Genomic DNA, 1,153,433 nt, shown 5'->3' on the forward strand with positions numbered 1-1,153,433 from the left:
CTACCCAAAATGCCCCCAGTTTGGTATCCATCAGATTCCTCCTTCCCCGAGAATAAGTTTAATAATTGTTTCAAACCACCCCTCCCGAGTTTTTGTAGTAACCAGGTTGCGAGGATTTATATAGAAAGTTAGAAGGATGTGTGCAAAGTTGAAAATTAGATTGAAAAACGAAAGAACTTGTTGCAGTAGGCATGGTTGAAAATAAAATGTTTTTATGTAATGCAGATTTGTTTAGCCTATGTTCACCTCTCAGAAGGGTGCCTATCAGACTATGGTGACTAGCACGTTACACTTTTTCGTAAAATACAAAGCTCTGAAGACCAGCCTAGCCTTGCAAGACTCGTACTAGGGAAATAGGTCTCTACCAGAAGAACTGACATCAACTATAATAGACTTATGCAATAAATGAGTACCAGACCTCGTACCTATTACAAATGAACGTAATAACCATCAAAGCGCCAAAGAATTAGCCACAAGAGGAAGTTGTAAGGAATCCAGCAAACCCATCATCAATTGCTTATACGCTAGCCGCAAGAATATCCAATGTAGCGAGTGCTTACCCCAGTTGCTTGGTGTTGGGAGAGAAATAGACTTATGTAATTGCCTTCTTCTGCAATATCTCTAAAAACTGTCTTTTCAACACTCATTTAAGGATATCACTGTCGGAGGAGAAAGAGACCGGATGTGGGAGCACGCGGCCTGACTGCGGATTGTGGAACATCAGCGACGGAGGCCGAGGCGAGACCACAGCAGTAAGGAGACGCCGGACGGGGCACTGTTTCAAACAAAGCTAAGGAAAGGGCTGACCTGAAGCCCCTGCTCTATGATCAACGTGTGCCAAAAAGCCCCCGCTCTCTGAACATGGTCTCGGACTCGCCTGACGCAAAACTCTCCGCCCCCCTCCCCCTGATCTGTTCCCGACTTGGCCTTGCTCCATCCCCTCCTCCTCCGACCTACCATAAGGACTGTTCACACCCGCACCTTTCCATCCGAACTCCCAAGTTCCTTCAAATCCTACTGAGTTACCCAGAGAAGAGTACTCCCTGCGTCAGAAGGGAGGGAGCTCCGATTAAAGTAGACCACGAACTATGTTAAACCCCAGAACGGTGACCTAGAACTCCACCAAGGGTTGCCCCCGAAGAAAAGATAAACAAAGTCTGTGGATCTGCCCGCTACCAAACACCCTGAAGATGATGGAAGCAACAGGAAATGCCCACCACAGAGACTCAAGAAACAAACAGATCTCACAATTCTGGAACTATCGCATTTTTATTTTGCAAATCAATGCTCTGCGTTACAAAAGAAAGTGCACCTGTTCCAAAACCGTAAAACATTGCTCCTATGAGATTTGTCGAAACAAAACAAAATGTACCCCTGCCCGCAGACCTCCGACGACTCAATCCACATGAACATTTCTGTTGATAGGTAATCCAGGTGCTTAACAGTGCCAACAGAAGACGACAAAGACACCGAGAACTCTGATTTCTATTTTTTCTATATCTCATTTCTCTCCCGACCACCATTGGACTAACTATGCTCCCGCCGAATACAAAAAGGACTTACTTATATGATAACTTATCAGCTCCTGTTTTTAAATGACTATAAGTGCCTATGATCTGTACCCTACGCCCTCGCTACGTAATTCTAGTCTGATATTGCATTACGATGATTTTTCCTGCAACCAACTTAACAATGAACCCGCTTACTAAATGATGAAATTTTTCAATGTGATGTTTATAAAATAATGTATATGCACAGTTCCTTTGCCTAAATCCCCTCTCCCTTACTTGTGATTGCTGCATATAGGTGTAGATAGGAAATAGGCCAGCAAGATGTCTTGGAAATGTTAAAGGGAGGACTGTGAAAAATGAATACAATCTTGGTGAACATTATCTGCGCCATCTTGCCCCCTTTCCAGGCCCATTCGTGCGCGTAAGCGGCAGCCATTTTGAGCACCATGGCCTCCCTGCCCCTCACTAATAGCCAGCGCGTCTCTCTCTCTCTCTTAACCTCGCAAGCATTCCCCCGCACGCTGACAACCCCCCCGCTCTCTCATGCCTTGGGTCATAAACCCCTCTCCAGCGCAGCTTCACCACGGAACCCCATCCTGTTCCCAGCGCGACACCTCCCTTCATTCCTTTCATGGCCTCAAACCCTTTTGATGCAAACCCCCTTTTCCTGTGTCCCCGTTTGTCTTCCTCGTTCCCAGGCTGCCACCTGACCCTGCGGATACTGTTTATTACCCCGTACAGTAGGAAGCTTCCCCTCCCCATCAAAAGACCCCCGAACCGATCAAAGCCCCCACCCCATGAGATCCGATCAACCCCACGCATTCCGTGAATCGGCGGAATGCCCTGCTGTGCGACCACCATCACCTGTTGTGACCGGGGTGGGGAATCCAACTGTAAATGTATGTGGGAACGGGTCTGGAGGGGAGATTCCGAGGATGTTCTTTCAAGTATTAAAATATTACGAGAATGTGTTATGTGCAATAAAGGTCGTAAACTCTAGTATAAGAGGCCAGGCCTCAGAGATGTGGTTAGAGCACCTCGTGACGATACTTGCTGTCTGAATTGATGTGTTCTCCTCCGGAGAGAATAAAATCCTCGTTTCCCGCCTTCCAGTCTCCAGCGCCTGCTTCTTCATTGATTAATATTGGTGGGTCATAGAGGCGATACCGCCGGGCAACATAAAAGGGTCTTTGGTTACCGGTTGTCTTTGAAACCCTTTTTAACAGCTAATTTACTCCACTGAGTCTAGTCAAAACTAGGCTATTCAAGGACAGGAGTACTGGAAAGCAAATGTTGATGTAAAAATAATTTGGGAAACCACATTCTGGAAGATAAAAAGCAAAGAAGACTTATTTCAAGCCTGCATAATACCGAAATAAATTATTTTTCTAAACAAAACTTTCCAGCAGTCTTTTTCCCCCTTCCCTTTCCATTATTTCATCCCTTTCAGTTTTTTTTCTCCCTCTTTTCCCCCCCCTTTTTTCACCCAGTTATCTTTAGCCTATTAATTAGCTCAGGTTTGATAGCCTTTTCTGCGCTTCTTTTTCATCTGAGAAATAATAGGTATGAGCTCCTTTAATGATTTTGAGGCGGGCAGGCTCCTGCAAAAACGCTTGCGCCCCTATAGCTTTAAAGGGGTCTATAAGTTTTTTTAGTCTCCATCTCCTATCCATAGTATGTTTGCTCAGATCTGAGCGAACAAATATAGACATATTCTCATATTTTAAAGGAGAATTGGGACGTGCTTTAAGAGCTACAGCCTCCCTCAAAAGAAAATTCCCAAAATAAATTATAAAAGGTCTAGGGTATTTGCTATCTCTTTTCTTCTGGAATGGGGGGAGACGGTGGGCTCTCTGAACCTGGGAGTCCCAATCCCAGTCAGCTAGATCAGGTAAAATTTTGCTTAGTAATGCCACCACATATCCCCTAGCATCTGACCCCTCCAAACCCTCTGGTACACCAAAAAGTCTTAGATTTGATCATCGTTGGCGGTTTTCCAAGTCCTCGACCTTCAGCTGTAATGCCAGAATCTGGCTCTCATGGTCCTTTAGTGAAGTCTCGGTGTGGGCTGAGCATTCTTCAATGCCAACTACTCTCTGTTGTAGGTCTTCAATATCCTGAGTTATCCCGCCTAATTTAGAAGTCATTTCAGTCAGTGATTTCTGGAGTTTGGTGTTATCTCCACGTAGTTGCAAAAAATATTCTTGCACCTCAGCACGATGGCTTGTTAAAGTATGTAAAATAACCTCAAAAGGGGACATCTCAGGACAATTTTCCTCAGTGCCGTCCGGAGTGATATTACAGGAAGAGTCAGAAGGTAAACATATAGATGTGTCAAGGCCATGGCAAGATGGTTCAAGGCTTACAGGGGAGATTGCCATTGCAGAGATAGTGGTTGAGCATGTCGGGTTCGGGGGTTGGGCAGAGTCAGAGTCCCGATCTAGTACTGACGCTGTCACAGAATGAACTTGGGGTGAAGGGTGAGTGCCCAGCTGTTTTTCCTGAGATTCATCTGCAGGAAGACCCTGAGAGTCGAAGAGTGATATTCTTCACTAGTCCCTTAGCCTGGATCCATTTTCTAAGGGGGCTATTATCGAAATTTGGATTTTTTTTTCATAGTTGAGGCAAAATTAATTAACGATAAACTTTCTGCTGGTGTTCTTTTCCCTTTTTTATTCTTATTCTTGGACTTTTTTTTCTTTTGTTTAGCTCTGTCTCTTCGGTCCGCCACAAATTTGGCTATTTCTGCAGCATTTCCGCCCCTTATCTCATGCTCTTCTCCCTCTTCATACTCAGACTCCTCAGCAGAGCAGTCTCCCTCAACCTCAGCTTCAGCCTCTGTATCCTGAACCAGAGCCCCCGCAGAAGGTAGCACCGTCTATTTTGTTGAACTGGCTGCGCTTTTCCCCATGGTAGTTCCAGGGGGATTGATTGAGTCCAAATCCGACTCCTTAGACCCCCTACCAGCAGCTACCTCCTTAGCGTTAGCTGAAAGCATGTTCTGCTCCTGAGGAGAGGATTCTACAGCATCTACTGGGATTGAAGCACTTTGTTGAGCCAGTGTGCTAGATGAATCATTTTTGTCAGACCCCAACTGTTCCTTTTCAATGTCATTTTTCTTTCCAGGGTCTAAGGGTGCCCCCCGGCTCTGATCTGTAATGAGACCCGAGTCATTAGTCACTTCCTTGCTACTTTTAGTTGGGGTTACTTTGGAAGAAATATTATTGTCAATTATCAGCATAGGAGGGTGCAGTACCTGTTTGTCTGGCGCTGCGCTCCTCACTGGTGCTTTTGCTGCTTCCACCGGCAAAGATCTTTGTCCCGTCAGCGTAGTTGTTCCAGCTGTTATTGCAGTTAATACGATAGCTCGCCCTGGCGATGTTATACCTTGATCAGTTACTGCAGCTTTAGTTGCTCGAGTAGATCTGGGCACATTTTTAGGAGCCATCCTCTCCACCTCCGCAGTCCGAGACACACGTCTGATCTGCAATCGCTTCCAGCCGGGTGTATAGCTCTGGGCTAAATGAATCAGCCGGGATATAGAGAACAGCCCCAGTCGGTAGTTTATCCAGATCCAGAGCATTCGGCATTCATGTAAAGCAGCCAAGAAACAATGAAACTAGAAGCAGTCTGTCTGTTGTTACAGTGTAGCAGCAGTGTAACAATGTAACAATGTAGCGGGGCATCAGCTTCCCTCCACACGCCGCACACAGACCTCCGTAGATTCCAGTGACCAACGCCAACGCCGGCGGCAGCGCCAAGAGCACGCCGGCGTCTACGAGCACTTCAAGCACTCTCTTCCTCGGCAGAGTTTTTTCGGCGTCTTCAAGCGTTCTCTCCCCTCGGCAAGCAGTCTGTCCGTAGCAGGGCCTCACGGAGCATCGGCCGCGCCCCACACACAGCACACGGACCTCCGTAGATTCAGGTAACCACACCGGCGTCTACGAGCACTACACGCACTCTCTTCCTCTGCAAGGTTTTTTTTTTTCCCCCGATTGAGAACAAACCAGGGGAGCTTCAAAAAGAAAGGGCAGAGTCAGCCAAAACGAAATCCATCTTGTTGCGGAGTCAAACAGCCCAGAGAATGGGCAAGTCCGAGAGCCCCGGCAGCTAGCTGTGCTCTAGAGCGTCCTCACTGCGCCATCTTGGATCGCCCTCCTCTAAAAAGAGTAAAAAATGGGAAAGGGAAAGAAAAAAGAGAGAGGGGGGCGGTCCGATCGCCCCGGTGCTACTGTGTTCTGTGCTGCCCTTCAAACGGCGGCAGACAAGGAAGGGGCTCCCTCTGGTCCTGGGCTGAGGGAGAAAGCGGGTGGGGGCGGGCCCATGTTCTCCGAGGGGTGGGTGGCAGGGGAAGGGGTAAAATATTTTAAAATTCAGCACATGATGATAAATGTTTAAACTGGAAAGGGCTGCACCGTTGGTTTTTTTGTCTATCTTCATTGCTCTATGACATACAGTATGGCAAAATTGGTTTAGATTATTTACAAAAATGCATACAGTAAAATGCTTAGCGTGGAACGTAGCCGGCCTAAATAATAAGAATACAAGAAGACTTATATCTGAAGAATTAAGACTTTATAATCCTCAGCTAATTTTTCTATCTGAGACTCACATAGCGTATAAAGACAGAAAACTACTTAATCAGCTGGGCTATGAAGTTATAGTCTGTTCTTCTCAAACGGTTTCTCTAAAGGGGGTTGCCATATTAAAGGATAAAAGATCAAGAATCGAAACGATCAGATCTGGCACCGATAAATTGGGCCGATGGGTGATTGCTCAAGTCTGTATTGGCAATTGTAAATATGTACTATGTGGAATCTATGGTTCCAATAGGGATGAGGCTTTTGTTTTTGATGAACTAAATGTGGAATTACTAGGCTGGGAGGGGTAATTAATTATGATGGGGGATTGTAATTGCATTATTGATTATAAGCAGGATACTACTAGACCAGGGACTTTCCAACGTATGCACAAAGTTAGGGCAGCTATTTTGGATTTAAGTAGGTTACACAATGTTAAGGATGTATGGCGCTCTCTATATCCTGATATCCCTGGTCACACATTCTACTGTGCTCCCCATAAACTGTGTACCCGGATAGATATGGCTTGGGCAACAGATCAAATTATTCAGAATAGCTCCATGGAAATCTGTCCCCGGGTGTCCTCAGATCACAATCCCATTTTACTAACCTATAGATATAATGAGGGCCAAAATAACATTAGATTGTTTTCTTTCCCCCGCTATCTACTGACAGACACAGCTTATATTTCCCAACTTAAACTCCATCTGTCTGAGTTCATCAAAATAAATCTTCATACTGCCTCCCATATATGTGTCTGGGATACATGTAAGGCCAGTATTAGAGGCCATGCGCAACAATATATTTTTAAACAAAACTCTGAACGTCGGAATGATAACACTAAATTAATAGCAGACATTAGGGAATCTGAACTCCTACTGGTTAAGGCACTCTGTCTACGATCTACCAACATTCTAGAAATAGAACTAAAACTAGGATCACTTAAATCTAATCTTAAAACTACCTTAATGGAAAAAAACTGCGCCAAAATGCTTAAGACCAAAATTCAGTGCTATGAAGGAGAGGAAAAGATCGGTAAACTACTGGCCTATAAAGTAGCAGATGACAGAGCTCAGACTCGTATCAAATGTATTAAAGGCCCAAATCAAATTATATATAATCAACTGGTACAGATTCTGACTCAATTCAGAGATTACTATAACACTCCCTACACTCCGGAGAACCAACCCCTCACATCTGATATATTAAAATACCTAGAAAGTAATATCAATGGGAAATTTAATTTACCTGGCTTGGAAGATCTCTCGGATAATATTACCGAGCAGGAACTGAGACACACAATTATTTCTTTGCCAACAGGGAAAGCTTCAGGGGAGGACTCAATTCCTTTGGAAGTATATAAAATTTGTATTGAGGAAATAATATCTCTCTTCCTCCTCGTAACACAACATATTGGGTTAACTGGGAAAGCCCCGAGCTCTTGGAACATAACAAAAATTATTTTCTTTTTAAAAAAAGATAAACCGCCAGAGGAATGCGGGTCATATAGGCTAATTTCTTTGATTAACTCTGACGCTAAGGTTTTCGCCAAATTGCTGGCAAACAGATTGGCCCTAATTATCCCTGGGATTGTTAGTGAACAACAGCACGGTTTCGTATTGGGCAGAGATACAACAAATCATATCAATACAGCTATTACAGCCTTTGATATGGCAGAAACTGAGGACTCCCCACTCGGCATGATCTTATTAGACGTCGAAAAGGCTTTTGACCGAGTGGGGTGGGATTATCTGTGGACTGTGCTATCCTTCATTGGTCTAAGGGGCAATATACTCAGCTGGATCCGGGCCTTATATGACCAACCCATGGCTAAAATCAGTTACTCAGGTCTGTTATCCTCTGCATTTTCCATCGCTCGTGGCACCCGCCAGGGGTGCCCGTTATCCCCTCTGCTTTTTTTCGATTTCTATGGAGCCATTTCTAGCTGCGCTCCTGGCTCAGCCCAAGATAATCCCATTTAGCTCCGGACCCCACTGTTTGAAAATTACCGCTCACGTGGACGACATAGCGGTATACTCATCAAATGTTACAACAGCACTAGAGGGTATAATGATTGAAGCGGAAAAATTTGGCAATGTATCTGGCTACAAACTAAATGCGAACAAAACTCAGATAGTGGTTAATTATAAATTATCGGGGGGAACTAAGGGGGTCTGAAGTGCAGCTAATTATTTAGGGGTTAACATTTCATCCAAGATTAGCGATATAATTCCCATTAACTATGATGTGCTGGTCAAATCAACTAAGCAGCTTCTTAAAAAATGGCATAAACTACCATTAAATATTATAAGTAGAATTAACTTAATTAAGATGAAAATCCTGCCGAAATCTCTTTATTTCTTCCGTTCTATTCCTTTGCGATGAACAATATTTTTTTTAAAAAGCTAGACGGAATATTTAGCAGCTTTATCTGGGGTTACAGGAAAGTTCTAAAAAGCTTATCTTCACTAAAAGGATCTACTGATATGGGAGGCCTTTGCTTCCCAGACTTTAAACTTTACTTTTGGGCAACTTTTATAGGACGTCTTTTTTCTTTCATACTATAATGTTGAAATCAGATGCAAGAATGTTTCTGCTCAGATTGAACGACCCAAATTTTTACAAACGAGTGAAATTTAAGACAGCCCGAGACATTGCTAAGATTTGGTTTGGTATGATGTCCTTTTGTAAAACTTCCTTCTATCATTCAAAATTGAGGCTATGGGACAACCCAGGACTTCCGGGGATATTTAATGACAGCAGGGCTAGTGTTTGGGCAATACAGGGTATATCGACCTTAGGGGACTTGTATGGTACTAATGGCTTTTTAGATTTTGAGACATTAAAACATCTGTACCATCTGACAGAGTCTATGAGGTTTAAATATATTCAGATCCAAGGCTTTTTGATATGTCGTATGAAAATCTTAACTATCTCAGAATCCGATATTTGGGATTGCCTCTACTCATCTAAAATTAAATCAGTAATAAGCACTGGCTATAACTGTCTAAACTCTTATGTAAAACAAGATTGCTCCAAACGAGCGGAGAAATGGAGCTCTAAACTTGGTATGACGGTCTATCCGGATCAGATCTCACACTCCCTCTCTAATATAAATAGGCTGGTTCACTCAGCTAGCCTTCGGTTGCAACAGTTCAAAACTTCTTGTTTATTATATCACACCCCGGAAGTGATTCTTAAATGGTCTTCAAATCCACTATATACAGATCGTACCAAATGTCCTAAATGTGATACTATGGGTGCAAATATAGAACATGTGCTATTTTCATGCCCTCAACTGAAAGACTTCTGGCACAATTTGGATAAAGCCTTGAAATTTAAATTGGCAAGACCACCGGTACTGTCAGCCTCTGCCATACTTTTAGATATACACGGTACTACCTTACCCCAAAAAGCTTTAGTCACTATTTTGCTATCCTGTGCTAAACTTATAGTACCTAGGGCTTGAATATCACCACAGCCACCACAGATTATGCAATGGTGATTTTTGGTTAATGAAATCCACAATATGGAAGCTGGGTTAGCTTGAATAAGGGGTACCAGTTCTCTTCTTAAATTTGAGAAAATTTGGGGCAACTTTCTGTAAAATTTTTCTTTGCAGGGACATTATCTTCCTTTCTTCCTACTATATGAATTTTCTTGTAAACTTTTTAATTTATTTCTTTTTTTAGTTTCTATTTTTATGCCTTTCTGTATAGCTCTATGTATAGATAATGTTGGTATAGTTGTACTGTTTGTGTTTGACTTCTCATTATGTGCTGATAATAAAAATAATTTTAAAAAATCTTTCCGGCAGACTTCTTTTCTGGGATTCAAAGAAGGACTTAAAGAAACCTTTTATTTCAAAAGTCAACCTGACCATGTTCAGTAATTGACAACTTAAATTCGATATGTCTGAATCAGACATTAATAATACGATACACAATGGAAAAAATAATTCTACACAAATTTGAGTTAACAGTTTGGCCTTATGGCACTGTGATTCTGTTATTCACATGCAACATTTTCTTTGCAAAACTCCAGGACATACAATTAATTGTCCTCATTTAGGGCCAGATGTAGGTAGGCAAAAACCGGTCGGTAACGGCTGAAATTCGGTAATTTCGGCCGTTACCGACCGGTATTTGGAAAATGAGATGTAGGGCCACCTAAAATACAGATTCAGTAATTTTACCGAATCGGTAATTTTACCGATTCGGTAAACTTACTGAATCGGTAAAATTACCGAATCTGTATTTTGCGATGTAGGTAGCACTGTAATCAGTGCTACAGGGCTTTCAGAATTCATTATTTACCACCAACTAGAAATTGGTGGTAAATAATGAAAAGCCTTGTAAAAGCATTTTTTTTGCTTTTCAAACGCTGCCTTGTTGCAGACATGCATGCCCTTAGGGCATGTATGTCTGCAACATGTGCACCCATACACGATTGAGGGGTGCAACAGGGTGTCAAAGTGACACCCTGCCACCCTTCAATGTTTCCCCCAATTACCGAATCGGTATTTACCGATTCGGTAATTGACAATCATTCCTATGGGCCTACAGGCCCATAGGAATGAATGGCAATTACCGAATCAGTAAATACCGATTCGGATTTAAAAATAGAAATTACCTACATCCCATTTACCTACTCTTTTATTTAAGAGTAGGTAAATCGAGATTACCTACATCGGGCCCATAGGGTTTATTACACACACACCTGTAATAGTTAACATATATAGTGTAGGCATACTAAGCCAACAATGGCTAGAACATTATAGTTTCTCAGCTGTGAAAAAACACTTTTCCTCCATTAATGAAAACATGGATGTGTCCAATTTTCTTCTGAGACCACATCCTAAAAGAAATAAACAATTCCTTGCTACAGGAATATATGCCATTTATAATGAATTAAATACATATTCAGAGAGAGAAGCTGCAGAAAGAATAAGGCAAATAGATCGAGAAAACAAAAACACAGTTTTTAAGATTTTGAAAATGGAATGTACATACTTTCAAAAAGAGTCTACACATTAAATCATATTTTATCCTCAGCCCTAGAACTTCTGACAGGAGACCTGCATTTACTACAACATGGGATGGCTCAGTTAAGAGTAATTAAACAAATACATTGGGCACTACAACCAATGAGATCAGGCGTTGTGCCTTGGCAACTTCTCAATGAAAAAGCACTGTTTCAAACCATATCATTTAACGCTCACACAAAAATAATGGCCAAAAAGATTCTTCATGCACCCTATGAAGTGTAGAACACGTTTCAGATGCACCATTTACAATCAGTGACACTCCATCAAATACCTGGCTAATGCACGGTAATATTTAAATACCGATTATAACCTTTCATTTCCATTATATTGTATTGAGTATAAATCCATTGATTGGTATGAAACCATGCACACTTTACAATTGCTCCATTCTTGCAGGTTTTATTTTTCCCACGTCAGTTTAAACAGACATGAAAATGAACCTATGTATATATCAGTGTAGAAATTCTCTTGGACACTACGGGGCATATTACCAACACCTAGCGATAATTTTTGTCTCTAACTTGTTTAGAGACAAAAATTATCGCCGCACATCGGCGATTTTTATCGCAGATAAACCTTGCTATTAACAAGGTTTATCGCAAATGCGATAAAAAACGGCCGAAATGCATGAATATCGCTGAAAAGTCAGCGATATTCATGCATTATCGAGCAAATGCTCTTAGCCATGTTATCCACCTCCCATTGGATAACATGGCTAAGAACTGCTCAGGGCAGGTGTTAGCTTTTGGAGATATTCCCGCTTAGCGCGAATATCTCCAAAAGTTGGTAATAGGAGATAGCGATGTTAGCGACTGTTTTCAGTCTCTAACATCTTGGCACGCCCACTTTGCATCTCATTAGTGATAAATATCACTGACATGCAAAGTGGGGCCCAAGATGGTCGCTATCTCCTACTAGCTGTCGCTAACTGGTGTTAGCGACAGCTTGGTAATAGGGAGATAATTTTATCTCCGCTTTCTTGGCTTTTAAAGCCAAAAAAGCGGAGATAAACCCCCTTGACAATATGCCCCATATTTTTTGTGACCTCATATCATTGCTTGGAATGTGAAGTGCTTTGAATCCAGGGTTAAGTTGTGTTTAATCTGTTTCCCCAATTGCATGTATTCCCATTCATCATAAACGTCTGGATTACGGCTATCATTTATTTTTCAACAAATGTTACTTTCTGTGGTTTGGAACCAGGCTAGCCGTACTTGATAAGGGTTTCGGGTGCCGCTCGAAGCTGCGTGGAAGGACTTTGCTGGTTCGTGAGGAGTTTGCCCTTCAGTCCCTGGGAGGCCAAGTGCTGCGTGTTGACGGCGGAAGGAAAAGAGGGACTGCGAGTCCCAGGAACGCCAGCGGCTCGGCTGGCCCCCGCACCTGTGTGACTCTTCCCCCTTGACCCCGCCTCCACCCGGGTGCATAAACCCACGCCTCGCGGCCCCCCCTTCGCGGGAGCCGCTCGAAGCTGCGTGGAAGGACTTTGCTGGTTCGTGAGGAGTTTGCCCTTCAGTCCCTGGGAGGCCAAGTGCTGCGTGTTGACGGTGCAAGGAAAAGAGGGACTGCGAGTCCCAGGAACGCCAGTGGCTCGGCTGGCCGCCGCATCTGTGTGACTCTTCCCCCTTGACCCCGCCTCCACCCGGGTGCATAAACCCACACCTCACGGCCCCCGCTTTGCGGGAGCCGCTCGAAGCTGCGTGGAAGGACTTTGCTGGTTCGTGAGGAGTTTACCCTTCAGTCCCTGGGAGGCCAAGTGCTGCGTGTTGACGGCGCAAGGAAAAGAGGGACTGCGAGTCCCAGGAACGCCAGCGGCTCGGCTGGCCGCCGCACCTCTGTGACTCTTCCCCCTTGACCCCACCTCCACCCGGGTGCATAAACCCACGCCTCGCGGCCCCCGCTTCGCGGGAGCCGCTCAAAGCTGCGTGGAAGGACTTTGCTGGTTCGTGAAGAGTTTGCCCTTCAGTCCCTGGGAGGCCAAGTGCTGCGTGTTGACGGCGCAAGGAAAAGAGGGACTGTGAGTCCCAGGAATGCCAGCGGCTCGGCTGGCCGCCGCACCTGTGTGACTCTTCCCCCTTGACCCCGCCTCCACCTGGGAATAAACCCACGCCTCGCGGCCCCCGCTTCGCGGGAGCCGCTCGAAGCTGCGTGGAAGGACTTTGCTGGTTCGTGAGGAGTTTGCCCTTCAGTCCCTGGGAGGCCAAGTGCTGCATGTTGACGGCGCAAGGAAAAGAGGGACTGCGAGTCCCAGGAACGCCAGCGGCTCGGCTGGCCACCGCACCTGTGTGACTCTTCCCCCTTGACCCCGCCCCCTCAGCCCAGGCTACCTCAAGACTCACTGGCTAAAGGAACACAGAGGGTAAAGCGCCACGCGGGACGCGCGCGGGCGCGCGCCGGGCTAAGCCTGGGCAAAGGGCAGGCCGTTTTAGGCCGTTAGAGGACGGAAGAGACCGGACCGGGCCACCCCCCTAAGGCCCCATCTCCCCGTTTCCTCTCATTTCTTATTGTCTAGTCGGCTCCCCAAAAGCTGGACGATACATCATGGCCAGTAGGGAAACAAGAAGTAAGGCTGCTTCTGCAGTCTCAGGTACTTTGGACAATTTCTTCACTAAAGTTAACTTAACGGCCAGCAATGGCCCACTTGTACTCGCAACACCAATAGAGGAGGGTGTAGAAAATAATGGTCTGTGTTCTTCTCCTAGTTTAGCAACTAACACTAGCACACCGTTATTGCTTGATGCCACCCACCTGTCTCTAATGGATAGTATTGACCAAACTATTGAATCCGTCCTGCAACAGCTTAGGACACCATCATCCACGCAGAGGGATAGGGACACATCACGGGTCACCAGTGGTGTTGAGCTCTCCCCTGTCGTGGAGCGGGCACAGTCCTGTTGAGTACTCCACCCATCCCCTCTATACCTGTGCCCCCTGAGCCATTCATCTTCGGTGGGGTTTCTCCCAACAATACAGAACTCCTTATTGCCTCGCTTACTGACATCCTTAGGAGCCTTCTGGATCCCCTTGTCCTCAAATTGGACTCAATCGAATCTAGACTGATAGCTCTTGAAGGATCAAGTGTGGGTAATGGTGTTCAGTCTGGGAAGGGAGTTAGTACACGGGTAGTACAGGGGTCCACTGCCGGAGCATCCCACCCTCCTTCAACCACACTGGCCATGGTTGCAACCACACCAACAGTTATTCCTGGGGAAAATACTAATAATAGCACAAAATCGATGCGTCAAACAGCACCTCTACCACCACCCAGGTCACTGTCCCCGATACCAATTCCAAGGAGGTCGAAGCAATTAGCTCATGCCAATCTACCCAGTCAGGAGAGACCATCCAACGAGATGGATAATGGCTCCAAACGACCGGATGGCCCCAAAACAAGGCACAAGGCAGTTCATTTACCCCCTGAGGCGGTGGGTTACACTGTAATCTTGATGGGAGCACCTGAGCTTGCAAGTGGCATAATGGAACCTTATGACTCCTCACGCAACAAGGTAATCAGCTGGCTAAATATCCATAGGCCCCTACCACCGCATCTAAAGTGAGAGGTTCTTATGGTCAGAAGGGTCCCCTGGGTTGGGTACACTGCTAAGAAGAGTGTGGGGGACTGTATTATTGTTAGCTTTAGGAACCCACAGGTTGTCACACATATCTGTAACTGGCTTGGTAACACAGGTAACACAACTATTGAGCTGGTCCCTCTCTCATATTTCTATCCCAATGTCCCAAACCACACCATGAGGAGGGATGATGGCTGGACACGGGTGGGCTTTGCTGTGGATGGGACAAGATATAGGCCTAGGCACAACATCTACCCCGCCCCAATCAATTATTCACATCCTAACAGATACACTTGCCTTGATGAAGTGGATTGACTTTGTAGGGGTGTCCCCTCACAATCCAACGGAAACATTGAGAGTGAATCTGTAGGACAGGGGGCGGTTATCAGTGAGATGGAGTTTCGCACTAGAGACTTGGAACCTTTCCAAGGGAGTATACCAAAGTCTCCCATCGCTAGGGGGGTGGCAGCAACTTCACCCCAGAGCCAAACTGGCAGTATTCCAACACCTCCAGCCCCGTGTGTCCCTTATATCACATCTATTTTGCAGCCCGCTCTGGAAGTTCCTGTACATTGTCACTCACCACGTCCGGCGGACGCTGTAGCGGAAATTACACTGGAAACAACCGGAGGGCAGGCACCAAAAACTTCTATTGAAGTTCTGAAGTTCCTGTCCCGGAATGTGGCGGGTATTGCAAATAAAATTTACACAGTGGACTGGGATCTTCTAGTGGAAAGGAGCGATATTTGCCTCTCTTCCAGGAGACTTGGGCGAGGGAACCCCTGAGTAGAACAGGCTATGCAGTTTTTGAAATCCAGGCCAGATGGAGTGGCAGGGGGAGGCCCTCGGGGGGTTTGGCGGTTTGGGTGGCTACTCACATCGGGTGTTCTGCGGAGAGTGTACCTACGTTCTCCCAGGACATCCAGTGTGTGCTTCTCAAATGGCCAAATGCTGTAAATCTGGCAATTATTAATGTATATTTCCGCCCTGTCAGTGTGGCCATGGAATCACCTACTCTTGAAGACCTTTCGTCCTTCCTGGGCCAACTGCCGAGCGATTGTAAAATAGTGATGGGCGGTGACTTTAATTGTCACTTCGAACCCTTGGAAGGTTTAAAGGAGGGCGCCCTCACCACTGAAGATGATTACTGGGGTGTTCCACCATGTCAATCCCTTCACCCAAAATCCTGGTCCCCCTTGCAGTTCAAATCTTGTCCCTTGCTCTAAACTACGCAATGAGGGACTGTAACGGACGCACTCCCTCCGACAGCCCTTCATTGTGTACCTTTAATAGGAAGGACCATGAATCGAGGTTGGACTACATTTTTGTTGACATTTCCCTATGGTCCAAGGTCCAGGATTTTAGGATAGTGGCTAGAACAGACAGTGATCACAATGCACTTTTATTAGAAATGAAACACCCTGCTCCTGTTGGTGAGTTGCCATCTTCCAACCATTGTGGTGACCCCAGGAATTTGGTCCTTACCTCCAACAGACGAAGGGTTAAATGGGGGAAAATAATGAGTGCAGAAGATAATATAAGTAGAATGTATGAAGTAGCACTCCCCAACTTTGAAGAAAAGGAGGATCTAATCAATCTGCCCAGACAGCCGGATTTCAACGAGCATCTAGGACAAATTCATGCTAACCTGATGGGAGCACTAGGTGAGGTTTTTTACCCCGTGGTAGCCCCACGACGTAAAAAGACCAGAACCCCAACCTGGTATAATTCCTCTTGCAAAAAGGCTAAAACAGAGCTCATCTCCGCAATAAAGGCAGGCGGAGACAGGGGTAAGGTTGCCGAACTTAGGCGGGATTACAAGGCTGCCCTGGCACTCGCAAGGTCAGAGTGGGACTGGAATCACTGGCAGGAGATCTCCCTGGCACTGGAAGCCAGGGATCTCAAAAAATTCTGGTCCTTGGTAAACTTTGGTACAGGAGAACCTAAAGCTGCAGTAGAGCCAAACATTGCATCCTCTGCCTGGGAAGATCACTTTGGCAAACTATATCAAGAGACCGAACAATTCACAATTGATGAAATTGCCCCAGGTGATCTATCCACCTCTGCAGCTGGTTTGGTATTCACCCTTGGTGAGGTGGTGGGTGCAGTGGAGAGATTAACAATGGGGAAGGCCCCGGGACTGGATAGATTGCCTGGTGATCTATTCAGACACCATCCGGAGATCTGGGGCCCGTACCTTCTAATTCTTTTCAATGCCATCTTGGGAGGCATGAAGATCCCCAGTACTTGGCTGGGGACAGAGATAGTCCCCATTTTCAAAAAGGGTTCTCCCCTTCTCCCAGCCAACTACAGGCCGATCAGCCTTATAAATGTTCCCCAAAAACTCTTCTCCAGTCTTCTCCTGGACCACCTTATGGACTGGATGGAGGCCAATGAAATTTTGAGTCCACTCCAGGCAGGCTTCAGGAAAAACACGTCCACCATGGATCAGATTTTCCGCCTTGTCCTCTTGTACTGGAAAACGGTGAGGATAGAGGGGGGGAGACTGTACATGGTGTTCGTGGACCTGAGGTCATCATTTGACATGGTCCCTCGCAAGAAACTATGGGAGGTCCTAAAGAAGCTAGGTGTTCCCTCACAAATATTGCATGCCATAATTAGGCTCCACGACAACAACTACGCGCAGGTCAGGCGTGGGAGGGATGGAGTGTTGTCATCAAGGTTTCCTGTTCTCAGAGGGGTGAGGCAGGGTTGTGTCTTGGCGCCAACCCTGTTTTGACTCTTTGTTAACAGTGTCATATCCCACCTGGAAAATGTCAGAGACAATGACGCCCCATTTTTGGCAGGCAGGAGGGTGCCAGCAATCATGTTTGCTGATGACACCCTCCTGCTTTCCAAATCTCCGATGGGGATACAAAGGATCTTAGATGGATTTGGTCTCTTCTGTAGACAGCATGGTCTAGAGATCAATACCGAGAAGACCAAGTTCATGATCTTTAATCCATCCCCAAAGACCAGACCAAATCCCACCTTGGTCGAAGCCAGCTTGGAAAGGGTTACAACTTTTCAATACCTGGGGGTCACATTACATGAGAACTTATCGTGGGACCCCCAAATAGTAAAATCCCGGCTGAAGTTGTGCCAACTTTCAGGTGCTATCCTGAAGGTTGTAAACACTTCAACCTTTAAACCCATAAGCCCGGCACTAGAACTCTACAAAACTCAGGCTAAAGCAGCTGCATTATACGGCAGCGAGCTTTGGGGATATAAAGCGGGGCGTGACTTGGCCAGAGTGGAAAATAATTTTCTCAGACGCCTTCTAGCACTCCCTCGTGGTACACCCCTGCTCCCCCTAAGATTAGATGTGGGTTTACCATCCATCGCTGTAGAATTAGAGTCTAAGCCAATAAGATTCTGGCACAGGCTATGGACCACCAGCGAGCTCGCTCATTACAGGCACGACCTCATCCATGTAATGAGTCTGAATAAGTGCGATAGAATCCCATGGCTGGCTTTTGTCAAGAAAGAACTGTTCCGGATGAAATTGCCTGAGCTATGGGAGGACCTTGAGCAGGGATGTCGAACTATTTCCCGCAAAAATCTGGTCATAATCTACAAGGAACAAAGTTTAGCTCTCCTCCTGTCCGCTTCTACTAACGGCACCCTGACTGACCGCTTTTTGGAATTTAAGAATTCCTGGGAATTTGAGGGTTTTATGGACATTATATTCCCCATCCTAGCGAGAAAATTGTTTATACAGTGGAGGTTAGGCACTTTGCCCATTAAAACCTTCACCTGCAAATGGCTCAAGGGGGGGATAAATCTTGTCCCGGATGTAATATTCATGACGAGGAGGAAATTCATCTTCTTTTCTTTTGCCCTGCTTATATTAGACCCAGGAAATACTGGCTGGTGCCCTTATGCAGGAACCTGGGATTTAGGTGTCACCTGTCTGCATATAGAATTTTAAAAACTAGCACCTTGCCTCATATTGTATTCGCAGTGGCTAAATTCATTACGGCTATGTGGCAGATAAAGAAAAAATTATTGCATGCCTAAAAGTAGAAATCATGAAATGTTTTTCTTAAATTAGAATTATCCTTTTTAACTCTGACACTTTCCCTCCTAATCATGAATTTGATCTTTCCAATCCCTTTTTATCCTTGGCATAACATGGAAATTACTTTTATCTATTGTATTTTAAAAATGTAATGTGTTCTGTTTAATGTCGATGTACAATTGTATTCTGTATGAATCTTTTATGGTCTTAAGGACCGAAATAAAGACATTTTGGATTGGATAAGTGTTTCAGCACTGGATGCTCACCTTTCACAAAATGGATTCTACATCGGTAAAACATGTATTCTGTTGCAAAAACTGTCAGACTGAAATCTGATTTGGGCTTAGGAATAGCCCCGGGATGCTTACCGTAATATGGAATCGATTGATCTACTACATATGAGCACCAGAAACAATGTTGAGCAATGCATCTGTCCCTTCGATATTATACTACCTAGTATAGAGCAATATCACTGGTGGCACTTTTCAACACAGCTCTTAAAGAGTCGCTGTTATCTTTTGAGCCCCCTGGAGAAGACCTGCAACTACAATTGAGTGCCCAAGATGAGCAACCACTTGCCTGTTCCGCAAAAACAATGAACATTGACTATGAAAAGGCTCTGTATGGTATTTGTAAAAATCACACAATTTCTGTGTGTGCACCTGATGATGTCAACATGTCCTCTGATGAGGAATAAACCACACAAGTAAGTTGACCAATTACAAAAAGTCTGCAAATATACAGTAAAAGGCCGAATTAACTCTATCTTTTTTAAGACTCTTTTACATTTCCTCTTTTTTTTTTTACCACCTATCTTCAATTAAGCCTCTTTATATCATTCCTGGTATCTTTTAATCACCAACATAACATTCTATTTAGATTACAACATATAGATATCCTTTATTTGAAACCACGCAAGAGTTGAAAATGTTCGTGTTTCACTGTTACAGTTATTATATGTATTGCTTCTGTCATTTAACATATATGAGGAATTAATTGCATTGGTTTTGTACTTTATTTATATGTTGATATTGGATGTTCTTTGAAGTATTTTTGATCTGAATAATTTGAGAATATGGCTTTTCATATACATTATATAAATCCGTATTATTGAGACACGCTGTTATTACGTCATTCGGACGTTGAAGCCAGGGATGGAGTAAAGTCATTAAGGTCCAACTCCATCTTATGTAGGCCCAACTCCATCTTGACTGAAGGAGGCTGCCATCTTTGCTCTCTCACACAATGGGAGTCGCCATCTTTCCTGAGTTATGCAGAATGATTGTGATGTCTGCCATTCAATGCAGATGTATCCTGATCTTATCTTTCTAAGAACTGTGATAGTGTCAGGCCATTTGATTAATGATAAAGATATGACCATCAGGGACAATTAACAAGACATACAAATATATAACCAAAAGGGTGTAGTCTGACGTGATGTCTTTATTACCTTATATGTTCATAAGGCAACATCTAGGACACACAACTTGATGAACATATTCAGACATTCTTAAATTCATGCCTGAAATTCCAGTTTTTGCTATTTTTAAGTAAATAAGGATGACCACTTGAACACTTGTCATAAGAGGTCCTTCGCCCAGAGTATCGCTCGGGATTCTGCCAAGAATGGGCTCACCTCCTGCCTGCACACTTTGCACTACAAAGATTCTAAATCTACCCTGAAGCTGATAAACTCTGAGTCCCAGAGAGAGACTGATTGGCTGCTATTGAAGCATATGTTTGACCTTCGTGGGGAACACTGTGTTTGCACCTCCACTGATAAGGACAGGCTTTGCTGTCAATGAGGTATGCAGTGTGTCTCAGTGTGATGAGGGGAATAACAAAATAAGGTTTTATGCTGTTTCCACGGTGCCCCTGATCCCTCTATGGGATTGTTAGTACCTCAAAAACAATACTTCTATGGCAATCACGTATTGAATAGTGTCTTAATGAGCTACATTTTTTAATATAGTGCAAACTTGACTGCAAGGTATCAGATCGCTTTACTTGAGCACCAGTTGCATTACAGAAGGACACATTATTTTTTTGTTACTTCAAACCCTATTACACAGTGTGAGACTTGGCCCTTTCCCCAGAAATTTTTCGCTTTTTATCCCCTGTTAATTTAGAATGCCCCTACTGAAACAACAGTGTGTAGGCCTTGTGTAGTGGAGAAGGGCCTGTGTAGTGTAAAACTAGTGTTAAAGTACAGGTACTTCCTACCCCTAACATGGCCGCCACTGACCACTGCTGCAGCAGCGTGGTCTACGGTGGCGCATTCTAGTAGCCAGGGGCTGGCTGGAACCCTCAGGCAATGTATCCATCTTAGCCTGGCAGCCTGTCCACAGGTAGAATGGTGGAACCTCCTGGAAGCCTCTGGAACCTTCTGGGAGAGGTGAGGTGACACCAACTGCCACTACCAACTGTCAACTGGCACTATAAAAGGAAAGGGAGGGAAACTTTCCTGAGGAGAGGGACTGAGGGAAGACCTGGGGAAGTACCTACGCAGGAGGATAGGCAGTGGGGGTCAGGGCAGGGTCTTATGATGCTGGAATGACAGGGCCTAGTGTGCTGCTTTACAAGTGTTGAGGTATCCTGTTCCCCCCCCACTGACCTAACCCCGCGGAAGGGAACCCCCAGGGACCACTTGAAGGGATTGGCTGAGAAGAACTTGGAACACCAGCCACCAATTTATTCCCCCCTTCAAGGAACAAGAAACCAAGCAACTAAACGAAGGGCGCAAGAAACATCACGCCAAGAAGAAACTAAGCCACCACAGGACTTTTGAGGAACTACCCAGGTATTGGCGCTGTGTCGCTCCCTGTGCCCCCTGACGCCACCTGGGGTCCCTGCGCTAACCTACCGCTGCTGTGTGGCATGTCCTGTGAGCTGCCTCTATTTTAAAGCAACTACTGACGAAGCGCCAACCTAGAAACTGCCTAAGCGCTACATTGCCCTCCAAGCGCTTAACTGGTGAAGAATTGCTGTGTCCTGTGGGAGCGCTGGGAATTGCCTGCAGGGCTGTGGAAGTTGCCCCCCTGTAAAGCGCTGTGAAGTGCCCCAAGTGCTGGACTGCCCTATGTGGTTGCCTAGTTGAAGCGCTGGGAAGTTGAGAGACTGTTGCCTGGCGCTGTGTTAGAAAGCGCTTCTGTGCCCAGGATTACTTCCACTGGTGTGAACGCTGAGGCTGTGAGGAGCGCTGTTGTAATTGCCCCCTTCGGAAGCGCTGCTGGTCCACAAGCGCCGTGAAACCCCCCTCCACGCGCTTACCTGAGGCGCCGAAGAATCTCCACACGTCCGGTGTCAAGTGTCAGCATTTTTGACCCTCCTTGGCGGCCCCCGTGTGCAGGAGAGGGTCGCGGGAAGCTTACACCGGCCGCGCCTGGCCTGCCGGACCGGCCCGACCCTCGAGTGAGGTCGCACCCGTACAGTGTCCCCCTCGGCGGCGCTCGGATGCCAGGATAGGGCCGCCGCATCCAGCGCAAGTCATTAGGCCGTGCCAGGCCTTGAAGTCTGAGACGCCGACCACGTGACGGGGGCGCCGCGTCTCTAGCCGCGCCCCCGCCTTCCTTATCTCCGGATTGGTCAGCCGAGCCTCCCAGTTCCCAGCCCGAGACCCGGGGAAAGCCCGGCCGGGCCCAGCACTCATCGCGAAGAGGGGCCGTGGAGCCCAGCCCCCTCCGATTTGTCCCACCTGCCGGCGCCGGCTCAGAAGGAGCCTGTGTGCCCCCACCTGCCAGCACCGGCCCCTGGAAGGCCGGAAATCGAGCGAGAGGCCTGCCAGAGGGCCTACTCGTCCCCTAAGCACGAGGAGCTCCGCAAGGGGCCTGAAAGGCCCGAAGTCCACAAGGTAAAGCCCTGGGAGGGAAGGAGGCCCCGGAATCGGTCTGCTCTTAAAGAAAAACTGGAGACTGGGTCCCGTTGACCCTGATTAATTACAGAAGCCTTCAGGCATGGGGACTGGGCCCACAAAGGTCACTGTGGGTCCTCTGCAGTAGGAACCTTGTACTCCTGCAGTGAGATAATTATTAAATTGGGCTGCATTGTTGATGAATGTTTTTCCCTTGCCTTATGGGAATGTTCCCTGATTAATAGGAGCAATTTACTGCTCATTCATGCACCAGCCGATGTGTAGTTTGCCTAATGAAAGGTCCATTTAAAGATGCTTTAGTGAATAACCACTTATAAATGCCTTAGTGAATGCCCAATGAAAGTTTCATTCAAATATGCGTTGAGTAATGCTCTAGGTAATGGAATGGTTATTCCTCCCAAGTGAAACTGGTAATTAACTGTCTGGTTAGTTTATGACTAATGAAATGTTCTGCCTTTACTCTCATGACATGTATATTACTGTCTAAGGCACTGTTATCTGAATGCTGTTTGCTACCTCAGGAAATGTTTATACTACATAATTACATCGTTCCTGGGTCATATGTCATGCATACTCCTGCCTAATGCAATGGTTCCCAAAGACCTCTAGGTATATAAGGAGATGGTTACTCCCATTTGAGGAGAGGTTTATTCCTGATTAATAGGGATAACGCACTGCTATTCCAGCCTCAGGTGTTGTGATAGTTTACCCTAGTTAAAAGAAAGGTTTATTCTTACCTGATGAAATGGGTAATGCTGGTTAAATGAAATGTTTTACATTGACTTCTTCAGGAAGTCTTTCCCCTGCGTAAGGAGAATGATACCTTTGACCTATAGTCAGTTATGATACATCATTTATTTATTTATGAGATGTTTTACTCCTAATATGGGAGAAGAGTTATGCACAGCTAAGGTTTCCTCTGATGTGATGTTTCATATTTAAGGAAATGAGGACCTACACTTAATGAAATGTTTATTCCTGATTAGGGAAGGGTTGTCTCCTTAATGTATTTGATGCAGGTGCTGACCAGGAGCAAGGCATAGTTCAGCCCTGTGTTTTACAAAAAATGTATTTATCCAATATTTAATATTTATGGAATATCTAATATTTATTCAGCTGAAGTTTAATGCCAAGTGTTGACACACAGGTATCTGAAAGGAGAGCTATGAAGCTAATTTAATGATGAATTCCTAATACCCTGATCCTGCTCTATCTTAATAAAGTTGACTTGAGTTTTTACACAAGCTCACTGGAGTGGTGTCACTAATTGCGTGCCCATGTTTCTGACTCTGTGGTTGCGTGTGCTGTATGGTCGCTTAACACATATGCTTTCTGATGCCTACCCGCTCGTGCCATGCTACCCTAGGGGACTGGTGACCCCAGTTCCAACACACAGCACCTCCAAGATTTCTGTTAATCAGAGGTTAAGTTGGTCCTCGAAGACTAACTGCCACAACCCTACACATCCCTTTAACTCCTGTACCAGGCTTCCAGCACTCTCCCATCCACTGGGACCTCACCAAGTGCGACTTCTCTGCTCCTAACAGGGTAAACCTCACCCACCCTAATGACCCCTCACTGTTCTTCAGATTATTGGATTCACTGTCTGACAAGGATATTCCATCCCTCCTACTCTCATATTATCCAACATACTCAATTAACACAGATTACAGGTACCAAATCGAGGCAATCCATATGTACCTGTGCAGAGAACCTGGGGTAAACTCCACATCCATAAATAAGAACAACCTCACTCAAGTTACCACTACACTTTCTACCACAATGGACAGCAAGCCAAAGCTTAAATGCATGGTTCTCAATTGCAGATCAGCAGTAAGACACACTGCTGATCTGCAATTGAATTGTGGAGAAGTGTGGCTCAGGGGTTAGAGGCGGCAGACCCGGAAGCTGAGATCGGCCCTGGACCAGGGTTCAATTCCCCGCCTCGACGGGGCTTGGGCTCAATAATTCCACGGACTCGATAATTCTCGCTCCGGTGCCTACTCGACTCACGGGTTCACACTCTGCGACTCTGGGCAATAGCTTGCCTAATCTCCACAACGGCCCCTCGCGGCGGGATGCCTGGCTTTCACCTTGTGGATACCCTGCTTGGGTCATCTCACAGGGGAATACCAGGACGGGTTCCCTAAGCAAGCGCTTAGATGCCTGCGATGTGGGTAATTTGCGATATATAAATATATGTACATTTACATTTACATCTATGCACTCGATCCTGACCTCTTTAAGGCTGATTGAAACCCGGTTAAATGATTCATCTCCACCTATACTTGACATACTACTGCCTCCTAATCACAACATCACTAGGTTTGATAGATCTAGTGGACAAGGTGGAGGCATCCCTTGTATACAACGTAACAATCTATCAGTGAAACAATCGCTATCTGCTGCCATGTCGTCACAGGAAAGTATGCAAACTCCATGTGCTCTACCGCCCTCCAGGAGGCAACCTTCCGTTTAAAGAACAAATCATGGAAATAATCTCAACGAATGCAGAGCTTCACGGCACCCAGATCTTCCTCAGAGATTTTAACCTTCATTGGATTGACATGAAAGCCTCAGCCGTCAATAGCCTTAAATCCTTAGTAGACCTGAACTTAATCCAAATATGCGACTGCCCTACTTGCATCAAAGAAGCTACCTTAGATCTAGTCATTGGTAAGGCCAACTCTATTCATCTTAAATCTATCATCCTGTGTGACTGGACAGACTACCATTGCATCACCTCCTGCATCTTTGAATATGTGAGAGTTAGTAAAGTCCAGCCAAAGAAACCCAGACACTAGCAAAGAAGCTTGTGAAACATTAACTCATATGACCTGACTTCCCTCAGTGATAACACCCTGCCCCCCCCCCCCCTGGATATGTCTGATGTTCATGACCTTACAGACTACTTTAACCAGTCCATGACAAAAATGTTAACTCAACTGCACCAAAACGCACAAACTGATAAAGGAGGGTCCTAGGGCATGTTTAGAGACCTGGCATGGACACGGACCCCAAGACTGAACAAAGCATACAAAGAGTGTCCACGGGTCTAACAGAAACACAACTACCTTAAAGAGACACCAACCAACAAATTAAGTATGTAACTCAATGAAGGAATCCCATTACAAATAAGGATACCCATCAGTCACCATTTGATACCGCCCTGGTCATCATCTGGGCTTCCTTTGACACTTCCCAAAGTGGCTCATAAAAGATGTTAATTAGGACCAAGTTGACATGTCATGCATCTAATTATGAAGCACAGGATCACCTTGTAGATGTTGAATGATGGTGTTGATTGATGGGTAAAAATGAAAAGATTGCAGTGCGTGAATAGTGTGAATAAGCAAGTGACTTAAAATTGGGTAAGTGAGAGAAATATGAATTTATTTTTATCGCCCAATTTGCCCAAGATTAAAAAACAGTGTGGCAGTTTCAACAAATATCTGCCAAGATTGTTAATTGGTCAACATGTTTCGGCAGTGGATCAGGACACTATTATAAGTGATAACTACTGCAATGAACCAAAGTAATGTGAATTTAAAATATAATTAAAGAACCATTTCACCTGGACTCCTAGGTGTCTGGTCAACTCCTCCTGTATGTGGATTACTCAGCCACTGTGAAGTGGATAAGACAATTTGTTGGTTGCATGTCAAACAAACAGGAAGGTGAATGAGAAAGCTTAGTGTCTCTAGGTATAGACATCTTAAGCTGGCACAGTTACCAACTACAGGTGTCTCATGCTGATAGACAACAGGCAGTGTACATATATTTTTCACATAATGTGTAACTTCTCCGGCTTACCTAATTAGCAGGAGGGTACAGCCTCGCCTCACCTGGCTACGGCTCAAGGAGAAGAAGCACCGCTCTATAAAAATCAAAAGAAGGTATAGATATAGAGAATGTCAGATAACCTGCGTTCAACGAAAAGTCTGTGCATTTTATAAAGAAAACATTATCCTAGACAGTTGTCACAATCTTCATAAGTGAGTCTTCATAGTCCTACTGTGATTTCTAAAGGACCGGAAGTACCTAGCCGAAAGTTACTGGGAGTATACTTATATTCTTTACACCGATGGTCAGAAGTCCTGGATAGTTATAAAGGAATACGCCATCTGTGTACGCTATTGTTTTCAACTCAATGGCACCTCCACAGCTAAAAAGATTGTCCTGCCTGGTACAATGGTAGTCTAAATACAGAATGATGAAATCTGAGAAAAGCGGAAAGGTTGTGGAGATCCTCTCCCTCCCACCAACAGCTCAATCAGCTGAGAAATGTCTACAACAAATGCATTAGATGCTCTAAAGCTAGTATTTTCAGAAGCCAACTAGAGCAAGTTAACAACCAACCCAAAATTATTTTGAACTCATCAACCTTCAATCAAACAGACAACCTAACCTTTCCTCAGTGAACCTTGTCTGCAGCATAACTGCAAAGAATTTGCCACCTTCTTCCTTGAAAAAACAACAAAGATCGAATCTGATTTGCAATCAGCTTTGGAGCCCTTACCAACCACACCATCTATTTTCCTACATTCTACCCTCCAAAACAACACTTCCTATAGCATATTCAAAACACTCAAGGAAAGCACTACACACACAATTCTGTGGAAATAGTGAAACATCTGTCACCCCAAGTGGCCCTTTTTGTACGCGGGACTTTCAGCAGATGAGCTGAAGATGAGCGTAGTGTTCTTGAATGTTCCAGCGGGCAAAGTGCATTTTTAAGAAACTGTGGGCCTGAGTTGTTAATGGCTTTGTATGCAATGCACAGTGCCTTAAATTTTGTCCGGCTCCTGATTGGGAGCCAATGCAGCTGTCGAATGTAAGGGGAGATGGAAGTGAACTTAGGAATGCCCAGTAAGATTCTGGCTGAGGCATTCTGGACTAGCTGCAATCTGTTGAGGACTTTTTCCTGGGCACTCAGAAGAAGGGCATTGCAGTAATCTGTTTTAGAAAAGACCAAAGTGCTGATTAGGGTTTTGCCGGCCGACGAGAGGAGGTATGGCATTAGTTTCTTGATTTTTCTAAGGATGTAGAAGGATGAGGAGACAACGAAATTGACATGTTGATGGAAAGTCATTTTATTGTCAAATATGACTCCAAGGTTACGAACCTTGGTGACAGGTTGAGGTGGGGCTCCGATCTCGGGTGGCCACCATTGGGGGGACCAGATTGGTTCCAGTTTCCCAAATGTCATCACCTCTGTTTTGTCAGAGTTTAGTTCGAGACAATTTTATGACATCCAGGAACTGATTGCCCGCATTCCCTCTTGGAAATTTGCAGCAACTGGAACTTCCAGCCAATGCAAGTGCTCAACCGCGTTTGTGGATCATCAAGTGAAGTCTGCCAGGGCCACATGTAGTGAACTTACATGAGCCAGCCTCTGCCACTCCAACACCCACAGAGGGGGTAAGAGTTAATTGGGGCAGTCAGCCCTGGGGGAACATGCTTGCTAGCTAGTGATGTGGTGCTGGAACACTTTTAACTTTAAAAAAGAGTCAGAGTGGCCTCTTGAGACTTGGACTATTGGTAGGGTTTTCTCTGCATGATGACTATAGTGAATACGTCATAAACCACTGCATCTAGAGCAAGGACAGAGTAGGACACTGGTAAATGTCAATTAAGTGTTAGGGCCCCTCCCTCAGTGCAGTTGTTTGTGCATGTCGTATTTTCCTTTATGTTGTTAGTAGTAAAATAAAATACTTCTATTATCCTGAAAGTGACTTTTTGGCTGGACAATCATTTATTGCTGCTAGTGTGTGTGCTTCGAGCTGTGAGTCAGTGTCCAAACCTCCCGCCTCCCTACCCTCACCTTCCCTCGAGAGAACCTTGGGCTGCTCAGACCACACTATTCCTGAGAGCCAATTGCTAAAGTCGCACTTGGCCCAGTTGCTCAGAATCCAAAGTAGGTCGGGCCCGGGACATCAGAAGCAATAGCCCTCAAACCTTCGGTTGAGCACAGTAGCATCTGCTTGCTCAGTGGCCCTCTGAGCAGGGTTCTGATGTCTACTATGTTTATTTTTACCGCTCACCCATGTATTGTGTCATCTGGAAGCTAACACTGAATTACTGGGACAATTATAAATTATAAATTGTTAGAACTCAGGGTCTCTAGTTGGCAATGGTATACACCTTTGTCCAAATAGGGACCCTTGCTTCTAAGTCAGGATAAGGGGATTACACTCCTAGATAACCCCTGCTCACCCCCTTCGTAGCTTGGCACGAGCAGAGAAGCTTATCTCAGAGGCAGTGTTTTGAGCATTTGTGAATACACACAGTAATACCGTGCAAACACTACAGATGGACACCACACATGTTTTATAAAAATAAGTATTCTTTATATAAACTTAACACAAGACAACAAACAACAAAAATCCACAATACTGTACTCAAAATTAACTTAAAGATGGTAGAAGTAACTCACTTCAGGTTGTTGATAAATGCCACACAGTTCTCACAAAACCTCCTGGATCTGAACGCAAAATAAACAAAAAGCCTTGCAGTGTTGGAGATGCGCGGTTCCGTGCATGAGAGGAGATGATGCATCGAGATCCTTACCGGAGCAGAGGTGATGAGTAGATTCTTGTTCTACAGCCCTGTTGCGATGTGCAAGATCGGGCTGCGATGCGGCAGTCCTGGTGCAATGCGATAAGATGGGCTGTTGAGTTGATGATACGAAGACGATGCATGCACGCCCTGCCAGCCTTGCAACGACTCTGTACTTTGGACCTGCAAAAGGCCCTGCAACATGCTTCTCCGGTGATGCGACGGCGACCCTCTCGATGGCGTCACGCTTCTCTGGTGATGCGACAGCAGACAGCTATGAAGACAAGCTTCTGGGGAGATGTGGCGGTATCACGCTTCTCTGGTGATGCGATGAGTACAGCTGCGGCGGCGACACACTTCTTTTTGTTGCATCATGCTTCCAGCTCCCAGCGACGCGCTGGCTTCTGCAGATAGCATTCCCAGCAAGGAAATTCAGAGGGGGGATGGTGGTGAAGTCTTTTGTCCCTGAGACTTCAACAGTTCAAGCCCTTGGAGAAATATTCTGCAAGATGATGAAAGTTCTTTGAAAGTTCCTTCTCCTTTCCTTGGCAATAAAGAAACCACTGCAGGCCAACCCAGCAAACAGCACGCTGGCAGAGGGGGCAGTCCAAACTCATGCAGCTTCCTTGGTTCTTCTCTTTGGCAAAAAGTTTGTCTTGTTCCCAGAAGTGATCTAAAATCTTGGGGTGTGGGTCCCCATATTTATACTACATTTTTCTTTGTTCTTTGAGGGTAGCAAGGCCTTTACCTTGTCCAAACCAGTTCTGGTCAGTCCTGGAGCACTCTGTTTACATGACTCCTTCATAGCATAGCCCTATTCAGGTCCCAGGTGCAACTCCTCCCTCCCATCTGGATGCAGATCTTTCTATTCAACTCTGTGCTGACTCACCCTGTGTCCTGGAATCCCCCAGCCCCTGTCACTCACAGAACCAGACACACATTACACAACCTAGCAGAGGCAGTCTTGGATAGTTAGGCAAGAAAATGCCTACTTATTTTTAAATACAGAATGGTAAAACCAACTTCACTTAAAGATGTATTTTATCATTCTGAGTTCAGGCATACTGAATTCGAATTTTTACCATGTTCCCTGAGTCAGTTAGGATTATAAGATGTAATAATCAACTGCCCATTCTGGCCTATGGGGAGCAGGTAGCCTTACAATAGTGAAAAAGGGAAATGGCTGTAATTCACTATTAGGACATGCCACACACACCTGTGCATGTCCTACCTTATACCTACAATGCACCCTCCCCTTGGGCCTACCATAAGGGTGTCTGACATGAAGAAAAGGCAAGGTTTAGGGACTGGCAAGTGGGTGCACTGGCCAAGTCGACATGGCAGTACTGGACTGCCCATAGGCTCTGCAATGGCAGGCCTGAGACACATTTTACAAGCTGATTCTGTAGGTGGCACAACCAATGCTGCAAGCCCACCAGCAGCATTTGGTTTACAAGCCCTGGGCACACATGGATCACTGTACTAGGGTCTGACAGGTAAATCAGATAACTGAATCATGGAGTCACTAATCAATACATCAATTTAACATAGGGAGCACTTGCACTGTGGCACTGGATAGCAGCAAAACATATCAAAAACAGAGGAGGCAATCAGTAAATATGGAAGGGAGACGCACGCCAATGATACCAGGTCTAACATACATCATCACAATATATTACGACTTATTACTCTTCCTGTTTTTGACTGCCAATCTAATACAACATATGTAAATATGTGCAATGAAAAACAATGTTGCAGGCCATCTTAGAAGTAGTAATGTACAAATAGGATTGCTTTCATAACCCACATGAATTTAGACATGTGCCTGCAAAAAGATGATTGATCCTCTCAACATAAGCAGACACTCTTTGTTAACTTAGAAAACAACACTAAACATGACAAAATGCTCAGTTTGTACCTTGCTGAAATACACATCTTTTATACAAAAGTACAAACTTTAGATTCAGGATTTTCAAAAATCTCCAACTTCCATATTGGAAAACACAAAACAGTATATATGTAAATAGGAAGGCATAAACCAGTGATTCAGTAAAAAAATGTTTGATAAAATAAGGAATTCCACACTGTATTAGTTGGAGACCAGTGTCAGATGCAAAAAACTTATCTAAGGAGCACAATATTGCATTCAGACAGGGAGGGAATACCTGTAAAACATTAAGCCAGGACACCATATTTACCCAAAGGATTAGTGGAGAAGCAGAAACGGTTCTCTGTCAAGGAGTTGCACATCGCGGGCACTAGAGATCCAGCAGACAAGATGGCCGCACCTTAGGGAGGCTCTGTCAGCCTGGGAGCAAAATCCTGCATCATCCTGCGCATACAGGGCGTCCACTCGATTTAAAACCATGTGCAACTGCTTGTGAACGTAGTGAAAAACTGAAATCTCACCTGAAGCCCCCGCAGTGCTGTTTCCGACTATAGTCAGGTCATAGAATTGTGTTTATGCTTGGCAGCCATCTTGCCGCTTTTGCGCATGTTACTACATGCTCTTATTCTCATGGATAAACTGCTGCTGCATTTGTGCATGAGAATTTTCTACCCTTCACTCATTTAGCTGTATACCGTACTCCTAGTCTGCACAGCGTGTTCAAGGTCGAAAAACAAGGTATGCTGTTGATCCACTTTGGTCAGTCCCAGGCCCATAGACACAACATAGAGCACAGCTGCACTATTGAAAGTCAAGTGCTTTAATATGGCGTTGCAGGCATGAAAAAGCACTTGGAGAGATTAATTCCAATGAAGAAGAGCTGTGCTTGTCCTGAGATGTGATTCCTTGCATCTAAACCTAGAGGGATGGGGTCCCCCTGACAAAGCCTAGAGATCTTCTATAATTATTATAAACTAGCTTGTAGCATGGGGAGGGTGGTAAGGCGCTTTAGCACTGTCTCTATTATCATTATAAAATGATTGCCCCGTTTGTACTTTTTGGAATTTTAACCATGCTGATTATATTGTTCTTATGCATTTCACTGCTTGTTTTGGCTTGTGATGGCTAGTATACTGCATTATAGAGCAGGTCAGTTAAAATAAACATTTTAAACTATACAGTATCTCTATTTACAAGTATGGGTGTTTGAACGAAAGAGTTTTCTTCTTTCCGCGAATCCTGAGAGGGACAGAGTGACATGTTCTAGGATGTCTAATCACTGGTAGCTTTGCTGTAGTATGGAGAACAAATGAGACATTATAGCTAGTCAATTGGGGTGCTGGGTACTGAGGTGGGGTTTCTGGTACACCACTACACACCGAAGTCCTGGTTTCCTGCACATAATTCCGTGTATGTGCAGAATCCCTGCAACATGGCGCACCTACTGTTTGGACTGGTTCTTATTTCAGATGCACTCGAATAATACTGGTGCTTGTCCGCAATACCCGCTCTTCAGTTTTCCGGTAAACAGTTGTGATGGCATAATTACCTATATTGATGTTTAAAGCTTGATAAAATAAACGTTTTTTGTGTGCATTTTTACCCTATATTGTGCTGCAACACAATAATTAGGTTGTTCTTCTTTTCTGGTCCTTAAGGCTGGTGTCGATATTGCAGCTCATAGCCGCGCAATGATCCATTGTCATTTGCATCTGGCTACCTGATTCGGGAGTCGATCTTATTTTTGTAATGGGAGCTGATCCAGCTTACCACTTTGAGATGTTTTATTCTTGGGTGACTCTCCCGGCAGTGAATGGAGATGATAACTTGTTTTATGTATACACTCACACTGCACCACCTAATGTATATCAGCCTTATAGGACTCTTGAGGTTATGATTTCGGCATGGCAACACTGTATTTGGTTTATTGGCATACTTCCATTACAGTGACTCTGGTCCGATTAGGCCCTTTATCAATTCCCGGGGCCACTTGGCCAGTATTGGCCGGGTACACCCCACATCCACGTTATTTGACAGTAACAGTAAGCAGCACTGCGTGTATTGCACGGCTCCTTGATTGAGGTACATCGAGCCCTCGTGCAGTTTGTCTCACACAATCTCCAGGTGGGATCACTGGGAGTTGCTGCACAACCAGCTGGACCTGCTGGGATGTTTGTTAGTCCTGTGTTGGGTAATTGGTTATGGGCAAGCGACCACAGAATAAGGATGATTTACCTTACTGGCTTGCTGAGAATTTTGACCTGCTGGAAGCAGTATTTCCAAATACCACTCCTGTGGAAAAGCACAGGATTTTAACTATTAGTTTGCAGAAAGACTTAATACTCGAAGTAACCGATTGTGAAAATTGGGGTAAAGTGTTCGCGGCCATGTATGCAAAATATTTTGGCACACCATCTATGACAGTACTCCCCTCTGTGATTAAGAGTGTTCAGGTTGAGCACGGACCGGAGGCGGCTGTGGAATTGGGGGTGAGGTTGGTTGGAGTGTTCGACGTAGTTGCTGATCTGATCCTTGCAAATGTCAAGGGAGTTTCAGTCAACTCAGCTGAGGACTGGCTGTAATAGTTTGGGTGTTAAGACTTTTGCTGAAATACCAGCGCAACGGCAAACAAAGACGGCACTGTCCTCTAAGGACAACCTCCCATCTTTTCCAAAGAAAACCTGGAAAAAATAAAAAACAGGGAGAGCAACAGCTGAAACAGGGGTCCCGTGCCACGTCACCGGCACCCGATTCTTCTGAGCGCACTTATGGTTTGCGTGACCGCGTGAGAATTAGGTCGCCTGGCAGATTTCAGGTTCCTGATCAGCATTCTCCTTGTTCTTTAAAGGACACCTCAGGCTCACAGGCTGGTGGAAGGGAATGCCAGGAGCCTGGATGTGAGCAACCTCGTCGAACTGACGGAAAAGTGAAACTGGACAATTTTCCTCATCAGTGCCCACAGTTTCAGAAAAAGAAAGTTGCTGCTTTAACAGCAAGCTAAGCCACAGACATTGAGGACACAGCTTCAGAACTTAACATGGGCAGTAACGCTGCTAGACAGCACAGCCGAGGTTACCATAGTGCGGCAAGCACTGAGTCCATATCTGGAGCCAACAGCAACTGATACGTTCATCACAGTTGAAACTGCCGACACCTGAGTGGCTCCCCCTGACAGATTGTATGACATAGTCCTTATGATCGAATGTGACAAACAACGTGTTATTAAAGGGATCTTTTGCGAAAATCTGACTTCTTCTTATGACATTTTGTTGGTAGAGATAGATTGGCCCCCACCTTTTGTTCTTGCAGCTCCAAGAGGGGAGGAGGTCAAACTCCCGAGTTTTTCATGCAACATCTCCAAGGAGCACACGGAGGCTTTTCAAGAAGAGTGGGATTTAGTGCTTGCACTTGCGTTGTATCATACTCAGGTGGGCTGGGATATAGATTCTCCCCCGCATGAGATACCATCACAGTCTATGCTACAGCCACAACCACAGTATCCCATCCGTCGGGAGGCAAACGCTCCGGTTTTGGAAATTCTGGCTCAATTAAAACATCAAGGTGTCATTGAGACATGTGTGTCATCAATGAATAACCATTTGTTTACCGTAATCAAACCAGATGAGCCATACCGCCTATTTTTGGATTATCGGCATTTAAATTCTCATTGCCGTACCAGTGCAGTTCAAAATACCCATAGTTCTGCCCTAGTGGACAGTATCGTTCGTAAAAAATATTAAAACTACCCTTGATATTTACAACAGCTTTTTCAGTCATAATTTATCTCCTGAAAGTAGTCAATGGACCGCCTTTACCTCTGGCGGAAAACAAAAAAAGGTTGGCGTTTTGCTATGGGCTACAAAAACAGCCCAGGTGTATTCACCGCCTGTGTCGTCTCTTTTTTGGACGGCATTGACCCTGATGCGTACTCGTACATTGATGATATTCATCTCACGGATGACGAATTATGGCCACATCTGTGTCAAGTCGACAGCATCATGTTTTGTTTGCACCCTATGGCTATAAATGTAACTTTGCTAAATCACACATTGCAGAGTACACAGTGTTGTTCTTGAGCTACGAGCTCAATAATGAAGGTAGAGGCTTAGCGCCTCACTTCTTGGAGACGTGCGCACATTTGCATCCTCCTACAACCCTGAAAAAAAAGTCTTTGCTGGGAATTTTGAACTTCAGTCGAATTTATATTCTTGAGTATGCCCAGCGTATCAAACCATTGTATGCTTTGATACAACCTACCTTTTCAAAAGCCTGCTGGTTTCTGGAACATTCTTCTATCCTGCAGTCTTTGCAGTCTGATCTTCCTGAATCTAAATACTTGTTGACATGTGATAACCACACTAACCTGGTGATACATATTGTGAGGGCGCCACAGTGCCTATTGCTTACAAGTCACATTTGTACACTTTGGCTGAGCTGCAGTTTTCCACTGTTGAAAAAGTCTTGATGGCTGTCCAGATGGTGATCCTGGAGGAATGCACCCTGGCACAGGGGAAGTGCATTTTGGTTGTGACACCATATCCTGCTCTAGAAGCGGTGACAAAAGCAAGTGTACCTAACTCAAAGGCTTTACATCCACGTTGAATACAATGGGCGACTTCATTGACATCTTCGGATGTCACCATCATCTTCGACTCCTTGCTGCACAAAGGAATTTTTACAGTATGAGTTTGTTCATCCTGCTACTATGTCTATGCGTCCGTTGGAGGAGTACCATTGTAGCATTTACACTGACGGTTCAGTGCAACTGGCAACGGTTTCAAAGCATACTTATTCAGCAGCATGCACAATTGTGGCTGGTGTAATAGTGAATGGAGAGTTAAAATCGAGTGTTGTACACACAAAGCACTAGGAGGCGCGCTATTGTGCTTGCACTTGAGTTTGCAGATCCGAATGTGACTCATAGTGAGCGATTCTTACTACTGTGTCCAGTCCTTTAATGACAACAAACACTTTTGGGACCAGATGTAGGTCGCCAAATACCGGTGGGTAACGTCCGATTTCGGACGTTACCGACCGGTATTTGGGATTTGACATGTAGGTGGCCTCATATTTACAGAATCGGTATATTTACCGATTCAGTAAATTTACAGATTCTGTAAAATACCAAATCGGTAAATTTACCGAATCGGTAAATCCAGATGTAGGTGGCACTTCAAACAGTCCCACAGGCCATTACCGATTCGTTATTTACCATGTAATACTATTGCATGGTAAATAATGAATTCCTGTGTACATGCACATCTGTGCATGTACACCTGTGCCATGTGACACACATACATGCCCTTAGGGCATGTATGTGTGCCACATGGCACACAAGCCAGAATCTGGGGTGCAACAGGGTGTCAAAGAGACACCCTGTTAAATTCGGTATTCTAGAGTCGGTAAATGAGAATTTCCTACATCTAGCCCTAGGTCTCAAAATGACTATCATGATTCTAAAGGCAGCGCAATCAAGCATAAAATGTTTTGGGTTCGAGTCACAGATCATAAAGAACATCTGGCTCTCACAAATGTAATTCATACTCTTGGTCACCAATGTGTATGAGTACACCGGGTTGGCAATAGTTTAGCTGATGAAGCAGCTAAATCAGCGGTAGCCTCATTTACATTTGCAGCGGTTACAAGATCCATGAATAGGATTGATAATGGCATTTTGGAAGCCATTGCTGCTACAGAGAAGGGTGGTAATTACCCGCAGGGTTTCCCTTCGAAATCCCCTTATCACTTAAATCTGTATAAAGTTCCTTATGTGAGGAATAATAACGTTGTTGACAGGTTGATTACCAACACGGACCGCAGACTTTCACTGATTACAGCCACACATGAAGGCTTGGCTTCGGCTCATGCTGGAATGTCTGTGACTGTTTCTATCTTACAGCAGCATTTCTGTGGTGACACGACTACCACAAACACCCATGTGTATATCTAGTAGACCTTTTGGATGTGTTTATTTAGATCACTGCGGTCCATTTTCTTTGGATACTGCCTATAAATTCATCTTAGTTGCAGTTGATTTGTGCACACGTTTTCTTTGTGTATGGCCACGCAGTCGGCTCGCTACCCAAAGTCGGAGACCTGGTCTGAGAGAAGGTGGAAAACAAAAAAGAGTTTGGCCCCTCTTATCGTGCACCTGACCCTGTGCTTGGCATGAAGGGAACTCATACAGTAATTTTACCACCACTTCATGGTCAAAAAGACAACAGGAACGTCTCTGTGGACAATGTCAAGTTTCAACATCTGGCTAATCCTGAATAGTATAACACCAGCCTCTTCATGTATGGCGATTTCCAGGAATCCCATGTTGGGCACTTCTGACACCGCGCAGCCTGATACTGCCCTAGAAATGGACTCTGCCAATAACACTTTGCTGAACTTCCCTACTTCCGGTCTAAATGAAGAAAATTAGTATACTTATCCTGCAACCGAGTCATCACCAGAGTTGCAGCCTGATACCCTTCAACGGTCACGTTTCTCTTTTGACTCGGACTCTACATTATCAATAACTTCCTCCAAATTCTCAATTTTTGTGGCCTTTTTTACAAAACAAACTTATTTGATTCCGCCTTGGACATACATTTGGATGGTCTTTTTGCCATTTTTCTTTTAATGTCAATTGAATTGGTGACATTCTTTTTCCTTCTCATAAATGGTCACTACATTCCAGAATGCTCTGCTGTGAAACTGGTTGATGGAACTTTGGCCCCACATTCATCTTCTCACATCATGAAAAGGGACCTGACTTCTGTCAACATCTCTGCCTGGCCAGTTGCATATGGAATAATTTAGGATGCTGTGGATTTTCAGATTCATGGCCCCACAGAGAAAATTAACGTGCCAAATGTACATCGTGTTTCCATGGTTGATGTAGTGAAGCACAATATACGATCTGATGATTGGGACGTACATGTTAGACAATTTTCGGATTTGAAGTACTATGCTTTTGATGCTGAAGATTTGTGTTAGAATACAGCAAATTATGCTAATTTGTTTTGCTACCAGCATTATGGCCATCATTTCCTACATAAAGCTAATACATTTAGAAATGTTTTTAATTTCACACATTGGGAACATTGCCAGGCTCCATTGGAGCATTTTTGGAAAAATGTACATATTTTACTGATTTTGATAAATCAAAACCGGAATCCTTTTATTTTAAATTACATTTTTCATCAAATTCTAAAGTGATGCTCACCCACCCCAAATTAGTGTATTCCCAATCTTTTATTAATGATTTGTCAGTTGGTGGCGATGATCTGTGGAAGGCCTCAATAGACCTTAAATCTGTGTAGGGTTCTGAACATTGGCAGATGCTTGGCACTGAAGATTTACATCGCATGTGCCTTATTACTGCCCCTATTATATTTTTGAATGATTCGGTCTATCAGATTACGTGTATTGGATTGGCTACTTCAAAGCATATGAATTCCCCTGCCATTTTCACTCTGGCTGCATATCTGAACCGGACCAATCAAACTGATTATTCCATGGAAGAGTTGTAGTCCTTATTCCAGAATGTTACTTTTAATATTTCTGCTTTGGACCCCTAAGTTGGTTGGTCTGGCAAACAAGCTCGGATTTGTGCCTACTGCGTTTCCATGACAAGGCCCCTGGCTATAGACAGGATAGGCCTGATCCCGTTTTTCTAATTCTCTTTCGGTCACTACTTACTCGATTGGTAAATTATGTCAACACTGGGTAAAACACTAGACACTGTCCTCTGTGAAACAACATTTGTCCTTGTCCTTGATTTGGCAGATTTTATAAAGGGCCCTGCTTGTGCTAGATAGAAATGATTCATTTATGCAACCTATAATGAAATATGGAAGCTTTCCCAAATTGAGGCTGCTTCCCGGTTAAGGGCCATTGATCAGGCTAATTTGGAAAAAGTCCTTGCTGCTGTAGATAATAGTATAAACACACTTTCCTTCTGCATTTATACATTGGACAGTATTGTTTCATCAGTTGTTGATCTTGTGCAAGATGATGTGTCTGTTTTGTATCATGATAAATCAATTACAAAAAAAGAGGAGCACTCAAGTTTATATCAATTTACCAAATAAACTAAGGGTGCAAACTGCAAGACTATGTTGGCTACATAGTACCAAAACAGTGACTGGAAATGCAAGCTGAGCCTACATGCAGGATGCACTGTTCCTAGGAGAAAATATTCTCACCAAAGTACACAAATAATAAACTGCTAATAAGTCAAAGGATATATACCTGGATATTGCCAACATAAATTTTATTTTTCACAGTGATTATTCAGTAATAATCCTGCCTTTTCAACTCATCTTGTTGATCGTACAATGTTATCTTTACATAAATCTATATGGTTGATAACAATAGCGAAATACAAATATATGTGTGACTTAATGAGCCACTATAATTCAAGTTAATCCATATGAAGAAATAACATTCAATGTAATTTCAAGTTGTCGCCCGATGCATTTCGGGAAGCCCTGTTCCCTTCTTCAGGGGCGAGTACCTAGAACAAATGTAATACAGAGAAATGTATGTGTCAAAAAAAATTCAACTGCAGATAAATAAACAATATACACAGGGAGGAAAAAAGAAATCGCTTTCAAAATTTGTCATTAAAAAGACATTCAATCGTTGAAGCATATCAACTGTGTTAAGCAGAAGAATCATTGTACATATCCCATAGTGTGAATCAATAAAAACATTCATCTTATGTTGTAGTGCTGCCCATCTAGTGGTAGAACAGAATAATAGTCAGCCTGCGTAAATATACATAAGCAGAAAACACCGCTCATTGTTCTAGAACAATAACATGTAAAAACATCTAAGTATTTGTGCGTGGTCTGTGGGTAAACATACAAAACCGAGCAAATTCCATGTAAGTTAGGCCAGTATATATCATAACCTTCAGTAGAGGTCACAAGGACTGAATGACCATCAGTGCGATTATGCTAGCTCCAATACACACGATCGGGAGAATGGGAGAATAATAAACCTACCAGCTGGGGAGATAATCCGCTCTCTGGGTCTTTCCTGGTCTATGTCACGTTAAAACACTGTGGAGACATGAGGTAAATGGACACCGAATAAACTAACGATATTCCTAAAGACAGAGATGTTTTAAGGATAATCTCAATGTATTAAATAGAAATGGCTGTGTTATAATCAGCATGAGCCAAAGAACGTGCGCATGGGTAACATTTACAAAAGTGCAAAAACTCGGCTATTGGAAATGACCTGATGGAGATAGGACAAGCATGTCCCCTACAATAGAATTAAAAGTAACACTGACAATATACAAATAGGCAAATAAGAAGAGTACCTGGAGTTTTGGGTAGCTATAGGCAGATCCAGTAAATTATGCTTTACACCGGACCGTTCTGTGCAATGCGTAGAAAAGCTCTTCTCGTTATAGAGAGGGAATCTACAGGGAAATGCAAAACAGGGCTAGAAGCTATGTCTAATGCACTGTGACTGTTAAGGCATGAGCGCTGCAACGAGTCTTACCGGTTCTGTCATGAACTCGGAATTGTCCTCGTGAAATTTAAGGTCGACGCCTATAAAAGAGAATAGGAACTATTTAAGATCCTGTATGGTATCCCTCCGCTAATTTCCGCATCAGGATTCCACCGTCGCGTGTGTCGTCGCGTTCTCCAGCTTTTCGGTAAGACCCAGTGCAGCGCTCGCATTCTTCATTTTCCCCGCAGCGGGTTACCGTTTGACTAAGCATTGAACCGTTATGTATTCTCTTTTATAGGCGTCGACCTTAAATTTCACGAGACATAGCTTCTAGCCCTGTTTTGCATTTCCCTGTAGATTCCCTCTCTATAACGAGAAGAGCTTTTCTACGCATTGCACAGAACGGTCCGGTGTAAAGCATAATTTACTGGATCTGCCTATAGCTACCCAAAACTCCAGGTACTCTTCTTATTTGCCTATTTGTATATTGTCAGTGTTACTTTTAATTCTATTGTAGGGGACATGCTTGTCCTATCTCCATCAGGTCATTTCCAATAGCCGAGTTTTTGCACTTTTGTAAATGTTACCCATGCGCACGTTCTTTGGCTCATGCTGATTATAACACAGCCATTTCTATTTAATACATTGAGATTATCCTTAAAACATCTCTGTCTTTAGGAATATCGTTAGTTTATTCGGTGTCCATTTACCTCATGTCTCCACAGTGTTTTAACGTGACATAGACCAGGAAAGACCCAGAGAGCGGATTATCTCCCCAGCTGGTAGGTTTATTATTCTCCCATTCTCCCGATCGTGTGTATTGGAGCTAGCATAATCGCACTGATGGTCATTCAGTCCTTGTGACCTCTACTGAAGGTTATGATATATACTGGCCTAACTTACATGGAATTTGCTCGGTTTTGTATGTTTACCCACAGACCACACACAAATACTTAGATGTTTTTACATGTTATTGTTCTAGAACAATGAGCGGTGTTTTCTGCTTATGTATATTTACGCAGGCTGACTATTATTCTGTTCTACCACTAGATGGGCAGCACTACAACATAAGATGAATGTTTTTATTGATTCACACTATGGGATATGTACAATGATTCTTCTGCTTAACACAGTTGATATGCTTCAACGATTGAATGTCTTTTTAATGACAAATTTTGAAAGCGATTTCTTTTTTCCTCCCTGTGTATATTGTTTATTTATCTGCAGTTGAATTTTTTTGACACATACATTTCTCTGTATTACATTTGTTCTAGGTACTCGCCCCTGAAGAAGGGAACAGGGCTTCCCGAAATGCATCGGGCGACAACTTGAAATTACATTGAATGTTATTTCTTCATATGGATTAACTTGAATTATAGTGGCTCATTAAGTCACACATATATTTGTATTTCGCTATTGTTATCAACCATATAGATTTATGTAAAGATAACATTGTACGATCAACAAGATGAGTTGAAAAGGCAGGATTATTACTGAATAATCACTGTGAAAAATAAAATTTATGTTGGCAATATCCAGGTATATATCCTTTGACTTATTAGCAGTTTATTATTTGTGTACTTTGGTGAGAATATTTTCTCCTAGGAACAGTGCATCCTGCATGTAGGCTCAGCTTGCATTTCCAGTCACTGTTTTGTATCATGGACAGAATCAATTGTGTTCAATTATTTAGTTTGCATGGACATTACAAATTCTTAAGATGGGGAAAGTTCCTTTGGGATTATTTGACCGCTACATCTTTATTTATGCCTTTTAATTTAACAGACAAACAGCGATTTATGTCCATGAAAGATGCTACACACACGCTTTTACACATTAAAAATTAGAACTTTTGCCCTTTTCTGTAGCCGAAACTGAAGCTGCTGACTGGCTCATCCATGGGGTAATAACCTTACCATTTCCATTATTTAAATGTACATCTTTTATCAAGCATTACGTCCTAGGTCGCTATGAACCTTTAGGTGTGGTCTTTACCATTCGCTTACAGATGCTTGCGGAATGAAAAAGAGGTTTACCTAACTGGGGAATCATGCAATTCAACCATAGGCCATTCTTTGGTTTGCAAAAATATACATTTGCACGGAGCCTGTAATTTAACGGCTCCGAATCTCGCATCCATTCTGAAAGGTGTTCCAGTGCCCAATATTACACCAACTTTCACTCTGCTTGCAAACGGTAGTTATCTGCTTTTAAATAATGAGGAATGTTGCGGTATGCTTGCTGGCATCCCTTACATTATGACAGTTTCGCAACATGTGATTTGCTGTAAAAATGTGCTGTTTCCACCCCCCACGTGGGAGACTCGATAACTCAGTCTGGCCTTCCATTCCCACCTTGGGAGCGGACTTCGAGAAGGTGAGCAGAAGTAGAGCATTCTTGTCCCAAAAAGAAGTTTCTCTCACATCTACACGTGAGACATTCGTCCTTCATGAGGCCAAAACCCGATCTGAGGTTCAAGCCCTTCTTATACTGACCTCCCACTGCATTTCAGTGCTTTGATTCATAAAATATTCAATGCCTCTAATATGCAGGCTTGGCCCATTTTTTTAAAGTTGTGGGCTTTGGCCTTGTGTCTTCTTTCCAAACTATTTTTGGTGTAATACCAGCATTTATTCATTTTTTTTTCCAGCGTCTTCGGTGGGTTGCCACTATTACTTGCCTTAGATGCAGGAATACTGCTATTAATTTGCCTACTGCATAATGTGTCGCTGCACAGCTAAGACCAAATGCGGATGCTTCGTAGCCGTATGTTTGAATGCTATGGTACTTTGCTCCTGGCCACACTAAGGGTGGCTTACGGATTGTCCTTTTGTTTTGCATATCACACTTGCGTGCAACCTGTCTTCACCTGTTTGGAATGTACATTTGAAGAGGCATTGGATCTTTGCCTCTCGATACGGTGTCTTGTGCCCCGGATTTTGATCTGCTTATAAGTCCCTAAGGTGCCCCATGAGCAAGAGTGTTGGGATTATGACCTGCGTGGCTGCGCTTGTAGTTTTGGCAGAGTGGGATATCTGTGCTGCAGCACAGGATTTCCTGCAACAAAGTAACATCAAGTACCACACAAGTTGTTCGGTGATGGTGCTGGAAGCACCACTTATTGAGGAACATGTCTGTTCTTTCAGTTTGCTTGAAGGGATGGCTTCTCTTTTTTCTGATGATAACAATGACTTCCTCTTGGAGGCTATTGCAACTTTCTGCTCATACACTTTGATGGATTAGCATGGCTGGCATCGAGCATCTGAGGATATATATATATATATATATATATATTCCAACATAAAAGTTGCCCAGATTGTTTAATTGAAACCGCAGCTGTGATCACTACTCATGCAGACGCCCGCAGCCCATGATGAAGTGCTTTTCCAGCACGAAACGCGTCGGGCAGGACTATTTATTTACTGTTGGGCACCCCTGCTGTTTGGACTCTGCTATCTTTGAACAAATACATTTTTGGCTGATACCACTCACCTGTTTGGGCTCCCTCGATCTCGACAACCTTTATGTGAGAATATATATGTATATATATTGTTCTTATGCATTTCGCTGCTTTTGTTGGCTAGTATACTTCATTATAGAGCACATTAGTTAAAATAAACATTTTAAACAATACAGTGTCTCTATTTACTCATGTTTTGGACAAGTATGGGTTTTAAACGAAAGAGTGTTCTTCTTCCCACGATTCCTCAGAGGGACGGAGTGACACGTACTAGGATGTCTAATCATTGGTAGCTATGCTGTTGTAGGGAGAACGAATGAGACACTATAGCTAGTCGGATTGGGGTTATGGGTACACCACTACACACGAAGATCCTGGTTTCCTGCGCATAGTTCTGTGTATGTGCAGAATCCCTGGGGTCATGAGGCGGACTGCAAAATGACGGCACCTGGGCGCTGAAGAGGTGAGGCCTGAAACACCGAGCGGCCTTGTAAGCAATAAACTGCGGACTGCTGTGCTCATTAAATACAGGTGCCCGCTGAGGTTGATTGTGGTGGGGCCCCGTGACTGTGCTACCTCGCCACGGATTGCCGGGGACACTGGCTTGAGTGATTGCTGTAGACCTTGCGGGGTTTCTGAGGCTCCGGTGCATGGCTCTCTGCGACCTGGTGCGCAAGCGAGTGCCCGTGACCTTGTTGCCCTACTCCCGTATCTAACAATGCAGGGACAGGTGACCTGAGGCTGACACTGCTGTGGAGATCTGCCTTGTGAGCGGAAACACATTAACAGCCTGCGGGGTGCTTTGCGACTCCGCACGTTCGCAAAGACTGCCTACAAATGAGCCAGTGCATTGGATCCGGGTCGCTTCCGATCTACAGTGTGTGCAGCGAGATAATTCATGAGCTGGCAGGCGGCTTCGGACACCTGCGGGAATAGTTGTGGTGACCGAGAGGAGCGGAACTACTTCAGTGGGTGTGTGGGCCCTCTCAAAACGTCAAAGCCGTGTTTGGTGCGGAGGGTGGAAGATGCATATGGGACCTAACTGCTACTGACAATATGCGCATTGGCTGTGGTTGCTGATGCTTTCCAGAGCCTGAGGTCGTGAATTGCGGTGGGTCCCAGTGTTGCCCATATTGCATGGACTAGTGAACCTACATCTAACAAGTTGCTGCCTTGGAGCTGGGGAGAGGGCCTATATTGAAGACAGGTTGCACTGGACCCCTGGATGCTACATGATGGAGCTCGGAGAAGCGTGTGGAACATCCTGAGTGTTGCATGCCCCCAGGCATAACAGGAGCCCCATGCTTGCGAGTGGGGGGAAGCAGTGCGGTACCACATAGACCCTGGTGATAGGAACAGGGACGATCCATTACAACTCACCTGTGACACCATACTATCTTGGACCTGCTGCTGCTGAGGGTGATCTCTGAGCACTACGCAAGATCCAGAACAAACCCTCCAGGAGAGAGGGGCATAATAGGGCGCACCGAAGCTAAGCAGGCAAAACTGCAATTCTCATCGCAGAAGCAAGCCCCTACTGAGGATGTGGAGTCGCAACAAGATGACGACCAGCCTCCCCCAACCCAAATACAAGATGAGGACTTCAAAGCAATCCTCCTCATGATCCTCCAAAGTTTAACCTCTATCGAATACAAGATGGACTCCATGAACTTACGCATTTACTTTCTGATGCAGAAACTGGAAAATCATGATGGCCGCATCTCTGAGACTGAACAATGCATCTCTACTCTTGAAGATACCACTGGAGCAATTAACACCATATTGCAAGGCATGGAGAAACTTCTTCAAGTCATGGTGGAAAAAAACGTGGACTGGAGGCGCGCTCGCGCAGAAACAATTTGCGCATAGTGGGAGTCCCGGCGTCCACGGCCACTGGCTCATGGAGGGCTATGTCGAGCGACTACTGCTGGGCCTCTTCGGGGCAGACGGCTTTTCCAAGTTGCCCACTGATCGCCTGTTGCGAGGCCCCCGCCTGGCGCAATGCTGCGCCCTATCCTGGCACATATCCTAAATTACAAGGATCGGGACACTGCACTTAGACTAGCGCGAGACAGCAAAGAGCTGGTCAATGAAGGAGTAAAAGTGGTGCTCTACCCAGACTTCACCATGGCGGTACAGGAGGCGCAAAAGAAATTCCTCCCAGCTAAGAAGAAGCTCCAGCAGGCTGGCATTACCTATGCCATGCTCTGCCCGGCGAGACTGTGTGTGCAGTACTGAGGGAAGACGCCCATCTTCACCAACCCACAGCACATCCAGGACTTCCTGAAGACCTGCAAGAGATGATCGCCCACTTCACTAGCTGCAGACTCTGGCTCTGACCGCTCCTCGCCCGATCATGAGGAGCTGGAGAGTTGGTTTTTGGGGAATCTAGAGACGCCGCTACAAACTGGTAAGACTGTTCCATTAGACACGCAAAGGAGTGAGGCAAGGAATGCACTGTTCTAGGAACTCTGACACTTTAAAAGCACTACTAAGCCTCTTTGTCGAGTGACTCAGCCCTGAGGCGCCTACTGAGACACTGTACTTCCGGACTCCCTCGTACTTGTGATGTGCACTGTTGGGCTCTCTGGTATGTACCCCCAGGGGGAATTCCCCCTGTGAATGTTATGCACATTGTATGTGATGTTACTAATGTTGTTTTTTACCATGGCTTGAGGTTCTACGATTTCGGATTTCGTCCCAGTATCTAGCCGCCATTTTGTGTCCTGCCGCCATTTCGTGTTGCCCTCACTCAGGCAGCACGGCGAACGATGTGCTTTAGCTTTTCCAGCTGCTACATGTCCTTTTCAGTTAAAAAGTAACTCCATTTTTGTTCATGAAACCCGATGTCAGGATCTGGCTGAGTTCGTTAATCCATGTCTGGCTCGATTGATCCCTGTCTCGGCCGACTATTTACCCTCTCCTATTCTTTCCTTATACTATCTTATCCGACTGACATTCGCCATTCTCTCCATGTATGCTCCTATTACACAACCATCCTTTGAGGCACACAATTGCATCCTGCCACCTGCAAGAGGGGACTGTGGACGCCATCATTGATTAATTTGTCGGGAGGGGTAGAATACGGGGTCTGAGAGAGGGGCGTATTTGAGACACCTGATAGCTTGTTTTGCAACTTTTCCTATTGGTCTGTTTTGTATGTGTAAGGGGTAAGCTCCGTAAATGTGTTTCTTATATAAGATTGTGCGCCACGGATTGAAGTGACAGTCTCCTTAGAATCCACCTCGAGTGTAACTTCTGGGACAACTGTGCTTAGCAGCAGCTAATAAACCTGGCTTCCATGCTCAATGGAGTGTCTTGTGTCTCTGTTTTTTACAAGGCAGGTGAACTCGGGGATTAAGGTGTGCCCTGCGCCGTCCGGCCCATAAGGCCCGGTTCTCCAACTGGGGTCCAGCGTGGGGCGGTTTCAGTGGTAACGGTTCAGCCCGAGGGTCGTGAGAAGCTCCGCAAGAAAATTCCGGAGGATTCGCGAGCCACGTCAAGCGACCCCTGTATGTCGAAGTGGACGAAGGTCATTTGCAGCACGGCTACTCCTTTCCGATGGCTGCTGATGACTGCTGCCCTGACTACCGCCCTGCCTTGGACCCTCTGGTGATGATTGGTATCGCAAGACGTTAGACGGACCTCTGTTGGCGTGAGAAGACCATTTAGTTAAGTATTCGTGGGCCGCGCCCACTTCTTTGTTTTGTTTTTGATTTTTGTTATTCGTCTGTTGCAATAGTCGAAGCCGAGGGGTGAGTACTTTTGTACTGTGTTCTTTGCTATCACTCCTTGAAGTTAGTAAACGGATCAGTGTGCTTAAAATGCCTGGTCTGAGCAGATTTAGGAAATGTTGTTGTTTTTGCTGTACTAGGGATTCCCGGCTCGAGGATTCATGTCCGATTCCTCCGGTTGGAACTCCCACTTATGAGCTCTATTCTAAGCATGGTGTTGGTCCCATTGCCTTTAATGAGGCATGGATCCGATACACGAAGAAAGATGGTGTTTTACGGTGGCCACAAAATGGTAGCTTTGAGCCAGATATATTAGATAATTTGGAATCAATTCTGTTTAAGAGAAAAACCCGGCCGGCAATGTTTGACTCTTTCCGCCTTTGGGGTAAGGAAGCCAAACAGAGAGAAATTAAACAAGCAAAAAGAGATAGGAAATTGAAAGATATGATGGTTATACAGGCTGCCCAGCAATTTAAAGACGATGAGACTGATTGAGGTCTCAGATAGACAGCATCGGATGGCAATTGATAGGTGCTAACCCGTGTTACCTTCACAGCGCAAAGATCTTGATGAAGATCCATTAATGTCCCATTTGTTGAAATGACCTCCGCCTTATGCGCCAGGTGCTAATGCACCTGTATTATTGCCACCTGTGCAGCAACCTGTTGTTCAACCAGGAGCTCCAGCTCCTACGCAATTGCCTCTTCCCGTATTACCGCCTGCACCTCCTTTGCCACCAACTTCTGTACCTCAGTCTCCTTCGCCTTCTGTTTCTCTTGTAACGGCTAGTTATTCTCTTCCTTTGCTTAATACTGCGTCACCAGTTTTACTCCCTACTTCTTCTCCGATTCGTAATCCGTTAGTTGATACTGTCTCTGGTCTTTTCTCCCCCCTCTTTGGGCCGTTTAATAGGACTCCTGCTTTTTCCCGAAGGCAATCTCGTAGCCAACTTCCAGATTCTGAGGAACGAGTTGTATTTGACTCTCTCGCTAAATGGATGATGAATGGTCCACTGAATAGTGTACCCGATATATTGCTTACCTTTCTTCAGTGGAATGCGCCTACGCAGAGATATGTTTTTAATGTCATGTGTGACACACTTGTTAAAGGATGGGAGGATATGGAGTTGAATTTAACTCCTCAGGGTCTATTGGATACACAGGACAGGTTTGATAATGGACTTAGTGTGGGTCCTGACGTTGAGGGTGCTATAAAGACACTTGCTACTTTTAGGCCCTTATATTCTTCCCAGACTATTCCTGAACCTGATTCTGCAGTTAGACAGAGGACGAAGAATTATCCTATGAGAGAAGTTCCTCCAGTGTGGAGAGAAGCGGTTCCACCGGGAAACAATGTTCCAGGTGTCCCTGCTCATTTTCAGCGTATATGGGTACATGTCCCTTGGAAACAAGCTGAAGTTTTAGCACTTAAGCAGTCTTTGCCGGACCCTCGTAAAAATCCTGCTGGTTACTATAAAGAGCTGTCCCAGACTGTTGATGCATGTATTATGAATTTGGCTGATATTGATATGCTGATGGGGAATGTAGTTCCCCAGGCATTTTGGGCTCGGATTCATAGAGAGGACCACAACCAAGCTTTAGGTGGTAGTTGGGCTGATATAGTCGCCGCGGATGCAGCACAAGTGGGTGGTGCTAAGCCAGATGATTTGAATACACAGTTGCCTGGTAGAATCATCACTTTAATGAAGACGATGATGCCTGCCTTACGCGTTAACTGGGATAAGTTAGCTGCGTGTAAGCAGAAGAAAGATGAGAGTGTCTCTGATTTCTTAACTCGGTTTGAGGAGACATTTATTGATCATAGTGGTCAGGATTTAAGTAGTGAAGGTGGCCAGCGATTATTTGTGGATAAATTTGTTTTTAATTTGCTTCCTGAATTGTCCCATTGGTTGAAAGATTCGGAAAGCTCTTGGGCTGTTTCTTCGTCTGCCCAAATATTAGCCACTGCTCAGTATTATGAGAATAGGGACAAAGAAGATAAAGATAAGACTGAGAAGAAGACTAAGGATTTAAAAATGAAGGTTCTTCTTCAGCAGACTTATCCCCCTGGTTCTGGCCAGCGTCAGTTTCAGTAACCTACTCAGCCTCAGAGGTTGCTACAGAAACTTGAGTCTTTTGTTCCGCGACTTTTGCTTGGTCCTAATAAGTGTGCCTATTGTAAAGAGGAAGGCCATTTTAAGAATAGCTGTTTGGTTTTATTGCAGCGTAATGGTGGATTTCAAGGGCCGCAAGGCCGTGGTGGTTTTCAATCAGCACATAGGGGTTGAGGGCGAGGTGCGTTGCCTCAAGGACAGCGTTGCTTTCCCCCTCAGAATTCTTCTAATTATTTTGATCAGCAGAATACTCAGTCTGCACAATATTACAATGATGACTATTATGTTGAAGGTGAGGTTCAGGATTTTCATTCTAGTTAGGACAGCCATGGGCAAAGTAAGGGAGTTGTATCAGTTCCAGTGGATCAGAATGGGCCTTATGGTGAGGTAGTTGCTTTGGGTGTTGCAGAGCCATTTCTTGTGGATACTGGTGCAATGAGAAGTTCTATGATTCATTCAAAACTCCCTGGGGCACCTTTGTCTGGCTTAACGAACGTTTCTGTAGGATTTTCTGGCGCCCCAGTTGCTAACTCGGTTTCTTGTCCTTTGCCTTTTTCGATTGGTCCTTACGATCGGGAAGCTCCACTTATTCTAACGACTGGTTGTGGGGAAAACTTGTTGGGTTTGGATCTGTTGAAATGTCTTCATGCAACGCTGTATTGTTCCCCCTCTGGTGTGTGTCTTACTTTGGGTGAGAAATTGGTTTCTCTCATATATCTATCGAAAGATAGCTTTCCGCCTGAGTTGCAATCTCTTCCTGCTACACTTTAGGCTACAGGTCCGAATTATGTTGGTTTGTTGCAGATTCCTCCTTATGTGGTTACTATTAAGCCTGATGATAAGTTGCCACGTATTCCACAGTACAAGATTTCTAATGATGGTAAACGAGCTTTGATGGCTATTATCTATGATCTGGTTCAGAAGGGTGTGGTTGAAGAAACGAGAGGTAATGTTTGTAACAGTCCTGTTCTCCCCGTTCTTAAACGCAGCAATCCTTCTCAACCACCTGTGTATCACTTTGTGATTGATCTTCAGGAGGTCAACAAGATTGTTGTCCCCCAGTTTCGTGTTGTCCCAGATATCACTGCTTTGCTTACTATGATACCCGCCTCAGCAGCATGGTTTTCTGTTATCGATCTAAAGAATGCTTTCTTTAGTATTCCTATTGCTGAGGAAAGTAGGGATATTTTTGGCTTCTCTCTCGGAGGCCGAGGTTTTCGGTTCAAGCATGCTCCTCAAGGTTATTGTGAAAGTCCCTCCATTTACAGTCAGGATTTGAAATCTCAGCTTGATGCTTTCATTTTACCTTCAGGTGCCACTTTGATTCAATACGTTGATGATTTGTTGATTGCTGCTGATTCGGAGGATATCTGTAAAGATGTGACGGTTTCTTTGTTGCGTCATTTGTCTGACCTGCATCATAAAGTGTCCCCTTCTAAGTTGCAATATTGCCGCCAAGCGGTTACCTATTTAGGTCATCTCTTGTCGAAGGAGGGAAGACGGTTGACCCCAGAACGAATTCAAGCGATTGCACAAATGTCTGAGCCAACCACACAAAGAGAGGTACGTGCCTTTTTGGGCATTACCTCTTACTGTAGAAAATGGATTCAGAATTTTTCTTTGTTAGCTAAACCTTTGCTGGCACTTACGTTGAAAGATACGCCACAACCTCTCCCTTGGACTGACGAATGTCAAAAGAGTTTTTCTTATTTACGTACTGCTTTGTGTTCTGCAACTGTGTTAGGTACTCCAGATTACAGTAAGCCTTTCACACTCTACGTGCATGAAAGAGAAGGTTGCGCGTAGTCAGTTTTAACGCAACAATTTGGAGACAAACAATGGCCTGTGTGTCTATTTTTCGGCTACGTTGGATCCAGTAGCCAAGATATTGCCTAGTTGTCTCAGAGCTGCAGCAGCGGCAGCGATTTCTATTGAACAATCTGCTGGATTAGTATTGGACAACACTCTTGTTGTCATGGTACCACATGCAGTAGATACTCTTTTGAATAGGACAAAAACACAACACCTCACAAGTGCTCGCTTGTCTGGATATGAGCTGACGCTTTTGGCGAGCCATATACACATCAAGCGGTGCAAAACTTTGAATCCAGCAACATTGTTTCCCATACCGGACAAGAAAGGCATTCAAGAACAGCATGATTGTTTTCTCCGAACAGAGGAGGAAACCAAAGGCAGAATAGATCTAAAAGACACACCACTTGTGGATCTGGATGGGATCCTATGGGTGGATGGGTCTTGTTTCAAGCTTCCAAATGGCGAGTCAACTGCAGCTTATGCTGTTACCACCTTGCATACGGTAGTAGAGACAGCACGCATTGCACAGAATTCAGCCCAAGCAGCTGAATTAATTGCCTTGACGAGAGCATGTGTGTTGGCAAAAGGAAAGAGAGTGAACGTCTACACTGATAGCCAATATGCTAATGGTGTGGCTCATAGTTTCGGTCACTTGTGGAAGAAAAGAGGATTCTTTACTTCCCATGGGACTAAAATACAGCATGGTCAGCTGGTGACTGACCTTCTCGAATCACTTGTCTTGCCTACACAAATAGTAATATTCAAGTGTAGTGCTCATAAAAAGATTACTGATAATGTGGGTCGTGGGAATGCGTTTGCAGATGAAGTAGCAAAGGAGACAGCGAGAGATACTACAAGTCGTATGTGTGTTGCGGGCCCTGCAAGATGGGTCAGAGAAGGAGGACTGTGTGAGGACACAATAGAAAGTGTGAGAATGATTTAAGAAGAGGCTACTGAGAAAGAACTCAGTAAGTGGAGAGAAAGTACGGGAATGTTGGACGCGACTGGGTGTTCGACGGAATCGTCAAAACATCAATGTTGGCTGTTAACAGGGGCCTATGTACTACCTGTAGTTACTATGGTGCATGGTCCAGCCCACATTAGTGCAAAAGGCATATGTAAGATTTTGGCTCCAGAAGGAATTCCTAAATGTGCAGAAAATGTGGTGAAGCATTGCATTGTTTGTTTAATGCACAATCCAGGAAAGAGAACCCCAATTCCAGCGGGTCATTTTGCTCCCCCTACGTATCCTTTCACGGTATTACAAATTGATTATATTCACATGGATCGTTGTAATAACCTCAAGTATGTTCTGGTGGTGGTCTGTGTCTTTTCCAGATGGATAGAGGCCTACCCCCTAAAGGACAATACTGTTTTGTCTACTGCTAAAGTCCTTTTGAAGGAGTTTTTCCCGAGATTCGGTTTGCCGCGCATTGTCTGGTCTGACAATGGGAGTGAATTCGTAGGCCAAATTATGCAGAAAGTGTGTACAGGTCTCGGTATTAAACAGAAATTCCATGCGGCAAACCACCCTCAGTCAGCAGGATTGATAGAGTGTTAGCTCAATGGTTAGTGTGGCTCAATGGTTAGAGGGGCAGACCCTGATGCAGAGGTCTGGCCCGGGACCAGGGTTCATTTCCCTGCCTCGGTGGGTCTTGGGCTCAAAATTCCAAGGACCTGATGATTCTCGCCTCGGTGCCTATTCCAATCATGGAGTCCCACTCTGCAACTCTGGGCAATAGCTTGCTTAATCTCCACAACGGCCCCCACAACGCTAAGGATGCCTGGCCTCCACCTTGGGGGTGCCCAGGAGTGGACGCCTCACAGGGCAAGCCAGGATGGGTTCCACAGCGGTATTCGTACAAGCGCCTTGAGACCCTTGAGGGTGAGTAGTGCGCTATACAAGTATCAATTTACATTTTACAATTTACATTTATAATGGCACTCTCAAGCTCAAATTGGCAAAGATTAAGGCGAGCACAGGTCTCGCCTGGCCTGATGCCCTACCGTTAGCACTTCTGTCTACGAGAACTACTGTGCATTCTTGTTTGGGTATGAGTCCGTATGAGGTTGTTTTTGGGCGCCCAGCAAATGTCTGGGGAGTCCCTCGACCTAAAAAGTATTCTTATATTCCATACCCAATGCTGATTGACTATTTGCATGACCTCACCACTAAATTACGTGTTCTTCATCAACAGGTTCAAAACGCTTTGCCAGAGGCCTCCGCAGACCCAGGTCACTCCATCCAACCAGGCGACTGGGTCTGCGTGAAGAACTTTCAGCGGAAAAATGAATTTGGAACCTGGTTGGGGCCCACCGCGACAAGTGCTGTTAACGACACGTACAGCAGTGAAAGTCGTTGGGAAAAAGAACTGGATTCACGGCGTGCATTGCAAGAGGGTTCCTTTGCCTTTGCCTTTTGACCAATGGATCCGTAAGGGCATAGGTGATAACGAAAGTGAAAGAGTACCTAGATTTGTACCTTTTAGTAGTGCACGCCTGGAACAAACGAACTCTGAGAAAGAAGACGACGACGTGTTACAGGAGGCCGTCCCAACACATCTGCGCTTGAATACGGTGAATCCAGGAGCCTTGTTTAAGGACCAGACGATACCTAATAAGACTCGATATAATTTACGACCAAGAATAATCAAAGATAATTGAACTTTTCTCTTTTTCTGATTTTTTCTGATTATACCTTTTTTGAAAGGCATTAATGTGTTTTCTTCCACTATCCATCAAGTTGCAGGGTCACGGTAGGAGTCTTAAGCTGTGACCTGCGTAGTGACATAGGTCTGCAGGACTTGCAGTGTCATAGGACGGCTAACAACCACAGCTAAGTGATCTATGAAGATTATCGTGAGCAACGCTTTAGAGAAATGGGTATTGAAGTGGAAATTAATGATCAGACTGTAAACATGAAAAGCAGATTTAAGAAATTAATGGTTAGCCCATGTGGAATAACCTTATGTACTCTGATATGTTTATGTACTTTATTAGCGTGTGGAAGCTGGGTTGTTTACGTTATACAGCCATCACCTGTCCCTACCTCTGTCTCTTTATCTTTTCCTACTACTGCCTCCCCATATGGGTTTTATACACTTTCAGAACATGAACAGATTAGGAGAACCGAATATTTCAATAATTCGTTTATTCAGTTATTGCATCAACATCAACTGGTGATGAATACTACTGATTGTTGGGTTTGTGGGCTCAAGCCTCATAATACAGAGAGAGGTATGCCGTATTTAGTCTTTCCATTCTCGTATGAAGGTTCTGCCTGGGCTTATTTGGCTATGTTCTCTAAAAAAAAAATTTATTTTTTATTTTTTATTTTTTTTATTGCACAAACTCAATTGACACAGCTTCAGGCCTATAACCTCTAGGGCGGGCCGCATCACAAGCATATCAGGCATATCTAGATCTTATGTTACACAGCCCGTCGGCAGACAACGCGGGGGTCCGGCGGCATTTACCAAATGATGGTTGATCAATAGTCAGTTGTAATTCCCAGCATTGCCGGTTGCATTTTTCATGTGCATATTCTAGCTTTTCACCCTCTGTATTTTCCCTTACTCCCCCGCTGTTCATCATATCAGTCTAGCTGCAATGCATGAAGGCCTGTGTCAAAACAAACTGATGTCAGCCCATTAGTGCAGTCAACATCCTTCCCCCCTCCCACCCCTTGCCTCAGAAGGACCTCCTGTGCTACTCCGATGTGTCCAAAAGTGTGGTAGCCTAACCTGTCTCCTGATCACTTTCGCATCCTCACATGTAAGCCCTAGGGAAAAGTACCCCTTTCGCGTTCAGCCTATCTATCTATCTGCCTGAAGTAGTGTCTCAACCTGGCTGTGTGTGTAGTATGAACCCAATGGTGTCGTCCCGCTAATCCGCCCCTCACTTTGTTCGTTCCCCCCCTCTGTCCTCTCCAATGGTAGCACTCCCACATCCACTCCTGTCCCATCACTCCGTCTCAGGAACACATTATAGTGTCGATTTTGACCCCTGCCTCCTATACCTTGGAATCATTATCTGTAGTGCTTGCATTCTCATTTTGCTGTCCCTGCAAGTAAGTCTGGTATAGGGCCCAGAAGTTTTTCGGGCGGCTTTTTGGGGGTAGTAATTCGCTGTACATATCCGTCTGTGTGCTGCAGTACAGCATATCCCGTGCCCATCTAGTCTTAGTTGGTAAAGGACCTCTCATCCAACACTGGGCCACTACTCTCCTGGCCATTAACATCCCCATGTCCGTGAGCCTGCGTATCGCAACCGGGAGCCCCCTGGAGTTGCCAATGAGTGCTATGCCCGGGTCCATGTCCAATTCCACCTCCAGTAATTTGCTCATTTCCACAAATACTGCGCGCCAGAATGCCTGTATGCCCGGGCAGACCCACGCTAAATGCAGGAAGTCGGCGTCTGCCGCATGACAACATTCGCAGTTCGTCTCTGGCCGTAGACCATATCTGTGGAGCCTCTCCGGGGTGTAGTACACCCTTTGTAGGAACTTGTAGTGTATGAGCCGATGCTTTCCATTGAGGGAGATACGTTTCGTATTCTCACAGCAATAGCGCCATGTCGCATCGTCCAGCGTGACTTCTAGGTCTCTTTGCCAGGCTAACCTGGCTTTCATGAGTTGGTCCTCACCGTGTAACCTGGCTATACTATAAATGTTTGTTAGGAGCTTCTTAAGCTCCTTGCGTTTAATTACATATGACAATTCAGGGACATCCAGAGGCTCCGCCATGTCTGGGCCCAGAATCTCCATGAGGGCACTCCGGGTTCTATGAAAGTGGAAGCGTTGGAGCAGCGGAGGTTCACCTCCATCTCCTCGTATTTGTTCCCAGGTTTTGACTACGCCGTCGTGGAATAGGTCGCCCGCTTTACTTAATTCCAGTTTTGCTAGTTCCTGTATGACCGCCCTTTCAGCCATGGGCGGGAGCCAAAGTATCCATTCCATCGGCATCTCTGGCGAATATAGTGTTGCCCCTCCCTGGCGAGGCAGGAGAGAATGCCAAGCATGGTTGGTGGAGGAGATGGAATCCAATATTCCCGTTCGACGATCCTGCGGCTTGCAGACCGTTGCCGAGAGTGGCAGTGGATGCGCAAATAGGCGCTCCATTCGGACATGCGGAATCTGTCTGTTGCCATGAATCCAGGAGTGGAGGTGGGATGCCTGGGCCGCCCTGTAGTACAGTTCAAGGTCCAGAGCTGCTAAGCCCCCCATGCTGTACGGCAGGGTGAGCGTTGTCCATTTGACTCTCTGCTGTATCCCCGCCCACCCCAGGTTTATCATGAGGCTCGTCAGTCATTGGAAGATGGCCCTGGAGAGCACTATTGGCAGAGCGTTAAAAAGGAACAAGAACCTCGGTAGTACTACCATCTTCATAATGGCTATACGGCCCATTAGTGTGAGAGGCAGTTTACTCCAGATCTCTACATCATCCTCCAGCCTACTGACCGCTCTCCCGTAGTTCTGGCTGATGAGCAGGTCCGGATCTGTGTGTATCTGAATCCCTAGGTACCTGATCGGGTCTTCAGTCCACTGGACAGGGAACTCGGTCTCCACTTGTTTGGTCACCGGAGTCAGGGGCAGCACCACCGATGTTGCCCAATTAACCTTGAGTCCTGATAGCGCTCCAAAACGAACCACCTCTCTCAGAAGTGGGGGGAATTGGTAGGAGGATCATGTGCGTATAATAGCGTAGCATCCGCGTACATGGACACAACTATTTTGTACGTGGGGAAGCGTATACCTTCGTGACTGTGGTATACTCATAGCGCACAAGCCAGAGGCTCTGCCGCTAGAGCGTATAGCAAGGGGGATAATGGGCATCTCTGACGGGTACCCCTGCCTTTGTAAAGAGGGTGGGAGATCGCGTTGCCCACACGCACCTTTGCCAAAGGTCCATCATAAAGAGCGCCCACCATTTGTATGAAGGGTTCGCCAAGTCCCATATGTAGTAGCACCTGAAGGAGGAACGGCCATTCCACGGAGTCGAACGCCTTCTCCATATCTAGGAAAAGTGCCACCTCCGGTACATTCTGCTTAACGTGTTGGATAGTTCCTAACACTGTCCTGATTTTGTAAGTCAGATTTCTGGATGGTATGAACCCCGCTTGTTCTGGGGCCACTAAGTCAGGGGCCAGCAACGCCAGCCTAGTTGCCAGGACTTTAGTGTACAATTTGGTGTCAACGTTTAGCAACGATAGTGGGCGGTATGAACCACAGTCGTCATGTGGCTTACCTGGTTTTAGAATAGTGACAATCATAGCCTCCCTCATAGAGCTAGGCATGCTGCCCTGGACACAGATGTCTTCCCGAAGAGTATGTATGTGTGGCAGTAGTTGTTCTTGAAAGGTTTTATAAAATTTGACTGAGAGTCCGTCTATACCTGGCGCGCTGCCTGATCTCATAGTGGCCAGTGCATCTCTGATTTCGTCTAGCTGTATAGGGCACATGAGGAATTCCCTTTCGGAATTTGGGAGGAACGGGAGCTTTATGTGTTCCATATAGTCTAGTATTTCAGCCGACATGTCGCCACTCTTCGAGGAGTACAGCTCCGAATAGTAGTCTCTGAAGACCGCGGCAATTTCCGCCTCATCAGTCACTCTGTCTCCATCTGCGTTTCTCAGTTCTGAGATTAGCGCCTTTCCCCTTCGGCCCTTGATGATATTAGCCAAAACTGAGCCTGGCTGCTCACCCTCGCCGTATGTTCGGGCCGTGGCATATTTAACCAGGTGCTAGACCTCCCTGTCTGCTTCCTCGTGGTATTCCACCAGAAGGCGCTTAATCTCCCTCTCAACTCCTTTGTCTGGTCTAGATCGTCTTTGTTCCTCAAGTGCTTGCAGCTGTTGTTCCAGCTCAGCCAGTTTGGTCCTTGTAGCCTTCAGGACACTAGAGTGCTTAGACATCGCTATGCCCAGAATATAGACCTTAAACGCTTCCCAGATCGTCTGGAAGTCCTCTACTGAGCCCACATTCTTCTCAAAGAACACGTCAATCGCCTCTGCCAGCTCCCCGCGGAAAATCGGGTCTAGGAGAGAGTAAGGCGGGAAGCGCCATGTGAATGGGGCAAACCTTTTCGCAGGGATTTCTATGGCTATCAGTATGGGGGAGTGGTCCGAGAGTGTGCGAGGAAGCACCTTGCACTGCCTGACAGCTCGATTGATCTCCGCAGTGGGAAACCAGTAGTCAATTCTCGTGTGTATTTTGTGAAATGCAGAATAGTGTATGAAGCCGCCCGCCCAGCGTTTCTACTCCTCCACACGTCATCCATATCTAGCATTAATAACTTTGCTGTGAGCGATTGTGCAGCTGCCGAAGGTCTTCGGGGGGGGCCCGATGACCTATCTATGTCCGGGTTAAGCGTTAAATTAAAGTCCCCACCCCATAGTACATGTGGGTTGCCGTGTCTACCTATCTCACTAGCCAGTGTGTCAAAGAAGTCAGGGGAATCGTGGTTGGGGCCATAAGTATTGACAACTAGTAAATCCATCCCCAGACCCTTACAGGACACTATAACATACCTGCCCTCAGTGTCCGCACCCAGCACCTGTATTTGGATGTTTGTTTTTGGGTTTACCCATGTGATAACTCCCCTCGCATGTGTGGTGAACCCAGCTGCTGCCATACGCCCTTCTAGGCCTCTGGCGTGCAGCATTCTACTCGTGAGTGGTAAGTGCATTTCCTGCAAAAGTGCTATATCAATATTATGGCGTTTGAGGTAGCTTAACACCTTTCTGAGTTTTCTGTAGTCGTTCAGCCCCCTGACATTCCATGTGAGGGCACTTAGCGAGGGGGGCCGTGTGTCCGTCTGTGCACTTTTTACATCAGCCATGAGGGTGTGTCGTGAATTCTGAGAGTGAAGTCAGGTGTGCGAAGGTTAGCTGTGTCATGAACATGCAGTAGGCCATAGCAAGCACTGTGTGCCCCCTGAGGAAAGGTACATTGTGAAAAAACATCTAAACAGTAACTTTCCCCTTTGTCCCATGGATCCCCCTCCCCCCACCCACAGCAGACCAACCCCAACATGGCCTAGCATGATAGAAAAGTCCCCCCTCCTCCCTTCCCCATGTCCCAAAGAATCCCAAGTGGGGTTCAGTTGTGCGAACAGCACGAGGGCAGAGGTTGCCGAGATCAGTTCAGGGTGCATTTACATAATCCATCTCGGCATTGAGAGCCTCTTGGCCCGTCACTCCTTCAGTGTCTTAGCTCTCACGCTCCAAACCGCGTGCCATCTCCCACCGTCCAGGGGAAACCCAACAACATCCAGGCGGCATCTCCCCTCCCTTCCGCCCTCCACCGTTTCAATGTAGTCTGGCCGCCCGTAACCATAGGTCTCAAGCAGTCACCGAGGCCAACCAGATCAGAATATATATACAGCAGAGCCATCAGCAGTATAACTTGGAAGAATCTCACCAGGGCTCCGCGAGGTCGCCGCCCTGTCAGTCCTGCAGGTAGTAGGCCCCGTCCGAATCTCAGCATGCCAAGGGGCCCCAATCCAGCATCATACTGCCATTTCTCAAGGGCTCACTCCCTCCGAAATGCAGGAGTCAGTGAAGAAGTAGCGGCAGCTCTAGCGTTCTACTCCTGGTCTTCCAAGCCGCTGACAAGGTCTTGTTCTCTGTCCTGGCCCCTAGAACTGTTCCTTCGGTCCTTGGACCACGTTTTCAAAGCTTTCTGCAGTTCCTTTGTGTCAGTGAAGAAATGAGAATGCCCCTGTCGATTGATGCGCAGCTTTGCTGGGTACAACATGGCGTAATCCAACCCTAGATCGCGTATCTGCTGTTTGTATGGGGCAAAGCTACAGCGTTCCTCTTGTACCCTCGCCGTGAAGTCCGGGTACAAGGAGATCGATGACCCCTCGTATTGCAGTTTCCCTTTTTCTCTGGCCAGTCGCAGAGCAGTGTCCCTGTCCCTGTAGTTCAGGAGCTTTGCGATAATTGGTCTCGGGGGGGGGGGGGCGCCCGGGCGCAGCCGTGGGCCCAGCGAGCGATGCGCCCTTTCCACTATAAACATGGGCGAAAATACATCGTCTCCTAGCAGCGTGATGAGCAGTTTTTCCACGAACAGTTACATTTCCGCAACGCCCGTAATTCGTATATTTGAGCGTCGAGAGCGAGCCTCTAAATCCTCCAATTTATCCTGTATGACCTGGAGAAGCTTCCCCATCTGTTTGCGATCTTTATCCAGGTCCATTTGGGCCTCTTCCACTTCAGTCAGGCGCCTTTCGGACATATCCAGTCTCTCCGCGTGTTTGTCCACTCTCTCTGACATTCGGTCCATGCGATAAGTAAGAGCGTCTATTTTCGTACCTATCGCGGTCATGCTGTCCTGAAGGCTCTTCTCCATGGTGACTAGGAGCCCCTTGATGTCCGCGTAGAACGAGCTTTCTGGGCCTTTGCTCTGCTGCATAGGCGAGGATTCCTGTGTTTCCGGAGGCCGCGTTCTGCGCTGTTCAAACGCCAGCTAGTACTGCGTCTTATCTCCTTTGCCCATATTGTCCCCTTCAGTAATCAGTGAGTGGGTTTTCTCTGTGGGCTTTCCGGTTGCTTTGGCCAGCTCTGGTCGAGCGCTGCGGGTCACTCAATTGTCCAAAGCTCAAGGGTTGCTCGCAGTTGTGGCTCAGCCTCCCCGACTGTCAGGATCAGGCCCCATCCGGGATTCTAGCGCCGGCTCGCACAGGCCGCACCAGGCCCCATCCGCACTTTCCTGCGTTGTGAAGTCCGAGAGCCACCCAGTTGGACTATGTGGAGCTCGCTATTCGTTCGCCCTTTGGGTCTGTCGCCGCGTCCCTCCAGGTAGTCAGCGCCCTCGGTGCAGTATCTCCCAAGTGTAATGGCGCCACACCGTTACCGGTTGCCTCTCCCCGAAAGTTGGTACAGCACATCAGGGGCAAGCTATCGTCTGTAGTCCCCACCACACACGTTGGGGGGGTAGGGTCAGCAGCCGCTGCTTTTTTTCGCTCCCAGTATTCGGTCCAATCGTGAGGTTCGAGCCCTCCGCGTCTTAGGCCCTTTCCGTTGGCCGCACGTTGGGTGACGCCCTCCGGGGTGAGTTGTAGGCAAGCGCCTGGCTTAGCGGCCTTGTGCGCCGCGATGTCTGCCCGAGTTCGTTCTCCGCCGCAGAGGCTCAGATTCTTCCTGCGGCTTCGCAGCTGCTGCCAGGCTCCCCCGGGGTAGGGAGACAGCGTCGCTTTCCTCGGGGCTCAGCAAAATAAGGATTAATTCAGGATAGTTAGGAGTGACGGCGCGGAGCTCTCACTTCAAGCGTCCGCCATCGTTGCCGGAAAGCTCCGCCCCCACTTCCTCTAACATTTATCAGAATCAGCTACGGTATCCTCCTGGTAGTCCATATGGTGGTGGAGCAGACTTCAGTCACAGTTCCTTGATTAAGGGAATAGTGGCTATGGCTAAAATTGCTCAGATTAATAAGATTCCTATAGATGAGAAAAGAGCATATGATGGATGGAATATCACCCGATATGCTACTAGCCTCACAGAAAAGGCTAAACGAAGGGGCTCTCCGCCAATTTTGACTGTACCTCATCAAGGTAATTTCTGTTTACAAATTAATGGCCAGAATGTTAAAAATAAGCAGGAGAAGAGTGTCTGTTCTCATACCTATGTATATACACCTCAGATTCCCTCACCACTAGTGCCATTACAAGGCACATATTTTATTTGTCACGACACAGCCTATACATGGCTTCCTACTTATTTTTCAGGAACCTGTTATGTGGCTTTTCTTCTTCCCCTAATGTATACTGCTCCTTCAGGTTATTTCAAGAAAAGACATGGCAGGAGAGTTATTGATCAGAAAGACACAGCAGGACAGGAGGGAGGTGATTTTATTAAAGGGTTGCTTCCTTTCTGGGGCCCAATGGCCAATAGCAGAGACATCAGACACTTAGCTCGTGTTGTTGAGGCTACCATAAATGAAACTTCTGGAGCCTTGAGTAATCTGACAGCCGAACTTCAGGCGGATCGTCTTATGATGTTACAGAATCGGATAGTTTTAGATATTATCCTTGCAAATCATGGAGGAGTTTGTACATTGATCGGGTCTAGTTGCTGTGTTTACATTCCTGATAATGCCCCTACAGTATACCAAGCTATTTCCAAGTTACATATCATCTCCGAGTCTATACATCAGGACACAGGAGATTGGTCTGTGATGGGATGGTTTTGGGGACTACTGTCCACATGGGGATAGAAGTTACTAACTTTCCTTGGAATGATCCTGGCAATCATTTTCTCTTGTTGTCTTTGTGTACAGTGTGGACCTGCAATATGTGGTCTTTGTGCCACTATGTGTGTCCTGAAGCCTGTTTAACAGAAAACAGAGAATATTAGAATGATGCTACAGCAACAGCTCTATGACCTCATGGCCATTGACATCGACTCAGACTGACTTGAGTCCCTGGTGTTTTGCCTGAGTAATGGCAAAAGGAGGGTCTAAGGTTTTACGATTTCGGATTTCGTCCCGTATCTAGCTGCCATTTTGTGTCCTGCCGCCATTTTTAGGTTCTCACTCAGGCAGCACGGCGAACAATGTGCTTTTGCATTTCCAGCCGCTACGTGTTCTTTTCAGTTAAAAAGTAACTCCATTGCCCTTGTTCATGAAACCCGATGTCAGGGTCTGGCTGAGTTCATTAATCCATGTCTGGCTCGATTGATCCCTGTCTCGGCCGACTTTTTGACCTCTCCTATTCTTTCCTTATACTATCTTATCCGACTGACCTTCGCCATTCTCTCCTTCTACGCTCCAATTACACAACCATCCTTTGAGGCACACAATTGCGTCCTGCCACCTGCAAGAGGGGATTGTGGACGCCATCACTGATTAATTTGTCGGGAGGGGTAGCACACAGGGTCTGAGAGAGGGGCGTATTTGAGACACCTGATAGCTTGTTTTGCAACTTTTCCTATTGGTCTGTTTTGTATGTGTAAGGAGTAAACTCCGTGAATGTGTTTCCTATATAAGATTGTGCGCCACGGATTGAAGTGGCAGCCTCCTTAGAATCCACCTTGAGTGTAACTTCTGGGACAACTGTGCTTAGCTGCAGCTAATAAACCTGGCTTCCACGCTCAACAGAGTGTCTCGTGTCTCTGTTTTTTACAAGGCAGGTGAACTCGGGGATTAAGGTGTGTCCTGCGCCGCCCGCCCCATAAAGCCCGGTTTTCCAGGCTAGTGCAGAGACTAGTAGCGTATGCCCCCTTTATACCTTGCTTTCTACTTAAGACAGGAACTGGGATTCAGTGTGATACTTCTACAGAGTACCAAACACAATGCCTACTCTGTTGGTTTTTGTGGCTGGGGGGCATTTCATTCCATGCGGGGTTGGGCCGCAGGCAAGGGTGGGGGAGGGGGCTTGCTTAATTAGAATGATATACTGTTTCATGTTGCATGGTATCACTTATAGCTATATATGGTGCAGTCACAAACAATGTACATGGCACACATTTTCATTGCAAAATCTACCCTATACATATCACTTTTGAAGTTACCCAAAACCACATGGCTAGCGTAATACCAATGCTTAAACCCAACATTAACTGCTTGACATGGAATGTGCGCGGTCTCTGGGACCCTTGTAAGTATAGACAGGTCCTAAATTATCTAGACAGGCCTCATGTCCAGGTGGCAATGCTACAGGAGACGCACATGGCCCCCAGGGTACAGCCAACGTTTGGCAGGAAATGGGCTGAGCACAGCTGCTTCTCCACCTTTTCTACATATGCCAGAGGCACCGCCATTTTGGTTAAGAAAGGCCTGGGCTACCGCCCACTGGGATCTTTACAAGATCCTCAGGGCAGATTCTGCATATTGTGGGTAGAATAGTGGAACACACGATTGCCTTAGTAACCTATTATGCACCCAACATTGAAGATGCGCACTACTTTACTCAGTTCCCGGGACGCATTTTAGAAACAGGTTCCACTTTCCTTATATGGGGAGGGGATTTTAACGTGGCAATAGAGCCTGGAGCTTGATCGTTCATACCTGCACTTGGCATCTCACCCACAGGATAATAAACAACTCTTGGTCATAATGGCTGATCATCGGCTCTTTGATGCATGTCGCTCTCTGTACACAACGTGGAAAGAGGGCACGTTCTCCTCGTCTGTGTATAATAGCTGGTCCTGCATAGATTACTGGCTATTGTCGGCCGGTTTCAATAATTGGCTCAGAGAGGTAACACAATTAGCTCGCACCCTCTCGGGCCACTCGCCGGTCCTTATGAAACTGGAACCACCAGGACAGGAATCTCCCTACCGCTCCTGGAGACTTTTACCCACAACCCTACTAGACAGTGGCTTTGGAGAGGAAGTGTGCCAGGAGATTGTAGACTTCTTCCCACGTAATATTGACAGTGTCCCTACCCTTGGATGCATCTGAGAGAGCTTTAAAGTCACTGTTAGAGGCCTATGCATAGCAGAAAGCGGGGTGGGCTTTCGGTCCATTAGGGGCACACTGCACAGGCTAAAATTAGATATCTAAAGAACTGAGTCGCATATCTCATACTTGCCTGACGCTCTGCCACGACATCAACTTAAAGAGCTCCTAGTAAAGAGCTCCTAGTGGAATACACGGGGGAAGCCGAGCATAAGGGCAAATTCCGATCGAAATATCACATATCCAGATCCCATGGTGAGGGCGAACACCCTGGCAGAGCCCTGGTGGAGGTCAGAAGAGTCCCCAGGTTTGCCAAACAAATCTTGGAAATCACGAACGAAGAAGGGCAGAGACATATAGACTCCCGGGAAATACTCCATACCTTCACTAAATATTACACCACGCTCTACCATACTGCTGGCCAGCCTCCCCCAGACATAGCCGCGTATTTTAAAGACATGTCTCTGGGCTGGATCATTGACTCCCGCAGGGAGTTCCTATCCGCCGACATTGAGGAGGATGAGATTTGTGCTGCATTAATGGGGTTAGGCTCAAGCTAGGCCCCAAGGCCTGATGGTCTGCCAGCTGAGTTTTATAAATTCTACAGGTAACAATTGACTCCTATTCTCAAAAAAGTATTTGAAGAGGCGCAATACTTATGTCCCCCTCTTTCCATGCGGCAAGCTTTCATTATATCCCTGCTCAGACTGGACAAGACTACTGATAAGTGCAAGGCCTACAGACCTCTATCTTTAATTAACTGTGACACTAAGATACTATATAAATTTATAGTCAACCGGCTGTCCTTGTTCATAGAGGGTTTGGTTTTGCCAGACCAGGCAGGATTCGTCCCGGGCTGGGCCACCTACCACAACTTGTGCACCATTTTCGCACTCCTTCAAGACATTGACCCTGATTACTTGTTTGCTGGGATTATTTTAGATGCCACAAAGGCATTTGATTCCCTGGAATGGGAGTACATGCTTGCCGTCCCCCTGGAATGCGAGTACATCCTTGCCGTCCTGGGCAAAATGGGTCTCCCTCGCCTTTTTTTAGCCTGGATTCATTTACTATATAGTAAGGCGGAGATGGTGGTTCAGAACATCGGGCTATATTCTGACCCAAATCCCATTAAGCAAGGCACTTGCCAAGGATTCCCGCTATCCCCGTTACTTTTTGCCTTGGCCACTGAGCCCCTAGCAGCTAAAATTAGGCAACACCATGTAGAGTATACCATAATTTACCCCTTCTGTCAAATCCTCATATCACTGTATGCGGATGACATTCCCCCTACCTCTGAGATCCCAGTGTGAGTCTTAACCCCATATTGAGAGAATTTATCAGGTTCAGTCATCTATCTTGGATAAAGCTGCCATGAAGCAGGTTGCAGGTTTTCCCACTCACCCCTAACACTCCTCAATTTACCCCTGATTACCCGCTGAGCTGGTGAGAAAATGAAATCATAAATCTGGGGGTCATCATTACCAGGAACCCTGAAGAGACTATTAGATCTAACAACGGGCTGCAATAGAAATGATTACCTTATGGATCGACCGCTGGATCACCCTCCCACTCTCCTTGGCAGGCAGAGTGGCCCAGATGAAAATGAATATCCTCCCCAAGTTACTCTATTTATTTCTTAACATACCCTACTACCCAGGGTGGATTTTTTTTAACACTCTTCGATCATTGCTCATCCAGCTGGCCTGGGGCGGGAGGCAACCCCGATTTAGCTGGAAACTTATGACACAGCCATTCTCCAGGGGTTGCTTTGAGGTCCCTGACATGGAACTTTACTATTTCAGTACTTAGGCTCACTACACCATTTACTGGCTCCACCCCCACCCTTCATGCTACACCTGCCCATTGAGCAAGGCTACATGTCACCTACACCCCTAACCTCACTGCTGGGGGCGCAAGTCCCAGGTGAGAGAGTATTGCATCACACTGTCTCCTGCACCAATAACGCCTGGAAGCACTTGACAAAGGTAATGGATAAGGCCCTGCTCTACTCCCCCCTTGTGCCCCTGCCATACCTTCCATATGCTCCAGTCACACAGGAAGCAGTATGTTGGGACATGCTGTGCAAGAGGGGTTTGCCCACATGGGGAGATCTGTATCATGAGGGAAGGTTCAAAGATCAAAGTGAGCTATTGGCCTGGGAGAGAGTCATCCCCGCTGGAGGCGTTCCCTTATATAAGGCTCAAACATGAAATACGGGCCAACACACATTGTGCTTCCCGCACAAGCCTGCCCCATTAGAGGCCCTGCACACCACATCAAAGATGTCCGGCCACTCACACACTGTGTCTCGCATCTATCGGGCAGCGCTATTTGAAAGACCGCCTGTGCCACCAGGTACCAGGTGCCCCTGAGAACGGGACTTGGAATCCCCCTTGACAGACGTGCAGTGGAATTACTGCTGCGTGCAGACCGCAGAGAATACAGCTAGCAGCAGGCTGTGCTTTATACACTTTAAGTGTTTGCACAGAACTTACTACACACCCACATTTCTATGTATTTACAAGCTCTAAGAAGATGATCGATGCATGAGATGCGTTCAAGAGAAGGCTGATTTCTTGCATTTGGCATGGTCCTGTGCCCAGGTCCAAGATTACTGGTGGGAGGTGCCGGAAGCATTATCTGGGATGATTGCAATGCCCCTTCCACTTTCCCCCCTACTTGCATTGCTGGGTATACAGCGGACATACCTAGGGCACACATGACGTTCACTGCTACGGGCCTGCTGCAGATGGGGCAGGAGGAGAGCACCCAAATTCAAAGACTGGCTATATGACTTCATATATGGTAAAGACCAACTAACAACCTATGCAGAGCTCCTGCTGGCTACATCCCACCCCAGGGATGTTTGGGAACCACTTATACATACCTCTGGGAACATAGTGAAGATGTTCAGGGAGTTTCACCACTGGTTACCAAGGAGGAGGCCTCCGGAATGTAGTTCAGCAAACTGTAGTATAGCCTATAAATGCTGTGAGCATTGTGTATAGCTGGCCTGCATGTGGATCATGTGGGACACTGGACCTTTCTAGTGGTGACCTATTTGCACTCCCTGGACAGGCTGAACGCTGGAAGGGGAGAGGTGGTCACACCCTAAAACTGTGCAACAATGTATACATCAAGCTGGTCAACATATAGGGATTTCAATGCATGTAACATCTATCTGATGTATTGGTGTACCATGCAAAGAAGGGTTTAAGCTGATTCTGTGGTTTATTGTATTGTTTGACAAAAAGTGATAAATAAAGTTTAAAATAAAAAGGAGTTGCCCATCGTCATTCAGGCGGTATCAGTGGAATTTGACCATTTCATTCGGAAAAAAAGGACACCCAAAAAAACATATAGGATAGATTCTTGAAATGTCTTCCCTGTTGGAGGTAACCACAGCATCCTAGGAGAGCCTCAAAAAAGGTGATTCGAAATTTGTTTCAAATCAGAAATTTTAGCCCTTAACCAACAAAATATTTTGAGACGCTTACCCGAAGCCATACACATTGTGAGGAACAACAGTGATAAACAGCTCAGGGGACGAGGTACATGCAAGTCCCTCAATAAATAAATCCACACTCACTTACAACACACACTTCTGCAATGTTTAAATATGTTTAAATGTTTAAATATTTGCACTATATGAGGTTCATTTATGGCATTCTCACATGAACATGTAGCTCTAAATTTGATGCTGATGAATTCGTACATTAAAATACACATACTAGTTGCCATTGTTTTACAAATGAAATGAAACATGTGTGCAATGTTAAAAAAGCTCACTCTGTGTACTTGAATTGGATGTAGTTTTCAAGTTATCCACACCCAAGCCCCAGCAACTAAGCCACCAAGGTACATTTTACCAGTATCATTATGCATGCAATGCTATAAGGCACATGGTACCAACATCACAGGTGAATTAATCATCATCACACACAATGACCTGATTTAGTTTCAGAGATCTGAACACATTCCAAATCATATATCCCCATAAAAAAGTTCATATTAATCTTCTTAGCAGATGGAGGTGGTCAATGGCAATTTTATGCAATAGTATGTGATAGTGCTCACTTTTAGAATTTATTGTTAACTCAAACCCTACTTCTGTAAACATGTGACAGAGACATACAGGATGACATAGATGAATACAAGACCATCACCCTCACCATCCATACCATCACTACAACAGAACCTGGACCCTAAACAGCTTATTTATGATAACCATGTGTCACTTTTGCACCACATAAAGTGGTGGGGGCATGACGCAGGGCTCTCATAAAGATTTATGAAGTCACGCAAAACCACCCTGCATGCTTTGAGAGGCCTCATAAATCATGAGTAAGGTGATGAAGAGCAAATCGCTGTGTCACCTTACTCAGTGCCCAGGAGGCATTCCATGGGCATAACACTAGATTTTCCCTTGCAACACCCACGGAATTAGATGCTACCCCAGATTCAGAAATTGATGTCAACCTGGGGAAGTTTTAAATCTGTACACCTCCCGAGGTGGGGGTGTAACAAGAAGAAATATGTTAACTTTTCATCTTCCCAAGTGTTCTGCATTCTGGAAAGAAGAAAATGCCTCTTAGGATTGTTTTTGTGCAGGTAAATATTAATAGGGCACTGGATTACAATGAATGCTCTTCCCTCAGGCAAGCACCCTGTCTCCTCTTAAAGTCAACAAATCCATCACAACCAGACTGAAAGCAAAGGAGTACAGAGAAGAGCGCAGGCTCTCCAAGCACCACTGCAAGCTATTTCAACATAGATGGAAACAAACTCAGGATGGCACTGAAAAGAGACTTTTAAAATGTACCCTCAGATGCTACCATCAGCAAATCAGAGCCACCAAATGCTCCGTACTCACCAATTTCATTTCAAGCAGCTTCAACAGTGGCAAGGAAATATTTCCCATAGTGATATAACTCACGTCTCCTGTAGCAAGCTCCACCAGTGTAACTCCATTCAGGATCTCTGCAATCAGCTGTCCCTACTCTTTAGCAAACATATTACCTGCATCTATGACTTTGAGGCCAAGCAGACCTTTCACCCTTGCAGCCCTTCTGCACATCTCAATCAACACCCAGAGGACCGCAGTGATGATCTGGCTCACCATCATCACTCAAGAAAGTGCAAATATCATGCAGCCTATCTACTGCAGAGCATCCTTTGGCCCCTACCCTGAACACATCTTCATAAAAGGATTGAAACACCATCAGCACAACTCTCACCTCAATCTTGAATGCCTCAATCATCACGGCCTCCTACCTAGCTCCATGGAAACTCACCTCAGTACTCCTACTCCTCAAGAAACCCTCAACAGACCTGTAGACACTAGCCAAGTATGGGTCTATCTCCCTGCTACCCTACCAGCAAAAGCTATGCAAAGATGATGCCTAGCCACTTCAATGAAAACCACATCCTTGGTACCACTCAATCTGGATTCAGGCCCAACTACAGTATGGAGACTGCCATTATTGCTGCATAGGACACCACAACCCTCATTCTACACAAACATCCTGAAGCTTTAACACTGTTTCCCACCCCTCATCCAACAACACCACAAAGGAGGGGGTTTAAAAAACCCACACTATACTAGATTTGCTCCTTCTTTAAAGGCCGCACACAGCTTGTCAGTCTGGCCCGTTCACCTTGGACACCATCATCCTCATTTGTGGAGTTACACAAGGATCCTCATTCATCCCCACCATGTTCAAAACATACATGACCTCATTCACCAACTCCATCTGGGTCCAAGGAATCAACATGATATCCTATGATGGTGATGACACCAGGCTCATACTCTCCCTCTCCAACAGGATGCCAAACACCCAACCAACTGCTTTAAGCTTAACACAAACAAGATGAAAGTAGTCATCTTTGGCAAAGGTACCTTGTTTCGGGACTCTACCCAGTGGCCTGCCAAATTCGGACCTGCACCCCTCCTGACAACCCTCACAAACTATCATGGAATAGTAATCGACAACCAAATCACCATGACCAATCATATAAACATATCCCTACTCCACACACTCAAGATGGACAAAAGGATTTTGAAATGACTACCCATCATCACTCGTAGAACCGTCACCTAAGCCCTCTTCAACAGCAAGCTGGGCTAAGGCAACACACTCTATTCCAAAATCAATGTTCAACTGACTAGAAGATTCCACACCAGACAAAACACAGTGGCCAGGCTCAACATACCACTGCATACTCACATCACCCTGCCCCTCAAAGTGTCCCACTGGCTTCCAATCTAAAAACAAGCAGTTTTCGAACTCCTCATGCACACATACGGAACCTTACAGAACATAGTCCTCACATACTTCAAAAACCGCATACATTTCTGCAAACTTACAAGACACCACCATTCAAAGAGTTGTGTCGATTTGTGTTACTTTTTTTAAACAACCTGATGCATTCTGCAGCATACAAACAAAGAAGAAAGTGCTTTAAAACATAGTTTTTGTGCAGGGTGGTAATCATTCCTCCAGAAAAAGTATGCTAAATATTAACTGTGGGACAAGGGTGTCTCTCGTTGTCATAGGTAGCCACAAGTGAGTCCATGCAGGGAGAGAGAAGGTCTGTACTACTTTTAAGTAGGTATGGGGTAATTCTGCTCCCTCCCATTCATCCAATGCAGCAACTTTAGTTGTTGTGTTTCGTGAAGTCTATGTAAATATGCCCACTTTTCGACATACAATGCTCCCCCATCCATCATTGTTCAATACGCACCCATATATCAACTATATCTGCGTCACAAAATCGAGAGGTAATTAAATATGCTTATGATGCTAAATCCCAGCAACTTTCTTTTCCTCTTTCCTGTCCATCACATACTAAACAGTAGTGTATACATTAGAATATAATACGTATCATATCATTTATGGATATCAGGAAATCCAGCTAATCTCTAGTGTAATACAGTGATTTACATTGCAAGTTGATAAATACATTCTCATAAGTGCAGTATATCCTGTTATCACACAGAATTCCAAGCTTTGATATAATTCCAAACCCCACCATTTTCTCCAGGTAAATTGTATCAGGACAGATATCCAACTAATTATAGGGGAAAATGCCCAGTAAATAGCAATGCATGCAGAATCTTGTGCCTTAAAAACTGGATTTTGCATATTGTCCCCCATTTATCTGTGACAACTATAGTTGATATTTACTTCCCTTGCTAAACATATGAAATGAAAAATTAAAAACAAATTCATAAAGCGCATTAAACCTGAGGGTGCTATGCCTAAAAAACAGAGCTCCTGAGCGCAGGAAATCCAGAGAGCCTACGGTAAGAAGAGAAATATTTTTTATGATTTCTTGAATAAGGCAAATGAGTCAAGTCTACAATGTGGAGAGGCAGGTAATTCCATAACATAGCAGCATCCCCACAGATGGACGGACTGCCCAATCTGACTTTCCAAGACCTGGGAGTCTTTCCTTGCTGAAGAGGATCTGAGTGACCTGCCTGGAGTGTACCAGCTTAAGAGGGAGAAGAGATGTTTGGAACCTGTGAGAAGTTGGCCTGGCATATGCTGTCCAGTATTCTAGTGGGCACCTTGCACCAGTCGAAATGACCCTTATTGATTGTAGGCTTAAAGACAACCTATATAGAAAGCTATCCTAGTGGTAGCTGTGGAGAGCAGCCTTCAGGCTAAGTCTTGAAGGAATGTAAAGCAGCTTGTTTTACCAATCTGTAATCTCATGTAATCACCAAATGAAATGAGAACCACACCAGGTATGTATATATATATATATATATATTCACTTTTCACTGCACTTTTTTATGCACTTTTTCTGACAGCAAAATCTTGAGATGAATGAAAAATATTATCCATGTTTGTACATACCAGATAAAGTTTGATCAAGGATACATAAGAAATTTGCTACGACATAATAAGAACTGTGTAAATTCACTTTATATTTTCAGATTTTTGACACTTGTCAATTACTTAAGAACCCAGATTCTATTATGGCACTATGCCTTAAGCTTTTATCTGAAAATCTTTTCAGCAAAAGACTAAATGTTGAAAGAATGTCTTTTACAAAAATATTGTTCAGGTTATGTTGTTTTTTCCAGGATTATATATTTTTTCTTCCTGGTTTTAAATCAAAACATCTATAACATCTACAATGACAATCATACATGATTGGTATCTAACATCTACTAAGATTATCGAAATAATGCATTATCAAGGTATGAAGTGGTTAACATAACAGGTTGTGTGATGGATTAAATGTGGCTTGTTGCCTGAGCCACGAGGTGAACCCAGCTGCAGTTTGCAGTCCGGGCTGAAGCATCAAGCGATGAGTCAGCGTGAGGAGCAGGGAAAAGCCGGTGATGTGATTAATGGAGGTGTTTGAACTGTGACACTGACCCCACAACCCACTGGGGATTTTATTGCAATTTTGCACCGAGAATGAAACACGCAAAAACTCCTGCACTACAAGAACCATCGGGCCATAGTTATGGCCACGCCCACTGAGGCGGGGATTATCAGAGACTAGTGCAGGCATCAAAGACTGGTTTCATTCACAGCAAGTCCTCAACCCTTTGAAGAAGTGCTGCAGAGAGCACGAAACGCGTCAGGGCTGGACATTATTCTTGTGAGGCAGCAAGCTGTTCCTTCGCTGTTTGCATCATCATTAAAATGGCAAAATCGAATTTTCCTGTTTGTGGCTCCCTCATTCCAGGCAAGCCTTGTGTGATGGATATATATATATATATATATATATATATATATATATATATATATATATATATATATATATATATATATATATATATATATATATATATACTAGCAGCCTCTGTGTAGGCCGAAACGTCATGCTGTGTGCCGCTTCCTCGAGGGTACAATAAATATGATAATTGCTCACTGCACCTGAGGTCTCCGTCTTCCTTCCTGCGCAGCGGTTTCCTGCATTGGGCTCCGGGCGAGAGGTTGCTGAGGATTGTTCTATATATATATATATATATATATATATATACTAGCAGCCCGCCCCAGTGTTGCCTGGGGAAGAAGGGGGCTGGGGGCAGCATTTCAGGCATGCTCGTCCCTCCGCCCGTCGCTCGGGCCGTCCCTCCGCCCGTCCCACGGCCCGTCCCTCCTCCCGTCCCACGGCTCGTCCCTCCGCCCGTCCCTCCGCCCGTCCCTCCAGGTTCACTTACCTTACTCGCCGCTCCTCCTCGCGCTGCTGATTTTACCGCTCCACTGCTCCTCCGCTTCTCGCTGGTCACGTCCCTTGGCCCGTCCCTCCAGGTTCACATACCTTACTCGCCGCTCCTCCTCGCGTTGCTGATTTTACCGCTGGTCATTACCGCTTGTCCGCCGCTCCTCCCCGCAGCTCCTCCCCGCGATCATGTCCTCCGCTCTTCCTGTTGCTCCTGAACGCCGCTCCTCCCTGCGCTCTCCATGTCATGACGCAGACGTCGCGGCCGGCGCTTCCTTCAGGGGACTACTTTGTTTTTAAAGGTAATTTTTTTTAATTTACGTTTTATTTTAATTTTATGTAGCCTATGTCCATCTACACACCCTGACAATTTCAAGGATGTATCGGGTGTGTGGATTGGCGCTGTGGTTCCCGAGTTTACCTTGCCAAAAGGGTTGTGTTCTCTCTTTATAATAGTAGTATAGATATATACTAGCAGCCCGCCCCAGCGTTGCCTGGGGCAGAAAGGGACTGGGGGCAGCATTTGAGGCTAGCGTGCACTTCTGCCCCCGGCCCCCTCCCGTCCGTGTCCCGGAGATCCTTACCTCAGCCGCCGGTCCCGCTCCAGGCGCCCCGCCCGCACAGGCCGCCACTCTCCAGGCACCCCACCCACACAGGCCGCCACTCTCCAGGTGCCCCGCCAGCACAGGCCGCCAATTTGCACAGCAGCAATTAGGGCCGTGGCAGTCCCCCCAGCAGGTCACGATCTTCGGCGCCATTTCCGGAAGTGTTGCCAGGAAGCGCAAACGCAAATGATGTCATCACGCAGACGTCGCGGCCGGCGCTACTTGCAAGAGACTACTTTATTTTTATTTCGAAATTTTTTAAACAACATATATTTTTTTATTTTTAATAGCCTATGTCCTTATATATATATATATATATATATATATATATATATATATATATATATATATATATATATATATATATATATATTCTAAACACATCCCTCTAGTCTGTTTATGAGGCTAGAGGAAAAAGTACATAACATAAATTTATTTAGCACACAGTAAATTAGCACAATATATGATTAGCCCTAGGGGCGTCACAAACCATATACTAAGAACATGGTATAAGAACCATGACTGACATAGATACAAGGCCTAGAGCCTTTAGAACTGTTGGGGCTACCAGGAACACCCCAAGGTACTGACACAGAGACCCACGGTGGCACGTTCAGTGTCTAAACAGAGCCGCAAATCACCATTAGCTTCTTTAGGGAAAGTCACAGTTGGAAAATTTCAGATTAGGGACACTTAGGAGTGGACTAGGAACAAACCCCTTCAGTACTAGACAGTTCAAGAGTCAAGACCCACGGGAGCACCAGAGTACTCGTGTTACCTCACCCAGGGAAGCCGGGTGTATAGGTGACTTTTTGTGTCGGGTTTTTTCATCGTCTCCTATGGCGAGCTGCGAAGAAGTGCTGCTGGCGACCAAGTGGAAAGTGTCCGGGTGGATCCAAGGGTGGATCAAAGACCAGAAGAACCTGAAAGCAGAGGGGACAGAGTCTGGGTCACTAGCCAGTGACCAGGGATGCAAAGAGAAGATGCCAACCAATGTCGGGGGATTTCAGGTGAAGAAGGTGAAGCTTGACTCTTCAGCCATGAGGAGCAGGAGGCATCGACAACAACCAGGAGCTGGATTTGAGCTGTCCCAAAAAGGATTCCACCTTCCTACAGAACCTTTGTGATGGAGAGAGAGGAAGAGTAGGTAAATAGCCTTAAAAACAAGGTACTTCTTCACAGGCAGCCAATGCAACACTCTAATGCCAACTCTGATTGACACTGGTAAGAATAAGGCATGAGGCTGCATTGTGCACCACCTGTAGCATGTTAAGTGAGGAGTCATTAATATTCAGAGAGAGCACATAGCAGTAATCTAGTCTGGAGAAGACTAAAGCAATGGCCACTGAGTGACGCAATTCAACTGGAAAAAAATGAAATACCTTCTTAAGATTCCTGATTATGTGAGCAGGTACTCATGATATTCTCGACCTGTCAGTCAAAGTTCAGGGAAGCGTAGAAGATTGCTTCAAAGTTTTGGGCCACTTTAACAAACATAGGTAACGCGTCACATTCCTCAAGCCCACCAACAGCAGGACCACATGGATTCCTGTACACTAAAAACCAGCACCTCAGTTTTTTCCATGTTCAGTTAAAGAAAATTTTCTTTCATGCAGATGTTAATCTTGGTCATGCAGAGAATAAATGTATTAACTACAGATGTTGATTCTGCCCTGGAAATATCAATGCATGAAGAATCTGGTGTCCTAAACAAAACATTTTGCATGCTGTCTCCCATTTACGCAGTTACTACTCAAAATAGATGGCATTTACTGTATTTGGTAAATATATGATTAAGTAGTGCAGACATTTACCAGTTGTGGAAATTATCCCTCATCTGGGGCACTTGTAGTTGGGGCCGAAGTCTCCTGTTTAATGTCTGTGGCTTCCAGCTTTTGCTTTTTCCCAAGATTTTGCGCCAAGTAATTCTGATCTGGGCCAAAGGTTGGAACATGAGATCAATGCTGTGATCCAAGATGGCACTTTGACTACCCTTCTCATATCCACGTTTGTGTCTTTTTCTAGTTTTTGATCACTACTTACGTAAGATATAATGTTATATATTTGAGTATTTTTAATGCTGTACAAGTTTCAGGGGCCATATTATCCAAAGTGCCCTGTGGGCTCAATGGGCATGTATGCCCACTTTATGAGCCCCAGGACACTTTGCTATTACAAGAGGGGCCACAGGAGCTTGTGCAACTCCGTCCATGAAACAGAGAGCCATCGATATCCTCGGAGGATGTTCCCTCATCTGCCTGGGATGTGGCCCCATGCAAATAAGGAAATCACTTTGCTTCTGAGCCTGTGCCATATTATGAACACAGATGCAAGGACAAAGAAGCTGTCAAAAGGTGCACTGAAAGTAAACCACAAAAAAGTGGCTCACTGACAGTGTGCCCTTGGATGAAAGCCCTCTGGAGATGTGAAAGGGGGTCCCATGGACCCCCAGAGATCTCCCTGCAGGCAGGTGCAGTCTCTCAATGCATCTTTTTGCCACCTGCACTTTGAAACATGGAACAACTTTTAAACGCTGCTTTATATTTCACTTGAATAGGCTGCCCCAGGGCAGCACAAGTCTGTGGCTGCTATGAGGGCAGAGCATTTAGCATAATATGATACACTTTCCCTGTTTGCGCCCAGCACACCTTTCAAAAGTGGCACTGATGCGCAAACAGGGAAAATGCACCCAATGTTAGGAAAAAGGGGGAGAAGCACTTTATTAGGACACTTAATTAAGAACAGATTGCCAAAGAAAAATCTGTCACATTGAATTCAATTCTATTAGGTTCACTACCCACAATAACTCAGAAATCAGACTAATCATATGTATTAGGCATGCAAATCATGGTGCAAGGGAGCCTGTGTTGCATACAGGATTGTTTTTGTGCATGAAGTGACACCTTCCAGCACAAAAACAATCCAAAGAGGCATATTCCTCTATGTTTGTGTGCTGCAGAATTCAGCACGCACAGAAAGAAGAAGTAACAAGGAGAAATAAAGATATTTCTCCACGCTATGCATTCCCAGGTTAATCAGTTCTGGTAAATCTGGGAATGCGTCAAAAACCATGGGAGTTGCATGGGAACACCCATGCAAGTTCCATGGAACACCTTTCCTGGGCAGAGTAAGGCAACGTAGCAATTTGCGCTGCTTTGCCTTACTCCAGATTTATGGAGCCATTCCGGTACACGCAAACCGGCCCGTAAATCAGTCCTCTATTGTGCAAGAAAAACTTAAAAGACCTTTCCTATCTCTGCTATGCTCAGGTAACAACATTTATATTAGATTTTTTTCTGGAAATTCTTCCTCACAATTTTACAGAATGCTTAGAAAAAATCTGGAACTTTCGCAAAACTCTGTAGGACTTTCAGTTCAAGTAAAATTTTATTAGGGTAAACAAAATTGTCATTACAAAAAGTGACACGGAATACAACAGTAGCAATAAGAAAAATAAACTAGGATACAATAATAAATTTCATCAAATTAAAGAATGTAGGGGGAGAAAGAGGAAAAAAGGGAAATGAAAAATAAAATAAATGAGGCTTGGAAAATAAAGTGTACACTCGATGAGGCTTGTATACTACGGGAAACTATGCAAATATATGCGGGAAGTTAAATATTAAAGAAAAAGAAGGAACAAAAGGTAATTCATGGGGGTTTCGAAACCTCTTGCTGCAATGGGGGAAGGTGAGATGAGCGTTTGGCGCAAACATCCAAGTAGAGGGTAACAGGGAGCCACAACGCATGTCTTTTCGGGGCCAGGGCAATGGGATAAACAAATGCAGTATCTAATCTATGATTAAAACATACATTGAACCACCACGCTTTAAAAGTAATACCCTCAGAATTCTTCCAGTTAACAGTAATCTGTTGAAACGCAACAGCTAGTAACAAATCAATAATATGAATATTCATTTCAACTTCGGTCCAGGAAGAGGATAGTGAGCCAAGGAAAATGTCAGTGATAGAGAAAGGGATAGAAGTGTGGAAGATAGAGTTGATTTGATCCCATACTTTGATCCAGAATGCTTGCGTGGGAGGACAAAGGAAAAGCATATGAAAAAGCGTGGCATTGGGGGCGGAGCAAGACCAGCAAAGGTCCGGAGTTGTAGGGAATCTTTTGTGAAGGAGAGATGGCGTGTAAAGGAGTCGATTGTAGAGAAAGAAAAGTGTTTGTGTAAGAGAAGCAGCTCTGGAAGACTTGCGAAGCTTAATCCAAATTTTATCCCATAAAGAGATGGGCCAAGAGACGGCGAGTTCAGATTCCCATTGCACCTCCACCGTAGTTTTAGGCCGAGGTGATGGAGGATTATGAAAGGAATGATAAATGGAAGACGCTGAAGAGTTGGAGCGCAGTTGGGAGTGTAAAGAGGAAATCGGAGAGGTAGAAATCGTAGGTGGAGAAGAATGAGAGAGGGAGTCATATGCGGACATGACTGCAGTCTTGAGTAAGATATATTTGTGGGCAAAAGAGGAGGGGAGAGAGAAGTTCCTACGTAGATCAGGGAAAGGTGTGAAGACAGATCCAGTAAAAAGTTGGGAGACCCAGATTAAACCACGTTGCCTCCATGCTTTCCAGTAGAAGGGTTTTAGTTTGATAAGAATGCTGCTATTATACCAAATCGTGGTGGTGAGAAATTCAGCGGTGGAAGAGGGAGGAGGTGGGGAAAAGGCTAGAAGTAGTTTCGCAGTGTGTTTGTGAATTGGGGTGGATACGAATTGGGGTTTGTGGGAAAAGAAGAGATACTCAGCGAAGGAAAAGGGAGAGAGAGAGAGGTGTTCAAGTTTAGCCCAAAGGGGAAGAGGTTCAGTAGGATCTTTAAGCCAGATAGCGGCCTGTTTTAGAAGGAAGGCTTTATGATAAGCGGGAAAGTTTGGAAAATTAACTCCACCTTCCGCTTTGGGGAAACGTAATCTTGATAAAGACATACGCGATCTTTTCCCAGACCATAAAAAGGAGGATAAGGTTGTATTGATTTTGGCAAAAAATTTGGCAGGGATGGGAACAGGGATATTAGAAATGGTGTAGAGGACAATTGGGGATAGCATCATCTTAATGGTATCAAGGCGGCCCCACCAGGAAAGATATAAGGGATGCCACCTGGAGGTGAGATCAGATAACTTCTGAGTACATTTAGTAAGGCATAGGGAGATGGTATCCGAGACAGAAGGGGTAATATACAAACCAAGGTACTTTATATGGGATGGGCTCCATTTGAAGTTAGAAGCTGCAAAGTCAGGCTTGAAGGTGAATTTGGTGAGGGGTAAAATTTCGCATTTGTCGTTCAATTTATAACCGGAAAGATGAGAATATACATTAACTTCGGCTAGAAAGGCTGGGATGGATACCGAAGGGTTCGAAATGAAAAGTAGAATGTCGTCAGCATAGGCAGCTAATTTGATTTGCGAATGGGATAGAGGGAATCCGTGAATGTTCGGGTTTTGACGTAATTTAGAAAGGAAAGGTTCTAGAGCAAGGTTGAAAAGAAAGGGGGAGAGGGGGCAACCCTGTCTTACGCCTCTGCCAAGGTTGAAAAAGGAAGAAATTAAACCATTAGCACAGACCGCTGCTCTAGGGTTTGCGTAAAGAAAGGAGATGAGGGAGATAAAATTAGGGCCAAACCCAAACCATTTTAATGCGGAGAACAGGAATGACCATTCAACTCTAACGAATGCCTTCTCGGCGTCAAGAGCAATTGCGGCTAGGGAATTACTAAAGCGTGATGACTTAGACAAGACATTGAAGAGGAGTCTAGTGTTGTCTGAAATGAAGCGACCTTTAACAAATCCTGATTGTTCAGGGCCAAGGAGTTCTGGGAGAAAGGAGTCCAATCTAATGGCTAAAGATTTGGCATAAATCTTGTAATCGATGTTGACCAGTGATATCGGTCTGTAATTCTTACAGTGTTGAGTGTCTTTCCCCTCTTTTGGTATAATGCAAATATAAGCATCAGAGAAAGTGCCTGAAGAGGCCCCGCTAGTTTTAAAAGACTCCAAAATGTGAAGTAGTTTGGGCAGCAACAGAGTGGCAAAATGTTGGTAAAATTCGACGGTGAAGCCATCTGGACCTGGGGCTTTGTCTTTCTTGAGAGATTGAAGTGCCGTGTGTAATTCCCGAACGGTGAGGGGAGTTTCAAGGGAGGTTAGGTCAACGGGAAAGTTGGAGGGAGGTTGAATGCTTGTAAAGAAAGTGGAAAGGGAGTGATCAGAAGGTTGAGTGCCAGAAGAATAAAGTGTAGAGTAAAAGCGAGAGAATTCCTCCAGAATATCCGCATCTTTATGTTGCAAAACTAAATTAGCATCAAAAACAGATTCAATATTCAGTTTGTTTTGTTTAACCTTCAAATAGTTAGCGAGAACTTTTCCCGCCTTATTCTTCCCACCATAAAATTTCGAGCTGGATTTCAATAAGTACAATGATGCATCATCAGTAGACTGTTTGTTATAGTTCATTTTCGCATTAACAAGAGCTGTTAGACTTTCCTGTGTGCGAGAGGTATAAAAGGCATGTTCCAAAGCTTTGATCTGAGATAAAAGATCACTGGTACGTTTACGGGCAAGGCTACGTTTTGTAGCAACATGTCTGAGGATAAAGTCTCTAGCTGCAGCTTTATAAGCGTCCCATATAATGTGAGTAGCTAAGGAGGGGGTATCATTTATAACAAAAAATTCGGTAGTAAACTCAATAAAGGAGGCCGTGAATTTGGGATCAAGAAGGAGGTTATTATTGAAACGCCATCGTTTGGGACCAGTGGATTTGGGTAGGATGTCAATGTTGATTAGAACTGGGGCGTGATCAGAAAATACAATAGGGCCTATTTCAGCTTGGGTGAGGGATTGGGATAAGTGGTGAGAGAGAAAAATATAGTCAATACGTGACTTGGAGTGGTGAACAGGGGAGTAGAATGTAAATTCTTTGCTGGTTGGGTTACATAATCGCCAGGCGTCTATCAGTTTATGCTGAGAGATGGCGTGCGTGAAGAGCTTATGGGATTTATTAGGGACAAAAAAAGATTTGGAATTCCTGTCCAAAAAGGGATCCAGTGGTAGGTTGCAATCGCCTGCTAGAATAAAGTTGTCTTCAATGCATTGAGTAATACGAGAGGCAAATGCGCTCCAGAAAGTAGGATTCCCACCTGTGGGGGCATAGACATTAAGTAAGGAAAAAGGGACACCTTTGGAGGAAAGTTTAACAAATAACCATCTGCCTTCGGGATCAGATTCGGAGTGCAATACAGAGTGAGAAAGGGACTTTCGAATTAACAAAACAACACCATTTCTTTTGCCGTCACCAGGAGCTGAAAAAACCCTTCCAACCCAACCTCTCTGGAGCTTAGCAGCCTCAATATCAGATAAATGGGTTTCTTGAAGAAAGGCAACATCTACATTCAGTTTAGCTAAATGGGAAAGGATCTTTTGCCTCTTGATAGGTGAATTTAAACCTTTAACGTTCCAAGAAACAATGCGCACTGACATCAAGAACAATTAGAAAGGGAGAATGTAAATAAGAAATGGAAGAAAGCCTCATAGAAATCGAGAAAGAAGGGATAGGAGAGAAAAGAATAAGAATGCTTGAAGAAGGGAAGAACATATAGAAGAGAATGAGAAAAGACGTTGAAGAAGAAGAGCGTTATGAGATAATAAAGAGATCGTGATGAGAGGATAATAGTCAACTGAGCAGAAGAGAACATAAGGCAAGAAGATAAGTAAGCAGTAAGATTTGGAATGACAAGAGAAATTGGAGAGAGCCAAAGAGTATTACATAAGAGTAAAGAGGGTGTAGCAGAAAATTGCAGAGTAAAACTAGATAAAGGGAGAAGAAGCAGAATAGCAATAAGAGAATCAAACAGTAAGATCAAAAAGAAGAAGAACAGTCTGTAAGAGAGTGATATCAAAGGATCGAACAGTAACCGAGTAAAAATCAAGACAAGAACATGTAAAACAATAGGGAGCATGTCAACAATGGAAGAGAAAAAACAGAGCAATACTTACAAGGGATGATGGGGAGTGGATACGGTCAGAGGGTAGGACACAAGGGGAAAAATGGAGATGAGAGGAGGGGGGAAAGACCAACCAACGGCAGGTAGGTAAACGGGGCCACAAGACGTCCAACCGGAGAGACGTGACGGAACACAGGGAAGTATTCTGTGAAAGATAAGGAAAACAATATTATTAGAACCAGGCAAACGACGTATTACCAGGTACATAAGGAAGGGGGAACGAAAAAACAAGATGAAACAGTTGAGTAACAGGAAACGGACCAACACGGGCAATGAACATGAAAGTTATGCAATAGCTGAGGAACCTGTGGAGAAAGAACATAACAATATATGAAAAACTAGGAACCATGAGTATCAAGGTAATCCAAAAATATTAGTGATAAGAGTCAGGGTGGAAATGAAGAGGAAGGGCCAGAAAACTCCATGTCAGCTGTACCACAGGAATTCAGAAAACTTCGGAGTCGAAGAGGATCCTCAAAAGTCATAGTCTTGTTGTTATGAGTGACTTTGAATAAGCATGGATGAAAAAGTCCATATCTGGCGCCAATGGACCTCAGTTCCGCTCTTATATCAAGAAATGCTTTGCGACGTGAAGCAGTAGCCTTGGCGTAATCTTGGGCGAAGAATAAGGTGGAATCCGACCATTTAAGATGAGGTATAGCTTTAGCCGCTAGTAGAACCTTCAGCAAGTCTGTGTATTCAAGGAAATACATAATTACACCTCTAGGCTTTGTCACAGGGGAGATGGTGGAAGGAGCTCGCCCTAGCCTATGTGCTCGTTGAATATTGAGAGAGGTGCCTTCAGGAAGGTGCAAAAGCTTGGGCAGGAAGGAGGTAAAGAAGGCAATGGGATCATTCCCCTCGCAACCTTCCTTCAGGCCGTAGAGGCGTAGGTTATTGCGCCTGTTTCTATTTTCAAGGTCCTCCACCTGCTTCTGGAGTGATGAGATTTGTGTTTCCATATGGACAACCTTGGTGGTAGCTTCCTGGAAAGATGAGACAGATTTTTCCACCTTGGAGACCCTAGTGTCCATTAAGGACCAATTATCAGTCACAGTTTGCAGCTTGGAATTTGTCTCCTCCATGAATGGGCGTAGTGCTCGTATTTCCTCGAGGAGTAATTCTGTAGAAATGGCTGGTGTTGATTTTGGGGGAGACGGTGGATTTTGTTTCAGCCGCTTGGTAGTGTTTTTCGACCCTGGTTGAGGAGGGACCTCCATGGTAGGAGATTGTTCACCAATGGAGGACTCTGCAGAAGCGTCTAAATTAGCCAACGCAGTAAAAAGTTTTGAGTTTTTGATGAAATTCCGTTTAGGGGTCTTACCAGGGCCCTCCGCCATGAGAACGCTGAGAGAAAGAGTCAGCAATAAAGTACGAGCCAGTGAGCACTACAATTGTTAGGAAGACGCAGCAAAGTCAGGAGAAGCCAACACCAAATGCAATAAAATCTTGAAGGAGTCGATAAATTATGGCAGTAAGACTGATGAAAGTCAAGTTATAGTAGAAGCAGTTCACAGCTGAGGTAACAGGGAACTTAAAATGGCTGCCAAAGCCGGTAGTGATGAGGAGGCAGCAATATGAGTAAAATTAGAAAAAAAACGGTTCCAAAAAAAGAATAAAGTCACCTGTGAGGGTTTTGGTAATTTGTCCTCATTTCCTGGTGAATTGCGCCATTTTCGGTGAGGCGCCGGTGTCAGGAGGCTGCAACCGTCGCAGACTCGCTCCTCAGACGAGCGCCGTCTGAAGGGACAAAATGACGGTCGCGGCTGAAGCAAAGCCGCGACCGAGAGAAAACTGGAGCTGCTGGGCGAGGCTGAGGGAGTCTGGAGGCGGTGAACAGCTTAGCAGGAGCGCGGAGTGTTCCGACGTCGTTCGGTGCAGGGCATTGTCGTCTTCGAGGGGTAGAACCGCCACGAATCTCCGGTCTGGACGGAGCTCTACCCCGGGACCTCCATCCGCATCGGGCGCTAAGCCACGCCCCCTCTGTAGGACTTTCAAATGAATAAATAAGTCAAAGATAACACGTAACTTAAACTGAAGATGTAAACATTAATTTTTGTTCTCTTTCAAGCTTCACCAGTGTTTCCATTCATGACAAAACATACAAAAACGTAAAAAGTGTATGTGATTTATTCGGTGGTAAAGCCTATTAAGCGAATAATCCTCTTTATTGTATAAATTATTTGTGATTAGGATATGTATCATGATTAATTTGATCTTTCTTTTATTCTTATTATTTTATCCTTTAATATTCCACAAAGTTCAAGAATAGTTTTAAATCCGGTTTACAGTCTTAAAGAGGAAAAGCTGCTGTGTTCGCTATCCTTTTGAAATTCCATTCTTGGTATAATAACCGGAAAAGATTAGAATTATTGTGAAACAGGCTTGTTGGAAGAACTATGAATAATTTTGAGACTAGCAACTTCTTAATCAATGCCATACAAGTATATTATACTATAGCAATGATTGACTGAGGATTAGAATACAGAAAATGGTCACATCTTACAGTGCAAATACTATTCATAAAATCATACTGAACACATCATAATGTATGTCAAAATTGCCCTAATTGTCATGCATAATAAAGAATGAGTTTTGCTTATTCCCTTTATGTTTTTGCAATATTTTGTTTTAGACAAATACCGCACTTGCAGATAGTTCTCTACTATGTTTGAAATAAAAAGCAAACGTTATAATGATATAATTCTACCATAAAGGATGTCTAACTGTGCTCCTCTCTGCTGGGTAGCTCTCTTTACATGAAAATAAATGCTCATTTGACTAAGAAGTCTTAATTGTATAATGGGTAATTATGAGTCTGCTCGAGGAGCATGGCGGCAGTCTTTTGACCGCTCTATTACAACCAGGTGGTCTGACTGCCCTGAGACCGCCACAACTGCCAGGGACCAGAGATCCCTGCCGTTGGTGTGACACAGCAGTCTTGGGGCTGCAAAATGCTTGGTGCTGCGGTCCCGCAAACCATAATACGAGTTTCCTCTCCACCACGGTTTCCATGGCAGCCTCTGGGACTGGGAATGCATGCAGGGAGGCACATTTTGTGCCCACCTGTGTGCATGCCCACCAGTACCTGCACGGCATGGACTGCAGCTGTCTAAGCAGTGCAGGTACTGATTTTGATTATGCCAGTACTTGCCTTAGGAATGCAAGAGAACCACCAGACCAAGAGAAAACCCATAATCTGGTGGTGGTTAAACCATGGGTTTGGCGATGTGGGAGCAAGGCGGTCCTGCTCCCGCAACGCCAAACTCGTATTCAGATGTTAAAACTGAGAATCAGGTTGATTCCTTTTTTCATTTGCTGAGTTGTCACCACCAATATAGCCAAATGAAGTGTGCTAAATTGCCAATAACCATATAACATAAAATGAACAATCAATGTATACCCTAAGTGCATGATAGGCTGAGTTATTTGCTTAAAGATCATGTGTGTAGGACAGAGTGTCTGACCCCCAAATATCCAGGTACATTCTGTATCATTACTCTGTTCTACACCTTCAGGGTCTTTGAAACAGTTGGCTTTTTATATGCATTATCACCTCATACAATCATTTGGTCATTATGATTCCACACCAAACTAAAATTGTTTTTTTCGCTCCAAGCAAAAACAATTGTAGGCCAGTCCATGAACACCCACAGTAGAATCGGCCCAGGGAACCAACCATTTAAACATATACATAGTTTTCTTGGATGAAATACTACACTGCCAAAAGACCAACCACCATACGTTATTTAAAGACATCCAGCTCCCTCATGCTGCACAAGGACATCTGAGGGACATCCGTCAATCACAGACTGCATCCTGCACTTCAAAGACTGTTTCAATATACATCTCCTCTTTTCAAATGCATTAGTAATAGGTCAGCTCCTTGACCATATTGATCCTGTTCCATGTCTATGAAACAAGCTTTTTTAGGTTTTACTCAGAATTGGCACTTGTATACAGGTCAACTATAGTACTATTTAGCCTTTTCTCACATAAGTTTTCTGTAGGGAACATTCACCTTTCTGTTGCTGGTTCACAGAATAGAACTCCTAATAATTTGAATCCTGTTGATGCTAGACTAATGATATTCATGCCAGCATGTCAATGAGCACATCAGCATCACATTATCCTGTTTATGTTACCTAATGTATACCGACCTCAACTCCTCCACTTTTAATACCTTGCTCTGTCCATCATCAAAGGAATGCATTGAATTGAAAATGTTCTGCCTGACCCATAAAGACTTTTTTGCCACTGCATCTCAATATCAAAAAAGTGATATACAGTTCTCCCAAAGGTCCTGGTGCCTGACATGGACCTCAAAGACTCAGCTTTTCATCTATGATACAAGATACAAACCTTTTGAAGCTAGATGTTTCATCTTTCATGGTTCCACCTTTTAGAACATTAATCGATTACATCTCAAAGTAGGTTAGGGGTTATTGATGAGAGACCAGAGGACCCTCATTTCAAGCTCCTATACCCCGTGGTGCTCCAACTTCACCTCTCAAGCTATTCTCCAATAATACTACTTGCAGCATCACTTCCTCTGGCATTATAGCCAATTTTTCTAAAGCTGCCGCCTGGCAATGTGACCACTGAATACATTTACATTAAAATGAAAATGACAATTAAGATGCACAGATAAGGATAAATGGCTGAAGATCTAAAGCATAGCTATTTTGAATGTAAAAAAAATGAGACAAAGTGTTTTTCCGGCATTTGTTTTTCTCTCTACTGAGACAAATATTGTCCAACACTTTGAGGTAGTAGGTTTTGAGGGAAATCAACATGTTTGCTTCAGATGTGGAGGCTATGGATGCAGTGTGAGTTGGACTAGGACTGTGCAATAAGAAGCGACAGAGTAAAGGAAGAAGGCAGGCAGAAAAGTGATGGGCATATGGGAGATGGCTTCTGGAAAATGAGGGATGACCAGGGAAACAGACAATCAGTCAACCACAGATGGGATTGGGCAACTGGATGTATGCCATATGAATTGAAATAGAAGGTGATGTTTTTATGGTGGACCTTAACCCTGCAGCAGAATATGACACAAATAAGAGGGGTCCATTGGAACTAATGCTATAAGGGGGCTTCTAACAAATACCATCAGAAAACAATAAGCTCTCAGTGTACAAAGTGCAAAACATGCTGGTGGATGCCCATGAGAAGCACTCATAAGTTAAATGTTGTCGGATTACTTACAACTGATTGAATGTAACAAATATTACGCAAAGACAGCAGGTGATGGACAGAATGCAGAACAATGCCATACATTCACCCAAGTACAGAGATCTGGGCCTAAATCCATCAATTTTTTGTCCACTATGCCATTCCAGTTTGAACCCAGCCATATGCATATCAGTCTTGACCCTGTGCCCCATGGGAACAGTCTAGCCCGAACTGCCAAGCAAGGTCCTCCCTGGAATGGAAACAAGCATCCAAGGACCGGTTTCAGGCTTTCAGCCCTCATCAGCCTGGATAGCTTGATTCCAGTGGCATGGAGAGCACGAGACTCACGTCTGAGCATACCCGTCTCACTCAGGGTGACAAATGCAAAAACAACAGGGGATGGACAGAATGCAGAACAATGTCATACATTCACCCCAGTACAGAGATCTGGGCCTAAATCCATCGTTTTATTGCTCACCATGCCATTCCAGTTTGAACTCAGCCATAGGCAAATCAGTCTTGACCCTGTGCCCCATGGGAACAGTCCAGCCCGAACTGCCAAGCCAGGTCCCTCCTGGACTGGAAACAAGCATCCAAGGACCGGTTTCGGGCTTTCAGCCCTCGTCAGCCTGGATAGCTTGATTTCACTGGCATGGAGAGCACGGGACTCACGTCTGAGCATACACGTCCGACTTGGGCTGACAAATGCAAAAACAACAGGTGATGGACAGAATGCAGAACAATGTCATACATTCACCCCAGTACAGAGATCTGGGCCTAAATCCATCGTTTTTTTGCTCACCATGCCATTCCACTTTTAGCCCAGCCATACACAAATCAGTCTTGACCCTGTGCCCCATGGGAACAGTCCAGCCCGAACTGCCAAGCCACGTCCTCCCTGGACTGGAAACAAGCATCCAAGGACCGGTTTCTGGCTTTCAGCCCTCATCAGCCTGGATAGCTTGATTCCAGTGGCATGGAGAGCACAGAACTCACGTCTGAGCATACCTGTCCCACTCGGGGTGACAAATGCAAAAACAACAGGTGATGCACAGAATGCAGAACACTGTCATACATTCACCCCAGTACGGAGATCTGGGCCTAAATCCATCGATTTTTTGCCCACTATGACATTCCAGTTTGAACCCAGCCATATGCATATCAGTCTTGACCCTGTGCCCCATGGGAACAGTCTAGCCTGAACTGCCAAGCCAGGTCCTCCCTGGAATGGAAACAAGCATCCAAGGACCGGTTTCGGGCTTTCAGCCCTCATCAGCCTGGATAGCTTGATTCCAGTGGCATTGAGAGCACGGGACTCACGTCTGAGCATACCCGTCTCACTCAGGGTGACAAATGCAAAAACAACAGGGGATGGACAGAATGCAGAACAATGTCATACATTCACCCCAGTACAGAGATCTGGGCCTAAATCCATCGTTTTTTTGCTCACCATGCCATTCCAGTTTGAACTCAGCCATAGGCGAATCAGTCTTGACCCTGTGCCCCATGGGAACAGTCTAGCCCCAACTGCCAAGCCAGGTCCTTCCTGGACTGGAAACAAGCATACAAGGATCGGTTTCGGGCTTTCAGCCCTCGTCAGCCTGGATAGCTTGATTTGACTGGCATGGAGAGCACGGGACTCACGCCTGAGCATACCCATCCCACTCGGTGTGACAAATGCAAAAACAACAGGTGATGAACAGAATGCAGAACAATGTCATGCATTCACCCCAGTATAGATATCTGGGCCTAAATCCATTGTTTTTTTGCTCACCATGCCATTCCAGTTTGAACCCAGCCATATGCATATCAGATTTGACCCTGTGCCCCATGGGAACAGTCCAGCCCGAACTGCCCAGCCAGGTCCTCCCGGACAGGAAAACAGCATCCAAGGACCGGTTTCAGGCTTTCAGCCCTCATCAGCCTGGATAGCTTGATTCCAGTGGCATGGAGAGCACGGGACTCATGTCTGAGCATACCCGTCCCACTCTGGGTGCCAAATGCAAACAGGTGATGGACAGAATGCAGAACAATGTCATACATTCACCCCAGTACAGATATCTGGGCCTAAATCCATATTTTTTTTACTCACCATGCCATTCCAGTTTCAACCCAGCCATATGCAAATCAGTCTTGACCCTGTGCCCCATGCGAACAGTCCAGCCCGAACTGCCAAGCCAGGTCCTCCCTGGACTAGAAACAAGCATCCAAGGACCAGTTTCGGGCTTTCAGCGCTCATCAGCCTGGATAGCTTGATTCCAGTGGCATGGAGAGCACTGGACTCACGTCTGAGCATACCCGTCCCACTCGGGGTGACAAATGTAAAAACAACAGGGGATGGACCGAATGCATAACAATGTCATACATTCACCCCAGTACAGAGATCTGGGCCTAAATCCATCGTTTTTTTTGCTCACCATAACATTCCATTTTGAACTCAGCCATAGGCAAATCAGTCTTGACCCTGTGCCCCATGAGAACAGTCCAGCCCGAACTGCCAAGGCAGGTCCTACCTGGACTGGAAACAAGCATCCAAGGACAGGTTTCAGGCTTTCAGCCCTCATCAGCCTGGATGTCTTGATTCCAGTGGCATGGAGAGCACGGGACTCAAGCCTGAGCATACTTGTCCCACTCGGGGTGACAAATGCAAAAACAACAGGTGATGGACAGAATGCAGAACAATGTCATATATTCACCCCTGTACAGAGATCTGGGCATAAATCCATTGTTTTTTGCTCACCATTCCATTCCAGTTCGGACCCAGCCATATGCAAATCAGTCTTGACCCTGTGCCCCATTGGAACAGTCCAGCCCGAACTGCCAAGCCAGGTCTTCCCTGGACTGGAAACACACATCCAAGGACCGGTTTTGGGCTTTCAGCCCTCATCAGCCTGGATAGCTTGATTCCAGTGGCATGGAGAGCACGGACTCACGTCTGAGCACACCCGTCCCACTTGGGGTGACAAATGCAAAAACAACAGGGGATGGACATAATGCAGAACAATGTCATACATTCACCCCAGTACATAGATCTAGGCCTAAATCTATCGTTTTTTTGCTCACCATGCCATTCCAGTTTGTACCCACCCATAGGCAAATCAGTCTTGACCCTGTGCCCCATGGGAACAGTCCAGCCCGAACTGCCAAGCCAGGTCCTCCCTGGACTAGAAACAAGCATCCAAGGACTGGTTTCAGGCTTTCAGCCCTCATCAGCCTGGTAGCTTGATTCCAGTGGCATGGAGAGCCCAGAACTCACGTCTGAGCATACCCGTCTCACTCGGGGTGACAAATGCAAAAACAACAGGAGATGGACAGAATGCATAACAATGTCATACATTCACCCCAGTACAGAGATCTGGGCCTAAATCCATGGCTTTTTGCTCACCTTAACATTCCGGTTTGAACCCAGCCATAGGCAAATCAGTCTTGACCCTGTGCCCCATGGGAACAGTCCAGCCCGAACTGCCAAACCAGGTCCTCCCTGGACTGGAAATAAGCATCCAAGGACCGGTTTCGGGCTTTCAGCCCTCATCAGCCTGGATAGCTTGATTCCAGTGGGATGGAGAGCACGGGACTCACATCTAAGCATACCCATCCCACTCGGGCTGACAAATGCAAAAACAACAGGTGATAGACAGAATGCAGAACAATGTCATACATTCACCCCAGTACAGAGATCTGGGCCTAAATCCATCGTTTTTTTGCTCACCATGCCATTCCAGTTTGAACCAAGTCATATGCAAATCAGTCTTGACCCTGTGCCCCAAGGGAACAGTCCAGCCCGAACTTGCAAGCCAGGTCTTCCCTGGACTGGAAACACGCATCCAAGGACCGGTTTGGGGCTTTCAGCTCTCATCAGCCTGTATAGCTTGATTCCAGTGGCATGGAGAGCACGAGACTCACGTCTGAGCATACCCGTCCCACTAGGGGTGACAAATGCAAAAACAACAGGTGATGGACAGAATGCAGAACAATGTCATACATTCACCACAGTACAGAGATCTGGGCCTAAATCCATTGTTTTTTTGCTCACCATGCCATTCAATTTTGAACCCAGCCATATGCAAATCAGTATTGACCCTGTGCCCATGGGAACAGTCCAGCCAGAACTGCCAAGCCAGGTCCTCCATGGACTGGAAACAATCATCCAAGGACCAAATATTAACAGTAACAAATACAAGCCATTTATTTTTTCAGTTATTACCTTCAGCATTGTTGCTGACCCTGCCAGGATGTTTATGCTTCTATTGTGACCAGCCTACACAGAACGCAGTACGCAGGGCAGAGCTTGCGAAATATCAGAGCTGGGAGCACTGCAGCACATCAGCACCGTGGCTACACGGCCCTCCGCCCCGGTCCAGCCTCCGTCTTGGGTCCTTTGGGCCACCCTTGGCATACCTCAGCTGAAGTGCTTTGCTTCTTCAGGCATGAGCTAAGCAAGAACCACATAAATTGATAAGGAGACAGAAATACCAAAAGACTTCCATCAGTCAGTGGGAGGCATACAAGTGAAAGAGATACTTAATAGTGATGTTAGCCTCGTTTTAGGCTTTATAAACAAGGGATCCATTTTGGCCAAGGAAGAGCTTCACAAAGGAAGTGCTTTAAACCCTGTCAATTGGAAGAATAACAATGGGCGTGTTTTTCATCATATGCAAAGCCAGCATAACCAAGTTATAATGCACCAACCAGAGCAAGCTCGCCTGAGACAAGGCATTTGCAAGCATCGTGCTCTAAGTGAGAGTGATATATTTAGCTTAACTCTAGCAACGATGTCACCTTTCTTAGGTGACTCAGGCTGCAACAAGAATGTGAATAATGAGGGGTCATGAGCGAAGACAAATAAATGATAGGGTGGGAGAGTATAGAATAAATGTGTCCCATAAGCCTGAATATTTTGATAATACAAGCAGGGAAGAAGCCAATAGGATGAAATAAAGCGGAAACCATGGGAATCAAGGAAACTATGGAACTCATAGAGAGAAACAAGGCAAAATCTCAGCAATCGCCCAAGATTCCACTGCCTATCATTTGATTTTTTTGTGGGAGGCAAGGCAGAACCAGGAGAAGGAGCAGAGTTTGCTGAGGGCAGAGTGGGCTTTTAAAATTGTGCCACAGGTAAGGTTCATTTTCAGCCCGATCAGGATGGTAATGATCCTTTATAAATAAGGGAGATAGAGCCACCTGCACAGCAAGGTAACAGTAACCAATCCCTTAATAATTTGAACTTCTGCCCCTCCCCCCCCCCAACAACAACAGAATTCAAATCGAAATCAATATCAACACCAGGCACAACAACAAATTGGGGCGGCAAATGCATGTTATCATTTTACAGACCATGGCTGTGCCAATTAGGATAATTGATGAGAAATTGGATCGTGACGAATAGCTTGATGGTGAAAGCACAGGAATCTGAGAGTTTCGAAGAAGAATGAAAACTGTGCTCATGCTGCCCCATAATAGAAAGGCTCACTGGCCTCCCCAAAATAATGACCACCTTGGTTGATAATCTGAAGAAAAAGTCTGCAAATATAAGATTGGCAGGGGCTGTCCTTGGTGTCAATGGCGAAATGAGGAGGCTTCACAAACTCTACGGATTTTGGGAGCCCCTGATGTAGTGGCCATCACTAATTCAGATTGTATGGAGACCAAGGGGGGAGTAGCAGAATGCTCACCCACAAAAGATCAGTTAACTAACTATGGCATTCCCCATAATGAACCATATATAATGGGGATATTAGTGTAATTGAGTCTCAGTGGGTACCCTTGCCCAAGAAAAACAAGAACAGATTGAATACAAGTAGAAGGATTAAACCTTATGAACTGCAGCAGCAAGATATACAAGGGACTTGGAAGTCTGAAGTAACCCGGGAGCCCAAAGCTGAAGACAAAGAGGCACCCAAGCCTATCCAGCGTAGCCCCCCAAATACTATTGATACAGACCATCAAAGAGCACATGCTCTTTCTACTGGAGGTGGATGCCTGGATGCAAATGAAGATCATACAAAAGGCATGGAGAAAGACCCCCAACTCGGCCCTCAAAAAGGAAGCTTAGGCATTGACTGAGTGTATCGGAGGAAACACTAATCTGAAAACTAAAATCAATCAAACAGTAACCTCGCCCCCTTAAAATTTTATGGTAATTCAGCAGTCTAGTAAGCCCCTTATCCAAAAAGCCCCAGTACCTGTGATTGGTCACCCTATTGTAGATTAAAAAAATCTCTCTAGTTTTATTTCTGAACTCAGATATGGAAATAAAAAAGTGATGCTTGCAAACAAAATCAAGGAACATGGGCGAACCAATCTTGGAGAGGGGGTGAAAGCCAACAACTCACAGGAATGGGGGAGCTTGGTCAAGCCATAAATGTGCTTATGTCAAGAAGTAGCATGAACCTGGAAGCCAGCATGAGCAATAATCAAAGTAATGGGAAGCAAAAACGCCCCAGAATCAATAATAATATTGCAGGGTGTGTGGCCTAGAAGGCAATGGCTGAGCTCGGCTGAGCTTCTGCTAACAGTGAGGCCGGGGAATCATTTAACCTGTGCGTTGCAACAATAAATTGACTCTGCAGCAAGAACCGCCTGTGGGACAATGAATGGCCACTGAGTGCATCAGTCAGGGGCAGTACAAAGCCCTGTGGTAGGTGATGGGTGAAACATCGTGCTGGACAGGCCACTATTGATATTGAGGGATTAGAGTCTCTTCCACTGAACTTGTGACGGTCTTGGGGGCTGGATGTAGCATTGTACTGGGGGTGCCCCGAGGTCTGGGCCAGGACTGGAATCCAACCCCTGGGGTCTTATCTGGATTGACTCCCCCGTACCCTGCGCACCTCAGATTGCTGCTGTTGTGCACCCGAGATATCACTGCGGTGCAGTGGAGGACTAACATAATTGAATCTCCCAACTGAGAGGTGCTGCCAGAGGGGGGAAAGGCCCCAAGTTGAAACAAACAATTCTTTGTCCCGTGGGTAACTGCTCCCCTTCCCATCGACTGCACAGTAAAGGGGAAGACAAAGATGGCAAAGAACAAGACATCAGAGAGGCCATTGGAGGAAGATGGGAACAACCCACCTGCGCATGCTGCGGAACACTTTCTCGCTGCACATACTCTGACTATATTGGCAGCCATTAAAGATACCAAACCCATGTTAGAAGTGCAGATAGTGGCAGCAGAGTCAATGAGGTGCGCATTCTTCATGCAGACCATAGGAAACTGTTGGAAAGGTTTAGAGAAACTAAAATCAAACTAGATGAGACACGTCCCGCGACGATGGATCTCACGAACTGCTGCAGGACTTTGAAAAAGGGATGCTGAATGGAGGTCTAGAAGACATAACATTTGCATCATAGAAGGAGGAGGAAGAGGAGCCGAGTGTCGAACTTTTCATCGAAGGGTGGCGGGAAGAAACGGTACTGCAGGGAAAGCTCTAATCGGTGGCAAGAGCGCATAGGATCCCGGCTAGCACCCCGGCCTGGGAACGACCACTGCTCACTAAGGGGCATATTACCAAGCAATAGCGATAATTATCGCTATTGCTTGGTTAGACACAAAAATTTACCCCTGAGCTGCGGCGATTTTTATCGCAAATAAACCTTGGTATTACCAAGGTTTATCTCAAATGTGATAAAAATCGGCCGCAATGCATGAATATCGCTGAAAAGTCGGCGATATTCATGCATTACCGAACTAATGCTCTTAGCCATGTTATCCACCTCCCATTGGATAACATGGCTAAGAACTGCTCAGGGCAGGTGTTAGCTTTTGGAGATATTCACGCTTAGCGCGAATATCTCCAAAAGTTGGTAATAGGAGATAGCGATGTTAGCGACTGTTTCCAGTCGCTAACATCTTGGCACGCCCACTTTGCATGTCATTAGTGATAAATATCACTGACATGCAAAGTTTGGCCAAAGATGGTCTCTATCTCCTACTAGCTGTCGTTAACTGGTGTTAGCGACAGCTAGGTAATAGGGAGATAATTTTATCTCCGCTTTCTTGGCTTTTAAAGCCAAAAATGCGGAGATAAACCCCCTTAATAATATGCCCCTAAATTCGTAAGGTTGATGAACTATAGTCACTGGGATAACATTTTGCAGACTGCCTGTCATCATGGTTCATGTGCCTTAGAGGGCCAGGATGTTAATATTTACCCGGACTATACCTCCCTAGTCCAATGCCAATGAGGAGATAGTATACCCATCAAGAAAATATTGCGCCAACATGAACTCAAATAAGCCCTTATTTTCCCAGCAAAACTCAGAGTGGAGTACTAATGAAAGACACATTTCTTCTTATCCATGCAGAAAGCATGGCAGTCGTTGGAGTCCTGAGGGCTTTGGTCTGGTCAGACGGGCCTCTCGGGGACCAAATCAGAATGGCAGCAGTGGAAGGGCAGGAGACTGGCAGATCTTCCCGAATGAAGGCACAAATAAAGGCGGAGCAGGCCGAATACGTGACGGCTATAACAATCTGATTTCCTTGACAACAATAGATGCAGAGTGCTTGCACTGCGGGATGGGAAGGGTGGACGGACTCTTCAGGTTCAGGGATGGAAACAGAGAGGAAGCTGCTTCCAGTGATCACCCTAATGTCACCGGAGCATATTGTCTGAGCCTACTGTACACTCATGCAAAGGAACCATGAGTAAACCTTATGGGGGATGAACACGAGTAATGAAGCCTATCAATTGAGGACTTGTGCCAAGGGCCGACTACTTGTACGTGACTGTATCAGGCCTACACTGGACCAGTGGGGGGCCAGCGTCCATTAAGTGATTGCATTGTTACAACTAATGAATTGCCTGTAGAGGTAACCCCCCTGCATGACTAGTGCATAACATATTTAGTTTCACATGTTTTTTTAAATTGAGAGATTACACATATCTTGAATTTGGGGGGTGGTCATGTTCCAGATCACAGCACGGTAAGGTAGGGAGGGGGAAGTTTCTAGGAAGTTATTTCATTGTTATGCTGATTTGGGAGTTGCACCACCCACACATGCAGCGAACGCAGTACTCACCCTATTGGAGTAAGAATGGATTATGCAACTGAGTCCGATTACTTTGGCTAAATCGCAAGGCTTGACTCTAGTCTCATGGAATGTTAAGGGCCTATGTTACAGGGTAAAGATGAGCCTGGTAACTAGAGCCTTCCTTAGCTGTAAGGCTGACATAATATTTCTCAAGGAGACTCACTTGATAGATGGGCAACACAAATGCCTCGGAAGAGATAGATATAAAGTGGCCTCACATGCACAATACACATCAGGTTCAAATCCTTCTTAAAAAAATCAATGCGCTTCCACATCCTCCACACTTGGTCTGATACAGCAGGCTCCTACACAGCGGTGCAGGGGGAATGGGAGGGGGAGTTGGTAATTCTTCTGAATGTCTTTGTACCACCAGGCCTCCAAACACAGGGATTATCTGAAGCTTTTACAATTATATGGGGAGACTTCAAACTAGTGCATGATACGCATCTAAACAGAATGAGTACCAAGATGGAGGGAGAGGCCACAATAGGGAAATTAGAAGGCTGTGTGCAGGCCTTTGGACTAATTGATATCTGGAGGTCAATCCGTGAACTGGAGAGGGCTTTGTCCGTTTACTCCCATTCCCATTACATTTCATCTAGCTTGGACTACACCCTGATGCCTATAGATACCCAGGGCAGATTCTCTGACAACAAATATTTGGCAAGGGGGATTTCAGATCACGCCCCTCTACAGGTCAGCATAACCACTAAAAGGAGTGGAGAGCCCCGAAGCTGTAGGAAGGCCACCAGGAGGCTAGCCAACAAACAGGTAGTGAAGGCACAGGTTGGAGACTCTCAGAGAGGGAAATAGCTGAGGCGCTGAGCCAGATGCAGATTGGGAAGGACCCAGGTCCCAGCGGACTACCCGTAGAATTCTTCCATAAGCTAGCAGGTAGGGTAGTCAGGCTGCTGCTCCTAATGTTCAGGATGCACTCCTGCAAAGGTCTTTACCGGACGTTTTGCGAAAGGGCTTCCATCTTGCTCATATCCAAGACTGGAAAGCCATCAGAGCCATGTAACTCATGTAGGCCAATTTTGCTGCACAAAGCAGATGCCAACATTCTGGCAAAAGTACTGGCTTCATACAGTGTTGACTGATTTGGCCCTTCATGAACAGACTTGATCAGACTTAACCTGCCACGCTTCCATAATGTTATAGCGCTGGCTTCTACTGGGGTGAACCCTGGGTAATATTGTCCCTAGATGCCGATAAGGCATTTGATTCAGTTGAATGGCCTTATCTGTTTCTGCTCCTTGAAATAATGGGATTTTTGCCCTGTCATATCAATTAGATTAAACCACTATACCGGAACCCCTCTGCCAGAATAAAGAGCAGTGGCTCCATATCAGGGAAATTCCCTATCGAGATGGGGACAAGAATGGGATACCCTCTCTCTCCCATGCTCTTCACCCTCGCAATAGAGCTATTAGCACACCTCATAAGGGTAGATGCCGGAATCTGGGGCTGGATGGGGCCCTTTACTGACCCTCACGGATCAATCACTCTCCCGAGTTAGTGACATATTCCAAATATTCAGAGATAACTCAGGCTTTGCTATTAATTGGAAGAAGTCACTCTTGTTTCCCATGGGGATTGGGCCCAATGCCTTAACCAATAAGGGTGGAGCCTCATAGTTTTGAGTACTGGGGAATATGGATAGGAATATGGATAACTTGAGACGCAGAGTCTCATGCCCAAGCTAATCTCAAAACAACTGCTTCAAAGACTAGAAAAGATGTCAGACATTGGAGCAGTCTACCATTGTCATTGATGGGCAAAGCAGGCCTGTTCAAAATGGTAGCCCTTACCTGGTTGCTGTACGCTTTACAGAATTGCCCGTACAAACTACTGAATACACTTTTCCCACGCATAGATAATCTACTGAGATCGCTACACTGGGTGAGGGGACAACCCCGTATTGCATTACAGACCCTACAATGAGCAAAATAAGATTGAGGTATTGCATTACCAAACCTGTGGAAATCTCATGAGACAGCGCAGACTGCAGTAGAAAATGACTGGGTGTATTTGGGGAGAGATGATCCTGCAGTGAACTAGCAAGTCCAGCCACAGTTATGGTGCTGGAAACATGCAATGACCATCTTGGAGCGATGAAGTGGGGCAAGAGGCTCACACAGGTACACTCCTTTGGGAAGGCACTTGACTAAAATTGGTGGCTCCACTTCAGGCTTCTCAGGGTGGGACAGAGTAGGCCTCAGTGCACTTGCTGAAATATTGGAGGCTATTGGTGTTGCTTCCTTTGAACACCTCCAGAGGGAGTACCAAATGCTGTCTACACAGTGGCTAAAGTATAGACATCTCCGACATACCATAATCCACAGCATCGACCAGGATGAGGAAACTCAGGAGGAATACCCACTGAAGAGGCGATTATCAGACGTGCAAATATTGCATAAAACAATACTGCTGATGTTTGGCACACTGATGGTGAATACTCAGGGACCGCTGACACACCTTAAACATAGCTAGGACTGTGACCTGGGAGAAATTGATGATGAAGACTGGCAAGTCGCGCTGAACTTCCTAGCAGAAGGGGCTATCAAGGCTAGCTTTAAGTTGATTCAACTCAAAATGCTACACAGAACATATTACACAAGAACATTACTCCAGAAAATTGGGAAGTCTGCAACCCCCTTGTGACTTCCGAAGTGCGGCTCTGAGTGTGTTTTTATTCACACTTGATGGCATTGTTTAGTAGTACGCCCATTTTGGGAATTTTATTTATTTATTTATTTATTTATTATAAAGTTTTGTATAGCGCGAACAAGACCCGTGGGTATCAGAGCGCTTAACATAGAAGAGGTAAAGGATTAACAAATATATTAACAGTTAAAGTACAACAGATGTGAGGTAGATGATATATATTCATAACACATGTGAAGTTAGCGTTAATAATATGCTATGGTTAAACTTATAACAAAGGCAAATATATATAACATATATGAGGTAGATCGGTATAAGTTCCTGTGGGATGCAGTTCTCAGGTTCAGTCAAAATATCCATTGGTGGTATACTTTAGGTCGTTCTCGTATCTTAGAATACGCGTTCCTTATAGTGCTGACTATGCTTCCCTTTCTAATGTCATAAATATTCTGTACTAGGGCAGTAATAGATCAGAACAGTGAACAATGATCTTCTCTAAGTAATGAATTTATTCATCAGAAGGCTCTTCACTTCCCGCTTGAATGTTACTAGATTCTGGATCTTCCTAATGTTTGGAGGGAGTGAGTTCCATATTCTGGGGGCAGCTCCTGAGAACGCTCTGTCATAGGTTTTTTTCTTTCGGAAAATGGCTGGCCGTAACAGCAACTCCTCAGCACTCCTAGCTGGTCGGTTGCCACCGGACAGCTGAATTTTCTTGGCTAGGTATCTTGGGGTGTTGTCGTGTAGCGCTTTATGTGTGATACATGCTATCTTCATTTGGATTCTGGCTTCATAAGGTAGCCAGTTTAAGGCTTTCAAGTGCGGGGATATATGATCATATTTCCTGGATCCGGTGATAAGTCTTGCCGCAGCGTTAAGGCACGCTTTTAGTGGTGCCGTGGACGTTTTTGGTAAGCCAGCTAAGGTGGTGCAGCCATATTCGATCCTCGAGATAACTAAGGATTGTATTGCCAATTTGAGGTCCGCCTCTGAGATGAATGGTTTCAATTTTCTTAAGTAGTTCAGGTGGAAGCGGGCACTTTTCGCCATTGAGTTAATGTGGGCTTTCATGTCTAGATTCTCGTCTAAGGTGATTCCTAGTGATTTAGCTGAGTTGACTAGGGTAGGGGTGCACTTTAGCGCAGTCACGACTTTCGTCCATTCCTTTATTTCCGTATGGCTCCTTGGCGGTGAGATTAGTAGGAACTCTGTTTTATGTGCATTTAGCTTCAGATGATTTGTGGTTAACCATTGTAGTGCCATTTTTAGTGTCTCATTCATTAGTTCAATGTCTTTTAGGGATGCGATCTTTAAGTATATTTGCGTGTCGTCAGCATATATGTGATAGGATATCTGTGGTTTTTGGAGAATTTCTGTGAGTGGTTCGACGTATAGGTTAAACAGATCTGGGGATAGCGTTGATCCTTAAGGGACTCCTATCGAGATAGGGCATGGAAGTGAGATTGATTGGTTAACCAGGAAGCGCTGTGTTCTGTTCTGTAAAAAGGAATCGAACCATTTCAGCACAATTCCCGACAATCCCATCCTGTCCCGTAGCCTGGTCAGTAATGCTTCGTGATTTACCGTGTCAAATGCCGAAGGCAGGTCAAGGAGAATCAGTAAGCATGCTTGATTTTGGTCAAGGGCCTGTAGCGCATCATCAACAATATGGAGGATCGCTGTTTCCGTGCTGTGCCCTGCTCTGAATCTTGACTGGCATTCATCTAGCAGGGAGAACTTGGTGATGTGTTGGCTCAGTTGGTTCTGCACACATTTCTGAATTAGCTTGGCCAGTAGAGGGATGTTGGTCACTGGGCGAAAGTTGTTTGGATCTGATGCATCCGCTGAGGGTTTTTTGATTATGGGAACAACTTGACCTGTTTTTAGGCAGTCAGGGAGGATCCCTTGTGAAAGTGAAGCATTTATTATTTTGGTCCATATTGGAATCAAAATGTGATTGATTTCTTTTAGGCATTTTGCGGGCAGGGGGTCTTGGTAGTGGTTGTTTGGTTTGATTTCTGAGAGCGTCTTGGCAATCATGTGCTGGTCATACGGTTCGAATGATTCCCAAATTGCCTTGTTTTTTGCCTTAGTTAGGCATGGGCGGAAAATCCGTTCCGCTCGCGGATTTTGCGGATTTTCGGGAAATCCGCAATCCGCGAGATTTGCGAATCTCCCGCAAAATCCGCAAATCCGCGAGCAGCGGATTTTGCTCGCACTGCTCGCACTGTTCGCGTGAGTTCGCGTGAGTTCGCGCCCCGCGAATAAGTGCAAAATTGCAGAAATACGATTTTAGCAAAACTGAAAGTAACTACTTACCAGGTTCAAAAGTTCAGGCTCATCATTAGTAGCCATTTCCTGTAGTGCTTCCTGAGGGGCCCCTCCAGAGTTCAGTTGCCAGTTGAAACTATTATGTGACCCTGCTCTGAACCTCAGAATAGTTACACATATGCCACAAAGGTCCTGAATTACAGCTAAGGGAGACAAGCAGGAGCCAGGCTGGAAGTTAAAATCCATTAATCAGCCCCTAATTCATTATTGTCAGTTGGGGCAGGGCAGGTGTTGTAACTAATTTTGCAACAATGAAAGCACTTAGCAAGTGCAAAAGATCACTAATCAGGGCGCACTAAGGAAGCAGGTGCCAGCTAAAAAAATATTCTGTGACACATTAATCAGCCCCAAATTAATTCAGGTCACTTGAGGCAGGGAAGGTGTGCTTTGCTTTGCCGAAAATAATGTACACTGGACAACCAGAGGGTGTGGTGATGAAACAGAGGGTGGCATGGGTGGGCCAGAGGGTGGCATGAGTAGTCAGAGAGTGGCAGTGGTGACAGAGAGTGGCAGTGATGAAGAAGAGTGTCCCAAACAGGCTGGACACGTAGAAACAACAAGTTCGCGAAACTTGCGACCCGACAGGTAAGTTCGCAATTTGCGAAAGTGTACAAAACCCTCGCGAACTGGCAGAAACACGGGCGAACACAAAAAAAAAAAAAATCCGCAAATTCGCGGGAATTCGCGGATTTTGCGGATTGCGAATCCGCAAATCCGCAAAATTCGCGAACGCGAGATCCGCAAAATTCGCTCATGCTTAGCCTTAGTGCATTCCGTTGTAGAGTCGGTATCGTTCGTAGACAGTGGTTCGATGGGAAGGTTCGCCACGGCGTTTCTAAGCTCTACTTCAAGTGATTTGGCCTTTTCCGTGAAAAATGTGGAAAATTCGTCACAGCTTAGAGGTGTCTTTGAATTTTCTTGCACGGATTTGGCTAGTTTGTTTGATTGCTCCTTTAGGATTTCAAAGAGTTTTCGTGGTCTGTTTTTGGCATTGTCCAGTTCTGATCTTATAAATTCCTTTTTTGAGTTGATGATCTTTTTATTATATTGGTTCCTAATTTTTCTGAGGGCTTTCAGTTCAGGGGATGACGGGTGTTGTCTCCATTTTCTTTCGGCCATTCTCAATTTGCGCCTTTCTTCATTTAGTGCTTCGTTAAACCAAGGATTTTTAGTCTTCTCTGAGATTCTTTTCAGTTTTAATGGCATGGTGTTATTGACAATATTTTCGACAGCTGCTATGTAGTGATCAGTCAGCTCGTTGACGTTCTCCAGGTTATTGGGTGGCTTTAGGTCTCTTTCACCGCTTTCGACCAATAGCTCCATATTTGCTTCTTTTGTGTCTCAAGTCCATTTTTTGGACTTGAAGGGTTGCCTGGTCCTGTCTTTTCCCACTGTGGGTGTCACAAATGTTATGGCATGATGATCAGACCAGTCACATGGAGTTATGAAGCGGATTGTTGTATCTTTGTTTCTTGAAATAATCCAGTCTAACGTCGCTCCTTTCGAGTGTGTGATTTGTGTGCACGCTTGTGTGAGGTTTAGTTCAGTGAGGAAACCTTTAAGCGTGTTGACCAGTTTGTCATTGCAGTCCTCCCAATGAAGGTTGAAATCGCCTAGAAATATGTTATTGGTTTCATTGTTAGAGTTGGCCGTTATGATCTCCATTAACTCCTCTGTAAACTTTGCGTTATCTCCTGGTGGGTGGTAAAATGTATGCAAGTTGCATCGTTGATTGTTAGTTGATCTTATATTAAGACCTACATACTCACAGGATTCTAGAGGGTCGGCTTGAATTTGTTTGACCTATATGTCTGATCAATAAATACAGGCTATCCCTCCCCCTAGCTTTTTAAGTCTATCGAGTCTCAGAATATTAAATTGCGGTGGTACTAAGAGATCCATGGTTGGTTTCCTCTCCCTTGCGGTCCGGTAGTTCATATGTTCGGATTAAGGCCAGAGTCTCCTCTTTTGACAATGATTTTGTCCTGTCTGGTCGGTTGTCTCTATTTTTTAAAGGCATGGCCGTCTCGTTACTCTCTCTTTGTGAAGAGTGTACAAGGTTTTGGATATGCGTGACTTTAGAGTGAATGCTCGCCGTCATCTCTCCAATTTTTTCAATCGCCTGTAAAGTATTAATAGTGGCTTGTGCTAGCTTGCTCACTAGTTTCTGAAGCTTATTAATATCTTTCTTGTTCTGATGTGATTTCTTAGGGATGACAGATCTGTTTATCCGCTCTGCTCTTCTCCTTTTTGGATCTGTTCTTAGTTCAGCAGCCATTTTCTTTCTATCCTCTTTTTTACTGTCGGTTCCGTATCTATTGGAGATGTCGTCGGTGCTAGATAAGCTCTGTGTTGCTAGGAGTGCGTTTGTGGGTGAGGGTCTGCACGACGCTGGTATTGTACTAGAGAGAGGTATAGGAAGGTTGATGGTGTTAGATAAGTTCTGTGTTGCTGGGAGTTCGTTTGTGGGTGGAGGTCTGCGCAACGCTAGTATTGTGCTAGAGAGGTGTATAGGAAGGCTGATGTCTTCTGCCTCATCCAATTCCTGGTTGTCATAGGGTACTACACTCGGTGCCGATGTCTGCTCTACGTGAGGAGTCTCATAGTTTGGGAGTGAGGATGACTCTTCTCTTTGGAGCTGATCTTGTTCTTTGTTTGCCTGATAGGTAGACCTCTCTGTTCTTTTAGTCGCGTTCTCAGGTACTGTCATTACTAATTCAGATATAGCTACCTGGTTAGGGCTTTGAGCATGATGGTCCCTGGTTCTATTGGCGCCTCTGGTGGTGATATCGTAAGTGTCTAGAGTGTCTACTGGTGGGATCAAGAGAAGTTGGTGACTCGGGTCTTCCTGTGAGTCTTTTACTGTTTGGAAAATCTTGCCAAATTTCTCTAGTTCTCGATTTGCTGCTTGTATCAACACAATTCCAGATTTATATATTGTGATGCTAAGTTCGGCTCTGCATCTTTCTGATGGTGAGGTCGATATTCTTGTGCCATGAGGGATGTTTTTCGTAGCTTTTATGGTAAGCATCGTAGTGAAGGCATTGCGCCATTTAGCTGTTTTATTTGTGTAGAATATGAGGTCATTCATTGTCATACCTTTAGCCACGTTAAAGTATAGGTCCGCGAATAGTATGTCCGGGTTTTTCCTCAGGGAGTCGTGTTTGAACTTCTTAGCTGCATTTTTGGTTAAATTATGTGGGTATTTTATACTCTGGGCATTCAAGCCAGCAGTCTCTAGGTATCTTTCACTCATTTTAGTTCCGTTTTGCATGTATTATGGTGACTCTTTCTCAGTTTTATTCCGGGTAGAACCACTGCTGATGTTGTTTAGTGCTGGTTATAGCCTTCCTTTCCAGATCTAGTAGTGTGTAGCTATATATTTGCTGATTAGTAATGGATATAGCTTCCCTTTCCCATAATTATTCTTCATTTATCTCTTAATGGTTGTGGTTCCAAAGTGATTAATAATTAGCTGGCAGACCTTTGTTATGCTCTGGGTTGTGTGTTATAAAAACTAATCATTGTAAGATGGCTGCCGTTATGATGGTTCTTCTGCGGGCAGGGAAGACTTTCTCTCTTTCCACTTCTTTTAGTTAGTCCAGCTTCCCTGGTCGACTAGTCCTACTACAGTGTCAATTGTTTCCTGCCTATTGATTTTGTTTAATCCTACTAGTCTTGGTCGCCATTTTATGTCAGGCAGAATAGTTTATTTACCCTAGTCAGGGTGTGACCTCAATTGACCGATGATTGCAAATCCCTTATTTCTTATCCAAAACTAGGATTGGATCGTTCAAATTAGTTCCTCTTTTTGTGAAAATGTAAGTTTCTCTGTTTTGTGAGAATGTAAGCTCCTCGAGTAACAGTGTCTGATTTGGGCGCCATTTTAAGGTCAGGCATGGCTGTTCTGGGCTTCCCGGTTGTTTCTAGTCTTCCAAATTATATTTATCCTTCTATATCATGACATGGGTCCCCTCCACTTTCTCCTCCACTCACCGCCCGGAGCGAGAACTCATCAATCCCCGCGAGATTCAGTCTCGCTGCTTCTCCGCACGAGACTTCCGAATGCTGCAGATCTCTCCGATTTGGCCGGTTGGTCTCCGGTTGCGCCTCAATCACCGACTCGCGTCTGCTGGAGCGGGTTGCCTACGGGAACTTCTGTCCTAGGTGATGGTCCTCATGGAGTCCCCAGGCTTCGCCGCCTACCAGGGTATCGTCTCAACTCCCCCGCAGATTCCGGACTTCTTCGTGACCATTCTTGTACCGGAGGTCCTGCAGATGTCCCGACGGCTGTCCGCGTGATGTGATGTGGCCCCTCGTGTCCTGCTTCCTCAGAAGTAGCACTGTTGGGCAGTCCGTCTCCCGGGATCGTCTCTCTCTCAGGTCAGTGAGTGTCCGCTATCCAGTATTCTGCTGACCGGTCTTCTGCGCTTAGGTTAGCAGTGCTAGTTCCGCTGCTCGTGTTTCTTCCTCTTCAGTTCCTCCGGTGTGCTCGACATGGGGGTTAGCTCATCCTAAGGGGGTGTTATGTCATGGGATTTAAACCACTTGTGGTGATCCCTAACCCCGGAGCTCTTTCGCCGGGCTCTTAGTCAGCGGACGTCTTTGGAGGGGGCAAGAGAGGATGCCCTTGATTTATCACCCCGGAGGGCATCATTGGGAGTGTGGGAACATTCGAACCTCACTAAGTACCTGAAGACCTTAGTGAATACATACAGGCTTTATGGTAGCCAAAAGAGACATCGCGCACAAATTGGGTTGTGATACAACACCATCCTTCTGAAGTTGGGAATATGACATGACAGGCTGTAGAGGTCCCGAAAATAAATATGAGAAGATCCGACCATGGGACGAAGGGGGCATAAAGGAATAGACGTATTAACACGTGCACGATGGAAGTAGCACACTGGGAGGGAAAAGGGGGTGGATTGGGAGAATGATATATCGCAGGAGACACCCTAATATAAGACCTTTGAAATTAGAGTCGCGTAGACAAAGGGATCGAAAAGAAAGGGTGGGTATGATATACTCGTTTTGTGATGTTTGAATAATGACCTGCTGATGTATTGTCGTGGTGTGTACATACTCCTTGTTTGTTATATACTAAAACAATATGGAATATTTAAAAAAAAAATAAGATTCGACTTCATACTGAATATGTTTCAAGAGGAAAATGTGATGCTTTAAACAGAGGGAATATCCTAAATCTCTGTGCTACCCTGCCTAGCCTTTGAGATGACAGGCAAAAAGAATTATGATTCTGTAGCATTCCAAACCGCACACGGGAGGTAAATGAATGTTCGTAAATTATTGTCCACCAGCCATGCCCAGGTTAATACCCTGAAGAAGAATGAAGCCCACCTTGAACAATGGGGAATAAAAATGATAAATCCATGAGGGGTAAAATATCCGGCAATGTTTATACACAAGGGGGCTTATTTACAAGGCCCTTGCGCCACTTTTACATCACTTATCCCATGTTAAAAATGACGCAAAAGTGGCGCAAGGGCCTTGTAAATCTGCCCAAAGGAGTTTATAATCGGCAAAAGACTGGGGAGAGTGCTGGAAGGATCAAACAAAACAGAACATATACAGGAATCGGTCTTAAAAGGCACTGAAACGCAATCAGATCACCTGTAATCATGGACGATGAGCTAATAATAAGCACTAACTGCCCGGAAAAAGGCTGCTATTGATTCACCCTGCCAACAAAAATTACAGACTCTGCAATGATGGCAGGAGCGCTAAGTGCCCTGCCCTAGCCCTCAGATCAAAATTATGCAAGCTACCGTGGGGTGCTTGCTTGTGGAATACAAAAGGCCTACTCGGTTTCAAAATAAAGATGGAGGCGGTTGTGCAACTGGGGGGAGCTGACATCATTGCACTTCAAGAAACATGGACCATCGGTTCAACCCCCTGGCATGGCTTTACAGTTCACGAGGCACGCACAATCACATCACAAGAAGGGGGCATGCATCAGGGGATGATTCAATTTATGTGAAAAATGAGTTGGCTGTAACAATAACAATAGTGGCAAAGTGGAAAGGTGACTTTATGATAGTCGGGTTACCCAAGTTAATAAATCCAACCATAGTGGTTTATCGCTTATTAAAGGGAGCATTTATCTTCACCGCACCAAGGATAAAAGGGATCAAATAATGACGCCGATTCTCCGACATTAAGCGAGTTAAAGTAAGACATTCAGAATCAATGTGGTTAATTAAGGAGATTTTCACATCAATCTAATGTTCACCGGGTTGAATGATATGTACCAGGCAGGGCCGGACTGGGGACCAAAACTGGCCCTGGCAAAGTGCTCGTCTGTGGTCGTATCAGCATAATCCACCCCGAATGTTAGGGATATATAAGTCTGCATTTTAGCAGATGTTAGTTTTTGGCAAAAACAGCGGTTTTCTCCAAAAACTAAAGCCTGCTTAAACGCTGGGGCAGCCTTGTAAATATTGCGATGTGCACATCAGCGATATTTGCAAGGTTGTACTGCCTAGTGATGCCCACTTTGTATCTCATTAGAGATGCAAAGGGAGGCGTCGGGAAAAGTGTGCTAACAGGCGCTAATGCATGTTAGCACCCACTTGTAAATAGGGTGAAAAGATTATCTCCAGTTTTTGGGCTTTTAAAAGCCAAAAGCAGAGATAACACCCTTGTTAATATGCCCCCAGGTTTTGGTCCTAATAGCTTGCTGACCCCAATGTAGATCATATTGGGAGGCAGGGGGACATGGAACTCTTCAAAAGAATAGGTGGAACACAGATGCACAAGCAGGGCTTGAGGCATGAGAGGAACAGGAACAGTTTTTAGAGTAGCTTTCCAAAATGACTGCACGTCAAGAATTGTCTGTAGATCTATGGGGTTCTCTAGTGTTTTTTTTCCTGGAGAAGGATGGAGCCAGAATGAACCAGCCCAATAGCATAAACTAAGCAGATTTTAAGATCAGAACCAAGAGGAGCAATCTGAATGGCCAAATATCCAGACTAAAATTAAAATCAAAGAAAGCCCTCAGTGCCCAAAGCAGGTATATGGAGGGAAAATCCTGGGTGCGGAACAGGATCGCCCAGATAAGATCAAATTCTAGGAAAGTCCTATATTTTAGAAAAAAGGAGGAGGAAGCAAATAACTGGGCTCAATCCCATGAGATGATGAAATCAAAAGTCCAGAGGAAATTCTGGATATGGATAAATAGCATGCCATCTCTAAAGCGCCAGCAGGATGCCCCATTTGGAAATCTACATCAGAAGTTTATATGTGGATTCATCAGCAGCCTGATCCCCAGTTGCAACTCTGCAGCCAGAATGTAGCATGGACAAAACAGGAATAACACAGGCCCAAGTGGAAAAGGCAATTAAAGCAATCCACGCAAACAGCCCATCAGGCCGAGCGTCATTCCAGTATCAGCATTTAAATTTGGGTCCAACAGTCATGTCCCCAATATTTCAATTTTATATGTTAGAGGCATGAATACCAGATACATGAAGAGGCTTGCTCCCTGTGCCCCTATATAAGGTCTGGGAAATTACCAGTTGATTCCACTCCCTGATACAGTGGCGAAGTGCTATGCAAGCATCCTCAATACAGAGCTGTAGAAATGGGAAGCAAAGAAGGAACTCATTCCCCCAGTCAAACAGGATTTCAAAAGGGTTGCCATCTGAGTTGAATATAGTTTGCATCACCCACCTGATCAAGAAGACAATGGTAGCTACAAATAAGGCACTATATGTAGGATTTATAGACTTTCACAACAGCATTTGATAGTGTCTCAAGAGAGAAATGGATGAAACCAAACAACTGGGGCATCCCACTTACTGAAGGCCATTATGTCATGGTACTCAAACAGTTGGGTAAAGATAAAAGTGAGCTCTGGGTGGTTCACAACTTCAGAAATCATAACCAATAATGGCCTAAAGCAAGGCTGTATGCTGGCCCCAATTGTATTCAACGTATATCTGGCTGACCAAAAGTGCCAGTACTCTGACTGCCAAACTCCAGATCATGCCCACAGAACACAGTACATAACGCATGCATTACACAAATGTAACACTGGTTATAAAATTAACTAAAAATCTAACAATGAGAATGATATTCCCATGTTGATACCAACCAGAAGTTGAAGCAGATGTGAACCACTGCACAAAGAGGAAAACAGAGCCCCAGGCTAAGCAGGCTGTACGGCGTTAATGATAAGCTACTGTCTGTCTGCAGAGTTCTAATGATCATTAAGCAAAATACACACATACAACGGAAAAGATAAGGCAGCAATGCAATGCTTTAGCAAGACAGAAACACAAGGGCCCTCATTTATGGGATTTTGGAATAGGTCAGCTCAGGAAGCCACCTTGCTGCACTGCCCTACACCACAGTAAAGGGCAGGCATGCAAAGTATTTAGAGAATAAGGTGTAGTCCTGTCCTTTCTCCCTGCAGTGATGCTGTCTTGGAAGCCTAGCGCCAATGTAAGCACCCTAGCACTATGGTGTAAGGGCACCTCCATTGCATGCAGTACTGTTTTAGTGCAGGAAAGGGCACAAACCTAAGATGTGGTTTCCTCTTTCAAAGTGGGATGCAGAATGCAGCACATATAGAAGAGGAAAAAATTGAGGAGAAATAAAGATATGTCTCCTCGCTGCACCTCCTCTCTGAAAGCATAAGGATTTGGTGCTTACCCAAGTTTACATGGTTTTGTAAATCTGGGGAAGCATCAAAATCCATGGATGGTGCGTGGGAAACTGCAACTCCCATGGAATGCATCCTAGGCTCAGTGTAAGGTGACACAGAGATTTGCGATAAGTTGCCTTACTCAAGATTTATGATGCCACTAAATGTTATGCAGGGTGGCTTTGTGTGACTTCATAAATTTAATTCAGAACCCGGCATCATGCATCCACCACCTTATATGCTGCAAAAGTGATGCAGGGCTCTATAAACAAGCCCCAAGGTTTGGAAGCTGATAATGTTTGAAAACGTTTCAGCAGATGCTTGTAGCTAAACAAGAGAAACACTTTCTTCTCAACAAAACTGATTACTATGATTCTTCAAAATAATGAAGGTTTGTGGTCTTGAGGCATAACAGTAATTAAAAAACACTATGCAAAACCACAAAACAATGGCAACAACACGGTTGATGGACCCTGCTAGGAAATTATACTATGTCTTGGAGTTCATGTGTACTCAAGAGTGTGATGGAGGTACGCAGACCTTGAAGTGTGCTAAGGAGTAACAGCCTTGGCATACATGATATGTGCAACAAAAACACAAATCTCTGAATTGAGCATGGCGCCTAGTGGGCCAGATTTTGGATCACCAAATTGGTAGGTCAAAAAGGGTGCAGGGAAAACAATAAACATTATTTCAAAGTATGGGTGTGCCTGCCAGGCGGAATTATCACTGTCTCACCTGCCTACGTAGCAGTGAATCGCTTTAAAATTTGCTGGCAAGCTTAGGGTGACCACTCATGGCCTTGTGCTGGAGAATAAGGGGGGGAGCTCAGTTAAGGTGTCCTCTCTGAGGATATGCAGATAATGGGGGTCACTCGAGATTAGGTGCCCAACTGACTATTCCCAAAGTGAAAACAATTAAAGTAACTGCAGTTACAAAAAAAGACATATGACAATATTTCATAGCTATAGAGCATGTCAGCGGCTTTTGCCCTTACACTTAGTGCCTTTCTGAACAATTTTCTGTAACAAATAGATAAAGAAATACTTAATAGCTCCAATGTCTGTAGCCTGTGGTATATTTTAGCAGATACTAAGTTTGTCAAGAGTGATCTTTCATTGTGTTAAGTATTCGTGTACCTTTATCTCCATATTTTCATTATCAAACCCTATGTTGAGGTTCTTCGGTTTACAACTTCGTCCCGTATTTGGCCGCCATTTTTGTGTCTCGTCGCCCTTTTGTGTTGCCCTCACTCAGGCAGCACGGCGAACGGAGTGTATTTGCCTTTTCCAGCTGCTACGTGTCTCTTCTATTAAAAAGTAACCCCTGCCCTTGTTTTCGAAACCGATGTCAGGGTCTGGCCGAGTTCACTAATCCATGTCTGGGTTGATTGATCCCTGTCTCGACTGACTATTTGGTTTCCCCTATTCTTTCCTTACTTTATCTTATCCGACTGGCCTTCGCTATTCTCTCCTTGTATTCTCTTGTTACATAACCATCCTTTGAGGCATACAAATACATCCTGCCACCTGCAAATTGGATTGTAGGCACTAGCACTGATTAACTTGTGGGGAGGGCTGACACACAGGGTCTGAAAGAAGGGCGTATTTGGGACACCTGATAGTTTGTTTTGCAACTTTTCCTATTGGCTAGGTTTGTATCTATTGGGAATATACCTTTGTAAAAATGTGTGCTATAAAAGATTGTGCACCACGGAATGAAGTGGCAGTCTCCTGAGAACCTACTCTGTACTTCTGGGACAACTGTGCTTAGCTGCAGCTAATAAACCTGGTTTTCTACGCCTAACAAAGTGTCTCGTGTCTCAGTCCGACAAGGCAGGTGAACTCGGGGATTTAAGGCGTACCCTGTGCCGCCAGGCCCATAAGGCCTGGTTCTCCAACTGGCGCCCAACGTAGGGCAGCTTCAGTGGTAGCGATTCAGCCCGAGGGTCGTGAGGAGCCTCGCAAGAAAATTCCGGAGGATTCGCGAACCACGTCAAGCGACCGCTGCATGTCGAAGTGGACAGAAGGTCTTTTGCAGCGCGGCTACTCCTTTCCGACGGCTGCTGACGACTGCTGCCCTGACTGCCGCCCTGCCTTGGTCCATTTGGTGTTGACTGGTATTGCGAGACGATAGACGGACCTCTGTTGTCGTGAGAGAACACTTAGTTAAGTATTCGTGGGTAGCGCCCACTTCTTTGTTTTGTTTTTGGGTTTGTTATTAAACCATTGCAATAGCCGAAGCCAAGGGGTGAGTACCTTTGTGCTGTGTTATTTGCTTTAACCCCTTGAAGTTTGTAAACGGACCAGTGAATTAAAGATGCCTGGTTTTAGCAAGTTTAGGAAGTTTTGTTGTCTTGGTTGCAATAGGGATTCCCGGCTAGAGGACACTTGTCCGATTCCTCCGGTTGGAACTCCCACTTATGAGCTCTATTCAAACCATGGTGTTGGCCCCATTTCCTTTAACGAGGCATGGATTCAATACACAAAGAAAGATGATGTTTTGCAGTGGCCACAAAATGGTAGCTTTGAGCCTGACATATTAGACAATCTAGAAGCAATTTTGTTCAAAAGAAAAGCCCGGCCGGCAATGTTTGACTCCTTCCGCCTCTGGCGTAAAGAAGCCAAACAGAGAGAAATTAAACAGGCAAAAAGAGATAAGAAAGCGAAAGGTATGACGATTATACAGGCTGCCCAGCAGTTTAAAGAAAATGAGATTGATCGGGCAATTGAACTCTCAGAAAGACAGCATTGTATGGCAATAGATAGATGTTACCCTGTGTTGCCTACTTCTCCACAGAGTAAGGATCTTGATGAAGATCCCTTAATGTCCCATTTGTTGATGTTGACAATCTTGTCAAAGGATGGGAGGATATGGATTTGGGTTTAGCTCCCCAGGGTCTGTTAGATGTGCAGGCTAAATTTAAACCGGTCCTCGGAAGCTTGTTTCCAGTCCAGGGAAGACATGGCTTGGCAGTTCGAGCTGGACTGTTCCCATGAGGCACAGGGTCAGACTGATTTGCATATAGCCATGTCTGAACTGGGGTGGCAGAGGGGGCTAACGAACGGTGATGGATTAAACCCAGATCTTTTGACTGGGTGTGAGTGTTTGATTGATTCAGATGCTCCGTCCATCACCACCCCCTTTTGTACCGCTTTTGGCCGCCATAAGTGTGACAGGGTATGCTCAGACGTGAGTCCCTTGCTCACTTTGCCACTGGATTCAAGCAAGCCGGGCTGAAGACGGCAGGAATGCCAGGAACCGATCCTCTGAAGCTTGTTTCCGGTCCAGGGAAGACATGGCTTGGCAGTTCGGGCTGGACTGTTCCCATGAGGCACAGGGTCAGACTGATTTGCATATAGCCATGTCTGAACTGGGGTGGCAGAGGGGGCTAAAGAACGGTGATGGATTAAACCCAGATCTTTTGACTGAGTGTGAGTGTTTGATTGATTCAGATGCTCCGTCCATCACCACCCCCTTTTGTACCGCTTTTGGCCGCCATAAGTGTGGCAGGGTATGCTCAGATGTGAGTCCCTTGCTCACTTTGCCACTGGATTCAAGCAAGCCGGGCTGAAGACGGCTGGAATGCCAGAAACCGGTCCTCGGAAGCTTGTTTCCGGTCCAGGGAAGACATGGCTTGGCAGTTCAGGTTGGACTGTTCCCATGAGGCACAGGGTCAGACTAATTTGCATATAGCCATGTCTGAACTGGGGTGGCAGAGTGGGCTAAAGAACGGTGATGGATTAAACCCAGATCTTTTGACTGGGTGTGAGTGTTTGATTGATTCAGATGCTCTGTCCATCACCACCCCCTTTTGTACCGTTTTTGGCCGCCATAAGTGTGGCAGGGTATGCTCAGACGTGAGTCCCTTGCTCACTTTGCCACTGGAGTCAAGCAAGCCGGGCTGAAGACGGCTGAAATGCCAGAAACCGGTCCTCGGAAGCTTGTTTCCGGTCCAGGGAAGACATGGCTTGGCAGTTCGGGCTGGACTGTTCCCATGAGGCAAAGGGTCAGACTGATTTGCATATAGCCATGCCTGAACTGGGGTGGCAGAGTGGGCTAAAGAATGGTGATGAATTAAATCCAGATCATTTGACTGGGTGCGAGTGTTTGATTAATTCAGATGCTCCGTCCATCACCACACCCTTTTTGTACCGCTAAATTTGATAAAGGACTTATTGTGGATTCTGAAGTTGAAGACGCCATAAGGAAATTTGTCACTTTCAGGTCTTTATTTTCTTCTCAACCTATTCTTGAACCTGATCCTGCAGTTAGACAGAAAATGAAACATTATCCTATGAGGGAAGTTCCTCCAGTATGGAGAGAAGAGGTTCCACAGGCAGGCAATATTCCGCGTGTCCCTGCTCATTTCCAGCGTATATGGGTACATGTCCCCTGGAAACGATCTGAAGTCTTGGCGCTTAAACAGTCTTTCCCAGACCCTCGTAGAAATCCCGCTGGGTATTATAAAGAGCTGTCCCAGACTGTTGATGCGTGTATTATGAATTTGGCCGATATTGATATGCTGATGGGAAATGTAGTCCCACAAGCGTTATGGGCTCGGATTCGTAGGGAGGACCACGACCAAGCTTTAGGTGGTAATTGGGCTGCTATAACTGCCGCGGATGCAGCACAAGTAGGTGGTGCTAAGCCAGATGATTTGATTGCACAATTGCCCGGTAGAATCATCACTTTAATGAAAACGATGATGCCTGTCTTACGTGTTAACTGGGATAAGTTAGCTGTGTGTAAACAGAAGAAAGATGAGAGTGTCTCTGATTTCTTTACCCGTTTCGAGGAGACGTTCATCAACCACAGTGGTCAAGATATGAGTACTGAGGGTGGACAGCGATTATTCGTGGATAAATTTGTATTTAATTTACTTCCAGAATTATCGCATATATTGAAAGACTCCGAAAGTTCGTGGGCTGTTTCTTCGTCTGCCCAGATATTAGCTACTGCTCAGTATTACGAGAATAGGGATAAGGAGGAAAAGGATAAGATCGAGAAGAAGACTAAAGAATTAAAAACGAAGGTTCTTTTGCAACAGGCTTATCCCCCTCGTTTCGCTCAGCGCCAATTTCAACAGCCTCCCCAGCTTCAGAGGTGGTCACAAAAACCTGAACCCTTTGTTCCGTGACCTTTGCTAGGTCCTAATCAATGTGCCTATTGTAAAGAGGAAGATCATTTGAAGAATAGCTGTCCGGTTTTATTGCAACGTAATGGTGGATTCCTAGGGCAGCGAGGCCGTGGTGGTTTTGAATCAGCACTTAGAGGTAGAGGGCGAGGTGCGTTGTCTCAAGGACAGAGTTCCTTTCCCCCTCAGACTTCTATGAATTATTTTGACCAGCAGAATACTCAGTCTGCGCAATATTACAATGACGACTATTGTGTTGAAAGTGAGACTCAGGATTTTCACACTTGTTAGGACAGCCATGGACAAAGTAAGGGAGTCGTATCAGTTCCAGTGGATCAGAATGGGCCTTATGTTGAAGTTGTAGCATTGGGTGTTTCTGAGCCATTTCTTTTGGATACTGGTGCAATGAGAAGTTCTATCATTCACTCCAAACTCCCTGGGGCACCTTTGTCTGGCTTAACAAACGTTTCTGTAGGATTCTCTGGCGCCCCAGTTAGTAACCCGGTTTCTTGCCCTTTGCCTATATCAATTGGTCCTTATGATTTGTAAGCCCCGCTCATTTTAACGACTGGTTGCGGCGACAATTTGCTGGGTTTGGACTTATTGAAACGTCTTCATGCAACATTGTATTGTTCCCCCTCTGGTGTACATCTTACTCTAGGTGAGAAGTTGGTTTCTATTAATGTATTTGGTTAAGGACCAACTCCCACCCGAATTGCATTCTCTTCCTGCTACTCTTTGGGCTACGGGTCCGAATGATGTTGGTCTGCTCCAGATTCCGCCTTACGTGGTTACTGTCAAGCCTAATGGTAAATTACCATGCATTCGTCAGTATAAAATTTCCAACGATGGTGAACGAGCTTTGTTGGCTATCATCTATGATCTGGTTCAGAAGGGTGTGGTTGAAGAAACAAGAGGAAATGTTTGCAACAGTCCTGTTTTACCCGTCCTTAAAAGCACTGATCCTTCTCAGCCTCCTGTTTATCGTTTTGTGTTTGATCTTCGGGAGGTCAACAAAATTGTTGTCCCCCCAGTTAGCTGTCGTCCCTGATATCACTGCATTGCTCACAATGATACCCGCTTCAGCTGCCTGGTTCTCGGTTATTGACCTCAAAAATGCTTTCTTCAGCATTACTATTGCTGAGGAGAGTAGGGATATTTTTGGCTTCTCTCTCAGAGGCTGAAGTTTCCGATTCAAACGTGCACCTCAAGGCTATTGTGAGAGTCCCTCCATTTATAGTCAGGCTTTGAAATCTCAGCTCGATGCTTTCACTTTGCCCCCAGGTGCCTCTATTATTCAGTATGTGGACAATTTGTAAGTTGCTGCTGATTCACAGGATGTTTGTAAGGATGTGACTGTTTCACTGTTGCGTCATTTGTTTGACCTACATCACAAGGTGTCACCCTCTAAATTACAATATTGCCGCCAAGAGGTTACCTACTTAGGTCATCTCTTATCTCAGGAGGGAAGGCGATTGACCACAGAACATATTCAAGCAATCGCACAAATGTCTGTACCATCCACACAAAGGGAGGTGCGTGCCTTTCTGGGCATTACCTCTTATTGTAGACAGTGGATTCCAAATGTTTCTTTGTTGGCTAAACCTCTGCTGGCACTTACTCTGAAAGACATACCCCAACCTCTTCCTTGGACTGACGAATGTCAGAAGAGTTTATCTGACTTACGTACGGCCTTGTGTTCTGCACCTGTGTTAGGTACTCCAGATTACAGTAAGCCTTTCACACTCTACGTTCATGAAAGAGAAGGTTGTGCGTTGTCAGTTTTAACGCAACAATTTGGAGACAAACAGCGGCAATGTGCCTATTTATTGGCTACATTGGATCCAGTAGCCAAGGCATTGCCTAGTTGTCTCAGAGCTACAGCAGCAGCAGCGATCTCCATTCGTCAATCTGCTGGATTGGTACTGGCTAACACTCTTGTTGTTATGGTACCACATGCAGTGGATACTCTTTTGAACAGAACGAAAACACAACATCTCACGAGTGCCCGCTTGTCTGGGTACGAGCTGAAGCTCTTGGCTAGTCATATACACATCAAGTGGTGTAATACTTTGAATCCAGCAACACTGTTACCCATTCCAGAAGAGAAAGACACTCAAGAACAGCATGATTGTTTTCTTTGAACAGAGGAGGAAACGAAAGGCAGAATAGACTTAAAAGACACACCACTCGTGGACCCGGATGGGATCCTATGGGTGGATGGGTCTTATTTCAAGCTTCCTAACGGCGAGACGACTGCAGACTATGCTGTTACCACTTTGTATACAGTAGTGGAGACAGCACGCATTACACAGAATTCAGCCCAAGCAGCTGAACTGATTGCCCTGACAAGAGCGTGTGTGTTGGCTAAGGGAAAGAGAGTTAATGTTTACACGGATAGCCAATATGCCTTTGGCGTGGCTCATAGTTTTGGTCGTTTGTTGAAGGAAAGAGGAATCTTTACTTCCCATGGGACTAAGATACAGCATGGTCAGCTGGTAACTGACCTTCTCGAATCACTTGCTTTGCCCACCCAAATAGCAATAGTGAAGTGTAGTGCACCTAAATGGATCACTGATGATTGCGGTTGCGGGAATGCTTTTGCAGACGAGGTAGCAAAAGAAACAGCGAGAGATGCTACAAGTCGCATGTGTGTTGTAGGCCCTGCAAGATGGGTCAGAGAAGGAGGAATGTGTGAGGACACAATAGAAAGTGTGAGAATGATTCAAGAAGAGGCTACTGAAAAGAAATTAAGTAAGTGGAGAGAAAGTACGGGAATGTTGGACGTGACAGGGTGTTGGACGGAATTGTCAGAACATCAGCGTTGGCTGTTACCAGACGCCTATGTACTGCCTGTAGTTACTATGGCGCATGGTCCAGCCCACATCAGTGCAAAAGTAATATGCGAACTTCTGGCTCCAATATGGCAGAATGAAGGAATCCCTAAATGTGCGGAGAATGTGGTGAAACATTGTATTGTTTGTTTGATGCATAATCCAGGAAAGGGAACCCCAACTCCGGCAGGTCATTTTGCTCCCCCTACGTACCCTTTTGAGGTATTACAAATTGATTACATTCATATGGAACATTGTAATAACCTTAAGTATGTTCTGGTGGTGGTGTGTGCCTTTTCCAGATGGATAGAGGCCTACCCCCTAAAGGACAATACTGCTTTGTCTACTGCCAAAGTCCTTTTGAAGGAATTCTTCCCGAGGTTTAGTTTGCCGCGAATTGTCTGGAGTGACAATGGAAGTGAATTTATGCCAAATTATGCAGAAGGTGTGTGCGGGTCTTGGTATTAGGCAGAAATTCCATGCGGCAAACCACCTTCAGTCAGCAGGTTTGGTAGAGTGCTATAATGGCACTCTCAAGCTCAAACTGGCAAAGGTTCAGGACAGCACGGGCCTTGCTTGGCCCGACGCTTTACCTTTGGCACTTTTATCTACGACAACAGCTGTACATTCTCGCTTAGGACTCAGCCCATTCGAGGTCATTTTTGGGCACCCAGCCAATGTCTGGGGAGTCCCTCGACCTAAAAAGTACTCTGACATTCCGTATCCAATGTTGATTGACAACTTACATGCCCTCACCACTAAATTGCGTGTTCTTCACCAACATGTTCAAAATGCTTTGCCGGAGGCCTCCGCAGATCCAGGTAATTCCATCCAACCCGGAGACTGGGTTTGCCTGAAGAATTTTCAGAGGAAAAAGAATTTGGAACCTCATTGGGAGCCACCTCGGCAAGTTCTTTTGGTAACACGTACAGCAGTAAAAGTCATCGGAAATAACAATTGGGTTCATGGCGTGCACTGCAAAAGGGGACCTTTGCCGTTGCCTTTTGACCAGTGGGTCCGCAAGGGTATAGGTGATAGTGAGAGCGAAAGGGTCCCTCGGTTTGTACCTTTCAGTAGTGCACGTCTGGATCGAACGAGCTCTGAAAAAGAAGACGACGACGTGTTACAAGAAGCTGTACCATCACATTTGCGATTGAATACAACAAATTCAGAGACTTTGTTTCGAGAGCAAACGGTACCTGATAAGACTCGGTACAAATTAAGACCTAGATCGATTAAGAACAATTGAACTTTTTCTTTTTCTTTTTCTGGTTATATTTTTTGAGAGACATTTTCTTTTCACTATCCATCAAGTTGCAGGGTCACAGTAGGAGTCTTAGGCTGTGACCTGAGTAGTGACTGTAGGTCTGCAGGACTTGCAGTGTCATAGGATGGCTAATAATCACAGCTAAGTGATCTAGGAAGATTGCCGTGAGCAACGCTTTAGAGAATGGATATTAAAGTGGAAAAGCATGATAAAAAGCAAGAAATGAAAAGTAAATGTAAGAAATTGTTGTTTAGTCCATGTGGCTTAACCTTATGTATTTTAATATGTTCATGTATTTTATTGGCTTGTGTGAGTTGGGTTGTTCACACTATGCAGCAAGCACCTGTTCCAACTTCTGTTTCCTTGTCTTTTCCTACTACTGCCTCCCCGCATCAGTTCCATACACTCCCAGAGCACAGGCAAATTAGGAGAACAGAATACTTCAACAATTCATTTATCCAGTTGTTACATCAGCATTAACTGGTAGTCAATACTACTGACTGTTGGGTTTGTGGTCTCATGCCCCATAAAACAGAGAGAGGGATGCCATATTTAGTCCTTCCATTTTCTTACGAAGGTTCCGCTTGGGCCTATTTGGCCATGTTTTCTAATGAATATCAGAATCAACTTCGATATCCTCCTGGTGGTCCATATGGTGGTGGAGCAGATTTTAGTCACAGTTCTTTGATAAAGGGAATAGTGGCCATGGCTAGAATTGCCGAAATTGGTAAGATTCCTGTTTATGAGAAACGAGCGTATGATGGTTGGAACGTGACTCATTATGTTACTAGCCTCACAAATAAGTCTAGACTTAGGAGATCCCCACCAATTTGGACAGTACCTCACCGAGGTAATTTATGTCTGCAGATAAATGGCCAAAATATTAAAAACCAACAGGAAAAGAGTGTTTGTTCCCATACATACATTTATTCACCCCAGATTTCTTCACCGTTAGTGCCATCTCAAGGCACATATTTTGTCTGTCACGACAGAGCCTACACATGGCTTCCCACCTACTTTTCAGGAACTTGTTATGTGGCTTTTCTTCTCCCTCCGACATACACTGCTCCTTCAGGTCATCACAGAAAAAGACATGGCAGAGGGGTTATCGATTCTAAGGACACAGCAGGACAAGAAGGAGGTGACTTTATCAAAGGGTTACTTCCTTTATGGGGCCCAATGGCCAATAGCAGAAACATTAGACAGTTAGTTTGTGTTGTTGAGGCTAACATAAATGTAACTTCTGGAGCCTTGAGTAATCTAACAGACGAACTTCAGGCGGACCGCCTTATGACTTTGCAGAACAGGATCGTTTTAGACATTGTCCTTGCAGATCGTGGAGGAGTCTGTAAATTGATCGGGTCTAGTTGCTGCATTGGATGGTTTTGGGGACTACTGTCCACATAGGGATGGAAGGTATTAACCTTCCTTGGAATGGTTTTGACCATCATTTTCTCTTGTTGTCTTTGTTTACAGTGTGGCCCTGCCATCTGCGGTCTTTGTGCCACCATGTGTGTTCCAAGACCTGTGTCATAGAAAACAGAGAACATTAAAATGATGTTGCAGCAACAGCTCGACGGCCTCATGGCCATTGACATCGACTCAGACTAACTTGAGTCCTTTGTGTTTTGCCTGAGTAATGGCAAAAGGAGGGTTTGAGGTTCTTCGGTTTTCGACTTCGTCCCGTATTTGGCCGCCATTTTTGTGTCTCGTCGCCATTTTGTGTTGCCCTCACTCAGGCAGCATGGCGAACGGAGTGTTTTTGCCTTTTCCAGCTGCTACGTGTCTCTTCTGTTAAAAAGTAACCCCCTGCCCTTGTTTTCAAAACCGATGTCAGGGTCTGGCAGAATTCACTAATCCATGTCTGGGTTGATTGATCCCTGTCTCGACTGACTATTTGGTTTCCCCTATTCTTTCCTTACTTTATCTTATCGCAATTCTCTCCTTGTATTCTCTTGTTACATAACCATCCTTTGAGGCATACAAATACGTCCTGCCACCTGCAAATTGGATTGTAGGCACTAGCACTGATTAACTTGTGGGGAGGGGTGACACACAGGGTCTGAAAGAAGGGCGTATTTGGGACACCTGATAGTATGTTTTCCAAGTTTTCCTATTGGCTAGCTTTGTATGTATTGGGAGTATACGTTGTAAATATGTGTGCTATAAAAGATTGTGCGACACAGAATAAAGTGACAGTCTCCTGAGAACCTACTCTGTACTTCTAGGACAAATGTGCTTAGCTGCAGCTAATAAACCTGGTTTTCTACGCCTAACAGAGTGTCTTGTGTCTCTGTCCGACAAAGAAGGTGAACTCGGGGATTTAAGGCGTACCCTGCACCGCCAGGTCCATAAGGCCTGGTTCTCCAACGTGTGTTTTAAGCAATACTTTTATAAATTGTCTGATTGGCTACTTCCAGAGTTTGCCATCCTTCTTTTACTCCTCTAATGTTAGCCTTTATAATGGACATTGCATTTATCATATTTAGGACCTTACTATGAATATAGCGGTCTTGCTGCAGCACCGCCACAACTGCGCTGCCAGACGACCACCAAGCCCGTGGTGCACATGCCTGCCGGATTCTGACTTGAATCCAGGGCAGGCGGGGGGTGTTGTGGTGGTCTCACAGCAGAGGCTGTGTTAGGCTCATAGGAGAGGCTTAACAGAAGACCACCACTGTGACAGCACCTGCAGCATATTCCTGCACGGTGTGGCAAGCACCATGTTGTGCATAACACACCGTGCAGGAACAGGGGTGCATTTCCTGGGGAGCACAATATGTGCGCCCCCTAGCCCAGTGGTGACTGGTGGCCCTGGAAGGGCCCCCTTACTTGCATGTCCGCCACCCTTTTCATGGGGAGCTCACCGCCATGAGATGGGCGGTGGATTTGCAAGTAGGAATCTGCTTTCCTATGGAACAGCTAACCATGCTACAGTGAAAATAGCTTAGGGGCCTTGTCACTGTAAGGACATGTTTTACATTAAAAATTTACATATCCTTCCTTTAAATACATTGTACCCTGACTTATTAGGCATTAGGGGTTATATGGGGAGACTTATTAAAATTTTGAAGGAAGGTTTAGGCCTGTCATTAGGGAAAGGTCAAAAATATAGTTTAAATTTGCACAGCCAGGTTGCTGGTGGCATGCCTGCAGTCATGTTTAATTTGTCACTTTAGTACAGTCCACTAGTAATATTTCAATTACAGGCCCTCAGTACGTTGTACTATATACTAGGGACTTATAGGTATGTTACCTATACCAGTTAGGATTATAGCCAATTTCAACATGTTTTTTTAGGTGAGAGCAGATGCACTAGGGCCTGCTTATTAGAGTCCCAGTGAACTGAGTGAAAAAACCCAGCAGCATTAGTCCAAAATAAAATGGGGGCAATTATGCAGAAAGACATTTTTGTACAAGGTGCAGGGCCGATCCAGCTGGAACTAGTTAGCTGGGCTCTTTCAGGAAAGTGGGCTTCCTGTGGCTTTTGTGTCCCTGTAGCTTAATACTGGATCAGTCAAATGACCCTTGAAGTCCACTGCTTTGTCCTGGGTACAAGTAGAAGAGGTCCAGCCCATAGGGTTCTCCTCACAGTTGTCGACAGCAGGCACATTCCTTCTTCTGTCTTCCATATGTCCAGCAGTGTTCTAAAAAGGGTGCCTTGCATATATCTTTGGGTGACTCCTGACCCTACTATACCCAATAGAGAAAAGGTTCACAGGAGTAACCATACCCACTTTTGCCACAGCTAAAATGTGCTCTACTGAAACAATCCCACATGCCCCTCTCTACTTAAAACCAAGATAGCAAAATATTTCTTCTCTTATGCAGAGCTCCTGTGCCCACCCTAGATGTTTTATCAGTGAAATGAGCAAACACTCGCTAGCGGTCACTCCAAATTGGTCTTAGGGGTACCTCCTCTTCCACTGGAATTGGAGCCCGGCTGGCTAAAAGGGCAAAAGAAGGACAAGACCAGGGGTTAGCTACATTGCATGTGAAATCGTAGGTCTCTTTGATGATAATTAAGTTTCTAGGCATCCTTTTATAATCACAATTCTTAGTGGAAGACAGAAGAAAATCCACAAATATTTGTAAAGGCTTTATTTTGAGTCAATTTTAGGGAAGAACACATGTATTAGTATTATTGGAGACTCATGAAAACATTGTGAGTGTGAATGTAGAATGTACAATATTATTTAAGTAAAAAAATATATTAAATGGAACATTTGTATAGTTAAACTTTAGCATCAAAGTTGTGCTGGTAAGAAGGTTCAGTATTGCGTTAAAGTTAGCACACATGCATGCTTGAACTTCTGTCATTGAGATGAAGTCAAAATATGTATTTGCATGAGTACTGTATGTGCACAGATGAACTTGATGCACTCTGCCCGTTGTTGTCCTGGTAAACTGAATTCTGCTGTCCCACTCATGCAGAGTCACTGTCAGACACCTCGATTTCAATTCCTCCCTTTGTCGCAATATTGTGCAGCATGGCACATGATGCTACTATCTTGCAGCATTGTTCAGGGTTGTATTGAAGTGCTCCACCGGTCTTATGGAGGCATCGGAATCGGCTCTTCAGCAGCCCAAATGTGCGCTCCATGGTGTTCTTTGTTGAAATTTGTGCTGCATTGTACCTCTGTTGGTTGGCAGTTGTGGGATTGAGGTAAGGCGTCATAAGGTAATTACGCAAGGTGTAAGCGCTGTCACCTACATGTAAGTAAGCAAAGGGTCAGTGGCAGTTTGATATTGATATACGTGCAATGACTGTGATAATCTATTACACGTCTTTACCAAGCAGATGTCCCTCTCCAAAATCTCCCCAGACAAGACAGGTGTGAATGCCACTTTGCCAAATTATATAAGAATCATGTGCACTCCCTGGAAATTGCTCCACAATGTCAGTTATTATGTTTTTGGCATTGCAAACAACCTGAATATTGAGGGAATGATAACATTTTCTATTTCTAAATAGATATTCCTGTGCTGCAGGTGAACATATTGCCACAAGGGTGCAATCAATACAACCCACAACATGTGGGAAGCGAGCTGCTGGTAAAACTCCTGTCCAGTTTTTGCAAGGTCATGCGCGGTGGTGGGGAAATTGATGTGTGACCCATTCCAGGCCATCATGGCATAAAGGAATGCTTTGAATATTCTTAAAAGTGTGCGACACACCTCCAGCTACTGCAATGACTCCCTGAAAACTGCCTGACGCCAGTAGGTGTAGGCAACATAGGACCTGCACATGCGTTGGGATAGCATTGGTCCTATGTGTCTGTTGTTGCAGAATGGGAACCAATTAATTGATTAGTTCATGGATCATTGCTGCATCGAGCCTATACTTATCGTATATCTCATCCTCTTGCTGTCCTAGAAAAGTTATGCGGACTCTGAAAATGCGCTCAATTATTCGCTTCCGCGGTGTCCAGCAGCCTGCAGCCTCATCCTCCTCGCCATTAGGGTAAATCTCTGCCATTGTGAATTGTGGTAGCTCATTCTGGGTGTGTTTCAATGAGTTTAAGTAGATTTTCAGGTGTTTCTGAATTGCACTCATGATTACCACCTGGTTGTGATCCTTCTTATTTAGCACTTGCAAAATAGTGATTTTCTGTCAAATCGCAATTTGCGATTTTTTTTGCATATATTTTGCAAATCTTTATTAGCGATTCGTTATTTAGGAGACGCAAATACAGATTCGTAAAAATATTCACAGATTATTTAGCGATTCTTTATATTTGTGAAATCTGGTGTTTTCGCAATTATGCAGTTGATGCATTGCAAGACGGTATTTTGAGATCGCAAAAGCCATATTTTAGCGATTCGCAAATTTTGCAAGTTTTTAAACGCTTGATGCATGTGCCTGAAAGTGTGAGGATGTTGACTGTTAAAGCATTGTGCTGCATGCCGGATCTGCTTGCATCTTGCCTGTTTGAATAATTGAATGCTGAAAACACATACATTTTATAACATTACAAAGTAAAATGTGTGCATTTTTTGGTTCTGCAACCTTCACCTAGTTTTCAGTTAAAGTAAACGGTAAACTGTTATATTAAATAGGAATTTGCAGGAGAACGCGAGTTTTCAGTACATTTTCGCGCAGCTCAGAACAAGGAAAAAAATACATTGTATTGAAATGTGTACTTTGTTGCTGTTGTAAAAATGTCAAACTGTGGATTAAAACAATGGGTGCAGAATGATACTGATTTAATAGCATGTATTTTTAACAGAAACGCTTTACTTGTTCTGGCCATGTCATGATTTCAAAAGAATGACAATTTTCCATCTTCCAGGCAATTTTTATACATGCAGGTATGGAATTGGAAATAGTCCGTTTTAGTGATCAGGTTCTTAAAGCTAGTTTCGTAAAAGCCGAAGTTCTTCAAAAGACAAGATATTTCTTTATCGATTGGCACTTTTCAGAGACAGTCGGAGCATTTTTCCATCATAACCAGAATTCAAGTAGGCACTTAAACAGAAACGTGGCTCATACTTCGAAGCAAAGAAGCAAATAAACGTACTGTGTTGTGAAATAAGAAAACAAATCTATCTATATGTCATCTTCGAGGTCCTTAAACCCAGCTAGCTATTTAGAGTAATAGAAACGGACTAATGTCAGTGCGGAATGTGCTGTGGTGAGTTTTGCAGTTCTTCACTTTGTTTTGTGTTTTGCAAAGGTATACAAAAGGACCATTTTGTAAGGTTAGAGAATGCGCCATGAAAGGGAGTTCTAGAGCCTATCAGATCCCCTCCACTCTTGCCTATAAATCACACACTTCGCAAGAGTGAGGAACTTGGTGCCTGACAGCTAACTTGAGAGACTGTTGACTTTCAATTTCCAGGAGTAACAAGTGTTTTTTTTTTAGGGGAAAGGATTTGTTACAGACATTAGGTAAGCAATTGAGCTCATTGCAGGCATACATAGCAGGAAATAGGTGGGCATTCAAGCGTTTTCTCATCAGAGCCGAGGAGAGTGCAGAGATTATGGAGAGTTATTTCACTTGTTCTCTTGTAATGAATGTAGCTCGAAGCACTACAAGCAGTGCCTAATTTGTGAAATATGAAGTCCATTTGCTCAAATGTGTATTGGAGGCCACACCCACTTCCTCCACTGGCTCCACCCACTTCCGCAATTGGCTCCACCCCCTTCCGTTATTGGCTCCAACTCCCTCCGGACATTTACATCAAACACTTAGGAGCAGAATTACAGGCCCCTTACGTCACTTTTGAGTCACTTTTAACATGGGAAAAATGACGCAAAAGTGGCGCAAGGGGCTTGTAAATCTATCCCATAATACCTAGCAAAAACTCTATCCGACCAAAATCCTCTCTTGATCTATATGAACTATTTTCTGACTTGGAAATAGCAAGGCACCATTTTTGAGGACCAAATATCCAAGGAAACGCTGAGAGACATCATCCAACACTCCTAGGAAAACGAGAGGTCAGCTACTAGCATGCTAAACGAATAGGAAGCCTTCTTAGTCGTGGCTATGGCACTTAACATTAGTTCAGTGCAATGTTTGGTCTGGTGCCAGGAAAATGATGGTTAGGGAACTGACAACACCAGATAAAACACTAAATGACCTAGAACAGGTGCCAATATATGACCCTCTCAGCCAGCAAAATTTAAAGTTGGCAGGCAGGAACATGTAGTGCTGGTGACACATCTGTGCTGCCTGATATATATTGAAAGCCTAATCCACAGACTATGAGGGATATAAAGCAGGCAAACTACTTGTATGGATTTAAAAAACCCAGAATGAGCATCACAGAAATGCCACATACCTGTGATAGTCCGTGAACTGCACAAAACACCACAAACTGTTTTTTTAGGCTTTTACACTGACCTATATGGAGCACAGGGCCCTGAATTACCTGAAGAACTCAGCTCCTAACTGGATTGGATAGAGTGAACCTGACAGGATTCTCCCCAGAAAAGCTAGAAACTCTGAATATGCCCTTGATGGATTCAAGCTTCAGTAGGCAATAAAAGAATCAGCAATGGGAAAAACTTCTGGACCATATGGCCTGCCTGTTGCATTTTGCAATGCCTATTGGTAGGGCCACTGGAATTATGCATCAGGAAAGGGTCAAATTATACGGCAGGACTGAATAAATTATGCAGGAAGAAAAGGCTAATCATGCAGCATAATGAGGCACATTTTATGACAGTATTACCTCATTATTTTGACAGTTTTACACTTGTTAATGGAGCCCTATTTAAAGGCAATACACAATTCTCCTTCTGACCTAACAGTTCTATCCATGTGCCTCTCCTGGGACCAGCTTCACATTCCGCTGAACTCCAGTGAATATGAGACACACTCAACCCCTGACCCACAAACCAGCGTTCGGTACCCTGGTCCTGGAGTGCAGCTCCCTCTACTGCTCTCAGATGGCCTCAGACCTTCAAGATGGATGAGGATCCTTTGCGTTCTGAGCCATAGGCCTTTTTTGGTCAAGCACATTATTCGTTGTGCATTATATCCACATACTACTTTTTCATTGCCTTGTAAGTAGATGCTTGTGTATTCAGAAACCACTTCATCCCCCTACCACTTCCAGCTGATGCTTTTCTTTTTTTATTGCTATCATTTTATTTCTTTCTTTTGAAACTGATAAAGTGCTCAGCTACCCCTGACGGTGGTGTCTCGGCGCTAAGACAGGTGGCAGTTGCTGGTACCAATAAAGTGCTAAGGGTTGGAAAACAGCCAGGTCTTCAAGACACTTCTGAAAATGGTTTCAGATTCAGCCATACGCAGGGACAGTGGCAGGCTATTCCAGGTTTTGGCAGTAATCACTGCTAAAGCTCTGGCACCCATTCTGGAACGGCAAAACGGGGAGCCATCAAGAGGCGGAGATGGTTCCATCTAAGTAAGCGGCTGGACTGAGAATGCTTAAGTCAAACTCTAAGGTTCTGGACCCCGACCCTGAAATGCTCTAAAAGTTAAAACCAGCAACTTGAACTGGATAAGTTTAATCTCTGGAAGCCAGTGGTGCTTCTTCAGGTGGAGTGAAATCAAGTGGTGATATGGGATATTACAAATTAGCCTGGCAGATGCATTCTGAACAATCTGCATGCATTTGTTTAGGTAGGCTGGAGCCCCTGCTTACAGACTATTTGCATAGTCTAGATGTGAGGTGATCAGGGCATGAACAATGGTCAGGCAAGACTCCAGAGGGAAAAAAGGGAACATTTTACAGCGCATGTGCAATTTACCAAAACAAGCCGAGGAGACCTGGTTTATTTGACATGTGCATGATAACTCATTGTCAAACCGGAGTCCAAGATTCCTAGCTGAGTCCACAGGTTGCGGAGGGGAATTCAAAACAGATGGCCACCACAATGGTGGCGGAGTTTTTTTTTGTTGATTAAAGAACAACACCTCTTTTTTGTCTGAGTTGAGTCTAAGCGTGTTCAATGACATCCAGGAGGAGATGTTCTCCAGACAGCGTCTGAAATTAGAAAAAGCTGCTTCAGAGTGATCTTTAATTGAAACACCAATTGTATGTTGTCAGCATAAGAGATCACTCTGACTCCACAGGATTCTACCAATGTAGCCAGAGGAGAGATATATACATTAAAAATAGTGGGCTCAGAGCAGAGCCATGAGGGACTCCACAATTGAGGGATTTCTCCTTGAAACAAATGCCTAAAGGGAGACTTTTTGAGTGCAGCCACTTAGGAAAGATCGAATCCAGGACAGAGGGGTGCTCTGAATCCCGAGACTGTAAACTCTCTCAAGAACGGTAGCATGAGAGACCACGTTGAATGCTGGGGACAGGTCGAGAAGCACTAACATCGCTGCTTCTCCAGCGTCCACTCATTCGCAAATGGTTCAGAGACCTCAAGAAGGGCAGTCTCAGTGCTATGACCGGATCTAAACCCCGTCTGCGAGTCATGGAAAAGATGACGGGACTTGAGATAGCTAGATAGTTGCTACTGAACTACTTTTTCCAGGACTTTGGCTGGTTTTGGCAGGCGATAAATAGGGCAGTAGTTTTTAAAAACAGAAAGATCAGCATCAGAATTTATCATTATTGTTATTAAAATGGCCTGTTTCCAGGACACAGGGAAAATCCTAGCGTGCAGGGAAGAGTTCCAGATCAGATTCAAAGAAGAAATAATAAGGGGGGGGTTTGGAAGTCGGGGTCCTTATCTCTCATCGACATCACCAAATGCTGGAGGCGGGAGTCCCTGACCCCTTGTTTCAACGGTAGGCTAAGTAAGTACACCGTCTGAGATAGCCCTGCTCACCCCCTTAGTAGCTTGGCATGAGCAGCCAGGCTAATCTCCAAGGCACAATTGTATAATATGTGAAACCACACTCACAGCAACCCGATCATGTCACTACAAATGGACACCACGCAAGTTTTGATAAAACGAGTATAATCTTTATATAAGAAGTTATACGATATGACCACACAATACAAAACCAACATATAAGAATGGGTAGTATTCCTTCCGGTCGGGTGTTAGGTTCTAATCCCAACCACCGCCTTTAACTAAAAGTTAAACTTACTTCTAACCGTTTCCAAAAGGTTAGGCAGGTCGTTTTGCTAGAATCACACATGCTGCCTAAGAAAACAAATACTGCATTGCGTAACAATATTCTCCTGTACTGTGCAATAGAGAAACAATGACATACGTACTAGCGTCACAATCATGTACTTTGCAAACAAGGAATAATGCAATGCGTATCACTACCAGCATGCCCTGTGCAAGGAAGAAACAAAGTGATGCGTCATGCTACAAAGATGTACTGTGCAAGGAAGAAATAATGCACTGCGTCACGTTATAATCAGACACTGTTCAATGAAGAAATAATGCAATGCGCCACGTTACAATCATGTACTCTGCAAGAGAAAAATAATGCAGTGCATAGAGCACCCAGCATGGGATGTATAACAGTACAACGCGATCATTTTGATCGCGGTACTTTACATTGCGGATTTTACAATGCAAGTCGTTACAAAGACTTGCGTTGGAGGGTGCAGATTGAGGAATATTATAATTTTATATTCCAACAGCAGTCCACGTAACAGTAGGGAAGGTGTTGGAATATAAAATTACAATATTCCTTAACCAACAGCGCCATCCAGCGGAAGTCGTAGTAACGACTTGCGTTGTAATGGCAGCATGGTAAAAGGTTGTGCGGTGTAAACACCGTGTTGTAAACAATGTTTACCCCCAGCATGTAGTTCGTCAGCAACAAATAAGGTCTGGTGTCATATGACAGTTCGATAGTTCGTTAGCAGCAATAATGCCAAGCATCATATGACAGTTTAGGTGCTCCGTTAACAGTGCCCCCAATATGGATCAATGATAACACACAAGTACTGCTTCTCACTCCGACCCCAGTACTGGCCCTCCTTGGGTCAGCACGGGCCTAGGTCTGACCCGAAGCAACAGGCTTGTGCAGCTGACAGAAAAGAGAGGCCAAGAGAGTGTCCCTCTGGGCCTGCCCTCCATCCCAGGTGGTGATCCACGTTACCTGCGGGGTGCGACCCTACTCTCCTTTCCTCCTTCAGCGACTTGGGCCTTGATCCAGAACTCTGTCAATTGGTACGGCGAGTTCGGGCCGGCGGCTCAGCTCTTCCGGGGCTGCCGGTCCGGGCCGCTGCTGTTTCACTCCGAGGGCCCAATGATCCGGCCCTCCTTCCTGCTGTCTTAGTGAACACCAAGAACCGCTCTCAGCACTGTGGAGACTTGCTTCAAATTTAGTGCACACACTACTCACCAGCGCCTCTGGTTGCACCTCGACACGCACTTTGCTTGCCCAAGACTTGCCTCTTCTCTGGTGCTCATGATGACCTGGTGCTCGTCCCCATGCCCTGGCTGCACCACGACACGCACTCTGGGCGTCCGAGACTCACTTCTTCGTTCATGGCACACAAAAACCAGTCGCTCCTCACCAACGCCCTGGCCTGCACCACGACACACACTCTGCGAGTCCGAGTCTCACCTCGTCTCCCCATGCACACAATGACCAGGTGCTCCTCACCAACGCCCTATCCTGCACCATGACAAGCACCCTGTGCGTCCGAGACTCAGCTTACTCCTGCATGCCCACGACCACAAGGAACAACTTCTGAGGGTCTCAAGCTGCAAAATCAAGAGCATACCGCGTTTCGTGGGACTTCTCCGGTAATGTTTATGTTCCTGTGTTTCCAAACAGGTAGCCAGCTCAACTCGGGCCCTTGGTGTTCAAAACACAGCAAAAAGCACATCCTTCTTCAAGGAGGGGGACCCAGCGACTCCAAGCACACTCTCAACAGCCTCTCCCTTGGTTAGAACAGCAAAATGCAGACCAGCCCCAGATCATGAAGCAAGAGTTGGTCATTCCACAGCAGTGTCTTCAGTTGCTCCTCTTGACCTCAGAATGGGTCCAAGCCTTTTCAGTCTCAATCAATTTCTGTTTCATTCCAATGTTCAGGGGTTTCAGCTCTCATACTTATACCCCTTAATGTCTTTAAAGTTTGTTTGTGCTCAGGGGTCCCTCCCTAAATCAGTTCTGAGTGTCTCCTTCCCAGTGTCACCTTTCTGCCTTTGATACTGGGGGTCTGGATCCTTAATCACTCACTAGGAGATGGGTCAATTGGTTTATAGTAATAGCCCAGGCCTTTTCACCTCCTGGGCTTCTCCTCCCCTACACTCCAGATGGAGGTCAGCCTGGTGCCATCTCAACCCCTCCCTGGGTAAAGACCTCTCCCAGCTCTTCTCACCTTTCAGATACAGACAGTCAATCCACATTTCCACAGAGACACACAGAAATGCTTAAAGCACAAAACTCAGCCACTTTCTAAAAGAGTGGTTTCTGAACACACAGTGACAAAACCACCTTCACAGAAAGATGTGTTATGACACTGTGAGTTCATACATACTAAACTTCACCTCTCTATTTTAAACTCATAGGATGGCCTTTCAGCAGTGAAAAACTAAATTGTCAGGACATAATACACACCTTAATATATGTCCCGCCTTTTACCTACACTGCACCCTGCCCAAGGATTACCCGGGACCTACCACAGGGGTGCCCAATGTGTATGCGAAAGGGAAAGTCAGGCCTGACAAGTTTTTGCACTTGTCAGGACAACATGCTAACTTAGCAAACTGCATGCCTGAGTTTCCTTCTCCACGCACTTTTGCATTACTAGCCCTGGCACACACAGTGCATATCACTAGGGACTTTAATAGTAACCAATTTCCATTACACTTTACATAAGGGAACACTTGTACTTTGACACTGATTAGCAGTGGCAAAGTTCCCACAGCATCTAGATTGCAAAGGAGGCAGAGGCAAAAAGTCAGGGGTAATCACGCCAAGATAAGCAAGGTGTAACAGGGGGGAAAGAGCTAAATAGTTGTGCCGGGCAGGGATCCTTTGGGGGGCCTGATTTACAGGCAAGAAGTGTTTGGAGTGATATATCAATAGGGATTGCGTGAAAGGACGTCATTGCATCACTATTAGCTACTGCGGTGCCTTGGACCGGGACATAAGGGGTGGGGACAAAAGTTTATGTCTAGAATTTTATTGTGAAAGAAATCTAATAGCCCATTACAGAGATCCTGAGTGGGGGAGGGGTCCTGCTTGATAAAGCGTAAGGCTTAGTAAAGTCTTTTACTATTACTATTTTAAAAAAGGTTTTTGAAGAGTTACCGGAGGTGTTAACTATGTTGATAAAATACTCCCTCATTGCCGAGCGCTTAAGTTTGTGGAAATTCTCAATGGCTGCTTTATAGATCAATTTAGCCTCCGGATCATAAAATAAAATCCAGCTCAGCTCATGTTTCTTACATCAGCTTTATTTGGTACACAAACCTGGGGCAAACCAGGGGGTGATAGTTTTTGTCAAGAGGAGACAATGGATTGCAGGGGGGCGACAGTATCAAGGGCAAATGGAGAGCCAGCTATTAAAGTTAGACACATCTAGTTCTGAATCACCAACCAGCTGCAGAGGGGTGCAGGAGAGGGCAGGGGCTATGGTGTTAAACGTAATTTTTAACCATTTCCTACTATAATCCCGGGCAACAGAAGAATTAGTCGAACGAGAGGGTATAGCCAAACTAAACGGGATTAAGAAATGGTCTGACCATGTAAGAGGAATAGGCAGTGCTGTGGTCAGATTAGGATTGTTAGTGAACAGTAGGGGTAGCGTATGGTTAGCCAATGGGTGGGGCCACTAACCTGCTGGGTCAAATAAAGGCCTTCCAGAGTTTCTAGGAGCTGCTATAGTGCAGTGAATGTCATCTACAAGCAAGTTAAAATCGTCAAGGATCATAAAATGTGGATGCTTAAGTGAAAGGTCAGCAACAATGTTATAATGTTCTAATAGATGTTGGGGTGGGGAACTATGGGCTCTATAAATGAGAATTCCAGCCATGGCTATGTTAGATGCAAAAGAGATGCTAAAATACATGGCTTCTAAGGGGCCAATGTTAGGGAGTTTCCTGGAAGAGATTTCCCAGCTAGAACATAGGATCACTGCAATCCCACCTCCCACCTTGTTGTTAGCCCGGTTTACTCCCACAAAACGATAGTCAGTGGGGATAGCTAGATTGAGGTCAGGATTAGAGAGATCCCTAACCCACGTTTCGGTGAGAAACATTAGATCCCAGGCATGAGTTTCAAGGGAGAGCCAAATATCATCCAAATGGCGAGGGAGAGATCTACAGTTGAGTAGACAAGCTTTGATGGAGGGGGAAAGAAAAGTTTGCTCCTTTAAGGGGCAAGGGGGAGTTGGGGATACCAATAGTGGAGCTATGGGGTCTAACTTAAAAGTTAATAGACAAGAGGCACATTTGTATTGAGTCGGGGGCCCGGAGATATCACATAAAGTCGGGGCAATGCAGCACCTATCCCTCAATTCTAGCAATTGAGTCCTGGACCAGAGGATTCGGACACCGGGGGGGGGGGGGGCATCCGGCAGCATGGCTGGTGCTGGCAATGGAACAAGTGCGGACTGGCGCAGGCAGGTTTGCCTTTGGTACGCGGCGTGCCAGCTGCCCGACGAGAATGCCATGGCTTTAAATAGTAAGTGGGTGCCAGAGTGCTAACCCGCTAATTCCGCCCACAGGAGAGACTGGAAGGAGAGAACCAGGAAGTCCCTGACACCCTCCAAAACAAACGGGCTTGCCCGTGGTGGACCGGGGTGTGGGGCAGAAGGCAGCTGAGGTAGGGGCCCTGATTGAAAGTTCAATAAAGTGTGCCAATTTTTTTTTTTTAAACTGTTAAAAACAAATAAAACCAATTCAGAATAACAGCACTGGAAGCACGAGAGCCTCTCATCTGCGCGCATCTGCTAAGCGACGAGAATGCCGTGGCTTTAAATAGTGAGCGGGCGCTAGAGCACTAACCTGCTAGTTCCACCCCCAGGAGTTACCGGAAGGAGAGAACCAGGAAGTCCCTGACACCCTCCACAACAAACAGGCGAGCCTGCGGTGGACATTATTAACATGATCGGTTGTTGTTGTTGTGGATAAGTTTCACCAGTGTCTTATTTAGGCTTTCTTCACACACATTTATACTTGGACTGTAGTGTAGTTCCTATTTTCCCTATAGGCTCTGCGCATTGGAATAACATAAACAGCAGTTTAGACGTAGGACTGAGGTCTTCTAGGTCTCTACTGACTATGTTAGACTTAATTTAGGTTTGCGCCAGCTATCTCGGAGGTCACTGGAAACTTTCTTGACTGAATAGGAAGTGATCAGCTTCCCTGGCTCAGACAAGAAGGGATTCAGCTTCCGACAACCGCATAAACATGACAACTTTGCTCCCTCAGAATAAGAGTCTATCTCTAGAGTCGTATGAAACAATAGACAGCTATTTCACTCAGTCAGTTGTGCATATTTAATTTCACCAGGGTGCAGAGAATAGAGAGACGGGCGTTTTCAATAAAAGGTATTATTTATTGAGCAGTCTTCCTTCTCATGCAAGAGAAATGAATTGCCACAATTGCAATACTCATTGTGAAGTAAAGTACGTACAGTAAAATGAGTATTATGAAATAATACTGTAAAAGCATGGATATGGTTTCTTAGCCATAAGACACTTTAAAATGGATAAAACATATATACATATATACATAGGTTAACGTGCTCAACTGGTGCTTCTAAAATACGCCTACCCCGGTGTACCTGACCTAAGCCTAATACGTGGGAAGGAGTAAGTAAGTAGCAGTTTAAGTTAAGTAGGTTTGTTGCCAAGGATCTGTTCAAGAATTCTCTCTAAGGGTTTAGTCAGCACTGTACCTTCGGAATAGAATGTAGGAGGTCTGGTATCTCCCTCTCAGGACCCGATATCCCAGTCACCCGCAAGGGTAGGCTGGAAACGCCGGAGCTGGATTTTCTCGGCAGGAGAAAAGACAGCGTCTTTCTCAGTGCGTCAAAGAGGAGGGGCAGCGTCCGTGGGATTCTCGCTTCTGCTGGGCTCTCGGAAAGTAGATTAGCTGCTCTGCTCCAGAATCACCACTGTGTCTTTGCTTAAGGCAACCTTGGTATATTTATACCTGAAAGGTGCCGAGTTTGACGTAAGGTTTTGGACATAAGACGTCAATAAAGATGTCACTAAGAACTGGCCGTTCTTACAGTGCTCGCAGGAGTTCTATTACAATTCAAAACAAAGCAAGCGGGGCTTTCCCAGGTTGCTGGGGGTTTGGTGTGTCGAAAGAACTCGGTGTGCTCTCTAGGAATCCATTGAAGTAGCTTTTGCCGAGCCTTGGACTGCAAGGGCGATTTACCGAAATATGGATCTGATTATTATGCCATTATAGGGATATTATTGATTATAGCCGTATTGGGACATAAAGTCACAATATTGAATCGTGTTCCTAGATAAAACACATCACCCACTCCATGGTTTTATATCCATCAATTACTAAAAACTAAGCAATAAAGATGCATGTGTATTCCAACCCACCCAAAATACATTGTAGCATTCGAAATGGTGTATGCAAAATACACGGAACGTTATAGGTACTGTACGTTTTAAGCAGTGTAATCATTCAAAAATTGCATATATAATCAGCTGAACGATTTGCGAAAATTACACATGAAATGTCTCTTAATTACAGAAAAGAAGGTCAAGACTATTTCATCACATATAAATGAAATTGCTTGTGAGTGTGCTAGAGGCTGCGGTAATATATTGTCTCTAGATTTTCTAAAAATAGAAGCTCTGTTCTTTATGAATAGTTCTACTGTAAGCAGAGTACGTGTGCCAAAAAAAGTAAATATTTTTGAATTTTGGAAAAAAATAATTTCGTTTCAGGGGAAAATATAGTTCCAAATGTTTTCAGGAGCTTTTGTTTTTCAAAGCTGAAGGCCGAATTCAGAGTTAAGGGGAACGCTGTGTGCCGGTTGGCTCAAAAGTTATTCTTTTGGTTCAGGGGAGAACATGACTTCAGATAGATGTGCAAAAAAATAGTCTACAGCTTCAGGTGAAAGTTCGACCAAGGATGATAATGCTGTAACCGGGCAGTCGTGAGAATGATTGCTGTCATCGATTTCTGTATCAGCAATGCTCACAGAAGGTCGTACCTGGGTGATGTTGCTCTCATTTCTTGCTTCACTGCCACCACCTAATCGTAGTGCAGAAGTCTCAGTGAATGCCGTCATCAGGATTGGTAACCGCTGGGGACAACACGATGCATGAGCCGTTACTGGACTTAGCAAAGTATCGACATCCATTGGCACTGCTGATTGTAGTGTAAGACAGGTGTCTAACACGCATTATTCTCCGCATAGCATACATCGAAGCACAGGTAAGATGCAGTTCTGCCAAATAGGTCTGAATGTAAGAAACCAGGTCATATTCAGATCTCTTAGCCGGGCTAATCCAAGGACTTTAGTTATGCGGTCCCGGTAGCGTATTGCTATGATCGTTTCTTCCATCGTTGCCGGAGTCATCACTGTGTTTTGGCTTGCCATATCGGAGCAGAAGAGTCAAAAATAAGATTCCTGCTGCGAGTCCCAAAAGTAGTGGTAGGCCACCAAAACCGAATGGACAAAATTGGGAAAGATGCCCAGGACTGCTTCGAAGGGTGTTAACAGTCCCGAAAAAATTGTCTTAAATACATTCGAGATACCACTGGCATCCGACATATTTAGGATTTGGCTTAGCATTTTTGCGAAATGCACGGGGCAATTAATTGATAAAAGTGTATGTATCTCTGCCATTTTCCTTGCAATTTGAAGATCATACGTTTCTTTTGATGACGTGATGGGCACTGTTGTCTGTAAAAGCACAGACTTCATTCTGCTTAAAGTATCAATTCATATAGAAGAGATATTCAATTGAGGCCAAATCGTCGCCTCTGAGTCTCCAGGGCCGTTTGGATACAATGCTTGCATACAGCAAGTGACCATGGAACTAACGCTTATGAGATAGGCTTTCCCTGGCACCATGCCACAACAGCTGTGGTCCGTTATTAGAACGTAACTCCTGTTAGAAAGTTGTCTAAAGAATGGCTCTATCTGTGTTGCAGGTGTGCCGTACTGGTGGCATGAAAGGTTATTTGAAGTCCCCTCACAGGCCCCATGTAAATTAATGCCTTGGCACAGAAGTATACCGCTTAGTGATTGTTTTCAATTATTACCACTAAGAAATACATTCTGGTTTTTGTCACTATAACATGTGTGTGTATAAGGTAATTTCCAAGATGACTTAATGTACCCTTTTCCCAACCTTTCATACTGGCCTGCTGGTATATTCTCTTGGCATTTTTTAAATTGGAAAGTTGTTATCAGAATTGTGATAATCCTGTGTATTATCCATTCAATGACAGGTCTTTCTGACATTGTCAATGGTAATCTCTAAAATTTTTCAATGCTCAGAATCATTTAGTGTGCTCCTTTCTGTGCCAAACTGATTTGTTTATCAGTAAGGTTAAAGATAGAGAACAATGACGTTGTGTTGATTAAACGCCAAGGCACATAGCCTGAACGCAGGTTTTGCAACGTCCTGCCTAGCTGTACAATAGAACGTAATTGGGACTGACCATGTTGTAACATTAGCAAGTCCTGATCTATTATATCTATAGTAGATGATACAATACTGTCCAGTGAATATATTCTGGAGGACAGAGTCATTAACCCGTTGTCCACAACAGAAAGTGATTTTCCCAAATTAACGATCAATTTCTCGTATTTTCTCTGCTGTCTCAATTTGAGTCATTTTCCATGCCTCATTGTAAGCAGCGTATATACTGGCCGCTATGAAACGTTTTTGACGCTGTTTGCGTGGTCCTATTATGAAATCGCGCAAGTCAGCACCATCTTTAAGTAAAGACAAGTGTTGCTTAATTTGTGCCAGTGTGGATGTTTGTAACCATTCAAGGCATAGTTTCCCTACACTGTATGTTGTTACTTTCCATGGATGCTGTCTCTGGGAGTATCTAGGGTCTGGGCTGGTCATTTCTAACCCCTGTATTTTGTTCAGGAATCTATCTTGACATTTATTTGTGTCTGTTGGCCAGATTAACCACTTTTTCCAATCAGGATGTTTTCTATTTTGATGTAAAATTTGGGATACGTCTATCTCAATATCTGTGGTTGTGTTATCAGGTATTGGCTTTGGAATAGACGGTTTGTTTAAGTCTTTGATTTTGGCTAGACCAAAACCGGTAGTTTGTTGAATGGTGTCATTCAAGAACATTATTTGTTCTGGGATCATGCAGGCTCGAAATAATGCTTCTAGGCCTTGTACCTGCCAATCTTTTGTACCCCAGATGGTTTTTGTTTCAATGTTGTTTTTCCAGAAATCAAAACCAAATGTAATAATTTTTTCATAAAATGTTTCCGAATAAATCAATTTAGTATTTGTCAGCATAGTTTTTGTCCCTGTTTTATCTAACAGTTTATGATAAAATGTTTCTGCATCACTTGTGTTAAACCCTGAGAAGTATGGGAATCTCTCGTAAAATGTTTTTGAACTACTTTTAGGTGGAGTTGCACAATGTTCCCATTGATTATATTTAAAAACATTTCTAGGTTGAGCAGATTTATGCAAACAGTGGTCTGTATAGTGGGTGTAGCAATACATCTGTTCATAATTCGATGAACCTTGCAAATAATCATGTTCTCTAAATTTTGCTGACAATTCTAAATCTGACATCATATTATTTATGCTTTCAAAATCCCAATCATCTGAGAATGTACTTGGTTTTACAAAGTCACTTAATGAAACCTTAAACTGATGAGGATATTTCAAGAGTTTGACCGGTCCATATATTTCGTAATCTGTTTTGTCCCAAACTACCCCGCCGGGTATTGGAATGGCTGTGACATTCACTGATGATAGTTCTCTTTTCTCTATGTGAGATGACTTGTGTGGCTTCAGAACTAAGTTGATGTTCTGACTTGCTGTGTCCATTGTACTGTAATGAATTTTCCTACAATTAAAACTAAAATTAGACAGAGTAGGAGTGTGAGTACCCCTACTACAATCCAATATTCAATCAATGGTGCATTTAGATATGCTCCTTGGAGTTGATGGAAGAGTTCTGTTGCTTTGTCTTTAAAGGTTTTTGTTGCTGGCGTTACTTCAGGCTCGCTTTGATCTTCAGAAAAGTTATCGAAATTGATGAAGTAGCCAGATGCAGTTCTGTCAATTGTTGGAATTGTTTTTTCAGTTTGCCTTTCATTAGCACATTCTGATGCTACATTATTGTAGACTAGTGTTTCTTAACAAACTGTTTCAATTTGGATTTCAAGAGGCATAAGTTCCATGTCATTTCTGCATAGTCCTTTTGTATTCACTGCAGGTTTATAAAATGTGATTAGTCTCTCAGTTTGAACCTCTTGGATTGTAGCAAATTTTGGTATTCTGCTATTTCTTGGGAGTCCACTGGGCCTACTACTTATTATTGACCACATGATTGTGGTTTTACCAGGTCGATGGATACAACTCTGATCTCCTTTTTACCAGCAAGGGGTGATAGTACAACTGATCTTGTTCCGTTGATTGCTAAGACAGGTACTGCTTTTCTGTAAGAAGGCCCAAATTCATTCTTAACCGCTATTTTCTCTCTGACCAGATCCCCAATCTTTAGAATCCAGACAGGTCTTGCTGTGACAGGAGGTTTGTCTTCAGTGGTTGTTGGCTGTTGTTTTAACTTTATGTTGCTCAGGGCTTTTCTTGTTTCATTTAAGTCCTGTAAAACAGCCAAACGATCTTTGATGTCAAAGCATTTTTTCTTATCTTCTACCACTGAAGCATGACTATCTAAGTCCTGAACATACATTCTAGTTCCGAACAATAGTTCGTACAGGCTGTAACCTTTTAGAGAATTTCTTGGCAGATTATTAAGACTACGTTGGACACTTGTTAAATGCTGGACCCACCCATCACCCGAACCTAATTCCTTTGCCGTTATAGAATGCTTATGTCTCGGTTTTTTCTTTCCACAACCCCGTTTCCCTCAGGATGGAAGGGACAAGAGAACCGCAACCCAATTCCCATGCTGGTCATGGCCTCCTTATAAGCTCGAGAGCTAAAAGCAGGACCCTGGTCAGAATGAAGCATGGCAATTGCGTATGTACCGATAAAGACTTGCAAATCTTTTATAACAGTTCTGGCGTCAGCCGAGCGCTGGGGCCACATCTTAAGTGAATATAGTCTTAAAAGAAATTAATAGGACGCTGGATTTTATGTATAGACAACCTTATGCTACCTAGAGAAATGGCCATGGCATTACTCCGGTTGGCTCGTTACTGCGGTCTCTGTTGCACTCTGGACAGCTCTTCACAAATTTATAATGTTGCAAGCTCATCCCCAGCCACCAGTATTCTGATTGTAATTCTGTCAGAGATTTCTTCATTTGTTTGTGCCTTGGACCTTCACCTATGTGTGCGTCTGCTATTAATAAGACTCTCCTGTTCATGTTTGGAATTACCCTATCCCCCATTCCAGGGATTCAAGCAAAAGGAACGGAGTTTGCATCAATTATGTATGTATAATTGAGTGGATAGTTCACGGGTAGTGCTGCACAGTTGCCTTTTGAAGACGTTTTTACCGCCAGCATGGTTTCCCCGTCTATGTATTTTTCTGAACACTTTTTTGTGGCTACGGAATCGGTTTGAGTTGCTTCCGCTGTGGCTGTATTAGCCAATGAATTCCCTGCAACGTGAACGCCATCACGTTGATGACTCAGAGTGTGTATCACGTGAACCTTTTGTAGTTCTTTCTGTAAAAGAACTACCTTTTTCCAAAGCATTTTATGCTTGATTGTGGCACCTGTGTCATCTTTGTAATCATTTTGAACCCAGTTCTGCAAATCATTATTTTAGGATTTGACGCAGAAATGCAAATCGCACACTATTAGTGTCGGAAATTCACGTTCGGCATTTTCAAGCGCCATCTTTAAAGATCTGATTTCAGCTCGCTGAGCCGAACATTTCCTCAGTGATTCAGTTTTTGTTATTTTCGGTCTGAATTTACTGCAGAGCCAGCGACCTTTAACAATCGCGCAGGCTGCATTGTAGGATTCATCATCTACATTGTAATGCTGTACAAATCTGTCTGTATAGATTATACAAGAGTACTGTTGGAGAGGCAAAATTTCGATTGGCAGAGGATATTCTTTTTCATAATTTAAATCATTCCGTTTTTTCATGTTCGGGACAAAATAGTATGTCACGTCTTCTGCAGCAAGAGAATTTTCCCACTGTACCATTTTGGATCTAGTGCCACTGTTTTTAGATTTACTGGGCTGAATAGCGCCTCGAAGGCTGATTCTGCTGTGAAAACAGTCATTCTTTTGCCTTGGGCTAGGGCTCGTTCTCTTGCTACAGCAGTTTGAACTGCCTTTACAGTATTTTCTGTGAGACTGAATCTTTTTTCTGTTTGTGTGTACAAATGTGATTTGTAAGCTATTGGTACCGTTTCTCCCTCATTAGAGGTCAGGTACGTGAATCCGCATCTTCCTGGGATGACCCGGATTACAAGGTATCGTGTATTGTCACGTGTTTCTAATTTTGTTTTAGCTAACATGTCTGTTTGCAGTGATCTCAAAATTTCTGTGTGTTTTTGAGTCCAGTTGATTGGTTTAAAATCAGGTTTTATTAATTCGTAGAGAGGTTTAACTCTCTCTGCATAATTTAGAATGTAAGTTCTTCTGAAATTCAGGAAGCCTAGAATCGATTGTAAGTTTTTCAGCGTTTTTGGTGCTTGGAGTACAGCGCACTTCTCTAAGAAGTTGTCTGCTAGACTTTTGCCTTCACTTGATAGTTCATATCCTAAAAATAGGACAGTTAGATGGGCAATTCGTGACTTTTTAAAGTTGAATTTGTAACCCTCTGCTGCGAACCCAAGTATTATGGTGTTCACTCTTTTCAAGTGAGTATTCAAGTCGTCGTCTGTGAGATAGATGTCATCGACATATGATAATGCCTCATCATCATATATTTGTAGTAACTCTGTTACTCTGGCTGAGAATAATCCTTGGCTGTTCTTGAATAGGCATGGGCGGAAAATCCGTTCCGCTCGCGGATTTTGCGGATTTTCGGGAAATTCGCAATCCGCGAGATTCGCGAATCTCCCGCAAAATCCGCAAATCCGCGAGCAGCGGATTTTGCTCGCACTGCTCGCACTGTTCGCGTGAGTTCGCGCCCCGCGAATAAGTGCAAAATTGCAGAAATACGATCTTAGCAAAACTGAAAGTAACTACTTACCAGGTTCAAAAGTTCAGGCTCATCATTAGTAGCCATTTCCTGTAGTGCTTCCTGAGGGGCCCCTCCAGAGTTCAGTTGCCAGTTGAAACTATTATGTGACCCTGCTCTGAACCTCAGAATAGTTACACATATGCCACAAAGGTCCTGAATTACAGCTAAGGGAGACAAGCAGGAGCCAGGCTGGAAGTTAAAATCCATTAATCAGCCCCTAATTCATTATTGTCAGTTGGGGCAGGGCAGGTGTTGTAACTAATTTTGCAACAATGAAAGCACTTAGCAAGTGCAAAAGATCACTAATCAGGGCGCACTAAGGAAGCAGGTGCCAGCTAAAAAAATATTCTGTGACACATTAATCAGCCCCAAATTAATTCAGGTCACTTGAGGCAGGGAAGGTGTGCTTTGCTTTGCCGAAAATAATGTACACTGGACAACCAGAGGGTGTAGTGATGAAACAGAGGGTGGCATGGGTGGGCCAGAGGGTGGCATGAGTAGTCAGAGAGTGGCAGTGGTGACAGAGAGTGGCAGTGATGAAGAAGAGTGTCCCAAACAGGCTGGACACGTAGAAACAACAAGTTCGCAAAACTTGCGACCCGACAGGTAAGTTCGCAAATTGCGAAATTGTAAAAACCCTCGCGAACTGGCAGAAACACGGGCGAACACAAAAAAAAAAAAATCCGCAAATTCGCGGGAATTCGCGGATTTTGCGGATTGCGAATCCGCAAATCCGCAAAATTTGCGAACGCGAGATCCGCAAAATTCGCTCATGCTTATTCTTGAATCCCTGTGGGAGTCTACAGAAATTTTTCGGTGACCCCATTATTGAGAAAGTGGTCAAGTATCTGCTTTCCGGTGCAATATTTTGATAAAAGAACCCATTAGATATGTCTAATGTTGCTTTGTATTTTTTGCGAACTATGTTATTCATTAGTGCCGCACTGTGCAAATTTTTTACCGCAAATGTTTTGCAACATGAGTTAAGGTGTCTGTAGTCCAAGACTAGACAATACAAATCGTCTGGTTTGGAGACAGGAAACAAAGGATTGTTCATTTGAGAGGTGCATGTTTCAATCACCCCTTGGTATTCAAGTTGATCTAAAATCTCCCTGACTTGTTTTTTAGCTTCTTGCTTAATCAGGTACTGACTTTGTGCAGTAGGTTGACATTTTAACTGGATTTTGTGAGGAGGAGAGTCCTCATCCCATCCTACATGATTCTTGTATAATGCAGGTGCTTGAGCTACTGCCCATTTTCTTGCATATATATATATTTAGTGTGAATTGGAATATGATTTGAGAAGGCACGCATAATCATTTCTTCGCCATGAGGGCACTCCCTGACAAACTCTGGGGGCCAATCTTTCTCAGCTAACAGGATGTCATAGCCTTATGAGAGGTTATCCCAAAATAGACCCCTTATTTTCCTAGACTTATCTCCCTCTATACGCAATGCTATTTCGTATATCTTATGAGGTTCGCTAACTCTGGTATCTGCAATTTCCACTTGAATGTATTAATTCGTGTCCACTGTCTCCAGATGATTCATGAGGATCTTGCGAGCTATGCTGATTTCTGCTGCGCTGTCTAGCATTGTCTGTCCCCACTCTCTGTTTTTCAGCTGTGTCCTCAGTATCCTCGGCATGTTAGATTATTTTAATACTGGCTACCTTCTTTTTTGGAAATTGTAATTTTGTACTTTGAGCAGGTTCCTTGTCTTTGGACTTGGCGTGCTCTTCCCTGTGTTCTGATCATCCTCTTCTTTCCGATTTCTGCGAAAAAGATCGAGAAGGACGTGTATCAATATCTTGATATCTAGCAGGCTTTTTCAAAATATCCATATTTCTAAGGTTGTATCTTTTTTCAGAGGGCTCCCTTTGGGGAGACTGGTGTTCTCGATTCAGAGTTTTTTCTCTCCACTGAGGAGACCTTCCTCTGGACTGGAAACCTTTTTCTTTGGGAGTGGATTGTTTATTTCCATCCCAGCTTTTTTTAGGAGTGTTTAGATTATTTTTAATAAATAATTTTTCAGGATTTTCAAGTAGTTGGGGTTTTACTGGTTTACCACCCAAACGATCTCTTCCTAGTTCTTCATAGCATTTTTCTATTATTCTGGCAAGTTCAATTGGTTGGTCTGTGATATCTGTCTCTTTCAATTTTTGGCGGATCGCCACAGATGCTGCTTCTCCTTTTATGTTGGCTAATAATATAGCCGAGACCTGCTTGAAGTCTTTCAGTAATTTCATACCAAGAGTTAAAGCAGGTTCTGGACCGTATTTATTCTGAATTTGTTTTAGCACATCTGGTATTACCGCCAGAGATGGAACACCATGTGTTTTTGTGTAAATGGAAGCAAAGACTGTGCCCCAAGTGTCACAGTCCTCCACATGTGGTGCGACCCCCATTGGAAGGCAGATGGTCAGAATCCTGTGTTTCTCAATAGGGGTAGTATTCGGGAATACTGCCTCTATTTAAGTTATTTTCTGTGCTAGCCAGAATGGAATTTGTTCCCGTTTTGCAGGTGTTTTTCCTAGACATGATTGTATGTTTAGTGGTGTAATTTTATTTGTGTTCCCCTGATGAGGGGTCAGCTGTGGAATATTAACAACTGGTTGGACTGTTGCAGTCCGCATTACATATTGGACTAACTGTCTGTGAATTTTAATCAGTAAATTTAGCTGTGCTAAAAGTTCTTCGCGTGACATTTTATCAATGTCTGGATGTGGTGTGTAGCAGGCTAGAACCGGCCACGTTGCTCCTGGTCTACCTAGTGGACAGAGCCTGGTGATGTGATCAGTATGTTTTAGGGCGCCTTTAAACCAGAGCAGGTGCTCATGGTAATTTAGTGGTATTTCAATATCCTCGAAAGGTGTATATTCTTCCGGTGGTTCCTCTATTTTGTAATAGTTGAACTCGTGTGTTGTAGCGTTTGCCACTGGAAAGTTTATCCATGAATAGAATACCTCTGTCTGCCGATATTTGTGTGCCTTTATCACGAAAATGACTGTACCACCTCGTGATGTCAGTCCGTTTTCTATAAGTTTTAAAGTTATAGTTTTTCTTATGGTGACCGGAATGAGGATAGCATTCTGGTCACTCTGTAGGAGACTCGTGTCTTCCTCTATTAGTGGGGCCGCTAGTCTAGCTGCTTCCCTTTCGTCTTCACTATCTGGCATTTTACTGTCAGAAAGGTTTTTTGTTGCAGATCAGGTTTCAAGGAAACAAAAGATTAGGTGCACAATATTTTGGAACACTGTATCCTTCAACGTTGACTAAACCAGAAACTCTACATAGGAATCTCTTCCTACTAAGTTCCGGCGGATTTTAACCTTTCACCCACTCCAGACGTCTATTGGAGTATTTACGGGAGAAAGGGTCTGTGTGAAAAAGCATGACTGAGTTACTCTAACGTCTTGCGTTAGTTTTATCGCCTTACCGAACGTTGGGCGCTATGTAGTGTAGTTCCTATTTTCCCTATAGGCTCTGCGCATTGGAATAACATAACCAGCGGTTTAGACGTAGGACTGAGGTCTTCTAGGTCTCTACTGACTATGTTAGACTAAATTTAGGTTTGCGCCAGCTAGCTCAGAGGTCACTGGAAACTTTCTTGACCGAATAGGAAGTGATCAGCTTCCCTGGCTCAGACAAGAAGGGATTCAGCTTCCGACAACCGCATAAACATGACAACTTTGCTCCTTCAGAATAAGAGTCGATCTCTAGAGTCATGTGAAACAATAGACAGCTATTTCACTCAGTCAGTTGTGCATATTTAATTTCACCAGGGTGCAGAGAATAGAGAGAGGGGCGTTTTCAATAAAAGGTATCATTTATTGAGCAGTCTTCCTTCCCATGCAAGAGAAATGAATTGCCACAATTGCAATACTTTTTTTTAATTAACTTTATACTTTATTGCATATTCAATTGTCACACAGCTCGTATAGCCTACAACCCTGAGGCCGGCAGCAGTCCACATCATCACAGCATGTCAGTCTAGATATAACTTACACAGCCTTCATGCCAGCATCCCTGGGGCCTGTCGGCAAATAGAGTGATAGTAAAACAAATAGGAATGCAATGCATGTGGCAGGACCCCAACCATCATCCACTGTTGCTTAACTATGCATCCGGGAGGTGCGTACCACCCCCGACCGTACAGCTGTTAGTGTTATAGTACGTTGGAGCTCCCGGGGCTATAGGCTAAAACAAAATAGTGCCCATTCCAAAACTGTCCGAAATGCCTACCCCATAAACTACCCTCCCCTCCCCAAAAAACACCCCCCAACCCAAGGTGTGCCTGCCTTCTAGCTTGTGCTACAGTTGTATGTGCTGCCCGTGTGCCTATTGTGTCAGTCCCTACTTGCCACCCACCAGTAGATATTCAGAGTTGGACCCAGGACCCCAAGTGCCACCGCCTCCCTCCCACTATTTATATCTCCTGTCACATCTAGGTATAGCTCCCCCTGTGCAGTACCAGGCCCCATGGGGCCAGGACCCTCACCCTTGCCAGGAGCATCCTTAAGTGAGTGAGCCGTCGCACCCCTGGTGCCCCGCGGCCTCATACTGGGCATCTCCTTCCCCTGCAACTTCCAGGTCTGGTCCTGTGTCTGAGCTGTCTCTAGCATCTAGATAGGCCCTATACAGCCCCCAGAAATTCTTGGGACGACTCTTAGGAGGTAGCAATTCGCTATATGTCTCCGACTGTGTACAGCAGTATAGCAGTTCAGCCTCCCACCTTTTTTTCGTGGGCAGCGGCCCCCTCATCCAGCACATGGCTACTGTTCGCTTGGCAGTCAGCAGAGCTATGTCTGCCAGTCTACGTAGCGCTACCGGGAGAGTTTTGGAATAACCCAACAGTGCTAGGGCCGGGTCGGGCGGGATGTCTACTCCTAGTATCAGCCCCAGCTCTGAAAATACCTCCTTCCAAAATCTGTGAATTCCGGGGCAAGACCAAGCCATGTGCATGAAGTCTGCTCTCGGGAGATGGCAGCGTTCACACTCTGCGGATCCTCTCAGGCCATATCTATGCAGCCTCTCCGGCGTGTAATATACCCGCTGCAAGTACTTGAAGTGAATCAACCTATGTCTATTATTCATATTTTCCTGGTATTGGTGCAACAATAAGTCCACATCTCGTCAGTGATCTGCGTCTGGAGATCAATCTGCCAGGCCGCCCTAGCCGTAGATTGCCGACGTGACCTATGTCGGTCCCCGATTTTTTTAAGCTTGGACACCAGTTTCCCAGATGCTGGGTTCTTGATAACATAGGTGAGTTCCGGCACCTCCGGAGGCTCAGCTAGCTCCGGGCCATGAAGTTCCTGTAGGGCACTGCGAACCCTATGGTATTGGTAGCTGTGAAGTAGCAATCTCCCTGTCTGCAATTGCAGAACCTGATGGAGAGTCTTCATAGTGCCGTCAAGGAACAAATCCCCCATCTTGGTGATACCTAGTTCCTGTAGTGCCTTTGTCACCCCTTTCTCCGCGAGAGGAGGAATCCACACAGCCCACTCCACCCACATAAGTGGAGAGTACAGCCTATCGGCGTCCTGCAATCTCAACAACTCATGCCATGCGTGATTCGTTGCCTTAATGGAATCTAGTATCCCTATCCTGCGGTCTACCGGGTGACATATCGTGGCTGGGAGAGGTACCGGCTTCGCAAACAGGCATTCTAATTTTACATGCGGTATATCGGGATTACCGTGGATCCACGTGTGCAGGTGTGACGCCTGCGCGATGCGATAATACTGTTCTAGATCCGGTGCTCCCAGACCCCCCTGTTCGAAGGGAAGCATTAATGTCTTCCATTGGACTCTGGGTTGTTTACCTCCCCACGCCAACCTTATAAGGAGTTGCGTGAGACGCCGAAAGAAGGATTTGGACAGGACCACCGGTATGTTATTAAAGAGAAACAAGAACCGAGGCAAAACCACCATTTTCATTATCGCTATCCTCCCCATCAAGGACAGTGGCAGTCTACACCAGATCCCCACATCGTCCATCAGTTTGCTGTATGCCCTCCCGTAGTTCTCTCGAACCAATAACTCGGGATCAGTATGCAGACGTATCCCCAGATACGGGGGGCATAATCCGACGATCCGAGCCGTGAGGGAAACGGCAATACCACCTCAAGAACGGACCCAGGGCAGGAGCGCTGCAGCCACCATCCTCGCCGCCACCGCCGAGAGGGCCGGACTCCAAGTCCCAGGTGCCCCGGCGGTAGCGGACGCAGCCAGCCTGTCACAGCTGAGCACCCGGAGGCGCGATAAAACAGAGGTGCGCAGAGCGCACATTGGGGGCATAATCCGACGATCCGAGCCGTGAGGGAAACAGCAATACCACCTCGAGAACGGACCCAGGGCAGGAGCGCTGCAGCCACCATCCTCACCGCCACCGCCGAGAGGGCCGGACTCCAAGCCCCAGGTGCCCCGGCGGTAGCGGACGCAGCCAGCCTGTCACAGCTGAGCGCCCGGAGGCGAGATAAAACAGAGGAACACCTCTCGCCTCCCGAGTCGCGCGCGGGAGGCGGCCGGGAGAAGCCCGGGACAAGGGTGGGGCCGTCTGTGGCCGTCAGTGGACTTCAGCGGCCGGCCGGCCCACCCATCTGACATTCCCTCTTAGGTGAGTGAAGTCCCACTGATTATGGCAAGTACTGTTATTACGCCTACACTGGATGACTTCCCATTTCCGCCCCCCTCTTTTGAAACTCTACTAGAAAATGCTTTAAATATGGTGTCCAATGAAATCGCCAACACAGAAAGGAGAATGTCAATGAGTAATTCTAACACAACCCCCAGGGATCCACCAACTTCTATTATCCCTATTTCCCCTGTGGTATTGATTACGAAATCTACCTCCGGCTCTGTGCCACAGGAGCCCGTCCCGAACGAACCTGGCCCTGCCATTATCATCGATTCCCAGTCTGACACTATCTCATCTAATCTGGTGAATGGAAGTAATAAACCGGCAGGGGAAAAACGTAAAAGGGCCTCCACCAAACCTTCTGCCAACAAAAGGAGACAACCCACTTGCAACAAGAACCAGCCCACACCGCAGAGTATGTGGACTAAGCAGAAGCAACAATCCTCGAGTGGGCCATTAATCTCCATAGCTGACCCGGAACTTGTTGATCTTGATGTTACTTCCACTCATACTGACATTCCTATTGGCAACAACAATACAATATGGACCCAGACTACCCCAGTAGGGGATAATAACCCCTTAACTAAGCAAAATGGGAATCTAATAGAGACAATTGTGGACACTATTTTTAAACGCTTAGAGAGTCAAATGATCGTACAGTTTAAAAATGTTTTTAAGAGATTGGATAGGCTGGAAAACCTGGTAAAAAATGAGGAAACTAAAAGAAAGGGAACTGTTGTCCTTGACCAGATTAGGGGGGATCGTCTACTGAAAGACTTGGAGACACTTAGTAACACCATATCCACTGGGGGACCTGTCACCCGTGGTATTACTAGTATTAAATCTGTCAATGCACCCACCACTGGCGGTACCCAGACACCTAGCCAACTACCCACCCCTCTTGTAAGAATCAACAGTGCTGGACATAATAAGGCTGCAACTAGTTTGCAACCTACAACAATTACACCTAATGTCTCGAGCACCTTACATTGTGCCTGCTCTACCACTAGCAACCCGAAAGACTCTCAGACAACAGCAAGATCAGGGTCTAATTTGGCCAGTACTAGTAACACGAGTCGGTCAAGGGACAGTAGACCTAAAAAACATCAGGGACCCGCCTTGCACTTGCCCCCTGATGCCTGCCCTTATGTCTTTATTTTGGCAGGCATTCCATCACTCAGAGAGGGACAAGGCGAATCATGGGTCCAGTTAAACAACAAATGTATTGACTGGCTGACAAAGCACAAAGGGGTGGGCTATGATATATCAAATGAGATCGTCTCAGCTCGCAGGGTATCGTGGGTAGGCCCCCTATTTAAAGACATCCAAGGTGACTGCATTGTCATTAATTTCAGGAATCCTGGCACAGTCAGATTTTTGCTTAATACAAACTCGGCTCGACCAGGCCCGTCCGCTGTTGTAATTCCACTTCCCCTAAGTTATTTCTATAGACCCCCACAAAGGCCACTATATCCAGCACCCTCTTCTTTTGGGCTATATAATAGGTTTTCACCCTTATCAGACCAGGATACTCTGGACTGACCACCAGTAGTCAAGTTAGCATCCACTACAGTGAGTGATCAGTTACCAGTGCCAGCGAATCAAGATTTAGTACCAACGACCTCTGTGACCATTTCGCCTATTGTTAAGAATAAATCGTCATGCACCACAGAAACGTTAGGGCAGAATTCAGACCTGTCCCTTATGATTTGGAACATAGCTGGCCTGAAGTCGAAATTAAAAATGAAAGAATGGACAGACTGGATAAAAAACTTTGATATATTAATGATGCAGGAGACCTGGTGCACCACCCCACTCACACTAGAAGGGTTTTGTTGTCACAACCAAATTGTAAATGCCCCGCCCATGGGTCGACCAAGCGGGGGTCTTTCAATCTGGGCAAAGATAAAAGCTGGTGTGCAAACCAAATTGATTAAGAGCAATGCAAAGTGTTTTATGGCCTTGAAATACACCAACAGGTTAAAGTTATGTTTAATTAATTTTTATAATAACGATTTTATATCTCACCCAAATGAATTTTTTTAAATATTGTTTAAATTTATTGATGATGTGATTGTCGGGCAAAAACATGGAATTTTTGATGGAATTTGTATCGGTGGAGACTTTAATGCTCATATGTACCGTAGTAATTATACGTGTAGGAGTGGAGAAGAATTGAGGGACCATCTTGCCCCTCGTGTCTTATTAAATGTTATGGAAATCGCTGGCACTGGGGGGAATGATGTTTGTACCCCCACATATATTGGTCAGGGGAGTCCGTCAACTATAGACTATATATTTGTCTCCCCAACACTGTGTGATATTTTGGAAAAAGCCGAGGTTGTTTGCTCCCCATATAGTGACCATTATCCCCTATTAATACAACTAAAAAACCATGGGACTAATCAAGTTGAAATTAATAGGTTAACCGGAACAAAAAACCTGGAAGCATCAACTGATGGGTTAAGGGTTGTATGGAAGGGAGTAGACAATAAGGGCATCCTAGCACATGTCATCTATAAACATCTTACACTAGTTATGAACTGCCTGGCCTGCGACAAACCGGGGCATGTTATCATTGACTCTTTCTGTGAACTCTGTACTGCCATCAAAAGAGAGACCTCTAAACCAGCACGGGCTAATAGAACTAGCAACCCACGCTGGTTTGATTCATCGTGTTCCCGGGCTAACAGAGATTTGAGGGACGCTATTAAGACTACCCTGAGAAACTTGGCACTTGTAAGAACTTTGAGGGCCAGATATAAGTCCACATTACGTACCCGCTCTGAAGCATTATTGAAGGATCATTGGGAGGCTCTTGTACGTACTGCTGCCTTAAAAGACACTACTGGGTTTTGGAGGGAGGTTAAGGCCCTCAGATCGCTCTGCTCCAATTTAACACCTATCAATTGTAATATTACAGGGGATACATGGGCCGAGCACTTTTCTAAAATGTATGCTGTCTCAGGGCACCCCCCTGATATTATCTTCCCGGTTAGGCCCTTGAAGATTGAGTTACATGAGGTTGAGGATGCCATATAAGAAAGTGCGGGCAATAAAGCCCCTGGCCCTGATGGTCTATCAATAGATCAAATAAAATCAGAATTTAGTTTTTGGGCACCCCTCCTTTGTAACCTTTTCAACAATCTATCTGATAACTCCATCCCAGATTCATGGTCTAACAGTGTTATCGTCCCGATATTCAAAAAAGGCGACCGATCAGACCCAGGCTGCTATCGCCCGATATCACTGATCGACAACACTTTAAAGGTTCTCGGGAGGGTGCTTTTTAAGAGGATAACCAGCTGGGCTAACGATAATGATATCTTACACCAATGTCAGCTCGGCTTTAGATCCAATGTGGGCACTGTTGAGCAATGTTTGAACTTAAGTCTGTTAACAGCAAAATACACTATAGTAAAAAAGTCCCCCCTGTATTTTGGTTTTATGGATTTAAGTTCTGCTTTTGATTTTGTTAACCGCTCACGTTTGTGGTCATTACTCCTTAAATATGGTTTAGATGATTCCCTGGTTTATTTTCTTTCCTATTTGCACAGGGACTTAAAAGCCCGTGTTCGCATCAATTGTGAGGGTGAGCTTTCCAAGGATATTTTAATTGGCAAGGGGGTTAGACAGGGCTGTGTGCTCGCCTCTCTGCTTTTCATTTTGTATATCAACGAGCTGAGCAACACCCTATGCACTTTAACTAACGATGTTCCAATCGTTAATGGCACCCCCATTCCTGCCCTATTATATGCGGACGACGCTGTGCTAATGGGCCGCACACCCAACGCCTTACGTATTTTAATCTCAGGCTTTATCTCCTTTATGGCAGATTTGGGTTTATCTACTAATTTTAACAAATCGTACATTATGAACTGCGGCGCTAAAAGATATAAGGGACCCACCTGAAAGCTGTTGAGGGTTGTTGCTGGACCCGCGCTCTCCACACTGACCTGCTGCTGGGCTGTGCTCCTTGCCGCTGCTCCTCGCCGCACCCGCTCCGCGGGTGCCGCTTCGCGGCTTGCTCGAGGGAAAGGTGAAGGCTGCGCGCTGTGTCTGGGAGGCGCCAGGAAGGACAAACTAGCCGGCACTAAGCAGGGACTCAGAAGACCAGGAGTCCCTGCTTCCCCAGGCCTGTGAGCGGACGCGCCCACCTTCAGACACGCCCCCGCCTGCAACGCCGACTACTTAGCAAGCAGCCTGACGCTCAGCGGGACGCGAGCGGGACGCCGAGCGAAGCCCGAGCAAAGGGCGGGCAGTCTGTGGCAGTCAGGGGCTGTCAGAGGCTGGGCTGGGCCACGTCCCTTTCTTTCCTACCAGCCGTGAGGACATATGCCCGGTGCCTGTCCCCGTTCTGTTGCTCAAACCATGTCTACCCGTTCAGGAAAGCCTCTCAGGAGCGAAGTTGAAAGAGGATCAAATGCCGCGAGTCCTGTCATAGGAACAATGGACCGTTTTATCACCAGGGTAGCGGCGGTGATTGAAAAGGAGATCGCTATGTCTGAGCGGCGTCTATCTGAAGTTTACCTCCCCTCAAGACGCTCATCCTTGGGGGCAGTCGCCCAGTCGCTCACACCAGCCATCGTCCGGGCTCAAACAGGCACCCCTCCTAGTGTGGTCAACGTTCCCTCAGACCCCCCCCAGTTGATTGGAATACAGCAAAATATAGATAGGCTGGAAAATCTGGCCGCTCTTCTACCTATAGTTACAGTGGAAGACGGTGGCCCTAGTAACTTGTCCACATCATTACCACCTATTCCCACAAGTGATGTCACCAGAGATCCTGAGTCCCCGAAATCGCTAGCACCCCCCACAGTTATATCAGATGGGAAGTTAGTTGGGGCTTCACCTAACACCGAAACTCCTGATATTAGGCAGGAGCTTCTGCCCTTAGGTAAAAAGCTGCGTAAACGCAAAAAGGGTAGGCTAGTGAGACAGGCCGCCCTTTACCAAAGAGTAAGGAAGTCTCCTGATTCTAGTACGAGATCTACAAGGGGTGTCCCTATGCTGAACGAAACCGACATAGAAGGGGATGTTCTGATCTCTCCCAAGGGGTCACACCCAGCCAAGGTCTCAAAGCCACCTGACTTAGTAACAGTTGAAAATATTCTGGAGAAGGTATATACCCTCTTGAAACCATTACTAGCACAAGTCAAGGGTTTAGGGGAGAGGATTGACAAACTAGAGCAGTCAACCCTGGACGGGTTTCACTCACTCAAAACAACAATTAAACAAACAACTAGAGTGACTGAAAATAAGGATTTGGGTGCAAAGGGGAATGAACAACCAGCTCAGAGAGGCCCTAAGCCCCTAATATCTCAAAACAAAGCTGTTCCTAATAGTCCAGTAATTCCAACTCCTAAATCTCCTCCCCATCCCAAAGCAGGCCCAAGTCACAAGGGACCATCAACACATATAGAGCCTGATAAGAATAAGCCCAAGCCTCCTCCACAAAAGCAGCAACATATAATTAGTGGTAAAAAGGAAGTCCAACAAAAATCAGAGGGGAGTAGCAAACCTAGCGGCTTAGCGACAGGGAAAGCCCCTAGGCCTGTAACCCAACATTCTGCCCCATCTACCTCCCCACCGGCCCCCAGTAACCCAGCACGACGGATCCCCCCGATCAACCTCCCACCAGACTGTCAACCTTTTGTTGCTGTCATGGTTAATGTGCCCCCCCTAAAGGAAGGCCAGTTGGAAAACCATCAATCACTCAAGAACAAGTGTATCCACTGGCTGAAGGCAAACAAGCCAATCCCCCTGGGTGTGGACGGCATTATCCTAAGTGTCCGTAGAGTGGGATGGGTAGGGCAAGGGAAAAAAATGCAGGAGGGGGATTGTGTAATCATAAACTTCCAAGACCCCAGAGTAGTACCATCCATTTGTACTCCTATCAAAAATATGGGGGCCCCGGGGGTTAAACTGGTAGATCTTTCGTATTTTTACCCTAGGCACCTTGTTAGCCCAAATGGAGGAAGTGTAAGTTCCCCCAATTTTGGCCAAAACTGGGCTGGGGTTGTAGGGGGCAATAGGGAGAACCAAATGTGGGCAATAGGCCCCTGCTGACTGGAAACAGTGAGCAGAGAAGACCCAGTAGGAGCACTACCCACCCAAACAAACCTTGCAAGTGGGATGGGAGACACTATAGCCATTCCACAAGATCCCTGTTCTCCTCGGATACTGAGGAGGAGTTCTATAGATAGGGGCATTCAGGCGCCCAGCGACCCTCCAGCTGTGACGGACCTAGTCTTTAAGGTTTTCAGCTGGAATGTCGCAGGGATTGCAGGAAAACTGGCTCTTCCGGATTTTACTGCATGGGTTGATGAGCACTCCTTGTGCCTCTTCCAGGAAACATGGAGCTTGGTGCCGGTCCATAGGGTGGGATTTTCCTCCTATTCCTCCCCTGCGCGAGTCTCGGAATCTGGGAGAGGGCGACCTTCGGGCGGCCTTCTCATCTGGGTCGCGGCTTCTCTAAACTGCAGAGTAGTGGACTTTCCCACAGGTTCCCCGGACATACAAAATATCACCCTTATAGATCAAAGGGGAAGAATTGTTTTAAACGTCTATAATGTGTATGCCCGGGGTACAAAGGGTGGGAGAAAGTCTCCAGTAATAGCTCTCCTTGAGACCCTGCTAAACAACACCCCATATAAGACACGCACTTTGGTTGCAGGTGATATGAACTGCACGTTCGAACCCTTGGGCTCGGACGTTTCCCTCGACCAAGATGAGGAGGATGTTAGGCGGGGGATCCCGGTACTGGACATCCCACCGATTAAAAGGTGGACAGAGGTGGCGCTCCAGATATACTCCCTGAGTCTTGAATTTAACCTAAGGGCAGCGAATGGGAGGACTTCCTCGGATAGGGGGGGTGCCCACACTTACAATAGACCAGGGCACACCTCTAGGTTGGATTATATTCTAATAGATGTGTGCTTATGGTCTTATGTAAGGGACATGCAGGTGGTCCCTTCGACAGAAAGTGATCACAACTCACTCTCCCTAAAAATGGAACAGTGGTGGCAACCCTTAAGGAGGGCCAACATTAACCTGGCACCCGTACCACCAGATGAATCGGAAGTCTCCCCATGTGGTAGAAGAATAAAATGGGCGAAACTGGTTTTATCCGAGGCAAAGGTTGGGGAAATTCAATCCCATCTAAACCATGCGGTAACATCCCTCGGAACCTCCCTAGAAGAGGTGGGTAAAGCGAGTGGGTTTTTTGTCTCCCTGATTGAAGCCTTAACCAACGTGTTTACCCTGTATCCTAAAAAGTTGGGCAATAAAGGAACTAAAAAACCAGTTGATGGTTGGTACACCCAAGCATGTAGGGGCCACAAGGCAAAGTTAGTTGAGGCGATTAAATCCAAATCCCAAAGTATGATCCAGGAAGCAAGGAAGGCCTATAAAAAGTCCCTTAATTTGGCTAAAAGGGAGTGGGAAGATAAATATTGGGAAGACCTACTACAGGCTAGTAAAATCAGGGATTCTGGGGCCTTTTGGAATCTCATAAGTAAACGGAGTAAATCCGACACAGCCATGAGACCCTGCAACATCCCGCCCCAAAGCTGGGTAAAACACTTTGGGTCCCTATACCTCCCTCCAGATGGGGAACTGTCCGTGGGGAGGGACCTCACACTACCAATTGAACCTCATGCCTATGACCTCTTCACTCCCTTAGAGATCGAGGGGGTTATAGGCTGGGTAGCACCGCGCAAGGCACCGGGCCCGGACGGCCTTCCGGGTGACCTCATGAGGGCTTACCCAGCGGAATGGGGAATGATAATAGCAGCTCTCCTAAATGATATTATGAGGGGAGGAGTAGTGCCAGAATCCTGGAAAGGGGCGGTGGTGGTCCCGATTTACAAAAAAGGGTGTAGGGAGACCCCGGGCAACTATCGCCCCATAAGTCTGATAGACTCCACCCAAAAGATAGCTGGTAAAGCTATCCTTGGTAGGATTCTCCATTGGGTGGAGGAGAATAAAATCCTATCAGACTTCCAGGCAGGTTTCCGGGCAGGTATGGGGACAATAGAGCAGGCGTTTAGGCTGTCCCTTTTGGGGTGGAAGGTGGTGGAACTAGGCAAGGGTAGTCTTTACTTAGCCTTTATAGACTTGAAGACTGCTTTTGACCTAGTCCCCCGGGAAGAGCTTTGGAGGGTGCTTCATGAGTTGGGATTACCACCTTACATCTTATCCCTTCTCATAAGCCTTCATGCCCACACCTTTGCACAGGTCCGTTGGGGTAAAAACGGAGAGCTCACTGAGAAGATACCAGTGTCCAGGGGCGTAAGACAGGGCTGCGTCTTGGCGCCCACCCTATTCTCACTATATCTGAATGGGGTGGTAAAACATCTTCAACAAGAACCAGCCGACGCCCCCTGTCTTGGAGGTGTCCGCATCCCAACCCTGCTTTTTGCGGATGACACGCTCCTGATCTCGAAGACCCCACAAGGCCTGCAGAAATTACTAACACGATTCCAGGAGTTCTGTGCTGTAAAAGGGTTAATAATAAATGTGGACAAAACGAAATACTAAAAAATTGGGCCGCCCACCTACACTTAATTCTATCCCCCTAGAGAAAGTAGCCGAATTCGACTACCTTGGTATCCGGATTACGGACAGGATGACTTGGGCAAACCATATTGATAAAATGGTTCTTAATCATAGGAGAGTAGGAGGAGCTCTCATGAGGGAATACAGGGCCTCAACTAGGAGATCACTTACCCCAGTACTCGACATCTACAAGGCCAAAGTAGTGACATCAGCCTTGTATGGGGCAGAACTGTGGGGCCACTGCCGATTGGATGCCCTAGTGACAGCGGAGAGCAAGCTTTTAAAATCTTTCATCTCTGTTCCACTGAGCACACCATCAGTTCCAGTGTGGATGGATACGGGATGTAAAAACATCAAAGACCAGGCCCAGCTTCGCCCGCTCCTGTTGTGGACACGGATTTGGAGGAGCGAAGAATTAAAATCCTATGCTGATGCCCTGGGAGATATAATGAGCCAGGGGGGTTGGGCTAAGATAAGATGGTTAAGCGACACCAAAAAGCTTTTGGAGAATATCGGCCTAGGAGATTGCTGGTCATCTCGTTCAGCCCCTCCAAAAGAAGTTGTCAAGGCGCTTTATTGGAAATGGACTGCGGAGCGTCTAATTACAAACTCCAACCACTGCAGGTCCACGGCCGCCTTTCTACAAATTAAAGACACTGTGGCCTTTGAACCCTACCTGGACTTGATCACTCTCCCCTTTGACCGAGCTCTTTATTTTAAATTTAGAGTTGGTTCCCTCCCGCTAGGTGCTCTGGTATCGAAATGGACACTAGCGGCCCGTACTTCTCCTAACTGTGCATGTTGCCCGAGTAAGGTTGAGTCCATTGCGCATGTCTTATTTGAATGCCCGGATTACGCAAGGCCTAGGAGTCTCTGGCTGAAACCACTCTGCCGAAATATGGGCACTCGTAGTTATTTAGTAGCCTTGCGTATCCTAAGCACGGACACTTCCCCCCCTATTGTGTGCGGAACAGCTACATTTTTAAAGCAGTTTTGGCTTATTCGATGTAAGAGATTGTCAGTAGCTGTTTAATTCTCTTTTTAGCTAATTTATCAACGGTCTTTTACGTCCTTTTATCTCTTTTTAATACTTCATACTGACTTCTTGTGGCAATGGTTTTTTTTGTACTTTATATTGATTGTATTATAAATGTGCTTATAAGATATCTTGCATATCGAATAAAAGCTTATGACTGACTGACTGACTGATATAACATTACTAGAATTAAATCTGGAGAAAATACCCTAAATAGCACAAGCACTTTTCCGTATCTGGGACTACTCTTTTCAAACTCAGGATCCTGGCAACCACATGTTGCGTATGGGAGAAATGAGATTGGGAAATCTATTAACTCGGTTCTTTCCCTTCGTCAACCTAGACATGCAGATGTTGTTTCCTCCCTTATGAAGATTTACCGTACTCAGTGCCAACCTACTGGCACATACGGATCAGAGGTGTGGGGATATTCCAACTGTATCTCCATTCAAACTGAGGAAAACAGATTCTGTCGAAAGGTATTGGGGGGAGTTGTCTCTGCTGCAACATGCGTTTGCCATAAAGAACTTAACTTACCCTTTATAGAAGACTTCATCCGTTCAAGACCAGCACTTTTTTGGCTAAAAATTTGGCTTAACCCTTCGGCCACTTTAACACTGAGTATACTTACTGATCGCCTACAAAGTGATAGGTCCCATCATATTCCATGGTTGAACGCGGTAGAGAAAAGTCTGACTAGCGTGGGGTATGGTTCTTTATTTACTTCCCCCAACACCATAGACCACTCCCATAAGAATAAAATCAAAGGGGCTTTGTACAACCTTTATAATATGGAACGAATAAGACTGGAATATCTAAAGCCATCTGTTATTAAGTACTCTACCCTTTGCGACTCTAATGCTGGTCTATCAGTGTCACCTCAGAGATATCTGCTTACTACATTAGGTAGATGGAATAGGAGTCTTCTGTTCCGTCTCTGGGATGGTAGTATTGTGAATCTGTTAAACTTTCCTCTGGGATACAACAAACATCTTGATAAGCTGGATTGTCCATGTATGACGGGTGGTAAACAAAGCTTGGTGCATTTTTTCTTTTTCTGTAATTTTTATAGGCTGTATACCACTCGCTACTTAATGCCGTATTGTTGCAGATATGAACTCAGAGACTTTAATCTGGCATTAAAAACTTTTCGAATGTTAAAGTCAGACGAGGAGATCTTCTGTGTAAGCAGCTTCCTTAAAGCTGCTGTCCGCTCCCGTGCTTCTATGGATTCAGTATGATGAAAAGAGTGAAATTGCATCCTTTGCACAAATTCCTTTTTTGCACATTTTAAAGGATGTATATACGATTGTACATGTGTAAGCTCTTGTCTATATGAAATGATATTTTTAACTTTTATAACATTTTTGTATAAATCATTATTTGGTTCTATTAATTGTGCTAATATGACGTACCTGTTGTTTGTTTTAGCTATGACTTTTTAAATGTATACTGTACTTTTATGGATGTATCTATTCCAAATAAAGATCATTTGACTTGACTTGACCCAGATACCTAATGGGGTCCGAGGTCCACTGTAGCGGGTATTCCATTTCGAACGGGACAGTCACCGGTGTCAGCGGAAGAGCTACTGACTTGTCCCAGTTCACACGTAAACCAGACAGCGCCCCAAATCTCACCACCTCCCGCAGCACTGAAGCAAGATTAACCTCCGGCTCTCTGACATATAGCAGGGTATTGTCCGCATACGTGGATATACCAATCTTATACGCAGGGAAGTGGATCCCCTCGTGTTCGTGGTATTCTCTGATCGCACACGCCAGGGGTTCTGCCACTAGCGCATACAACTGAGGGGATAGGGGACAACCCTGTCTAGTGCCTCTGCTTATTTTAATTGGGTCAGTGACCGTATCTCCTAGTTTTAGGTGAGCCGAGGGTCTGTAATAAAGGGCCCCTAGCATTTGTAAGAAAGGTTCTCCCAACCCATACTTCCGCAGTACCCTTAGCATGAAGGGCCACTCCACAGAGTCGAAAGCTTTCTCCATGTCGAGAAATATCGCAACTGCCTTGTTGTATTGTTTGACATGTTGGATAGTGCCTAAGAACGTGCGGAGGTTATATGTCAAGTTCCTTGCAGGAACAAACCCGGCTTGCTCCGGAGCGACCATCTCCGGAACGATTATAGCCAGCCTCGCAGCTAGTACTTTAGCGTATAACTTGGCATCCACATTCAGCAGAGAGAGTGGCCTGTATGAACCGCACTCCCTGGGGGACTTCCCTGGTTTGGGGATTGTGATAAGAAGGGCTTCTCTCATAGACTTCGACATACTACCTTGTTGACAGATATCATCAAATAGGGACATCAAATGTGGTATTAGGGTATCTTTAAAGGCCTTATAGAAGGCTACAGTGAGTCCATCCGCACCAGCACTGGATGATCTCATTCCCTCCAGCGCCTCCAGAATCTCGTCCCGCTGTATGGGCATCATCAAAAATTCTCTCTGGAAATTTTCCAGGAAGGGCATCCTAATATAACTAAGGTAGTCATCAATTTCCTCCTCCATGTGCCCAGCCCTAGACCTATAAAGTTTAGAGTAGTAATCCTTAAATTCAGCGACAATGTCGGCCTCCTCCATAACTACCTCTCCTGTGGACGTGACTAATTCCTCCACAACAAGTCGGGGTCTACTATTACGCATCAGTCTGGCTAACAATGTACCTGGGCGATCCCTCTCCCCGTATGTTCGCACTGTGGCATACTTCCCCATATGTTTAACCTCTCTGTCCGCTTCCTCATTAAATTCTATATTTAGTTTTTTAATCTGCTCTGCTGTGTCGCTTTCTGATGTGCGCCTATGTTGCTTTTCTAAATCTGCCAATTGTGTTTCAAGGCTTTTGAGTCTGTGTCTAATGGATTTGAGCACCCCAGAATGTTTCGCCATCGTCATTCCACGAATGTAAACCTTAAATGTGTCCCACACTGTCTGAAAGTTGTCCACTGACCCCAGGTTGGTGTCGAAGAATGTTTCTATGTCTTCCGCTAACTCCCCTCTGAAGGCCTCATCCAGTAAGGAATATGGGGGGAATCTCCAAGTGAACGGGGGGATTTTCCTAGCCGGAGCAGCGAGGAACAGAAGCAGTGGCGAGTGGTCCAACAGCGTGCGGGGGAGTATTGTACAACCCTTCACAGAGTTCAGGAGAGGGGCAGATATGAACCAATAATCGATCCTCGTATGTATATCATGATAGGCTGAGTAATATGTGAACCCTCCCCTCCCTGGGTGTCTATGTCTCCATATGTCCACCATGTCTAACTTGATTAGTTCCGTGTGCATAAGAACGGCCGCCGCTGCAGGGCTGCGGGCCGATCCAGCTGACCGGTCCAGGTCCGGGTGCATTACAAAGTTGAAATCCCCCCCCACAACATTCTGGAGCCGACATGTATCCTGCACATATCTGCTAGGGCTGAGTAAAAAGCGGGATTATCGTAATTGGGACCATAAACATTCACCACCAACAAGTCATGACCTTTACCTGTACATCGTGCAATGAGGTATCGTCCCTCCGGGTCAGCAGATAGGGGCGTCAACCTTAGTTGCGATCGGGGATTTACCCATGTCACCACCCCCCTCGAGTGGGTAGTGAAACCAGCTGCCACACAGTTACCTTCCAGACCCCTTGCAGACAGCATTCTACTCGTAAGAGGGAGGTGTGTTTCTTGCAACAGGGCCACATCAATATGGTTTCTGTGAAGATAGCTCATTACCTTTCTGAGCTTTCGGTAGTCATTCAACTCCCTTACGTTCCAAGTCAGCACCCTTACAAGGTCGGGACCATCGTCCAGTCTCAGGACTTCATTTTCTTCCATCTAGACTCAATACGTGTAGGCAGTCCCCAGCAGGATATCCTGAACATCTAGAATCTATAGGCAGGACCACATTTGCAGCAAGCTCACACACAATACCTGGCATAGCACTCCACAGAAACCAAATTTTCCAAACTCCCCAGTCGACCAACCCCAACTTGATCAGATAGGAATCGCCCTCCCCCTGCCCACAGCTGACCACCCCCAACCTGGTCAGGCAGAGCCTAGTCCCACCCCCCATCTCCCCTGAGAAACAAACTTAAACAGTCCCTTAAATGGCTCTCTCCGGAGCCTGAAGGTCAAAAGCGCAGGGGCCGACGTTGTCAGCCAAGAGCAGTTATCAATCAGTCCGACTCTGCAATGCTGAAGCGCTCCAGTGCCATGCCCCTGTCGATCATACTGTGCCTTCTTAAGTCCCAGTCCGGTAAATGCATAGTGTTACTCCCCTCCCCATCTTATGGCCCAGCTCCTTTCTCAGCCCCACCAGTGATCCGCACCACAAATCCAAATATCTAAAACTATGGCGTGATGCTACAACCCTGATGGAGGAGCCCCCCCGGCACCTCATGACGCACAGATAAATCAACAAGATCTCACCCAGCAGGTCGTCCTCAAAGTACTTCCAGGGCTCCACCTATTTGGAGCAGACCATGCGCAACGCCCTTGTAGCGTACATCGCACCTTGGAGCACGTTCATTCCAGGGGGGATGGACCAACCATAGCAACACTATATCCGGATCAAACAAAGACTGCGAACTCAGTCCTGCTCCTCCAGCTGCGAAGAGGTATTAACATCATCTCGGTCACTCCTCGGGCTATTCCTGCACTCTCTGGACCACTCCTTCAGTGATTTTTGCAGCTCCCTGGGATCAGTAAAGAAATGCGAATGCCCTTGTTTGTTTATCCGGAGCTTCGCTGGGAACATCATCGCATAGTCCAACCCTAGGTCGCGCAGTTGTTTTTTGTACGGAGCAAATTGCCTTCTTTCCTCCTGAACTTTCGCGGTAAAGTCCGGGTAGAGTGAGACATCCATTCCTTCATATTGTAGCTTGCCCTTGTCTCTGGCTAAGCGAAGCGCCGTGTCTCGATCTCGGTAATTCAGCAGCTTCGCAATTATGGGGTGCGGATTCGCACCAGGCTTTGGTCTGGGTCCTAGTGTGCGATGGGCCCTTTCCACTATAAACATAGGGGAAAAAACCTCGTCTCCAAGTAGCACTTTCAAGAGTTTCTCCACAAAAAGCTCAATTTTTCCGGGGTGTGTAGGCTCCGCCACACCCGTAATACGAATGTTGGATCTCAGTTACCTCGCCTCCAAATCCTCCGACTTGTCTTGGATCACCTGCAAGAGTCTGCCGAATTGCTTACGATCTTTGTCCCACTCTGACTGTGCCTCCTCCGCTTCTGTCAGCCGTCTTTCCGCCATGTCAAGATGTTCAGCGTGCTTGTCCACCCGTTCCGACATGCGGTCCATTCGGTATGTCAGGGCATCGATTTTAGTTCTGATCGACGCTATACTGTCTTGGATCCCTTTTTCCATCGATACCAGCATTTCGCGGATGTCTGCACCTGTGGATCCGTCAGAGGTGGCTCCCTTCGGGGACGCCTCCGGAGCCGGCATTTCGGTCCCTTTGGTCCGTCGCTGCTCAAAGGTGAGTTTGGATTGTGTTCTATCATTCTTGCCCATTGCTATTCTGGTGGACATCAAAGCGTATTACACCGCGGGCTTCCGTACCGAGTCGAAGTGGACCAGTGTCTTTCCGCGTCCTGCCTCGGACTTCAAGCCCCAGGCGTCAGCGTACGATCCTCACGTGCAGGTTACCAAGATTGCGTGCAGCCGGTCCAGTGCTTCACACACCTCGTTAGTGCCAAGTAGTTGCCAACCGTGGGGCCCTCCAGCCAACGGCCAACCTGCGTCGTATCTCTTCTACGCCCAACGTCTTCTGTCAAGGACCCAGTCCGTCTCCGGGGCAATTTGTTCCCAGGGCCTCCTCAGCACTTCACAACCCAAGCAACAGGGCTCACGCACCAGGGCTTATGGACACACTCTCAGCAGCCGTCAGCGCAGACCTGGAGCCTCCATCATTGTGCACTCGCGCCCCAGTCACTGCGCTGTACTGCCAGTACAAGCCGCAAGCTCTGCTGCAAATGGCCGCAGTCCCCAAAATGGCGGCAACTTTGAGGCCGGGAGTGTTTCAGCAGGACTCCTCCAAATATTGCCCCCACTCAGTCTCTTATAGTGCGTCCACCCTTTCCATTCCTCACTGTGGGAAGAGCACAGTGGCAGCTCCTACAACAGAGGCGATGCCGTCCTCAAACGCCGCGCAGCCACCGGGTCCCCAGAGGTACTCACAGTCGGAGATCCGGCCCGCAGGTAGCTCGGCATCGGGCCCCCCGCGGTCCGCGGACGTGCAGCTGGGTCCAAGGATTCGATCGGAAAGCGGTCCACACCGGCAGCTCAGGGCCCCCCGCAGCCAGTCCGGGCGTAAATGGTGGATCGGGTGGGGAGGGCTAGGCAGAACCAGCCGCCATGAGCATTCCCGGGCTATCAGCTCCAGCTCCTCAAATAGTGTCCACCAAAGCCTTGCGGTGCCCCAATGCAGGCTGTAGGAGTCACCGCGTACCGCGGAAGAATGTATGGCAGCTACGAGCGCGGGGCGTCCCGGCTCCACCTCAGGGTCCGCACCACCAGTCCACCCAGGTCCACACTGGCCGCACGTAGACTGATGTCGCTGGGGCAGCTCTTCAGGCCAGGCCGCGGATGCAGGCCTGGTCCGCCACTGCCGGAGTCTTCCCCCCGGGACGTCTCGTTAGGCAGCCGGACAAAAAACAAAGAATCCGCCGCTCACCCCAGAGAGCTGCTGGGGAGTGAACATCAGTTGTTAGGACCGATTAGGCACTTTTAGGATGGTATTGCCGGATTTTATGGGGCTACGGCGAGGAGCTCAGCGCTCACACGTCTACCATGGACGCCGGCAAGCTCCGCCCCCCCCCACAATTGCAATACTTATTGTGAAGTAAAGTACGTACAGTAAAAGGAGTATTATGAAATAATACTGTAAAAGCATTGATATGGTTTCTTAGCCATAAGACACTTTAAAATGGATAAAACATATATACATATATACATAGGCTAACGTGCTCAACTGGTGCTTCTAAAATACGCCTACCCCGGTGTACCTGACCTAAGCCTAATACGTGGGAAGGAGTAAGTAAGTAGCAGTTTAAGTTAAGTAGGTTTGTTGCCAAGGATCTGTTCAAGAATTCTCTCTAAGGGTTTAGTCAGCACTGTACCTTGGGAATAGGATGTAGGAGGTCTGGTATCTCCCTCTCAGGACCCGATCCCAGTCACCCGCAAGGGTAGGCTGGAAACGCCGGAGCTGGATTTTCTCGACAGGAGAAAAGACAGCATCTTTCTCAGCGCGTCAAAGAGGAGGGGCAGCGTCCGTGGGCTTCTCGCTTCTGCTGGGCTCTCGGAAAGTAGATTAGCTGCTCTGCTCCAGAATCACCACCGTTTGTTTGCTTAAGGCAACGTTGGTATATTTATACCTGAAAGGTGCCGAGTTTGATGTAAGGTTTGGACATAAGACGTCAATAAAGATGTCACTAAGAACTGGCCGTTCTTACAGTGCTCGCAGGAGTTCTATTACAAATCAAAACAAAGCAAACGGGGCTTTCCCATGTTGCTGGGGGTTTGGTGTGTCGAAAGAACTCGGTGTGCTCTCTAGGAATCCAAGGAAGTAGCTTCTGCTGTGTCATGGACTGCAGAGGCGAGTTACTGAAATATGGCTCTGAATATTATGCCATTATAGGGATATTTATTGATTATAGCCGTATAGGGGCATAAAGTCACAAAACACATCACTCACTCCACGGTTTTATGTCCATCAATTACTAAAAACGTAAGCAATAAAGATGCATGTGTATTCCAACCCACCCCAAAATACATTTTGCATTTGAAATGGTGTATTCGAAATACACGGAACGTTAAGGTACTGTACGTTTTTAAGCAGTGTAATCATTCAAAGAATTTGCATATATATTCAGTTGAACAATTTGCAAAAATTACACATGAAAAGTCTCTTAATTTACAGAAAGGAAGGTCGAGACTATTTCATCACATATAAATGAAATTGCTAGTAAGTATGCTAGAGGCTGTGGTAACATATTGTCTCTAGATTATCTAAAAATAGAAGCTCTGTTCTTTATGAATAGTTCTACTGTAAGCTGAGTACACGTGCCAAAAAAAGTAAATATTTTGGAATTTTGGAAAAAAAAAAAATTCGTTTCAGGGAAAAATGTAGTTCCAAATGTGTTCAGTAGCGTTTGTTATTTAAAGCTGAAGGCCGAATTCAGAGTTCAGGTGAACGCTGTGTGCTGGTTGGCTCAAATTTATTCTTTTGGTTCAGTGGAGAACATGACTTCAGATAGAAAAAAACAGTCTACAGCTTCAGGTGAAAGTTCAACCATGGTTGAAAAGGCTGTTACCGGGCAGTTGTGAGAATGATTGCTATCATCGATTTCAGGATCAGCAATGCTCACAGAAAGTTGTACCTGGGTGATGTTGCTCTCATTCCTTGCTTCACTGCCACCACCTAATCGTAGTGCAGAAGTCTCAATGAATGCCGTCATCAGGATTGGTAACCGCTGGGGACAACACGATGCATGAGCCGTTACTGGACTTAGCAAAGTATCGACATCCATTGGTACTGCTGATTGTAGTGTAAGACAGGTGTCTAACACGCATTCTTCTCCGCATAGCATACATCGAAGCACAGGTAAGATGCAGTTCTGCCATATAGGTCTGAATGAAAGAAACCAGGTCATATTCAGATCTCTTAGCCGGGCTAATCCAAGGACTTTAGTTATGCGGTCCCGGTAGCGTATTGCTAGGATTGTTTCTTCCATCGTTGCCGGAGTTATGTCTGCGTTTTGGATTGCCATATCGGAGCAGAAGAGTCAAAAATAGGATTCCTGCTACGAGTCCCAAAAGTAGTGGTAGGCCACCAAAAACCGAATGGACAAAATTGGGAAAGATGCCCAGGACTGCTTCGAAGGGTGTTAACAGTCCCGAAAAAAATGTCTTAAATACATTCAAGATACCACTGGCATTTGACATATTTAGGATTTGGCTGAGCATTTCTGTGAAATGCACGGGGCAATTAGTTGATAAAAGTGTATGTATCTCTGCCGTTGTCCTTGCAACTTGAAGATCATACGTTTCTTTTGATGACGTGATGGGCACTGTTGTCTGCAAAAGCACAGACTTCATGTTGCTTAACGTATCAATTCGTATAGAAGAGATATTCAACTGAGGCCAATTCGTCACCTCTGAGTCTCCAGGGCCGGTAGGATACAATGCTTGCATACAGCAAGTGACCATGGAACTGACGCTTAAGAGATATGCTTTCCCTGGCACCAAGCCACAACAGCTGTGGTCCGTTATTAGAACGTAACTCCCGTTAGAAAGTTGTCTAAAGAATGGCTCTATCTGTGTTGCAGGTGTGCCGTGCTGGTGGCATGAAAGGTTATTTGAAGTCCCCTCACGTGCCCCATGTAAATTAATACCCTGACACAGAAGTATACCGCTCAGTGATTGTTTACAAATATTACCACTAAGAAATACATTCTGGTTTTTGTCACTATAACACGTGTGTATATGGTAATTTCCATGTTGTTTTAATGTACCCTTTACCCAACCTTTCATACTGGCCTGCTGGTATATACTCTTGGCATTTTTTAAATTGGAAAGTTGTTATCGGAATTGTGATAATCCCGTGTATTATCCATTCAATGACAGGTCTTTCTGACATTGTCAATGGTAATCTCTCAAGTTTTTCAATGCTCAGAATCGTATAGTCTGCTCCTTTCTGTGCCAAACTGATTTTTTATCAGTAAGGTTAAAGATAGAGAACAATGACGTTGTGTTGATTAAACACCAGGGCACATAGCCTGAACGGAGGTTTTGCAAAGTCCAGCCTAGCTGTACAATAGAACGTAATTGGGACTGACCATGTTGTAACATTAGTAAGTCCTGATCTATTATATCTATAGCAGATGATACAATACTGTCCAGAGAATATATTCTGGAGGACAGAGTCATTAACCCGTTGTCCACAACAGAAAGTGATTTCTCCAAATTAATACGATCAATTTCTCGTATTTTCTCTGCTGTCTCAATTTGAGTCATTTTCCATGCCTCGTTGTAAGCAGCGTATATACTGGCCGCTATGAAACGTTTTTGACGCTGTTTGCGTGGTCCCATTATGAAATCGCGCAAGTCAGCACCATCTTTAAGTAAAGACAAGTGTTGCTTAATTTGTGCCGGTTTGGATGTTTGTAACCATTCAAGGCATAGTTTCCCTACACTGTATGTTGTTACTATCCCTGGATGTTGTCTCTGGGAGTATCTAGGGTCTGGTCTGGTCATTTTTAACCCCTGTATTTTGTTCAGGAATCTATCTGGACATTTATTTGTGTCTGTTGGCCAGATTAACCACTTTTTCCAATCAGGATGTGTTCTGTTTTGATGTAAAATCTTGGATACGTCTATCTCAATATCTGTGGTTGCGTTATCAGGTATTGGCTTTGGAATAGACGGTTTGTTTAAGTCTTTGATCTTGGCTAGGCCAAGACAGGTCGTTTGTTGAATGGTGTCATTCAAGAACATTATTTGTTCTGGGATCATGCAGGCTCGAAATAATGCTTCTAGGCCTTGTACCTGTCAATCTTTTGTACCCCAGATGGTTTTTGTTTCAATGTTGTTTTTCCAGAAATCAAAACCAAATGTAATCATTTTTTCATAAAATGCTTCTGAATATATCAATTTAGTATTTCTCAGCATGGTTTTTGTCCCTGTTTTATCTAACAGTTTATAATAAAACGTTTCTGCATCACTTGTGTTAAACCCTGAGAAGTATTGGAATTTCTCATAGAATGTTTTTGAACTGCTTTTAGGTGGAGTAGCACAATGTTCCCATTGATATATTTAAAAACATTTCTAGGTTGAGCAGATTTATGCAAATAGTGGTCTGCATAATGGGTAAAACAATACATCTGTTCATAATTCGATGAACATTGCAAATAATCATGTTCTGTAAATTTTGCCCACAAAACTAAATCCGACATCATATTATTTATGCTTTCAAGGTCCCAATCATCAGAGAATGGACTTGGTTTTACAAAGTCACTTAATGAAACCTTAAACTGATGAGGATATTTCAAGAGTTCGACCGGTCCATATATTTCGTAATCTGTTTTGTCCCAAACTACCCCGCCGGGTATTGGAATGGCTGTGACATTCACTGATGATAGTTCTCTTTTCTCGATGTGAGATGACTTGTGTGCTTTAAGAACTAAGTTGATGTTCTGACATGCTGTGCCCATTGTACTGTAATACATTTTCCTAAAATTAAAACTAAAATTAGGCATAGTAGGAGTATGAGTACCCCTGATACAATCCAATGTTCAATCAACGGTGCATTTAGATAAGCTTCTTTGAGTTGATGAAAGAGTTCTGTTGCTTTGTTTTTAAAAGTCTTTGTTGCTGGCGTCACTTCAGGGTCTCTTTGATCTTCAGAAAAGTTATCGAAATTGATGAAGTAGACAGATGCAGTTCTGTCAATTGTTGGAATTGTTTTTTTCAATTTGCCTTTCATTAGCACATTCTGATGCTACATCATTGTAGACTGGTGTTTCATGACGAACTGTTTCAATTTGGGTTTCAAGAGGCACAAGTTCCATGACATTGTTGTTGCATAGACCTTTCTTATTCATTGCAGGTTTATCAAATGTGATTAGTCTCTCAGTTTGAACCTCTTGGATTGTAGCAAATTTTGGTATTCTGCTATTCCTTGGGAGTCCACTGGGCCTACTACTTATTATTGGCCACATGATTGTGGTTTTACCAGGTCGATTGATACAACTCGGTTCTCCTTTTTACCAGCAAGGGGCGGTAGTACCACTGATCTTGTTCCGTTGATTGCTAAGACAGGTACTGCTTTTCTGTAAGAAAGCCAAATTCCTTCTAAACCGCTATTTTCTCTCTGACCAGATCCCCAATCTTTGGAATCCAGACAGGTCTTGCTGGGACAGGTGGTGTGTCTTCAGTGGTTGTTGGCTGCTGTTTTAACTTTATGTTGCTCAGAACTTTTCTTGTTTCATTTAAGTCCTGTAAAACAGCCAAACGATCTTTGATGTCAAAGAATTTTTTCTTATCTTCTACCACTGAAGCATGACTATCTAAGTCCTGAACATACATTCTAGTTCCGAACAATAGTTCGTACGGGCTGAAACCTTTTAGAGAATTTCTTGGCAAGTTATTAAGACTACGTTGGACACTTGTTAAATGCTGGACCCACCCATCACCCGAACCTAATACCTTTGCCGTTATAGATTGCTTTATGTCTCGGTTTTTTCTTTCCAGAACCCCGTTTCCCTCAGGATGGAAGGGACAAGAGAACCGCAACCCAATGCCCATGCTGGTCATGGCCTCCTTATAAGCTCGAGAGCTAAAAGCAGGACCCTGGTCAGAATGAAGCATGGCAATTGCGTATGTGCCGATAAAGACTCGCAAATCTTTTATAACAGTTCTGGCATCAGCCGAGCGCTGGGGCCACATTTTTATGTGAATATAGTCTTAAAAGAAATTAATAGGACGCTGGATTTCATGTGTATATAGCCCTTTGCTACCTACAGAAATGGCCATGGCATAACTCCAGTTGGCTCGCTACTGCGGTCTCTGTTGCAGTCTGGACAGCTCTTTGCAAATTTGTAATGTTGCAAGCTCATCCCCGGCCACCAGTATTGTGATTGTAATTCTGTCAGAGATTCCTTCATCTGTTTGTGCCTTGGACCTACACCCATGTGTGCGTCTGCTATTAAAAAGATTCTCCACTTCGTGTTTGGAATTACCCTATCCCCCACTCCAGGGATTTGAGCAAAAGGAACGGAGTTTGCATTAATTACGTATGACCATCTACCACATCGCTGCACTCACGCTGCTACTAGCGCAGAGTATTTTAATGCTTCCTGGTTTTGTATTTGGGTTCGTTTTTTTTGTTCTATTCATCCCTGCTTTTAGCCTGCTTGCCTGTAGCCTGCGCCCCTCTCTCCCCTTACCTGCATTTAAAAAACGGCATTCTCTGCCTGACAAGCACCACCATTTCGGTGGGTCCGGGTCCTGGGGTTCATTTTGGGCGCCATCTTTCTTTGGGACACCTCAGCCAGCGGCGGCCGCCATCTTGGAGCGGACTCGCACGCTCAGGGCTGATTGGAGCGCCTATTTAAGGCGGGCCTGAGCGCGGTGCTGGTCAGACCATCTACCACATCGCTGCACTCACGCTGCTACTAGCGCAGAGTATTTTAATGCTTCCTGGTTTTGTATTTGGGTTCGTTTTTTTTGTTCTATTCATCCCTGCTTTTAGCCTGCTTGCCTGTAGCCTGCGCCCCTCTCTCCCCTTACCTGCATTTAAAAAACGGCATTCTCTGCCTGACAAGCACCACCATTTCGGTGGGTCCGGGTCCTGGGGGTCATTTTGGGCGCCATCTTTCTTTGGGACACCTCAGCCAGCGGCGGCCGCCATCTTGGAGCGGACTCGCGCGCTCAGGGCTGATTGGAACGCCTATTTAAAGTCGCTCCCTCACGCGCAGCGTGACGCGCAGGTGGACACCTTCGCTTAGCCTGAGTCGTGCCGGAGTCCTGCCCGTCTGCGCCCGTCAGCGTCCCGGAGGCGACGGGGCGGCGGGGGACGCCGGTCCGGCGACACTCTGGCTTAGATGATCTGTTACACCTCTGCGATGTTGCGGGATATGCGGGGCCACTCTAGCTCCTGCCGTTCCGTCTTCCCGGGGCGATTTAAGGGTAAACGCCGTTGTCCGGGTTGTGGCTGGACGCCTTCCTGGACCCATGTCAATGTTCCTCGTCCTGCAACGGCTGGCGCACAGCATCTTTGTTTGCTGCTGAATACGAGGTCGGTAGGTTGCCATGCCCTGCATATTTACGATCTTCTTGTTAGGGAAAATCCCCTTTGCCTGCTACTTACCGAAACCTGGTTGGGAGAGGCTTCCAATCCGGATGTCTTCTCAGCCATTCCTCCGGCGTATAATATCTTCCGGCAGGATAGAGTGAAGGGCAGAGGCGGGGGAGTGGCGGTAGTGGTGAAAAAGAGCGTTTCCTGCTCAGTTCTTCCCCTTAATTCCATCGGGAGCGCTGAGTCGCTCGCCTTCACGCTCAGACTGTCCCCGGGCCAGGCTCTGAAGGGGTTGTTGGTTTATAGACCACCAGGCCCTTTGGGTTCTTTCCTGGAAGATCTGCAGACAGCTGTCTCTGAGTTGGTGCTGACCTCACAGCACTGCGTCATGGCCGGTGATTTCAACTTCCACCTTGACGTAGCGGACGACCCGGATGCGGTTAAACTGTTGGATATCACATCTCCACTGGGTCTGATACCGTTCGTGTCGGGGCCAACTCATGAGAAGGGGCATACCCTGGATCAGGTGTTTTCGTCTGTCCCTCTTATGGAGGTTGACACCCTGCCGGTGCTCTGGTCCGATCACAGGCTGATCAGATTTTCTGTGCTGGAGAGTGCGCGGCCGGATAATAGTGCCTCGGTCTTGTCTAGACCGGCCTCAAGAGCGCTGCACAGAGTGACACCTGACATGCTGGAACAGGCGCTTCTGGATCACCCTTGTCATCTTTCGGGCGATCTGGATAGCGACACTGAGGCTCTGCAGCTGTGGCTCATTGATAGGCTGGACGATCTGGCCCCCAAGGCAGCCCCCCGATCCACGGTGGCACGGCAATCTGCACCGTGGTTTACGGAGGCTCTTCGTGTGGCTCGCAGCCAATGCAAGGTGGCCGAGAGGGCCTGGCGACGTTTGTATGATGGGGAGGCTAAACTCGCCTACAAGGCGGCGGTGAAGGCCTACCATCGGGACATTCTGGGAGCTAAGAGGGACTATTTGGCTAGGAGGATCGAGGCATCCGCGAACTCCTGTAAGGAGATCTTCACCATTGTGAAGGAGTTCACGACCCCTAGTTCCCAATCGCCCCCTTTAGTTTCTTTGGATACGTGGGCAGGTGATCTTGCCGGCTTCTTTACTAATAAGATCAAGGCGATTCAGGCCTCCTTTGTGGAAGGACCGGAGGATGGAAGCGGCGTCACCGGGGCTGGGTGCGGACTTCCGCACACACCGGCGGCGGTGCTGTCTGATTTTCCTGCTGTTTCCAGCGATGTGTCCAGGCAGCTGTTGGCCAATTTGAAATCTGGCTCGCCACTTGACCCCTGCCCCGCCAAATTCTTGGCTGGGATGGCGGAGGTGGTGAATCCGCTGGTTAATCCCATCCTCAACGCCTCATTGAGGGAGGGGAGGGTCCCTAGCTCTTGGAAAAGAGCGATGGTGATCCCCCTCCTAAAAAAAACGGGTCTCGACGCCGAGGCTCTGGCCAATTATAGGCCAATTTCACTTCTTCCGGCCCTCACGAAGATCACAGAAAAACACGTCCACGGTGTCCTGTCACGCTTTCTGGAAGCTAACAATCTGCTCCACCCATCTCAATCCGGTTTCCGCCCTAATTTTAGTACGGAAACGGCATTGCTAGAGGTCACTGAGATCATCAGGGAGACTCTGGATGTCGGCGGGAGGGCCATGCTGGTCATGTTAGATCTATCGGCGGCCTTCGACACCGTCCCCCATAGGGCGCTCTTAGCGAGGCTTTATGACATCGGCCTTAGGGGGACGGCGCTCAGGTGGTTTACATCCTTCCTTGAAGGCCGCCGCCAGACGGTCTGGGTTTCCCAGAGCTCTGCCGAGATGCCGCCATTGGGAGTTGGGGTTCCACAGGGTTCTGTGTTGAGCCCCACGTTGTTTAACATCTTTATGTCCCCTTTGGCGGCCTTGGTGGAAGCATATGGGGCCCGGATCGTCTCCTACGCCGACGACACGCAACTCCTCTTCACATGCGGGAAAGACCAGGAGTTTGATGGAGGGAGAATTCGGGACTGTCTTACATTGGTCTTTGACTGGTTCCAACGGAACAGTCTAAGGGCCAATTCTAGCAAGTCCGAGGTTCTATTCTTCGGTTGCGTTGTCGATCCGGAGTGGCAGCACTGGTGGCCGTCCGACATGAGCCCTCCTGCACAGTCTTCCTTGGTGGCTAAAAATCTGGGTGTCAAGCTGGACAACCAGCTGTCGCTGCGAACACATATTCTGGGTCTGGCTGGCACCTGTTATGGAATTTTGAAAATGCTCCGTAAATTCCTGCCCCTGCTGTCTGAGGAGCACAGGCGTATTACTGTGCAGGCTCTCGTCGGCTCTAGGCTAGATTATGCTAATGCCCTCTTCCTTGGCCTCCCTGATTACCTAGTTCAGCGCCTACAGGTGGTACAGAACTCTGCCGCCCGGGCTATCTTTGGCCTGCGTAGACGAGCCCGAGCTTCCGGGCTGCTACAGGCGCTACACTGGCTGCCTATCCGGAAGCGGATCCAGTTTAAATCCCTGACTCTGATGCACAAAGCCTGTTTGGATCAGGGGCTGGATACCTGCGGCGGAGACTGGCCTTTTATCGACCAGTCCGCTCCTTGCGCTCGGAATCCCTTTACAAAGCGGTGGTCCCTCGGGTGAGGAAGGCCCGCACGGGAGGGCGCTCTTTCAGCTGCAAAGCTCCACAGCTGTGGAACTCGCTTCCTCTTTCGCTGCGCAGCACTGCCAATTTGTTCCAGTTCAGGAAAAGCCTGAAGACCTGGCTTTTTAATCTTTAGGCTGTTCTTATTGTTTCAGTTTCAGTTCTTTTTCTCATTCTTTTTGCTGTGTTGTGTTATTTTTATTCTGAGCTGCAGGTGGAAAGCGCCGGGACACTCTTTTCGAGTAGCAGTGCGCTATACAAGAACGCTGTAACATAACATAACATAACATAACATGTATAATTGAGTGGATAGTTCACAGGTAGTGCTGCACAGTTGCCTTTTGAAGACGTTTTTACCGCCAGCATGGTTTCCCCGTCTATGTATTTTTCTGAACGCTTTTTTGTGGCTACGGAAGCCGGTTTAGTTGCTTCCGCTGTGGCAGTATTAGCCAATGAATTCCCTGCAACGGGAACGCCATCACGTTGATGACTCAGAGTGTGTATCACGTGAGTCTTTTGTAGTTCCATCTGTAAAAGAACTACTTGTTTCCAAAGCATTTTATGCTTGATTGTGGCACCTGTGTCACCTTTTGTAATCATTTTGAACCCAGTTCTGCAAATCATTATTTTAAGAATTGACGCAAAAATGCGAATCGCACACGATTAGTGTCGGGAATTCAAGTTCGGCATTTTCAAGCGCCATCTTTAAAGATCTGATTTCAGCTCGCTGAGCCGAACATTTTCTCAGTGATTCAGTTTTTGTTATTTTCGGTCTGAATTTACCGCAGAGCCAGCGACCTTTAACAATCGCGCAGGCTGCATTGTAGGATTTATCATCTACATTGTAATGCTGTACAAATCTGTCTGTATAGATTATACAAGAGTACTGTTGGAGAGGCAGAATTTCGATTGGCAGAGGATATTCTTTTTCATATTTTAAATCATTCCGTTTTTTCATGTTCGGGACAAAATAGTATGTCACGTCTTCTGCCGCCAGAGAATTTTCCCACTGTATCCATTTCGGATCTAGTGCCACTGTTTTTAGATTTACTGGGCTGAATAGCGCCTCGAAGGCTGATTCTGCCGTGAAAACAGTTATTCTTTTGCCTTGGGCTAGGGCTCGTTCTCTAGCTACAGCAGTTTGAACTGCCTTTACAGTATTTTCTGTGAGACTGAATGTTTTTTCTGCTTGTGTGTACAAATGTGATTTGTTAGCTATTGGTACCGTTTCTCCCTCATTAGAGGTCAGGTACGTGAATCCGCATCTTCCTGGGATGACTCGGATTACAAGGTTGCGTGTATTGTCACGTGTTTCTAATTTTGTTTTAGCTAACATGTCTGTTTGCAGTGATCTCAAAATTTCTGTGTGTTTTTGAGTCCAGTTGATTGGTTTAAAATCAGGTTTTATTAATTCGTAGAGAGGGTTAACTCTCTCTGCATAATTTAGAATGTAAGTTCTTCCGAAATTCAGGAAGCCTGGAATCGATTGTAAGTTCTTCAGCGTTTTTGGTGCTTGGAGTACAGCGCACTTCTCTAAGAAGTTGTCTGCTAGGCTTTTGCCTTCACTTGATAATTCATATCCTAAAAATAGGACTGTTAGATGGGCAATTCGTGACTTTTTAAAGTTGAATTTGTAACCCTCTGCTGCGAACCCAAGTATTATGGTGTTCACTCTTTTCAAGTGAGTATCCAAGTCGTCGTCTGTGAGATAGATGTCATTGACATAAGATAATGCCTCATCATCATACATTTGTAGTAACTCTGTTACTCTGGCTGAGAATAATCCTGGGCTGTTCTTGAATCCCTGTGGGAGCCTACAGAAATTTTTCTGTGACCCCATTATTGAGAAAGCGGTCAAGTACCTGCTTTCTGGTGCAATATTTTGACAAAAGAATCCATTAGAGATGTCTAATGTTGTTTTGTATTTTTTGCGAACTATGTTATTCATTAGTGCCGCACTGTGCGAATTTTGTACCGCAAATGTTTTGCAACATGAATTAAGGTGTCTGTAGGCCAAGACTAGACGATATGAATCATCTGGTTTGGAGACAGGAAACAAAGGATTGTTCATTTGAGAGGTGCATGTTTCAATCACCCCTTGGTATTCAAGTTGATCTAAAATCTCCCTGACTTGTTTTTTAGCTTCTTGCTTAATTGGGTACTGCCTTTGTGCAGTAGGTTGACATTTTAACTGGATTTTGTGAGGAGGAGAGTCCTCATCCCATCCTACATGATTCTTATATAATGCAGGTGCTTGGGCTACTGCCCATTTCCTTGCATATATATATTTAGTGTGAATTGGAATATGATTTGAGAAGGCAGGCATAATCATTTCTTCGCCATGAGGGCACTCCCTAAAAAAGTCCGGGGGCCAATCTTTCTCAGCTATCAGGATGTCATAGCCTTTTGAGAGGTTATCTCAAAACATACCCCTTATTTTCCTAGTCTTATCTCCCTCTATACGCAATGTTATTTCGTATATTTTATGAGGTTCGCTAACTCTGGTATCTGCAGTTTCCACTTGAATGTATTCATTCGTGTCCACTGTCTCCAGATGATTCATCAGGATCTTGCGAGCTATGCTGATTTCTGCTGCGCTGTCTAGCATTGTCTGTGCCCACTCTCCGTTCTTCAGCTGTGTCTTCAGTATCCTCAGCATGTTCGATTATTTTAATACTGGCTACCTTCTTTTTTGGAAATTGAAATGTTTTACTTTGAGCAGGTTCCTTGTCTTTGGACTTGACGTGCTCTTCCCTGTGTTCTGACCGTCCTCTTCTTTCCGATTTCTGCGAAAAAGATCGAGAGGGACGTGTATCAATATCTTGATATTTATCAGGCTTTTTCAAATTATCCCTATTTCTAAGGTTGTATCTTTTTTTAGAGGGCTCCCTTTGGGGAGACTGGTGTTCTCGATTCGGAGTTCTTTCTCTCCGCCGAGGAGACCTTCCTCTGGACTGGAAAACTTTTTCTTTGGGAGTGGATTGTTTATTTCCATCCCAGCTCTTTTTAGGAGTGTTTAGATTATTTTTAATAAATAATTTTTCAGGATTTTCAAGTAGTTGGGGTTTTACTGGTTTCCCACCCAAACTATCTCTACCTAGTTCTTCATAGCATTTTTCTATGATTCTGGCAAGCTCAATTGGTTGATCTGTTATATCTGTCTCTTTCAATTTTTGGCGGATTGCCACAGATGCTGCTTCTCCTTTTATGTTGGCTAGTAATTAAGCATGGGCGAATTTTGCGAATTCGCGATCCGCGAATTTGCAGATTTGCGAATTCGCGATCCGCAAAATTCGCGAATTTGTGCGAATTTGAGGATTTTTGTTTTTTTGCGTGTTTGCGGGGTTTTTTGCGTGTTCGCGGGGTTTTTTGCGTGTTCGCGGGGCTTTTTGCGTCTTTGCGAGCCGCTTGCATAGCGAAGTTACCCATGCAGTCGTTTATGGGAGAGGGAGGGAGAGATAGATAGATAGATAGATAGATAGATAGATAGATAGATAGATAGATAGATAGATAGATAGATAGATAGATAGATAGAAAGAGAGAGAAAGAGAGGGAAAGAGAGAGGGAGAGAGAGAACGAGAGAGGCCGGATCTCTGAAGGGCCAGATTCCTGAGTTGCCCCTACAGAACATACAGCTTTTTATTTTTAGCAAAATGCATATGAAAATTGTGCTGTAAAGGTCTCTTTTAGTTTAACCCCTCCTGACAACTCAAAATGGGTGTATTTGCCATCCTCTCCCTTCTTCCTGTTTTTTATATCTGTAAGTGCTTCCTGATGAGGTTTAATTCCTTGGACAGGTGCCTACTTGTAACTATTCTCTGACCCTGCTTCAAGGGTCAGAGCAGGGTCAGAGAATAGTTGCAAGTAGGCAACGAGGCGCCAGGAAGCAATTAGCAGCAGGTGTCCAAGTTGAAGTTAATTTGTTTGTAACCCTTTTGTAAAAGGCTACAAAGAAATTAGGTTCAACTTTTGCACCTGCTGCTGTAACCCTTGCTTGGCTGAAAATTCTTCCCCGCTGATTCGCTGATTTTACAGCGATTTTCGCGAGATTCACGGATCGCGAAATCGCCGAAAATCCGCAAATTCGCCCGCGAAACGGATTTTACGCCCACCCTTACTAGTAATATAGCCGAGACCTGCTTGAAGTCTTTCAGTAATTTCATACCAAGAGTTAAAGCAGGTTCTGGACCGTATTCATTCTGAATTTGTTTTAGCACATCTGGTATTACCGCCATGGACGGAACACCATGTGTTTTTGTGTAAATGGAAGCAAAGACTGTGCCCCAAGTGTCACAGTCCTCCACATGTGGTGCGACCCCCATTGGAAGGCAGATAGTCAGAATTATGTGTTTCTCAACAGGGGTAGTATTCGGGAATACTGCCTCTATTTGAGTTATTTTCTGTGCTAGCCAGAATGGAATTTATTTCCGTTTTGCGGGTGTTTTTCCCAGACATGAATGTATGTTCTGTGGTGTAATTTTATTTGTGTTCCCCTGATGAGGGGTCAGCTGTGGAATATTAACAGCTGGTTGGACTGTTGCTGTCCGCATTACATATTGGACTAACTGTCTGTGAATTTTAATCAGTAATTTTAGCTGTGCTAAAAGTTCTTCGCGTGACATTTTATCAATGTCTGGATGTGGTGAGTAGCTGACTAGAACCGACCACGTTGCTCCTGGTCTACCTAGTGGACCGAGCCTGTTGATGTGATCATTATGTTTTAGGGCGCCTTTAAACCAGAGCAGGTGCTCTTGGTAATTTAGTGGTATTTCAATATCCTCGAAAGGAGTATATTCATCCAGTGGTTCCTCTATTTTGTAATAGTGGAACTCGTGTGTTGTAGCGTTTGCCGCTGGAAAGTTTATCCATGAATGGAATACCTCTGTCTGCCGATATTCGTGTGCCTCTATCACGAAAATGACTGTACCACCTCGTGATGACAGTCCGTTTTCTATAAATTTTAAAGTTATAGTTTTTCTTATGGTGACCGGAATGAGGATAGCATTCCGGTCATTCTGTAGGAGACTCGTGTCATCCTCTAGGAGTTGATTTGCTAATCTAGCTGCCTCCCTTTCGTCTTCACTGTCTGGCATTTTACTGTCAGAAAGGTTCTTGTTGCAGATCAGGTTTCAAGGGAAAAAAAAGATTAGGTGCACAATATTTTGGAACACTGTATCCTTCAACGTTGACTAAACCAGAAACTCTACATAGGAATCTCTTCCTACTAAGTTCCGGCGGATTTTAACCTTTCACCCACTCCAGACGTCTATTGCAGTATTTACGGGAGAAATGGTCTGTGTGAAAAAGCAAGACTGAGTTACTTTAACGTCTTGCGTTAGTTTTATCGCCTTACCAAACGTAGGGCGCCATGTATTGTAGTTCCTATTTTCCGTATAGGCCCTGCACATTGGAATAACATAAACAGCAGTGTAGACGTAGGACTGAGGTCTTCTAGGTCTCTACTGACTATGTTAGACTTAATTTAGGTTTGCGCCAGCTAGCTCAGAGGTCACTGGAAACTTTCTTGACTGAATAGGAAGTGATCAGCTTCCCAGGCTCAGACAAGAAGGGATTCAGCTTCTGACAACCGCATAAACATGACAACTTTGCGCCCTCAGAATAAGAGTCAATCTCTAGAGTTGAGTGAAACAATAGACAGCTATTTCACTCAGTCAGATGTGCATACTTAGTTTCACCAGGGTGCAGAGAATAGAGAGAGGGGCGTTTTCAATAAAAGATATTATTTATTGAGCAGTCTTCCTTCTCATGCAAGAGAAATTAATTACCACAATTGCAAGACTTGTTGTAAAGAAAAGTACGTACAGTAAAAGGAATATTATGAAATAATACTGTAAAAGCATTGATATGGTTTCTTAGCCATAAGATACTTTAAAATGGATAATATATATATACATATATACATAGGCTAACGTGCTCAACTGGTGCTTCTAAAATACGCCTACCCTGGTGTACCTGACCTAAGCCTAATACGTGGGAAGGAGTAAGTAAGTAGCAATTTAAGTTAAGTAGGTTTGTTGCCAAGGATCTGTTCAAGAATTCTCTCTAAGGGTTTAGTCAGCACTGTACCTTGGGAATAGAATGTAGGAGGTCTTGTATCTCACTCTCAGGACTCGATATTCCAGTCACCCACAAGGGTAGGCTGGAAACGCCGGAGCTGGATTTTCTCGGCAGGAGAAAAGACAGCGTCTTTCTCAGCGCGTCAAAGAGGAGGGGCAGCGTCCGTGGGCTTCTCGCTTCTGCTGGGCTCTCGGAAAGTAGATTAGCTGCTCTGATCCAGAATCACCACCGCGTATTTGCTTAAAGCAACGTTGGTATATTTATACCTAAAAGGTGCCGAGTTTGACGTAAGGTTTGAACATAAGACGTCAATAAAGATGTCACTAAGAACTCGTCGTTCTTACAGTGCTCGCAGGAGTTCTATTACAAATCAAAACAAAGCAAGCGGGGCTTTCCCAGGTTGCTGGGGGTTTGGTGTGTCGAAAGAACTCGGTGTGCTCTCTAGGAATCTAAGGAAGTAGCTTCTGCTGTGTCATGGACTGCAGAGGCGAGTTACTGAAATATGGCTCTGATTATTATGCCATTATAGGGATATTTATTGATTATAGCCGTATAGGGGCATAAGGTCACAATATTGAATCAGGTTCCTAGATAAAACACATCAATCCAAAAACACACTGATCTACCCTGATACACACTTGTGCATCTATCCTTACAGACAAACCTGGACCTACCCTCATACACACACCTTACACACACAGGCCTTTTCATATATAGCTGAATTAAGCTTTGGACATCAAGCAGGTATTGAAGTACTCCAGGAATGGTGCACTTCCCACCCGTGGAAAACAATGCTGTTAAATAAAAGACGAAAAAACAAATGTAGTGCTTCACTCGCACACTCTGTAAAGTGGTGCTAATGTGTATGGGTGTGAATAAAATTATTCAGGCTTCATTTTTTTGCTTCATATTTTGAACCTTTTATTTCTCTCTGTCCAGAGGCTGCATTTTGATGTAGAAAAATGTCAGAAAAAGACATTTCCAGCAAAAGTGTTTTTCTTTTTTTGATCCATTACACAGGGGAACAAATAAAGGGAAGGAGAGGAACAAGAGGGTAAGCACCGTGTCTTGAAGTCACGGTTTTCAGCAAGTGAGGTGACAGAGACAGAAAGAGAGGGAATAAAAGAAAGTAATAAAGACAAGGAGGGCAGCTGACAGCCGCAGAGCAGGAGAAGTGGACACTGTCCTTGTCTTCTCTGGGCAGGTAGGAAGAGACAGTTATTTTACTTCTCTGCCTATCCCACCCGTCCACAAATGGTCTGGGACAGACAAGCCTTATCCATAGGCCTTAGCTATTTCTGCCATCCTAGGACGCATTTATAAAATAAAAAAAGAAGGGGAAAAGATTCGCTTAAATTAAAGAAGAAGGGGCCCTGCGCTGTCGATCAATCAATCAATCAATCATTGCATTTATAAAGCGAGCTACTCACTATGGTCTCAAGGCGCTGGGAGGGAGGGGGGTTCTGCTACTGCTCGAAGAGCCAGGTCTTGAGTTGCTTCCTGAAGGAGATATGGTCCCGGGTCAGCCGCAGGTGGGAGGGGAGGGTGTTCCATGTCTTGGCCGCCAGGTAGGAGAAGGATCTTCCTCCGGTGGTGGTTCAGCGAATCCGAAGGATGGTGGCGATGGCGAGGCTGGCGGATCGGAGCTGGCGGGTGGGTGTTTAGAACGTGAGGCGGTTGTTGAGGTATTTGGGGCCCATGTCGTGGAGAGCCTTGTGTGCATAGGTGAGGAGCCTGAACGTGATCCTCTTGATGACGGGGAGCCAGTGCAGGTCTCTCAGGTGGGCAGAGATGTGGCCGTGACGGGGGTTGTCCAGGATGAGTCTTGCAGAGGCGTTCTGTATGTGCTGCAATCTTTTCTGTATTTTGGCTGTGGTTCCAGGATAAAGGGCGTTCCCGTAGTCCAGTCGGCTGGTGATGAGGGCCTGGGTGACCGTCTTTCTGGTTTCGGTGGGGATCCACCGGAAGATCTTTCGGAGCATGCACAGGGTGTTGAAACAGGATGATGAGCCGGCGTTGACTTGCTTGGTCATCGTGAGGGAGGAGTCCAGAATGAAGCCCAGATTGCGAGCGTGGTTCGTGGGCTTGGGGGCGGTGCCGAGTGCGGGGGGCCACCAGGAGTAGTCCCAGGTGGAGGGCGATGATCCGAGGATGAGGACTTCAGTCTTGTCTGAGTTCAGTTTCAGATGGCTGAGCTTCATCGAATCCGCGACGTCTTTCATTCCTTTATGGAGGCTGGCTCTGGCGTTGGCGGGGTCGTTGGTGATGCTGCCCACATCAACCACTGGGTGATCCAGAAGCTCACCAGTGAAAAGACAGCATGCACCACTAAAGAAAACACGCAGGTATTTGTTGGCAGTGTCCTCAACATATGGCAGACCGTCACCAGGAGATGCAGCACACAGAAGACTCGCATATATAGAAGCAGATGGGACAACAAGACCCAGAGGCAGTGACTGACCAGGCCGCTGGAGAGGACACTCTAACACCCAGAGGCAGCACAACTGTAAAAGTGGACTTCTGATTTTGTTACAGTGGGCCGATTTCGCCCCAGCAACAAAGTAACAAAACTCACCATTTCTAACCGTCTAACTTTGCCTGTGTGTTGACTCTTGCGCAGTTCGCTCATGATGACAGGGCGGGCAACCGGGCAGGCCTCGAATTTTGACAAATTAGGCACTGACTCCAAGACAAAAGGAATTCCAGTGTCACTGGGAAAGAAACCAGCATCAATGTGCATCTTTATTTTATTCGATGAAATCTTCAGGAAAAGTGATGCTTACATCAGCATTAGTGCTTGCATGAGTTACCTCTGGCAACGTGTACCAAAATCGGAGTTTGTCTTTACAACTTTGTAGATAAAAGATAACAAGGTGTAGTTCATCAATGAACTCCCACAAAATTGTCATTCAGAAACTCCTCTCTAACCCTTTCCTTCGTAATAACATATTCATTCAGTTTAGAAAAAGGAATTGAACGCCTTCAAGCTTCCTACACCTCCAAACATCTTGAGGGTTTAGCAATGAGTTTCTCTAAAGGCCAGTGATATACAGTGACCCCTGTGTGCCAGATGGGGTCGATGGGAGCACCAAGAAATGCACTTAACCTGCAACGTCCTGCTGGAGAAGTAAGAACACCGTGGGAACACATGAGTACCATTACCCATGCGAGGGACAAGCAAACAGGATCATCACAGCCACCTCCGATCGGTGGACGAACCAGACATTTACTCTGCAAAAGGAACCAAAGAGACCATCCGGTCACTTTGGGTTCATGAACAGGAGTGAGGGACACTGCACCCGCTGAGTGCAGTCACCTAGCCCACAGGCTTCTGACTCACCTGACCTCAGCTGCTTTGAGAGGCCAAACAAGGGGGACATGCTGAGAAATTACAGACGCTTTAAGTCTGCCTGAGCGGGTAAGACCAATTTTAGGCCTGTCGTCCTCAGGGGAACTAGTTGCTAGTCAGAGCGGTAGTGCTGGAATGAATTTAAATTGCTAGTGGGGCATACCCTGGAAGATACCAAAAGTAAATGGGGAATAACCACTTTCGCTAACACAAGGATGTAGTGAGGTAGGGAATCGCCAAAGCATTACAAACTTGATCTCAGGGGTAATTATAAAATTGTTTGTGAATGTCATATTTTTCCTTTGTTCGGACAACGGTACAAATAAAATACTTGGGGGCAGATTTACAAGCCCCTTGCGCCCCTTTTCCGCCACCATTGCATCACTTTTGTGACGCAGCGGCGGCGCAGAAGATGCGCCATGGTACGGGGTACTTACAACGTGACGCATCTGGGACGTGCGTTACGTTGTAAAGCCTTGCGCCAGAAGGAGGCGTTTCTGCGCAGGGGGGGACGGTACGGCGCAGGAATGCCTCCTAAAAGTGGCTGAGTGAAATCTACAAGATTTCACTCAGTCACTTTGGGGCCCATGCTGCGTCAAAACCCTGCGCCTGCTTGAAGCAGGCGTAAGCATTGACGCAGCATTAACAAGATAGGGCCCCCCAGAGCCTTGCTGGAGCTGCGTCATGCTTACGACGCAACTCCAGCAATGCGCCACCTTTACAGCACAAATGCGTCATGCATCTGTGCCATTTTTGCCCATTGGTGCGGCGCATGGTAAATGTGGCACATCAGTGGTGGCGGGGGCATGGCGCTCAATAAGTGGCGCATCCCTGCTAATATGCAGGGATGCGCCACTTATTGTAAATCTGCTCCTTGGCTTTTTTAAATAGAAGTGTGTATTTGGCTGGTGTTGGTACTGGTACGTTCTGGTTGGCTGAGGCCCGGCCCTAGCCAGCAGAACCTACCACTCCCTTCATCGGTGGGAGATTTCAGTGTATACACTGCACTCAAGTCAATAAGTCTTTATTTCGACACAAGTCATAAAAGACATTACAGTAAAACAACAAACAGTAAAAAATCAACATTTCATGCTGTGGGTTGTGTGTGTTGCTGGAGTATCATAGCGCTGTACGCTATTTTTAAAAGTCCCGTTTTATATTTAATTTAATATTGGTTAAATTTCCCCTGATTTTAACAGAGGGTTCTCTGGCCACCTACTTGCACCTTAAATCGGATCCCCCACCGCTATTTAGCGGGTTCGGTTCCCGGGGAGGCAGGGGGCAGTGAGCGCCATTTTTGTGAGGGGCTGCAACTGTGGGCGCCATCTTTGAGCGTTCTAGCGCTCACGGTCAGTGGGACATGCCTATTTAAAGCTCCGCTCCAAACGTGCAGCGGTGACGCGCAGTTGTAGCGCCTTCCCTGCGCCTGAGTCGCGCCAGAGTCTCGCCCGTCTGCGCTCGTCCGCGTCTCGGAAGGCGGGAGGTAGGCGGGGGACTTCTGCTGGCTGGCGGTTTATCGTCTGATGGTCAAGTTAGTTGAGCAGCCACGATGCTCACATATTCTCCCACAGAGCTTTTAGCTCTACGGGGACCTCATTCGTTATGTCATCATGTTTTTCCCGGAGGGCGTCTGATTAGGAAGGGATGTGCCGAGTGCGGCTGGGTCATGCCGAGGCAGCAAGAGGCTCTGTCTGTTCACTCGACATCTTCTTTTTCCTGTCATTTGCTTAATACTAGATCTTTAGGTAAGCATTCTACTGACATCTGGAACCTGATATCCGATGCAAAAACTTCTTGCTAATTCCTGACGGAGACTTGGCTTAATGATTGCTCGGGTCCTGACATTGCCTCTGCAGTCCCTCCTAATTATACCATCCAAAGGCAGGATAGAGAGGTGGGTCGTGGCGGTGGGGTGGCAATAATTGCCAACAAGAATCTGTCCTGTTCTACTTTCCCGGTGGATAACATTAAGGGCAGTGAAGCCTTGGGCTTCACTCTTAAATTATCTACTCGCCATACTTGTACTGGGATTATTATCTATAGAGCACCTGGCCCTCTGGGCTCGTTCTTTGAGGACCTACAGGTGGCAATCGCTGTAATGTGTTTAAGATCTGAGCATTGTCTCCTATTGGGAGACTTTCATCTCCACATGGATAAAGCGGCTGACCCCGAAACCATCAAGCTTCTTGATATAGTTTGTCCGTTGGGCTTCTCTCCTTTCATCAGCAGCCCAACTCACACTAAAGGTCACACGATTGATCAGATCTTTTCCACCGGATCTTTAGAAGCCTCTCCACCGCGTCCCGTTCTCTGGTCTTACCATTTTCTAATTGATTTTTGGATCGTTATTACGGTTAAGCCCAATGCTAGAGGAGCGGAGGATACTAGGAGGCGGTCGCGGCCTTTTCATCGAGTGACGGCAGAAATGCTTTCGGCCGCCCTTGATCAATATCCCTGCCCTCTAACAGGGAACCTGGAGTTAGATCTAGCAACTGTCCAGAAATGGCTTGAAACTAGATTTGAGGAATTAGCTCCTGGCAAAATAGGCAAAACGGAGAGCAAACATATCTCGGCCCCATGGTTCACTCCCCTCCTCGGCAAGTTGCGCCAGGATTTCAAGAGGGCGGAACGAGTCTAGAGGCGACGCTATGATTTAGAAGATAAAAGTAAATACAGGGGACTAATATGTCTCTATCATAAGAAAATTTCGGAGGCAAAAAAAAGTTATCTCGAACATAGAATTGATGGAGCAGGTAACAGGAGTAAGGAAATCTTTAGAATTGTTCAGGAATTCATTTCCCCTGCTGCAAGCTCACCGATTCACTCTCATACGGGAGCATGGATCTGCCAACTTAGTGAATTCTTCACTAATAAAATCAAGCTCATCCAAGATTCCTTTCATCGATTAGGTCCTAGTGTGGGAGCCTGTCGCCCGAGATGTCCACTTTCACTTTTAAAGGAATCTGAACCGTTGCTTTCGGTCTTCCCGGCCATGTCTTTGGCCTCCTCCCTTGAACTACTAACTCGTCTTAAATCAGGCTCGCCGCTGGACCCTTGTCCTGCCACCTGCCTGGGAAGGGTTGCTCCGGCAATTAACACTCTCCTTAATCCACTGCTCAATGCCTCCCTCACATCAGGTGAGGTACCGGCGGCCTGGAAGCACGCCCTTATCCTTCCGCTGCTAAAAAAACCTACTGCAGATCCCCTTGAGCATGCGAATTACAGACCAATCTCCCTTCTCCCAGCCATGGCCAAGGTGATTGAGAAACACGTGCATTCCTCTATTACCAGCTTTATAGAGAATAACAACTTGCTTCACAAATCTCAATCAGGTTTCCGTGCGAATCACAGCACGGAGACAGCTTTGCTAGAGATAACGGATGCCATTCGAGAGACTCTGGATGGAGGAAGAAAGGCGATTTTGGTCATGTTGGACTTGTCGGCTGCTTTCGACACTGTCCCTCATGTCGGTCTCCTGTCAAGACTATGGGAGATCGGATTGCGGGGGACGGTGTTGGAATGGTTTAAGTCATTTCTTACCAACCGCCGACAAGTGGTCTGGGCACCTCCGTTTTCCGCTGAAATGCCTCCGCTAGAGGTAGGGGTCCCGCAAGGGTCCATCCTTAGCCCCTGCCTGTTTAACATCTACATGGCTCCTCTGGCGGAGGTAGCGGAATCTTTTGGTGCCCAGATCATATCCTACGCTGATGACACCCAGCTACTTTTCACATGCAACAAGGGAGAGGATTTTGATGGCAAGCATATTGGGGAGTGCCTGGAAGCCGTATTTGAGTGGTTTCAGAGTCATGGCCTGAAATGCAACTCGGATAAGTCAGAGCTGCTTTTCTTTGGAAGCCCACCAAATCCTGAGTGGAGGTCCTGGTGGCCACAGGATATGATACCGCCTAGAGAAACCTCAGTAAAAGCTAAAAATCTGGGCATTCTCTGTGATACAGATCTTTCTTTTAGACCTCAAGTCATAGGACTGACAGGAAAGTGCTTTGGCATGTTGAAGATGATGCGGAAATTTCTCCCCCTAATATCTATTCAACATAAAAAAATCATAGTTCAAGCCTTGATAGGCTCGAGGCTTGACTATGCGAATGCCCTCTTCCTAGGCCTCCCTAAATATCTCCTAGCTCGCCTACAGGTCGTGCAAAACTCGGCTGCTAGAGCTATCTTTGGACTGCCGCGAAGGGCACATGCGTCAGAGCTGTTGGAGAAATCGCATTGGCTCCCTATTGCCAAGAGAGTCACATTTAAAGTGTTGACTCTGGCCTTTAAAGCTCTGCATCACATCGGCCCTAAGTATCTCCGGAAACGGATGGCGTTCTATGTTCCAAGGAGAACTCTGAGGTCTGCACAACTAGCAAAAGCCATCGTCCCTACAATCAAACGAGCCCGTACGGGAGGCCGCTCTTTTCGCTATCTGGCCCCTTGCTGTTGGAACAAGCTTCCAACTGCTGTGCGATCATTATCCAACTTGCTCGCCTTTCGAAAAGAGCTGAAGACGTGGCTTTTTACCCAGTAATATCTTTGCCACCTGCGTTGAGCACTGTGTTATGTACTGATTTTTTTTTTTCCTCTTTGCCAAAGCGCCGGGACACTCGTATGAGTAGCCGCGCGCTATAGAAGAGTTTTATAACATAACATAACATTTATAACATAACTTGTTACATCCTGAGATCCCTAAGGACAAGAGAAAGTTCATGGATTAATCTATTCAATCAATGCTTTATACAGGGTGATCCAAACACAATCATTAAAAAAATAAATATACTGTATCTTAAAATTTTTATAAACCATTTAAAATTTGTTACATGATTTCTACTAAAAAAGGCAGGTTAAGACACTGCAGTCTATATTAGTTTCAATTTGTCTCTACGTATAGTCCACATCCATTTTAGAAACTTTGCAAGTGCAATAACCATGCTATCAGTGCAATCTGTTTTTAAGATCCTAAGTACCACAGTGCCACTATGGATGCCTTTCTGTATACAAATTGGTTTAATCCATTTGTAGCGCGGGGCTTTATATACTGGGCATATAAACAAAACATGAGCTAGAGTTTCAGATTGGGCTATACAGAAAGGACACTGATGGTGGTCTTTATTAATTGACCACTTACTTGTGAATGTGTTGATAGGAAGAGTTCCTACCCTGTATTGATGGAAAAGTTTCCTATCATTGGGGATGGTGATTAGGTCCCAATATCGCTCATATACAGGGATATGTTTATGTTCCAAAAATGCCCTGGTAAGTGATGAGTCAGTATGTTTCTGAAATTCCCTTTGGGTTATGTTAGCCCAATACAGCTCTTTTAGGGCCTTTCGTGATAGGAAAATATTTTCTAATGGGTTTTCCCAAAGTTGCTCCATTCCCAAGGCTTTATATTGCGACTTGACCTGTTTAAACCATAATATTTTACCCCCTGTGTCCATATTTCTGGTTTCTAGGAGCGCTGAAGCACACTGCACTCACTTTTGGGTAGCTTGGCACTGAGCAATCAGGCTTTTCTCAGAGGCAAGGTGTTAAGCATTGTCACAGCACTATCACAAAATAAATACACTGAGCATCACAAAGGAGACTTCACACATGGTGTTGGTAAATAAAGTTTGTGTTCAACACATACATTAATTAACACAACAGGAACATCATGTATTTCTGGGCATAAATCACATTTGTCACTTCCAGTACTAGGTCCAACTGTGTTAACATGACTTCAGCAATATGTTTAGATACTCATGGGGGCGCACCAAAATGAGAGTCCAAAAAAATAAGTAGAGAAATGTTCTTTATTTATCTTTGTTCAGCAAAGAAAGGGCACATCAATAAAATATATGGTGAGATCAGCCAACGCGTTTCACTCCCTACCAAGGAGTTTCTTCAGGGCTGAAAGAACAAAATAAAAAACAAAATATTCCCATCAATTTCCTGCATAGCCAAGTGTGTACATATTATCCCATTTGACATTACATTATGCAGGAAATTGATGGGAATATTTTGTTTTTTATTTTGTTCTTTGGGGTTGGCAGCACAATATCAAATTGACTTGATTATAGACTCATTGGCACTGGAGGTTATGTGCGGCACTTTTTAAGGTCCGCTGCTGTTTTTTCGTACAAATGACTTCAGCAATATTAATGAACACATCGCCGAGTTGGCGATGCAGCGCGCACAAGGTAAATTGTTTTATTTATTTAATTACTTACCTTACTCCTGTCTGTTGCATGTTGGACTCCACTACCCCCACCTTGCCCCTCCCCCGCCCTGCCGCCCCGCAGCACTCTCCCTGTGAGCCGCCACTGCCTCCTTTACCCCAGCACCCTTATATGTGAAATGTTGTCAGAACAAGGCCCACCCTGGCAATTATAATTCAATACCACACAGTCATAAAGTGCAACACAGATCACAACGGTATCAGAAATGTGTACACTCAGAAAATAACAACACTTTTAAACAGCACTGTTGGCCACGGCTGCATGGGTAAAACCCAATGTCAAATGCAGTATTCTTTTGGCAGGGAATCACTGTGGAAAGCAACACCGCCATGCAAGGAAATTCATAACAGGCAGTCACTTCCACACACTCGCTCAGCACCAATAGTTGGTACCACAGATATCAGGCAGGTACGTATGGAGTGCACTCGCACACACAAGCACATAGCCCTGTAATGCGTACAACTGATATCCAGCAGGTCAGTTGATTATGCACATGTATTATCCTTGGCCCTATCCCTCCTCCATAATTCAGCTAACACTGACTACCCTCAACCCACGGGCTGGAGATAAAAAAAAGCCCCCCCCCCCAATTCTAGGCCAACTGAGGCCGGAGTCACACTTAGTCAGGGCCCCATTGAAGAATGTGGGGGTGATGGTAGCAGGGCTAATTTGGCAGCGGTCACCAAATGGGGGTTTTGCCACTACTCGCGCAATTCACCCTTAGTATGCAGAGCAGAAGCTGGCTGAGAGTCGTTCAATCAAAGGATTCCACTCTTTGACTTCTGGCACCAGCCCAGTTCTGTGAAGCACAGGGGTGTCACGCAATCTCTTGACCTGCTTCCGATCGCTGTCGGAAGTGTTCATTAGCCCAGTCAATTATTCTCACCACCTGGGCCCAATCTGGGCAATACTGTCTGGCAACATGAAGTTGTCGGGACAGGTGAAGAGAGGGTAGTTGGTCCCATGCACTAAGGGCACAAAAGGATCAATGCATGAAAGGGGATGAAGCAGGGGAGCTTCTCGGAATAAGAAAGCTGCCCGTCAGACACACATCCATCAAAATAGCATCCAGGCAATCTGGGCACCATGGAACATGAATCCGCTACTCTGCACCTCCCTGGAAATGAGGCACAATGTCTGGGGCACAATGATACAAGTTGCATCTGTCATTTCCGGTCACACACAATGAAGAGTCACAAATTCCACACCTCCCTGGAAATAAGGCACAACATCTGCTGTGCTTTGATAAGGATCGCACCAAACAATTACGGTTACACACCATGAAGAGTTGCACATTCTGTACCTCCCTGGAAATGAGCCACAACATCTGATGCACGTTGATACGGTTGCACCAGACAATTCTGGTCACACACACAGAGGCTGAAGTTCAGCAGTGAGGTAGAATGAGGCACTACTACAGATACACCCTCACCTCCAAGGGTCACAACCTGTGAATCAGTCACAACCTGTGAATCAGACACCACATGTAATGAGCATGCAGTCAGCGAGTTGTACGATTGAAGAAGCAGGCCACGCAGGGTCCCACAACAGATGAATCCGCTCACCACCAACACGATGCTTATGCATGTTGAGGCCCCACGATGCAGGGGCCATACTCCTTATATGCGGGCAGCACTTTTAGGGCTCTGCACTAGGCAATCCAGTCTCCAGACATAATACTTAGTTTTGCACTCATGCTGCACTACCAGCTGGAGTCCAGCCGATGATATGGGCACTAAAGATGACCCTGCTCTCCAGGAGTCACAAGTAGATGGTGTGGGTCCCTCGTGTGAGGTCTTTGATGTCCCTGAGACCTCCTAAAGAGAAAAGGAGGCAAGTCCACAAGCGCTTGAAGAGCACACTTAAGGATGCCACACAGCAATAGGTAGTCAGGCCAGGCCAGTCACTGTTTAGAAAGGGTGCACAATCCCTTCCAATGGTAGTAATTCTCTGGCTGTGTGCACCACACAGTTCCAGGATCTCCGGTCCCAAGACCCCACAGGTGTATCTCTACCCTGCTGAACTATGACACCAGTAGTTCTATTGTAGTGCACATTTGAAGTCGGGGTGGTTCAGAGGGATTCCCTTTGAACCACAAATGCCTCCCCTAAATTTCAGTCACGTCTGCCATGGGGCCATGAAATGCAGATCTTAATCTTTAGGGGGGCCACAATATGGCTTCCAGAGGCCAAGTGTCAAAACCTCTCCCTCCAGGCTATCTAGCCAGGCCTTCAAATGGCAGTGGCCTTTTGTTCCAGTTGCATGTTAAATATGTATAGCTATGTCTGGGGAATGCACAGATGTGCTCCCCCAGCCTCCCATGTGGAGTGGATTCAAACTTAAAGACACACAAAGAGTTCTAGAGAAGATAAATATCCACTTTCCAGAAGTGGAATTTTTAAGCTAATTATGACAAATCCCTCTTTGCCACATGAGAGAGTTTGTCATTGTGAATTCAATGATAAGAAGCATTATGGGGCTGCTCCACTGTAAGCCACTATTGCAGCTTGAAGTAATTTCAACGATTTTCCCATGTTAACCTATGGGAGAGGAAACCTTATAGGTAGTGAATACACACATAGGCATTCTTCACTACCTGGGAAGTGTGCATACATGTGTACCTGCCCTGCACATCAGCGACCACTTACTTCACCCCTTAAGAGCTACCCCAGGGGTGCCCTAGTCATAGTGAAAGATCCCCCCAGGATTGGCCAGTGGTTTAGAAAGGCCAACCTAAGCATAAGTGCTGTAGTGTACAAAAGGGCCCGCAGTGGCAGGCTTGACACATGTCTAAAAACCTCATAGGTTGCAAGATGTAAACACAAGCCTGCAATGGCAGGCTTGAGGCATGTTTGAAAGCAGCAGGTAAGCACCACGTTCTAATATGTATAGGAAGGGTGTCCCCTTTCACACTGCATTTACAATGGGAAATTGCCCAGAGCCCTAAGGCTACTAAAAGGGAATCAGCTAAACTCATGAGAAAAAAAAGAAAACGTTTAGTGAAACACTACTTCAAGTATATCAGGTCTAACAGCTGGACAATGATTTATTGCTGTTGCTGTGCATATTTTGAGATCTGAACCTGCGTTCACTGCCCTGTATCGACAGCTGCATTCGCCCGAGGCAACATTGGACTACGCAGAGCAAACCTACCCTGAGAGAAAAATACAGAAGGGCTAATTGGCCCAGTTACTCAGAATCCATACTAAGTCAAGGCCAGGGACATTGGCGAAAAAGGCCTCAACCCACTATGGTTGGGCACAGTAACTCTTGCTTGCCCATGGCTCTTTGAAAGGGGTTGTGTCATGGTCCTTTTGATGAGATGTTCTTTTATCTCTTTCCTTATCACTGTGCAAGCTGTTGATAGCCAGGTGCAAATAGCTCACAATTGTTTGTGCCTTTGTTGTGGGTACTCCAGACTGGAGATTTCCTGCTGTAAGGACCAGCACTTTACACAGAGACTGTGGGATTGATTCACAAAGAGCCTCCACATTCATGGTGGAGGACCTTCAGTCATGATGGAGGGCCCCACACGTATTGCTGGGATCCGCACTTGTGGCAGGAACTCCACAATGGGTAACTGCATTAAGGAACCCCCACCAAAACTATGGGGCCTCTGCCATGAATACAGAGGCCCTTTGTGAATGGGGCCATGTGTCTGGAGAACATCATGGAGAGAAGAGATGAAAAGCGAAGCAACCCACACCATTCTGAAAGTGCACTTCTTTGTTGGCTTTGACTGTATAAATGTGGGAGCCACACCCCCCCTTTTCTGCTCTAGTTCCAAATTCAATGTCACCAAGGAAGGGAGTGCTCCACAGAATTCTCAGGGTCTGTTGTGTAAGTAGTGCTGGTTTATGCCTGACAGCCAGTTTCCCAGAGGTGATGGAGTGGCATAAGGTCAATTAATACGATACAGTTGCACATATTTGTGGCTCCGAAAACCAATTTTTCAGCACCGTTATTGACTCCCTCAGAAGGTGTAAGAGCAAGAAAAGGCCAGAGATTTCGAACAACAGTCATGTAAGCTTCAGAATCATTGGGTTCCTATACGATTTTAGGACCACCAAGGTGAACAAACAGGTCACATCTCATCAGCCGGTTAATGATTCCTCTAAATAGAAGCAGGGTCCTATTGGCATTTATGGCGATCTGGCAATGCCCAAAGGGCTGGCCTGCAGGTTCAGTATTGAGCCGTTTTTTGGCTGATTGTAAGCCTGTTCTACAGTTTGATCGGGCATTTTTTTACTGCTGATTTCCCTTATATTACCACATAAATTGCCTGCAGCAAATGTATTCAGGATGACATACCTTACAAAACACTTTCACAGCGTGTCCTTATAAGTTCAAATCTATCTGCCCTGGTTTTCTATCTTACCTTCTTTTGTTAGGTGGGGCAACATGATCGGGCGGTGGGTAACTTCCCAACAGTTTCAGGGTAAAGATTTCAAGAGCTGGGAGTGCTTCTGGCTTAGCCAGAATGGTTAGTCACATGATCAAAACTTGTTCTCTTGCTAAATTTGCTACAGTTAAAAAAGCAGCATTATCCTATGCAATTCATGCAATTTTAGTTTCTTAGTGAGTCAATGATGTCCTGAAGGGAGGAACACTGCCTATTTCCATCATTAGATCAATAACTGCAGGTTTTCCAAGGACAGAACTTGAAGTTGACCATTATGACCACTCTCCGTTGAAGCTCAGCCACTACACCAACTGCCTCAACCCAGCTGCTGTTCCTGGGGGACCCTGCATGCCACCCCTCCCACAGCAGAGGGCGGTAATGAGGTCCAGTGACACCTGATATGTGTGATTCTCCCACAAAACAGGGCATTTCACCATTTGTGGCAACACATGACAATCTTTAGCCTCAACCCATGTCTGCACAATTGCAGTGGGTTTGTGCTGCCCTTCCTCCTAACAGCCTGTAAAAAGGCTTTCTTTTGCTGCGTGCCTCTTTTGCACCATTGGAGACTCTTGAGGTATGGTGCGGTGACCTGGGCAGAGTGACTGAACTGTTATGGCCTCTGGGGTGTGCTTTCCTGGGCCAAGGACTGACTGGAATGACCCTCTACCAGTGCTTAATTTGAGCCGGAGCTTTCCGGTTCCTGGCACCCGCATTTAATTGGCTTCTGGTGCTCGGCACTGGCACTTAATTGGCAAAAAGACAGTTAGGGCAGTCTGTCACAAGGTGGCTGTGCGCTTGTAATTTAGAAATACGCAGTATAACAGTTATTTAGGAAAACAATACACATTAAAAAATTACTAATAGCTTCCTCCCCAGCCATTCCTTTAACTTTGGGGGCCTGGAATAATCTGAACTGTCGCATTTACATGCAAGAGATATTGTAGCAGGGTTTCTGTTCTCCCACAGAACTGTGCATAGAGATCTAGAACCTCAGTGAGTTAGGATGATCCAAAAACTCATCTCAGTGTCAGAAATCCCTTTACCTAGCTAGCTACAGTGTCTCATGGATCATTATGGAATGATCCATGTCTTAGACAAACCAGAACATGATCTTTAGAATACCTCAGGAGTCGTGGAACACATGAACACTCTTTCGTTATATAATCATTTCAAACCAAAACTGAGAGTCAAAGAACACAAGTGCAAGTTTGAAATATTTATTATTCAATGCAAAGTTCTCAAACGCAGTATCTTGTATAATACCAAAATGCAGATTATAAAAATCAGAGTCAGCAGCATAGTCACTAATCCATAGTAAGCAAAAGGTGCTAGCATGTTATAATGCAATTTCTATAGAAATCTATATCACCTATATTTCGCGCACCCTATCTAGCATATTATTTTATATCTAAGAAGGTCTCATTCGGGCTTTAGCAGGGCGGCCCCATACCTCTCAATGTCAGTAGGAGCAGTTCACATCAACAGCTACCAGCTCTCTTCATGCGCAGCACCAAGTGTGTACGTTCATTCCGTGTAACTCTATCTTAAACCCACGTAGAGCCCAAAATGTTGGCATCAACATTATTTGTGTTATGTCTAATGTGGTGCGAGGATCAAGCCTCCCAGCAACCTTGTGTTAGGTTAATTTTAGAGTGTGCAGCTCTCAGTGTGCAGACAGTTGTACCAAGTGTACCAGGCAAAGCTGATAGCATAGAAATAACATATTATTCTCAAATAAACCACCTCACCGCTTCTAGGGTGAAGGCGACAACAACAAGTATGTGTCGTGTGCAAAACTGAAGCCGAAGGAAAAAGGCTGTTTAAACATGTAATGCACTCATGCTAACTTAACGCAATATATGTAACGAAGTATCCATATGACACCCCCCCCATTGGTCCGAGCACCGTCAAACATAAGGGAAAAGGCAATACTAAATCAGATACAAAGATTGAAAGCAAAGTTCAATAATCTTGAGCTAAAATAAGCTAAAAAAAATATGTATGAATGAATATGTACGAATGCCTACAGTGGCCTCAAGTCTAAAAAAAAAACAAAAAACTTTCGAACCAAAAGTTATTCGCCAGGTCTCAAAATTATGAAATGTCGGACCAGGCCGCATCAATCCAAATGTCTGTAAGAGAAGAAAAAAAAATTAAGGCACTTATCCGATATCCAAAGTCATGTGCCATGTTGACGTTATCCTCAGCGACATCACGTGATTGAACTCTCCGTCAGCTGAACACAGTCCATCCCTCCAATTCAGCGAGGGGAAAGTCATATTTCACAACAAAGCACTCCTTCAGGCATGTCGTGATTGGAAAGTATATGCAAAGAAAGTTGCAACAGCCTCCAGTATGAAATCACTGCCATCATCCGAAAATAGTTCAGCAATCCAATTCAGCAATGGGAAAGAACATACGTGCTCCTCCAGCATCGGATCCTCCTGTAACGTCAGAGGACAACTCGGTGGGTTCACCAGATCGCTGTGTGTCAGAAAGGCATCCGCCGCTGCAGAGATCTCCCATTGGCCCAGAACTCCATTTATTGCTGCCAAGGCCATAACTCTCTCGCCAGAACAGATCAACTCATGAGCCACCACGGGACGCATTAACTGATCAAAATCGACGTCAGGAGCAGTCCTCAAGCATAGGCACAAATCAATGGCCCAATCGAACTCGCAGCTCAGGCAGTGAAACACAGGTTGGACACACGTGAAGTCGGTGAACCGAAATGACAATCTATAGGCCGTGCTTAATGCTGCAAGCGGCAATGTTCCATAGTAATTGAGCATCCGATTACGGCACAGTGTCAGGAGGCGTTGAACGGCGTCTTGCGCAGGATGGGCATCCATGTTTTATGAAGAAAAACACCAACAGAATGCCTGCGGCTACAGCCAGTAACACAGGTAGTCCACCAAACAAACTCGAAAAAATAGTGTGGAAAAACGTGGGAATGATACCAAAAACCTTCTCAAACGTAGTCACGAGGCCACTGCTGACTAACTTGAAAAAATGTGCCAGCCCAGTCGTTGAAGAAGCATTAAATATCTGGTGTACCAGCTCGCAGAAATGAAACGGCAAATCAGTATTTAAAAGCGCCTGCACCTCTGTGCGGGTGTTGGCTATGTGAAGGACATAAGTTTCCCGGGCCGAACTCAGGGTCACTTGTTTCTGAGACAAAAGGGCCCTTATTCTGCTTAAACCATTGAATTTTGCTTCCAAGGTTGGAATCCGTGGCCAGATGGATACATCTGAAGAACCATGCGTGGGTGGGTATAGAACATTCTTGCAGCACACTACACGCTCTGATACAGTTACCACATATGCCACACCAATTAATAAACCACAACATAATTCTTTGTTTAAAAGTAAATAACTACCATTAGCTAACAATGTGAATGTGGGAACCACTGCTGGAACTGGCGTGCCTTTTAAAACACATGCTAAATTTGGGCGGTCCTGATTACAAGAACCGTGTAACTGAATGTGTCTGCATATTAATGAATGGTCAGGTGACTGTGTGCATTCCTCACCATTAAGATTCACTTCTTTCCCATCCTTCAGACATCTGTATGTGTATGGTAATGACCATGCCTCATGTAGGAATGCATTGCCTAGTGGTTCATATCGTCCTATAGCAATATACCGCATACAGTTAGTAAATTTATATAAAGGAAATGGTAATGTAATTAAACCATGAATAAGCCACGTGGCAGTAGTGGTTTCAGCAACAGAAAAAGGCAAGGATTCTAGCTTCTCAATATGTAACATAGAAAATGATGCATCACGCATTGAAAGCATGCGCTGTTTTTCAGTAAGATTAAAAGGGGCGAAAAGGGATGAAACGTTCAATGAGGTCCAGGGAACTCGACCAGCCTTAATTGTCTGTAGAATCCATGCAAACTGCATTACAGAACGCAATTGATTTTGACCATGGTATAACGTGGACACTTCATCATGTACAATATCAACAACAGAAGAAACAATATTATCCAATGTGTATATTCTAGAAGAAAGAATGTTAATACTGTTATCGATAACGGCAAGCACTTTTTCCAAATTGGCTTGATCAATAGCCCTCAGGCGTTTTGCTGCTTCGACCTGTGAAAATTTCCAAATTTCATTGTAAACAGCATAAATAAAGCGTTTAGACCTACCCATAGTCGGTCCTTTTATAAAATCATTTAACTCTATATTCTCATTCAACTGGGACAGATGCAGTTTAACTGCAGCTAAAGTGGAATGTTGTAACCAGTTCTGACACAATTTGCCTACTGAATAAGTTGTAACAGTGTGATCTGTGTCAAACCTGGGATCTGGCCTGATGTTTGTAAATCCTTCAGACAAACCCAAAAAACGACGTTGGCAAGAATCAGAGCTTCTTTGCCATAAAAGCCACCCATCTGGATCAAAACTGGAAATATTAAAGGAGGAATTCTGCAAAAGTGCCTGTATCCCACTTATGGATAATGTAGTGAAATTACTCCAACCTGAATATTCTTCCAAATCAGGGATGGTAGGGGTATTTAATTTTTTAGATGTAGCCAATCCAAAACATGTTGTTTGGGAAATAGTCGAATTTAAAAACAACATGTGATTCGGGATGAGACATGCACGATGCAAAGCCTCAGTGCCTTGTACCTGCCAATCTTTGGTACCCCAAACCGATTTAAGGTCAATATAATCCTTCCATAACTCATAGCCATCCACAGATAACCTTTCTAGAAAGGACTTTGAATACAACAATTTTGTGTCAGTTAGTCTAACTTTGGGCATGAATTTCTGGTTCACTTTAAAATAAAACGACTCAGGATTTGATTGATTAAAATCTGTAAAGTAAGAGTATTTTCCCAGAAACGTACTTGAGCTCCCCTGTAAAGGAGTAGGGCAATGTTCCCACTGAGTGTAATTCACAGGAACCCGCCTGGAACTTGTCTTGTGCAAGAAATGATTACCATAATGTTGGTAACAAAACAAATCACCATAATTGACAGAATCCAAATACAAATCCTCATCATCAAAGGCCGCATAATATTTCAAATCAGAGAACAATGCTTCTACGGCCTGAAGATCCCAATCATCAGAACGAATATTTTGCTTAATCACATCTCCCATGTTTACTCTAAGCACATTAGGAACATTAATAACCTCTGTGGGGCCATGTATCTGAAACCTAACCGCATCCCACACAATCCCATCAAGGACAGGCCAAGCAGTAATCTCTACTGAATGTAAGTCTCTCTTTAGTCTGTGTGCTGAATGTGAGGAGGAAAGAGGGGCCAATGTTCCATTAAGGTACCGAATTCCTGTTCTTTCTTTCACATAATGGCCATCAATCAGGCGGAAAAAATAAAACACAAAACCAATTGACATAAAAAGATAAAATGAAAATAGTATCAGCCAAATGTATGTCCAAGGTGGAACTAAAAAATGTTTTTTAAACAACGTGGCATATTTTGCAAGAGTCGATGGTTTCTTTGAAAGTTCCGAATCAGAGTCAAACGAGAATCTGGACTGGTTAGCCAAACGAGCATGTAAATCGGACATAGATAAATCAGCAGGATCTGCATAGGTCACCTCATCAATGTTAGTAACAGGAATAGTATTTAATAAAGGACTTGATATGGCAGGCATCTCGAGGGACACCTCCTGATCTGCACCAGATGTAATAGCCAGCACAGAGTGCCTCACCATGGAAGGACAGGATACGGCCGGTGTCATGCTATGAAGAATCGGCCACCCTGTGTGTCTTGACATTGTCAATAGAAATAAATCTGTTTTCTTTACGACCTGGAAGTGGTGGTAAAATTACTGTTCTTGTGCCCTTCACTCCAAGGACTCGAACTGGTGCACGATATGAGGGACCAAACTCTTTCTTGTTATCGATCTTCTCTCGAACCAGTTCTCCAACCTGGGGTAGCCAGCCAACTACCGGGATCTGCAACGCATCATCCGACGTGGAGGGCAAGTGTGCCTTTGCAAGACTGCCTCTGGTCTTTTGTAGATCCTGTAAAACATTGCAATGTTCATCTACGTCAAAGGCCGCGGCCTGGGCCTGGCAGTCTGCACCATCAAGGTCAGGGACGTACATCTTGATACCAAAGAGCATTTCGTATGGGGTCCGCCCACCCAGAGACCTTCTAGGGAGATTATTAAGCGCACGCTGCACGCCATAGAGGTGGGTCAGCCAGTTTCTACCAGTGCCTATAACACGGGCTGTCAAAGATTGCTTTAAGTCGCGGTTCATTCTTTCTACTACAGAATTGCCCTCAGGCCTGTAGGGACTTGAAAACTTCACCTGTACTCCCAACGAAACCATAGCATCCTTATTCGCCTTAGAGGCGAAAGCCGGACCCTGATCCGAATGGAAAGCACCACAAGCAAAGATTCCCACAAAGACACGCAAATCCTTAATGACAGTTCGCGAATCAGCGCTTCGATGCGGCCATACCCATACAAAGCGTGTGCATGAGTCAACTGCTACTAAGATGTATTTATACGCAGTATCAGAAGAAAAAGGACCGCAGTGATCCAAATAAACACAACCAAGCGGTTTATTAGAGATGTACAACTGTGTCTGAGGCGGACGCGCAGCAGTAGAAGGCTTAATCTGCTGACAAATGTCACACATAAGGACATAATCGCGCGTCTGTTTGTACAGTCCCCGCCACCAGAACCTCTGTTGTAGCTGAGATACAGTGGCTGAGACGCCCGCATGCGCAGACGCCACACCTTCATGAGCCGCTGTAATCAGAGAAGCTCTGCGATCCGAGTTGGGAACTAGACGCTCTCCAACTTCAGGAATTTTCACATAAGGAACCTTATCGGGACTTAAGTGGTATGTGTACTTTGAAGGGAACCCCGCAGGATATTTACCTCCCTTCGCCGTGGCAGCAACAGCTGCCAAGATGTCATCATCTATTTTGCTTTTGGACCTCGTGACTGCTGCAACTAAGTATTTTGATACCGCTGACTTCGCTGCTTCATCAGCAAGCGAGTTGCCAACAGCGTGGACCCCCACGCGCTGGTGGCCGAGAGTATGAATCACAAACACGAGCGGCAGTTTCTCTTTAAGTTCCGCCACTCGGACCCAGATCATTTTATGTTTTATTGTGCTACCTTTGGAATCACGAAAATCATTCTGAATCCAAAAGAACAAGTTCTCATTGTAAGACTGGACACAGTAGTAAGAATCACTTACGATTAAAGTCGTCACACAAGGATCAGCGTACTCCAATGCAAGCATCAGAGCACGCAGCTCAGCTAATTGTGCGGTGCAGTCCCCAAGCGTCTGCGTGTGCACGACGCTGGACTTGAACTCATCGTTCACCATGGCACCGACCACAATGGCGCAAGCGGAAACGTAGGCATGTTTAGAGCCATGCGCAACCTGCGCCGAACCATCCGTGTAAATGATACAGTGGAAATCCTCCAACGGCCGCATTGCTAAAGGAGCAGGATGAACAAATTCATACTGTAAATACTCCTGCGACCGTAAAGCGGCGTCAAAAATAAACGTGACATCCTGAGACGTCAAGGATGTAGCCCACTGAATCCACCGAGGGTGCAAAGCTTTAGAATTCGGTACACTGGCTTTCGTGACCGCCTCCAAGGCAGGACACGGGGTAACAACCAACATGCGCTTTCCCTGTGACAGGGCACGTTCTTTAAGAATTGCCATCTGCACAGCCGTTAAAACTTTCTCCACAGTGGAAAAACGCAGTTCAGCCGAAGTGTACAAGTGTGACTTGTAAGCAATAGGTACAGTATCCCCCTCATTAAAAGTCAGGTACGTGAAACCCACCGTCCCAGGGATAATCCTTATCACCAGGTTGGTCCGGTTATCACGGGTCTGTAAGTAGTCAGAAGTGAGCAAATCAGCCTGCAAAGACTGCAGAATGGCTGAATGCTCAGGCAGCCAGCATGATTTGGAAAAAGATGGTTGTACCAAGGCATATAAAGGCTTGATACGCTGGGCATATTCCGGAATGTATGTCCTCCCGAAATTTAGAAAACCCAGTAAAGACTGTAATTTTTTCAGCGTTGTCGGAGAGCGCAACTGCGCGCACTTCTCCAGGAAGTGAGGAGCCAATCCCTTTCCTTCATGGTTAAGTTCATAACCTAGAAACAACACTGTGTACTCCGCAATGTGTGATTTTGCAAAGTTAAACTTGTAACCCATGTCTGCAAAGTTACAAATTATGCTGTTTACACGACACAGATGCACCCAAAGTTCGTCGTCTGTGAGATAAATGTCATCCACATAAGAACATGCAACTGGATCGAAACTCTCCAAAAGAGAGACTATGCGGGCGGAAAACACTCCAGGACTATTTTTATATCCCATTGGGAGTCGTTTAAACATTTTTTGTACGCCGCCGCACGTAAAACTGGTCCATTGGGAACTTAGACCATCTAATCTATGTGCATAAAAACCATTGGAAATGTCAAGCGTGGTTTTGAACCGTTTACGCTCAAGACTATTCACTAGGGCAGAGCCGTGAGTATTCTGTACTGCACAGTTACGGCAATGCGAGTTCAAATGCCGGTAATCCAAAACCAGACGATATGAACCGTCCGGCTTGTTAACAGTAAAAAGAGGATTATTCATTGGTGACACACACGTTTCAATTACACCTTGATATTCCAATTGTTCAAGGATAGCTGCGACCGAAGCTTTAGCTTCACGCCGTATGGGATACTGGGGTTGTGGCTGCGGCTGTGACCGTAAAGGAATCTCATGGCTAGGGGACAATTTATCCCAGCCACACTGATTTCGGTACACAGCCGGCGCAAGCGCCAGAGCCCACTCTTCTGCGAAATGCAGCGCTTCCACTCTCGGTACAGTGTGCGCGAAACTGGGGAGGATTCCCTCCTCCCCTCGCGGAGCTGCGAGAACAAAAGGTGGGGGCCAGTCAGCCTCCGAAAGCAAAATGTCATACGTATCCGAAAGATTCTCCCAAAATACCCCTTTTACAGTTCGCTGCATGTCACCTTCAATTAACAGGACAATTTCAAAAAGTCTTTCAGGGGGAGCAACATGTGTATCAGCTGTTTCAATCACAATAAAAGTTTCAGTCGCTGTCACCTTCAACAGTGGACGGAGGGCCTCTCTCACTATGGTAATCTCCGCCGCGCTGTCCAGCAAGGTCAGAGCCCACGTCAGATTCCGAAGCCGCATTCTCACTATCTGGGGCATATCGATGCGCCGTTAAGGCAGCGACTTTCTTCTTAGCAAACTGCGGTCTCTTAGGCGTAGAGTCGTCCCGCTGATCCCCTTCACTTCGCGTGCGGGGCTGGCCACGTCCTTGCTGGCCACCCCTGCCCCTGCCGCCCCCTCCACCACCGGTTGACGGAGCCGATGAGTCCTGAAAGGAACGAGGAGAGCGTTGGTCAGATGCCTGATATCTGTCAGGCGATTTAATCGTAGCGCGATCGCGCAATTCATAAACGCGCTCTGACTGCGCAGGTTGTGTAGGCGCCGGACTCGAAACCTGTGTCTGTTGTTGTTGTTGCTTACCCTGATTCTGCTTTTTAGGCCAATTTTGTTTTTTGGACTTGGGTTGTCCACCTGTTTCCGAAGACTGCCCCTGGGGCTGCTTCTTTTCTTTTTCAAGAAAAACCTTTGCACCCTTAGAATTGCGGCCAACCGTTTTATAAGCCGCCACAATAATTCTTGCCAGCTGACGGGGTTTCTCGGCATCGGGAATTAACGCCAGACCATTTGCCACCTGAAAGTTCACTGCATCCCCTTTTACATTGGCAAGGATAATACCGCAAACTGTCTCAAATGAACCGTTCAGGCGCATACCCAACTCAACCGCCGACTCAGGTCCGTGATCATCTTGAACACGTTTGAGGATCGCAGACAGGTTCGACACTGACGGTGTGCCAAAGCACCTCGAGTAAACCGCTGCAAAAGTCTTACCCCATGTCTCACAGTCAGCAAGTTCCGGGGCCAAATCTTTCGGTAAACTAAGCGTAAGAATCCGGTGTTTTTCACTCGGAGTCGTATTAGGAAACACAGCCTCCAGCTGGTCGAATTTCTCGGCAAGCCAGTAAGGAAAATCATCCTTATTGTCTGGCTTTCTGCCCATAACGGAATTCACCAAGACAGGACTGATTTTTAAACCAGCCTGTTCCGCCCGAAGCTGCGCACCTGCGGGGGCTGCGCCATGAATATTACGACCAATGTAATGTACAAGCGCTCTAATCACTCCAACCGCGACCTCATGAAGACGCCGCAGGTCAGCTACACTACAAGTGGTGCGATTAGGATGAGGAGTAAATCCACCCAAAGCGGGCCAATTTGTGCCCGGAATGGATAAAGGACCTAACCTCGGAGCCGTTAAAGAATGGGGTAGGACGCCACCAAACCAAACTTCGTGCTGCCAAGCATCGATAGGTACTTCCAGTGCCCTGTACGGAGCATAAGCCGCCGGTACAGCCGAGGCAGTGTATGAATGATAGACACCCGAATTAGCGTCCATTTCCGGAAATGTCACCCAGGAATAAAACAATTCGTACGGGTACGCATGTTCCGCACTCACCACTAGAACCACAGCCAAGCCTTCCGCAGGTACATTATATGCCCGCAAGTGGTCGCGGACCGCGACTCGGCTATGCTGCGCAATTTCCACGGCCATGTTAGCACAGGAAGTGTAAAGAGACAAATTACAGTTTGTAGCACAACTGGGTAGTAAGTCAAAGAAACCGTTTATAGAAAAATTCAAGCTTGAAAAGACCTATTTCAAAAATAGGTAGGTTTTTCCGACACCACCGTTTACCGGAAACGGGAATGAAGGTGTTAAGGTTTGAATGATATACTACTCGAGTGTCATGAAATACGGCCAACCAATCCGTTGGGCGCCATGTAGCAGGGTTTCCGTTCTCCCACAGAACTGTGCATAGAGATCTAGAACCTCAGTGAGTTAGGATGATCCAAAAACTCATCTCAGTGTCAGAAATCCCTTTACCTAGCTAGCTACAGTGTCTCATGGATCATTATGGAATGATCCATGTCTTAGACAAACCAGAACATGATCTTTAGAATACCTCAGGAGTCGTGGAACACATGAACACTCTTTCGTTATATAATCATTTCAAACCAAAACTGAGAGTCAAAGAACACAAGTGCAAGTTTGAAATATTTATTATTCAATGCAAAGTTCTCAAACGCAGTATCTTGTATAATACCAAAATGCAGATTATAAAAATCAGAGTCAGCAGCATAGTCACTAATCCATAGTAAGCAAAAGGTGCTAGCATGTTATAATGCAATTTCTATAGAAATCTATATCACCTATATTTCGCGCACCCTATCTAGCATATTATTTTATATCTAAGAAGGTCTCATTTGGGCTTTAGCAGGGCGGCCCCATACCTCTCAATGTCAGTAGGAGCAGTTCACATCAACAGCTACCAGCTCTCTTCATGCGCAGCACCAAGTGTGTACGTTCATTCCGTGTAACTCTATCTTAAACCCGCGTAGAGCCCAAAATGTTGGCATCAACATTATTTGTGTTATGTCTAATGTGGTGCGAGGATCAAGCCTCCCAGCAACCTTGTGTTAGGTTAATTTTAGAGTGTGCAGCTCTCAGTGTGCAGACAGTTGTACCAGGTGTACCAGGCAAAGCTGATAGCATAGAAATAACATATTATTCTCAAATAAACCACCTCACCGCTTCTAGGGTGAAGGCGACAACAACAAGTATGTGTCGTGTGCAAAACTGAAGCCGAAGGAAAAAGGCTGTTTAAACATGTAATGCACTCATGCTAACTTAACGCAATATATGTAACGAAGTATCCATATGACAATATGGTTTGTAGTTTGTTGGGTGGCAATGACAGGGGTGATGGGTGGTGCAAACTGCATTGGCCTCCTGGTCAAGGCCCTGGCACTTAATATTTTAATAATTAGGCACGGCCCTCTACACTTCAGACTGGGCCTGCCCCAACCCGACTACATGATTGGCATGCTTTACTTGATGTATCAGCCACTTGTACCCTTAAGGTGAGGTAGTTACGGGGAAACTACTGGCATCCAAGTGTCCCATCTGATTTCCCTGATTTTCTGCTTAAGAACCCCGTGCTTTGGTCATTATAGATCTCCCTTACAACCAATTTAAAATTGGGATCTCGTTGGACTCTGAGGGTTGCTCATTTTGTGTTCCTGACTAATGAGGGACAGGCTATTGGGAACTGAACCTTATTAAACCTTACTTTCAGACAGACCGGAAGTTTGGCCTCATATGGGTTACCTCTGCGGTGCCTATTGACAGCACTGTATACTGGACCCTCTTGTATGGCACCCTGCTCTCCCCTCCACTCACCCTTTGGGGGGATATATTGCATTGAGCTACTGGCAGTGGTGACAGTATGAGCTGATTGGTCCTGACCCAAGTCATTGCCATAGATATTGGTGTCATATGTTGTGAATTGCACCCTCCTGGGGCCATCTTTTCCTTTCGTCATGTCCGCTCTGCTCTTCATGGTGACCACTTTCTCAGTGATGGGCAGTACATGCCACCTATTTCCCACAGGGAAAGGGCACTGGACCCAGCATTCCATGGTTTCCCATTGGCCTGTTGACCACCATCTGCTTTTAACTGAAGCAATACATCGCCCCAAGAGCAGCCTATCACCACTTTCTCCCTCTCCATCTGCCTCTGACCTGGACATCTTTGAAGTAAATCGTGACCATTGGCATGATCTTGACAACTATAGACTCAAAAAAGTCAGCTCTCACCATGGAAGTGAAATCTCCAAGACAGGACTTCTCCACTGTCCATAAGTGATTGGACACTGTTGACTCAACAATGTGGAAGCTTGTTATGATGCTGTGCCAGATTGGGGCAGGGACATTCATTTTCTGTGACATAAGATCTTTGACTTGGAGGATAGATCACGGTGTAATAACTTTCACATTTATAGTGTGCCAGAGGAGAAAGAGAGAGGTGATGTGTCCTCCTACCTAAGGGAACTTCTTTTTCATCTCTATGAATGGCTGTTGTATCTCTGTTTTGCTGATTATTCCTCAGCCACCAGCGTCAAGTGAAGGAAGTTTCTTGCACTCCAATCTCAGATCAGGCACAGGAATCTCCAATTAAGTCTAAAAGATCTTGCATGCATTTTGCTTACAATGGATGACAAAGCCAAAGGCTTCTTTGACTCAGACGAACCGATTCTTCATAGATACCCACTTGCCACACAACTAGTCAGATTCTTTTCTGAGTGCTGGGTCCAAGTTTTCTTGGCTAACCCCTCGTCCACATTCACATCGGAAGAGATCCTTGCTGAGCCTCAACAGGGAGGTGGACCGTGAGGGTCTCTAGAAGGTTGTGCACTCTCTTCAGAAGGTTAGAGACAGGGGAAAGTCCTGACCACCCTTCAAGTCAGCTTCAACAGATGTGATGTCAAAAGAACAAGCTGAGAGGTATCCTTGAGCAGGACTTGATGGGTGGGGCATTTATAGCAGCTGCAGGCACTGAGGGTCTGCCTTACATTCCTTCTGGCACATCAGGGCCTTCCTTGCTATCTGGTACTCTGGCTCTCTTCCGACCTGTTTGTCCTGGTGGGGAATGCTCAATCTCCATTGTCCTCCAACGCTCGGTTTAGCATGAACCATACAGCTGTATGGGCACAGTACAATGACTGTGCAGCCCCATTCTTGTCTCTGGGGTCAGGTAACTCCTTTATTGACTGAGCAGGGGCATTGGCTGGTGCTTTTGGATGGAGTGGGAGGTAGATCGCAACTCAAAGTTCTCTGGTGTCTCCCCTTATTTCTTTAGTCCCTTCCCTCCTTGGCTTTCCCTCTCCCTTAGTGCCCAACACCAGCAAGTGTGTGACATGCCTTTCTTTGTGGTGCATCACTGGTAGAAATGAGGGATATTTTTTCCCTCCCACTCAGGTACAGTATGTTCTCTCTCCTGGTATTCTCGCCCTGCCCCTTTCAGTGCTCTAGTATACGAGGACCGCTTATACCTGCAGTGCACAATTCACAGCCTACGCCTATATATGTTCAAGCCATTCTCGCTCTTGTCTTGGAATGTCAACAGTTTGTCACACTGTGTGAAATGTAAGAAGGCACTGGATTATCTTCATATGAAATACACAGATATTTTGCTGCTCCAGGAAGCTCACCTTTCCCCGACAGTGTATTTTAATTTAAAACAGGACTGGGTGGGTAGGGTGGTAAGTAGTAGTAGGCTGGTGTCAGCAAGTGGAGACTTGGCAGCATTCCATCGCTCCTCCAAGAAATGAGGAGTAGCCAACCTTATAGGACAGCACTTTCCCTGTAAAGTTCTCAAGACTTGGTCTGACGATGAGGACAGATGGGGCTTCGCTAAGCTATGCCTCATGGGCAAGTTGGTGATTATGGGGTTGATCATCACCCCTATTGTAAGATTCACTTTTTATATGTCTTTCCTACACACTCCTGGTCTACAGACATGCTTCCCTTATTCTGGGAGGGGATTGGAATCTGCTCCTGACTCTCCATTGAATTGCACTGGTCTTCCTGTGCGTCACAATCACATGGATAGGGTCCTCTTGCACAATCTTATGGCAGAGTATGCCCTCATAGATGCTTGGTGCTCACTTCATGAGCTGAATCTTGCAAGGAATACTTCTTATGAGAGGGGAGGGTACTCCCTGATATGGTGGGATATGTTATCCTGGAAGCCAACTTTTTGTTTCATAGACTTGTGTGACAGGCTATAGATGGTGGGTTGGCGCCCACTGATTCATTGGTGGACTAGGGCATTTGCCTCTACACACCCCAAGCAAATAGAATAGATACCCATTAACACTGGTTCATATTTCACAAATAATGAGGGATCAGTGGAGTATCATAGGGTCTTGTTTACTGCTGGGAACATGAAACAGATTTTGATGCGAGACAACACTGTTATGTGGTGTAAAACGTAGCCCAAAGTCCAACATCTGGAGAGGCAGGTCACTGATCCTCATCGTAGGTATCTCTTCAACCCTATACCTGTTATACAGAAGGAGCTGGGATTGGCCAAATGTTGACCTAATACATACTTCATAACTGCAAGCAGAAAAGCCTGGTTACATTGTAATAGAGGTGGTATAACCATGGTGAAAATCCAGAGCGCTTGCTAGCTGCCAAACTACATCAGCAGTGGCAACTGCCCATCCTGGCAATTTGGTGCGCTCCTAGAGTGATATTGGCACACACCTTTGATATCATGGATCATTTTGTCTCCTTTTATGCTTCCCTTTACACAACTAAATTGCAGGCCTTGTAAGAACAAATTGATGCCTTCCTTGTTCCATTACATAATCATCTCTCAAGTAGGGAGGCAAAAGTAACTAGTGGGAGATTTAATGAAGTATCCAAAGTTATTTTGGATCTGCTAACTTGCAAATCCCTAATGGCACATAGTTTCCCCAATTAATTCTACAACACACTGCTTCTATTTCTGCCCATCGCAAAGGCATTCTAGGATGTGGCAGTTGCCAGCTCCTTGAGGATGATATCTAAAGACCTGTGGGACTGCGCTGGCAGTTGCCCTACCTTGCTGATAAATGTGGAAATGAAAATCATCGCTACAGTTTTTGCCAACCACCTGGTAAAGGTAATACTGGAGCTCCATCACAAATCACAGGAAGGCTTTGTGCCTAGTAGATGCTTGCATAATCATCTTCAGCAGATAGTGCACTTTCTATGGCACACAAAGGATGATAAGGTCCCCAAGCTGGTGCTTTCATTGGATGCCAGGAAGGTATTTGACTGGGTACAATGACCGTATCTGTTTGGGATGTCCTAGATGGGTGTGGGGGTCTACTTCATTGGTAAAGTCAGAAATCTTTACGGGTTCCCTATGGGGTATTCTTTATGATTCCCCTGTGACGGACGACAACCAGTGCTGAGACAACTTTTGGCAGCTGTGTGCCATGGAAATATTCAACTGTGGAGGCTTCTTGTTACGTTCTTTGTCAGTCCATCTGGGGATTCTACATGGTTGCCCTTTCTCAATGCTCCTTTTCCTTTTGGCCCTCCAGACTCTCTTAATTGCCATCAAAGGAGCGCCAGAAGTGGAGGGCATCAGGATGGGGGAATGAGGAGGTTAAGGTGCTATTAACAATGATGACATTTTGACGCACTGACAGCAGGCAGTGCAGGCAGTGCAGGGACAGGGACAGAAGGCAATGCAGGGACTGCAGACAGCACACAGACAGGAATAGCAGGAAGCACAGGGACAGTAGGCAGTGCAGGGACAGCAGACAGCACTGGGGCAAGGAGATCAGCAAGCGCAGGAACAGGGACAGCAGGCCTAGGAGGGAAAGGCAACACAGGTAGCACAAAGACAGCAGGCAGCACAGAGACAGGTACAGCAGGCAGTGCAGGGATAGGGACAGCAGGCAGTGCAGAGACAGGGACAGCAGGCAGCATAGCGGAAAGCAGGCAATGCAGGGAATGCAAGGAGACAGGGACAAGGACAGAAGGCAACACAGGGACAGGGACAGCAGGCAGCACAGGGGCAGCAGGCAGCGCTGGGACAGCAGGCAGTGCAGGATAGGGGAATGCAGGCAGTACAGGGACAGGGAATGCAGGCAGTGCAGGTAAGGGCCTGCACAGAGTGCAGGGACAGGAACAGCAGGAAGCCTCTCCTCCTTTGACTAGTTTGCTTCACGGCCCCATGGTGCCTCTCTGTTTCACCCTTCTGTTTTGGGTCTCCAAACCCCGATGGCTATTCATCAGATGTGTTACTGTGGTCTTCTCATCGTCTTTGGTGACCTGTGGCGATCTCACCTACCGGTTCGGTTGAGATGCCTCCCCTGTCACTTGCTGTTGGTGCTCCACTTTTGTAATCCCACATTGACTTTGGGTGAACGTGACCATGTCATATTATGTGGATGGCTATCTTAATGTTACAATGCCCATGTGGAAGGGGAGTGGGTGTTTGCCGTGCCCTACTCCTATCTATTTGTTGTGCTGCCCTCCATCCCTTTGCTGCTGCCGACCATTTACGTACTGGACACCCATACACCTGCGATGCCCTTGTTTATTTCTTGGGTTGGCCGATCTGCCTCTTTAGCACGATACGTGCTGGGATATGGTCTGTTCTGCTCTGCCCCTCCTACTTGATTGTCTTCCATGAGGGCTGATAGCCGCTTCTCCAAAACATACGATTGCATTCTTTGATTGTCACATTGTTCTTCTGTTGCTGTTCTCATTTGTCATGTGGGGAATTATGTCTCATGACTAGTGGACCTCTTGTTTGCCCATTGTATATTCCTATCCTCTCTAATTACCAGAGGCTATCCTTTCCATTTTTTCCCTCCTGACTCACTCTCTTCCTCCTTCCCATTTCCTCCTCCCCTTCTGGTATTCTTGACAGGTCTCGCCTAGGCAGCGCTAGCACTGTCTCTGCGAGACATACTGTATTCAGGATATGGGCTTTAAAAGGTCTGCCCATTTTCAAGGTCTGCTCCCATTTCATGTGTTGTTACTCAGAGCTGGAGAGCACTATTTCTTTATTTAACCTGTAGCACTGGAAACCAGTGCTCGTGGTTTACAGAGCTCTGTTGTAAAAAAGACTGTAAATCTTGCTGATCTCTTTCCACATTTGCTGTACATTCAAAGACCGAAGTATGTTTTGGCTGCAGCTGCCTCCTCCTCCCTCCTGTTTTTGAAAGGCATGGCCTAGTGTCATGTCCCCTGCCTTCCTATTGTTGCAGCCTCCTCTGTCTCAGAGCTCAACAAGCATTTGCAATGCAAGAGTTTGAGCTATTGGCATTGTAAATGACAATGCCTTTTATTTACATGTTTTGAAAACCTGCACTTTGTATTTATAGTCATTGCTTACAAGAGGCAAGACTGGCAGTAACTGCGCCTCTTTTGCAGCCAGCCTTGCTTCTCGTAAGCAAGGACTATAAGGACTATAAGTACAAAGTGCCTAGGTTTTAAAAACACATGAATAAAAGGCATTGTCATTACAATGCCAATTGCTTCAACTCTCGCAAATAAACCTATTGTATTGCAAATGCTTGCTTTTGTAATGGCGCATGGTCTGACTAGACTGCTTTGTTTATACTCGTTCACTTAGTTAATCCCCTGTCACTTTGCTTGTCACCTTAACAAACGGCATTGGGCACTTTAACCCCTCCCCTGCTGATGACGGAACCTCTCCGTCATCAGCCGCGGTCGCGCTTTGCTGAGACGGAGCGGTTCCATCATGGCCCGGCCGCCGCGCCTGCGCGGCGCTGATTTCGCGCCAGTGCGGCGCGTTCTATTAAGCGGGTGGGGCCGTGACGGAACTGCTCCGTCATGAGCACAGTGCAACCGACGCTGGTGACGGAGTGGTTCCGTCACCAGCATGCGCCCGCCACTCGGCGGCCCTCCCCCCTTAGCACTGCGGCGGAATAGCCGCCACAGTGAAGGGGTTAAAAAATACAGTGACACCTCACAAACCTTTATGTTCAGGTAGACCGGTTTAATAGTCGTCTTATAAATACTGCACCACAAACAAAACACCGTACACGTTTCTTAAATGGTAAACATCATACATCATACATCCTGCCTCTCGGTGTAGTTCTCTCCCTTTTATTTTGCCCAATCCCGGTCCCCTGTTGAAATTTATTAGTATTAACTGTCGTTCTCTCGTAAAACACAAGAGAGACATCTTCGATCTTCTACAGACAGTTAGCCCAGCTGCCATGTTTTTAACGGAAACATGGTTAAATGACAGCTCTGGCCCTGACATCGCCATGGCTCTCCCCAATGATTACACCTACGTTGGGCGAAACCGGCCTCTTAAAGAGGGCGGGGGAATTGCCATCATTTTCAGGAGAGAATTCTCCTGTAAATGGGAAGACCTTGAATTCCCTAATTGCGAAGCTGGTCTTTTTAAGCTATCACTTACCCCACACTTCACTCTTACCGGCACACTGATCTATCGCCCCCCTGGCGCAGCGAGCAACTGGGCTTCCTCCCTCCCGGATCTTGTTGCCCCACTCCTGGCACAATCCAATAATTTTATGGTTATTGGAGATCTCAACATCCATTTTAACTCTGCTTTGTGTGCCATTTCCACACGTTTGTTACAGGATCTGGCAGCTTTAGATCTCCATCTCCACAATTCTGACCCCACTCATAAGGCTGGCAACCTTTTGGACCCTATTATTTCTAACCTTTTGACCATCTCATATCAATCTTCATTGCAGGTCCCCTGGTCGGACCATTTTATTGTAAATTTTTCTATTGAAATGGCTCCCCCTAACTCGTCCATGCCCACTTACTCCCATAAAGACAGCAGGAATTGGAAACGTCTTGATACAGATAAACTTAATCTGTATCTTACTAATTCCATGCCTCTACGGTCCACTCACCTGTCTACCAAGGAGCTACCTTCTGTTAAACGTTGGTTGACTAATGCTTTGGATTTCTGTCTTCCAAAGCAAAAGAACAAACTACATATTCTTCATCCACCTGCTCCCTGGTTCACTGACGCTCTCCGCCTAGAAAAATCTAAATGCAAAAAATTGGAACGCATATGGCGCTCCAATTATGATGCTGCTCTGAAAGCGGAATATAAGGCCGCTCTTAAAATCTACCACGCGTCATGTGATAGCGCCAGAGCTTCCTTTACGAACACCACGCTCCTTGCGGCACAGAATAGACCTAAGGCCCTGTTTAAAATCGTGAAGGAGCTGTCAGGTGCATCTACTGTACCCAAGGCCCCTATTCTTGATACCCCCAGTGTGAAGCTCTGGCCAATTTCTTTGTCGAAAAGATCGAGAAGATCTATGACTCCTTTAATTCTTCTCCCGCTGTGCCCACTCATGTTGTTTTACCTGCATGTTCTCCCCCACTTGTCACCTCTGTTTGTCGCACTTCCTTGCCTCCCCAACTCCTTGCTTGGGATCCCATCTCCCCTCTGCTTCTAGAAAAGTATTTACAGGACATAAAATCTGGGTCTCCGCTTGACCCCATGCCCCCTCAAATTCTGAGCTCTCTGGACCCTACTCTACTCCTTATTATCTTGGAGCTCTTGAATGCCTCCCTTTCTGAAGCTATCGTACCCAACGAATGGAAGCATGCTATGGTGGTCCCACTATTAAAGAAAGCCAACTTAGACCCTAACAACCCATCTAATTTTCGCCCTATTTCGCTACTCTCATGCTTCTCTAAAATTCTGGAGAAACATGTTAACTCTCTGCTTAATTCTCACGTGGAAACCTCTAACTTTCTTCATGGTTCTCAATCCGGGTTCAGGGCTGGCTTCTCGACTGAAACCACTCTCCTTGGTGTGTCAGAATCCATCAGGCAAAAAGTGGACAACGGGGAGACTGTGGCACTCATTTTGCTTGATTTGAGTGCCGCATTCAACACCGTCTCCCATTCCATTCTGTTGTCCTCCCTGAGAGAGGTGGGTGTCGATGGTGCTGCCCTGGCCTGGATCGCTAACTTTCTATCCAATCGCACGTTTCAAGTCTTTTCCTCTACTTCTGTTTCCTCCTCTTTTCCCTCCAATCACGGTGTTCCACAAGGTTCTATTCTCAGTCCTCTTTTTTTAATTTATATGTGAGACCTCTTGCTTTTTTGGCGGAACAGGCAGGTCTCTCTATCTATTCCTACGCCGATGACACTCAAGTCATCTACTCTCTCTCCACCAACAAGCACCTCCCTTTCTCCTCTCTTCAAGCTGGACTAAAACAGATCTCGGCATGGATGTTGGAGCACAAATTAAAATTAAACGGGGAGAAAACAGAACTGCTTCTGTTTGGCTCAGACATCTCGCTCTGGGGCCCACAACATTGGCCGCCGGAGATGGGCCCTCTTCCCACTCCTACTCCTTCTGCCCGGAACCTGGGGGTCCTCCTGGACAACCAACTGTCTTTCAGGCAGCACGTCGTGAAAGTCTCTGCCACCTGTACCACCATCATCAGGTGGCTTAGGAAAATCTCGTGGATGCTGCCTGCTGACACCTTGAAATCTGTAGTCCAGGCTCTTGTCATCTCACGCCTGGACTATGGTAACATCTTACTTTTGGGCGCCTGTAAGGAGGTCACTAAGAAGTACCAGGTAGTACAAAATATGGCTGTTCGCCTTATTTGTAAACTACCCGCCAGATCCTCAGCCTCTTCCCACATGCGTAATCTACATTGGCTGCGGATCGAGAGCAGGGTTAAATTTAAGGCATTATGTTTCATGCATAAAATCATGACCGGAAAAGCTCCTCCTTACTTATCTATTCTGGTGCAGCAATATCTTCCTCCGCGCACACTTAGGTCTTCCACCCAGAATAAGTTCAGGATTCCACGCATCAAGAGAGCAAAAATGGGAGGTCGCTCATTTTTTCTGCTGGCTCCCTCTCTTTGGAACTCTTTACCCCTCCCTCTGCGTTCTGAAATGTGCTTCCTTACTTTCCGTAAGGGAATCAAGACCTGGCTTTTTAATATGTAAGTTCGCTGATTTGACTCCCTCCTCATTTGGCATACTGTTTTTTACTCCCAGCGCCGGGAAACCCACGGGTAGCTGAGCGCTTAAGAAATGTAATAATAAATAAATAAATACATCGTGTTAGGTGTTTAGTGTAAAGCAAGTCAGGCAACGATTTATTCGAGTAAGGAGGATTTCTATGTTCAGACACTTTGCAAATTAAATAAAAACGAATTTCGTTTTCGCCTTTTCCTGCACTTTTCTGCTAAGGAGGTGTGTGCTAACGTTGGTCTCTCCATTTTTAATACAAATCGTGAAATAGTATTCAAATTCCTGACCGCCGACATACTTCAATTTCATTTTAATACCTGTCTTGTTTCAGATCTGAAAAAATGCTGGAAAGGCTAAAGAATGAAACGTTCATATTGAGATTTTTTCCGTGTTGGATGGAATACACACAGATAAATATGGTGCAGTCACCTTAAATACAATTCACTGCTTAACCAGTGTGTGCAAACTAATTGGGTGAGAGGGTTTACCTTTGTTTCATCTGCATTTAATTAGAAAGCACAAACCCGCCAAATAATTTGCATTTCCCAGATGTGCCATCACAGATGGGATACAGTAGAAGTGGTCTATTAGCAAAATGATGCAAGCTGCCTAGCACACAGTGATAACAATGTAATAGCATACTCAGTTTCATTTTGGAGAACTGGTGCATAATATACGATGCAGACGACTGAAGGAAAGTGCATTTCAGGACACTTTTATTTGATTGTAGTTTTTTGTTTTGAAGTTAGGAACATGAGCAGCAGCTACATTCTATGCACACTTCATATTTGATTACGCAATTTTGTAAATTTGTAACAATATAGAGTTGTGTCATGAGACATTTCTAAAAGCTCACTTCTTTCATGTTTATTTCTTCTTGGTTCTGGAGTTGGTGCGTAAAATAAGGCCCTCATTTATGAGAAATGACGCATCGCTTAGGTAATGCAAACAAAACAGGTGATGGACCGAATGTGGATCAATGTCACACATTCACCCCAGTCCAAAGATCTGGGCCCAAATCCATCGTTTTTTTGCACTCCACACCACCCTGGGTTAGACAATGGCGATATGCAAATCAGCTCTGACCCTGTGCCCCATGGGAACAGTCCAGTCCGAACTACAAAAGCCATGTCCTTCCCAGAACGGAATCAAGATTCCGAGGACCGGACCGGTTTCGAGGTAACACCTCTCATCAGCCCGGCTAGCTTGACTCCAGTGGTGTGGAGTGCCTGGGACCCACGTCTGAGCATCCCCAGCGCACTTATGGCGGTATTGCAAACAAAACAGGTGATGGACCGAATGTGGATCAATGTCACACATTTACCCCAGTCCAAAGATCTGGGCCCAAATCCATCGTTTTTTTGCACTCCACACCACCCTTGGTTAGACAATGGCGATATGCAAATCAGCTCTGACCCTGTGCCCCATGGGAACAGTCCAGTCCGAACTACAAAAGCCATGTCCTTCCCAGAACGGAATCAAGCATCCGAGGACCGGACCGTTTTCGAGGTAACACCTCTCATCAGCCCGGCTAGCTTGACTCCAGTGGTGTGGAGTGCCTGGGACCCACATCTGAGCATCCCCAGCGCACTTATGGCGGTATTGCAAACAAAACAGGTGATGGACCAAATGTGGATCAATGTCACACATTCACCCCAGTCAAAAGATCTGGGCCCAAATCCAGCGCACTTATGGCGGTATACCGCCATAAGTGCGCTGGTGATGCTCAGACGTGGGTCCCAGGCACTCCACACCACTGGAGTCAAGCTAGCCGGGCTGATGAGAGGTTTTACCTCGAAACCGGTCCGGTCCTCGGATGCTTGATTCCGTTCTGGGAAGGACATGGCTTTTGTAGTTCGGTCTGGACTGTTCCCATGGGGCACAGGGTCAGAGCTGATTTGCATATCGCCATTGTCTAACCCAGGGTGGTGTGGAGTGCAAAAAAACGATGGATTTGGGCCCAGATCTTTGGACTGGGGTGAATGTGTGACATTGATCCACATTCGGTCCATCACCTGTTTTGTTTGCAATACCGCCATAAGTGCGCAGGGGATGCTCAGACGTGGGTCCCAGGCACTCCACACCACTGGAGTCAAGCTAGCCGGGCTGATGAGAGGTGTTACCTCGAAACCGGTCCGGTCCTCGGATGCTTGATTCCGTTCTGGGAAGGACATGGCTTTTGTAGTTCGGACTGGACTGTTCCCATGGGGCACAGGGTCAGAGCTGATTTGCATATCGCCATTGTCTAACCCAGGGTGGTGTGGAGTGCAAAAAAACGATGGATTTGGGCCCAGATCTTTTGACTGGGGTGAATGTGTGACATTGATCCACATTCGGTCCATCACCTGTTTTGTTTGCAATACCGCCATAAGTGCGCTGGGGATGCTCAGACGTGGGTCCCAGGCACTCCACACCACTGGAGTCAAGCTAGCCGGGCTGATGAGAGGTGTTACCTCGAAACCGGTCCGGTCCTCGGATGCTTGATTCCGTTCTGGGAAGGACATGGCTTTTGTAGTTCGGACTGGACTGTTCCCATGGGGCACAGGGTCAGAGCTGATTTGCATATCGCCATTGTCTAACCCAGGGTGGTGTGGAGTGCAAAAAAACGATGGATTTGGGCCCAGATCTTTTGACTGGGGTGAATGTGTGACATTGATCCACATTCGGTCCATCACCTGTTTTGTTTGCAATACCGCCATAAGTGCGCTGGGGATGCTCAGACGTGGGTCCCAGGCACTCCACACCACTGGAGTCAAGCTAGCCGGGCTGATGAGAGGTGTTACCTCGAAACCGGTCCGGTCCTCGGATGCTTGATTCCGTTCTGGGAAGGACATGGCTTTTGTAGTTCGGACTGGACTGTTCCCATGGGGCACAGGGTCAGAGCTGATTTGCATATCGCCATTGTCTAACCCAGGGTGGTGTGGAGTGCAAAAAAACGATGGATTTGGGCCCAGATCTTTTGACTGGGGTGAATGTGTGACATTGATCCACATTCGGTCCATCACCTGTTTTGTTTGCATCGCTTAGGTAAGACAGCGATGCATCAGAGACACTTCTCCTGCGGTACATCATTTTAAATGCCATAGATGCGGCGTATTTATGGTACGATTCACCATGGCATAAGGTCCCATGGTGTGTTAAAAAAATGAGTCTTTATTGGGACGGCTACCGCAGAGAAAACTGACGGAAGTGTATCCAAAGTGAAGCTATGCTACTACGCAGCATGTAAAGCAATGCAAATCACTCTAGCGTCACACATCACAAATCCCTTAAAAAGTTAAGCATTTAAAATAAATTGTTTTGAAGAGGCAAGATGGCGGCGGCTTGCTAGACCGCTGTGAGACGGCTCCCAAGCCAGTGCTCTGAAAGGCAGTATAGAGACGGAAGAACAAAGATGACCCGTTACGACTAAGTAACAATGGAAGTAAAAGAACTTACCCTGATTCTCACTGTTTTTTTAAATCCAGATGGAGACCCTGGCAATCCTGGCGGTCCTGGCGTGATGCCTGGAAATAGAGCGGAAGACCAGCTCTGGATGTCTACACCGGACCCGAGTGCGTTACAATGGCGCTTCTCATTCTGTACTTCTCTGATTGGAGTACTTGTGCTACGATTCATTGCCCGCCTACAGACTAGTGGGGGAGCTACACGAGACAGATCCCTAGAGGTAGAACAACCGGCTTGGCTCTCGGACACAGCTCCGCCTCTACCGAGTGCCTCCTGCATCCTCAGTGGTATGGCGCCGAAAAACGCCGCTTCGGTAGCCGCTGCTGCAGCCAAGACGAGAGCAGCGAAGCAGGCTCTTCGTGATAAGGAGTTAGTGGCGAAGCGTGGCGGTACACGTTTGGAGGGCAGCGGCGATCTTACTGATCTCGACGTGGGAGCTGGAAAATCAGCAAAGGGCCCAAGACAACAGCTGAGTACGCCCATAGCTGGCCCATCTGTGATTGAGCTGCTCCGAAAAACTCCCGTTCCAGTGTCTGCTCCGGGTCAGACCCCGGCTCCTCTACAACAAAACCCAGCAGCTCTTCCGTCGACCGCGGCTAACCTGAGAGCCATTCCAGGGTCTACAGCGACATCTAGTGGACAAAGAGAGAATGGCATAACCGAGGAAATGGAAATAAGGAATAGTAGCGCAAACACTCCTATAACTATAGGAGAGGACACCTCTGAGATATGTAAGGAGCCTACAGTCGCGCTGGCAGGAATATTAGACCCTAAGGCTGGGGCAGATCCTAATGCAGGAATACAAGGTATGGAGAATACTTCCTTATATGATACTCCTGTTTTCTCTACTGTCTCGCTAGCCTCTTCAACATCACAGTTACAGACCACTCCAGCAGACCTATTAGCATCAGCACCAGTAACAGTACTTGAAATTATACCAACGGTTTGTAAAACCCCAATGACTATGGCTGTGCAGGCTGTGCAGGAAGGGCAAATACTCCAACACCAACCCATATGCAACGCCCTAGAGAGTGATCTGGGGACATCAGACTTCAGAGACATCACAAAAAATCTGGGGGATTTGCTGGAGGTCCCTGATGGCAAGGAGAAAATCGACGGAGACGAGATAACCCTCGATCCTACCGACACTGACAGAGATCCCTCAGATTTCTACTCAATCTCAGAAGGGATAGAAGATGCAAGATGGTCAGATGATTCTGAACTTGATATTGAAACTAACACCGGTTCCGAGACGGAGAGTGACCATGAGACAAGAACGGCAGAAACCAGGGAAAATAAAAGAACTATCATGCGGAAGAAAAGGGCCCAGGGGTTGACGTGGGATTACTCTCCCTCTATTGCATTGGGGTCTCAAGAACTTACCAACAAATAATAATACAGAGTTCCCCGGGCAAAGTCAACTAAATGACTGGCATGAGCCTCTCTCTCATCGAGTCAGGCAGAAAGGGTGAGTGTTGTGAACCCTTTTCGGAATTTTTAGGGATACCTCACACAGGTCACCGGTTGGACTACCTTTGTAATCCCACCCGGTGATCGTCCAGCGTCATCATCGGTATCCTGCCCCTGCGACAGACTGGCGGTGCAATGCCTGTCGGGCAACAACAGATGTTGCGCTTTGGCGGGGATCTTCTATTCCTTCGCCAAAGGGTGTGTGGGTGTAAGGGGCCTAAAAAAAAGGGTTTGTGGTTGTGCAAAAGTGAGCGTGGGTGAGATTAAAAAAAGTCAGTAGAGTCCAAAAGGTAGATTTTTAATGGCATGGCTCACTGCTTTATTAAAATAATAAGGGGTATTGAGGCGGGACAATCAAGGTAGTAGAGCCTCATTCAACCCTTAGTGAACAAATGGTCAACATGTTTCTCGCCACGAAGGCAATTCGTCAGGACCAAAAAATATAAACAGTGCTCATATAATTGCAGGGGATCCCTCAGTGATCAGAGGGATCCAGTATACGACCTGGTGTGTGTCGTATGACAATCCTTCGTCAGGACCCTTCCCAGAACTGAATGGGAGAGAGGAGAAGAAGGGTGTCATCAGAAGATTCTATGTATCTCTCTATGTCCCTCGGTAGAACTTACATGCACCTTTGACATGCTAGTATAGTGTAGCGAGGTGTCGATGGGTCTCTAGAGGCCCCATCGTGAAGAGATATGAGAGTGAGAGAGAGGCAGAAAGCCATTGTGAAGAACGTGGAATTCTCGCGTTCTGTGACTGTTAGGAATATACAGTAGGTGGGCATGCCTGAGGTCTGCCCTAGGAAGTGGCATGCATAATAGTATATATCAGACACATTTTGCTGAAACACGTCATGCGTTAAAAAATCCTGTGATATTAACGGCTGTCACTTAAGCCAATGGCACACGTGATTTCAAGCAGTGTTTAAGACAACATTTGAGGAGAGAAAAAACAATATTTAAACATTTCCTTGAAAAATTCAAAGATGAACACTAGATGGCGTCAGTGTGTTACAGGAGACTAAACCTTATTGTGAATCACCAAACATGCCAGGATATTATAGCGTTAATGAGCCTAGTTATGATCTTACCCGTATTCTTTACTAGGGAAGCTCCCTCGCGCTGACCTGGTGGGGCCAGAACTTGGTGTAAAACACCTGAAAGGAGTAAGTATTGCCGCCGAGTTAGGGGTTAGGCGGTCAGCGCGTCTTACTATTTCACCCGCTTAGAGCTCGGTCCCTGCCGCGGCGATCGGATGGAAACGCTCGCGGAGGTCGTAGCACGGAGCATTGCACCTTACCTGATAGTTCTTGGCAGAGGGCGTCTAGGCACCTACCCCTCCCACTTCGGACGATACCGCAGGACAGCCGGTGGAGCTGCACCATCCCGGAGACTCTGGTTAAGACCGGGGAGTGCGGCCATTAGAGTGGGCGTGTTCAGGGTGTGTTGCCAGGCAACGGAATGCCGTGACTGAACAGCGAAGATTCCCTCGTTGTGTAGCGAGGAGGGAAGAAAAGCTGGGTGCCATCTTGGAAAGGGGGGAAGTAGTATAGACATACTGTTGATATTGCTAGGCAGATAGTGGTAGGTACATCTACAGATCCCTCTATGCTAATAGCAGAGACAGGGTAATTCTACTTCTTGATTTAAAAAATGTCTGGCATAATAAGGACAAAGTGGTCCCAGCATTCAGCTATCTGGTGAGCATTGTCCAGGGCACTGCATCATTTAGACCATTTTCATCGGTATGTAGACGATGCACCCATCTCTGCTCCAATCTGAACAGGGCTTGTTGGTTCATTCCCGGTTGGCATTCTAGGACAGTCCACTGTATGTCTTCAGTGGTGTGTTTGTGTTCCTTACAGTGGTCATAAAGCCTGGTGTGTGTTTTGGTACATCGGATATTACTATTGTGCTCCATTATGCGTTCTTTGACGGGACGCATCGTCATCCCGATATACAGCATTTTGCAGGGGCACACCAAGATATATATACATCTAGAGCTGTTACAGTTGGTGTGTTTGTTTATTGTCCAGATGAAATCCCCTTGGAGTTCAATAGTTTTACCTTGGATCGTTTGGGGGCATACTACACAGGAACCACACCTGCAGTGTCCAGTTACTGGGGGAAGATCCCAAAGAGTCCTGACTGGTCGAGTATGCGATTTCTTAGGGCGGGTATGGATCAGTGTGTCCTTCAGGTTCGCGGTCCTCTTGAAGGCAAACCGTGGTCGTGCCAGTTCCATCCCGGCAGAGTTCAAGATACCCCAATGTGTGGTCACAGCTTTTTTGATGAACGACGAATGCCTGGTGTAGGAGGTGACACAGGTGATAGTGTCATCTTGTTCTTTTGGGTGAACCTCGAGAAGGGCATCTCTGTTGTTGTTCAATGCTCGTTTTAACGATTTCTTCAACAACCGTGTTGGGTAACCTCTGTCCTGGAGCTTATGTTGCAGGGTCTGGGCCTCTTGTTTAAAGTTTTGGACAGAGCTGCAGTTCCTCCGTATTCGAAGGAATTGCCCAAAAGGCAAATTGTCCCGCAGAGCTTTTGTATGGTGGCTTTGGTAGAGAAGTAAACTGTTTCTGTCAGTATCCTTCTTGTACAGCGAGGTAGTGATTGCTTCCGATTCTAGATTGATGGTTAGATCGAGAAAAGGTATTGATGTTTCTGAAATGGTGCCGGTAAATTTCAGGAAAGGGTCTTGTAGATTGATCCATTCGCAGAAGGCTTCACAGCTCGGACGGTCCCCTTTCCAGAAGATCAAGATGTCGTCAATATAGCGACGCCAGAGCGTGAGGTTCTCTCGGTATGGGTTATGCTCTGGGGGGTAGATGTACTTCTTTTCGAACGAGGCCATGTAGATGCACGCCAGGCTCGGCGCGAAGGTAGAACCCATAGAGGTCCCCCGGACCTGATGGTATAACTGGGACTCGTACCTAAAGAAATTTTCGGTCAGAGCAATATGGGCAAGTTCCATGATGAAGGCTATCGGTGTTGGGGACAGCCATTCTTCTTCTCGCATCAATGAATCGACTGCTTCCAGGGTCGCTTGTTGCGGAATATTCGTATATAGTGCCTCCACGTCGAGGGTGAGCAGCAGGTCAGTGTCTTCTCTCCCATCAATATCTGCGATCAGACGGAGTACGTCCCTGGTATCTTGCAGGTAAGATGGTATCTGTTTGACAAAAGGTTGAAAAAAAGCATCGCAGAATTGCGAAAGCGGTTCTAACAGTGACCCAATACCTGAAACAATCGGTCTCCCCGGGACCGGAGAGATGCCCTTGTGTATTTTGGGGAGAGTATAAAAGTAAGGGGTGACAGGATCCAGTGTTACCAAGAAGTCTGCCTCCTTCTTACTAATCCACTCATTAGTCTCCCCCTCAATAACAAGGCCCATGATGGTGGTGGTAAGTCGTTTGGTTGGGTCCTCCAGGAGTGGTCTATAATGATTAGTGTTTGCCAGTTGTCTCCTGCACTCACGATCATAATCATCGTAATTCTGTATCACCGTGGCACCCCCCTTGTCTGCCTGCTTAATGACGATTGAATCGTCTCGACCTAGATCATTAGATGCTAGTCGTTCTGCATTGGACAGATTATGAAAAGTTTTGGTCGGGGGTATGTCCCGCATGCTCCTCAGGACCGCCCGTTCAAAAGTTAGAACTTCGGGTGGTACCATCCCGTCATTGGGGGTAAAGGTGGAAGGTTTTCTCAGGCCCGTGTCAAGATCCGGAAGCTCAGGTTGGTTTTCGAAGAAAGCCCGAAGGCGAATCTTCCTGAAAAATTGTTTGAGCTCGATCATCTCTTGGAATGTATCAGGGGTTGGTGTAGGGACAAATCCAAGACCCTTCTCTAAGACTTTCGTCTCGGTTGGTGTCAGAGTTCTGTTTGATAGATTGACAATTAGGCTCGTCTCCCCCTGGATGCCGTGCTCCTGGTCTCCATTGCCGCTGGTGCTGGTGTTTGGTCCTGCCACTGTACTCCCTTTTGCCCGCCTCGCTTTCGCCCTCTTCCTCTGCCCCAACCTCTGCCTTGAAAAGGTTAACAATTGTCCTAACTCCGTGCTTCCCTCCTTTTTGATACAAGTCTCAAGAACTTGCCATTGGCCCCCGTCCAACTCAACGGAGCTCTACACATCAACAGGATGCCACTCTCTCTACGGTGATGGACACTGTCCTCCAGGCTATTGCCTCCCATCGAGAAGAGACATCAAGAGATGGACGCAAAGCGCAATTAGCTCTACATAAGGTTCAGGGTGTAGTGCGTAAACTATCAAGATCAGTTAACACCTTCAACGCCAGAATGACAGAAATGGAAGATCGTATAGTCATTAATGAGGCAGAAGCTACAGCCACACAGGAGCAAGTTGAACTACTTGAAGCAGAACTAAGCGATGTCAGATGGAAGCTCGAGGACATGGAAAATCGCCTACGGCGTAACAACCTACGCGTCCTTGGAATACCAGAAAATGTTGAAGGTACTGATATCCGAGCCTTCATCATCCAACTCTTTGAAGACACTCTTCCAGAACTCTCTTCATGGAACTGGGAGCTTGAGGTGCAACGCGTGCATAGAACTCCAATCACCTTGAAACCCACTAGGAAACAGGGAAATTATCCACGAGCAGTCCTTGTATTTTTTGGAAACTTTTTTCTCCGACAAGCTATCTCAGATAGAGTCAGGCCAGAAGCTCGTCGGACTAGGGAATCCATTTCTTATTTTGTGAGACCGGATTTTTGCCACACTACGGTGGAAAGGAGGTGGCGCCTGCGGCAACTTATTAAAGCATTTATGGAGAAGAAAGCACAAGTCTACTTAAATAACCCAGCCAAACTGAAAGTTATACACAATGGCCAGAACAAATTTTTTACCTCTGAAATCAAAGCTAAAGAATTCTTAGATAGTCTCACTTAATGGTTCACTAGCGATAAAGCCAGTATAGATGACTCCGGATGAGAAATAGAGTAAACAAAGAATTCGGTTGCTGGACTTCAGAATAGTGATAGGAGTATAGAGAGCGGATTGGACATAACTGAGACTTTATATGGATACAATAGATTAATTTGTCTCTATATGCCTCTCTATATTTTCCTTATTTGCCTTCTTTTTCTTCCACTTTTTTTTTTTTTCCTTCTGTATATATCTTCACTCAGAGTCTGGTTTGGGAGCGTTTCTCCATCACTAAAGACTCTTATAGAGTCTAATTGCCTTACATTGCGGGTGGGGGAGGGCGGGGGGTGGGTTGCAGGGGTTTGGAGGGAGTGGGTGGGGGAGGGGGAGGGTAAAATGGAAGGGGAAAAAAATGCAAAAATGAGTTTGATCTGTAGTATAAGAAACCTCAAAGGCTTTTTGATTACTTTATTTTCTTTAAGTGTTCGGAGCTCTATGTCATGTATTTTGATTAACCAAAAGTGGGAGAGGAATTTCAATGTAAATATCGAATCTAAAGTTGGATGGTGGTGGTGCAAATTTTGTTACAGAGATGGTACTGGTTCAATAGGAAATAGTTTTGAATGGGGAGAGTAAAATTGCGATGCTGGAACGTAGCGGGTCTTAACGATGGGAGAAAAAGGGCCCAACTTTTTCAATTGTTACATCAGGATCCTGTAGACATCCTATGTATTCAGGAGACCCACATAGCAGGTTGTGATAAAAATGTATTAAAAATTCCTGGTTTTAACTTGATAGCAGCAACATCTCAAACGTCTAAAGTACGGGGGGTTGCTATCTTGGCAAGACCCGGCTTGGGGAGTCCTAGACGCCGACTTGTCGACAAACAAGGCAGGTGGGTTATGGTTCAATTAGAGTCGGATATAACCATCTGCTCACTCTACGGCTCTAATTTGGATGACCCACAACTCTTCATTGAACTAGAATTAGAACTGGCCTCCTGGGTCGGCCCACTTATTCTGTGTGGGGATTTTAATATAAATATTGAAAAACTAGTAAACAATAGACTCCCACAGAATTATAGTGGCCGTAAACCTAAAGTTTACATGGCATTATCCAATCTGATGGACAGTCACGACTTATATGATGTATGGGATTTGTTGAAGCAGAATGAGAACGGCTTTACCTATTATTCTTATCCCCATAACAAGTATGTACGTTTAGACTACATTATGACATCATTACATAAGACAGCCCTAATAGACATAAATAAATCCCCCAAAACCATCTCTGACCACAACGCACTAACATTAATTTTAGAACTGGATAGTTTTAATAGACCTAAAATCCAATGGTCATTTGACCGAAAGCTTCTTACTAACCCAGACTATATTAATCATATTACATCATATGCTCAATTTTTCTTTGATTACAATCAATATAGTGCACCCAGATTCAGTGTATGGGACTGTTTTAAAGCATCAATGAGGGGAAAGACTATAGCGTTTGTAGCAAATCATAAGAAAACTCAAGATAACATTAATAAACAACTCAATGCAGATCTCATTAATTTGGAAATAGTACATGCCAAACAAATCCAGCAAGGAATATCAACCTTTGATACACTGCAAAAATTACTGATCCTAAAAACAGAAATTAATAGCTCGCTAACTCAAAAAGCAGCAGAAATATATCAAGCCAATAGAGATAGAATCTTTGAAGCAGGGGAAAAAGTAGGGAAGCAATTAGCTCTTAGAACTAGACAAAAACAAACATATAATAGGATAAAGAATATCGATTACGAGGGTCAACAGTACACCTCCCCTCAAGATATTGTAGAAGTGTTTTTCAAAAGCTATATCAAAATGAGAATGAACATCTATCTACAAGAGACACGAAAACCTTTCTCAGTGAGTGGTTACCGGAATCAGAGCTATCTAGAATACTCGATCGAGTTGATAGAGAAGAACTTGAGAAAGAAATCACAATGGAAGAATTAGAAACTGCATTATCGGACCTAGCTAATGGGAAGGCGGCGGGTCCTGACAAGATCCCTCTAGAGTTATATAAACTGTTGGGCAAACAGATACTACCCTATCTATTAGATCTGTTTTTAGGGGTACAACATCACTCAGCTACTCCAGAGTCTTGGAAACACACTAATATAGCGATATTTCCAAAAAAGGGAAACCCCCCCCAGCTCCCATCTTCATATAGACCTATATCACTCATAAACTCAGACTCAAAGCTGTACTCCAAGATACTTGCAAATCGTCTAAGGGGGGTCATCGAACATCTCGTATCCCCGTGGCAACATGGCTTTATCCCTGGGAGGTGAACGACGGATCATACCCGTAGAGTCATTGCCTTATTCGACATCATGGGTGCCACGGGGGGAGAGATGTCGATGGTCCTACTTGATGCCGAAAAGGCATTTGATCGAGTATCTTGGCGGTTCTTATGGGAAATTATGAAATTTAACAACTTTGGCCCAGGCTTTATTAAAGCCCTAAAAGCCCTATATATCAGCCCTAGGGCTAAACTATCCATTGAAGGCTTTGAGTCAGAGTCTGTAGAGGTACAAAGAGGCACTAGGCAGGGCTGTCCTTGTTCCCCGATATTATTTGCCCTAGTAATTAATCCTTTAATTTTAAAGCTTCTTAACTCTCCCCAAATACAACCAGTTAAGGTGGGTTCGTATTCTACTAAAATATTGGCATACTCTGACGATATTGCCGTGCTTACAACCAAACCGGCAGATGCAGTAGTAGAAATAGAACGAATAACCCATGTTTTTGGACTCCACTCTGGCTATTCACTAAATAGAGATAAAACTATGGTTTTATGTACAAACAATATCATATACGACAGTCCCTATAAAGTCCAAAATGCAATCTATCTAGGTGTAAATATCTCTCCTGAGGTAAAAGAGATTAACAGGCTTAATTATGATCCTTTGATCAAGGCAGTAAAAACAGATCTTTAGAGGGTAGATAACTTACACCTTTCAATTATAGGGAGAGCGAATTATATTAAAATGAGTATATTTCCTAGAATACTTTATTTATTCCGGACTATTCCATTGATGGCCGACGGTAGCATTGTTAAAATCTTTGACTCCACAATATCTAAATTCATATGGAACTATGGCAAAATAAGGAGAGCATTACCATCATTAACTCTCCCTCTACATAGAGGCGGCCTTGGTATTCCGAACTTGACATTTTATCTCTGGGCGACACTTCTCCAACAAATGGGCCTGCTCTTTAAAGTTAAACCTTCCAACTTACCTAACACAGACTCTTACATCCCTTCTATTTTCGAACTTGGACTAGGAGATAAATGTCGAGGGCTATTTTTGAAACAACTTGAAGCATCATATTATAAAAAGACCAAGTTCAAGGTGATTGGAGACGCCTGGAAAATCTGGAAACTTGCCTCCAAACAACTAGGCATACCGAAAATAACAAGATACACCTCTCTTTGGCATAGCAAGATCATATCATCATCTTTGATAGATAATGTCTCCAGGAGATGGGAGAACTCAGGCATATATACACTTGGCCATTTTTTTGGTCAGAATATTACTCCATCTTTCGAGGCACTACAACAGAGATTTGATATACCCTCCACAGATTATCTAAAATATTTTCAAGTTTATACCAACATCCGTAACTCTAAATTTACTATTAATTTAGATAGTTTTTATTTTTTCTCCATTATTGAGAAACGAGGTACTAGGATAGGTACTTTATATGATATATTTTCTCAATCCTCTAATGATGATCTAGATAGGGTGGAGAAATCTTGGGCACAAAAACTCGGAAACCCAGATGTAGATATTAACTATTCCATAACTCTTTACACAACATTATTTTTAGCACCCAACCTTAAAGCACAATATTTTAAAACCATTTACCACCTTTATTTTACTCCGGCTAAGCTCTTCACATGGGGACTACGAATAGATGATTGCTGCCCCAGATGTAGACAGGGACAAGCAAATTTAATCCACATGTTTGCCGAGTGTCCGAAGCTAGACAATCTACAAACATTGATTGGTGGATTTTGGGCTCAAGTTTTCGGGCGGTATCTTAGATCCTCCTCCGCTACCCTATACCTTCTAGGTCACGACGAGTCCTTAGGTTACAGCTTAGAGGAACAGAGGATTGTCTTTCTGGGTACTGCCGTCTTTCGTATCATTCTGGCGGCCTGCTGGAAAGATCCCAATGTACCCACCTTTCAGATGTGGCTTTGTCGATTTCTCGCCACATTTAAGCAGGAAACAGCAATATATAGCATAAGAGGTAGGAAAGCTAGAGCCCGGGGCACTCAGATCTGGGCCCCAATTTCTAATTGGTACTCCAATGTAAGATCTCCCCCCTGATAAGAAAATGGCCGATATGGTATGACGAGGCAAACTGTGTAAATTTTTACTTGTCTATTTTTTTCTTTTCCTTTTTTTACTGTTCTTTCTTTCGTATGTATTTTATTTCTATTAGTCTGTATGATGTATTATTGTTTTATTAAGAATGTATTCTTATGTAAAGAAAATGTTTGATTGAATACCACAGATCATGCTCAAATAAAAAAATAAAAAAAAATTGTTTTACCACATCTCAAAACAGAAGGATGGAGAAGACAGCAGCAGCAAAGGGCAACAACCCCAATGACCCCAGCACCAGCTAGGATGTCCTGACAGACCCACAGAGGAAGAATAATTTTAGTGAGGAGGAGAATCAAATACTGGTAACAGAGGTGACAAAGTATAAACATCAACTCTTTGTCACTAGGGAAGTGAGAGGACATTTGGCAGTCCAAATTGGCAAGATTAACAGTGTTGGGCAAGCTAAAAGGACAGTGCCCGAGTGTAAGAAGTGCTGGGATTATTAAAAGCATAGGACCAAGGAGAAACCTGCCACCAACCTGAAGGCAGCCATTTGGACCCGAGGAGCAGGACCTGAGGACCAGGAGGAGCTTACCTCCTTGGCGGAGCAGCTGGTATCAATCATCCCAGCAGAGTCAGTGGGAGGAGATTCCTGACAGAACAGTTCTTGCTTTGAGTACCATCAAGACCTACAGCGTAAGTGGCATGAAGGGGTAATATGGGCAAAAAGGTCATTCAGTGCTGTGCAGCAAGCTATGTGTTTGCACTTCACTTTGCTGTGTAGGAGGGAAAGGATAGGAATCTTTATTATATACAGTTATACATCACATAATTGTAAGTCATACTGCCCAGTTATATGTTGTACAGTGCAGTCCAGCTCCATCAAGCGTTTCTCTTCCATGTATGATATGCAGCACTAGTCAAGAGTAAAGGGTCACCTTTGTATAATGTGACTTGTAGTGAAATGTTTAACATGAGTCAGCAGAACTACAAGTCCCACAATACAAGGCAACAAACATGGCCAGGAACAACACATTATTGATGGATACTTGAACCCTGTCCAACCAGATGGTAACAATGCAGGCCCCCTTGCACCATGAGGCTAGTGTGTCTTACTTTTGCCTATGCAGCCAAATCAGGACTAGAAAGCAATGGAATGGAATAGGGCTGTCAGAGAATAAACTCCTCATCTGAGAGGGGGGTCATGGGCCCATGTGAAGTATCACCACATTGGAAGATGTGAGGAGGTATGCTTGTCCGTTCGTGTCACCCTAACCGTCGTGCTCCTTCCTGTCAACTCCTTTCCCACCCTGACCTTTCTTCATTCCCTCTCTGTACAGCACTACATAAATCAGCAGCCCGTTCTGATGAAGATCCTAATTCTATAGGATTGAAACGTCGTTGACTCCTCAGCGCAACTGACAGCGCCCCAACTCCAAGTGGTTCCACGAATTTGCTCAATTTTTACCTACGCAATCATTGTAAATCATTTGTGCTGAACGACAGTCACTTGTACATCTTTTCAATATTTTGTCACTGTGCGCCTTTCGCTGATTTCACTTTGTCACTTGCGTCGCCACTTATATGTGTCACAAGCACATTTGTGTACCAAGTCCAATTCGGGCTGCCTATGCATTCTATGCCTACAGTGCTGTTACAACTGTACCATTTTTAATTTTGACCCTAATTATATGATGTAAATACAACCAGAGAGGAAGGGTATAAAGGGCTACTCTCCTACCCCTTAATCACAATTCTTAACAACAAAAGAGAGCCTATTATTGTGAATTTCTAAAAGACAATATGTCTAAGTGACGAAACGCACAGTGACTGTACTAAATGAAATGGGTGGCCAAAAAACTAAAGGGACAGGGAAAAAAAACTATTCTCTAAAAGAACCTTCACTCACCCTAGTGGTGACATGCTTCATCATGGGGTTCGTCACAGGAGGGACCGAATATCCCCCTGTGTGCTTCAACGCCTGCAGTTGCAGCGGAGCAGGTATGTCAACAGTGAAGTGTGTGAGATCAGTGAATGAGTGGTGATTTAAAAGATCCCAACTGGACCCCAACAACTTTATTAAAGGGCCAATTGTTCACATTAAGATAGTGAGATCACTACAAGGTTGAAATTAGAACCCTAGTGACCTGGTGTAGGTGGTCAACATGTTTCTGCTGTTATTTGTGCTTTCTCAGCTCAGCTTTCTTCAGGACCAAATTAACAATAGAAAAATACGTCCTCCGGGGGTCCACACACGCTAAGGAGGGCCCACACCGTTAGGACGGTAGAGGAAAAATACCAACATTTTTACTCTCCTCAGTTCACGGTTTTACCCGCACTCGATATTCCTGCAATTTGCCTGGATACCATCTATAACATAAAAACACAAACATTTTCAGATGTATCTATGTCAGTTCAATAACATGTCTATGTCAGTTTCTTGACCTGCTATATCAAAAAGTTTTTGGACTACGGTTTTCTGACTCATATTAGGTCTTTTAGTAAAGTGTAAGTTATACTTAAACTGTACATCAATAAAGTTTTTGTTTCACGTTTAAAAACACCGGATAGTAAGCCCATAAAATCAGAGTCCCAACAACCCCCTCTCAGAGGTTACCAAGACCACAGGAACAGACAAGTTACAGTAGGAAATTTGGTCAGTCTTAAAGCACTCACTCTGTTTGAAGAGTTGGCGTACCACATGGACGCTCAGTGTGGCATTCTCTTCACGTCCCGTTTTATCTATAAAAACAAGCCAAAACGGAGCGAGTTGCCCATCAGTTCTCCCACGCTGTTACGGTAAAATCCCAACAAACAAGACTCAACTATACAGCGTGACACATCAAAACAGCTGCTTACTTTCAACGGTACGACTCGCCGCCTGGAACCTAGTTTCTCTTCCCGCTGGCGTCCGGATCTTACTCTCAATGGCGCCGTTGTTGTATTTAACTGGTGTTGTTCGTACGCGACTACGTCATGAATCACATGACCGGAAGGTATTCATATCCCGGGTTTTATCTTTACCAAGCTATTCTGATCGTTTTTTACATATAGATATCTATGTATATCTAGACAAAGAAGGTTTCAATTTCTGATTATCAGATCCACCGGTCTGTGAATAGTCATTGCAGCGCCTTTGTTACTGAAAAATAACCCGATTGCGCTAGCTCCTTCCGCGCTAAATATCCACTTCCAATAGAATAAACCAGACGACTAGACCGCTAACATTGCTCCTTAAATAATCATGTTCGTATTATGACAATATCGTCGATCTTGCACGCTCTATTGATGTAGTGATACAACGAAAGGAATGACAAGGTGTTGTGGTGAAAGCAAAGTTCTAATTCAACCAGGGTCTCCATCTACCCAAATGGTCGTACTGTCACAAACGGAAAAACCTGGTTGTGCGCAGATCCAGTAAGTAGATATACATAAATGCCATGAATAAATGGGCACTATCCCCGTATACTGCCCCAAGGAATATCATCATTAAGTCCCGTTCGGTGAGACGATAGGCGGTATACCCATCTCTGTTCCTGTTCGAATAATCTATGCTCATTACCATGCTGAAGATGTTCAATCACTGTCCAGTGAATGTCATCTGGGGAATGTTTCTGATCTAGGAAGTTTGTGGTCATTTTTGTGTTACTCTTGCCACATCTTATACTGCTCCTGTGTTCACAAATCCTGAGTTTGACCATCCTTTTTTGTCATCCCTACGTATTTTAAACCGCAGGGCCAGGTTATTAAGTAAACAACATTAGTAGTGTTGCAGTTCGTGTGGCTTCTCTGTTCCCAGATCTTATTAGGTTCCAATGCTAAGGACTTTGAGCTGGTGGTAAAAGGACACACGCTGCAACCACTGCATGGGTAGTGCCCTATTACCGGTGGTAAACCCCAGGCATGCAGGACACATCTAGCAGACTCCTGTGTCCTTCGAGGTCGAGTATGGACCAAAGAATCCTTAAGACTTTTTGCTTTTTTTATACGAAAAAAGAGGTTTTTCCCAGTTGCAATTGTTGGATGTGAGGATACTCCAACGCTTGTTAATTCAGCGACTCACTACATTAGATGCTGTGTTATATGTAGTGACGCATGTCAGAGGCGGCTCACTATTCTCATTGTGTGGATTTTCTTCTAACAGGGAGTCTCGATTTTGATTCCTCGCTCTTTTGTAGCTCCTTGTTAATAGATGTTCTGGGTAGCCCCGATTATGCATTTTGACAGTCAAATCCTTAGATTGCTCTTTGTAATCTTTTACATCACTACAGTTCCTCCGAATACGGAGGTACTGTTCAAATGGTAGATTTCCCCTCAATGGTTGAGGGTGAAAGCTGGTATAATGTATAAGATTATTTTTGCTGGTTGGTTTATAGTAGGTTTTTGTTTTTAACTTATTTCCTACCCGTGTAATGGTCACATCCAGAAATACAACAGTTGATTTGTTGTATTCATGGGTGAATTTAAGATTAGAATCACAACCATTAACCCAGTTGAAAAAGGAAACTAGTGTCTCTTCACTCCCTTTCCAAACCAGCAGCACATCATCTATGTACCTTTGCCATAGGATGATGTTATCAAAGAACGGATTGTCAGATGGTAAAATGTGTAATCTTTCAAAACTAAGGACATACAACCCAGCCACACGGGGGGCAAATGTGCTGCCCATTGAAGTACCAGTGGTTTGTAAGTATAGCTGGTCTTCATACTGGAAAAAGTTCCTTTTAAGGGCTAAAGATGCACAATCAGTCACAAAGGATTTTGATGTCTTGTAATTCCACGTATTGGTTTCTAGTGTGTTAGCAATTACTTCAATTGTTGCATCTTGCGGAATACAGGTATAGAGGCTCTCAATGTCTAATGTCGCCAGAAAACATTGACCTCGGTAAAGTTACTGTTTCCAGCAGAGCAAGTAAGCTTTTAGTATCTCTAATGTAAGTGCTAGTAGCCTCAACTATAGGTCTTAAGAAAAAATCACAATATTTGGACAAGGGTTCGAGCAGGAAACCCAGACCCAAAACAATGGGTCTCCCTGGTGGTGGTAGGATTCCTTTGTGTGTTTTCGGAAGAGTGTAAAAATAGGGAATTTTACCTTCAGAAGTTGTCAAAAAGTCAGCCTCCTGTTTGGTAACCCAGCCTTCATGTTCTGCTGATATTACAAGTTCAATTATCTCCGATTTGAGACTCTCAGATGGATCCTCCCTCAGCAGAACATAGTTGGTTTTGTTACTCAACAGCCGCCTACATTCCTGATCCTAGGCTCTTTTATATTGAATGACAACACCACCCCCTTTGTCCGCACTCTTTATCACTACATCAGAGTTTCTCTGTAATGACTGTATTGCCTTAAATTCGCCAGCTGTTAGATTTTTATAAGGACTGGAAGTCGGGATGGATTCAATTTCTTTAACCACAGCCTGTTCAAAAGCCAGTATTTCCGATGGGACACTGTGTGGAGGAGGGGTGAAAGTAGACTTCGGTCTAAAGTTTGTATCACCCTTTGTTCTCTGTGTAGGATCAGTCACCCGTTTTTCAAAAAAGCTCCTTAGTCTCAGTTTTCAGAAAAAATCTGTAAGTTCACAACGTAATTTGAATACATCGAAACCAGGAGTCGGGACAAACCCTAACCCCTTTTCTAAGATTCTATTCTCATCTTCTGTTAGAATGACATTGGTCAAGTTGGTAATTAGACTCTCTGGTTGCTTGGACCCGGTCTCTGTTCCGCGGTCTTGCTCCTCGTTTAGTCGCTGACCGCTTCGCTCTGATCCCAGTGGACCTGATTGAGCCCTTTTCGCTTTCCCCTGTTGCCCCGACCCCTCCCTAAAAAAGGAGGTTGGAACATTGGGGGCTGATAGAAGGATGGCTGCATATGGCCAAATGGTTGATTCCAGCTTATCATCGGGGGAAAGAGAGGTGGAGTGGGGTACGGATTTTGAAAACGTGGTCCATTCTGTTGATATAGTTGCCAGTTCGGATTAAACGCCCCTCGTCCCTTGCCTCTTCCTTTGTTCTTTCTACCAGCACTACCAGTGCTAGAACCACTGGACTGAGAATCATCAGAGGTGTCAGAATGGTAACCTGATTTAGTTGGAGGGACAAAATCAGGTGCTGAGTAAGGCTACACCTTCTCATATGCCCACTTTTTTACATCTTTCTGAAACTTCTGCCCCTTGGACTGTGCCAGGTTCTCTTTGTAATAATTCGGCTCTTTATTTAGATCGTCCAATCTTTTTTTATAACCCGTGAGGGTAGCCCTGAAATGGGCTTCCGTAGTCTGTATCTCTAACTGGATAGCCTCCGATAGTCTTAGAGCAGTTTTTATTATGAGGATGGCCCAGTCCCGCGTACAATGCCATGCTATTTGAGCCCCTTCTTTCCTAAATATTGCGTCCTCAAGGAAGATTCTTGGCGCGTTAGTCACCAATAGTCCTTTGGGGCCGTATTCTTTAATAGATATTGTTTAAGCATCGTACCGTGTAAAATCGCTCTAATGCGGCTTCTTTTTAGTTCTCCCAACTTGTCCCACTCTGTGGTTTGGGAGATCGTCTGGGATATAGAGGGGTCAGCAAACAAAGTCGCATCTCCTAAAAGAGGATCGACCTCTTCCCTACTATAAGAAAGACCTAGATCCTCCATACCTGTCTGTATGAGCTGTACCGGCATAAAAAAACGTAGTTACTCTCGCAGCTGCACGCTGCCTAGTATGTAAATACAACCAGGGAGGAAGGGTATAAAGGGCTACTCTCCTACCCCTTAATCACAATTCTTAACAACAAAAGAGAGCCTATTATTGTGAATTTCTAAAAGACAATATGTCTAAGTGACGAAACACACAGTGACTGTACTAAATGAAATGGGTGGCCAAAAAACTAAAGGGACAGGGAGAAAAAACCATTCTCTAAAATAACTTTCACTCACCCTAGTGGTGACATGCTTCATCATGGGGTTCGTCACAGGAGGGACCGAATATCCCCCTGTGTGCTTCAACGCCTGCAGTTGCAGCGGAGCAGGTATGTCAACAATGAAGTGTGTGAGATCAGTGAATGAGTGGTGATGCCATGTGCACCTTTCAAAAACTTGTTGTGAGTCTCCCTTCTTCCCTTCATGTAATGTATTTCACATACCTGTTGAATTGACACCCCTAATGATACCAGTTGAGATATTGTTGTTTCTTTTCATATACCTACCCAGATCTCAACGTGGTTTATGGGTTATACTCCTGTGTTTTTTTGTAAGTAAGTGCCTGAAGATGTAGGAATTTTGCGCAATCACTGAAGCAGCACACTAGTGAACATCCCTTAATGGTCAACGATGACCTAGACATTGAGGCAGTAGGTGTGCTCCCGGTTCCGTTACCGGTGTAATATACCTGCAGGGGGTAACAGTTGCACATGTGTGCACTCCATGTCTCCTAGCATATGTGGGAATACAGCAATGGTGTAAAAAACATTGTTTGGTGTACAGCTGCTGTTGTTGTGTCTTGGGGAAGAGGAGATAGGGTATTCGGCAAGCGATGATGATGGCATTCAGGACAGAACGACAGGAAGGCAGCAAAAGATGTCTTTGATATTCCAACCACTCTGACTGTTGTGATCTGGAATGAACTTGCATGGGGTGGACAACCCTCATCTTGACATGCAGAGGCATGTTGGTGGACCTAGGAGTTGGTGGCTGGAGCCTTGACACTATCTGGTTCAACAGTTCTATTATGGACTCCCTCCTGAGTCTGTAGTATGTGATGAGCGTATCCTCCCTGAGGTCAAGGAAGAAAGTCTGCTGGTCTCCTCACAATTCCCAGCTGCAAAATGATTACCTCCATGGTGTAATAGAGCTTGTTAAAGTGATTTTTGCGACTTCTGTTTATGTACCAGAGCCAATTCACCATTTCTTGTGCATGGGTTGCCAATGCACAGGAATTTTGATGCAGTTCAGGCTCTGTGTGACGCTTGATAATGATGCACCACACATTGACAAAACCATAAAAATCACTACTTCGGTTTTACTGTGTATTTTATGAGGGAGCTCCTCCCTTGAATATATATTTTCCTGCATGATGCAGCTGGTTCTGGCACTGGGAAAGTTCACTCTAGGCCTACAAAAACTAGTGCATTAGCCCACGTGCAGCAGTTTGTAAATATGGAATACTGCCTGTGCCGCCAATGCGTCCAAAATAGTGATGCACAGCAGTGCAAGCCTCTCATTAATAAGCCCCTTAGTGTATTTTAGTTTTGTGTATTGGCATGTTGTGCAATAGTGTGTGACCATGTGCATTTTGGACACAAGGATGTATTTTGTGATTAAAAAATTAACACAAAAAACACAAATACTGTGAACTGGTGCCACCAGCTTTCTGTTTGTTAGCGTTATTTTGGTGCCACTGCAATAGGATTTTTAACTAAATGGACTTTAAATTAAACGATGTGGCATGATGGCATAATTTCTGGAAGTTTTCCTAACAAGCATAATGTGAAATTGCTGAAATAACTCAAACTTTTGCACAATGAAACGTTTACTGAGGCCTACAGACTGTCTTAAACTGCCTAATGGTCCGCATACAAAAGGGGGTACTCTTTCAAGCTGTTCAAACACAGCTTAAGGATTATTGTCTGTCTGAGTGGACTCACCGGGGTATAGAGCGATACAAAAGGGGGCACTGAGTACTGAACTGAGTGCTTTGGTCCAATGTGCTGTTGCATCTAAAGTTAGAAAAAACGAAAATGCCTACACCACCCTTTTTAGTACACTTTCTTTTCAAAGGTCAAACTACAACTTGTTTAGTTTGACAAGGTATTTTTATTTATACCATCCAATTTTATATTTTCAGAAGTTATTTTTTCAAAATTCATAAATGCAAAACAAGACCACAGTACATTGATCTATTTGCAATACTGTACATTGCCATTAAAGATATACATATAACAAGAAAACAAATCAAAATTAATTTGTCAATATCATTCATCCCAACCAAAAACAATTTTAAACAAGACAACACATTATGTACACTTCAATTCTATAAATGAATAGACAAAGTAAGCCGATAAGGAGTTCAATTAATGAAACCAGTTTTTCTGAAACTCAGATGTTGTTAATTAATACTAAGGTTGGCTATTTTCTCCTTCAAGTTTGCCGACGCGTTTCGATCCCAGGGAACCAGTTCCCAGAATCTCATCAGGGCTTTGTCATTATCATCATTTCATGGAAAGGGGGGGGACTGTGAGGAAGCTTTCTTTATTTACAAAACTGTTGTGGATTCTCTCCATGAACTTCAGTGTCTCATCTAAATCGTGGGCTTCTACTGCAACCTGTCTTTTAACTGCCTCTCATCCATCGGACAATTTATAACCGTACAACATGACCCACATGTTGCAGCACCACTCCTAACTCATACACCTTACACCCTAAACAGGTACAAACAAAGGAAGCTACATGCCACTCTTCACAATTTCTCATCTCCATTTCTACTGTACAACAAGGCTACTCTACAAAAACAACACAGCTCACCAACTCACTCTCAAAATACCATCCCCACCCCCTACACAAACAGACCCATTAAAATATTTTTTTATCCTGCTGGACGAGGAATAAGATACAGAACAGCTACACTATTGCCATCCTTATACAGCTAATACCAGTAGTAAGGACACACATGCTACAAGCCCACAAAATACTGCTCTGCCTTCTACAAAACAAAGTCACACCATCACCAAACACATTCTCCAAGCTGCCTACTGATAAATACTCGATCGCTCTAAAAAAAAAAGCATCTCTTCTACGACCTTCTCAGTGACACACAGCCTCACTTACTCTTCATAACTGAATCATGTTTGAACGATGACATGGCTCCAGTACTGCATAAAGCCATTCCTCTAGGGTATCAAACTATCACACAAAATTGAATAGGCAAAAGAAGAGGTGGCCTAGCTGTTGTATTCAAGCAAACATTAAATATCACTAAAGCTGATAGTTTCTCCAAACAAGGTTGTGAGGCCCTCTTCACCAGGTGCAATTCTCCACCATTTTCCTCCTCTTACTTCCTCCTCCTTTACAGATCACCACATAGCAATGCAACTGTCGCATACACACGTCTAGACACAGTTTCAAACCTGATAACACTACACTCAAACCTATGCATTCTGAATGACCTAAACATTTGGTTTGACAAACCCAATATGCCAAATCCAAAAACAATCATCTCTGGCCTAGATGCGCTGAACCTATATCAGAACATCCATAAACCCACACACATCGTTGGCCATATCCTAGATGTCATTTCCGCTAATGTAGAACTAGTTACCTTCAAAACAATGACTCCAGTCACATGGCCAGACCACCATTTACTTGCTTGCCAACATATAACAACACAAAGCAACACATCTAAACCCACCTTATATCCATCCACCTATCAACTGTGTAACAAACTCAATTTTGAAAATTTGAAACACAACTAACATCCAGTACTGATCTAGATACTATACATTCAGTTTAAAAACGATATGAATGGCTACAGGAAGCTTTTCGTATCCTAATACCACTAAGAACAACACAACAGAACCAAAACAAATTGGCACCTTAGAGAAATCCTGAGATAAAAGAGATAAAACATCAAATTAGAAAGCTGCAACGTACCTGGCTCAAAGCAAACATCAATCAAGACAAACTTCACCTACAGAAACTTAACAGATTATACAAATCAGCAATCAAAAAAGCTAAGAAAAAATACTATTCAGACTTAATTTAAAATGATAAATGTGCAAATAAAGAATTCTTTAAAATTCTCACAGAATTTCATAAACCAAATTGCCTAAAAGGAGTTCCTCCCATTACTCAACATTAAACACTGACAAACTGGCAATTCATTACAGGACCAAAGCTTACATGTTGGACTCCTATTAAAAACAAAGAAAAAACTCCTGCACCTACCCTAAAAAAAAATAAAGTTCTCAATGAATTTACTAAAAACTGTGAACACAATATATACGTATGATAGAAGTGTTAAAAAATTGTTTGTAAATAGATGTAAAAGGAAAAAACCAGCTCAAATTTTTAATTAATATAGAAGATTACATCAATTTAAATAAAGCATGGGCGAATTTTGCGAATTCGAGATTCGCGAATTTGTGTATTCACGAATTCGCAATCCGCAAAATCCGCGAACTTTTGCAAATTTGCGGATTTTTACTTTTTTTTGTGTTCGCAAGGGTTTTTGCCAGTTCGCGAGGGTTTTCTACCTGTTCGCAAACGCGAACTTACTTGTCGGGTCGCAACGGTCGCGACCATGTTGTTTCTACGTCTGGTTCATCACAGCACCCTCTGTTTCACCACTGCCACCCTCTGGTTCACCCATGCCACCCTCTGGTACATCACTGCCACCCTCTGGTTCATCACGGTAGATTATGGGGGGAAAAGCACACCTGCCCTGCCTAAACTGACATGAATTCTTTTGGGGCTGATTAATGTGTCACTGAATTTGAGCTGGCACCTGCTTCCTTAGCTGTAAGTGCTTCCTGATTAATAATGAGCTTGAACTTTTGCACCTGCTAAGTGCTTTCAGTTTTGCAAAATTCGTTAGCACACCTGCCCTGCCTCAAATGACATGAATGATTTAGGGGTTGATTAATGTGTCACTGAATTTGAACTTCCAGTCTGGCACCTGCTTCCTTATCTGTAAATGCTTTCTGTTGCAGTGTAATTTTTTTAACAGGACCTTTGTGGCATACTTGTAGCTATTCTCTGAGCCTGCTGTGAGGGTCGGAGCAGGGTCATAGAATAGTTGCAAGTAGGCAACTGAACTCTGGAGAGGCCCCTCAGGAAGCACTACAGAGAATGGTTAGTAATGATGAGCTTGAACTTTTGCACCTGCTGAGTGCTTTCAGTTTTGCAAAAATCGTTTTTCTGCAATTTCGCCGGATTCGTAGGGCGCGAATTTGCGCGAGATCGAATTCGGAAGCCGCGAATTCGTGCGAATATGCAATTTGTTTTTTTGCGGAGTGTTAGTTCGCGTGGTTTTTTGCGTTTTCGCAAGCCGCTGGTAGCGCAACGACGCAAACTTACCTTAGCGGTCGTACATGGGCGCGGCCATCTTGTTTGCGTGACGTATTTCCGTTTCGGGGCGCTATGTGTAATTTCGCAAAGTGTGTGGCTCGCTAGTACGAGTTCGCGTGTGATCGTGGGGGAACTCTCGCGCGAACTTACCCATGCGGTCGTGAACGGGCGCGGCCATCTTGTTTTTCATTCATTGCTATGGTTCTGGGCAAGCTTTCTGTATCCTCTCTCAATATCTGCCATCCTTTGCTTGTTTGAAGTTTTTTTTATCTATTTTACTTATTATCTCTTTTATTATTCTAGCTCTATATTTTTGTGTTTTTTCTGCACTTTTGGTTAAGTTTAAGCTATTTTTTAAAACTCTTTTCTTTTCTTCTTCCCTATTCTATTTATTATTTATTATTTACCTTCCTTTCTGCCCAGACCATGGTAAAGGGAGCCAGGAAGCAGCCCAAGAAGGGGAAGGGTCCCGCACCCTGTGCAGGCGTTTGAGGGGGGAGTTAGTGATGCCACAGGAGATCTTTAACGCGGAGGAGGTGGCCCCACTAGTTTTCTATGTACAGCGCCGCCTCCCCAGGACCATCATGGCAGGCGGCAAGATCGCAAAGGGCTACGGGCTCCGGGAGCGCCGTAAGCGGTGGGAGAAGGTGTGTCTTGCCATGTATTCTCACTCTCGGGTCCGGCGCACCTACAACCAGGCCACCCACCGTTGGACGGATCTCCTGGACCGGGAACGCGACCTGCTTGACCTGCTCAGCATCGAGATCCCCGGGCTTGGTGAGTAGTAGTAGCTATTTCATCACTACTCTGTTTTCTCCTGCTCGGTGTGTTATTATATTGCAAATTTTTGTTTTTCACCAAGAGCAATAATGCTGCCGATTACATTGTAGGTAAATTATATTTCAAAATCTTCTGTGCATTTCAGGTGCACTGCTCTCCTTCTCAGTAGCGTTGCTACTATGCTTATTTGTTTTCGATTTTGTGTTCATTTCATTGGCCTGAGAAATTATGTATGAGTGTAGTTTACAGAACTGCGTAATGCTAGACACTAAGGGGCAGATTTGCAACTACCGGCGCATCCCTGCAAAGTAGCAGGGATGCGCCAGTAATTATGCGCCACGCCACCACCAACCATGGTGCGCCGTATTTACAATGCGACGCACCATGGGCCCAAAGCGTCACCAAAGCGTTACGCATCTGTGCCGTAAAGGCGGCGCATTGCTGGAGTTGCGTTGCAATGATGGCGCAGCTCCAGCAATGCTCTGGGGTGCCCTATCTCCCCAATGCTGCGTTTAGCCGTACGTCTGCTTCAAGCAGGCGCAGGGTTTGAGTGACGCATCATTGTCCTAAAAGTGACTGATTGAAATCTTGTAGATTTCCCTCAGCCACTTTTAGGATGCGTTCCTGCACAGGAACGCCCTCCCTTGCGCCGGAACGCCCCCTGATGGCGCAGGGCTTTACAACGTGATGCTTCTCCCATATGCGTCACGTTGTTAATATACGCCGCACCATGGCGCCTCTTTTGTTCTGCCGCTGCGTCACAAAAGTCATGCAACAACGGAGCAAAAGAGCCGCAAGGGGCTTGTAAATATGCCCCTACAGACTCACGTCCAGTCCTTCCTTTGTACACCTGGCAATAAGAAGAAATAGAGGTGGTGGATTGATAGTTTGAGTATTTTAATGACTGGTTAATGTAGTAGGAAACTTTTTAGTGTTGTCACTGATCTGCAATCACAATGGAGTTTGTCTGTCACTTCGCGTGCTGCGGACTGCTGCCTGCCATTCCTAGGCGAACCTTTTTAGTAGTTTGTTTAGTGAGTTACAATACTTTCCAAGTCGACGGTCCCCAAATCAAGCAATACTAATATCGTAGTAGACCACATGAGATAGGTCAATATATCCCGTGGAATAGTTGTCTATTTGCTATTTCGCCAAAATATTTTGTTATTGTTCTTTTGAAATGTTTCATTTGGTTGACAACAATCATCCATGTTTTCGGGTCTTTCTTTCTTTCATGTTGTACATCAGCTCCCCCCAGGAGCAAGAGGACAGAAGAGGAGGGGGTATCGGCTGCTGCTGCTGTAGAAGGCCAGGATCGGTCAGGCGAGGGCACCTTTGCTAGCCCCAGTATGTTTTAATTTTAATATAGAGTACCTATTTTTTCCTAGCGTTCCTCATTCAATTTTTTATAAATCGTCTTTGATCTTCTTGTAGACTGTATCTAAATTCTTATTCTGCCTCTACTATGACTCCCTGTGGTATTACTAGATTATTCTTATTAGTCTGTCTGTGTAGCTAACTAAGATTGCACATTTGGCAAAAGGTGTTAAACGAAACTCCCATTCGAGTCAGCAATAGCTCTATGCGCTGAGTGCAGTCCTCTGGGATTGTCCATAATGTCTTTTCAAGTCTTCTAAATGTTTATGCTTTGACAATTACCAACAATAAAATGTGAATGACCGCCAAGAAAGAATAAGATACTACTTTACTTTTGGTTTGGATAGGAGGACAATCCATACTACTACTGTTGCAGGGACAAATCTGCACAAACAGAACTATGGACACTAAATAGTGCATTGTTTATCAATTATAATAGGCGCAGGTAGACTTTCCACATACCTCAGTGATATCAGACTTTAAATAACCCCCAATCTCCTTACTGACTAGATAGTGTGGCAGAGTCATTTAGCTCCCGAATTCATCGATGATTGATCCCCAATTATGATTATCCAGCGCAGGACAAGAGTACGGAGTCAGAGTCCAGAAGTGTCAGAGGCACGGACTCATGCTTGCAAATTGCAAAACCTTTTGCTTAGTCACTCTTGACCAAAAACCACAGAGTCTATTTAAGTTTTAAAGCTTTATTAAAAGTAAAAACATTTATTAAAATCAAGCTTGTCATAAAACATAAACGGTTGATTAAAAATGGAAAAGTGCTTAGTGATTTATTTCACACATTTATTGTGGGTGAGCCGAGCCCTCACCTGGTTTGAACTTAAATTTTTCTTTTTGGTGCTGAATCGTTGGTCACTCCGTCCTAGTGATGATGATCTGATCTTGCTCTTGTTCTTAGAAGTGAAGCTTCTGTCTGTTATGAGAAAAATGGTGCGTGTTAAAAGCAAGCATTCATCAGTTGTGCCAAAAAGTGCAGCAAGACAACACCCTTCCCTGGAAAAAGGGACATTTTTACTTTGGAGTAGACAGTCACAAATTATTAGATTGGTTTCTGTATTCACATTTCTTCATTCCTAGACAAAATACTAGTAAGTGGTGTATGTCTATGACCTCTAACATTCTTAAATGTAGTTTGGAGGTGGAACATCTGGTGCCGGGACCAGCGCGGAGGTGGAGGAGGACACTTCCGGGGAAGAGGCGGTGCAAGTGCCGGAGGAAACAGCTGTGCGGGTTGCCACGGTAGTGGCGGGCAGTGGTAAGCTCTTATATTCCTTACTTATTGAGATTGCAGACTGCAGAGTGTGCTCTCTGCACAGGTGTAGTATATATGTTCTACAGTTAAGTTACTATACTGTTAAGCAGACTTTCAAATTTAGAACAAAGTTTTTATCAACCAGGTAGTAGCCTCCTCTAAATTTTCTTCAACTCAGCAGTGAATTTTTTTTCGAGAATCCAATTCAGATCTGAGATGAACTTGATGGATGGGATGAACGAAAAGCGAAAGAAGGGTGTAAGTAAGTGTGGAAGGACGAGCAAGTTAAAAGCAATGATGGCTGACAAAGAAGAATGATACGTGTTTGATTGGTGCCCGAGGTGGCTGGGAAGGAATATGGTGCATGGCTGGGTGAAGGATGAAGCAAGGATGGGTGGAAGGAGAACAGCCTGGGTGGGTGAAACAGAAACTGTATGTGTGCGCAATATATGCTTTGGTTGAAATTCAAATGCAAGTCAAGCACGGATGTATGGCTTGCGGTTTCCCAAAGAAAATGAAAAGGTTGTTTTCCCGTGAGAAAACGTAAGGTTTGCCCAGATGAGAGACATGAAGAAGAATGATTGACATATAGTTTGAATGGATGGATGCCTGGATCATGGTACTATCTGACGCTTAGATAGCATATGTGTATCTAGAGAGAGTAGACGGTCACTGGATGAACTAAGTGTTACTTTGAAGAGCATGTAACACCGCACCCGCACGTCCGTCCCAGTGTAGGAAAGGCAAGGAAAAGAAGTTTTAATTTTGTCCGAATACTACCATGAATAGTAGCAGTAGTTTGTATTGCAAGTACAGCATATATCCGGCTATTACGATGGCCACTCACTATCTCTGTTAATAGGTTTAGTAGAACTCGGTCATTCATGTGTGGATGTATCACTGTTCACTCAATAAAAAGAAAAGCACCTAAAGTCATCCCATATGTAAGCAAATACATACCATGTGCAGTGATAGATAATCAGATTATTTATCTTCTTCATTTTCCTTTTCTAGCATTCATTGGCACTTTAGGGTGAAAGTTAAAATAATTAAGCAGTAGCCCTTGTAACAGAGTATTCTCAGTGCCACCCGTAATAGAAAAGTAAGAGCATCACCACCTGCATGTACTGGACTGGTTCAGTAACGCAAGTCTGTCTCACTCATCATGGCGGGCGTCTGTTTTTCTCGGGTGCAAGTTGACTGCGCTGGCATTATGCTGGCTTGCTGAAGTTAACGTACCAATTTTGGTAAACAAGAGAGAAGAAGAAGAAGAAGATTGGTGTACTGTCATAGTCGACTCTAATGGAGTGAGTCCATAGTGCTCATAGAATTGATTCCTTAAACTCCACTAATGTTAGAGCAAGGATGAAGAAGTGGGAGGTTAGATAGATACTGGACACAATAGTTATGTACTGCGCTTGCAAGTTGCTAGTTCTTCTGTGACACAACTTTCTGCTGAATCATTTTGTGTTAATCTTAAAGAGCATTGGTTACAGACTATGTCTTTCTTTCTTTATATAGATGCTCCTTCCAAACCAACACGGAAGGAGCTGGCTAAAAGGGCCCGGCAATTGAGGCTGGAGGCGACTGTCGCCGAATATCGGCGGCTGGTGGCCCAGGAGGAGGGGGACACACAGTCGACCACAACATCGACAGGGACAGCTGCATCCTCCTCCGCGCTCCCTGGGTCAGCCAGTCAGCGCAGCAGGTCTACAGCGGTACGGAGCCGGGGTACCGCAGCCACCCACCACCGCCGAGCAGCAAACAAATCAGCTGCCCCCCACAGCAGTACCAAAAAAAGGTTGCACCGCCTTTCACTCAGGGTGTCCTACCTCGAGCAGGAGGTGTTGAACACCAAAACCCTGCTCGAGACCCTCCACAAGGAACATGACTACCTGGCCCGAAAAGTGAACAGCAGCCAGCAGTAGGAGGAGACTGTCCCTTGCCCCTTTTTTAAAGACTTCTGGGGGTGGGAATTGTGAGTTGTTTTTTTTTGGACTTTTCACAGACATTCGTTGGGGTTAGGGAGGGGGGTGGGTTGGGTCTTGTGGAAGATTATTTATGTTAGGGATATAAATATACTTTAAACTTTATCTTAGCATACGTGTTTTTTACTGCTTTTGAGGCTGGTGGGTGGGAGTTTAACAGTAAGTTTGTTTTCCTGAAACGTAAGTGGCATCTTGATTCAAGTTGTGTAAGTAATTACTAATTGCCCAAATGTTTTCAAAACTAAGTGCCCCTCACAGAGTAAGTGAATTCAATAGTCCTAGGACTTTACTAGTTCTACCGTCAGTCTCTTGTCTCTCCTAATACTCCATTATACTACCTCCCCCCAAACGCTTATCTTACCTTTAATTTGTGTTTGGAAATAGGGCTAGGCACAGGGCTGGCTGCACAGGAAATGGAGATTAAGGTTGGCAATCCTGGGCGGATGAAATGTCATCATTGCGGTGGTACTAGTGGTGCTACACAGTGGCAGTTGCAGCATATGAAAAAAAAGAAAATGAAACCTTGTTTGTCCTTACCGTAGTATTAGAATGGTACAATAGAGAATATAGCAGGTGACAGTACACTAGAACAGTTCCACAATGTAGCCGAACAAATGGTAAAGTATTGAAAGTATAACTAGTACTTCCGTTGATTTTTTTTGACATTGGCTACTACTACAAGAAATAGTACTGAAGGTGAAGGACACAGCAGCGTAATAATTTGCCACGTCTAGGAGGAGGATGTTCTTGATGATCAATCAAGTTGATGGCGCACATGAAAATCTGCTTTCATTTGCCAATAGTGACTCTGTGTCAAGCTGAGTAAGAATATATCCTTGGATTCCTTCACCAGCCTGTTGCTATGACCTTATCCTCCCCATCAAGTGTGTGGAATTATTGCCGTCATTTAGTCACACATCAATCAAAACCACACAGCCCGGGGGAAGAGGGTTAGGGTTTGGAAAATGGATGTGAATGGGGGTTTTTGGGAAAGTTTTGTTGAGAGAAGAAAAAAAAGCACAGCATGGACAAACAATAATTGAAGATACAAAGCTATCCATAAATCTTTTAAGTGACATAGAGGAAGTGCATGCACTACTGCATGCATGGTTACTGAAAAGTAAGTGAATGAAAGAATGCGACAGTACAGGGCTGCAGTAATAATGATGCGTTTTCACTTGCCTATCTCTGCACTCAGAGAAACACTTCGTACATTAAATTAGGTTTGAAAAATAGCAGAAGTAAAACCTATACAATGGCTGTAGGGATGAATTTAGAAGCAGAGATCAAATAAATGCAGAGTCACACTCATAGAAATTCACAGCAATAACATTACTTAAAAGATAATTAGAAGAGAACCGATACTGTATCTGTATGTTGTTGTAGTTGTCCTGTTGAATTTGGTAAGTTGCATGCATCCAACCATTCCTCTTATTAGTGGGACTCCTCCATTCCATCTGACGCTCCATCCATCAATGTTGGTGACCAGAAGACACCCTGTCCACTGCCTGCCTGGCGGATGCTGAATTGCGGCTCGCTAATGTGAAGCCTGACTTCATCCTTTTTTCCCATTGCACAGGCTGAAACTCGGCCTGTAATTATTGATGGAAAAACAGGAAGTGATATTAGAACACCACTGACAAATAAATATAAGGTTTCCTAATAGACAGTACAATATTTTTGAAAGTGCGTCCTCTGTCTGAGTCTCCTTTTGAAGGATAAATAAGTGTGGGCGAATTAATTTAGCGGTTCTTTCCCCTCAAGCTAGGTGTACTGTAAACTGTGTTTTAGAACAAAATTAGACCTTCCCAGCAGTGCTGCCAGTCCCTTACTAACCCAGTCGCAAAAATGTAGAAGACCCGCCAATCAGATCTCCAAAAACGAGGCCTAGTAGAAAATGGTGACAAAACGTACTTTGAAAGTAAAGTAGGCCCAAATCCCCCCTTAGCCACCATGGATTGTATTCAAACCACTTGCAAGCAAGCAAAAGTATCCATACCCAGCATTGCTCCAAGACTCGCAAACCGCCCCACAAACACCAGGAACCCCCACAAACAGCCCCCCGAAAACGGTAGAGTGAGCGAAAATTCAGAAAATGCAAAAACTTTTTCCCCAGGGATTGTCTCCAAAACACTTTCTTTCGGGTTTAGACCTTCCCAGCAATGGCCCCAGAACTGTCAACCCGGGCGAAAACAAGTTTAACACCCCCAACAAGCCAAAAGGCAAAACCCGGGAAAAGCCACACTTAGAAAACTTTGGGCCTACCTAGAATTCAGTCCAAATGCGCTCTGCAGCTAGGCCCCAACTCCCCTTTTCCACCATGGATTTCCTGTAAAACAAATGCAATCAACATTAGAATGTGCCAGCAGTGCTCCCAGACCCCAAAACCCACCCACAAAAACCTGGAAGCCCCCCAAACAGCACCCCAAAGACAGGCAAGTGTGCAAAAATGCAAAAACTTTTTCACCATGGATTTGGTCCAAAACACTTGATTCCGATATTATACCTTCCGAGCTATGCCGCCAGACCCCTGCAGCCACCCGCAAAAAAGCAGAACACACCCAAACAGGCATAAAGCAAAAATGGGCCTACCTTCAATTCAGTCCAAATACGCTGTGCAGCTAGGCCCTAACTCCCCTTTTCCACCATGGATTTCCTGAAAAACAAATGCAATCAAGATTAGACTGTGCCAGCAGTGCTCCCAGACCCCAAAACCCACCCACAAAAACCTGGAAGCCCCCCAAACAGCACCCCAAAGACAGGCAAGTGAGCAAAAACGCATAAATGTTTTCACCATGGATTTGGTCCAGAACACTTGATTCCGATATTAGACCTTCTGAGCTATGCCGCCAGACCCCTGCAGCCACTCGCAAAAAAGCAGAACACCCCCAAACAGGCAAAAAGCAAAAATGGGCCTACCTTCAATTCAATCCAAATACTCTGTGCAGCTAGGCCCTAAATCCCCTTTTCCACCATGGATTTCCTGAAAAACAAATGCAATCAACATTAGACTTTGCCAGCAGTGCTCCCAGACCCCAAAACCTACCCCAACAACCTAAAAGCCCCCCAAACAGCACCCCAAAGACAGGCAAGTGATCAAAAGTGCAAAAACTTTTTCTGCTCCGATTTTCTCCAAACCACTTTTATCCGGTATTAGACCTTCACAGCAATGCTTCAGACCCATCAACTCACCCACAAAGAAGTAGAACACCCCCACAAGTGCAGAGTCTTTCTTCATTGGGCGTAATCCAGCCATCTGCTTTGAGGGAAATAGGATTCTGGAGGAGGAGGAGAGAGGAGCATGTTCTTGTGAACTTGTGAACCTGAGGAATGCAGACTGCGGCACCTTCAAATCAATAAGCAAATAAGTGAAGACAGTTCTGCTGATGGGCTTGTTTTTGTGATTAGGTGATTAAAGTTTTTTTTATATAGATTTTGCAAAACAAAGAAAGACAGACACACAGGAATAAAAGTGAATAAGGACGAAAAAGAAAGTTAGTGATTCATTGACTCATTTTCAGGGCTCGGTGTCAGGGAAGAAGAGCTCGTCCTCAAACTCTGCAAATTCAGACGGGAGTAGGTCAGTTAACAGAGAAGAACTTCCCTTATCTAAGTTGGTGTCCTCCTCGTTTTCTTCCTGCGTGCATTTTCGTATTTTGTAATCTGGTGCTATGAGGTGCTGATTCATCTTGATCATTGTTAACCTCTCCACATTTTTGGGCGAGAGGCGGGTCCTTTTGGAAGTTACAATGCCACCAGCAGCACTGAAAACACGTTCAGAAGACACGCTTGCGAGTGGGCAAGACAAGTAATTTATAGCCAGGTTGGTGATCTCTGGCCACTAATCTCTTTTCCCATGCCAATACGCCAATGGGTCATCATGAACATAGACCTCTGTTGAGTCATTCAGATAGTCCTGCACCATCGACTCAAGGTTCTCCAGGGTTCCTCCACTTTGCTTATTTTTTTCTGGGACCTTTTGATAAGCAAACCCAAGCTGAGTTAGCCAATCCTCTTCTTCACACAATGTTACTGTTGTGTCTGGTGCAGACGATACGGTTGCTGGTGTCGTTAACGGCTGAGAGGGAAAATCACTCACTTCTGCCACAGCCACAGATGCAGAAGTGGATTTTTTTGACTCCGGGTGGCCTGCTTATGTACTGCCTTTTCCTTCAATTTCCTGCCGTTCTCTGACACAGCTAGCCAATGTTTGTACTTTGTAACATCTGTGTCATCAAAAGGAAAGAATACTCTGCCTGCCACTGCCTTTTTGTACCGTGGATCCAGAATAGTAGCTGAAATGTAATGCTGTTCTGTGTGGATCTTTTGAAGATGTTCATCGCAAAGTAGGTACTGTAATAACTTCTCCACCAACTCAAATGCTTCTTGCTTTCCATCTTTTTGAAACGTAGAAGACACCGCCTTCAGTTGGTGCTCTAGCACGCGCAACAATGGGATAGCTTTTCCCAAATTACAGTCCTCCCTGCTGACTGCACGCGTGAAGACCTCAAAAGGACGAAGCATGTCTGTCAGGCTTTTAACTTGCTCCCATTGCTCCACCTGTATCCTCAGGTCTATCATAGGTGTACCCAGTTTAAAGAAATACTGATAGACTACCGCATACTGCTCATACAGACGCTCAAGCAGGTAGAAGGTTGAGTTCCAACGTGTTACCACCTCCTGGATGAGTGCTTTCACTGGCACTTTACGTTCATGTTGCAGGCACCTCAGCTGCTTCTGGGCCTTAAAAGAATGGTTGAAATGTGTGCACATTCTTCGGCCGGTGGTCTGTAACTCGCACACTGGACTTTCTTCACTCAAGAATTTTTTAACAACCTGGTTTAAACAGTGCGCCAAACACGGCACTCTGAAATCGTTACCCTTATCCATGGCCTTAACTACATTGGCGCCATTATCCGTGGAAACATAACCAATCATGTGTTTTCTTGGGGTCAGCCATTGAAAGACCTTTGTGTTAAACTCATGAAAAATGTTTTCTCCTGTATAATTTTTCTCCGTGGCAAACATGGCTAGTGTTGCATGTTTCCGAGCAGCTTTATAAACTTTGTCCGTGTCAACACCTGCGTTTACCTTTGGTTTAACCCCTGAAAAAGAGACCCAGTGTGCAGTGATGCACATGTAATCAACGGCTTGGCAACTGGTCCACATGTCTGTTGTCAGATGTATAGTGTGAACAGCACCCTTCTGCAAAGCTGCCCCAATCACCTCCAGCACATCTTCATGTAGTGCTGGAACCGCAGCTCTGGCAAAATAGAACCGGCTAGGAACCTTCCATTTAGGGCAGAGCGTTGCCACTAATTCAAGAAAACCCACCCCTTCCACAAAAGAAAAAGGGAGAAGGTCCAGCGCTAGCATTTTAGCCAGCTTAGTTTTATACAGACGCGCCGTTGGGTGGTTGCGTTCAAATGGCGCATCTGAAAACATTATGCTTTTAATGGTGGGCTGGACCATTTTACGGGATGATGATGACTTCTTCGACCCAGTTACGCTCAGTGGTGATGAACTTTATCGCATTGGTGTCTCACTCTCTCCCACACTCTTAGTGTGGCTCATATATCTTGCTGGGGGTGTGCTGCTGCCAGGGGTACTGGGTGTAACTGAAGAAATGTTTGACGCTTCTTCCTCCTCGTCATCATCAGATGAAACATCAACGGATACAATTTGCTGACTTGCAATTCGGACTGCCTTGATCTCCCTTAGGTGCGCATGCCATTTGACAGTGTGCTGTCTCTAAAGATGACCTCTCTGGCCTTCGGTACCATAGTTGGTACCAAGCTTACCACGACTAACTCGAACCTTACAAATGGTACAAATGGCTATGTTTTCCCTTGTTGGGCTAACACTAAAGAAGTTCCAAACTGCGGACTTCAAATGTCTGTGGGGGGCGGAGGAGGCGATACTGGGAATGCTAATGCCAGATGAAGTGGAGGATGTGTGTTGCCGAAATTTACTATGTTGTGCACTCACAGCACCACTAATTGAGCAAATGGAGGTCGAGGTGGATGGAGGTCCCTTCTGACAAGAAAATATGGAAGCGGTAGGTGGTGGTGTACTAGTTAACTGCATTGGTGGTGGTCCCACTGCCACGTCGCCAACATCACGCTCAGCAGCATTTCGGGATAGGGTAAAAATGTCTGTTTGCTGCATGCCCGCTGAGGCTGGAGTGACTTCTATGATGACTGCGTCGTAGTCGTGAGAGGCTTCATCAGCAGGAGTATACGCCACTTCATGTTCAGCATCATTATCACAGTCCATGACTATGAGACTTTCGGGGACCTTACTTTTACGCTTAGCTACCTTTGTCAGATCATGGTGTGCCTCACTCTCAGACGGCAGTGGTGCCTCCCAATTTTCATCCATATCATCAGAACGAACGGGGCTTGAAGAAGATGTAGACACCATCCTTGATCTTTTCCTTGCTAGGGATCTGGAAGACAATGAATGATCAGGAGGAGTGGCTTCCTCAAATGATACCTCGGCTTGAATGTCGATTTCCTGATGTGCCCCAACTTCGGGAGGAACAACTATTGTGGGCACTTGTGCCGCTCCATGCACCTCTGCTTGCGCCTCTTCTTGCGCCGCCTCTCCTTCCACATGTACTTGGGCTTGTACTTGCACATGTGGTTGTTGTTGCGGCTGTGGTTGTTGAACACTCGTCAGATGAGTTACAACAACCTGTGTTGATTGAGGGATGCTGCTACTTTCTTGCGATAAGCCAACATCACTGGTCGATGGTGATTAAACAACTATACTGGCTGCCTCTGCAGCACTCAAGGGCTTGGACCTAAGTTGGCGTGGTGGTGGTGGCACTGAGCCCAATGGAGCGGAGGTGCTGCTTCCAGCTTGGTCCCCAGCAGACCCTGCTGCTGCTGCAGGCATACTTTTTTTCCCCAAAAAATCCGGCGGTCGGCACACCAGTCTCCTTAGTAAGTGGCGCCACTTGCTTCTTCTGCTTCTTGCTGGCAACTTTCTTGCTAGAGGAGCTACGGGCAACTTTTTTTGGGGCCATCTTCTTCAGATGTCAGAACAGCAGGCCGCAGTTGCACAAGTTGCAGAGTTGTCTGTGGCCACACGTGACGTTGTGCTGCACACACCGCAGCAGGACTTGTTCCAGGCACTGATGAGGAACGATGAGGCTGATGATTCATCTTTCTGCACCTAAAAGTAAACGAAGCCAGAGGAACATCAGTTAAATAAATGTTGCATATGTAGTGCTTCAATTAATAGTTTGCAAGTAATCATTTTTATTATACCCACCCCCCAAAATGGAAAGACCAATAAAATGCACTGCTGACAGAGTACCCCTGGGCATAATGGATGAACACACATGACTTGGACCCCCACAGTGAGCGGAACTCTGAGCTACTGATAAGGTAGTCTTTTTTATTGGCAAAGAAAGAGATCTAAAGGGACAGCGGAACTACGTACCATCCCATTAGGTAACTCTCGTGAAGGTCAATAGTGAGGCACTCACCAACAGCAACCCATTCTATTATAAACAGTAAGAAGCTGGGACCTCGCAAAATTCACAGATGGCAATTGTGGCCTGACTACAAACAAATCAAATGGTCTTCAGTATAACCAATTTAACTTTGGATACTGATATGAAGTGGGGACAATAAATGTTGTATAAAAGTCAAACAGAATATACAACTGGCAGCAGCAAGTCAACGAGCCCCCATTTGAAGTCCATATTCCGATCAGGAATTGATAATTTATCATTACCAGTGACCCTCAACAAAATTCTAGGGGCAACTGTACATACTCCCTGGTATTGACAGATAATCACATGTCTTGATAAAGGTGGTAATAATAAGGAGACACCACCGAAACGCGTTGACGCAACAAACTGTATAATTCAAGCCTCCAACACCATAATTGATAAGCTGAGGTGGTAGCGATACAACACTAGTGTTATCAGATTGGAGCAAGAATATACAAATCGTAGCCAACAATTTTATGTTGCACCTGTTCTGTCTGTTCCTAATTGTGCAGGTCGCAATTAATTGTACTGTTTTAATTGTGTTTTAGATTAGGGATCTGGATCAGTCATCCCTATTGTGTTTTTAAATTATTCAAAATAAATGAATTTTTAACTTTCCTCATGCTTTTGTTGTATGTACTTGTGACATTGTAAGGTTTGATATTTCAACCCTGTGTTTAGTTCTGCCTCAAGGAAACCCTCTTCTCTTACTTTGGTTTAACAACCCCATTTCTCTTGGCTTACTCAAGGGATACCTCTCCATTTTATACATAATGGATGAAAGCATGGCAGACTGGGTGCAGGCCTATGGCACAACAAAGCACACTGCCTGGCTTCAAAATGGCCCCTAGACCCCCACCCACATGGCCAGGCCCTGCCTGGACCAGGCCTCAAAATGGCCCCCACCCACATGGCCATGCCCCATCAACACCCCAAAAAATCGAAAAACACACAAAAATCACCACAATCCAATGCCATCCATGCCCTCCATGATGTTTACATTAAAGAGACCCCACAGAAAGACTTAGTCCATGCACCACTGAGTACCCCTGGGCAAAAGGCCCCAACAACAGCCAAAAAATCGAAAAACACACAAAAATAACCACAATCCAATGCCATCCATGCCCTCAATCATGTTCAAATTCAAGACACCCCACAGAAAGACTCGGTCCATGCATCACTGAGTACCCCTGGGCATAATGGATGAAAGCATGGCAGACTGGGTGCAGGCCTATGGCACAACAAAGCACACTGTCTGGCTTCAAAATGGCCCCTAGACCCCCACCCACAAGGCCAGGCCCTGCCTGGACCAGGACTCAAAATGGCCCCCACCCACATGGACAGGCCCCAACACCACCCCCAAAAATCGAAAAACACATAAAAGTCACCACAATCCAATGCCATCCATGCCATCAATGATGTTTACATTCAAGAGACCCCACAGAAAGACTAGGCCCATGCACCACTGAGTACCCCTGGGCATAATGGATGAAAGCATGGCAGACTGGGTGCAGGCCTATGGCACAACAAAGCACACTGCCTGGCTTCAAAATGGCCCCTAGACCCCCACCACATGGCCAGGCCCTGCCTGTACCAGTCCTCAAAATGGCCCCCACCCACATGGCCATGCCCCATCAACACCCCAAAAAATCGGAAAACACTCACAAATCACCACAATCCAATGCCATCCATGCCCTCCATGATGTTTACATTAAAGAGACAACAAAGAACGACTCAGTCCATGCAGCACTGAGTACCCCTAGGCAAAAGGACCCAACAACAGCCAAAAAATTGAAAAACACACAAAATTCACCACAATCCTATGCCATCCATGCCCACCATGATGTTTAAATTAAAGAGACCCCTCAGAAAGACTCAGTCCATGCACCACTGAGTACCCCTGGGCAAAAGGCCCCAACAACAGCCAAAAAATCAAAAAACACACAAAAATCACCACAATCCAATGCCATCCAACCCTCCATGATGTTTACATTAAAAAGACCCCACAGAAAGACTCACTACATGCACCACTGAATACCCCTGGGCAAAAGGCCCCAACAACAGCCAAAAAATCGAAAAACACACAAAAATCACCACAATCCTATGCCATCCATGCCCTCCATGATGTTTACATTAAAGAGACCCCACAGAAAGACTCAGTCATTGCACCACTGAGTACCCCTGGGCGAAAGGCCCCAACAACAGCCTAAAAATCGAAAACACACACAAAAATCACCACAATCCAATGCCATCCATGCCCTCAATCATGTTCAAATTCAAGACACCCCACAGAAATTCTAGGCCCATGCACCACTGAGTAACCCTGGGCATAATGGATGAAAGCAAGGCACATTGGATGCAGGCCTATGGCACAAAGCACACTGCCTGGCTTCAAAATGGCCCCTTGACCCCCACCACATTGCCCTGCCCTGCCTGTACCAGTCCTCAAAATGGCCCCCACCCACATGGCCATGCCCCATCAACACCCCAAAAAATCAAAAAACACATAAAAATCACCACAATCCAATGCCATCCATGCCCTCAATGATGTTTACATTCAAGACACCCCACAGAAAGACTAGGCCCATGCACCACTGAGTACCCCTGGGCATAATGGATGAAAGCAAGGCATATTAGATGCTGGCCTATGGCACAAAGCACACTGCCTGGCTTCAAAATGGCCCCTAGACCCCCACCACATGGCCAGGCCCTGCCTCTACCAGTCCTCAAAATGGCCTCCACCCACATGGCCATGCCCCATCAACACCCCCAAAAATCGAAAAACACACAAAAATCACCACAATCCCATGCCATCCATGCCCTCAATCATGTTCAAATTCAAGACACCCCACAGAAAGACTAGGCCCATGCACCACTGAGTAACCCTGGGCATAATGGATGAAAGCAAGGCATATTAGATGCAGGCCTATGGCACAAAGCACACTGCCTGGCTTCAAAATGGCCCCTTGACCCCCACCACATGGCAGGGCCTTGCCTGTACCAGTCCTCAAAATGGCCCCCACCCACATGGCCATGCCCCATCAACACCCCAAAAAATTGAAAAACACATCAAAATCACCACAATCCAATGCCATCCATGCCCTCCATGATGTTTACATTAAAGAGACCCCACAGAATGACTCAGTCCATGAACCACGGAGTACCCCTGGGCAAAAGGCCCCAACAAAACCAAAAAATCGAAAAACACACAAAAATCACCACAATCCAATGCCATCCATGCCCTCCATGATGTTTACATTAAAGAGACCCCACAGAAAGACTTAGTCCGTGCACCACTGAGTACCCCTGGGCAAAAGGCCCCAACAACAGCCAAAAAATCGAAAAATACACAAAAATCACCACAATCCAATGCCATCCATGCCCTCAATCATGTTCAAATTCAAGACACCCCACAGAAAGACTCGGTCCATGCATCACTGAGTACCCCTGGGCATAATGGATGAAAGCATGGCAGACTGGGTGCAGGCCTATGGCACAACAAAGCACACTGTCTGGCTTCAAAATGGCCCCTAGACCCCCACCCACATGGCCAGGCCCTGCCTGGACCAGGCCTCAAAATGGCCCCCACCCACATGGACAGGCCCCAACACCACCCCCAAAAATCGAAAAACACATAAAAATCACCACAATCCAATGCCATCCATGCCCTCAATGATGTTTACATTCAAGAGACCCCACAGAAAGACTAGGCCCATGCACCACTGAGTACCCCTGGGCATAATGGATGAAAGCATGGCAGACTGGGTGCAGGCCTATGGCACAACAAAGCACACTGCCTGGCTTCAAAATGGCCCCTAGACCCCCACCACATGGCCAGGACCTGCCTGTACCTGTCCTCAAAATGGCCCCCACCCACATGGCCATGCCCCATCAACACCCCAAAAAATCGGAAAACACTCAAAAATCACCACAATCCAATGCCATCCATGCCCTCCATGATGTTTACATTAAAGAGACCCCACAGAAAGACTCAGTCCATGCACCACTGAGTACCCCTGGGCAAAAGGCCCCAACAACAGCCAAAAAATCGAAAAACACACACAAATCACCACAATCCAATGCCATCCATGCCCTCCATGATGTTTACATTAAAGAGACCCCACAGAAAGACTCAGTCCATGCACCACTGAGTACCCCTGGGCAAAAGGCCCCAACAACAGCCAAAAAATCGAAAAACACACAGAAAATCACCACAATCCAATGCCATCCATGCCCTCCATGATGTTTACATTAAAGAGACCCCACAGAAAGACTCAGTCCATGCACCACTGAGTACCCCTGGGCAAAAGGCCCCAACAACAGCCAAAAAAATCGAAACACACACAAAAATCACCACAATCCAATGCCATCCATGCCCTAAATCACGTTGAAATTCAACAAAACAGTTGTATCATGCACCCATAACTAACCCTGGTCCTACTGGATAATGTGGCTACCCACAATATATTTTATTTAATGTTCTGAAAAAGTTCCAAAATTGTAGTTGCAGCAACTGTAATGCCCCAAACAAACTTACTTGTGAAATTTCTAATCCAAAAGTGATCCAAAGAAAGTCAAAAAGGCCTCACATCCAAATATCCAGCACCATCCACAAAAAGTAATCCTTCCAGGTCAAGATCCAAATCAAAGTGACCAAGACATGAACAAAGCACTGGGAGGAGCCTGCTTGACAGGAACAGGAAGTTGGAGACTGTGGGGCACTTCCTCCCCCCCCCCCCAAAATGGACTCCTTGCAAAAAAAAGTACCGGCAAATGTCAACCTGAGGAGTTATTTTGATAAATCATCATTTTGAGAAGGTTTATGCTGCCTGTTGGTGGATTTCTTGTGCAGAATTGCAAATTTTGCAATTTCGCAAACGCGAGATTGTTCTTGCCCCCCGCATCTACGTGTTCGCAATTGTTTTCTCCCGCGATGCGTGATCACAGGCCTTTATGACGTACTCACGTTGACAAACTCTCGCTGTGCAAGGTGGCAAGCTGCGATGATGTAATCCCGCAGCAAGATCTAAAATGACGCAGCACACGCAAACATGGAGAAAAACACCTCTTCAAACGCTGAATGACGGTAAGTGCCGCAATATTGTATCACCAAGCAAAAAAATCCGCTGAGTGCAAATTTGCGAATTTTCAGCAAATTCGGGAGAATTCGCCGATCGCGAATTTGCCGAAAATCCGCAAATTAGGCGAGCCGAACGGATTTTACGCCCATACTTAATTTAAATCCCCTGTTAAAAACCGATAAATTGATCAGAAGAGCAACAATACAATTACAGAGCAGCAAAGCAGACGAAATAGCAACAGGAAAAAAATACAAAATTCATAATTATCTGATTTAAGGGATCAAGCCTGCCCCCTAAAAGTGGTTACTATAATAAATATAATATCATAAATATATAAATATCTAAAACCACACAAATATTTGTAAAAAATTGTACAAATTTGTACAAATCCTCCCCAGTATTAAGACCATTCGGAATGTTTGTGTCGAAAAGTAAAATATATTGACTTTCCAATTGTCTGAGCTTGCGTTCTCTATCACCTCCCCTCTTAGATTTGGGCACAGCATCAAAGGCAAAATAACTTAAATAATTTAAATTATTTTCATGTACCAACTTAAAGTGCATGCCACAGGGTAACTAGGGTCAGAGTTGACAATCGCCCGAAGATGTTGAAGGATACGATTGTACACTTGGAGCTTGGTGCTCCCAGCATATTGAAGTTTACATGAACATTGCAAATCATAAACAGCATGATCTATTTTGCAAGTAAACATACCTTTAATTTTAGTAGTCTCTTGTTTGAAAGCGTCCCTGTATTCCCTAGTGTTGCAACCGAACTTACAAGCTCTGCAAGAACTGCATTTAAAAAACATGTACGATTGGATAGCCAATTAGATGAAAAAACTACTTCTGGACTGGTGTTAACCAAAATGTCTCTCATAGAGGGAGCCCTCCTAAAAGTGATACATGGAATTTCATCCAATAAAGGTTCCAAGGTTATATCAGTTTTCAAAATTGGCCTGTTAGATTTAAGAATATTTCGAATCTTACGTTCATGACTACTATAAGTAGTAATTAATCTAACTTTCATCTCTTCCTTTAATGGTATCACTTCAATACTATAAGGAACACTTTCAGCCTCTGTAATCTGAGCAGGGGTTTTTGTATTAAAAATCATTTTCTTTAGTGCATTGTTCAAATCAATCTCTTTGTAACCACGAATCACGAATCTCTGAAAAGACTAATTAAGACATTTTTCCAAGTCATATTCATTGCGGCAAATGCGTTGGATCCTCAAAAACTCCCCAAAGGGAATGCTTTTAATCAAATGACGGGGATGGGCACTAAAAACATGAAGAGTTGAATTACCAGCAGTACTCTTTCTGTGGAGTCTAGTCTGAATGGTGTTGTTTGAGATATATATCTCCACATCTAAAAATTCAACTCTCACATTGCTAATGGTGGCAGTGAATTCTAAATTAAGCTTGTTGTTCTTAATACTCATCACAAATTGTTCTGCACTGTCTTTCGTCCCTTGCCAGATTATGAACATGTCGTCTATGAAACGCAAAAGATGGACAATTCCCGTTTCTAGACTCCCATCAACATCCAAGGCGTAACCAAGGACACACTCCTCCCACGTGTAAACACGCGCAGCTGGGGGAGAAGCATGCCCCCATGGCCACGCCTTGCAACTGCTGATAAACCTCATTATTGAAGAGGAAAAAATTATTCTGAAGGCAAAGCGCAATCGTTTTAACCATACTTTTTGTTGTGTTCATAAAACTTGATGTCACGATTGGACAAAAAATGTTGAAAGCATGCAGTCCATCCTCATGTTTAATAGAAGTATACAGAGAACAGATGTCCATAACAATGAAGTGGTAATTTGGGCTCCAAATAACCTCTTTCAATTTACTTAAAAAATGGCCCGTATCTCTGATATAGGATGGCAATGATTCCATATAGCCATGAAGAAAAAAATCTACATATTTGGAAATTGGTTCCAATAAACTATTCTGTGCTGAAATAATAGGACGCCCTGGTATAGGGGATACATCTTTGTGAACCTTAGGTAATAAATACAAAATAGGGGTAATGGGGTGGTTATTTTTCAAAAACAAGTACTCATTTTTAGATATAAGGCCATCCCGTTTCCACTGAGATAACTGTTTGTGTATAAGCTCCTTAACCTTATTTAGTTCATTATACGAGGCTTTCCTATAGCATAAAATATCATGTAATTGTCTTTCAGCTTCCAAAATGTACCTATCATGCGGCCATAAAACAATATTATCCTCCTTTGTCCACCTTATTCAAGATGATGTTGCCATGATCATTTATCTTACGCATAAGGGTAGAGTAACGCAGCTCAGCATAACTTCTACGTTTTTGTTTTCTAACAGTAGATTTTTTTCAAATCTATCGAATCCTCTACCATGCGATTATCAAACACATCTATCGCGTCTCTGGGCATGATCGGAACAAACGTAGAGTGCGGACTGAATGGACTAATAGCTCTACTACCACCTGCTGCCCCCATAGATTCTAGGACTGCCTGAGTGGACGCTGGGGGGTCATTATCAGAATCTACTATCGCATGTACAGTCTTTAACATTGAGACATCAGAAGCTAACACATTCTTACTGGGAAGGGAGTCAGAAAACACAGTATTTGCAATGCTAGTGACTTTATTTAATTTGTGGTATATCATTAATTTCAATTTGCGTATGAATTTAAATACATCAATCTGCGATTGTACTTACTTAAAATCATTCTTAGGGCAAAATGACAGGCCTAATGCCAAAAGTTGGGTTTCAGCAACATCTAAAGTCAAATCAGTGATATTAATGACCTGTTATCAGTCACTGTACTCAGATTTGAGGGGGAGTTTAATTCATTTGGGGGCTCCTCTTCCTCTCTTGTTGTTGGTGTAGCCTCCTCTGTTTCCTCCTTTCTTTGTGGCATTTATTTCGCTGTTGTCGTTTTTCACTGATGGTGGAAATCTTGGTCTCAATGTTTGCCGTCTGTCCTCTATCATAAACCCCAATTCCTCCGAAGGGGTAAAACCACTCATTGCAGAAGAATGGCCTGCCATTAGACTGATCTCATCCGAATCTACACTACTCAATATAGAGCTCACATCTGTGTCAGAGTTTTCAGAGTGCTCCACTTGTTGTACCGGCAAGGTAGAATTTGCTTTCAATGGGGCCTTCGCCCCAGCATAACCCTCTGTATATAAGCATTTATTTGGACTATAGATCCATACCTACATATGTGTATTGCTTTGTACAAACATGTATAATGATTATGTTTATAAATAGATGGATGTTCTTTAGTTCTGCTTAACAATTGTACATATTACTTATGGTTATATCATTCGATGTTTAACATGTATATAGGTGACTGCATAAATAATTAAATTTTTATTGAAACCATTTATCAACAATTGCTTCACTATTGTATTACAAAAACACATATAAAAACTAAATTAACTTAAAGTACATCAACACCTGAAATTCTGTGTTTATTAAATACAACTTACATCTACATATATTAATCCTTATACAAACATACCTTCAATGCACTTATGTATCTTTATATTTAATACTTTACTTCTAATTCAGCATCTCCAATACACTACCCCATATCTCACCCTTTTACTCTATCAATATATCCTCTACCTCCATTCTCTGAATCACCCCAAACTTCATTCTGCTACTATTTCCAATGCACTACCCTATTTCTCACCCTATAGCTCTCAAAATATCCTATATCGCCACAATCTGACTCAACCCAAACCCCATTCTACTACTACCATCTACAAAATAATCCTTTCTAGATTCTTCCCAGCTCTATCCCTCCTTGCATCATCTGATATCTATTTTAGTGTTCAGATCTCCCAAACAAGCCTTTCTAAACCTTTCTAACTGACTCTTCTGCCCTCCACCTCCCCTTTTACTCATCCCAAACCTACTCCTACTGTTATGAGCTCCCATTAAACCAACACTTTCTAGACCCTTCCCTTTTCTATCCCTACACTATCCTTTTCAATCCAACTAACAGGCTCACATGTCCAAATTAATTTCATATTTTCCCATATTAATTCTCCACTAATGCTGTTTGGGTTCCAGAGTAGCGTGCTACCAACTGAAAAAACATTTTGATACCTCACCAAGGGTAGCAAGTGCTATATAAATACAAAGTCTTCCCTCTTCTACTCCTCCTCTATCCTTTTTCAATTCAAATAACAAACTCACATATCCACTGCTGAAATGAATGTAATATCTCGCATAACTAATTGACCACTAATCCTTTGGGTTCTGTACTAGCAATATGCTCGCCGAAAAAGCACTTGGACACATTGTCAGGGGTAGTAAGTGCTATATAAATGCAATTATGATTGTTATTCCATATATAAGATACTGACACAGAGGGGATACGATTGATTGATTAATTGATTGTATAATTTACTATTAACAAGTTAACCTTTTCTACTTGTAATACCAATGCACCTACACATGGTGACAAAAATTAGCTGCAGTGACATTTCACACAAGGCAATATCTATTTCAGATGATTATTACATTTTTGGTGGTGATTGCAATATTATTATGGCCATTCTTATTGATTTCAACTCTAAGGTTAATTTTTTTCCTTCAGCTATGCATAAGCAATCTAATTCAGCTGTAAAACAGATATCGCTAGTGGATGCTTAGAGGCTTAGTAATCCTTTCCTAAGGGAATAACCCTTCTTTTCTCCTGTACATTATTTCTTATCTAGGATAGACCATTTATTTATTTCTAACTATTTATTTTTAAATATTTTGAATTCTGATATTGGCTCAATTATAGCATCTGATCGTGCTCCGATTACTTTGGATCTGAATCTTCTTCCTGTTTCTAAGAGTCTAAATCGGAGTTTGTCCCACATGATCCTTCAACCTAGGAAGGATCACGCCGGACGAATTCGGATCGAGACTCTGGGACCAGGCCCTTATCAAGGAGGCACTGGCCGAACAGGCCACTGAATTCTGCTTACACTTTTTAACCGCACAACTAATTTGGCTCAACTGCATGATGATTGGACATTCCTTGAAGATAACAGTTGCTGGGACACCAACAATAGTGATCCCTGATGAAGACCAATTGCCATTGGATAAAAGGCACTGGCTGAAGCTTGTGTTATTTTAAATAAAAAAGACTTACCTCAAATAAAGGAATTGACTAAATTAATATTATTGGATATAACCTTCTGGGAGTGCACCGCTCCACATTGTGCTTAGTTTGTTCTTCATGATGATCCAGAGGTTTTTCACTAGCGAGCAGGGCATGGGGATGGTCCATGGTCTGTGGGCTTTCAGGAGAGGTCACATGGTGAGGCATTCTTCTAAAAGACTATCACCTTCCACTTGTCCAAGTTCAATTTGAGTCAAGTGGATTTCAACCAAGAGGCTCCTTCTGTCATGCATGTGATGAACGTGTTTCTGGTGTTGGGTGTTTTGTTTGTGAAGGAGAGTATCACTTGCATTTTATTGTCAAAAGTGAGGATGTTTATGTTGTAAGCTTCTATGACGTCGGCCAGCTGGCCATGTGGATGTTCAAAAGCATTGAGCTGAGAGAGGTGCTCAGTGAGACTCTGCAAATAAGATCTTCTGCTTCAGAGGTGTGGGGTGCATGTTGAAGTCTTGGTTTCTTCCAATGAAGACAGAGCAAATCCATTTCAGAGCAAGCCCCTGTATGCCTGTCTTGTGGAATTGTTGGATTAGAGTGGGGTGGGAGACAGTGTTGAAGGCTGCTGATAGATTTAGAAGGATTAGAGGTGCGTTTTGCCCATCAAGAATTAAAGCAGAGGAAAGATTAACTTTGTCCTAATTTTCATAAAAAGTTTGGCTTACTTTGTTGATTGATTCTTTCTTTCTTTCTTTCTTTTCTTTTTTGTCTTTCCTTTTTCATTTAGTATACTAATATAATATGTAATTTCCATTATATTTATTGAATATGCTTTTACTATAAGCATCTTATATTCAGATTGTCTTGTTTTGGTTTGGTCTCAATTATGTTTCAGCTAAATCATTAAATATTATTACTGTCTTGCAATACTACCTAAATGGCCCTTAAAGCTGCCCAACAACTCCATCATAAGTGTAAAAGATACCAAATCAGTGTACCAAGTACACATACCATCAAATGTAACATTAAAGTTGCAATAACAAAATTAGGCCCTATGGTCGTCCTATGGTCTATTATTCAGACACTTTCTTTGGACACATTATCCTTTCTATGGTAACACCCAGAGGAATCCAGTAATTGATAGCTTTCCAATAATAGTCAAACACAGAAAACCTAAATCCAACTACAATAAAAGACTGATCTATTGTATTACATAGTAGAAGGAATTGTAACAGTGTACAGCAATTTAATCTGTACAGGCACCTCCAATGTTTCACTCTGAATTTAACTGAAAATAAATTACCTCCAGCAGGTGCATTTTCTTTTTTTCACCGCTCGATAAGGACTCTGCCAAAATAATTAACGAATAAATGTAAAATAAGTTTTTGTTGCAAGGTTTTCTTTGATATGCTTATCTAACCAGAATAAAATTAAAATTCAGAAAATGTGTCCACACCTCTTTCAGATAATGTAGCACCAAGCGCCCATCTATTTCTATAAAAATTTTCTTTCAATGTTTCTCAACTTTCTTTGTACTGAGAGTTTATTTGCAAGCGGTGGTCACAATTTGGGCAATGATTTTTACAGATGAACTTTGATTCTGTGACGCAACCTATGTATTAATAGGTTGTGTCAACAAATCACAGCCAGCAGGGGTGTAGAAACAATCTGCCTCATGAACACAAATAACAATTTGTTACTCATGATTTTATAAAGACACAGGGATGGTGGTCTACAAGGGACAACTGACCACAATCCTTCTGTTTGCATTTCAAAGTGGAAAACCTATTTTAAAACATCAGTTCCTTTAAGGATCTGGGGCTGCTTAACCCCTTCGCTGCTCATGATGAGCTCAGCTCGCCATGAGGCACACTGGTCGTGTGCTTATGACGAGCTGAGCTCGTCATGAAACAATGGGATTCATCAAGTAATCAGCACAGGAGGGGAAAAGCCCTAGCAGCCAAGGTGTTAAAAAAAAAGTTTGCCATGTGGGAAAACATCAAGGACAGCAGACAGTGGTTCCCCAGACAACAGCCTGCTCATCACAAGGCTAAAAACGTGATTATCAAAGGGGAAAGGGTCCCAATAACCCCTGTGCTGTGGGGGTAATTCCCCCACTGTGCGGGGAGCAGGGGGGTGAGCACGGCGCCGCGATGCTCGTGATGAGCCCAGCTCATCATGAGTCACAGTGGAGCTGTGCTCATTACGAGCTGGGCTCATCACAAATCCGCCCACTGATTAATTCACCCGCACAGGCGGGGAATCAATAATACCAGGGTGGAGCGCAGCCGTTATGACAAGCCCAGCTCCTCATGAGCTCAGTTAAGACCAAAACTTAAGTTTAACTGCAACACAATCCTAACTTTACGGCTTTCGGTATTCACAAAGGGCAAAGGGTGTTAAAGTTGTGTCTTTAATTATTTTATGTAAGTGGCCCTGTTAGAAATGGGGGTCTCTAGTTGACAGAGGTAGGTACCTTTGTCCAAATAGGGGCCCTTGCTTCTAGTCAGTGTAAGGAGGATACACTCCTAAAATAACCCCTGCTCACCCCCTTAGTAGCTTGACAAGAGCAGACAGGCTTATCTCAAAGGCAGTAGGTAAAGCATTTGGGAGCACATACAGTAACACAATGAAAACACTACAAATGGACACCACAACAGTTTAGAAAAATAAGTATTCTTTATCTAAACAAGACCACATGGCAGTAATCCACAATGCAGTATCAAAAATAGGCTCTTCAATGGTAGAAATAGTTCAGTTCAATGCAAGTTGTAAAGGTGACATTTTTCAACAAAGTACTTCAGATGCATCATGCAAAACAAACAAAAGGGTCACAGGGAAGGCGAAGCGTCAGTTCCTTGCTTAGGGGGAGGCGGTATACCTGTTCTTTACTGAGGCACAGGGGAGGCAATGCATCAGTTCCTTACCAGAGAGGAGGGGATGATTCAGTTTCTTACTGTATTCCAGTTACGATGCAATAGGATGGCGCCTCAATGAGATGCGATGATCCGGTGCGATGTGACAAAATGGCGACTTGATGCGATGCGACGATCCGTTCTGATGCGTGAAACTTTGCAGCCGCATGGCCGACACTGCAACAATGTTCTTGGTGATGCTTCGGGACTCGGTGTAGATTTGGCGTGCTTCTTCCCGTTGCTCGCGAGATCTTCCTCAAGATGACAAAGCAAACATCAAAGTCCTTTTTCTCCTTTCCTTGGCAACAAGTAACCACTGCTGGCCAACCCCAAAAAGCAAACAGCACAGGAGCAGTAATTCTCCTTCAGCTTCTCCGGTTTCTTCTCCAGCAGATTGTTTCGTCAAAGGTTCACCTTGATTTCCCAGTAGTGATCTAAAGTTCTGGGGTCTGGGTACCCCTTTTTATACACACAAATCCTTTCTCTCTGAAGGCAAAGAGTGTCTGTACCCAGCCAAAACCAGAACCAGTTCTGTCCTCTCTGGTGCAGCTTCCTGGCATGAGGTGGAGACAGCATTGTTTAAAGCTGACCTGGCCCAGGCAGATTAAAGGAAATCTCCTCCCTCTATTCTAAATTCAACCCAGGTCCCATTCAGCCCAGCCCTGACTCATCAGAATGCTGGAACCACAGCCCCCTTCCAGCTCCTGTCAATCACAAGCCAGACATACAATACACAAACCTAGCAGCGGCACACTGGATAGTTCGGGAAGAAAATACCTACTTTCCAAAAGTGGTATTTACAAACACAGAAATCGCCCACACTGAAAGATGCACTTTAACACACTGAGTTCAAGCATACTAAACATTAATTTCCTATCTTGTTCCCTAGGCAAGTTATGTTTATAAGAAGTTATAATCAAACTGTTCATTCTGGCATATAGGAACAGATAGCCTTGCAATAGTGAAAAGCAAAATTGGCAGTATTTCACTATCAGGACATACCACACACATCAGAGCATGACCTACCTTTCACACACAATGAACCCTGCCCACAGGTGTACCTTGGGCCTACCTTAGGGGTGACTAACATGCAGAAAAGGGAAGGTCTAGGGACTGGCAAGTGTGTGCACTTGCCAGGTCAACATGGCGGTCCCAGACTGCACACAACCTCTGCAATGGCAGGCCTGAGTCACATTTTACAAGCTGCTTCTGTGGCTGACACAATCAGTGCTGCAAGCCCGCCAGCAGCATTTGATTTACAGACCTTGGCAAACATGGTGCACTGTACTAGGGACTGACAAGTAAATTAAATAACCATTCATGGAATCACTAATCCATACAACAATTTACAATAGGGAGCACTTGCACTTTGGCACTGAACAGTAGTGGCAAAGTGCCCAAAGCATCTAAAAAAAAAGATGAGACAACAGCAACAAGTGGAAGTGAGACTCACCCCAATGGTGCCTATTCTAACAGGACCAGTAGAGACAGTTGAACCCATAACATCTGGGATTGTGAGTCAATGTGGTCTGCTTCACTATTGGTTCCAATATTTGCACCTGTGTTGAAGTATAGAAGGATACTTAACATGTTGTTGGGAGCAATATGTGGAACTATCTTTAAGAACACTAACAGAATAAATTCCTCCAGAAACGGATCTTCATCAAGGTTTAACCACCAGATAAAGCAACGAGCTAACAGGAGGAGTTTAGTGATAAGCCTCTTCTACTTTCTTGAATCACAGACTGGCCTAAGGAAATTTTAAAGTGATAATAACAGAAGCAAAATACTCAAATAGAATCCTCTCAGATTATTCCAAATTAATTGAACATGATTTACTTAGTGTCAGCATATTAATTCCCAAGTGGAAACAGAATACAGAGTCACTGTAAGATCCCCTCTTTATTTAGACATCCATACTGCAATAGTGCCATAACTGGGGTTATACAAGTTCTAGAGTAAATGTTTAGAAAGTCATGAAGCTTGTCCGGAAGGGTGAATGCATAAGTAAAGCTTTTCATATTAAGTAGTGCCTGCAGAATGCACTCCATGAACATTAGGATGAAATAGGGATATATTATTTACAGAAGTCAGGATTTATTCATCCTCAGAATACAGATAAATTGCTAGAGGTTAGAAGGAATTTAAGTAACTTTGGGATAAACTTTGTGAATGTATGGACAAGAATTTCACAGGGAGGTAGATAAGATTTGGAACTTATAAGCATGGTTATTAAAAGACAGATGCTCTTCTACACAATATTTGCCTTAAATCACCCAAAAGAAATAATGGTGGCACCCAAAAATGGTATTACCAAAATCATGCATCAGCACTTTTTTCAGCTATACAATGGGCAGGATAGTGAATATGGGGCAACAGTCGACATCTATTTGGAAGAAATCAGACTCCCTCACTTACAGAGGAAATGATGAAGGTTTGAAGGAAGAACTCCAATTTGAGGAAAAATGGAGGCAATTCGGTCAATGCAAAAGGAGACATCACCTGTGATGGCTTTCCATGTAAATATTACCAAATCTTTGCAGCATAACTTGCAGATAAACTTCTCAGTAATTATACTGAAGCTAGACAGACAGGCATATTGCCCAATTCATTGAGAGAAGCCACCATTCTTATCATCCTGAAACCAGACAAAGATAAGAGGGACACGCTGTGTAATAGACCACTATCCATGGTGAACAAAAGTATTCCAAATATGCTACATAATGTTACATACTCACTAGTGCATGAAGATGGATATGGCTGAATTCCAGGATAAAGTACAATTAAGTCCAGGTGGAGGTAAGAGGGAATTAAGGTGGGCTCCATCACACATATGGTCTCCATGAATGTGGACAATAATTTAGTATTCTTAAAATAATCTTGTGCATCTACTGCAGATACTACAAGAGATGGAGAGATTTAGAACAATTTCAGGTCTAAAAACAATTTGCAGGAAATCTAGTCTGTTCTTTATGGCAAACCTTTTGAAAACTGATTTGAGAATCCTCTCGAGCCGGACTCACACTGGGAAAGGGAGAATTTAGGGCGCCTTGGAATACAGATGGCTCAAAATCTTAAGAAACAATGCACATATCAAAAGGGTAGGTGTGTTGGTGATTGAAGTCATCCCATTCCTCAAGAAACAAACTACTGGCCCATCTCTCTGCTCCCCTTCCCGGCCAAAGTCATAGAAAATGACATCAACCATCAGCTCTACCTCTACCTTGAACACCAGCTCGCAAATCAGGTTGCTGCAGCAACCACAACACAGAGACAGCCCTCATTGCAGCTTCAGATGATATTTGCACCACACTACATTGCTGCCCTCATCCACATGGACCTCTTCATTTCCTTTGACACAGTCTCCCACAACACACTCATTTTGAGACTCCACAAAATGGGAATCCAAGGACCAGCTCGAAAGTGGATAGCCTTCTTCCAGATCAGTAGAACGCAACTGGTCAAGCTCCCTCCATTAACCTCAGAACCCAAGGACCTCAGCCACAACTCTCTTCAATGTATGCATGACTCCTCTAACAAGCCTCATTTAGAACCACAGACTCATTATGATCTCCTTGCCGATGACACTCAACTCATCCTATCCCTTTCAGAAGACACCAATTTCTCCACAAGGTATTTCAAAATGTTGATGAACAACATGGCCAACTGGATGAGATACAACTTCCTCAAGCTCAATGCTGACAAGATGTAAGTACTGATATTTGGCAACACTAACTCACCCTAAGGCTCCATGTGGTGGCCCACAGAATTTAACCTTATGGCCCACAAAAATAGGCCCCAACCCCTCCCCTTCTGACCACGCCAGAAACCTGGGCATCATCCTGGACACCAACTTCACCATGAGACAGCAAATCAATGCTGTCACCTCTGGTTGCTTTTTATATACTACACATTCTCAGATAAATCATCAAATGGCTCCCTGCTGACACCAGAAAGACCATCACCATGGACCTCATAACAAGCACACTGGAATACGGCACTATCCTCCACTATGGCACCTCTGGGCCATTGCTACACAAGCTGCAAACCATCTAAAACGTGCCAACAGACTAATCCTCAACCTTCCTCATTACACACACATTACACCTCACTTCCAAAAGCTACTCTGGTGTCCCATTCAGAAATGCTGCCAGTTCAAGATGCTCAGCCACGCCTAAAAGGCACTTCACAACCAGGGTCCCATGAACCTCAATCACCATCTAAACTTCCATCAACAAACGAGGAGCCTTCACTCTGCATCACTCTCGTTTGCCCACACCCCCATATCCATAGAAGCAAGACAAGAGTTGTTGAAATGAAAATGTTTTTGTTATTCTGCCTGTGTACTATTCTATGTAAGTTATCATCCGCAGCACCATTTTATGTTTGGCTGCCACTTTAAACCATGATTGGAACTAATTCCTTCTTTTTCAGAAACGGCTCGTGGTAAGTTTTATTTCTCCAAGGTTGGGCCTTGCTTTGCTAATGAATACACTGTTCTTATTAGCACATACTTTTCCCAATAGAGAGAGGCCTTCTCCCACTAGTCTAGTGGTGGGCACAGACAGAATGACCTTGGGTAGGAGATAGTGTGTGCCCGGCCACAGAATTGAAACCTATCCTTCTGTCCTTCTTGGTCAGCTGCAGCTCCCTGGAAAATTCCATTATGGGCGTGCCTTCATGGTTTCTGAATTGTACATAATGTATCTCCATGTTTGCTGATGTCAGTCCCTCTGCAGCACTCCTAAGAGACTAGGCAGACTGGGCTCCACTCGAGTGTATCTGGATAAACATATATTGGTTTGTATTCTCTACTGTCTGGCCGACTCTTCTATTGATATGGAAGGCTGAGAGGTGGTCGTGAGTGACCTGGGTGACACTAAGCGGGCCACTTCCTTCAGTACGCGCCAGAAGAGGGACTTCTTCTGGTGAGTGATCCATCCCCTCACATGGTGGGGTATGGAGGTCGGGCCATCGTCGGGTCAGATGGATGGAACAGGGATCCCTGCATGAGAGAGTTCCTGTACTCGCAGCTGCCCCTTCTGTCCCACCGGACAGTGATCCGCCCAGTGGTCTGCCCGACTGGAGTCCTGGTTTGAAGAGTTGGCAGTGGAGAATACATTTGTTTGGCCTGCATACATCAGGTGAGTTTGTTTTGGTATTTTGTGGATATTGCACTATTTTGGTTTCTATTTGATACGGTCTGAGGACTGTCTTTGGAATTAAATCACTTGCAATTGGTTTGTCAGGCACAATAATGAATTTGGGTCCCTTTTGAAAATGCCTGGGATTAGTTGCTTCTTGGTTTCTTTTTGTTGTTGTTGTTCTGCAGATGCTCGAATGGAAGAAGCTCAGCCGGCGCTTCAAAGGGCACTCCTAATTTTTATATGTATGTGAAACCTGGTATTGGCCCTATTATGTTTATTACATTATGGCACAAATATATACGAGGGACAATGGCCAGTTGCGGTGGCCATTGACCGGCAGTTTTGATGAACAAAAAATTGTTTTTTCTCCAGAATATTGTTTGCAAAACAAAGTAGGCAGTCTATGTTTAATTCTCTTCAAACGTGGCAAAATGAAGCTAAACAGAGATGATTAATGATGGAAAAGGAGGCATGAAAGGGGAGAATGCCAACATTGACTCAGACAGCTGTAGCGCATGATAGAGAGAAACAAGAGATAGGTATTGAACGTGAAGATAGGAGGTTTCGATTACATATTGACAAATCTTATGTGGCCCAAGAAGAAAATGTTACTATCGTAGAGGAGTTATTGGAAAATAGACCCCCACCTCCATACACCCCACAAAGGATACATCCCACTGTTCTATTGCCCTCACAGCCGCCTGCTTCAACTGTCTCTGTTCCTGTATCTCCTGCTGCTTTTTAGATCGCCGTGTCATCAGCTCCTTCTCTTCTTTCTCCTCCTTCTGCTTCCTTGTGATCCGCAGCAACTGTGACTGTTAGCACCCCCTCTCACGCCCATTGTTTCAGCATCTTTCTCGCCAGCTTTTTCTCCTGTGACGCAGCCCTCAGCATCGTTGGTACCTGTCTATCGAGTTGCCTCTTCTTCCCTGTTTTTTCATCCTCTAGTTTCCTTGGTTGATGGGACACCTGTGTGCGGGTCTGGAGATGCAGACTGGGAAAAGTTCAAAGAGTGCATTAGTCCGTATGTGCGATCTGAAGTGGGAGATGCAGAGAAACAGTTGTGGCTAACCAGACTACACAGTGGGCCCAAAATCCCATTTACAGTGTGGAAGATGTGTGGAATGTGATGAAAGATTATGAGCCCTTTGTACAGCACCATGCTCCTAAACATATGTCTGCTACTCTGATTAGCCTTTGGACGCAGTGTTTCAAGGATGCAGCACCACACAAATGATATGATATTAAAGACTACGTATATGTCACCATGTTTTGAATGTGGCTTCTCACCAATAAGCCACACCCAAACACTGCACTCCCACCTGGGAGGCAAATATATCATTACACCTTTGAATAGTATACACTTTTAGCATGTCTTACCACCCCTGGCACAGCAAGACTACAACACAAAACAAACAGCACCTTTTGAAAAGGAGTTTTATTTAACAAAATGCAAAGACTTCACTTTTAGAATAAGGCTTGGGGTTTATTACATAATACTCTCCAAACAAAGGCTGTCTCAAATACCAAATGCATTATATTCGAATATATGTAGCAAACTTATAATCTAAAGGAATGAATCAATAACTGAGCAAACTATAATACTGATTATTAAACAAGCAATAACTGATATAAGATACACTGGACGTCCTGCAAGATATCAGAAAGACATATACACAGAGTAGAGGATCACTCTGGATGTGCACCTCCCACACCACAAAGAAACACCTCAAATGATCACAGCCACTGGCTCACATCACTATGGCAATAACCACAAAACTCAATTTATCTCCCGATGCATACTCTGCCAATTTCTGGCCAGGGGGAAGCCTTCACACAGCTGGGGATCAGAGCTCAGCAATCAGGGTTCAATCCGAGATAGACACGTCTGCCCTCACTCGGAATCCAGACTCCCAAACTTCCACTTCCACCAGACCATTGGAAGATCCCCCTTTTTAATACAAATCAAAACATAACGAATCTTCTAGCAAGCCATGCCCCCTAGTTCTCATGAGATTCCGTACCACTCCGTGTCCCCGAACACAGCATTCGTCGATCAGGCCTTTGCTATGACTTCGAAAAGGAGCCTGCACATTCCTCTGATAAGAACCGGTTTCTACTAGCACACAGAGTGTAAAGCAAAACATTCAGCTCTGCAGCCCCGTGCCGGACAGAAAGGCTCAAAGCAAGATGAAATTGAAAAGCAAGATGACATGAGAGCATGTCAAATGCAATAGTCAGCACTGCCATAAAGCAAGGTAAAGTCAGAAAACAGAATGGTCAAAGCCAATAGTAAGAACTCATATTTCTCACCAATGCACAATAAAATCACAACTGCACGCCTTTAAATACACATCCCACACACAATGCTCTTGGCAAGACTGTTCCACTCAATAACAGCTCCCACTGAAAGACAGCAAGATTACAGAACAAAAGAGAAACAGGCAAATGCAGGACCATCCTACATCAAGGAACACACTCAAATCAATTAAAATGGTGGTGGCAAGGGTCATCATAAGGTGCCAAAATCACAAGAGTGGCTCATTTATTACACACCAATATGGAGCCTGGTCAAGTTTTTGGCAGGTTTACATCATTGATTGCTTATCAGAGTAGGCTACTTGAGAAGAGCCCCACTTCAGTATCTCAGTTTCCGATGAGAGAGGTTCATCCTATATATCATCCTCTGACACCCGAAGTAAGAGATGTTCGTGGTAGTGTGACTCGAGCAGAAGTGGCGACAAGGTTTCAGGAGCAATGGGTTTCTACTCAATGGAAAAGGAGTAAAGTTTTATCTCTTAAGACTCAGTAATCTGATTCTAGGAAACGTCCTACAGCATACGATAACGAATTGACTGAAGCTGACTCTACAACAGTGATGACACTGAAATGTTCTTTGGTTTATTGGTTCCAGTTGATATTTGGAGGCAAGTACACACACAAGATCATGTTGCGGAATTGGGTGGGACATGGGATCAAACTAAAGTATTGGATCAGGAAAGGAAGCCAGGTGGTAAGCCTGAGGCAGAGATACTAGCTTTGCCAGGTCGCATTATCACGTATATGCATTCTCTTATTACACAAAGGAAGGTTGATTGGGACAAGTTAACAGCTTGTCGCCAGAAGAAAGATGAGGGTGCGTCTGATTTTTCCACTCGGTTTGAAGATGTGTTTCTGGATTACAGTTGGCAGGATTTGTCTATTGAAGGAGGTGTCCGGTTGTGAGTTAATAGATTTGTTTCAAATTTGCTTTCCAAGGTTGCGGCTCGATTGCAGGCTTCCGAAAGCACTTGGTCCACCTATTCCCCTTCTGTTATTTTGAATATGGCGCAGTAATATGAGCTTAGGGAAAATGAAGATTAGGAAAGGACAGAGAAGAAGCACAAGGATTTGAAGACAAAGGTGTTGTTGCAGCAGTTTTCTAGAGGGAATGGTAGAGGACATGGTGGTTTGGACTGACAGCTTCCACGCAATCGCAGGCAGCCAACTGCTACACCTTTATGGCTGAATTAGTGTGCGTATTATAAGGTGGGAGGATACTCACGTAGCGAGTGTCCCGTGTTTTTTGCAGAAGGCTGTGGGCCCTAGAGGATGAGGTCCTCGTGGACGGAGACGTGGTGCTGGTGGGTGGAAAGAGCTCAACATGCTGCAGCCTCACAGGGTCGTTCTGATAAGAATTACTTTGTTGATCCTTGGGAGGACAGTATTATCATGATGGTTATGACACAGATGAGGTGTCTTATAGTTAGGACAGCCAGGGACAGAGTGAGGGACCAGTTCCAATTCCTGGAAAAATGCGGACCTTACGTTACTGCGGATTTGCATGGCTCAGCTATGGAATTTTTGGTGGATACAGGTCCAACAAACAGTTCAATTGCTTGTTCTTTGGTCCCTGGATTAGCTTTGTCTGGCCATAATAATGTTTTGATAGATTTTTCTGGTGTACTGGTTGTAAGCCCCATTTCAAGCCCTTTTGCATTGACTATTGGTCCTTTCACTGTGGATTTGCCATTCTTATTGACATCTAATTGTGGAAAAAACTTGATGGGTTTGGATTTGTTGAAGAAATTGCATACTGCAATGTATTGCTCCCCAGCTGGTGTTTGCATGATGATGGGCCCAGATGTGGTACGCACTAAACAGTGTCTGTCCAAAGATGCGCCCCTTCCTGATGAATTTAAAGATGTGCTACCCACCTTGTGGGCAACAGGTGACACAGATGTGCAACTGTTACAGATACAGCCGGTTTCGATCCAAGCTAAATACAATCCTGTTTTGCCTCGCATCCCTCAGTATAAAATAAAGCAGGCAGGAAAGCAAGCCTTATTGCAAATTGTATAGGATTTGATTGAGAAAGGTGTGGTTGAGGAGACAACTGCTAATATTTCTAATAGTCCTACTCTTCCCATTCTTTAGAGGACACCTTCGGGTTCCTCTGGTGACCTTGCAGATGTTTATCATTTTGTGATTGATTTGCATGAAATTAATAAAATAATAGTTCCCCAGTTTCCTGACATTACTACTCTTTTGACAATGATCCCTTCAACTGCCAAATTATTTTCTGTCATTGGCTTAAAAATGCATTCTTCGGTGTTCCTATGCATCCAGAAAGCAGGTATTTCCAAGCCGTTTGTGTTGTACGTTCATCAGACAACTGGTTGTGCGCTTTCTGTTTTAACATAAAGGTTTGTAGATAAGCAACGGCTGTGTGCTTATTTCTCCGTTGTTCTTTACCCTGTAGCAAGAGCCCTCCCAAGCTGTATAAGAGCAGTCGTGGCCATGGCCATCTCGATAAGACAACCGGCTGGACTCGTACTTGTTACTGATCTCACAGTCACGGTACCCCATGCTGTGGATACACTTTTGAATAAGACCAAGACACAACACCTCCCCAGTACACATATGATGGTTATGAATTGACATTGTTTGCAAAACACATCATGATAAAAAAGTGTGCCACTCTGAATCCAGCCATGTTACTGCCCCTCCCTCTGAAAATGATGAAATTGAGAAACATGATTATATCTTCTGAACGGAAGAAGAGATGAAAAGACGGATAGACTTGACTGATGTTACCTTATCTGACCCACACGGTGAACTGATGGCTCTTGTTTCAAATTACCAGATGGCACTACCACTGCTACTTATGCTATCACCACATTGCATACAGTCGTAGAGACATCATGAGCCCAAGGAGCTGAGTTATCCGCCCTTATTCAACCTCGTGAATTGAGCGAGGGACTGGTTGTCAATATTTATACTGACAGCCAGTGTGTGTTTGAAGTTGCACACAATTTTGGGTGACTGTGGGCTGAGAGAGGGTTCCATACTTCCCATTGGCTCAAATATCCAGCATGGTCATCGTATATTGAGGCTTTTGTCTGCTTTGACACTCTCTAAGAAGTTGGCAATAGTGAAGTGTAGTGCCCATAGGAAATATACTGATGATGTAGGTAGAGGGCATGCTTTTGCTGACCAGACAGCTAAGGAAAAGGCACAGACTAAAATGAAGAGAATGTTTGTAGCAGGTCCAGCTAGGTGAGTGCCTGAAGCTGACATGTTTGAGGATATGCTTAAGAATGTGAAAGAGATACAAAGTGAGGCCACAATAGAGGAATTAGCAATATGGCAAGAAAGTACAGCACAATTCAAGTATAAGGGACGTTGGATTGATAAGTCAGGGAAACAGAGATTTGTGTTGGCAGCTGTATATGTTCTTCCTGTGGTCACGATGGCCCATGGCCCAGCCCACATCATCGCTAAAGGTATTTGCAAGTTGTTAGACCTGGTATGGCATAATTACAATATTCTTAAGACATCTGCACATTTAGTGAAGTACTGTATGGTATGCATGATGCACAATCCTTGAAAAGGTACCCCTACACCACCCAGTAATTTTACACCACCTACTTTCCCCTTTGAGGTCCTCCAGAAGGACTACATAGAACTAGACAGGTGTAATAATTTGAAGAAACTTTTGTGTTGTCTGTGCTTTCAATAAATGGGTGGAGGCCCATCCCACTAAGGTTAATATAGAAATTACGACTGCAAAGGTACTCCTGAAGGAGTTCTTTCCTTTTTTTCGGTTTGCCCCATTTGATCTGGAGTGATAACTGAAGTCATTTTAATGCTAAGGTAAAGCAGCTAATTAGTGATGCTTGAGTATCAAACAAATATTTCTGGCTGCTAATCACCCAAAGCTAGCAGGTTTTGTTGAGAAGTACAATGGTACTCTCTTTTTTTTATTTTTTTTTATTAATTTCATTCAGCAATCAGTTGTAAATTGAGCATGGTACATAGCATAATGGTTATACAGTCAATACACAAATAATAATAATATATTTATAGAGAGCACTTGACATAACATAACATGATCAAATCCAATCATATCCATTTTGAAATAGGAGCCCAGACTTTTTGACCAAATGTTTTCCTTTTTAAACCTTTAGATCTATAAATCGCCATTTCTAGTTGGTATATGAATAACAATTGTAATTGCCAATGATTAAAAGCTGGAGGCTCAGGATCTAACCAGCGAGAAGTAATACAAAAACAAAAGGTTGACATGCAAATAAATAAAAAGCCTTCTTCAGCGGCTGATCAAATTCTATATGATCCGTTTGGAGACCAAAAATAATAATTTCGGCAGTTAATCTTATGGTAATCCCCAAACTATTATTTAGGAATAATTCAACTTCACAGATAAATTGAAAAAGTTTCGGGCTATTAAAAAACATATGTATAGAATCAGCAGCTACTGCATCACATCGTTTACATTTATCCCCATTACTGACTTTTCATTTAGACAATTTAGCCAGAGAGTAATATAAATCATAAATTGACATGAAATGCTGGCTTTGAAGCGAGCCGTTAAATAACATCCTGATCGATAGTTTAATAGATCTACTTATATCAACTTTTTCAATTTCAGGTTTCCTCTGCCATTTGCTCTCGATCGAACTCAAGTTGTTATCCAATTGATTAACAGTCATCTGATGAAAAAAACCTACTTTCTTGACCCTTCTACTACTTTCTAGAATATTATTTTTACTCATACATTTATGTTCAAGAAGATCCTTAGATTCCAAAAAGCTCGGTACCTGGGGGTATTTGAAAAAATCATGTCTAGACAGTTCATATTCTAGTTGTAGAATAGAAAAAGGAACAATTTGAGTGCCTTGATAGAAGTCCCCCAATAAGCGAATCCCAGCTAGATGCCATCTTTTCATTATTTGGTCATTAAAAATCTCAGGTAACATACGATTATTTAAAACTGGAGAGTAATAGTTTAGATCACCACAACGAATAATTTTCTTTTTTATCTGCCTCCAGATTACTGAGGCTGCTATCACAGTTTTGAACTTGGTCTTTTTATAGTAGCTGGGCTCTACAATTCTTACTAAGCATTCAGAGACTTCCTCTCCTAATAACAGTTCGTAAATTAAAGGGTGGATCTGTTCTTCCGTGATAACGTCTGGAAAGATTAATATCCCCATATAGCTTAATGAGATAAGCCAATAATATAGCCTGAAATTGGGGATCCCTCAGCGACCTTTCATTCTCGGAAGGTAGCACCATTTCAGGGCCCGTCTGGTTCGATGATAACCCCCGAGAAACCTGGATGCCATTCTATCAATTTTAATAAAATAAAAAGACGAAAACAAAAGAGGTATTGTTTGAAATAAATACAGAAATTTTGGAAAAATCAACATTTTTAATATATTAGCATGGCCATAGAGTGAAAAATGTAAATTATTTAGCCTTTCCAAAATGTTATTTGAAGATTTTAACACTGGCTCTATAGTGAGACGCACTATATCATCAATCTTTGAAGATATTGTAATCCCGAGATATTGGGTCTCAGAAACGAAAGCTAGATCATTAGGCCGACCACTATCAGAATGAATCAGTTGAGTTTTTGTAAGATTTAGTTTATAGCCTGATAGGCATCCAAACTCTCCAGCAAGGTCAGTTATTTTTGGCAGCGCCCGTCTAATATCTGAGGTAGTGATCACAACGTCATCTGCATATGCGAATACCTTAAAATCATTTTGTAGGATCATAACCGGAGCAATATCAACTTCATTTTCTAATTTACAAGGATAGGGTTCTAGATATAAGGCGAACAGCAAGGGAGTACAAGGACAACTTTGCCTTGTTCCCCTTGTTATCCTAAAATATTCCGATGATGTATCTGTAATCCTGATTGCGGCTTTCGGATCGAGATAGAGTGCCTTAATTACATTAATATATTCCTTAGGGAGTCCCATCAATGCCATTACAGACCATAGGAACCCCCAGGCAACCCTGTTGAACACTTTTTCAGCGTCCAACAGGGCCACCGCAACCGGGAACTCCGAGGCCTGTGCCCAATCCAGGAGCGCTATAATTTTCTTCACATGGTCCGTAGTATACCTCTTTGTTATAAAACCATGTTGCCTTATGGAGACAAGAGTCGGCATAAACTCGTTTAGTCTGTTCGCAAGGATTCTAGATTTTTTTTACTATAGGCTGAAATGAGAGAGATAAGTCTATATGACCCTAGTTCATCACTGGCCTTCCCTTTCTTCTTAAATATAACTATAGTTGCTAATGACCATGAATCAGGAGGATTACCTGCAAAAGCTAGCTGGAATACCTTAATCAATTCAGGTTTTAAAACATTCCTAAATGCTCGATAAAATTCTAGAGGCACACTGTCTGGTCCCATTGCCTTTCCAGTAGCCAACCCCATAATTGCTGTCTCGATTAGTACAATGGTACTCTCAAACTAAAGTTGGCAATAATTCAGGAGACCACAGGGTTACAGTGGCCAGATGCTTTACCATTAGCACTTTTGTCATTAAGAACAACAGCACATTCTAGGAAAGGATTGTCACCATACGAGGTCCTGTTTGGACACCCGGTAAATGTCTGAGGCATCCTGCGCCCTCGTAGGTTCTCCGATATTGAATATCTATTGTTGATAGACTATCTTTGGCAGTTAACTGAAAGTTTGCGTTCTATTCACCAACAGGTCCAGGAGTCCCAACCAGCTACACCTGAGGGGCCCGGACATGATATTCAGCCTGGAGACTTTGTGCTGGTTTGCAACTTTTAGTGGAAGAAGAGTTTGGAATGACGCTGGCCGAGACCAGAACAGGTCTCTTTCCACATGTACCTCCATTAAAATTGCTGGGCGGAAGAACTGCGTGCATGCCAGCCATTGCCACAAGGTCCCTCTTCCTCTGCCCTATAATGAATGGGTGGAGGAGGGAGTCATGAATTCCGAATGTGAGCTTGCACCCCAGTTTGTTCCTTTTAGCGACCTGAAATTGACCTGGACCAAAACAGATGGGGTAAAGGATGAAGTATTGACTGCAGTGATCCCTCCAGAAATACAAGCTATTAAGGACCCACACTTTGTTGATCCAACGGTGCCTGGGGCTACCAGGTACAATTTCCGTCCTCGGTTGAGGAACGGTGCACAAAACGAGAAGTCAGACTAGACAGGGATGGAATGTGTAAGTTAGGTGTACTTTGCCATAGTACCAGCAAAATTAGTTTACGGTGATATGAGACTTGTGCACTGTTCTAAACATGGACAGGATAGTTAAAGGTATCCCTTTGGGGTACTATATCCTGATCAACATGGGATACGTCCGAAGAGCTTAGGACAGAGCAAGCTCCACCACTGGTGCTCAAGAGCACCAACGTATTGATGAACAATAGGAGCCTGTACAAGTGAGGCTCTGACAGACAATGGGTACTTACCTTTACTATAAATTTTGTTGCACTATCTTATTGTGCCATTTCTCCCCTTGTTTAATTATGCATTACTTTGGTCAGCCTGTTGATGAAGAGGAAGAGCCATTTGCACCACCACGTTTAACAAGGGGTTGGTCGACAAAGAGTAAAATAATCTGCATAATAATTGTTGTGATTGCACTAGCAACAATATTTGGAAAATCCTGGTTTTTGGAGGAGAACTTTCCTGTACGTTCCTTAGTTGGGACAACTCCCACTCCCCTTGAACACATATTTTTTACCCTAGCCCCACACAAAGAAGTGCATAGGCAGTTATACACAGACAATGTATTTATACAAATGTTGCATCATGCTCATAATGTGTCCATTACAACTAATTGTTGGGTTTGTGGGTTGCTTCCTTCGGTCACTCATAAGAGCAATAATTTGTTGTCAATGCCACTGTTGTATACTGGTAGGTGCGAGGGTTGGTACGAATTGTTTCGACTGGTGTACTACCAATATCAAGTTTCATCTTTGGGTATGACATCCACTGATTCTCACACTGCGAATGAGTATGTAGGCTTCTAGCAAGTGTTTACCCCATAGGACCAACAGGGCAAAGGACCCTTGGGACAATGTCCTCAAAGTCATGTTTGAAAGCGTATCATAGAGTAAATGATAAAGCCTGGTTTGAATGTAAATGGCTGATTTCCAATGGTTTAATACCTCTGAGTATTTTCAATCTTTCCAAGGTCGCAATATTACCAAAGATAAACCGATACCTGTGCCAGTGGTTAATACAACAGCTAGTTTTTGTGTCCAGGGGACTGGGTAGATAAAGTTGGGGAAGAGTAAATATAGTTTCACCTACAAGCTGAATATGACTAATAGTCTGCCTTTGAGCCTGCCCCATAATGTCTATTTTGTTTCAGGGTCACAAGCTCACGTCATGGCTCCCTAGGGGATGGTCAGGTACTTGTAATCTCTCCTTTCTTCTTCCCCTGTATATGTTGCCCCGTCTAATTATCATAAAAATCACGAGCTGCACTGTAGAAGTACCTTCCTGACCAGAGCCAAAAGGGTTGTTGATTCAAAGGATATAGATCAGACCGACACCACCGCACAACAATTTGGTGAAACTGTCATATTTTCTTTGATCATTTCCAAAAATAGTTAGCTCATGATAAAAGGAGGGTCTGTTGGAATGAAAATGTGTTCTTTATTCTGCCTATGTATCATTCTATGTTAGTTAGCATTCGCTGCACCATTTTATGTTTGGCTGCCATTTTGAACCATGATCGAAACAAATCCTTGCTTTTTCTCTAAACAGCCTGTGGTAAGTTTTGCTTCTCCAAGGTTGGGCCTTGCTTTGCTTATTAATACACTGTTCTTATTAGCACATACCTTTCTAACTAGATAGAGACCTTCTCCCACTAGTCTAGTGGTGGGCACAGACAGAGTGACCTTGGGTAGCAGAGAGAGTGTGCCCGGCCTCAGAGTTGAAACCTATCCTTCTGTACTCCTTTGTTCAGCTGCATCTGCCTGGAAAAGTCAATTATGGGTGTGCCTTCATTGGTTCTGAATTGTACATAATGTATCTCCATGTTTGCTGATGTCAGTCCCTCTGCAGCACTCCTAAGAGACTGGGCAGACGGGCTCCGCTCGGATGTATCTGAATAAACATATATTGGTTTGTATTCTCTCCTGTCAGACCGATCATTTGATCTGGAAGGCTGAGAGGTGGTCGTGAGTGACATGGGTTACGCTAAGCGGGCCACTTCCTTCAAAGGTAATGCCTTCTCTTACCTGTCAGGCAATTCCTTGAACAATATCCCCAGCACATCATGACAGCTGAGTCACTCATGAGTTTCCACAAGAAACTGAAAAAACCTGGCTCTTCAACTGACCCTTCTTGCAGAATCCACAGCTACAGAGTGACTGGGTACCCTCATGGAAGACACGCTTCTCTCTCTACAAATGCATCTTACATTACATTAAGTTACAAGTCTTACATTTGGTTTTGGAGCACTCAATACTTTATTTTATGGGCAGAGTTGCTTCTTCCATGTTGCTTGTATATACAGCACTTCTTGTCCCCCATTTCTCCATCCATGTTTAAGGAAATTGACACTCTTCTGAAGTCTCGTTAGCTAAGTGGTACCATTGGCAATGAATAGTTATTAGCCTTACTTATGGATGAGAGGTAACATAACCCTCAATACCAGTACATTGTGATACAGACAGGTAGGCCTTAAGAGTTATAAGTAAAGGAAGTCTTTAGATGACTCGCATTTCCTAAGTCCTTGGAAGCGTGGCCTTGAACCATTTAACCATTTACGGTGAGCTAATTTGATTTCTTTATAGGGGGTTGATGGGTACCTTAACCTAAGCGAGCTCTACTTAGGAGACAAAATAATATAATTTCCTGAGGTGCATGAGGCATTAACGGCCCTATCTAGTTAATTCCCACAACACTTCAGACTATCAAGAATGGTGAGAAAGATCTAGATTAACTTTTTAAAAACCTCCCATTGGATTAACTCAGTTCTAGGGGTCTATGAAAAACATGTTTAAAGTGTACTGTGCTGTAGGTTTAGATTTTGTCTGTCATCATATGTGTAAAGAAAGAGATTCTCTTCCAAAACTATGTGAGAAAATAGATGTGTTTTATCTGTTATGGTTATGCCTTACAATGAGTAAAACACATCTTCTACTTTCAGATCAAGGAGGCTTTTGTAAAGGTATCTTTACAGCACAGAATAAAATGAAGCTCGCACTTATGGCTTGCCATGCATTAATCCAATGTACTCTGCGTTTTGCAATACATGTTTGTCAGCTCCTCAAAAGCATTCAGCAGCATTGATTCAATATTGAATTCATAGGTCAAGCAGTGCATTTACTAATTATAGGTCATCAAGTAAAGACTATTCCGCTCCATATTTATGTACTCGAATTGATGCTTAGTAATTCAACCATCCAAAATATAGCATGGCACAACATGTATTTTCTACCAGGCAAAATGGTCTGAAGTATATTCTGTTGAGGTGCATGTAACTGATCAGAACTCAATGTACCTACACACATTAGATTTCAATTGATATAGTCATGAGTAGAAAAGGGAACTGTGCAATCTATTTTGAACTCAGTGGCAGTGGTGAGGCGGGGAGGGGCAGAGTGGGGGGTGGTGGACTCAGACATACGACAGGCAGGAGTAAAGTAAGTAAATACATAAATAAAACTATTTACCTTGAGCTCATTGGCGATGCTGCGAGCGCACGATAAATAGTTTTATTTATTTATTTACTTACTTTACTCCTGCCCATTGTATGTCAGAGTTCACTACACCTTCCCCTGCCCCTTCCCCACCCCACTGGCCACACCGCCCGCCGCTCTCCCTCTGTGAGCCGCCACTGTTTGAACTTTATGCTTCACCGTGACATTTCCCTGCATGAATTAAATACATTTACAGTTTTATAAAGCTTTGTGGGATTTTGTAAATTGTTACCCGACCTCCCCACCCCTTGCAGTGGTCTCAAGCTGCTTTAGGTTGGCAGCATAATTGTTGGGGAGTCAGATGCAATAGAGCATATGTGAACATAGAGGTATAGAGCAGGTTGACCAACAAACCAAGCAAGACTATGTCCACAGAAATTACCAACAATATGTCCACAAGATATGATCGTAAAGCCTTGAAGAAGAGCAGAGCCTTCACAATGATAACAAAGCACTGAAGAATAGCAAGAGGCTTGATGCCTTGGTGAGTAAGACAAAGCCAGTCGTATATGTCTGACAGTCTATATGTATATATTTGACATTTTATCAATTTAATTCAAATTTTAGAATCTGGAATTTCTAGTGGTTTTCAGTTTATACAATATTGAAAGACTAAAGTAAATATACTTACATCAATGAACAAATAAATATGTTGGTATTTCTCAAATTGTATAAGAACAAATTAAAGCAGTGATTTATATATTGATAGATGGCCCGCTGTTCCTCCATGGGAACGGAATGAGTTACGCTGTCCCCATGATAGTAGAACCATTCATCAAATTTATAAATGACATCCAAGCAGGCAGTCATTGACAATGCGTTGGCAGGAACCACCATCGCAGCAGTTCCTGCTGATGCATCTCGCTGTTGGTGCACAGACAGAATATCAAGTTTTAAATGTCGACATGCACAAATATTGATTTGGAAATTTCGTGATGCAGAAAAATGGACAACAAGAATATTGTGTCAAGAATATCGACTTGGAGGTAAGAAATATAGTTTTTGAAAATATCTAAGTCATTAATATTTTTTGCAAAAATATAGTTGTTTAAAATATCAATGTTTTAATTACTGATATGTATTTTAGTATGTATTTTAAAAGTATGTGAACAATTTTTTGTAGTAGTGCTTTTGTTGTTAATATATGTTTTGCATTTTTAGTAGTTAATAATTTTATTTTAATTAAAATTAGCATTTTTTAGTTCTGTAGCGGGTTGTGGCTTTATCTGGGAATAGAGTGGGAAGTATGTAATTATAATACATTTATTAATAAAAAGAAAACTTATTTTATTTATTAGTATTTATTACATTTTGATTTTATAGTGTTCATTCAGGGAATTAATGTATTATTAATTATTTATTAATTGGTTGCTAATTAACGTTAATTTATTAATTGGTAAATATGCTAATTGTGTCATTTTTTTGGGTGCGGGTTGTGGGTTTATAAGGGAATAAGGTGGGAAGTAATTTAATTATAATAAAAGTATTACTATTTTTTTCTTAATATGTATTTAATTTACTTTTTATAATGTTATTTGTGGGAATCAATGTAATATTAATTATTTATTAATTGTTTAATAATTACTATTAATTCATTCATTGGTCATTATTTATGTTATTTGGGTTATTTTCTTAGGGTTAGGAGGTGGGGTTTATAGGGGAATAGGGTGGGAATTAATTTATTCATAATTAATTAATAATTGTTTGTTAAATATGCTAATTAATTAATATTTAAATATGGCAATTGTGTAATTAATTTGAGATGTTAGTTGTGGGGTTTATAGTGGTAAAGGGTGTTAAGTAATAGCTTTTAAATTAATTAATACGTTGTTGATTGATATTAATTTATAAATGTTAAGTTAGTTCTGTAAATTGTGTAATTATTTTTAGGTGTGGGTTGTAGTGTTTATTGCTGTAAAGGGTGAAAGTTATTTATGTTGAATTACCTAATAATAAGTTGATCCTTGATATTAATTTAGCAATTCAGTTATATTTATGGTAATTGTTTATGTTTATTTTGTGTGTGGGTTTCAGTTTTAGAGAGGTAGCATTTGAGGAGTAAATTGATTGTTATCTGTTTTAATTTTGTTTTTTAATTATTTGTATTTTCTTAATTGATAATTAATTATGTTAATTCTGAAGGTATATTTTTTTTAATTTAGATTTGTGTTGTGAACTGTGTGGTGCTATAGGGTAGGAAATAATAAAAGATTACATTTATGTAATAATGAATGTTTTTGATTATAAATACTTTCTACTAAAAATAGTTATTTGTAAATTATTTTTAAATTTTAAAACAAAAAATAATTCTAGGTATCCAACATTTGCCCTACTGATGCACTCACTGGAGTGGGAATAGTAATTTTTACTCCTTCGCGATCCAACTCTTTCTGTACTGTTGCACTCACTAGCGTAGGAATAGTAGTGGGTAGTAGTAGTATCCAGAAGATACCCCTTGCCATCACCCCTTCAACATTGTAGTAAATTCTTCAATAATGTTACCACACCCAGTTCTCATAAAAACACATTCTTAACATGTGGAAAAACAGAGCAGGACTAGATCTGCTGTCTGTAAACTGTGTGGAGACTTGATGGGCTGGACCTGCTCCCACTTGAACCCAGGACTTAGAAGTGGCCTCCAAGTATCGGTTGGGTGATCTGTGTGGCTACAAGGAAACAACAATCTTCAAAAGGCCTTTTCTAGGAATGTGAGGCTGACTAGTAGCATCTGGACTTGGATTAGACCCTGTTGGTGGCCTATGCTGAAGTTAATTCCGGGCTCCTAACTACTGTTTCTGACATCCAGGGTTCCTTAAAAGAGACCAAGAGGAACTGTTTTGATGTATTACAGAAATAACATAAAAGGTCACACTTACCAATAGCCAATAACCATTACCAAATAACCAGTCAGTTGGCAGTGAAGAAGGGTCAATCATTTATTAAGCAAAATACTCTATAGAGGAGCCTCTCTGACCCTCTCCCATCGGGTCCACAGAGAAGACTGCTGGCGTACAGTCAAAACCAGGCAGATATACTTTCAGTGAACATATGAAGTCACCCTACATGGAAAGTTACAAATTGGTTCAGGGGGCCTTAAGGACCATATATGGCACACATAATTGGTTCAAAGCTTTAGCTATTCATTACCGGGGAGGTCAGGAAGGATGACTCCCTTTCTTCTTGGTGCTTGGGAGTATATTCACGGAGCCTCCAGAAATGTGCTTATCACTCTCAGAGCCAGATGTGACCTTAAGTGTCAGGACACAGAGAGAACAGTTCACTTTCAGCTGCCTTTTGGTAACTCAAATGAAGGGATCCTGTATGCTGAGCAGAAATAACACGTGACTACAGCTCAGAATAGGACATGGCCAACAACATGGCATCTACATGGTTTTCGGCCTAGTTGACTAAGACACAGGGAAAACGCTAAAATGCTCCTACTAACTGAAAGGAAATACACGAGTAAATACCCATATATATATTATATAAAAGGATATATAGGTACATCATGCTAACAAATATATAACTATGTTTAATGCTGCAGAAAGGGGGAAGAACCGGATTTTCATCCCTCAGTTTCAGATTGTCTGAATAGGTGTACCATAGTAAATACTTGGACTTCCAAGAGCTTCGAAGCGTCAGCAGGGTTTTGTAGCAAAGGTATCTGACTCCGAGAGGATATGGAGTCAAGGCTTATCCACAGAAGAATTTTGAGCTACTAGAAAACTCTGTCCACAAAACCCTCAGTCTGTACCCCTCATTTAAAGATGGGTATATTGTAGGGTATTCCATCGATGGAGCCCCCATTGGCTATGTTGCTGGGATACTTCTTCCGTTGGACCGACGGAGTAAGGGCTCTTAGAGGAAGTAATTTGAGAATTTGCTTTTGAAAAATCAAAAACTTTTGAAAAGTTTGACGGCTGCATCATGGCTGACCACCGATTGGTTACACTTAAATTGACAAGTACTGCTATGATGGCAGGTTCTGGAATGATTAGAGTTGTCTGCTGGGCAAGCAGACAACTCTAAATTTGGTGCCAGAAGGTCCCTTGGATGGAATAGATGTATTATCCTCAACCACTCAGATGAAATAAACTCCATTCACCAAAGTCTCAATCAGGTGCTAGGTCAGAATGTAGAAATCTTGACCAGGTGTAGGAGAAACAAGTTTCTACTGACAAGAGGATTTTGCCCATGGGACTTCTCCTGCCAAACCAAACAGCTTCAGCAGGACCTCGTTGATTGTCCATCTACCTTCAAGAGCACTTTTCCTGATGTATTCTGCAGCCTTGCCCTCTGAACGATTACCAGTTCCAATTTAGAGACTAAGCCAACAAGTAAAACCTTTGAGTGGGACAACCCTTCTGGAATAACCTCTTTGCCAAAAAGCAGTGACTGATTGCTGCTTTGATTTTACTTTTTGCCACAGAACTTTAAAGATTCTTATCTCTTGTTCCCTTATTGGATTTTAGGCATTTTGTTTTCATTTTCCTTATTTTTGTTTTTCAAAATTGGTTCTAAGCTTTGTATTGTGTTGTCGGTTGACTTTTTAACTTTTCCGATGCTCTGAATTAATTTACACATCTCTCCTTGGGTTTTGCATTTCTACTGTGCGTCATAGCTACCAGAAGCTTTGCTTAGGTTTTTTTTTTTTGCTCGGAACTCGCATCCTACCAATTAATACATACTTTCTTGCAATGTGTATGAAGTCAACAGTGATGTAGCTGCTTAGTGAAGAATAGAAAAAAGAAAAAAAGGACTGCAGCATATGGAAGAGAAGGTGGAACATTTAGGCGAAAACAAAAGGCTGCTACATCTAATAGTCCATTACCTACTGATTAGCATGCAGAAATACAAGCAATTAAAGCAAAAGTTAACAACATGTTTTAAGAAGAAGTGCTCATGTGTCAGAATCAAATGTGTGAAATGTAATTGCAATTTCTAATATAAATAACTAAACCCACGAAATGTTTAGAAAAATTCTAGTTGAAGTTAGAATATCAAGACAATTAATATGAGCCAACTAAGAAAAGTCTGTAGTAGAGGAATTTAGGTCTCATATTCTTAAAGTTAAATGATGTTGTAGTGAAGAGTAGCAATAATATTGGAGTATTCCAAATAATTTTTCAAGATAGGTTTTTTTATTTTTAATTAATACAATTGCAATTTAAATGTGTGTTTAAAGAAATGGTTACATCAAAACTAAATATGACTTTATGATTTAAACTTGAAATCAAGAAATGTGAAACACATATGTATTAGTTAATGTATCTTATTGTCATTTGATTTTTTTATAAATTTTAATTTGTATCTCTGTTTTTATAGGAAAAACGAATATTAATTGAAATAATATTTCACGTAAGACATAATAGTTCAGTAAGACTTATATAGTAAAAGTATTTAATAATATAATAAGTTTAAAGAAAAAATATTAATGAAAGATGATAATGTTAGATAAAGTTATTTCTTTTAAACATATTGACGTGGTTGTTGGTCTTCATCAGCTATTTGGGGCCCGATTCCGAATCGGGATGAAAAACCGTTGTACGATTCGTATTCGTAGCCGTCTCCGTACAATTTCAAAAAGACCGTCCGAACTGCGTAGTACGATCTGTATCCCAAAAATACGACCGAATATCAGCGAACCGTACGAACCATAATGGAAGACCCATACGAAATGGCGTCGTAACCCAAACCGTATGATTTGTAAACATGCCGTACGAACTAACAAGCACGATCCAGACCAGGGACCAAGTACGCAATTTGTACGGGCAAACGTTGTCGCGCAAGAATCATGATTCATATGCAAAACATTGCGTATAAGCGAGCCTCACCAACATATACGACCCGCACACCCCTCAATGAAGCGTACACGAACCCCCACCCGGAAACCGGACCGTAACTGCCAGCCGCAACAGTAAAAATGACCCGCACACCCCTCAATGAAGCGTACACGAACCCCCACCCGAAAAACGGACCGTAACAGCCAGCCGCACCAACAAATAAGACACGCACCTTCCTCAATGAAGCATACACGAACCCCCCAAAATGGACCGTAACAGCCAGCCGCACCAGTAAATACGCCCCGCACACCCCTCAATGAAGCGTACACGAACCCCCCCCCCCAACGGACCGTAACAGCCAGTCGCACCAGTAAATACGACCCGTACAACCCTCAATGAAGTGTACACGAAACCCCACCAGGAAAATAGAACGTAACAGCCAGCCGCACCAGTAAATACGATCCGCACACCCCTCAATGAAGCGTACATGAACCCCCACCCAGAAAACGGACCGTAACAGCCACCCGCAACAGCAAATATGACCCGCACACCCCTCAATGAAGCAAACACGAACCCCCCCAATGGAGCCGTGGAGCCTGGTGAGTATTCAAACAACTCATGTAACACTGCTGGGGACTCCCAGCAGTGCCTAACAGTATGGGGTGGTGTGGCCATGACTCCCAGCAGTGCCTAACAGTATGGGGGTGGTGTGGGGTTGTGTGGCCATGACTCCCAGTAGTGCCAAACAGTATGGGGGTGGTGTGGGGGTGTGTGGCCATGACTCCCAGCAGTGCCTAACAGTATAGGGGTGGTGTAGGGGGTGTGGCCATGACTCCCAGCAGTGCCTAACAGTATGAGGGGGTTTGGCCATGACTCCCAGCAGTGCCTAACAGTATGGGGTGGTGTGGGGGTGTGTGGCCATGACTCCCAGCAGTGCCTAACAGTATGGGGGTGTGTGGGGTGGTGTGGCCATGACTCCCAGCACTGCCTAACACTGCCTAACATCTCGCATCACATTCTTTTAGAACGTCTTGCCGAGGTTGGTGTCGAAGGCTCCGCACTATGCTGGATAAAAAGCTATCTGACCAACAGACGGTCCAGGGTCCAAGTTGGTGCCTACTCCTCCAACTACTATGATAACGATAAGGGCGTCCCACAGGGGTCCATATTGAGCCCTACGCTCTTCAACCTGTATGTATCCCCTCTTGCTAAGGTCATTCGAGCACACAGCTTTGGAACCGTGTCCTACGCGGATGATACGCAAATACTGATCACTATCAATCAGAACCCGGACGTAAACAAATTGAGCTTTAAAAACTGCATGGTAGACATTCATGATTGGATGACCAGAAACTTTTTAATGATGAACGCAGGAAAGACGGAGGTTCTGCTGTTTGAAAAGGCAGAAAAAATCTGGTCCGATGACTGGTGGCCATCCTCCCTTGGCCCATGCCCCACACCCAAATCCTCAGTGAGAAATCTAGGGGTAATAGTCAACAATAAACTGTCCATGTCTGAACATATTAACAAAGTAGTAGGCACCAGCTACGGCCTTATGCGGTATCTGAGAAAAATCTTTAAATGGCTCCCCCTCTCAGCTCGTATGCCTCTAGTACAGGGACTCATTGTTAGTAGAATTGATTACGGGAACGCACTCCTGGCTTCAACAAATACCACCTTGCTGGCCCGCCTACAGGTCCTACAAAACACCGCTGCCAGATTGGTGCTTGACCTTCCTTCCCGCATTACCCTGCTTAAAAACCTTGCACTGGCTCCCAATACAAAAACGTATTAAATTCAAATTATGCTGCCTGGTCCACAAATCCATCAATGGGCATGGCCCAGCATACCTAGAACACAAACTTAAGGTCTTCCACCCGGTGAGAACACTTAGATCATCCACCAAGTTTCTCCTAAGTGTCCCCAGAGTTCGCACTGCCAGAAACGGTGACAGAGCCTTCAGTAAAACAGCTCCTGAAGCATGGAACTCCCTGCCCCTCCAGATTAGGACGGAACCTGACTATATGAGATTCCGCAGACAGCTAAAAACATGGCTCTTTTATATCTGCCTCTGCCTTGTTTGTGTTTCTGATAGGAGTTTCCTCTGCAAGCGCTCTGAGACCTTCGGGTGATTTATGCGCTATACAAATGAAATAAAAGTAAAAGTAAAGTATGGGGGTGGGTGTAAGGGTAGTGCTAGAAGCCTGCAAGGGGGAGGGTGAGAGGGTGCAAGGTGTAGGGTAGGAGGCTGCACTCAACCCATATGGCCCAAGTACACACCCAAGCACCATGCTCAATGCACATGGACTGTGAAAGTACTGACAAGATATCGGACACTGGGCCCTGGTGTAGGCAGCACAAGGGCCTCCTGTGACCAGTGCAAACACTAATACCAGGGCAAGGTCAGGTATCCTGCACAGTAACTCACAACCACTATCATGGAAGCATGCTTCATGGGGGGACAGACACACCACGAGGGACGCCCACTTGCAGGTCACACTCAAACTACCAGCAAGGGGTGTGACACACACCCCTTACAGGAACTGATCCCCTGGGGACAGGCAATGGAGTGCACCACTGTCAAAATCGTCATGTAATACAGCATAAAAAATACTGATCTGATGACGCATCCAAGCAAAAAAAGCACAGTGCAGAATCACAAGTCCATTGTTCCACTCACAAAATGCTGTTGCCACAGTTTTGTGACACAGTGGATGCACTCAAGTAGCACCATGGACATGGGTTTTGACAAGGTAATGCATCTTGGAGAAGTGACACGTTCTAAAGCCCTCTGCCAGAAGTAGGTGTGCTGGTCCTGGGGGGTTGGCAGTGGGTGGCCGTCACGGCACAGCAACACCTCTCAAAAGTTGCTGAATGAAATCAGCAAAATTCCACTCAGTCTACATCATAAACATGCTGCATTACAACCCTGTGCATGCTTGAACCAGGCATTAGGATTGACGCTGCATTGTGCAGATTGGCCCACACAGACCACAGCTGGATCTGTGTGGTGGTTGCGACACAAGCCACAGCAATGGCTCTGCCAGTCACCGTAAACAGTACCCAACATGTCAAGCACCCCTGAGCACATGTCAATCTCATCCCACAACATACCCATACACAAGTTAACAATCACAACAATCCAAAGCAGGTGGAACAGTGCTAATGGCAATGGTTTTTACCATTGGATGTTGCATGATAGTGCATTAACAGTGTTTGTCTCACACCCACAGGGGAACGTGTAGAAACTACCCCCAACCAGGGGGGAGATGGATCCAAGGCCCAGGCTCAACAGGACCCTGACCCCATCGATAGCGACGCCTCTCAACACACTGTGGCTGACCCCAACCAACCCGGCCCCACTGGATCCCAAACTCATGCAGCAGCTGGATCAGACACATCTGTGCCAACCACCACACCTATTCCCGCCACATCCCAGCAGAGATCTGGGAGCCCTGACCATAATCCACAACAGAGCCAGTCTGACAATGAGGGACAAGGTTGGTCGGGCACCCACGAGGCGGCAGATGACACCACCACTCATGGGTCCTGTCGACCTGATGTGCCCACAAACGCAGGCCGTGCTCATGTGGCCAGGGGTGGTGGGAGTGGCGCAAGGTGGAGGCGAGAACCTGACCAGCCAGCTGCAGGGCCCGGTATGTCCGAACTCAGAAACATCATGGATGTATACCGGTGGGACACCAGGGTGTTCAGCCTGGTAGTGGAGGCCCTCAACAAAATGACAGATCAGCAGGCCCAGCTACATGCCAGTCAAGAACAACACCAGGGACGGATGGACGCAAGACTGGATGAGCTCATGACGGTGCATAGGGAAATTAACCAATCACTCCATCTGATCGCTGCCAACATGCAGCACCCTCCCTGTGTCACAAGGCCAGAAACATCTAGGCAAAGACCAACAACGGGCACAGGGAGGGAGGAGGAGGAGGATTTGTCAGATGGAGCACCCCACGCATCGTCAAGGCCTGCACGTGAGGGTCCCACAAGGAAGGTGGGTCATCCACGGACAAGACGTTGAGAGGCATAGGGCCATGCTCAACTCCCAGGTCACCTGGTCTGGCACCCAGCCTTCGTGTGCAACAGCATCACCTTATTGACTTTCTGACTCGCCCACATGGACTTGCTGGTTGCAGTGTACCCAATGATGCCAAGCACTGTGGCCTGGACTCTGCTGACTCAACCTGTAAGGCATCACATCTCCAGCTGTGAACTTTGGATTCCCCCCTTTTTGTACAGTACCTACTCACTTCTCATGCACAAGATCTGAAAATAAATGTAAATAACATAATACGCAGTGGTGGAGACGTTTTGTACCCAGATGCTAAAACATATGTGTGGGGACATGGAAATAATACAAGAGTTTTGAACAAACTGAAGCCATCCACACACTGGGATCTGAGTCCGGTTGAGGACACACATAGGTCACAATATTCCAACACCTACATACATGAATAGCAATACTCACCTGTGATGGTTACAAAATGCAGAAGGGGGGTTGGCTTGCAATACTGCAATTACAGACCGGTACAGAAGAGTCACTTGGAGGTGTACAGGTCATGGGTAATATGTAGGTGTCCACGGAGGGAGTACCAGGATCTGTGTACAGAGGTATGAGAACTATCCGCCTCATGCAGTTGTACTGTGGATGTCATGAATGGTGTCCAGGCCAAGGGTGGCAGGACAGACTGCGGGCAACGGGGTGTTGGATGGTAGACGTCCATATTAGTGTATTGGCCTGGGCCTGTGGAGTGCCTACTGAGTGTGGCTGAGGATCGTGAAGGAGAACCTGCAGTTGACTGTGGGACTATTGTAGGTATTTTAGGTGGACGGTCATGTGGCAGTAGCAGGGGATGCTGAGGATGAGGTGTGTGCATGCACACTGGAGTTGCACAAGTACTCCTGGAGTCTGGTACTTGTACCTGAGTAGAGGTTCTTGCTGTAGTTGGGCTGGCTGGTGTCGTTAACGGCAACCAGGCTGAACACCACCTCGTCAACAGACATCGCCATAGCCATCCCAGAAGACCATAAGATCTCCCGCAGACAACGCACCAACAGAGTGGGAGGGGGATTCGCCATCATCCACATGAACACTCCCAGAGTCACTACCAACACCAATGACACACTCCACATCGTCTAGCACAGGCACACTGACGCCAACAACACCCTCAGAGGAACACTCATCGACAGACCACCTGGACCACGATCCATCAACCCCATCCCTGACCTCATCAGCACGCACGGCCTTGGCTACACGGATTCCATACTCCTTGGGGACATGAACTTCCAGCTTGAGAACAATAACAACGCAAGTCCACTGCCATGATCGACAACCTCGTCAACCTCTGATTGAAAGTACTCATGACAACACCCACCCACACCGCTGGACACACACAGGACCCCATCTTCTTTGCGACTCAACATGTCTCCTTCAACCACACCACCGGACAGACCACAGATGTCTCCACTTCATCTTCGGTAAACCCACCACACCACCCCGCACACAGTACATGCCACGCCACTGTTGGTGTAAGGCCACCGTGGACTAAGTGACCGACACCCTCATCCTGGGACCACCCACCGACCACACCTACCCCAACTCTGCTGCCATCGAACTCAAACAGTGGATCATATACTGCGCCGACATCCTCGCCACACTCAAGGCCTCCGCCACCTATCACAACAACAAGATAGCCGCATGGTTCACCTAAGACCTCAGGACCTACAAGTGCACCTGTTGGAAGCTGTAGAGGAGCTGCCACCACAACCAAACACCATACAGCTACACTGCACACAAGAGCGCCACATGCAGACACCACCAAATCATCAGGACCGCCAACAGGACAGCCTAGACAGCAACGCACATGATAGCAAACAGCACATCAACATCGTGATAGAACTCACAACTCCCACCTACAACACCAATGACATAGCACCATCACAAGACCTGTGTGACTCACTGTCCACCTTCTGACCCTGTAAGATCATCCACATCCACAACAGCTTCCACTCCACTACCCCCACATCAAACGAGTACACCCCCCCTTAGACTTACATCCACAAAAATAACCTGACTGCCCGGTACTATGTCAGCAATGAAGACACCATCAGGACCATGGACTCCATCCACTCTGGATCCTCATCTGACACATGGCTTTTCAAAATTTTCAACAAATCCAGCTAAGCCAGTGCACCTCTTCTCCCCAAAAAAATCCACATCACCTTCCAGACAGCTACCTTCAGTGGGAGATGGGAGAAAGCTGAGCTCAACGTCTTAGTGAATATCCAAAATGCGGACCACAAATACCTCAAGAACTTGTGGGCCATCTCCCCTTCATAGAGAAGGTCACATAGAAGATCGTCAACAGACTGCTGACCCGCTACCTCGAAGACAACAACATCATGGGACCATCCCAGTCTGGATTCCGCTGCTGACACAGCACGGACACCGCTCTCATCACCGCCAACAACGACATCAGCATCCTCATGGACAAAGGAGAAACAGCCGCCCTTATCCTTCTGGACCTATCACCATCCTTCCACCCTAACAGCACGCATCCATGACGCCAGAAGCCTGGAGATTGCCCTGGCCTGGGCCACATCCTTCCTCTCCCGCAGGGCCCAGAGCGTCTGCCTCCCACACTTCCATTCTAAGACCACTGAGACCATCTGCAGCGTCCCACAGGGATCATCCCTCTGCCCGACATTGATTAATATCCCCATGGCAACAATTACCCATGTCGCACCACAACATATCCTCACCATCATCTCCTATGCCAATTACACACAGCTGATCATATCCCTCACCAAAGAACCACAGACTGCCAAAGGAAACCTCCACAGAGGAATGAAGGCCGTTGCCAAATGGATGAAGGACAGCAGGCTGAAGCACAATTCTGACTAAACGGAGGACCTCATCCACAGCCCCACCACCTCAGCCTGTGACAACTCGTGTTGGACAACATCGCTAGGAACTGCCCCAGGACCTACCAACCACGCACGCAACCTGTGGGTCATCCTCAAATCCTCCCTCACCATGAACATGCAGGACAACGCCATCTCATCATCCTGCTTCAACACCCTCTGCATGCCCCGTACGATCTTGAAATTGATCACCTCAAACTCTTGAGAAACAGTCATCTGGGCCCTCTCCACAAGCTCACTGGATTACGGGAACGCCCCCTATGCAGCTACACCAACCAAACACATAAGACGGCTTCAACGCATCCAGAACGCCTCGTCACATATGATCATCGATTTCCCCAACACGGCCACATCACACCACACCTGAGAGGCCTGCACTGGCTCTCTGTCAACAACAGGATCACCTCCAGACTCATCATCCACGCACACAAAGCTCCTAACCACGCCAGACCAGCATACCATTACAAATGACTCAGCTTCTACACACAGCCTCCGCTCTGCAAACCTCGCACTTGCCACACTCCCTCACTTCCAGAAAACCACCGTCAGGACAGATCCTCCTCCTACCTTGCCTCAAAGACCTGGAACACACTCCCTACAAGGCTACAACTGACCCCGGACCTGCTGGCCTTCAGAAGACATCACCAGACTGGGATTTTTGATCTGTAGCAGCACACCCCAGCGCATTGAGACCCTCACGGGTAGGTAGGGCGCTTACTAATTGAATAGATTGATTGTTTGATAGATGGCTTAGCATAATTGTGTGTGTAGGATTGGAGAGCTGAAGATGATAGTTACAATGAGGATGGACAGGCAGTTGGTGTGATCCCGGATGTGCAGATGTTTGACAATGTGGAGTGTGTCCTTGGTGTTGTATGTGACTCTGAGGGTGTACCTCCTTAAGTTCATAATCCTGGTTTTGGTCTGTGGTCCCTGTGGGTTTTGGGCTATCCGTCTGTGATGGCTATATAGAAGTGGTGTTCTGATGTAGCGTACTACTACGTTACAGTAATGAAGGCGATGTGTGGTGCAGGTGTGTTGACGAGGTAACACAGTACAATGTGGTGCTGCTGGAAGTTGTGTATGTACTGTACGAGGCCCACATCCTGGTTGCACATAGACGCACTGCTAGGTGGGGCTGCATCGGGTTGCCAGTATGAGTTGCACACACAGGCTGAGAAGCTGTCATGAGTGTGTTTGTGGTAGCGTGATACCAGGTGGTTGATTGTCTGGTGTTCACTGTGTGGAGGGTGGGTGGAGAAAGAGTCTGTTGTGTCACATGAGTCATAAAAAAAGGTGAGCATCTTGCAGTGTGCTTGTTGCCGGTGCTGTCGGACCTTCCTTTCTCATGGAGGTTGTGCAACAGTGGCACAGACAAGCTGCGGCATGCTTTAAGAATAGATGGATGGAGGAGTGTCTTGTAGGTGTGTATGGTACAGGACATGGCCACTCAGTGCTGCGTTGTGGCTGGGGATGCAGCAGCACGAATGAGTGAACACATGAAGGCAGAAGGGGTGTGACAACATGCTAAACAAGCACACAAATCCAAGGATTCTAGATGGGCACAAAGTGACATGTGTATGTGAAGGCTGGAGTGTCTGGTCACCCATGGCTCACCGCGAGATAAATGTCTGAACAGTCGCCAAAGATCATGGGCACAGGATTAGGCAGCCTAAGGCCAAGCGGGGCACAGGACACACAGCATCAGCAGGTGTAGCCTGCACGTCGTGTGTAGCAAGCTAAATAACACATACACAACCATGTACGTCAGGCAATATATGGTACATTTGCCATTCCCAACAGCATGCATGTTGTCACTGTACACGTAATCACATATGAACAACCTTCATAAACAATGCCATATTGAACGCATGCAGACTGGCAATAGATGTGCATTGACAGAAATGAGGCACAATGTACTGTGTTAAACACACTTACTACACAATATGATAACCTTGTTTGTGAGGCCGTGCTGCATTTGCATTGTACATGCCCAGTGGCATTGCTCTGAAGACAATAACAGTCATGCAATGATGTCACCTGTAATGCGGCTGAAAGATTCTCCACACGACTGCCAGGGACTGGCCGTACCTTTGATCATCAGAGTGGTGCGATGCTGAAAGGGTTCCATCTCCAAATAGCCCCTTGGTCTGAGTACAAATGACAGACACAAAAGGGAGATCAGGCGAGGAAAGGAGAGGATGGGAACTGAATGGAGGGAGATCTGAAACAAAGTTAAACGTGCATAAGGATTCACGGAATCACAGAATACCTTTGGACCTACACTGTACCAGTCACACCTGTGAAGTGTAACCACTGGCACTGTACCCTATGTGTGATCACAGATTTAGCAATGAGACTAGATCAGATGCTTCAACACCAACAGATAAATAGGTAGTACAGTTTCTCACCTGAACAAAGCAAGTGTAACGCTCACGAGGCTGCTACTATGCAATTAGATACATGCGGCCATCAAATATTTCACAGTGTATGATTGAGGGTCCTAATCTCAGAAAATGTAATGTATAGCAGTGCTACTGACACAAGGCCAACTACTGTACTGGCCCACAAGGTTGAGTGGATGATTCGGACACATCCTGCTGCACACAGTGAGGCTGCACTTCTCCACAGATCCTGTGTTTGTGATGTCACACACAATGGCAAGCCGTGTTATCCGCAATGTGTCAGGGTCGATGGTACCACACATTGATGCATTCACCAAAGTCAATACTCAACTACAGATGACTGTCAAGAAAGGTGTGTCTTGTCATGGGAGTGGCGCAACATGAAATTGATACATGGTAACGTGACAATGTATGTATGGGCCTACAACATGCGTATGAACAGTTTTCACACATTTATGAACCATACCAACAATAAACTGCCTGTTTGTAATCCTTACCCAAAATGACATTTCCACATGTCCGTGCAGGGAACGCAGATTCATCCGACGTTGCCATCATCAAGAGGAATTGCAGGAGGACCAAGATGACACAAACAGACAATAGGCAGGGCGACCTGGAAAGGACAGGCACACAAGGGGTCACGTCCTGGATATAATAATTCTGACATGATCATGTACAGAACACTAACAATGTAGTACACTTGTACATTTAAAGTTCACTCATTGCACTCATGTGTGTGGCATCACATCGGCACTTGTGTGACACTGCGACACAAACATCAAAGTGACATTGTAGACAGTCTGCTGGACACACAGTATGCTACACATGTCACTCCATGGTAGTAGCATGAACACTATTTAACAGGTACTCACCGTTATGAGAAGAAGTTGCGTATGAGCTGACTCCGGATATCATCATTATCCTCCTCATCACTAGCATCCTGACCAAGGTCTTCATCCTCAACGGGTGGATGTTCCCCATCATCAGGATCCAGGATGAGTGGCACGTCCTTCTCCACTGCCATGTTGTGCAGCATGCAGCACACAATGAAGATGTTACACACCTTGAGCGGGTATGGTAGGGATCCGCCTGTCTTGTCGAGACACCTGAACCGGCTCTTCAGGAGTCCAAACGTACGCTCTATCACACGCCTGGTCTGCCCGTGTGCATTATTGTAGCGCAGGTCTTCAGCAGTTCTGGGGTTGCGTAGTGGAGTCATGAGCCACGGCATGTTTGGATATCCGGCTTCTCCTACAACAATACATCATGGCAATTAGTGTGTAAAGAGAAGCCGTGGGAGAGACAAATCACATTAAGACATACATGAGAAACAGTGTTTTCCCACCAACAAGACATGCACGATGGTTGCGCAGCTGCAGCATCATCTGTGGTACCCTGCTCCGCCTCATGATGAATGCATCGTGGCACGATCCTGGAAAACGTGCACAAACATGGGAAATCATCATGTTAGCAAGACACACCACCAGGGCATTTATGGAGTGGCAATGTGTCCTGTTGTGGTAGGCCTGCTCCTGAGCCTGTGGTGGCACCAGACCAACATGTGTCCCATTAATGGACCCAATTACATGTGGCATGTGTCCCAGGGCATAGAATTCACCCTTGACATCGGTCAACTCTTCTGGAGTAGGGAACTTAATGAATTCATCAATGTGCTCCAACATAGCACCGAATATATCACATATCACTCGGCTGAACATGGTCTGGGACATCCCCCCGCATCAGCTACGGTCAATTGGAATGTACCTTTGGCAAAGAAATGTAGGGCTGCCATCACCTTTGCCTTGGGTGTCAGCGCAGTTGGATACCTGTGTCGCGGTTGGAGATGTGGTTCCAGCCTGTCCGTCAACTTCTGAATCAACTCGCGAGTAAATCTGTAGCAGCATATGCAATCACGTTCCCTCATGGCATCTAAGTCAGGCAACGGCCTTGGCAGAGGGGGTGCCCTGCAGAACATGTTTGGGGAGGAAGGTGTACAACTATCAGCAAACAACAATTACAATGTACATAGCACAATCAACCCTGCTTCAACACATAAAATCACAAATGAATCGGCCATGGGCTATACATCATGGACACTTATGCCAGCTAGTTGGCACTCCTACAACAAAACTGATTCACCTGTAGTCTGTGAAATGGACATGACATGCACTGAAATGTTCAGCTGAGCTGGTCTGAGTTACCAGAACAATGTATCACGTCAGTGACACACATCACGTGACCTGCATGAGAAGGTTGTCAACACATCCAGACAGCTGACTGCAAGGAACACACCCACGTCACATGTGCTATATATTTAACATTTCTGTGATATTGTGCCTGAGTTGTGCATTTGACTAAACCACACCACACCTATCCTCAGAATGCAGATCTGTATGTCTGTGGACAAATGCTCTATGATGGCATCACACACATGAGCTGTAGAAATGCCCCTGTGGCATGGTGTGCGTACATGTGAGACACTTCCAATCACGACACAGACTCATCACAGATGCACCTAAAGAGGATTACGTTTACCGGATACATACAGCATGTCCAATCTGTTACATGGCACACACATTACATTGTCACACAGGGTAATGCTGAGCGTCACTTGGTCAAGTGAGACAGTGCACCTGTCCCTGGCATCATGTGACAGATGCCCGTACTGAAGAGTGTGACATCCCAGTGTTCATGTGAATAACAACATGTTCATGATGTTACTCATGTGACAAGTGTGAAGGTAATGTGAATAACATAGTGGCCCATCACAAATGTCATGTCTCCACAGCCCATCACACATCAACTGTGCCACTAGATCACATGCCCTCTGCTATAGAACTGTGTGCCACACCTGGGGACTGCTCATGTAAGTATGCCATGCCAACACATACATGGACATCCTCATGATGACCCCACACCCACATCCCTGCCATGTGTTTTCCTGTTCTCACTATAGTAATGGTGCCATGCGTGAGCTTGTTGAATGCACTGTACACATGCATTCACTAGAGCGTGTGAAACGCACAGTACACCAATAGTACGTGCGTGTGTACGGGTCGTTTCACTATTGCATTGTAGACGTACACGAGCAGAGCGTACCCCAATGGTACGTGCGTGTGTATGGGTCGTTTCACTATTGCATTGTAGACATACGCGAGCAGAGCGTACCCCAATGGTACGTGCGTGCATGTGTACAGGTCGTTTCACTATTGCATTGTAGACATACGCGAGCAGAGCGTACCCCAATGGTACGTGCGTGTGTACGGGTCGTTTCACTAACGCATTGTAGACATACGCGAGCAGAGCGTACCCCAATGGTATGTGCGTGTGTACCGGTCGTTTCACTATTGCATCGTAGACATACCCGAGCAGAGCGTACCCCAATGGTACGTGCGTGTGTACGGGTTGTTTCACTATTGTATAAGTTGCATTCGCGATGGAAAACGCACTGTACTTGTGTGGGGATTCCAGATAATACATAGGGAACATCTAGGGGACAAGTAGAATGCCCAGAATGCAGGCTAGTTGTCAAGAAAACAGAGATTTGAGTGTGTTCTACAGGTGTTCTGGATAAATCAGTTGGGCAAAACTATACAATGTTGGAAAATTTGTTGTGGTGCTCAAGCTCAGTTTTCAAACCATGAAAATGTGTGTCATGGCCTTATGTGCAATGGGATTGGATGAAACATAGGATGCAAAGTTATCTGGCCTATCACACTGTACTCCTTGGGCTGAAAGCCCCTCAGCAGCACTGATTTAAGGCTGCATGTGGCTGTGAGAGGGCACTTGCCTGCACAACATTGGAGTGGACAACACTGCTGCTGTCTCTGCATTCCCTGGACCCTTATTTTGTTGAGCATGGAAAGGGCACCTGCATTCAGTGAGGAGGAGAACAAGGCCCTGCTGGATGCCCTCCTGCCAAACTACAGCAAGCTGTAAGGGAGACCAGGGGAGCAGGTGAATGATGACTGCACTACCATGGGCTGTGCACCTATTGTGTGTGTGACACTACAGCCATTGTGTATTAATGGAAATGAGATGCTATGTCGTTTTGAGTGAGTGCCGGGTGTGTAAATTGTGGTATCTCACATGCAGTGAATGATGTGGTGAAACTGTGTTTACTGATCACCTGCATTGTGCTAACTGTGACTTACAATGCAATGTGAATCACACTTTCTGCTGTGCCACACCTTGCATGTTTTTGTGGCATGATTTACTGAGGTGTGACAGTGTTTCCCCCAGAGTGACATATGAATGTACTCACTGTTGATGATTGTTATTCATCACCTGTGTGGATGTTGGACAAATGCATGCTTTGAAGTCATGGACATTGAAGAGTGTGAATGTTCTTTGTCCCCTGGCTAATTGTGTATGTGCTGTTTAGCAACACTGATGCATGACGTATGCCACAGCTGTACCCGTCTGATGTGACAAGTATGCAGTGCCGTGTGCATGACTTGGACAGTTAGCATGAGGCCTGAGTCACATCTTCCTAAAGTGTGACATGTGCAAAGAGAGGTTGTATACACTATTGACAAATGTTTGCTCACAGGCCACATTCACATGGACAATGATGCAAGTCTGGTCAGCATCATATGCCCTGTTGTCATCGTCAATGTGGTGCAAGTGTGTGTCTTGGGGACTTGGACCAGGTGTACTGATGTTGTTTCACTTTTTCTTCCTGACAGGTATCTGCCTATGAGAAGGGGGAGATCTGGCTGGCCATAGCCAGGGCTGTCAGGAGTGAGGGGGCCCTCACCGGAGTATACGTAACATCCGCAAGAGGTGGCAGGACATCCGGTGCTGGACCCGCCATATCGCCCGAGTCCAGCTGGAGCTTGAGGCTCCACGCCGGCATGGCGGCACCCATCACCTCACCCCCCACCCCCCACATGCTCCGGGTCCTGGAAGTGGTTTTCCCAGACCTCCATAGGCAGTTGCAGGAAGGACAGCAGCAAGGAGGGGGTAGGTACATGTCTGTTTGTTGTCATTTGTGTCACATGCTACCTGCAGTGCTCCGAAGCATGGTAACACTCCCACAGTTGGGGTGGTGTGGTCAGACAGGCACTTCATGCATTGTCATTTAAATGCCCCATATTCAGCAGATGCTCTTTTACATCCCTTCCCCTCCTCCACATTTGTACCCTGCTTTGGGTCTTTCATTTTTGCGCATGTCCTCCTAGGGTGCAATGTATTAGTATGCATATTGCTTATGACATCATCATGTTGGAGGGAGGTCTGTGACACGTGTTGGTACCTTAACTGTTGCACGACATGTGCACTGTGTTTGCCCCTCATGTTATTTTGGCACTGATCATGAGTCTCTACATGGAGTTCAGCAGGGGTCTGCCTCAGTGGCCTTTGACCCTGGTATACTTTTTACTTCTCATGTGTTAGCTACATGCGCACACTGTCCATGTATACAAAATTTGGCTGGTGCATACTCCCACTGGGCAGTGCGTGTGTGAATATTCATAAGAAATGTTGCAGGTTGACTGTGAGTAATATTGATGGGCAGCCAAGCAATGTGACCTTGGCTTACTTGGTATAGCTGCCCAGTTAATGATACCCAGATTATGAGTTCTCACTACTTGAGCTGTATCACTCACATTGACGGAGTGACTGGGGTGTTGTGCATGGGAGGTGTGATGGGCCTGCCTGTTTGGCCTTGTCAGTGGTGTGCTGTGTATGTTATTTCTGATGTGAAATTGTCACTGTGCACTTAGCCTGTGCTGCTGGACAATGCAGTCTTTATTTGATTTACAGGCGGTGTTATTGGCTGCCAGAGATGATTGGTCCACATTGTTTATTGCTACATGTAAGGATTGGTGGTGCAACACAATATTTTCTTGGTGTGCACACTAAAGTATTCAGATTTCCCATGTGGTTGCGGGTGTGTCAAGAATGCATCAATGTTTTTCACATTCACAATTGTAGGCACATTAGCTTTGTAATTTTCGGAATTTTGGACATGTGTGCCACTTCAATTGACAGCCAGTGTGCGTTCTGTGCTAGCAACTGTATGGTGTGGTGATAGTTGCCCCTGTGAGGAGTGTCACTACAGTGTGTGGGGATGGAGGGAGCCTCTCTACCAATCATATACTCACACACAGTCAACAGGTCAGGGTTTTATCCATCACCTCTCTGTTGCCCACTCTGCCCCCCAAGTTCAAACATGGTCATCTGCAAATCTGTCTGTCCATGTGCCTCATGGGAACAGTCCAGCCATTATTGTCAAGCCATGCCTTCCCTGGACTGGGAACAAGGTTAACCCCTTCAGCGCTGCGCGAATTCCGCTGCGGTGCTAAAGCTTCTAAAGAACCAATAGAACCATGACGGAACGGTTCCGTCATAAGCACAGGCCAACCGACGCTCATGACGGAACCGTTCCGTCATGAGCATGGAAGGGGTTAATGGAACCACTTTCTGGCATTACAGCCATCTTCAGCCATGCTTGTCTGTATACAAATCTGTGTTTCACACAGGCCTGGCTGTAGACAGCTCTGATGCCAGTGAGAGGTGAGTGAAAACTGGTTTCAGGTCCAGGGATGGCATCACATGGCAGTTTGGGCAGGACTGTTCCCATGTGGCACAGGGTCAAACAGTTTTGAACATGACCATGTCTGGACTTGGGTGGCAGAGTGGCCAACTGAATGGTGATTGATCAACACCTATCCTGTTGACAGGCAGTGGCTCATCATTGTGAATCTCATACAAGTGGTGGCCTTGTCTGTTACTTGTATCTTTGTATACAATGAGCACTGTGTCTATTACAATTGCGCATTACTAGACTTATATATGTGCTCAGTTATGTGGCATGTCATGATTAGAAATGTCCACAAAAGATTTTTTGCTGATATGTCTAATGTGCACAGGCGACTGATTTATTTGTCTTTTTCTCCTTGCCAACAGCATCATCACCACAATCTGGAGGAGACACGGGCACGGACTGGACAGAGGGACCCAGCAACAGTGCCACCAGCTTTGAGGAGTCGGAGGGAGGCAGTGGCACAGAGGGTGAGGGGAGGCAGGCGGCTGGACCTCATGAGCACGACACCTCTTACCATGCGGACGGCTCGTATTCTGACTCCCAGGAGGAGGGGGAATATGCAGCTATGCCATCTACAACAACTTTGCCTGTACCCTCCTCCTCCGAAACCATCTCCACCCTCCCAGTTGGTAGGGTCCCTAGGGTCCGTGCTACCCCCATCTCCTTTGTCCCCGGCACCGCAGCCCCTGCCCCTGTCTCCCCTGCTGCCCTCAGTGCTGAGTCTGTGGACCTGCTCCGGCAGATCCAAGTTGGTCAGACATCGATGCTGACTGTCCTCCATGGCCAAACACACATCATGACCCAGTTGTTGTCATACATGGAGGGCATGTCATCAGCCATGTCTGGCCAAAGTCGGAGTTTGGCAGCCTAGAGTCATCACTGACGGCAGCACTGTCCATCCTGTAGCGTCAGCACCCCCCACTCCTTCTGAGCCATCCACATCATCCTCTCCCATACCTGTCCAACTTACACGCAGATGCCACAGGTCAGACACCACAACAGACACACCCAGCACACCCACACAGCAGTCAAAACGCAAATCTCCACGCTCCCAATCTCAAGGGGATGTAGGCACACCCACAGGGAGAGGGGACAGATGCCACACACGCATCCACATACACACGACACCTGACTCACAGCCCTCTACCTCCACCCCCATTGTGTCCCCGGGTTCAGGTGGTAGTTTGTCAGAACTGGCAGCAGTGTGCAGCGCAGAATATTTGTCATCCTTTGGCGCTGCACCAGAAACTGTGGAGGATTCCACTCCACCTGCACCCACTACACCTGCCCTTCCCTCTCCTGTTCCTGTGGTGCTGGACAATTACCCCGATGACGCCCCCATGTGTCCACAGACATCTAATCTCCATGTGCAGGCAAGTTTGGGTGTAACAACATCCACTACACCACCACTGTTGGGGACATTTAATTGGACTGGCCATTGGCCTTCTGTGAGCCTGGACTCATTCTTTAATTTTTTCAATTGTGGCGCTGAATAAAGATTTTCATTTTTCATTCTGAACTTTTGCATTTCAGGACATTGCTTTGACTGCTGTGTGCCTACGAGTTGTTGTGATGTTCATATTTGCTTACTGTAACTTATGTCTATTTCCTGATGGTAATGAGCTGGACCATGGTATGTTTGTGCTATCCCAATGTTGCACCAATCTATCTAGATTGGTGTGTCTGCAGTTTGCAAGCAGACATTGTCCCAAAGAGTTTCCCTTCCTCAGTGACACATGTGATGTTCACTACGGACAGTTACACATTAGTGGTGATGACGTTTCTTTTGATTCCCTATAGATTGGTACCTTCCCTTCAGCAATGGACATGCCTGCTCACAAATTAATTCAGATAATTGTTCAGTACTATCCATGCTACTCACTGTGCTTGGGTTTGTAGTATGTAGTAATACCTTTAGGGAGACCATCATACTTTATCAGACTATGCATGACAATGTTATCAGCCTTGACCTTATGATTCAGATTGTACATTTCTAATCTTTGGACACAAAAAATAGAATTTGTTTCTTTGTATCTAGGGGATTTCTACCATGTTACATCCATGAAGGAGTACATGTTTCACCACCTGGACATTCACATCATGTCCTGGATGTTTTCAATGACACTTTAATATTACATTTGTGCTTAATTTGTTTGGTGGTCTGTTACATGCCTGCACACAGTTGAGTCAGGATGGGGGGGGGTGCCAGCAAACTAGACGGGTGGATATACATGTGGGATCTGATAATAACCCCACATGTGGTGTGTCACACAGTGTGTGACAGGATACCTTCTCCGTGGAGTAGGTCACTGATGTGTGTGATGTGTTGCTATGCAACTATGATGAGTGTTCCCAGTTAGGGATGTACACATACAGGCATGTACTTAAGGTTTGCTGTTGGACATGCACACCCCTATGTCTGGCCACTGGATTTGAGTCCTGTACACACCCCTCTCCTATGTCTGGGCACTGCTGGGAGTCCTGTACACACCCCTCTCCTATGTCTGGGCACTGCTGGGAGTCATATCCACCCACCCCTGTCATGTCTGGGCACTGCTGGGGGTCCTGTGCACACCCCTCTCCTATGTCTGGGCACTGCTTGGAGTCCTGCACACTCCCCTCTCCTATGTCTGGGCACTGCTGGGGGTCCTGTACGCACCCCTCTCCTATGTCTGGGCACTGCTTGGGGTCCTGTACACACCCCTCTCCTATGTCTGGGCACTGCTGGGGGTCCAGTACACACCCCTCCCCTATGTCTGGGCACTGCTGGGAGTCCTGTACACACCACTCTCCCATGTCTGGCCACTGCTGGGAGTCCTGTACACACCCCTACCCTATGTCTGGGCACTGCTGGGAGTCATATCCACCCACCCCTGTCATGTCTGGGCACTGCTGGGGGTCCTGTACACACCCCTCTCCTATGTCTGGGCACTGCTGGGAGTCATATGCACCCACCCCTGTCATGTCTGGGCACTGCTGGGGGTCCTGTGCACACCCCTCTCCTATGTCTGGGCACTTCTTGGAGTCCTGTACACAGCCCTCTCCTATGTCTGGGCACTGCTGGGGGTCCTGTGCACACCCCTCTCCTATGTCAGGGCACTGCTGGGAGTCATATCCACCCACCCCTGTCATGTCTGGGCACTGCTCGGAGTCATATCCACCCACCCCTGTCATGTCTGGGCACTGCTGGGGGTCCTGTACACACCCCTCTCCTATGTCTGGGCACTGCTGGGAGTCATATCCACCCACCCCTGTCATGTCTGGGCACTGCTCGGAGTCATATCCACCCACCCCTGTCATGTCTGGGCACCGTTGGGGGTCCTGTGCACACCCCTCTACTATGTCTGGGCACTGCTGGGGGTCCTGTTCACACCCCTCTCCTATGTCTGGCCACTGCTTGGAGTCCTGTACACACCCCTCTCCTATGTCTGGGCACTGCTGGGGGTCCTGTACCCACCCCTCTCCTATGCCTGGGCACTGCCGGGAGTCATATCCCCCCACCCCTGTCATGTCTGGGCACTGCTGGGGGTCCTCTGCACACCCCTCTCCTATGTCTGGGCACTGCTGGGAGTCCTGTACACACCCCCCTTCTATGTCTGGGAACTGCTGGGAGTCATATCCAGCCAACCCTGTAATATCTGGGCACTGCTGGGAGTCATATCTACCCACCCCTGTCTTGTCTGGGCAATGCTGGGGGTCCTGTGCACACCCCTCTCCTATGTCTGGGCACTGCTGGGGGTCCTGTACACACCCCTCTCCTATGTCTGGCCACTGCTTGGAGTCCTGTACACACCCCTCTCCTATGTCTGGGCACTGCTGGGGGTCCTGTACACACCCCTCTCCTATGTCTGGGCACTGCTGGGAGTCATATCCACCCACCCCTGTCATGTCTGGGCACTGCTGCGGGTCCTGTGCACACCCCTCTCCTATGTCTGGGCACTGCTGGGAGTCCTGTACACACCCCTTTCCTATGTCTGGGCACTGCTGGGAGTCATATCTCCCCACCCCTGTCATGTCTGGGCACTGCTGGTAGTCATATCCACCCACCCCTGTCATGTCTGGGCACTGCTGGGGGTCCTGTGCACACCCCTCTCCTATGCCTGGCTACTGCTTGGAGTCCTGTACACACCCCTCTCCTATGTCTGGGCACTGCTGGGAGTCCTGTACACACCCATCTCCTATGTCTGGGCACTGCTGGGAGTCATATCCACCCACCCCTGTCATGTCTGGGCACTGCTGGGAGTCATATCCACCCACCCCTGTCATGTCTGGGCACTGCCGGGAGTCATATCCACCCACCCCTGTCTTGTCTGGGCACTGCTGGGGGTCCTGTGCAAACCCCGCTTCTATGTCTGGGCACTGCTGGGGGTCCTGTACACACCCCTCTCCTATGTCTGGCCACTGCTTGGAGTCCTGTACACACCACTCTCCTATGTCTGGCCACTGCTGGGAGTCCTGTACACACCCCTCTACTATGTCAGGGCACTGCTGGGAGTCATATCCACCCACCCCTGTCATGTCTGGGCACTGCTGGGGGTCCTGTACACACCCCTCTCCTATGTCTGGGCACTGCTGGGAGTCATATGCACCCACCCCTGTCATGTCTGGGCACTGCTGGGTGTCCTGTGCACACCCCTCTCCTATGTCTGGGCACTTCTTGGAGTCCTGTACACAGCCCTCTCCTATGTCTGGGCACTGCTGGGGGTCCTGTGCACACCCCTCTCCTATGTCAGGGCACTGCTGGGAGTCATATCCACCCACCCCTGTCATGTCTGGGCACTGCTCGGAGTCATATCCACCCACCCCTGTCATGTCTGGGCACCGTTGGGGGTCCTGTGCACACCCCTCTACTATGTCTGGGCACTGCTGGGGGTCCTGTTCAAACCCCTCTCCAATGTCTGGCCACTGCTTGGAGTCCTGTACACACCCCTCTCCTATGGCTGGGCACTGCTGGGGGTCCTGTACCCACCCCTCTCCTATGTCTGGGCACTGCCGGGAATCATATCCCCCCACCCCTGTCATGTCTGGGCACTGCTGGGGGTCCTCTGCACACCCCTCTCCTATGTCTGGGCACTGCTGGGGGTCCGGTGCACACCCCTCTCCTATGTCTGGGCACTGCTTGGAGTCCTGCACACTCCCCTCTCCTATGTCTGGGCATTGCTGGGGGTCCTGTACGCACCCCTCTCCTATGTCTGGGCACTGCTTGGGGTCCTGTACACACCCCTTTCCTATGTCTGGGCACTGCTGGGGGTCCAGTACACACCCCTCCCCTATGTCTGGGCACTGCTGGGAGTCCTGTACACACCACTCTCCTATGTCTGGCCACTGCTGGGAGTCCTGTACACACCCCTACCCTATGTCTGGGCACTGCTGGGAGTCATATCCACCCACCCCTGTCATGTCTGGGTACTGCTGGGGGTCCTGTACACACCCCTCTCCTATGTCTGGGCACTGCTGGGAGTCATATGCACCCACCCCTGTCATGTCTGGGCACTGCTGGGGGTCCTGTGCACACCCCTCTCCTATGTCTGGGCACTTCTTGGAGTCCTGTACACAGCCCTCTCCTATGTCTGGGCACTGCTGGGGGTCCTGTGCACACCCCTCTCCTATGTCAGGGCACTGCTGGGAGTCATATCCACCCACCCGTGTCATGTCTGGGCACTGCTCGGAGTCATATCCACCCACCCCTGTCATGTCTGGGCACTGCTGGGGGTCCGGTACACACCCCTCTCCTATGTCTGGGCACTGCTGGGAGTCATATCCACCCACCCCTGTCATGTCTGGGCACTGCTGGGAGTCATATCCACCCACCCCTGTCATGTCTGGGCACCGTTGGGGGTCCTGTGCACACCCCTCTACTATGTCTGGGCACTGCTGGGGGTCCTGTTCACACCCCTCTCCTATGTCTGGCCACTGCTTGGAGTCCTGTACACACCCCTCTCCTATGTCTGGGCACTGCTGGGGGTCCTGTACCCACCCCTCTCCTATGTCTGGGCACTGCCGGGAGTCATATCCCCCCACCCCTGTCATGTCTGGGCACTGCTGGGGGTCCTCTGCACACCCCTCTCCTATGTCTGGGCACTGCTGGGAGTCCTGTACACACCCCCCTTCTATGTCTGGGAACTGCTGGGAGTCATATCCAGCCAACCCTGTAATATCTGGGCACTGCTGGGAGTCATATCCACCCACCCCTGTCTTGTCTGGGCACTGCTGGGGGTCCTGTGCACACCCCTCTCCTATGTCTGGGCACTGCTGGGGGTCCTGTACACACCCCTCTCCTATGTCTGGCCACTGCTTGGAGTCCTGTACACACCCCTCTCCTATGTCTGGGCACTGCTGGGGGTCCTGTACACACCCCTCTCCTATGTCTGGGCACTGCTGGGAGTCATATCCACCCACTCCTGTCATGTCTGGGCACTGCTGCGGGTCCTGTGCACACCCCTCTCCTATGTCTGGGCACTGCTGGGAGTCCTGTACACACCCCTTTCCTATGTCTGGGCACTGCTGGGAGTCATATCTACCCACCCCTGTCATGTCTGGGCACTGCTGGTAGTCATATCCACCCACCCCTGTCATGTCTGGGCACTGCTGGGAGTCATATCCACCCACCTCTGTCATATCTGGGCACTGCTGGGGGTCCTTTGCATACTCTTCTCCTATGTCTTGGCACTGCTGGGGGTCCTGTACATACCCCTCTCCTATGTCTGGCCACTGCTTGGAGTCCTGTACACAGCCCTCTCCTATGTCTGGGCACTGCTGGGAGGTCTGTACACACCCCTCTCCTATGTCTGGGCACTGCTGGGAGTCATATCCACTCACCCCTGTCATGTCTGTGAGGTAATTGAAATTTTTATGGTCAAGTATGTCCCCTAACGTGTACCCCAACGTCTCCATGTACGTGCTTCAAGTACATGTAATTTCCCTCCATGACCGAATATGAAGACGCAAACACATTTGCGTCCAACGTTAACATGTCCTCTTTCAGATCCACCATGAATGGATCGATAATTCAGTTCCTAACCATGCCATGCCAACGTCTTTACATGGTACACTTTTACGTTTTTCCTGGCTCTGCCGAGCTAGGCCCTGATTTCTGTCTCCGAGCCCTTTCTGCTTTCTGCCTCTGAAAGCTGCAGCATGGACACGTATCCCTGACCTCTGCCTTACTTCCTGCCAAGCGAAGCGGTGCCTGGCTCAACCTGGCCTGCCTGCCAAGACAGTATTTTGCCTTCAAGTTATCTGTTCAGCCTCCTCGAAAATACATTCCTGTCTAGTGATTTAGGTAAACATCTCCCCGGCTGCAGAGCAAAGAGCAAGCCTTCCTGTCTCCATGCAAGTAATTTACAGATCCCGTTGCCATAGTAGGCCCATGGCCCCTGCACGTAGACACGTAGACATATATGCACGCACTAGTATTCAGTATAGATTAGCCTCTGCCCGAGAGACCTTTTACTTCAGATAATACATCCTCCAAACATAAGATACTAGATATGTTATAGGTCCAGGTCGTTCTGACATCCCAGACTTTTGTCTCCTCTACTAGTGTTAAAGTTCTCCCCAGTTACACGTCTATGTCACGTCATGCTAGCTGCGCGCGCATCCTCACTTCCTGATGACTCTGCAGATTACCTCTGTGCACACACCCACTTATGACACTTTCTGTGACGTCTACATTACGTTCACATTATACGCCTCCGTGTACGCCTATTACACGCCTTCTTTCACGCCCCTTGTTACGCACATGTGTTCTTATCTTCTTCTTTTCACCTGTTACGCCTACTGTATTGGATTCATTGATGTTACTTGACTATATATAATGTGTACTGTTAATAAAACATTGACTGTCCCTTCCCGAACCCTAGTGGTGACGGAACATGATCTCCAACCTCGAGGTTTTCATTAAAACCCGTATGACTCAGATACCACGGACTCTGCCTCTTATTTGAATGAGCTGTCTTGTAATGATAATTATACGGAAAAACTGACTGGGTAAATTTATTTACCACATAATTTGGCGCCCGAATAGGAAACCCCTCCCCCAACCCCACGCGCCGGCGATACGTCGCAGGCCTTGTCCCCTGCCACAGCCGTGACGGACACCTATGCGCATCTGCAGGTTTTCCTGTATCTCCCTCAGGCCTACGGAGGTGACGGAGACTGCGGTCGACATCCAGACGAGGCGGTGAGGAGTGCGGAGGATCCCGACCAGAGCCCAGCCGAGAGTAGCAGTGTCCGAGGTATCCAGAGGCCCACCTGTTCCGAAGTACCGAGGCGCATGCGTAGCAGTAGCAGTCCAGTCCAGAGTCCAGTCAAGTCCGAGGCCTTCAAGTTCAAGTTCAAGTATTGCTCCCGGTGAGTACCGTTGCTAGGGAAGCATCTAGACGGGTGCATTAGTTTGTGTCCGGTCAAGACAGGTCTGGGTACACAGTCCTGGTCCGTACGTGTTCACCTAGGTGAGCGCGGTATGACGTGTCTCTTTATGGGACCGGTCTGTACTGTTTAGCAGTGCATCTAGTAATTCAGTGATTCAGTGATTCAGTATTCAAGCCTTCAAGTATTATTTCACGTAATTCCAAGTATTGTGTTTTATGTACTAGACAGTATCTATTCGAAATGTTTTAATGTGTTTTATGTCGTGGTATGATTGACAGTTTGCTTTTCATTACTGTGTTTATTGTGTTCGAGTCAAAGTAATAATGCCGTTATTTTCAAAGTTACGTCAGATAGGAACTAGGAAAGGGATTCTCGAAGAAGCAGTGCCTGTTCCGCCTAGGGACACTCCAGGGCACTTTATGTACCACAAGCATGGCTTAGATGCCATACTGTACTTAGACTTGTGGGTCGATTACACTAAACACTTGGAAGAGAAGTATAGATGGCCTGTTTCAGGAACATGGGATGCTGAATGCATCATGAGAGTAGAAGAAGCATTATGGAAAAAGAAAGCCAGACAATCTCAGAAAGATGCCATAGAATTGTGGCGTAAAGAATCGCATAGAAGAACAGAAAAAGAATTCAGAAAAGCAGAGAGAAGTAGAGAAGAGTCCGAAAAAGCCAAAGAAAAAGAGTTACTAGAAGAAGGAGAACAGGTCAGATCAGAACAATTAGACCGTCAAAGAAACGCACTCATTACAGGCATGTATCCAGTTCTTGCCGAGGGCCTGCCTAAGGCGACCCCGGAAGTACCCTGTAACTTGCCACCACCATTGGTTCCGACTAAAGTACGTCACCATAAGACCGCAGCAGATATTTTCCTTTCTTCCTATTTAGATGATGTAGCTCCTGCATATACCAATATACCCGTACATCCTGCTAATAATAATCTGCCACAGCATATCCCTGCTGATCAAGTCACGACCCCTCCACGTCCAGAATTACTTCCTGCACCTGCTGTCACTTCCTCTTCTGCTGCTGTTACTGGTCCCCCTACTTCTGGTCCTCTTAACCCTTTTGCTACAGACGCGGCTCAGTCGTCCCCGTTAAATGTGTCTTTCCCACACGTAATGACGTCAAGTCATGCTCATGGTTCTGCCTCAGGGGGTGCTTCAGGAGGTCCATATCACACCCCGCCACAATTACATCGAGTGACAATGAGAGAGTTAGCTACACAACGTACTCCGGCAGCGATGCCGCATGAAAAACTTAAACAGTATCTTACGGATTGTAGATATGATCCAGTACCTGGCAAGGCAGGAGAGATGATGTTAGCCTTGTTACGTCTAAGACGTGTTACAGATTATCTAATGTTATTACCAGAAATGCCAGAGCATCTAGACAACATATATCATTTTATTAGGACAGGAGAGAGGCCAGAATGTGTTCGAGAAGCCATGGCCTATCAGAAAGTTGAGACACAAGGTTTACTTTTACGATTCTTGATTAATTGTTTGATAAGGGAACAAGATCAGACAGGTGTTGTTAAGGAAGAGATGAAAGTACTGACAAAATGGAGTCAAAATATTGCGGATGGTAAACATGATAAACAGAATTGTATAGATGCCATGTCCAGAAAGATCCGTAAAGAAATAGTAGCCATACATGCCCGACACAAAGCTGATAGGACAGCCGAGTCAGACGAAAAAGACTCCTCAGAGGAGGAAGAATTAGAGAGTCCAGAAGTACAGCAAGATACGATAGCATATGTCGGTAGAGCGAAACCTCCTAGACAGTATCTTTTAAGTAGTCCTTTCGACAAACCCATTCGTCCAGAAAGCAAGAAACGTTACCTTTCCCCGATACCAGAGCAATGTTCTCTTGAACATATATTCCAAGTTACTGACAAAATCCTGAAAGAAAGAATAGGCTATCATGAACTTACTACCTTACGTGATCAGGAACTAGCCCGGTCAGCAGTCCAATGGGCCGGGGATGACAGTATATATAAAGATGGTCTAGTTGTGCAAACGTTTTTAAGTCTTACTCCAGAAGAACAGCGATTAGCTGGTATATATATGACCCAACATCTCATTACACAGTATGAAAACCAACAATCTGATCCAGGTCCATTGTACAATCTATTGCAAGACTTACTGCTGAGAAGATGGAGAGGTCTAGGTACCGATTTAATTGATATCATTCTAGAACAACGTCATAAATATAGAACGTTCCTGACTCCACGTCTTGTTTCCGTTCCACCTCCAGTTAGACAGCCATATCACCTAGACAGACAGAATCCCTTACGAGAAGTACACCCAATCCGGAAGCCAGATGATACGCTTGAACGAGTGTTTGTATACACTCCTTTGACTAAAATGGAATTATTGGAAATGAAGAAAATTGTACCTTGTCACGATAAAGATCCTGCAGGTTTTCACCGTGAATTAAAAGACATGTTACTCATGGGTGATTACACATACTCAGACATTCTTAAAATGTTGAAAGTATTGTTGCCAGCAGGGATTTACGAAAAACTGAAAGAGAAGGATTGGGAGGTGGGAGATAAAAAGATTAATTGGACCGAATTAGAAGACGAAGAAAAAGGACGTACCCCAGGTTTAGGTCTTGGGGAGAAAACTAAAGCGTTACCAGGATTATTAGTACAGGTTTTGCCTAGATTATTAACAGTTAAAAAGGAAGATTGGGATGCAATCTCAGCCTGCAAACAGAAACCAGACGAAGACACTAGTGATTTTTATTCAAGATTCGAGAAATGTTTTATTATTAATAGTGGCCTGAAAACAAGTAGTGAGTCGTTCCCACATCTATTCGTGACCAAATTAGTTGAGAATTCCTTACCCCAGGTTAAGAACAGAGTATTGAAAGTCGAGAGAACATGGCAAGCTAATACGCCTTCCCAAATGTTACAAATGTTACAGTACCACCAGAATAGAATCAGAGAGGAACACGATCATGAACAGAGACGCATGAAAGATACTAAAATGAAAGTATTAGTTGCCCGGTCTGTTCCAGCAGATGGTCAGAAGAGGGGTAACACTCAGAATACACAGACTAGTCGTCCTACAGGTCCTGTTAAAGGAAATTGTAATTATTGCAAGCAGCCAGGTCACTTTATAAATGAGTGTGCCGTTCTGAAACACAATATTGCTACAGGCAAAACGAAAGAAAGACCACGTCAGCCTAGACCAGAATATGTTCAACAGAATATTCAACAGAATCCGCAATCTGCTCCACAACATGTACAGCAACAGACAGTAGCTGTTCCCCAATCTCAACCCATTGCCGCAACACAACACGTCACACAACAGATGTATCAGTATGCACAATCCGAGTATCCAGATTACCAACAGTATTCATGAAATAGCCTAGAGAGGGAAGTAGGTTTGCCTCTCATCGAGATTCCTGTAGATCAAGAGGGTCCTTATGTACATAGTCAGGTATTAGGAAAAGACAGAAAATTTTTGATTGACACAGGGGCAAGCAGAACTACCATTAGTCATGACGAGGTTCCAGGGGCACCCCTCTCAGGCTCACAGAATGTTTCCCTTGGATTTTCAGGAAAACCTATTGTTAATGAAGTATCGAAACCAGTTCCCCTTGCAGTTGGTCCATTGTCCCGTACTACAGATTTATTGCTTACGAAATCATGTCCAGAAAACCTGCTTGGTATTAAAACACTGAAGGCTCTAGGAGCTGTAATTTGTTGTTCCCCGGAAGGAGTGAGATTGTTTTTTGCGTGACTTTAAGGGTCACTATGTGTTGAGAGATTTTGATCCCCGATTACAGAACGTACCACAGCATTTATGGGCACAAGGTCCGACTGATGTAGGTTGTATGCATATTACACCATATCGCGTTACTCTTAGAGAAGGTGTTGTTCTGCCCAGAATCCGACAATACAAATTGCCACCTGAGGCTGTAGCAGCCTTATTGAAAATTATTGACGAGCTTATTGCTCAAGGAGTAGTTGTAGAAACCGACTCCAATATTTGTAATTCTCCAATCATTCCAATTCTTAAACGTACTGATCCAAATGCACCTCCTGTTTATCGATTAGTGATTGATCTTAGAGAGCTTAACAAATTTATCATACCTCAGTTTCCAGTGGTCCCAGATATTTCATCCCTATTGACTGCTATTGATTCCGAAGCGGTGTTCTTTACTGTAATCGATCTCAAGAACGCCTTCTTCAGTGTTCCCATTGATCCGGAAAGCCAGTACCTTTTCGGATTCAGTTTAAATGGCCGAAGCTTTAAATTTGCACGTGCACCTCAAGGGTTCACGGAAAGTCCGAGTATCTATAGCCAAGCATTGAAAAGACAACTTGACAGTATCCACATGCCTGCTAACACTGCCCTACTTCAGTACGTCGATGATCTATTGATCACCGCCCGAAGTGAACAAGAATGTGAACATGCATCTCTGACAGTCCTATATTTTCTGGCCGACAAGGGACACAAGGTGTCTCCTTCGAAGCTGCAATTCTGTGTTCAGCAAGTTGTGTACCTTGGTCACTTGCTGTCCAAGAGGGGGAGACAGCTTACACCTGACCGCATCCAGTTAATTGTACATATGCCACAACCCAAGACACAAAAAGAAGTACGGGCCTTTATAGGCCTCACCTCTTACTGTAGACAATGGATTCCTCAGTATGCATATCTAGCCAAGCCCCTTATACAGTTGACAACCCAGGAGGCAGCGTCATCGACAGTCCTCCCTTGGACTCAGGAACATACACAAGCTTTTGACGACTTGAAGAAAGCCTTATGTCAAGCACCTGTTTTAGCGACACCATGTTACAGCAAGCCTTTTACACTTTTTGTCACAGAACGCGAAGGTACTGCATTGTCAGTACTCACCCAAGATCAAGCCGGTTCACACAAACCATGTGCTTATTTTTCCAGTACATTAGATCCAGTAGCCCAGGCTCTGCCTGCGTGCTTGAAATCTGTTGCAGCAACAGCTCTAGCAATCAGACAAAGTGATTCCATAGTATTAGGACACCAATTGACAGTACAAGTTCCACATTCCGTGGAAGTTCTTTTAAACCGAACACAGACTCAGCACTTGACTATAGCACGACTGACAGGTTATGAATTGACATTATTCCAGCCACACATAGAAATCAGACGCTGCAATACATTAAATCCTGCTACACTTTTACCGTTAAGTACAACAGACCCTATGTCACATGACTGTGTGGAAGTCATTAACACTATGACGAAGCCCAGACAAGACTTGACAGATATCGCATTACCAGATCCAGACCTGACACTTTATGTGGATGGTTCATGTATGAGAACAAGTACAGGAGAGTTAGTGGCCGCATATGCAGTGACCACTGAAACTGAAGTCATAGAAACACATCGTATTGACACACTGTCTGCCCAGGCAGCAGTACTCATTGCTCTGACCCAAGCCTGTATTCGAGCCAAGAACATGAAAGTTAACATATACACAGATTCCCGTTATGCATTCGGAGTTGTACACGACTTCGGAGTCCTCTGGCAAGAGAGAGGTTTTTTAACTTCCCACGGCGCCAAGATACAGCACGGTCCCCTCATTCAAGCTCTGTTAGAAGCAATACATTTGCCTACAGCCATAGCCATCATGAAGTGTAAGGCACATACGAAAGTCACAGATACCATTTCCCAGGGTAACGACCTGGCAGATCGAACAGCCAAGCATACAGCTCAGACTCACACTCAGATTGATATGACAAAGACAGTAGTTCCGACACATTGCATGACAGTTAGGGATCCCGCACTAGATGTAATTGACATACAGACACATGCCACTCCAGACGAAATCAAGAAATGGACAGAACTAGGAGGGATCCAGACAGAACAGGGATGGATGACGAAGGGAAAAGCCACATGGTTTCTCCCCGACTCTATGGTTCAAGTTATCATTAACACAGCACATAGTCCTGCACATTTAGGAGAAAAAGCCATGTTAGACAGTATTCAAAACCTTTGGTTCAATAAGCATTTACGAGCAGCCGCAAAACAGAAAGTGTGTACTTGCATGATCTGTTGTCAGTTCAACCCAGGTAAAGGCATTCCCGTAGAGCAAGGTGGATTTCATCCTCCTGATCACCCTTTTGAAGTCCTCCAGATGGATTATATCCAGATGGAACATTGTCGAGGATTCAAGTATGTCCTCGTAGTTGTATGTGCACTTTCCCGATGGACAGAAGCATATCCAGTCCCAGATTACACTGCCGTGACCACTGCCAAGCAGTTGGTTCGCGAATTTTTCCCGAGGTTTAGTTTGCCTCGTGTCGTGTATTCAGACAACGGACAGCCATTCTCGTCCGAGCTCATGAAGCAAGTTTCCCTTTTGCTAGGTTACCAATGGAAGTTCCACTGTGTTCGGCATCCCGAAGCAGCTGGTTTAGTAGAGAGACACAACCAGACTCTGAAAACACGTCTTGCCAAGGTCTGTGCAGAAAAGGGTGTAGACTGGATAGTAGCCCTTCCAGTTGCCCTCTTCTATATGCGAATGGTAGCCCATTCTAGGACAGGGCTATCCCCGTATGAGGTGGTTTTTGGCCGGCCACCGAATATGTGGGGGACGCCTCTGCCCCGTAAATTAACCGATGTTGACAGTAATATGCTGACAGATTACCTTGCTTCCTTGATGTCTGCACTACAATCATGTCGTTCACAGGTCGCAGCAGCTTTTCCAGACAACACCGAGGTGAAGCCACACAAGATCGTCCCTGGTGATTACGTGTATGTTCGTAATTTTGACCGGTCGAGCCCTCTGGAGCCCCGCTGGAAGGAACCCAAGATCGTTTTGATGACCACAAGGACTGCAGTGAAACTTGAAGGGAGAAAAAATTGGCTCCACTCGAGCCACGTCAAAAAATGTTATGGACTTCCGCCAAAAACTGTTTCCCAGGACTGCCGCATTCCAATTGTTGATACTAAACTCCCCCTGGTAGAGAAAACTCCGTCCCAGGAGTAAAAATTAAAGTTGAGGTCTAGTAAGTCAGACAGTTTAATTGTTTAAGTCCCCCCCTGGGTGAAGCGGTTAGACAGGTTCCTGACATGTACAAGATAGACCCACATAGTGAGAGAGATAGACAGGAGATCAAGAAACAGAAATATTGCAAGAATCTCTGTAGCCGATGTATTGTATTTTTACTTGTCATGTTTTTTCTGAGTCTCACGATTACATGCCTAAGCTATGTGTTACACGTATATGTTCCTATACAAGCACATTCTTCCTTTAATGACACTGCAGATCACACCTTTAGTGATCTGCCCCCGCACGAACTTTCTTATCGACTTGCACTGCGTAACAATTCTTTCATCCGTATGTTACATCATTCTCACCAGACCAGCAATGCCACTAATTGCTGGGTATGTGGCCGACTCCCTCCCTACCAGAAAATGACGGGAGCCCTGCCTCTTTTTCCTTACCCGTTTACACATAATGGTTCATGTGGGGCATGGTTTACATTAATGTCCTCGTTAGATAGTAAGTCCAAAGTTTCCCAAGGTAATTGGATATGGGGAGACCTGAATACAGTTATGAATAAAGCATGTTTCCCAGACAAGGAGGGTCTTCCCCAAATGACAGGTACCGATCTAGAAAACGAAGTATATGGATTAGGAAATTTTACACTTAGCCTCATGATTTTGAATGTCCAGTCAGAAACTAGTTCGAACTTACCCTCAATATCAGTTTTACCAGTGAAGGGTGACCTATGCGTTAGAAAGAAAGGTTCAGTACAACTAGGACACAGCGATTGTAATACAGTTATTGAATTCAGTGATAAAGGCAAGTCTACATTCAAAGCTTCCCGACATTCCTATTTCATTTGTGGCCATACAGCTTATATACGTTTACCTCTAGACTGGGATGGTACTTGTTACATTGCATTCCTACTACCACCTGTTTTTCTAGCCCCACCTGCCTACCATAGAAATTCTCATCTCATTCATGTTAGACCCAAGAGAGATCTCCCGATTGTCGATTACACTGAAACGACATGGGAACAATACACAGATTTCAATAAAGGATTCTTTCCTTATTTAGGAACTGTCTCAAATAGTAAACTGATACGTAAATTGACCAGAACCCTTGAAGCAGTAGTGAATGAAACTACTTTTGCCCCAGGTAATTTAACAGAAGAGCAGTCTGCTATGAGACTTGTCGTTCTTCAAAATCGTCTCGTCCTTGACGTCATCCTGGCAGATAGGGGCGGGGCTTGTAGATTCATCGGATCCAGTTGTTGTGTTTTCATTCCAAATAACGCACCGTCAGTATATAGAGCCATAACTCGGCTCCACAAGATTGCAAGTCAGATACACCAGAATCCAGGCACCTGGACATGGTCCGGTTGGCTCTGGAGCATCATATCAGCCTGGGGATGGAAAGTCCTATCCTTCCTTGGAATAGCCCTACTCATAGTATTTAGTTGTTGTCTGTGTCTACAATGTGGGCCAGCGATTTGCGGCTTGTGCGCCACATCATGTATTCCCCATCCAAGTCCACATTCTCATGCCCGAATGAGAAAAGATGAACAAATGATGTTATATGAACAGATAGATGGACTCATGAAGATTGATATCTCCTGAAGGGAACGTAGGGGACAAGGAGGGAATGAGGTAATTGAAATTTTTATGGTCAAGTATGTCCCCTAACGTGTACCCCAACGTCTCCATGTACGTGCTTCAAGTACATGTAATTTCCCTCCATGACCGAATATGAAGACGCAAACACATTTGCGTCCAACGTTAACATGTCCTCTTTCAGATCCACCATGAATGGATCGATAATTCAGTTCCTAACCATGCCATGCCAACGTCTTTACATGGTACACTTTTACGTTTTTCCTGGCTCTGCCGAGCTAGGCCCTGATTTCTGTCTCCGAGCCCTTTCTGCTTTCTGCCTCTGAAAGCTGCAGCATGGACACGTATCCCTGACCTCTGCCTTACTTCCTGCCAAGCGAAGCGGTGCCTGGCTCAACCTGGCCTGCCTGCCAAGACAGTATTTTGCCTTCAAGTTATCTGTTCAGCCTCCTCGAAAATACATTCCTGTCTAGTGATTTAGGTAAACATCTCCCCGGCTGCAGAGCAAAGAGCAAGCCTTCCTGTCTCCATGCAAGTAATTTACAGATCCCGTTGCCATAGTAGGCCCATGGCCCCTGCACGTAGACACGTAGACATATATGCTCGCACTAGTATTCAGTATAGATTAGCCTCTGCCCGAGAGACCTTTTACTTCAGATAATACATCCTCCAAACATAAGATACTAGATATGTTATAGGTCCAGGTCGTTCTGACATCCCAGACTTCTGTCTCCTCTACTAGTGTTAAAGTTCTCCCCAGTTACACGTCTATGTCACGTCATGCTAGCTGCGCGCGCATCCTCACTTCCTGCTGACTCTGCAGATTACCTCTGTGCACACACCCACTTATGACACTTTCTGTGACGTCTACATTACGTTCACATTATACGCCTCCGTGTACGCCTATTACACGCCTTCTTTCACGCCCCTTGTTACGCACATGTGTTCTTATCTTCTTCTTTTCACCTGTTACGCCTACTGTATTGGATTCAATGATGTTACTTGACTATATATAATGTGTACTGTTAATAAAACGTTGACTGTCCCTTCCCGAACCCTAGTGGTGACGGAACATGATCTCCAACCTCGAGGTCTTCATTAAAACCCGTATGACTCAGATACCACGGACTCTGCCTCTCATTTGAATGAGCTGTCTTGTAATGATAATTATACGGAAAAACTGACTGGGTAAATTTATTTACCACATCTGGGCACTGCTGGGAGTCATATCCACCCACCCCTGTCATGTCTGGGCACTGCTGGGGGTCCTGTGCACACCCCTCTCCTATGCCTGGCTACTGCTTGGAGTCCTGTACACACCCCTCTCCTATGTCTGGGCACTGCTGGGAGTCCTGTGCACACCCATCTCCTATGTCTGGGCACTGCTGGGAGTCATATCCACCCACCCCTGTCATGTCTGGGCACTGCTGGGAGTCATATCCACCCACCCCTATCATGTCTGGGCACTGCCGGGAGTCATATCCACCCACCCCTGTCTTGTCTGGGCACTGCTGGGGGTCCTGTGCAAACCCCTCTTCTATGTCTGGGCACTGCTGGGGGTCCTGTACACACCCCTATCCTATGTCTGGCCACTGCTTGGAGTCCTGTACACACCACTCTCCTATGTCTGGCCACTGCTGGGAGTCCTGTACACACCCCTCTCCTATGTCAGGGCACTGCTGGGAGTCATATCCACCCACCCCTGTCATGTCTGGGCACTGCTGGGGGTCCTGTACACACCCCTCTCCTATGCCTGGGCACTGCTGGGAGTCATATCCACCCACCCCTGTCATGTCTGGGCACTGCTGGGGGTCCTGTACACACCCCTCTCTTATGTCTGGGCACTGCTGGGGGTCCAGTACACACCCCTCCCCTATGTCTGGGCACTGCTGGGAGTCCTGTGCACACCCCTCTCCTATGTCTGGGCACTGCTGGGAGTCCTGTACACACCCCTCTCCTACGTCTGGGCACTGCTGGGGGTCCTGTACACACCCCTCTCCTACGTCTGGGCACTGCTGGGGGTCTTTGCCACCCACCACTGAGATGTGACGCACTGTACCCGACATTTCAGAGTGTGTGCGACACGTTTCACTATTTCAATAGTGATATGCGCTAGCGTGTGGTGCACCATGCCCCCCAAATGTTGATGGCGTATGTGCGGCACGTATCACAGTAGCAATGGTGATATGTGCTAGCGTGTGGCGGACCATACAGGTATACTTCCGTTGTTGTGGTACGTTGTAATCACCGTCTGCGCCGTCGTCGATTTTTATATACGAGGTCGTAGGCGTACAGGGCTGCGACGACAGGCTTGAGGGAGTTCATGTCGTGTATGTCGTGTACCGGAGTGCAGTTCAGGCCGGACTCAGGTTTTACGGCTGTTTACAGCTCTCGTAGTAAAAGGGCCATATGGAGTGTAGTCAACACGGATCGTACTTCCTGGTTCGGAAATGGCTGCCAATTTACATACGGACGTAGCGTACAGCGTCACCCGGAGACAATCCTTATGTGATTTCTATTGGTGCGGTGTTTGGTACGAGTCGTACGGAGTGGCGCATTAGGTTCGGATCGTACTTGCTCGTTCGTACAGGGACGTTGAAGGTGTACGATTCATACGGGAAAAACGCTCCGTACAGCTAGTCGGAGCGCTTTTTCTAGATTCGGAATCGACCCCTTGGTGTTTTTTGTTTAAGTTACAAGTTTTATTCACAGATTATTTGTCTTTTTATGTGCTTTAATTCAGATTCTTTACATTTGAAAAATGGTCTCCTGTACAACAGAAACCCATTCAATAGCAGATGTTAATGCAGAAATAAACTATTTTGAGTAATCATGTATTTAAATACTTCTCTAACATTATCCTCTATTTTTTAATAAATGTGTAGTAGTAGTAGTATGTACACTTTAGTTGGTTAATAACCATAAAAGTACATGCAAATATAATACATTTAAACCATTTCATAGATAAAACATGCAAAGAAAGTGCTTTAGTCATATATACATCAGCACAGAATTCCACAGATCAGAAATGTTAAAACCAATGCATTATAGGCTAAAACTCACAATCATTGAATTCAGACCAACACTATAAAATCAATAAAAGTACACTAAAACCCAATTAGGTACCATTCAATACACTTTATAAATAGATCCTTCCCAAAGTACCTCTAAAAAGAGATATAGAAACACTGTCAGATATATTATTTCCCAACAAATTTGTAATTTCAATAGTGTTCCATTGAGCAGCTTTATTAGTGCTTTTATTTTCTCCTTAAGAAATGGAAGGTATGAAGATGTTTTTCTGTACATTTTACAAGCTTCTGTATGTCTTTATGGGTCATTAGTGAGACACTGGTTCTATACAAAAAGGAATATAACACTTCACTTTTTCCATGCACAGACAAGCTGGATTTTATACATGCTGTAGCCTCTATTCATATCCCAATGGAGTATAAAAAGGCCATCTTTCGCAACTTTAAAGTATGTTCCTGTTTGCTGTGTGTGCGGTGTTCAAATGATAGTACATCCACCTTTATAATAGAATGCTTGGCGTGTCTTCTTGTAGATGAAGAAATATTAGTTGATGTTTGTTTAGAAGTCTATGTCTCAATAACTGTTTGACTATCATTTACTAATGTATACTTTTCCGAATCATGAATGTATTGTAAAGATGAATCCACATGTTCTAGAAATTTTTCTTGATTGGGCAGCAGTTCTTCTGAAGCGCTGATACCTAAAAATTCAAAAACAAATTATAATTTATTATAAAATTCAGAAACATTTTGTAGGAATAATAAATTAATATTAATTTATCTAGTTGATATTTGAAACATTTAGAAGATAAAATTATATTTTTCGTACATTTGTTTATACAATAACATTTGTTATTAATAGCTTTTAAGGACCATTGATTCTAATCACATTTGAAATGTTTTGCTAATTTATTTTTTATTATACAAATATATAAAAACTATTAGGTAATTTATTGTCTTTTTAATAACATCCCTTCTTTACATGTTCTTTAATACATATGTGTCTATCTAATAAAAGTATGAAGTATATTTCTGAAAATATTTTTAATATATAGAAGATATAAGAGCTACATTGTGAAGTATTTTAACATCATGAAACTCATTACATATTTTAATTACAAAATTTAGAGAAATAATATTCATAAACCATTCTCTGACATGTATATTATCATCAATACGTTTGCACATAAATGTATATTTTAAGGTAAAATAATGCTTAATTTCATTCACTTTTAAACATATATTAAACCAGGACATATTCATCTGGTATCATACAAACATGATTAATTAGAGAAAAGATATGTTCATGAGTTTTAAGACAAATATTTTATTGTGCATGTCCAGAAAACTGTCAGTTTTCCTATTATTATTAGCCATATGTTGTTTTTTATAAGAACAGTATGCATCAGCATCTACACTTAAATTGCAGGAACAATTAAAGTGGAAGGCAGGTATAATTTCTAAAGGAATCTTCTCATATGGAGTTTTCATAAATTGTATTCCTAATATTTATTTCATACACATTTTTTGTTAACTATGTCTCTTCAACCTTCATTCTTAAGTGTAATTAATTATATATTTTCCACAAACAAAAAGAGGTTTTTCAATATTTTTTTGGATGTTTTTTTGGATGTTGACATATCTTTTTTTTATTTTTAACCTCTTTGACTGGCTGAAGAATTATTATGTGCATCATATTACAAATATACATATATTACATCTTGAATGTAAAAAATGGTATACATGACCTTTTAAATTATTCTCAAACATGTTAACATGATAATCCTATTTTATAAGAAAAATTGACTTAAAGAAGTTGAGTAATAAGGGTAGTTAGCAAGGTGGGCGCCTATGAAGAGGTTCTTGAATGAGGCTCAGAATGTCACCACACGGAGGGGCCCCTGCTCTCAGCCAGACAGAAAAACAGCTGTAGGATGGTGCGCGAACATATTCTACTGTTGGACTTGATTATGATTGTCGCTGGTCGTTGCGGCAAGTGAGTAGTGGGTGCAGAATTTGCGGCCTACTCACGAGTAGAAGACCAGTAAACTGGAAAGGCTGAGTCATGATTGTGGTGTCATATGGCCGTTAGGGTCATTGTCGACATTGTTAAGTTAGCAGGAGCTCTTCTGCCATGATGCTGCTGTTGTGCGCATTACGACATGACTTTATTTTGCAAAGACTCTGTTTGTGCCTTTCACATGATAACCGTCTGCCGTCTGCGTCCACTGCCTGTTCCTGGAGTTTAGTCTGAAAATGGTGTGCAAGGTCGATAAACAATGCCCCTTGCTTTTCTGTTCTGGTCAGTCCCTCGCATCTAGTCAAAACACACTAACACAGCTGCAGCTGCTGAAGACTCGTGCTTTGATATTATGGTAATGCATGTTTGGTTGACATACAATTGCCTTTTGGCTCAGCCTACAGACCTTCAGCAACGTTTCTTCACGCCAGCACCATGATTCCATGATTCCTTGTCCACAATAGAGGTTCTCAAGATACCTTGTTATCCGGCATTACTCAATTATTACCATAACACTCCCCACACCTCACAACTTTTATTACTCTTTAAATTTTGATTTTTTAACCAGCATGCCCCGCGACTCAGGCTATCACCAGACACTATCACCTATTGTGTGCATGTTTGCACTCCGCATGCTCTGTTCTTCTTGTGATAGGTGTTAGACAAATTACACCTTCCTTACAAATCTCTAGTTTCTCAAATCTGTCCCTTCCCTCTTCCCCCTTTTCCTTTTCCCTTCCTTCCCCTTCTTTTTTTCTCCCCCCCCCCTTAGGCAAATGCCTCAGACACCTATGTCCTTGTCCTGAAGATGATCCCTGCATTCCTTTAGAGGGATTGAAATGCAGGCCCGGCCCGTGCAGGGCGTTATACCGGGGCGGTGACGTCAGGTGGGGGAGGGGCAGGGTGGGGGGTATTAAAATACTGGATATAGACCATTACAGGTAAGTAACGAAAAAAATAAATAAAAAGAATTTCGTTGTTCGCGCTGCATCGCCAAATGGGATGCAGCATAGGCAACGAAATTCATTTTATTCATTTTTTTCGTTACTTACCTGTAATGGTCCATATCCTGCATTTTAAAACCTCCCACCCTGCCCATCCCCCGCCTGATGTCACCGCCCCTGTATAACGCCCTGCACCGGCCGGGCCTGTTGAAATGTCATTGACTCTGACTCCTCGCACCTTCACATAACTGAATCATTTTATATGCTAGAATGCACAAATTTATTAAATAGTGGCTTTAATGTTGAATTTCTTTGGCCACAACTTTCAGTCGCCTGCAACCTTTGTTATGATTTTGCTCCCACTTGTATATACTTTTTCCTGTTCAGCCTTACATTGAAACTCCATGTCAATTAGGACAAAACATTGTCTTCATTGTATTACTATTTATATATACTGCGAATTATTAACTTTTTCGTTCGGGACCATTGTTCCTTAAAACAACCAATATTGAATGACCAAATGACCAGGAGGAAGAGAGACAGGCTTCTGATTCAGATTAGGAAAAGGATCGGATGACAACAGATAATAGGGACTGGTGGCTGCATAATAAAACTAGAAAGTAATGCTCAGTATGAGATGCAAAAGAATTGTTGATATATCAAACAATGAGAGAAGCTGAATATCACAGAATAATGTTGAGAGGAATGTTGGGATTTTTTTGTTGAATGTGTGTATATACTGAAAACAAATAAAATATATTCTAAAAAACATGATTAACATATTTTGCTCCTACTTCTAAGAGATCAACATAGCAGTCTTTTAAACTGTGTACATTACGTTGCATATAAAACTTCAAACAATATAAAAAGAAGAGAAAAGAAAAAATTGGAACTGGATGCATTACAATTATGTATATAGTTTTACTATTATTCTTACCCTGAGCTAAAGTATCCTCACGATTATTGCAACTCTTTCTTCAGTATCACCAACCAGTGCCGGTCACATTACAGCCACTACTTGCTACTCTCAGGTCTACCCCCTGTTGCCATGGCAGCACATTTATTTAGAGCTCACTTTTCTTGAGTAAAACATTTATTGTTGCACCAATGATTTTTACTCTCCTCTACTTTCTTGGCTGTAGGTGCTACTGTATTTTTTTTCCAAGTAAAGCTTGTCATAAAGCAGCCCTCTTTGATAGGAGTAGATTGGAAGAAAAAATATTTGATTTTGATGTTTTGTTACGTCTATCAAAATTAGTAGCTCCTCTTCTGTGGATTTCAATTTTCGCCTATTTACCACTCTCTTGAGTTTCCATCAAATAATACATCCTGAGCTGGATGGCGTGGTAAACCACAGCGTACCACAAATCTCATCAAGAGAAAGGTTTTCCACCATTTTGCACCATTATGATTTCCTACATCTTTCGCATTTTAAAAACTTTATGGGCATATTTATGAGCCTCTTGCGCCATTGTAGCGTCACTTTTTGTGAAGCTCCGGCCGCACAGACTACAAAATCATTTTTAGGATGTCACGCAAAGCCACTTGTGTGGCTTTGAATGGCCTCATGAATATGGGGTTATTTGCAAGACAGTAAAAGCTGCTGTGTTGTCTCACTCTGTGCTAGGCAGGCGTTTCATGGGTGTTGCAGTGGGTGTTCCCATCCAACACCCATGTATTTTGATGCTTCCCAGATTTACAAAACCATGTAAACCTGGGGATGTTCCAAAATCCCCGGTTGAGGTGCAATGTGGAGAAATAACTTTGTTTCTACCCGCTCTTCATGTTTTCTGCATTCTGCAGCACACATGGAAAGAGGAAACAGCCTCCCAGGATTGTTTTTGTGCAGGAACGTGCCGCAAAAAAACACTAATGCCAACAAGACAAGCACCCTTGCAACACTGTGCAAGGATGTCTGCATTGGCGCTGCGGTTGCTGAAATACCCCCAGCACACGGGAAAGGACAGGAATGCACCACATTGGACAGATACAGTGCATTCCTGTCTTTTCACTTTGATGTAGGGCAGAGCAGCGGGTGACTTGCTGCACTGCCCACAGCAAATCCCGATAATTGAGGCCCTTTGTGGTGTGCGTATGTAGTGCGCTGCTTTGGAATGCTTTTTTCACGACTGTTCATCATTGCTGAGCCTAGCATTGCAAACATAATGCAGCGCTCATTTTTCAAACCACGTGGTACAACACTCACATTTTTTATACAATGCTCCAGAACATAAAACTGGCATCGTTTTTATTGTGTTTTGCATTGTATTCACGTATTATACAGGTTGACGTATTAATTGGATATCTGAAAATTGCAACAAATGCCATATTAGTCAATCAATTGTAGCAATTGTTGACGAAGAGCAAAGATATGTGCTGACCCCCTTTACAATCTCCTGTAGTTGGGTATCAAATTGCACCTTTTACCTATTAGAAAGGCGGTGGAGTTTAAATCGTGAATTTAAAAGGGTATATGTATTTTTTACTAGATTTTGTCCTCTCCATAACTGCAACTTCTCTGAATACAGCGTTATATTTTGTCATTAAACTAACTCAAAATAACTGCAACTATTCCCAAAAACATTTTTTCTGATCTTTTATACACGTTGGGGATTGCCGAAAAAAAAACCCATACATACCTAAGCCACAGTAGTCACCAATCTTATATATTTTTCATCTTGTTATAAAAAGCTAGGGCCTTATTTATGAAGGACTTGTGTGGTAAATAAAATATTACCCTGTCGGAATTTCTATACTTAAACAATGGGTCATGCATATAATGAGAGGCAGAGTCCGTGGTGTCCGATTCAAAAGGGCTTTATTTCAGTAACTCGAGTTAAGGGAGAATCGGGTTCCGTCACCACTATGGTTCAGGAAGGGTCTTCTGAACTTTATTCACAGAGTACAATATTTATACATGGGATATACATTGCATTGCATAGAGAAGGAGGAGCGCTCCAGGCAGAGCAAGAGAAAGAGAGAGATAAGAGCATATGGGCGTGCAAGAGGGCGTACATGTGGGCGTTCCTTGAGGAGTCATAGGTGAGTCATAGGTAGGTGGTTACATGGAGGGGGTCTTGCAGGGCCAGCTGGAACCTTTGCCCTACTTGTGTGCGCAACTTGGTCATGATGTGCAATTAACGTGTAACTGGGGGAAGCTGGGGGGGAGCTGACTTTCGATCTAGTAGAGAGGCCTTCAGTGTCAGGACGACCTGCTCGTCTGGTATTATCTGATATCTTGGATCCGGGGATGTATTATCTGAAGTAAAGGTCGCTCGAGCAAAGGTTGCTCATCACCAAGAGCCAGTGTGGGCATATATTTCATATATTTCTTCGTGCATTGCGTGGGGGCCATGGGCTTTCTATGGATGCAAGCTCTGTAAATCACTTAAACGGAGACAGGAAGGCTAGGCCCTATCTCTTCAGACGGGTTCTGTTTACCTTCTTCACTAGGCAGGAATGTGTTTTCTGTGGAGCAAACAGATAACTGTGTGCAAAATACTGTCTTGGCACCCCGGGCTGGGCCCCTGTCAGCTGAGCCAGAAGTATGCGAGAGGTCAGGGATGCGTAGCTAAGATGCAGTTTTCAGAGTGTCTGGAGGCATGGAAAACCTTAATTCGGGGACTGGCTCAAGCTGAGCCACAAAACGGGTTCATCTCGACTTTTAAACGTGCACCATGCAAATACATTGGCAACATAGGCCTCAGTGCAGAATTAACGTTTCTTTCATGGAAGGCTGGGTAACTGACACTCTAATGTGAGACGGAAATGCAGAGGCATCATTATTGCGGACATGAGAAGGAAAATGCATGGATGTCATGCACATGCACTAAACATGGGGTACACGCAGGGGACACATTTGCCACGTAAAATTTCTATTTCCTCACTCCCTCCTTGTCCCCTACTGTGCCCTTCAGGACACATCTATATTCATGAGACCGTATATCTGATCATACAGCATCATTTGTTCGTATTTTCTCTTTTTTATACGTGGATGGGGAATACAAGCAGTGGCACACAGCCCGCAAATCGCCGGGCCACATTGCAGACAGAGACAGCAGCTGAATATCATTAACAGTATCATTCCTAGGAACGATAACACTGTCCAGCCCCATCCCGATATTACACTCCAGAGCCAACCGGACCAAGTCCATGGGTCTTGATGCATCTCGTGAACTATCTTGTGGAGCCTTGTTATTGCTGCATACACAGAAGGCGCGTTATTTGGAATAAACACGCAACAACTGGAGCCGATCACTCTACAAGCCCCGCCCCTATCTGCCAGGATGACGTCAAGAACAAGACGATTCTGAAGAACAACAAGTTGCATAGCAGACTTTTCCTCGGTTAAGTTAGCCAGGGCAGATGTAGTCTCATTCACTACTGCTTCTAGAGTTCTTGTCAACCTGCGTATGAGTTTACTGTTCTGGACGGGACCTATGAACCAGAAGTATCCTTTAATGAAATCTGTATATTGCTCCCAAGCGGTCTCAGTCTGATCAACCACTGGGGAATCGATCTCCCTCCTGTGTCTAACATGCACTAGTCGTGAATCTCAATGGTAATGGGATGGAGCTAGGAAGACAGGTGGCAGTAGGAACGCTATATAACATGTCCCACCCCAGTCCAAGGGCAGATGTACATAGGCTGTCTGACCGCAAATGAAATAGGAATGGCGGGAAGCTTTGAAAGAAGACTTTCCTTTATCATCAAACTCGACTACAGTATTACACTCACTGTGTCCCAAATGCACTAATCCTCTCTTTCTAACGCACAGTTCACCTTTTACTGGTAGGACTGATATAAATGGTGGACTTGTATTTTGCTCGGGCTGGACATTCAGAATCATAAAGTTAAGGGAAGCATTTCCTTGTTCGTACACTTCGTTTTCTAGATCGGTCCCCTTCCTTTGGGGGAAACCGTCTTTGTCTGGGAAACATGTCTCATGCATTACTGTATTCAATTTTCCCCAAATCCAGACACCCTGGGAATCTGCGGACTTTCTATTTATCGAGGTCATTAAAGCAAACCATGCTCCGCACGAACCATTGTGCGAGAACGGAAATGGAAAAAGGGGCAGAACTCCCTTTGTTTTCTGATAAGGTGGGAGTCGGCCACATACCCAGCAATTAGTTACATTGCTGGTCTGATGAGAATAGTGCAACATTCGAATAAAAGTATTGTTGCGCAGTGCTAGTCGATATGACAATTCATGGGGTGGCAGATCACTAAATGTATGCTCTGCAGTGTCATTGAAGAAAGAGTGTATTCGTACAGAAATAGGAGGAAAGAAAACATGTAGTGTCGAGCTGATACATATTATAGCGATGCACAGAAGAGACATAAAAATCAGAGTTACTATACATCTACTGCGTAATGTCTTGCAGTATTTCTCTCTCATCTCGCTCTTTTTGCTATTCTTGTCTACGATCTTACACATGTCAGGAACCTATCTAACCGATTCACCACCTAGTGTACTTAAACAATTAAACGCTGTCTGACTTACTAGACCGTAATTTGGACCTATACTCTTGTTGCGGAGTCTTTTCTAGCAAAGGAGGCTTACAGTCTGTACTATCGGGACTGTCTTTAGTTTTGATCAAAGTTCCGGAATCTCCAAAGAATTTCTTGCAGTGTTGGGCATGAAGCCAACCTTTACGTCCTTCGACCTTGACGGCAGTCCTCGTGGTGAGCAGTACTAATTTCGGTGTCTTCCAGCGTGGCTCAAGGGGGCTTGATCGATCAAAATTCCAAACGAACACGTGATCACCAGGAACGATGGCATGTTCCTTGACTTGGGTGTTGTCAGGGAAGGCGGCGGCAACCTGTGAACGACAAGAGAGTAGTGCAGACATCAAGGAAGCCAGGTAATCTGTCAGCATGTTACTGTCAACATCAGTTATTTTCTTTGGCATGGGCGTACCCCACATATTCGGTGGTCTACCGAAAACCACTTCATAAGGAGATAGGCCTGTTCTGGAATGAGCAACCATACGCATGTAAAAGAGGGCAACCGGCAAGGCTACCATCCAATCCACGCCTTTTTCTGCACAGATCTTGGCTAATTTCGTCTTAAGTGTCTGATTATGGCGCTCGACAAGTCCTGCTGCTTCAGGGTGTCGTACACAATGAAACTTCCACTGGTATCCTAACAGAAGGGACACTTGTTTCATTAATTCAGAAGAGAATGGCTGACCGTTGTCTGAGTACACAACACGGGGCAACCCATACCTAGGAAAAAACTCACGCACCAATTGCCTGGCGGTGGTCACAGCAGTATAATCTGGGACTGGGTACGCTTCTGTCCATCTAGATAGTGCACATACAACTACCAGGACATACTTGTAACCTCTACATCTGTCCATTTGGATATAATCCATCTGGAGGACTTCAAAAGGATGGTCAGGAGGATGAAATCCGCCTTGTTCCACCGGAATGCCTTTACCTGGATTGAACTGGCAACAGATCATGCAGGTACGTACTTTCTGTTTCGCTGCTGCACGTAGGTGCTTGTTAAACCAGATATTCTGTAAGCTGTCTAGCATCGCCTTTTCTCCTAAGTGTGCTGGACTATGTGCTGTGTTTATGATCACTTGTATCATAGAGTCTGGGAGAAACCATGTAGCTTTGCCTTTAGTCATCCAGCCTTGGTCAGTCTGGACCCCTCCTTGTTCAGTCCATTTCTTTATTTCGTCTGGAGTGGCATGTGTCTGTATGTCGAGTACATCTTGTGAAGGATCCCTGACTGTCATGTGTTTTGCCAGTAATGGTACCTCTGTCTTTGTCGTGTCTATTGGTGTCTGGGCTGTAAGTTTAGCTGTTCGGTCTGCCAGGTCATTACCCTGGGAAACGATGTCTGTAACATTGGTGTGTGCTTTGCATTTCATGATAGCTATGGCTGTAGGCAAATGTATTGCTTCTAACAGAGCCTGAATAAGCGGACCATGCTGAATTTTAGTCCCATGAGAGGTCAAGAAACCTCTCTCTCTCCACAACACTCCGAAATCATGAACAACACCGAATGCATACTGTGAATCTGTATAAATGTTTACTTTCAAGTGCTTGGCTCTTATGCAGGCTTGTGTCAGAGCGATGAGCTCTGCTGCTTGTGCCGACAGTGTGTTTATTCTTTGTGTCTCTACGACTTCAGTATCAGTGGTCACGGCATATGCGGCCACTAACTCTCCTGTTCTTGTTCTCATGCATGAACCATCTACATAAAGTGTCAGGTCAGGGTCTGGCAGTGCAATATCTGTCAGGTCTTGTCTTGGTTTCGTTACTGTGTTCATTATTTCCACACAGTCATGTGGTGCAGTGTCTACTGTGCTTGAGGGCAAAAGTGTAGCAGGGTTGAGAATATTGCATCGTCTAATCTCTATGTGTGGCTGAAACAACGTCAGTTCATATCCTGTCAATCTCGCTACGGTCAAGTGCTGCGTCTGTGTCCTGTTCAAGAGAACTTCCACTGCATGTGGTACCTGGACTGTCAGGGAATGTCCCAGCACAATGGAGTCACTCTGTCTTATGGCTAAGGCTGTTGCTGCAACTGATTTCAGGCACGCAGGCAGAGCCTGGGCCACTGGATCCAGTGTACTAGAAAAATAAGCGCACGGCTTGTGTTTTCCTGCTTGATCTTGTGTAAGGACAGATAGTGCTGTTCCATCTTGTTCAGTGACAAAAAGCATAAAAGGTTTGCTGTAAAAAGGAGTCGCTAAAACTGGCGCTTGACATAAAGCTCTTTTCAATTCTTCAAATGCCAAGGTATGTTCTTGTGTCCAAGGGAGGACAGTCGAAGACGCTGCCTCCTGTGTTGTCAACTGTATGAGTGGTTTGGCTAGATAGGCATACTGGGGAATCCATTGTCTGCAGTATGAAGTGAGGCCAATGAAGGCCCGTACTTACTTTTGTGTCTTTGGCTGTGAAAGGTTAGCAATTAACTGAATACGTTCTTGTGTCAGCTGTCTACCCCTCTTGGACAGCAAGTGTCCAAGGTACACCACTTGCTGTGCACAGAATTGCAACTTCGAAGGGGACACTTTGTGCCCCTTGTCTGCCAGAAAGTGTAAAACTGTCAGTGATGCATTTTCGCAGTCTGGTTCTGATCGTGCTGTAATCAGGATGTCGTCTACATACTGGAGCAGTGCAGTGTTGGAAGGCATATGAATACTGTCTAGCTGTCTTTTTAATGCTTGGCTGTAAATGCTAGGACTCTCTGTAAAACCTTGGGGAGCCCTCGTAAATTTAAAGCTGCGTCCATTTAAACTGAATCCGAAAAGATACTGACTATCTGGATGAATTGGAACACTAAAGAAAGCATTTTTCAGATCAATTACGGTAAAGAACGTTGCCTCAGAATCAATAGCAGTCAGTAATGAAGAAATGTCTGGGACCACTGGGTATTGAGGGACTATACATTTGTTCAATTCTCGAAGGTCAACAACTAGTCTGTAAACTGGTGGTGTATTAGGGTCTGTCCGTTTAAGAATAGGAATAACTGGCGAGTTGCATACATTCGAGTCAGTCTCCACTACCACCCCTTGGGCAATGAGTTCGTCAACAATTTTCAGTAAGGCTACTACGGCATCAGGTGGTAACTTGTATTGTCGGATACGTGGTAGTACTACTCCTGTTTTCAGAGTGACACGGTGTGGTGTAATGTGCATGTAACCTACGTCAGTCGGACCTTGTGCCCATAGGTGCTTTGGTACATTCTGGAGTCTATGGTCAAAATCCTTCAACACATAGTGTCCCTTAAAATCACGTAAGAACAGTCATACTCCTTCCGGAGAACAACATATAACTGCTCCTAGTTCTTTCAATGTCTTTATACCAAGCAAGTTTTCTGGACATGACTTTGTAAGTAGCAAGTCTGTGGTACGTAACAATGGACCTACTTCTAGGGAAACTGGTTTTGATACTTCGTTAACAATAGGCTTTCCTGAAAATCCCAGGGAAACATTCTGTGAGCCTGAAAGGGGTGCCCCTGGAACCTCGTCATGGCTGATGGTAGTTCTGCTCGCCCCTGTGTCAATCAGAAATTTTCTGTCCTGTCCCAATACATGACTATGTACATAAGGACCCTCTTGATCTACAGGAACCTCAATAAGGGGCAAGCCAACTTCCCTCTCAAGGCTGTTTCATGAGAACTGTTGGTATTCTGGATAGTCTGACTGTGTGTACTGGTACATTTGTTGTGTGGCAGGTGGTGGTGGAGGTGGAAAATTCGCTACTGTCTGTTGGGTGTTCTGTGGGGTGCTATTCTGTCTAGGAGGATGCGGTCGTTCTTTTGTCTTGCCTGTAGCTATATTGTGTTTCAGGACAGCACATTCATTTACATAGTGACCTGGTTGCTTGCAGTAATTACAGTTCCCTTTGACAGGTGTCGTGGTATTTTTGCCATTTTTGTTCGCGTTGGCTGGCACCGATTGGGCAACCAGCACTTTCATTTTCGTATCTTTCATGCGTCTCTTTTCATGATCCTGTTCCTCTCTAATTCTGTTCTGGTGATATTGTAACATTTGCAACATTTGCGAAGGGCTATTTGCTTGCCAAGTACTCTCAACCTTCAGTACTCTATTCTTGATCTGGGGTAAGGAATTCTCTACTAATTTGCTCACGAAAAGATGAGGATATGACTCGCTACTGGGCTTAAGACCACTATTAATAGAAAAACATTTCTCGAATCTAGAATAGAAATCACTTGTGTCCTCGTCTTGTTTCTGTTTACAGGCCGAAATAGCATCCCAGTCTTCCTTTTTAGTAATCAATAGTCTCGGCAAAACCTGTATCAGGAGTTCAGGTAGTGCTTTAGCTTTTTCCTCAAGACCAACACCAGGGTGCCGGCCTTTATCCTCTGTTTCCAATTCTGTCCAATTTATCTTTTTCTCTCCCACCTCCCAGTCTTTTTCCTTAAGCTTTTCATAAATACCAGCAGGTAACAGTACTTTCAATAGTTTTATAATGTCAGTGTACGTGTAATCTCCGATGCGGAGAATGTCTTTTAATTCTCGGTGAAACCCCCCCGGGTCTTTATCATGGCAGGGCAGCATCTTTTTCATTTCTAGTATTTCTAATTTCGTCAAGGGTGTGTAAACATACACTCGTTGGAGCTCACCCGCTGCATTTTTGACGGGATGTACCTCTCGTAGGGGGTTCTGTCTGTCTATGTATAAGTTCTTTCTGTCGTGGTGTGGGACTGGAAGCATGCATGTGGTCAGAGAAGTTAAGTACTTATGTCGTTGATCCAGGATCACATTAATTAAGTCAGTACCTAGGCCTGTCCATCTTTCTACAAGTATATCGTCCAGTAATTTATACAAGTGACCAGGATCAGAATATTGACTCTCATACAACGTTATCAAATGTTGAACCATGTAAATACCGGCCAAACGCTGTTCGTTCGGCGGAAGGCTCAAGAAAGTCTGGGCCACTATGTCATTGCTATATATGTTAGAATTGGACACCCACTGGACGGCTGACCGGACCAATTCCCTTTCATGTGGAGTGTGTGATCGCCCGTTCTCTACCCTTCGTTTCAGGGCTTTTTCTGTAGCTTGGAATAGGTTTTCAAGGGAATATCTTTCTTTTATAGCCTGTCCCTGTTTACGGTATTCGAGGCACTCGGGCCTGTCAAACTGTCGTGCTTTGCCTACGTAATTCATTTTGTCCCTAGCCTCTGTTTCTGGCTCAAGATCTTCCGATACTGACTCATACTTCTCGTCAGACTCTTCACGGTGTATGTCTAAGATTTCCTTTCGTATTTTCTTGTACATACTTTCTTTCTGTCCCAGTCTATCATGTCGACCGGCAGCTATGTTGTCACTCCGATCCATCAAACCTTTCTTTACATCTTTGTCTGGTTGGTCTTGTTCCCTGATCAGACAGTTAATCACAAAACGTAGAATGATGTTCTTAACCTCCACCTTTCTGTGTTCCATGGCCTCTTCTATACTCTCGGGTCCCTCCCCCGTTCTAATGAAATGGTATATTTTATCTAGGTGTTCCTTCATGTCTGGTAAAGTGATCAAATAGTCGACGGCATGTCTTAATCTTAATGAAAACACGAGCATTGCACCCTCTCCTGGCACTGGATCGTATATACAACGTGGGATTGTTACACCTACAGAATACCTAAATGGTGTTGATGTCATTTGTGGCGTTCGTGGCCCTAGCCTTAGCGGTGTTCGTGTCATTGGCGGTGTTCTTGGCGTTGGCGGTGGCCCCCCTCCCACTGCCCCGGGCCCTATGTCGTCTTTCACGATCTGCTGGAACTGTTGGAGCTGAGCCTCTGATGGGGGCGGAGGGAATTCTGCATTTACATAGTCCGGTGCGGGCTCCTCTAGATAGGAGGAAATAAAAGCCTCAGAGGCGGTCGGCTTTGTTCTACGTAATCTAAAGGGTACTGGTGGTGGCGTATGTGACCTACGGGGTATTTCTGAGGGGGTCACTCTAGCTAGTTCTTCTAAGAGGACGGGATAAATACCAGCAACGAGGGCATTTCTTTCTCTATCAGCCTGTTCTGTCTTGACCCGTTCCCCCTCTTCCCGCAGTTCTTTTTCTTTGGCTTTTTCTGCTGCTTGTTTACTCCTCTCTGCTTGATGGAATTCTTTCTCTGCTCTCCTATGCGCTTCTTTGCGCCATAACTCAATGGCATCTTTCTGAGACGGTCTTACTTTCCTTTTCCATAGCGCTTCCTCTACTTTCATAATGCATTCAGAATCCCATGTTCCTGAGGCAGGCCATCTGTACTTCTCCTCTAAATCCTTCGTGTAATCTACCCATAAGTCTAAAAACAATATGGCATCTAGCCTGTGCTTGTTATACATGTAATGACCAGGTGTGTCTCTAGGCGGGACGGGAACTGGCTCTTCTAGTATTCCTTTCCTGGTCCCTATCTGACGTAATTTCGAAAACAGTGGCATGTTGAAACTGACTTATTGAATAACACAATAAACACAATAATACTCTGACTAAAACAATCATTCACACTACAACACTAAAACATTAAAACAGATACAGTTTGACTGGATACATGTACTCAAAAACAGTTAACTTTATGCACTGGAATACAGCACAACCATACCGGTCTCGTAAAGAGACACGTCTTTACCGTGCCCACGTTTACCGTGGGCCCGTCTTTACCGCGTCCACCGAAGTGGACCCGTCTTTACCGGTCTCGTAAAGAGACACGTCTTTACCGGATCCATATAAATGAACCCGTCTTTAATCTTTATGCATTCCCAACAACGGTACTCACCGGGAAGCAGAATTTGAAGGCCTCGGAAACTTGATACTGCCTGCGCATGCGCCACGGAACAGGTGGGCCTCTGGAAACCTCGGACCTTGCTCTCTCACGGCTTGGGCTCTGGTTGGGATGATCCGCGATCCTCACCGCCTCGTGTGGATGTGTGGTCGCAGTCCGTCTCCTCCGTGGGCCTGAGGGAGTAAGCAGGAAATCCCGCTGGCGTGTTTACTTTGAAGTCCGTCACGGCTGTAGAAGGGGGCAAGGGCTGGACCTACATCACCGGCGCGTGGGGAGGGGGACTGGTCCCTATTCGGGTGCCAGAATTATGTGGTAAATAAAATATTACCCTGTCGGAATTTCTATACTTAAACAATGGGTCATGCATATAATGAGAGGCAGAGTCCGTGGTGTCCGATTCAAAAGGGCTTTATTTCAGTAACTCGAGTTAAGGGAGAATCGGGTTCCGTCACCACTATGGTTCAGGAAGGGTCTTCTGAACTTTATTCACAGAGTACAATATTTATACATGGGATATACATTGCATTGCATAGAGAAGGAGGAGCGCTCCAGGCAGAGCAAGAGAAAGAGAGAGATAAGAGCATATGGGCGTGCAAGAGGGCGTACATGTGGGCGTTCCTTGAGGAGTCATAGGTGAGTCATAGGTAGGTGGTTACATGGAGGGGGTCTTGCACGGCCAGCTGGAACCTTTGCCCTACTTGTGTGCGCAACTTGGTCATGACGTGCAATTAACGTGTAACTGGGGGAAGCTGGGGGGGAGCTGACTTTCGATCTAGTAGAGAGGCCTTCAGTGTCAGGACGACCTGCTCGTCTGGTATTATTTGATATCTTGGATCCGGGGATGTATTATCTGAAGTAAAGGTCGCTCGAGCAAAGGTTGCTCATCACCAAGAGCCAGTGTGGGCATATATTTCATATATTTCTTCGTGCATTGCGTGGGGGCCATGGGCTTTCTATGGATGCAAGCTCTGTAAATCACTTAAACGGAGACAGGAAGGCTAGGCCCTATCTCTTCAGACGGGTTCTGTTTACCTTCTTCACTAGGCAGGAATGTGTTTTCTGAGGAGCAAACAGATAACTGTGTGCAAAATACTGTCTTGGCACCCCGGGCTGGGCCCCTGTCAGCTGAGCCAGAAGTATGCGAGAGGTCAGGGATGCGTAGCTAAGATGCAGTTTTCAGAGTGTCTGGAGGCATGGAAAACCTTAATTCGGGGACTGGCTCAAGCTGAGCCACAAAACGGGTTCATCTCGACTTTTAAACGTGCACCATGCAAATACATTGGCAACATAGGCCTCAGTGCAGAATTAGCGTTTCTTTCATGGAAGGCTGGGTAACTGACACTCTAATGTGAGACGGAAATGCAGAGGCATCATTATTGCGGACATGAGAAGGAAAATGCATGGATGTCATGCACATGCACTAAACATGGGGTACACGCAGGGGACACATTTGCCACGTAAAATTTCTATTTCCTCATTTGCGCCGCCGGTGCGTCACTTTTTCCCATGTTAAAAGTGACGCACCGGCGGCGCAAGTCCTTCATAAATAAGGCCCCTAGTCTGTTACTAATGCTAATGACGTATTGTAATGAACTTTCATTCTCGAAATCGCGTCAGCTCAAACATTGATTTTTTTCTAAACATCTAAAACTACACATTTGTCAAGCAGTATCCATGAATAATATTTCATACGGATCTAGATAAACGAGGACTGTAGGCATTGCACTGCAGTGTTGGGCAAGTTCGGGAACATTAATCTATCACAGCACACACATTCGCTTATTATAAATGACACTGAAATCTGACAGACAAGGGAGCAAAGCAAACGGCATTTCTCATCAATTGCTTTTCTGGGTAGGGAATTCCCCTAAAATTAACATATTTGCCACACTTAAAACTTTGATTGAATACCTGTTTCAAATAGATGACAAGGAGCATTTCAAGTGACAGATAATGGAGGGGCTTGCTACTCGCATTAATTAACACTGACAGGACCTAATTGATAAATGTTTGCTTGTTGATCCATATTTTAACTGTTGTTGGACTATACTATCTGTTTCAACATTATCTTGCTGGTTAGGAAACGCTAGAAAAATCTACATTAAAATTCGCTGTTGGCTTTGCATGAAAAAAGTGGTAGGCAAAATATATATGATGACAACCACTCGGGTGATTATGTTGTAGAGAAAATTATTTCCTGAAGATTTTCAAGTAAGTTTACAAATCATCCCTTTAAATTCTTCATTAGTAAATTAAGCCATGGTTTAGATTTACAAGAAACATGGTAACTCGCATGAAGTCCAATAATTAGATCTGTGGAGTTATTACTAGTTTTAAAACACAATTGTGTTCTTGCCGAATTCAAAACGGACGAATGGTATTGTCCTGAAAACATACAACAGTGACGTAATTCCAGTATTATAAAAAAAAATAACAAATTCGCTTGTAAGGTTACCTCACGTGGTACAATTGTAATTGATACTTGTGATACAAACGTGCTTATAATTTTTGCTTTTCCCAAAATAAAAATAGGTGTTTCTGTTTAGGACCCCCTGCCCTTACAATTTCAAAACATATGAGGCAGTCCTCTTCCCATTCAATCAGTGTTCTTCTAAACTGTGACCACTTACCCATGAGGGTCTCTCTCAAGGCACTGAGGGAGGGATCTGCTGTTCATTTGAAGAGCCAGGTCTTGAGGTTCTTCCTGAATTGAGGCAGAGATGGAGATTGCCTGAGATGCGGAGGTAGGGAGTGCCAGATCTTTGCAGTAAGGTAGGAGAGGGTGTTCCTGCAGCACTGGACCTGCGGATCCATGGGATGGTGGCCAGGACCTGATAGGTGGATCGGAGAAGTCTGGAGGGAGTGTGGAATTAGAGGCGGTGGTTGAATAATGCAGATCTGGCGTTGTAGATGGCTTTCTAGGCGTGTGTGAGGAGTTTGTAGGTGATCCTTTTTTTTTGACCGGGAGCCAGTGGAGGCCTCTCAGGTGGCCGGTGATATGGTTGTGGCAGAAATGTTCAGTAGTTGAGTCTGCTGCTGACTACTGCATGGGGGACTGTTTTCCTGGACTCATTGGGGATCCACTTGAAGATTTTCTGCAGTAGGCAGAGTGTGTGGAAGCAGGAAGACGAGATGGTGTTGATCTGGCGGTTCATTGAGAGGGAGGAGTCCAGGATGATGCTGAGGTTTCATGCATGGTCCGTGCACTGGGGACCACTCGGAATCGTCCTAGGCAGAGGGGGTGAGGCACAGGATGAAGAAATTTGTCTTGTCTGAGTTGAGCTTGAGGCAGCTGTCCTTCATCCAGGTGGCTACTGCCTTCATTCCGCTGTGGAAGTTATTCTTGGCAACTGTGGGTTCATCAGTGAGTGAGAAAATCATGTGGGTTTCATCAGCATAGGAGACAATGTTGAGTCTGTGGCTTCTGATGATGGTTGCAAGAGGGGCCATATAGATGTTGAAGAGGGTGAGGGTGAGGCTCAAGGAGGAGCCCCATGGCACTCTGCAGCTTATTTTTGTGGGTTTTGAGAGAAAAGGTTGGACTGTTTGGCCGGGGAGGAATGAGCGGGTCCAGTCAAGGGCGTTGTTGCAGAAACTGGCAAAGTGTAGCGCAGAGGGTGTTGTGGGAGACGGTGTCGAAGGTGGCAAGACGTCAAGGAGGATGAGGGCTGTGGTGTCTGCGGCAGTGAGGAGAGTGGTCTTGGTGCTGTGATTGTTTCTGAATCCAGATTAGGAGAGGTCCAGGAAATTGTTCATTTCAATTGACCTCTGAGAGTTGGGCGTTGATGGCCTTCTTGATGACTTTTACAGTGAAGGGGAGATGGGAGATGGGTCTGTAGTTCTTGAGGTCTGTCGGGTAGGCAAAGAGTTTCTTCGGCAGAGGGTGTTGATCTCTGCATGTTTCCAGTCCTCAGGGATGGTGGCAGATTCGATGCTGCAGTTGATTGTGTGGCAGAGGTCTGGTACGATGGAGGCACTGGCTCTGTTGAAGATGTGGTGGGTGTATGAACAATTGGATGAGTGCACAGCTTGTGTTTCCGTAGTTACTTATAGTATTTGGGTGCTCCGTGGCTGGCGGCCAACGTCCCTGGGCGCCTGATTTATAGATTCTGTGGTGTATCCCTAATGAAACATTACAGATATCCCCTTGGGCACACCTTATTTTCCTCCCTTGCAATCAGAGGATTCCACACGTTTTTATTCCTTGGTGAAGAAATTTTTATTTGATATTTTTAGATGATTTAATTTCATTATGCTCATCTTGTAAATATTTCAAAAAGATTTTCTCATCATTTCAACATCAGTGGCAATGATTCATTTACATTCCAATGCATTTCGGGCGTGCCGAATTGCCCTTCATCAGGGAATCCATACTATAAAAAAATCAAATAAAAACAATGATTATATTAATGTTCCAGAGATTTATCTGTAAGTTTGTTTAGAACCTATGCGTTTTCTAGTGCTTTATAAGATGTCCCACAGCTGTTACCCTGAACTTGTTCGTGGTTCTGTACCTTAATACTCTAACACCTACATTCACTTACGTGCCACTGTTCTTTACTGTTGCGTCATAATCTGAAAAACAAAAACGTCCAAAAACCCGCATAAGCAATACATTCTTTCAAGGCTCTTCTCTCATAATTAGTATTCTAGAACCTGGGCGGTTGTTCAGTTAGAGTTTACGGTGACTAACCTGTTTCGTGTGCTCTTGGCGTTTCAATCAGCGTTCTCTACACCTCCATAACGGACGGTTGTCGTGGTTACTAACATGCTTCTTTCCTATTTGTTATCGTTCCGCTCACGTGATGATGGGGCGAAACGAAATACTACTGTTAAACCTACCGCGTGAGTCTACCGCTAATTCTCTGTTCACCATTCATCCAAAAAAGAAAAGTAAAAATCCGCCTACATATTACCCATGTCTATAGATAAAAAAAGTAACGAACTAAAAACTACCACAAAAATTGGTAAAACTGGAGATTCGAACCCATATCAATATATTAACCAAAAACCGCAGCTCTACTCTGTGTGCTACACTCCCAATATGGTGATTAGTGCAAAAATGGTATATGAAGGGTACATCTGATAAACTCTGGACTCAAAATGAAGATAATAACATAAATCGAAATTAACATATTATAGCATATAATATCGCAGGTCTCCTGTCCAGTGTAAGAAAAACCACAGCATGTCCTTCTGAATTATATTACAACTTACAAATAGCATGATAGTTCACTCCGTTCATTAAGTCCATTTGGACTTTGAGTACAAAGTCTATGTATCCAATAGTTCTCCCGTTGCAACATGTGTTTAGTGTTGTCTCTTCCTTCTGTTTTTTCTACTACCTCCAAGATTATGTATTGTAATTGGGAAATGTTATGTTTTGCCTCCAGAATCATGAGTAACTACGAGGAGATAACAAAAAGCACAGAAGCCAGGGCAGAAACTTTTGCGCGAATATCTCCAAAAGTTGGTAATAGGATATAGCGATGTTAGCAACTGTTTCCAGTCGCTAACATCTTGGCACGCCCACTTTGCATGTCATTAGTGATAAATATCACTGACATGCAAAGTGGGGCCCAAGATGGTCGCTATCTCCTACTAGCTGTCGCTAACTGGTGTTAGCGACAGCTAGGTAATAGGGAGATAATTTTATCTCTGCTTTCTTGGCTTTTAATGCCAAAAAAGCAGAGATAAACCCCCTTGATAATATGCCCCTATATTCCCTATTTTGTAGATCAGATTTTAATTGATTGAGAACAAATAAAGAGTTCAAAATCAAATGTAGAAGAGTGATCTGTTTGAAACCACGTTAAGTGGCAGAATTACCCACAAAGAACATTCCACTAGACTCAGCTGAGTCTTAGATCAGCATACAGTTGAAGTAGCATACTGTTGAATCCAAGAAAAGTCAGGTAAAGGAGGGAAACAGCAGCAGCAGTAGCTGCCACCATCAGGGGTCTTGCTCTGGGTCAATCCTTCAAGAAAAGAAGAAAATGCACTAAGCTACGTAGGAACATGCACTAATATTAAAGTCAAGAACCCATATTGAAACATTACTCTTAGCACTCGTCCATAAGCCAATAAGAAACAGGGTTCTTTGGTAAGCAAGCTCAGCTCCTCCATTCCCATGGGATTACATGTGGATTAATCATTTATTTATCATGGTGTTAGCTACAGAGAGTCTTGAGAGCTTACATCAGAAATAGTTCCGTAAGCTTGTCACATTCATTGACATTCTATATCTCTGCTTGTTTCACTGCGCGGACAATTAGCTACTAACTGAAAAAAAAATTATTGTTAGGTAATACATTATTTTACTCTAAATGGCAGTAATAATTGATTACATGTGTGGGATATTCTATTCAATTCTTATATCAAACATTAAGAAATAAAAGTTAATGAATTTCAAGAATAAATGTTGCATAGTAAAATAATACTTTTTGTTAAATGAGAAAAGTCTGCAGTTATGACAACATCCCTAAGCATGTCTCTCTAAGCTCGAGCTGCTAAATCACATTCTACACATTACAACAAAATCGAGCTTCTTTTTAACCAGCTACATTTTGTATCCAGGTTTTTCTGCGGCCTACAGAAATACAATGATTGCCTACTGCAAGAATCACCAGACACCAATACAATCCCCAAGAGTTAGACACGGGTGGGAGAAAGAATTACACAACTGGAACCAGATCTGATCATGGGAGCCGGCACAGATCCATCACGGTCTGGTGAAGGGATCCACCAAGAACAGAGTGTAAGGATTCAACACACAATATTACTCAGAGAACAGCTGACTCATGCAGATTCATCGACCACCATGTTTCACCCTGAATATAAGTCCAAAGGCCACGCAGACATACTGAACAGGGGTAACATATTACAGCTTCTGTTCCAACGTCAATCAACAGCTTGAAGGACTTAAGCTCCCGTGATCTGGAATAAATAGAATTTGTTGAGTCTAAAAGGCATCCAAAGATAGAAGCAACACAAGCAGTCTGGTCATCACCTGCAATAGCTGAAAGGATTCTGAACGAGCAAGCACAACCCCACGCTTGGGGCATCAAATTCTTACCCTTCCTCAAACTAAGACATCTGAAACCATTACTAGTTTAGCACAAGAACCAAAATGAGTCCCGCCACAATCCTTCGACCGTTCAATCATTCTCAGTGCTACAGGGGGCCTGTAGCACATACCCTAAGAGCAAAGAGGACATAGCGCAGTCTGTCTTTGGGAAAAGTGACACAGGAACCCTAGCTTCACAAGACTGTTTCTGTCTCGCCAGGACTATAAACTCCAGGAATCACAAAGCCTGACAAAGCTTGAAAATGTCACCAAAGGAAGAAAAAACGTTGCTTCTCTGCACCTGCAATATAAACTGCACGGTAAATACCACCACTGACCTGGAGCTCTTATGTTATGTTATGTTATGCGTTTTTATTAGGCGCACAGATGCTCCAGCGAAGGAGCGTCCTGGCGCCCGACAAGGCAGCAGCACAACACAACTTTTTTTTTTTTTTATTCATTTAGCTGCAACTATACCTTCAAAAGTTAGATTTCATACTTTTACAAGAGACATGGTCTCACCAACCAAGTTATTTACAAGGATTTATGTACATTACCTACCAGCCACCAAAAGTACCAAAGTTGGTCACCGTAAGGGAGGCGTTGCAATTTACACTTCTACCGGGACCATCTACGCAGTTAAGCCCCCCCAATGCAATACAAGCTCTCAGAATAACATTACAAGGGTCAAACAAAAACCAGTACCTGGTACTAATAAATGTATATTTACATCCTTGAGACAAGACCAGGGGTATTAACCAGCTGGGATAAGAATTAATCCATATATTAACATACGAACAAACCCTCAACTTTATAATAACCAGTGACTTCAAACTATATATGCTTGGCACTAGGTTGACGACAATCCCATGGAAAACGACCCCCTTGCATGTAACACAGCGCCACAAACCAAACTAGAAGATAAACTTCTTGGAATTTTAGAAAACCTGAGGTTACATGTATTAAGTGGTTGATTTCTGGAAGACCACCCTCCAGTTGCAACATTCCATAACACAGCAACAACTACAACAATTGATTTTCCCTTTTTTTCACTTCCTCTGCTTGGTAAAGTAGTAGATTACCACATCGGAGCCCTTGACTATAGCGGTCTCCTCCCACAAGAGATCATAATGACGACACAGGCCATAACTCCGAAACAGCTAGTAAACATTCCAGCTCCAGTTTATACCACTAATCACAAAAGACTGAGATGTAAAACCCACGACGCGTAAAGGCACCTGGCCTTTGCAAAATATTTTTAGCAAGAAAAGCAAACGGCAGAACTTAATGCTCCAATAGGCTGGGAACGCTTCACAAAAGCACTAGAAAAAGCATATACAGACAAAAAGGACCAACAAAACCGGACAGCATCAAAACCTCGAGAGGGCAACCCAGTCATCTCAAATACTGTGCAAATAAAACAGCTCTAGAAAACCATAAACCAAGTGGCAGAGAGATTCCAAAGAGGAATCCAGGACACCAGACTCCAAAACGAACGGAGACAATTAAAAGCAACAAGCAAAATGCTAATTTTGTGACTCAAAAAGGAAGCAGATGAGAGCTTGTGGGCCAAACTATTTTAGTACGTCAAGAGCAATAACAGCACACGATTTTGGCACACAATTATTACCCTAACAAATGCATCAACTGATTGGACCAAGAGGTCTGGACAGCCTTTCTTCACTCTCACTTCAACAAAGAACGCAAGAGCGCCTCTAGCACAAACACTGACCCTGTTTACCTGGAGCCAATAAGAATCCAAGAAGAACCTACCAATTTAATGGTCAATTTAATTTTGATCTCAATCAACCAGATTTTCAGGAGAATAAATAAGGGCAGATGAGAGTGCACCCTGGGTCCTAATGGGATTTCCCCAATCTTGTTTTAACTAGACCAGGTAAATCGGTCTGAAGCACTAAAACCAATCTTTAAAACAACGCTACTACCAGAATCAATTCCAGCATCACGTAGGGGCTCTATCATCTTCCCAATTTACAAAAAGGGCAACTGGAGCAAGACAAAAAACTGCCAGTTAGTAACCCTGACAGATAATAATGATAAATACTACGCCGGGCTTATCTTACACTAATTAACAAACTGGGCAAAAGAAAACAAAGTCCTCCCTCTGAACTAAACAGGCCTTTGCAGACACATAGGGACTACCACTAATATTTTAATTTGCTCTTTGATGATTGCTTCCACAAATGCAGCCAAACAGCCTCCATATGTATGCTTCATTGATTATAACTCGGCATTTGATCGCATTGACAGAAACATACTTTGGCGAAAGATGACAAAGTGGAACATCCCACCCTCACTTCTAAAATGATTAATCCTCTTACACTCAAACACATGGGAGCCAGTAAAACTGGATGCAGGAGACTACTTGACAAAGAAGATTCCAACATCTATGGGGCTGGAACAGGGCTGTGTGTTAGATCCAACCTGTTCAACCTGTTCATGTCAGATCTGTCAACTAGGCTAGAAGAATGCAATTCTCACACCCCAAAGATGGGGGACCTGCCCTTTCAAACTTACTATATGTGGATGACCCCGTCGTCATTAACCAAACTGCAATCGGTCTTCAACACTTACTAGACGTAACACTAAACTACGCAGAAGAAAATGGTGTAAGTATAAAATAGGAAAAAACAAAGGTCATAGTGGGTCAAGTGGAGAAGTGTGGCTCACTGGTTAGAGGAGGCAGACCTGGAAGCAGAGGTCAGCCCGGGACCAGGGTTCAATTCCCGGCTCAGCGGGGTCTTGAGTCCTAAAAAAATGTCCATGGACTCGACAATTCTCGCTCCGGTGCCTACTCGATTCACGGGTTCACACTCTGCGACTCTGGGCAATAGCTTGCTTAATCTCCACAACGGCCCCTCGCGGCGGGATGCCTGGCTTTCACCTTCCGGATACCCTGCCGGGGTTATCTCACAGGGGAATACCAGGACGGGTTCCCTAAGCAAGCGCTTAGAAACCGCTCGGTGATTTGCGCTATATAAATTCCTGTACATTTACATTTACATAATTGTGAAACAACGGATATACACAACAACATACCACTGGCATTTGTTTACACAACAGCTGGATGTTGTTCAAGAGTAGAAATACCTGGGCGTTATAATAGATAACAAAGGAAACTTTGCTGCCCAAAAGAAAGCCATAAAATAAGAGGACATAGCAACAGCTGTGGCACTTAGGAACTTAAAGCACAAGATCGCTGGCACAAGCTTCTCCACACTGGTTAATATGATGCAGCCGAAACGTAGACCGGCAATCCCCTACGGAAGTGAGGCCATGAGAGAGAGAGAGATGCAGCCATACTGGATAGCCCAATAACAAGAGCATTATGAATGATCTTTGGTCTAAGTGGATACACATCTTCTGCACACTAAGATTAGAATTAAGCATTCAGAGGCAGGAGCAGGCTCGCAAAGGAGCATACATCAAAAGTAGGCATAAGTTCAAAAAGGGGGAACTGGAGACCTTAAATGCCCACTTGTAAATAGAATTGACAACTAAGGAGACGGGCCATGCAAGGACCTACCTGGATGACTTGCTAAAACAAGTAGGCCTACAAGGCCTCAATGAGACCTCAGGGACACATAGAACTTTTAGAAGATTGTCAACAAAACTATCAAAAGAGTTTTGCTGCAGGAGGACAAAGCAGCACTATTAGTGTTTTAGTTTCAGTTTCAGTTTTAATTTACGTTTATTTGGAACATTGGTCCTCAAACATTACATATATTTGTTAAAATACATCTAAAATTACATAACCTTAAATACACTAAAACACATATTAAGAAACATACAATTATAACACCCTCCAATAATTAAGTCAGGGTGGATTATTTGCTAAAAACTCATTTAAAACCAATAAGAAGAAGTGCCCTCACTCTTTGCATAAATTTCCCAGTAGCAACGGCAATATCTAGATGGTTCATTTCAGTCACCTAAGTTATACCCTGGGCCCTAAACTTAATCTCATATTTCCTGAAAATCAGTTTTAAAAACATAATTTGAATATCAAGAAACTTCTGGCAATCAATTAAGATATGTAACAAATCTCAAGAGGTGCCCAAAGCGCGAATTCATCTTCCCGTCTTATCAATCATTGAGCTTTTTACCACATTATTTACATAACAAGGGTTCACCCCAATTCTTACCCTTAAAACCTCTCTTCGTAAACCACAATTGGGTAACCTGTCAACGTAGGGAAAGCATTGTTCATTTTTCCATGCTGCAGTCATAAAGTGTACTGAGATTTTGTTCGCAAAGTAGTATTGATTCTTTACCTGTGATATTTCATTACCCAACGTCCTAAGTACCTTCTTGTTATTAATTATTATTCATGTAAGTAATGGGGCACAATTTAACCTTCATCATCCATCACAGCTTCATCATGATAGCTCTAGTCTCTTTTGCCCATTTTAATTCGCTGTTCTGAATTTCATTTTTACACCACTGTGATATTTTGGTGTTCTCACCTGCTCCTAGGAGTTGCCAGAAATGGAGAAGGGCTATGCCGGCTAAAATGCCCCATGAGGTCAGTCCTGATTCAAGTCTTACTGCCTCGACCATTGCCGACAAGGGGAGCAAGAATAGTTTTTTTAGATGTTTGCCTTCCTCGACATCCCTGCCCTTTTTGCCTCTCAAGTATAACAGTTCTGCGCCATACAGAAATTGCCTCTATATGGGTATGCCATTTCAGACTTCTTTCAATCCACAATCCCAAATACCTATATTCTGTGACCGTTTCTACTTTCTCAGTCACCAAAAACCATGAGAGCCCAACTTTCCTCCGGCCAAAGCACAAGCCTTTGTCTTGTCCATATTAACCACAAGTTTTTTCTTGGAGCAATAATCGTTAAATATTTTTAGTTTCCTTTGCAGGCCAATTTCTGTCTGATCCATGATCATCAGGTCATCTGCATAAAGCAGGCAAATAATATGCTTACCATCTTGTTTCGGGCTTGCCCCATTAATGTTCCCTAGGGTCAATGGCAAATCTGCCAAGAACAAAGAAAACAGCAGGGGGGCCATTACGCATCCCTACCACAACTCATTTACAATCTCAATCTTCACAGATAAACTTCCATCTATGTCTAAAAGGATCTGAGTCCAGTATTTTTGTATGGAGAATTTGAATCAGACTTAGCAAATCTTTTGGTATACCATAACTGATTAGGGCCTCCCACAATAGCTCCTGGTCCACCAGATCGAAAGCTGCGCGGAAGTCCACAAAACAGCAAAATAAACGTCCCCGCTGTTCAATCGGCTTCCGCGCTATGGACCAGAGAGTAAAGCAATGGTAAATTGTGGAAGGGCCTGCTTTAAAACCCCTCTGTTCCGGTGGTATAATCTGATTTCCCTCCACCCACTCTTTAAGTAATCCCAAAATGGCTTTTGCAACAATTTTCTCCCCTATATGTAGGAGATTTATTAACCTATAGTTCTTCGGTAATTTCCGATCGCCCTTCTTATGAATTGGTCTTATAATTGCACCCCTCCAACTTTCTTGTAAAATTCCTATCTCCAAGATCACTTGGCACTTCTTTGTAAAAAAAACTCTGCCCACCATTCTGGTCTAGTCTTTATTATCACTGATGGAAGATTATCTGTGCCAGCGGCATGAGTAAGGTTCAAACTTGCTATAATTTTCTTTATATAACTGGAGGAAAAATATTCTTTTATGTCGTCCCTCACCGGTGACCAAACTGGCATCCTAGCCTTATCTTGTATTGGCCATTTCCCGTATATTTCTCCCAGGTACCCCACCCAGTCGTCCTCAGGGACCATGCAGTCTAGGGTACCTACTTTTCTACCCGCACTTTCTGAGACCAATTTCCAAAATCCTTTGACATCTCTAGTTTCAATTTCTTCCAACATACTTGCCCAGCAGTTATCTTTGTAAGTTCTTTTTTTATTCCTAATTAATGTTTTATATCTTAACCTTAGTGACTGGAGGGACTGAGAAAATTCCATATTAAACATACCACTTAATCTTCTCTCCTTCTGCCTGATCTGTGCCTTTGCTACACGGCATTCATCGTCAAACCAGGCGTGCATATTTTTATTAACTCTCTGGCTTCCAAGCCCTGACTTTCTTGATTTAAATGTTATCTTTAGGGTGTCCACTAGCTTGCTTATGGTGGTTTCAAACCAGGTGCTTCCATTTCTAGAATGTATTTCTTCTACAGGGATAGCCTTCTGGGTTTGCTTTAACTTCTCAATATGTTCCTCTGTTTTACTAGTTGTCAGCCGTTTAGGGTTATCCACATGTACCTGTAGAACCCTTTCTCTATTTTTGCTTCTTGATGAATATAATTCTCTCCAGTAAGGGTAATGGTGGCTGCCTTTCATTTTCACCACTTCAAAATTTTTCATTAGCCAAAAACTCCATGGGAAAACACATAATCTATTGGGCAGAGTTGCTGGCGCTTCATAAAAGTTCGTCTCGCTGGCCGATCCGACTGCATTCTCCCATTTACACATACCATGCCTAATGAACTCATCAACTGAGAAAAAATTGCATCCTGTGGTGAGGTCTCTCCTCTAGGGAAGTTGGCCACTTCGATATTATAAAATGTTAGTAGTTCCTTGTGCCAACTATCCACCCTTCAGGGATCTAATCTGATTAAAATCACCTAACACCAATAATATATCCTTCTGATAATTTTCACTTACAGACGCTATATCTTCTTTCAGCTTTTCCAGGTTCTTCTTATATTCATGGTCCTTTCCCTTCTGTATATATTCATTTATAATACATAATCCGTCATAACAGGAATCAGACTTCTGCAGCAGAACCCTACAGCCTAGTGCCCAATCACAGTGTAGCTTCACATTTTCGACCTTCCTAGTTATCTGTGTGGAGATCAGCGTTAGTTGCCCCCTCCGATGGCCCCCCCAAGGTGTTTTTCTTTGCTGCTTTAGATTGTTGGGCGAATCCTTCTGTAACTAGGGTTGGTAGGGTATCGTCACACAGCCAAGTCTCCTGCAGGCACACAATATTGTTACTCTTAATGAACTTATCAACATTATCTTGAATTGATATTTTCTTGTAGCCATTTATCTTCCATTCTAGGATTGATAGGCTGTGTGACGACCCATGCTCCTAGTTGATTTCACTCAGGAACCCCTCCTCATCGTACTCCCTAAATTCTGGGGATGCTAGGACATTATACCTGTTTCCAGCAAGTGTATCTCTTTAATATCTTGCAGTTTCATTATCAGTTATAGTTATCGCAAGATCCTCCTTCTTATCCCAACTTGAATTGATTAACCTTATCTGCCGTAACCCTAGTCCAGTATGGTTGTAAGAAAGTACTGCCCCTGGATTACCTCACTTCTTACCAATCTATTCCCCTCCTTTTGCAGCACATTTTTAACTTTTTCCACCACGACTTTCACGAAGGCATTGTAAAGGAGAACCTTGGTTACTTCACCCCCTTTACTACTTATAACGAACCCTACTTCTGTAAGGTCCTCTGTGCCAATGCTGCAGCGGCTTACACATTTTGACAGGGAAAATAGAAGCTGCAATGGATTTAATGGATTTAATTTCCTTGCTTTTTTCCCCCCTTTACCCTGTGCGGAAGGTTCAAGAAAGACCCATACGTCAGGCGTACATTCTTGCCTTACACCATGGGGGCCCCCCATTAATCCTGCTTCTCTTCTCTTTGTTATGATGTCTCCTTTATCTTTTTCCATATGGGCCATACTACACTTAGGGCTTCTAGGTCCCAATTGGGCAACTATCCTCTTTTCAGTGCTTTTCCCCTCCTTTCCTTTTGATGTTAGGTTTTGCTATTCTTTGGTCTTTCTAGCTGATTCCAGTATCCTTCTTGTTCAGCTAGGGGCTTTAACTTATTCTCCTTTGCCCTTTGCGTCGCTTTCATCTCTTGGGCTTCGTGTCTATTCCTTTCTTCTTTCCCTCTTCTCCCCTTCCTTCCTGGTTGATTTTTTTGCTGTCTTTTTCTAGGGGCGACCACCTCCCCCCTAGACCTCGGTAAGCCTCTCATATAATATCTTCTTTCGCCCCATTTCCTTACAATCATAGGCTGTCGAGATATATAAACAGTCAGTTCCTCTTTCTGTAAGTTGGGTGCCCTTAACACAACTTCCTATTCCTCTTTGCTACCTACCTCGTCCTGTTCTTTGCAACCGGTCTAACTAATGCAGGCATTAATCCTTTAATTTGTGTCAACTCTCCCAACATTGCTTTAAACTGCTCCGCTTGTGTTTATAAAAGTTCATTATCTAATACAGATACTTTTAACAGGTCTTGCAAGGTTTTTTGGAGGATCCACATAACCTTAAGCATAGAAGTACTCAAGGCTCCTGTGACCTTCAGCCCATGCAGTGTAGAGTGCAATAATGTACTCCCTATACCAAAAGAGCACTCTGCACCAGCGTTCTCCTTGGTTTGGGTAATTGTTCCATTATTGTCTTTTATACTTAGTTCCTTGCTACTTGGCATTTCATCTTCGTCTTTGCCCTCAATTTCGTGCTCAAGTGACCGCTGAAACATTCTTGGTGCAGAGGACAGCCGTGGGTTCAAGGAACCCCTAGAGATTTTTAAAGATGGTCTAATTTGAAGAGCCTAAATCCACCTCGCCTATGGACTCCGAGGTTGCAATGGCTACATCCCCCCGTCACCATCCACTTGCTGTCTATGTAGGGTGTGAAAGGAAGACATTACACACTTGCTATGCAAATATAGGGAGCTACTAAGCAAGCGCAGAGCACTGCTGGCCACACTTCAACAGCAAAAAAATACGGTCATGCAGACCGGAAGTTATATCATGTTTTTCAGGAGAGAACGTCCAACTGAGCTGTCACCTGGTGAGGGCCCTGAGCATTGCCAGAACAATATATACAGTAATTCTTGGCCACAGCAGAGAGCTGGAAACTGAGACTGCTGCTGCTGCAATTGCCAAAACTGCTGCATTATGTCCGCCTACCAACTACCAACTGGCATTTCCCCGAACTGGACCCTGCTACTCTGCTTGCAGGGGTAGGTGTATACTCTGGCGGGCAAGCGGTTTGGCTTCTGGCAGCCTGGCGGCTTGGTGGCTTGATGACTTGCGTCAAACATGAGTGCTGTGCTGAGCAGCTAGGCAGTGGCTAATGACTTGTGCCTACAATGCCACATATTCAACACACATCGACTGCTCCTGAAGCTGTCGGCCCCCACTCACCATGTGATTCACCCACACAACAGCACAGCACAGTGGCCTCAAAGTGCTACAAGATGGTTCGGGGACCTGGGCATGAGTGAGGGTGCTGTATACAGCTGCCGCTAAGTGAGGAGCTCCAGCAGTGACACTTTCAACAAAAGTTGGCACAGCGTCCACCGCTCACAGAAGGATACAGGGAGACTACCACTATGAGGCCAGGAAGGAACAGAGGCCAACCCCTCCCCTCATTGCAGGGACACAAATGCAAAAAGAACAGCAGGGCAACATAACTCGACAAGGCAACCTCTTCTGAAGGCCTAGTGGATGTAACCTCTCCAGGCTCAGCACCACAGGAAACCTTGGGTAAGCCACCAGGGAGCCCCGAAAGTAGGTGCCCCAATGGGGGGTCAAGCCTTTTTCAACCAAAGATCTATTCCAAATTCTACTTCCTCAATGATGCAGGGTCCTCCATATTCTCATCAGGCGGAGAAATTCAAGGCCTCAAGTAGCCTCTTTTCCCTATCCAATGAAATACTGAACCTGTTACCCCACAACCCAGTGAATAACCATCCTCTTAGCAAATCACAACTGCTCCAGATCCATTGGAGAAGAACCAACCCAGGCAAAACTAGCAATTTCAACCAACATATGAAGTAAAGGGCCTATCTCACAAAGCCCTTCACTTCAAAACCCCCAACTATCTAGCGCAAAAGCTAGAACTATCAGGAGGGGGGTAGACTGTCTAGGAGTGCTGACTCCCTCCTTCTGAAACCTCAGATCTTTCGCAAAAATAGAACATGCCAACGAGCTTTCTCTGCACCGGAAATCTGGAACTCTCTTCCACCGGTAATTTGTAGAATCTCCTCCAAGGTTGCTTTCAAATTGGAAGTAAAAACATTCCTCATGAATAAGTTCTTACCTTAATAGGATGCGCAATTGTCTGCTCTAATGCATAGGACATACTTCTTTAAGCCCAGAGCTGGATGCTAATCTTTCATTTTTGTTGTTGTATTTTTTCTTCTTCCTCTCTCGTTGAATCATTTGCTCCCCTACTATGTCGATATGTATCAGTTACTAGCTCATTGTTTGCTGACCCCCAGGATGTGTAACTGACCTTGTTACGTGAGCCCTATTTGATTCACTGTCTGTTTTGTAGTCCCATTTTACTCATGTACTGAACTGTTACCTTCCTTTCCCTCAAATTGTAGAGAGCTCTGATATACCACGGGATCAAGTTTGCGCCATATAAAACTATATAAATAAAAATAAAATAAATAAGAGAAGATCAACTCTCCATTCCAAGCCACACCCGGTCTACCCCCTAGGCAACTAGCCTGTGGTCCAGGCACACCTGCCCACACACCCATCTAAGCTAGCATGAATCAGGACAGGGAAACAGCCCAAGCCTCCATATACTTGGGTCCTAAAGAACACAGCCACGATGAATGTCCCAAAGCTCTAACCACTACACTGGAATAAGCTGGAAATGACAAGGAGATAAAACATGTGTCCTCTGGTAAACTACACATAAATTTGTAATCTCCATCATATCCCCAAAAGCATACCCCGCCCGGCTCACACAGCTGCAAACATACATGGATATTATGGAACACTCTGCAGTAATGATAGAGGGGGATGATGCGGTCCTAGAAGCCTGGGGGAGAAAGCATGAAGCTCTCTCATATTTAGGGTCACAGTAGTGGGCCGATTTAGTTTCCTCTTACACCTTGGATTCCCCAAAAACCTGGCCCCACAAACAGATAGTATATGCGTAGAACAAGGCCAGGTTTGTAATGCTGCAAATAGCACAACACCCTCCAGCCACAGGACCACTACTCACATTACAGATTCATCGAGCCGACAATCCAACACTTAGCACACCTTATTAAACACCAGGCAAAGAACTGTTTATCCAAAAAAATGGATCTGCAACTGACACTGTTCGATACCCTGGCTCTCTTTGTAGGATGGTAGATGAAAAATTGGGGCAACTAAACTCACTAATCAGCAGAGCCTAACAGGAGGCCAAATTGACCTGTAGCTGCGGACTCATAGTTCACAAATTATCCTCACTCCCTTCAATCGTGTCCACACTGCTGGAGAGCTTACAAAAGGAATCAAATGACAACAAGTATACTGTTACACTACAAAAAGAAGCATTTAAGAAGCCACTAGAAAGGGAACCGGCTGCAAAAGGCTTCACCCTTTCAAAAACCGCTGGCTGGCTGGGGAGACTACGACACAATGTCAACACAGTCACATATGGAACCAACTACAGCTCGAAACGCCAAACAACGACGTCAACTTTGGAGGAAAGGCCATTAGAAAAAAACATTATCAATCAAGCAGGAGTATACCCCCTCTTTGACACTAAAAAACAGCCTCTGACGACAACACACCTTGAAACAACCAAGCAGTCAACTGCAATTCCTGGTGCTACAACTTGGACTGTCGACCAATCAGAAATATCTCCCAGTAGGGCCACCATGGAGGCATCGGGCAGCCTAACTTACAAACTAGTCACTAAAATCATAGACTCCACACTGCCCCAGCGGCATAGCGAACACAGCCATGACCCATCGATGCCAGATGAAAGGGAGACATCTGATATACAGGAATACAAACAGGCAAGAACACAAAACAAACATCTGATGGAACATGGGGCAACATCCAATTTAGCCCCAACACAAGCACAGAGAATCTATCATAACACAAATGCAACGAGAACTGAGACCTCAGTACCTAGCCCTGCACAGACATGAATGTTAACAATATGGGAAGTGAAAAGAGAAAATGACGGGGATAGCCAGCTTTAGCTACTGCACCGGGAAATCCCACGGCACATCAATAAAGACAACTGAAAATCTGGACCTTCTCCCGACGCGAGATTCAAAAAGATTCAACGAATATAGAGCCAGGTACAGAATGCTTCTCTCGCTACTGCCGCCCAGAAAGTTCAGGGTACCACAGTCACAGCCCGATAATCCAGCAGTACTACTGGCCCTCTGGTCTGATACACAGAGGAGTACCCTCCCAGAGCAAACCCTGCCTGGCAGCCAACACATTCCACTACTTTAATCTTTACTCCAGAGTTCAAATCTAAAGAGAACTGCAATACTCTGAATAGATGGAATATTCTTCAACTTCTAGCTACTATACCAACCCTAAGAGACATCAACACAACCAATCACCTTTCTGTAGAATTTGTAAAGGCTGATTGGGCGCTGGGTAGGGAATCCACCATGGTCACCTTGGGATCAATCCAACTAGCAAACAATATACCGGCTAAAATGGGAAATCTTTAAAGCATGGAGCATATCTATATCACTGTATCACAACACCAGATACCCCCTCCCATTACTTGCCACCAAGTAGATAGAAATCAGTGACCATATGGTAAAAACATCTTCTGTGCCTAGGGGAGCACTAGGTTGGTCGCCCCAAATGAAGCAGGCACACTACGTCCAAACAGGCCAAAAACAGCATCATCCCACTTATCCAACGACCCGTCAGATTCTTAGAACCATCCACACAAACAGATCCACACAATGAGAAACCATCCAACACAAAAAGTGGCCACACTAGGATAAAACAACTTTGTGATTATGCTCATTGAACATTAATGGACTGACCAGTAAGTTAGTTGATCCTGAGTTTAGAACATACCTCAAAACTTTTGACATTGTCCTGCTGCAGGAAACATGGTCAACAGATCAATTCCAACTACTTACATCTGCTTCCACACCCTAGCTCTGAGAAAATCACAATACAGTCAGCTTTCAGGGGGGCTAGCAACTTGCATCTCTATAACAAAATTTGACATTGCAAGGGAAATTCCACATACCCCTACCATCAGTAAACTCAGTCACGTTATACCTAAACCTTAAATGGTTCAAGGAGGAGTTGCTAATTGTCAACACATATATAAATCTAAAACGGAAAAAACAAAAATCAAGAAACCTAGTAGACCACCTAGTCTCAATCATAACCCCGCAGAACACATCCAACCTCATCCTCTCCGGGGATCTAAACAAAAAAATCCTAGGCTCATCAGAAAATGAGGACGTACATGCTCAGTCCCTCTACTGGAACATACGAGACCAAACTAGAAGCAATCTTGGCAGACCAACCAAGACGGGGAGGAAAACGCTGGAAGATCTGAAGCACATCAACCTAAGAGCACTGAATAAAAGATTTCTTGAGAACTCCCCCCCGGCCGCCTCATTTTACTTGGAAACTGCTAACTCTACTTTAGAATATAATCTAGTCTCCCTTCCATTCTTTCATCATGTAATAGGATTCCCCTTAGGTGATCAAGGGGATAGCAACCATTGACTGCAGGAAGTTTCACTTCAAACAATTCTACATACATTTACACCTTACCCAGACTGCAGTCACGCTTGCCACAAAATAAACTTTAAACAAATTAAATTGTCAGTAGTAAACTCTGAGGAGGTTTCCAGGCCGTGACCATATCAGTTCCACCGACAAACCAACTAGCACATGGGAAATTTTCATAGCCAAGCTCTCTACCTCCTGCTCAACTACAGCAAGATACATCTCACCTAATGATCCTATAGACGAGGAGAGGGACCCAAGTGTACAGCGGATCAAACTAAAACTGAAAACAAAATCCATAAACAAACTTCTCAGATCACTGAGGCACCACCCCAGAGATTATATATTGGCCCCTCTATTTAGTAGTGTCAGACAGTCTGGGCTCCTACCAGCATCCTGGAATGGTTCTATAATTTCCCCGGCAATAAAACCTCCCTGAAAAATGTTCATCTTATTGCATTACTAGACATTAAGGCAAAATACTTCACCAGCACTTTACTGACAGAGCTCCAGGACTGGGCTAAAGAGAACGAAATAATCCTCCACATCAAACTGGGTTTTGCAAAGACACAGGAACCTCAACCAACATATTAGCCATGTCACTGATCATCGACAAAGGCAAAATCAACAAAACAGGTGATTCATTTTTGTTTCATCAACTTTAAGGTAACCTTTGACAATGTTGATCGAGCAAGACTGTGGAGCAAACTGGTGCTTTGGGAAATCCCGTCAGCTACCTTTTCCCGAAGGAGTCATGCCTGGATGACACCGAATGGCTACAAATCACTTGGCACACAGGCATATGTCAACCTGGGGTACTCCAGGATTATAAACGAACAATTTCTAAATACAGGCTAGGAATGCTGCTAGCTACTGCACACCTCCTATCATGGCAGAGGTGGCAACTTGCCAGCACATTTGGAGCATGTGGCAACGGTATTGAGGATATGGCACATTCAATCTGCTCCTACCCCAACTTAAAGAAAAGGGTAAGTCTACTCAAACCGCATTTTAATGTTTAAGGGGTTCGTACCCGGAGACAGGCTGTGATCGCATGCTTCAACCCCAAGGACCCGCATGGGAAACTAGTGCATTTACTGACACTAGTAGAAGATAACCAGGGTAGCACCACACACCTGTCAACTGCATAAATAGCATGAATCAGTTTCAACTCCCACAATCGAAAACTTAACACCCAGTGCAAGAACTTCTTCGGGATTTGCTCCAGCGCTGCTGACTCCCCAAAAAATAAATTAAACACAATGGGCAAGTTAATGCTAAACTTTGAGACTTTCATGGCTTTTAGAAGCCTACTAATAAAATATCTCCTTCTTTTCCTTCTTAATATCTTCCCTCTTTTTCACTTTCCTCTTTATAAATTACTTATTATTTACTTAAAAGGTTAGATACTGTTGACTTTTTAAACATGAGGCATATTCCGAATCCATCATTTGTAGTGGAAGAGGGTAACGTAAACTCTCAAGCATTGCCAGATGACAAACAGGAATGTAACTTTGAAAGAACTTGATCACCCTACAAATCTTAATTTTGTAACATAAATAAATTATTTACTGCAAGTTAACACATTTCAGATGCGTGTCAGTTTAATGTTAAATTCAAATTTTTAGTCTCTGCTATGCTAGTCCCCCATCTGATGGTTTAAAATCCATCACACTGTTTTGGTGTCACATGTGAGTTCTGTTCAAAAGGCACTCTGGTCATCAGTTGAATCCCTTCTCTTTTTTTTTTTACTTTGAAATTGTAAAGACTTTCTATAGTCACCATTCATGATGTGATTCAATGTCAAACTCTTTTCAAATCTCTTGTTCATTTATTTGTTCCTGCTCATGTGTAATTAATATGTATACCTTTTGACTAAAGCATACAAACAAGAAGCTAGCACTGGTATTCATATAGCCTTTGAAAAACCTTTTCCCGCAGTTGCAATCCAATTTCTAATTGTATGAACTCCTTTTCCAAGATTTTCTAAAACAATATGGGCCCAATTCACAAAGGCTATCTGAGGCAAAAGCCTAACTTTATGACTTTTGGTATTCTCATAGGTCATGTACGAGTCATATCTCTACGTCCACAGTTGAGCCAGAATCTCCAGCTTGGTCTGTACTATCCCAACCCAGCTGTACACTCTGGCTCAGGTCATACTCTCCAACTCGGGCCGGATGAAGTGTAATCAAAGAGCCGAAATGCAATTTTTACAAAAAGGACCATTTGAAAAATTAATTTGGGCAGGCAAAAAGGTGTGGCCAGACACTACATCTCATATCACCGAAAACTTTGCTCCTTTGCATCATGGTACATGCAGTCCACAATTTGCGCTCCCTTCAGTTGTTGATTGTAGTGTTTCCTCAGTGTAGTGACTGTAGTGGAGCGCGAATTGTGGACTGCATGTACCAACGTACCAAGTATTGGCAATGAGAGATGGGACCAGCTACGTAAAAGCCTATTTGTTTCTACCATTGCTTTATGAAAGTTTAATTCTACCGGTTTCTCTAGGGAGGGAACAACCTTTATACCCAAATATTTTAGTTCCCTTTTTATCAACCCTGTGTTTCTCATTCATAGTCCATACCATAACCTCTGTCCTATAACCTGCTACCTTCCTGAACTCTGCAACCAAGGAGTCTAAACTTTCCAAAGCAGGGACCAGATCTTGTTTATATACCATAACATCATCTGCATATAAGGGTAGTTTTTTTTTACCATGTGCTATACAAAAAGGGGGTAATCCCATGTTCCAACCTTATTTTCCTGGCAAAGTGTTCAATATACAAATGAAAGAGCAGCAGGGAAAGAGGGCAGCCCTGTCTAGTCCCTAGTGTTATCCTAAAACCTGATGTGAGATTGCCATTCAGTACGATCATAGCCAAGGGACCCCTGCAATTGTCCTGTATGGACTTACAAACCACTTCACACAGCCGACAGTGCTCTAACATGTATACAGATGCTGCCAGTTCACCCTATCGAAGGCCTTGCATCATCAAGTGTAATGATCGCAAGTGGCACTTTATCTTTCACATGCCAAATCAATCGTCCCAATTAGCTCGTGACTTAAGTGGTGCATATATCTACCTCTCATAAAACTTTTTTTTTCTTCTGCTATCAACCCTTATTTAGCCTATTTGTTCCAAGCATACCAATTGCTGTACCCATTTTTGATTTTTAAAAATATCTAAACATTCAGCCCTGGATAAGTGTGACTGGCAGGCATGCTGGCCGAACGATATGTTTCCTCCAGCTCAGGCATCCCAGGTGGCAAAAAACCTGGGTGTTAAGATCGGCAATAATCTGACGATGAGATCTCAGATCCTTGGCCTCATGGGCACATGTTTTGGCATTTTAAGGATGCTACGAAAGTTCCTCCCTTTGCTCACTGAAGGGCATAGGAAGATCACGGTGCAAGCTCTGATTGGCCCCAGATTAGACTATGCCAACATTCTTTATTTGGGTCTCCCAGATTATCTTGTGCAGCGGCTCCAGGTCGTGCAGAATTCTGCGGCGTGTGCCATCTTTGGCCTCCGCAGGCGAGCCAGAGTGTCCGGCCTGTTACAGTCACTTCATTGGCTGCCTATCCGACAGCGGATCGTTTTTAAGGCGCTGACGCTGGCCCATAAGGCGCTCTTCGGCTCGGGAGCAAAATACCTTCAGCGCAGGCTTGCTTTTTATCACTAGCTAGGGAATGGTTGCATTTGTATTTTGCCGCGCAATTTAATTTACCAGTATTCTAATCAGCGTGTAACAGGGCTTTGCAGCGTTATTTTAAATATCACCGCATTTTACTATTTTTGTTAATTATCATTTCTTTTCCCCTGATTTTAAATAATATCATCTTGCCCACATACTAGCACTATAATTGTGCCCCCACCGTTCCTTAGGGCGGACTGAATCGTGTTTGTGTCAGCAGCTCGTGGCGTCTTGCCGCCATCTTAGGTGTAGCCGGGACCTCTTGTGGTGCCATCCGCCTGGGCGCTCTAGTGCTCAGGCAGTCGATCAGGTGAGCCTCTATTTAAGGCGAACACTTCAACCAACTCGTCCTAGGGAATGGTTGCATTTGTATTTTGCCGCGCAATTTAATTTACCAGTATTCTAATCAGCGTGTAACAGGGCTTTGCAGCGTTATTTTAAATACCACCGCATTTTACTATTTTTGTTAATTATCATTTCTTTTCCCCTGATTTTAAATAATATCATCTTGCCCACATACTCGCACTATAATTGTGCCCCCACCGCTCCTTAGGGCAGACTGAATCGTGTTTGTGTCAGCAGCTCGTGGCGTCTTGCTGCCATCTTAGGTGTAGCCGGGACCTCTTGTGGTGCCATCCACCTGAGCGCTCCAGTGCTCAGGCAGTCGATCAGGTGAGCCTCTATTTAATCCTCACCCCTCCCGCGCAGCGGTGACGCGCAGCGGGCGCGCCCGACTCGCGCCGGAGTCGAGCCAGAGTCTGCCCGTCTGCGGCCATCACGCTAAGGAGGCGTGAGAGGCGGGAGACTCTGTGCGATCATCACCGCCGCCATCCTCCTATTTCCATCAAGGTATGTCGAGGGAATTCTTGTTGTCCTATAAAGGGCTCCATACCCATTGCAACGGCGCGCTATTCCCCGAAAATTGGCATGGCCCCGTTTGTTGTATTCAGTGTCGTATGACGCTGACTCCCGAGTCCCCTATGGAAACATCTGCAGATTCCCCTGCCCTACGGGGTGGATTAATTAATGCACAATCTCTATCCAAGAACGCCCAGAACATTTATGACCTTATTGTCGAAACTCATCTGGACTGGCTTTTGGTCACAGAAACATGGCTAAAACCTTGGTGTAATCCCAACCTAGCCATAGCCCTTCCACAAAATTTTCTTATCCAACGTTTGGATAGACCGGAACAACGGGGAGGGGGCCTTGCCATCATTCACCGCAATACTCTTAAGTGTTCCACTCAAGAATTGATGGATATTAAGGGGGCAGAGGCGCTAGCATTCTCTTTGGAGATTCACGACTCCTTTGTCTTCTCTGGGGCCCTCATCTATCGCCCCCCGGGACCACCATCGAAGTTCCTGGAAACAGTGGGCGACGCTTTGAGCGAATTAGCACTTAGATTCTCCCATTTTTCAGTACTGGGCGATCTAAATCTGCACCTAGAGTCCCCTAAAGAACCTGGAGTGGGCTGTTTTATGGACATTATTGATGTGCTAGGACTTACACTTTTGAATCAGGAACCCACCCATCAGGCGGGACATTTGTTGGATTGCATTTGTTCCAATTCTTCCAGCCTGAGAGTCAAACCCCCTAGCCCTCAGACATGGACTGATCACTTTTTTATTCCTTTTAATATTGTATGGAACCCGAAGTCCATCGCCAATTCTATGATGCGCATAAACAAACCCAAAACCAAACCTACCCCTAATTGGAAATTACTACCCAGTAGACCTGATGTGATTGATAAGTTAAAAGACAGTATACCAGCTCTAACCGACCTCACCTCGGCAGACAATCAGACTTTCTGTGACTGGATTGCCAGAGCGGGAACCCTGTTAAGCTCATCTAGAAACAACAACTCAAAAACCATCAAGACCAAAAAGAGTGCCCCTTGGTTCTCAATGACCTTGAAACTCGAGCTAGGCGAGGTCAGAGTACTGGAACGGAGGTGGCGTCGAAATTATGATGCCACCGCCCGCAACATCTATAGGGCAGCGAGACGGAAGTACCATGCGGGAATAAAATCCGCAAAGAAAACCCATTATCTACAGGCCTTATCCATGGCAGGCCAGGAACAAAAAGCAATCTTCAAGATTGTAAAGGATTTCATGAATCCATCAGCTCTCTCGCAGGAGATTCCTCCATCTCAAGATCTTTGTAATGCGATATCTGACTACTTTGATAATAAGATCCTTACCATTGTGAAGACTTTTCCATCAGGAGCAACCGCGACTGTGGTTGCTGAACAGATAGTGGAGATGAAGACCTCTCCCCGTCTCGAGGAATTTGCCCCAGTATCTCTTGAAGAAACCTCCAAGGCTATTTTGGCTAGCAAATCGGGATCCCCTTTTGACCCCTGTCCTCCTCCAGTGCTACATACCGTAGTAGAGATGGTTAATCCTATAATCAACAGGATTATTAACTCCTCTCTAACTACGGCAGACATTCCCAATGACTGGAAGCTTGCAGCTGTCAAGCCTCTCCAAAAAAAGGCACTTGCTGATCCCACCACCCTCTCCACCCTGCGCCCTATTTCCTTGCTACCTGTCCTGTTCAAACTGACTCAAAAGTTCGTCAACAGTCAACTGACTAACTTTTTGGAGAAGAACAACATTCTCCAGTAAATTAAGAGCGCGACACTACCCAAAATCATTGGTACGCAGAAGCCTCAAGCGTGCCGCCAACAACCATCGTGAGGCTCTATTAGAACCTCCAGTGGAAAAACCCCCCACCAATCGCATGGTATGTGTCACCACATTTAACACCTCTTCATCCACCATCCAAAAAATCATCAAACAAAGATGGCGGATTCTTAACAGCTCAGGAGAACATATCCCTGTACCCATGTTTTCCTTCAAGAGAGGAGCAAACCTAAGAGACGCTCTTGTACATACAAGACCTCGGGATATTCCATCTGAATCCACTTCCAATTTGTGGAATCTCCCTCCAGTACGGGGACATCATCCCTGTGGAAATTGCTCAGTTTGTGCTCAAACTAAGAAAACCCTCGAGGTTGACATTGGCACCGACCGTCCCTGGGTACTTAGGCACCACACGAACTGTAACAGTGACAGAGTCATTTACCAAATCACTTGCCCATGTGGCCTCAAGTATATAGGCATGACGACAAGGAAAATCAAGGTGCGCATCCAAGAGCATAAAAGCACAATTAGACGCAGTAAACAGGCCACCCGCCTCACAACACATTTTGTTGAGCAAAAACATCATCCGGATGAACTCAGGTGGTTAATCTTAGAACAACCACACATACCCAGCCACATCACTGACATTCCTTTGTTCCTCCTTAGGAAAGAGCAAAAGTGGGTTTTCAAACTTCGCACTGACAGCGAAGGCCTGAATGATGATATCCCTTGGCTACAACTGTAAATGTCTGGACACTGGCGTAGATGTTGGAGTTTCACAACCTTCTGTGCACTCATTGTATGTAGACACTCCGCCCATGATCTAAGGGTGATGTCCGCTTTTGGGACACATCTGCATGACTCTCTTAGTTACTCATGACTCACTAGTATTATTACCTATATACTACACTTTCCAGGGGCAAGTATTTCAATCATGAGCATGGGTCCCCGACCTACCTTTAGCCCACGGGTGGTTACATCCAACTACTCTGGGTTCGCTATGACTTTAAATCTGTGACACCCGTCCCGGTACTTGTGGGACTTTGTTCGACACACACAGATGTTTGCAACAACTTCTGCTACATCGGTTGGGTGCAGATATGTATGCGCGTCCCCACACTATACCACGGGCGATGTTTACTGTTTACTTTGTGATTGTTTACTTTTTGACACATTACCATTGGCTGATTTTTTCAACCAATGGCTTTCATCTAAGTACCGTCTCCTTTAATGTGCGCTACTCGGCGTGGCCGTTCTGTTGGTCAGCTGCATAGCATACTCCGTGTGGAACGCGTCACCCGCGCGTTTCCTGTTTACCTTGCCGACACCTCCTTTTGATTGGCCTACGCCAGTCAGCCAATAGCGAGGACTTGATAGAGAGTTTTCTCCAAGGTCCGCGGTTGTATTCGAGCCAACTAAAAGGCGTCAATTGTGCGCATTTTGTCTACACAAGCTGACAACGCTTACGATTGGCTTGAACATTCCACCAATAGCAGGGATGTAGATGGGAGGCTTCTCCCAGGTCCGCAGCTTCTCTTTAAATTCACTCACATTACGTGAGTTTGCTACCTCCCCCTCGGCTCAGTCTACAGACCCGAGGCAACGACGGAGAGGTAGGGTTTTTTGGAGCTCGGCCTTTGCAGACTCGTAGGGCTTTAGTTAGCTCAGCGTTTTCCCTGGCAGGTATCCAGCGCTAACATGCCGTTTTTTGCCAAGGTTTTTTCTCTAAATAACCCTGTTGGTTTTTTCTAAATAACCCTGTTGGTTTTCAAGAACTCTTCTGTTTAGATAAGGTTTCAATCTCTCTTTGAGATGGCTGTTACAGGTCTCTCTTATAGATCTGGTCCTATTTTTCCGCCTCATTGGTATTGCTTTTTGGAATTAGTTTTTACAAGTATAGTAAACTTTCCTTTTTCATGCACTTCTTTACAGTGCGTGGCCTCCTTCCTACCTGAGCAGTCGCCAGGCGAGGTGAGGTTTTCTCTCCCTGCATTTAGGGTGAGTGCTGAATATATAAGCCTATTGACAGCTTAATCATGATATGTCTACATTATGTATATATCTTAACATGATGTTTTGTGTTTTTTTGTTTCCCACACTATATATACAGGAGGAGATACACCTTTTTCCTTTGAATCCATGGGACATTGGTTGATTATTCACGATAAGTATGTGTTGCGGTAGCTCATTTTGGTCCTGAAGAAAGCCGTTTACGGCTGAAACATGTCGACCTAGTAACACTTAAGACAGATAGCAAACCATTTTTTCCATGCTATCAGCATACTGCTTTTAATCATGCCAATTTGATGGTCAAACCCAATAAAGTTACCTTATGTCATCAAATTAGGCATTTTTAAACATCAGGAGCACTTTTTCCTCTATTTTCTGCACTGCAACTTTCTCTTTCTGGCCTGTCTGCTCACGTCTTGTCTTCTGTGGGTTTGATGTTTCGATCTTAAGGGTCCATGATCAGGCAACCTTAGACTTTGGCTGAGGATGAGCCTAGAGGACACCTTTTCTCCCACTACCCAGATGACGATACTCCGCTTTTGAGTGGGCTGATGGGTACTGTTTTCTAGTCTCAGAGACTTTGTATCTTCTCCTCTTTCTTTCTTTTTGACATGACATAATATTGTCTCCATGTAAGATCAACAGTGTGGTCTGCATACACTTTTTTTGTTGGGCACCACTTGGGTCCTGATTCCTACACAGACTGAAGGTACCTCCTTTGTTGTTTCGAAGAACAACATTCTCCATCCGAATCAGTCAGGATTCTGGTCAGAACATTCTACCGAGACAGCCCTGCTTTTTACAGCAGAGACCTTACGGGCGACTATGGATCAAGGAAAGAAGGCTGTCCTTATCCTACTTGACCTGTCGGCAGCCTTCGACACGGTCTCACATAACATCTTATTGGACCGGTTGGCTGCCGCAGGGGTAGGAGGACAGGTCTTGGCATGGCTTAGGAATTTCCTTAGCAACAGACGCCAAGTTACAGTGCTGGGCCAATATCAGTCTGAGGCTAAAGTCGTCAGCTCAGGGGTCCCTCAGGGCTCAAGTTTAAGTCCTGTACTTTTTAACCTGTACATGGTACCCCTAGTGAAACTGATCGCGTATTCCAGATCAGTTCTATCTCATAAGCTGACGACACCCAACTCATTCTGGTGCCGTACAGGGAACGGCCAGGTGCCGAGGAAGAGCTCAAGGAATGTCTAGCAGCAACTTTTAAATGGATGACCAACAATCATTTAAAATGTAACGCCGGAAAAACAGAAATTCTACCATTCGGGAGTCATAATTTGTTTTCCCCAAAAATGGGCTGGCCAGCGGAGGCTGAAGCTCCTCCCAACACTATTACATCCGCCCGCAATTTGGGCATCAAATTTGATGACCAACTATCTTTCAAACCCCAAGCTGTGGCAGTAGCTGGGACGTGCTTTCAGATTATAAAAGCACTGAGGAAGTTTTTTGATCTACTTCCGCTATCGGCGAGGAAAACAGTGGCAGTGGCCTTAATAAGTTCTAGGCTGGATTATTGTAACAGCTTATATGCTGGAGCCAATAAAACCGTTCTCCACAGGTTACAAATGGTCCAAAATGCGGCGGCCCGCCTTGTACTGCGTTGGCCTCGTAGGTCTTCAGCCTCAGCAGCACTTAACATCCTTCATTGGCTGCCAATAGGTAAAAGAATTTTGTTTAAAATTCTTCTAATTACCTTTAGGGCATTTCACCAGCAAGGCCCAAAATACATATGCAATGGGTTCAAAAGATATCACCCAACGCGCTGTCTGAGGTCTGCCAGTCAGAATCTACTTACACCCCCCCGATTCAAGCTGGCTACAAAAGGTGGTAAATCCCTCTTTGTACTAGGCACCAAGGCCTGGAATAAGCTTCCCCCCTTTTTACGTTCATTTTCCCAAGAAATTTCTTTCAGGAAGGCATTAAAAACTTGGATCTTCTCTTTGCCCGATGCGACATGTAGGACTTTGGTGTAACTTGCAGTGTAGAATGTAAGTCATCCTTTTTCCCTCCAACTCCTCCATCTGGGTTGGGTGAGCGCCAAGATACTCCTTGGAGTGAAAGAAGCGCAATAGAAATGTCTCTTACATTACATTACATCACCCTATTAGAGCTCTCCGTTCGGATTCTTTGTCTCTTGCGGTGGTCCCTCGGGTTAGGAAGGCCCGTGTGGGGGGGTGCTCCTTTAGTGTGAGGGCACCCCAGCTCTGGAATACTCTGCCATTGGCCCTACGCAGTACTCCGAATCTGTTGTCCTTTAGGAAAAGTTTAAAAACTTGGCTTTTTACTCTTTAGTTATGTTATCTTGTTTGTCTGAAAGTCCTTCTTCTGCTATGTTCCTTTCTATGAGCTGCCAAATCAAAGCGCCGGGACACTCCGTTGGAGTAGCCGTGCGCTATAAAAATGAAGTATAACATAACATAACTCCTGAAGTATGATAATTTGGGGTTGGGCATCTCGCAGATATTGGAAAAATGTTGCTCTCTTACTTCTGACTCGCAACCTATTAATGAGAATTTGGATTCCCTTACCCACTAACTCCATCTTGCCAGCTTGAAGGATTCACCACCCTGGAGATTATCAAAGCAAAAGGATTTTGTTTTTCCCCCTCTAGTCTCCCCACCCTGTGCAATTCACTTCTTTCCCCGCATCTCTGGAGAACCCTACCCCTTCTCTTCTCGGCTAATATAGCCATGTTGCCCTGCCGTACGGAAAAGAATACAAAAATAATACCTCTTAAATCAAAAGTGAAGGAGTACTATTAAGGCAGCCAATACCAAATATACTAATGTGTCTTCAAAGAGAATTTGTTTTTATAAAAATAAACATAGCTAGATAGCTAAAGGCAACTGTTAGATCCCAACCTAGATTTTTTTTTATGTACTTTTTCTTTTTCCAGATATACCTCTCCCCAAACCTATAACCTATAATCATAGCTGATTACAGGACCTTGTCAGGTAACAGATCTGCCTCTTCACAGCTTCTCAAATTATGCATTTTGTTATTTATCATTACCTGTCTAGAGGCCAGGAATTTTAGCTGAATATATCTTCCTAACTTTTTAATTTGTCCATTATTTTCCCTTACTCCCACTGCCTGGTCAGCGTGATCTGAGAAATATCAGATATGATCTCAAAAGAAAATCCTTTTCTAGTTAATGAACCTTCTTTCAGCATGGCATTCAAGATCTTATCTTTGATGGTACATGTGACGAAGTTCACTAAAATTCTACATAGTCTTGTTCTGTTTACATTTTTCCTGAAGCAATCCCAGTGGACCCTCTGAATCTCCCAAGTCAAAGGTTCTGCTGATCTTTTCTAAACACCATTGGACTACAGCAAGTCAGCTTTAGAGGTTTTTATGTCCTCCATCTCACTTCCTTACAGTACATTCAGCATTCTGATGTTATTTCACCTTGTGTTATTCTCTAATGATTACAGTTTGTCTTGCCCTTAACCCTTAACCTCTTCAGTTCTTGCCTGTCTTGCATTGTATTCTCTTGTATTTTCCCTACTGAGGCCTGTAGAACGAGTGTTCTTTGAGATAGAACTTCAAACTTCTTAGCAAACCCCTCACAAACTCACTGGATCACCTTTTGAGTAGGTAATACCTGCTTTTGAGATTCCTCCTCCACAGATTTTGTGAGTTTAATGTAGGCAGGGATTTCCCAATCAAGTCATGTTCTTGTTCTTGACGTGGTCCTCCAGCATCTACAGATGTATGACTTACATTGTATTTTCCCCCTCTCTCCCACTTCCTGCATTTTCAATACTATCATTTTCTGCTAGACATTGAAACTGATTAGGAATATTTGGGATTTGAGGTATTTCCATTTTACTGTGTGTGTGATCTTGATATTGTCCTCTCTAGGTTCTTTATCCATTGCAGCAGCCATAGTCAGGTTGGGACTAATGATTAAGACTTGTGGGGTGTCAGGGAATAGATAGCCCTTCTCCACATCCGGGCACAGCCGCACAGCTTAAAATAAGACCTGAGAGAGGGGGTAATCTTTAGAGACTTAGCCTTAGCCAACCCCTGCTATTTTCTCATCTGAATCCAGTCCAGGTTTAGGCGCTCCTCCTCTCCCAGCCAGTAAGCCTCAGTCTGCACTCCCAAGATTTCCAATCTTTGCCACTTTTCCTTTGCCAGAGAAGCAACCGGCAGCACAATTATCCTGGGACATAGGATCAGAGAAAATCCTCCTAATGTAGCCACCTCCCCTGGTCCAGGTGACCCTGTAGGTGAGTCTGTGTGCTCTCCCTACTTCCTGGGCCACCCTCTTCCAATATTTAACCTCCAAGACATCCCCTGAGGTTTTGCAGCCATTCCTCGATCACCACAGGACGCACCTCATTGCTCTTACCATCAACACTTCATAGACCAGTCTTTATATCAGGAATCCTTCGACTACTCATCAGTACCAAGGGTAAAGCAACTGCCCACTTTAGTGAGGTTGAGGCACAAACGCTTGCTAAACAAGACTTGATAGCCCTTCATCTGCTTGACAATGCCAGAAGCTTCAGGTCAAAAACTGCAATGTTATCTTTGCTCGGATTGTAATGCGGTGCAAATTGTTTTCAGATCTTTATTATTTAAATGGGTTTCCATATCTGACAAAGAGACTGGCCTGCCACACCTGGGTATCAATTCTCGCAATAACACTTTTACCACTGTGAGACTGTTATTTCTTCCGTTTGGGTAGGCTTCCACCGATCTTGAGAAGACACCTACTATAACTATGACAAGGACATATCTCAGCCCACTATAAACTAGCATTTTGATGAAGTCCATCTGCATCCTCTTGACTGGACCACCTGATCTCCCTATGTAACTCCGGGTAATGTGTGTCCTTTTCCATGTGCTCATTTGTTGACCTCACACATCTCTGACACACCTCTTCTGCTAACATCCTGAATCTGGGAATGAACAAACTCTGATAAAATTATGTAGTCATTGCGTCCCTTCCTAGGTGTGTGTGTGTATGTGTGTAACTATGCAAATACTGTGTCATTGGAATCAACTAACAATTAGGTAACACTGGCCTCTCTTCGTCATCAGACATCCATGTAATTTGCATTTTTCAAACTAATCCAACTCTGCTGTTCTGCCTCTGAAACATTTTTGTATCCTCTTGAATTTGTCCAAGATATCTGTCACTCTCTTCAACATTGAACAGTTAGTGTCTTCCTCAGACTCACATGTGAAAGTTACATTAAATATGCAGGTCAACAAAGCACAATACCATGCTACTGAATACGCATACCTATTTCCCATGGCTATGTAGCCATTCACACTTTGATGAGCTGCACATTTAACAATTACAATTTCAACTGGCAACAGTAGAGCATTTAGTAAATTCTTCACCTGCACCCCATTCTTAATTGGAGTACATGAAGAGGTCATAAAACCTCTTTATGACCATAATTGCTAAAATCATGGACAACTACAAAGCCATACTGACTATCTGTAAATATGGTGACTCTCATTTGAGAAGGTAAACAACATGCTCTAGTAAGGGTAATCAGTTCTGCAATGTGTGCTGAAGTAGCCCCTTGAAGCCATGAACATTCAACAACATAGTTTATTATACATACATTTGAATCTACTTTTAGGGTACCTTAGTTGTTATGTAGACATGAGCCATCAACAAAAATTACATGATCAAGCTCAATTGGGAATTCTTCCTTTATATCAGGTCTAGGTTTGTGCATAAATACAAGACATCTAGGCAATCACGGACAACTTCATCAAAACATCATAATTTATAGGCCTCAACTATGCAGGATTCAATGTCTGGCATCACTTAATGATGACTTTCTCAGAGGATAAAATCCTCTGTTCATATTTTGCCAACCTGTTATTTGTTGTTGGAATATTTTAAAGTAAAAGGCTTCCACTATGAAAATATGATCGTGAAAGATGTTTATTCTTAACAGAGGATCTCATAGAGCCAGGTTAACAGATCAACTGACCAAGCATCAATTCCACTGTATTACATCTCATAGATCTAGAATTGTAATATCTTATAACCATGGAAAGTAGGAAAGACAAGGAAGAATATGCACAACAATCATAGAGAAGTTAAAGGAGAATATCACAGTTGTGTGCTGTGTTTTCGTTCATGCAATTGAAGTTCTACAGAATGAGGGACCATTACAGTTACTGGATATCCCATCACTATGCTTTCACTCTTTTCCAGACTAGTGCTCACTGCAACAACAGCTTTAAGACAGCCAGGCAGAACTGTAGCAACAGCGTCATGGATTGTAGAAAAAGTATGCCACAGCTTTTCAAGACTTTCTGTGCATCTGTGTCAACAATGAGAAAGCGCAAGACTCCCTCTCTCTGCAAAATACATAAACACTCTTTACTGTATTTTGACATTCCTAGTGCCGGGGTAAAACAAAGACTATTTCAGCTTTAGGAAAGCTTTCAAACATGTGTTTTCCCATGGAAAAAGATCAGATAAATCACTCTGTGTCAGCCTCAGTAAAGGCTTAGCTACCAAGAAAAAGTTGGGTATCCATTATCTACAGTAGGGAACCATTCGTAGAAACATCCTTACTTTCTTCTTTGTCCGAGGTGGATTCATTTGAAGTATTGCTTCCACTCTCCCTGGTGACACCTTCCTAGCTCGTTTTTCAAATATGCACCCCAGCTATTGAACTTCTTTCTGACAGTACTGAAGTTTCTCTGGGGACACCTTGGGCCCGATTCATAACGGTAAAGTGAGACAGTAGTCTCAGTTAAACTAAAGACCAGAACTTAAGTTTAACAGAGACAAAAGTCTAACTTACTACTCATAAATGCCCTTTGTGAATACTGAAAGTCGTCGACAAAAGTTTATACTTACTACTCATAAATGCCCTTTGTGAATACCGAAAGTCGTAAAGTTAGACTTTTGTCTCAGTTTACGTTTGTGAATCGGGACCCTAATGTCCATTCTTGGCCAGGTGATTTAACAAAGCAATTGTATCTTGTTTACAAGCTTCTTGTTATTCTTATGCTGCAAGCAAAGCGCCTGTATACTGTACTAATACTGATCTATAGGGCATCTGTAATGATTCAAGATTCTTCTTATAAATGTGGTTAAAAATCAATAGACTTTCTGTCTACCCTGTGTAAGTCAGCACATGTAAAGGCACAGAAAAAAATCCTAACAAAGATCAATGACTGTAACTCATTCTGCAGTATTAGGAATCAAAAACAAAATTCTGGCTGGAGTCAGTACCACGGGACAAGGTGGGAAACTATTTCATTAACTTCCCTCTGGTTCTGTACAATCCACATTTTCTATTAGGTTTCTGTAACCCATGATCATAGAGTTACATGGATTTCCAATTTAAGTGCCTTTCCGTAATAAGTCTTCTATTATAGGCAATATTACTGCAATTGTTTCTGGGGAAAAGAGATCAGATGGGGTTCTTGGAAACAGCACATTCTTTTTGATAGTGATCTGAACTGGTTCCACTCATGTAATCAATCCAATATCTATTCCAGTGAGATCCCATGCTTCCAAATTTACAGTTCTCTTTAAGTCAGCAGGCAACATTTTCAATTGTCATTATAGGGAATAATTCTACAGCCGGCATTTGTTGTATTATTTTAAATCCCACATCTTCCTCCGTTGCCTGCAGCTCAACACCATTGGGTGTACAATAGATTGTGCAATTTAACTTGCATAACAAATCTTTTCCTAAAAGATTTACAGGACTTAAGTCGCACATTAAAAATGTATGCTTGTATTAAAAAGCAGCTATTTTTATTGGAAACTCTTCTGAAATTGGATTCACAATCTGTCTATTTGAAACTTCTACAACTTGGATCTTCTTTCCAGAGAGGGGTAGGTCTGGTAGTTCCATGGTTCTAGTAGTGGATCAGGTAGCTCCAGTTTCTACAAGCAAAGATGCTGAGTAGCCATTTACCTCACTAGTTACATATGGACCACTCTGGCCCACCTCCAAGACTGCGCCAAGCATGCAATCTTCATCCCCTCTCAGGCCCCATCATAGAGAATTGTCTTAGCCATCACTCTCAAAAACAGGAAATTGCTGAAAGGTATTATGATCTGGATTTTGAAACAGTTGTAACACAATTTTATTCATAATGGTATCTCTAGAGCACCACACAATTAGAATATCTTGGTCTGTCAATCTGACAGGTCCAAGATTTAGTTTGCAGAACACCATCAAAGTCTTAAGATGGAGACACTGTGTAAGGTCTGTAGGTCCAAAGGCTTTTATTATCCAGGCATCAAACTAGTAGAAATCCAAAGATGGACCAGCTGATACATGTTTTGTTGTTTGACCGCTTTCTCAAGGCAGTGAATTTAAAAATATGTGCTTTATACACTATTGAGTACAAATAATGACAGTGTGTTATATATTTCTTATTAGCCATTCCCTTAGTCAGAGAAATAATGGAAAAAGGACAAACGTGCAGAGGTAAGCACAAGAGATGAGAAAAAAGAAGCTTTGAAAGCAAGAAAAAAATATTTTTATATGCAAAAACATCAAAACCACAGTTTAAAAAAATTATCAGGAAAGACAAGAAAACTCCTCATGTGGCCTCATGACCAATGATCTGTTGGTGAATACTGGAAAGGGATGAAAGAAAATGCCCAAAACCTTAATAGTTAAATCAGAAAGAATTCAAAGCAAGACTAACACCATTGTGTTTCTCTAAAATGTACTAATCAATCATATCATATCTGGGATTGGGTCCCATACCGGCCATATCTTGCAATATATTGACGTCTTTTAGCAACCACTGATGTTCAAGCTTCCATCTTTGTATGTTATACCAAAGATTTACTGAACCAATTGGTCGATTTTAACTGGTCTGACGAATGCTGTTTCGTGACATTGGATATTAGTTCACTGTACACTTCTATTTCAAGAGAATCAGGCATTAGAGCTAGTCAATATTTTTTATTCTCGCAATATGCAACCTTGTGGGAAAACACACTAATGTTCATAGAAATTATCACTTACATAATGTTTTGTGGTTGCTTCAATTCCAGGGTGTGGCTATGGGTGTGACATTTTCTCCTTCCTTTGCCAACCTTTTTTATAGCCTGAAACGGTTTGAATATGGGCCAAATGCCCAAAGGAAATGATGAATCATGTTGTCTATTAGGGGCATTATCTTGATGACATGTTAATGATCTGGACAAGATTTAAGACCATATTAGGCAAATTCCGCTCCTTTCTCAGTAACAACAAATATAACATCATGTTCACACATGAGTTCAGCTGGACAGAAATCACCCACCTAGATCTCAAACTGTACATTAAGGACCAGAAAATCCTGTCATACCTATATAGAAAATCTACTACATGCAATTCAATCTTAAACGCCCAGTATCTCCTATACCATGGAGAGATTACTCAAATTAGACAAAATTGCAGTGAAGATGAGGTCTTTTGTTCTGAGAGTGGCATGGGTGAAAAAAGGTTTCTGGCAAGAGGGTACCCATTGAATATTATTACTGCAGCTAAACAATGGATATTCAAAACTGATCGTACTAATTTTTTTAGGGCTAACAAGAGAGCAGTAAAGAACAAAGATAGGGTGTCTGGGATCACACCCTACCATACTTTGAGTCACATGTTTTACAACATCATGCGTAAACACTGGCACATACTCAGGGTGGATTCCACTCTCTATAAATGTATCTTGGATAAGCCTGAGAGCATTTCTAGGAGAGGTACTAGTTTGTGTAATATATTGTGCCCCAGCTTTTACAATCCCAAAAGGGGTGATACTAGTATAGGCTGGTTACCTCCACAACCAAGGGTTTAATTTAAATGTGGACATGTAACATGTGTCAGTATACATTAGAAAATATCAAATGTTTTCAGTATAACAGCTCCATTGTATACAATATAGGGGTCTTTATAAATTGCAATACAAAATTTGCTGTTTACTGTGTGTTATGTGTGTGCAAGCGCATCTACAATGGCAGTACCATTAGGCCCCTAAAAAAAGTATTCAAGAGCACATTAGTGCTATCAGCTGTTAATGTGTGGTGTTAAAAGTCAGGCCCAACGAGAGACTGTTGGTACGTTGGTGTGTCGGTTTGGCAATGCTTGACGTCCGCTGGAGCTTGCCGATGCTGCCTGCCCCGTCCCTTCCACCCTGCCTCCCAGCTTGCCGATGGGGTGAACCAGCCTCAAGGCTTACCGGTGAGGTGAACCGGCCGTGCGAGGCAGGTGAGCAGCAGCGTTGGGGAGATTGGTAGCGGAGAGATTCCCTGAACGGAGCTGAGCCGCGAGTGTTTGTTAGCGCGGCAAGGGCCGCAAGAGATCTGCTGAACGCCGCTGTGTCGCTAGTGTTTTCTAATGCAGCGCGAGCCTCAGGAGGTCTTTTGAACACGGCTGGCTGTTCTGCGAGTGCTTGTGGACGTGGCGGGAGCCGAAAGAGATCTCCTGAAGGCAGCTGTGCCACAAGTGTTTGTGGACCCAGCAGGAGTCGCAAGAGATCCTCTGAAGGTGACTGTGCCGCAAGTGATTGCGGGCATGGCTGGAGCCTCGAGTGCTTCCCTGAAGACGCGTCAGGAGCCGCTAGTGACCCCCACCTTTCTATTAAAGAGCGGGTCCGGGGCCATCAGCTTCAGCCTGTGGCCCTGTGTTCTTTTTGTCGTGCTGTGTCTTCTGCAAGAGGAAAGCTGTGATTCCTCTCAGACCATCTCCTGCACAACCACCCAAGGTAAGACAGGAGGCAAGACAGGTTTTCCGTTATGCATTTTTTCCGTCTGCTGATTGGTGTGTGGAGCTAATGTTGGCGCTACCCACCAGGTGAGGAGTCAGAAGAAGAGCAGGGCAAGAGGTTAAGAAAGGGACCTCAATATTAAAGCCTTGACACTCTGCGACCACGTCCCTAATTAACAATCTATCCCCCTTGCTCTGCAAAATTTTCCTCTTGGATTTCTCCTTCCTGCAACTGTTAAAGTTATTAAAGGGGACATAGAGACACCCGAGAAAGTCTACAGGGGATATTCCACGGCCAAGCCCTTGGACTTTTTATTTTATAAACAGGGAAAGGACTGTATTGGCTTTAGCTCACATAGAAAGAGCTATTTTGTTTTGGGACAAGTAAAATGACGGCAAGAAAACTTAGGTCAGGCCAATTAATCGTGAGCAGGACCTGTGCAAAAACTAAATCAAATCCCTTACGTAATAAGGATATTGCTGGCATGCTGTCGAAAGGAAAAGGCCAAATATTTAGCTTATGGGAAAGGGGAAAGGAAAAATATCTTCAAGTTGAGTTAAATATTTCATCCACTCGGAATAGGGGAGAAAATGTGGTTGAGAATGATGGTGTAATGTTTAATACTGTTAACATTGCTAATGCTATCACTGTCAATGATATGGTTGACATAGTTGAGGTCATAGAATCATATAACGTTTATAGTAAACACGGAGGAGAAAACCCTCTAGAATCCCAGAGGCATCCAGTACGGTGCCCTGGGGACCAGATTGGCCCTCCAGTCTCCCTGGTGTCCTTAGGATCTACTTTACCCACCTAAGTCGGGAGATGTACTTCAGTTCAGAACACCACATATACCGCACACAATTCTAGATAAATCCCTTGGCCCCTATCTAATGGAGAATGTCCAAAATAAAGATTTTTCTCTTCCGGATTTGGACTTAGAGCTTTGCAGGAGGTATATCTCTCATGATACTAGCAAGAATATGGAACTAGTAGATACTCCAGCAATAGCAGTTCCTATCGGATTAAACGTATTCAGTAGTACGCCATCCAATAAATCTAATGATTCTCTCTTGCAATCACATCTTTCTTTTACTCCTGATTTAAACATCAGTGATACCCAACCCAGTCAAACTCGAAGGAAAGATAAAATAGTTTGAGATTCATTAGCTTCCTTAGAACATTTATTGTCTTCTATTTTAATAGTACTTGAAAAATTTGTAGAAGGGTCTGACTGTGTGTTGGAAACTGTAACTCAAATACTAAAGGAACTACTAAAAAGTAATCAGAAGTGGGAGACTAGTTTAAGCGTATATTCTGAACAAGTAAATGTGGAAGTAAAGACAGAAGAGGTTCTGGTGAGAAAGATAATATCTTAGGAGCTTCGCTCCTGGATAAAAATGGGAATAATGGGAAAAAGGAAAAGAGTAGAGGGAAAAAGATGAAACCAACACGAAGATTCCCAAAAAAGAAGCAAAGGAGAATTTGTTTTAAAGAAAACATAGAGATTTCAGCTAGTATGGTAAGCCCTTGAAAAATACATCACAAGATATGAACCAGGAAGACAAAATTGATTCTTTGAACACTCGGAATAAATATTTATTAACAGAGCCCATGATGGTCTATGAGGCCCCTCCCTTAAATATTGCATATTCTATAGGAGATTGTGCTAACCATGTAATAGAAGGGCTCCCATCACTTACAACAGTGGAGCAGTCGAGGGCTGTTAATTCCACCTCATCAGTACTTAACCCCCTAGCTGTCCCCTTCACATTGCAAACATGAGAGATAATGCAGGGAAAATTAGTGTTGAACCTCTCTGGGAAAATATGGATACATTTCAGTAAGCCTTTACCCCTCTGTTTGATATAGATTTAATATTAAATAGAACTTTGCTTCTTAAATGTCTTTCGAAGATTTAAAGTTTGAAACTTATACAAAGTAGTGATATAAGTGTAGTCTCCCTCTTAAATACCGAAGGAGCTTATAAGTCGAGGGTAGGTTTTAACTCCAAAATTATTATAAATCGTATTTTACAATGGTCAGAGGGTTTACAAAGTAGGGGCATTGACGTAATTCCATTTTCTGAGCAGTCCAGAAATACAGCATGTGAGAATAGGTTGTTGCCAACTTACTCACTTTCAGATGATAGAGATTGCTTGCATGAAATAGAGGAATTAAAAATATGTATTACAAAAAATAGTAGTCAAGTGAAATTTAAAGCATGTCCCCCCCTTTCTTTTAAGTGGAATTCTAAAGAAGAGAGCCCAAAATGGAATTGGATACCTGGGGTGCTATCGAGTAGGCCTAACAGTAAACATGTACAACTGAATTAAAAATAATATCTCAGAATGCTGCAGGAATAAAGAATAGTAGAGACAAGTTACAATATTTAAATGTATTAGATGCAAATGTGATCTGTCTTCAGGAAACTTGGTGTACAGAGGAACTTTTATGTAAGGATTATTTTATTTTAGACTGTAAAGCAAACCCGTCCAGGAGGGGACACGCAAAGGGAGGGGTTGCTTGTTTACTACCTAATAAGATAAAATGGAAATATGACTACTATAAAGACCTCGTAATCTTTTTCTGGCAATAACGTTGAATAATCTTGATGATAATATAAAAATTCCTCCACTATTGTTGATAAATGCCAATATTCCTCCAGATGTTTCTCATGATGCTCTTTTGCAGGTGGTTTTCTCCTACATTAAAAAAGTTAATAATGTAGAATTTCCCCCTCATATAGTTCTAAAAGGGCATCTGAACTGTAAAATCTCTAATTCTACTTTGGAAAGATTCCGAAACAAAGAAAAAGAAGAATCTATGCAGATCCCTCAAGCGTTCTTCCCGCAAAACATTAGAACTAATAAGAGAGGGAAAATGCTCATGGATGAACTGATGAAGGCTGATGGCATTATGGTAAATGGAAGATTTCCTTTAGATACTCCGGCAACCTTTACTTATAAAACACATAATGGGGAATCCATCTTAGACTATGCGGTAGTTGGAAGTTCTTCTTTCTATTTACTAAAAGACCTAAAAGTCTCTAATTCTTCCTGCAGCACTCATAAAGTATTAACTCTTACTATAGATTTAAGTTTATCTTTGCATGATCAAAGGGCTTTAAATGGTGAGTCTGTTAGTTTCTCTAACAAAACAGGGAGATGTTATTGGGATAATAAAGCCATATTGGGCCTGGACTATGTTTTAAAGTTCACTGTAGAGAACTTGCCTACCTGGAATGGAACAGAAATTGCTAGTTTTAATACATTTATGAATCAAGCTGTAGATATTGCAAAGAAGGTGAATCTAAGAAAAAGCCCTAAAGTAGTCCCTAGACCTCTCTTGTCGTTAAATAACGAAATAAATGAACTAGTTATGGAACAATACTTGAATTACTCCTCTGAAAGTTATCACAGAATATTACTATTAAAAAGGAGGAGGACTCGGGTAAATGTTAAGTTAAGAAAAGAGAGGCAGGACAACATTTGGATTAAATTGGGAGAAGCAGCCTCTAAAGGCCAGGTAAGAAACTTTTGGTCTCTTATCGGGGAGGGATGTGGAGCTAGATCACAATAACTTCCTGTGACCATTGAGGAGAACAAATGGGTTAGCTTTATTCAGGATCTGTATGCTGATAATGCAATGGTAAATAAGTATTTTGTATTAATGGAAGACCTTTTACCGTATGAGTCACCATCTGAAAAGGAAATAGAAATGGCGATTAGGGACATGCGCTACTCCGGAGCAATGGGCCCGATGAATTACCAATCACAGTGTTAAAACAAAATAGTGTACTGTGGAGTAAAATTCTCTATCTGGTGTTCAAGCACTGCTATGCAAATAAATTGGTTCCCCCCTCTTGGAAGGGGAGTATAATAGTTTCCTTATTTAGGAAAGGAGATCGAGAAGCTACACAGAACTATCATCAAATTGTACTTCTCGATGCAGTTGGTAATGTTTTTGCTGAATGCCTTTTGTCCCAGATTAATGATTGGGTGGTTGCGGAAAAATTGTTACAGTTGGAGCAAACCGGGTTTAGGACAAGCCATGGAACAATTGATAACCTAACTGCATTACAGGTAATAACTGAAAAATATGTCAAGGTTAGAGGAGGAAAAGTGTATACAGCCTTCATAGATTTCTCCACATCATTTGATAAAGTAGATCGTTTGTCGCTGTGGAGAAAACTGTCAGACCTGGGTATGCTGGCTACCCTTTTGGAGTTAGTTCGGTCTCTCTATACGGATACGTGGTGCAGAGTCCTAATGGGTGGGGAAAGAGGTCTCTCCCAAACCATCCCCACTGCAAATGGCCTAAAACAAGGATGTTTATTAGCTCCCTTACTTTTCTCCCTATATATTTCCGATCTTCCTCACAATCTGGCGCAAAGTGAGGGTATTGTCCCGTTATTGGGGGGAAAACCGATTGCATGTTTACTTTATGCAGACAAAATATTAATATCAGATTTAACACCTAGGGGATTAAATAGTCATCTGCAGGCATTACATGAATTCGCAGAAGGCTACTATTTAACAATTAATATATCTAGAAGTAAAATGATGTGCATGCACAAAAGAAAAAAGATGCAGTATGGAAATTGTGTATGGTCAGTGGGTGGCCAAAAATTGGAATTTGTAAAATCTTATGTTTTCCTGGGAAAAGTAGTGTGTGGCAATCTAAGTGACAAAGCCCATACAGAAACTAACATCCGTAAAGCTACCACGCAGTGGAAAGGTTTGGGCTCCCTTTATAGATCTACTGGAAAAAGACATTTCTCTTTCTTATTGGAGGCTTTCCTTGCAAAAATACCTGCTTCTCTGTTATATGGTATTGAATTGCTTAATATAAAGAAATGTTTTTTTTTTCAATACAACAGAAGGACAAATTGTAAGGAGCCTAGCCTCAGTCAACTCTGCTTGCCCAGTGGCTGCCCTAAGGTTAGAATTTGTTATAAGAAGCAGTGGGTACAAGGTCTTGCGGGGATAGTGCGATGGGTTGCAAACCTGGTAAAGGGTGATCCTGGCACATTAAGATTTTTAATCCAGAAAGAAATATTAGACAATCTGTAGGAACAGTCATTAGTTCTTAAAAATTTTAGGATTGCAGTTCATTTGCTTCAATTGGATGAGTCTCTGCTTTTCACCCTCTCGTCATATCAATTAAGGGCCATCTTGAAACAGGCCACCAGGGACTTAAGTTTCACTAGAGATAGGGACGCTCGGATCCTAAAGAGGGGTATCCATTAGTCTATAGATTCCTGTGAGATAAATAAAGCACAGGCTTATATTTCCTGGAACCTGCCCCATGAAGTGCGCCGCTTCTGGCTATTATTGAGACAGGGTATGCTTCCTTTAAGTAATGTGTTGTTTAAATGGTATGGCTCCTCCCCGATCTGTAATCTGCGTCATAACGCTAATCATGTGTTATTTATTTGTCCTGCTTTACTATTGTATCAACGTAAATGGATGAGACCTATTTGTCTACAAGTATCTATCCTCTCAGCGTCGGCACTAATGGATTCTATTTATGAGCCACCAAACGAAATGTTTTGTTATAGGATTTTTAACTTTTTTAAGTGTTTTATAAATTTGTAATAAATTATATGTAGAAATTAATTATTAACTTTGCTTTTACCTTCATGTTTTAGTGTTAAGGGTATAAAGGATATTTTAATTATCGCCTAATGTATAAGAAACTTGTTGCACAAAACTTTTATATGCAGTTGGTTATTAATTTATTTGGATCTCTTTGGAGTTCCAAGAGCATATGTTATGTTATCTTATGTTAAAATATTTGTATATCGCAGCGTTCACCGGGTAGGTTTCTTGGCGCTTCTGAGGACAGAGCTCTACATAAATTGAAGGCTTAGATGGGATAGGCTTGTCGGAAGAGCCACGTTTTTAGCTGTTTCCTAAACTGAGGATGGGAATCAGTAGACCGTATTGGGAGAGGGAGGGAGTTCCACGTTTGAGGAGCCAACGTGGAAAACCAAGTCCCGCCATGTTTGAGGCGCTTGTATCTGGGAACGGTCAGAAGATGTTGACCAGAGGAGCGGAGGGTACGGGGGGGGAATGTATTTCTTAATCCTTTTGGAAATGAACTTAGGGCCTTCATCTGACAATGCCTTGTGTACAATGTAGCCTAACTTGAAGACACTGCGTTGTTCCACTGGAAGCCAATGCAGTTGTTTGAGCAGAGGTTTTACATGCTGGCGGGCCGGGAGTTGAAAAATAAGTCTGGCCGCGTGATTCTGTATTAATTGCAGACGTTGTAATTGATATGCTGGAATTCCAACATAGAGTGCATTAGCATAGTCCAGTTGAGAGATGATAAGCACGAGAACAACCAAAGTTAGTGCTTCTGTTGATAAAAGTCTTTTTATTTTCTTTATTTTCCGTAGCATGAGGAAACAAACCGAGACCACAGAGATAATCTGGGGTTTCATTGAGAGATCCCTACTTATCGTGACCCCCAAGCTTTTTGCAGAAGAAACTTGGACAGGCTGGAGGCCCAAGGATGGAGGCAAAAAAATTGGCGTTCCAAGGATTAAGGGTGCTGCCTGTCAAGATCAGCTCTGTTTTGTGTGGGTTCAATTTTAATTGGTTGGCGTTCATCCAGTTGCTGATGTAAGTCATGGTAGCCTGCATGTTGGATTCTGATAGTCTTGTAGGTTGGATATTGAAGATTAATCGAGATCGTCTGCATAATTGAACACCAGGACATCCATTTCCTTCAAGGCGGTAACAAGGGGCTGCTGTGGTACTGAATATTCTAGACCCTGCTATTATGTGGTACCGAAGCTCTGCACTCGTGTCAGAAATATCATCGTATCATGACGATTTTGGTATTGGCAGACCGGTAATGATTGGGATACTATACATAAACATTTGCGTCATGATCGAGTGACGAAATCGCCCTGAAATAGTAGTTTCCGTCTTGAACCCTCGGGTTCCATTTTGTGAGCGGCAGCCATTTTGTGATTGCCCTTACATAGTCAAATGACTAAGGGCGAATTCGATCTGAAAGGACACGTACACCTTTGCTGACTTCTCCCTGACCTGGGCAAGCTGACTGCACTGCCTCAAGCCAAACCTGTTTGGGCAGTTCTTTTCCCAGTGGCCGAATGAGATTAGTATCAAGGCACAACATGTCATAAACCGTTCATCGCATACAAGCTATGTTTAACCACACACACACCTGTCCCTGTTTCTTCTTTATGACCTGTTTTACAAGGAGGAGGTGCCCGATTTTATTAGGGGTCCGTCGATATCTGATGGAAGTTCTGGGCCTGGCCAGGCAATCTATCATGAACTGGACAAACTGAAATGTGGGCTTGTCATCATGACTCTGCTTTTTCTTTGTAGTAAAAATATTTGTATGACCAACTGTGAAACAAGGAATTCTTGCCTGAAGCTTATAATTTAGTATAAAAAGAGAAGGCTGGTTCTGTTAAAACCAGCAGTCTCCTGAGAACATACATGCTGTTGTACTTCTAGGATACCTGTTACTGGTTGCAGCCAATAAATACGATCTTTGACTTTGATCTTTGATGGCTGCCAAACTAAGTGAATGAGAGCTAGATGCCGAGTCACAGCTTGTTCAAGGAAAGCGAGCGCGAGTAAAAAGGACTGAGGAAAGCGGTGCCTGCATGGTTAGAAAGCGTTTACCGCTGCAACCGATTAGAACACGAACAGCCCAAGCGAGGAATCCCTCAGAGCAGGCTGTAATACAAGACTGAAAATTAACTCCCATTTGGTGGAAACGTAGGATCACGAGAATGATCCAGTAAGATCCCGAAAAGAAAAGAAACTCAGTCAGAACTAATACTCTACCCTTGACCGGTGGCTGCTGGTTCAACAGATATCCCGTATTAAGACAGAGCCCTGATGAGAATCCGTAGAGTTGACATACCGGATTCGAAACGCGTTGGCGTAAAAAGATTAGCCATTTATTGGTCGAATGGACTGAATGAATTAATTTGAAGTCTATTTTTCCTTTTTTGAACTGCCTACATTTAACTGTAGTTCATTGATTTATGATTGTCATCAAGTTTATACTTTTGACTCTGGTCTTTATGGAATTACGGATGATTTTTTCTTCGTAGTATGAATATTTGAGTGTATATATATCAGAGCAATTCACTTTGTATAATACTACTAGTTATGTGTATGTGTTTGTGTTGTAAATAATCGCGAATTGTAAATAATTGTATATAAGGTGTACAAAACGATAAGGTGTCCCTTTCATACATCGATACTAAAAAAGACAAAAAATAAATAAATAATAAAAGGGTTAGAGTGATATACCCGTACGAACCAGGAAGTCTCTTATGGTTTGTTCCCTCAAAAATAGAGGATTTAAGTAAGTGTGTGGCTGGCAATCTGTGTACTTAGTTATATTAATGGTCCAGCTAGCCCCACGTCCCAGGACCTGACTCCCCCATTCTTCAACTGTGAAACAAGGAATTCTTGCCTGAAGCTTATAATTTAGTATAAAAAGAGAAGGCTGGTTCTGTTAAAACCAGCAGTCTCCTGAGAACATACATGCTGTTGTACTTCTAGGATACCTGTTACTGGTTGCAGCCAATAAATACGATCTTTGACTTCACCTAGAAGACTCTGTGTTTCTGTGGTCTGAAACAGGAAGGACTCGAGGTCTTTGGGTGTTCTCCCTGACACCGCCGGGTCCATAAAAACCCGGTACCTCAGTTGGTGCCCAATGTGGGGCGGTATCAGCGGTACCGGTCAAAGCCAGAGGTTCGTGAGGAGCTTCGTGTGAAAATTCCGGAGGACGGCCAGCCACTTCAGCGACCCCTGTATGTCGACGTGGTTCCGAAGGTCTTTGCTGCGAGGTTCCCCGCATCCCGATGGCTACGAAGGACTGCTGCCCTGACTATCGCCCTGTTTTGGACCCTTGATGATTGGTATAGCGAAACGATAGACGAGTCTTCTGGTGACGTCATCGATCATCGATACTTCAGTTAAGTATAAGTGGAGCGTCTCCCAGTCCTAAGTTTGGTTCTTAGTTTGGTATCCTTCGGGAACACTTTGATTTGGAACTTGCAAGTGCCAAAGCTGAAGGACTCGTGTATTCACAAGACTATCGTATTCGATAATCCTTTGACGTTTGAAGCTAGACTAGAGAGCGAAGATGCCTGGTCTTAGCAGACTTGGGAATTTGTTTTGTCTTGGTTGTAGTAGGGACTCCCGATTGGAGGACTCGTGTCCTGTTCCTCCGATTGGAACTCCAACATATGAGCTCTATGTGAAGCATGGCGTAGGCCCTATCACATATAACGAAGTATGGATCCGATACACCAGAAACAATGGTGTTTTAAAATGGCCCCAATATGGTAGTTTTGACACAGAGATTCTAGATAATCTAGAGGTTAAACTTTTTAAGAAGAAAGCCCGGCCGGCGATGTTTGACTCTATTCGCCTATGGCTCAAAGAAGCCAAACAGAAAGAAATGAAATTAACGAAGAAGAAGAAACGAGGTATGTCAATGGTACAAGCTGCCATTGCATTCAGGGATAATGAGGAAGAGCAAGAGAATGAACAAACGCTTAGAAGCAGAAAATTAGCGGTAGATAAGAGCTACCCAGTTTTGCCACGTAAAGGACAAGGATCAAAAGAGAAACTTGATAAAGATCCTTTAAATGTCTCATTTACTGAGTTCACCACCCCCTTATGCGCAGAGTGCTACAGCACCCCAACAACCTTTGGTTGCGCAACCTCCCATTGTTGGTCCACAGATTCTAACACAATCACCAGCTCCCCTTCAGCTGTTTCCTACTCCTCCGGCGCAGCCCTCTCAAGGGCCGCCACCTTTGATACTTACTCCATCTGTTTTTCCTACGACTTCGCCTACTGCTCCAAATGCTTATCCTAATACTCCCTCTGCTACTGCCTCCACCTCTGCTTTATATCAGCCTGTCTTTTCTGGCGTATCTGCCTTTCCGTCAGTTTCTTCTTCTGTTCGACAGAGAGTGGCAAACACTGTCACTGGTCTTTTCTCACCTTTCTTTGGGTCGCCTAATACGACCCCTAACACAGAACGAAGACAGTTGCGGAGTCAGCTGCCTGACTATCAGGAGACAGAATTATTGGATGAGTTAGCGCGTAAATGGGTTATCGATACTGCAAGACATGATGAAGAGTCTATCATTGAAGTCTTCCGTCAATGGGAAGCATCGAAGCAGAGATATGTTTTTGAACAAATGTGTGTACTTCTCCGCGAAGATCTGAAGGGAAATGATCCGGAACACGATCTGTCTGAGTTGTACCGTGTGCGGTTTAAGTTCTCTGAGGATATGATTGTAGGCGTCGATGTTGAAAGAGCGGTCGCGACATTGTTGTCATATCAGAGTAAAGGGGGCACTTCTCGATCACTATCTGAATGTGACGCATCTGGTAAGAAAAAGGCGCAACAGTATCCCATGAGAGAGGTTCCCCCAGTTTGGAGGGAAAGGGACGCAAATGCTAATCCAGCCATTCCGCCGCATTTCCAGCGTGTGTGGGTACATGTTCCTTGGAAGAGATCTGAGGTTTCGGCTCTCAAACAGACATTGCCTGACCCCCGTAAACATCCTGCAGGGTATTATAAGGAGTTATCACAGACCGCAAGCGCCTGTATCATGAATTTAGCCGATATAGACATGTTGTTTGGAAATGTTGTTCCACAGCCTTTATGGGGAAAGATTTGTCATACGGATCATGATCAAGAATTAGGCGACACATGGGTTAATATCGCCACTGCTGATGCTAGACAAGTTGGTGGTGCTAAACCTGAGCCCTTAGTAGCAGAACTTCCTGGTAGGATTATTACGTATATGAAGACTCTGATGCCCGAATTACGTGTTAATTGGGACAAGCTGTCTGCGTGCAAACAGAATAAGGATGAGACTGTGTCTGACTTTTTCACGCGGTTTGAAGAGACCTTCGTCGATCATAATGGTCAGGATATGGCTACCGAGGGTGGCCAAAGATTGTTTGTTGACAAATTTGTACATAATTTTCTTCCTGAATTATGCAATAAGTTGAAGGATTCTGAGAGTGCTTGGGCTGTTTCCACGTCAGCGCAGATTTTAGCCACGGCCCAGTACTAAGAGAATAGGCGTAAAGATGAGTTAGAGAAAGCGGATAAAAAGACTAAGGAAATGAAAACTAAAGTCCTTCTACAGCAAGCCCATCCACCTCGTAATAATAGTCAGCGCGAATATCAGCAACCGCAGCAATATTCGAGGAACTCGCAAAGAAATGAGTCTTCTCAACCACGTTTACTGTATGGACCGAATCAGTGTGCGTATTGCAAGGAAGAGGGTCATTTCAAGAGTAGTTGTCTGGTTTTGTTACAGCATACGAATGGTGCTTCTGGTGCGAGAGGTCGAGGCGTTCAACAAGCTCCTAGAGGTAGGGGACGTGGAAATTTCCCCCAGAACGCTCGTTCCTTCCCGCCTCAGAATTCCATGAATAGTTTCAACCAGCAGAATAACGCATTTGCTAGGACGGCTCAGTATTATGCTGATGACTACTATGCAGAAGATGGGTATACGGAAGGTGATGATTGCTAGGACAGCCATGGACAAAGAGAGGGAGTTGTTTCAGTTCCAGTAGATCAGAGTGGGCCCTATGTTGAGGTGATCACATCAGGTGTGTCAGAGCCTTTTCTGTTGGATACTGGTGCTACAAAGAGTTCTATTATGCACTCAAAACTCCCTGGGGCACCTTTGTCTGGTGAAATGAACGTCTCAGTAGGTTTTTCTGGCGCCCCGGTTAAGAACCCGATCTCTAGTCCTATGTCCCTTTCTGTTGGGCCATGTGAATTAGAAGCACCCCTCATTCTTACAACAGGTTGTGGTGAAAACTTGTTGGGATTGGATCTGTTAAAGAGATTATATGCGACTTTGTACTATTCTCCTTCGGGAGTACAACTTACACTGGGTAAGAAAGTGGTTTCTCCAATGTACCTGTCACGGGAAAAGCTTCCAACAGAATTGTCTTTTCTTACAGATATACTTTGGGCTACTGGCTCTAATGATGTGGGTCTCTTGGAAATAGCGCCATATGTTGTGACACTGAAAACCAATGTTAGAATGCCACGCATTCCCCAACACAAGATTTCTAGTGAAGGTGAAAAGGCGTTGTTAGCGATCATTTATGATCTGATTGAGAAAGATGTCATTGAAGAGACAACAGGCAACATTTGTAATTGTCCTGTTCTGCCGGTTTTAAAGCGTACTGATCCTTCCCAGCCACCTGTTTACAGATTTGTGATTGATCTTAGAGAGGTCAATAAGATTGTCGTGCCACAGTTTCCCGTTGTCCCTGATATCACAGCCCTATTGACTATGATTCCGGCTTCAGCCACTTGGTTCTCAGTGATTGACTTGAAGAATGCTTTCTTCAGCATCCCGATTGCCGAGGAGAGCAGAGATATTTTTGGCTTCAATTTAGGAGTCAGAAGTTTCCGCTTCAAACGCGCTCCTCAGGGCTACTGTGAAAGTCCATCAATATTCAGTCAGGCTTTGAAATCACAGCTTGACACGATTGTTTTACCTGACGGCGCTACCCTTATTCAGTACGTCGATGATCTGCTAATAGCGGCAGACACTGAGGATATTTGTAAAGAAGCCACATTGTCGTTGTTGCGTCATTTGTGTGATTTGCGCCACAAAGTCTCTCTTTCGAAATTACAATATTGTCGACAAGAAGTAACCTACTAAGGTCACCTCTTATCGGAGGAGGGGAGGAAACTGACCCCAGAAAGAATTCAGGCAATTGCAAAATTGAGTGTCCCAAGGACACAGAGAGACGTGCGTGCTTTCTTGGGCATTACATCATATTGCAGACAATGGGTACCGAATTTTTCCTTATTTGCCAAACCTTTGGTGGTGGCACTAACTTGTAAAGATGCACCGAAACCCATTCCGTGGTCTGAAGAGTGTCAGAAAAGTTTTTCCGAATTGCGTGATGCATTGTGTTCGGCTCCTGTGTTGGGTACCTCCAATTACAGTAAGCCCTTTACATTGTATGTCCATGAGAAAGAAGGTTGCGCATTGTCAGTTCTGACACAGTCTTTTGGGGACAAACAGCGTCCATGCGCGTACTTTTCGGCGACTTTAGATCCGGTAGCTAAGGCATTGCCAAGTTGCTTGAGAGCCACTGCGGCAGCAGCTGTTTCTATTCGACAGTCTGCTGGGTTAGTAATGAATAATATGTTAATTGTCATGGTCCCACAAGCAGTAGACATTTTGCTAAACAGAACAAGGACACAGCACTTAACTAGTGCTCGATTGTCGAGTTATGAGCTGACACTGTTAGCGAGTCATGTACACATAAAGAGGTGCGATACGCTAAACCCAGCCACGTTATTGCCCATTTCAGTAGAGACAGATGAGGTCGAAGAACATGACTGCTGTCTTAGGACAGAAGAAGAGACAAAAGGGAGAATAGATCTTAGGGACACTCCTCTTCCTGAGTGTGATGGTACTTTGTGGGTTGATGGTTCGTGTTTCAAGTTGCCGAATGGTGATACGACTGCAGCATATGCTGTGACAACCTTGCATACGATTATTGAAGCTGCACGTATCCCCCACAATTCAGCGCAAGCAGCAGAGTTGATTGCACTCACAAGAGCATGTGTGTTGGTGAAAGGAAAACGAGTGAATGTGTACACGGATAGCCAATACGCATTTGGTGTGGCTCACAGTTTTGGACGATTGTGGAAAGAACGTGGGTTCCTGACTTCGCATGGTGCTAAGATCCAGCATGGTCAGTTAGTGATTGAGCTTCTTGAGTCACTGACCTTGCCATTACAAGTTGCGATTGTGAAATGCAGTGCACACAAAAAGGTGACAGATGATGTTGGTCGTGGGAATGCATTTGCGGATGAAGTTGCAAAAGAAACTGCAAGGAATGTAATGAGTTGAATGTATGTGCAGGCCCTGCGAGATGGATTGGTGACGTTGGTATGTGTGAAGATATGATTGAGAGCGTGAACTCCATTCAAGCTGAAGCCACAGAAAAAGAGTTGAATGAATGGAGAGAAAGTAAGTGTAAATTGGATGCGAATGGTTGTTGGATTGAATTGTCAGAGCATCGGAGATGGTGTTACCCAATGCGTATGTGCTTGCCGTGGTGACAATGGCTCATGGAATGGCTCACATCAGCGTGAAAGGGATCTGTAAGTTGCTAGCTCCAGTATGGCAAAACGCTGGGATCCCAAAGTGTGCGGAGAATGTGGTCAAGAATTGCATGGTGTGTCTGAAATACAATCCTGGTAGGGGAACCCCAACTACAGCTGGTCATTTTGCGCCTCCAACGTATCCGTTCGAAGTTTTGCAGCTAGATTTCATCCACATGGAAAGGTGCAACAATTTGAAATACGTACTCGTTGTTGTTTGTGCCTTTTCCAGGTGGGTGGATGCATATCCCCTTAAGGACAACACTGCCTTATCCACAGCTAAAGCCCTTGTCAAAGAATTCTTCCCTAGATTCGGAATGCCTAGAATGGTTTGGAGTGATAATGGGAGTGAATTTGTGGGTCGAGTGATGAAGAAAGTGTGTGAGGGGCTAGGCATACAACAGAAGTTCCACGCTGCAAATCACCCCATTCAGCTGGATTAGTAGAGTGCTATAATGGCACGCTAAAACTGAAACTGGCCAAGATTCAAGCGAGCACGGGTCTTAAATGGCCTGATGCCCAGCCCTTGGCACTCCTATCAACAAGAATGACTGTTCACTCTAGAGTGGGACTTAGTCCACATGAAATTGTGTCCGGCCGCCCGGCCAACGTATGGGGAGTGCCAAGGCCCACCTGGTTTAGCGAAATAGAACACCCTGTACTGCTTGATTATCTGTATGAATTGACGGCTAAATTGCGTGTTTTACACCAACAGGTCCACGACACTCTACCTCAGGCCTCTGAAGCTCCAGGGCATCCTATTGATCCTGGATCCTGGGTGCTGGTTAAGAATTTCCAGCGAACAAAGAATGACCAGCCCCGGTGGACCGGCCCTCATCTAGTTCTTCTCTCGACCAGATCTGCTGTTCGAGTAGAAGGTAAGAAACATTGGCTCCACGGCAATCATTGTAAGAGGGTCCCACTGCCTCTTCCATACGACCGGTGGGTCCAGGAGGGAATCGCTGACTCTGAAGCTGAGACCGTGCCTCGTCTTCTACCTTTTAGCGATGCACGTATAAGAGGAACAATTTCTGAAAAGGAAAGCGACAACATTTTGCAAGAAGCTGTGCCTCCGGCAATTCGATTGAACACTACAGAGCCTGAACTCTTATTTCAGGACCAGACAGCACCTGGTACAAATCGTTATAATTTGAGGCCGAGACCTATGACTATGGACAAATAAATTTCTTTTTACTTTTTATTGTGCAGCTCTCTCATCTAGGAAACTTGCTCATTTTTGTTTTTTGAACCGCCATCCGGTTCTGCTGCTAGGGTCGCGGTTGCCACAGTCTTTGGAGTGCAGCTGGAGACGGTTAGGTCGACAGTTCTGGTTGGTTCAAGGGAGTTACCCTGGACTGACAGAAGCACTCTTCAGCAGAAACAACCTCTCACCGCGGGCAGCAAATTAGAGAGGATGGAGTTTTCTGAGATGGAGAGACCTGCCAAACGAATGAACTTTAAAGATAAAATGTGTACCTTAATGTCAAAGGAGAGATCGTTGATATGTTGTATTTTTATGTTGCTTGGTGTCATGATGTTTTTAATAGGATATGTTGTATACACCTTTCAAGCTTCATTTGCACCCACTACACAGCCCATACCTCCTCCTACTGTTTCCTCACACTCTTTTCACCCCCTGCCCGAGCATGAATCCTCTAGGAGACTGGAATTTATAAATAACTCATTTGTTCAGTTCAGCTCTTACACCAACACCAGTTTGTAATGAACACGACAAACTGTTGGGTGTGTGGACTTATGCCACACACGACAGATAAGGGTATCCCATATTTTGTCTTGCCATTTAGCTACTATGGTTCTTTATGGGTATTTAAAACAGTGTTCATGTTTGCCATCCAACCATATCCCCTCACGTTCCACGGGAAGGAATTCCAGCAGCAGAGCGTTAGTAGTGGGAATTGCGAATATGAGCAGAACAATTGACTCATACAGATCGATTCCTAGGGATGAGTTGCAAGCTTACGTCAGATGGAATATAACAAAATATGGAATTGCTTTGAGTGAGAACCAGCGAGCAAGGAAATCCTCCCCAATTTGGATAGTACCCCATCAGGGTCACCTATGTCTGCAGGGAAATGGCAAAAACCCCAGAGCTCAGTTAGGGAAGAGTGTCTGTACCGAAACATACGTCTTCTCATCTCAGACCTCCCCCTCATTCTTGGCAGCTAAGGGTACATATTTCATCTGCCATGATAGAGCATATACATGGCTGCCCCCTGACTTTTCGGGCACATGTTTTATCTCGTTCCTGTTGCCACCCACCTACACGGCCGCGGCAGATTACCATAGGACAAGGACAGTTAGGGGTGTTGTGAGTGAAGACAACACCGCGGAACAGGAGTTTGGAGATTTCGCAAAAGGTTTTCTGCCGTTTTGGGGGCCTATGGTGAACAGCAGGAACATTCGCCAATTGACGAGGGTAGTTGAATCCACCATGATTGAAACTGCTGGTGCCCTCAGTAACTTGACTGCGGAGCTCCAGTCGGACCGCCTTATGACTCTTCAGAAAAGGGTTGCCCTAGACGTCATACTTGCAGACCGAGGTGGGGTATGTAAAGTGATCCAATCCAGTTGCTGCCTTTTCATCCCCGATAACGCTCCGACAGTATACCAGGCCATCTCCAAACTGCATAAGATCTCTGAGTCTATTCACGTGGATGAAGGAGACTGGTCCTTGATGGGGTGGTTCTGGAAACTGATATCTACCTGGGGATGGAAGATTCTGATAGTCATTGGGATGATCCTAGCCATCCTTTTCCTGTTCAGTCTGTGTGTGCAGTGTGCTCCTGCAATATGTGGCCTCTGTGCTACATCATGTGTAAGGAAACCTGTATCAAGAGACGAACTAAGTAATAGGATGATGTTACAGCAACATCTCAATGACTTCATGAATACAGACCTAGACTCAGACTAGCATGAGTATGGGTTATTGCCTATATAAGGGCAAAAGGAGGGTCTTTGTTACTGAAAATTCTGGACCCTGCTATTATGTGGTACCGAAGCTCTGCACTCGTGTCAGAAATATCATCGTATCATGACGATTTTGGTATTGGCAGACCGGTAATGATTGGTATACTATACATAAACATTTGCGTCATGATCGAGTGACGTAATCGCCCTGAAATCGTAGTTTCCGTCTTGAACCCTCGGGTTCCATTTTGTGAGCGGCAGCCATTTTGTGATTGCCCTTACATAGTCAAATGACTAAGGCCGAATTCGATCTGAAAGGACACGTACACCTTTGCTGACTTCTCTGTGACCTGGGCAAGCTGACTCCACTGCCTCAAGCCAAACCTGTTCGGGCAGTTCTTTTCCCAGTGGCCGAATGAGATTAGTATCAAGGCACAACATGTCATAAACCGTTCAACGCATACAAGCTATGTTTAATCTCACACACACCTGTCCCTGTTTGACCTGTTACAAGGAGGAGGTGCCCGATTTTATTAGGGGTCCGTTGATATCTGATGGAAGTTCTGGGCCTGGCCAGGTAATCTATCATGAACTGGACAAACTGAAATGTGGGCTTGTCATCATGACTCTGCTTTTTCTTTGTAGTAAAAATATTTGTATGACCAACTGTAAAACAAGGAATTCTTGCCTGAAGCTTATAATTTAGTATAAAAAGAGAAGGCTGGTTCTGTAAAAACGAGCAGTCTCCTGAGAACATACATGCTGTTGTACTTCTAGGATACCTGTTACTGGTTGCAGCCAATAAATACGATCTTTGACTCTGTGCTTCTGTGGTCTGAAACAGGAAGGACTTGAGGTCTTTGGGTGTTCTCCCTGACACCGCCGGGTCCATAAAAACCCGGTACCTCACTGCATATATAAGTTAAACAAAAGGGGGGATAAAGAGGAGCCCTGTGGGACTCCACAGGAAAGTCAACCTTTTTTTGAGCAAAAGTTGCCTATGCGGACGGATTGGTATCTGTCCATCAGGAAGGAATGTATCCACTTCAGGGCCTGGCCCCCAATGCCCGCGCTGCAGACACAGTCGATCAAGATGTTGTGATCGACCGTGTCAAATGCAGAGGACAGGTCGAGGAGGATCAGGGACTGGGGAGAGTCAAGGTCAGCCCCGGTGTGTAACTCGTCCATGACTGTCAGAATGACAGCCTCGGTCGAGTGGGCAGGCCTGAAGCCAGCCTGGTGGGGGTCCAGGTGGCGGAACTCCTCAACAAAGGAGCTCAAGCAGACAGCCACATGTGCCTCCAGGATCTTACTCAGGTAGGGCAGGAGGGATATTGGGCGATAGTTGCTCATCACTTGAGGATTGGCACCGGGTTTCTTTAAGAATCTCTGCATTTTTTAAAGAGTCAGGGATGGTGCCGCTACTAATTGAGGTGTTGAGAAGAGATATAGGAGGATCAGGGCACTGAAAGCTTCGCGCAGTATGTGGGGGGGCCACTATCGATAGGGGAGCCAGATTTGACTCCATTTATCAATTTAGAAAAAGAATCTGAACTGATGAGAGGGAAGTGGTTGAGTAGGGCTAGGTTTTGACAAGGTGGAGCAAGTGAGGCGGATGTATTGGATACTGGGATACTAGCTTTTATTGTAATAATTTTATCGAAAAAGTAGTGATTTAACGAATCGCATAAATAAAATAAACTTGAAAACTTGAACTTGCTATCAGAAATGAGAATAAGAATTACCCTCTACCTGTACATTTTAACGCATGTCATGTGTCTGCAGATTTGCCGCTAGTGAGATTTCACTATTTGGGTGTAGCTCAGGACCATCCTAGAGGAGGCAACAGGATACAAGTTTTGAGGAGACTAGAAACATGCTGGATCACCAGACTTAAGGGCGTAGATTTCGGTTTGAACACAGACAAGGATACATATATTTTTATTAAATGACTAAATGATATCACTTGTCAAAACCAACTTAAGTCTGGATTACCTGTCACATATTGTATTTAGATATTATTTTCTTTCAAATATATGGAAAGAGCCACCTAGGTTGTTAACAATACTGAAGTACATTTTTGTTTGATGTGCCTTTTCCATGTATATACTAATTGTTCATGACCACCTGTTGGTGACAATGTTTGAATCTAATGAGAATACTTATTTTACGCCGCAAATTATAAGAACAATAATTTTACAATTATTACATTGATGCTGTTGCTAATATATGAAATTACAATGATTTTTGGGATTGACTTTTGGTTCTGCTATCAATTAATGACAATGAAATATTCTACACTTACAATAATTAAAGTATGACCATTACGCTTACTACAGGTGCAATGTACATGTTTTCTCTTATCAATCATGTGTCAAATGGCAAATGTTTTTATATATGAGGGGTCGGTCTGTTGACTTTGAGATACTTGTTTTTTCATCCTCAGATTTAAATATATTAGGATTCTGTTTGTTTATAATTTAGGGTTAAATGATGCAACCAACATGGTGCTCATTCTATCGCTACGAGAGATGGTGCGAGTCAGGTCCTCTTTACTTTTTATTAACCGTTTCCTTTTTCAGAGGGCCACGTTGTGAGTGTATCATGCACACATCCTGACTGCCTGGTTTCCCAACAGTGCCGGTAAGCAAGGACTGAATACATGTGAGGGTACGACGATGGCCTACATGGCACCACTTCTGATGCTTACAGTGTTTTTCTGTTACCTTTTTAGATATTGTGTCTATGGGAATTACGGGCTTATCATACCCCCTACACACCAGCCTGCTTTGTAACTTCAGCTATGCTACTTACTTTCAGATAATTTGGTATCATTGTGTATGTACTTTGGTTTTTGAATTTCCTACTGCTACAACAAAGCTTTTATCGATGTAAAACAGTAATACCAGTAGGAAAGTCGGCCTGCGATCTATTGCCATTTTCTCTGTAACGACATTGACTAGGCCAATACTTTTGTAATACTCGTTTGTACGACCTTCATAGTTGCTGTTTTTCTGTCCTTTCAGTAATTTTGACGTTTTATGACCTTTAATACTCTTTGGTTGGTATTACTTGGCTTTTTTAAAAATTAATTTAAAAAAATTGAACTTCGTCCAAAGGGAACGGAGGCATGTTTGGATTCTTTGTGCTAGTTGCCATTGGTGTGGACCTGCTCTGTGGGATTATTGAGGTACTTTTTGAAGACAAGTTTTTGAATTCCCAGAGTGGGGCCACTGTTTGCTGGGTTTTACCTTTTTTTTAGTACATTTTAGAGAAACACACTGGTGTTTGTCTTGCCTCAGATTCTTTCTGATTTAACTATGAAGATATTTGGTCTTTTCGTTCATCCCCTTCCAGTATTCACTAACAGACAATTGGTTAGGAGACCACATGAGGAGTTTTTCTTGTCTTTCCTTACAATTTTTTTTAAACTGTGGTTTTGGTGTTCTTGCATGTAGATAATGTATTTTCTTGCTTTCAAAGCTTCTTATTTCTTCATTCTTGTGCTTATGTCTACACATTTGTCCTTTTTCTCCTATTTGTCTTACTAAGGGAATGGATAATAAGAAATATAAAACACTGTCATTATTTGTAACAATATGTATTCAATAGTGCTTAAAGCATGTATTTTTGAATTCACAGCCTTGAGAATGTCATCAAATGATGAAACATGTGTCAGCTGTTCCATCAATGGATTTCTACTAGTTTAATGTCTGGAAAATAAAAGCCTTTGGGCCTACAGACCTTACACGGTTTCTTTATCTTTTGACTTTGATGGTGTTCTACAAAAAAAATCTTGGACCTGTCAGATTGACAGATCAAGATATTCTAATTGTGTGGTGCTCTAGATATACCATTATCTCTGTGAATATTTCAAAGATCTTTTTCATATATTTGTCAACACTAGGTGAGTAGCATAGTGTTGTTTGTCTATTTGAGCACACATTACTTTATTGTCTTGTCTTAACTCACCCTGATTTTGTGATGTGCGAGATGAACTTTTAGATCACTGCCATCTTTGCTTTGTGCACATTCTCGTTCATATTCTGGCAAGTATTTGGTTTTGCTTTTTGCAACTGATTTACATTAACATTTTGAGATCCCCATATTCTGCTGGACCTTTTGTACTTCTGGAACCTGTATCATAGGAACTTGTTGTTGCATTGGCACCTGAATCTGTTGTACTGGCAGATTTTGCATCTGAACTCCTCTCCTCATTACCACATTTCCATTTGTATTATCAGGATTACACCTACATTCCTGTTTTCAATACCTAACAGATGTAACAAGGAGTTATCTTTTTCAATGCAGAAACTTCCATTCCTGAACCAGGATCTATAGATATTCCTCCAACTCTACCTTGTGCAAACTCAAAATCCCAGAATATTTCTGAAAATCTATCTATTGAACATCAACACCTTGCATTCGTCTAGGATTTCCTATACAAGAGGTATTCTGAAAACCTTTCTGAGCCAATTTCATCATTGCCCATATACATTTCTCCTGAATCTTTTTGTGTTTCATTTCTAATTCATCACTGCAATACATTGCATATGGTGGGATCTCACTTATTCTGCCACCAGTTGTCACTCTGTGTAATGTACAAACTAATTTCTGGTCTTAAACCTAACACAACCTGTGACACAAAAATCCCCATGTCCTTCTTTTCAGGACATTCTCTTCCACTTTGCTGTTGAAACATCTACAACAAAAGTTCACAACACTCAACACTTCCTTTGCCTCCTGTGTAGTTCAATCTTTTTTCAACAATTCTAAATCTTTTGGTGGCATGCCAACATAAGCACCCTTGCACCACAGTGAAAGGGTGCTTCTGTTGCAGGCAGGATTGTTTTTCAGCAGGAAGGGGCACCTTCCTGCACAAAGACAATCCCAAGGGGAAAAAAGAAGAGAAATAAAAATATTTCTCTTCATTAAGCCTCCTCTGGGGAGGCGTAAGGTTTTGTTACAACCCCAGGTTTACTTGATTAAATAAATTTGAGGCAGTGTCAAAATCCATGGGTGTTGCATGGGAACACCCACAGCAACACCCATGGAACACCTCCTTGACCAGGATTAAGGAAGCTCAGCAACTTGCTCTGCTTTGTTTAACTCCACATCTATGAAGCAATGCAAAGACACACAGGGGGGCTTTGCATTGCCTCATAGATATGATTGAGAGGGTTGCACCACTAGATGATCAAAACAAAGTGAAGCTCCGTTGGCACAAGCCTCTCATAAATAAGCCCCAAGTTCTGCAAGACACAGTTTTCAACAGAGAGGGTACTCCATCTTTTACTCTACTATGGACATTCAACGCTATGAAGAGATGTGCAGCGGGAACATTATCTACCCACAGTCTACTTTGCACACATCCTATGATGGGGAAATGTCTCAGCTGACAGGGCATTGTGTTTACTTACCATAGTCTGTACAGTTGTTATATAAGAGAGACTTCTCAGCATAGAGATAACGTCATCTCTGCAACTGTTCCTCCCCACAGCCAAATATGTATATCTGTCAGCATGGGAAAAGGTATAAGCAGAAGATACAGTTTTCTAAAAGCTTAATACAGACCCCTCCCACCCTGGTAAAACACAAGTGCATATCCCTGTTGCTCTAGGGAGAGGTATCAGAAGAGAGGCCACTGCTTGCCCACACCATACTGATCATTTATGTTGTCTTGGAGATAGGGGTTGGTGGAGAGGACAATGCTTCCTTACACACTACAGTACATGTCTGTCATGCAGTGGAGAGATGTGAGTGGACCGGGAAATACATTCCCATACACTAATATATATATATATATATACATATATATATATATTCAATGAAAAAACATAGATTTCACACCAGTTATAGTTAGCTGGAAATTTTACTGACATAAAACCATAGAAATTCCAACGTTATAGTTAGTTGGACTCACTATAACAAGCGCGCCTGCAATGCACTTCTGATGACGTCACATATTACATCACTCATGACATCGTCAGTGACATCACTCATGACATCACTGATGACACCAGCCAGTGAATGTGTGTCTTTCTTTAAAATTAATATGTTTAATATTTGTATTTGTAAAGGTTGATGGAAGAATAAATGGTTAAATAAGTGTGTAAATGGATGTTTAAAAAAAAAAATGATTGGTTAACTGCTTTATTAAGTGTATTTTCTTTGACACATAAATTAGCGAGCAACTTTTAAATATTGAAATGTATGTATCAGTGTTTCACTTTGTGTATAAGTAGCTGCATGGGTTGGTGACTGACTCATTGTTTGTATGTGTTTTGAAGACAGCATATGTGCAGGACTGTATGGGTGGATGAGTGTGTATATGTGAGTGTTAGTGATTGAATGACTGTCTCACTATTGCGTTTTTTAGTAACAACATATATTTTATTCTAGTGTATGTGAGTTTTGATGTATATAAGTGAGTATATGTGAGAGTAAGAGATTGTAAGAGTTCCTGTTTAAATAAGTATATGTTTATATAAATGATTGTTTAAGAGAGTAAGTATGTGTAAGTTTCCTTAGAAGTAAAGAGGTAGTGTGTGTATAGTTTTATATGCAAATAAATGGATGTTCAATAATTTATTTGCATGTGTGAGTATGTGTGTGAGTAACTTTTGGATGACTGTCAGTATATAACAGGATGTATAGATGTATCACTACATATGATGAGTGAGTATATGTATGAGTGACTATATAGAACTGTGGGTAAATGAGTGGATGTGTATATAGATGGTGGAATTACTGAATTGGTTGTTGTAACTGGTATGGGTATCTCCATTTTTTTGAAAATGTTAGTTTCTATTTTTGAATATCTATTTCAAGGATAACATTACACTAAAAGGAGGTCTGTCACTCTGTCACAAGGATGGTGTCATCAGTGATGTCATGAGTGATGTCACTGACGATGTCATGAGTGAAGTAATATGTGACGTCATCAGCAGTGCATTGCAGGCGCGCTTGTTATAGTGAGTCCAACTAACTATAACGTTGGAATTTCTATGGTTTTATGTCAGTAAAATTTCCAGCTAACTATAACTGGTGTGAAACCTATGGTTTTTTCATTGAATTTAATAGGTTTTTTAAATGCTAATTCCTAACTATAACTGGTGTGAAACTTATGGTTTTTTCAGTGAATTTCATAGGTTTTTTAAATGCTAATTCCTAACTATATATAGGGCCTCAAACCTATGAAATTTAATATTTTTTATAATAAATCCTATATTGTATATTTATATAATACTATTTTTAAAAAAAATATATTTATTTATTTATTTTTTGCCCTGGTGCGCTCCCGGTGCGCGACCCGGTGTGCGCACTGGAAAGCGCATTTTTTCAGAGCGCCCCGGGTCGCGCACCGGTGAGCATCCCGTTAGCGCTATTGCCGCAAACGAAAACATCATGACGTATCGCGTAGCCGCGTCCGCCTGATACGCACGGCGTAAGCGCACCCCGAAATACTCGAGCGAATATGATCGCGCAACGTAATCATCTGACGCGCTTACGCGACGCGCCCAATGGCGCGCCCGGGGGCGCGTAGCGTAAGCGCGTCGGGTCATGTGACCTAAAAATAACACGTTTTATTGGTGCAGAACAGTTTTGGTTTCAAAATGATGAAAGCCCAGGTCATGTGACCTGAAAATAACACTTTTCATTGGTTCAGGACAGTTTTTTTTCCAAATGATGAAAGACCCCGCCTTTTTTCCTTATTCTGACTTTGTCCTTTGACTGAGGAAGACCTGTTTGGAGATCTAACAGAAATATTTTGTACTTTAAAATGGCTACAGTAGCAGCAGCAGCTGGAGCATCTGCACCACCACCACCACAACCACCACCAAGAGGACCACCACAACATTACATTGGTGGTCAAGAAGAGGAGGAGGAAGAGGAGGAGGAGGAGGAGGAGGGGAGAAGGTGGCTGCCAGAAGACAATACCCCATACAAGCCAAGGCAGCACATTGTATGGGAGTTTTTTTCTATCCCAGAGGGCAAGAAGAAAGTCAATGCGCCCAAGGTGACTTGCCAAATCTGTGGCATGGAACTTTCAAGGGGGAACCCTAACAAAAAATATTCATTTGGTAATAATACCATGATTAGACACATGCAGCGCAAGCATCCGAACAACTATGCTGCCGCAGAGGTGAGAGAACTGGCCAGTAACCCTCCCCAATCTTCAACCACCACCTCCAAAAGAAAGCAACCCACTCCATCGAGACCAGAGACAAGGGAGACGATCCCTTGCATACAACCACGGTTTGGGGAATTCAGGATCACATGAATTTTTTGTGGTAAGACCATCTCCTATGGTGAGCAGAGCATAAAGCTCATCCTCCTTGCTGGTGACAACCACAATTGCCCCAAAAAACCCTAATTTTTTCCAGATTTTTTTTTGCTCCAGTTGAGCCATTTTCAATTCCCTGTTTTTTGTTTCTCCCCATAAAAATAACAAAAAATATATAAAATAGTTCATGAAAGCCAAAAAAAGTACAAAATGTTCAAAAAACATTAAAAAAATATAAAACAACAAAAAGAAGAAAAAAAACAGTTTTAAAAAAAAGGCTACATTTTTTAAAAACTCTATCATTCTTTTTTCTCATGGAACACTTCCCGGTACGCTCCACGGTGCGCGTACCGGGCGCTCCCCCCCGCGCAAATATATATATATTTTTTTTTTTTACCCGCAGGGCCTTTTATAGCCCCCACATCAAACCTAGGGGGTCAAGGGGAGTCTACTCTGCCCCCTTATGGTCAATTCCCCCTTTGTTTTTGCCACCTCTTGTGTCTCGATCCTACCGAGACACAAGATGGCGGCCGCTCCGGACTGTTTGGAATGTTGACAGACACCCGAGAGCCAATCAGCTTTCCGCGCGCGAACTCGCGTATCGCGCTGGTTAGCGCCCCGGTGCGCGCACCGGGGAGCGCTTATAGATATATATATTTTTTTGAACCTAAATTACTCAAAATCCACTGGAGCACATATCTTGAGACATAGCAAAGGCACATCGGGCTACCAGTCCCTACAATTTTGCCAAGATTGGTGAAAATCCATTCAGCCGTTCGGGCTAAAAGTGAGGTCGACCGCCCTATGGAAATTAACATGGGGAAAACACGTTTTGGGACCCCCCTTTTATCTCGGCCCCCGCTTGACAAATCCCCCTCAAACTTTCAGGGAAGGACTGGGGCGCCACAAGGCAAATTTGAGGGAATTTTTCAGGCAGATTCCTCAACCGGCGCCAAAGTTATTCACAATAGAATGTTGAGATTTTGTATTGAAAATATTCCTAACTATAACTACCTACTGGCGACCGCCAGTAGGTAATATATATATATATATATATATATATATATATATATATATATATATATATATATTCACTGAAAAAACCATAGGTTTCACACCAGTTATAGTTAGGAATTAGCATTTAAAAAACCTATCAAATTCACTGAAAAAACCATAGGTTTCACACCAGTTATAGTTAGCTGGAAATTTTACTGACATAAAACCATTGAAATTCCCACGTTATAGTTAGTTGGACTCACTATAACTTGCACGTGTAATGCACTGCTGATGACATCACATATTACATCACTCATGACATGGTCAGTGACATCACTCATGACATCACTGATGACAGAGAGACTGACCTACTTTCACTCGCTAATATATGTATTCACTAAGATACACTTAATAAGGCAGATATCCAATTATTTTTTTTTTAAAAAACATCCATTAAGACAATAATTTAAACAAATATTCTTCCATCGACCTTAACATACATATATAAAACATATTTATTTATCTGAAAGACACACATTCACTGGATGGTGTCATCAGTGCATTACACGTGCAAGTTATAGTGAGTCCAACTAACTATAACGTGGGAATTTCAATGGTTTTATGTCAGTAAAATTTCCAGCTAACTATAACTGGTGTGAAACCTATGGTTTTCTCAGTGAATTTGATAGGTTTTTTAAATGCTAATTCCTAACTATAACTGGTGTGAAACCTATGGTTTTTTCAGTGAATATATATATATATATATATATATATATATATATATATATATATATATATATATATATATATATATATATATATATATATATATATCTATACTAATATAATAAAGAGAGAGCCCAAACCTTTGAGGCGGGTAATCTCAGGAACCATAGCACCAATCACAACACCCAATACTGCGTTGGAAAGGGCAGTTGCAGCAGTAGGACATAGGCTAAGCAGACGCCCACCATATACATTTAAAAGGTAAAAGAACCGTGCCAGTAAAGTAGTCTCTTTTGGGCGTGTCTGTGTTGTGCTGTGGTACGTTCCGCCCTTCATGCCATGTCTCATATCGTGTTCTAATCCCACTCTGCTCCCTTTAAATACCCCTGCACCCCATAATCATAACCTACTCTTACTCCTTAAAATACCCCAACACCCATAAACACTAACCCATCTTAACCCTATAAATATAGCCTGTACCCCAAAACCTGAACCTATCCCTAAACCCTAAAAATACCCCTGTACTCCACAACCCAAACCTAGCCCTGAACCCTATAAATACCCCTGTGCCTCAAAACCCAGACCTACCCCTGAACACTAAAAATACCCCTGTACCCCAAAACCCAAACCTAGCCCTGAACCCTGAAAATACCACTGTACCCCAAACCCCAAACCTACCCCTGAACCCTAAAATACCCCTGTACCCCAAAACCCAAACCTAGCCCTGAGCCCTTAAAATACCCCTGTACCCCAAAACCCAAACCTACCCCAGAACCCTAAAAATACCCCTGTACCCCCAAACCTAGCCCTGAACCCTAAAAATAACCCTGTACCCCAAAACCCAAACCTACCCCTGAACCCTAAAATACCCCTCTACCCCAAAACCCACACCTAGCCCTGAACCCTAAAAATACCCCTGTACCCCAAAACCCGAACATAGCCCTGAACCCTTAAAATACCCCTGTACACCAAAACCCAAACCTACCCCTGAACCCTAAAAATACCCCTATACCCTAAAACCCAAACCTAGCCCTGAACCCTAAAAATACCCATGTACCCCAAAACCCATACCTATCCCTAAACCCTAAAACTACCCCTGTACCCCATAACCCAAAACTATATCTGAACCCTTAAAATACCCAAACACCCCAAAACATATACCTCAGTACCCCAAAACATATACCCCTATACCCATACTTAACTTATCCAAACATTTAAAAAAACATGCTTTTACCATTCATGCATTTACAACGAATTTCGTTGTAAATGTATGCGTGATAAAAGCACATAAAATGTAATGCCATGCGTTCTAATGGCATTGCAGAGTCATGGTACTTTCGTAATGAAAGTATGCGGAGTGATGGTATGCCGAAAGAAAGTTGCGGAGTAATGGGTGTTTACCTTCCCCCGGTAAGTACATAGGTGGCACGGCGGCCCACATCTCCATCAACAAACTCATATTTTTTCACCACCCATTTGAAAAATGCACAGGTTTCTCTCATTGATGGCCAGCACCGACATACACTTTTAGACACACCTCCCGCCACAAGTTCTAGAATTGCGAACTTTAGAGCTGGGAAGCTACGTTCGAATCTCGGCATCAGCTCAACATCCTGTGATTCCAGGCAAATCTCCTCGTGCCTACCACAAATGAATGTGTTCTTCCGTAATGTAAATTGAGCTCATGCCATATTGTCGAGTTCGCGCTATATAATATTGCAGAAGGGGTGGGCCCTTAGAACTCGGGGACCTGGGTCCGTGAAACAGTACCAAGCAGAACCCCAATACCATGAATCCTGAGCTGTTCAATGTGAAGCGTACCCGTATGCATTATCCATCACGGGACTGTAGCACGATCTTCCGTCCCTGTTAGTTTTAAATGGTGTTTATTGCTAATTTTCCCAGACCGGCGCGCACAGCGTTTTTGAACACATAATGTGATCCTTTAGCCTATGCTGAGTAACGTGAAGCGTACTTACAATTCACGGGACTTTAACACAACCATCAGTCCCGCTGAGTACTAAATGGTGCTTTTTATCAATCTTCCCAGAACGGCGCGCATATCGCTTTTTAACGCAATGAATGATCCTTGAGATTTACTCGCATGTATTACGGATGACGGGACTGTAACACTACCCTTAGTCCCGTTTTATACTAAATGGCGTCTCTTGTTAATTTTCCCAGAACGCCGCGCCCAGCGCTTTTGAACATAAGGAGCGATCCTTGAAACCACATTTGACACAAGGATGTCCATTCTTTAATGAGGAATACCGTCCAAGTAAGTCTTCCCCTACACCTTTCCTTTGATTGAGTCTGGCCTTATAGCCTCACACAGTCCTCTGAGACTTCTCCAAAAATTATGTATCCCAGAATTTACAGGAGCACGTCCAGGCCCACTATTTGACGGCACAGATGACGACCGTCTTTTGATGTATGTAACTTCTGTTTCTCATTTTGACTACAAAGACAGTTCACCACAACAATCTAACCTTAGCCTTCGCATTACCTTATAGGCTCTCCATTTCACTGTCCTGACGAAGACCCCAACATGAGGCATGAATAACCCTTTAGCGTACATGGGGGTCGAAACGTAGACTATGCCAACTGAACACACCATAGGATGCAAAGGAATACATTGATTTAACCTATGTGTGATGTAACTTTGGAACTTCTTCACCATTTCGATTGTAAAGGCGTGCTTTGATTTTAACGTGATGTTCTTAAAAAGTCACACCACCTTTACCCAGTCCCTCACAACTTTTGCACTTCCCTTCCCCTCCTCACAGAGAGCACTTCGAATGTAATGATTTTGCAATTACATTGAAGTATTGTTTTTTGAATATATGAGATACAATTTGTTGAACAACGTACGCAAATACCAACATTGCATAAATAAATGCAATTTTCAGTTTGAACACTGTATATTTTCTTCTTTAATGACTAATTTTCAATTGGTGCAAACAAATTTGTGGTGTATGTCTATATGATGCAATACAGAACTGATTTCGTGCATTAGTTATATCGCAACTCAGACCTTTCCTTCTTTGTACTATATAATATTGCAAGCAAAAATAAAGTAGGGAAACTCGAGTACACACACTACTGAACGCGCACTCTTAAGTGCATCAGCAGTGCACTGTGAATCGGAGCGTTTCACACGCCTGTCACAGATAAGAAATGCTATCAAAATGAAATCCTTCAAAACAATATACTACTGGCCGGCAGCAATTCATACCCGGACAATGTCGGGACGGGCTGCTAGTATATATATATATATATATCCTCTCAACCTCATGGCTGTTGCAGTCCGAGGGGGCCTGAGGGGGTACTTTGGACTTGGGCTGCGAAGAAACGAGTCAAGCCATCTCTGCCTGCGATAATCACTGGAGCCGGTACCGAATTGGTGTGCCCCCCATACCACCGGCCCAGATGCATGAACATAATGCATTCTGGGGGTTGTAGTTTGCTTAATGGTTTGCAAGCACCAACAGGTGAGCGGAGTTCCAACGGGGAGGAGCCCAGTGACATCATCACTACTTCAGGGGCAGAGCAGATGGACTATTCACAGGACTCTGGTGGGTGCAGGGCGCTGAGGAAGGCAACAAGAGCCGAAATGCATTCGCCGCCACCTACCTGCGCAGCTCATGAATAGAGTGCCTTTAAAGATTTCCCATCTGGCCTCCGCTCTTTTCTTTCAAGGGAAGTGGTTATGCGATGTTTCCTGCGCGATGCCAGAAGCACAGTACGGATGGCCCTGCAACTTAAGAAGACCCGGACAGAACTGGTACCACATTGCTTTGCAGTGCTTTTTTTCCTTGAGGGATCAAGAGTTCCGGTGTCCGCCATCAGAATTGGGGGACATATGCGGTGAGAGGTATTTGACCTCCGTCAGGGTGCTGTGCGTTGTATGGCTGCCCCCGTACTCTCTGCCTCTCATCCTCACGGCTGTTGCAGTCCGAGGGCGCCTGAGGGGGTACTTTGGACTTGGGCTGGGAAGAAACGAGTCAAGCCATCTCTGCCTGCGATAATCACTGGAGCCAGTACCGAATTGGTGTGCCCCCCATACCACCGGCCCAGATGCATGAACATAATGAGTTCTGGGGGTTGTAGCTTGCTTAATGGTTTGCAAGCACCAACAGGTGAGCGGAGTTCCAACGGGGAGGAGCCCAGTGACATCATCACTACTTCAGGGGCAGAGCAGATGGACTATTCACAGGATTCTGGTGGGTGCAGGGCGCTGAGGAAGGCAACAGGAGCCGAAATGCATTCGCCGCCACCTACCTGCGCAGCTCATGAATAAAGTGCCTTTAAAGATTTCCCCTCTGGCCTCCGCTCTTTTCTTTCAAGGGAAGTGGTTATGCGATGTTTCCTGCGCGATGCCAGAAGCACAGTACGGATGGCGCTGCAACTTAAGAAGACCTGGACAGAACTGGTACCCCATTGCTTTGCAGTGCTTTATTTCCTTGAGGGATCAAGAGTTCCGGTGTCCGCCGTCAGGATTGGGGGACATATGCGGTGAGAGGTATTTTACCTCCGTCAGGGTGCTGTGCGTTGTATGGCTGCCCCCGCACTCTCTGCCTCTCAACCTCACGGCTGTTGCAGTCCGAGGGGGCCTGAGGGGGTACTTTGGACTTGGGCTGCGAAGAAACGAGTCAAGCCATCCCTGCCTGCGATAATCACTGGAGCCGGTACCGAATTGGTGTGCCCCCCATACCACCGGCCCAGATGCATGAACATAATGCATTCTGGGGGTGTAGTTTGCCTAATGGTTTGCAAGCACCAACAGTTGAGCGGAGTTCCAACGGGGAGGAGCCCAGTGACATCATCACTACTTCAGGGGCAGAGCAGATGGACTATTCAGAGGACTCTGGTGGGTGCAGGGCGCTGAGGAAGGCAACATGAGCCGAAATGCATTCGCCGCCACCTACCTGCGCAGCTCATGAATAAAGTGCCTTTGAAGATTTCCCCTCTGGCCTCCGCTCTTTTCTTTCGAGGGAAGTGGTTATGCGATATATATATATATATGTATATATATATATATATAGTGCTCCGCGCTCTTTCTCTTTCTTTTTCAAAAAAAAGAATTTTGGGAAGTGTTTTTCATTATATATATATATATATATATATATATATATATATATATATATATATATATATATATATATATATATATATAATGAAAGCGGAGCGCAGCGAGGCAAATTTCAGGAAAATTACAGGCAGATCCCTCGATCGACGCCAAAGTTATTCCCAATAGAATGTTGCAGTTTCACTATAGGAAATAATCCTAACTATAACTACCTACTGGCGACCGCCAGTAGGTAATATATATATATATAATATATATATATATATATATTCACTGAAAAAACCATAGGTTTCACACCAGTTATAGTTAGCTGGAAATTTTACTGATATAAAACCATTGAAATTCCCACGTTATAGTTAGATGGACTCACTATAACTTGCGCGTGCAATGCACTGCTGATGACATCACATATTACATCACTCATGACATGGTGAGTGACATCACTCATGACATCACTGATGACACCATCCAGTGAATGTGTGTCTTTCTGAAAAATAAATATATTTTATATATGTATATGTAAAAGTTGATGGAAGAATACATGTTTAAATAAGTGTCTAAATGGATGGTTTTTAAAAATTGATTGGTTAACTGGCTTAATAAGACATCATCAGCAGTGCATTGCACGCGCAAGTTATAGTGAGTCCATCTAACTATAACGTGGGAATTTCAATGGTTTTATATCAGTAAAATTTCCAGCTAACTATAACTGGTGTGAAACCTATGGTTTTTTCAGTGAATTTAATAGGTTTTTTAAATGCTAATTCCTAACTATAACTGGTGTGAAACCTATGGTTTTTTCAGTGAATTTCATAGGTTTTTTAAATGCTAATTCCTAACTATAACTGGTGTGAAACCTATGGTTTTTTCAGTGAATTTCATAGGTTTTTTAAATGCTAATTCCTTTGTATATCGAGTTTCTAACCTTTTTTTTTTTTACAATTTGCTGTTTTTTTTTAAGTATTCATTTTTTTTATATAATTTTTTTCTTTTGCGCTCTGGGTGCGCGCTCCGGGAAGCTTTCAGCTAAGCTCTCCTGTAAGCTTCTCCGAGAGCTCATCTGAAAGCGCACCCAGAGCGCAACTGTCGTTCGTGAAAAAAAAATATGAATGAAAAGTTAATAATAATGCAAAACATTTCGTACCATACAAATAAAATTTGTTTTTTTTAATATGGAAAATGATTATGCATTTCTATAAAAGATTGATGACGTCACTTCGGCGCGCAACGTAAGTGCCCTCGGAAGCGCCTACGTTCGCGCCGCGTAAAAGCACCCAGAAGCGCCTCCGATCGCGCCACGTTTGCGCCCCGGAAGCGCCTACGATCGCGCTGCGTAAACGCACCCGGAAGTGCTCCGGAGCGCGCAGCGTAAACGCGTCGGGTCATGTGACCCTAAAATAACACTTTTCATTGGTTGCTAACAGTTTTTTTTTACAATGAATGAAATCCCCACCCATTTCCTTCACTTCTTCTTTCACTTTTGTGACTGAAAGACCTGCCTTTTTTGCTGCTCCATATTCCTGGATTCATCATGGCTGCCAGACCATCCAGCAGTGAAGATGACTCCAATGATTTCATTGATGAAGAGCCTCCTCAGCCGAAGGTCAAAGAACATTTCATCTGGAAATTTTTTAAGTTTCCAGCAGACCAGAAGAAGGTGAATGCACCAAAAGTAGAGTGCAGGATCTGCAAACAGGTCCTGTCACGGGGTAACCCCCAAAAAAAATACTCTTTTGGCAACTTCACCATGATTCGCCATGTGGAGAGGAGGCACCCCCAGAATTTTGCCCGGGAAAGTGTCAGGGCTCTGGCACAAGAGGTTCCCAGAGATGGGGCCTCTACATCAACAGGAGGAGCAACTTCTTCTGGAAGAGAACAATCACAGGGGCAGGTAGCAAACATTCAACCTGCATTTAACCATGGGGTCGTCAGATGCAGATACTGCAATCAACTCCTCACCTATGGGGAGCAAAGTGTCCTGCTCATGGTTCGGGCATTGGAGAACCATCACTGCCCTTCCCACCCCTAATTTTTTTCTTTTCTTTTTGCTCCTGTTGAGCAGTTTCTATTCCCTGTTTTTGTTCCTGTTCAGTTAAAAGAAGAAAACCAAAAGTTCTTTTCAGAACTACCTCCAATTCTCATCAAAGAGCTATAATCTTAAAAAATGAAGAGTAAGTGAAATATAGTGCATTGATAATTGAAAGGAGAATGAGTAAGAAAGAACAGAAAGGTATGAGAGGTGAAAGGAAGTGAAGTAGGAGGAATGAAAGAAGGTGAGTGTTAGAAAAGAAAGTTATGACACAGTGAATAAACTGGAGGCCTCATTTCTGAAAAGTGACGCATCGCTACGTGAAAACAGCGATGCGTCACTTTTCTGGACGCACTCCTTATGACATTCCAGATATGTCATATTTAATATATGACTAATCAATTCGCAAGGAGTTACAGATATGTCAGTATTTCTGACATATCTGTAAACACAAAAGTAACGCATTGCAGGAGTGCGTCACAAAAGTGCGTCAAAATCTTGCGCCGGCCTCGCATCACTTTTATGTTTACAGATATGTCAGAAATACTGACGTATCTGTAACTCCTTGCAACATGATTCGTCATACATTAAATATGACACATCTGGAATGTCATAAGGACTGTGGACAGAAAAGTGACGCATCACACCAGCAGTGTAATAAAATGTGCCTCGTTGCACTATATTTAAAGGATGCAACAGCATCCTAAAAGTGACGCAGTGAAATCTCAAACATTTCACTGCGTCGCTATTACAAAGCTTTTAGTGGGGGAACACCCCCTCTGCATGCATTATACCTCACGCAGATATAATGTGGCGCTTGATTTTAAAAAGTGACCCATCTACCTAGATACCTCACTTTTCAAATATAACGCAACGAGGCACATTTTTTTACACTACTGGTGCGATGCGTCACTTTTCTGTGCGCACTCCTTATGACATTCCAAGTAACGCATTGCTGGAGTGCGTCACAAAAGTGACGCAACTCCAGTAATGTGTCCTTTCAAATGTGGAAAGCAGCATGTGAAAGGTCTTGCCTCAGTCTAATACCTGCTGTAAAGCAGGCACAAGATTTTGACGCAACAGCATCCTAAAACTGACGCAGTGAAATCTCAAAGATTTCACTGCGTCGCTATTACAAAGCTTTTTGCGGGAGAACACCCCCTCTGCATGCATTATACCTGACGCTATTTTTAAAAAGTGACGCATCTAGGTACATGGGTCACTTTTTAAAACTCTGCGCCACATTATATCTGCGTCAGGTATAATGTATGCAAAGGGGGCATTCCCCCGCAAAAAGCTTGGTAATAACGACGTACTGAAATCTATAAGATTTCTCTGCGTCACTTTTAGGATGCTGTTGCGTCAAAATCTTGCACCATCTTGCGCCGGCCTCGCATCACTTTTATGTTTACAGATATGTCAGAAATACTGACGTATCTGTAACTCCTTGCAACATGATTCGTCATACATTAAATATGACACATCTGGAATGTCATAAGGACTGTGGACAGAAAAGTGACGCATCACACCAGCAGTGTAATAAAATGTGCCTCGTTGCACTATATTTAAAGGATGCAACAGCATCCTAAAAGTGACGCAGTGAAATCTCAAACATTTCACTGCGTCGCTATTACAAAGCTTTTAGTGGGGGAACACCCCCTCTGCATGCATTATACCTCACGCAGATATAATGTGGCGCTTGATTTTAAAAAGTGACCCATCTACCTAGATACCTCACTTTTTAAATATAACGCAACGAGGCACATTTTTTTACACTACTGGTGCGATGCGTCACTTTTCTGTGCGCACTCCTTATGACATTCCAAGTAACGCATTGCTGGAGTGCGTCACAAAAGTGACGCAACTCCAGTAATGTGTCCTTTCAAATGTGGAAAGCAGCATGTGAAAGGTCTTGCCTCAGTCTAATACCTGCTGTAAAGCAGGCACAAGATTTTGACGCAACAGCATCCTAAAACTGACGCAGTGAAATCTCAAAGATTTCACTGCGTCGCTATTACAAAGCTTTTTGCGGGAGAACACCCCCTCTGCATGCATTATACCTGACGCTATTTTTAAAAAGTGACGCATCTAGGTACATGGGTCACTTTTTAAAACTCTGCGCCACATTATATCTGCGTCAGGTATAATGTATGCAAAGGGGGCATTCCCCCGCAAAAAGCTTGGTAATAACGACGTACTGAAATCTATAAGATTTCTCTGCGTCACTTTTAGGATGCTGTTGCGTCAAAATCTTGCACCTGCCTCGCATCACTTTTATGTTTACAGATATGTCAGAAATACTGACGTATCTGTAACTCCTTGCAACATGATTCGTCATACATTAAATATGACACATCTGGAATGTCATAAGGAGTGCGCACAGAAAAGTGACGCATAACACCAGCAGTGTAATAAAATGTACCTCGTTGCACTATATTTAAAAAGTGACGCATCTAGATAGATGCGTCACTTTTTAAATATTGCATAACAATGCGCATTTTTTTACACCGCTGGTGCGTCACAAAAATTGACGCACAAGAAGCGCAAAACTAACAGCGCAAGGCCTTCATAAATATGGTCCTGGATTTTCCCCGTGCTTCGCCGGTGCGCGTACCATGCGCTTCCCCCGCGCAAAACGAAAAATTTTTTTTAATGCCCTGCAGGACCCTATTTTAGTCCCTACATCAAACCTAGGGGGTCAGAGGGGGTCTACTCTTCCCCCTTATGGTCATTTGCCCCTTTTTTTTTCAAACCCCTTGTGTCTCGATTTTACCGAGACACAAGATGGCGGCCGCTCCGGACTGTTTAGAATGTTTACAGACAACTGAGAGCCAATCAGCTTCCTGCGCGCAAGTCGCGTGTCGCGCCTGGAGCGCACTCCGGTGCGCGCACGGGAGAGCGCCTATAGATATATATATTTTTTTGAACCTAAATTACTCAAAATCCACTGGAGCACATATCTTGAGACATAGCAAAGGCACATCGGGCTACCAGTCCCTACAATTTTGCCAAGTTTCGTGGAAATCCATTCAGCCGTTCGGGCTAAAAGTGAAATCGACCGCCCTATGGAAATTAACATGGGGAAAACGCGTTTTGGGACCCCCTTTTATCTCGGCCCCCGCTTAACGTATCCCCCCCAAACTTTCAGGGAAGGACCGGAACCCCGCGAGGCCATTTTCAGGAAATTTTCAGGCAGATTCGTCAACCGGCGCCAAAGTTATTCCAAATAGAATTTTGAGATTTAACATTGAAAAAAATCCTAACTATAACTACCTACTGGCGACCGCCAGTAGGTAATATATATATATATATATATATATATATATATATATATATATATATATATATATATATATATATATATATATATATATATATATATATACATACATACATATATATATATATATATATATATATATTCACAGAAAAAACCATAGGTTATAGTGGATATATAGTTAGGAATTTGCATTTACAAAACCTTGAAAATTCAATGAAAAAACCATAGGTTATAGGCCATATATAGTTAGGAATTAGCATTTACAAAACCTTATTTTACTCGCATAAAACCATTGAAATTCCATATATAGTTAGCTAACTATAAGCGCTAACTATATATCGCGCACCCGCAATCCACTGCTGATGATGTCACATATTACATCATTCATGACATGGTCAGTGACATCACTGATGACATCACTGATCACAACATCCAATGATTGTATGTGTCTGTAAAGTTTAAATATGTTTCACATATTGAAGAATGAGTGGATGTATAAGTGTCTGGATGAAGAATTTAGTAGGTGCATGACTGACTGTATGAGTGAGTGATTAAATGTGTCTCACTGAGTACATGGGTTAGTGACTAAACTGTCTTAATTCGTGCATCAGTATGTTTGATGTTGTGTAAGCTGCTGCATGTGTTGATCAGTAGCTATAAGAGTGGCCATATGGGTTATTGATTGGTTGCCCAAATATTTGAATGGGAGGCTGAGTGTGTGTGTGGGTGGCTGGGAGGTGCGTGACTCTGTGCATAGATGTGTAAGCAGTTGATTCACTAGGAGTATGAGTTCAAGAGTGCATGTGGAAACAGCTATATGGGCGGTTGACTGTGCATGGGTGTGTTGGTGAGTGAATGGATTTCTCATTGCTACATGTGCAAGTAAGTACGTATGTAAAACACAATACATGTGAGAGTTGAGATATATAAATAACTGAACATAAGAGCCAGTGAATGTGTGAGTGGCTGTATCGATCACTGTGAGCTTGTATCAGGGATTATATAAGAGAGTAAATATGTGTTATTATATGTTTGAATAAGTAAGATGTGTATAACTGTATAGTTGAGGAAATGGAGGTGTGATTGATTCTTTGCATGACTGACTAGGTGTGTAAGTAACTCCATGGATGAGTGACAGTCTGTGAGTGTCTGTTTATACTGAGTGTATGTAAGGTTATATTAGAGTCTGAAGAGGTTCATTGTATTATCACATGAGTGATGTGATCAGTGATGACAAATGAGATGTCATCAGTGATGTCATTTGAGTTGTCATCAGTGATGTCATTTGAGATGTCATCATTGATATCATTTGAGTTGTCATCAGTGATGTCATTTGAGATGTCATCAGTGATGTCATCAGTGATGTCACTGACCATGTCATGAATGATGTAATATGTGACATCATCAGCAGTGGATTGCGGGTGCGCGATATATAGTTAGCGCTTATAGTTAGCTAACTATATATGGAATTTCAATGGTTTTATGCGAGTAAAATAAGGTTTTGTAAATGCTAATTCCTAACTATATATGGCCTATAACCTATGGTTTTTTCATTGAATTTTCAAGGTTTTGTAAATGCAAATTCCTAACTATATATCCACTATAACCTATGGTTTTTTCTGTGAATTTCATTGGTTTTTTAATAGCAAATATGAAAAGCTTTAAAATGTCAAGTACGTGATAGATAAAAACATTTTCGTATTTATGCACGCTGATGTGCTTTGAACGCTGCCCCCCCCTCCCCTCCGTTGTAATCCGTCGTACCTCCTTGTCTCTCCATTTGATTGATTGTTGTCCAAGCATTTACTGTTTTAGAATTGGTTCTCTTTGGATCATTCTCTATTTACAAACAAGCACAAAGTCGCAATACTCTGTTTAGTCTTTGCAGATAGTGAAAAATCGTGTAAAAAAAATAAAAGTAATCGAGCAAAATCAGTAGGCCACTAATTGGATCTCTTTTTGACCTCGCTAAAATAGAAATATTAGGAACAACCCTTCTTGAGAAATACGAAAATAGTGACATGAACTGAGCTCCACACCATGAGGGCTGCAAGACAGCTCGGCTCCATCACCCATCCCGCACAAAATAATGACAAACCCTATGCAAATATTAAAAATATAGACAACACACCAGCAAAGAAACAGGGTAAAACATTTTATTAAAAAACTATTTACATAACGTTGGTTTATAAGATGATGTCAGTAGTGGACCGATGTGTGAATAGATCGAAAACAGCACAAGGCTCCAAGATCCGGATAGCAAGCTCCTGGATGTTGGGTGCCATAGTTTAGAGTTCTGAATTTCAGCCTTTTTCAATGCCTGTGCTTTGTTGAATCAAAATGGCGGCTTGACACAAAGCTGACTCAAGCGTTGCTACTGATGCTATGCAGACCAAAACTGGTTTTCAGTTTGTACATTTTTCTAGATTTTTCAATCCAAGTTTGGTTGACTTTGTAGAACGATGGCTTCAGATTTTCAACATACGGTGTGGTGGCGCTGACTGGGAGGGGGCGCTTCGCTCCTGCCCCCTCCCCAAGTAAGATTTTCATACGTGAAAGTACGTTAATGGTTTTGGTCCCTGAGATGCTTCGATGTCACTACCATTCTCAAATAGCATAAGTTCTAGATGTTGGGTGCCATAGTTAAGAGTTCTGAGCAGCGCTTGTAACACTGTCTGAAGCTTATTTCCACCTACTGCAGCTTCACTATTCTCAAAGTAAGTGAGTGTCGTTTGTGGACCTGACTGCATTAGAAAACAATGTGATATGTTACCTTCCTAAACAGCTTGACGGAGGCCCCTGAGGGACGCTGTGATGGCCATGGACTCGGAGAAGACGCTTGGCTCCGACACCCTCCCCAAGTCTTATAGCACTGGTGTAGCCTGAGATCGCCCCCGACATAGGCGGCCGGCTCCCGGCGGTACTTTTTGCCTTTTGATGACTCTTCAATTCTGGACCTTGTCCCACAATCCGTTTGACCTGAAGACAAGCTGTAGTGGGGCGCCCCTTTATCGTTTTAGTTGCCATTCCGCCCGCTTTTGCTACACTGTGCCTCTTCCGCCATTCAGCTGTTTTCCGCCCGCTCTTGCGACTACAGCGTCTCGCTCACCATGTAGTTGAGATGCGCCCGCTCTTGCGGTGCAGCGATAGGCGGCTGCCACAGGACTCTCAAAATGGCGGCCGGCTCTTCGGTTTTGGGCCTGGTCCACTAAAATGGCCCTGGGACACCTTGGAACTCGGACGCTTGTCTGCTAGGGCTTGGGTCCCATTCTCGAAAAGCGTCCCCTCAGCCGTGAAGATTCTACAAAAGTCTTGGGGGCCTCCGACTCCCGCAGGCTTCTGGTGGGGAGCGGCTGCCATGATTGCTCGTGGAATGGCCACGACGGAGCTACGAGATGGTAGTGGTCTCATGCTGACGCCAGCTTTAGTGTGAAACATCCAGAAACACTGTAGACTACCAATTCGATCAGTTCCGGTAGCGCCCCAACATGACCCGGAAGAGAAGAACTTGCCCTCCCCTCTTTGACTGATGGTTCTTGTTGCCTGTCCCCTCTGTTGTCATTTAACAGAACTTTTTGGACTGCTGAAAGGGGTTGTGTTCTGAACGCTGGTTGGTGGAGACATTTAGACTATATTCTTGACCTACGTTGTCGCGTAATGCGTTTTATGACACGCCGCGTTAGCGCACCCGGAAGTGATCCGAGGCGCGGCGCGCAGCGCGTAACGTAAGCATAACAGGTCATGTGACTTGTTAATAAAACTTTTCATTGGTTCATTTTACTTTTGTTAATTTAATGATGAAAAGCTTGGTCTTATGACCTAAAAATTACGCTTTTTATTATTTTCGAACAATATTTTTTTTTCAAACATATGTTATAATATTCCAGGCTAATGTACTTTCCCGGAAAATTTACAACTGTCTTGCAAGTAAAATATATTCCTTTTTCGAGAAAAAGGGCGTTTCTTCCTTCCATGACGGAGCCGTTGAGTAAAAGAGATTCGGCCTGCTGTCTTAGTCGCCGATACGCCTGATTATCAGATTCTTATCGATCACTTTATGTTGCAGACATGAAAAACACAACTGCCCTTGACCATTTATCTTTACTGCGTTCCTACATATTATACCTTTTATCCGTCATGTAATTGGACTGCTTTATTTCACTTGCCTTTTACTGATTCCAAAACAGTCACTAAAAGTAAAAACTTTACAAATGAAAATACTACTACCGTGTTTTGTTTTAAAAACCTTTATTGTGAAAATGTCAGTATACAAATACGGGCCTATAACCCCGTGGGCCGGCCACGGAGCAAACTCAAATCGTATATGATGAGGAGACATTTACACTGTAGAAGAACGTAACGAGCGGGCCATTAGGTGACAAGAACAAAGGTGTCTAACAGTTGCGGAATCGGTGGACGTACATTTTGTAATTAAAATACGACAGGGCCACTTACAATAACATTTTCTAGATATACATTTGCGGGCAAAGAGTTACGAGTCCCATTTATACCGGCGCCATTTTGGGCGAGGCCGGGCAGGTCCAAGATATAGTCAAAATGTCTCCACCAACCATCGGCCAGACCAGAACCCCTTTCGGCCCTTTATGTTACAAGATGGTGTCTTCTATTCAGAAAATATTGGTGGCAGCATTTTGAAAGGAAACAGAAACAGCCGTTCTCCTAGTGAGTTTCACATTGTTACATTTAGGAAGAATGTTGAAGAGTAGTATGTGGAAAATCTGAAGCCATTTTTCTACAAACTCTCAATCAGACTTAGATGGAAAAAAAACCTGAAGAATGTACAAACTGAAAACCAATTTTTGTCTGTATAGCACCAACAGTAACGCTTGAGTCAGCTTTGTGTCAAGCCGCCATTTTCATTCAATCAATAGCGTCCCCCTGCACACATTCAGGGACCTGGTCGTGTCTTTAGATGAAACGCATTGTAGGAAAAGAAGCAGAAAGGAAAAGGAAAAAATTTCCGCCGGACCTAGTGAAGCTGCAGCAGGTGCAAATAAGCTTCAGACAGTCTTACAAGCACTGCTCAGAACTCTCAACTGAGGCACTCAACATCCAGGACTTGCCATTCGGATCTTAGCGCCTTGTATTTTTGTTTTGTTCTTGATGGAGGGGAAACAACAAAAAACAGGCATTGAAAACGGCTCAACTGGAGCAAAAAAAAAATTACTTCTTGGGTGCATTAGGGCATTTATGATTTTCGAATGCCGTATTCATCAGGTTGATGCTCATGTTGCCATAGGACAGCATAGCACCACAGTGTATACAAGTTAACTTCATATGTTCAGATGAGGCAGGTGGCATATTTAGCATTCACCTTCTTTGATCCAGGAGGGATGGAGAAAAACTGCCAGATGAAACTTGAAACTTGGCCATCCAGATCTCGGCGCGTTCGACTCACTGTACCGCAACAGTGACCGCAATTCAGCTGGACACGCCGTCTTTCGGCGCAGCATTGTAGGATGGCCACACCAGTGCGGCAATTTGCTGGACACCACCTCGGTGCCATCCAGATCTCGGCGCGTTCATTCATTCAATAGCGTCCCCCTGCACACATTCAGGGACCTGGTCGTGTCTTCAGAAGAAACGCATTGTAGGAAAAGAAGCACAAAGGAAAAGGCAACAAGTTCCGCCGGACCTAGTGAAGCTGCAGCAGGTGCAAATAAGCTTCAGACAGTTCTACAAGCACTTCTCAGAAATCTCAACTGAGGCACTCAACATCCAGGACTTGCCATTCGGATCTTGGCGCCTTGTGCTGGTTCCGACCTATTCACACATCGGTCCGCTACTGACATCACCTCATAAGCCAACGGGGCACCCCACGCCGACTTCCGGCGCAGCATTGTAGGATGGCCACACCAGTGCAGCCACTTGCTGGACACCACCTCGGTGCCATCCGGATCTCAGCGCGTTCGAGTCACTGTGCCGGAAGAGTAACCGGAACTCAGCTGAACACGCCGTCTTTCGGCGCAGCATTGTAGGATGGCCACACCAGTACGGCAATTTGCTGGACACCACCTCGGCGCCATCCGGATCTCGGCGCGTTCGAGTCACTGTACCGCAACAGTGACCGCAATTCAGCTGGACACGCCGTCTTTCGGCGCAGCATTGTAGGATGGCCACACCAGTGCGGCAATTTGCTGGACACCACCTCGGTGCCATCCGGATCTCGGCGCGTTGTGCTGCCTTCGGCCTATTCGCACATCGGTCCGCTACTGACGCCGCCTCACGTGCCAACGGATTTTCTACGCTTTTTGTAGCCCTATGTCGCATAACAGGTCATGTGACTTGTTTATAAAACTTTTCATTGGTTCATTTTACTTTTGGTTTCCTAAAGATGGAAGGCTTGGTCATATGACCTAAAAATAACACTTTTCATTGGTTTAGAACATTTTTTTTTCCCAAACGATGAAAGCCCCACCTTGTTTCTGGATCATTCAGACTGAAGCTGGCGTCAGCATGAGAGCACCACCATCTCGTGGCTCCGTCGTGGTCATTCCGCGAGCAATCATGGCAGCCGCTCCCCACCGGAAGCCTGCGGGAGTCGGGGGCCCCCAAGACTTTTATACAATCTTCACGGCTGAGGGGACGCTTTTCGAGAATGGAGCCCAAGCCCTAGCAGGCAAGCGTCCGACTTCCAAGGTGTCCCAGGGCCATTTCAGTGGACCAGGCCCAAAACCGAAGAGCCGTCCGCCATTTTGACAGCCATGTGGCAGCCGCCTATCGCTGCACTGCAAGAGTGGGAGCAACTCCACAACATGGTGAGCGAGACGCTGTGGCCGCAAGAGCGAGCGCAACTCAGCTAGATGGCCGCCACCTGGGGAGACCCGTTCACGCCGCCTCCCCCCCCCCCCCCCCCGGGCCGCCGCACGCCAATTTTCGGAGCAGCATTGTAGGATACCAAAACCAGTGCGGCAGTTTACTGGACATCACCTGGGTGCCTGTCGTACATGTTGTGTCAGCCATGTGACACTGGACACAGACCGCTACTGACGAGGCCTCCCCCCGCACCACCCGGGACGCCCCACGCTGTTTTTCTGTGCTGCATTGTAGGATCCCTAAACCAGTGCGGCACCCAGGCGACATCACCTGGGTGCCGTCCAGAACTCTGCACGTTGTGCTGCCTTGGGACTATTCGCACAACAGACCGCTACTGACGAGGCCTCCCCCCGCCCCACCCGGGACGCCCCACGCCAATTTTCGGAGCAGCATTGTAGGATCCCTAAACCAGTGCGGCACCCAGGCGACATCACCTGGGTGCCGTCCAGAACTCTGCACGTTGTGCTGCCTTGGGACTATTCGCACAAAAGACAGCTTCTAACCATTGTTGCTTTTTGTGTTAATAAATGTTTAAATGTTTTTAGTTTTTGTTCTGTTCATTATCGTTAAAAGTTAATAAAGTTTTATAATCTTACTTTGTTGGAGTGTTATCTATTTTTTGAAAAACGGGTGAATGGGGCCTTGAATCGGGTTATTGTCATGTGTGGGCTTTGGAAGTGTGCTGCTGCAGGATCGGACATTTCAAACTCAAATGCACGTTCTTTTTCTTACCTTTCCGAAGCATGGAGCGCAATAGCAAGCAGAGAAAGGGTGATGCACGTGTTGAACACTACCTGACCTGGCAAGTTGCTGGCAGTGCCCCCCCGCCCGCTCCTGAAAGAGGGCACACACACACCGCCGCCCCGAGTACTTCAGAAATCTTTAAAAGACCATGCGCTTGTTCATGAGGCTTAAATGGTTTATCACCTCTTCTAGAACCCCTACATCGACCCTCTGACGTTTCATGGAAAAATTACCATGTAACACAATACCAAGCCCTATCAGCTGAAACCCCCAAGGAATCGTGGGGCATATTAGCAAGGGGGTTTATCTCCCCTTTTTTGGCTTTAAAAACCATGAAAGCGGAGATAAAATTATTTCCCTATTATCAAGCTGTCGCTAACACCAGTTAGTGACACCTAAAAGGAGATAGCGACCATCTTGGGCCCGGCTTTGCATGTCAGTGATACTTATCACTAATGACATGCAAAGTGGCGTGCCAAGATGTTAGCGACTGGAAACAGTCCCTAACATCGCTACCTTCTATTACCAACTTTTGGAGATATTCGCACTAAGCGCGAATATCTCCAAAAGCTAACACCTGCCCTGAGCAGGTTTTAGCCATGTTATCCAATGGGAGGTGGATAACATGGCTAAGAGCATTAGGTCGATAATACATGAATATCGCTGACTTTTCTGCGATAATAGCAAGGTTTATCTGCGATAAAAATCGCCGATGTGCGGCGATAATTTTTGTCTCTAAACAAGTTATAGACAAAAATTATCGCTAGTTGTTAGTAATATGCCCCCGGGTTTTTGCTTGCAGAAATCGGGAGGCGGGAGACTAGCACTGAAATCAGTACTCACACGCCTGAATCAGGAGGATTGGCATGTCTGAATTCTCTACAGCTGGGGCCATAAACTACATCCGCAGGGGTAGGTGATAGCCTGGGACCAGCCTGGCATCTAAAATGGCTGCCGTGCACGACAAAATTGTGGCATTCGAAAAAAGGCAAGATGGCGCAGCCGCTGGAAGAGATGTATCAACATATATCAGCCTCCTCAGCCACCCTCAGGAAACATAGGGGATTAGGATACGTCTCCCGCACCCCCTTATACCTAGTAATTTAATTTACGAAGCACAAAATGGCGAATTCCCGTTTCGCTACCAGTTTGCGGCCCAGTTCGCGGCCCGTGAAGCGCTTCTACCGTGAAAAATCATTTTTTTTTTCTTTTCCCCACGGGTCCCTTTAATAACCCCAACAACATTCCTAGGGGGTCAAGAGGGGGATACCTTGCCCCCTTTCATTAAATTCACCCTTCGTTTTTCACCTCTTCTTCTCTCTCGATCCTACCGAGAGACAAGATGGCGGCCGCTCCGGACTGTCACGCAGCAAAAAAAAAAAAAAAGCTCACGCACAGCCGCTGGAAGAGATGTATCAACATATATCAGCCTCCTCACCCACCCTCAGGAAACATAGGGGATTAGGATACGTCTCCCGTACCCACTTATAACTAGTAATTTAATTTACGAAGCACAAAATGGCGAATTCCCGTTTCGCTACCAGTTTGCGGCCCAGTTCGCGGCCCGTGAAGCGCTTCTACCGTGAAAAATCATTTTTTTTTTCTTTTCCCCACGGGTCCCTTTAATAACCCCAACAGCATTCCTAGGGGGTCAAGAGGGGGATACCTTGCCCCCTTTCATTAAATTCACCCTTCGTTTTTCACCTCTTCTTCTCTCTCGATCCTACCGAGAGACAAGATGGCGGCCGCTCCGGACTGTTTAGAATGTTGACAGACACCGGAGAGCCAATCAGCTTTCTGCGCGCAAAGTTCCGATAAGCGAAAAGTAAGCGGACCGGATCGCTGCCCAGAGCGCTGTTACAGATATATATCTTGATTTAAACGTTAATTTCTCAAAAACTACTGGAGCACATATATTGAGACCTAGCAAAGGCACATCGGGCTAACAGTCCCTACAATTTTGCCAAGTTTCGTGCAAATCCATTCAGCCGTTCGAGCTAAAAGTGAGTCCAACCGCCCTATGGAAAAATGAATGGGAAAAACACGTTTTGGGACCCCCCTTTTTTCTCAGCCCCCCCTTGACGAAACCCCACCAAATTTTCAGGAGCTGCTCAGAAACAAAATGTGCCATTTTCCTGAAAATTTCAGCCGATTCCATCCACAAACGCCAAAGTTATTAGACATAGAATTTTCAAAAGTCCCATAGGGAATTAATCCTAACTATATATACCTACTGGCGATAGCCAGTAGGTAATATATATATATATATATATATATATATATATATATTCATATATAGTTAGTTGCCCTAACTATATATCGCGCACCCGCAATCCACTGCTGATGATGTCACATATTACATCATTCATGACATGGTCAGTGACATCACTGATGACATCACTGATGACATCTCAAATGACATCACTGATGACATCATCCATTGACTGTATGTTGCAGTAAAGTAAAAATATGTCTTACATATTGAAGAATGAGTGGATGTTTAAGTGTCTGGATGAAGGATTTAGTAGGTGCATGACTGACTGTATGAGAGAGTGATTAAATGTGTGTCACTGAGTGCATGGGTTAGTGACTAAACTGTCTTATTTTGTGCATCATTATATCTGTTGTTCTGTATACTGCTGCATGTGTTGATCAGTAGCTATATGAGTAACTATATGGGTTATTGATTGTTTGCCCAAGTATTTGTATGGGAGACTGAGTATGTGTGTGAGTTGATGGAAGGTGTATGACTCTGTGCATAGATGTGTGAGCAGTTGATTCCCTATATGTATGGGTTCAAAAGTGCATGTGGAAACAGCTGCATGGGCAGTTGACTGTGTGCATGAGTGTATTGCTGAGTGAATGGATATCTCAGTGCTACATGTCAAAGTAAGTACATATGTAAAACACAGTACATGTGAGAGTAGACATATATAAATAACTGTGCAGAAGAGCCAGTGAATGTGTGAGTGGCTGCATGGATCATTGAAAACTTGTATCAGTGATTGTATAAGAGAGTAAAAATATGTTAGAATATGTTTGAATTAGTAAGGTGTGTATAACTGTATAGTTGAGGAAATGGAGGTGTGATTGATTCTTTGCATGACTGAGTAGGTGCATGAGTAACTCCGTGGATGAGTGACAGTCTGTGAGTGTCTGTTTACACTGAGTGTTTCTAAGGTTATATTAGAGTCTGAAGAGGTTCATCGTATTATCACATGAATGATGTCATCAGTGATGTCATCAGTGATGTCATTTGAGATGTCATCAGTGATGTCATCAGTGATGTTACTGACCATGTCATGAATGTTGTAATATGTGACATCATCAGCAGTGGATTGCGGGTGCGCGATATATAGTTAGGGCAACTAACTATATATGAAATTTCAATGGTTTTGTGTGAGTAAAATATGGTTTTGTAAATGCTAATTCCTAACTATATATGGTCTATAACCTATGGTTTTTTCAGTGAATTTTCAAGGTTTTGCAAATGCTAATTCCTAACTATATATGGTCTATAACCTATGGTTTTTTCAGTGAATTTCAATGGTTTTTTAATTGCAAATATCAAAAGCTGTAAAATGTATTTTTATTCTAATTCAAAAATATATTTACAATTTTTGTAATTTAATGTTTTTAATTATAATTTTTAAAAAAAATTTTTTTTTTGTTTCGCTGCCGGTTCGCGAACCGGGAAGCTTTCCGTTAGCTCAATTTGATGCCGCGACCCGGTCCGCTAACCGGTAAACGTTCCGTTTGCGCAACTGCCGCATTAGAAATCAACATCGTGACGCGTCGCGGAAGCGCGACATATCACGTTGTCGCGTAATGCGTCTTATGACGTGCCGCGTTAGCGCTCCCGGAAGTGCTCCGGACCGCGAACCGGAAGCGATCCGGGGCGCGGCGCGCAGCGCGTAACGTGAGCGGAACAGGTCATGTGACTTGTTTATAACACTTTTCATTGGTTCATTTCACTTTTGGTTTCCTAATGATGTAAGACTAGGTCATGTGACCTAAAAATAACACTTTTCATTGGTTTAGAACTTTTTTTTTCCCAAATGATGAAAGCCCCCACCTTTTTTCTCACTCTGACTTTCAACTTTGAGAAAGGAAGACCTATTTTGCTCTGTGAAAAAAATGGCTTCAGTAGTAGCTTCAGCTGCTGGACCCCCACCACCACCACCACCACCTCCTCATAAGAAGAGTGGACCACCTCCACAGTTCCTTGGAAACCCAGAGGAGGAAGAGGATCCAGAAGAGGAAGAGGAAGAAGAGGCACCACGATTTTTAAAAGAGTTACCCCGGGTATCTCATTACAAAAATAGTTTTATCCGGCAGTTTTTTTCTATTCCAGCAGGAAAGAAAAAAGTTAATGCACGCTATGTTACTTGCCTTATATGCCAAGATGAATTATCCAGGGGCACTGAAAAAAAGTACAGTTATGGGAACCACACTATGCACCGTCATATGCAGAGGTGGCATCCACTAAATTTAAGCCGGGCAGAGATACGTGACCTGCAAGAGAACCCTCCATTTTCTGTGGCCAGGACATCAGCTGATATTTCTCTGACGGTTGCCGAGGCTCGTGAAACACTGCCAAATATCCCAAAAAATTTTGTTCATATGAAGTTTACTTGTTTATATTGTGGCACTTTATTTTCATGTGCTAATATGAGTGTTAAATTAATAAATTTAGCATTTGAAAAACACCAATGCTCTAAACGCCCCAAGCAATAATTTTTTTTTTGCTCCTCTTGAGCCCTTTTCAATACCTGTTTTTTGTTATTTCCCTTTCAAAAAAAACAAAAAAAACATAAAATTGTTCCAAAAATACAAAAAAAACAAATAATGTTCAAAAAAGAAAAAAAATATATAAAACTACAAAAACATAAAAAAAAAGTTCTTTTCAGAACTACCTCCCCTTTATACAAAAATTGCTAGAAAGTGTAACACTCTGGCAAGCTGTTTTTTTTTAGTTCGCTTTCCGGTTCGCTCGCCGGTACGCGAACCGGGAGCTAACCCCAATTTTTAAAAAAAAAAAATAAAGGAGTAAGTACAAGGGAAGTAACCAGAGAGTAATGTTAAAAGAAAGACAGCTATAGGGACTAAACCAGAGATGCTGTTTAATAGATTTATTTACTGAAGAAAAGATGGAAGAGGATATAATTGTGGAAAACAAAATAGATAAGGAAGTGAAAGAATCAAGCATTGAAAATGCAATAGGTCTCACAATAGAAGAGTTTGTCCTTTTGGTTTTGCAAATGGATGAGTGGCGTTGCGTGGATGAGTGGCATTGCGTGGATGATTGGCGTTGTGTGGATGATTGGCGTTGCGTGAATGAGTGGCGTTGCGTGGATTAGTGGCATTGCGTGGATGAATTGCGTGTGTGAGTGGCATAGTGTGTGTGAGTGACGTTGTGTGTGTGAGTGGCGTTGTGTGTGTGAGTGGCGTTGCGTGTGTGAGTGGCGTTGCGTGTGTGAGTGGCGTTGCGTGTGTGAGTGGCGTTACTGTGGGGGAGGGGGGGGGACGATAAATGCACACGGCGGACAGGGGAGGGGATGGAGCGGGGACAGCAGAATGAGGGTGTAAAGCAGCCGGGGCCTTTGAAGTGAAGCTAATCTTCACTTCAAAGGTGTGGGAGGAGTGCGCCTGAGGGAACAGACGGCGATTTGGTAATGTGCACACGTATTTTAGGTCAATGCACTTGCGCATTGAACTAAAAGCCACGGGCACAGCTCCAAATTTCCACATTTAGTTAAACTTTGTTTAAAGCTCTATCGTCTGAAGCCCTATAGTAGGTGAATGTGATAGAAATGTAACGAAAAGAGTAGAAAACATTTACCTTATAATTCTTGTTAACTTATTCAATTTTTTTCATACTTTCAATCTGTGAAAGAGAGAACAAACATTTGAAAAATATTAAAACATGTATTTAAAAATTAGAAAAGACAAGGGAAAAGGTTGAAGGACAAACAGTTTTTCAACAACTTTGACATTTACAGAACCCTCTGCTTCTCTAGGCCCCCTACACAGTCCTAAAGATATATATTTTAAACTAACAGTATCTTGATGCTGATGAAGTGAGGCCTATTTTGGAACATGGTGCATCTTTTGCACTGCTGAGGTCTCACAACAGTGATGCAATGGCAGCGCTAAAGAGATGTAAAGCCATCATAAAATTGTCTCTAACATTTTAAATGATTGTTTCAGGATGCAAATAAGATGTGTCCTTTCCAGAGGTTTGTTTGAGGTGAGGCCTATTCAGGTTTCAAAATAAAACAGTACCCAGAAGTGCAGCACTGTATGCATTAACTTTGACACTTACAGAAGCCTCAGTTTCTCCATGTCTACCTCACATTTCTAAATGTATATCATAAGTACAAAAAGTAGAGAATTAATTATACATGTTAAATGGTTTATTTTTGCTGTTCTCAGAATGTATCAAATTTCACTAAAATCAGTGACTTGAAGGTATTCATCATGTAACAGCGGGGAAAAAAAAACACAATCAAAATGATTGTGTTTAAAAAACCCATACAACATAAGAAATCCGAATTCAAAACTCCTTAAAATTAACTTACTTTCCATGACGTCGAAGGATGTCCTATGAACAGCTTACACTCTGTTGTGCTATTAATATTTTCAGCCCGCCACTTTCTGAAAGAAAACCTCTATCGTTTTGAAAAATATGTTACATACGATAAAAGACTTCTCACATTGTACCACATGTTTCCACAAGGCCAAATCATGTTAGAGCGATATACAACTCTTGGAATTCCGTCATTTTTTATTTTCGCAAGTTTCAGAAAGAAAACGTTTAAGATTACTTTCACAATCCTGGACTACTAATATCTTACCCTTCTTGCTCACTCATGTTCTACTTTTCCTATGACACTGATACTGCTTACTATGAAGCAGACTTACTTGCATCAGGTTTATATAGTTGGATTTTTAAAATGACATTATAATCAAAAGTTTTGACCAATAATCTAGACAGCATTGCAGACTTACATTCCCTCTACTCCATGAACCTCTTGAAATTCCTCAGAGCACATCCCGAGATTCTTTCCCTAAAATTTTGGTTTTAAAAACACCAGGTAAGAATTTTTAAGGTCATACGGCAATTTTTTTTTGAAAGTTATAACAGAATCGTTGCAGAATGACCAGCCGTTTCTAGACTTTAAATAAGCTGTGTAATGTCCTGATGTTGTTGAAGGACCCTCATGATATATAATTGCTGCAGTTACAAAAGTCCTTCCTGATATTGACAACTGCGAAGCAACAAAATTATTTATTAAAGTTGTCAATTTTGTTCCATCAGGCCTACATCGTTGGAACATTAAAATGACATACTGGCCATATCTTCGTATAAATAATGTTGACATCATTTCAGATTTACATTGGCTACACTCCATATTGTGATCAGCTGCTTTTACTAGCTTATTAAAGGACACTGATTTACTATCTGGCAAAGTTAAATATATAAATCTTTCTGAGTCTACACTAGTAGTACTTGATACCCTACAGTTCTCGCAGTCATGCTGCCATTGATAAGAAAGCCCAAACAGGTGATCTACATCTACACCCTCATCTTGCAATACATCAAGCATATACATTAAAAACTCCTGACAATCCTGCTGAATATTTTCAGAGAATTCTGTTTGACCTGAACATTCGTCTAACAGATAACGAACTTCAGACACACTTTCTACTTTTGTTCTATAAGTGCTTCATTTCTCTAACACAGAATTCAACAAACAGCATAAACTTTGTTCCGAATTGATCACAATCTGTTCTTTTAAAGTCTCTAGTGAAAAGACAACATTAACAACTACATTAGCATAACAGTTGACACCAGAACTGTTTTCAAATTGAAAACCGACAACATCTTCAACAGAATCCATTTTCTTTCTGCTTACAATTTTCGGTTCATCGACTTTTGGGCTTTTTGCTACAACCTCCCTACTATTACTGATATTTCTTCGTTTCCGGCCTACCACACGTTTCTCAAACAAAGGATATTGAGGCAAATGTGGCGCATACTCTCTTCTTAACCTATTGTATTCCTTTACACAATCTAGATCCGCACAAATGTTTGTGACATCACAGTCAATCAAGTACAATCCCGATAAACTTCTAACTTGTGACAATGCCACATATGCCATACCCTCCTTGAACACAGAACTGCCAATATTCACCAATGCACTGTCTACACTTAAACCTTGCGATTTATGGATTGTCACCGCATATGCCAAGCAAACAGGAAACTGCTTACGGCGAACATAGAAGTCTTTAACAAGCAAAAACCTAGCAGAGCAATGACCAATTAGCTGTACTTCCTCAATGCCATCAAATGTAATTTTTAAAAATTCAATTCCATCTCTACTTCTGTATTTCTCAAAATCAACAACATTACCCATTGATCCATTTACCAGACCTCTTTCAACATGTAAATTCCTTCTCAAAATGATTCGGCAATTTAAGCACACATTCAAAGTCTTTTCAAAACCCGCAGTTTTAGATATAGTCTTCTCTAATGAATCAAATTTTGATTTCAAATTCTCAGACAAAATAATTGTTGATCCCATATGCTCTATTCTGTCAATAGCTTCCAGTTTCACAATCTCTTGCTTTTCTAAATGCAACATTTTGTTGTTGAAGATGGCACATTCTGCAAGAGTTGGCATCAAACATATTCCGGATTTCTTCTCAGTAATTTTCTGAAAAATATTCTCAGGCACAACGTCTTGTTCTGGATATAAATTTGACAGTAATCGTGCTTGTAAAGCTTCTTTCCCATGCTCGGTCACTTTTCCAATTCTAACATCTTGTAGAATATTCTTGTAATCTTCATCCTTCGCCTGACGCATATTTTCATGCTGTTCAGCATAATTGAAGTTTAACCATATATTGACGTTGCCAATGCTCCCTAGGCACTTCCTGGTATCTTCATGCGTGAGCATTTTGAACACAGGTTGTCCTTTCACTGGTGTCAGCTGCAGAAGATCTCCGAAAACAATGATGTGTTTGCCACCAAATAACACATCATACTCAGTTTTAAGAACTTCTTGCATTCTCAAATGCACAAAGGCAAGCATGACATTGGAAACCATGCTTACTTCGTCAATGATAAGAAGTTTCATTTTCCTCAAGACTCTTGAAACTTCACAACAAGAATCTCCAGATAACTTGTGGTATTGTAATTTGTTGTCATGCTCCACTGGCAGCATCAGTAGACGATGCAAAGTAATACCTTTAATGTTATGTGCTGCCAGTCCAGTTGGAGCGGTGACAACACAAGACAGCGATGACTCAGTCCTTTCCTGCAAATAACAAGAAATTGCTTTAATGAGGAAACTTTTTCCAGTTCCCGCTTCTCCACTCACGTACAGTCGGACAGGCTTCAACGACGTACACGAGCACTCTTTCTTCTCATGACTTAATCCATGATCAATTTGCTTGGTAACTTCGTCATATATTTTCCTCTGCTCAACGTTGAGTTGTTTTTCCAAGTCTTCTAAGTTAACCGCATCCTCCTGAGCATGTGCCATGGCTCTTTCCACTTCATTCATAGCAGTGGCAGCTTCATTTTCGATAACAGGTCCTCCTAGTGGATCCTGACTCAATGAAACAGAACTCTGACTGTCCTGAGAACTGTCTCTGGCAATCTCGGCTGCAATCGTTGCTTCCTGCTCAATTTCCAAAGTCAACATTTCTTGATATTTGGGAAAAGCAGGACATTCTATGGTCTCCTTGGCGGCAGTGAAAGAGTCTTCGTAACAGAGGAAATCTCCAAGCAGTTCCTCTTCTGCATGCCAAGGCTTGAAAAGTTGCAAAAGTGCTAAATAGAAAAACTCCTTTTTTTCTGGAGATTCGCCACTCAATTTTCGATGGTTTACCAAGTGGCATTTTCTTTGCTTGACCAGACATCCCTCACTTCCAATTACAGCATACACTCCTTTCTCAATATCTTCTTTGATGTTCCTCTTGAATATGTAATTTTGTAGAACCTCATACAAACAAACATTCTCAAGGTGACTACTTCGATTTGGATAATATGTATCCAACATGTTGGTCTTCAAAATGTCGGTACTGTTTGGCTCCTTTTCCGCCAAATACTCAATTTCCCGCACAGGTTTCAGAACTCGATTACGCGTTGCAGCAAGACCAAGACTCGCCCAAACGATACTCCTGGATTTGGCATAGAGACTTGCTGAAGACAACCGGTCAGAACATTCGTAAGCTCCGATTTCTCGATGCGACAACATCTTCAGACTGAAACTGTACAACTTCTTGCTGAGGCTCTTTTCATGGGAAATGTCCTCCCACATATCCTTCAATTCTGTCTTTTCTTTTTTGGTGATGTAAGATGTCACATACCGAGCCACAGCCATACAGTTATCAGCCACAAACTGTATATCCATGTTAGCATTCCACATGGACAAAATCACTGGGTTGTAGTCATTGATGTACTTGGACTCTTCGTTCCTTTTCAAATTGTATGTATTTTTGGGTGATTTCCTCGTCACATTATGTCGCAGAGAAGACATCAAACTGTTTACTCTTCCTTTAGAAATCACCGGTCGTGGAAAGTTGAAACGACATTTGGTGTAGAACTTGTCCTTGTTTCTGAATTTACGACGACAGTACTTTCCACAACGATGGCTTTGGAAACGTAGAACTTGTTCTCTTAGGCTTTTCTTCTCCTTTGCGTTTGGAACAGCACACGTAGAATACTGTTCTATGAAACTCATCACTAAGTCATCCGGATCTGTTCCAAATTTAGGTGCATCCTTGATCCACAGCAGCATATGTATATGAGGAGCACCTCTTGCTTGGTACTTCTTTCTCCAGAAGAAATCCAACACCTCTCCAAGAGGTGGATTCTTCTTATTCATGATGAAAGACATCATAGCTTCAAATCTATGATTGAAGTACCTGCATACATTGACTGGATCCAAAGAGCACAGTTCTCCGGGTGTCTTGAATTCGATGTTTTCAATGTTTCCATTTGCCTCTCGTAGAAATTCAAGTAAGTCTTCCCAGCCATACTCGGCACAGCTCAGAGTGAGGAACCATGTCGGAGTTCCTAAGTTCCTCAGCATACATTTTAAATCACCATGACGACGGTACCAGTACTCATTAGTACCATGCTGACACGCCATGAGATTAATTAGGTGAGAATCCAAAATACTGTCTTCGACATTGACTTTATCCATAAAGTCACTTGCCGAGATGTTTCGCATCTGTATACCACTTTTCAAGATGTGGTTCACTGCATATGACAGTCCAGACAGATCGCTTTCAAACAGGAGATGAAACAAATAGGGAATGCATTGTCGAAACCTAGCATCTTCTGCATACAATCGTAAAGTCCGGTATTCAGAAGCAGGAATTTGATGAGGTCGCTCATCATATCTTCCTCCTTGACCTGTTGGAAATAGCTGTGGGAAACACCGAGCTTCCAAACTTTCCTCCCAAACACTAATGGGACTCCCTTTGGCTTGTTTCATTTGAAACAACTCAATAGCATTCCCCATGACTTCCTTGGAATGCAAAGGATGAACACTATAATGTTCATATATTTCTTCACTTTTAGAGGCTTCTACTTTCTCAATTTGGCCAGCACACAAATCGCTATCCTCTTCATCACTTACTTCCTCTTCTGCAACATATACATTCTTATAGTACTTATTATTTTTTTTCAAATACAATGTTGCCTTTTTGACTTTCCTAACATCCACTAAATCTTGCCATATTTTCTTATTCTTTGTTGGAACCCCATTAACTAAGATAAGCAGAGGTTCCTCTTCCACTTTTTCTACTCCAATTGTGTTAATGTTTTTGTTCAAATCTAGAGGCAAATAAACAACTCTTCCCTTTAATCCTCTCTGTAAATCTGATGGAGGCAACTTCCCTGTCTTTGGCTCCATTCTTACAATAGCCTGAAAGGGATGGATACTTTGAATCAAAATAGATTCATAAGTATTTAAATCCTTCAATTCAGAAGGAATCTCAACCAATTCCAGATTATTATGAACCGCCCTAGCTGGCATCTGGTTTTGGTTTAATTTGTTACAACAATAAGTACACACACGTTGATCCGATCCCAAATCAAAACAATTTTCTACCATCAAGTATGTTGCGAAATCCTTCCATTCACTATTATTTTCCCTTTCACTTTTTGCATATAAATCCACTAACTTAATCTGATTCTTATAATAAGTGCGCCGACAACACACACAAGTGAAATTAGGCCTCTCACTTTATTTCACCTGAAACGTAGCAATTTCCTTCTGAAAATTATCTGTACTAGAAACCTGTACATTATCTTCAACATTACCCTCTACTTCTGGGTCAATTTGAACATTCTCATCTTTACTTCCAAAGTAACAAAACTCAATTTCTTCACAAATATTCTTCACATCTATTTCAGAACCATGGAAAAGAGCAGCGCATAATTGTTTAAGCATAATTGCTGGACTCTTAGCATAATACAACATTCTCACTAATTTCCTCACTTTATTATGATGCACTGCTAGAATCCTGAAATGATGAAAAACACTCTGGCATACTCTCCTGGAAAGACAAGCCAGTGAATGACCATGCAAACCTGTCACTTCTCTCACTCTGCAAGGATCTAATTCTTGCAACAACTTCATTTTCTGCTTCAAACTTTTCTTATTAAATGTCCGTACAAAATCACAAAGCAAATTGATGGAATCCTGTCGCACACTGCAAATACTACTACACTTCCAAATGTACACAGGACCCTTAGGACGTCTTCCTAAAACCTCATTACCTAACACCTCTTCTGTCTCTGTTGTCACAAGTTTTTCTTTTTCAACTGGACAACCATCTTTCACTTCATAAGCTCGACCACTGGTGTCAACTGCAAGCACCAAATCATTATCCTGGAAATAACTCTCCTCATTAAAAAATGCCTCACAACTTGAACTATGCATCCATTCTCCGGAAAAAACTTCACAAAAATGACTACGATTAACTACTCTCTTCCATCTACTATTTGATTTGAAATCAGAAATTACCTTGTTTAGTTTCCTAATTCTATTGATTACCAAAATAAATAACTTTCGCTTAATTTCGAAAGCCTGATCAATAATTTTCTCTACATTTTTCTTTTTCTTATAAAATGCCACTTTCTGTTGGCCTTTCTTAATATTTTTTAACAAATTGACTATTATCCTGTTGCGGATCATTCGTTTTCGAATGTCCCTAAACTGTTGTTTCCTTCTACTATCATACACAGAGTTATCTCTTGCTCTAGCAGTAACATTTTTGATTGGTCTTTCCTTTCCGTTTAAATTGCTTCTCTTTTTCTGGACTGAAACATTTTCTGTAGAAATACTTTTTTTACTACAAATATTTCTTATGAATGATTTTGTGGTCTTACCCGGAGCTTTCTTGGTGACTTGACAAGTTTTTTTGGTAGAGGACTGCTGCAGTAATAGATGAACCTGCTGTCTTTGACGTTTTGTAGCCTTTCTAATTCGATTCTTAGTTGGCATTTTCAAATTTTGAAATGATCTGCAGTTGAATCTGTGGTAAAATATAATAAAAAATGTTATTAACCACTATTACCAAACAGTAAATCAATAACAGTCATCAAAAACTTAACACCCTACTTATTATTTTAACATAGAACAATTTTTAGTGCATTGGCAAATTTAGCAAAGAAATTGAATGCTTCTACATTTTACCTGTGTTGTTTTATATGTGAATCTGAACTAATTTTATGAGCATATTTGATTATTTTAATAAAGACACTACACACAAACTATTTTTGAACTTTTGTTTAATTTTAAATGAAACGGTTTACTACATAGGCTCAAGCAGATCAGCTTCCCACCCTAAGTCAAACAATTCTGACAAATCGGCATTCTCATCATATTCTTCATCATCCTCAGGATTTAAATGATGTAAGGGATCTACTTCCACTGACGTTTCAATGACAAGTTCAACGATAAGATTGAGATCAACTGATTGCTCATTATCACTCATGCTTGATGTTGTCGTTATCTTTAAAAAAAGAGAACAACAATGAGATGTTGCAGACTAAGACACAAATCTCAGAGACTATAATAGTAAAATTGTTGAATGCCCACCCTGCAACAAAACACCTATATGAAACCTGACGCAGGTTTCATGTGGCACAGGACTTTACAGCATGACACATCTGCCTAGATGCATCAAGTTGTAAATATGTCGCCACATAGCAAATCTTTTGCACCACCACTGCGTCACAAAAGTGACGCACAGTGGTACAAAACAGGCATACACCTATCATAAATCTGTCCCTAACATTTTAAATGATTGATTCAGGATGACGATAAGGTGTGGCCTATCCAGAGGTTTGTTTGAGGTGAGGCCTACTCACGGTTGCAGATGAGATTTACGCTTGTTGAAGAATACAGAGGAGATAATACATGTGAAGGCCTACCAATGAAGTAAGTCATGTCCACTTCACTCTTGAACAAAGGCCAGATCTCTTTTGTGTCCGTGGGCGGACCTAAACTTCATCTGCACAATGTCATTCGTAAACTTAGGAAACACTAGTGATGTAATTGAAAAATGTAGAGTTTCTTTTCCTCATTTCACAATCACATCACCTGTGTTTCCTCAGTGACTTAAAATGCCCTAAGACACATGAAAGTGTTTTTTGATTGCCCTTGCACCATTTTTGGGTCACTTTTAACATGGCTATGTAACTCCAAGAATCAAAATCTAAATTTGCCAAGCACAGGTGGGAGCATATTTACAAGGAACTTGCCCCACGGAGAAAGCTCTTCAATTTAAATGGGAAAAATAACATCATAGACACTCAAATGCCTTATAAATATGCCCCAAACAACCTATGAAGCTCTAGCAGTACATATCCAGAAATGTAATTGATTTCAAAAAACGTTTTTAAACACAACATATAAATAAATTGTATACCCACATTCAAGAGGAAATGACTTAAAATGTCCTTAAGACACATGAAAGCGTTTTTTGATTGCCCTTGCACCATTTTTGGGTCACTATTAACATGGCTATGTAACTCCGAGAATCAAAATCTAAATTTGCCAAGCACAGGTGGGAGCATATTTACAAGGAACAAGCCCCACGGCGAAAGCTCTTAAATTAAAATGGGAAAAATAACATCAGAGATACTCAAATGTCTTATAAAGAAGCAGACACGATTTTTTCCTTGTGATATATTTTAAAAGCATTCCTTTTCCTCAAAAACGATTTTCAAGTAATGATTTGAAAACACTGCACAGCTCCTATGTACAAAAACACCCTGACAGTGCTAATACTTCACATTATTTTCAATTACAATTTCTCAAAGAAACAAAATCTATTTGTAAAACACTTTAGACAAAGCAACATTTTAAAAACACAGCTTTCTTCATAATTTTGTCCTTAAAGCATACTATAGTCTATCTAAATTAAATAAATCTTTTCTCACCTTAGCAAATTCTTTATGAGTTTCAAAACAGTCTCAGAAATACACCAAATTGTCTTCAGCAGAACAAAGAGTATGCACTCCAGAGGCTGCAGCTATAGAAAGCACAGAAATGCAGATATTCATTACACATATCTCTCATGTTAGCCAATCAAAACTCTTCCCTCACTTTTTTCAAATCAAAACCCTTCCCCCCTCTGCCCTCTCTGCCTTTTTTGCATAGCAACCACCTCCTGAAAGACCTCTGATGTTTGCAAGTTCACACAACAATGTTTCAATTGAACTCTGAACTCTCAGTGCACCTGCGTATCCAGTGCAATCTTTCATTAAATGATTTTTTCTTGACCATTCAAATTACATCTTTCAAAGAACACATCCATGCACCCTAACTTTCTGTTTTCAGAAATGGAAATCCACCAATCACTGCTAATGAATCATTAGCACTGAAACTCCACAGTTTTTTTTCTTTACAAACTCCTACTGTTTCAACTGCCCTTTCATTACCACACTTCATCTGACTGCAGCACAACCTTCTCTCACCATGTTTTATGTCTAGATTGTTGGACATAGTTACATCTACTGGGCTCAAAGGTATGCTGAGAACAGAAATTTACCTAACCTCAATTTACAAGATGTGGAAATTAAGTGGTTGGGCCACAGAGGATTAAAATGTCACCAATTGATACCATTGGTGAAAACCTTTATGCATTTGCCAAAACCTGACCTGTTAATTGTGCACTGTGGAGGTAATGATTTGGGCACTTTGACTGGGGTAGGTCTGGAAATGCTTTTAAAGGACACCTTTGAGCAATTAATGGCACTTTTTCTCAAACTGCCTTGGTATATTCAAATATATGCCAAAGACAGAAATGGAGGTGGTCGAACCAATTTTGTCCACAAATTGAGAAGTCGAGGAAGCATGTAAACAAATCTGTTTCAGCTTACATGAGAGACCATGGAATGGGCTCCATATACAACAATAACTTGCGTTACTGCATGCAAGATATCTACAGAGGAGATGGAGTTCACTTCTCAGATGAGGGCAACAGAATTTTCATTTTGAATTTAAGACTGTGCATTGGTACCTACTTATAAGTACCTAAATGTACCATAAACCCAAAAGCTCTTCTCAGAGCTACCCTACATCTGATCACTCACAATTATTATTTTACTCTAACTTTTTTCACTAATTTTCAACAAACTACGCTCCCCGGAGCGCTACCCGGTACGCGAACCGGAAGCTAACCGCGCAAAATTTCTAAAAAAAATGTTTTTTTCCCGCACATATGGTCCTCCTCAGCCACCCTCAGAAAACCTAGGGGGTCAAGATACGTCTACCGTGCCCCCTTCTACCCATTCTGAATATTATTTGCCCTCCATCTTGTATCTTAATTCGTCTGAAACACAAAATGGTGGACTCCCGTAACGCTGCTGGTTCGCGTACCGGGGAGCTCCCCGGGAAGCGGTCCATCAAAAAAGGTGGGAAAGTAATTTACAGAAAAACGACTGGAAACACTTTCACCAAATATAGATTAGCTCATACTACATACCATTCCCTGCCATTTTCATAAATTTGTTTGGAATTCCATTTAGCCATTTAGCCTGTAGACCTATCTAAATACCCTGAGGTAAATTACTTCACAAAACACATCTGAAGTGTTGGAATTGACAACCAATGAAAATGTTACTTTCATTTTCAATTTTTTTTTCCTGACATTTGATTGGTTATGTACCTGAATATATATAAAAGAAGAGAAGGAAACACAGCCATTTTCACTACTACTTCCTGAACTACATTTCAAGAGCCTTTTCACCTCCCTGTAAAGTAAATTGATAATTTGTAAGTGGCACTTTAAATTAATTTGTAAAAACGTTTTTTGATAATTATTTACTGTCCCCCTGCTATAGTTATAGATACAGATAGGCTCCTCTGTTATATTTATTGATTGACTTACACTTCTCTGCTATAATTATGAATTTACTTACTTTAACTTCACTGTTAAAAAAACAGAACTACCTGTCTGAACTTAAACCCAACAGTGCCCTAACTCTTCTAATATAATTATTTTTTTATGCAATTTACAGCAAAAAAATGGAAGGGGAGCACGAAAAAATCAATGTTTCCTTCGACATTACAACAGAAGAGATTTTAAATGAAGAATTTTTGGATGAAGATTTTATGGATCAGTCTTTTGATGAACAATTTATTGAATGCTTACAAGACATAGAAACATGCATGTTTGAGGAGATTCCAGATGATGTAATGCTGGAAGTTTTATTGAACTATGAAAATTCTGACCAATACATTTTTTTTAATCAAAATAAATAAATAAATACAAAAAAAACAACAAAACGAACAATCAATTAACATACAATATTTGAAAAGTCTATAATTCTTTTTTCCTCATAGTACACTCCCCGGGCCGCTTACCGGTTCGCGAACCGGGAGCTTCCCACGCAGGGGCCCTTTTAAAACCTCCTCATCAAACCTAGGGGGTCAGGGAGGATCTACTATGCCCCCTTATGGTCATTTCCCCCTTTGTTTTGGCCTCCTCTTGTCTCTCGATCCTACCGAGAGACAAGATGGCGGCCGCTACGGACTGTTTACAATGTTTACAGACACCGGAGAGCCAATCAGCTTCGCTTCGCAAAGCTCCGTAACGCGAAAAGTACGCGAACCGGAGCGCTGCCCGGAGCGCTGTCACAGATATATATCTTTTTTTGAACGTTAATTTCTCAAAATCCACTGGAGCACATATATTGAGACCTAGCAAAGGCACATCGGGCTAACAGTCCCTACAATTTTGCCAAGTTTCGTGCAAATCCATTCAGCCATTCGGGCTAAAAGTGAGGCCAACCGCCCTATGGAATTTAACATGGGAAAAACGCGTTTTGGGACCCCCTTTTTTTCTCAGCCCCCCCTTGACGAACACCCCCCAAATTTTCAGGGGCTGCTCAGAAACAAAATGTGCAATTTTCCTGAAAATTTCAGCCAATTCCGTCCACAAACGCCAAAGTTATTAGACATAGAATTTTCAAAAGTCCCATAGGAAAAAAATCCTAACTATATATACCTACTGGCGACCGCCAGTAGGTAATATATATATATATATATATATATATATATATATATATATATATATATATATATATATATATATATATATATATATATATATATATATATATATATATATATATATATATATATATGTATGTATGATTATTTCCCTGGGGAGAGGACTCAGTCTGGAGGCTGCTACCTGGTATACTTACTATGAAATAGTGAGGTATTACATGTGAAGTGAGTACCTTCCTCACCCTACTATGATATGACTGAGCCTCAAAGAGATATGATTGGAGAGGCTGTGTCTGCTTATACCCTACTCTAATCATTGGTTCCCTTCATGCAAGGTGTCAGTGGAGAGGCTTGTCTTTCCCCATAGTCTAGCAGTTTGGATTGTAAGAGATACGTATTGTAATGAAGGCAAATGTAAATTCTTCCTCTAAAGCAATTTTATGATCTCACAAAAGTTTTGCAGAATTGTCTAAAAAAAGGATAGCAAAAATCTTGTCATATAAATTACACATATAACAACAGGATATGTTCAATGAAAATACAAATTCCAATATGAAAATAGTAAGATGCTCCCAAGCGTAAAGGAACAAACATTGCCTCCTCACAGTGCACGCAGATAACTATGTACCTTTAAATCGCAAGAGGCCTGTGAGAGTTAACCACGCTATGTATGAGAGCATCATAGGTCTTGTGAGTGTCTCATGAGAGTCATCAAGGAGAAAAAGAGGGTAACAGTGCAGACAACATACAAAATGAAAGTATACAGCAACACCGAATAGAGCATTTTTAAATAAAAAAATTAACAACTGTTTTTGTCCTCATTGTGCAATGATTTAGGCGAGAGGAGTATCAAGGGCCTGGTCTTATACTTAGTCTGAAACACTACTTTTTAGTGTGAAACTTGGGATAGAAGAAGGAGTTCCCAACTTTCATGGGAGTGAGGGCCCCCTTGTTTCCACTTCCATGTTTTGCCGCCTATGGGGGGAGCTAGCCATTATGGCTACTCGTTCAAGCCCTTGCTTGAAGCCCATTGCCATTGCTTAATCATTGGACTTATATTGTAAGGTTGTTCCTTGTACTGGTCTAAGGGGTCTTCAAGTACAGTTATTGTGTTGTTCTTAGATACCCAAAATGTATATCTCTTGCTTACCCTCTGGTGCTTATCTAGATTGCACATTCTCTGAATTGTGGCTAGCTATTCTCTATGTGTTGGAGGTACATGTTTCACCAACTTTATACACATTTCTCTTCTGGCCAACAGTATGAATAAGAATATACGATTTTTGCTAGCTTTATCTAATTCTGGATACCCTGTGATGTTTTGGCCTATCCCAAAAATAACAAGATGTATGCTTACCTCGACTGTTTGGCCCAGGAGAATCAAGAGAAGCTTCCCCACCACGGTTCAAACGTGTTTGAGATGGGGGCACTGCCGAAACATATGGAGATCATCCGCTCTTTCTTTCCCACATTTTGGACAGCATCTCACCATTTGCTTATCGATCTTGGATAGCTTCCTCGGTGACCAGTATGCTCTGTGGGCAGTAAACAGGTGTTTTTTTCTCTATGCGCCAACATGTAGCCATAGATACTTGCCATATGTGTGTTACATCCAGCATCAGCAGCACTTTCCCCCATATCTCGTTTGGATTCGTGAAAATATTTTCTCCCGCCTCAATAAGAGCCCAATACCAACAGGAGATTTGTTTCTTGGGTATCTTATTTCTTTGGAATAGTTTCTCATTTTCTATAGCTCCTGTTTCTTCTTCTCCAAAGCTCTTGACCAAATTCTTTAGCTGATAATATTTAAATTTTGAAATAGTACCCTTGGTCTTGATTACAAGAGTATCCCAATTAATAATTGATTTTTGCTCTATAAGATCACCCCATTTGTTTATACCTCCTTCCCTTAAGGGAATAGCTAGTCTGTTTTTAAGAAACTCCGGGGAAACGGGCAAATCCCATATAGAAGCGAAATCGCTGTAGTAGGGGATTTTCAATGTACTGCCATCTTTATTGACTGGCGCCTGCCTGTGTGGGGGGTAGGCCTCATAACTGTCCAGTAATATTCATGTGTATTTAAATTGAAATGCCTTACAATATTTAATCAGATCCGGGCTTGCTATCCCTCCCTAGTCATTTTCCTTCTCAGTTTTTTCCAGGCGATTCTCGTCCCCCTTGCGGCCCAAATAAAGCTGTTTAATTCTCCTTGTAATTTTTTCGATCATTCCTTTTTATTTTCTAAAGGTATAGCACTGAATATATATGTAAATTTAGGGACAATTGACATCTTGATTACATTGGATTTTCCCATAAAGGTTAGTAGGAGCCCACCCCAAACTTTGAGAAGCTTCCTTACTTTCCCCAGAAGTCTGTGGAAATTCACACTTGTTTTTGTTTAATGTCTTTTACTAGGTCTATCCCGAGATACTTTATTTTTTCTTTCGCCAATAGATTTTTAGAGTCACAGTTTCATTCCATGATCTCAGATTTTGAATAATGTATCATATATCCTGAAACTTTTCTGAACTGGGTCATAACCTCCTCTATTGCTGGAAGTAAAGTCACTAGGTTACTAGAATATAACATCAGGTCATCAGCATACAGTGACACGTTTTCCTCCCAGCCTTGATATATAAATGGTGTAATCTCCTGGTTTCCTCTTAATATACAGGCCAGTTGTTCTATATAAAGATTCAACAATAAGGGGTATAAGGAACAGCCCTGCCTTGTGCCTCTTTTAATTGATATTTTGTCGGTAAGGCTATCATTAACCATTATCTTTGCTGAGGGTTTTTATATAAATTAGTTTTATAGCCTTTTGAAAGGTTTGCCCCAGGTTACATTTCCCTAGTGCTTCATTCAGGAATGACCGGCTGACTCTATCAAATGCTTTGGCAGCATCGAGAGTAATGATTGATAATGGAGTGTTGTACTGAGTGGCTATATCTATAGCTTCTATTAACTCTTGGGTTACTTCTTGTATTTGTCTCCCTTTGATAAAACCTTTCTGGTTTGGGTGGACTAAGGACCCTGCTGTTAGGTTTCGGGGCTAGTCCTCTTTCCATGACCATGTTCCTGGTGTCACATGACTTACCCAGGGAGACTTAAGCCAGGTCTGCCGTTTCCTCAGTGCTTGGTATCTATCCATGTTGGTTTCAGGTCCCGCTTCTTGGTCAGTTTTCAGACCTTGCCCTCTGCTGCTCACGGGCTAGTGAGCAGTTCTCCTGGACTTCTTTGTTGTTCCTGAGATCCCGGTTCCTTTCATGTGGTCCCTCCCCTTCCCTTCACCTTGTTACTGGGAGTGAGGGCCCCCTTGTTTCCACTTCCATGTTTTGCCGCCTATGGGGGGGAGCTAGCCATTATGGATTCTCGGTCAAGCCCTTGCTTGAAGCCCATTGCCATTGCTTAATCATTGGACTTATATTGTAAGGTTGTTCCTTGTACTGGTCTAAGGGGTCTTCAAGTACAGTTATTGTGTTGTTCTTAGATACCCAAAATGTATATCTCTTGCTTACCCTCTGGTGCTTATCTAGATTGCACATTCTCTGAATTGTGACTAGCTATTCTCTATGTGTTGGAGGTACATGTTTCACCAACTTTATACACATTTCTCCTCTGGCCAACAGTATGAATAAGAATATACAATTTTTGCTAGCTTTATCTAATTTTGGATACCCTGTGATGTTTTGGCCTATCCCAAAAATAACAAGATGTATGCTTACCTCGACTGTTTGGCCCAGGAGAATCAAGAGAAGCTTCCCCACCACGGTTCAAAAGTGTTCGAGATGGGGGCACTGCCGAAACATATGGAGATCATCTGCTCTTTCTTTCCCACATTTTGGACAGCATCTCACCATTTGCTTATAGATCTTGGATAGCTTCCTCGGTGACCAGTATGCTCTGTGGGCAGTAAACATGTGTTTTTTTCTCAATGGGGGGATTTTACTATGCGCCAACATGTAGCCATAGATACTTGCCATATGTGTGTTACATCCAGCATCAGCAGCACTTTCCCCCATATCTCGTTTGGATTCGTGAAAATCTTTTCCCCCGCCTCAATAAGAGCCCAATACCAACAGGAGATTTGTTTCTTGGGTATCTTATTTCTTTGGAATATTTTCTCAATTTCTATAGCTCCTGTTTCCTCTTCTCCAAAGCTCTTGACCAAATTCTTTAGCTGATAATATTTAAATTTTGAAATAGTACCCTTGGTCTTGATTACAAGAGTATCCCAATTAATAATTGAGTTTTGCTCTATAAGTTCACCCCATTTGTTTATACCTCCTTCCCTTAAGGGAATAGCTAGTCTGTTTTTAAGACACTCCGGGGATCCGGGCGAATCCCATATAGAAGCGAAATCGCTGTAGTAGGGGATTTTCAATGTACTGCCATCTTTATGGACTAGCGCCTGCCTGTGTGGGGGGTAGGCCTCATAACTGTCCAGTAATATTCATTGGAATTTAAATTGAAATGCCTTACAATATTTAATCAGATCCGGGCTTGCTATCCCTCCCTAGCCTTTTTCCTTCTCAGTTTTTTCCAGGCGATTCTCGTCCCCCTTGCGGCCCAAATAAAGCTGTTTAATTCTCCTTGTAATATTTTCAATCATTCCTTTTTATTTTCTAAAGGTATAGCACTGAATATATATGTAAATTTAGGGACAATTGACATCTTGATTACATTGGATTTTCCCATAAAGGTTAGTAGGAGCCCACCCCAAACTTTGAGAAGCTTCTTTACTTTCCCCAGAAGTCTGTGGAAATTCACACTCGTTTTTGTTTAATGTCTTTTACTAGGTCTATCCCGAGATACTTTATTTTTTCTTTCGCCAATAGATTTTTAGAGTCACAGTTCCATTCCATGATCTCAGATTTTGAATAATGTATCATATATCCTGAAACTTTTCTGAACTGGGTCATAACCTCCTCTATTGCTGGAAGTAAAGTCACTAGGTTACTAGAATATAACATCAGGTCATCAGCATACAGTGACACGTTTTCCTCCCGATTTACAAAAAGGGGGTGGTGATGAACAGAGTGTCTGAGTTAAACAGACCACTCTTACCCAGTCCAAAGATCAGGGCTTGATCCATCACCGTTATTTATCTCACTGCCCCATCCCAGCTCAGAACCTGGCTATATGCAAATCAGTCTGTCCCTGGCCCAGTGCATCATGGGAACAGGGCAGACTAAACTACCAAGCCAAATCTTCACCAGAAAGGAGACAAGCTACCAGGGACCGGTTTCTGGCATTTCAGCCTTCTTCGGCCCGGCTTGCTTGAATCCTGATGGAGCAGTGAGAAAGGGACTCATGTCTGAGTATACCCTGCCACACCTATAGTGGCCAAAAACGATTTACAAAAAGGGGGTGGTGATGAACAGAGTGTCTGAGTTAAACAGACCACTCTTACCCAGTCCAAAGATCAGGGCTTGATCCATCACCGTTATTTATCTCACTGCCCCATCCCAGCTCAGAACCTGGCTATATGCAAATCAGTCTGTCCCTGGCCCAGTGCATCATGGGAACAGGGCAGACTAAACTACCAAGCCAATTCTTCACCAGAAAGGAGACAAGCTACCGGGGACCGGTTTCTGGCATTTCAGCCTTCTTCGGCCCGGCTTGCTTGAATCCTGATGGAGCAGTGAGAAAGGGACTCATGTCTGAGTATACCCTGCCACACCTATAGTGGCCAAAAACGATTTACAAAAAGGGGGTGGTGATGAACAGAGTGTCTTTCCCCATAGTCTAGCAGTTTGGATTGTAAGAGATACGTATTGTAATGAAGGCAAATGTAAATTCTTCCTCTAAAGCAATTTTATGATCTCACAAAAGTTTTGCAGAATTGTCTAAAAAAAGGATAGCAAAAATCTTGTCATATAAATTACACATATAACAACAGGATATGTTCAATGAAAATACAAATTCCAATATGAAAATAGTAAGATGCTCCCAAGCGTAAAGGAACAAACATTGCCTCCTCACAGTGCATGCAGATAACTATGTACCTTTAAATCGCAAGAGGCCTGTGAGAGTTAACCACGCTATGTATGAGAGCATCATAGGTCTTGTGAGTGTCTCATGAGAGTCATCAAGGAGAAAAAGAGGGTAACAGTGCAGACAACATACAAAATGAAAGTATACAGCAACACCGAATAGAGCATTTTTAAATAAAAAAATTAACAACTGTTTTTGTCCTCATTGTGCAATGATTTAGGCGAGAGGAGTATCAAGGGCCCGGTCTTATACTTAGTCTGAAACACTACTTTTTAGTGTGAAACTTGGGATAGAAGAAGGAGTTCCCAACTTTCATGGGAGTGAGGGCCCCCTTGTTTCCACTTCCATGTTTTGCCGCCTATGGGGGGAGCTAGCCATTATGGCTACTCGTTCAAGCCCTTGCTTGAAGCCCATTGCCATTGCTTAATCATTGGACTTATATTGTAAGGTTGTTCCTTGTACTGGTCTAAGGGGTCTTCAAGTACAGTTATTGTGTTGTTCTTAGATACCCAAAATGTATATCTCTTGCTTACCCTCTGGTGCTTATCTAGATTGCACATTCTCTGAATTGTGGCTAGCTATTCTCTATGTGTTGGAGGTACATGTTTCACCAACTTTATACACATTTCTCTTCTGGCCAACAGTATGAATAAGAATATACGATTTTTGCTAGCTTTATCTAATTCTGGATACCCTGTGATGTTTTGGCCTATCCCAAAAATAACAAGATGTATGCTTACCTCGACTGTTTGGCCCAGGAGAATCAAGAGAAGCTTCCCCACCACGGTTCAAACGTGTTTGAGATGGGGGCACTGCCGAAACATATGGAGATCATCCGCTCTTTCTTTCCCACATTTTGGACAGCATTTCACCATTTGCTTATCGATCTTGGATAGCTTCCTCGGTGACCAGTATGCTCTGTGGGCAGTAAACAGGTGTTTTTTTCTCTATGCGCCAACATGTAGCCATAGATACTTGCCATATGTGTGTTACATCCAGCATCAGCAGCACTTTCCCCCATATCTCGTTTGGATTCGTGAAAATATTTTCTCCCGCCTCAATAAGAGCCCAATACCAACAGGAGATTTGTTTCTTGGGTATCTTATTTCTTTGGAATAGTTTCTCATTTTCTATAGCTCCTGTTTCTTCTTCTCCAAAGCTCTTGACCAAATTCTTTAGCTGATAATATTTAAATTTTGAAATAGTACCCTTGGTCTTGATTACAAGAGTATCCCAATTAATAATTGATTTTTGCTCTATAAGATCACCCCATTTGTTTATACCTCCTTCCCTTAAGGGAATAGCTAGTCTGTTTTTAAGAAACTCCGGGGAAACGGGCAAATCCCATATAGAAGCGAAATCGCTGTAGTAGGGGATTTTCAATGTACTGCCATCTTTATTGACTGGCGCCTGCCTGTGTGGGGGGTAGGCCTCATAACTGTCCAGTAATATTCATGTGTATTTAAATTGAAATGCCTTACAATATTTAATCAGATCCGGGCTTGCTATCCCTCCCTAGTCATTTTCCTTCTCAGTTTTTTCCAGGCGATTCTCGTCCCCCTTGCGGCCCAAATAAAGCTGTTTAATTCTCCTTGTAATTTTTTCGATCATTCCTTTTTATTTTCTAAAGGTATAGCACTGAATATATATGTAAATTTAGGGACAATTGACATCTTGATTACATTGGATTTTCCCATAAAGGTTAGTAGGAGCCCACCCCAAACTTTGAGAAGCTTCCTTACTTTCCCCAGAAGTCTGTGGAAATTCACACTTGTTTTTGTTTAATGTCTTTTACTAGGTCTATCCCGAGATACTTTATTTTTTCTTTCGCCAATAGATCTTTAGAGTCACAGTTCCATTCCATGATCTCAGATTTTGAATAATGTATCATATATCCTGAAACTTTTCTGAACTGGGTCATAACCTCCTCTATTGCTGGAAGTAAAGTCACTAGGTTACTAGAATATAACATCAGGTCATCAGCATACAGTGACACGTTTTCCTCCCAGCCTTGATATATAAATGGTGTAATCTCCTGGTTTCCTCTTAATATACAGGCCAGTTGTTCTATATAAAGATTCAACAATAAGGGGTATAAGGAACAGCCCTGCCTTGTGCCTCTTTTAATTGATATTTTGTCGGTAAGGCTATCATTAACCATTATCTTTGCTGAGGGTTTTTATATAAATTAGTTTTATAGCCTTTTGAAAGGTTTGCCCCAGGTTACATTTCCCTAGTGCTTCATTCAGGAATGACCGGCTGACTCTATCAAATGCTTTGGCAGCATCGAGAGTAATGATTGATAATGGAGTGTTGTACTGAGTGGCTATATCTATAGCTTCTATTAACTCTTGGGTTACTTCTTGTATTTGTCTCCCTTTGATAAAACCTTTCTGGTTTGGGTGGACTAAGGACCCTGCTGTTAGGTTTCGGGGCTAGTCCTCTTTCCATGACCATGTTCCTGGTGTCACATGACTTACCCAGGGAGACTTAAGCCAGGTCTGCCGTTTCCTCAGTGCTTGGTATCTATCCATGTTGGTTTCAGGTCCCGCTTCTTGGTCAGTTTTCAGACCTTGCCCTCTGCTGCTCACGGGCTAGTGAGCAGTTCTCCTGGACTTCTTTGTTGTTCCTGAGATCCCGGTTCCTTTCATGTGGTCCCTCCCCTTCCCTTCACCTTGTTACTGGGAGTGAGGGCCCCCTTGTTTCCACTTCCATGTTTTGCCGCCTATGGGGGGGAGCTAGCCATTATGGATTCTCGGTCAAGCCCTTGCTTGAAGCCCATTGCCATTGCTTAATCATTGGACTTATATTGTAAGGTTGTTCCTTGTACTGGTCTAAGGGGTCTTCAAGTACAGTTATTGTGTTGTTCTTAGATACCCAAAATGTATATCTCTTGCTTACCCTCTGGTGCTTATCTAGATTGCACATTCTCTGAATTGTGACTAGCTATTCTCTATGTGTTGGAGGTACATGTTTCACCAACTTTATACACATTTCTCCTCTGGCCAACAGTATGAATAAGAATATACAATTTTTGCTAGCTTTATCTAATTTTGGATACCCTGTGATGTTTTGGCCTATCCCAAAAATAACAAGATGTATGCTTACCTCGACTGTTTGGCCCAGGAGAATCAAGAGAAGCTTCCCCACCACGGTTCAAAAGTGTTCGAGATGGGGGCACTGCCGAAACATATGGAGATCATCTGCTCTTTCTTTCCCACATTTTGGACAGCATCTCACCATTTGCTTATAGATCTTGGATAGCTTCCTCGGTGACCAGTATGCTCTGTGGGCAGTAAACATGTGTTTTTTTCTCAATGGGGGGATTTTACTATGCGCCAACATGTAGCCATAGATACTTGCCATATGTGTGTTACATCCAGCATCAGCAGCACTTTCCCCCATATCTCGTTTGGATTCGTGAAAATCTTTTCCCCCGCCTCAATAAGAGCCCAATACCAACAGGAGATTTGTTTCTTGGGTATCTTATTTCTTTGGAATATTTTCTCAATTTCTATAGCTCCTGTTTCCTCTTCTCCAAAGCTCTTGACCAAATTCTTTAGCTGATAATATTTAAATTTTGAAATAGTACCCTTGGTCTTGATTACAAGAGTATCCCAATTAATAATTGAGTTTTGCTCTATAAGTTCACCCCATTTGTTTATACCTCCTTCCCTTAAGGGAATAGCTAGTCTGTTTTTAAGACACTCCGGGGATCCGGGTGAATCCCATATAGAAGCGAAATCGCTGTAGTAGGGGATTTTCAATGTACTGCCATCTTTATGGACTAGCGCCTGCCTGTGTGGGGGGTAGGCCTCATAACTGTCCAGTAATATTCATTGGAATTTAAATTGAAATGCCTTACAATATTTAATCAGATCCGGGCTTGCTATCCCTCCCTAGCCTTTTTCCTTCTCAGTTTTTTCCAGGCGATTCTCGTCCCCCTTGCGGCCCAAATAAAGCTGTTTAATTCTCCTTGTAATATTTTCAATCATTCCTTTTTATTTTCTAAAGGTATAGCACTGAATATATATGTAAATTTAGGGACAATTGACATCTTGATTACATTGGATTTTCCCATAAAGGTTAGTAGGAGCCCACCCCAAACTTTGAGAAGCTTCTTTACTTTCCCCAGAAGTCTGTGGAAATTCACACTCGTTTTTGTTTAATGTCTTTTACTAGGTCTATCCCGAGATACTTTATTTTTTCTTTCGCCAATAGATTTTTAGAGTCACAGTTCCATTCCATGATCTCAGATTTTGAATAATGTATCATATATCCTGAAACTTTTCTGAACTGGGTCATAACCTCCTCTATTGCTGGAAGTAAAGTCACTAGGTTACTAGAATATAACATCAGGTCATCAGCATACAGTGACACGTTTTCCTCCCGATTTACAAAAAGGGGGTGGTGATGAACAGAGTGTCTGAGTTAAACAGACCACTCTTACCCAGTCCAAAGATCAGGGCTTGATCCATCACCGTTATTTATCTCACTGCCCCATCCCAGCTCAGAACCTGGCTATATGCAAATCAGTCTGTCCCTGGCCCAGTGCATCATGGGAACAGGGCAGACTAAACTACCAAGCCAAATCTTCACCAGAAAGGAGACAAGCTACCAGGGACCGGTTTCTGGCATTTCAGCCTTCTTCGGCCCGGCTTGCTTGAATCCTGATGGAGCAGTGAGAAAGGGACTCATGTCTGAGTATACCCTGCCACACCTATAGTGGCCAAAAACGATTTACAAAAAGGGGGTGGTGATGAACAGAGTGTCTGAGTTAAACAGACCACTCTTACCCAGTCCAAAGATCAGGGCTTGATCCATCACCGTTATTTATCTCACTGCCCCATCCCAGCTCAGAACCTGGCTATATGCAAATCAGTCTGTCCCTGGCCCAGTGCATCATGGGAACAGGGCAGACTAAACTACCAAGCCAATTCTTCACCAGAAAGGAGACAAGCTACCGGGGACCGGTTTCTGGCATTTCAGCCTTCTTCGGCCCGGCTTGCTTGAATCCTGATGGAGCAGTGAGAAAGGGACTCATGTCTGAGTATACCCTGCCACACCTATAGTGGCCAAAAACGATTTACAAAAAGGGGGTGGTGATGAACAGAGTGTCTTTCCCCATAGTCTAGCAGTTTGGATTGTAAGAGATACGTATTGTAATGAAGGCAAATGTAAATTCTTCCTCTAAAGCAATTTTATGATCTCACAAAAGTTTTGCAGAATTGTCTAAAAAAAGGATAGCAAAAATCTTGTCATATAAATTACACATATAACAACAGGATATGTTCAATGAAAATACAAATTCCAATATGAAAATAGTAAGATGCTCCCAAGCGTAAAGGAACAAACATTGCCTCCTCACAGTGCATGCAGATAACTATGTACCTTTAAATCGCAAGAGGCCTGTGAGAGTTAACCACGCTATGTATGAGAGCATCATAGGTCTTGTGAGTGTCTCATGAGAGTCATCAAGGAGAAAAAGAGGGTAACAGTGCAGACAACATACAAAATGAAAGTATACAGCAACACCGAATAGAGCATTTTTAAATAAAAAAATTAACAACTGTTTTTGTCCTCATTGTGCAATGATTTAGGCGAGAGGAGTATCAAGGGCCCGGTCTTATACTTAGTCTGAAACACTACTTTTTAGTGTGAAACTTGGGATAGAAGAAGGAGTTCCCAACTTTCATGGGAGTGAGGGCCCCCTTGTTTCCACTTCCATGTTTTGCCGCCTATGGGGGGAGCTAGCCATTATGGCTACTCGTTCAAGCCCTTGCTTGAAGCCCATTGCCATTGCTTAATCATTGGACTTATATTGTAAGGTTGTTCCTTGTACTGGTCTAAGGGGTCTTCAAGTACAGTTATTGTGTTGTTCTTAGATACCCAAAATGTATATCTCTTGCTTACCCTCTGGTGCTTATCTAGATTGCACATTCTCTGAATTGTGGCTAGCTATTCTCTATGTGTTGGAGGTACATGTTTCACCAACTTTATACACATTTCTCTTCTGGCCAACAGTATGAATAAGAATATACGATTTTTGCTAGCTTTATCTAATTCTGGATACCCTGTGATGTTTTGGCCTATCCCAAAAATAACAAGATGTATGCTTACCTCGACTGTTTGGCCCAGGAGAATCAAGAGAAGCTTCCCCACCACGGTTCAAACGTGTTTGAGATGGGGGCACTGCCGAAACATATGGAGATCATCCGCTCTTTCTTTCCCACATTTTGGACAGCATTTCACCATTTGCTTATCGATCTTGGATAGCTTCCTCGGTGACCAGTATGCTCTGTGGGCAGTAAACAGGTGTTTTTTTCTCTATGCGCCAACATGTAGCCATAGATACTTGCCATATGTGTGTTACATCCAGCATCAGCAGCACTTTCCCCCATATCTCGTTTGGATTCGTGAAAATATTTTCTCCCGCCTCAATAAGAGCCCAATACCAACAGGAGATTTGTTTCTTGGGTATCTTATTTCTTTGGAATAGTTTCTCATTTTCTATAGCTCCTGTTTCTTCTTCTCCAAAGCTCTTGACCAAATTCTTTAGCTGATAATATTTAAATTTTGAAATAGTACCCTTGGTCTTGATTACAAGAGTATCCCAATTAATAATTGATTTTTGCTCTATAAGATCACCCCATTTGTTTATACCTCCTTCCCTTAAGGGAATAGCTAGTCTGTTTTTAAGAAACTCCGGGGAAACGGGCAAATCCCATATAGAAGCGAAATCGCTGTAGTAGGGGATTTTCAATGTACTGCCATCTTTATTGACTGGCGCCTGCCTGTGTGGGGGGTAGGCCTCATAACTGTCCAGTAATATTCATGTGTATTTAAATTGAAATGCCTTACAATATTTAATCAGATCCGGGCTTGCTATCCCTCCCTAGTCATTTTCCTTCTCAGTTTTTTCCAGGCGATTCTCGTCCCCCTTGCGGCCCAAATAAAGCTGTTTAATTCTCCTTGTAATTTTTTCGATCATTCCTTTTTATTTTCTAAAGGTATAGCACTGAATATATATGTAAATTTAGGGACAATTGACATCTTGATTACATTGGATTTTCCCATAAAGGTTAGTAGGAGCCCACCCCAAACTTTGAGAAGCTTCCTTACTTTCCCCAGAAGTCTGTGGAAATTCACACTTGTTTTTGTTTAATGTCTTTTACTAGGTCTATCCCGAGATACTTTATTTTTTCTTTCGCCAATAGATCTTTAGAGTCACAGTTCCATTCCATGATCTCAGATTTTGAATAATGTATCATATATCCTGAAACTTTTCTGAACTGGGTCATAACCTCCTCTATTGCTGGAAGTAAAGTCACTAGGTTACTAGAATATAACATCAGGTCATCAGCATACAGTGACACGTTTTCCTCCCAGCCTTGATATATAAATGGTGTAATCTCCTGGTTTCCTCTTAATATACAGGCCAGTTGTTCTATATAAAGATTCAACAATAAGGGGTATAAGGAACAGCCCTGCCTTGTGCCTCTTTTAATTGATATTTTGTCGGTAAGGCTATCATTAACCATTATCTTTGCTGAGGGTTTTTATATAAATTAGTTTTATAGCCTTTTGAAAGGTTTGCCCCAGGTTACATTTCCCTAGTGCTTCATTCAGGAATGACCGGCTGACTCTATCAAATGCTTTGGCAGCATCGAGAGTAATGATTGATAATGGAGTGTTGTACTGAGTGGCTATATCTATAGCTTCTATTAACTCTTGGGTTACTTCTTGTATTTGTCTCCCTTTGATAAAACCTTTCTGGTTTGGGTGGACTAAGGACCCTGCTGTTAGGTTTCGGGGCTAGTCCTCTTTCCATGACCATGTTCCTGGTGTCACATGACTTACCCAGGGAGACTTAAGCCAGGTCTGCCGTTTCCTCAGTGCTTGGTATCTATCCATGTTGGTTTCAGGTCCCGCTTCTTGGTCAGTTTTCAGACCTTGCCCTCTGCTGCTCACGGGCTAGTGAGCAGTTCTCCTGGACTTCTTTGTTGTTCCTGAGATCCCGGTTCCTTTCATGTGGTCCCTCCCCTTCCCTTCACCTTGTTACTGGGAGTGAGGGCCCCCTTGTTTCCACTTCCATGTTTTGCCGCCTATGGGGGGGAGCTAGCCATTATGGATTCTCGGTCAAGCCCTTGCTTGAAGCCCATTGCCATTGCTTAATCATTGGACTTATATTGTAAGGTTGTTCCTTGTACTGGTCTAAGGGGTCTTCAAGTACAGTTATTGTGTTGTTCTTAGATACCCAAAATGTATATCTCTTGCTTACCCTCTGGTGCTTATCTAGATTGCACATTCTCTGAATTGTGACTAGCTATTCTCTATGTGTTGGAGGTACATGTTTCACCAACTTTATACACATTTCTCCTCTGGCCAACAGTATGAATAAGAATATACAATTTTTGCTAGCTTTATCTAATTTTGGATACCCTGTGATGTTTTGGCCTATCCCAAAAATAACAAGATGTATGCTTACCTCGACTGTTTGGCCCAGGAGAATCAAGAGAAGCTTCCCCACCACGGTTCAAAAGTGTTCGAGATGGGGGCACTGCCGAAACATATGGAGATCATCTGCTCTTTCTTTCCCACATTTTGGACAGCATCTCACCATTTGCTTATAGATCTTGGATAGCTTCCTCGGTGACCAGTATGCTCTGTGGGCAGTAAACATGTGTTTTTTTCTCAATGGGGGGATTTTACTATGCGCCAACATGTAGCCATAGATACTTGCCATATGTGTGTTACATCCAGCATCAGCAGCACTTTCCCCCATATCTCGTTTGGATTCGTGAAAATCTTTTCCCCCGCCTCAATAAGAGCCCAATACCAACAGGAGATTTGTTTCTTGGGTATCTTATTTCTTTGGAATATTTTCTCAATTTCTATAGCTCCTGTTTCCTCTTCTCCAAAGCTCTTGACCAAATTCTTTAGCTGATAATATTTAAATTTTGAAATAGTACCCTTGGTCTTGATTACAAGAGTATCCCAATTAATAATTGAGTTTTGCTCTATAAGTTCACCCCATTTGTTTATACCTCCTTCCCTTAAGGGAATAGCTAGTCTGTTTTTAAGACACTCCGGGGATCCGGGCGAATCCCATATAGAAGCGAAATCGCTGTAGTAGGGGATTTTCAATGTACTGCCATCTTTATGGACTAGCGCCTGCCTGTGTGGGGGGTAGGCCTCATAACTGTCCAGTAATATTCATTGGAATTTAAATTGAAATGCCTTACAATATTTAATCAGATCCGGGCTTGCTATCCCTCCCTAGCCTTTTTCCTTCTCAGTTTTTTCCAGGCGATTCTCGTCCCCCTTGCGGCCCAAATAAAGCTGTTTAATTCTCCTTGTAATATTTTCAATCATTCCTTTTTATTTTCTAAAGGTATAGCACTGAATATATATGTAAATTTAGGGACAATTGACATCTTGATTACATTGGATTTTCCCATAAAGGTTAGTAGGAGCCCACCCCAAACTTTGAGAAGCTTCTTTACTTTCCCCAGAAGTCTGTGGAAATTCACACTCGTTTTTGTTTAATGTCTTTTACTAGGTCTTTCCCGAGATACTTTATTTTTTCTTTCGCCAATAGATTTTTAGAGTCACAGTTCCATTCCATGATCTCAGATTTTGAATAATGTATCATATATCCTGAAACTTTTCTGAACTGGGTCATAACCTCCTCTATTGCTGGAAGTAAAGTCACTAGGTTACTAGAATATAACATCAGGTCATCAGCATACAGTGACACGTTTTCCTCCCGATTTACAAAAAGGGGGTGGTGATGAACAGAGTGTCTGAGTTAAACAGACCACTCTTACCCAGTCCAAAGATCAGGGCTTGATCCATCACCGTTATTTATCTCACTGCCCCATCCCAGCTCAGAACCTGGCTATATGCAAATCAGTCTGTCCCTGGCCCAGTGCATCATGGGAACAGGGCAGACTAAACTACCAAGCCAAATCTTCACCAGAAAGGAGACAAGCTACCAGGGACCGGTTTCTGGCATTTCAGCCTTCTTCGGCCCGGCTTGCTTGAATCCTGATGGAGCAGTGAGAAAGGGACTCATGTCTGAGTATACCCTGCCACACCTATAGTGGCCAAAAACGATTTACAAAAAGGGGGTGGTGATGAACAGAGTGTCTGAGTTAAACAGACCACTCTTACCCAGTCCAAAGATCAGGGCTTGATCCATCACCGTTATTTATCTCACTGCCCCATCCCAGCTCAGAACCTGGCTATATGCAAATCAGTCTGTCCCTGGCCCAGTGCATCATGGGAACAGGGCAGACTAAACTACCAAGCCAATTCTTCACCAGAAAGGAGACAAGCTACCGGGGACCGGTTTCTGGCATTTCAGCCTTCTTCGGCCCGGCTTGCTTGAATCCTGATGGAGCAGTGAGAAAGGGACTCATGTCTGAGTATACCCTGCCACACCTATAGTGGCCAAAAACGATTTACAAAAAGGGGGTGGTGATGAACAGAGTGTCTTTCCCCATAGTCTAGCAGTTTGGATTGTAAGAGATACGTATTGTAATGAAGGCAAATGTAAATTCTTCCTCTAAAGCAATTTTATGATCTCACAAAAGTTTTGCAGAATTGTCTAAAAAAAGGATAGCAAAAATCTTGTCATATAAATTACACATATAACAACAGGATATGTTCAATGAAAATACAAATTCCAATATGAAAATAGTAAGATGCTCCCAAGCGTAAAGGAACAAACATTGCCTCCTCACAGTGCATGCAGATAACTATGTACCTTTAAATCGCAAGAGGCCTGTGAGAGTTAACCACGCTATGTATGAGAGCATCATAGGTCTTGTGAGTGTCTCATGAGAGTCATCAAGGAGAAAAAGAGGGTAACAGTGCAGACAACATACAAAATGAAAGTATACAGCAACACCGAATAGAGCATTTTTAAATAAAAAAATTAACAACTGTTTTTGTCCTCATTGTGCAATGATTTAGGCGAGAGGAGTATCAAGGGCCCGGTCTTATACTTAGTCTGAAACACTACTTTTTAGTGTGAAACTTGGGATAGAAGAAGGAGTTCCCAACTTTCATGGGAGTGAGGGCCCCCTTGTTTCCACTTCCATGTTTTGCCGCCTATGGGGGGAGCTAGCCATTATGGCTACTCGTTCAAGCCCTTGCTTGAAGCCCATTGCCATTGCTTAATCATTGGACTTATATTGTAAGGTTGTTCCTTGTACTGGTCTAAGGGGTCTTCAAGTACAGTTATTGTGTTGTTCTTAGATACCCAAAATGTATATCTCTTGCTTACCCTCTGGTGCTTATCTAGATTGCACATTCTCTGAATTGTGGCTAGCTATTCTCTATGTGTTGGAGGTACATGTTTCACCAACTTTATACACATTTCTCTTCTGGCCAACAGTATGAATAAGAATATACGATTTTTGCTAGCTTTATCTAATTCTGGATACCCTGTGATGTTTTGGCCTATCCCAAAAATAACAAGATGTATGCTTACCTCGACTGTTTGGCCCAGGAGAATCAAGAGAAGCTTCCCCACCACGGTTCAAACGTGTTTGAGATGGGGGCACTGCCGAAACATATGGAGATCATCCGCTCTTTCTTTCCCACATTTTGGACAGCATTTCACCATTTGCTTATCGATCTTGGATAGCTTCCTCGGTGACCAGTATGCTCTGTGGGCAGTAAACAGGTGTTTTTTTCTCTATGCGCCAACATGTAGCCATAGATACTTGCCATATGTGTGTTACATCCAGCATCAGCAGCACTTTCCCCCATATCTCGTTTGGATTCGTGAAAATATTTTCTCCCGCCTCAATAAGAGCCCAATACCAACAGGAGATTTGTTTCTTGGGTATCTTATTTCTTTGGAATAGTTTCTCATTTTCTATAGCTCCTGTTTCTTCTTCTCCAAAGCTCTTGACCAAATTCTTTAGCTGATAATATTTAAATTTTGAAATAGTACCCTTGGTCTTGATTACAAGAGTATCCCAATTAATAATTGATTTTTGCTCTATAAGATCACCCCATTTGTTTATACCTCCTTCCCTTAAGGGAATAGCTAGTCTGTTTTTAAGAAACTCCGGGGAAACGGGCAAATCCCATATAGAAGCGAAATCGCTGTAGTAGGGGATTTTCAATGTACTGCCATCTTTATTGACTGGCGCCTGCCTGTGTGGGGGGTAGGCCTCATAACTGTCCAGTAATATTCATGTGTATTTAAATTGAAATGCCTTACAATATTTAATCAGATCCGGGCTTGCTATCCCTCCCTAGTCATTTTCCTTCTCAGTTTTTTCCAGGCGATTCTCGTCCCCCTTGCGGCCCAAATAAAGCTGTTTAATTCTCCTTGTAATTTTTTCGATCATTCCTTTTTATTTTCTAAAGGTATAGCACTGAATATATATGTAAATTTAGGGACAATTGACATCTTGATTACATTGGATTTTCCCATAAAGGTTAGTAGGAGCCCACCCCAAACTTTGAGAAGCTTCCTTACTTTCCCCAGAAGTCTGTGGAAATTCACACTTGTTTTTGTTTAATGTCTTTTACTAGGTCTATCCCGAGATACTTTATTTTTTCTTTCGCCAATAGATCTTTAGAGTCACAGTTCCATTCCATGATCTCAGATTTTGAATAATGTATCATATATCCTGAAACTTTTCTGAACTGGGTCATAACCTCCTCTATTGCTGGAAGTAAAGTCACTAGGTTACTAGAATATAACATCAGGTCATCAGCATACAGTGACACGTTTTCCTCCCAGCCTTGATATATAAATGGTGTAATCTCCTGGTTTCCTCTTAATATACAGGCCAGTTGTTCTATATAAAGATTCAACAATAAGGGGTATAAGGAACAGCCCTGCCTTGTGCCTCTTTTAATTGATATTTTGTCGGTAAGGCTATCATTAACCATTATCTTTGCTGAGGGTTTTTATATAAATTAGTTTTATAGCCTTTTGAAAGGTTTGCCCCAGGTTACATTTCCCTAGTGCTTCATTCAGGAATGACCGGCTGACTCTATCAAATGCTTTGGCAGCATCGAGAGTAATGATTGATAATGGAGTGTTGTACTGAGTGGCTATATCTATAGCTTCTATTAACTCTTGGGTTACTTCTTGTATTTGTCTCCCTTTGATAAAACCTTTCTGGTTTGGGTGGACTAAGGACCCTGCTGTTAGGTTTCGGGGCTAGTCCTCTTTCCATGACCATGTTCCTGGTGTCACATGACTTACCCAGGGAGACTTAAGCCAGGTCTGCCGTTTCCTCAGTGCTTGGTATCTATCCATGTTGGTTTCAGGTCCCGCTTCTTGGTCAGTTTTCAGACCTTGCCCTCTGCTGCTCACGGGCTAGTGAGCAGTTCTCCTGGACTTCTTTGTTGTTCCTGAGATCCCGGTTCCTTTCATGTGGTCCCTCCCCTTCCCTTCACCTTGTTACTGGGAGTGAGGGCCCCCTTGTTTCCACTTCCATGTTTTGCCGCCTATGGGGGGGAGCTAGCCATTATGGATTCTCGGTCAAGCCCTTGCTTGAAGCCCATTGCCATTGCTTAATCATTGGACTTATATTGTAAGGTTGTTCCTTGTACTGGTCTAAGGGGTCTTCAAGTACAGTTATTGTGTTGTTCTTAGATACCCAAAATGTATATCTCTTGCTTACCCTCTGGTGCTTATCTAGATTGCACATTCTCTGAATTGTGACTAGCTATTCTCTATGTGTTGGAGGTACATGTTTCACCAACTTTATACACATTTCTCCTCTGGCCAACAGTATGAATAAGAATATACAATTTTTGCTAGCTTTATCTAATTTTGGATACCCTGTGATGTTTTGGCCTATCCCAAAAATAACAAGATGTATGCTTACCTCGACTGTTTGGCCCAGGAGAATCAAGAGAAGCTTCCCCACCACGGTTCAAAAGTGTTCGAGATGGGGGCACTGCCGAAACATATGGAGATCATCTGCTCTTTCTTTCCCACATTTTGGACAGCATCTCACCATTTGCTTATAGATCTTGGATAGCTTCCTCGGTGACCAGTATGCTCTGTGGGCAGTAAACATGTGTTTTTTTCTCAATGGGGGGATTTTACTATGCGCCAACATGTAGCCATAGATACTTGCCATATGTGTGTTACATCCAGCATCAGCAGCACTTTCCCCCATATCTCGTTTGGATTCGTGAAAATCTTTTCCCCCGCCTCAATAAGAGCCCAATACCAACAGGAGATTTGTTTCTTGGGTATCTTATTTCTTTGGAATATTTTCTCAATTTCTATAGCTCCTGTTTCCTCTTCTCCAAAGCTCTTGACCAAATTCTTTAGCTGATAATATTTAAATTTTGAAATAGTACCCTTGGTCTTGATTACAAGAGTATCCCAATTAATAATTGAGTTTTGCTCTATAAGTTCACCCCATTTGTTTATACCTCCTTCCCTTAAGGGAATAGCTAGTCTGTTTTTAAGACACTCCGGGGATCCGGGCGAATCCCATATAGAAGCGAAATCGCTGTAGTAGGGGATTTTCAATGTACTGCCATCTTTATGGACTAGCGCCTGCCTGTGTGGGGGGTAGGCCTCATAACTGTCCAGTAATATTCATTGGAATTTAAATTGAAATGCCTTACAATATTTAATCAGATCCGGGCTTGCTATCCCTCCCTAGCCTTTTTCCTTCTCAGTTTTTTCCAGGCGATTCTCGTCCCCCTTGCGGCCCAAATAAAGCTGTTTAATTCTCCTTGTAATATTTTCAATCATTCCTTTTTATTTTCTAAAGGTATAGCACTGAATATATATGTAAATTTAGGGACAATTGACATCTTGATTACATTGGATTTTCCCATAAAGGTTAGTAGGAGCCCACCCCAAACTTTGAGAAGCTTCTTTACTTTCCCCAGAAGTCTGTGGAAATTCACACTCGTTTTTGTTTAATGTCTTTTACTAGGTCTATCCCGAGATACTTTATTTTTTCTTTCGCCAATAGATTTTTAGAGTCACAGTTCCATTCCATGATCTCAGATTTTGAATAATGTATCATATATCCTGAAACTTTTCTGAACTGGGTCATAACCTCCTCTATTGCTGGAAGTAAAGTCACTAGGTTACTAGAATATAACATCAGGTCATCAGCATACAGTGACACGTTTTCCTCCCGATTTACAAAAAGGGGGTGGTGATGAACAGAGTGTCTGAGTTAAACAGACCACTCTTACCCAGTCCAAAGATCAGGGCTTGATCCATCACCGTTATTTATCTCACTGCCCCATCCCAGCTCAGAACCTGGCTATATGCAAATCAGTCTGTCCCTGGCCCAGTGCATCATGGGAACAGGGCAGACTAAACTACCAAGCCAAATCTTCACCAGAAAGGAGACAAGCTACCAGGGACCGGTTTCTGGCATTTCAGCCTTCTTCGGCCCGGCTTGCTTGAATCCTGATGGAGCAGTGAGAAAGGGACTCATGTCTGAGTATACCCTGCCACACCTATAGTGGCCAAAAACGATTTACAAAAAGGGGGTGGTGATGAACAGAGTGTCTGAGTTAAACAGACCACTCTTACCCAGTCCAAAGATCAGGGCTTGATCCATCACCGTTATTTATCTCACTGCCCCATCCCAGCTCAGAACCTGGCTATATGCAAATCAGTCTGTCCCTGGCCCAGTGCATCATGGGAACAGGGCAGACTAAACTACCAAGCCAATTCTTCACCAGAAAGGAGACAAGCTACCGGGGACCGGTTTCTGGCATTTCAGCCTTCTTCGGCCCGGCTTGCTTGAATCCTGATGGAGCAGTGAGAAAGGGACTCATGTCTGAGTATACCCTGCCACACCTATAGTGGCCAAAAACGATTTACAAAAAGGGGGTGGTGATGAACAGAGTGTCTTTCCCCATAGTCTAGCAGTTTGGATTGTAAGAGATACGTATTGTAATGAAGGCAAATGTAAATTCTTCCTCTAAAGCAATTTTATGATCTCACAAAAGTTTTGCAGAATTGTCTAAAAAAAGGATAGCAAAAATCTTGTCATATAAATTACACATATAACAACAGGATATGTTCAATGAAAATACAAATTCCAATATGAAAATAGTAAGATGCTCCCAAGCGTAAAGGAACAAACATTGCCTCCTCACAGTGCATGCAGATAACTATGTACCTTTAAATCGCAAGAGGCCTGTGAGAGTTAACCACGCTATGTATGAGAGCATCATAGGTCTTGTGAGTGTCTCATGAGAGTCATCAAGGAGAAAAAGAGGGTAACAGTGCAGACAACATACAAAATGAAAGTATACAGCAACACCGAATAGAGCATTTTTAAATAAAAAAATTAACAACTGTTTTTGTCCTCATTGTGCAATGATTTAGGCGAGAGGAGTATCAAGGGCCCGGTCTTATACTTAGTCTGAAACACTACTTTTTAGTGTGAAACTTGGGATAGAAGAAGGAGTTCCCAACTTTCATGGGAGTGAGGGCCCCCTTGTTTCCACTTCCATGTTTTGCCGCCTATGGGGGGAGCTAGCCATTATGGCTACTCGTTCAAGCCCTTGCTTGAAGCCCATTGCCATTGCTTAATCATTGGACTTATATTGTAAGGTTGTTCCTTGTACTGGTCTAAGGGGTCTTCAAGTACAGTTATTGTGTTGTTCTTAGATACCCAAAATGTATATCTCTTGCTTACCCTCTGGTGCTTATCTAGATTGCACATTCTCTGAATTGTGGCTAGCTATTCTCTATGTGTTGGAGGTACATGTTTCACCAACTTTATACACATTTCTCTTCTGGCCAACAGTATGAATAAGAATATACGATTTTTGCTAGCTTTATCTAATTCTGGATACCCTGTGATGTTTTGGCCTATCCCAAAAATAACAAGATGTATGCTTACCTCGACTGTTTGGCCCAGGAGAATCAAGAGAAGCTTCCCCACCACGGTTCAAACGTGTTTGAGATGGGGGCACTGCCGAAACATATGGAGATCATCCGCTCTTTCTTTCCCACATTTTGGACAGCATTTCACCATTTGCTTATCGATCTTGGATAGCTTCCTCGGTGACCAGTATGCTCTGTGGGCAGTAAACAGGTGTTTTTTTCTCTATGCGCCAACATGTAGCCATAGATACTTGCCATATGTGTGTTACATCCAGCATCAGCAGCACTTTCCCCCATATCTCGTTTGGATTCGTGAAAATATTTTCTCCCGCCTCAATAAGAGCCCAATACCAACAGGAGATTTGTTTCTTGGGTATCTTATTTCTTTGGAATAGTTTCTCATTTTCTATAGCTCCTGTTTCTTCTTCTCCAAAGCTCTTGACCAAATTCTTTAGCTGATAATATTTAAATTTTGAAATAGTACCCTTGGTCTTGATTACAAGAGTATCCCAATTAATAATTGATTTTTGCTCTATAAGATCACCCCATTTGTTTATACCTCCTTCCCTTAAGGGAATAGCTAGTCTGTTTTTAAGAAACTCCGGGGAAACGGGCAAATCCCATATAGAAGCGAAATCGCTGTAGTAGGGGATTTTCAATGTACTGCCATCTTTATTGACTGGCGCCTGCCTGTGTGGGGGGTAGGCCTCATAACTGTCCAGTAATATTCATGTGTATTTAAATTGAAATGCCTTACAATATTTAATCAGATCCGGGCTTGCTATCCCTCCCTAGTCATTTTCCTTCTCAGTTTTTTCCAGGCGATTCTCGTCCCCCTTGCGGCCCAAATAAAGCTGTTTAATTCTCCTTGTAATTTTTTCGATCATTCCTTTTTATTTTCTAAAGGTATAGCACTGAATATATATGTAAATTTAGGGACAATTGACATCTTGATTACATTGGATTTTCCCATAAAGGTTAGTAGGAGCCCACCCCAAACTTTGAGAAGCTTCCTTACTTTCCCCAGAAGTCTGTGGAAATTCACACTTGTTTTTGTTTAATGTCTTTTACTAGGTCTATCCCGAGATACTTTATTTTTTCTTTCGCCAATAGATCTTTAGAGTCACAGTTCCATTCCATGATCTCAGATTTTGAATAATGTATCATATATCCTGAAACTTTTCTGAACTGGGTCATAACCTCCTCTATTGCTGGAAGTAAAGTCACTAGGTTACTAGAATATAACATCAGGTCATCAGCATACAGTGACACGTTTTCCTCCCAGCCTTGATATATAAATGGTGTAATCTCCTGGTTTCCTCTTAATATACAGGCCAGTTGTTCTATATAAAGATTCAACAATAAGGGGTATAAGGAACAGCCCTGCCTTGTGCCTCTTTTAATTGATATTTTGTCGGTAAGGCTATCATTAACCATTATCTTTGCTGAGGGTTTTTATATAAATTAGTTTTATAGCCTTTTGAAAGGTTTGCCCCAGGTTACATTTCCCTAGTGCTTCATTCAGGAATGACCGGCTGACTCTATCAAATGCTTTGGCAGCATCGAGAGTAATGATTGATAATGGAGTGTTGTACTGAGTGGCTATATCTATAGCTTCTATTAACTCTTGGGTTACTTCTTGTATTTGTCTCCCTTTGATAAAACCTTTCTGGTTTGGGTGGACTAAGGACCCTGCTGTTAGGTTTCGGGGCTAGTCCTCTTTCCATGACCATGTTCCTGGTGTCACATGACTTACCCAGGGAGACTTAAGCCAGGTCTGCCGTTTCCTCAGTGCTTGGTATCTATCCATGTTGGTTTCAGGTCCCGCTTCTTGGTCAGTTTTCAGACCTTGCCCTCTGCTGCTCACGGGCTAGTGAGCAGTTCTCCTGGACTTCTTTGTTGTTCCTGAGATCCCGGTTCCTTTCATGTGGTCCCTCCCCTTCCCTTCACCTTGTTACTGGGAGTGAGGGCCCCCTTGTTTCCACTTCCATGTTTTGCCGCCTATGGGGGGGAGCTAGCCATTATGGATTCTCGGTCAAGCCCTTGCTTGAAGCCCATTGCCATTGCTTAATCATTGGACTTATATTGTAAGGTTGTTCCTTGTACTGGTCTAAGGGGTCTTCAAGTACAGTTATTGTGTTGTTCTTAGATACCCAAAATGTATATCTCTTGCTTACCCTCTGGTGCTTATCTAGATTGCACATTCTCTGAATTGTGACTAGCTATTCTCTATGTGTTGGAGGTACATGTTTCACCAACTTTATACACATTTCTCCTCTGGCCAACAGTATGAATAAGAATATACAATTTTTGCTAGCTTTATCTAATTTTGGATACCCTGTGATGTTTTGGCCTATCCCAAAAATAACAAGATGTATGCTTACCTCGACTGTTTGGCCCAGGAGAATCAAGAGAAGCTTCCCCACCACGGTTCAAAAGTGTTCGAGATGGGGGCACTGCCGAAACATATGGAGATCATCTGCTCTTTCTTTCCCACATTTTGGACAGCATCTCACCATTTGCTTATAGATCTTGGATAGCTTCCTCGGTGACCAGTATGCTCTGTGGGCAGTAAACATGTGTTTTTTTCTCAATGGGGGGATTTTACTATGCGCCAACATGTAGCCATAGATACTTGCCATATGTGTGTTACATCCAGCATCAGCAGCACTTTCCCCCATATCTCGTTTGGATTCGTGAAAATCTTTTCCCCCGCCTCAATAAGAGCCCAATACCAACAGGAGATTTGTTTCTTGGGTATCTTATTTCTTTGGAATATTTTCTCAATTTCTATAGCTCCTGTTTCCTCTTCTCCAAAGCTCTTGACCAAATTCTTTAGCTGATAATATTTAAATTTTGAAATAGTACCCTTGGTCTTGATTACAAGAGTATCCCAATTAATAATTGAGTTTTGCTCTATAAGTTCACCCCATTTGTTTATACCTCCTTCCCTTAAGGGAATAGCTAGTCTGTTTTTAAGACACTCCGGGGATCCGGGCGAATCCCATATAGATCGCTGTAGTAGGGGATTTTCAATGTACTGCCATCTTTATGGACTAGCGCCTGCCTGTGTGGGGGGTAGGCCTCATAACTGTCCAGTAATATTCATTGGAATTTAAATTGAAATGCCTTACAATATTTAATCAGATCCGGGCTTGCTATCCCTCCCTAGCCTTTTTCCTTCTCAGTTTTTTCCAGGCGATTCTCGTCCCCCTTGCGGCCCAAATAAAGCTGTTTAATTCTCCTTGTAATATTTTCAATCATTCCTTTTTATTTTCTAAAGGTATAGCACTGAATATATATGTAAATTTAGGGACAATTGACATCTTGATTACATTGGATTTTCCCATAAAGGTTAGTAGGAGCCCACCCCAAACTTTGAGAAGCTTCTTTACTTTCCCCAGAAGTCTGTGGAAATTCACACTCGTTTTTGTTTAATGTCTTTTACTAGGTCTATCCCGAGATACTTTATTTTTTCTTTCGCCAATAGATTTTTAGAGTCACAGTTCCATTCCATGATCTCAGATTTTGAATAATGTATCATATATCCTGAAACTTTTCTGAACTGGGTCATAACCTCCTCTATTGCTGGAAGTAAAGTCACTAGGTTACTAGAATATAACATCAGGTCATCAGCATACAGTGACACGTTTTCCTCCCTGCCTTGATATATAAATGGTGTAATCTCCTGGTTTCCTCTTAATATACAGGCCAGTTGTTCTATATAAAGATTCAACAATAAGGGGTATAAGGAACAGCCCTGCCTTGTGCCTCTTTTAATTGATATTTTGTCGGTAAGGCTATCATTAACCATTGTCTTTGCTGAGGGTTTTTATATAAATTAGTTTTATAGCCTTTTGAAAGGTTTGCCCCAGGTTACATTTCCCTAGTGCTTCATTCAGGAATGACCGGCTGACTCTATCAAATGCTTTGGCAGCATCGAGAGTAATGATTGATAATGGAGTGTTGTACTGAGTGGCTATATCTATAGCTTCTATTAACTCTTGGGTTACTTCTTGTATTTGTCTCCCTTTGATAAAACCTTTCTGGTTTGGGTGGACTAAGGGCCCTGCTGTTAGGTTTCGGGGTTAGTCCTCTTTCCATGACCATGTTCCTGGTGTCACATGACTTACCCAGGGAGACTTAAGCCAGGTCTGCCGTTTCCTCAGTGCTTGGTATCTATCCATGTTGGTTTCAGGTCCCGCTTCTTGGTCAGTTTTCAGACCTTGCCCTCTGCTGCTCACGGGCTTGTGAGCAGTTCTCCTGGACTTCTTTGTTGTTCCTGAGATCCCGGTTCCTTTCCTGTGGTCCCTCCCCTTCCCTTCACCTTGTTACTTGCGGTGTTATCCTGCGCTATTTTGTGGTGCCTTGTGCATAGCCTGACTAGGGCGCTGGGGCTCCAGCTCCCTCTCTTCTTCAAGTTGACCTTGTGTGTCGGGTGGCATTGGAGTATAGGCATCAACGCGGTAACCTGGACAGAGACGCGTTGGACCTCCGCGTTGTTTTGGAACTCATCGGCTTCGTTGTGTCAGTTTGGACGTTTTCCGGTGCTTCCTGGTTTACACGGCATGGAGAACGCTCTGGAAGTACCTTTGTTTGTTGTTGCCTTGTTTTCTACAATACCGAGTTCATTGAATACTAAACAAAGTCTAAGGGGGTTTTTTATGTTGTTTCTTCGACTTTTTCCCCCTTATTGCGGGTTTTTGTTCCTATGAGAGGATTGCTTCAGGATTTACCTACTTTGAATCGGCCCCTCCTCTAGATATCGAGTGCACCCATTGGATTCCTCCGTAACAATCACCCTGCATATTAAACTGGTAAGGAGGTCATTGTGTACAGGTGGGGCATGGTCATGGATAAAAGGGTATGAGGGTTCTTCCAGGTTAAGACCAGACCATTAAAGTAGTGTCTTGTTTCATAGGTGCAGAGCTGTGGAGGCAGAGGATCTCCTGGTCTTTTCTACTCGGGTGGAAGCAATCTCTTGGTTCTTTCCCTTTTTTCTTTTTTCCCGCCCCCTCCTCTTTGCTCATTTGTTTATTTATTTTTATTTATTTATTTTTTGCACTTATAATGCGCGCAGATACCCACAAAGGGTTTCCCGGCGCAAAAGATATGAGAACTGAGAACACTGAAAGCGCAGAAGAACAGCCTATTAGAAGCCTGCAATTATTTATCAAAGAGCCAGGTTTCTACACCTTTCTTAAAACTGGCGAGATTTACCTCCTTACGCAGGGCTAAAGGCAAAGAGTTCCAAAGAACTGGTCCCAGATGGGAGAAAGACTTTCCCCCCATGCGGGCCAGTTTAAATCTAGGAACCACAAAGTTGGCTCCATTTGAAGAGCGAAGGTTTCGTTCAGGAACGTAGGGCCTAACCAGATTCTGCAGGTACTTTGGTGCGGTCCCTGCCTTGATCCTAAACATGTAGGTCAATGCTTTGAACCGGACCCGGTTCTCAACTCTAAGCCAGTGCAGGTCCTTTAGGTGCTTTGAGATCCTAGCTGTCCTAGGGATCTTACATAGCAGCCTGGCGGCGGAATTTTGGACCAGTTGGAGCCGCCTAATCACAGCTAAATTGGAGCCCAGATATAAGATGTTACCGTAGTCAAGCCTAGATGTAATCAGTGCATTGACTACGGTCTTCTGGGTATCCATAGGCAGCATCCAGATGATCTTCCGTAACCATTTCAGGATGGTGAAGCACGTACCAGCTACTTTGTTTACCTGCTGTTTCATTGATAAAGAGTCATCAATGCATACCCCTAAGTTTCTGACTTGAGTGGCCGGGCAGGGGAAAGCACCCAGGGAAGGCGGCCAATGGGTATCCTGCCATAGATCTCTCTTTTTCCCTAGGAGAAGAATCTCCGTCTTCTCCCCGTTTAGCTTCAGCTGATTAGTTGACATCCAGCTGAAGACTTCCTGAAGGCCTGTTTTCAACGCAGAGGGGGATGAAGGCTTTGAGTTGGTGAGAGAAAAAATAATCTGCGAATCATCCGCATAAGTCATAAGTTCTAGGCCAACTCGCTCAGCTAGATCGGCGAGTGGGCGGAGATACAGATTAAAAAACAACGGGCTCAAGATTGAGCCCTGAGGCACGCCATGTGGAGACAGAAAGGTGTCTGACTGAGCTTGCGAGGACGAGATCTGAAACGTCCGGTTGCTCAAGTAGGACGCGATCCAGTCAAGCGCTTTCCCTCCGACACCATCATCACTCAGCCTAGCAAGTAGTCTGTTGTGTGAGATGGTGTCGAAGGCCGCACTTAGATCAAGTAAGACAAGAGCAACCGTTTGCCCCTCATCCAAAAGTCCCCTGATCTTCTCGGTGACTCCCAAGAGGGCGGACTCGGTGGAATGGCCTGCCCTAAAACCTGACTGAGTAAAATGGAGTAGATTATTGTTCTCCGTGTATATTGAGAGTACACCGTGAATGTGCTTCTCTAAGATCTTAGAGAACGCAGGTAACAGGGAAATTGGGCGGTAATTGGCCAGCACCTCAGGATCAGCCGCCGGCTTTTTCAATAGAGGGCTGACCATGGCATGCTTCCAAGCCGCTGGGACAGTTGCCAGATGAATGGAGGCATTTAATGTCTCAGCAATAGTCCCCAGGGCTGAGTCGTCCAGCTGCCTCAGGATGTTAATGGGGAGAGGATCACAGGGAGAGCCTGATTTAATGGACGCAGCTAAGGATTTCAGAATGTCCAAGGAGATAGGTGGCCAAGAGTCAAGCCGTGGTCCTATTTGATTTACCAAAGGTGGGGACGGAACTTCCCCGTCATCCCTCACCAGAGGATTAATATTGGCAATAATATTCTCTATCTTTTCCACAAAATACGTGGCAAGATTTTGACATTTTTGAGGGGTCAGGGGAGGTGCGGCCGCCATAGAATTTGCTCCGGCCAGTTCCTTAACAGTGTTAAAAAGAGTCCGTGCTTTGTTTGCGGCTGTGTTGATAGTCTCAGTTATGTAGCATGCCTTGGCTCTAGTGCAGGCTCTGTGGTAGAGGTTTCTGGCACTACGATAAATTTCCTTTTTTAAAGGATCGTAATGTTTGCGCCACTTCCGCTCTAATGCCTTACACTTGATTTTTTCTAGCTTTAATTCATCGTTGTACCAAGGGGCTGGAGGGCGATGAACATTACCTCTGCACTTAGTAACGGGCAAACAGATATCGACTGCTCTCTCCAGCCAGGTATGGGCTTCACGCGCAATCGTTTCCATATCGGTGCCCAAGATGGGGGGGTGAATTTTTAGTGCATTCTGCAACTCGGACAGGTCTAACCTTTTCCAATTTCTCATAAGAATTGGAGGCCGAGCAGAAAGTGACGACTTAGAGTCAGTAAGGGTAATGCTAAAAAGGGTTAAAAAATGGTCCGACCAACAAATGGGGTCGGTTTTCAACCATTTTAATTCCTGTATGTTGGATATAATGGGGTCCAGCAAATGGCCAGCTTGGTGAGTAGGACCCTCATTCCGCAGTGTCATGCTAAGAGTAGTCAAATCTTCCAGAAGGTTGACAACCGTGCTATTTGATTTGTCCTCCAAATGGAGATTTAAATCACCCAGTATGGTCAAATTTTGGGCATTCAGAAAATAAGGTGAAATGACGTTGGCCAAATTCGCAGCCCAGACATTACTGCCTCCAGGAGGGCGATAAATTAAAAAACCAGAAAAGGTAAAATTAGGGTTCAGTGCAATTTTAAAAAATGCTGCTTCGCATCCTGGGATATTGACCGTTTGGAAATCACAATTAAATTCCCTATTAAAAATCACAGCAATCCCCCCTCCAACCTGTCTTTCTCTATCAACTCTAGCGATAGCGTAGTTAGAGGGCAGTGCGGCCGCTACATCGGGACCAGCACCATCATGCAACCAGGTCTCCGTAAGGAAAACCGCACATGGTTTTTCCTCTGCTAAAAGATGGTAAATATCTGCTTTATGCTGAGGCAGTGATCTGCAATTAACAGTGTAGAATGTAAAGGAACGGGGGTTTTGAGCCGCGGTTGGAGTAGGTATCTTAAGTTTGTGTGTAACGTCTGGGTGGGGCTGAACATTAGATAAAGCAAATGCACAGTGATGACAAATTTGGGAACCTGCTAATGCAGGGTTTAAAATGGAACATTTACTATTTGTACTAGGGCGCAGAGCCCTTAGATGACCCGCCGAGAGCGTACCTCTGACAGCGTTTCCTGCCACATGCCCCGACCTGGCCCGGACGGGCACAGACGGGCTGGTCTTTGGCTCGTCTTCGGCGCAGTCGATGGCGCCTACCCAGCGCGCCATCGCTGCGCGCTGGGGCCGACGAGTAGCTAAATACCCTCAGGAAGCGGAGGTCTAGAGCGCTAACCGCTCGACGCTCCGTGAGGTGCCGCCCCTGTCCCGCCCTAGACAACCGTGATTGGCTGGAGTGCCGGTTGCCTTGCAACAAGGCGGAAAACAGTCCTCGGGCAACAATTAGGATCCCAAATGAATGCGAGTGAGTGCTTGTGATAACAAAAGTGCAATTATTACATCCAACAATTTACTGCTACAATTCTGTCAGGTTTAAAAAAATTCGAGCTTCAGCTCAGTACACAGCGCGAAGTGCGTTAAAAGGTCTAAAAATAATTCTCAGCCTCTGAACACGGGCTGCATTCAAATAATTCAGTGCTCAGCGCCCAGCGGGGAGTAGCTGCCACCAACTCTTACCGCCTACCTTACTCTTACCTTACTCATTGTTTATCATCTAGTGAGTGGCACATGAGCAGGGGTAGTGGATTGGGTCATACATAGCTTCTGCAGTGTACAGGCATTGGAGGTGGAAACCAACACCTGCAACCTTACTAGGCCTTATGGCCAATATCTGTGTATAGATTTTATAGTATATGTTTAAAAGTGAAATCGGCCTATATGATTCAAACTTAGTTAGATCTTTCCCTGGTTTTACCAGAATGGTTATGATAGCCTCATTCCATGAATCCGGAAGGTCTCTCTGAACTAAAAAGATTTCATTCAAGAGCTTTGTCATAGGAGTGACCAGGACATTTCACAGGTTAATATATAGTTAATTGGGAAGTGCATCCGGATCCGCTGCTTTCCCCTTTTTTAGGCCTTTGATTACTTCTGCCACCTCTTCTATAGTAATTTGCTGATTGAGCTTCTCCTTCTGTTCTTGGTTTAGGGATGGAAGTGTTATTTTATCTGGGAAGCTAGATATTTTTCCTAGTGTGGCGGGGGATTCTTCCAAATAAAGATTTTCAAAGAATTTTGCAAAAGCTTCACTAATTGCTGCATCATCCGAGCTTTAGGGAGGTTGATTACCTGTTTGAATACTTGCAACCCGATAACAAGTTAGATCTGTTTTTAGTTTCTACACTAATATCTTGCCACATCCTTTACTGTATTCATAATGCAAGAGTTTGCTTGCCTACCATTTGTTCCTTATTGTTGTTTCCAGAATGTCCAAAAGAGCCTCCTTCTTCATTTTCTTCTCCTCTTCCAGTTTTGCTATTTCAATCAGGGTCTCTTCTTCTGTCAATTCCTACTCCAAGGTTTTTATTTCTTTTTCTACTTGATTGATAAGGAACTTGGTGTTCTTATGTTTATAAGCAGCATGATTTTTTATTTTACCTCTGATGATTGCCTTAGAAGCATCCCAGGCTACTTGCTTGAGGTCCCACCCTCGTTTATTTCAAAACATAGAGTGGTTTCTCTAGCTAGTGCTTCAGTATTAACAGGATTTATAAAAATACTGTCATCTATGGTCCACCTTGAATGGGGAGAGATATTTCTAGGCGAGAATCGTAATGGAACTGCAGAGTGGTCGGATAGATCTACTACTATCTATTAGAAATAAATCTATTCTAGAGGCATGATTAAGCTTCTTGTTTTGGAATGTGAAACAGTCAACCTTATCTCCCTTATGTTTCCAGATGTCTATAATCCCCAGGTCTTTAATGCAAAGTCCCACCCACTCTCTCATTTTGGGTAGGTTCGCTCTATTTCTAGCCGGGAGTCAGTCCACATTCGTATTTAAAATTATCTTAAAATCACTTCCTAATATGATGGGGGACTGAGCATTCAGTAGCTGAGAATACTCTAAATTGGAATAGTGTCATCCGTATTAGGCCCATATTAGCCCACCACTGTATATGAAGTGTTGTAAATGCTTACTCTAACTATTGCCCATCTCCCCTTCAAATCCACCTCAATCCTTACCTTAAGAGATGTTTTAAAAAGGATTGCCAATCCTTTCGTACACCATTCTTGGTTTGTGCAAATGTAGGTATCCTCCCTCTTCTGGTACTTGATTTTATCTGCCCATTCCTCTTGCAAGAGGAGGGTTTCTTGTGATATAAGTATCTCGCTATCCATTGCCTTCAGATATTCCATGAGTTTCTGTCTACGTCTTTTTATTCTTAGACCATTTACATTCCATGATATTATATTAACTGTCTTCATATTTGTTTCTTTTCCCTGCTAACGGAGCCCCCAGCTCTTATCGCCTCTTCCTGGGACCCTTGCTCCTTAACATTGCACACATTGGACTTTTTTTCCTTTTTCCCCTAACTTGCTCCCCAACCCGTGCTGTTTTTATTTTTTTTCTAAAGAATTTCTTAGTTATTTTTTCCCCTTGCCCTTACCATTTTCAATACCTTCCCAGGAGAAGCCTCCCATTTCTTTATTGGGTAAAGTTCGGCCCTTTTGAGCCCTTCATCCTCCAGGTTAGAAATAGACTATTGTTTTAGGAGTTTGGTTGCATTTTTATATGTCCAAATATGCACCTCACTTCTGTAGGATCTTGTGCATTTTATTCTCCCACATGATCCGCAACGAGACAGGAAATCACATCTGGACTGTTGCACCTAGAGATATAATTGTTGCATTAACCTGCCTTATTCCCAGTGTCCTAAGAATATTTCTTCTGGCTTGGATTTTCACTGATTCCATCGTGTGTCTGATGTCCGATTCTGAAGTTTTTAAGAATCTAATTTCTTTCTGATTTGCTTCCACTTTTTTGCTTATGGTGTCTACTGACGTCTCCACGAGTGACACTCTCTTCTTTAGGGTATTGATATTCTGGTCCAGTGCCTCACACAATTTCTGTATTTTTATTTGGTTTCTTTCTGATGTTGCAAAATTGGTCCTCATTTCCACAATCATGGCCTCCATTAGTTTATCGTGGTATTTTGGGGTAGCGGGTTGTATTGTTCCACTTGCTGTGGACCGGCAGTGACTGGGGTCTGGTTTTCTGTGGCCGTTTCCTGGGATACAGGTGCTTCCATTACTCTGTACCTGTTACAATCCATTATTCCTAATGCCCCTATTGCATCTACCTCTGCTTCCACAGTTTCTATCACTTCCTGCTTTTTCTGTACTTTAAAGTATAACCTCAGAGAAGGGGTGACTTTTAGAAATGTGCCAGGACCAGGGCCTCTAATTTCCTCCTACTTGCCCTGGACAGGGGGGCTCGTGGTTGTCCTGAAGCGTGTGTTTTCTCTTTCTTATTGGTGGTTTTGGGGACCAGGGTGGCATATTCCTTTGCAAGGTCACAGGGATTCTGGCTGCTCGCCCCCCTACTTGTGAGGCAATAGCTTTTTACAGTAGACACCCCATTGTCTGTACCAGTTTTTTTATTTCCAGGGTGAGGGAGGGCCGTTATACTTTCCTCTTCTCGCTTTTCGTTCATTAATGTCTCTATGTCCAGAGAATTTACACATGCCTGATCTTTTCCTTTTTTCTCCCTGCCAGCACCAGGACCCAGCTTTACTTACCCGCCAACGACCTTGCTATAGTTCTCTGCTTCCTCCTGCCCATCTTGGTAGAGATGAGGGTTATGAATCGATGTGATCTCGCTACCCTCAGTGCAGTTGCTGAATCTGCCTGTCTCCGCCTAATTCGAGATTCTCCCTAAATGCTGCAACAACTTTTGCCCTCACCCTTCTCAGCCAGAGCGCACCATGGCTCGTTGCTGCCTCCCTCCATTCAGGCTCCACTGTGTCCTCAACGATCCTGGTTGCTGCCCTTACCGCCTCCACTGAATCCCTGCTTCCTGACGTAAGTTTTCCGGTGATTTGAAATATTTTTTGCCAAAAGTAATCCAGGTTAATGCACCCGCATGCTTATTCTGTTTTAGTGGGTGCTGTTTAGTTTGATCACACTTCCATCCAGTGGTAAGCCATTTTCGGATCTAGAGGCTCAGAGATACCAACCAGACTTGTTAGCCGGCTGCCATCTTCTCCCGCCTACCCCTAAATGCAATCTGTTTTTAAACTTTTTTGTATATTTTCATAAAAATTGTACAATAAAAACAAGAAATTAGGGGTAAACAAAAAAAGCAACTTCTCCTTCAAAACAAAGAGGAGAAAAAAATAGGATTTGTTTTTTTTTAAAACTACTGCCTAGATCGACATTTATTCTATTCTATTCAAGGGAATTTCCAGAGTGCATGGCTATCCAGAAGGGCCTCCCAGTGCTAACCAGTTTCAAATACATCTCAATCGATTTGGTTTAATTGACCAGGAGTGTTTTTAGCAATTTCCTAAACTAAATTTCCTAAACTATGGCACTGATTCCGTTTTCCTTAGGTACTGTGAGAGTGCGTTCCAGAGCTTGGGCGCCAGGAAGCAAAGGCATTTCCTCCACAATTCGATCTCTTAATCTGGGGTACTGCAAACATCTGCTGGTTGGTGGATCTCAACATTCTTGACGTATTATAGGGTGCAAGAAGACATTGAATTATCTTCAGCCCCATTTTGTACATTACTCAATGTGCTAAGCACAGTATGTTATTGATATCCATACCTCAAAACTATTGTACCTGTGTGAGATATCTCCTATCACAACAGGGGTGGAGTTGGTCAAAGTGTTCTGCCATGGTTTCACACCCATCTTAGCCCAATTACGTTTAAGCCTGAACTGTTAAGGTGAGGTGACTTGAGTATTTGTATGATGTAGTTGGAAGGGTATCAATTTGTGGTATGACCATATCATTTCTTTGGGATCCCCTGTGCCATTTCAGGTATGCTTGAAAATACTGGATTTACTAGATGGCCTTTCTTATGGGTACAGGCTTTAACTCATTGTAAAAGCTAGATTGCCTCTAGGTCTATTATAAAATGTTTAGACACTTCACTGTCAGGATTTAGCACATGGAGATTTAAATCCCCTAATACTGTAAAGTTGGCCTTAGTGATGCTATGCTCCGCTACTATGTCAGGGATGATTTATATCAAATGAGTTGCAGGCCGTGGGGGCCAGTATATGGAAAGATCGGAAAATGTGAAGGTTGGGTATAGCTCTATGGCAAACATCAAACTTTCGTAGTTAGGGAGTGGCGGTGTATAAGATTTCATTTTTAGTTTGTGTTTATAATTTATGGCCTTACCTCCTCCCCTTTTACTTCCTTCCCTGTAGGACCTTGCTATTGCAAAACCTTGAGGTAGGATCATTGCAATGTCAGGCATACAGTCCTCTCTGAGCCAGGTCTCAGTGATAAATATGGCTTCTGGTTGTTTATCTTTGAGAAAAGTAAATACAATCTAGGCTGTGTTTAAATAGTGTTCTGCAATTAAGCACATACCTCTGCCAAAGTTGGTTATTAGCCTTTTCATATTTAAAGCTGTGTATCTTCCACAATAATAAACTTGTCAACCATCATTTTACGTTCTCTACATGTCAAATCCCCGTTACCCGTATGATTGTGTGCGTACATGGCTTGCCTTTTATGGAATTCAGCACATGGGGCTTGTTAGAACTGGCGGTCTCTAGTTGGCTGAGGTAGGTACCTTAGGCCAAATAGAGACCCTTGCTTCTAAAGTCAGGGAAAGGAAGGACACCTTCTCAGACAGCCCCTGCTCACCCTCCCAGTAGCTTGGCATGAGCAGCCAGGCTTATATCCAAGGCAAATGTGTAAAGTATTTGCAACCCCGCTCCCAATAACCCAATGATGACACCACGAATGGAGTCCACACGAGTTTCATGAAAAAACAGTTAATGTTTATATAAAAAGATATACGATGAGAACACAAGATAAAATTCCAACATATGCGTATTTGTAATACTTCACCTGGCTAGTTATTAGGCCAGCAAGCCCTTGTAGGGTCTTGCAGTATTAACAAGCAATTCTAGATGATCCAATGCTGTCCTAATGCAATGCTATGCAGTTCGTAATGCAAGAATCAGGCACTTTGCAATGTAAAGCTAATGCAGTTCGTTATGCAATAATCAGGAAGTTCATAATGCCAAAATAATGCATTTCGTATAGCAACAATCAGGTAGGTCGTTATGCAAAATAATGAAATGCGTAATTCAACAATCAGACAGTTCGTAATACCAAAATAATGACGTCCAGCACTGATCACCGTGCTCTGGGCAGTCTCCAGGCCACTCCTGCTGATTCACGGTCAGCTACTGCGAAAATATGCCCCCAACACGAGAATGGCGTAACACAAGGTGTAGCTTCACTCTCTGGCCGCGGTAGTGCCACTCCTTGGCAAGTGCGGGCCTCGATATGAGCTTGAGCGGAGGCCGGCACTTTGAGAATGGGAAAGGCCGAGAGCGTTTCTCTCCAAGCCCGCACCCTGCCCCAGGTGGCAACACATGCACGCTCATTGAGCGTTACCTGGGGGTGCGACCTTGATCTCCTCGCCTCGCGACTTGGGCCTCCAATGCGACGTAGTTGATTTGGGCAGTGGAACTTGAGCCGCCTGACCGATGGAGATGGTTTGAGGTCCCTCCTTGGAAAAAGGCAGACTCAGACCGGCGGCACAGCTCCTCTGGGGATGCCTGTTCAGGCCCATAGCAATGATGAAGATCTCAGGCTGCAACAGGGCACACACACACAGCGTCGCTGAGACTCACTTGGATTCCGGGTGCACACGATCACAGGACGATCCTTACAAAACGTCTCAGGATGCACAAAGCACACGCATTCAGTGTTGCTGAGACTCACTTGGATCACTGGTGCGCACAATCACAGGACGATCCTCACAAAGGTCTCAGGCTGCACAAAGCACATGCACACAGTGTCCCTGAGACTCACTTGGACTCCTGGTGCCCACGATCAAAGGGAAATTCTTACGAGGATCTCAGGCTGCAAAAAAGCACATGCACACAGCATCGCTGAGACACACTTGAGTTCCGGCTGCGCACAATCACAGGAAAATCCTGCCTTATTCCCAGTGTCCTAAGAATATTTCTTCTGGCTTGGATTTTCACTGATTCCATCGTGTGTCTGATGTCCGATTCTGAAGTTTTGAAGAATCTAATTTCTTTCTGATTTGCTTCCACTTTTTTGCTTATGGTGTCTACTGACGTCTCCACAAGTGACACTCTCTTCTTTAGGGCATTGATATTCTGGTCCAGTGCCTCACACAATTTCTGTATTTTTATTTGGTTTCTTTCTGATGTTGCAAAATTGGTCCTCATTTCCACAATCATGGCCTCCATTAGTTTATCGTGGTATTTTGGGGTAGCGGGTTGTATTGTTCCACTTGCTGTGGACCGGCAGTGACTGGGGTCTGGTTTTCTGTGGCCGTTTCCTGGGATACAGGTGCTTCCATTACTCTGTACCTGTTACAATCCATTATTCCTAATGCCCCTATTGCATCTACCTCTGCTTCCACCGTTTCTATCACTTTCTGCTTTTCCTGTTCTTTAAAGTATAACCTCAGAGAAGGGGTGACTTTTAGAAATGTGCCAGGACCAGGGCCTCTAATTTCCTCCTACTTGCCCTGGACAGGGGGGCTCGTGGTTGTCCTGAAGCGTGTGTTTTCTCTTTCTTATTGGTGGTTTTGGGGACCAGGGTGGCATATTCCTTTGCAAGGTCACAGGGATTCTGGCTGCTCGCCCCCCAACTTGTGAGGCAATAGCTTTTTACAGTAGACACCCCATTGTCTGTACCAGTTTTTTTATTTCCAGGGTGAGGGAGGGCCGGTATACTTTCCTCTTCTCGCTTTTCGTTCATTAATGTCTCTATGTCCAGAAAATTTACACATGCCTGATCTTTTCCTTTTTTCTCCCTGCCAGCACCAGGACCCAGCTTTACTTACCCGCCAACGACCTTGCTATAGTTCTCTGCTTCCTCCTGCCCATCTTGGTAGAGATGAGGGTTATGAATCGATGTGATCTCGCTACCCTCTGTGCAGTTGCTGAATCTGCCTGTCTCCGCCTGAATCGAGATTCTCCCTAAATGCTGCAACAACTTTTGCCCTCACCCTTCTCAGCCAGAGCGCACCATGGCTCGTTGCTGCCTCCCTCCATTCAGGCTCCACTGTGTCCTCAACGATCCTGGTTGCTGCCCTTACCACCTCCACTGAATCCCTGCTTCCTGCCGTAAGTTTTCCGGTGATTTGAAATATTTTTTGCCAAAAGTAATCCAGGTTAATGCACCCGCACGCTTATTCTGTTTTAGTGGGTGCTGTTTAGTTTGATCACACTTCCATCCAGTGGTAAGCCATTTTCGGATCTAGAGGCTCAGAGATACCAACCAGACTTGTTAGCCGGCTGCCATCTTCTCCCGCCTACCCCTAAATGCAATCTGTTTTTAAACTTTTTTGTATATTTTCATAAAAATTGTACAATAAAAACAAGAAATTAGGGGTAAACAAAAAAAGCAACTTCTCCTTCAAAACAAAGAGGAGAAAAAAATAGGATTTGTTTTTTTTTAAAACTACTGCCTAGATCGACATTTATTCTATTCTATTCAAGGGAATTTCCAGAGTGCATGGCTATCCAGAAGGGCCTCCCAGTGCTAACCAGTTTCAAATACATCTCAATCGATTTGGTTTAATTGACCAGGAGTGTTTTTAGCAAATTCCTAAATTAAATTTCCTAAACTATGGCACTGAATCCGTTTTCATTAGGTACTGTGAGAGTGCGTTCCAGAGCTTGGGCGCCAGGAAGCAAAGGCACTTCCTCCACAATTCGATCTCTTAATCTGGGGTACTGCAAACATCTGCTGGTTGGTGGATCTCAACATTCTTGACGTATTATAGGGTGCAAGAAGACATTGAATTATCTTCAGCCCCATTTTGTACATTACTCAATGTGCTAAGCACAGTATGTTATTGATATCCATACCTCAAAACTATTGTACCTGTGTGAGATATCTCCTATCACAACAGCGGTGGAGTTGGTCAAAGTGTTCTGCCATGGTTTCACACCCATCTTAGCCCAATTACGTTTAAGCCTGAACTGTTAAGGTGAGGTGACTTGAGTATTTGTATGATGTAGTTGGAAGGGTATCAATTTGTGGTATGACCATATCATTTCTTTGGGATCCCCTGTGCCATTTCAGGTATGCTTGAAAATACTGGATTTACTAGATGGCCTTTCTTATGGGTACAGGCTTTAACTCATTGTAAAAGCTAGATTGCCTCTAGGTCTATTATAAAATGTTTAGACACTTCACTGTCAGGATTTAGCAAATGGAGATTTAAATCCCCTAATACTGTATAGTTGGCCTTAGTGATGCTATGCTCCGCTACTATGTCAGGGATGATTTATATCAAATGAGTTGCAGGCCGTGGGGGCCAGTATATGGAAAGATCGGAAAATGTGAAGGTTGGGTATAGCTCTATGGCAAACATCAAACTTTCGTAGTTAGGGAGTGGCGGTGTATAAGATTTCATTTTTAGTTTGTGTTTATAATTTATGGCCATACCTCCTCCCCTTTTACTTCCTTCCCAGGCTTATATCCAAGGCAAATGTGTAAAGTATTTGCAACCCCGCTCTCAATAACCCAATGATGACACCACGAATGGAGTCCACACGAGTTTCATGAAAAAACAGTATATGTTTATATAAAAAGATATACGATGAGAACACAAGATAAAATTCCAACATATGCGTATTTGTAATACTTCACCTGGCTAGGTATTAGGCCAGCAAGCCCTTGTAGGGTCTTGCAGTATTAACAAGCAATTCTAGATGATCCAATGCTGTCCTAATGCAATGCTATGCAGTTCGTAATGCAAGAATCAGGCACTTTGCAATGTAAAGCTAATGCAGTTCGTTATGCAATAATCAGGAAGTTCATAATGCCAAAATAATGCATTTCGTATAGCAACAATCAGGTAGGTCGTTATGCAAAATATTGAAATGCGTAATTCAACAATCAGACAGTTCGTAATACCAAAATAATGACGTCCAGCACTGATCACCGTGCTCTGGGCAGTCTCCAGGCCACTCCTGCTGATTCACGGTCAGCTACTGCGAAAATATGCCCCCAACACGAGAATGGCGTAACACAAGGTGTAGCTTCACTCTCTGGCCGCGGTACTGCCACTCCTTGGCAAGTGCGGGCCTCGATATGAGCTTGAGCGGAGGCCCGCACTTTGAGAATGGGAAAGGCCGAGAGCGTTTCTCTCCAAGCCCGCACCCTGCCCCAGGTGGCAACACATGCACGCTCATTGAGCGTTACCTGGGGGTGCGACCTTGATCTCCTCGCCTCGCGACTTGGGCCTCCAATGCGACGTAGTAGATTTGGGCAGTGGAACTCGAGCCGCCTGACCGATGGAGATGGTTTGAGGTCCCTCCTTGGAAAAAGGCAGACTCAGACCGGCGGCACAGCTCCTCTGGGGATGCCTGTCCAGGCCGATAGCAATGATGAAGATCTCAGGCTGCAACAGGGCACACGCACACAGCGTCGCTGAGACTCACTTGGATTCCGGGTGCACACGATCACAGAACGATCCTTACAAAACGTCTCAGGATGCACAAAGCACACGCATTCAGTGTTGCTGAGACTCACTTGGATCACTGGTGCGCACAATCACAGGACGATCCTCACAAAGGTCTCAGGCTGCACAAAGCACATGCACACAGTGTCCCTGAGACTCACTTGGACTCCTGGTGCCCACGATCAAAGGGAAATTCTTACGAGGATCTCAGGCTGCAAAAAGCACATGCACACAGCATCGCTGAGACACACTTGAGTTCCGGCTGCGCACAATCACAGGAAAATCCTCACAAAGGTCTCAGCCTGCACAGAGCACACTGACACAGCGTTGCAGAGACTCACTTGGATTTCGGGTGCACACGATCACAGGATGATCCTCATGAAGGTCTCAGGCTGCAAAAAGCCCACGCACACAGCTTCGCTGAGTCCCAAGTGGACTCCAGGTGCCCATGATCACAGGGCAATCCTTATGAGGGTCTCAGGTTGCAAAAAAAACCCACAAAAGTGTCGCTGAGACACTCCTGGAAACGTTTGTGTTCCTGACTTTCCACAACAGGGTGCAAGCTCACCTTGGGCCCTTGGGGATAATTACTTCAGGACACAGCACACAGCAAAGTCATTTTAAGTAGGGGGACACAGCACACAGCAAAGTCCCTTTAGCCTCTTCTTGGTTAAAGCAGCAAACTGCAGGTCAGTCCCAGAACACACAGCAAAGGTCTTTCCTTCAGTCTATTCAGCTGTTTTTTCCTTGGCAGAGGTTCTTCTTGACCACAAAGTACGTTCAATTCTTTTCAGTCTTTATGTCTTTGAAGTCTTTGTGTTCAGGGGACACTGATCCCTGTCCAAACCAGTTCTGGGTTTCTCCCTGCCAGTGACACCTTCTTCCTTTGATTAGTTGGGGTCTGAATCCTCAATCACTCAGCAGGAGATGGAGCCATTGTTTGATGGTGGCAGCCCAGGCCTCTTCACTTCCAGGGGCTACTCCTCCCCCCTACACTCCAGATGCAGGTCCGCCTGTTGCTGTCTCACCTCCTCCCCTGGGTCAAGACATTACCCAGAGCCTGTCACATTTAAATCCAGACAGCCAATCCACAACCAGGCAGAGACACATAGAAATGTTAGATCACAAAAAACCACAGCCACTTCTAGAAGCGTGGTTTCCAAACACACAATGCAAAAACCACCTTCACAAAAAGATGTGCTATTAAATTTTGAGTTCAGGCATACTAAACTTCACCTCTCCATCTTAAGCCTGTAGGAAGATAGGCTGGAAACATATTACACAGCTTCCCCATTCTGTCCTATGGGCAAGATGGCCTTTCAATAGTGACAAACGAAATGGAATATATTTCACTGTCAGGACATGGTACACACCTCAGTACATATCCTACCTTTCACATACACTGCACCCTGACCAGGGGTATACCCTGGACCTACCATAGGGGTGTCTGATGTATATAAAAAGGGAAGGGCAGGGCTGGTAAGTGGGTGCATTTGTCAGGACAACATGGCAGTTTAACAAACTGTACGCAGGCACTGCAGTGGCATGCCTGAGTTCTCTCTTTAAGGCTACTGGTGTGGGTGGCCCAATTAGTGCTGTAGGCCAACTAGTAGCATTTGCATTACCAGCCCTGGCACACATAGTGCACTCTACTAGGGCCTCTATTAGTAAGGCAAACATACCAATTATGGACAACCAATTACCATTATACTTTACACAGGGAGCATGTGCACTTTGACACTGATCAGCAGTGACAGAGTGCCCAAAGCATCTAAGTTGACAACACCATCTCAGAAAAAAGTCTAGGGGGAAGGCAAAAAAGTTTAGGGAACTTTAGCCAAAAAGGGCCAAGTCCAACAGAGCTCATCTGCTGAGTAGCTGAACCTTCCTATATTAGAAGGGGCAGGGATCCTGGCTCGGGTTACCGTGCCTTAGGTGCACCTTTGGCATACCCACAGTGCACCCCCTGCACGCCTCTGTACTCCTATGCACATTAAATAGTTAGATCAGCTCTGCAGGTCAACAAGAGAGCTAACAAATATGGCACCAAAAAATGTGCACAAGGTGAGGACCTTGACCTGCCCAAAACCTGACTGTGCTTTAAAAGTAGGAGGGACAACATGTCTCCTCTCTACATCTAAGTGCTCAATGGTATACCATGTAAATAAGGTAACCAGAGCCCCACTTGTTCAACAAAAAATCAAAGTAGGGAGATTAAGAAGGTGCTGTGATTCAATTAACGGGGAGAAAATTACAAAAAACAATTTGATGGACAGAATGTAGATCAATGTCTTACATTCACCCCAGTACAAGGATCTGGGCCTAAATCCATCGTTTTTTGCACTCCACACCACCCTGGATCAGATAATGGCATTATGCAAATCAGCTCTGACCCTGTGCCCCATGGGAACAGTCCAGTCCGAACTACAACAGCCATATCTTTCCCAGACCAGAATCAAGCATCCGAGGACCGGACCGGTTTCGAGGTAACACCTCTCATCAGCCCGGCTAGCTTGACTCCAGTGGTGTGGAGGCTCTGGGACCCACGTCTGAGCTACCCCAGTACACTCAGGGAGAAAATTACAAAAAACAATTTGATGGACAGAATGTAGATCAATGTCTTACATTCACCCCAGTACAAGGATCTGGGCCTAAATCCATCGTTTTTTGCACTCCACACCACCCTGGGTCAGATAATGGCATTATGCAAATCAGCTCTGACCCTGTGCCCCATGGGAACAGTCCAGTCCGAACTACAACAGCCATATCTTTCCCAGACCGGAATCAAGCATCCGAGGACCGGACCGGTTTCGAGGTAACACCTCTCATCAGCCCGGCTAGCTTGACTCCAGTGGTGTGGAGGCTCTGGGACCCACGTCTGAGCTACCCCAGTACACTCAGGGAGAAAATTACAAAAAACAATTTGATGGACAGAATGTAGATCAATGTCATACATTCACCCCAGTACAAGGATCTGGGCCTAAATCCATCGTTTTTTGCACTCCACACCACCCTGGGTCAGATAATGGCATTATGCAAATCAGCTCTGACCCTCTGTCCCATGGGAACAGTCCAGTCCGAACTACAACAGCCATATCTTTCCCAGACCGGAATCAAGCATCCGAGGACCGGACCGGTTTCGAGGTAACACCTCTCATCAGCCCGGCTAGCTTGACTCCAGTGGTGTGGAGGCTCTGGGACCCACGTCTGAGCTACCCCAGTACACTCAGGGAGAAAATTACAAAAAACAATTTGATGGACAGAATGTAGATCAATGTCTTACATTCACCCCAGTACAAGGATCTGGGACTAAATCCATCGTTTTTTGCACTCCACACCACCCTGGGTCAGATAATGGCATTATGCAAATCAGCTCTGACCCTGTGCCCCATGGGAACAGTCCAGTCCGAACTACAACAGCCATATCTTTCCCAGACCGGAATCAAGCATCAGAGGACCGGACCGGTTTCGAGGTAACACCTCTCATCAGCCCGGCTAGCTTGACTCCAGTGGGGTGGAGGCCCTGGGACCCTGGGCCTCCACTGGGGGCTCCCTAACTCCCAAAATACCCATCGCCAACGGGCTAAGACAGGGCTGTGTGCTGGCCCCCCAATTATTTTCGATTTTCCTGTCAGACCTTCCGGCACACCTTGAGGTGGAGGGTAGTGCCAGCCCCAAAATGGACGGAAACAAGATACCCTGCCTATTGTACGCGGATGACCTGGTGATAGTAGACCAGACCGAGAGAGGCCTCCAAAGGAAGCTAAATGCTTTCAATACCTACTGTGCCAACAAATTCTTAACCATCAATCTGGACAAAACAAAAACCCTATGCTTTGGGAAAAAGCCAAACAGATTTAGTTGGTTCATAGGGAACCTTAAACTTGAGACAGTAGATGAGTACCGATATTTGGGTATCTGGTTCGACAGGGCCTTGAACTGGTCTACACACATGGAATCGCAAAAAGCAAAGGCACTTTCCTCTATATGCGGCCTAAAAAGGTTCAATAAGGACTATGGCGAGAAATCACACCGACCATTACTCAGAGCCTTTGACGCAATGATCCCCCCCGCAAGTTTTATATGGCGCAGAGATCCTTTATTTGAGCGGTAAGGGATCTTGGGACACGACGGAGGGTAACTGCATAAAAAGGCTCCTATCTCTTCCTCAATCTGCAATGATACAAGCCATCAGAACTGAATTAGGTACAAAGTCTTGGGTAACTTTAACCCAGTTGGCTGTGATCAGATTTTGGAAGAGACTAGACGACCCCGAAAGTAAAAAAGTAGCATATTGGTGTCGTAAAGAAATTCAGAAAAGCGAGTTAAAATGGGCAAAGTCCAGTAGGGAAAAATTGAAGGGAATCTGCAACGCACTAGAGATCGATTTAGATTTGAGCTCATATCAAATACCTATCTCCAAAGGCGATCTGAAGCAAAGGGGGAAAGAGATCTCGAAATTAACTGATATGGGTTACCTAACTAAGAAAAAATCTGTGGCACACATGCTAAATGCGTGGCCCCAGGAAAACTGGTTCCCATATCTCGATAGATTACCCAATCGTGGACTCAGGCAAGAGATACTGAGGCTTCGAATAGGTATCAACCCATGGGTAACAAACAGAGACCTCAATATAAGAATGCTAGATGAGGAAGGTCACTGTAGGTGCTATTTGGGAACCAAGGGGGACCTGATGCATTTCCTGCTAGACTGTGCGGTACTCTTAGAACATAGGAAAAGGTGGCTGCGCCCAGTATTCCTAAAATATGAGGTAAAAACAAGGTTTCAGGCGGCCAGACTCCTTTCCGAAATCCCATACTTGGATATTGTAATAGCCCTCGGGAAGTTCTTAAAGGAGGCCCTGGGTGCGCTGAGGGCCAAAGAATAACCTGCATTACTGTATTTTTATCTTAGCAGAAGAGACTCTAGGAGGGATAAGAAAGTGTATAGGTTTTAACATTTGTATATAAATTATGTAGTTTTAATAATGGCGTGTATGATATTTTAATGGACACGTTTTTAAAAATAAGTGTACAATTTTATGTCGCATACTCGAATCGGCGTTACTCACTGTACTGTTTAAAGACCAAGGTCATAATAAACATATTTTTGAACTGAACAAATAATAATTCAAAGTATCTAAATAATAGAAGAAATCTAAGAACTTGCCAATGCTAGCTTTATTATAACTATGACAGAAAAAAATTATAGATCTTGTTTTTCTGATGTGCCTAAATGCAGATCTAGAGCTCCTGATTGGCCAGCCTTTCACAAACTGAGCCAAGCTGCCCTGATGAGGTGTGAAGTTGCCTGAAATGAAACAAAGAGACCTTTTGTTGGGGGAGATCTGCAAGCTTAAGAGTAAAAGGCAGGAAGGGGGCTGGGTAGGCAAACTGATCTTCATGGAGGGAAAGACACATTGGTCAGCATCCAGACCCACCCCAACGTCCTGCATCCCCAGCTAGATGGGAGCCCCTATAATTAAATTATCAGGAGGCTGGAAGGGGAGTGTTAGGGAATGATAGCCATACCTGTAGGTTGTGTTAGCCAGACCATAAGCTCCAGGAGAGATTTATTTGATTTTAGTTTTCAAAAACCAGTGCTTTCGGGGACAAGAATTTTTCACACTTCAGGGTAAGTGGTCATGATTGCGAGTACCACCCCACACTTCATTGGTAAGGGGTGCTCCCCTGATTGCCAGCCCAGAAGCCTGGATGAATGTGGGAGAACTGCAAAGTAACTCAGTTCCTTGCCTGGAAGAAACAAGTAGAAGAATGAGTGCCCTGCTGAACGCCTGGCCCACACCAAGATGAATACACTCTGAAGGACTGCACCTGCTGCACACTTTTGGCTTCAGCAAAAGAAGGACTTTGTCTGACTCTAAAGGTTTGCGGAGTTCACTCCCTGAAAGTATCAGGTTAAAAGAGTTCCATCTGTATCATCGTCACCAAGATGAACCCAGCTGTAAAGTGTTAAGGGACTTTTAAGGATTTGGCCAGGTGCATTGTGAATCTTGTATTCCCAACTTTCTAAGGAGCAACTCAGAGATCCTGGAACATTGAATTTGTGCTGTGGTCCCTTCAGGAGCCCAAATCGGTCTTCCAGAAGAAGATCCAGAAGTTTGGAATCATTTGGAGAGTTTTTGTCAAAAAGCTGAAAAAGTTGACTGACCCGCCACCCAGAGTGAAGTCACCGTCATTGAAATGCAACACAGCCTGAAATTCAGGTTAGTACCTCTGAAAGATCTGGAGCTCCAATATTTCCAGGATTTCGCTGAGGCCTTATGCTGAAGCAAGCTGCAGTTGTCGGCTTGCAAGCTGGCCTGATGAGAAGCCTCGCTGAACGTCAAGAGAAAAAGCTCCAATAAAGTGACTAAGTCAGAAGGTAAAATCTTGACTGGGCTGGCCGCTCACTATATCAGACCAGCGCTCCATCACGGTATGCCTGAAACTTTGACTTTGTCTCGGTCATATGCAACCAGATGTCCCAAGTTGACACATTTGCCTTTTAGGCAGTAGAAAGAGTTAATTCTTTCAAAATTCACATCTCCTGTTCTGTTGCCATTTTGCTGCCATTTTAATCATAAAACTATTTCCTAGTTTTATAAGTCAGTGTCAGATTTTTATTGAGTATTGTGTCTTGCTTATTTAATGCATTGTTGTTTTTAAATGCTTTATACACCTGTCTTCTAAGTTAAGCTTGTCTGCTCACAGCCAAACTACCAAGGGCTGATCAAGGATTAACCCCTTCTATGTAGAGGATAGAACGGTTCCATCCTACGCCACGGTGAGTGTGGGCGGAGGACAGAACCATTCCATCCTCTGCACATGTCCAGGAAATCCCTCTGCTGTTTACAGCAGAGGGATTTCCTTTTTTATTTTTCTGTCTTGGGAGCAGAGGATGAGCTTCCCCTGCCACCTGAGGCATTTATTTTTGGTAGTATAATTACATTTAGCTTCCAAAGCACACTGACGTTATTACATTGAAAGTGGAAGTGAAATAAGCTGATCGCTTATTGGAAAATAAGGGTCCGTTTTCAATAGAAAAATGTGCTGTGTCCACGTCGCATTTTGGGCTTTTGCTTTTTGTGGCCACTAGATCTAGCCATACAAGTGAGCTACCATTTTTGCTAGGTCTGGGTGGAATTCGCACAGTAGCGAAGTCGCAAAAAAACTCTGGGGCATATTAGCAAGAACCTCATTAAAATTCGACGATAATGGGCTTGCTAATATGTGTTATAGAATTCCAATAGTAGCCCAGGTTAGATGTCCTGCACATCTAACCTGGGCTTCTATTGGAATTCTATAACACATTTTAGCAAGCCCATTATCACCATTTTAGCTACAGTTTCCTGCCACTAAAATGGTGATCATTTTAACGAGGTACTTGCTAATATGCCCCTCTGTCGCATAACATGGAGTACCGCTAGTGGATGATGTTTGTCGACATGCCCTTTTGTGTTGTGATGGGAACACGGAGGGCACCTCATGTTCCAAATCACACACGAACAGCACCACGTGGCTCTAAAGTGTGTTCTCACATTTTAAATCTCACACGAATGGCTCCATGAGGTCCACATATTTTTTTTCTAGAATTTCATATAGTGCAAACTTGACCCGAATCGGTTATCAGAGCGCTTTACATAGCACCAGTTGCATTACAAGAGGACACATTCATTTTTGTTAGGCACAGGGAAATTAAGTAATTTACCCAGAATCACAGGATGTTCAGCATCATTGCCGAGACTCGAACCCAGTTCCCCAACTCCTCTCCCCAAGGTGAGACATTTCTCTCACATAGGTGCGGCCATCTTGTTATCTGTATGGCGCTGGGCCTAAAATGTAATCTCTCTGTTATCTGTGTAATCCTCCCCTTTCAAATCTAATCTACACCTCATTTTTATTTTTAATATTAGCGTATATCTTTATGTTTGTGTATTTTATGTTTTTGGGGATTTTAGTGGGTTATTCATGACTTTGTGTTTATTTCCCCTTACTTCCTAATCTTTCTTCTTTCCTTTCCTTTTCCTTTTTTTCTGAGCCCACCCAGCACCATGGCAGTGGCAGTTGAAGCCCCAGGCAATCTTTGGTGAGGAGGAGGGGGCAGCACTCAGTTTTTTGTGCAGCACCACCTCTCCTCAATGCTGGCAGCAGGCAACAGGTCAGGTAGCGGATACCCACAGTGGGAACGTGGACTCCGCTGGGGAGGGTGCGTTGGTGCATGCAGTGCACCAGCCTGATTCAGCACTGTGTCCAGCATCGGACGCACCAATGGGCAGACATCCTGGACTGGGAACAGAACCTGCTCAACCTGATAGGTGCCAAAGTCTGGGGCTCGTGAGTATTCATTATTTGTTGTGTATGTGTTCTACAATAGCAAAAAAAAATTTTTGCCGAATAGCATGCAACTCACATTAAGAAGTAAGTTTGGTTTGGTTTACCTTGTATATTATTGTGTGATCCAGTTTCTACTTTCTGCTAGGCAGTTGCTCAGTGCTACCTAATCGTACCTAATCAGCGCACTTTGGCTGATTAATTATGAAGCCATTGCAGACTGTTCTCCTGTCACTATAGTGACTCAGTGGTATCAGTGAGTAGCGTGTTCCTGCTGTGACTTCGTTTACGTACCCTCTACAATTCCAAGTTATTTATTTCACAGCAATCTGTAGTATGCAACTATGCATTGCAAAAAAGGGAGAAGGAGTTTTCTCAGTTTAGGAGTAGTAAAGTTAAGAGTTCTAACTTTACTGCTCCTAAACTGGGAAAAATCCTAACTTTAAGACTTTCTGTATTCACAGAAGGCATTTAGGATTCCTAAAGGTGGGACTCCTAACTTCTGTGAATACCAAAATGAGTAAGTGCCTTCTGTGAATACCAAAATGGTAGTAAGTTTAGGATTTAGTCTTAAGTTAGTTCTGTGTATGGGGCCTAACAGCTGCTTCTGCTGGTCCTGATGGACCATCCAACAGGAAGGAGATAGATGCACCTTTGTGGCAGCAGGGGCTGGAGCATATCCAACAAGAGTACCCATGGCTGGTGCTCCTGGAAGAGGAGGAGGAGGAGGAAAGAAAGGACTTTCAGCCATACCCCTGTGCAGTCAGTCCCCCTTAGCCTCCAGCTCCCGGCCATCCTATCACCGGCACCACCACCAGCTTCCCTCAACTGCTGTATCCCCCTCCCACACTGACAACACCACCAGGCAATTGCTGCTCTAGATCCTGCAGAAGATGGACTCCATCAAGAGCTGGCTCATCACAATGGAGCAGAGCCGGGACCAGCTCTGGACCAACATCCACAATGCATTCTTCTAGCACTTTTAAAATGTTTTGCTTTGGTGGCGGGGACTTGTTTGGTGGGGCTGGGTGGAGAGGGTAGGAAGGGAGTTGGGAGTACTTTTCTCTGGACATTTTGACTTTTGGGACTTTGGGGCTTGGGTTGGTTTTGTTGGGGAGAGGAGTGGGCAAGGCGATTGGGTGGAGAAGGTGGGTTTATTTGTTAACAAATAAAGGGGGAAACTATTTTATTTCATCAAATGTATGCCTAAAGTAGTTTGTTTTAGTTTTACTTTGCACTGCTGCCTTCAGCTTTTACGCAGCCTGTTCATGTACTTGGAAGAGAGAGTGTAGTGCTAAGTTATAGAATTATACTTCTCTAACTATCTTGATCATTAGGGAGAATGCTGCAATGACCTATATTGTATACAACTATCTAGATAAACAATTGAAGCAGTTAGTTAGTTACCTACTAAGTTAACTTCTTCATTTCACTCTATACCAGTTGTCTTACCTGAATATAGATGAAGTAGTAACAGGGAAGCCATCACAACCTCATAAGTAAGGTCCCACTTCCAGTTCCACCCAGTGAGTTCCAACTGTAGGATTAATTTGAATGATTGATTATCCATCGTAGGCATGTGAATGGAAATAAAAAGATTGAGTTAGTGGTTTATATTTTATCAAATCTATACAAAGAATTGACACCTGAGCACTACATGATGATACAACGAGAATGCCTGATAGTGCTACAATACAGCAATACTCGTACGTTTTGGCTAATGGGCACTGGTAGTATTATTTATGAAATCCTCAAATCTGGAGTGGACAAGCTTGGGTTAGGCGTTTATGGTTTTGCAACACAAGGCTTGAACAATGATGCTGATGACTGATGTTCTTCATACAAATCTAAAATAAGGATAACTTTTCATGTGTGGGTGGGTAAAGGGGGCCAGTGTGGGCTATTGCTTAGAAGATCTTGCAGTAAGTTGTTGTTGCTTTCACCATATCTGCCCCCCCTCCAATTGTGTGATTCATTGATGGTGTAAATTAAGCCACATCTCAATAAATCACACAGCCCAGGGGAAGATCGTTAAGGGCTGGATAAATGGAAGGGAAAATGGATTTGGAGAAACGTTTCACAAAGACAAACACTACACAAGGAAAACATGAATCTAGGCAATAAGCAGCACATCATTCATCATTAATCTATTGTGGAAGGAAATAAAAGGAATGAGTATACCAGAGTACAGATAAATGAGTTGCAAACAGTGCTTCTGCCCCGAGACCCAAGTTATCATATATCTAAATGTTCTGTCTTTTAGGGTGGGAAGTGAACCCACCCACCCAGTTTTACAATTATGATTGTTAAATGAAAAATGAAACTGTATTGCAAAATTAGTTAGTGAATTTGCATTCTCCTTGGCAATGTCCACTCTTTGGTACCTGTCTGGACTGGCCTGGTAGGTAATCAGGAGTGTTGTTGAGCTCAGCCTTCACCTTTCGTTTATGCAGGAAACTAGAAGAAGGTTTGTGGACTGTCAAGTAAAACTGTAATTTAGAGTCTAGGAGAAAGACAGAATGGAGGTAAGCGTCATGAGGAATCTATCAAGAAGACTCCGATAAAAAACAAGAGGGGGACTCAGAGTTTTACTTTTGCCACAAGTCCAAAACACACACACATATACAAACAGCAGCATTACACAAACACACCTCTTTTTATTCCACATAGCTGAATACTACGCCTCAGACTTTGGGTTTACCTTTGAACTGAAGTTCATAACATCTTGCTTATAGCTGTTGATGAGGTAGTTCCGCAGGTCTCGCCTAAGTTCTCCCATCCTACTCCTGAGTCTTGATTTTGTATAACTCCATCCCAGACCAGTCACTATCATAACCCAAGCAAGATAAACGTGTGGTGCACTGCTGTTGAAGAACAAATAGAGAAACAAAATTGCAGTAGTTTGCATAGATTTTTGTTTCTTAACTAGATAGTTCTGGTCTCTGAAGAACCAGAAAAAAGGAGAGGGCCCTTCAATTACATCTGGCTAAGTGTGAAAGAGCCAATCACCTCCAGGGAAAAAAATATTGCCCATCTCTCAAGCCCAAAACATTGCAAATCAATAATCATCTTAAGGAATTTCCTATATTGCAGTTCAACACACCCTCCCTCACTGTCAGCCTCCACATCAATTATGACTCACAGTCACTCAATAATCTGATCACTTATAGGTGCAATAGTCACCAGTTGCAATCCAAGCAGTCTTGCAAATCAAACAATTGTCTGGGGCAGCCATCCTAGATGATAAAAAAACAGAAAGATCATAGAAATGGACCATACAGGTTAATTCTTGTTCACTAAGTAAGTCTGTGAAGGCCAATCACCTCCAGGGAAACAATGATCACCAATCATGCAGGTCCCAAACATGGGAAATCAATCATCTCAGGCAACTTCCCACTTTACATTTTAACACTTTCCCTCACTGTCTGTCACCACATGAATCATCAATCATCATCATCACTAACACAATCACTCATCATTGTAATAGTTGTAGTTACCTCTCCTAATCCAAGCACGGGTGGTTGAGGCATTAGGTATTCATCTTTGATGCAGGCAGCATATTGGATTTTGATATTGGCAGGCAGTCTTGTGATTCACTGCTCTTCTGGGGAAGACTTTCTAGTTCTACGTGGTGCAAAAAGGGATAGGCAATAGACATGTGAGGGGGCTAGCATTGTCCCCAATGTCATAAAGGAATTTTGGAGGCTTTTTCAATGCACACTGGTCCAACTACAATCCAGCAATATGTGTGAATAAAAAAAATGGTGGTGTAGCATATATATCACACAAAATAATAATGTTACACTAGCCGTGTTCTGTTTTTTTGTGAACGAGAAATAATTAAAAAGTCTATATAGGGACACTGGCATACTTAGTCTGGGAAGTAGATTATTTCCTTAAACCAATTTTGGAATTTCACTGGGACATAGCCCATTTTTCCTCATGTTTTTCCTTTCAATCTCCTTGCAGTTGGTGGAAAATGAAGAAAAGTCTGGAAAATTGACAAAATAATAAATTTAACATGGGGTCTTGTGTGTATATCCCTCAGGGTATTTAGATAAAAACATTTTCTTCTGAAACTTCCTCTAACTATGGTATATTTTCAAAAGAAATATACTGTAACGTCTGCTGGACTCTTCTAGTTCTGGGGATATATAGGAACCGAGGAACCCAGAGCCAATAACTGAGCTGCACCTTGCAATGGTTTTTCATTGTGTACTGGTATACGGGTTGTTAGACTTGACATCTGTAGGCGTGTTTCCCCTGTCTTTTTGCTTTCTTATTTCCTGGTTTTTTTTTACTCTGTTTTTTCTAGTTTAGTGTCTCTGTGCACTTTCTCACTACTGTTCAGTGTTAACGTGCAAGTGCTCCTGTTGTAAATTATGTTATGGATTGGTGTTTCCTTAATTGGCACATTGGATGTACTAGAAAGGCCTAGATGTATCATCGTTCCCATTTGCGATTTCTTAATAGCGATTTTTACCGAATCGCTATTAAGAAATCGCAAAATGGGATGTATGTTTAAAATCGCTTTTTTTTGCGATTCCTTATTATTCCTAATTTGCGAATTCGCAAGTTGCGAATTCGCAAATAAGGAATAATTTCCCATTCATTCCTATGGGCCAGGAGGCCCATAGGAATGATTGTGAAATAATTCTCAAATTGCGAATTCGCAATTTGCTAATCGCAATTTGAGAATTATTGCAAGGGTGCAGGGGTGTTTCATGGACACCCTGCTGCACCCCTGAAACTTACATGTGAGTGCATATGGCCCACATACATGCCCTATGGGCATGTATGTGTGCCACATGCCACCTTCAAAATTGCTTAATTGTGAATTTTGAATGGAATTCGCAAATTAACACCAACCTGAAATTGGTGTTAATTTGCGATTTCTTAACCTGAATTCGCAAATTGAAATTGCTTCATACATGGCATTTAAGGAATCGCAAAATTGCGATTCCTTAAATGCTTAAGAAAAATAAGGAATCGCAATTTTTTGCGATTCCTTATTTTGCTAATTTCTCATACATCCCAAAAGATGCAAAATGTCCGTTTGCGATTCCTTAAGGCCGAAATTCTGCGAATTTCGGCCTTAACGAATCGCAAAAGGCTTGATACATCTAGGCCTAAGTCCCTAGTAAAGTGCACTGAGAGTGCCATGGCCTGTAAATCCAATGCTACTGGTGGGCCCGCAGCACGGTTTGTGCCACCCACAGGAGTAGCTGGTAAAAAGCTGAACTCAGACCTGCCACCACAGAGTCTACACGCAGTTTTTAACTGCCATGTCGTCCTGGCAAGTGCACACACTTGCCAGGCCCTAACTTTTCCTTTTCGTACATGTCAGTCAACCCTAAGGTAGGACCAAGGTACCCATGTTGGTAGGGTGCAGTAGATGTGAAAGGTAGGACATGCCGTGGTGTGTGTGGCATGTCCTGATAGTCAATTACTGCCAATTTCGTTTTTCACTATTGCAAGGCTACCTGTCCCCATAGGACAGAATAGGGAGTTTGTTTATAACAGCTTATAAACATAACTGGCCGTGGGAACTAGGTAGAAAAAGAAAGTTTAGAATGCCTGAACTCAGAATCTAAAGATGCATCTTTTATTGGAGATGCTTTTTACATTCTGTGTTTGAAAATACCACTTTTAGAAAGTAGGTATTTTTTTGCTGAGCCATCCAGCTGGCTTCTGATAGGTTTGTGGATTGACTAACTGGGTTTTGCATGACAGGGGCTAGGGAAGAGCCGTGGCTCCAGATAGTCTAGGAGGGTCAGGAAAGGGCTGAATAGACTTGGGCTGCATTTAGAATAGGGGGAGATTTCCTTTCACCAAAATGGGCCTGGTCTGCCTCTGACAATGCCCTCTCCACCTCCTGCCAGGAAGCCACACCAGAGAGGGCAGAACTGGTCCTGGCTGGGCACAGACACTCTCTGCCTGAAAGGAAACAGGAGGTTGGGCTAAAAAGAAGTTGTCATGAGTAATGTGCATGGTAGGGGGTTGCCACATGCAACACAGGGCCTTCAATCATGCATGTTTGAGGTTGGCCAGGAGGTCTGTCCTTTGCCCCGGCCCTGAAGTCAACCCCTGTAGGCAGCCAACCCATCGCCAAGTACAGCCTTCATCCATATGCGACATGGGTTGAACCTTTGCCAAGCAGTGTAGGATTGGCCATTGGGCCTCCCTGAGCATTCTTGGGCCCCGGGGCCCCATCACCCAGAGCCAAATATAATGAAAATGGGAGGTGGCCATGCTGCTCCTCTTCTCGAGTCATATTAGGTCCCAGGGGCCCCATTACCCAGGGACCTATATATTTTAAAGGGAAGGGGGGACATGTTGCCCTGCTCCTCAAACATCATTAGGCCCTGGATACCCCATCCCCCAGGGTCCCTATGTACTTTAAAATTGAGGTCATGCAAGCACCCAGCAGTGCATCAGCTGTTGCTGGGTGCACAGGAGGCCAGTGATGAGGCACATAGAGTGCAGCATTTGCCCCAAGAGCACCCGATGCTCCAGCCTTATGTAACCCTTCCTGGCTCTGCCACCTGCTGCCAACAGGCAGGGGAGGTGATGCTGCACCCAAAAGATGAATGTGGCAACCTCTGCCTCACCAAAAATGGGGGGTTGCACCTCCATACACCTGCATTGGCCATAGGGAATGCGATTGGTGTTGCCTGCTTCTGCCATTTGGAAGTTTGGAACTAGAACTGGGAGGGAATCAAACTGGTATGGAAAGAGAAACAGTAGGACATGTCTAGAAAGAAAAGAAGCTATACTAAAATGTCACAAAAGCACATACAGAAACACAATACACACAGAAAATCAAAAAGTAATAAATAAGGTAAAGAAAAGGTGTGAATAATGAAGAAAAATGAACAAATGGGGTGAATTAGATGGGTTGGAGCAGGACAGAGTCAGGATAAAATAGATGAAGTAGGCTAAATAAAACCAAATAGTCAAGTTCTTGCCAACCGTGGTTCGCAGTTCATTCTGATTTTTCAGTGCAGAACATGCTACAGGCAATACATAACAGCATGAGCAGTTGTTGTGCATTTTCTGCCCATTCGCAAATCTCTGCGTAATCTTGCATTTTATGTTCTTTCCAAGCCCCAAAAGAGATATTATAGTTAGGTATAGTAAAAATATTATGAAATACGTAAAAACAAAAACTGGAAATTCACTGAGATAAACGAAGGTTAAATTGACATTACACTTAGGTGTCGAAATAAATCAAAACTAACGTTTAAAATAAAAAAAGCAATAAAATTCACCACTTACAGTTTACTAATCTCTCACTAACTTGCACACCCGCCATGCACTGTTTATGACCTCACACATTACATCATTAGCAACATACTAAATTACATCATTCATGACATCACTGATGGCATCTCAAACGAAATTATTGATTGATCAAATGTCAGTGTGGAAATTGTATATCCCTTGTATGCGAATTGAAATCGTACATTATGGGCCAGATATACTAAGGTACCCATTTGCATTTCCCGTAGGAATCTCTAGTTAAGAAATGCAAAAGGATATGCCAGTGGTTGCATTGAAATGTTGAACAAGAGAAAATATAACAGTGATCCTTGTGGATCTTCACAGATGATAAGTGTTAGAACTGGGATTTCTGGTTGGCAGAGGCTTAAGCCAAAGTCAGGCAGAAACCACCATTCTAGTCAGGGCAAGGGAGTCACACGCCAAGATAACCCCTGCTCACCGCCTTGGTAGCTTGGCACGAGCAGACAGGCTTATCCCGGAGGCAATGTGTAAAGCATTTGCGCACGCACACAACAGCAACAACATCCTAGGCACACCACAAAAGGAACTCCACACAAGGTTATATATAAATAACTTTTGTATTGTCAAAACACAGCAGATAGTAATCACACATGTACATTGTGCCAACTGGCACGGGCAATATTCACAAAGGATTATTTACAGGACAGGGCCACATAGGCCACTGTCAGAATCAACACTTGTAGAACTAGAAATACTGTTAGAAATAGCACTTTTGAACATATAACAATCAGAAGTTTCACACATGATGCATAGAACATTCAGAGGTGTAGGAAAGACACATGATGTATAAACATAAATTCAGCGGTGTAAGGAACAAGGCACATGACGCATCAAAACACATTCAGAGGTGCAGCACAGGAAAACACATGATGCATAAAAACATTCAGAGGTGTAGGTAAGACACATAATGCATAAAACACATTCAGAGGTGTCACAGGCATAATGGCATAGCACATTACGCATAACTCACATTTGGGCCTAACCAGTAAAAACTACAGTAGGCAATCTCTCACTAGTCTAAACACATTAGACTCTCCCCCTAAGCATAATTTACATTTAGGGGCGTAACTCACATAGTGAAATAAACTCTCACTAACATAAACCTACACAGGTAAAATAACATCATAGTCACATTGCGCAAACATCACCTTAGGCAATTACTATCAAAGACATAGTAAAACCACATTGCGCAGAAATCACATACCAGCCCCCTGGCCAACTGGCCATCCAACAAGGGGACTCAAAAAGCCCTGTGTCCAGAATGTCAAGGCGCGCTGCCCATGCAGCGCCAGTCAGGGGTGCGCCACCGGCACAAAACCTAAATGTTGCAGCTGCCCACTACTTGCTGGGCAGCTGGGACAAATCACAAGGGCCTAAACGTTGCAGCTGGCACTAAGTGCTGCGCAGCTGTAGCAGGCCTGGCACCACTGTGCCATCTCTGTCCCACACAGGGGCTTTCTCTCCCTTGGCACCTAAACGGTGTAGCTGCCCACTAATTACTGGGCAGCTGGGAACAAAACACTGCGACAGGGTCCTCACTGACCCTAGAACAGGACTGAACATGGGGACAAGAACCTGGACCCTTCAAAGAAATATAGCCCACGTTGGAGCCACACAGGCTCTGAAACAGCTGAGGGCGTTGGAGCCATCTGGCTCTATAAATAACATGCCCCCAAGTCCCTCGTAGGGACTCTAAAATCACTGTGGGCCTTGTTGGAGCCCGCAGGCTCTGTAAAGAAATACATGCCCCCAAGTCCTCCATGGGACTTTAAAACAAATGGCCAGAGTAGAGCCACACAGGCTCAAACAAAACATGCCCCACGGTGGAGCCTCTGGGGGCCCAGGAAATCGATATGCCCCAATGCGCTGTGCACATCGTTGTAGTGGCCCACTCAGCCACGGGGCCGCTCAGACTTAAATACTGTCCCCCTTCGTTGGTACAGCCCCCTCTCAGGCAGGGGCCGCTCAAGAACGTTTGCGGCCGTGTTTCGCCTGCCCAGCCCTCACTTACTGGGCTTGGCAGGACTTCTCCGCTCTGCGCCCGGTCCCTCTTCACCCGGTCCCCCGTCTCGGGACCGGGACTTTTTAGAATGGAGCCCGCAAGGCTCCGGGACTCGTCCGTGGCCGGGGCAGGCACGGCACTCTTCCTCGTGCCCCTCCTTCTCTTCCTGTTGGCTGCAGGCGGGCGGGCAGGCAGGCATCTCCGGTCTCCCTCTCCATACGGGAGACCGGACAAACAGGAAACACCAAAGGCTTCCCCCAGGCAGGGGGAAGCAGTACAAAGGCTCACCCGGCCTGCCCTCTTCCACTACTTCCGGGTCACGCTAGGCAGCGCCGGCGGCCTGGGGGAAGACTGCACAGGCGGCTCGGGCCGCGTCGGTGATTTCTTCACGGGCACAATGAGGGGTGGGCACCCTGGCTATAAATATAAAATTAGAAAAAGGGTGCACAAGGAAAATAAGCGAGGTGGGCACTCGCATCAAAAATGAGCCAAAGGGGGATCCCCACACCTGGGAATCCCTCGGGGGAAAGGGCAGCATCGCGCTGCCACCAGGCTCTCCCCTTTTCTAGGGACGGCAAATTTCAGTAGAATAAAGCGCTCAGCCTACAAATAGAGTGCAGGGAGGCTGCAACCAAGCCTTGGCAAAGTCAAAGCAATCCAAAAAGGTACCAGCATTCCTGGAGATCAAAGGATGGAGCAACAGAGCTCCCAGCAAGGAAAATCCTCCAGGCAACCAGGGGATGGACAGGGCACAGGGAGGCAAGCCTTCCCCCGGGCCCAAGCAGCAGCACACCCCTGGCAGGATTCAAGTCAGAAACAAGAACAATTTGTTAGGGGACACAGCCCCTTTTTATACCATAAAATCCCTTGTCTAGCAGGGTGCAGGCAATGTGAGAACCAGCTACCACTGGTTATAAGGAACTCCTTTCACTGGCCAGGCTGGGGACATCAGACGTACCACAGGGGGTGGAGCCAGCATTGTGTGGGGAAAGCCCAGCCCTATTCAGGCCCAGGTGCACCCCTCCCCTCACATCAGCATACTAATCACTCCATTCACCACCGGGGCAGACCCACCCAGACTCTTGGAGCCAGGCTCGCCAGCCAGCTTCAGCCAATCACACGCCAGACACAAATTACACAAATATGCCAACTTCTAGAAGTGGCACTTCCACACTTGACACAATCATGCCACATATATCATTGCGCAGCATTCAATCTCACGAGTTCGCACATACCAAACTCGACCCTGCACTCCCCACACATCAGGAACTACCATGGGCATACATATTCCCCATTCATTCCTATGGGAGGGCAGGTCACTCTCACCATACACACAGAGAGAACACGCACTTTACACTGTACCACAGTGAAAAAGTGCGCAGAGGCCTAAAATCACCAGCATCAGGTCACAGAAACAGGCTAGGAAAAAGCAAAAAGTTTCAGGGTGAACCTGCCAAAAAGGGCCATGTCCAACACAACCCCCTTCCAGCCAAAACGCAGGGTAGACCAATCACTCCACTGATAGGCTTCCCTGCTTTGGGCGACAAAACACGGACACAGGCCCGCACGGCAGGGACACCCTCCGGTTCTACGCCATTCTGAACCCATATGGTTACCTCCAAACCAGAACTCTCTGACCCAACTAGGATACCCCACTGGTACTCTTTAGTCATCTACGTCCATGACCAGGCCCTAGGCCATCCAAATGTCACAGGTCCTGACCAATCCACAGAGAGGGGGGCAGTAACCCCTGGCACACAATGGCCATTCTCCACTCTCCCTCTCAGTGTAGCTACAACTACCACTGATCCTTCAACCTAGGGACCATACGCTCAGGCTGACCAGAGGTCACGGGCAAGAATGCCCAACCCTACCTCTACTTCTGGGGTTCCGCACCCTCCCTGGGAAGCACCCACCAGAACACATCTCTCCCACCAGATCAGGACCTCTCTCCATCAACTGGTCTACCACCTGGAATATGGAAACTATTTCACTTCGGAGGTACAAAGCACACAGCACAGTCCCTCTTCAAGCAGGTGGGGAGACACAGCACACAGGAAAAAGTCCCCTTTCCTCTACCTTAGTGGAAACAACAAACTGCAGGTTAGCCCCAGATCACATAGCAAGGGCAGCCCCCTCAGTCTCTTCAGCTGATCTACTTTGTCAGAGATTCCTTCTTGACCTGGAAGTTTCCTAATCTCCCAACCTAGGGTCTAAACCCTCAGGTCGCACCGGGGTCAGAGGTAAGGACACCGCCCCTCTGCACCCCCTTCCAGAGTTCTGCACCCTCCCACCTTGGAGCGGTACCCCTGGAAGCCAAAACCGGTCAGGACACTGATTACAGTTGCCCTTCCCACTAGGTCAGGCTGAACCTGAACCTGGCCTCCCCCCTCCTCGGGGAATAACCTCCAGAGGCCCCACAAATGGTCAAACACTCTAGATGGTCAAATGCCCAGCGAACCAGGACTTCTGCACCCTCCACTTAGGAGCGGTACTGCCCAACACCAGGACCGCCGGAGTTCTGGTTACAGACACTCCCAGTCCTCTAGACATAGGAAGATCCTCCTCAAATGACTTGAAGTACAGCCTAGGCCCCTGACCTGGCGCTCCCTTAGGGAACCCTCCAGGCCCTGAGACAGGGTTTCGGGCCAACGTGGGACATACCGTCCCACACTCACTCCGCCTCCATTGAGACAGGACGTGAGCCCCTACACCCCTACCATCCTACTGGGACATAGCTGGACTACACATGTACCTCTTCCCCTACACAGGATCATCAGATACACAAGCTACTCCTTTTAGAATCACTCCCTAATGCCTCTGCAAGACATCTAGCACACCACTAGATGTCCACCTTCTTATCCAGTGCCTCTGCAGGACCTCCTGCACACCACCAGAGGTACACCTCCCGTGCAAGCTTCTTTTATCACACCAAAAAAAAACTCACACCAACTCCTCCAGTTCAACACACCACTCATCCACACACTCCCCCTCCAGACTGGTGAGACAGTTCCCCACTGCCCCTGACTCTCAACCTGTACCCCTCTTACTGAGCACCAGGCACCATACTCTGGGAACTGGGAATGGGACTTCACGCACTGGACACATTTTAGCAGCCACCACTGATTCCTACCATACTTGGGAATCCAGACACACACACTACACTCAGGGGATTAGCTGAACCAATCTCCTGAGGCGGAAAGCCGTGTGCAACGCTCGATTTTTAAAACTGTAATTGATTGTTTTTACCTGTGTAGTGTTCACTTCCCCCTGGGCACTACCTCTCCTAAATCTGTTCTGTTCTCCCCGCGCAGCCGATTAAAGCGCTGCCACGGGTCGGAGAACAATTGCCGCCATTCCACGGGAAGCCCACAGGCCACGCCCCTCCCTCCCCTTAAAAACAATGTGCCTTCCCCGGACGCGCGCAGCGGGTGCGCCGCCAACGCTCCGAAGGTGCACCAAAGGCAAGCCCGTCTGCACCCGTCCGCGGCCGGCAGTGGCTAGGGGCCACCCCCGCAACCCCTTACCCACCATTAGGAACAAAGAGGACCTACAGCATTGATTCTCTCTACCAACTGAGGTACACTGCAAAAACCAAATGCTGCCAAGCGTTTCACCCCCTGGAAATCCCCCACCTGTTTCCTCATTGTAAGACAGAGCTCATCAGCCCTCCTCACAAGGATGAACTGCGGGACTACCACATGCTGCTGTTAAGCTGCAGATCCCTACCCAAACACAGTTTGGAAATATCAATGCTGCTGGATGAGCTCATGCCAGACATAGTCTTCCTGACTGAAACATGGCTCACCCAGGATTCAGAGCCCGACTTGGTTCAAGCCCATATACCAGGCTACCAGATTGCCCGCCTGGACCGCATCCAGGGAAAAGGCGGCGGGCTCGCTATCATCTAAAGACATTTACACCTGCCGTTGCCCCTCGGAGCCCATTGCAGACTGTGAGAGCATGCACTTTGTCATTGAATTCTCCCCTATGAAAAGCTTCACCGGCATTCTCATCTACCGCCCTCCTGGAGCACTCAAACAGTTCCATACAGCGCTACCTTCTGCTGTGGCCGAACTAATCACTTCACCGGCAAATTTCACTGTACTGGGCGACCTCAACATACACTTCGACAACACACAGGACAATGTCGCCACAGAGTTGACAACCAACCTAGCGGCAGTCGAACTAGAGCAGCTTGTCTCCTCCCCTAGACACATAAAAGGCCATTTACTAGACCCTGTTTTCAGCAATTGCACACAGCTAGCAATCGGTACTCTCAGTCGTCTTCCATGGACTGACCACTTCTTGATCCCACTCACCTGGACTACGCGCAAGTGCGTGCCGCCCTCCCATATCCCCCACAGAATGAGGAATTGGTCCAAACTCTGTCTGGATGACTGGACCAACGCTCTTACCAAAACTAGGCCCGTACTCAATGGCGATCCCTCTAAAGGCAACAACGAATACGACAACTGGATCACAAACTCTCTAGACTCCATATTGCCCTTCCGTACTATTAGCTCAAAAAGGCACCATAAAACAGCGCCCTGGTATTCAGAAGAACTTAGAGACAAAAAACGCACCTGCAAGAGGCTGGAAAGAAAGTGGCGCCTGAGCTACAGTGCCTCGGACAAAGCCACTTACAGAGAGGCCATTAGAGCCTATAAATCAGCAATAAAACTGACACAATCGGTTTACTACAAGGATAAAATAATGTCTGCCAAATGTAAGCCCAAAGAAATGTACCAAACGGTAAAAAGTTTAACTACGCTTCCCCCCCGCCGATCGCCAACCCCAATGAGCCCCCCCCCCCCCCCCCGATGTGACGAGCTGGCTGATTTTTTCTTTCTTAAGGTAAACACGATCTACACATCTTTTCCGGATATTGATTCAGATCCACCCCCCCAAGGACCCTATCCAGTAGCTGAAGCAGAGGAGTCGCCTCATAACATGCTAGCCCACCTCCCACAGCTAGACTCAGCAACACTCGAGTCTCTAAGGCGCCAAATAAAAATCTGGCTCCCCATGCGACCCTGCTCCACCGAATACACTGATCTCGGTTAGCCAGGTGATTCTTCCCACACTAGTGGAGTTGTTGAACTCCTCGAAAGTGACCAGCACAGTTCCACTAATATGGAAACATGCCAGGGTTTGAGCACTCTTGAAAAAACTTAACCTCGATCCTGCCAACCTCAACAACTATCGCCCTATCTCACTGCTCCCCTGGGCAAGCAAAATCCTCGAAAAACACAGTAACACCTCCCTAACCAGGTTTTTCGAGAGCAACCACCTGCTTGACATCACCCAAATGGGCTTCCGTCCCAAGCATGGTACGGAGACGGCGTTGGTGGCAGTCACAGAGGAAGCAAGGCGGATCCTAGATCAAGGGGGATCAGTGGCAGTTATCCTCCTTGACCTGAGCGCCGCCTTTGACACGGTAAACCACAAAATCCTCCTTCACCGCCTCCTGAGCTTGGGAATTTCAGGAGAAGACCTAGGTTTGGCTCACGTCCTTTTTAAAAGACCGTACTTTCCGAGTCTTCGAAGGAGCCTCAGTCTCCTCAAGCAAGCCTCTGGGGTGTGGGGTGCCGCAGGGCTCCTCACTAAGCCCCACGCTTTTCAACGCATACATGAGACCACTGGCAGAGATTGTTCGTCCGCATGGTATTAAGATCGTTACCTATGCGGACGACACCCAGCTAGTGGTCTCCCTTGCGCACAAGAACAGTCAGCATGCACAGACCAGCTTGATTCCCTGTCTGGAGCAGGTAAAGAGCTGGATGACGAAGTCATGCTTAACGCTCAATTGGGATAAAACCGAGCTTATGCTCCTCGGCCCTCAGCCCCCTCCACCATAGAGCTACTGTGGACCCCCAGCTTAGGTGCCCCCCCTGCACCCAGAGACAACATAAAAAGCCTTGGAATATGGCTAGATAAATCCCTGACATTCAACACACAAGTCACCAAACTATCAGCAACATGCTTTGGTCTGATCAGTTTGATGAAAAAAATCCTCCCACTTCTCCCCTTCGAGGCAAAACAGGTAGTCATCCAGGGTCTAATTCAGTCCCGTATTGACTTCAGCAACGCTCTGTATTTAGGGGCACCTGAATACTGCCTGAACAAACTTCAGCGGATCCAAAACTGTGCAGCCCGCACACTGCTTGGAATCCCCCGCAGAAACCCTATAGGCCCTGGCCTAAAAACTCTGCATTGGCTCCCCATTAGGGAAAGAATTAAGTTCAATGCCATGTGCATCACCCACCAAGCCTTTTGGAAATCTGGCCCTGCGATCAATCATTCTCTGGTCACTCCTTACCACCCCAAAAAAGAGCTTCGCTCCTTCAAAGCCTTCCTAGCCGCTGTCCCAGAGATACAAAGATCCAGGGCAGGAGGCCGTTCTTTCTCCTATAACTCATCCAAGCTGTGGAACTCTCTCCCCCTCCATTTAAGGTCTAATCCGATTTACTAACCTTTCGCAAACAATTAAAAACCTTTCTTTTTAACTAAAAATAACCTACCCCCCCAGCGATCTACTTCAGCAGAAGGTTCATTCTATTCAGCGCCTGGACGCCTCAGGGCAGCTGTTCGCACTCTATAAAAATTCTTTTCATTTCATTTCATTCATTTCAGGGGATAAACACCCTCCAGAGCAAGCCATTTCTCCTCCACACTCCCTCTCTTCCATCTACCCACACAGGGACAGGAACAGGGATTGAGTACTGGACCCAGCAAGGGATTCCTTATCTATGAGAACCTCCCCCTCTACTGGCGTCCTGCCCTGTCATTTTCTCTCATCTGCCACTAAACATAAAAGCGCAGGAACACCATTTGAAAATGACACTCTTGAGGAAAAACAAAATCACAAACAATAATCCTAAACATGCGACTATCTATAAAATGCAGAGTTTCGTAATGTAGCCAACTGTCGCTGTGGCACTGCGCAAACACAAGTCCTGAATCCTCACCGCTGTCCAACAATGTTAGAACTGTGATTTCTGGTTGGCAGAGGCTTACGCCAAAGTCAGGCAGAAACCACCATTCTAGTCAGGGCAAGGGAGTCACACGCCAAGATAATCCCTGCTCACCCCCTTGGTAGCTTGGCACGAGCAGACAGGCTTATCCCGGAGGCAATGTGTAAAGCATTTGAGCACGCACACAACAGCAACAACATTCTAGGCACACCACAAAAGGAACTCCACACAAGGTTATATAAAAATAACTTTTGTATTGTCAAAACACATCAGATAGTAATCACACAATATACATTGTGCCAACTGGCACGGGCAATATTCACAAGGGCCACTGTCAGAATCAACACTTGTAGAACTAGAAATACTGTTAGAAATAGCACTTTTGAACATATAACAATCAGCAGTTTCACACATGATGCATAGAACATTCAGAAGTGTAGGAAAGACACATGATGTATAAACATACATTCAGCGGTGTAAGGAACAAGGCAAATGACACATCAAAACACTTTCAGAGGTGCAGCACATGATGCATAAAAACCTTCAGAGGTGTAGGTAAGACACATAATGCATAAAACACATTCAGAGGTGTCACAGGCGTAATGGCAGAGCACATTGTGCATAACTCACATTTGGGCCTAACCAGTAAAAACTACAGTAGGCAATCTCTTACTAGTCTAAACACATTAGACTCTCCCCCTAAGCATAACTCACATTTAGGGGCGTAACTCACATAGGGCCATATGTATCAAGCAAATTAGCATTCGCAAAGGCCGAAATTCGCAGAATTTCTGCCTTTGCGAATGCTAATTTGCTAAATGGTATGTATGAAACATTTTGGCAGCAAAATAAGGAATCGCAAAATTTGCCATTCCTTATTTTGCGATTGCACTTAAGGAATTGCAAATTGTGCAATTCCTTAAATGCAATGTATCAAAGGAAAATTAATTCAAAAATGCCCATAAAGATTCGCAAATTACCACCAACTTCCAGTTGGTGGTAGGTTGCGAATTCTTTTAAAAAAGCAATTTATTTAAAATCCAAAGGTGCCATATGACGCTCATACATGCCCTTAGGGCATGTATGAGCGCCATATGCCCACACATGTCATTTTCAGGGTTGCAGCAGGGTGTTCTTTTGACACCCCTGCACCCTTGAAAATATTCCTAAATTGCGATCAGCAAATTGCTAATCGCAAATTTCCCCTTCATTCCTATGGGCCTTCTGGCCCATAGAAATGAATGGGAAATCTGCGATTAGCAATTTGCTAATCGCAATTTAGAAATGTTAAGGAATCGCTAAAAAGAAGCGGTTTCCTACATACATACCATTTTGCGATTTCTAAATAGCGATTCCTTAAAAATCGCTATTTAGAAATCGCAAATGGTCATGATGATACATATGGCCCATAGTGAAATAAACTCTTACTAACATAAACCTACACAGGTAAAATAACCTCATAATCACATTGCACAAACATCACCTTAGGCAATTACTATCAAAAACATAGTAAAACCACATTGCGCTGAAATCACATACCAGCCCCCTGGCCAACTGGCCATCCAACAAGGGGACTCGTCCTGTGTCCAGAATGTCAGGACGCGCAGCCCATGCAGCGCCAGTCAGGGGTGCGCCACCGGCGCAAAACCTAAACGTTGCAGCTGCCCACTACTTGCTGGGCAGCTGGGACAAATCACAAGGGCCTACACATTGCAGCTGGCACTAAGTGCTGGGCAGCTGTAGCAGGCCTGGCACCACTGTGCCATCTCTGTCCCACACAGGGGCTCTCTCTACCTTGGCGCCTAAACGGTGCAGCTGCCCACTAATTGCTGGGCAGCTGGGAACACAACACTGCGACAGGGTCCTCACTGACCCTAGAACAGGACTGAACATGGGGACAATAACCTGGACCCTTCAAAGAAATATAGCCCACGTTGGAGCCACACAGGCTCTGAAACAGCTGAGAGGCGTTGGAGCCATCTGGCTCTATAAATACACATGCAGCCAAGTCCCTCGTAGGGACTCTAAAATCGCTGTGGGCCTCGTTGGTGCCCGCAGGCTCTGTAAAGAAATACATGCCCCCAAGTCCTCCGTGGGAATTTAAAACAAATGGCTAGAGTAGAGCCACGCAGGCTCAAACAAAACATGCCCCATGGTGGAGCCTCCGGGGGCTCAGGAAATCAATATGCCCCCAATGCGCTGTGCACATTGTTGGAGTGGCCCACTCAGCACACGGGGCTGCTCGGGTGCAGGCACGGCACTGTTCCTCGCGCCCCTCCTTCTCTTCCTGTCGGCTGCAGGTGGGCGGGTAGGCAGGCATCTCCGGTCTCCCTCTCCATACGGGAGACCGGACAAATAGGAAACACCAAAGGCTTTCTCCAGGCAGGGGGAAGCAGTACAAAGGCTCACCAGGCCCCGCCCTCTTTCACTACTTCGGGGTCACGCTAGGCAGCGCCGGCCCGGGGGGTGACTGCACAGGCGGCTTGGGCCGCGTCGGTGATTTCTTCACAGGCACAATGAGGGGTGGGCACCCTTGCTATAAATATAAAAGTAGAAACGGGGTGCACAAGGAAAATAAGCGAGGTGGGCACTCGCATAAAAAATGAGCCAAAGGGGGGATCCCCACGCTGGGGAATCCCTCGGGGGAAAGGGCAGCATCGCGCTGCCACCAGGCTCTCCCCTTTTCTGGGGACGGCAAATTTCAGTAGAATAAAGCGCTCAGCCTACAAATAGAGCGCAGGGAGGCTGCAACAAAGCCTTGGCAAAGTCATAGGAATCCAAAAAGGTACCAGCAGTCCTGGAGATCAAAGGGTGGAGAAACAGAGCTCCCAGCAAGGAAAATCCTCCAGGCATCCAGGGGCTGGTCAGGGCCCAGGGAGGCAAGCCTTCCCCAGGGCCCAAGCAGCAGCACGCCCCTGGCAGGATTCAAGTCAGAAACAAGAACATTTTGTTAGGGGAAACAGCCCCTTTTTATACCATAAAATCCTTTGTCTAGCAGGGTGCAGGCAATGGGAGAACCAGCTCCAACTGGTTATAGAGAACTCCTTTCACTTGCCAGGCTGGGGACATCAGACGCACCACAGGGGGTGGAGCATTGTGTGGGGAAAGCCCAGCCCTATTCAGGCCCAGGTGCACCCCTCCCCTCACATCAGCATGCTAATCACTCCATTCACCACCGGGGCAGACCCACCCAGACTCTTGGAGCCAGGCTCACCAGCCAGCTTCAGCCAATCACACGCCAGTCACAAATTACACAAATATGCCAACTTCTAGAAGTGGCACTTCCACACTAGACACAATCATGCCGCATATATCATTGCGCAGCATTCAATCTCACGAGTTCGCACATACCAAACTCCCCACACATCAGGAACTACCATGGTCATACATATTCCCCATTCATTCCTATGGGAGGGCAGGTCACTCTCACCATACACACAGAGAGCTCACACACTTTACACTGTACCACAGTGAAAAAGTGCACAGAGGCCTAAAATCACCAGCACCAGGTCACAGAAACAGGCTAGGAAAAAGCAAAAAGTTTCAGGGGAAACCTGCCAAAAAGGGCCAGGTCCAACAATAAGGTTCAACCATGATGATGAAGAGAGAATTTTGATTGCTTGGCTTCAAATATATTAGAAGATTTGCATAATTGGATAACTGTTTCTTTATAACAAGAGTGCTTTCAAAAGCTGTCCAGTCACTTTTATTTTTTTTGACTAGTCAAGTGAAATCTTTATTTCAGCTTGCTCATCAACAAGAAAGATGATCTTGTCTTCTTTAATGCCAGTTATTTTGGCGTCAGTTCCTCTACTCGCTCTCAATACTGATTATATGTCAAGTGAAATGCTGCTCTCTTTCACAAAGACCCGAGTTTTGTGGGTTATTGTCCCTTTCAGGATTATGCTGATGACTGGAAGCTTCAATTTCAGGTCTGTGTGTTAGCCAAAGTTTCCTTTAGTAGTAGTAGGTTTGTGTACGGAGAAGTGTAATTCAATAATTAACCATTTTCTGTGAGATCTTCCACATCTTCCTCACATTACCTGCTTGCAAACATGCTATCATCTTTTTCTGGAACAGAATTGCAAAACAAAATCGATTTGTCAAAAATTACTTCATGAGGAAAAATCCTACCTTGAGTATCACTTCTGGGAATAAATCCCTGAGTATGTACTTCATCATGTGCTTGTGTCATTTGTACGCCGTTTCAGTGTACCGCTTCTCCTGCAGAATCCATAAATTACTGGATGAGCGCCCTGTCCAGGAGAGTTCGTTTTAGCAGCGACATTTTATTCTTTGTCAACATTGTTTGTGGTCTATGTAAAATGATCTAAAGCTTTGATGTATTGACCACTTGGGCACTGTGCTGTTTAATTTCCAATATCTGCTGCAACTTTTAGAGTTTTAGGAAAAACATTGGGTGCTCTGCCTTGAACTTGCTGTGTTTCAGGGGACAAATTATGTCCTTTCATATGCCTCGAATAATATCCTGTGTGTTATGTTTGGCAGAAAATGAAGCTAATAATTTGTGCACTCACTGAAAATCCTTTCAGCCAGCAGACAATCCTGTTTCACGCCTGGATTTATCTTCACTTTCCTTGGTAAATGGCCACTTACCCACAAGCAGGTTAATGCAGCGGGGTGACAAAGTAGGCCTTTAGAATTCTCTCTAGCAGATTGTCTATCTGTTCTTGTTTCAGGGTTCCTACAGGTGATCTCTCTTTACTATTTCACTGGTTCAAAGACGCTGGAAGAAAAGTTCTGAATTAGAGTTTGCAGAAACATATTGCCGATTGGAGATAAACCAAGTCTGAAACTTCCGTGAACAATATACTGTTCGACTCTAGCTAAGTCTTTATGTTCATATTTTTTCAATACATAAACTCTTCGGGTTACCACTTGTTATTTGTTAATAGATTTTTTTTTTACGGTAATTTGTACTACTTCCACTGGGTCATGTCTCCTCCACTTTTCGTGTCTCTCAGCATTAGATCAGGAATGCAATGGGCACAAAAGGTTGATACAGGTTCACGAGCTTTGGTCTTGGTTGTCATTCCATATTGGTGGTTGTGAATAGGGTTTATTATTTAATAAATAAATACAAATTCCAAAATCTGTTACACTGCCAATCCATTCATCTCTGTATTTTGTAAATCTCTTTTGTCAGAAAATCCTTGTTATGACATGCAATTCACATCGAGTGGTTGAATATGCCACAAGGGCTTTTTCAAGGCTGTTTGTATCACCCTTTGCCATTCCTGCCATTCCATGGAATAGATTTATTGGTCTTTCTGTTTATCTTTTTTTTAAAACTAATTTTCTTTTGTCAGTCTGCACAAGGTTTTCAATTATATACACACCCTGTCTGTCGGTGTGTTTGTTTTAAAAGACTCCTATGTTTCAAATATTTTTAACAGCCAAATAAAACAGATCTATTGTATTGCTATCTGGGAGAGCTGAGATGAACATTGGTTTTGTTCCGAGGTCCATTTCAATATACTAGTATGGATTTATTAACAGTTCCAATATTAAGTCCAAAATTTGCCATACATACTGCTTTGGCGATGTATTTCACAGAAACAAGAAGCTGGGACCCGATGTAGAAAAGCATTTAGCATTTCTTAACGGGCCAATCGCATTTTCGGCCTGTTAAGAAATGTTAAATTGCCTTTTGGCATATACAAGGCCGTTTGGAAATAGCAAAATGCGATTCCTACACAGTAGAAATCGCATTTTGCTACACCTAAAAAGGAAATCGCGAATTATGATTTCCTATTTGTCATTTCTAATGCACATGTACATAGCATTTCCTAAATGCGCATTGGACATTTAAGAAATGCATCTACTTTTGACTCTAGGTCGATGGTAACCATGACCAATTTAAAAAAAAAACACTTCAAAATGCTTTTTTTAAAAGTGCTATAAAGCAGTTTAGCGAGTCCTTAATAGTGATTTTTAGGGAATCGCTATTAAAGACTCGTAAAATGCTATGTAGGTAGGAATCGCAATAGTTTTTGCGATTCTTACACATTCCTTATTTGCGACTCGCAAATTGCGAGTTGCAAATAAGGAATGGCTTCCCATTCATTCCTATCGGCTAAGAGGTCCATAGGAATGAATGGAGATTGCGCACGCATAATTTCAAGGGTGCAAGGGTTTCCAGAAGGGCACCCTGTTGCACCCCTGAATTGTGCATGTGTGCACATGTGGTGCACATACATGCCCTAAGGGCATGTATGTGGGCCGCATGGCACTTTGAAAAGAGCAAAAAATAGCTTTTTCTAAAGGAAATCGCAATTTACCACCAACTTGAAGTTGTTGGTAATTTGCAATTCCTTAAGGCGTTTTCGCAGTTTGCGATGCCTACTAGCACAGATTTTAGCACAGCATTTAGAGAATCGCAAATTGCGATTCTCTAAATGCTTGCGCATGATAAGGAATCCCAATTTTAGCGATTCCTTAGTTTAAAAGTAGGTATTTGCCTACGTACATAGCACACAGCTAAATTGCGATAGGAAACACTGATATTCTGCGAATTTCAGCGTTTGCGATCCCTATTTTGCTTGCTACATCTGGCCCTATGTACCCTTTATTGCACTTTAAACATGTTATTTTTTTATTTTGCACATGGTTACCCGAGACTTTGGGCCATATGTAGGTAATTTGTGTTTTGCCATTCTCATATTGCGATTTTTTGGGAATCGTAATTAGAGAATCGCAAAATGAAATGTAGATTGGATTAGCAATTTTTTTTGCGAATCCCAATGTTCCTTATTTGCGAATCGCAAATTGAGATTCGCAAATAAGGAATACCTTCTCATTCATTCCTATGGGCTAGAAAGCACATAGGAATGAATTGGAAGACATTCTCAATTTGCGATTCTCAATTAGAGAATCGCAAATTGAGAATGCAATTTCAGGGTTGTAAGGGTGTCAATAGGACACCCTGTTGCACACCTGAAATTAACATGTGTGCACATGTGGCCCACATACATGCCCTAAGGGCATGTATGTGACCCACATGGCACTTTGAAAAATGACAAAAAGTGCATTTTTCAAAGAAATCGCAATTTACAACCAACCTGAAGTTGGTGGTATTTTGCGATTCCTTAAGACACAATACGCACAACTTGGGTGCTTCCTACATTGCATTTAAGGAATCAGAATTTGCAATTCCTTAAATGCAATTGCAAAATAAGGAATCGCAAATTTTGCGATTCCTTATTTTGCATGTGGGTTTTTGTTTGCTACATAGTACACTGCCCTTATTTCTGCGAATTTCAGCATTTGCAAGCACAATTAGGCTTCCTACCTATGGCCCTTAGTTTCAATCATAATAACATGTCCTAAATGCTCAATTGACATTTAGGAAATCCTTTGTATATTTTCTTTAGAATTTGCAACTAGGTAGTCCCTATTTGGTTTCCTAAATCGCAGTCCTAATTTGTGATTTCTATTGGGTAGAAATTGCAAATTGTGAGTGGTTTTTGCCCTTTGCACATATGACAAACATGTTTTGAATTTCTTTTTTTAGTTTCAAAAGGAGTTTATTGTAATATAGATTGCAATACATAAACTTATAATACTCTTAATACAAAAGAAAAGCAATCAAGTCAAGGAAATAACAAAATTACAATATAAAGGGAAAGAGAAAAGAAAAGAAAAAGAAGGAAGAAAGGAAGGAGAAAAGAGAAAGAGGGAAAAAGAAAAGAGAGGGAATAGTGAAAGAGGGAGAAATCTAAGAACAAACTTCCAATAAAAAATGCAGTAAGAGTATAAAACATGTAGAAATTCTACATAAGCTGTTATGTAATAAAGAGAAAACATTAATGTAATATAGGAAACTGGAGGATATAACCACATCATGGGGGTTTAGAGACTTCTTCACGAGAGGGGGTATGTAATGGGTGAGATTGAGCAGATACATCTAAAAACTCAGTAACTGGTAACCATAATAAATCTCGTTTGATGGCAAGCTGAACAGGATATACATATGCTCTGTCAAGTCTATGATTGTAGCAGACACCATACCACCAAGCTTGAAAAGAGACATTTGCTGCATTCTTCCATGACTTAGTGATCTGTTGAAAAGCCACTGGTAAAATAAGATCAATAATGGAAATATTGGAGGCGTGGGAGGACCATATATCAGCTAAACTACCTAGAAAAATGTGGGAAAGGGAAAATGGAAAGTGAGTAGAAAAAATAGAATATATTTGTTGCCAAACTTTGGACCAAAAAAGATTAATCAAAGGACATATGAAAAGCATGTGTTTGAGATCAGCAGATGTATGAGGACAGGACCAACAGGTTGAGGAGATAGATGAATCAATAGCATGTCATTTGGAAGGGGTGATGAGAAGACTGTTGTAAACAAAAAATAGTAGTATTGGCTGCTCTAGAGGATTTCCGTAATTTATTCCATATATCATGCCATAAAGATATATCGAAAGAAACATCTAAATCAGATTCCCAATCAAGTTCACTTTTAGATTTGTCACGAAGAGGAGAAACACTCTACAATCTTGTATATATTTGAGAGGCTGAAGAAGAAGATATGAGAAAGGGAATAGTAAGAGAGGAAGATAATATAGAAGTAAGAGAAGTAGAGAAAGAATTATAACTAGATTGAAGAGCCGCACACAATTGGTTGTATTTGGGAAGAAAGGAATCAGGAAGAGAGAAACGAGATTGGAGAGATGAAAAAGGAAGACAAATGCCATCCTGAAAGAATTGATGAACCCAAAAGAGACCAAGAGAGTGCCAATCATTCCAGAAAATCTTTCTATTGTTGACCTTAATCAGAGGATTATACCAAATGGAGGACTGTAAAAAACGATCTCGGTTATCAAGACCATTGAGAAAAAGAGGTAGGAAGAGTTTCCTAGAATTTTTAAGAATAAGAAGAGATAGTTTCGGCGGAATATGTAGCAAAGAGATAAATTCCTTAAAAGTAAAGGGATGAAAGAAAGAGGATTCAACTGTAACCCATAGAGGAAAAGAGGAAATATCAGCATAAAATGTAATAGAAAGGAAACAGAATGAGAAAGAAAAAAGGAAGTATGATGAGAAGAAAAATCCGGGAAGTTAACTCCACCTAAACATTTAGGACGTTTGAGTTTGGCAAAGGACATCCTAGCTTTTTTATTTTGCTATAAGAATTTTGGGAGGATAGAGTAAATAGATTTATAACAAGACTTAGGAAGATTAACAGGAAGATTAGAAAGAAAAAATAAAATTATTGGAACCAACATCATTTTGATGGAGTCTAATCTACCCCACCAAGAGATAAATAAAGGATGCCATCTAGTAGTGGATTCTGTTAAAGTAGTCTGCCAATTTTTTATATTTAAGGCAACAGTGTCTTTAATAGAAGGAGTAAACCAGAGACCTAAGTATTTTATTTTAGATGAATTCCAATGAAAAGATGAAGTCGAAAAATCAGCCTGAAAACAATATTTATTAAGAGGGAGAATTTCACATTTATCAACGTTAAGCTTATAACCAGAAACTGCTGCATAGAACGATATTTTGGATAAAAAGGCTGGGACAGAGGTTTGAGGTTGGGGGATAAATAAAAGAATATCATCTGCATAGGCAGACAGCTTCAAATGATTTTCCCCATACGGAAAACCAGAGATATCATTGTTTAATCCATTCCGGGATAAAAAGGGATCTAATGCTAAAATAAAAAGAAGAGGCGAAAGAGGACAACCCTGGCGAACTCCTCTAAGAAGAGGGAAGGAGGAAGAAACTAGACCGTTAGCAAAAATAAAGGATCTAGGAAAGGAATACAATAAAGATATATAAGAAATAAATTTGGGACCAAAACCAAACCAAGATAAAGTAGACAGCATAAAAGACCAGTTGACTCTATCGAAAGCTTTCTCAGCATCTAATGGGATAGCAGCCAAGGAGCGAGAAAAGGAAGGGGATTTACTGAGAACATTAAAGAAAAGGCGAGTATTGTCCGAAAGATGGCGACCCTTTATGAAACCACATTGTTCACGACCAATGAGATGAGGAAGAATTTTATCTAAACGTATAGCTAAAATTTTTGCAAAAATTTTATAATCTAAATTGATTAAAGAAATAGGCCGATAGTTTTTGCAAAAAGTATGATCTTTATTATCTTTGGGAAGAAGACAAATTAATGCTTCTTGAAACGAGCCTTCAGATTTCTGAGAGGAAATAAAGTAAGAAAATAACTGATGTAGTTTAGGTATCAGAAAAGAAGAAAAATGAGAATATAATTCGATTGAAAATCCGTCCGGACGAGGAGTTTTGCCTCTTTTAAGAACTTGGATTGCCTCTAAGATATCTTTAGGAAGAATATCCTTATCTAGGGGCAAAAAATCAACATCTGACACTGAAGGGGGAGGGATGGATGAAAGGTAAGTATCAATATGAGAAGGTAAGGGAGGAGATTCAGGAGTATAAAGATTTTGATAAAAATTTGTAAATTCCTCCAAATATCTTCATCTTTATGTAAAGATACCTTAGAAGAAGACAGGATTGAATCGATTTTCGTGCGCTCGATTTTAACTAGGATAATTAGCGAGAACATTACCTGCTTTATTTTGTGAAGAGTAAAACTTAGCACTAGATTTAAGTAAGACCAAGTTGGCAGAATTGGTAGATAATGTATTAAATGAAAGTTTCCCGTTAATGAGTTGAGTTAGGACAGAAGGTGATTTGGATGAAAAATAAGAATGTTCAAGCTGTTTAATTTGAGATGTTAAAGAGGATAAAGATTTGTAAGCAATACAATGTTCCTTGGCAACATAAGAAATAATGAAATCCCTAGAAGCAGCTTTAAACGTGTCCCAAATTAAATGAGGAGAAGTGTGGGGAGTTTCATTCTCTGTAAAAAAGTGTGAAGCAAAATCTGGGAAAGCAGCAGTGAAGGATGGATCTAAAAGGAGAGAATTGTTAAATCTCCACTGTTGTGTACCTTTAACAGGAGGGAGAAAATCAAGACCTAGGGATACAGGAGCATGGTCAAAAATTAGAATAGAACCAATGTCTGAGTGAGTAATGTGTTGTGTCAAAGCTTTAGAAATAAAGAGATAGTCAATTCTTGACTGGGAGGAGTGAACAGGAGAGAAAAATGTGTACTCTTGTAAAGTAGGATTACAAAGCCTCCAGGAATCAACTAGAGCTTGTTGGGAAATAGTGTTTGTAAATTGAGTATGAACCTGAGAGGGAGAAAAACGGGAGGAAGATTTCCTGTCAAGAAACTGGTCCATTATCATGTTGCAATCCCCACCAAGAATAAAATAATCATCAGTATATTGCATGGAGGAGGAAAGAATTTGGGGCCAAAACAATTTGTCAGGTGCTGTGGGAGCATAAATATTAAAAATAGTGAGAGGTATTTTATTAACTAATAATGACACAACCACCCACCGACCCTCAGTATCGGAATTTTGAGATATAAGCTGAACATTCAAACGTTTATGGCATAAAACTGCAACCCCATTACGTTTACCCGAACCAGGGGAAGCAAAAACATGGCCTACCCAGGTACGTCGCAATTTAGGGATTTCAACATCTTTAACATGAATTTCCTGTAACAAAGCTATATCTGCTTTCAAATGAGCTAAATGGGAAAGAACACGTTGTCTCTTAATAGGAGACCCCAATCCTCTAACATTCCAAGAAATTATATTAATAGACATTTAAAATAAAATGTGAACAATATCGAAGATGCAAGAACAATGAAACAATACCATGAGTATAAAATAACAATTTATCCAAAGTAAGTAGAAACAATACAAGCAAAATAGATAAGAAAAGATAGTGAACATAAAGGAAAGAAGAAGCTGATGAGAAAAATTAGAAAAGACTGCAAAATCAGAAAATTGAGAAGGAAGAAGAACCGAAAAAAGAGAAAGGGAAGGAAGAAAAAAGACAGAAGAAAAGTACAGAAGGACATACGAAAATGAAGAAAATACAAAGAGAGAAAATAGAACATAATAGAAAGAAGCAAAGTAAGAACAATATGCGAAGAAAAAATAATGCAACAAAAGATATACCACAAGAAAACGGAAAGAACAGGGGTTGTGGAACCACATAGGGGAAACGGAACGCTGAACAGGAGACTCCAAAACGGGATCGCGAGGAGAAGAACAACTCCCAGGAAAGACATATGAGGTACAAAGTGATGAGGGACCACAAAACAGCTTACCTAAAAGAAAAATGAGGGAAAAAAGAAAGAGATGAGCATTAAAACACATAACGCAATGAATGACAAGAAAAATCAATAAAAAACAGTACAAGAATCACCATATAATACAAACGTAGAGAGAGAAACAATGATAAAACACGACGGAATTCTCAGGGAAGAAAAAATAAGACATTATGGTCGAGGAACTTCCATGGATTCTCCATTGCAACTGTCCAAAAATTTCTGAAGTAGAGCAGGGCCTTCGTAAGTGGTCGTCTTATTATTATAAGTCTCTCTGAAGAGGCAAGGGTGGAACAAGCCATATCTAGCATTCAAACTGCGCAGCACAGGTCTCATCTCCAAAAATCTTTTCCGACGATCTGCAGTGACTTTGGCGTAGTCTTGGGCAAAAAAGAGAGTAGAACCATTCCAAATGAATTTTCCACGTTGTTTAGCAGCATGAAGAACTTTGAGTAACTCCGTGTACTCCAGAAAATAAAGGATAACACCTCTGGGCTTTGAGGAAGAAGAAGCTGACTGAGAAATCGAGCCAAGACGATGAGCGCGTTGAATATTCAAAGGTGGAGTATCAGGAAGACCCAAAAGGGTTGGTAAGAAAGTCTGAAAAAAGGATATTGGGTTCGGACCTTCAAGACCTTCAACCAAACCGTAAATGCGAAGGTTGTTGCGTCTATTACGGTTTTCCAATTGCTCAATATGCTGTTTGAGATGAGATATCTCCTTAGACATAAGAGGGACCTGGGTAGCACGTCCTTGAACTGAGTCCATATGGTTTTCCAAATCCCCAACTCGTTGTTCAGTGAGGGACCATGAGGAGTCCAAATTTTGTAGGCAGGCATTCATCTCTTCCATATGTGGCTTAAGAGCACGAATTTCCTCAAGAAGCAGCTCCATAGAGATTGAGGAAGACGAATTAGTGGGAGAAGGCAGGTTAATTTTCACTCTTTTGCCAGAGGCAGTTGCTGACGTCGAGAGTACTTTAGTAGTTTGCTTTGAGCTGGTGCGTGAGCTGGAAGAAGATGCAGAGCCTTTAGACGCATTAGAATCATTGTTAGACTCGTCCACAGGTTCTTGTAGGACATTGAACGGATTAAAGTCTTCCAGACCAGCTTGTTTAGATTGAAGAGACCCACCACGGTTATTTCGAGACGTTGCCATAAAAAGTCGTACAAAAAGAGGGCCGTCAGGAAAATTGTGAGGAGAATCTCAAAGTGTGAGGAAAAGATGAAAAAATCAGTCAGCAGAGAGCATAGTAAAAGAATCAACGTGGTGAAAAAGAGGTCAAAGGTACCCAATAATGAAAGAAAAAACTTGTCAATGCAGAGAAATAATTTTCCTGAGAGAGAAATTCATTGCACACAGAAAGAGCGAAAGTCCGCGGGAACGCCGAAAACAAAATGGCGGCTGCGACGTTACGCTAAGGGGCAATAACAAATTGAAGAAAATAAAGTCGCTGAGTTCACCATGAGTGCAGATTTTCGTCGCATCAGAAGCAGCTCTGGTTCCGACGTCCGTAAAGGAGAAAATTCTGGTCCGGACCTAAGAAATAAGTCCTGGAGCCGCTCTACACCCTCACGTCTCGGCAGAGCTCCCAAGAACAGCAGCCATTTCCGAAGGCTCCGAAGCCACGCCCCCGTGTTTTGCATTCCTTAACGGCTGAAATTGTGATTCGGCCCATTAGGCAATACAAACATTTTTTTAGCATCTTGCCCTGAATCTTGAATGCAGATTGTTGCGGGAGCAATAAATAGAGGTTTTGTAGAGGGAATAGACAATTTGAATGGACTTTGGGTCAATACAACAAGTGCATTTTAGTGAGATATTTTGCTCAAAGCATAAAGAAAAGAAAGAAAAAGCGAGGCCTCTTGTTGTTTACCTCGGGATGGAATTTGTTTCATTTTATGTAGTTTCTTTCACAGATCTCATCATAGGATGGGGATAACTCTTTCTGTGATACTGGGTTCTGATTTGGCTACAAGGAAAGCACCATTTCGTCCCCTCTCATCCATCACTGTCCATTGTTACAGCAACATATGTTGCTAATGATACTTTTCTAGTCAACATTGAAAGACGATGATCCAGTGATTCTTTAGCCTTTAGTTTAAAGGTGCATCTGTTGCTATTGTCCATTCCCCTTTTTCCTGGTATTTTGTTTGTAATACTCCAAATGGGACTTGGAATTGGCAATAATTGAGTGAGATTTTGACTGTCTTTTTTTTTTGCTTCTTTTTCCCTCTCCTTTTCTTTTCTGTTTTTGATATTGTCACTCACATTACAAGTAAATGGTGCAAAGGCTTCTCTGGAATCCGTGATGGACCATCTCAAATCCTTCTGGGACTTGTATGTTCAAAAATCTTGCTTTCTTTGTTGAACAAACAAATATTATCCGTATGCTTTACAACTTGAACTGTATATTCTTATGTCTTTAATATCTTCGACTGCGTGGCATTACACTGTGTTTTGTGCATGTCACTTGTTTATTCATACCTGTTTGCATAAACAATTTACTTATGGTGTCTTATGTCACTGATGGTGCTCATTTATGTTTCTTTTCATGATTTTATTTTGATCTTTACATTTGTGATTGGACCTGTATTTTAATTGATCCCTGTATTGACTACTTGTGCTGTTGAATCTTAATTTTCCTTGATCTGGGAATTTCTTTGCCTTCGACTTGCTGATATTTTCCTGTTTTCTGTTATGCTTTCTGCACCTGGCCAATTCAACTAATTTGACTAATTTTGGTCTCCTTCTTTTTCCTCTTCCGGCGTCTCTTTCTCATTTTTTCCTTCTTCTCGTGTCCTACTAGGAAAGCTAGACAACGGGCAAAACACGTATTTTCTGTCTTTTTGTTTGCATCATTGTTCCGGATGTAGAATATTACACGGAATAAACGAATCATAACTTGTGATCAATCTGGGTTTTTCGACCCATTAGGGAACATTATCAAATTAGAAAATGTAGTTTGCAGCTTTGTCCTCCATCCAATTCAAGTTGAATATGACTGGGGTTGCATGAAAGGCAGAAGCTACAAAGTTATGGGGGCTTAACGTGAACAGACAATATTACGAAGGATTGAGAACAAGTAAGTCTTCGCAAATATAGGTAATTTGTGATTTATTCAGAATGAAGTTTAGGACCTTTGACCTAACTAGAGTGGCATGGATCACAGGGAGCCTTCTGTAAATGTGCTGAACCAGTGTCATGTGCCCTGAGCACACCAGCTGTGAGCGTCCACTGCAGCTCTGCTTCAGCATCAGTCTGATGAGCTCTTTACAGAAGTTAAACTAGGGTAGGCGAACAGCGCATTGCCTCCTAACAAGTCGTACCTTCCATCCATCACTGCTGTAAAAAAGCAGGTTGCTTCAGACAAAGAAAAGAGATGGAGACCAGGGTCATCCAAGTCAGGTCAGCTATCCAAGGAACCCAAATATTAGGAAATCAAAAGAAGGTTTGGCAAAGCAAATAAGTCTGGCTTGCTTTGGCTTCCAGCCTTTTGGCAATTCTTCTATAACTAGCTATGATCATGTTGGACTTGGCCCTTTTTGCAGGGTCATCCCAGAACTTTTTACCTTCCTCCTGTATTTTTTTATAACCTGATTTTATTGGTTTCATGACTCTTGGCACTTTACCACTGCTGATCATCAGTGCTAAAGTGCATGTGCTCTCTCTTGCAAACTTGGCAGTATTGGTCTACCTGTAAGTCCCTTGTACAGTGGTATCCCATATACCCATGGCCTAAAAGGTAAATGTTGCAAGTGGGCTTGCAGTGCTGTTTGTGCCACCCACTGAAGTAGCCTTTTAACCCTGTCTCAGGTCCCAGGATGCTTACTTCCGGTCCAGGGAAGACATGGCTTGGCAGTTCGGGCTGGACTGTTCCCATGAGGCACAGGGTCAGACTGATTTGCATATGTCCATGTCTGAACTGGGGTGGTGGAGTGAGCTAAAGAATGATGATGGATTAAACCCTGGCCAGTTAACTGGGGGTGAGTGCTTGCAATGTTCAACACTCTGTTCATCATCCCCTTTGGTTTTGCTTTGTTTACCACCATTAGAAAGGACTAGCACAAATATGATGATGCTGATGTCTGCATGCCTTATGTAAGGATGTCTTTCATGATGTGTTTAGGACATGGGGAACTTATAACTAACTACGTGATTGCATTCTCTCTAATGTTATGACCATTGTCTTATGGCAAAGTGATTTGTGATCTATGTAATGTCATGACAAGTGCCAAGGGGCACAGTGATTTATGTGATAATGGTTTGATGTGTTTTATGAACAATACAAAGGATATCTTTATATAGCCTTGTGTGGAGTCTCTTTTTTGTGGTGTGCCTAGCATGTCACTGGTGTGTGTTTGTGTGTGTGTTGCACAAACACTTTACACATTGCCTCTGGGATACACCAGACTGCTCTTATCTTATGTATGTAATTCCCTTGACTTGAGGGGTGGGTTCTGCCTGGCATAGGTGCATACCCTAGCCAACCAGAACCCCAATTTCTAACAGCTCACATACTTTTAGTAAAATCAAACAGTCTTGGCTAAACCAGACCTAAAAAAGCTACCGGTTTAACATTGGCTGCTAGCCTCAACCCTGCGAAAGTAGGCAAGAGAGCAGGGAAGTAAAGAAGGACGTAAAAAAGGAAGAAAGGAGTGAAAAATGAAAGACAGAAAGAACAAAAAAGAAGGAAAGAAGGATTAAAGAAGGAACGAGAGTAAGCAAGAAAGAAAGAAGGAAATGTGAAGGAAAGAGATCAAAAAAGAAAGAGGGAAAGAGAGCAAAAAAGAAAGAAGGAACGAAAGAAATAAAGCAGACATAGCCTTGAGGCAGAAGGGGTGCATCCTCAAATGAAGGGGAGACCTGTTAGAGGTCGAAGAGGAGCCCTGCAAGATGTCAAAGATGAGACCAGGGAGAGGTTGAAGAAGAGACCTGTTGTTATGAACCCAAATATACCTAAATATTGGCCTAGGGAGTTACACAACCTTTTACCTATATTCATCCTACCATTGTTCTACATAATGGGTTTGGTACTGACCTTTTTCCTAGTTAAGTGCTGCATAGATGTTGTGTGGTTTTCTCCAAAAACAAGCCTCATTTATTATGCATGAGAATTCTCATTATCACAGCAGGACTACCATCCACTGCTTAATAACTCTGGATAAGGGTAACCACTATCGTCATCCTTTGCCGAAAGGGTCACCACTATCTTCATCCTTGGCCGACATGCCATGAACTCCTGAGGGTACCTTTTGGATTTATAAATATCACAGCTTCACTGGGCAAACCAGGGGAGAAAGACTTCCATGCTGACACACTGACACAAGACGCTGAGGTCCCTTCACGCCGATACTCCAGCACACAGTGGTCTGACATCCCTCGCAGGGTGCTCAACTCCAGACCAAGACAGGGTCCTACGTTCTCTCACATCAGGTAATGGGATTGAATCTTTTTGAGGGGGATTCTTGGCTATAACCCTACATACATGCTGGATACACTTAGGTACTTCTAGTTAGAATTGCATCGTAGGAATACGCATTACTACTGTCATATATTTATATGACTGCATATATTCAATGTTTTAGCACTATGGTAGTTCAACCTTTTATTTACTCTGTTGGTGCTAGTAATCTTATATATCTATTTCTGTCTGGCTGTAGCACACATATTTTATACTAGATTGATGCTAGTTCAATAAATACTTATTGAAACGTCCCCACCGTTTTTTCTGTGTACCTCTCTGAGACAAAGTGAGCATGAGTGACCCATTCATTGGAGGTGTGAGCGGACGTGGGGCGGAGTCATGCAGCCAAGTTGCTCGGAGCTGCAACTGGAGTGTGGAGTGTGTGGCCCGGACCCAGGAGCATGATGACCGGGGTAGGAGACTCGACCACGGAGCCCGACTGCAAGTCTATGACCCTGCTACAGCGAGGGAAGAGGCTAGGGGCTGCGTGTTGCAGGCTGAAACGATCCAGTCTGGGACCTCGCGATAGACTGTGGCCACTGCAAAATAGAGGCCGCAGAGAGGCAAAACAGCAAGTCAGGCAGTGAGCGGCCATTGCTCTCCACCGGGAGCCGACCTTTTCACAGAGGCGGCTGGCAGTAAGTGTGAGCGCCTCTGGCTGGGGAATTTATAAACTAACAGAAGAAGAGCTGGACTGAGGCTCAAGAGCCACGACATACACAGGCCTGGAATCACACCAGGGAGGTATTGACCCGGGGTGGGGACACACCCTACGGCCAATAGACAACAGAGGCTCGTCCACCAAAACTGCCCTAGACCCCCATCCAGAGTGCTAGTGCATACTGCAGGCCACATATCTGCACCTGGCAGAGCTGAGATTTAGGCGGACTTGGGCCCAGGAGCGACTCTTGGGCTTCAGAAGCTACAGTTCTGAGGTCTATCTATCCCTGAAAATTGGAAACAACAGTTAACCAGTGGAGTGCTGGAGAAAGAGACTGAGACTGGGGAGCAAGTTTCTGCTGTTTCTGTTGTATCTCTGTCCTTGCCCGCCGTCCTTACCTGCTGTTGCTGGTTGTCCCATCCCGCAGGACTGCTCCGCAAACCCTGAGGAGGCTGCTTGAGCCGCCGGCCGCCGCCATTGTCCAGCTGCCGCTGGGGGGACTACATTGCCTTGCAGCCTTTGCGGTAGTGAAGCTGCATTAAAGTTTGGGAGGCGCATAAAAGGGCGGCACGGGCACGGGCGTGCTCGGGCCTCTTCCGTTAAGGGCAGGAAGAGGCTGGGCTGGGCCACCTTATTTTATTTCTGATTACAGTCACCTGGATAAATATTTAACTTGCATGTTGACTTTTTCTCTTCCTGGTTTTAGATGATGGTTAACATGTTCTAGATTAGTTTCCCTAGGTAGGTGAAGTGGATCCCCTATCCCATAAGTTTCCCATTTGTTTTCCACCCGTACAGAGGAAAATTTGATATAAACCTACAGCTGAGGGGTCAACCTATTCTCGCAAGCTTTGGATAATTATATTGGCCAGTCACTATGGGGAGGTGAAAGACCCAGGCGAACCAAGAGGGGACTAAAGAAACAGCCAGAGCAACAGTAACCACCATGGACACCTTCTTGTCGAGATCTGCTTCAGACATTGACAAGGAGATTGAACTGGTAAATAGGCGCCTATCTAGATCTCCCTCCAGTGGCCTTTTTTCCCCTCCTGGGTGGGTCTAACATCTGCTCCAGGGAAATCACTGGCGAAGTACAGAGTATTTCTCTCTCCCCGGGGTTGGGGAGTGTCACCCAGGTTACGGATGTGCTTTGCCCCATACTAGAATCCCTGGGGGAGGTACCCCCTAGGCCCCTGTCTCCCATTGTGATTATCAGAAACAGGAAAGGTGCTGCCTCCTCTGTCACATTAGGGAAGGGTAGGAATAGTTGGAAGACTACTCATATATCAATAGAGGCACCCAGTGGCCTCGATTCACCACAGCAAACGGGGGAGACTCACCGGACTAGTGGTAGCTTGAAAAGAAAGTGTAAAGCAATAAGTAGCCAAGCCAAAAAGACCAAACCCAATCTGCCGCCAAAGCCTGCATCTGATAATAGGGTATCCTCGATAGTAGCATCTCCTATGGTTGATTTGCCTATGTTGGAAGTTTTTAAATCTATCCTGTGTTGCATGTTGGAGGAAAAGTTGTGCCCCATTGTGGATAAGCTAAACCGTATAGAGCAAAGTATAGCAGATCAGCATAAAATCTTGCAACCTATTCAACCTTCAAATTGTGTTGTCCTAGAGTCAACAAAGCCCAAAACTGCATCAGGCATTCCGCCTTTATTGGGGGTAACTGGGGACTCTCGACCTCCTAGCATTATCCCTCCCTGTGACGCACATGTGGCCTCTAGAAGTATAGGGGGATGCCCGACGGCACAGATGATGGTCCGGCATAGAATGGGGTCCCATTAGCAAATCAACATGGACAAGACACCCACGATTTGGGAAGAATGCGGGAATGTCGCAGGGACATTCTACTATTGCCCATCAGAATCTAGCAGTTATTAACTGACCACCTCAATCTACCCCATTGGTGGTTATCCTTGGGGAATGTCCCGCCACTCTCACAAGGTTCAAAGGAGGACTTCCCCTAACTTAAGAACAAGCTCACCCACTGGTTATCTAAGAACACTTCTGTGGGCCCAGCGGTGGAACGAAATATCATTATGGTACTTCGTATGGGCTGGTTGGGAAACACCAAGAAACCAGGGGGGGTGATTGTACAATCGTGAATTTTAATAACCCATTGCTTGTGGAGAGAATCTTCTGGGAGGTTCATGCCGGACTGGCTAACAGGGATTCTGGTATTCAGATTTTGCCTCTGGGTTTCTTCTACAAGCCTGAGCTTTCAAGGAGTAACAACCTAAATTTACCATGTAACAGGCAGTCTCAAAGGCCAGTTGAGGCTTTCAGGGACAGTCAAAGTAACCCTACAGTAGGGAGGCACAACATTTTGGGGTATCACCATGTTTCCCCCATGCTGCAGGTGTCAAATAGATTTGCCACACTCTCAAGGTTGGACAACTGCGATTGACTTTATAAAAGTTTAGACCCCAGCGAATCATCAGCTCAGCTTTAGGGGTGCTCCTATTCCTCCCCCTGTAGCACTGTGCCCTCTATTCAGATGTTGCCTGGGTTGCTTAGCCCTGAGCTCAGGGAAGATTTACCTATTGTACCCCTAGGGGACTCCACCAAGTTAGATGATTACAACGTTTTGTCATGGAACATTGCAGGGCTGGCAAGAAAGATTCAGGAGCCGTTGTGGGTGCAGTTCATCAGGCAATTCTCTGTGATTTGCCTTCAGGAGACTTGGCTGGTTATCTGTAACCTATTTTGGAGGGTTACAAAGCCTTTTTTGTTCCCGCTTCCCCGTCAGTTAGTGGTAGAGCCAGGGGTGGTCTGGTTATATTTACAGCAATAGCCAAGAATTGAAGGATTAAGGAACTCCCATCAGCTCATAGTGAATTCAAAACCATCGACTTAAAGCGAGGAAATGAGAGTTTATGTATGATTAATTTCTACAATGCAGTAAATACTCAGGGGGTTTGCAAGACCACCCAGCTGAATTGATTCATTAGGCAGCATTGTGGACATGTTGTTCATTGTCTTATGATAGCAGGGGATTTTAATGTTCACCCGTGCGGTGACCCTAAAATTACTGGCATGGGAGAAAGTTGCTGTGCCAGAATGCGAGGACTCCACTTCGAGCACTCTGTTCAGGGGGATGCACTTAACGATTTGCTTAATAAATACGACTTGATCTCATCCATGTCCTTTGTAGAGCCATCAAGTAAACAGTCCGTTCCGTCCTTTAAAGGACGCAGCAGTGGGTCTTTTATAGACCACATTTTGATCTCTGCTGGCCTTCAGTCCATCCTCCGGGGATTCACAATCATAGAGAGTGTATTTAGCGATCACAATCCTGTGTGCGTGCGCTTAGAGGGTGGTATGCTAAAAAGGCAGGTAAGGGTGATAGCGCCGGGCGTGTTAAGACCTCCAGATGGCAGGTGCTGTCTTAAGTGGTCCCAGGTGGCTCCGGATCTATTCTATGTTATGTTATGTTATGTTATGTTATTGGTATTTATTGTGCGCACAGCTGCTCCAGCAAAGGAGCGTCCTGGCACCCTAACAAGGTAGAACATAGCACAACTGAAGCCAAAACAGAATAGGGACAGCTAAAAGGAGAGACTAAAACAAAAATGTTTTAATGGCTTTCCGAAAAAGCATAAGATCCTCCAGCAGACGAATTTCCACCGGGAGGGAGTTCCAGATGGTTGCAGCTTTGACACAGAAAGAGCGTCCACCGGCACGACAAAGCCTGAAATGAGGGACCACGGCGAGAGCCTGGCCCAAGGAGCCCAGAGCGCGTGTTGGAACATAAAAGGACAGAAAGTTAGACAAAATCTGGGGGCCCATGCCCTTCAAAATTTTAAAAGTCAAACAAAGGACCTTAAAATAGATTCTCTTCCTCACTGGTAGCCAATGCAAGGAGCGAAGGACATTGGAAACAGGGCAGAATCTGGGCAGGCCGACTATCGCTCTGGCTGCGGCATTTTGTACCCGCTGTAGGCGGGTAATTTTTGCCTGATTGGCCCCCACCAGGAGGGAGCTGGCGTAGTCCAGGCGAGAAATAACTGTAGCCTGAATCACCAGCTGCCTAGTTGGGGCATCGAAAAATTTAAGAACGGGTCTTAGACCCCGAAGAACGCCAAAACAGCAAGCCGCTGTTTTCATGGTATGGCCGACGAAGGTGAGGCCAGCATCCAGCCAGACTCTCAGATTTTTTAGCTCCGAAACCGGAGTCGGAGTCGGTCCCAGTTCTGAAGGCCACCATCTGTCACCCCAGAGCTCCACTCTCTTACCGACAATCATAATCTCTGTCTTGGTGGCATTAAGCTGGAGACAGTTCGCCGTCAGCCAGCTGGCCACCGCCTTCAGTCCATTCTGAAACCTGGGGGCGTCTTGTTCCGCATCCCCGCTGAGAGTAACCGCCAGCTGAGTGTCATCAGCATATGAGACCAAAGTCAGGCCCCACTGCCTAGCGACCTCAGCCAGCGGTCTCACGTACAGATTGAATAACGTGGGGCTCAGCGTGGATCCCTGCGGAACCCCCATGGCCAGATGCTGGAATTTGGACTTGAAGGGAGGGATAGCCACACAGAAGGAACGATTGTCGAGGAAGGAGCGGAACCACTGTAAAGCCTGCCCCCCAACGCCGATCTCCTCTAGCCGGTGCAACAGAATGCTGTGGGAAACAGTGTCAAAGGCGGCGCTGAGGTCTAATAATACCAGCGCCGCCGTCTGACCAGCATCCAGCACCGCTCGTAGGTACTCTACCATGGCAAGAAGGGCCGTTTCCGTGCTGTGCCCAGCACGAAAGCCATTCTGCGTAGGGTCTAAGGCATTGGTCCGGGTAAGATGTTCTGATAAGGCCAGATTGACATGAGCCTCCGCAATCTTCGCCGGCCAGGGTAGCAACCAAATGGGGCGATAGCTTTCGGGTTTCGAGGGGTCCAATGAAGGCTTCTTAATGATTGGAGAAACCACCGACTGTCATGGTTCTACATACCCTTAGCACACATATCCTAAGACATGTGCAGAATGCTCCCTTATGAAAACCCACCCCTGTCCCGTGCTCCCCGCACGCATCAAGTCAGTGTGATTGGGTGTGTACATATACTTCCGTAATACATGTTTATCACCTTCTTAGGGTTTTGCCAACCTTGCTTTTACTTTTGCCTTTTTTGCTTGTATACTATTGTGATGCCTTGTGTGGTTATTGGAGTTGGAGAGCGCAGTATACTTGAATTGTGATCTTCGCGTATGGCTCTGTGAGAGACAATGCCCCTGCGAAGGTCTCATGGTTCTCTCCCCGCATCCCTACACGCTACCTTTCGGTGCGCGTCTAAACTGGGACTGCAAGCAACGTCCCCGCGCACGTTCAGAGAGCGTGACTGGGAGCGGCTGGGTGCCGTCCTGTATTTAAACCGCACCCAGCCTTCTGGAAGGCGCTTTGCCTTCGGATTTCCCTCGGAGAAGGTCGCGTCTGATGGAGGAACTCACCTGAAGGAGAATTTGATCCTGGCAGGACTCCACGGCGGTGCTTCTTATTTCCTGGAGCTAGAAACCTCAAGAACTAAATTTGAAAGCTAAATACTTTACTTGATTAAAGGCGCCCTTCGCAAGAAAGGTGAACAGAATTTTTGGAACTTTTATTTTGCGAAAGCCTTCGCAGAGAAAGAGACTTGGGACATTTTATGCATATTAATGTTTTGAAGAACAATTGCCAGTTCATTTATGTGTTGCATTGTGAAGAGATCTACAAAGAGGTTTTAGATTTTATTTGAAAAAAGGTTGATAGAAGAAAGATACGTAGGATTTGGTGTGTCTTTTGGTTTATGCTTCTCTTTAATAGCACTATTGAAAAGACTAGAACCCCGAGATCAAGAAGCAAAGGTTAATTCCAGACGAACTAGCTGACATTCCACCAGTTGACCATCTATCCTAGAGGACATCTGACGACTTCATCACCACTACCCAACAAAGACATACTGGGCGAAGGCCTACAACTTGCTGATCGCAGGTAGGGGAACCTCAGAAGTGCGCCACTCTGATTTAGGTGCTCTAATTAGATAGAGTTGTAGTGAAGAGCCAAGGAATAGTTTAGGAGTGTTGATTCTTAAACTGGAATACTAAAGTCTTTGGTGCTTGTTGCTTCGCAGGTCGACAGCAAGAACTAAAGTCTTCTCTTCAACGTCCAGTACCGGCCCTCCTCCCTAATTTCTAGTTTAAACCTTGCTGTGCATATTCAAGTCAGTGAGTTTTAGTTAGTGATTAGGGAAGTTGGTCCCTTGCGTCCCTGCGAAATCATCCACGTCTTCCAAGAGGACATCAGTCAAGACAAGGTAAGGGACGACGTGGTTAGCTTTGACAGAAGGCAAAGCCCACGTAGATAATTTCGCCCGGACGCAATGGATCAAGTTAACATGCAGGATCTGGCCGCAGTTTTAGAAGCAATTAGGCAGGATAACGCAGCTTTACGCAGGGATTTATCCTCTCTTCAGGACTCAATTCAGCAGAAACCAACCACTTTTCAGAGTTCATCGTCCAGTGCTGATACCAAGACTCAGATCCAAGTGGTAACTCCGTTCCCCACCCCCTTAGCCCCACCAGAAAGATTTTATGGGGATTGTAATAAGTTCTCAGTATTTTTACAACAATGTCACTTACATTTTATAGCTAAGACTACTGCCTTTCCGGACGATTCCTCCAGAGTAGCATTTATGTTATCCTATATGGGTGGAGATGCAGCTCTTTGGTCAGTTCCTTTAGTGGAAAATGACGATCGAATTTTGTATAATTTTAAGGATTTCGAGAGGGCTTTAAAGAAGATGTTTGCAAAACATCTTTTTGTTCAGTCTGCGGACAATGAGCTTTTAGGTTTAAAACAAGGATCTTCGGATCTGTTACATTATATATCTACCTTTAACCGTCTGGTTTTAGAGGCTGATTGGCCATACGACAAAAGAGTTTCTATCTTCTACAGAGGATTAAGGGAGGAATTAAAGGACATGATAACTCAGATTCTCGAGCCTCCAGAAGACATAAGTGATTTCATTGATTTAGTGGTAAAACTTAATCATCGCATTTCAGAGAGAAAAGGAGAAAGAGGGAAGACAGAGCATAAGGTAGTTTTCTTTAAGGAAAAGTCAACCTCAAATCGAGAATCAGGTTCAAAGTCTGACTCTGTTGAACCCATGCAAATAGGTTCGATCCGTGGTCCTTTATCTAAGGCGGAGAAGGAAAAAAGGCGACGTTTAAACCAGTGTTTATATTGCGGAAAGACAGGACACTTCGTAAAAGAATGCCCCACACGACCTAACAAGTTTAAAACCAAAACTTCCGATTTGGCCATCACACAGGAAAAGTCGGAAAACTAGAACACTCGGTAAAGGGAGAGGTCAGTTTATCGGGTGGTCTTTCTAGTTTGGCCTCAACTCTTCCTCCCGTAGGTCTTAGACACCTTTCTATCCTAGTAGAACTCCGAGATCTGCTTCCCGAATCCCACACAAGAAAAGTAGAAGCCATTATAGATTCCGGGGCTACAGGTAATTTTATTGATTCCCAATTCTTCTTACAGTTAGGTTTTAAGTCTGTGTATAAGGATCACCCAGAAACCGTTAGAGCAGTTGATGGTAAAGAGTTGACTTCAGGGCTTGTAAACAGACAGACCGAACCTTTAGAGATGGATTGTTCTCCTATACATCGAGAAAGAATACAATTTGACATAATTGATGCCCCTCAATTTAAGATGATTTTGGGAATACCTTGGTTAATAAAACATAACCCAATCATAGATTGGGTAACCAGGTTAATTACCTTTAAGTCATCCTTTTGTGCTGAACAGTGCTTCCTCATCAATAGATCTAAGGACGTAGTTCAAGGTTTTGATTTCGGTATTGAATCACCCAATGTCCTGCTTTTGGATGGGGTCCCATCGGTATATAACGACTTATCTGATGTGTTTGACAAGAAAAAAGCCAATACTCTACCTCCACATAGAGATTTTGACTGTAGAATAGATCTCATGCCTGGAGCAACCTTGCCCTGCAGTCGCATTTATGCTCTTACAGAAGCAGAAAACACTCATCTGAGAGCATACCTTGACGAGTACCTTGCTAACGGCTTCATTAGGCACTCCAAATCTCCTGTATCTTCAGCTCTTTTTTTTATTCCGAAGAAGGGAGGGGAATTGCGCACATGCATAGATTATAGGGCATTAAACAACGTCACAATTAAGAACAGGTACCCCTTACCTTTGATTCCAACACTTTTGGACCAAATAAAGAAGGCTAAGATTTATACCAAACTGGACTTGCGAGGAGCTTACCATTTAGTTAGGGTAAGAAAAGGAGACGAATGGAAGACGGCCTTCCGCACTAAGTTTGGTCTCTTTGAATATCAAGTCATGCCTTTTGGCCTGTGTAACGTTCCTGCCGCCTTCCAGTTTTTTATAAACAAAGTGTTGCATGAATTCATTGACATCTGTTGCGTAGTTTATATAGATGATATTCCCATCTACTCTGATACCGAGGAAGAACATGTACAGCAGGTCCGCGCCATTCTTCAAAAACTACTCTCCAATTCTCTTTATGTGAAGTTGGAAAAAAGTCTGTTTCATGCCTCCAAGGTGGACTTTCTGGGTTACATTATTAGTCCCGAAGGTATAGAAATGGACCCTAAAAAGGTAGAAGCAGTAACAACCTGGCCCAGTCCAACTTCCGTGAAACAAATTCAGAGTTTCCTAGGCTTTGCAAACTTTTACCGTAGATTCATTCAGAACTTTTCTCAAATAATTACACCCATAACCAGGTTGCTGAGAAAAGGAGTAAAATTCTTATGGACCTCAGATGCTGAAGAAGCCTTTCAAAATCTAAAGAAGAGGTTTACCATGGCCCCAATCTTATGTCATCCAGACCCCAATCAACCGTTTATTGTAGAAGCAGATGCATCTCAATATGCATTGGGAGGAATTCTCTCACAACGAAATTCTGATACAGGCCAAATGCACCCTATAGCTTACTTTTCTAGGAAGTTGTCAGAAGCAGAACAGAATTATGCAATCGCCGATAAGGAATTATTGGCAATAAAGGCGGTTTTTGAAGAATGGCGCCACTACCTGTTAGGGGCTCGTCATCCAGTAACTATTTATACAGATCACCGAAATCTTCAAGCTCTAAGATCTGTAAAAGCTCTGACTGCTAGACAGTTACGTTGGTCTATGTTCTTCAATGACTACACTTTTGTGATAACCTATCGTCCCGGAAAAGAGAACTTGAAAGCGGATGCTTTGTCTAGAATTTGTGAGAAAGGCCCAGAACAACCCGAAATTGTCCATCCTGTAATCCCGACTTCTTGTTTTCAGGGAAGTTTATCCATGAGTAACATTATTAATGACATCAAGGAGGCCTTGAAGGATAAGGATATTGAGATGTGGAAAAAGGATCATCCTTACTTACATGAGAAAGATGATTTGATGATGGTACATGGTTTGGTTTTCGTTCCTAATGAAAAGATTCAAAAATCCATAATTCAGCTTCACCACGATACTATGTTATCTGCTCATCCTAGCATTTTGAAAACTATGGAACTTATAAGACGAACCTTTTGGTGGCCTTTGATGTTCAAAGACATTCAGTTATTTGTAGAAACTTGCAGTGTTTGCATTCAACATAAGACTTCTCATCAAGCTCCTAGTGGTTTGTTAATGCCTCTGCCCATCCCACCTCAACCCTGGCATACAATATCGCTAGATTTTATAGTTGAACTACCTGAAACCAAGAAGGGATTTAATACAATTTTAACAGTTGTGGATCAGTTCACGAGAATGGCCCATTTCATTCCTTTAAAGAAACTTCCCACTGCTTTAGAACTTGCTCATTTGATTATGTCACACGTGATAAGATTACACGGTATTCCTTCAGTGGTCATTTCAGACAGAGGCTCCCAGTTTATTTCAAAGGTTTGGCAAAAGCTGGGTTCATTGTTACAAATGGATGTTCGTTTGTCTTCTAGTTACCATCCCCAAACAGATGGTTTAACGGAACGAACTAATCAAACTATCGAACAGTATCTCCGATGTATGTTGCCCAATGTTCCTGAAGAATGGTCTGATCTTTTAAGCCCCTTAGAGTTCGCTTATAATAACTCTGAACATTCATCTATCAAAATGTCTCCGTTCTTTTGCAATTTTGGATTCCATCCCAAATGTATTCCTGAAAGTCCTACTAACTATGATTCTGTACCCGCAATTTCTGACTATGTATCCAAAGTATTTTCCATCCAAGAAGAAGCTAAATTCAACTTGGCAAAGGCGAAAGAATCTCAGAAAGAGACCAAGGACAGACATCGATCTGAACAACCTCAATATAAAGTAGGTGATAAAGTATGGTTGAGTACGAAGAATTTGAAACTCAGGGGAAATCGGAAATTCAATCCAAGGTTTATTGGTCCCTTTCCTATAGAGAAGGTAATTAACCCGGTTTGTGTAAGACTGAGTCTCCCTCACAAGTACTTGATACACCCGGTTTTCCATGTCTCTCTGGTTAAGCCATTCCATCCCCAGACCCGTATCTCTAAATCTCCGCCTCCCATCATGATTGATGATCACCCTGAATTTGAGGTTAAAACAATTTTAGATTCCAAAAGAGTTCGAGGAAAACTGTTTTACCTCATTGATTGGAAAGGTTACGGCCCTGAGGAAAGGTCATGGGAACCTTTAGACCATCTAAAAAACTCTCCTAGATTGATCCGACTCTTCCATTTAAGACACCCTGAGAAACCAAAACCCATTTCTACTGTTCTTGGGGGGATCTTGAGGAGGGAGTACTGTCATGGTTCTACATACCCTTAGCACACATATCCTAAGACATGTGCAGAATGCTCCCTTATGAAAACCCACCCCTGTCCCGTGCTCCCCGCACGCATCAAGTCAGTGTGATTGGGTGTGTACCTATACTTCCGTAATACATGTTTATCACCTTCTTAGGGTTTTGCCAACCTTGCTTTTACTTGTGCCTTTTTTGCTTGTATACTATTGTGATGCCTTGTGTGGTTATTGGAGTTGGAGAGCGCAGTATACTTGAATTGTGACCTTCGCGTATGGCTCTGTGAGAGACAATGCCCCTGCGAAGGTCTCATGGTTCTCTCCCCGCATCCCTACACGCTACCTTTCGGTGCGCGTCTAAACTGGGACTGCAAGCAACGTCCCCGCGCACGTTCAGAGAGCGTGACTGGGAGCGGCTGGGTGCGGTCCTGTATTTAAACCGCACCCAGCCTTCTGGAAGGCGCTTTGCCTTCGGATTTCCCTCGGAGAAGGTCGTGTCTGATGGAGGAACTCACCTGAAGGAGAATTTGATCCTGGCAGGACTCCACGGCGGTGCTTCTTATTTCCTGGAGCTAGAAACCTCAAGAACTAAATTTGAAAGCTAAGTACTTTACTTGATTAAAGGCGCCCTTCGCAAGAAAGGTCAACAGAATTTTTGGAACTTTTATTTTGCGAAAGCCTTCGCAGAGAAAGAGACTTGGGACATTTTATGCATATTAATGTTTTGAAGAACAATTGCAAGTTCATTTATGTGTTGCATTGTGAAGAGATCTACAAAGAGGTTTTAGATTTTATTTGAAAAAAGGTTGATAGAAGAAAGATACGTAGGATTTGGTGTGTCTTTTGGTTTATGCTTCTCTTTAATAGCACTATTGAAAAGACTAGAACCCCAAGATCAAGAAGCAAAGGTTAATTCAAGACGAACTAGCTGACATTCCACCAGTTGACCATCTATCCTAGAGGACATCTGACGACTTCATCACCACTACCCAACAAAGACATACTGGGCGAAGGCCTACAACTTGCTGATCGCAGGTAGGGGAACCTCAGAAGTGCGCCACTCTGATTTAGGTGCTCTAATTAGATAGAGTTGTAGTGAAGAGCCAAGGAATAGTTTAGGAGTGTTGATTCTTAAACTGGAATACTAAAGTCTTTGGTGCTTGTTGCTTCGCAGGTCGACAGCAAGAACTAAAGTCTTCTCTTCAACGTCCAGTACCGGCCCTCCTCCCTAATTTCTAGTTTAAACCTTGCTGTGCATATTCAAGTCAGTGAGTTTTAGTTAGTGATTAGGGAAGTTGGTCCCTTGCGTCCCTGCGAAATCATCCACGTCTTCCAAGAGGACATCAGTCAAGACAAGGTAAGGGACGACGTGGTTAGCTTTGACAGAAGGCAAAGCCCACGTAGATAATTTCGCCCGGACGCAATGGATCAAGTTAACATGCAGGATCTGGCCGCAGTTTTAGAAGCAATTAGGCAGGATAACGCAGCTTTACGCAGGGATTTATCCTCTCTTCAGGACTCAATTCAGCAGAAACCAACCACTTTTCAGAGTTCATCGTCCAGTGCTGATACCAAGACTCAGATCCAAGTGGTAACTCCGTTCCCCACCCCCTTAGCCCCACCAGAAAGATTTTATGGGGATTGTAATAAGTTCTCAGTATTTTTACAACAATGTCTTCTCTTCAACGTCCAGTACCGGCCCTCCTCCCTAATTTCTAGTTTAAACCTTGCTGTGCATATTCAAGTCAGTGAGTTTTAGTTAGTGATTAGGGAAGTTGGTCCCTTGCGTCCCTGCGAAATCATCCACGTCTTCCAAGAGGACATCAGTCAAGACAAGGTAAGGGACGACGTGGTTAGCTTTGACACCGCCTGCTTCCATTTAGTTGGAACCTCACCTGAGTCCAGTGAGAGATTAACTAGGGAACACACTGCCGAGCGCCCCAAAAAGGACTGTTCTCTAAAAAGAGCGGGTCTTACTGGATCCGACGGAGAGCCAGATTTAATCTGCAAAGCAAATTTATTAAACCTCTCCAAGAGTAGTGGGGGAAAAGAGTGCAGGGTAGAGTGGCCTTGAACCCCATCTAGGACTCCCAAGACAGTCCCCGTACTGGGGAAGGCCCGGTAGATAGCCTGGACCTTCTCCAAGAAAAAGGAAGCCAAGGACTCGCAGTGGGAAATGGACCCCACAGCCACAGAGGAAGTCCTTTTCGCCAAGAGATCTTTAACGGCCTTGAATATGGTCTTAGACGGGTTCGAGCTGTTGCGGAATTCCGAGGCATAGAATGCCGCACGAGCTCTACAAATAGCACGATGGTAAGTCTTGACGGAAGCAACATATGCGGCTTTCAAATCAGCCCCATAAGACTTCCGCCACGCTCTTTCCGCCCGTCTACAAATACCCTTCAAGGCACGTAGCGCACTATCATACCAGGGACTCGACTCTCTAGTGCTTACTTTACTTGAAACAATGGGAATCAGAGAGTCCAATGCCTTGGAGATCCAAGTGCAAAACTGGTCATAGCCCGTTTCCACATTATTCAGTGGGCCTAGCGGCTCTTCCGCTAGGAGACGGTGCAGGTCGTCCAGCCTAAGTTTATTCCAGTGCCGCCTGGAGACCCTTCTGACCGATGGAGTGGGAGGGGTCTCAGGCAAAGGGTACCGAATGGTCACCAGAAAATGATCCATCCACCCTAGAGGGGAGATGGACATAACCCTAGCCTCGTCCAAGTTGGTGAAGAAAGGGTCCAAAATATGTCCCCCTACATGGGTGGGCTGAGATACCTGTTGGGAGAGCTGAAGAGCCTCGAAGTCAGCAAGAATACTGCTCACCGTCGGGTTGGTCTGAATATCAAAATGCAGGTTCAGATCGCCAAAGATGGAAAAGTTAGCACATCCCATGGCTAGTGTACTAACAGCATCAGGAAATGTATTTCTGAACACTACATCGCTACCAGGAGGACGGTAGACAACCATCCCAGAGAGCGTAAACTGAGGGCTGACTAAGATCTTAAAAGAGGCGCTTTCACAGCCAGCGATGTTAAGGCCGCTCCACTTACAGGTAAAACAGGACCTGACTATAAGGGCTATGCCACCACCTCTCGTAGGTCGAGTGTACATAGAGTACTCAGGGGGACAGGCTAAGTTGATGATGGCCGCGTCCGCATCCTGAAGCCAGGTTTCTGTAATAGCAAAGACGTCAGGGGACTCATCCTCAATTAGGTCATAAATGGCTTGATGATGTATAGCCACCGATCTGGCATTCAGATTCAGCACCCGCAGTGTGGGCACAGAGCCAGTAGCCCGGGGGGCGGATGGAATACCCTTCTGGTGGATAGACACCGGGGGGTCAAGCATCCACCTATTGCAGGGGCAATGATAGGGACCACAGAGAGGATAGACAGGTGGTAGCACACATCTATGAATGGCCTGACCAATAGACCATAGACTCTCTCTAGAGTAAGTGAGCATCGCGACTCACGTAGAAATGCCTTGCCTGACACGGTCCTCCTACCCGCAGCGCCTCGCACGGCCTTAGCGCGGACGGGCGCAGACGGGCAGGACTCTGGCACGACTCAGGCTAAGCGAAAGGTGACCCCGCTGCGCGATCCCACTGCGCTGGGGGAGGAGCTTTAAGTAGGAGAACCTAGCTGGCTCCTGCGCAGTAGAGCGCACGTGAGTACTGGCGCCTGTAACTGACCCCACACCACTCCAAGATGGCGCCGGAAATGGGCTCCCACCCCAGGAACCGGACCCGCTGAAGTAGCGGTGCTGGTCACGATTTAAGGTGCAGGTAAGAGGGTTTTAAAATCAGGGGATACCAACAAAAATGAAAACAAATAGATACTAGGAAGTTATTTTAAAAGCAAGTATCAGCACAAAAGCGTGACGCGCCACAGCAGCCAAACGCTACCTTGTCAAGACAGAGCCTCTAAAGGACTCGCCTTAAGTGGGAGAACCTAGCTGGCTCCTGCGCAGTAGAGCGCACGTGAGTACTGGCGCCTGTAACTGACCCCACACCACTCCAAGATGGCGCCGGAAATGGGCTCCCACCCCAGGAACTGGACCCGCTGAAGTAGCGGTGCTGGTCACGATTTAAGGTGCAGGTAAGAGGGTTTTAAAATCAGGGGATACCAACAAAAATGAAAACAAATAGATACTAGGAAGTTATTTTAAAAGCAAGTATCAGCGCAAAAGCGCGACGCGCCACAGCAGCCAAACGCTACCTTGTCAAGACAGAGCCTCTAAAGGACTCGCCTTAAGTAGGAGAACCTAGCTGGCTCCTGCGCAGTAGAGCGCACGTGAGTACTAGCGCCTGTAACTGACCCCACACCACTCCAAGATGGCGCCGGAAATGGGCTCCCACCCCAGGAACCGGACCCGCTGAAGTAGCGGTGCTGGTCACGATTTAAGGTGCAGGTAAGAGGGTTTTAAAATCAGGGGATACCAACAAAAATGAAAACAAATAGATACTAGGAAGTTATTTTAAAAGCAAGTATCAGCGCAAAAGCGCAACGCGCCACAGCAGCCAAACGCTACCTTGTCAAGACAGAGCCTCTAAAGGACTCGCCTTAAGTAGGAGAACCTACCTGGCTCCTGCGCAGTAGAGCGCATGTGAGTACTGGCGCCTGTAACTGACCCCACACCACTAAAAGATGGCGCCGGAAATGGGCTCCCACCCCAGGAACCGGACCCGCTGAAGTAGCGGTGCTGGTCACGATTTAAGGTGCAGGTAAGAGGGTTTTAAAATCAGGGGATACCAACAAAAATGAAAACAAATAGATACTAGGAAGTTATTTTAAAAGCAAGTATCAGCGCAAAAGCGCGACGCGCCACAGCAGCCAAACGCTACTTTGTCAATGATAAGGTACATGAATTATGCGTTTCAGCAATAGCATTATGTGTGTCCCCTGGCTCTCTTGCCGAGGGTGTTCTCAAGGCTTTCGAAGGGATTGTTTTTAAGTTGGGGGCGTTACTAAGTGTCCCCGCACAAAGAACATTGCCAAGAAATCCCAAATGGTTTAATCCTTCATGCTCTAAAGCTGCTAGAGACGTAAAGGTAGCCTTGAAAGCAAACCCCCGATCCGTGTCCTCCGTCTTAACTATATAAGGAAATTGGCAAGGCGTAAGGTGGAATTATAGGAAGCAGCATGGAGAGAACTAATAGCAACAAGTATGTTAGGTAGTAGCACAAGATTTTGGGGAATCATCAACAGACCCTTATTTGAAAGGGATGGGGCCAAAGATATAGGTACCAACATAACCAAAGATGAATGGGTGTCTCGTGGGGAGTGACCTGGGGTCAGTGACCTGACCCCAGGTCACTCCCCACATCGCACAACTTCCCTGACTACCGAGGGTTCGCCGCTGGTGTGCCCCTGGTACTGCCTTCCTCTTCTTTGCTGTGCTGTATTTGTTGTTGGTTCTGTATTTTATTTTACTGTTATTGTATATTTTGCAGGCGCTCCTTTTGCGCCCCTGCCCTCTGTGTCCCCCCGCTCCCTGCTTCCCACCGCTGCTCCCCCGCGGCCCCTCCCCCCTTTTCCTTTCTGTTTCCCCTGCCCTCACACATTGGCCGCCCCTCTCCCGCCTCTCAGCTGCCCCTCCCTCCCACTTGGCCTCTTATGGGGGCCGCGCAGCGAAGGTGAGTGTGACCTGACCCCAGTTCACTCCCCATGCCGCACGATTCCCCTGAGTGCCCGAGCGCTACCAAGGGTTCGCCCCTGGTACTGCCTTCCTCTTCTTTTCTGTGCTGTAATTTGTTGTTGGTTCTGTATTTTATTTTACTGTTATTGTATATTTTTTAGGTGCTCCTTTTGCGCCCCTGCCCTCTGTGTCCCCCCCGCTCCCCGCTTCCCGCCGCTGCTCCCCGTGGGCCCACTGCCTTTTTCCTTTTTGTTTCCCCTGCCCTAACCCATTGGCCGCCCCGCTCCCGCCTCCCAGCTGCCCCTCCCTCCCACTTGGCCTCTTATGGAGGCCACGCAGTCGAGGTGAGTGTGACCTGAACCACGGTCACTCCCCATGCCGCACGACTCCCCTGAGTGCCTGAGCGCTACTGAGGGTTCGCTGCTGGTTTGCCCCTGGTACTGCCTTCCTCTTCTTTGCTGTGCTGTAATTTATTGTTGGTTCTGTATTTTATTTTACTGTAATTGTATATTTTTTAGGCACTCCTTTTGCGCCCCTGCCCTCTGTGTCCCCCCCGCTCCTCGCTTCCTGCCGCTGCTCCTCCCGGCCCGACCCCTTTTTCCTTTCTGTTTCCCCTGCCCTCGCCCATTGGCCACCCCGCTCCCGCCTCCCAGCTGCCCCTTCCTCCTGCTTCGCCTCTTATGAAGGCTGCACAGCGGCCACGCTGCTGGTGCGTCAAAGGCAAGCCCGTCTGTGCCCGTCCACGCCTGGACTGCACTCAGCGCCAGAACCTCTGGACCCCGCACCCCCGCAACGCCAGACTGCACTACGACTCCAGCACCCTAAACGCACTCAACACCGAACAAGACCACCCCTGCTACCGGGCCACCCCGAAGCGCACCCAAGGGCCCTTCATCTGCCGGAACAGCAGATTCATCAGCATCCAGCCCACCAAACCTCCAACCAGAGAACCCAACCACCTACGCTGCTTCCTCCTCAACACTCGCTCCGTTCGCAAACACTCCATCGAACTCTGGGACCTCCTAGACTCTACCGCCCCGATGTCACCTTCCTGATGGAGACCTGGCTGAACGCCACCTCAGCACCAGACCTCGCCATAGCCATCCCACAGGGCTACAAGATCTTCCTCAGAGACCGCACCAACGGAGTAGGAGAGGGAATTGCCATCATCCACAAAGACACCATCAGAATCTCGACCAAAACCGACGACACTCTCACCTCCACCGAGCACATGCATTTCCAGATTCACACCGACACAAACACCACCCTCAGAGGAACACTCGTCTACAGACCTCCTGGACCTCGACCACAGTTCAGCGACACCATCGCCGACCTCGTCAGCACCCACGCCCTCGCCTCCACAGACTACATCCTCCTCGGGGACCTAAACTACCACCTCGAGAACAACAACGACGCCAACTCCGCCACCCTGATCGACAACCTCGCCAACCTCGGACTCAAACAGCTCGTGATGACACCCACTCATGCCGCTGGAAACACGCTGGACCCCATCTTCTCCACCAGCCCCACGTCTCCTTCAACCACACCACCGAACTCCACTGGACCGACCACAGATGCCTCCACTTCACCTTCAGGATACCCACCACACACCACCGCACCCAACAGCTGCCACACAGCTGCTGGGGCAAGGTTACCAAGGACCAACTGACTACCACCCTCGCCCTGAGACCACCCACCGACCCAGACACTGCCGCTCCTCATCCACTCACAGAAAGCCCTACACAACATCAGACCTACATACCTCAACAACCGACTCAGTTTCCACACCGCCACCCGAATCCACCGCTCAGCCAACCTCGCCTTCGCCACAGTTCCTCGTATCTGGAAAACCACAGCCGGCGGCAGATCCTTCTCCTACCTCGCCTCCAAGACCTGGAGTGCTCTCCCCACCAGCTTACGACAGACTCAGGACCTGCTGGCCTTCAGAAAACTCCTCAAGACCTGGCTCTTCGATCAGTAGCGCCCCACCCCCTCTGCCCCCAGCACCTTGAGACCCTCACGGGTATGTAGCTCGCTTTATAAATGCAGTGATTGATTGATTGTTCTATATTTAAGAGTGCCACAACTCAACAATCACCTCAAGCTAGAGCGCAAAATAACACCATGGTCCTATTTACCCAGAGAGAGGTGGAGAAGGTAAACAACCTTTACAACGCAACTTTTACACCGCACTACCATTACAACAAAACTTTTACAACGCAACATCCATTACAATGCATGCATTTACAACGCAACCATTACAACGCATGCCACTACAATGCACACCACTAAATTCATGCCATTAATGCATACCATTACAACGCATAGCATTACAACAAATAGTACCCTTACACTATCCAACACTTACCTTACTGTTGCACTCCCTGGAGTTAGAATAGTAATTTTAACCCCTACACTATCCAACACTTACTCTACTGTTGCACCCCCTGGAGTTAGAATAGTAAATGTTACCCCTACACTATCCAATACTTACCTTACATGCAATGTAATGTTATGCGTTGTAATGGTATGCGTTGTAAATGTAGTATGCGTTGTAGTGAAATGCGTTGTAAAGGTAGTTTCAAAGAATTCGTTGTAATGGCATGCGTTGTAATGGTATGCGTTGTAATGGATGTTGCGGTGTGAAAATTGCGTTGTAAAGGTAGGCGTTGTAAAAGTATGCGTTGTAACGTCATACATCCGGTGGAGAAAGGTATTTCTGGGCTGTCTTGCAATATGGCTCCAGGGCCGGATGGTATACCGCCGGACCTTTTTAAATCAAATCCCTCCCACTGGGCTCCGGTACTGGTGGCCATGCTTAACGAGGTGGCAAAGGCCGGTTGCCCGGAGTCTTGGGGTACCTCAACAATTGTTCCGGTATTCAAGAAGGGCGATCGCAACAGCACTTTGTGCTATAGACCAATCTCCCTTACTGATTCTGTGGTCATGGTTGTGGGCGGAGCTGTACTGAACAGATTGGCCACCTGGGCGTAAGAAAATACGATCATTTCTGACATCCAATACGGGTTCCACCCAGGGCATTCTACCTTAGCACAATGCCTCAACCTATATATGATCTTTGGGAAGTACACGGTTGCCCGCCGGGTTATGATCTACATGGTGTTCATGGATCTTTCCTCTGCTTTCGATTGTGTCAATCGGGGGAAATTGTGGCAGTCCATGAGGGCCATGGGGGTGGAGGCTAGCCTGGTCGACTTCCTGAGGGACATGCATAGAGACACAGAGGCAAACATTAAATTAGCCCAGGTTCTTAGGGTATCTAGGGATTTCAATACCGAAAGGGGAGTACGCCAGGGTTGTATCTTGGCCCTGTTTCTCTTTAATGTATACATCAATGACCTGGATAAGATCTTGGTAGAAACTGGGGCTGACTTCCCATGTGTGGGGCGAAGGGGTCTGCCCATCCTGCTTTACGTGGACGACGCTGTCCTCCTCGCCAGAACTGCAAGGGGTCTGCAGATTCTACTTGACACCTTTCGAAGCTTCATGGCTGAACGCGACCTACCCATAAATAATTCAAAATCCTATATTATGCAGGCTGGGTTGCATCCCAAGAATCAGTATCCCTTTAAGGTGAATGCCGAGTAAGTGCCTATAACCTCAACTTTCTCATACCTGGACATCTTATTAGATGACCACTTGAATAGGGGTGCCCTAGTCCAGAGAAAAAGGGAGAGGAGATTGGAGCGAATACAGCCATTTTCAACTTTGCCGCAAAAATGGGTAAGCGCCCTGTCGCGGCAATTTTGAAAATATACCAGGCAAAAAGTGCTGCTATTGCCAGTTATGGTAGTGAACTATGGGGACATGCAGCATCCGAGGGTATCCAGGTGGCAGAGAATACCTTTTTAAAATAGCTCCTAGGAGTACCTAGAGTAACATCTAACTTAATAGTACATGAAGAAACAGGATTACCATTCATCTGTGTAATTCTGGCCATGCACCCTTTTCTCTTTTGGCTCAATTGTTGGCTAAATAAAGACCTAGCCCTTAACCACCAGTTACTGAGAGAAGTTTTGAGCCTCGACCACATGATTCATATCCCGTGGCTAAAATATATAAAGGGCTGTTTTGGTGAGCTGGGGTGCCGGGACCTTTTTCTTAAGGCCTGATCTTATTACCGCAGTGGACGTGGAGTTTGTAAAGAAGTCTTTTATCTCACTCAAAAAACTTAATAGAGATGGGGTAGAACTGTGTAAACCTAGCGCCTGTAAATTTGTGATGCTCAAAACTACTCCTTCCGCTAAGCCATATCTTTTGTGGCCTTTGTGGGCCCAAGAACGGTTTCTATTGACCAGGTTTCGTATGGATTATTTCCATTGTTTACTTGCTGTTCTGAAGGGGAGCCATAGAGGCCAGGTGCTAGCACCCTGTGGCTGCGATGGAGTGTCTCCACAGGATTTGCTGCACTTTATGTTTTTCTGTAACCTCTATGAAATTCCCCGCAGGTTCTTTTTAAAACCACTTTTAAAATAGCTGAATTTTATCAAGGTCCGCCCAGCCCTTTGCTTTCTACAAATGCTGAAGCCAGAATGTATCCCATTTGTGGTTGGTTTTCTGAAATCTTCACTGAGGTCCAGAATCTGTATGGAGAACTAATAAATCCCCATAATTCAGCTGGCATCTTACTAGCTTTCCCCCATGAGTTTACATGTTTTTTACTGGTGTTTGATTCTTCCCCCATCAGTTTTACTACTGATCCTCATTTATATATACTCCTTTGTACTTATAAGCATGGATATCTGTGTACTGTGATCAAGAAATGTATCAAGAAATGTATATATGTACTTTTTTTAATTTCAATAGGAGACTTGTAACTTTTATTTTTTTTTGCTTTTAAAACCGAATAAAGTATTTCAAAATTTGAAATTTGACAGAGCGAAAGGTACTGTACTCTTTCCACGAATCCGGAGGGATCAGGGTTGTCATGTTCAATAGTTGCCTGAAACTATTCTCTCCTTGTTAAGGTTGTGGGGCTTATAGTGGCCCTGTGAGCTAGCTGGTCTACAGACTAACATATCCTTTGGGGTTTCTGGAATCAGCCTGTACACCAATCCCTTAGTTTATATTGTCTAAATGTGCAGATCATATATAGATTTGTAGGAACTACTCGACACTCTAAGAGCTCAAAGAAGAGACCTGTGAAAACTTGAAGAAGGGACCTGTGAGTGCTCAAAGAAGATACTGTGAGAGCAAGAAGAAGATAAGGCCTATGAGATGCCCATGAAGACCTGTGAGAGATCATGAGGAAGAAGATCCTGACTAAGCATGGGCGAAAAATCCGTTCCGTTCGCGGTTTTGCGGATTTTCGGTAAATCCGCAATCCGCGAACTCCCGCGAATTTACCGAAAATCCGCAAATCCGGGAGCGGCGGATTTTATTGCTTGCTCGCACTATTCGCGGCTTCCCAGTTCAATTTCGCGCTTATTTGCGCCCCGTGAATAAGCGCTAAATTGCAGAAAAACGATTTTTTGAAAACTGAAACTACTTACCAGGTTCAAAAGTTCAAGCTCATCATTAGTAGCCATTTCCTGTAGTGCTTCCTGAGGGTCCCCTCCAGAGTTCAGTTGCCTACTTGCAACTATTGTGTGACCTTGCTCTGACCCTCAGAGTAGTTACACATATGCCACAAAGGTCCTGAATTACAGCTAAGGGAGACAAGCAGGAGCCAAGCTGGAAGTTCAAATTCAGTGACACATTAATCAGCCCCTAATTCATTAATGTCAGTTGGGGCAGGGCAGGTGTTGTAACTAATTTTGCAAAAATTAAAGCACTTAGCAGGTGCAAAAGTTCAAGCACATCATTAATCAGGAAGCACTAAGGAAGCAGGTGCCAGCTAAAAAAATATTCTGTGACACAATAATCAGCCCCAAATTAATTCAGGTCACTTGAGGCAGGGAAGGTGTGCTTTGCTTTGCCACAATAATGTACACTGGTCAACCAGAGGGTGCTGTGATGAAACAGAGGGTGGCATGGGTGAGCCAGAGGGTGGCATGGGTGAACCAGAGAGTGGCAGTGGTGACAGAGGGTGGCAGTGATGAAGAAGAGGGTCGCAAACAGGCTGGACACTTAGAAACAACAAGTTCGCAAAACTTGCGACCCGACAGGTAAGTTCGCGTTTGCGAAATTGTACAAAAACTCTCGCGAACTGGCAGAAACCCGTGCGAACACAAAAAAAAAAATCAGCGGGAATTTGCGGATTTTTGAGGATTGCAAATCCGCGAATCCGCAAATTCGCGGATCGCGAATCCGCAAAATCCGCCCATGCTTAATCCTGACGAGTGATTTGGGCATTGGACAAGGGAAGGCTCAATCTTATGGGTAGGACATGGCCAGGGTGACCCATGTGAAGTGCAAGTCACATGGAGAGCCCTGGTAAAAGGAAAGAAGAGTAAGATAAGATAGCATCAGATTGCATCAAGAAGAGGATGAAGATGAAAGGTAAGACGTGCCACAAGGCCACAGCACTAGGGAAGAAAGAAGATGAGAAGAGTGGGCAGTAGACATCTGGCATACCGCAAAGTACAGAATATGACTGTGAGTGTCATTGCAACCAAATTCATCCCCAAGAACATCTCAGAAGCCTTGGGCATCTAGTGTGAAGCCCTCTCCCCAAGAAACTCCCAGAGGACAGGCATACATCTTTCTCACCATGACAGAGTGGCCACCCAGAAATATTTGGTTTGACTGAGGGAACCTGAAGCCTGACGAAGAGAGCAAGGGAGACCATTTGTAGCATCCATCTTTGGGGTAGCACGTGAGACCTGGTTGTGGTCCGGTTCAGACTTCCTGAGTTACGGCTGTTGTGGGGCCTAAAAGAGGATCTGAGCTATCCAGACCGGCCTGTGGCAATCCAGGGGCAAGGGCCTCAGGGATTACCAGTGAGAGAGGAATCCCGACATGAGAGATGCATCTCCAGCAGCTCCCCAGCAGTTCCCAGGAATCACAAACATCTCTGTTGGAATCTGGTTACCCCAAAGACTAACTGGTCAAAGCCAGTGCACCAGAGTCAGGATGGTCAAAGTACCATGACCCTGGAAACAACTACCATGCGGTGGAGGGAGTGACTTCAAGGTGAGACTCGTAGTGATTTTTCCATGGGCCTATAGTATGGCTTTGGAGTCACACAGCGTAGTCCACACATTCGAGTGGAAGCTCGGTGAAGAGGGCCTTAGAGGATTCCCGTGAGAGGGGAATCCTGGCAAGAGAGTGGATTCCTGGTGAGAGAAGGATGTCGGAAATTGCTCCACCATCAGGCAACTGGAAGCACAGCGGCATCCGAGGTAGAATCTTTTGCAGTCTCTGGTATGTCGTCTGTCTTTGGAGGATTGCAAGCCAAGGAGCCAAAGTGCCTTTGAAAATGTATCAGCAACAGACTTCACTATTGCTCCACATGCATCCTCACAGTGATATAGACTGCCACACGGTGTGATCAGGTGGGACTGGACCCACAGCGCCCAGGTGAACTGTGAAAATAGGAACTGATGAGCGAGAAATCCAGAGTTTATCTACACTGCTATTCGTGCCCAGAGCAGTCTGGGTAAAATGTCGGAGGCATGCCATGATGCGTGGTGCTCCCAGCTGCACCTGTTAAAGTATCCTGTCCTGCCAGCAACTTGAATGTACTCGATGCAGTTGTTGTTTTATTAATTTGTTCTCTCTTACAGGTTGGACTTGCTGTCCCATTTTTCATAAAGGTTGGGAGGGATGTAGTGACTGGCTTGTCATGTTCTAGTGGTTACAAGTTATGTGCTTCACCCACCACTCCCAGAGGGTTGGTTTCCACACTCACTCTACACCCATCCATTGCAGGTGTCACAGGTTATGTGACCCTGTCAATAAAAGGGTCCGGGTGCAGGTGCCATTGGCCAGTTCTGTATACCATATTACCATGTCTGTGTAGTCCTTATTAGAGCATGGGGGCTAGGCCCCAACCCCTACAGGTGGACAAAAAATGGGAATGACACGACAGACCAGTGGGAGACAAGACGTGGCTGAAAGTCCCTTTAAGTAAGTATATTATAATATCATTTTAGGAAAATAAAAAGATTCTGCTTAATGCAAAATGAACTAAACAACTTAGAACGCAAAATGTTAACATGAATAAAGTTGGCTCTGAAAACTTCAACTTCAAGGAAATAACCGCGGATGGGTAAATAACATTGCTTTAAATGAAGAGGACTCAATAGACTGCTGAGCAATGTGACAGAGACACATTTGCTCTCTGCTAAGTTGTCTCTGCATCCGGCCAGCATTCGCCCTTTGAGGGCCTCTCAGAAGTGGAGTGGGGGGTGGGAGGAGCACGTTTCCTGGCAATGAGATGCACCCCCCTCCCTTTTTCAATCTTTGTTGTTCTAAGGGAGTATTTTGAGTTCCCTGTGCATTTCTTTTAATTGTTAAAATGTTCAGTATTTTATGTATTTTGCTTTATATGTTAAAGAAACAAGTAACTAAAAGCGTGCCCAAAAAGTGCTGCTTTAAGAACCTATTTTTAATTCTCATGTATTGTACCTTTTCAAGGAGACGGGCAAATTAACTAAGGGCCATATTATCAAGAAAGGGCAATACATTATCGCAGATTTTATCGGCAGGAAACTGCAGCTAAAGCGGCAATAATGGACTTGATAATATGCCCTTGTGAATTCCCATAGAAGCCCAGGTTCTGGTGTTAACCTAGGCTTCTATGGGAATTCACAAGGGCATATAATCAAGCCCATTATCGCCACTTTAGCGGCAGTTTCCTGACGATAAAAGCTGTGATAATGTATCGCCCTTTCTTGATAATATGGCCCCCAAGTTCTATATCTGCGATTTTAAAGCACAATATTTACACCAAGGTGGCAATATAAAAACCACATATGAAGGGAATACAACCTTGTTTTTGCTCACATAAAAAAGTTAGTCATGTTTTTATTAAACATTTGTTGTGCAGAGCGCTATATAATGACATTATGTTTTCAGCATTACATTGGTGCTCTCTTTGACCCGAATGGCAATCCATATACTTTGATTGATAAGACAGAAATATTGCTGATAAGAAGCCTATTTCAAACCTGTCCTTGTTGATACATTAGTAGACACTGAATGCTGTGGGAAGCAGAGGGAAAATGCATATATCAAAATAGCACTTGATAGACCAATTTTGAAATTGCCAGTGTGGTAATATTGTTGGAAAAAGCGATCTCTATAGAAACAAACAAAATACTTATTACTGTTTCCTGTTGCGACCATGATAACAAAGTTGAAATGTGGCCTATAATTTAAAAGGCTACTGGTGAACAAAAGAACGTGTCCCGTTCCCGTTACTTACACAGTGTTCTGAAAACGCAAACTGCTTTTAGAAGCCTTCTGAACGTATATTTTGAAAACTATGCATTTGCAAGACATCTTTGCTTGCAGAGACATCTCGTACTCAAAGCATCGTAAAACTAATCACTAATGACTCATATTTTTAGAAGCATATATAGTTATATTGAATGTATTTGTATTCCACGCTCCACAGATGACAAAATATCGTATCCAATCGATTTAATTTCTGGTTAAGAAAGATAATCCCTCCACTGATATGCGCTAATTTTATTAGTTTATTTCCTTCAGAGGCATGGGCAAAAAAATACATGCCAGATATATAACTAAAGATTAACACTTTGTAGAGATTAGGCACATTTGTCGAAAAAGATTTACAATAAAAATGTAAATAAAAAAATTGCCTGTCAATTTCAACAAAAATATTGTATCCAATATGGATTAGTTTTTGTTATTTAATAGTGAAGATAATTTCCATATTGGAAGTCGAGAACAAATTTTATCCACCAAAAGAGTAACCGGGGTTCAATATATTTATGGCCAAGTTGTTCAGATTTGACAGGGCAAAGCAAATATACAGTGACCTTTTTATTTAGGGTTAGGTAATTTTTAGTTAATAAAAACCATTGCATAAAATATACTGCATTAAAATCTTTTAAAAGAAGAAGGAAAAAAATATTGTTTAAACAATCGTAAACCATAGTAGTTGTGGATTGAGTTTTTGAGTTCGTATTGTACGTCTTTGGAGGAGTGGCCGTCGATGGGAACCTGTTTCCGGGCTAGAATTTGTTTGACGCTGTTATGCAGGTTGGCCTTAGAGGGACGAAGGGTGTATTGTGGATCTAGATATTTTCTCATAAGTGCTTTGAGTTTTCTGTGTGGTATTTTAGCGGTACGTCCCTCTCTCAGTGAGCTGGCATCTTATTGCCCTCTAATGTCAAAAGTCAAAAACTTTACCAATCGACAGTTCAACTGTGGGTTCTCTGATGAAAAACAGGCCAGCACGGCTTGCCTCGGTGTTTCGATTGCTCTTTTGTTGAAATAAGGTTTCAGTAGCTGTTTCCGTTCCTTCAGGAGTTCTTTGCAGGTGCATTAAAGATGCAAAGGGGCCTCCGTTGCTGTCCAGGATCTTGGAATCCCTGCCTCTCTGTAGTTCACTGCCATAGGCTATCGTTGGTAGGAGCTTGGCTTGTGTGACTCGAGCTAAGGAAAGTACAGATGGGCCATTCAGTTTGGAGTTGAGTTTCCTTAGTTTGACAGCCAGGGCGCGCCCCCCATTTTGATCGAGTCCTTTTGGGCAGCAAAGTTGCCTCCCTTATCTATGATAACGCCTAGATACTTGTATTCCTTTGCTGGTTCGATGCATGTCTCGTCCCAGTACCAGACCGGTGTCTTCTTTAGGATTTTCTTGATCATCATTGTCCTAGTATTCTCCAGTTTGATATCTAGGCCAATGATTTTGGAAGATTCCAGTGTGCTGGTAAGGATGTGCTACAGGCCTACATGCCTGCAGCTGATCAGCACTATGTTGTTCGCATAAAAAAACACGGCAGTCCTATTCTTGGGGCCTGTGAGTGGCAGATGGTCAGTGCTGGTACCAGATCTGATGGGCAAAGGTTGATTAAGGTTTGAGCCAAGATGCACCCCTGATTAAGCCCCTTATTTTTTGGTAGGCAGCTTGACACAGAGGAGCCATCGCCAAGCTTTATCTGGACCCATGTGTCTGTGTGGAGGTTTATTAGCAGGTTAAGCAGAGTCTGTGGGATTTCCCATTGTGTCAGTTTGCTCCAGAGTCTGTTGCAATTCACTTGATCAAAAGTGGCTTTGTAGTCAATGAAGCGTAGGTGTAGCAACATTTTTATTGAGCCTGCCTTATTGATCAACAGTGACATGGCCAGGATGTGTGTTGTTGTTCCGACTGACTTTGCAAAGCCTGTCTGATTGAGAGGGTTGATTGATTTCTCTTTGGGCCAGGACTGGAGTTCTTCTAGTATGGTTCCTGCAAAATAATTTGCCTAGTTGTCTCGGAGAGTCTCCAGATTGAATATCAGGGATAATTGCCTCCGCCTCAATGGAAATAAAACCGAATTGATAGTGATCGGCAAAAGGCTATCTATCTGGTCGTCGGATTGGTGGCCCCCGGAAGTAGGCCTCACACCCATCCCTTCTGTCCTTGTGAAGAACTTAGGTGTTCACCTGGATACTCTTCTCTCGTTTGAACAACACATTGGAATTATGTCAGGCAAATGTTATGGCATTTTGAAATCCTTTCGAAAAGTCTTAGATCTTCTCCCCATTAAAGCAAGGAAAACCTTGATACACGCCCTAGTCACTCCTCACCTGACTATGGGAATTCTCTGCTTATTGGTCTTAACAAAAAAGGGATTCACCAACTCCAATGTGTACAAAATGCAGCTGCCAGAATCGTTCTTAATTTGCCCAGATAAACATCAGGGAAACAAGCTTTGGCGACTCTTCATTGGCTCCCTATACAGGAACGCATCCTGTTTAAAACCATGTGTATAGCCCACCGCATTGCACAGGGCAAAGCCTCTGTATATCTCCAAAATTTGCTGACCATCTACCGTCCTAAACGCATTCTGAGGTCTCTTGGAAGTATGCAATTCCATGTCCCTCGTATTTATAAAGCGCGGATGGGAGGTCGCTCTTTTAGATATTTAGCTAGCAAACAGTGGAATACATTGCCTATTGAACTCTGGATGGAGCCTTCAGAAACAAGGTTCCGCCAGAAACTTAAAACTCACCTTTTCCAGAGGAATTAAACTCTGGAGGTATGTTATTCCCACTTCCACCTGTTGCCGATTGATTGAATCTCTGCTTTTCTTCTGGACTGTGCCCACAGCGTGAGGACACACTGATTATAGTGTAACCATGCTCTTTACAAATGTTTTATAAATGAATAAATAATATTGAGCTCCTCCAGGAGGACAAAAGTGTACCAATTTGTCTTATCTCGGTGAAGAGAGGTACGGAGGCTTTGGCCCAGAATTCTGCATCCAATTTGAACAGTGCAGTGGAGTTCAATTTGGTTCCAGGGTCCCCTCTCTCTGTCCTTTTCTTAATTGCCTTCTGGTTGCAGTGATGCTATGTGCAAGTGATGGTTTGGGTGTCATGTTTTTTCCTGTTGAAGGGGGTGCTGTGGCATTCTCTTCCTCAGTGTGAATTACAGGTAGAGTCTTTTGAAGGTTGCCTCTTGAATATGTTGTAGATTTTGCTCTAATACACTGTGAAATGTGGTCTTGATAGAGCTGGCCCATGAGGTGTTTTGTTCAGTCTTCTTTCGAGATATTAGATGAAACACCCTCATGTGAGGAGTGAATGAGTCTGTTAACTTTTCCCCAGAATCTTGCCAAATCTTTCAGCTTGGTGTCAGCATACATTTTTGCCCAAACCTCCTTGTCTATTTGTTTGTTGGCAGCTCAATTTAAGTCTCTTGATGTGTGCTTTTTGCTGTCTTAGTAGTGTTAAGGAGATTTTGTCGGATGGGTTGTGATGAAGGGTACTTAACTTGCAATAGATTGTGTTTTTTTGTTCCTAATTTGGGTCCATTGTGCTTTTTGAAATGCACTTCATCCTGTTGGGGTCCTGTTGTACCTTTGCCTTGATGGGGCTGTGAAGGACTCTGCCATTCTGTTGGTAAAGCATTCCCTTTTCTCTGTTTCCCTTATTCCAGACCGTGTCATAAGGAGTAGTGTGGTTGATTGCAAGAGGCTCTTCTTTGATGCTTATTGAATTTTAATCCTTCTGTAATTGATTGTGACAGTTGTTTTTGGAGCAGTCTTAGACTGTTCGAACATGAGCGTGGTGGTTTGAAATGACAGCTTTTGAGGCTGGTGATCACTGTCAACTTTGTCACCCAGATGGAATGAGACAACATATTTAAAAGGGGAAAAATAAATTAAGGTATAGCCCAGTATCGAGCTTGTGAATGAGAAGTAGTAGGTGTCTGGTGGAGCGTTGTCTTCAGCAAATCGGCCATTGGCGGCTCTGAGGTAGAGATGTTCTAGTCCCTCCAATATGCCCCAGCCAGTTTTATTAAGTGTCCCAGTTTGCTTTTTCCCTGCATTGGTATGTCCCAGAGTGAGATTTGTGCAGACACTTCATCTGCTGCCTAGTAGCATAGTAAGTGTACATTTACTTCACCAGTGAGGATGATGTCTGCTGTTCCCCCTGCATTTATGCATGACTCAAGGTGGTCTATCAGTTGCCAGGCTGCCTGGATTTTGCTTTTTGACTGAATGTAGGCCTGAGCAGTATGATGTCTGAGAACCAGTTTTTTGCCATTGCAGGCGGTGCTGATATTTCTTTTGCAATGTTTTCCGTAGAGGCCATGCCCTGCATGAACTGAGGTTGTGTTTATGTTGGCGATGTAGATGACGAGGCTGCTTTGAAGGTGGCCATATTTTGCCCCCCTTAATGGCTGGTGTTAAGAAGTATTAGAACATTGGAATGTTGGGCGCTCCATTGAAAACAATGGAGTGCTTTGGGCTTATAATGGCTGGTATAAGCCTGGAGCTCCAACATTCCAATGTTTCTTTGTTCACTGCTCTGGCTGTGAACAAAGGCTTCAGGGAACCTGAGGGTATTCCAATCCCCTCACGCTCCCAAAAGGCTTTGTTTTTTTTGTTAGAACATTCTGTTCTCTAGTGACAGAATGTTCTAATAGCCTTATAGCCCTTCGTAGAGGGCTATACCGCTATTAAAGTCCCTCTCCCTTGTTAAAGGCCCTCGCCTTCGGCTCGGGGCCTTTAACGCTGGAGAGGGCCTTTAATAGCCGGTATAGCCCTCTACGGCGGGCTATAAGGCTATAAAGGAAGCCTTGGAGGTGTGGTGGGTCTGCCAGCCAGGTTTCCTGCAATGCAATGAGGTCAAATGATTTTAGGTAAGTGAGGAGATCCGGGTCAGGTATCTTGCTGTCGAGTCTGTTGATGTTCCAGGAGCAGATGCCTAGTAGGTGGGTGCCTTTGGTTGGTGGTTGTTTGGTTCAGTTTTGTCAGTTATTGCTTGCATGGATAATAATTGTCCTTGAGATCCATCGGAGCTGTTCGTAAATTGCAGAATGTTGTTCGTCGCCTAGCTAAATCCAGCAATGAAACTAATGTGAGAGTACAGGAGACCGAAGTTCTGATTTCTGCTGTGGAAGATGAACTTTCTACACAAAAAACGTCAATTAAGGACTTGGAGAATACTAGACAAGACATTGATTGGAAGCTGACCGACCTGGAGAACCGCGCATGGCGTAAGAACTTACGCATATTGAGGATAGCTGAACAATCAGAGGGAAGAGATAGCCGTCGCTTTGTTGTGGAGATGTTCTGGGATGCTTTTCCAGATCTCAAAGGATGGGACTGGGATAAAGAAATTATAAGAGCTCATTGCTTTCCCTTTAACCAAAAACGCGATCGGGGGGGGGAACAAGAACCCAAGAGCTATCCTCATATGCTTACAGAACTACTTACTTCATGAGATTCTGTATGACTTGGCCTGACCTTTAAAGACTAGAAAGGGCTTGGGGCATGACTTCTTTGTACGACCCGATTTTTGCCCGGTAACAGTGCAGCAATGCTGGAGGCTTAAACAGCTAATGGCACCAATTCAGTCTAAGGGGGGGCAAGTCTTTCTACTAAACCCTGCAAAACTCAAGGTTGTGCATAAGGGGAAAACAATTTTTTTTGTATCTGAGGTCAAAGCACAGCAATTCTTAGATGCAATGTAGCAGAGATTGGATAAGGATTATACACTTTATCTATGCTCTTAGTACTTTGCCCCTTTTTTTCTCTTTCTTCTTTTTTTTTTGCTGAGGGTAAGGTACTATATGGGTCTGGTCGGCTCGGGTAGAATCACATAGTTTAAACTCACTTTCCATCAATGAGGGCATTTACCCTTAAGCTTCTGATGGGGGGGTTTTGGGAGGAGGGTGGGTTGGGGGGACTGCTGGGGGGTGTCGGTGGGAGAGGGTACTATTTTGGGTGTAAGGAAGCACAGCTGAAGGATGCTTAGTTCTTGAGTTTAGGATTTTTGTGTGGTTGGTGCCAATTTTTGGAATTCTGTGTTATTGCAAGCTTAATTGCAGAACTGTATTAATACAAGACAATGGTTAAATTGTCGATCTGCTCCAATAATGTTTGTGGTTTAAATGATAAAAGAAAACGGGGTATAATGGCTCAGATATTAAAAACTATGTGGACGGATTTAATCTGTATACAGGAGACTCATGTCTCTTGGGCAAATAGAGGATGGCTCAAGGATCTTGGATTGGAGGTTGTGGGGTGCTCTCGTCAAAGCTCTACAATAAGAGGGGTGGGCATTTTAAAGAGGTTTGGACTAAGTGAAGTTAAAAGAATTAAAGAAGATCCACTGGGACCATGGGTTATTGCCGAACTCAAACTTGGGGGATCGATCATTACTATTTGTTTGGTTTATGCCTCTACTGTTGATGACCCCACAGTATTACATCAATTAAGTGTGGAGTTAGCTCTATGGCCACCACGGCTAATATTATGCGGGGACTTTAATTTGCATTTGGATGAAACATTTGACATTTGTGGAAATACTCCATATGCAGAGAGAAAAAAGAATGTATTTAAAGCAGTTAAGGGGACTGTTCAAGAACATAGATTGTTAGATGTGGGGTATAAAAAAGGGGGGGAACTTTTGGCTGTACTCTTTTTTTCTGCCCCCCATCAAAGACACTTTAGGTTGGATTACTTCTTCGTTGCTAGGACTTTACATAACAAACTTGTTCAAACGGAATATAGGGTGTTACCAAAAATTCTTTCGGATCATAATCCCATCACTCTCAGTTTTGATTTATACATTCCACCCAGCCCCCGGCCGTGGTCGTTTGATCGTAAGCTCCTGTTTGACCTATCCTACGTTGAGCATATGAATACTTGGATTCCTGAGTTTTTTGCTAATAACAGGGGATCCGCTTCTGCAGAGGTAGTTTGGGATACATTTAAGTGTGGGGTTCAAGGAGAAACCTTGAGCTATTCAATAGGAAAACAGAGGGAGACTCGAAAGAAAGAGGAAGCAGAAATGAATAATTTAAGACTGTTAGAGATTCGGCTTATGCAGGCTCGTAACAAGGGACTAGCCACAGATACTATTGCTAAGGAGCTACTGGCTCTTAAGGTCAAGATCCATCAAGGATTTGCTTCAAAGTTTGCTCAGCAACTTGCTGCTTTCCGAATGGAGGTTTACAAAGTAGGAGAAAATTCAGGAAAACATTTGGCCAAGAGGGCAAGGCAGAAAGCTGTGTTTGCTAGCATTGACACAATTATTAATACTGCAGGGGCGACTGTTAACAAAACTGTTGATATACTTAAAGTGTTCTGTGACTTTTATTCTAAACTATACGCTGAGGATGTAGTAGGAGATTGTTCATACCGGATTACTCAATTCACCGAATCTGTTCTGAATGATATTTTACCCACACAGGAGAGGGAGAAGCTGGATCTGCCAATTACTTGGGAAGAGATTGAGCTGTCACTGTTGTCCTTAGCTTCTGGAAAAGCTGCAGGCCCTGACGCTATTCCCTTGGAGTTTTTTATGCATTTTTGTGGTATTCTAAGATTAGAACTGGTGAATTTATGTTTAAGAGCCCAACAAGGTACCACCCCTCAGTCATGGCATGATTCTTTAACCCCTTCCACGCTGATGACGTGCTGGGCTCGTCATGGCGTAGCCTCCTCGCACGCTGATGACGAGCCCAGCTCGTCACGTAAAGTGCGTTTTTCAAAATCTCAGCGCATCAGTGGAATTCCGCTAGCGGGCATGGTGTTAATAACTGTATTTCTTAAAAAGGGCAAACCCCTTTGTTACCGTCATCTTTTCGTCCCATTTCACTTATAAATGCCGACAGTAAAATGTTCTCTAAAATTCTTGCCTCACGATTATCCAATATTATTTCTCCGCTAGTTTCTAAATATCAACATGGTTTCATTCCCGCCCGTGACACTGCGGATCATATCCGACGGGTGATCACATTTCTTGATTGGTCCCAGGCAACCCGGTCTAATGTCAGACTTGTATTTTTAGACGCCGAAAAAGCCTTGGACCGGGTTGCCTGGGGCTATCTGAAGGACGTGTTAGCCGGGAAGGGATTAGGTCCAGGCTTTCTAACGGTACTTAAAACTGTGTATACCCCTCCAAAAGCTTGTATTCAAATTAAGTTTCCCCCTTTTTTTATCACCAGGGGCACCCATTAAGGATGCCCCTGTTCGCTATTACTTTTTGCACTTTATATTGACCCCTTAATTAACCGCTTTATTTTGGAACAAAAGATTAGACCTATTTTTTTAGCTAATACCAACTACCGAGCATTGGCTTACGCTGATGATATTGTGATAACTACCACTGATGTCCAGACAGCTCTTCCGGCAATTAATGATCTTGCTAAACAATTTGGATCATTCTCCGGTTATAAACTTAACCTGGGGAAAATGCAGATCCTTTGCTCTGGGGATAACCCACCTCCGAATATCTCCACCATCTCAGAGGTCACATATTTGGGAATTAAGATATCTCTGCCCATGAAGAAAATACTGAAACTTAATATAAACCCAGTGAGAGCACAAATTAATACTATGTTACAGTGTTTAGATCACTTACATCTATCATTGTATGGTAGACTCAACATCTTAAAAATGCTGATCCTACCAAAAGTGCTGTATATGTAGCGTACTATACCGCTGGAATTTCACTCTCTCTGTTTTAAAAACTTAGAAAGGACTACCTCCAGGTTTTTGTGGGGCTATAAACACCATCGCAAAGCCCTAAAGAAAATTATACTTAGTAATGAGTGTGGGGGTTGGAATGTCCCTTATTTCTTATTTTATTATTTAGCGGCTACACTACAATTTATTAGTCCTCTCATAATGGGAGATAGAGTAAATATACCTGTTTGTCAAACGCCAACGATATTCGAAATGATTATGGGTGAGAAAGTGAAAGGTAGTTTTCTTAGGGTTGTTAAGCCCAGTTACCATAAAAAAGCAAAGTATAAGACGTTGAAGGCAGCTTTCGGAGCCTGGCAAAAAGTACGAAAGCATCTGGGCCTATCCAAATTAAATGCTTATACCCCCTTAGCTTCGCCTGGTCTTCTGCCAGCTATTTTCTGTGATTTAACGATTTGTAGGTGGGAGCAGAAAGGACTACGATATTTGGGTGATTTATTTTTTAACGGTCAAATTGCCTCATTCCAGGAACTAGAGAATAACTTTTCTTTGGCAAGAAATGATTTTTTAAAATTTCTTCAGCTCTGAAGTTTCTTACAGAGTTATTTATCTACCAATTCAGCTAGAATGATAAAAATTCCTTTATTAGAACTTTTGCAGAAAAAAGCCCGTATAGGTTCTCTTTACTTAAGTCTGATTCAAGAATGTGGGGACGATATGGAACAGTGCCAGTCGAAATGGGCTAATAAATTAGGTATCCCGGGTATTGATGTTTTGGTTTTCTGTTAAATGTGCTTCAGATTGTTTGATTACAGGGATGATGAAATCTCAGCATTTTATGTGCATACATAACCTTTATTATACTCCAAACAAGGTTGCTAAGTGGAGTACGACCACTGGAACAAATTGCAGTCGTTGTGGGTTATATGCAGCTGATGATTTGCATATGTTTTTTTCTCGCCCCAAACTTAGGGTGTTTTTTCAACAAATTGAAAGCTTTCTTGCCGTCGTTCTTAAATGTAATATCACGGTACCCACGGAGATGGTGTTACTGTGTATTGAGCATACTCCCTCTAGATTAAAGGCAGTATCTTACTTCTTATTTATTTCTATGGCGGTAGCCAGAGCCTGTATTACTAGGGAGTGGATTAACCCAGATCCTCCTTCATTTTTTACTTGGCGTGAAAAGCTATTGTTTATGTATAATATTGAGTGCGCTATTTATAAGTTAAAAGGGATCAAAAGAAGAGCTTTGGGGGAGAAAATTTGGGCACCAATTGCCGACTGGATCTAATCATATTGACTGAATTTTTAAGTTTTGTATGCTGTATGTATTTAAGCTGGATTTCTTTTTATTTATGTATTGCTGTATTTCCTTGCAAGAAAACAATAAAACCATAAATATAAAAAATTTAAAAAAAGAGATCCATCACAGATCTTCGTGTAGATAGAGTGAGTTGACAGACTCCAGGTACCTTCTGTGTTGGTCAGTTAGAGCCCCTTTGCTTCCCTGAGCTCAGATGTGGTGTTTTTTACTCACTGGTTGGGCATTTGCCTTCTGGAATCAGAGAGGGCAGGGTAGCTGGTTTCCGAGAAGCGGCTAATGTTTATTCCCCAGCTCTTGAAGGTGGAGCTTTCTGTACGGATTTTTCGTGCAATGGTTGGGTTCTCCATGTGGTCCTAGTATTGTATCCTTTCTGTGGATCTGTGTGTAAGATTAATTCTATTGATTCCAGATATGTGGTAGCTAGGTCTGTCAGAGTTGGTATGTTGGTCAGAAACCGGATTATGTCTCCTCGAATCAGGATGTCATGCAGTTCTCTGGATGTGCATTCAAGACTGAAGGCAAGGGTGTTAATGTCCCCACGTAAGTTTGTTGCAGTGGAGACCTGATGCATTGTTAAGTTGAAGTGTCAGTAAGCTTGGCCTTGTGGTTCTGGTGATACTTGGGTCCCGCCTCTTCCCTTGCTTCCGTTCCTTTGTTGGTAGTTGATGTTAGATTCAAATTGGAATTGTTGGGCTGTATTTGCAGAGTGGGAGCTGTCAGATGCACACCCTTTCTGACCTAATCTGGACCACCTCCTCTGGCTTCCCAGTGGTGTAGTGAGGTTGATGGAGGTTGTGTTTTTTCTTGTTTGATTGTTCCTCCTGGTGTCGGGGTACAGAGAGGTCTGGCTGTAGGTATTTATTGGGGCAGCCGGAGGAGCTGTGTCCGTTTGTAAATGTGTTGGTGATGAAAGGATCAGCAAGTGCTGGTGTGTCTTGGTTCCAATTCTTAGCCTGTTGCTTCTTGCTTCTGTAGCATCTTCAGTTTTGTAAAGTTTGTTACTGTCTATTTTGATGGGGGGTCATTTTGTATGCTTTGCTTCTCCTAGGCTAACCTCAAAGAGGGTTTCTGTGCTGAATGTTGGTTCATGGTCAATACAGATTCTGAGGACTGTTTGTTCTTCATTTCCAATGTATTTGAAGCTTGTTCTGTTATTTGGACCAGTGTTTGACCAGGTGTTAGCCTAAAGAAATGGTGGACGTCTTCCTGGTTTATACCGTGCTTCCAATTCGGCCTTTCATCTTTGGGGCTCTTCTTTGCATTTCTCCTTGGTTCAGGAGAGTCAGATTGTGTCCTGGAGTTTGGTGCAGACTCGGAGTGCATTTGAGATGAATCAGGTTTTATCCTGGAGTTTGGTACAGGCTGGGTGTCCATTTAAGGTGTTGCTGTTGTTTGGTGCCATTCATGGGTGGGCTTGAGTTCCACTGAGGGTTTGGTGAGGCTGGGCTTTTGGTTTGAGTTGCTTGAGAGGTGGTTTTCGACACATTGTAATTCAAGAGGGGATGCTCCTCTGAAGGTGGAGTGTTGGTGCTTTTAGTTGCCTTTTTGAGATGAATGCATAAGTTATTCAGCATTGATGGGAGCCTAGTTTGTCAACAATTGGGCTGCACCTGCTGCTATGTTTATTGTCTTGGGGTTATTCTGCATATTTTGAAGACATTCATTTAAATCCCATAGCTCCTCATCAATGTTCATCAAGAAGACTGCAAGAGTGGTCAATAGGATATCTGCATGTTCATTTTCTCTGATTTGTATTGGAGGGCCTCCACCAAGAGATGTACTGTTTTTAGCAAGCTTGTCCAGGCGCTTACATTGTTTTATTTGTTTGCTACCTCTGTTGACCCTGAACACTGGCAATGGATAGGGCAGTGCTTTGTGATCTTTATTTTGTTTCCTTCTGAAGTTGCACTTTTTTGAGTCGCCTGTGTCTGCAATAATTTATTTTGTTGAGCGGTCTGACTGCATCTGGTTGGCCTATTCAGTAAGTTTCCACGTTGCCCTGAGCAGGTTGAGACTTCCTTTTGTGTTTTTTTTTCATTTGTTTAGAGCAGGAGACCTCCTCTTACCGGGCCAACCTTCATTGTTTTGTCTGTATTGAGAGTAGTCTTTTTGGTGGTTCTTGTTGAGCTTTTCGACTTTTTTTTAGCAGTCGGCCTTAGGCTCTTGTCTTGCTTATGTTTTGCAGGCACCAGTTCCAGGTGGGTGTGGATGAGTTTAGTGGGTTTGACCCTGCCTGGGGAGCTTCCTTGTGGAGTGTAGTGCTTCCAACCACCCATTGGTTGTGCCTGGTTTGGATGTTGGCACGTGTATGTGTGCGCGTGGCGCTCTCTGTCGGAACTCATTCAGGTTTATCTGTGGTCTGAGTAAACCCGTATTGTTGGTATTATTTAGAGTTTCCCTTCAGCCTTCGGCTCTGGTGGGCCACCAGGTATCCAGGATATCCAGGAAGAGGCGGTTGCTGGATCTGTTCCAAGTGTGTTGGAGGTAGGAGGTTTGCTGTGGTGGCTTGTTTAATCCGCAAGTCGTGGTGAGTGGGCCTCCAGTGGGACAATCCACACCGGCCTAACGTCAGCCACCTCTGCCCCAACAGGGGGTGCACCCTCTTGGCTCTGACCTCTTCCAGCCTGCCTCTGCTGCTTCTGTTGCAGTTGCAGCTGCAAATGGCGGACCGTGTAAGAGAAGAGAACCGAGTGACACAGACTCTGTGACTATGGGCTGCGGGCGTCGAGGCACAGAGCTAAGCAAGGTGAGGCACATTTGCTGGCTCAGGGGGCAGTGCAATACAGAGGTTTCAGGCAGGCTGGGCAGAGGCGGTCTTCTCATTTCTCCTGTGACCTCCATTCTGTGTATGCAGGCTGGTGCAGGCACAGTGCAAGAGAGCAGGCTGCCGCTTGTGTGGCCCCCTCTTGGCTCCCAGTGTGGAAATTAGCAAAATTAATGTACCTAAGCGGCGTTCATTTGCCCTCTCCCGTCCCCCTCCCTGTAGACACCACGTATACCCTGAAATATTGACTGTATCACTCCGCCAGTAAAAGCCCGTGCCCATATGTACCTGACAGCCATTTTAGGCACCTTGGCCTCTTGCCCACTCATTAGAATCACTGGCTTCCCCCCTGCGCGCATTTGAGCACCCCCCTCCCACTCTCACATGCATAGACCATGAAACCCAGCACTCTGCGCGACCCTGCTATGAAAGGCAACCCTCCTGCTTGACCCAGGCACCCCCCCCATTTCCCTCTTGAAGAAGCATCCTTCGCCTCAGCTGACATAGCCCCCCAGCTGTATCTGACGGCCCCTGTTCTCTCATGTACGGGTCATAAGATCTCTCCCTCTCTCTGTGCGACTCTGACCCTGCGCGCACCCTGACCCCCTCCTTCTCCCTCACATTGACAAGTCATAAAGCCTTCCTCCTCTGCAAGACCCTGTCCTCGGGAGTCACGGCCGCACCTGACCAACACCTCCTTTCCTTCCATGAATGCCCCTCTGTTGACGAGCCTTCCCTCCGCGCTCGATTGTCCACGTGGCATGAATACCACTCCTTTGATGACCCCTTCCCCCGGGTCCAGCTGACCACACATGTCCGAGGCCATCGCCTGAGTCAGGGGATACCATTTACTGCCCTTATTGTATGCCACTATTGATCCTAGCCACCCCACCCCCTGGGCTATGATCAGGCGTACACATCCTAAACAGTTGACGGAACACTCAGCTGCGTGATTACCCTCCCCTCTTATCAGCAGGTCAAGGGTCCCCATTGTGAACACATGTGGGGTAGGATCACCACGAGGATTATAGGGATGTTCTTCTCTTGCGTCATACAGCCCTGATTGTGTTATCAAGTGTTCTATAAGGTATAAAACCAAGAGTCTCAGCTCACTTGTTAGAGCACTTCCCGATGGCACCTTGTTCGTGTCTGACATGACTGGCTCTCCTCATGAGAATTAAACTCTGTTCTTGATTCCTGCTTCCAGCGCCCGTCTCTTTATTTCGGTAATTATTCAGAATGGGAACTAAGAGGCGACTTGCGCCAGCAGCCTGGGCATCGATAGTAATGCGGGCTCCTGTTCCACAATTGGCGTCCCAATGCGGGGTCCATCAGTGACATAAGGTCCAGTAAGAGAGATCCAGACGATGAGGTGAACATCTAAATGATCGGAGTATACCTGCCTTGAGAGGGCCCTCGTCCGGCTGCCGATTGAATGAACTTCACCTATTCTGAACGGACCTCTCTTGAGTGACCTATTGTCCTGACTGGAATCCCACAGGACTGCTGCGGTAAAATCATGGAGTAAGAGAACGATCGGGCGCTGGAAGGAGGAAGGCGAAGAACTGCCCACACGGTCCGGTCCGGGTAAGGTCGCGTAAATGCGACAAATTGTTGTGAAATGATTGTTTTGGATAATACTAGTATTACGCTTTGTTGAAACCTCTGGAGATTCACCGTCTGCAAACGAGGGAAAACAACAGGCTCCCTCTCTTTGCAAGCAGTAAAGGATAGGTAACGCAGACTTTTGTCCCCATTGTAATCCGTCGTACCTGTCTTCCTCCCCCACTGTCTCCCGAACTGTCGTTCGTGGATTATTATCTGGAGATTCTTTGTCTGCAAACAGGGAAGAACAAGGTCTCTCTTTGCAGGTAGAGAAAGAGTGGGTAGCGATAACTTTTCGTGCCCACTTATTCTCCCCACTGAATTGTTTGATTGGCCGATTGTTCGGTATTGGTTCTTTTGAGGTATTCACCGCCGCCAAACAACGGAGAATAGAAATATTCTGCCTAGTCTTTGCCCGCTGTGATAAGATAGGTAATGCAGACCTTTGTCCCCGTTGTAATCCGTCATGCCTATCTTCTCCCCACTGGTTGGTAGCCTGTTTAGCCCGGACCGCTTATTAGAGATGAGCCATCCAGCCCCACTGGAGGGTACACCTAATAAGGACATGTTCATTAAGTGTGGACTAGTCGCTATAGCTTATAAATAGGTTATGGCATAAAAATACAAGAAAAAGAATTGAGCGAAATCAGTAGGCCACTGATGAGTTATCAACTTCGCTAAAAATAAAATAAGAAATGTTAGAAATAACTTGCAATAAGAAACATAAAAATGGCGAGGGAAGACAAGCTTGACACCAAGGCAGCCACGAGGTAGCTAGGCTCCATTGCCTACTCCTGCTCCAAACATGTCTGCCTCATTGCCCGCCACGCCCAAATAACGGTCACGTGAGATAGAAACAATTCAATAGGTACCTACCCCCATTCCGGAAGCTCCCGAAGTGCAACAGGTCCGCGGTTACGCCCATCCGGAAGGCGAGGCCTCGAGGCACGAGGGGCCCGCCTGGCCACGGTCAGAAGGAGATGATGTTGGACAGGCGGTCCAAAGAATGGCAGAGTCCTCTCCTTCTCTCCTGCTGCCCTGCGGGCCACGGGGGGGGGCTGTCTTGCCTCAGCCACCGACCACCCCCCCCCCTTCTGTCTCCCGCCTGGTCCGACCCACGAAGAAGGCCGAAGCCAAAAGCGAGAATGGCGGAGCTTGCAAGTAGTCCCGCCACATGTCAAATCCCTGGATAGTTACAGGTAGTGCCGCCACATGTCGACGCCTGGACAGTTCCAGGTAGTCCCGCCACATGTTGACGAGAAAAGGGGGGGATGTCTTGCCGCAGCCACCGACCCCCCCCCCCATCTTCAATGGCTGGCACGGCCAATATCGAAGCGACGGAGCCGAGGAACGGCGCGGGGTCGCTGGAAGGGGGAGGTGACGCGAACGAGCCTCCCCCACCTCCCTCCAGGTGGAGGCTTCCAGCGACACCCCAATGCTCTTACTTAAAGAGGGTCAACATCAAAAAGCGGTCTTCTGCCCTGGACGGGCGCACGCCCCATGTCTGTTCTTCTCCTCAACCTTGAAGATTCTATAAGAGCCGGGGGGCACCCCGATCCCTCCGCATGGGCGCCCCCGTCCCCCTCACTGGGAACCGCGACATCGACGCACTCCTGCCAGCGCCAGCTTCAGTTTGGAAATGGCTAAGGTGCAGCCACGGCACAGACTTGTTCAGTTCCGGAGGAACACCAGAATGACCCGGTAGGAAAATTGTTGCCGCCCTCCCCACTCTTTGACTATCGTTAGACTGTTACCACATGATTCAAAACTTTTTGAACTTCCAACGGAAGGCCCCGGTTCGACCACGAATCATTGGAGACATTCTGACTGTGCTGGAACTCGCCTGACCCCACCCAAAAATGGCGCCGACACAAAATGAAACGTTTTGAATAAACTTTGTTGCACCCTGATTGCGCAGCCTTTTGTCCCGAGATATATGCGCAGTTTTTGGATAATGAAATTAGATATGAAGGTTATTAAGTATGTGCTTGGACAATGAACTGACTTAGAGTGGGTACTGATTATAATGTGGAAAATGAATTGGTGCAATTTAGGTAACAAATGAACTTGGATAATGAATTTTTGAATTTATTAAAGATGAATTACTGACGTGCATCATGCTTGCCCTGTAGGGAAGTTTAACGCGATTTTATTACACTACTGCACTTTATGCAATAAACTGCCACCTATTTCGTTCTTCTTATGTACAGTTTCAATCTGCTTTGTAGCCGGCCCACCGAGTTGCAGGCCTGTATTTGTACATCAACACTTTTTATTAAAAGTATTTTGAAAAAGAAAGCATGGTTGTAGCAGTTGCATTAATGCGTTTTGGATGTCTTACTACTGTGAACGAAGAATAAGTATGATGAAAGAGGTGGAATCAAAAGGGATCAGATATCTAGCAGCTACATTGCGTGTCACAGGCAGCCAGAAAAGTGTTTTGGACACCCTTAAAACGACACCACGGAAATGCCACCTGACCGCCGCCTTTGCACCCGACGAAAAAGGGGTTACGACCAAGTAGCTCATGTAGATACGCAGATCACCAATGATTATCTATCTGACACCACTGGTCCCTCTGGGCTTAAGCGCCGAGATGATAAAGAAAGGCGGTACGTGGAGATAGGTCAAGTAAGTGGTAAGTAAAGGCATTTTCGGACTACTGCATGCTGATGCACTTTTGAATGCTGTCCCCCACCCCTTCTTCTTCCTCCCTTCTGCAGGTCACGTCAGAACGTCGACTGAAGTATGGAAAAGCGACGGTTGGACCACCGACGAAAAAGGGAAAAAGGGAATATGTGTTTAGTCGTTATAACGAAGGGTTTTTAAAAGACGTAGGCTTAACATGACTGTTCCTCCTTAGAACATAGCGACTGAGAGGATGGACTGACATAGGAACTGGACAGGTACTGAATGACGGAAAATTGACTAAAAAATGACGTGTTAAATAATGTGACTGGACGTTTGACTAGGTAGGGAAAGGACAAAGAAAAATATACGGGTAAGGGTTGCCACGGCACCACCCGTCTAGGTAGTTAGAAATGTTGCTGATGTTCAAAATGCACTGCCCCCTTTTTCACACTCTTATAGATATAGCCGAGTTGCCCGACTGTTCTCCCGATCAATACTTGCTGTTGCCTCAGCCTGGAGAACTTCCCACCAGAGGAAGGGACTGAAAATGGATTAAGATCCAACCATGGGTAAATAGCACGACCAGGTTAAATTCTGATCGACTAACCGAGGTGTAAGTATTGGCAATTGAGAACGCTTGCAGAGATAACTGGCGAGAATGAAAAGGAGGGAAGGGTAGAAAGAGCTAAGCACATAGATAAATAGGATAGTAAAAATACATAGGATATAATACGAATTTTGTTGGCCACCTGTTGTTTCCAGTCTTGTCGTGAAATGTCTTATATATGTGTAATACATGTGCTGTCTTCCCTGTCTGACTTTGTGTGTGTGTAATGTATGAATTTATGTCTTCCCTCTGTCCGTATCTGCGTGTTATCTGACCTATGCTGTTCTGTGTTGTGAGCGCACTAAATGACCTATTTGCGTACACCTCTCTCTCTCTCTCTCTATCTCTCTCTCTATCTCTCTCTACATGTCATACGTGTACCAAATGGCTCGTTTAGATCGCGGACGACTCTCGCTCTCTACGAGAGTCTCCCTATTTTCTCTCCTTCTTTTTGGTAAAATTGTGCCCCGCCGGCACCAGTCTGATTTGATACATATTGAACGCGAAGGCGTTCAGCGAAATTGACCGAAACTAAAATGATTGAATCTCGCCATATTACTGCCTCTCCTTTCTGTAAAATGAATGAACTTGAATTGGCTGAGAAGGAAAGGACAGGTAAGACGACTAAGGTCCCCCAATCTGGCCATTTATAGGGGAACTGTATGTCAATGGCACCTTATTGTTCTGTTCATCAGAGACGAACACCAACGTCTAGATTGACCCCCAATGCCCAGATTGCCCCACCCCCTTTTGCACCCAAGTGCGAGCGCCCGAAGCATCCCCGCCCCATTTGATAGACCCCAGCTGCTGTCCCGGATATAAACATAATGACCATGAGTAACTGTCGTCCCTCGAGAAACCCCTGTTTTACCTGACTCTCGATGATGGCACCCCCGCCCTGTTTTGAAAGGTTAGCCAGCCTTGAAGGGAAATGTTCCGAAATGTTGAATATGATGAAATGCACAGTTGATGGGAATCTTATTTATCCTCACTTGAGTTATAAATAGGACAATGAATAAACTTGGCATGAACTCAGTAGAAATGCCGGCATATGCACTGCTTGGTAATAGACCTCTGACTGTGACCGATGAGCGTATCTCCCAAGTGCGTTGGATTGAGGAAGGAATTCACATGCATAAATGTCTTCTCCTGACCAGTTCTCTAAAGCTTGTTTTGTACCTATTTCAAAGATATACGATCACCGGAGGAGAAGGGTCGGACGTGACACACAGCCTAGCTGCAGATCTTGAGACACACGTGACCTCGACCAAAGGTGGAGCTGCAGCGCAACAAGATGCGGGACGAGACAGCAATTTCAAACGTGGAAAATGAAACTTGACGGGCTGCCCTGAAGCCCTCCGTCTGCTAACCCATGTGTGCTTGGAGTCTCCGTCCCCCTTCTTTGGGCCCGATTGATGGGCCTGCCTGCTTGTTATCCTTTGCTCCCTTGGTCCCTTTTGTGTGTCCCAGGAACTCTGACCCAACTCCGCTCTCTCTCCTATCGACTGTTTGAACAACCCACACCCTCTTTTCCATGTGACCTTACGCCAAAAGGAAGAAAGGCATTCAGGTGGGAATAGGGTGTTGCCACGGAAATATAGGTGCCGAGCATAAGGCGCCGTTAAACGGATTGTTTAGGGAACAGGACTGTGGTCTAACAGCGGAGGACTGACCGCACCCTGCAACGCGTATGGATAGAACCGAGCTGGACCTATAGCTCCACCGCCGGTGCTCAACAGCGCCAACGAAAGGACACGGACTAGAGCCTACCAGTGATGGCTCACTGATAAAAGACACTGTGACGAAGAGACTCTGTATATAGAACTGATTCCGCCCTCAACTGCTTGGTCAAAATGTTCATTGGTCACATTTTTAAGTCAGAAACATTTCTGCTATGTAGTGCTTTTGAAATGATAGGAACTCGACAAATGCAATTTCCTATGTGCTGCATTCTGCCCATCACTTCAACTGTTCATGATTTTTATGTAATATGTTAGTATTGACAAATGCTATTTCATCAACCACATGTTTATATGTACGCCCCTTAACTAGGAAGAATAGGAAAATGAACTTGCTTATGTTAAAAGCGGCGACTGTGGAAATTAGCAAAATTAATGTACCTAAGCGGCGTTCATTTGCCCTCTCCCGTCCCCCTCCCTGTAGACACCACGTATACCCTGAAATATTGACCGTATCACTCCGCCAGTAAAAGCCCGTGCCCATATGTACCTGACAGCCATTTTAGGCACCTTGGCCTCTTGCCCACTCATTAGAATCACTGGCTTCCCCCCTGCGCGCATTTGAGCACCCCCTCCCACTCTCACATGCATAGACCATGAAACCCAGCACTCTGCGCGACCCTGCTATGAAAGGCAACCCTCCTGCTTGACCCAGGCACCCCCCCCCATTTCCCTCTTGAAGAAGCATCCTTCGCCTCAGCTGACATAGCCCCCCAGCTGTATCTGACGGCCCCTGTTCTCTCATGTACGGGTCATAAGATCTCTCCCTCTCTCTGTGCGACTCTGACCCTGCGCGCACCCTGACCCCCTCCTTCTCCCTCACATGGACAAGTCATAAAGCCTTCCTCCTCTGCAAGACCCTGTCCTCGGGAGTCACGGCCGCACCTGACCAACACCTCCTTTCCTTCCATGAATGCCCCTCTGTTGACGAGCCTTCCCTCCGCGCTCGATTGTCCACGTGGCATGAATACCACTCCTTTGATGACCCCTTCCCCCGGGTCCAGCTGACCACACATGTCCGAGGCCATCGCCTGAGTCAGGGGATACCATTTACTGCCCTTATTGTATGCCACTATTGATCCTAGCCACCCCACCCCCTGGGCTATGATCAGGCGTACACATCCTAAACAGTTGACGGAACACTCAGCTGCGTGATTACCCTCCCCTCTTATCAGCAGGTCAAGGGTCCCCATTGTGAACACATGTGGGGTAGGATCACCACGAGGATTATAGGGATGTTCTTCTCTTGCGTCATACAGCCCTGATTGTGTTATCAAGTGTTCTATAAGGTATAAAACCAAGAGTCTCAGCTCACTTGTTAGAGCACTTCCCGATGGCACCTTGTTCGTGTCTGACATGACTGGCTCTCCTCATGAGAATTAAACTCTGTTCTTGATTCCTGCTTCCAGCGCCCGTCTCTTTATTTCGGTAATTATTCAGAATGGGAACTAAGAGGCGACTTGCGCCAGCAGCCTGGGCATCGATAGTAATGCGGGCTCCTGTTCCACACCAGTCGCTCACCTCCTCCTTCAGGCGTCCCAGAGTTTCTGCCCCTTCAGTGCAGAAGATTTCAGCAGTGCCAGGCTCTAGCTGTGGTGGTGTGGTGGTATAGTGATGTGGCAACACTGCTAGTTGCTGGTTTCTGCGAAGGTGAGGGGATGGTGAGCAGGTGGGTTTTCTGGAAGTCCTGCAGGCTCCTCATCACCTCCACAGCGTAGCAGCCCCTCTAAGCCGATCGAAGTAAGCTCCTTGCTGTGCTTCACATTCCCTTCACCACGCCCACCTCACTCTGCAATACCGCAAGATCCGATTGGTCTGCACTTTGCTTCCTGGCTCCAGATTCAGTCCGTAAGCTTCCGAGATCCTCAATAAGCAGGTGTAAAGTTTGGCCCTTTTATGCCAATGTGGGTGAAACACGAAATTAGCTGTTTTGTCAGTACACGAACATTCTGTGCAACCCTATCCATGAAAATACCAGTTAAAGACTGGTATCAGCAACTTAGTATTGATGAAAATCCTGCACCTGCTCTCAAATTGTAAATCTCCCAAAGGTGCAGATTTACGATGTTCTTCAACAGAAAAATATTTCCAGAAGTAGAAACTTGAGAGAGTCACAGATTTGTAGGTGTACACATGAAAATACATTTGCGATTGCAGTTTTAACACGAGCTATACTTTGCCATTTGAAAGTAAGGTCTCCAATTCTCTGTTACTCATGACATCTTTATTGGGCTAAGAATGAGCCATACAAGTGCATCAATATGTACAATAAATACATAAAAATAAATAATTAAAAACCTTGTTAAGAAAATGTTGCACCATTATTCAAGCACAACCACATGATTTTCTGATTTTCAATTCTGAACGAATAAAACTGCAGCCGTACACATACTTTTTAAAGGGGGCTATTTAATAAAAAGCAATGCCAATTTGTACTTTCTATTATTTAGAGCATTAAATAAAGAGAGAATGAACCGTTTCCGAGGAAATCTATATAATGTGCAAAACAATGTGAAGTGCAAAGTGATTTGTTCAGTTACATTGTCATGGACAAGCAAGGAGGTTTTGAAACCAAGTACCTGTCACAGGAAATGCTAAAAAATGTTAAAGTATTCAATCTAAGATACCATAAATAAAGGGACTCATCTAAAAGAAAATTACGCAGCGCGTAACTGCAAACCATTTGGCTGCGCCACACTGCAAACCATTTGGCTGCGCCGCACTGTGTCATTTTCAAAGCACAGGGATGCATCGTAATAACAACAATAAGACGCATTCCTGCGCTTTCCCCTGCTCTGGTGCACAATTGGCTGCCATGCATCAGCGCAGCCACCCTTGCAATATTTTGAAAGGGTACCTGCGCTGCGGGGATGGTTGTTTTTGTGAAGGAAGGAACACCTTCCTGCACAAAAACAATCAATAATGCATTATCCTCTTTCTATGTGTGCTGTAGAATGCATCACGCATAGAAAGAGGAAAACGTGGAGAAATAAAAGTGTTTCTCCTTGTTGTGCCCTTCCTACGACTCCCCTGGGGAAGCATAGTACTAGAATGCATTCCCAGTTATACAAAATGCTTTAAATCTGGGAATGCGTCAAGTTCCATGGATGTTGGTTTGGAACACCCACAGCAATGCCATTGAAAGCCCCTTTCATGCAGAGTAATGCGTGAAAGGGGCCCATATAAACAAGGACGTGAAAAGTCAAACATGGTGACTTTCAGCAGCCTTGCAAATATGGGCAATCACATTGCACCGCTGTTGCCTCAAAGAGGTGATGCATTGGCGGCACAGTGGGCTTGTGAATAAGCCCCTCAATCTGTTTTGAACAGTTCGAACAAACAATAGGTATGGTTCATTCAGTCTGACATGACATCACTCCTTGTTTAGAGTGCAAGTAATATCAGAATTTATTGGCCATGACCTATTGTTCACCCAACTCACTACATTTGTCTTTTTCAAGACAACATTTAACATGGTGTCCTTTTGTTTCACTGATGTACAAGTGATGTCAGCACAGACAAAGATACAAAACAATTATAATCATTGAAATGCAACTCATACTTTGTGGAAAGTTACTCAATATTATTCTGTGCGTGGCTGAGTCCTTTATTTAAATTTTATATTTTTTTCATTTCTATGCAAGAAGCAAAGAGAAAGCATCTGTGAACAAAAAGCACTCATACACAATTTTAATAAATAACTTTCAAAAATGCCTATTTATAAATACATTACCATATCATCAAACAACTCCAATGAGTGAATTGCAGCCTGGATTGGCATTCCTCCTCCTTTTTATTTCAGTGACTTGCCATCTCCTCATCAATATTCCAATTCTTAATTTTCTATTGTTACTGAACTTGACATTGTTTAGCGAAGCAAATAAATAATTCACAAATATAATTGTGATATTCTATCAAATGGGAAACTGCATGACAAGTGTAGATCAGTAGCCTCAAGACCTGGCTCTTCGAACAGTAGCAAAGCTTCCACCCTCCCCCCCCCCCAGCCCCTTGAGACCCTCAAGGGTAAATAGCGCACTCTTCAAATAGATTGATTGATTGATTGATTGATTCTAAGGTATGGAGCGGACTAAAACTTAGAGAGACTTTTGGCAAATCTTGGTTAAAACCAATCTAAACTATAGCTAAACAGCATCTACTTCTCACCTCCTACTAAACTAAGGTTAGGTACGCTGGGGTAGAACTAGCTAGAAGCACCAGTTGAGTATTTATATTTTAGCCTGTGTTATTTATGTATGTATCTTTATGAATATATGTCATAGCTACAAGCCATGCTATTGCAGTATTATTTTATCTTACTGCTACGCTGTACATAGTATACTTCGCATTCTGTCTTACGATTGTAGCAGTTCATATCTCTTGCATGAGAAATAAGACTGTTCAAAAAACCCTTTCTATTGAAACACCCATCTCTCTATTTCTGTACAACTCTGTAGAAACGAAGCATGCACGATTGACTGAATGAAACTGTAATCTATTGTTTCCACGTTTCTGAGACTGTTTCGTTTCTAAAGGGAAACAAAGTTGTCATGTTTATCCGCTTGTCAGAAACTAATCCCTTCTTGTTTATTCTAAAAGTTTCTAATGACCTCTGAATTAGCTGGCACACACAAGTAATTAAGTTTAATGTACTCGATAGAGACATACTGACCTCAGTCCTATGTCAAAACTATAGTGTATATTATTCCAATCCACAGAGCCTATCAGGGATATAGGAACTGTACGACATGGCGCCCAACGGTTTGGTAAGGCACTAATTTAATGCTAGATACCGAAGTAACTCAGTCATGCTTTTCTCAGAGACCCTCTACTCATAATACTCCATAAGACGTCTGGAGTGGGTAAGGGATAATATACGCTTTAGCAGAGTAGGACAAAAATCCTCTGTATTAGCTTTTTTTGTTTGCCCTTGCCCTGCCCAATCATTATCTCCCCCTGCTCATGGTCAGACCACCACCTATTGCAGGGTTATTGTACATTCCCAGGGTGAACAGAAAAGCCATCATCAGGATGGAAAGTCCTAAGAAGTTGAAATAGGATCGGAGCAGATGATCTGATAGCCACATTAAAAACTCCTGTTTTACTCATGCAAGTTGAGGGCGGCATAGATGCTGTTTGCCTCAATTTGACATCAAAACTTAAAAAGGGCCATTGAAGCTACTGCACCGGCCCGCAGGGTGAGAATTGTGGATAAGGGCAAAGGTGCCCCATGTTTCAACGACACCCTTAGGTTAAGGAAGTGAACTCTGCGCAAAAGCGAGAGCATTGGCGCAAAAAGTACGAACCAAGAGCATTCGCCACTTATAAACAGGCAATCATTTCTAGGAAAGTGGAATTCTATGAGGGCAGAATTGCTGCGGCAAGAAACCCCCAGAAAGAAACTTTCAAGGTTCTGACAGAGTTAAGGAAAAACAAGGAGCAGAATCTTTCCTTTACTCTGGATAACTGTTACAAATTCCAGTCTTTCTTCACCAATAAAATATCGGATCCTCTGACAGAAATTCATCATACCCCGAGACTTGACCGTCCTGTATGCCCCTCACTGACATCCCCTTAGATTTCCTTCCCCCTTAGCACGCTACCGCCGCTCACTAAGGAGACTTCGACAGGCCTGATGGTGCGAGTAAAGCAGGGTCACCAGCAGACCCTTGCCCTCCCAGGTTATTTATGTTAGCCTTGCTAGGAATAGAGGACCATGTACTCTCCATCCTCAACAGTTCCCTGGAAACAGGACAGGTCCCTACTAATTTTAAGGAGGCTCGCCTGATCCCGCTTTTGAAGAAGCCCGGTGGAGATCCTAGGATTTTGAAAAACTTTAGGCCCATTTCACAGCTACATTTTTTAGCTAAAGTAATCGAACAGTATGTTCTCCCATACCTTTCTCGCCATCTTGAAAACAACCAGCTGTTAGAACCAAACCAGGCTGGCTTAAGGGCCCTTCACAGCCGGGAATTGGTCATGTTTTCCGTGCTGGATGATCTGAGACGCAGGGCAGACAAAAAGATCCTGTGCGCCCTGGTGCTGTTAGACCTCTCCGCAGCATTTGACATGGTCAACCACGGCCAGTTATTGTCACGGTTGGGGGACTTCAGCACCCAGGGAACCGCGCATGCCTGGCTAACTTCATTTCTCCAAATAAGTTCTCAGAGAGTCCAATTGGCAAACCTGGTCTCCTCGCCAGCAAGTATCGCATGCGGATTTCCCCAAGGCTCTGCACTTTCACCTCTTCTCTTTAACGTTTATTTGCAACCTCTGATCTCTGGATTAAACCAGATGGAGTGCAGAATTTATAACTATGCAGGTGATACTCAAATCATTATCCAAATCAATAACTCACCCTCGGCATATGTTAGACAGCAAAATATATTAAAATTCACAGTTAACTGGATGTCTGCCAATTCGTTTAAGATAATTCCGGACAAAACAGAGGTGCTGGCGATTGCCACAACGTCCAGCCCCTGGAACCCTGGAATGACCTATTTTGGCCAAAAGAACTAGGGCCCTTTCCAGGACCAGCAGTGGCTGTGAAAAGCCTGGGCATTTATATTGATGCCAAGCTTTCTATGATAAAACAAGCCTCATCAGTTGTCGGCACTTGTGTAGGCCTATTAAGAAAACTGCAGAAAATATCCCGACTTTTGACTTCGGCCACCCTCAGACGGGTGGTATCAGCCATGATCCTGTTGCGTCAGGACTATGGCAATTCGTTGTGTGCTGGCCTCCCCCAACAACTATTGACCAGATTACAAATAGTGGGAAACCAGCAAAAGGAAGGTAGTAAGGGATTAACTGTTGCACCACCTATATATACACATGGGTTCAAATCAATTGCTGTACACACGCTGCCCACCTCCAAAGTCCATTTCCAGAGGACTTTTTAACAATTATATATAAAATAAGCACATGGAGAAGCAGCAAAGAAAATGATAAAAGAATGTATCAATACAACAAAACATGACAGATGTCCTTGATAGATGTGAAAAAAAGTCCTGTTTTAATAAGTCTTCTTGACACGATGATACAAGTGAACAGCCAATATTCTCAATATAGGATAACCAATGAAATAGCCAGAAAACAGCCAACGTGTTTCGCCCAATGCGGGCTTCCTCAGGGCAAAAATATTTAGAAATAACAGCAGTCACAGTATTTGGACCTCAAAAGGTAAAATACGCAGGCAAATAAGCTTATTTATATACGTGTCCTATATAAATATAACATCGAGAATAACAGAGAATGGAGGACGTTACTTGAACAGGATGCAAGTTCACACAGGAGTTTCCTTAAACTACATACTGAATAAGACTTTAGTTTTCTTTCATTCGTAATTAAAGTTGCGTGATTGAGGTGTACGCTGTGATATGTGAAAAAGATGTGGAATGCTCTTCCGCCGGCTTTGAAAGCCGAGACTGATCTCCTCCCTTTTCGTAAAAAACTGAAGACCCTTTTGTTCAATTAATTTCCCTGCACTGTTTGTTCCGTTTTGGGCCTTCTGCTTGTTTTTCTTTCTTTTATCTATCTCTGGCGCCGGGAAACCCATTGAGGGTAGCTGCGCGCAATATAAGTTTAAATAAATAAATAAAATAAATAAATATGCAACACGCCCAATAAGTATTTAATTATAAAACGTCCACATTTAATCCGACCAGTATATAATCTTGTTTCCTGTCAACCGGATTTCCTTTTGGCGCGGAATCCGGTTGACAGGAAACAAGAGTATATACTGGTAGGATGAAATGGGGACGTTTTATAATTAAATACTTATTGGGCGTGTTTCATATCACAGCGTACACCTGAATCGCTCAACTTTAATTACGTATGAAAGAAAACTAAAGACTTATTCAGTACGTAGTTTACGGAAACTCCTGTGTGAATTTGCATCCTGTTCAGGTAACGTCCTCCATTCTCTGTTGTTCTCAACGTTATATTTATATAGGACAAGTATATAAATAAGCTTATTTGCCTACGTATTTTACCTTTTGAGGTCCAAATAGTGTGACTGCTGTTATTTCTAAATATTTCTGCCCTGAGGAATCCCGCATCGGGCGAAACGCGTTGGTTGTTTTCTGGCTGTTTCATTGGTTATCCTATATTGAGAATATTGGCTGTTCACTTGTATCATCGTGTCAAGAAGACTTATTAAAACAGGACTTTTTTCACATTAATCAATGACACATACACTCACTCACCCATACAACCCCTCATAATACTACTCACTCACCCAAATAACCACTCACTCACTCACTCACTCAACTACTCACTCACACACCCATTCTCTCACCTATACAGCCACTTGAATACCTACTCATTCAACCATTCAACCCACCACCACAGGAATTCACTCACTAAAACTCTTTTTTATGCATATAAACACTTTCATCAAGCTTTATTTGACCACAAAGACCATAAGAGCAAAATAAAAAACACAATTTAAAACCATGAAATCGTACAAATCTAGTTAGGCTCAGATTTCACTCATAAAAAACCTGTGAAATTCAGCAGTTATGGATACCTGAGCTGACTATAACGTACACCCCCACAATCACTGCTATGACCTCACATATTATATCACTAATGACATGGTCAGTGATATTTCTGATAGTATCACTGATTAAATCAAAGGACATCAACAATGACATCATCAAGTGAGTGTAAGTGTTTTGTAGGCATTTCTGAGACTTAAAGATAGACATTAAGTTGCTCTGTAAGTTATATTCTTCTTCTTTCTGTACTACTAATGAGTAATACTATTTATAACATATGTCATCTGAGTCGCAGTGAGACTGTTTGTCTCTGTAGGTGCGTCAGTGGGTGTGTGAGTGGCTGTATGGGTCTGTGAATGGGTTTGCGAGTGGAGCTCTGGGTGTGAGTGGCTGTATGAGAGGTTGTGTGGGTCTGTGAGTAGCTATATGGGTCTGTTAGTGGGTGTGTGAGTGGTTATATGGGTGGGTGAGAGGTTGCATTGGTTTGCAAATGGGTGTCAGAGTAGCTATGTGGTTTTATGAGTTGGTATGGGAGGGGGTATATGGGTGTGTGATTAATCTAATGGGTGTGTGAGTGGGCATGTAAGTGGGTGTGTTATTTAATATGTGCTCATAGATCACTCAAATGCCCATAGGTGTCTTGGCGCTAGCTAGTCACAATCAGAGTGAAGCTTGATGTGGGGTCTAGTAGTCGGAGAACAGCCATGTTTTCAAAGACTTTCTAAAAAGTAGAAGACTACACTGTGAGAATTTCTGCCTAACTGGCAAACAGTGAAGAGTCCTAATGGAGCTTGAAGCTGAAAGATCTTTGTTTAGAATTTGCAAAAAAAAGTAGTCTGGTGGCTGCATTTTGCAGTTTACGAAGTTTGTTTAGCACATGCTGATGGGCAGTCAGGTACAGCCCATTGCTGAAGTGGATCTTAGAAGGCACTAAGGATTAGACAACCATTTTCCTGAGATTGTCTTGAATAAATTGGATGACCTTCTTGATCATCTTGAGAGTACAGTATGCAATAGAGGTGACTGCTTAGGCCTGGTCATGAAAGGACAGTCTAATATTGACCAGCACGAGGGAAGTGAGCTCAGCTCTGAAGGCCACCAGGATGAAGACCAGACAGAGGGATGTGGGTCAAAGAGCAGGATTTCAGTTTTACTCAAATTTAGTTTTTAGCAGTTCCTTCACATCCAGGAGCTGACAGTCCTCATACAGCTGCAGAAAATTGCTGCATACCGACTATCTTCAGTTTCTAACTTAACTAGCACTTAAGTGTTGTCCGCATATGAAGTTAATGAGAGGCCAAAGTATCTAACTAAGTCTGACAAAGGGGTAAATACATGTTAAATCAGCTAGGGCTAAGCAAGGACCCATGGGGGAACCCATGATGCAGACAATAGGCATTAGATTCAAACTCACCCAGATGGATGGACTATTCCTGACCCCTGAGGAAAGAGCTGAGAAGTTTTTGGCCGTTCCAGAAAATCCGATCCCTGTCAGCTGATCTACCCACAGCCCATGACTGACTGTGTCAAAGGCTGCTGATAGATTGAGTAGAATCACAGACGCTCTTCAACACTGGACCAAAATGACCCTAAGTTCCTCAATAGCTTTATTAAGGGTGATCTCCGGACTGTGGCCTGCCCGGAAACCGAACTGGGAAGCATCAAGGAGGTTTAAGCTGTTTGTTTATCACCTTTTCCATCAATTTGTCTGGGAGTGGTCATATGGGTGTGTATGTGGGTGTGTGGGTGGTTGTATGGACTTGTGAGTCGGAGTCTGAAAAGCTGTGTGGATGTGTGAGTGGTTGTGTGAGTGGTTGTATGGGTGAGTAAGAGGTTTTATGAGTGTGTGAGTGGGTGTGTTAGTATATTTGTGATTATGTGAGTGACTGTGTGAGTGGTTGTATGGGTATGTAAGTGGGTGTATGTGTGGTTGCATGGGCTTGTGAGTAGGTAGGTGAGGGTGTGTGTGGATGTATTAGTTGGTGTGTGAGTGATTGTGTCGGTGTGTGAGTGGTTTTTTGAGTAGTTCTGTGGATGAAATTATCAGTGATGTCATTCGAGATGTCATCGGTGATATCACCCACCATATATGGGTGATGCAATATCTGTGGGCATCAGCAGTGCTTTGCAGGGGTGTAAGTTATAGATAGCACTGGTTTTGTATGAGTGTAATGTGTGTCTTTCTATAATGTCCCTGTAACCTTTTATTCAGTGATATATATATATATTCCACCAATTGGCCCCTAGGAGAGTGCACTCTCTCACAGCGGGTGCTGGTTTCGAGGATGGACCGGTCCTCGTATTCAATACTGCACCAAATGTTTCTCCTCAACGACGAAAAACCACACACGAAGGATCAGAGATAAACATATTTATTTCAAGAGTTCAATTACCATCACCCAACCACCACCAACACGCATATATATATATATATATAAATATTCACTGAAAAAACCATAGGTTTGACATACGTTATAGTTAGGAATTAGCATTTAAAAAACCTTAGAAATTCACTGAAAAAAACATAGGTTTCACACATGTTATAGTTAGCTGGACATTTCACTCATACAAAACCTTTGAAATTCCACCTTCATAGTTAGTTCAGCTAACTTTAACTCGCGCGCCCGCAATGCAATGCTGATGACGTCACATATTACATCACTCATGACATGGTCAGTGACATCACTCATGACATCACTGAAGATGAATGAGAAAGAAGTAACAAAATTAAGAGAGAGGGAAAATGAGTAAGGAAGAGAGAAGGTGTGATAAAAAAAGAGAGAGGAAAGGAGTTTAAGGGTAAGGGAGAGAGAGGGACAGAATGTGAGCGAGGGAGAGCAAGGAACTGAGAAGGAGTGAGGCAGTTAGAGTGAATGAGACAGAGAGAGACGGAGAGATACATGGATGAAAAAAAAGTGAGCCAGGGAGTAAAGCAATGGGAGTGAGAGAAAACTACTAAGGGTGAGTGAAAGGCGGTAACAGTGAGAGAATGGGTATGAGGGTGACGAAAGGGGAATGAGAGAGAAGAAAGGAGATTAAGAGAGAGGAAAGGGGACTGAGCGATAAAGTAGGAGTGAAAGAAACAGAAAGAGAAAGACAGGAAGAGTGAGGGAGATAAAGAGAGAGAGAGTGAGAGAGAAAGAGAGGGAGAGCAAGTGACTGAGAGGGAGTAAGGCGGTTAGACTGAGTGAGATAAAGGGAGAGAGAGAGAGAAATGGAGTGAAGGGGAGTGTGGGACTAAATGAATGGGAGTTAGCAAAAGTGAATGAGGAAAGAGGAGTAAGGGAAAGGGACTGACGGATGGAGTGAGGGAAAGAGAGTGAGGGGGAGTGAGAGAAGTGGAGAGAGTGAAAGAGAGTGAGGGATGACATGAAGGAAAAAGAGTAAGGGGAGAGTGAGAAGAGACTGAGCGATACAGCAAGACAAGGGTAGTAATGGAAGAAGATAGGAAAGAGAAGTGAGGGACAGAGAGGGAAAAGACAGAGTTGGACAAGGTGAGTGAGGGTGAAGGAAGAGTACTGATAGTGCGAGAAGGAGTGTAAAGGTGAATGAAGGGGAGTAAGGAGAATGAGGAAAGGAGAGTAAGATAAAGAAAAGGAAGGTGAGTAAAAGAGAGAGTGAAGAAAGGGAATGAGAGATAGAGAAATAATAGAGCGATGAAAATGTATTTTTTGTTTGTCATACTTACCTTATAAATAATGACAAGTTATTAGTACTTTTTGTTATAAATATAGTATCTGTGGAAGACAAGAAAAAATTGAGTTATAATATATAATTCATAATACAAAAGAAAGTACGAGTGAAGGAAACAGAAAGGGAAAGAAAGGAAGGGTGAGGGAGAGAGAGAGAGAGGGAAAGAGTGAGAGAGAAAGAGAGGGAGAGCAAGTGAGTCACAGGGAGTGAAGTCGTTAGACTGAGTGAGACAGAGGGAGAGAGAAAAGGAGTGAAGGGGAGTGAGAGACTACAGGAATGAGAGTTAGCAAAAGGGAATGAGGAAAGGGGAATAAGGGAAGAGTATTGTTGGATGGAGTAAGGGAAAGAGAGTGAGGGTGAGTGAGGTAATGGAAGCAAGAGAAAGGGAATGGGACTGATGCACAGTGAGGAGAACAATACGTGGGGGAAGAGGACTCAGATTGAATGGAGGGCAGTGACAGTGAGGGAAGGGATATAAGATTGAGGGAAAGGGAGTGATTGAAAAAGAAGCATATTTATAGAAAGAGAGAAAATAAAAGGAAGAGTAGTGAAGAGAAAGGGAGACAGTGAAAGAGGCAAACCGCAGGAGAGTGAGGGAGTGTGAAGGTGTAAATCAGTTATAGTGACTGAGACAGAGGAAGAGATTTAGAGGCAGATGGAGGAAAGGGGAGTGAATGAGGGAATAAAGGAAGGGAACTGAGCGAAAGAGAGTGAGGGAGTGAGAGAAGTGGAGTGAGTGAAGGTCAGTGAGGGATGATGTTATGGAAAGAGAGTAAGGGGGAGTGAGAAGAGACTAAGCGATACAGCAAAACAAGGGTAGTGATGGAGGAAGATAGGAAAGAGAAGTGAGAGACAGACAGGGGAAAGAGGGAGTTGGACAAGGTGAGTGAGGGTGAAGATAGAGTACTGATTGTGACAGGAAGACTGTAAAAGTGATTGAAGGGCAGTAATGAGAATGAGAAAAGGAGACTAAGATGAGTAGAGGATGGGGAGTAAGAGAGAGATTAAAGAATGGGAAAGAGAGAAAGAGAAGTAAGAGAATGAAGACAACGTTTTTTCTATTTGTCATACTTACCTTATAAATAATGACAACTTAATAGACTATTTTTGTATAAATGTAGTATCTGTGAAAGACAAGAACAAATTGAGTTATAATATATATTTCATAATACAAAAGAAAGTAGAAGGGAAAAAAACAGAAAGGAAAAGAAAGTAAGGGTGAGGGAGAAACACAGAGGGAGAGAGTGAGAGAGAAAGAGAAGGAGAGCGAGTGACTGACAGGAAATGAAGTGGTTAGACTGAGTGAGACAGAGGGAGAGAGGGAGAAAGAAATGGAGTAAAAGGAGTGAGAGACTAAATGAATGAAAGTTACCAAAAGGGATTGAGGAAAGGGGAATAAGGGAAGGGGAAGGACGGATGGAGTGAGCGAAAGAGTGTGAGGGAGAGTGAGGGAACGGGTACAGGAGAAATGGAATGAGAGTGATGCAGAGAGAAGAGAACATGAAGTGGAGGAAGAGGACTCAGATTGAATGAAGGGCAGTGACAGTGAGGGAAGGGATATAAGGGTGAGGGAAGGGGAGTGATGGAAAAAGAAGCATATTAAGAGAAAGGAAAAAGAAGTAAGTGAGAGAGTAGGATTTATGGAAAGAGAGAAAAAAGAAAAGGAAGACTTTTGGAGAGAGAGGGACACAGTAAAAGAGACAAACAGAGGGAGAGTGACGGACTGTGAGGGAGTAAATCAGTTATAGTGACTGACACAGAGGAAGAGACTTAGAGACGGATGGAGGACAGGGGAGTGAGCGAAAGGGAGTGAGGAAGTGAAAGAAGTGGATTGAGTGAAGGTCACTGAGGGATGATGTGAAGGAAAGAGAGTAAGGGGGTAGTGAGAAGAGACTGATCGATACAGCAAGACAAGGGTAGTGATGGACGAAGATAGGAAAGACAAGTGAGGGACAGACAGGGGAAAGAGGGAGTTGGACAAGATGAGTGAGGGTGAAGGAAGAGTACTGATGGCGAGAGAAGGAGTGTAAAGGTGAATGAAGGGGAGTAAGTAGAATGAAGGAAGGGGAGTAAGATGAGGAAAGGTAAATGAGTAAGAGAGAGAGTGAAGAAAGGATAGAGAGAAAGAGAAGTAGGAAAGTGATGAAAAAGTATTTTTTGTTTGTTGTACTTACCTTATAAATATAATATCTGTGGAAGAGAATAAACAATTGAGTTATAATATATATTTCACAATACAAAATACAAAATAATTTGTACAATATGTTATATATTTTATTTTGCTGTTCTCAGAATATATTAAATTTCACTAAAAACAGTGAGTTCAATACTACTCATCATATGACAGCGGGCCAAACAAAACACCATCAAAAAGATTGTGTTTAAAAAGCCCTTACAACGTTTCAATAAATAATGTAAAAATTAGAAAAAAACATATCTTAAATGTTTTCTTCCAAACACCAATTTCTTATGTAAATATCAACAATCACAAAGTAATAAAACGTTATTACTTCTTTTTTATACTCTCTAAGTAAAGTTATGTACAAACATATATTAACAACATTTACCCGAAATACTCATTTTTGATTGACATACTTTTCCTCATGGCCAAATAGTATATGGAAAGTCCTTTGTTTGGAAGATACTTAATAGTACTCTTAAACTTCCTTTTCCCGACCTTCTGAATCAAAAGTTCCGTTTCTATCATCTAACAATATTTATATCTCCACCCAATGCTATTTATCATGTACATAGAACCTTAAACAATCAGTAAGCTATCAGAATCTCAACATCATGTGGTATGCTGATGACACTCTGCTCATCCTTTATCTTAGCAAGGAGCTGTATACCATTAAAATAAACTTCGTTAAGAGAATCAAAAATGTCAACAACATCTACAACCACTATAACTAATCTAAAACACCTCTGCCTCACTCATGATCAACATTTCTGTAATACTCATATCACTCACTATGTGATACACTTACACTACCTCTAAGTCACCCTCCCTCACAAAGTAATTCTCAACAGTAGACTAACCTTTTTTAACAGCACTAATCTTCCTAGGCCAATTATTTCCCCTAAAATTTGGGTTGTAAAAACACTAGGTAACAATTTGGTAAGTTAAAAGTCAAACGTTGTTTAAAAGTCAATTGAGTATCATTACAAAGTGTCCAGCCTTTTGGTCATTTTAAATAAGCTGTGTAATGTCCTGATGTTGTAGAAGGGCCATCATGGAAAATAAATCCTACAGTTACAAAAGTTCTTCCAGAAATTGACAATTGAGAAGCCACAATTTTTTTTATTAAAGTTGTCAATTTTGTTCCATCAGGTCTGCTTCGTTGGAGCATTAAAATTACATACTGTCCATATCTTTGTATAAATAATGTTGATAACATTTCTGAGTTACATTGGGTATAGACCATGCTTTTATTTGCTTCTCTGACTAGATTAATAAAAGACACTGATTTGCAGTCTGGTAACGTCAAATATATAAATCTTTCAGTGTCTATTTCAGTACTACTTGAAAACGAACAATTGTCACAGTCATGTTGCCATTTATAAGAAAGGCCAAAAAGATTTTCAATTTCTATACCTTCATCTTGCAACACAACAATCATATACATAAGAAATTCCTGACAATCTTGCTGAATATTCTGTGAAAATTGATTTAGACCAGAACATTTGTCTAAATCATTTTGAATATCAGAAACACTTTCTATTTTTGTTTTATCAGTGCTACATTTCTCAAAGACAGAATTCAACAAACAACAAAATCTTTGATGCCGATTTTTAACAATCTGTTGTAGTAAAGTTTGAAGAAAAAAACAACATTAACCACTACATTAGCATAGCAGTTGACACCAGAACTGTTTTCAAACTGAAATCCAACAACCTCTTCAATACTATCCTTTTTCTTTTTGCTAACAATTACTGGTTCATCTAGTTTTTTTCTTTTCTCTACAACCTCACTACAATTTTTCTCATATCTTCTTTTTCGACCTACCACAAGCTTTTCAAATAAAGGATATTGAGGTAAATTTGGAGCATATTCTCTTCTTAACCTATTATACTCTTTCACACAATTTAGATCTGCACTAATCTTTGTCTCATCAAAATTAATCAAGTATAATCCAGATAAAGTTCTGACTCGAGATAAAGCAACATATGCCATACCCTCCTTGAACACAGTACTTCCAATATTCACCAAAGCACTATCTACACTTAAACCTAGAGATTTATGAATAGTCACTGCATATGCCAAACAAACAGGAAACTGTTTTCGGCGGACATATAAATCTTTTACAAGCAAAAATCGAGCTGAACAACGACTCAATTGTTGTACTTCTTCAATTTCATCAAATTTGATTTTCAAAAATTCAATGTCATATCTATTTGGGTAATTCACAAAATCAACAACATGACCCATTGCTCCATTCACTAAACCTCTTTTCACATGTAAATTACGTCGTAAAATTATCCGACAATTTAAACATGCATATAGATTCTTTTTTAAACCAGCCGTTTTAGATATTGATTTGTCTAAAGAATCCAATTTTGACTTCAACTTTTGTGACAAAGTAATAGTAGCTCCTTCGTGCTCTAGTTTATCAATAGCTTTCAGTTTTATAATTTCTTGATTTTCTAACTTTAACATTTTTTCATTGAAGATTGAACATTCTTGCAGAGTTGGCATCAAGCATATCATTGACTTATTGTCTGCAATTTTCCTATATATATTCTCTGTACCAGCATTTTCATTTGGAAACAAATTTGAAAGTAATCGTGCCTGTAAAGCTTCTTTGCCATGTTCACTCACTTTTCCAATTCTTATATCTTGAAGAATACTTTTATAATCAGCATCCTTTGCCTGTTGTATATTTTGAATGAGTTCTGTATATTTGAAATATAACCATATATTAACATTTCCAATGCTTCCCAGGCACTTTCTGGTATCTTCATGTGTAATGGTTTTAAACACTGCTTGTCCTTTCACAGGAGTTAGCTGTAGTAGATCTCCAAAAACGATGACGTGTTTGCCTCCAAATAACACATCATACTCTGTTTTAAGAATTTGTTGCATTCTTAAATGCACAAAAGCAAGCATTGAATTTGATACCATGCTTACCTTATCAATATTGAGAAGTTTCATTTCATTTCATTTTTGTCTTTATTTCGGCTATTTTTAGCCATAAAAGAAACAGTTAAAAAATGTATACACATTTTACATAACAAAACTTCCAATGGGTCAGGTACAGTAGTTTTAGGGGTAGAAATAGTCATACAATTTTTGTTCACACAATTGGTTTGCATTATAAAACCTATCCTCTAGTATCATAAATACATTATAAGTCATTTAAAAGCCAGACATTTTATCAGTTAAAAGAATGTTGGTCGCTATAACTAATCAGGTTTTATAAAATGCAAGTGCAAAAATTCCTGCTTCCAAAATTCATTAAATTTAGGGCTATATCACTAGAGTTTTAATCCAACCTTCTTCCTAATCAAGTATACATTATGTAAAAATCTACTTGTACAAAATACCACCAATTGTGAGGTATTGGACTTCAGTATACGTTCAGCTTCACTACAAATCCTTACACCCAAGTTCCTACACAGGGGTCTAATCCATCTGTCCCGAGCAGTTTTGTAGGATGGGCAAACGAAAAGTAGATGGACATCATTTTCCTTGGCCTTCTGCATACAAAGGGTACATGGGTCATTTTCTTTGGAACCCCCCATCTAGATGTATATGTATTTGTTTGCAGAATACCATATCTAAAATTTAAAAATAGAGATTTCGCTAGCGGGGGGCCTATCTCATCCATAAAGGGTTCAAAAGAAACTTCATCTTTAAATGCTAGGAACTTCAGGGTGAATGACCCCATAGATTAACTATGTAGTAATTCGTTGTTCATATAGGACCAAAAGGTGGACTTTAAGAGCTTCTTGCAGAGAGGTGTCAGTCTTGAGGGCTCTTCCCAGTAGTGTGTTAGACCTAGCTTATTTGCCCAAGATGAAATATGTTTTAGCCAGGGAATGTTCTTATGCCCGTTAATCTGCATGATCTCTACCAGACCATCTCTGTAATTGATCAGCTCTGGAGTGGTCCATATCCTTATCCAATATAGTAAGGGTCTTAGAGCTGCTAGGTGGTCAGTACGTTTAATGTTGATGTCCAAAAGTACTGATATTAAAGGTGTTCTAGTTAGAATGTTCAGTAATCTCCGTATAAAATTGTTTTCCTCCGGTTCAAAATTATTTTTACAAAATGGGCCCCAAATCTCAGCCCCGTAAAGTACCGCTGATTGGGCCTTGGCTTTGAACACTTCCAAGGCAGGTGAAATAGCCTTGGCTTGGACTGGCTATCTCCATGCCTTTTAAGTATTGGGAGTAAATTTTGGCAAAACATTGTCCTGTTTTTCTCTAGGTGTCCTTTCCAGGATAGTTTGCTATCTAACATAATTCTCAAGTAATTAAAACTTACCACATATTCCAGTTTTTGATTATTTAAAATTAGGTTCTTCCTAAATGATTTTTGCGGGTTTATAGACATGTATTTGGTCTTGGTTGAATTAATTTCCAGACCTTTCTCCACGCAGTAGTTGGGAAATAAATTCACTAAATTTTGGAGTCCCTTGGGGGTCTGGGAAATAAGAATGCTATTATCAGCGAATAGTAATGATCTGATAGCTTCACCCCCAAGTTTTGGGGAGTGGTGATTACAATTGCCCAGATAATTGGGGATATCATTTACATACAGTGAGAAGAGCGTGGGTGCCAACACACAACCTTGTCGTACACCCCGTCTCACTGGTATGGCCTAAGATAATTCCCCCCTTGGTCCCCATCTAGCTTTCGCATAATTCCCTGCGTGGAGTCCAATCAGCTGGACAAGTAATTCACCTGGAACCCCTATATCTTTTAATTTCTCCCATAGTAGGGTTCGAGGAACTAGATCGAAGGCAGCCCTCAAATCTATAAAAGCAACATACAGGCTGCCCTTCCTTAGAGTGATATACTTCTAGCAGATACATGTAAATCTAAAAACTTGGTCCATGGTACTTGTTCTTATTCTGAACCCAGCTTGATATTTTGATAATACGTGGGACTCTTCCATCCATTCTAAAAGTCTATTTAAAACATGTCTGGCAAAAACTTTTTTTAAAAGATCGATTAAACTAATTGGATGATAATTTCCTGGATCGTGCCGATTTCCTTTTTTTAAAATTGTGACAATCTCAGCCCCTTTTTTCATGAATCGGGAATTGGTGTACCTGCTGCTATTGAGTTAGATAGAAAGTTTATATATGGTCCCCAGACTTCTACATCGTGTTTTAATAAATCGCCAGGAATCTTATCAGGACCTGGGGCTTTTTTCTGCTTTAATGGCCTGTATTGCCCGAATAGTCTCCTCCAGATCAAAATGTAGAATAGGTGCCCTTGGTGCTACTTTTATTTCTTTTTACGCTGTGGGTGATCCCCCTGTAGTGTGTGAATAAAGCTTAGAGAAGTGGTCGACCCATGTTTTTTCATCTATAAAAATGTCTTTTGGGCTCCTGCCTGTCTTATTTCCCTTGGATATTAAACTCCAAAAGGTGGCCTGATCCCTAAGTTTTGCAGCAGCAAGTAAGTCAGACCATATTTCCTCATCCCAGGCTTTCTTTGTATCGATAAGAGTTTTGCTATATGCATGCCTTCTATCTCTTATTTCTTGTATATCCTTATTCTTTACTGCCTGGATCAGGGAGGTATTAGCTAATCGACACTCTTTATTGTACCAAGGATTGCCCAACACAGGTTGGGTATTCTTAGTTCCCTTTTCTTTCTCGTAGATTTTACTCAGGAGGGGTGTCAATGCATCCACCAAACTTAGATTCATGTCTAATACACCGCGTTCCCCTAAGGGGAGATCTTGAAAAGGTGCGACAATGTCAGCAAAGGTGTTATAAATACTTGACATCGTCGCATCTTTAGATAAAATGTATGGCCATTTCAATGCTTGTCTGTTATTGTTTATTTGGAAATCACTATCGTTCAAATTGTACCCTACATCCTCAACTGGGGTAGTTTTGAAGGGCTGTGGTTCTAGTATTAATTGTAACGGGAAATGGTCACTCTCTGTCCTAGGGCCAACTTTAAAATAGACAATTAAATGCCACAAGCTAATAGAAACCAATATAAAATCTATATGGCTCTTGGAGGTCCCTCTACAGAATGTGGGTACCTTAGGACGGTCTGACTGTAGGCGACCATTACATGCCCTTAAGTCATGACCCGTAGTTAGTTGTAAGATTTGAACTGCTGCTACCGTACATTTTACCTCCCCACTGCTATCTAGAGCAGGAATGTCATTTGCCCTATCTTGTTCGTCAAAAATTCTATCAAATCCCAGTATTGGTTCAAACTTACAACTGAAGTCACCACCAACTACTAGTTTGGAACTGGGGCCTAGTGTATTAAGGTAAGAGTCAAGCTGCTCTATTATCTGAGATTCCTTATTGAGTGGGTTTGGCCTGTTATATACATTTATTAAATAAATGTTTTTTTTATCTCTTGTTATTATTTTTACACCCAATAAATCTTGGGATTGGATACAAAGCAAAATGCTTTCTATTTCGAAAGTGATCCTAATCCAAATCAACAGGCCCCCAGATGGTCTCCCTCTTACAGAGGGGGTGGTATTCATACTGAAAGTTTTGTAACCAATTCTGTACGGTGTTTCCAATGGCAGGTCTCCTGTAGGAGTACTATGTCCCATTGATCTATGAAGTTACAACAAGTCAAATCTTGGAGATTCTTGTTTAGCCCTGCTATGTTCCAGGACATGAGTTTTACTTCCAATTCCCCATTTGTTAATGGCGATATATGATTGTTATAGAAGACAGAGCTCCCTGTACTGCTAATAACAACCTTTGATCCCACTATTGTGTCTTGATTGTTAATATATGTCAATGATACCTGCTCTAGTCCACCCCTTTCTCTTAACTCTTTTGGTACCAGTTTAGTGGAAGGGGTCTGTGCCTTTTTACTAGGGCGAGTCTCCTTTCAGTACTTGTCAATGGGGGTTATTACCATGCTTGGTATCTTTAGTCAATCCAACTCGTCCAGTGTAGAGAGACCATCAAATCTATTTACCAAGGGGACGAGAACGGTCGGCTGTCTGTGAATACTACCGTGCTGTGGTTTATAGAAGTAGCCCAAGGGGAGGACACTGATAGATGTATTTTAAACATGAACTTCTTCCCTACATTCTAGTATCCTCCTGACTTGATGTGGTTGTCTGAAAATAATGACCACCCAGTCCCCTTGGATATTCTTAGCTGATTCACCCAGCCACCCGACTCTGCGGACCATCAGTATTTCCTCACTATTTGCTGGATGGAAACATTTAAATTTTCCCAACCAGTCTACAGCTTTATTGCGTAGATTTTGCCAGGATTCTTTTTGGTCTCTTTTTAGAGTTGGTACCCCTGTTAATACAACTAATACATCGGGGGATGCCGGTGGTGGCTGCAGAACATCGATGTTAGGGATTAGATCAGTTCCTTTCGGGCTATGCACCATTATTCTACTTAGACTTTTATTTGGGATTCTCTGGGTTGGTGATCTATGTATGCTCCCAACACTGTGGCTCTCGATGGTATGCATGTTATGTTTGCTTCCCTCACTACGTCTATCAGTCATCTGCACAGGAGTCCTGTTTTTTTTTAATCTTTCTGCATCCTGTCCTTTGGGCCTAGTTTGTGAAGGGGCATTACTCTCACTTGAGCTAGTATTTTTGTGGGTGGGGAATATTATTCCCTTCCGAATTCCCCAGCTTTTTACAAAGAAACTGTACCTTTGAGACAAACTGGGAGAGGCTAGCTAACAGACTATTTCCTAAGTTATCCACTTTCACATTTATTACGGTTTCTAGTGAGTGTTTAAGTTTGATTTCAAAGTTTTAAAGGACTCCCTCGATCCATGGGTTATGGGGTAAACTTTCGCACTCAGTTTGTGTGCTTATTGTTTTTTGTTTTAATTGGTACCATTTTCCCCACGCCTCAGAATTTGACATATTCTTTTGCAGTGTCCCCCCAGTTTTCTTGGTATTATTATTATTCCTCGCTATAGGATTTGTCATTTTTTTCTTCGGGTAGTACCATTGGTCCCTTGACCCCAAGGCTGATCTGTGGTTACGGAGCTGTGATACAAGGGCTGGGCTAGTATTTGGTATATCCTCCTCTGAAAAAGAAGCCAAGGGGTTTTAGGAGTATTGGATAGTCGTGAGACATCCAGTGTGACTAATATTGGGCTTGAAGAAATTGTTTGAGCCGTATCTAGGGAGGGTACTGTCAGGATAGGGGGTTGGTCATTGGGTGTATCTGAGTTTGTGTTGTCAACAACCACATCCATGTCATTAACACTACCTGTCCCTTGCTCCTGCCCCTGTTTGCTAATGTAGACTAAAGAATATAAGTTTACCGCTGGAGATTTGGATTTACTGATTGCTCCCAGTGATGACCTCTTATGGCTGTTGGACATGCCTAAAGATAGTCTTTTTTCCGTTAAAATGATCTCTTTCTGTAAGATGGATTCTGCTCTAATCAAAAAGGCATCCAGGGACCCAACTACTCCGGCTCCCACTCTCTGTACATTTTTCCGATTAGCTGCCATGAGGGCCACAAAACAAATACAACTATAAGTTCAGAAATGAGTCACTGACCAATATCTTACTCTTTGGAATATCCTAGATGACAAAGGGCTGGCCCATCCCGGCCACATTTGGCCCCGGATGGTCACAGACGGTCCGCCCTTTGCCCGGTCTTAGCCAGCGTGCAGTCCCGTGACGCGGGTGCACAGCTGTGTTATATGCGCCTCCCGCCTGAGACGGTGGGAGGGGACCAGCACTGGCAACAGCAAGGCAGGAATGCAAAAGGTCAGCAGCTCCAAAGGTCAGTGCCCTGCAACGTTAAGGCTACTAGAAAATAACAGCACCCCCGCTCCACCAGTGCACAGCTGTGTTATATGTGCCTCCAGGCACGTTGAAGGTGTGGGCAGCTTCAGCTGCTAGGAGAGTTGGGGGTTGTGGTTCCCGTACTCCTCGCTCGCCTCGGTACGATGTTGTGGTCTGAGGCGGCGGGAGGGGACCGGCACAGGCAACAACAGGGCAGGAATGCAAAAGGTCAGCAGCTCCAAAGGTCAGTGCCCCGCAAAGTTAAGGCTACTAGAAAGTGACAGCACCAGAAACAGAAGTTTCATTTTTTTCAGGACTCTGGAAACTTCACAACAAGCTTCTCCAGATAGCTTGTGGTATTCTAATTTATTTTCGTGCTCTACTGGCAGCATTAATAAATGATTTAAAGTAATCCCTTTAATGTTATGTGCTGCCAACCCAGTTGGAGTGGTAACAACACAAGAGAGTGACGACTCAGTTCTTTTCTGTAGATAAGTTGCAATTCCTTTAATTAGAAAACTTTTTCCAGTTCCTGCTTCTCCACTCATTTACAGTCGGACAGGTTTAAATGACGTACATGAGCACTCTTTTTTCTCATGACATAAACCATGCGCAATCTGCTCTGTCACTTTATCATATATTTGTTTTTGCTCAACATTTAGTTGTTTTTCCAATTCTTCTAAGTTTATTACATCCTCCTGAGCTTGTTCCATTGCTCTTTCCACCTCATCCATGGCAGTGGCTGCTTCCTTTTGGATAATTGGTCCTCCTAGCGGATCCTGACTCAACGAAGCAGAACTTTGACTATCTTGAGAACTGTCTCTAGCAATCTCTGCTGCAATTGTAGCTTCTTGCTGTATTTCGTTGTTCAACATTTGTAGATAATTAGACATTCTATAGTATTTTTTGTTGCGTTGAATGAATCTTCATAACTGAGAAAATATCCAAGTAGCTCCTCTTCTGTACGCCATGGCTTACAAAAGAGCTAAACAGTAAAATTCCCTTTTGTCAGGCGTTTCGCAACTCATTTTTTGATGATCAATCAAATGTCTTTTTCTTTGTTTCACCAGACATCCTTCAGATCCAATCACAGCATATACACCTTTATTGATATCTTCTGTAATATTCCTCTTAAAAGTATAGCTTTGCAGTACTTCATAGAGACAAACATTTTCAAGATGATTACTTCTATTTGGATAGTATGTATCCAACATATTTGTCTTCAAAATATCTGTACTGTTTGGTTCTCTCTCTGCTAAATACTCAATTTCTTAAACAGATTTCAAAACTCGGTTTCGTGTTCTTGCAAGACCTAAACTCACCCAAATGATTGCTCTAGAATTGGCATATAGACTTACAGATGATAAGCGATCTGAACATTCATATGCTCCAATTTCTCGATGAGACAACATCTTCAAACTGTAGCTGTACAATTTCTTACTTAGGCTCTTTTCATGAGAAATTTCCTCCCACATTTCCTTTAGTTCTGTCTTTTTCAGATTTCGTAATGTAAGATGTTACATATCGAGCCACAGCAATGGAGTTGTCTGCAACATATTATACATCCATGTTAGCATTCCACATGGACAAAATGACTGGGTTATAGTCATTTATGCATTTTGACTCTTCATTTCTTCTTAAGTTGTAGGTATTTTTCGGTGATTTTCTTGTGACAGTATGTTGCAAAGATGACATAAAATTGTTCACTCTTCCTTTTGATATTACTGGTCGTGGAAATACAAAACGACATTTTGTGTAGAACTTGTCCTTAGATTTGAACTTTCGACAACAGTATTTTCCACAATGATCGGTTTGAAACCGTAAGACTTGATGTCTTAAATTGTTTTGTTCTGTACTTTTTGGTACAGCACATGTAGAATATTGTTCAATAAAACTCATCACTGTGTCATCCGAATCTGTTCCAAATTTGGGAGCATCTTTAATCCGTAGAAGCACCTCTTGCTTGATACTCCTTTCTCCAAAAGCAATCCAGAACCTCTCCAAGAGGAGTTTTTTTTTATTTGTGATAAAAGACATCATAGCTTCAAATCTATGATTGAAATACCTGCATACATTAACTGGATCCAAAGAGCACAGTTCTCCAGGTGTCTTGTATTCTATATTTTCTATGTTTGCATTTGCCTCGCAAAGAAATTGAAGTAAATTTTCGCAAGCATACTCAGCACGGCTTAGAGTAAGAAACCATGTAGGAGTTCCTAAATTTCTTAGCATACATTTCAAATCCCCATGACGATTGTTCCAATACTCGTTAGTACCACGCTGACATGCCATGAGATTAATTAGCTGAGATTCCAAAACAGTGTCTTTCTGTTGGACTTTATCCATAAAGTCCCTTGCCGAAACATTTTGCAGATGTACTCCACTTTTTAGTATATGGTTCACTGCATAAGAAAGTCCAGACAAGTCACTCTCAAACAGAAGATGAAACAAATATGGAATACATTGGCGAAACCTTGGATCTTCTGCATATAATCTTGATGTCCGATATTCAGATGCAGGAATCTGCACAGGTCGTTCATTATATCGTCCTCCTTGACCTGTTGGAAATAACTGAGGAAAACAACGAGATTCCAAGCTTTCTTCCCATACACTAATGGGACTTCCTTTTGCTTCTTTCATTTGGAATAACTCGATAGCATTCCCCATTACTTCTTTGGAATGGAGTGGATAAACACTATAATGTTCATATATGTGTTCACTTCTGGACACATCCACTTTTTCAATTTGTCCAGCTGACAAATCACTGTCCTCTTCTACAGTTGTTTCCTCTTCTCCAACTTATACATTTTTGTAGTATTGATTGTTTTTTACCAAATACAACGTTGCCTTTTTCACTTTCCTAACATTCACTAATTCTTGCCAGATTTTCTTACTCTTTGTAGGAACGCCATTAACTGGAATAACTAGAGGTTCCTCTTCCACTTTTTCTACACCAATTGTTTCAATATTTTTCTTTAAATCTAGAGGCAAATAGACAACTCTTCCCTTTAATCCTCTCTGCAAATCTGAAGGTGGCAATTTCCCTGTCTTAGGCACCATGAGAACAATAGCCTGAAATGGATACACACATTGAATCAGAATAGACTCATAGGTATTTAAATCCATCAGTTCAGAAGGAATATTTACCAACTCAAGATTATTATGTACAGCTCTAGCAGGCATTTTGTTATCATTTAATTTACTAAAACAATATTTACAAATACGTTGATCAGAACCAAAATCAAAACAATTCTCTACCAACAAATAAGTTGCAAAATCTTTCCACTCATTATTATTTTCCTTTTCACTTTTTACATATAAATCCTAACCTAGTCTGATTCTTATAATGAGTTTGTCGACTACACACACAAGAAAAGTTTGGCCTTTCACCTGAAATGACCTTAAACCTTGAAATTTCTTGGTCAAAATTTTCTGTACTAAAATTCTGTACATTTTCTTCCACATTTCCTTCTATTACTGTATCAGTGTCTGCACTGTCCTCTTTTTCACGAAAGTAACTAACCTCAATTTCTTCACAAATGTTCTTTACATCTAATACAGATCCATGCAAAAGAACACTGTTTAACTGTTTTAGCTTAAGTACGGGACTTTTTGCATAATACAACCTTCTCACTAATTTCCTCACTTCAGTATGATGCACTGCTAACATCCTAAAATGGTGAAAAACACTCTGGCATACTTTTCTAGAAAGACAAGCCATAGAATGCCCTTGCAAACCCGTTTTTTCTCGCAGTCTGCAAGGGTCTAATTCTTGCAACATCTTAATCTTTTGTTTAAGACTTTTCTTAGTATACTTACGTAAGAAATTGCGAAACAAATCAATTGAATCCTGTTGTACACTACAAATACTACTACAATTCCAAGTGTACACTGGAGCCTTAGGACGTCTCCCTAAAATTTCATCAGCTAACACCTCTTCTGTATTTCTAGGCACAATTTTCTCTTTTTCAATCGGACAACCGCCCTTCACCTCATATGCTCGACCACTGGTGTCAACTGCATGCAACAAATCATTAGTCTGAAAGTAAGTCTCTTCATTAAAAAATGGCTCACAACTTCAACAATTGCTTCCATTCTCCAGAAAAAACATTACAAAAATTATTTCTATTAATTAGTCAGTCAGTCAGTCAAAAAAACTTTATTCGGTTAATTAAAACCATAAAAGCAGTGCATGATACATAGAATCAGATTTTAAAAAATACAATTAAACAGATGAAGAGAATTGATTGCTACTCCTTCTAAGTACACAATAAACACATTCATTAAAAGGGGTTGATAGATAAGGGGAACACCTATGTCAGCTTGTTGGAAACATTCTCGCCAAAATGTATACAGAAAGTCAGATTTGATGGTTAAGTGATGCGGCAGCTCTTAATTTATTCTGTCTGGCGGCTGCTACTAAAAAACAAGCTACACCATATGCGACCGGCACCGAGTTCAACATCTGGAGGTATAATAGTGCTGGCCGTACCTGGACGAAATTCAAAGGTTTCAAGATGGGAACGAGAAATTTTTTCCGCGGCACCATATAATGCTCACAGAACATGACCAGGTGCAGAGTGTCCTGTGTTGAAAAACAGTCACATGTACAGGGGGGAAAATTTTCTGGAGTACCCCAATCTGTGTGCGAGCCAAGGATGAGGTGGATCAAATTAAATCTGAACCTTATGAGCAGGAAGCGATGGTAAGGCTTTGTGACATATTTTAAATAGGGCTCCATAGCTGTAGTTGTGGAAAGTTGGAAAAGTAATCTCACCGTGGGTTTACTGAGTTCAACCGATTCTCTTTCGCATTCCAACAAAGTCCGAAAGTGCTGCTTCACCCATTTTACATCCTCTTTTTTAAGATTTTGCGGTAGCGAGTACATTTCCGGTCGCCCTAGCCTCGCACATGCCGCTCTAACATATGCCAGCCATGGGATAGTGTGAGCTTTGTCCAGAGATATACAATCTTTAAGGATGCAATGATTTAAGCTGATTTCCTCATTTGTCCAGGATTTAATCCAGCAAAGTACTGGGGACATTTTTAGAAGATCAGAGACATATCCCATGCCTATTTCATTATGGATTGAATATGTGGGAGAAGATTTCGGGAGTGTCAGCAGGGCCCGTATAAAATAGTTTTCAGCGATTTGTATGCCTGGAGTTGGGACGTAGCCCCAAATGTCTGCCCCATAGGATGCGATTGCCACACATTTAGCTCTATAGATCCTAGTCATGGCTTCCATAGGTTTCGAGCCCAATTTTTTGGAGAAGCTCAGGAGTGCTGTGATGGATCTAATGACTCCGTTTTCCTTAAGTTTCATTTGCGGTTTCCAAGTTCCTCTCTCGTCAAAAGTGACGCCCAGGTAGCAGAAGGAGGGCACCCTCAGAATTGGTGAGTTGTTTGAGCTGAAGGATCTAATCTTCATATTTTTCTTTCGAGAGCCTACGACCATAACATGGGATTTGGCAGTGTTAATTTTTAGGTCGAGGGCTTCCATGAAGAGGCCATTAATTAGTCTTTTCCACTTAGTTTTCGCCTTCAAAACATTGATTGCCTTGTCTAGTATATGAATTCTATTGATTATTAAAATATACAACTTCTTTTTTATTTCAAAAGCCTGATCAATAATACTCTCAATATTTCTCTTTTTCTTATAAAAAGCTGTTTTCCTTTTACAATTCTTTACATTTTTTAATAAATTTAAAACTACTCTGTTATAAAACATTCTCTTGCGAATTTGAAGAAACTGATTTTTTCGTCTATTACTATAGACAATTTGATCACCACATACTTTTCCAACATTTTTTTTTGGGGTCTGGTTTTTCTTTGTAGTTACAGATATTTTTTTTTCTTTTGCACATTAACCACACTTTTTTACTTTAGGATAATTTCCTTATAAAATTCTTTGCTGTCTTACCAGGAGCATTCTTCATTTTCTCCGTACATTGTTGTTTAGATACATCTTGTAATTGTGTTTTCTTTGAAAAGTAAGCCTGTTTATATTTTTTTCTTTTCGCATTCTTAGTAGGCATGTTGGTTTTTCTTTCTGAAGATAATTACAATCTGTTGTGAAGAAAAAAAAACATGTTATAGACCACTACTAACATACTACATAGCAATTAGAACCACTACATGATATAAACACTGGTTTACTTCATAAGTAAGTTTATGGCACAGCAACAGTGTCTGAGCAGAGTAGGAAATCATGCAGTGAGTGCTGTTTTTGAGTTTATGACAGTGCAGTGGAGTTTCAACATTATAGGGGCATTTGCTGAGAATGGTGTTTCAGGGTTCAGAACAGTGCAGTGGTATTCAGGCAGTATAGGCGGTCATGGTGGGATTGATATTTCTGACTTTAGAGCAATACAATTGTGTGTAGGCAGTGTATGGTATCATGCAAGGGCTAAGAGTAAAAAGCACTGGATGTCCTAAAGCCTAACTCACTCCATGAGTACATGTATTCCCATGTCTTAAAACACATACACCGAACAAGTGATTCTGTCACAATATTTAAAAAAAGACACTGACTTGCATTCTGAATGAAAACAGATAGAAATATGCCTTGCAATTCACTGAAATGATTACTACATGTTACAGAGAGAGTTAGCATGGCATTTCTACAGCACAGCCAGGATCTTCAGTACATAGCATGGAGATTATTTGCGAAATAAGAGGCCTGACAGACGTACTGCGTAGTCGTTTCTAGCACTACATATCCTAAAGCCTGACTCACTTCATCAGAATATGTATTCCCATATTTTTAAACACATCAACTAAGCAAATTATAACAATTGTACAAAAAGACTCTCTTAAATCATTTTTAATTCAAAATCATAAATGTATTCTTCAAACATTTCATACTGTAAAAAAACATCCAGCATGATTTCATCTGTAATTTCTTTGCATTGTCCTCAACTTCAAAATTAGCAACTTGAAACTCAATGTCATCTACTGCTTCCATCAAGTCATTGTCCAAACTTTGATAAAAAAAATCACTGCTCAAATCTCCTTCTACATTATCTTGTTTATCAATGTTATCCTCAAAAGGTACATTTAAGTCCTCTATGACATCAATGGAAATTTCAAAATTGACTTGAAAGTTGTCCTTTTTTTGATCCATTATATATAGTACAGTGTTGCTGGACCTTGCTAAAAAATAAAAACACCTAATTATATCATTTTCACTAATAGATAATACAAAACTAGCTTTATCAACTTCACAAGTACATGTATTCCCATATTTTTAAAGACATCAGCTAAGCAAAATATTCTGCCACATTCTTCTGAAATGAAAACTGACTCACACTGTGATCTTAGACACATAACACTATACCTTGCAATTCTTTACTACAGTAAAAGGGGGTCTTGCAGGGAGTATTCCTTCAGGGTTTACAGCACTGCAGTAGTGTTGAAAGAGTTTAGAATATTTTTCGAGGGATGGAGTTTCAGGGTTTAGGACGAGGAAGTGGTGTTCAAGCAGTGTAGAGAGTCAAGGTGGGACTGAGAATGTACTAATGAAAATTCTCTGAAATGATTACTACATGTTACAGAGACAGTTGCTTTTGCATTTCAACTGCACACCCAGCATCTAAATTGCACAGCATAAACACAATTTGGGAATTAAGAGGCCTGAGACACACACTGCATAGGACTTTCTACAACTACATCTCCTAATGCATGATTCACTTCATGATTTAGGTGATTTATCACACAGAGGGAGAGAAAGTACAAACAGAGACAAAATGATACAGGCAGAGGGTGTGAGACACAGATAGTGCAAGAAGACACAGACATGGTACACACAGAGGATAAAATGGTACAACAGAGAAGAAATGCTGGAAACAGTGAGACAAATGCTACATGCAGAGGCAAATTGGAGTACACAGAGGGGGAGATAGTGAAGACAGAGATAAAAAGGTACACGCAGAGGGTGCAAGACTACAGGCAGAGAAGGAAAAGATTTAACATGGTAGCGCTGTCTAATACACACCAGCAGCCATACCATAATAGGCCTCTGCAGATGTACATGAGAGGGTGCAGGCAGAGGGTGCAGGCAGAGGGAGAGGGTTGTTGCAGACAGAACATGAGATAATGCAGGCAGAGACTAAACTGGTAAAGGCAGAGGATAGATGGTGCAGGTTTGCAGCCAGAGGGACAGATGGTGCAGTCAGAGAAAAGATGGTGCAGAAAGAGGGTGAGATGGTTCAAGCAGAGACAGAGATAGTGCAAGCAGACACAGACATAGTACACACATTGTAATGACTGGTATTCTCTCCAAGCTTTGGGAAAACAGTCTGGTCTTTTTGACTGAGACAGCAGCCCCCTCTACCCCCACTGCCCCAATCACATGGTTTTTCAGGACATACTTGTTAATGTACATGTTAGATAATTTAATGCCAGCCTGCTGAGTTCTTCTCATGTCAATAGGTCAATGGGTATTGAATGATACAGGTACACCATGGTTGGAGTCATCCAGCTAGTCTTGGACCATGTTCTCAATTGTTATAGATGCTCCTGTTTGCTGTGCCTGCATTGCCTGTGCACTTGATTTAAGTTGTGCCATATGAAACCAACCCATTGTAGAGGTTTTCAGTTAACTAGAAAGCTGCTGTTGCTGTGGGTTTAGTAGCTGGTGATCATGTTGGCTGCAGCTTCAGAGACTGAGATCCAACAGCACCACCCTCTATAGAGCTTGCAGTCTGTACCTCAGTTCTGCCTTGAATTCGAAATAGCAGTCTTGCTTTTTCCAGATCACCCATTTTCCTGATGATTCAAGTCTTTTAATTGAGACATCCTATTCTTATAAATGAATGAAAGTGACCAGAACTTTTGTGTATTTAGGATCTAGTATTGTAACACATATATACTCTTGTAAGGAAACACATTGTTTTTGCAAGCTTTGATCAGTATTTAAGCGAAAGATTAAGCTGTTGACCAAAGGAGCTGCTTATTCATCAACATTGCTAAATGTTAGTTCTACCTTTTGCAAATGTTCCTGCAGCAGGTGCCATAACGTGACAACTTGGCTCATTGTGCTCTCATCCATGCTGATTTCCTGTGTCATATTCTTAAGAAGAAGTAGCATTTAGATGATGCAATCCCCTAGCCCACATGTGTCCACCTTTATCATCATAGGTCAGGCAGATGTATATCATATCCTTTATAAAACATAATCATTTGTGGTTCTGTACTGCTCAAATAGGTTTTGCAGAATGTAATAGTTTGTGTTCCAATGTGTTTTCACCTCCTGTATAAAGGCTTTTAAAGGCACTTTATTTGTATGTTGTATGATCCTCAGCTGCATGTGGGATCTGAATGAATTACTAAAACGAATGCAAATTCTTTGGCAGGTGACCAGTATGTTTCTAACTATTTTCTTGAGGAAATCCTGCACACGGAGGTGTATGCAATGCGCTAAACACATGACTCTAATATATCCTCTATCAGATATAGCTTTGTAAATATTACCACCATTGTCAATGACAACTAACTCATGCCCTAGCTTACTAATGCTTTGCACAAGGTTTTAGTTCCTTCTGGAACACAATTCTGACGCAGTGTTATTGTGGTCCTTACTGTATATTAGGAAGCAGGATTTGCTGTCAATATATACCCAAAGTAACACAAAGTTGTGCTATGCGCTGCTTCTCATTACTTTGTATCATAAGGGTGTTTCATGGGTCTTGCATGGGTGCTCCCATGCAACAACCCATGGGCTTTGATGCAAATCCTTATCTACACATATTCATAAATAAAGATTTCGACAACACTGTTACACCTCCTCAAGGAAGGCATAGCAAAGGGAAATGTTTTTATATCTCCCTGTTTTTCTTACTTACATGTGTAATCCATTATGGCAGAAGGATGAGTGTGTTGGTGCATGATAACCTAAAGTGTGCCAGTGCAGAGAGAGAGAGAAACACAGTGCCATTTCTTTGTAGATATAGCACTGTTCTCCTCTTTTATTTTTACATAACACAGTGCAGCTGTGTATGTTAATGCTTTGCTATTGCATGAGTTTTTTTAAAATAAGGGTTCCAATATTAAGACCCCTAGGTTGAAACCATTCATAAACTTTAGTATTAAATGTGTCTTAGACTTTGGCAGCTGTATGTGTTTTCTTGTTGGCAAACCTCACAATTGTTGCATCTGGCTGCCATGACTCGAAAAGCATTGAGCAGTGAGACAAGCAGTTCTCCACTGTTTCACTCCCTTAAAGGTGATCTACTGTGCAGCGATGCACCTGCATTCTGTTGCTTGACAACTAGTCCACATGTTAATTGTGAGGAGGATGGACTGAACAGTGCTCTCTTCATAGCATTTCCAACCAGTTCCATCTTTTGATGCTACAGCACCTTCACAGCAACAGTGGAAACATGGGACCGGCTTGGAACCTTACAGTTTTGCCCGAGGGTGTCAACAAATTTCAGAAACCACTCTCCTTCCTTGAAAGAAAGAGGTGGTCAAGCACTACTATTTTTGGCAGTTTCCAATGGTATAAATGGACTTTCTAAAGGGTTCAGAGGAACAGTGACTCATTATTTTCCATAACCTTGATCATTGATGGTTGTAACAATTATGTTGTCATAACTCTACAGGTAACATACAGGGAATAGTTAGGCTAGTTGATCACTTTGGGTTGACCATATCTCTGTGACCTTTGCACCATTCTCATTTTGATGTGGGTGCTGATTGCACACATAGGGATCGATTGCACACCGTTATGGTCTTGGGACCGACTAACCTCAGGTCGTCAGTCCGGACACTGATATTATAATGTGACTGCACATGGTGAGGTTGCATATTCCCATTTCTCTATGAGAGCTTGTGTTATGGCCATAAACCAGTCAAAACACAAGCTCCCATTGAGAAATGAGAGATTGTGTTAATCCCTGCACCCCGTGGCACACAAGGTGCAAGGATCAAGTGGCCCCTCACCCCCAACCAGACGCTGCAAACAGACAGGTGCCTTACAGAATCCATTTGAAATGACTGGCCATTTTCGATTCCGACCGGCTGTATTGTAATCAGGCCGAAGGCTTTCCAACAGAGATCGTAATAGGCCCTTGTGTGTGCAGTGCTGCTTAAGAAAAGGCTGACATCCTCTTCTTCCTTACCACCACCTTGTTCTATCTGTTGAACTTCTTCGCTCCAACACCAGAAACTATTTTTTTGAGGTGCTCTTCCCACAGGATTTCATGTTATTCTTTATGATGGTCCAGTTGGCCCCTGGTTCAAGAATGTCCACTTGGCTTACGGTGACAAACTTTATTATTGCAAGTTTAGCATTCTGAAAAATGTACTCATGTGGCATGTGCTTTCATATTGTGTTAAAAACAGAAGAAATTGTAGAGGTGGTGCTAGGCGCATGTGTTGGTATTTCTTTGGGTGGGCTGGGACTGTGGTAGCTTTGATGATTGTTGCAGGTTTTTGGGTACTTCTTGAAAAGATCAAAGCTGGTGGTGTTGGTGGAACTACATGGTTAAAAGCAATTTGAATAGAGGTCAGCTGTTTTTCAAGTGTGCTACTCTACACACTAACAATAACTGGCTCATCATCATCTTTCTCACTTCCAAGGCTTTCGAGAATCTACCTCTCCCTCGTCTCTCCTTGTGGGTCTGATTGGATTCCGTGTTGAAAATAGTTTATTACATTTTATAATAAAGAAACGATGAACAAAAATGAGTACTGTAAAAATACCCAATTAAGATAGAAAAATATTCAAAACAGCAATTACATTTCAGCAGGTAAAATACAATAATATTCCTAAAAAACAAAAGCGAAGGAGAAAAGACACGTATAAATATAATGTTAATAATGATTAAAGTAGAGCTACTATACAATATAGACTAGACTATTATAATAGCAATAAAAAACTAGAGACAGCTACATATTTAAGAAGATGAAAGGGTCCTTCTGGGATAGGCTCACACACCAGGTGGCGCGTTGATCGGCGAACCCAAAAGCCGGTCAAAATTTCAATTCAAAATCCAAAAGTTGCATGAAAGCAAACACAGACTCAGAGGTTGGTCTTTGCTGCAAAATTTATTCTTTGGTACCGTTACGCGTTTCAACACAAACCTGTGATCAAGACACAGGTTTGTGTCGAAACGTGTAATGGTACCGTAGAATACATTTTGCAGCAAAGACCAACCTGAGTGTGCGTTTGATTTCACGCAACTTTTGGATTTTAAATTTTTAAGAAGATAAATAATTATCAACAGGTTCCCAGAATGAATGATACATATTAAAAATATGATGAATACCTTGCAAATATAAATGAGCTTCTCTTCTGGTACAAATAACCCTTGCCCACCAAACATGAACAGATAATAATAAAACATCTTTCCAACAAGTTGTAATGGATTTTAAAGCTACTGATAATAGAAAATTAAAAAGTTTACTTTCTGAGTCACCTATTTTTTGAGAAAGAACTACAGATTTGCAGATTAACAATTTGAATGAAAAATCTTCATGTATATTCAATATCTTTTTTATAATATCCCAAACTTCAGACCAGAATTTAAAAACAGAAGGACAATCATAAAGCATATGTTTTTGCGAACCAGTATGTAAATTACAGTGCCAACAATTTGAAATCGGAAGAAGTTTAGCTTGAAACAAATGTAATGGAGACCATAAACAATTATATAATATATGAATTTGTTTGATAGAGTGGAACAGGTAACCATCCAGAAATATCATTAAGCCAAATTGTTTCCATGTATCAATAGATATAGAGGTTGAAAGTTCATTATTCCAGAATGTTAAGATTAAATTAATGTTGGTACCTTGAGATTTTTTTTATATAATATAGAAACACCATGAGATAAAGTCGACACAGTTTGAATATAAATTGATAGATCCGATTTAACATTAGAAGGAATATTATGAGGAAATGAATCCAAAATAGAATTGCATAAAAATCGGAAGGACGTAAAAGAAATTTTGTTTGTAAACCTCAAAAGATATAAAATCATTATTATAATAAACATCTATGGATAGAAAATACCAACTTTAATCCATGAATGCCAAAATCGAATATTTCTAATAAGTTTTATGAATGGGTTATACCATAATGACATATCTTCAGTAATGAAAAAAGGGTGATTGAAAAATGTAATCAAAATCATTTAAAATTAGTTTAGTGGATTTTAAAATTACAGATTTATGAAAAAATTGAGATTTGTTAGACATGGTTAACAAAGTATGTAGAGGAAATGGTTCTATTAAAGTTTTTTCATATAAGATGCCAAGAAGGGGGGTTACTCAAATGAGAGTGATTAAACCAAACAGAGACTTGTTTTATTATAAAACCTTTGTGATAATAAAAAGTCTGGCAAACCAAATCCTCCATTACATTTAGGCAATTTTAGTTGTTTATAGCTAATACAAGGTAATTTATTGTTCCAAAGAAATTTGGAAAGGAGTTTATCTACAACTTTATAATGAAGGAAGTAGGAAACATGGCAAGGGTATAAAAAATGTGGCGCTATAGTCATTTTTATAGAGTCCATTCTTCCCCACCATGAAAGATGAAGGGAAGACTATTTGGTTATTTTATCTTTAATATAATTTAAGATAGAGTCACAATTCAATGATATAGGTGTTTTCATAGATGAAGAAAACAACATGCTGAGGTATTTAAATCTATCTCTGCCAAATTATTTCTTTCATAGTTAACATATCTTAAGTACAGTAGATATTTAAAGGAAATAATTCTGTTTTATTAGTATTTAACTTGCAACCAGAAACTTTGGAATAAGAAGAAATATTTTCAAATACGGGAGAAAATAAATAAAAGTACATCATCCGCATATGCTAGTGTTTTTTCGGTCTGTGCGACCATAAAAGTAAACGAACAATAAACAATGCCTTACAATTCATAACAGTTTTACAATTTTACAAACGATAACCAGTGCTTTTTTCAGAAATATAGTGACATCACCTCTATAATCTCAAATAAAAAAGAGTGATCTGCACTGGCACATGTCTAAGTCCAATAGGTTCGCTAAAATACATGTGCAGGGTGAGTGCAAAACAAGAGGCAATAACTTGGAAAGGCCAGCACCTTCTGAGACCCATCAATAGTAGCAATAAGGATACACATATTGAACAATAAGAACTTGATTGATTTTAAAGTTAACAATTATAAAAACAGTTTTAAAAGTGAATTAAAAAAAACCTAGAAGATCAGGGACAGTGCTCTATTTGTTACTAGACAGGCATATGTACAAACGTCCAACGCCTTTGCCACATTGAAGTCAAGAATCGCAATACAGCAAAGACAATGGGCTTGCAGGTGTCATACTTTAAAACTCTAAATGTCTCTGTACAATGTACGAACCCTAGATTCCTACACAGTGGGATGAGCCAGTGCTTCCTCGCTAGTTTGTAGGCAGGGCAGAAAAAAATTACGTGAAGCTCTGACTCTTCCTCCCAATTGCAGGCTGGACACTCTCTCCGGATCATGTTTGTCCATTTGAAGGAAAAGACACGGCATGGTGCCCAGTCTGAACTGGACATATCATTTTCTTGCCAGGAATGTATAAATCTCATCTAAAAAGGTTTCGAACAAATAATCGTCCTTCAATGAAAACAATGTAACCATCAGGAGTCCTGTGGACAGGCTCTCCTGCACCTCTGCTAGCTTACTCATTTGGTAGGCTTTTACTACTTTAGAATGGGAAAATGCAAGACATGCTTCCTCTGGGTTACTCCACAAGCTTGGTTTTCCCAGCCTGCTACATTCTTTTTTCATATGGGTAAACAAAGGGATTTTTGCTGCTCCTGGAAAGCTCAATATCTCTTTTATTTCTGCTCTGTAAACTGCCAGTTCCGGTGTAACCCATGGTCTGCGCCAAAAGGTTAGGGGTCTGAGACCTGTCTCCTCCCCAATGGGTCTAATCCCTAGGTCCAGCCATAAAGGGATGAGCAGGGTGCTGGAGGGTAGACCCAAAATCTGTCACATTAAACTGTTTTCTACTTTGCTCACGTCTCCACAACAACATTACCCCCATAATTCACCCCCATACATTGTTGCACCTTGTTGATCTCCACTAAAGGCCCAGCGGGTTTGGAGGGAGAGTTTCTATATAGTTTAATATTTCCTCCAGTAGTCTGGGCTAGCTTAAGCTTGGCTTTAACAATTTTGGGCCCCACTCCATGTTTTCTGTCAGGGTGACCCCATGATATTAAAAAAAACGTCACCCTGTCCAACATGATGCCATCTAGACTAGGGTTGGGACGCGGTGATTTATCTGGATTGAAGACCATAAACTTTGTCTTCTGTGTATTGATCTCCAACCCCCTGCTATTGCAAAAGATGGCAAAGCTGTCCAAGACATATAGAGGATACAATATTTGCTGCCACATGTTTCAATGCTATTATCCAACCAGTGCCCTTTTCCTGTGCACTTAATCTACCATATGTGTGAGTTGCCTCCACCCTCCCATCCTCCCCTCCCCCCACCTTCCCCTAACAAAAAGGCAATCAGACATAATCTGATTGATGTGTGACTGGCCAGCGTCCCCTCATCTCCCTTGAGCCGTGAATTCTCCCCTAAACTAAAAGATAGCTGTTTTCACAATCTTATCTATAATGTTGTTTCTACACCATATTTTTCTTCCCTCTGATTTCATCTACATATTCTTGTGCTTGCACTTCAGAGGTAAAGCTGTGCGTTGTGCCTCCAAAAATTATCTTTAGTCTTTCCAGATTTTGCAGGAAGACCTCTGCTACAAGCTTCTGAAAGGGAGAGAAGAGTTGCCTTAAGCGCCAGCTTCTTTTAACTGTTGCATGTGCAAAGTCTGGGCTCACAAAAAAGAAAATCCTGTTGATCATTATTGGAGCATTGGGATGAGCTTCATCAAAAATCATTTGTCACAGCAGATAGTTTCCAATGTATACCAGCATTGCTCTGGGTTTCTCATCATGATTCTGGATTTGTCTTCTATTGAATAACGGAAAGCGGTGGCCCCTTTGTATTTCCTTATCCCAATTCCAGCTTGTTTTTTCAGGAAATGCGTCCTTTAAAAGTTTTACCAAGTAGCCTCTGGGATCACTCCCTTTAATGTCCTCTGGAATTCCCAGAAATTGCAGATTATTCTGCCTTTGTCGGTTTTCATAATCTTTCAGCTTAGTCATGACATCTACCATGGCCGCACCTAGCTTCGTGTCTTGCGTCTTAATCAATTTCATGTCCACTTCCAGTATCTCTGTCCGCGTCTCAAACTAGATTATACGGTGTGCGATTTCCCCTCACGTTTTATTTAGCTTGAGGATGCAAGTTTTAACTTGTTTCGCGGCAATCCTGGCTCTGCGTCCCTCTTTTCTATTCTCTTCCTGCATCTGCTGGATTGAATTCAAGATATCTGATAGGGAAGGTTCTTCTGTTTCTCCCGGGTTGTCTACTTTCTCGGTTTGAGGTGTAATCTTTCTATCTGAGTAATCCCATTTAAGCTGCTTCCTTGTGCTTTTTTTAAGGCTTCCTTTCATGTTTTTCTTTTTATCCCTTTTCTTTTTCTGTGTTGTTTGCATTATTTGGGAGTTGGAGCTGAGACAATCCTCAGAAATAGATTCTGCACTTGATGTTCTGTCTTCTAGTTCTGATTCCTCGGACTCTTCCATTAATAAATAGAATTTTCCATACCGTGGCTCTCTGGTGTCAGAATGCCCGCTTGTGCCATTAATTTTCTAGACATTCTTGTATAGTCCTCCTCCACCTTAGATGTTTCTTGAATTTGTTCCTTCATTCCTTCTGAGATGTTTTGCCCCTCTGCTATTTCCTACCTTGCATTAGCTGAGGTGAGAATGTTCCCAGTTTGATCTTCCTCTTTGTCCATTCAGCGGGCTCCTGGCTTCCTCCTCCATGCTAGCAGCTTCTTTACCCTGCTCCATCGGAGTCCTGTCGCCCCCTTCCTCCTGCAAATTGCCTTTCTCTACTGCAGTCATGTTTAAATTGGCAAACATTGATGCTCCAGTTGGTTGGGCTGGCCCCCATTCTGCTTGTGCTGTTACACCCAGACTCGGTGCACTTTTCTTTATGCCGATATCATGCTGCTTCTTACCGACTCCCTGCATTCCGTTGTTGCCGGGGGGGACCGAGCCTTGTCCTCGCGCCATTCTCCCTCCTCTCATAGCCATCTGCATTTTCCACTCCTGCCACCGAAACCTCCGCTTAATCCAGAGGAGATATTCCCCCTGCATGGCATTGGTACTCTTTATCGCGGATTCCACACGTCCCACCACCAGTCACATTCTGCACTGTTTGCCAGGTCTTGCAGTCGGTTTTCGAGTGAACGATCCATCGAGGGAGATGGCAACCATTGCAGCTAGCCTCCCACTATCTTTGCCGGTCTATATCATCTCTTTGTTTACCCTACACTGGTGGGAAGAATATTCATCGGCACCCTAGAGTATTATCCGATCACAGCCCACTGGTACTGCAGCTAGAACAGGGAGGGCAAAGTGAGAAAGCCTCTACAATGACTTTCGAGAGGGCCTTATTATTAGACAAAGGGTGTGTAGGGCATATGAAGGAATGGATACCAGATTTTTTACAGAGAACTATGGGGTCGGCATCACTAGGAATAGTTTGGGACACTCTAAAGGCAGGGGTCAGGGGCAAGACAGTACAGTACTCAAGTACTCCTCCCACCCTGAACAGGCTATGGGGGTAATTAAAGAAGAGGCAAGGGTATTTAGCTCACTCTCACGTTATGCCTTAAATCGAGAGAAAACCTAAAAAGTAATAAACAAATTTAGAACGTGTAATTATAAACGAGTGGTTCAAAAAGCAAACTATCTGGGGTCAAAATTAACTCGGATCAGGTAGTCAACAAAAATCTGGGGAATTGTGCAGAAGATACCTAGAAAGCTTTAAAAAAATTAGATCACTGACATCTGACTCTCATCGGCAGAACCAATGTAATGAAAATTATTTATTTTCCAAAACAGTTATTTTTTTAGAGCAATTCCACTTGCCTGTACAACTTTTTGGTTTCAAAAATTTGAAAATATTTTTCACAATGTATTTGGTCCTATTCGTGCCCAATAAGAGCATATACATTTTTATCACTACCTAGGAAGCGTGGAGGATTAGCCCTTCCCAATCTGAAGTTATATTGGTGGGCAACATCACTTACACACTTTTCTACTCTTTTAAGTATGGATCATAGTGTAAGAGATTCGAAATCCCCCACTATATGGGAGCTGGTGATAGGTCAAGAGGCGTGGGGATACCTATGGCACTAATTAGGTTATGGCTATTATAAAAGGGTCCGGTTCAAGACTTTACTTATGGCCTTCAAAATCTGGGGGGCAATACGATTTATTACTGGGGTGGGAAAGCTCAACTATTATACCCCATTAGACCAAAATGAGAATTTACCGGATATTTTTAATGATATAAATTTCAAGAACTGGGTTGAACCGGGTATTAAACATTTAAGCTATTTTTATTCTCAGAAGGGTATTATATCATATACAGAATTGGCAATTGAATTCAGCCTTACATCTAGGGATTTTCTTTCAATCAATCAATCAATAAATCTTTATTCGGCTGTAAGTCAACCATAGAAGATGTTTTTCGAATTCTTAAAGATTAGGGATTTTCTACAACAAAATGTGGATAAATCGCATCCACCTGAGAGATGCGAACTAATGGACCGAATTATTGTGCCCACCCCTCCTAGAATTGGGACCATCTATAAGCTTCTGAATAAGCATACTAAAGCTTACATGGAAATATGTTCTGCTAAGTGGTTAGAAAGAGTAGAGATTTCAGGGGTCATGTTTCAAAAGATATTTCAAAATACCCAGACAATTTTAATACCGGCCAAACTCCAAATCCAATTTCATAAGACATGCTTTGGGCTCTATTATACTCCAAATAGAATAGCAAAATGGAGCAATGGAAAGGGGGCCCGTTGTCCGCGATGTTCTCATTATAAGGAGGATATTATCCATGTGTTTGCAGCATGCAACAAGCTGACGCCCCCTATTCAAAGACATAGAGAGTTTTCTTAAGGACACACTATTGCTACAGATAGAGGTGAACACGCCAGCAACACTGATGGGAATAACAAGCATAAAGGAAAAAGAAGGAGGTCTAATTGTGATAATAGCATTGCCGGTGTATAGGATATGTATTGCATCATCATGGCTGGACCCGTCCCCTCCCTCTATCCAGCAGTGGCTGGCGCGACTGCTGGCTACATGTAGTTTAGAAAAGGCTATCTATAGACGCAAGGGAAGTAGGGCAAAAAAGAAGGGTCTGGAAATATGTAAGTCTGTTTAAGATTTGATGGAATGATGTGTACTTTTTTGGATACCTGAAGGGATATAGGCATTAAGCACTTTAATGAGGCATTGTGTAATTTCTCAAAGTTATATATATCAAGCAATTCATGAGGAAGTATTTTTAAGTGCTTCTAATGAAAGGTGACCAGTAGCCGAAAACACCTATAGAGTGTTTAACGGATAATACTATTTGGCACCTGAAATCTGTCGAATGGTATAATGAATGCGGTACATTCAGGTATTTGTTTAAATGTATTAAATAGGTAGGGAGGATGTACCTTAATCATGATAGAATTGGGAAGTTTGTAGGACATTATTAATTAGGCACTTGACATTTTGTTTGTTATTGCCCATTATATTTTGAATCAAGTACATGTTGTGATGGGATCAAACTGGAATTAGGTATGCTGATATATGTTGGTAATTCAAGCACCAATACATTGATTGGCCCAAGGTTGCACATGGTATTTTAAAATTGTTAACATTTGTAATGGAAAATGGTTGGAGCTAATGCATTTTTGTGGGAACAGAATATGGTTTAATGTGGGTCGGGGGGCAAGAGCTGGGGAATTTGGGAAAAAATGAGGTTGGGATGAAATAATTGTCTGCTTTCTATGTCTCACTCTCAAATGTTTTTTTTAATGAATCTCAGTGTGGAACTCCGGGGATTATGCTCCTGGCTTAATAGCCACCATACCATCTTGGGGTTTCTGAAATGTATGACTACATAGTCTCCCTGCTTCGACTTGGGGCTATTTCCCATCCAACCAACTCTACAAACCAATACATTTTCCCCTGCCCTATCATATGAAAACTCTCTGTACCTTGCCTGCCAGAAAGGATTTTATTCCTATAATCCAGATATGAATCTCACTGGACAATTTTGAGAACTGCTACCCCTGTCTACACAATCACATAAGGAGATGCGGCAGGGGGTAAATTTATAGTGGGTTGATTTGTTACTACTGTACTACCCACTGTGTTCTCCCCCCATACCCTTCTCTGGACTCGCTAGGTCCTGGTAACGTAGTAACATTTTTGTTTTCACTCTGCCTAGTATTAGCTAAGATGTATTTCCTTGTCTCAGGGTTACAATTCCTATTTGTTGTATGGGTCATATGAGCTTGTACCTGCAGTTGACCTAATCTTGGTGAAGGAGACTTGACCGTTTTGTCACTCCTTTAGCTTGATTGTTTATCCAAATAGGGTCAAGTGAGCTAATGAAGTCCTGGCTCCTTTGGATCCCAGGATTATCTGTGGGTGTCAGGTCTAAAGTGTCTGCCTGGCAACTAAAATCAGTCCCCCTCAATATAGGTTGAGTTGGATTATTACCCATGTTGGCTAACCTGATATCCCCCAGCATTTCTAGTTCATGTATGCGATCTACTAGAGGGGCAACCTTTTCCTTTACAATGTTTTGGAATTGGCCATATTCTGTACCCAAAGTGGATAAACTAAATCAGTTTGGGTGTTGACAGTATGATCTCCTATTGGTTTAGAGGCACCCATGCTAGTTGTATGCCCTCCTTTAGCTTTCTGGGTCTTTGTTGACCCCCCCTTATTTGCTTCCCAATTTTGTGTGAAGTAAGAGTAGCAACCCCCTTGTGATTTTCCGTTGCAGTGGCGGCTTCTTGTCATGGGGATGACCGTGGCACAATTTGAGATGGTTTTAGAAGAGGATCGATCAATCAATGGAATGCAAAGATCTGGGGTTAGAGACAGGTGCCTTTAGGTGAATTCAATTTCTAAGGTTACCACCCCTATTGCCCTCTGTAACATTCTATCAATAGAGGTTGGGAGTAGCATGGAAGAGGTAGTTGTTTGTAGGCGGGACTGTTTGGCAGCACAAATACGTTTCCCCATTGTTGAACTAGGGCAAGCCTTAAGTGTCCCTCTATCAAGGACCCACAACACTAACACTTAAGCCTAGTCTGTCGCTGATCTATTAAAGCATGCAGGAATACAGTTATTGATTAGGTGGTTATATACCTAGGCATGGAAAAATCAGTAAAGAGTTTATCAAGGAACCCACAGGAGTAGATCACAAAGTTTGGTACGGAGCAGGCATTAGTTCGTAGAAAATGACCAGCTGTGTCTTACCTGAAAGTGGACCAGGGAAGCAAAACCAAGAGAGGTGGCCCTGCCCTGCCTCTTCCTGGCAATTACGGGCAAGGACGGGCTCTCCCTTGGCCCGGGCTTTCACCGGGCACTGCCCGCACGCGTCCTGGGCTGATGTAGCAGCCTGGAAATAAATCCCACCAGGGTGTTGCTGGTTCCACAAAGTCCACCCAACATACAGAAAGAACTGCAACCATTGTCCCGCGCCATGGGATAAGTGGCAGCACTTTTGAGCACGTATTAGGCTCCTCCCTCACACCTATGTCAACAACAGAGCCACGCAGGGCACCCTGGGACTTGGAGTCCCACCAGGGTTTGAGGCGGTCCGGCAGGAATGTCAATTGGGTTGATGTAGCACCCTGGGATAGAAATCCCACCCGGGTGTTGCTGGTTCCGCAAAGTGCCCCTGACAAACAAAAAGAACTGCAGCCCATGTCCCATGCCGCGGCTTGCAAGAAACCGGTCCTCGGAAGCTTGTTTCCGGTTCAGGGAAGGCCTGGCTTGGCAGTTCGGGCTGGACTGTTCCCATAAGGCACAGGGTCAGACTGATTTGCATATGGCCATGTCTGAACTGGGGTGGTGTGGAGTGCAAAAAAACGATGGATTTAGGCCCGGATCGCTGTACTGGGGTGAATGTATGACATTGTTCTGCATTCTGTCCATCAACTGTGGTTTTTGCATTTGTCACCCCGATTGGGATGGGTTTGGTCAGACGTGAGTCCCATGCACTCCACACCACTGGATTCAAGCAAGCCGGGTTGAAGACAGCTGGAATGCCAGAAACCGGTCCTCGGAAGCTTGTTTCTGGTCCAGGGAAGGCATGGCTTGGCAGTTCGGGCTGGACTGTTCCCATGAGGCACAGGGTCAGAATGATTTGCATATGGCCATGTCTGAACTGGGGTGGTGTGGAGTGCAAAAAAACGATGGATTTAGGCCCAGATCTCTGTACTGGGGTGAATGTATGACATTGTTCAGCATTGTGTCCATCAACTGTGGTTTTTGCGGGAGAAGTGGCAGCACTTTTGAGCATGTGTTAGGCTCCTCCCCCGCACTTGTGTCAGCAACGAAGCCACGCAGGGCACCCTGGGACTTGGAGTCCCACCAGGTTTTGATGTAGACCTGGAGGAATGTCAATTAGGAGGATGTAGCACGCTGGGATAGATATCCCACCAGGGTTTTGCTGGTTCTGCAAAGTGCCCCTGACAAACAGAATGCACTGCAGTCCCTGTCCCCTATATTTTAATAATAAAGCTCATTAATATTGATTCCAGTAATAATTCTATCACATTTTCTTATTGAAACAAGCAAAGGTTTGATACCCAGAAGAAACAAAAGCGGGGAGAGAGGACATCCTTGTCTTGTACCTCTGAAAAGAGAAAATTGGTCTGAAGTTTGGCCATTAATAAGTAAACGATAAGTAGGAGTAGAATATAGAGCAAATGTCATATGAATAAATAAATCAATAAAATGAAACTCCAATAAAGTACAAAATAAAAATTGCCAACGACCTTTATTAAAAGCTTTTTCAGCATCTAATGCAAGAACACCTGATGGGAAATATAGAGTGGGACCTTGTTCTATAACATGTAGTAAAGTTCTTGTATTATTGGCAGAATATCTGTTCTTCATAAAACCAGATTGATCTGGATGAATAATAGAATTTAAAACAGAAGTTAATCTAGAAGCAAGTGTTTTGGCATAAAATTTACAATATTGGTTTATTAAGGAGATAGGACGATAGTTTGTCATAAGTGTAGGGTTTTTGTTAGGTTTGGGCAGTACAACGATTAAAGCCTCAGTAAAAGAACCCGTAGTAACCCCCGCAGAACCAAAAAAGTAGAAAAGTTTAAATAAATGAGGAATAAGGTATAACTGAAATTATTTATAAAATTCTGCGGAAATACCATTAGGTCCTGGGGATTTTTTTTTTTAAGAGACGTTATGGCTAATAAAATGTCATCTTATAGTTAGTGAAAGGGCAGGAATACACCATATTATCTACTAAGGCGCATTCATGTCCTTTCCCCCAGTGCCTTTTTTGCAGCCTTGGACCAATGTAGGCACCCTAGTACCATGTTGTAGGCAGGATTGCTAATGCCATGTGTGCCACAGAATGCAAAGTGGCTTTGTGTGACCTCATATATATGATTTTGTATGTGCTCCAACAGAGCGTTACAAAACGTGACACTCTGGCAGCACAAAGGGCACATAATTATGCCCCTCAGTTAACACATCTACTTCCTCCAAGACTTCCTCCTTAAGACCTTCCTATTGTGCTCTCCACAAAAGGCATAAAAGCACAGATCACCAGTTGAACCTTCTAGGAAGCCTTCGACATTCATTTTGTGTCCATAAAAAGCTCAATATTTGAATTGCTGCACCACAGAGATTAATTACTTAATATTTCAATACTGCTCTCCCTATATAACCTCACTAAAGACATACATAATTTTTAGTGCCCGTATTACGAGACGCATGAGAGTGTAAAACAAGATGGTCACACCCCATTTATCCTCTGTGAAGCCTGTCCGCAATTATGACTATTGTTTATACAATTAAACAATGGTAATGCCTGCATATTTTTGTTTGTGGCAGCTCAGGGAGGTCAGCATTTAGTGGAGGTGCCATATTTTGGAGCAATTTATGAAGTTTTTAGGATGATTCTGTTTTCCACTGGTCTTTTCAGCACAGCTCTACTCAAGTTCCTTCAAGGTAGGCAAAGTTAGCTTCAGGAAAGAGCGAGGCTGAGGCCTAAAACACCCTCACAGCTGGTTTTAGCTGCTGCACAGTTTTCTTATGAGGTTACTTTCAGTTCTTTTGCTTATATTTCTCATTTAAACTGGGTTTAATTGTATTGTAGTTAATTAGCTAAAATGAAGGGAATAATTGACATGAAGGAAATATTAGGCATAAACAAACAACATCTCCTCTGCCAGCAAAATAGAAAATGGTAGATTCTAATGAGCCCTTGTTATCTACCTTAATGGAGGAATTACAGTCTGTTCATTTAAAAACAGATAATATTAAGTCAGAAATGAAATACATCCACAAAGGGATGGCTGGACTTTCTAATACAATTAAAAATCTAAATAAGTAAATCAAAAAACAATAGTCTGATGTCTATCGAAGCAAAATGTTTACCAATGAGTAATCTACTATTGGATTTAAAAAATAGTAATCAACAGTATAACCAGTGCATCCCTAACTTGCCGGAAAAGGTAGACGGCAATGACAGCAGAAAATATTTAGAAAGATTATTGCCTTGTCTTTTTCATTTAAAGTTTCCAGGGAAATTCAAAATTGACTAGGCACACAGAAATCCCGCTCATCAAATTAGTTAGGATAAACCGTGACAAATAATTTTTCAAGTTTTGCACTACCATCATTCAGTGATGATCTGGAAAGCAGCAAGAGAGATCCCATCTTTAATGGCGAATGGCCATAACATATACATCCATCAAGGGTTTGCTAAGGAAACTGTAAAAATACGTAAAGAATGCACTGTGCTTAGACCATGGCTTAGAATTTCTGGTTTTAAATATGGACTGTTTGACCAATCTACTATAAGAATGTGAAAAGATAGAATCTCCAAGTCATTTCAAGGCCTGGAAGATCTTTTAGCTTTCTTACATCAACAGTCTACACTTTCCATGAAAACAAATGTACCTGATATTTGTTTCCATGATTATTTCTGTTTTCTTATATCTTGCTTTTGTGTTGAGAGCATTGTCTAAACAGATCATTCTTGCTTATGTGTAATTCAGCAGTATTATTTATGTTTCTATATTGTCTTATTTATGTTTGTCCTTTTCTTTCCTTTTCCTCCTGTACTTTATTTTTAGAGTTACTTTTTATTCTTTTACCCTCTTATTTTCATTCTGTTTCTTTACTTCTCTCTTTTCTTTTTGAATATGGATAATGTTAGTAATATTAAAATTGTGCCTTTGAATGTTAAAAGTTTAAGACATCCTGTTAAGCATATTAAAGTTTAGATTACTTAGCATGATATAAACCAGGCATTAGTTTTCTCCATAAGACACACATTGATGATACAGTTTTAGCTGAAGAAAAAGTGGATTGGTAAGTGTTAGAAACGGGGGTCTCTAGTTGGCAAGGGCTTGCACCTTTGTCCAAGTAGGGACCCTTCTTCCTAGTCAGGATAAGGGAGTTACACTCCTAAAATAACCCCTGCTCACCCCCTTGGTAGCTTGGCACGAGCAGGCAGGCTTATCTTAGAGGCAGTGTGTAAAGCATTTGCATATAGCCAACAGTAATACATTGTAAGCACTACAAAAGGACACCACACCAGTTTAGAAAAATATTCAATATTTGTATATACTTAAAACAAGACCAAAGGATAAAAATCCACAATGCAGTACTTACAAAATCTTTAGTTATCAAAATGACCTTGAAAAACAGTTCCCTGATGTCGATTGTTCCAGTCGAGGCTATCACAGAGACATGAGCAAACAATTCCAAACAGTTCAGGAGCACTGAGCACTGGCGTCGGCAGGTGTAGGGTGCTGCGGTGCAAACCAACTTCACTAAAAGATGTATTTTATCATTCTGAGTCCACGCATACAAAAACTCGAATTTCTACCATGTTCCCTGGGTCAGTTAGGATTAAAGGATGTTATAATCAAACTGCCCACTCTGGCCTACGGGGAACAGTGAGCCTTGTAATAGTGAAAACAGAAGTAGGCGATAATTCCCTATCAGGACATGCCACACACACCAGGGCATGTCCTACCTTTCACATACAATACACCCTGCCCATGGGTGTACCTTGGGCCTACCTTTGGGGTGACTCACATGTAGAAAAGGAAAGGTTTAGGGACTGGCGCGTGTGTGCACTATCCAAGTCGACATAGCAGCGCCATGCTGCACACAGGCTCTGCAATGGCAGGCCAGAGTTACACTTTACGGGCTATTGGTGTGGGTGGCACAATCCAGTGCTGCAAGCCACCAACAGCATTTGATTTATTGGCCCTGGCACTCGCAGTGCACTTTACTAGGGACAGACCTATAAATCAAATAAGCCAATCGTGGAAATACTAATCAATAACATATTTTACAACAGGAGCACTTGCACTTTTCCACTGATCAGCAGTAAGGAAATTGCGCAAAATCATTACACCAGCAAGAACAGAGTCAATACCGCGAGGTCAGAAAGCAAAAAACTCAGTTGAAACACGCCATTTGATGCCAAGTAAGTGTATTTCTTCTCCTGTAGTTAACAAACTAATTGTGTTGCTATTCTATTTGCAAAAAGATTCCATCTCCAAATAATGAATAAATGTTCTGATGCAGATGGTTGTTTTATTGTAGACAAAATTAAAATTGATAATACTGTTTTTCACGTAATTAATGAACGTGGTCCAACTTTCGATTACCCTAATTTTAGTCTCTCTTTAGCTCTAAGATGCTCAAATTAGGCAATGTTCCACTTATCATTTGAGGTGACTTTAGCCTCATATGCGGTCCTTTATTGGATAGAACGTTGCAAACTAAATATCGGCCACCAAAAGGTTTTTCTACTTTTAAGTATTTTTAAAAATCTACTAAATTGGTGGATATTTGGCGTTTACACCACTCAAAAGAGATATACTTTACATTTTTCTCTACTCTTCATTATACATATTCATGAATAGAATATTTATTAGTTTCACATCAATTAATGTATTCATATTCTACTCCGCTTATTAATATAAACATTTGTGATCATGCACTCATTTCAGGGGGTCTACATCTTAGCACAGTCCAACATGCTCACTATCGTTGGTGTATGAATACACATATTGTCCTTAAACTTTTTGATGCGCTGGACGGCCCCCAGCCGTCTGACGGCACACGGCCCCCAGCCATCCGACGAACACGGTGGACGTGTGCGTCGGATGGCTGGGGGCCGTCTGATCTACGCAAGTTTCGGATTCAGCCGCAGCCCGGCAGAATTTCCGCAGCACGGCAGCATGTCCGCCGTGGCGTAGCGGTTAAATAAAAAAATAAACCAAATCTTTTGTCAGCACTTCATGATTATTTTACTTTTAATCCAGAAGGCTCTACTACTTTTGTAACTCATTGTGATGCATTTAAGGCTTATATTAGAGGGGTAATATCTTATGGCACATGAAAACTAAATCTAAAATCAAATATTTTGATAAGCAGATTGCTAAATGTGAATGATTTCTTATTACATCCAGTAATCTCAAATATAAAATACAATTGCAATAACGTCTTTATGAATTATATTCAATAATAATAAAAGGGCTCGCATACACATTTCTAATAATAATGTCAAATTTGTTTTTTGTGCTACTAGATCTGGTAGACTTTTTGCAAATTATCTGTGTATCAAAAAAGATAATACTCAAATTAATGCAATCCATGTTTTGAATGGTAAGATTGCATTATCTCATAAAGACATAGTGAATACATTTAAGAGTTATTTCTCAATCTTTACAATCATTCTCCATCTGTGATTTTTTACATATTGATAGTTTCTTCAACAATTGTGGATTACCAAAAATATCCCAACACATTAAAGAATAATTAGATTCACCGATTTCTGTGGAACAGGTTGAATTGGCTATTGAGTTCTTTAAATTGCGTACAGCTCCTTGCTATCATTCCTATTACATTTCCTTTTCAGTTTTATTAAAATGTTGATAAACTCCTATCTAAATTTATCTGGAATAACAAAACTCTTTTCAGTAATAAAAATGTTTAAATTTCTAATTGCAATGGAGGATTCGGTTTACCAGATTTTCTCGATTATGATAAAGTATTTGTATTAAAAGCAAAGTGCCCTTTGGTTTTATCATCCTCACCTTAATAATACACCTGGCTTCTCATAGACAAAAGTTTGAAATCACTATTTCCTTTAACTGCTTTATTGACGATGTCTAATGCTGCAGCTTTACTAAGCAAATTCATTAGTTTTAAATCTGTAAAGTTAATATTACATGATCTAGACTTATTTTTTAATTATCCTATTGTTGTGTATTTTCCACCCGAAGGTAGGAATAGCACATTTGTGGACAGCATAATGTTTGGGATGGTGCAAGAAAAATTCTATGCAGCCCCTCATGATAAGTTGTTCTATAGACCAGGTAGCTCACAGTGCCACCCTAAGCACCCCTAAACCTAGGTGGGAAGCAAATGGTTTGGCAACCACTGAACATGACAACCCTGATCCTCCCAGGAATCATGAAAATAGAACTAGAACCCTTGTGCTCAGTCACTCGTGCTTTCTTATTCTTAGAGAAATATACAAAGAATACACGGTGGGACGTTTTCAATGCACTTGATTCTTGTAAAGGACATGTGTGCTGCAATAATCAATAGACAGAAGCAGATGAAAGTAATTAGAAGCACCAAGACAGTTAACAGGATAAAAAGCTCCACCATTGTGCTAATACAGTGTATATCTGCAGGCATATAAAACAATATAGAAAAGTGGACATACTCCTACTATGGAGTGCCTAACATACGTGTCTAGGGCGTGTGTGTAAGATTTCCACCAAGAATCCCCATACTGGATGATCCAGCCCCAGTTACCTGAAGGAAGAGACTGTAAGTCCCCATCTTGGTCATGAGCTGGACACCCTTGCGGAGTTAATCACCATTTGTAACTCAGTCAATAGCCGTTTGAACTCAATTGATGAATGGAACAGTACTATCCTACTCTGACCCCCAGACACCATGCCTTTTTCCTTTGTGATTGCCCCTCTCGATCTTGACACCAGACAGGCTTCACTGTGCTCAGCACTGCTCAGCACCTCTGATGTGTCTGAGACCTGAGTTCACTAGGTCTACACAAATCTGATACCTCGGCCCTCTTGTTAATGATCTATTGACTCTTGAAGTCACACTAGTAACTGCCACATTCCTCGTTTTTTCATTATTGGTATATCTGCACTATTCATATAACCCTTTCATTTGTGAAATTTGTGATTCATTTTTTTTGTATATTACCTTTATGCATTTCCTTTGTCCCTTCATTCATGCTCTGTTTGCTTATAGGTATTGCTTTCTATCAATATTCCACATGTGAACCCTCGCATTATATCTTCCCAATGGTGTATGCAAACACTATTCATATAGCCCTTTCATCTGTGCAACTTATGATTCCTTTTTGTATGTATATTATCTTCATGCATGTCCTCTGTCCCTTCATTCATGCTATGACTGCTCAGAGGTATCGCTTTTCTTCGATATCCCACGTGTGAACCCTCGCATTATTTTCCCAATCATGTATGCAAACATCCCTTTCCCCCTGTTAACCTACCCCGCCCCTTTCCGTGCAGTGTCACCCTAGACACACCCCTCACTATGATCACACGACCATGTGACGCAGCTTTACCCGGAAGTATCTACTACTTTACACAGCCCTCGCTGTTCATACCCACCAACCGCACACAAACATGGCGGTCTAATGCTGATTGCAGCATCCCCCCGTTGGATTGACTCCGCCACCTAAGGTAAGCTCTGAGACTAGCAGTGCCGAGCATCCTGCTCTTCTTCCGACAAAGATTTTAATTCCCCTTTGTAACTCTCTCCATAGGTCTCCCCCATCTGTACCCCAAACCGGGGTACACAGAGGAGCCCTAGACTTGAATTTCCTGCAAGCCGCCGATACTGTACCTCCGACAAGGTGCCCGCATATACACGTCCTCCCGACGTGTCACGCACAAAGGTACTCCACGCTCTCCCCGCACTTCACTTCCCACCACCTGTGAGTATTAGTAACTTTTGCTCACGTTTTCCACTTTCCCCTTAGGACCTCCCACATCCGCTGGAGCCCGTTACAAACCCTTGAACCTCCAGATTTAATCTCTCTCTAATTCGTGGACACAGGACCGTGTCCCTTTCAGGTACTTTGGTTTGTTCGACCTATCACTGCCCGCACTTAACCAGCTACGCTCTGCCTTGATTTTTTTAAATATACACTACTGTGCCCCTATCAGTGAGATTACTTGTTTCACAACCTGCACGCGCTTAATTTAACACATTTGAGATCACCCCCTATTCACATACAGTCTCTCAGCATAAACGGTGACTATGAGACTATGTCCCTCAGAGACCGACACCTCGCTACCTTCCAGCGTCCACCATTTCGTGCTACACACCACTTTATCTTTTACCACCTGGTTTCGCGGACGTTATCTATCACGGTTCACACGCGGTATTTACAACTTGACCCTGAGGTAACCCTCACAACCAAGCGCTCCCTCCCTTTTCCTCCCTCCTTCCCTTACCCTTCTCCATTCCCTCCCTGTACAGCACCACCCTACTTGCAACTCAGTCCTGAAGATGATCCTGAGTAATAGGATCGAAACACTGTCAACTCCTCAGTGCAACTGATGGCTCACTACCTTTTGTGGTTCAACTGAAATTGTTACAAGTGGGGGTGGGGTCGCACACCACTCACACACCGGCGGCGTCGCCCCCAAGGACTCTGGTCAATGTAGTAACGTGTTCGTGATGCATCATCTTTCGATCTTCTGCTATCTTCGCTGTCTTCGCCATCCCTGGACACGTGTTTCGGGGTATCACCCCTCGTCAGCAGGGATAGGCCGTGTTCTGGGGTTGCCTGTTGTCATTATTCATCATAACATTGTAAATTACTGTTTTGAACCACAATACTCACTGTACATACCTGTTCACATCTGCACTTTGCGCCCTTTTTCGCTAACTGTACATTGTCACTTGCGTCACCACCTCATGTGTCATGAACACAATTTAGCACCAAGTTCAATTCGGGTTGCTTTCGTATTTTTTGACTACAGTGCTTTTACAACTGTACCGTCCTTAATTATTATCCTTATTATATGATGCCAAGTGCACATTTCAAAAATCTACTTGGAATCTCCTGTCTTCTTTTCGTATAATGTATTGTACATACATGTCTAACCGTCCTCTTTAGTGATACCAGTTGAGATACTGTTGCTTTGTCTCACATACCTACCCAAATCTCAACGTGGTTTATGGGTTATACTCCTGTTGCTAAATACACGCAACCAACGATGAAGTGGGAGCACTTAGTAGTGAATATACTATGTGTAATGCAGGAGTTAGAGTTGAAGGGTCAATTGTGTAGAAAGTGGAGTATACTATAACATACCTGGCTATGTAGAAAACACATTTTTAATGTTCCTTCTAGCTGGTATTATTAAAAATGGGGAGTGGGGGTACTGTGCTACAATGGATACTCTTTTGACAAAACAACAATGTGATCTGCTATTGAATCAAGCAGAAATAATGTATGTAAAATGACATGCACGTAATACCATACCCTGATAGGGATGGTTTCCTTAAATAAGTACTTTTAATACCATGCTATAGCCCATGAGCTTTTTCATGGTAGGGGATGAGCGCCAGTAGTCACACATTCGTCAAGGCAGCTCACTCGCTCTGGGTACTGCCTCGCTGTGGCTCCGTTCGACTTTACACCATAACATGAAAAAATCTTATGGAAGCGTCCAGGTTGTAAAGGAGTCTCAAAAATAGCCTACATATTCATGCATTTAAAACTGATTTATACTGCTTTTCTCTTGGTGCATGTACATACAAGTAGTTTTCTTTAAAAAAAAATTTAAACATCTGTAAATAGATATATGAAGGGCAAGCATAAAGACGAATAAAACAAAGTATATTTTTGGACTGTATGCCACAAAAACTGTACCCATGACACAGTAATATTATGCTTGGTGTTACATTCCCCAAATTGCATCATTTGTCAAAAACTTAATTTTCAATCCGTTTCTCTATCAGTCGCTGTCTTCTTTAACTACATTGTGACCCGTAGTTATAAATTATGCAGAAAAGAGTTATGTACGGTAGCATTGGAAACATATTGATGATTCAGATATGCAGAATAGTGGAAAAGGGAATTACACGCAGACACTCATTAACACAAATATCCCTCTCCAGATGCTGAATTTCTCCCCAGCCCACCGACTCAGATATGAAATGCAAGAATTATCATCCTTAGAGGCAAAATTACTTTAGCGCCAGAGCACGTTATAGCATGTCTAAATGGCTATTTTTTTTTATAAAATGAATTTCCTCATTAGTAAATGAGCAATAAAGCAGATTGCTCAACAGGCAGACCTTTTCACGATTCCTCCATGATAATTGTATTTAACTTACAACAACCATTTTCCTGATTAAAAGGTATTCTGCGAGTGCATGCAAATGCATTGTTCTGTATTAGAACAAAAGTGCATATTTAAATTCTGATAGTACTGGGTTTTATTGTTGCTGGATCAATTTATGTTCGTACAGTTTTGAGCCTGTTGCCATATGCTCCGCAAGAATGAACTAGGTACTAGTAACTATTAATTTAGATGAACACCCATTCCATGTAGGGTATAGTCTGTGCATGATATTATAAACAGGGCAAGGAGAGACATGTTCCTGCTTTCGCTTTGCATTGGAATAGTGCTGTGGATAGCCCCGATAGAGCTACTCATCACACCACCACATACCGAAGGCCCTGGATGATAAAACACAGGTGGACTGAGAACGTATTTGCGATACTTACCTGCTAAAATAGAGAACACTTCAGGACCTAGGCTCAGATAATAATTTCAGCACCTTTTGCCTTCTAAGTGGTAGCATTCCCCATTTTTGTTCCAATCTATAAATCACAGACCAACACTTCCAGAATAACCACAAATAGTGCAATTTGAGTCTTTTGTGGTGACTAAGGGCCAGATGTAGGAGCCCTAATACCGGTCGGAAACGGCCGATTTCGGCCGTTTCCGACCGGTATTAGGGTTTTCCGATGTAGGGGGCTGAAAAATACAGAATCGGTATATTTACCGATTCGGTAAAATTACCGATTCGGTAAATTACCGAATCGGTAAATATACAGATTCTGTAATTACAAATGTAGGTGGCACAGTTTACAGTGCCACAGGCCTTTCAGATTCGGTATTTTGGGCCAGATGTAGGTAGGCCGTTACCGATCGGTAACGGCCGAAAATACCGATTTTGGGCCCTTACCGATCGGTATACAGCCATCGAGATGTAGGGAACAAAAAAAAGTCAAAATCGGAGTGAAAACCGAATCGGAATGAGTACCGAATGGAAAAGAATCCGATACGTACATACCGAAAATCGGATATGTAACGAATCGGTAACACACCGAATCGGATGCAAACACCGATTCGGTCAATATACCGAATCGGTAGACACACCGAATCGGAAAATAACCGAATCGGTCCATGTACCGAATCGGTAGTGACACCGAATCGGAAATTATCCGAATCGGTCCATGTACCGAATCGGTAGTGACACCGAATCGGAAATTATCCGATTCGGTCCATGTACCGATTCGGTAGACACACCGAATCGGAATAAAGCCGATTCGGTCCATGTACCGAATCGGTAGATACACCGAATCGGACATGAGCCGAATCGGAGAACCTACCGATTCGTATGAATCACCGATCGGAAAATTCCCCGATTCCGACAGATGGGGAGATGTAGGGAGGCACAGAAACACCGAAATCGGCTCAAATTCGGTAGAATTCACTCGGTATTTACCATGGATTACAATCAGGTGGTAACCAACTCCAACCGATAAAAACAGCCCCAAAATGCATTGCAACTTGCAGGATGGCAGCTTTTTATGTCATTGCGAGGCGCCTACGGCTACAGCAGGAAGGACAGAGGGAATGGCAAAGAAATGAACAGGTCTACAGACAGAGGATAACCCTGTTCATGCTCACAGAGGCAGAGATCCTACAGAGATACAGGCTGGACTCTGACACCATACTTGAGCTCATCAGGGACCTCAAACCATTGTTGGACCACCACACCCCAAGGGCACACGCCATCCCAGCACACGTCCAGGTGCTATGCAGCCTACACCTGCTTGCGTCTGGCAGCTATCAAAGTGGAGTTGCAGCGGCAGGAGGGGTGTCCCAGAGCAGCCTGTCAAGGTTCTTCCACACATTCCTTGACGCCATGATACACAGGATGGACCAATACATCTCCTTCCCTGCAACCCACGCAGAACTGCTACAAACTAAAGCTGACTTCTACCAGATGGCACAATTTCCCCAAATCATTGGCTGCATAGATGGCACGCACATTCCGATTTGCCCACCAGCGGACACAGAATACATATACCGCAATCGGAAGTCTACACACACCATCAACGTGCAGGTGATCTGCAATGCGAAGTGCACCATCACAGACCTGGTAGCAAAATTTCCAGGGAGTGCCCACGACTCCTATATTTTCCAACAGAGCGGCATCTATGCACGGCTGATGGCTGGCGAATTTGGTGAAGGATACCTCCTAGGTGAGACACATCATCAGACCCCCATAACACAAAGTAGCTAGGTGGAATACATGTATGCATGTGTGTAATGTTACCCCTTTCTCTTCCAGGCGACAGTGCATATGCCCTCCGCTCATTCATACTCACCCCCTACCTCAACCCCTCCACACCCAGCCAAAGGAGGTATAACCGGGCCCACATACGCACAAGGAATGTCGTTGAACGGACCTTTGGCATCTGGAAAAGTAGATTCAGATGCCTGCACAAGAGTGGAGGTGCAAGGCAGTATACCCCCATCACCTGCTGCAAGATCATAGCTGTATGTGCAATGTTACACAACCTTGCGGTGAAGAAGGGCACTGAGGTGGAGTTGTCTGACTACGAGGACCATGACGACGACGAAGCTGTGCCACTGACACAGCCAGCTGGGGTGTGTACGCCAAGTGATGGCAGATACAGACGTGAGGAGATTACAGAAAACTATTTCTGAGTGAGTACAGATGCACAGACAGGTAAATGGTTGTGGTGAAAAAGCAATTTTTAATACTGTTGCAACACAGTTACTGCACTGATGTGCAACAAAAAAAAGGTGTAATAGCAAATAAAACAAAAGTCTAAGGTCCAGGTTGCCTCACCCGCCCTTGCAAGGCTATTTCTTTGAGCGCTTGGCAGCCCCACTGGGGTGTCCCTCACCCCCTTCAGAATGACCAGCGGCATCTGCGGAGCGCCTGGTGCTCCTGCGTGGCTCTGACGCAGCGCTGGCCGGGCTGCTGCGGCTGCTGCTGTCCCCAGCATCCCCCAGGTCCAGGGCAGGATTTGCGGCAGTGTTAGAGATAATCATGGCCTCCATTGCTGTCGTGATGCGGGCCATTCCCCTTGTTATCTCTGCGGTATTTTGGGTTAGACTAGACTCCATGTTGGCACCGCGCTGACAGAGTTGTGCCGTTGCAGCAGCAAGGCGGCCTATGGAGCGGTTCTGCACCCGGGCATCCCGCCTGCGCACCAGCTCATGCTCCTCCAGTCTGCCACATAACTGGGTAATGGCAGTGGTTAGCCTGCCTAAACCTGCTGCTACCTCCTTGTTGGAATCCACAAAGGCCTGAAAACCTTTCACCATTTCCCCCATCTGCAGGTTGTGCTGCAGGAGCTGGCGTTGGCAGGCCATGATGGACTTCGCCTGCTGCCTTTGGATCTTCACCATATTACCTTCGAGGCCCAGGAAGACACTGCCCTCCGGTGCTGGTGCTGCAGTGGTGGGAATGGCACGGCGCCGGGTACTGCTGCTGCCGGCCTGCTGAGTGGGCTGGGGTGCCACTGGTGGGGGTGTGGTGCTGGCCGGGGCCTGAGCCCCTGCTCCCAGGACAGGGTGTACTGGAGCCACAGCCATGATCGTGGCAGGAGCTGGTGTAGGTGGAAGGAGGTCCCTTGTCGGGGAGTTCTCTGGGGAGAACGGCAAGGGGGGTGTGCTCGGCATTTGTGGGGAGTGCAGTGAATCGAAGTCAATTGCCAGGTCTCCCTCAATACCCAGCCCTATGGTGTTTTCCTCCTCCTCCTCCTCGGCTGCCTGACTCGTGCTCGGCCCTGCGAGTGCAGTGGTAGATGGTGCTGCTGCCTCTGTTGTCAGTGGTTGTCCGCCTGATGGTGCCCCTAGGTACAAAGAAGCATTTGTAAATTGAGTGCCAATGTATTACAGTCAGTACAATTAAAGCATTCCACATGTCCTTGCATCTCCTTAGAATGTGTTCCACTGTTTCCTGTCTTGTGATTCTGCACTGCCATATTTGGCTAACTTCTGCTGACTACATGTACCATGATGCTTGTCTCTTGTATGTTGGTTACAGTACTGTGCTGGGGTTTGGCTGTGCATTGTGTCTAATGGGGAGGTGTCTGGTAGGGTGTGTCATGATGCACATGCTTCTTACCTGTAGCTGTAGCTCTGGCTGAGCTGTCCAGGGTCCCAATTCCGGTCACGCTCTCCCTCTCAATGGTGCTGGAGACCAGTTCCTCCAGCTCGGTGAGGGGTGGCGCCGGGTTCCTGCCTCCACCTGTGACTCCAGCCTGCCTCTGGATCTCAGCCATCTTCCGTTTGGTCAGGCTGCGGATATCATAGAAGCGCTTCTTCAGCTCATCAAGGGACCTGGGGGTGACACCCACAGCATTGACCTTCTGGGCGATTTCGCTCCAGAGCCTCCTCTTGGTGCTGTCTGGCACATTGAGGGACAGCTTCCCGAATAGCTGCCGGTGCACCCTCACCACCTCCTCAACCAACACCTGCAGCTCGATGGTGCTGAACTTTGGCTTCCTCTTCTGGCTGGACTTCTGGCTCTCACTAGGGTTTGCCATCTTGATCAGAACAGAAAGGACAGAATTGGTTTGGACTGAGCACAGACACTCTCTGCCACAAGTGAACAAAGGGAAATGTGGTATAAATATTGGGGCCCAGACCCCAGGAACTTAGAACCCACTTCGATCAAGGAACCTGCCAAAAAGAAGAGCTGGGGAAGCTGTGTGGAGAGACTACCACTTTGCTGTGTGCTTTGCTGTGCTGGCCTGCAGTAGCTGCTTCTGTCTTGGGCAGAGAAAGGTCTGGCCTGGACTTTCTGATGCCTCTTTGTTTGAGTTTCTCCAAGGGCTTGCCCCCTGTTGAAGAAGTCTCAGGAACAGCAAATACTTCACTTACCTCTGGGTACCGCCTCTGGGACCTTGCCTTTGAGTTGCTTCACAGGAAAACCACAGCCTGATGCTGACACTGCTCTGTGATCTGAAGACACCAAAGAGTGCACCGCCACACTTCGCACCACAACCATGGTCTCACAAACGACAACCGCCACCGAGCTGCTGCTTGCATGTGACCTGTGCCTGTCACACTCTGCACTGCCTCAGTTCACTATGCCAACCTGGTCTCACTGATGAAGCTGCTGAAAGCTGACATCACCGCCACTGCCTGCACTGTGGTCTGGGGGTACCGCTCATAAGCTACACAAAGCACCACCCCATCCCACACCACAGCCATGGCCTACCAACGCCAGCTCCCATCAACCGGCACTGAAACCTGCACTGTGACCTGTCAGCACTGCAACAAGGACTGCCCCACTTCACACCACCAACCCGATCTCATCAATGCCACTGGATGACCGTCACCGAGCTGATGCCTGCACCATGACCTGAGGGCACTGCTCGCTGCACCACTCCACTTCACATTGCAACTGAGACAGTTGCTGGAACCACCCCGCGCGGCTGTGGTCGGCCAGAACCAAAGGTACTCTTTATAAGGTTTCTGACACTGATGCCGGTCCGCGTCGATGTGGTCAACCGAAACTGTTGGATTTGGTTGTTTTCAGCCCTGCGGTAGCTCCGGATGGAGGTACGGACTTTAAGGAGCTTCATTTTTAAGGTTATTCTTGCCTCCAAGAACAGTCCAGTCCGAACTACCAAGCCATGTCTTTCCCAGACCGGAATCAAGCATCCAGGCTCTCCACACCACTGGAGTCAAGCTATCCAGGCTGATGAAGGCTGCTAGCCAGAAACCGGTCCTTGGATGTGTGATTCCGGTCTGGGAAAGACATGGCTTGGTAGTTCGGACTGGACTGTTCCCATGAGGCACAGGATCAGAGCTGATTTGCATATAGCCAGTGTCTAACCCAGGGTGGTGTGGAGTGCAAAAAAACGATGGATTTAGGCCCAGATCCTTGTACTGGGATGAATGTATGACATTGTTCTACATTCTGTCCATCAACTGTGTTTTTTGCAATTTTCACCCCGAGTGTGCTGGGTATACTCAGACGTGAGTCCCAGGCTCTCCACACCACTGGAGTCAAGCTATCCAGGCTGATGAAGGCTGTTAGCCAGAAACCGGTCCTTATATGCTTGATTCCGGTCTGGGAAAGACATGGCTTGGTAGTTCGGACTGGACTGTTCCCATGAGGCACAGGGTCAGAGCTGATTTGCATATAGCCAGTGTCTAACCCAGGGTGGTGTGGAGTGCAAACAAACGATGGATTTAGGCCCAGATCCTTGTACTGGGGTGAATGTATGACATTGTTCTACATTCTGTCCATCAACTGTGTTTTTTGCAATTTCCAGGCCTACTAGTAGCACTCAGTTTACAGGTCTTGGGTATATGCTGTCCCACTTTACCAGGGACTTATAAGTAAATTAATAATGCCAATAGGTATCAGCCAATTTGACTATGTTTTTGGGGTAAGGCACAGACATTTTACTACTGGTTAACAGTGGTAAAGGGCAAAGAGGCCTAAGGCCAACAAAAATGAATTCAGCAAACAGATGGGGAGAAAGCAGAATGTTTGAGGATGACCCTGCAAGGAGGGCCAAGTCCAACACTTATACATCAAAACAATACGTGTCATTATAACTATATTCAAACACTTTAAAAATGTCCCTCATTATTTGCCGTATTCTATTCAGTACATGGAATTAACCCATATTTTTTACACAAAAAAATTCAAAATATGAGTTGCTTTGTGTAAGTACAACTGTTACATTTTGTAAACAGCAGTGTTTTAAAATACAAATCATTATTTTCATGTGGAAGTGTGACTATTTTCATTTAATTTCAATAAACATGAAGTTTCCACCAAGCATTTTTATGATGTTTACAAGTAGACACAACATCAAAAATAATGTGTGCATGTTTATAATTAGATTTGGCTAATCTGAACATGCATTAGTGAGACTATTATTGTGGGCCGTGTAGACAGTTACTGACTGTCAGGAAACATATAGAGATGTGCGCTCCAAGGAGTATAATTAAACAAAAGATAAAAATATCAAAACTGTAGTCTAGACCATGACTTCATTTGCCCAAACGTCTTCTTGAGCCTCTGATTGTGTTCTAGATAGCACCCAAAGTGCTCAATTTTAGGACCAGTCAAATGATGTATGTCTGATTTCATGTTAACATGAGCTAGATAAGAGGGGAACCTGTGGGATTCTATATTTACTCTGTGCAATCTATGTACAGTCTGTGGATTAATTGAGTTAGAATAATGATTGGATACAGTGAATACTGTTTCCTGCACCTTCCATAACCACTACCCTTCTTCTGATTCCCTGGATTGTGACTGGGTTTGAGAGCTATGGAGGGAAGTAAAATCTCTGTAGCACCACCCACCTTTACTGCCACTCCCCTTGTCCATCTTCTATTCAACTAGGGCAAAACCTGAGAACATCAAAGGGAAAACAGTCAATGGGTGGGTCCAGTGCTAGTTATTGCAGAGGCCTCCCCCAAAGGGGGCCTCGAGTGCCGGTGCCATAATAGCTGCTGAGACACTGGAAGGATCTGGTTCTGGGCACTGCAAAGAGCCCAAACGCAGATGGGGGCAACCCTTCGCACCCTAGATGCGCCCTATCGTCCGACCAATGGGGGTGACATGCGAGTGCAAACCCCCCAATAGGGGGAAATCACCAGCGGAGGCAGGAAATCTGCAGAGAACTGGCATCCTGTAGCTTCCTCCCACTGGTTATTGACAATTTGTCAGCATTTTATTCTGGATCAATTCAGCGGATGTGTGCCTGCCAGAAACTGGTCATGATGGACTTATTAACAGCTGACACGTTTTTGATTGTGGTGGATGGACTGAGCACAGGAAAATGAAATATTTCATACTAACATGAGATTAAAAATGATGTATTGTGACTGTGAAGCATACATTTTTGGGATTCAATATAAAAGAGCAACCACTGGTACTTATTGGAATCTGATCACTCGAAGTATGTTTATTGATAACTGGTAATGGTGTGTTTTATCAGAGTAAAGATAGGTGTGTAATTATAGTGGTTAGTTCGAGACTCTGCATGATATGTGCAAACTGGGAATTGCTTAGTGTGATTAATGTTAATTCACAATTATCTAAGTGATATGTGAGTAACATGTGGCTACTATGAATTGGATAGTCTGTGTTCACCTAGGGAAATGTGTAAATGTAAATTGCTAACACATAATCAGATATACTGCAAAACTGGTGTTAGCGACAGCTAGGTAATAGGGAGATAATTTTATCTCCGCTTTCTTGGCTTTTAAAGCCAAAAAATCGGAGATAAACCCCCTTGATAATATGCCCCAGTATTCCTTGTATTACTGTCTCCGATGTCTCCATGAACGTGAACATCTGCGAACAGGTGCCATGATGATACTCCAGTTTAGGAAAGGTGTTAGATCTTGCTAGATGTTAGATGTGAAAAATTCCAGGTGCAAATGTTGATGAGACTGGTTTACTTGTTTTTGTGCAATTACTTCAACTGTTTTACCACTTGCTGTTTTGATTTGTTTATCATGATCTTTATTGTGTTGCCTTTCTACTGTTGGGATTTATCTGAACACTTTTATAATCGCACATGTAGTATTCCTGAAATATACCCTATTTGAGATATAACTGGTATTTTGAAATTAATATTTCTTGGTCTTTCATCACAATATTTTACTGTACACACTGGCAACGTTTATTATCACAGAAACAGCTACTTGTATTCACAGTAATACTCTGACATCACCAATTGCTTGAATGGCAACTCACTTGGTCAGTTTCAAGACACTAATCACTAATGCTAATCCTCCAACTTTCTGCAAGATCGCTACAATGACTACATTTTCAAAGTCATTAAACCAGTGAACAGCAAACTTATCAAGGGCATTGCAAACCATACTCTGATTAAAGCACTACTGTTAAAGAATCACTTTTGATAATTCGATCAGTAGATTGTAATCTTAACTACTCTTATCATCATGTCCAGGATTTACTCGTTAGTTGAGAGGCAACAAAAGCCACCCGTACATATATCTTTAGCTCTTTCAATGTGATTTCATCCTGTAATATTGTAATTCATCCTCTCCCCTCTTCAATTATCTTGCTTACCATCTTGCAGACACTTTTGTGGTCTTCAATTATTTCACTTTTGCATTTATAGAAGAATCAATGTTGTTGATTCAATGTACAGGGGGGATACTATCTGGATTAGATCCCTCTTATTTCCTGAATCAGTATGAAAGGAATATCTGAATGAACCTCAACTGATTGAAATTGAGGTCCTTGAAGACCATGTCCTGCCTCATCATTCATAGTACCCAAAACCCTGCTAAGTTCGTCCAACTTTCCTACAGGGGTCAAGCCCCAGGCCCACCACAATGATAGTATATCTGTCTTTATTGTGAACCTCACTGATGCAGTACCACCAAAACGATTTCTGCTTCTTTCAAATCAAGGGAGCTGGGTTTTAGGGCTCATGGCGGGGGATAGGGTGTAACCTTAACCACACATATCCTTTACCTATTATGCATTACAACTAAATTCATTGTAAAGGCTTCCTCCTCACTGCTGCTTTCTCTGACTGACTAGAGGCTTCCGCAATTGTTTGTGCACTCTTCTTTTCATTAGAGTGCGTCTTATCGTCTTGGCCAACAGTCTCCAGGTGCTACTCAGGTGTCAGGTGCACTGTTCCACTCGTCAAGATCAAAATTATGCCCAGTCAGCTCTTCCTCTTGTGACCCGTCGGTGCCAACAGCTGACTCTCTGGGATCTCCCTTATTTCCAGTGCCTGGAGTAATGTAGCTGAAGCCCTCGCTACAATTTGGCTAACTTGAGACAGCTGTCTCTCTGTGCCCACCGGCGCATTCAAAACAGGCACTGTATTGTCAAGAGGATATGGGCCTCTGTGAGTATGGGTGTCACGCACCCAATATGGAAGACCACCACACACAGTTGTAGTTACCTGTGTCACCTGGAACGGCACACACCATTGAGGCACCAAACATGAGTTGCACACATTTTTTTTCTCCAGGACTCGACCGCCTGGACTAAGGTCGTGACCATGCTCCTGTTGAGGTGAAGTTGCAGCTTCCCCAACTTGCTGAGACACAGAATGTACCACGTTGGTCAACCATTTACAGTAATTCTGAACTAAATCATCTGCAATATTTACCAATGCATTGACTGGAACTGCAGTCTGTTTCATAGCCATCTTCATACTAATTTTGTGAGGTGATAGTCTTGTTCTTCTGTCTGGGATACATTTTCAAACTCATCAACACAATAGGCAATGCATCAGGCCATTTCAGAGAAGTCAGAGAACACACTTTTGCCAATCTGGATTTCAGTGTTCTGTTTATTTGCTCCGCAATTCCAGAGGCTTCTGGACGATAAGCATAATGGAGCTTTTGATCAATTTGTAATGCTGCACAAAACATCTTTAGAACCTCATTATTCAAATACGTCCCTTGGTCTAACTTCAAAGAAGTCAGAAATAATAGTTTGCAATCTGTGACATCAGTGTTCTCTCGCCGAGGATCTTTAATGAATGTATCAGAATTTAGAGCACAATGGCATGCAGTTTCATCTGCGAAGTGGTTTTCTTCTTTGATATGATAATTGCCCTGCCAATGGGCTGCACATTTCACCACAGCAATTTGGGCAGCAATTGTAATGACAGCAAGAAGTTCCTTAAACTCTCTCTATTCATGATGGTGGACCCTGATGAGGTCATAAACCCTTGCTGTGACAACAACTGCCTAAAGTCAAATACAACACCAAATCTGTACTGACTGTCGGTGAAGATAATAACTCGAAATTATTCAGAAATGTTACAGGCTTGGATCAAGGCAACCAATTTAGCCACTTGAGCGGAGAAAATACCTTACAACCAGGATGATTCAATCACCCCTGTATATACAGCAAAAGCAGGTTTCAAGTATCCTTCTGTATTTCGCAAACAAGATCCATCAACAAACAGCACATATTCTGATTTTGGCAAAGTGGTATAGAGAATATCGGGATGGGGCTTAGTGCATAACTAACTCACATCCAGGAAATCATGATCAGCCTCATCAATCACAACTTCATTTCCAGGAAGGAGCATCAAAGTTGCAGGATTCTTACTCATACGTTGCATCAAGGTTACGTTCTCTGCTCATACCTGGTGGGGCGGCTGTTGGTGAGGTGTTGCATTCAAGTATGAGTAATAAAGGCCTCAATGGAATGGGGCACATGCACCGTAAGCAGATGTCCCATCACAATGTGCTCACTCTGCTCCAAACCCAAACACATTGCAGCAACAGATTTTAGACATCCACGCAATGTGGCGGCAACAGGATCAAGAGTTGCTGAAAAATTTGCTACAGGTCTGCGTGGAGTACCATGCATCTGAAATAGTACTGATAATATGCACCCCTCATGCTCCCTGCAAAACAGAGTAAAGCGTTTGTTTAGTCGGGCATTCCCAAAGCTTGAGCTCCTCAAAGACTCTCGCAGTTCATGCAATAATCATCCCAGGGTGCCGGATCTGACATGTCTTTGTATGTCAGATTCTGAAGATGTTTGGCTCTCAAAGAAAAATTGGGAATCCATTGTCAACAATAGCCAACTTTTCCCAGAAACCTGCAGACTTCCTTTTGAGTGATTGGTGGACCCATATACGTGGAGAAGTGTGGCTCACTGGTTAGAGGAGGCAGACCTGGAAGCAGAGGTCAGCCCGGGACCAGGGTTCAATTCCCGGCTCGGCAGGGTCTTGAGTCCTACAAAAATGTCCATGGACTCGACAATTCTCGCTCCGATGCCTACTCGATTCACGGGTTCACACTCTGCGACTCTGGGCAATAGCTTGCTTAATCTCCACAACGGCCCCTCGCGGCGGGATGCCTGGCTTTCACCTTGCGGATACCCTGCCGGGGTTATCTCACAGGGGAACACCAGGACGGGTTCCCTAAGCAAGCGCTTAGAAACCGCTCGGTGATTTGCGCTATATAAATTCCTGTACATTTACATTTACATATTCAGGATCACAATGATACTGTCTTGAGACACTTTTCTTGCTCCTTTCTCAATATGGTGTCGCAGACACAGAATATTCCTTAGGCAAAAAAGCAATTCAAACGGTGACACTTTATGTCCATTAAAGGTCAAATGATCCAGTAAAGAAATGATATTGTGCTTGCAAGCCTCCTGCATACTTGATGCTACCAATAAGTGATCAATGTACCGGATGAGGACAGAATGATTTGGCCTCTCCAGGGATTCCAGATTTTTCTTCAAAATCTTGCTGAATATGTAGGGTTTCCTGTATACCCTCATAGAACTCTACACCATTCCAAAACACGACAGCCGAACCGGAAAGCAAACAAATACTGGCTGTCCTCATGCAATGAATTGGAAAAGAAGGCTTGACACAAATCAATGACAGAAAACCATTCAGTTTCACATGGCATTTGGAATAGACTCACTGCTGGATTTGGTACCTGGGACAACAATCTGGTTAATTTTGTACAAATCCTGAACAATACGTTATTTACCATTGGGTTTCTGCAGACCCATAAAAGGAGTAACTTGGACTCCCCATTATTTCTTTCAAGATTCCTTGCTCAACCATCTAAATAATTAAAGGAGTGATTACTGGAATGGTTTCTGGACTTCAATTGTATAATTCGGTATACATGGAAATTCAGCATTGGACTTCATGGTAATTTTTACGGGAGCCACACTTTTGATCAGACAATGTCTTTACCTGTAAAATCCCAGACCTCTGGAAATTCGGTGTCTTTTAATTCTGGATGCAGGTCATCTCTTGTTAACAAGGGAAATAATCCTACTAATGCTGTATTTTGTTTAGCCAATTTAAAGACAACATCTTCGTCATTTGTGTGAAACTCAATTCCCCTGAGAGTGCAATAGATTGAGCAATTGAGTTTCCACAACAGGACTTGTCCCAATAGGTTTACTGGCCTTGAGTCACATACAATGAATGTGTGTAGATCTTCAAAAAGAGGCACTTTTCGCAGGTACCGGTTCAGTCACTGTGTTTGCCATCTGTTGGTTAGAGACTCCTACAACTTGGATTCTTTCTCCTGAGAGGGATCATTTTGGAACTTTTGCTGTTCTTACAGCGCGACGAGCAGCATCAGTGTACACAAGAAATTAGATAGGAGTCCCATTCACATTGCTTGTCTAGAAAGTCGAAAAAAGTTACTTGGATATTGCGAGCTCGCAATGCGTCAACCCCCCTCCTGTGCATCCTGCTAGCACTCCACTAACCTTATTTGCACTACCCGTAGCAGACTCAACCCATCCTGACAAGAACACGGACTCTTGCACCCTCCCTAACAACCTGGACACTTGGCCCCTACTAAATGCTGCCTCCTTTACAAGGCTCTTAGAGAGTGTCAAATCTGGATCACCTAAGGACCCCCTGCCTATCTCTGTGCTTTAGCAGCTCGAGTCACAATCTCTACTTGCCATTAAGGACAATTTAAATACCTCCCTACTGGAAGCCACAGTTCCAAAGGACTGGAAGCATGCCAAGTTGATCCCTCTCTTAAAAAAGGCCAACGCTGACCCCGACTCCAATTATCGGCCAATCTCCTTACTACTGATTTTTTCCAAGATCTTAGAGAAACACATCCACTCTCAGCTCTCGAACTTTGTCAAAACAAATAAGCTCCTTCATTCATCACAATCTGGCTTCAGAGCTGTTTTTATCCCAGAAACAACTTTACTGGGGGTAATGGAAAGGCTGTGTCACCATCTGGACGCTGGTGAAACAGTCACCCTCGTTCTACTAGACCTGAGTGCGTCCTTCGAAACAGTATCCCACACGATACTAGTGAAAACATTAAGATCCTTAGGCATCAGTGGCCCAGCCTTGAATTGGCTTGTTTACTTTCTTGCTAACTGCACCTTCCAAATCTTTCCCTCCATATCCAGCTCTGACATCCACCACCTCACCCTATGGGGTACCTCAGGACTCCATCCTTAGACCTCTACTCTTCAACCTATACGGGAGACCTTTAACCGACATCGCGGAAGAGGCAGGGCTGTCCCTGTTTTCCTACGCTGACGACTCCCAGATAATTATTTCTCTCTCCATGGGGAGTGCGGCCGGTTCATCCTTCCTGCAGCTTGGCCTTGGTGAAATGATGCAAAATAACTACCTTAAGCTCAATGGAGATAAAATGGAGGTCCTGATCCTTGGAAAAACAAAGATCTCTGGGGCCCACAACACTGGCCCGGTAAAATGGAAGTACTCCCTCAGCCATCTAGTCAAGTCCACAATTTAGGTGTCAACATCAATGACTCGCTCACTATGCACCATCAGACAGTCAAGGTAACCGCTACTTGCTTTACAATCTTGAAGTGGCTAAAAAAGATCATCTGAATGCTGCCCGAGCACCACTCAGAAAACAGTAGTCCAGGCTATTACCTCGAGACTGGATTATGGCAACGTTCTCTACCTTGGATCCAACAAGGAAGTGACCTGCAGGCTGCAGATGGTACAGAACTCTGCGGCAAGACTACTCTGCAGAGTCCCTAGAGCCACCTCCGTATCTAGTCACCTGCCAGATTACATTGGGTCAGGGTGGAGAGCCGAATCAAGTTCCCAGCCCTGAACTACATGTTTAAAGTCAAAACTGGAGTTGCTCATCAATATCTGCCATCTCTGGTCAGCCCCTATTTGCCCTTCCGGTGCCTTCACTCATCCACTCAAGAGAAATTCTCTGTGCCCAGAATTAATCTATCCCGGATGGGAGGCAGATCATTCCCATGCCTCAGCTCCTCATTATGGAACTCACTTCCCATAGCCATTAGAAACAAAACGGTCTACACACTATTTCCAAAATATCTCAAGATGTGGCTTTTCAACTAGTAACGTAATAAGCTGCAACAAATTCCTCTGATCTGCTCTGGTGCCAGGAACCTTTCTTGGGTAGCTGCCGGGCCTTACAAATTTAATAATAATAATAAGACCCACATAGGGAGTACAGTGGTCTACCTCTAAGAATGTGCCGAACACGCATTTCTCCTCCCCTCTCAGTCACCGTCAGTGTGACAGGTCTGAGTCTGAGTCTGTGTCATATATGTAGATCAAAAAGTGTTTATGGGACACACTCTGATTGGCATTAGACCCTGCATCTGTATGACATCCTTTATTTGTGTTGAATTTATGAACCTGACCATTCATTTGAGGCATCATGGCTTAAGGCACATTTTGAATTTGATGTATTTGTCTGTGAACCTGTTGAGTCTGTACCATGCCATCTCCCTGTGATTGTGTATTACCAACATTTTGAATCCACCCCCACTTTCTTGATTAATCAGATTAAATCAACATTTGTGCATCTACCGTGCCACAAACACAACACAGATTGGTCCTTCTAAAAAAAAAACATAAGTTGGACCACCTCAACCTCCACCTTGAGGCTGCATAACCTGCTGTTGTCCTCTGCTCACCCCACACATCCTCAGGGGTTGCTAATAACCTCCCTGCACAATGAACATATGATCAACACCTGTTCCACCCTGGCCTGTCTGAACTGCTTTTATCTGAGCAATCATCAACTTCTCTTTGATTTTCTTGTGTTTCGAGTCAATTTCATTGTACAAATATTTTGCATAACAAAGTATTTTTTCTATGGATTTACTTTGTCAGCAAATTTAACACTTCTGAATCATGCTCCTGATCTCAGGTCTTAATCCATTATCAAAGTGATAGATATAATGTGGCATATCCTTTTCAGACATATACTCCATCTCACTTTACTGCTTGAACGAATGCAAACGCCTTTCATAGTAAGCATGAACTGTTTCTTTCAGCTCCTGGGTGGTCCTGTCAATCTTTACCAATCAATCTCTTCAGGATACATTTTCCTTTTCAAATAGGTGATTGCTTGCTTATATTTTTCATCAACTCAAGAGATGATGCACCTGCATGAGCTTTCCTTGCTGGTTCTGCTTCTGGACAACCTACAGCAATTTTACATTCTGTCCACAAATCACTCGGGACCACAGTGACAAATAAGTTATCTAAATCTTTCAGCAAGACCTTTAAAACCTTCAGAAAACTTTTAACTTTTTTGTACCATTTAACAAGATTTTCTTTCAATTTTGGGGAATCATTTGTAAATGAAAATATATTTGGTCTGGTCCAAGGGGCATGCACATACCATCCTCTCTCATAGGAAGCCTCCTTACTTCCTCGCTACCATCATCCTCAATAACCAGAAATATTTGCATAGTGATCCACTTTGTTTCCTTCTTTTTGTTCCATCAACCCTCACATCTTTCTAGCTCTCCCCATTTCCTGAGAGTAGCCAGCAACTCTTTAATCTGTAACCTCATTCCCAGAAGTCTCATGTGTTTGATTTCCTTTTTACTAAAGCCAATTTTTTAGTATTTTTGCAATTTTTTTGACTGTTGTACATCCAATCCATATTGTTGTGCCAATTCAGATAACTTCTCGTGTGTTTGAAGCGTGTCTAGTAATGTCTTTACAGCCAAACAGTAAATCATCATCCTTATATGTGACTATCCTAGCAGGGCTTATGGTTCCTATAATCCTTTCCTGTAATTCCACCTTAAACCTTGAAACATCAAGGGACGTATCTTTTTCATCCCTAAAGCATGTTCCTTTAGCTTCTGCACCTCTGTAAATTTGCAAGAGTAGCTATACCCTTAAGCCAATCATCAATTTCTTGAGAAGAAGGACCAGGTTGTCCTTCTGCGGCATTCCCTGCAAAACCCCCAACCTGACCTTCCGTTTCTTTCAATAGCTGTGGAGTGGAGAAGGGACTTGCCAGAATTCTGGCATTCTCATTAGGAAAATGTTTCATGTAGTATTTTGTGCTACCAGTGGTAGAGTTACCATATCATTCTCAGGTCCATGAAAAGTTTGGGGCTGTCCTTCCCTTCCACTGAGGAATTTAATCTAGTGGACTGTAAAATCAAACTTGTGTTGACTCCACGAGAAATGCAGCTGGTGTTGGAAATAAAGGGGCCTGTGTAGGATGTCTCAATCTCACATCTGCAGAAGTAAAGGTTCAGCAAGTTATCCCAGTAGGGACAGCAAATGAGTGTAAATGTTTATCTTCATTCCCAGCTTGATATAAGGGAACAACAGGACCAATAGGTACTGGAACAGTCAAAGCATCGGGTACATTTAAAACAGTCTGACTGCTCACATCAGGTATCTCTGTATTACCACCCACTGGTTTAAAAGGGGTGAGTGGAACTGGACCTATAGGTGCAGCAGATGCACCTGGAACTATCCCTGAATAGGAGTTTGTTAAATTCTGGGGTTGGTCTTTATTATAAGGTGGTAGACAATTTTATAGCAATTCATTCAGAAATTTGTTGTCAAATTCCTGATCACTACCACCAGCTAGATCTAGTACTTTCGACTCTCCAATATGTTTTTCCATTCCTTACGCTTTCCTCCTTCTTCCTTTTCCGCCACTATCACTTGATACATTTATGTTCCCTTGCCTTTAACTGTTCTCCAAGTCCTCTGTTGAGCATCCTTCCTAGCCTCGAAATATCAGTTCAAAGTATCCTTCTACCTTCCCTGACCTTTCTGTTAGTCTTTTTTATGAGATACCTGTTGCCATTCACTAAACACCTCAGACTGCATGGGTATAGGAGACGGTTTATTCTTGTATGATTGTCTCCTTAAATTTTCAAGAAGTCTGTTATTAGATGATTCATATTTAGGGAAAGCTAATGGTCCACGTTTTTCAAGCCATATACGCGTGTGCTATTCCTTCTCTTGGGTCATATACAATGCTGGTGTACCCTCGGGTGGTATGGGTACATGTGGTATAGGTGCACCTCTCTGAGCAGGTATAGATGCATCCTACTGCAACAAACCTTTCACATTTCTCAGAATTTTCATACTTCCTAGATTTAAAGTTGTCCTTTACAAATACTTCTCTTTAATCAAATTCTCCTACAATTCATTGTGTATTCTCCTTGCAACCAATACCACTGTGGCTCACAGTGATGTAGTCACCCTATCACAGCTAGGCGTACACTAACTGGCCAATATCAGTGCAGTACCATATGACGTCAATCTCACTCCTCTCCTCAACTATCCCCCTTTACAATACTTCAGGCACGGTCTCTCCAAGCAAAAATTCACTCAATGCAAGCTTATTTCAATTAGCTCTGTCTGCTCCCCTAAAGAAATAATAGATCGCTTCACACAAGAATTCTATTCAACTACAATGATCCAATCTAACTTCACATACACTTCAAATGCTACCTCGACCAGTGTGATCTCACCCAGGATTATGCAATATGTTCCCCGTGCACTGGAAACAATTGAAACAACCATAACCCTCACTCACACAAAGAATTTCCTTTCTCTTAGTGGTACTGCTGATGAAGTCTTGCAAACAACACCTTCAAAACAGCAGATAACTTATTCAACGTATGCCATACTGAGACCACCCATATGTGTGTGTAGACTGGGATCATAGGTCACGAGGACTCAATACCAACTTCAAGTCTTCTGCTAAAAGCGCATCACTCAAACATGAACTCTAACCACTTCGCTTAACCTCATACAGCCATTTCACAATTCTGCAATCTAAGCTTTAAGCATATGCAATGCGCTACCCTATTGATACTCACATCAATGCTTTAAACCGTCTTCATCACACTCCTCCATTGGTACCAGCACCTCCTTGAACTGGACATGAGCTTTGTACTTGGACTGGGGTGGGCAATCTTTGGGCAGGGAATTTCGATAACAATCTTAGTAGCGATGCCGTATACCCTAACATCTTTGGACAGATAAACCATCCTCTGCTATAAAAAAATAACTGCGTAGCGCCACTGGGCCCATTTACTTTTCTTCTTGATATCTCCTCACACTACACCTCAGAGTCATTTGCTTAGTCCTCTGAAGGATCTTGAATCATGCTGAGAGGGGTTCGACAGGGGGTCCAATCCAGTTATCCAAGGAGGACCAGGAATTGGGTAAATAACCTACAGACTGGTAATTGAATTCCTGTATATCACTCTCAAAACTAAGCTAAATAAATACAGCTTTTTTAGGGTAGACCAAATCTCTTGATGGAATTCAGTCAGATCAAAATCATACAAACCAATTATTTAGTTAAAACTAGGCAAAATAGTAACATTACAATCTATTAACTAAAAACCTCCTTATTGGAATTCCCATCCATCATTGGTACTATAATGGCTTTCACAATCAATTATTGGAGACAAATCATGGAGACGGAAACAGGATTAAGGATTGTTAGAATTTTACCAGTAGTTAAGAAGAGTAAATACATGAGTATCAGGCATTTGAACTTAGGAGAACAGAATAACCAAATTAGTCTCTTTCAGGCCATCAATTACCAATTGAAAAGAGGAAGAGTTCAGGAAGGTACATGAACCATATCAGCTCAAGTGTTCTCTCGCATGGGGGAAAGGAGCCAGGTAATAGTGCAAACAGCATATGCGTCAGCCCAAGAAAATCCAGTAGAGTCCTCAAGGAACGAAAGATGTGCCTCAGTCCACAAAGAAGCAAGCTCTTCTGTGTAAAGGCAGCAAAAGTGGCATGAAGGGTGACTTTGTAAGCATCACTCGAAGGGATGATATAATTTCCCAAGTTCAAGGGTGACACCTCCTGTCTCACCTCATTTGACCACTCAGTCCATTGATCAGTTCATATAAAGTGATTGCCATAAAGAAGACACATTTTATGGCAAAAAGGTGATGATCATCACATATGCTGTCGAACCATTCAAAAAGTGAAATTGTACTCATCGCCCCTAAAGAGAGACGCTGAAAGGACTGGAAGGGGACGTTGCTGGCACTGCGACAGGGGGGGCCCCTCGATGACATCGGACACCCCACCACTGGTGCATCTTAGAGTTGGGGGGCTGAACTCTGGGTTAACACCCCTGTGGCAACGTGTGAAGAAGGGGGGCTTGGATCACTCCCCAATACCAGTGACGAGTCCGGGGCCCTGAGGATCGGGGTGAGGGGGCTTGCAGCGGAATCGCGGAACGGAGAGGCGACCTCAGGCCTGCAACAGCCCCTGCCCCGCACTTTGAGGAGAAACCCCCAGCTCTCAGGAGAGCGACAGCAGCAGAGGGGACGCAGCGTGCCTGGAGCTACTGGGGGGGCTACAGGTGAGGGCGCTGGACTGGGAGACGTGGCCCACAAAGGGCTCGCTGGGGTCCTTGAGCGAGCTGGGCTCCTGGCACATCATTAGCCCTAGAAGGATCGTCTGCAACCCCGACGAGCAGGTGGAGGCCCGGGCGGTGGTGGCGGGAGAGAGGGAAGATGGCGGCCAACAACCGCAAGGGGAACTGCACCATCACGGACCTGTTGTCCAAAGGGAATCCCAAACCCGAAAAGAGCCCGGACAAGCAGACTCAAGGGCCCCCAGCTAAAGGCACAGAGCGAGATGGGGGGGAAGCCCCGGCAACCAAGGCTTTCATGGAGTCACTCTTCAACTCTCTCAAGGAGTACATTCAATCCCTCCGACAGGACATGGCGGGGGAGTACAGGGAGCTGCGCCGTGATGTGGATGACCTGGGGGAACGAGTGGCAGCTAATGAACTTTCTGGACAAGCAAGGAGTGAAGTGGAATTCCTCCGACAGGAGATTGTCCGACTTAATGACCAGCAGACCGACCTCCAGTCCCATACGGAGGACCTAGAGAATCGTTCCAGGCGGAACAACATCAGGGTTCGGAACGTGCCCTCCTCGGCGGAGGGGGGAGATGTTGCAAGCTATCTCCAGGGTCTGTTCCGGGCAGTCTTCGAGGTGGGGGACGACTTCGAGATCCGCATTGATAGGGCACACCGGGTGGGCCCGGCCCGTAGATCGCAGGGGCCTCCCCCTGACATCCTGGCTTTTCTGCCCGACTATGCCTTGAAAGAACGCATATTGAAGGCGGCACGCCTCAAACAGCCCATTCAATACCAGGGCCACGCTCTGGAGCTCTTTCAGGACCTCTCGGTGATCACACTGCAAAAGAGAAGAGCCTTCAAGCCCGCCACCACGTTCCTGCGCAACGAAGGGGTCCAGTATTCCTGGGGTCACCCCTTTCGACTGATCTTTCGCTGGAATGGGACCCTTCATCAATTGCGTTCCCTGAAAGACACTTGCTCAGTGCTGGGGATCCCGTACGAGGAGCCGCAACTCGGCTCGGAGGGGGCTGGAGGCGCTGTGGGGACTCCGGCTACATCCTCCCAAGCAACGAGCGACGGCTGGCAGAAGGTACGGCGCGGCCGCTCATCAAGAAAACCACTCAAGCCCGACCCAAAAACAGTGGAACAGGAGAAAGCAGCAGCGATTCAAGAAGTCTCCAGAGACACGGGGGCTGGTACTTGAGGTCCGGTAAGGGGGTTATGCATAGCAACCTGCTGCGCGAGGGTGGGGGAGTAGGGCGGGGAGTTTCGAACCGTCGAGCCGCCACTGCCCAATACCCAATACAAGTATTTTTTTTTTACTGCAGTTCTGAACTGGAAGGATGGGGTCGGAGGTTCTGGCCCGGACTTTGGACCTCCAGTTGGGGTTAATTGTTCTGTTCCTGTGTTGGGGGGGGGTTGGGGGGGGGTGTGGTGAGGTGCTACTACATGGTGGTTCTCGGGGCCTTCGGATATCTAAGGAGTGGGGGACGGACAGGGGCCCGGGCCGGTGCGGAATTGAAAGAGTGACCTTGGAGGGCTATCCCGGCGCCTCCGCCGAACATTGGGGGTTGGGGGGATGGGACGTGAGGACTGTGGAGGTGCCCTGGGTGGGGGGGGTGGGGCTGGGGTGGGCACCTGTAGCGAATTGGTCCGCATATGTCTCTAAATGCCTATAACGATTGGAACATGGAATGTTAAGGGCCTCAACTCCCCGCAGAAGCGCCAGAAAGTGTGGAAATGTGTGCTAGACCAACACTTAGATATAGTTGCACTGCAGGAAACTCATCTCCTGAAGTCGGAAGACCATCGCCTCAAACACAAGAAATACCCCCTTATATATAAAGCCTCGACGACCACTAAGCAGAAAGGGGTAGCGCTGCTGTTTAGTCCGGCCGCACAATTTGAACCTATGTGCACTCAGAGTGACAAGGAAGGGAGGTGGGTCAGGGTCAAGGGCCGGCTGAAGGGTAAAGTGTGCACTCTGGTGTCAATATATGCCCCCAACACTGGCCAAAAGGGCTTTTTGCATACACTACTGGGTAAAGTGACAGATTTTGCAGAGGGGCCTGTTCTTCTGTTGGGGAACTTTAACCTGGTTTGGCATCCAACACTAGATAGTACACACACTAGGAGAGCTGACATGGGCATATTCTCGGACTCTACCCGGGCGCAGATAGAGGACATGGGACTCCTAGATAGCTGGCGTGTGGCACACCCGAACACACAAGACTTTTCGTTTTACTCCCATGTGCATCAAACCTACTCCCGCCTAGACTACATCTTCTTCAGCCAGTCCCTCCGGGGTTCCTTACAAGACGCGGAGATCCTCCCCATCTCTGTCTCGGACCATGAGATGTACACTATCTGTTTGACCTGGCTGGGTTGCGCCCCAAAACCGGCACAGTGGTACTTCCCGGAAGCACTGGTGAGAGACAAGGATTCGTGCATGCAACTGAGGGGGGCCATCGGGGAGTTCTTCTCCCTCAATAACCCAGAGGAGACCTCTGGATATAACACGTGGGACACGTTCAAGGCGGTTATTAGGGGTAAATGCATTGCGCTTAACTCGGCCCTTAATAGACAGCGCGCTAAAGAAAGGAAAGGCCTGGAACAGGAGCTAACGAAGACCGAACAGACACATAAGCAGACTCCCACCAGGCAAACGCAGAGAGCGCTCACGGCCCTTAGAGGTAAATTACGAGCCATATACAACAATAGGGCGGATTTCACCCTCCTTAAACTGCGCAGCCTAGCCTACACACAGGGGGACAAGGTGGGGAAGCATCTGGCCAGACAGTTAAAGGATAAGAGGGAGAGGGAATATATCGGGGGCATACGAGATGGTGCAGGGGACCTACAGCACAGACACGAGGACAAAGCTGATCTCTTTGGAGAGTTCTATGCGTCCCTCTATACAGCGGACACCCCAAACGCAGGCTGTCAGGACGCCTTCTTGAGGAACCTGCCCGTCCCTCAAGTGTCCCCGGAGTGGAACGACCTCCTTGTAGCCCCTATCACCCTAGAGGAGGTCCTAGCGGCGATAAAATCCCTTAAGGCCCATAAAGCACCGGGGACGGATGGATACACGGCAGTCTTCTATAAGGCCTTCACCACTGAGATTGCGCCTCACCTGGTCCGCCTGTTCAATTGCATGGCTGCGGAGGGCAACTCAGCGGCCTCCATGTGCGAGGCGGTGATCTCGGTCATTCCCAAGCCAGGCAAGGATCCCTTCCACTGCGCCTCATATAGGCCAATTGCCCTCCTAAACATAGACGCCAAACTTTACTCCTCTATCCTGGCCGCGAGACTGGGCGACCTTATGCCCCTTATCATCCAACCCGACCAGTCTGGCTTCATCAAAGGGAGGCAAACACACGACAACACTAGGCGCATCATTCATTTAATAGAGAAGGCCAATCGATTCAAAATCCCCGCAGTGTTGATAGGTCTGGATGCAGAAAAAGCATTCGACCGGGTGGATTGGAGCTTCCTGTGGTCCACCTTGCGGCGGTTTGGCTTCTCCCCTCACTTTATTACCATGCTCCAGGCCAACTACAGGCACCCGCGCTCTAGGGTCTCGGTCAACGGGGTGCAATCGGCCCCCTTTGGCCACTCCAGGGGGACGAGACAGGGTTGCCCCTTGTCCCCCTTGCTCTTCGCCCTTAGCATAGAACCCCTCGCTATAGCTATCCGGGAACACCAGGGCATAGAAGATCTACCTTTCACTGGGGAGGCCCACAAAATCTCGCTCTTCGCGGATGATGTCCTCCTATCTCTGTCCAATCCGCTGGGGTCCCTCCCGCATTTGCAGGAGGTGCTCGTCTCCTTTGAGGGAGTAGCAGGCTTCAGGGTCAACCTGACCAAATCCTCCATTCTCAACCTGACTCTTTCTCCACCTGAGGCCTCGCAGCTTAAAGCGCTATCTCCACTCAACTGGACGCCCTCCTCGCTACAGTATCTGGGGGTCCAATTGACCCCCAAGCTCAATCAATTATATTCGGCCAACTACCCTGGGCTCCTCACCCGACTCCAACAAGATCTTTCCCATTGGAAGCCTCTTTTCCTCTCCTGGCTGGGACGCATTCACGCCGTCAAAATGACCCTCCTACCCAAGCTCCTCTATCTGTTCCAGGCACTCCCCATAGAGCTAGAGGAGGACTTCTTCAAGCGTCTTAAGACCATGCTCCTGAAGTTTGTGTGGCAGGGGGGGAGGGCACGCTTCTCCTTTTACATGCTAAGGCGTCCGCAGCGAGAGGGGGGGCAGGGCTTCCAGACCTTCGTCTCTACTATAAAGCGGCTCAATTGCGCGTCCTGGTTGAGTGAGCACAGATGGAGTCGGAAAAACACTGGCTCCATATGGACCGCAGCGTAGCGGGCAGGACGATCTGGGATCGGGTATGGCGCGCTAAGAAGGACAGGCCCCTCAATGCGTACATCAGTACCCCAACACGCACTACCCTCAAAGTGTGGGACACTGTGGCTGGCAGAGAGGGCTGGACGTCCTTTCCATCACCGCTCACCCCGATCCATTTCACCTCTTCCTTCCCTCCGGCGATTCGAGAGGGGCCTTTCGATGCCTGGAGGACGGGGGGCTGTCTCGCACTCACACACCTGTTCCACGACTATGACCCACTCACTCACCTTTGACAATTGCAAGAGGGATTATGGGGTGGGGGACGGGGAGCGATATCACCACACACAACTCCTTCACTGGGCCCTGAGTCCGCAGGTTAGGGAGGGTGCCACCAGACCTCTTACCTCACTTGAGTTATTCCTGCTCAAGGCCAAGACCATGAAGGGGGCAATCTCGGCATTGTACAAGCTCCTACTCTCTACAGAGATTGCACCACGGCCGCGCTATATGTCATGGTGGGAGGGTTTGGCGCAGCAGGACATTGGGGAGGAGGATTGGAAACACCTATGGGCAGACATCTTTCGCTTTAATCGCTCCACGAAACTGAGGGAGGCACACATAAAGGTAATGGCAGACTGGTACCTATACCCGACTAGACTGGCCAAGATCTACCCAGGGACATCCGATAGATGCTGGAGGGGGTGCGGGCTACTAGGCGACTTCCAACATATATGGTGGGATTGCCCCTCCATTAGGCCGTTTTGGGAGGAAATCCTGGCTCAGGTAAGATCCATTTTGGGGTATCCGATCCCGACTACGATGGCAGAGACACTTCTGGGCCTCCGGGACCCCCAGTTAGAACACCAAACCAGGGCAGATAAAAGGATTATGTGGTTGTGCTTGGGGGCAGCTAAGCTAGCCATTGCAAAAGCTTGGAAACAAAAAGAGACGCCAGCGCTGTCACTGTGGCATTCCCGCCTGTGGCAACTGCTAAGCATGGAATGCATGTCCGACATTTCCCGAGAAGACTCCAAGAACTTCGAGTATCGCTGGGGGCCACTTGTCAGGTTCCTCTCTGAGGGCCTCCCATCGGCGGTGTGTCCCTTTACAATCAGGGCCTTACACCTGTTCCAGTTCTAGACACAGCACACAGGCCTCGAGGAATGACGCTACACTGTGGGGCACTTTCACCACTGGGGGGGTGGGAGAGGGCGTTTGGGAGGGAGGGGGGATGTTGGGGGTTCACGTGTTATAGGTAAAATTGTCCACCTTCAGCGGTCCTGGCGCTCTGGGAACGCGGGAAGGGCTAAGGCTCTCACTAGTATGGCCGGAGCGTTGTGATTGGGAGGGCCGGCCCTCCGCAGGAGTATTGTGCTGTGTCATGACATTGGGGGATTCTTCCTTCTGGACTCTGCTGAGACTCATCCCTGGCAGCCCGAGAACTGACTGTTATGGACGGACTGTGCATGGTCCGGGGATTTCTAGAGTCGTGGCTAACTCTTGACCCCCTCATCTGGCTTAGCTTTGATTGCAATGCTCCTTGTCTTATGGGCCCCTGCGTGGGCATGTTGGCGGTTTGTGCCTTACATATTTCTTTTCGAATGTGGACAACAATAAAATCTGTTTATAAAAAAAAAAAAGTGAAATTGTGAATAATAGTCTTTTAACAAAGGCACATGAGTGAGTTGAAGAGAACAGTATCTCAAGGCATATGTTCTTAAAGAAGCAACATAATTGTGAATAGTCCTAGTATATGCATGGGAACTCTTTCTTTGAAATATAGTTTCATCACACATGGTAAGTTTGTGGAGCCATATCATGAGAACAACGTCAAGCAAGAGAAAGAAAATGTTATGTTATGTTATGTTATATGGGATTTATAGAGCGTGACATACACCGACAGGTTCCTTGCCGCTATAGAAGTAAGTAAATAAATGCAATGTCATGCCAGACACAGCTAGTTATAAGCCATAGTGAAGAACCAAGGTTTCAACAGCTTCCTGAACCGCAGGTAATCTTCTTCACACCTGAGAAAGGCAGGAAGGAAGTTCCTGATCTTGGAACCCAGGAAGGAGAACCTGGTCCCGCCGATACGTTTGCGACGGATTCTAGGTACTGTCAGAAGGTTCTGGTGTGAGGATCTCAGAGTGGGCTTAGGTAGATATTTATTGATAAAAGATACAATAAAACTTGGACCAGTATTTTGGATGGCTTTAAAGAGTGTGCAACCTGCCTTAAACAAGGCTCGTTGTTCCACTGGGAGCCAATGAAGATCTCTGAGCGGAGGGGTGATGTGGAAACGCCTATCCTTAAGAAAGATGATTCTGGCCGCTTGATTCTGAATCATCTGCAAGCAATGTCTCTGGAATTGTGGAAGTCCAATGTATAGGACATTTCCATAATCGATTTTAGAGAGGATGAGGGCAATGGCAATTTGGGTAATGGCTTCCTTGCTGAAGAAACGTCTGATTTTGCGCAAATTGCGCAGTTGGGCAAAACACGCCGATGTCACTGAACCGATTTGGATGCACATAGAAAGGTCAGCATCGATATGAAGACCAAGACTTTTTATAGTGGATTTAGGAGTGGGTGCCTAACCTAGCTCAGGGGGCCAATAGGATGGGGTCTAACATTCAAGTTTACTGTGGGGGACAATGATTTTCATTCATCCAGGTTTTGACATATAGCATGGACTTTTTAACAAAGTCCTTACAATCTACGGAGTTGTCAAGGGTGAAAATAGGCTGCATGTCATCTGCATAGCTAAAGATTTTTACACCCATCTGACGTAGGCCTGAGATCAAGGGGCGGATATAGATATTGAACAGAATAGGCGAAAGAGAGGAGCCTTGAGGAACGCCACAGTTTAAGTCTACCATTGTGGACTTGAAGGGAGATAACCATACTGACTGTTTACAGGCATCTAAAAAAGAGCTAAACCAAGTTAAGGCAGAGCCCCCGAGACCTGCTGCGGCGTTGCGCTCCATCAAGATGTTATGATTCACGGTATCAAACGCTGCAGACAAGTCAAGGAGGATGACGGCATAAGTATGCCCTGTGTGGGCCTGGCCTTTAAGATCGTCCAGTACTGATAAAATCACTGCTTCAGTTGAATGGGCAGGACGGAATCCGGCCTGATGGTTATCTAAAAATTGAGTCCTTTCCAGAAAAGAGCTGAGGCATGTGGCCACATGAGTCTCCAGTACTTTTGCTGGAAAAGGTATGAGAGAAATGGGTCTGTACTTCTCTAATTTATTAGGATCTATACCTTGCTTTTTCTGAAGTGGAACTACCACTGCTTCTTTAAAATCCAGTGGAACAGTACCAAAGGAAAGTGAATGGTTTAGGAACTTGATAAAGATATCAGGGAAGGCATGATAGATTGCTTTAGAGATGAAAGTGGGACAATCCTCCTTAGGAGAGCCTGATTTAACCCGCTGGCCTAAGATACATTTTTGTTTATGAAATGCATGATATAAATGAATGGCAATACATATTACATTCTAAAGTTTATAAGAACTTATATTCGTCTCTTAAACTTATGTCACTTATAAAGATTTTTAGTGTCATTGCAATTACCATCAATTTTAATATCTGGGCATTGGAAGCGAACTATGTCCGTGTGATACATTTTTACGTCTGAGTAATGAATGACAAGGAAAAGCTGGTGTTTGTGACTGTGTATTTTGTCAAAATAAAAAGTTATTGTAGTAAATGTGCCTAATCTGCAAGGCCACCCAGATGTTTTTGCCTTTTGCTGAACCCTAAATGTTTGCTGCTTTTAGAACTCAGTGAAATTAAAACTTGCTGACCAGTGGTAAAGTGCCTACCCTTGCCCCTTACCACTTGCTTTTTGAGTGACCAGCAATTGGCAACACTTCATAAATCCGCTGCCTCATAAACAGAGGATTATTTAATTATAACAAGGGCACCCAAACAATGGCTCAGGACCACGGGGAAGTATTCTCTGAAAACACAAAGGTCCTTAGCTTATCAGAATTAACATGAACACAATAATATAGGCCATAATAGGAGACTATATTTGCCTCTGCCCAGCCGGGCAGGGTATTTATTTCAAGTGATAAGAAAGTGATACTTGGTTAGAAGGCACAATCCTGTACCATACTTTGAGACAAACAAACATATAAGGGAAAAGGGGTACCCAGGCAAATTTTGAGCAATGTTTGGCCACTTTTAACTCAGTGATAACAATCTCAAGTATTGCCAAAAAACACTAGACACAGCGAGGTTAGAACACAATGGTTAGGCTGTGAAAGTGTTTACAACAGTGGACGTTTCAATCCCTTTTTGCTCTAGTTAATTGGGATCATCCTCAGGACTAAAGTTTTAAAAAGCATTTGCCTGCCTGAATTACTTTAGAATCTGCCTGTTTAGGGAGGAAAAAGGAAGGAAAGAAGAGAGGGGGCCAAGGGCCACATTACTCGCTATTTCTTCAACGTTCAAACATGTCCATTACTTTGCACATTTTACTTTTAATCGGATTCGACTTATAGTGTTTAGTGACTGGTTGTGGAAAGAACAGCTGTCATACACGAGCGGGTGTACGGGTGAGTAGTGACTTCGTGAGCTTTGAATTAAAAATTCAAACAATAATTTCAACTGCCAGCCTTGGTTTAATTTGCTCTCACATACTAAAGCTCTTCACAGCACGAACAACGGGGCATTTAGATTCTATTAGAACCCCTCGGGTGTACAGTCATTTGTAAACATTCAAACCATGCATCGCGGTGGTAGACGGAGGATGTGGCTTACCCCGAATTCAATTAGTTAAAATAGGACCGGGGGGTCTGGTCTTGTCAGCAGCGCCTGTGGCTGGGGTGGGTGAATGACCTTGGGGTGAGGAGGGTTTTTTTTGGTTAAAACCAAGGAGGGCAGTGTGATTGTTTGAAAGGCAAGTGATTAGCAGCAGTTTACCTCTGTGCTATTTGCAGGTGGTTGGGATCCGGGCAGTATTAATCTGCTGTGAAGTCCGGATTGCTTCTAAGGAGAGGAAGGGGGTTCAGTGGGTTACACTCATGAAAACCCAAAGGGTTCGAGCAGGGGTGAACTGTAAAACTCAGAACGCGCTTACCTCGGAGAGTCCTTCGACTCACATTGGTGGGGATAACCAAGGTCCAGAACGATTCTTCAGAGGTTTTTTCTAATGGGAAAAATAGGACGGTCAGTCTCCAATTGGTTTAAGGGATTAGGATTTGGCGAGTGAGTACGGGTAAACCATCATTGGGAGGTCTTACCTCGAAGAACTGGAGGCTCCGTAGAATCGGGAGTCCGTAGAGTTGGATACAATGTCCAATCTGTCTGCTGCTTCGAGGAACAATGATAGCGAGTGTACTCCACTAGTTAAAGTACGCCGCGTTCAGGGGAAATAGCTATAGAAAGAGTACTGACGAGTTAGTGTCGGCCATCTTTGGAGAGGGGATTGGACTGGGTGACACTTGGAAACCTGGTTGGGAAATATACGCAGGACTACCAATTGCATATTTGGAAATTGCGTGAGGTTCCTTATTAGTGCTCATACGTTAAAAAAGTGTATTTTAGTGCTGGTGACATATGTGATAAAGTGATCAAATAACATTACATTTCAGACCATAAAAACAATTGCACGCTGTTAAGACCTTATTTGAACTAGAGTTGCCATAGGTAACAAGTTACTTTACATCCACTTTTGCCAGATTCAAATTAGGGTAAAGTAGTCCAGTCTCCTGCTCTGTTTAGACCATTCCTTATTGTGTCGCATTGGATCATTGCCCTTAGTTCCTCTCTGTTGAGCATCTGCGAAATGTCTCCACCGCGAGGTGGTAATTTCAATACTTTCAGTATTGTCCATTTGATGTCATTCTCGTTGTGCCCTGCCGTGATGAAGTGATCGACCAAAGGGGCGTTGGCAGTTTTACATCTCACTCTGCTCCTGTGCTGGCAGATGCGCGTCTTTGCTTTCTGTGTCGTCTGTCCAATGTAAAGCTTCAAGCATGGGCATTGTATAGCATATATTACATTTGACGAGTTGCAGTTGGAAAATACACGTCTTTTAAACGTGGTGCCATTGTAAGTGAATTTTTTGCCCTCCACTGTGTACTCGCAAACGTTACAACCACCGCATTTCACATGGCCTCTAACCAAGTATCACTTTTTTATCACTTGAAATAAATACCCTGCCCGGCTGGGCAGAGGCAAATATAGTCCCCTATGATATCATAAAAAGAGGATGTCATTGCAGAGGAGGTAATTCCTGTGAGGATTATATGCGGAGAAGCTGCGAGTCACATCTGATTAACGATGCCGCATAATATCTTATCTTATCTTAAGTGACATTTATAGAGCGCACTGACACCATAAGTTTCCTGGCGCTAATAGGTTGTTTCTACTGTTTTGCGGTTCTTACCAATGACAGGCCCGGGTGAGGTGACACTTGGCTCATCCCAGATAAATTCTCAAGACGTTAAACTTATCTCCGCGTAGTCCAGGTGAGCTCATATGAGCGTATTTGTTATTACTTTACGGGAGTCTGCCATTTTTCCATAACAAGTTTGTTTCCATTAACATCTAACATGGATTTATAGCAACAAAAAAGCAGAATTCACAGCCTTAGTGTAAATATTGTTAAGCTTTCCTCTGTACATACAAGATAGTCTGCTTAAAAGTTTAATAATCATAATTAATGGTATTGCCTCCTGGTTTTAACATGCTGCAGGCTGAACTGTTGGGCCATGTATCGAGTCAGTTTTATCTCAAAATTTAAATGAAGCTTTCCCCCGACCAGCCATATGTATTCAGAGTTTAAATACATCATACACGTTGCCAATAAGAGACCGTAGCAATCTAATAAATTACTTTTGGTCTAATTTGCTCATACTTCTGCATCATATTGTCAATTGATAAACAGATCATACAAGAGCTAGTTTTCCAAAAGGACTGCACATTATTATGCTTATTAATGTCACATAAATTTCTAGTTTATGTTTGTAAAATCCATTGTGTGGAAGACCTGCAAGCACAATGGGGTCCCCAGGGCTGGAAATGCTGTAGCTACTTCTAATCTGCAGAGGGTACATGCTGGCTGGCGTCTGCCTGCCTGGTGTTCAGTGGGGACGGGGAGCTTGAATGTATGAATGTATAAACAGGGGTTAAAGCAACCAGTGTGCTTCATTTTCGAAGGCCACACTTAGCATTGCGGCTCATGCACAGTGAGGACAGACATCAATGGCAGTCAGCTTTCAGGTGGCAGCATCACACGCATTACCTGCCTGCTGCCCTACGTGTCTCCACGGGTCTTACTCCCCCCTACAAAGGCTCAGTCAATTGGCGAGAAGGCCAGCGCATTTTGCTCTTCTATTTTGGCCCCTTTGTGCTTCTTGAGTCCTTTGTTCTAGGAGTAAAGGGACTGAGCAAAGAGTGGAATAACTCTGGGCCTCATTTATGAGAAATGACGCATCACTGCGTGAAAGCAGCGATGCGTCACTTCTCAGTGCGCACTCCTTGCGACAAGGAGTTACAGATACGTCAGTATTTCTGAAGTATCTGTAAGCGCAAAAGTGACGCATTGCTGAAGTGTGTCACAAAAGTGACGCAACTCCAGCAATGTGTCCTTTCACATGGGGCAAGCCCCATGTGAAAGGGCCTGCGTCAGTCTTACGCCTGCTGTGAGGTAGGCGCAAGATTTTGACGCAACGGCGTCCTAAAAGTGACGCAGTGAAATCTCATAGATTTCACTGCGTCACTTCTACGACCCTTCCTTGCGTCATTACGCCCCCTTGCATACATTATACCTGGCGCAGGTATAATGTGGCGCAGGGGTTTACAAAGTGTTGCATCGACCTAGATGTGTCACTTTGTAAATATGGCGCAACAAGGCGCATTTTTTACGCCACTGGTGCGTCACAAAAAGTGACGCACCAGCGTAAAAGTGACGCACAGCCTCATAAATGAGGCCCTCTGTGAACTCTAAGGCAGGACGCATTTTACTGAACACCCCTACTTGTACCCAGGGAAGCACAGGATCGCCTTCCTGCACAGAAAAAATCACAAGACACCCACACAATGCCCATGGAACTCCTCCCTAGTGCATAGTAAGGCAATGCTGTGATTTGTACTGCATTGGTTTGCTTGAAATTTATGAAGCCACTCAGGAACTTCATAAATCTAAATTTTGAGTTACGTCGAATATATACCACATTTAGTGGTGCAGCCTGACGCAACTGGGGTCATAAATATGGCCCTAAAGTCCGAATCTAAAAGTCTTCTTGGACAATAACATTTCTTCCTCGGACACCTTCTGCAGCCTTGCCTGGCAGAACTTTACTTTCTCACATTTTTCTCAGAAATTCTTTTAAGTCTGAAGCTAAGTGTTGACTGGGCTTAATCCACTTCTTTTGTCCGACGCGACCTCCATTGAGGTTGGCCATATTTTTCGATTTTGGCCCAGTCATGTGCAACTAGATGTCCGCAGTTGGGACTTTGATCTTTTCAGCACTAGTTTTTACTCAAAACATAAAAAAACATAACTCTGGTTCTGCGGATTGGATTCTTGTCATTTTGGCATCAAATAATATATTTTCATTTACTCTATTTTCCAAATTGGTTTAGTATTTTTATTGTGTTTTGTTTACACTTTATTACTATTTGTGTGCTGCATAAATATTTTATACCTTGCCGCTGAGTTCAGCTTGACTGCTATTTGTGCCACGCTACCTAGGGTCTGGTGGCTTAGTGGATTATTGTGTCCACAGAGGGGCCTGTTTTCCACCTCATGTTCACAGGTTCCAACTCTTGTGGGTCTGCTCAGCCTTTGATCCTTCTAACATAACATGTACATTTGTAAAGTGCATGTTCCCCCAGAAGGGTATCTTGGTGCTGAATAACAGATGTTTATTGTTACCCAAATTATATTGACCTCCGAAGTATGAAATGCTGAGTGATTTGAACTTGTGACCATGAGGTCAAACACAGTTCCCTACAATGGACACATTAGCCCACTAAGCCACCGGACCCGGCTGTGGTGGATGTATGACGTTACAATGCATACATTTACAAAACATGCCTTTACAACTCAGTTTTAACATCGCAGCATCCTTTACAATGCATTCTTTTACATTGCATGCCATTACATCGCATTTTTAGAAACTACCTTTACAACGCATTCCATTACATTGCAGCATACCATTACAACTCATACCATTACATCACATTTAAGGTAAGTGTTGGATAGTGTAGGGGTAAAATTACTATTCTAACTCAAGTGAGTGCAACAGTAGGGTTAGTGTTGCATAGTGTAGGGTTAAAAATGACTTTTCTACCTCCAGTGATTGCAACAGTAGGGTAAGTGCTGGATAGTGTAAGGGTACTATGCGTTGTAATGGTATGCATTGTAATGACTTGTGATGCAATGCCTGCGTTGTAGTGACATGCGTTGTAATGGTATGTGTTGTAGTGACATGCGATGTAATGGTTATGTTGTATTGGCATGCGATGTAAAGGATTTTGCAATGTAATGACTGCGTTGTAATGGTAGTGCGATGTAAAAGTTGCTGTCAATAAAATGAGTACCATTGAGTTGGGTAACAATACAATACACATTTGTTATTCAGCACCAATATACCTTTGGGTGAAAGTGTGTTTTACAAATACACATGCTATGTTATGGTTAAGCACAGGTTGCACAGGTCAACCAGCAACCCAATTTTTCACATTGCCATTCTATGGTGTGTGCAGTACCATACAGTGATTTGTGTTATACAAAAATCCCAGTAAAATAAATTAAGATTACGGTAACTTAAAAAAAAAATATTCCTTAGTTTTCTATTGGATGTTTTCTATATTTAAGTAGCCCTACCTTCTCTTTTCTCACCTGCAACTTTAATGACCTCATGAGGCCTGAACTGAGGAAACTTTGCAAACAAATGGGGCTGAAAGCAGACAGGAGGGCTGCCACACCGGATCTCCAGGTAGCCCTCAGAGTCTTTGAGGAGATGCAGAGGTGGCTGACTGCCTCAGGAGGGAATGATAATGATGATAAGCAGAAGGAGGCAGCACTGCAGGAATATTAGGGGATTAATGACCCAGACCAGGGTCCTGAGCTGCAAGCAAAACACAATCCATCCCCAGCTGATGACCAGGATGCACAGGATGGAGCAGGGGTCAGTGTGTCTGATAGGGGCCTGTGCTCAGAGGAGGTGTAGGACAGGACAGGGGAGATGAAGCTGAAGCCTGAACTGACCAAGATAATACTAGAGATGGAGAAACCTGAGACTGAGGCTGGAAGAGCTTTGGAGAAGGAGAGGCTGGCCATGGAGGAAAGGAGGGTGGCTCATGAGCTCAATCTCTAGGGCCTGGACATAAGAGTAAAGCAAGTGAAGTAAAGCAATATTTGACACAGCATACCACCATTGCCGAATGGAGAGGTGAGGGTCCACAACACTAAGGACTTGATGCCCAGTTTTGTGGTGGAGTTGATATTTATTAGTGGTTTGTAGATGGTGAGGTAGCTCTGAGAGTACACAAGCTCCCAGAAGAGTACTGGGGTGGTGGCTTGTGGAGGTACATGGCTACAGAGGGGAGGGACTCATACCTTTCCCTAATAGTAGTGGATCAGACCAAGTATGCCCCAATAAAGTACATTCATCTTTCTAAATTTGGGCTGACCCCAGGTTCAGGGATTGCCAGAAACCCCCAAAACAGCCTTTGGTAGACTTCTTAAACTATTGCAGAAAGGCACTGAAAAGCTGTGTAAGAGGCATCAACATGCTTGATTTTATTGGGCTGTATAACCTTATTCAGATAGAGAACATGCTGAATACCTGTTTTACAGAGCTGAACCAACACCTGTCAGATGGCAAAATGAATGTACAGAGGAAGCTTGCTGAGGAGGTGGACCTTTGGGTCAGCATCAAAGAAGAAAGAGGGGGCAAATAAAAACAAGAACAAATACACATAAGCCCCAAAAACAGTTTTCAGGGGAGAGGGTCTCAATCCAGCCACTAGAAACATGAATTCTTAGATAAGAACACTGGCAAGTTTGTCCCTAGGTGCTTTGCATCAGCATGGGGACACCAAGTGTGACCCTTATTGTCCCAAGCAGGTACAGCCCCCAGTGGGGAACAGACCACGAGGTTGGCTAGCATAGAGCTTGCAGAGCAGATGGCCAAAGTTAGTGTGGGAGAGGTCAGTGAGGTTACTCTAGTGTCCCTGAGTGGCAAGGAGTTGGCCCCCATAGATCACATGCCTTCCAGTACTTCCAAGTACAGACAGTGTGTCACCATAAATGGGCAGTGGTTGGAGTGTCCGAGGGTCACGGGCAAAAGTATGATGACTACAAGGTGTTATCTGGTGTCCTCAGAGCAGGTGATTTCCAATAGGTTCCACCAGCTTGTAGTTGCAGATATCCCGGAGAACAACTGCTCTGTGGCTCTGATTGCCTTGAACGGGGCAAGGCTCAGGTCTCCTGAAAGTTGCTGTAAGCCCTGCCATGCCTTTGGAATGTCTTTTAATGAATGATCTCGAGCAAACTGCCTGGATGAAAGTGGAGCTGAGGTCACACTTAGAAATGTTGAGGTTGCATGAGTGGACCTGTGTGACTACCAGTTCCATGACTGTCTGGGAGGGTAGTCCAGGAGGTCTGGAGCTTGCAAATGTGGCCCAGACAGCTGCAGAGAGAGTAACGGGCAAGGATCATGGCAAACAAGTCACTCAATGTCCCAAGGTTCAGGTGGTTTCAGTGCAGGAGGAGACCACCACAGAGCCTACCCCGGAGGACATTGCTTCCTTTGGTGACCTGCCTTAGCTTGCTGAATGGCAAGCATAAAGAGGACCCACCAGGTGGGAGTTCTCTAAGGCACATATGGACTACCCAAATCTGGAGTCCAGGAGACAGCAAGGTGAATCTCAAGCAGCTGGTGAGGCCTCTGGACACCACCTCATATACTGGGAAAATGGCTTCCTGCATACTGAACCTAAGTTACCTGTGCATGGGGCAGCATGTGTATCTGTATGTCCTAATTGTTCCAGGGCTTTTGTGCTGGGGCTGGTTCATAAGATATCCCTGGCAGAACATCTGGAGCAGGACAAGGCCTTTGCCAGGCTTGTCTCCCACTTGTATGACCCCAGATGAGAATCTCCTCAAATGCATTCTGTAGGACTTGTCTAACCTGCCAGGCCAGTGAGAAGACAGGGAAAATGCTGAAAGCTTCCCTGAATACCTTACCTGTCAATTGCACCCCTTTTCAAAGGGTGGGCATCAACATTGTAGGACGATGGGACCCCAAGACAGCCTCAGGCAACAGGTGTATCCATGCCTCTAGATATCCAGAGGCCATACATCTGAGGATGGTAACTGCACCTGCAGTGGATAAGAACCAGATAGGGATTTTAACCTGAGTGGGGTTCCCCAAAGAAGTGGTGTCTAACAGGGGCACCAACTTCATGTCTGCATACATGAAGTCAGTGTGGAAGGAGTGTGGAGAAAATGACAAGTTGTCCACATCCTACTATTCACAAAGAAATAGGCTTTCTGGAAGATTTAGCAATATCCCAAAAGTCAGATTATAGGCCTGTCTGAGCCCATCAGACGGAAGTGGAGTATTCTCGTCTGCTCTTTGCCGACAAGGAGGTGCCACAGAAGGGGGCTGGAATCAACCCCTGAAGATTTCTGTGTGGTAACCCTGTTAGAGGACCTCTCAGTCTGGTCAAGTAGGGGTGGGATCAAGCTCCCCAGAACCCCCCCCCCAGGATGTAATAAGCTACATGCTAGCCCTCAGGAACCAGATTGCTAAGTGATAAGTATCCAACATGAAGTTCTTCAAAATACTCATAAATAAAATTGGACTTTAAAAACATATCCTACCTTGAAGTCGGTATCTCCATATTGGTAAATCGATCAGTTCTGGCTGACTGAGGTGTCGGGCAGCTATCAATCAATCAATCAATCAGTGGTTTATAAAGCGCGCTACTCACCCGTGAGGGTCACAAGCTGCTGGGAGGGGAGCAGCTCAGGTCCAGATGGAGAGCCAGGTCTTGAGATCCTTCCTGAAGTGTGCAGGGTCGTGGAGCTTCTGATGTTCACAGGGAGCTCGCTCCAGGTGTCTGCTGCAATGTAGGAGAAGGATCTCCTGTCAGTTCTGTTTCTGCAGATACGGGGACCTCAGCCAGGGCAAGGTCGGTGGAGCAAAGGTTTCTCTTGGGTATGTGGAAGGATACTCTTTCAGTGAGGTATTTGGGTCCGATGTTGTTGAGGAATTTGTAGACATGGGTGAGAAGTTTGAAGGTGACCCTCTTGTTGACGGGTAGCCAGTGGAGGTCTTCTAGGTGTTGGGTCATGTGTTTGTGACGCGGTGCTCCGAGGACAAGTCTAGCCGCCACGTTCTGGATGGTTTGGAGTTGGTACAGAAGAGTGCTGTTGATTCCGGAGTATAGGGCGTTTCCGTAGTCTAGTCTACTGGCTATGAGCACATGGGTGACGGGCTTTCTGCAATTGAGGGGAATCAATTTGAAGGTCTTGCGGAGGATGCGCAGGCAGTTGAAGCTGTTGGAGGCAACAGCGTTGATCTGGCGGGTCATGGAGAGGGAGGAGTTGAGGATGATGCCAAGGATTTGTGCGTGGTTTGTCGGTGTGGGGGAATTCCCGAGGGCGGTGGGCCACCAGGTGTTGTGCCAGGCGGAGTTGCAGGGTCTAAGGATGAGGACCTCCGCGTTTTCTAAGTTGAGCTTCAAACAGCTGCCTTTCATCCCGGTTGCCACGCTCCGTGGCTTCGCTGGTAGGTTTTGTGAACTGCTGTATCACGTTGAACAGTTCCTTGGCATTTGTAGCGTTTGTCTGGACTTTGTCTCTGATGAAGGTCCATTTAGTTTCTCTTATGCTCTGGTGGTATTCCTTCAGGGTGTTCCTGTAGTTGTTCTGTGCTTCTGTGGATTTCTGGTATCGCCAGGAATTCCTGTAGTCATCTGCAGGAGTGTCTGACTTCTATTAGTTTGTTGGTGAACCAGGTGGCCTTAGAAGGGCGTTGTTTGGCGGGGTGGAGAAGGGGAGCAAGTTTGTTGGCATAGCAGGAGATCCAGGGGTGCAGCTCAATGGCTGTGGATTTGGTGTCTGTCATGGACTGGAGGGGTTTGGAGGAGGGTGGTGTTGAGGTGTTCCTCTGTGATCTTGCTCCAGTTACATCGTGGAGGGCGCAAGGCAGGCTTCTGTGTGGTGGTGGTGTTGATGTTGAAATGGAAGCAGTGGTGGTCCATCCAGAGGTGGTTGGTGGTGTGGCTGAATTGGATGTTTGTCCCTCTCGCAAAGATGGGATTGAGGGTGTGTCCAGCTCTCTGGGTGGGCGTGTTTACCAGCTGCTTCAGACCAATTTGGCGAGGTTGTCGATGAGAGTGGTGGTATCGGGGTCAAGGTGGAAGTTCAGGTCCCCTGAGTAGAATGTAGTCAGTGGAGGTGATGGCAAGGGGTGTGGTGAGCTCAGCGATGGTAGTGGCGGGCTGGTTGCGAGGTCCTGGTGGTCTGTAGATGAGGGTGCTGCATTGCGAGGTCCTGTGGATGGTCTGAATCTGGAAGTGGAGGTGCTCATTGCTGGAGTGGGGGTCACTTGTGCTGGATGTGGAGAGTCAGAGGGTGTCCTGTGTGCGATGGCTAGTCCTCCTCCTGGGCGGTGGGGGTGGTCCTTTCTCTGGATCTTGTAGCCTATGGGGATGGCCCTCAGGGCCGGATGTGGTGTTGGTCCAGATTTCCGTGAAGAAAGCGACGTCGGGCGAGAGGGTGTCTAACAGGTCTCAGATTTGTACGGTGTGTCGGTGCAGGGATTGCACATTAAGGAGGATGGCGGTCAGGTTTCTGGTGGTGTGTGCATCAGGCGGGCCTTCGTGGTGGTGGGAGCTATGTTGATGGCGAAGGATCTGCGGCAAGGTCTGCACGAGAACTGTCCCTGGGTGGTGTTCAGAGATGATCTAGTGCAATTGGCGTGTCTTCCGGGTTGAGTGCGTGGAGGGTGGTTGCGTTGTAGCGATGGGGCCTCAGAGAACCAGGGTTCCGGGCGCTGGTCGCGGTCGGGTGGCGGACGGACACAGACAGGCTTGCCTTAGGCGCGCCTTTGGCACGAAGGAGGCGCGACCGTTCAGTGTCCGACATTAAGTAAGGGAGGGGGGCCAAAGTGGGGACTGGATGGTGTTGGAAAGACCTGCAAACATTACCTTTAGTAATGCTGGGCATCATTAGACCTTGCGATGAGCTCCTAAGTGCCAGCATCAGCAGGCATTGCTTCCGGAGGTCAGTGCAGAAGTCCGTTCCAGAGGTTGGGTCAGGAGTCATCAGTCCCTTGAAGTCACATTTGTTTCAGATTAAACTCTGTGCGGTTGAAGGCGGGAACGTCAATGGGCATCGAGGCTGCAGTGCAAAGTCCAATGGTTTGTCGTGCAGGCCCTCAGGTTGCTGTGCAAGAAGCGGCTCGGTGATTGCGTTAAGCGTCGTTGGTGAGACCAGGAATGCACCATATTTAAAAGAATACAATGCATTCCTGCCTTTGTCACTGCCCTGCTATCAGTTTAGCTAGCTTGCGTCAACGCATGCACCCTGGCAGCATGGTGCATGGGTTCCTGTGTTGCATGCACAATTGTTTATTTGTAGGAAGTGAAACCTTCTTGCACAAAAACAAACCTGTAAGGCATATTCCTCTTTCTATGTGTGCTGCAGAATGTAGCATATGTAGAAAGATTAAGTAGGAGGAGAAATAAAGATATTACTCCGTATTACGCCTCTCCTGCGATGGCACATCTTTTTGGCGCATTATCAGGTCTGCCACTTTTGTTAAATTTGGGAATGCTTCAAAATCAATGGAAGTTGTATGGGAACACCCATGCAGCTCTTATGGAACAGCTTCCCAGAGCAGAGTAATACAAAGCAGTGATTTGTGCTGTATTGAATTACTCCAGATCATAAAGCCACTCAGGGCCACACAAGGTGGACATGCATGACTTCATTAATTGTGTTCTTTGACATACAGTCTTAATTATACCATATTGTATGGTGCATTAGTGATGCAACTCCACTGCTGGAGAGTGGACCTCTTTGAGCTTCTTTTTGTTGGCTTTAGGACTCTGGGCATTTTATAACTCCTTATAACTGCTAAAGTGCACGTGTTCTCTCCTCCAAATATGTGTGTAATTGGTGTACAGCTGATTGACATATTTAATTTACTTGTACGTACCTTGTAAAGTGGTATATCTTTGTTATAATGTGTCTTAGTCTGTTTTCTCCTTCTACCTTATATGTCATGTAACTTGTTGGAATGTGGTGTCTATGCCATACTGTGGTTCCTTTTTAGTTGGAGAACTGCAGTCCCTGCTGTGTACATGGGGTTCCTTTGTCCAATAAACTTCTCTTCAAGAGCTCCTGATGTTCCTGACTCTTCTGTGAGATTTATTTACTTCATTTTGGCGACAGATGGGATGTACCCTGCTTCACCACTAAACTTTTCGCTATTCCTGGATTCTGAAACTGATTTCAGGAACCCTGTGTACTGCTGTTTAACCCTTTGATGTCGTTACAGTAGGATCTTTTCATTTCCTAAGAGGAATCGCCATCGTCCATAGGAACACCCTCAGAGTCTCGACCAACACGACAACACCCTCAACACCGCCGAAGATCTGCACTTCCGGATCCACACCAACCCCAACACCAACCTCAGAAGAACCCTCGTCTACAGCCCCCCGGACCCCAACCACAGTTCAGCGACTCCATCGCCGACTTCGTCAGCTCACACGCCCTCGCCTCCACAGACTACATACTACTCGGGGACCTGAACTTCCACCTTGAGAACAACAACGAAACCAACTCCACCGTCCTGATCCACAACCTAGTCATCCTCGGACTCAGACAACTCATCACAGCACCCACCCACTCCGCAGGCCACACGCTCGTCCCCACGTCTCCTTTAACCAAACCACCGAATTCCACTGGACCTACCATCACTGAATCCACTTTACCTTCAAACCCACAATGCACCATCGCACCCAACAGGTCCCTTGCCACTGCTGGAGCAAAGTCACCAAAGAACAGCTAACCACCACCCTCGCCCAGAGCCCACCCTCCATCCCACCGACCCTGACACCGCCGCACGCAACGACAGACAGTAGATCAAAGACTGCACCAACACCCTCACCCCAGTCAAGAAACCTTCTAACAGCCACACCAGCAAGAAAGCCAGCTGGTTAAATGCAGACCTTCAGGCCTCCAAGCAAAACTGCCGGAAGCTAGAAAAGAACTGGCTTTGAGAACGAACACCGGACAGCTACAAGAACACCACCCGCAGACACCATCCCCTCATCAGAACTGCCAAAAGAGCCTCCTTCAAAGACCACCTAAACAACAACGCTCACAACAGCAAAGAGCTCTTCAACATCGTGAAGGAACTCTTCAACCCTAGCTCCAACACCAACGATATCCCACCTTCGCAGGACCTGTGTGACTCACTGGCAAGATCGCAGACATCCACGACAGCTTCAACGCCATGACCACCCCGACAACCACTCACGACTACCATCCGCACCAGCAGCCTACTCTCCTGGACCAACATGAACGATGACGACAGCATCAAGATCATGAACACCATCCACTCCAGATCTCCGCCAGACCCATGCCCTCACCACGTCTTCAACAAAGCCAGCACCACCAATGCACCCCATCTCCGGAAAGCCATCAACATTTCCTTTGAGACAGCTACCTTCCTGGAGAGCTGGAAAAACTTTGAGATCAACGCCTTACTCAAGAAACCCAAGGCGGACCCCAATGACCTCAAGAACTTCCGGCCAATCTCCCTGCTCCCGTTCCCAGGGAAGGTCATCGAGAAGGCCGTCAAACAAATACTGACTCTCTACCTCGAGGAGAACAGCATTCTGGACCCATCCCAGTAAGGGTTCCGCAGCAACACCAGCACCAAAACTGCCCTCCTCACTGGCACCGATGACATCAGGTCCCTGCTAGATAACGGACAAACCGCGTCCCTCATCCTCCTGGACCTAACAGCTGCCTTCGACATGGTGTGCCATCGCACACTACACTCACGCCTCCACGATGCCGGCATCTAAGAGAAGGCCCTGGACTGCACCACCTCCTTCCTCTCTGGCCGAACACAGAGCGTCCGCAATCCCCCCTTCTGCTCCGAAGCCACTGCTATCATCTGCGGCATACCCCAGGGCTCATCTCTCAGCCCAACGCTGTACAACATCTACATTGCACCGCTCGCCCACGTAGCCCGACAGCACAGCCTCAAAGTCATCTCCTATGCCGATGACACATAGCTGATCCTCTCTGTTAGACCTGACATCATTGGCATGGGTCTCCCTTCCATTTTTGACGGATTGCCTCCTCTTTTTTGATATGTTTTTGCTGGATTTACGCTTTGGGCACTGTGCCCCTGCTAATCAGTGCCACAGTGCAAGTGCTCCCCATGTTAGATTGATATACTAATTGGTTTCCATGATTGGGTTATTTGATTTATCTGTCAGCCCCTAGTACAGTGCACCATGTGTGCCCAGGGCTTGTAAATCAAATGCTGCTGGTGGTCTTGCAGCACTGGTTGTGCCACCCACTGAAGCAGCTTGTAAAGTGTGTCTCAGACCTGCCATTACAAGGCCTGTGTTCAGTCTAGCACTGCCACGTCGACTTGGCCAAGTGCACCCACTTGCCAGTCCCTAAGCCTTCCCTTTGCTTCATATTAGACACCCCTATGGTAGGCCCAAGGGCGGGGTGCATTGTAAGTATGAGGTAGGACATGCTCTTTTTTGTTCTAATAGTGAATTACAGCCATGTTCGTTTTTCACTATTGAAGGCTACCTGTTCACATAGGCCATAATGGGCAGTTAAGATTATTACATCCTTATAATCCTAACTGACTCAGGGAACATGGTAGAAATTCAAATTTAGTATGCCTGAACTCAGAGTAATAAAATACATATTTTAGTTTGTCTGGGTTTGTGTGTGACAGTGTTGGGGGATTCCAGGAGACAGGCTGGGGTAGCCCGGTGGTGAATAGAGAGATCTGCATGTAGATGGGAAGGAGGAGTTGCACGTAGGACCTGAATAGGGCTGGGCCTTCCCTCTACAATGCTGGCTCTACCCCCTGTGGCTTATCTGATGTATCTGCCCTGCACTGTGAAAGGAGAGGAGGAATCACGTCAACAGAGTGCTCCAGAGCTGTATATTCCCTTCCCTGTGCTGGCTCCACCTTCTGTGGGGCGACTGATGTCTCTGCCCTGTAAAGTGAAAGGAAGAAGAGAGTCATGTCAAAAAAGTGCTCAGGAACTGGTTTTAACTAGGCAGAGGCCTCTCTGCCTTCAGAGAACAAAGGATTTTGGGGTATAAATATAAGGACCCTGATCCGAAGAAATTAGATCACTTCTGGAACGAGAAACCTTTCTGCCAAGGAGAAGAACGAAGGAAGCTGCAGGAGTTTGGACTGACCCTCTCCCAGTGCGCTGCTGGCTGGGTTGGCCTGCAGTGGTTGCTTCATTGCCAAGGGAAAGGAGAAGGAACTTTGTAAGGACTTTCATCAACAGAATATTATCCAAGGGTTTGAACTGTGCTTGCCTCCTGCTGAAGTCTCAGGGAAAAAAAGACTTCACCTCCAGCTCCCTCCTGAATTTCCTTGCTGGGAATACTGACTCCCGTCACTTGTGTGCCGCTGGGAGCTGGAAGCGTGATGCATCGAGAAAAAGCGTGTCGCCCCAGCAGCTGAAATCATCGCAACGCCCGGAGAAGCGAGCCTTCGCCGCATCTCCCTGGAAGTGTGTGTTCATCGAAGCTGCTTGCTGTCGCATCACCGGAGAAGCGTGACGCCATCGAGAGAGTCGCCAGTGCATAACCGGAGAACCGCGTCGCAGGGCCTGTCGCGGCTCCAAAGTACTGAGTCGTCGCAAGGCTGCCAGGGCGTAATCACATCGTCATCGCATCGCCTCATCAAGGGTGCCATCTTCTCGCAACCGGATCGTCGCATCGCATCAAGGCGCCATCTTGCGGACCGCACCGGGCCCGCAGGCCGTGATTCTACGCATCACCTCCACACTAGTAAGGCTCACGACGAGTCCCCTACTCTGCGCAAGCATTGTGGAAGGACGCAACCGTTCCCCCAGGTCATGGAAAAGATGCATCTCCCCTTTTGCGAGCCTTTTGTTCACTTTGCATTACGCATCAAAGTACTTTGTTGAGAACTTTGACGCATTTACTAACAACTTGAACTAAGAGACTTTAATCATCTTTTAAGTAATCTTAAGTGTCGTATTGTGGATTTTTGTCATTTGTGGTCTTGTGTTTAAGTCTATATAAAGAATACTTATTTTTATAAAACCTGTGTTGTGTCCATCTGTAGTGTTATCACTGTATTACTGTGTATATTCTCAAATTCTTAACACACTGCCTCTGAGATAAGCCTGTCTGCTCGTGCTAAGCTACCTAGGGGGTGAGCAGGGGTTATTAAGCCGTGTAATCCCCTTATACTGACTTAGAAGTAAGGGTCCCTATTTGGACAAAGGTGATAACCATTGCCAACTAGAGACCCCCAGATCTAACATTGGTGGTCAGCGGTGAGGATTTGGACTTTGCATTTGTGTTTCATATACAGTGATTGGTGCACACTACTAGTGAGTGCAGACCAAAGGCGACCACATACTTTTTTTAGAATCCTTTTTCCTTGGACTGTTAGTTTTTCCTGAAAACTCCCAATTCTTACTATAATGAGTAAACCAGCATCTGTTGCATCTATGGATCTTGATTTTGAGGAAGAGAGGTTGGAAACCTACACTGTGAAACAGCTCAAGTATCTCTGCAGGAAATTGAAAGTTGCTACACCAGGCATTTCTGAAAAAGAAGAATACCAAAAGGCGCTGAGGGCCTGGGTAGAAGCAAGAAATGCCCCTGATCTTGTGGATAGAGCCAGTGGGGGATGCAAATGGGAAAATTGATGGGCCAGAGTTTCCAGCCAGGGGTGGAGTGCCATCCCCACCTGGCAGCAGCATCTCTTGCTAAGACCTGTCCACCAGCGAGTTGGAAGACAGAGAGAGAAATAGGGCACACAAGCTGGAGATGGCTAAGCTTAAAACGGAGAGTCAGAGGGAAACAGAGAATAACAGGTTGTCCTTGGAAAGGGAGAGAATGAGAATGGAGCATGAGAGAATGTTGAGGGAGTTAGAAATCAAGGCCAATGGCTTGGAAATCAATCCCCCTGGTGGCAGCACACCATCTGTGCCTTCAGAAAGTAGGGTACATATTCCTAAGGATGTCATTGAGAATTTCCACAAAAGTGAATATATTGGGCAGTGGTTTGCAGCCTATGAGATAGCAATGTTGGCCAACCGGGTGCCTGGGAAGGATTGGGGGGGCGGGGTTGTGGGGCCGCTTTCTGACTGAGGGGGTAGAATATGTGTCTTTCTTTTGCGAAGCTATGGATGGTTGGGTAAGAGGTAGCAATGTTGATCATTTTCAAGCGCTCTATGATTTGATTCCTAGGGAGCACTTGTCTGCTAATTGTTTTCCAGAGCTACGCCAGCACCTTATTGATTGCAAGTTGACTAATCCTAGAAAGCTTGCTGAAAAGGCAGACCACTGGGTCAGTACCAGGGTCCACAGGGGTCTTGTGGGAGACTCCGCCAAGGGTGGGCAGGGTCCCCAGCAGAAGAGTGGGGGGACAAGGGTAAACAGAGGGAGTTCCGAAAAGGTCCCCAAAGTAATTCCCAAGGGAACCAAGGTAAGCGTTCCAAGCCTCCCTCGAAAAGAAGTCAGGACCCCTGACAGGCAAACGTGTTCATAGGGGACCTGTTACCTGCTTTCAGTGTAAGCAGGTGGGACATCCTTGGTAACCCTGGGCGGAGTTGGCGGAGTGGGGCTTCGCGGAGCTACGCGAAGTGGGCGAGAAACTACGCCCACCTCCGCACTCCGCGTAGCCCCACTCCGCAAACACCACTGGCCGCCAGCCCCGCCACCCGCCTCCCTCCCGCCCTCCCTAAATACTTTAAATTAAAGGAGACAAATAATTTAAAACGCACTTACCTTGCCCGCCGCGTCCCCGGGGCTCGCTATCTTCCGTCTTCCGTCTTCTTTACTAATGCGCATGCGCGGGCGGCCGCGCATGCGCATTTCTCACGAGAAAATGCGCATGCGCGGCCGCCCGCGCATGCGCATTAATAAAGAAGACGGAAGACGGAAGATAGCGAGCCCCGGGGACGCGGCGGGCAGCGGCGGGCAAGGTAAGTGCATTTTAAATTATTTGATTCCTTTAATTTAAAGTATTTAGGGAGGGCGGGAGGGAGGCGGGTGGCGGCCAGCTACGCTCCGTCTGCGGAGCGTGCGTAGTGCCGCCTGGCTACGCCCGCTCCGCAAAATGCGGAGTAGGCGGCACTACGCACACTCCATGCACGGAGCGTAGCTGGCCGCCCACCGTTAATCCTTGGTATGATCCCCAGTGTCCTCAGAAAGGACAGTATGTGCCACCCTGTGCACCACCCCGTCAGATGGACAGTGTAGCCCTGGGTGGGGAAGGTATGGGTGCCCAAGTTATATGAGATCCCGCAGAAATGTCCCTTGTCTCATTAGGAGACTTTAAGATGGTCCCTAACACTCAGCTGCCTGAGAACACTAACAAATACAGGCAGTGGGTGACCATCAATGGCCATACAGTGGAGGCTCTCAGAAACACAGGAGCAAGTGTGACAGCTGTCAAGTGTCACTTGGTCTCTGAAGAGCAGGTATTCCCTCATGCATTCTTCCCAGTTGTTGCTGCTGACAACACAGAGAGCCATTGCAAAGTGGCTCAAGTTCCCTTTGAGTGGGGGGGTCTCTGGTACTCTTCAAGTAGCTGTGAGGCCATCCATGCCTGTTTATTGTCTGTTAGGCAATGATTTAGAAAGCTCCCCTTGGGCTAAGGTGGAGAGGAAGGCGCATTTGGAGATGTTGGGTCTGCCTGAGTGGGCATGTGTGACCACTCGAACTATGGCAGCTAACAGTGTTCAAGAGACCCTGGAGCCTAAAGGTATGGCTCAGGGACCTGCCTTAAAGAGAAGAGGTAGGGGGCAAGAGAAACCAGCCCCCATTGTTCCCACTGTCCAGGAGAAGGCAGACCTTTAAGGGGATGCCCTGGAACCTGCAGGGGAGCAAGTTTCTGAACTGGGGAACCTACCTGAGCTGACCCATTGGCAGCAAGAAGGGGGTACCTCCAGGGAGGAATTTTGTGAAGAGAAGAAGAAGTGCCCTTTCTCTTGTGGGCTTGAAGCAACAGGCCACAAACCAGGCAGCAGGTGATCAGTCTGGATCACATCGGATCTACTGGGAGAATGGTCTCCTGTATAGCGAGCCTAAGGTTGCTGAGCCTGGGTCAGCCCGTCTGCGGATGGTACCCCAGCGCTTCAGAGCCTTCCTATTGGGTTTATCTCTTGAAGCTCCTTTAGCTGGTCATCTGGGGCAGAACAAGACCTTTGAAAGGCTTGTCTCCCACTGTTATTGGCCACAGATGCGGAAGAGTTCAGATACTCATTGTAGCACCTGTCAAACTTGCCAGGCAAGTGGGAAAAGTGGAAGGAGGCACAAGGCCCCTCTCCAACCTTTCCCTAAAGTCAGTACCTCCTTTGATTGGGTGGGCATTCACTTTGTTGTGTCACTGGACCCCAAAACAGCCATGGGCAACAGGTTTATCCTGGTCTTGGTGAACCATGCTACCCAGTACCCGGAAGCCATTCCGCTCAGGACAGAGACGGCCCCCGTGGAGAGACGTGTACTGATGGGGATCTTCTCCCGTGTGGGAATCCCCAGAGAGGTTGTGTCTAACCGAGGTACAAACTTAATTTCCAATTATATGAAGTCTCTGTGGAAGGAATGTGGTGTTACCTACAAGTTCACCACTCCTTACCACCCACAACGAAATGGGCTGGTTGAAAGATTCAACCGGGCCCTTAAAGGCATGATCATGGGTCTTGAAGAACCAATGAGGCATAAGTGGGACGTCCTCTTGCCATGCCCTCTGTTTGCCTACCGTGAGGTGCCACAAAATTCTCTAGGGTTCAGCCCCTTTGAGCTTTTGTATGGTCACCCGGTAAGAGGACCTTTGAGCCTGGTCAAGGAAGGCTGGAAGCAATCTCAGAGGAAACCTCCCCAGGATGTGTATAATTACATGCTTGCCTTCAGGAACCAGACTCAGCATTTCAGGGATCTCGCTCAGGCGAATCTGGAAGCCAGCCAGGAGGAAATGAAGTGGTGGAACGATCAGAATGCCACTCTGATTGAGCTTCAGCCTGGACAGAAAGTTTGGGTCATGGCCCCTGTGGAGCCTTGTGCGCTCCAGGACAGGTAGACCGGTCCATATGAGGTGGTGGAGCGCAAGAGTGATATCACTTATCTGGTGAACTTGCGGTCCCCCAGGAACCCCTTGCGGGTTCTGCATGTTAACCGCCTAAAGCCCCACTTAGAAAGGTCCGAAGTGGGCATGCTCCTAGCGACAGATGATGGAATGGAGGAGGAGAACGAGCCTCTTCCTGACCTCCTGTCTGCAACAGAGCAAGATGGGTCAGTGGATGGTGTCAGCCTCTCTGCGACACTGACCCCTGATCAGCAGCAAGATTGTCACCAGCCGTTGGGGCAATTCTCAGATCTATTTCCTGTGGTTCCTGGTGTCACAGAGTGGTGCGTCCATGATAAGGCCACTGGTGACAGTCCTCCTGTCAAGCACAAGTCTTATAGAGTGACTGACATGGTTAGGGCTTACATTCAGGAGGAAATCTCCAAGATGTTTGCTTTAAGGGGTCATTGAGTCCTCAAACAGTCCTTGGGCTAGCCCAGTGGTCTTGGTCCCAAAGGCTGCCTCGCCGGGTGCTACACCCGAACTCCGATTCTGTGCGGACTACAGAGGTATCAATTCAGTCACCAGGACTGCCCCATCCCCAGAGCTGATGAGCTCATTGATCGGTTAGGGGCTGCACGGTACCTCAGCACATTTGATTTAACGTCTGGGTACTGGCAGATTGCCTTGACTGATGGGGCTAAGGAGAGGTCAGCATTCTGCACCCCAGATGGGCACTTCCAATTCTGGGTTATGTCCTTTGGGATGAAGAATGCACCTACCACCTTTCAGAGGTTGGTCAACCAGGTGTTGGCTGGGTTGGAGGATTTCAGTGCTGCCTACCTGGATGACATTGCAGTAATCAGCCCCAGTTGGGAAGAACACTTGCAGAACCTCTGGAAAATGTTGATGGCACTGCGAAAGGCAGGCCTCACGATCAAAGCAAGTAAGTGCCAGATCGGGCAGGGTTCCTTTGTGTACTTGGGTCACCAGGTAGGAAGCAGCCAGGTGGCACCCCTTCAACCCAAGATTGATACCATCTTGGCATGGGAACCCCCAAAAACTCAGACACAGGTGAGAGCCTTTTTAGGACTCACGGTGGGTACTACAGGACGTTTGTCTAGGGGTATGGCAACATTGTTGCACCCTTGACTGAGCTGACTTCCATGAAGCAAACCAAGAAAGTGAACTGGGCTGACAACTGTCAAAAGGCTTTTGATGCCCTGAAGACTGCCATGTGCACAGCGCCCGTGCTTCAGGCGCCCCACTTCTCAAAAGAGTTCATAGTACAGACAGATGCTACAGAGCGTGGTGTGGGGGCTGTTCTATCACAGATTAATGAAGAGGGCCTAGACCAACCTGTAGCCTTTATCAGTAGGAGGTTACTCCCACGGGAACAGAGGTGGAGTGTAAATGAGCGTGAGGCATTTACTGTGGTCTGGGCACTGAAGAAGTTGAGACCCAACTTGTTTGGGACTCACTTCCGAGTTCAGACCGACCACAGGCCCCTCAGATGGCTGATGCAGATGAGGGGTGAGAACCCAAAGTTGTTGAGGTGGTCCATTTCCCTACAGGTTATGGACTTTATGGTGGAACACCGCCCTGGTACAGAACAGGCCAACGCTGATGGTCTGTCCAGATTTTTTTGCCTTAGTAAAAAAAGAATCCTAGGGGAAGGGTAGTTCTCCCCACATTTCAGCTGAAGGGGACACCTGTTAGACCTGACATCTTGGCATGAGTCTCCCTTCAATTTTTGACAGATTGCCTCCTCTGTTTTGATATGTTTTTGCTGGATGTATGCTTTGGGCACTGTGCCCCTGCTATTCAGTGCCACAGTGCAAGTGCTCCCCATGTTAAATTGATATACTAATTGGATTCCATGATTGGGTTATTTGATTTATCTTTCAGCCCCTAGTACAGTGCACCATGTGTGCCTAGCGCTTGTATATCAAATGCTTCTGGTGGGCTTGCAGCACTGGTTGTGCCACCCACAGAAGCAGCTTGTAAAGTGTGTCTCAGGCCTGCCATTGCAAGGCCTGTGTGCAGTCTAGCACTGCTGTGTCAACTTGGCCAAGTGCACCCACTTGCCAGTCCCTAAACTTCCCTTTGCTTCAAATTAGACACCCCTATGGTAGGCCCAAGGGCAGGGTGCATTGTAAGTATAAGGTAGGACATGCCCTGATGTGTGTAGCATGTTCTAATAGTGAATTACAGCCATTTTCGTTTTTCACTATTAAAGGCTACCTGTTCTCATAGGCCATAATAGGCAGTTAAGATTAGTACATCCTTATAATCCTAACTGACTCAGGGAACATGGTAGAAATTAGAATTTAGTATGTCTGAACTCAGAATAATAAAATACATCTTTTAGTAAAGTTTATTTTAATATTCTGTGTTTTCAAATACCACTTTTAGAAAGCAGGTATTTGCTTGCCTAACCATTTGAGCCTGCCTCTGCTGGGTTGTGTATTCCTTGTCTGGGTTTGTGTGTGACAGGGCTGGGGGATTCCAGGAGACAGGCTGGGGCAAACAGGAGGTGAATAGAGAGATCTGCATCTAGATGGGAGGGAGGGGTTGCTCCTGGGACCTGAATAGGGCTGGGCCTTCCCTCTACAATGCTGGATCCACCCCCTGTGGCTTGTCTGATGTCTCTGCCCTGCACAGTGAAAGGAGAGGAGGAATCATGTCAACAGAGTGCTCCAGAGCTGTATCTTTCCTCCGCTGTGCTGGCTCCACCTCCTGTGGGGCGGCTGATGTCTCTGCCCTCCAAAGTGAAAGGAAGAAGAGAGTCATGTCAACAAAGTGCTCAGGAACTGGTTTGAACTAGGCAGAGGCCTCTCTGCCTTCAGAGAACAAAGGATTTTGGGATATAAATATAAGGACCCTGATCCCAAGAAATTAGATCACTTCTGGAACAAGAAACTTTTCTGCCAAGGAGAAGAACCAAGGAAGCTGCAGGAGTTTGGACTGCCCCTCTGCCAGTGTGCTGTTTTCTGGGTTGGCCTGCAGTGGTTGCTTCATTGCCAAGGGAAAGGAGAAGGAACTTTGTAAGGACTTTCATCTACAGAATATTCTCCAAGGGCTTGAACTGTGCTTGCCTCCTGCTGAAGTCTCAGGGACAAAAGACTTCACCTCCAGCTCCCGCCTGAATTTCCTTACTGGGAATTCTGACTCCCGTCACTGCGGGCCGCTGGTAGCTGACGCATCGAAAAAAAGCGTTTCGCCGCGGCAGCTGATATCATCGCAACGCCAGAGAAGCGAGCCTTCACTGCATCTGCCTGGAAGCTTGTGTTCATTGAAGCTGCCTTCTGTCGCATCACCGGAGAAGCGTGACGCCATTGAAAGAGTCGACATCGCATCACCGGAGAAGCATGTCGCAGAGCCTGTCGCAGCTCCAAAGTACAGATTCGTCGCAAGGCTGCCAGGGCGTCATCGCATCGTCATCGCATCGCTGCATCAAGGGCGCCATCTTCTCGCATCGCAACCGGATCGTCGCATCGCATCAAGGCGCCATCTTGCGCACAGCAACGGGCCCGCAAGCCGAGAATCTATGCATCAACTCCGCACCGGTAGGGCTCACGATGAGTCCCCTCCTCTGCGCAAGCATTGAGGAAGGACGCAACCGTTCCCCCGGGTCACAAAACCGACGCATCTCCCCTTTTGCAAGCATTTTGTTCACTTTGCGTTTTGCATCCAGGTACTTTGTTGAGAACTTTGTCACATTTACCAACAATTTGAACTAAGAGACTTTAATAATCTTTTAAGTAATCTTAAATGTAGTATTGTGGATTTTTGTCTTTTGTGGTCTTGTGTTTAAGTCTATTTAAAGAATACTTATTTTTATAAAACCTGTGTTGTGCCCACCTGTAGTGTTATCACTGTATTACTGTGTATATTCACAAATGCTTAACACACTGCCTCTGAGATAAGCCTGTCTGCTCGTGCCAAGCTACCAAGGGGGTGAGCAGGGGTTATTAAGGATTGTAATCCCCTTATCCTGACTTAGAAGTAACGGTCCCTATTTGGACAAAGGTGATAACCATTGCCAACTAGAGACCCCCAGATCTAACACTCTCCCTCACCAAGGACCCCCAAACCCCCAAAACCAATCTCCATGAAGGAATGAAGGCCGTCACCAAATGGATGAGGAACAGCTGACTGAAACAAAACTCGGACAAGATGGAGGTCCTCCTCCTTGGACCCACCCCTTTGGCCTGGGATGATTCCTGGTGGCTGACCGCATTAGGAACAGCTCCAACACCCACCAACCATGCACGCAACCTAGCGGTCATCCTTGACTCCACCCTCTCCATGACTAAGCAGGTCACTGCCATCTCTTCCTCCTGCTTCAACACCCTCTGCATACTCTGCAATATCTACACGTGGATCCCCACCGAAACACGAAGAACAGTCACCTAGGCCGTCATCAGCAGAAGGCTGGACTATGGACACGCCCTCTATGTAGGAGCCTCAGCCAAACTCCTGAAACGGCTTCTGCGCACCTGATCCTCAACATCCCTTGCCGCAGCCACATCACACCCCACCTGAGAGACCTGCGCTGGCTCCCTGTCAACAAGAGGATCACCTTCAAGATCCTCACCCACAAACACAAGGCACTCCACAAAACTGCACCAATGTACCTCAACACATGACTCAGCTTCTACACCCCCACCCGCCAGTTCCACTCCACTGACCTCACCCTCGCCACAGTCCTCCGCTTCAGAAGAACAATCTCCGGTGGCAGATCCTTCTCCCACTTCGCCGCCAAGACCGGGAACACTCTCCTCCTTCACCTAAGGCAGGCCCAAGACCTGCTGTCCTTCAGGAGACTACTCAAGACATGGCTTTTCAAGCAGTAGCAGCACCTCCCACCCCCAGCGCCTTGAGACCCTCACGGGTAAGTAGTGCGCTTTACAAATGAGATGATTGATTGAGTGATTGATTGATTCCTGCCACCTTGCTCGTCTGTTACAGCTGCTTGCTACATTCCCACCCTTCTTGCGCCCTGTTTTGCAGTTGCCAGCTGCCTTTATGACTGTTTTGCTGCTCATGAGCCACCTTTAAATTTGCATTTCAACTCATACGTACTTTCATGTGCCTGCCGTTTTTTTGGGGACATTGACCCCTGTCTTGTGCAGTATGTTACAATATTGCTGTGTCTTGTGTCTTGTGACGAGCGCGTCTCCATCTCATTGCTCTGCCCTTGTAGCGAACGCAACGATTACCTACTGTGCCACCTCCAGACTCTGCATCGCTCTGCCCACGTAGCAAGCGCAACGTTTATCTACAGTGCCACCCATACAGTTCTCTTACGTACTGCCCTCCTTCGTGGCTCCTGATTGTTTGCTTCAATTTCGTCATCCTCATGGAGTGTACTTCCATAAGCATAGACACTCTATGTCTCTTCACTGCCATCATCTGGTCATTAATGATAATTCACCTTTAGGCAGGAAATCAACCTTTCTGCAGTTTCTTCACTTGAGCAATTTATTTTACGCCTGATATTACTGTGCTTTATAATGTGCACTGTATTACAAGGTTTGTATTCACTGTTTCTCTTTACGTGCACAATATATACCTTGTTTTACTGCTTTTGTTTGCATAATAAATGTATATATATATATTTTTTACCATAATTAATATAAACCAGCCTTCTGTTCTCCTCCATCTTTCTCATGTTGCAAGGTGATCCACATATTGAATGGGAGGATTCGGTTGAAACATTTGAAATTTATAAAATGTTGCTTTATGTGGTTCTAAGTTTTTTTCCCATAAGAAAGAAAGATTTATTGATCGGATGTCTGGGCACTGAAAGGCAACACGTCATCAAATATTTACCAGAAGTATGTGAAGACAATGGAGACAATATGGAGGATTTTTATAAGGAAGCTAAATTGTGTTTGCATAAACTTTTTGCAAAAACCTTGGACATTGTTATGCAACGTCATACATTTTATACTCAACCTCAAAGACCCAATGAGACTATGGATGTATTTGTGGAACAGCTAAGAGAATTGGCAGTGAAATGCACATTGGGAAAATTTACGTTGCTGCTGAGGGTCCACCCATTTTGGGGTGGTCTTATCAGTATGATTTGCATATTGTTGTAAACTACATATTTGCTGAACAGGTAATGGTAGTAAGTGATGGTGATGTTAACTAAGTACATCTATATTTTGCTTCAGTTTTCAATAGCAAGTTAGGTGTTGCCAAAGATTATACACATAAGATTATCCAAAAGAAAGATACTATTCCCGTGAGACATTCTTCAACAAAAGTTCAGATTTCCATGACTGAACAGGTTTAGAAGATTATTGATCAAACGGTCTTAGATAAAGTCATTTAACCTGTAAAAGCTACTCAGTGGTTATCTCCAGTGGTAAATACTAAAAAAGCTGATGGTTCTTATGATTTTGTGTGGAACTTCGCAGCCTCAATCAGAATGTAGTGATGGGTCATTTTCTCCTCCTTAACATCACAGAGTTCGTGTTTCTTATAGAAGGAGGAAAGTTCTTTTCTAAATTAGACCTCAAAAGTGCTTATCATCAGGTAATGTTACACCCTGATTCTAAATATCTCACTGCTTTTGTAACTGCTGAAGGGGTTTTTCAATTTAACAGATTACCCTTTGGTTTGTCATCCGCAGCCAGCGTTTTTCAAAGGCTCATCACTAAAGTTCTGGCTGGTGTCAACAATGTAATCGTTTTTCAAGATGAAATTTTAATTTTCAGTGACACCACTGACTCCCATAATTACACCTTGCACATTGTCCTTTGCAAATTGTTAGAAGATGGTCTCTCTTTATGCAAGGAAAAGTGTAAGTTCTTGGTTACTGAAGTTGAATATTTGGGTTACTGCCTTTCAAGTGAAGGTGTTAGACCAAAACTCACACTGCGGACCTGCGTGGATTGTTCCAGTATGGATAAGCCTACATTTCCTGAATTTACCCTAGAATTTGGAATACTTTGTGAGGACTGCGTGGACTGATCATTGGGGACAATCTACCCACCAGGAAGACTACTTAAAGCAGTGAGCTTCTAAAACTTTACTTCTTCATCTCTGAGAGAGATCAAGATTGACAAACATCAAATATTCAGTACCATCACAAAGAAATAAATACATCTAACATCCCAGTCCGGGTTCCGCAGCAACCACAGCACCAAAACTGCCCTCCTCACTGGCACCTATGACATCAGGTCCCTGTTAGATATTGGACAAACCACGTCCCTCATCCTCCTGGACCTAACAGCTGCCTTCGACATGGTGTGCCATCGCACACTACACTCATGCCTCCACGATGCTGGCATCTAAGAGAAGGCCCTGGACTGCACCACCTCCTTCCTCTCTGGCCAAATACAGAGCGTCCGCAATCCCCCCTTCTGCTCCGAAGCCACTGCTATCATCTGTGGCATACCCCAGGGCTCATCTCTCAGCCCAACGCTGTACAACATCTACATTGCACCGTTCGCCCACGTAGCCCGACAGCACATCCTCAACGTCATCTCCTATGCCGATGACCACAAGCTGATCTTCTCTGTTAGACCTGACATCATTGGCATGGGTCTCCCTTCCATTTTTAACGGATTGCCTCCTCTTTTTTGATATGTTTTTGCTGGATTTACGCTTTGGGCACTGTGCCCCTGCTAATCAGTGCCACAGTGCAAGTGCACCCCATGTTAGATCGATATACTAATTGGTTTCCATGATTGGATTATTTGATTTATCTGTCAGCCCCTAGTACAGTGCACCATGTGTGCCCAGGGCTTGTAAATCAAATGCTGCTGGTGGTCTTGCAGCACTGGTTGTGCCACCCACTGAAGCAGCTTGTAAAGTGTGTCTCAGGCCTGCCATTACAAGGCCTGTGTGCAGTCTAGCACTGCCATGTCGAGTTGGCCAAGTGCACCCACTTGCCAGTCCCTAAGCCTTCCCTTTGCTTCATATTAGACACCCCGATGATAGGCACAAGGGCGGGGTGCATTGTAAGCATGAGGTAGGACATGCCCTTTTATGCGTAGCATGTTCTAATAGTGAATTACAGCCATGTTCGTTTTTCACTATTGAAGGCTACCTGTTCACATAGGCCATAATGGGCAGTTAAGATTATTACATCCTTATAATCCTAACTGATTCAGGAAACAGGGTAGAAATTCGAAATTAGTATGCCTGAACTCAGAGTAATAAAATACATATTTTAGTAAAGTTTATTATAATATTCTGTGTTTGCAAATACCACTTTTAGAAAGCAGGTATTTGCTTGCTTAACCATTTGAGCCTGCCTCTGCTGGGTTGTGTATTCCTTGTCTGGGTTTGTGTGTGACAGGGCTGGGGGATTCCAGGAGACAGGCTGGGGTAGCCCGGTGGTGAATAGAGAGATCTGCATGTAGATGGGAGGGAGGAGTTGCACGTAGGACCTGAATAGGGCTGGGCCTTCCCTCTACAATGCTGGCTCCACCCCCTGTGGCTTATCTGATGTATCTGCCCTGCACTGTGAAAGGAGAGGAGGAATCATGTCAACAGAGTGCTCCAGAGCTGTATCTTCCCTTCCCTGTGCTGGCTCCACCTCCTGTGGGGCGGCTGACGTATCTGCCCTGTAAAGTGAAGGGAAGAAGAGAGTCATGTCAACAAAGTGCTCAGGAACTGGTTTGAACTAGGCAGAGGCCTCTCTGCCTTCAGAGAACAAAGGATTTTGGGGTATAAATATTGGGACCCTGATCCGAAGTAATTAGATCTCTTCTGGAACGAGAAACCTTTCTGCCAAGGAGAAGAACCAAGGAAGCTGCAGGAGTTTGGACTGACCCTCTGCCAGTGTGCTGCTGGCTGGGTTGGCCTGCAGTGGTTGCTTCATTGCCAAGGGAAAGGAGAAGGAACTTTGTAAGGACTTTCATAAACAGAATATTCTCCAAGGGCTTGAACTGTGCTTGCCTCCTGCTGAAGTCTCAGGGACAAAAGACTTCACCTTCAGCTCCCTCCTGAATTTCCTTGCTGGGAATACTGACTCCCGTCACTTGTGTGCCGCTGGGAGCTGGAAGCGAGACGCATCGAGAAAAAGCGTGTCGCCCCAGCAGCTGAAATCATCGCAACGCCCGGAGAAGCGAGCCTTCGCCGCATCTCCCTGGAAGTGTGTGTTCATCGAAGCTGCTTGCTGTCGCATCACCGGAGAAGCGTGATGCCATCGAGAGAGTCGCCAGTGCATAACCGGAGAACCGCGTCGCAGGGCCTGTCGGGGCTCCAAAGTACTGAGTCGTCGCAAGGCTGCCAGGGCGTAATCACATCGTCATCGCATCGCCGCATCACTGGTGCCATCTTCTTGCATCGCAACCGGATCGTCGCATCGCATCAAGGCGCCATCTTGCGGACCGCACCGGGCCCGCAGGCCGAGAATCTACGCATCACCTCCACACTAGTAAGGCTCACGACAAGTCCCCTACTCTGCGCAAGCATTGTGGAAGGATGCAACCATTCCCCCAGGTCATGGAAACAACGCATCTCCCCTTTTGCGAGCCTTTTGTTCACTTTGCATAACGCATCAAGGTACTTTGTTGAGAACTTTGACGCATTTACTAACAACTTGAACTAAGAGACTTTAATCATCTTTTAAGTAATCTTAAGTGTAGTATTGTGGATTTTTGTCATTTGCTGTCTTATGTTTAAGTCTATATAAAGAATACTTATTTTTATAAAACCTTTGTTGTGTCCATCTGTAGTGTTATCACTGTATTACTGTGTATATTCTCAAATGCTTAACACACTGCCTCTGAGATAAGCCTGTCTGCTTGTGCTAAGCTACCTAGGGGGTGAGCAGGGGTTATTACGCCGTGTAATCCCCTTATACTGACTTAGAAGTAAGGGTCCCTATTTGGACAAAGGTGATAACCATTGCCAACTAGAGACCCCCAGATCTAACATTGGTGGTCAGCGGTGAGGATTTGGACTTTGCATTTGTGTTTCATATACAGTGATTGGTGCACACGGATTTGGAGGGTTGCATACTCCCCGCAAACTAAAGCAGACCTCCGTGCACCCCAAAGAGAGTACTATACAGCAGTCAAGACTGCGAAAGGTGCCTACTTTGTGACTAGGATCCTAAAAGCGGATAACAATGACAAGGAAATCTTTGCTATAGTCCAAAGCTTTCTGTCACCTCTAGCGGAGCATAAAAGGATCCCGGTTTCTGCCGAATGGTGTGAGGAGCTCTCTTCCTTCTTCATTAATAAGATCAGGCTTATTGAAGAGGGATTAGCTTTGAGTAACGCTGCCTCACACCCCTTGGAGCTGACATCCGGTGCCCCTGTTAGTAGTTGCCTTGCCAAATTTACTATGGTAGATCAATTGGACATCCTAGCACTGCTGAAATCTCTTAAATCAGGTACCCCCTCGGACCCATGCCCGGCAAGAGTTCTGGCGGGAGTAGCAGATTGTGTAGGATCTGAGGTCACTACTATGATCAATTGGTCTCTGCAATCGGCAGTGGTACCTAAGCAGTGGAAGCAAGCTAAACTCCTACCTCTCCTGAAGAAACCCTCAGCAGACCCCGCTGTTGCAGCCAATTACCGCCCCATCTCCTTGCTCCCGGCACTGGCGAAAGTCTGCGAAAAGGTTGTTTTTCTGCAGCTGAACGCCTTTGTGGAGGAGTCTGGTGCACTTCACCCAGCCCAGTCGGGCTTTAGGGCCTCCTTTAGCACGGAGACAGCCTTGGTGGAGGTGGTGGAACCCATTAGGGAGTGCACGGACAAGGGTGGCACAGCGGCGCTAATCTTATTGGACCTCTCTGCCGCCTTTGATACGGTTCCTCACCAACTCCTCCTGGCTCGCCTCACTGATATTGGCATCACCGGGGCTGTGTGGTCTTGGCTGGAGTCTTTTCTGGACTCCCGCTATCAGCAAGTCTGGATGCACCCGTACTCTTCTTCGGCCAGGCTCGTTTAGACCGAGGTCCCACAGGGCTCAACATTGAGCCCACTTCTTTTTAACATCTATATTACCCCGCTGATCTACCTGGCCGAGGAGCTGGGTGCAAAAATTATGGCCTACGCTGATGACACCCAGCTCCTGTTCACCTGGGGTAACTCGACATTAGAAACGGATGCAGCACAAAAGTGCCTGGCAGCCGTTTTCACCTGGTTGGCTCATGCCAAACTTAAATGTAATGAGGGAAAATCAGAGATTTTACTATACGGTCAATTTCCAAACCAATTCACTGAATTGGTTTGGCCTCCTGATTTTCCCCGTCCCCTCTCTGAAGGTGGCCCAGCAAAGAACCTGGGCATCTGGTTCAACGAATAGTTGAGGTTCGCAGAGCAGATCAAGCAATTGACGGGTGCCTGCTTCGGGACCCTCAGATCTCTGAGTAGATTCTTTCCTTTATTGGCCCAGCCAGCCAAAGAAACGGTCGCTAGAGCCCTCATATTGTCCCGCCTGGATTATGCTAACGCTTTGTATCTGGGATCACCCTCCTTCCTGTTAAATAAACTACAGCTCATCCAAAATGCGGCTGCGAGACTCCTGCTGGGTATCTCTAGACGAAATAGCATAAGATCGCAACTGGCCACAATCCACTGGCTGCCGGTGGCCCAAAGAGTCCAATTCAAGGCTCTGGTACTCACGCATCGAGCCCTTCATGATACTGGCCCCGCCTATCTCAGGAAAAGAGTGACTTTCCATGTCCCAAGTCGCCACCTTAGGTCGGCCTCCCAATGCCGGATGGTAGTCCCCCGCTGCCGACGAACCAGATTGGGCGGTCAATCTTTTTCGGTCAAAGCCGCTGCCCTCTGGAATTCCCTCCCATTTACTCTCAGGGACACCAGAGATCTTGGCAGCTTCAAGAAGCTCCTTAAGATGCATCTTTTTAATATAGCCTACTAAAGTTGTTATGTTCTGCTGTTCAGCTCCCGATTTCTCTGTGGTTATGCTTCGCGCCAGGATACTCATGAGTAGTTGTGCGCGTAATAAATACCCATATAACATAACATAACATAACACACTACTAGTGAGTGCAGACCAAAGGCGACCACATACTTTTTTTAGAATCCTTTTTCCTTGGTTTTTCCTGAAAACTCCCAATTCTTACTATAATGCGTAATCCAGCATCTGTTGCATCTATGGATCTTGATTTTGAGGAAGAGAGGTTGGAAACCTACACTGTGAAACAGCTCAAGTATCTCTGCAGGAAATGGAAAGTTGCTACACCAGGCATTTCTGAAAAAGAAGAATACCGAAAGGCGCTGAGGGCCTGGGTAGAAGCAAGAAATGCCCCTGATCTTGTGGATAGAGCCAGTGGGGGATGCAAATGGGAAAATTGATGGGCCAGAGTTTCCAGCCAGGGGTGGAGTGCCGTCCCCACCTGGCAGCAGCATCTCTTGCTAAGACCTGTCCACCAGCGAGTTGGAAGACAGAGAGAGAAATAGGGCACACACCTGGAGATGACTAAGCTTAAAATGGAGAGTCAGAGGGAAACAGAGAATAACAGGTTGTCGTTGGAAAGGGAGAGAATGAGAATGGAGCATGAGAGAATGTTGAGGGAGTTAGAAATCAAGGCCAAGGGCTTGGAAATCAATCCCTCTGGTGGCAGCACACCATCTGTGCCTTCAGAAAGTAGGGTACATATTCCTAAGGATGTCATTGAGAATTTCCACAAAAGTGAATATATTGGGCAGTGGTTTGCAGCCTATGAGATAGCAATGTTGGCCAACCGGGTGCCTGAGAAGGATTGGGGGGCGGGGTTGTGGGGCCACTTTCTGACTGAGGGGGTAGAATATGTGTCTTTCTTTTGAGGAGCTATGGATGGTTGGGTAAGGGGTAGCAATGTTGATCATTTTCAAGCGCTCTATGATTTGATTCCTAGGGAGCACTTGTCTGCTAATTGTTTTCCTGAGCTATGCCAGCACCTTATTGATTGCAAGTTGACTAATCCTAGAAAGCCTGCTGAAGAGGCGGACCACTGGGTCAGTACCAGGGTCCACAGGGGTCTTGTGGGAGACTCCGCCAAGGGTGGGCAGGGTCCCCAGCAGAAGAGTGGGGGGACAAGGGTAAACAGAGGGAGTTCCGAAAAGGTCCCCAAAGTAATTCCCAAGGGAACCAAGGTAAGCGTTCCAAGCCTCCCTTGAAAAGAAGTCAGGACCCCTGACAGGCAAACGTGTTCATAGGGGACCTGTTACCTGCTTTCAGTGTAAGCAGGTGGGACATCCTTGGTATGATCCCCAGTGTCCTCAGAAAGGACAGAATGTGCCACCCTGTGCACCACCCCGTCAGATGGACAGTGTAGCCCTGGGTGGGGCAGGTATGGGTGCCCAAGTTATGTGAGATTCCGCAGAAATGTCCCTTGTCTCATTAGGGGACTTTAAGATGGTCCCTAACACTCAGCTGCCTGAGAACACTAACAAATACAGGCAGTGGGTGACCATCAATGGCCATACAGTGGAGGCTCTCAGAGACACAGGAGTAAGTGTGACAGCTGTCAAGTGTCACTTGGTCTCTGAAGAGCAGGTAGTCCCTCATGCATTCTTCCCAGTTGTCGCTGCTGACAACACAGAGAGCCATTGCAAAGTGGCTCAAGTTCCCTTTGAGTGGGGGGGTCTCTGGTACTCTTCAAGTAGCTGTGAGGCCATCCATGCCTGTTTATTGTCTGTTAGGCAATGATTTAGAAAGCTCCCCTTGGGCTAAGGTGGAGAGGAAGGCGCATTTGGAGATGTTGGGTCTGCCTGAGTGGGCATGTGTGACCACTCGAACTATGGCAGCTAACAGTGTTCAAGAGACCCTGGAGCCTAAAGGTATGGCTCAGGGACCTGCCTTAAAGAGAATCGGTAGGGGGCAAGAGAAACCAGCCCCCATTGTTCCCACTGTCCTGGAGGAGGCAGACCTTTAAGGGGATGCCCTGGAACCTGCAGGGGAGCAAGTTTCTGAACTGGGGAACCTACCTGAGCTGACCCATTGGCAGCAGGAAGGGGGTACCTCCAGGGAGGAATTTTGTGAAGAGAAGAAGAAGTGCCCTTTCTCTTGTGGGCTTGAAGCAACAGGCCACAAACCAGGCAGCAGGTGATCAGTCTGGATCACATCGGATCTACTGGGAGAATGGTCTCCTGTATAGCAAGCCTAAGGTTGCTGAGCCTGGGTCAGCCCGTCTGCTGATGGTACCCCAGCGCTTCAGAGCCTTCCTATTGGGTTTAGCTCTTGAAGCTCCTTTAGCTGGTCATCTGGGGCAGAACAAGACCTTTGAAAGGCTTGTCTCCCACTGTTATTGGCCACAGATGCGGAAGAGTTCAGATACTCATTGTAGGACCTGTCAAACTTGCCAGGCAAGTGGGAAAAGTGGAAGGAGGCACAAGGCCCCTCTCCAACCTTTCCCTAAAGTCAGTACCTCCTTTGATTGGGTGGGCATTCACATTGTTGTGTCACTGGACCCCAAAACAGCCATGGGCAACAGGTTTATCCTGGTCTTGGTGAACCATGCTACCCAGTACCCGGAAGCCATTCCGCTCAGGACAGAGACGGCCCCCGTGGAGAGACGTGTACTGATGGGGATCTTCTCCCGTGTGGGAATCCCCAGAGAGGTTGTGTCTAACCGAGGTACAAACTTAATTTCCAATTATATGAAGTCTCGGTGGAAGGAATGTGGTGTTACCTACAAGTTCACCACTCCTTACCACCCACAAGGAAATGGGCTGGTTGAAAGATTCAACCGGGCCCTTAAAGGCATGATCATGGGTCTTGAAGAACCAATGAGGCATAAGTGGGACGTCCTCTTGCCATGCCCTCTGTTTGCCTACCGTGAGGTGCCACAAAATTCTCTAGGGTTCAGCCCCTTTGAGCTTTTGTATGGTCACCCGGTAAGAGGACCTTTGAGCCTGGTCAAGGAAGGCTGGAAGCAATCTCAGAGGAAACCTCCCCAGGATGTGTATAATTACATGCTTGCCTTCAGGAACCAGACTCAGCATTTCAGGGATCTCGCTCAGGCGAATCTGGAAGCCAGCCAGGAGGAAATGAAGTGGTGGAACGATCAGAATGCCACTCTGATTGAGCTTCAGCCTGGACAGAAAGTTTGGGTCATGGCCCCTGTGGAGCCTTGTGCGCTCCAGGACAGGTAGACCGGTCCATATGAGGTGGTGGAGCGCAAGAGTGATATCACTTATCTGGTGAACTTGCGGTCCCCCAGGAACCCCTTGCGGGTTCTGCATGTTAACCGCCTAAAGCCCCACTTAGAAAGGTCCGAAGTGGGCATGCTCCTAGCGACAGATGATGGAATGGAGGAGGAGACCGAGCCTCTTCCTGACCTCCTGTCTGCAACAGAGCAAGATGGGTCAGTGGATGGTGTCAGCCTCTCTGCGACACTGACCCCTGATCAGCAGCAAGATTGTCACCAGCCGTTGGGGCAATTCTCAGATCTATTTCCTGTGGTTCCTGGTGTCACAGAGTGGTGCGTCCATGATAAGGCCACTGGTGACAGTCCTCCTGTCAAGCACAAGGCTTATAGAGTGACTGACATGGTTAGGGCTTACATTCAGGAGGAAATCTCCAAGATGTTTGCTTTAGGGGTCATTGAGTCCTCAAACAGTCCTTGGGCTAGCCCAGTGGTCTTGGTCCCAAAGGCTGCCTCGCCGGGTGCTACACCCGAACTCCGATTCTGTGCGGACTACAGAGGGATCAATTCAGTCACCAGGACTGCCCCATCCCCAGCTGATGAGCTCATTGATCGGTTAGGGGCTGCACGGTACCTCAGCACATTTGATTTAACGTCTGGGTACTGGCAGATTGCCTTGACTGATGGGGCTAAGGAGAGGTCAGCATTCTCCACACCAGATGGGCACTTCCAATTCTGGGTTATGTCCTTTGGGATGAAGAATGTACCTACCACCTTTCAGAGGTTGGTCAACCAGGTGTTGGCTGGGTTGGAGGATTTCAGTGCTGCCTACCTGGATGACATTGCAGTAATCAGCCCCAGTTTGGAAGAACACTTGCAGAACCTCTGGAAAATGTTGATGGCACTGCGAAAAGCAGGCCTCACGATCAAAGCAAGTAAGTGCCAGATCGGGCAGGGTTCCTTGGTGTACTTGGGTCACCAGGTAGGAAGCAGCCAGGTGGCACCCCTTCAACCCAAGATTGATACCATCTTGGCATGGGAACCCCCAAAAACTCAGACACAGGTGAGAGCCTTTTTAGGACTCACGGTGGGTACTACAGGACGTTTGTCTAGGGGTATGGCAACATTGTTGCACCCTTGACTGAGCTGACTTCCATGAAGCAAACCAAGAAAGTGAACTGGGCTGACAACTGTCAAAAGGCTTTTGATGCCCTGAAGACTGCCATGTGCACAGCGCCCGTGCTTCAGGCGCCCCACTTCTCAAAAGAGTTCATAGTACAGACAGATGCTACAGAGCGTGGTGTGGGGGCTGTTCTATCACAGATTAATGAAGAGGGCCTAGACCAACCTGTAGCCTTTATCAGTAGGAGGTTACTCCCACGGGAACAGAGGTGGAGTGTAAATGAGCGTGAGGCATTTACTGTGGTCTGGGCACTGAAGAAGTTGAGACCCAACTTGTTTGGGACTCACTTCCGAGTTCAGACCGACCACAGGCCCCTCAGATGGCTGATGCAGATGAGGGGTGAGAACCCAAAGTTGTTGAGGTGGTCCATTTCCCTACAGGTTATGGACTTTATGGTGGAACACCGCCCTGGTACAGAACAGGCCAACGCTGATGGTCTGTCCAGATTTTTTTGCCTTAGTAAAAAAAGAATCCTAGGGGAAGGGTAGTTCTCCCCACATTTCAGCTGAAGGGGACACCTGTTAGACCTGACATCTTGGCATGATTCTCCCTTCAATTTTTGACAGATTGCCTCCTCTGTTTTGATATGTTTTTGCTGGATGTATGCTTTGGGCACTGTGCCCCTGCTATTCAGTGCCACAGTGCAAGTGCTCCCCATGTTAAATTGATATACTAATTGGATTCCATGATTGGGTTATTTGATTTATCTTTCAGCCCCTAGTACAGTGCACCATGTGTGCCTAGCGCTTGTATATCAAATGCTTCTGGTGGGCTTGCAGCACTGGTTGTGCCACCCACAGAAGCAGCTTGTAAAGTGTGTCTCAGGCCTGCCATTGCAAGGCCTGCGTGCAGTCTAGCACTGCCGTGTCAACTTGGCCAAGTGCACCCACTTGCCAGTCCCTAAACTTCCCTTTGCTTCAAATTAGACACCCCTATGGTAGGCCCAAGGGCAGGGTGCATTGTAAGTATAAGGTAGGACATGCCCTGATGTGTGTAGCATGTTCTAATAGTGAATTACAGCCATTTTCGTTTTTCACTATTAAAGGCTACCTGTTCTCATAGGCCATAATAGGCAGTTAAGATTAGTACATCCTTATAATCCTAACTGACTCAGGGAACATGGTAGAAATTAGAATTTAGTATGCCTGAACTCAGAATAATAAAATACATCTTTTAGTAAAGTTTATTTTAATATTCTGTGTTTGCAAATACCACTTTTAGAAAGCAGGTATTTGCTTGCCTAACCATTTGAGCCTGCCTCTGCTGGGTTGTGTATTCCTTGTCTGGGTTTGTGTGTGACAGGGCTGGGGGATTCCAGGAGACAGGCTGGGGCAAACAGGAGGTGAATAGAGAGATCTGCATCTAGATGGGAGGGAGGGGTTGCTCCTGGGACCTGAATAGGGCTGGGCCTTCCCTCTACAATGCTGGATCCACCCCCTGTGGCTTGTCTGATGTCTCTGCCCTGCACAGTGAAAGGAGAGGAGGAATCATGTCAACAGAGTGCTCCAGAGCTGTATCTTTCCTCCGCTGTGCTGGCTCCACCTCCTGTGGGGCGGCTGATGTCTCTGCCCTCCAAAGTGAAAGGAAGAAGAGAGTCATGTCAACAAAGTGCTCAGGAACTGGTTTGAACTAGGCAGAGGCCTCTCTGCCTTCAGAGAACAAAGGGTTTTGGGGTATTAATATTGGGACCCTGATCCCAAGAAATTAGATCACTTCTGGAACAAGAAACTTTTCTGCCAAGGAGAAGAACCAAGGAAGCTGCAGGAGTTTGGACTGCCCCTCTGCCAGTGTGCTGTTTTCTGGGTTGGCCTGCAGTGGTTGCTTCATTGCCAAGGGAAAGGAGAAGGAACTTTGTAAGGACTTTCATCTACAGAATATTCTCCAAGGGCTTGAACTGTGCTTGCCTCCTGCTGAAGTCTCAGGGACAAAAGACTTCACCTCCAGCTCCCGCCTGAATTTCCTTACTGGGAATTCTGACTCCCGTCACTGCGGGCCGCTGGTAGCTGACGCATCGAAAAAAAGCGTTTCGCCGCGGCAGCTGATATCATCGCAACGCCAAAGAAGCGAGCCTTCACTGCATCTGCCTGGTAGCTTGTGTTCATTGAAGCTGCCTTCTGTTGCATCACCGGAGAAGCGTGACGCCATTGAAAGAGTCGACATCGCATCACCGGAGAAGCATGTCGCAGAGCCTGTCGCAGCTCCAAAGTACAGAGTCGTCGCAAGGCTGCCAGGGCGTCATCGCATCGTCATCGCATCGCTGCATCAAGGGCGCCATCTTCTCGCATCGCAACCGGATCGTCGCATCGCATCAAGGCGCCATCTTGCGCACAGCAACGGGCCCGCAAGCCGAGAATCTATGCATCAACTCCGCACCGGTAGGGCTCACGATGAGTCCCCTCCTCTGCGCAAGCATTGAGGAAGGACGCAACCGTTCCCCCGGGTCACAAAACCGACGCATCTCACCTTTTGCAAGCATTTTGTTCACTTTGCGTTTTGCATCCAGGTACTTTGTTGAGAACTTTGTCACATTTACCAACAATTTGAACTAAGAGACTTTAATAATCTTTTAAGTAATCTTAAATGTAGTATTGTGGATTTTTGTCTTTTGTGGTCTTGTGTTTAAGTCTATTTAAAGAATACTTATTTTTATAAAACCTGTGTTGTGCCCACCTGTAGTGTTATCACTGTATTACTGTGTATATTCACAAATGCTTAACACACTGCCTCTGAGATAAGCCTGTCTGCTCGTGCCAAGCTACCAAGGGGGTGAGCAGGGGTTATTAAGGATTGTAATCCCCTTATCCTGACTTAGAAGTAACGGTCCCTATTTGGACAAAGGTGATAACCATTGCCAACTAGAGACCCCCAGATCTAACACTCTCCCTCACCAAGGACCCCCAAACCCCCAAAACCAACCTCCATGAAGGAATGAAGGCCGTCACCAAATGGATGAGGAACAGCTGACTGAAAGAAAACTCGGACAAGATGGAGGTCCTCCTCCTTGGACCCACCCCTTTGGCCTGGGATGATTCCTGGTGGCTGACCGCATTAGGAACAGCTCCAACACCCACCAACCATGCACGCAACCTAGGGGTCATCCTTGACTCCACCCTCTCCATGACTAAGCAGGTCACTGCCATCTATTCCTCCTGCTTCAACACCCTCTGCATACTCTGCAAGATCTACAAGTGGATCCCCACCGAAACACGAAGAACAGTCACCTAGGCCGTCATCAGCAGAAGGCTGGATTATGGACACGCCCTCTATGTAGGAGCCTCAGCCAAACTCCTGAAACGGCTTCTGAGCACCTGATCCTCAACATCCCTTGCCGCAGCCACATCGCACCCCACCTGAGAGACCTGCGCTGGCTCCCCGTCAACAAGAGGATCACCTTCAAGATCCTCACCCACAAACACAAGGCACTCCACAAAACTGCACCAATGTACCTCAACACACGACTCAGCTTCTACACCCCCACCCGCCAGTTCCACTCCACTGACCTCACCCTCGCCACAGTCCTCCGCTTCAGAAGAACAATCTCCGGTGGCAGATCCTTCTCCCACTTCGCCGCCAAGACCTGGAACACTCTCCTCCTTCACCTAAGGCAGGCCCAAGACCTGCTGTCCTTCAGGAGACTACTCAAGACATGGCTTTTCAAGCAGTAGCAGCACCTCCCACCCCCAGCGCCTTGAGACCCTCACGGGTAAGTAGTGCGCTTTACAAATGAGATGATTGATTGAGTGATTGATTGATTCCTGCCACCTTGCTCGTCTGTTACAGCTGCTTGCTACATTCCCACCCTTCTTGCGCCCTGTTTTGCAGTTGCCAGCTGCCTTCATGACTGTTTTGCTGCTCATGAGCCACCTTTAAATTTGCCTTTCAACTCATACGTACTTTCATGTGCCTGCCGTTTTTTTGGGGACATTGACCCCTGTCTTGTGCAGTATGTTACAATATTGCTGTGTCTTGTGTCTTGTGACGAGCGCGTCTCCATCTCATTGCTCTGCCCTTGTAGCGAATGCAACGATTACCTACTGTGCCACCTCCAGACTCTGCATCGCTCTGCCCATGTAGCAAGCGCAACGTTTATCTACAGTGCCACCCATACAGTTCTCTTACGTACTGCCCTCCTTCGTGGCTCCTGATTGTTTGCTTCAATTTCGTCATCCTCATGGAGTGTACTTCCATAAGCATAGACACTCTATGTCTCTTCACTGCCATCATCTGGTCATTAATGATAATTCACCTTTAGGCAGGAAATCAACCTTTCTGCAGTTTCTTCACTTGAGCAATTTATTTTACGCCTGATATTACTGTGCTTTATAATGTGCACTGTATTACAAGGTTTGTATTCACTGTTTCTCTTTACGTGCACAATATATACCTTGTTTTACTGCTTTTGTTTGCATAATAAATGTATATATATATTTTTTACCATAATTAATATAAACCAGCCTTCTGTTCTCCTCCATCTTTCTCATGTTGCAAGGTGATCCACCCATTGAATGGGAGGATTGGGTTGAAACATTTGACATTTATAAAATGTTGCTTTATGTGGTTCTAAGTTTTTTTCCCATAAGAAAGAAAGATTTATTGATCGGATGTCTGGGCACTGAAAGGCAACACGTCATCAAATATTTACCAGAAGTATGTGAAGACAATGGAGACAATATGGAGGATTTTTATAAGGAAGCTAAATTGTGTTTGCATAAACTTTTTGCAAAAACCTTGGACATTGTTATGCAACGTCATACATTTTATACTCAACCTCAAAGACCCAATGAGACTATGGATGTATTTGTGGAACAGCTAAGAGAATTGGCAGTGAAATGCACAATGGGAAAATTTACGTTGCTGATGAGGGTCCACCCATTTTGGGGTGGTCTTATCAGTATGATTTGCATATTGTTGTAAACTACATATTTGCTGAACAGGTAATGGTAGTAAGTGATGGTGATGTTAACTAAGTACATCTATATTTTGCTTCAGTTTTCAATAGCAAGTTAGGTGTTGCCAAAGATTATACACATAAGATTATCCAAAAGAAAGATACTATTCCCGTGAGACATTCTTCAACAAAAGTTCAGATTTCCATGACTGAACAGGTTTAGAAGATTATTGATCAAACGGTCTTAGATAAAGTCATTGAACCTGTAAAAGCTACTCAGTGGTTATCTCCAGTGGTAAATACTAAAAAAGCTGATGGTTCTTATGATTTTGTGTGGAACTTCGCAGCCTCAATCAGAATGTAGTGATGGGTCATTTTCTCCTCCTTAACATCACAGAGTTTGTGTTTCTTATAGAAGGAGGAAAGTTCTTTTCTAAATTAGACCTCAAAAGTGCTTATCATCAGGTAATGTTACACCCTGATTCTAAATATCTCATTGCTTTTGTAACTGCTGAAGGGGTTTTTCAATTTAACAGATTACCCTTTGGTTTGTCATCCGCAGCCAGCGTTTTTCAAAGGCTCATCACTAAAGTTCTGGCTGGTGTCAACAATGTAATCGTTTTTCAAGATGAAATTTTAATTTTCAGTGACACCACTGACTCCCATAATTACACCTTGCACATTGTCCTTTGCAAATTGTTAGAAGATGGTCTCTCTTTATGCAAGGAAAAGTGTAAATTCTTGGTTACTGAAGTTGAATATTTGGGTTACTGCATTTCAAGTGAAGGTGTTAGACCAAAACTCACACTGCGGACCTGCGTGGATTGTTCCAGTATGGATAAGCCTACATTTCCTGAATTTACCCTAGAATTTGGAATACTTTGTGAGGACTGCGTGGACTGATCATTGGGGACAATCTACCCACCAGGAAGACTACTTAAAGCAGTGAGCTTCTAAAACTTTACTTCTTCATCTCTGAGAGAGATCAAGATTGACAAACATCAAATATTCAGTACCATCACAAAGAAATAAATCCATCTAACATCCCAGTCCGGGTTCCGCAGCAACCACAGCACCAAAACTGCCCTCCTCACTGGCACCGATGACATCAGGTCCCTGTTAGATATTGGACAAACCACGTCCCTCATCCTCCTGGACCTAACAGCTGCCTTCGACATGGTGTGCCATCGCACACTACACTCATGCCTCCACGATGCTGGCATCTAAGAGAAGGCCCTGGACTGCACCACCTCCTTCCTCTCTGGCCAAACACAGAGCGTCCGCAATCCCCCCTTCTGCTCCGAAGCCACTGCTATCATCTGTGGCATACCCCAGGGCTCATCTCTCAGCCCAACGCTGTACAACATCTACATTGCACCGCTCGCCCACGTAGCCCGACAGCACAGCCTCAACGTCATCTCCTATGCCGATGACCACAAGCTGATCTTCTCTGTTAGACCTGACATCATTGGCATGGGTCTCCCTTCCATTTTTAACGGATTGCCTCCTCTTTTTTGATATGTTTTTGCTGGATTTACGCTTTGGGCACTGTGCCCCTGCTAATCAGTGCCACAGTGCAAGTGCACCCCATGTTAGATCGATATACTAATTGGTTTCCATGATTGGATTATTTGATTTATCTGTCAGCCCCTAGTACAGTGCACCATGTGTGCCCAGGGCTTGTAAATCAAATGCTGCTGGTGGTCTTGCAGCACTGGTTGTGCCACCCACTGAAGCAGCTTGTAAAGTGTGTCTCAGGCCTGCCATTACAAGGCCTGTGTTCAGTCTAGCACTGCCATGTCGACTTGGCCAAGTGCACCCACTTGCCAGTCCCTAAGCCTTCCCTTTGCTTCATATTAGACACACCTATGATAGGCACAAGGGCGGGGTGTATTGTAAGCATGAGGTAGGACATGCCCTTTTATGCGTAGCATGTTCTAATAGTGAATTACAGCCATGTTTGTTTTTCACTATTGAAGGCTACCTGTTCACATAGGCCATAATGGGCAGTTAAGATTATTACATCCTTATAATCCTAACTGATTCAGGGAACATGGTAGAAATTCGAAATTAGTATGCCTGAACTCAGAGTAATAAAATACATATTTTAGTAAAGTTTATTGTAATATTCTGTGTTTGCAAATACCACTTTTAGAAAGCAGGTATTTGCTTGCTTAACCATTTGAGCCTGCCTCTGCTGGGTTGTGTATTCCTTGTCTGGGTTTGTGTGTGACAGGGCTGGGAGATTCCAGGAGACAGGCTGGGGTAGCCCAGTGGTGAATAGAGAGATCTGCATGTAGATGGGAGGGAGGAGTTGCACGTAGGACCTGAATAGGGCTGGGCCTTCCCTCTACAATGCTGGCTCCACCCCCTGTGGCTTATCTGATGTATCTGCCCTGCACTGTGAAAGGAGAGGAGGAATCATGTCAACAGAGTGCTCCAGAGCTGTATCTTCCCTTCCCTGTGCTGGCTCCACCTCCTGTGGGGCGGCTGACGTATCTGCCCTGTAAAGTGAAGGGAAGAAGAGAGTCATGTCAACAAAGTGCTCAGGAACTGGTTTGAACTAGGCAGAGGCCTCTCTGCCTTCAGAGAACAAAGGATTTTGGGGTATAAATATTGGGACCCTGATCCGAAGTAATTAGATCTCTTCTGGAACGAGAAACCTTTTTGCCAAGGAGAAGAACCAAGGAAGCTGCAGGAGTTTGGACTGACCCTCTGCCAGTGTGCTGCTGGCTGGGTTGGCCTGCAGTGGTTGCTTCATTGCCAAGGGAAAGGAGAAGGAACTTTGTAAGGACTTTCATAAACAGAATATTCTCCAAGGGCTTGAACTGTGCTTGCCTCCTGCTGAAGTCTCAGGGACAAAAGACTTCACCTTCAGCTCCCTCCTGAATTTCCTTGCTGGGAATACTGACTCCCGTCACTTGTGTGCCGCTGGGAGCTGGAAGCGAGACGCATCGAGAAAAAGCGTGTCACCCCAGCAGCTGAAATCATCGCAACGCCCGGAGAAGCGAGCCTTCGCCGCATCTCCCTGGAAGTGTGTGTTCATCGAAGCTGCTTGCTGTCGCATCACCGGAGAAGCGTGACGCCATCGAGAGAGTCGCCAGTGCATAACCGGAGAACCGCGTCGCAGGGCCTGTCGCGGCTCCAAAGTACTGAGTCGTCGCAAGGCTGCCAGGGCGTAATCACATCGTCATCGCATCGCCGCATCACTGGTGCCATCTTCTTGCATCGCAACCGGATCGTCGCATCGCATCAAGGCGCCATCTTGCGGACCGCACCGGGCCCGCAGGCCGAGAATCTACGCATCACCTCCACACTAGTAAGGCTCACGACGAGTCCCCTACTCTGCGCAAGCATTGTGGAAGGATGCAACCATTCCCCCAGGTCATGGAAACAACGCATCTCCCCTTTTGCGAGCCTTTTGTTCACTTTGCATAACGCATCAAGGTACTTTGTTGAGAACTTTGACGCATTTACTAACAACTTGAACTAAGAGACTTTAATCATCTTTTAAGTAATCTTAAGTGTAGTATTGTGGATTTTTGTCATTTGCTGTCTTGTGTTTAAGTCTATATAAAGAATACTTATTTTTATAAAACCTTTGTTGTGTCCATCTGTAGTGTTATCACTGTATTACTGTGTATATTCTCAAATGTTTAACACACTGCCTCTGAGATAAGCCTGTCTGCTTGTGCTAAGCTACCTAGGGGGTGAGCAGGGGTTATTACGCCGTGTAATCCCCTTATACTGACTTAGAAGTAAGGGTCCCTATTTGGACAAAGGTGATAACCATTGCCAACTAGAGACCCCCAGATCTAACATTGGTGGTCAGCGGTGAGGATTTGGACTTTGCATTTGTGTTTCATATACAGTGATTGGTGCACACGGATTTGGAGGGTTGCATACTCCCCGCAAACTAAAGCAGACCTCCGTGCACCCCAAAGAGAGTACTATACAGCAGTCAAGACTGCGAAAGGTGCCTACTTTGTGACTAGGATCCTAAAAGCGGATAACAATGACAAGGAAATGTTTGCTATAGTCCAAAGCTTTCTGTCACCTCTAGCGGAGCATAAAAGGATCCCGGTTTCTGCCGAATGGTGTGAGGAGCTCTCTTCCTTCTTCATCAATAAGATCAGGCTTATTGAAGAGGGATTAGCTTTGAGTAACGCTGCCTCACACCCCTTGGAGCTGACATCTGGTGCCCCTGTTAGTAGTTGCCTTGCCAAATTTACTATGGTAGATCAATTGGACATCCTAGCACTGCTGAAATCTCTTAAATCAGGTACCCCCTCGGACCCATGCCCGGCAAGAGTTCTGGCGGGAGTAGCAGATTGTGTAGGATCTGAGGTCACTACTATGATCAATTGGTCTCTGCAATCGGCAGTGGTACCTAAGCAGTGGAAGCAAGCTAAACTCCTACCTCTCCTGAAGAAACCCTCAGCAGACCCCGCTGTTGCAGCCAATTACCGCCCCATCTCCTTGCTCCCGGCACTGGCGAAAGTCTGCGAAAAGGTTGTTTTTCTGCAGCTGAACGCCTTTGTGGAGGAGTCTGGTGCACTTCACCCAGCCCAGTCGGGCTTTAGGGCCTCCTTTAGCACGGAGACAGCCTTGGTGGAGGTGGTGGAACCCATTAGGGAGTGCACGGACAAGGGTGGCAGAGCGGCGCTAATCTTATTGGACCTCTCTGCCGCCTTTGATACGGTTCCTCACCAACTCCTCCTGGCTCGCCTCACTGATATTGGCATCACCGGGGCTGTGTGGTCTTGGCTGGAGTCTTTTCTGGACTCCCGCTATCAGCAAGTCTGGATGCACCCGTACTCTTCTTCGGCCAGGCTCGTTTAGACCGAGGTCGCACAGGGCTCAACATTGAGCCCACTTCTTTTTAACATCTATATGACCCCGCTGATCTACCTGGCCGAGGAGCTGGGTGCAAAAATTATGGCCTACGCTGATGACACCCAGCTCCTGTTCACCTGGGGTAACTCGACATTAGAAACGGATGCAGCACAAAAGTGCCTGGCAGCCGTTTTCACCTGGTTGGCTCATGCCAAACTTAAATGTAATGAGGGAAAATCAGAGATTTTACTATACGGTCAATTTCCAAACCAATTCACTGAATTGGTTTGGCCTCCTGATTTTCCCCGTCCCCTCTCTGAAGGTGGCCCAGCAAAGAACCTGGGCATCTGGTTCAACGAATAGTTGAGGTTCGCAGAGCAGATCAAGCGATTGACGGGTGCCTGCTTCGGGACCCTCAGATCTCTGAGTAGATTCTTTCCTTTATTGCCCCAGCCAGCCAAAGAAACGGTCGCTAGAGCCCTCATATTGTCCCGCCTGGATTATGCTAACGCTTTGTATCTGGGATCACCCTCCTTCCTGTTAAATAAACTACAGCTCATCCAAAATGCGGCCGCGAGACTCCTGCTGGGTATCTCTAGACGAAATAGCATAAGATCGCAACTGGCCACACTCCACTGGCTGCCGGTGGCCCAAATAGTCCAATTCAAGGCTCTGGTACTCACGCATCGAGCCCTTCATGATACTGGCCCCGCCTATCTCAGGAAAAGAGTGACTTTCCATGTCCCAAGTCGCCACCTTAGGTCGGCCTCCCAATGGCGGATGGTAGTCCCCCGCTGCCGACGAACCAGATTGGGCGGTCAATCTTTTTCGGTCAAAGCCGCTGCCCTCTGGAATTCCCTCCCATTTACTCTCAGGGACACCAGAGATCTTGGCAGCTTCAAGAAGCTCCTTAAGACGCATCTTTTTAATATAGCCTACTAAAGTTGTTATGTTCTGCTGTTCAGCTCCCGATTTCTCTGTGGTTATGCTTCGCGCCAGGATACTCATGAGTAGTTGTGCGCGTAATAAATACCCATATAACATAACATAACACACTACTAGTGAGTGCAGACCAAAGGCGACCACATACTTTTTTTAGAATCCTTTTTCCTTGGTTTTTCCTGAAAACTCCAAATTCTTACTATAATGCGTAATCCAGCATCTGTTGCATCTATGGATCTTGATTTTGAGGAAGAGAGGTTGGAAACCTACACTGTGAAACAGCTCAAGTATCTCTGCAGGAAATTGAAAGTTGCTACACCAGGCATTTCTGAAAAAGAAGAATACCGAAAGGCGCTGAGGGCCTGGGTAGAAGCAAGAAATGCCCCTGATCTTGTGGATAGAGCCAGTGGGGGATGCAAATGGGAAAATTGATGGGCCAGAGTTTCCAGCCAGGGGTGGAGTGCCGTCCCCACCTGGCAGCAGCATCTCTTGCTAAGACCTGTCCACCAGCGAGTTGGAAGACAGAGAGAGAAATAGGGCACACAAGCTGGAGATGACTAAGCTTAAAATGGAGAGTCAGAGGGAAACAGAGAATAACAGGTTGTCGTTGGAAAGGGAGAGAATGAGAATGGAGCATGAGAGAATGTTGAGGGAGTTAGAAATCAAGGCCAAGGGCTTGGAAATCAATCCCTCTGGTGGCAGCACACCATCTGTGCCTTCAGAAAGTAGGGTACATATTCCTAAGGATGTCATTGAGAATTTCCACAAAAGTGAATATATTGGGCAGTGGTTTGCAGCCTATGAGATAGCAATGTTGGCCAACCGGGTGCCTGAGAAGGATTGGGGGGCGGGGTTGTGGGGCCACTTTCTGACTGAGGGGGTAGAATATGTGTCTTTCTTTTGAGGAGCTATGGATGGTTGGGTAAGGGGTAGCAATGTTGATAATTTTCAAGCGCTCTATGATTTGATTCCTAGGGAGCACTTGTCTGCTAATTGTTTTCCTGAGCTACGCCAGCACCTTATTGATTGCAAGTTGACTAATCCTAGAAAGCTTGCTGAAGAGGCGGACCACTGGGTCAGTACCAGGGTCCACAGGGGTCTTGTGGGAGACTCCGCCAAGGGTGGGCAGGGTCCCCAGCAGAAGAGTGGGGGAACAAGGGTAAACAGAGGGAGTTCCGAAAAGGTCCCCAAAGTAATTCCCAAGGGAACCAAGGTAAGCGTTCCAAGCCTCCCTTGAAAAGAAGTCAGGACCCCTGACAGGCAAACGTGTTCATAGGGGACCTGTTACCTGCTTTCAGTGTAAGCAGGTGGGACATCCTTGGTATGATCCCCAGTGTCCTCAGAAAGGACAGTATTTGCCACCCTGTGCACCACCCCGTCAGATGGACAGTGTAGCCCTGGGTGGGGCAGGTATGGGTGCCCAAGTTATGTGAGATTCCGCAGAAATGTCCCTTGTCTCATTAGGGGACTTTAAGATGGTCCCTAACACTCAGCTGCCTGAGAACACTAACAAATACAGGCAGTGGGTGACCATCAATGGCCATACAGTGGAGGCTCTCAGAGACACAGGAGTAAGTATGACAGCTGTCAAGTGTCACTTGGTCTCTGAAGAGCAGGTAGTCCCTCATGCATTCTTCCCAGTTGTTGCTGCTGACAACACAGAGAGCCATTGCAAAGTGGCTCAAGTTCCCTTTGAGTGGGGGGGGGTCTCTGGTACTCTTCAAGTAGCTGTGAGACCATCCATGCCTGTTTATTGTCTGTTAGGCAATGATTTAGAAAGCTCCCCTTGAGCTAAGGTGGAGAGGAAGGCGCATTTGGAGATGTTGGGTCTGCCTGAGTGGGCATGTGTGACCACTTGAACTATGGCAGCTAACAGTGTTCAAGAGACCCTGGAGCCTAAAAGTATGGCTCAGGGACCTGCCTTAAAGAGAAGAGGTAGGGGGCAAGGGAAACCAGCCCCCATTGTTCCCACTGTCCAGGAGGAGGCAGACCTTTAAGGGGATGCCCTGGAACCTGTAGCGGAGCAAGTTTCTGAACTGGGGAACCTACCTGAGCTGACCCATTGGCAGCAAGAAGGGGGTACCTCCAGGGAGGAATTTTGTGAAGAGAAGAAGAAGTGCCCTTTCTCTTGTGGGCTTGAGGCAACAGGCCACAAACCAGGCAGCAGGTGATCAGTCTGGATCACATTGGATCTACTGGGAGAATGGTCTCCTGTATAGCGAGCCTAAGGTTGCTGAGCCTGGGTCAGCCCGTCTGCTGATGGTACCCCAGCGCTTCAGAGCCTTCCTATTGGGTTTAGCTCATGAAGCTCCTTTAGCTGGTCATCTGGGGCAGAACAAGACCTTTGAAAGGCTTGTCTCCCACTTTTATTGGCCACAGATGAGGAAGAGTTCAGATACTCATTGTAGGACCTGTCAAAGTTGCCAGGCAAGTGGGAAAAGTGGAAGGAGGCACAAGGCCCCTCTCCAACCTTTCCCTAAAGTCAGTACCCCCTTTGATTGGGTGGGCATTCACATTGTTGTGTCACTGGACCCCAAAACAGCCATGGGCAACAGGTTTATCCTGGTCTTGGTGAACCATGCTACCCAGTACCCGGAAGCCATTCCGCTCAGGACAGAGACGGCCCCCGTGGTGAGACGTGTACTGATGGGGATCTTCTCCCGTGTGGGAATCCCCAGAGTGGTTGTGTCTAACCGAGGTACAAACTTAATTTCCAATTATATGAAGTCTCTGTGGAAGGAATGTGGTGTTACCTACAAGTTCACCACTCCTTACCACCCACAAGGAAATGGGCTGGTTGAAAGATTCAACCGGACCCTTAAAGGCATGATCATGGGTCTTGAAGAACCAATGAGGCATAAGTGGGACGTCCTCTTGCCATGCCCTCTGTTTGCCTACCGTGAGGTGCCACAAAATTCTCTAGGGTTCAGCCCCTTTGAGCTTTTGTATGGTCACCCGGTAAGAGGACCTTTGAGCCTGGTCAAGGAAGGCTGGAAGCAATCTCACAGGAAACCTCCCCAGGATGTGTATATTTACATGCTTGCCTTCGGGAACCAGACTCAGCATTTCAGGGATCTCGCTCAGGCGAATCTGGAAGCCAGCCAAGAGGAAATGAAGTGGTGGAACGATCAGAATGCCACTCTGATTGAGCTTCAGCCTGGACAGAAAGTTTGGGTCATGGCCCCTGTGGAGCCTTGTGCGCTCCAGGACAGGTAGACCGGTCCATATGAGGTGATGGAGCGCAAGAGTGATATCACTTATCTGGTGAACTTGCGGTCTCCCAGGAACCCCTTGCGGGTTTTGCATGTTAACCGCCTAAAGCCCCACTTAGAAAGGTCCGAAGTGGGCATGCTCCTAGCGACATATGATGGAATGGAGGAGGAGACCGAGCCTCTTCCTGACCTCCTGTCTGCAACAGAGCAAGATGGGTCAGTGGATGGTGTCAGCCTCTCTGCGACACTGACCCCTGATCAGCAGCAAGATTGTCACCAGCCGTTGGGGCAATTCTCAGATCTATTTCCCGTGGTTCCTGGTGTCACAGAGTGGTGCGTCCATGATGAGGGCACTGGTGACAGTCCTCCTGTCAAGCACAAGGCTTATAGAGTGATTGACATGGTTAGGGCTTACATTCAGGAGGAAATCTCCAAGATGTTTGCTTTAGGGGTCATTGAGTCCTCAAACAGTCCTTGGGCTAGCCCTGTGGTCTTGGTCCCAAAGGCTGCCTCGCCGGGTGCTACACCCGAACTCCGATTCTGTGCGGACTACAGAGGGATCAATTCAGTCACCAGGACTGCCCCATCCCCAGAGCTGATGAGCTCATTGATCGGTTAGGGGCTGCACAGTACCTCAGCACGTTTGATTTAACGTCTGGGTACTGGCAGATTGCCTTGACTGATGGGGCTAAGGAGAGGTCAAAGGATCAAAGGATCAAAATAAGCTTTATTCGGCTTTTGAGTTTAAAAACCATAAAAGCAGCAAAATGAAGTACATTTCATACAAAATTATCTCAACATAACATTTCATAATAAAAATAGGAATTGATTTGAACCCAACTAAAATAGTTTAACAAAAACTACTATTCAAAGTAATAACCCAAGATACACAGAATCCCCCCTATTTCACCAGATGTTATGGTGATTCGGTGCTCGGGGACCAGGATAGAAATCGTGCAGGTCCCAGATACAGATGGAACCATCTCCAAGTTTGGGTTTGGTAGATCTCAAATAGGGGGCAATGTTCCTGGATTTAAATTTAATTAAGATCAAGTCCCCCGGTACATTTTTGGGTAGATGACCAAGCCACCCCACCCTTCTGATGCTCATTATCCCACCGTCTAGCGTAGGTGGTAATGATCTATTGTTTTTGAGCCAAAAAATGGCTTTGTTCAGTACGTCCTGGTGTAGCTCACGTTTGCCCGGACTGAGAGGAGGGACCCCAGCGAGAACAGTGACGTATGGGGCGGCTTCGGGGGGTAGATCAATACGATGTCTTCTTTCTGGGGGGATCATGTGAGTTCTATGTGGGGCATGTTCAGGATTACAAGTAGCTTTTTTTCCAGTATGATTGGGTGATATCAGAGGGGAGTTGCGAGTTTGAAGTATCCTGGGAGCATTGTTCATAGACCTTTCCCGGGTGTTATGGTGGATGTTAGAGGGGGTAGAACGTGTGGGTATAACAGTATTACCAGTTAATGGATATGACCCAATTACAGTATTTTCGATCCTGCTCAGCCTGTCCCCCAAGTCATTTATTTTTGCTACCAGAGGAGATAGAGTGGTGATGAGCAGTCGCTCAATTTGGGCCAGAAGGGTCACTTGAAGGGGGGATACAGAGTCATTTGGTCGAGTCTCGGCTTTTTCCAACGTAAATGAGGCTGGGTTGGGGGCAAGTAGAGAGGAGCTGCAGTTATTGGATCGAGAGAGGGTTATATCGGAAGATGCCTGGGGCGAGAAATGTACTAAATCAGTGTCTCTGGCCGCTATGGGGGGGGTTATTGCATCCGGGATATAGTTTGTGCCACACAGGTCGTTCAGCTCTTCCCAGATGGACATTTTAGTTTGTAGTCTGGATCCGGAAGACAACAGTAAATAGTTCAAAGCGGTAGAGGTTAAAAGGGTAGAACCTGACTGTACCTTGTCCTGTGGTGGAACCAAGAATGGTGGCCCGTCCCGTCCTCTTTGTGCCTCTGAGGGCCTCAGAGGGCCCGCCCTTTGCCCAGGCTTCTCCCGGACGCTCCCGCGCGCGACTCGCGGGGCGAGAGGCATTCTGCTGTTTTGTAGCGCCTCCGGGCGCGTCTCTGGAGCCACAGGTGTGCCTGGTGAGCCGGGGCAGCTGGGAGATGTAGTTCCTCCCGCTGCTGCTAGTGGGTCCGGCGTGGGTCAGTGAGTGGTCCGATGCCGTTTCCTTCACGGCGGAAGAAGAACCCGTTTCCCTCACGGGATAGAAATGCTGCCTGCTGTGTGCCCCACTGAGCTCTCGGCGCTCTGCTGTTTTGTAGCGCCTCCGGGCGTGTCTCTGGAGCCACAGGTGTGCCTGGTGAGCCGGGGCAGCTGGGAGATGTAGTTCCTCCCGCTGCTGCTAGTGGGTCCGGCGTGGGTCAGTGAGTGGTCCGATGCCGTTTCCTTCACGGCGGAAGAAGAACCCGTTTCCCTCACGGGATAGAAATGCTGCCTGCTGTGTGCCCCACTGAGCTCTCGGCGCTCTGCTGTTTTGTAGCGCCTCCGGGCGCGTCTCTGGAGCCACAGGTGTGCCTGGTGAGCCGGGGCAGCTGGGAGATGTAGTTCCTCCCGCTGCTGCTAGTGGGTCCGGCGTGGGTCAGTGAGTGGTCCGATGCCGTTTCCTTCACGGCGGAATAAGAACCCGTTTCCCTCACGGGATAGAAATGCTGCCTGCTGTGTGCCCCACTGAGCTCTCGGCGCTCTGCTGTTTTGTAGCGCCTCCGGGCGCGTCTCTGGAGCCACAGGTGTGCCTGGTGAGCCGGGGCAGCTGGGAGATGTAGTTCCTCCCGCTGCTGCTAGTGGGTCCGGCGTGGGTCAGTGAGTGGTCCGATGCCGTTTCCTTCACGGCGGAAAAAGAACCCGTTTCCCTCACGGGATAGAAATGCTGCCTGCTGTGTGCCCCACTGAGCTCTCGGCGCTCTGCTGTTTTGTAGCGCCTCCGGGCGCGTCTCTGGAGCCACAGGTGTGCCTGGTGAGCCGGGGCAGCTGGGAGATGTAGTTCCTCCCGCTGCTGCTAGTGGGTCCGGCGTGGGTCAGTGAGTGGTCCGATGCCGTTTCCTTCACGTCGGAATAAGAACCCGTTTCCCTCACGGGATAGAAATGCTGCCTGCTGTGTGCCCCACTGAGCTCTCGGCGCTCTGCTGTTTTGTAGCGCCTCCGGGCGCGTCTCTGGAGCCACAGGTGTGCCTGGTGAGCCGGGGCAGCTGGGAGATGTAGTTCCTCCCGCTGCTGCTAGTGGGTCCGGCGTGGGTCAGTGAGTGGTCCGATGCCGTTTCCTTCACGGCGGAAGAAGAACCCGTTTCCCTCACGGGATAGAAATGCTGCCTGCTGTGTGCCCCACTGAGCTCTCGGCGCTCTGCTGTTTTGTAGTGCCTCCGGGCGCGTCTCTGGAGCCACAGGTGTGCCTGGTGAGCCGGGGCAGCTGGGAGATGTAGTTCCTCCCGCTGCTGCTAGTGGGTCCGGCGTGGGTCAGTGAGTGGTCCGATGCCGTTTCCTTCACGGCGGAAGAAGAACCCGTTTCCCTCACGGGATAGAAATGCTGCCTGCTGTGTGCCCCACTGAGCTCTCGGCGCTCTGCTGTTTTGTAGCGCCTCCGGGCGCGTCTCTGGAGCCACAGGTGTGCCTGGTGAGCCGGGGCAGCTGGGAGATGTAGTTCCTCCCGCTGCTGCTAGTGGGTCCGGCGTGGGTCAGTGAGTGGTCCGATGCCGTTTCCTTCACGGCGGAATAAGAACCCGTTTCCCTCACGGGATAGAAATGCTGCCTGCTGTGTGCCCCACTGAGCTCTCGGCGCTCTGCTGTTTTGTAGCGCCTCCGGGCGCGTCTCTGGAGCCACAGGTGTGCCTGGTGAGCCGGGGCAGCTGGGAGATGTAGTTCCTCCCGCTGCTGCTAGTGGGTCCGGCGTGGGTCAGTGAGTGGTCCGATGCCGTTTCCTTCACGGCGGAAGAAGAACCCGTTTCCCTCACGGGATAGAAATGCTGCCTGCTGTGTGCCCCACTGAGCTCTCGGCGCTCTGCTGTTTTGTAGCGCCTCCGGGCGCGTCTCTGGAGCCACAGGTGGGCCTGGTGAGCCGGGGCAGCTGGGAGATGTAGTTCCTCCCGCTGCTGCTAGTGGGTCCGGCGTGGGTCAGTGAGTGGTCCGATGCCGTTTCCTTCACGGCGGAATAAGAACCCGTTTCCCTCACGGGATAGAAATGCTGCCTGCTGTGTGCCCCACTGAGCTCTCGGCGCTCTGCTGTTTTGTAGCGCCTCCGGGCGCGTCTCTGGAGCCACAGGTGTGCCTGGTGAGCCGGGGCAGCTGGGAGATGTAGTTCCTCCCGCTGCTGCTAGTGGGTCCGGCGTGGGTCATGAGTGGTCCGATGCCGTTTCCTTCACGGCGGAATAAGAACCCGTTTCCCTCACGGGATAGAAATGCTGCCTGCTGTGTGCCCCACTGAGCTCTCGGCGCTCTGCTGTTTTGTAGCGCCTCCGGGCGCGTCTCTGGAGCCACAGGTGTGCCTGGTGAGCCGGGGCAGCTGGGAGATGTAGTTCCTCCCGCTGCTGCTAGTGGGTCCGGCGTGGGTCAGTGAGTGGTCCGATGCCGTTTCCTTCACGGCGGAATAAGAACCCGTTTCCCTCACGGGATAGAAATGCTGCCTGCTGTGTGCCCCACTGAGCTCTCGGCGCTCTGCTGTTTTGTAGCGCCTCCGGGCGCGTCTCTGGAGCCACAGGTGTGCCTGGTGAGCCGGGGCAGCTGGGAGATGTAGTTCCTCCCGCTGCTGCTAGTGGGTCCGGCGTGGGTCAGTGAGTGGTCCGATGCCGTTTCCTTCACGGCGGAAGAAGAACCCGTTTCCCTCACGGGATAGAAATGCTGCCTGCTGTGTGCCCCACTGAGCTCTCGGCGCTCTGCTGTTTTGTAGCGCCTCCGGGCGCGTCTCTGGAGCCACAGGTGTGCCTGGTGAGCCGGGGCAGCTGGGAGATGTAGTTCCTCCCGCTGCTGCTAGTGGGTCCGGCGTGGGTCAGTGAGTGGTCCGATGCCGTTTCCTTCACGGCGGAATAAGAACCCGTTTCCCTCACGGGATAGAAATGCTGCCTGCTGTGTGAGGAGAGGTCAGCATTCTCCACACCAGATGGGCACTACCAATTCCGGGTTATGTCCTTTGGGATGAAGAATGCACCTACCACCTTTCAGAGGTTGGTCAACCAGGTGTTGGCTGGGTTGGAGGATTTCAGTGCTGCCTACCTGGATGACATTGCAGTAATCAGCCCCAGTTGGGAAGAACACTTGCAGCACCTCTGGAAAATTTTGATAGCACTGCGAAAGGCAGTCCTCACGATCAAAGCAAGTAAGTGCCAGATCGGGCAGGGTTCCTTGGTGTACTTGGGTCACCAGGTAGGAAGCAGCCAGGTGGCACCCCTTCAACCCAAGATTGATACAATCTTGGCATGGGAACCCCCCCAAAACTCAGACACAGGTGAGAGCCTTTTTAGGACTCACGGGGTACTACAGGAGGTTTGTCAAGGGGTAAGGCAACATTGTTGCACCCTTGTCTGAGCTGACTTCCATGAAGCAGCCCAAGAAAGTGAACTGGGCTGACACCTGTCAGAAGGCTTTTGATGCCCTGAAGACTGCCATGTGCACAGCGCCCGTGCTTCAGGCGCCCCACTTCTCAAAAGAGTTCATAGTACAGACAGACGCTACAGAGCGTGGTGTGGGGGCTGTTCTATCACAGAATAATGAAGAGGGCCTAGACCAACCTGTAGCCTTTATCAGTAGGAGGTTACTCCCATGGGAACAGAGGTGGAGTGCAAATGAGCGTGAGGCATTTACTGTGTTCTGGGCACTGAACAAGTTGAGACCCAACTTGTTTGGGACTCACTTCCGAGTTCAGACCGACCACAGGCCCCTCAGATGGCTGATGCAGATGAGGGGTGAGAACCCAAAGTTGTTGAGGTGGTCCATTTCCCTACAGGTTATGGATTTTATGGTGGAACACCGCCCTGGTACAGAACAGGCCAACGCTGATGGTCTGTCCAGATTTTTTTGCCTTAGTAAAAAAAAAATCCTAGGGGAAGGGTAGTTCTTCCCACATTTCAGCTGAAGGGGACACCTGTTAGACCTGACATCATTGGCATGAGTCTCCCTTCAATTTTTGACAGATTGCCTCCTCTGTTTTGAAATGTTTTTGCTGGATGTATGCTTTGGGCACTGTGCCCCTGCTAATCAGTGCCACAGTGCAAGTGCTCCCCATGTTAAATTGATATACTAATTGGATTCCATGATTGGGTTATTTGATTTATCTTTCAGCCCCTAGTACAGTGCACCATGTGTGCCTAGCGCTTGTATATCAAATGCTTCTGGTGGGCTTGCAGCACTGGTTGTGCCACCCACAGAAGCAGCTTGTAAAGTGTGTCTCAGGCCTGCCATTGCAAGGCCTGTGTGCTGTCTAGCATTGCTGTGTCGACTTGGCCAAGTGCACCCACTTGCCAGTCCCTAAACTTCCATTTGCTTCATATTAGACACCCCTATGGTAGGCCCAAGGGCAGGGTGCATTGTAAGTATAAGGTAGGACATGCCCTGATGTGTGTAGCATGTTCTAATAGTGAATTACAGCCATTTTCGTTTTTCACTATTAAAGGCTACCTGTTCTCATAGGCCATTATAGGCAGTTAAGATTAGTACATCCTTATAATCCCAACTGACTCAGGGAACATGGTAGAAATTAGAATTTAGTATGCCTGAACTCAGAATAATAAAATAAATCTTTTAGTAACGTTTATTTTAATATTTTGTGTTTGCAAATACCACTTTTAGAAAGCAGGTATTTGCTTGCCTAACCATTTGAGCCTGCCTCTGCTGAGTTGTGTATTCCTTGTCTGGGTTTGTGTGTGACAGGGCTGGGGGATTCCAGGAGACAGGCTGGGGCAGACAGGAGGTGAATAGAGAGATCTGCATCTAGATGGGAGGGAGGGGTTGCTCCTGGGACCTGAATAGGACTGGGCCTTCCCTCTACAATGCTGGATCCACCCCCTGTGGCTTGTCTGATGTCTCTGCCCTGCACAGTGAAAGGAGAGGAGGAATCATGTCAACAGAGTGCTCCAGAGCTGTATCTTTCCTCCGCTGTGCTGGCTCCACCTCCTGTGGGGCGGCTGATGTCTCTGCCCTCCAAAGTGAAAGGAAGAAGAGAGTCATGTCAACAAAGTGCTCAGGAACTGGTTTGAACTAGGCAGAGGCCTCTCTGCCTTCAGAGAACAAAGGATTTTGGGATATAAATATAAGGACCCTGATCCCAAGAAATTAGATCACTTCTGGAACAAGAAACTTTTCTGCCAAGGAGAAGAACCAAGGAAGCTGCAGGAGTTTGGACTGCCCCTCTGCCAGTGTGCTGTTTGCTGGGTTGGCCTGCAGTGGTTGCTTCATTGCCAAGGGAAATGAGAAGGAACTTTGTAAGGACTTTCATCTACAGAATATTCTCCAAGGGCTTGAACTGTGCTTGCCTCCTGCTGAAGTCTCAGGGACAAAAGACTTCACCTCCAGCTCCCGCCTGAATTTCCTTGCTGGGAATTCTGACTCCCGTCACTGCGTGCCGCTGGTAGCTGACGCATCGAAAAAAAGCGTTTCGCCGCGGCAGCTGATATCATCGCAACGCCGGAGAAGCGAGCCTTCACTGCATCTGCCTGGAAGCGTGTGTTCATTGAAGCTGCCTTCTGTCGCATCACCGGAGAAGCGTGACGCCATTGAAAGAGTCGACATCGCATCACCGGAGAAGCATGTCGCAGAGCCTGTCGCAGCTCCAAAGTACAGAGTTGTTGCAAGGCTGCCAGGGCGTCATCGCATCGTCATCGCATCGCTGCATCAAGGGCGCCATCTTCTCGCATCGCAACCGGATCGTCGCATTGCATCAAGGCGCCATCTTGCGCACAGCAACGGGCCCGCAAGCCGAGAATCTATGCATCAACTCCGCACCGGTAAGGCTCATGACAAGTCCCCTCCTCTGCGCAAGCATTGAGGAAGGACGCAACCGTTCCCCCGGTTCACGAAACCGACGCATCTCCCCTTTTGCAAGCATTTTGTTCACTTTGCGTTTTGCATCCAGGTACTTTGTTGAGAACTTTGTCACATTTACCAACCACTTGAACTAAGAGACTTTAATAATCTTTTAAGTAATCTTAAATGTAGTATTGTGGATTTTTGTCTTTTGTGGTCTTGTGTTTAAGTCTATTTAAAGAATACTTATTTTTATAAAACCTGTGTTGTGCCCACCTGTAGTGTTATCACTGTATTACTGTGTATATTCACAAATGCTTAACACACTGCCTCTGAGATAAGCCTGTCTGCTCGTGCCAAGCTATCAAGGGGGTGAGCAGGGGTTATTAAGGATTGTAATCCCCTTATCCAAACTTAAAAGTAACGGTCCCTATTTGGACAAAGGTGATAACCATTGCCAACTAGAGACCCCCAGATCTAACACTCTCCCTCACCAAGGACCCCAAACCCCCAAAACCAACCTCCATGAAGGAATGAAGGCCGTCACCAAATGGATGAGAAACAGCTGACTGAAACAAAACTCGGACAAGATAGAGGTCCTCCTCCTTGGACCCACCCCTTCGGCCTGGGATGATTACTGGTGGCTGACCGCATTAGGAACAGCTCCAACACCCACCAACCATGCACGCAACCTAGGGGTCATCCTTGACTCCACCCTCTCCATGACTAAACAGGTCACTGCCATCTCTTCCTCCTGCTTCAACACCCTCTGCATACTCTGCAAGATCTACAAGTGGATCCCCACCGAAACACGAAGAACAGTCACCTAGGCCGTCGTCAGCAGAAGGCTGGACTATGGACACGACCTCTATGTAGGAGTCTCAGCCAAACTCCTGAAACGGCTTCCGCGCACCTGATCCTCAACATCCCTTGCCGCAGCCACATCACACCCCACCTGAGAGACCTGCGCTGGCTCCCCGTCAACAAGAGGATCACCTTCAAGATCCTCACCCACGCACACAAGGCACTCCACAAAACTGCACCAATGTACCTCAACACACGACTCAGCTTCTACACCCCCACCCGCCAGTTCCACTCCACTGACCTCACCCTCGCCACAGTCCTCCGCATCAGAAGAACAATCTCCGGTGGCAGATCGTTCTCCCACTTCGCCGCCAAGACCTGGAACACTCTCCCCCTTCACCTAAGGCAGGCCCAAGACCTGCTGTCCTTCAGGAGACTACTCAAGACATGGCTTTTCAAGCAGTAGCAGCACCTCCCACCCCATCACCTTGAGACCCTCACGGGTAAGTAGTGCGCTTTACAAATGAGATGATTGATTGAGTGATTGATTGATTCCTGCCACCTTGCTCATCTGCTACAGCTGCTTGCTACATTCCCACCCTTCTTGCGCCCTGTTTTGCAGTTGCCAGCTGCCTTTATGACTGTTTTGCTTGCGCTGCTCATGAGCCACCTTTAAATTTGCATTTCAACTCATACGTACTTTCATGTGCCGGCCGTTTTTTTTGGGACATTGACCCCTGTCTTGTGGAGTATGTTACAATATTGCTGTGTCTTGTGTCTTGTGACGAGCGCATCTCCATCTCATTGCTCTGCCCTTGTAGCGAACGCAACGATTACCTACTGTGCCACCTCCAGACTCTGCATCGCTCTGCCCATGTAGCAAGCGCAACGTTTATCTACAGTGCCACCCATACAGTTCTCTTACTTACTGCCCTCCTTCGTGGCTCCTGATTGTTTGCTTCAATTTCGTCATCATCATGGAGTGTACTTCCATAAGCATAGACACTCTATGTCTCTTCACTGCCATCATCTGGTCATTAATGATAATTCACCTTTAGGCCGGAAATCAACCTTTCTGCAGTTTCTTCACTTGAGCAATTTATTTTACGCCTGATATTACTGTGCTTTATAATGTGCACTGTGTTACAAGGTTTGTATTCACTGTTTCTCTTTACGTGCACAACATATACCTTGTTTTACTGTTTTGTTTGCATAATAAATATATATATATATTTTTACCATCATTAATATAAACCAGGCTTCTGTTCTCCTCCATCTTTTCTCATGTTGCAAGGTGATCCACCTATTGAGTGGGAGGATTGGGTTGAAACATTTGAAATTAATAAAATGTTGCTTTATGTGGTTCTAAGTTTTTTTCCCATAAGAAAGAAAGATTTATTGATCGGATGTCTGGGCACTGAAAGGCAACACGTCATCAAATATTTACCAGAAGTATGTGAAGACAATGGAGACAATATGGAGGATTTTTATAAGGAAGCTAAATTGTGTTTGCATAAACTTTTTGCAAAAACCTTGGACATTGTTATGCAACGTCATACATTTTATACTCAACCTCAAAGACCCAATGAGACTATGGATGTATTTGTGGAACAGCTAAGAGAATTGGCAGTGAAATGCAAATTGGGAAAATTTACGTTGCTGCTGAGGGTCCACTCATTTTGGGGTGGTCTCATCAGTATGATTTGCATATTGTTGTAAACTACATATTTGCTGAACAGGTAATGGTAGTAAGTGATGGTGATGTTAACTAAGTACATCTATATTTTGCTTCAGTTTTCAATAGCAAGTTAGGTGTTGCCAAAGATTATACACATAAGATTATCCTAAAGAAAGATACTATTCCCGTGAGACATTCTTCAACAAAAGTTCAGATTTCCATGACTGAACACGTTTAGAAGATTATTGATCAAACGGTCTTAGATAAAGTCATTGAACCTGTAAAAGCTATTCAGTGGTTATCTCCAGTGGTAAATACTAAAAAAGCTGATGGTTCTTATGATTTTGTGTGGAACTTCGCAGCCTCGATCAGAATGTAGTGATGGGTCATTTTCTCCTCCTTAACATCACAGAGTTCATGTTTCTTATAAAAGGAGGAAAGTTATTTTCTAAATTAGACCTCAAAAGTGCTTATCATCAGGTAATGTTACACCCTGATTCTAAATATCTCACTGCTTTTGTAACTGCTGAAGGGGTTTTTCAATTTAACAGATTACCCTTTGGTTTGTCATCCGCAGCCAGCGTTTTTCAAAGGCTCATCACTAAAGTTCTGGCTAGTGTCAACAATGTAATCGTTTTTCAAGATGACATTTAAATTTTCAGTGACACCATTGACTCCCATAATTACACCTTGCGCATTGTCCTTTGCAAATTGTTAGAAGATGGTCTCTCTTTATGCAAGGAAAAGTGTAAATTCTTGGTTACTGAAGTTGAATATTTGTGTTACTGCCTTTCAAGTGAAGGTGTTAGACCAAAACTCACACTGCGGACCTGCGTGGATTGTTCCAGTATGGATAAGTCTACATTTCCTGAATTTACCCTAGAATTTGGAATACTTTGTGAGGACTGTGTGGACTGATCATTGGGGACAATCTACCCACCAGGAAGACTACTTAAAGCAGTGAGCTTCTATCACTTTACTTCTTCATCTCTGAGAGAGATCAAGATTGACAAACATCAATATTCAGTACCATCACAAAGAAATAAATACATCTAACTGATCCACGTTGCTGCTAAGATTGGCTTGGAGCCATTCTTCTCACCAACATACGACACAGTACCATAATAAGCCCTGAAGAAGTCCCAAGAGGGATGAAACGTGTTGGTGGCAAATCAATCATGTGGTGTTTTTAATTGAAAAAAAGAGGGTGATTGAGTAACAATAAATAAAGGATTTGACACAACTACAATCAAGATATACGTTCATTTTATAATATTGTTTTTGGGAAGCTGTTTCTATTTTGTGATATATTGCTTTTGAGTGGTTCATATAAACTGTATTGCATTGACCACATACTCAAAATACACACTTCTCTGGTGCAGGGTCAGTCTGGTATCTTTTAAATGGTGGATTGTGTTCCTCTTAAGTGGGATGTATATGGGTCACATCCCAAACCGGTTGCACCAAGGTTATAGAACTCATTGAATAGGCATACCAAGTAGTGCTGGAACTTTAAAAGCTTTGACCCTGATACTGTATACGTATTACCAAAACTCAACCTTGTCAGTGCCATAGTCAATGCCCAAACCCCTACTGACAAGGATATGTTACGTTCCTTCATGGGGTTGGTTGAAAATGATTCAAAATTTGTGAAAGATTTTGCCACCAAATCTGAATCATTATGAATTTTGCTTAGGAAGGGACAACAATGTGTTTGGGGTGAGTCTCAGGAAAAAAGAACATTGTGCTATTAAGAATGAAATTTCTAATTCAGTGAAATTTGGAAGCTATCCTCACTGTAGATGCCAGTGCTGTTGGTATCGGTGTTGTTCTTTCTCAAGTACATTCTGGCACTGAAAAAACTGTGGCTTTTGCCTCCCGCTCTCTTTCTGGCACAGAGAGGAAATATTCTGTTAAAGAGTGGAAAGCTTTGGAAGCTGTTTGGGCTACCTCCCATTTTTGCTTGTTTATTTGGAGCACTAGAGTCCTCTTGAGAACTGATCACAAACCCTTATTAGGAGTTCTTGCACCCAAGGGTTTTAACAATTGCTTAGCTTGTCTTGCTTGACTCGCCGTTAAATTGCAAGAGTGTGATTTTTCTATTGAATATCTGTCTGTTTGGAAAAACAAAGTAGCTGATTGTCTTTCTAGACTTCCTGACAAAATGTGTGAAGGGGTGAAGTGTCCACAGAAAGGTTGTTGCAAGCATAGATGACATGTTTCCTGGTGCACATGCTGCTAACTCTAAGCTCCAATGGTTGGATGCTTCTGACAATGACTGTGAACTCAATGCTGTCCATAAGATGATTGTTTAAGGTGTTATGAGAGAGAGTGTGTATCCTGATGAGGTCAGACCGTGCTCCAAAATTGTTGAAGAATTGTCTTTAAATCCTGATTATATTATAGTTAGGGGTGAGCATTTTATTCCCTATCTTATTAAGATCTAAATTAATCGCCTTGGCTCATGATGGTCACTTGGGCCAGACCTTTACGTTAAGAAGACTCGAGGAAACATGTTGGTGGTCCAGAGTGGACGCTGATACCAAAGGAGGGTTGAGAATTGTACTGCTTGCAAGAACTCAAAGAAAAGGTTGAAGCTGGGTGGTGGTTTAATAAAAGACTTGTCCTTTCGAGTGATTAAAGATTACTCTGTTTGGGAGAAAATAAGTCTTGACTTTATTGGTCCTTTCATGTTTTTGCCAAAACAAGAACGCTTCACAGCCAGCCGGGTAGATGCAAAGTCATGCTGGTTTGAAGTGGTCTTGTAAAGAACCTTTCCACTAAGTCCGCCATTGCTTTTTTTGGAGAACATTTTTAGAAGGGAAGGTATTCCTCTTAAGTTGCTCACTGATAATGGTACACAATTAGTGTCCCTTGAAATGGAATTATTCTTGACTCAGTTGGGGGTGAAGCACATTTGCACATTTCTTTACAACCCACAAGGAAATGGGCAGGTTGAAAGAATAGAATAATCAAAGTCACGATTGAATTGGCTAACAGAGCTGGGAAAAAAGTACAGTCTGCTGTTAAAGACATGCTGTAGGAATACCACACCACACCCAACACTGCTACAGGGAAAACTCCTTTTGAGATGATGAGAGGTAGGAAACATTCCACCAAGTTATGTCCTTCTTGGTTGTGGAAAGTCCCTTCTTCCTCTGTGCACAATGATTGTTCTCCCTTCTTTCTTTAAAGTGGGTGACCCAGTCAAAGTAAAACCTTGTGGTGTCAGAGCTGGTCTTTTGAAATAACGGGGCCTTCACAAAATGATTCTGGTGGATCACAATTGGGTAACATTGAACAATATGCAAGTTTGGAATGTGAGAAGAGTTCCTTTGCTTCATGGGTATGCTAATGTGTCAAAACCTTCAAAGGTGTCTCCTTGTGAAATGCTTACTGGAAAGAAATATTGTAATAAAAATGCTGTTTTGTCATATGAAAATTTGGAGAGAAAGAAAAGATGTGTCTCTTCTCCAAAATGGCCAAATGATTTTGTAACTCGTTGATGCATTCTCTTTTGTACTTCATTTGTTTGTTTTTATTTTTGAGGGATGGGTGGTGTGTCTTGTCTTGGGTTGTCCTTGTGTGTCTATCTTGTATTTCCTTTTTTCACCATGTTGTTGTGTTTTGACAGAAGGGATATGTTTTATAATGTGTCTTATTTATTTTGAAGGTTTTATAGAGCGGATATCAGAGCGCTTTACAATGATAACGTTGATTATACATAATGAGTAACTTGACACATTATAAATGCAGTAATTTGGGGGAAAGAACATGTATGGGATAAATATAAGAATACACACGAAAAGTCGCAGAGTACTGAAGCATGGGATCATAGTACAAAAAACACAGAAAAGTCGTCGAAGAACAAACAGGCACTTCTCAGTTGGAAAAGGTACAGGTCGGGGTAGAGTGGTCAAGTAAATTTTGCCATGAGAATCGCTTTTACTTCCTTTTTTAAAGATATGGTAGAGGAATTCAGTCTGGTCTCAGGGGGAAGAGTATTCCAAATCCTAGGCGCCATCCCAGAGAAGGATTGTTTATATGTTTTTTTTTATTGAATCTTTGAGATTTCGGTAGTAGGTTATCTGAACCCCTAGAGTACCTTGAGCCACCAGAGATTGTCAATTTCTGTGCAAGGTAAATGTGCGCCTTGTGGTGTAAGGCCTTATGTGTCATGCAAGCTATTTTTAGATGAAGTCTTGCTTCAAACAGGAGGATTTGAGATCAGGGGAGATGTGGGAACTTCTTTTCGAGCCAGTGATGAGTCTTGCTGCCGAATTTATTGAGGCTCTAAGGGGGGCTGTAGTCACTTTTGGAAGGCTGCATAAAGAGACAGAACCATAATCCACAAGAGGGATAACTAGCGCTTGTACAGCCTGTTTGAAGTCGTTGACTGGCAAGAATGACTTCAACTTCCTTAGAATGTTTATCTGGAAGTTAGCTCCCTTTGTAGCATTGCTGATGTGTTTCTGCATAGTGAGATTGCTGTCCAGAGTAATTCCCAAGAATTTTGCTGAGTTGCCAATAGTTGGTTGAACGTTGAGCGCAGTGAGATGTTGGATTACATTTTGCATCAAGGGGATATTAACGGGGGGCTATAAGGAGGAATTTGGTCTTAAGAGTGTTCAGTTTGAGATGATTTTCTGCCAACCATGTTTGGGTGCTCATGAGTGTGAAATTAAGCTGTTTAATGTCTTCTAAGGTATTAATCTTCAGATACAGTTGTGTATCATCAGCGTACATATGATATTGCACGTTAGCTGCTTGTAGAATTTCGGTGAGTGCCTCCATGAACAGGTTAAACAGTGTCGGGGATAGTGATGAACCTTGTGGGACGCCCAGCATTACTGGTACTGGGTTGGAAAGAGTGTTGTTGATTTAGAATTGTTGTGTTTGGTTATGTAGAAAGGAGGCGAACCAGTGTACCACTGATCCTGATAGACCCATCCTAAGTCTGAGAAGATGAAGCAGACTCTCGTGTTTGACCGTATCAAAAGCTGAAGATAGGTCCAGCAGGATGAGTAGGCATGATTCATTCTGGTCCAGGATTTGAAGTGCATCATCAATAATGTGAGTCATGGCTGATTCCGTGCTGTGCACTGCTCTGAAGCCTGATTGGTAGTTGTTAAGGAGGTCAAAGTTAACGATATGTTTAGTTAGTTGGTGATGCACACATGTTTCAAGCAATTTGGCCAGGGTAGGGATATTGAATATAGGGCAATAGTGGTTAAGATCCGTGGGGTCAGCTGTTGGTTTCTTTAGGATGGGTGAGACCTGACCGACTTTGAGGGTGTCTGGAATGCAACCTTGTTGGAGTGAACTGTTGATGATTTTGGTCCATAGCAGTAGCAGCCATGGGGTTAGGACTTTAACAACGTTAGCGGGGAGAGGATCCATTAGGTGGTTCCAAGGTTTTAAGGCATTTAGAATCTTGCCCAAAGCCTCTTCCGAATAGGTGTCAAAGGACGACCAGGCGGCTTCGTTCTTAAGGTCACACTTTGAAGGGATTTGGTGTGTCGTAGTTGGTGGTAATGGGGAGGCTTGTGAATGTGGCACAGAATATAGTAATCAGTCCTTTGAGAGATCGTTCTCGATGTTGAGGGTCTTCTGAGTAAAGAAGGTAGAGAATTGTTCACTCTCCTTCTACCTTATGTGTCATGTAACTTGTTGGAATGTGGGGTCTATGACATACTGTGGTTCCTTGTCAGTTGGAGAGCTGCAGTCCCTGCTGTGTACATGGTGTTCCTTTGCTCCAATAAACTTTTCTCCAAGAGTTCCTGATGTTCCTGACTCTTCTGTGCGATGTATTTACTTCAATGTTATACCTAGGGTGTGTTAATCAAATGCAACTAGTGGGCTGCAGCACTTATTGTTCCACCCACAGAAGTAGCCTTGCAAACGTGCCTCAGGCCTACCACTGCAGTGCCCATGTATGCAGTTTACTGCCACTGTGACTTGGCATTTAAAACTACTTCCCAAGTCTTAAACTCCCCTTTTATTGTATATAGGTCATCCCTATGGTAGGCCCTAGGTTGCCCTAAGGGAAGGGTGCTATGTAAGGGAATGGAGGACATGTAATGTGGTTTCCACGTCCTGCTAGTGGCAAAGACCCTATTTCGTGTTTCACTTCTGTGAGACCTACCCCTCTCATAGGTTGGCATTGGGAATTCCCTTATACTTTTTTAAGTGGTCATTTTTGATCAGAGAGGAGTAGCTTTTTCGCCTTTGATGAGTCTTTACTGGCAAAGATAAATCGCCCTGACTGGTGAAAATGGATTTAACATTACTGTTTTAGACATGCCACTTTTAGAAAGTGTATATTTCTCCATACTTACCGCTCTTTGTGTCTGTCATCCTGTCTCCAATACACGTCTGGGATGGGTGACAGCTACTCTTTGTGTATTCTCTCTAGACAGCCATAAACACAGGAACGGCTGTGTGTGACAGAAGTCTCTAATGCATTCATCTGCATTCTGATAGCCTTCATGGACAGGGAGGGAGATAGGTGGCTCACACTCACATCTGAATAGGTAGTACACTGTCCACACATAACAGACTGATTACCCCACACCAGTAGCCTGGCAGACAGGACTGGGTTTAATGGGATCCTTGTGCACTTCAGGAAGCTCCTTAGAAGTTATCCCCTATGTCAAAGGCATTTATGTGTATCATTCCTGGGTCTTTGACCTCCTGATATGAAACTCTTGTTGGACTTGTAACCAGACCCCATTGGCTCTATATCTGCACATTGCCAGAGGACTATTGTGCTACCAGGAGGGACTGCCACTCTGCTAACTCTTTTGGGGGCATATTAGCAAGAACCTTGTTAAAAGTGACTGCCGTGGGACTCTGGTAATTGTGAGTGTGGCAACTGCACTTGCCTCGCCGCAGCTTGTGCCTGATCATCTGCTTGTGCTATGCTCAAAACACGCACTTGTTGGGAGAGAGATTGTGTGACCTTTTTTTGCTTGCAGCAGACTTTACCTGATTACCCGCTTTTGCTGTGCTCCAAAAATGTGCTTTGCTGAGAGAGAGTTCGGGCACCTTTTAGCCTTCTTGATCCTGTGCCTGCTGCTGGCGAAAGATTTTGTAAAGTAAACTTCTTACGGGGCAACCCAGTATCCCTCAGAACCTGGGCAATACAATATTGATATCGACAATGGTCCTGTCGGGTGTGAACAAAATTGCTTCAAAATCTGTACATATCTTTCAACATATATTCAGACATAATCGTACTACTTATTATGACATCTAGATTAAATCATTGAGTGCAAATCCAAACAAAGAGAAGGGTCAGTAAATGTTTTAATCATTGAATTATTTTCCATACATGATTTGTTTTTGTTTTTGACTGACACCCTATAATATGCATAGAAATTATTTATACAAACGGCGCATCAATTTAAATCAGTGAAATGTGACATAAAGTGAAATATTGTGACTGAGTGACATAACAATTAGTGAACTATATACAAGTGATTGGGGGATGTTGAGGGGGAGAAGGAAATTTAGAAGGCCAGTCTCTGATTTAGTAGTTATCAAATCCAACGCGCCATATTAGTTGGCTGTGGTATGCTGGACTCGGTTGACTGGTCCCTGTGGGATTTTTGTCGACGTTTCGACCCTATTGATGCCTTAGTTGCGGGTCTCTGGCGGGTCTTCTTCAGGACGGGGGCAGGGAAAGTGATATTGCGCCTGTTGGTTAAATTGAAAACCATCAGGTTCGGATTTTGCACAATACTTCCATTTGAAAAAAATTAAAATGGATTTTAAGATTAAAAATCCAGAATTCTGTGAGTTGCCGGATGTTCAGACACTCACCTCTGGTCCCTTCATGAGTCAGACACCATGGAGCTATACTGGCTGAGGTCTCATCTTCTGGATAGGTCAATCTGTGTAATATGATAAAATTGTCAGGGGTGTGACAATTACGCCCTGTCTCGAGTTTTTAATGAGCCATGGGGAAAAAACGTGAATCTTAACTCACCAATTGAGCGCAGAATATAGTTCACTAATTGTTATGACACTCAGTCACAATATTTCACTTTATGTCACATTTCACTTATTTAAATTGATGTGCCGTTTGTATGAATAATTTCTATGCATATTATAGGGTGTCAGTCAAAAACAAAAAACAAATCATGAATGGAAAATAATTCAATCATTAAAACATTTACTGAAGGAAAACATTGATTGCCACTTTTTTGGTCCTTTTTAATATATGATTATTTTTTGTCATTTCTGTGTAATCTGTTAATTCTTATGTTTTTTATTGAATTTTATGTAATATTGACAGTGATGTGCATTTCGTTTTTAATATGAACATTTATTAAATGAAATTGAGCTTTTTATATTGAATTGTATCTGTGGTTCCTTTATGTAAAACCCTTCCTTTTTGCTTGATATGTTGATGCTATGATATACACACAGTTTATTTCCCTGTCCTAAGGAATTATCATTCCCGAACAGGGGGTCCTTGTTGTTTACATTATAAAACATTTACTGACCTAATCTAGATGTCATAATTAGTAGTACGATTATGTCTGAATATATGTTGAAAGATATGTACAGATTTTAAGCAATTTTGTTCACACCCGACAGGACCATTGTCGATATCAATATGGCGAAAGATTTTGAGCATTGATGAGCAACACTGGGCCCCACCTACCCTTTGGAAGGGAGACTGCGGCAGCACCCTACATGTACAGATTCAGTGCGGCCCCAGGTAGACAACCACTGCATCAAGACCCCCAACTATGAGGTCCTCCAGTCAGAGGTTTGCCTTGCTGGAGTCCATCGCCTGAAGAAGGTATTGTGAACAAAGGACCAGTGCAGTCCTGGGAGACTGACATAGGATCTCTCATGCTAGTGCCTCTTGTGCAAGACTTGCACCACTACTTGCCATCCACATATCTCCAGATCTTCTGTTTTGTGAGGCCGAACTCTTGCATCCCGGTCAGTGCAACTGTGCATAACCTACAGAAACACGAGTGTTCTCTTAATACTCAAAACCATAAAACACTGTGATTTGATTGTACTTTTGTATGCTCACAGCCTAAGACAACTCTTATTTTTACCTGCATTTAAAAACGATTATATCTTGTGAAGTATTCACTGTATTTTTATTGGTTTAGTGTAATTTTAGTCAGATAAACATCCCCTTTATTTAAAACCCTTTGTGGAGTCTTTTTGTGTTACTGTGTGCTGCACAAATACTTTACACATTGCCTCTTTTAATAAGTTTGCCGGCTTTGTGCCAAGCTACCAGAGGGTGAGTGTGGGTTATCTCAGCTGTGTATCTAGCTTTCCCCTACTATAGTTGGAGTTCCTGCCTGGCCTCCATACATATTCAGCCAACCAGGAATCCCATATCCAACATCCAGTTACAAATATGGCCCCAAGTTCTCAGAGAAAGAGTTGTCTTGTGAAAATGGTATATTGAGCAATGAAAGATTGCTGTTTACCTACTTCTCCTGAGGGATACCAGCGTGCTTGTACCCTTCGTTAATTGCTGATCATGCCCATCAATGACCTATGCAACTATTTGGAGTGCCAGCTGCCTCATAGCCTGGTGCTGCCCCATCACGTCAAGCTAACTGGTCATTTGTTGTCGGATCATGGGTGTGTCTTTCTTTTGAAGGAGAAGAGCGAGTATGAACCGTGAATTTGACAGATATATGTCCTGTGATCCTACATATTGTCTATATTGTCCTACCAATTGCCCCTAGCCTCTTTCTTTAAAGGAATGCATGAATTAATCACCTCCTACTATCTATTATGTTTACTAAAGAAATGTGTACATATAGAAGCAGAGGGTTGCCTCCTAGAACAATTATGTCAGTGCATGTTTGTTTAATTGCTTGCTTTCATTTATCATCCTTGATAGTACTATGTGTGCATTCATACTCTTAAGCGATTCTTTTATTACTGCTTGTTTTGTTTGTGCCTCTGCTTCTTAAGGGTTTTCCCTTGCGAGATGTATTCTTAGTTTTTAAGGGTGAATGCAGAATTTTGTTCTGCTTTATTCTGCTGGATAAAATAAGAATTTAAAAAACTGTGACCTTTCCCTAATAGCAATCCCCAAATGATAACATGGCTGTCTCACCAAGTTTATTTTGAGAGAATGTTTTAGGTATTCCTAAATTTATGCTGCAGAGATGCATGCAGGATCATTAACTTCATGAATTATGGGCAGCATTAACATGCCAAACGTGCATATCAAGAAATGCATTCTTGCATACATGGGGGCATATTTAGAAGCCCTTTGCTCAATCCGTGTGATACTTTTATTGACGCAGTGTGGTGCTCCCTACTTACAAAGCCACATAAAGGCACCTTGCATGTTTTTCATTGCCTTGTAAATATGGCTCATTGTCACACAGCACATTGCGTGTAAGAGGTGTGCCATCGGTGTTGTTGTGGGTGTTCCCATGCCACACCCAGGGATTTTGCCATATTCCCAGATTAACATTTCGTAAATCTGAGAATGCATCAGTATCCTACGACTTTACAGGGGAGGAGAAATAGTTATATTTCTCCTAGTGTCTTCCTCTTCCTATGTGTGCCGCATTCTGCAGCATGCATAAAAAGAAGAAACCACCTCACATGATTGATTTTGTGAGGGAAGGTGTTCCGCCTGCACAAAAAATTCTCCCCTAAAACGCAGACACCCTTGCACTGTTGTGTTTCAGTTTAGATTTCCGTATATAGGTTTTCCCAATACATATCCTTATATAGGCACAATTTGCATTGCCCTTACATTATAGGCACAAGATCCCAGCCCTTATTTAGGGATTAGCCATGCTCTCCAAATATGGCATGGTCACCTACATCCATCCACCCCAACGTCACAACGAGTTCTTAGAAACCAGACCCTTAAGCCATTGGGACTTTCCCTAGCCTACGACTATTGATTTCTCCAAGAACTCATCTATTCTGCATGAACCGCTATTCCTTAAGGGTTCATTCATGACGTCTTCCTCTGCACTGCTCAACTTGGCTTCACGGTTCACCACAGCAAGTTCGGAAGAGATCGTATCCCAGCCTGATGCACTTACCAGACTCTGTCATCCCTGCTCGCAGAGAATCCAGGTTCCAGTGTTCTGACTCCCTTCGCGGGGTGTTAGAGTTCGATACCCGGAAAAAGATTCCCACCTCTCTCATTCTAAGGTATGGAGCTGATTAGAACCTAGAGGGACTCTTGGCATACCAAACTATAGCTTACCATACTATAGAATACCACACCTACTTCTTACCTTATACTACACTTAGGTTAAGTACACTGGGGTAGAACTAGTTAGAAGCATCAGACTGGTATCTACATTTTAGCCTTTGTTATTTATATATAGGTATATGAATATGTGTCATAGCAAAAGACAATGCTATTGCAGCGTTATTACTTTCTACTGCTTACGCTGTACGTAATATATCTCACATACTGTCTTACAATAGTAACAGCTCATATCTCTTATACGAGAAACAGAACTGTTCAATGAATCCTTTTATTGAAATGCCTGTCTATCTCTTTCTGTATAACCCTGAAGAGACTAAGCATGCACGATTGACTGAGTGGAACTGTATACATATTGTTTCCACAATTCAGAGACATGTTCCGATTCTAAAGGGAAACAAAGTTGTCATGTTTATGCAGTTGCCAGAATTTACTCCATTCTTGTTTTACAAGGAGTTTCTAGTGGTCTCTGAGTTAGCTGGCACGCAAAATAATTAAGTTTAATGTACTCAATAGAGGCATACTGACATCAGCCCCATGCCAAAACTATAGTGCATATTATTGCAATGCGCAGAGCCTATTAGGGAAATAGGAACTGCACTACAGCACCATGGGGTAAGGGTGCCTGTGTTGGCTCATGGCAGTCAATTCTGCACCACGCAGGAGAAAGCACAGGGATATGACATATTGTTGTAAATATGAAACATTCCGTGCTTTGAAAGGGACGCAGGGCGGCACAGCCAAATGGCTTGAGGTTCTGCACTGCGTCACTTTCTTGTAAATATACCCCATGATTTTTTTAGGAAAATGGCATTGTATTTTATATTAAATCCACAGCACAATGTACCTAAAACATCTGCATTTCTATTGAAATTGTATCTATAACATATATATCTTTCCATGTGATCCATCGGTAAAACAACATCTCCCTTGCCCTTTCAGTAGCTCACAAATAAAGCAATTTGAATGAGAAACTGTCTGTACCTTGTTGAAATGTTCTGAACACATATAGAGGGCGCATTTATTTGTGCATTTTGCCAACTGATTGCTGCCACTTGAACGCACACCAGTTCTTCAGTCCCAAGAAAGTCGACTGTAAGTGGACTTACAATTGTGCGCATTCTACGGGAATTATTTCAGGAAACATTTGCAGACGACTAAAAAGAGCATGATTTTTGTTGACGATGTGGGTAAGTATATTCAGAACATGATGTTCTATAACAACAGAAAAGGCAAATACAGAAGGCAATTATCTTTTTAAAAAACATGCACAATAAAAAGAAAAGGGGAACATTCCTCGCTATTAGTATGCCTTTTAGGGGCACATGCATCAACCTATTTAGGAAGTGCAAATGGTGCGAATCTGTAAATTCGGCCGTTTGCACTTCCTAAATACGTTTTTGGGATGCATGAAACAATTTTTCAAAATTCGCTTTTTTTTGCATTTCCTAAAAATGCAAATGCATTTAAGGAATCGCATTTGTGCGATTCCTTAAATGCAATGCATCAATTTTAAAAATAATGCGAATTTTGAAATAGGAAGTGCAAATTAACACGAGGTTGACCCTCGTGTTAATTTGCGAAATTCTTTAAAAAAACACAAAAATGCATTTTGGAAAGTGTCATGTTACAGACACACATGTCCTTAGGACATGTGTGTGTGAAACATGCACTTTAAAATACATTTCAGGGGTGCGGGGGGGGGGTCCCTCTGCACCCTTGCAATGCATCAACAAATTGCGAATTCCAAAAAAAAAAATGCAAAATGGCATTGATTCCTATGGGCCAATGTAATGCCATTCCTTAATTGCGATTCACAATTAAGGAATCGCAAATTCCGAAAATTAAGAAATCCTAAAAAAATTTAGGATTTCTTGATGCATAGGATTTTGCAATTCCTAAATTGCGATTCCTTAATTTTCGCAATTTAGGAAATGCAAATTCCTACAATGATGCATGTGCCCCTTTATGTGGAATTCATAGCTAAGGTTACAGAGATAACATTGTTTAGGCCCAGGATACTGAGTTCAGTGTACAATTTACATTATGTAAACAGTGCTATATTATGTAGTGGGCATTACATTAAGTAGTTGGTTATGTAAAGAACATTAAAAAGTTACATAGATTATATTGGTGACTCAAAGTACAGGGCCTGGGGTGTAATGGCTGGGTAGTCGAGAGTCTCTGTCTTAGTGTAGAAGGTGTTTGCGATTACTAATGGACATAATACAAGCAAAGCATAATCGCTCATGGCTGTCACACACTTTTTGTATAAGGCAAGGAATATTTGATAGCAGTCATGTAAGGGATAGATATGAGAGAAAGTGAAGAGGAGAAGTAAATTGGCTGTCATGGTTTACAAAGGCAAGGGTGTGCTGCAGTCAGAGCCTTATTAAGTACAGACAGGGTAGGGTCAGCTTCTCCCCAGCCATCTTGTCAGAAAGCCCCTTTCCACTTGTACCTGGCACTGGCGCTGGTCAATCACAGTGGCAGTGGCAGGTGAGGTACAGTTGGCTTAGACAAAAAATGACACTTTGCAAAAAGTGGACTTTTTTAAAATTGTAACTTAACATCCAACTTCTCCATTAAAGGTTATTTTATATTACAACTCATATAAGTGTTAAAATCATTTCTCAGTCTGCTCCCAATCCGAAGTTAGCACATATAAGGTACCCCCGTCTTTCACATAGGCAAGATAGGCCTTGCAACAGTGAAAACTGATTTACAGAGTTATTCACAGTCAGAAAGTGTGAAACTTAACCCACTTAACAGATATTGTCCGGAAGAGTGGGATGGCCTTGAACATGATCCTAGTATATGTTTCAAAATGATAACTACATGTACTATGAAACACAGCTTTCTTATGAGACAGAGCCTACTTTTTAACCCTCTAAGCAATGATTTCATTGATGAAAATGTGCAATCTCATCCACTCCCACCATGGATGATGACACCAATAATTTTTTCTGAGGTAAATGTTTCTTTGGAAATGCTAAATGAATAAATAAAAAAAAAAAAACTGTAACCAAATATTTTATTTTTTTCGCAGAAAGAAATATTGAAGAGCACTGTAAAAAAAAGAAAATGTGCCCACTACCAGCATTATACACTTCTTAATATCTACCTCACGTTTTCTTTAAACATCAAAAAGGAAAAATATCTTAAGCATTTCATTTGCACCATTATCTTCCTGTAGTAGATCTCTTTGTGGTAAGTTGTGTGGCACGTTGTTGTCCTTCACCACTGTGACTTCATGTGTGTCTTATAGAGCCTGATTCAGCCAACGCCACATTGCTTATATTGTAAGCCTTCTCACTCTCCCCATATATAGAGGAAGGAGTACTTGATGCACTAGCTATCTGTAATTCCTTCACCGTAGCTGTGATTAATCCTAGGCTTCTAGCGACAGCCCACAGTGTCTCACTAGTTCTACCTGTACATTTTCAGTATGTAATCTTTTCCTACCCAACTGTCATGGACCTTTTAACTTTTTCATCCCCACTACTCAATTTGCATGTGGCCTTATTTTGTTCAGGCTGAATAGACAAAATAGATTTTTACTAAAGTATGTAATTGATAGGCACTAGGGTTGCATAGTGGTACAACATACTGAAAGTGATAGTAAAATTACATATCTGATCTGCATTGTGGAGGTATTGAAACTTGTCTGCCTATATCAATGGTTGGCTTCCTTATATCTGAAGTGGATAGTTGGTGCATAGATGTATTTGCATGTCTCCTGTGAAAATATTCAGATCTCATCACTGTCTGCGTTGCTGTAGTTGGTTTACCTTATGGTATACATCGTTGTTTGGAGAAGTTGGCAATTATATATAGGTCAATTTGTCAGCACTGGACCCTCTATCTGCTCCTAGTTTTCTTAGGCAGGTGCTTTGATTTTGAAAGAAAGAAATATAATTTGTTTTTTAAAGTTAGTAAAACGTCTGAGTTTCTTTAAAAGCAAATTATTATTGTGTTATTAATAAAAAAATTATATTGACAAATGCTCACTATATGGGCTGTATAGTACATTACCATAAAGCATTGTTTTGTGTCGTGTAAAAATACAACAAAGAGCCAAATTATGATAGCGGTTGGACCGCAACCAACAGCATGTGAATCGCGGTCCAACTGCTATCTCCTGCTGTGGTCTGACCGACACATTATGATGCATGCGGTCGGAGGAAGCCGTCGGAGATACCGACTGACGCTTTCCAATGGGCTCAATGAGCCTATTGTCAGTCGGATACTCACAATAACCCCTTAACCCTTTCTCTGCCAGGCCAACCCGCCCTCCCCTCCCTCATTGCCATGCCCTTTTTTGACTATTTGGGTTAGTTCGCTCCTAGGCTCCATAACATTTTGTCCCCATAGGTTATCCATGCTAAATTTGTGTCCTTTTCTTCAAACATCCTGAGAATTCTAAAGGTACCCAGGGTTTGTGGATTCCCATGGACGGATCGAGAAAATAGGCAAAATACAGTTAAATTTGGGGTTTTTAGGGAAAAATAGGTACTAAAGTGCTGCAGAATACAGCGTCTGTTTTTTCCAAGAAAATGGTATTAACAAAGGGATTGTTGACACTTTGTCAGAAAACCAACATTTTCTACACAATTTTGGCAGTTTACTGGGACATAGCCTATTTTTTCGATTGTGCTTTCAACCGCCTTACAGTTAGTGGTTAGAAAGGGGTGTAAAACCAATAGTGGATCCCAGAAAGCTATGCATTTATAAAAAGAAGATAACATTCTGAATTTAGCAATGGGTTATTTATGTAGATACTTCAAGGTTTCTCTATAGAAAGTAACAGTTTCAATTAAAAAAATTATGAAATTGAGTTGAAAAAACAGCCATTTGTGCTGATATTTTTGCCTGTAACTCTTTCTAACTTTGCTCGATTTTTTAAAGTAATATACAGTTATATCCACACAGCCCTTCTGGTTGAGGAGATATATTGGGCTGGTAGGTTCACAAAGAACCCAAGGTACCCAGAGCCAATAACTGCTGCACCTTGCAATCGCTTTTCATTGTGTACCGGGTATACTGCAATTCATTTGGTAAAATATAAAGTGTGAAACAAAGGTATCAAGATAACCTATGACGCACAACATTTTCTTAAAAACGAGTTCGAGCAGTCTTTCGGGACTGTTTATGGTACATAAAGATTCTCCCATGTTAGAAGGGTATTGGGAAATTAATACTAAACCTCTGGACCGCAAACTTTTTTTTCAATTTAGATGTGGTTCACTTCCCATAGGGGACTTTACCAAAAAGTGGGGATCGGATAGATCGGGGTTCTGTGCTAACTGCCACGGCACCGGAGAAAGTCTCACTCATTTCTTGTTTGTGTGCCCACTATATTCAGCCCCCAGAACCAAGTGGCTCAAGCCAGTATGTAGACAACTAGGCACCAGATCGGCTGCTGAAGCCTTGAGACTGTTAAAAACTAATCTGGATCCGCTTATTGTTGTGGGCGCTGCTAAGTTTCTTGGGTGGGCTTGGGTGATCAGATGTAGGTTTATCAAAAACAATTTAGCGGAGAATGTCTAAACCTTTGTATACACTGTGGTAGTATGGTCGTACTCGACACCTTTTTAAACTTTTGTATAGTTCTGTATGAAGTCAACTCGATGTCGATGATTTAATACTGGTTTTATATGTTTTATGTGTATTGTGTATTTATGTCTTTTATGATGAATCAATCGAATAAAGACTTCTTGAACTGAACTGATAACCTATGTATTTCCAAAATAGGAACATGATATGGACTTTAAAAGCAGTGGTTATTTGCACATCTCAAAATTTGTGGGTAGCCATACTAGCATCTGTATTAGGGGGCATTTTTTAAAATGGCTTCTTTTTTACACACTGTCTTACATTTAGAAGGCAGAAATGCATAGGAAGACAAGTGGTAATAACACTTGTTTTACTATTCTGTGCTCCCCAAAGTCTCCCAATAAAAACAGTTTAGCACTTGTGTGGGTAGGCCTAGTGTCCGCAACAGGAAATGGGTAAAAACGCAACAAGGACACATCACATTTTTCCACTGAAAACTGACCCTTTTTTTGCAATGTGACTTAGCTGTGGATTTTGAACCCTAGTTCAGCCGCCACCAGGAGAACCTGTCAAACCTGTACTATTTCTAAAACTAGACATGCAGGGGAATCCATAGAGGGGTGATTTGTGTGGCTTTCAGCAGTTTCTGTTATCCAGAATCCCTTGTAAACCTCAAAATGTGCAAATAAAAAACACATTTTCCTCACATTTCTGTGATGGAAAGTTCTGGAATCTGCTGGAAGTGCCAAACTTCCACCCACACAGAATTTATCCAAGAATCCCGATACAAATTGTACCTCACTTGTGTGGGTAGGCCTGATACCCGTGACAGGAACTACCCCAAAATGCAATGCGGATGCATCACAGTTTTACACAGAAGACGGATCCTTTTTTATTTGCAAAGTGGCTACCTGTGGATTTTGGGCCATATGTCAGCCAGCATCTAAATAAACCTACCAGACTTGTACATTTTTAAAACCTAGACACCCAGGGGAATATAGGATGGGGTCCATAGTTTGTCTCTCACCCGGTTCTGTTACCCAATAGTCCCTTGCAAAGCTCAAATGTTACCAAAAAAAACATTTTCCTCACATTTATGTGATGGAAAGTTCTGGAATCTGTGGGGAGTCACAAATGTCCACACACCCAGCAAGTCTCCCAATAAAGATGGTACCTAACCTGTGTGGCTAGGCCAAGTGCCCGCAACATAAAAAGGCCCAAAACGCATCATGGACACTACATTTTTAAGCAGAAAACTGAACATTTGTTTGCAATGTGCCTAGCTGTGAATTTTGGAGCCTAGCTCAGCCGGTACCTAGGGAAATCTAGCAAACCTGTACAATTGTTTAAAACTAGACACCCAGGGGAATCCAGGATAGGGTGACTTGTGTGGTTCTCACCAGGTTCTGTTACCCAGAATCATTTGCAAACCTCAAACTTTGTAAAAAAACATAAAACACATTTTCCGGACATTTCTGTGATGAAAGGTTTTGGAATCTGTTGGGAGCCACAAACTTCCACCCATCCCACATTTTCTCAAGTCTCCCAACACAAATTGTACCTCACCTCTGTGTTTAGGCCTAGGGCCTGTGACAGGAAACGGCCCAAAACGCAACAGGGACACATCACATTTTCCACAGAAAACTGACCTTTTTTTTGCAATGTGCTTAGCTGTCGATTTTGGGCCCTAACTCAGCTGGCATCTGGAGAACCCTAGCAAACATGTACATTTTTGAAAACTAGATAGTCAGGTGGAATCCAGGATGGGGTGATTTGTGTGGCTCTCCTCAAGTTCTGTCACCCAAAATCCCTTGCAAACGTCCAACTTTGTGAAAAGAAACATATTTTCATCACGTCTGTAATGGAAACACTGGTATCTGTGGGGAGCCTCAACCTTCCACCCACCCACCCAGAATTTCCACAAGTCTCCCTATAAGAATGGTACCTCACTTGTGTGGATATGCCTAGTGCTCGCAACAGGAAGTGACCCAAAACGCAAAATGGACATATCACCTTTTTCCACAAAAAACGGACCCTTCTTTTGCAATGATCCTAGCTGTGGATTTTGGGGCCTAGCTCACCCGGTACGTAGAGAAACCTAGCAAACATGTACATTTCATGGAATATAGACACCCAGGGGAATCCAGGATGGGTTCCAGCTAGTCTCCCAATAAAAATGATACCTCACTTGTGTGGGTAGGCCCAAGGCCCGCAAAAGGAAACAGATCAAAAAGCAACATGGACACATCACATTTTTCCTGAGAAAACTGACCCTTTTTTTGCAATGTGCTTAGCTGTGGATTTAGGGTCTAGCTCTGCTAGCACCTAGGGAAACCTAGCAAACCTGTATGTTTTTTAAAACTAGATACTCAGGGGAATCCAGGATGGAATGACTTGTTCGGCCCTAGCCAGGTTCTGGTACCCAGAATCCCTTGCAAACCTCAAACTTTGTAAAAAAAACACATTTTCCTCAAATGTCTGTGATGGAACGTTCTGGAATCTGTGGGGAGCCACAAACTTTCACTCACCCAGCATTCTCCCAAGTCTCTCGACACAAATGGTAGTTCACTTGTGTGGTAGGCCTTGTGTCCACAACAGGAAATGGCCCAAAATGGAACGTGGACATCTAATTTTTTCCAGTGAAAACTGACCCTTTTTTCGTAAAGTGCCTACTGTGGATTTTGGGCCCTATCTCAGCCAGCACCTAAGGAAACCTGTACACTTTTGAAAAATAGACACCCAGGGAAATCCAGGATGGAGTGCCTTTTGGGGATCTCATCAGGTTCTGGTAACCAGATTACCTTGCAAACCTCTAACTTTGTCAAACAAAAAACAATTTTTTCTCAGATTTCTGTGATGGAAAGTTCTGGAGTCTGCAAGGAGCCACAACATTCCAATAACCCAGCATTTCACTAAGTCTCCCGATAAAAAGGATACCTCGCTTGTAAGGGTGGGCCAAGTGCCCACGACAGGAAATGGCCCAAATCATACTGTGGTGAAATAAAAATTATTGATCACAAAAAAGACATGGTATTGTGAGGGAGTCACCTGGGCTTTTGGTCCCGGGCTTAGCGACCATCTAGGGGAACCTACCAAAGCCAGACATTTCTGAAAACGAGACACCCAGGGTAGTCCAGGGAGGTGTGGCTTGTGTGGATCCCCTAAAATGTTCTTACCTAGAATCCCCTGCACACTTAACAATTTGCTAAACAATTACAGTTTACTTACATTTTAGTGTGGGTAAATTTTGGGATTACTGGGCCAACACACATTTCCTAATTCTCAGGGTTTCCACAGGTCTCCCGATAATAATGGTACTTCACTTGTATGGGTGGGCCACATGCCCGGTGTGCTGATTCCACAACTCTTCCACACAGAAATGGGAAGAAGTTGTGACTTTTTAGCTCAAAATGTTATGTTTGCAGGAGATTGTGGGTAAAAACAATGCCGGAGGCCCCACAGAAGCCACACCTCCAGCCAAGTGCCACCCATTCACACCACTAGCCAGGCCCATCCATATAAACCACCCGCCAAGCGACAGACCAGGCACAACACTAGCCAAGCAAAAGTCCACATGCACCGCCATCCAAGCGACTGTCCTCACACACAGCCAGGCATGTGCCCTCCACGCAGACTGCTCACCATGGACAATCCACACACACTGCCAGTCAAGGGCTGGTCCACACACACTGCCAGCTAAGTGCAAGTCTACACATACCACCAGAAAAATGTAGGTACACACACAGCCAGGCAAACACCAGTACACAGAGACCATCAGACGAACTCCAGTTCACACACAGAAACGCAAGCTAGTGTCTAATGGAAAGACTGTGCCAATATTCCAGAGGAGTGGGGGCATCAAAAAGCCCACTTAGGGCAGCCCCCACCCCTAAGGATGTGCACAAACAATCCCTGGTGTCTAGTGTGCATTCTAACCCCCCCCCCGGATGGGCAGATTGGGGCCTATTGCCCCATATGCACCTCAAGGGGGCAGAAAGACTGTGCCAATATTTCATAGGGGTAGGGGCATTATAAAGCCAGTTTAGGGCAGCCCCCACACCTAAGTGTGAACACACAAATAGAAATCTCTGGTGTCTAGTGTACTTTCTGCCCAGAGGGGGGAAGATTGGGGGCTTTTGCTCCATCTGTGCCCCAGGAGGGCAGAATACCTGTGCCAAAATTTTGGAGAGATGGGGGCAATATAATGCCCATTTAGGGCAACCCACCCCTACTTTTTCACACACAAAAGATCCCTGGTGTCTAGTGGGCTTTCTGCCCCTCTGGGGCAGATTGGGGGCTATTGCCCTCATTTGCTCCCAAAAAGGGCTAGAGACACTGTGCCAATATCTTGGAGGGGGCATTGTAATACCCATTTAGGGTAGCCCCCTCCCCTAAATGTGTACATAAAAAATCCTTGGTGTCTAGTGTGCTTTCTGATGCCCATGTGGGGCAGATTCACCTATCTAGGTTTGTTGGTACTGGAGAAGACAAATCAATATTTGCTACATAGGTACTGTTCCTGAGACCTTCCCAAAAGTTTGTTATTTTCTACAACACATTCTTGGACCAAAATATCAAATTCTTGGTCGCTGAATTTTATTCCCCCCCTTTTTGCTCCACAGTCCTGAGGTCGTTAACCACATCCTCACCCCAAACAAGAGTTCATATGGTAGACGACCCCCCCCAGGGATTTTCTTGACATGTTGTGTAGTGCCCTCTTAACCCCATATAGATGATTGACCCCACTGCTCGCTGTCAGGTACTGTGTTAAGTCACAGTTTCTCTGCTCAATGACCACATTTCCCTCTGGATGGTACAGGGAGGAGTACCACAAGGGAACACCAAAACTTTACACGGCTTCTTTTTAAGCCCGAGAGCTAAACACCAGACTCTGGTCGGATGTTAGTGTGCAATTAGGGTATGTGCTGATAAAGATTTGCAAATCCTTAAAACAGTTTGAGCGTCAGCCAAGCACCGGGCCAAACCCAGAGGAATCTGGATTATGAATCTATTGACAACAAAATGTACTTATAAGCCCCATCTGAGTATACGGGGTTGTAGTGATCCAATTATACACATGCTAGAGATTTGCTTAAGATTAATAAAGATGTTTGTGGTGGACGTGCTACAGTGGAGCCCTTCATCTGCAGGCAGATGTCACATTTGAGGACAAACACATTAGACTGTTTAGTAAGACCGGGCCACCAATAGCACTGCTTTCAGAGTGAAATTGTAGCAGTAATCCTTGCGTGAGCAGAACCCAGACCCCCATGTGCAGCTAGTATCAATTCCAATCTGCGATCAGTACTTGGTATTACTCTGTCCCACACTCCTGGAATCTGAGCATATGGAGCGTTTTGTGCATCTAACTTGTATGAGTACTTGAGTGCAAAGCCTTTTGGCATAGCTGAGCTGTTAAGCACGGCATTGACAGCTCTCATAGTTCTTTCATCTATCCTCGTTTTAGAGCAAGTTGTTGCAGCAAAGGCATCAGTATAAACCCTTGCCTTGGCGATTTCATCCGCCATCAAGTTCCCTTCAACATAAACACCAACGTTTTGATGTCTCAATGTATGAATAACATGTGGCAGGCCTTCTTTCAGCTTTGTAACCTGTTCCCAAAGCACCTGACGCTTTTACGTGCAACCTTTGGAATCCCTGAATCCATTCTGATCCCAATAATGTGAATAATATTTATATAGGACTGGACACAGTAAAATTAATCACACACAATTAGTAGGGAGAAATTCATGAACCATATTTTGTAGTGCCAGTATTGGGGCTTTTATCAGGGAAACAATCTGAACCCTACTCTGAGTGTATCTAAAGTGTGAGGAGGTGTAAATCCAAGAATCCCCAGAGGGACAAACCAGTCCTATTGCCTGATGGGATAGAGTCAAGGACCCCATCTTGGTCAGACTGCTGTATGGTGATTTCTCAGCATGCAAGGACCTTGGTGTCCGTGGAAGTGCCTCCTCTGCCAGTGTATTGGGATGCTTAGCTTTTATACTAAAAAAAGCAGCCTTGTGATGTGCGTATAGATTAGCAATGTTATGGATATGTAGAGTGCCCTGTGTCCCCATGTATGAAGATACTGATGACATTTGTACAAAGTATGAAACAAGACCTTTTACATGATGTTCAGGGCATTGTGATAATGTTGTGCGAAGCTAGATGTGAAAACAAGTTTAGTTTCAGGGAAATTAATCCAAAATTGTCATGCATGCAAATATGTTGTATACGTTACAGCTGAATATGTTATTTGTGAGGACAATGTAAGAAATAAGCTGCTTCACTCCATAGGCCTAACTGGGGAATATAACAGAGCCTCGTCCATGAGGTCCTCCAATCAGCGGTTTGCCTTGCTGGAGTCTAGCGCCTGGAGAAGGTACTGTGCACAAAGGACTGGTCTTGTCCTGGGATAATACACTAAGGATCTATTGGGCATGAATTGCATCACTATTTGCCATCCTCATAACTCCACAACCTCTGTTTTGTGAGTCCAAACTTACTGCAACACGGTCAGTGCGACTGTGCATTACCTATAAAAACGTGAGTGTTTTCTTAGCACTCAGAACCATAAAACACAATTATTTAATTGTGCTTTTGTTTGCTCATAACCTAAGAAAGGCTTATTTTTACCTGCAGTTAAAAACTGTTATATCTTGCAAAGTACTCACTGTACTTTTATTGCTTTTACTTGTTTTAGTCAGATAAATATTCCCATTTTTCTCTAAACCTTGTGTGGAGTCTTTTTGTGATGTATTCAGTGTGTTACTGTGTGTTGTACAAACACTTTACACTTTGCCTCTTTTTATAAGCCTGCATAATCTGTGCCAAGATAGTAAGCACAGGTTATCTCAGTTGTGTATCTAGCATATCCCTACTAGAGCTGCTGTTCCTGGCTGGCCTGGGTGCATATTCAGCCAACCAGTAACCCTGCATTTAACATCCACTTAGCAATATGTCCCCCAACTCTTTAGAGAAAGAGCTGTCTTGTGACATTGGCCCATGAAGCAACAAAAGCGTGCTGTTTACTTACTTCCCCTGAGGGATCGCAGCTTTCTTGAACCCTTCAGTGCTTGCTGATTGGGCCTATAAATGAACCATGTAACTATTTCGAGGAGTTCCACCTGCATTGTGGCCTGGTGCTGACCCCTCACCCTAAGCAAACTGGTTATTTGTTGTCAGATCATGGGTGTGTCTTTCTTTCGAGGGAGAGAAGAGAGCATGAACCGTGAATTTGGCAGCGATATGTTTGACAGTTAGTCATAATAGAGAAATACAAAACATGTTACTAAAAAGATATTCATTATTAATGTACAAAGTAGCTAAACATGATTGAGAGACGTTTAAAAATGCAATTGGATCATCAGAACCTTTTAAAAAAAACATACAAATAGTGGTAAAAAGCATTAATAGCTATCGCTAGAAACAACCATTAAAAACATGCACCATTAAAAATCTCTTCAAAAGGTTTTAAGCTTTAGTCCTAACATGTGGGGCCATCATTACAAAGCTAGATACATTTTAATCAAGGTGTAGTTATGAATCTCCAAATACAGGTGCAAAAAAGCATTTGTTGGGTGGAAAGGGAGTGTGACCTTTTGGCCCATCGCCAACCTAAAAATTTAGCTACAGCTGTAATGATTGGGATAGAAGTATTTGTACGTAAAATTCTTCCTGCTTCTTCGCTCCTTCTGGTTCCAAGTAATTTACATATTGACACAAGCCAGGCCCGACGAGGAGCGACATAAACTGGGCAGACAAACAGCAAATGTGCCACCGACTCCTCTTGGGTCTCACATAAAGGACATATATTGTCTCACGATTTAGACCACTTAGCTGTAAAAACTCTAGGGGGCAATGAACCCACCCTAAATTGAAAATATAATTTAATTTTCTGTTGTGTGGTTTAGCTATTATGTCCCAATATGGTTCTAAGCTTGGGGTCCATTTGACTTCTAAAAAATGTCCTGTTAGTGTCGATGACACACTGTTTCTTAATATTTTGTACATGATCATCTCCCAATAGTTTTCTTTCAGTATCTTTTTTGAAGGAAAGCAGGCTGTGTCTGGTTCTTCTCAAAATGTCTCATACCTATACTTATTAGGGCATCTCTAATTTCTCTCAACCATCTTATTTTGTGAAATGTGTCAGCCCTTATTATGTCCAAGAAGCCGGCAGCATAGTGATTCAATTCTGATGTGGTCCAAAGTCTGCACCAGTATAATAAGGGGCAAAATTTGGCAACCTCAGCCAGAGTCTTTCTTCCTAGGTCATACAGTAGGGGACACACTGGTGTACTTTGGGGGAGGGTTGTGATGTTGTGCATGAACCGTCTCTCAGCGATCGTAAGATTGGACAGGTTTTCATACCCCCAGAGCTCTGCTCCATAAAGTGCAGAATTGAACACCTTCACATTGTATACCTGAAGCACTGGGCTAATTGGCTTAGTCAGTGAGGTATCATACTCCCAGTTTAACTCTCCAGACAATTGATGGTGCTTGAGTGTTACCAGGTCAATTTGCTTCTTCCATTTTAGGCCGCTTTGAATGTTGACCCCCAGAAAAGTAAATGCTTTTACTTGCTCCAATGGGCGGTTGTTCATTACTATTTTACTTTTAAAAGCTTTGTGAGGATTAAAAGACATGAATTTCATTTTAAACACGTTGACTTCCAGACCGTGAGTGGTACAGAATTCTTCAAAAATTATCAGGGCCCTCTGAAGACCTCTCGGGGTCTTTGAAATAATCAACGTGTCATCCACGAACATTAAAATCTGTATTTTGTTGCCAGCAAGTGATGGGGCATCGGTGGGTTCTGCTTCCATAAAATGTACAATATCATTGACGAATAGGGAGGATAGGGTCGGTGCCAGCATACAACCCTGGCGTACACCTCTCTCTACTTGAAAGGGGCTGGTAACCATGCCCTGGGAACCCCAACAAATTTTGGCATAGTTGTCTTCATGCAATCTCACAAGTAGTGTGAGTAATTTAGGAGGAATCCCCTTTACGCCCAAGATTGCCCATAGTTCGGAACGGGGACCAAGATCAAATGCTGATTTTAAATCACCAAAGGCAGCGTACAGGCTGCCATTGACCAGGGCCACCGTTTTCCAATACAACAGTTCGAAGCGAAACACCTGGTCAGTGGTGCTGGTATATGCTAGAAATCCTGCCTGCAGGGGGGATAAAATGCAATTTTCATCAATCCACTCCTGGATCTTGTTGAGGATTAACCTACCCATTATTTTTTGTAGGGAGTCTATCAGGCTAATGGTCCTATAATTACCTGGTTGTGGTTTATCTCCCTTCTTGTAAATGGGGATTATTTCTGCCCCTTTCCATGAATCTGATATGGGGGGCTCCTTTCGCAACAGAGTTGGCCTGCAGCAAGATGTACCTGCTCCATCTTGGTTTGTCATATAGGAACTTATCTACAGGGACGCCATCAGGGACAGGAGTCCTCCCTCCTACTACAGTTCCCAATGCTACAGTGACATTGGTACTATTGAATGTGTCTTCTTCGTATGGTACATAGCTGGGATCCTTCGAATTTGGCTCTCTATCAGTATGGGCAAACTGTGGTTTAATTTTAAAGAATTGAATCCAATCATCTCGTGCTACGTGGTTGTGTGGGTGCTCCAGCTGGCCTCCACTATCCCACTTTACTATTCTCCAAAATGTTTTACTATCACTCCGGGAGCACGCCTCCCTGAGGTCCTGTCATCTTTTCTCGTCCCATTCTTTTGGGCCTTTTTCTGAGTGCTCTTATAAACCTGTCTGGCTACTCGGACTGCAGCAGGTTCCCCCTTTTTGATTGGCTCTCCAAGTAATTCTCCAGCCTGCCTACATTCCTTCTTGAACCAGGAGCTGGCTTTCTTCTTTGTTGTTTTATTTGGCTTGCACGCTTCGAAAAATGTGTGCGCAAATGGGTAAAGAATTCATTATGGATCTCGGTGGTAAGCTCTAGTGCTGCATTCGTAGCCATGGTAGACTCTAGCTATATCAAAGCATTATCGAATTCCTTGGTAATGTTAGCTATGGATTCAGGTTTTTCTACTAATCTTGCCCACTTTAGGTACCTCATGTTGGTCGTGGAGACTACATCACAAGGATAAATATTGCACCTATTCTTGGTGGATATCTGCTGTCGCCACAAGCCCAAGGTTGCACACAAGGGGTTGTGGTCACTCTCCAGCTGATCCTTAACTACCATGTCACCAACTGTGTGCCATAGATTCAGACAAATCAATATATAGTCTATACGACTAGCTATTATTCCATTACTAAAGGTGTTTGCCCCTAATCCCATTTGCGGCACGAAAGCCCTTTCCTAGGCATATAGAATAAATCTGGATGGCCACGTCAGTCCATTTTTTTTATGGGTGCGAGCTCCAACTTCGGTATGGCTCACTGCACATCTTCTTCCTCTAGGAGATTGCTTTCCCCGTTATCCAGGGGCTCAAAAGTGGTATAAAAATCCCCCGCAATGATAACATTAGAATCTGCTGAGTATTTATCAAGGAGGTCGTCGAGCGCCGCTATAGCTTCCGACTTCCTCCCTCTAGTTCCTCTGGCATATAAGTTATAAATATCTATGTGCTCCATGCGGTCAAGTTTCAGCTTAGGGCCTGGATGTCATTATTCATAACCGGGAGCTCCTCAATTGTGATGCATAGTTCTTGACGCATTCAATTTTGTCAAACCCCCTGAAGGGCGACCTTTATTCCCTCTCCTGGCTGGAATCTGGTAGTTTAGGTATCCTACACACAATTGTGGAGCCATGAGCCAAGTTTCTTGAAAAAGGTAAACGTCATAGCCTTCAATGAAGGCATGCCACTCCCAGGAAGATAATTTTGAACCCAACCCTGCTATGTTCCACGATAAAAGTGTACCCCATTTGGAATTATTACAAGACGGCAATAGGCCATCTGAGTCCACAGGATACGAACAACTAGGGGCCCGATGTAGGTAGGGCGTTACCGATCGGTAACGGCCGAAAATACCGATTTTTTGCCCTTACCGATCGGTAAACAGCCATCGAGATGTAGGGAACGAAAAACATAAAGAATCGGAGAGAAAACCGAATCGGAATGAGTACCGAATGGGAAAGAATCCGATACGTACATACCAAAAATCGGATATGTAACGATTCGGAAAAACACCGATTCGGATGCAAAGACCGATTCGGTCCATTGACCGAATCGTTAGTGACACCAAATCGGAAAATCACCGATTCGGTCCATGTACCGATTCGTTAGTGACACCGATTCGGAAAATCACCGATTCGGTCCATGTACCGAATCGTTAGTGACACCGATTCGGAAAATCACCGATTCGGTCCATGTACCGATTCGTTAGTGACACCGATTCGGGAATTCACCGATTCGGTCCATGTACCGATTCGGTAGAAAGACCGATTCGGACATGAGCCGAATCGGAAAACATGCCGATTCGTAGGAATCGCCGATCGGGAAATTCCCCGATTCCGACAGTTGGGGAGATGTAGGGAGGCACCGAAACACCGAAATCGGCTCAAAATCGGTAGAATTCACTCGGTATTTACCATGGATTGCAATCAGGTGGTAACCAACTCCAACCCATATAAACAGTCCCAAAATGCATTGCAACTTGCAGGATGGCAGCTTTCTATGTCATTGCGAGGCGGCTACGGCTACAGCAGGAAGGACAGAGGGAATGGCTAAGAAATGAACAGGTCTACAGACAGAGGATAACCCTGTTCATGCTCACAGAGATACTACAGAGATACAGGCTGGACTCTGACACCATACTTGAGCTCATCAGGGATCTCAAGCCATTCTTGGACCACCACACCCCAAGGGCACACGCCATCCCTGCGCACATCCAGGTGCTATGCAGCCTACACCTGCTAGCGTCTGGCAGCTATCAAAGTGGTGTAGCAGCAGCAGGAGGGGTGAGCCAGAGCAGCCTGTCAAGGTTCTTCCACACATTCCTTGACGCCATGATACACAGGATGGACCAATACATCTCTTTCCCTGCAACCCACGCAGAACTGCTACAAACCAAAGCTGACTTCTACCAGATGGCACAATTTCCCCAAATCATCGGTTGCATAGATGGCACGCACATTCCGATTTGCCCACCAGCGGACACCGAATACATATACCGCAATCGCAAGTCTACACACACCATCAACGTGCAGGTGATCTGCAATGCAAAGTGCACCATCACAGACCTGGTAGCAAAATTTCCAGGGAGTACCCATGACTCCTATATTTTCCAACAGAGCGGCATATATGCACGGCTGATGGCTGGCGAATTTGGAGAAGGATACCTCCTAGGTGAGACACATCATCAGACCCCCATAACACATAGTAGGTAGGTGGAATACATGTATGCATGTGTCTAATGTGACCCCTTTCTCTTCCAGGCGACAGTGCATATGCCCTCCGCTCATTCATACTCACCCCCTACCTCAACCCCTCCACACCCAGCCAAAGGAGGTATAACCGGGCCCACATACGCACAAGGAATGTTGTCGAACGGACCTTTGGCATCTGGAAAAGTAGATTCAGATGCCTGCACAAGAGTGGAGGTGCAAGGCAGTATACCCCCATCACCTGCTGCAAGATCATAGCTGTATGTGCAATGTTACACAACCTTGCGGTGAAGAAGGGCACTGAGGTGGAGTTGTCTGACTACGAGGACCATGACGACGACGAAGCTGTGCCACTGACACAGCCAGCTGGGGTGTGTACGCCAAGTGATGGCAGATACAGACGTGAGGAGATCACTGAGAACTATTTCTGACTGAGTACAGATGCAAAGACAGCTAAATGTTGTTTGGAAAAAACAAATTTTAATAGTGTTGCACCACAGTTACAGCACTGATGTGCAACAAAAAATGGAGTATGGTAAATAAAATAAAGTCCAAGGTACTGGTTGCCTCACCCGCCCTTGCCAGGCTATTTCTTTGCCCGCTTGCCAGACCCACTGGGGTGTCCCTCAGCCCCCTCTGAATGCCCAGCAGCATCAGCGGAGCGCCTGGTGCTCCTCCGTGGCTCAGACGCAGCGCTGGCCGGGCTGCTGCGGCTGCTGCTGTCCCCAGCATCACCCAGGTCCAGGGCCGGATTGGAGGCGGTGTTTGAAATTATCATGGCCTCCATGGCAGTGGTGATCCGGGCCATCCCCCTAGTAAGCTCAGCCGTATGCTGACTAAGGACAGATTCCTGGTTGGCGCTGCGATGGCACAGTTGTGCCGTCGCCGCTGCAAGGCGGCCCATGGCGCGGTTCAAAACCCGGGCATCCTGCCTGCGCACCAGCTCATGCTCCTCCTGTCTGCTTGATGAGTGGGTGATGGCAGTGGTTAGCCTGCCTAACCCTGCTGCCACCTCCTTGTTCGATTCCACGACGACCTGGAATCCCTTGACCAACTCTCCCATCTGCATGTTGTGCTGCAGGAGCTGGCGTTGGCAGGCCATAGTGGATCTTGCTTGTTGCCTCTGAATTTTCACCATCTGTCCCTCCAGGCCCAGGAATACACTGCCCTCCCGTGCTGGTGCAGCAGTGGTGGTGATGGTACGGCGCCGGGCACTGCTGCTTCCGGCCTGCTGAGTGGGCTGGGGTGCCACTGGTGGGGGTGTGAAGCTGGCCGGTCCCTGAGCCCCTGCTCCCAGGACAGGTTGAACAGGTGGCAAGGCCACGGTTGTGGCAGGAGCTGGTGTAGGCGGGATGGTGTCCCTTGTAGGGGAGTTCTCTGGGGAGAACTGCAAGGGGGGTGTGCTGGCCATTACTGGGGAGTGCAGTGCATCGTAGTCAATGACCAGGACTCCCTCCATACCTAGCCCTGTGGTGTCTCCTTCCTCCTCCTCCTCCTGGCCAGCCTGGCTGGTGCTCGGCCCTGCGACTGCAGTGTCGGACGGTGCTGCTCCCTCTGCTGTCACTGTTGTTCCGCCTGATGGGGCCCCTAGGTACAAAGAAGCATTTGTAAACTGAGTGCCGATGTATTACAGTCAGTACAATTGTAGCATTCCACATGTCCTTGCATCTCCTTACACTGTGTCACACTGTTTCCTGTCTTGTGATTCTGCACTGCCATATTTAGCTAACTTCTGCTGACTACATGTACCATGATGCTTGTCTCTTGTATGTTGGTGACAGTACTGTGCTGGGGTTTGCCTATGCATTGTGTCTAATGGGGAGGTGTCTGGTAGGGTGTGTCATGATGCGCATGCTTCTTACCTGTAGCTGTAGCTCTCGCAGAGCTGTCCAGGGTCCCGATTCCACTGACACTCTCCCTCTCAATGGTGCTGGAGACCAGGTCCTCCAGCTCGGTGAGGGGTGGCGCCGGGTTGTTGCCTCCTCCAGTGAGTCCAGCCTGCCTCTGTATGTCAGCCAGCTTCCTCTTCGTGAGGCTGCGGATGTCATAGAATCTCTTTTTCAGTTCTTCTATGGACCTGGGGGTGACACCCGCAGCATTCACCTTCTGGGCGATGTCGGCCAAGATCCTCCTCTTTGTGCTGTCTGGCACGTTGAGGGACAGCTTGCCAAACAGCTGGCGGTGCACCCTCACCACCTCCTCGACCAGCACCTGAAGTTCGGTGGTGGTGAACTTCGGCTTCCTCTTCTGGGAGGACTTCTGGCTTCCTGACTGCTCTGCCATGTTCTCCAGTTCAGTTGGCAACCTCCTACTCCCACTGCTGCTAACTGTGAGTGTTGAGCTCGGGCTGGCTCTCCAGAAACTTCTTAATTAGCTGCACCTGCTAGGGTTGCCACTCCCTGTTTGGGTGGGGGAGGGGGAGCCACCTCATTGGCTGAATCGGTAAAATCCGATTCGGTATTATCCGATTCGGTAAAAGCCGAATCGGTTCCTTCAATGCATTCCTATGGGCTTTTTCGCCATGGGTGTGTTTTCATGGCTTCGAATCTATGATTGCCGATTCGGATTTTACCGAATCGGCTTTTACCGAATCGGTATTCGCCGATTCGGGACTATCCGATTCGGTGGTAGCCGAATCGGTAATTTCCGATTCGTTGTTAGCCGATTCGGTACTTTCCGATTCGGACCGTGCCGAATCGGAACGTACCGATTCTCATTACCGATGCCGACCGATTCGGTATTCATTCGCTTTTTTTCCCCTACATCTCGTTTTCCGATTTCAGAATACCGATTCGGCCCGCCTCGGTATTTTGAAATCGGAAAATCGCGTTTACCTACATCGGGCCCTTGATTCCCTGTAACTCTCCATAGGGGATGGAGGTGTTAATCCTTCCTGGGAGCCCAGCACGCCCATCAGCGTCAGTATCAAGAAGGTAAGTAGTTGACTGACTACCCCTTCTATTTGGTGAGTCTCCCGTGTCACCTACACTTGTTAAAAACGAGCCTCCTAGTCAATCAATGTTCTCTAATGTGGAACAACCCACCCACAAGGTTGACAAATGTCGCATGGGGTCCCTAAGCTGGCTATCCAGAAGAGCCTGTTGAAACTGTATGATTCATGAATCGGGGGAACAAGTAGGGAACTCTATGGCAAAGATATTGTCAACTAAATCCTTCCTGCTGAGGGTGAATTCAATGCAGTCTGTCAATTGGTTGTGAAAAGAAAGTCTGCGTGTCCTGATAATATCCTCCCTAATCACAGGGCGGCAGGCCCTGACGTGCCTAATCCAGTGTATGGCTTTGCTTGTTAGAGTGTCCGCATGTTCTATAACTCTGCTGGTATCTAGCTTAGGAACGTTTACCATGTAGATTCTGTGCATGCTGTATGCTTTGTCTGCATTCTGTTTCCCCCCACCCCATGTGGGTGCTACTATGCTGTATTTGAAGTTGGAGAGGGTAAGTCCCTCTACCACCCGGAGGATGGTTTTTTGGTTTTCCTGTGATGTTCAGGTTTACAGAGTGGTAGGCAATGGCTTTATTTTAGTATTATGCGCCCCTTTAGGGGTAGGTAATAATGGTGCCAGTTTTTTGTGCTTCGCCACCTCAAAATATAGCTGCTCACCTATGTTCACGCCTCTATTTTAAGGTTTAACATTTTATCCCTCTACTTGCGAAATTTGGCTGGATGGTAAGGGATTATTAGGTTGGATGTTAGTGCATTCAGGGCAAAGGGGTTCTTTTTTGGTAAAAGTCTAACCATTATGGATAGATCCTCAATCACTGCTTTCATGGCCCCTATTTCAGCCCTTAACATTTGAACCAGCTCAATTACCTCCTGGGGGTCTGCAGTGGGAGTCTCTACCTGTCCTGCTGTGTTTACTAGGAGTATCTCAGGTACCTGGAGCATCACATATACTATATTGTCAGATAACACTCTATACCTATTTGTACACATGATTAGAGGGTCAATGTGTTGGGGATTATTACCTTCCATTCTGATAGGAGGGCTGGGGAGTATCTTCTACTGTGATCAATGGGCTGGGGCAGCATTTGCAGGTAGAGGGATCGCCCCTCTTTCCCTAATTCAGTTCCAGCTCGCCTTTTTTTTTAGCTGGCCCATTTTTATGTGTTTTGAGGAACATGTCCGGGATAGCAACTTGTTGGTTGAGGCATCCACTGTTAGTTTGTGTAGGTCTAGATGGGGTTTTATTCCTACCTGCTCTCACGTTTGATTCAACGGCTAGTATATCCTCACACTCCTCAATGAGCGTGTCAATTCTGTCCATTACACAATTGTTACCAGCTTGTTTGGGTACCTTTCTAGATTTTTTTCCCTTGTGCAGTCTACCACTATTGCCCTCTTCGCCTCTGCCCCCACTAACTTCCATGGACTTTCTTTTTCCCATAATTCAAGTGTGTAACAAATGAAGAAAAAGCAGTAGAGTATATAAACAATTAGAAACAGGCACCAGGGCTAGGACAGAGTCTAACACCACACGCTGGCCAGTATACAGTACTTTAGACCATACGCCTGGAATTCCATATGCTGATCAGCAGTCCCTAAGGATAGCATTCAATTTGGACAATCAAAATCCTGCCCAGTCCATCACACAGAAGCAAATGAGGGGGCGATAATAAAGGACGCACAGTACCTCTACAGTAGGAGGTGTATCGTCAGTGTAGACCAGACCAGAGGGGCAGGTATCAGAGGGGTGACCCAGTCCGGCCTCTTTCGGACACTGCTGGGCAAGGATGAGCCTGCCCACGTGCGTCCCGCGAAGCGGGAGCAGCTAGTAAATGTATTCGCCTCTGGGCGTGCAGGATGATTGACAGCGCCTCCAGGCACAGCAGCAGGGCAATCTGGGGGCTGAAGTCCCCCCCCTCCGGTGGAGCAGACCGAATGTTGGTGGTGCGGTATGCGGGACCCGTGAGTGAATTTATGGGCCACAAGGAGCACAGGATGATTGACGGTGCCTGCAGACGCAGTAGCAGGCAGCAGGGCAGTCTGGGGGCTGAAGTCCCTCCGCGGTGGAGCAGACAGAGTGCCGGTGGTGCGGTATGCGGGTCACGCGAAGCAGGAGCTGCGAGTGAATTTATGCACCTCCGAGCACGCAGGATGATTAACAGCGCCTCCAGGGGCAGCAGCAGGGCAGTCTGGGGTGAAGGTGCCCCCCTGGTGGAGCAGACCAAGTGCCGGTGGTGCGGTATGCAGGTCCATCATACATATTGTCTTGCCAATTGCCCCTAGCCTCTTCCTTTAAAAAAATGCATGAATGAATCACCTCCTGATATGTATCATGTTTCATAAAGAAATGTACACCTTATAGAGGTAAATGGCTGACTCCTAGAAAAATCATTTCAGTGCATGTTTGTTTAATTGTCGGCTTTCATTTAAAAGCCTTGAAAGTGAAATATATGTGCATTGGTACTCAAGCAAATCTTTAACTGCAGCTTGTTTGTTTGTGCCTCTGCTTCCTAAGTGCGTTGCCTTATGAGATGTTGAGAAATAGACTCCTCTTTTAAGGGTGAATGCAGAATGTTTTGCTGAATAAAATAAGAATTTCAAAAAATGCATTGCTGATATATTATGTGATTTATTTAGCTTCATCTTAATCCGGATTAAGTTGGACCTTCCCCTAATAACATTCTCTAAATTATAACATGGCTGAATCACCAAGCTTATTTTGAGAGAATATTTTAGGTATTCCCTTCGATATGCTGCGAAGATACATGCAAGATCATCAACTTTACTAATTACGAGCAGTAATACCATGGCGCATATATGCATGTCAAGAATTGCATTCTTGAATACATGGGGGCATATTTACAAGTCCCTTGCGCCGCTTGGTGTCACTTTTTTTATGCACCAGCGGCAAAGTATGGTGCTCCATATTTACAAGGCGACATGGGACCTGGGAATGCGTCAGAATCCTACGCCTCCCCAGTTGAGGCGTAAGGAGGCCCAACGAGGAGAACTACTTAGATTTCTCTCCTTTTTTTCCTCTTTCTATGCGTGCTGCATTCAGCAGCATGCATAGAAAGAGGAAAGCACCTCATGTGACTCTTTTTTTGGAGGAAGGTGTTGCTTCTTGCACAAAAACAATTTCACCTAAAACGCAGACGCCCTTGCAGCATGCCGCAAGGGTGCCTGAGTTGGCACATGGCAGCCAATTGTGCACCAGCGCAGGGGAAAGCACACAGATGTGGTAAATTGTTGTAAATATAACGCACCCCTGTGCTTTGAAAAAATTAGGCAGCGAGGCGCAGTCAAATGGCTTGCGTTGCCGTGATGCGCCTCTTTCTTCTAAATATGCCCCATGATTTATTAGGAAGATGCCTTTGTATTTTATATCAAATCCACAGCACAATGTACCGAAAACATCTACATTGCTTTTGAACTTGTTTTTAAAAAATAGATATTTTTCTATCTAGTCTAAGACAACAATCCCCCTTTCCCTTTCAGTAGCTCACAAATAAAGCAATTTGAATGAAAACATTTCTGTTCATTGTTGAAATGTTCTGAACAAATATAGAGGGCGCATTTATTTGTGCATTTTGCCAACTGATTGCTGTCACTTGAACGCACACCAGTTTTTCGGGACCAAGCAAGTTGACTGTAAGTGGACTTACAATTGTGCGCATTCTACGGGTACTATTTCATGAAACATTTGCAGGCGTACTAAAAAGAGCACAATTTTCTGTTTGCAATGTGGGTAAGTCTATTCAGCTCACGATGTTCTATAACAACAGAAAAGGCAAATACAGAAGGCCATTATCTTTTTAAAAAACCTGCACAATAAAAAGAAAAGGTAAACATTCCTCGCAATTGGTCTGCCTTTTAATGTTCCTTAAAACCGATGGTGGTCTCTACTTCTGTAGGCGCCGTTATTATACTGATCACATAAAGAAGGTGTATTTTTTTTTTTTTAGACGCCATCACAAACTTTAAGAAGATAAAATACCGTAGTTTTCGTCGTGATTTCACCTTTTATTTTCCTGTAATATCATGTATGTGCCAAGGCTCAGAGGCAATAACATGGAATTCATGGCTAAGATTACAGTTACACTTGGGACGAATCAGACAGGGATAATATTGTTTAAGCCCAGGATACTTAGTTCAGTTTACAATGTATATTATGTAGAAGGTGCTACATTATGTAGTGGGCATTGCATTATGTAGAAGGTTATTTAAAGAACGTTAAAATGTGATATACCTTATATAGGCACTCAAAGTACAAGGCCTGGGGTGTCATGGCTGGGTGGTCTAGAGTCAAAGGGGCAGATTTACAATAACTGGCGCATCCCTGCATATCAGCAGGGATGTGCCACTTATTGTGCGCTGTAGCTCCGCCACCCTGGATGCACCGCATTTATAATGCGACGGACCAAGGGGCAAAACGGCACAGATGCGTCACGCACCAGTGCCTTAAAATAGGCGCATTGCTGGAGTTGCGTAGCAAGCGCAATGCAGCTCCAGCAATGCTCTGGGGGGGCTCTATCTCCACAATGCTGCGTCAATCCTTACTCCTGCTTGAAGCAGGCGCAGGGTTTTGACGCAGCATGGGCCCAAAAGGGACTGAGTGAAATCTTGTAGATTTCACTCAGCCACTTTTGGGAGGCGTTCCTGTGCCAGAACGCCCCCCACCCTGTGATGGAACGCCTCCTTCTGGCGCAGGGCTTTACAACGTGACGCATCTGGGAGATGCATCACGTTGTAAATACCCCGCACCATGGCACATCTTTTGCGCCGCCACTGAGTCACAAAAGTGACACAACGGCCGCGTAAATCTGCCCGAGTGTAGAAGGCGTTTGCGAGTCCCCATGGACATCATGCACGCAAAGCATAATCGCTCATGGCTGTCACATACTTTTTGTATTAGGCGAGGAATATTTGATAGCAGTCATGTAAGGGATAAATATGAGAGAACGTGAAGTGGAGAAGTGTCAGGGGGTGGGGGGTGCACATACCCCCCTGCATTTACATGAACAAAGCAGTAGGCACCGCGCGGTGCAATACATGCATTTTTTAACCTTGCGGAGGGTGCTGCTTGAAGCAGCACCCGCCGCAAGGTTAAAGATTCGGGATGTGACCGCCAGGGTGGCAGTCACATCCTAATTTGCATGGAGGGACCGCCGCTGCCCATGCGGACGGTCCCTCTACCTCGGCGGTGGCGGACGGACGCAGGTCCATCCGCCATCCTAATGACCCCCTTGATTTGGGCAGGGCCAGACTAGCGGTAGCAGGCACCAGGTTTTTCCCCGGTGGGCTGTTGGGGAGTGGGCCAGTTCTCTGACTGTTGGGGCCGTGCTTTTTAAGAGCGACAACCCCCCCCCCCGCCCCACCCCACCAAAGGGCCGGTCGAGTAGCAGTCAGACAGGGCTAGCTGCTGTTCCCATGTCTGGACTTAGGTTTCTATTTCTCTCCCTTTCTACTGTAGCTCTACTTACGTATGGCCTCCTGTGTCAGAATTGTCCTCATTCACTACTAATGTGGCAATCATGTGGATTTTGCAAGCTGTGATTAAAAAAATGGCTAATTATGTGTCATAAAGAAGCAAATATTAGAAATCATTAATAATAAAGCTAAGTAGATAATGTTTTGCGAACAGTGTCATATACGCAATTTCTAGCTGCATGTGCTGTGTTTTTTCTTTTCTTTTCTTTTCCTTTTTTTTCTTTTTCTTTCAATCTGACCATACTCGAAGATTAATTATTGAATGAGTCAAGATGAGCCTCATTTGTGCTAGGTATGTTTGGGGGCCTGGACACCTGTCTGTTGATAGTCGTTTTTGTAATTTCTTTGTAAGGATTACAGTAGGGGCTGGTGGTGGGAGTGCTGAGGGGCGGTGGGGTGGGGCTGGGGTGGAGCAGGGTGGGGGGTAGTAAACTATGGAATACGGCCCAACGGAGGTAAGTAAAAAAAACGAATTTCGTTGTGCGTGCTGCATTGCCAAATGTTTATACCCCCACCCTGCAGTCCACCCCCGCCCTACCGCCCTCACCACTCTCACCACCGGCCGCTACTGGTAAGGAATACATCTTCCTTACATGATCTGCTTGTTTTTTTCATTTGATTTTTAACTTGGCTCTTGTCATCTTTATGGAAGATTCTCTTTGATTCGTGTGCAGGCACTGCTATTGCAGAACTGTTCTGAATCAACGCTCAGGTATGATTTAGTGACTATATAGCATGTACAAGTGCAGACTAATCTGTGCCTTCAGAGACATCTTCTTTGCCCAATTCTAAGATATGTTGAGGGTGCAAAGGCAAAGCATTCCTTCATTTACCTGGAGGCCGAGACCTGTGCTGAAAGAGGGAACCACTCCTTGAGATTGCGCTGACCCACATTTAACTCTGCTGGGATCTCTGTTACAAAAAAGAACTGTTTAAGTGTCTGATGCACATGCAGTAAGACCCAAGTACCCCAGGGGTGATAAAAGCGGGTACACACAAATGTTACACCAGCTGGTCATTTTAGAGCCTAATTACAAGCCCCTCTCGCTGCTGGTATGTCACTTTTTCCCATATCAAGAGTAAAGAACCATTGGTGCTTGCAATGGGCTTGTAAATTAGCCCCTTAGTGTATTATGACCATTGTGAAAGTTCCATGTTTAAATGTAAAAGGTTTTATTTTGCGAGGTACTTGCATTAATTAACAAAACATCCTCTCTAAATATATAATCTTTGCAAAGATTGTGTAATAATGTTTTTGAGTAAATCCCAATCAAGATGTAGGAAGTTGTTGATCCAGGCTGAGGTGATTGTGCAGACTTTCTGAAACAGTCCTACCCTGGAAATTGTCAGAGAGTTAATTTTGCTATATGGAGGAATAAATCCATGTCAAGTGTGGGAACAGGAAATCATTACAGGAAAAACGAATGTTGGGAAATGTTATTTTCTATGGAGAAACTAATATCTCAAATAAGTTTAAAAAGAAAAGCAATATATTATATTTCGCATATGTGTGAGAATTTCCCAATGGACAATTAGGCAATATTTAAAATGTTTCTTTGTTTCATTTGCAAACAGACACTATTTTTGTGGGAGTTTGTTATTTATTTATTCATTTATTTATTTGCAAAGTTTTATATAGCACTGGCTAGACCCGGAGGTATCAGAGCACATTACATGAGGATCAGCGAGTTACAGGTTACATAATTACATAGCCAAGTATAGACAGAGGTGAAAAACACTAATGGGACGTTGTATCTATGAATGAGTTGAACTCAATTTGCACCGTACAGGCTTAAACATGTCTTTTCAAATTTTTCGACATAATGTTTTAATCCTGAAACAAACAACTTATTTTATATCAATAGCTCAAAGTCTTCTTGGGCTGAGGAGATCAACATCGTATTAGTACGATAAACATTAAGAATTGTCGTTGTATTTGCTGAACCTTTCAAAGACCAAGCACAGACTCCCCTTTCAAGCCCTCCCCTCGAAGTGAAACGTTGTATTATGGATTGAAACGGTGATGAGGATGTACTTAATTTGCATAAAAATGATCCTTTGAGCTCCTGAAAACGTATAGATAGATCTATAGCAATGATATGTAACATTTATTTGCTGAAACAAAAACATATATGCATTCAGACTTTTATCTTATATTTACGATAACAATACAGATAACGTTTTCCTATGCCCTTACTTTCTTATATTATATTTGTTGTTATCTTCAGTTCTGTTTTCACATTTTTGTAAAAAAAAATGCTTATATCTTATAATTTGCTTTTGTCTAAAACATACATGCAACAGTTTAATTATTTAGAATTATTCTCGGAGTTTACTGATCTGTGTGAATGACAGAAATCCACTGTTCCATATATTTAAGCTTCAGGACCCCAGTGGACTCTTCCTTACCAGAAAAATCAAAGGCATGCAGTTCAACCCCCAAGTATTTAGAAGGGTTGTTATGAACGATGATGTGTGGAATTTCCATTAGGTAAACTGTACGTATTTTTCATACTTTTTCCTAGAAATGCTCTTAAATTTACTGAAAATTAAACAAAATGTCACTTCATTTGTCCTAATGTGATGCTGGTATATTGTGTCTAAAAAATGAATTAAAGACACACTTCATTCATAAAAATCCTCATGAAATCAGCATTTTGCGTGAAGAATGTAAAGCAGCCATTTTGAGGAAATTGCACTGAATATTGAAAACATGGCTGCTGCTCCTGGTGTTTGTCCTTTATTAAACATATTTTTTCTTTATGGCCCTCCCTTTTTCTATTTCTTTCCTTCCTTCTCTTCCTCTGTAGGACATGCCTAGTTTTTTAATGTACTTTCTTTCTGGTTTTTTAAAAACGTTGTTGGTGACGTGACTGGAGAAGAGCGGCTGAAGGCCATTATGAGAAAGTGAGCTATTAGATGGTATGGATAGTAGTCTACCACAGGTAATAATGTCACTATTCTTGCTAGGGCCACTAAAGGTTTCATTAATTTAAATCAGAGCGCAAACCTTGGTATCTACGGGAGCAAGCAGACAGGTTTAACTTAAGAAAATTGATAAGGCAATTTGAAGTAACAAAACAGTTAAAATGTTTAAAATACATCACAACAAAAATCCCGCTCCAATTCATAAATACAGAGAATAATTTACTGAACATAATCACATCAAAATAATAAAGATCTAACAAGAGGAAACTGAGATATACATTTTTGAAGTTTGAAATAAAATTAGTGCCAAAATGCATTAAGTGCCAACCATCTGGTTGCGCTTGATTGGTACTGAGGCACAATTTGAGCTGACCGTGATGGAACATTGGTCTGATACAAGGAATCCTGATTCAACCAGTTATAGGATTTACCTTTTGACTTAATCTCTGAACTGGAAGGCCGAAACCTGCAGAAGGGCAAGGCAGCAGTCTGTTGCTGAGGGGGGCTTCAGACCCCTGAGATGTTCTAAATTTGACAGCTTCATGCTCGGGCATTTTGGAAGCACATAGATGCGCCATTTTCACAAGAATATGGTGCACCCCTGTGTTTCCTCTGGCACAAAAAAGCCGCCTAGCGCTAGTGCAGGTGCCCTGCTGCCATGTTGCAAGGGTGCCTGCTCAGCAGGGATGATTGTTTATGTGTAGGAAGGGACACTATCTTGCACATATACAATCAGTAATGGCTATTTCCACCTTCTATGTGTGCTGCAGGATACAGCACACATGGAAAGAGCAAAATATGAAGAGAAATTAATACGTTCTTCTCATATCTACATTCTGAAGCCTAGTATTCCATGGCATTCGTTTTTAGCCCTGCCTCACCCTTGAATATCTGAGGAAGCGCCAAAAACCAATGAGTGATGTGGTGGAAAGCCCAACAGCAGCACCCATTGAATGTCCCTTTGCAGCAGAGGACTGTGGCGGAAACGGGCATATTTACAAGATGGCATTAAGCTCCACAAAGTGTATACCTTGTAAATATGGAAAATGGCACTGCGCTACTGGAGTGTCAAGAAAGTGACTCTCTGGTGATGTTGAGGGCTATATATGCACCTCAGATTCCTCCAGCGGGGCAATTCTGCAAGATGTAGCAGAATAGAAATCCTCGAGTCCGGAATACCTCCCCAAAATTTCCCACTGAAACAGATTTACTGCTGTAGAAAAGTTCTGAACTGGAGCAAACTGATTCTTTGGTCCAGTGAAAATGTACCCCATCTGCATAAATCTGCAGCTTTGTCCCAATGCTCTGGAGTTCTTTATAGACAAAATGTTTCAAAAGCTTCCGGTTGTAAAATGTTTTAGAAGTAGTACACTGTGACACATTTAAGAGTCCTGGAGACCTCAGGAACAGCATTTGGGGGTCAAGTCTCACAGCATCAGAAGATACTAACAGGGTCCAGGGCAGATCCAGTTTGAACTGGTCAGCTGGTCTCTTCAGAGAAGAGGAGTTTCTAGCAGCTTTATGTGTCCTTGTAGCTTAACAGGAGGTCAACCAACTGACCTATGAAGTCTACTTTTTTGTCCTGGGTACAAATGGGAGCAGGTCCAACCTTTCAGGTCTCCTCACAGGCCTCATCAGCAGGTGTAGTCCTTCTGTCTTCCAGAGGTCCAGTAGTGTCATGCAGAGTGTACAGGGTGCCACATTTCTGCCTGGCAGTAGCTTGTGAGTGAGTGTGACTCCTAGACCCTCACTAACCAATAGGAAAGAGGTTGCAAGGGTAACCCTACACAATTCTGCCTCAGTTACCTTATGCTGTACTGCAAACAATCTTACATTTCCCCTCTCTGCCTAGATTCAGGACTGCAAACCCCTACTTGCCCTCTGTAGAGCTATTGTTGCCACCTCAGAGGTGTGGCCATGGAAATGAGCAACTCCTCCTCTGTGGTCACTATAAACCAGTTTTGGGGCAGCTACTATCTCACTGGGATGGGTGCCTACAAGATGATGAAGAAAAGAGGACCTGACCTAGGTGTCTCCTAAACTGGCCTATGAAAGATGTGGCCTCTTTGAAGTTAATCAAGTTCCAGGGCACAGCCCAGATGGTCAACTATCAAGAGGAATAGAACACCTTCTCACACTCAAGGCCTTTGTCTGAGCTCTGGGAGCAAGTTCACAGATGAACAAGTGAGCTATTCAGCGGCCCGATGATAGTGGCAGCTCATGCAAATGGGCTTCCAGAGGCTTAAGGCAGAGGAAAGGTAACTTTCTAAATGTATCTTTGCCAATCTGCTTCCTAAATAGAGATAACACCACAAAATGCTATATTGCATCCCAATGTTTTTCTACAGAACAGCTAACCCTGCTGATGGGAAAATTGCTTTTGGGGCCTTTTCACTATACACTTTTACATGTCCTACTTTTAAGTATCTAGAACCCTCCCCTATGGGCAGTAAGGCCTATTCATGGGTGAACTATTATTATTTAAAAGGAAGGTTTAAACCTGTCAAAAGAGGTTATATTGATAAGTTAAATTTGCAGTTTTAAAACTGCTAAATCAGGTGCCAGCATTCATGTGTACAGTGCACCTGCAGTGAGTGGCGGAATGGGTGATGCAGCCCATTAGTGGCATTTAACTTACAGGCCTTTGGCACACTTTGTACTATATACTGGGGACGTATAGGTAAATTAAATAAGTGAATTAAAAGCATGGCCAAAGTTTTAGAGGTCAGAGCACAGGCACTGGGCCTGGCTATCGGAGCCCCATTGAACAGGGTTAAAAAACATCATCAGTCCAAAAAACGGGGGTGATCATGCAAAAAAGTTATATTCATCCGCCAAACAATGCTGTGCTGTCCAGCAGCACAGCATTTTTCTGAGGAGGTAACTGCACTAATATATATATATATGCAAAAAACCCTCCCCATCTCGTTGGCAACAGGTGGCATGCCTGGCAACAGCTATCATTTTTAGGAAAGAAAAAAGCATATTTGGTGCAGCTTGTGTTGTGCAATCAGGGCCTAATGCTCCCATTGGAGATATCATTGGCCAGAAAGACATTTTAGTGGGGAGCCTTCTCGTTGATATGGGGACGCAGGCAGTAAGTGATTTTTAATAACATTGTTTTAATTGTTATTAATAATAAATATAATGTTATAATATCAAGAATATCAGATTGTAAATCTAACTGCCATTCAGTCACACTGGTAAAAAACAACAGTTGTTCTTCACTGATGTAATATCACAGAGAGAAGCACCTGCTTCCTTTCTTCCACCTCATCTAGACTTCCAAAGACAAAATCAACCTGCTACAATACTACTGCAACAAAAAGAGTCCTGAAGTGCACACTAACCTCATGACATAGAAAAGGCACACTATCGGAATACGAATTCTCTACCTCACAGGTACGTTTTAATGGGAATTACATCACATATTAGTACATGCAGGAGATGTTACATCACAAGAGAAGAAAATGTAAGGTTGAGCACATGACTGTTATGCACATACATTTACCCCAATGTTTGTATTAATGACATTTCACTAGAAACAATTGTGACCCAGTAACATATGTTTCTAAAATGTATCTAATACAAACAGATTCAGTCATTTATTACTAAAATACAAAGGTGGTGTTACAACAGCAGTATATCTATGTTGGGCAAATAGGGAATAATTCTAGAATAACTTCACAGAAAAAAATATCGAAGCAATACACACAAGGCCAAGCTCATGTGACTTATCCTTACTGCAACTTAACCATTTATGTTCTTATTATGGTTTCCAGCTACTGCACATGAGAAAAGTAGCAAAGCAAAAATCACATGAGTCATATCCCACTACATCTATAGGAATTAACATGGGAAATTTCACTTTTGAGACCCACTTTCTTCATCCCCCTCCCTCGATGGATAATTGCAAAACATGTGATGAAGGAGCAAAGGTGGATGAATTGGTTTGGAATATTTGGAAAGTTTTATGCAAATTCTTCATATGGCACCGAGGCCATTAGCGAAAAAATGAAATAGACAAACGCAGTGTGGGGGAAAAGATTAGTTAAATCTCCCAAGTTTTCATTACTTTGACTTGATGGGGATGCCTTTGTGATTCTGTCCAATTCACTTCCTCTGCAGGGAACAATCATGACATCTGTGGGCTCACAGTACTAAATGATTTCCACCGTAGGTAGTAGATGATAGCAGATCTTCCCTCTGTGGCAAATATAAGTAATGTCTACATTGGGAAATATAGATCCACTTCAATGCCACAGCTTATTACATACTTATAAGCACAAAACACAAAGGAGCACGGCACAATCTAGATGCAAACTATGGGAGGTATATAGGTCCACTATATTTTGAATGTATTAATATTTTGTGAATGCTGATGTATCATTATTTTGTGATTGCTGATGTGCTAGAAAACTCATCTATGTATTCTAGGAACTGAGCATTTTTTTGCACTTTCATATAAGGATACCTCGGCTCAGGGACATTGGAGAACTTTACCAGTTCCTTTACACAAGGTCATATTAAATTTTTTAGGCACAAGGGCCCACATGCATCATTCATTTTTGGAGTCGCAAACGGTGCGATTCCTTAAAATCGGCCGTTTGCGATTCCAAAATGCTTTTTGGAATGCATCAAGCATTTTTTGAAATCGCAACATTTTTGCGATTTCCAAAAATGCGATTGCTTTTAAGAAATCGCAAATTTGCGATTTCTTAAAAGCAATGCATGAATACTTTTGAAATTGCGAATTCGTAATTAGAGGGACAAATTTACAGAGTAGTTGAATTACTCGGTAAATTTGCAAAAAGTGTTATTAACACAGAAAACCCATTTTAAAAGCATTCATGTTACGGACACACATGTCCTTAGGACATGTGTGTGTGCAACATGATGCGAAAAAGGACATGTGTGTGTGCAACATGATGCGAAAAATACATTTCAGGGGTGCAGGGGGGGTTCATTTGAACCCCCCTCACCACCCTTGAAATGCAATCAGGATTTGCGATTTTGAAATTGCGAATTCGCAATTCCTATTCATTCCTATGGGCCTTTTGGCCCATAGGAATGAATGGGAATTGCGAATTCGCAATTTCAAAATCGCATTTTTTATGCGATTCAGTAGAAATAGCGATTTCTACCGAATTGCATAAATATTTAAAAAATAATCATGCATAGGCTTTTGCGATTTCTAAATTGCGAATCGCTTTTTATCGCAATTTAGAAATCGCAAAAGCCGAGATTGATGCATGTGGGCCAAGGAGCTTAACTTATTTGCCCTGAATGTCAGGATGTTAGCCTAAGTCACTTCCAAAGACAATTCCAAAGACAGTGGCTCAGGCCTTAGCCCACAGTCAGGTAACTCTTCACTAGACACCACTGTTGAAGCGTGGGTTGCTGTTAGGCAAATTAACTTTGCAGATTACTTGCCAAGTGGTTATGACTGACAAGTACTACATCTCAAAAACATATAGTAGTTTAACATGAGAAAACGTATGTGGAACGCTCCATTAGTACATGAAAACATGTAACATGAAGTTTGAAATTCAGCCTAAAAAACTACTTACAATCATTTAACACGTAAGAACAGTCCAATCTTAACTTCTTCTGGTCTGCCTGATGACTGGAGTGGTGACAGTCAAAGTCCCAAGTAAAGTGTTCACCCCTGCTTGCTAACACATTCACCTGAAAACTTATGATTGAACCGAGTAGACCAGCATAGTATTTAAGGTGGTAAAGATTGCATTGTACAAAGTCAGCATGGTTCGGAGGTGGGTGTCAGACAAGTCCAAAATACTACATCTAGAAACATCTTTTATTCCCTCTCTTATATCCTGAGAAAGAAATTGGAGCTGATCTCGGAACCCATTGGAAATACCATTCACATCAGGTTTGAAAATTGGGCTGTTATTAGCATACTGATGGGGTGATATTTGGCTTTAGAAAGGCTTACAAAAAATTAAGGGGCATATTTTCAACGAACTGCGTTAAAATTATCGCTGCTTCAGCAGCAGGAAACTGCAATAATGGGCTTGATAATATGCCGTAGAGAATTCCAATAGAAGCCCATGTTAACACCAGAACATGGGCTTCTATTGGAATTCTCCAGGACATGTTATCAAGCCCATTATCGCCACTTTAGCGTCAGTTTCATGCCTCTAAAGCGGCGATAATTTTAACGCTGTTCCTTGATAATATGCCTCCTAGTTGGCACCTTACGTGCCCACTCAACAGGACTATGGTATAGAAGGTCTTCATCTGAAGACGTAGAAACAGCACTTTAAGCCAAGTACAATTGTACAAAACGGCAATTAGGAATCCTGTGAAGAAGTGTGAAAGTAGGCCAGAAAGCTACTGTAAATAACTTCATGTGTAAACAGCTCTAGAGCTTTAACTTATTTTGTTTGTGTAATGTGTGGAATAGGAGACATAGAAAATCCATACTCATACTGAAGTAACTTGGCCCTGATTCATAGCATATCCACATGAAAACTTAGATTCTAACATAGTAGAGGGACGACCTTAGACCCTGTCCGCAGGTAGGTCACCCCCCAGCCGCCGCATGGTCCTCCCGTGATGCTGACCCCCCTGTCGCCTGCCCCCGCCGCTGCCTGGTCCCGCGTGAGCCCCCTCAGGTGATCGCCGCATCGCATCTGTGTTACTTCGTTTTATTTTGTTTCTATTTCGTTTTGTGACTCTTGCTCCCCTTGCGCCTTGTGCCCCCTTTGCCTTCTGTGAACCCCTGCCTCTGTGACCCCTCGTTTCCCGCATTTCTATTTCGTTTTGTGACTCCTTTGCGTTCTGTGACCCCTTGCCTCTGTGACCACTTGTTCCCCGCATTTCAATTTCGTTTTGTGACTCCTTTGCCTTCTGTGACCCCTTGCCTCTGTGACCCCTCCTTCCCCGCCTTTCTATTTTGTTTTGTGACTCCTTTTCCTTCCGTGACCCCTTGCCTCGGTGACCCCTCGTTCCCGCATTTCTATTTCGTTTTGTGACTCATTTGCCTTCTGTGACCCCTTGCCTCTGTGACCCCTCGTTACCCGCATTTCTATTTTGTTCTGTGACTCCTTTGCCTTCTGTGACCCCTTGACTCTGTGACCCCTCGCTCCCCGCATTGTCACCCGCTATCCCCTGATCCCCTCCGTGCCTTCTCCCTGCCCCCTGCCGTCCCCATTCGCCGCCCCACTCCCGCCTCCCAGCTGCGCCTCCCTCCCTCAGCCCCTCATATGGAGGCCGCACAGCGGGCGCACCGCTGGCGCGCCAAAGATGCGCCAAAGGCAAGTCCGTCTGCGCCCGTCGTGCCTGGACCGCGCCCAGCGCCAGAACCCCTGGCCCCTGCAGGAGCCAGGGCACCCGACTAAAATATGACTCCGCCACCCTCAACGCACTCAACACCGGACGACCGCCCGCCTGCTACCGAGCCACCCCGAAACGCACCCACGGACCCTTCAGCTGTCAAGACTGCAAATTCACCTGCCTCCGATCCTGCCCCCTGCCAGACAGACCTTGCAACAATGACAACCACCTCAAGTGCATTCTCCTCAACACCCGCTCCATCCAAAAGCACGCTGTCGAACTCTGGGACCTCCTTGACTCAACAACACCAGACGTCACCTTCCTCACTGAGACCTGGATGAACACGTCCTCGGCAGCAGACATCGCCATAGCCATCCCGGACGGCTACAAGATCACCCGGAAGGACTGCACAAACCAAAACCGGAGGAGCTATCGCTATCATCTACAAGAACACCATCAATGTCACGACCAACACCAAAGACACACTCTCCGCCGCCGAACATCTACACTTCCAAATAAACACCGACCCCAAGACCACCCTGAGGGGAACGCTCATCTACAGACCCCAAGGCCTGCGCACACAATTCAGCGAAACCATCGCTGACTTTATCAGCCCGAACGCCCTAGCCTCACCAGAATACATCCTCCTAGGGGACCTGAACTTCCACCTACAGAAAAACAACGACAACAACACCACCACCCTGCTCGACAACCTGGCCAACCTCGGACTCAAGCAACTGGTCGACACACCCACCCACCTTGCGGGCCACACGATCGACCCCATCTTCTCCGCCAGCAACCACGTCTCCTTCAGCCACTCCACAGAACTACACTGGACCGATCACAGATGCATCCACTTCACCTTCAAATAGAATACATCCCAACATCCACACACAAAAAATCCCCCGCAGATGCTGGAGCAAAATCACCACTGACCACCTCCTCTCTTCACTAAGCCAGAACCCGCTAGCCGACCACCGCTGACCCCAACAACGCAGCCCACAACCTCGCACAATGGATCACCAACTGCGCAGACGACCTCGCCCCACTGAAGAACCCCCCAGGCAAGACCGGCAACAGGAAAACATCATGGTTCACACACACCCTCAAAGAATCAAAGAAATCCTGCCGGACCCTCGAAAAAACCTGGTGCCACGATTGGACCTCAGAAAACATGACAGCCCTGAAAAACGCCACCCGCGAACACCACCAGCTGATCCGCACCACCAACAGGACATCGTTCAAAGAGCAACTGGACAAGAACACCCACAGCAGCAAGGAACTCTTCAGCATCGTCAAAGAACTCTCCAACCCCAGCACCAGCAACAACGACATCACACCATCACAAGACCTCTGCAACTCCCTCGCCACATTCTTCCACTGTAAGATCGCTGATATACACAACAGCTTCGGACCCCAAATTCCGCCTCCAATTACAGAGCCAACGACCCCTACCACCACCCTCAACTCATGGACACCAATCAGCACGCAAGACACCACCCACGTCATGAACACCATCCACTCCGGATCCCCCTCTGACCCATGCCCCCACCACATCTTCAACAAAGCCAACAGCATCATCGCACCCCACCTCTGAAACGTTATAAACAGCTCCTTCACGCCAGCCCCCTTCCAGGAGAGCTGGAAGCACGCAGAGATCAACGCCCTACTGAAGAAACCGACGGCAGATCCCAGAGACCTCAAGAACTTCAGCACCATCTCTCTTCTTCCCTTCCCGGCCAAAGTCATCGAGAAGACTGTCAATAAACAGCTGACCGCGTTCCTCGAGACAAACAACTCGCTCGGCCCATCCCAGTCTGGATTTCGAGCAAACCACAGCACCGAAACCGCTCTCATCGCAGCCACCGATGACATTAGGACCATGATGGACAACGGAGAATCCACCGCCCTCATTCTCCTGGACCTCTCGGCAGCCTTTGATACAGTCTGCCACCGCACCCTAATAACCCGCCTCTACAACATTGGGATCCAAGGAAAGGCCCTTGACTGGATTACATCATTCCTCTCCGACAGAACTCAGAGAGACTGCCTCCCTCCCTTCCTCTCCGAGGACAACAAGATCATCTGTGGTGTACCCCAGGGCTCCTCACTCAGCCCAACCCTCTTCAACATCTACATGATCCCCCTCACTGCCATCACACGCAAACACAACATCAGCATCATCTCCTATGCCAACGACACCCAACTGATACTCTCCCTCACCAAGGACCCAGCCACCGCCAAAACCAACCTCCAGGAAGTAATGAAAGACGTTGCAGAATGGACTAAGCTCAGTCGCCTGAAACTGAACTCAGACAGACGGAGGTCCTAATCCTGCTTCAACACCCTGCGCATGCTCTGAAAAATCTTCAGGTGGATTCCCACAGAAACCAGAAAGACCATCACCCAGGCCTTCATCACCAGCCGACTAGACTACGGAAGCGCCCTCTATGCAGGAGCCACAGCCAAACTCCAGAAACGACTTCAGCGCATACAAAATGCCTCTGCCCAACTCATCCTCGACATCTCCCGCCACAGCCACATATCCGCCCACCTAGGAAACCTGCACTGGCTCCCCGTCAACAAGAGGATCATGTTCAGGCTCCTCACCCACGCACACAAAGCGCTCCACAACAAAGGACCTAAATACCTCAACGACCGCCTCTCAATCTACTCCCCCACCCGCCAGCTCCGCTCAGCCAGCCTCGCCCTCACCACCGTCCCAGTGATCCACAGAATCACCGCTGGAGGAAGCTCGTTCTCCTACCTGGCCGCAAAGACATGGAACTCACTCCCCGCTCACCTTCGACTGACCCAGGACCACCTCACCTTCAGGAAGCACCTCAAGACCTGGCTATTGGAGCAATGACAGCACCCCTCCCTTTAGCGCCTTGAGACCCTCACGGGTGAGTAGCGCGCTCTATAAATGTATTGATCGATTGATTGATAGAGTAGCATAGGGTTTGCATGCTTTTGAGAACAGTATGTGGCAGCTCTAAACTATTCTAATCGAGGCATCTTTATTTTCCTCTTCTACATCATGAAAGTCTGTCCAGTTTTCAGTGTTTATTTTTTGTTGACTTCAGTGGAGTTTTCTCTGTGTTTTCCAAACATTTTAAATCAGCGCATATACGAGTGTTTTATTCAGCTGTCTAACCCTCAAAAAAGATCAAAAACAGCATTGTTAAAGTATTTAAAACATTTTTTTGCAGTAATTGTTATATTGCAAATAATTAAGCTGAAGAAGAATTAATGAAGGGTATGTAGTGTCTTCCCACTGACACTGTGTCCAACGGATTTAAGATAGACTGGTTTACGTTTATACCATCTGTGTACTGCATTCTGACCCTCAACTCACATCTCATTACCCTCCTACACATATCATTGTCTCTCGCACTCACTGTCGGAGCTTTGTCTGGTTTATATGAGTATAAATGGTTTTAAAAAGTGATAGTGCTAAATTCAAATGTTTTAATAGACAAATTACAGGACACAGTTAGTGGTCATTCACCTAATTACTGAAAAATAATTATGGGTGGCCAAACCTGCCAACAATATAGTTCCTTGTGAAACCTTTAACAGTTTAAATTACATGGGAGTAAGTTGTAGTCCTTCATTCAAAAGCACTTGATAATGATGCTTCTCTGCGATAATGCTACTGTTTTATGGACATTCATATCTGGCAAGGATCCCTGTGGTAAATGTCTCACTTTAAATCAGTCCTTCCCTTTTAACATACAACACATTCTATTCTAGGGCTTGGCATGTTGCTTCTAATATTGTAACTATGGGCTCCAAAAACGTTGGCGATATATTGTAAGTGGGTAAAATGGCAGGATGTGCTGAAGGTATGACACATAACAATGGGACACCTTGCAGCTATGAAAGTTGTTGGATTGTTCAAAGTGTTGTGTCATGTTTTTACCACTGTCTCATGTGTGTGTGTGACATCACTCTTTTCATAGGTATCTGTCAATACACTTTTCATTGAATGTTTAAGGACTGAGGGCCTGATTTACACTTTTGTGTAAATTAACAATTTTCTCCAATTCATAAAGCAATTGTTCAAGTCGTATCTTCATGATTGCCCATCTTTTTATGTGTGCAGTCGCCACCACAAGTGCGAAAGCGCTGCAGTCATAAAGATGCTACTCACTCCTTTGTGAATTGCAAAGAATCGTAAGCTTACACATAAATATGAGTTTAGTTTGGGGAATTAGTCTCTGGGTTTTTGGCAGATGACATGTTATCTATACTGACTTGTGAGAAATGTGGGATTATGTATTAAAGGATTTGAACCCTAATGTGTCTGTTGGTAAAAGGGATAGTACATATTGGCCAGAATTCTTATGAGTCAGCCATGGCAACAATCAGTGAAATAATTAAACAATGACAAAACACATAATTTTAATATACCCAGATTCTCTACAGTGTATAAAATACCCAGATCAGACCTAAAGCCTAAAGCCTAAGCCTAAAGCTAGCACAAAAAGCTGTAGGAATCAAAATAAAGAAAAAACAATGTTTTAATTAGGGGTGGGCAGAATTTGCGTAGTCGTGCTACTCAAAGTACTGCGAAATGGGAGCATCGTGCTCCAATGAATCCTGCCCTGCATATTTATCCAAGAAGATGCCACTGTGTTGTGAAATACCTCTACTCAACGGGAGTGCTTTCTACTGGCTAATCAGTAAGTGCTACCTCGTTGGGTAAATGTACAGTGATTTTCCTACACTACAGTTGCGTAAACGGCCAGAAGAGTTGTCTCCATTGACCATGTGTGTCTGTAACTTTGCCCCTGCGCTGAAAGGCGCAGGGGTCCCTAGAGTGAGCTGTCCATCATAGTGGGTAAAGGGCGGGAAGACGTTGCATACCGCTAGTGTATGTGGGGTGGGGCCAAACGGGCAGGGCTTCTATGCAAGTTCATATGTCTCTTGTTTATAAAAGGTCAGAGTCAAAGACCGATTAGAGCAGCAGATGAGAAGAAAGAACCTCTTGGTCACAGGAACTACACAGGGATTGCGCTTGAGAAACTCATGGATTGAAAAAGACCTCCATCAAGAATCATAGCTAATTTTTGATGGTAGATGTGGGGAGAAAGCACACCTGCCCAGCCTCGACCGTGCTCACAAACATTTTGGGCTGATGTGTTACTGAATTTGAGCTTTAAGTTCATCTCGGGCACCTGCTTTATTTATATCTGTAAGTGCTTCCAGTTGAGGTTTAATCTTTGTTACAGGAGCATAGTGCTGGAATGAATCCTGCCCTGCATATTTATCAAAGAAGATGCCACCGTTTTGTGCAATAGCTCAACTTTTACTAACTCACCGTGCTCAGAATTCCACTACGTTGCGGATCGCAGATTTTTTGGCAATTCTGCGTTTCACGTGGAACGGGAAATTGCCGAAATTTTGCAAATTCCGTGAGCAGATCAGGAATTTGCCACTCACCCCTAATTTTTATGACATCCCTAAACAACAAAACTCAACCAGAATTCTTTGCTGCCACTTTGTATAACAAAGTTACATTGTATTAGCCCCTAAAGAAGAACATAAACATCACCATTCTTTCTCACTTTCCTTTCTGAGAAAGGCATTTTAGTTGGTGGTTGTGTAGGTGTTTATCATTGTTTATATATTTGCACGGATGAAGGCTGGTTTCCTTTTGATGGTTAGGGGTGAGGCGAATGTTGTCAGTTATTATAGGTTTAAACCTCAACCAGGATAGCCTACTCTTGTGAGCTTTCGTCTGTAACAGAGATAGAGATGGTGAATATAGAGCTGTAGAGCTATCTTTAGGGGGTGTTCCTTTATTAGCATGGGGACATGATCCCATGTAATGAGGGAAACACTTTGCCTCTGTACCAGTGTCTAACTATGGACACAGGAGCAGAGGTCATAGGCATTCAGGAGAGGCACTGACTGTGACATACAAAGAGGAGGCAAATAGTCAGTGTACCTCTCATGGGCAACACCTGCTGGGGAAAAAAATAGGGGTCCCATAGATCCCCAGACAAGCCTCTACTGGTAGGTGCTGCACAAACCTGCAGCTGGAATTTTGGCCCTCCTTTGATGTGCAGGTGGTTGACACCTGCACAGAGAAAGCTACTTCAAAACTACTGGTCCACTTTTCACTAATACGCAGCCTCCTGGGCAGTAGATGTTTGCGGCTGTCATGGGCACAGTGCATTATGTGTAATAGCGCACTCTATCTTTGTTTATCCACAGTCAACCTGTTTTAATATGCGCCATGTTGCCAACAGGGAAAGTGCATCAGTTCCATAATACAGACCCAGGAGGCATTTGCTTTTCATTAGAGCATTCTGTCTTAATGGAGCAGAATGTTCTATTAGCCTTATAGCCTTCTGCAGTGGGCTATACCAACCAATATAGACCAGATCTTTTATTATAGGGCCCATCATCTGACATAGACCTACAATACTATGGTGAGTCTTTTATGAATGGTGTAGGTCCCTACAGTGACTTATAAATCTTATTAACAATAAAACAGTTACATAACAAACAACATAGAGTTTCTTCTATTTTTGAATCCGTAGAGACAGTCACAAAAATAACCTTTTTTTATTTTTACACAATTTTTATTTATGTTTTTATTTATTCACGAAACTGTTGGAAAAAATGAAGGAACTGGAACTTGGAGTAAGAATATTTTTAGGGTACTTGCCATGAGTGGCTTGATTTGACTTTTTCAAGCTCATGTGCTCTGCTCAGCAAACACAAATGACTTGGCCACAAATCAAACAAGGAGGCTAACTTTGTCAAAATCATCATCCAAATCTCTGAGCTTCCAAATCTGCTGGTGGCTTAGTTTTCTGTGGAGCAGTTACATGTGTCATGGGTGCAGATGATGTGGGTCGTTTGGCTGAGCAGCACTTTTGGGAATGCCAGGCATTTAATACTTACTCATTCCTGAGATCTCAAAACTGTAAAATCTTCTAACATAAGGTAAAGGTCACAGTTTTTGTAAAGACTTTCTTCTTGCCTCAAGGAACAGAAAAAACTGCTACAGAAAAGATGGCGGTGGGTCTCGTTCTTCCTCTTTGTTCTCTATTTGTTCATGATGTCTTGAGCGCATTGATTTGATTTTTGCAAGCTCTTCTGCTCTGCTCACCAACAGAAATTACTTGCTATACATCAAACAAGGAGGATAACTTTGTCATAAACAGGGTATAAGGCTTGTCTCTGAACTTCTAAGATATTTGGTTGTTTAGTTTACTCCAGAACAGTTACATGTGTCATAGGCGCTTATGATGAATGTCATGTGGCTGAGCTAAACTCTTGGGAATCTCAAGCATTTAATGCTTATGCATTACTAAGATCCCAAAACTGTAATGTCTTCTAGCAGAAAGCACAAGTATCAGTTTTTGCTTAAGACCTTGTTTTTCCATGAGGAACAGAAAAACACTGCCAGCGGAAGGTTGGCGGTGGTTCTCATTCTTCCTCCTGTTTATCCACTTCTTTCTACTCACTTTCTAAAGCCATGGGTTTTGCTGATTTACCCAAAAAACAAGAAAAAGTAAAGTCAGGTTAGATCTTAGTATAAATGTATGAATATACAGGTCCCTGGTACTCATGCTTAAAGTGGCATTAAGGATAGTGGAAAAAATCATACAAAACATAGGGGCACATGCAGCAATGTAGGCTTATGCGATTCCTTAATTGCGATTATAAGGAATCGCAAAAGCCTAGGCATGTAGGAATCGCTAAAAAAATAGTGATTCCTAAACATTCCTTAATTGTGACCCACAAATTGCGAGTCATAATTAAGGAATGGCTTCCTATTCATTCCTAATGCGAATTGCATACGCAATTTGCGAATACCCAATAGGTACTCGCAAATTGCGCATGCAATTTCAAAGGTGCAAGGGTGCCAAAAGGACACCCTGTTGCACCCCTGAAATTGTCATGTGAACACATGTTGCGCACACACATGCCGCAGGGCATGTGTGTGTGTAATTAGGAACTTTGAAAAATGCACTTTAGTGCATTTTTCAAAGTTTTTGCAAATTACCATCAAGTTCAAATTGATGGTAATTTATGATTGATTGATGGTAATTTATTCGCTATTTGCAATTTCATCATGCATTGCAGTCAGGGAATAGCAATTTGCAATTTGCAATTCCCTGAATGCAATCGCAATTAAGTAATCGCTATTTTTGTGATTTCTCAAATTGCGATTTTTGCATTTGGGATGATGCATCCCAAATGCAAAAATACCAGTCGCAAAGTGGCAGATTCTGCCAATCTGCCTGTTTGCGACCGGTTTTTCGCTTGATGCATGTGGCCCGTAATCTTTAAAAAGCAAAAAATGCTGAAACTAACTATAACTTCCACTCCGCCGTGCACTGCTTATGATCTTACATATTAAATTTAAGCATATAAAACAAATGGCTTATGTTTAAAGGCGCTAAATGGATAAAGCCAAGTGATAAACCAGGATCGTAAATACTGTGGAAAAATAGGTTGCCTATGCTCCCCAAACAATATAGTGACATAATCAGCAGTTTGCCGTTTTTTTTTAAACTTCCAACATTTTTAAAGTGTTTTTATTTTTAAATAAGGGGCAGATATACCTCTAATTCACTGCAGAGGGCATACTTTCCTAATGCTCCTCAAATGATTGACTGGCTTAGTTGCAGGCAGCTCCAAGCCCCCCTACAAAGTGTCATGTATCAAGCATCTGCCATTTCCTCTGAAGCCCTATTGCCTCTGACACCTTCGCTATCACCTGCCTAGGATGATTCACATCTAGCAAAGCCATGTCATCCCCACACCTTGTAAATCAATGAGCAAGTGAGGATTACAGCCGTGATACTCTGACAATAGTGGCAGGAATTATTAACCTAGGCTAGGCCAGGTTGGTTAATCTTTACCACTAGTGAAGTCAGGAAAGTTTGTCAAGGATTTCCTGACCTCTTCCCAGTTATTCCTTCACTCTGCCTCCCACATTTTTGGGGATTCACCATGCTTATCTCCTTGCCAAATGTCGCCAGAAAATGTACGATGCCAGCTGCGTTGGCTGATATAAGATTTTACTGCTGGGCCTCACATCTGGTCCTACCCTGTGTAAAGGCAAATTGTTTTCTGAATATTGCACTGGCAACAAGTATAGGATGTGAAGTGGAGCCCTGAATATATGGTTGTTATGTGTTAAAAACCAATAGAAAGATGTTTTTTTTTTTTTAATGGAGGCATCTGAAATTATTTAATTGTTTCATCCTCTTTCCAGTTAAATTATTTTTCCAAAGGCAGTTATCTTTGAAAGGTGTTTGTACTCAAAAAGCCATTAGTCAGATTGAGTGAAAAAATGTAGCACTCAACCTCTACTTTTTCAAGTTTTTATTTTGTTACCCTTGTCTTCTACAAGTATCAAATCCATGAAATTAACATGATAAGTGCTTTATTTTTTTCCTTTTTCAAAGCTCATGTCATTTAACCTCAAACAAAAAGCAGGGAAGGGCCTCTTTTAGGACAAGAACCCTCAATCACCCGAATGTGATAAGCTTCATCATTGGGTTCCCTTCTCAAACCAAGGCCTCAAGGTCATTGGTTATGACTACAGCTCTTCGGGCTTTGAAGAAGAGCTGTGGTGTTTTCAAGGGATGACGCGGAGGTGGTGAGGGGCAGAGTGCAGTGAAAAATAGGATGTGAGAAAAAACTGTCTACAGCAGGACAAATGCTATTTATACATCTCCACAAACATACTAAAGGAACATCCAAATATGATTATAATACCTGAAAAATACAGTTACAACACCCCAAACACCCAAACGGTCCTACCAGGTTACCACAAACTGCCACCCTATTATTTAGCATGCTGTTTACCTGTGTAAAACGAAAAACTAGATTAGGATGCATTGATAAGGCAGAATAGAAAGAGAGAGGATCAGCTGCATGTGTAATATATAGTTTCAATGTACAGGGTTATGAGGTAAAGTTGTGGCTAAAACAGAATGGGTAAATGGTGCAGACATTGATGGGAGCTAAACATCGATAAAGCCATCCTGGGGAGCCCCAAGCGCCTCTGTGATGCTTCTGTTTATCTGGGATCTGCAATTATTGTTCACTGGAGGTTCTTTCAGTTGGAGATACCAAAACACATCCAGGAAAATGACATCAGGTGCAGCAAATACACATAGTGACTGGGAGAGGAGATGTGATCTTGCTAATGGACATGTGTCTGCTTGCCTTTGGTAATTCCAGACTATCAAAACTCTTAGAAGAGGTCTATACAGCATTCCTACTTATAATGCAGCAGAATTCGTTTGGGTGTTTAGTTCTTAAACTAAGCAACAAGGCTGAAACACTGTCAATAAATACAGGAACATACAACACAGTGACATTACTTTTTACACTGCACAGTCCACAAAAATACGTGCACTTTCAATTTAAAGTCAGTTTTATGATTTTGGGAGCGATGGTGCTGATGAGGATGAAAAATGGAGCCTATAAGCTGCCAGCCCTTCTAAATCACATTCCACAACTTGTCAATAAAGGTAAATATTTAGAAAACTGACTTTCAATTGCCTATGATGCATCAGTGAAGAGATATTCAACATGACCCGAGATAAATAGTGTGTAAGCAGTAGTATTGTAGACGCATACATTTTAAATCATACTATGCTGTTTGAAAGAAAGTTTAAACCTAGAGACCATGGACAGGCCATTATAAATGAAAAATCAAGGAAGGGATAAGGCAGTATGAACTATACACATATATATAGGAAATATAGTGGGAAAATTAGAGTGTCACATTTAGTTATAAGTCTTCTCAATCAGATCCTACGTCATATTGAGTGCCAGCAAAAGATAATGACAAGCAGCATTGATTTCAACATTTTCCATAATACTAGAACCACTAGGGGTGTGGCTCCGCACTCCGTAGATGTTTCTAAAGTTCCAAATTTATGATCTATTTCAACAGTGTAGTTGGTGCCTCATGGGATGCTCCCACTGAGCATGGGAGGTTTAGATTTACTGATTAGACACGCGTTACCTGAACCCAAGCTCCACAATTACATGGCACTCAAAATTATCTCTTCATACAACGTAAAATAATTTTCTTCACATATTGTTCATGATTACTTCTTCTTTAATTTCCATTATCCTGTTAATTATTTCATCATTAACTTTTCAGTGATTCACATGTTAGTTTCACATTTCTTAAATGCCCAATGCATTTCAAGCTAAAATGCTCTTCCTCAGGGGACTTTGTTTTGAATATGTTCTGTCACTGACCTTGCTCGAGGTTTCTCTATTGTTGTTCAGAACGGGTAGCTTGTACAAAACGCCATTAGTGGTTCATCCTCCCTTCCAAGTGTTCGTCAAGAGCATTTTTGCTTGAAATGCATTGGGCATTTAAGAAATGTGAAACTAACATGTGAATCACTGAAAAGTTAATGATGAAATAATTAACAGGATAATGGAAATTAAAGAAGAAGTAATCATGAACAATATGTGAAGAAAATTATTTTACGTTGTATGAAGAGATAGTTTTGAGTGCCATGTGATTGTGGAGCTTGGGATCAAGTAACGCGTGTCTAATCAACATTTTCCATAATAACATATCTGTGTTGGTGTAAAAAACACATTACAGAGAAAGGAAGAAATACAATTTTAACAACAAACAATAGTGCCATAACAATATCGCTGGAGGCCTTCAATGATCCAAGACATGTAGGTCGATGCAGTTTATTACAAACATATATCATGTTAACATCCATAGCGTAGCAAAATACCATTAACTCAACAATTCTTCGATAGCAAAGACCAAAGGAGGAGGATCTAAGTCTAGTCCCCTATAATTCGCCCACCACTTCCATATCTTATAGTGTTTCTGGGGGCACCCTCTTGCTGCAAAAAACAGGATTTCTACACCCATTCAAAAGTCTATTCCTTTCTTCCAGGTCGCAACCAACGGCAGAGACTCACACTTCCAAACCCTAGCCATATCGCGCTTAGCCAGCCTGAGGCCGAGAAACAGTAAGTGGCGCTTATATCTATTGCCACCTTTTCCCTCAGTTATATGGAGCATGAAAAGTCGAGGTGTGGGTTGAATATGCCAACCCAGGACCTCCGAAAAGCATGCAGCAACCCCCCACCAAAACCGCGACCAGGATGTACGCTGTCATATTGTATGGAAAAAGTTGCCCTCAGTCACCCCACATCACAAGCATCTAGGGGACGCAATCAGCCCCGCCCGCCACAGCTTATATCTGGTGAAATGCACCTGATGCAGGTACTTCAGTTGGATCAGCCGCAGGCGGGCAGCTATCGCTGCGCCACGCGGGGATTTGAGCGCCTCCACCCAATCATCCTCCCTGATGGGGGTAATATTTATGAGTGTATGGTAGATTGTTATGATTTTGTGATCCCCCAGATCACCCATAAAGACTTCGGCCTCAATGGGGTTAAATTCAGGTATACTATTTAGCTGCGCCAAATATGGGGAGAGGGCATTTCTCAGTTGTAAGTACTTGTAGAATTGTGTATGGGGCATATTAAATTCTGTCTGTAGTCTTGGAAAGATTTCAAGCAACCTCCACTGCCCCTACTGTATCAATGCCAATGGCCTTCCAACCCCGAAAATCAGATTGTTGCATCACATGGGATATCTGACCATTGTGCCATAAGGGGGTTTCCCTTGTCAGTTTACCCCACCAACCCTTCGCACGCAGCGCTATTTTCCAGACCGCAAATACTGACTTGGTCACCGGCAGTAATGCCTTAAGCTGTGAGCAGGAATATAGGATCTGGTGTACCAAAGTGGCCCCCATTCACCACCGATCCACTACATACGAGGGTCTCTACGATCTCCATACCACCAGTCGTTAAGGACCAATATGTGTGAGGCTGAATGAAAGGCATGACCATCGGAATGGCAATACCACCACTATAGGTAGATTGACAGCAGGTTCTCAGCAGGTTCTCAGAGAAACACGCAAGAAAGCGAGCAAGGATTGCGTTTAACTGCCGGAACCAGGTTGGCCGTATGTAATAAGGATGGTTCTGAAGCTGATAAATCATATGGGCAGGGGCACCATTTTAAAAATGGCAGATCTGCCAAGTAATGGGAGTGGCAAATGAGATCACACGCGAACGTAGTCCGCCGTTTGCGCCCACAGGGGAGCCAAATTCCTATACCATGAAATAGATTGGGCTGTGGATAAAAACACCCCCAGATATTTAAAATCTTCCAGAACTATGGTGACTGCTTGAGACCTGGTGCCCATCCTTACCCATGCCGCCAATGGTTCCATGGCCAAAGCAAACACGTATGGAGATAGGGGGCAGCCCTGACAAGTGCCCTGTGTGATAGTAAAGGTGCCTGAGATGGAATCCACAATCCTAACAGATGCCGATTAGTCAGTCTATAGCACCCGTACGAGTGTTAGCAGGTGAGGGCGGATGTTTAAGCGAATGAGCAGGGCGAAAAGATAGACCCAACTAAGCGAGTCAAAGGCTTTATCCATATCAGCCAGAAGTAATGCCGCAGGCTCCCACAAGTCGTCCACTGCAGCGATAGTACTATGCGCTCTACAATATTGTGGCGTATAGCCCAGCCGGGCATAAATCCTGAATGATCTGGATGGATAAGATCTGAAACGTATGGAACAAAGTGATTACCTTGGGTCAATAGCTTTGCTTCCACATTTAGAATCAAGATTGGACGATAGGATGAACAAAGTCCTGGCGGCCGACCGAGTTTGCTGCTGCATTAAGGGCCGCGAGGTATGGTGCTATTAACTAGGACTGGTTATATTTGAGAAATTCGCAGGGGAAACCATTAGTGCCCGGCGCCCTGCCTGACTTCATGCTAGCTAAGGCTGTCTGTAGCTCATCTATCGACAGTGGGGCATCTAAGATGTTCCGTGTTGTGTCTGAGAGGGGTCCTGGAGGAAGATAGTCAATAAATGTATATATAATGTCAGCAGACAATGTCTCCCGGGAAGCATTTAGGGTGGTAAAATATGAAGCAAAACTAGTCGCTATTAGCTATGGATCTGTAAGAGTCACTCCCTCAGAGTACTGTATCACTGGGAGTGCCAGGGGCTAAACTGATCACTGACACAATCGATGTAACATAGTGCTCCACTTATCTCCCCACTGGTATATCCGGCTAGGCGTCGCCTCGTATGCCTCATCCAGGAGCTCACTAGCATATCTTTGTTGAACACTGAGCAGCTGTCTATGCGCAGGGCCCCCCAAACCCCTTACCACTATGTTCCAGGTCTATCAGTGTGGCCTTGGCCTGAATTACCATCCCCCGATGTTGTCTAATTCTCGCTGCACAAAAGGTGATGCCCTAAGTGTAGGTTTCATAGCCTCCCATAGTGTCACAGGGGAGGAAACAATCCCGCATTGAGTGAAAGATAGTCGGTAATGGATGTGTGGATCTTCAGCCGATACTGCTTATCCAAAAATAGCCAGGGGGAGAGGCGCCATCGGAACGAGGATAGCCTCGGACCCAAGGTCAGCTGAATCCGATAGACCTCGTGGCAATATCTCAGCAGATTTTAGTCTATGAACATGAATTTCTGACAAAACAGATGCGAGAAAAAATGATGCGAGAAAATGACTTGTGTATACTGGAAAAATATTTGTATTCAAGTGCAGTCGGGTGCATAGCCTGCCAGGCGTCCGTCCAGCCTATGCCCTGAATCATGGGCAGCAATTTAGATTCCAGCGGTGATGATTACCTCCCACTGAACGCGATCTATCCAGCGCCGGACACATCACTTCATTTCAATAACCTCTCGCCACAGTGAATCCTTATGGGATCTCGATCCATAATGCTAACAATCTCTCTATCAAATTCCATGCCAATGGGGGGGCATACATGCTACCAAGGACCAGAGGTTCCCCATACACCGATGTAGAGACCACTATATGCCGCCCCTGGGGGTCAGACCATGACTTACTGTGGAAAGTCGGGAATGTTGCGATGAACAAGGATCGCTACACCTCGGGAGCCCCTGGTAAACCTGGAATGAAATCTCTATACAAATCCAAAGCGCATTGATGCCCAATAGGTGGGTGTCCTGCAGTTGCAGGACATCCGCTCTGTATCGCTTTGCTTAATGCAGCACCACCCCTCTTAATTTTGTCTAGGAGAACACGGATAGTACAACTGATCACTTTGAGGTCTCGGCCCTCTGGCATCCCCTTATTACGTGACAAGCATGGCACGGGAATCCCACAGGAAGGTATGAGCTATAGGTGTAGTTGACCTGTCCAAGACTATGCCGAAGCAGATTGAAATGACACAAACCCAAAATAATCACAACAATAACGCCCAAAGAAAATCCCAATCCCTCCTCCTCCTACCCCACCCCAATACCTCATAAACATAGAAGTTTCTATTGCGGCATTCAGTGCAGCTGACCCCAATTGGTGGGTGGTTGCAACATGCAGCCAATGGATCCCCTGAAACAAACCCCTGCACATATTAGTGTCTTATAGCAGAGGGAAACTTATACGTAGTAGCCCAAGTGATAATCACGTCCCAAGATAAGCAGCCATAGCAGACCAGAACAGGATTCAGGATGTAGCTGGCCCCGGTCAGTCGTCTGTCAGGTGCCAGGTGAGACTGACTATGGGTCTTGGAGCGCTTCTTGGAGCATGAGCGGCGGCACTGTTTTTCAACTGCCCCCACAGAATTAGGAAGGATCGGAGTCAAATCTAGGGGGGTTTGCGGTTTGGGCCTGATGGTCTCGTTGGTGCAGGGAAACACCTCTTCCGGTGTTTCAAAGAAGTGCATTATTGACTGGTAGATCACTCTAAGGCGTGCAGGGAAGAGCAGAGAGAATTGAATCTTAAGGCCGCTGAGACATGCCTTCGCCTCCATGAACGATTGCCTACACTGCTGTACCGGTCTAGTGTAATCCGGAAAGATCATGATAAGTTGGGAGTCGAATACCAGCTTATCATTAAGACCAGCCTGTCGCAATATGGTGTCCCAATCTTTATAGTTGAGGAGTCATAGGATTATCGGCCAGGGACGTTCGCCAGGTGGCAGCCTCTGCATCAGACCCCAACTCGATTATAAAGCAGGGAGAGACCTCATTTGGGGGGAGCCAGTCCAGCAAACATCTGGTCACAAATTCTCCGATGTGGCTGTCCTCGCATCCCTCTGGAAATCTGATGAAGCAGAGATTGTTGGGGAGAGCCTGCCCTTCTGCATCTTCCATTCTCATTGCCAGGCCTTTCGTTAGTGTCTCGAAAGTGTGAACTTTCTTTTGAAGGCTGGTCACTGTGTCTTCAACACTGGAGATCCTGGACACCAGATCTGTAATCCGCTGCACAGTGTTCTGAAGGTCCTGTCTAAGGAGCATGATGTCGGAGCCAACAGCCCTGATCTTGACCTCCCGGGAGTGTCTGATTGAAACGAATAGCGCCGCATTGTTGGGCATTGCTGCATTAGTATCGCCTTGGCCCAGCCCCTGCGACCCCCCCCCCCCTACAAAACTTATCGATTGCACTTTGTTTGGATGCCATTCTGATAGGTTTCTCCTTGGCCATGCTTTGAGGATATGTTTCGCAGTTCTCCTGCATCTGAGCCCATCAAGCTCAGTCTCCACAATACAGTCCAAGGCGAGTCGCTGGCACTCCCCAACTCCTACAGCTGAATGAAGCAGCCAGGGGGGCCCACGTCCGCAAGTCACACTGAAACGTATCCAGCCACTTCCGTGAGCAGGGCAGCCCCACCCTTTCCTAGCCGGTGCCACCATACAGGCGCAAGCCCACCCGTTTCAGAGGAATATTTGCCCAAGAGTTCAGGGGGGGAAAACAATGGCTGAATGTGACCAGGCCCCTCGTGACACTCCTCCTGGGGTAGTAGTAGTAGTCCAGCAGCCACCCCAGTCAACTCCCGAATTCAAAGGCACAGAGAAGCGCCAACTGAGGTCCAACCCCCCGTCCAAGGTTTGCGCTGGCAAGTGGTACGGTAAGGTGGGGTCCGGTATCCCACCCCTCCTCGATCTTGTGCAGAAGAGGGGTTTGCCCGCCAAGAAGACTATGTGGGGAAAAGCCCCCATGCCTTTATCCTCTAATTGTGGGGTGCCAGGCAGCGGCGAGCCTGAATCCTCGATAACTGCCACCAAGAATATAGTTTGGGCCTCTCATCACCCACAGCGGTAGCAACTCTGGGGCACAGCACTGCCAAGATCCGGGGCTTCAGGCAACACAGCAAACAAGGCCGCCCAGCCGTCCACCGCGGCCCAACCAGGCTCAACCAGGCCGCCGGAGCGCAGAATCAGCCAGCAAGCGGCAGATACACAGCCTCACACCCCGTCCATCCCTCCACCGCAGATTCACAAAGGAAGGCCCTCCAGCAGGAGAGGGTGGCCCTAATTCCACAAGGCAAACCGCACGGTTAGGACCAAGAGGACACCGGGATCTGTGGTCTGCCGGACCGCTACGACTCGAGTTAGCCACTTGAGACTCCCACAGCAGCCAAGATCAAATGCACATAGGCAGGGGCCCCAAATCACCTTTTCTGGCCCCTATAATAATAGTAACATTATTTGCTTGTCATTAGTTTGAATGTGTTGTGTAGGTTGCATGTAAGTATGTAAAGTCAAAAATAGAATTGACATTATTTGCCTTGAAAATGTACTTAACTGCTCAGTCCTGGGTGAGACTCCTCTTGAGTGATCTAGAACAGTGTTTGTGAATTGATTTGTGGTGGGTTGTAAAAATCCAAGCAATAAAGATATGTTTCAATTCTGCGTTCATTTTGTCACATTTGCTGCAGCTTCAAAGACCGCAGTCAAATATCAGCCTATCTCTTCTGACAAACTGTTGCTTTTTTTAAAATGGGGATTGGTCTTTACAAACTCTTCTTACTTTGCAGTCAGAGACAAAAAAGTAAAGTGTATTATGTGATAATTTTGCACGGCTACAGGAAGTGTGTAAGGAAAGTCTGTATGATGTGATTTTTTTGTAACATACAACAAAATGAACTGTACACATTCAACAAGTAGGAAACCAAAAATAAAGCACATTGTTTGTAAATCTGGAGTGTGATAAAAACAATTCATAAAGGTGAACTTAGACCTGAAGTTTACTTTTACCTTTATAAATTGGACCCTTAGACTTCTAGTCCAAGTTTACCTTTGTGAACTGGGCCCTCAGACTTCAGGTTTAAACATGGACTTAGGGCCAGATGTAGGAGCCCTAATACCGGTCGGTTTTAAATTTTGGGGTATGCTAGGTAGCTCCTGCCCTTGATCTAGTGAATCTGAATTATTCGATACTTGATGATTCTCTGTTTCTGCAGCCTCTTTTTGCTGAGATAAGGCAGGATGCTAATCTCTGTTGGTCCCAGTGGTAAAGACCGGAATGGGCCTCCTGTATTTGTGTCAGGTATGTTTTTAACTATTTTGTCTGCCGGGTCTTCTGACTAAAATACTGATTTGGTTAGATTATGGCATCAGGAAGTATCAAGGTTATTGAGGAAACAGATTTAGTGGTGGGCTCATGGTTGATTGATTGTGTAGCAGTTCCAGAAATAACTTATCAGACAAGGTAACCACATTAATTGTAGTTTCTATTGCACTTCTTTTTGTTCAATTATTTTGATGTACAGAATTTGTGGGAAGCAGATAAGTCACAGTGATTACATCGTTGATCCCCTTTTTGATACGTACAATTAGTTGAAAAAGTTGTGAGTAGGTTTTGAAGTGAGGCTAATTTGAATGAAATTTCTGAGATAATTTTAGATTACCCAACATTGCATTAAGTAAAGCTGCTTGTTTATTCATCGGGTCAGCTTGGTTAATTAATGTGTCAGATGCTTTCATAGTGTAAATCTGATTGCTACCATAGCCATTAATATTAGATATTGTACAGGGGCTTCCTCTAGTTGGGTACTTGTATCGGAAGAAAGCTGTGTAGGAGTAGAAGTACTTTCACTAAATCAAATTCACTCTCAATAATACACACATGCAAAAAGAAATTAGCTCGCAACTCAGAGTCTTGATGACAGCAGCAGAGCACAAATTTGATGCTGTGTTTCACAACCAGAGGCCAGAGCTGCAATAGCGGGATTGAAAAGGGGATGACACACTTTAATCCCTTTCTCAACTTCTTGGGAGGACTGGGACCACAGCTATCTTTCAAAGTGTAATACTTTGAGGTGCAGACCTGGGTTCTAGCAAGGCAGTCTTTCTTCTCCTTGTAGTTTCAGACAGCAAATCTGAGCTCCTATGCAGCTCTCACATATTTATCTAATGTTCTGGGGTACAGGGTTTACGAGATTGGGCTTAATTCCCCCCCCCCCCCCGAGAAAGTGTGTGTAAGGCCAGGTGTGCTGTCAGCTTGGTCACTAGGCCAGTTACATTGTTGAGCCTATTTCTGAGCACCTCACACAGAGCTGGGATGAATTTGTGCAAACCTTTCCCTTTCTGGTACCCTCTCTCTATTTGACTATGCACAAACTAGGAGTTTTAAGCCAGGTGTCCCCAGCTGTGGCCAGAGTCTTTTAATCCTGGGATACACTATGATAAATGTTTTGGAGGGACCTGACCCGACAGACAGGCTTTGGGTGTTTTTGAGAACTTTTAGGGAAAGGAGGAGGAAGGATGCTGCTCAATGGAGAGTCCGGTGCAAGGCTTGAATTTTGTCGTATTTAACCTGATGCTGGTAGTTGACTGTGATGATTGATTGTTCTTCGAAGCTCCCTACTGACTTAGCTCCATGCATTGGTTTGTGAATGGTAGGAGGTTTATGGGGGGGGGCACCATAATTCCAAGTGCGTGGGTAATATGGCTCCTAATACTGGAACATAGCATCGTTTTGGAACTAAACAGGGCCTCCATTAGCCTGAAGGCCGTTGAAGGATGGGGTCCTTTCAACCTAGGGCCCGTCCTAGTGACTTGGGTGAGGGGACCTGGATTCTTGTGTTTATAAACTGGTTGAGGGAGCTGCCCTACCCCCTCATCAGACTGCCTTCACTGCGTGGAATGTCCAGCCAACCCTGCCTGGCCGGGTAATCAGAAGCAGAATGGCGACTAGGCTCCTGCGTGCACCTGAATGGTGCAAATTCCCTATCAACACAAAGTTTGGCAGCCCTGAGTGTCCCTAGGCCAAGTAAAAACTAGAAAATCGAAATGTTGTCTTACTAGTCTTTATTCTGAAATGTGTATTGAGGTGTATGCTCTGCATTTGGGGTTTGAATCTACTGCATATTATATATATATAAGTTTTTTGCTGGTGCCAAGGTATTGCCTCCCCAGACAGTTGGCCCTTTCTGCTGTGGTTGCGACCCCTGTTCCCTGTCTGCTGCTGCTGTGGCAAGTGGTCGTCAACCAACTGAAACTGGAATTGGAACTGGTGTGGCCGCAAACTGATTTTGCTGTGGCTGAATTTAAGGTGTCTTCTGGGCTTGAATTTGTGGATGGGGATTTTGGGGGGAATGGCCTTGGCTTAGCAATCATTGCTCATGATATTCTTTTAAAAAGCATCGGTCGGCCTTGTTGCCCATTCTGTGGCAATAAAAATCATTCTCTGAGGTCTGGCTGCTTCCAGCTATCCTGACCTCTGCTTTTAGGACAGGGTGGAAATCCTCTTGGGTTCTGAGATGGAGCTTTATTCCAGGCTGGTGCCATTTGAACGCTTGCTGCCAACTTGGCCCTCACAAGGGTGGCCTTTTTCAATTTGTGTTGGACCAGATTAGTGGTGTCTTGTTTGAATTGCTCCTGTTTTTTCAAATCCCTTTTCCCTGTTTCGTTCTGTAGTAGTGTAAAATGTGGGCCTGTATTTCTCACCAGGGTTTGTTGTCTAATCTTACTAAGCTGTCCAGTCCACTCTGAATTTCAGTGAGGAGCCTGTTTTTGAGGATGTTATAAAAGAATGTGACCTGGGGACATATGTTGGTCCATGGCTGTCCTGTCTCCTGCCCTCACTGTTCCCTCATCTGCCTAAAAAGTCAGCTGCAGTCTCCTCAGATTTAATGCTTTCTGCCATCAATCCTAATGTTTTGCGCCAGATCGTCTCTGAACCGCAATTCAGGAAAGCAGCCAAAACATGGCTTTTAGAATAGACTAGCTTTCTATGAGCCGCAGTTGCTGCGTCACTCTTGTGTGCCACCTGTTGCTATAGTGCCAAGACACCTCTATTGGAGGTAACTGTTTGTGCTCTATAAATGGCTGTATCATTATTATTATTATTACATCTAGGCAGTCACGGAATATTTCCATCAGGGTCATCTATATCTGGTGCCTGAAAGAATTGAATGTAGCCCGTCATGCTCGGTATTGGTCAGCGTGACTACTGGGATGCGTGCTTGTGTGAACACCATGTTGGTCTGCTCCTCAATGAGGTTTCTGAGCAGACTCTAGACATCCCCTACTGCTAGATTTATTCCTGCAGTGTTTTTCTCAAAACACAAGATTCATTTTTCTGTACTGTCCTTCATTGGGGGCTGTTTAGCTATGAGCCCTTCTTTATCCATCTGAGCCCATGCACATAGATGGTCCCTGTTGTGCCCTTCTGCAATACCAGGCATATTTTGGCTTGGAGTGGCACAACTAATTTCTCCCCAATGTCGTGCTCCAATCTCATTAGGCAATCTTGCAGATAGGGAAAGCCCCATTTGGGCTCGCCTCCTCCATACTGGATGCCGTCTTCCATGCCAGCCATGTTCTCTAGTTTGAAGAATCCCTTCTCCGGCAAGGGTCTATCATAATGACCCTTCATTTCGGCCAAAGGGTTAGTTGGTAGCAAAATGGTCAGCCAAAGACCTCACCTTCTTCTCTAGTCACTATCTCTCTGGGATTCATTTTGCCTGACTGGCCCATTTGTGAGGGTGGTGGACGCCTTGTTCGCTGCTCTCCTAGTGCACATAAAGGGGCCATGTACTCTCTACTACACCTTAATTGGGTTTGAACTAGGCTACCTTGATCCCTTATTTCCTGGTCGGCCCCTCTCTTATGCTGATGTTCTGGTGAGGTTTAAGTTCATAAAGGGGACCTCTCCTCTGGTTCTACTTTGGACTCCTCTTCGTGTGGAGCCCTGGGCCTTGCCCCACTCTTCCCCAGTGGAAGCTGTGCTGCTCTGTTCTCTCTTGGCTCTGCCATTGCAAGAGCTCCCTCTCTCCCCATCGTTAACTCGCAACTCTTATCTAACTCCTGTCTGGATTGCCTCCTTTATACAGTGCTTCGTCTTGATTGTAATTTGTCCTTATACTCAATTTCTGTCATCTCTCTTGCTGCCTGAGCATACCCTGGGGGAGTATACCTTATGGATTACTTCTCGGACCTCAGAAGACAGGAATCAACTTCCTCACCCCAAATAGTGGTGTTACTGTTCAGAACCACTATGAATCTCCCAGTCACGAGATAGCGTTTGAATGGATGGGTTGTAGTGCAGGTTCCCTGTGCCGTTGGGGCTTAATATGTTGAATGTGATGAATGTGGGATCGAACTTTGCGGAACCGGGCACCGAGCTGGGGTGAGGTTGGATTCATGTGGACTTGCCATTCTGGTAGCCTCCCAGTCCTAGATCTAGTGTCTCGCTGCCCGGTGAGGGCCCTGCCTTTCCTAGCATGTTCGCTATCAAAGAAAGGGGACTTCCATGGAATCGCCTACAAGGATGCCTTGCGACTACTCAGTTTGGGCACATGAAGTGTGCAATATGTCAAATGTCTGTCCTACTTCCTAGTTTACCATATGCCAAATGCTTGCACTATGGATCAGATGCAGTCTCTTATCCATTGATTGGGGCTTCAGGATAGACCTTCGCCCGTGGATTCAGCAGAACTTTCATACAATTATGATGTCTGCTCATCTCCCTAGCTGTGCAGATGTGAGGTCTTCGGGTGGGATCCTTTCCATATAGGTGCAATCAGGCTCGAAGACCCAATCTCTCCTTTCTGTCTCGCCAAAATGTTGCTGGAATAGGAACTTGTCTTGGCAAAACCAAAACAGTTGGTTTAATTAAAAGCATTGGCCGGGAAACATCTATAGAAATGTGTCGGAGGGCTGTCTCCCAATACATTTGTTTTGAGTGCCATTATAGACTGTATTTGAGCATCATAAAACAATTTAGAACTTATTTCAGAGAAAGGAATGCAGGTCTAGTCATGGGGTGTAAATCAGGCCACCTGATGCAGATGGGTCTCAACCTTGTGTGAACACAAAGAGGGCCATTGGGTGGAGCATCCCGATGTCTGGTATGGGGAGCATGGGATCGCTGCATGTACTTTGTGTGCTGTGGCCAGATTGGCTGAGTGTTCCTAGCTTCATGTTGCATCTGACTTTATGGTGTTAATGACATGTGCACACCCCTTCGGCCATCTGTGCTTAATTGGGGCCAATGTCATTGTAGTGTTGCTGACTATCTATGGGACTAATCTGGGTTTTTCCCCACCAGTGATATGTAAATCAGTTGCCTCAGGCTTAGGTTGAAGGGCCTGCTGGACCACGTATTTCTTACTCAAGGTTGATGGAGAGGTCATCGCGGGAGATTTCGACAACAGTAACTTGATCTCATTTTTTAATAAACATGCATCGCTACCTAGATTGACATCGATATGAAACATTTGCATACCAGGTAGCCTTTCTTGAAGTACCAAAATTATCATGGTGTGATAGCGGTGATTTTTCCCTTTTGTATGGGCTTGCAGAGTAGTGTGACATCCGGGGCCTATTGTACCCAAGCTTTTCACCCTCCATAGTTAGTGGTTGGTTTTGTAAATTGTTTTTATTCATGCTTGTTATGCTGTCAACCCCCAGAAACCTCCACTTTTTTTCCCCACGGGTAGAACTGGTAAGTATTTGCTGAAAATCAGAGCATGCCAAGGTAATAGTAGACACTGCTCAATGCTGGCACACTAGTTTAAGTGTGGATCTGGTGATGGAGTGACTGAAACTTGGCAGAGGATTCTAAAGGTGGCTGACTAAAATGGAGTGTGGTCTGGGAAGAATGTCAGAAAGGGTTTGGGAAAATCAGATGGCTGAAGTCCGCAAACATGATTATTGGGTAACAAAAGGGATTAACTGGCTAGGAACATCTGCAAAGGGGAGCTCATAAATAGACTCAGTTGAACAAAGAAGGGGTTAACAGAGGGCCCGGATAGAATGTCTCATATGGCCTAAAAGGGATTCTGACTAACAAAGGGCTCTGATAACTAGCTGTAATAGAACTCGGAACCAAGGTCACAAGTGATAGTTCCAGTACTAGACTAGTGGTCTGAGAAATTCTGAGGTAGAAGAAGGGAGGTTGAGATACATATGTGGCAGAAGAATTTGGAAGGCCAGCAAAGAGACAGTGAGTGTCAAGACTGGTAGAATAATCTGGGTGACTCCCAGTTGTATCAAGTGTTTGGCAGTCAGACTCTATGCATGACGGTAGTGGATGGACCATTGGGATGAATTTTGCATAAGGTGATGGAGACTAGATACAGCTTCCTAAGACAATTGTAGTGTATTGATTGCATCCATGTTGCTGAAGGGCATAGAGCCAAACATTGAAGAGAAGGATATGGGATAAAAGACAAGACACAGTTTTTATTTTAGGTCTTTGTTACAAAAGTCTGCTGATTAGGTTTGTTATAGTGAGAGGATGGGGTTATGTTAGGAGTGAGCAGTAGGGCCAAGGTTTCTCTTGTTAAAGGTGACAAAGTTTCTAAGCAAGGCTGCCTGTTTGTCTGTTCCTGGTGACATCCCAGGAAACCTGAGGCCAGTCAGGTGCTGAGATCACATGCTTCATTGTGTCCTTGTTTTGGATAATTCTGCTTAGAACCAGTGCATTTGCTACTTCTGTGAATCACCTAGTACAAAGGCTGCGCCTCAGCTACAGCCAGAGAATGGCATTTAAAAGAGAATCACCCCAAAGCAGTTCAGAAAACCCCAATAGTGCATCTACATCCCCTGCATGAAATATTGGAATGAAAACATGTAATGATTGATCCTTATGTCACAATAATGGAGGTAACTAATTGTCTCTGTTTATTCAGTGTCCTATTACTTACAATATTTGTCATAAAGTAAATGAATAACATATCTTGTTGAGTTCCTTTTCTTTTGTGTATTTGACATCTATATGTCTTTTTCTGATTTACTTGGGATATTCATTTTTATTCCAATGGCATTCACAACAATTACTTGGAGCCCGAGTCTTTTGCTCCTCAACAAAACACTTCATCTGGTGTCCTGGCTGAGTAGGCGTTGTCGGAAGACAGACTTTATACTGCCCAATTTATTTAAGGTAAAACCTGATTTAATGGGACAGAAACAAAATGATGACTGTGACTCCCTGGGATAAAACTCCTAGTATGTGGGGCCATTACTTTTTTGTATTTGCAAAAACAAACTCCCACTTTGGAAATTTTTGTTGAGAAACAAATAAATGCTTACAAAATGTTCTGGCTGGCCATCATTTCTGATGATTTGGGCCATCAAACTTTTTCTGCATAGCTAGGAACTGTTATGAAAGCACTTACTATCATTGTACAGAGTTGTCTACAGGGTCAGCCGACAACTCTAAAATTGGCAGGCGTACGTTTGTTAGGTTGGCGAAGGTATTTGGGCTTGGCCATCTTGGCAGACTGAACTCCATTCTCCTCTAAATTATACCCATAGTTTTTTTCCTTTCATCAGCATGAGACTGTAATGAAGTTTCAAAATTATACTGTATTGGTGACTTTATAAGGGAGCCAATGCAATTGTCTCAATTTGGTGCGACACCCTTAAATATCAGGCACTATGTCACTGGGATACAAGATTTGAAGTCTCGCCCGTTACTTTGAGAAATCATTGTTTTCAGCTGTTTTATTCGGATTTAAGCTGAACCATAATTAACTATTCCAGAATGCAATGATTTGCTGCAGAAAAAGAGGTGTTATATGAACATACAACGTTTTGTTAATTCCATATCTTGCCCTGAAGCATGACCATGGCTTTGTGAATAATAGCAAGTACATAGCTGTGGAAGAGTCAACAGCTTCAATTAATCATGTAAAGGTTCTATTCATCTTCATCATTAATCAGCTCTGTAGGTAAACTTGATGTGGTAGGAACATATGTGGAGCACGAGGCAGCTCAATAAAGGGCTTCCCAAGTCACTGTCTTGTTGCCCATAGGCAAATGGAGTGGCATTCCTGGACTTGTCTTTCAGAATAACTTGGAAACATTCAAACATGTGGGACCTTTAGAGTAGTGTTGTGTGTAACTTGTGTATTTTGCTGTAGCATAATTGTACAGAATTACAGCAATATTTTGGTGAACTGCCTGAAAAGTAATTTTCTTTGTGCAAAATGCACCCTTGCATGAAAAAAGGATCAACTTTGTGCTACGAAAATAATTCAGAATTGTTTATTTCTGTCGATCCTGGAGATGACTGTGGATAATCGGGTCTCCACTGAGCCTCAGGTGACCAATGCTCCTCCCCTCTGCAATGGAGCAAGCAGGCATGGTGGACACTAACGTTGTGCGATCGCATGGTGAGCAGTTTCCTCGGGGTGAACGTGAGCTAAAACTAAGGGGCAGCCCAGTGGTGTGTGTTGCTACTTATTCAGCGACTCTGGTGATGAGAAGATTAGCTGATGTTTTGGGGTAGCAGAGTTTTGTGGTAGCGGAGAAGTGCAACAGAGGAAGGCAAAAGGTGGGATTCTGGACGCCGGTTGCTGGACGCTTATCTCCAGGTGCATGGAGCAATTCAAAAGAGGTTGCTGTTAACGATTTTAGGATAGGTGGTGAGCTGGGAAGGTGTCGGCTCAGCAGAAAGCCAACTGAGAGAAGCAAGTGAGTATTGATCTCTCGCTGATGGTCTAGAGTGTATAGCGGTGCAAGCAGTGGAGGCGGTGGCTGAGCTGCAATATTGTATCTTTGAAAAGAGGATTCGGGTGAAAGGGGAAAAGTTGCTGTTGGGTTGCTGACTATAGAAAATTGTTTTTTAAAACTTTAGAACTGAGAGCGGAATGGAGATGGGGAAATATTTAAAAATCAAGTCATCTGCCAAAACGGACTCTGCTACTGCTGCGAAGGCTAAAAAACACTTAGTTCAAGCAAAACTCAAACAAAGCCGGGAGTAAAATGCTTTGTGCGGAGATGAGCTCTAGTCCTGAAAGCTCAGAGATAGATCTGTCTGACGCACAACAAGGTGTGGAAGATCCTAATGTTTCAATTGTAATTGACGGCCCATAAATGGAGGCGAAGGATAAGGAGCAGGCAACAACTCTGGGGGTTCTCTCAGGGTTGAAAAAACAAGAGTTAAAAAACCCCACAGATTTTCCTCTTTTTGTATAAAAGAATCTCCTACCTATCACCTCCCAAGTCCTTGCAAAGTCAATTCAAGGTTCACCAGGGGAGGCAATATTTGAGCCATCAGTAAACTAAATGTTGTTCCCCAATATGCTATCATCACCTCTAATTTCTCCATCACTGTCCTCGCTGTTTTCCCACAGGTGTTTTAGCTCATGCCTCTGGAGCAGGGGAGACATTGATAGAAGAAGTTAGTCTTGTGCGTATTTAAACAAATCCATCAATTTCAGAAGCCCGGCTCCTGTTCTCGTCTACCAGTGAAAAATATACATTCAACAATAGTTCGAGGGCCTCTCCCAGGCTCAGAAAACTCCATTAGTTGCGATCAAAGACAAGGGTAGTTTAGATCCACCTGTACAAAATTATATATTTGTGACCCAGTCAAGGCTTGAAGAATCTGAGTCTGAAACTCAAATTGGTGTGGCTAACACCCACCAGATAGACATCATGACCATGTTAAATTTAATACTAGAAGAGATTCGAGATATGAAGAAATCTCAAGAACTTGAGATAGCAAAACTATCTGATAGGGGAAAATTGAGGAGGCAGTTGCTAGCTTTCCCATCAGAATCCAAGAAGTCGAAATGAGGATATCCCAACTTGAGGACCAGATGAATGCAATGCTTCAGCAACTGGTATCCATTCAACACGGGAGCAACTTGAGCTACAACTACTTGAGCTAAAGGAAAATTAAAGTTCGGCGGTCAGCCCCTGTCGGAAACTCCAACTCCAGCCACTCCTTTAACAACTGTGCAACAGACGACAAAAAGCAATAAGCAGCCATAGTCACGACTAATGGAAATTAACACACAACAACCCAAACGCCATTCAAGAGCTCCAATCAACCAGAATATATATGTATGTATGTATGTATATAAATCTTGAGAAGGTACCCAGCTAATAGCCCTGAAGAAAAACCAGACGTATAAGAAAGCGGGCTTGGAAACGCGTCGGCTTAGCTTGTTCGGCTTGCTTATGAACACTTAACTCGCAGAGGACAACAAATCGAACGGTGTATGCCTACTGGTGCAAACAGTAAACAGAATAACGCCTTCTAAAAAAGAAGCATGCCCTTGCGAGAGCAGTCCTCTATTAGATAAAAATAAATCAGTGTAGGTCTGGTGTCAAATTAGTCATTAGGGTACAACTTAGAATAGATTTGTAGAAAGTGTAATGTAGAAATTGTAATGTGAAGTGTTAATGTATATTTGTATTTCATATTTTTTTGGTGTTAAAAGTGTATATATAATTGTATGTAGTGAATTGTTGTTTTTGTATGGCAAGATGTAAACCTCTGACAACCTCAAAAGTATATAAAGTGATGTAACTTACATTCGTCAAAAATATTCATTAACACCCAAGGATTAATTCTTTAGGGTGTAAAATCTGCTCAGAATAAAAAAGAGGCAGAACTGAAACTTGACCGGGTTCCCTTATTTATAAACATTGTTACCCCCGAAACGGACACAACCCCACTTTTTCTATAACCAGCAACTAATTTGGCAGCACAAGATAAAATAACCCTTGAAAACAAAATTGAAGAACTCGAAAATCATTCATGTTGCTCTAATCTGCAGATAGTGGGTGTCCGGAGAGGAGTGAGGGGACCAACACACTGCAATGGATGGAGTCATTCATCAAGCAAAAGGTGCTCCCAGAATTTGCTGGTGATTTAACATTTACCAGGGCACATCGTGTTCCAGCTCACCTTCCATCCAATTTGAAGTTCCCCCGAACAATTCTAATCAACTTTGCGGACTATCGTGGGAAGTAAAAATTGTTGACCAAGGCAATTCAGGTGAGACAATTCGATATTAATGAGAGGAATAAATGCAGAATCTATGCAGATATGTCTATAGCGGCTGCACGAAGACGCAAGGAGTTCGTAAATCTTTTATATCTGTTTAAAGCTCAAGGAGCGCAAGCCTCCATTGCACAACAATCCAAACTTAAAGTCCTTGTGCAGGGGAAGTTTCATATGTTTACACGAATTGAGGAGGCGCGGGAACTTCTGAAAGTGCTCTCTAGTGTGAAGTGAAACAGCCATTGCTTTCCTTTTCTCCCTTTTTGCTCTTATTGTTTCTGTTTCTGTTTATGTTCGGGGTCTAGTTTTGTCTGAGGGGGATAGGTCATCAGGTCATCCTTGGTGTAGCACCAGGGCACCACATAGTGAGTAGGGGGGGGGGTGAAATGCGGATAGCGGGGAAGAACACATTTCCAGAGGGGGTGGGAGGTCATGGGTTTGGGGAAGGGGGATGTGTAAAAAGGTTGAAAAAATGAGCAGTAGCAAACAAGAAAAAAATACTGCATAGAAAATGGAATGCTATGAATTATTTTCAAATTTGGGAGTATGAATACAACTAGCAGATGCCGTATTATATCGTTAAACGTCAATAGCATACTGAGTAGACAAAAATATGAGGGATTAATAAAATGGCTTGCTACATTAACCCCTTAACTGCTGCTGTCGGCCAACCGTCGTCTCGAGCACTACCTCCCCAGTGCTGCGCACGACCGTTGACCGACGGGCCAGCATTCGTTCTTCGAACGTTCAGCGCCCAGTGCTCTGATGAGGTTAAAACCCCAAATTCTTTTTATTCAAGAAACTCATCACAAAACCAATTTACCAAAATTCTTTATCCCAGGAATGTTTTCCAGATTCTTTTTTGCTTCGGTGAGAGTTGTGATGAGAGAGGTTGCTATTTATTTTTCTAGAGAAATAGATTGGGAATTTGTACAAGAAAAATAAGATCCCAAGGGTAGGTGGATCTGGGTTATGGTTAAAATTAATGGGAATATTCTTTATTTTTCGAATTATTATGGGCCTATAACAGATGATCCAGTCACATTGTCTGCAATACATAGGCTTCTTAATGGAGTTTCTGGTCTAAATATTCTTGGTGGGGACTTTAATCTTATACAAGATTTGAGAACAGCTACTCAAACAAGAATAAGAAACAGATGAAGCCCAAGGCAAAGAAAGTTTTAGATGCTTACACTCAGCATCTGCAATTAATTGATGCCTGGTGAGGGGTTAATCAGGCTGCTAGGGAATATACTTGCTAATCTCGCCAATTTCACACCGCCTCACGTATCGATTTTGTATTGACATCTCAATCTCTGGCACTTACAGCTACAGAAATTGAGGCGACTGCTTTCTCGAATCACTCTTGTGTCCAAATTAAATTTGAAATTGGCGATGCAAGAAGGAGGAGGTCCAGGTGGCAGATGGATCGCCTACTTTTCCAAGATCCTTTGTGGGTCGAGAGATTCAAGGAATGGATACTAGATTTTTTTCATACTAATTAAGGAACAGCAGAAATGTGTGCAGTTTGGGGTGAATTTAAAGCCACGCCCGGGGTCAAATGATTGCAGCGTCTGCAGGAAAGGTGAAAAAACGTTTAGAAGAAATTGCAGAACTTCAGTTATCTCTCGAAAGCGCCTCTTGATTACGCAATTCCCCATCTCGGGGTCAGTGGGAAGTAGCAAAGAAGACGTTAAGAGACTATTTCATTGTGGAGGAAATAAATAGCTCTCAAACTTATTTACAACATGTGTATGAAGAGAGTGAAATGGTGGGGAAAATGCTAGCTTGGTCGACAAAAGCACGACAGGAGTCAGCTTGTACTTTAGAGGTAATAGACCCTAAGTCTAATACAACAGTTACTGACAGAGCAGATATTGCTTGGATCTTTGCTGAACATTATCAACAACTATATACCACTAAATATATGGTCAGCCTGGAAGTGATTCAGGAATATTTGGCAGAAGCAGAACATCCCAGGATATCTACAAATTTGATTGCTCAGTTACAAAATGAAATAGTATCATCAGCGATTTAGGTCGTTATAAAGTCTATGGCTAGGGCAAAAGCTTGTGGGGAATACGGATTACCCATAGAATTTTATAAATTCTTTGCTAAAAAGCTGACTCTTTTTCTTAAGAAAATTATTAAATCATATGAAAACTGGAGGAGCAGTTCCTTCGGAAATTAAGAAGGTGATTGTGGTCAGTTTTACAAAAAAAGGTAAGGATCCCATTAATGTGAACTCATACAGACCGATTATTCTCTTAAACGCTCATTATAAGATCATGATGAATGTATATGCACAGCGATTTACTCCTGTGGCTCAGGAAGTAATTCATGTCAACCAAACTGGCTTTGTCGCAGGACAAACTATGCATCTAATACTGGGAATCTGATTCAAGCACTAGATTGCTTTAATGTTAACAAGACACCAGTCTGCATCCTAATGGTTGATGCAGAAAAAGCTTTAGATTTAGTTAATTGGGATGCTTTATTTGTGGGACTCAAAAGGTTTGGTGTTCTGATTCAAGTTATCTCCATGCTACAAAACATCTATCGGGGGCTCAGGCGTAGCTTGTTATCAATGGCAATCAAATAGGGCCAGTGGATATTAACCGGTCGACCAGGAAATAGTGTCACTTATCTCCCTTATTATTTACTTTTTTTATAAAAACCCTAGCGATTAAAATACGAGCTAATATGAATATTCAAGCCCCAATTCCAGGCATGGCAAAATTAAAGCTCTTTGCAGATGACACCATTGTATATCTCTGTCCCAAAAAGCCCAACATAGACTGGATTCTGGACAAATTTAGACCATTTGAACTAATTGGGCGATACAGAATTAATCCACCTAAAACAGAGATTATAATAGTAAATACGGGAGCCAAGATTTTGCCAGATAATTTGAAACAGCAGGCTCTTAATACTGATCCTATACTTTACCTTGGGATTTTTGCTACAGGGCAATATGGCCAGCTCACTAAACTGAACTATGAGGCAACTAACAATAAAATTCAGAAATTACTGGAAAAATTGGTTAACTTTCATAGGTCAAGTGGTGCTTATTAAGCTGTCCATATTACCCCTTTTCATTTTTCTTTTATCAAGCAAACTATTAAAATCAATGCTAGCTAATTGAAAGGGCTCGATTCTATGAAAAGATCATTTATTTGGAATAAGAAGTTTTCTAGAGTTAAACTCTCGGTTTTACAATTGGATACAAACTTGAGTGGCTTAGCACTACCTCATGTTCGTACTTATTATCAGTCAGCATTTTGGGATTTGGCAGCTTGCTTACTGTCCAATACAGGATGTTTAGATATTTTTTTTTGTTAAAAAGATGATCCAAGAAGCGGGAACAGAAATCCTCACATGGTGAAATATTGCCGTAAAAATATTGTGGGGAAGAAATATCGACTGACAGGTAAGTAATATCAATTACATAAATATCTTTGTATGAAATATTGTTTACAAAAATATAGTTTACAAAAATATCAATTTATTAATAATGTTATGTATTTTAGTGTTTTTAATGAGAATTTTTTGTCATTTTAATATATGTTTTTGAGTTTTACTAGGTATTAATTTATTTTAAGATTAATCATGCTTTTTTAGTTCCGTAGCGGGTTGTGGGTTTATTGGGGAATAGGGTGGGAAGTAATTTAATTGTATAAAATGTATTGAATAATGAATGTGTTAATTGATCAATTAATAATAGTTTAATATTTAGTTGTAATTAATTTCAATTAGTCAATTAATAAATGATTAGGTTAATTGTTCAATTAATTGTAGGTGTGTATTGTGGTGTTTATATGTGTAAATTGTGTGAAGGGTGGTAAGTAATTACATTTTTCATTGATTAATTATTACATACTTTTAAAATAATTACCATTAATTAATAAGTAATTAATCATTGTAATTGTGTCATTTTTTTATGTGTGTGTTTTGGTGTGTATATGTGTAAATGGTGTGAAAGGTGGTAAGTAATTAATTTTTTATTGATTAATTAATAAATAATAATAAATTAATGTTCACTAATTAAATAGTAATTATTAAATGCAATTAATTGCAGGTGTGTATTGTGGATTTTATAGTGTTAAATAATGTGTAATTATTTTTTTAATTATCTTTGTTAATAATATTATATTTAAATGTATATAATAATTATAATAATATTGGAAATTAAAGTTGATAAAAATGTTGATGGTTTTGTTTTTTTATTGTTTTGGGATCCAGCACTTTCCCTACTGTTGCACTCACTGGAGTGGGAATAGTGATTTTTACTCCTACTCTCTCCAATGCTTTCCCTACTGTTGCACTCACTGGAATGGGAATAGTAATGTTTACCTCCACGCTATTCAACGCTTTCTCTACTGTTGCACTCACTGGAGTGGGAGTAGTAATATTTACCCCTCCGCTATCCAGCGCCTTCCCTACTGTTGCACTCACTGGAGTGGGAATAGTAAGTTTTTACCCCTACATTATCGAGCACTTTTTCCTACTGTTGCACTCATTGGAGTGGGAATAGTAAAGTGTACCCCTACGCTATCCAGCGCTTTCCCTACTGTTGCACTCACTGGAGTGGGTAAAGTAATTTTCACCCCTACGCTATCCAGCGCTTTCCCTACTGTTGCACTCACTGAAGTGGTAATAGTACATTTTACCCCTACTCTATCCAGCGCTTTCCCTACTGTTGCACTCAGTGGAGTGAGAATAGAAATGTTTACCCCTACACTATCCAGCGCTTTCCCCACTGTTGCACTAACTGGAGTGGAAATAGTAAATGTTACCCCTCCGCTATCCAGCGCTTTCCCTACTATTGCACTCATTGGAGTGGGATTAGTCATTTTTACCCCTACAATATCCAGTGCTTTCCCTACTGTTACACTCACTGGAGTGGGAATAGTAATTTTTACCCCTTCCCTATCCAATGTTTTAACTACTAATGCTTTTATTTTGGTATTAAATGTGTGTATTATTTTTTTTAAATAGTTTAATGAGTTTAATGTGTTCATTAAATATAGAATATTGTATTTAAAATTATTTATATATGTGTTTATTTTATTTTTATATAATTCAAAAAGTTTATAAATTATATAAAAATAACATTTCTTAAAATGTATTTAAGTAAATATATGTATATGCACACATTTTTGTGTGTTTATTTTCATTAAATTATATTAATATCATTTAATTAATTTATTTTAGGTTATATTATTTTTTAAAGTCAATATTTTTTATATCTATTTTTTTACATCAATATTTTTGAGTCAATATTACTGTACTTATCTGTTTAAGTATAGGGGTTCAATATTCTTGTAATCGATATTTTTACATCAATATTTTTTTCATCTATATTTTTGTAATCGACATTTAAACATGGAACCCCCCCACATTTCTTAAAAGTTCTAAACTCCCCCAAAAAAAGCAGGTATAAAACACTTTTGGATCTCTCAAGTACACTGCAGTTTTTTTTTAAACAGAGCGGGTTTTCTGGCCTCTACACGCTAACACTAAGTGAGTGCCAAGATGTGGGTCTTCATTTTCATTCTCCTCATCTTAGAACCTGATAGGATTCTGGTCTGGGGTAGTGAGTCAGTTCTTTATTTGGGACAGGATGATCACTTGGGAAGAAGTTCAGACTAGATGTCTTGATCAGAACAAGCCACTGTTCTTTTAATACTTACAAATAGTTAATGTTTTAGATAAATATAATTTACTATTAAGTTGTCCCCCTTCTAAGATAGCTATCACCTTATTTTCCACAAATGTTAGCGGGGTCGGTAACTGGTATCACCTGCTATGAGCCCAAAACGAATCTCCTTTAGTGGATAATTTTCAGGAGTAGTTGTTTCGAAACCCAATGCTCCTTTTCCTGTCAAGAATGGACAAACAATATCTATTACAGGAAATAAGGCTCTGAGAGCCACCAATTTTAAAAGAATGACCTTTCTTTCTCATTGGATGGCCTACTACACTCCAAAGGCCCTAAGTAGATATTACCTGGAGGTGGAAAATAGGTGCTTTCGTGATCTCACTTCAACTGAAGGGGGATGGCGGCATATATTTTTCACCTGTCCTAAACTAGGGTTGTTTTGGGAAAGAATTTGTGGGGATTTTAGCCAGGCATTTCAGAAACCATATGCACCAATAGCGGAGGCTGCCCTCTTTGGTAAAACAAGTCGGGCTTTACGTTGTCTAATTCAGAGTGATATTTTCTAGTTATATCAATGCTGGTGGCTCGCTCTTTAATTTTACAAAATTGGAAATTGTTGGAAGCTCCGCTTTATGAGAAATGGTTCAAAAAGATGAGGCGTACCAAAAAGTTTGAAGAAGCTTATGCTAAACATGCGGGGGCAACTAAAAAAATACCGCAATCTGGAAATATTTTGCTGACTGCGCAACTTAAGTTTATTGTCATTGTTAATGGATGATACAAGCATTATCAACTGGTTAAAGATTGGGTAAAGATTAGGACTCAGGTTCATAAAGTTGTTGTATTATGCTTAACAAACTGAATAATGTTTAAGCTTGTTGTTCCTTTTATTCGTTTTCTTTTCTGTACCATATAACCATGAATTGTCTTTCCTATATCCTAAAAAACTACAAAATAACGCGTAAAAAAGGAACAGGAACAGCAGCAGTCACTCATGTTCACTACGTTATTTGTTCCTGTGCTCCTGTGGTAGGATTTTTGCCCCAAATAACACAAGCAAACACTCATGTTATTTTTTGCAACTTGGCATTACAATTATATTGTAGAATTACTGAAAGTACTCGATTTACTTCAGCAGAATTTAAATATTGCTTAGGCCTATCTATAAGATAGAGCTTCCATCTATGCCAGTTTGAGCACTAACTGCCTCATGCTGTGATTGTTTCTGAATTTGCAATTAGGAGGGGTCATGAACAGTTTATGACTGCAATTGCTGTCACTAATCATTGATGACTTAACAACCCCCAAGGTGGGGCGGTAACTTATTTATAAAGTGAAAGGGGTCCCCCTAGGAGCTCTTGTCCTTTGGGAATCATGTTGGCAACCTCCGGGGAAAGATGCTTTTCAAATGAATTTTTTTAAGCAGTTTTCGTTCCTTTAAGGAAATAGTTTTCAATTTTGGAATGCAGTCATAGGGATGGTGGTATGCTGTCCCTTGCAGGATCCATCCCTGTGATTACAAGCAATACATAGGGTCGCAAATCAGCACCTTCCTAATGAATAATAATTAGGCAGGTAATTCTAGAACCCGCTGAGATTATTTAGTGAGCCAACCTAATAGTTCATAGGCTGGTGTATAGAATAAAATTCCTTTCACAAAAAGCATGCATTTCATTTGTGAATTAAATATTAATACATCAGGACCCTAACTTTCAATTGATGTCAATTATATTCACTCCCTGCTTCCAGCTCTTCCTAATGGTAAGTACCTTTCGAATTCAGCATAAGGCATAATAACAAAAAATGTAAGCTGTTTAAACACCAGCTGAGTAAATATGTTCTTCTATTTGTATGGCTACAAGCCAAGTTGTTCATACTGTCTGTCAATAGTAAACCACAACATGATAAATAAGTTTGTTTCCTATTTTCAAGGCGACCACCAAACCGTACATAATTCCTGCTATTTATCCAGCAGCCGGGTAAATATTTTAAATGGTCTGCTATTTGACAGGCTACTGGTGAAATAGTGTTTACTATCTGCTATTTAACCAGAAGCCAGGAAACATGTTGAGTGTATTTGCTATTTGCATGGGTTCAGGCAACATCACAAATATTGTCTGCTATTTTACCAACCAGTTACTGAGTGAAGTTTGTTTGCTAGTTGCTTGAATAATGGCCAAATAGTACATAACCTCAGCTAATGAGCCAGTTGCCAGATTAATAGTGAAGTGTCCTTGCTATCTGCATGGCTGTTGGCCAAATGGTGCAGAATCTATACTGTTTAGCCAGCAGACGGGTAAAAAAGGATGTTTTTCTACTGTTTGCATGGCCCCCGGATAAACTGTGCCGAATCTCTATTATTTAGCATGTGGCAGGATTAAGACCACAGCCAAACAGTAAATTACTCCTACTAATTAGCAACTGCCAAATAAATATCAACATATCAAATTTTCTGCATAATCAGGGTAACTGCTAAACCCAAATGAACAATCTTGGAATAATAAAAGGCAAAATCTCCTTTTTTGGCCATCGTTTGACCTGCAGTGATAGACAAATCATGCATCACGCACCCACACTCACCACAAAGATTGGGAGTTGTATGGAAAGGGGCGACCACTCGGTCCCCCCGAACGTATGGTGGAGTACCCCGATCCCCCCGGGAAGCCATTTTGGGTGGGAGGCGAGTCTCGGCTGGTATGCCCGAAGCGGCGTAGCCGGGGCGCGCCTTTTTCCCGCCCAAGAGGGGGTTGTCCTAGACACCAACACCGCTAGCCACGCCCTGGAGGCGGATCGGAGGTGGGTACACGCCCGCCCGAAGAAGGATAAAAGGAGCGACAAGCCAAGGAAGCATCCTCTTGTTCCTGTGCTCTGAAGCTGCACCTCCCCGTTGCACGTGAGCTCGAGACGGAACGAAGAGCCAATTTTGAGAATTAATCGTGTGTTTTCTTCTTTCAGTGAGTTCGAGGCTTTCTGCTTAAGACCTTTGAGGAAGATACGTGGACGATGCCTAGCAAGAAGGTCGGAAAGAGGATCGGGTCCGATCAGATGCTCCGTATGCTGATGAAAGACATGGCGGATATGAAAAAGCAGATGGCGGTAATGAATGGTGTTGGGGGGCCTAAGAGAGTCATCGGGCCGGCATTGCCGGGAGTAGTCCCTAGCGGGAGAGGCAGAAGGGCCAAGAAGGGAGCGATGGGGGGGGAAGCCCCGGTGCCCGAAGTACCCCCTGCGCACCCGGTCACCCGATCGAGGCCCCGACTCCGGTCCCAGACGTGGGCCAACCCATCCCTGTGGTCGTCACTCCGGTGAACGGGGAGGATATGCCTCCTGAGCTGGCTGCCCAGTTGGCGGCATGGTTAGGCAAAGAAAACGAGGGGGCCACGGCTGAGGAAGCCAGGGCAATAATGAAGCAGTTGCGGCAATCGAAAGATGCTGCGAAGGCACCGTCTCCTTTTGTTTCCCCGCAGGCTCCCGTGGAACAATCAGGCTCGGGCGTTGGTTCGGCTGGAACTACGGTCACAGTGGCCGGTTCAGGTAAGCAGCCATTGCCAATTGCGGGGGAGGGATCGGTACCTTCAAGGAGGGAAAAAGTTGTTCAGCATATCCCGATGGATGTAAAAGAAAGGATATGGTCTGATAAATATGTGAACATGTTTTCCTTGTTGACCGATCATTATGAGATTGAGCATGTAAAAAATCAAAAAGAGTTTCTGCATCCTAGTGTATGGCGCGCCAAGATGGCCGCTTTTAGGGTGGATGAGTCGATCGACAATTGGGGCAGAGCGTTTGGAATGTTCATTGCAATTATGGGGGAACGTAGACCCGAATTGTTGGTGCGTTTAGCCGTGTATCAGACACGTATCATGGAATTTTTTGGGACATATGGTGGCAATCAATGGTTGTATTACGATAGCATATTTCGTAAGTCCAAGGAGCACGACTCATCCCTGACGTGGGATTGTTTCGACTCCATTTCCTGGCAGAAAATGGAGAAGTCAGGCTCGGCGAAGTCGCCATCTTTAGGGGGGGGTATGGTCGAGTATGCCCGCCATTCATCTGGGACGCCCTTTCGGGCAGGATCGAGCAACGATCAGCACACAAAGAATAATGGCAACTCAGGTAAAAAAGGGGTCTGCTGGAGCTTTAACAGAGGTAAATGTACTAGGCCGCAGGGATCTTGCAGGTTTAGGCATGAATGTACTGGGTGCGGGCAGTCCTCTCACCCCGAGACCATGTGCAGAGCCAAAAATGGTGATCCGGGAAGTAGAGGGGGCGCCAAACTGGTCTGAAATAGTCCGAGGGGCGCCTCTCCCTACCCCGATTGATATCATGGCAATGATTCCTTGGTTGAACGAATATCCGGATCATATCTCCGCTGGGGTGTTGCGAGATGGTTTTTCATATGGTTTCCGCATCCCGGCAGGGGATATTCAGGGTAAAGCACAATGCAGGAACCAACTGTTGGTTCTGTGGAATACGGCGGTGGTACAAGCTAAGATTGGGAAGGAGGTGACGCGAGGTCGGGTTGCCGGCCCATTTGACATGCCACCTGTTGCTAATTTTGTTTGTTCGCCTCTGGGAGTGGTCCCCAAAAAGGACCCAGGGGAATTCAGGTTGATACATAATTTGTCAGCCCCAAGGGGTCTTTTGGTGAACAACGCGATTGACCCGGGAGTTTGTTCGGTGCGGTAAGCATCCTTTGATGAGGCTGTCGCCATGTTGAATCGCCTGGGGCCCGGAGCGCTGATGGCCAAGTCGGACATTGAGTCGGCGTTCCGGTTGCTCCCGGTACACCCAGATGATCAGCGTCTCCTTGGTTTCATGTTTCAGGGACGTTATTACATGGATAAAAGTATGCCAATGGGTTGCTCCATTTCTTGTGCGTATTTTGAAAAATTCAGTAGTTTTTTACAATGGGCGTTCACAAGAACAACAGGGTTTACACATGTTATGCATTATCTTGATGATTTTCTATTTCTGGGGGCAGCCGGGGACACGGAATGTGCACAGGCTTTGAATGAATTTTGTAATCTCATGACCCGCTTTGGCTGCCACTGGCACCAGGTAAGACAGTGGGCCCGGCTACTTCGCTTGAGTTTCTTGGAATAGAGCTCGACTCCGAAGAGGGGTGCTTCCGTTTGCCTAAGGAAAAGGTAACGAAGTTTAAGACATCACTTGAAACATGTATTGGTGAGACGAAGGTAAATTTGCATCAGTTGCAGCAAGCTGTGGGTCAGCTGAACTTTGCCCTTAGAGTAATACCGATGGCTCGCCCCTTTTTCCGCTCTATTGCTCAAGCCATGGTCGGCCTTAAAGAAGGACACCACCGCACAAGGCTCTCGGCAGAGGTCCGCCAGGACATGCGCATATGGTTGGCGTTCCTGGCGGATTTCAACGGTTGTGTCGTGTGGACCAAACCAGCGGTCTCCTCCGTGGAGCTGGGGTTGTGGACGGACTCGGCAGGGAGCGTGGGTTTTGGCGCCATCCTGGGTAATCATTGGTCGGCACGAACCTGGCCGCCATGGTGGCACGAGAATGGGCTGACGGGTAACATTGGGTTTCTCGAACTGTTCCCTATCCTGGTGGGCTTGAAAACATGGCCTGAGGATTTTCGTGATCGCTCTGTGGTTTTCTGGTCAGATAATATGACCGTGGTTGAGTGTATCAATAGTCAGGCAGCACGCTGCAAATGGATCTTGAGACTGTTGAAGGAAATTGTCCTGCTGTCTATGAGACTAAACGTCCACTTTAGGGCGAGACATGTGCCAGGGGTGTTAAATCAGGCAGCTGATGCACTTTCTTGTTCCCGTATGCAGGCCTTCTGGGGTTTTCTGCCCTCAGCAGACCCGGTGGCGGCGCCATTTCCCGAAGCTCTCTGGTCTCTCGGTGCCCCGGACTACAAGACCTCGTGGGAGAGAGTTTAGCACCCAGGACAAGGAAGGCTTATGAAGGGGCGTTCCGTTCTTATTTGTCCTTTTTGGGTTCAGCTAGGGAGGAGCTGTGGGGCCAAGAAGAGTATGTCCTGAACTTTTTGTTATCATTACATCAGGCAGGCAAATCAGTGGCCACGGCCAATAGGCACCGGGCCGCCATTTCTTTCATGGCACGGGCCCATGGCATACAGGATCCCACGGCGTCTTTCTTGGTGCAGAAGGCGCTGCGTGGGTGGCAACGCCGTGAGGGTTGCAGAGTGGATGAAAGACATCCGATAGGTCTTGAAAGGTTGGCCCTGTTACTGTCCCTACTCCCTGCGACATGTTCGTCTCAATCAGAGACAGTGCTATTCCGGGCTGCTTTTGCATTAGCATTCCATGGGGCTATGCGGGTAAGCGAGCTGGTAGCGAGGAACAAGCAGGATACGGGGGGAGGTCTGTGCCGCGAGCACATCCAAATTAAGGGGGAGACAATGGTAGTCTCATTTGTCAGGTCCAAGACCGATCAGAAAGCGATCGGGGACAGTGTAGTGGTTCAGCGGATTCCGGGATCTCCCATGTGCCCGGTAGCATGCGTTGAGGAGTATTTGGCGCTGAGGGCGGCATCATGGGAGGGAAGCTTGCTGAGGCACGCCGACGCCACCCCGCTGACTAGGTTTCAATTTCAGCGGGTGCTAACGATGGCGATCGCAGCGGCGGGCTTGAACCCGTGCGAGTTTGGGACTCATTCCTTCAGGATATGGGCTGCTACAGAGGCTACAGCCAAGGGCCTGAGTGTGGAAAGAGTGAAACAGTTGGGGCGTTGGTCCTCGAATTGTTATAAAAGGTATGTGCGGTTGCACATGTTGTGAAGCCTATGTCTTGTACTCACGCTTCTTGTTTTTGTTTGGTTTACAGTGTCGCGAGCTTATGAAGCGGGGCGGACTGTGCAGTCGACCCGACACCTGGGAACCAGCGGTCAAAGATCACCGGCTGAGAAAAGAGTGGTGTGGGTCGTGGGCCACTCATACGTGAGGCGTGCCGCAGATGTATTCAAAGCAGGTGACATGATTCACATGGCTGGGGAATACGGGTACAGGGTGACCTTCTACGGAAGGGGCGGGCTCTGTATTGACCAGTTTCAAAGTTTTATTGAGGGTTTGTTAGGGCGGACAGGGTCACCGCCATCTATAATCATAGTGCATCTTGGGGGCAATGATTTGGTGACCACTGGTAGACGACTACTTCTCGAGGCGATACTATCCACAGTAAGTTGGTTGGCGAGAAGGGTTCCAGGGTGCACAATTGCATGGTCCCACATGATTCCACGAAAAGTGTGGCGGGGGCTATTTCGGTGGCCGCTGTAAATCACTCAGTGAAGAAGGTGAATAACAAGCTTGGTAGACTGTTCCGTACTAGTACATTGCATTCTATTCCGCATGGGTGTATCAGGGGGGACCAAATGTATCTAGAGGATGGAGTTCATTTGACCCGGGTGGGGAATTCTTTACTCATAGGAGACCTCGTAGCTTGGTTAAAGAGTTTGCAGCCATGACCTTTAAGTAGGAGTTTTTGTGGGGGGTCCGGATAGCCGGTCAACTATCCGGCCTGTGGCGGTAAGTTCATGATCGGTGAGCAGGAATTAGAAGATCCCTAGAGGTAGGGCGTCACCCATTATGGATGGGAGCGCCCGGGGGGAGGCGGCCATTGGCCCCTCAAACGGGGAGGCGGTCCCCTCTAAGGATGGGGACGACGAAAGGGAAGGCGGCCATAGGCCCCTCCCTGGGGAGGAGGGGCTAGGGCCCCCTCCTGGGAATTTCCCGGGGCCAGGACATCTGCGACGGCAGATGTGGTAAGTTGTGTGGGGTGGGAGGGGGGTCTACGCTACCTTCTAGACACCTCACACGAGTCCTCGGACGACCACTTAAGATGGCGTCGAGTTATCAAGGGGCCCCCGCTAAGACAAGGGAAATTGGAAGTTGGCACAGAGGTACAGTCCGCTGTGCGACCGCCCCTCACAAGTGAGGGGGGGAGTTCTGGTAGTGGGGATCTGACACCGGTTACGACCTTGCCGTTGGCCCGTAAATGTTAGGATGTACAATTTCAAAGTTTGAGTAGTGCATTTGCAGGATGTTTAGTATCGGCTAGGAGAACCTTTGTATTAGAGATGTGTTAAGGTCAGCCAAGAACATCATAATGTGTAAATGAAATTGTACATGATATGAAACTGTTATTTTTAACGTTTTAATTTTTGTTTCATATTTTAATAAATACGGCCGGGAGGGTAACTCCCTCCCGCCTTCCACAAGTTCGGAACTGTTTCCGTCTTCCCATCCTTGGGGATTGTGTTGAGAGGGGGTGGCGGGTATCTCAGCCATATGGAAAGGGGCGACCACTCGGTCCCCCCGAACGTATGGTGGAGTACCCCGATCCCCCCGGGAAGCCATTTTGGGCGGGAGGCGAGTCTCGGCTGGTATGCCCGAAGTGGCGTAGCCGGGGCGCGCCTTTTTCCCGCCCAAGTGGGGGTTGTCCTAGACACCAACACCGCTAGCCACGCCCTGGAGGCGGATCGGAGGTGTGTACACGCCCGCCCGAAGAAGGATAAAAGGAGCGACAAGCCAAGGAAGAATCCTCTTGTTCCTGTGCTCTGAAGCTGCACCTCCCCGTTGCACGTGAGCTCGAGACGGAACGAAGAGCCAATTTTGACCCACCCACCAGCCCCTGATGACAGCGATTTGTGGAATAAAGTCGAGTGTCGTGATATTGTTTTTCTTACAGGTTGTTTTGAATAAAGTTGGTAATTTGGTGTGTAATAAAGTTGATAATTTTTCCTTTTCAGCATGTTTTATTCAGTAAAGTAGTTGCACCGGATGCTCGGTAGAGATTATACTTCCATTCGCTTAAGTATAAATTGTTTTCTACGTTTTAGTCTTAGATTGTCGTATTTATTTTGGTCGGGCGGTAAGGTCATGATCGGTGAGCAGGAATTAGAAGATCCCTAGAGGTAGGGCATCACCCATTATGGATGGGAGCGCCCGGGGGGAGGCGGCCATTGGCCCCTCAAACGGGGAGGCGGTCCCCTCTAAGGATGGGGACGCCGAAAGGGAAGGCGGCCATAGGCCCCTCCCTGGGGAGGAGGGGCTAGGGCCCCCTCCTGGGAATTTCCCGGGGCCAGGACATCTGCGACGGCAGATGTGGTAAGTTGTGTGGGGTGGGAGGGGGGTCTACGCTACCTTCTAGACACCTCACACGAGTCCTCGGACGACCACTTAAGATGGCGTCGAGTTATCAAGGGGCCCCCGCTAAGACAAGGGAAATTGGAAGTTGGCACAGAGGTACAGTCCGCTGTGCGACCGCCCCTCACAAGTGAGGGGGGGAGTTCTGGTAGTGGGGATCTGACACCGGTTACGACCTTGACGTTGGCCCGTAAATGTTAGGATGTACAATTTCAAAGTTTGAGTAGTGCATTTGCAGGATGTTTAGTATCGGCTAGGAGAACCTTTGTATTAGAGATGTGTTAAGGTCAGCCAAGAACATCGTAATGTGTAAATGAAATTGTACATGATATGAAACTGTTATTTTTAACGTTTTACTTTTATTTTCATATTTTAATACATACGGTCGGGAGGGTAACTCCCTCCCGCCTTCCACAAGTTCAGAACTGTTTCCGTCTTCCCATCCTTGGGGATTGTGTTGAGAGGGGGTGGCGGGTATCTCAGCCATATGAGATAGGGACACAGGTATAATCTGGAACAGGCATCAAACTGAAGAAGATCAGGGGTGGCTTGTGCTTGCAAAAAGAAGGCATCATATGCAGACATCCTAAGGCTGTAAAGAGTCAGGAGTAAAAAAGTACAGAAGCATCACAGTGCCAAAGACTGTTACCATTATGAACCTCAGTCATTTTCTTGCTGTTTGCAAGGTCATCAGACCAATAGTACATTTTGTCTACCCTTTAGTGAATTTTATTTGCCATTTGCACAGCTGTTGACCAAGTTGTACATACTCTGTTATTTAGTCAGTCAACAGGTAAATTGTGAACTTCTTTACTGTCTGCAAGGCTTTGGGCACATAGTACATAATCTCTGCTGTTTATTCAGAGGCCAGGAACATTTTGAAGTTAGCTACTTGTGAGTTACTAATGAAATAGTCCCCGTCCCCGATCTCTAATATTTTAGTAGGGGGCCAAGTAAATAGCAAAATGTCTCTGCTATTTGCAAGGTCATGGGTCAGATAGTATAAAGTCACTGCTATTTAGTTGGGGGTCGAGTAAATAATGTAATTTGCCACCTATTTGGCTACTGGTCAAATAGTGCATACTCTTTGCTAGCTAGCCAGCAGCCATTTGAAATACAAGCAGAAATTCACGATTTACCCAGCAGCTGGGACAAAAAAGCTACCATGTATTGTCTGAAAATGTGTTTGGCACACACTATACTCCTATACAATAAAGGAATTTATTTGGATTTCTGATCAAATTCATAGTACACACCATCAGCAGAGTGTAGCACTAATAGGTTTTCCGTTTTGGAACATTTCCTGAAAATTATTCATTCAGCATACCATTACTAGACCAATTTGACTAAAGCATTTTCTGACGCCTGCTCAAAAGTTCAGGAAATATTGAAAGGGCAGAGTTTTCTAGGATACTTTTGCAAGTGATTGTGGCCACTTTGAAGCACAGAAATGATTGGTGGCCTCAGGAAGCAACCTTGTAAGAGCATGTAATTGGTGGGCAGCTCAGAGGTACTATTATAGGAAATATTGCCGGGTGCTCCTCTTTTTGACATTTTAGGTACATTTGTTCAGCACTCGATGTTCAACAACTACAGACAGGCTTATTTATTCTTTTTTTTTTTTTACGAATAGTCCAGAAAGAAGAGCTCTTTGCGAAATGTTAAGCATTTTCTGTTCTTTAGTGTAGTTTCATAAAGAGAAACGAGCTACCTTCTTCCTCGCAGAGGAAATGCTATTTTTGAAAAGATAATCCTTACATCTTACCATTTAAAACGCAATACTTTTCCTGTCAAGCAACAGCCTACTATTTATGAAATAGGCCATACTAAATATGTAATCTATTTTTATTGAGTATTTTTCTGTTAGTATGTTTACATGACTTCAAAATAGATAATATTTTCTTGTGTGTGTCTGTATCTAGGCTCTCAACTAATAACTCAAGGGAGCAGATTTACTACAGTGTCAAGCAACACAGCGCACCAGCCAAGAATACTGTGCTGCACTGCAAGGAGGGCTCCATTTCTGCAACGATATGGTTCTTTCCTCCCCTCTCCCTAGCACTGGCGCAGAATTGTGCTTTGTGCGCCACGCACACACATTTGTGCCATAGTGCAAGGGTGAGTGCGAGAGTCTAGCATAGGTTTTTTACTGTAAGGGTTTCCTTCCAGAACAAAATACGACTGTACAGCACACATGCAAAGTAGAAAAAAATAATAATAGTGTCTAGCCATCATTACAAGCCTGATAAAAGGCTACCCCAGGTGTAGCTAATAATAATGCACATCATTTGAGCATGAAGGTGGAAGTAAGTTGTTGGTGTGTGCTATGTAACTGCTCAATAACAGGGAAATGAGATATGAGAGGGAAAGCAGAAATTGAGAAAGGAAGTGGGGTGGGATGAGAGATTTGGAGGTCATATAGGATACCAAGGTGGGTAGATTCATAGAGTTTACATATGAATAGTATAGGCTGTTGCTTTCGTGTTATAAGGCATGATGTCACCACTTTTTCAGGAGAAATACTAACACAACATGGGATATGTGTGAAAACAGACCCATACTCTTGAGCCCACTAGCATTTCTTGACATTTGAAGACGTCAAACGTGTGTCTTACGCATTATAGCATAGCATGACAGACAAACAATACACAAACAGACTGCAGTGTAACAACATGCTGTTTTTTTATCAGATTCTTGTTTTTAGAGAGAGCCTCATACAGCATTTCTGAGATATCTAAGCAACGTAAATAACAGGTGTAAAAATAGTCATTTGTGTGGTTCTAAGTTTACCAACCTTTCGATGGATCAAGCAGCACAAAATTATATCCTGCAGACTACTGCATGTTTAGAGGCAAGCCTCCGAATGATTAAACCTTCCAGCCAGTTTGACATGATTTGCAAATCCAACTATATTAAAATATAAAGTACCCTCTGAAAGCAGTCTCTATGTGCATGCCCAAGACTAACATTCATCTATAGCGTTCATTTATTTTAGAGTTGTTTCTCTCGCTGCATTTTTACATCAGCTACCCTGGGTGCTTTCCTCCAGCACTGAGTGTGGTGACAATCGACTCAATGCATGTAGGCCTTTCGTCTAGTGAATAAAAAGCATGAGAGAAATATGTGAAAACCCCTTATCTGTTCATAAGTTGAAATTATCTTGTGCGTCCCTTCCAAATTGTTTGAACAATAAGAATGTGTCGGGGGGAAGAATACGAGGACATGAAAAATATTCTGCAGCAGTTATTGTGCGCCGCAGCTCCGCTACCAATGGTGCGCCACATTTGCAATGCGGCGCACCATGGGGCAAAAACGGCACAGATGCGTGACGCATCTGTGCCGTAAAGGCGGCGCATTGCTGGAGTTGCGTTGCAAGCTCAACGCAGCTCCAGCAAGGCTCGGGGGTGCCCTATCTGTCCAATGCTGCGTCAAGCCTTACGCCTGCTTCAAGCAGGCGCAGGGTTTTGACGCAGCATTGGCCTAAAAGTGACTGAATGAAATCTTGTAGATTTCACTCAGCCACTTTTGCGAGGCGCACCTGCCCCGGAACGCCCACCCTGCGCCGGAACGCCCACATGTGGCGCAGGGCTTTAGAACGTGACGCATCTCCCTAGATGCGTCACGTTGTAAATGCCTTGCAGGGATGCGCCACGTTTACGCCGCTGTTGCGTCACACAAGGCGGCGTAAACGTGGCGCAAGGGGCTTGTAAATCTGCCCCAAATACTTTATTTGTTGAAAGTTCATTCTGGCCAGGCGAAGTGTCATGCGCCCTTCAGCCCCTTGAAACGTAGGAGCTTTTCCAATGGGCAGGACAGGATTGAGGAACCAAACACAGCATGGCAAAAAAGCTAAAACCAGCCCCGGTCCATTCCTCTCCTCCCTGTGCAGGATATTTTGTGCCATTTTCTGTATAGAAATTATTTTGTGATCGCCAATCAAAAGGGAACTGTTTAGTAATTCAACACAAAAAACAACACTTTCTCTTCACCCTTTTTATCAGGCCCTGTAATAAATCAGGAGATTTAAGAAATCCAGAATGGGCAGTGCTTAATTTGTAAAGTAATAAGTACCAGGGCTTTCCTCAGGAGGCCACTGCAGCTTGCACCACCCATTGCTCCTACCAGCACTGTCAATAACAGTACTAGCCACCACACGCCTATCAGTGTGATAATTCAGACTATTCTAGCCCCCCATAGCTATAAGAATGGCTTGTACCACAGGTTTTAGTCATGTTTTATGTATTTCGAATTAATAAAAAAAAATGTGCTGATCTCTAAATTAGGGAAGTCTGCCACATTGTGGAACTGTTGGGTGCCGGTGTGGACAATTAAGTGCTGGTGCGGGTCTCCGGGAGCCACCTGCTCAAATTGAGCACTGACAATGGGTGGGCTTTCTTTTAATTGCTTAGCAGCGTCTCCCTGAAATGCCTTGCCTCTTAATCTTCGCCTGACTTCGGATCTGCTAACTTTTTGGAGGATGTTGAAGACCTGACTGTTTTCATGTTAATGGTCTTCTACTGTATGGAGTTCCTGTAACTGAGGTCTTGAGCTGGGATAATGCGAGGGGGCGATGGTGCATTATATAAATATTATAAATAAATATCTTGAAAAATTAATAAAGCTACAGCTATTATCCTATGGAAATGTTTTCAGAAAAATTAAATAAATCCACTATTATATCTATTTCAGGTTCAGTTCACTGTTCTTCTGGTTGAGAAAATGCAATAAGATTAAATAAAATTCGAAACCTTCTATACTGTAATAAATCCTTGATGCTCCATATTAAAGTATCCAGCCTTCTCCTTCCAATTCCAAAAGTTGCCTTTACATGCTGATCCTATACATTTTACCTTAATCCAGGAGGAGTTTCGGAGGCGCATGCATAATTCCTCAAACGGAGCCGCACAGCAAGGGCAGTCACACTAAACGCTAAAGATCACTGTTATATTTAAATGAAACCTGTCTACCGCTGCTTTATAAGCCATCGTAAGAAAAAAAACACGCCCTCTCACTATGCAATAGATAGCTAGAAATAGAAAATATTTAAATCAACCAATTTCATGAAGAGATGAGAAAATAGGAACTCAGGATTTAAAAAGCACTTGGCGCCCAGACGTCTTTGTATATTAAGCACCTGCTCCTCTTTGGCTACTGCCTGCAGATTTACCTGTGCATTTCTAACTTCTGGTTTGTCATAAATATGTTGTATCCTCATGCAATAATACCTGGATGGACACAGTTCAGCCTTTTCACAAAGGTTAATATACAGGTGTATATTTGCTCATATTTATATTTACTGCAAGACCTCAGCATACACCTACACTTTTTCTGCTATGTACCGTTCCTGAGTGTAGATTTACACCTAGGTGCAGACTTACATTCCTCCACTTCCTCTCTTCAGGGGTGAACCATTCTACAATGTACATTTCTGCAAGGTTCTACTAGCTGATTTCCAACTGTATTTTATGTCCTACTTAATGGGGGGGACATATTTGCCATTGGGGTGAAACCTAGGCATATGAGGCAGAATCTCTACCAAAGAGACCGTGTCCTTCACCATGGAGTTGGAGACCTTCGAATGGAAGGGAACATGCACACTCAAAACACATGATGCAAACCACACACAGCTGACACCAATTCAGTTCAAACCTCGTACATTCTAGTCCTACCTTTAGCAAACACGGTTTCCTTCTTGGACTACATGATCCTGCTGCTACCAGGAACCACACTGTGCCTCCAGAATGCAGACAAGAAATCTGAAGAGGAGGAGGAATTTACTTATGAGAAGACAATCCTTTTAATGACATTTGTAGTAAAATACTACAAAAGAAATGTTCTACCTCCATTTATCCTCGGTGGAGCACAGAAGGCAGAAAGTTATATGCTCTGACAAATCATTGGGGGAGGAGGTATGCACTTTGGGAAACATTTATAAGAAATTACAGTATGAGAGTAGGCGAGTGAAAGAGATGCTCTCCAGTATGCTGATGGCTAAAGCTCTTCCCTGAGGAACACCTGGATCCCATGTATATTGCACCCTACCTGAGGAGGTTGAATTCTCCACAATGCACCCTCGCCTGTTTTATGGGCAGACTGTTGCAGACAACTGTAAAGTCAAGCAAGGTGAGAGCTGAAATCAGTCTGTCCTAATACCTATTCTACAACCACTCAGCCTAGCCTGGCTTACACTTGTATTCAACCCATCATCATACCATCATCATGTATAATGTTGTTTGACTTATTCTTCTATTTATGCCTCTCTCCTTTGCCAGATCCACTGATACAGCAGCCAACATATTCATTTTATGAACACCAAAGTTCATAATAGTGGATCTACTAGCAACAACAAATAGACCCTCTACCATCCTTCGATCAAGGAAGTCTAAGAACATTTGATATTTCCTGCAATAGCTCATCACTTTCCTTTCTCTAATACTCTTGTATTTATTTTAAATATTAATTTTGTTTTAAATGTAATGGTAATGTTAATATGATTAGTTGTTTACCTTTGATGTATTTCCTTTTACTTTGACATTATCTGATATTTGGATTCCCACTTTTTAAGTACCACCCAGAACTATGTAGTCAATCCACTTGCAACACTCTGAAACCTACCACCTCTACCGCCACCATAAACGCCTCGATCACAATAACCTTTACCAACATCAGCTCAACTACCTCCGCCAATAAAAACTCAGCTACCTTCACAAACTCAACTCAGTTATCATTAACACATGAACCTGTCATGTAGTTCCTATAAATCGATATAGGATTTGAGCGTTTAGACAACATAGACTGTGGGATTGGTGTCCAGACTGATTCAATACACCCCCACCAGGTATGTTAGCCTGACTAGCTAGCTCACAGTGCCACTGTAAACTCCTCTTACCAAGGAGAGAATAGTTTTTGGCAACTATCGAACATGACAACCCTGTCCCATCAGGGATTGTGGAAACAGTACAGTTCTTTTTGCTCAGTCACTACTTGTGCTCACTTTGTTTCAGAGAGATACACAGGATAAACAAAGGGAGGTTTTTCAATAACTATGTAATGAAACAGCGTTATTCTAGTGTACAATAGGTGTGCTGAAACAACTATAAGACAGAAACAGATCTAAAGGATTATAGGCACCAACAGAGTAAATGGATGGTAGATTCCTACCATAGTGCTAAAACAATGAATATAGGCAGTTATATAAGTACATGACAATAATAATGTCTACTCCTACTGTGCACCCCTAACTCAGTGTACCTAGCATGTATGTAGGTCTAGAGCCAAGAATCCTCCTAGGTTGAAGCCAACCCCTTGACCTGAAGTGAGAAACTGTGGGACCTCGCCTTGATCTTGAGATAGACACCCTGCGAGGGATGTCAGACCACTCTGAACTGAAGTGTCTGCATGCAGCAACCTCAGTGTCTCACGTCAGTGTGTCAGCATGGAAGTTGTTTTACTCTGCCTGCCCAGCAAATATATGGTGTATATATACCCAAAAGGTACCCTGAGAGGTTCTACCTTGCTGTGTCATGTCAGCCGAGGATGGTGAAAGGGATGACCCTTGTACATAGTTATTATGCAGAAGATGGTAATCCTGCTGTGATTCTGAGAATCCTCATGCATAATAAATTAGGCAATTTTTCTGGGAAAATCACACAATATTTATGCAGCAACTTAACTAGGTAAAAGGTCAAAACCAAAAACCGTTATGTAGTACAATGGCAGGTGAAAGGTTAGGTGCCTACCCATACCTATATTGGGGTACATTACAAAACATAACACCAGCACAAACTGGATTCACAATAAGTACTGCACAAGCTTTCATTGACTATACCATTCAAAATAAATCTTGAATTTCAACTTTCAATACTCTTCTTAAAATACATTCACTTACCACACAGTTAAAGTTTTACATTCGTATGTGTCCCTCTCAGACCTACCAGAGTTGAAATCTTATCTGTAACCAACTTTGCAATTAAAACTCAATAAAAAGTATTCTGTTATTTGCTGACATTAATAGTGTTGATTTAAACCTGTGTGATATGAATTATGTGTGATATGAATCCTTGTGTTTCGGCAACAGGAAAATAATTACTGTGTTTATATAATAATATGATTATGTATTATTAGGTTGCCCATTGCAGGACAAGATACCCCTTCTGAAATTCAATATGCAAGGGTAATTAGGTAAACAAGTAACATGGATAAACCGGGAGACAGAACTGCAAGAGATGGAGTAGGGTGGAGAGCCAGACGAGATCGTATGCCCGATACAAAGGAGGTCATTAGGCCACATAACAAACGGAGCTCTCCAATTAATGACTCTCAGGGCTATATTTACAAGAAATTATGCTCCGCTGTTTTTCTGCAGCAGAGCGTCAAAAGTTTTACCGCTGCGGTACAACACTTAGTAATGCCATGTTAGCATCATATTTACAATACATTGCTACATGGCGTTAGGAAGATTTAGCGGCAGAAAAAACTGATGGTGTCAAGTCGTTAAAAAAATGCACGCTAAGGTACAAGACGTGATGTTCGCCCAATTAGTCGTCTGAAAATACACACTACTCAGCCTAACATATTTTTTCACCATACGGCAGTCCATAGTGGACAAGGTGAACTGTGTTGCTGAAGTCAAGAGGACAATGACGTACTGTAAGAAGCCCTGGCACGATGCCAAGTGCACAACTTGTGAGAAACTGGCAACCAATCTACAGGCAGTCTTGTAGGGGAAACATCCTGAACAACGAAATTAGAACAACGACTTACCTGAACCACGAATTCTTAATCACGACGATTCTCTAACAACGATGACCTCATTCACGAAGACCTGAACCACGACTTTTCCTGCAACGGAGTCTTCTTCCATGGCACGTCTACTTCAGGGCATTACTTTCCCTGCAACGGAGTCTTCTTCCACGGCACGTCTACTTCCGGGCATTAGCAAGCACAATTATGTTCCCAAAGAAGCAGATTCGTCACGCCGCACAAACATTCCGACAAACTCTATGGCTCTGGCTCAATGTTCCGGCACCCTTACCTCTTGCCACGCACCAACCCACTACAGTGTGGGCAAGTAATCTGCTCTCACCCATACACACATTGCCACCTTGACAGCACTGGCTGTGAGTCTGCATTAAATGACACCAGCGTGTTAGAATGTGAACCGAATGAAACTAAAGAATGTAGTGCTTCTGGAAGTGCTTGCTAACAGGATATTTGGGAATGCTCCGTTTTGTTTTGTGTTATGTGTTGTGTCTCCAGACTTAAAAAATAAATAATTGTTTTTTTACATGTACGACCGGTTTTGATAATTTTGTCTGTATTTTTCAAAGTACGTTTTTCAAAAGATTCCTTTTCTTAAACATATGTTTAAAAAAAGAATTCATTATTACATTATACTTTTCGAATAAATAGTCAAGAACATAATTAAATAATAGCTTATAGTGGCGTAATTTGAAAAAAAGAAAAATAAAGAATGTAGTGCTTCAGGAAGTCGTTCTTTAAATAGTAGTGGTTTAACAATGCTCGTTGTTTAGCCTTCGTGGTTAAGGCAGTCGTGGTTTAGGCAATAGTGGTTTAGTCATACATTTGTCTTGTAGACCAGAAGTAGTTGTCTAGCTCCCCAGGAGGAGTTGGATCCCTTGGATAAGCAGGTGTCCACTGGCATTTTTGAGGAGTTGGTGGTTGGAGTTGTGGGATAGGACAGTGCTGACTAACGACAACACCAATAGGGTAAGTCCCAACAAGGCCAGTACAAGAGAGGAGGAACCCTGCCGTAGATAAAAGGGCCCTATATTAGGGTCCTGAGTATTTAAATACCTTGATGGACCAGAGAGCAATGCCAAGTGAAACAATTACAACATTTGTATGGAGTTCATTTTTCTCTTTATTTATTTCTTTTCTTTTTTATCTTTTTATTCTTAGGTTCACAAAGTGGTGCAATTAATTTAGTCTTTGGTAAACATATTCAACACTTTTTTACAAAGTAACAATTCATAAAAAAATTCATGACTCAATGTGAAGTCCCACACAGAACCACACATACCTCATCAATCCTCACTCAAGACACAGTCATGCAACATCATTCATGCTTCATCACTCTAGTTAAAAACCAAATCGTGGTACACAAATGCCTGAATAGAAGGTCAGGTGGAAATACACTTTGAATACAGGAGGGCTAAATCAGTTGGAAAAAAGGCCGATCCAAAGGATGCCTAAGGATCACTGTCTTCAACACCATAGACGCCTACGCGCGTTTCGGTGAAGCGGCCAGGTCAGGCCACACCTTCATCAGGGCCAAGAGGTACCATGGGACGGGGAACAACACTGTGATACAGAAGACATTTTTTTTTCCTTAGTAAATATATACACTTGGCAGGATAATATAACAATATATCAAAAACAGTTCATGGATTTCTAAAGTCAGCTTAACTTAGAACGGCATAGGGCATACTGGTCCATATGGGCTTTTATATATATTCGTCATTATTGCCATCGGGTTTAAAAAACCTCCAAAGACTCACAGGGAATCGGGATGTTTCTCCATTAGGCTCAATACGTTCATCCATCTCACATTCATTCATCTCTCTTTCTATATGCCCAAGTTCATTCACTTTGTTTAACTTCACAGGTGGGGTATACTTCCAAAAGGGTTGTGGCAGGGGAGCACATTCTATCTTGTTTCATCTCTTTATTTAAAAAAAGTTTTTACTTCCCAAATCAATTTCACGATTTTGTCGGCTTCTCGTCTGTAATTTCCTGGTACTATCAAGGGACTTACCTATGAAACCAGGGATCAAGGTCTCAATTACAGGAGGAGTCGTATTACGTGGATTATGATTCACAATGATTTCTGCGACCTTGCATCATTTATTAGAGGTCCAGGCGGGCTAGGGCATTTTTTTCACAATTCAAGGGAATTTCTGGAGGGAAGAAACGCACCCGTCAGACAACGCATAGACAAAAACATGTAACGTATGGGAAGCGACCGCTAGATCAGGGCTCAGTTCAAGGGTTCAGGTCAATACTTTCTGAGCATATTACTTGGGAGGTTCACTAGTTTGTATCGCAGTCTCAAGGTCTATAGATAGATCAAGGGCGGTAAGATCAGTAAAATCGTCTCGGGTTAGTAATTCCTATAAAGGAATTAGGATCTTGTTAGATCTAGTGTGAGGAGAAGACGGGGAGATAGAGTCACATTCACTCATTATATACGGTCATCCTTCCTAACTCTTAGATGCAGCGCCAGATCCATGGTCTCTATCAGTAGGTGTAGATATCAAGATATAAGCTATTTACCTGTCTTATATAGAATGAAGGCGAGAGGTCCTCGAGATTTCAGGAAAAACAGGGTCCTTAGCCCCGATAGATAAGCGGGGGAGAGTCTCCTATTTCTGAATGGAAAAAATATGGGTAGGTTAAACAGAGGCTTAATAGCTGATTTTAAGAGGGAACTGGGGATAAAAGCAGTTCCGTCTAAAGGGAGAAAGCAAGCGGCAAAACTAGCGCTCTAAAAATCAATTTACTAACAACGATTGTGATTTACCTACATCTTAGTTTGTGCCGGTAGATCCTCTCAGTTAGAATATCCTGACAGAAGCGCGATATTTAACAGGGGTCATCGATTAGTAGCTCCATCTAGATAGAAAAACAAAAGGTCGTTTTCTGACTGGATAGTAAGGAGCGACTACCACAATGAATATAGTTACAACCCCGGAGTGGGTTTATTAACGTCCACGTTGGTTAGTTCCTCAGCAGAGGATGCCATGTAATGCAGCGAGATAAATAAGGCTAAGCGGTAGCTCTAGTCATTAATTCTATATATCTACGGAGTTCCCTCATAAACGACACACTGGGGCACTGTCTCCTTACTTACATGATGTCGCGGAAAGGGTTCCGATCTCATGCGGTCGTCATGCCGGGTCGCCACCTCGTTCGCAAAAGCCGAGTCCATGATGTACGCCGCCCTGGTCTTTTAAAGGGCTCCCAGATAAGTTCCAGCTGGATAATCAAGGAGAAGTCCCAACAAGGGCCAAGGGCTGAACTATGCAATGTCATGCAGTCCAGGCAGCTACGTCCTAGCACTCTGCCGTAGTGTCAGCAGGACAAACGGTAGCCGCCTAGCTCATCTATGCTCAGATATAACATCAATGGAAGTCTCAGTGGCAGTTTGATCATATGTTGACGTAGGACAGCATCGCAAGCCTTCTCGCTGGAATATCCAACCTCATTAGGAAACGGCAGCAATGTGCTGTTTATACTAGATATGGTGCATTCCTGTTTTAACTGTGTGCGTTGGCGCACAAACAGCAGATGTCCACCAAAGCAGGCACCCTGCCACAATGGTTCATGTGTATTTACGTTGGTGCAAGTCAGTTGGATGTGCACCAGCAGAAAGGCAAGTATAGGGGTGTGTTGCATTGTCCTAAAGACATTGTAACTCTAAACTTTCCTATTCACACAGCTTGGCGAAGCAATATGATTTATTGAGATGCGATGCGCTGCGCTGCACCACATGTCTATGAATGATGGCCCTCTGTCACACCTGGGCCCATGCACACTAACCTAGGCTACAAATTCCTAGCATACATTTGGTATCTCACAGGAGAAACAACACACCTTAGGGAAGGGGGATATGTGGGTCATGGCTAGTACCTACAGATAGGAACATTTGTAGAGTCCATACTTTCCTAGAGCAAACAACATGGAGTGCAGCTGTCCTGGCATGCAGGCTGAGAACACACGTCAGCTGCCATGATAGGGACCACCTGAACTCCTCTCATCTACATATTTATGACTGGGTGTGGGGGTGAATGCACCTTATGTACACCAGAGGGCCATGACCTGGGGACCATGGGCCATAGTTAAAGTGAAAAGGCTAAGGGCATCGATGCAAACAAATCTGGAGTAACAAGCTGCATCATTTAACAAATGCATGGAAGGGCTGTAATAACTGGATTATGTGCCACCCATGTGCACACCCCTGCAATGCTATGAAAGAACAGCCATGCGCCAATACAGGCACCTTTTCACCATGGCACAAGATTGTCTGTGTTGGAACTTGGCTATTATTATCGGTGTCAGCCCAGGAGAAAACACAGGGGGTGCGCCCTATCCTTGTGAGTATGATGCTGTTCTGTGTATGTGGAATGATGCAGTGTGCATAGCTAAAGCGCTTGCAGTGCTGTGTTGTGTCATTTATATCTGAACATGCCCCTCTGTAGGTACATCTTACCATTCCCAGCAACACTACCATCTGGGGTGCTGTCTGACACATGTCACTCTATAACCACCTGCCATGGAGATGGCCATGCATAATAGAGCTGTTGTAGGAACATGAGAGTCAATGTATGATCAGGGTCCCATCAATGTGTGGCAGAAAGTTGGCTGCCGGGACCAAATTTGAAACAGCCAGATGGGGAATGTACACATACAAGTGCATGGATAAGATTATAAAGATGTCTGATACCCTGCAGATAACCAACTTTGATCACAATGAAATGGCATGAATATCAGTGATTGGAATCTGACTACTAGGACAGGGCCCATCCACTCAGAGTAGACACGCAGTGTTAGTGATGACAATGCTAGGGTCCAGTCATCTGAAAGGGAAATACAGTGCTATCTGCAATCCATACCCTAGCGTAACAGCTGTCCTATGCATCAATAAGGATCTAAAAGTGTAATGTAATCCACTTTGTTTGTCAGCTGCTTTAAACCATGTCAAGATGTAGAAGACATCACCAATAGCATTTCCCTAACTCATTGCAGAGGAGGAACCCTGATCTCCTGTCCAGCCCCCTGTCCTGGACATCACTGTTGATGGCGATGATGACAACCTAACAACCTTCGACCATGACACCCTTAAGGAGTTCCCAGATGTATTATTATTATTATTATTTGAAGCTTATAAAGCTAGCGGCTACCCCCGACGGGGGTGTCCCGGCGATACAGACTAGGGCAGCAAAGAAGTCAGGCACGGCTAGAGGTTGGAGAACAACCAGGATTTCAGATTGCATCGGAACAATGGTTCAGATGTGGTCAGCCGAAGACACAGTGGTAGGCTGTTCCATAGTTTAGCTGTCACAACAGCAATGGCTCTTCCTCCCCGTTCTGGAGCGACGAAAGCGGGGAGAGTGGAGGAGGCGAAGTTTAATTTTCCTAATTATCCGGAGTTTACTGAAGCAAGCTGAGGTGACCTTATTAATTTGAGTCTTACATGACAGTTCATTGTCAAATTGAAAGCCCAGATTACGAGCTAATTTAACTGGGACTGGAGGAGGGTTAAGCTCCGATGGCCACCACAGTGGAGATGGAAGTGGGGCACTTTGATTGAAGAATAGCACCTCGGTTTTATCAGTAGTAAGCTTGAGGGTGTTGAGAGTCATCCAAGAGGAGATGTTGGTAAGGCAGCGTCTTAAGTTGGCAAAGCTGTCGTCAGAGTGATCTCTAAATCAGAACACAAGCTGAGTGTCGTCAGCATAAGAGAACACTCTGACCCCACAGGATTTAACAGCCTCAGCCAGAGGATAGAGATAGACATTAAAAAAGAGAGGGCTCAATACAGAGCCCTGCGGTACACTGCAGAAGTGAGTTATTTCCTCTTAAACAAAAGGCCGGAGGAAGACCTGCTGCGTTCTACCCATCAGAAAAGAACTAATCCAGGCCAAAGGGGTGTCCCGTATCCCAAGACTGGGCAGTCTATCTAGCAGAATGCCGTGAGAGACGGTATCAAAAGCCGCTGACAGGTCAAGGAGCACCAACATGGCCTCCTCGCCTGCATCCATGCATTCACAAATGATCTCAGATACCTTGAGTAGTGCTGTCTCCATACTGAATCCGGATCTAAAACCGGACTGTGAGTCATGGAGTAGTTGTCTGGACTCTAGATAGCAGGCTAATTACTCTTGCACAACATTCTCAAGTATTTTGGCTGGCTTAGGGAGGAGCGAGATAGGGTGATAATTGATGAACACTGAGGGGTCGGAGTCAACCTTCTTCAAAATGGGGATCAGCATAGCCTGCATCCATAGGGAGGGGAACTGACCTGAGAGTAACAACGTATTCCATATTGAAATTAGAGGGCCCGCCACAAGGGGGGGCGAGAGTGCTAAGCACCTGGGCAGGGGCAGGCTCTAATAGTGACCCCGATTTACGCCGTTGAAACAATGACAGAGCAGTTTCCATGGATAAGGCCTTGAATGATACAAACGCTTCCTCGTGAGGGACCTTAGGGTCTGACGGGGGATATACAGAGGCCTGATTGAAAGAAGCAGAGATAGCAGCAATTTTATCATGAAAAAAATTCGAGAGACCGTCACAGAGGATTTGACTAGGGATGATCGGTCAGGCCAGGGCTGATGATTTAGCAAATTCCTTCACAATTTTAAGCAGTATTTTTGAGGAGTTTTCAGCGCACTGATTTTGCAGACAAAATTTTCCCTCATAGTGGCACGCTTAAGTTTGTGAAATATTTTTTAGGGCGGCTCTATAAGTAGCCTTAGTGACGGTATCATACGTTAGTCGGCAGCTGCGTTCTAGTTTTTTACACTTACTGCTTTCAGTAAGGCCACGGAGAACCAGGGAGCATAGGTCTTTGTTCTGGAGGAGGATAAGGGTCGCACAGGGCGATGAGGTCAATAGAAGAGGAAAGACGGGTGTTAAAATTAGAGATGTCGGTGTTCAGATCGTTGGAGGTATGCCTGTTCGAGTTAGCCAGAATGGGTTCCAGGGCATCACAGGTGACCTTATGCCATTTTCTGCCAAGGTCCCTGGCTTTGGTTGACGTATCTGATGGCTGGAACATGGCCAACCTAAATGGGATCAGGTAAGGGTCAGACCAGGTAAGGGGTAACGGAGGTAGGGTAGTGAGGTCAGAATGATTAGAAAATAAGAGATCAAGGGTGTGGCCTGCTTGATGTGTAGGGCCCTGTACCTGCTGGAAAAGGTTCAGACCATGCAAGGTATCCAGGAGATATCTAGCCTTCGTACATGCAGCGACATCCACATGAAGGTTAAAGTCTCCAAGGATAATAAAATGGGGATGCTTCAGAGAGAGGTCCGCAATCATAGCGAGAAGGTTCGTAAGAGAAGAGAGTGAAGCATCCGGGGGGTTATATAACAAGGCGCCTGCTAAGATAAGGGTAGAGGCATCCGAGATGGTGAAATACATAGCTTCAATGGAACCGAGGTTGATAAGTTTCCTTGATGTAATCTTCCTTTGGGATCATAGGATTACGGCGATCCCGTCTCCCGCCTTTGTACCCGAGCACTGAATCCCAACAAAGCCATAGTCTGGGGGAATTGCCAGATTAATGTCAGGGTTGAAAGAATATTTGACTCACGTCTCTGTCAAGAACATGAGATCCCAAGAGTGAGTAGAAAAGGAGAGCCAAATATTTCCCGCATGGCGGGGGAGAGATCTGCAACTAAGCAGGCAGGCTTTGATGGAATCCGGGAGACTAGAAGGCGTGGCACCCCTTATCTCCAAGGGGGTCGTTTACTAGGTGGTTCCAGGGTAAACGGGCAGTTGTCACATCTAAAGTCATATGTTACGAGCCCGGGAAGACTGCAACGTGAAGGATACAGTCACCTTTTCTCAGAGTCAGTAGCTGGGACCTGGTCCAGCATAGCCTAGCAGTAGGGGGGCAACCGGCAGCATGGCTGGCGCTGGTCGCGGGACAGGCGCAGACGGGCTAGGCTTTGGCACGCCCGCTGCACGTAGGGTAAGGCATGTCCTTTAAATAGACTTGAGCACTAACCGCTGACTCCACCCTCCCAACCGGAAGTGATGCTCGGCTGCCCTACCTACCCTCCACAACAATCGGGCAAGCCCGTGGTGGACCGGGGTAGGGGCAGAAGAGTGAAGGTGCGGGCGCAGGATCAGAAATGAGGTGTATTGCATTTAAAACAGCAAACAATTGTCAGTAAGCAAATAAAAACTATTTTAAAAGTGACAAGTATTAGGCAGGGAAACCTGTGGCAGCTAGTGCAAGAACCTTAGTGCAGCGCCCGTCCAGTGCACGTAGGGAAAGGCATGTCCTTTAAATAGACTGGAGCGCTAACCCCTGACTCCACCCTCCCAACCGGAAGTGATGCTCGGCCGTCCTCGTTACCCTCCACAACAATGGGGCAAGCCTGTGGTGGAGCGGGTTAGGGGCAGAAGAGTGAAGATGCGGGGTGCAGGATCAGAAATGAGGAGCTTTGCAGGTAAAACAGCAAACAATTGTCAGTAAGCGGATAAAAACAATTTTAAAAGTGACAAGTATGAGGCAGTGAAACCTATGGCAGATAGCGCGAGAACCTTAGTGCAGCGCGCATCCGCTGCACATAGGGAAAGGAATGTCCTTTAAATAGACTGGAGCTCTAACCCCTTACTCCACCCTCCCAACCGTAAGTGATGCTCGGCCGCCCTCGCTACCCTCCTCAACAATTGGGCAAGCCTGTGGTGGATCGGGGTAGGAGCAGAAGAGTGAAGGTGCGCAGCGCAGGAACAGAAATGAGGACTATTTCAGGTAAAACAGCAAACAATTGTCAGTAAGCAAATAAAAATAATTTTAAAAGTAACAAGTTTGAGGCAGTGAAACCCGTGGCAGCAAGCGCGAGAACCTTAGTGCAGCGCATTAGGATACCATACCCAGATATGGGGAGGGTCAACAACGCTGTGGCATCTCCACATCCCCCAGCCTAACAACCAACAGGCACCATCTGCCACTCCATCCACATCCCTGGATGCAGAGGACCACAGATTACCTTCCAACGTGCTGCAATAGGAGAAACTATGATCTCATAGACAAACTCACCTATAAAGCAGCCCTGAGTAAATATCACAAAAAATGCAGGCAGGCACGTGCCGCCTTTGTGAACTTAACCATCTCCAAAGCTTCTAACTGTGCAAAAACACTATTCAACTCAGTGAAAATTCTGGAAGGCTCAGATGTAATAGCCAAACCACCTTTTTTGTCTCAATCCAGATGTGAAGAACTAGCGACTTTCTTCATAGACAAAGTGGAAGGTATCTATCAAGAAATCGTTTCACAAAAAGATGAGGCCTCTAGACCTGATTGGGTGCATGAATACAACCTAGTAAAGACCGACCATGCGTTAAAGGACTGGCCCCTACTGACAACTAATACTGTGGGTGATTTATTAAATTCAGTCAAATCAGAATCACTGAGGGACCCTATCCCAGCTAACATTCTTAAACAACTTGATCACTCCGTAATGCCAATCATAACCCATGTACTCAATGCATCAATTAAAGATGCCAAAGTTCCAGCCCTTTGAAAGCACGCTATAATTCACCCTTTATTGAAAAAACCGAATGCAGACACATCCGATACAAAAAACTATCGACCTATTTCTCTACTCCCAATTTTGTCTAAAATCTTGGAAAAACACATCCACATACATCTGACACAATATGTCAACACTCACCTACTACTTCACCCGTCACAGTCTGGTTTCAGGGCAGGTTTCTCGATGGAAACCACACTCTTAGGTGTGACAGAGACAATCTGCCAGAAATTGGATCAAAAGGAAGCAGTAGCATTCATCCTTTTGGATTTGAGAGATGCTTTTGATACTATCTCACACAGAGTGCTCTTAAACACACTGAGCAACATAGGAATTGGCGGAGATGTTCTCAAGTGGATTCAGGACTTTCTTTCCAATAGAACATTCAAAGTTTTCTCCCAAAACGCCTGCTCTGAAATACACTCATTTAGCCATGGGGTACCGCAGGGATCCATCCTGAGTCCACTTCTCTTCAACCTCTATGTAAAGCCTTTGGCGGAGTTGGCTGAGGAGTCTGGACTCACGAACTATTCCTATGCAGATGACTCACAAGTTATTTTCTCACTTGCGACTCAAAATGCAAATTACATCTCAATGCTTAAAATAGGACTAAATAACATCGCAACTTGGATGAAGGCAAATTTCCTAAAACTCAATGGAGAAAAAAAGGAGGTAGTAATTTTAGGAAAACAGAAGCACCTATGGAGCCGACAACACTGGCCAGAACAAATGGGCAATCTCCCGATCCCAGTATCACATGAACGTAATCTTGGTATACTCCTTGATGATACCTTGAGCATGCATGCACAATCAGTTAAAGTTGCAGCCACCTGCTTTTCCATCCTTCGGTAGCTGGGAAAAATCTGCTGGATGCTCCCAGAGTCAACTAAGAAAACGGTAGTCAATGCCTTAATCACGTCCCGTTTAGACTACGGTAATGTTTTCTATTTAGAATCAAATAAAACAATCCGCCACCGTTTAGAGATGGCCCAAAATGCGGCAGTTAGATTATTATGCAAAGTACAAAAAAGGGAATCAGTTTCTGCATTCCGACGTAAGCTACATTGGCTAAATGTAGAACATCGAGTGAAATTTAAAGCACTCATCTATATGCACAAAATCAAAACCAACACAGATCCTAAGTACCTATGCACACTGGCAAAAACATATATCCAGTCCAGGAACCTCTGATCGGCCACTCAGGGCCGTTTTATGATCCCTAAATTTAAGCGTGCTCGCATTGGAGACAAATCATTTGCCTACCTGGGCCAGTTGCACTGGAATTCTCTCCCTATCGTACTGAGAATCGAGCCAAACGACTTCAGCTTTCGCAAGTTGGTAAAAACCTGGTTGTTTGATAAATAAGATACTTTGTCCATATAGAAACGGCTGAGATGCGCCGGGAATCCCTCTTTGGGTAGCCGTTGTGCACTATAAGTACCAAAAAAATAATAGTAATAATAATAATAAATAATAATAATAGGAATCCAGCAAAGGTTGGCATATCAGGTGCGGGCAGGGATGGAGCCTGTGGCGGCCACCCTAAAGCAAGTCTATTGAAGCCTCAGTCCCACTAGGGACAATACTGCCATCATCAGAGGCACCTACTCTCTGCTCCATGGCCTCCAGCAGTTCTTGGCTGATATCGCTGGTGTCATGAGGCAGAGGCATCAACAAATGCCCTCTCAAAGTGGCACCAGCGACATGGCCAAAGAGCTGGGGACTATCATAACCATCTTGGAGTCCATGGAGCTGAATCAGGACTCCCACATGGCTGTCATGGATGCCTACCACTGTGACGTTGCTGCTGTTTTGTAAAATTAGCAGATCCTCCTCGCTGCAGTGCTGTCTCTTGCGTCGGCACAGACAAATGCTGTTACAGGCACAGGATCCACATATTTCACCCCTGATGTGTCTGTGCCTCCCTCGGCTGCCGCATCAACAACACCACCCTAATGGGAGACACTGCACTCATTAGAGAAGGAACATGTGGACAATACTGCTTTCCCATGAAGACGTTTTAGGTAGCATTTATCAGTGCCATATACCCAGTTTCTCCTTAGCTCTGTGCTATTCAACATGCCAGGGAACATCTACTGTCACAATCCTCATTTTGGCTTCGCTCTGTTCACCTTGCCCATTTGTGAACTGTCAATGTGGCCTAACCTCCCTAATGACACTGGAGCCATTTTCTTGACTAAAGCACTCCTCTCCTCAACATGCCCCATGACATGTTTCCCACAAGGACTCTGTATGGACATCCACTGGCTCTAAACATCCTTTGGGGTTGTTGTCCAATCAACTTTAGCGGTGTTCTCCTTCAAATGTTCACTTGTAAATAAATGTGATAATAATTACTACCTGTGTGTTGTGTGTCTCTAGGAGCCTGGACCAGGTTCACCATTTGCCAATTTGGGAGGGAACTACAACAACAAATAGCCAAAGGGACATTTTGTTTGCGGTTCTGGGACAATGCTGGGCAGTTAGAGTGTAACATATTTTGTAATCACTCTTTCATTGATGTCTGGTAAGTGCTTACTCAAGGTTGCAACTATTAAGTTCAATTGGCGTCATGCTGTAAATGTGTCGGGTACATCCATGGTTACTAGCAAGCATACAACATTGGGTTGACAAGTAAACACTGCAAGGGTGAGAGGTTATGGGTAGGCCATCAGCGTATGAATCAAAATGCCTACTATATGTGCAACAGTTATTGAGCACAACTTCCCTCCAAGCCATGTTGCATTAGCAACACACACATAGATCTTCTATGTGAACACAAGATGAGCAGTGGATCAAAATCAATTCATGATTGCCAGGTACACTGTCACCAATGTCTGCTTGTAAGATTATGTAGATTCATGGGCAGCCTGATCCTGTCCATAGATAAGAAACCTGCTCACACATGTTGCCAGACGCTGCAAGCAAAGACTAATGAATGTACAAAACTTCACTTGAGCACAAATGCTAACTCCCACACAGTAAATCATGATGTCACCTGTATGTAGCAAACTATTAGTTAATTTAGATATAAAAGTTGAAATAGAAAAAACTATCTAATCTATACTGCATACCTATCTTAACCTATCCTATACTATCGTAGCATATCTACCAAATAAAACCATCTTAACATAGCTTACTCCACACATTTAGCACAGCATGATACACATCAAACTCCACCCCCGTTGTCATGTCTTCACACAAGGACAACAGAAACTGCACCTAAACATTAGCTGCCTACACATAGAAATATAAACAATCATATATTTGTTTTTTCATATATATTTTATATTTGCTTTGTTTATTTTTTTTTAAAAATATAATCGCATCAACCACCCACCCCCTAACTAACCCAAAGTAGCCCTACTCACTAATAAACTAACCCATCCATATAAATCCCCCAAAACCACTATGTCTACACTATCACTATAACTACACTAACCTAACCTATAAAAACCAATTGTTAAAATGCCATCATGTCGAGAAGGGGGAATGGCAGAATTGGTCTCTGTGGGAATCAGCAGGGTTAAGGCCTGGTCAAACTTTTTCTCATGGACTGCCATTCTGAGTTTGGGGTCTGAAATGCCCTTCCTCATGTCCTGCTTAAAACTTGAGGGCCCTCATGTGGGCTGAGGTCTGGGACCCAGTATGATAGAAGACCTGTTGGTGGAGGTACTTGGGATGGCTATGTGGGAGGCACCTGAAATGGATTGTCCATGGCAGGCTAAGCTTCCCCTTGTGGTGGTTGGTGGCCCCATCAGAATTACAGACCCCTTCTCCTGGGTCTTTTCCTACTCATATCACCTCTTCATCGCCCTGTGTACCTTGGCGACCTGTTGGAGGTGGTGGTAGAGCTCCTTTCATTTGTTGTTGTAATGGTGCAGCTCACCTGGGTCACTTTGTCTGTTGAAACTATGAGGATAAATGTCAGTCAAAGGCTGACTAGGAACATGTATCAACATCATGAAATATCATATTTTGCATTACATCTAAGTAAACAGCCCTCCCAGCCTAAATTCATTTTGCAGCTTACAGTGACTATGCACATATAAGTTCGACCTCGAACCTAGGGCACTGGGTTCGAGTCTCGACAACAGCGCTGAACATCCTGTGATTCTGGTTGAATCACTTAATCTCCCTGTGCCTAACAAAAACATGAATGTGTCCTCATGTAACCCAACTGGTGCTATTTAAAGTGCTCTGATACCCGACACCTTTGGGTCAAGCTTGCACTACATAAAACTCCGTAAAAAAATCAAATTAAAAAATAAAATATTATCTAACATATTAGATGTCCTCAGACCGAATTGCAAAGGAAGGCCAATTGGTAGACTGTGCAATTGCAACACAATTTACAGATCCAATTATGACCATGCCAGTACTGAATATGCTTGGGAACAAAGATCTTTGGTACCCATGGAATGGTACACATTTTCAACTTAACAGCGTATTAGTGTACCTTCTGCTACATACATCTCACTTCAAGCATGCTTGTTCCCTACATGAGTGCTGTAGCTGTCAGTGCTGCTGAGTGCATGATATTGTACACTTATGTCCCATGCATCCCTAAGCTGAAAATGACATATTTGATTATTTACACGTATGGTATTGGTAGAGATATGTCTTATTCAGGCAAGCATGCCCTTGGATAATGTACCGTGTAAGTCGCCTCCCCTCTGACACACATCTGGGCTCTGATACTTGAGTCATCTACCATGTAAGTTACATATGTTAAGACAACTCCAGTGGCTCTAGCCTCCATAACTCCTCCATGAGGACATGCAAGCACAGCCTGCAGCATAGCCATAGTTGGCATAAAAGAACTGCGCCCAGGTTTATGGAAATTTGTCTATCGTTACAGGTTCATGGTGGTTGAGTCGTCAGGTAGTCTAAACCGGCTCCATAATTGTTATATTTAAATCCCATTTTTCTCTATTTTTTTAAAAAGTAGTTGATTGTCTTTTAGATTGCACATATATCATATATCGTAAGTCTTATAAATTTGCATATTCTCCACAGTAAATCATTGTTAGGTTTAAGCATGGGGAAAAGGAAACTTGTATGTGAAACAGGAAGGGCCAGGAAGGTCAGATAAATCACAGAAACATACACAGACTTTGTCACTAAAGTTTATTTCAGGAGCCATGGGGGCTATTGAGAAGCAGATTACCAACATGGAGGAGTCATTGCTAGTTTGTGGATAAAAAATTACGAGCCCCATGACTGTATTACAAAACTTAGCTGACAAGGACAACAACAGAAATTTGAAAACTTGTGAGGGAGGTGGGTTGGCAGAGTCTGACAAGGGAAAAAATGGGTTCATACAGAATATATCCGATACTATCAGTTTGTCCAAATTGGATTCCCTACTGCCCCATAAACGGGTAAAAAAAATGTACCTGTCCCACTACTAATACTCTAAATAAAGTGGCACAAAATCCCAAGCTAAGATTCAAAATGGGCCAAAGATGGTAATTACTGAACCCACTCAAGAGCGCAGCAATCAGAATAATCAACACATTGAAGCATTATTCACAGCAGGTAAATTATTAGAGCAACATGAGAAACAGTAGCTTAGAATCCATTAATGCATGTCTTAAAGAAATAGAAACTAAATGCACGACCAGCCTGGACCAATTAAACAGTCGTTTAAAATATGGCCTTATGGGGAATGCTTTAGCTGATAGTAACCGAGATGTAACTAACATAGTGAGGAAACCAATCCAACTGGGTACCAAGAGCTCACAGAATATAATATTTAATGAGTATACTTCCCTAGGCCAAAATGAAAGAAATCAAGTAAAAAGTGTTCTCCCTCCATTTGCTAACATTATACACGTGGAAGGTGACCAAACAAAAAACAACAATCAGAGTTTTTAGATCTCCCACTTGCTGCTACCCCATATGTAATTGTGTTATCAAACATCCCAACTTTACAGCGTCAGACTCCGGAATCTTGGACTTAACTTAGAAACAAGGCCTTAAACTGGCTAGGGGTGAGATCTGACTGACTGAACATTTATTTAAAGATCTAAAGATGGTAAGATAAAAAAACGGGTGGGCACATCCCGGAAGTCCCTACAAGGTGATTGCGTAGTTCTGGCCTTTAAAACACCTAGACTGATGGAGGCTGTATTAAACAGAACAAGGCCCATTTATATTACTCCAAATACGATCTCTGCACTTCCACTGGGTTACTTTTACCAACAAGGCTCAATGTTGGCCTATAACCGGCCTATGCTTCTTAACACTCATTCAGCATGCACCAATCAATTATATAATGTACCAACTTATAATAGATATCAGGAATTAGAAAATCTTGATGAAATAGATTGACCAGTCGTGGTGAACCACGTAGGAACTGAGCGGAGACAGGAGAGGACAAATGAATTACTCAGCTTTGAAAGGGAGGGAGAGATTGTAAAAATTGTAGGTATAAGTTCTTCGCCTGACGTTTATCTTGCTCAACAATCCATCAGGCACAATAATGATCGTCATCAACTAACAGCCTAGCGAATTCTCCCCAATCTTCAAACGAAAATATTGTTTTTTTTGCATTAGAATGTGGCAGGATTGCGGGACAAAATTATTAATCCTGAATGGTTGGACTTCGTAGAAGATTTTATCTTTATCTATCGCCAGGAGATCCGTCCATATGAATGGGTATAGAACTTTACATGTCCCCGCTGTTTCAACCCTTCATGGTAGATCCAAAGGCGGCCTATGCACTTTTGTCTCCAATGATTGCCAGTTGTAAGATCAGTTAAAGAACTAATCAACCCTTTTATTCAATTAATTGTGTGTGAAGGTTCTGGCCAGGTCAGGACAGTTGTGATCAATCTGTGCAATAATGCACCAAATGGTAAAATTATAATATTATAAATAAAAATTATAATACATCTACAGAAACTGTATGATTACTTGGAAAAACTGGACAATAGCAATAAGAAAAGGCTATCAATTGGGTGGGGAGGTGATTTCAATATTCAATTGTGTAGCCTGCTAACTGAGTAAGTATGTAGATTGAATAACCTAGATGGCTCGGCCAAATCACATGTTACCCATAATTGTTATGGCAATAAATTAAATGAACTTATCTATACAACAGACTTGTCATTTTCGAACAAAATCTCATCCCCATATGCCCCCTTCATGTGTACTTTCAATGGAAGAATAATCACAGCATTATTGATTATGTCCTAATATCAAATAATCTGAGTGGCTATGCTTTTAACTTTAAAACTCACGATATTCAATCAAGTGATCACTACCCGAAATCTGTGCAAATCTCAAAAGCTTTATTAATCAGGAAATAGAATGGGCATTGCCACGCTCTTGATGGAGAGCTTGAGTTAGCCACTCTTAATGGTTATTCGCCAAGGTGGCATCAGGTTTCCCAGAGGGCTTTTTGGGAAATACAATTAGAAATACGAGGGAAGCCTTTGAGACTTGTTTAGATGACACCGCTCAACCAAAGGAGATTTCTATTGCATTTTTATTCATTGTTAGGAACACAAAGAGAGTAAGGAGTTGCGTCCGTAGTTACTGGACGGGGAATACTCCTGATTCCCTGGTCAAGGATTTATAAAGAACAATTGAAGGAGTATTACCCGATGAAGGGGATGAAGGCTTTATCCAAATGAGGAAGCACTGTTCCTTTGTTAGTAAACCCCTCACTCACCACCTAGTGGTGACTTGCTTCATCATCGGGGCCCACCCAAGTGGCCTAGCGTCACTTGGGTGTGCTTCAACACCTGAGTTACAGTGGAGCAGGTAGTGAAGTGTGGGATGTAAACAAAAAAAGTGTGAGTGTTAAAATTGTCCTGGTTAATGCTTTTGTATAGATTTTCATCAAAAAGTAACTGGACAATGATAAAAATATTGGTGAGATAGTAGTAGGAGAGTTACGGCCTACGTATCTCAGCTATGTGTTGGTCAACATGTTTCTACCATATGGGGCAATCCCCGGTATTCTTCAGGACCAAAACAAGGAAGTGGGAGGTGTGCGCCCCCTAAAAGACGCACCCTGTCCTAAATCCTTGGTCATCCAGAAGCAAAATCTACTTCTGGGCAGACACTCCTAAAATGTAGGGTGCAAATAAAAACCTAGGGAAAGAAAGAAAGTAAAAGTAATAGTTACTATCCTGTAACGTAGTGCAGAATTAGGGTGCAGAATACGTGCAGTTATCCTTTCTTTCCACAGTGGTGAATGAAACAGTGCCTTCATCAGTAGAGAGCGTGTCTACCAGTGTTGTGGAAACGTGCTCATTATCGGGGGAGTAAAAGTTGCAGACTGTATATCTAGTTTCAGGGATCTAAATTGGCGTCCTCTGTGCGTGCCTGAAATAGCATGCTTCTGCCGTACATTAGAGTGCACTGAACTGGAGTGCTCATATGTTTACCGTCGTGGAGCATATTGTGCCAATTGAATGTTTACCTTATTTGTAAAATAGGTTCGAAACTATCCTAATCAGGATCAGTGTTGTACATACATAAAGACAGACTAGACTCATACACACATATAACATAGAGCTTGTCACGAGGCGTAACATGTCTGGAAAAATGGGGGCTTACTGGAGGAGTACTCTAGTCGAGTTGCATCAAGCAGGAGGTAGGGGCTTCGCTGGTAACAACATATTCTAATTGGAAAGGTATATGTTGCATAGTGAGAAGTTAACCTACATAGCGGTTCGTATGCTCAAACCAATCAAGGAGCCTGCATGGGGAGAAAAATTACTTACAGTTGAGAGTAGCGAAGTAAGGCGGTTCACCTACGTCTACCTGCCGCTGCTCGGGTGCAATGAGCGAGTGAGCGCGGTGGGCGTATATGCGCTAGCATACTTCCGGATGGTATCACGTGACCGCTACGGTGGCCCGTTAGGGAAGGAAGGCTGGAAGCTGCGCCTGTGCCTTGTTAATGCTGTGTCTCGTGATCACTGTGAAGGTTCCTAGGCAAGCGTGCGTTGGCAAGGTGATCAGACAATGCTGCGCTTGCGCAATTGGAACGGAATGTGGCAGGGGGCTGGGATTTAGGAGCATTCGGAAATCAAGGTTTCTTGAAAATAAGTTGGCTGTACTGAACTTGAAACCTTGACGAAAAATACCGGCAACTTATGGAATGGGATATATTTATGTGCCGGGGGACTGAATCCGGGGAACTGGCTAAAATAGATATTGCTTTAGCACAAGAGGGTGTACTGATTATGTGAATCCGAGGGGGAATAGCAGTAGTAGCAGGCAGGGTCAACAATGGAATTCTATGTTAAAGGGCTGCTATCAGAATTTGATGCATTCCTGTGTCATCGGACTATATTAGTTTGAGATGGTGTTATTTTAGTACAGAGTTCCACGGGATATTGTCATTAAGACCATGTATGTGAGTAGAAAGTCTGCATATCCATCTCTGTTCTTTTTCAAATAGACGAGCCTGGATATTAGGGCCCGCTTGTAACTGTTCAATAACTGTCCACCTCATGTCGTTGGTGGTATGATTGGCAGTTAGAAAGTGGTCAGTGAGTTTTGTCATGTTCTTCTTGCATCTTATCGTGCTCCTGTGTTCGCAAATGCGTTGTTTTATTTTGCGTGTCGTCATACCCACGTAGGGTTTTCCGCAGGTGCAGGTGATCAAGTAAATGACATTATTGCTGTTGCAATTAGTGTGGGATCTCTGTTCCCACGTTTTCCCAGGTTCCAAAATGATTGTCTTGGTGTTTTCTGTCAGGTGACAAACACTGCAGTCCCCGCACCGAGAATGTCCAGTAACTGGTGGCAGACCCCATATCTGTGTTAATGTTGGGTCACTGGTGGTGGTATTGTTTTTGGGTCTTGTGTTGACCAAGGTGTTTTTCAAACTGCTTGCTTTCTTGTATGAGAAGAGAGGTTTCTCCCAGTTGAATGATCCAGAGTTTATTATTGACCAGTGTTTTCTAATGCTTTTACTCACTTCATTGGAAATCACATTGTATGTGGTCACACATGTCAGTGGTATTGTGTCACTGTTTTTTTCGGTTTCTTCCAACAGAGCTTGACGTGGTTGGTTTCTTGCTCGTCGTTGGCACTTCTTTGTGATTTTTGTTGGATACCCACGTTGTGATAATTTTTCGGTGAGGTCTTCAGCCTGTTCTTTATAGTCCATAAGGTTACTACAATTCCTACGTAGTCTTAAATATTGACCGTAGGGAAGGTTTTCCCTCAATGGTCGAGGATGAAAACTTTCAAACCTAAGGAGGTTATTTTTAGCCGTAGGCTTAAAATGTGTTTTGGTGGTCAAGATTTCTTGCTCTTTTCGGATCTCAATGTCTAGGAAGACCATTTTATCCTTATCTATGCTGTGGGTAAAGTGAAGATGTTGATCACAGGTGTTAAGCCAGGTGATGAAAGTTGTTAGAATTTCTTGAGGGCCCTTCCAAATTGCTAGCACGTCGTCAATATACCTGCGCCAGAATACAATATTTTCCAAGTATGGGTTGGTGGGTGAGAGAATGTGTTTCTTCCCGAAATCAAAAACATAGAGTCCTGCTATGCTAGGCGCAAAAACACTGCCCATAGACGTGCCCCCTATTTGTAAATACAGGGATCCTTCAAACTCAAAGAAATTCCTTTTGAGGGCCAAGGTTGCACATTCAATGATGAATTCCTTAGGTGTTCTGTGTTCCCATGTAGTTTGCTCCAAGGTTTCTTTAAGGACATTGATGGTGGCGTCCTGAGGGATGTTGGTATAAAGGCTTTCTATGTCGAAGCTGACCAAGATCATGTCATCCTCCATTTTGATGGTTTCCAGGAGTGTCAGGAGGCTTTGAGTATCTTTCTGGTAGGTGGAGGTTCCTTGTACAATTGGTTTTAAGAAGTAGTCACAGAATCTGGATAGTGGTTCAAGGAGTGAGCCTATCCCAGATACTATCGGTCTACCTGGTGGTGGTGTTCTGTTCTTGTGCATCTTTGGGACCACGTAGAAATATGGTATTTTAGCCTCTGTTTTGGTTAAATAATCTGCTTCCTGCTTGGAAATTTCACCTTTGTGTTGCGCTTCTTCAACCAGGTCCACAATCTCTCTTTTAAGATCGTCTGTGGGGTCATTGGTGAGGGGAAGATAATTTTTCCGATCTTCAAGTAATCGTCTGCATTCTTGCTGGTAATCAGTGCGGTTCATGATTACTAGGCCTCCGCCTTTATCAGCCGGTTTGATGATGATAGTATCATCTCCTTTGAGATCTGATAGGGCTTTCCTCTCAGCTCTACTGATGTTTTGATATCGTGTAGGGGTTCTGGTGGATTCAATATCATTGAATGCCGCTTGTTCAAATGTATTTATTTCCACTGGAATGGTATGTGGTGGGGGAACAAAGGTGGATCTTGTTCTTAGGCCAGTTTCGTTGGGCACTTCCTCAATGTTATCTTTGTTAGTTTTTTCAAAAAACGCTTTCAGTTTCAGTTTTCTAAAGAAAGCTGCTAGTTCGCAGTGCAGTTTGAATTTGTCTAGATTGGCAGTGGGGACAAATCCCAGTCCTTTGTTGAGGACCTTCTTCTCAGTGTCTGTTAGAATGTGTGACGATAGGTTGGTAACTAGGTCCTCATGTTGCTGGGGCCTGCTTTGTTGGATGCGGTTTTGTTCCTGGTGTTGCTGCTCACCATCTCGTCCTCTTCCCAATGGACGGTGTTTCCCCGTTTGTTGCAGCCTCTCCCGCGCCTGCCTCTGTTCTGAAAAGGAGGGCGGAATTGATTTGGCTGAAAAGGGTATTGTTGGAATGGGGGTTGCCATCCATACATGGGGAATTGTTGTGGTTGTTGATATGGATTGAAGGGGGGGTGGTTGTATTGTGGCCACTGATAGTTTCCTTGGTACCCACCTCTCTTTTTTGTCGTGGTGTGCTAGTGTTGGAGCCTCCACTGCTGTTGGAACTATGGGAAGTGTTACTTGATGCATCAGAATCTTGGTCCTGTGTGGTGGTCCCTTTGTAGTCCCGGTCTGAGTATGGGTAGGCTTTGACAAAAGAAAACTTTTTGAGATCTTTTTGAAATTTGGAGACTTTTTGTTGTGTGAGGTTTTCTCTGTATTCATTGATCTCTTTGTTTATTTCGTCCAATTTCTTTTTATATCCTGTAATTGTGGCCTTTATTTGGCCCTCTATGGTTTGGATTTCTATCTGGATTTTTTCATAAAGTTGGAAGAAACCGAAAAAAACAGTGACACAATACCACTGACATGTGTGACCACATACAATGTGATTTCCAATGAAATGAGTAAAAGCATTAGAAAACACTGGTCAATAATAAACTCTGGATCATTCAACTGGGAGAAACCTCTCTTCTCATACAAGAAAGCGAGCAGTTTGAAAAACACCTTGGTCAACACAAGACCCAAAAACAATACCACCACCGGTGACCCAACATTAACACAGATATGGGGTCTGCCACCAGTTACTGGACATTCTCGGTGCGGGGACTGCAGTGTTTGTCACCTGACAGAAAACACCAAGACAATCATTTTGGAACCTGGGAAAACGTGGGAACAGAGATCCCACACTAATTGCAACAGCAATAATGTCATTTACTTGATCACCTGACCTGCGGAAAACCCTACGTGGGTATGACGACACGCAAAATAAAACAACGCATTTGCGAACACAGGAGCACGATAAGATGCAAGAAGAACATGACAAAACTCACTGACCACTTTCTAACTGCCAATCATACCACCAACGACATGAGGTGGACAGTTATTGAACAGTTACAAGCGGGCCCTAATATCCAGGCTCGTCTATTTGAAAAAGAACAGAGATGGATATGCAGACTTTCTACTCACATACATGGTCTTAATGACAATATCCCGTGGAACTCTGTACTAAAATAACACCATCTCAAACTAATGTAGTCCGATGACACAGGAATGCATCAAATTCTGATAGCAGCCCTTTAACATAGAATTCCATTGTTGACCCTGCCTGCTACTACTGCTATTCCCCCTCCGATTCACATAATCAGTACACCCTCTTGTGCTAAAGCAATATCTATTTTAGCCAGTTCCCCGGATTCAGTCCCCTGGCACATGAATATATCCCATTCCATAAGTTGCCGGTATTTTTCGTCAAGGTTTCAAGTTCAGTACAACCAACTTATTTTCAAGAAACCTTGATTTCCGAATGCTCCTAAATCCCAGCCCCCTGTCACATTCCGTTCCAATTGCGCAAGCGCAGCATTGTCTGATCACCTTGCCAACGCACGCTTGCCTAGGAACCTTCACATTGATCACGAGACACAGCATTAACAAGGCGCAGGCGCAGCTTCCAGCCTTCCTTCCCTAACGGGCCACCGTAGCGGTCACGTGATACCATCCGGAAGTATGCTAGCGCATATACGCCCACCGCGCTCACTCGCTCATTGCACCCGAGCAGCGGCAGGTAGACGTAGGTGAACCGCCTTACTTCGCTACTCTCAACTGTAAGTAATTTTTCTCCCCATGCAGGCTCCTTGATTGGTTTGAGCATACGAACCGCTATGTAGGTTAATTTCTCACTATGCAACATATACCTTTCCAATTAGAATATGTTGTTACCAGCGAAGCCCCTACCTCCTGCTTGATGCAACTCGACTAGAGTACTCCTCCAGTAAGCCCCCATTTTTCCAGACATGTTACGCCTCGTGACAAGCTCTATGTTATATGTGTGTATGAGTCTAGTCTGTCTTTATGTATGTACAACACTGATCCTGATTAGGATAGTTTCGAACCTATTTTACAAATAAGGTAAACATTCAATTGGCACAATATGCTCCACGACGGTAAACATATGAGCACTCCAGTTCAGTGCACTCTAATGTACGGCAGAAGCATGCTATTTCAGGCACGCACAGAGGACGCCAATTTAGATCCCTGAAACTAGATATACAGTCTGCAACTTTTACTCCCCCGATAATGAGCACGTTTCCACAACACTGGTAGACACGCTCTCTACTGATGAAGGCACTGTTCCATTCACCACTGTGGAAAGCAAGGATGACTGCACGTATTCTGTACCCTAATTATGCACTACGTTACAGGATAGTAACTATTACTTTTACTTTCTTTCTTTCCCTAGGTTTTTATTGGCACCCTACATTTTAGGAGTGTCTGCCCAGAAGTAGATTTTGCTTCTGGATGACCAAGGATTTAGGACAGGGTGCGTCTTTTAGGGGGCGCACACCTCCCACTTCCTTGTTTTGGTCCTGAAGAATACCGGGGATTGCCCCATATGGTAGAAACATGTTGACCAACACATAGCTGAGATACGTAGGCCGTAACTCTCCTACTACTATCTCACCAATATTTTTATCATTGTCCAGTTACTTTTTTATTAAAATCTATACAAAAGCATTAACCAGGACAATTTTAACACTCACACTTTTTTTGTTTACATCCCATACTTCACTACCTGCTTCACTGTAACTCAGGTGTTGAAGCACACCCAAGTGACGCTAGGCCACTTGGGTGGGCCCCGATGATGAAGCAAGTCACCACTAGGTGGTGAGTGAGGGGTTTACTAACAAAGGAACAGTGCTTCCTCATTTGGATAAAGCCCCCCTTCATCGGGTAATACTCCTTCAATTGATTTTTATTCATTGCCCAGGCAGTGAAGGAGAAATTACATGTGAAACCAAATGAAAACTAACAAAGCTAAATAGGGCTGGATTGACACACAATGTACAAAGGCTAACAAAAACCTTAAAGAGGCATTACATAAAAGCCCTAGCAGTAGAGCTGAGATCCAGTATTGTAGATCTATTTACCAACGAATATATGACGTTACAACGCATACATTTACAACGTATGCCTTTACAACACAGTTTTTACATTTTAAACTACATTCACAACTCATTCCATTACATCCCATTATACCTTTACAACTCATACCATTACAACACATACCATTACATTGCATTTAAAGTAAGTGTTGGATAGTGTAGCGGTAAAAATTACTATTCTAACTCCAGGGGGTGCAACAGTAAGATAATTTCTAATTCTATTTCTGGATTTGGTGAAGCGCAACAGCTACCCCAGCAATGGGGCGTCCCGGCGCTGAGAGAAATGCTCACACCTACTAGACGGGGGAGTAGAGAGGGCCCCCTAGAGAGCAGGAAAGAGGTAGGTCTTGATTGCTTTGCGAAAGACTGGGAGACTGTCTACGGAACGTATGCTGATCGGGAGATCGTTCCAAAGTTTGGGTCCGAGAGCGCTAAAGGAGCGACCTCCAGTGCGGCAGAGCCTAGTTCTGGGAACTTCCAGAAGAAGTTGGTTGGAGGAGCGTAGATCATGGCCAGGAACATAGGGTCGGGCCAGGTTTCGCATCAGGGTGGGGCTTCCCTGTTTGACGATCTTAAAGATCGTAGTAAGAGCTTTGAATTTAACTCTGTGTTCCACCGGTAGCCAGTGGAGCTTGCGGATGGTGGCTCTGGCTGAGCATCTGCGTGGGAGACCGACCAGCGTTCTAGCCGCCGCGTTCTGGATACGTTGGAACCTAGCCGTTTCTGCTTTATTAGCTCCCAGGAGGAGGACGTTCGCATAGTCCAGGCGTGACAAGATGGTTGCCTGGACGATTAGCTGGCGGGACTTTTAGTCAAAGAGTCCGAGTATAGGCCTGAGGTTCCTTAGGAGACCTATGCAGTTGGCTGCTACCTTTTTAGTGTGTGACTGGAAGCTGAGGTTAGCATCCATCCAGACTCCCAGATTTTTTACACAGTTTTTAGGGAGTGGAGTGGTGCCGAGGGATGACGGCCACCAGTGCTCGTTCCAGAGGCTGGTGTTTCGGCCAAGGAGGAGCACCTCGGTTTTCCCAGCATTAAGTTGGAGGGAATTATCTGTCATCCATTGTGCCACCGCTGCCATGCCCTCTCTGAACTTGGATGCCGCGGTGGACGGGCTTTTCGAGAGGGTGACGACCAGCTGGGTGTCGTCGGCGTATGAGACCAGCATGAGCCCCCACTCTTTGGCCACATCCGCGAGCGGCTGAACATATAAGTTAAAGAGGGAGGGGCTCAGCGCTGATCCCTGGGGGACTCCTTGAGCTATGGGATGGGATTTAGAGAGAAATGGGGGGGCTGACACCTTGAAGGTTCTGTCCTTAAGAAAGGATTGAAACCATGTAAGAGCGAGGCCAGTCACACCGGCCATCTCCAGACGTTTCAGAAGAATGCCATGGGATACCGTGTCAAAGGCTGCGCTGAGATCTAGAAGGATCAGCGCAGCACTTTGACCGGAGTCTAAAATCGTCCGGAGATGTTCGGTGGTGGCCAGTGTTGGATAGTGTAGGGGTACTATGCTTTGTAATGGTATGCGTTGTGATGACATGCAATGTAATGCTTGCGATGTAGGGCCATGCTTTGTGGTGTCATGCGTTGTAGTGACATGCAATGTAATGGCTGCGCTGTATTGACATGCGTTGTAAAGGATGTTGCAATGTAATGACTGTGTTCTAAATGTAGTGCGATGAAAATGACTGCATTGTAAAGGTTGTTTCCCTTTACCAACAGGCCGTAAAACAAAGGAAAATGTGGGTAAGGGAAGTGGCTTGGGACGCACTATCCGAAGCAAGTACTAAGAATGACAATAATTCATTCTGGAAGATTATAACCTCTACACCATTGAGGGAGGACACTGGCCCTGGGATCTTGATTGTGATACATGAGGTCAAGTGGATCAAACACTATTCTGCCATATATGCCACAACAACCCCTAATCATGACACTACTCAGGACACTAATCTTTATGGAAATTTAGATTTCGATTTGGGATGAACCTCCAGCATTATTCCATTTACCGTAGAGAAAGCGATCAGTGCTATAAAAGCAAGTAAAGGAGGCAAGGCTCCTGGCCACGATGCCAGCTGTGTGGATTTGTATAAAACTAACACAGCTCTATGGGGACCCATCTTAACAGTTGTTCTAAGGGCCTGTTGTGCCTCTAAATTTCTTCCCACATGGACAGAATCTATAATAGTACCCATCTATAAAAAAAGGGGACTGGCATAACCCAGCCTCTTATAGGCTGATCTCACAGCTTGACTCCTTAGTAAAAGTAGTGGGAAGAAATATTTTAAATAGGCTTTAAGAGTGGGCTGAGCTAGGGGTATTCTGACTGACATACAATATGGGTTCCGCACTGGGGTGGGATATATAGAACAGAGCTGTAACCTGAGTAAGCTAGTAGGGAAATACACCATGATCAAGGGCGGGGACCTGTTTTTAGGATTTGTCTACCTGCCCTCTGCCTTTGATTGTGTAGATCACTCTAAGCAATAGGCAATCATGTTCAATATGTTTGTGGATACTATGATCATCTCTTTCCTAAGGGACCTGTACTCCGGTATGAAAGCCAGGGTCAGTTATGGGATGAGGGGTGAATGCACACAGCTATTTAGTAAAGAAAGAGGGGTGAGACAGGGTTGCGTTCTTGCTCCCTTTTTAATTTCACTTCATAGCAATACTGTTGGCACTGCACTGACAATGCAACCTAAAGAGCTTGCTCAAATGGAGAACGCCCAGTGCCTGCCCTCATTTATGAGACTGAAGCCTTATTGATGGCACGCACCCTGAACTTCATGTAGGCTGTGCTTAATGATTTTATTAAACATATGCAGGACCTAGACTTGCAGGGGAACCAAACTAAAGCTTTTGTTATAAAGTGCAGCAAGAAATCCGGTAATTGCCGCCCCATTAGAATTCTGGATTATAGTATAGAATTCATAAATAACTTTTCATATCTGGGTGTTCTATTTAATAGAGACTGAACATAGAATCATGCCATTAAGACTAGGGCCTTGCTGTTTAAAAGGCCTGTATGGCCCTATGGAAATTCGCCAACAGATTAGGTACTTATTTCCCTAGGGAGATGCTTACTATCGGTAAGGCAAAATGTGTGAGCAATCGCATTATATGGGGCCGGCATATAGGGGCATGCAAACTGCACAGCTCTACAATTAGTGGGCAACACATTTTTGCGATACCTGCTTGCTACACTGAAAATTGTCTCTACCTTTTTGTGCAACGCAGAGCTGGGAATATTGTTTCTTGCTGACCTAATTAAAATCCAACTTATCCTGTAAAAACTGATTGTATAAAACACCTAGAGAACATAAGGATATCCACAGAATTGTTAAAGCCAACTGTTTTAAGAAACCAGTATATTTAACATAGGTATGATATGCTATTATACCTGAGAATCATGCAATTTAAAAGCACAGATTTATTTTAACCAGATGCCCCTGTGATGGCTCCTCAACACAGAGAACAATGCATGTTGCCCTCTTGTGTACATTTTATAAAAAGTGGAGGACATACTACATATCAAGTCTCTTAAAAAACCAATCGTTCACCCAGTGTTGACCAGCGTATCTTTTTTACAGTCACTACCGAATATTGATACATGTATAAGAATGTCACGCTTTTTATAGAGTGTCTTTTATGCCAGCAAGGATAATCCAGATGGATAAGGAAATAGTGATCAGAAGACCCATGTTGGTAAAATGAACCGTTCTGGACTTTGTATACATCCATTTAGGTTTCTTTAGTAACATGTTCATGTATAAGTGTGTGAACATAGGATGATATGGGGGACCCAATTTTGATGTTCTTATCCTCTTCTATTTTCTCACTATCACTGATTATTTGTATGCATTTTAATGAGTGTAATTCAATATAAGGTATAGTGGAATTTTAAATCGGTATAGATCATAAACTTTTTTATAGGGAATTATTACGAAGGATGAATTAAAAACTGATAATGTTTGATATTTTTTATACATGTCTATTTATCTATGTGATAATCAAATGAGACTTGATAACGGATTTTACTATGTAAGATATATGTGCATTTTATGACTTGTGCTTTTATGGTCATATCTATTTTGAGTGAATAATGTTGATTTTTGATTGACAAATTCCTGCTGAGAAATAGGCAGCTCTGGAGCACATCTGTACTACCTGCTCTGTCCTTACCAGTTTTCTGGATGGGCAATGGCAAGGTGCATCAGCTCCATGCTTCCCTGAGACTCATCTCTGTCACCTAAGATAACATTAATACAAGTGAGGGCCACACAGTGTCACAGAGAGCACTGGTACACATATTGTGCCAGCACTACAGGCAGAGCATTTGTCCCTTTTTCATGGGGGCATGGCTAGATCCAAACGGAATTGGGAGCCATACTTATTGGTTCCACAATTCATCAATGGGTACATGAGAAACATAGGAGAGCAGACATATTATGTGTACTTACATGTTGCTACACCAACTTCATTGCCCATGTAATCTAGGAGATCAGACTCCCTGCTGACTACATCTGCCACAGCATCTGGAGATGTATGCCTTCCCATTGCTGCTCCCTTATCTTCAATGGGAAGCCCAGGATCAGCCCCCCAATGGGCTAGCATGTTTGGGAGGTAATGGTGGACCAGCCACAGGAATGCCACAAACTCCTGCTCATTCATGGGGCGACAACGGCTATGCCAGGCATGATCCCACCCACACTAAAGTAACACAAACACTACAAAACACCCTACTACCCTTTTAAAAATATACCCCGAAAAAAAAAGAAAACACCCGACAGCCCATAGGACAATAAACAACAATATACTACAAATGCACACAAAAATGACTTTAGGTATACAACATGGATAGTAGACATGATGCACCAGCTCCAAAAACACCAACAACACTTCCAAGCACAAACAGTAAAACTGTGACCTATTATGAAACTGAAAGTAACTTCACAGTTCCTGGTCTGCTGCATGCAAGATCCATGCCATTATTTTCATTCATCCAGTACTTCACTTCTTGGGTGAATGTAGCATATTTTCAGCCTCAATTCGCTGATGTCACAATGGGTCTGATAATGGAAAATACTGTCTATATTGCACATCAGGGGGAAGCATCATTTTTTACTTACACTGCGACCACCTCGTTCAATTCTTGGACTTGCCATTCTCAGTAGGAGATAAAAAAAACATAAAATGGTTCTTTAAAAAATATTTGACTTACACATACAGACCTGGGGTATCTCTTCTCCAGGGGCATCTAGTGTAAAGTTACCACACCATTTTTGTGTTATATAGTTACTTTGAAGGCAGGTGTGGTTATCTCTCAGCCACTCTCTTTTTTTTCCCTTCATGTTCTACACCCATTGACACTGTATCAGCTTTCCGCAGAGATGCGAGAGACTATCATGCCATGGGGTCAGTGCAACCACATCTACGACTGCTCAGCCTATGGTCAAATAGCGCCGTGTCCCACAGTGCAGGCATCTGGCTGTAGTAAAAATGTGATTGCACATATCTGGAAGGGGATGTTTGGATGGAGAGATTTGATTATTTGCATAAGTGCCAATCGTATCCATGGGCCATACCACACAGGACAGTGACAGTGTCATAATTTGTGGCTACCATGATCCTTAATCATGGTGATTGTGGTATGGTAGGTTAACATCCATGCCTTGGTGTGTCCTCCTACATATTGCTGATAGTAAGTCTACATAAATGACACCTGCACATCAAGGCTGTGTTGCTTGTGCATAGCAGTAGGTGTACACATGCAACACTGTTGCACTGGCAAAATAATCGCTTGTATATTTTGTCTCTGTAAATTGAGACAACTTAACAGATTTACCATGTGGGTACTTTTGCACATGTAGACTGTAGGTTTGGGAGTGTGTGCCCATGCATATCCTATGTGGAACACTCCAAGGTCATCATACAAAGGGTGGCATCTACTTTTGGCCACAAGAATGAGGCCTAACACATTGCTAGCATCAGGAGAGACCCACACACAGTCATATACCACTATCTACGTTACCACACCATGATAATTGTGGCTGGCAATGGAGGACTAGCTGCTACAGGTAGTTGGCAGGCTATTGCATTTACCAGATGATGTTCAATGTTGTTTGTTACACATTGCTACATGCATATTCTGTGTGGCAAATAGAAGTGGGTCAAATGTAGAAGTGGTTTAGTGTGAGTATGGGATACGAATGCTTACACAGTGGTAGTGCTCTTAACTTTTATTCACATATAGATGTACAATGTGCAATTTTTCATCATTGTTTCACATGATGTTAGACAATCATGCTTCATATAAAAATTTTTAATGATGTTGTCCCGCTGCTGTATTGCAGCAACTTATGCTCCAGACTGCTGAGGCTCCTCATCTTCCCCCTCCTCAGTATCCGGCATTTCCTGATACCCAATCTCATCTGGCCATGGCACATTTGTTCCAACACATGTTTTTGGCAAAATGCAGCAGACCAAGATTATTTTACAGCCCATAGGTGGGGAGGAAAGCATTCTTCCCCAGATATTTCAAGGCTGCGTAAGCGGGATTTTGGCACTCAGAATGTCCGCTCAATGATGGAACTGATGTGACATAGGGCATGGCTGTAGTCCGCTGTGCTTTTGCTTGTGGGAACTTTACAGGAGTCGTGACCCACGGCATGAGAGGGTAACCTTGGTGTGCTGCAAAGAAAGGAGGTTTAGTATTTATTAAGAGTCTTTACTTTCCAATCAGGTCTGTGTACAGCTTTGCTCATGCACCTTGCTTACTGTTATGAACATGCTATGACATTGTGTGATATACAGACACGTTGGGATTGGCAATGACTGACTACACCGAGCTACACGTACAAGTGTGCTGTCCTCTGTGATTCACTTACTATTTGTCATTCAGCTGAGTGCCAATTCCATGCAGGTGATGATATGTCACAGAGAGGTTAGTCTATTTTCCATTGAGCAGACACATGTCTCACAACCATCTTGTGTGTCAATTTTTGGCTACTATTGGAATTCCTGAACTGATACCTGTCTGATTTGTTAACATGTAACAGTAGCTGGTGATGTGTTTACTTCTGTCACACATAATTTGTATTGATACATTTAGTCAACATTTTTCTATGTGTTCAGCCATGGGAAGGATATTGAGTGGATACTAATATGGGACATGGTATTATACACATGGCAGTGAACAGAGTTCAGTATGGTGACTGCTCAAGGACAAGTGCAACGGGTAGACTGCATACACTATTGTGCCACGAGGCTTGTGGACAGTGTAGGCTATATCTTCCACATGATTCAGTGTCCATGGTTGTGTGTCTGCGCTGGCAAAACAATTGCAGCATAACTCCAAGACAGTCATATTTTTTCCCTGAGAATTGTATTATTGGCTGTCATGGGAGATGTAGTATGTGCATGAATGGGCACCTTGCTGCATAGCCTGGCACCTTGAGGGACTAATGTAGAGGTTTCCGCACCAAAAATACACATGTTGAGCACATAGAATGTGATGTGTGTATATGATGTGTGATACAATGTAGCGTAATTGAGTTGATCCTCAAACCCAAGTTGGAGCTGTAGTATCCTCCTGCATGTACCAACTCCAGAGGATTCGCAAAGTCCGTCATCTTCTCCCCCCCGAAGCACTCACTCAAACTGTTATTTCACTCGTGCTTTCCCGACTGGATTTTCCCAACGCAATTTATCACGGTCTCCCTCTATTCCTGATACACCGCCTCCAAGTCGTTCAGAATCAAGCGGCTCGCCTGATTCACGGATCCTCTAGATGGTTATCAGCCAAGCCTCTGCTCCGCAGCCTCCATTGGCTCCCGGTGGACCAGAGGTCCACTTTCAAGGTGGCCTGTCTCACCTTCAAAGCTCTTCACTGCCCCAGCCCCGGGTTCCTCAAATCCCTTTTCCATACTCACTGTCCGACACGCAACCTCCGATCAGGCCATTGTGATCTGCTAGTCACCCCCAAAAGCAAAACTAAAAAATTTGGCGGTCGCCGCTTCTCCTATCTGGCTCCTGCACTCTGGAACCTCCTCCCCTTCTCAATCAAATCCTCTACATCCCTTCTTAAATTCAGGAAACTGCTAAAAACGTACCTTCCCCCCCCCCCCCTCAGTTAGGCTTCCCGCATCCCGTACTTCCTCCTCACTCACTCTGTCTCTAGCGCCAGGAAGCTTCGGCGACAGTGCACTTTACAAATGGCACTTAAGATAAGATAAGATAAGATAAGATCCTATGAGGTTCAAATATGCTCATATTTCTCAGTTTCACAGGTCTGGCATACATCTTCATGCCTCCTGACCATGGGATTTACATGTGACACACAAACTGGAAACAGGGATTGCCTTGCTACAACAATATTTTTGGAAGCCTCATTTTATTAGTTATTACATTTGAGGGGTCTTTCACACAATTGATTGTACACACAGATCCTCGTGCAACATTCATAGCCACTGTTCATCAATGGACGTCAAATAGCTGAGCCAAACTGCTTCCAAAGTGAAGTGATAGAATGTGCCTGTCAGGTGACAAACAGCTCCTCCATGGCTTGTTCACATGATAGTGACTAGTGCTAACACCCCCCTTGCATCATGGTGCACATGTGTCAGCTTAGTGTCTTCATTTGACGTCTTTCTTAAAGAGGCACATTCCAGCACCAACAACATACAATCTGTTCTGGTCCCTCCTTCTATGTGTCATGCAGAATATTGGATAAATAATAATTGGACATGATAATGAGACGTGATTATGTTATGTTATGTTAAATTTATTTCTAGAGAACAGCGGTTACCCAAGGGTGTCCTGGCGCTAGTTACCTGTCCTTTCAGCTATCACCAACAGAAAAAAATACTTATTAAACAGCCATGTTTTCAAGTCCCTTCTGAAAGCCAGAAGATCTGTGGCATTTCTGAGATGGGCCGGGAGGTCATTCCAGGCCTTAGCAGCTCCGAAGGCAAATTTTAATCCTCCCCATTTTTTTGTGGACGGGACTACGACTATTTTGGCTCCTGACGAGCACAGATTTCTTTTGGGTATGTACCAATTACACTGTTTCTGTAAGTAATCAGGTTCAGTACCTTGGAGTCCTTTAAATATCCCTTGGGAGGCACACTACTTGCACACTGTCCCATGGTCCCTGTGCATAGGGTGTGTGTAAAAGTGTGTGATTTGTATTGGCGTTGGATGGGAAAGGCAATTGCAAGGCCCATGGCAGACATCCTTAATGTAGAGTGAATGAGAGATGCACTTTGTTGTGGCTTGCTGTACTGAATACCTATGGGGTCTTGCAAGGTCATGCAGACATACTTAGCATTGCCACATTGACATGATTCGGGTAACTTCTCTACTAGAGTATCATGATTAGTGATACTCCTTCAGCCCAGTTTACTATTACATGTGGACCATAGTGACGTTGGCGGTGTTCACAACAGTGACTTGTATGGAAATGTGCTGCGCATATGCCATGTAGTATGGCACAAGTATATAGGTCCACATCAGCTACTTATGCACTGTCTCATTCAACCAAAGACTGATATGCCTACACATTCTTACCTAATTTACTGCTATTTTCTCTGTCATGTGCTTGAGGTGTACTTACCATCCAGCAGGCCTTTCCCATAGGTCCCCTTTTGCATGCGCTCATTGATAGCGGAATGGTGGAAGATGAATAAGTCATGAGCACTGCCAAGGTACTTTGCTGGTATGTTGATGAAGAGGCTCAAATGGTTCATGATTGCCTGCACGTTCATGAAATAGGTGTGATACTCCGGCCGCTCTGGCTGTGGTGGGTTGGAAAGTTCCAGACACCAGCATGTGTAGTTCAGATGGTAGCTTGGATTGTGGAGGGATGTTGGTGCAGTGCTGCAATGTTGGCTGCATCTTGGAGCATTCTGGTAGACAATGGACTCCCTCCTGAGCCTTTATTGGGCAATGACCTCTACCTCACATCAGGGTTATCCTCTGGTGGTATGTTAATTTGCTTCTCCTGCGCTGCATTTGTGGTGGTGTTGGTAGTGGTCCCCTTGGTGTTCTGAACAGCAATAGCAGTAGACCCATGGCATTGTTTAGCCTGCCAAATTGCTTTGGTTCTGTTTTGCTTTTCTACCAGTGTGCTAGCAGCATTTTTAAGACCATCTTTTCCTTCCTTAGCAGTAAAAAACTGCAAATAATGGGACCAAATGATTCAGAAAAGGGGGTGGTGATGAACAGAGTGTCTGAATTAAGCAGACCACTCTTACCCAGTCCAAAGATCAGGGCTTGATCCATCACCGTTTTTTAGCTCACTGCACCATCCCAGCTCAGAACCTGGCTACATGCAAATTAGTCTGTTCCTGTCCCAGTTCATGATGGGAACAGGGCAAACCAAACTACCAAGCAAATTCTTATACTGGGAAGGAAACAAGCTTCCGGGGACCGGTTTCTGACATTTCAGCCGTTGTCGGCCCGGCTTGCTTGAATCCTGATGGTGCAATGAGCAAGGGACTCACATCTGAGTATACCCTTCCACGCTTATGGTGGACAAAATGATTCCGAAAAGGGGGTGGTGATGAACAGGATTCAAGCAAGCCGGGCAGACGACGGCTGAAATGCCAGAAACCGGTCCCCGGTAGCTTGTCTCCTTTCCAGTGAAGAATTGGCTTGGTAGTCTGGTCTGCCCTGTTCCCATGATGCACTGGGCCAGGGACAGACTAATTTGCATGTAGCCAGGTTCTGAGCTGGGATGGTGCAGTGAGCTAAATAACGGTGATGGATCAAGCCCTGATCTTTGGACTGGGTAAGAGTGGTCTGCTTAATTCAGACACTCTGTTCATAACCACCCCCTTTTCTGAATCGATAATGGGACCAGGCATCATATTTGGAAACGTAGTGGCGTTTCCGAAAATTCCTGTACATACTGCAGCATCAGTTTTGCAATGGTTTTTCCAAGGGAAAGCCTACCCTGCATATAATTTTTGGTGTTGAACAAAATAGGCTCTAGCAGTGTAAACGTGACTGTTAAGGAACACTAGCGTCACTTTGTAAATATGGTGCTGAAAAACCTGCTGCAGTGTCAAGAAAATGGCACTGTGGTGCTGTTACCTTCTTGTAAATATGCCCCTCAGAGTCTAGGCACTGCCCCTATTATCTCCCGGACAACCTGAGAGATTGTTAACTGAACCTCTTCAATGGACCTCAGGTCCTTCTTTAGAGCAGTCAGAGACATAATCAGGGATAAGTGAGTGGGTTCCCGAGGTTTCACGACCTAAATATGAAGCGTGTAGGGCATCTCACAACTTTGCAACCATTGCTCTACTGGATACAGCTATGGATAACGCTGGAACTACTAGTATACAGAGAAGGTGTCCCTGAACTAATGAACATCAATAAATCCCTTACCTTCCCATGAGTAAGATTTGTACAGAAATGACTATTAGAGCTAGGTCTTGAATCTTATTGGACCAGTCTGCACAGCCTGACACAAAGCTGTAAAGGCACACTGAAGGGAACGTATTGGCAACATATATTGAATGCACTTCACTGCAACCCGAGATTAGGAAGGTTCAAAACTCAATTCCTTTCTATCAAGCCAAGCCCAAACAGCGAGGATTTTCTTGACCACGTACAGCCGTACCTAGCAAGATCTTTATACTTAAAGTTAAGATACAATAGATTACAGACTAAGAGCCATACTGCAATTTGGGGGGGGGCAAGGAAGATAGTACTTGCACTTTATGTACTACATGTACTTTAAGGTCCACAGATAATATGAAAAACACAACACATATACTGTTGTTTTTCCTGGCGTATGATAGAGCAAGGGGGAAATTGATCCGACCATTATGTAATTAAATGGGTTTTAGAAAGCACCAAGAGGCACTTAGGGTACCAAAAACTAGTACGCTACCACACATAATATTTGCCCTAACTAGATATCTGTTAATAGTGGGATTAATAATGATAAAATTGGGGTTAAACCTGTGACGTACTAAAAGTCAAGATACCTAGAACAGCAAAAAGCCTTCTGCATTGTTCAAATATTTAGATATTTTTGTATTTTAGTGTATTATAAGAATTTTAATGAACTTCCCTGAAGAGGTATTAAGGGAACGTCATGGTGACCAGTTTATACTGTTTATATTTCTGAAATCGTTTTTATTGGGAAGTTGAAATATATAATATATGGCTGGATGTATTTTAGATCGCTTTGTGAATCATGGTACTACTATGAAATACTTTACGAAGTATTTGTATAATTGATTGTATTACTATGAAATCTTTTATGGCCTTTGGCCGAAATAAAAAGAAAGCAATTGGGAGTGGGCTTAGGGTTGTTGGGGGCAAAAGTATCTGTTCACTGCTGCTGTTCTTGTTCTGAGCAGAGACTTGGAGTAGGAGGATGACAAGGTTTAGCAGGGGGTGCAACGGGGTCCTCAAATGGTATAGGGGCCTCTGGAGTTAAGGTGAGGGTGAATGCAGGCACTGGTAATGGTGGTGGCCTGCATTGGGCCACCACAGAAAGGACTTGCTCAAGGCCTGGAGGACTAAATTGTCCACCTTCTGTTGTAATTGTAATTGTATTTGTATAGTGCTTACTGTCCCCGACGAGGGATTGAAGCTCTTTTTCGGCGAGTAGCACGTTACTCAATAACCCAAAAGGATTAGTGGTGATTTAGTATATTGAAATATGACATTTATTTGAGTGGTGGAAATGTTAGTCTGTTATTTCCAAGCGGGCCTCACGAAAAGGCAACCACACTTGGCCACACACCCTTGCTCAAGGTACATCGTTTTTTAAACCAACAAGCACCCAATTGGCATAATGTCAGAATTCTGAATGGGGGCAAGACAGTAAACTTGATTGATTGGTTCACTAGAGGTATACTGATGATGGATCAATCATTTTACGATTGGAAGCTCAAACCCTTTGAGTTGGTCCTAGAAGAATGTAATATACATTTCTACAAAAGCCACATCTGGCACACGTCTATTGGCGTACGGCGTTCCGCACGGGTCCATACTCAGCCCCCTGTTGTTCAACATCTATGTCAGACCCCTGGCTACCATCGCGGAGGATGCGGGGCTGACTATTTTTTCATACGCCGATGACACCCAGGTGATTTTTTCCCTTTCCAGCAGCGAGTGTAACAGTGTATCGGTCCTGAAGTCCGGATTGTCTCGTATGGCTGAGTGGATGCAGAGGTATTTCCTTAAGTTACACGGTGACAAAACCGAGGTCATCATCTTGGGAAAGCATAAAGATCTTTGGGGCCCACAACACTGGCCCAGTGATATGGGACCCCTTCCCCAACGGATGTATGACGTTACAACGCATACTTTTACTCCGCATACCATTACAACGCGGTATTCACAACGCATACCATTACAACGCATAGCGCTTTGGGGTGCTGGATAGTGGTAAGTATAATTTACTATTCTAACTCCAGTCCCCGTGGACCCTAGGGAAGGTGTTGGATAGTAAATTAAACTTACCTCTTATCCTAGAGCGCCCCCCAGCGCAATGCGTTGTAATGGTATGCGTTGTAATGCCTGCGTTGTAGTGGTAGTGCGTTGTAAAAAATGCGTTGTAACAGGTGCATACCTTCCCCAACCAACATCTGTGGTTCGTAACCTCGGATTTCTCATAGATGATAAACTCTCTTTGAGGCAGCAGGCCACTAAGGTGGCCGCCATCTGCTTTGCCACCTTGCGATGGCTCCAGAAAATCCTATGGATGCTGCCCCATGCCACCAGGAGAACCGTAGTCCAGGCGTTAGTAACCTCTCGCCTGGATTATGGTAATGTCCTCTACATTGGTGCCGACGTAGCAACCATTAACAAACTTCAGGTTGTACAAAACTCGTCGGCCCGACTTCTTCTTAACATCTCGAGGAGATCATCGGCCTCACAGGCTCTCCGAGATCTACATTGGCTCAGGGTCTCTAGCCGTATTAAATTTAAAGCCCTGTGTTATCTTTTTTAAAATCAAGCAGGGCACCGCCCCAAAATACTTGCAAAGTCTTGTTCAACCTTACAAGCCTAGTCGCACATTAAGATTTTCCGCCAATTGCGACTTTGTTGTTCCTAGATTCAAACTTGCAAGGATGGGGGGAAGAGCCTTTTCCCACCTAGGTCCCAAATATTGGAACACACTACCAATTGCCCTGAAATCAGAGACCAACCTACTTTGTTTCCTGTGAAAATTGAAAACTATGCTTTTTCAATAGATCCATTAGCTGCTGTTTTTTGTTCTATGGTATTCCTGCTTTGTCCTTTCTTCTTCAGTCTATCCCTTGCGCCGGGAAACCCACTGGGGGTAGCTGTTGCGCATTACAAATTCAAATAAATAAAATAAATACATAGTACTAATCTCTGTAAATACCACCGCCTCGTTGCAGTACAAGAGTAGTTTAGGTCAGCTGTCCCTCAGTGTGTTTTCTACATTGTGCTCTTATATCTGACCTCTATTCCAAGCTCACTCAATAAAACACTGGTATGCATTAGTTAGCAGATTTGCAATGTGATTTTCCTTAAGATGACTGGCCCCTGTTACTCCAAGACAACTACAGGGTTCTGAGGGATTCCAAGTATAAATGTGTCTTCTTAAAAAGTTACATAAGTATTACCATTTAGACCATTTAAATTTGGTTAAGTGCTTCATTCAGTCTGCCGTTGGTGTGTACAGGCTCCATGCCACATTCTACATATCTTTGTGACTGCCCTTCCTTACAGACATAGTGGGGAGCAGTTTAATCCAAACTGATAGATTTTAGCGTTTTGCCACTTCTACATCTTTATTGCACTCGCTCCACCAAGATAACTTGCGGATAACTGAGATGAGCTACTACACTCATTTTTTCGCATTTACAACTGTGAACAATTAACTTAAAAAAAGGCTAGCTATATACATATTGGCAATATTTGAGAACTTTACTTGCAGGAACATAATCAGGGATAAACACTTTGTCTGACAGACACTGGCCACCAGCTTACCCACACTGCTCATGTCATGTACCACTTTTGCTGGATGTACCATCCCACTACATCTAGACAGGAAAATACCTCCTGTGTGCAGGTTCATCTCCTCTATTTCTCTGTTGTATTGTTTCACACTTTCTCCATTTTTCACCCCCCTCCCCTTTACCTCTTAGTTCTAACTAATTTTACTTTATGCTTAGTGCTTAATTTGCAAACGAACAAGTGGTAGAGCCCAATGTTTTGCTCAGAAGCCCACGATCATTTGCGGGTGCTTGATACAAGGCTGCTCAGTTTGGATTTTGCTATGTCCCTCTTTAATACACCACCAGACACTCCCTGCCCCTTTAATTAACACTTGAAAGTTATTTTTCAACTCAGATTTCTCTCTTACTCTGGGTGAAAGTCAGATGAAGTAAAGTAATTGCTGGTCCGCAAAAATAATTGCGCTGGCCCAAACTGCAACTACCGACTTAAATTAATCACTACTTATGTTTATTTGTATAATAAGTTGAGGCCCTCCGATTGTCCTGATGTTTTACATGCACTAGTTCCCCCTTCCATCTGCGTTTTTCCTCTACTTACGCTTCTCTAGATTATTACTATTATGATGCTGAATTTAGATAGTATACCAACATCTGTATTGGTTATTAGAATATTCTGTTTCTGCATTGTTGGATATTTCTACCATAATAAAGAAATGTTAAAACAATTGATGCATTTATTTATTTATTTGAAAAGATTTATAAAGCGCTAACATGACCATTGTGGGTATCAGAGCTCTGTACACAGAGACAGAAGCATGACTGAACCCAGAACAGTTGAGGTCAACATTGTAAAATAATAAGAAGTAAACAATCAAAGTCAGATACCGGGTAGAAGACCCTACTAGTTCAGTTTCTCATATAGTGCAAAATATTTCCCGTAACATTCAGTGAAACAATCATATAATGGGTCGTCACTGCATAGTAGAGTAAATGGCAAATCTGTAATCGGTCCAAGAAGTATTCTTCGATTATAGTTCTGAAAGGGCCATAGAGTAAAATAACAGTTTAACATTCAATCAAAAACACGTAGCAAAAGATACGTTGGGATACATGTCAAATCTGTCAACAAGGGGACTAGAGAAAGAGTAAATTATGGTGTAGTTAATGTCCACTCAGGAAAAGCCCTTTGGCCTGTTTCTTGAAATAGGCAGTGGAGGGATTGGTTGTCATTTCTGTAGGAAGACCGTTCCAAATTCTAGGTGCAAGGCAGGAGAAAGCATGTTTGTACGTACTTTTCTTTTTGAATTTAGGAGGTTTCAAGAGTAGTGTGGATGTACTTCTCAAGTTTCGACCGGATCCAGAAAGCACAAGCTTGTTCGCCAGATAGGCCATATTGCTGAAATGCAGGGCTTTATGTGTGAGGCAAGCTATTTTGAAATGGATCCTGGCTTCAATAGACAACCAGTTGAGCTGCAAAATGTCAGGTGTGATAAGATCGTGATTTTAGAGCCTGTGATGAGCCTGGCCGATGCATTGAGCGTGGCTCTGAGAGGGGTCAAGCTCACTTTAGGAAGCCCTGCAAGGGTCACCAGGCCATATTCCAGTTTTGAAATCACCAGGGATTGTACAGCAGGCTGTAAGTTTTCTGGCAGAAGGAAAGGCTTGAGATTCTTAATTGTGTTAAGATGAAAGTTGGCACCCCTAATGGTGGTGCTGATGTGAGTTTGCATATTAAGGTATTTGTCCAAGGTAATGCCCAATGATTTAGCAGAATCAACCACGTGAGGGGTGCAGTTAAGGGCTGTGAGTTGTTTTAGCCATTATAAGATCGGTGCAGAGTGTTTGTGTGGGGCAATCAGCAGGAATTCAGTTTTGAGTGTATTCAACAAAAGATGGTTCTGAGCTAATCATTGTTGAGTTTGCGAGAGAGCCTCATTTAAGGTTTTAATGTCCTCCAGAGAGGAGATCTTCAGGTACATTTGCGTGTCATCTGCGAACATGTGGTAATGAATTTGAGAATTGTTCCGAATGATGGTGAGAGGCTCCATATAGTGATTAAAGAGCATGTGCGAGAGTGCAGATCCTTGTGGAACTCCAATCCTTACAGGCGTACTAGATGTGAGGGACTGGTTAAGTTTAATCCTTTGAGTTCAATTATGTAAGAAAGAGGCAAACCACTTTAGGACCGGCCCGAGAAACCCATCCTAAGTTGAAGAAGATAAATCAAGTTTTCATGTTTGATGGTATTGAATGCAGAAGACAGGTCCAGAAGGATCAGAAGACAGGGGACATTTTGATCTAGGGATTTCAAAGCGTGATCCACAACGTGAGTTAGAGCAGTTTTGGTACTATGCCCTGCTCTAAAACCAGATTGATAAAGGTCAAGTAGTTGAAATTTCTCTATTTGGTTGCATAGCTGCTTGTGGACACATTTCTCGAGGAGTTTGGCTAGTGTCATGTTGTTGGTGATCGGTCAGAAATTGTTAGGATCAGATAGATCCAAGTTGGTCTTCTTAGGGATGGGAGTCACTTGCCCAATTTTGAGACAGTCAGGGATGCTCCCTTGCAGGAGCGATTTATGAATGATCCTTAACCAAAGCGGTAGAATGGCCAAGTTGAGGTCTTTAAAAGAATTTGCCGGCAGAGGATTGGCCAGTTTAAAAGTTGTCATAGCGTGTAGTAGTTCTGTGCAATCTGGCAGGATAAAAGAACAACCCAAAGGTAGGGAGAGTGCAGGGGGAACTCTAAGCTCCCCTGATGATGTGGTGTAAATTAGAGGTGGCACCCTGGGAGTGTTGGGTTGCAACTCCTGTTCAATTTTCTTCGTTTTTTCAGAGAAGTGCATTGTGAAGTCCTCCCTACTAGGAAGGTGTTATGATGAATAGACCAAGAAGATCTGGTAACATTTCCAAGTGGATTTATTCTTCAAAGGAAGACCTGAACATCTTCATGCCAGACACAGCTGGACCAACTGCTCACTGATGCCACAGGCATGAAATCATCTTAGATGATCATACCATATAAATATAACAGAAGGGGAGTCAAGGAAGCCAGGTTGGGGTGGACATGTGGTTTGATTGTTGTCTGATGATTTCAAATAGTATCTTGGGTCTATTTTTAGCACCGTCCAGCTGCTCCCTGAAATGGTCCTTCTTAGCAATGCAGATTATTTTTGTTGTAGGCACTTCTTATTTTCCTAAGTTGATAGAGCCTGGTAGTGAAAGGCTCATTTCTCCAGATCCTCTCTGAAAACCTAAGTTTACGTAATTCATCATTTAGGGTTTCATTAAACCAACGTTTGGATTGTTTGAGAGGGATCCTTTTAAGTTGTTTCGGCGCAGTGGTGTCAAAGATATGTGCGACAGTGCTAAAAAAAGTGCTCAGAAAGATCATCCAGGTTGGTCATGTCAGGGGGCAGCTGAAGTCTATTCATAGTGATGGAAGTAAGGTAATTATTGTTGATGTCTCTCATGTTGCGAGACAATTGTTTAACTTTAAGAGGCTGTCCCTTTCTGCGAGTGGTCTTTTCCAGAATGTGGAAGACAATTGGAGGATGATACGACCAGTCACAAAGTAGGATGTTATCCAGTTGGATGATATTGTCTCTAGCAATAATGGGATTGAGGGTTGCTCCTTTGTTGTGGGTAGGTCCCTTACATAACTGAGATAAGTTGAGATCCGAGAAGAAACACTTAAAGGAGTTGACTAAAAGATAATTGTTGTGCACTGTGCCAGTTGGGGAATTTAGAGACTGCCTTTTATTTTTTGGCATCTGTGAGGTCCATATGCTTGCTCTCACCCTCCTTATTTTTTCTATGAACAATTTACAATCTGTAATGACAGATAAAGGGACTGATGTCCCATCGGTTAATCAAAGTCTTGTCTTAATTATGATATTTTCAGGTGAAGTGATATTGCTTGCTCGTACCGAGTATAACCTACATTGTTCATTAATGCTCGCATTCAAAGTACTTACTAATTAATTCTCGAAAAACAACATTAATGATTGTGAAGAAGACCTATATTGTTTTCCTACAAATGGTGTACCTCTTGAAATTTATAAATGACACATACTGAGAGGAAAGAGCTTTACAGCCAAACAGGCGGGTGTATTCAAATTCTTGCACACATCTACATTTGTAAAATATTCCTCTCCTTCGTAAACTGCAACGGACAGCTTTCTGGTCACCAAGGGGGAGATTTACAAAAAAGTCACGCAATGCAGCGCAGCCCCCCCGCGAGGCTGCACTGCATTGCGCCACAGGGAAAGAGCAGGAGAGCCCATACTTTTAATGATATGGCTCTCTCCTCCCCTTTCCCTTGCATTGGCGCTGATTTCAGCAGCCGTGCGCCATGCAGCGATGTAGAGCTAGGGTGTTTGAATGAGAATAGCATAGGTTTTGTACAGGAAGAGTACCCTTCCTGTACAAAATTCTATGCTAGATATGAGGGAAAGTATTTACCATTTTGTATGCGTGCTGCATAGTGCAACATGCATGCAAAGCCGGAAAAGGAAGGAGAAATTAGAGCATTTCTCCTTCCTTGCTCCTAGTTTAAAAGGGCGCATTTTTCTCACGCTAAACTCAATCTACTGTTTTTTGTAAATTGGGTTTAGCATGAGAAAGCTTGGGTCGTTGCATGGCAACGCCCATTTACTACGGCACACACACACGGCACAAAGTAATGCGAAGCAGGGCAATGCGCTGCTTTGCATTACTTTTACATTATTTCCAGCGCTAAACAAGTTTAGCACTAGAAAGCTAATTGGGAAAAAAAGATGTTGCGCTGTTTTGCGTCACTTTTGTGATGCAAACACCGTGCAAAATCTTGGTAAATCCCCCGCATATGTACAAATACGGCTCTATCACACTCTTCATCCAATGTTTCAGCACAGGTCCCAATTCCCACTGGCTCATTGGTACTTCAGCTAGGATGATATTTTCCTTCATGTTTTCCAGCTCCAGCTCCTTTGCAAGCCGCAGATCTCACTGGTCTGTGGAATCCTCTCTAAAATTTCACTTCTTCCCCTTCATGTCTCTGCAACTACAACTACTGGAACCAGGCTTGTCTAATCCCTGAGAAGCACTTTTAAAGTTCACATACAAAGGCCAGGTCACTGCTCTCTCCATAGAAATACAGCAGATTATTTGTCTTCTGTCTTTTCTAAGTTCAGCTGTCCTCTAATGTCACAGGGTGAAAACCTTTCCTATAGCAGCCATGGTCCTGTAATTCATTAGAAGGCACCGACCTATCTTCAGAAGATTCTCACTCTTCAGCTCAACCCTCTTCTGCATACGCTACTGATTCATTCATTACAAACAGTCCCAGAAAAAAAATATTCTGGGGGCATTTCTTAAAAGACAGCTCTCCGAGCCCACCACAAAGAAGACTCCCTCTCTTACTTATGAAAATTAAATGTTGCCCTTCCCTTGCAGACCAAGTTCCTTCCACTCAAACTGTTTCAGTAACCAGGGCATATTCTGCACCGATGTGTGATAGGCTATCCAGGAGAAATGCAAACAATAACATGAGTGCTCAGACTAGTCAGATAAAAGTGCAATCCCTTAGAATCCCTGACTCTCCTTATTGACCATATGAGCCTTCCCCTCCATTCCAGTTCACTCCGAATACGGAATATATGTCCTGTAATTAACTGACCCTGCCTTTCTCCCATATCTCTGTTATCAGTCCATTACCTTCCATAGATCCTTTGATCTACCTTAGAGTCATTTCACACTTAAGCAGCAGAGCATAGAACTCGATTCACTGTCTCTCTGGGGGGGGGGGGGCATTAAGAACCAGTCTGCGATGGTCCAGGCCTCAGGGAAAGATGTATAACATTGTGATAAGTCTTCTGTTTTGCATATTTACTAAAAGACATTTAAGCCACAAATATAATTTAAAAAGAAATGTATACCGTAACCTTAAACTGGAAATAGGACTTTGGAAATCTTTTCCCGAAGATACAATCTCAACTAAGTCATGTCCCATTGTCATACATGATGCAATCAGTCCCTAAGTGATCCAAGGCACCACTTACGGGTGACTTAAGCCATGTTAAGAGTAGTCTCTTTTTCTTGTCAAAAACGTATTACTCTGACAAACGCTAATTGCAGATTTCACCTGTAGCTGTTAAGCCCTGCCAAATCAGCCAAGAATGGTACAAAAGTTGGTGGTGATGGACGGAGCATCTGAATCAATCAAACACTCACACCCAGTCAAAAGATCTGGGTTTAATCCATCACCGTTCTTTAGCCCACTCTGCCACCCCAGTTCAGACATGGCTATATGCAAATCAGTCTGACCCTGTGCCTCATGGGAACAGTCCAGCCTGAACTGCCAAGCCATGTCTTCCCTGGACCGGAAACAAGCTTCCAAGGACCGGTTTCTGGCATTCCAGCCGTCCTCAGCCCGGCTTGCCCGAATCCAGTGGCAAAGTGAGCAAGGGACTCGCGTCTGAGCATACCCTGCCACACTTATGGTGGCCAAAAGCGGTACAAAAGGGGGTGGTGATGGACGGAGCATCTGAATCAATCAAACACTCACACCCAGTCAAAAGATCTGGGTCAAAATCACCACCCCCTTTTATATCAGCCAAGAAGGCATGAATTTTAAGTCAGATGTGAGATTGGTGTAATGGCGCTATACAACCCACTAGTGACACGTGGAATGTATGCCTGTGTCCCTTTTGTGTCATATTACTGGGACATTATTAAATCAGGTATGGCCATTAGGATTAGCCAGTCTGAAAGGGTAGAGGCACTGGAGGTGTTTAGCATCTACTGGTGTTCAAAGTAAAAATAGACAAGTACATTCATTACAATGCATTTTAGAAAAACTGCAGATCACAGAAAGGTGAAGGTATTTACAAAAGCGTGAGAAGGTAAAGAAAATAGAGCTTAAGATAGTGTGCTTCACTTTTTAGTATTTTTCATCGCTTCTCTCAAATTGCATTTCTTTATATCCTTAAATTAGGTTTTGGAATTTCGTTTTGCCTTTTTGATTAATTTTCTATTGATGTGCATTTCTAATAGGTTATATTTATATTGTAGTATTCTTCATAAATGTGTATAAATTTACATTATATTGTGTACTTTCCATCAGAATGTGTTTGCCAACAATATAGATAATTATCAAACTATGCTATTTACTTAAGGCAATATACTATAGTACACAGGATACTTCAATGTTTTTGTAATCCTTTCCGGAATGCAAGCAAACTGGATGCTTTTCTAAGCTAATTATATTGTAAAAAACAGTGGTTCACTATAGATAGTAAATCATGTAAACAATGGAACAGCTGGTTCATAAAAATGTTTTAACAAGTCCATTCAGGGACTACAGAACATTGGTAAATCGCCCATTCAAGGTGTCCTCCTTACTGGGACGACCCTGGGTTTAGGAGCTATTCGCTACTTATTCACCAGGCAAGCTTTTCATTACCTTTTATAAATAGCTTATGTGGGCCCAAGATAATCCGTTTCTGATCCTTAGATATTAGGTGCTCTCACACCTTTTGCTGATGATGACCTCACATCTGTAGAGATGGAAAGACCATCAACTATAGTCAGTAAGTAGTTCTTTATTGTTGGTTAATTAAAACCATTACAATATATACAATTCCACAATGATTAAAATGAACATTTATATAAATAAAAAGAGAAAAGGTATGTATTCTAAGTGTCCAAAAGACTGACGTGAGTTTCAGTGAAATTATTCAAGACACAAATTGTCTTTGGAAACAGGGTTCTTAAGTCAAGTTGAAGGTCGGACCTGTGACAATAGGTCTTGTTTTTTCACGAAACTGTCCAGGAATTTAACTGATCTACAAATCAGTTGAGGATCCGCAGTGCATAAGATTTGGATTATCGCAGTCCGGCAGGTACGAACTCCTTGCTCGTTGAGCTTGTCCTTTAACCAATACCGCCGACCTTGATACATAGCCGGACAGATGCAAACTATATGAATAATGTCTTGTTTACCTGCGCTACAAAGGTCACATTCCGTTGATTCTTGTGGTTTCCATTTTGGTTGATCAAATCTTGTCGGGAGGTTACCCAGCCTTAATTGAAGAAATTTACATTTGATAAGGAACGAGAAGGCCATGTCTAAATAAGCTGCTGGTATGGGCTTTATGTATGATTTGATGGTCATCCAGGCGTGGGTCCAGGCGCTGAAGGTTATTTTATCGTTGAGAAGTGTCCTCACGACCGCTTGTTTGAACGAAGAAACTGGCAGTTTTGTTCCCCACAGTGGTCCCAGCTCGGTTGTATCCAGTGAGAGTTTTAGGTACTTTGCGTGTTGGGAGCTCGGGTTTGTGTGGATTGCTTCCCACAATGCCCCATTCATTTTGTTCTCCTTGTTCCTCCAAACGTTGTACCAGAATTTGATAGCCTCATATTTTTTCAGTAGTACTTGTGATTGTAATCCAAATTCAAGTCTTACTTGCGCTGGTGAGGAGCTGTTCGGTAGGGAAAAGACCCGTTTATAGACTTTAGTTTGTATTTTGTCTATGAGAGTAGCACTTTTCCCATGATGTAATACACTCCCATATGCTATTGTGGGTAACAGCTTTGATTTCATTGCGGTTAGCAAGGGGGAGACAAGAGGACCTTTTAGCTCTGCTGCCAAACTAGTGAAAGCGTGCAGTAAGGTGGACCCTTTTTTTTCCATGTCCTTAAAATGCACTTGGAAATTGAGGCGGTTGTCTAAATGTACCCCCAGGTACTTGTAGCTGTTTACCACTTCCAGTTGATCATTGTTTATTCGGAAGCTTGGTGAAGTTTTGCGTCGTCGCGTTATGAGCATTACCTTTGTTTTCCTGATGTTTATGGTTAACAGGTTCTTTTTTGTGTAGACGGACATGTCATGCAGTAGGCGTTGGAGGCCAATTTTTGTTTGGCTCAGCAATACCACGTCGTCCGCGTATGATAAGTGCGTTACACGGAGGCTACTTAACCGGGGAGGATGTGCGTTGACCTTGTCCAGGCTTTCTGTCAGATCACCCATAAATAGATTAAATAGATGTGGGGCCAAAACACATCCTTGCTTTAGACCATCGGCAGTGTTGATCTTCCGGGTTAGGCAGTGCCCGTTGTCAATTTTTACCTGCATCCAGGTGTCAGTGTACAGGTTAATGATGGGCAAGAGAATTGAGTCCGGTAGGCCCAGTTTTTTTAGTTTTGCCCAAAGCAATTGCCTGTTGACGCGGTCAAATGCCGCCTTGAAGTCCACAAAACAGGTGTAGAGCTCCTGGCGGTTCTGTAGGCTTTTCTCTGCAATCAGGCATAGGGCCATAGCATTCGTCATTGTTCCCATGCCACGGCGGAACCCAGACTGATTCAGTGGTATTTTGTTGTTCTTATCTGACCATTGGGCCAGGTCTGCTAGTATCATTGACGCGTAGTATTTTGCTTCAGCGTCGATGAGGGCGATCAGACGGTAGTTATTTGGATCTTTACGGTCTCCACCTTTATAGATTGGAGTTATGATTGCCCCCCTCCAGCTCTCAGGGATACCACCTGTGTTGTTTACTGTTCGGAAGAGCAAATCGAATTTACTGGCCCAGTACTGTGGGTCCTCCTTGTAAATGGCTTGCGGAACGCCGTTTGGACCAGGGGCGCTTTCTTGCCTACTTTTCTTGATTATTTTTAATATGCTTTGCTCTTCGTCTTGCCTGGTGTGTGGTGCCAAGTTTTCCACAGTTTTTAGGCGGTCCCCTTGATGGACTTGGACAATGTATTCTCCCACTGATTTAACTGTTACTTTGCTAAGCAAAGTTGCCGGTGTCATCCAATTATTTATTGAAAATGTATCCATTATATGTTGGGTCCATTCCGGTTCGGTTATACAGGTCATACTTATTGGTTGAGCTGTCTGGTTTACGGAGTTAACTTGTAACCAGAACGCCCTCGAGTCTGCTCTCTTTATATTATGCAGTAATTTAGACCAGAATTCATTTACAAGATTTTGCTTTTCAGTCCATATTAATTTCTTATATTGTTTCCTGGCCTTACGTACTGCTTCCCAAACGCTGGAATTTTGGGTTTGACCATGTACTCGATGCGTTAATTTTTTCAAGTGCCTCCTTAATGATCGTGCTGAGCTATCGAATCTGATGTTAAATTTGAGAGGAGTTTTGGTTTTGTTGTTTGTACTGGTCCTCGGGAGTTGTTTCAAATAGTCACTCCAAATTTCTGGGCTCAGAACGTTCTCTATAAGGAGCGCTTGTAATAAGTTCTTAGCATCATTGGCTATTTGAGGGAGGGATTTGCTTGTCCACTTAAGCCGCTTCAAATTAATAGTAGTGGTGCTGCCTGGTAGCATGGGCGCTGGTGCGTGTTTGGTTATGCCCGTCCTAATCTCAAGATGTTGCATTGAATGGTCACTGTCCAAGGAACAAATTATGTGGAAGTCTTGTACTTGACTTAACAGGGGTAATGTGACTAACGTGTAGTCCAGAATGGAGCTTATGTTGTGACCTGTGTAGGTCATGGAGGGGGGGTTGTCTTGGTTAGATCTTCCATTTAGTACCCTAAGGCCAAGATTTTCTAGATCCCACATGAATTGTTTGCCGTCCTTGTCCCTCTTCCTGACTTGAGGAATCACCTGCGGCACAACGTTCCAAAATTCATTAGCTGTGTTGATGTTAGTTTCATCTTCTGATTCTTGAAGCAGATTAGAGTTAAAATCGCCAGTGAGAATTATCTCCCAGTTAGGGTGTTCCAAACGCAGGTTTGAGACCACTGTTATTATACGTTGGAAGAGTGCTTTTTTGGGAGTTTTTTTTGGATTAACATAAGTGTTTATTAAAATTAAAGTTCTGGTTATGGCCCTTATCGTGCTTTCCAGTTTTAGAATTTGCATGTCCGCCGTTGTTGCAGCCAGTTGTGATGCTTTGATGTTTAAGGCTGTTGAAATATAGATGGAGAGGCCCCCACTAGCTCGCCCGAAGCGTTGAGAGCGGGTCGCACTTACATGGTAGCGTAGCCGGCCTGGTATGTCAATTGGCTCGATTAGCCACGTTTCTTGTAGGGCTATTATTGCGTATGGAGCCCAGGTGGCAGCTTTGCCATTTTTGGTTACAATGTCTTTTGCGCCTGCAATATTCCAAGAGAGTACCTTTATGACTTGTCTTTCAGTGTTAGTTGACTTGCGGGAGATTCAATTGGGGGATGTCGATTGCGGCCATAGGTGCTCAAACTCAGTTACTTCGGGTCCCCTAGCACCATGAAGGACTGAGCGCGTTGGTCGGTTCGTCTGTACTTGATTTACGATCTCGTGGCTCCTTTTTAGGAGCGGGGACGGATACGCTGCCTTGGCCACTTCCTTCAGAACGATTCCCCATTTCTTAATTTTAGCCATCTCTGCCAGAATGTGGGTCACTATACTTGCGTCCCTCCATGTTGTAACCGTGCATTCTTTTTTTGCCTCGTCATTCATTGTTATAAACTCAACCGAGAGAAGATCTGCTGAGGTGAGGTGACCAAGGCTTGGGATTGCTGATGTTAAACGAAGTATGTTCCCTCGGTTTAGGTAATCTTGTGAGCCTTGTAGTTCATATTCGGGGATAAAGAGAAGTTTCCCTATGTTAGTGGTTTCCTCCTTTATCATTTGCAAATTGTCACAAGTTTTAACGGTTTGATGTTGTTTCGTTTGCATGCGACTTCCAGTGTCTATTATGTTAATGGTGTGATGGTTTTTGAGTAAATTAAGGGCACCATTCTGGAGTCGGATTTGTGGTATAGTTAATGTTTTTGCTTCTTGTTCCACACTTGTTGTTTGCCTCATTGCTGCTAAGCACTCATTTGCGTCAGCCGGATTCTCAGGGTGGTCTCTTCCCCTTACTTTGTTTGTTGTTTCAGCATTAGCTGCCTTTATGTCAGTGGGAAAGGTAACTTTGATGAGTTCCAAATTTTTCCTATTAACGTTTGTTACCAGTTGCCTGTCAGTTTCTATGTCCGCACTGGTGGTGGTGGTTAAAATTGTGGATGCCATGCCGTTATTGATTGATTTTTTGGTAACCTGACTGTAAAGCCTGTAATTACCAGAGTTGCCATTGGTTTGCTCTTTCTCTAATATTAGGTGCCGCTTATTTGTACTCTGCAGACTAGGACTTTGTGTTGAGGCAAGATCAGGTTTATCTAGTTTGAATTGACAAGTCATTAATGGCATACTTGATTGATCTTCAAGGCTGATTCCTTGTTCAAAGGAGGAACTTGATCCAATAGAATTACATTGGTCAGTAATTGGAAGGTTCCCTGTATCCAAGACTTTTGGGGAGGTGACTACTGCTGCATGTAGGGGTCTGCTGGACAGATTTTTCAGTGCTTGTTTGCTAAGAGTTTCTGTCCTGCAGTCAGGTTCATTCTTCTGATCGTTATATTTTTTGTCTTTCATTATCGTCAACTGTGGTGAATCATTTTTGGTGACACTCCAGTTTTTTATTTTTTATTTGGCTTGATCAAAAATGGGAAAGTTTGCTATGCTCTGTTTATTTTCAGGTTCGCATCTAGGTTGTTGATTTCTGTTTTTTCTGGCCCTTTTTTTCTGGCGTTTGGTGAGTCTTGTCCCATTGTCAATATTGGTAGTTTGATCGATTGTGGGGTTTTTAGTGGTGGTGGGTTGACCTGTCAAAAGAATGTTGGATTTTACATTTGTGGTACCCATTCCTTCGTCTATTATTGTGCCTGAGTTGATTTGATTATCATTTCCTTCTGTCGGCTGTTGTAGAGGAACAGCTTTGTGAGCTGCCTCTACGTTCCTAGACTTGCTTGCGTTGCTTGGTTGGGTCACTTGATGGTCAAAGGAGATCAAATCGCCACTTAGTTGAATATTGTTAGTAGGTTGACTTGCCTGCTTGCATTCCTTCAGGATATCCTTTAGTAGGTGCGGCAAGTCCTGCAGTTTGTCTAGTATTGGATAACAGGTGCAAGGCTGGGTTGGCATACTTGGGCAAACTTGCTCCATGAAGCTGTTAAATGTGCCAGCCATAGTGTCAAGTTTTTTATTTATGCCAGCTATATGTTCAGCTATTGAGCCCATTAAGTGTATTTGTATGTCAGGTTTATCTGATTGCATATTGAGGGTTTTTATGGACGTTTCCAATATGCACCCCAGCGCGCTATGGAGAGTCAAAATGGCGTCTAGATTGCTTTTTACGTCCTGTTCAACTTCTGGTTGGTTGCTGTGGTTTTTATTTTGGCTAGTACAGATATCCAGATGTGCCTGTTCGCAGAACAATGTTTCTTGTTTCATTGCCTGGATTCGATTTTGTTCAAGTTTTGGGTTGCTTACTTTTGATGCAGTGTCTGATGAGGATAAGCTTGATATTTCTAGTATGGATGCTTTCTTTGGACCATCCTTGTCACAAGGTCTTGCATATGTAAGCATTTCGTTATCTGATGCCGGTTTTGATCTACTAAGGGTCTTTACTATGCTTTTGTTCATTCGACCTGTATTTAATGAAACTTCTGACTGTGAGTCATGAATCGTTATTACTTGGTCCTCCAGTGCCGCAAGGAGTAGTTTGTCACTTGTACTGGTTTGGTCCATATCACTTCTGGTTGCATTAATGGAAGAACAGCTCCTGTGCCTTGCAATGTTTTCGTTGTTATTCATTATTATGTGTGGTTTACTTACCAGATTTTGGTCTTTTGTTTTTGCTGCACTAGATTTTAGTTCTTTGTTTGGGCGTGGAACCGGTCTTGGGGTTGAATGGTTATTAGGATGAGCCTTGTCCAGGGAGTCACTCCAATTGATTTTGTGAGGGCTATTCCTCTCGCAAGGACTATCCCTTGTGCTTACTGAACACTTACTTTCAATCATGGGTAGGTTTGTTCCACTGTTATTAGGTATTACTTTGCTTGTGTGTCCTTCCAGAAAGGTGTCGAGGGGTCTTTTTGATGCTGGCATTGTTGTTAATGAATTCTCATCGTCAAGTCCTTTTGGCGGGTTGGATGTAGTGTTATTCCTGTGGACTTGGGCTTGACATTGCATCATGTGTATATTTGTGTCATGGGTTAGGTCCACGCAATTGTGCTTCAATTCAACTCCGTTCGGCGTTGTGCTTGAGGCTGGTTTAGGAACCGTCATGTTTGTATTCTCTGACTTCGGCGTCATAGGTTTTTGTAGACCATTTGGGGTTGCCGACATAGAGTAAATCACCGACATTGGGTCCTTCATGAATGCAAACTTCCCGGAATGTTTCAGTGTTCCAAAAATTGGGTAGGTAGGGGATGTTAGACTGGGAAGTGGGCCAGCTTGTTGAAGGTGAGTGGGCGATTTGGTCTTGACTTTCTTCCTGGTGGTTCTAAGTGGAGTTGTTCTCAGCTTCCCAGATCTCATCTTTTTGTTTCCCAGGTGGTTTACTTTGTTAGATTTTTAATTAGTTGGTGTTTTCTGAGATTTCCTGGTACTGGCTTGGGTGCTTACAGCCTCGCACCTTGTTTAACACTGAGGACCTTGAGAGGGCACGCAGGTCACCCCCCGTGGCTTGCCCACCCTGTACCAGGCGGGGTGTAGTGTGTATCACGACCTTACTGCTGATTCACGTTTTGATCCTCTTTCCCTATTCAGCAGTAGCTATCTATGAGGCAGTTTGGACTTGCCACTAGTGTAGATTTTAGTGATGGTGGTAATACAAAGGACTTTCAGGGTCTTCAGGGAGTGTTGTCACAGCACTATGCCTTTACTTCCTGTGCTCACACCACCTGCTTGTCAACTGGAGGGCTGTGGTGCACTGTGGGGCACTGGAGAAGCCACAGGACGCAGGGCACTCAGTTGGGCACTCGGTTGCGCACTTCCGGTAGGCTGTCGCTGCTCTAGGGCTGTTAGAGATAGTCTGGCAGTTGTCTTGGGTGGAGGGTGGTTTTGCTGTTAATAGATTGTTAATAGGTTGAGTAGATTAGGTGCTGGCTGCTGGCACACCACAGCCTCCCCTCTCTCTGCAACTCTCTGCCACTCGTTCGCTCTCTGCTACGCTCGCCTTTCCCAGTGCCTGTCCACTTCTCCCGGCACCTGCACCTGCCTTGACAGCTGCTGCCACAGCTCTCTGCACCAGATTTTTTTTTTTTTTTTTTGCAGGGGCGCCGGCAGCCGGCCGGCAGCCGGCAGTGGCTCTCCCAAGCCGCACAACAGGACACAGCAGGGCACAGCGGAACACAGCGGGACGCAGCCAATCCACTCGCTCCGGACCACACGACCCACCTGGCCCCGGTGGGCGGCGGTGAAAGAGGAGCCGGCGAAGATCCCCGGCCCCGGCAAGGACCACAGCAGGCTGCTCGAACAATGAGCAGCGGTCGTCGCCACAACCCCCTCGCTCTCTGCAGGCAGGCAGGCAGGCAGGTAGAACAAGGCGAAGCAAATTGCTGTGGTCTGGAGCCTGTTTTCCGAGGCTTGCTCGCCACTCGGCGTTTCTGGTGTTTCTGGCGTTTGCTGTCAGTTACAGCTCTCTTGCTCCCCATCAACTATAGTCATACCGACTCCACTTTTCCCGTATAAAAAAATCTAACGAGCCATTCGTTGTGTTTCTGTTGGTTGATGCATGGTTTTTACCACACGCTTGTAACTGCATGCTCTTTTCAGTTAATTGTGAGCACTGGATCACATTTGGCACTATTAAAATATGCTGCAATGTAAAACATGCAAAGTATGAATGTTTTCATCATACAATTGTGGTAATGTCATGGCTTGCAGCTCAACTCAAAACACAAACATATTTTAATATGAAATGTCCTATTTTTCTCCAATTGTAACTCTGAGCAATGTAATTTATTGCATATGCTGCCCATGTGATCAAGCTTCTAAAGGCCAAACTACACAGAATATAAAGACCAGGATATTACAACAGAGAAGCAGGATCCGATGCAAAATCACCACGGCCCCACTTGTCGAGCACTTCCTGAGTAATGGATATACAGAAAATGACTTCTCATAGCAAGTGATAGACATTCTAAAATCACAACCAAGCGGTGCAAATGGATTTTCAAGTGCCACTCTATTTCAAATAAGATGAATACAAATGATGAATGGAACGCAATCCTATATAGGACATTAGTGGTTGGTATACCTTATCTGGACTTTAGGAGTAATGTTTGTTGCAAGATGAATTTTCCTTCCCCTTTTTTCTTTTTTTGTAAATGTATAAATGTGTGTTTTGTGACTGTCTCTTTGTAACCACTTATGTGTTTCCTTCCCTTTTGCCTGCAACGAAGGGTCAGATGTAGAGCATGATTTTCCCTGTGTGAGACACATGGAGTCACAATATGTATGGTTGATTATTTATTTCTGCACATTTCGTTCAGTTGTCTCAGAATATTCTATTAGTACTACTTTTTTCCTCATAATCTGATAAATTCTCAAAAACCTTCTGCAAAATATTCAGCAGCACAAAGGCATTATTCCCCTTCTAACTCTATCATCGGAGAAGCTACCCCACAAATGAGTTATTTATTATCATGACTATTAATGTCCTTTTCCATGTGCAGTTGCAAGGCATAGCAATTCCACCCTCTCACTGAGGCCCATAATATTTTGTAAAATTAAATTAATTGTGCCACTTTTTTTAAGTTTAGAAAGCTTTATTGAGTCAGATAAACCATGCAGAACATAATTACAATACAAAAAGCAATGAGATAAATCAAAAGATAATACATCATATTGGTAGAACCAAAGATACCAAAAGGGAATATTATAAACTGAACCTAGGGAAAATGCATTTTGAAGGTATATTGATGGGAAAAGGAAAGGAGGGAAAAGAAGGAAAAGAAAAAGAGGGAAAAAGGAAGAGAAAGGAAAAGAAAAGGCAAACTAATTCAAAGATTATAAGTGAGGTTTAAGGACAATGTCTAGAAAGGAAATTAGTTAATGGTAACCACAACAGATCTTTTTTGATCAAAAGAGGTACAGTAGTAGCACAAGCACGATCAAGTCTATGATGATGACACATTAGATTCCACCAAGCATTATGTGAAATCCTCAAGGTATCTTTCCAGTTTGTTGTGATTATCTGCAAAGAAATAGCTATGAACAAATCTATAAAGTTACGCACATTACATGAAACATTCCAAATGGGAGAAGATCCACCCAGAAAAATATGAACAATATCAAAGGGGTGGTTCGTACCTAAAATATCATTTAGCTGAAACCAAACATGAGACCAAAGGGATTTAACCAACGGACAATGAAAAAACATATGAAAAAAATCACTATCAGTATATGAACAGGACCAACAGTTCTTTGAATCTGAGGCTTTGAACTTAAATACATGAGAGGGGGTGAAAAATAGCCTAGTATAAAAAAAAAAGAGTCTGTGTGGTACTAGCTGAGCGAGAAACAGTATGTATTTTAGACCTGATGGAGTCCCAGACTGAAAGGGAAAATTCCTGCGATAGATCCTTTTCCCAAATAAGCTCTAGTTTAGATTTGGGCCGGTCTGAGGTGGAACGAGAAAGTAGTTTGTAAATAGCAGCAACTTTGAGAGGGTTAGTGAAGTCTGGTGGAGGGGACTCTGACGGGACAGTGGTGGATAAGGAACCATGTTGGGATATGAAGGTGGTTAGGGCATGCTTAAACAAGGGATATTGGGAAGAGTATGTTTTGGACAGGTGAAAGGCTGTACGGATATCAGGAAAGTCCCTCAAAGAATTATCTTTGAGAAGACTATCATAAAGGATAACACCTTTATCGATCTATTCTTTCCAAAAGATTGCTTTATTGTTAATCCTTAAGAAATTATTCATCAATATACTTTATTCGATATAAATATCATTAAAGTACACACGTACACATACATTATGGCAATGAAACATTAATATTAAAAGGGACGGTTTGTAGCTATTTCATGCAGTAAAAAATACACAATTAAAAGACAATAAAAAGCACATGTATACAAGTTAAAAACAAGGTATTTAGGCACCTCTCAATTATTAGCAATGGTACAATACAAAGATTCAATTCCAGTAGGCTCAAGCATTTTTGTAATTTAGCGACTTGGAACGGCCATACCAAGCACTTGACAAATATTTGGCTACTCGGCATACAACAACTAGAGACCTTGTATCGGTTAGGAGGATGCGAAGAGCAACTCTAAAGTCTCTGACTCCCAACATCAAGCATACCGGTTTCAACCATTTTGCTCTCGCATTCTTGTATGCTTTACATCCAAACAAGAGATGCGGTAAGGATTCATTTTTACATGGGCAGCATGGGCAGGATCCATCTATGGCCCGCCTCTCATTTTTAAGAAAATGGCTCTATCTTTAGGTTTTTGGATGAAATCTAAGAGGGGTTCAAACCTCATGATGGGCTTATGCTCCAGGAATTGAGCAGTCAGAGCTCCCTGTATGTTCCTGAGTTCCTCAGTCTGGCACCACTCCCCCAAAATGTTCTTAATTATTTGTTTTGGCGGACGGGACTGTGTAGTCCAAAATTCCGCCAAACCAAGCTTTGTGACCATCTGTTTGAGTTTGGTTAGCCACTGGATCTTGTTCACACCATTTAATTCGATAAATTCGTCCATTACCAAGGCATATTTTGCTAGTTCTGGGGTCTTCTGCAGGAGCACCCAGAACAGCAATGGACGTAGAAGAACTATATCTAATATCAAACGTTTGCCCATTTCATAAAGAAGAGGCTTCAAAGGGGTGGAGGTGGGGAGAGAGACTAAGTACCTTAGAAACTTATTTCCCACTCCAGCCAGATCTATTACATTTTCACTACCCCAAAGTTCAGATCCATACACTGCAGACGCCAGTGCTTTCCCATCGTAAACTGCAAGTGCAGGGGCTATGGGCCTGATTGCAGTGATGCGCTGGCTCCTCAGAATAGCACCAGACACTCTCTTCAGATTAATCAGCATCTTAGAAATGTGCGAGTCCCATTTAATTTTATTATTCAACCTAATTCCCAGGTAGTCAAAATTCTCCACCACTTCCAGGGGTATCCCATCAAGAGTAATGTTAATTTTATTTGCCTTCTTTGAAGGGGCCAGGACCATTAGCTTAGTTTTAGATGTGTTAATAGTCAGCCCACGTTCCTCACAGAACAAACTGAATCTGTTCAACAGTTTCTGGAGTCCTGAAGGGGTTTTGGAAAGCAAAGGCGTATTGTCTGCGAAGAGGAGTGTGGGTGTTTTTCCCCCGCCAGGACCGGGGCATCCGTATTGTCCTCCCTCAAATGGTCTACAACCCCATTAACAAAGAGGGAGAACAATGTCGGGGCCATCACACAGCCCTGGCTTACTCCTCGAAGAAATTATTATACCAAATCAGAGTGAGAGAATGCAACTGTGCTTGTGATAAAGAAGAACAAAATAATGATAGGGCAAGTGCTTTTGAATGCTTGAATGTGGATGTGAGAAAACGCATGGGGGTTGAGATAAGCGCGTAGCTGTGAGAAAAGAGAACGGTGAGAGTTGCACTAGTTCAATTGTACTCCAAGCAGTCACAGGAAGAGAGAAGGAATCTGCTAAGAAAGGCAATATTTGTTTTAATGTAAAGGCAGAGCGGAAGCGAATAAGATTAGGAAAATTAACCCCTCCCTGATCCTTGGGTTGTTGAAGACGAGAAAGAGAAATCCAAGATTTGCGGTTTTTTCATAAGAATTGGATAAGAGTGTGGTTTATAATTATGAAAAAGGTAAACAGGAAGAGAAATGGGTAACATTGAAAGATAAAAATTAACAATAGGGATAAGCATCATTTTAATAGTTGCCAATCTCCCCCACCAAGATAAAAATAAAGGAGACCATTGATCTATAAGTGAGGAAAGCTTTGTAAGAATATCTTCGTGAATAATTGTAATAGTCTCCCTAATATTATCAGTATAGACGATGCCTAAACATGTGATGCTTTTAGGATTTCATTCAAAACCAGAGCCGTGAAACATGTAAGGAAAGCAAAATTTATTGAGGGGTACTACTTCAGATTTAGCTATATTAAATTTGTATCCTGAGACTAAAGAATATTCTTTAATTAAAGAGAATAGTGCAGGTAAAGAAGTAACTGGGTTAGAGATATAGAGTAAGCTATCATCAGCAAACACAGTGAATTTTACATCAATGTTCTTATATATAAAACCAGTATAGGACGTGGAGCATCACATTTTTTCTAAGAAAAGTTCTAAAGCTAAAATAAAAAGAAGAGGAGATAGGGGACAGCCTTGTCTTGTACCTCTGTGTAGAGGAAAATAGGAGGATTGGTATCCATTAACCCAAATAGGCGTAGAAGGGTCAGATTATAACAAATTAATACATTTAATAATGGGGGCTAAAACCGTGCCACCGAAGCGCACCGAACATAAAATCCCAACTGACCCGATCAAATGCTTTTTCAGCATATTGGGTAATAGCCGCAATTGGGGAGTCCATCTTCGAAGCAAGGTGAATAATATTAAGGAGTATTCTTGAGTTATCCATAATAGATCTTCCTTTGACAAACCCTGAGTGATAAATATTAATACGGTCGGGAATAACATTGTTTATTCGAATAGCTAAAGTTTTTGCATATATTTTACAATCTGTGTTAATTAATGAAATAGACCAAAAATGTTTGCAGAGAGAAGGATCCTTATCTTTCTTGGGAAGTAAACATAACATCGCCTGTGTAAAAGAATCTTTGGATTCCCCCATAAGAAAATTATTGATCAATGAAAATAAGTGTGGTAACGGAACATTCTTAAAATGAAAATAGAAGCGGACAGTGAAACCATCCCGACCAGGTGATTTATCTTTGGGTAGAAGAGTGATGGCATTGAGTATCTCCTTTTCAGAAATAGGTACATTGAGGGAGGAAACATCTTTACAAGTGTCTGGGGATTTGGGAATAGTTTGAAAAAAAGAATCAATTTGAGCAGCAGAAGGGGTTGATTCCAGAGTATATAAAGAGGAATAATATTGGACAAAACAGTCAATAATCTTATCATCAGTGAAATGACGATTCCCATGCACATCAGTAATAACTGATTTTGGATTTTTTTATTTTGAAGTAATTCGCAAGGGATTTACCTGCTTAATTACGTCCACCATACATTTTCACATTAAATTTAAGAAGGTTATTACATACCATGAGTGTTTATTGAATTGCATTTTCACTTTAATGAGGGAGGAAAGTGCATCAGAAGAGTTAGTGGTGAGAAAAAAATGTTCAAGCTCTTTTATTTTTTTAAGAATGTGTGAAGACTTTGAAAGAGCTTTTTTCTTCTCCCGAGAGACATAATCGAAAATAAAGCCTCTGGCGGCGGCCTTTAAAGCGTCCCAAATAAAGTAAAATTGAGATGTGGAGTGAAGTTTATTGTGGAAAAATTCCTCCATCAAAAGAGTAAAGTGCTCAGTGAACTGGAAATCTAGAATTAGGAAATTATTGAAACACCAACGCCGAGTGGTAGGAATAGATGAGTGGTAATCAATATGCAGAATGACAGGGGCGTGATCAGAGATAAGGATAGAGCCTATATCAAAGTTCGTCATGAATTGGAAAGTGTATTGAGTGAGAAAAATATAGTCTATGCAAGAGTGTGATGTATGAACAGGAGAAAAAATTGAGAATTCTAATGTATCAGGGTGGGAAATCCTCCAGGAATCTATAAGGCCTCTGGAAGAGATAGCTTTGTAAAAGGAATTTTGCATCTTATTGGGTACATTTCTAGCCTGAGATTTCCGATCTAAGAAGGGGTCAATGAGCTAATTACAGTCGCCACCGACAATTAAGTCATCAGTCGCATGTGAGGAGAGAAGCGTAGAAAAATCATTCCAACAAGTTAAATCTACACCAGTGGGGCCATAAACATTGCAGAAAGATACATTTGTATTGTTAACCGTAACATCCAAAAACAACCATCTACCATTAGTATCATGTAGCTCAGTTTTTAACTAAAGAGATAACGATTTATGAAACAAAATAATAACACCATTTTTGTTATTCACTGAAGGAGAGCAGAAGGATTCGCCAACCCATTGTTTGCGCACGAAAGACAAATCCTTAAGCGTAAGATGAGTTTCTTGCAGAATTGCAACTTGACATTTTAGTCCTGCTAAGTGGGATAAAACAAGTTGTTTCTTGACAGGGTTGCGAATGCCTTTAACATTCCAAGAAATGACGTGTAGACCGTTCATCCTTGGAAATTGTGGAACATTAGACAAACAGATAGGAGAGAGAGTTTGAGGAATAGTAGAGTTGTAGATAGAGAAGAGAAAAGTAGGCATGGTAGAGATATTTAAAAGAAGTTAACTAAGACATGAAGCCCTCTAACCACCACAGGAAGAGAGATAAGGGTGGATTGAGAAAACAATAGAGCATCAGAAGCTGAAGTAAATAAGGAGAAAAAAGCAGAATAAATTGAATAGGAAGAAGATTGCCTGAAGGAAAGGGAGGAAAGTGGTGAGAAAAAAGGAAAACAGAGATAAGAATAGAAGGGGGGAGAAGGGAAGAAGGAAGAGGTGAAATATAGAAGAAAGGAGAAGAAAATTAGGCAAAATACTCCAAGAGGTGAAGTCAAGAGGAGGATGATAAAAAGCCAAGTAGCTTTAGTCATAAAAGAGATTTGAAAAGGAGACATTACTGTGAGAGGGGGGCAGCGAGGAACCAGACAGCGGCACAAGCGAGAAACAAAGAAACAAAATGGGTTACATAAACAGTAATTATGACAAAAGAAATAAAGGGAAAAAAAGTTCGAAGACTAAAGGTAACCAAATGAGACAAATGAAGGGAACTTACCAACAGTTAGGAAGGGATGGCAGCGAAGTGGGTTGCACATGACAGACATCAGGGTGACACGAATAAGAGACATATACAACAAAGCGGCAGGGGGGAGACCTGTAAAACAAGGGTAAAAAAAGAACAGAGGAATTGTTACATCAATAGACAAAATAGGAAGAGAAAATATTGACAATAGAAAACATCAAGCAGTTAACAGAACAATTAAGGTTTTTTTCAGTTCCATAACTTCTGAAGGTCAGCAGGATCATCGAAGCTAAAAGTTCTTTCTTTATGAGTTACTTTGAAAAAGCAAGGGTGGATTAGGCCATATCGAGCATTCATTGATCTCAGTGCAGCTATCAGATCAGGGAATTCTTTCCGTCGAGCAGCAGACCATTTAGAAACATCTTAAGTAAAAAAAATGTTATGACCAGACCAATGCATCTGCTCATGCTGCTTAGTAGAGTGGAGAATCCTCATAAGATATGAATATAGGAGAAAGTAAGCAATAATACCTCTAGGTTTTGAAGTTGTAGATGAATTCTTTGGTCAAAGACGATGAGCACTTTAAAATTAACATTCATGTGTTTAGGTAGGCCAGCAATTGGAAGAACTTGAGTCTTCAGAAACTGGATGATGTCACACCCTTCAGAATTTTCCGGAATACCATAAATGTGCAGGTTATTGCACCGATTGCCGTTTTCCAAATCCTCTGAGGTCTTCTTGTGCTGGTCAACCTCTTTGGTAAGGCTGGCAACTTTGGCTACAACATCCTGAGCATCACTGACCTTTTGCTTTACATCTGTAAGTCTCATATCAAGACTAGACCATTTGTCACTCAGCCTCTGGATAGTTGATGCCGTATCAGTCATAAAAGGATGGATGAGACGTTCCCTCCCTAATATCCTCGAGCATTAAAAAGGAAGCGGAGATTTTGACAGAGATGGAGGATCCTTTTTGATACGTTAACTGGAAGATGCAGCAGGATCTTTACGAAAACCAGAAGTAGTGCCATGAACCGTGTTTGGGTATGAGGAATCCATTTTGAAGATATAATCCCAAAGAGGGTGAGGCAAAGAGCAAAGAAAGTGACACCACATAGGGGCCAATTGTGGCAGTCCCAAATAGTAGTGACAGAGAGAAAATTAATGTAGAGAAACTATCAATTGGACCATATTCTAACAAAAAATGAGGAAGACCATTCAAGGCGGAAGCCAAAGTCGTTGAAATGAAGAGCCAAAAGTAAGCAAGTTGAAAAAAAAAAACAATAAAAAAACAAACTCAGTGGGGTATACTGCCAGACAGTATATAATCAGCGAAAACCGCGAAAGTTATCCAATGAATAGGCATATCGTTCCTGTAGCACAGCGCAGATGGAAATAGAACCCCTTTAACAGATGTGGATCTTAGGTGATTTTCAAAAAACACAACAGGGGTGTATTGAAGAGTTACTAGCCCCAAATATTATGTCCAGTATTGAATCATAAGGTCCTCACCAAATATTAGAAAAAAAAGGACCGGAAAGGCAGGTCACAGGGTAGCAGCGAGGAAAAAAAGGAGAGAAAAAAAATGCTGCGTAGGAAAAACAAAAATGGTGGCCGCTAGTCAGGGACATGCAATTAAGGCCATATCTTAAAAATAAAACGCATTTTGGAGTGGAAACTTGCCCATATGTGGCTGGAGACTTCCGACTGCAGAATCATCTGTTTTCGCGCAGAAACACTGCCGCGGAGTCTGCCCTTCAATCCCAAGCGCTGCTCATCGGGACAGAGAGTTTCAGGTTGCAGCCATCTTGGACCACTGTGCGCTCTCCAATTGTACCTCTTTTTAATGGTGCACTCATGTTACGGCCCCCATACATGCATCTTTTCTCTTTATTTATTAATCCAATTATATTCCTTCATGCAGCCAATTTGAACTTACATTGCAGTCTATTTTAATTAGATCAATGAAAGCACTTGAACATCTTGCCCAGCATGCGCAGAAGCATTGAACCACCAGGTCTCATGCCAGGTCTATTGGTTAGATCCAAGTATGCGCATGCGGATCTATATCCAGAAGTCTTTGCTGTCCATGGCGTTCTGGCCATTACATTGAAGGCCAGGCCAGAAGACTCCAGCTTACACCACTTACGGGTGCTGGCCAGGAGGCACTCTGCCCATGGTCTACTAGTACGTCTATTACAGCTTAGGTTATAGCTGGACTGTTGGAACCTTGCTTCCATGCCTATTCTTCACGTAGAGAGACTTATCTATGACCGTCTCACTCCGTGAGGTTTCAGTTTTGAGCCCCGCATACTGCACTTTCATATTGCCCAAATAGAAATGTATGCAGATAGCATCTTTCTGGCATCAAGTAAGTAACCTATCCCATAATAACATACTAATACAGTATCTGTCTTAGTTCAATTGAATTAATCCCTAATTTTGCTGTTATTATATATTTTTTTAGCTGCCAGCTTAATTCTGGTTGCAGTGTATGTTCCTTGAGTCGGTTCCAAGGAAATATAAACTACCTTTGAAAGTTGGATAATTTTACTACCTCTCCTCAGCATGAAGCATTCATCTGCAGGTGATTTAAAGTAACAATGGCCTTTCCTCATGAACTCTTCCCTAGCCCTCTCACTCATTTACTTCCCTTTATTCTCCACCCACTCCTCCCTACCCCTTCTTCCCTTCATTGCATCCATTCAGTGATCCCCTTAAGACAGGTTATTCACCTCTCTTTCTTTTCAGGCCCATTGATGGCCCATTTCAAGGTGTCCTCCATATTGGGACAACCCTGGGTGTAGGATCAATTCCCGACTTACACACCAAGCAAGGTTTTCATTACCTTTTATGAACATCATATGTAGGCCCAAGATAATCAGTTTCTGATCCAGATATTTTTTTCATTTTATTAGATATTAGGTGCTCACACACCTTGTCCTGATGATGACCTCACATCTATAGAGGTCAAAACGCCATCAACTATAAACATAGCAACTCCTTTTTTACTGTATATTAATAATCTAAGGAGTCATACATTGTCTTTCTATTAATAGATGCATGTTTAGTATCACACACTCATCAGTACATGCTCTTTTCACTTAATTTTGAGCGCTGGAACTTATTTGGCCCTATTGGATCAGTATACTTTCAAATATTCTGCAATATAAAATATTTAATGAATTAACGAATTGCTTTACAAAATACCACTTTTGTGCCTACTTTGATATGTGCCTTAGTGGACTAACTAATTTTCTGGTTAAAAAGTTAATAGACCAGATTTATTTTACTTTGTTTACTTGATTTACAATCTTTTGTGAACCACTATGTTTTACAATACGGTTTATAACCACAGGTTCTCTAAATGGTTGGGGCCACCCTTGTTACAAAATATATCTCTGAACTAGAAACCATCATGCCCATCTTAAAATGTCTTGAAGGGAAATATTCTTCACACACAAGGATCCACCCTATTTGCCCAATTTATACCCTTTATGCTAGGCTGATGTTCATTTTATCAAAGTATCAGTATCCCATTTACGAACACCCTGACGGAGATGCGTAAATAGCAACACTCCAGTTATCTCTCCTCTGTCTCACCCCCAATTTTCCCTGCCCTCCAGGATTTATTTATTTTATGAGTGCTACATTTCTGGGGAGTGCAGCTGATTGTTTTCGGACCAAAACCCACAAAACCTGAGAAATCTCAGTTCATAACTGAAAAAAATGTTTAGAGTCTGTTCCTTAAAAATTCCTGTTTTAGATAGTATTTGTATAGGACTGTGCATTATATAAAACTAAACCCAACAGTAATACACAAATCATGTAAAGTAACACTGTTCAATTGAAAGCAACAAAATATATTGCTTCAAAGCAATGAATACATTGTTTGTAGATACAAATCAAGAACCACTGCATCGTATTCTTAAAGCCGATTGATAAGAAGAAAATGGTTTTTGTTAGAACTGGGGGTCTCTAGTTGGCTGACGTAGGGACCTTAGTCCAAATAGAGACCCTCGCTCCTAAGTCAGGGAAAAGAAGGACACCTTCTCAGATAGCCCCTGCTCACCCCCTTGGTGGCTTGGCACAAGCAGCCAGGCTTATCTTCAAGGCAAATGTGTAAAGTTTTTGTAACCACGCGCTCATCATCAATGATGACACCACAAATGGACTGCACCCGAAATTCTTAAAAAAACAATTGTATGTTTATAACAAAAAAGATATACGATGAGACCACAAAATAAAATCCAGCATATGCGTATTTTTAATGTTTCACCTTGCCGGATACTAGCCCAGCAAGCTCTTGTAGTTCCTTTCAGTAATAATGAGCTATTCTCGATGATCCAATGCCGTCCTAATGCAATGCTATGCTGTTTGTAATACAAGAATGAGGCACTTCGTGATGTGAAAATAATGCAGTTCGTTACGTAACAATCAGGCAGTTCGTAATGCCAAAATATTGTAATTCGTAAGGCAACAATCAGAAAGTTCTTAATGCAAAAATGCAACCAACTTCTTAAACATTTATTTGAATGTCTTGACAGCAGATAAGTAAATCTTCTTTTTTTGTTTGCCCTAAATATATTTCCCCTTTATGCAGTGAGGAATCTTTCCATTTACTTACTACTGTTCATAATCTTCAAATGGTAGAAGCATAGTCAGGTTTCTTATAAAGAAACTCCAAGGGGGTGGCCTTACATCCGCCTGGCACTGACTCAGAAACAGGACAGACCAACCTTAGGTGGGCGGTTTGACTGCCTAATCACAATGCGACCAAATAATGTTCAGTCACATACTCCCATTCCATAGAGAAATGGAAATCTGTGTTCATCCCTGCACCATGTGGGAGACACTTCAGGGTGCCTGCCACAGGGTGCAGGATTGAAACCAAGCACTCAACCGGGGGCCGTAGAGGTCAGTGGGACCTGAAACAGGCCCCCATATTCGTTCTCCGACAGAAGTTCCATGTCGAAAAGCTCGCCATGGAAAGCCTTCCGGAGACCAAGTATCCTAATCCCAAGGATTAAGGGCTGGCCTCTGACTGCTCGATGGGCTCCTTGAGCCCATCGGGAATACAGCCAGAATGACCGCCCGGTTTAATTTCCGACCACCGGCATTGTAATGCGCCAGTCCCGAAATTAAACCGTGATGCGGCCCGGAAAGGCTCAACTGACGGTGAAGCTAATCCCGACTGAATCATAATAAGGCCATAAATGTTTCCAAAAAATTGCATTTTTACCTTCTTTATTTTCTAACAAAAGTTACTAATACTGTGAGAGTGTAAAAATAAATATAAAAATAAAGATTAAACCTGTAGACAAAAAGATACTATTTTGAATCACACATTCTAAACTCTTCTTTCCCAATTTCTTACTTTCAAAGTTGTCAACCAATACTAGCATGTTTTCAGACTTTATAAAATAATATTTACCTGCATTTTCTCATACCAAATTGTGCAATTAGAATATATGTTTTTTTAGCTTTATTTATCAATTTTCAGAACAAGGAGAATACAAAATAAAAGGCACATACACATGGACATATATAACTACAATTCTGTAGCAGAAGCCGGGAAGGGTTAAAAGAATAGACAATACCAGCGGGTACAACAAAAAAACATGATACTTGAGGGCAGGGCAAATATTTAGGGCATTTGTTAGATGTGGGGGTCTCTAGTTTGCAGAGGTAGGTACCTTTGACCAAATAGGGACCCTTGCGTCTAGTCAGGTAAGGGGGTACACTCCTAAAAAAATCCCTGCTCACCCCCTTGGTAGCTTGACACAAGCAGACAGGCTTATCTCAGAGGCAGGGTGTAAAGCATTTGTGAAGACATAGAGTTACCCAGTGGCAACACTACAGATGGACACCACACAAGTTGTAGTATAAAAATAGGTACATTTATATAGACTTAACACAAGACAACAAATGACAAAAATCCACAAAACTGTACTTTAAAAATGGTAGCATTAGCTAAGTTCTCTTAAGATGTAAAATGCGACACTTTGAGTTCAATGTACCTTTGGATGCGTAAAGCTATACAACAAAAGTGTTGCAGGGAAGGTGATGCGTCGGTTCCTTACACGCAAGAACGGTGATGTGTTGGGTCCCTACTGATGCGTAGGGGATGCGTCGGTTCTTCTTGCTGTATTGGGAGGTGATCTGTCGGTTTCTTACTGCGCTCCCGTGGCGATGCGACCTGCAGCACTGTGATGCGATGAAGATCCGGTGCAATGAACAATAATGGCGCCTTCTCCTTGATGCAATGATATGTGTGCATGCCTGACGGGCGTGCGGCAGCTCAGCGATTCTTCTGAGCTGCGACAGGCCCTGCGACACGCTTCCCAGTGATGCGGTGATCCTCTTCTCCGGCAATGCGAGGCGCTTCAGCAACAATGCAACAACTGCAGCGGCGACTCACTTTCCCAGCAATGCGACAACAGCGGCTGCGGCAGTGACACTCTTCCCCGATGATGTGGTGGCGTCTGGTGCGACGTCAATCCTCTTCTCTTGCTATGCGTGGTGCTTTCGTGTTGTAAAGCGACAGGGGCAGTTCGGCGGCACGCTTCTTCTTCATGAGTCGCACTTCCAGCTCTTTGTGACACGCAGTCCTTCAAAATGACCAACACAACTGCAGGCACTTCCAAGGAACTCTTGGGAAGCTGGTGGGTGAATTCTGTTGTCCCTGAGACTTCAGCAGGAGGCAAGCTCTATCTAAAGCCCTAGGAGATCCTTCACAAGTCGAATGAAAGTAGCACAAAGTGCTTTCTCCTCTCTTTGGCAGCCAGGCAACCACTGCAGGACAATTCCTCACGCTTAGGGATAGTCTCTCCTCGGTCTCTCTGGTTCCTCTCCTCAGCAAAGGTTTGTTCTTGTTTCCCAAAAGTGATAAAAAATTCTGGGGTCTGGGTCCCCTCTTTTATACTCATTTTCTCTTTCTTCTCTGAAGGCAGAGAGGCCTTTGCCTAGTCCAAATCAGTTCTGATCAGTCCTTGAGCACTTTTTTGACAAGACTCCTTCTTTCTTTTCACAGGGTAGGCCAGGGACATCAGACCTGCCACAGGACGTGGATCCAGCATCGTGGAGTGAAGGTACCGCCTTTTTCAGGTCCCAGGTGCAACTCTTCCCTCCCATCTGTTTGCAGATCTCTCTATTCAGCCCTGTGCTGACTCATCCTGTCTCCTGAAATCCCCCAGCCCCTGTCACTCAAACTCCAGACAAGGAATACACAACCTAGCAGAGGCAGGCTTGGGTGGTTAGACAAGAAAATACCTACTTTCTAAAAGTGGTATTTTCAAACACAGAATGTTAAAACCAACCTCACTAAAAGATGCATGTTATCATTTTGAGTTCAGGCATACTAAACTCAAATTTTTACCTAGTTCCCTGAGTCAGTTAGGATTATAAGCTGTAATAATCAAACTGGCCATTCTGGCCTATGGGGAACAGTTAGCCTTGCAACAGTCAAAAATGAAAATGGCTGTAATTCACTATTAAGATATGCCACACCCATCAGGGTTTGTCCTGCCTTTTACCCACAATGCACCCTGCCCTTGGGCTGCCCATAGGGGTGACTAATATGCAGAAAAGGGAAGGTTTAGGGATTGGCAAGTGGGTGCACTTGCTCAGTCAGCATGGCAGTACCAGACTGCACACAGGCTCTGCAATGGCAGACCTGAGACACACTTTTACAGGCTGCTTCTGTGGGTGGCACAACCAGTGCTGTTAGCCCACCAGCAGCATTTGGTTTTCAAGCCCTGGGCACACTCAGTGCTCTGTACAAGGGTCTGACAAGCAAACCAAACCAACCAATCTTGGAATCACTAATCCATACATCAATTTACAACAGGGAGAGAATATGCACTTTAGCAATGATCAGCAGTGCAAAAGTGCCCAGAGTCATAAAACCAACAAAAACAGGTCAGACGAAATACAGGAGTAAGTCATAAAACTCAGGGATGTTCCTGCAAAAAGGGCCAAGTCTAACATACATCATGGTCAAGTGTTAAAAGGTAGCCCCTAAGAGGGTGTCAGATATCCTTTGGCGAGGGGTATGGAGTTGTAACATGGCATATACTTTACTGGTGGAGTCAAAATAAATCATACTGGTAAACCAGGACTTGAGAGTTAGGCAAACAACACTGCCCCAGAGCATTTCCCAATTAGCCAGCAATAATTTCATGGCAGTATATTTGCAAATTTATTTAGGGACTTCTGCCTCAAAGCACCAAAAGCACCATAAGGAGGTCGGGATGGAACTCAATGGTTGTCATGTAGAAGAGACACTCAAATATTTCACACCAATATGTGAACATGTCGAAGTTGGGTGTGCAATGTCTGCATCAAAAGCGTTGCACTTCGGACAGTTGGAGGACCTGGTAGGGTCCATACTGGCATGTGACCTATGAGTGACATATGCCCTGTGGAGCAGCTTGAGTTGATGGCTGGGGGATGCTATTTTAGTCTGTGCACATCAATAGTACCACTCTTTGCCAGGCAGGGTGCAGCCCAGGGGAAAAAAAATGGCCCAAATAGGGTCACCCAGGTCATTCACGACCACCTCTCAGCCTTCCATACCAAATGAAGAGTTGGTCCGGCAGTAGAGAATACAAACCAATACTTGTTTATTCAAACACATTGAGAGTGGAGCCCGGTCTGCCCAGTCGCTTAGGAGTGCTGCAGAGGGACTGACATCAGCAAGCATAACAATACATTCTGTACATTTCAGAATCAGGGGAAGCACACCCACCATGGAATTTTCCAAACAGATGCAGCTGGACAGTAAATTACAAAGGAGTAAGTTTAGATTATGGGGCAGAGTAAACATTAACTGCTGTTTAAGTTAATCCTGCCTGTGCCTGCCACTAGACAAGTGGGAGAAGGTCTAAATCTAACAAGAAAGGTAAGCGCTAATAAGAATAGTGTATTCATTGGTGTAGAAGTACTCAGCTCAGAAGAAACTTAGCCTAGGGAAGGTCGTTTCTCGAAAATGGCAAAGGCTTAGTTTCAATTATGAGTTAAAATGGCAGCCGTACAAAAAATGGTGCAGCGAATGCTAACTTTACATGAACAAAAGAAAAGGCATTTATTTTTATTCTAACAAACACTCCTTTTAGCTAAAACATTTTACTAGTAATACCAAAAACAGTATATAAGGAAATAAAACAAAGAATCATAGTTAAAACATTTTAAGAGCACTCTGTGTCTTCAGCTTCAAGAAGGGAAACAGTAAGGAGGGAAGAAGTCTAAAAAATATCCTCATCTATGTTCTTAAGGTCGTCAAGCTCCTTCTGTATCATTATCGTTGCATTTGTATCATGAATGGATACCTTTTTAGGGGCGAGAAGGGTGGTGCAGTAGGAGCAACAGAAGGGGAGACACTGGACTAGAACACAGCAAGAAACTAGAATTACAATAAAATAAATCACATTTTCAAGTGTCCAACCCCAACTAACAAAGAGTGACCAACTCCAATTCCCACTCTCGAATCCTTTAACAATTTCCAGGATATCTAAAATATGTTGGGTAAAATTCTTTTCCATATTAGTGATCCCAACAACACACTGGTCGCCTACTACTGCACACACACCACCGCTCTTAGCTAAGATGAAGTCAACAGCATATCAGCATACATTCCATTTGGGTGGTAATGTCACATAAGGCAGCCACTGTAGAGTTAGGCAGTTTCTGCAGCTTACATCCAAAATACCCTTTAGCTCTTTCACCCCTGGCCATAGCAGTACCACCGAAGGTAATAATTGAGGAAAAAATATACGCAAAAGTTATACCATTACTATAACTATTGACTTCTAGGTCTGTCACTTCCTCACAGAACTCTTTTGTAAGCATTCTTTTAACCCATCTTATCTTGGGCTTTGCATTTTTACAAGGCACATTTAAAGGCAACACTATCCCAAAGGCCACATCATGTGTTATGTTATGTTCCGTTAATGGGGATTTGTAGAGCTCAAGTTTGCCAACAGGTCTATTGGCGCTGGGTAGTTTATTTTCCATTGGGAGGCACTGTTTTGGAAAAATCCATATCTAGCTGTAGGCTTGGGTGAACAGCTAGGTTTTCAGTTTTTTTTTTGAAAGCGCAAAAGATCAGTTTCTAATCTCAATGGAGGGGGCAGAGAGTTCTAAAATAGGGGACCCAGTGTTGAAAAATGCTACCCTCCTATCCGTTTGCATCTAAATCTAGGCACCTCCAAAAGATTCATATACATGGATCATAGAGTTTGCTGTGGAGAGTATCTCTGAATGCTTGAGGTTATATATTGTGGGCCAGTACCATGTATAGCTTTAAACAGTATACATCCAGTTTTAAACATGGAACGATGCTCCACTGGGAGCCAGTGGAGTTCCTTAAGTATTGGCTTGACATGGCAAAGTCTGCCTTGTTGGTTGATGATTCTGGCTGCTTTGTTTTGGATCAGCTGCAGGCGATGTTTCTGGTTGCAGGAGAGGCCAAGGTAAACTGCATTAGCACAAACGATTTTAAATAAAATCAGGGCAATGGTGATTTGGATTCATGCCTCTCTGCTAAAAAACCTTCTGATTTTCCACAGTTTCCAAAGTTGGAAAAAACAAGTCATGGTAACTGAACCAATCTGCGAGTTCATTGAGAGGTCTGAGTCAAATTAAATGCCTACACTCTTAATCAATTTCTTGGGAAGGGGTGAGGGGCTTAGCTCCGATGGCTAGTATGCTGGAGTCCAACGCGATAGTTTATTATTTGGGATGATAATTTCAGTTTTTGGGGAATTTACTTTTAACTGTATTTTGTTCATTCCTTGGATGCCTAATTCCGGTCTAGGAAAGACATGGCTTGGTAGTTCGGGCTGGACTGTTCCCATGAGGCACAGGGTCAAGGCTGATTTGCATTTAGCCAGTGTCTGACCTAGGGTGGTGTGGAGTGCAATAAAACGATGGATTTAGGCCCAGATCTTTGTACTGGGGTGAATGTAAGACATTGTTCTGCATTCTGTCCATCAACTGTGTTTTTTGCAATTTTCACCCCGAGTGGGCAGGGGATGCTCAGACGTGAGTCCCAGGCTCTCCACATCACTGGAGTCAAGCTATTGAGGCTGAAGAAGGCTGATAGCCAGAAACCGGTCCTTGGATGCTTGATTCCGCTCTAGGAAAGATATGGCTTGGTAGTTCGGGCTGGACTGTTCCCATGCGGCACAGGCTCAAAGCTGATTTGCATATAGCCGGTGTCTGACCTAGGGTGGGGTGTAGTGCAAAAAACGATGGATTTAGGCCCAGATCTTTGTACTGGGGTGAAGGTATGACATTGTTCTACATTCTGTCCATCAAGTATGTTTTTTGCAATGTTCACCTCGAGTGTGCTGGGTATACTCAGACGTGAGTCCCAGGCTCTCCACACCACTGGAGTCAAGCTATCCAGGCTGATGAAGGCTGATAGCCAGAAACCGGTCCTTGGATGCTTGATTCCGGTCTGGGAAAGACATGGCTTGGTAGTTCAGACTGGACTGTTCCCATGAGGCACAGGGTCAGAGCTGATTTGCATATAGCCAGTGTCTAACCCAGGGTGGTGTGGAGTGCAAAAAAACAATGGATTTAGGCCCAGATCCTTGTACTGGGGTGAATGTATGACATTGTTCTACATTCTGTCCATCAACTGTGTTTTTTGCAATGTTCACCCCGAGTGTGCTGGGTATACTCAGACGTGAATCCCGGGCTCTCCACACCACTGGAGTCAAGCTATCCAGACTGATGAAGGCTGATAGCCAGAAACCGGTCCTTGAATGCTAGATTCCAGTCTGGGAAAGACATGGCTTGGTAGTTCGGACTGGACTGTTCCCATGAGGCACAGGGTCAGAGCTGATTTGCATATAGCCAGTGTCTAACCCAGGGTGGTGTGGAGTGCAAAAAAACGATGGATTTAGGCCCAGATCCTTGTACTGGGGTGAATGTATGACATTGTTCTGCATTCTGTCCATCAACTGTGTTTTTTGCAATTTTCACCCCGAGTGGGCTGGGGATGCTCAGACGTGAGTTCCAGGCTCTCCACATCACTGGAGTCAAGCTATCCAGGCTTAAGAAGGCTGATAGCCAGAAACCGGTCCTTGGATGCTTGATTCCGGTCTAGGAAAGATATGGATTGGTAGTTCGGGATGGACTGTTCCCATGAGGCACAGGGTCAAGGCTGATTTGCATATAATCAGTGTCTGACCTAGGGTGGGGTGTAGTGCAAAAACGATGGATTTAGGTCCAGATCTTTGTACTGGGGTGAATGTATGACATTGTTCTACATTCTATCCATCAACTGTGTTTTTTTCAATTTTCACCCCGAGTGTGCTGGGTATACTCAGACGTGAGTCCCAGGCTCTCCACACCACTGGAGTGAAGCTATCCAGGCTGATGAAGGCTGATAGCCAGAAACCGGTCCTTGGATGCTTGATTCCGGTCTGGGAAAGACATGGCTTGGTAGTTCGGACTGGACTGTTCCCATGAGGCACAGGGTCAGAGCTGATTTGCATATAGCCAGTGTCTAACCCAGGGTGGTGTGGAGTGCAAAAAAACGATGGATTTAGGTCCAGATCCTTGTACTGGGGTGAATGTATGACATTGTTCTACATTCTGTCCACCAACTGTGTTTTTTGCAAATTTTCACCCCGAGTGTGCTGGGTATACTCAGACGTGAGTCCCAGTCTCTCCACACCACTGGAGTCAAGCTATCCAGGCTGATGAAGGCTGATAGCCAGGAACCGGTCCTTGGATGCTTGATTCCGGTCTGGGAAAGACATGGCTTGGTAGTTCGGACTGGACTGTTCCCATGAGGCACAGGGTCAGAGCTGATTTACACATAGCCAGTGTCTAACCCAGGGTGGTGTGGAGTGCAAAAAAACAATGGATTTAGAACCAGATCCTTGTACTGGGGTGAATGTATGACATTGTTCTACATTCTGTCCATCAACTGTGTTTTTTGCAATTTTCACCCCGAGTGTGCTGGGTATACTCAGACGTGAGTACCAGGGTCGCCACACCACTGGAGTCAAGCTATCCAGGCTACTGAAGGCTGATAGCCAGAAACCGGTCCTTGGATGCTTGATTCCAGTCTGGGAAAGACATGGCTTGGTAGTTTGGACTGGACTGTTCCCATGAGGCACAGGGTCAGAGCTGATTTGCATATTGCCAGTGTCTAACCCAGGGTGGTGTGGAGTGCAAAATAAACGATGGATTTAGGCCCAGATCCTTGTACTGGGGTGAATGTATGACATTGTTCTACATTCTGTCCATCAACTGTGTTTTTTGCAATTTTCACCCCGAGTGTGCTGGGTATACTCAAACGTGAGTCCCAGGCTCTCCACACCACTGGAGTCAAGCTATCCAGGCTGATGAAGGCTGATAGCCAGAAACTGGTCCTTGGATGCTTGATTCCGATCTGGGAAAGACATGGCTTGGTAGTTCGGACTGGACTGTTCCCGTGAGGCACAGGGTCAGAGCTGATTTGCATATAGCCAGTGTCTAACCCAGGGTGGTGTGGAGTGCAAAATAAACAATGGATTTAGGCCCAGATCCTCGTACTGGGGTGAATGTATGACATTGTTCTATATTCTGTCCATCAACTGTGTTTTTTGCACTGTTCCCATGAGGCACAGGGTCAAGGCTGATTTGCACTTAGCCAGTGTCTGACCTAGGGTAGTGTGGAGTGCAAAATAACGATGGATTTAGGCCCAGATCTTTGTACTGGGGTGAATGTAAGACATTGTTCTGCATTCTGTCCATCAACTGGCTATATGCAAATCAGCCTTGAGGCACAGGGTCAAGGCTGATTTGCATATAGCCAGTGTCTGACCTAGGGTGGTGTGGAGTGCAAAAAAACGATGGATTTAGGCCCAGATCTTTGTACTGGGGTGAATGTAAGACATTGTTCTGCATCCTGTCCATCAACTGTGTTTTTTGCAATTTTCACCCCGAGTGGGCAGGGGATGCTCAGACGTGAGTCCCAGGCTCTCCACATCACTGGAGTCAAGCTATCCAGGCTGAAGAAGGCTGATAACCAGAAACCGGTCCTTGGAAGCTTGATTCCGGTCTAGGAAAGATATGGCTTGGTAGTTCGGGCTGGACTGTTCCCATGAGGCACAGGGTCAAGGCTGATTTGCATATAGCCAGTGTCTGACCTAGGGTGGGGTGTAGTGCAAAAAATGATGGATTTAGGGCCAGATCTTTGTACTGGGGTGAATGTATGACATTGTTCTACATTCTGTGCATCAACTGTGTTTTTTGCAATGTTCACCCCGAGTGTGCTGGGTATACTCAGACGTGAGTCCCAGGCTCTCCACACCACTGGAGTCAAGCTATCCAGGCTGATGAAGGCTGATAGCCGGAAACCGGTCCTTGGATGCTTGATTCCGGTCTGGGAAAGACATGGCTTGGTAGTTCGGACTGGACTGTTCCCATGAGGCACAGGGTCAGAGCTGATTTGCATATAGCCAGTGTCTAACCCAGGGTGGTATGGAGTGCAAAACAACGATGGATTTAGGCCCAGATCCTTGTACCAGGGTGAATGTATGACATTGTTCTACATTCTGTCCATCAACTGTGTTTTTTGCAATTTTCACCCCGAGTGTGCTGGGTATACTCAGACGTGAGTCCCGGGCTCTCCACACCACTGGAGTCAAGCTATCCAGGCTGATGAAGGCTGATAGCCAGAAACCGGTCCTTGGATGCTTGATTCCGGTCTGGGAAAGACATCGCCTGGTAGTTCGGACTGGACTGTTCCCATGAGGCACAGGGTCAGGGCTGATTTGCATATAGCCAGTGTCTAACCCAGGGTGGTGTGGAGTGCAAAAAAACGATGGATTTAGGCCCAGATCATTGTACTGGGGTGAATGTATGACATTGTTCTACATTCTGTCCATCAACTGTGTTTTTTGCAATTTTCACCCCGAGTGTGCTGGGTATACTCAGACGTGAGTCCCAGGCTCTCCACACCTCTGGAGTCAAGCTATCCAGGCTGATGAAGGCTGATAGCCAGAAACCGGTCCTTGGATGCTTGATTCCGGTCTGGGAAAGACATGGCTTGGTAGTTTTGACGGGACTGTTCCCATGAGGCACAGGGTCAGGGCTGATTTGCATATAGCCAGTGTCTAACCCAGGGTGGTGTGGAGTGCAAAAAAACGATGGATTTAGGCCCAGATCCTTGTACTGGGGTGAATGTATGACATTGTTCTACATTCTGTCCATCAACTGTGTTTTTTGCAATTTTCACCCCGAGTGTGCTGGGTATACTCAAACGTGAGTCCCAGGCTCTCCACACCACTGGAGTCAAGCTATCCAGGCTGATGAAGGCTGATAGCCAGAAACCGGTCCTTGGATGCTTGATTCCGGTCTGGGAAAGACATGGCTTGGTAGTTCGGACTGGACTGTTCCCATGAGGCACAGGGTCAGAGCTGATTTGCATATAGCCAGTGTCTAACCCAGGGTGGCGTGGAGTGCAAAAAAACGATGGATTTAGGCCCAGATCCTTGTACTGGGGTGAATGTATGACATTGTTCTACATTCTGTCCATCAACTGTGTTTTTTGCAATTTTCACCCCGAGTGTGCTGGGTATACTCAGACGTGAGTCCCAGGCTCTCCACACCTCTGGAGTCAAGCTATCCAGGCTGATGAAGGCTGATAGCCAGAAACCGGTCCTTGGATGCTTGATTCCGGTCTGGGAAAGACATGGCTTGGTAGTTTTGACGGGACTGTTCCCATGAGGCACAGGGTCAGGGCTGATTTGCATATAGCCAGTGTCTAACCCAGGGTGGTGTGGAGTGCAAAAAAACGATGGATTTAGGCCCAGATCCTTGTACTGGGGTGAATGTATGACATTGTTCTACATTCTGTCCATCAACTGTGTTTTTTGCAATTTTCACCCCGAGTGTGCTGGGTATACTCAAACGTGAGTCCCAGGCTCTCCACACCACTGGAGTCAAGCTATCCAGGCTGATGAAGGCTGATAGCCAGAAACCGGTCCTTGGATGCTTGATTCCGGTCTGGGAAAGACATGGCTTGGTAGTTCGGATTGGACTGTTCCCATGAGGCACAGGGTCAGAGCTGATTTGCATATAGCCAGTCTCTAACCCAGGGTGGTGTGGAGTGCAAAAAAACGATGGATTTAGGCCCAGATCCTTGTACTGGGGTGAATGTATGACATTGTTCTACATTCTGTCCATCAACTGTGTTTTTTGCACTGTTCCCATGAGGCACAGGGTCAAGGCTGATTTGCACTTAGCCAGTGTCTGACCTAGGGTAGTGTGGAGTGCAAAAAAACGATGGATTTAGCCCCAGATCTTTGTACTGGGGTGAATGTAAGACATTGTTCTGCATTCTGTCCATCAACAGTGTTTTTTCCAATTATCACCCCGAGTCGGCTGGGGATGCTCAGACGTGAGTCCCGGGCTCTCCACATCACTGGAGTCAAGCTATCCAGGCTGAAGAAGGCTGATAGCCAGAAACCAGTCCTTGAATGCTTGATTCCGGTCTAGGAAAGTCATGGCTTGGTAGTTCGGGCTGGACTGTTCCCATGAGGCACAGGGTCAAGGCTGATTTACCTATAGCCAGTGTCTGACCTAGGGTGGTGTGTAGTGTAAAGAAACAATGGATTTAGGCCCAGATCTTTGTACTGGGGTGAATGTAAGACACTGTTCTGCATTCTGTCCATCAACTGTGTTTTTTGCAATTTTCACCCCGAGTGGGCTGGGGATGCTCAGACGTGAGTCCCAGGCTCTCCACATCACTGGAGTCAAGCTATCCAGGCTGAAGAAGGCTGATAGCCAGAAACCGGTCCTTGGATGCTTGATTCCGGTCTAGGAAAGACATGGCTTGGTAGTTCGGGCTGGACTGTTTCCATGAGGCACAGGGTCAAGGCTGATTTGCATATAGCCAGTGTCTGACCTAGGGTGGTGTGGAGTGCAAAAAAACGATGGATTTAGGCCCAGATTTTGTACTGGGGTGTATGTAAGACATTGTTCTGCATTCTGTCCATCAACTGTGTTTTTTGCAATTATCACCCCGAGTGGGCTGGGGATGCTCAGACGTGAGTCCCAGGCTCTCCACATCACTGGAGTCAAGCTATCCAGGCTGAAGAAGGCTGATAGCCAGAAACCAGTCCTTGGATGCTTGATTCCGGTCTAGGAAAGACATGGCTTGGTAGTTCGGGCTGGACTGTTCCCATGAGGCACAGGGTCAAGGCTGATTTGCATATAGCCAGTGTCTGACCTAGGGTGGTGTGGAGTGCAAAAAAATGATGGATTTAGGCCCAGATCTTTGTACTGGGGTGAATGTAAGACATTGTTCTGCATTCTGTCCATCAACTGTGTTTTTTGGAATTTTCACCCCGAGTGGGCTGGGGATGCTCAGACGTGAGTCCCAGGCTCTCCACATCACTGGAGTCAAGCTATCCAGGCTGAAGAAGGCTGATAGCCAGAAACCGGTCCTTGTATGCTTGATTCCGGTCTAGGAAAGACATGGCTTGGTAGTTCGGGCTGGACTGTTCCCATGAGGCACAGGGTCAAGGCTGATTTGCATATAGCCAGTGTCTGACCTAGGGTGGTGTGGAGTGCAAAAAAACGATGGATTTAGGCCCAGATCTTTGTACTGGGGTGAATGTAAGACATTGTTCTGCATTCTGTCTATCAACTGTGTTTTTTGCAATTTCCACCCTGAGTGGGCTGGGGATGCTCAGACGTGAGTCCCAGGCTCTCCACATCACTGGAGTCAAGCTATCCAGGCTGAAGAAGGCGGGAAACATCACTTACAATGCAACTTTTACAACGACATACCATTACAACGCAACTTTTACATCGCAAAAACTTTTACAACGCATGTATTTACAACAAATGTTTTTATAACGCAGCTACCTTTACAACGCATACCATTACAACGTAAGTATTGGTAAGTATATAATTATATTTTAAATGTTATATGTTTGGGGTAAAGGGGTATTTTTAGGGTTCAGGGTCAGTTTTGGGTTTTTGGGTAAAGGGGTATTTTTGGGGTTCAGGGTCAGTTTTTAGTTTTTGGGTAAAGGGGTATTTTTGGGGTTCAGGGTCAGTTTTTAGTTTTTGGGTAAAGGGGTATTTTTGGGGTTCAGGGTCAGTTTTTAGTTTTTGGGTAAAGGGGTATTTTTGGGGTTCAGGGTCAGTTTTTAGTTTTTGGGTGAATGGGGTATTTTAGGGGTTCAGGGTCAGTTTTTAGTTTTTGGGTAAAGGGGTATTTTTAGGGTTCAGGGTCAGTTTTTAGTTTTTGGGTAAGGGGGTATTTTTGGGGTTCAGGGTCAGTTTTTAGTTTTTGGGTAAATGGGGTATTTTTGGGGTTCAGGGTCAGTTTTTAGTTTTTGGGTAAAGGGGTATTTTTGGGGTTCAGGGTCAGTTTTTAGTTTTTAGGTAAAGGGGTATTTTTGGGGTTCAGGGTCAGTTTTTAGTTTTTGGGTAAAGGGGTATTTTTGGGGTTCAGGGTCCGTTTTTAGTTTTTGGGTAAAGGGGTATTTTTGGGGTTCAGGGTCAGTTTTGGGTTTTGGGGGTACAGGGGTACAGGGTAAAAATAAATTAAAATTAAATTTAAATTAAATCACATTAAATTATATTTTTTTTAATTAATTTACGATTATAAAATTAATATATATTTACCAATACTTACGTTGTAATGGTATGCGTTGTAAAGGTACCTGCGTTGTAAAAACATTTGTTGTAAATGCATGCGTTGTAAAAGTTTTTGCGTTGTAAAAAATGCGTTGTAAAAGCATGCGTTGTAATAACATGCGTTGTATCATCATAGATCCGAAGAAGGCTGATAGCCAGAAACCAGTCCTTGGATGCTTGATTCCGGTCTAAGAAAGACATGGCTTGGTAGTTCGGGCTGGACTGTTCCCATGAGGCACAGGGTCAAGGCTGATTTGCATATAGCCAGTGCCTGACCTAGGGTGGTGTGTAGTGCAAAAAAACGATGGATTTAGGCCCAGATCTTTGTACTGGGGTGAATGTAAGACATTGTTCTGCATTCTGTCCATCAACTGTGTTTTTTGCAATTTTCACCCCGAGTGGGCTGGGGATGCTCAGACGTGAGTCCCAGGCTCTCCACATCACTGGAGTCGAACTATCCAGGCTGAAGAAGGCTGATTGCCAGAAACCGGTCCTTGGATGCTTGATACCGGTCTTGGAAAGACATGGCTTGGTAGTGCGGGCTGGACTGTTCCCATGAGGCACAGGGTCAAGGCTGATTTGCATATAGCCAGTGTCTGACCTAGGGTGGTGTGGAGTGCAAAAGAAAACGATGGATTTAGGCCCAGATCTTTGTACTGGGGTGAAAGTAAGACATTGTTTTGCATTCTGTCCATCAACTGTGTTTTTTGCAATTTTCACCCCGAGTGGGCTGGGGATGCTCAGACGTGAGTCCCAGGCTCTCCAATTCACTGGAGTCAAGCTATCCAGGCTGAAGAAGGCTGATAGCCAGAAACCGGTCCGTGGAGGCTTGATTCCGGCCTAGGAAAGACATGGCTTGGTAGTTCGGGCTGGACTGTTCCCATGAGGCACAGGGTCAAGGCTGATTTGCATATAGCCAGTGTCTGACTTAGGGTGGTGTGGAGTGCAAAAAAACGATGGATTTAGCCCCAGATCATTGTACTGGGGTGAATGTAAGACATTGTTCGCATTCTGTCTATCAACTGTGTTTTTTGCGACCTAAATAGGTGACCTCCTATCGACAATACTGAAATTTAGAGAGAGAAACCTTATGTCTATGATGAGCCAAATGCAGCAACAATTTAACAGTGCTAGCTTTACAACCCTGCTCAATATCAGAAGCAATAAGAAGATCGTCAACATGCTGCGCCATTACATTACCAGTGGGAAGCGAAAGGGAATCCAAATGACTCTCTAAAGCCTGACTGTACATACTAGGACTTTCAGAATACCCCAGAGGAGCTCAAAAAAACGTAAAGCTCCTGCCAGCAAGTGTAAACCCAAACAGATACCTACTATCTGGATGAATAGCAATACTTAAGAATGCATTTTTCGAATTAATGATGTAGAAGAATTTAGCAGTGGAAGGAATCATAGTCAAAAGGGCAGTAATGTCAGGGACCACTGGAATCCTGGAAACCACTTTTTTATTACCTTCGCGCAAATCAATCACAAAACGATAAACATTTTCATGATCATCAGAGGAACCCAACGTTGTCAGTTTAAGAATAGGAAGAACAGGGCAATTATAAATATGGGCAGACGTCTACTCAACCACTCCCTTCTTAATCAAGTTCTGAATAATTTGCAATAAGGCTCGCTCCACTGCCTGTGGTATTTTATACTGAGGGATACGAGGCAAAATAGCACCATCCTTAACCTGTATCAAAGCTGGTGGTATCTGCAGCAGTCTCACACCTGTCGCCCAAGTGGGTGGCACGTCAGCAAATTCAACAGGAAGAGGTGCATCCTTAGACAAACACAGTTTAGCGTGTACTACTTCTGGACCCATTGTCATGTAGACACCTGCCGGGGACAATACAGCGTAGCATGCAACTTCTTCAACAAATCCAAACCCATCAAATACTCACCACAATTAGAGGTCAATAAAATGGCAAATCCACAGTAAAAGGACCAATAGTTAATGCAAGAGGTTTTGAAATGGGGCTTACAACAGGTACACATTATTATGGCCAGACAGAGCCGCCCCAGGCACCACATTTTGAAAGCAGAGCTTTTTTTTCACACCTATATCCACCAAAAACTTCTTAGTCGACCAATGCAGTTCTGCTGTTACATAAGGGCCAAGAGGATCTACAGGTACAAACCTGGTCCCCCACTCTGTCCCTGGCTGTCCTAGCTGTAAGACATTCCTGTCACTTCCTCCATATCATAGTCATCATGATAGTACTGCCCCTCTCCAGGGTCATCAAATTAATTGGCATGAGAACTATCCTGGGAGGCTGCAGCATTCTGAAAACTATCAACGCCACTAGGCCCACAACCCCGTCCTCTAGGGAACGCCACATTCTGTAAAAGCTTGGGACACTCACTGCGCCAATGTCACCCTTCTTTACAGTATACACACTGATTTGGCCCCAGAGGCATAGTATTAGGCTGCCTTGTAGTGCGTGGAAGCTGGCGGGCAGGACCACTGCGTCCCCTACTATTCCCTCTCAAAGCCTGCTGCAACAACACCTTTGTCTTCAAATCCTTATGCTTTTTCTCAGTGCTCTCCTTCTCTTCAGTATCTCTGTGACATAATCAAAATAACAGAAGGGTAAGAGGTGGACCAGTTGCTTTCAGAAGCCTGCAATCGAGTTGCTATTTCAGAAAGCAAATTAGAAACAAATCTAATAACAAACAACCAAACACTCCCTTCAATAGACTAATCCTGCCCACTATAATCCAAAAACTTGTCCTAAAACCGGGTGAAAAAATCAGACACACTCTCATCTTTCTTTTGTCTACAAGCCAACAATTTATCCCAATCTCCTTTCTCGGTGGAGTAAGAGAATGCATATATGTAATAATCCGACCAGTCAAAGCAAGTATCTCAGCTTGAGGTTCATCTCCTGGCTTCCTTTCCTGATCGCATGTCTTAATTTGGTACCATGTACCTCCCAACTCTGCAACATGATCTTGTGTGTACCTGTCTCCAAACAACAACTGAAACATACAAACCAAAAACATCTCGATATCAGACAGAGGCGGTTAAATGGGCCTTCATACTAGAAAAAGAGGATTTATTGGCCAATATTTACCGCATCTTTGCAGATACCCTGGACTCATATTGTCCCTATAGCTGCGACCCTAAAGAATTCATTGATTTACATAAGTCCCTCTTCAGCAAATTATTAGAAATTCTTACAAAAAAACATAAAAAAGGTGCAGGCAGGACCAATGCAAAATCCACAGGCAAACCCTGGTACAACAAGGAATGCTGTCTTGCCAAAACTGCACTGATTAATGCTGTTAAAGGGGAAGGTCCGTTAGAAATTAGAGATAAAAGGAAGGCTTACAACAAAATAATACTAAAAGCGAAATCCTCATGGGATGAGGAAATATGGCTTAGTATGCTAATAGCCGCTAAAACTAAGGACCAGAGACAATTCTGGTAACTAGCAGCCAAGGAAAATAAACGGGAGAAAGGCTCCAGGGAGGTTTACCTAGATGAGGATACTTGGGTTAAGCACTTCACGTCACTGTATGCAGCAAAAATTCCAACTGATGCTGCAACAGACGTACCCTCGGTCATAATACCACCTAATACCCACCCGGTAGTGTTTACCATACAAGAAACAGAGACAGCAATTATTACAGTAAAGAAAGGGAAGGCGCCAGGGCTTGATAGAATTCCTGGTGACCAATATCTGTATAATACTGATGTTTGGGCACCCTATTTAAACCATCTATTTAATATAGTTGCGGCTAGCGACTACATTCCGGACACATGGAATGGCGCAGAAATTATCACCATTTTTAAAAAAGGGGACCTTGGCGATCCAGCCAGTTATCGCCCCATTAGCCTTTTAGATATTACGCAGAAGATATATGCCAGGCATATTTTAAATCGAATAAATTCATGGTTGGAGGAGGAGTCAATCTTATCTAAATATCAGGCGGGATTTAGGAACAAAACAAGTACTATTGACCAAGTATTTAGGCTATGCTGCTTGTACTGGAAATATGTCATCATTCGCATGGGTCACCTGTATGTGACCTTTGTAGACCTACGAGCAGCATTTCACCTAATTCCACGTGATTTACTCTGGGGAACTCTGAATAGGCAAGGACTGCCAGGCGAATTATTAAAACTTGCAATGGGTTTGCTCGGGAGAACTACGCTAAGGTCAGGTGGGGCCCAAATGGGGAACTCATAGACCCGATCCCCATAAAAAGGGGAGTGCGACAGGGCTGCGTTCTGGCCCCCACGCTTTTCTCCCTTTATGTAAATGATATTGCAACCTACATGGAAATTTGTAACAATGATTCGCCCCGACTGGGAGGGGAACGTGTCGCGTCCCTCCTTTTCGCGGACGATACAATTTTAATTTCGCAAACGCCACGCGGTCTGCAGATCCTATTAGACAGGTTTCAACTGTACTGTATCCATAAAGGATTAGAAATTAATATAACAAAAACAAAATACATGGCACTAAACCCGCATAAAGCTTTTAAAAGGAATTTAATGTTAAGTGGGCAAAAATTAGATTACGAGCACAGTTTTACCTACCTGGGGGTCTTGATAGACTCTGTAATGGGATGGGGCCCACAATTGGAAAAATCAAAATTGGTGTTCAAACAAAACTGCTTTCCAATAACACAGAGGTATAATAAAAGTGTGAATAAGGCAGTCACTCCAGCAATAGAGCTTTTTAGATACAAGGTACAATCTGCCTCCTTGTATGGGGCGGAAATCTGGGGGCCAGTATGTAAAAAAACTTTTGAAGTACTGGAGAATAAATTCATTAGGGGACTACTAAAAGTTCCCACCAATACCCCATTAATACCTTTATTCCTTGACCTAAATATTAAACACACAGATCAGCATGCTATACTGAGACCATTGCTGTTGTGGGTCAGACTATGGACAACCTTGGAATTATTTGACTATAAAAATGGGTTGAAGGAAGTACTTGAGCTTGACAGAGACAGTAAGATTTTCTGGTTCAAGCATGTAAAAAACTGGCTAATCAAGCTCGGATTAACACACTTTTGGAACGAGCCTGGATCTCTAAACTCAGCCTCCAAGAAAATTGTTAAATTATCTTTTTGGTCATATGTGAGCCATGATTCTGTGTATATAAGAACACACAGTCCTCTCACAGAAAAATTTCTTTTGGTAAAAAACTAGGCAATTTTCGAACAATTCCTTGATGAAATCCAGCCTCCATTGGCCAAATCTCTATATCTAAAATTTAGGTATGGAACGCTGAGGATAAAAGTAACTGAGAAAAGATGTGGAAAGTCAGATAAAGACCATTGCAGCTTGTGCACCAATTACCAAAGGGAGGATATCTATCACATATTGTTTTTTTGCCCTAGTTACGGCAAGGCAAGGAAAAAATGGATAGTCCCCTTGTGCTGTAACATCGGCTCTACCTCACACAGGGAAGCTGGCAGGATCCTAAGTACGGACACCAGCCAAGTAATTGTGTTCGGAATTAGTAAATTTCTATTTTCCGCTTATTTTATTAGAAGGAAATTATCTCTCTCATTTTAATTATGAAAAATTGTTCATTTGGTCTTTCCTTAACCATGAATAATGCCATGGCATTGTATCTCTCTAATCCCTGGCTGTTAACTACTAATTTAATGTCTTTTTAACTTTTCTACTGCTTTTTAAATATTTATTTGATTCTGTGCCAAACCCGAAATTGTAAATTTATGGGTCCAAACATGATGAAATGTAATTCAATGTGTCCAAACATGATGGAATGTAGATGTAATGTAGTCTATATATTAGGGTGCTCATTACAATGAATGAATTGAAGATTTTTATACTGTTGTAAATTTTATTATGTACTGCATATTTTATTGTTATCTTTTATGTTGCAATGCAACGAAATAAAGATTGACTTGACTTGACAGAGTCATCACAGTACAAGTGGCAGCCTCAGTCAATTCTTTATAATATGCAGTAGGATTTTTCCTAGGATCATGCAAATGAGTTTTAGGAGACACAACTCCTCTTCTTTTCCACGGAGTATAAACGTATTTTTCCTGAAAACTAGCCGCCTCTCTCACCTCCTCTCTCACCCTGGTAACAATACCACAGCCATCCATTAATTCTGGGATTTTTGGATGATATATATGATTAACCTGCCTCATCAGAAACTGAGTCACTGACCTGGGACTTTTTTCATGTAATCTTACCCTATAAGTTATTACTGTCACAATATTGGAAAAAACCTGTCCTGGCACCAAGTCACTAGTATAAACCTGATCTATAATGTCATATAAAATTTGGGGCACTTCCTCTTCAAAGTACTATTGCCAAAGACCAATTAACATTTCACACATGTGTTTAAGGGCATGCTGCTGTATAAAGGGCTCAAAATCTCTCCTAGTCGTTCAAACATCCTCTACACTATAAATAGGATTGCAGGTCCACTATGCAGCCGGTTTAGCTATTACCTGTTTCTTGTCAATTCTCACATCAGATAACACTAGCAGTCCCATGTGCTCTTTGAATTTCATCCAATCCCTATCCTCAAATCCATGTGTTGGTGTTCCACTACTTACTAATGTCGGAGGATGGAAAACCATAGTTGGAGAAGCAACGGAGGTAATATGCACTAACGTTGCTTATAGTTGGGTCACAGGGCAAAGAGCTGGCGAAAGGGACGCTGAGACAATTGGTGTAGCAGGGGTACTAACAGTCACAGTTGCCCCACACTGCAAAGAAACAGAAGAAGAGGAGGAGGAGGAGGAGCCGAAGCCACAGCCATTGAAACAACAGTAGTAGATACAGGGACAGAGACAGTGGAATCAACTGTAATGGGCGGCTGTGAGGCCACCAGAACAGTGGGGTAGATTATTTGTGGGACATATGGAGGCTAGAGTCTGGTGTCTAGCAACTCTTCCACAAAAATGTCATCTTCTTCCTAAACCACATGTGATTTATCAATTTGCAATCGGAACATTTTATCTTCACATTGAACACCTTTTTCTTGTTTCTCCCTGGCATATATAACCGCTTTCTAGGTCAGTGTCTGCATTTTCCCCTTTTGAGCTTCCTTCTCTGCCTTCAACCACTTCTGTCTAGCTGCTGACTGCCATGTCCTAAGAGAATCAAACATGGACTGCCTACTTCGTCTCCAAAACAACTGTTCTTTTAAATACTCAATCTTTTGCTCATTGAAAGTACCTGTTAGTGGCCACTGCAACGCTACATTGTCCCTTGTATATTTGTGCCATAATGTACTAAACATTATAGGGCATCAGTAGAACAACAACAACAGCACAAGGAAAAAAGTTTACTAATTCTAGGCATTCCCAAAAGAACCCAAGTTCCCTATTTTATGCCTGGCAAAACAATTGCAATTTCTTTTATCCAAAATATGGTCCTTAGACCGTACCAAATACAAACCAAAATGCTACCACATATACAAAGAACCAAAACAAACTCACCTGATATACCTGATATATGCAGGTCAAACAAATTATTTCTCCACTGCTGACTCTTCAGACCAAATGGTCAGATCCAAAGGTTATGCCATTCAGGACTCCAGTCGCGATGACCACTGGCCAAGGCACCGTCCGGCGGGATGGAAGGGGCACCTGCGAGTGTCAGGACCTCTTCGTGCAAGGATCGCTGATCCGTCCGTCCGACCCAACGAAGACCTCAACCTCCCCCGGCCACGGAAGGGGAAGGGTCACTCACCCGAAGGAGTCCCTGTTCGAACACAAACTGAAGGAAATGGCCCAAATAGGGTCACCCGGGTCACACATGACCACCTCTCAGCTTTCCATAACAAATTAAGAGTCGGTCAGACAGTAGAGAATACTTATTTATTCAAACACACTCAGAGTGGAGCCCGATCTGCCCAGTTGTTTAGGAATGCTGCAGAGGGACTGACGTCAGCAAGCATAACAATACAATATGACAATTGAGACCAGGGATTTTCGTTGAGGGAAATTCTAGGCGCACTGCTCACGGGTGTATCATAGGTATGGATAGGTGAGGGTGCAAATAGGTGTGGGGATAAAGGCCCTAAACCCCTCCAAACATGTGTGCCGAGACACACACTAAGTACGTGAAGATAGACCTATTGCACACCAATGGAAAGTACAGAAATGTTGTCTCAATGGGCAATTAAAAGTTCAAATGTCCACATTGGTAGAAGAAAGAGGACGAATTGTAGTATGGTTCCTCTTTAATGGTTATGGATAGCCAGCCGACAAGTGTTTCGTCGCCAAGCAGTTACAAAGCTTAGGCGACTCCTCAGGGCTGGGGAGGATACAAAATACAGGATGGAATACATTGTAGTATTTTAAGGAACATCACATATTTATGGAGCTACTACTCGTGCGGTTGCCAAGTGAAAGTGAGAATAGTGCCAACGTGCTGCAGCATATGTGTGGAAGCACACAACACCGTCCCCGCTTCTCTCGAAGGATACAGTGAATGTGAACGCTGGTGTAGATGATAGTGATAGTGATGAGCAAGTAGGTGCGGAAGTGTCATGAATTGTGGAGGTATAGAGGCCGTGAATTATGAAGATATTCTTAGTACGAGTGACACGAGTGAGAGTGAAGGGGTATAGACACTGCATATGTGGGGTGGTCCTTATATGTCGTGATTGGAAACAAAATCGTACGGCAGGTACTGGTGCGTCGGGTTGTTGAAACTAACTGTGGTAGGGACCATGCCTAAAGAAATTGTAATCGTGCTAGTGCGACGGGTTGCTTAAAACTTCCCTGCGGTAGGGATCATGCCTATGGATTGTAAACGTGCGCTTCCTACCAGTAGTTCATGAGTATCTGGCCACAGGTCTATAGCATAACCAAAAACGAAGGGAAAAGAGACAGGAAAGAGAGTAAAAACCACACAGTATTGGGATTCTGATCAGTAGAGCAAAAAAAGGGGGGGGGGGAAAGGGGGGCAAAAAAACAATCTTGCAACATTAAATAACAAAGCAACAAGGTACCATCAAGGAGAGTGTTAAAAAATATATATAAATGGAGCTCACCGCTGAGCCGGTGATAATTCCAACCCGGCCCCGCTCGAGACCAGGTGCAGTGAGTGTAGACGTAGGGACGAGAAGTCAGGTCAAAATCAATACTCGGTATAATAGGCAAACTATGGAAAGGAAAAGTATAATGAATACCAGCATATAACAGGTGCGCCGGCATAATAGATATGCGTTCAAATTTTTACATCTCCTGCAGCGTAAAGGAATGAGTTCTCACCTTGAGAGTACGTTATGTAGTGGTACCAGTCGACTTCTGTAGCGAAATGACTAGGTGAGATGGGAGCATCCACTGTTTAGGTAGGTGGGGTCGGTAAAGGTTCATCGATTGGATTCTTGGCTGTCAGTTCGTGAATCCGGGAGTGAAAAGGGGGAGAAAACGGGAGCAAAAACATTAGTATGCCCGTTCTATCACTGTAAAAAAGGGAACATTAATATGTCTAGACCCACGTAGATCATTAAAGGACCGATAGGTAAATTTCCAAACGGTTCAGAACAAGGTTGAATGTTGGGAGTACGAGTTAAACGAAACTCAGAGGTTGGAGTCTTAGGACACCGCATATCGGTTAGGATGGTAGAAATTCAGCCACTGGTTAAATTAAACCGAAGTGCCATTTCTGAGCGGTAACAGAATACTGTAAGTAGAGGGACCCCAAGGATCGGGGTTCTATTTTACATTCCTTACTCGGTAGATATTCAGCCGCTTGTTAAATTAAATGAAGTGCCATGTCTGAGCGGTAACAGCATACTACAAGCAGAGGGACCCCAAAAAATCGGGGTTCTATTTCATATTTCTTACCCAGTGCGACGGAGAGTGAAAGCAGGACGAGTGCTCCTGCCGTGGTTCCGGGTGCCGACACGTGATGTCGACCCGGAAGTAGTTAAATAGCATAGATTCGGTCTATGTATGAAAGACTAGAGCGGCAAGTATGCCGGAAGTAGGTGCATTTTTTAAGATTGGAACATAGCGTATAATCTAACTGATGTCAGCGCAGAAAGGTTTAAGAACTAAAGAAGTACACCGTGCATTGTTAAGATGTTTTGGACATGGTTGATGCACATATTGTGTGAATCTACCGTGAGTGAGATCATGCAAGGATCTACGCGGTGCTTATAATGTCAGTTAAACAATCTAGATTAAATAAGTAGTTGAAAGAAATATGCAGTTGGTAGTTACAATTAATCTTGATATGTTTCACAATGCTCTTCAATATGATTGGCATTCCCCGTATAGAGGTTCGTATGGTTGGCATAACATATTCATAAAAAATCTTCATTAGGTGTCCTAGTAGTGAATGCTAAGACATTTTTGTTCACAATTAGTATATCGCAGACAATTCAGTTCTAATGTAAGAGTAATGGCGGTGTATGCTAAACACCACTATTTAAAATAACCATATCACCACAAAGTTACGATCGAAAAAGGTCCACACAGGACATGTCCTTATTGCCAAAACAACATCACTTCATATGAGCCTCATTGAGGGGACATGTTAGTGAGGTAGGTGTGGCAAGGTTGCAGTTGTGCGTAATGATTCATCTTTCGCATGTAAGAAAAATTCACAGTTACAGATGATGACAATTATTGACAGAATTATTAGAAACTCTAGTCGATGTGCATGAGGTTCATGTCACTGAGGGAAATAACAGGAGGATGATCAAGGACTAATCGCCAAGGAAGTATTGCATTTCTTGATCAAAATTCAAACCGTAGTGCACCGTACGGAGGTGGAGTATCCACATAGCCTCTAAGCGTCTCAGCTTCAGTTCTCTGTTTCCGCCCCGTATTCCTTGTGGCACAGTCTCGATCCCAAAGAAGCAAATGCGTTTATCTACAGTTTGGTCAAAACATGCGGCCGCATGTAGGCCAACTGGGTATCTCGGGTCTTGTTTATGAATGGCCCTAATATGGTTAGCTATTCTTTCCTTGAGGGGACGGATAGTGCTGCCCACATAAAATTTCCTGCAAACACATTCAATAATATATACTACAAACCGTGTAGTGCAGTTAATGTTGGTCTTGATTATATATTTTTCTCCATCAGCATCATAGAATTCTTTGGTTTTGTGTTTGGCCCATCGACACATGGAACAGAATCCGCATTTGAAAAAAACAGTGTTTCGTTTCATTAACCAGGTGTCAGTGGAAATGCTGCGAGGAATTGTTGGACTAAGTCTATTTCTCAGGGTTCTTCCTTTTCTGTAAGTGAGTGGTGGATATTCTCCTATGAAGTCTTGAATGCTTTTATCCGCCCTGAGAATATGCCAATGTCTAGTGAAGGTTTTGCGTAGGGCTTGATGTTGGCCATTAAAGTCAGTAATCATACGCGTAGTTTGGGATTCTGTTTTGGTGTCAGTGTGTTTATTCTTGAGTGTATCGGGTCTTTTGATCTTTTTGACCCGCGCAGTCGCTCTGTTGAGTAAGTCATCTGAGTATCCTCTTTTCTTGAAACGTCCCTGCATTTCTCTTAGGGTGTTGTTAAAGTCATTGTCATCACTGCAGTTTCTGCGAGCTCTTAAGAATTCTCCAAATGGGATGGCGCTTATCTGGTGGGATGGATGAGCACTGTGTGCGTGCAGAATCGCATTGCAAGCAGTGTTTTTTCTGAAGAATTTGCTATTCAATTTGTTGTCTGATATATAAATTTCTAAGTCAAGAAATTCAACTCTATCTAGGCTGGCTTCCATGGTAAAACTCATATCCCAAGTGTTGTGGTTCAAGTGTTCGTGGAATTCCGTCAAAAGTTAATTTGTGCCTGACCAGATCAATAGACAGTCGGCTATGTATCTTCCCCAAAATACTATAGAGTCTATAAATCTTGACCCTTTGTTTCCCCAGATAAGATCCTTTTCTAGTGCACCCATGAATAAATTAGCTAAAGAAGGGGAAAATGTGGAGCCCATGGCGACGCCTTTTATTTGTCTGTACCATGAGTTGTTGAACATGAACACATTATTTCTTAAAATGAGTTCCATCATGGAGGTCAGCATGTTCGTGTGTTGCCACATAGTGGCCGGTCGGTTGTGTAAGATCTTGGTTATTACTTCCAATCCTAGTTCGGGTTTGATGCTGGTGTAAAGTGCTACCACATCCATGGTTACTAGAAAATTGCCTGGTTGCCACTGTAGATCAGAGAGTATGCTCAAAATATGTTTTGTGTCCTGGATGAATGAGGGTAGATTGCGTACCAGGGGCCCTAAGAATAGGTCTACATACTCTGCTAGTTTCTCTGTAGGACCCCCAATACCCGAGATGATAGGTCTACCAGAGGGAAAGGGGAGGTTCTTGTGTACCTTTGGCAGAATGTACAGCCAAGGGTATGTAGGTTTGAGTACTTTCAAATAAAAGTATTCATCCTCATTAATTAGACCACTTTCTTTACAGGTCAAAAGAAATCTGTTAATGTCAGTAGTGAGGGATGCTATGGGATTGTAGTCAATACTCTCATAGCAAGTCGTGTCTTATAGTTGACTAAGTATTTCATCTTGGTAGTCTGTCTTATTCATAATGACAATGTTGCCCCCTTTATCAGCTTCCCTGATGATTATGTCATTGTCTTTGGTAAGGACCCTACCGCAGGGAAGTTTTAAGCAACCCGTCGCACTAGCACGATTACAATTTCCTTAGGCATGGTCCCTACCACAGTTAGTTTCAACAACCGGACGCACCAGTACCTGCCGTACAATTTTATTTCCAATCACGACATATAAGGACCACCCCACATATGCAGTGTCTATACCCCTTCACTCTCACTCGTGTCACTCGTACTAAGAATATCTTCATAATTCTTGACCTCTGTACCACCACAATTCATGACACTACCGCACCTAATTGCTCATCACTATCACTATCATCTACACCAGCGTTCACATTCACTGTATCCTTCGGGAGAAGCGGGGACGGTGTTGTGTGCTTCCACACATACGCTGCAGCACGTTGGCACTATTCACACTTTCACTTGGCACCTGCACGAGTAGTAGCTCCATAAATATGTGATGTTCCTTAAAATACTACAATGTATTCCATCCTGTATTTTGTATCCTCCCCATCCCTGAGGAGTCGCCTAAGCTTTGTAACTGCTTGGCGACGAAACACGTGTCGGCTGGCTATCCATGACCATTAAAGAGGAACCATACTACAATTCGTCCTCTTTCTTCTACCAATGTGGACATTTGAACTTTTAATTGTCCATTGAGACAACATTTCTGTACTTTTCATTGGTGTGCAATAGGTCTATCTTCACATAACAATACAATATGTACATTTCAGAATCAGGGAAAGCATGCCCACCATGGAATTTTCCAAACAGATGCAGCTGGACAGTAAATTCCAAAGGATTAAGTTTCAATTCTGGGGCCCGGCACACATTATCTACTGTTCAAGGTCATCCTGCCTGTGCCCACCACTAGACAAGTGGGAGAAGGTCAACAGCTAACATGTAAGGTATGCGCTAATGAGAACAGTGTATTAATTAGTGAAGCAGAACTCAGCTCTGAAGAAACTTAATCTAGGGAAGGCAGTTTCTCGGAAATGGCAAAGGATTAGTTTTGATTATGAGTTTAAGTGTCGACCGTACACAAAATGGTGCCGCGAACACTAACTTTACAAGAATGAGAGAAAAACATACTTTTTGTTATTTTAACACAGGTCAGTCCCCCATTTTTCTTGTATCTCTCCATCTTGTGTGGAATTCAGGAACATGGAGGCTATGTAGTGTTTGGAGGACAATGCCCCCACCTCAGAATCTAGAGCAGCATGTAGATGGCGTAGGTGGAAGTGGTTTATCTGTGTGTCATGTGAAGATTTAGTGTTATTATTATATGAGAGGACATGGCGTTAGGGAAGACATCTCCTCTTGTATGGAAGTCAAATTTAGTAAGGAAGGAAAAGGGAAAAGATCGCCTAAAGGTGAGGGTGAAAGCAATCTCAGTTCTACCAGCAGAGGCGATGCATTGTTCTATGAAATTTACCAATCTCTCATCCTAAAATCTCACCAAACCGGATAATTTACCCAATAACAGGAGCAAGGTGATGATGAGCTAATGGATAAACAATACGATATGTCTGCTGACATTGGGATAAGTAGAGGGCCAGGTAAAAAACGGAGACTGCAGTGCATATATTTTTCCCAGAGCTGGAGTACCAGTGGGTCCATGACAATGGATAACTGATGTGTTCACCCAAAACCATGCAACTGGTTTGGAGTAGATAAGCATAATCAGAGCAATGAAGCCTTCAGGGATCCCAAGCTTCTTCAGCCTCACCTAGAGGAAAGGAATTCCAAAGAATCAAAGGCCTTTTCCATGTCAAGCAAGGTGATAGCCACAGGTATCTCCAGTGAGACCCTATTGAGCTCCATAAATACTGTGCAAAGGTCGAAAGATGTGGATGTGTGGGAAATGAACCTTATCTTTGCTGGTGAGATGATCAAATCCATCAACAATGCCAATCGGATGGCATTTACTTTGGACACATTTTACTGTCAAAATTAATAAGGTGAGTGGTCATTATTAGCTGTAAAGTTGAGGGTCCTTGTCAGGTTTTAGCAATAGTGAGATCACTGCTTCTCCTTTAGAGGGCAGTAGAGTGCCCTTTTCAAAGGCTCCAGCATACATATTCAGGGAATAAGGATATGTTTATATGTTTTGTAAAAAATACAATATTCAAGCAAAGTAGCCCAGTAACCTGGGGACCTGGGTAGTATAAATATTCTAGACACAAGTGATCCCCATGGAGAAAGTATAGCTCTTCACTTCCATGGCAATAGCGATAACAGATCCTTCTAACAAGTAAGGTTCGCTATGTGTTTTGTAGAATATAATTAGATATTTCAACAATATCAATACAAATGATCTAAAATGGTGCTCCTATGAAGTGGTGGTGCAGTGAAAGTGAAAAAGTGAACAGATAGTGCTATATCCAAAAAATGTAACCACAATGAAATTAAAATTAGTCCACAGTAGAAAATGTCCAGTTTCGACCCATAATGCAAAATCATTTAGAAAAGGGTCATCATCAGGATGGAGTATGGAAGGATGCACCTAGAATGAAAGAATCACAGGCAAGTGTGTGATGTATAATGCATTGAAGGTTAAACAAGGATGGGATTATACCACCTACCAGGGAGCTTGTGGCAGTAGTCTTACAATTAGGTGTGTATATTCATGTATGATAATTATAAATAAATGCCCAAAGCGCATAGCAAATATTACTTGTTAGAAGGTTTTGTTCTCAGTAGTGCCGTGGAAGTCAAGGGCCACACTTTCCCTATAGGGACTGCTTGTGTCAGGAATAATTGTAAAGAACACCCGTCAGGCCATCAAGGCCACATCCCCCACTTTAAGCCTGGTGGAGTACATCTGCTCTTAGTAGTGGAGTTGGGCTTTGGCAATGCCAGTGCTATAAGTGACCCACTCACCACCATCAAGAAGAAGCTCGGATATGAAATCAGGACCACGGTTCAGACAGATGAAGTAGGCTAAGGTTCTTCCCAGATGTTCTCCCTCCCTGTACTGACAAATTCCAAGCACACTTGCCCCAAAAATTGATCTCTGTCTTGGCCAGGGAGCAAAACTCATCCAGCAGTGTTGAGCAGCGTAGCAACTTGGCCCCATCCTGCCACTGTGTGTCACTCTTAACAATGTCTTTTAATTCGGCCTCTGACCTTGTGTTACTATTTCGGATGTCTGGGAGGATCCCAGTATGTTTTGAGAGACATCATTGCTAAATGTATGCCATAAAGGTTGCTCACAGTGTGGCCTGATGAGCCATAGAGCCGGTATTTAATTAAAAATAATCCAATATGGAGTTATGGAGTTCTGTACGGAAAACTGCATCCAGGAGAGCAGTGCTAGGGAAGCGCTATCTTCACTCTAGCCCAGCTAAATGGGATATGCAAAATCATCTTCATAGGTGAGTGATCCAATAGTGTATATGGTAAATGAGGTGTATCTTCCAACCAGAAGAGGTCATCAGTCAATAAGAACCAGCTATCAAAGACTGTCAATACGGCGTGAGATGCGGAGTAGAATATGTATGTAGGTGTAGTGAAGTGTGCGTGCACCATGTGTTTTTCAGAGAGTGTCACTAATGTCCTGAAACAACTGTGTTTTCTGCAGTTTGCTAACACTGTGGGCCCCTGTGGAGTCAAGCAATGGATGTTGCTTCATGTTGAAGTCCTCTTCTAGTATAACAGTAGTGGCATCAAACCATCCCATGGAGGAGGAGAGCTCATGAAAAGAATACAAGCAGTATGCATTGGTCAGCTAAATGACTGGCAATGACCACATGACTGCCCTCTTTATCACGGAAGCTGGCGGTAAGACTGAAGGGAATTCTTTTATATATGAGTGTGCATACCACCATGAGTAAGTACTGTAACTGGAAAAATACCTATGAGATCCCCGAGTTTTTGCAAAGATGGGGGAGTCTTGCCTAGGGAGATGCGTTTTCAGTAGGAAGGCAACATTCGTCCCCTGTCCATTGAGATAAGCCAACACTTGTTTGTCCTTGCAGGGATTATTTAAGCCTCAAAGGTTCCAAGTCTATAATGTTATCCCATCCAACGAGTCCCACCCCACCAAAGTCTCAGCCATAATGGAAAGTGCATGGTCTGCATGGTAAGACTGGCAATGAAAGTGGCCCCTTCGAGGCAATTGTTATGTGATGAATAAAAGAACAACAACAATCCTCAAATAAACAAGCTACCACCACCCACTACCCACCCAGGGAACCAGACTGCCAGGTGAATCCCAGATAAACAAACAAGCAAACAATTATCCCAAAGGTCATGGTATGGAATACACCATTAGGGTGGTCAATGCTGTGGCAAACTGAGCCCATATGATTGAAACATCTGATGTATGACACTGTATGGTTACATGCATGTACAGGATCCTCATATCTAGAACATTACATTTGGATTGAGTATAAAAGGCTGCCCAGAGGATGTCAATCCAAGGATAACACCATGTAGAAGCTGGGGCGGAAATATCAGCCAAGAGAAAAAGAGGTCCATATTCTGTGAATCCGGCAAATACGCCAGCTATTGGTCTGGAGTGGACAGCAGTGATGGGGCACCGCTGGAGGCAAGCTACTTACAGAAGGAAAGAGCTTCAGTCAGGGATTCATGGAATTGGGTCTTACCATCTACATCCATTAAAAGCCTGGCGGAGTACAGCATACCATATTTGAGGCCTTTCTTACAGAGAAGAGCTTTGACATCTTGAAATTTGCAACGTGCCTCCTGTACCACCAATGTGAAGTCGAGATATATAGAGATAGCAGACCCTGGATATTGTAACAGGCCCCACACATGAGCCATTCAGAGATCCGTGTCCCTGTCTCTAAAGTACAGCAGGCGGGCAACTATTATCCGATAAGATGTTTTAGTTGGTGGCTTGGGCCCCAATGCTCTATGGGCTCTTTCCACCACAAATATGTTCATGATTCTTTGGCAATCATATAACTCGACAAGTAGCTGCTCTACAAACTGGCCCGGGCGTCCCATGTTAGTGGACTCTGAAATGCCAGTGATATGGGTATCGTTTCTGCACAATCTCACTTTGAGATCCTCATTCTTAATGGCGACCTCTTTGTGGAGCTACTCCATCTTGTCCAGACATATATTGAGAGATGTAGCACCATCCTCCAGACCCAATATATGTTCCACATGCCATGGCATTGAATTCCTTCCCCAATTTAATCCGGGTGGTTTCTCAATGTGTCAAATCGTGCATCTATGAAAAGGAATCCAGCCCACAACTCTGCCATGATGGTGCTTGTTCAGGTTAGTTGCTTTGTGGTGTTAGGGTGAGACCCCTACTCCTCAGAGTCCAACATGGATTCCACTCTACTGGATTGCTTGGCCCATTCAAAGAGGAGCTTGAGTTGTTTGGGGTCTCCTCTCTCCATGGCGGCAGTTGGGGGCAACCATCTGGAGGCCCACACAGAGAGGAATGATCAGAGGTTAAGTCAGTGCTGGCCAGTGATGCTTCACACACAGCAGTCCGACATTGGCCAAGAGGAGATCCCCACATGGCATGTGCACCCAGGTCTGTGCAAGGCTACAACAAGCTTAGCTGTAGGGACACCAACTTCCCAGACACATTGGAGTGGATGAAGTCTGGTGGGTACGCCACACAGCTCCTGCACAGAGCCTCCAATACAGCTCAATAGTGTATGGGTGCAGTCAATGAGATGGGGCTGGCTACATGAGTCCAATCCCGGTGTCAGTCCCCCAAATGTTGGTGAAGGCGACACCCCGCATGTGGCTCAAGCAGAGATTTAACAGCAAAGACCCATATCTGAAATTCACCAGCACAGCCAGCAACCACCAACTCCCTTTTTTGGACCTGGAAATCACAGCCAAAGATGGAACCCTGGTAACCACCACTTATTACAAACCCACAGCGAGGAATTCATTACTCCACTACACCAGTTTCCACCCGCGTCCTATCAGAGAAAACTTACCATATGGCCAGTTTCTCCGAATCAGAAGAAACTGCACTAACGTGAACGATTACAAATCGCAATCTGCAGACCTAGCCACCAAACTAGGAAACCGCGGGTACCCTAAGGCAATCATCAACAAAACACGGAAAAGGGCTAGAAACAAAAACCGTGAAGCACTTCTTGAGGACACCGTTAAAGAAGATGAGGAACAACCAACTACATGTGTCACCACGTATAACACCGCCTCGAATGAGGTTGCGAAAATTATCAAAAAACATTGGAAGATCATCAATTCAGGACAGAGGAACTGGGAACCCCCCAGGTTTGCTTACAAGAGATGCCACAACCTGCGAGACCAACTAGTCAGCACCCGAGCTAAACCACCACCAAAACCACCGGAGAGCACAATACTCAATGTATGGGGCTTACCTAGGATAACAGGACACTATCCCTGCAATGACTGCAGCGTGTGCCACCTGACTTCTCACACAAAAACTCTGAACCTTGAACCCAATAAGACATGGTCGCAAAGGAGCCACACCAACTGCAATTCACGGAATGTGATCTACCTCCTTACATGCACATGTGGCCTCAGATACGTGGGTATGACCACACGTAAGGTCAAAACCAGGATAACTGAGCACCGCAGTACCATGCGGTGCAAGAAAAACATCAGTAAACTGACCAACCATTTCATTACCCATTACCACACTCCCAATGACTTTACCTGGACAGTCATTGAGCACATCCCCGAAAGCCCCACCAAGAACGACAAGAACCTACTCAGTAAAGAGCAGAGATGGATATACCGCCTCTCTACTGCTACACATGGTCTGAATGATGCAATTCCCTGGAACTCCTTGACCAACCTGTGATCCCAGACCTCTAACTAACCCCTGTACTATCCCCTTGAGTATGATTGGCTCTCCTGACATAATAGCATTGCCCACAAAATACATTCATAAAGTGCACCCATTATAACTCAGTGGCATGAGTGCTGTTCTCCCTGAGAAACCACTCACCAGCACCTGGTGTGCATTATTCTCTTATCCCTTCATTCCCTACAGCCTTAATCACAGCATTAGCGCTGTTCCCCGCTTATAAACCACTTATCAGCGCCTGGTGCACCTTACCCTGACCTCTATCACTGTATTTGAGGGTCATAACTGAGGTTCTATAACTTTAGCCTTTCCGTTAGGCCCCCAGCACAGCAGCCTATACATTATCATAGCGCCGATCAGTGCAGCCATAGATTGACTAAAGACGCGCTGTACCCAGCGGTAGTGTTCTCGCCGCACGCATGCGCAGCGGCCCCTTACTACCGCGCATGCGCACAATGCACTAACCCATTGCGCATGCGCTAAGCGCGCCCGCTACACCTCGCACCGACGCGGCGGACCGGGCACCAATCTGAGCGCGAGCATGACTCGGAATCCGAGTCTTTCCACCATTCTTCTCATTTTCCAGGTGCAATCGCTTCACCAATTGTCTCACCAATTACCCTCAGTATAAAACCCAGGAACAGAGGCCACACTTTACCGGTTCCATGAAGGAGGCACACTAGGTCCACAGCCGGCATCGGCCAGTAATCCTGTGAGTATGCTGTCACTACCACCTCGACCATGGGTAAGCGCTACCTTTTTCTCCCTACAGGTCTCCTAACTCCAGTGGTTCACCCTTTATCTCCCCATAGGGTCTAACTTTTGCCACTTCAAAGTAACCTTGAAGAGGACACCACTTAAAACTAGCGTAAGACACAGTCCTTACGCCTCATTGTGTTCTTTGTGTTCACCTTTTTCACCACTGTTGCAAAATTCCGTTTTTTTAATACCACTTCACTACGAAGTTCTAGTGCGATATGTCACCATAATGGTACCACCAATACCATTACACTTGAGCCGCTTATAGCCTGCACCCCATCGCTATTAAGCCGGCTGCCATGATATGAAGTTCATACCTCCAAGTGACGCTTTTTTCCACTGTATGTTTTGTCCCTGTCTTTTATGTTACATGTACAGGTGATCTTGAGAAGGGAATCCCCCCCTCTCACAGTTACATACACTTTAGGGCGTGTAGACACATAGTCCACACTACACACCCACTAGTTTTAATCACACCCACACCCATTTTAACTGTCCTGAAGAAAGCCAGCATATCAATAAGGCACTGGCTGAAACATGTTGACACTCTAAAGGACGTGAGAGGTCGTAACTCGCCTCTTACGTCCCACAGCCTTATTTTTAAATGCTGACGGAGGCCCTATTAATAAAGTATTTTACCCTACGGGTATAGGGACCACCCTCCAAGCCGTTTTAAACTCACATTCTTAACATCCCTCACCGCACACATAGTGACATACCTGCTCCGCTGTATTCAGGCGTCGTAGCACACCCGGGACACGCTAGGTGTCACTGGGTGGGCCCGATGATGAAGCATGCCACCAACTAGGTTGGTGGGTGAGGGCTTTCTAAAGACACCCAACAGGTGCCATCCCTGACCAACAAAACTTACCAGAGTCACCATGATAATTACAGAGTAAACATCATACCATCCCAACCCATAGCTAGTCTCTTTTTGATTAATCTCTCCTCTCCCCTCAAGCAGAGATACTCCATATCAGGCAGGGGGTGAGGGCCCCAGCAGCGGGTGCAATGTGGGCCAGAAGCGCTAGAGCATGGCCAGAGGAAAAATGTCCCCAGAGTCCCCAGGGTAAAGCAACACCAACAGTGTTGCTGGAAAGTCAAGCCACAAGAGGAATGGGAGGTCCCAGGAGGCTGCACAACAAAGTTAGAGTAACAGCACCAGCAGCATGCCACAGTCCGACTATAAGCTCTGAACACACAAAGCCTAGGAGTCCCAAAAGGCTTGGACACACACCAAGAGCCGATGGCACACACCCCTGTCATGCCCTACAGTTGGGAAGAGATTTCGCCAGCCAAGGCAGTCATCACTGTGTTCCAGAGTGTTGCCGTTCAGGTAGCGGCATGTCACGGCCCAGCTTATGCCTCAGCCAGGCTCCTTGGGCACCAGAGTTCACCAGTGTTCCTCCCCGGACCCGGTAGCCTTGGGTTGGTAGCACAGGATCGCAGCTCGCATCTGGCAGGTGGCCTCTGATGTTGTGGTGGAGGGCAGGGAGCCCAGCAGGGATCGGTAGCCCAATGCTCAGGCTCACCCAAGGCTCCTGTCACAATGGGGCCTCTGAAAATAGGCTGGGCTAGCTCGCACAACCATAACATTGATAAATCTGAAATGTTTCTTATCACATTCTGCCCCAAACAATTAGAGGTTGCTCTGATTAGCGCAGGGCATTGAGATTTTGGAGGACAGATGGGGAAAAACTTAAAAAGAAGGCCTGAAACCATGTATGTTGTGCTGTTGTTACCGGAGCATAAGCATTTTGCGGATTTGCGAACTCGCAATCCGCAAAATCCGCGAATTCTCGCGAATTGGCGGATTTTTTTTTTTGTGTTCGCGCGGGTTTCTGCCAGTTCGCGAGGGTTTTGTACAATTTCGCAAACGCGAACTTACCTGTCGGGTCGCAAGTTTTGCAAACTTGTTGTTTCTACGTGTCCAGCCTGTTTGGGACACTCTTCTTCATCACTGCCACTCTCTGTCACCACTGCCACTCTCTGACTACTCATGCCACCCTCTGGCCCCCCCCATGCCACCCTCTGTTTCATCACAGCACCCTCTGGTGTACATTATTGTGGCAAAGCAAAGCACACCTTCCCTGCCTCAAGTGACCTGAATTAATTTGGGGCTGATTAATGTGTCACAGAATATTTTTTTGGCTGGCACCTGCTTCCTTAGTGCTTCCTGATTAGTGATCTTTTGCACTTGCTAAGTGCTTTCATTGTTGCAAAATTAGTTACAACACCTGCCCTGCCCCAACTGACAATAATGAATTAGGGGCTGATTAATGGATTTGAACTTCCAGCCTGGCTCCTGCTTGTCTCCCTTAGCTGTAATTCAGGACCTTTGTGGCATATGTGTAACTATTCTGAGGTTCAGAGCAGGGTCACATAATAGTTGCAACTGGCAACTGAACTCTGGAGGGGCCCCTCAGGAAGCACTACAGGAAATGGCTACTAATGATGAGCCTGAACTTTTGAACCTGGTAAGTAGTTTCAGTTTTGATAAGATCGTATTTCTGCAATTTACCACTTATTCGCGGGGCGCGAAGTTGTACTGGGAAGCCGCGAACTCACGCGAACAGTGCGAGCAAGCCATAAAATCCGCTGCTCGCAGATTTGCGGATTATGCGGGAGATTCGCGAATCTCACGGATTGCAAATTTACCGAAAATCCGCAAAATCCGCGAGCGAAACGGATTTTCCGCCCATGCTTACCGGAGCATCACTGCCATAAGGCCATCTTGGTCGCCGGCATGGCCACATCACTTGAATACAATTTCTAGTCATGTGAGATGTATTGTTAGTCTTAGACCTGATTGTGACTATAATACATGGGATTCTGTAACCCCTGTATATGTCGGTCTCAATTTTTTTTTATACAGCGCCAGGATGCTCCTTCCGGAGCGATAGTTGCGCTTTATAAATACACAATACAAAATACAAAATACAAATAATTGGTGACTTGTGATGCTCCCTGTCGCCGATTATAAATAAAAGACTTCAGAACGCGACTATTATAAGTTATAGTTGAGTTCTGACATCACAATGCTTGCTGTCAGTGCCAGCACCTGAGGTGAGAGGTATGTCAGGTCACAGAGCGTAATTGAAGCAGCTGTTTAGCTATGAAACTTGCTTGTATTTCTTCTGCTCTATATTTCTAGCTTGCAATGACTAGCAAAGAGAACATGTTTATTTTTTGCACTTCCTAGATAGTTGGAGAAAGGCTAAAACCTTTCAGCATGTTTCTACACATTCTGAGCTACTGCAGCTTTTTTTTCTTTAACAAACTTGTATGGAACTGTTTCTAATATCTGTTTGCAACACATTTCTAAAAGGTTTTAATGTGTTTAATTCTGCACTAGCAGTTTTATTTTTATTCTTCATGTTTGGAAGCATGCTTGCTCTTTCATATGAAAGAGATACGTGCCAAGGTTTTAAGTGGTTTGTGGGAAAGGTGATGGTGTGACCATGTATTATATGGGATAAAGCACGCCAAGGCATACACTATACGGATATTGCAAGTCATCTCAGAGTTCCATAAACTTATAAAGGAATTCAGCCTTCTGCCTCGGTCCTTTATATGGTTATGAAACTCCTCAGTGACTAGCAATATCATTCTAATGTACAGCAGGGGGTACTTTAATCCTTATATACGTCCGACAGCTAAGGAACATAGCTATACAATGTGCCTTATAATACTTATATGCCATTCTGTCTTTTAGCCCTTCAAGGCATAGCCATTCTTCCAATATTAGTTTTCTTCAAAGAATGAACTTAATATCTTGAAAGTTTCTTTCCAATATTGTCCCAGCTAGAGGCATGTTCAGATCATGTGTTCTCGTAAGATCCCCATCAATTTCAAGCACATGCGTGTGTCGAACGGAACACATTTTCAATGGGAATTAATAATGTGATACCTGAAAAGAAATGGTATTTGTTTTATATTAGAGTCACGAGGAGATTAATGCTTCGTTGTTTTTAGTGCCATTCCTTGGGATGCCCTAATCTCTACTGCAAAGTACATTTTCAAAAAGAGAAATTTCCTCTTTCACTGAATTCCCAGGATAATTCCGAATGGGATATACTTGTGATACAAGAAGAGAATATTGGGTTAAACATACAAATTAATGGTTTTCATAAACCAGCAGCTATACCACTTCTCCCTCCAAATGACCCTATATATAATATTCCACTCCACCTATGAATTTACACACATGATGATAGACGGTTAAAAATGAAAAAGTCACATGCATACATTTTTACCACTATGGCTGTATTTATACACGTGTGAATGAATTATAGGTTATCCTCAAATTTAAAATGTTTTGTTTACAGGTTAAGTGTATGGCTGATGAACTTTATGTGCCAGGCTATTGTGAAAAAGAGACATTGTGTTAGCAAATAACCTCGTGGCATTTATCGATTCTAAATAATTTGTATTGTTGAGAAAGTGTATCAAACAGAATCTTAAAATTCAGTCAAAATAAGTCCTTATTGTTTCCCGTTCCTGTCATTGACAAATATTCTAGCAATTACTTAGATAACCGCCTCTCAATGACATGCTTGACTAAACGCTTCCGTAGGAATTGCATTAATCTTGATTTTGACCATGGTTATCCTCTATCCGCATTTCCATGAGAACTTGCTTATCACCCCGATGGCGACCTCCAATTTTGTCATGACTGGTTTTAATAATATTATAGTGGCAACAACAAAGAGGAGAATTTCAGAGGGCATTCCAATAATATTCAGCGTCTGAAGGACAACATGTTAGCAATAATCTCAGGTTTAAAACTATTGTATGTGTGATGCCTAATAGAACTAAATACAGAGGACACTTCGTGCACATGCAAATACTGAGTGGGTTTCTCATTTATCTAAAAATGTCCAATAGCTCTTTGCAAGACAATTTTTGACCAGGTTATGAAATTTTATATATACTCATATTGTTTCTGATCCCAAGAGGCAGTCACAAGGTTGAAGTAATATTACTGGAATGGTTTTGCTTTCCAGACAGCGGATTTCAAACCCTATATTGTGAAGTTGTTTTAATTGCCTAATATTATAGCCACTCTATCAACTACTCAAGGGGACTGTTTGAGGTGCGTTTTTTCCTTTAAATGGGTTGGTAGGCACAGTATGCTTATGTTGTTCTTAGCTTCATGGATGTTGTTGCAACCCGACATTAACACCTTCCACATCATTTTTACATACTTTGATATAATACATGTCTTATATATTTACCATTAATTTATTTTGCTCAACTGTGTCCGTTGACAAATTCTGTCAGGTATCCCTTTTTACATCTTTTATTGATATGTAGCTGCTGAAAATGTGCTCAATGCTTTTGCATATAACAGTCCAGCTCATATGATAAGCGTTCGCAAAATTATACATTTTATTTATAACTTGGTAGACCCTAAACCAATAATTTCCCTGCCAACCCCTCTGGAATATGTCACTTGATGTCTTATTTTCACATCCACACTTCCCATTTGCTGACGGTCCCTTTTGGAGAATTCACACAAACCTAATCCACAGAGGTTAGGGACTGCATACTCAACCATTTCCAGAAGAACATAATATTTACTAATGGTCTCAGTGCTTCATTCCTGAAAACTACTCACAGAAATGTCTTTGTGTATCCAGGAGAGCTATTCAGGGTCAACTCTCCACTCATACAGAGATAAAACACACCTAGCAAAAGCAAAGGGGGTGATGGAAGGAGTGCTGAACATTGCAAGCACTCACCCCCAGTCAACTGATTTGGGTTTAACCTATCATCATTCTTTAGCTCACTCCGCCACCCCAGCTCAGACATGGCAATATGCAAATCAGTCTGACCCTGTACCTCATGGGAACAGTCCAGCCTGAACTGCCAAGCCCTGTCTTCCCTGGACCGGAAACAAGCATCCTGGGACCGGTTTCTGGCTAATCAATCGTCATCAGTCAGGCTACCTTGAATCCAGTGACAAAGTGAGCAAGGGACCCACGTCTGGGCATACCCTGCCAACTCAGGCCAGACAAAGCAAAACCAAATGGGATGATGGACAGAGAGTTAAACATTGCAAGCATTCACGCCCAGTCAACTGATCTGGGTTTAATCTATCATCCTTCTTTAGCTCACTCCATCACCCCAGTTCAGATAAGGCCATATGCAAATCAGTCTGACCCTGTGCCTCATGGGAACAGTCCAGCCCCAACTGCCAAGCCATGTCTTCCCTGTACCGGAAACAAGCATCCTGGGACCGGTTTCTGGCTAATCGGCCGTCATCAGTACTGCTAGCTTGAATCCAGTGGCAAAGTGAGCAAAGGACCCACGTCTGGGCATACCTTGTCAACAGAGGACGAACAAAGCAAAACCAAAAGCGATGATGGACGGAGTGTTGAACATTGCAAGCACTTACCCCAAGTCAACTGATATCGGTTTAATCTATCATCATTGTTTAGCTCACTCCGCCACCCCAGTTCAGACATGGCCCTATGCAAATCAGTCTGACGCTGTGCTTCACGGGAACAGTCCAGCCCGAACTGAAAAAGCCATGTCTTCCCTAGACCGGAAACAAGCATCCTGGGACCAGTTTCTGGCTAATCAGCCGTCATCAGCCACGCTAGCTTGAATACAGCGACAAAGTAAGCAAAAGACCCACGTCTGGGCATACCCTGTCAACTTAGGCTGGACAAAGCAAAACCAAAGGGGATGATGGACGAGTGTTGAACATTGCAAGCGCTCACCCTCAGTAAACTAATCTGGGTTTAATCCATCATCCTTCTTTAGCTCACATAGCCATATGCAATCAGTCTGACCCTGTGCCTCATGGGAACAGTCCAGCCTGAACTGCCAAGCCATGTCTTCCCTGGACCGGAAACAAGCATCCTGGGACTGGTTTCTGGCTCATCAGCCATCATCAGCCAGGCTAGCTTGAATCCAATGGCAAAGTAAGCAAAGGACCCACGTCTGGGCATACCAAGCCAACGTGGAGCGAACAAAGCAAAACCAAAGGGGATGATGGACGGAGTGTTGAACATTGCAAGCACTCACCCCCAGCCAACTGATCTGGGTTTAATCCAGCATCATTCTTTAGCTCAGTCCGCCACCCCAGTTCAGACATAGCCATATGCAAATCAGTCTGACCCTGTGCCTCATGGGAACAGTCCAGCCCGAAATAACAAGCCATGTCTTCCCTGGAGAAGAAACAAGCATCCTGGGACTGGTTTCTGGCTCATCAGCCGTAATCAGCATGGCTTGCTTGAATCCAGTGGCAAAGTGAGCAAGGGACCCACGTCTGGACATACCCTGCCAACTTAGGCCGGACAAAGCAATACCAAGTGGATGATGGACAGAGTGTTGACCATTGCAAGCCCTCACCCCAAATCAACTGATCTGGGTTTAATCCATCATCATTCTTTAGCTTACTCCGCCACCTCAGATCAGACATGGCCATATGTAAATCAGTCCGACACTGTGCCTCATGGGAACCGTCCAGCTCCAACTGCCAAGCCATCTCTTTCCTGGACCGGAAACAAGCATCCTGGGACCGGTTACTGGCTAATCAACCGTCATCAGCCAGGCTAACTTGAATCCAGTGGGAGCAAAACCAAAGGGGATGATGGATGGAGAGTTGAACATTGCAAGTGTAGTGTAGTTCCTATATTCCCAAAAGGCTCTGCGCATTGGAATAATATAAACGATAGTGTAGACGTATGACTTAGGTCGACTAGGTCTCTATTGAATATGTCAGACTTAATTGTGTGTGCCAGCTAGCTCAGAGGTCACTAAAAACTTTATTGAGTAAACAAGAAGGTGTTAACTTTCCTGAATAGACAAGAAGGGATTAGCTTCTGAAAACCATATAACATGACAACTTTGTTCCCCCTGAAATAAGGAATATCTCCAGAATCGCGCAAACAATAGATAGCTATTTTACTCAGTCAATCGTGCATGCTTCGTTTCACCAGAAATACAGAGAAATAGTCGAGACAGGCGTTTTCAACAAAAGTGTTATTTATTGAGCAGTCTTCTTTCTCATGCAAGAGAAATGAATTGCCACAATTGCAATACTTGTCATAAAGTAAAGTGTGTACAGTAAAAGGAGTATTATGAAATAATACTGTAAAAGCATTTATATGGTTTCTAAGCCATAAGATATTCAAAATGGATAAAATACATAAAATGATAAAATAATGACTAAAAGTACTCAACTGGTGTTTCTAAGATACGCCTACCCTGGTGTACCTAACCTAAGCCTAGTACGTGGGAAGGAGTAGATGAGTTACAGTTTTTTGCAAAGAATCTGAATCAAGAATTCTCTAAGGGTCTAATCAGCTCCGTACCTTGGGTATAGAATGAAGGAGGTCTTGTATCTCTCTCTCAGGACTTAAACTCCCAGCAACCCGGGAGGGTGTCAGGGAAACACTGGAGCTGGATTTTCTCAGCAGGAGAAACGACAGCGCCTCTCTCAGTGCGTCAGCAGGGAGAGTCGGCTCCCTTCGGCACTCGCATCAGTAGGGCATCGGGCAAGTAGATAATCGATCTGCTCCAAACCACCGTGTGTTGCTTAAGGCAGATGTTGATATACATTATATATCATTATTTAATAATTGGGCATGTTGATCTGTGTAGGGGCACCACACTCCACGTTTTCACTTAACTACAGTTGAGCAATTAATTGATGACTTGTTTGCCTTTTCCTTCCTTCCCCTTTTTGCTTCCACAGGACAAATTTGTTTCTATTTCGTATATGCAATTGCTTGTGATTATCAGCTTGTCATTTTTTCCCCCACATGACACACACCATGTAGTTCTCGCCTGCACCCCTGCATTTCTGTTTTCAATTTATAATAGTGTAAAACAGCAGCTTACCACCACACTTTAAACACTCACTTCGTATTTATGTCTCCCTCGGGTGCTCTCTGACTTTTAGGTTCACACCCTCTCCACCCCTTTCCACCCTTTCAGGTTTCCACATCTACATGATTGGCCCTTGAGCCAATCATTTATTTCTTCCACACCCTTCCACACTGGCCTTCCCATACTTTCCCCTTCACGTACTTACCTTTACTCACCACCACCCCCCATAGAAAAGTATTGTTTCATACTCTACTCTATCTCCCCAGCCCTGAAGAGTCACAGGTCTACCCCGTTATTGACGAAACACGTGTTGGCTGGTTTCTTGTGAAACAAATACTCGCACCGGATGAATAAAAAACAATTAAGATAACAACATTAGAGTTTGATCTTATCCTTCCACTTGAATGATACAAGACCCTACCTATGAACTAACTCAGGTTGTGTGCGCTTGAGTTAATATCTTGATATCTGTCAGGTTTTCTCAAATTATCCCTATTTTTAAGGTCATATCTTTTTTTCAGAGGGCTCCCATTGTGGAGACTTGCCCCCCCCCTTTCTGGAGATCTATCTCTTCGTTGGGGAGACCTTCTTCTGGTCTGAAAATGTTTTTCTCTGGGAGTGGTTTGCTTATTACCCTCCCACGTCTTCTTTTGAGAATTGAGATTATTTTTAATGAAAGTCTTTTCAGGATTTTCAGTTAGTTGTGGTTTTAGTGGTTTCCCACCCAAACTATCTCTACCTAATTCTTCATAGGATTTTTCAATTATTCTGGCAAGTTCAAAAGGTTGGTCTGCTATGTCTGTTTCTTTTAATTTTTGGCGGTAGGTTGTACCATCAATTGTCAATTGAACTAATTGTCTATATGCATTTGTTAATTCTTTTATTTGAACTAAAAGTTCTTCGCTTTACATTTTTTCAATTTCAGGATGTGGTGTATAGCTGGCTATAACCGGCCATTTGGCTCCTGGTCTACCTAGTGGACCGAGCCTGGTAATGTGATTTTGATGTTTTAGGGCGCCATTAAACCAGAGCTCATGCTCTTGGTAATCTGGTGGAATTTCAACTTCCTCGAAGGGAACGTATTCCTCTGGAGGTTCCTCTATTTTGTAGTAGTGGAACTCGCGTGTCACGGCATTTGCTGCTGGAAAAGTTATCCATGAATAGAATACCTCTGTCTGCTGATACTCATGTGCCTCGACAACAAATATGACTGTACCACCTCTTGATGATACTCCATTTTCTAAAAGTTTTATAGTTAATGTTTTCCTTATATTTACCGGGATGAGTATTGCATCCGGGTTGATTTTCTTGGAGAGTTGTGTCTTCTGCCAAAAGTTGAGCTGCCAAAGCATCTCTTCCGTCTTCACTTCCTGTCATGTTACTGACTGAATGTTTGCAGAGCAAGTTTCAAGGAAACAAAGATTAGGTGCACAATATTTTGGAACACTGTATCCTTCAACCTTGATTAAACTGATAACTAATACATAGGAATATCTTCCTACTACGTTTTGGCGGATATTAACCTTTTACCCACTCCAGACGTCTATTGGAGTTTTTACGGGAAAAGCGGTCTGTGTGAAAGCAAGACTGAGTTACCCTAGTATCTAGCGTTAAATTATCACCTTACCACACGTTGGGCGCCATGTAGTGTAGTTCCTATATTCCCAATAGGCTCTGTGCATTGGAATAACATAAACAATAGTGTAGACGTAGGACTTAGGTCGACTAGGTCTCTATTGAATATGTAAGACTTAATTATGTGTGCCAGCTAGCTCAGAGGTCACTAGAAACTTTCTCGAGTAAACAAGAAGGAGTTAACTTTCCTGAATAGACAAGAAGGGATTAGCTTCTGACAACCATATAACATGAAAACTTTGTTCCCCCTGAAATTAGGAATATCTCCAGAGTCGCGGAAACAATAGATAGCTATTTTACTCAGTCAATCGTGCATGCTTCGTTTCACCAGAAATACAGAGAAATAGAGAGACGGGCGTTTACAATAAAAGGGTTATTTATTGAGCAGTCTTCTTTCTCATGCAAGAAAAATGAATTACCACAATTGCAATACTTGTCATAAAGTAAAGTGCGTATAGTAAAAGGAGTATTATGAAATAATCCTGTAAAAGCATTTATATGGTTCCTAAGCCATAAGATACTTAAAATGGATAAAATACATACAATGATAAAATAATGACTAAACGTACTCAACGGGTGTGCCTAAGATACGCCTACCCCGGTGTACCTAACCTAAGCCTAGTACATGGGAAGGAGTAGATGAGTTACAGTTTTTTGGAAAGAAACTGAATCAAGAATTCTCTAAGGGTCTAATCAGCTCCTTACCCTGGGTATAGAATGAAGGAGGTCTTGTATCTCTCTATCAGGACTCGATTTCCCAGCAACCCGCAAGGGTGTCAGGGAAACACTGGAGCTAGATTTTCTCAGCAGGAGAATAGACAGCGTCTCTCTCAGTGCGTCAGCAGGGAGGGTTGGATTCCTTCGGCACTCGAATCAGCAGGGCGTCGGCAAGTAGATAGCCGATCTGCTCCAAACCACCGTGTGTTGCTTAAGGCAGATGTTGGTATAATTATACCTGGAAGGTGACGAGTTTGACGTAAGGTTGGACATAAGACGTCACTATGAACTGGCAGTTCTTTCAGGACTCCAGGAGTTCTAGGAAAAATCAAAACAGAAGCAGGGGGAATTCCCGGGCTGCTGGAGGCTTGGTTTGTTTAATGACGCGTTGTGCTTTCTAGGAGTCTATGAGAGTAGCCTTGCCGTATTTGGACTGCATTGGCTATGACTTAATATGGATATGATTCGTATGCCTTTATAAAGATATGATGTGTTATAACCACATAAGGGAATAAATCGTGAATGTCTTGATTAGGGTCCTAGATACATTCACAACACAAGCACTCATCCCCAGTCAACTGATCTTTGTTTAATCCATAATCATTCTTTAGCTCACTCCGCCACCCCAGTTCAGACATGGCCTTATGCAAATCAGTCTGACCCTGTGCCTCATGGGAACGGTCCAGTCCGACCTGCCAAGCCATGTCTTCCCTGGACCGGAAACAAGCATCCTGGGACAGGTTTCTGGCAAATCTGCTATCATCAGCCAGGCTAGCTTGAATACAGTGACAAAGTAAGCAAGGGACCCATGTCTGGGCATTCCCCGCCAAATTATGCTGGAGAAAGCAAAACAAAAGGGGATGATGGACGAGTGTTAAACATAGCAAGAACTCACTCCCAGTCAACTGATTTGGGTTTAATCCATCATCATTGTTTAGCTCACTCCGCCACACCAGTTCAGACATAGCCATATGCAAATCGGTCTGACGCTGTGCCTCATGGGAACAGTCCAGCCCGAACTGCCAACCATGTCTTCCCTGCACCAGAAACAAGCTTCCTGGGACTGGTTTCTGGCTCATCAGCCATCATCAGCCAGGCTAGCTTGAATCCAGTGGCAAAGTGAGCAAGAGACCCACGTCTGGGCATACCTAACCAACTTGGGGCGAACAAAGCAAAACAAAAGAGGATGATGGACAGAATGTTGAACATTGCAAGCACTCACCCCCAGTCAACTGATCTGGGTTTAATCCATCATAATTCTTTAGCTGACTCCACCACCCCAGTTCAGACATGGCAACATGCAAATCAGTCTGACCCTGTGCCTCATGGGAACAGTCCTGCCTCAACTGCCAAGCCATGTCTTCCCTGGACCAGAAACAAGCATCCTGGGACCAGTTTTGGCTAATCAGCCGTCATCAGCCAGGCTATTGAATACAGTGACAAAGTAAGCAAGGGACCCACGTCTGGGTACACCTAGCCAACTTGGGGCGAACAAAGCAAAACCAAAGGGGATGATGGACGGAGTGTTGAACATTGCAAGCACTCACCCCCAAGTCAACTGATCTGGGTTTAATCCATCATAATTCTTTAGCTCACTCCGCCACCCCAGTTCAGATATGGCAAAATAAAAATCAGTCTGACCCTGTGCCTCATGAGAACAGACCAACCCCAACTGCCAAGCCATGTCTTCCCTGAACTGGAAAAAAGCATCCTGTGACTGGTCTCTGGATAGTCAGCCGTCATCAGAACGGCTAGCTTGAATCTAGTGGCAAAGTGAGCAAAGGACCCACATCTAGGCATACCCTGCCAACTTAGTGCGAACAAAGCAAAGCCAAAGGCGATGATTGATGTAGTGTTGAACATTGCAAGCTCTTACCCCAAGTCAACTGATATGGGTTTAATCTATCACCATTCTTTAGCTCACTCCGCCAAACCAGTTCAGACATGGCTCTATGCAAATCAGTCTGACCCTGTGCCTCATGGAAACAGTCCAGCCCGAACTGCCAAGCCATGTCTTCCCTGGACGGAAACAAGCATCCTGGGACCGGTTTCTGGCTAATCAGCCGTCATCAACCAGGCTAGCTTGAAAACAGTGACAAAGTAAGCAAGGGACCCACCTCTGGGCATACCCTGCCAAATTAGGCTGGACAAAGCAAAAAAAAAAGGGGGTGATGGACGAGTCTTTAACATTGCAAGCACTCACTCCAAGTCAACTGATCTGGGTTTAATCCATCATCATTCTTTAGCTCACTCCGCCACCACAGTTCAGACATAGCCATATGCAAATTAGTCTGACCCTGTGCCTCATGGGAACAGTTCAGCCCGAACTGCAAAGCCATGTCTTCTCTGGACCAGAAACATCTATCCTGGGACTGGTTTCCGGCTCATCAGCCGTCATCAGGCAGGCTAGCTTGAATACAGTGGCAAAGTGAGCAAGGTAACCAAGTCTGGACATACCTAGCCACATTGGGGCGAACAAAGCAAAACCAAAGTTGATGATGGATGGAGTGTTAAACATTGCAAGCACTTACCTCTAGTATACTTATCTGTGTTTAATCCACCATCATTCTTTAGCTCACTCTGCCACCCCAGTTCAGCCATAGCCATATGCAAATCGGTCTGACGCTGTGCCTCATGGGAGCAGTCCAGCCCGAACTGCCAAGCTATGTTTTCCCTGCACCGAAACAAGCATCCTGAGACCGGTTTCCGGCTCATCAGCCAACATCAGCCAGGCTAGCCTGAATCCAGTGACAAAGTGAGCAAAGGACCCACGTCTTGGGCATACCCTGCCAACTAAGGGTGAACTAAATAAAACCAAAGGGGATGATGGACGGAGTGTTAAACATTGCGAGCACTCACCACCAGTTAACTGATCTGGGTTTAAAATCCATCATCATTCTTTAGCTCACTACACCACACCAGTTCAGACAGGGCCATATGCAAATCAGTCTGACCCTGTGCCTCATGGGAACAGTCCAGCCCCAGATTCCAAGTCATGTCTTCCCTGGAATGGAAACTAGTATCCTGGGACTGGTTTCTGGCTAAGCAGCCAACATCAGTACTGCTAGCTTGAATCCAGTGGCAAAGTGAGCAAGGGACCTACGTCTTGGCATACCCTGCCAACTTAGGCCGGACAAAGCAAAACCAAGGGGATGATGGACGGAGTGTTGAACATTGCAAGCACTCACCCCAAGTCAACTGACCTGGCTTTAATCCAACATCATTCTTTAGCTCACTCCGCCACCTCAGTTCAGACATGGCCATGTGTAAATCAGTCTGACCCTGTACCTCATGGGAACAGTCCAGCCCCAACTGCCAAGCCATGTCTTCCCTGCACCGGAAACAAGAATCCTGGGACCGGTTTCTGGCTCATCAGCCATCATCAGCTAGGCTAGCTTGAATCCAGTGACAAAGTAGGCAAGGGGCCCACGTCTGGGCATACCTTGTCAACTTAAGACAAACAAAGCAAAGCCAAAGGCGATGATAGACGGAGTGTTGAAAATTGCAAGCACTCACCACCAGTTAACTGATCTGGGTTTAAAATCCATCATCATTATTTAGCTCACTCCACCACCCCAGTTCAGATATGGCCATATGCAAATCAGTCTGACCCTGTGCCTCATGGAAACAGTCCAGCCCTAACTGACAAGCCATGTCTTCCCTGGACCGGAAACAAGCATCCTGGGACTGGTTTCAGGCTAATGAGCCATCATCAGCATGGTTAGCTTGAATGCAGTGGCAAATAATCAGCAAGGGACCCACGTCTGGGCATACCCTGCCAAATTAGGCTGTGCAAAGCAAAACCAAAGAGGATGATGGACGGAGTGTTGAACATTGCAAGCAATCACCCCCAGTAAACTGATATGGGGTTAATCCATCATCATTCATAGCTCACCCTGCCAAACCAGTTCAGACATAGCCACGTGCAAATCAGTCTGACCATGTGCCTCATGGAAACAGACCAGCCCCAACTGCCAAGCGGTATCTTCCCTGGACGGGAAACAAGCATCCTGGTACCGGTTTCTGGCTCATCAGCCGTCATCAGCCAGGCTAGCTTGAATCCAGTGCAAACTGAGCAAGGGACCCACATCTGGGAATACCTTGTCAGCTTAAGACTAACAAAGCAAATCCAAAGGCGATGATGGACGGAGTGTTGAACATTGCAACCACTTAACCCAAGTCACCTGATATATTTTAATCTATCATATTTTTTTAGCTCACTCCGCCTCCCCAGTTCAGACATGGCCCTATGCAAATCAGTCTGACCCAGTGCCTCATGGGAACAGTCCCGCCCGAACTGCCTACCCCTGTCTTCCCTGGACCGGAAACAAGTATCCTTGGACTGGTTTCTGGCTAATCAGCTGACATCAGCCAGGCTATTGAATACAGTGACAAAGTAAGCAAGGGACCCACGTCTGGGCATACCTTGTCAACTTAAGACGATCAAATCAAAGCCAAAGGCGATGATGGGCGGAGTGTTGAACATTGCAAGTTCTTACCCCAAGCCAACTGATATGGGTTTAATCTATCATCATTCTTTAGCTCACTCTGCCACCCCAGTTCAGATATAGCCCTGTACAAATCAGTCTGACCCTGTGCCTCATGGGAACAGACCAGCCACAACTACCAAGCCATGTCTTCCCTGAACTGGAAACAAGCATCCTGGGACCGGTTTCTGGCTCATCAGCCGTCATCAGCCAGGTTAGCTTGAATCCAGTGGGAAAGTGAGCAAGGGACCCACGTCTGGGCATACCTAGCCAACTTGGGGCGAACAAAGCAAAATGAAAGGGGATGATGGACTGAGTGTTGCACATTGCAAGCATTCACCCTAAGTCAACTGATCTGGGTTTAATCCATCATCATTCTTTAGATCACTCCGCCACCCCAGTTCAGATATGGCTATATGCAAATCAGTCTGACCCTGTGCCTCATGAGAACAGTTCAGCCCGAACTGCCAAGCCATGTCTTCTCTGGACCAGAAACAAGCATCCTGGGACCGGTTTCTGGCTCATCAGCCGTCATCAGCCAGGCTAGCGCGAATACAGTGGCAAAGTGAGCAAGGTACCCATATCTGGGCATACCTAGCCATATTGGGGCGAACAAAGCAAAACCAAAGGGAATGATGGATGGAGTGTTGAAGATTGCAAGCACTCCCCCCGTCAACTGATCTGCGTTTAATCCATCATCACTGTTTAGCTCACTCTGCCACCCCAATTCAGACATAGCCATGTGCAAATCAGTCTGACCCTGTGCCTCATGGGAATAGTCCAGCCCGAACTGCCAAGCCATGTCTTCCCTGGACCGGAAACAAGCATCCTGGGATCGGTTTCTGGCTAATCAGCCGTCATCAGCCAGGCTATTGAATACAGTGACAAAGTAAGCAAGGGACCCACGTCTGGGCCTACCTAGCCAACTTGGGGCGTACAAAGCAAAACCAAAGGGGATGATGGACGGAGTGTTGAACATTGCAAGCACTCACCCCCAGTCAACTGATCTGGGTTTAATCCATCATCATTCTTTAGCTCACTCCGCCACCACAGTTCAGATATGGCCACATGAAAATCAGTCTGACCCTGTGCCTCTTGGGAACAGACCAGCCACAACTACCAAGCCATGTCTTCCCTGAACCGGAAACAAGCTTCCTGGGACCGGTTTCTGGCTAATCAACCTTCATCAGACAAACTAACTTGAATCCAGTGGCAAAGTGAGCAAGGGACCCACGTCTGGGCATACCCTGCCAAATTAGGGGGAACAAAACAAAACCAAAGGGAATGATGGAGAGAGTGTTGAACATTGCAACCCCTCACCCCCAGCCAACTGCTCTGGGTTTAATCCATCATTATTCTTTAGCTCTCTCCGACTCCCCAGTTCAGACATGGCCATATACAAATCTGTCTGACTTCGTCCCTCATGGGAACAGTACAGCCCGAACTGTCAAGCCATGTCTTCCCTGGAACGGAAACAAGCATCCTTGGACCAGTTTCTGGCTAAAACACACATACTCACAAAAAACACTCTTTTGTATTAGGCCTAATAAATCCACTGAAAAATGAATGAAGGCTTAACATGCTAAGTTTACAATATGGTCCCTGATAATGTAACGTTTAAGAGCCCTTCAAATCAAATTAATATCCAAAGGGACAGCCCGCTAATCAACACACATCACAGTGTATATCTCAGTACACAAATTTAAGCTGCCAAAGGACCCTCTTTTGTGTCAACTTTAAGCAGTTGTTGGTGAAAAATGCTGCTTCTCAAGTAGATTTGCTTCTTCAGGACTCGCTAAATCAACTTGAAATTAGTTTTTTGTGTGAATATTCTACTCAAATCGGCTGTTCATGTTGTTTTTAAGTGCTAAAAAGATATTTTTCTGAACACGATGGAACTGCCGCAGCAACTCTAACTTCCTCTTCATGTTGAGAAGGCTCCTCAAAGTGCTTTGTCCATCTCCTGTTCACTTTTCATTTTGATTTTGAGATAGAGGGATCACTTTTTTTGTCTGCAATTCCTGTTGCATGTATACCATTGTACTTAAAGGACTTTGTGTTTATGACATCACATCAAGTAAGTTAAACAACCTTTTAGATAAAGGTGTTGTTTAATAGAGAGCATGCACCAGTATATATTTGTATCTTTCATTCAATTTATAAATGTGATTGTGTTGTCGTTCTTGGCCTATTTTTTACATTCAATGTGTTAGCCTTTACATGGGAAAGAGGTTGTATAGTTAAGTACATTTCCTTCATGTTTGTGACATTTGCACTATTGATTTATTTTACCATATGTTCTAGTATGCCCACGGGCCATCCAGCCAGTAGTAGGCCTGGGGGACATGCAAAGTCTATGATTTAGGCCTGGGATAGTATTGCATTAAATATAAAATGTGTTTTTTATTTGTATTTGATGTTTGTGGGAGGTTGTGTGTTGTAAGAAATATTTGATAGCTGATTTAAATTTTGTTTCTGCCATTACTAAATTAATGGTAGTGTTTTCTTCATTGTCTATCATGCCTCCATTGTCTGGCCAGTATGTGTGTTTGCCATAGGCCACCAATAGTCTTATATGTGTCATCTGGCCCAAGGACATTTTATGTAGCCAGTGTCCATATGCCTGCATGTGTTCTTTGTTCTCCAATCCTTCTTCCTTATTGTTGTTTAAACATGTTGCCAGCAGCCAGTTTGTGTAGCCAAACAGAGTGCTTTTGCACAGGCCTGCAGGTTTTCTTTATTGTCCATGCTCCCCCTGCTTGTTGTTGTTATAACACATGGCCTGCAGACAGTTTGTATAGCCATCAAATTTGGTGTTAATTTTTTACTTTTTCCCCTTATTAGTTTAATGTGCTTGAGGATCACTGTAGTATGTATATACAGTGTTTATGTAATTGTATACGCATGTTTCCCTTTTTCCCTTCCCCTCCTAGCCTCCCATAGGATTTCTCATGGTATACCAGCAATTACTTTTTTTTTTTTTACATGCTTGATTTTTCCCTGCACCTCCTATCTGTCATAGTTCTCTTAGGCCATTGGCTCACACCAGCATTAGTACTTAGTCTTAGTACTTTATTAACTGTACAATTAATTACAATCATTGCAGTAAAAAAAAAAGAAAAGAAGAAAGAAAAGAACGGTTCATGTATAAACACTAAAAAAAGAAGAAAAAAAACAGTGATTACAGACTTCTTTGCTTAATAAAAATATAGTACTTCTGTACTAAATAAAAATTCAGCACCCCTGTCTGAGACCCGCATAGTTGGCCTTTCCCCAACTTGTGTGCCTTGAGGTTAGTCTGTATTAGTAAGCACTTGAGCTGGCCTCTATGGCGCTCTAAGTATCTTGCAAGGGACGTTTCTTTCTTTGGTGGGCGTACGAGTGGGGCACTGTCAATGGTACTACGTAAAGAGTTCCCATCAGCTTGAGTCCGCAGAGTTTGCCGTGGGCTTCCCCTGGGTTGTACTACTTTTGTTAGCGACTGTTAAGGCTAACCTGATTTGATGAACAAATTTCGCCAGGTCATTGTGTTGGTGGTTGACAGACACAAGGCTGATGCTTCGCTACATGACTTTATACTTTTACCAATGCAGATCGGGCGCAGCAGTCGTAAAGGTTGGGACAGCAGCAGAGAAGGTGCAACCAGGATTCCCTCTTGTAGGGGCACAGTCTGCAAGTTATGGGTTCCCCTCTTCGGGCCCATGCAGGATTTAAGTCTGCTATCCCAAGCATGATCATCCTCATGAATAAAATTTTGCTTCGGAACTGTGTTGTAAGGGCCTCACTTAGGTATGGTTGTGCTTTTCCTGCCATGTATGAATTGTTTAATGAATCCAGTTGAGAGCTTCGGCGTAGATTTTTATGGTCAAGGTCAAAGGAGATTTCGTGCACTTGTTTGTTAACAGCTCTCTTCCAGGCATTCAGGGGGATGTCCTGCTGCGGCATGCTTTCTTCCTCGATCTTCAATACTTTGATTGCGTTTCCCAGCCTAGTGTGCCATGTCGAGCCTGGCCCCTCAAAGATAGATTTCAAGTGATTTTTTAGGGAATTAGCCTAGGCCCCTCAAATGTCCTTAGATATAGCTTTATAATCTCCCCCTGGCAGATCAAGTCTGTCCTCGCTAGGCCAAGCTCCAGTCTTAGCCTAGTTTTTCTTGCTGTCCTTGGTATGTGTAGCACCGACTTGTGTGCCTTGGCTTGGGCTAAATGGAGGAAAGCGTCCAATTTCCCGGGGAAGCAAGATGACCGTAGCTAATTGCTGGAAGGAGCTTTGCTCTTAGAACTGTCAACATTGGGCTGGCGGATGGGGTAATCAAATACTGTCTTAGTTGTCTTAATAAATGTATAACCTTGTTGGCTTTAGAGCTCTGCTGATTTAGATGTACGTTCGCCTTGGCCCGTTCCGTGAACCAGACCCCTAAGTAGTTGTATGAAGCCACTGAGTTGATTAGAGCGTTTCCCAGTTGCCACTGTACATTCTTTTTCCGATGGTAGGACCCAAAAATGATGACCTTGGTTTTTCCTTGATTAACTATCAGGTTGTTGGTGATGTTGAAACTGTTTAGTGCATTTAATGCTCTTTGTAGGCCCACCTTCGTATGGTCCAATATGGCTGTATCGTCAGCATACTGTAGGACTGGGAGCCTCACGCTTCCTAATCTTGGGGCTACTAAACTGGCTCCTTTTAGGGCCTCTCCCAGGTCCGCCGTATATAAGTTGAAAAGAATGGGGGCCAGCACGCATCCTTGCTTCAACCCATTCTCTGTGGTTATTTTGGGGGAAACTGTTCGGGCACTTGTTTTGACCCGCACCCAGGTGTCCTCGTATAATGACCTTATTGCCTTCAGAAGATTTGGTGGAATGCCCCACTTTTCTAATTTCCACCATAATTGTTTTCTGACTACTTTATCAAAGGCTGTGCTATAGTCCACAAAGCAGCAAATGAGTGGAGGATGGTTCTTCAAGATTGTCTGGGCTGGAAGGTGTGCTAGCGCCACAACGTTGTCCATTGTTGATGCCTGGGACCTGAAGCCAGTCTGGTGCATGGGTGTTATGTTTCTCTCTTCAACCCATTATTCTAAATCAATCAGTAAAAGGCGTGCATATGCCTTAGCTTCCTAATCAAGCAAGGCAACGAGTCTGTATTTTGACGGCTTTAGGCGATCTTTTTTGATAATTGGGACAAGTATGGAGCCCCTCCAAGACTCGGGGGTTATAGCGGTCGAAAAGGTGAACTAAAGAGCGGAGTTAAGAGTGCTGCCCAGAACTCCATTGTCTGTTTGAAGACCGGCGCTGGAATCCCGTTTGACCCCGGGGCCCCGTCATTCCTCATGCTCTTGATAATTTTGATGACCTGTTGGATGTTTGCCCAGGTTGGTAATGTGTCATCAGCGTCGGCCGGGGATCTATTACCCATGGAGGCCTTGCCTGGGCTCGAAGTTGTGACTTTCAAAAAAAGAGAGTTTCCCAGAAACCAGAAAGGATCGGGTATCAACAATATAAAAAAAAAGAAAGTTCCTTTCTGTGTTGTTTACTTCTTATCAGTGACCAAAAGGCCTACGCACAAATTACCTTGGTTTTGTGCTTAATAGTGACACAGATAATTATTGCTACACAACACTAAATTTACTTTTTTTTTCTCAAATGTTATTAATTATAAAAAGAATTATTTTGTCATTAAAACCTTTTTGTAAATCACATATTATATAACATTTTATAATCGTGAACTCTGGTACATATCTCAGCGATTCATATAACAATTCCTATTACAGTTTCCAACTCAGAGTCACTACTTCATATGCATTCATTAAATCTCCGCAAAAATCACAAATCAATATATAATCATATCACATTGATAATAAAACGATTAAAAACAGTCCTTTGTCGACGCGTTTCGGTGCTTTGTGGTATTATAACACCTTCTTCAGGACAGACGTATCTTTAAAAACAATATATCTTCTTTCTAAAAAATGATTACATACAGTTAGTGTTGTTCAGCTAATTGAGAGTACATTTTGTCTAGTTGTGTGCATTTTTACTACTGTGTCACTGGTATAGTTTAGTTATTATTATAACCGGCATTCTTACTTAGGTTATTATGCCGTGGGTCGTTCACTCGGGAATCTGGACCTCTCAACAAGAAGTTTCTTATTATCTTCTTTATGGTACTGTGGATATATAAGCCACAATTTCTGAAATTATAGAGGAAGATGTATGAATAATCTTGCCTCTCTTCCCGAATAAGGAGGACCTAGAGTGGTCTTGTATTGCATTTACTTAAAACGGGGAGACTCGTGTTCATGGTGTCCTAGTTTGTACTTGCGACTTTCAATCTGCGCAGCATATTACTTAGACACGGGCTCGAATGATGCCTGAATGGATTAACAGATCAGGATTTTTAGTTAAGTCTGTGTTTAAATGGCACTCTTTCTATAGATCAAGTTTAAGTGCATATACATACCAATGGAGTCAAGGTTTAGTCACTGGATAAGGCTTGACTGTGTATGCAAATTCCTTCAATTGCTATTTGGTCTACTGGATGTTTCAATCTTTACCCTTGTTCGTAAGGTTACTGGCTCCTTCTTTGGTCACCTAGGTATAAGGAGCATTTTTAGTGCACATCTAGTCTTCTCGAATGAGAAGATCACATGACTAGCCACTGAAGCCTGACACACTTAAGAATGGCTTGAATGGGTCTTACTTTCCTTTAACCTAATATAGTCCCTGTCTTTGGTTCATCATCCCCAGATAGCTGCTCAGGGTCTATACATAGTGACGATCAAATATTGATAGAGTTATTATCTGTGCTCTAGTGTTGCTTCAACCGCAGCCTCCTTTTCATTTTAAATATGGCTGTGTTACCGGATTGATTTGACAGTGTGAGTTGGTCTACATGCTCTAACCGACACTGTCTCCTTTCCTTTGTCGTTATGACAGTGTCTCGGGATCAGTTTAACAGCGAGTTAATGTACGTGCTCTAAATAACAACAAACACTGCCTCCTGTTCCTAATCGTTATGGCAGTGTCTCAGGGTCAATAAAAGTAAAGAAGAGCTTCGACATTCTAAAAAGAACCTTGCGTGCCGCGCCCTCCCCGCACTAAGGCTCGCCCATACTTCACGTTCTCCTCACCTCGTTTCTCATTATACGTAACATCCAACACCGTCCCGCTCCCCGGCATAGAGTGTGAGGGAGTTGGAGTTCTGCTCTTTTAACTGGGCCTGAGCTGTCCGTAATTGACTAATTGGTAGTTTTCAATTAACTCAATCTGTTTCTTTCGCGTTCTATTTTTGCGGCGCCATTTTGGTAGTTTTTGCGATGTATGTCCTATGGTTTCCATGTCAACAATGCCTCGCGGATAATCGCGTCATGATTGTAGTTTGTAAATACTACGGTGCCGCCTACATTCCATATATGTAGCTAATATGGATTATCCCTGATTGTGAGCGTACTAAGTGTATCTCGATTAGCGGAAAATGGGTTACGTATTTGTGTGTCGGCACCAATCTTATTTTTATTACCCGCGATGTTGCTACAAATCATCGCGTCTAGTACAAACTGCAGTCCCTCCATTTTAGTAATTTTCACATCGCTTATACTCCATTTACGCTGGGGATACTTTGATATTTTATTGCAATACGCTATCTACTGTGTCGTGCTGTTCTATATTTCACCATATGTGCACTAAGTGTCTCACAATTTGCGGAGGATGAACTAGATATTTGTGTGTCGGCACAAATCTTATTTTCAGAACAGGCCATCTTGTTACATATACTCACAACGAGTAACCCTACAAAAGCTCCATTTTAGTAGTTTTTCAAATCGCATGTATTCCATTTTCACTTGGGATGTTTTTATCTTTAGCAATACGATATCTGCTATGTCATACTGCAATTTGTGAAAACACCCATAACATTTGATTCAATCCATTATTTCTCAACGTGCAGGGAAATTTCAATGATACACATTGTGCCCATAGCAGCAATACACAATGCTTAGCTCATGCAAAATCACTTTATACATTGTGCATTGTGTGACACAGTTAAAAGATTCTACTACATCATGTATATTTCCCAATGAACAGTGTTAGTCATTACTGTTGAACTTTCAATCGTATCACATTTTATTACACTGTTCTAATACATATTCTTCTGCAAACTATATCCCATATTTTTTAAAGATCAGTGGTTTAAATTTTAATGCATCATTATCCTTTCTGGCAGGTTCTTATGCCTAATTATTCTCACTATCTTTTATGTAACGCATTGCTTTTGTCACAGTCTTGTTTTAATTCCTTTTAGCCATTCTAGTCCTGCACTATCTTATCAGTCTGTCCCATTCTTCACGGCCATTAAGTCCTAAATAGTATGTTTTGAATTTGACATAAAGAACTGTTCTCTCTGTTTGCGTTTCATATTTTGGTCACCTCCTCGTTTCGATGTTTTAATTTTCTCGAGGATGAACCATTTTATATCATCTATTCCATGTTTCTCTGCAGTCCAATGCTCCACAAGAGGTGCATTCTTCTTTTGGTTTTTGAGTCCTGACCAATGTTCGGTGAGTCGCAGGCGCATTTCTTGCCCGGTCTTGCCAACATAACATTTTTGGCACGGACAGATTAAGAGGTACACCACATTGGAGGTTCGACAATTCACATGGTCGTTCATCCAATGGGATATTCCATTCACTTCCAACCTGTCCGTTTTTATATTATTTTTACAATGTAAACAGGTCCCACATGGCAGATTGCCCCTTATGGGAGTGTTATTCACCACATTTCTTTGGCTAGCAGTCTTGGGCTCTCTATATGTATGCCCTAGATGGTTCCTGATAGTTCTATTTCTCCTATAGGCATAGGTTGGCTTTTCTATTGGTGCAGCTCCTATTTTGTTCAGTATAGACCAATTCTTGTTAATCAGATTCTTTACCATGTTACTAAAGCCATTGAAATCGGATACCATTATTATCTCAGTATTTCGTTTTTTTATTTTTGCAGTGGTTTCGAATAGGCTATCACGATTATAATATTTAGCGCGTTTATACGCCTCTTTTATTAAACGTTTAGGATAGCCTCGCTGTGCCAGCTTTACCTTGAGGTTTTCAGCGTGCAGTTCGAATCTTTTTCTGTCACTACAATTTCGCCTTATTCGCAAGAATTGGCTAAATGGAATGCCATCTTTCTGACATTTAGGATGGTAACTGGTATGGTGAAGTAAGGTATTCCTATCTGATGGCTTTACATATAATTCAACATTAAGTGTTCCTTCTTTTTCATGAATCCTTATGTCTAAGAAGTCAACTGATGCTTGACTCTTGGTGGAGGTAAAGTTCAAATTAGAGTCTCCACAGTTTAACTACTCCAGAAAATTGTTTAGATCCTCTTCTGGGCCGTCCCAAATGAAGAAAATATCATCTATAAATCTAGACCAATATTTCACGTTTTCAAAAAAGGGACTCATCTCGTTATAAATATGTTGGGTTTCAAATTTTCCTACATAAAGGCATGCCAGACTGGGAGCACATGTGGCTCCCATTCTGGTACCTTTTGTCTGGCAGTAATATTCCTTCCTAAACAGAAAAATATTATTTTTCAAGATGATCTCTATACACTCTATGATGAAGGTATCCTGGGCCGTGAGGTCCTCCACTTCGTTCCTCAGGATATCCTCCATCATCCTCACTGTATCTTGCTGAGGGATGTTTGTGTATAAAGCTTCTATATCTAAGCATACCAACCATTGTGTATTTTTGTTGAATGCTATTCCTTCTATTTTGGAAATCATGTGTGTCGTATCCTTTACGTACGACGGTAGCTGAGCTACCAGAGATTGGATAAAATGATCCACATATTTACTTAGTGGTTCTGTTAATGATTCTATCCCAGACACTATAGGGCACATGGGGGGATTCTCCATGTTTTTGTGCACCTTTGGCAGCCCGTATAGGGCTGGGATCTTTGGATGGTCATTTATCAAAAACAGGTATTCCTCCTCACTTAAATAATGCATAGGAAGTAGTGACTTGAAGTTGTGACTCCTGGCTTTCTGCTAATGAGTTGGACGTGCTCAGCTGGCTCCGCCTTATCACTTGATAGGACTTCATTGGTGAGGGCGGCTACATATAACTGCTTCACATATTGCATACAATCTTTTTCTGCAACCCCATTTTCTCTTGAAGGTCTTCGGTTGCTCAGCTGGTTTATATATCTCCAGAGTCATGCTGGGTTCTTTTGTTTGAGCAGGGAGAAAACTTTAAGCCATTTGCTTTCCATGTTGGCTTTTTTGTGTTCCCATAGCTTCTTCCTTAAGGATGCCCTCAGTGAAGCAATCGATGCTCCCCCTGTTTGGCTGCCTCCTCTTTTCTTTTCTGTGAGAGCCTTACGCAAAAGTCTTTTATGTTCTCGTATATCGTGTGGACAGGTACTTCCTGGTCTGAATTGCCCTTTTGTTCTAGAATTTTGAGATTTGGGAATCCCAAGCTTAATTTGTAGATCCTCAATGATATTCTCCCATCCTTTTATGGGCGAGAGCTCTGTGGGCAGACTCCCTTCCTGTGCCTGGCCCAGCCATGTTTGAAGTGTGCCGTCGGTCTTATCTGACCACTTGATCCTCCGCAGGACGCTTTGTTTCTCCTCCCCACTTGTCTCCCCGATGGGTTTATATATGGTAGCAGGGGGTACGTCCAACTGAAATGCTGCTCTTAATGGCCTATGGTGGCTTTCCTTGCGATCTTCAACTTCGAAGTCATCCATTCTGGCCGCCAACTCTCCGCTAATCATGATGTACTCAATTCTTGAGGCATCCGGAAAAGTGGGCTGAGGCTGCCAGGCGGCCGAGCGAGCTTTTTTCAGTGCGTAGGTTGATGTCAGCTTGTAATTGTTGAGAAGATCGTAGAGGGGAGCTGCCCTGCCTGATCCCCGGGGGGGTGTTACTGTTTTGTCGAGAACTTTCAAATTAAAGTCCCTAGCTAGAATGACCTGGTATGTTTTGTGTTTATTTAGCAGATCTTCTATGTTTTGTGCCAGTGCCTCCAGCTGGTCTTTCATTAGGGTCTGTGCGGGGTTGATATAACAGTTTATTACCAACAGGCACATTGGATGTTTATTAAAACTCAAACCTCTTATTTGTAGAGCTTGCAGACCGGGCGAGTTTGAGTTAATGGCGGTGGCTGCGAGGGCACGCTCGTGTTTTATAAAAACTGATAGACCGCCAGCTGGACGGCCAAAGTTATTCCTTTTTATGGCTGGTACTTGATGTTCGTAGTACCCTGCCAGAGGAGTGGTGGACAAGGCCCATGTTTCTTAGAAACAAATTATGTCTCCACTTTCCAGGAACTGCTTCAGGTTTTCATTTTTGCAGATTTTGCTGATCCCTGCTATGTTCCAGGAAATTATAGTTAATTGCAACTTTGATATTAATCCAGGCCCAGCATCTCCTCTGGCAGGTTGACTTTTGTCACAGTTAGGAATACTGCATCCTCCTTCCTGCGAGTCCCTTTTGATAAGGGATGGGGAGGTGGTGCGTATAACCCGTTGATTATTTTGGCATGAAATTCTAATGCCCGTTAGGTCCCTTTGGCCCATCTGGCTTCTGTCTGTGTGTCCCAAACTGTTTGTCCCGTGCAGGACCGACTGAGTGGCCTTTCTCCCACTATCTGGGGCCAAGACAAGTGGATATTTTGGGGCGACAATATCTGAACTTCAATACCCCACTCGGCCAGTAGGGTGGAGTTGTTCACAATGGCTTGTTGTATTTCTTTATTCTTCAGTCCCACCACTGAAGAGTCTTCCACGTGTGTCCCCCTTCATGCTCAGAAATGTTACCCATTCTATGTCCTCTGTATGTATCTTGTCTAGGGTGTCCAGATGTTTAAAGAGGCGTAGGCTGTAACTCTGATTCAGGATGTCGGGTTTTCCTGTGGTAGAAAATCTCGGAATAAGGACCACCTCATAAACGACAATTTGTCCCTTTCTCCCTTTTCTATGGCAAACTCTGCTGGGGTTGGCACTATGCTGGTGCTTCCTTGGTGGATTGAAGGAGATCCTCCTTGAGGCCACTTATTTTGGCCGTTGTTGGTCCTGGTGGCAGGCTTGGGCTGCGTGCTTAATTGTGATGGATTTGGAGTAGCCACTTGTGGCATCGATGTTGCCGAAGTTGTCTGGGTGAGCAATTCTACAGGAGATGGACTTATTCCGGCCATTGGATAGTTGTCTGTGGGGTGATTTAGACTTACTGCTGACTTTTGGCCCTTCGCACTGGAGATACTTGATGATATGGTTTGTTTATGTTGAGCTTCCATTGGCAGGGAGACCGGGGGGCCCTTTTGCTCCAGTTTTTATCAGTAAATATTCGGTACAACTGGGTAGCTTTTGTGCCCCCTTGTAAAGGAGGTTGATTGATCTTCAATAACTGTGATTGTCTCACTTTTAGCTTTGTTTTTTTCTGTTGCTTCTTTAGCTTCTTTTTTGCTCTCCTTGATAAGGAGCGTTCATGTATATCCGTTGTGCGTGAGGTATGTTCCTGTGGGACTATTCCAATGGCATCGCTGTCCCTGAAGTTTAGGCTTTGTGGGTTTTTGGGTGTTTTTGGGCTGTTGTCTAGTTTAATGGTCATGTGCTCTGCACTTTTGCCATTATCAGCTATTTTCTTCTGTCCTAATGGAGCCCCAGATGGCTGTGTCACCTTCAGGGTGTGACTGTTGTACTTCGCCCGTTCTTCTTTGTTGTTTAAAGTCAGTTCCGCCATACTCCCTTTTGCTAGTTCTACTATATCAGCTAGGACCTCAGGAAGGGAGGCCCACTTCTCAATAAGATTTGAACAGCAGCAGGAGCAGTTACCCCGGTTGGAAACCACATGTTGGGAGATCCTGTTATCTAGGACCTCCACCTTGGAGCTTATGTCCGCTAGACGCCCTGCAATTGCTTGTAGAAGGTCTATTTGTACTTCCATCTTCGTCGATTGCCACAGGAGGGCTTTATTAGTGGCACTATTCGTCTCAGTCGGGGAGGATTTCTCATAAGTCGTATCAGCGCTGCTGTTGCAAGCGAGGTATTCAGCTTTTGTGTTTGGGGCCCATGGAGACACTAAAGGCCACAATAGGTTTGGAGTTAGATCGAGGGTTCTTTCGATCTTTTGTTTAAGGTTGTGAAGGAATGAGACTGTGAACTCCCCAGCCACGGGGGCCCTGGAGCCAGAAGGTCTGGCTGGGAGTCTGTTGGTTTGGAGTTTTTGGATTCATATTGGGGGTCACTTGTCTCCGTGGTCTGAAGGTATGAGCCAAGGGCTTTGGTCTGATGGATTTGCACTGTTGTCGTTACTGTGGAGCTGCCTTTGGGTAGAGCTGTATCAATGGTCTTGCTGTTTATGGTGTCCTGCCCATTGTCTGTGGACAAAGGGAGGGTTCCACCCCTGAATTGTCCTTCTGGTTGCTTTAGGTGGGGCTTCTCGTAGGCTACGCTGGCCTTTTCCTGGTTGGTCCTAGGTTCCTCGCAGGGAGAGGTCTCATCCTTGATTATGCAGGTGGAATTGGACGATCGTCTACTATGTTCGTTAGTGCTGCTATCTTGGGCCGGGCATGGGACGTCTGGGAGAGCGACCTGGGTGGTGCTGTGGTTGCTACTGAGGGGGTCATTTTTCTTAATTAAAATGTTTCTGATTGAGCCCCTTTGGTCAGCCTCTTGCAGCTTTTCATTTAAGCTGTCTGTTAGTGATTTTCTCCTCGTGAACCATGTTGTTGTCCTGTTGATGGGCGGATGAATCGTGGGGCTTTTTTCTGGGGTCGTGAGCAATCGGCCCTTCCTTTTGGGCCCCATGTACCCGGTGTCCTGCTGGGGTTTAGCTTCCCGCTAATAGGCAGCTGCTCCAAGTCTGGGGCGAGGCCCCTGTTGCCCTTTTATTGCCTTTCATTGCTTTTCACCCTCTCCGATCTCTCCCCTCTTATTTTTATGGGGGATTTGAGGTCTGTCAATTCTCCTTTAAGGTGGTGCTTGAGCTAGTGGCAAAATTCGTTTTCATGCTGACTTGGTGTAACCAGATGCTCCCTGTCCCCCACCTGAGCCAAAAGTTCAGGGCAGAGGTGAGGGTACTGGAGGGCAGGCAGCACGTGGGAATGGTTGAGGCAAGCGGGGCTCACAGGACAGGTCACAGGCTCCCCCTGACCTTGTTAGGCCACCTCTATGGACCTGTCGAGGGCTCTCACTTAATGCAGCCGCCGCCTAGAGGCAGCTGCGCTTGCCGCCGCTCTGGGAGGGAAGGACCAGCCCGGCTATGGAGGGCCCTCCCACGGTGGAGAATCAGCTGGGGCAGCGTATGGGCTGAAAGTCAAGGTGACGGCTGTAGCTGCAGCTGCCAAGGGCTGGCATTTTCGCTTCGTGTGAATCAGTGCAATTTGAGCGGTGGTGGAGAGAGGCTCGATTTTGGTCGGCTCAGGGGGAGTGCAGCTCTGGTCCCCGCTGAGACTCACCCGGCGTTCCAAGGATGTGCAGCTCAGCTCTGTGACTTCCCTCAGCGGCTGCTATGGCTGCGGCAGCTACGGCATGATGTTTTTTTGGGATTTTCAATTGTTCAGCCGTCCACCATCAGAGTTCACTGCTCACCACCGCCGTTACAGCCCTCTCTTGCACTTGGCTGCTGCAAAACGTGGACTGATTGCATTTCCCCAGCACCTGCCTGCCTGTCATAATTCTCTTAGGCCATAGGTGCACATCAGGATTCACTTTTTTAAAGCATTATGTCATTTTCTTCTTGACCCCTGCTTGCAATAGGCACTTACCAGCATTCATTTTTAAAGGATTATTCGATCTACCCCTGCACCCCCTGCTTGCCATAGGTCTCTTAGGTCATATGCGCACACCAGTATTCACTTTTTTAGGGATTATTCAATATTTCCCTTCACCCTAAGTCTTCCATAGGTCGCTTTGGCTATAAGCTCAAACCAGCAGCAGCCAGTCATTATTGGAGTATTCAATTCTTCCCTGCAAATCCAACCTGCTGTAAGTCTCTTAGGCCATAGGTGCACACCTGCATTCCCTTTTTTAAGGATTATTCCATTTTTTCTGCACCCCCTATCAGTCACAAGTCTCTTAGACCAAAGGCACACACCAACATTCAATTTTCTTTAGAGAATTATTCCATTTCCCCGAGTGTCTCTTGGGCCAAAGATGCCAACCAGCTTTCACTTTTAAGGATTTTTCAATGTTTCTTGCACCCCCTACATCATAGGTCTTTTAGGCTATAAGCACACATCACAATTAATTTTGTAAGGATTATTTCAATTTTCCCTGCATCCACCTGCCTGCTGCAGATGTCTCACTTTAGAGTCACATAAAGCAAACGTTTAAATCTGTATGTTGTTGTTACCCTAATTGGAATATTATGTTATGGTTTGGATTGAAATAGATACACTAATTTTGTTATTTATTTTGAATAAACTCATTGTTTGTAACAATAATTCAAACTGCAAAAATGCCACATTTTGCTCAATGTTTTCTTGTTTGATTGATTTTAGGTGCACAAGAGACATCACACACAGTTCTGCCAGAGTGAAGGCTGACACAAAGTGACAACACTAGCTGAGTCCTCCTCTGCCTGCTTCTCCTATGTAGCTAAGTGCCCATTGACAGAGTTTGAAGATGGACCCAAAGAAAGATGTTCCTGCCAAGAAAGTGGCTAGTAAGGAGAAAAAGTGGAAGCATAATTACACCTTGGTGTGCTGTCCTCCACCTTTTTCAGGAAACTTGGTGCATCTGCTGCACCATCCTCCAAGCAGCAAGCTGGGAGCAGCACTCCTGTATCAAGAGCACAACCCCAACCTAAGCCAAGGCTGTGCCTGTCAGCGAGGCAGCCACTACAATCATGGCGACAAGCTGTGAATCTGATTTGTTTCAGCTGCAAATTCACTAATCGTTAGAAGAAAACTAAGCAAAGAGGACAGCCAGCAAAGTTCGTCCTGAAGTAGGAGCAGAACAGGAGTTTGAGCCTCCTAAATAGCAAGATGTTGCTTTTGAACCATTGGCTTCCTGATCTCAATCAAGAAAAGGAAAGAGTACTCCACTATCTCCTCCAAGCCCCCATTGTGATGATCTGGACATGGATTTGAATTTGGCCAAGGGTCACGATCCTGTGATCTGAAAGAATCCTGCTATCACACTGATGCCCACAAGACTGTGTACATGGCATAATGAAATTGTACCTACATTTGTTAGCACAGAGTTGACAATTGTGCCGATACTTATTTTGGGTCCACTCCTTTGTCAAAATATGTTACAGAGTGTGTGTAGCCTGAGTGGATAATATGGGTCAAAAACTGCATACCTCATTCAACATGACCCTGCTCTGTTCCTTTCCCCCAAAAGTCCCTTTTCAGTTTCAATGACATTTAATGGTGGCCGCCATCTTTGGTACGGCCACTATGAAACAGCCATGGCAAGACACCGAGCGCAGATTATTCTGTGACGCGCTCATCACAAATGTGGCTGTCAACCAAGCAAGCTATTTATTCATAATCCACATATCATTTGCAGATTAAAGTCCTACATGACCAGCATAGCTGTGTCCCCAACATAGCTAAAATCTGCTGACCTTTCAATTGAAGAACAAGAACAATTGAAAATGTATTCAAAGAAAATTAAGTGGACTGTTACTTCTAGTCCCCTCTACAACTTCAGTTTACTCTAAAAACCCTAAAATCAATTATACTAGCACACATTCATTAAGCCTTTCTTAAAACATCCAACTTAAGAATCAATGCCTTTTCTGCATTCTTTCTGTAAAACCACTATGAATACTCATTTCGAACACTTTGGAACTTTAAAGTCTTTCCTCATTCAAGGCCACATTATCAGACCAAATAAACTTGCAATAATTCGACCCTGCTTGTTAATACTAACTATTCCTTTCCTAATAATTCATGAAAAAGATTCCATCACCGGAGTACTATTATGCGCCACCAAAGATCTCTAACCAAACTTACCTACTGTACAAAATGTCAAGGAAGTCTTTCACAATTTACCAATCAGAGCAGGAAATCTCAAATGACACACTGCCACAGGGCTACCAACGTAGATTTTAACTTCAGCTTCTAACGGGGTCCCCTTGACTTCGAACCACATACTCACTGTGACATAGCCAATGGTTACATGGGAGCGCTACACACATGAATAAATACATACATTCCTAAATGCATGAATAAATACAACCAATCTAAAACAACATGATTTTGCAGCCATTTTATAAGATTGAACACCATGGGACCCATTAGGATGGCGGGTGGATTGCCCCCGCCAGGCTGGCGGTAGCCACCGCCAGCCTGGCGGGGGAAATCTGCACGCCATCCGCATCTAAATTCCCCCCGCCATATTAGTATGGCGGGGGGACCGCGGCAGACGGAAAGACTATACGCTGCTTTTCCGCCCGGTCACCTTGCGGCCGGGGCGGAAAAGGATTAATATGGTGGCGGTGTCTATTATACACCGCCAGCCATATTAAAATGGACTGTTTCAGATGCATTTCCGTGGCGGCGATGTCACCACGGAAAGGCATGCGGTCTTCCCTCCGGGGGGCCCCTGCGGGCCCCCAGAGTGATGGAGAGGTGGGGGGTGCACATGGGGGGTACCTGTGGTACCCCCAGCATTTGCATACACGAAGCAGCAGGCACCACACGGTGCCTGCCGCTTTGTGTATGCAAATTCATACATTCATTTTTAGCATTGTGGCGGGCGGTGCAGAGAGCACCGCCCCCCACAATGTTAAAAATGCAGGATGTGCCCGCCACTGTGGCGGGTGCATCCTAATTCCCCCCACGGGACCCCCACCCTTATGGCGGGTGGTCCCAAATTCTGATAGGATGGCAGGCAGACTAAGTCCGCCCGTCATCCTAATGACCCTCCATTTGTTAATATTTTTGTGAAGTTTGTGAAGCATTTTGAAATGTATAGTTTAGCGCTGTGTTCCACTTAAATTTGGTAATATGCTCACAATCGTCTACTATATTGTAAATTTAAAATATTAGCAGAATTTTAAGTTGGCAAGAAAAGTCATTGTCAGTTCAAACCCATTCCAAATATTCACAGGCCTCATGTACAAATTATTTTTTATAAAGTTTCAAATGAGGCGATTTGAGGAATCAGGCCATTTGCGACCTCAAAAAAGCATTTTTTTAATGTACAAGAGCCAAATTGGGATTAGGTAACTTATTACAGAATCGCAATTTGAGTTTCGATTCTGTGTTTGGAAGTGCCGTATTTAGGGCTGTCCCTTCAAAATACCAATTCGCAAAGGTATGTATTGATGTTTTGTGACCTAATTACGGTTACAAAACATTAATTTCGTAGCGATACCTCAAAATGCATCCTGTTTTCCTTTAAGGACAAGAAATGAAAAAAAGGTTTCTTTATTAAAAAGCAATCACAGACATGATGGTCTGCTGTCCCCAGTAGACCATCATACCTGTGATTTCTATCATTCAAATGTGTAGTAAAGTGCAACCTACCTCATTAATATTCATAAGGTAGGTCAATTTGCGACCCACTAGGATTCACTAATTGAAACTCAACATGTTTCATTAATTATTTCACAAAAATGGCAATTTGAAAATTGCTATACCTACATTTTGTAGATCTGGCCCAACGTTTTTGAGTTTCCACATTGACTGTCACAAAAGGGATAACTTTTAGCAAACATTGATTTTGGGTTGAATCTTTCCTCCTGAAATCATTGATCAGAAAACTAACAAGTGCAAGCAGACTCAGCATCGCTCTATTCACTTAATATGCATTCACTGAGTAGAACACACACAGAAGCATTCAATGAATGAAATGAAAATTAAATACATTGACAAATGTTACTGAGACAAAGGTTGATAAAAAAACTTATAGCCAGCAATCACTCTTTAACCTCAGAATCAATCAGAAGTCTATCAATATTACTTCAAAGCAATAGGGGATTTAATCATGCCACCCTTGTTGAATAATTTTCATTTCTGTCATCAAAATGTGCATGTTTGACCTTTTGAAAAGGTACATAATTTGTCTTATGCACTGTCTTCATGAAAGTCTGATTTTTAGATGAGGACAAAGGGTATGTAATAAGTGATCAATTTGTCTAGAAGGACACAATTTGAATTTTAAATGTTTTTGAATATAAATGGTAGAGGTCTGTTTTTTAAATCCTCAAATAACGATATTGTTTATGAAGAAGTACTCGCATTATAAAATCTGCTTTCAATTGCCAGACATTAATTTAGTAATTTAATATTTGTTTCGTAAGGTAGCCTTTGTATATTATATAATATTTCTACCGGAGAGGGACAATGGAGTGCCTTCAAGGACTTTATATAGCATTAACCTACTCTGTAACCACAAACACTTATTTAATGTCACTTTTTTGATGCTCACATGTGTCACTTTATTGTCATAAGTAAGGTCATGTAGGAAGCTAAACAAATTGGGTTATTAGTTGAGAGAAGTGGAAATCCCACTCAATCAATAAACACAAGTCTTGCTAGAATAAACCACAAAAAAAGAACCTGTGCCTAACCCTCTTGTAGCTTGACACAAACCAGTCAGGAGTAACCTTTGGGGCAATGAGTAAAGTATTCATGCAAAAACAAAAACAAGAACAAAAAAAAGCATAACTAATTTGCCTATGGCTGTGTCCAAACTGGAATGGCATGGTGAGCAAAAGCACAATACTATGGATATGGGCCCGAATCCTTGTACTGGAGGTGAATGTATGACATTGTTCAGAATTCCGTCCTTCAATTGTTCTTTTTAGCAATCAATCAATCAATCAATCAATCAATCAATCAATCATTTGTAGAGCACGCTACTCACCCGTGGGGGTCTCAAAGTGCTGGGGGGGGGGGGGAGCAGCTACTGGTCGAACAGCCAGGTCTTGAGAGGTCTCTAAAAGGTCAGCAGGTGAGCAGGTCTGACACAGGTGGGTGGGGACGGAGCAGGTCTGACACAGGTGGGTGGGGAGGGTGTTCCATGTCTTGGCAGTGAGGTGGTAGAATGATGTGCCACCGGTGGTTGTTAGGCAGCTGTGTGGGACGGTGGCGAGGGCGAGGTTGGCAGAGCGAAGCTGGCAGTTCGGGGTGTAGAAGAACAGTTGTTTATTGAGGTATGCTGGTCCAGTGTTGTGGAGTGCTTTGTGAGCAAGGGTGAGCAGCTTGAAGGTAATCCTCTCGTTGACCGGGAGCCAATGCAGGTCTCTCAGGTCGGTGGTGATGTGGTTGTGGCGAGGGAGTCCGAGGGTGAGGCCTGCGGGGGCATTTTTACATGCGTTGGAGTCTCTTTTGGAGTGTAGCCATGGTTCCTGCATAGAGGGCATTGCCGTAGTTTAGCCTGCTGCTGCTGATCCATCTGTCGATCTTAGAAGCATGCGGAGGGTGTTGAAGCAGGAGTAGGAAACGGCATTAACTGGCTAGGTCATAGAGAGCGTTGAGTCCAGAATGAACCCCGGTTGCGTGCTTGGTTAGTGGGTGTCATGCAGCTTCCAGTTTGGCCGGTCACCAGGAGTCGTCCCATGCGGAGTGGGTGGATCCGATGATGAGGACCTCCGTCTTGTTCGAGTTCAGTTTCAGATGGCTGGTCTTCATCCAGTCTGCAACGGCCTTCATTCCCTCATGGATATTAGATTTGGTGGTGGCCGGGTCCTTGGTGAGGGAGAGGATGAACTGGTTGTCGATGGCATACAAGACGATGTTGAGGTGGTGTGCTCGGATGAAGTTGGTGAGCAGTGCCATGTAGATGTTGAAAAGGGTCGAGCTGAGAGATGATCCTTGGGGTACGCCGCAGGTGATCGTGGTGACTTCGGATCAGAAGGGGGGAGGCGGACTCCTTGGGTTCTGCCGGTGAGGAAGGAGGTGATCCAGTCCAAAGTTTTGTCTCGGACACCGGCGTCTTTAAGGTGTGTGCATAGGGTGTGGTGGCAGACGGTGTTGAAGGCAGCCGAGAGGTCCAGGAGGATGAGGGCTGTGGTTTTGCCATTGTCCAATAGGGTCCTGATGTCGTCAGTGGCGGCGATGAGGGAGGTTTTGGTGCTGTGATTGCTGCGGAAGCCAGATTGGGAGGAGTCCAGGACGTTGTTCTCCTCCAGGAAGTGGGTCAGTTGTCTGTTGGCGGTCTTCTCAATGACTTTCACCCAGAACGGGAGCAGGGAGATAGGTCGAAAGTTTTTGAGGTCCTTTGGGTCAACCTTGGGTTTCTTGAGTAGAGCGTTGATCTCTGCATGTTACCAGCTCTCCGGGAAGGTGGCGGTTTTGAAGGAGCTGTTGATGATCTTTCGGAGGTAGGGTGCGATGATGGAGCTTGCCTTGTTGAAGATGTGGTGGTGGCAGGGATCGTAAGGTGGGCCGGAGTTGATGGTGTTCATGATTTTGATGGTGTCATCGTTGATGGTGTGCCAAGAGAGTAGAAGGGCTGTGTGTTTGGTCAGGGTTGAGTCTGGGGAGTTGACGTCTGTTGTCGCCGTCTGAGTGTCGAAGCTGTTGTGGATGTCCGTGATTTTGCAGTGGAAGAAGATAGCCAGGGAGTCGCAGAGATCTTGTGATGGCGGGACGTAATTGGATCTGGAGCCGGAGCTGGGGGTGACGAGTTTTTTCACAATGATGAAGAGCTCTTTGCTGTTGTGCGTGTTGTAGTCTATGCGTACTTTGAAGAAGGTTCTTTTGGTCGATTGGATGAGTTGGTGATGTTTGCGTCTGGCGTTCATGAGGGCTGCCTGGTGTCTGGTCATTGCGCCACTGCTTCTCGAGTCATCAACAGATGTGCTTGAAGCACTGGAGGTTGGTGTTGAACCAGATAGCTCTTGTGTCGGTGCGCCTGTTGGAGAGTTTCCTGATCGGGGTGAGGGTGGTGGCACAGTCGTTGACCCATTGTCTGAAGTTATGGGCTGCTGCATCGGTCACGGAGGGCTTGGGTGGAGGGTCTCGGGCGAGTGTGGTGATGATCTGGTCTTCAGTGACTTTTTTACAGCTGCGGTGGGGAATGCATTGCGATTGGTTGTCTGTGGTGTGTTTCTCGAAGGAGAAGTGGATGCAGTGGTGGTCGGTCCTGTGGAGTTCGGCAGTGAGGCTGAAGGTGACATGGTCGCTGGCGGAAAAATGGGGTTGAGAGTTTGGCAGGCGGAGTGGGTGGGTGTTGTGATGAGCTGTTTGAGTCCGAGGTTGGCGAGGTTATCGATCAGTGTTGTGGAGTTGCTGTTGTCGGCGTGCTCGAGATGGAAGTTCATGTCTCCGAGGAGGATATAATCTGTGGAGGCGAGGGCATGCATGCTGACGAGGTCGGCGATGGATTCGCTGATCTGTGGTCAGGGTCCCAGAGGTCTGTAGATGAGGGTTCTTCTGAGGGTGGTGTTGTGATTGGCGTGGATCTGGAAGTGTAGGTGTTCGGCCATGCTGAGGGAATCTTCGGTGTTGGTTGAGATTCTAATGGTGTTCCTGTGGACGATGGCGATTCCAACTTCGGGTTTGCTGTTTTGGTCCCTGCGGGTGATCTTGTAGGTGCTGGCTCAAACTCTGGTACAGAGCTTTTGGCTGGAGACCGGCTGAAGGGCCGGCTGCAGGATAAAGTGCTGGCCTTGATCTAGGTCAAGTTTTCACACGTGCTCCCCCACAGAGGTCGCCATATGATGGGGAGTGGGCAGGAGCAGAGGTAGGGGACAGGAGCGGGCAGGACTGGGGCCGGGGCCGCAGGTGCAGCATTGGCGGGAAAACAAGGCACAACAACAGTAGAATGCAAAATACAAATGAAATGCAAATGAAAACGGATTACAAGGAAAACAGTTAAAATGGTGAGGAAAACAACGGGAGCACAATTCCAGGCACACTAGGGGCAGCTAGAGGGACGGGGAGCACCTTAAATGGACGAATGCAGGGGGTTGAGCAGCGGCGCAGGGACAGGCTGTTGGCTCGAACCCTGGTACAGAGCTTGGGTCTGGAGGCCGGCTGAATGGCAAGCTGCATGGGTGAGTGCTGGCCTTGAGCTAGGTCAAGGTTTTTTATGATTGTCGCCCTAAGTATGACAGGTGTACCCAGGTGTGGGTCTGGTGCTCTCCGTGCCACTGTAGTCAAGCTAGCCTGGCTGTTGAGGGGTGATACCCCGAAACTGGTCCCAGGGTGCTTACTTCAGGTCTAGGTAGAACCTGGCACGACAGTTCGGGCTTTATGGAAATAAAGTGAAAACAGAACACAAGAAAAATCCCAATCTGATTTAAAAAATAGAGTAATGGATGCAAAATAAAATGACACCAAAACGACCAAAACCTAATCAGTATAAGCAATGATATGAGTTTTAAATGTTTTAGGTAAAAATGGCACCAAAAGGCACAAAGCGCTAACTGTGAACATCTGGTCACCATGGACTAGGACAAAGTCACACAGTCAGGCTAACTCCGAGCTAGTGCAAACCACATACAGGGCCGAGTTCCACCTCTGGGAATTGTACCTGATACTCTGGATGCGAGGTATGTGTGGCTTCTGTTCCTATGAAGCGTTCAGCTTGGCAGCAAGGCTGTGGGCAGCTACAAATGCTCGTTGTTGGATCTGATCAAGTCCTCAGGTAGAACTGCACAGCTCTGTCGGACTTTGTGTTGCTCTGTTTTGGATCTGGTGAAGCTTTTGGGCACACTTTGTACAGCCTGACTTTGCAAGACTTCATGTCTAATGAAAACTTAGCTTAGCAGTGAGGAGTACACTCTAATGCCAGCCAAAGGTCCAAGACCTGGGAGACACCTCTTGGGGTCAGGACTCACTCCAGCAGAGGCCAGCAGCAGGCAGGGCTCAGACAGGTCAGACAGGTCCTATTGGTGCTAGTTAGATGGGCAGGTGCAAAGCAGGCCTCTGGAAGTGTTTTGTGTCCTTATAGCTCACACAGGCATAGACTAATAGTACAAGAGCGCATATTTATATCCTGGCACAAAAGCAATGCTCCCGTAGTTTGGCATAGCCTTGATGAGCGCTCGCTAATTTAACAGGTATGCTTGAGTTAGATTACAAACAATCGCGGCAGTCCGGAATAGGGAAACTGACCAAACTTCCTTTCGAGGATGCAGAAAATGAAACAGGGGCCCCAGATAGTGAGGACACTCACCTAACCGTCGGTACTCCAGCGCGGCATCTGTGCCGTCTTTGGGAGGTACCGACGGGTTGTAGTCCTACGGTTTTATTAGCCTTCCAACCATTGGTCACAGGAGTCACGTGACGCGAAAAACGTGCGCTTCACCCGTGGTGTGTGTTACCGGAGTTGAGGTTGGATAAACCAACTGCAGGATTAGCCAATTGCTAGTTGGTTGGTTGGTTACTATTAGTCTATCGCTATCAGTTACACTAAAAAACGAGACCTTTTGATAGCGTCAATCCAGGCACTGTTAGACCATAGCAGTTATACTTAAGTGCCCAAATACCAATATGCGCTTTTATCAACATAGCCAGCTGGTCTACTCTAATAACAGCTGATGTGTGATTACAAATCGTCTAAGCAACGTGAGACCATGGGAATATCACCTAGGAGCTGAGACATTAATGTGCGTCCTTCCAATCAGAACAAATGGTCCATTCTGAGAATAGGGTTATGGTTATGATTATTTGATTTGGGGCAGCTTGAACACTCTATAAACAGCCCCTCCTGCTATGCTAGATTTCATAATTAATTCTTACAAGACACTGATTCAATCAAGACAGACCTATGTTCAGTATTTTTGCGGTGATTAATTCAGTTCCTTGAATTTATTCACCCTTACAGAGCGGTGCTTCACCAATATCCTGAGCCGCAGCCAGGTGGGGTGAGGTATCTACTTCTCAAAAACCAGGTAAGAAGTAGTGTGAGAAACTTGTAAGGTTTCAATTTCTGAAAACGCAATTACACTAGTATAAACAGTGTGGTTATCTATAGTCTTTTGATATAGATCTCACCCAAGTTGATAACTTTAACGGGTGCAAAAGAAGGCATTTTCCGGACGGATGGTGAGTGATATGCTTACGCCATGTCTTTATTTTTCAGTCCAATGCAGACTGTATGAGAAGACTTGGAACCAACACACCTAGGATGTCCAGGTGACATTTACATATTGTTACAGTTCCAGTACTCTTTTTCTCCTTATTTATGACACTTCTATCACTTTTTTGGGTTTTTTTTCTGTTTGCAGTAGCGAAATATAGAGGTCCTGAAGAAAGCAAGGCTATTGGCCCTATTTGCTGAAACATGTTGACCACGTCCCACCACTAGACAGTTTATAATAATTTCCCTGTCTTGGCTATTTTTAATATTGGTGTTGGGAGTTTATCCCTATTAAAAAAAATTCTTGCTCCCTAAACCAATTTTATTCACTTTTTCCTGGGTTTTTCCCTTGCACTGCACGGTTTTTTACCCCGTTGGCCACATCACCAACACTCTTACACCAACATACACTGACTAACAGGAAGGCCCATTTCTTTCTGTTAGATAACAAGATCATGTACAGTGTTGGTCCTCGGAGCCCCAAATGATGAAGGGCGGTTCCGAGTGGTGACTGATGGGTGCCAGAGACCAGACACGAACTTGACCTGGCCTTTTCACTATCTCTCCAGTCATATGGCTATAGATAGCATTTCACTTTCACCCTCTCTGTCCTGAACTTATTGCCTGGTGTACTCTTGTCCCTCTGATACTCTTTTGTGATATATGTTTCCAAATTTAGACCATTTCTCAACACCTCAAGACCAAATAGGACACAATTGAGGATCTAGAAGTGTGACAAGTGGTCAACTAATTAGACCCACCTGGGGTAATGTCACCTCCATCAACGCTGCCATTTTGATGAATCAATGTCTAAGGACAGTGGTGTCATGGGTAGGCCTCATATTGCAACTGCGCTAACAATGGCAATGCTTCATGACTTTCGAAGTGTTTCTCTCATTTCAGTTCTAAACCGCTACTCCAAGATGGAAAAGCATCATGTGTTGAGTTAATTGCGTATAATATAATTATCTATGTATGTGAAGTGGTTTACTGAGAGCATGTTACAATGTCTGAAGATCCACCCAGGTGTTGGCACCCACTAAGACAAGGAGGAAGGGAGAAACGGAGCCCTCTGCTAGAAATTATGGTTTAGAGCTGAGAAATAATTGAATCATAGTCAAATACCAGATTTCCTGTTGTGGGTTAAATGTTTAAATGCAACGTTTATTGTATGGCTCGGTTAAATTGTTTAATGAAAAAATAACCATGGCTGCACTTGTCCTAGTGTACTGAAAGCACTGAACTGTAAAAATATACCAATATGGAGCCGCCATCATGGCCGTCAACATCGGTTTGCAAGTCATTGGCTTAGGACTGCCACACTGAAGCATAGACTACTTCCAAAAAGGTTTTTACACCATTGTTGACCTTTCGACTTTTACTGCTGTTGATTATTTTTGATGATGCAAACGTTGTCTCCGTATATTTTAAGCGTACAACCTCCCCAATGCTCTGACACAACAACTAGTGGTTTGAGTTCTTTAGAAAAAAAACTGGAAATAAAAGGAAATTTAAGTAGACTCTCACAGCAAATACCCGTTTCGGTTTGGGGCCTGTGTCTAATACCACTGCTTATTATCATTGCACCACTACACTTTTACATTGATGGTTTGGCTTGAACTCTAACAAAGTGCAGTTTTTTTGGACACAGATGCCAAAGACCCAACTGGTTTGGATCCATGTATCATGCAGACTTCAAGAGGTCCTGTTTTATGTCTCACTGTGTGACTGGAATGAGATGGAATACTCATAATCTTCAGGTTTTCTGAGTTAGGTGTATGAGCTGGGCAATTTTCTGGCAGCTTTTCAGAATGTTTTATGTTGGGCCGTTGTTTTGACCTTTGACAACCACAATTAAAGGAACTCTGATGATGTTGCTGTATTGGTCTCTGTAGATGAATCTTTGAAATCAGTATGTACAGCTGTTATTTAGCCCCAGTATTGTAGAACAGCTTGCATTAATCATTGTTTACTTTGGGGTTTGTAAATACTTCAGATTAAGCACCATTGATGCACCTGGTGGTGTGGCAGACTTAGGTTCTTCTTCGACTTTCATAGGATAAGCTCACCGTCCTTCTCAGAGTCTAGAAGTGTAATTTATTGGAACTAGTTTTGGCTTAACTTCTGGTAGGAAAACATCCTTATGATGCTTTGTAGCTCTATTCTTTACAGGGTAGGACTGGCCCATAGGGGAATTTGGCAGTGAAAGATGGGCTTGTCTGAGAGATAAGTGAAGAGTCTATTTTTTGCCTGTTTTATGATCTGGTGGGCAAGTTTCTACTAAGCCTGGGCAGTTTTACTCTGCAAAACTCCTTGAAGTGCCAGAAAAACTCAGCTGCACACTGCATAGTTCTGCTGGCAGCAAGTCGGTTAAGTTGTGCTGCTTGCACTGATTTTTAGTGCCAAGACTTTGTCTCGCACTGTAAGATCAGAGCAAATGGCACTCCGCATCACACTAGAGAGTGCTGCTCCTTTCTGCCCCTCGAGTAGACATTCTGCTCCAGCGGCAGCTTCCACAGAGCTTGATTGAGACGACTGTGACACGCTATCGGGCGCCACATTATACAGGCATCGTCCTACAGAATATATCGTACTTATTCCGACTCAAGACCCCGATGCAATTTATGCTATCCGGCGCAAATTTCTATGGGCTCAGGCATTGTCCTGTGAAAATATTGAAAGTGCCATTGTATGCACACATTTCATCACTGTTCCTTGACCACTACGTGTCTACCCGGCTGGGTTACCTGTAAGTGAGTGTTTATTCTTCACCATGCATGGGTGAATACAAGATATTATCCAGATGTCCCTCATTGCCCTGTCCTGACGAGACCCATATCCCTGAGGGTCGAAACGCCATCGACGCAACAAGGAATTGAACCATTAAAATAGTGTCTACGATCGTGTAGAATCACTATAATAATTAATTATGTCCTCCTTGGTCTTTTTCCTTTTTTCATGTATCCAATAAGAAACCACTGCGCCCCTATGTAGTCTATGTTGTATGTAGTGGTATTTTGGTTTCACATGTACACTTGGGACACTGTGCACCTTTTTATGTCTTTATATGCACATGATTGTGTGACAATTCAAATATAGTTGATTACTATTAATATAATGAAGTAAAACATTCTCGAAATGTACATAATTGGTTGTGTATTCCTTTCCGCCATCCTTGTCAACCCTCTGTGTTAGTACCAATTGCTATTAAGCTACATATTAATATTATAAGTATTATACCACAGGAACCGCTGTTCTTTGATATAATTGTTTGCCCTGGTTCCTATGTGAGTAGGGTTCCCCTTGTTTTCCTTCAAGTCCACAGAGCGAACGGCAGATTTCTCAATGTAAGTTGTCATGACCTGCTGAGACCGCCCGTGATGATCAATCTTGCCAGGAGGAGGTCTAGTGCATTATTTTTTCTGGCAAGCACTTTCCAATTTACCGTTATAGTGGCGCACAAGAAAAAACTCTGCTCTCTGTCACTTTGCTGAGTTTTTTGGAACTCTGCACTCCTCACAGAAGGCAGAGTGGGCAAAACTCTGCAAACTGCTGGGGGAGCAACATTCTTTGCCCACCGCTAGTGTTTACAGTTCATTCCTTGACATTACCATAAATATGCAGTCTCTCCTAACTTGCAAAATACCTTTATATTTTGAATTTTTTTCCAACCGACTTATTCACTTGTGAGGGCCACTTTTTTTTTGGTACCTGGACCTGCTTCCTATCCCAGGCGGACCCACCCCGATCTCTTTCCTTGGTTATAATTAGATGTGTGTAATTGAAATTCTAAAAATAAATCTTAAATAAACTGCTTGCGGTCTGCCTTCATAAAGCGATTCGGAAATATTTCTGCTTTGTCATCCAATATTTATTGGGGGTTTTCATTCTGCTAGGACTTTGTAAACGGTCTGGCCTGAGTAAAGATATTTCACTGATATTCTGGAGCCCCATGAGATTTCTGCAGCTGGAATTGGGACTATATCTGGGAGTTAAGCATTCTCAATCCTTGGGCAGAGCATTCAGAGTTTTTGCTGCTAAGCTGGGTTATGGTCTCACGTATGGACCATTACATTGATATAATTGTCCTGGTTGCTGCCAGGGTGATGAGTTTTGGGAATTGCCATGTCAAATAAGTGGAAAAAGTTACAGGCACTTGTTTGCGGAACCCAAGACTTGAATGGGAAATGCTCACTTGCCACCCTCGTCATGAAGGAGGGTGAATTAAGATTCCATTTTCATTCAATTATGTCATTTGGTCACAAGATTATTGGGCCAGTTACACAGTTTTAATTTTGCAGATGGTCAAAACTATTGCCAGGATTTCTAATGTAAGGCGATGATTCACCATCAACCTGATAAATGTAATTGTGAATTCAAACATGGCCCCTGGACGCATTCTAATCTGTCATGCTCCGGACATACTGATATTTGTCAGAGGTGGCTAAAAAACAGGATTTTGGGATCAGACTGTTCATGCTAAGGTATATGTGAAACTACTCGCAAACTCATTCCTTGAATGGTTCTACTTCAGTTCAGTTCAGATGACTTTATTTTAATCACAATAGATAAAAAAACTACAACATAAAACAAAACACTTACAGACGCAAATACAAGCGTAAAACATTTAAAATGCGCATTGGCGGTCCATTACAATAGCAGCACAATGAAAGAGTAAAAGTTACATTTTTAATAGGACCACCAATTCATCATAAAAATACTTTAAAATCAACAGAAAAATCAATAAATATCTTTGATAATGTTAAAAGACGTAAGCCACACTAAATACTATCAGGGGAACACTTGGCACGTCTGATCCACATTGTCATTAGAAACTTGGATGTAGCGAATACAGTAATACGTGATGTATCTGACTGCATTATTCTGTAAACCTCCTTGTACTTTCTTACTCCCAAGTTTCTACAAGTTGGGCTATCCATTTAGTTCATGGCTGGCTATACAAATGGCAGAAAAAGAAAACATGCGCAATTTGCTCTGGTCCCCCTTAGCAAGAGGTACAGTTTTCATCTACCATGTCCCCTACTTTACATCATTTCCTTTTAAGGGGTTTTACAGGTAGGCAACCATACCTAAACTGTAAGTATAGTTTTCTTGCAAGAGAAGGTACAATTTCGTCAATAGTATCCTCAAATGACGGTGTCAGTTTAAGATCAATTAAAGCAGCCGGAAATGATCCTTTCCAATTCATTATGAGTTCAGTCTCAGCAAGACCCCAGTAAACCGCTTTAAGTCTAGTTTTGTTATTCTGACACAAAGTGCCCGGTTGGCCCAATATACGCCTAGACTTAACCTCTGTAACATATTCTTAAGGGTTCGCAGCCACAGGATCTTGCTCAGCCATGTTGGTTCCATAAATCCACAAAGGCCCAACCTATAAGACTCAAGTGCTGCAGTAGACCATAGCCAATGCCAAATTATAAGCAATCTAAGCTCAATTTTGTGAGGACAACCCAACAGCTCTTCATCGTACAAATGTGCACCTAAAGCTTTAACATTATATATCTCTAATGCTGGTGCCACCCTTCTGGATATAGTGTTCCTGTGGATTTTGATATATTCGCTGTTTGTTATATCAGGGGTAGCTGTGCCCTTCCCATCTGTGGAACCCAACTTAAATTCTTTGTGAGTTTCATGCCAAGGAAATCAAACTCAGCCACTAGCTCTAAAGGGGTGCCACCCATATGCAGCAGCTTCGTACACTTAGTTGTTAATTTGGAGGTAAAGAGCATGCATTTAATTTTGGAGCTGTTTAGCTTCAGCCCCCATTCCAGGCAAAATGCCTGGAAACCATTGAACAAGTGTTGAAGCCCCTGAGGTGAATTAGAAATAAGCAGTGTGTCATCCACAAAAAGGAGAACAGGAGCCACACCCATCCCTGCTCAGAAACTTTAAACATTGTTTATGTACAGGGTAAACATGGTGGGCCCTAAAACGGACCCCTGTCTTACTCATTTGTCAATATGGATAGCCTCCGTTAATGCCCCATTCTCCCCCCACCTCACTTGGCCAAGGTGTCCACATGCAGCCTTTGTAAAATATTCAAAAGGGGAGCCGAAACTCCCATTCTTTCTAGAACTTCTCATAATTTTGCTCTGGGGACCATATCAAAAGTGCCTCGAAGATCAACAAAGGCTACAGACAAGTTTCCATTGTTGATAATCACTTCCCTCCAATAAATACAAGTGAAATGGAAGATTTGATCTATAGTGTTCACTTGTGGTCTGAAACCTGCCTGCCACTCTGAAATGATGTTCCCCTCAGCAATCCAATCCTGGAGATGAACAAGCACCTGTTTGCAGAATAATTTCTGCAGGGAGGCTATGAGGCTAATGGGCCTATAGTTTACTCGGAGTGCACAGTTCCCCTTCTTAAAAATGGTAACTATTTCTACTAGCTTCCATGAATGTGAGATTTCCATGCCCGCAAAGATACTATTAGAGAGCAGATTAATATATGGGCTCCCCATTTCTAGGATTTCTCTATGTAGGTCTTGGGTATCCCGGGGCACATTCAGGAGCACAGGAATGAATTGCCTTTACAGTCTCCTTGAGTGAAAATTGCAAATTATTGGGCTTGAAAAGGGCACTACTAGCGGACAAGATACCATGGGCATTTGCCATCCTATGTTTATCTGAATTCTGTTGACTGACATGTGTTACCCACTCTTCTGGTTGGATACAGAACTCAAGCATTGGTTTATTCCCATTTGAGGCCACAGTTGTGGCTTTCCAAAATTCTGTGATATTCTTATTAACCAGGGCCTCATGCAGGTTCAACCATTCTGAATCTTCCCGCTCCCTCTTTGCATTTATAATCACTTTCCTGTGGTGGCTCTAGATTTGGCAATCTCAACTTGCGAACTAGTTTTAATAGAGGCAAGGAGCTCACCTTTAGCCACTCTACAAGCATTATTGTACCATGACTCGGGTTGTGGGTGTAGTTTCTCTTTTCTTCTCTGCTTAGCCAAAACATCCCTTATTTTCCCCCCTAGCACATCGTGAGTTTTTGCCATCACTTCATTTTTCAAATAGCTCGGAAGTTTTGACAGATGTTCGTAGTCTGCAAAAAATATTATGGGCTACTGGGTTTTTAACTACCCATTCCCACCTAATGGATCTAAGATTATTGAAGGGCTGGAGTTTTACAATATCACAATCACCCCTGCTACAATGAATATAAAGATGTTTTAATACATAGTGTCAGACAAAGGGCAATCTGCTCAATCAATCACTTGCATGTCCTTGATAGCAGACCAAACGTAAACTTGTACCAGAAAGTAGTCTATTCTACTACTATTGCCTGATCTATCAAAAGTGATTTTACCCTGGAGATCCAAAGGACATCTGCCATTAGTGGGGTAAAGGTCATTATTAGGTGTTATTGCCAGCAACAGGCCCTTTTGGGGACCATCTTACTTTAGGTCAAAATGGGGTATACCCTATTGATTGTCCATCTCACAAGTTCAATCATATGGAGCAACAGCAATCGGTTCAAAGGTTGCATAAGGTCTCCTGCAACCAAGGGAAGTTCTTTTGCCCCATTTGCTATATGGTGGTAGTTTTTTCATTCCTACCCTCTATTCTATTATATACACTGTATATTTTTAGAGATGGGGCCTGAAGGAAGCAGAAGTCTAAGTGCTAAAATGTCTATCGAATCACAGGACAGAATACTAATACTACATTGAAGCGCAGATTTAATCCAGATGCCCAATTCCCCTGAAGGCCTTTCCCTTTTGGTCTTAGTTGCTTCAACACAAAAAGATGTATACCCATTTCTATAAAAAAAGGTGTAAGACACCACATTTCCTGAAATAGCCATATATCGAAGGTGTCAATGAATTTATCTCACTCAGCATCAGGCAATAGTTCTACTTCATAATATCGGTTTCGTTATTGACTGCTACACAGCCAAGTGGTTAACCAAAAAAGCGTTCCTTTGTCATGTAATGGAGGATCATTTGACAGTGAGCAATCTACAGCAGTCCAATCACTTGCTCATTAACGTTCAGGGGCTGTATTATGCATTGGCATCGTTTTCGTCCGGCGCACCTTTCAAAAGATGCACCAGGTACAAACAATGTAATTGCACCCCTTTATGGTGAATACGCTGCCCCCAGGGCAGCCGCGAACTCGCTGTTAGTGCGCCTCCTGAGGGCTTCTTTGCCTCTGCACCCGCTCCTGTATGGGGTGGGCGCAGAACCTAAGGAATTCCCTCATTTGCATAGGGCATGCCCCTATCTAAATGAGGGAAAACCCGCTGTTGATAGTGCTGGCACTGAAGTGCGCCACCGCTATCGGTATTACAGAAGAGGTGGCAAAAGCGTCTGCCACCTCTTCTGGCACCCCGGGGGTGCAAATGCGATGCACCCCGGGGCACCTTATGTAATACGTTGCCAGATTGTACATTTATTTGGAATGTTTATCTCTACTGCAATAGTAAAACAATAACTTCCTGCCCAAAGGGTTCAGACAACTGTAAGTGTAGGTGTCAGACCTAGTAGTGGATCTTTCTCTACCATGGTGTTAACATCTCTGTTCCAGGATAACTTGCCAGTGCCGTTCTTCACAGTTCCTTGGAGGGGTGCCATTCATCTATGCAAAGAATGAAGTATCTGAGAGAGTAAAATTAGAATGTCCATGTGTGATGCCTTTTGATTGCTCCTCACGATACCTATTAACCCTTCCTTTGATGGCAACCAATTTGATTAATCATATGCATAAGCGCTACCTTCTATACAATCAACATTTTAAATACTACCCATGAATCACCTGTAACATGTGCTCAAATAGGCATGTCAAACTGGCCCCACAGACATATATACATTGTATTCATAATGACTTCTTTTGGGAAGTGTTGAAGCTCCACTGCAGGCTCTCATTTTCTCTTGAAATCCACATGCTAGAGTCTTGCCACTTTCTGCCCCGGTGTCAGGACCAACAATTTAATTAAGAAGCCCACAGTGTCTGTGACTATTCACATTTACTTGTTAGGTAACCCACTGTGTGAAAATGCCCCTTTTTACATGATTACCCCCCAATGTTTGCCTGACAATTGATGCACCCTGACTTGATGTGCCCTGACCCCCTGACAATCCCAAAGCTGTACGTTTGTAGCCACAATTTGCACATCTCTGGCCACATGTAGGCCCCCTGTAAATGGCACCATGGACACCAAGTGCACTTTGACAAGGAAGGCCTCCAAGGGCTGCAGTACCTATTATGCCACCCTTAGAGGCCCTGTACCTAAAAAACCTCACATTGCCATCGCAGGCTGCGTGTTTTGGTCCAGAGAAAAGTGAAGAGTCAACATGGCACACATGTGTGCCATGCCTGCAACCCACAGCCTGAGGCCCAGTTAAGCCACTCTTCTACCAGGGTGCACTAGCCCTCAGGTTAGGTTACTGTGGCATGAGCCCTATACTCCTACAGTGTATAAGACCATTCTTAGACATTGTAGTAAAGCCATGAAGACTATGTAGTCTGGGAGTTGGTCAGTATTAACTCCACAGCTCCATAAGGGCTTTAGCAAAAACTGGGACATTTGGTTACAAACATCTCAGCATATTAAATCAACACTGATGCCAGTGTAGGATTTAATGTAAAATGCACTCAGAGGGCATCTTAGAGATGCCTCTTGAAAAACTACCATCCCTGGTGTGCTTCCTGAATGGCTATCTGACATTTGCTACCCCAGACAGGTTTCTGGACCACTCGGTAAAGAGCCTCCGCTTTCTAGGTCCAGTAATAAAGCCTATGCTTGGCAGAGATGTCATGTCTCCTTCCCCAGGGTGGGCTGGGTCCAGGAAAAGGAAGCTTCAAAGGCCTGCCACATTTGGAAGCTGTCCCTGCCCTTTGTTGCCCCAAGCAACTGGCTCCCACTGGTTCTGCCTCCCACTTTGGGTGGGAGACTCAGCAGGAAAACCAAGCTAGGAGGAGAGATGTGCCCACCTTTACAAACCTTACCCCTCAGGTGGGTGAGGCCAAGTGAGACACACATCTCAGTCCCCTCCATATAGAAGATGAGAGGACCCAGACAATTAAGGAGGGCTCATCCCCTCTCCCGCTGGTGGGTGGCATAATAGGGGGTGTCTCCACCCAAAGGAAGGGATCCATTGGTCCTAACCTAGACACCCATTTAACGCCTTGAAATTTATTATTTAGAGGCAACCCTGAACCTTGTCTCCTCAGATTCGAGGAATACTGAGCAGCCTATCTGAACTAGGAAGAAGAGGAGGCCATCTGCTTTGGCCCCAAGCCTACCAGCCTGTTCGGACTCCGACCTGCCTACTGCAAAGAAACCAGCATGTTCAGCAGTCAGCAGCCCCCCAGAGCCCAGAGGACCTGCCCTGCACTCACCTTACAGACTCTGTCACCTGTGAGCACCAGATTGTTTCAAGCCAAGACTCACCCACAGAATAAGGATACAGGCGGCTCTGTGATTCTGCAGCACTCTGCACCCGATGCCCCTGGCCCAAGTTGAGTGGCCTAACCCCCTCATGGAGGTCTCACTATCAAGCCTGAGCTGGGTTCTAGTGATTCTTACGTACCTCAAGCCTCAAGATGATGCCTACAGCCTCAACCTGAAGGGTACCCCCGACCACGTTCAGAGCTGGTAAATTAATTTGATGCCAGAAGACACCCCTGCACCAAATTCCCCACAGCTTTCAGTGGCCCAAACAACAGTGTCCAGGCATCCCCCATGATCCCAACATACCTCTCCGGCCTGCGGTTGCCTTCAGGAAATTCCCCTGCCTGAGGCAGCAAAAACGTTGCTGAACCAAAGATCTCCATTGGAAAGCACAGGCTCACTAATGTCTTCTTGCACCCTGCACCTGGACGTCCCTGTTCCCCTAGTGGTGCAGCTCCTGTGCTGATCGCTGGGCCCTGCAGTGCAGACCTTAACCCAAGGGGCTTTGCTCCCTCACCCGGCTGACCGGCTTATCAGCAGCCCGGAACCGAAGGTCCCTTTTACCCCATTTGTTAACATTAGGCCTCTGAACTCTGCACCAGGCCACCCCAGGACCTTGGTCCTAACCCCCAAAACTCCTACCAGTGAGAAGTTTACTTACCGGTGAAACCATAACCATTTACCTCCCTTTAGAACCCATGTTATGAGTTTTTGGGCCTAAAATATTTGGGGCCTATCATTTTTCTGTGTTGAACTGTAGTTTTGTATGGAGGAAAAGGGCACTATAACTTAAATCAAGAAAAGACCTACCTTGTATTGTGAGGTCCCTCGGTGTGCTATCTAGGCATACCACCTCCAGTAGTCAATGCAGTCTGAAAGTATTCAAAAAGTATTCTAAAAGTAATTACTTTGCAATTTAACCTGTTTCTTGAAACCATACCAACCTGTAACAATTGCAAATCCATTCCTAATTGCATTTCTGTGCATAGGTTTAGAATTGAACATAGATTTTACCTATCTGTACCAAGTCCTGTTTGGTTCTAGACATCCAACCCAAGAATACCTTTTTTTATACTTACCCAATTGGTCTGGATTCTATCTATGAGAGTGTGTAATCAGCCCTTGAGTGAGTGAATACAATAAATGCTTAACACACCCTCTGAATAAGTCTAACTGCTCTCCCACACTCCCACAAAGCGAGCTGCTGGTACTGACCTAATTAAGGCTGGGTGCTCCCTGTACTTCGTTATAGTATATACAGAGCCAGCTTCCTATACCAGCTAAATAATCTAACTGAAGAGAGTTAACACCTATCCAAAATTTCTGCTGTGAGAGTCTGAAGGGGTCCACTTTTAGCTTTACATTTTTGATTACAAGTTGAAAAGGATCCCAAACAGCATCTCACTGATATCACTGGAGATTATCTCTATTTTCAATCAAATAAAAAAGTGTTGTGAAAGTGCAATAACATAGAATAGCTGGGGATGTGTAAAACTGCAGAAATGTTATGCAGTTGTGAAAACACGTGTTTGTATATTTCTTTAAAATTAAATGCATGAGAAACACCCAAAAATTATTTCATTGGTGAAAATGAAATCAAGTGTTTTGGAATTGTTTTTCAAATTAATGATTATAATTTCTTTGGATGATTTATTCACTTAATTTGAAAAAAGTCAATCACGTACATTGGTATAATGAAAGGGATACACCTTTTTGTTTTTTACATAAAACTGCAAGTGTCCTAACTGCACAGTTAATAGACAATACAGTCACTTATACCTAGGAAAAATATAAAAAACATAAAAGTAAAAGCTTTCATAATCGAAAATCCACCTCGCAAACAAAAACATTCATAACCATTAACTCTACCAACTGAAAACAATGGTGTCTGTAGATACCTATAACTAGTTATGCTAAGGCATATCTGTAACAATATGCAACCAATTTCTTGAATATTTCTACTGCTTCATACTGGTTTTCTTACTTCCTATTTACACACCTAGGGCCTCATTACGAAGTCAATCAGAAAGGCTCGGAACGGCATTTGGTTCGTTCGAATCTGTGTCGGAATACATGTTTCAAACAGACTTGGAAACTCATTCGATCGACCGGTTACGATAGTCGGAAACTGTTTGGACTGTCCGAATTGGTTCCAACTCACTTTCGAAAGGCAGTCGGGGAAACCGAGTGGGGTGGAGACGACTCGTACAGGTTTATGGACCGAGTTTCCGACCGCCACATTATGATGTTGGATTTGGGCAGCCGTTCAGAATCTGTTGTTCCAACACTGATTGGCTGTCGTAAACCAAAGTTGGGGGCCCAGAGCAGGCCTCCCTTCACCCAGAGGCCTCTGGTTGTGGCCCGTGGGGTACCCCTTGGGTCCCCTCTTTCCAACCATGCACAGTGTGGCAGGTACCACGGGGTGCCCACCACAGGGTGCTGGGTGTTCTGCACCCACCTCTTTCTGCAATGGGAGCTTGTATTGTTGAAAGACACAAAAAAGGGGGCCAAAGGTATTAATTAGAGACTCACGGACTCAATCCCCTACTTCAATTTGTCATTCACACAAAAAGAGTCTGAAGTCTATAACCAAGAGTGTTCCTCAATATATGAGCACTCCAAAACCCAAGTACTCAAAAATTCAAGCACAACAGATGAACTAAAGGTTTAAATAGAGAGTAGATTCGAAATGCAGAAAAAATGGTCAACAATTAGATGACCTCAAGGAGAAAACAAGAGAAAGCCTTCGCAAGGGATCATTGGTGTCCCATCATTACACAATGTGTGTCCAGTGTCATTATCTGGGATGCCAACCAACTATACTTCACCTTGCCTCTAAGCAGGAGGATGATAGAAGAAAATAGTTGTATTCTCTTTGTAGAGTTCTGTATAAGCGAATAGTGTAAGAGGACAAAAGCTCACTTAGGTGATAGTGCAATGCAAAAAAGACAAAATGTGAGTTAAAAAAGGATAAACATCGGAGATCGAGAGTCTCAGTGATTCTCACAAATATAGCCTTCCAGATGTCCCCTATCTAAAAACAGTGAAAGAAAAAAGACACCAAGAGCAGTTGAAATGTAGCACTGCTCTTCTGGTCGATATGTTTCAGCTTATGGGGCAAAGACTCTGACGATGTAATATTTCAAAACCCATGAGACCTATTTACTTTATTTTGGTGTCAAAAGATAGGCTTTGGGGGTCAAACAGTCTGAAAGAGACAGAAAATAACTCCTTAGATCAACCCATCCACAATTTTCCAAAATGGCAACTATAATAGAAGAAGAAGAGACATATATAAATGCAACAAATAATAATGGTTTTAAACCTTTTATGTATACACTAAACAATGTTTGCAGTCTAAATATGAAAATAAAATTATGTTTTTCACTACACATTTCAATGAAACGAAAAACACCCCTAACGATATACACTGGGTAGTTTTAGAACATCTCAAACACATTGACAATCTAGTAAAAAGATTGCTAGAGAAAGCACAGCGGTGGGTGTATAAATTGCACACAGACACTAAAAGATTGAATGATGATATCCCGCGGGGGCAGTTCGTTAAATGAATCAGGAATACACATTCTGCCAGACTTAGTAGATTGTTTGAGTATACCACTCTACTCAAAATGTAACAGAAGTAAAGGTCATACTGCATGTGATACTCACACTAACGTAAACTATAACGCTAATAACACAATGGGTACCACTTCAAAAAATCACTGTGCCAGCCTGTGTTCCTTTCTGGTTCTGGTTGATTTTCGCTGCGGTGGAGGAGTTGTGGCTGAGCTGCGGCTGGTTGTGTTGCGGACTATCGGATTGTCGGACTGACGGCGACTGCGGTTGTTCGAACAGCGTTTGACCGCGAGCCCCCTCGGAGACAACCCGACGGCCCGGGAGCAGCTTGTGGCGCGAGGCGAGGTGAGGTGAGGCTCCAGGCAGGTGAGCTCTATCTTCAACCAATTATTCCTCAGAGGAAGGGAACCGCTGATCCTCTTTCCTCTCTCCCCTCGCGGTAACCGCTGCAGCTGCTGCTCTCAGCTGCCCTCAGCCCCAGCATTCCGAAGTGGTAAGCCGCAACCTACAGTCTAGCGGCAGGGAGGGAGCTCTCTGCAAACACCCGCCGGGAATCAACAAGCGGCAGGAGCAGCGAAAAAAGTAAATGCCTGCGGTGCAAGGTCGCCATCATTTAACACAGGCAGCAGAAGTTGTCAATTGTTTTACCAAACACAGCAGAAACTGCGAGTTAACCTCCTCAGCATTATTAATACGGCTGATAGCCTAAGAACACTAATAAGAATACTAATGAGACCATAGCCATAGCCGTGTCCTGGGAACTCCGTATGCTGATCAGGAACTCTGTATGCTGACTGCTGACTGAGCAGCAGGTGGCGATAGCGTGCGAGACAGCAGAGCAGCAGTGCAGCAGAGCTGAGCACTATAGCCGAGCAGAGTAGTGGCTTCTGCCTCTATTATTACCGATTACCGATCACCATCATCGACCAAAAGCTCAGCTCAGCCTTACTGCCTCGGGACAGAGGAGGGCCAACTGAGAGGCTAAGTAAGAGGGCTGGGTGACCAAGCTCAGGGCGGGGGGCAGGACTATAACACGAGCGCGGACGCCGTTAGAGGCGCCTGCTAAGTAAGAGCCAGGGGGGCAGCCCAGGCCAATTTGACTAGGTCTAATTGGCTGGAGGCTCCTCCCGAGTGCTCCGCTCGTCTCTCTAAGACCAACCACCTTGGAGCTATACTTCACCATATCTCGCCTCCCCCATTCCCCATTCAAGAGCCCATCCACAATTAAGGCGCAGCAAACAGAAGTAAATAGTGACTATACACAAAACACATGTGTATTGGTTGTCTTATCCCCGAATTGGAGACAGCTAAGCGGGCAAAGAGAGAAAAGATCCTGCTCGCGCCCATTTCTCTTGTTACACTTGGGATACCCACGGATCGACACGATAGGAAGGAGCTTGCAGCTTGCAGCCTATAAGACCATAAGACCATAAGCTGATTGCGTTCTTTACAGCGCATGAGTCAAGCAAAACAAGTCCTCCAGCGTATTAGTCAACCAAAAAAGAGTTATAATCAGTCTACAGTCTCATTATGAGGTCTGGCAAAGTAAGAAAATCCCTTGGGGAAAAGTCATCCGCCCCAAAAGGGCCGGCTAAGCGGAGAAGACTTGAGAGAATAACAGCAAATAAGGCAAATATTAATCTGAACAACCCTTTAATCTCTCCAATAGCTTAGCTCTTTGAAAAATCTGCATTAAATAAAAACAATCAATCGGACTCACGCTTTCAATTTTTGAAGGATCCAGGGTCAGCACTGTTCTCCCTAACAGGGGACGTTGTTGGCCTATCGACACCTATAGTTCCTGCAATAATCCACGCAGTAAACGGCACGAGGCAAGAAGACGACGCCTTTTACATACCCACTTCAGGGAAACTAAAGTTTCAATTCAGCAATAATCGCAGTAAACCCATAGGCACAGATCAACCGGGGAACTCAGACAGCAATAAAAACCTACTTAAGGAAAAGAACAGCCTAACTACAACTGCTACAGTACATTTTCCAGCTGACGATCCTAACACGACATCCGCTCAACAGTCATTTATGATAAGCCCAACAAATCAAAGCCAAAATACAGGAAAAATTCATAATATCAAACAAAATCACTTGTATTCATCGCAATCTAGCATTGACGAGCTCTCTCCAACACGCCCTATCCAAAATAATCTAACTGTTAGTAGCAAAGCGAATGATCCCTTGGCTGACTTAAGTACAGCCCAAGCAGGGGTGATAGCAGCCAATGAAAAGGGCAGCTACGGTGAGTCTCAGTAATCAGTTACCTCAAGCAACTTGGAGAATTTACTGAGATCGACCATCAATGGCAAAATTTCATCATCAACCACAAATGCTGGGCAGGTAGCATCATTGAGTAAAGAGGACAAGAATGAACTTTATGTCGAAGCAGGCCCCTTGGATTTGGTCGCTCCTCTTTTACAAGCATTGCAGACTTCCACAGCTACCTTAATCATGCAATCTGATAAACTGGACATCCAGATCGATCTGATGAATGTTATTGCATCCTACATAGCCGGGATAAATACCAGATTAGACAATTTGAATTCTCTAATTAAAAGAGCACAAGCTGACTCACGTAATTTAGAACCTATCTGCACCTGTGGTCCAGTCCTAGAAAAGTTAAGTTCATTACCGACTGTACTAGAGCAGATACTCATGTTAAACAAGCGCTTTATCAGCCACAACACGGAGCCAAATCAAATAGGCCCACCTACAATAGAGCATCAACAACCAGCAGATAACACGCTCAGGGCTGGTAGTGCATTTACAGTTGACGATTCCAATGCTACAATTCCAACTGAGTCAATTTCAACCGAGGCAGACTATCTAGAATCAACAAAGCCAGAATTATCAAAGCGACAAAGAAAAAAGGAAAGGAAGGCTAGGAACAAGAAATGAGTAAGTGACCCAAAAACGGGAATTGGATTCTTCCCCATCTTTTTGAATACAAAAGCAAGATCAATAAAAGAAGAGGACACTTTGGAGATTCAATCGGAAGAAACTGAAAAAGACACCAGTTACGCTAACGGCCAACTATTAAACAAACAAGAAATCAAGAGTTCACAATCAATAGGAAGCACAAGACCATCCTTACACACAGGTAAAGATCAGCAAGACGGGTTTCCAAGGGCAAATATCTTGCCTGACACCGGCCCTAGAAATAAAACCATTAAAACTGTAAATTTGACCCAAAAAAATAGTGATACTCAGCTCAACGAAATTACACAGCTAAAAACTAGCCGATCAAGTAAGTCCCAAGAAGACACCACTCCAATACCGGAAAAAGATAACACAGAGGGGCCAACAAAAACTAAGGCTACAGAAACTGCATCAACGCCACAAATTTTGCAAATAACAAATCAAATTGCTTGCAAAGCAGGGGTCTCAGCCAGCGTTATCAGCTTACAACACACGGAGCATCGAAGCGAAACAGGAGTTCAATTAAACCCTACCACCCTAATACGAACTGAGTTAGGAACGAGAGATCAGGGTACGGCTGAAAATAATATAACATTAGAAAACAGATCACAGAGCAATTTGATTCAGGGCAACCTAAGATTTAACATAACGAATAAGGACAACAGGCAATTAATTCAAACAGATTGCAACGAGCATATGTTAGACTCAGCTAAGCCCGATCTCAAGAGTCATAAAATTATTTGGGCACAGGGTTGTCATGACATTTTGAACAGATGCAATGTCCTGAAACTAATAGCGGAAATTAGCAAGTTAAGAAATATTGGATCCACAGACCTTGAACGAGTGCAATTCCTAGCAGGATCTATAAACTCAATAAATGAACAAACACTGACAACATGGAAGACCCCCGGGACTGCACAATCAATATTGGAAAGATCAGATTCATTTAAAAAATGGGGCATTCTATTATCACAGCCCGTAACGCCCCGTTACCCGTTTCCATTAAAAAAAATCAGAAGCCAGCAAATTATTAAGAACTCGGCCAAAGCGACTCTCCAAAAGTCCGTTTATTCAATTCTACACAACGCCCAAGGCAGAAGCACTGAAGTCTTCTCCCAGGAAGAGAAGGTTGAAGAAAGAGGGGGAGAACTCAGATCTCCCACAGAGGATTGGAAATGGCTTCCTAGTTTGGAAAAATTGACGGAATAAAGACACTACGAAGCAAACTGACAAAAAAGGAATACACATTGTATCATGGAATATCGCTGGAGCGAAAAAACTGTTGGAGGACGGAATAGCCCTAGATGAATGGGCGGATTGCAATATAATCGCTTTACAAGAGACTTGGCAGCAAGAAGAAATCGCACTGGCAGGCTTTACACACCACTGGGTAGCCGCAGAGAAATGTAAATCCTATGGTAGAGCGATTGGAGGCCTCTCAGTTTATATAACATTTGCTCTACAAATTAACTCAGAGCAACTTGAATCTCCAGGCCCTAGCATCCAAATAATCAAATTATCAGGATTAACTACATATTACAAGGTGACAACCATTCTGATCAATTACTACACGCAACCAAAAATTCGAGTGAAAAATACAAAAAACACTCTATTATGCGAGGTAATAACAGACTTTTGTAGTACTGAGCCAGCGTGGAACATTATAATAACTGGTGATTTTAACTCCAACCTGATACACTCCCTGGAAGAGGATGACATCCTAACAGCGGATAACATGCACTGGAGTGTTCCAGAACAGATTCAAGGTGGCGTCAGGAGCAAAATCGACTGAATAGGAATACAATTAGTTACGGAGTTAAAATATCTAGGCATGCGTGTTCTTAATGGCAGAACCAATGAGGATCGACCTCGCAAAAAAAACTTTTACGGTCGGCACTCCCAATCAACTCTGGATTATACAATCGCAAGTCTTTCGCTATTTCCTTTATTTAACAACTTTTATATTGAATACTCGCCCATGAGCGACCACGCAATGCAACACATTAAATTCAATCTGTGCGCAGAAAGATTTCAATCTTCACATACTGTGGAAGGCAAACTAAGTTCATCTAACCAAAACGAATAAACTGGTGTAATCCAAAAAAATGTGAATGGTTCTCGACAATAGTGGACACGATGAACAACTTAAGTGACACTCCAACGAATGCCATAGAAGCATGGTCTCTCTTTTTAGAGAGCCTAAAACTGAAAATGAAATCTCCAGCCACGAAGGCCAAAGGAATGAACGCAAACAACACATTGCCAAAAGATTTGAGAGACTTGAGGAAGGAACTGAGAAAAACACACAAAAAGCTGCAAACGTATAATAAAGACTCTAGTCAAATAGACGTTTTCTTGGCCCTACGGAAGCGCTATAAAAAGAGCGTCTGGGAGCACAAAAAAGTTACCAAGGAAAAATTCTGGACCAAGTTGCTCCATAGCGCTAAAACCTCGAACGCAATAACATTCTGGAGAATTATAAATCAACTAATCAGACCACTGAACATTCTTACATCAAACGTGCAGGAAACTGAATGGGTTACCTTCCTCCAGCTAAAATTTAAAGGAAACATATTAAACATTCCAGGGAATCAATCCTATGTGCAACATCAAAAAGAAAAGACAAGTGAGGTAAAAAATAGTACACAACAGTCGCCAATCAATCCAAGCAAAGCACCTACTTCGAATATATCATCCGGAACCTACTCTATGGAAGAGATTACAAAAGTAATTAGTAAGGGCAAGAGTAACGGGGCCCCGGGGCCAAACGGTATTCCCCAAGAGGTATATAAACAGGCACCTGAATACTAGAGCCCCCTTTTAGAGAACCTCTTTGCTGACGTTCAAACGCTCAGTCAAGTTCCTAAAAGCTGGCACCGTTCCATAATAATGCCTATACACAAAGGTGGTGACAGAACCAACCCACTTAACTATCGACAAATAACACTGCAGGACGTGAAAGCAAAATACTTTGCATCTCTTTTATTAACAGACCTGGTTACTTGGTCAGGCGACAGAGATTTGATTCCACTCAAACAAACGGGGTTCAGAACAGGCATCGGAACTATTTCAAATATTCTATCAATAAGCCTGATAGCTGAAAAATGCCAGTGTAACAAACAGGAGCTGAACTTATATTTTATTGATCTGCAAGCCGCATTTGATAGTGTGGATCGGGACCTACTATGGGCTAAATTAAGATCATGGGACATACCTGAGAGCTTACTAAGGGGCCGTTGCTATTTTACACCGACACATGGGCACAAGTAAAGCTAGGGGATGGCACGCGACTGTCAAGAAAAGTGTTCACAGGAACCGGATTAAAACAAGGATGCGTCCTGGTGCCTCACTTGTTCAACCTATTTCTTTTGGATCTTTCCTGCAAACTAAACACCTGCAATGCTCACCCCCGAGACTAGGTAACCTGCAACTCCCACATCTTGCATACGCGGACGACATTGTACTTATGAGCCTAACAAAAGTCGGTATGACTAGACTACTAACAGAACTTTCGCTTCTCTTGTCTGCAAACAAACTGCCTTCGAACTTATCTAAAACCAAAACAATGTTAATTTCTAATCGGCGCTCAATAGACTACAATATCTGCATAGAAGGTAAAAGGCTTGAAAGGGTCTCAAATTACAAATATTTGGGATATTTTGTTGATGATAAGATGACTCTAAAAGCCCAGAAACATTACCTTATGCAACAAACCAGAGCCTTGATCTTTGCATTTAGCTCTTTGTACAAAAAAACTAGAGGGCCCCTCGTTTAAACCACTACTAACGGTAATTTTAGCTAAAGCCCTTCCCACCTTAACATACACAAGCGCAGCAATTCACGGTAAGGATGGTACCTTGTTAAATACCTTGATTACCAAAATGTATAAGAACGTTTTTCAACTTCCCCGCACTGCTTCAACAGCGCAAATGCGCCTAGAATTTGGTCTCATGAACGAGTCAGTGGGAAGACTATACACATGCATCAAAACCTGGTACCGCATCAAAATGAATGCCACTGATAATAACTTAAACACATTTTTGTGGCAAGAAGTCGAAATGGGAACCAGATCAGAGGCAAACAAATTCCTGACTAAAGCACTGGAATTAACACGCACCGTCCAGTTATGGGATAAAAATTTGCCAGTTAACTCATTTAAACAGGTAATAAACAAAGCCGTCAAATTACATTCTCTACTTATTGACAAGGAGATCTTTTCCCATCGTTCACATTCTTGGGTTGCAATTAACAGCTACAAACTTCTTACTCCGGCGCTCTACTTGGACTCTACATACTCAGTTTTTACAAAAAAAAGGTTGATGGCTCTAAGATTTGGTAAATACCCAACGCTGGCTGATGCACCTGCCTGGAAACACACGGGATCCATTGCCTGTCGGCTCTGCAGTTATACAAAAGAGGATATAATCCACATTATTTGTCATTTTTCAAAGCTGAAACAGGAACGAATGCTTCTTTTAAAGAATCACTTTCTGACTAAGGGCTTACGAACCTGCAGGTCAGCTATTAAAGGCTGCTTGGACTCTACGGACACACAAATCAACTGTAAGATTGTAAAGTTTCTGCTTGCCTTTGAAAAACGCTTGATGATTGACTAATACCTCTAATACAGTAGTGTGATTTTCTGCAACCTCATTTTCTTGTCCTTTTAAAGAGTATTTGAATTCTATCTTGATGTAAATTTTGAACATGTATTTTTAACTAATTTTTAAATTTTAATATTGTGTCACAAGTGCAAAGGAAATTTGTTATGGTTTTAATTAACTGAACAATAAAGTTTAAAAAAAAAAAAGGTACCACTTCATCTAGAATGCCCAATTACCCAGGAAGGCCCCATCACCATTCCCCTAGCAGCTGCTCGTTTGTGAACAGCAGACTGCCTATCGGTGGCATTCAGACTCCAACTGACAACTATGAGTCTACTATTAGATACATGATATCTTACATTATCCAGTGATCAGGCATTATTTTGAGAAGAGCGCAGTCTAGTTGTAAAATCCAAGGGTCTTGTGCATCATTCTGATGAACAGCATTATCCAGGAATCTGGCATTTTTTATGACTTCCCATAACAGAACTTGGAGTTTAGTAATTTCATGATGTACATAGTACGACCATATAAATCATGTGCATGGCCAGGACGCGCAGCGGACGAGCGCAGCAGGCGCGCAGTCTGCACGCCGAAGGTGCGCCAAATGCAAGCCCGTCTGCGCCCGTCCGCGCCAGACCACGCGACTGGGTCAGACATGCTGCCGGCGGTCTACCAAAAACAATCTACACCAGGGAAGAGTTACTCAGTCTTAACCCTCAGACAAAAATCCTCCCTCTCATTACTTTCGGTGAACCGAAAAATCCATCCCAAACAGGTAACAAAATCAATACGACTGATGTCATGGACTTGGACCATGGGAGTTACCCTACAAAACAACTTAAATCCAAAACCCAGCAAAATTACATAGTATGTGCCCTTATAAATGTCAGGTCCCTTGCCAAACACGCGACACAGATATATGACCTGCTCGTTGACAACCTCTTTGATTGTTTGTTTATCACGGAAACATGGTTGTCCGAGAGTTCTAACCCGGATCTAGCACAAGCACTTCCACTGGGATATTCTATATCCAGACTAGACAGAACGGGAAAAATACGGGGGGGGGGGGATTGCAATCATTTACAAAGAACATCTAAAATGTACCATATTACCTGCCTCTGAACTGATGAACGCAGAAAGCCTCTGCTTCAATATCAAAATAAATAATCAAAACACCTTAGCGGGAGTACTGGTGTACTGACCCCCTGGCCCTTTGGGCCATTTCTTAGACACTCTCGGTGACTTTCCAAGTCCCATGGTGATACGTTATGCCAATTTTACTGTTCTAGGTGACTTCAACCTGCACCTGGAAATGGATAACTGCCCAAACACAAGAAATTTCAGGGAAATAACCAACTCCCTTGGTTTAAAAATTCATAACAAAGGTCCCACTCACCAAGCTGGGCATACCCTAGACGGGATATGCTCCAATGCTACTAACATAGTAACACCTCCCCCGTCCACCCTTGTCTGGACTGACCACAAACTGGTGCCTTTTAATATATACTATGATAACGGACCTATAATAGGGCATGATATCACCACCCGCCTGTCCGCAACTGGAAAAATCTGCTATCTAGCCCCGACCTACTACATTTAGCGGAATCCACTAAACCCACCCTTACTAATGATCCAGATACAGACGATAATCTGTTTAATACATGGATGCCATCGATAGCTAACACGCTAGCACCATGGAAGAAGGGCAAGAACACTAAACGTAAGTCAGCCCCCTGGTTCACACCCCAAATACAAATCATGAAAGATAAATGTAGGACCGTAGAGAAAATATGGAGAAAGCACTACAAAACAGAAGATTTGAAATCCTTTAGACTAGGATTAAATTCCTACCATCTACGTATAAAGGTGGAAAAAAAGAAGTACTATACGCACCTCATTGAAAAGGCAGACGACAACCAAAAGTTTATTTTTAAAATAGTTAAATCTATCACCCATCCAGCTAGCTTAGATTCTGAAATATCCCCCTCACAAGAACTCTGTAATGATATCGAAGAGTACTTCGAAAATAAAATCAGCGAGCTAAAAAATAATTTCTCTGATTGTATAGCCCAAGACCCCCCAGCCCCAAACCCAGGTCCTAGAATAGAACTCAAATGCTTTAAAAAAAATAGCTTAGATGAATCTAAGAAGGCTATTCTTTCATGTAAATCAGGGTCCCCTTTCGACCCCTGCCCACCAAAGATTCTCCACGCACTAATCGAGACTGTGAACCCGATCATAAATCAAATTATCAACTCTACCTTTGAAACAGCAAAAATCTCTGAGCTGTGGAAAATAGCCGCGGTCAAACCTCTCCAAAAAAGAAACTATCTGACCCCACCATACTTTCCAATCTCAGACCCATATCCCTTCTCCCATGTCTAAGTAAAATAGCGGAAAAATTGGTGAACACTCAGTTGAACGAGTTCCTGGAAAACTACAATTGCCTTCACCCCAAGCAATCTGGTTTCAGAGCAGGGCATTCAACACTGCTCCACACCACAAACACCCTGAAATGGGCACTAGATCACAGGGAAACCACTGTCCTCATTCGCCCCACAGGGATCTTCCCTGAGTCCGACCCTTTTTAACTTATACATGTCCCCTCCGCTCACACTGATTGATTCCTTCGATATTGAAGCAATCAGCTACGCAGACGACACCCAATTGATTCTGATCCTGGATACAAACTCCACCGCGGCAGAAGAAAGATTTCATCACTGCCTCACCTCAGTCATGAAATGGATGCAGTCAAACCATCTTAGGTGTAACAGCTCCAAGACAGAGATTATGCTGTTTGGGAAAGCTAACAACTTTAACCCAACCCTATGGTGGCCCATTAACTCAGATCCACCGCCCGCCACAGTAGACACAGCCAAAAACTTAGGTTTTAAATTCGACCCTTCGCTGTCCTTTCACAAACAGGCCCTCACAGTTGCAGGTACTTGTTTTCAAATAATAAGAATGTTGTGGAAATTCTTTGATCTGCTTCCCCTGCATGCCAGAAAAACTGTTGCAGTGGCCTTAATTTTGTCTCGCCTCGATTATGGCAATGGACTATATGCTGGAACAAAACAAAAAAATGGTGATAAAACGACTTCAAGTAATTCAAAATGCCGCTGCCAGGCTGGTACTGGGACTCCCCAAACGGTCATCTTCGACCGATGTCCTGAAAACCCTCCACTGGCTACCAATCCATAAAAGGATCTTGTTTAAGATCCTAACCATCACCTAATAAGCCATCATTGGAAGTGGGCCAATATATCTGAGAAATCATCTTAGACCCTACCAAACCAAACAAACTCTGAGGTCCTTCCAACCAGAATTTGCTTGCCAGTCCCCATTTCAAAATGAAAACCAGAGGAGGGAAAACCCTGGCCACGTTGGGAGCAAAAGCTTGGAATCTCCTGCCCACCCAACTAAGACACACCAACAACGAGTCCATGTTTAGGAAGTCATTAAAAACTTGGAGCACTTCAGACCAGGAAACCCTAGCACTCATTTAATCCCTTTGCAACCATCTTTCTCTGTACTGTTTCCACTCCTGTCTTCCCCTCAGCCTTCTGTCATCTAGCGCCTAGATGCTCCTTGGAGTGAATGCTGCGCTCTATAAAAACCTGTTTCATTCATTCATAAAAGCTATTCTGAAAACAGATGAACTGTTATGTCTAAGGGTCTTGCGCAGCAATCAGATGTACCATTGTGCTCGTAACATACTGCACAAATCACTACTCTACATTGTACTTGAGTGTCTAAATGTATCCCCCTTATAAATGTATCCCTCTTGTTAGTTTTATTTCATTTTCAGCTTTTTGTCCACAATACCCAACAAATTGGTCATTCGCCTAAGATGGCCATCCTCCATTGCCAGCCACAGCGGCCATTTTGTGAAAGACCCGGTTTAGTTTTTTGAAGTAAGCATAACTAAGCTGATCTGGGTCTATTTATTAGCCTCCAGGGGTACCATCAGGTCATTTTCAGAGAGGAGTCCTTTGACGAAGTAAGTCCAGCCAGACCCATGTGACCTTATATCTCAGTTTTGCAAGGAAATAATAAGGTTTCTATTTTCTTTCCAGGATAAGCCAAGGCACCGGGAATTTTTTTCCCCGGTTCCTATCTCATTTACCTTTAGTAAACTCTAATGACCATCTCTATGTCCCCATTACAATTTTAGGGTGTGATAACAAGCCCCTCTACTCCTGTAGATCATGAGGCATATTTCTGCCTAAACAAAAGTATGTGTCATTGATATGTAATACTATTTTTTTTGTTATATGTTGTATGTCATGTGATGTCTTTTTCTCACAAGTGCTTTTAAACTGCAATTTGTACATAACCACTTTTCTTCACAAATAAATTGTGTGTGATTGATTTCTTCTACCACAGATGATCGCACAAAATAGCTGTTAAGTACACCCACTAAAGAGTAGTACATTGATTGAGATACTTCCAGCTACAGGTGCCAATAGTTAATCCAATTAGCAAGCATATTAAAACGAACAAAAAACTCCAGCTCTTTCTACCGGAGTACGAGGACGGTACAACAGGTACAAGGCAGGCTGTGACCAGAAAAGCTGTGAGTATGACAACCTCCACGCAACAATCTCTGGGTAAGCGCTTTTCCCTCCTTACAGGTCTCTAACTCCCAGTGGCCAACAATATTTCCCTACAGGGTCAACCCCTTACTGCTTCACTCCTGGAAGCATTGGCTGCAAAATCTAAGTGTAAGAGTGCTTACGTACGCCCCATCACACTTTGTATCTCATGCATATGTGTGATACCCGTGTTTGAGCGACACCACCCCTAATTATTTGCGATAATCACAATAATGGTACTACCAGTGCCATTACACTTTTGTCGACTGTAGTCTACCCACTGAGCACTGTAGATTCGGCATTCTATGTATATGACTATGTGGCGAAGACGCCTATTTGACTCTCCTCTGCTTACATGTTTTGTCTATGTCTTCAATGTTGTCGGTACAGGCATATATGAGAAGGGAATCCCCTCTCACACTTAGGGAAACACCTTAGTGAGTGTAACACATAGCCTGGATTACACTCCTTTTTATCCTGCACTACACTCTATTTTAAAAAGGTCCTGAGGAAAGCCAGATTTAGTTTAAGGCACTGGCTGAAACATGTCGACCAGCTGATGGATGTAGGAGGTAGTAACTCGCCTCCCTTAAACATCCCCAAGCCTTTTTTTAACTGCTGACGGGGGCCCAGTTATTAAAATGTATTTTACCCTCGGGTACTGGGACCCTCGCCAAGCCGTTTTAACTCACACTTCACTTTACACCTCACACTGCACTCTCAGTAAAAAACCAGCTCCGCTGTAATCAGGCGTCGCAGCACACCCCGGGCACATTAGGTGTCACTGGGTGGGCCCAATGATAAAGCATGCCACCAACCAGGTTGGTGGGTGAGGGCTTCATGAACTCACCAACGAGGGGCCCATGACAAATCTAATCAGAGTCCTAACAATATTGGTCATGTTTAAGCTAGTCTCTTTTGATAACACATATAAACTACGGGGACTCGGACTAGCTTTCTAGTCCTCTCTCTCTCTCTTGATACGCGCATACTTAGGCAGCGCACAGCTGCAAGAGTTCTAACCAGGACCATGGCGGAGAACCATGGCCTCACCTTCAGCGAGAATGATGTGAGTGACATACTCGCAGACCCCTTCTTCCAAGCAGGTTTCAATATTGCTAACTCCATAGCCCAGACCACTGATTGGGAGACCTTAACCGAGAAAAAGCGTAATAGAATACGAACCATCCTCCATGGAGTGATCCTAGCCCAATACTTAAGAACCAACACAGCGCCTCATCATTACTAATGCACCCAGGATTTTCCTAGATTACCCCACCTTCCGAAAAGACTGGGCCCAGATTGCCTGGCACTGTACCAGGGACTGGATGGTACTGATCATCAAGACGGCCAAACGTCTCTTTGACGCCATCGTCATTGAGATCCAAGCAACAGAAAGCCATTTTAAAGCTACATTAACCGCCGACAAAAAGAAACTCGATGATCAGAACAGAGAAATGAACGAATACAAGGAGCATCTGACACAAGCAAAAATTAAGAAGTTTGACAAAGATCTTAAAAAATTTGGCTACGCTAAAACATACCCCTACTCTGAAGATGACTTCACCCCACCACCCAAGACCCCAAACGCTTCAGACTCATCGGATGATGACAGTTCCGCTTCCAGTGACTCAAGCACTGGCTCATACAAACGAGGCGGCAGAGGCTGACGTGGACAACGGTGCCCTAACATGTGGCAAGGAGCCCAACAAGGACAATACTACGGAGCCCCCCATAATTTTGGCCCCATACAGAACCCGTATTTCGGATTCCCACCCATGTATCCCCCGGGACCAATGCCAATCTTCCCTGGCAATCCCGGCCCTCACATTCCTTTTTTAGGACAGGGCCGAAGATCAAGAGGCAGGAGAAGACAAAACTAACAACAACCGCAGGTACACTGGGCCGAAGAGGAAAATCCAGTGAGCTACAATACCCGCCAGAAGACGAAAGACCAACCGAGCACCAGCAAACAATAACAGACTCAAATCAAACATCATTGGTATTCAACTTATCCAGCACATCCCTGACACCTAAAGAACAAGCAGTACTGGAAAAAGGCCTATCATTCGCCCCCACATTCAGACTTGACAAATTCAAGTTACACGTGGAACTGGCTGAGTTCTTCCGCAAGCTCAAACTCAAGGCCTTTTTTGAGAAATCGACATTGGACAACCAACCTACCAATGAGAACCCAAATGACAAATCCACCTTCAACCCGCCACCATCCACAGTGCCCTCTGAGGTCAGCACTTTTGAGTTGGCAGTATACAACGATGTTGAAAATCTTAGTCCAACTAATCATTTCAACAACCTATCCAAAGATGAAAGAGACATCATCCAACATCTCAAGACCAATTCTTCAATCATAATTAAACCAGCTGACAAAGGGGGAGGTATTGTCCTTCTAGACAAAAAAGATTACGACACGGAGTGCCACAGACTGTTAAGCAACACCAGAAATTACAAAAGATTGGAACAAGATCCCACTGATACTCTTCAGAACACTATCAAGACACCAATAAAGAATGCCTGCGATGCTGAACATAATTCCAAGCAAGAAGCAGAGTACCTCTGTCCCCAGAAAGTCAAAATACCATACTTCTACACTGTACCCAAGGTACACAAGGGCAAAATCCCCCCACCAGACAGACCCATAGTGTCTGGTATCAATTCGCTCGTAGAGCCCCTGTCATGCTACTGTGACTTTTTTCTCAATCTGCTAGTGCAACAAACACCCAGCTATATCAAGGACACCAAACACTTACTACAAGTGATCAACAATATGGAGTTTAACACTGAGACCCAACTTCTTGTAGGGCTGGATATTGAGAGCCTCTATACCAGCCTACCCCATAAAGCCACAATACAAGTACTCAGGGACATCCTCAGGGAGTCGCCATGGCCCTACCACCGCCCCAGAGAATTCATCCTCCAATGCGCCACACTGGCACTAAAGGAAAATTACTTTGAATATGAGGGAACCCTCTACCTCCAGACCAATGGAACATCCATGGGCAGCGTTTTCGCCCAAGCGTAGCAAGTCTTTACGTCCACCAATTCGAACGCATGCACATTGCTGACAGCACAAACCCCTATGCCAACCACATTCTCGCATGGCGCCGTTATATTGACGACACCCTTGTGATATGGGTGGGTCCACAAACAACCCTGGATCAATTCCTCATCTGGCTCAACAGCAGGGATCCATACTTGAAGTTCACCAGCACTATCAGTGCAAACCAACTTGCTTTCCTGGACCTAAAGATAACAGTCAAAGATGGCAAACTCACCACGACAACCTACTATAAACCCACGGCCAGAAACTCTCTACTCCATTTCACAAGCCTTATTTTAACCGCTGACGGTGGCCCAGTTATTTAAATTTAATTCACCCTTGGGTACTGGGACCCTCGCCAAGCCGTTTTAACTCACACTTCACTTTACACCTCACACTGCACTCTCAGTAAAATACCCGCTCCGCTGTAATCAGGCGTCGCAGCACACCCGGGACACATTAGGTGTCACTGGGTGGGCCCGATGATGAAGCATGCCACCAACCAGGTTGGTGGGTGAGGGCTTCATGAACTCACCAACGAGGTGCCCATGACAAATCTAATCAGAGTCCTAACAATATTGGTCATATTTAAGCTAGTCTCTTTTGATAACACATATAAAGTATCAGGTGAACACACATTAGGTGTACACCCCATTGTTACCTATTCACAGGATTCTGTAGGAGTGGTATCCACAGGGCTGGCCCTCATGTGGTCCTGAAGAAGAGCTTTAGGGGAAAACTCGAAACATGTCGACCCAGTACTAGGAACCCCATACTCATTACAGTTAGGTCTTTCCCTCGTATTATCCTCTGATTTTAAAACATACCGACTAGGAGCAGAAATAAAATATTAGCTCACAAGTTAGGTATTTTTTAATCTATTTTCCGACTCCACATCACTGCACCATATTTTTTTTCCAAAAACGAAGTGCTCCAATGTAGTTCGCAAGTCACAGCATGCCTCAATCCACAGCGGATTGAGAGGACCCCAACGTTGAAGCATGCCACCTAGGGGTAAACCTGCTGGGTGAGGGGACTCTAGAAAACATTTTTTCTTTCTGGAAAGAGGGTTTTTCACACATGTTCAGTGGAATCCCTGTTCTTCCTATGGTTAGGTTTCTAATTCAATTCCATTCCAGATGTTGAGGAACTGCATTCAGTAGGGAGGGTGAACCGAACCCCCTGTTATTTGATTGAATTGATATCTGTACAACGGTCTGAATAACCTTTCCGAAGGAGGGTGAACCGAACCTTGACCTCTACCTCCCCCTGTTTTTTGATTGTATTGATATCTGTACAACAGTCTGAATAACCTTTCTGAAGTTTTGCATTGATGAAAACTTGACCATTCGCAATTGTGACATATAGTCCACAACAACAGTAGTTTCAATAAGGACACCTTTTCAAATTGAAATTCTTCAGGTGAAAATATTTTTCTAAACTCTTGTACAAGTTCATGCTTCACTGGTTTTGTTGCAGTATCTCCATCAAATAATGACTTTGTTGGAAGAAGATCATACAACAGACTGTCCTTCATAAACAATCCCCTTTCTTCTGCTACATCCATCTCTCTATGTGCTAGCGAATAGTTTTTTTTGTAACCTATTTTGTAGTGGCTGTTTGGACAAATCTCTTATTCAAACAGCTTTTTCTCTTTCAATCCAAATCTTTCCAGCTTCAGTTTAGGGGATAGTGTTGATCCATGTTCCAGGACATCTGGTAGACATCACTTTATATTGTGATCCAAATATTATTTGGTCACAAAGTTTTGTAGTCGCACAAGCTTAGTCACTTCAAAGGGGTTTCTTTACTGCTGCATGAAATGAAGAAGGCTGTCAACATGTTTATTAAAACGTTCCCCTCTATTTCCGACAAGTTTGTGGTGCGGGAACAGTTTCACAATGGTCCATTAATTTTTGATTAGTCATCTCTCTGAAATCGCTGCAAATATAAATTAATTCATGATAAACTAGCTGCAAATGAGTAACATATTCACTTTTATGTGTCTGATCCACAATTTTGTGATCTCTGGTTTATCTGTTCCAGTTTCATATCTGAAGCCACAGTTTTGCACCATCCCTCTCTGTCTTTCACCAGAAAAGGTTTTTTGATTAACTTTCTGTAGAGCTATGTTTTTTCACCTCTAGCTCTGAGGAGTAGTTATTTTCTGTTTCTTTAAAACTACTTGACCCCCAAAACGTATGTTTTGACACTAAAATGAAGTATATAGGTCTCCTGGTTCCTGAAATATTACTCATCACTGCAGGGCATCTCCCACTTTAAAAAATGTCATCCAGACAAATTTGGCCCGGATTAGCAATGTCTACCCAAGCTTAATTACTACTTTAATGATACAAAAACACAAATACAAAATGAAAATCTCTGGCCAACAATTTTTTTACGGAGGTTTATAACAGGGCCAGGACTAAACGACGGAAATTAAATCATAGCAGTGATTGATGAACTACACCAAGTACAGAAAGGAACATGGACATTCTAATCACTTTCATCTGCAATATTAGATATATTGGAAGATAGGTTTCCTATCACTGGGTATACCAGGCAGGTCTAATTTTGATTCAGGTTCTTCATTAATTTTTAGAGCAAATAAGCATATCTCTAAATCAAAAGAACAAAACCTACCACGCTCAGTTTGAAACAGCTCTATGTGCTGTTCCATGGTGTGCAGGAAAGTACTGCATACTAACAGAGTTCGAGTGCAGTATTTCAAAGACAGTTTTCATTCATGGTTTAGAATTACAAGTAGTCTATAAAAGCAACAAACATTTATCTGAACAGCTTAACTGTGTTGCAGGCCTGGCTGCAGCTGCTTTCATAAAATGAATCATAATGGCGAAAAATGGATAAGCTATTATGAAAAAGATAAAAGAATGTTAGACGGAATCTAGTAAAGCATGAAAAGAAGAATTGTAGTTACTGGAGTCCAAGTTTATTACAAATGTTCATGTAGTGATACAGTTAGACATTTTATAGCTTATGCATTCAGTTTGGAGACACTGCTAAAATACTTAGATGTTGTTTATTGTTTCTGATTGAACATAACAGCTAGACCTGTACAATAGGTGGTGTAACGACTTTCACACAGATGTTTCTGGAAGAGTATGGCAATGAGCAAAGTGAGTGGTAGTTTTATTGTCCTAGGAATAGATGTCTGAGGAACACAGCACAGGGAACAAAAATAAAGCAGTGTAGCGAAGCAAAATTAGAAAGAAATCCGCAGAAAAATACCTGCAAGCATAGTAGAGAAAAGTATATTTCCAAATAAATAGTAATTGTTTTGAATCTAATGTCAGCATACATACTTACTTTGCGTTGTTAACCTTAGTCCATTATTTTCCCTTTGGCTCCTGTAGGTTTCTTGGATATTTTGGAGGGTTAATAGTTAGTTGTTGTGTGACAGAGAGAACTTCCTCATTATGCAAATGTAAATGCACTTAACTGAAAAGTGTAAATTCTTTGCTGAGTAACACGTGCATAATGAATTCAAATCTTTAGTAGGTAATCACACTTACACAGTAAAAGCACATAACAAGTTAACATAATGTTTTTATCTAAGTTAGTGTGACTACTGATGTCATATTAAATGTCTACTTTGCATGCTAAGGTTAAGAAAACTGTTTTCGCATTAAACTGTTGTGTGGCACGATATATTTTTTTCTTCCTCTGAAGATGATGAACCTTTCCAGAAGTCTCCTGTTCTTTAGTGAATAGGCATTAGTTATGCATTAGACAACTGACAGTGAGGTTCTCACGAGGAGGACAAAAGAGGGAGGAAACGTGACTTATGGGAAGAACTGCATGATCCACAAGATGTGGTCACTTACATTAATTCAAGGACTTGACTTTTAGATGATCTGAGAAACTAGGACGTTTGCCTTCTCCTAAAGTTTGCTGAGGAGTGGTTGCTTGTTGGGTGTTGCAAATGCAAGATTTCTTTGAAAGATCCTTTTGGCGGAAATATATTAGTCTGCTCCTTATTTTAATTGGGTGGAGTGGAGAGAAGCCATCAAAAGTCCTTCACTTTCTCACTCAGATACTAGGCATGGCTGCTGATTTATAGCAGAGAATGTTTCCCAGCTTCTAATAATTTTTACTCTGCTTCAGTGCCAAGCCTTCATGCCTATGCATGTTCATTCTCTCATCAGAAACCTTAATTTGCATTTCTAAAACTGATACCTTACCTTACTAATTGAAGAAGATTTACTTTCTTGTATGCCCAAACATCTATTGATTTAGGGATTGCCTCTATGGAACACAGTTGCTGTATTGTCTCTATTTTTCTTGTAATTCTTACTAATGTGGTATTTTATCTTGTTTTAAAAAATCGACTAGTGGATTATTTGAATCTGTAATCATGTAATCATGAGGATTAAATTGCAATATTTACTAAACATAATAATTTGTTAATAAAACAGTTTAACTCAACCAGTTTTCTTTATTAACTTGTGTGAAGACCCAAATGGACTTCACAGTTCATGGTGTTTGTTGTAAATAAGTGCTTCTTATCATCTCCCCTTGTTGATGAACAAAGGTCTACACTATCAAGGGTGGGGTTAGGTAATGATTATGCTTGATGATTAAGACATATGAATCCCCTCTCTGGCATCTGTCTTTTGTCTGACTTAAAATGTGTGATAAAGCAGTAGTATTTTTTTAAAGCATACTTGAGAATGAAAACCAAAAAAAAAAAAATATGAAAGAAATGTCATTTTTGAATACCATTTTAATTGTAAAAAATACACATTGTGAGCAGAGTCTGAATTGATTTTAGATATCCAACACACCTCTCCTATAATCTTGAAGGTGTATGTGCCAGATAAACTACTGGGTAAGACCCTTGGTCTAGTAAACGCATGACTTAGGTAAAAGGTATTAAGGCACTTCTTATAATTTCAAAAAGAGATTCACAATAATATAATTGTCTTTGAATTTCTTTGGATAAATCATGTGTCTATAGCCATAGCTGATAAGTGTTCAGGTTAATCGGCTGTTGAGCCCCTTGCTCCACAAGCTCTCAGACAACAACGGTGCACAAACTCATACATTTAGAAAATCTGGCCAAAAAGAACTTTGACTGCAGATTTGCCAGATTAAAATGTGTATCACTGTGGCTGTATACAGATGATTTATCCAAAGAATAAAAGGAATTTGAAGACAATTGAAGCAATGGCCCCCTTCTTTTTTAAACTACAACAAGAGGTACATTAGCATGATATCATATTCCTACAAAATGTAAGCATCCATTCATGGTTTGTGTAATCTGTTCTTCTACACCATTCTTTTAGTTTATTATTTCATATATAAGAACAGACATAAAAACTTGAACAGTCAAGTTATCAAAGCATGAGAATTTAGTACAAAAGAATACAATAAAGTTTACACATTGGTATTAATGAATATCGGAAAACATGCACAATACCTGAAATTGTCAAATTAAGTTGTATCAGGAGAAAGGAGATTACTAAGGGGAAAAAAGAAAAGAGGATAAAAAAAAATGAAAGAAGTGGGGAGTAGCAGAGAGAAAAGTAAGTTTGATAAGATAAGCAAAAGCAGAACAAGGGGAGAGGTGTTCATGTAAAGCGCAACGATACCTTATATAACCAGACGTTTTCTTTGCCTGCCCTGGACATGATGGCATTCACCATTCATGGTTTAAATCCATATGCAGGCTGATGGGGACTCACAGTAGCCAAACTGCCCTCAGGATAGTAAGATTGTACCCGAATCAGGCATTTGTATGTGCTGTTGCCAAGTTTACGGGTAAAATGTGGTTTACTCATATAAAGGCAAAAACACAGGGGCATATTTAGAAGCCCCTATCACCACCACAAAATCACTTTCAGTGACGTTTTGATGGCGTTAGGGGCCTCGCCTTATTTGCAAGGCAGCGTTCCGCTAAAAACAACTATAGATTTTGATGCTGCCTTCTATTTACAAGGGCAGCGTAAGTAGGAGGCAGTGCCAAAATTAAGACCAGGGATAAACTGGTCTCAAACAGGTGAAACGAGGAGAAATGGTTATTTGTCCTTGTTTTTGCTGTTTCCATGTGTGTAAGACACATAGAAATAGCAAATTACCTATGATTGTTTATGTGCAGGGAGGAGGACCTTCCTGCACATAAACAATCTTCCGCTCAACACAGACACCCTTGCACTATGGTGCAAGGGTGCCCGTGTTGGCACTAGGCAGCTGAAGTTCTTGCCAGCAGAGGGGAAAACGCAGGGCAGCACCATATTCTAGTAAATATGGTGCAGCCCTGCGTTTCTAAAGTGAAGAAAGTGTGTTGTCAGCCTTCTTGTCTTAACTACGCCGTTCGCCACTTTATTGTGAATATACCCCACACTGACTTCTTTTGAACACATCAAGCAGTTATCACACCAGCTCCACATGTTCATTGACTGTGAAAGCATATGTGGTGATCACCCTCATACCTGTATATATGCCCCCTGGACTGCAAAAGTGTGTAGCCATTGGGGATGGCAATAGCGATGTCCGGTCCGTAGCAGAGGTTGGTCCAGGTTCCTATAAAGAATGGGAAATATGAATAGGTAGCATCGAAGAGGTCTCAGATTTGTGTGGCATTTTTGTGGAGGGACCACAAGTTGAGGATGATGCAGTTGAGATGCTCGGTTGCACTGTTGGTCAGCTGAGCAGCAAGAGGCATTGGTCTGCTGATTTGGAAGGTGGAGCGTTTGCAATTTCAGCAGGCGCAGGGTGCAAGGGTATCTTTCGGTGATGCTGGAGGTCAGAGGGCATGGCATCCAGGGTTGAGGGGGGATTGTGCTGGTGTCATAAGGGTGGTGTGTCTGAGAGGCAGGGTCCCTGGTGCTGGGTGCTGTACAGGGGCGGGCGGACTCAGATGGGCTTACCTTCGGTGCACCAGTGGCACACCCGCTGCGTATGGCCTCACAGCGCCCGCCATTAGGTAGTGCTAAAGTATTGACGTTCGAAAAGGCGGTGGGCAAAGATGCCATAGCACTTTGCCAGAAAAACAGTAGACCCTATAGAATTTACCTAAATCTGAACATCAAGCTCTTCTCTGCCTCACATCAGATGACCGATCGTGCTGCTAGATACTAGTACATATCGAGCTGAATGTCTAAGACAACTTGGAAATAGAAAATCATATTGCCCCGTGAAAGTTGACTCTACAGCCAGAATAAAAACTACCATTGCCCATATGGTAGAAGAAGCTGCGACAGAAGGATGGATAACTGTGCAAGAAGCTGGATTTTTACAAACAGAACATCCAGTAATGCCCTACTTCTATGTCTTATCGAAAGTGCACAAGACTCAGAGGCCTCCAACTGGACGTCCTCTTATTTCAGGACTGGGTTCTATTTTAGAACCCTTGTCCACGTTTGTGGATCATTTCTTAAGGCCAATGATGAAAGAGATGCCGACCTTCTTGCAAGACACGAAGGACGTTCTTCAGTTCTTACCCAAAATTGATTTTGACATGACAACAGACCTTCTAGTATCTTTTGATAAACAATCATTATATACATTGATTCCCCACGATGAGACCTTGAAGGCTATCACAACTATGTTGATGGAGAGAAACTTGGACTCTATAACACCTGTCCAATTTATCATGGCATGCGCTCACCTTGCTATGTATGAAAATTTCTTTAAATTCGAGGAAACCGTCTGTTTGCAGATCTCTGGTACGAGCATGGATGAGCGTTTTTGCTCCTAACCTAGCGAACCTTTAAGATCACGGCTTTGAGCAGGAACATCTACTAACTTCAGTCAATCCCTTTTGCGACTCAGAGCGTTTATCAAGACGCTATATAGATTGCATGCTCGTTATTTGCCGAGGTACAATTGACGATTTACATCTTTTTCTGACATGGCTGAATAGCAGAAATGATTTCTTGTGATTCACTGTGGAGCATGATAAGCACAAACTAGCTTGTTTGGATTTACTAACTGTAGCTACTCCCTCAGGTCTCCAATACAAACTGTACAGAAAACCAATGTCGAGGAATTAATTGTTATGCTATGATAGTTGTCACCCTAAATCATTGAGGGATAAACTCCCGTATGGTCAATTTCTGAGGGTCCAGAGAAACTGTTCCACCACAGAAGGGTTTAAAGAACATGCAACATCTCTTTCATCACAACTTTGTGCAAGGAAGTATCCAAAGAAGTTGATGCGCCGCTCCTTGAAGAGAGCAATGAATAACAACAGAGAGGCTCTTCTGCAGCCGCCCATGCCGAAGGAAGATCTTTCTAGGCACACCTTTGTGAATACCTTTAGCACAATGTCCAATGACATACAGAAGATCATGAGAAAACACTTGTCCATACTAAACACTGGGCAGGATTCAATCCCGCCACCTCTTTTTTCATTCAAAAGAAGTACCAATTTGAAGGATCAGTTGGTCCATACAAGACCAAAAAGTAAGATGTCTCACTCAGTGGGTACCATATGGGATTCACCTGCAGTACAGAGTCATCACCCTTGTGGTACATGTGCAGCATGCCCTCAGACACAAACTTCATTGACGATGGATTGATATAGGCACTAGTCACCCTTGGTACAGAAGTTCACAAACTGCAATAGCGACGGGCTTATATATATATGATCACATGTCCATATGAGCTGAAATACGTGGGCATGACTACCTTTAAAGTAAAACTGAGAATATCAGAACATAAGAACACTGTGAGGTGCACGAAGCAGGCAAAAAGATTAACCAGCCATTTTCTAGAGGCTAATAATGGCCTAACTGACTTTCAAAACTGGTCTTAACGATGAAATACCTTTGGATTTCATTGTAAAATCTATGCTGAGTTGGTTTTATACCACCTACAATTTTTAAACCTCATGGGATACCGATAGAAAACACGATGTAGTGGTTGAATTTTATTGATATGTTGAGAACTAGAATCTCCCTAGTGGTTCATTATATTTCTCTGATGGGTTCCGGAGTTCCCGATTTACACGAGGCCTCATTATATCATGGGGTTAAGTGATCTGTACATAGTGGGAGTAGTATGTGCTTTCAGAAGAAATTATAGCACTACTTACTGACCAAGTCCATGAATGTGGTTCTAGATTCTCTAGCAACATCATATAGGGAGGTCACGCAGTTGGGTGGTCATCCCATATAGTAACTTAACAGGAGCGTCCCGATTTTAGTGAGAAGAGGCAACGCTATGTTAAGTGCTACATAATCAGCATGATGATGGGGCTGGATTTATGATGAGCAGTCAGTGCGTCTTCCAAAAGGAATAATAACATTACTAATGTTAAGTGAACAACGACTGAGGATGGATATGGTTCTCCCCAATGTTATAAAGAATGGTGTCAATAAAGTTAGTTTAAAAGTCCTTTTTTTGCCAAGTGGGCGGTGATAGAAAATTAGACATGAAACTACACTGCGCAGAGTCTGTTTGGTTTCTGTTTATTATATGCAGGAGTGTGGCTGAGCAACATTTTCCTCGCTGTAAGGATGTTATTGGGCTGAATCCTGAATAAAGGTTGAATCGGTGTCCGATTACAATTCCATTAACATATACTCACTTGGAGACAATGGGTCGGCTATGATCGGCATCTGCCCAACAGGAAAACTGTGTTCGGTTTTTGAGAGTAGCGAAGACTTGAAACGTTTTTTAATTACATTGCCCAATATTGAAATTGGGTCCGTTTTTTAACAGCAACGGAGTTTGAAAACTTTTTTGAACTATACTACCCAGAACCCCTATCCAATGCACAGCACGGTCATGTGATCACGCGCCAGGTGACGCAGATGTGCCTGGAAATAAAACACGGCGTCTACCGAAACTATACACCTCCCTGAGACGGTTCGGATGACCGTCTGGAGTACCGACGGGTAAGTGAGGGCTGCACGCTGGTTATAGTAATCTTGTGAGAGTGGGGGCTGCACGCTTGTCATAGTGATCTTGTGAGCTTTGGTTGGTGATAGCGGTCCTTAGGTGTACACGCACGTATCTTCCTAGGTAATGGTGTCAGTCAGAAACTGTCATGGTTAGCGGTGCTTGGGGTACTCATGCGGGATAAGGCAGCAGACTCGTAGAGATAGTATTAAGATAACTGTAGATGCCATGACAAGAGGAGCATGAGCTTTTCATTGCACTTTGCTCAAAGTGGGCGGTGATAGATGAAGTTGGATATGAAGTACCTGAACATGGGGTCAGAGCAGATGATAACAAACAAGCTTTCTCTGATTAAAAGAGCATGATGATTGTGTTATTTTGAACATATAGCTGATATGTTTTTGCGAGCAAATTATTATGGGCATTTCAGGATATGCAGGGCATTGTTCACAGTAGTCCTGTGTTTTTCTTAATATTTTAGAGCGGTGCTTCATCTCCCTGAGGTTAGGTGAGGTCTAATCCTCCTGCGGAATAGGTAAGCTGGGAGTCAAAGTATATCACTGTATAATGATGCACATGATGCTAAGATTCGCGAGTGCCAAAATGTATGGACATTAAGCCATGACAGTATGTTGATAAATTTTGTACATCTGTTTATTTCTACCTCACAGAAAAAGGCAACTGAGTCCAATAATCTAATTTGTTTATGTTACAGTGGTCAGTCATTCCGTATGCAGAGGATTGGTTGCACACTTAGGATCCCAGGTGACATGGTTGTACCATTTTTATTCACTTATGATTATTTGTGCACATTGCAGTAGCAATTATATTGAGGTCCTGAGGAAGGCAGAGGATTATCTTTTCCTCATTTTTGCTGAAAAATGTCGACCCTATAAAAAATTATGGCAGTTATTTGTTAAAGCTGTCTTTTTTGCACTGTTTTTAGTCTTGGGCACTGAGCGATATTACTAAGTATAGTTTTTCTCTCATTTGCCCAATATGAATTCACTTTTTTCAATTTAGTTTCGCACTGCAATACATTTTTTCCTATCATAAATGATAATCATTTCACATCTGTAGGTCATCCAGTGAATTGTAAGTTGGTGTGCGACAGGATTTATGGGTCTCAGGCTGACCATGAACGTATCACAATGGAAATGTCAAGCGGAGACCCAGATGATGATTAAGGGCGGCACCGATTGTTGACTGATGGATATCCACACTTCTAATGAGGTTCTTCATGACGTTTAGATTTGGATTAGGTTTGATTTATCAGTGAGGTAATTTTGGTAATTGATTTAGACCTGTGGACATTTACATGTTGAATAAGGAGATTATGTCCACACTAGGGGCCAGATGTAGGTCGGTCGGTAACGGCCGAAAATCAGTATTTTCGGCCGTTACCGACCGGTATTCAAGAATTGGCATGTAGGGGCACAATTTTACAGAATCGGTAAATTTACCGAATCGGTAAATTTACCGATTCTGTAAAATACCGAATCGGTATTTTTACCGATTCGGTAAATCTCAGATGTAGGTGGGACTCTTCTGAGTCCCAAAGGCCCTACAAAATCAGTATTTTACCACACAATCCTATTGTGTGGTAAAATACCGAATTCAGGTGTGCATGCACATGTGTGCATGCACACCTAGCCATGTGACAGACAGACATGCCCTTAGGGCATGTCTGTGGGCCACATGGCGCACATGCCAATTTGTGGGGTGCCAGAGGGTGTCAAAGTGACACCCCCTGCACCCTTGCAAAATTCGGTATTTACCGATTCTGTAAATACAGAATCGGTATTTCCCATTGATTCCTATGGGCTTCAAAGCCCATAGGAATCAATGGGAAATACCGATTCTGTATTTACAGAATCGGTAAATACCGAATGTTACAGATTCGGTATTTCCACATCTGGAAATACCTACATATCCACCCCTTAGATTTACCGATTTTTAATTACCGAATCGGTAAAATTCGGTAATTAAAAATCGGTAAATCTATTTTACCTACATCTGGCCCTTGGTCTTTAAAAGCATTCCCAAGGACCCTCTTCTAATTGTTTTTGTTATTTTTTTTAGCTGTTACTATCGCCATGTAGTGACATATTGTACATACATCGCTGACAAGGCAATAGTTTTGGTGAAAAGCTGCTGTAAGAAAACTGCAGTTATCGCAGCGGCAGTTCTTGTACATATGCCCCTCAGTGTTTGTGTATTTATCACCAAGATACCATTACATGGTTGTGCTTTACATGTTCTTCCATTCATTCACTCAACCATTCATTTGTTCTTTCAAATTCATCAAAAAGTCTTGAAATCATAGAGATTAAAACAACAATGGAAGAATACGGGGTATCTGTCAAGCTCATAATGAACTAAGGATTCAGATATTTTATTGAGACGGATAAAGATGTGAAATTAAAATAATTACAATGTAGAGCCCATCTCTTTTCAGCCATTCAGATTCTGGACAGACAGGTGAGTTTCCTGAGGGGAGCAATATCAGTGCATTTTGATGGTAAAATTTTGATGATATTTTATTTTTAACATCACTTTTGAGGATGTCTCTGTACCATGAAAAGGCATGGTACTTATATAGTGCAAGATCAGGCAGTGACTTCCAGGGCAACAGCAGAAATGGCAGCAAAGAGACCAAAGATGTAGTGAAATGGAATTGCTGGCTGAAAGTTTATAGGAGAACCCATATTGGGACACTGGATGAAAGTGCATGTGAGTCAGGCATTCAGTAATTGTTAGCAACTGGTTATTAAAGATAAAATAGTCTCAAAGGGGAAACAAAGTGGAAAAGACAGATAGTAGTTGATATTATTTGCAAACATTTAACCAGTGGCATTCTATTACAATAGGAAGGCCATCAGTCTTGGGGATAGAAGTAAAGTCTTTTGTGACAACTGCAAAAGGAGCAAAAAGAAGAAAGAGAGTACTCACCTTTGTATTTAACAGCATGAGCAGCAGTGGGCACAGTGAGATGGTTGGCATAATGATATAAGAAGAAGAGAGTGGGCCGCAAGACAGAGATTGCAGTCCATTCCAATGAAGTGTCCATTGGGATCAGCAGAAATGTAAGAAGAAGTCAGCTGATGAATCCTAGAAGGTATGCAGTGTCTGACAATGATCAATAACAAAGGCCTACTATAAGAGACCCAGGGCCATATTCTCAAGGAGCTATCGCAGAATTACCAGCGCTTTATCGCAGCCAAAGTCGCCATAAATATATCACCACATTCACAAGCTGGTTCTAAAAGCCCATAGCACCAGTTTGCCTGTGATAGCAGCTGCAAAAAACATCGCCACTGATGACCCCCGCAACTATTGCTAATGAGATGCAGAGTAGGTGTTCCCGAGTAAAAAGTCACAACAACACCACTCCACAACATTCTCACTGACCAACCAGATCGAGGATAAGATCACAAAACAGATGATAAGGCATGTTAGCTGAAGGAAGCTAACACCTGCTCTGACCTGGTGAAAAGTCGGACTACAGCCTGCACCACAAATGGGAGCCAAGGCCAGAGTCACACCTGAAGAACAACAGATGCCATGGAGGCACTGAACATGCGGCCCAGACACCCAAGAGGGCCACAAACCCTACCACCACTACCCCCAGGACCACCCACCACCCTCCCGGACCATCACCACCCCCCGGACCAACACTGAGGCAGCGCAGACAAAGACAGCGACCCTAAAAAATGCAGCAACCTCACAGACTCAACACCAGAGAATGTCAGTGCCCACTGCAGGCTGAAAAAGACAACCCTCTTCTGCATCCTGACCACCATTGTACACAGACTGACAGTACCAACACAGCGGACAACCAACATCCCACCTCAGACCAAGCTGCTGGCTGTGATGCACCTGTTGGCCACTGGTACCTACCAACCAACAACCGCCAGAGTCGGAGGAGCCACACAGCCAGCCCAATCAAAGTCCATCACAACGGTTATGGATGACACCATCAGCTTGGTACCTCACTATCTATACTTTCCAGACACTGCGCAGGAACAGCCGGAGACCAAGCAACCCGTCTATGCCACAGCTGGCTTCCTGCATGTGTCAGGGGGTATTTGACTGCACACATGTCCTACTTGTGCCCCCCTGGCAACACTGCACACAATAACAGCAACAGAAAGCGCACGTATGTCACCAATGTCCAGGCAAGATTGGACCACTGAGGAATCCCTGCCAACGTCACCGCCAACACCCCAGGCAGTGTCCATGAGTCCCACACCTTCCGACAGTCCATCATCAACTTGCGCTACCAGGATGGCACCCACTGAAATGCACTGCTCGTTGGCCAACACCAAATGAACACACCACACACCTCAACTCCACAATCATGCAATTTACAACTCTGGGGCATGCACACCTCACAAGCTCATATGCATCATGGACACCCAACAGACACAACATCACAACTTACTGTTGGAACCTGGGCCAGCCATGTACTTTAGCCACCAACGGCATGTCACCTCAGCCACTCAATAGCAGGAGGTGGGGGCCAGATATGTGTGAAGGCGGCAAGTGACCATTGAATATGAATGTGCACAATGCCAAGTGTAGCATGGTTGTGCTGGACAGACTGCAGTATGCAGACCACACATATATCCATGTCGACAGACCCGATGGTGAATGGAGTGCAGTGGACAGTGGGCGCAACCATGTCACCCCAGCCAGTGATGGAGATAAAGGAAAACTAGCTTGTCACGTTCCCCCCATAAGCGTGAGCAGAGTGGGCTGGCCAGTGCAGCGCCTTTCACGCAGACACAAGACAGTCGCTGTAAGCTGAGGTTAAGTCATTATACTCCCTTCGATGTGGTGCCACCAAGACTCGAATATCTCACACATTTGGAACTGAGTCTTGATCATGCAATGGCTGGGTACACATGGCAATGCAAACTTTACATCACTGTACCCCCTTCAATGTGGTGACACCAATTCTATGTATAGCATCACATCCACACGTTTCTGCGGCCCCTTGCTGGAAACACCTACCACCTAGACTTCGCTCAAGTTGGTCGCACAATTGGAACTGAACATTGATTTTCCAAAAGCAGAGTACATAGTCAATCAATCAATCACGGCATTTGTAAAGCACGCTACTCACCCGGGAGGGTCACAAATCGCTGGGGAAGGGGTAAGTTACTGCTCAAAACCCAGGTCTTGAGCTGCTTCCTGAAGGAGAGATGGTCTTGGGTTCGCCGAAGGTGGGTGGGGAGGGAGTTCCAAGTCTTGGCTGCCAGGTAGGAGAAGGATCTTCCTCCGGCGGTGGCTCTGCAGATGCGTGGTACGGTGGCGAGTGCGTGGCTGGTCGATCGTAGCTGGCGGGTGGGCGTGTAGAAGGTCATGCAGTCGTTGAGGTACTTGGGGCCCAGGTTGTGGAAAGCCTTGTGTGCGTGGGTGAGGAGTCTGAACGTGATTCTCTTGCTGACGGGGCGCCAGTGCAGGTCTCTCAGGTGTCCGGTGATGTGGCTGTGTCGGGGGATGTCGAGGATGAGTCGTGCGCAGGCGTTCTAGATGCGTTGGAGTCTTTTTTGAAGTTTGGCTGTGGTTCCGGCGTAGAGGGTGTTCACGTAATCTAGTCCGCTGGTGACGAGTGCCTGGGCGACCATCTTCCTGGTTTCCGTGGGGCTCCATCTGAAGATCTTGCGGAGCATGCGCAGGGTGTTGAAGCATGAGGATGAGACGGCGTTGACTTGTCTGGTCATTGTCAGGGAGGAGTCCAGGATGAAGCCCAGGTTTCATGCGTGGTCCGTTGGTTTGGGAGCGGTGCCCAGGGCCGGGGGCCACCAGGAGTCGTACCAGGCGGAGGGTGATGATCCCAGGATGACGCCTTCCATCTTGTCTGAGTTCAGTTTAAGGCGGCTGTTTCTCATCCAGTCGGCGACATCTTTCATCCCTTCGTGTAGGTTGGCTCTGGCGGTGGTGGGGTCGTTGGTGAGGGAGAGGATGAGCTGGGTGTCGTTGGAGTAGGAGATGATGTTGAGGTTGTGCTGGCGTGCAATGGCTGCGAGGGTGCTCAAGTAGACGTTGAAGAGGGTTGGGCTGAGTGAAGATCCTTGTTGTACGCCGCAGATGACTTCGGTGGCCTCAGATCTGAACAGAGGGAGGCGGACTCTCTGGGTTCTTCCGGTGAGGAATGAGATGATTTACTCCAGCGCTTTCTCTCAGTTGCTGAGGTGCTTCACTAGGGTGCGGTGGCAGACGGTGTCGAATGCTGCAGAGAGGTCCAGGAGGATGAGGGCTGCTGTTTCCCTGTTGTCGATAAGGGTTCTGATGTCGTCGGTGGCTGCGATTACGGCAGTCTCGGTGCTGTGGTTGGCCCGAAAAACGGACTGCGAGGGGTCAAGGGATCCGTTCGTCTCGAGGAAGGCGGCAAGCTGTTTGTTGACGGTCTTCTCGATGACTTTGGCCGGAAAAGAAAGGAGCGAGATGGGACGGTAGTTCTTGAGGTCGGTGGGGTCCGCCGTTGTTTTCTTCAGAAGGGCGGTCAGCTCGGCGTGCTTCCAGCTCTCCGGGAAGGTGGCGGTGTGGAAGGAGGAGTTGATGGTGTCTCGGAGATGGGGTGCGATGGTGGCGTCGGCTTTGTTGAAGACGTGGTGTGGGCACGGGTCGGTTGGTGATCCGGAGTGGATGAAGTTTATCGTGCGGGTGGTGTCTTCGGTACTGATCGGGGTCCAGTTGCAGAGGGTGGTGGTGGCGGGTGTTGGTTTGGTGGTAGGGTGAGTGGTCTGTGTGTCGAAGCTGTTGTGTATGTCGGGGATCTTGCGGTGGAAGAACGAGGCGAGTGAGTTGCAGAGGTCTTGCGAGGGAGTGATGTCGTTGTTTCCGGCGCTGGGGTTGGAGAACTCTTTGACGATGCTGAAGAGTTCCTTGCTGGAGTGGGTGTTGTTGTCCAGTCATTCTTTGAGTGCCATATTCTTGGTGGCGCGGATCAGCTGATGGTGTTTGCGGATGGCGTGCTTAAGGGCGGTCCTGTTGTCTGTGGTGTGGTCGAGCCGCCAGGCTTCCTCGAGGGTGCGGCAGTTCTTCTTGGATTCCTTGAGTTCGTCGGTGAACTAGTGGGTTTTCTTGCTGCTGGGTCTGCTGGGAGGGTTCTTTAGTGGTGCGAGGTCATCGGCGCAGGCGATCAGCCCCTTGGTGGCTGCTTTGTTGGGGTCCGTTGTGCACGCAAGGAGATGTGTAAGAGGATGACACATTGCAGTCTGAAGCAGAAAAGGATCATCGTTATGGAGGTGATTGAACACTACCAACAACTGCCCTGGTGTTACTAACTCTGTGCATCGCAAGCCAACAACATGTGGGTTTGGGCCACTGCTGACCGCTGCCTCCGGCCTACACTGCCGTCCAGTAGGTCACACATTTGGGATTGAGTCTTGATTTAGCAATGGCTGAGTTCATATCAGTGTACTGGCATCATCACAGACTGCAACCCCTCTCAGCCCTGGTGCCACTAAATCTGTTCCCCGACATTTCTGGACAATCTCTTGTTGTACATTAGTGGCGTCTTAGTCTATGGACTAGGGGAAGTTTCATCCTCATGTAGTTGATACCGAATTATTACTGGCAACAAGGCTGTCGCTTTCCACCCCACTATTTGCTGCATCAGGATAAAATAAAACCTTCTGCGTCATGCCCTGGAGGATACCTCCCACTGTCCCCTTAACCCTCCACCACATTCACCTTCGACATTGATGAGGACCTGCCCAGTCCGCGAGGCCCTACCTCAGTGCACCGCAAGTCACAGGCCTGATGTAGGTAGCCCAAATACTGGTCGGTAAGGGTGAAATTTGGTATATTTCACCGTTACCGACTGGTATTTAGGCGTTCGTGATGTAGTGGAGGATTTGGTAATTAGGAATTGGTAAATACTGATTCCTTATTACCGATTTCTAAATTACTGAATCTGAATTACTGATTCCTTATTTACCAAATCGGTAAATAAGAAATGGTAAAAACGATAAAAGAGATGTAGGTAAATTCGGTTATACAAAATTTCATGAAATTCAGTATTTAGCAGTCGGTAATTAACACTGACTGAAAGCAGGTGGTAATCAGCTGCAGTGTATACAAGCAGTCCCAAAATGCAACAATGTGATCACTTTGGTGGCTTTCTATGTGATAGCAAGGCGGCTATGGCTACAGGCAGCAGGAGTGAGAATCTGCAGAAGGGAGGAGCGCGTTTACAGACAACGCATCACGCTCTACCAACTGACTGAGGCTAAGATCCATGAAAGGTACAAGCTACATCCCCAAACCATCCTGGACTTGATAAGGGAACTGCACCCACTCCTGGAGCACCCAACACCAAGGGCGCACGCCATACCACCACATGTGCTGGTGCTCTGTAGCCTACACCTACTTGCATCTGGCAGTTACCAGGAGGTGATAGCTGCGGTAGGTAGGGTGTCTAAGAGTTGCCTGTCCAATTTCTTTAAAAAGTTCCTAGATACCATGATGCAGAGAACGCATCACTAAATCAGCTTCCCAAACACACAGGTGGAACTACAGAAAACCAAGACCGACTTTTACCAAATGGCACAGTTCCCACATGTGTATTGATGCCACAAACATTCCAATCTGCCCACCTGCAGCCACTGAGTATATCTACAGGAACAGAAAGTCCACCCACTCCATAAATGTGCAGGTAATCTGCAATGCTGTCAACAAAATCACCAACAGCGTGGCCAAATTTCCTGGGAGCACCAGCGACTCATACATCTTCCAGAACGGTGAGATCTACACACGCCTGGCTGCGGGAGAATTTGGAAAAGGATACCTGCTAGGTAAATCACAGTGACACACCCTGATAGATACTGCAGGTAAATGTGTTTTGGTGTATGTAATTAATGGCACTCTCTTTCTCACCTAGGCAATAGCGCATATGCTGTGCGGTCATTTATCCTTATTTCCTACCTAAACCCATCAACCCCGAGTTAGAGATGATACAATGTGGCACACAAATCAATACAAGTTGTTGAGCACACGTTTGGACTATTGAAAAGCAGGTTCCGCTTCGTCAACAAAAGCGGAGGGACAGAAGTTGAATGAACTAACTCTGAGGACGATGATGATGAATTTGCACAGCCAGAGCCCAACGCAGCAGGAGTGGGGCCAGCACCAGATGGGAGACAAACACAGGCAGAGATCACACGCAACTATTTTTAAGTAAGTAAGGAGACACAGCCAGTTGTTATATGTAAATGATGTAGTTTTAATCATAGGGCACTGAGCCACTACGCCAAGGGTTCAACTAGTCAGTTCAAATTGTGACAACGCCAAGAAGATGTCAATGTGTAACTTCACCCAATTTAGTGCACACAGTTTGGGCTGCATCAGCATCTGCGGCCACGCACAACAGTGCTGGATGCCATCAGCTGACTGTCTTCACTGGCTGTGGAGCCGGTGCCAGCCCCATGCCGTCTGCAGCTCCTCCGGGTGTCAGTTGCAGGGGGGGTAATGCTGCTACGACTGGTCGCCTCCTCACTGTCCACCACATCCACAGGATCAGTATTGTCAGATTGAGTTGTCAGCAGCACTTCAAGTGCTGTTGTTTACTTGACCAGCCCCCTAGAGACATCATGCCAATGTGCGAGCCCCTCCTGCATGGCCATGGAGCGCCTGCAGAGCAGAGAAGTAGCTGTTGCTAAGCCGTTCACTGCCTTTGTATGGTGTTCCATCCTCTGCCTCTCCCTGCGCTGTGCTACCCGGTCCTCATCCAGTTTGCTGCACAGCAGCATCACTGACTGAGACATTTCCCTCATGCCCTCAGCCATCTCCTACATGCCATCACCCAGCGTGGAGGTCATAGTGCTGATGCCATTCTCAATGTTCCCCATGTTGTTGTTGAGGTGCTTCATTTGCCTCTATATAGACTGAATTGCCTTGCCTTGCAGGTGCTGCACCTTCACCATGTTTGCCTCCAGCTCTGCGAAAACACGTTGATCCTCACCCTGTGAAGATGGGCTGCTTTCCCGGGCCCTGCGGCGTCTGGCACCTGTGTGTGCTCTCTCAGAGGTGGACTGTAAACCAGCATTACTGCCATCGACTGGCACAGTTGATGTTTCCCCCCCTTGTGTCTTCTGAGTATGACTCCATCTCCTGGAGCCTGGCAACAGCACGCCTCATGGGTCTTACCACTGCAGGTGGTGTTACTGCTGGTGAGGCTAGCAGTAGTGGTGACGCTGTCAGTGGTGGAAAAACTGGCAGTGGTAGTGTAGCTGGCAGTGGTGGTGAAGCTGGCAGTGGTATGACGCTGGCAGTGGTGGTGATGCCGGTGGTGGTTGTGTGGTGTGCCCTGCACTTGCACTGGCCTCCTCTGCTCTTTCCTTCCAGGGTGCCCTTCCTGCCTTGCTTTGATCAGACCTGCGCGATGTGTCACCTGTGGACAGAAATAGTACATTAGCTCAGTAGTCAGGCAGCCCTGCATAGCTATAATACATATGCATTTCTGGCACACTATCTCAATGTCCTCTGCTTACTTATCACTGATGTGTGTCACATTCCTTGTTGTTCAGTGTGATTACTGTCATGATAGGTGTTTCACTGACTACATCTCCCATAATGCATTGCTGGTCTTTACAAAAACCTGTAGTGGAGTGAGATTCACACAGCCTAATTGGGGATTTGGGATAGGGAAGGGGGTGCACAATGCTGTGCATGCTTCTTACCTTGTTTGGTAGCAGCTCTGGCTGAGCTGTCTGCATTCCCAATTCCACAGACACTTTCAATCTCTATGGTGGACTCCACAAGCTGCTCAAGTGCAGACAGGGCAGGTGCCGTGTTCCTTCCTCCTCCGGTATGGCTGGCTTGCTTTTTGTTCTCCGCCATCTTCTTCTTTGTGATGCTCCTGATGTAATACCACCTTTTCTTAAGCACTTCAATATCCTGAGGGTCACTCCTATGGCATTCACCTGTGCCTGAATTCCCAGCCAGATCTTCAGTTTTTCAGATTCAGCCACTTGCAAGGACTGCTTCCCAAACAACTTGATATGTCGTTTTACCACCTCCTCAACCAGCACCTGCGGCTCCCTTGTGCTGAATTTTAGGGATTGCTCACTTCTTTTTGCCACTTGCCAAGGTCAGGAGACTGCGAGCACCTTCATTGTGGATTGCTCTTCTCTTTGCTTCAACTCCTCGCGGTACCCGCTACGCGGGTCCCGCTTCGTCAGCAGCATTTCTGGACTGTGCTGCTTGTTTATTTTGGGACACTGAGACTCTGTGAGCCATACTACTGCACAGGCAGAATTCCTTCTTGGATCGGCGGTAGCTGCAAGGCTGCGAGCGAGGGCAGGCGCAGGACTCCAAGTCCCAGGAGCGCCTGACCCTCTGCATTACCTTCAGCTGCGACGCTCTCCCTGCTGGCTCCTCCCCCGCCTCAGCGCTGCTAAAACCTTCTGCGCCTGTAGATCACGTCGGATTGCTCACTTCTTTTTGCCACTTGCCAAGGTCAGGAGACTGCGAGCACCTTCATTGTGGATTGCTCTTCTCTTTGCTTCAACTCCTCGCAGTACCCGCTACGCGGGTCCCGCTTCGTCAGCAGCATTTCTGGACTGTGCTGCTTGTTTATTTTGGGACACTGAGACTCTGTGAGCCATACTACTGAACAGGCAGAATTCCTTCTTGGGGCGGCGGTAGCTGCAGGGCTGCGAGCGAGGGCAGGCGCAGGACTCCAAGTCCCAGGAGCGCCTGACCCTCTGCATTACCTTCAGCTGCGACGCTCTCCCTGCTGGCTCCTCCCCCGCCTCAGCGCTGCTAAAACCTTCTGCGCCTGTAGATCACGTCGGATTGCTCACTTCTTTTTGCCACTTGCCAAGGTCAGGAGACTGCGAGCACCTTCATTGTGGATTGCTCTTCTCTTTGCTTCAACTCCTCGCAGTACCCGCTACGCGGGTCCCGCTTCGTCAGCAGCATTTCTGGACTGTGCTGCTTGTTTATTTTGGGACACTGAGACTCTGTGAGCCATACTACTGAACAGGCAGAATTCCTTCTTGGGGCGGCGGTAGCTGCAGGGCTGCGAGCGAGGGCAGGCGCAGGACTCCAAGTCCCAGGAGCGCCTGACCCTCTGCATTACCTTCAGCTGCGACGCTCTCCCTGCTGGCTCCTCCCCCGCCTCAGCACTGCTAAAACCTTCTGCGCCTGTAGATCACGTTGGATTGCTCACTTCTTTTTGCCACTTGCCAAGGTCAGGAGACTGCGAGCACCTTCATTGTGGATTGCTCTTCTCTTTGCTTCAACTCCTCGCAGTACCCGCTACGCGGGTCCCGCTTCGTCAGCAGCATTTCTGGACTGTGCTGCTTGTTTATTTTGGGACACTGAGACTCTGTGAGCCATACTACTGAACAGGCAGAATTCCTTCTTGGGGCGGCGGTAGCTGCAGGGCTGCGAGCGAGGGCAGGCGCAGGACTCCAAGTCCCAGGAGCGCCTGACCCTCTGCATTACCTTCAGCTGCGACGCTCTTCCTGCTGGCTCCTCCCCTTTTTCCCCTACTATAAACCATCGTCAAGGTCCCGCGGCGCGGGAGCGCCCGGGAGAAGCCCGGGACAAGGGCGGGACCGTCTGAGGCCGTCAGAGGCCGAAGTAGGCTGGGCTGGGCCCCGTCCCTTTGATTTTCTTTGTAATTAATAGTGTTGATTCTGTCAAGCCTCCTTCATACAGCGGTTTAATCCTGTTTGGGTTGTCCTGTGTATTTTTGCTTTGTAAATCCTATAGTATAGTATCTTCCCTAATTTACACATGACGGCAAAAAAACTTCGTTCTGGTCGCGTCTTAGTGGGGAGATCTGGTTCCAAAACGAAATCGAACCCTTTACGTAATAAAATTACGTCTGCAATGCAACTGAAAGGCCAATGTCAGCTTTTTAATTTATGGGATAAAGGGAAGGACAAGTCTCTAGAGATCCTCCTCCCCAGTGAAGCTTTAGAGAATAATATTCCTGAACCAGCTAACATTGTTAATAAGGATAACTCTAGTCTGGGCTTGGTTCCTGTCCAGTCTCAGTTTGCACCTTTGAGTCCGGATACAGTGGGGGATTTACCTTTGGTATTCACTGATTCACAACGGAAATTGAAGCCTCCTCACGAGACCTCGGGATGTAATGTTCAGAAATCTGACATTACTATCCCTCCTCAAACTTCTCTTATGGCAGCTTCTAAAGCCATAGACAATATTAGTATTTCTTCAGTTTTGCCAACTATTTCTGTCATTCCAGAGGGTGATTTTACACTACCAGATATTGATTTAATGGCTCATAAAGATTTGTTGAGACCTTCTCAGGACAATCCCAAGGCGAATCACAACACTAATGAAGTTATAACAATTTCGAGTTCTTGTCCTCTTAATAGTACCCCCTCAACAAATTAGATTTTTCCCTAGCTCAGTTAAATTTTACTTCTTGTTCTGGCCCCAATTTGAACATTTTACCTGAGAGTCCTTTAAGTAGTAACGGGAAGCTAATCTCCAATTCATTATCTTCGTTAGAATCTCTAATATCTTCTATATTGAGTTTACTTGAAAAATTTGTTGGAGGCTCGGAGTGTATCTTTGATACTGTAACTCAAATCCTAAGAGTACTTTTGCAGAATAAGAGCGGATCAGTTTTTGAATGTCCTTCAATCCCCGCTACTCCCTTGGAGATCCCTAATAAGAGATCCCCGAGTGGACAAGTTATATTAGACTCAGTTGAAACGCTACCTAAGCCTGAAGGTCAGAAAATAAATAATCCAGTAGCTATATCAGCGGACCCTAAGGTTTTCAAGGCGGCTTCGGCCGGAGCTAATTGCATAGTTACTCTCAATGACGAGATAGACGTGGTATCCACCTCCCCTGTTATTCAAAATTTGGAAACTCCTTCTCTTTTTCCTATATTCTCATTACCGACAAAAAAAGAGGATGAGGCCCTTACAGCTTCTCCAGGAAATGTTGAAAAAACGGTTCCCCCAAAACAAAAAAAGAATAGAATAAAAAAGAGAAAACCCATTCGAAGATTTTCTAAAAAAAGACAGAGGTAACTCCTGTTTGAAAAAAGTCTGGAACCAATACTAGAAAATTCCTCCCAGACTGAGCAGTCCTTTGCTACACAGGAAGATATGATTGTTTCTCCTAAGGTAGATTTAACATCTATAGGGTCGGTTCCTATAAGCTCTACTAACCCTTTTCTTCCTAATGTCTTATTACCCTCTGCTAATCCTCTCCCTTCCTCTCTTAATCCTTCAGCAAGACCTTTTCAAGATTCATCCACAAGTGCAGTTATTCCCCTGGTGCCTTCTAGGGAACAAATAAATGTAGATACTTTTTTTCTTGATTTTTCGCCTCTATTCGATACTGATTTAATTCTAAACAGATCTGCCTTACTTATCTGTTTTCAAGAGATCGAAGGCTTAAAATTAATTCAAACATCTGACCTGGATGTGGTCTTTCTTCTTAACACTTCAGTAGGGAGAACAACAAGGGTGAAATTTCAATCTAAAGTGGTGCTAAATCATATTTTACAGTGGGCTGAGGAACTACAAATCAGAGGGATAGATGTTACTCCATACTTTGGGGAAAAACGAAGACAAAGTGCTCTCTCCAATTTGTCATCTGCCTCTAATATTAATTAGATGCCTTCAGATTGGTCCTCTGTTAGATCTGAGGACTTAAAAATATGTGTGTCTAGAAATGAAAGGCAAGTCCTGTATAAAAACTCCCCTCCTCTTAAACAAACTTTGAAGGACGATCATTCTAAATGGAGTTGGTTACCAGGAGTTCTGTCCAGTAAATCTTCTTCCTGCCCTAAACCGCCCTCAAATTTTTAACAGAGACTTGAAGTTCATTTCTTGGAATACTGCTGGTTTTAAAGATCATAAGGAAAAATTATGTTTCTTACATTCCCTGGAGGCAGACATAATTTGTCTACAAGAAACGTGGGTGGAAGGTAGATTAATACTAGAAAAAGAGTAATTTGTCCTAGAAGATAGTGCAATCCCTTCTAGGAGAGGTCATGCGAAGGGAGGAATAGCATGTCTGTTATCAAATAGAATTAATTGGGACTTTTCTCACTATCTTGATCCGGGGAAATTGTTCCAGGCAATAACTTTTAAAAATGTATTCATGGATTGCCCCAATAGGTCACTAGTTTTGATAAATTCTTATATTCCCCCAAACTGCCGCTTCAATGATGGTTTAAAAACACTCTTCTCTTTTCTAACTAAAATTATGGACACTACCCCTTCCCCTTATATATTAGTAGTCGGGGACCTAAATTGAAACATATCTAATTGTGGGCTTGACTTGTTTAGAAACAAACGTAGGGAAGAGTCTCTGAGTATACCTCAGGCCCAATTCCCGCCCAAAGTCAAATCTAATAAAAGAGGTAAACTAGTTCTGGAAGGTCTATATAATGTGGATTGTCTAATAGTAAATGGGAGACTTCCCTCTGATACTCCGGCAGCTTTTACGCATAATTCAAATAAGGGAAACTCTATTATCGATTATGTGATTGCAGATTGTGCTTTCTTTCCCTTTTTAAAAGACCTTTTGGTTATTGATACTAAACTCAGTGACCATAATGCGTTGATGCTCACAGTTTCCCTTAGTCCACCAATGGCAGATTCTTGGAGCATCGATACGGATATGGTGAATTTTGACTCCAACTCGGGGAAATGCTTTTGGAACTTCCGTTCTTTTGAGAGCTTGTTGACACTCTTGATCTCTACTGTGGAGAATTTATCCCTCTGGGAGGGGAGAGAACTGTTAGGATTTGCTGATTTTTTAGAATTAGTTATTTCAATAGCTAAAAAGAACTCTATCGTCAAAAAACCTTCAGTAGTCCCGCCATCACTTCGGGCATTAAACATAGAAATAAATAAAGTAATACGGGGGCAATATTTATCATTTAGTGAGGAAGCAAACCAGAAGTTAGCACTTTTAAAAAGAAGGAGATCCAGGCTTAAGGCTCGTTTAAAACGAAATAAGGAGGATTCTGTATGGATTCAACTTAGGGAAGCTTCTTATAACGGCCAAGCCAAGACATTCTGGTCATTAATTGGCAAAGGCTGTGGTACTAGAGTCAATCCTACGCCTATTGCCATTGATGAACAGATCTGGGTCCAATATATTGAGAATTTGTACAGCATTAATAATTTACAATTAAACAATGTTGAAACTTATGCTGACTCGCGTGTATACGATTCCCCATCTGAAAAGGAAATTTAATTTGCTATTAAGAACATGCGCTCCTCTGGTGCGATGGGACCAGATGAAGTTCCCATCTCTGTATTAAAACAACAGAGTGAGCTATGGAGCAACATCCTTTTTCCTCTGTTTAAATCTTGCTTTTTAAGCGGAATAGTCCCTCCTTCCTGGAAAGGGAGTATCCTTGTTCCTTTATATAAAAAAGGGGCAAGAGACCTTCCTTAAAATTATCGCCAAATTGCTTTAATTGATGCCATCGGTAAGGTTTTCGCAAAATGTATTCTCACTTTAATTAATGAATGGGTAACTGAGTTCAAAATTCTGCCTTTTGAACAAACTGGTTTCAGGCAAAAGCACGGAACGCTAGACAACTTGACTGCATATGTGAAAGTTCGTGGTGGGCATGTATATGGTGCATTTATTGACTTCTCCACGGCATTTGATAAAGTGGACAGAACATTGCTGTGGAGAAAGCTATTTGATTTAGGGATGCCACCTTTTCTTATTAAATTAATCTGTGCCCTTTATCCAGACACCTGGTGCAGGGTGCTGCTGGGTGGTGAAAGAGGCTTATCTAAAATAATACCCACATCCAACGGGTTAAAGCAGGGTTGCCTTTTGGCTCCCCTGCTTTTCTCACTTTACACAGTGGATTTACCTCTAGCGCTCTCAGCATGCTCCGGTATTGCCCCGACGTTGGGGAGCGTTCCGATTGTATGCCTCATGTATGCAGATGATATTTTGATCCTCGATCTTACTCCGAAGGGCCTAAATAATCGCCTGCAAGCTCTTTATGAATACGCTGGAAACCATTATCTGTTGATAAATATTGCAAAAAGCAAAGTGATGTGCATGGCTGGAAGGAAGAAACCTAAATTTCCTAACTTTCCATGGGTAGTAGGGGGTCAAAAATTGGAAACCGTGAGTTCTTATACCTTCCTGGGTAAAATTATCATGAGTAATTTAAGCGAGAAAGCTCATATGGCCAATAACTCCCGGAAGGCTATCTCGCAGGGAAAGAGTTTGGTATCCTTGTATAAAGCCACAGGTAGAAGGCATTTTTCTATTTTACTGGATGTATTCAGAGCAAAAGTACCTGCCTCCCTTTTATACGGAATAGAGTTAATTGACCAAAAAAATTGGAGCTTTTTAAATGCCTCCGTAGGAAAGATTTTACGTAGTTTATTAACCGTTAGTACAGCAAATTCTACTGCTACCCTAAGACAGGAACTCGGCTTACGCAGTAGCTGGGTCCAAGGTTTGGCTGGTATCATACGCTGGGTTGTAAGTCTTGCAAAGAGTGAGCCCAATACCTTACGACATCTCATAAAAAATGAATTGCTGGGAAACTTTAATAACTATTCTTTGATTGTAAATTTTTTTAGATATGCTGTGGATCAATTGCAATTAGATAAAGATGCTTTATTTTCTTTATCCTCTTATCAGTTAAAAACCCTTTTGAAGTCCTCCACGTGGGAACTTGGGTTTAGACTGGATAGAGATTTCTGGTCGCTGAAAAAAGGCTGTACCCCTGCTATTGAGTCCTGTCTATTGAGGAAAGCTCAACCGTACACTAAATGGAACATTCCTCACGGCGTTAGACGCCTAGTGTTTTTAGTAAGACAGGATCTACTCCTGTTGAAATCTCTTTATTCCAGATGGTATGGCCACTCAGCGGTCTGTGATTTTTGTCAGATGTATGACCAAGATTTGGTTCATGTCATTTTCGTTTGTCCAGCCCTGATGACTTTTAGGCGAAGATGGTTAAGACCAATTTGCCTACAACTCAACATTCTGTCAGCCTCTGCTTTTCGGGCAGCCATGATTAACCCGCCAAATGAAATGTTCTGTTTTAAACTGTACAAATTCTTCAAATGTTTTTTCGATCTGTATTAAGATGGTAATTTTTAAACTGTTGTGTATTTGATACTATTGTATGTTCGACATTTTATGTTTAATGCTTTTTTGTGTGCATATTTTATGTCTTTTATGTGGACCTCGTAAAGAGTTCCGTTATCATTATAAACTTGAACTTGAAACTTGAATTTTAGCTTCCTCTTCCTTTCATCTACTTCGCTTTCTGTGTCCTGGCTAGCCATTGTGTAAGTTCTGCAGGGAAAGTTCACCCAATGGCTCAGTTGTTCTCCTCTGCTCTCCCAGCCTCTCCAGAAGGTTCTGATTGAGTGCACCTGTATGGGTGTGGCCACTTCCTGGTTGAGAGGGGTGGTGGATGCACAGGATTGGCTGATTCCTCAATTGCTGGTGTTTTGAATTTCCGATTCCGTATTTACCGATTCCGTATTTACCGATTCAGAAATAATTACCAATTCGGAAATATTTACCAATTCCGTATTTACCGATTCGGATATACCGATCGGTATTGAGGATTCTGTAAATGTTTCCGATTATTACCGAATCTGTAAATGTTACCGAATATTTATGTACATCGGAAATACCGATTTCTTAATACCAAATCGGTAAAATTCGGTATTTAGGAATTGGTATTTCCAAGTTACCTTCATACGGTCCACAGTTCCTTGGGAGAGTGCTGTGCGCTCGGGGCCATTAACTCTGTACAGCTCAAGTCAGGAAGCCTGTTTAATTCAATATTTGATGGCCTCTGAGACGATGGCCTTGGGCGCGCCATGTGCCTGTGGCCCTGCAACTGCGGTCCACCAGGGCTCACACATCAAATTGAGTCCCGAACGGCCTGAACGTGGCATCATCACATGAGGCACACACCACCATCGCCAGGACCACATGCAACCCACATCTGCCCGAGTTGAAATAGTGGTCTTTACAGACTAACGGAGTTGATCGCACCTGTCGTGGATGCCATTATCTGCATATAACCCTGCTCAGCACTCCAGGTGCCACTAACTCAGTGCACCGCAACCCATGGACCATCACTGATTGAGTTTTGTCCTGTGGAGAGGTTGCGCAGCAATGTCACCTCAGGCAGTGTGGGAGACCTGATACGTTGATGTGGAAGATGATGCAGGTCTAACACACCCCACTGCGTCTGCATCAAGAATGTCCCAAAGGGACACAATGCAAGACATTTTCTTCACATGGGTGCGCTCAGCTCTAGTGCCCTAACCTCAGTGCACTGCAACACATGGACTCTTCTGTTGTATGTTGGGTGACCTCTGTACTTGCTCCGGCTCCCTCCATGTTGCCCAGCAGTTGACTCTGTTATGCAGGTTTCTATGTTTCTGTTGCACTGGTGTCCATTGTTCAGGTTGCTGCCAGAACAGAATACTCCATGCGGGGTGGCTTACACTCACCCCACACACATCCAGCACAGGCATCACTGTACATGTGGCCCTGCCAATAAAGGGGCCGGGCACATGTGCCCATAGCCTGTTCGACATGATCTCTGCGTGTGTCCCTGCGGTTTTGTTGTATGCATGAGGGCTCCGGGCCCTAACACATTACTATGTGCTACATACAGCAGATGCAACCATGTCACTGCAGGCAGCGGGTTAGAGCTTGGAGATGTAGTTTTTTCGATAACTATTCAGTTTGTAAGGGGAGTGGACTCGGCTGTTGTACGAAGAGCCAACATGGGAGTGTGGGTGATGATTGCGTGCCCATGGGTGTGGTTATGTACTGGGTATGTGCATCTGCATGTGTCAATGGCAGTTTAGGTCTCCTCTGTGGGGTGTAGGTGGTCCCTGAAGGATAATTGTCAGGATTGGGCAAAATCCTCACCACACTAGAGCCAATGGCCCCCGTTTCAAGGTCAAACAGGATGATCTCTTGCATTATTCCCCCATTTCATGGACCCATTTGGTAGCACAGACGAGGTAGTTTTCAGCTAGTTCAATTGTTTTTTCCCATTTCCTTTTACTTTCAACATGGCCGCTGCATTGTTCGGTTGGCACTCTAGTGTTTGCACTTGCTTGACAGTACAGCTGTATCAGCGCGCGCTGATTTAGAAGCTGCGCACTTCAACTGAAGATTTTCCCGGAGTACAGCATTTCCTGAGTCCCTCGTCTGAGAATTTCGTTCTCAGCCTTCATCGTCCAGAGTTCAGTTCTTCAGAGTCGACATCCTAGTCCTGGGATTGTCCAAGTATTGCTTCTTCGTTTTTTGGGCTATCTACGAGATGTTCCGGTGAGGTGTTTTTGTATTCTTCCTGTCAAGTCATCAGTCAGGGAGCTCAACGCTACAAGGTTCCAGAGTGAATTGGAAGTGTAGTCCTAGTCATATAATTTCTGAAAGCGTAATTCTTTTTCTCACGCTTGTCTTGCCCTCGCAATTCCTTGGATGAGCTTTCATGAATACCAGTTGCATATTTGATTTTTGGGATTCAATTATAGCCCTATGGTCTAGAAGTCATCCCCAACCTTCGATATCCAGAGACTCTTCAGTCAATTCAACCTGCTCATTTTTTAACTGTTTCTATGTTTTATTATTCAAGCAGCAAGTAGGCAGAAATATATATATATTTGTACTTACCACCCACTCAGTGCTTGGACTGCTAAAACTTCACGGACACTTCTCCTTTTGGTATAGAAGTGACATTTCTCTTTTCTTTCTGCTGCAAGTCATTCTGAAGCTGTCAAGAGAGCTGTGTTTTCTTTTATTAACTTCAGAGAGTAGCAAACCCCCACACAAATTAAGGTATAGTGTTAGTAATGAACTCTTGCAAATACATGGAGGGAGTAAATTATCGAATGTACTAGACTGTATTAATTGTGCTTCATTCACAGGTGCAGTCAGGCGTCCTCAAGTAGGAGGCCAGTGACAAAACCATTGTGGCAGTCTTTCTTTCTCTCCCAATCCCCTTTTACCCGTGTTTCTGATATCGGAGAGATTCCAGTTCAGGAGCATTGGGGAGTTGGGAAATATACTTCGAGGATCTTCGGCCATTCAGCTCCTGTGGAAGGTTTGATTATTTGGTTACGGATTCTGACGATAATGGACACCCACGTCTGTGATTTAGTTCGCCTTCCATGGGTTTGGACCCCAACCACACCTGTTCGGCCACCTCCTTTTGGCATTCGGACACCTGGCATTGGGGTGCCATGTGTGGCTCGGTGAAGTGATGTGAGCCAGCCGTGCTTGGTGGTGCTTCCTGCTGGGTGGTCAGTTGCAGGGTCTGTGTTCTCCTATGTGTACATTGGCTGCCCTGGTCCTGGTGGTGGGTTGCGAGGGATGTGCTTGGGATGTTACAGGGCATCGATGTCGAAGGTGTGGTGGTCCTCTCCGTAATCACTGATGTGTGGTCTTCTGTTCTCTGCTGGTGATGTTGTGTGTCCCTCTGCAATGTGAAGGGGAGATGCATGTTGAAATTGTGTTGACATGTATGCTACCGCATTGTTCTTGTTTACACTGTTGTGACTGTTTGGGAGGTGCAGGATTTGGATGCAGGACCATGTACATTTGGACTACATGACGGATGTGAGGTTGTACGCGTACATTTCCATTTCACTGTTTCCAGCTCTGTCAGATGTAGTATGTCTGTTTCTGCGTGTGTGTGGACTCAGTTGTGTCCTCTGGAATGCAGAGTTGTGTTTGCGCATTGTAAGACATTGTCATCAATGTGGGTGTGCTGTTCATGCTATGTGTGTGTGCTGGAGTGTACCACAGGGAACATGGACATGATCCTGGGTCATTGTGGGTGTGCAGTGCGCTAGACCTCATTGTGCATGTGTGCCATTGTGCCCATATCCCCCCTCCCCCAGGCCCTGGTCATTACTCACCCTATGGATGTTGTGTCAGGTCCTCCCGAGCTGTGTCCGCACACCCGACTCCTTGCACTGTCTCCACACTGATGACTGTGGCCTCCGTTTCCACCTGTGGTGCAGGACTCCCGCCTCCTGTCACCATTGCTGCCTTCCTGTTGGCAGCAGGTTTGTGCCTGGTTTAGATTTTCACATCAGGTCCGCACCTCATGGCCTCCTACATTGGCCTCCTCGACACTCTGACTGCATTCCTGGTAGTCTAATTTTGGACCAGTTCATGGTAGTGTTCGGTCACCTCCGTGACGCTGATCTGGATTTCCTGAGGACTGCACCCCGTCTTCCTCTCCCTCTTATCCCTGATCTTCCCTGTCCCCGTCGTTCCTTGCTGGTGGTCTGTGGGGGTTGTGGGGTTCGCGTCGCCCTCTGCGCTTGGTCAGGGTGCATCCATGTTGCTACTCACTTTGGATTGTTTCTGGTGTGTTGTATTTGTAGCTTTTATAGTGCATTTTCTCACCAGACGCTTGGGATTTGCAGGCCTGTAGCTGGTTTTCGCCGATTTCAGTATCGCGATTGGCCTCATCGCAGCTTTTTTTGCATTAGCGTTTTGCATTTTTGCGGCCTGGCGTTGATTTTAATGCAGTCGTTTGACTCGTTATCAGGAGACTATCGCATGGTACCGTTGTATTGAGAATTCTTGGTTAACACAGTATAATTTTACGCGATAGACTGCAATGTTGGAAGTTGTGTTAAGCAACTTTTGCGATGCTTATCACATGTTCTTGTGAATATACCCCCTTGTGTACAGAGTAAAAGAATAATTTCAGACAGATATCATAGGAATGCTTACGTTAACATATATGTCAGTCTGCCATTGTTGTATAGGAACATTACATTATTTATCTGGTGTAGATTGTAATGAATAGGCATATGACAACTTGGCATCCAGGAAATATGGCAGGTGTCTAGATGGCACATCTTTTTTCCCAGGGGGGAGTGTTTCAGCTCTCTGTCTTTAGCGGCTAAACCCAGCAAACATTCTTTATCCTCAATACCTTTCTCCAATTATAAACGGACTTGGTCACCAGCAGGTATGTAAGTAGAATTAATGGAATTCCAAATTCTCACTTCAGATTTTTCCTTGAATGTGCGATCTATAATGATAAACATAATATCAGGGCCAGGACGGCCAAATGTAATGTCCAGTAACCTTAACTTAGAATAAAGAGCCATCAATATCTTGCTTCACAAATTTGTGTTAAATAAGAAATCTACTTTATGATCCTAGGCCTAATTCAAAACAAAAACAGTGCACCGTCACATTTTTGCTGAAATAGGAAAAAGGCTGCCCCCAAAACAGAAAGTCTCTCTCCTCAGCTTATCTTATGTCTCAATATTTTGTTCATGAAGATCCCACAAGTCTTGTAATATTCTGAAATCTCTTTCAGACTTTCTTCCAGGTCAATGAGTTTCCTTTCAGCAGAATGAGTTCACATCTGTAAGGATACAATATCTGACCCTACTGATTTAATTGTGTTACATAGAGCTAGAATACATATTTCCATTAAGGCAACCCACAATCTGATTGCTGAAATTGCCAGGATGATTGCCATGATAGTGGCTTCCAAGATGGCACTGCTCAAGAGTGATGGCTGAAGGAATTGTTTTAGTGAACAACAGTCATCTAAAACATCTAGAGATGGGCATCTGTGTCAAATTGTTTCATGTCACTTAGCAACACAGCAATACGTTGCAGCAAGATGAAGTGGAAACTGCAGACAAATGCAGTCCAGAACAGACCAATCAAAGTTTGAGTAATATTGATCTCAACTCAGTGATATGCTCTGTCTCAGCAGGGAAAGAATCAAGTTTACCTTGGCACCAATAATCATTTTAAAAGATCCCTCAGTTCCAGAGTGATCAGTGATCAGGGATCGTGGAGATAGGAAGGATGAAGAAGGTAATCCAGTTGTGCACCTAAAGCACAGAGCATTAGCAAAATAGCATTATTGGCTGGAGGCATGCACAGCAAGCCCTAAAAGATACATTTATGATAATGTAGCATGCCTTGGGCTAATGCTGTGTAGAGTCCATGAAAATAATGTATGTGATAAAAAGGATACTAGTTAATATGTGCAGGGAGAACTCAAGCCCCCTCAGATATATAAGGAACTTTGGCTGATTCTGGTCCCGCAGAGCTTTTTACAGCAAGGTTGGATGAAATGTCACATCCTCAGAAATCCCAAGGAGATAAAGACAGTCTCAAAGCAGCAGTAAAAGATTGCAGGTAATTAGGAAGGCATGTATCAATCCCAAACTGAAGCAGATTGTTCACACATGTTAGTGAGATGAGGCCTGCTTGAACCCAAGAAGACCACCACAATTGAAGAATCAGTTCCAGCCGCTTCACCATGTCAGCATGGTTCAAGGGATGGCGGCTTTTAGTGCCATCGAGCATGAGATAAGGAAGTTTTCAACTACAGCAGGTCTAGAAAAGGCTGATCATCCAGTGGATGGAAGCCACCTGTGGTAATATGAAGGTGAAGTGAGGGCACAACAGTGCATACAGGCTCTGTACACCGATCAATGCTGGTCAGCTGTCTGAGCCCTTAGTGACCGAGTGAAGCTTCCATCAGTCAGGCCTTTCTTGATGCATTCCCTTTTCTCGGGTGGCAGACCACATGATGCTCCTCATTCTCTTCGACCAACAGTGGGAGGTGTGCTCATGATGTGCCTAAGGGGCTGCAGCCCTCAAAGGTAACATGATGTATTCGAGTGAGGTGTACAATTTGCAATCAAATATTGATGTTATTTGCATTGAATACAAGCAAGGCAGACAACAGGCTGTGTACTTTGTTTTTTTGCCTATTAATCTTTGCAATTTTACATTATTACTAAAAATTCACCCAGTTCTTAGCTACACAGTCAGTGTGGCCTAGGGCATCAGAGGCACTCCAGTTTGGCCCTCTCCTTGCACTGGCCATTTACCGGTCTCGTAAACCACATGCCATGATGAAACTACTTTGCTCGTTCAGATTCATGTCTGGTATGAATCTCAAACTGGCTCAACTCATCAGGATTTTTAGGTTCCAGTTCTATTATTATGATACACAATTGATTCATTGTTCCCCCTCTCAGTTTTCTAATGTTTAAGACATGTTTCAAAATTATATCAAAGACACCGCCGTCCATACCAAGTACATAAAGTTATTCACTTGTGAAATCAAGAGCCTGATTTTCACCCTGCCTGGTATGATTTCAGATGGCCTCATTTCATGAGGCAGCCTGCAGTCCCAATTAAACAGGTCTGTTATTTAGGGAAAAGCTCTGACCAATGGTTGACTTTTTAATCTGCAATTAAGTAAGCTGACTTCTTGAAGATCTGGCCTTAAGGATATACTTCCTATAGCACCCATATCCAGCAGGTCCTTATCTCATCTGAGCTGAATTGTGAAAATATAGATGAGATACTAAGGAAAGGTATTGGTCCACTGCAAGTTCTACAAAATATAGCTGCCATGCTGCTTTTGTGATTTTTAGGGATCCAATTTGAAGAAGTCATAGGTGCCTGCACTGGCAGTTTGTTCTTCAGTGCATTTTGTTTACTGCACTCTGCTTTTACCACAAAGAAGTTCTCAAAACTAGTAGGCTCATTGTTTTTCTCTCTCCACAACCAGAACATTTCGGTGAGGTCACCATGTACTTTGTAAGTGGGGCTTTTATTTTCTCGTTATTAATTACTTATAACTCTTGATAGAGTCACATGTATTTCCTGGGAGCAATATTTTCACATCTTGTCATGATTTGGGCCCTGGATTTAGGAATTGGCATTGGCTTACAATTCCTTATCCTGAAGCAGCCAATAATTCCTGTAAAAAAGGGCATATGCATTTATTGTATATTGATGGACGATGGACATATGCTATTTCTAATGGAAAGTCATGACTTTTCAGCAATATATGTCACAAAAAGCATAAATAGGTAATGCACATATGTATTCCATTATCGTATTTGGGATATTGCACATAATATATTTCCAAAAGTCTGAAATTATGCAGTGGTTAATTTGAGCCAGTGGTTTTGGGTACTTAGCACTGGCACTTAGGGCCTCAGTCAGTCAGTCAATCACTTTTATTCAATTAAAAAAATCAGAAAAAGACACAAGATACAAGTAATCACAATTAATACAATACAACGATACATATGATTACAATCAATTACAATGATAAAAGGTAAAGACATATCAAATTTAAAATGAACATATCTCATGTGTTCAATAAAACATTTTAAAAAAATATAAAAATTTCCATTTAAAAATCAGCTTCAGAGTTTAAAAAAGGCACCAAGGCTACCAATATCAATTGATTGCAATGGGTCTAAATCATAAGTTACAACGCTTCCTATTAATTCGAACACCTGCCGCTAAGAATCTTGCCACATGAAATGTTATGTGCACACTAGATAAAAGTTGTAAAAACAGGAGTGCTGGCCTGACCTGTAGAAAGCCCGCCTCCCGTAAAATAGGTAACAAATATTTTTTCCTGATCAGTGCGTAGTGTTCGCAGAACATAATAAAATGGAGTGTGTTCTGTATAGAAAAGTGATCGCAATCGCATGGATTAGCATTAGATGGAGTATCCCAATTAGGATAAGATCCCAACATAAAATGTATCAAATTAAACGGAATCTAGTTAGGAGAAAGCGATGAAATTGTCTTGTTACAAAAACAAGATAAAGTTCAGGACCTGGAACAGTTATGAATGCATAGTTCCTTCTAACAGATGGTTTTCTCATCTCTAACTCCTCCCGCTCTACCATGAAAAGGTTTACCAGTGCGCATTTTATCTCCAAGACATCCTGCTTTTTTATACGTTCTGGAAAATGAAACAACTCAATGCGCCCCACACTCATAAGCATTGCTTTAACATAGAAGAAGTGAGAGCCAGGGAAAACATGGCGGCCGGCTAACCAGCGGGTCGCGGATGTCGGGATAGTGGTGGTGTCAGTTTTGCGTGTGAGGTCGATTGTCGGCGCTTGTTTTCTGTGAGCGCTTACCTGGTGGGAGTCACGGCGAGCTACCGGAGGATATTGGAGGCCGTTTGCCGGCTGGATACGGGAGACCAGCAGCAGCGGCAGCGGCGGATGGCGGAGAACACAGTGCAACAACCCGCCGAGACCGAGACTGAGGGGGCGGAGTCGCGTTACTTGCCAGCCGGGAGCTGGGAGCGAGCGGCGCAGGGTGTCTGCAGAGGCCGCCGAGTGCTTGCAAAAATCGGCACTCCAACAAGCGGAGGAAGGGGTCGAGGGCTGGAAGCTGTTACAAGCAATCTCGAACTTAAAAGTGTATCGCAGCGGACCGGTGCAGGACAAGTAAGCAAGGGGGGGGAATGAGGGAGATAAGTCCACAGGATATCAGTTAAGGAGCAAGAAGTTGGATAAAGAAAGTCTTGTGGGGTCAAATAAAAGTGAAAACATACAAGTGGAGAAAATAAAAAACGCTGAGACAGAGGAAAGTGCTTTCCCTAAGCCTACAGCGTATAAATCTAAGGTCTCACCTTCAAAGAGAGAAAAGAAAAAAAAGACAAAAGAAAGAAAAGGCTGTGTTTAGGACCCCTATAGCTCCCTCACTTAACCTCTATTTTAAGCCAGTCCCAAAGGTGTTGGTGTTGAAACCTGACTCTGTTTCTCAGCTTCAAGATAGGGCTGGCAAGGCAGTAGAGCCTGAGGAAAAAAGTGAATATTTATCAGAGTATATGGAAGAACGCGAACAGGATTGGTCAACTCTTTCAACACCCAACCCATTTCAGGTTTTGGATACAGAGATGGAGGGGGACAAGGGAGGTAGCTGTGATGCAGAGGCACCTACGGAACAGATATTTCAATCTAACACACCAGTCGCATTAAGTGAATTAGCTGAAAGCTCACCTATTGATGCCATGGAAGAGAAGGCGGAAGAAGATATATTTACAAGGAGAGAGGAAACCCCTATGAATGAAAAGTCGATGTTTTCTAAAGCCGAGTCAGCTTTACGACAGCAAGGGAGATTTGCCTCAACAGATGTGTCTGTCATGGAACTCTTAAGAAAACTGGAACAAGATATCCATTTGGGTTTTGAAGCCTCTAGAAAGAATCAAGAGCGTATTAGTGCTACATGCGCGCTGTTAGAGGATAAGATAGATAAACTAACGACACGTGCAGGAGAGATGGAATCTGCAATGAAAATTGTGCAGGGAAGAGTCCTGGATAATCGTAAAGAGATAGAGACTTTATATTCTCAAGATAGGCAAATGGACGATAGGTTAGAAAGGCTGGAAAATATGCAAAGGCGTAATAACCTAAAAATTCTCAAACTTCCAGAAGGAAAAGAAGGGACAGACATAAAGACTTTTGTAGTGCAGTTACTGAAGAAAGAGCTAGCACTAGAAGAAGCTGAGGAAAGTTTGGCCCGTGATATACAACAAATACATCGAGATCCTTTTAGGTTGAATCCAGACCGGGCTAAGCCAAGGAAAATTTTGATTAATTTTGCGACCTATTCATTAAAAGAAAAAATTTTGTCACTTGCTTTAAAAAAAAAAATCTATTGTGATAGATGGAGTATCAGTTGACATTAGGTCAGACTTGTCACCAGCTACAGCAAATAGGCAATGGGAGATGGGAAAGCGATTGACACCTTTAAGGGAGATAGGAGCCACGGCTCAATTAAAATTTCCCGCCTTTCTAAAAGTTATGTGGCACAACAAAATGTATACTTTTCGTACTGTGGACGAGGTAGATGCTTTTTTGGATGCTATTCATAATGTAAAGAAATAAGATTATCGGCCATAATAATCTGTAAAATTAAGAGACACCACCACTAAGACATCCACAGGCCTAGGCCATGGGAGTAATGGTTGGGTTTTCCAGGGTGGGAAGTGAGTGTAGGGAGAGGGGAGGGATAGGGGTAAGGGAGAAAATTAAAAAAAATATTCCTCATGAGCAGTCTTGCTGTGACTTAAACAGGAAGAAAAAATGGGCAGCATATGGCAAGTATGACAAGTATGATGAGCAGGGCCAGAGATAAGGAGTTAAGGTTCCTTACATGGAATGTCAATGGGCTTCGAGTCAAATCTAGAAGACTGCTGATTCTGAAATATTTAGAAGACTCACCCGCACAGATCATCATCTTGCAAGAAACACATTTAACACAAAAGGAAAGTAAAGAGATATTTAGCACTCAAAAATGGATTGCAAACGCTATCTTTACATCTCAAGATCTGGTTACAAAGGGGGTGGTTATTTTGATAAGGAAAGGATCCGACATAGTAGTCGAAAATAGTGTAGTAGATAGTAGAGGAAGATGGGTGATTTGTAGTTTGCGACTCTCGAGTGAAGTGTTGACAGTGGTGGGTTACTATGGTCCGAATATAGATGATCCCACAGTCTTAGAGAAAGTTGAATTGGAGTTATTAGATTTTCCTGGTAAAGTAATTATGGCAGGGGATTTTAATACAGTATTAGACGGGAAGATGGATAGAGCGGGTAACACCAGAGCAATAATGAATACTAAAATGACTGCCAAAGTTAAGTCAATGATGGGGCAACTTGGACTTTGTGATATTTGGAGATGTAAATTTCCACAACAGTCAGGGTTTACTTTTTATAACAAAAAATATAAACACAACTCACGGATAGATTTTTTTTTGATTGATAATAGATTGAAAGAGAGAGTTACAGGTGTAGATCATTTAGGGGCGCATTTATCAGATCACTCTGGGGTGAGTTTAAATTTGAGTTTGGAAGAAGAAGAAATTACTTCAGTTTGGAGATTAGATCGGACAATCTTAGGTGATACAGAAGTCCTAGAGATTCTAGAAGTAAATGTGGGCTCAGCCAGGGATGACACAGTATGGGAAGCGTGCAAGGCGTTTATGAGAGGTAGAATGGGAGTTCAGGGCGCAAAGAGACGAAGATTGTATTATAGTCAGGTTTCAAAGTTAGAAAAAGAGATTCGAGAGTGTGAAATGAATCGGATTCCCCAGGATGCGACTACTTTAGATGGCCCTTGGGAGAAAAAACTTTTAGACTTAAAGGTTCAGCTTACTGCGATACTTGCACAACGAGTTAAAGAGAGATGGGAAGCTAGTCAGTTGGCACATTTTTCATATGGAGAGGGATGTGGCAAGTTACTAGCCTGGAAAGCCAAGAAAGATGTTGTACGGAATCATATTAAAGAGATCAAGAAACCAGGCATAGATCAAACTATAACAGAAAATAAACTGATTGTAAAAGCATTTCTGGAATATTTCACGAATGTCTATGCAGATGACCTTTGTCCAGATAGGGTTGAGATTGAGACCTGGCTATCTTTAATAAAACCACTGTCAGATGAGGATATGCTTGGGCTTAATAAGGAAATTACTCAAGAGGAGCTGACGAAAGTTATTAAGGATAGCAAAAGAGGAAAAGCCCCTGGACCGGATGGTCTACCCGCAGAAGTCTACAAAACCCTAGATAATACGTTGGTCCCCACTCTTTGTCACTTATATAATAAAATATTTAGGGGGGAAGCGAAAATCCCAAGCTCTTGGAATGAGGCAAACATTGTTCTAATACTCAAACCAGGGAAATCTCCAAAAAATATGGATGCGTATAGGCCGATCTCACTTTTAAATTGTGATTATAAATTTTTTACAAATATTTTGGCTGACAGGCTTAGTAAAATCATTCATAAATTGATACATGAAGATCAAAGAGGTTTTATTAAGATGAGGTACTTAAAAGACCTTACCTACTCTTTGATAGGCGTGATAGATTTAGCTTCTAAGTATGATTATCCCTTGGCAGTGATAGCATTAGACGCCGCCAAGGCCTTTGACCGTGTTAATTTTGTATATTTAAAAACTCTTCTGCAATATCTTAATTTAGGAGATAAATTTACGCAATCCATTTTTCACTATATTGTGCTCCGACTTCACGTGTACTTATAAATGGCACTCTTACATCTCCCATTAGGGTAATGCGGGGCACCCGGCAAGGATGCCCCTTATCACCTTTACTTTTTAATATATATATAGAACCTTTAGCCTGTAAAATTAGGGCTTCAGAAGAGATACCCCCTTTTGCTGTGATGGACTGGTCAAGGAAACTAGGTCTATATGCGGACGATATTATTGTTTATTCTACTAGTTTAGTTAGTTCTTTGGAAAACTTAGTAAAGATAACAAAGGATTTTGGTAGGATTTCTGGTTACCAGCTAAACCAAGAAAAGGCCGAGATAATGACCTGGAATCTTAACACGAGAGGAGTAAAAACTACAGCAGAAATGAGATATCTTGGTGTTAGGATTACACAGAAGATTGAGGACTTGGCTAAAACTAATCTTGACAGAGTAAAAAAAGAGGTTGGTGATATGCTAAAGGGCTGGATGAACATACCTTTGTCAATATATGGGAGATCTAACCTTGTAAAGATGGTGATTATACCAAAAATTACTTTTTTGTTTGAGGCTATTCCGTTGTGTTTTAAAAAGGAATGGTTGGCGAAAATACAAAGTATGATAACTTCATTTATTTGGGCGTCAAAAACCTCTCGAATTTCATGGAGGAAAATAAGAAGAAGTGTAAATAAAGGAGGATTGGCGGCTCCTGATTTACAAATATATGCATGGGCTTTTTGTTTGAAAAATTGCAGGATGTTATTGGGTTCCCTTGTTCATTCTCAGATCGGCGAACTTTTTGAGATAATGCTGAAGATATCAGGTTATCATGAGTTTGGTTATTTATATAAGTTTGGAGACCCCACGTTTTTTAAAAAAGTGAAACTCAAGACTCTGAAAGATTTGGCCGAGATTCGGTATAAAATAAGAAAAATAACTAAGATCCCTTATCTCAGTTATATGGCTCCGATATGGGAATTGCCGGGAGCTCCTACCTGGACAAGAGATGCGTTAGCTTTAAATTTGATAAAGGAGCCAGCCCTACAAAGATGGAGAGATCTATTTCAAGATGGAAAACTAATTTCCTGGAGTTCATGTCAACAAAACTGGGGCCCAGTTTTTTCAAAATATAAGTACTTACAGATTCAAAGTTGGGCAAACCATGCAGGATTAGGGATTGTACGGGAAAATGATTTTGAATTAAAACTGGAGCTAATGGTTTTTAAGAAGGAAGTTGCTTGCTGGTACTGGCGAATATTGGAAATGGAGGATGGAATATTTGATCTACCAGAGACCCTGTGGAAGAATAGCTTGCCAAGGATTGCTACAGAAGACCAATGGCAAGTAACTATGAGCATGCTATATAGAATTGTTAAACCTGCCAACCTAAGGCGAAATGTTTTATTTACTATCCACAGGGCATACTGGTCCCCGTACAGGCTTTCTAAATTTAAGGATGGAGGATTGGTGGAGTGTCCAAAATGTAAAGCCCCAAATGTTGATGATTTACACATGTTAGTATCGTGCCCGAATATCAAACAATTCTGGATTGACGTGAGTAACTCCCTTTCCAAATCATTGAACCAACCCATCGAGGTAAGCCCCGAATTAATTATTTCTGGGAGACATGATTTACAAAATAGAGTTTTGGGTAACAATGTTAGACTTATTTTTTATGCTATGTTATTAGCACGTCGAGAGATATGTAAACTATGGGTCTCACCACTCAGTCCTACCTTATTGGACTGGATATTAGCCATGAGGTATATAGCAAAGTTAGACATGTTAGATTGCTCTAAACGAAATAGAGGTTTTTGGATACCCTTCCTGCTAAATTTTGGTTAAAGTTATATTTATGTTAAAAGTCCGATGATTAAGCCCGTGCCTGTCTCGCTGGTATTTGGATCCGAGAACGAGGAATAGAGATGGTGGAGGATACACATCTTGGGTCAGGCGGTCAAGAAGGAGAGTCGAGAGGTGACCAGACTCAAAAAAAAAAAAAATAAAAAAAAAAAAAAAAAGCATTGCTTTAACATAAACCAACCATGGGACTCTATGAGCTCTGTCCAGAGCAAGGCAGTCTTTAAGAATTAGGTGATTTAAGGAGATTTCCTGGTTAAGCCATGTTTTTAACCAGCAGATTACAGGTGCGGATTTTATTAAGTCTGTCACAAACCCCATACCTAGCTCTGAATGTATTGTAAAAGTGGGGGTGGACTGGGGAACAGAGAGCAAAGATCTAAAAAATGCTGTTCTCCACCATCTGGGTGTCATCAGATTTGCTGTCACCCCAGATAGCTGAGCCATAGGAGGCTATGGCAAAACATTTGGCTTTATATACTTTAAGGATAGCCTCCATTGGTCGGGCCCCCATCTTTTTAGCAAAGCTTAACAAGGCTGCAGCCGTACGTGCTACTGCGTTGCTTTTTGACTTGTGTTGTGGGCCCCAGGTTCATCTATCATCAAAGATGACCCCCAGATAGGTGAAAATTGGATCCCTCTTTACTTCTTTACCTGTGCCAGAAAATGTCATTAGTTTCCTTTTTCTGCTGGTCGGTCCGACAATCATGACCTGGGATTTTTGAGTATTAATTTTCAAGTCTAATGAGTTCATGAAGTCTCCGAAGGACACCAATAGTCTATTAAGGGCCACACCTGTGCGTTCCAGAATAACAGCGTCGTCCGCGTACAAGAGGACCGGGATGTTGGTCTCCCCTGCACGCGGAACGTCCACCATTGAGACAGCCAGGGCTGGCTCGAGGGCATTTATGAATAATGTGAAGGGGAGGGGGGGCAAGGATGCACCCTTGCCGCATCCCACTCTCCAAATTAAAGTGGCTGGTGCACCTCCCCTCACGAGTGACTCTGACAGAAGCCTGTAATGTGCAGGGAAGGTCAGCTAAAAAACCAACTAGTGGTGGGTCGATGCCCATGTCCAAAAGGTCCCTCCACAGCCTCGACCTGTTGACCAGGTCGAATGCTGAGGAGAGGTCCATAAAGGCCATGTACAAGGACCCCTCCTTCACAATTGTGTATTTGCTGATTAGCATTTGAAGATTTAGGCATTGATCCAATGTACTCCTTTTAGCCCTAAAGCCATACAGGGCATTAGACAGGGTTCCTCTGCCTTCTAGCCAAGATGTCAGTCTACCTAAAATGACTCTGCCCAAGATTTTAACGGCAGAGTCTATTAGGGGAATAGGCCTATAACAGGCAGGATCACCCCTTTGGCCTTTATTAAAGATTGGAATAATAGTGGACCTTGCCCAGGAATCAGGAATGTTGTTTTCTTTTGATGCATTAAAAACATTGGTCAATATCTTGGCCCAAAATTTTGGTGCACACTTACATAAGTCCGCAGGGACCCCTTATTTTTAAGTGTCTCATTTATAGCTTTTTCCACATCTTCCTCCGAAGGCCAAAACCGGCCCTACACGGTCGAAAGATAGAGACTCCTGTGTGGATCCCGGGTTTGGCTGGCTATAGATACTTCCAAAGTGGGATAGCCACTGCTCATCTGGAATGATCCATTCCACACCTTGATTTTCCACCCCCGAGAAATAGGGCTGATTAACAACCACCCAGAATTTAGAACTGTCCCGCAGAACTTCATCTGATTGCAGGTCGGTCCAGGCCTGTTCCTTAATCTGGGTTTTACGAACCTGAATGGCCTATTTATACTACTTCCTAAGGAGTGCTATGTGTGCTCTGTTTCTAGGTGTTTCCTTAAGTGCTTTTAAGAGAGCGGAGTGTGCCTTAGTACAGTTTGAGTCAAACCACCTTTTTTCACTTAACCCACCTGGTTTGGATTTAACTGTTAAGTCTGTATTCACTTGTTGGCATATTGTGTTAAATGCGTTAACTATCTTGATATTAGAGCAATCATGATCTAAAGAAATACCAACCTCCACTTCAACCTTAGCCAAAACATCTTGTAAAAAAGTGACCGGGGTCACTTTGGACCCTTTCAACCTCCTGCCCTGATCTCTTGGTGTCAGGTCCATTACACAAGAAGCCTGAATGTCTTTAAAATCCAATAACCCCCCTAGGGCAACTTCTAATGTCACCGGGTTATGGTCACTAAAAGTAGAATCTTCTACCGTATAGTTTAATACCATAGGTAAAACAAGAGAAGATAAAAAAATATAATCTATAACTGATCCTGTGTCTTTTCTTTTAAACATGAAGGGTCTAGGCCCGTCTACACAGCAGCCTGATTCATAAAGATTGAAGAAGGCCAGGAGGCTCTCCAAAGCCTCCCCTTGTTTCGTATGTTCAAAGTGCGTGGGCAACGAATGGGGAGGCCCCCCGTTATCTTCTATAGTACACTCCAATCTGCATGGAATATATTGAAGTCTCCCAAATCGATGACCTCGGTGCTATTGGTTGAAGTTTTATACGTATCTAAAAATTCACCAAGGGATTCTAAGTGTTGATTAGGACTGATAATATCTGGTGAATTGCAAAAATGAATGAGTAAAAAAGTAGGGGAATTAGCGACCAACAGTTCTACCGCTAAGCAGTGTTGGGAACCTGACTCTAGCTGCTTTGCTGTACCTTTCATATTCAATGAAATTAGTAGGGCTAGTCCGCCCTTCGCCCTCCCTGCTAAACTAGGTTTGGCAGGAATGCTAAAGTGGACATACCCGTCTAAGAAGAGGCTATTTGCTGTGTCCCAGGTTTCTTGTAGGGCTATTATATCATAACGTGTAACAAAACTCACCCAGTTCTCATCCTGGCTTTTCGATCTGCTACCTGTGGTATTCCAGCTGAGGATTCGACAAGTATCCCTATTGCGTAAATTGGAACAACCAAGTTTGTAGTGCCACATTGAGTTTGTAGTCAATCAGAATTTTCTAACTGAAGCAGCGGTGAGAAACGGTTTGACAAGGACAAGCCCCCACTCTGTGTAACTTCAGGGATCTGTGACGTTATGGGAAGTGAGGGGGGATGCTGAGGTGAAATGACAGAGGCGCTACTCTCAGGGTGCCTAGCAAAGTCACACAGTCCTAAAGTGGCAGTATCTCTTTTAAGTGTTAATCTCTGGGTTCGGAAACATGTTTTCTGACTACCTCGAGGAGGATAAAAATAGCCAAGAGGTAGTGGTCTGATTCCGGTATTTGTAAGGTCAGAACCATCCCAGAACAATCTTTCAGCAACATTTCTCCCACAGAAATTTACAACGATACAATCCCCTTTGATGTTCTTGGCTCCTTGTCCTACCCACCCCACCCTTCTGGCCATAATAATAGAGGGGGATATGTCACTTTTTCCGCTTGAATAGTGTCTGCACCGTTCCCTAGATTTCTCCAAAAGATCTTCAGTTGTCTCTCTCCCATTTTGTACAAGAGGCGGGACCCCGGTTAATACTGCCACAAAAGGGGCAGCATCCGGCGGAAGGTGCAACCTAGGGCCACTAGGGTTGAATGCAATATTGGTGGTGTTAGGGGATAGATCTTGTATCTTATGAGTAGTCAATTTAGCTGGTGCAACTCTTGAATGAACCAAGAGACTTCCGGTGCCAGATCTTGTAGCATCCAGGTTTCTTGATGTGAAGGATTAGATTTTATTTAGGTGCTGGACTATACTTACCAATAGTCCAAAGATATATAATAATATATCTATAATCAAAGAATAACAAGGCAGTCGGCAATGGAGAAGGTCGAATCGTTTATTGAATCAAAATACAAGCCCTGGCAGGGGAGCCTCGGTCTACACAACCCCTGAAGGTGCGCAGAGCAGACTAACTAAATACACATAGCACAAAGTTTATATACGTTTTACACATTCTGGTTAACACCTAAAAAGGAAGTACACAAGTTGTACGTTAGTCTACCGGAACACCCATTTAAGGTTCTTACACATTTATCAATGGCTAAGCTAAAAGCTATTCCAAGGGTAGGTCAGTGAGGTGCCCTTCTGGACTATCTTAGACCCGTGGAGTACAGAAACGGACCCTGCTAGAATGTATGCTTCTTAAGAGAAGTGCAAGTATGACCTTGGGTTTCCCTGAGCCACGTCGAAGGGAAGAAAGGCATACTAAGTGACTTTTCGTATCCTGTGCTATACCATATAATATCTAAAAACTTCATGGAGAAGGGAAAGTAGATAAAACAAAGTAGTCCTAACTACTTTAGTCGGACAAGACGAACCTTTATAACCTATCATTGGGCTATCATACAATATTGTTTTATTCATGATCGTGTATATATATAGTTATATGGGACAATCATAATTATATAATTTTATATTCCAACAGATGGTAACAGAGATTTATGAGACACATGAGGGTGCAGACTCCCGAATTGTACCATGGGCTCTATATCTTGATTCCCAACAGACTTTTGATCAATTATCGAGTTGCGCTCGAGGTTGCGATATTCTTTTATAAAAGAGTAAATTCTTTCGCACCTCTTAAGTAGACCAGCTACGCATGTGTTCATACAGTCAATAATGTCTTTGCCAATACCCACCAACAGAGGCTCTGTACGTGCATTGAACAGTTCCTCCATCTTATCCCCCAAGTTTGTAAGAATGACATGATCCTGTTAATTTTGCAGATGGTTAGCTTTGCGGGCGCATTTTTTGGTCTTTGGTCTGTCTGAGCTTAAGGGTTCACTAGAGCTGGGACCCTCTACAGGTTCTAACAAAGAAGTGTGAGGCGCAAAATCCTGGATGTTTGACAGTTCAACGAGTGTGTGCTCGGATAAGACCCCTGTAGGGACAAACGGTGGATCTAGCGTAGGTGATTCGTTCACTCTTTCTAGTTCAAGCTCTTTTTCTGCATTAGCAATTTTTTGATTAATAGCACCAACTGCAGACGTTAGGTAGGAGATTATAGTATCACCCTTACGTGGAACTTTAGCGTTTTTGGCCCCTTGACCCTCATTGCCCAAATGTTTGCGCTTACCCATGTCTGTAGCTTAGGGGGGTGGCCCAGCCCGGCCTCCTCTGGCCCCTGATGGCCACAGATGGCCCGCCCTCTGCCCGGGCTCAGCCCGTGCGCGTCCGGCAATGCGGAGAGCTGTGCCTGCTTATGTGCACCTCCTGGCGCTGCTGGCTGCGGGTGTTTGCGTCGCACTGCTAGGGCTGCCGGGAGTTGTGGTCCTGGGGCGGCGGCGACGCTGATGACTGCACCCAAATGACTCTCGGCAGTGGCGGCGTCCGGTTTGTCAGGTAAGTCCCCCAAGTTGGTTTAGTCACCCGCTCCACCGAGGGCTGTGTCTGCTTATGTGTGCCTCCTGGCGCTGCTGGCTGCAGGTGTTTGCGTCGCTCCGCTAGGGCTGACGGGAGTTGTGGTCCCGGGGTGGCGGCGACGCTGATGACTGCTCCCAAATGACTCTAGGGGCGTCAGGTAAGCCCCCCAAGTTGGTTTAGTCCCCCCTTGGGGCCTCATTATGATGTTAGTGGGAAAGCATTCCGACCGACTACTTGTCGGAACCGGTTCGAACCGACTCGGGTTTGGAGAGTCCAACTGACCGATTACGATGTTTCCAAACACTGTTCAGAAAGTCTCCCATTAACTTCAAAGGGAGCATGTGCTCTGACCGACATCACAGGCACACATTGAAAAATGGGGAGTGGTAGCGGAAAACCTTGCACCCTGCTACACTATGCATGGTTGTAAAGAGGGGTCCCATGTATACCCCCACGGGCCTGCTATGGGCCACTTAAAACAGTTTCCAACAGCCAATTCGGGTTGTACAGACCAATTCGGAAAAGCTATCTGAATCCGACATTGTAATAGGTCTGTCGGAAACCCTGTCTTTAGACCTGTACAATTTGGCTCCAAAAGACTCGCAGTCTCCAAATGCTTGTCGGAACTGAGTCGGAAAAAACGAACAGATACCTTTCCATTGTAATCGTTTGGTCGGAAATGTTTCAGAGTTGGGGTGGAACTTGGGTTCTGACACGGGTTAGAAAAATCTGAATGCCGTTTGGAGACTTTCCGACCTATATCATAATAAGGCCTTTAGTTTTCAACACCCACACTAATGACAGCCCCCACATGGTGGCAATATTTATCTAATTATGTTCCATGGGACTTTTCGGAGGCTGCATAAGAAAACTATGCAGTTTGCACATGCACATGCCTACATCAAATAATAATACAAATCATGAAAATAGTGAGATATGGTAGAATGCAGTCCATTTAGGAATTATATTGGATAAAATGCCTAAAGTATTGGTGTCAACAATTATGCCATTTAAGATGTCACCAGTGATGTCATTAATGATGTCACTTAACATGTCATGAGTGATTTCATACATGAGGTAATAAACTGTTCATGGTGGAGCTGCAAGTCATTGTTCACTGAGCTATTTTTTTAGGCTTTATTTATCATTTTTTTAGGACAAAAAGTAAGTAAATACATCAAAACCCACAAAGTAGAATTTTGCATATCAGTGTCAATACATCGAAGAACACTGAATGGGCACTAACAGCTTCAAACACAAGCAGGGTGCAAAGATCAAGACCAATTTGGCGGGTGTGTGGCATGTGACAATATAGTATTGTGGGAGCCTACTACATGGGTTGCAACTTAAGTTCAGAGCACATAGAGCAGGCAGGAGGACATGGCCAGTGTTATGATCCTCAACAAATGAGTCAATGAATAACAGGCAATCCTCAAGAGGTTGCCAAGTTTCCTTTGGCTTGAGTGTAGGAGTTTGCAGAGTTGCATAGACCACACTCGTTGTATCGCAGTAGATCACACTGGTAAGCCAATCATTCACAGTAAAAAAGGGCACCACTACCATAACTTACCGCTATCTCTCTCCTAGTTCACAGTAAAGTCATTGCTGTAAATTTACGTGTGGGTGTCTGGCTGAATTTTCATCTTTGTCATCAAGGAAAAGAGCCCTAATACCCCACTCCGGAATGTGTATATATGTGTGCATGTCCATGTCAAACGGGAAACATCTGCCTCCACAGTGCTTCAATTATGGCATTGGGAGGATCTTGTGGGGTTGAGGTTGGCCAATACACAGGGAGTGACATATGCTCTGCATAAGAATTTAAATTGGATGATTAGGGGAGACTGATTTTGCTTGAGTGGAGCAATAGTACCATTCTTTGTCCAAGAGAGGGAAGCATAGGTTGCTTTCCCATGTCGCCCTAATTTTCCCATGATGCATATTTGTAATGGTCATGCATGTACAATATAGTTTAGAGACCAGTCTTCCCCCATCTGTATGGGTAATTATGTCAGGGGAGGGAATTCTTTTGGGACCAATGAATGGGAGGGAATGTGTGCCCCCAATATATTGTGCATGCATCAAAGACTAAAGTGGTCCATGTGCATGGCATTTGCAAAGATTGTGTTGTCTGCATTGCCATCAGGGAAGTGGTTCCTCCACGGTATGTAGATCATGATGAATCAGTGTGCATTGGGCCACTTTCCCCTGGGTTAAGGGGAGCTGTGCATTATTTGTAAACGGGATTGCAGGAGAGAATAGAGGGCTTCCGCAAGTAAATAGCGGAACTTTTTCCATGCCCAACTCATCGTGAATAAAGTTAAATTGTTGGAAGCATCTAACTTAAAGTCAAGCCTTAATATAGCTGTGTGATCGCAGGTGACATCCTCATTAGCAGTGACCTGGCTTCCTCCATCCAGGTGCAGCTCAGAGATATATTCCGGGCCTCTGTTCGGATGCAACAGTTGGGCTAGTATTTAGCCATGGTGTTCTCCCTTCCCATATCTGCAGACCGTGGCCATATTCTCCAGATATGTTATCTCTCTTTCAACTAAGGATTGAAAGTCCTTATGCAGGATAGAGTGTGGTGTAGCTGAGGCTCAATAGGTTGTTTTTGAGTCGGCCCTGTCAATATCACTCAGCTCTGCCTCTATGTGGACCCAAGCCATTTTGGATATCCCTGAGGACCCAAGCATGTTTCGAAATACAAAATCCACAGACATATGCCATAAAGGCAACCCGATATGCAGCTTGATGTGTGACAGTGCCAGTGCTCAGCTTAAAATAGTCGAGTATAGAGTCAAGGATTTCAGAGTGAAACATGGCGTCTAAGAGAGTAGTTCTAGGGAAGCACCACCATCTTGACAGTCCTCCCCCATATGGTATTCATAGCACCATCCTCACTGGAGAATAGTCCGATAGCATGATCAGGAGGTGCTGTATATCATCAAGCCACAAGCAGGCCTTTGCCGATATAGCTCTCTTATAAAAGAGAGAGGGACCCTCTTCCAAAGGGATGGGGTACCAACTATTGACTATGTCAAAACAGAAATTCCCTTTGGACACAATAGTCACAGCAAAAATGACATAACATACAACAACAGTACAAGCAAACTCAGAGCAATGCAATAGTAAACCAAATTCTGAAACAACAAATAAATTCCAAATGCACAGTTTTATTTAATTAAAAAAATGAGGTTAAAAACCAAGTTTAAAAAGGATATCAATCAAGGGAAAACAGACAATATAGCGAAACACATATATTCTAAAGTTCATCACATAAATTCCTAAACCTCAACCAAGGGAGATACTCAAAAGGGTGTTATTCAGCATCAGTCAGAATAATCCTTTGATTATACAGTTGATTCTCTCCCCCAATCCTCAACGCGTTTCGACGGGCCTAGTGTAATATAGCCGTCTTCTTCAGGAGAAATATTAGCTGTCTTCCCAGATAGCTTAAAAAGGAGGCGTGATTATCATAAAGGGATGAATATCTCCCGTCTTTCTCATAGGATGAAATTCCTGTTGCTAAGCAGTTTCAGATAGATAATGTTGCCAAATCTTATGTATATTTTCTACGGTCCTATCAATGGATACTTTGCAAGACCACTTCAGCGAATGGATATATTAATCTCTTCATACTACTTCCATCTGAAAACATAAGAATGTCCTGCTTGCACGCGGTACCTAGGTTCCTTGTTTATGAAAATGTATCGAGCAAGGACACCAAATAATGACTTTGTATGCGAGCCAGCTCAATTACGATTAGGGATGCTTTCGTCTTCCCAGTCGCTAAAAATTGCTGTTTCTTTCAAAACGGACCAATTCGATTCCCGCGTTTGTTCTCCGTGGTGTTCAAAAGATAATCACGCCTCCTTTTATGCTATCTGGGAAGACAGCTAATATTTCTCCTGAAGAAGACGGCTATATTACACTAGGCCCGTCGAAACGCGTTGAGGATTGGGGGAGAGAATCAACTGTATAATCAAAGGAATATTCTGACTGACGCTGAATAACACCCTTTTGAGTATCTCCCTTGGTTGAGGTTTAGGAATTTATGTGATGAACTTTAGAATATATGTGTTTCGCTATATTGTCTGTTTTCCCTTGATTGATATCCTTTTTAAACTTGGTTTTTAACCTCATTTTTTTAATTAAATAAAACTGCATTTGGAATTTATTTGTTGTTTCAGAATTTGGTTTACTATTGCATTGCTCTGAGTTTGCTTGTACTGTTGTTGTATGCTGTGACTTTGCCGATATAGGCCAGTAATCTATACGTATCAATACCGTGTGGGAAGCTGAGTAGAATGTATACACAACCGTGTAGAGTGTTTGAGGTGCCGTGCATCTCTAAAGGGCTTGAAGAACTCATAAGGCATGCAGTTTGTCACCTGTATTGAGATCCCATCCAAACAGCACAGTTTTAGCACTGAAGCACCATGTCAGGTATGAGAGTTCCTGAAAACGGCCAGGTCATGTACATTTGGAAAATAAACTTTAATGAGGAGGAGACACTGCCCTACCTGCCTGCCTGCAAATTTGATGTACTGGATTTATCTGTCGAAAACTAGCAGGGGTGCTAAATGGGGGGCTGTTATGAATCGTGTGCAGACACCATGGGTAGTTCACTGAATTATAACTGGTGAATTTCAGGTTTTTTGGTTTTTTTTACATTTTTCAAACATTTAGGGCAATATGTAGGTAATTACTATTTACCGATTTTTAAATACTGATTTTTACCGATTCAGTATTTGAAAATCGGTAAATAGTATGTAGGTAATAATTTGGTAAAATGTACCGAATCAGTAATATTCGGTATTACCGATTCGGTAAATACCGTTTCGGTAATTCCCATTCATTCCTATGGGCCTGGAGGCCCATAGGAATGAATGGGAAGCCATTCACTATTACCGTTTCGGTAAATACCGAATTAGTAATAGGGGGAACATATCCAAGGGTGGCAAGGTGTCACATTGACACACTGTTGCACCCCTGAATCGTGCTTGAGTGCACATGTGGCAGACATACATGCCCTAAGGGCATGTATGTCTGCCACATGGCACTGACAAAAAAAGCAAAAAAAATGCTTTTTTAAAGGTATTCGTTATTTACCACCAACTTATAGTTGGTGTTAAATAAAGAATCCTGAATGCAAAAATGCAATCACTTGAGTGCTTCCTACTTAGGTTTCAGGATTCGGTAATTTACTGAATCGGTATTTTATGAATTGGGTAATTTACCAAATCCTTAAATTACCGATTCGGTAAATTACCGAATCCTGAAACCTGCCTCCTGCATCTCACATCCCTAAATACCGGTCGGTAACGGTGAAATTTACTGATTTTCACTGTTACCGACCTGTATTGCCTCGCCTACATATGGCCCTTGGTTTTCAACCTATTTCAACAGCTAGCAAAGCCATCACTTTAACCTTTGTTTTTTTCAGTGAAGTTCTGGGTTTTGAATGGAAGTGAAAGTCATATTACCATACATAACCATAACGTCTGTTTAGCTTTATTTTTTTCAGTGGATTTCTGTTTTAAAAAATATATATATTTTCAGCCAACACTCCAACTGTGCACAGCCTTTGGCAATGTGCAGATGATATTGTAGCAGGCCCACCTCCTATAGTGGCCAACCCACAGAAGCCTGGCCTCCATGGTCAGTTTACTGTCCCAGCCTATTCCCCCTCCTGTCTGCCCTACGTTCTCAGTCTGTATGCCCCTGTTCCTTCTCTCCTTCTCCCATTGTCAGCTTGCTTCTATTGCCTATGCCGGCCTGCACTGAATAGTCAGATTTATGGCCTTGTCCATGTACCCTCCCACTTGCCTTCCATAGTCCGTCTATGTGCCCCTTACCCTCTTGCATGCCCTTTGTTGTCAGCTTCCTGGCCCATCCATGCCATCTTGTCCCCCATGGTCAGCTTAGTGCCTATAACCCTTTCCTTTGTTCTTATGTGTGTGTACCTTTCCCCCTTCCTCATGACCTCAGTCGTTTGTTGTGCTGCTCCTGCTAATGCCTGCCAGCCCTCTGTGGTCAGCATTCTGCTGTGAGCCTCTACTTCCATGGTCTCTGTTCACCACCTGCATACCCCTGCCCCCTCCCTCCTGCCTTTCATGGTCATTTGTGCTACGACTGCCCATGCCAGCCAGCTCTCCATGGTTAGCTAGCTGACTCTTCCCCCTCTACCCTGATGTCTGTTGTCCATGTGCATGTTTCAGCACCCTCCTTTCCGCCTTCCAGGGTTCGTTGTTCTGCCACTGCCCCTGTTACCTGTCCATCCTCGCTGTAGCTTTCTAAAGAACTTACCATGTTTTCTATGACAAAAAAAACACTTGTTTTGTTCATTTCTACAGGAAATGCTTTAGATTCTACAGCTTTAATTCCATCTAAATAGTTTTAGGAGTGCCACATTTTTGTCATAAAACACATGTTAGCACTCTAATTGTTTATTAGAGCACACAGGAGAGTTAGTTGACAGATTGCTGCTGGTGTTGAAAGTACATTTCAGTCTGCATGTCAGAATGCTTTACCGACATGGAAGAGAAATACATTTGGAAATTAATAGAAAATGTGTACTCATTTCAGCTTGCTAGAAGGACTAGCAGAATTTCTAAGAAAAAAACTCATCCTCTCATTTTCGTTCATTTCTAAAGTGATTTAAGTGTTAGAGCTCGGAATACATCAAGATGGCTTTGGATTTGCCATACTTCTATCATATATATATATAAGAAGTATTGTATTTCTAGCACATTCATGGTTTATTACAACAATGTGGCAGGCCATAGTAGATCACTGGGAAATCAACAGGCTACTGCATCTTATGGAAGTATATGTTTTACTCACAATGTAAGACCTCATTCTAACATAGTGGGAAAGATAGTACAAATTTAAGGAAAATGTTTTCTCATTTTAGCTTCTGGAGCACCTTTTGTGATTACTATGGGACAATAATGAGAGAAAGCAGTTTCCTCTCAAAAGTGGTGTATCAATGCTGAGAGAGTATCAGTAGTTTTCATTCGGTAAAGTCACATTTGAACAAACCACTTTTTAAAAAAATTAGTATGGTTCCAGCAACAAATGATGTATATTGTGACTGCAATATTTATCACCCCTAATATGTGCTCCTTTTTCTGGCCCACAAAACCTGTCTCTCACTACAAAGCATTTTAATTGTGACCAGGACCCCGAATTCTATAATAGCTGTCACAACGTTTTCTCCATGCTGTGGTTAGCCAATCAACGGAGGGTCCTAATGCCCCTCGAAGTCAGGGTGTGCAATTCATTTTCAGGTCAGGCCCTGCATCCAACCACCTGCCACCTCTTCAAAAGCTGTGCTCAGCAGGGGAGTTTGGGGAATATGATAAAAAAGCAATGGAAGTCAATGAAAAACAAAATTGTAAAAAGACTATACAGTTAGGAATAGTAATAAGAGCTTCCTTTACATTAAAATAACCTTAAAAGTTCACTGAAACAAACACAAAGGTGAAAGTGACATTATAGTTATATATGGTAAGAAGGTCACAGAAATTCACCAAAGAAATAAATGTTAAGGTAACATTTTATTTAGGCATGGTAATGAGATTGTAGCAAAAGTAAAATAAACCCTACAAATTCACAGAAAAAAACTAAAGTTAAAGTTACGTTATAGATAGGTGTTGAAATAAGGTAAAATCTAACATTTTTAAACACCACTGATATTCACCAGTTATAGTTTAAAGAACTAACTATAATTTGGGGCCCACAGTGCACTCCTCATGACCTCAAATATTACATCACTCATGACAAGTAAATGACATTAATTGTTCACATCATTGATGGAATCACTGATGACATCATACAATTATTGTGACATCATCCAAAATGGTGTGTTTCCTGAAAGTAATACACTACAGCTGTGAATAATGTTCTAGTCATTTTGAGAGGATCACCCTCTTAAAGATTTCACATGATCTGCAATTTTATTTCAAGAACTTGACGGAATAATATTTTCCACTGAAAATACACCTTCTGTGAGGCCCTATGGACAACCCTCTGTAGTTTACTAATGGACGGTAGACACATTCCTGAGAAGGGTGCAATGACATACAACTGTAAAGCCATGCATGCATCACCAGTGTGAGATAAACCACCTCTAACTAGGCCACACCCCACATTCTACGTTGTTTCACAATCTCCAGTACCTTAAATGCCCGTTTTGTATTTCTGTTCGTTTTGTGTACTTTTCCCCTGATTTTAAATGGAAGTGTTTTCTGGGCTCTCCCCTTTCCTGCACCATAATAGGTTGAGCACCGCTGCTTGAGCGGGCCCGGTTCTGGGGTGGTTGAGGGTCTCTCGAGTTTGCTAATCGGGCGCCATCTTGGGAAGGGCATTTGACGCTCTTTCAGCGCCATATTGAGTGTCCTGGTGGTGCGCTTTGCTCCTCATCTGGAGGCACTACTTAAGGCGGTTCTCTCAGTGCTTGCACCTTGATAGGAATCATTTGCCAGGTGCTGGCAGCTCATTATAGCTTTTGCACAGCGTGGTGAGCGCGCTTTGCTTTTAAATGCCCGTTTTGTATTTCTGTTCGTTTTGTGTACTTTTCCCCTGATTTTAATTGGAAGTGTTTTCTGGGCTCTCCCCTTACCTGCACCATAATAGGTTGAGCACCGCTGCTTGAGTGGGCCCGGTTCCGGGGTGGTTGAGGGTCTCTCGAGTTTGCTAATCGGGCGCCATCTTGGGAAGGGCATTTGACGCTCTTTCAGCGCCATATTGAGTGTCCTGGTGGTGCGCTTTGCTCCTCATCTGGAGGCACTACTTAAACCAGTCCTCCGAGCGCAGCGAGATCGCGCGGCGAGTCGGCCTTCGCTTTGCCTGAGTCTTGCCAGAGTCCTGCCCGTCTGCGCCCATCAGCGTCTCGGAGGCGGAGGAGTGGCGGACGGGTTGGGTCTCCCAGGGTTCTCCGCTGGGGCTGGAAGAATGGTTCATTACTCGTCGCAGGACCTTTGCTCCCTGCAAAATATGTCTGGTACTTGTCGTTCATTCTTTCCGGGACGTCACAGGGGTAAGAGGTCCTGCCCTGGATGTGGCTGGACACCCGCTGGTGCGCCGGCCGCGCCGCCACAGAGGGAGGAGGCTGGAATCAAACATCTCTGCCTACTTTTCAACACCAGATCTGTGGGCAGACACGCCTTGGATATCTATGAACTCCTTGTGACGGAACAACCATTATGTTTGATGCTAACGGAAACATGGTTGAGTGAATCATCCAATCCGGATATCTTGACGGCCATTCCATCTCAGTATAACATCTTCCGTCAAGATAGACTGAAGGGGAGGGGAGGTGGGGTGGCTCTTGTTGTAAACAAGCGGGCTACCTGTTCCATCATTCCGATAGAACCGATTACAGGTTCTGAGTCCCTGGCTTTTTCCATTACTCTTGCCCCCCATCAGGCTGTTAGTGGGCTGTTGGTCTACAGACCCCCTGGCCCGGCGGGATCTTTTTTCGACGATCTCCAAGCCGCCGTGGCAGGGTTAGCTTTGAGAGTGGAGCATTGTGTGTTGGCAGGAGATTTTAATTTCCATATGGATGAGGGCGAGGATCCAGATGTGACTAAGCTATTTGACATCACGGCTCCCCTTGGTCTGGTGCCTTTTCTATCTGGCCCCACACATGACAAGGATCACACTCTGGATCAGGTCTTCTCCACTGTGTCGCTGGAGGATAAAGAGCTTGTTCCGGTGCTCTGGTCCGACCACATGCTCGCCAGCTTCTGTATTCATGGTAGAGAGAAGTTGTCTAGTACTTCATCCAGACCTCAGGGGTCTGCCTCTAGGGCACTCCATCTTGTGACTCCCAAGACCTTGGCCCAGGCTTTTCTTGAGCATCCGTGTCCCTTCACAGGTAACTTAGACCAGGATGTGGACTCTTTGCAGTTGTGGATGACTGATAGGTTGAACGACCTTGCCCCGGTGCGGGCACCTAGGGCCATTTCTAAACGGGTCTCTGCTCCGTGGTTCACGGAAGCGCTATTTTCCGCCCGCCGCCAGTGTAAGGTGGCCGAGAGAGTTTGGCGCTCCCAGTATGACCCGGTGGCGATACTTGCCTATAGGACTGCTATTAAAGCCTATCACCGTGAGATCCTTCGCGAGAAAAAGGACTTTTTTGCATGAGGATTAAGGCAGCTTCTAATTCCTGCAAGGAGATCTTTACTGTGGTAAGGGAGTTTATAACCCCTAGATCCAATCTCTCTCAAGCCTCTCCCTCTGAGTCTTGGGCGTATGATATTGCTCAGTTTTTCACAAATAAGATCAAATCGATCCAGGACTCCTTTTTGGGGAAGTCAGTGGAAGCTCATCTCAGCAATGGGGTTGGGTTAGATATTGTACCTACTCCTGACTCGGTCTTGTCAGTCTTTCCGTCCATTTCTCTCTCTACATCTTTGGCACTCTTAGTGAATCTTAAATCAGGCTCACCGTTGGACCCTTGTCCGGCCAAATTTTTGGCGAGTATGGCCGATGTGGTTAACCCACTGATCAACCCACTTCTGAATCGCTCTTTGAGGGAAGGGATGGTTCCACAGGCCTGGAAGCGGGCTATGGTGATCCCCCTTCTCAAAAAGCCGGGGTTAGACCCTGAGGCGCCGGCTAATTATAAGCCTATATCGCTGCTTCCAGCGTTGGCAAAAATTACGGAAAAGCACGTTCATAGTGTGCTCTCCGCTTTTTTGGAGTCCAACAATTTGCTGCACCCATCTCAATCTGGCTTCCGGCCCAATTTGAGTACCGAGACGGCATTGTTAGAAGTGTCTGAGGCTATTAGGGAGGTTCTTGATTCTGGAGGCAAAGCCATGCTTGTCATGCTTGATCTGTCGGCGGAGTTCGACACCGTCCCCTATGAGGGGCTCCTCGCCAGACTATATAACATCGGTCTGAGGGGGACGGTGTTCAGCTTGTTTACATCATTCTTAGCTGGCCGTCGACAAACGGTCTGGGTCCCCCCGGGTTCTGCTGAGATGCCACCGCTGGGAGTCAGAGTTCCGCAGGGCTCTGTGTTGAGCCCGACTCTTTTTAACAGATCGTTTCTTACACCGATGACACCCAGCTTCTCTTCACATGTAGGAAAGGGGAGGATTTGGATGAGGAGAGCATTCGGGATTGTCTTGGGGCGGTGTTCAACTGGTTCCAGCGGTGCGACCTCAAATGTAACTCTGACAAGTCGGAGGTGCTATTCCTTGGATGTGCCGCGGATCCTGATTGGCAGGCATGGTGGCCGGCAGATATGTTTCCCCCAGCCCAGGCATTCCAGGTGGCCAAAAACCTGGGAGTTAAGATCGACAACAATCTGACTATGAGATCTCAGATTCTCGGCCTCACGGGCTCATGTTTTGGCATCCTTAGGATGCTTCGGAAGTTTCTGCCTCTGCTCTCTGAAGAGCACAGGAAGATAACGGTGCAAGCTCTGATTGGCTCCAGATTGGATTATGCCAACGTACTTTATTTGGGTCTTCCTGATTATTTACTGCAGCGATTACAGGTCGTGCAGAATTCCGCGGCGCGTGCCATTTTTGGCCTTCACAGGCGAGCCAGAGCGGCCGGACTTTTGCAGTCACTCCACTGGCTGCCTATCCGTAAGCGGATAATGTTCAAGGCACTGACCTTGGCCCATAAAGCACTCTTCGGTTTGGGAGCTAAATATCTCCAACGTAGGATTGCTTTTTATCGTCCTACCAGAGCACTGCGCTCTAACTCTATGTCTCTTGCTGTGGTGCCTCGAGTCAGGAAGGCTTGGATTTGGGGGGTGTTCCTTTGGTTTGAGAGCGCCTCAGCTCTGGAACACTCTGCCATTGGTCTTACGATGCACCTCCAATCTGCTGTCTTTTAGGAAAGGCCTAAAAACTTGGCTTTTTACTCTTTAGTTATGCTGTCTAGCTGTTTTCTGTATTTTTGTGTTTGTTATGTTTTTATGAGCTGCCACTATAAAGCGCCGAGACACTCTGTTGGAGTAGCCGTGCGCTATACAAAAATAAAGTTAACATAACATAACATAACATTAAAATCTTCAGTGAAGTTCTGAAAATGACCAGCCACACCCGGGCGGGTGCAAAGATGTGTTCTCTGCCCAGAAAAGGGCAGGCAGGGAATTAAGGGCCCGATTCACAGAACTAACTTAAGACAAAATCCTAAACTTACTACCATTTCGGTATTGACAGAAGGCACTTACTCATTTCGGTATTCACAGAAGTAAGGACTCCTAAATGCCTTCTGTGAATACCTAAAGTTAGGAGTCCAACCTTTACTACTCCTAAACTGAGAAAAATCCTAGCTTTAGGACTTTTGGTATTCACAGAAGGTATTTAGGAGTCCTAAAGTTAGGAGTCCTAACTTTACTACTCCTAAATTGAGAAAAATCCTAACTTTAAGACTTTCGGTATTCACAGAAGGAATTTAGGAGTCCTAAAGTTAGGACTCTTAACTTCTGTGAATACCGAAATGAGTAAGTGCCTTCTGTGAATACCAAAATGAGTAAGTGCATTCAGTGAATACCAAAATGGTAGGAAGTTTAGGATTTTGTCTTAAGTTAGTTCTGTGAATCGGGCCCACAGTTTATATTCCATGCTCACACTCTCCTGGGCACAGAACAAGAGTGTCCTGAGTGATGGGGTCCTTAGGACACTGCTTGGTTTCAGGATAGGGTCCCCACTGGAGTGAACATAGCTTTATGTGTATTTGTAAAGCGCACGGTCACCCAAGGGCATCTTGGCTCTGAATAACAGATTTTAATTGTTACCCAAATCAATAGTACTCATGTTATCAACCTAAGAAGGATGAAAGGACAAGTGGACTCACTGGGACGTGAACCTGTGACCATGAGAGTGAACACAGTCCTTTACTGTGGATGCATTAGTACACTAAGCCACCAGACCCAGCTTTGGGAAAACTACTTGGGGAGGGGGCGCTGCACATCCCCCTCTCCAAAATTGTGTAATTTTGGCTCCAGATTGCTCTATTTGGTTAGGGTTGAAGGGCAGCACACCCCACTTCCCTAAATTTAAATGTCATCCCTAGAGGATGGGGCCTCCTTGAGGCTTGGGCAGGCGACATGCATCCCCCTGCCCCATCCATTTACCTATCGTCCCTGGGGAATGGGGTTCCCAGGATCACATGAAAGCTCAAGGAGGAGTCACCATACCCCCTTCCCCCATTAATTTACATTATTTAACATATTGCCCCAATGGGATGGGATCCCTTGAGCCTCCCAAAGGCTCAGGGATGGGAGCCTGCACTCCTGTCCCCTCTAAAAGATTGCACAGAGCCCCTGGGCTCTGACCAACTAGGAGGGCTTTCTTAAAAATGTTACCATGTATCTACAGATGCAAGCTGTATTGATCAAACTCCTCTCAATGCTTGATACCTACTAGCTGGTGGCTTCTGTCTGAGGTCCTGCTGAAGCCATTGGCTTCGGTGAGAAAAGCTCACAGTGGGAAGATTTCTCATTTCTCAGCTGACTATCCTTTTTGTGCCTTTGCCTGTTCAACATTTCTACCTTCACACTTAAGGCTGGATTTTGGGTTTTGAGCAAAAGTGAAAGGGTGAGAATGCACTGTATTTAACACCTTAGCTGCTTTGGAACGTCCAGCTCCAGTGCTGAACGTTCCATTGCGCAGGTGCAGTTGGAACGTCCAACGGCCGACGGCAGCACTCCCGAGGTAGTGGTGCCGTCGGCCGTTGGTATAGGCGCAGCACTTAAGAGGTTAAGCAATACATTGCATTTCTGTCAGTGCTGGCACTGTTATGGCAGTCTACTGCTAATGTATGTACTCTTTCTTGCATCATGGTGCAAGTGTGCCTCCGTTGCATGCATGATTGTGTTTGTGCAAGAATGGGCAGCTTCCTGCACACAAAAAGTTGTATGAGGTATTTTCCTTTTCCTATATGTACTCCAGAATGCAGCACACATGGAAAGAGGAACAATTGGGAGATATTTCTCCTTGTTACGCATCACCTCAGAAGGCGTAGGAATTTGACACTTCCCCAGGTTTACGTTACTTTGTATATCTGGGGTAGCATCAATTTTCATGAGTTTTAATTGGAAAAACACACCGTAATGCCCATAGAATGGCTCCCAGGCACAGAGTAAGACAAAGCAGCAATTTGCGCTGCTTCGCCTTACTCATGATTTAGGAGTCCACTCAAAGCCATGCAGGGTGGTTTGGCATGGCTTCATAAATCTTTATGTGATCCCTGCATCATGCATCTACCACTTTACTTGGTGCAAAAGAGATGCAGAGCTCTCATAAATAAGCCCCTTAGTCTTCAGGAACTTCAGGCAGGGAAAATATCACTTTCTAATAGTTACCTTGACTACATCTTTATTAAAACTTTGCTATTGAATTGGATTTTTAATAAATATTTAAATTTTGAAAATAGTTGTTGAACAATTTCTCTAGCTTGTCCCAAACCTGAGATTAAAAAACGAATAGATTAATCTGCAATCTAGTTTTCCTCATAAGACAGCCAGAGTCTTGCACAATAAAAATAGCGTAGGAGGGTTTTTCACTGCATAGATATGCCAACATAACATTTCTAAATGTTCCACTTTTAAATAATATGCACACTACCATGCGATCCACAAGGGCTATTTAAGGGAGACCTATTATTAATTAAGAGGAAATGTTTTACCCTGTCAAAAGGGGTATTGAATCTGCTGCAGTCTGGCTAGTTTGGTACACATGAAGCCATGCTTTCCTTACAGTGTGTGGCTAGCACCTTAAGTGCTGCAGTCCACAAGTTACATTTAACTGTCCATGCATTGGAACATGTCTACATCATATATAAAAACCTCACAGGAGAGGTAAATATACCAATATTGCTTAGCTAATATTTACATGTTTAGGGGTCTGAGCCCATACAATAGGGACTGGACAGCAGTGTCCCAGTAAAAGGATTTTAAAAAACAGAAATACATTTCACCCAAAAATGCAATCCAGGCATCTCTAGATTGTGGAGGATGCCAACCCCCCTGACCTACTCCACATGTGGCAAGAGGCCAAGTGGGAAAATTAGTAAGATGAAGAGGCGGGTCCCTATTCACCCAGCACCACCCCTAAGGTGGGGCAAGTGATTTGGACCCCCCTTTTCAGTTTCTTCCATCTTGTTTGAGAGGGAATTAGCCAATTAGGGTAAGGGTTCGTTTACTTTTCAAATTAAATGGACACATAGAGGGTGTAGACACCCTAAACATAGGTAGCCCATTGGTTACTACATGTCTCGCTTTGTAACAACCCTAAATTTAGTATATATGCGGAACCTCTGGATTCCTGAACTTTGGATTTGACAGATACAAAGAAGACATGGATAAAGAAGTGCTGCTGGCCCGAGATCAGAGTACCTACTGCTGAACATTTGGCGCAAACCCCTGCCTGCTTCTTCAAGATCCCGACAATCATGGTGTGCTGTCTTGTCCTTCTGCTGCGAGGCTTCCAAAAGCCCCAGAGCAACTCAAGCCCTTCACCAATTGTCTACTCCCTTAGAGTAGTGGAACTATTCACCTACAAACCACAGGCACCAACAGAGTATGGTTTACTGAGGTGCAGCATTCCGGTGACCCCTGACACAGCACCCATGCAAGTAAAGCTACACCAGCTCTGGAGGGTCAGATCTATTCTCCCACAGAGTGAAAGGAATCAAGGACCTACCGGAGCAGTGCCATAGCAATACTTGTGGTACTGGACTGTCTACAACTGACACCAACACAAAGGGTCCAATCCTGACTCCAACTGCCAAGGAAACAAGCACCTGTTGAGGGGCATTGAGACCCCTGCAACCAACTTCATGAGCAGTCAAAATATCTAGAAATCTTCCCTGCAACCTGCCTGCCCCTGACCGCAAAGACAGCCTTGATGCAGGGAGCCCGGCTAACCTATTTGCTATGCACCCAGCCCACTCAGCCTGCCTACCAATGAACCACATGTGCTTCTGTGGCCCTATGGCCCTTTTGATCCCCTCCTCCTTGTGGGGTCCTCTGGACTTTCATTTAAGTCCTCCTGTGTAGTCTGTTTTTAGGTGGCCCCCTTCTTTTAGCTTACCAGCTACCAACAACTTTAGCACCCTGCTTCCGGCAGAATCCGGGATGTTCCCAAAGACTGGTGGAACATTGGCCTGCCTTTACCCTAAACTCTGAAGGTGAACCCTAAGAGCCATCTGTATGATTTTACATACATTTTTTTTTATTTTCTCCCTCAGGTTATCATCGTGCGCAACTGCACACAACTGTGAAGTACTTTGTGAACTTTGAAAATTCATATCTTAAAAATACTATTTACTCTCAAATGAAGTTCTTGGTCTTAAAAATTAATCTAAAATCGGTGTTATTTTTGCAAACTAGTCTCGGATTTATTCTTGAGTGTGTCTCATTTATTGTCTCTGTGAGTACTTGAAATGCTTAGCACTACCTTCTGATAAGCCTAACTGCTCTTCCACACTACCACAATAGAGCATTAGTATTATCTACTTTTGCCCTGTGTGCCAATTTGAGATCCAATGGACTCTCAGCACAGTGTACTTCGTTTTAGTACACTATATAGAGAGACAGCTTCCTACAACCTCTGCAACAAAGATGTTATTTGGGGCATGATATTCTGAAATTCTTTCAAGAAGCGAAATATATTGATGTAAGTGAACCATTAAAAAATCCAATAGCTTTGCTGATTAGGATTTATCCATACTGTCACAGTCTTGTACGTATATGCTTGTAAAAATTAAATTCAGATCTGATGGATGAATGAGAATCAATTACCTTCCTATGAATTGAATCCAATAGCAAAACATACACAGAGCTATCAGTTAAGCAGGGAGAGCATTTCAACGTGTATGATCTCTGAGTATTGAAAAAATAAAAAAAATAAAGGATTGGAAGTAGGGCTGGGAGTGTAGTAAACATGAGGAAAGACAGAAAAAGAAGAGAGAGGTGCAGGTTGAGCAGAGACTACTCTAGAAAAGAGAAGGTGTGGCGTGTGAAAAGCGTTGGAGGAGAGAAAACATGAATAAAATGTATCAGAAGAAACAATGATGATTCAGAATATTGACACCGCAATGTGCCTAGCAAAGAGGTGAGTGTAACCTGGGAATGCAGCAAATGACAGGCAAACAAGACGAAAATGGGGGAACCAAGTAAAGGGCATTGTGTAGCACACACAAACAGTTGTTCCATAGAAATACAGGTGCACTGCCCAGGAGGGTTTTAAAAGAAGTAAAGATTCAGATGAAGTGAATTCATGGGGCAGAAATGAGGGTAGGAATGTTTAAGAGGGAAAAAGAAAGCTTCCTTATTTTCTTACCATCAGGGTAAATTTGGAGTCCTTAAAGGTCACAATGGGCTGTATTACACTAAGGGCACACTGTCCTGCTTATACCCTGGCACACCTTTAACTAAGTGAGCAGGGCACAATCAGGGACAGTTTACCCTAATGCTGCCTGGGCAGCCACAAACTTGCTTTCTCTAAGGGCAGTACATAAGTGAGAAGCGTCCCGGCTGTTGGAAGCAACCATCTTTCTCAGTACAGGTGGCAACCTGCCATTTTTTTCAGCTTCCTTATATTTTATTATGTCTGTATCTCAATCGGCTATTTTTTTGCCATGCTGTAGTATTGCATACCTTGCACCTCTTTATAATTTATGACAGTCCCAATGAAAACCAGAGTAATCCAAAAGGTTGTGCTCCTTATGAATAGCATTTTTCTAAGCGACCGCATACTGACCTGACCTCACACATTTCATTAAACTGGTGTCCTTAGAGACTTCCCTATTGCAAATATTTATCTAGAAGAAAGTATTTTTTCCACGCATGAATTATTAAAAGTTATGTTTTTGCTGAACTTTAAGCACTTACATGTGAAACCCCTCTGTAGGTTAAGCTCATTAATTGAATTAGTAGATCTGATCGACTTCGCATATGTTGAGCACTGCCTGAAGACAGAAATAACATTTTAACTGGCAGCAGATGTGCAACTCTAAAATACATCTAACTAACCAGTTTGCAGGCATCATTAGTGAGTATCATCATGAATGCATTGCTATCTAAAAATGTACAAGGAATGCTGAATGTTAATAAAGTATAATTAGTTTTGGGGCACCGAGGAAAAAGGAGTGAAGAAGAAGGGAGCAAAAAAGGCGGAAGGACCAAGTTAAGCATAGCTAAATACGAATTTGAATAAATTCCTACTCAAAATGCATATTAGGCATATTACCAAGCTATTGCTTGGTTAGAGACAAAAATGTATCGCCAGCCTGCGGCGATTTTTATTGCAGATAAACCTTGGTATTACCAAGGTTTATCGCAAATGCGATAAAAATCGTCCGCAATGCATGAATATCGCTGAAAAGTCAGCGATATTCATGCATTACTGAGCTAATGCTCTTAGCCATGTTATCCTCCTCCCTTTGAATAACATGGCTAAGAATTGCTCTGGGCAGGTGTTAGCTTTTGGAGATATTCGCGCTTAGCGCAAATATCTCCAAAAGCTGGTAATAGGAGATAACGATGTTAGCGACTGTTTCCAGTCGCTAACATCTTGGCACGCCCACTTTGCATGTCATTAGTGATAAATTTCTCTGACATGCAAAGTGGGGCCCAAGATGGTCGCTATCTCCAACTAGCTGTGGCTAACTGGTGTTAGCGACAGCTAGGTAATAGGGAGATAATTTTATCTCCGCTTTCTTGGCTTTTAAAACCAAAAAAGCGGAGATAAACCCCCTTGATAATATGCCCCCTTGTGCGTTCATGAACAACAGAGGTATATTTTGCTCTAAAAAAAATAGGTGGGAACCCTAGACACTTACGCAGTATCGTCCCTTCCTCACCCCTCTTCACCACCCCGACTGAGCAGACCCACAATGATGGCAGTAGTAAAACCATCTGTGTTCTTGAAAGAAGTATAAAATATCCATCATTAAAGTTACCATTTGGAACCTTCACAGTAGCCCTAGCAGACATGGACCACAACTCATTTCATATGTGGTTATTTATCACTGACTATGGCTTAACTGTCCTCCTGAAGAAGACATTCAAAATAGAAGGTCCGATTCGTCTGGACCTTATAGATCACTCCTGTTTTTCCTCCCCATTTATCAAATCGATATTGACCCAAAACAGTGTATCCATCCTTCAGGTACAGTAATAACAATGTGTCGACCTCCAGGTGTTTTATAACTAAATTTTCTCTAGAAATTACGAAATAATATCTACTCATCATGTAATAAAAGGTAAAACATGCCCATGTCTCTTAGCTGGATCACAAGGCAGATTGCTAACAGAGATGTTAGACATACAAACTGAGGGCCTGATTCACAAAGGAAACTTACACGTTTGTGTAGGTTTATGACTGATTGGTATTCACAAAGGGATTTACTAGTAGTAACATTCCGAGTGTGGTGTCTCCGCACATAAAAAGAAAGGGTGTGTGGAGACTCTGCACTCATAAAGATACTATTAGTAATTCCCTTTGGGATTACCAAGAAATCATAAATTTACACAAAAGTGTAAGTTTAACTTTGTGAATCTGGCCCTAATAGTTTAAGGGGGTACAACAGGGCAGCCAACTTTACCCGGTCCTCTTATTGATTAGTGACTGGAGAGACCCCAGTGGTTAGTAGTGCTAAGACATTTTTCTATAGGGAGATATTTTACGCACGAAGAAGTCGGGCCATTAGCTAAAAAGTCACAGACTACTTTAACCCTTGTATTCCTAAAACAGAAAAGTACAGATGGCCTGCTGCAGGCACATCCACTGCACTACCCCTCTCTGTGGATGGACAGCTTTCATGTTTAAATGTAAGAATATAATAAGAGGGGATGAAATCTACCCTTTCATCCAGACAGCAGGCAAGATTGCTGCTATTCCAACATCCTATGTGGAATACACAGGAGTGGACTGAGCAATTTTTCTCCGATTTCAATTTGTGCTTTTGAGCGAGCACTAAAGGTGCACCCTTTATGAAAAGCGCCTACAAACTGGCTGTGTGTGTCTGCAGATGTGTCAGTAATGTTTCGCCGATGCACAATGCATTTTCTCAGTTGCTCTGTCCTTGTAAAAGACGAAATACCCACTTCCCATTGCACAGGCGAAAATTGAGCACCTGCCCTATTGTTAATACAGAAATAAACATACTTAAGTCTACATGGGTTTATGTAATTGGAATTGTCTCAAGGTCAAAAGAGAGTGCACAAAAACCTGCTGTGCCAAAGGTCACTTCAGTAATTGGTCTCCAAGTAAAGAGGTGCATGCAGAACGCAGGGCTCTCCATGTGAGTTCCAGGGGCTTTGGGATGGGTTTTTCCACTCAATACCCATGGAATGTGACGCTGCCCCAGATTTACAAAGTGTTGTAAAACTGGGGAAGCGTCAAATCCATACGACTTCCAAAGTGAGGGGCATAACAAGGAGAAATATGTTAATTTCTCCTCACTTTTTCCTCTTTCCAAGTGTGCTGCATTCTGCACACATGGAAAGAGGAAAGCGGCTTGTAGGATTGTTTTTGCGCATGAAGGTGCCTCTTCCTGCACAAAAACTAATCTGCCTGCAACGAAGGCATGGTGCAAGGGTGCCCCATGTTGACTCTAGGCCGTCATAACGGCGATAGTACAGTCAGCAAGGACAGGAATGTGACTTAATCACCGTTGGCACTAAGAGCTTGAACGCTCCTCGAGTGCAGATCAAATGAAGAAAGTTGTTCCTTTTTATTATCGCTACCAAGTAACTTTTTAGTAGCAACTTTAAAGAAGCCTAAAAATGCTAAAATCATCAAAAACACACAAAACATTCATACCAAGGCTGTGCTTTACATTCATCAGCTACAATGTATTGAAATGAGATCGTAAAATACATTTTAACAGCTTGAGCAACTTACTTTCAGCTTGATGCACTTCTGTCCATAAATAGAAATACATGTAGCCCTTCTTAGAAAACATGGAAGCAATGTGTGTCTTTCTAGGATCCAGCATAACAAGAAAATGAAAGAAACTCAAAAGCGTCTTTGAAGAGTGACTTAGAAAATAGCTGACAGTTGCAAGCGCACGGATCAATCACAGATCGCGAGAAAGCAGCTCCGGGGGGGGAGGAACGACAAGCTTTTCAATTGGTTGTCCTCATGAGTGCGATAGGATTCCTGCAGTGACCGCTGTTGCTATCTTTTGCACATTGCGCCCATAAGCCGCTTTCCAACACCTGCACAGCCTGGAATACATTTAATGCCATCTGAAATCTCTGTTGGAGGCTTCTCACCACTTAAAAGTGGAAAAGCCTCCTGCTGCCATCCCAGGGAGCTTGCAACTTCTAAATGGCCAGCACAGTGCAAGATGCCTGTAACTACCCGGCCTACATTTCTTCCAGTTCCGATTCATAAATACATTTCGTAAACTGCCCCAGTATGACCAGTAACATTCAGTGCTTGATTTGTTAAAACACGTTTTTTTTATCAGAATACAACGCTGTTTTTGTTGAATGACAGTCTGTGATTGAATGCCAAGGCTGCCTACATATTATCAATCCACCTCATGCCTTTTACCTCCCCTGTCATGGGTGACTGGTTCAGGAATGATTTTTGAAAGGCGCTAACACGTCCCTGTTGGTAAGTGAGTAAGTGCATGGTGTAAACACTTTTTACCTCAGTATTATGAAAGCAAATTTGTGGAGGTGGTGCTGTGGGACCAGAATGTTTGTGCTTACTTGTTGTGTGATAATATGTTGTTATGAGATATTGCGGTGCACTATTTCAATGTGATGTTGTGTTATGCATGTTTAATTAACTTAATTGTAATAGTCGGGGACCTTGGGTAATAGTATGTTACAATTACAAAAAAGTCCCTGATAGGGCAGATTCACACAGAAAACAATGAATACAGGCATACATGGCATCAGTGCTATATTAAAGCTGTCCATCCAGACAAAAAATGTAATAATGTACCAAATCACATAAAACACAAGAATAAAGTAGAACACGTACAAAGCACCATATATAAAACAACGATACAAATGAGCAGGAATTCATGAATTCATAAAGGCTCAGGCAGGATAAAAAATGATTGTAACTTGTATAAAGAAATGCAACAAGCAAAAAAATATATAGAGACACTGTTACACATCAGTAATTAATTCAATTGCGTTTATGGTGCATATAAGGTCGACGACGTTTCGATCCATTAGAAAGAATATTGGTATCATCATCAGGACATAAAAATTACATAACTGGGGGGATTTTAGCCAAGCGTAATAGCAAGGGGCAAGCAATGAGGCAATTGCGATAATGCCAGGAAAGGATTACTTTGGTTGCATGGAGGTACGTTAGATCACTCGAGCGTCTTGGCGCATAGCAAAGGAGGTAGGGTGGGATTGGGGCAATTCCCAATTGAGGGTACTGGTATCGAGAGGTGCAGTAAACTAATTCCACGAATAGCGGCAACCAATCCAATTTGGATATATATGAACGGGGCTGTGAGTCACGAAACAATGACGCAAGTACTCCTGAGCCGGTATTCAATGTGCTTTGTTGTTGTGCAGCATTCTGGTTTGAGTGATTTGTTGCATCACACTCTATTTTTAGTTTGTTGTGCTGGTATTTTACTATGTATTATCTCATTGAGCAGTGTTCTGTTGTATGTCAAAACTTAATTTCCAGTCAAAAGCAGCACGTTATTTTAAAATGAATGTGATATGCAACCCTCACCCCTTCAGCCATCCTCCCCATTTCAGTAAGTACAATGTGAGGCGCTCCACCTCTTCGAGACACAGTACTACTAAAACAAGTCTTTCTTTAGTTTATTACCCAAACTCCCTTCTGCTGCCTTAGAAATTGCTGCTCCCCACTCTCCTCCCCCTGCTTTGTTTCTGCCTCCTTAATGGAAAAGTCAGGATGTGACAGGTAGGTAAGATGTACTTTATTAAACGTTAATGCTATTGTTGCTTGTTATTTTATGGGACAGCTTTTCAGTGTAGCAAGTGCAGGTTTCAGGGTGTTGGCCCGCCCAGACGCCTCGTCCATGTGTTTGAGCTGGGAGGGTCAGGGAGTTCACAGCAAGATCGTCGGGTGAGCTGTGGCCAAACCCTATGCATTAGGAGAAAAGTTAGTAGTTACTATTGACCGAGTGGAGGACTTTACAACCTTCAGGTCCTGACTAGTCCGTCCACCTAGCTTGCAGTCATTTATAAAGCCATTGGCAGAAACCGATGTCCCGGTAATTTCTGTCAATTTAACTGTTTGTCACAAGGCTGTGTAGGAAGGATGCTGCCCTTTAACAAACAGTAATCTTGTTTTCTTTCAGGTCTTTCTATTTGCAAAGAAAATAAGTAATGCTTCCCTCTGCGTGGGAGGCTTCTACCATAGAGGGTGAAGCATTACGAATTTTTTCTGTGCCTTACCACCAGGGAGCAGTAAAAAATGACTACATATACACCCATCCAAAGTGGGTGGGCAGACATGCAGTCATTTCTCCAATGGCCCTTAATACCCAGTGCCGTTGGAAGGAATTTATCACAGCGGAGATAAAGCAGCCTCCCCCTTAATTATTCTGAAGGTCCATCCACATCTAAATGAGGCAGGCGTACAATATTCGCAATGGTGAGGATGCTCTGTCACAAAGAAGTATCAATACTGCATATAATTAAATTGGGTTCTTAGTTACAATAGACATCCCCAGCAAATAGTAATTGAAAACTGAAGCTCAGCTGGGGGCCTATGCTTATCAATCATGCAGCGGGCTAAGTGTTCTTAAAAGAGATAGCATACAGAATTTGAGGAGAATGAGCAGGAGTCATATCTTTAACAAGAATGGACTTGCAGTCAGTGATCCATGAGGCAGTAGCTAAAGCTTTAAGTGAATGAGCTTCTAATAAACAATTAATGGGTTGTGCTGATGAGGGTGAAAAGAGGCATATAAGAGAAATACGGAGTTTAGAGGCTCCCTTCTAGTTACCCGAAGGAAGGCTTCTAAGCTCAGTATAAATTGCAAGATACAGAGCATCTACCTTTCCATGATGTATTAAATTATATTGTCCTCAGAGAGTGGAAGCATAAAGATAATATCAATTTTCCTTGTTTCTTAAACAAAAGATATCCTTTGGAAAAGTTTGTTAAGTGTTATCCTCAAGTAGCGAAGGTAAACTCAATCCTGTCCTGTGTAGATTCCTCATTCCCGTGGGCCTCAAATGCACCTTTGTTGACTGATCCATGAGGTAGAAAAGTGTAAAGTTCCTTGAAATCGGTATATGGTGCTTTGAATTTTACTATAAAATATATGCTCATATTTGGCATATGTGGTCCAAACACAATACAAGGATTTTCAGTCCTTATTTGACTGCTTCCAGGAAGGGTAGGATCCTACAATAATTGTAGGGAATGTGAAATTACTTGCAAAATGTTTACTGTACACACAGTTCTAATCTTGGTGATCCTCTGCACCTGGAGAAGGTGTTTTGATAGCAGCAAGGAGGTTGTTGGATGAGGCTATGGAAGCTTGATGTGGGTCAGCGGTCCTAGATTTGTCTTCCTTTTTTCAGGCCGTAAGCTTTATGAGCTAGAATGTAAATAGTATATTCAGAAGGCAGCTGAAAAAGAGAATATTTTACAGCCTTTCAGACTGTTTCCTGCAAAGAAGTCTTGTTTACAAAGGAAAGTGATGCAGTCCATCTTTCAAGAGTGTCATCCCTTTCAGGGCCAAGCTCATGGACAGGAGGCTGCACTTGTAGAAATGTCCCAGTCCAACTTCAATCTCAACATCCTAAAGCATGTTTGCCAAGGGAAGATGATAGGGGCGAGACTGTTCAAGTTTTACAACACATGAAAATGGCTTATAAAGGACAAGTGGATGCTATCACTGCTAAAAGTGGTTAATTTGTAGAGCCAAAACAGAAACCAGAATCAATGTTTGAGAAGTACTGACTACAGGAGGACAAGTAAGATAGACTCTATTCTAGAAGGCATTGCAAATCTTATATTGAAGGGAGAGATCATGTAAGTAACCAGTCCCCAATAAAATCATGAGGTGTATTCAAAGGTATTCTTGGTTCCATAACCAGACAGTAATTATTAACCAGTACTAGACTTGAAGTGAGTTATCTAGTTTGTTCAGAACATCCAATTCAGAATGAGACAAGAGATGATTCCCCTGATTTCATAAGGGGATAGTTTAATAACTCTTGATATCCATTGTGTTTATTTTCTTGTGCTCATCTGTCGCAAAAGTCAGGTAATTGTAAGGTTTGTATTTTAAATTCAAAGCCCTCCCCTTTGGCCTCTCCTCAGTTCTGAGAATTTTCACAAAGAAATTGGAACCAGAGGTGGCATTTAGACAGAATTTAAATCATGCCATACTAGATGACTGCCTGTTATTCCTGTGGTATTGGGTTCTCCAGACCTACATATTCCGCAAAACCCGCTACACCACAAAACAGACGTTGGCACGGAAACTGGAAAATGCAAAAGACAAGTTTATTAAGACCCCATGGGGTGGTGGTACATTCCTACAGCACCCTTTGGCAATGCAAGAAGTATCACACCGAACATCGGTGCGAGACATCTTTTATACAGTTTTACAGTAATAAAAAGAGTAGGCGGAACACATTTGCTCAGTTTAGGTACATATAAGGTCATTTTTGGAACACAGCCAACTCATGGGAGGGGTTACAATACCACTGGTCAGTTTGAGAGAACATTCCTAAGTGATGACTGTCCACTAGTACAGAGGGTTAGACTATGCATGTGCAGGTTTGACCAGTATTAAAAATAGCCTGTTGCTGGGCAAGTTAGGTGGTCAGTGGTACATAGAAAGGACAAAAGGGCATGCTGACCACGAGGCAGCGCGTTCATATAAAATGGACGCCAGTGTTCTCAAAATGGCCTCCGAACACTATATTCAAGATAAGGGGAAATTCGTGTAGCAAAGCTTAACGCTAACCCGATCACCGTCAAATTACGACAGACGACCCTTTTAGCGTTTAGCTGAAGCTACCTCATAGTGGACATAATCAGGATATTCATCATCAATATCGATTGACATAATATTCGTTACTTCTCTATTGATCATTTGCTCATTCTTGACAAAAGCTCGTTTGGATGGAATACAAGCAGAAAGGCACATGGAACATAACATAGGGCCGCACTGAATACACAAACATAGAAAGAATATTAACCCAATTAATATACATAGGATTGTTGACAATTTCCAGCCCCAAGTACTAAGCAGTGTCCAGAACCAACCCGAAAGTGTCCAAGTACCATTATCAGGATGTATCTCAGCAGCTATCTTGTGTAATTTAGAAATAGCATCATATACAGAGGGTGACTTATCTGGCACGTACACACAGAAACTACTTCCGATAATGCAGCATGCACCCCCACGATCAGCTAACACTACGTCTAGAACCATTAGGTTCTGAAGCGTTACAATTCTGGTAATTTGAAGTTCCTCAGTCAAGTTCTCTAAAGCAAAAACTGTCTCATTAGCAATAGCTTCTACAACACGTGTCAGTCGTCTAATTTTTCTGCTATTTAGGGCAGCACCAACAAATGAAAAGAGACCTAAATTGAAATCGACATACTGCTGCAGAGAAGTATCGGTCTGGTCAATATCATCGAGAGCTAACGTTCTCTTCACTCTATTCAATATAAAATCATGGTAGAGTACGAAATCATTATGGTACATAGGCGGAGCAATAAACACAGGAGGTAATACAAAGGATATATAACATGTTCCTAACCATCCTATAGGGAGACGGTGATAACCTTTATTTCCACAAATAAAGTAAGTATTTCGTGAAGCCACGAAGGTGATACCATTTGGAGTGTCAAAGGTGAGAGTAGTGTTACATTCACTTCTTCCTACTGGGATTGTACCTTTATTACGGACACATAGATCTGCTTTTGTATCAATGACTGTGATCATATGCAGGCTAGACATATTTACATTTCTTTGATTAGTATAAATTCGAGGCAAAGATACATTATCTGGTCGATATTCTTCCCATTCAAATTTAGTTCCTTCCGCTTGTGAATAACCATCTCGATCATTAAAGCAAACCTTATTAAGTCGGAAAAGTAGTCCACCTTTTGTCGGCCATCTCAAAGTGAACAGAAGAGTGTACCAAGCATTACAAGAACCATTGTGAGAAAATGGGAGAGGAATAAGAGGAGTGCCTCCTTTCTTTTGATGTCCAGGTAACATTCCCCACACCCAACAGTTCGAAGTGTTCGTCATATTATGGGTGTGATGCAAAATTTGAAAGAAACTGTTATTCAGATAAGTCTGTCTATGTCTTTCTTCGTGATAGGGAAAAGTGAAATGAAAATGTTCAGATGGAATTGGGGTAGTAGGCAATAAATGTTCTCTTGCCGGCACCAGAGTTCTACCACCCAGGCTACTACCGCTATCACCACAATGGTCATAACAAAAATTACTGCACCAAGAATCCTCTTATTCCGCATCGTAGAAGATGCCATAGTTCAAAGTACAAATGTCTCAAAAAGAAAGCAACTAAAAAATAAAAATATGAGTGCTGAGCTCCGAGGTAGCCGTTGGTTTCTTCTCCGAGATTCAAGACGGGTGTCGCTACACTTGTCAGAACTGATCCCCCCCCTTGATATTCCCGGCTTCCATTTCACAAACCTGGAGCGGTAACTCAACCAGTCTTGCACAAAACAACTGCTTTTCTTGCCCGTAGACTATATCTCTCTCTACCAGAAACGGTGTGGTCCAGGAAGGCTCCCTCCGATTCAGTAGACGTAACAGCTGGGCTCTTCTCCTCGTCCAAGATGTCTCGATAATCAGACAACACAGTTGGGCTCACCAGATCCGGATAGACACGACGACAATGAGTCGAATGCACCCATCATTTCCTGTTAGTAACTCGCACAGCCGTTTGAGTCGCCAATAGCACTTACTCGGGGCCACGCCACCTCGGCTCCAAGCTGCTTGTTCTCTCAAAGGACCGGACCATTACATGGTCGCCAGCACGAAGATTGTGAGCCTCTCCAATGGAATTGTCGGGGAGCGCTTCTCGAACCTGTGGATGAATAAAAAGCAAATCATTTGTTAATCGTGCCAAATAATTGTTCATCATTATACAAGGCACATCATTTAACAATCGAGGCTTAGGAACTCCCCATATATTCATAGGCCTTCCAAACACCACTTCATAAGGTGTGAGGCCAGTTCGGGAATGGGGCACTGATCTAATAGATAGCAATGCCAGAGGCAGAGCATCCGGCCATTTCAAAGACGTGGATGCCACGATCTTTGCTAGCTTCAATTTCAAAGTAGCGTTGTACCTTTCCACCAGACCTGCTGACTGCGGATGAAATACAGCATGGAATTTTTGCTGAATTCCTAATCTCTTCATGACGTATTCCACAATTTTCCCAACAAAATGAGGACCATTATCGCTCCACAAAAATTTGCAAAACACCATAGCGCGGGAAGTACTCTTTGAGCAGCACCTTAGCTGTTGTCAGCGCTGTATTATCCTTCGTGGGGAAGGCCTCAATCCATTTACTGAAAGCACACACCACCACTAAGACATACGTAAGGTTATTGCAACGCTCAAGCTGGATGTAATCCATTTGTAGCACTTCAAATGGTGCAGTAGGTGGAACAAACCCTCCTTTCGGAGTATACGTCCCTTTTGCAGGATTGTGCTGCAAGCATATCAGACAGGTCTGCACTACTCTTTTGGCCATATTGGCAATCTCAGGATGCTCCCAGACTCGCATAAGCAATTTAGTAAATGCAAGAGCTCCAAAATGTGCCAATCCATGTGCCATTTGAACCATTGCTTGCAAGTAAGCTGCAGGCAATTTCCATCTCTCCATATCTTTGCTTCTCCAACAACCTTCATCGTCCAACACTCCCTCCGTTGCCCAGGTTGCGAGTTCTGCTTCAGACACTGATTTCTGAATGTCTAGTATCTCCTCTCTAGCATGATGCCATCATTCAGCCTGCGATTTCACTACATACATCGGCGAGGCATTTCGTAACATAGCAGTTTCCCTCGCTATGCAATCTGCAAAGGCTTTTCCTTGTCCTACTTTGTCTGTCACTTTCTTATGTGCACTGCATTTAATTATCGCCACTTTCTTTGGAAATAGTAACGCATTCAAGAGATCACGCACTAATTCTCTGTGAATGATGTGCACTCCGTGTGAAGTAAAAAACCCTCGCTCTCTCCAGAGTAGGCCAAAATCATGTGCTACTCCAAAGGTGTACCGGCTGTCTGTGTAGATGTTCACACATAAACCAGCGCTTAATTCACATGCTCTGTTAGGGCTATCAATTCCGCTGCTTGGGCCGATTTCTGTGGTATTCGTGCTGCTTCTACCACTGTCTTAAGTGTCGTGATCGCGTATGCTGCAGAAGTTGTACCATCTGGCAGCCTCAAACACGATCCATTAACCCACAGTTCCCCATCCACATCTGGAAGTGGCATATCCTGTAAGTCAACACGACCCTTTGTTTGTTCTTCAGTCAGGAAAACACAATCATGGTATTCTTCCTCTTGGCCCTCAGCAACTGGATACGGCAATAAAGTAGCAGGGTTCAGAATAGCACATCTCTTTAGTGTGATATGTGGCGCCAGCAGTGTTAGCTCATATCCTGTTAAACGTGCACTCGTTAAGTACTGGGTTTTCGTTTGGTTTAGCAGAGCGTCTACTGCATGGGGAACTAAAACCAACAATTTGTGTGACAATACTATTCCCTCACTCTGTCGTATAGCCACTGCTGTTGCTGCAACTGCTCGAAAACACCCAGGTAATCCTCGTGCTACGAGGTCAAGTACTGCTGAAAAATATGCGTAAGGTCTCTGCTTATCCCCGTTTGTCTGCACTAAGACTGACAATGCACACCCATCCGTCTCGTGTACATATACTGTAAAAATCTTCGTATAATCTGGTGTACCTAGCACTGGTGCAGAATATAGGGCTTGTCTCAATTGGTCAAAAGCATTCTGACATTCATCTGTCCATTCAAGGGGGATCAGTGTAGTTTTGGACAACAATGCTAACAACGGTTTTATAATGTGTGAAAACCCCATTATCCACTGCCTACAAAAAGACGTTAAACCTATGAAGGCACGGACATCTCTCTGAGTGCGGGAGACTGGTGTATCTAGAATCGCTTGGATTCGATCAGATGTCAATGCACCTCCCTCCTTAGACAAAAGATGACCGAGGTAGGTCACCTTTGGTCTACAATATTGAAGCTTTTTCCTCAAAACCTTGTGATTATTGTGGGCAAGAAAGGAAAGCAAAGCAAGACTTCTCTCCTCACATTGCTCCTGCATGTCTGCGGCAAGTAAAATGTCATCGACATATTGAATGAGAGCCACTCCAGGCTGTAAATCAAAAGAATCAAGCTGTCTTTTTAAAGCCTGGCTATAAATGCTAGGACTTTCTTTATAGCCTTGAGGAACTCGACAAAATCTACACGATTTAATATTTAATGTGAAGCCAAATAGATATCGGCTATCAGGATGGATGGGAATGGAAAAGAAGGCATTTTTCAGGTCAATCACTGTGAAAATGGTGGCTGTGGGCGGAATATAAGTAAGTAAGGTGGTAATATCAGACACCACCGGGTATTGGGGCACTACTATCTTGTTAATTTCTCTCAGATCAATGATGAATCGATAGATTTTGTCATCAGTATCTTTCTTTAAAATCGGAAGAATAGGGCTGTTACAGACATTATAGGGAACTTCCTCTACTACGCCTGCAATAATCAAATCGTGTACAATGTGTGTTAAAGCAACTTCACCTTCCCTGGAGATCTTATATTGTGGTACAAGAGGCAGAGACGCTCCGTCCTTTACAGTGACTCTAATAGGGGGGATAATCATCTGTCCCACATCCGTGTCTGAAGTAGGCCATAACGTTTGTGGGAGAGAGGCTAACGCCTCGATTTCTTGCATGGAGCACAATCTCTCTACAGCTGGGTAATTGTCATTCAAAATAACCCACACTCCTTCAGGAGCGCAGTGTACGGTCGCTCGAAAATATTTAAGCATATCTATTCCCATAATATTGTCTGGAGTATTTGGTGACAATAAAAACGGGCACGGACCAAAGAATCTATCAATGTAAAATGTAAGGGGTTGTGACAATGGGCTAAGAGAGGGTGTTCCATCGAACCCTATCGATGTAATCATTTCGCCAGACAGGGGAGCCCTTGGAACCAAGATTTTAGACAGAGCACTACGAGTAGCTCCTGTATCAACCAGGAACTGATCAGTAGAACCCAAAACGCCCGCTGATACATATGGACCTCTTTGATCTACTGGTACTTCAACCGATTCCACCCCCCATCCTAAGCAATCCTATGCATGTACATAGTCCTGAGACTCTGCATGTTCACCCTCTGCTATCTGATACTGATTCCGTCGATCGAAAGTATTATCATCAACCTGACCACGACCCCTCGCTTCAAACCTGCCACGATCACTTGCTCCGCCCCTTGCTCCTGAATAACTATTCCGTGTCCTTCCACCTCCTCGACCACGCTGATTACGTTGTTCTCGAAGCACCGGACAGTCTGAGGCCCAATGTCCAAACTTTTTACAGTATGCACACTGATCCTCAGAAATGTTGGTGCGACCGGAAGACGTACCGTACGATCCACGCCTACCTCTATCATTCCCCCTTGGCTGTGTAGCATAAACCTGAGCCAACATCACTTTCGTTTTTAATTCCTTCGCTTTCTTATCAGTACTTTCTTTAGCCTCCAATTCCTGTCGTTCATAATACTGAGCCATAGTCGGTAAAGAAGCAGGGGTCGCCGTGGTCCAGGAACTTTCACTAGTCTTTAAACGTTTTGCAATCTCCGGTAGGAGATTTGCTACATACTTGTCAACGAACAAATGCCTACCCGTATCTTCTGTTAGTAACTGCCCACTGTAGTCATGAAATGCTTCTTCAAAACGTGAGAAGAAGTCAGAAACCGACTCATCGCGCCTTCTGTTTACAAGAAGCTAGCATGGTCCAATCAATCTTTTTAGGGGGAACGAGCGTTTTTAATTTATTCAAAATAGCCGTCGGGAGATCTAAGATTAATTGACATGGCTTACATGCAGGCTCCCTATCTAAATCAGCTTGGGCTAAAGTTTTCCAATCCGCCCCCAGGATCGCTCGATCATCGAACTTACGAATCGCCCTCCACATATCAGGAGGCAATATTAACCCAAAGAAAAGGTCAATATCGACTAACGTCATAACACACGAAGAAATAGCCCCTTCCACTCCTTCGTAGAAAGCTGCCGGATTCTTACGGGGGTCAGGCAAAGCATTTTTAAGTGCCATAACATCTGCTCTATTCCACGGTGTGTAAACCCAGTTATATATAAAATAACCCTTTTGCATCCACAGACGTTTTATCGTCGCTTGTACCTTGCCCTTTAGGAGGGACATATAAAGGTGCAGCTTCACGCATAGGCATAACATGAACTGTAGAACTCTTATCTGCTCCAAAGATAGCACACTCTTTGGATTTCTCCGTCGATCCCGGCGCAGGCGCATCTGATACTTTTCTCGCCTCCCGTAATCTTGATGCCTCATCCCGTAGCTGGACCAACCATTGAAAAAAACGATCCGCATCTGCAATAACAAAAAGACCTTTACGCATATCCTCACGACCAACTGATACATCCTTAGGCTCCAAATCATCTGAATACTTCTTAAATCGGTCTACAACTTCATCTCCAAACTGGCTCAAGAAATACAACTGTTCTCGCTCGGACCACTTACGCATTTGGGGCCCGATTCACAGAATGAACTTAAGACTCAATCCTAAACTTACTACTGTTTTGGTATTCACAGATTGCACTTACTACTTTTGGTATTCACAGAATGAACTTACTACTTTTGGCATTCACAGGATGCACTTACTACTTTTGGTATTCACAGAATAAACTTACTCATTTCGGTATTCACAGAAGTTAGGACTCCTAACTTTAGGACTCCTAAATCCCTTCTGTGAATACCGAAAGTCCTAAAATTACGATTTTTCTCAATTTAGTAGTAGTAAAGTTAGGACTATTAACTTTAGGACTCCTAAATGCCTTCTGTAAATACCAAAAAGTCCTAAAATTAGGATTTTTCTCAATTTAATAGTAGTAAATATAGGACTACTAACTTTAGGACTCCTAAATGCCATCTGTGAATACCGAAAGTCTTAAAATTAGGATTTTTCTTAATTTAGTAGTAGTAAAGTTAGGACTCCTAATTTTAACACTTTCGGTATTCACAGAAGGCATTTAGGAGTCCTAAAGTTAGGAGTTCTAACTTCTATGAATACCAAAATGAGTAAGTTCATTCTGTGAATACCAAAAGTAGTAAGTGCATTCTGTGAATGCCAAAAGTAGTACGTTCATTCTGTGAATACCAGAAGTAGTAAGTGCAATCTGTGAATACCAAAAAGTAGTAAGTTTAGGATTGAGTCTTAAGTTCATTCTGTGTATCGGGCCCTTGGTCATCAATTTCTGCAATAGTTATTGCGTTAAGATTAAGTTTGCGCGCAAAACTGCGCACTTCCGCAGCTTCACTGGCACTTAACCTACTACGACTACCCCCTCGATCATCTCCGTCCGAATCCTCAGCTGGGGCCGTAGGTGGAACATACGGAGGCGGACAACGATCTAATAATGAAAAATCATCAGTTTCATTAGTAAGGACAGGATAAAGAGGACATTGAATACGAAATTGACCATTCATTTGCAAATTACGTTCCCGTGCCTCCCTCTCTTTCTTTTCCTGCAACTCTTTCTCCTCCAGCTGTAAAGCCTTATCCAGAGCAGCCTTCCGCTGCTCTTTGTCTGCCAAGGCTAATTCACGCTTCACTCATTCACGCACCGCTTTCTCCCACATACGTACACAATCAAACATATCTTGTCTAGACCTGCGCTGAAACAAACATTGCTCCACATACTGAACCTTTCGTAAATCAAACGACCCATGTAGTGGCCATTAAAATTCAGGATCAGACTTAGTGTATTTGTGCCACAATGTACTGTATAGAATTGGGGGAATGCCAAATTTAACGTACATTTCGCGATCAGGTGTCCCCTCTGGGGGAGCCGGCTGAGATTCATTTAATCGATAATTGGTACCTTTTCCAAGACAGCACATTCCTCGGAGTGTGCTTAAAACGGGCATGTCAAAATATCACGGAAACGTGATATTACAAAAATGGCACTTAATATACTTCACGCAAGGTGTGCCGTTCAAACAAATACAAAGTTAGAGAAATATCTCCACATTGCCCGCCTATGTGAAGTGTACTGCACATATAACTAAAATCATAGAACCAAATGTTAGCTAACTCAAAACATATTCAAAAAGCCACAGTAAGCGTCCGTAGACTATCTTACCAATCACAAGCTTACCAAATTCTCAAATATCCAGGTTCCAACTGCCAAGTTCCTTAATCGAATCAGCCAAACCGGCACTGTACGACACTCGAGCAATCAGGATCTCAGTCGAGGACCGGCGCCCCCTGGAAGGTCAGAACAGAAGTAAAGGAAGAAACACCGTGGGTGCCAAGACTCAGGTCACTCAGTGGCAGCGTAGGCGTCCATGGCGAGTTTCCAATTCTTCGTCTTGACCTCTCCTTCGGGCATCCGAGTCGCCGATCAGTCCCTTCGTGGTCGCCAATTTGTGGTATTGGGTTCTCCAGGCCTACATATTCCGCAAAACTCGCTACACCATAAAACAGACGTTGGCACGGAAACTGGAAAATGCAAAAGACAAGTTTATTAAGACCCCATGGGGTGGTGGTACATTCCTACAGCACCCTTCGGCAATGCAAGAAGTATCACACCGAACATTGGTGCGAAACATCTTTTATACAGTTTTACAGTAATAAAAAGAGTAGGCGGAACACATTTGCTCAGTTTAGGTACATATAAGGTCACTTTTGGAACCCAGCCAACTCATGGGAGGGGTTACAACACCACTGGTCAGTTTGAGAGAACATTCCTAAGTGATGACTGTCCACTAGTACAGAGGGTTAGACTACGCATGTGCAGGTTTGACCAGTACTAAAAATAGCCTGTTGCTGGGCAAATTAGGTGGTCAGTGGTACAGAGAAAGGACAAAAGGGCATGCTGACCACGAGGCAGCGCGTTCATATAAAATGGACGACAGTGTTCTCAAAATGGCCTCCGAACACTATAGTCAAGATAAGGGTAAATTCGTGTAGCAAAGCTTAACGCTAACCCGATCACCGTCAAATTACGACATTCCTATTCACTTTTTGAAGCACAAGTCAATGCACAGAGAGCCTCCAAGTGTCAGTCCTGTCTTGGAATTATGTTTGTGTGCTAATCAACATGTAGTAAGGTAAAGTCTACTTATTGAAATCAAGAGCATAGATTTTAAATGATGCCTTATGGGATCTTTTATCACTTTCTCAAGTACTTCTAATACTGGTATTGGGGGTTTAAGGGGTTAATGACCATGCAAACAGCAGAGATCTCATTGTTACACCTCCATTTTAAACCGCTTCGACTTCACCTTTTAGCCTACTTGTCTCAAGTCCCCTACAATTTGAAAGATTGATTCTGCTATCTAAGTCCTTAGCAAAGGACCTCAGATGATGGTTATATCAAGAAAGCCTTCCTAAAAGGATGTCAGTAATTCTCTCAATTCCAGTAATATTGGCAGCCGATTCAAATAATTGGGGTTGGGGATTCCACACTGGAGGAATGGGAGGCAAAGGAGAGCTGATCGCAGGCAGACTCTCTTCAGTCCTGAAATTCGAAGCAGCTGTTAGGACAGACCACAAGATGGCTAAGATCTCCATCATCTAACAGGTAGGAAACAGGGTTAGGGCTCTAACTGACTTGACGCAAGAAATCAGTGTTTATACAGAGACACAGATCCCTTTTGTATAACAGCAATGTTAGACCTGGTACCTTGGCGTGAGCAGGGACATCTTAAGGATTTTGGGGGCTTTGGGCCAAACATATGTTGTGGGCCCCTGTTTAGAGCAGCTTTGAATTTCTGATCTAATTTGAGCCAGTTTCCCACACTGTTTCCACTTCCATAGTTGTATTAGCGATCCAGTTTGCATCATAGCTATTAGCCTTTATATTACTGATGTAAACGGATGTGCGCAGCTGACAGCGGTAGGATTTAGTGCTTACTGCCCTGCTACTAGGTTTTTAATACTTTTTAAATTGTATATGTGTGGCTGAATTACTCTGTGGTTTTTAAGAATTTCTCCTACCTACGCTCAATTGCACTTTACTTGATTCTGCTTGCGTACACCTCTTTAGCTGCACCAATTCGCATCTCACTTTTCCTCTAGTCCTGGTCCGCCGTGGCTGATACACAAATTGTGCGAGGGCTGGGGCTACTGTCGGGCTCCTCACTTCCCCCCACGCAGTTTCCGCTTCCTCAGCTACATTAGCGATCCTGTTTGCGACATAGGCATTAGCCATATAAAATAATGATGCAAACGGACACGCGCAGTGGGCATGCCAAAGGCAAGCCTGTCTGCCCCGTTAGCACCCTGGAGGCGTCAAGCACCAGCCATGCTGCCCAGTTCCCCTCAGGAGAGTTTCTTCCACTATATTACAATAGGGAAAAACTGCTCAGCCTTAGACGACTACCATTATGTCAGTGTACAGCTAATGATCTGAACTTGGAGGTAGATTTTCGATGCAGTAAGTGCAACTAGTCTCTCCTCCAGCCCATGAAACTCGCACCCCGGATCCTCCCACGGAATAGTAAATGTCAAAACAATAAGAAAACAGAGGACTTAAAGGCCACCCTTTTAAATTGTCGCTCTATGCAAAAGCATGAACCACACATTTATGACCTATTTTTAGACAAACAGCCTGTTTTTTTATTTCTCAATGAGACGTGGCTGTCTGAGACCTCCAACCCTACTATCATCTCAGCCATCCCTACGATGATAAAATCCTTAGGAGGGACCGACCTACGGGGAAGGGGGGCGGTGTCGCCATCATTTACAATCAAAAGCTAGACTGCTCTCCCAACCCGATGGAAAACATCGAGGGTGCAGAGTCCTTAGGCTTCCACTGTACCTTATTCCCCATCATAGCATAGCTGGTTTTCTGATTTACAGACCTCCCGGTGCAATTGGAAAGTTTATTACTAGGTTTAATACACCCACCACCTCCCTGGCCTTAAAATACAACTGTCTTATTCTGGGAGATTTTAATATACATATGGACAATGGAAAAGACCCTCAAACAATTTCCTTATTGGAGACGTTGCAGGTCTGCAAAATGTTTCCATCTATTTCTTCGGCCACCCATGAGAAGGGCCATACCCCAGACCAAATCATTCTCAAATTTCACATATTAGTAAGCCTACCACTTCCCATTACCTGGTCTGACCACCTCCTATTACAATTCATCATTCCCAACTCTACCACAGCCCCTCGGGCTAACACAGTGCAGAGGGTCCCTAATTACAGGATGTTCCATAAGATATCCCTCCCGATGTTAGCAGACGCGCTCTGTAGTTCCACACCAGAGCTGTCTGGCTGCCTGACTCAGACGCCCTCTCAATAGATTCTTGGATCCGAACCAACATTGTTGCAGCGGTACTGGCTGTTTCATCAATGAGGTCGACCCCAACAGCTCCATGGTTTAACGATTCCCTCAGATCTAGCAAAAGAAATTGTAGAAAAATGAACGGATATGGGGTAAATCCTTTTTAGCTGATGACAGGAAGGTGTATAAAGACACCTTAAAGCTCATTCCATTCTTGTGAAGGCAGCCAAGAAAAACTTTGTTCAAACCTAGATAGAAAATGCCCAAAATAAGAGTAAGGAAATCTTTAGCATAGGTAAATGACCTTTAGCCGTCGCTTTGGCTTTTCAGCCAAGCAGGTGCACACGTTCCATTGCCTTCATTGGCAACACGTGCACGTCAGGCGATTCACTTGCGGGAGGGCTTGGCCCATCGGGTCACAATTATCGCTCCCGCGAATGAATCGCGTCCGCCCCCCTCCTCTCCCCGCCAATGCTTGTTGCTCAGGCAAGCGCCCGTTTTGCGTGGCTCTCCGTTCTTCTTCGCTCTGAGCTGTTCCGCACTCTTCAGCTCTGCTTGGATTCTAACTTGTCCACCCCCCTCCACTTTTTATTTTAATTGAATTTACGTTAAAAAAAATCTCTTTGATGTTGTGTGTCGGGCTGCGCTGCTCAAAATGCGGTCACATGTATTTACTTCATCCGACTCCATGCTACTGGTTCAATCGGAACTACTGTAGACGCTGTCCTGCTGCTTATTTAATTCCAGGCAATTGGATTTGTGCAGCACAAAACGCGGTCAGCATTGTAGTGCACCTCATTGGTGTTTAAAACAATGATCAGCTGTCTGTCCCTTCTTCGCTCTCCGCTCTTCTTCTCTCTCCGCTCTTCTTCGCTCTTCTTCGCTCTCCGCTCTTCTTCGCTCTCCGCTTTTTCTCGCTCTCCGCTCTTCTTCGTTCTCCGCTGTCCCGCACTCTCCAGCTCTGCTTGGACTCTGATTTGTCCACCCCACCTACACTTTTTATTTTCATTGAATTACTTAAAAATACATTCCCTTTGTTGTTGTGTGTCGGGCTGAGCAGCTCAAAGCGCGGTCACACGTATTTACTTTATCCGAATCCTTGCTACTGATTTAATTGGAACATGAGAAGTACTGTAGATGCTGGCCTGTTGCCTATTTAATGTCAGCCAATCGTGCCGCACAAAACGCGGTCAGCATTCTAGTGCACCTCACTTCCAGTGCACCACACTTCCTGGTGTTTTAGACGAGTACCTGCTGCTTATTTAATTTCAGGCAATCTGATTTAGTGACCTTCTGCTTGTTTTACTAAGAGGGGCCTAAAAAAAATGTGTGGCTTGCAACAATGGCCCCTCGGGTGCCTATCCTCACTTCAGCCCTCTCCTCTTGCCCCCCTCCTTTCCCTCTCCTTCACCTCCAGCACATATGTAAAACAAAGAAGAGAGCAACACCGCAGCGAAATCCGACACTGCCAGCCTGCGAGGCCATTGACAAGTAAGGCTGCTTTTTATTAATGATGTTTTTATTTCGTTTGCACACTGGTAATGCACAATGGACGCTTGGGTACCAGTTATGCATTATTACTTATGCATTATTTCTGTGAATATATTGTTCTTCTAGTGATAAACAGACGTAGCTTCAGTGCAGGAGGTGCATTAGCGCCAGGTCCGATTTCTGTAAGGGTTTATATGATCCCCAATGTCCCTGTTGCCTTTTTTATCATCACTCCTATATTTGGTCAATGAACTCGTGTGCATTGGTTACATGAGGATTAATGCCTCCTTGCTGTGTCACTGAATGCAATTTTACGTTTTTTAAAACTCACACACCAGCAGCAGTGGGAGGTGGGAAACCGTGTCATGGCAAAGGATGCTTTTGTGGCAACCATCTTCTGTTCATGAAAAGTAAAACAGACATCTAAAGGCTAGTGTCCAACAACTTGCAGTGTGAATGCAGCGGAGGAGGGGGATTGTACAATACTAAAAGCCTGGCACATCACGGCACAAAGTAGCCTTTCAGCCTATAAGATATTGTTCAACTACTGAGTCAGGTGTGTTGCATCAGCATGCCACCCTGCAGAATTCATAGCTCATGAGTGCAGCAGTGAACAACTACGGGAATGTGCTTGCACAATATTTTTTACAGAACCAGACTGTTCTGTATTAAATCCCTTGCAGCGCTATAATTTTCATGACAGAAAGTTACAGATACATGATTTACAAACAGATTTTGTAAACACCCTTTAGAAGGTTCTTGTGGTTCAAATAGACGCGTAGTTGAAACGTGCAGCCATTCTTAACAATTAGGGGGGCATAGCTGTCCATGGAAAGCTTCTACTTTTAATCCATATTTTCCCTTTAGAGGCGTGGTGCAAGAAGCCCCCAACATTTAAGGAGCCCACATGCCTTTGAATGCCTATGAATATCTGTGAGAGACAAGGCAGATGTTGCCTGTTCAAGGAAGGAGTATAAGCATATAATTAATGGGAGGAAGACTGAGATAAAAAATGCTGCTTGGGAGAAATTACTCTCTATTGATGTTTTGCGTGATAGTTCCCTGTTTTGGGCCACAATAAATCAGCCCTTCTTCTCAGAGCAAGACAACGCCATTATGGACTTTGTCATCCCAGATGATAAATGGCTCTCGCTCTTCAGTGAGGTGTATGGTGAGTTAAACTCTGGTGTCCAAGGCGGCCCCTGGATGGCACCTGAGTGTGCTCCTCTACTTTTTAATGAAGCCGAGATGGAGAGAGCCATTCTAGAGACGTCTAACAACAAGGCCCCGGGGCCGAAAGGCGTACCTGCGGACCTATACAGACATTCCCCAAAACTCTGGGCTAGGGTGCTAACGCGCGTGTTTTCTGCTGCAAATGGTAACATTTTTCCTTCTACATGGGTCACCTCAAATATTGTGCCAATTTTTAAAAAGGGGAGGCGTGAAGACCCAGGATGTTACAGACCCATTTCCCTCCTAGACTCTGCTATTAAGATCTTAGGCAGAGTCCTATTGTCTAAATTAAGGGATAACATCGAGAACAGTGAAGGTTTATCTTACATCCAGTACGTTTTAGAGAGAAGAGAGGCACCTTGGACCAGTGTTCCAACCTGCACTTGCTAATTTCAAAATATACAGTAGCCAAGGAGGAGTTTTTGTATTTGGCCTTTATGGACCTCTCCTCGGCTTTCGATTTAGTAAACAGGGCAAAACTCTGGGATACCCTATTCGAGATAGGGATTGATACATCGTTGGTGAATTTTATGGCGTTCCTCCATCAAGAGCTGTTTGCAACAGTTAAGGTCACCAAGGAGGGAAGGTGCACGAGCCGCTTTATATCTGAGCGAGGAGTACGCCAGGGCTGCATCTTGGCCCCCCTCCTCTTTACAATCTATACAAATGACCTGAGCAAATACCTAGAGGCAGAGGAGGTGGATGACCCACGTGTAGGGAATGCAAGAATACCGGCTCTCCTATACGCGGATGATGCAGTCCTGATAGCCCGTACTGGGGTGGGTCTCCAACGTTTGTTGGATCTTTTCGGTACCTTTATGGACCAATTAGATTTAAAAATCAATGCAAAAATATCACACACGATGGTGGACGGTCCCCATAGAAATAAGAGTAAATCCAAATCCTTTACATGCACGGGCGAGGTGGTATCCAGGGTCACAGTTTTTCCTTATTTAGGGGTGATTTTCGATGAGAAGGGATCGTGGGGCCCCGAAATCAAGGTCAAGAGTATATCTATGGCTAGAGTAGCATATGCCCTTATAGGGTTCTCAAAAAGATTGGGGACCAGGCCTATGGAGGCGCTCCTTAAATTCTGTAACACCAAATGCATCTCAATTGCCATGTATGGCTCTCCCTTTTGGGGGTATGTGTCTCAGGAATTGATTCAAAAAGTGGAAAACAGGTTTCTGAGACTCCTCTTGTCCATTCCTCAATCCACCCCACCTTCTCGATTCATTGTGAGGTGGGTCTGGACTACGTAATCGACAAGCTTAAATTGGCCCCATTAATATTCTGGGTAAAGACCTGGTTGAACCAAGAACTATCCCTTAATCACGCAATCATGAATGACGTCATGACCCTGGACCATGTTAAGCATATCCCGTGGTTAGAATACGTGAGACACACATTTGCTCAGTTGGGGCGTCCGGAACTCTTCTTATTACCATCTACTATTAGGAAGGAGGACGTCAATTGGACCAAAAAGCACTTTATGGACAGGGTCAGCCTAGCTCGTGAGGAGCAAGAAATGGTAAAATCTACTGTGAGAGTGCATTATATATCGCTAATTTCTCCCTCACTCGAGCCATACCTTAGGATAGTAACTAAGCCTTTTCATAGATTTTTATGAATGAAATCCAGATTGAACTTGATCCATTTCTCCTTAGGTAGTTACCAATCCTGGTGCAAACCAGAAGGGGGTCAATGTTGTAAATGTGACAATTTTTCCTGTTTTGTGGGCTATACTCGGATATAAGGCAATGATACTTGGCTCCAATTTTGAGAGAGGCTGGCTTCGTCCAAGTCAGGCCTGCCCTAGCGTACCTACAGGCCTTGAGTAGCACTGCATTATATTTGGAATGGCAAGTTTTTTGGTGGCAGCATATAGAACTAAAACAAAAAAAGCGCCATCTGCTGTATTTATACCTCTCAAGTAATTGTTCCATCCATACTGTTTAAAGTCCGGATTTTGCATTGTATTTGTCTTAAATTTCCCCTGTATGGTGCTTGTAAACCTAAATTCATGAATTATGTGTTTTTAACTCATGTACATAAATGGTTTTATGCCTTTTATGATTTTTAAAAAAATCGAATAAAGTGAATTTGATGTGATGCTGCGGGCCCCCTCTCATATTCTGCAGAGGACACCCATGATTTTGTATAGTGCCACTGGTCCCATTGTGGTGAAAATGAGAGAGCAATGTTCTTCTCTTAAAGACATACTTGTTTGTGTGAACACACCTTCAGATCTGCTTATATATTAAATGTATTCTGTTTTGTTCTGCAGTCCGTCTGGTTTGGCGTATTAACATTCCAATTCTCTTTAATGATTGAGGACAGTCTGACCCTGTTTTGTGCTGTCTTTTTTTTTCTGTGCTGTCTCAATGGCCATGTTCGTAATCACATATAATTTCTTAACTAAATAAGTAGGCTAGATTGTGGCTAGATGTATTTTGCAAACAGTTTGAATACAGATTAGTAGTTGGTGCAAGGTAAACCCAGGGAAACTGCTTAAACGTGATTCTGCAGCTGTGAGTTTTTTCATTAGTATGAATTGACATCAGTACCGAGGTAGTTCATTATATGCTGCATCATTATCTGATATTTAGGTCAAGCCTGGGCAGCGCTTACACTGTTCTGCAGGGCATACTGTATTTAGTTAGGAACTTGAAGCTCCGCCCACCCTCCCCCTATATTTACATTGGCTTTTGTCATCGTCCACTGTAAACTATATTCTTATTTACAACACTATAACTGTTGATTGGTCAATAGGCTTAGTAGTCCCGCCTTAGTACCGCCATGGGATTTTACATTTTGTAAAATCACATCGCGACACCCCCTGTTATGTGTGTTGTTACTTATATAGGCTTTACTTACAGCCTCCGAGCACTATTTTCTCAAATAGCTTTGTCCTGCCTACTTTTGCATACAGGGCATGCACTCTCGGAATGCTTTTTAAAATATTTATAGCACAAACTCATTTGCAATGCAATAGGTCATGCTTTTGAGAAAGTTTAAGCTATTGGCATTGTGCCTTTTATTTAACATACATAAAAGGCACTGTCCTTTATAATGCCAATAGCTCAAACGCTTGTAAATGTGAGACCTATTGCATTGCAAATGCTTGTTAGTATATATCTATCCCCCCTTGCATTTCTGGTAGAGGAAGAGGGCGCCAAAATTGTTTCCTATGCTGATGACACTCAGCTGATTTTTACATGTGAAAAAGGAACTGACTTTGATGGGGCAATGATTAGGTAATTCCTAATAAAGGATTTTACCTGGCTTAAGATAAATCAGCTGAAGGGCAATCCTGACAAAACTGAAGTTGTTTTCCTTAGTAATCCAGAAACGCCTGACTGGAGCTCTTGGTGGCCAAAAGATCTTCCGCCCCCGCCAGCGGAAAAGAAGAAAGTAAAAAACGGAGGAATTTTCATAGACAAAACACTCTCCATGCGCTTTCAAATCCAAAAACGAACTGGCACTTGCTTTGGCATACTCCAGATACAAAATAAATGCTGCCACTGTTACTACTTGAGAGCAGAAAGATTGTGGTGCAGGCTCTGGTGACATCAAAGCTTGACTATGTCAATAGCTTGTTCCCAAATCCCTCCAGCACCTACAAGTTGCACAAAATGCAGTGGCCAGAGCCATCCTGAGACCTGAACCCAGATCTAGTACGACCCCTATTCTTAAGTCTCTACACTGGCTTCGCATAAAAGAACAGATCAACTTCAAACGGATGACCATCTTCTTTAAAGCTTTTCACAGCTTAGGAGCCGGCTACCTAAATAAGTGTGTTTTTCGCAACACACCCCCTAGACCCCTAAGATCTTCCAATGCCAACCTGGCCATCATGCCTAAAATATGCTGTGCCTGCACTGAAGGCAGATCCCTCAGCTTTCTAGTCACAAATTTGTGGAATAGACTCTCTGAGTCTCTGAACCTACCCAAAGACCTACTCTCTTTCAGGAAGAACTTAAAAACCTGGCTTTTTAATAACGGATGGGTCTTTTACGCACGTTTTCTTCCCACTGTCATGCACCAGGACACTCAACTCTGAGTAGCTGTGCACTGTATTAAATACACTATTTCATTTCATTTGCTCCCTGACAGTGTAAAGGAACACTCATCCAAATTCTAAGGGTTTTATTTATGAGGCCTTGCTTCACTTTTATGCCACTGGTGCGCCGCTTTTTGTCACTCACCGGCAGGGTAAAAAATGTGTCATGTTGCGCCCTATTTACAAAGGGATGCATCTAGGCAGAACTTTACTTTGTAACCCCCTGCACCACATTATATCTGCGCCAGTTATAATGTATGCAGGGTGGGTGTTCCCCCCCAAAAAGCCTAGTAGAACTGGCGCATTAAAATCTATGAGAACTCAGTGCACCACTTCAAAGACGCCATTGCATCAATATCATTCACCTGACTAACAGCAGGCGAAAGACTGATGCATGATGCGTCATGTCGCAAGGAGGGCTTACTAAGAAGTGACGCCTCCCTGTTTTCACACAGCAATGCATCACTTCTCATAAATACCTAAATGTGGTTACATCTAATATTCAAGGATAGTTATGTGTGTTTTCAATATTGTAACACAGCAGCAGCTAACCAATATAACTTCAAATACTTTCTGTGACGCCCTCACCTCTCTTATATTTTAGGCCTTGTTTTGATCTAAAAGAAACTTTTTTTTATGTTTATTGCATGAAACATAAACACAACATTTTGCAGCAAAATGGCAGTACTATACTCTCACATATCAGGCACATAACATTTTTTTAAAGGAAAAGAGTATTTAAAACAATCTGGTTAAGAAATATTCAAGGTCATTAAGGCAAAACTCTGGAGAACAGAGCCGACTCTGTCAGGGGGCCCCCTGAAAGGTTGGGGCCCTGGGCCACAGCCCACTTTTCCCATGCATTAAAACGTCTCTGGGCGGGAGTCTCCCTTCCACTTTTTGCTGATGTGCCTTATGTGTTTTCGCTGGTTTTAGCTGCTCAGAGCACTGCCAACCAGTCCCACAGTGCAAGTGCTCCCTATGTGTGAATTGTTATATGTGATTAGATTCGAGGTTTGACTTATTTGGTTTACTGTCAGAACCCAGTAAAGGGCACCAGGAGTACCAGGACTTGTAAATACAAATGCTGCTGGTGGGCCTGCAGCACTGGTTGTGCCACCCACAGAAGCGGCCTAGTAAAATGTATCTAAGGTCTGCCACTGCAGAACCTGCATGCAGTCTGGTACTGTGATGCTGACTGGGCAAGTGCACCCACTTGCCAGTCCCTGAACCTTCCCTTAACTTCATATTAGTCACCCCCATGGTAGGCCCAAGGGCACGGTGCATTGTAAGCATAAGGTAGGACAATTTTTGTTTTTCTCTATTGTAAGACTACCTGTTCTCCATAGGCCAGAATGGGCTGTGGAATTATTACGATCCATAATCCCAACAGACTCAGAGAACATGGTAGAAAGTCACGTTTAGTATACCTGAACTCAGAATAATAACATACATCTTTTAGTAAAGTTTATTTTAATATCCTGTGTTTGCAAATACTACTTTTAGAAAGTTAGTATTTGCTTGCCTAACTATTTCAGCCCGCCTCTGTTAGGATGTGTATCTGCTATCTGGTTTCTGTGAGTGACAGGGTTGGGGAATTCCAGGAGACAGGCTGGGGCTGCCATGTGGTGAATAGAGAGATTACACCTGGATGGGTGGGAGGAGTGCCCCTTGACTCTGAATAGGGCTGTGCTCTGCCACCTCAGTGCTGGCTCCACCCCCTGGGGAGCGTCTGATGTCTTTGCCCTGCTCACTGAAAGAAGAAGCCAGAGTCACCAAAACAAAGTGCTCAGGAACTGGACTGGATTAGGCAAAGGCTCCCCTGGCCTGAAAGAACAAAGGATTTTGGGTATAAGAGTAGGAGCCCTGCTCCTAAGAAATCAGATCCTGCTTTGAACCAAGAAGAAACCTCAGCCTGAGGAGAAGGAACCGGGAAAGCTGAAGGAAGAAGACTGTCCCTATCATGGGGGACTGGCCTGCAGTTATTGCCTTGCTGCCAAAGGAGAAAAAGAACCTTCAAAGACTTGCTACGTTCCAAATACTGACTATTTTCTAAAAAGACTTGTGCTTCAAAATGATCTCCAAGGGCTTGAAAGTGAGCTTGCCCCCTGAACTGAGCCCCAGTACCATTGAGCTCTTCTTCCCCTTCAAAACGGGTTACTGGGCTGCCTATGTTCGTGCCCCACTGAAAGCCGTCACTGAAGTGCGCCTCATAAATCCCTATCGGACTTGAAGTGCCTTGAGCCCCGTGCTGTTGCCGCCGGCACCGTGTGTCTCCGCTGATCCCAGCTGTAGCTCACACCGTATTCTACCTCGAGGCCTGAGCGCACCACCACTGCCTACAGCCGCCACGAACTGTAACTGCCATTTGATCAGCGAAGTACAGTTTGTACGCTTGAAGTGTACCTAACCGCACCGTGTCTCTACTCCCCGAAGCCACCCGGTACGTCTTGTACGGGCCACTAAGTGCCACACTGCCGCCTCCAGGAACCAGACTCGTAAAGAAGGTACAGCTTGAACGCAGTCCTCCATTCCGGACTCTGCCTCGACCGGAACTCTCCGCAGCGCCTTCTAAGGTCCCGCTCTGACGCCCCGCATCTCGGCACCTGCCAACAGCCGGATCTTCACCAGAGGAGCTGCCGACGAACGTCTTCCTTTGTCCCCGCATTGTCCGCCGCAAATCCTACCAGGTACTGTGCACGCATCGCACCAAAGGGTGCACGCTTTGGACCAGAGGGTCCGTTTGGTTGTTAAGATTCTTTTTGATCACTTTCTCCACCAAAAAGTCGCCCCAATAAGTACGAACTGCACAAACCTTAAATTAAGCATATTTACAAAGAACTCTTCATTCCAAAAACAGTATTGTGGTCATTTTAAACGTTATGTTGGTCTTGTCATAAGCCTGCTTAAAGATATATAACATACCTTATTTTTATCCCAAATCTAGTGTTGTGTCCATATGTGGTGTTGTCATTGAATTACTCTATGTGTTCACAAATGCTTAACCTATGACGCTCTGAGATAGGCCTTGTCTGCTTGCACCACATACATAAAGGGTGAGCAGGTGTTATTCTAGAGGATGATCCCCTTATCCTGACTGGAGGGGAGGGTCCCTGCTTGTCACAAGTCTTTACCAGTGCCAACCAGAGAACCCCAAATCAAACAGCATAAGCAAGGATGTTCAATCTTCAGTGAACTTCCAGCTAGGAACATAAGCATTCCAGCAAGTTATAGAGACAGCTAGTTATCTGTGGTTGGATCTTTTTGTATTCAAGTCCAATGCTCTCCTCATCAATTTCTGGTTGGAAATGTGGAGCAACCAAGCATCAGCAATAGATGCCCTTTCTTTTAGGGTCTGCTGCAGGCCTCTTTTTCCATTACTGTTCACCCTAGGATACTTCAGAAGATTCAGGAGGACAGGATTATGATATTGACATCTCCATTCTGGCACTGAAAGATACGGTTTCTGACTCTAATTCAACTGTTGGAGTATCAATGCATTTACTTTCCGCTATATACGCCTCCTATCAGGCACCCTCTTTTGACTCGGACATTATCACATGATCTAAATCTGTTGGAGTAGATTTTGAGAGGATCGAGTTAGGAAACCAAGGCTGTTCCAGGTAATAAGCCATTTGTATTCAGGAGTTGAGCACACCTTTCACTTTGTCCTTGTACTCAAAGCACTGGACATATTTTGAGGACCGGTGTACAATCAAGAACATAGTCGCTATCTCTTGTGATCCTGGATTGATTGAAGGAGGGGTTTAGAAAAGTTTTATCTCCCTCATCCTTTTCTTACCAACAGGAAGCCATTGGAGGTTTTAGGGAGCCCTTGGATGACATCTCCAAAATCATTCCTCTTCAATTCTTGGTTGTTCCTCAATGGAATGTGTTCACTGGTATTAATTGTCTTAAGGGCCCCCTCTTTTGAGATCTTAAATTCTACATATCTGCAATGGTTAATGTCAACTGAAGTTTTCCTTGTGACCATTTGTTAGACCTGGCACCATTGGCGTGGGTCTCCCTTCCTTTTTTGCTGTTGCCTCATGTATTTTTGCTGATGTTAGATGCTTTGGGCACCGTGCCACTGCTGTCCAGTGCCACAGTGCAAATGCTCTCTATTGTAAATTGATGTATTAATCAGTGGTTCCATGTTTGACTATTTGGTTTACTTGTCAGACCCTAGTACAGTGCACTGAGTGTGCCCAGGGTGTGTAAATCCAAATGCTGCTGGTGGGCTTGCAGCACTGGTTTTGCCACCCACAGAAGCAGCCTTGTAAAATGTGTCTAAGGTCTGCCATTGCAGAGCCTGCGTGCAGTCTGGTACTGTCCTGCTGAATGGTCAAGTGCACCCTCTTGCCAGTCCTTAAACCTTCCCTTTTCTTCATATCAGTCACCCCTGTAGGAGGCCCAAGGGCAGGTTGCATTGTAACTATAAGGTAGGACAATCCCTGACGTGTGTGGCATGTCCTAATAGTGAATTACAGCCATTTTCGTTTTTCACTATTGCAAGGCTACCTGTTATTCATAGGCCAGAATGGGCTGTTAGAATTATTACATTTTATAATCCTAACTGATTTAGAGAACATGGTGGAAATTCGAGTTTAGTATGCCTGGACTCAGAATGATAAAATACATCTTTTAAGTGAAGTTGATTTTAACATTCTGTGTTTGAAAATACCACTTTTAGAAAGTAGGTATTTTCTTGTCTAACCTTTCAAGCCTGTCTCTGCTAGGTTTTGCATTCCATGTCTGGAATTTGTGAGTGACAGGGCTGGGGGATTCCAAGAGACTGGATGAGTCAGCCCAGTTGTGAAGAGAGATCTGCATCTAGATGGGAGGGAGAAGTTGCACCTGAACCTTGAATAGGGCTGTGCCTGCCTTCCACAATGCTGGCTCAACCCCCTAGGGAGCGGCTGATGTCTCTGCCCTGCACACTGAAAGAAGAGAAGGAGTCCTGTAAACAAAGTGCTCCAGGACTGTACTTGCCTTCCACAATGCTGGCTTCGCCACCTGTGGGGCTTCTGATATTTCTGCCCTGCACTGTGAAAGGAAAGGAGAAGTCTGGTAAACAGAGTGCTTCAGAACTGGTTTGGACTGGGCAAAGCCCCCTCTCCCCTCAGAGAACAAAGGATTTGGGGGTATAAATATTGGGACGCTGATCTCAAGAAGTTAGATCACTTTGCACTACAAGAAGAAGCCTTTACCGAGGAGAGGAACCTGAAGAAACTGAGGAGAGACTATTCCCAAGCTGAAGTGCTGCTTGGGAAATTGGCCTGCAGTGGTTGCCTTACTGCCAAAGGAAGAGAAAGGAACTTTATGAACTTTGCTTTCAACTTGTGAAAGATATCCAAGGGCTTGGAAAAGAGCTTGACTCCTGCTGAAGTCTCAGGGACAACAGACTTCAACCCCCAGCTCCCCAGAGTTCTTTTGAAAGTGCCTACTGCTGTTTTGGGCCTTCTGAGGAACTGCGTGTCACAAGGAGCTGGAAGCACGAAGCAACGAAGAAGAAGGGGGTCGTTGTCGCTGCTGCTGTCGTTGCACTTCTGAACGTCTGAACAAGGGTGTTGCCGCTGGAGTTGTCGCACTGCACCGCATCAAGAGAAGCGTCTCGCAATGAAGAGCAAGCGTGTCGCCGTCGCGCTGCCTGCTTTCGCACTTCTGAACAAGGGTGTCGCACTTGGAGTTGTTGCACTGCACCGCATCGTGAGAAGAGTCTTGCAACGAGGTAGAAGCGAGCCGCCGTCGGAACTGCTGCCGTCGCATTTCTGAACAAGTATGTCGCCGCTGTAGTTGTCGCATTGTGGGGAAGCTTCACGCATCGTGGGAGAAGAGTGTCGCAGCTGAAGCTGTTGCTGTCACACTTCTGAACAAGGGTGTCGCCGCTGCAAGTCACACATCGAACTGAGAACTGCAAGATCTTCACGTCTTTATTTCTTTGCACCTACATTGCCGCATTTCCCTCACTACGAGATTGCTTGGCGTGGAAGCGCAACACATTGTAAGGTACATTGGCGCAAATTGTTGCATCTTAAGAACTGAACTTAACTAAGCTAAATCTACCATCTTAAAGTAACAGTATTGTGTATTTTTGTTGTTTGTGGTCTTGTGGTAAATTTATATAAAGTATACATATTTTTTATATGAAACATTGTGTGGTGTCCATATGTAGTGTTGTCACTGGGTTACTCTATGTGGTTACAAATGCTTTACACACTGCCTCTGAGATAAGCCTGTGTGCTCGTTCCAAGCTACCAAGGGGGTGAGCATGGGTTATTTAGGAGTATAATCCCCTTATCCTGACTAGAGGCAAGGGTCCCTATTTGTCACAAGTACCTACCTGTGCGAACTAGAGACCCCCAAATCTAACACCATTTTATTCAGCTAGGTGGTTAGGTGAAATAGGGGAATTGCTAGCATCCTATCTTTATGACAGATTTTCACTAGATAGGGAGGTTTAAAGGTTAAAGACCAATATACAGTCTCAGTATCATCCATAGCAGAAAAAGTGCTTCCCAATTGAGATCCGTCCCGCATGCCACCCATTTCCCCCTCCGCTATATTGCTATTGCGGTGCGACCTATGGTACCCCCTTGCAGTTCCAAGCACAACATGGCCGGCACCGCACAGTGCCTGCCATGTTGTGCATGGAAGTGCACAACATGCCGTTCTGGCATTGTGGCAGGCGGTGCTGAGTGCACTGCCCACCACAATGTCAGGAATGCAGGATGCCCCGCCACTGTGGCTAGATACATGCATATTGAGAACATTTCCCACGTCCCATCTAGCTATCTTCTAAATCCTATTGGTTGTTGGGAAAGGGGTTTACTTTTTCGGCTGAGAGTTGACACAATGAAATTCTGGCTTTGCTTTCCTGTGGGGTATAACTTTTACCTTGATTATTTGCCATGCCCCTGTAATAGCCAATATAGACAATCTATGATGATTTTTTTATTCTTCTGCAATTACTATTTATTATTCACCAAGAGGTTTTTGATACCATACTTTAAGGCTATACCTGTGATTGATTATAAGGCAGATTATGGGAAATTATTGCCTTGGAAGATGAAGAGCTAACCTTTCGGGTCAGATCCTTTTTGAAAGTTGCAGTGCGCACTCGTAACTCAATGTGCACTCCTTGAAGTCTGTTTACTTTCACTTTCCCTTTTTTTTATTGTATTTTAACTTTGATAAACAAACATCTTGATGAATTTTTGTTTTGCATCTGTACTTTTTTAATGTGCATTGTATCATTGGAGGACCTGCTTTAATTGGAAACTATTTTAAAAGCTGTATTTCTATTTATTTGTCTTTCCTCTGTTATTGGATCTTTCTTATTGTAATATGTTGTTATTTGACTGTACTTTTATGGATATATTCTTTTATCCGAATAAAGATTTTGAATCTGAATCTACTTGGCATTTGAAACTACCTGCCAGGCCTTACATTCCCCTTTTATTACATATACATCACCCCTACATGCCTTGTAAATAAAAGGTGGATATGTACTTGTATGTTTTGCATGTCCTGGTAGTGACAAATAGACTATTTTGTTTTTACTCACTGTGAGGCCTACCCCTCTAATAGGCCAGCATTAGGAATTCCTTAATACACTTTCAAACTGTAATTCCTGATCAGAGAGGAGAAGCTTTTTCATGTTTGGAATATTTGGAATGGTAATGATCAATCCTCAATACTGGTGAAGTTTGATGTAACCTTGCTGTTGTAGAAATTTCACTTTTAGAAACTGGACATTTCTCTGAACTTACTGCTCTTTTTGTCTGACAGCCTGTATCCAATACACGTCTGGGTTGGGTGACAGCTACACTTTGTGCATTCCCTTTAGACTGCCAAAACACAGGAAGGTGAGGCTCATCTCTATACTGAGCACTCAGCTGCAATCATCTGCATTTTTATGAGTCTTCCTGGGCAGGGTGGAATGGGACACTTCCAATTCAATAAGTACAGCTGTGTCCGCACACAAAGGACCGATTTACTCCCCAGGGTTAGCCTGGCAGACAGGACTTGGTATGAAGGGATCCTTGTGCACTTCACAAAGTTTGTTTCTTTTTTTTTTTATTATTTTTATTATTTTCACCTGGTATAAGGTTACAAAAACAATCAAATATTATTACAAAATAAAACGAGTTCATTGCTGTACATAGATCAGAACTTAGTGTCATCTCAATTCAATTCCAATTTCCCCCATATTTTCTCATATTTCTGCAACGATTTTACACCTCTTAGTTCCGCCAACGTACATTCCATGGTGTTAATTTCATTAACCAAATACCACCATTCCAAAGCGTTAGGTGGGTTAGGGCTGACCCAAGCTCTAGCTAAAGTTAGTTTAGCACAGGATAAAAGGATGGATAATAATACGGGATATGGTTGATTTGTTGTGTATAAGCCTAATATTACCATGGAGGCTGTTATTGGTGTACTGGTTACTTTTTTTATAGCTAAGATTTTTCCCACTTCTTCCCAGAACTTCCCAAGTTTTGAGCATGTGAAAAGCATGTGTATTAGATCTGCTGCATATTCGTCACATTTTGGACACTTGGTTTTTTCTCCCAAATTATTGTTTGAGGTCCATTTAGAGATCTTTTCTGGTGTATAGTATAGCATATAAATGGTTCTATATTGCTGTAAACGCAAACTAGAAGATCTTACATGTTGATGAATGTTAGTGTACGCATTAGCTATTTGTTGTCCTGTTATATTGATTCCTAGTTTAACGTTCCATTTATTAGCTATAGCATCGTTATCATTCGTTCTTAGATCTGTCAATATCTTATATGCCAGACTGATTATTGATTTCTCCTTTTTTGAATTTAAGATGTCCCAGATACCCCCACTCGATAAGTCTTTAATTCTGTTCTTCCGCACTAAAAAATCATAGATTTGCCTATATTTAAACTCATATGTGTCGAGTAATCCATATATTTGTTTTAAGGTGTGGAAATCCATTATGCCTTGAGAGGTGTATAGGTCCCCTAATACCTCAATTCCTTTCGATTGCCATCTTCGGGATTCCCCGTCGCTAAATATGTTAGGTAGTCCAGGGTTATCCCATAAAGTTAATTGGGTGTGAAAAATATTGCTTTTACAGTAGGTTAGCATATCTTTCCATATCTTTACTAAATCCGGTGCAGTCTTAAATTTGACCCTTTTGTAAAAGTTCGGGTCTGTAATACGAAGTAGGAACTGTTTAGAATCTTCTTTTAAAAGTAAATGGTGATAAAAAAGCAGGTTCTCTGAATCTAATAAGGATCTTATACGCCTTATAAATGAGGCCCAAAAGTAAAGTTTTAAATCGGGAAAATTGAGACCGCCTGTTCCGATTTGATTTTTTAGCATCTTTAGCGATCTCCTAGCTCTCTTATAACCCCAGATAAAGTTGCAGAAAACGCTGTCTAACTGTTTGAAAAAGAGCCTGTTTTGTGCCAGAGGAATGGATCTGAACAGATATAAGTATTTAGGTATAATTTTCATTTTTATTAGATTTATTCTGCCTATTAAGTTTAGTGGAAGTCGGTGCCATTTTTTAAGGTTTGAAGTGGTGGTTTTCATTAATTTATTATAATTGATCTTGTTTATCTCTTTGATATTTGAGGTGATTTGTACTCCTAAATATGTCGCAGTCTTACAGATTTCCGGCATTATTTGGGAGGGGACAAAGTTAGCTATTATTTGAGTTTTGTGAGTGTTTAATTTGTAGCCAGATACTTTACCGAATTTGGATGCTTCTAAATTAATTGTTTTCAGAGAATTGATAACCTCAGTGGAATAAATGGCTATGTCGTCCGCGTATGCAGTTATTTTTAAGCTCTGGCTTTTAGTCTTGAAGGGTGTTATTTCTGGTTGATTACCCAATGCCTTTAAGAACGGTTCTAGTGATAAGGCAAATAATAAAGGAGATAAAGGGCACCCTTGACGTGTGCCTCTCCGAATTATAAAGTAGTTTGACGTGTGGCCGCAGTAGCTTATGTATGCGGATGGATTATCATAAAGTGCCTGGATCCCATTTAAAAAGTTTCCGCTAAATCCCATATATCGCATTGTGTGCCATAAATAGTCCCACCCCACCCGATCGAATGCTTTTTCAGCATCAAGCATTATCATTGCTAAGGGAGTGGACTCTACTTCTGCTATGTCAAACGCTGTTATTGCCGTGTTTACGTGAGCTGATGTGTCCCTCCCCATCACGAATCCGTGTTGTTGTGTGCTTACTATTTTAGGCAAGAGCGGTGCTAGTCTTCTTGCTGAGCATTTTGCGAATATCTTCGCGTCGGCGTTTATTAAAGAAATAGGTCTGTATGAGCCCATCTCCTCTTTGGGTTTACCTTTTTTGTGGAAAAAAATAATTTTCGCCTTATTCCAAGAGCTCGGAGCGGACCCTGTTTTACTTATATGATTAATTACTTCCAAAAGAAGGGGGGTTAACTCTTCCATACATATTTTATACAATTCCAGAGGGATAGTGTCTTCACCAGCAGCTTTGCCTGATGGTAATGATTTTATGGCTTCTCTAAGTTCCTCTCTGGTTATTTCTAAAGCCAAGTTTCCTGCTTCCTCGTTTGTTATTTTATTCGTTAAATTCTCTTCTAAGTAGTTATCAATTGTTTCCCCATTGGGAGTATTTTCCGGAGTATACAAAATTTCGTAATATTTGGCAAATTGTTGAATTATAGTGTCTGTTTGGTTATGTCTCTTATTGTCAACGCCTATAATTTGTGAGATCGTGGATTCTGCTCTATCCTCTGCTACCTTAAATGCTAAAATTTTACCAATTTTGTCACCCCCTTCATATTGTGCGAATTTGTATTTGTGGATCTGTGCACTTCTCTTTTTTATCAAAGTTTCTTTGGTCTTATATTTTAACCGGCTAAGATTGGTATTGATAGCCAAAGTTGGAAGGTTTCCTCTTAAAGCCTCCACTAGTTTCGCCTCTTCTACAGCAATATCCGAGGTCAAGGTTATGTTATATTTACGTCTTTCTTGATTTTGTTTTAGGACATACGTCTGTACAAATCCTGTAATACTAGCTTTACATGTGTCCCAGACTGTTAGACAAGAAGCAGTGTTTCTATTAAAAATCAGAAATTCTGTGATGTGTTGTTTTAGTTGTAAAATAAAAGACGTATTCGACATTAAATTCCTTGGAAAAGTAAAGGCTCTAGGAGGATTGCGTTTTTGAAAAGTAGCTAGTTCCACCATAATGGGGTTGTGGTCGGATGTGATACGTGGGTATATGGTCATTGTTGTGATAGAGCTCATCAAAGAGTCTGATATTAGAGCCATATCTATGCGAGAACATAGCTTGTGAGGAGCGGAGTAATATGTGTATCCTGGAGCATTAGAATGTAATGAGCTCCAAACATCTCTAACATTATGTAGCTTACACAAGTTTAAGATGGATGTTCTGGTTCTGGGCATTCGGGTATGGTTACCAGGGCGTGTTGTGTCCGTCTGGCAATTCATAATGCAATTAAAATCACCCATTATTATGATTTCTCCATCCCAGTCTAGTAAAGCTATATTTAACTCTTCATATATTCTAGGATCTTCTCTGTTTGGTCCGTATACTACACAAACCACAAGTTTCATGTTATTATGACTTAGTTGAGTAATTGCCCACCTCCCCCGCTTGTCGGTTTGCGTCCTAGTTATCTCTACCTTAAATCTTTTATCTTTAAGATGGCCACCCCTCTGACATGTGAAGCGGCTGCTGAATATGTTATCATCTCGAAGCCCAATTGATTCAGCAGCTTCTTATCGCTTTCTACAATATGAGTTTCTGACAGAAATACTAACTGGGGGTTATATAAATGTAACTCTTCAGCAACTAAATGTCTTTTGCGCTTGTTGTTTAGCCCTGAGACGTTCCATGCTAAACATCTAATACTTTGCATCTTTAAAATAATAAGAATAAGCAATAATACCTTTTAACAACATAGTTTGACATTTTCTCACATATGAAAAAAAGCACTTTACAAAATTAAATCTCTTCTTAAGTCTTTCTACCAGGTTGAAAATATTTTTTTCTGCCCCCCTTTTTCCCCAGCCCTTTCTCCACCCGCCCACCCCAAACACAACCCCCCCGAACTGCGAAGAACTGCCCTCCCCCTCCCCCCCCTTACCTACTGCTGCCGTTGAAAAGGCAGCGCTTGCGGCGTGGAACCTAGGACCACCCCCCCCCTCCTTCCTTAGTGATTTTACGATTGCTAATAGTGTTGAATCATCTCCCCTCTCTTTTTTTTTTTTTTTTCCCCCTGTTTTTTCCCCTTCCCCCCTTTTTTTTATTATACGCTATCTCCTTTCATTTCAACTTTATAGTTGTTTTACTCTTATTAACGCTTAGCATTAGTTAAGAATGTCTGTGCTTCCTGTACTTCATAAAAGAAGTTTGTGTGTCCTTTCAGGGTCACTTTGAGTCGAGCAGGTTCCTGCAAATAAGCTGAACCACCCAGTTTATTGATAGGATCAATTAATTTGCGCATTTCCCATCTCTTGTCCATCGTGGCTTTACTTAGATCTGAGCGTGCGAAAATAGTAAAGTTATCAATAGTTATTGGGGTGTTGGGTTTAGCTTTTTGCCACACCGCTTGTCGTAGCAGGAAATTTCCGAAGTAGATCAAAAACGGGCGCGGAAATTTACTGTTGAGGCGTTTTTGGCCCAGGGGGAGTCGGTGTGCTCGTTGAATTTGGGAATCCCAGTCCCAATCAGAGAGTTCAGGGAATGCTCGGGGCATCAGTTTCACCAAGAAGGCCCTAGAATCGGACCCCTCTGCCCCTCCCGGAATACCGTACAGTTTGAGATTTGATCTTCTGAAGCGATTTTCCAGGTCATCCACTTTGCCCTGTAGCTGGGTTAGTACAGCATCATGTCGTTCCACAGTAGCATCAACCCTTTGCGTTCTTTCTTCAACCAGTACTGTGCGCTGCTGCAGCTCTGTTATCTCCTGTGTGACTCCTTTTAGTATGGAGGCTATGTCAGTTATTGATGTTTGCAGTCTTATGTTATCACTTTTTAGCTGCTGATAATGTGCCTCTGACTCTGCCCTCTGATTCACCAGAAGATTTAAGATAGCATCTAGCTGAGGGTGGTCGGTATTACCTAGCTTTGGCTCTTCCCTTAAGTTATCCTGCTTGTTTTCATCATTAGATTGCTCTGGTTCAGAGTCCAAGCTCGGGTCCGCTGTATCTGCTGAATCCAGTGAGGGTGCACCTGCCAGGACTTCATTCCCCCCTTTGATTTGTTCGTTAACCAGTTCGTTAATAATGAGATTCGGAGTTTGCGTCATTAAGTTAGACCCATTCTCCTGACACTGCTGTGTCCCATTGTCAAAGTCTATAGGGCTGCCCCCTGAGAGCCTTAAGGTCATATTTTTGACTAGTCCTTTAGCCTCCATCCACTTTCTCAGAGGACTTTTGTCGATAATAGCCTTTCTTGCACTCAAAGGTATTACTCCAGCTACCATGTTGGTCAGATTTCTTCCTTTTTTTTTATAGATCGTCTTGGCCTTGCCTCTGCGTTTCCGCGAAGGTGGTTTATTTGAACTTTTGTTCATGGGTTTGTCTAATTCCTCCTCTGTGTCATAGTCGCAATCCTCAGAAGAAGGGTGGTCATCGTTAAGTCCCGAAATTTGCTCTGACACATGATTACTCTTGAGTTCGGTATCAGGTTTATTAAGCTCTTCCATTGTATTTTTGACATTATCTGCAGTAATTTCCATCCTTTCCAGTAATAATGGCTCAGCAGTATTTAGTACCTCTGTTACCTTCTCTAGCTCAATGGTTATCTCGGGACTTTTCAGCTCTATTATGTCACGAGTCTTATTACCTTTGGGCACGGTTGCAGTGTTATCATCGTTGTCATTTTTATTGAGTGAGCCTCCTTCCCCACTTACATTAGTCCCGACTTTAGCACTTTCATTAGTGTTTATATTATTATTTTTTTTTAGCATTGTATTATTTTTTTTTGGAATTGTTCCACAGTTGAATAAAGGAGGGTGCAGGACCGTCTTACCTGCCATCTTCTTATCGCTCCCCTTGGCAGTATCAGTTTTTTCAGTTTTTTCAGGGTTGCCTTTTGTTCCACAAGCTGATGGTACTTTCATTGCCATTTCTGCCTCTTTCTCGTTCGGCTTCATACTCGCTGTTGTTTTCTCCAGGCCCCCCTGCGTTTTAGTTACTGAAACCTCTGCAGTCTGTTGGGCTGTGGTTGAAGCAGGAACAGTGGCTGGAATCAAGGCTGCCGTTGAGTCTCCTGCCGAGGACGTAGATACAGGTACATTTGCAGTGGTCGCCGCTGCCACCGCAGCTGTTGCTGAATTTTTTGTATTTCGTGTTGTGCGCGAAGGATGTTTAGGAGACATATCTTCAGTAGTTGTAAATATATCTGTGGACTGAAACCTTGTCTTAGCCAGACCTAACACAATGATCCCGGAGCGAGTGAGCCAGACCTTCACTGCACTCCAAATCTTCGTTGTTCGCCACTGCATTCGTCAACCTTCAGCTGTGAAGAAAGATAGTTGTAGCGATTGTAGCAGTTGAGACAAAGTTGCAGCGGTAGCTGTATCAGTTGAAACAATGTTGCAGCGATGTCTTTCCTTCGTTTCCCAGACGTGGCGCTGAAATGACTGTTGTGCTGAAGCCGCTGAAAGAGCTGAAAAAGTGCCCCCCCTTACACCGTCGAAGCCGTCAAAGCCGCTGCAGAAGGCGTCAGGGTTGATTAGAGGTCTCCAAATCCAACGCTTCACTCCGGACAGCTAGTGCAGGTGAGTCGGTCTAAACGCTGTAGTTTAGTGCAGCCGCTCTGCCGCTCCACTTGTCTCGCCCATTTCCCGGTTGCTACTATGCTCCGTGTGTTCGTTCAGATTTTTCCCGTCTCATAATTGCATTTCACCGATTCCAGTTTTTTGAGCCGGGAGGGTTTAAGAGAAATCGTAAACAGAGCCGATATTAAGGAGGGGAGAGAGCACCTAGTTCGCCGCAAAGCAGAGTCCTCACTCCGCCATCTTGGACTCCCCCACAAAGTTCGTTTCAAGTTACCATCTACATCCAAGGCACTTTTGGGTATAAGTACTGGGTCTCTGGCCCCCATAAAATGTACACCTCTGGATATTGAACTGAACTTCTGTCAGGAGGACTGCTGTGCACCTTAAAGAACTCAACTGGACTGCTTTTCTTGAAGGACTGCTTTGCTGCTTGTTGCTCTGCTGCCTGCTGATCTCTGACTCTGCTGGAAGGACTCTGCCTTCCCTCCAAGTGATCTCCAATCCATTTCTGGATTGCCTCCAACTATTCTGAAGTCTCAGGGATACAAAGACTTCCTACAATTCTGATGGTGATGCTTGGCTCTGCCTTCTGTGAGTCCTACCTTTTTCTGAGGTGTCCCCTCTAATTTCTGGGGCTCAGAAAGGGGTTCTGCAGCTGTTTTGATCAAAAACTGACATATCGTATTGACTGCGTAAGAAGTTTCATCACAATGCCTTTTGATGCCAATGCAGTGGCCTCCTGACAGCAGTGGTTCTACTGTCCGTGAGGCTCGACTATGAAGCTCTATGCAATTCAATGGTGACTCATTGCCGTCACTTCAGCAAAGCTCAATGATGATGATGCAACCCGACTGCATAGAAAAGATCAAGGAATTGAGCCCTCTTCATCTACACTTTGCTCCATCCAAGGCACTTTCTCAGCTGGTACTGCGTGAGTCCTGTAGCCAGTCTGCCCTCCATCGCAGTCAACCTAAACTTTTGCTCCGGTCCCTCGTGACCTCAAGTAACCATTTCACGACTAGTGACTCCTAAGCACTATTTTTGGTTTATTGTTTAAAAATTCATGTCTCAAATTCTACTTATTGGATTATTTTTTTTAGGTCTTATTTTACTCATATAAATATTCTCTATTTAATAAACCTGTGTTGCGTCTTTTTGCATTGTATTCATTATGTTACTGTATGTATTTGCGTGTGTTCCACAAATACTTGACACATTGCCTTTATAGATAGGCCTGGCTGCTCTGTGCCATAACTACGAGAGAGTTGGCACAGTTTACGTTACTGATTATCTAGACTACCTTGATTAGAGCGGTGGAACCTGTCTGGTCTGGGTGCATACCTCTGCCAACAAGGAATTCCATTTCTAACAGAAATAAATGAAGAATTCACCACCAAAGGAAATGGAAATGGCCACTTGGGAATATTTAATTTTGCATGTAACGAGGCCCCACAAATCCTGGGGGGGGGGAAGGAACTAGAAGGAGATGGACCACCAGGAGAAACGTCCTCCAAATCACAACCACAACAAAATACCTCTTGGTGTGAAGAAAAGCTATACAGAGACCAGGAAGCCTTCAGAAATATCGAATTTGTGGAGCCCCAAAAAAGAGTCCAGTATTGTTTCAGAACAAGCAATTCACAAAAGTCTAATGCAAACCTTTACACACCTCTCTAGGCTTCATTCTTTATCAAAGGACTCTCTTAATTCACCAAAAAGTCTTATAATGGCGAATTGGCTGCCTGTATAAATAGGGAGCACCTAATGGAGGGTGAAAGTGGCTCCTTCGAAGTGAATTAAGAATTAAACTAGGAGTCTCTGTTACCAGACTCACCGTGCACTTCTGTCACAAAGTAAGTGATTCTCTCCTTTAGGGATTTCCTGACCAACTACTCGGTATTGTCCATCCTAATTACAATCTCTTACCTACTTCTAAATAGTATGTGACTACAAGGGGTCCCAGCCCATGCTCCTCCATGCCCTGTAAACCTGGCTTTTTGGGTATGGTTGTGTACCTCTGAAGTGAGTGGACTTTGGTATTGGTTTACCATTTACGTGTGCATTATCTAAACAGGAAGATGATGGTCATGATGAACTTCAAGTTCTAGTTTAACCTCAAAATACTTGGATTCAAAAGTAATAGCCATAACATTAGCATTGTGTGCTTTATTAATTTAGATAAATAATACATATAAATCTATAAAGACAAAATGAAAAACTTAACATCAATCAATGATTATCATTTTTTTAACGCTTTGGTTGAAAAACATCACTAATGTTGATGGAAATATACGAAGGCCTCAACATAAGAGAAAAAAACATAGATGTACATGTTATATACACCTTTCTGGCACACAATGGCCATATACCTTCTTCCAGATATCAGCAGGACAAAACATGTAAATGCTTAGATGATTGCTTGGGCTGCCTACCACACAGGCATGAGTTCTGGTCATCAGGAGGAACCGAATCTCCAAGAACATGTTAGAGATTGCATATGTAGTCCACTGGAGAGCCTATCAACACATGTTCCTATAATAAATTACAATCAATTAAAAAACGTAATATTTATAATTCGCAAGCTGGAAGAGGAAAAGCATTTTTTTTGCAACCATGCTCCCTTGCACATATCTGAAAGATTAAACAAAATATTAAAAACAGAACACAGTATTTTTTCATTTCTGGGTTATGTATTTTTTTCATTCCCTTTTATGATGCTAATACAGTGAATGCAGTTGAGACACTGGAATGCTTCATTTCTGGATTTGGCTAAGAATTGTTTTAGTGGTTATGTGTTCCGTCTCTTGGATACGATATCCTTTATGCCTTTACTTCTTTGATATATAATGGAGGTTAATTGGGAATGCTTTTGAAGTCAGGTTCATTTTGAAGAGAAAGCCCATGTTTCAATATTATTTGTTTGGTTTTTCTGCTTTTAGTGGTTTATAAGCCAAGCCCTCTTTCTCGGCGGCCGGTCTTTACCTCTGTCTCCATGCGATAATATAGGTGAGGGAGAGTGTGATGCCAAACAGGCTGTTATAAGAAAAAACTCTATGCACCGCAAATCAAGTTGTGTACAGTCAGCGCACCCTTTGAGGATGCTTCTTGGAAGGGTTGGCACAGCGTTCTCTGGAACCAACTTTTGAGTTCAGTCTCACGGATGTAGTGTCCTGCTGGATACGTTTAGTGTTATGCCTGATGCTAACCTACACTGCACACCCCCCATCACCGAACAGGTGACCGTGCTAATAAAAGGGGCCACAAAACTACACTGGATTACTTCTTTTATATGATAATAATGGAGGTAAATCAAACATGCTGTTAAAATCATGTTCATTTCGACGAACAGGCCAATGCTTTAATTGTATTTGTTTGATTTTTCTGCTTTCAGAAGAATCGTTATGAAATAAACCCAAGAGCTCTTGCTCGTTGTCCCGTGTCCCGTGTAAATGAGTGAACTAATTTACCTCTGTCTCCATGCCATATTACAGGTGAGGGTGTAATGGAAAACAGGCTGTTTGAAGGTAAACTCTCCACGAACCAAAATTCCAGTGGGGCACTGTCTGTGTACCCCCGGAGGACCCCCCTCGCACACGATGTCACCGAGTTCTCTCGGACCAATTAGATATCCCTCAGTAGGCAAGTGAAGACACATGCGGCACGTGCCTGAGAGGGAATCCTTGCATATTCCTCAAAGTGTCAAGAACACCTTTGTAGTGAAATACTCTGCCTCTGTGTGCCCGGAGCTCCTATTAGTTCACACTTTTACGTAACATGGACCTAGATGTATCCCTTGATGGGAGTGCTGCCATTATAATGTTTTTTTAAATGCAATGCGGGTCGAAATCAAACATTAACCACCAAAAAACAGTCACCCTGGTGTGAAGAACAACTATACAGACCCGCATCTCTTAGAAACTATCCACTTTGTGGAGCCCCAGAAAGAGAGCAGTATTTTTTGTGTCAGAACAGGCAATTAACAAAGGGCAATTCAAAACATTAAAGAAGAATGCCCACGCACCTATCCAGGTGTTCTCCTCATTCACCAAGAATTCTTATAATGGCGAATGGGTTTAATATATTAATAGGGATCACTTAATTGAGAAGGAAAGGAGATCATTCTAAGCTAATTAAAAATCACTTTGGCGTCCGCAGTACCTTTTTACTGTAATGAGTACCTAGGAGATGATTATAATCATGGTTGGCATTGGAAGATCTTAGGGGTCTAGGGGATGTGTTGCGAAAAACACACTTATTTAGGTAGCCGGCTCCTAAGCTGTGAAAAGCTTTAAAGAAGATTGTCATCCGTTTGAAGTTGATCTGTTCTTTTATGCGAAGCCAGTGTAGAGACTTCAGAATAGGGGTCATACTAGATCTGGGTTTAGGTCTCAGGATGGCTCTGGCCACTGCATTTTGTGCAACTTGTAGGTGCTGGAGGGATTTGGGAACAAGCTATTGACATAGTCAAGCTTTGATGTCACCAGAGCCTGCACCACAATCTTTCTGCTCTCAAGTAGTAACAGTGGCAGCATTTTTTTGCATCTGGAGTATGCCAAAGCAAGTGCCAGTTAGTTTTTGGATTTGAAAGCGCATGGAGAGTGTCTTGTCCAGCCCAGCCAGAATCGGCAACGTGCGGAAAGACATTGCAAGACTCATTCTTGGCTGATTTTGAACAGGAACGTTCCAATATGCCCCCAAAGACGGCCTCAGTGGTTTCCTCGGCTGCTGCTCATCAAAGGCTTGCTAAGGCAGCCCGGACAGTTAGGGAAGAATCGGAACGGATTCAAAAAGAAGGAGCTGGATCTGAATGTGCTTCTGCTTCAACTGGGCGGCTGTTAAATACGAATGCTGAGTCTTGCGTAGGTTCAATCATGGGTTTATTTCAAGTTACAATTTCCATCTAAAGCACCCACAACCAGAGCCGTCCAGTCGTGAGGAAGCCAACGTCCAGAATGACGTTTGAGGAATCCTCACGACTGAAGGTCAGATGTCGAGAACAACAATGGGGATCTCTCGTGCTTGCAAGCACAAGAGAACAGGAAAGGAAACAGGATGATAATATGTATATAACATCTTCCCCTCTAAGAAGGGTAACAAAGAAAACATACAAGAGCAAATGCAAAATTACTCCAAAACATAGTCTCTCAATCTGCAGGATAACTGCTTCAAGCGAAAAGCTCTTTTTGTTCCCACTTCAGAAGTCTCTTGGGAAATCGAATCGTGTGGTAAGGGTAATTCTACTGGGTCAGTAGACTGTGGCAAGGCAGAAGTGGAAGGGAGAGAATCTGAGGGAAAAGGGGAATGAGCGGGAGCAGCTTGTCATGTTCTGGACGCCGAGCGCCCATGGCGGCCGAAAAGAGAACAAAAACTACAATTCCCGGCATGCCGCGCTGACGTCACGTTCCGACGCGAGCTGCGCGCGCATGCCAGGAAATAAACACTGTGGTCTAACGGCGGTGAAACGCCGATAATTCCGTATGCGGTGGCGTTCCCAGAGTCCCTGGCTGGAGGCGGTAAGAGGTGTCTGGCGTTCCAGAGGGCATCTTTACCGTGAGTAATCTGGTGGTGTTGGGGTGTGTGGCGTTGGTAGCTTCGATCCCAACTACACATCCACACCCGGTTTTCTGTTCGAAAGCGGCACTCGGTGCCTAATTACTTGGAAACCCAAGAGGCTCAGTGGTTGAGAGGGTGGTCACAAACTTTTGTGGCTGCATGTTGGTTCTCAGGGAAACGGACCTGATGAGCGAGCCAACTCAGAATTGAGCCCTCAAGGTGCATTATTGCTGTAAATATTGTATATACTGGTACTCTTGCAAGGAGGCGATAGGACTCACTTGGAGCCTTTTTCTTTGAGCCTCGATTTCCTTCTGCCCTCACTGTTTGTGTCATAGCAGAACTTCTTAAGGGCACACCCGTTAATAACCTTTACAGAGTGAGGATTAACTCTGTAACGCCAATGTGAAGTGTTTCTTTTACTGTGTGGCAAGGAAGTGTTTCTGAGGAGCGCAGTATTCATTATTGTTTTCTTATATCATTCTGGACAGGAGACAGGAGGGTATTGGAAAGGTTAACCAAAGGAACTGTGTGGCTGCCCATTGATAGAAACATATGCATTACATTGGGGTATGTGTAGTGACTTAACTTTTGAGCAACAGCCAACAGTCTGTGCCTGGAGGAGAGGGAGTGAATCGTGTTTATTTTGTATTCACAGTTGACCCCGTTCCTCACACCACAACAATCTCCTGTCTCCATTGGATTTGGTCTTTGCATATTTTACTTTACAGGTACTAACTGGCGATTAGTGGGGGGGGAGGAGTTGGGTGGAGAGATTAGATTACTTTGTTGCAGTATAGGGAGATAGGGTGCTTTAATATCTTGTTCTTTGTCATTACAGATCTCCCTCCCCGCTGTTCCCTTCCCTTCCCGCGGCCTGCTGCACTCTCTTAGCAGCTCTGTGTTTTATTACAGAGCTCTGAGGTCGTTTGGTAGGGCCGGGATTGGACTCTCATCACAGCCCCGAGGAAGTTTGGAGCCAAGCCTGATACAGCTGCCTGAAAAGACGTGGAGGTTTCAGCAACTGGATTGGAAGAGGGTGGTTGAACATAAGACAAATCAAACCAATCACAGTGCTCAGAATCTGAAGTGGCATGTTCCTTGATGACGTGGGCTTAGAGTGGAGATACCTTAACAAGAGCTCGCTTGTTCCACCACCCTCTGTCATCAAGAAGAGCTGAGGCTTTACTAACTTGTGTGACCAAATTTGGAGAAGAAAATTTAGACCTCCCTTTTGAAACTCTTTTGGGATTCTTAATAAGAACCATATACCCTTTTTGCAAAGGCTGATCAACAGAATGTTTACCTTCATCAAAACGTGATTTCATGGACAATTGTTTAGCACTCACATGATCTTGAACAGAAAAAGAAAAATCAGACAAATCACAATCCTTATACAACCAACTAGGATTGAGAAAAGAATGAACTCTTCTTTTACGAAGTAAGGTAAAAGGTGAGGCACCAGTTGTAGAGTGTGGGGAGGTATTGTAAGCCCACACTTTGTCATGAATGAAAGGCAAAGGATATAGCCTAGAAGAAATAGCAGTTTGAACACCCTCCTTAATAATGCGATTACACCTTTCTACTAAACCATTTGAGGAGGGTGAGTACAAGCCAACTTTGTAGTGAGAAATATCATGACTTTTGAGAAAAGAGGTCATTTTTTGTGAGACAAAATGGGTACCATTGTCGGTAACGATGGTCTTGGGAAAGCCCTCAATATCACAAACGGACTGTAAAAATTTAACAGCATTGTCAGTAGAAGCAGAATTGCAAAAGGAATAATAGAGCCATTTGGAGTGGTAATCAACAAGAAGAATAAGAAACTTGTTCTCAGAAGGTAAAACGTCATATGGACCAGAAAAGTCCAAAGCCACTTTGTCCCATGGACCAGCCGGTAGAGGAACGGGACATAAAGGTGTGGAAAGAGTTTTCCAATGTTTATAAGAGAGAATGCATTGAGTGCAATTATCGATCATCTTTCTAATGTGAGAGTCCATGGAAGGCCACCAGTAGAATTGTTTGATGCGTTGACAAGTTTTAACAATACCAAGGTGACCTTGATGGGCAGAACGAATGATATGATCACGAACAGACTGAGGAGGAACAAATAAATCGTTGCGCATGACCATATCATTGACTAAAGAAAGTTCTTCAGAAACGTTTGCAAAACCTTTTAACTCAGAGGACAGAGTTCTGCATTCAGGCCATTTGTTGATAATGAATTCCTTAACTTTGGAAAGAATTACATCATTTGTATAAGCTATATTCCATTGTGCTTCAGAAATGGGTTGACATTCAGCAATTGCATCAATGATGGCAACAACACACTCAATATCATCATCAACAATAGAATCATCAGTTAAAGACATTCTTGAGAGGCAATCGGCCCTGAAATTCTTACCCCCAGGGATATGTTTGATGACAAAATGGAATTCATGGAGTTTGGAAAGAAGACAAACAAGTCTGGCAGAGGCCCTATTGGAAGTACTGTCGGAAAGCATATGCATAAGGGGCTTGTGGTCTGTGTAAATCTCAAACTCCCTACCCCAAATGTAAGATTTGAACTTTTGAATAGCCCAAACGCAAGCCAGGGCTTCTCTTTCAATCGTGCTGTACTTAGTTTCAGCAGAAAGAAGTGTTCTGGATGCAAAGGCAACCGTATGTTCTTTGCCCTCAACCCATTGTCCTAAAACGGCACCCAAACCAGTAAGACTGGCATCAACAGTGATAAAACACTTGGAGCCGTCGCAAAAAGGATTTAAAGCAGGTGAGTCTTCAATGATCTTCTTGACCTGGTCAAAAACTTTTTGCAAGTCTTCAGACCAAACGAATTTCACTCCCTTCCTTAAGAGTGTTCTCAAAGGTTCAACAATTTGTGCGTAACCATGCACAAACCTGGCGTAGTATTCAGATAAACCCAGAAAGGAGCGAAGGGCATCTCGATCCTTGGGAGGTTTGGCATCTCTAACAGCTTTAATTAAAGAGAACTTGGGTTTCATGCCATTGGGAGAAAGGGAATGACCCAAGTAATCTAATTCTTGAACACCAAACTTACACTTGTCGTGTCTAACAGTCATGCCAGCTTTCTCCAACACTTGTAAGACAGTGTTAAGAGTGTGATTATGCTGAGAAGAGTCGTTGGTGTAGACCAAAATGTCATCTTGATACGCTTGCACGCCAGGAATGTCTTGAAATAGGTTGTCCATCAGTTTTTGGAAAATGCTGGCTGCCCAGGCCAAGCCGAAGGGAAGCCTAAGATACTTGAAAGCACCAAAGGGAGTGATAAATGTTGTTAACTCTTGAGATCTAAGGGACAAGGGAATTTGGTGATAAGCAGACCTAAGGTCCAGGAGGGAGAAAAATTTAGCCCCACCCAAATTAGCCAATAGGTCATGAATTTTGGGAAGGGGATGGCAATCCACGATGATATTGTTATTCAGTGAGCGTAAATCAGCGCACAATCTCACCTCCCCAGTTTTTTTACGAACTAAAACAATTAGGGAAACCCATTCAGACGAGTCACAGGGAGCAATGATTCCTTCATCACAGAGATTTTTCAGAACACTTTTTAGTTCATCTCTAGCGCTCAAAGGGAGGGGACGAACTTTGTGAACAACCGGCTGAGCATTGGGTTTAAGTCTAATCTCATGCTTAAAACCAAGAACTGTACCAACCTTATCTTTAAATAAGTTTGGAATAGAACTCGGTAAACTGTCCATTTTGACTATGGGAAAGGAAAGATCTGAAATATTGAAGTTCCCAGAATCATGACTAGTGTAGTAGTCATGAGGGATGTCGCCTAAAGCAATGGGTTGATCAGAGCCAGGTTTGAGAATCAAACCCATTCTGGCTAAGTCAAACCAACCTACAATATCCCTGCCCTTAAGAGCAACATAGACTTTGGTGAAGGTGTATCTGCCTAGACAAGCAATGTTAGAATAAAAGAAACCCAACATATCGATGTCCTTTTCGCCAAAGGCCTTAGGATTAACGTCTGATTTGGAAAGAACAACTTGACTCCAGTTAGCATAAAATGTGAGGTTAGATAAAATGGTGATGGGAGAACCAGAATCAGCTTTGACCTGGATTGAAATTGTACCAATCAACAATTCACACAAGGGACTCTTAATCTTGGAAAATTCAAGAGAGTCACATTCAATAGACAACATGACATCATTGAGCCTGGTGGAACAAGACTCTACATTCTCTTGAAATTCAATATTATTGACTCTAGTAAATCTTTTGCGACCCCTGCAAACAGATGGGAAATGTCCAATTGTCTTGCAGGAAGAACATTTTTTTCCAGAAGCAGGACAAGAGGGAGAAATGCCAAGATGGTTTCTTGACCCACATCTGTAGCAATTGAGGGGTTTCCTGTTTTGTTGTCTTGAAGAATTGTTAACAAGGTCAATAGAAGTGAAACCAGAAGCTTGGTTGACCAAATGAACAGAAGGTTGAGAGATACTTTCTTGTAAAATTTTAGAGGAATAAGTTGCTCGTTCAATCCCCTTTGCAATATCAATTGTTTCAGTTAAGGAAGGATTTTTGCAACTTAACAAACGTTCCTGGATCTTTTTTAAAAAACAAGCAAAAATAAATTGATCTCTGATAGAAGGATCTGTACTAGCACCAAAGTCACAGGTAGAAGCCAGGATTCTGAGTTGAGCAATATAGTCTTCTACGCTCTCATCAACACTTTGTTTGCTTTTGAAAAAATTATGACGTTCTAACACGATACTGGGTTCATCGTCGTATAGTTTATTGAGACGAGCAATGGCTTCTTGGTAAACATTCCAATTGTCACCGGAATCACCAGAGGGAGAAGGAATAGGAGGAAGGTTTTCAAAAAATTGTTGAGCAGCAACTCCCAAACAACCATAAAGAATGGCAACCTTGCGCGGAGGATCATATTTGGTGGCATCGATGGCTACTAAATAGTTCTCAAAACCTTTGAGCCAGTTGCGCCAAGCAAGAGGAGGTTTTCCAGGAGTTTGCAGAAAAGGAGCTGGAGTTTTAAACTGTTGAGAAGAAGCCATGGTGAAATAAGATGAAAGAATAAAGTTTTGTGGTTGAAAATGTTTTATAACCCAGTAGAAAAGTATGCTTAAGCAAAATATGATGGTTAAATAACTTGGAGCTCTGTTGTAAAAATTTTGTGATAGACGATAAAGCGTGTCTATCGCTGAAGATGAATTGAGATGTGAAATTATGATGTTACATATACATGGTAGGCAATAAAGCGTGCCTATCGCTGTGGTCAGTAAATGACTTGAAATGTGAAATTATGACGTCAAATAAACATGGTAGGCAATAAAGCGTGCCTATCGCTGTAGTCACTTAATGACTTGTAATGTGAAATTGTGACGTCAATTAAACATGGTAGGCAATAAAGCGTGCCTATCGCTGTGGTCGCTTGAATGAAATCAGCAAAGCGAGGAAGTCGCTGTGGTTGAAAATGAAATGAAAGCCAGCGAAGCGTGCCTATCGCTGAATTGTAGTGCTGAACGAAGGCTTGGCAGGTCGCTGAAAATGGCCGCCGGCGTCGTCGTCAAGGTTACGGTATGACGTAACTTTCTAAAGGCGGTGGGCTTGACTGAGAGTTGGAGCGCAACGCGCGTGAGGGAGCGCGGGCTGGAAGTTGAAGGTGAGCGCGCATGATGAAGCGCGAGGCAGCAACTGACAGTTACAAGCGGCACCGGAGAAAGGCCAGGAAATGGAAATAAATCCGCACTGGGAGCCAAATAATGGGCGGAGAAAGTGCTCAAAGGTATACGACCTGATGTAGACGAGGCCAGACTGGAGGCAGGAGACAGGAGACGAACAACGGTGGTGTTCAGGTAAGTCTCGGAAACTTGACTGGCGGTGGGTGCAGCAAAATCCCGATCGTCGCCAAATTATGTTAAATACGAATGCTGAGTCTTGCGTATGTTCAATCGTGGGTTTATTTCAAGTTACAATTTCCATCTAAAGCACCCACAACCAGAGCCGTCCAGTCGTGAGGAAGCCAACGTCCAGAATGACGTTTGAGGAATCCTCACGACTGAAGGTCAGAATTTGAGAACAACAATGGGGATCTCTCGTGCTTGCAAGCACGAGAGAACAGGAAAGGAAACAGGATGATAATATGTATATAACAGCGGCGCAAGGGCAAAACAAAGAAACCTTTACCTTCGGAGGGATCCCCAAGACACGAGGCTCTTGCTGCCAGAAGGAAACTGACCCCCCTAACTCAGCCTTCTCCAGGGGGGTCAGTAATTGAATTACTGAGGCGTAAACAAGTTACTCTTAACATGAATCAATCAACTACACCCAGCGTCAATGAGCTCTTGAATGACAATTTGCCTTTTCAACAGTTAACGACAGCTTAGCTTTCCACCTCACCACCTCAACCGATCACACAAACTGTGAGTACTGGCTCTGTTTCTTTGACTGTGACGAGTGTGGCTAATACTGCTAGGAACGAACCGGGGGTTCCTCTAACTCTCTAAGTTTAGAGCCGATCGAGCAAAATGAACAAGATGCTGTGGAGCTCTGTATGTCTTTTTCAGGCGAAAGTGCCAACATCTTGGGGGGTGAGCTTCTAGATGAGCCAGTCACTCAAGATAAGGGCCAAGTCTTGACTCATCCGGAGGATATAAATATCTCTATGCCAGTCCTAACCTCGATGAATTCCAACACGAGCACTGTACTAATTAATCCCAGCTTGTTAAATTTAGCTCTAGAACCTTCCCTACCCCCTGCTATCCCTGAACTTGAGACACCAGTCACCGTAGTGCAAGAAGTACGCATAACTACAGACGGGGATAAAGAACCTTCTGAATTTTATTCATTTTCTGATGAAGCAGGGGTTGAGATTGAAACGGATGGCTCACAAGAACTTGATTCTGAATCAGACCCTGAGCTCTCTTCTGATTTAGAGGAGGGACAGGAATCAAAATATATCTGTAGTTCTTTTGAAGGCACCAATGAAGATCACTCTAAAACTAATACTGTCCTCACAAAACCAGCGGCAAGCTCCAGACCGCTACTTAGAAGCACAGAGGGTGACCATCCTCCACCGAAGCTGTCTCTCTCCCCTGCTCACGACTCTCATCACCCTGATTCTTGCGAATTCTCTTCGACGGCAGCAGTGGAGACTATTTTGCAAGCGATTGCAGCCCATAGAGAAAAGACCACCCTTGAAAGCAAAAAATCTAGAGCTGCACTACGTAAGGTCCAGGGGGTTGTCAGAAAGCTTACTAAGACCTGCACTGCATTTGGAGAGAGAGTAACTGAGATTGAGTCAAGAGTGCTCTCAAACGAGAACGAGGTGATGGTTAACACTGAAAAAATCAAACTACAAGACGCTGAACTATCAGATATGAAATGGAAGCTCGAGGATTTCGAGAATCGACAACACCGCAGCAATCTACATATTTAGGGAGTTCCCGAAAATATTGAGGGCGAGAACATCGGTACATTTGTAGTGCAGTTGTTTAGAGACACAATGCCTGAACTTAAGGATTGGAACTTAGACCTGGAGATACAAGTGCACATCAAGTCCCTTTTAAAATACCTTCTAAACCTGGTGCCTACCCGCGTGCCATCTTAGTTTATTTTGGGAATTTTTTGTTGCGGCAGATTATTGCAGAGAAAGCTAGACCTGATCGCAAACTGAAGTTTAAAGATTGCTCTTTTTTTACTAGGCCTGATTTCTGTCATGCAACTGTAGAGCGAAGATGGCGTTTACGCTCATTGATCAAGCCATTTCAGGATAAAGGAGTCCAAGCCTATCTGAACAACCCTGCTAAATTAAAAGTTGTACATGCTGGACAGACTGTCTTTTTTACCTCGGAGATTAAGGCTAAAGCTTACCTAGATGGGATTCAATAAATAGACTAGTGCATTGCAACTTTAAGGCCTCCATCTCTTTTGAGTTGTTAGTCTCTTATGTCATACTAGGCTTGCTCCCTTTCTAGGTGATCCTGTTTGTATTCTACATATTATGTTAATTTTTAAGTGGTAGCCCAGGTATCGCTTTGCTCTTCATCACCCAGACTCTGGTTGAGTCTGAATGCCTCTTGTTTTGGGTGGGGTTGTGGGGGGAGGGTTGGGTAAGGGGGGTAGGGAAGGGGGGGTTCAGAGGGGGGTGCATTAAAAACAAAAAAAATTACCCAGGCCAGATAAAAGGATGCACAGTTTCTATGAACTATTATAAAATACATTCTAAACAGAAAAAGATGCCGAGATATAGTTTCTATAATCAAATATGCACAGGTATTACACGTCATCAAACACACAGTTTTGACAATGGGTAGGCTTACGGTCCAAACATTGAATGTAGGGGGGCTACTGACTACCAATAAACGCTTTCTTTTGGCTGAATTAGTCCACTTAAACCCTGTCGATGTCTTATGTCTTCAGGAGACGCATATACCCTGGGATAAAAGATCTTTGTTGAGATTAAGAGGCTATAATTTAATAACAAACTCAACACAAACTTCGAATATAAGGGGTGTAGCGATTCTGGCAAAAACTCATCTTGGGATAGCAGTTTGGCATATGTCAGATCCGCATGGCAGGTGGGTGGTGGCTAAACTGGCCTCTGGAATATCAATTTGCACTATCTACGGTTCTAATCAAGACAACCCAGCTGTTCTTGACTTTCTAGAAACAGAGCTCCCAACTTGGCAAGGCCCACTTATCATCTGTGGGGATCTCAACGTATCTCTTAAAGTACAACCTGATGTATCCCCATTTCAGCAGAAATATGCAGGTCATAAACCCAAGGTTTTTAAAGCACTTGTCAGACTGACCAGTAGTTTAGGGATAGTTGATTTTTGGAATTACTCTAATAAAGATGATCCTGGGTATACTTATTTTTCGCACCCCCATCAAAAACACGTCAGGATTGATTATTTCTTCGTATCACATGAATTTCTAGCACACTCTTCAATTAGCAAACACCCAAAGATCATTTCGGATCATAATTCCCTCATTTTTTTAACAAATATACCCGACCCCACTAGTCAACGCAGATCCTGGACATTTGACCGTAAACTGCTGGCTAATATCCAATATATCTCTCACATAAAACTTTGGACTACGCAATTCTTTGAGGTCAATCGATTTAGCGCATCGAGGAATGCAGTATGGGATAGCTTTAAAGCCTCCCTTAGAGGTGAAACCATTAGTTTTCAGAATCATGCCAGAAAGCAGCTACTTAAAGATTTTAATTTAAAGATGCAAGCTTCTAGAGATTGCTGAGCAACAACATATCGTACAAATATCAAGAGGTCGTGATGCAAAACAGGAGATGTATCAGGTCATCGCCCTAAAAACAGACCTTAACCACAATCTTAGTCAGAACGCGGCCCAAACGTATAGAGTACACAGAAAGGATGTTTATGAGAGCGGAGAAAAAGTCGGCAGACAATTAGCACTTCGCACTCGACAGAAGACCACTTCCAAAAATATTACTTCTATTCAGGACAGCGGACAGGTATATACCCAAACTGATGACATTGCCAAACAATTCCAATTATATTATCAAAAACTATATTCTGAAGATGCCATGTATACCGAAAGTGACTCCGCTACTTATTTACATAACTTACTTAATTTCCCAAATGCTGAAAAACGCCTTGATGATGTTTCTCGTAGAGACCTGGAAAAAGAAATCACAATAGAAGAGGTGTTCACTGCCCTATCGCTTATGGCTTCCAGGAAGGCCGCAGGCCCTGATAAAATTCCTATGGATTTATATAAAATCCTGTCTCACCAGCTAGGGCCGCTCCTCCATGATCTATTTTTAGGCATTCAATACAACGGGATACCTCCCGAATCTTGGAACGAAGCTAATATTGTCGTCTTTCCAAAGAAAGGAAAACCTCCTGAACTAGTTACCTCTTATCGTCCAATTTCATTAATTAATTCGGACTCCAAATTATACGCTAAGGTGATGGCTGTCAGGCTGAGCAGGGTCATTGAACATTTGGTCTCCCCGTGGCAACATGGTTTCATCCCAGGGAAAGGTACTACCAACCATATCAATAGAGGTATTACTTTGTTTGATTCCATGTCTGCTACGGGCGGCCGGATGTCAATGATCCTGTTAGATGCCGAAAAGGCCTTTGACCGCGTTTCTTGGTCTTTTTTATGGGCGGTTATGTCACACCTTAATTTTGGCCCCAAATTTATAAAATCAATCAAAAGCATGTATTACTCCCCTAAAGCTAAGATTCAACTACCCAGATCAGTTTCTGGTCGGATTAGCATATCCAGGGGCACCAGACAGGGGTGTCCTTGCTCCCCTATATCATTTGCATTATATATCAATCCTTTAATTTTAAGACTTGTTTAATTAAGCCTGTGGTCTGCGGTCAATACCAAACAAAAGTATTGGCTTACGCAGACGACATAGCTATTGTTACTCCTGATCCTTCTGTGGCTATTATCACCATTGAAAACCTTACCACCGAATATGGTAAATACTCAGGGTATTCCCTTAATAAGGGGAAAACTTTAATTATATGCACCAACAACATAGTCTGCAATGACCCCAGGGTGACTAATAACGCCACATATCTGGGAGTTATGATCAGCCCTGATGTTAAAACTATTGTTAAAACTAATTTCGACCCTCTCCTAGATAGAATTAAAAAGGATCTTGATCGTGTGAACAGCTTATATCTTACTATTATAGGGAGAGCTAACTTCTTAAAAATGAATGTCCTTCCAAGATTTCTTTATTTTTTCCGGGCTATCCCCTTAGCCATTGACGATAAGATTTCGAAAACAATAAACTCACTTATGTCCAAGTTCATCTGGCAAAACGGCAAGATCAGGAGGTCGCATAAATTATTGTCCTTACCCTTAGATAGAGGAGGCTTAGCTATCCCTAACACAACTCTGTATCATTGGTCTTCCTTTATGCAGATATTTGCTCCTCTGATTAAAACTAAAAGCGTGATTGGCCACAGCGTAATTGATTCTATTCCTTCTATTTACAAGCTAATTCTGGGGAGTAATGCTGATGGCTTATTTCTTCGCTACACAGACACCTCCTATTATAGACAATTTCGACAATTTACAACTATCACTAATGCTTTTAAAGTTTGGAAGAAAATCCACAAACACATGCGAATTAGTACGATCACCAGATATACACCTTTGTGGCACTCTTCTATCACCTCCAACATTGGGTTCGATTCTACAGCTAGAAAATGGAAACTCCTGAGTATTTTAACGGTTCACGACTTCTTGATTAATGGGATTGAAACTTCCTTTCCTGACTTAAAAGCGAAATATAATCTACCCAATGGAGATTTTCTTAAGTATGCTCAATTATTTACTAAACTGAAATCCAATATTGTAACTCTAGATCTCTCCAATATTCAATTATTTGACCTGGTGAATAGATCCAATACAAGAATCGGCACCCTTTATGATACCCTTATGTGCGAAATTTGAGATGATCTAGAGAAAACAGAAGCAAACTGGGTTGTGAAGCTTGAAAATCCTGATGTTGATCTGTATAAATGTATAGAACTATCTAATCGCCTGCTCATGTCTAGTAATCTTAAAGCCCAGCTATATAAAACTGTGTTTAGTTTGTATTATACCCCGGTTAAACTATTTTCCTGGGGGAAAAGAGAAAATGATCTTTGTCCTAGATGCGCAACAGGTCCAGCAGATAATATTCACATGTTTAGTAGCTGTGGTAAGCTTGATTCAGTAAAAAGTATGATCGCAGATTATTGGTCGGTTATATTCGGGCACAGATTACCCGAATCTGACTGCTGATATTTAATGGGTTTTGATGGGTCCTTAACATTTACCAGAAGCGAAAAAAGACTCGTTTTTATTGGTACGGCTATACTAAGAATAATTATCTCAGCTTGTTGGAAAGACTCTGTCCCTCCTACTTTCCAAATGTGGCTAGCTCGCTTCCTAGCGGTTTGTAATTATGAGACATTGATTTATGCTACCAGAGGATTGAAAGCTAGGAAATTGGGCGAGGCTATTTGGGATCCTATATTGCGATGGCGGGAAGGTATAAATCCTACCATGAGAGTTAGTTAGAAATGTTTCTCTTTCTTTAGCTGTGAACCTCCTATTTATGCTTCCCTGTACTGATACCACTTCTTCTTGCTTTTGTAATTTTCTATGTTGGTGGGAATACACCTATAGGTCTTTTTTTTTTCTTTTTTTCCTTCTCTTTTATGAAATGATGTGTATCCAATGTACTGTCCTGGTTCAGTTATAGTGTAGTAAATAAGAGCATAGTTTACAGTGGACAATGACAAAAGCCAATGTAAATATAGGGGGAGGGTGGGCGGAGCTTCAAGTTCCAAACTAAATACAGCATGCCCTGCAGAACAGTGTATGCGCTGCCCAGGCTCGACCTAAATATCAGATAATGATGCAGCATATAATGAACTACCTCGGTACTGAGGTAAATTTATACTGATGAAAAAACTCACAGCTGCAGAATCACGTTTAAGCAGTTTCCCTGGGTTTACCTTGCACCAACTACTAATCTGTATTCAAACTGTTTGCAAAATAAATCTAGCCACAATCTAGCCTACTTATTTGGTAAAGAAATTATATGTGATTACCAACAAGGCCATTGAGACATCACAGAAAAAAAAGACAGCACAAAACAGGGTCAGACTGTCCTCAATCATTAAAGAGAATTGGAATGTTAATACGCCAAACCAGACGGACTGCAGAACAAAACAGAATACATTTAATATATAAGTAGATCTGAAGGTATGTTCACACAAACAAGTATGTATTTAAGAGAAGAACATTGCTCTCTCATTTTCACCCTAATGGGACCAGTGGCACTATACAAAATCATGGGTGTCCTCTGCAGAATATGAGAGGGGGCCCGCAGCATCACATCAAATTCACTTTATTCGATTTTTTTAAAAATCATAAAAGGCATAAAACCATTTATGTACATGAGTTAAAAACACATAGGGGCATATTATCAAGGGGGTTTATCTCCGTTTTTTTGGCTTTAAAACCAAAGAAAGCGGAGATAAAATTATCTCCCTATTACCTAGCTGCCGCTAACACCAGTTAGCGACAGCTAGTAGGAGATAGCGACCATCTTGGGCCCCACTTTGCATGTCAGTGATATTTATCACTAATGAGATGCAAAGTGGGCGTGCCAAGATGTTAGCGACTGAAAACAGTCGCCGCTATCTCCTATTACCAACTTTTGGAGATATTCGTGCTAAGCGGGAATATCTCCAAAAGCTAACACCTGCCCTGAGCAGTTCTTAGCCATGTTATCCAATGGGAGGTGGATAACATGGCTAAGAGCATTAGCTCGCTAATGCATGAATATCGCTGACTTTTCAGCGATATTCATGCTTTGCGGCGATTTTTACTGCATTTGCGTTAAACCTTGGTAATACCAAGGTTTATCTGCGATAAAAATCGCGGATGTGCGGCGATAATTCTTGTCTCTAAACAAGTTAGAGACAAAAATTATTGCTAGTTGTTGGTAATATGCCCCATAATTCAATAATTTAGGTTTACAAGCACCATACAGGGGAAATTTAAGACAAATACGATACAAAATCCGGACTGTAAACAGTATGGATGGAACACTTACTTGAGAGGTATAAATACAGTAGATGGCGCTTTTTTTGTTTTAGTTCTATATGCTGCCACCAAAACACTTGCCATTCCAAATATAATGCGGTCCTTCTCAAGGCCTGTAGGTACGCTAGGGCAGGCCTGACTTGGACGAAGCCAGCCTCTCTCAAAATTGGAGCCAAGTATCATTGCCTTATACCCGAGTATAGCCCACAAAACAGGATGAAATGCATGGTGTCCTGTGTGGAAAAATTGTCACATTTACAACATGTACCCCCTTCTGGTTTGCACGAGGATTGGTAACTACCTAAGGAGAAATGGATCAAGTTCAATCTGGATTTCATTAATAAAAATCTATGAAAAGGCTTAGCTACAATCCTAAGGTATGGCTCGAGTGAGGGAGAAATTAGCAATATATAATGCAATCTCACAGTAGATTTTACCAGTTCTTGCTCCTCACGAGCTAGGCTGACCCTGTCCATAAAGTGCTTTTTGGTCCATTTGACGTCCTCCTTCCTAATAGTAGATGGTAATAAGAAGAGTTCCGGACGCCCCAGCTGAGCAAATGTGTGTCTCACGTATTCTAACCACGGGATATGCTTAACGTGGTCCAGGGTCATGACGTCATTCATGATTGCGTGATTAAGGGATAGATCTTGGTTCAACCAGGTCTTTACCCAGAATATTAATGGAGCCAAATTAAGCTTGTCGGTTACGTAGTCCAGACCCACCTCACAATGAATCGAAAAGATGGGGTGGATTGAGGAACGGACAAGAGGAGTCTCAGAAACCTGTTTTCCACTTTTTGAATCAATTCCTGAGACACATACCCCCAAAGGGGAGAGCCATACATGGCAATTGAGATGCATTTGATGTTACAGACTTTAAGGAGCGCCTCCATAGGCCTGGCCCCCAATCTTTTTGAGAACCCTATAAGGGCATATGCTGCTCTAGCCATAGATATACTCTTGGCCTTGATTTGGGGGCCCCACGATCCCTTCTCATCGAAAATCACCCCTAAATAAGGAAAAACTGTGACCCTGGATACCACCTCGCCCTTGCCTTCTAAGGTCCTGCTCTGATGCCCCGCATCGCGGCACCTGCCAACAGCCGGATCTTCACCAGAGGAGCTGCCGGCGAACGTCTTCCTTTGTCCCCGTATTGTCACCACGAATCCTACCAGGTACTGTGCACGCATCGCACCAAAGGGTGCCCGCTTTGGACCAGTGGGTCCGTTTGGTTGTTAAGACTCTTTTTGATCACTTTCTCCACCAAAAAGTCGCCCCAAGAAGTACGAACTGTTCAAACCTTAAATTAAGCATATTTACAAAGAACTCTTCATTCCAAAAACAGTATTTTGGTCATTTTAAACGTTATGTTGGTCTTGTCATAAGCCTGCTTGAAGATATATAAAATACCTTATTTTTATCCCAAATCTAGTGTTGTGTCCATGTGTGGTGTTGTCATTGAATTACTCTATGTGTTCAAAAATGCTTAACCTATGACGCTCTGAGATAGGCCTTGTCTGCTTGCACCACACTACATAAAGGGTAAGCAGGGGTTATTCTAAAGGATGATCCCCTTATCCTGACTAGAGGGGAGGGTCCCTGCTTGTCACAAGTCTTTACCAGTGCCAATCAGAGACCCCCAAATCAAACAAGTAATGTATATCATAGGGAGGGATAACTTCCAAGCTAACAGCATAAGCAAGGATGTTCGATCTTCAGTGAACTTCCAGCTAGGAACATAAGCATTCCAGCAAGTTATAGAGACAGCTAGTTATCTGTGGTTGGATCTTTTTGCATTCAAGTCCAATGCTCTCCTCATCAATTTCTGGTTGGAAATGTGGAGCAACCAAGCATCAGCAATAGATGCTCTTTCTTTTAGGGTCTGCTGCAGGCCTCTTTTTCCATTACTGTTCACCGTAGGTTACTTCAGAAGATTCAGGAGGACAGGATTATGATATTGACATCTCCATTCTGGCACTGAAAGATACGGTTTCTGACTCTAATTCAACTGTTGGAGTATCAATGCATTTACTTTCTGCTATATACGCCTCCTATCAGGCACCCTCTTTTGACTCCGACATTATCACATGATCTAAATCTGTTGGAGTAGATTTTGAGAGGATCGAGTTAGGAAACCAAGGTTGTTCCAGGTAATAAGCCATTTGTATTCAGGAGTCCAGCACAACTTTCACTTTGTCCTTGTACTCAAAGCACTGGACATATTTTGAGGACTGGTGTACAATCAAGAACCTAGTTGTTACCTCTTGTGATCCTTGATTGATTGAAGGAGGGGTTTAGAAAAGTTTTATCTCCCTCATCCTTTTCTTCCCCACAGGAAGCCATTGGAGGTTTTAGGGAGCCCTTGGATGACATCTCGAAAATCATTCCTCTTCAATTCTTGGTTGTTCCTCAATGGAATGTGTTCACTGTTATTAATTGTCTTAAGGGCCCCCTCTTTTGAGATCTTAAATTCTACATATCTGCAATGGTTAATGTCAACTGAAGTTTTCCTTGTGACCATTTGTTAGACCTGGCACCATTGGTGTGGGTCTCCCTTCCATTTTTGCTGTTGTCTCATGTATTTTTGCTGGTGTTAGATGCTTTGGGCACTGTGCCGCTGCTGTCCAGTGCCACAGTGCAAGTGCCCCCTATTGTAAATTGATGTATTAATTGGTAGTTTCATGTTTGGCTATTTGGTTCACTTGTCAGACCCTAGGCTGATGTCTCTGCCCTGCACACTGAAAGAAGAGAAGAAGTCCTGTCAACAAAGTGCTCCAGGGCTGTACTTGCCTTCCACAAGGGGTATGGCAACTTGTTGCACCCTTGACAGAGCTGACTTCCAGGAAGCAGACTAAGAAAGTGATTCGGACTGACACCTGCCAGAAAGTTTTTGAGTTCCTGAAAGCTGCCATGTGCATGGCGCCCGTGCTCCTGGCACCCACCTACTCAAGAGAGTTTATCGTTTAAACATAGGCTTCAGAGCATGGTGTGGGGCTGTTCTGTCACAGATGAAAGAGGAGGGCCTAGATCAACCGGTAGCCTTCATCAGTAGGAGGTTACTTCGACGGGAACAGAGGTGGAGTGCTATTGAGCGTGAGGCATTTGCTATGGTCTAAGCACTGAAGAAGTTGAGATCATACCTATTTGGACTCACTTCCGGGTTCAGACAGACCAAAGCCCCACAGATGGTTAATGCAGATGAGGGGTGAGAATCCAAAGCTGTTGAGGTGGTCCATTGCGCTACAGGGTATTGACTTTACGGTGGAACACTGCCTTGGTACAGAAAAGGCCAACACTGATGGTCTGTCCAGATTTTTCCGCCTTAGTGATGAGAACTCCAAGGAGTTAGGGTAGTTCTCCCCACATTTCAGCTGGAGGGGACACATGTTACACCTGGTACCATTGGCGTGGGTCTCCCTTCCTTTTTTGCTGTTGCCTCATGTATTTTTGCTGATGTTAGATGCTTTGGGCACTGTGCCACTGCTGTCCAGTGCCACAGTGCAGGTGCTCTCTATTGTAAATTGATGTTATAATCAGTGGTTCCATGTTTGACTATTTGGTTTACTTGTCAGACCCTAGTAAAGTGCACTGAGTGTGCCCAGGGCGTGTAAATCCAAATGCTGCTGGTGGGCTTGCAGCACTGGTTGTGCCACCCACAAAAGCAGCCTTGTAAAATGTGTCTAAGGTCTGCCATTGCAGAGCCTGCGTGCAGTCTGGTACTGGCCTGCTGACTGGACAAGTGCACCCTCTTTCCAGTCCTTAAACCTTCCCTTTTCTTCATATCAGTCACCCCTATAGGAGGCCCAAGGGCAGGTTGCATTGTAAGTATTAGGTAGGACAAGCCCTGATGTGTGTGGCATGTCCTAATAGTGAATTACAGCCATTTTCGTTTTTCACTATTGCAAGGCTACCTGTTCTTCATAGGCCAGAATGGGCTGTTAGAATTATTACATTTTATAATCCTAACTGACTCAGAGAACATGGTCGAAATTCGAGTTTAGTATGCCTGGACTCAGAATGATAAATTACATCTTTTAGTGAAGTTGATTTTAACATTCTGTGTTTGAAAATACCACTTTTAGAAAGTAGGTATTTTCTTGTCCAACCTTTCAAGCCTGTCTCTGCTAGGTTTTGTATTCCTTGTCTGGAATTTGTGAGGGACAGGGCTTGGGGATTCCAAGAGACAGGATGGATCAGGCCAGTTGTGAAGAGAGATCTGCATCTAGATGGGAGGGAGAAGTTGCACCTGAACGTTGAATAGGGCTGTGCCCGCCTTCCACAATGCTGGCTCCACCCCCTAGGGAGCGGCTGATGTCTCTGCCCTGCACACTGAAAGAAGAGAAGGAGTCCTGTAAGCAAAGTGCTCCAGGACTGTACTTGCCTTCCACAAGGCTAGCTCCGCCACCTGTTGGGCTTCTGATATTTCTGCCCTGCACTGTGAAAGGAAAGGAGAAGTCTGGTAAACAGAGTGCTTCAGAACGGGTTTGGACTGGGCAAAGCCCCCTCTCCCCTCAGAGAACAAAGGATTTGGGGGCATAAATATTGGGACCCTGATCGCAAGAAGTTAGATCACTTTGCACTACAAGAAGAAGCCTTTACTGAGGAGAGGAACCTGAAGAAACTGAGGAGAGACTATTCCCAAGCTGAAGTGCTGCTTGGGGAATTGGCCTGCAGTGGTTGCCTTACTGCCAAAGGAAGGAGAAAGGAACTTTATGTACTTTGGTTTCAACTTGTGAAAGATCTCCAAGGGCTTGGAAAAGAGCTTGCCTCCTGCTGAAGTCTCAGGGACAACAGACTTCAACCCCCAGCTCCCCAGAGTTCTTTTGAAAGTGCCTACTGCTGTTTTGGGCCTTCTGAGGAACTGCGTGTTACAAAGAGCTGGAAGCACGATGCAACGAAGAAGAAGCGGGTCGTTGTTGCTGCTGCCGTTGCACTTCTGAACTTCTGAACAAGTGTGTTGCCGCCGGAGTTGTCGCACTGCACCGCATCAAGAGAGGCGTCTCGCAATGAAGAGGAAACGTGTCGCCGTAGCGCTGCCTGATTTCGCACTTCTGAACAAGGGTGTCGCCGCCGGAGTTGTTGCACTGCACCGCATCGTGAGAAAAGTCTTGCAACGAGGTAGAAGCGAGCCGCCGTCGGATCTGCTGCCGTCGCATTTCTGAACAAGTATGTCGCCGCTGTAGTTGTCGCATTGTGCGGAAGCTTCACGCATCGTGGGAGAAGAGTGTCGCAGCTGAAGCTGTTGCTGTCACACTTCTGAACAAGGGTGTCGCCGCTGCAAGTCACACATCGAACTGAGAACTTCTCGCATCCCCGGAGAAGCGTGCTGCATCTGCAAGATATTCACGTCTTTATTTCTTTGCACCTACTTTGCCGCATTTGTTATATGTTATAAGGATATTTATTGCGCGCACAATTACTCAAGAGTATCCTGGCGCGAAACATAACCACAGAGAAATCGAGAGCTGAACAGCCGAACAAGCAATTTTAATAGGCTATTTTAAAGAGATGTGTCTTAAGGAGCTTCTTAAAGCAACCAAGGTCTCTGGTGTCCCTGAGAGTGAAAGGGAGGGAGTTCCAGAGGGCAGCGGCTTTGAACGAAAAGGATTGACCGCCCAGTCTGGTTCGCCGGAAGCGGGGCACTACCATCCTTCGTTGGGAAGCCGACCTTAGGTGGCGGCTTGGGACATGAAAAGTCACTCTTTTCCTGAGGTAGGCAGGACCAGTATCATGAAGGGCACGATGCGTGAGTACCAGGGCCTTGAATTGGACTCTTTGAGCCACCGGCAGCCAGTGAAGAGTAGCCAATTGATGTCTTATGCTGTTTCGTCTTGAGATACCCAGCAGGAGTCTTGCGGCAGCATTCTGGATAAGCTGAAGTTTATTAACCAGAAAGGAAGGGGAACCCAGATACAAAGCGTTGGCATAGTCCAGGCGGGACAATATAAGGGCCCTAGCGACCGTTTCTTTAGCTGGCTGGGGTAAGAGAGGAAAGAATCTACTCAGAGATCTGAGGGTCCCGAAGCAGGCACCCGTCAATCGCTTGATCTGCTCTGCAAACCTCAGATCTGCGTTAAACCATATGCCCAAGTTCTTAGCTGGGCCACCTTCAGAAAGGGGACGGGGAAAATCAGGTGGCCAAATTAATTCAGTGAATTGGCTTGGAAATTGACCGTATAGTAAAATCTCTGATTTTCCCTCATTGCATTTGAGTTTTGCATGAGCTAACCAGGTGAAAACGGCTGCCAGGCATTTTTGTGCGAAATCAGTTTCTAATGTCGAGTTGCCCCATGTAAACAGGAGCTGGGTGTCATCGGCGTAGGCCATAATTTTTGCACCCAGCTCCTCGGCCAGGTAGATCAGCGGGGTCATGTAGATGTTAAAAAGAAGTGGGCTCAAAGTAGAGCCCTGTGGGACCCCGGTCTGAACAAGCCTGGCCGAGGAGGAGTACGGGGGCATCCAGACTTGCTGATAGCGGGAGTCCAGGAAGGATTCCAGCCAGGACCACACAGCCCCAGTGATGCCTATCTCAGTGAGGCGGGCCAGGAGGAGTTGGTGAGGAACCGTATCAAAGGCGGCAGAGAGGTCCAATAAAATTAGCGCCGCTCTGCCACCCTTGTCCGTGCACTCCCTAATGGCTTCCACCACCTCCACCAAAGCTGTCTCAGTACTGAAGGATGACCTAAAGCCCGACTGGGCTGGATGTAGCGCACCTGACTCCTCCACAAAGGCGTTCAGCTGCCGAAAGACAACCTTTTCGCAGACCTTCGCCAGTGCAGGGAGCAGGGAGATGGGGCGGTAGTTGGCTGCAGTGGCGGGGTCTGCCGAAGGTTTCTTCAGGAGAGGCAGGAGTTTGGCTTGCTTCCACTGCTTAGGTACCACTGCTGATTGTAAAGACCAATTGATCAGAGTAGTGACCTCAGAGCCTACACAGTCTGCTACTCCCGCCAGAACTCTTGCAGGGCAAGGATCCGAGGGGGAGCCTAATTTTAAAGATTTTAGAAGCGTTAGGATGTCCAGTTGATCCACCATAGTGAATTTGGTAAGGCAGCTACTAGCGGGGGTGCCAGGAGCCAGCTCCAGGGAGTGTGAGGCAGCAGTGCTCATAGCTAATCCCTCCTCAATAAGCCTTATTTTGTTGATAAAGAAGGAAGAGAGCTCCTCACACCATTCGGCAGAAACCGGGATCTTTTTATGCTCCGCCATAGGTGAAAGAAAACTTTGAACTATGGCAAAGATTTCCTTATCATTGTTATCTGCTTTTAGGATCCTAGCCGCAAAATAAGCACCTTTCGCAGTCTTGACTGCAGTGTAGTACTCTCTTTGGGCTACACGAAGGTCTGCTTTAGTTTGCGGGGAGTATGCAACCCGCCAAAGTCGTTCAAATTTTTTACACGACCTTTTTAGTTCTTTTAATGCTGGCGTGTACCAGGGTTGGGAAGGTAGCCCGCGTTGGGAAGTGTTCCGAGCCGGTTTGGAAGCATTCTCAACCCCCCGACTGACCCAACTGTTGAAAAGATCCACTTGGCTCTCTAGGTTGGTGGACCGGTCAATTTGGGAGTGCGTGAGGGCTTCCATCAGTCCAGGGATATTAATTTTTCGTGCTGAGGGGCCTGACTGGGTAGGAAGGTGGCGAGATGACAGTGTCACAAGCCAAGAGAAAATAATCACAGCATGGTAGGACCAGGTAACAGGCTGGGGATCTTTGAGAACCAAAACCAAGTTGGAACAAACCAAGTCCAACACGTGTCCCAGTGAGTGCGTCGGCTTAGAGACCCACTGAGTTAGGTGCGTTATGGCCAGCAGATCCTGCAGACCCAATGTGTCCGAGGAACTAATGGAATCTAAATGAATGTTAAAATCTCCTAAAAGGAGAAACTTTGGGAACCGTAATGCACGGTCCGTTAAGGTGTCACCCAAGGAGATCAGGAAGGAGCCGATCGGCCCCGGCGGTCTGTAGATCAAGGTCCCTCCCAGAGTAAAATGAGGAGAGAGAGTAAAGGAGAAATCAAGGGCTTCACCATCCAGCACACTCAACGATTTGTCACAGGAGAAAGCCCATGTTTCTCTAAATATAACAGCAGTGCCGCCCCCTCTACCTGAGGAGCGATCGGCTCTAGCCAGGCGATATCCACTTGGGACTGCTAGCGCAACCACAGGGGCACATGCATCGCTTAGCCACGTTTCTGTGATGAACAGAATGTCTAGGATATTGTCTGTAATGAGCTCGAATACATTCTATGCATGTTTCACCATAGAACGGGCATTTATGAGAGCTGCCTTGATAGGATGCTCACTCTTGTTCTTGGGAGAAGAATGAGATAGGCAGGAGGGGAGGTGGAAATTACAGACCTTGCAGTCCCATGTAGTGTCGGAGCTCAGCGAACATCTCTGCAGATCCGCATGAGAGCCAGGGTTCAAGGAGATCAGGGTGTCGCGACTATAAGACAGGGGACTCAAGATGTCTAAGGGAGAAAGGGCAGCCGGACCGGCACTGGGCACGGTCCAGGCGCGGACGGGCGCAGACGGGCTTGACTTATGCGCGACTTCGGCGCGCATTCGGCGCGCCCGCTGCGCCCGCCCGCTGCGCCCCCACCAGCACATGCCGATAAATAGAAAAAATAAGGATAGCGGGAGGCGCGGTCACCTGTCTCCGCCCTCCGGCTTGCTGTATTGCTTGCATTTCCCTCACTGCGACATTGCTTGTCGTGGAAGCGCAACGCATTGTGAGGTACATTGGCGCAAATTGTTGCATCTTAAGAACTGAACTTAACTAAGCTAAATCTACCATCTTAAAGTAACAGTATTGTATATTTTTGTTGTTTGTGGTCTTGTGGTAAATCTATATAAAGTATACCTATTTTTTATATGAAACATTGTGTGGTGTCCATCTGTAGTGTTGTCACTGGGTTACTCTATGTGGTTACAAATGCTTTACACATTGCCTCTGAGATAAGCCTGCGTGCTCGTTCCAAGCTACCAAGGGGGTGAGCATGGGTTATTTAGGAGTATAATCCCCTTATCCTGACTGGAGGCAAGGGTCCCTATTTGTCACAAGTACCTACCTGTGCCAACTAGAGACCCCCAAATCTAACACCATTTTATTCAGCTAGGTGGTTAGGTGAAATAGGGGAATTGTTAGCAGATTTTCACTGGATAGGGAGGTTTAAAGGTTAAAGACCAATATACAGTCTCAGTATCATCCATAGCAGAAAAAGTGCTTCCCAATTTTCCAGTCTGAAGTGGAGGATCAGGCCCTTTTATTGTTATATTTTTGAATGCAAGAAGTGGTTTGCAAATTTATTTGGAAGAGACTTAGGGGCACATTAGGATCTCGGGCGGATCGCCACCGCCCACATGGTGGTGGCGATCCACCTGAGATCCGTCCCCGCATGCCACCCATTTCCCCGTCCGCAATATTACTTTTGCGGTGGGACCTATGGTACCCCCTTGCAGTTCCAAGCACAACATGGCAGGCACCGCACAGTGCCTGCCATGTTGTGCTGGAAGTGCACAACATGCCGTTCTGGCATTGTGGCAGGCGGTGCTGAGTGGACTGCCCACCACAATGTCAGGAATGCAGGATGCACCCGTCACTGTGGCAGGTGCATCCTAATGGCCCCCACGGGACCCCGCCCTTATGCGCATTTCCCGATAGTAATGTGCCCCAAAATATTTTAACAAATTGAATTTTTTTTGTTTGCTATTGCGTAGCCAAGAAGGGTAAAACATCATTTTCCCTTAGTTGGTGGCTACAACAGGCAATTGCATAAGCATATTCTTCTGTTCAACTTCAGGTGCCGGTTTACATCCAAGGAAGATCCACCAGAGAAGTAGCAGTATCATGGGAGGAAGCACATGGTGTTCTTCTGGTGCAGGGCTGCAACAAGGTCTTCTGAAGATACCTTTCTAAAACTCTTTAGCTAGAAAATGGTCATAATATTACTGGTGATCTTATTTACCCTGAGCCTATTTCTTCCCCATCATAGTCTAGTTCCCTCCCTATCACCTTTTCTTTACCCTTCAATGTCGCTTGTTAACTGAGCAGGGGAAGGTAAGGGGGACTGTTTATTTCTAGGATGGTGGAGGGGTGTTGGGCTAAATAAAAAGCTGAATAAAGACTTGTGTTTAGTAGTTCTAGCACACTCTTTCTCGAGCAGACAAGGTACCTTACATGACAATGGGTCAGAGTAATGAAGATCACCGGTAAGTAGTATGTCCATTTATCACTACTTACGGTGGGAAAATACTGTTCTTCAAGCTTTTCAGCTGGTTCAAACGTAGTTAGTCCAAAGATATGGCAGAGACCTATTTTGCATTAATTATTTCCAGTGCTTACTTTATGTGAGGGCCCCTGCCTCTTCATCTCTTTGTTTCAGGTTTTCATCACCCTGCTTTCTCGTTTCATCATGTTTCCCATTCATCTCTACATTTGGGTTATTTGTGTTTGTTCCGCCTTTTTAAATCTGCTCATCTGGGTCCAAGCCTGATTATGAATGACAATGTTAAAGTGGCACGTGTACTTTAGGCCTGGCAAGAGGTATGGAAAGAAACATACGAACACCAAAATAAAGGATATTTCCAAATATTTTATGAGAAAGGCTTTTTAAAAGAAAAAATGTAGACGTTGATCCCCAAGCACTATAATATGGGCCACGAACTCAATCCAGCATAAAACACATTTTGGCACTTGCTATGAAATGATAATGGATAATTAAATTCGAGATAATTTGTTGTCTTTTTTGCATTTTTAAGAGAGACGTGGGTTACTCACGCATGTCATGGCAGATATTACCTGATTGACGTTAGTGCAATTTACGCCCATTTCTTGAAGGAGCTCAAATGTAAGCACGTGATTTGTGTGCCAGTTGTAGATGCAGCACACGAGTCTCGAGAACAGCCAATAGCTGGCAGTTTACTCGAATATTCTTCTGGTTCCCTCAGTCACTCCACTATTTGCACACAGTAAGGTGTTGCATTTTCTTAAAGCAGAATAAAACCTTCAAATAATTATATCTCGTGTGACTGAATCTGTAATGTTGTGCCGTAGTTGTGAAATTTCGAAACCGTATATGGTTTCCTAGACATTGATTCACTATTATTAATTGTCTAATCAGATTTAATAGTTTAAAAAATCTCTGGAGCCTTGGCTGACACCTCTAGTGTTTCGATAGAATACCAGTTGATAAAAGGCGCCAGACATTTGTTCACATCATCTTGCTTTGCTGGAACGTGCTTATTTACCTTTCTGCAAATATCAACTGATCGGAAGCCATGTGTCTGTAGAGGTTTCCAGGAAAGCTGTCAGTGCCTGTGCGGCGCTGAGGCAATCTCTGGCACCACATAAATGGTCTTTTGGCTGCACGTCAGGTGGCCTCATCCCAGTAAAGCACTCAACTCAACCATTTGGAGGCATCATTTACTCTTGTGTTCCAGGACAAGCTGCGCTCATTGGTTGCTCTTGGTAACAGCATCACGCTAGTCTTAATAAATTAAAGATGGCGACTCATAAGTGTGCCAATGGCGAAGATAGGAAGACACCTCGAAGACCTGATTAAGAAGCTGTAGGAAAGTCAAATGGCTGGACATCAAGGAAAGATTCGTTTCAAAGGAACATATTGTTCCGTTGTGGAATGGGCAGAAATGCAGATTGAAAAATGAGCCAATGTGGTAATTTGAAACCTTATCATATCAAAATAAAGCAAAAAAGACAACTAGGCTTGCAAACAGCGTAATCCATTTGGATACCGTATAGCATTCGTAATTTTGATCTTCCATGGCAAATCATTGTGCCAGAAGCAAGACTATGTAATAATGATTGAATATTCATGAAAAGCTTTACAATTTTGGAAGTAAAGATGAACCGGTGGCACAGGGCTTAATTTGTATTGTGTCAGGACCTTTCTCAGAAGGCCACAGCAGCCTACACCATTGTACCAACATCACACCAAACCATCACACTCCAGCAAGTGTGACAATTCAGACTATTTCAGGTCACACTAAGCTAAAATAATGTTGTGACTTTTGACTTAATAAACAGATGTTGTGCTCATCTCAGAAGCAAAAAGAACAATTGATGGACAGAGATCAGGGCCTAATTCCATCGGTATTTTACTCCCCATGCCAATCCAGTTTGAACGCAGCCATATGCTAATCAGTCTTGACCCTGCACCCAATTGAAACAGTCCAGCCCGAACTGCCAGGCCAGGTCCTTCCTGGACTGGAAACAAGAATCCTAGGACCTGTCGGGGTTACACCCCTCATCAGCCAGGATAGCTTGACTCCAGTGGCATGGAGAGCATGAGACCCATGGCTGGGCATACCCGTCCAACTCGGGGTGACAAATGAAAAAATAACAATTGATGGACAGAATGCAGAACAATGTCATACATTCATGCCAGTAAAGAGAGAAGCACCCAACGTACCAAAGTGACAGGGTGTTACTTAGTCAAAGAAGAAGATAAATTCCCTTTGATAACCAAATAAAATAATTTTTCAACCAAGCATCTCAAATATGCAGCAAACCATTGATATCAATTATACAAAAATCAATTAATTGATATGCTGTCTATGTAGTACTTGAAACTGTATAATGATACATGTTTTTTATGATATGAAGATTTATAAATTCTGTAGAACATTTGTTAATGTCTCCAACATTTCTTTAACACCATGCGCGCTAGCGGAATTCCGCTCGCACGCTGGGTTTTGCGGAAACGCACTTTACGTGACGAGCTGGGCTCGTCATCAGCGTGCGAGGAGGCTACGCCATGACGAGCCCAGCTCGTCATCAGCGTCGAAGGGGTTAATAAAATATAGGTGGCATTCCAATATTAGTCAGTGGTGTCTTGTGGCATTGCAAATATAGGTTTATGGGTTTTTTGTATGATTGATATGAATGGTTTGCGGGATATTTGAGATGATTGGTTGAACAATTATTTTAATTGGTTACCGAAGAAAATTTAACTTCTTCTTTGCATGCATTCACCCCAGTACAGAGTTCTGGGCCTAAAGCCATATTTGCTTGGCAGTGCGGGCTGGACTGTTTCCATGAGGCACAGGGCCATGACTGATTTGCATATGGCTGGGTCTGAACTGGGTTGGGGAAGTGAGCTAAAGAATGATGATGGATTAAACTCAGGTCTGTGAATGGGGTGAGTGCCCATCATCTCTTTGTGTTTGCTGTGGTCATCTCAGACAGTACCACCATGTGGTGGACTGTCACTCGAGCCAGTGCTGACAATTAAGGGCCTGATTTAAAAGAAACTGACGCATCGCTGCGTTAAAGCAGCGATGCATCAGTTTTCTTGCTCCTGAGGGAGAAACTCTTGCGCCACCATGGATGCACCACATTTACAATATGGCATACCATGATGCAGGGTTTTTTGGTATATTGCTGGAGTTTGCATGAAAACCGCCGCACTCCAGCAATGCGTCAAAAGTAGAGGCGATGAGTCAGTTTTAACTGACGCATTGACTACTGAATGGGGACCAATGTGTTGGAGTGTGAAAAGGTGCCAAAGTCACTTTGCACTCAAACGTATTGGTCCTGGATGTGGCGCATACAAGTGGGCATAGTGCCCAATTGTATGTGTGACATCAGCACGTAATGTCACAAACTATGACATTCCGTGCATATACTTATGTTAGGTGGCCCACTTACCTCGTGATTTGATTGCATCTTGCAATCGAGTCACTACAGCTTGTGTGGTCCCTTGGGCACAGCCACATCATCACTCCTAATTCTGGGTTTGGCAGCCATAGGGATTATGATGCAATGGCAGCACAGCTAACTGCTGTGCCCCAAAAAAAGTTGTACATATCATTACAGCATTTTCAAGGTAGGTGTTTCAGATGGAATGCCTAACTTGCATAACTTATAATCTAGGACGGCGCATGCGATTTTCATTAGAATGAAAACTGATGGAGCCTGTAAAAAAGTGACGCATCTGCATCCATGTAAATATGGAGCAGATGCAGTGCCGCCATTGTGTCAAAAAAAGTAATGCAATGGCAGCGCTAAGAGGCGCAAGGGGCAGGTGCCGTGCACCGAAAACCACTGGCTCAAAATAAGCACTGCTGTGGCAGAAATATTGGAAGGGAGAGCTGGAGTCCAGATATTGTGTGCTCTGACAAGTACTCAAGAGTGGATTTAGCAATGAAACTCACTGGAGACTGGTAGTAATTGGCAACTCTACCTTGCATATTATTTTCTTTATTTTATTTTCTTTATGACTTTGTTTGTCAGGTTATCTGTCAATTTACTGTTTATGTTTTTCTCAACAGAGCTTAGATAAATTACTTCTAATCAGGAGTATATAGCAATACACTATTTGAGCAAACTCTTGCCTTGATTGTAATACCATGGTATGCATGTAGGTATAATCATTAAATTATCTGGGATTCTCGTACTGATGAATTCGGAAGACCCTATCCGTCAATTTACAGAAACTTGTTGACCTGTAGAAAGTATGAGCACTTATTCCCCTACGCAACGACCATGATTATAATCATGGTTCTTGGGGAGAAACATGGCGGCCACCGGCTAGAGTGGTGCGCGTTCCTGGCAGCTCCTCTGGCGTATCGCTGCATCACAAGGCTTAGACAGCTTTTTCCAGGGACTTTTCCAGGGTGGTTAATGGCGTGCTAATGAAGGTCTGACCCCCCCTGCTGGAGTGTGTGAGAAGCCCTCGGTCTCCAGTTTTGTGAGCCGGGCCCCCAGCCACGTGAACGCTGGGCAGACGCCGCTTTTACTTTCAGCCCGAGCTTTGACTACCTGCCGTGCTGTGCCGCGCAGCTGCATCCACGGATGTGCTTGCTGTTTGAAATCCGCCCCCGCTTCCCGTCTCTCTGTGCCATTGGGGTCGGGCAGCCGTGGAGCTTAGGCGTAGTCGCAGAGCGGCGGCGCGGGGGCTGCTGCAAATTTTCGAAATGTTCGACTCCAGCACACTAGCACTGGCCATCAAATTATCAGAACCCTCCAGCATTCCAGAAAGCTCAGCGCTGGATCGGGACACTGTGAGTAGGGGAGAGGGGGAGGCAGAGGATGCTGATTATTGTCCAGGGGATACCAGCCTCAGAGTAACAAACAAGAAGCTTACCTCCAAGCAGACCACCAGAGTTCAAGGCCAGCGGACGCAAGAAAAGAACCAGAAAGCTGGTAAAAAACAACAAGTCCCAGAATGCACCGCCTGTGAAGGGGAAAGCCCGGGCAAAGTAGCAGAGAGTGCTAGTGCTACAGGATTGGCTGAGGGGGCACAAACAAGGGGGGGCCTTGGGCTCACCAGAAGAGTAACAGCAATAGCAAAAGTAAAAATAGTAAGCATAGTAAGGAGGTGGGCAAGAGTGTAAAGGCCAGGGGTCAGAGCAGTACGACAAGGGTGATCCCCTACCTGCGCTCATTTTTCAAGGTGCTACCCCAGGTCTTGGACCTGTTGCCAGCCTCAGACTCTCGTTCTGAAACATCAGTTTCATCACCATCAGCAGCGTCAGTTACCCCTTTAGCTACAGCTACACTCACGGTTGTGCCCGCACAGTCCGGGATGGCAGATGTATCTTCCATTCCAGTAGCAGAAGGGGACCTTGGCTCCCAAGAGAAGGCACCAATAGTGTTGGCGGGGGCAGGTATTACAGGTAGCGCAGCAGGCAATTCAGCAGAAGGGGGTGAGGAGGTTGAGGAAGTGGGGGGCATCAATGGAAATGGAAACCATGTTGGGAACACGCTGGAGGCTCTTATGTTGCTATTTCCAAGGCTAACCAGAACAACATAAGGTCATCATGTGAGATCTTAGAGAGGAAGGTGGATGGTCTATATGAAAGAACAGAGGAGCTGGAAGGGGCAGTGGGCCTATTGAAATCCAGTCTAGGAATCGCTGAAACTAAAATTCAGAACCTGAGGCGAGAGGGAGACGCCATGCGGGAGAGGGTCGAATCATTAGAAAATTATTCAGGGAGAAACAATGTCCGGCTCTTGAAGATCCCCGAAGGAAAAGAGGGAGGAGATGTAAAGGAATTCATCATTAAGATACTTAAGGACTCCCTTGACCTTGAAGAGTCAGGGGAGGAGCTTGAGAAAGACATTTAACGGATTCACCGTAACCCTTTTCGTCTAACCCCTGGGAGAACCAAAGCCAGAAACATTTTGGTTAACTTTCTCACCTATTCCCTGAAGGAAAAAATGATAAACCTGGCCTTAAAGGCTAAGTCATTGAAGGGCCCGGATTTTTCGTTCGAGATACGATCAGATCTATCAAAGACTACACTGGATAGACAGTGGGAGCTAGGCCAGCGAATGGACAAGTTCAGGACACTCGGGGCCACGGTGCAGATGTGTTTCCCTGCATTCCGACGCGTGATGTAGAATAAAAAGATGCATAATGTCCGATCACCAGTTGAGGCAGACGAGCTTTTGAAATCCATCAGTAATCACTCTCAGGGAGGGGTGTAGGTAGAAGATCTGGTCTTTGTTCTAGCCTCCACTCGGTCCATACATCTAGAATAAAATGCAAAAAAAAATGTTTTCGCTAGGGAGCGTAAGTTAGAGTGGGAGAATCCTTAAAAATGCCTTCCCCGGCATGAAAAATAAAATAAAAATCTTTGGATCTAGGAGTCTAATACCTTAATCTATAAAAAAAAAAAAAAAAAATAGAGAAAAATGGTTAAATTAGAAAAAATAAATAAATAAAAGGTCTTTTGTACATAAGGCGGAGCGTGGGGAACACTTCGTAGCAAAAAGGGGAAAAAAATAAAACAAATAGAAAGTAAATCAAGGAAAAAAATAAATGTGTTTTTTAAATGAAATAAAACATCGTAATCAGATCAAGCACTGGGGCATGAGGGTGTTAATTTGCCTTTCACACTGTTTTTTTTTTTGGTAAATTCTCCCGATTGTTAATTCTTCACAAGTCGCTAGGCCTGGCAAGTTCTGGGCGGTACAGTGAGGGGGAGCTGTCGGAGGACGCATATCCGGCTTCACATCTAGTCGGAGTAAGTATGGGTGGGTTTTCCAGGGGTGGGGGGTGGGTTGGGGAGAGGGGAGAAATGATAAAAAGTCCTCATAAGGTTGTTCTCCATTTGAAAGGTCAGTATTTTAGCAGGGCAGTCACTTATTTTCAGGCCAGAAGGCTAGGCAAGAGGGAGTTTAGAGGGCTGGAGTGGAAATGTATTCGTTGATGTCAGTCCAGTTCCTGTCCTGGAACGTCAATGGTCTGCGGGTGGGGAGCAGAAGGGATCGAATTTTGCAATATCTAAAGGACTCCCCCGCGCAGATCATTGTGTTGCAGGAGACACATCTCTTGATGGCTGAGGCTAATGGCCAATTAAAAAAACACAGATGGATAGATAGTTTTTACAGTATGGACCATAATGCAAATATTAGAGGGATCATCTTTATTTTTAAAAAATCTGCGAAAGTCCAGATTTTGGATTCTAAGGAGGACCAAAGCGGGAGATGGCTACTGCTGAGAATCTCAGTGGATGGCTGGATTTGCACAATGGTTGGTTACTATGGCCCCAACTTGGACGAAACAACATACCTTGATATTATTAGCAATCACTTGATTTCTTCGCAAGATCCTATAGTGTGGTTGGGAGATTTCAACATTGTGCTCAACCCCAAATTGGATAACACACCAAGCTCCAGAGCCAGTGTATTCTCCAAGTCGAGGCAGTCGCTCATTGCAGCAATGCTCCAACTTCGATTGGCAGATCAATGGCGGGAAAGGGCTGGCAATAAACTAGGGGTCTCCTTCTGTAACTTGAAATATAAACATAAATCAAGGATCGATTACGCTTTGTTTACTTACGTCCTTAAGGAGTCTCTAACCTCCATAGAATATCTCCCGTCCCATCTTTGGGACCATTCAGCTTTAATTTGCACTCTCATGTTAGAGTCTCAGTCGAAACATCCTTCCTGGTCATTTGACCGTACCTTGCTGCTGGAAGTAGAGGAAATGGACTTCCTGGTATCCGAAACCAGATCTTTCTTGCAGGTCAACTTAGATTCCGCAGCAGTAGCAATTGTCTGGGAAACTTTAAAAGCTTTTCTCAGAGGTTGTATAACAAACAGAGCCTCTTACAGGCGGAAAGTACACCGGGAAATGATAAGCAAGCTCGAGCTGGAGATGAGGAACTTAGAGATAAAGCTGGGGGATTCCATTGGATCTCTGGAGGAACAGAAACAATGAGGAATATTAAAAAGACAATTGGAAAATATCCTCTAGGAAAGGGTGGCGAAAAGGTGGGAGGTTTGTAAGATCTCGCACTTCGAGTTCGGAGAAGCAGTCGGAAGGATTTTGGCATGGAAAGTCAAGGCAGATCAAGCTAAGAACTATGGGCCATATTATCAAGCAAGGGCGATACATTATCGCCGCTTTTATCGGCAGGAAACTGCTGCTAAAGCGGCGATAATGGGCTTGATAATGTGCCCTTGTGAATTCCCATAGCAGCCCAGGTTCTGATGTTAACCTGGGCTGCTATGGCAATTCACAAGGGCATATTATCAAGCCCATTATCACCGCTTTAGCTGCAGTTTCCTGCCATTAAAAAGCGACGATAATGTATCGCCCTTTCTTGATAATATGGCCCTATATTAGATAAGGGTGGAGGGAGAGCCCTTGGTAAGGACCTCTAAGCAGGAGATAGGGCAGGCATTCTTTGAATTCTTTGAGGAGATCTATAGGGAGGACACTCCGAATGATGTGGCCAAAAGAGATACATGGCTTGGTAACATCTCACTGCCCACTCTTTCAATAGTACAGAGGAACTGTTTGGAGATGACCATTTCGGAGTCTGAAGTCAGTAGGGCCATAGGGCAATTAAAGCAAGGGAAGGCGGCCGGCCCGGATGGCCTGCCAGGAGAATTATATTGAGTCCTGGGCGCCGCAGTTGTTCCTATTTTGACGACCCTCTTCAATGGAATTTTAAGGAAGGGGGAAGCCCCTCCAAAATCTTGGGGGGAGGCAACTATTGTCTTAATTCCCAAGCCAGGGAAAGATTTAACTGACTGCGGATCGTATAGACCAATCTCGCTCTTAAATAGTGACTACAAGATCTTTGCGTCTATCATGTCTGTGAGATTGGGGGCCATAATAGGAGAAATTGCACAACAAGATCAGAAAGGGTTTATTAAAGGGAGGTAGTTATCTGACTTAACATATGACTTGGTAGGGTCAATTGACATCGCCTCGACCTTTTCTCTCCCTCTGGCCACTCTCACCTTAGGCGCGACAAAGGCCTTTGACAGGGTCAATTGGCTTTATCTGGAGGCAGTGTTGAAAAAGTTTGGCTTTGGTGAGGGTTTTTGTCGTGTCATCTCTCTGATGTATAGTGCTCCTTCGGCAAGGAATATGATAAATGGAGTCCTGACAGAACCCTTTAAAATCTCGAGGGGAACAAGGCAGGGCTGCCCGCTTTCTCCCATTCTCTTTAATTTGTATATCGAGCCATTTGCTCAGATTTTGCGGGGGGTGAAAATATCCCACCATTTAAATTCGGAGAGTGGGAGAGGCAGGTTGCACTGTAGGCGGACGACATTTTATTTTCTACGTCAGATCCAGTGAAAGCATTTCCCGAGGTAATCAAGCGGGCGGAGGAGTTTGGGCATATATCGAGGTACGAGATCAACGCCAGCAAAACTGAGATCATGGCGTGGAACATCCCCAACCTACATCTTGGAGTGAAAACATCAATGAGGTACCTCGGTATATGGGTAGTCCAAGAGATAGGAGATATTGCTCTAGTCAATTTGGAGCGGATACACAATGATTGTAAGAAGCTAATGAGATCATGGACTCACCTCCCACTAACAATCTTGGGTAGGATTAACCTAATCAAGATGTCTATCCAGCCTAAATTTACTTTCATTTTTAATACCATCCCATTGGCCTTCGATGTTAAATCACTCGATAAATGTCAGCGAGAAATCAACTCCTTTGTATGGAATTATAGGTCCACCCGACTAGCGTGGAAAAAGTTGAGGAGGAGGAGGGAGAAAGGGGGGCTCGCCTTGCCGGACCTGCAGTATTATGCATGGGCTTTTCAGTTGTCCCACATAAGAGTGCACTTAAAAACACAACTGGGTACATCTTCTGTGACAATGTTTAAAGCCATGCTGATTGGAGCGGACCTGTCAATGGACGAGTTCGTATTTAAATTTGGGGACCAGAACTTTTTTAAAAAGGTCAAATTGAAAATATTAGCATCTCTAGGGTCAGCCTGGACTCAGATTAGGAAGAGAATAGGACTGTCCTTTTACTCCAACTATGCACCGGTATGGGACTCCCCGGGTTACCTTTATGTTTACAAGATAGATTGTCCATTCCGGTGAGAGACGCCGGGGTGGTAAGATGTGGGGAGCTTGTGGCAGAAGGGGGGTTGATGGCCTGGGATAATTTACGGGAGTTGGTAGGCCCGGGCTTCTCTAGATTTAAATATCTACAGTTAGAAAGCTGGGCCAAGGTGTTGACTAGAAAAGGGGTTCCTTTGGGAAAGTTATCTAGCCTGGAACAGCAGCTGGTAGAGCGGTCAGGGGGGGGCAAGAAGGTAGCCCTATGGTATTGAAGTATGTTGGAGGAGGCTGATGGGGACCTTGCTCTCCCTGATGAACTGTGGAAGGAAGAGATGGGGTTCCCTTGTGAGGAGATATTGTTAAAATCTTTTACCCTCCTTTATAAAATCATGAAGCCTGCCTGGCTCAGGCGAAATCATCTGTTCACGCTGCAGCGGGCCTATTTCTCTCCCCTGAGATTGTCGAAATTCATCCCAGGAAAGAAATGCAACAAATGTAACTACAGTGAAGCATCCGATGTTCATATGTTTATGGACTGTCCCCCATATCGCCAGGGTCTGGGATGAAGTATTAAGGTCTTTAAACTCTATCTTAAACATCTCGCTGTCTCTCACGTTGCCTTTAATCATCTTCAGCTCTGAGGCAGGCATAACTGGCCAGGCTAGATATTTTTTGTTTTATGCGATTCTCCTGGCCAGGAGGCAAATTTGCAAAAGATGGATGGAGAATTCGGCCCCCTTACACTCGGGTTGGTTAACATCGTTATACGAAACATCTAAAGTGGATCTCGCCAGACCTGGCAATAAAAAAAATGTGGCCTTTTGGGACTTGTTGGTTCAGTGGAGATGAAGGCCTGGGGTTGTTTTTTTTTTTTTCCCCCTAGTCCAATGATTATGCCTAGATTGTCTCCATGGACCTAGGACAAGGGCCCCCTTCGAAATACTGTTGGTCCAGCAGGTTGAAAAACACTGAGATGGAGTTGGAGTTATAGCATGCTTGCATTCTACTCTCCTCCCTCTATACTTTTGGGATGCGCCTTCCGCCAGTAAGATTACATTTGTGTCTTTGAAACAGGAGAAGGCAAAGATCTGAAGTCTTCTGGCAGGCGACACGCAAGGTGGTTGACGATTCTGAAAGGAGGGCAAGGCAAATGAGGACAAAAAAAATAAATAACATTAATATAACTTATTAAAAAAAATAAAAAAAAACATGATTATAATCATCTCCTAGGTACTCATTACAGTAAAAAGGTACTGCCGACGCCAAAGTGATTTTTAATTCGCTAAGAAGGATCTCCTTTCCTTCTCAATTAAGTGCTCCCTATTAATATATGAAACTCATTCGCCATTATAAGAATTCTTGGTGAATGAGGAGAACACCTGGATAGGTGCGTGGGCATTCTTCTTTAATGTTTTGAATTGCCCTTTGTTAATTGTCTGTTCTGACACAAAAATACTGGTCTCTTTCTGGGGCTCCACAAAGTGGATAGTTTCCAAGAGATGCGGGTCTGTATAGTTGTTCTTCACACCAGGGAGACGGTTTTTTGGTGGTTAATGTTTGATTTTGACCCGCATTGCATTTAAAAAAACATTATAATGGCAGCACTCCCATCAAGGGATACATCTATGACCATGTTATGTAAAAGTGTGAACTAATAGGAGCTCCGGGCACACACAGGCAGAGTATTTCACTACAGAGGTGTCCTCGACACTTTGAGGAATATGCAAGGATTCCCTCTCAGGCACGTGCTGCATGTGTCTTCACTTGCCTACTGAGGGATATCTAGTTGGTCCCAGAGAACTCGATGACATCCTTTGCAAGGGGGGTCCTCCGGGGGTACACAGTCAGTGCCCCACTTGAATTTTGGTGCCTGGAGAGTTTGCCTTCTAACAGCCTGTTTTCCATAACACCCTCACCTGTAATATGGCATGGAGACAGAGGTAAATTAGTTCACTCATTTACACGGGACACAGGACAATGAGCAAGAGCTCTTGGGATTATTTCATAACGATTCTTCTGAAAGCAGAAAAATCAAACAAATACAATTAAAGCATTGGCCTGTTCGTCGAAATGAACATGATTTTAACAGCATGTTTGATTTACCTCCATTATTATCATATAAAAGAAGTAAAGGCTCAAAGGCATGTTATCCAGTGTAGTTTTGTGGGCCCTGGGCCCACATTCTACTATAATGAGTGACACAGACACCGTGGATATGATACTGGAACTGGCCCAGGTCACGTGCACTCAGACCCTTTTATTAGCACGGTCACCTGATCGGTGACGCCAGTGATGGGTGGGTGTGCAGTGTAGGTTAGCATCAGGCATAATACTAAAACGTATCCAGCAGGACACTACGGGGCAGATTTATGAGGCCGTTGTGCCTCTTTGCGCCGCAATTGTGTCACTTTATTTGACGCAACTGCGGCGCAAACAATGCGCCCTATTTACAACGTGACGCATCTAGGAGATGCGTCACGTTGTAAAGCACTGCGCCATAAGGAGGCGTTCCTGCGCAGGGGGGGGGGCGTTCCTGCGCAGGAACGCCTCCTGAAAGTGGCTGAGTGAAATCTATGAGATTTCACTCAGTCACTTTCAGGGCAATGCTGCGTCAAAACCCTGGGCCTGCTTGAAGCAGGCGTAGGTCTTGACGCAGCATTGTGCAGATGGGGCACCCCCGAGCCTTGCTGGAGCTGCGTCGCGCTTGCGACGCCACTCCAGCAATGCGCCACATTTCCGGCACAGATGCGTCACGCATCTGTGCCGTTTTTGCACCATGGTGCGCCGCATTATAAATGCGGGGCACCATGGGTGGCGGAGCTGTGGCGCACTGTGGCGCACGTTAACTGGCGCATCCCTGGGGATGCGCCAGTTAACATAAATCTGCCCCTACATCCGTGAGAGTTAACCCAAAAGTTGGTTCCATAGAACTCTGTGCCACCTCTTCCAAGAAGCATCCTCAGAGGGTGCGCTGACTGTACACAACTTGATTTGCGGTGCATAGAGTTTTTTCTTATAACAGGCTGTTTGGCATCACACTCTCCCTCACCTATATTATCGCATGGAGACAGAGGTAAAGACCGGCCGCCGAGAAAGAGGGCTTGGCTTATAAACCACTAAAAGCAGAAAAACCAAACAAATAATATTGAAACATGGGCTTTCTCTTCAAAATGAACCTGACTTCAAAAGCATTCCCAATTAACCTCCATTATTATATCAAAGAAGTAAAGGCATACAGGCTATCGTATCCAAGAGACGGAACACAAAACCTCTAAAACAATTCTTAGCCAAACCCAGAAATTAAGCATTTCCGTGTCTCAACTGCATTCACTGCATTAGCATCATAAAAGGGAATGAAAAAAAACATACATGACCGAGAAATGAAAAAATACTGTATTCTGTTTTTAATATTTTGGTTAATGTTTCAGATATGTGCAAGGGAGCATGGTTGCAAAAAAAATGCTTTTCCTCTTCCAGCTTGCGAATTACAAATATTACGTTTTTAATTGATTGTAATTTATTATAGGAACATGTGTTGATAGGCTCTCCAGTGGACTACATATGCAATCTCTAACATGTTCTTGGAGATTCGGTTCCTCCTGATAATCAGAACTCATGCCTGTGTGGTGGGCAGCCCAAGCAATCATCTAAGCATTTACATGTTTTGTCCTGCTGATATCTGGAAGAAGTTATATGGCCATTGTGTGCCAGATAGGTGTATATAAAATGCACATCTGTGATTCTTTCTCTTATGTTGAGGCCTTCGTATATTTCCATCAACATTAGTGATTTTTTTCAACCAAATCGTTAAAAAAATGATAATCATTGATTGATGTTAAGTTTTTCATTTTGTCTTTATAGATGTATATGTATTATTTATCTAAATTAATAAAGCACACAATGCTAATGTTATGGCTATTACTTTTGAATCCAAATATTTTGAGGTTAAACTAGAACTTGAAGTTCATCATGACCCTCATCTTCCTGTTTAGATAATGCACACGTAAATGGTAAACCAATACCAAAGTCCACTCACTTCACAGGTACACAACCATACCCAAAAAGCCAGGTTTACAGGGCATGGAGGAGCATGGGCTGGGACCCCTTGTAGTCACATACTAGGTAGAAGTAGGTAAGAGATTGTAATTAGGATGGGCAATACCGAGTAGTTGGTCAGGAAATCCCTAAAGGAGAGAATCACTTACTTTGTGACCGAAGTGCACGGTGAGTCTGGTAACAGAGACTCCTAGCTTAATTCTTAATTCACTTTGAAGGAGCCACTTTCACCCTCCATTAGGTGCTCCCTATTTATACAGGCAGCCAATTCGCCATTATTAGACTTTGTGGTGAATTAAGAGAGTCCTTTGATAAAGAATGAAGCCTAGAGAGGTGTGTACGGGTTTGCATTAGACTTTTGTGAATTGCCTGTTCTGAAACAATAATTGACTCTTTTTTGGGGCTCTACAAATTCGATATTTCTGAAGGCATCCTGGTCTCTGTATAGCTTTTCTTCACACCAAGAGGTATTTTGTTGTGGTTGTGATTTGGAGGACGTTTCTCCTGGTGGTCCATCTCCTTCTAGTTCCTTCCCCCCCCCCAGGATTTGTGGGGCCTCGTTACATGCAAAATTAAATATTCCCAAGTGGCCATTTCCATTTCCTTTGGTGGTGAATTCTTCATTTATTTCTGTTAGAAATGGAATTCCTTGTTGGCAGAGGTATGCACCCAGACCAGACAGGTTCCACCGCCCTAGTCAAGGTAGTCTAGATCAGGTGTCTCCAACAGGTCGATCGCGAGCTACCGGTAGCTCGCCGAGACCCTGTGTGTAGCTCGCCGAGTGCTGCTCAATTTATTAGCCCATTAGTTTTATTTTGGGCTGTTTAGGCTGTTTATTTCCGTGTCTGTTGCCCGCCCTCACCCAACGCAGCTGCTCCAATTGGCTTGCGCTTAGATGGGGTGGGGCGGGCCGAAGAGGATGACGTTCCTTTGCTGCATGCAGTCTCCCAAGAGGGAGGAGCAGTGGAATAGTGAGCGAGGGCCGAAGCAATAAGACGAGGGAAAATGCCCTAAGGGCACGGACTCACCGCCGAAAAATCTACCTCCCGACGCGATGCATCAGATCTAGAGGCACAGGTAGCTGCTTTGGCACAAACCCGGAGGCCCAGAGACCCTGGGCAGCCCCCAGTGCTCCACCAACATTGTTTCCCCCCCTCCCCAACTATGGGCCGCGGCGCGGGCTTTTGCAAGCATACCCCCTCCCTCTCCCCCCCCCCTCCCCCAAGTAAATCCCGGCGGCCGCGAAGATATCTCGCGGTTAGTGCGGGGCTGAGCCTCTCAGAGACTGTCTACCCTCCGGCTGAGAGGAGAAAGGACCCCTCGTAGTTGGACCCCGCTCCCAGATGCCTACTACAGCAGCCCCCAACGGGCCCAAGGCCCGGGACGTGCAGCTGGGTCGGGGTCCTACACTGCTCGTGCCAGCATGGTGGGACCCGGAGATGATTAGAAGTGTTGGGCGTGGGCTCTCAACTCAACTCGCCTGTGCGAGCGGTGCCATTAATTATAACTCCCATCCTGCTGTACGGGCGCAACTACTAAGCCCTCCTCCGCGGCCCCAACCCACTTTGCCTCACTCTGCCACAGGGAACCCGCTCCTAGTCCATGCCGCTCCCGCAGGCAGGCTGAGTTCTGAGGGTACACAGAGACCCACCCGGGGGCGCAGCCTAAAATACCCCGCAGATTTCTTTTCTTTGTCTGCGCCGCCCAGTGATATCCCCTCAGCCTTTCCTTCAGCAGCCTGGGACCCTGGAGGAGCTCAAGAGAAAGATTACCGGGGGGCTCGGCTTTCTGTGACGTGGGGGAGGGGGCGCAGGAGGTGCTTGATTTTACCTGCAGGTCTTCTGACAGCTGAGCATGGTGCAAGCAGGCCGCGCTGCTGCAAGCTCCAATGATTTGCCGCAAATACCCCTAGCAGCCCCCACAGCTCGGCAGCAGGAGGTGAGGTCACCCGCACCGCAGCAGGAATCAATCTCTTTTTCTGATTAAATAGGTTAGACCTGGCAACCTTGGCGTCCGTTTCCCTTTCCAGAGAGAGACAGAGAGGGGCCGCTGGAGAGACACGGTGAGGGGCAGGACAGACAGGGGCAGGAGGAGACAGTGGTGCTAGGGAGAGACTGGGGCGTTGGAAAGAGAGTGTGAGAGAGAGAGGGGCAGCTGTACTGAAAGAGACTGCGAGGAGCAAGAGAGAGAGGGGCTGGGGAGAGACAGTTGGGGCGGAGAGAGACAGTGAGGGGCAGACAAGAGAGGGGCTCGGGAGAGATAGTGGAGGTGCAGAGATACCATGAGAGGCAGGACAGAGAGGGGACCTGGGGGAGACAGTAGGGGTAGGAGGAGAGAGAGAGTGACTGGGGAGACAATGGGGATGGAGAGAGACAGAGGGTTCGACAAGAAGATTGCTGAGATGTCACAGACAGACTTAGGACATAGACCGGGAGAGAGGGGGGCAAGGAAAGAGTGAGGTAGAGCCAGAGACAGTGAACAGAGCTCAGGACAGGAGCAAGGGCAGTGTAGGGTTAGAGATGGGGCAGGGAGCATGGGCACGGTGCAGTAACAGAGAGCGTGTCCGGGAGCCAGTACAGAGTGCAGGGGTTGGGACAGGGAGCAGAGGCAGAACGGCAGACGTGTTGGGCAGAACAAGGGACAGGGGGAGTGCAGTGATAGAGGACAGTGATGAGCAGGGCAGTGCAGGGACCTTAGCCGTGAGTAGGAAGTGGGAAAGAGGCAGGGTCCTGTGGCACAGAACCGGACAGACAGGGGGTACCGGAAGCACGGAGTGAGAGCAGGGGAGGACAGAGAGCAGAAACCGGGGGCAGGGGGCCATAGCATGGGCATGGGGCAGGAAGAGGGCACCGGAAGCACCTCTCAAGCTGGTCCATTCTGAGCCTGAGCTGACTGAACCAGAGGTGGGCTGGACCACAATGTGCCTTTTCACTGGCCTCTGTGTGCTCTTCAGGGACACAGGCAGCTCTGACCTCTCCACAGTGAGGCCTTGACTGTTTCATGGTGTCGTGTGGCCACTCAGGATGTTATGTATGGTTGTTTTGTGGTCTGTTTGTGTGACAATTTTATTGGTTGGTAGTCTGTGCCAATGCTTGTCTGTGGGTTTTTGGCTATTTGTGTGCCAATTTTATTGGCTGGTGGGCTGCTTTTTATTGTAAAATTTTCTGATAGTACCAAACATTGCCTGCTGCAAGCACAAATAGCCAAGTAGTCTTCCATACCTTGAAAAACACCGTCCTACAACATGTCTAAGTTTTACTTATTTTGCAAACATGGGCCACTTTTTCTTTAGCTATTTCATTTGCCTGACCTATTTTTAATAACATAACAGGTCTAGTTGCAAAGCACACGATTACCCGAAGGTGTCCTGGGGCTGAATAACAGATGTTTATTGTTACCCAACTCAAGGCTATTCATGATTATATCGACCTCAAATGGATGAAAGGATGAGTGGACCTGCTGGGACTTAAACCTGTGACCATGAGATCAAGCACAGGCCCCTGCTTTTAATTTTCTGTCCCATTCCGACAAGCATCAGCCTCCGCTTGCACTGCTTGTGCTTTTGTTGTGTCACTGTTGTGGCTTGTGCTTTAGCTTTTTGTCTCACTGTGCTGCAGGAGGCAGTGCACAGGTAAAAAGCGAAAAAAAGTTGTTTCTTTAAGTGTTATTGTGTTGAAGCCACAATATTGGGCCCATGGGCTCTGGAAAAATAGGCTTAACGTCAATAAAACTGGGCGGGGGAGGTTGCTCGAAAAATGCGCGAGTTGCTTGGGGTTTAGTAGCTCACGACGATTTTCACTGACCAGAAGTAGCTCACACTACACAAAAGGTTGGAGACCCCTGGTCTAGATAATCAATAAGGTAAACTGTGCCAACTCTCTCATAGCTATGGCACAGAGCAGCCAGGCATATCTATAAAGGCAATGTGTCAAGTATTTGTGGAACACACGCAAATACATACAGTAACATAATTAGTACAGTGCAAAAAGACTCAACACAGGTTTAGTAAATAGAGAATATTTATATGAGTAAAATAAGACCTAAACAAACAAATAATCCAATAAGTAGAATTTGAGATATGAATTTTTAAACAATAAACCAAAAATAGTGCTTAGGAGTCACTAGTCATCAAATGGTTACTTGAGGTCTCGAGGGACCGGAGCAAAAGTTTAGGTTGACTGCGATGGAGGGCAGACTGGCTACTGGACTCATGCAGTACCAGCTAAGAAAGTGCCTTGGATGGAGCAAAGTGTAGATGAAGAGGGCTCAATGCCTTGATCTTTTCTATGCAGTCGGGTTGCATCATCATCATTGAGCTTTGCTGAAGTGAAGGCAATGAATCGCCATCGAATTGCATAGAGCTTCATAGTCGAGCCTCACGGACAGTAGAACCACTGTTGTCAGGAGGCCACTGCATTGGCATCAAAGGGCATTGTGACGAAATTTCTCACGCAGTCAATGTGATATGTCAGTTTTTGATCAAAACAGCTGCAGAACCCCTTTCTGAGCCCCAGAAATTAGAGGGGACACCTCAGAAAAAGGTAGGGCTCACAGAAGGCAGAGCCAAGCATCACCATCAGAATTGTAGGAAGTCTTTGTATCCCTGAGATTTCAGAATAGTAGGAGGCAATCCAGAAATGGATTGGAGATCACTTGGAGGGAAGGCAGAGTCCTTCCAGCAGAGTCAGAGAGCAGCAGGCAGCAGGGCAACAAGCAGCAAAGCAGTCCTTCAAGAAAAGCAGTCCAGTTGAGTTCTTTAAGGTGCACAGCAGTCCTCCTGACAGAGGTTCAGTTCAATATCCAGAGGTGTACATTTTATGGGGGCCAGAGACCCAGTACTTATACCCCAAAGTGCCTTGGATGTAATGGTAACTTGAAACGAACTTTGTGAAGTGCACAAGGATCCCTTCATACCCAGTCCTGTCTGCCAGGCTAACCCTGGGGAGTAAATCAGTCCTTTGTGTGCGGACACAGCTGTACTTATTGAATTGTAAGTGTCCCATTCCACCCTGCCCAGGAAGACTCATATAAATGCAGACGATTGCAGCTGAGTGCTCAGTATGGAGATGAGCCTCACCTTCCTGTGTTTTGGCAGTCTAAAGGGAATGCACAAAGTGTAGCTGTCACCCAATCCAGACGTGTATTGGATACAGGCTGTCAGACAAAAAGAGCAGTAAGTTCAGAGAAATGTCCAGTTTCCAAAGGTGAAATTTCTACAACAGCAAGGTTACATCAAACTTCACCAGTAATGAGCATTGATCATTACCATTCCAAATATTCCAAACATGAAAAAGCTTCTCCTCTCTGATCAGGAATTACAGTTTGAAAGTGTATTAAGGAATTCCTAATGCTGGCCTATTAGAGGGGTAGGCCTCACAGTGAGTAAAAACAAAATAGTCTATTTGTCACTACCAGGACATGCAAAACATACAAGCACATATCCACCTTTTATTTACAAGGCATGTAGGGGTGATGTATATGCAATAAAAGGGGAATTTAAGGCCTGGCAGGTAGTTTCAAATGCCAAGTAGATTCAGATTAAAAATCTTTATTCGGATAAAAGAATATATCCATAAAAGTACAGTCAAATAACAACATATTACAATAAGAAAGATCCAATAACAGAGGAAAGACCAATAAATAGAAATACAGCTTTTAAAATAGTTTCCAATTAAAGCAGGTCCTCCAATACAATGCACATTAAAAAATTACAGATGCAAAACAAAAATTCATCAAGATGTTTGTTTATCAAAGTTAAAATACAATAAAAAAAGGGAAAGTGAAAGTAAACAGACTTCAAGGAGTGCACATTGAGTTACGAGTGCGCACTGCAACTTTCAAAAAGGATCTGACCCGAAAGGTTAGCTCTTCATCTTCCAAGGCAATAACTTTCCCATAATCTGTCTTATAATCAATCACAGGTATAGCCTTAAAATATGGTATCAAAAACCTCTTGGTGAATAATAAATAGTAATTGCAGAAGAATAAAAAATTCATCATAGATTGTCTATATTGGCTATTACAGGGGTATGGCAAATAATAAAGGTTAAAGTTTTACCCCACAGGAAAGCAAAGCCAGAATTTCATTGTGTCAACTCTCAGCTGAAAAAGTAAACCCCTTTCCCAACGACCAATAGGTTTTAGAAGATAGCTAGATGGGACGTGGGAAATGTTCTCAATATGCATATATCTAGCAACAGAGGTTTTCTGAATCTCTTTGTTGTATCTAGCAATCAATCAATCAATCAATCAATCAATCAATCAATCAATCAATCATTTGTAGAGCGTGCTACATACCCGTGAGGGTCTCAAGACGCTGCAGGGGGGTTGGGTTTGCCTGCTACTCGAAGAGCCAGGTCTTGAGAAGTCGTCTGAAGGCCAGCAGGTCCTGGGTCTGATTTAGGCCGGAAGGGAGAGTTTTCCAGGTCTTGGCGGCGAGGTAGGAGAAGGATCTGCCACCGGCAGTGGTTTTCTGGATGCGTGGAACTGTGTGAGGGCGAGGTTAGCTGAGCGGAGGCTGCGGGTGGGGGTGTAGAAGCTGAGTCGACCGTTAAGGTAAGCTGGTCCGACGTTGTGTAGGGCTTTGTGTGCGTGGATAAGGAGTTTGAAGGGGATCCTCTTGTTGACGGGGAGCCAATGCAGGTCTCTCAGGTGGGGTGTGATGTGGTTGCATTGGGGGTTGTCGAGGACCAGTCGTGCCGAGGCGTTCTGTATGCGTTGGAGCCGTCTCAGGAGCTTGGTTGTTGTTCCTGCATAGAGGTCGTGCCCGTAGCCAATCGGCTGTTTGTTGTTCGTTCCTGCTACCGGGGCTTACCTGTTTCCTGATCTACGGCCGGGCTTGGCTCCCCGCCCCAACCTCCTCGGACGACCGGCCGGGCTTGGCTCTGCCGGTCAGTTGAAAAACTGCATTACCCAGGATTCTTGGCTCCTCAAGGCTGACGCCAGCACCGAGCGCGCCAGGAGGCGCTTAAAGCTGCATCAGGGGCTGAGTCCCTTGCTGTTTGTTGTTCGTTCCTGCTACCGGGGCTCACCTGTTTCCTGATCTACGGCCGGGCTTGGCTCCGCCCCCAACCTCCTCGGACAACTGGCCAGGCTTGGCTCCGCCGGTCAGTTGAAAAACTGCAATACCCAGGATTCTTGGCTCCTCAAGGCTGACGCCAGCACCGAGCGCGCCAGGAGGCGCTTAAAGCTGCGTCAGGGCCCTCGTCCCGCGGGGACGCGTGCGGGACACGCCAAACGAAGCCCGGACAAAGGGGGGACGGTCTGTGACAGTCTGTGACTGACCGGAACTGGGCTGGGCCAGGACCCCTGCCTGCTTTTACTGAGGCCATAGGTGTCATTCATTAAGTAAGATATATCTTTGACAATATATACTGGAATACGCTGTAGACTCTTCAAATTTGTTAGCGTTCTTTGGTCTAGAGGCGATATTTTGATTTAATTACTAACCAACGACTTCCAAAATGTCTAAACAACGGTCTTCATCTGTACCTAATACCATAGACAATTATCTAGTACAGGTTGTGAGCAAAATTAATAGCACTAGGCGGATATCGTTGGGATTGAGCTCACCACCGGTCATCTCCACGCAAAGTTTACCTCCAGATCCTATTGTCATAGAAGTTCCGGCACAAGTACAAGTACATAGTGTTGATGCTTTACCTTCTGAGTCATGTTTTAACGTGGATCCTAATTTCGACCTGATTACACCTTTGGCTGATAACTTAGATGATGATCAAGGTGATCAGTTAAACTTGACTGTAGTCGATTCACCTCCCCCCGAACCTGTGCCTGTGACTAGAGCTATAAGAGCATGCAGAAAGGGTCAGAGTAAACGGGGTGGGATGCGTTCCAGTAGGAAAAGAATTATATCTCCATTGAAAGTCGCTGCTATATCTGAAGTGAATGGTGAACAAGCTGAGAAGGAGATATTAGGTGATGATTTGATTAATAAGCTAGTTAGTATGATTGACTTAAAGTTCAATTCAATAATCAAACCTTTGGTAGCTAAAATTGACCTATTAACAGCTGAGGTAAATAGACTAGGGGGACTGCTAAAAAAGGCAGTGGAGGAGGTGGATAATGTACCTACTTTAGCTATAAACAAGGCTGTACCATCGATAAACTTCCTTAGAGATGGGATGGCGAGTAGTAGTGATAATGTGAGATCAATTCTGCCTCCTACTCAGCAGGTAGCTGATAAAGGCATAAGGGCACCAGCTAGGAAAGATATACCATCAAACCCCACAGGGAATAGTGTGGATCAAGGCCCTGTCCAACTGATTGTGGAGGCCTCTCCTCTGGTATTGGTTTTGGCTAATGTGCCTCCTCTAAAGACAGGTCAAATAGAATCTACTTCTTCTTTGATCAGTAAAGTTTACCACTGGTTATGCAATAACATGTTGATATCTCCGAGAGGAAAACAGCAGCTAGCAGGGGAGATCACAATGGCAAGAAGGGTGGACTGGATAGGGCCTACCACAAAAAAACTAAAGGGGGATTGTGTAGTTTTGCACTTTTTAAGTCCAGAGATACTCCCCGAGCTAATGCAACATATATTTCCCCCTCAACGCAGGAGTGCTGAGATTGTCCCGTTGACTTTGGATTTTTTCTATAGGAGAAGTAATACAGTGAATCCTAATATTTTAAAAACAAAATGGAACCTGGTAACAAATAATTGGGGCAGGGTCCCACAGTCAAGTGAGTGGGGTATTAATGTGGAGAACAGATTTGCAGCATAGTCAGACCTGAATGATTGCGACTGACATGAGAAGGCAGGTAGAGGTAGACTTAATGTCTTTGTTGAGATAAA

The sequence above is a fragment of the Lissotriton vulgaris genome, chromosome 8 (genome assembly GCF_964263255.1).
Source record: "Lissotriton vulgaris chromosome 8, aLisVul1.2, whole genome shotgun sequence".
Lineage (NCBI taxonomy): Eukaryota > Metazoa > Chordata > Amphibia > Caudata > Salamandridae > Lissotriton > Lissotriton vulgaris.